The sequence below is a fragment of the Colletes latitarsis genome, chromosome 5 (genome assembly GCF_051014445.1).
Source record: "Colletes latitarsis isolate SP2378_abdomen chromosome 5, iyColLati1, whole genome shotgun sequence".
NCBI lineage: Eukaryota > Metazoa > Arthropoda > Insecta > Hymenoptera > Colletidae > Colletes > Colletes latitarsis.
The window spans coordinates 26055687-27209119 of NC_135138.1; the positions used below are offsets into that span (position 1 = coordinate 26055687).

A 1153433-nucleotide genomic window follows, 5' to 3' on the forward strand; every position below is an offset into this window, starting at 1 on the left:
TCTCCGGGTAATAAAACAAGATAACGGTAGGAACGAATCGCGAATTTCCCGACGAGAACATCGGAAACGCGTTCGCGAGCAAACTTTTATACGGCGTTCGGAAGCGTTTCTCGCGTTCAAGGGCGTCGTTTTATGGACGTTATTTTCCAGCAAGCAACGCATTAGCCGCGAGAAAGACGACTGGAATTAGGTCGCGCGCGATCTTTGCGGCGGATGCCGATTTACCGAGACAGAGTAATGGACTCTGCTTTATGCCCCTTTACAACGGCCGATTCGCTCCGGAAAACGACTACGCGGAATACTTCCATCGCAAACGCAACGTACGACCAGCGGGCGAATTAATACTACGCAGAGCAAACGTTTGCTCGGGTTGCTAGCGCGAGAAAAAAGTCGTTCGGAGAAAAGCTTCTCTCGATTAAAGGGCGCCTGTGCGGGGCTATGTAATAGAAAATCGTGTGTGCGCTGTATAAACCAACGATCCGAGCCCGTTTGCCGAACCCCGATCACCTATCCGAGAATTTTCATTAATTATTATCGTCTCACACCCTCGTACGATGTGTTTAACCATTAACCAACGAGCAGAGATAGAAGTAATTCTGTGTTACTACCAGATAAGATATTATGTTCCGCGATGATACGCGAAAGGTTCCCTTGAAATCAATTGGATCAATCTGAAAAGAAATATTATTACTGATAGAAATCAGTAGGTTCAGTTGTCCTAATATGGAATATTTTTTTTAGAGATATGATTCACTTGCTTGCAGAACTTTTATAAAAACTTACATATTATGAATTTATAGGAAATTTTATACTCTCTTATGAATTTATATGAAAATACTCTTCTTATACTCTTTTGATTTGGAAGTCAAATTTAAAATATAATAACGGTTTAGGAAATGTTTACTTTTTTTACTAAGGTCCTCATTTTCCATATTAGGTTTACAGTGCTCGTAATATGGTATACTTCAGCAGTATGTTCTACAAGTAAAATTAAGATTAAAATATTACATAACAAAAAATCCATAAATGCTTTGTCAAGAAGTTGTAACAAAAATATGAACTGTGAAACTCAATCAATCTTTTGCAAGCATTCGATATCGTAAGTTTCTTTGCAATTTAGTAAACATAAAGACAATAGTTCAAAATTTGATGACAAAGTTATCATTGAAGAAAGAACATTTCAACACCCAAGATAAATGATAAAAACTAAACTCTGATAAAGAAATGTTTGAGTTATCCACATAATTCTACGTAAAAACTATTTTTTCGTGCCTCAACTAACAGTTACTCTGTTTAAACAAAATTTAGTAAATAAAGGAACATCACATTTTATATTTTTGTCATAACTTCTTAACAAATCATTTATGATTTTTTTGTTATATAACACTTCAATCTTATTTTTACTTGTAGAACACACTGCTGAAATGTGTACGGAAAAATGCAGAACACCCTGTATAATTATATTAAATATATTTATATTGGAAAGAATAATCGAGCTAACAAAGAGCTGATGCACTTATAATATTAAGTCAAAGATCACCTTGCAAAAACTCAGACTGCGATATTTTCTTCAATATTCTTTTACGAACATGTGTTGCTTTGGAATTCGGGCATATGCACGCTAATTGCAACAAATGACAATCGTAATCGATTAGATTCATCGCCAGTAGCAATATTGTGATAATTGCTTTAATATTGCGTTGTTTCAAATTAGGAACGTATTCCATATTATGACAACTGGTCTCATATTTGTATTTGTCAATATTTAATAAATGGAGATCCATGTTGGCTGTCCTTCTGCTCCGTCTCTAATTATCAAATTAATTTTATTACGTCGCAGTTTGACACACATTTCAATTTGAAAATCGCGGGGACCAGAAATACGCGAGGGAACGCTGACTAGGCGATAATTCTTTTGTAAGCAGATCCCAGGAAAGTTATGGGAAGCATTCTTTTCAGATCCTGCGCGTCTCAGCTACTTTCACGCGATCCTTTTCGCGAAAGCACGGAGCCTATTTGCTTGCTGAACGGTTTTTACTTCTTCCCGCGCTCGTAAATCGGCCACATTTCAACACCGTCTAAGGGCAACGAGCACGTAACCGTGTCCCGATAACAAAATAGCAGAGTCAAACGAGCCAGACGCTGCGGGACCACCCTGGGTTCGAGTTAAGTACCTGCCTATGGAAATTTAACGCCACACTTTGCCAGCGTGTTACATTTGTAATTCATCGAGCCGCCGCGTGTTACAGACAGGCCCGAACTTCGAGCCGTATAATAGAATGAATTTATATTGGTTACGACGAACACCCCTTTCTTTCCACCGTCGACCAATTCAATCGTAAAAAAGGTTCGACAGACTCGGCAACGATTAGACAAACATTTTTTAATTTGTTAATCTTGTAGCCTAAAAATTGTTTAAAATTCTCTTACAATCTAATGGCTGGCAACACCCTAAACGTTCGTATGTTTTAACCCTTTTAACACTAAACCTACTGGCACTTCATGTATACCCATTCCTACCATGACTGGTCAAATTACCAGTCTTCCTTTTTCTCTTTTACGAAGCAATGTACTTCTAATTTCTGCATTATGTGTGTAGAAAGTTGTGTTTTGATGTTTATTCCGTAAAATATTGTTCTCTTGAAAACGAATTTTGTTTCAAGTCGATGCCGTAGTTAGTTCTAGAGAAAACAACTATTTAAGAAAAAGTGCTGACGAGTAATTACGCAAACATCTTGTATTTAAATTCATTTTGAATTAAATAATCAATTTATAATCCAATTTTATCGCACACCAGTCGTATGATCAATAGGAATTTCTTAAACTTCTTTAAACATCTAACGTCAAAGTAAATGTCAAAATAAACATGGAAGACACCATAAATTATAGTAGGTGATACGGTCATCAGGTAAAGGATAAAATGCCCTTTAAAATGAGCGTTTGTACGAGTCGATAGCTTTATTAGTTCCAGAGATATAGCGATTTTAGTTTCAAGTCGATGCGATGGCTAGTTACGGAGATATAAGGGTTCGAAGTTTGTTTACGTTTCACTGTTGCGCTCGCGAGTTCATTGATCAGTGCGTAGTAAATTCTTGGAAATACTACGCCGAAACTAGGTCACGACAGTCACGTACGCGGGGTAGGTCAGCACCACGCATGTGCGACAAGGAGGTCCGACTCCGTTAGACGAAGACAGAGATAGTCGAATTAAGAAAAATTACCTTTTACATAAATTACGATATCTCGAAAACAGAAAGTCGGATCGTCAAAAACCAAAAACCATTTTAAAAGGGAGGCTTTGCCGCCGCTAACAATGCCTTAATAATTAATAAAACACTAATAGTTTCGGAACTGCACGCGTCTAAACTTTTAGTATTTTTAATACGCATTAATAGCCTTTTCTGAGACGGGAAGCGAGAGACAGCGGAATTTAAAAAATTACCTTTTATATAAATTACGATATCTCGAAAACGGAAAGTCGGATCGTCAAAAACCAAAAACCATTTTAAAGAGAAAGCTTTGCCACTACCAACAGTGGTTCAATTATTAATAAAACTCTAGTAGTTTTGGAGCTGCACGCATCTAAAGTTTAACTATTTTTGATACGCGTTGTTAGTCTGTTCTAAGACAGTTGAAACTAAAAATTCTCTCCTTTCGTCTTTGCTATACATATATTTCCTATTTACATCAGAAGCTAACCAGAATTTGATACCAAATTTTGTCCAGTTTTTTTTACAAACAAATATAAATCATTCAACTGGTCAGATGCCTGGTCGTGGTAGACAAGACAGACTACATATTTCTCTGAAAACAAACAATAAGAATAGAAATGAATATCGTAAAATTCATTGTACGTATAAAAAGAGTCGTGAAGTTAAATGCCGCTAAAATAATATTGTGTGCTAGAAATTCTAAACGAAATTGTAAAAACAGTCATTTGGTCGCGGTAGGTTTAGTGTTAAACTCGTAACCATGTTACGCGTTGTCTTCGCGCCGATATTTCCAACGTCTCCACGTGATTGAATCACACTTTCGCTTTGTTCCACGCTCGACAACCTTCTCCCGTATTTTCCACCCCCGGTTTCTAGCCGCAACCCACATCGAGTTTACACGCAGATCCGTTTCTTTGCCCATCGAGACTCGACACACGCAAACTGTGGTGGACACGTACGCGGGAACGTCCGTGTCACGTGGAAAGGAACGTAATAGGTCTTCCTCTGGGTCCTCTATGTAAATTTGCACATGCTCGCGGTTACCCGACGACGGTCCACACGTCCGCGTACTTACAACAACCCCCCAACCACGGGATTCTATGCGACCACTTTTCCCCCGACGAATTTCAAGAAAAATATATTCCTTCCTGCGGAAACAGCCGTGTCGCGGCTTCAATCGTGCGACATCGAATTTTCGACTTCCCTGCGCAAAGTATTCGAGGGTTCCCTCCCCCCCCCCCCCCCCCCCCCCCCGTTGGCCCTCCCGTGACGAGGTTTCGCGTTCGATCGTCTTTGTCGCATATCGAATCGAGTTGGACGGAGAATCTCGTCGCGTTTCATCGGGTTCGGCGGAGGATTGGTAGCGGTAACGATAAAATTTGCTTTTTCCGCGTCTTCTTAAAGAGAGTCTGGTCTAGAACTCTGAAAAAGATTTTAGTTTTTGCAACTTCTGCGAGTCTGAAGTATATTTTGGTCTCCACAATCGCTACAAATATTTCAGTTCTTTTATCAAACTGTACATAACTCGGGAATGAGCAATCGATAAAAGAATCAAGAAGAAAATTCTCAGAAACCACGAACTCTCAGAAAAGTTCAACAAAGCGTGACTCGCGTTACATGCATAAAGAGGGTGATTTTCACAACGGTATAAGTCGAGAGCTCGAAACATCGAGCCTTCATTTCCATGAAAAACAACTTTGAACGTGGAGTACGTGCCCTATCGGTAAATGAGCCTCGATGGTTCTTCAACTTCCGTTTTGATGAGCACATAATATTATGTTCAAATCTATCTTCTTACATACCGTGTAGCGTTCGAGACGTTGAAGTTTCTCGAGCAACACATTTCTAATTCAACGTACTCGACATTGTACGCGTCAATAAGGGGGACACATTAATTTATCCGTTAAACAAACTAAGTTACCAAACAGAATGCGTATAACTTGGATCTCAACGAAATACAATAACGTCTTCTACGAGGAACTTCTGAAGAGTCATTAAGCGCGCCAGCATAATAAATTGTGAAAATTCATTTATTGGAGGAAGAAGAAGACTTCGTATTAACAATGTTACTGGTAAATATCCTGATGAATAAGTTGCTACAGGTACATTAACTCTTTTTTATTACTTAACGTGGGAATATGTTTATTCCTGTATTAATAAGTATTATTAATCTCTTATGTATTCCTCTTGAAAATTCGACAAATATTCACGAGATTTGTTACATAAATATATATTACGCTATAAAAGTGAATCCTCCAATTTTCCGACACCCTCGATTATGCGCCTAACCCTCCTATTAGGTCGGATAATCGAGGGCTACTGGGAAAATACGAAAGAAAACTGTACTCTGGTATCGAGTTGCTTGTATATCACCGATAATCGAATCTGTTCAGTTACTAATTCAGTTGTAGTTAACTGCAATTGGAATCTATCTTCCCAATTGCAGGCGAATTGCATGCAATCTCAAAATTTGTCGAATATACAGAGTGTTCGGCCACCCCTGGGAAAAATTTTAATGGAAGATTCCAGAAGTCAAAATAAGACGAAAATCAAAAATACCAATTTGTTGATGGAGGCTTCATTAAGAAGTTATTAACGTTTAAAGTTCCGCCCGTAGTGAATTTTTTTCTTGAAAATGCGCAGGATTTTGGGGGTATGTCTATTCACCAAAAATGATTGTAATTGACCACTGCAACTGAAAATAATTTTTTTGGGACGATTTGAAATTTTTTAATTTTGTCGAAAAATTTCACACCTCCTCAAATTTTTTTCTCGAAAGTGGGTAAGATTTCGAGGGTATGTCTATTCACCAAACATTATTGTAATTGACTCCTGTAGCTAAAAACAATTTTTTCAGGATGATTTGAAATTTTTTTTTTCGTCGAAAAATTTAGACACCACCCCCTTGTCCATTTTTCTTAAAAATTCCTATTTCATTTTTAGTAATTTTGTTTGACGCCCTACAGAAAAGTTGTCTAATACTTTTTTGTAGGTACCCATGAGCTCTACTTCAGAAAAAAGTTTTATTGAAATATATGTACAATTGTAGGAGTTACGGCTGTTTGAAAATTTGACCATTTTTATGGGGTTTTTCTCATTTTACGGGTTCAAAGATCAACTTTTCGAATATTTTTACGATTTCTACGTATTCTTCGCCAAAATACGCGTAGTTTGCTTTTTCAAACATTAAAATCGTCCAATCCGTTCAGAAGTTATGGTGTTTTAAAAATTCGCATGAAAATTCGGGCAGACATTTCTGGCCAGAAATTATATTTTCGGTAAGGAATTTTTTTCTCGAAACTGAGTAGGATTTCGGGGGTATGTCTATTGACCAAAAATGATTGCAATTGACCCCCGCAAACGAAAATAATTTTTTTAGAACAATTTGAAAAATTTTTTTTCGCCGAAAAATTTAGGCACCTATCCGAATTTTTTTCTCGAAAGTGAGTAGAATTTCGGGGGTGTGTATATTCACCGAAAATGATTGTAATTGCCCCCCGCAACCAGGGAATAATTTTTCCAGAATGATTTGAAATTTTTTAATAACTTTTTAACGAAGCCTCAGTCAAGAAATTGATATTCTTGATTTTCGTCTTGTTTTGGCTTTTAGAATCGCTCATTAAAATTTTTCCCAAAGGTGGGCGAACACCCTGTATAATTGATCAATGCTCAGCACTGGATCGGTGGGACTTAAAGTTAACTGAAATTGAAATGTGTCCTTCCAATTGCAGGCGGGTTACATGCAATTTCAAAATTTCTCGAATATATAATTGATCAATGCTCAGCACTGGATCGTGCATCGCATAGTTCTGGGCACGGCTTACGTTCAGGGGCGCGAAAGGTATTCTCGAAGTCGGTTTAAACCCTCGATTCCGGATTGAAACGATCGTACTTCGACGACGCTGGCCCGCAAGGAAGAGAGAGACGGGGGTGGCATCGAGATGGCTAGAATATATCGTCGCAACAACGAGCTTCGATCACCTCGAAAGCTTTCCTCAATGGCTCCCCGACCGACGCCACGCTCCGCCGTCAAGCCACGATATAAATCGTTGCGTCTCCTTCTGGCCGCGAGAAACCTTTACTCCGATAGACTCTGCCTGTACAATTTCTCACGCTAATAGAAAGGATACTGTACCTTTGCACACCGGGTTTTCTTCGGAAGCTCGCGTTCGCGTTTAACTCTTTTACTTGTCAGAGTTACGGGCAAAAAGTCGCTTCGAGAGGAATTTACGTTTGCATGTTCCTAAAATTATTTTCGCGTCATTCTACATTAACATTTAAATCCTTCTGTTGCTTTATAAAATCGTCGGCTCTGGTAACCGTCATTATTGGAATTTTATTTTGCACGCTCCAATTAATATTTGTTTCATCGATATCATTACCACTGACAAATTGAATGTATTCCGGAAGATATATATTTTTTATTGAGTCGAGGGTAGTTGACCAAAAGTATTAGTATAATTTCATTAAGAAAACTAAAATATAATTCGTAAAACTTCTGATTATTCTACGAATCTCGAAGAGCCATATTATGCAAAGGGCAAGCCACAACGTTGCAGTTTTGTTGGTCGCGTCAATGAACGTTAATCCTGAAGAATATTGCGTTAAAAAGTAAGGAAAAAACAGAAATAAAAACTAACGTTTCTCCGTAAAAGACCAGGAGAGTTTCAAACACTGCTCGCGTATGGAAATTAACCAAAGTTCACAAAGCCAGGACCACAGAGATGGCCACGTTGGTTCCCCCGGCGACTTGTCCATGAAATTGACCTGGCACATGTTAAATTAGAGTTTAGGTATTACGAAACACCAATGTGCGATGGATCTAACATTTTCTCGTGATCGGATTCGACTACAAATAGAAGACCAGAGGGATCGAGGGGCAGCAGCGAGGAAACGAGATAAGAGAGCGAACGAGCGGAGGAAAGGTTACCGAGAGCAAGCAGTTCTCAAGCTTTAATTAGCCATGGATCAAAGGTTTGCTTAATGGAAGCCAACGATGCCGACCTATGATGAGCGCACTTTAAGAAAAAGAATCAAAAGCGGTGACGTGGATTCAGAGGGAAATCGCGCCGTTTGAAAATATCAGGCCAGCACGCGGTCATGCGACTCCTCCAGCCACTGATTTATTCATTGCTGTGATCGATTACCGACGAACGAGATATTCGTTGCGCGATTGGGCAAATAAGAAGCGGGAAACAGCTGACGTTCCCCGAGCGTTACGCTTTCGGAGGAACATTAGCGTCACCGTTCCGAGTTCCATAAAATTCAAAAAATAAGGGACACACATTTTTTTTAGCGGCAATAACTCAAGTTTAAGGAGTGAAACTCTTCGAACTTTCAGCTCCGTAACGCTACCTTGAAAACTATCGGAGATAAAACAAAGTTCCTTTCGAGAAATTCTTTATGGACGTGAAGACTATCGTTTCTTCGAGCGGTATTTCTATTTTATTATTTTTTAGCAAGCAAATGCTTTTAACGTTAATCGATCTAGAATCGAATGAACTGTTTTTAGCGGGTCGATTAGCTTCGATTTTGGTATTTTATTTTACTTTATTTATTTTCCAGTCCCAGAAATCGGTCGATTATTTTTCTCTGGATCACCGTGCGACAACGTGACCGGCCAGAATGAAAGACCGAGGATGTTTCTATTCCGCGCAACCGTCCGGCCACTTTAGAAATCGCCTGGCGGTTTTATACCAGACGAATTGTTTTTCACCGGCCGTAAAAGAAGCTGGTAAAAGGGAGAGGAACGTAACCGGAGTTCGTAAGAAGCCATTCCGACGAGTCGGCCCTTTTCATGGATCAGACTGGTTGGCTCCCCGTGGCTGGAAAGGGAGGGTTCCTCGTTACTTGTGTACTTCTTTCACGACTGTGGGTTCGAACTTTACCACTGAATCAGCCCTCGGCCGGAAGATGTTCAATGTTCGGGAATAGAATCGTTGATTCCCCGGGCGAAATTTCGCAGTTGCGAATTCCAGTGTCGATAAAAGTACATAAAGCCTAGAAACCCCCCTCCTGATCGGACAGGTGAATGAGAAAGGATCGATTTCAAAAGCAACACAGACCAGGGGAAATATTTACGCTCTCGCTTATATCGCTTTTCGAAGTGACATTGTTCCCTCGGCGATACGTGATGCTGGATTTTCGAAAATAACAGCTCCGATGGATCCAGCGCAACGGAAAACAATGTCTTATTGCGTTTTTGCAAAATATTGTAACGTTTGTAAACTTGTCTGATAGATCAAAGATACACAATTTATAGAACGTTGAATCGGAATAGAAGAATAATAAAGATAGCAACAGGGCTTGGTTACTTGAATTTTATTGGTCCACGCGTGGAAGAACAGCAATGACTGCTGAGATATATTTCTTATTACGTTCTTGGAAAATATTGGAAGTCTGTAAACTTATATCTGATGATATGACTGCTTTGATATTCTACAAACTAATATTGGAGTAGATCTACGTTTATAAAAATTTCATATTGACAATTTTAATCAGAAAAATTTTAAATCTGTATTATGGTTTTAGTTTTAATAACAAATATTGACTAATATATGATGAAATATAAATATTTCTTTTTAACAGAGTTTCAAAGAAATCTGTTTATAAACTTTGAGTGATTCGAATTTTAACCTGATGTTTAACAAGCACTTAAATCTTCGACATTTAGAACGAAAACTTACCGAATGAAATGGAACATTGTCCATGAAAATATTGATTCTTCGTTAAAGTCAGATCAGACGATTGATTATATAGCAATTACACTCTGTTTCGTGATCGTTTTAATATAAAAAATTGGATTTCGCGTTTAAATCGAATTTGATCTAAAAACCCTACGAGTGACAAACGAAAACAGAGATAATCGATTAAGATTGCATATTAGTCTTTCTACGTCTATCAAAATTACGCGTATTACGCAAAAAAAACTCCACCCCAAGACCAGTTCCTCCGTAAGTTCCTAAAGATCTTCGACAAATTGGCAATGTTTTCTCCCTGAGCGTCACATGGCATACGGCTCCGACATAACACAGAGTCAGGCTGGTGCTCCATTTCCCAGCAACTCTTCTTCGACGAGTATTTGCCATTTCGCCAGTCAGTCGTCGGCGAACGCAAGTATTGAAAAAGTTTCACCCCTAATAACTCCCCCTTGACCCGACGACACAAGCTATTTTCTTGGCTAACGGTTCGACGACTAGCCGGTCTCCCACGCAGGGGGACGAATCGTCTGACTCCACCTATGACTGGTAGATCGAAAATAATCGGAATAAAGTGATTCCTCGGAATAATAGCGAGACGGCCCGCCTTCTCTTGCCCGGTTCATCGAATATAAACCGGGGGGCGAGGGAAAAGGAAAGAAACGAGGGGTGCAAAGGAATGGAAAAAGATGGGTCGAAGAACGTCAGTGCGGAATCACATTGTGTAGCATCCGGGTCAACAATATATACCCTTCCGCTATCGGGGAACATAATGGAGCGACGAACAAGTGGGTGCACGCAGCGTGTGGCAAAGACAGGGAAATGCTACTGGGATTTTATTTTGCAACGTCATTCGTCATAGATTATACCCCCTGTTCCCACCCTCCTGCACCGTATCCGGCCAGCTTCCACTTTCCTTGCTCCGTCGTTCGTTTCTGCGGCTTTTGCATTAAGTACCCTGTCCGCGAGAAACTGACTCTCGCGAAGAAACTCGGTCGAATCCAGTGAAACTTGGGAATAATATTTTTTCGCGCGCGAACGACGCGAGAAAATTGTCCAGCGCTCTCGACTATCCGCTGCAAATTAAATTCTATTTACGTTCCTCGAATTGTTATTCGTTTTAAGTTCCATAACAAAATACAGAAGGTAAAAACATCGTTTATCTTTGCTGTGGAACAATGAAAGTCAATCGTACACCACAATGGAACAGCAACGTTGAAAGCACGCGTGACAAACGACTTATTTTACTAATTTAAGCAACGATCCAAATTAGACAAGCTCGTCTCGATCATTGAGTTCACGGCTGGACGATTCACGACGTGCTTCGAACGATTCGCGAGCTCGATACCTCGAGCGAATATCTCCTATCGAAAGTACACTCCACATACGTCGTTTCATTAGACGGAATTGGCGGCGACGAGTATACTCGTCTCACTCCGGTTCCGGATTAAGCGCTATATCCAGCTCTCAATTATTATTAATGCGGTGAATTATTCAGCGAATTCCGCTGCGTGCTCTCAGCGTTTCGGTCTCTTTTGTTTCCACGGTATTCAAGATTTCCAGCGCTCATCTTCCACGCAGGAATTTATACCACGGCGAAAAACGCCTTCAGACGAGGAGGGAGCGCTCGTTTCACATAATATCTCCTGGATGTTCGCGTAAACCGAGGAATGACGGTCTTCGTCGCTCAAAAATGACAAGTGATGCTGACTGATGCTCGTCGTGGCTCCAGAATCGCCTCTTCCTGGCGCCCGATGCTCCTCTTCGCGTGCGAAATAGCTCCTAATGCAGCGGTGGAAAAAGTTGACGAGACTGAATCCGAGGCGTTAACCCTAGGAAGAACGAGCCATAAACCGTCGCGCAGAGACAGCCGTCGACAGATCTCGTCGAGTCCATAATTTCCATATTTTTTGGTAAGAAACGACCTTTACACCCAAGTATCAGTTGATGGTAATTTCGTATGTTGATAAATTAAACACTCTATGTATCAAACTCCTCGTTCTATGCGGTCAATTTACCGTCAGACTTAGCTTTCCATGTTTAAAACACTTCTAGCTACGAAACAAATTTAATGCTTTATCAGATTCAAATCAAATTTAATATCTCAACCTACTGGTTTGGCGAATTTTTTTATGGAACGAAATAAATTTATTTAATAATATATTGTTCAGGTTTAAGAGTGACCTTTTGTCATCTTTCAGGCAACATCACAATTCCACATAAAAAGTCTGGTTTTTATCGTCAAAAAACCGAACCCTGTGTGATTTGATATCATCATCATTATTAAAATTTTTGGCATTCAAGATGTTTTGCAAAGAACGAAACAAATGATAATAAACCAAGCTCCAATACCTTCACGATTTACCAATTCTGATTGCTTTTCTTGAATTGCATTATTCAGTTTGGTTAGTCGTTGAATGTACACATCCGAGTTGATCGTTTGGTTGTGTGGTAAAAGTTCAAAGTGGACGATTCCTTTGTAATCCCACCAAATTGATAACATAATCTTTTTTACACGAATATCAACTTTGATTGTCGTTTGATCGATACATCTTGCTTGCTCCACGATCCTTTTTGATCGACATTGGTGTAAACAACCCATTTTTCATCTCCAGTTATCTATCTTTTTAAAAATGGTTCATTTTCGTTACGTTTCATAAGCAAATTGCAGATACTAATGCGTTGAATTTCTTTGAGCTCACGAGGAACCCATACATCGAGTTTCTTTATGTAGCCCAGTTATTTTGAACGTTTTTCTCTGCAATCTCATGTGTTGTACTACGACGATCCAAATCGATTAATGCTTTGATTTGGTCGTCATCAACTTCAACTGGACTACCTAAAGGTTGTTTATCATTGAGTATTAAATCACCGGAATGAAATTTAGCGAATCAATTTTAACACTAGTGCAAAAAAATATAACGAAAATGCTCGTTTCGAATTCCCATCGTTCAACTCACGCTAAAAAGAAACTACACTATCGATCGATATAATGTTTTTTCTGAATGACAATTAAAGTACTAACTATCAGACAATAATATGGGTTTGACGTTTCGAATACATACAAATACGTAACAATTGAACTGAAACCATCTATCAGTGAAATCCGCAATTATATAGTTACCAAACTAATATTTAATTGTAGATTCAGCTTCAATCTACTCTGTTCTATGTTAAATGTATAAACTATCGCTCAGGAACCAACATTTTGCTAACGGAACTTACCCTAACTTCCGAAACTAATGCATCCTCCGCAACTTGGTTTTGCTCATCTTTTTGTGTGCCTCATATTTAAAGAGGGATCTAATGTACAGCGTCGGACGATTGATTTGCTACGCAACCAGGCCAAACTTCGGTAAAAGTTTCACGAAGAAGTCAGTTAGAATACTCTTTCCCATGAATACGACACGCGCGAAGATTGATAACGATCGAAGCAAATGTTATTCGAAACCATACATTTCCTGCTTTTGTCTAACAATCAAAGTCGTGATCAGAGAATAGTGAAACCGAATTACGTTCCAGCTTCGGTTTTTCGAGTAGTGCATATCGATAAAAAAAAATAGAAAAAAGGATACGTAACGAGTACAAAATAGACAGAGCGTAGTATTTCAAGTGCAATTGAAAAGCAGACTCTGCCGAATTGAAAGTCCCAACCGGAAAGTGCAGGGTTTCCGTTCCATGGGTTCGGAGGTTCGTACTTCACGGGGAATTCGATTTCGACGGAGATTTGAGAATTAACAATAGACATTGGGCGCGCGTATCGCGAAAAATAGCCGCGCTCTCGATCAATAATTCGAACGAGTTCCTTCGACACTGGGCCACTGATTTTCAAAGCGTAAATGCAGCGCACAAAAGCGCCGATCGCGGGTTGCATTTTAAGTATAAATAATCCGGCCGATGAATAACAGTTCGGTCGCTGTTAGAATATTCGATCACGCCAGTGTTCGTACGTGCAGATGATGTAAAGAGTACCAATTGGATCCAGCATATCGCAAGCGGTCGCAAGACTTAATGGAATATATTATCCCATATGGGTACTTTGAAAAATAATATCGCTTCTAAAGAAAATAAATTGTTAATTGCTTTGTAAACGTCGATGAGTTTCTACGTGTAATTCTGTCCACTATACGGTTCTTTTCAAATATTCAAATGAGCCGTTTATTTTGAAAGTGGCGTAAGTCCATTTTCCACAAAAATCGAGTTAGCTACCTTAATAGTTACATGATCTTTTCATTCTGAAGTAACTTGTTACTAATAAATTTAAATTAATTAAGATTTTGTAACACGAAAATTTTCTGGTTAATGAAGTGATGAAAAAGTTTATTTTGAAAGTGGCGTAAGTCCCATTGTAAGAGTTTCAAATGGATATGGGAAATATTATGCAATAAAATTTTATGGGATCCCAGCTTTTTTATTTTGTTGCATAGTTGAATTATCAATGTACAATGAATTTGTTATGAAAAAAAGATTTTTGGAATTAACAAAACAATATTAATTTTATTGTAAAAATTATTTAACAAAGAATAAAAGTAGAATATTGTTTTGATTTTATAACATAAAAGTACATTTATTTTTATTTCAAGGGAAATTTACTTTTCCCATGGACTTGGGCTTTCTTAAGAACTGAAAACGTCATTTCATTGATTTTGAAAGTGGCGTAAATCCAATCATAGCCATCAAAAACATATTATTTCTTAAATAATGTTAATTATGCTAATTGGAATGATAAATTTGGCACCCTTAGAAACCCAAAAACATTGTTCTACTATGTCACCTGTTATTATATTATGTTATTATAATATGTCACTATATTTTTAAATTTAATCCAACGCAAATCCTTCAATATCTCGATTCGAACATAAATGGATTTACACCATTTTCAAAATAAACGGCTCAAATATGATACAGATCAACAAATAAAACTCGTGAGGCACAGAAATGAACTAGTGAAGTTTTAGCTAACAAAAATCATTTGACTTGTACGAATATTGATTGAATTCGTATATTCATAAATACAGATGTAACGAATTCCTTTCTTACCAAAAGGCGCTGTATTTTTCACGCCCCTGGATGAACATATTTCACGAAGAACAATGCGTCGCGCGAATATCACTTTCTCATGGATTAATATCCGAGGGGTATTGTTTCTCTTCGTTTGAAATTAATCCAACCCATTGCGACGAATATTCCTCTGATGATCTCTGCTACTATCCAAGAAACTTTTATGCAGGGTAAACTTGACGAGTGGCGCGGAATAGTATTTACAGAGGCATTGTTTAATTAGAATTATCGCTTCCGGGTTTGCTATGTTTCAGGTAACCTCGAAAGTAGATTGAACAAAACCGCTTAAAAATAATTAACGTTTGTGAGGATTCTGAAATTAATTCATTCACTAATAATGCCAACTCTTTGTTTACAATGGACGACAAAAGTGATGGTAAAACGGAGTATTGTTTATTTTGAACTCAAGATGAAAAGTAACGAATTAAATTCCAGAGATTATTAGTTTCTCTGGCAAGCTGCACGACGATTTTGTCTAAAGTAGTTTTCATTATGCTACAGTTTTTTTCCAAAGTTTCCAAAGTTTTTTGAGCTCCATTAATTTTTATTCCAATAGAATATTCATTCCAGACTGTATAGAGTTAAATTTAATATTCTATCGGTGATCTTCCCCGGTATAATTAATATTTGTCCACGATTAAGAACCATTTCGTGCATATTGCTGGCCCTCAAGAAGCAAGAATGATATCGAACCAACGATATTGCACTTCGCCGTGCGCGGATAACGTTCGATTGACTATCGGTGAACTAAACGTGTGCCTAAAGCTCCACGAAAACGATGTAATCTCGACGCAGTGGGAGGAAAAAATTCTCGAACAACGGGTGTGCTTGTCGTGCCGAAGAAATTCCTATGCGAAGTACATACACCAGAATCGACAACAAGGTGTGACGGGGAAAATATGTTCGGTTCTTGAAGATCTCTCGCGATTTTCTTCCGCTGGCTCGTTCCGCGACGCAATATTGGAATTCAGTTCTGTTTGCCAGCGCTATACACTCGCTGTGCATAATTCGTTTCGCGGGGAATTCGTCCGTGAAACTCCGCGTTTTCCGGCGTCGTACGAATTAAATTTTCGTACTGCAATGCCTCGAGAATGATCGAACTTCCTTCCCTGGTGATCGTGCGTCTCGATTCATAGTTCGTGAAAGATTTTACGCGCCGAGCAAGCGTTAGCTCGTAACGTTCTACTATATTTCGATCAAAATGAATGAAGAATAGTTATTCTTTTTTTAAGTATACAGTAGCGTGGGTCATAAATAACCCAGGATCGACCGAGCGTGTTGTCAGTGGGCTCAGCTTCTCTGTTTACGTTTTTACAGCCTCGTTTCTTTCATGAAAACTAAACCGGAAATGCATCTTCGCAACCGGCAACGGCGTTTTGCTGCCAAGGCCATTACCCGTGCCGAATAATTAATAACATCTGGAAATACGTTTCGCTCGCTCAAAGAAGAGAGATAGAGAGAGAGAGAGAGTAGAGTCAATGGCTGGTCAACCAGTGTCGTGTGGCCTAATAAAACTGAGATCGTTTTATATCGAAACCGTAAGCCCTCGCTGAACCGCGTCGATCGTTAAACGGATTATTTAACGTATATATAGTCGTGAATTTGCTACGCTTATGCGGCTGCGGTTCCCGTTGCATAATAGCCGCAACGAACGCGACCCGCCAATTAACGTAATCGATGTTTAACGTTTACTACCACGGCAAAACCAAACATCATGTTCGGCGTCTGATGGTCGCGTCTAAAATCACGGGTATCGATAAGATTGTAGTCATTTGCACTTTGAACCCAAAAGAGACACCTCGATAGGGCACATGGTCAGAGAAGCGTTCCAGTAAAAGTATTCGTAAATGTTCGAAAGAAAGGTGATAGGAAATTTAATATTTTCGAGCCTGATTGTCGAGGATGAAAGTTTGGAAATATTTCAATTTTCAAATTTGAAACTCTATACGTGAAGCATTTGAGTCGTATGTAATACCCCACCTATGGAAGTCTGGATGATCCGATGTATCTAATCCACGCCTAATACATTTAACCTGCCTCAATCTGTATCCAACTTCTTCACTCACCTAGTCGACTGTAATGCCTTAACTTACATACTCTAAACTTAGTTTTCCAACGTATCTAATCTACTAATAACATCTTCATTAACGAAACTTTCTAATCTGTGCTAACCACATCTAATGCCCTGACTAAATCGAAATAAATTAAATATCTTAACATATTTAATTGAGATCTACTAATTTATAATAAGCTGTATTATTATTTATTGATATTGCAAACTCAGTGACTTATGCATAGATATGGCGTAAAGATCAGCCCTGCTTATGGTCGATATTTTCCCATTTGGGATTTACTGTCGACGCACGACACGATTAACTACTCCGTCGAAAAGCGAATGAAATTCCCCAGAGTAACGTGATCTTGGGAATGGTTCGCTAAACGTAGTTCTCGTAATCAAAATGGTCATCTTCCAATAGTAAACGTAGAATAAGAAATTATTCGTTGGAAGAGATAAATTTATTTGAATCTGTATTAAATATATACTCAATATTTACTAAAACACTTTGTGCTTCGATAAATATAGATTTTATATACAGGACGAATTAAAAATCTGATCAGAAGCTCAGTGGTCAAGTTTGCAGGTATAATATTTGCCAAAATAGTTAGTTAAAACTTTTGTGAAACTCATCCGTTTTAATTCACCAGCAGATGGCCCAACGCGTTATACGTTTTCTACCGTCTAAAATTATCGAGATCTCGGAAAAGGCAATGATTCATTCGCGAAATTCCTGGAGCCTTTAATCTCCATACATTTAGCCACGGTGCATTTTAATTTCCCAGTCTAAATGCAAAATTGTATGCTGTGCGATTTCTGCGGTAGAATCTCGCGTCATCTTGCAGGGACAGAAGACCTTTTCGATTCATGAGAACAAGAAGTTTTGCTTGAGCTATTATTTATATTATTTATGTACGTTCCTGATCCAGTTTAACACGATCTGCATCTCGAGTAAGACTAACTCCAATAATTTACTCGCGAAAGAAACTGTTAGTCTATATAGGGTATTCGGTTATTGGGAAAAATTTCAATGGGAGATTCTAGAGTCTAAAATAAGACGAAAATCAAGAATGTCAATTTGTTGATTGAGGCTTCGTTAAAAAGTTATTAACAAAATAAAATAAAAAATTTCGAATCGTTCTAAAAAAATTATTTTTAGCTAGAAGGGTCAATTACAATCGTTTTTGGTGAATAGACATATCCCCGAAATCCCACGCGTTTTCGAAAAAAAATTCCTTACCGAAAATATAATGTCTGACCATTGATATGTTTCACTGAAACTTCATACGTATGTTTAAAACATCATAACTCCTGAACGGATCGGACGATTTTAATGTTTAAAAAAGCAAACTACGCGTATTTTGGTGTAGAATATATAGAAATTCCAAAAAATTTTGAAAAATTGTTCCTTAACCCCGTAAAGTAAGAAAACCCCCATAAAAATGGTCCTATTTTCAAACAGTTGTAACTCCTACCATAGTGAATATATTTCAATGAAACTTTTTCCTGAAGTAGAGCGCATGGGCAGCTACAAAAAAATATTAGACAACTTTTCTGTAGAACGTCAACGAAATTTATTAAAAATGAAAAACGAATTTTTAAGGAAAATCGACAGGGGTAGATGCCTAAATTTTTCGGCAAAAAAAAAAATTTCAAATCATCCTAAAAAAATTATTTTTAGCTACAGGAATCAATTACAATCATTTTTTATGAATAGACACGCCCCCAAAATCCTATGCATTTTCGAGAAAAAAATTCGAGTAGGTGAACAAATTTTTCGATAAAATTAAAAAATTTCAAACCGCTCCAGAAAAATTATTTTTGATTGCAGGGGAGAAAAAAATTCTTCACCACAAATATACTGTGTACATTCAACGGGTGGAACTTTAAACGTTAATAACTTTTTAACGAAGGCTCAATCAACAAATTGGTGTTCTTGATTTTCGTCTTATTTTGTATATTTTTCCCAGGGTTGGCCGAACACTCTGTATAGTTTATACGTTTCTTCGGTTGAAATTTTTTTCTCGACTACGCTGCGCAGAGTCGGTGCATACGGCGATGGTAAAAGATAATAAAGTGATCGAAAACTTAAAAGCTTCTGCGGGGCTAGGCAAGGCTGACGCAGAACGAAACGATATACCGCAAATGCTGCGGGTGGATGCATCTCAAGAGATCGGATGGCGGATCCGAGAACAGTGCAGAAGGCAGCACGACGGAGAAAAGAGTCAGGAGTCGGTAGAGAGGGAATCGGAAGAGAGCGAAACAGAGAATCGAGACTCGATGCACTGCGGAGACAGCATAGCCATCGGTCTTGCCGCGGTTTTCCAAGATCCTCGAGTTTATCTCGGGGAGTTTATCTTCGCGAACGGCGGGGAAGTGATCTAAGTTTCATCCGGTCGGGGGACCGTCAGACTCGAGGCTATTCGGCTGCTGGTTATCTTTCAGTGGTGTCAAGAGCCTTGCCTAACACAGCCCTCGATAACGTCCTTTTCGCGTAGTTACACACCGATCTATCATGCCACCAGGAACAGTACTTTGTATCGTGCATAATGCACGCGAGGTGTGCCTTGTCGTTCGGTTCAACGATCGAGAAGAGAAACTTCATCGAAGTCGAAGCGCAAGGGCAACATCATTTTTGGGGGAAGAATAAATCTATGTTATAAACTCAGTTTCTTTTACAGTTTTAAAATATCACGAAAATGTGTTCATCTTTCCTTCGTAACACTGTACAGTTGTGTTTATTTTTCAATTCTTCCAAAACATATATGCTCTTTTTTTTTACACAATACTTTTTTCGTACGTGTTTTTTTCACCTACCTAAAAAATTCTGTCACTGATAAATATATTATATTTACCATGTATTGCAAATACTGCGATAGAATACAAACGAATTCGGAAATCTAACTGACGCGTGCATGTAAATCTTCATCTGACATTTGGAAATGAGAGTATTTATTGTTTTAGATAAATTACATATTATTATTATACGATTGAAATAAAAAATAGCAGCATGGAAAAGCACTTCTACTGTGATACGTCAATTACTTAATGTCGTTGAAAACAAAGAACCAAAAATTGTCGATAAAATGTTTGAAAACCCCACAAAAGAGAAATATTCTGCACACATCATTTTTCAAGGCATGTACCGTATTTTTTCACCGAAGCAAAGCTTGATACGTTTCATGTAAAATAGTTGCATATTGGAATTGCTCGTAGATATCATGATAGAAAGAAAAAAAATGAGATAGAGAGGCTTGGATACTCACGCCACTACATTAACACGAAAATAGACTTTTATTTTGTAACGTGGAAGATCTCGAGATACAGTATCGACGTTGAGATGAACCGACAGCGGTTTAGAGATTGAATATTCAACGCAATGTTGATACAAGAAAGAAGTGGCGGCAGTTAGGGGTGGAATGTTGTTTCAGGAAGGGTAGCTTGGGATTTTTAAGGGTTTTAGGGGCGAAGACGACGAGGCAGCCAAGTTTGGAAAATTGTGCTTCAGAGTACGAAGGGAGTGTTCGATGACACGGAACTAAAAGAGCACTAAGTTACGTAGGGTTTGAATGATAGATGGAAGGCTTTAAGTTAAAAATATTTACACAGGAAATCGATGCATTATAATACTATACAAACATTAATATTCAATTTCCAGACCTAGTTTCAAGAATTTTTGCATACGTACTTTATTTAACAAAAATATTAATCGTTCAAGGGTCGAATTGCTCCGTTCGATCTATAATTATTCTATCGAGAGAAACGATTTTGTCAGATGCAATACGAAAGCCAACAAGTCCCCATAAGCTGATCTCGTTCGACGTTTCCCTGAATTCCTCGCTTAAACCGAAGCTTTGCGCTTTAACTCGGTTTCAGCGACAGAATCGTATTTCTCGATATAAAACCAATATCATGTCGCGCGATAACCGCCACGGTGGTAATGTTAAATATAATGCACACCAAATGCAGTCGCCCGGTCGATTTTTACTACCGATTTTTAGCAATCGTGTTCCTTTTAACCCGACGCGTCGATCAGTTTGCAATTAATTTTCGCTTTGCCTTCGCTTTATCCGTAATTCCTCGGCGTATTTTAATTACCGCGCCCCGTGAAATACAATATTTTCCATTTCGAAAATGAAGTTACGCGTCGTATGGACTGGCCCAAGAAAAAATTACGAGCACGCTTCGACGACCGAGTCGAATGAATCTTTTATAACGACGCCCTCAGTACGCAGAATTAAAATTGCGAAGAAAAGAAACGGAGAGACGCGTAAACAATGATTCTTTATCGCGGTCCTGGTGAACCGCGAACAATACGAACGAGCACAATACACATTTAGTTTCAGCGACCGAAAGCAGACGCACGAGTGGAACGGTCATCCGCCTCTGCTTGACCGAGAGAGCGCCAAGGGTTAAATTTGCTTTCTTCGTCGTCGTCCCCAAGCCCCCGTTCATCCCCGGTTCGCCTCCATCGACTCCGTTAGGCCCGAGTTATTAGTTATCAGCCGGTTTCCACGGCGTTGTCAATGTTCTCTCTCCACGGTCCAGGTTATTGATCGACCGTTCAGAAGATTCCTGGCACCGGGGTCACTTCTGCTAGACTGCTCGTCTAGCAGGAAGCAGAGTGGCAGTTATCCACAGGAAAAGAAGATCGGCCAACGAACTTATCGATTGTACTTTTCGAACTCGTTCCATCCGCACGCGGCGTCTGCTGACTGTTGCACCCCCGTCGCGGATCAAAAGTCCTCCAGCCGCGTGATCCTACTCAAATTTCGTCGCGTTTGCTGATTCCCCCGCGCCGGGAGCCCTCGTTTCGTCGCTTATCGTTTTCGATTTGTTTGTACAGGTTATTCCCGCGTGGAAATACTGAATATTCCGCCAATAGATCCTGGGAACCACGGTCGACCAGGGGAGGGTGGGTTCGACTTTGAATCGGGATAAAAATAACTTAACGCGAATTATGTATGCAGGGTGCGTCAAAATTCGTGGTCCAAGACGGAACAAGGGAAGATAACTCGTGTGAAAATAAATCATTGTTGAAAATGAAATTCGTAGGACGAGGGAGGATCTTAATTGAGAATATTAAAATATTCGATGATTTATTCTTTTCTTATATATTTGAATTTTGTTGGTAATATATGAGGAATTACGCGAGTAGAAACGAGGAATAATGGTCAGACAGAATAGAAAAATCGTGTTCGATCTACTTCATGAATTTTTTATATCAATTTTCTTGAGAACCAAGTCCTGTGTATGGAAATTGTGTTTGGAAATTCCAACATTTTATTAGCGGACACATCATTTAGTTTAATATTAGTTTAAATTACTTGATTGGTAATCTGACAAGTACTTTACGTTACAAAGGAAATTGATGTACCATGGGCCCATTTGCCTGCCCCTTGGGACCGCAGACGCTCACCCCCGTGCAGCTCTCGGTGGGTAGGATTTCGAGTGTTGGGAAGAGATTGGCTAAATAGAATCTCCACCTATTTTGAAATAGGTATACATATAATCACGAGGCATAACATTGAACAGTTAGAACAATACTCAGAACAGCACCAAGTTACGGTTAGATTACGCACAGCCACAAGAACATTGCAACGTTACAATTAGAATACGCACAGTCAAACAAGAACACTTCAAGTTACACAAGTTACATAAGAACATTGAACGTTAATTGTTAACACACGTGTGGCGCTGCTGCGCTGCGGGGGTGGTCTACTCGTGAAAATCGTAGGAGGACAGAAAGTGAAAGGAAGGGGCGCATTTCGTCCGGGCCTGCTAGTGAACTCATCAATAAGGCTTCCTAACAGGCCCTGCCTTAGACGACTGGAATATTGGGAAGTCGTTCGAGGAGTGTATAGCAACCGAGGGGTCGGTCAAGCGCTTGTGAGAGCACGACCCCTCTGTTGGCGAGCATGGGAGGCGACGCCACACACGTGTATATAGTTGTAAATAAATTTAAAGTGTTGTAAATAGTATTGGAGCTATTTACTACAAAATATCACGGCTCCACGAATCTTGTGGGAGCCTACAAATTGTGTTTCACTTTTGTAAAATCAAAGATCAACTGTTTTGGTAGATGAAATACTGGTAAGCAGCAGTGTACGCCAGAAATTATATCAGACACGGTTATTACTTTAATACTGCATAAGCTTGGCTTTCCATTTCAGAGATACAGCATGTGAGTTTAGGTTTATACGATAAAAAGAGAGACTCAGCAATGGGATACCCAAGTGGTACGGTAGGAATAGGTTCTCAGTGGCTCTGAGAGGTCGTTTATGTTGCTCTAGCTACACTGCTGTTCAAAGGTTTAGAGCAACCATCGATCTTTATAGAAGTACAGATTTTTTATACTCGTACACTTGTAGTAAAAGAAAAGAATCGCATCTTAAGATACCATGAAGCATCCAATTTGATTATTTTCTAAAATGACATAATGATTTTTGAAAGTATCAGAGTATTGCAAGTATTGTTCAAAACATCATTTCAATTCGTGGTTATTGCGCGTATCGTTTGACATTTATCAAAAGCTAATAATTTTACGATAGTTTTGAAAGAAGAAAGTTTGCGAAGTACTATTTACGAGCACATGTTTTACCGAAACTTTCCCACTGAAAATACCATATTTTATCCTATTGGAAGCTACTGTTCCTTCGATTGAAGAATATTCTATTGGAGACTCGGGATGCATTTCGGTGAAAAGTTCAAAGCAAAATCGTTTCTATTTTGCCTTTTCCGGCGAGGACCCAATGATTTATAGACGGAACAAACGATAACTTCAGGAACATGGAAACATTAACGTTCGCGAAAAGTTCGACTAACTGATCAGTGACAATCGATCGACCTGCATTGCTGTTCCTCGTCCAGCGACGACAAAAAGACTCATGGGTTTTTCGCGTTCGATTCGTTAACGGATGGCTCGAAACGACGTCAAAGGAACGAAAGGGAACGCGAAATTCAATTTACATTCTACATATATACGTGCATAAACTATATTAAACAGCTAAAATAAACGATACGTCGTAAATGATGTTTTCACTAGCATTACGAATTGTATAGGAAGAACAATAGCTAAAAAACGAAGTGTAGCACATCGAACGTATTTTTGCCAGAGGACCAATTTGCACTTTGACGGCATGCCACGAATCGCAGAAATGCAATTATTTTAGAACACTGAAAAATATTGTACAAACCAATTCTCTGCTATATCGATACGAGTCTTTACTCAATCAAATTCAAAAGAAAACAATAATTTTCGCGAAAATAAACGGAATACTAAATTCTTCTATTTGTATCGTAAAAAGACGCGTAATCTTCGAATATTCGAACAATCCCAGCAGTAATCATAACCTCGAGACGTTAAATTCTCGAATATTTCATACAGCCTCGAAATTCAGCTTCCGAAAGGTGAAATCCAAAATGGGATTCCATCTAGCTCTCGGAATGGCTTATTCTGTGTTTCTCGACGAGACGATTTTCCACATTTCTGAGCGTCTCAGCCGCGTACAGGGGATGCGATTATTATCCTTAAATCGCAGACAGATAGTTTCGACGAGTGCTTCTTGGAAATTTACGAGTGCTCCGCGTCGCTCCAAGTACCGACGAGTTTTCGCGGACGCGTTCGTTCCGCGGAGTGGCCATGATTTACGCGGTTATTATAGATACAAGACGTAGTCTAATGTGATATTCATACGCTGTAAAAGTTTTTACATTGCACCTTACCCCCTTTGCTCCCTTTACCCCTTACGCTCGCGTCTACGTCGACGGGTGTTTCCTCTTCCTTTATCTTTTTATACGATGCGCGATACGAGAATGCACACGATTCCAGAGCGTTTCACTGCGCGCTTTAAGCAGGTGTATATTATTATACGAATGAGGTAAATACTATAGCTGCACGAGACAAGGTGCATTTGAATCGCGAAAGTATAATAAAACGATACGTTAACGACGACCGCGTTCTAGTAAATTGTGACAACGAAATCCCACTTTTCGCTGCTCGACTGTCACATACCGGACCAAGATTGAAACGTTTCGAATATTTCGTAAGTATTCAAATCCTACAAATAAATTTTCAGTATTTGAATACCAATATTTAAATATTTGAATATTTTAATATCTGAGTGTCGCTATTCGAATATTATTTGAATTTTATTTTTACTCGAACAATTGACATTAATTGTTGCAGTATTGGAAAGTATACTGTTCAAATACTTTTTTCAATAAATATTAAATTAAGTGAACTTACCGACTCTTCAAAGGGCGCCGCGCCGTCCAAGGGCCAAAAAAATCATTATAGTTCGTAATGCTGCCATCTGTGGTACTGTCACGTACCAGAAATGCCAGACGGAGCCCCGTGTGCACCGGGGACACCTCATTCCACTTTTTCACACTATGCCAGATCACGCGTACGTGAGCTCGTAGAGTTTCGGAAAGTCGACAAAGGCAAACTGACACATGCCCTCTTTCTCGATTCTCCGAAGCTGCCCGAAGTAATTTCGGACCGCCTCGTGGGAGTCGAGAGAGAAAGGCTCACATTTGCCTTCTCACTCTTGAACAACTGAAATCCGAGATCCTGTCAATGGCATACGATTTGGAATCTCGACTGCCCAGGCATTATTACTTTCCGACCTATGTAGGCTCATATAAACAAATACCACAATGAAAAAAAATGTTGTGAAATGTTTTTTACGGAAATACACGTTTTAAGACCTCCTGATCATATTTTAATTATTGAAAAAAAGAAATTTTTTTGTTATTATTCCCAGGTATGAGTGTACATATGTATATTATTAATACGATTGTGTATAAATGGCTGAATGAATTTAAATGAAACTTCACATTTAAGTTTTATGTTCTCATTTCAAAGTCCGGTTAGACTTTGACTATAATCAGCCCATGGATAGTAATGATTATACCTCTTGTTTTACAGTTGTCCCGATACATAGGCGTTATTTATAAAAAATCTTTTGAATGTTTCATATAAATCTTAGGAAGAATTAAATTTTATGTAAAACAAATTAAATAAACTTTTTTTCTATCTTCTCTAGAAAAGAAAAAATTACATGAAATCTTGTATATTACATGCTTACTTAAATCGCATTGAAAACGAATACCACAAATGTTGTAGAATAATGTGCAAAATGGTTTCACTCGCAAAGGGTTAATTGAGAAATAAATGTTTGGTAATTGAAAACAGGTAAGCAGCTTAACCAGCTGCGATTTTCGCTAAGACAAATTGAAAACTCGGTTCTAACAAGGAAAAGTTGGAATGGTACCCGGTTTTGGGTTAGGTTTTATTTTAAGATATTATTAAAGTTATTGCAGATACTTATCTTCAGAAATAGAACTACATTCTTCACTAACCAGCGTGGTATGATTGACGAGGTGGGTGTTTGCCTACAAGTTCAGCAAGATTTCAAGATTATTAAAATACGTAAGGATGTACCTCATTGATAAGTACACCGCAAATCCTCTATTTTTTATTTCAAATTGTAATACATCATTTATTTAAAAAATAACTCGGTATGGCAATCAGATTGGATCATCAAAGTTCATAAAGTGAAAGGTCTATTCGTATACATTGTGTGTGTTTTGTATAGCATCAAAAGAAAAACGGTAGCTGGGAATATTTATTGTATTTTTTTTACAATTGCGATTTCCACCAAGAGTAACCTCGTCAGATGAACAGCATCTATAAGGAGTTTTACGTACGATTGTTATCGTAGCTCGCGTCATGTATCACATCATAATACACGCTGATAGCGATATGCACTTGTCTACGTACCGCGAGGAACTAGAAAAATTGACCCCTGAGTGATGTTCGCGATGCAAGAGAAATCTGTCTTTTTGCCCATAAAACGCGATTTCGCGATTGCAATGCTATTAATCATTGATTCGTGCGATACGAAATTTAGACAAATAATGAAATAATTTTTTACGAGAATACCAATCGCTGCATGTGAACTCCATACAGAGTACCTACTCGACGATGGTGTGAATTAAACATTTATAAATAAAACGTAGCATTGTTTAACATTCCAACGCAATAGTTTAAACAATTCTTAACAATATGTGGTATATGAATAATGAAATGGCCCATCAGTATAAGTAAATAATAATTTTTCGTGAAATAATTTGTCCACCGGACGGGTAAAGATGGCTGACACACGCTGTGCTCTCCCCACTCCTCCGTCACTACATTCAAGGCTCATGTGGAGACTTGTATGTCTCACTCTCTCGGGGGCGTCCGAGGGTGGCGGACCTCCTGGATTGGTGGGTATCCCGGGATCATCCTAAGCTGACCAGTAGCGACCAGGGGGGACCAGTGCTGACCACTACTGACCAGTGCTGACCAGTGCTGACCAGCTGACCAGTGGTGAGCATACAATGACCAATAGTGACCAGTTACTGACCAGTGGTGAGTCTTGCTTAAATATCCCCTCTCTCTCTCTTATTTTTCTGATTTGAAGCTTCCTCGTTCATTTTTGACTATCGTTTGATAAAAAATTGGGTTTGTTGAATTTATCGGTTTTCGTTTCGTTACTGCGAATGTTTCCACCATTTTGACATACAATGAGATATTCTATTAACTGGTACTTCTATTATTTCGGCAATTGTTGCGTTACGTTGACCATACAAGACTCTGAAAGAAAATAATTCTCTATGGGGTATTTCCTTCGATCGTTTACTGTTTCTGTTTCCAATTCTTTCCTGAACTCGTATCTGTCTTTGTCGATTTCACTACTTGTGGTATTAGTTGAATCTGACTTGGTAAGATATTCCTCATTTCGTAGAATATTTTTACTGGTCAGCTAAGTTCACCAGCATCGTCTATCAATTAATCTGAATTTTTATCTCGATTTTGTTTGCGAAATTGCTTTGTCGATTTCACTGCTTGTGGTATTAGTTGAATCTGACTTGGTAAGATATTCCTCATTTCGTAGAATATTTTTACTGGTCAGCTAAGTTCATCAGCATCGTCTATCAATTAATCTGAATTTTTATTTTGACTTTATTGGTGAAATTTTTCTGTCGTTTTGACTGAGCGTATTTAATATATTTTGACTGGCATTGTTTAATTTATTAATATTTTCACTTCCTTATCACGTGTAAATGTTGTACATTTCTTTAGGTAGATCTACCCATCGAGAAACATTTATTCTACGTAGGAATATTTCAGAATTTCTTAGCTTGTTCGATACATCAGCTGAACAAATTATTTCTCCACTTGTCGAATCATAGATCGATTGGTTAGGGTTCATTAGATATTCCTTAATATGATACTAATACAAGTATTAGTTTTTGTTTCAGCTCAGATCTATTACAGATCGATTCCAAGGACATCGAGGGAAGACGCCACAACCGCCGAGGGACATATAATTCCAAGTACATTAGACTTAAGCTTCGTCGCGAACTTTAAAATTAACGTCGAAGATTTCTTTATTATACGTATCACCGCGCTGTACCAAGCAATTATTAAACAAGTAGCTTCTTCTCTCGTTATCTTGTTTCTTGCTTCGGTCACCACTGTTTCATCAATTGAAACATGTGATCGGCCGTGTATCTGGTCCGAAAGATCTAATCGCCTTCCCTTGGTAGCTTGATCGAGGGAAAATGGTACTTCGCTGGAAGGTGTGGAGCTTCCGTATTCTGCGGAAGCGCATACCTTCCAGCGGAAGTCGACCCTGTCTCAGGTACTCTCTCTTTGTCAGACAGCCTAAGTCGGGTCCTTCGGGCTCCCGGCGGGTTGCGTTGGAGAAATGGAGACCTCGATTCGGGGTTGCAGCGATCTGTTTTCCTATAGAGATCAAGTTAGCAAGGGCAGTAGGTTCGATCCTCGGATCCGCTGCACGGTTCAGCATCGCGTCGCGTCGCGTATCCCACGATTTAGCTTCATCCCTCTTTTTAACCACATAATTGCTTGGTACAACTAACATCCAAGGAACTTTGTTTCCTTCAATCGTCCGAATTTTAGTTTCAACTTGACTAGACTTGAGCTTCGACGTTAATTTTAAGTCCCTATTGTATGCGTCTCCCAATATTGCCAAGTAATTATTTAATAAGTAGCTTCTCTCGACTCGTTCTCTCATTTTTTGCTTTGGTCACCACTGTTTCGATGAATGAAATATGTGATCAGCCGTCCAGTTTGTCCAAAAGATCTAGTCGCCTGCCAATGATAGATCGATTTCTAGAAATAGAAATCAATCTACCAAGGGTAGTGTCGATTCGATCCGAAGATCTGCTGCGCGGTTCAGCATCGCGTCGCGTCGCGTCTCCCATAATTTAGCTTCACCCCTTTTTAAATGAAATAATTACTTGGTACAACTAAACTATAAGATCGAAGGAATATTGCTTCCTTCTATCTCTCTAGTTTAGTAATCTAGCTTGTAAGAATGTAAAAGGGAGATCGATGGAACTTTGATTCCATCTATCTCCCTTCGGGTCTCCACTCGCAGCAACCTCCACGTGGTGAGACCTGGTAATCGGTGTTACCCACGATAAAAAAGCTTTTCTATCGTGGGTAACACCGAGCTAATGGCTGCGAATTTAGAATTGTTTCTTGATATAATAAACGAATTTAGATTTATAGTTAGGCAGGTGTTTGGTTAGGCATTATGTTAGGCAGGTTATTTTTATTTGAAGACAAATTCTTTTGAAAACTCTTTCAACTCTCTTCGTTGATTGTGCGTCTTTCATTGGTTGCACTTTCGTTTGTTTCTTCTTCGACCAACGATCGTTGGTCACAGAAGATCTTTATTAATGGAGGGTGGTTGGGAATCGGTTAGGGTGGGTCTCCATTCGCAGCAACCTCCACGTGATAAGTCCTGGGTAATATTATTTACCGTTTAATTAATAATCATATCACTCTTAGCTGGGTAATGCAATTATTAATTAAAAACTAAATAATATTAGCAAATTGGCTGCAATCCGCCTTGCATAGGTCATCATGAATATAGAGCTTCTTCGCTACGTTAGTTCTGATTCTCAATGATTCATCAAAGACTCTAGAGTATTGTCACAGACGAGGTATACGAGTAGATCTTTCACTGAATGTATTTTTTCGACCCATTTTGATGGGATCTCGAAACCCCATTATCATTTTCGTGCTATTTGTAACATTACCAACAGATTTAGAAATTAATTTCAATCCCTGTATAGTAAATTTACATGTATTTATGCACACACTACAGCTGTCAACCCATCAGATTGGGCCACGAAAGTCCATAAGGTGTAAGGTCTATTCATATACCTTGTCTGTGCTTTAACCATACACGAATTACCACCGTTTGCTGACACTCATTCAACTCGGATGACTAGTAGGCTGATCAGCTCAGTCGGCAGGTTCAATAGATCTACACACATGATAATTTAACTATTATATGCACATACACTCTTTTATTTGTAGTTCGAAGTTCCACTACAGCATTTCATCGGCTCGTTGACGGGTTTTAATTTAATATTATCAAAACTTTATTGATAAGTCCATACGCAGTCAATAAATCATTCATACAAGTATAAGCGAAAGCGAATGTAAGAACATTAGGTGACTTAATATAACGATCAAAAAATTATTTTTTTCAACATAAACAAATTAATAGAATCAGTTGTTTCCCCAGAAAAGCGAAAACCAGCTTAATAATATACAGGGTGTTTGGTCAACCCTCAGAAAAACTTTAACGGGAGATTCTAGAAGCATAAATAAAACGAAAATCAAGAATAGCAATTCGTTGATAGAGGCTTCGTTAAAAACGTTATTAACGTTTAAAGTTCCACCAGTAGAATAGCAATCAGTGAACAGCTGCATACACGCGGAAAGTTGCAGCAGACCAGAGCTACTGAATAAGAAATTAACTAGTTTTAATTTATTTATTAATATAACAATGGAGTACTCGGTAATTTAGATCACTTATAAATGCTTGACTATTAACGCCAAGGGCTCACACTTCTCTAGAAACAGTCCCATTCCTGTCAAAAGACCCCGCCAATCTCCCTCTGTGACACAGCAACACATATTCCTAGATGTTACGTTTCTTTGAAGAAATACACGGTTTCACATCGTATCATGCATAGTACATATTAACTTGAGAATATATGTACGTCAATTTAATTAATAAACAGTGTCTAAAACTTATTACTATTATAATAACTACAATAGTGACCACACAAATGACCGCATTTTTGCCCGCTTAAAGATCCGCGCGATCCCCATCAATGCCCGCTATTCCGATTTCGGACATTTAAATGGGTAGTACTCTACCTAATTCAGCGTATATCTATATATATCAAAACGACATCTACCATAGAACGCCCAAGTTTGTCGAGAAATAATTCATTTTTTACACACAAGATGGTGCTGCAATTATTTACGATCGAAAACTAATTTTAATTTATTTATTAATGCAACAATAGAGTACTCAGTAATATAGATCACTTATAAATGCTACACAATTAACGCCAAAGGTCCAAACTTGTCTCGAAACAGTTCTATTCCTGTCGGAAGACCCTGCCAATCACACTCTTTGACACTGTAACACATATTCCTAGTTTTTACGTTTCTTTGAGGAAATACACGGTCCCACATCGTGTCAAGCACAATACACATTAACTTGAGACTATACGTACGTCAGTTTAATTAATAAACAGTGTGTAAAGCTTATTATTATAATATTAACTCTGTAATTCAGTGTATATCTATATATATCAAGACGACATCTACCATAGAACGCCCAAGTTTGTCGAGAAATAATTCACTTTTTACACACAAGATGGTACTGCAATTATTTACGATCGAAAATTAATTTTAATTTATTTGTTAATGCAACAATACAGTACTCAGTAATATGGATCACTTATAAATGCTTCACAATTAACGCCAAAGGTCCAAACTTGTCTCGAAACAGTTCTATTCCTGTCGGAAGACACTGCCAACCACACTCTTTGACACTGTAACACATATTCCTAGTTTTTACGTTTCTTTGAGGAAATACACGGTCCCACATCGTGTCAAGCACAATACACATTAACTTGAGACTATACGTACGTCAGTTTAATTAATAAACAGTGTGTAAAGCTTATTATTATAATATTAACACTGTAATTCAGTGTATATCTATATATATCAAGACGACATCTACCATAAAACACCCAAGTTTGTCGAGAAATAATTCACTTTTTACACATAAGATGGTACTGCAATTATTTACGATCGAAAACTAATTTTAATTTATTTGTTAATGCAACAATACAGTACTCAGTAATTTAGATTACTTATAAATGCTTCACAATTAACGGTAATGATCCTAACTTGTCTAGAAACAGGTCTACTTCTGCCGGTTATTTAAGTTAACCAGTGTCTTAGGTTAACGATATCCTCTGACAGAAGTAGGACTGTTTCTGGACATGATTGGGCCTTTGGCGTTAATTATGAAGCATTTTTAAGTGATCTAAATTACTGAGCACTCTATTGTTGCATTAACAAGCAAATTAAAATTAGTTTTCGATCGTAAATAATTGCAGTACCATCTTATGTGCAAAAAGTGAATTATTTTTCGACAAACTTGGGCGTTTTATGGTAGATGTCGTTTTGATATATATAGATATACACTGAAGTACATACTTATTATGATAATAATAAGCTTTACACACTGTTTATTAATTAAATTAACGTACATATAGTCGCAAGTTAATGTGTATTGTACATGACACGATGTGGGACCGTGTATTTCCTCAGAGAAACGTAAAAACTAGGAATATGTGTGCAGTGTCAAAGAGTGAGGTTGGCAGGGTCTTCTGACAGGAATAGAACTGTTTCGAGACAAGTTTGGACTTTTAGCGTTAATTGTAAATCATTTATAAGTGATATATATTACTGAGTACTCTATTGTTGCATTAATAAATAAATTAAAATTAGTTTTCGATCGTAAATAATTGCAACACCATCTTGTGTGTAAAAAATGAATTATTTCTCGACAAACTTGGGCGTTCTATGGTAGATGTCGTTTTGATATATATAGATATACACTGAATTAGGTATAGTACTACCCATTTATGTTTTATCTTTAAGCGGGCAAAAATGCGGTCATTTATGTGGTCGCTATTGTAGTTATTATAATAGGAATAAGTTTTAGACACTGTTTATTAATTAAATTGACATACATATAATGGTAATTCGTGTATGGTTAAAGTGTTGTCCTAAAATTCAACTTATTGTTACGTATGCCGAACATTTCGTTCAACAATTTTTCCTTACCACTTAAATACATTAGGAAATTGCTCTGCTATTTATCTAACCTTTGAAATGGGGGTCACTTCCGTCGAGATACAGCAACTCGATAATTAACACAATTCGGAGAATACTGAGTGCGGTAATTTCCATTGTACATTGGAATCCGCCCCTACAGATTTTGGGGTATATAAACCCCGCGATCTCCTTGCTGGGGGATCATAATCGTACCGTCACGTTTAGAGTCAACGTCACTTCTCTCGTTACTCGTCTACGGTTTTGATAGTTCATTTCGTGAGATCGGGCTACAGTACCTTTTCGTATCAATTTTAAACCATATAGAACCCATGAACCGGTATAAATTCTACTACGGCCTTTATTTTCAACCGATTTACTTCCGCATCGCCAGTGCGTCAACACCGTGCAAGATCAGTTTAGGTAATTATAATTATTCTTTGAACGCGACATAACATACACTGAACATTTGTATTTTACTTTTTGGTTTAAGAATATATCTAGATTTATTATTAAATCAGAGTTATCCAACTTCTTTAACCCATCATTACATAAAGCAATTATTGTTAGTTAAACGTTCCCACAATAATATAACTTTACCGCTCGAGTTATATTATAATTAATAATTGAAAGTTACGAGGTCAATTAACATATCCGAAATCCAAATACGAATCCTTACAACCTAGTGGCTCCTCGATTTCGCATCGAGTTCGTCCATGCAATCTATTACCATCCTAGCGGCTCCTTGATTACGCATCAAGTTCGTCCGTGCACCTAACTAATATACTGATACCATATTCTATGTACTCTCTCTCACACTCGTAGGCCACGCTGCACGGCCCTGGCTCGTAACATTATTAAATTCAACTTTTGTCTTAGCGAAAATCGCAATTGGTTAAGCTGCTTACCTGTTTTCAATTACCAAACATTTATTCCTAAATTAACCCTTTGCGAGTGAGACCATGTTGCACCTTATTCTAAAACATTATTCGTTCTCAATGAATTTAAGTAAGCATGTAATGTACAAGATTTCATGCAATTTTTTCTTTTCTAGAGAAGATAGAGAAAAAGTTTATTTAATTTTTTTTACATAAAATTTAATTCTTCCTAAGATTTATATGAAACATTTAAAAGGTTATACTTCAGGTAAAAAGGGGTATAACTAGGTAAAACGGTTTTAACATTATCTGCTAACTCAAGTTTCTGTTCTAAAATTATATGCTATGTTTGTACCTGAAAAAATATTCGGGTATATTCTTTTAAAATTTATAATCCAACCCATAATTTGTATTAAAATGGCATACAGTATTTAGTTCGCCATAACAAACTGATACAGTTATCTCAAAACATATCAAGGAATATTATTATTAATGAATTTCTGTAACAATTAATTCTTTTGTTTTGTTCATATTATAAAAATAAAAACAGCGTGCACGATACTAGCAAAGAGTGGACTCTCATTTTAATTTATTAATTTTCAATCTTAAAGTATTTTGATTTTGAAAAGTCGTATTAATAATATACATATGTACGCTCGTACATAGGAATAATAAAAAAAATTTCTTTACTCCAATAGTCAAAATATGATCAAGAGGTCTTAAAATGTGTATTTCTGTAAAAAAAATTTCGCAAAATTTTTTTTCATTATGCTATTTGTTTATATGAGCCTATAGGTCGGAAAGTAAAAATGCCTGGGCAGTTGAGAATCTCGGCTCGAGATTCCAAATCGTATGCCATTAACAGGAGATCGGATTTCAATTGTTCAAGAGCGACAAGGCAAATGTGAGCCTTTCTCTCTCGACTCCCACGAGGCGGTCCGAAATTACTTCGGGCAGCTTTGGAATAATCGAGAAAGAGGGCATGTGTCAGTTTGCCTTTGTCGACTTTCCGAAACTCCACGAGCTCACGTACGCGTGATATTCCATGTGTGAGTAGGGTACCGGGTGCTGAATCTGGCATCTATGCAAAGACCTCGGAGAGTCGATAAAGACAAAATGACATATGCCCTCTTTCTCGATTCACCGAAGCTGCCCAAAGTAAGTTCGGACCGTCTCATGGGAGTCGAGAGAGAAAGGCTCACACTTCCCTTCTCGCTCTTGAACAACTAATATCCGACCTCCCGTCAACAGGTCTCCACTGGCCTCTGCTGACCGCTGCTGACCACTCCTGGAATTTCTGACAACGTATAACGATTACGACTGGCTACTGTTAGTCTCTCCCAGACTCTGCTGACTGCTGCTGACCACTCCTGGAATTTCTGACAACGTATAATGATTACTACTGACGTCTGCCAGCCTCCGCTGGCCTCTGCTGACCGCTGCTGACTACTCCTGTTACTTCTGACAACGTATAACGATTACGATTGGCTACTGTTAGCCTCTCCCAGCCTCTGCTGGCCTCTGCTGACCACCGCTTATATTTCTGACAACGTATAACGATTACTACTGACTTCTGCCTGCCTCCGCTGGACTTTGCTGACCGCTACTGACCACTCCTGATACTTCTGACAACGTATACGATTACAACTTTACTGCCTGCCCCTGCTGGACTCTGCTTGTCACTGCTTGCCACTGCTAGCCTCTGCTGACCACAGCTGACCACCCCTAATGCTTCCAACAACGTATAACGATTACTACTTGTTACTGCTTGCCCCTGCTGGACTCTACTTGCCTCTGCATGCCTCTGCTGACCTCCGTTGGCCTCTGCTGGCCTCCGTTGGCCTCTGCTGACCGCTGCTGACCACTGCTGACCACCGCTTATATTTCTGGCAACGTACAACGATTACTACTGGCTACTGCCACCCTCTGCTGACCTCTGCCAGCATCTCCCGACCTAAGGTGGCCTCTGCCAACATCACCCGACGTCAGCTGGCCATCGCTGACCACTGCTGACCGTTGCTGGCAACTTGTGACATGATGTAATATAATATAATATGTTTATATGTATTTAAGTTTTGTATAATGTAAATCTATGGCAATAAATGATATAATTTCAAAGAATTCCATGTGTCCTCATCATTTTTACCTTTTCTTTCCTCTCGAAATCATTCCCTTAGCTATAAGATACGTGTCACCTGTTCCCCTACCATGTCCTCCTGATAACAATGTCCAAATTGTCCAAAAACCGTCAGCGCCAGACCTATGGTCGATTAGAGATACTTATTCATTCATTCAGTAAACGTCAGCTCCCGTACTAGCTGCCAGAGATAAAAATTTTCTAGTCTAAAATGGACCTGAAACCGTCAGCGCCATAGCTACGGGTCGATAGGTAAACGGCAGCCGCGTACTAGCTGCCAGAGGCAAAAATTTTCAAAGTTCCGCGGAAAGTTTTCAAATCTGGCGCCGCCTAGGCTTTCTCACAAGCGCTCGTTCGGGCCTTCGTTTCTATATATACACTCGTTAACCCAACTCTAAATGGGCCATTTCATGACATGCCTTCCTAGCAGCAACATCTAGCAGCAGAGCGGAGCCGGCAGGAGATGGTCCTCCCCTGGAGGGGGGGAGGTGGGAGTCCGGCCAGGTCTGGCTGGCGGTCTCCCACCCAGTGGGGGGGGGGGGGTCGCTGCAAAATTTTCGGGATGTTCCTTCCCGAAAATGTTCTAAGTTCCACGGCTGGCAGGAGACAACAATGGCGGATGGCGACTACCAGGAGAGAGGAGGGGGCCTGCGCGATCTTCCCGAAAAATTTCTAAGTTCCACAGCTGGCAGGAGACAACAACAATGGCGGATGGCCAGCGACGATCTTCCATAAAAATTTCTAAGTTCCACAGCGAGCACGAGGCACCTGGCGGTTGACGGCTGCCAGGAGAGATGGAAGGCAGGCTGCGATGTTCCTCCAGAAAAATTGCAAAGTCCCGGGAAAGATTTCAGGGGGGGCCGCTTTAAAATTTTTGCCGAAAAATTCAGGCCGGAATTTTTGCCGCTGCCTGAAACTTCCGAGAAATTTCAGGGATTTCCGAGAAGTTTCAGGGATGTCGCTAAGTTTCAGGGAGCTCGATAAGTTTCAGGGATTCCGAGAAATTCCAGGGATTCCGAGAATTTTCAGGAATTCTTAGAAATGACGTCATTTCCAGGAATTCGCAGAAATTCCTGGCGGCGGGAAATTTGAAATCTTTCTGGGGAACTTAGAAAATTTTAAAAGATTCGGAGTGTCTTATAACTAAGGGAATGATTTCGATAGGAAAAGAAGGGTAAAAATGATGAGAACACATAGAATTCTTTGAAATTATATCATTTATTGCCATAGATTTACATTATACAACACTTTAATACATATAAACATATTATATTATATTACATCGTGTCACAATTTGTCAGCAACGGTCAGCAGTGGTCAGCGATGGTCAGCTGACGTCGGGAGATGTTGGCAGAGGTCAGCAAAGGGTCGCAGTAGCCAGTAATAATCGTTGTACGTTGCCAGAAATATAAACGGTGATCAGCAGTGATCAGCAGCGGTCAGCAGAGGCCAGCTTAGGCCAGGGGACGCTGGCAGAGGTTAACAGAGGAAGGCAGGAGTCGTAGTAATCGTTGTACGTTGCCAGAAATATAAGCGGTGGTCAGCAGAGGCCAGCTGTGGCAAGCAGAGATCACCAGGGGCGAATAGTAGCAAGTAGTAAGCGTTATGTGTTGTCAGAAGCATCAGAGGTGGTCAGCAGCGGTCAGCAGAGACGAGCAGAGGCATGCAATGACAAGCAGAGATCAGCAGGGGCGAACAGTAGCATGTAGTAATTGTTATACGATGTCAGAAGCATCAGAGGTGGTCAGCAGTGTTCAGCAGAGGCCAGCAAAGTCATGCACAGGAAAGCAAAAACCTGCAAAGACAAGCAGAGACTTGCAGTAGTAAGTATTAATCGTTATACATTATCAGAAATACCTGCAATGGTCAGTAGTGTTCGGTAGAGGCCAGGAAAGTTCAGCAGAAACAAGCACACGCTGACAGAGATCAGCAAAGACCAACAGAGGTTAGCAGAAGTCAGTAGTAATTGTTATAGGTTGTCAGAAATGTAAGCGATGATTAGCAGAGTCCAGCAGAGGCAAGCAGTAATCAGGAGCAGTCAGTAACAGTCGCTGTATGGTGTCAAAAGTTGACGGGAGTTCTGTACTTTTGTCAGCACTGGTCATCAGTGGTCATCAGAGGCAAATAGAAACCAGAAGTAATTTGCAGAGTTCAGTAATGAACTCTAGGAAAGGCAAGTAAAAATACCTGGGCAGTCAAGATTCCGAATCGTATGCCGTTGTCGTGAGGTCGGATTTCAGTTATTCAAGAGCGAGAAGGCAAATGTGAGCCTGCCTCTCTTAACTTCCATGAGACGTGTCCACGGTGCACTCGGCGCTTCGTCTGGCATCTCTGGTTTAAACCAGAGATAATAGATCACGCGTATGTACGTGAGCTTGTAGTGTTTCGGAAAGTCGACAAAGGTAAACTGACTGCTCTCCTTCAAGAGTCTCTCAGAGCATAGTTGCCAGATTCAGCACCCGGTGCTTTACTCACACATGGCAGATCACGCGTACGTGAGCTCGTGGGGTTTCGGAAAGTCGACAAAGGCAAACTGACACATGCCCTCTTTCTCGATTATTCCGAAGCTGCCCGAAGTAATTTCGGTCCGCCTCGTGGGAGTCGAGAGAGAAAGGCTCACATTTGCCTTCTCACTCTTAACAACTGAAATCCGACCTCCCGTCTACGGCATACGATTTCGAATCTCGAGCCGAGATTCTCGACTGCCCAGGCATTTTTACTTTCCGACCTATGTAGGCGCACATAAGCATAGAGATTAGTGAGTTGTTATTTAATTGTATCCCGTAATAGGAGAAAATCTACATAAAATAATTGGAAATCTGATTTCTAGGTCAAGTTTAATCTTTGATAGTTGTTAATGGTACCCAGGACACGTTATTGGCATAGAGAATATTTTATGTACGTCTCTGTATGTTACTAAAATAGAAATGTGTATATACGTCGAACGACAATGGAGAACTGTCGATCTTATTGGAGTCATAGATATCATCACCATGCTACTGTGGAGAAATCCTACCCGGATCATCAGAAGTAATCTGGAGAATGTGATATTATTTATTGTGTAATTGTTAGAAATGTATAATATCGTATGTAATTATCTTAAACGTAACTATTTGCTTAGATTCATTCTGCGGCCTCTCGTTTGCGTTGTTTGTAAGTCGATGTATTTTCAGTAATAATATTTTTGATAAACATAGACCTCAGTCGTTGCACCTTTTACGCAGGATGTCCAAAAATGATTAATGAACAGTGTCCAAAGCTTCTTACTACATTATAATAACTACAGTAGTGTCGACATAAGTGACTGCATTCTTACCTACTTAAATATCCGTTTCGTTTGCCCGTAATGCTCCCTATGCATAAGTTAAAGAAAGTGTGACCCATCGATGGTACATGATTTGCACAGCTATCCACGGCAAAACGCCCAAGTTTGTCGCGGATAGTTCGTTATTTTCAACGATAGATGGCGCTTATTTTCCGACCTAAAACCCCCTGGTGCTAAAACGCCCAAGTTTGTCGTGGAATAGTTCGTTATCTCCAACGCTAGATGGCGCTTACTTCCCGACCTCGAACCCTCTGGTGCTAAAACGCCCAAGTTTGTCGTGGAATAGTTCATATCGTCCACGCTAGATGGATTTCTCGACAAACTTGGGCTTTTTAGCACCAGAGGGTTCGAGGCTTCGTCTGGCATGTCTGTACAGCCGGGATGTTTTCCTTTAAAGTACGTTTGTTTGGTTAGTTTGTTTACAAATTTTTTAAATTGTATATAACGCAATGCGATTTATTAGCGAAAGGGCAAGAACGCTTTATTGCTGTGTGGGAGTGTTTGTGCATCGATCGCAACGTTAAAGTTTACGTCTTTCTCTCAGTATTAAATGACAAATGTAGTAAACCTAAAACTATAAACAGATCGCTTGCTTTTTTTAAACATGTGGAGGGATGTGTAAATACTGTGTAAATAGTTGTATATTTGTACGAAACGTACGATAATTGGATTTGATTTGCTTTTGGGTGAGAGAAAATTCAAATGGATGATGAGCGATTCTGATGATACCGATGTTTTACTCCTAATTCCGCCTGACCTATTTCTTGTACCATCATCAGACTCTGATGCTAATTCTGATCGTGGAAAAGCAGATTATAGCAGTGGGAAAACAGGAGTAATATCGGAACTTGTGGAGCATATGCAATCGTTAGAAAACAGAATAACTGCTATTGAATTTAAAGATACTAGCTTAGATGGTACTTTGCTAAATAATTCGTTGGAATCACAAATTCACAATAACCCAATTATCAAGTTTAGACAGACATTGCCTAGAACTAATCTCTATGTAAGTCAGAGCTGTAGCTTACAAAATACACCCGTGAAGCCTCGAAAATCCTTGTCTGTTCCAACAACTCCTAATAGTTACTCATTGTCAAACCACACTAATTTTAATCAGAATGACATGAAATTGGGGAATTGTCTTCCTATGGCTACTGGTACTAATACAACTAATGTTAATGATCATGATAAGGATAAGCACGATCATTTAATATCCCATTCTGAATCCTCTGTGGTATTACCTTTTGGTTCTCGCAGTGTGGGTTTCTCGCATGCCACTGCTACTTCTTCCAAAGGGGAACTTTGCTCTTATCCTCTAAAGCATTGTAAAACTACAAGTAATATGTTTGTTAAACCTTCTACCAATCAATTACATTCAATGCCATCTACCTCAACTTTATTTAGTGTAACGGAACAACCACATTCGTGCTCTAAAGTTAGTATACAAAATATGGAGCTCTCTGAAGTGAATGAGCTACTTCAAGAAATGGAGGCTACCGAATTAGAACTATCAAAACGAATAAATAGTGTCTCAAAACATCAGTGTCACAGAGAACAAAGTGATATGTTAATATCAAATCACAGCAACAATGCTTCTACTAGCAAAATTAACAATGATACACGTAAAAATTCTATCAATCGAAAATTGGAGTTTGATTTAGAAGACTCGAATGAATATTGTGATATCAGACCAATTGTATCCAAAAATATGTGTTCAAATGTTTTCCCTGATATATCTCTACCATACAATAGTTCGTTTAATTTTGACGAGAGTGAGAAAATAATCTCAGAATTTAAATCATGGGGACAAAATGGACAGAAACCAACATTAAAAACTGAAAAGGTAGAAAATATAAGTGAATTAAAAAATGCAAATAATATTGATAAATTGATTGTGAATGGAAATAATATAAAAAGAAGAGAATCAGTTATTGAACAAATTCCCTTGTGTGCAGATGATGTAAATAGTGTAAATGCAACTGCTGGTTATAATGTACAACCACATTCTGCACATAAAAATGTAGAATCTTCATTGCTTAGTGATTTAGCACAATATACTAGTTCTCAACAAAATAACAATGTACAGCAAATGAAACAAATGCACAATGGAATGTGTAATAAGAGCATTGCTCATGCTTCAACAAATACAGACTGTTTTCCGAGGTATTTTTGTTATAATTATAAATGAATTATCTTGTATATCAGGTGTGCACGAGATTTCGAAAATGTCCTAAAATGTTCGAGATCTCGCGTACTCCTGATGTATATCTATTGTCCTACATTTATGAGAAGTTTTAATAACTATTTATATTCTTTCCAGAAAATCGCAAAGACTTTTGTCATTATCAGATTTCTGGGATAACAATAGCAATAAATCGCAAGAAGAAATGCGTCGAATTAAATTAGAAGAAGAAAAATTTCGCCGAGAGGTAAGTAAACTCTATATGAATGCGTCTTCATTACTAATCAATTTATGTAATTAGTAATATAAAACTCTACAGCATTGTGAACACTTAATTCAAGAGCTCCAAAAACGATTGTTAGAGCAACAAGAGAAGGTTGCAGTAGCACTTAGAGTAGACAATGAAAAGAATGAATTGATCGTGCAATTTAATAATGCATGGTCAAAACTGAAACAACGCGTTCATATTTTAGAAAATGAATATAGTGCTTTACAGACAAATATGAGGAATACAACAGAGAAGCATCAGTTAGAAATTTCAGAATTACAATCACAGATTAAACGTTGTGAAGGAGAATTATCAAAAGCTTTAGATCTAGCAGCTGGATACAAAGAAAAAAGTGATTCAGTGATAAAGGAAAAGGTAGAGTTATTAAAAAATCATGCTGACGAATTAGAGAATTATAAATCATTTGTACTAGAAGCAGAAACGAAATGTGAACAAATAAAAGTAGACAGCAATAAAATATTAGAGGAAAAGAGACAAATTGAAGAAACACTAAAAAGTCTTCAACAAGAATTAGGCAAAGAGAGATTAAAAGGTGGAGAAGTTAGAAATGAAATGAATGTTATTCATAAAGCATTAGATACTTGTGAGGCAGAACTAACTGTACTAAGGCAAGAGAAAGAAAATTTACAGTTGAAATTGAAGGAAGAGATAAATAGGAATGCAATTTTACAGCAAAAACATGCTACACTACTTTTGTCAGTAGATGATGCTAAAAAAGCAGAGGTAGTTTATTAATCAGCATTTCGTTGCGTTCATAAATATTTATTGATTTGCCAACTATATTTTGCAGAAAGTAGCCAAAGATGAAACAAAATCTCTTGTGGAAGAGAAAGAAAAAATTAGGTCAGAATTACAAGAAGTTTACCAAAAACAAGTTGATGAAGTAGTGAAAGTTAAGTTAAGAGAATTTCAAGCTCAGCTTGATGTTGCTGAGTCTGAATTTCTTGAAGAATTAAAAACTAGGCAACAGGTTATTGCTGAATGTGCAGCCAGAAAAATTAAAGATATTATAGATAAGTATGTTCCCTCTTTATTTAAGTATATTTTTTATACGTGTATTGTATATAAGCACTGTGTACAATACAATTATTAAATTATTCAGACATCGATTAGAAATAAATTTATTAGAAGAGAAACAAAAGGAAGAGAAACGGCTATGCGAACTTCAGTTAGCGCAAGCTTTACAAAAATCGTCGATTTTAGAAACGGAACTTCATTCTCAACGCGCTACTAAATCTCAACTTGCAGAACAGCTTCATTCTGTAATGCAAAAACAATGGCTTCAAGCCTTACAAATAATATCAGGTGAAGTCATCCGATCGCCTTTTATTAATAATACTATAGTTTGGTTAGGGTTAGCTCTACTAATAGCATAACCTCTCAGGTGGAAATATGGAAGATTTGACACCTCTTCAAAAAATTCACGCTGAGAGATTATTCAAAGCCCCTAAAAAATCCGAATCAATGCCAAATTGTTTCGCAAAAGTTTTTCAAGAACCAAGAAAATTAACATTGCAACCCTCAGATATAAAAAATTTTCACGATCAAGGCGAAAGTATGAGTACTATCACTCCGATCGACGATACTCCACTAACAAGTAGAAAAGAGTTAAAAGATGATCTTCGTAAATATGTAAAAATGGTAAAATTTATTTGAAGAGAAATATTATTTCGCAGTTAATATAAAAATTATTATGTTACCCACATATTTTGCAGATCGCCGAGATGCAACAATCGAGGGACGAACATTTAAAAATTAGAGAAAACATTTCAAGCCCGCCATTAATTTGCAGAGAAGTACCACGGAAGCACTATTTGAAAAAGGAACTAAGCATAAAGGATGAAGACAGTGTTATGACATGGCAACCTGCTCCATCAGAGGTAATTTAATCACTAATAATTTACGATATGATTTTAGTAACACAATTGTATTTTTTAGACTACACCGGACACTAGCGAATTTATTCCAGCATCACAAATTTGTACAAAGGGGGATCAACTGAAACATAAACCACCGTGGAAATGATCTACTACTTCTAGTTCGATAAATATCGATTACGGTATCGATGAAGTGGACCATATCGATATATTGCATTTACTTAGCCATACTTAAGATATATCTATGATACATATTTTTTATTCGAATAAAATGAATTTTATACATAAACATAATAAAATTAAAAATGAATATTGTTTTTTTTTGTTATTTAATCTCATTCTCCCATTCTCTTAAACAACTGACTAAACCATTCATTAGTTCGTTCTTGCTACTACCGCGTAGAGGAAAAGGATGTTCGATAAAGAATGATAAGCAGTGTATCTGCTTTTTTAGATTAGACTTAATTTATGTATGCTCGTTTTGGAACGCTTCAGTCGATGGCATTACTTCACACTGTACGCGATAAGCATATTTTTATGAGTAAATACAATTTATGTTACGTGGATGCAATGCAAGTTATTAAGATAATACAGAACAAATGGAATTTGAAACTTTCGAGTTTCTTACATTTCTTTTTAAAGAATATCGATATTTAAGAGACGTTGAGTCACAGTTTAGTCTTATCTGATTTTCACGATTCGTCATCGTATTTAAATCCTGAGAAATGAATCACTATTGCGAGAGTTGCTGAAAACTTAGGATTATCTGAACGCAAACAGCACCCCGAAAATAGTATTCTACATTATGAATTCTTGAATAATTGCATTTGCATAAATATTTCCAGTATTACGTCATATATCGTGAATCACGAAAATGATAGAATTACTTACATATGTCGAACACGTTTCCGTGCGGCGAGATGGAATGCTGAAGTTATTCAGAGAACTGTTACTGAAATGTTTATCGATAACGTTTCCTGAATAGTAAGCGCGTGAAAGAGTAGAGAACATACGGCATTCGACTCTCAAGGCGCATACTAATTGCGTACATATCAGCTTAAACGACAATTATGGCGCGTCAATCTCAATGAAAATCTAAAATGTCACGATTTGTTAAAGTAAATGCTGTAGAATCTCATACATTAAATCATTAAATTCTAAAACTATTGTTTGCGATATATGTCTTGCATTATCGTAGAACAGAATAAATCTCTGCTGTGTACAAAAACTGGACACTGTATTTTCAATTTATTGTACATTTATTATTAATAGGTAAAAAGGATTAAGAACCAAATGGAGGCTTTGAAACATGCCTTGGAGCTCCATCTTTACCTAGCCATTTCTCTTACAATTGTCGTAAAATATAATCGATCCAACTTGTTTCTCTCAGAGATCACATATGCATCCATTATTTTAAGGCATGCATATAGTACTGTAGCATGGTCAACGTTTATCTGCGAGTTCTCTAAAGGTTTTATGTGAATCTGACAAACCTAATACAAATTCATATGTCTATCCAGATAAACTTTCATTCCAATAAAACTTCACCTCGAAATTTTTATCTAAGCTTTTATTCGTGACAAACGAACACGTATGACGGATATCAATCGCCCTATCTAGATGATGGCCTAGACAAAGATTTATTCGAAGTTGTTCGAGCGATGTCGAACTGCTTGCGAATGATCGAGGCCTCGAGAGACAGCGTTTATCGATCACCGTTCATGGAAATAAACCTCGATGGAACTCCGTCGGCCGTGTTCGTTCCCTTTTACCTTGAACGAAACGCGCGCGCTCCGGCGTGCAACGGGGTCTATAATAAAAAAACCCAGCAAAGATACGAAGTCGTATGCACCGAGTGCGAGCGGGAGACGAAGTGGCCTAACAGTCGATGCCCTTCTTTAGCCGTGACAACGATCACGCCTACGATCCCGGGGCCCGTACCGAGCTAAGTCCGGCGCCAGTTATGAGGATTCTACGCGCGACGAGCAGAACAAGTTGCCGATTGAAAACGAAAGAGCACCAAGAATGCAAAGGGAGGAACGTGATAGTGTGGCCGCCACCCCCTCTACGCTCGTTGCGAAGATAGTGGTAGTCATGAGCGCGTCCGCTCTTCATTCTGCCCGGTTCCGTGGCCTTTAGTCACCCGACCGAACCAACCGGGCAAAGAAGCAAGAAGTTCCGCGTGTGCCAAGTGGCTGTAAGCCTGAATGCAGCTAGGAGAATGCAGCCCGGAACGAGATGTTCGAGATTCTGTTCGCCGATAATAGTGCTACTGCTGCTGGCCTGCGTGATAAACGACACTGGCGGCACTTGGAAAAGGCGGGAGGACAAGACCAAGTGCCCTAAAGTCAAGGGCATACGAAATTTTGACATATCCGAGGTATGCGCGCGCGGTATTCAAACGATTGTCTCGCTCGACCAACGTTTACATCAGTGTTTCCCAACGCGAGGCCTACGACCCACTAGAGGGGGCATTTTTAGTACTTTTTTGGGGGAATAATCAATGAATTAGTTTGCATTCGTAATACAGTCAAAAAGTTGTTCTTTTTTTATTCTAACAGGCGTTACTTTTCTTGTGTCGTCAAAATTTTTGAGGTGAAGCTTGATTTTAAAGTCTTAGATAACTTAATATTATTGTTATTGGCCACAATAGATTCGTGACAAACACGTTGACATTCGCGATCGGTTTTTGAATGTTCTCTCGACGATTCGGAGAAAATTTCTATGCAAAATCGAAATATGTATCGCTCGTTAATATTCTGACGTTACAAATAGACGATCACGACGGATATCCGATCAATCTGTGCGCTGAATGTATAATAATAATTGTGGAGAGCGCAATTGGAACGCAATTGTTGAATACTCTTCACGTATTGCCGCGATAACAGAAATTACTATTGCCTCTTCGATATCTGTTCAGCTTCCTTTGCATCTTTGATACAATTTTGGTCATGACTATTAATTTTATTAATTGGTCATGAGTATTAATTTCGTACGTGTAATTATTTTATAAAATTCGTTGAGAATATTTGCCAAAACGTTATGACGTCTTATGTCTAAATATCGATGCAAACTATTATTTCGTTCAATACTGTAATGCCTGTACGACAGACAATGAATTTACATAAAATATCGCGAACTTTATTTCAAAGGAAGGCTCCAGGCAACTTATTTTTGGCTTTTATGCGTGTTTAAGAGAAGGCTATTTCGGACTCTTACCTTCTGTGCATATAAAACTACTTGCTACCATCAAATACCTTTGTGTTTCTTAATTTAAGCTCCGTTCACAGTCTTTATTATTCAATGGAGCTTGAGAACTGATTGATCATTTCTTTAGTGACTCATTTATGTATTCAAATTGTTTCGTCTCTTTTAATTTTTAATCGACAGCACGTTTAAATTCGCAGTAAATAATAGTACCATATTTGTTAACCTTATTTCTGTTTATTTCATCTCTTTTTTCTTTGCATTTCCCATTTATTAATGGCTATACGAATTCTAAATAAAGTAAAACGTAGGTGACATTATTCGAACGAAAGTAATTTCTTGTTAAATGCTGAGTTACGTCTAAAAGCTTCTGCAGTCAAATCTATTAAAAAGTAATTAACAAAACGAAATTATGAAATTACTTATGCATTAGTGGAGGAAATGTATAAGTATATTAAAAACTTATTTTCAGAAAAAAAAGGTTTAGAAAGAAAAGTTTTGATCGCGTTTAGTACCATCTTAGAAAAATGGCTTCTATATTTAAATGGAAATATTTGACTAATATCGTTAAAAAGTTCGTTTCACGTTTATCGGTCGCATATAATTTTTCAAATATTCTTTTAACTTTACTGCTGTCGAATTAATCAGTGGCATTTAATTTGTATCGTATTGGTACGTATTACTTATGTGATTAAATGTGTCAGATTATAATATACCAACTAGTTGCTGCTTAAGTATACCTAAATGAGACAGTATCTACGATGACCATCGACAACACAAAACGATCGTTTATTCTTAATAGAGAGTAATCTTGGTCGACTCCTTTCCGATAGTATATGAACCGAACCGTTTCCATTGATAACCCAAAAGCCACTGACGTGATACGTATTCTTAGTATGTTTTCGGAGCTTTGAGAGATACATATGTTATTTTGGTAAAATCTTATTTGTAATTTTACTTGTAATTCAAATTATTGGCTCTCCATGACTCGTAAAAATTGTAGAAGTAAATCCTTAGAACACGTTGAATTGCATTTATTGAACAATGAGTGCTTGTAAAATGTAATAATATTAGTGACTTTACTTGTGATTTGTGAAATTGTAAAAATCAATTGTGCAATAGAAATTTACAAGCTACAACTTGTTTAATGAAAATTTCTGAATTAATAGTAAGGTTGGTGAAAGATTCTAAGAATAAGTAAAATAAAAAATTAATAAAGAATTTTTGAAGTTATAACTTCTTAGCTAGGAAGTACTATTATTAATGCCCTATTGTTAGGCGGAACTGATAACGGGAACGGGCTCCTAGAATCTCGTCACTTCGAGAAACAGCAAACTATGTATAGTTTACACGTATACGCGTATGTATACACGATGTGTGACATGCTACTCTAGCTAGTCTACCAAAAATAACTTCAGTATATTTCAATATTCAGGTTATTAGAATTTTACATATGTCGAGTTGTCGAATGGTCAGTAACGTAATCATTTCTCTTTATAAATATTATATTAAATCGATTTTGTATTTATGAATACCTGAAGTAATACTAACAAATAATGGAAAGAACAAATTTTATATCTATAAATGTTTAACATTAGTACTAAAAATTCAAAGATTAGCAAAGTCAGGAAAGTACATACGCGAGTTTAATATAAATTGAAGATTAATTTTTTAAAAGCAACCAAACGAATGAAACAGAGCTTTCGTCGATAATGTTGGTTCCCCTACTTCATAAATCAACTTTGTGTATATCGATTTATATTTTCCTTCCGTATCGTACACAAATGCGCGTCATTAATAATTACGAACTACGAAGCATGTAGGGATAACGAGTATATTATATGTACATATGTACAATTTTCATTTAAAGTAACTAATACAATTTTTAATTGAATCTCGTCGGGATTATGGCTTAATGATTGTTTCATATTCTCATTTGCATATCCCCCGATAGATTATTAAAATGTTAATGCCACAATAGGATTTCAAAATTATGTTTTGCGTATCTGCATGGTAAAATTTCAATTTACCACGATCACATTGCTGTGTAGAATAAAATTGCTTTACGCTGATTTTCTGATAACTCACTATGTTTACGCGAGAATTGTATAAATACCCTGAACATTCGTACGAAAAATATTGGAATTAATTTTTCCAGGAGTGTATTTTCGAACGTGACAAAAGGGGATGGTGTAGAATCAAAATCATACGAATTTAGCGTGACATAATTTTCGAACGGTACCTATCTGGAAAAATATATTATCAAGGTTGACCATTTTTAGACCGTTTAGGACGAGTTCTCGATGTCTATATCGTGGTGCAGCAGGTCGAACAAACCGTGGATGTATCGATTAACGTTTCTACGTGAACAACGGGACAATTAGGCGCGAATACCTACGCGGATTTCCCGTGAAGTTACCGTTCCGCGCTACAGCAACAAATAACATCTATTTCTTGCAGTTCCTTGGGTCGTGGTACATAGTGCAGTATTATGCAAGCTCGGAAGAGGCACTCGCGTACAGATGCATGCGAGCCGAACTTTCAATTTCGTCCGAAAGCACGGAAGTCACCATGAATTTCACTTACAGTTTTACGGATGATCCGATCAACGAACAACTTGTTGGTAACATCACTTGGAAAATTCCATCGTCCGAATTACCTGCCCACTGGGTGCACGCCGAGTATCCGTGTAAGTTCTAAGTATATTTCCAAAATTCTTACACGATATTCGCATATACGATCATAAGTGAATTTCAAATTAATATTGAATTGTTACAGCGACAATAAAAAATAAACAACAAATGAGGTATAGTCCTTGCAAGCATGTATTTCTTTAAATTAAAATTATTTTCGTCTATATGAAGTCGAAAATTTTATATATGAAATTTAATTTTAATTTCAATGTATACGTGTATTATTGTAACACCTGTACTTTATTTGTATTAAAAAAGAAAGCAGAATTGCTACTGATTTTAATTTAATATTTAATTAAAAAGGCAACCTGTGCACGGTCATTTAATAGAATTGTTACGAATGAAATTATTCGAATAATTTATTGACCGGTTGTAATATTTTAATAAATTAAAAAAGATTAAAAGTATTAAAGCTTTATACGCGTATAGTTCCGAAGCTAATCATGTTTTTTACATAGTTGAGTCACTGTTAGAAGTTGCAAAGCTTCTCCTTTGAAACGGTTTTTGGTTTATGTTGATCTGACTTTCCGTTTTGGAAATATCTTAATTTAAATGAAGAGGTAATTTTTTTAATTCGACTATTTTTGTCTCTCACATGTAAGTCATGACAGTCGTGACCAGGAAGTCGTAGTATTTCCAAGAATGTACTATATACTGTTTACTATTTACGCATGTGGCCAATGACCTCAACAATGAAAAGTAAACAAATGTTTCGAACCCTTATATCTTTGGAACTAACCACGCGATCGACTTGAAACAAAAATCGTTATATCTACGGAACTAAGTACGCTATCGATTTGTATGGACACTCGTTTTAAGGGGTATTTCATTCTCTAATGAATATAACAACTACTATAATTTATACTGTGCTATGTACCAAAAGAAGTTTTAGCAATTTCTATTGCCTATTGTAGACAAAAAGAACACCCTTAATATTGATACTTTTGCCTACATTTTGAACATGGCTCTAACTTCATTGGATTTTGATCCAATTTTCAATGATGTTTTTAGAATATTATTTCGGTAATAATGTCACGTAGTCTTGGAATCATGCTGATCGATAAATCGGTAACATCTTGATTCAATTGCATTCAATAAGCAGAGAAAGAAGTCTGAATTATTGAATAGAAGCTAATCCTGGCACATACAAGGTATAAAGTAGACTTAGCATCGAGTAGAAGTTTCTGTCACATGGCATGGAGAACTTTACTGTCCCTTACTATTTCCGTGTTTCATTCAACATTATTGATTCGGTTTAGAAAATGATTACACCGCTATTAGTGATAACACTTAAAGTTACGTAGGATTGTTTCGAAAGTAATCAAAATTTGGATCGATATCGTATGGTCTATTCTAACATCAAACTATAGAGATAGATGGAACATAAAATGTTTTCTAAATTGCAGATATAATTTAAAGTTTGTTTTATATGAAGACCCATCTAATTAATATCTTATCCACCCTTCTTTTATAGAAAATTTTATTATCTTTAACCTACGTTTAAGAAAAACTTGCCTGTAAAGGACTAACCATAACGTAATTCTATGTGAACACGATGTACATAAATTAAATTATTCTACTTAAATGCTAATTACGCTTGCCTATACAAGTGCTCGTAATTTGTAATTAGTAGCAGCCTGCATGAAATGGTGCATGCACGCAGCCTGCATGCAATTGGTAATGTACCTAATTAAATACCGCAGAGTTTATTTTCTTTCCTCATAAAAATTAAAAGGCCACCAACCTGTTTAAATAAATATTTAATACTATGTGTGTCTTTCTGTTTTTATAGAAAACAAAGATTGAAACACATCAAGGTGGTCTAACATCTTAAGTTAGTATTTTTTTACGAGCAAATTATTTGCGTCCAGCTCGTATACTCCGAACATTAGCATCGCAACTAGCGTGCGCCAAACAGTAATTAAAGCGGTTTATTCTCATTCAATTAGATACATGTCGTTTATTAATTGACTCTCAAGCGTCTCCTACTTATTAATTATGACTGTGTCTGACGGGACAAGCAAGAAATAATTAATTACGAGCTCCTACGACCCAACTAAACTATCAATGCTCATGATTACTATCAGCTATAAAACCAAGTGAATAAATATCTTATAAAATTACGATAGTAAATCGTTTACAAGAAAAGGGTCCCCTTTTAGAGATATTTTAGTTCACGTGACAGAAACTACCATAAGATGTTAGGTCTGTCCTATACCTCATTTGTGGTTTTAATAGGTACCCTTTGCATTCTTTGACCAAACGTATTGTCTCTTTTTACAGATGAGGGTGTGTACAATACGTACGTATTAGACTCAGATTACAAATCATGGGCACTGCTCATGCACTGTGCAGAACAAAGTAAGAGTCCTCGATACTTATCCAGCTTCATCATGAGTAGACAGCCGAGTCTCGGAGCTAACGTTATTTCTTATCTTCGTGAAAAGTTACCCAGGTGGATAGCAAATATAGTAAAATTCATTTAATTATGGAAAATATATCTAATATTATATTTTTACGCGAAGGTACGATATCGATCTGGAGTATATGTTCCCTATGGATCAGCAGCAGTGCAATAAAACGGAAGCTTCGGAACTAGATTTGATAATTCCATCATCTACGATGTTCAGGAAAAATTACATCTTGCGAAAACACCCGCTAAAGAAGAAACATCGACGTCTTTAAATCGAATTTTTCTATTATTATTGTCGATAGGAGGGAATGTAGTGTGTTCTGTTCATCGCTAGAAAATCTTTTTAAAAATTACAATTCTAAGGAGTCGTTAAATTTTTCTTGATACCGATTGAAAGTAAATTGCGAGCATATTGTTAAATTTCTGGCACACTGATTGAATATATCTCTAACGACGTAACATACGATGTGATAAATTATGCGTTTACGCTATAATATTTACACATTGCGATCAGACTGTTAGGAATGATCATGAACTAGTCTATTAAAATATAAAGTACCCGGGTATCTTAAAGTTCAGATATATATATGATTCGAGCGTGTGTTTATATAAATAAACTTGTGATTGAATTATGTGATTAATTTAGGTACTTAGAAGTTTAAGATGTAGAGTATGACATACTTCGAGTCATAAGAAATGCATTATACGTAGCTATTAACTTGATTTTGACCCCACAAGAGCTTAAGAAGACAGCAAGTATTTAAGTCATAATTAGGATTGCTGATACGATGAGACGTGAACTGCGAACAAAATATAGTAAAAGTTATTCATTCCTTATTTTCTTTCTACAAAGTGTTCATATTCAACCTATACTTGTATTAATAAAATATACAGTCGTATTGTAATATATTATAAATCATATAAGAAAAGTATTATTGAAATATATTATTGAATTAACCTATATTTTCTAACTGGATCTTCCCTTGTATTTATATCCCAAATCACTAGTAACTCAGTAATTACTTACCTTAAAATTAATTGACAAGTTGGATACCTGAAAAAAATGAATTATGCGACTGGAGTCATTACTCCAAAAACCGCATCAGTCGTTGCGAAGAAAATCCTTAAGCAGCATCGATCGTCAACTTTGTCCTCGTTTCCCTCGTGTGGTTAATTCTCGTTCTGTAACTAGAAAATTAATAACGTGGATGACCAAATGAACGTACATTCGACACTTTGGGCTAGTTTTATTAATTCAATTAACAACGTGTTATAATACTCTTCGTCTCTTCCTCTTATTTATAATTACATAATTGTAATGAACTGTTATTGTTTTCTTTAGACCCGTCGTCTTTCAACATCTTAGCGTAATTCATTCAAAGTCCACGAACACACACTTGCAGAAGCACATAGGATCATCACGATCATCACCACCACCATCAGAATCGTTATCGTAACAGTCGTCGTCAGATAATCACTCAGCGCACCTAGTACTTAGTTTTTACTGGATATGGCAGCTACAACTTATAAGAAATATTACAAAATCACTGAAGATTCGTCCTTCTTGCGTTTCGATAGTTTCTCACTCATACAACACGAACATACTAGTACGAGCTCCCCTCGAATTTCTACGCGGACGATCCTTGTCACTTAACGATTTCAGACTTGTCTCCGTGTGAATTGGGCCTGTTCGGAACATTGTCGACGTTTCGTAGGTGTTCCGTACGAGTAATCGATAGTACGTGCGCGATAGATCGTTTCTACCGTATCGTCTCGTACACCCTCATCGAAGTTGTCGCGTTCAATAAACGATAATAACGCTCTCGATGATTAATATCGCGTTTTTGTCGAGTAGGAAGCACAGAGTAAAACGTGTGTGTACACGCGCGCGCGCGCGCGTGCGTATGCGTGTATGTGTGTGCGTATATTTTGAGATCTTTACAAGTAGTTGAGCTGTAATCGAACAAGTTCTGAACAAAGCCGCGCGAGTGCCGATCACAATGTTTAATCGCGACTGCAAGAGATTCACACCATACCCGTGCATACGCGCATTCACTCCTTCGTTCTATGGGCTGCATATGCAAATTTTCTATTAGTCTTCTAGTAATTCAGTATTAATTAGTTACACAATTAATTTATTTAATCGCTTGTAATTAATTACCTAATCGTTAAACCTGTATCTCGTGAATCCGCGTTGTTTTTCCGTGTATGTATTCGTGTTTGTGTGTGTGTGTGTGTGTGTGTGTCGCGTATAGATGTCCGAGTACGTGTACGTGTACGTATTCGCAAGCGGGCGTGTAAGCGTGTAAGCGTGTAAGTGTATACGCGTGTTCTCCGTGTGCATGTGTTCTAGAATTTTTTTTTTTTTCATTTAATGCGAGACGGTGTTTCGTATTATTTCATATATCTGGTATATCTATCTATTTACTTGAGTTTACGTGTTATAAATATCGTATAGTAAACCGCGTTTTGTTACTTCGTCATTCAATTATGCGCTTTGTACAAGGGTGCAATGCGAACCGAGTGATATTACCAGTTGACGTGTGTACGTGTGTCTCGTGTGTCAACGTAATCGCGGGGAAAAGTAGTCTGGTCAAAATCGGCGTCGATTCTAGGACGTCCACCTAACGCGTGTACCTACGTTCGCTCGAACGGAACTGAAACTGGAAAAATAAAGCAATGTCGTTGATCGGTGTATTTCGATGAACAATCGAGTCTAGAGTAGGTACGTTCTGAGAACGAAAGGAACATGAGAGGATTTTCGTAGTTGGACGTCGCAGATCTGGGCGAGAAGTTGAACGCAGCCACGTGGAAAGTTTGCAAACGGCGTAAACGGAAGTTGGACACGTCCGAATCGGAGATAAAAGATACGATTACCGTTCAAAGAAGAGTTAGCGCTCGCGCATATACGCGCACGAGGGTTCGTCGAGGACGAACTCTCGTCAGATGTTAGAAGTACTAGACGAAATCGGCGAAGTTTCCTCTACTGCTTAAAATTACAAGTAAACGACTAGTTGTCGATAGTCCAATTTCCTTCAAACTCGAACAAACAGATTGACTATTACGATGGGATTAGCGTTTTAGACTATCGAACAGCGCTGCCCTAGTATTTTTTTTCATTTCGTGTAAATAGTTACAAGAGAGTACGATAGGAGGCAATAGTAGGTTACGAATAGTCGATTGACACAATTTTGGAATAACGGTACAAGCGTGTCCACTCGGTCAACATTCACGAACAGCACGAACGACCGTTCCCTTTTGTTTCTAATCTTCTTCGGTGTAATTCTTCACAGGTGTATCGCGGACTGTGCATTTTTCTTTTCATTTTATACTCTTTGGTAAATACTCCCATTGTTTCCATCGTATCGCTACGTACGGATCGCACAGGCTGACGAATACTGTGATAAATTCGTGTCCGCGCACTAACGTGGCGCGAGGAATGTCTTCGAGAAATGCTAAAGAAAATAGCGGAATAGACAGAGAAAGAGAGACAGACAGTGAGAAAGTAAAAGCAGAAGGGTGGTGAAGAGAAAAAGAGAGAAAACTATGTAATCGTAATAATCGCGAGGAGACTGATCCGTTGTCGATTACGATTCGTCGATTCGTATACCGATACCGTTCGAATAAGTATGTAGTTTTTTTCTTTCAGCTTCGAGGAACGCTGATTAACCTTACGCATCGAAATCGAAAGTTATGATCTCTGCTTTTTGATTGTCGTGTTCTGCGCCCCCCCGGGGGATCCACATCGTTCAAGCTTTGTCTCTTTCTCCCCACGCGACGGTGATAACAATGATAATAGTAATAATAATAATAGTAGTAATGCAGCAGCAATGATAAAACTTGATGAACACACGGCCAAAGTCACGCGTTCGTGTCGACGTCATGCCAGAAATCGGTCGAAGGATCGACGGCAAGTTGTATCATTCGTTTGTTCGTTCGATTGGTCCGACGTGTATATACGTGCCTGTCTGTCCCGAATCGGCTACGACCACGATCTGCTGCGAGCACCGCGAGTTCGCGCGGCCACGCGCATACGGAGTTACCTTGGTCGCAGCGAAACGATCGCAATTGGACCGGTCGTTCGGTGAATAGCGATCCGACGATCATTGTTTCACATTCGACGAGCCGTTGCAGTCCGCGTTGGTGTTGTAACGAATTGGCGTGGTTCGCTGTCAGTAGACCCAGGAGACGGGTACCCACTGCGGTGTCGTGTGGACCCGCTCAATAGCTGCCTCTAATTGCGCGATCGTCTCCTCGATGTCGTTGTTCACGATCGTCAGATCGAAGAAGTGTCCGTACGCCTGTTTCAGCGAATCCGATTCCTTCGCGAGCTTCTCCAGGCTTCCGTCGCACTGAAAATCAAATTGCAAATCGTTTTCAACCATTAAAATAGTGTTTGAACTTCCAAACAGTGTTACTGTCGAAGAGTATAGGACATTCTTTATTCTTTATTCCTTTCAAATATTAATAGCACAGAATTTACCGGACATACTTAAATTTAAGGAATTTGCAACTCTACTATCTTACTGCCTCACTCGACAATAGGAAAGTGACATACTAAAGCCATTTACGCGATGCACACAATAATTAGTTTCCAAGGGGTATTTTGGGCCAAAAATGGGACTTAAAGTTTCAGAAGGACTGACCCATACGGGATGGGCCAACTTCGATTTGCCAATCAAGACACCTCCCATAATTGAATTTTTGTATTTAAATACTGACCGAACAGGACGAGCTCAGAATGCAAGATTTAAAGGATTAGATTCAGATTTTCAAGAACTTGTACGAATTGAACCGTCTATATATCCGCACTGAACATTTTTTGTTAACACGTTTTATCTTCATATATTCAAATTGTTAATAAATTATTGTGTTGGCAAATAAGTCTTGTTTTCTTCACTATTTGCTGAATAATCGGCTTCACGAACTTTGTGGGAGCTAACAAATAGAATTACAGTAGAACCTCGTTTATTCGAACACGTCGGGGACAAGATAGTTCAGATATCCGAGGTGGTCTGATAATAGAGGTTCAGTGCTTATCCCATCCACCGTTTTAGTCATTCGGATAATCGGGGCTGACGGTCGAATAACTGAGGTTCGAATGTTACGAAATGAATTGTCTCTTGAGCTTAAAAGAACTTGTTCAAAGATTGTGAATACTTAAAAACTAATTATATTTATGGTTGTTAATTATTTTCCTTAGTAGATTTATTATTTTTCTTAATGTAAACGATTTTCATAATTTTTAGTATTATTATTAAGGGTTATTATTATTTTTCTGTTCTTAAAAATTATTGTTTTATGTTATTAAGACCTAATTGTTTTGTTAATTACTTCGTTTTGCAATTTAATTATGTTATATTCTATGTACATATAAACGTTTTCCAATAAATTATGAACAATATGTAAAAATTATCCACAAATTTATTAATTGTATTAACACTAAATCTATCGCGACCGGTCAAATGACAGTTTTTAAAATTTCGTTTAGAATTTCTAACACAATATTATTTTAGCGCCATCTAACTTCACGACTTTTCTTATAGTATACCTACAATGAATTTTAGAATATTCACATCTATTCTTATTGTTTATTTTCTGAGAAAAATATGTAGTCGGTCTTGCCTACCTCGACCGGTGATCTGACCAGTTGAATGATTTATATTCTTTTGTAAAAAAACTGGACAAAATTTGGTATCAAATTCTGGTTAACTTCCAACATAAATATGAAGTATATGTATATAAAGAAGAAAAGAGAGAATCTTCAGTTTCCGCTGTCTTAAAACAGTCTAACAACACGTATTTAAAATACCAAAACTTTAGACGCGTGCAGTTCCGAAGTTATTAGTGTTTTATCAATAACTGACCCATTGTTAGAAGCGGTAAAGCCTCCCCTTTAAAATGGTTTTTGAATTATGTCGATCGGACTTTTCGTTTTCGAAATATCGTAATTTATGTAAAAGGTAATTTTTAAAATTCCGGTGTCTTTCTGTTTCCGACGTACGAAAGCCTATAAACGCGTATTAAAAATACTAAAACTTTAGACGCGTGCAGTTCCGAAACTACTAGTGTTTTATTAATTATTGAGCCACCGTTGGCAGCGGCAAAGCTTCTTCTTTAAAATGGCTTTTGGTTTTTGACGCTTGGACTTTCCGTTTTCGAGATATCGCAATTTATGTAAAAGGTAATTTTTCTTAATTCGACTGTCTCACTGTTCGGCTCGCGTACAATAGCCTATTCACGCGTATTAAAAATAGTAAAACTTTAGACGCGTGCAATTCCGAAAGTACTAATGTTATATTAATTATTAAACCACCAGTGGCAGCGGCAAAGCTTCCCCTTTAAAATGGCTTTTGGTTTTTGACGATCGGATTTTTCGTTTTCGAGATATCGTAATGTATGTAAAGTGGTAATTTTTATAATTCGACTATCTCTGTCTCCGTCTGACGCGTCGCGTCGGACCTCTTCGTCGCGCGTGAGTCGAGACAGTCACGTGATCAGGAAGTAGTAGTATTTCCAAGAATTTACTACGCACTGTTTACTATCTACGCGCGCGATATTAATGAACTCGCGCGAGCGCAACAATAAAACGTAAACAAACTTTGAAGCCTTATATCTCCGTAACTAGCCATCGCATCGATTTGAAACTAAAATCGCTATATCTCCGGAACTAATAGAGCTATCGACTCGTACAAACACTCATTTTAAAGGGCATTTCATTCTCTATCTAATGAGCATATCACCTACTATAATGTATGCTGTCTTCCATGTTTATTTTGAAGTTTACTGTGACGCTACATATCCAAAGAAGTTTCAGCAATTCCTACTGATCGTACGATTAGTGTACGATAAAACTGGATCATAAATTGTTTATTTAATTGAAAATGAATTTAAATTTAAATACAGGATGTTTACGTAATTACTAGTCAGTACTTTTTCTTAAATAATTGTTTTCTCTAGAATTAACTATGGTATCAACTTGGAACAAAATTCGTTTTCAAGGGGGGTTTACCTTCTACCCGATGAAAATTAAAAAATTTTGTTACATATAAGAGAAGGATATCTTACGAATAAATATCAAAACACAACTTTCTATACATATAATGCAAAAATTAGAAATACGTTGCCTCGTAAAAGATAAAAAGAAAGACTGGTCGGTTAATCGGCCATGGTAGGAATCGGTATACATGAAGTGCCGGTAGGTTTAGTGTTAAATTACGTTTCAGCTTGCACCAAATGTTAGCTTCTATTACATATGTATAGATGTATAAGAATACACGTTCGTATAACTGAGAATACGGTCGACCGTCGTTCGGATAATAAGGATTCAGTCATGAGTCTGCATATCTAAGGTTCAGCAGTATTCCGTTCGGATAAATGAAATTCGGATAAACTCTACCTTAAATTAAGTAACTTGTATTATACTTAATAAATAAATTCAATTTATGGAAGGGTTCGAGCACAAACGAAATCCAAAATATTATAAATACCTGTTCAGCGCGGTAATGATTTTTAAAATAAACACGTGATTCGTAAGTTGAATATTTCTATTCTTCTCAATTGAGAAAGAGATTCTCCATGGGGCCAGAGAAAAATATTATTATCTTCATGTATATTAGAAGACTTTTTTGGTAGAATTAAAGCTTGGTCACTATTTTTTAAAGTTGTAGAAAATCGAATATACAAAATTTTTAACTGTAATTCAAACGTTGAAACTACTATTTAGCCGACTCCAGCCACGCGATCTGTTCTACGTATTTCAGTAGCTTGTGAATTTCCAATTAATCGGAAGTGTCGAAGCTTCGTGATCTCGTCAATAGTTGATTAATCGTTTAACTAGTTAACCCCGTGGTAATAGTTAGCCCCATTCCCAGAAGGTTAGCGATCAATGACTGGAACTTACGTCGGTAATATTCTGGAATACCGGAGCAGCGATGAAGACGACGTAAGGCGCAAATTCTGCCGTGCGTAGCACTTTCAATGCTTGCGGTTCGACATCCAATATCGCCACCCTACCCTCTTCATGAATTGTGCGAATCGTTTCGAGCTTTGTTCCGTACATAGCATCTTCGTGTGTACCTGCACGGGGAAAATTAAGTCAGTACAAAATTTCTAATTCGAAATACAATCTACGTGAGATTATATTTACCGTATTCAAGGTACTCGTTAGCGCCTATGTCTGCCATCATTTCGTCGTGCGGTACGAAATAATAATTGCGACCATTCTCTTCATCGTTCCGTGGAGGCCTCGTTGTATCTGAAAAATAGGATTCGAATAGGTCAATAAAAACAAAGATTGAATTTACTTGCTGGTTTATAAGTTTAAAACGAAAAATTGTTTATACTCACGTGGAATAGGATAGGCATATTTGTCGGGATGCTTTGCGATAATTGTATTCTTTATATGCCGGCGACCAACGCCGTGTGCTCCTAATAACACTAGTGTTTTTCGCTGGAATGCAGGATCTGTCGCAGAAAATAATGCAAAAATCGTTAATAAAATTAGTTCTCGTTTTTTACTGTTCCCTCCCATTTTTAAGGGTCAGGTTTAGTAAACAAACTGTTGTCAAAATAACTTACATGGAAGCTTCACGACTTCCTCGTAGGTGACCAGATCCAGCTGGTCGAACACTGCGTTGTGTTTCGCGAGATACTTATCCTTGTTTTGCTTCTTTTTTCGGCCAAATATTGAGCAATTCACTGGAAATGCGAAAAACGTATTAGTCGTACCTGACCGATCGAGAATACAAAGACCAGCTCAAAATCGTCTATCCTGTAAAGGAATAGGTCCTTTTTCATTCAATCGATTCTCTGTAGAGTTTGTCGCTTATGCTATATCGCAATATATAACTGGTAAACGCATTTTAACTCACCGAGATCGTATTTCATTACTAAACGCCGATATAAACATTTGTATTCGTTAATCGAGGGACTGGAAGAGTAAATTAATTTAATTAAATTATTGACTTTGTCTTCGGAACTCGTTTCACGGTCTCGATGGGTTAATTAATTCAACTTACTAAAACGTTCTAAAATTGATGATGAAATCATAACATTTGCATTGTTCATGATATTTATTTACACTAAAATTGTGATTATTCAACTCTAAAGAGAACGGTATATACAGGTTGTTTTGTGATATGGGAATACATCGCAAAGATGCGATTCAGAATCAAGAACCAAAGTAAAATGGCGATCTATATTAGTTTTTCACGTGATAACAATTGTTTAATGGGTCGGAAAGGCTTGGATATTATTCTGATTTTTAAAGACAGTTGTCTTTTTATACTTTGTTGCTTACGTCTCAAACCCATTCTCGCAATGTTCGCCACATATCAAGGCACACCCTGCATAACGATAAAAAATATTGGCCCCGAACGGGTAAACAATATAGTATCGACGATAGAAATTACTTTGAAAACATGTAATAGATGAAAATAAAATAGAAGAAGTAATCAGTATTAACTGCTATGACATTCATAACGCACGTTCCTTCAATTCGATCAAAGTGTAACGTGTGGTAGGCTGTGATTCAAACACTTAGCGGTCTATATGCTAATCAGCATCCTCCTCGAATGTCCGAACAATCAGCATGTTACGCGTAAGAGAAGTAAAGAACTACTTCGTAAATGTAAATCTCCGTGTAAGCGTATTCTTGTCTAATGGTAAAGAGATTTCATTCATTCAGCCAGTTTACATAGAAGCCATAACCATAAGGAGGGAGTGGGGTTCCCACTGTGTGATGGGCGTTCCAGCAGGTCACAAGATGAAAAGAGAAAGACTAACGGGTAGTTTATGCGTAAATCTTGAAAGTCGGTGTCACGATCAGAGCATGATCACAATGAATATGAACGGTTCTACTATAAGAACTCCAAACATTTTATTAAAAATTACCTTTATTTTTAGATAGACAGCCTGGAAAACGAATTTTAACATAAACGAAGATTCTCTATCGTTATCTATTGTTTTCACGATATTAAAAATTATTCTATTCTGTCAAAATATAGCTATTGCACATAAATAATTAAAAACTGAAGCTAATAATCTAGCTTTGTCTTCGATTGTTTTCTCGAAAAATGCATTTACATGCGTGACTTGTATATTTAAACTTGCATTTTATTTAAACATACTGCTAAATTTAGAAGTAAAAATCGGGCCAGTTCTCGCGGAAGTTCACCGTTCAATATTTCATCACAATGATGCTGCGATAGTGTGCCTGCGAGTGGAATCGTGTGAAACAAGCGTAAGTGCATGAAACGTAGCGAGAGCATGCATCGAAGCACGCCGCGTGAAAACATGTTCTGTAAAGTAACTTACTGTTCATAGTATTGTACGATATCAAACAACAAAACTACCTCATCAAAATTCATGGAAGCAAATCTTATACTTTAATTTAGCAGTCTACCTTAAAAACGTGAATTTGTAGTATTGTGCAACTTCTAACTAATAATATTGCACGACGTATCCTGAATCATCTATTTTTATTTCACAAGGAAAGATTTTTAAAGTTCTGAAAGCCTACAATTTTGGAAATATATACAGTACTTTGATAAATAGAGAGCTATTTCATTTCCTAATTTTTAAAAAACAGTAGTATGGTAGAAGAATTTATAAATAAAGTTCTAATTATTAATGTTGAAGAAGTCTTTAATATTTGCATATTTGAGAATTTATTTATCGAGTTACTTGCTATGTATTCCCAAAATTTTGTAATTTTTAGGTTATTTGAATCGGGAATCTTCCCTTGCTGGCAAGGAGAACATTGCAAGAAAAATCAGTAGATTCGTTCGTGGGGAACAAATCTCGTTTATGCAGATCGTTTAATAAAAAAACAATCGAACAACGGTTTATCCAATAGTATATTCTTCTAACGTGTATATCAGTCGACTATTCAAATGGCATTTGAACAGAACTTTTCTAGTACTGCAGTTAACTCTATTAGGATCTGAAGGGACGCTAATATCGTGAAAGTATATTCTCTAACTCTAGCAAAGCTAACTCTAATTTCGTGTGCAATTACTATAAACCTCGGATCGCAATAATACCGATCGCAAAGACCTGAAATGTTCGTATCTAGCTGCGTGTGAATACATATGTGAAAAGGAAAGCCAGTATTCGCGTGAAATGCTCAACGAGAAGTATCTGAAACGTCTTATGCCAAGTCCAGGTGTTTGGTGACGATGATGTGCACCGAATGATTTGATACGCACATAAAGTGTTTTGTTTTTCGTTTCGAGCTATCAAACGTATCGTTTGTGGTCAGTTTTAGCTGAGTCATCGCCACTGCGTGTGCCTGTCGTTTCCAGATGGCTCAGAGTTCCCGCGCTTTTTTGTTTTCTATCAAAATAATGGCACCAAGTCGTTCCTCGTGTGTTAGTTTCTACAATGAAGCGTTCCTCTGATCTCCGGTCAAATTAATGCGTGCATCGAAAGCACGGAACGAGTACTTTGTATTTCATGCGGACTACACGGTTCTACGTGACTCTACGCATTGTGTACCTGAAGGCAGAGTCATACCTGTCGAACCGTCGCAGCCTTCGGTGTGAGAAGAACATCCTCCTTCTCCTTCAGCATCTAGCCCCGCACAACACACAACACAACAGGTGTATCACTGCAGCTAATCATTTATCTTCGAACTAACGTTCCTCTTTTTTTTGCTACCGAATTTCTGTTTCAGAAATTTCTGCTTTCTATCTTATTCTCAGTCGAATGATTAACACTATTCGCTTGTTGCATTTTGTTTCAACTGTCGAAACCTCGTGGTATTTAAAAGCTGAGTAAACGTGGAATACTCTATTCAGTTTCAGTGTTAAATAGATTTTAATCTAGTAACAAATAACAGATAAATTTGTGAGTATTTTAGTGTCATTGTGATGTTTCCTTCTTAAATTTTGTGTAAATAAATAACTTCGTAACGATATAAATTACTTCTAAATTTCTTCTTGTATTTTCTGCTAGCTAGTCTTCGAAATATATATATTTAATTTTTATTTATGGACGAATTGCTGTCTTTTTTTATGGTATATGAAATGAATTTCTCTTTAATATGAATGTATTACAGAAATGTAATTAATGAGTGATCGAGTGACTATATACAGGGTGTTCGGCCACCCTTGGGAAAAATTTTAATAGAGGATTCTAGAGGCCAAAATAAAACGAAAATTAAGAATACCAATTTGTTGATGGAGGCTTCGTTAAAAAATTATTAACAATTACATTCAAAAATTTCAAATCGTTCTGGAAAAATTATTTTCGGTTGCGGGGGTCAGTTACAATCACTTTTGGTGAATAGACATACCCCTGAAATTCTACTCACTTTCGAGAAAAAAATTCGAGTAAGTGCTGAAAGTTTTGGGTGAAAAAAAAGACTTTTGAATCGTTTTGGAAAAATTATTTTTAGTTGCAAGGGTCAATTGTAAGCATTTTTGGTCAACAGACATACCCCCGAAATCCTACTCAGTTTCGAGAAAAAAATCCTTACCGAAAATATAATTTCTGGCCAAAAATGTTTGCCCGAATTTTCATGCGAATCTTTAAAACGTCATAACTTCTAAACGGATTGAACGATTTTAATGTTTAAAAAAGCAAACTACGCGTATTTTGATGGAGAACATGTACAAATCGCAAAAATATTCGAAAAGTTGGTCCTTGACCCCGCAAAATGAGAAAAACCCCATAAAAATGGTCCAATTTTCAAACAACCATAACTCCTACAATAGTGAATATATTTCAATGAAACTTTTTTCTGAAGTAGAGCTCATGGGTACCTACAAAAAAGTATTAGACAACTTTTCTGTAGGGCGTCAAACAAAATTACTAAAAATGAAAAAGGAATTTTTAAGAAAAATCGACAGGGGGTAGGTGCCTAAATTTTTCGGCGAAAAAAAAAATTTTTAATTAATTCTGAAAAAATTATTTTCGGTTGCGGGCGCCAATTACAATCAGTTTTGGTGAATAGACATACCTTCGAAATCTTACCCACTTTCTAGAAAAAAATTCGAGAAGGTGTGAAATTTTTCGACAAAATTAAAAAATTTCAAATCGTTCTGGAAAAATTATTTTCGGTTGTGGGGGTCAATTACAATCATTTTTGATGAATAGACCTACCCCCGAAATCCTGCGCATTTCCGAGAAAAAAATTCAGTACGGTTGGAACTTCAAACGTTAATAACTGTTTAATGAAGCCTTCATCAACAAATTGGTATTCTTGATTTTCGTCTTATTTTGGCCTATAGAATCCCCCATTAAAATTTTTCCCAGGAGTGGCTGAACACCCTGTATATTATATTTTCAATTATAACAAGATTTGCATAATTTTATATCTCTCATTTATACTGACTTTTTTGGTATATGTAAAAGAAATTAATAATAATTTTACTTGAGTTTCTCATAGCACAGATAAGTGTGTATCGACTAATATAAATTATAGCTCCAAGTTAAACATTTTCTAGCGTCTGATCTTATGCAGGGTTAATCTAGAAATTAGACCACCTTGTAATTTCTTAGAAAGAACCTAACATGCAAATAAATTTCCACGAAACAATCCATTTTCGATTTGCTAGGGTGATCCAAAAATTGTGATCTGTAGTGTGAGTGTAGTTTAACAGAAGGAAACCTGGAAAGTTCATTCACAGATTATTCTCTGCGTCGAGAACTAATTTGGCACGTAAAGCATATCCGACGGAAATCGTATGGATCGTGATTTAGTCTGAAAGAATTTCGGTTAATACCGTGTTTCTATGAAATGTAATGACTGATGTCGATAGAAAATGAAGCTGATATCCGTTCGATCGGGGATTGCAATTTCATTATCCGTAATCACGCAATCCACTACTGAAACTTCCAATTTCGTAATTACTCGTTTCTTTAAAAAAAAAAAAAAAAAATAGCACGAACTGTATGTTCCTAGGTAAAAGTGGCTGACATCGAACGATAGTACATGCTCCATTGAAAACCTGCGCACAGCTAACAACACATACACGACATCATATTCACCAGCACATTCGTTTCATGGCAGCAGCGAGACTAGTAGAGATCGATCGAAGAATCAAACGTGATAGGATTGATAATGGATAGGTAAGGATGAAGGTAAAATACGACGGACGTTTCATTGACCGATCTGAGTATAAGACACAATGCGATCTGCTGGAACCTATAATCATCCTGAACTCGTTCGATGTGTTCTTTCCCTGGTCTAATCTCGTGAAAATTAATTAAAACGTCTGCTCCTAATCGTACACTTATTCGTGGAATCAAGTGCACTATTCCTGCCATAAATCTAATCAAGTTCTGACGCTATCACTAACATCCTTTAGAAATAATTTAGAAGCTTCCAATAAGTCGTGTACGTATCTTAAATCTCGTAATGTATCCCCGTCGAAACAATCTTGGTAGATTCACGGAAAGTATTCTAAAAAAAACATTTTCTAATTTTGTTTCGGAGACGCTGACGAGACTTTAACTGATCCCGAGAAGAAAGTCTCTTCAGAAAAAATTTCATCACGATTACGTTCCACTTTTTCACAATCGTCTTTCGTTTACGCTGTTTCTCTAAACGCCAAACTCGATGGACTGCCAGAACAGTTAATGCGAATTGTTTGCGAATGGTTTAGACTCGTGTAACTTTTTACCTTGTTCCTGCTTGTTCTTCTCCACTGCCATGTACGCGATACGTCGTTCCTGAAGTTCAGGCGAAGGTATCAAGCCCGCGGAACCGGCCGCGTTGTCCTTCTGCGCCTGCCACCAATAAGGATCATCCTTGCTAATGATCTGCAAGATGTCGCCGGTTTTAAACGCGATTCCAGCTTGCGCGCAAGGTATCAGCTCGTCCTCCAACGGATCATAGTCAAATTGCGCTCGAACGAAAATCTGTTGGTGCAGAAAAATCAAACTGTAACCTTCGACGAGTATCGCGGAACGCGTCGTACGTTATATTAGTGATTCTGTATGAAATCGGTAAAATGATATTGAAAATTCTCGGTTAACGTCCGAAAGAAGTGTAACAAAAGGATGGAGGGAGGAAACGTAAAAACGTTAACAGTGCAGAAACATTGGTTCAGTGGTATCGTTGCAACGTCTGGAAGGGGGGTGAGCAACATCACAATTTCGCATTCAGATCACCGAAATCATTTAGGTTAATAGAGAATCACGTTATATGTAATTACTCGTCGCCCTAAAATACGGGTTGGAACGTTCGTTCTACGATACCATCGATCGCTGTTGTTATGCTACTTACGTCGAGCTAGGCTAGCTATTGCAAATGAATTCGATCACTGCGTAACAAGCGGAAAATGCAACATACGTAAGCATTGGCTATAGTTCTTGCGAAGAGCAGCGTTAAGTATACTCTCGTAAACAAAAGAAAAAGATACGATTCCGGAGTAAATCATCTTTCAAGAATATAGTCTTCTCGTTCTTCGTTTCCTTCTTGATAGCATGATTTTATCGTTCACAGCAAATAAACAAATGTCCAAAGTTTATGTTCGATGATGTAAGATGATCAGCGATCGATGCGTAGTACGAATTCGCCACGATGTCGAAGCACCGTTAAGAACACTTTACGAAAGAGGACACGCTTGCTTTATTCGTTTGCAATGGACAGAATGTGTAAAGATACATCGAATGTGGCAAAGAATTGGGGCTGCAATTATAGTTCGACGGAAAAGGAGGCGATTTTTTGTATGAAAATAAATTTAAAATGGGGAATAAAATTTTTCGATGATTTCGTGTTTTGAGAAAATCAATTCAGAAGATCTTTGAAGCATTCGTGTATTTTTGCTTGGCAATTTTGCCATTAATATTTGCAAAACGATGACAAAAGTAGACGTAAGTGATACACTTGTGCCCCAAGTATTTTTAAAATCAATTTCTTCCAGAACGCAAGCTTTGTAGGAAAAAGATTCATCATAAATTCTCGATTTATTTTTACACGAGTAACCACCTTTTTTTCGGTCGTACTACAATTCCATATTTTAAATTATTTCAAGAAAAATGTTCTTCGCCGTGAATTACGAAACAGTAAATTCACGACTTTGTGTGCCATTGGCTCGTTAAAAAAGAAAAAAAAAAAAGTAAACCTCTGTGAATCCCATTCGAGTACGTCCAATAATCAAAGAACTCGAGTCTCCATTCGTAAAGCGTTAGTTCGATCAGTTCGCGCTTCGAACAATCCAGGCGAGGACGAAAAAAAGGTACCGAATCGACGGTTTCCAAAGATATTTTAGTCACCACGAATAAACGACCGACAGAGGTGTCATTCTATTTTTTACACATTACAATTTATACACAGATCGAATTGGAAAGTTCGACTACACCAGATCGAAAGTAACACGATCTCGTTGTAATGAAAGTCAGTGCAACGATCGTTCATCTAGCGATGCATGTACATACAAGAGTGGTTCGTCACTTTCCGTACAGTATTCTCGGACAATAAGCTGAAAGCACTGGATGCTGCACAGTACGTACCACAGCAGACTGACACACGCACGCACATACGCACACGTACACGCTTGAAAAAGGCGCGATATGCAGATTATGCATTCGGGCACTACGTAAATGTGCGAATAAGAAACGGCGTATGAAGGAATAGAATAATGATGCACAGTGACGATAAGAAGTGCCATCCGACTTGCGCACGCACCATTCGCAATGGTAACAAGTCGACAATGATTTCGTAATGAATTTAAAGGGACGTGATATATGTGGTGGATGAGGTTCGTGTTCTGTGAGACCCAGCTTTGCACGAATACTGCTCTTGAAATTTTGTTTGTCTCGATGGGTCACGATTTGATTCCACGCGACAAAGATTCACAGCTTCAGTGTGAATCGTCGTGGATCCCGAACATATTGGCAGCGTTTATATTTGTCGGGGTGAAAAGCGTCCATTGAACGGTCGTAGCGCTTATGCGACCAATGTATCGTATACTTCGTGGGTCGATGAGAAAGTCTGTTTGGTTTTCAATCGTTTAAAAGTACTGGAAATTATATGCGATTAGAAAATGAACGATTCCTGTCAAATTAATTTAAGTCCTTTATCAAATGTAACACTATAAAAAATATATCTCGTTAATAAAAAGTTTTGTCGAACGTATTATTTTCACACGGTAGTTTTTGATGGTCCGTATGTAACGATACGAAATGAAAATGACAGCACTAAAAGTAGCAAAGCCTAGTCCGCAGCAAAGGAAGACTACACTGTGATAGTGTTGGTAATGGAAAATGGCGGGTGTGAGGTGTAATAATAAACTGCAAAAACCATAAAGAAACAATAAAACAAACGTACTTCATGCTAAAAGGCCAAGACTCGGTGAAGAAAGAATGCAGTCGGACGTGGCACCATCGAATAGTTATAGTTTCACATAAAATTAATTTCGTTAATAACGATCCGATGGAAGCGTTACGAGAAACAATAACGACGACACATAATCATAAATAAGAATCGGTTAAGTAAACAAATATTGTATAAGATACCTTTCTTGCGTACTTGAAAAACTGAAAAGACTTTCTCACCACCCAAACGGGATCACACACTATAAAAATTAGTTAGAATGATTCCTTTTGTTCAGGGTAAATGATTCACGATGACGATGATGTATAAAGAAGGGTCACGATCAATGGAAGATCAGGAGGCTGATATATTCGCACAGGCCTAGTCTCTATGCTAAATATAACGTGATAATTTTATAGTCCCGCAGTCATCTACGTCTCCCAGCGACTACGAGGCTCGCAAATAACCACGCTTCCTGGCGATTAACGATCAAAGGATTTGCCGCGAGCATCGTAGCCCTATTGTTCCATTGCATCGGCAGTAAAAGAAGGACTCTTGGGTGCGTTAAGCACTTGCAAGCGATGGCGAGATAGAGGCAAATAGAGAACACTGTTCTCATACGTGAATCGCACATCGATCTCGTTTAAACAATATATCCGGTAACCTGGCAAAATATCGGGCGTTACAAAGTGAAGTAAAAACGCAGGATAACGGGATGACAGTCAAAGTGGAGGCCTACTTTTTCTGCGATGGTGTGTTGGTGTGGCGGACGAATGATAGTGCAGCTTGAGCCCGGGTAAATTTCGAACTTTCGGACACAAACGTTTGCATGTACCGACGAGATAGTTTGCCTCGTAGCCAGTTACGACGCGAGTTTTAACGACGTTAGGCCAATGGAATATTTTAGCCGGTCATCGACGATAACTCGTAACCGCCAACGCGGGTAAATAAAAGGTATCGAAGCTGGTTAGCGTATTAACCCCTTACCATACAATAACGTGTCTGGCTCGTTACAAGTTCTTGATGTCAAGTTTCACAATCATGAGGCTACTCCTGGTCATCAAGTCTTATATATTGAAATCGACACATTTTTACATTCACGAGGTATTCGTAAAACAAGTCTATTCTTTTTCGTGGCCATTTCTTGTACACAGAAATTTAAACGAAATTAAATAGTATACGTTTGAAAAATTATTTGGAATTAAATCGTATGTCAAGGGGTTAAATATATCATAATATCAACATCCGTTTACTCGGACTCAGGCTGCACACGGTAGACAATATGCGTGTGTTAAAACGTAATATATGTATGTAGGTATGTATGATAAACGCATAGCCTTCTAACTACAGCAGTCCAATCACACCAGATCAAGTGGCGGTACTTACTAACACTGGCAGAGGCTTAATCCTGAACAACTAGAGCGTTGAAGAAACAGAAAAAAGGAAGATCGATTAATTAACATGTTCATTAACTTGATCTCAAGCGAATGTTCGAATTCTATGTTCTTTTTTCTTTCCCTTTCCGGTAATCTTTTTTTTCTCTCTTTTTTTTTGTTTTCTTTTTTTTTTTTTTTTGATAAAATCAACGATAAAGAACACCTACGTTGGGATGTCGCGCGCGTCAACGCTTCCGAGATTCACGGCGCGCATTGCTGTGACACATGCAGCTTCCTTTCTACCTCTCCTCTCGAACTCGTCGAGCCGGTAACGGTTCGTACCCTCGATTGAAGCCGATTGTACGAAAGTAATCGAGCTCGTGGCTATGCGACAGCTAAAAACATCGCCAAGCTGCGAGTCGGGAGAACCAAAGACACGATACGTTTCGTCGTTTCGCAGGAAACATCGATTGTTGCTTGTCGAATCGTCGACGTTAAGAACGCGTCCGACGCGTCACGGACAAAAAACGGTTAAAAAATTTCTTCGAGACCGTTTATAGACAGTCAGAATCGATTTTCCAAGAAAACGATCGAGCAATATCCGTTTTCACAAGCGTCGAGCAACGTCGCATTTTACTCACGTTCAGAGCTACCGGGCATTAGGCGGTAATTTACGAATCGTTTCGGCTGGTCACGGACTTTTAACGTTACAATGCGGCCTGTTGGATGGGATCGTTTCGCAGACGCACATAGTTTCGGACTATACAAAAAAACTTCTAACAATACAATCTCTACCATCCACATATAGATACTTCTATAGAAGAAAAAGGAAACATTAAACGGCTGGCGTGTGTACGTGGGGGGTGACGGTGAAGCATATAAAGACGGGGGGAAAAAACATCGAAGCCAATTTAGTCAAGAGCCAGGACCAGCTTCACGGCGAAATCCACGATTACGTGCATCATCTATAAACGACACGCGTGAAGCTGATCCGCGTGGAGTCATTGAGGCAGGGATCCTCCAAAGGTGTTCAGGCCGCACTGTTTCCGGAAAAGTCATCGCGTATAGCTTCGGCCAGCCTCTCAACAATGTCTCGAAGGACAGTGCATGGAAATGATGGTCGAATGGCTCCCCGCGTGCATTGGAAGCTACGTTCTACTTTAAAAGAGAGCTAAAGAGTGGAGAGAGTAGGAACGGTTGACGATTGTAATGGAGATCCAGGGACGAGGGAGGACACGATCATTTCTACACAGTGACATAGCAGGTACTGCACTATCGACAACTCGTCTGGTGGACTGACTGCTGCTGACGCTGCTGGGTTCTCTGCTCGATTTCCGTCGGGGACTGCACTCTACCCTCGAATCTTGGACCAGAAGGTTCCCTGTTATGGTCACGTTATTCTGGCCCCCATGTCCCGCAAGTGCACAAGCAAAAAAGGAAGAAAAATAGTACGCGTATCGCAAAGCAGTGGCATGGAAAGGGCAAACTTCGATCTAAAGAAATCTCCATTTTGAGAAAAATAGCTGAAACTTTGTGTTCGCCGTTCCCAAGCCAGGTAAACTGACAACGCGTTTAATCCGCGAAAAATTTCCCATCACTGATCGTGGTTTCGTCCGTTCGAGTCGTCCCCACACAAGGGTCAAAGTTGCTCATGCTGACACGACGACGGAGTACAGTGGGTCAAAGAACATATACAAATACCTAATTGGTCCGCGCATACTGCGATTACGTGTGTAGGGGGGGGGGGGGGGAATTTGGTAATTTATAAGGGATTGTCGTGTGTGCTGGGGGGGACAAAGATCGTTAAAAAGTTTACGGCACGAGACGTGTAACCGATTTCGCGTTTCTGACAAAACGTAAAGATCTTCGGGCGTTTAAAAAAGAAAAAGTTTTGCAAATTCGTCGAGGTATCGCAAACACGGTTGCCGTAAACTAAGAACCACATGGACGTTGATTGGTGCAGAGGGACGACGACACGATTAATCGTGTGTCGGGTACATGTACGTGCGTAAACGAGAAATCGGACTCCGTATAGCGGTTGTCGGCTATGTCTACGACAAACAGAGAGAAGAGAATTCACGTTGGAGGTGATGTGCGACGAATCATGGTGTTCCAGCAGTTCGTGCTTTATTATATCTTCGTACAATGCACCGCCGCAATAATACCGCTGGCTCGTTTTGTTTCCGCCGATGACGTTTCTGCTTTCGCGTGCAACACTACGTAACAGAGAAATATCACTTCCCAGATACAACGTGGTACAATTCGTTTCTTATCGTTATACGGGACGTCCAAACGGTCGAAACACCAGGGGACACTTACGTTTCGCTAGAACGGTCGTGGCGTCCACCGTCGATGCGTTTACTGGGACTTAGAGCGAGACTTAAGCGTTATCTCAAGCGAGTATGCATGGATTTTGGTTTCGTAAAAATAATGGTCGCGGTACGGTGTCTATATACCGTCGGCACAAAACAGGAAACGATCGAGTCGAGCACGAAATCCTCGAAGTCAGATTAAATCTTTTCTTTTATTTTAAATTTAAATCAATTGCATCCGGTAAAACGAGATCGAAAGATATTTTTAGATTTTTTCTTTGTCGTTGATGTGTGCCTGTTTTGTGCAGTTTCGTTCACTATATAGCGTAGTAGAATCGTTAGTAATGTGAGATTAATCGCACATACCAGATAGTCCATTACATTATTCTACTTACATATGTATGTATATATATAATCGATAAACCTTTAAATTTCGTGTAACATTCATATATACTTCTCTTCGACATATTTTACAACGCCTTACAAAATCTAAACACGCCTTACTAAACACTAGTAGACACGTACCGAGAATGTGGATAATTTCGCGGCGTCACTTTGTCGCGATTCCAATTTCTACGTGTCGCGCGATGAAACGGAACGTGAAACCGCCGAATCGAACGTCGAATGGCGCAAAGCTATGTACACGTACAAAATTATGTACAAAACGGGACGTAAACGTCGCACTTGTACCACGAAATCAGAATTCAAATTGAACTGTCTGGCCAGCGAATCTCGGCAAACGAAAAATTCTGATTATTTTTCATGCGTTGCTGATTTTTAAAAGGATTCGATACAGCAGCGTTTGACCTACTCTCAATTCTTAAAACTGAAATTATAGTGTATAATTATCAACACGAAATAAATGTTATTTACGATTTGGGCCGGATTCGAAAACAGCTTTGCTCGCTGAACCTAGCCTATTCACCCTGTTTCAGTATTCTATCTTTATGTACACGATAATTTTCTCTTTCCAGTTGGTAAATAAAAGAAAATAAAAAATAAAATCAATATAGTATAGTAGGCCAATGCAAAAATTTATTTCGAAAAATAATTCGTTTAATAAAATGTCTCAAACTGTCAATGTAAATATAGTTCGTACTTTGCCATAGAAATAAATTATTACACTTAATTACTACTTTTTATTATACGTGGTCGTTTAAAACGTGTGAAAAAAGAATGCAAAAATATTCAAATATTTTTCTTTTTACCTTATTACAAACATCGCCATCTTATGGATGGTATTTCTCGTAAGAACGCCTAAACACAAACACTTCATGCGCTACAGATATCTAACAAATGCTGGATGTGCGAAATTATTCTTTCCAATGAAACTATAACATATGCAAAATTTTAGAAATATCGTGTAGGAAATGACAAATATTTTTGAAACGTGCAACAGACTTGTTATGGATGGTATTAGACGTACCTATGATTAACAATAAGTCGTTTCTATTGCGTGAATTCTATCTAATGATACTATATCGTACAAAACATTTTACCAAAATGAATTGTTTAATTGTTCGTTTAATTTGTTACAGAACATTGAGTCACAATTTTATTTTGTTTACTCGGTGTCCAATTACTGCGTTCCACATTTCTGTTTACACATTAGGAGGAAATAATTTGCTTCTATGTACATAACTGTGTTTATTAATTAGTGACGAACTTTTAAACGTACCTGTACGAAAAAAACGAGCCCAATGAGTTTTCGTAGCACAACAAATACAGTTAAAATAATATTTTTTTCTTCCTTGTTGCTTTCGTACCTGGAAATGTATTTTTCATACACACCGAAAAAGAGAGCGTATTTCCAATGATCCCTTCGCGAAAGGTTGAAGAAAACAAACGTAGCATAATTTTTACGTACAGAAAGGTACACGTAATAAATCACAAAACTCTGTCGATTCATAAAAACGTTAGAAAGACGTAATTTATGTAATAGAGGATTATAGATAGAAATGTTTGAATATTCTTGGTTGTTTCTTAGATGACCGAAACAGACGATTTGCAGAGAAAGGAAATGATATTAAAATATTATCTCGATAAAAATCAAAAGTATATTGAACAGAATAAATAGAGCGAAATTTAAAGAAACTGGTGATTTAAAAGTTGTGCATTTGAGTGTTGGAAATCATGAATTTAATTCATTTTTTATGACTATCGATCTCTATATTATTCGAGTAGGCCTTGAGAAGTTTGCTAAATATTTTACAAAGCATATTTCACCAACAAAATCTTCATTGTTATCTCCTAAACTAGAGAGTGTCTATACAAACAGCTAAGCACGAATCAAATATTGTTCAGTTCTCTAGCGACTTACGAAGTTTCACTAAAATCGATGTATATAAATTACCTTGTAATTTCCTTATTAGTCTACCTTAGGCATAACACTAAAATTCTGTTCTAACTATTGATAAAGTTTCTTAGACTAATTTTCAAACGGTAGAAGTATTTTTCAAGAGGGCGTTTCACCCTTAAGAACTGAAAGTTGGCCAATAATAACATTCTGCTTGTATCGAATTAATTTATAAATTAGTAAAATTCCAAAAAAATCAGAATATAAGATTACTGATATTCGTAATGCACTGTTTATTTTTGCAAATTTAGGTTAAATGGAAAGTGGATCGAATGTTGTTTCGCGTGACGATCGATTGTGAAATTAGCGTCACGATCGAAGATTGCTTGACAGTTTTTGATCACGTATCGCGTGAACGATTAACGTTTGTGTTTCAGGTACGAGGGAAGTAGAACGTTTACATTACAATATTGTTACAGCGATCGTCGTTGTTGCATCCGCATGAAAACGACTGGTCGAACTTCCTGAGAACGTATTAACGTGTAGGCTTGCGAAACATAATCAGTGCGAACAAAGAACGTAGGATTCATCGCACTTTGCTACCCTCAGCTGCATGTTAAGAGATATTTGCAAATTCAGTGACATTCGTCGTTGGATTTGAAGAAATTACGCTCGAGGATGCACGATGACCGTGACTAGATGCGTATGATTTTCGATTAAATAGGGACACTCGTACGATACTCGATCGTTTTGCGAAAGAAAAGACAAATTGTATTGAAAAGATTAGAATATTCGATTGGATTTATGTTTAAGTTTACCGAATGTTTATTTCTATTCAAAGTTGCCAGGTGCGATTAAAATTTTGGTCGTTTGCGAATTAAATTATATTCGAACATTAGAAATTTAATTTTTACGTGGAAGAAGATAGATAAGTAGATTTTATTGATAAATAAAAAGTTTGGGAAGTAAGTGATTCTCGGTGTCTAAAAAATTCTAAAACTGTGATACATAAGTGAGTAGTTAGTTACCTATTCGAATGGTTAAATTTTGAATTATTAATATTTGTGTTTAATTGTATCACTAGAGAAATGAACGTTTCTTTCCCAAAAAGTCGATCGAGTGACCAATCCGAGTACGCATCGTGTCGTGCAGGAGATGAATATGATCCATAAAGTCAAAAATCATCCGCGTGTCCCGACCAATCGGTCGATCGACAGGGAATGCGCGTTATGCATTGACCAAAACCACAATGCAAGAGAACTAGTATATGTGTGTCGGTCAAAAAGGAAAGCTTCAACGTTTGCAAAGATGTCCTTCATGCAGGTGAGGGTATAATGAGGGGTGTAACAAAAGCTTCTTTACGACAAAAAACAACAAACAACATTCCAACACATGTTGTAACGAAAGGTGCATTCCTTACGTAACTCGATCGCAATATTACTGTCTATCAGTACAAGGTGACCAACCCGGCGTGAATAAATAACAAAAAGAAATAGATAAATAGACAGAAAGAGAAAGATAAAGATTACTTAAAGAAAAGAAAACAGAATGAGAAGGAGATACACAAGTTGTCCCACTTAACTTGACTCGTCGACTAGAAAAGCAACTACGCAAGGATCACGAAAGCATTGTATGTTGCATGAATGTTTATTAACACAAGCTTCGTTAACTTTATATTTCATAGAGACAAATTTAAAGTAATGTTGAAACTCCACCTAGTGCTAGAACGTTGAATGAAAATGCAGCGTGTCCGGTAAAATGTAATATTAACGGGCAGAGAGGCTGATTATTCGTGAAAAAGTAAGTCGAAAATGTGGAATAAATGTTTTCTGTGGGAGGCTCCGTTTCGGAGAAAAATGATCCTGAATATTTTTGGGGCTCGCGTACGATTTGGCTAACTTATTTGTCCATTACTGATTGTAACTATCTAAATAATAGCAACGTTGACGATCGCACAATGTTTACAGATACCAATACAAGTAGAATTAATAAGCACCGAGCGTCAAGTCTTACTCAATAGCGCGCCCCAAACGTTTTCAAAATCAAGTTTCTCCCAAACGAAGCCTCGCACGAGAAAACTTCATTCTACATTTTTTATTTATTTTTTCACAAAGAATCGTCCCACGATCGTCGATCCCGCATTCTACGGGACACCCCACCTACAGCTCCATTTAAACTTGAAGATCGATGGTTCCAGATACTCATAATCTGCGTCGCAAGTTCGATATCATCGTTTCGTCGTAGTAACGGAGATGTATCGGGTGTTCAAGTGAAATGGGGCACCCTTTATACGTTCAGATAGAAAGAGATCGAGAGAAATGTAAAAAGAGGGGAAAATAGAGAAACATGCATACGCGCCGTGGACTCGAAAGCGCCGACTAAAGCGTTTTGTTACACCGCTCGACTACTCAACTCCGCCTTCTTTTTGTCTGTTTTGTAAATCTCACGTGTACAGATCACGCGATTGCGCTTAATTATCCTGCCGGCAGTGGATCTGCCCCGCCTTGTCGTTTCGCTGCGTTGCACGCGACATTCGTGGAACGAAACAAGTCGCAAACTTCGAAACTCGTCAGCCGGTGATTCAGAACTCACGTCGATGTCGAAAATGCTAACGGGCTCGTATTGACTGTCTCGACGTGACAGTATCTGCCGCGATTTCCGTGAATCGTGAATTCACGGCTGATTAAAAGACAGGTAACGAGCAAAAACGTGCGGGTCTACCTGTATCCGTGTTCGTGTTCGTGTTATATCGTTTCCGTGTACGTGTATGGTGTTGCATTTTATACGTGTTTATAAAAAACGCAACATGATTATGTCGTCGAAATAAAAATGGGGGAATCGAGGTGATTCTTCATGAGAAAGTAAGTCAATAATGCACTGGAAAAGTTTTCTCGCGAGTCGTTTCCGTTTCGAGTAAATTGATCATGAAAATCCTTGAATCGATAAAGAGTTTACAAGGATCGTTATTATTTAATACAGTTTGGCGTGTCGAGTTAACTACTTCGTTAAACGATAAATTGTTGAAAGTATCGCGATAGGCTTAAAATCTAATTTTGATACGAAAACGACGGAAATACTTTCAATAATTTATTAGTTAATGAAGTAGAATCCAATGAAATATAATAGTTAGCTCGAATCATTGTTGTATCTCATGTTGAATTTTCGAGGTAATTTTCTTGAAAATGAAACTACTTGTGGGAAAACTTTATCCTATAGTTTTTACTTATTTTTGAATGGGGAATCACGTCCAGGTCGATTGTACTACGAGTCATGTCACATCTTGATGGGTATTGCTATGTTACGTGAAATGACAATTCGGTTAACAACGTATTTTTATATTCTTCGAATTTGCATTTATTTATAATATCGAGAACTTAAGTATGGGATTTTAACTTTTTGAATTTCACAAAATTTTGAAGAATATTACAAAGAAAATACATTATCTTGTAAATATTAATATTGAATACATACATAAAAGATGTTTTTCAGTAAAAAATTCTAGCTTCGAATTTAGTAAAGTGAATTTAATTTGTTCTTTATTAATATTTTGGTAATATAGTCAATGTTTCAAAATTATTAAATGGAAGGTAATTGAAATCCTAAATAATATAATAATAATACTCTGAATAATTCTTATCATATCAATATATTATTTACCGTTACGGTGATAAATATTTTAAAATATGCAAAACTAATTCAAAATCTCAAAGATCATTGAAAATAGATGGTTTAAATTTAGTACAAATTCGTTCTCAATATTATTAATGAATGCCAGTATGTTTGAAAAGTAAAAAAAAAAAAAAAAAAAAAAAAAAAAAAAAAAAAAAATAGGAGGCGTTAAGGCGAGCAGTTTGATATGGAACAGCTTGCAAGCTAACGCGCGTGTTATGCGATGCTGGATACTGTTTGAAATAATCGTCTATGTGGAATAATTTTCACAATCGTATCTGTCATGTATTTTCAGTATTTGCAAATGTGAAGGAACTATTTATTCGAAAACGAAGCCAACGAAACTTGATAAACATGATACAAAATAAGTTATTGAAAATGATTCTGTGATATAAATATTAAATGTCAAGTGTTATCAAATGTTCGTTAATTTACAATTTTTTTAACTTCCGCATAATTTTCAATGTATTGGGCAACTAGAAGGCAAAAAGAACATAGCTATGTCAAAAATGTACAGTCCATATAAATCATTGTTTGAAACAATTATTAATATATACCGTCTGATAAAAAAAAATGTGATTTTCATATTTACACTGCTTCAATTGTATCCATTTACCCAGCACCGACATTATGTTGCGACAAAATTCCAAATAAAAGACATAGATCGTTTAATCCGTATATATCTTATCACAAAATCATCTTTTCCCATGCTACTCGAGATAAACACATTAAACAACGAATATATTTTATGTAAATATATATACATATATAAACATACGTATACGTGAAGCGGAAGAGGGGATGGTATACATCGTGTTTGTGTGTTTACGTTTGTGCGTTTAAAGTTTTCAAATATCCATAGAATATACCGGATTATATACATTTATATATTATAGAGAGGAACGAATGGCGTTAAAAAAAAAGAATTGTAAATCGAAATCCGGGTGAACATTCCCATGCGCGAGTATGTATTCCGTTCTCGCGAGATGCTATTTAATTAACAATTTCGCAGAGATGCCGTTTAAAACCAATATAGCAAATTCGTGGTAAAATTGTTCGCTTTGCGTCGACGTCACGAATGTAAATCATGTCGGTAGTTTTGTTTTAACGATAAAAACTAATGTCCCGTGGTAAAAGTTCGCGCGAAGCCGCGTTTCTACGCGTATAACGCGCGGGGTAGAACGTACTTGAACCACTTCAAAATGGTCGCTTTCAATGGGACAGCGCGGACGACTCGAGTGAATGTTCGCGCAAGTTGTTTGGAAAAAAATACCTATTTGTTATTCTGTGTGTCGCGAACATTAATCCATCCATGTTTCAAAACATACGAACGCGTTATGTCAGTTGTATGAACTATTCAGCTTGAAAATGGTACGAGTCCTCTTCTCGTTTCTGTACGTTGCCTACATATTTAATACATTATACGCAGTTGCAGAGTATTATAGGGTACTTTAATTTATTAGGTGCAACACAAGGGCAATAATTTTATGAATAAGAAATATTCCTTTTTTCGCTTCGTTTCATTGATTTGATCAATTGTCACATTAATAGCAACCATTTTTAAACGTCGAAGTGTGTTCTACGTCGCGCGTTACGCGAGTGGGAACGGGATTGGGTCCCAAAAATGGTGCTCGATTAAATTTTGTTCCGCGCGTTGCACGTGTGGGAACGTGGCATAACACAAATATATAGGGTACTGTGAAACAATATCTATATTAAGCTGAAAAATGAATAATTTTGATTTTTATATGTGTAACTGTTCAAGTACAGAGAAAGAAATTCAAATTCACTATGGAAACAGAAAATTTTTCATCTTCTTCGCAAGATTTCTTTCCTCCAAATTCCTATTTCTGTCCTCGGTACGTGAAGCAGTAAATCAGTTTGTGAATTTGGTTTCAGAAGTTGTTTGTACTTATAATCGAAAGTTTCTTATGTGTTTTCGTTATCAGTGTGTTGTGTGTGTGTGTATGTGTGTGTGTGTGTGTACGCGTGTATGCCGGGAAACGCGTGAAAACCTTCTTCTATTGGCTTTGCTTGATTCAACATTCGATTAACTTTTAAATGCAAGCTGATTTTACTGAACGGAAACTTTGTTTACACCTGCTGGACATGCAATTTAACATGGTGACGAACTATTGCATATTGTGTACTCTTTAGAGTTCGTTAGCGAGTAATCGGAAGATTTTTTTGCAGGTAGACGCGGCTCGAATAAATCGTGGCTGGCTTAATTTCGAAAGTCTGCATCTTGCTCCGCGTTCTGGTGGATTAGTCGCTGAATTTATAGCGTTATCCCATACTCAGTATAACATACTTCGTTATGAAATTAATAATACTTCCCGAATTAAGAGAATTCTCGACTTAAACTTTTAATTCCATAATTCACGGCTATTTTCGCGCTATTTTCTGCTGGTTAACGTTTGCGATAGATGTTTGTATAATTTATTATATAATTCAGATGTATTATATGGTACGTAAAACGTTTCAACGATAATTAACTTCGCGTTGAAACAATTTCGAGTAAGTATATATATATATATATATTTATCAACGGAAAAATTGGGTTTAAATAGACACGTATTTAAATAATTAGGTAAAAACACATTTCAATGTTGTCGTGTTGCTTAGACTGCTGTTTTATTAGCAAACGAATTAGTATCGTTATCGTAAGAAACCAATACTGCACACAATAACTTTATAAACGAAAACGCATGATGAGATAACTAACGCTTACAATGTAAATTGGTGTTTAATTCTTCGATCGTCGTCTCGATGAAGCGAATCGTGGGATCCTTCATTTTCCGAGACATCGAAATTAAAGAGACCCTCGCATAAACTATCTGCGCTGACCCAGTATCGTCTTTTTCGGTAATTCAATTCCAAGTACATCGACATTCGATAGAATTCCATCATTTCGTATTACTTATCGAGATTCATGAAATACACTATTTATTCGTATCCTATTTTAGCATGATTACGGGATACCGAAAGCCATGGGGTTCTGATGTCAATGGAACTACAAAGTTCAGTCAAAAGTAACTTCTAATACTCCTTTCACGTCAATTGGTATAAATTAATAAGCGAAGAAAATGTCTAAAAACAAACCTACTCGTACGAATTAATAAAGGCTCCTTTTACTAGAGAGCACAGGATGTCACGATTGCTGTGACCGTAGAAGAACGATGTAACGAACGAATTTAGGAATTGTTGCGGAAATTAATATTTTGTATCCTGGCGCCAAGATATCGCCTGTTTCAGGTCTTCACACAAACATCTGGACGGAGAGGGGTTTCGAAAGGGATTTATATCCTTTAAATCAGTCACAGAGTCTATATCATCCTAGACTATTTACGTTCCACCTACAAAACTTTTATAAAAACAAGTCAGCTTGTCAGAAGATGATAGAAAGAATTAACAATGTTGTAGATAATAATGAGCGTATTTGGGAATACACGTTGATGAGAAAGTCAGAAATTACTGTCAGATACTATGTAAATTTTTCTTAAGAGATGGAAAATACGAGACCAACTCAAGAATATAAAAGGAGAAAAGAAACTATATGATAGATTTATAGTCTTATTTATGTTCCAACAATCCCTTGTAGCAGTAGACCTATAACTACTGGTTCATTTAATAGTATAGTAGCAATTGCTAGACAATTTAATAGAATCTTGACTTCAAGATTAACAACAGCATCCTAATGCAATTTTTTTACAAAATCATTAGCAAGAGCCACTGCATAGAGTTCTAAATACTGCACGATGTATGCACGTGGGCCATAAAGCTTCAACTACATTTATACAATATATCCACGCGTTAATAAACATTCTGTATGAATTGTAAATACATCTTAATCTATTCGTAAATTCCCAAAGCATTTTATACAGAGTGATCGGCCATCCCTGGGAAAAATTTTAATGGGAGATTCTAGAGGCCAAAATAAGACGACAATCAAGAATATTTCTTATTATTAATATATTAATTATTAATTAATCAACAAATTAATAATTTATATTAATTATTAATATCAAAATTATTTTTAGTTGCGAGGGACAATTATTACCACTTTTGGGCAATAGACATACATCTTAAATTGAAACGAAATTTTTCAGAAAAAAAAAAAAAAAAATTCTAATCGTTCTGAAAAAATTATTTTCGACTGCAAGAGTCGATTACAATCATTTTTGGTCATTACACATACCCCCGAAATCCTACACATTTTCGAGAAAAAAATTCCTTACCGAAAATGTAATGTCTGGCCATACCATCGATATGTTTCACTGAAATTTCATGCATATGTTTAAAACGTCATAACTTCTGAACGGATTGAAGGATTTTAATGTTTAAAAAAGCAAATAACGCGTATTTTAGTAAAGAATATGTAGAAATTCTAAAAATAATGAAAAAGTTCTTCCTTTACCCCGTAAAATGAGAAAAACCCCATAAAAATGGTCCAATTTTCAAACAGCCATAACTCCTACAATAGTGAATATATTTCAATGAAACTTTTTTCTGAAGCAGAGCTCTTGGGTACCTACAAAAAAGTACTAGACAAAATTTTTGTAAGGCGCCAAACAAAATTACTAAAAATGAGAAACCAATATTTAAGAAAAATCCACAGGGGGTAGGTGCTTAAATTCTTCGGCGAAAAAAAAATTTCAAATCGTTCTATAAAAATTATTTTCAGTTGCGGGGGTCAATTACAATCATTTTCGGTGGATACATATACCCCCGATATCCTTCGCACTTTCGAGAAAAAAAATTCTTTGTCGAAAATATAATGTCTGACCGTACATTGACATGTTTCACTGAAATTTCATGCGTATCTTTAAAAAATCATAACTTCTGGAGGGATTGAAGGATTTTAATGATTCGAAATTTAAATAATGCGTATTAATGGAGCTCTAGAGCCCGTAAAAAATAGGTCGAAAAAATACATTGGATGTAAGGTCTACTCTTACTTTAACGTTAATAACTTGTTAACGAAGCCTCAATCAACAAATTAGTATTCTTAATTTTCGTCATATTTTGGTCTCTAGAATCTCCCAATAAAATTTATTCCAGGGGTGGCCAAACACCCTGTATATCGGTATCTATTTCGGCAAGTCTTGCATCGTTCGATTACGCTAGTTGAAGTTTCGCTAATAGAAATTTTCACAATTGTAGAGCACCGAACTAAATCTCAAAATTAGATTGCAATTCCTCCAGGTCTAAGCGTTAATTTCCAATAATTATAGAAAAGGCCAATGTGCTAGAAGTTAAATAGAAAATGTTTTAATAGACAGGTACACGACGTTGAACGTTGCTAAAATTGTAGAATTGGAAAACAGTATTAGAAAGTATGTCGACTAAAATTCGACGTAAAGACAATGGCCAGCAAGGATACAATTACCATGGAACTCGTTGGTGAATAGACAATTCGAATGCACAGCTATTCTATCAATAATACTAACGAATCTAATTGTTTAGGTAAATGTTCCCCGATATCTGTACAAAGGAACAGTTTGAAACTGACTAAATTCCAAATGCAAAGCTCGACATCGATGCGGCTGAAGTTCGGAACGATAACTGGGATAGATTTTACAATCGAAACTTGGATCTTAAATTCGGGGGCTCGGAGTTGGGGCTTACAAGTTGAACTATCGACAGTTCGGAGACGCTATCTAATTGTTTAACTACGTTACATCGTGACACCAAATATATTCCGCCATGAATCAAAACATCAAGGCTCCTCGCAAAGTACACAGTAAGCCATCGTACGAATCGTCTCCTTCTGTGTTAAACCTTCCGTGGAACTTTGTGTGAAACTATGTATATTTTACAGAACTATTAAGACGACTTCCTGAGTTCGAATGTAATTCCATTCGAATCGTTCTCGGTCGCCAAATAGAAGAGTAGATGCATGAAACGCTACAGAAACTTCTCGAGAATCGGGTACACACGAGAAATTGAGCGTATCTGAAGTAAGTGATCCACTCATAAAGTGAAATTTCATGCTTGGTCTTTGTTAAAAGACGACTAGATAATTTTTAAGTCTTGTCGAAGGTTGTACGCGAAGTATCACGTAATAAATAAATTAGAAATATCAATTAATGAGGGTAATATTTAGGGAAAATAGTCTTTTCAACAATGACCCTCTAAGGAAGCATTTCCAGGCATATGTGTAATAGAATTTGCTTAAACTTTAGTTTTCTATATAATCTCAGGTTATATAATATCATTGGGAAGTAGTAAAGACTAGAGACCAAAGATCGAGTATACGGAAATTGGAGAAATGGATATTTTAACAGTTTAACAAACGATAAATATATTTATAGGACTTTGAATATTGTTATTCTATACTACTAGAGGATCTTTTATACCACGTTTGATCATTCTACAAGCTGAAGCATCTATAAATCATCCAAATAACGTCCATATTTCGGAGGATAAGAAAAATATTAATACTAAAAGAGATATCTTTCTGTGGCAAGTTTAATTGCAAGTAGAAGTCTGAGGAATATTTCCAAGTTACTCTAATTTTGTTTAAACTGTTGCTATTAACTTACACTGCATGCTCTCAAAATTTTTAAGCAGACTATAAGAGTACATTGTTTATAGATCACAGTGCGCTATGATAGAACCGACAATATTAATATTGTTGTTAATGAATTGTACATTATTATCCTATGTAGTCTTCTAAGAATAAAAATCAAAAGTGAGCCTGTATACAACTCGACTAGAAAAGCATTATGTACACGATTCGTTGGCAAGAATCAAATTTACGTAAAATAACAAATAATAAGAATCCTAAATTTAAAAATATTGTATACACCAGTGAGTGTAAAGTGTCTTGTATTACACTTAAATAAATAATTAAATTTTCTTTTAAACCGGAATTGCAAATGAACGAAAAAGAATACTACATGAAAAAGATATATTATATAGCTCGCTATTCAGCTATTATATTTTTTATTTAGAGTTATATTGACGAAAACATTCGATATATAGCATGTCTCGTTTAACCATATACGTACAATTGTTTATGAAATTATCGAAGATACAAAAATAGTATTAGAAATTATACAATTTTTACATCTTCCATAACTTGAGAAATAATCGTAAGTATTCATTAAATATTTTCAAATAATAGAATATTCATCATAAAACAATTAATACGTCTCTAATACAACTATTTTCGAACTTCGTATTCTAATCGATAACAACAACACGACTATGTACTATCATTTATTTCCGAATGATCGGTACGTTTGCCAAGATTGTCAGAAAGCTTCGTAAGAAAAAAAAGATCGATATATCTCAGTTTGTAACTAAGTATTAATGTCGTTAAAAAAATTGAAATTGCATTAGATACACTAACTGAAACCTCGGAACTGGTGTATGTGTCTAACAAAGCATTCCAGCTAAAAATTATTCATAACCATCCAAGGGCGTAAAGAAGAACGGCAAAGCCTACCCAACAAATCAATGTTAATTTCTACTTAAACTGGCGCCAGGAAAATTATGAAGACCTATCAGCGACCTATCAAAGTATGTCGTCTATGATTTACGCGACCTGAGCGCCGATAACGGGTTTAACCGTCGTCTGGGCGTGCTCTCGGTTGAAGAAGCGGCGCTTTTGTTTTTAGAAGGTTTAGACTTACTCTTCTCCTTGCTCGTCGTAGCCGAAGAGGTTTTCACTGATTTCCCGGACTTACTTGCAGCAGTGTCCGAGCTGGTGCTCGTAGACACTGCCGCGGTAGTGGCTTTATTTACTGTAGTGAGGTTCTGGGATTGGGTTTGGGTATTAGGGCTTACTTGTACCTCACAGGGTGGTGGCGCGCTCCTGTAAGATGGCACGATTTTGAAGGTCACTGATCCTCGTGCTTCACGCTGCAACAAAAAGCGTGATCCTTAATGGCGAAAAGTCACACGAAGAAATTTCACGTAGAAAAAGTCTTGGTCGAAAGTACTTTATTTATAACAAATACGCAAAATGGGGACGAATTTATGGTGCAAAAAAAATAGTTGCGATTCTTCGTGAAAAACTGAACAGAAAATGTGGAATAAACTTTCCTGATACGAGCGTTCGTTTCCGAGAAAATTAATTTTGAAAATTCGTGGGCGAGCCTGTCTGACCAATATCAGATATTACTACTTGTATTGGTGTTTGTAGATACTGACGGTGGTACGTTGATTGATTTAATCGTAATGTTTTAAATCTGATTGTAATTCTGTTTATTTAAACGTAAATATGTGAAAAATATTAAATATGAGAAACACGTGCACTAAAAATTTTGGAATTTGATTTACTTGAAAAAGGAACCTCGTATCAAAAAGTTGTATTGCATATTATTAATGTATTTTTGCATGGGGAATTAGCCTATGACTGATTTTGTAATTTTGAGCTTATTCTATAGTGTTGAATGATTAATTATACTCACGAGTATCTTTTGCAAGGCATTGACAGATTGATTGGCCACTGGTATCCCGTTAATTTCTCTGATCTCGTCACCAACATGGAGAGTCGCTTGTCTATGTATCATGCCACCGTGCATAATTCTTGCCACTACGCATTTTCCATCTTCGTTCATTTTTAGCGTGATTCCCTGTAAACAAACAACCAATTTCACGCTTTCACCACGTTCTATTTTCGTTGTATTCTGTATTCGAGGTACATAAAAGGTGTAAAAGACAAACACAGAAACTGTTAAAAAAGCAAGTGATATTTAACTTTCCCTTTGTATGAGTTTAGATAAAGTTTGTCAGTTCAAGTAGTATAACCAACAATTTCTGAAACAACAAGTTACGCGTTTTACTAAGGAATATCCACGACACGTCGGACACCGATTATTGTGAAACTTTTTACGTTTGCTGAGCTGCCAAAAATAAAGAAAACGTATTTCTCTAACTGCGGGAACTCAAGTTTAGGGGCTGAAACTACCTTCGAAAGTTTTACCCTTCCAATGCTATCCTGAAACATATTGGAGGTACAGGGAAGTTTTTTAATCAAAGTCTTCACGGTCTTTGACGGAGTATAAAATGTTTATACACCGATATAAAATTTCGCTTTTACAACATTCATTTTTAATATTTCAAACTTCTATAATCAATGCTTATTTTATATCTGGTCTCACTTACAAGCAATATTCGTGAATTTGATCATTTTGAAGCATGTGCAGAGTAATACCTCCATATTACAAAACTAGTTTTTTCATAAAGAGGTGAATAACCCTTTGAAAAAATGCAATTTTTCTCGCGGATTATATCTAGAATGTAGAGCGATATCGAAAAAAAATTTTAATAAAAATTCCATTCTTTTTTTTTCATCTATAACGCCGTGTATGAATAATTATTGCAATAAAAACAAGCTGAAAAACATGAATTTTCCGTCAATGATTCGTTTGAAATGTTAAAGAAATTAAAGAACAATATAATTTTTATCGAAACATTTTTTTGACACCTATCATCGTTATTGAAATATTTCGAGAAAAAAATTTCCAGTTTTTTCAGATGATGATCTTACTCTCTCGAATTGTGCTAAAGTCCTAACAAAAACGGGATTTTGTAATACGGATAGAATAGTCTAATAACATACACGAGATTTCGAAATTGTATGAACATTCAGTGAATTTAAGCTGCGATTCCGGTACGAAACGTTAAAAATTATGAAACTTCCCAGAATCATTTTTTTTAAAGAAAATGAATGAACGTATGAATATGGAACTTTCCAAGAATATTTATATATGACTCTTGTAGTCATATGAATTTTCGTATAATCAAATATAAAATGATGCAGTAGTTTCAAGTAACGCTACCGACACATTCAGGTTACGAAGCGTAAATATAATAAATCAAAAGATAGGTTTCTGGCAAAGTATAGATACTAGCAATCCATTTACGTCGATACTTCATACATTGACCCTAACATATCGTGTAATAAATATTATTTTTCTGTGGTACAAAATATTGAGATGTCAAAAAGACAACACGATGCATTTAAGGGTTGAATCGACGTTTCACTATATAGCATATTCGGCTACTCCTGGGAAAAATTTTAATGGGAAATTCTGGAGGCCAAAATAAGACGAAAATCAAGAATATCAATTTGTTGATTGAGGCTTGGCTAAAAAGTTAATAAAAAATTAAATTCAAAAATTTCAAATCATTTACGAAAAAATTATTTTCAGTTGCGGGGCTCCATTACAATCATTTTTGGTGAACAGACATACCCCCGAAATCCTAACCATTTCCTAGAAAAAAAATTCGGGAAGGTGGACTTTTGCGGCAAAATTAAAAAATTTCAAATCGTTCTGGAAAAATTATTATTGGCTGCAGGGATTAATTACAATCATTTTTGGTGAATAGATATACCCTCGAAATCCTAACCATTTTCGAGAAAAAAATTCATTACCGAAAATATAATTTCAGGCCAGAATTTTTAAAACGTCATAACTTCTGAACGGATTGGACGATTTTAATGTTTAAAAAAGCAAACTACGCGTATTTTGGTGGAGAATATGTACAAATCGTAAAAATATTCGAAAAGTTGGTCCTTGTCCCCTTAAAATGAAAAAAACCCCATAAAAATGGTTCAATTTTCAAACGACCATAACTCCTACAATAGTGAATATATTTCAATGAAACTTTTTTCTGAAGCAGAGCTCTTAGGTACCTACAAAAAAGTATTAAACAACTTTTCTGTAGGGCGTCAAACAAAATTATTAAAACTGAAAAAGGAATTTTTAAGAAAAATCGACAGGGGGTAGGTGCCTAAATTTTTCAGCGAAAAAAAATTTGTTCAAATCGTTCTGGAAAAATTATTTTCAGTTGCAGGGGTCAATTACAATCATTTTTGGTGAATAGACTCACCCCCAAAATCCTACGAATTTTCGAGAAAAAAATTCTTTTCCGAAAATATACTGTGTGGCCGGAAATGTTTCTATAACTTTTTAACGAAGCCTCAATCAACAAATTGCTACTCTTGATTTTCGTCTTATTTTGGCCTCTAGAATCTCCCATTAAAATTTTTCCCAGGGTTGACCGAACATCCTGTATGTATATTCGTCGCTGTTAATTTTTCTAGTTATCGTCTTACCATTGGCTCATCGGTGTTCTTCTGGAACTGGACCAGCCTGACGCGCGTGACGTTTTCGAGGTCCAGGTCACCGTTTTGTCCCTCGAGATCGTCGCCACCGTTCAAATAAGGAAGCAGAGGCGGTGGCGTCACCCTGGTGGCTTCTTCGCCGTAAACTTCGTGTCCAGCAACGTCGTGCGCTTGCAAAAGCGCCTGCAACAAAGGATAACAAAGTTCCGGATTACACAATGTTGCTAACGAAACGTGACGTATGCAATATCCAGAATATTTATTAATATTCACAAAGGGAGAATCGCGTTTCGGGAATGCGTCAAATGACTGAAACGAACGTTATTAAACAACGAACATTGTTCGACTGAAATGTGTTTTTGGTAGAATTTCAATGATTGGAACAGAGAGAATTGAATTTGCGAAAAAATAACATATTCGAAAGTAATTAAGAATAAATAAAAGTACCGAGAATTATATTTGTCGATATTACAACTGAACGAAGAAGTGAATTTGCAATTCTGGTACGAGACGCGAACTTGTCGAAATTTCGCACCGCGCAAGAAGCAAACATTGACGATGACACATTCCATCAAACTGGTCCCTTGATTGCGACACATAGGTCGCCCTTCTATCACCTGAAACAAGCTATTTGCACAGGACGTTTGAATTTGTGGTCGGATCCTGACCTTGGTGCTCGAAGTTCCGACTGCTGTCTGGACACGTTTCAAACCGCAAAGTTCTGCAAACTGCCTCAATTATACGACCGAATTCAACTAGTTCTTGAAGCAACTTCATCAAGGTCTCAATTACACGCGTCACCGAAAGTATCGGGCCAGCCGCGACAGCATAATCCCGCTTCCAGAATTAATTCCTGATTTATTTTCCATTGCTCTTCGACGGGCACGATTTATTGCCTCGGCGTTATAAACCACAACGACGAAGAAATAAATCATGAAGGCACGATGAAGATTTGTATCTTTGTTTCGACGAACTTTACGCGTCCGTAAAGTTCGGGCGTTCGAGCCTCGGTCTTGAAAAGATTGGAAACATTCCAGACCATGAACTTCCGAAGTGCTTCGAATAGTATTCGAAACTAGAAGAGTTCTCGAGAGTCCCGAATAATCTCGAAAATCTTGACTTTGCTCGGAAGTCTTGATGAGTTTTGAATCCCTTTGTCGGGAAACTCGATTCCTAAACGTTGCACCTAGGTATTACCAGCAACAGCTGCTGTTTTCCTAAAGCTATTTTCCCTTCCAGCGTCTCGAACGTCTAGATTTTGACGCTACATTGTTTCTGAAGTGACAAATAGGATTCGAATTCGATATCTCAGATTTTGTAAATATCTAGAGTTCCAGTAAGACTGCAGAATTATGCAATGGTGTGTACAGTCTTGGTGTCCGATAAACCGTAAAAGAGAAACAAAACTAACTCTCGAATGCGGTAAGAAGGAGAACTGGTTCTTTGCGCTATCGAGTTTCCAGTCGTCACGTTCGTCGAGTTTCTACCAGCCCTTTTCAATCTCCGTAATGAGAGAAAAGTCACGTCGGTTGATTCGTAAGCGGAAGAAGAAACTGGAGAAAAGTGGCGACAGCCCCGTGCAGCTGCATCGACACACGATACGGCATGTCGTGCGAGCTGGTACGTTGCAAAGTGTCGGGATAATTCGTTGGAACGACGCCAGTGTCTGAAGAGCATGGCTGATGGCGCGGACGATCGTTCGAATTCTTGCAGCGATGGTGGGTCAAGCTGCAGGAGGTCTTTCTCCGTGTGTGGGGGGCACACGTTTAACACGAGAATACGCAGATACGTGCGTGCACGCGACCGAAACCCCTACGCCAGGGGTGCACAACTCCCAACAAATTCGATCTACCAATATCACCTTCGTGAATTTTAATTCCATTTAATACAAGAATTTTAAATCGTTATGCAATGGAGTTCAAAAAATTCTGAATTGCATTACTAGGATTCAACAAAGAGAATTCTATTTGAAACACACCAAGCACAAATTACTATAACATAAGAATCATGTTTGTCTTTCACAACCACTCGTTTCGTACTCCCTGTTGTCTCGCTGTTCCTGGTTACCCATTCCTTCACGAACAAAACACTTTCAACCCTTTTGTACATAAATTCAACAAAACTACAGCGCGGCACAAATATTCAATACAAATCTCCTACACTACGTTTGAAATATTTGTAAACTCACTTATTATTATTATTAATCCACGAGCAGAATCATTTTGTACTTGTAGTTGATTACAATTTTTAAATCTTTTCAGTACTGAATTTTTGCCACCAATTATTTAGAGTTCGATAGACGTAATTTTATACAATTATTTCTAACGTGAAATGTTGCCTGAATGTAAACAAACACGATTCAGATTATAAATTGAAGATTCGTGCGAAGAATAAAATCTAATTTCTTTTAAATAAATCTTGAAGGAAATTATTTCGGTACTTAAGGGGTAAGTTCTGTGGACCATGTGAGGTTCAAGGGCCACAAGTTATGCACCCCTGTCCTAAGTCGTCAGGCGATAGGTTGGAACAGAAGGAAATGTACGAGTGAGAATACGTTCGTCCTGGCGGTCGCTTGAAATCGAGCCAAAATCGTCGCACGGTTCACATTGATAGCCGTGCCACGTTTCTATTTCCCGTGTCCCACGAACGCCTAATCTATATGTAAATCCTACTTGCGCGGGAAAGCATGTGTGAAGTGAAACACGCGAGAGTGGTCCGATATCGGAGCAATTTTAACCCCTGATTCTCGAAGATCTACAACGCCTGGATCACGCGGGCGGACTAGGGCAAATTTTATTCACCAATATCGACTACAAATTTCGAACTCTCATTTAATTCTCTACGTAAATCAGAATTCATTAACTGATTTTTTTAATCGAAATCAAACTAGAATTGTAAAAATGAACACCAATTGCTTTTCTACCAACGAAATAGTACTTTTAGGTAAATCCAAAGCCTGTTTCGTAGGCAGGATATATATTCAGTGCAAAAAGTATTTATATTGGTGGATTCCAATGGAAACTTTCTGTAATTCGCTGCTGATGAAAGTAATTTAGTTACCGTGAAGATATTGAAGAGAAGATTAATGCTTCTAGGATAAGAAACTGCGATATTTTTAGATGGTGATCCCTTAATTAAAGTTTCGATCTTTGTTCGAAATCTTCTTTAGAAATTTCTTTGGAAAGAATAAATGAAGTGAAATTGATACCGCAAACAGAAATAAGTCGAAAACGTGGAATTAAATTCGACAAAAATGTACAATGAATATGTCTAAAATAATTTCTGCAATAATGAGGTGTTCCAAATGTTTATGGAAATATTAATGAAAATTGGGAAATTGGCAGGCAATAGATGTAACGAGTATTCATGGAGCTTCAGTTTCACAGTAAATATTACGAATTTTAATATCAAAGCATGAAAAGAATACGCTATTTACATTCATATTCAAACGGATTGCTTTTTACTCCTTTGAAGAGATATTTTCAATGAAATACGATGGAATTGGATAAATATTTTACGCGTTATACTCGACGAAATTATTATTTGTGAGAAGCATAGTTCAAAATTGAAAAAATAGTCATAGTCAATGAAATTAAAATTACTTTGCCAAAACATTAACAAGATTTAAAAAAGTAATGAAAATTAAAAATGTGTTTAGAATATACTGAGAAAGATTCAAACTGCAATCCACTTTAAAAGAAGTTCATGTAAATACTAATATAAATTCGACGGTTTTTTCTGTAGTATAAATAATTTTTCACATTAAGAATTTTCATTTCATCTGTTAATTTCTATGCTTTGGTTTAGTGTTGTATGTACGCATTTGTTTGTTAAATGCCTTTGGTACAAATTTGCGTTGAATAGGCGTAATCAATTCTGAATTTGATCCCAAATGCGCATTGAATATAAAAGATGTGTGTCAAGATATCCCACAAGATGCACTCATGGTTTGCGTCTGGAAAGAAAATTTCGTGCCAATTTCGATAACATTCGCTAGTAGCGTTAACGTCGTTAATTACGCCAGCTCCGTCGAGTATTCATTAATTAGAGGCTGCTCGTCTGTCACGGGTGCGCCGCCCATTAAGCGTTTTTCCGGGTTGAAAACCGAACTCGAGGAAGAAAACAATCCGCACCAGTCCAATTCGATCGCGCTGGATACGTACTTTCAATTTTTCCTCTACGAATTTGAATTTACTCCACGATCACTATTGGACATTCTAGATCCCCAAAACATTTAATTTACCAAATCAATTTTTTAGCTGGCAAATGTGCGGTAAAAATTGCACTCGGTCGTTAAGAAAGAATAATAATTTATTTCCGATTACTCTTAATTTCAAATCAAATTTTGAATGAAATTTCAATATTATATTTGTCTTACGATTATATAAATTAAAGGATTAAAATATCAGTCACACGGCACACGCGACAACCATTATAACTCCATAATTGGTCAACGGTCTTTGCCGCGGTTGTTCACGCGAATTTATGTGAATCTAAAAGTATAAATTATCGTAATTCTGGCTAACGTTTAGGGGTATTACGACCGGCTGAACCGCAACCGTTCGTAGCCGCGTTTGCATGCCAATGAGCCAGTTAGCGATTTTGAGGGTAGAATAATATTGTTCCATGCAAATGTCCACTGGGTACATCTACCACGTGGGCATTGGGTCGCAACCGGAAACCATTGTATTGGTTCAACGAACTAAGTCATCAATCCACAAGATCTTTCGATCGTCGCGACTGTATACTTTAATACGATGCAAAATGCTCGGTGCATCGTGAAATCTGAATAACTGCGGTTTAAATGCCAATTACCCGTTCATTCTTTACAAGCTTGCATGCGTACAAAATTTACATAATCGCTTTTACAGATCATTGGGTTCAATAATTTATGAAACAGGAACTAAGAAAAGGAATTAATTTCAGGTGGGTGGAATTTATATAAATGACGAGTTCTACTAAGACAAAATAATTTATAACCGTATTCTTTGAGGGACGTTTAGACTCGAATCGCAGAAAAAAATGTTGGAAGCTGGGTTCCTTCGATCGCGCCAGTTCCTCGAAGTATGCAGATTGATTTCGTTTATAAACTTTGAGAGTTCTATTACGCGAATCACGTGCATCGAGGAACGCCACGAGAAACGAACGTGGAACAACGATAGATGTCGAGCAATATTGTTCCTCAGGCCATAAAGGAAACACCAAGCCGGGAGTCGTGCTACGAGGTCGCTTCGATGTACTCGTAAAAATGGCGCTAGCGTGTCACGTGACAAATGGGTACGATTCGCATAGCCAAGGGCCATTGATTTCCCCCGATTTATTTGACTAAAGCCATTTCCGCGGAGTTCGACTGAATTCTACGCGCCAACCTCGTGCGTAACATAGTTCTTTCATACAAATAAATACGAAGAATGGACATAAATACAAGGTGTACGATAAAAGTGCCATTTGCGTGGGCGTAGGACACAAGAGCGATAAAACGAGATTTCCTTGCAGTTGTCAGGTAAATTTAGATTCGAGATACACATGGTTTCCAACGAGACTGACTGGAACGTTGTAACAAATGTTTACGTCCTGTTTTTACCGTCTTCCCGACTCGCCATCCGCGTGTGGTACATTTGAATTTCTTTTTCCGTAAACTTGTCTTCTTGGTTGTTCCTTGAAACTCCCTCAGCGGCACGAATTAGCTTTGCAACGATATCGGTGACTCGATGGATAACTAACTTTGCTTTTTCGAGTTGAGAGATAATTTCAGGCTAATCAAATCTAAGACTTAAGGATAGAGAGATGGATAGGGAAACTTCTGGTAGATGATAAACTCTGGTGAAGACTGGGTAATAAGCAGGTGGAAACTGCTAGGACCTGAGGGGGCAGTTTACCAAACTTCGAACCCCCTTCAGCTTTAAACTGAGGTAAGCTAATGTCACGGAATAGTGGTCCAACCTCATGGAGCAAGGTCTAGCCCTCCACGTCAATCACAGAAAAGGGCAGATGCTCGAGAACTCTATCTTCTTAATTTTAATATGGGTTATGATCCGCTTCCACGTTGAAAGAAAAATTCTTCAAAAGTATTAAGCGACTTCCTACGTGAATTAATATTTCAGAGCCTGTGTATTATATTTTCGTAGAAATTCTTATGTTTCAGAACACCGTAATGCGCGATACTTCACTATCAAGGAGGAAGCAAATATCCTGTACGAGTAAATATTCTAAATATTTTATCACGTTCTAGAAATACGCTTGAGATATATCTGTGATCCTCAAACGGTTCAGCAGCTCGAATGGTGACACAGAAAATATTCGAACAGAATCGGGAAATCGAGGAAAAGATCTAGAAGAACTTTCGCCGCGAGGTGAAATTTCCCTCAAAGAACTCGGGATTGTGAGAAGTGCAAACAGGAATGGGTTCTTTGGATGTGTCGCGCGTGACAGGAAAGTCAGTATGCGTGTAAGGTAACCCGCGGGTGCATGTACGTGGCGCAGTTACACGACTAAGCTATAGACGAAGCATGAATTCGAGATAGAAATAGCAGATTATGGAACTAAAAATTTTTCGTGCCAACACGTTCCAGTATTCAGCGAATAGGAATAGAAAAGAATTTCGATAGAAGCTGAAGAAAAAATAGGAAACCATATTTTACCCAGAAATTTTTAAACAAAGATCAAAAATTAGTCTCGTAAACAAGCATTTACACTTTGGAAAATTTGAAGATAATATATTTTATATTTTATTATCCATATACAATAAGCTATGCGATCGAGTTATGTGATTACTCATTCTCATGATCAATGATAATAGTAATAATCTAATTTGACGTAAAATGTAATCCATTTTTATCATAATTTCAACTATGAGTCGCAGACAACGTGAAAAGCACGTTATTCTTCAAACAGAAAGCATTAATTAACTTGAGCACATAGTGTGTTACTCTCGTATATGTACCGACAAGAAATTCTACTTTTTAATTTTAAACGAAATTGTAAAATCGTTCTTGGCTAAAAATGTATTAGCCACATTATTATCGAAAAATATTTTACGACAATTAAGAATAATATATTCCTATTTAAAGACGCTGTGACGTGCGACTAAATCAATAAGGATCTACAGATTGGGCACAATTGTTCGCTGTATAAGTTACTGCTAATGTGTCGGTAAAGTTGAATGATAATACAACGTTGCCTCGTTTACATAATAGTTTTCCGTCGACAACGACGCTTATATCGACAAACTTTGTCGCGTTGGTCTTGTTCTTGACTTTAACTACTGCGCCAATTTGGAAGCACTTCCTGTACGGGCGAAGTTCGCACAAAGAATGCAAAACCTTTCTGCGCTCAACGTGCCAGGAGTTGAACGCCTTTTCAAGCACTTCCCACTTCCGACACGCGTGAAACAAACGCTCAATGTCCGAAACTGACCGGCGCGGCGGGAAGCTTTATCGCGTCAGCTTTGTAGTCGCGATGCAATTACACTTTTCCGATACTAATTTTTTCCTTTCGCGGACTGCGATAGAATATTTAACGTAATTCCACGTGCACCGAGGCGAAGAGAAGGCAGCGAGTTGGGTAATTGTACTTCGTCGAGTTGAATTCTCTCTCTCGTTCGCAGTGGAGGAAGGATAACATCTCGTAAGAAGTAAGTCAACGTTCACCGTCTTGAATTGAGAGAAGGTGTAACGAGCCACGGCGCTACCGTTATGAAAAATTCTGGCCACTTTGGCGGAACGAATTTCTTCCGTGTTAATTTCGCGAGAAAGCACCCAATGTAGCGTGAAATTAAGACAAAAGTATAAAATACCAAGACTCGTTGTTTATGCTGAACAAGTTCTCGAACAATTTATTGTTTTCATTCTTGGTACGCGTCCAAAAACGGTGGTTGTGAAAAATTTGTTCTTTCAATGAAAGAGGTAGAAAACATTGGACACGGGAACGGGAATTAACGTGGATCGCAGAGATATTTTATAATATTTTTAATTTGCTAAGTAAGTCTTACTTGAATTATAAGAGATTAGTAAAAGAAAAAGAAACGTTTCAGAGTCGAGTTTCATCGAATTAAATGGTATTAAAAAATTTGTAAACAGGAAGTATAGTATGTCTTAATAGAAAAGAAAACGGAAGAGCAGTCATCTGTGAAGAATTCTTCAGAGCGAGATGTGAAGCTTCAGCAGATAAACTCTTGTCGATTCAGTGACTTTAACGCTTCAACAGCCAAGTAGTTCAGTTCACGTCTTGTAAATATTAGGTTAAAGGAAGTACTTATACTGTGAAAACTTAAATATGAGAAACAGTACTCTTCGATTCGGTTCAAATGAAATCGTATTCAAACAAGAGTAAGAGAATTTTTAAATTCTGTAATCGCTAGTTGTTTATGAAGTAAGAATGATTAGATTCTCTATTACGATCTTCCTTCTTCGCATTAATACATTGAAATTAAATTATTTAGAACCTGATGCCTCGTTTTAAATTTGAGAACTGATATTAAACACAATGTATGTAGTTTAATGATAAGACCAATATTTATTAGTACTCAACAAATGTTGAATTCTGTAGATTCGGAGAAAATAATCAAGGTAATCGAAAGATGCTAGTCTGGTAGGTGTCTCAGACACGTGCTTTTCAAATGCTATAAATTTCAAATCAATTGTCCTTATAACCGATTGCCCGCGACATTTAACCCGTCGTCCCCCGAACGAGCGAACTTCGACCCTCCGTTTTGGCAACTTCCGATGTACGCGCTTGTGCGAGTAGACGGGGTCGTGAAATTATGCAGATGATAACCGGGGAAAGGCGGAAGAAGAGACAGAGTGGGGGTGGGTGTACCGAGCGGACGAAGTTACGAGGGCTGATCCTCGTCGCTGCATACCCACTTCCAAACCGGTAACTATGAGCTTACTTAATGGCGGACAATTATAAACGGAGTTGGGGCGAAAGAATAGACGGAGCAGGATGCAGCGCGAAACAAAATCCCCGGGGGAGGAAGATGGAACGCGGTTGAATGCTCATTGTCTTCTTTTCGCGAAAACTGGCTTTGCATCTGAAAAGGTCTACGACGCATTGATTTTACCTTTTCGACGTTTAGTGTCTTAACGAAATATTTTTGAAACACCATTTTTCCAAGAAATATCGCGATTTATTATATTGATAACCCGATCAATTTATCTTCTCATCCTGATGGCAAAAAAACACTTTTTATTCTATCTGATGTATGTGTTTTCAATATTTTATTATTCACTAATTTTCATATCGTTTTATATCAATTTTTTATATTAAATACACAACGTATCCTGATATGTATGGTAGAATCTATGTTTTTCAGGGATTGATTACACGGAGAAAATAAAAAAAAGCTTTTGTAAACATGGGCCTTATTTGATTCTGTTTTGTGCACGGTGTCGAAGTATTTCAACGTCCACAATGAATGTTAAATGTTTTTAAACGAGGTAAAAACTGAATACGTTCTGCAGAATCAATCTACCTGTTGTAAGATTGTCCCTTGGAGACTGTCTGACTACTCGACTGAAATGGAACACCGTTGTATATAAAACGTATGCAACGACGAACAGCATCTAATGGAACTTTCTCCAATAATTCATGCAATTGATTACTGAAGAAATCGACACTAGATTGACCTGTTAATCCTCCATTAAGGAGAACGAGGAATTGTCGTGCATAAACAGATTAGTAGAATCAGCTGTATTAGGTCAGTCTGTGACTAAAAAATGTGAGAGTACAAACATGGCTATAGTATCTGTAGGGAATTCTTAATATAGTTAAAAATAATATTCGTATATATAAAACCTATGGTTAAAACATTGACTCAAAGTTTGGATGAAATTCAAACTAAGCAAATACATTAAAAAATTGTTTAATGATTGAGTGCTGTCATTAAGGAATCTTTCTTTTATTAACGAGCCCGAAAATTTTATCCATTAGTACAGTGCTTAATTAATTCAACTGTTAATAATACCTTTCAGAATTAAGGATTTCAGCGGCTTTCGAAAGCTCATAATAAACCGAAACTCTGTTTCAATTCGCATAGAGTAAAACTTTTCGTCGAAGCAGCTTAAACTTTGCTTTTGTCAATATCGATACTCCTGGCATACATTTTATTTGATACATTATTGTACGGTATCAATTAACTATCTTCGATAATCGATGGGATCAAACACGATCCGGAACCAGGACAAATAAGAAGAAACGAACAAATTCTATTTCAACCGGTTAAGTTCTTTTCCGATAAGTTATGCGGTCGACAAATACTTCAAACGGAGGCTGATCCAGAACTGTGTCCAGTGCTTCTAAAGATCATTTCCAGTGGCAACAGACGAACATGATTATCATCGAGTATTCTTCGAAATTATTGTCGAAAACTAAAAATACATCGTATAAAAATATCTCGGATATTCTTGAAAATAATTTAAGTTGGAAAATGGATATTGTAGAGTTTAAATCTTTGAAATCACCAACAGATGCGAAAAACTAAAAAAACAACACGAGGTGTTCAGATTAGATCATATCTAAAAGAAGAGTGTGAACGGATATAGGTCAACATCAGTATAAATTTTTGTTTATTTCATACGTAATAATTCGTTCTTAAATAGGTTAATCATGATATTCGTATTACGTTTTTATTTTCTGATCCTGGAAGTACCACGCGCGTGTCAACTGTCAGACACACTTCCTACGGCCTAGAATTATAAAATCGTAAATAACTGCTGGTTGGGACTATTGTTAATGTCGGAGGATCAATCGAGAAACAACAGGACCCCGGTAAATTTCAATTAGTTCTACTAAAACGATCCCGTTGCCCGTGTTATGCTCTAGTTTCACGGCTTTTGTGCCCCTACACTTCATCGACATTCTGGTATGCTCGGATTACCGCATATGCTTTTATGTTAATGTTATCCTCGCTGTTTCGAGCTTACCGTTGCAAAGTGAAACCATAAAACGAGTCAGGTTACGGGTTATTTCTGATTCTAAGTCTGCATAAATAATTCAACGCATAAGTAACGCAACGCTTTCGTGTGTTTACAACGGTTGTACGTTTATACGACGGAATAATGCGGATGTTTGACGCGAGCATTATTTAAAACACTGTCGTTTACACCTTTTGATACTAGACTGCATCCTTTTATGTACAATATTCTTCTCGTCGCGAATGAAGAATTTAATTCTTAGAGAAATAAAGAAATCACTTTCGTTTTAAAGATGTATTTTGGTATTGACATTTTGTAGATATTATTTAATTATTTTATATAAAATTAATTACGGAACGATAATATATCACATCTCTTACTCGAATTTCTTTCATCTAAGAAACTGTGAAGGCTTGATTACGGGAAAAAGAAACTTGTTATAAGAAGAAAAATCTTTCGTAATATCGTTGCGTAACAGAGCTTCTGTGCCACGGTAATTTATCCTTCGTTAGACCAGTGCTTACGATCGTTTTGAAATTTTTATATTTATCTTTGTTGTTGACAAGTAAGTGACGTTTATGCGGCGAGTGTCCGTGGCACAATGATATACAGATTGCGACGTAACGAAATTGAAATATGCAGACTGCGATTAAACGAAGAAAAATAAGAATTTTCGTAAAATCTTTAATATTGATTTACACGTACAAATAATCTATAAATTTTGTGCAAAAGTAAATTTAAAAATTATAAAATTCTAGAGTTTGTTGTGTTTGTGAAAGTTTTCTAATTTACAACTTGTACGTTGTTGCTACACAGTAGTTCTTTTCGATGCAAGTGTAAATTGCCTCTACAGAAGAAAAAGAAACAAAATAAAATAAATAACTATTTGAACGTATTGAATTTAAAACAATTTTTATATTCATTTCAAAGTCGTTTTAATTTATTAAAGAATCAGACGTTCAATTTACGATCAAAATTGAATATTTAATTATATCTATTGGTTATTTATACTCAGTGTATTGTGTTTTTCTGTGAGGTGTTTCATTAAGAGCTGTATGATTAAGTCTGTGATTAGTATATTACTTAGTTAAGTCTGATTATACGAGTGAAATTTGTATTAGGCACGTCATAAAACTGAGCAAATATAGTATAGGTTGTATAGGTGTAAATTATGTCATGGATTAAATTATAGGTGGAATTATAGTGTGGGCTATAGGTTTGGTTATGGACTCGGTTATAGGTTATGCATTAGGTTAGGTGTACGTTGCATGTTTAAATTTGAGTTAGATGAGAGACTTTGGATTAGATACAAACTCGTAGGTATATGTAGGTTACGTGTAGGTTATATGCGTTTCGGTTTAGCATGACTTAGATACGATAAGTAAAAGTTAAACACAATTCAGATCCACGCTTCTTTTGCGATCTTCTTTTGGTGATTTTTCCGACATTTTAAACAAATAAATCATCCAATCGGATCATTATCTTGAGCCAACAATTGTATTCCAAACCTTCAATCATATTCTTCTGGAAGGTTCCAAAGTTTGTCGTACGAGCACACAACTTCACATCAGATCCGGCGTTTAACGAAATCCCTAACAGTAGAATACAGACAACTCTCATACATATCGTACAACTAAAACACGAGCAACTTTCCTACAACTGCTGTATGTAACTCAAACTATTTATACAGCGGTTTCAAACATTTCTAACCAAGTCACATACACGATGCATGAAAGTATTCGATTTATTACTTATTAAACGTCTTGTTAGAATTTCAGGCAAAGTTATCTTATTACAATAAAATTAATTTTTACTGAAACTTTTTATCGTCTTAAAATAATATTTCTGATGATCAACACCCGTCTGTTTGTCATTTTTTTATAATTCATGCAGTGCATGCTCAATCAAGATGAAATTTTGTTTAGTTGCTCTTTGTGTCCCAACAGAAAGTGTAGCCCATTTAATTTGCATACTGGATTCTTCCTTAAAGAACCGGTATTTTCGTACAGTCAACGTCATACTGCTTTATCCCGTTCAGGGAACCGGAACAGTATTAGTGTCTCTACTACTCGGGGAAGGTAGCGAAGAAACCTTTTTTAACAGAATTTTAATTTTGAATGTAGTTCGAAAAGAAATTTAAAAAATTTCAAAGTTGGGTCCTTCTTTCTTCTAAGAGGTATCCAAAACAATTGATTGTGCATGAAAAGATTAGCTCCCTAGTGGGCCATTTAATTAAAAACGAATAAAAATACAAAGGTAGGACTAACAAAATATTGTAATGTTCTTAGAGTAGTCCAATAACTGTGCAAAAAATTGAAACACATCAGTTATCAAGCTTCTCTAGTGGGGGGAATTATAAGTTTTTAGTGTTTGGGAAACGAAGCCTACGCAACGTTATGCCAACAGCGTTCAAATTGGGTCTTTTGTAGCGTTTTAATCTATTCCGTTGCGCTTACGTCCCATTACGTACGTCTTCGTGTCGGTGAAAAGGCTTGAGCATTCGAAATTGGCGTTGGTATCCAGAGCAGATCCCTCGATAAGTATGCACTAAACCGGTCGGGTATCTAGCTATACGGCGGTGGCTTATCTTTTAAATTAGATTTTCCCTCTTCCAGAACGACCCCCAGCATCCTGCCAGTTGCAAGTTCAACGATGCACAACGCTGGAATCGAGTTGGAGACTAGAATCGATTTGCCGACCTTGAACCGCAGGAGTTACTAATTTTCAGCATCGCTGATTACTGAAGACGACGTGCGAAAGCGACGACACCGTATTCTACACGGACAACTGACATTAACGAGCAACTATAACGCGTGCACGGAGGAATGTAATGTGTCATAAAAGTAGTCGTAATCGCTTTATATATTCTTTCATAGTTCTTTAAGTCCTCGAATATCTTCAAATCTTGTCCACTTTATAAAAATGTCTCTGACCGTAGTTTGCAATTAGCAGACGTAAATTCTAATGGAAATAAAATTAGAAAAAGACACGTGCACAGAGGAATGTAATGTGTCATAAAAGTAGTTGTAATCGCTCTGTATATTCTTTCATAGTTCTTTAAATCCTCGAATATATTCAAATCTTGTCCATTTTATAAAAATGTCTCTGACCGTAGTTTGCAATTAGCAGACGTAAATTCTAATGGAAATAAAATTAGAAAAAGACACGTGCACAGAGGAATGTAATGTGTCATAAAAGTAGTTGTAATCGCTCTGTATATTCTTTCATAGTTCTTTAAATCCTCGAATATATTCAAATCTTGTCCATTTTATAAAAATGTCTCTGACCGTAGTTTGCAATCAGCAGACGTAAATTCTAATGGAAATAAAATTTAAAAAAGAGATGTTTAATGATTCCTTTTGCTTTTATGCATTTTTTAAATTTGTCTGTATATTTATCTGGACTAAGGAATTGACTAAAAATGTTTCGTTTCGTTTTCTTAATACTTTAATATTAGTGAATGAAACAGAACAAGAGGGTTCGTTTACTTCGTACGAAAATCTCGCGTCAGACCTAGACTTCTCTCCGAGGAAATGCATGAAAAGTGAAGTGTACTCGTTTAAACTTCATAATGTGAGATATTTGCGACAGTGAATAGAAAATTTTTTCGAAAATTTAGGTTAATCATGGTACTTTAAATGTACACTTGAATCTGTCGTCACGTGATCTGACGTCATGTTGTATATATGGCGGTAGACTTTCGATTTAGGATGACTCCTGATGAATACTGATTTAGATTACTCTATTAAATTCTCTCCGACCAATGTTTCATTTATAAAAAAATTCCGGTTCGAAAATTCGTAGAATAACTTTTTCCAAATCATTATTTTCGTTCGTAAAACAATGGAATGCGAATATTAAATATAAAAGCTTCAACAAAACTGTTTTTGATTTATTACTGACTATTGTCAGACAAGTAAGTTCATCGATCTATAAACAGTGCATCAATATTGGGCTTCTCTATTCTATTTTTGATTACACGAATTCTATAAGCATCCTCGATGCCAAAGTTGGTCAAATATTATTTATGAGCGACGAAAATAAATTTTAGATTTATTCGTAAACTACCGTCCCTTCGTGTTTCATTCATAAATTAGAATTCATTAGTGAATTTTTTAAACCGGCATCCAGGCGAGCAAAGTCGAAGGGTAAAAGTTAGTTCATGAATGAATATAAAATTTCTATACGTTATTTGAGTATAAAATTCACTGGATTCTGGATCCAGCATATGGCTGTAGTCTTTGTAGAGGATACGATGGTTGCTATGCTTGGGAAAAAATCACTTCCGTCGCCTGTGAGACGGTCGAAGTTCTACATACTACATTCCTCAGGGTCTGGACCCGTATTCCCAGATGGACCGGTTTTTTTCGCGCATACGCCTCAAAGATCGTTACCCCAATCGAGTGAAAACAGATGTCATACGACCCACGTTTTAAAAAATCGTCCAAGAGTTGTTTAAAAATGAATAAAAGAACCAAAGAAGAGAAAAATATTGTCTCAAACTTTATGCAGTGAACAATTTTGAAAATGAACTATATTCTGGCCAAATGTCATTTATAAAAAAATATTTGAAAATTAGAAACAGCAAACATAGAATAAAAGTAGTGTATAATTATCAGATTATTTTCAAATATGTGAAATCGATAGAGAACTATTAAACTTTACCGTGGCATAATATAGGTAAGATTACTAGTTTATCTTATAAAGATGGGTGAAATACAGTTCCTCTGCTCTCCTGTCAGTGCTTTCCACGCGTTTATATACCTAGCTTTACCATCCTTTCGGTCCATGGTGATACCCACCTCTACGAGTTTACTCCGGTCATTTAAAGATAACATAGATTTGCATCGCCTCGCACAGGCAGGCACACAGAGTTACTCCATTTTGCCAGAAGTTGTTTGATCAGACGGCAAAGTTCGACAAGTTTTATTTACGAACAAAGAATACAGATTTGTGGTTTTTTTCGTAAACTAACTTCTAATTACGTTCCATTCGAAGATTTGTACGTAAATTAGCTTAGCCCCTAACTTTTCTCGCGTAGATTAGTTTTCTCAACCACTTCCTCCCCTGTAGGAATTTTGTGATATTATGTAAGTTATATTTTTAGTTTGATTACTTCATGGGTTCGTTCCAGACTCCATCGCGATCTTTTTAGCCGTTTTTCCATTACGCGGTATGAAAGAAACAGACACGATTACGTATTATTTACGCATTCTACGTGAACAAAGTTTGATGTATAATTTTATTATTAAACGAGTTGTTAAGAGTTTGAATTTTTTTAATGGTTATATCTTCGTTCCTCGTGTCGCTCGTTTGTTAAGGTAGTGATTATCAACATACGTTTATGTGAATATTCAACTGTAGTCTAACCGATCGATAGAAACTGAGAACCGTGTATGACAATAGGACTGGCAGAAAGGAAATTACATCATTGATAATATTTACAAACACTACCAGAAGAAAGAATAATGAGTTATGGAGAGCTACATTGGTTAAGACAGTCGAGTGCACGCGCACACCATAAATTTTCAAATTCCATTATCTCCGGAACAAAGCTTCGCTTGAAAATCATTCTTTCACACCTACTACTTACTTTTTCATAAAGAATCATGTACTTTTCGGATGCACCATGAATTTACGCCCCATTCCATACGAATGCTGTTATTGCTTTTTAACGTCTTTTTCATTTACGAGAAAACTAATAACCGATAGATTGAATTTCTCCTAATTTTCAACGTAAACAAATAAAATTTAAACTGAAATAAACAACCTACAAAAAAATATTCTTTATTTACATCAAGAGTTTAGCAAACAAAAAGCGAAAGCTTTTTCATTTTGCGCGAAATATATTGATTCGAGAATTCGCGTCGATTGATAAAATGTTGAAACACTTACTTCAAAATATTATTGATAGCCAAACAAGCAAAAAAAAACGAAGATATTTCTAGCTAATATCATACGTCGTGTGCATGCCGGAGAAAAAATTTAAATTCAGTGTTCGTTGAGGTGTTTATTTAAATTTACCCGAGGAATACTGAAACCATCGCTGTGAATACGTGTACCGCGCTGAAATCATTTGCGGTCCATTTGTTTAACGATTCGTCAGACAAACAACATTATAGCGGAGTATCGGAAAAACAGGGGACACCGCATATTCTGCAGAATTGGAAAATGCTAGAGAATGAGGACTTCTGATTACTTCCACGTATTCAAAGATTAAACACATTTTACATGCATTAACAGATTCATTAAATTTTACTTAGCACCAATATTATTACAATTGACTTGCTGTAAAATATAAAAGTAATTTTTCTAGAATTCTTTATAAAATAAGAAAATATGCAATCAAATTATAAATTAGCAGTAAGAAATGCATTTTAAAAATTACATATTTATATAGTTTGCATTGTAGGAAGCAAATTTATTAATACGATACCGAAACTTGTGTTGATGCACAACGCATGACTAAAAGGATGTTGCAAAATTCACAAGAGTTTCCTGTACCTTTAAATTAAGGAGATAGTTCCAGTAAACGTGCCACTTGAGTTATAATGAGAATCGGGATTTTACTAAAATCATATAGAAACTGTAAAACATGGATTTAATAACTTCTTTGAACTTACGTTCTGATAACGTAAAGAAGTTCTGATAATATATATATTTTTAGTATGAATTTCGTGTACTACTACTAAATAATTAAAGTTTCTAGAGAACGATACTAATTAATTATATAGTGTAATATACTATTAAGGGAAAAGAATGCTTTGAAAGATAGTACTGGAAATTAAAAATGAATGTATGAAGAAACAAACTTTATTGTTTTTAATATTGAGTAACATGTTTATCGAATACCACATAATTTAGAGCATTTAAAGTACTGAAGATTTCACAAACCGATAAAATTGTATAAGCAAATGATCCTCTAGTTGTTTTGAATGGAATAATTTAGTGTATTAAAGCTTTTGTGACTGAATAATGAATATTTGAATGGTTGCTACGAGATAATGCTTCAAATAATTCCGATTATTTCCATCTACAATCATGCTTCTCATTATTTCTTCTTGCATAAAATTCTTATTTTTCAGACTTAATAGCCTTTCAGTCGACTTAATCAATTTCATTACGAATATTCACTTTTTTGGGTCATTCTTCGTTGTATAAAAATTATCAACAATTATTTAAAAAGAGAATAATTTCAATTTCGTTCTTTTTATTTCAGATTGCATTAACGAGTTCTTGACGTGCATTTGTTAAAGAGAATCCAAACAAATATATAATATTATTTTAATAGGAAATATATTAAATTCATTAAAAATCCTCAATTATTTCCTACTCTGATGATAATATACATCCACAAATTATAAAATCAATTCAAAGTCGAAGCTGTACTCTGCAAAGCAACAGTTGCGTACACACGTACTAAACAACATACGTTACAATTTCCAAGAGGAACAAATAAATTGCGCTCTATATTTAATGCTTCATAAATTCCATAGAATACATAAAATCTACATAAAATTTATTCAATCATTGACGCTACAAATACATGGAATTTATTTCATTTTTTAAGATGGAAGAAATTTAAAAATCAAGTGACACATTCTGGAAGTATACGTATCATTAAAAATTAAATAATATAACGTTGTCATTTATCCTCCCACTAATTTTTTCACAATATCTTCAAGGTTAATTGCACAAAAGGGGGTCAAGAAACGAGGAAGATGATAAGTAGATCAACAAGAGGACTCACGTAGCACAGCATCGTGGCTTCCTGGAGGCTGCGTGAAAAAATCCAGACACCGATTCGCGCGGTCCGGTTTCTACACGTGTCGGGACGACGAACAACCCTTCTGGCGTGCAGACAGCGGGGTCAATCGACGGATACAAACTTTGTTGCCCCGTGAATGCGAAAGAAGCGAAGCGTTTGCGCCGGTAACACCGCGCGTGAAGACGGTTGGCTGAACACTGACTCTGCGCGCTCGGTAGCCGACGCTCCGGAGTTCGACTTCCCGCCAATCCCCTGTTACACGACGCTACTTCGACCTTTTTGCCGCCCCGAATGCATCCCCCCGCGACTTCATGGAAAAGAGGGTCAACCTTGATGGAATGGAATTATGCTGATCGCGATTAGCAAGTTGCATTGAGAACTTCGGGACAAAGGCTGGTTTCAGGACGGAAAACTTCAAGAGATTTTATTGAGAAATGCTGCAGGAAGTCGGAGCAAACCACGTTTCACCATCACGGATAGCTACATCGACGCTTAATTAATATCCTTTCGTAGATGCGAATGTTCCCTGGATTGCTCGTTGTACGTGTCCAAAATTTTGGATATTGAGCACCAGCTCTGGGGAAGGACGTTATTAAAAAATTCATAATTAATATATAGTATCTAAAATCAATTTTCAAACGATTAACATACAATTTTAAATACTAGAGTTTTGTGTATCTTTTCTTATTTTTATTTAAAGACAAATTTGAGGGGCGATAACACCTCATCGTTCTATAAGTTTTTATTTTTTAAAAGAGTTCATTATTTAATTCTTCATTTTTAAAATATAGTACCTAAAATCAATTTTCAAACGATTAACATACAATTTTAAATACTAGAGTTTTGTGTATCTTTTTTTATTTTTATCCAAAGTCAAGTTTGAGGGGCGATAACACCTCATCGTTCTATAAGTTTTTATTTTTTAAAAAAGTTAATTATTTAATTCTTCCAATGATGATATCTTTGTCCTTTGCTCGATTTTTATTACGGAGATAGAACGTTAAAATAAAAATATACCTTTATTCATAGGAACATTAACACTAAAGAATTTTTCAAATGCATAGTCCCCCACTGATTTTATGTATAGTAATGGGATACTAGAGAGAACTTACTAGAAACGAGAAATTATCGAAGACACGGGCATAACTATGGCGGATCCCCACACGTCTGTGGTCGGAACAGTCGTTATGCCAGACTCTGAGAATGAATGTTTAGTGTCAGCTAAATATAGGAGAATATACTGTAACTTAGTCATGATATATTTATGCAGGTGGACATGGTTATAATTTCGTTTATGTTTTTAGTAGACTAAAGACGTTAAATGAAATGAAAAAAAATGGAACAGATGACGCGAGTACCGATCATCGAATTAACATTTCTAACGAACGTACTTTAGTCGTCGATTTCGGGTCGAGTAGGTAAGCATTTTTAATGTGGCTCATGGCCTCGTTAAGAATCAAAATTTTTCACTTCATCTATTCGTCACTAAATAATCGCTGATAAGAGTGTCAGCTTGCTATTAAATATTTTAACTTGCATATTTTAAAGTCGATCTGATTCTAAGTTCTTGTTTTATAAGTATATATATCTCAATAAATAAAGTAAATAGTAGTTTTCAAAAGAAGTGATTTACACATATATTATATAAGACCTGGCTGCATCTAAGGCGAACTTTACTGGGTCAGCATTACGAAACGCTAATTAATTTTGATGGCTTCTTTATTTGGAAGTTTTAAACCCGGAATAAATTACGTAATTTATTGAATCATTTAGTAGTATGATTGGTAATGAAATGATTCCTTTTGATCGTTCGGTTATTCATTAAAATAACAATGGCCTCTTATGTTTGCTCTATTTATTAAAAAAATTATTTTTCCTTCTCAGTAAAGTATTTTTGAACACTGTACGTAGAAAATAAATATAAAAAATCAATCATTTGGTATTTAAAAGGTTAATAAGACACGTTATCGAGCTTCTAATATTCCGTTCGGAGTACGTAGAGTTTATTCAACCCACCCACAATCCCAGTGACTTGACACGGCATTATAAGCCACCGGCAGTCGCCACTCAACAAGCGCATTCAATTCTCTGACACGTGACCCGTGCAATCTTTTGAGAAGTGAACAGTTGCTATTGTCCTCTGATGAAATGTGTTGAAGAGCCCTCATCTCGTCCAGCTATGGCATGATTGTGCGTATTATTCCGGTACAAAGATTTCTTCAGTTTCGAGGACACGAAAATGTGTCGTGCATTTTTGCATTCAATTCGATAATGAAAAGATTGCGCATTTACAGACGATGGAAAGAGCAATGCTTCTGTGAAAATAAATTCTCCAAATACTACTTTACATTCGACGATGATATTTTTGTTATATATAAAAATGTACGATACATTTTTGTTATCTCTTCGATGCTATGCATAAAAGGCTGTTGAAATTCGCAATCGTAACTATATAAAACTGTGGCACAAATCGATGTACAAATATTGAACGAGTATCGCCGTATGTTGTTACTGACGGGAAATTTATTTCGATAACAGAGTCATACGCGTAGTGCAAACAACTGTCCACATAAACAAATATTGAAAATTAAACAAATTGTTCGCCATAATTGACGTAACATTAAACTGAGATATTCCATTCAATCATGCGGAATATAACACATGTTCGAATATTCGCAAATCAACCGTGACAAACTGTGTAACATTTAAGATTAGAAGAGCATATCAAAGGGTAATATAGCAAATAATAAATATTTTGTGTTATTTTCAGTAATAAATTTTAAAAGAATATTTTTAGTACAATTTTACACGTACAATAATCAGTATAAAGTTCACGGGATTAATTTTTTACGTTCAGGCGCGGAAACAATATCGACTAAGTTTTACGAAAATTATTTTCCACTTTTAAGTGCTGACAGAGCTGTGTAAATTGAAAAATTCTCAATTTTCGTTTTATTCTATATTTTTTTCAATCTTGAAATCAATTGATATTTTCACGTTGTCGAAGCAACTGTTTCGCCTAAAAAAATATTTATTCCAAAAGACCATTCCTTCTCAATGAAAACAAAACAAACAGGAAGTCAATATTGTTAATGGTTTCGGAGATAGAAAATCTATCTATCGCTCCATCAAAAACGCTAGAAATTGAAAAGTTCAAATTGCCATTCGGGCTGAGACCGTACGCAAAATTTTAATCTTCTACGTTTTCGAAATATGATCGATTTAAGACAGATATAACTTGAACAAAAGTGTATAATACGAATTGTCAAATAAAGGTAACGAAGAGAGTTGAATATTTAGACCGTAGAATGAGATTATTTCGCCAGTTTATGCAGTATAATGAACTCAAAATTTTTCTTACATTTCTTATGCAACATATGGTTTTTACGGATATTATTCCATCGTACGGGGAGAAACTAAGAGTTGCCCAAGTATGGAGAGCAACTCCGTTCACGGCGCCTGGGAAAACTTCTAATTGGGCGGCGGTACCTGCCGAAAGTGCTGCAAAAAAGCGATTTTTTTGCCAAAAAGTCAGTCGACGACGACTACTCGAGAAAGCTTGCCTTGCATACGGACCAACGAGATCCAGAGATTTTCCATGTTAGTTACTTTAGTTATTTATTACTTTTCAAGCTCACAGAGACCAAGCACAACCAGGCCCAATGGATTCTGGGACACGTACTGTTGGCAGCTGAAGGGAACTGGCCTGGAAGAAACGTAGGATCCAACTGGTCAAAATTCTACACTCCCACGCACGACCACCTCTACGACGCACATGACTAAAGAGGACCTATATATAGGGTGTCATCTATTGACCGGTACTGAATTCAGACATTTGAAAAAGGACTAGATTTGTAAAGACCTTTGAAAAACGGGATAAAAGTGTGAAAACCTTTGGTAGAACTCTTTGGATCGAGTTTCGAGAGGTACGAGTCTTTGCCATAAATCGGTATCCAAAAGAGAAGTTTCGCATTTATAATTTTCGAAATATTAATTCATACGTGGATCGAAGACTTGTACAAATTAGCAAGGTTTCATAAAGAAATCGAGAATTTTTACACTGTTTAATTTGCAAATAATTCAGGATTGATCAAAGAAAAACTGCAAGTTTCCTAACGCGAACGAATTAGAACTTTACCGGGCAGTAAAAAGTATTAGAAGCTTATGGGTGTCAGTCACGTGTGTACGCAGAGTAAATTGGGTGCAATTAGCGAATAAACAATCGAGCCATTTAGTATGAAACCGAGTCACGGCGGTTAATTAAGAGTCGATATGGTGAACAAGTTCCGGACAGCTGCCAGGAGAAGTTCGCTATTTAAGATTTCCTCAGGAATGGACTCACGACATCGTCACAAACGATTCCACGGAATTTACAAGGGCGTAGACTCTTTAAGCGTTTCAGCAGCCAGCTAACTAAGTGAGGAGTAACGAATTTCCATCTAGTTGACGAAGCACTTTTGAAGTCCAATACTCCACTTTTGCCTTGCTCTGCAGCATAAGAATGCCTTCTAACCTGTTCGACCGGGGACATTTCGAGGATTCGAGACGGTACCGGGGATAGTCAAGCTCTGATATTGCCTCCGGTCATTCTTTTGACCGATGAAACTTTCCATCCCCCGAAGGTGGAATTTACTGCTCCGCGAACTTGAACTAATATCGTGTACCATCGGGCAATCACGACACTCGAACGCATCTACTACGAAATATGAGTCGAAAGGAACGGGTCTCGCGTGCATTTCCGATTAAATTGGTTCGGTAGTTATACTACTGGCACAGAAAATTGGGTTATTTGTTCGCCAGTCGAGCACGAAATATTAGGTTTCTTTTTTAACGAAAATTTTACGCAGTTTACGCGTTGCAACGACTAAATTGAAGCCTTGTAATTGGTGCTTTCGAAATTACATATAACGCGTCTGTAACTCTTTGATTTCCATCGAGGCCATATTGCTGCGTATTTAGAATCATCGAATGAAATATTACTGTCGTCTGGATTTCCAAATCCATGAATATGTATTGGTATCAGTTTTGTGTAAATGAGGGTATATTTTGCAATATATTCAAAATATTCACAGTAAAACAGAACGTATCGGTTATTTAGATGCCATCAGAGTATAGTGATAGGTGTTACTATAAATTTAATATATAACTGTGGAGATATTTCAGCTGGATTTACAAACCAAATATTCGATCCAGCAACTAAATATTTATTTGCTCGTTTCTAAAATTTCATGAACCTTGTATCTCTGCAAGTTTAGTATTTTGCCCTAATTTTAGAACTAAATTGCGCGTGAAAGTAATAAGCGACTGGAGAGAAAACAAGAGTAATATTGACTGTTGTTGCCATTCATAGGGTTTAATAAATCATTGCGTTATCAGTTTGTGGAAACGCTAAGCGATTTGTATTGTGGAAGTTATAATAAATTCGATGGAACAGTAATTCACGGGGAAACGAGTTCCAAAGGAAGATCAAGGCTATGGAAGAAAGTACGCTCGGTTGTACGTTTGTAAAAGCACAATCAACTAGGGAAATATCACTGTAATTATAAAGCAGGAAATCGATTCGCTCTATCGCGAACACGCTCCCAGTGCAATTTCTCAAAACCTCGTATGAGCTTTATCTCCGTGCAATCCCACTAGGAAATATGCACGTCGCGTAATTCTTTCCTTTTTACCGCTCGAATCCGTAAATAGACTGACGAGAACTTCGAGAACGTACCGCGAATTGCTAGAAGACGATGTTGCAAAGTTTAATACGATTCTATCAGCCACGACACTACGTTGTCCAACTCGTTAATAGATTCTATATATTCCAATATTATCGCGACCGTGTTGTTCATTCCTCGATGAAAAATTTATTCTACGAAATATTTAATTCGGAATAAATTTTCAACACGGAGGAAAAATGTGATACCTGACGCGTTAATAAATTCGTTAGAAGTTCGTGGCTGCTTTACTTCCATTCCCGACACGTTGCAATGTAACTTGTAAATAAATTTGTTGGATATTCTTTTCTACTGTGTCCTTCTTCCCTTGTTCACTTTACTTTTAATAGAATTTATCGAGAGGAACGCGTACCGTACCCTCAAGTTTCATTAACCCTTTTGGACCCGGAATTTAAACGAGGTTTCCGCTCTGGTGTTGCCAACAAATTTTTCTTAACCACTTTCGGACAAATTCACCGTGTATAATATATTGAAAAGACCATTCTTGTATCGAAACTTGTTAACAGTTGCATTGAGAATTTTTTGAAATTTCATTGTGGGTCTTAATATGTTGTTGTGCAATTTTGTTAGGAAATTCGTTGGACGTTTCATACTCTCCCGTTCTGTGCTTTTGTTTGAATATAATTTATCAAGAGTATCATATGTTCATATTTTACAAAGAAATGTACCCACGCATAATGAGGAACAAAATATACAAAATGTAGAAATTCGAGTACACGAATGTCAACAGTTTTTACGTTTCGTAAATGTTTTATTTCGAATTTAATAGTGTTAAAAAAATTCCTATGCCAAGTATGCTTTTCAATATTTGTTTTAGCAATCGATCGTAGGGCAACTTGGTCGACTTCGCGTTGACAGTTTCCCTTTAACTCTGTGGTGGAATAAAATAATACTGATTATTCGTCCTTCGTGTTACTAGGAAATTTGTTATACTATTCTTCCGTTTGCGTACATAATGCAAGCTCGTATATTTCAGGCTCTTTTCCTTTTTCCATGTCGCGTTCCCTTCGGTCACCGTACGCGCACACGTGTTTCGACGACAAATTATGCACTCTACTCGGATCACATCGTGCGAGCTCATGTGCGTGCGTTCGCCTTCGTTAATCGATCAAAAGATACATATTTTTGCTACGTGCTCCGCACGGAACACACATTTTCATATACTATACATCGACTTCCTGTTTCGACTCGCGGCGCCGTGCGTCGCGTGCCATTAATCATGTCGCCCGACTTCCTGTTGGCACTAACCCGCAACAGCGACTCTTCGCAATACATCGATCGTTCGAGATTTTTAAAAGAATCTCAAGAAACCTGATCGATAAACTAAGAAACTCTAAACCCTAGATGTAAGCAATTAATCCAAATTTCAGAAGTTCTTCTATTAATATGAATTTTCTTTTCAGGTCGTTTCTGGAATCGAAATTAGTAAAAAAGATACAAAACCGAAAAAAAGAAAAATTCAGTACCGTTGGAAGCGGAGAAACGTGTATGGAATACATAAACATTTTAAATGAAATTTACGTAATAAGATACTAGTGCTTTTACGTATTCCATACACGGTCCTCAGAGTCCAACTAAATTCTCCATTTCTCAGATCTTCTATCTTTTTTACCAACTTCAATCCCAAAGAGGTACCGAAAAGGAGCTACTGAAAACGCATGTTACGACTAATTATATTTTCTCCATTACAGATAATTAATTTTACAGTCCGCTGCTCTCTAAATACAAAGTTTCTTTTCTGAGAACCAGGATGGTGCGTCCAAAATATACAAAAAATTCTAAATAAAATTATCTAAATAAAATGAAAAATAAAATCATATATAAATTATTTAGAATTTCTCTAATTTATATAATGATTTCAATAATTTGAAAGATTCTCAGATAATTTTACCAAGAATTTCTCGCATATTTTTGACACACCATTCTAGCTCTCAGAAACGGAAACTTCGTATTTAGAAAGCAGCGGATTCTAAAATTAATTACCTGTAATATGAACAATTTTTGGGGACACCATTTCCCAATATAAATAAAATTTGTCGCCTTTCGTCCGTGTCGACGAGTCCGGCGAGAAAGTCACAAGTGGCTCCTAATATTTCACAGTTACACAGACTGCCTTTTTTTCGTCCAGCGTAACGGAAGCGTTTCGCTCGAAATTTCCAGTTCCTCGTCGTAAATTCGCCGCGCTATTTGCAACCCCGATAGCGTGTGCGCACAGGGGCGCGTCGGTTATAGTTGCTCGCGTGAATTTTATGCCGATGCATCGTGTTCCGCAGCAGCGTAGAGCAAGCGTGTACGCTCATACGCGTTGAAGTTAATCGTCCATGAATCAAATATGTTTTCGTAAAGAGAGCCTCTCCATGAGTTTGCCCCTTTACGCATCGCTACTACTTGACCGTCCGCGACGGCTGACTATGTACGAGTTTTTCCACTTACCCTGCGCCGCCACAGCACGGGTCGAGTTTTAAAATAATCCTGCGCGGCGTAAAAACTTAAAAGACTCGCCGTTTCGAAGCAGAAATAAACGAAACGTTTATGTACAAAGATAACCCGACGCACAAAGTGACTAATTAATTTGTCCGGTGTTTACAGTCTTTAGCATCCGTAACTTTACATCTTGATGATAACGTTTCAGAAGTAAAACATTATTTCAAGCAGTAAATAGTAAACATTTTATTTCGCTACGTGTAATTATGAAAAATATTGAAAATAGCGAGGGCTCGGTTTGAAACATTTTCATTTGATTTTAAGTTTTAAGAAGCTCGGTTTCGTTGTCTGCAAACGATTTATAATAGAGTCTGGTACGTTCAACGTGGAAGTTAGATTCTTAAAACCTTAAACGAAGACAGGCATAAATGCATTAAAGAAACTTTATTAAATGCTTTGAAACAGCAACTCTGGACTCGCGAGCTGAATTAAATCATTCTCGCTCAACAAAATAAAAAACATAGAAGTAAATATTGTCTTTAAACGAAAGTTTAGCAAACAATTTTTCACCAAATGCTACCTAGCTTTCTAGCCTTCGCAATAGGGTATCCTGTGTAATTGAATATTAATTTACTTTAAATTGGTTTAATGGAAACTTTTTAAAACAGTTACACCAAAATACTTTCATTTGTTAATTAACATTCTATCTGAACAAAGTGTCGACAAATATTGAATCGAGACAAACCCCCGGTACTGGGACAATAAAGAATTCTAGAAACTACGTTTCTTTACTGAATATCTTATTCATTTAAACACTTCCGCTTCTTTTCTTTCTTTGTAGAGCAAACTTCCACCTCGCGTACCGTGCCTTGAATGTTTCTGAAACTCGAGTGGTACACAATCCGTCATTTCGAGTCCCCGTTTCAGAAAAACCAGCCTTTTCACTTAATACCGTAAATTATCGAAACGAGCGCAGAAAAATTTAATCATAATTGCGAAGTGACCCCAAAAGGAGAACGTTACACGTACATATATGCATACTCGTTAAATGTAATTAAAAAATAACGAGAAATATATTTTTAAATATTAATTCTCTTTGCCATTTTACCGAGTTTAGTCTATCAACGGAATGTTTGATGGATCGATCTTGGTATCGAATTTCATTACTTTCAATGCATTTTCTATTTGTTCCTTCAGGGCAGACGTTTGAACTCTTTGACTTATATCGCTATGTACCCCATGCAGTCAAGTAAGGGTCGTTAGGATTTTCTTTAAAAAAAACTTACCGTCCTCGACATATAACTGGGCGACGCGACGTTGAAAAATATTTCCCTTGCGAACCGTGAATTCTAATAATGTACGATAACATGTCGCGTAAGTGTAGCAATTAAAGTTTGGAAACGAAATTAATTTTAGTTCTAATTTGTACATGTTTTTTTTTTAACGGAATACAACTCATTCGAGCGATTAATATTTTAAAATTAATTTCCGAAGTTATTGCACCGAATTCTAATTATTTTTCTGATTTAAATTACAGCACAATATAGTATGTCACTCCTATTTTTACTTATTGGGAGACAACTAGAGCAAGCAGTACGAAATTTAAAATTTTTCATTCTTCCTATTTGATTTGTTTTGTTATTCCGTCAGCCATTTTCATTTAAGATTAATGGCTGTTGTTTTCATGCAAAATCCAGCTCCCTTTATAATGCAATTCAATTAAAAAAAAAAGGGGGGCGCGACTAGTTTTATAAGTCAAATTATAATACACGAAGAAAATTAAACAAAAAAAAGTAATTTTATGTGTGAACCAGGAATATACGATATAAATTTATAAATAAAACATTATTCTATATTTCATTTGCTTTTTGCAATTTTCTCGTAATCGATTTGCCAGAGTATATCATCATTTGTAAGGATAAACGATTCGTATAAGATGTTAAATTATGTAAATGGAAAGCTACGTGGCCACAGATAATTCCAAGCTACGAGGGAGCTTGGATCGAGTTTATTCCGACATTTAAAATTTTAAACAAGATCTAGATGATCACCTTTCCAGTTTTTATGTGCATCTATTACCTACCTACGACCATCTCGCTCAATATTTAGCGAAACGTCACTTGCACGCTTTTGCGCCAGACTGCCTCGATAAAGTCGGCCCGAAGTAAATTGCTTCGCAATTCGTCAAATTATTTATCATCCTACTGTTTAAATACATACTTAATTGGGTACCGAATCGATAAATAAACGAGGCAAAACTATTTTCAATATTTTTTGCAACATTTATATTAAGACGTGAAGTTTCTAGTTGCCCTTCACAATATATTAAAAACGCAGTGTAACATAATACACACGTTACAATTTAATTAAAAAATTTAATTAGTATTCGATTGTATAACTACACAAAATTCAAAATAATTTCCGCTGTGCAATATTTTCAAACAATTTTCCATGGGCACATTTACTCTGATATTTTTAATGAACTTTTTAAAAATTCGTATTCCATTGGGAAACATTTCGCACAAAAAATTATTACGCGCGAAGTGGAATCGAAACTAATTTTAATTCCGTTATTTCTCTGAAGAGCGAAAATCGAAAACTGCTCGAACGGAAACTCCATTGTTGGTCATTGATGATCCAGAAATTGTTAAGCATTCGTTGGCCAAATATAAAAGGAATTGCCTGCAGTATGTCGGTGCAAAAGTTTGGTCGGTAAATGTGCAGATCCAACATCAGGCGAGTAGACGGGAGCTCTGTATTTTCTCGGAGGGTGTCCATTTCACTTTTATGCAGAATTTCGAGAGCTTCCAACGTTCGCCGGCTGATGGCGCACGTTCAGACGACCTGTGCAATCACTTTTACCACCGGGGAATCCCGTTAGGTTGTACCTAGTCATTTATTAGTACCAACTACATCGTGCACAACAGCAATGACCTATTTTTTAAGCCGACAAACGCTTTTCTCCGCGTTACACGAACCGACACATTTTTTATGGCACTAGTCACTTTTTAGTATTCCCTATACATCAACTGGTGCATATCCTAGGATCAAAATATTCTCACGGTTTCCATCAAACTTATTTTAACCGTCAGGTTGTCCAAATGTCCCTAAACTTGTAACTATTCTCTGGTTGATACTGGTAACTGATAAATTATAATGTTAATTATAAATCAATTTTTTTATGTACAGTATTATTAAAATATTCCCTAGATATCACTATATCAATATAATAAGAAATTTATACCTTGAAATTTGGTAAAAATTATTAGAATTAAAATTCTAAGCTAATTGCGTTTTATTAGGCAAGGAAAAAGGATAAATTCTACAAACTTCAACGGGCTATTGAATAATGCTTTATGTAAACACATTTAGTCTCACATAAATTTGGAAATACAAAGCAACGTGTGATTGAAAACAAGAGAGCTTTGGACTCAAACGGAGTTCCAGTTTTGAGGGTTAAAGGAAAGGCGAAAAAGGGTGACGCAGTATGATAACAATTGAACGGGGAAAGTAAAACGAACTAAGCATGAAAGTAAGCACGTTAGGAGGCAACACAATTCTTTGCGCGTGTTTTCATTTCGTGACTGGAACGAAACGAGGTTGGCGACGTGGAATTTCTCAGACAACGTTTCCCTTCATCAGCGAAGCATTCAGTTGACTGTATTTCATACACGGAATTAGGGGTACGAATTAAAACGTCACCGGTTGTTAGCCCTTAAATAGATTTAATAATCTGCGAGCGCGGAGTTAAATATATAATGCTCGAACAAAACTGGCATAATTATGGTCAGAAGGCGAAATTATGAAATTAAGGCAACGTTGAACGGAATTTATTTCTGTTAGCAACAGATTTCCGCGATACGATTACGCGTACTTTCGTATGTATCAAACGATAATTCCAACTGCAGCGCAAAGCAGACATCGCTCTGAAATGAAATATTGCTGATACTAAAGTATCCGGATATATGAACAAAATTTTCGGATAAACCTACCACGTTTGTTTAAACTAATTACCAACGAAGATCTGATACGAATATTCTCCCGTTATAATGTTAATTTAGTATGTCTACATGCGCGAATTCAAGTTTCCTTCATTATTCATAACTCCATGTAGAGTTGATCGCAGATATCTAAAATTTGAATTACCAGATACTTTAAAAAAAACCCATAATAGTTGAATAAAAAGCTAACTAACTTGTTTATAAGTTTGTTTCGAATTGTTTCGTTGAAGAATCTTAAGTTTAAAAATATCTACGCGCGCCAGTTTTAAGCGGACCACCCTGTATGCATCTGGAATGTGCATCACCCGAAACAAGGCATACTAATACGTAACCTTAGGCTGTAATTAGAGAAATTAGAAGAGCACGAAGGTCGACGACGTTCTTCCAGGTGCAGGCGCGCGTGCACGTAATTTAGAGCTCTTCATTTCCCTAAAATCTCGTGCCTTCGGCTGTGCATCCCTCCAAATAAAACTGTGCCTGTGAGGTTAAGTGCTGTGTCAGCGAGTCGTGACATTCCTTACCACGGTCGGGACTCATTAATTCACACCGAAGGAACGACGGAAACTAGTTACACCGGGGCTTTATTATAAACTGCTGGATCAGTGAGGCTGTTGATAATGAAACGAAGGAAACTCATCGCGAAAGGAACGAAAAAATGTATACCGGGCGACCTATTTTAATCGTTTCGTGCAAATATCGTCGAAATTACTAACGGTGGAAGCTAATGGCCTCGAACGAAAGTTCGAAACGAGAACAATGGGCATAATTTCAATATTTCTCGACTCGTTTCGTACGGCTCAAGGTCACTGTCAATTTTCCTTTTTAAATTAAGTTCAAGTACTTCGCGTACCGCCGCGGCTTCGGAAAGTAAAACAATGGCTTGCATTAGTCGAGGTCATTTTATTAATTAATACGGTGCTTCTGGAAAAAGTACGTACTTGAACATTCCTTCTGGTACGAAATTTAAGAAGAACCGAAGGAATGCACTGTGTTAATTGGGAAAAATGATATTGAATTATCGCTATCTGCAAAATTATGTTCGTTATATAATATCCATTAATATAATACATTCCTTTTTTATCGATTCAATATCGACTATAATATAGTCTAGTTTGAAATTCTTTAATATCAAACTTAAAATGTTTTATGATGTAATATAAAATGATTAATATTGAATACCTGGAAGATATTTAAATTATTTGTATTTTCATTTAGGAAACAGCTGCAATAATACCCGAGTTTCTAGGATCGTTCTGTATATCAACGTTTCGAGTAATTAATTAACACCATTGCGGAAACATATGACGGTTATTCGTAATTATTAGCGTTAACAACTTCTCGTAAACAATACCATATATCGAAAGTGTTCGGTTCAAATTCACGAGTTTGCATCATAATATGCAAATTTCCGCAATTATCTCGGGAAGGTTATAAACTTTTCACTAGATCGTACAGCTGGGAGCAGTCATTTGCTTACCACTTGGGTGAACGTTATGAATGTGTTCATGCACGGATTAATTAAATTAACCTTTTCACTTGCACGCCCGCATTACTGGGATGCTTGATTCGAAGGACTACTTATAATCTATTCTGAAGGAAACACGTGCGTACAAATTTGCTCAAAATTATTCCTCAAAACGACAGCAATTTGTAAACGAATCTAAAAAATTCTTTAAACTTTAAATTTTTTATTCTCAGTGATGGCCACAATTTTTGAATTATCAAATAAAATATTTTTTAAATTTGACACCGACTAACTGACCTACAATAATTTCGCGTGCGTCAATATGGTAGCTACAGAAATCCAAAATCAGCAACAACTTTAAGCCTCTCATTCCTAGTGATAGCCATAAGGTTACAATTTTTGACTTATCAAATGAAATATTTCTTAAATTTGACACCGACTAACTGACCTACAATAATTTCGTGTGATTCAATACGACAACTACAGAAATCAAAAATCAGTAACAACTTTAAACCTCTCATTCCCAGTGATAGCCATAAGGCTATAATTTTTTAATTATCAAATAAAATATTTTTAAAGACACCGACTAACTGACCTACAATAATTTCGCGTGGTTCAATGTGGTGACTACAGAAATCCAAAATCAGTAACAGCAAATTAGTCGGTCAAGCGATGTGTTTGTAATTAATCATGGAATTTTCGTAACGAATTTTAGGGCCATTGTGACACAATTGCGCAAACGCGATAAATGAACGTATATGGTTGGGCACAGGTGCGTGGAACTGTCCGGTATAGCAAGGAATGTCCATCGTTTCATTAACCATGCTTTGGCTGAAAGTCAGTAGCTCGGTGGTAGTGATTCACGCGATATTGCAGTGAGTTCGCAGCCAGGAATACAGATCACACGTACAGAGCGCTGTTTATCGCATTGGTGCTATCCGTCACGCGCTCTGTCAGCGAATCGCGTTGCCCTGATGCCTGCTAATTGTTTTCACGAAAAACGTTCAGAACACGCGACATAAATAGGATGTCCAAACCGTCCCGCTCAACAAAAATCCGAGCATTACGTTCTGTTATTTCCGCTTTAATTAATGAGAGTGTCCTTTGCTAGTTATGCGAGGAAGTCTAATAAAATGACACTGTCGAGTCTTCCGGTACCCAAATATCCTATTACCCGAACTGAATTCGTATTACTCTGTTTGGACAATGTAAATCTGTTTCTAACAATGTGTCAACGCTTTTTTCAATTTTTTCGTAATGATTTTCAGGCGAATTTCGTCCCTTTTCCAATAAAACGATTATTTGTGAGCACCCGCAGCTGCGAACGTGAATTATTTGGAGAAACGTGGGGGGGCATGTGTACCTGTTAAATTATTGTCACGAAACTGTATTCACGTTTTGAACAAGAACGTTTCTGATTACTTGTCTGAATAATTCAGAGTCGGGAAATGTGTGTTTAAGAATTTCGTTGACAACGTATGAGTATAGGAGTTTGATGGAAGCAATACTATAAAGGTAATGGCAATATTTGTAATATTGAAGAAAATATAATAGTTACCATTTTATGAGTGCATGTTTATTTTTCAATTTGAATTTAAATGATTTGTTAGGAGACAAATATTGAATAATCACCGAAATTTTAATATTTCTTTCCTTGATTCTTTTCTGGATATGCCACAGGTAACAAAGCCCTAATTTGTCTAAGAAAATTCCTTATTGTAAACAAATATGCAAGCAATAAATACCAACTAATTATCAGTCTCAAACATGCTATTTTCATTATGGGAGCATATTACATATTCTTTAATTCTCATTAGTATACGTTACCTACCTTAACCATTTAGTCTTTATAAATTTCGCATGAAATCCTCTCGAGGTTTTGAGGCTTAAGATCGACTATACTGAACGCGATAAGCCAGCTTATCACCGCTAAATTAATATTGCATGACTTTTTCAAGGGCCGTTAGCAAATGCGTTTCTGACCGAGTGTGCAATTTCACTTACGTTATTTCGAATGTTCGACGCTATAACGTGTACGAAACACGTTTCGATTGGCACTATGAAACGCGTCGTCCTATATTCCTGACCACAGATCGAAGCCTTTACAAATTTGTGACGATAATTTGAGGTTCTGTCGAACGCGTAATTGGTCCTTTGAAATTTTTGAGCAAGGAAGACCGACGATTCCTCCAGGACAAAGAGCTAGTGGAATGGTTTCGCTAATTAAAAAGACCGGTTCCTCGAACTAACCGCATCGGTTGTCGTGGTTAACTCGCCAGGGTGATGTTTTATGATTGTATAGTTCCGCGATGCAAAAGGTACATCGAAAATGGCTGTTACACCGACACTGTAATTAATTTTTCACTTACACATTATATAGGGTATTCGGCCACTCTGGGAAAAATTTTAATGGGACATTCTAGAGCCCGAAATAAGACGAAAATCAAGGATTGAGGCTTCGTTAAAAAGTTATAGAAACTTTTCCGGCCACGTAGTATATTTTCGGTAAAGAATTTTTTTCTCGAAAGTACGTAGGATTTCGGGGGTATGTGTATTCGCCAAAAATGATTGTGATTAGCCCCCCTAGCTAAATATAATTTTTTTAGAACGATTTGAAATTTTTCTTTTTCGTCGAAAAATTTAGGCACCTGTCGATTTTTCTTAAAAATTCGTTTTTCATTTTTAGTAATTTTGTTTGACATCCTACAGAAAAGTTGTCTAATACTTTTTTGTAGGTACCCAAGAGCTCTACTTCAAAAAAAAGTTTCATTGAAATATATTCACTATTGTAGGCGTTACAACTGTTTGAAAATTGGACCATTTTTGTGGAGTTTTTCTAACTTTATTGGGTCAGGGAACAACTTTTCGAATATTTTTTGAATTTCCACATATTCTCCATCAAAATACGCGTAGTTTGCTTTTTTAAACGTTAAAATCGTCCAATCCGTTCAGGAGTTACGACGTTTTAAATATATGCATGAAAATTCAGTGAAACATATCAACGCTATGGTCAGACATTATATTTTCGGTAACGAATTTTTTTCTCGAAACTGAGTAGGATTTCGGAGGTATGTTTATTGACCAAAAATGATTGTAATTGACCCCTGCAACCAACAATATTTTTTTTAGAATGATTTGAAATTTGTTATTTCATCGAAAAATTTGTCCACTTACTGAATTTTTTTCTCGAAAGTGCGTAGGATTTCGGTGGTATCTCTATTGACCAAAAATGATTGTAATTCACCCCCGCAACCGAAAATAATTTTTTTGTGAATGATTTGAAATTTTTTAATTTAATTTTTTAATAACTTTTTAACGAAGCCTCAATCAACAAATTGGTATTCTTGGTGTTCGTCTTATTTTTGCCTCTAGAATCTCCCATTAATATTTTTCCCAGAGGTGGTCGAACACCCTGTCTAATTATTTTTATTCCATAGGTAACTCAAAATACGTATATGAATCGAAACATCGATAATAAAAATATGTAGTTTGTTTGAGATTAATATTTAGTCTATTTTATTTTAATTAAAAAATGCTTTAGGTACTTTCTTAGATTTTCGAATAATTGTATATAAAATCTAACGAATCGTTTACCGTAAATTCAAGAAACTGAAAACGGAAAATACAGCTCTATCTGCTGCGAATTTATTACCCCCTTTGAAATCTTAGCACGCTGAAACTAATACCATTGGACAGTACTTTATTCTGCGGAGAAAAAGACCTTCCATACGAGTCGTATTGGGTCTGACGTTATAGTCAGCCTTCGTAAGACAAAATTACTCTACGCTGTCCTCATTCTACCCGTTGTACTAGATTTCCCTTAATCCAGGACTGTTCTTTCTTTCTCCCTGCAATATTAATCCATTACATTACAGATGTCTCTGTTGCGTTTCATCAGTACCATCCAGTCACGTATTGTCAGTTTCAGCTATTTCTGGCTTTTTCAATATCGGCGAAAATCAACTAGAAAATCGATTCTACGTTCATCACAATCGCTTCAGACATTTTTGTAATTATCCTTTCTTTCAAATTCCACATACTATTTCGTCGAAAGAAACAGTTCGAATACTTGCATTTAAATGGCATGTAACGTAAGCAATATTATATTATAAACTGACCTGATTATAGAAAAACTAGTTAATAAAGAAGTTGTAGAAAACCAACAGAATTTTTTTAACATAAAGTAATTACCATAAATACCTGTGATGAGAAATTTCGCTGAAGATGTTAATTCGTCTACGTTAAGTTTTCGTGACTTACCTGAAACAAACAGAAAAGATCACGTTAGCAATAAAGAATAATTTTGCATTTCTATTTTATGATATCCTACTATTAATAATCCAAATATTATATTTTCTTTTCTAAATACGAAATACGAAATTAATCAATTAATGTATTTGAGATTTGATTGTGCTCTCGCAATTTTAAATGAGAATTTCAGAAGCTCAATCATATTTTCCATATATAAGCTTTCACGGCCAATCTTTTAATACGTTATTTAAATTGTTCTTTTTGCAAAAATAAATTATATTCCACCGGCAGACAAACTTCTTTATTATTAATAAGTTCTATGCCTGGAAAATTGGGACCGATGTTATACTTTTGCAGCTAGTTTGACAACTTTCTCTAACAGCTTCGTCACAGACATTTTGCACGACACAGTAAACTTTCATGAAACGTGTAAAAGTACATTATAATACATTCTCCTGAAGGGAGGGGAGCAAAAATACCATGCTTAAAGAAAACTTCGACTTGCGATACATTGCACTCTACTTAGCAGATGCTTTTTCCACGCTCGACTCCCATGGCGGAAAGTATTGCGCAAAAATACGAAAGACAGATGTTCGCAATGCACTCGTCGTCACACAGTGGAGTGTTTGGCTCGAAAAGCCGGACATGCCTATTATGAAATTTGCTGAATTTTCAAACTCCTATAATTTCGTTAATATTCATTGAAATTCGATGAAAAGAAAAGCATTTAAAAATTTGGACTGTTTACTTTTGGATACTTTACACCAATTTTATCGAAACGGGTGACCAAGAGATAAAATCTACCCTTAAAAATGAGTATGTCAAATTGTACAAATTTCTTGATACTTATCAAGCAGAGATACGTGTAAAGAATATATTTTGTAATTTTGATAATACATATACATTATGACCAAAAAAAATTATTTTTAGTTACGGGGGTTAATTGCAATCATTTTTTATGAATAGACATATCCCCGAAATACTACGCAGTTTCGAGAAAAAAATTCAATTGATGTAGAAATTCTTCGGTGAAAAAAAAATTTTAAATCGCTCTAAAAAAATTATTTTCTGTTGCAGAGGCCAATTACAATCTTTTTTTGTGAATTAACATACCCCTGAAATCCTACACGGTTTCGAGAAAAAAAATTCCTTGCCGAAAATGTAATGTCTGATCATACATTGATATGTTTCCCTGAAATTTCATGCGTATCTTTAAAATATCATAACTTTTGGACAAATTGGAGGATTTTAATGTTTTAAAATGCAAACAATGCGTATTAATGTGGCTTTAGAGCCCCAGAAAAATGGGCCGAAAAAATACATTGGATGTAACACCCTGAAGTATAACAGAATCGTTAATGAAATCGTAAAAGCATTACTGAATTAATGACTATTTTCAAATATTAATAACTATGCAAATACATACGATGAAAAAGTAAAAACTACCCAAAAGTGTAATATATACTTATCTGAAAAGCTTCCATAATGGAAAAGTTTATACAATTTCTTTAGGACATATAAAAATTGCTAATAAGCGAACAGTGTTTCAGAGAATGGCTAAGGTAGAAACGTGTGCTATAAAATCTCTTAACTTTCGACGAAGCACAGTAGTTTATGAATGCATAAATGAAAAAAAAGAATGTCGATACAATGTTCCTCGCATGTTCAACTACCTCAGGCAGCAAAAATATTGTGTAGTTTACGTAAAATTTTTAAAATCGCCTTTAGTCCGGTTTTTCAAGGCAAATACCCCACTGTGCATCGTCCAACTTGATTCTCTTTTTACCGTGTTCCATTGCTGCTAATTGAGAATGAAAATCAAACAAAGTTGCTATCGAGCACCGGCGCGAAAACGATCAACGAAAGACGAATAACACCGTGTTTCGTCGAATTATATTTGTCGACGGGAACGCGACTGCGCAAAATCAAGATTAAGCAACGAAAAAACGAAAAGTGGAAATTTTGGCTGGCGAGCAACCGTGGACGGTAATTATAAAATAACGAGAGACGACGCGACGACAATTACATATTTGTCACGGTACGCGCGAGGACACGCTCAAAGGTCCCGGCGACATATTAAAATTATATTCAAGAATTAATTACGACGCCTCTGTCCCGTCGCTTCCGTTTAATTCCCAACACCGGGCGAAGAAAGTGGCTTTCAACTTTCAGACCGCATCATATAGTTTGGAGGGAACCGGAAGACCGGGGATTACAATTTCTTGTAAGTTCCCGTGGCCCAGTTCCGCGGTACAAAGCTGCGAGAATCAAAATATAACTTTACGCACCGATCGCGCCCTCTGTTCGTCGGGAGCCCGTTCGAAGAATTTATGCACTCTTCGGACGACTTAAAGGGGTTTCCTACAGTACACGTCTCGGAAAATCAATTTTCTTTTTCGTTTTCCGATTGCAATGCGCGGAATATATAGCGTGTTCCACATTTTTCCGTAAACACTTCAGCAGTGTGTTCGACAAGCAAACATAAGACTAAAGGGTTATATAACAACAAATTCATAAATACTTTGTTAAGAAGTTATGACAAAAATATGAAATGTGATGTTTTTTCATTTACTAAACAAACAAATTTACTAAAATCTTGTTTAAAGAGAGTAACTGCTAGTCGAGGCATGAAAAAATATTTTTAACGTAGAATAATTTAAACATTTCTTTAGCAGAGTTTAGTTTATATCATTTATCTTGGGTGTTGAAGTATTCTTTCTTCGATAATAACTTTTTGTTGCCAACAAATTTTATTGTTCAAGTTTATGTTTAGCAAATTGCAAAGAATCTCATATCGAATGCTTGAATAGATTAATTTTATTTTATTGTAAATTTTTTTTCTTATTTTAATGACCTGAATCTCAACCGAGTTTCACAGTTTATATTTTTGTTATAACATCTTAATAAAGCATTTATAAATTTTTTTGTTATATAACACTTTAGTCTTATTTTATCTGATAGAACACATTGCTGAAGTGTGTACGGAAAAATGCGGAACACCCTGTATATAACCCTTGTGCCCGGAACCCACGAATCTGCGATAAATTCTGAAATTCCAAATTCTGAGAATGATAAACTGCACGGTAACGCAGATTCATGAATCAAGTTTAGTGTACCAATTTCGTCTATGGTTTTGACAGAAAGTTAAGTAGGAAAAAGATACATTCAAAATCGAAGTACTGAAATTTGACGATTCACTTTTGAATAATCGTACCAAATGCCAAAAAGTCTATGGAGTCAGGTGTTTTTTAAACTAACGATCGTTTCGACGTGTTCGAGTATACTCGAGCGCAATAGTTAAAAGGTTGGATGGATACAGTGCTATGGAAGATTACAGGAATCGATTTTTAACCAATTTTCGCTCCTCAAGTAGAAGTTTTCGAGATATGAATTCTTTCGTAACACAAAACTGTGAATCTGTGCGTATCAAAGTACTAGAAGGTCGAGATAGGTGCACCTAAAAGATGGTGGGGAGTATTTTATCCGTGGAATACTTTAGAATATTATAGAATAGTGCTTCTATTCTTCTCCAAACTGTAAAACGTTTTAAGAAATCCATAAAATCATATTCAATAGATATTGTGAAATTTACGAGAAAGCTGTCGGTGAAGCTGCTATTCTTTGGCACCGTATATCGTAAATAGTCGCACCTACTTTATGCATACTTTCTGCTTTACGATGTGTTTCTAAAAATTTCTTTGCTATTCAATCAAACGAATTTATCAACACTCTCAACATAAAAATATATGATACATATCAGAGAAAGAATTACACTAATATACTTTTGAAGTACATTCCTGGATCCCAAGTTACATTCTTACATGGTCTAAATAGATGCAAAATGTTTAAAAAATAAAATTATATACAAAGTATAAAAATACAATCAAACGAATTTATCAACACTCTCAATATAAAAATATATGATACACTTCAGAGAAAGAATTACACTAATATACTTTTGAAGTACATTTCTGAATCCCAAGTTACATTCTTGCATTGTCTAAATAGATGCAAAATGTTTAAAAAATAAAATTATATGTAAAGTATAAAAATTTGCAATAAACAGCTGCATAGTAATTTCGACACGTAGTGGGATATCAATTTGACGATGCCTCGAGCTTCATCTATGGATTTATCACCTGGCAGCAGAACTTCTAATTGCTCGAAAGATGGAAAGTTACAAGAGCACATACCACCGGCAGAGCATCAGAATACTCGATCTGGCTTGAAACTTTGGATTAGGCGAAATCGTCGTCAACGCTTGATAATCGAAAACTCCAAATAATCCCACATTTACGCAACATGAACATTCATAGCGGTGAAACTTTGCCAAGTTCAATTTGCTCCATAATTATTGTGTCACTGTTAACGACATGCAATCGTCACTAAATACAAAATCATGGATCGTAGATAAATCGAGAAGAGAGCATTTTTTCGTGTAAAAATAAATAAAAAATGTGACACAAAAAGTTAAAAAAATTCGTGAACTACGCGTGCGATTCAATAAACTCGACTACCGCGTCTGACCATTATTCACTATTTCTACTTGTATTGGTGTTTCTACACATTGACACGCGATACGGCACTGCTATCTGTTTCAGTCGGTTCCAACTTTCCAAAAGATAATAAAATAAATGCGAAACAGATAATTCCGATCCGTCAAAAATGTTTGCCAACGCCAACGCAAGTAGAAATAACGAATAATGGTCAGACGCGTCGGATAAATCGTGCTTGATTGCGTATAAAAAATTGTATTTCGACTTCCTGCGTTATCTTTGCGCGAAAAATCGCGCCATTTGTTTAACGAGGGGGGTGATTATTTATGCTACGTATTTATTTTACACGAACCTTTTCTATTGCACTACAATTTCCGGCGCTATCCTGCATTTAATTGGCACTTTCGTCACTGCGGGACCGAAACAGGCCACCGACACAATTCCCAGACTCTTTGATATTGTATTGCAATGAAATAGGTCAGCCGGCGCTGATCTTGGCGGTCAGCTAACAAAGGGAAACTTGTACAGTGGTCAATGTAATTTCTGTCGTTCTGCACCGAGTCCTGTGTAAACGTTCACCGACGCACTCCCGACTAAGCAATTCCTTCCACCACCCACTCGTGGCCTAATTATTTTTTGACCTATCGCGAACACGAAAAATCTAACGTTCGTAGGGTTCCAGCGAATCAACATCAACGATTCAAATTATACTAATTTCCGTTAGAATTCAAACGGCGTTTGCTTCTGCACGGTAACGACCATTAACCGGCGACTGCGGAAACTAAAACCTTAGGAAAAAATAGTCCTGGCACTGAATTATTGAAGCAATTACTTTATTGTCCCAGATGCTTTTTCAAGCACTTGCAGGAGACTGACACACCTGGCCAATTGCCAGGTCGCGTTCTGTGCGACACAACTTGGAAAATGCAATATCTATGCGATACGACATGTCAATCAATGGTCGACGTTCCGAATATAATTCATTACTAAATAGTGTACTCGATATCCGAGGAAATAGGTTAATCAAATCTATAATACCGCACAACAAATATCGTCCTAGCCATAGATTATTCTCTAAGGCAGTCTGTGAATATTAATCGATTGGACAATGTATAGAGTTCGTCATATATCATTCATAATAATTTGCCAGATGATGTACGAGAAACGTTCTAGCGATTTACGAGCCCACGAGGCATAGGCGGACCATTTGTTACGTTATTTGTGGAACAAACAAAAGTATTTTTATTAATTAATAATTATCTAATGTTTTCTTTAAAAATTGGAATCGTATCATTTTGTAAATAAAATTAACGATCTCGTAATTTAATTTCTTATTTCAACACGATTTCCATTAATATTAATCTTGAATATACATAAATCCATGAAATATTTATAAATTCATAACAGCCGATGACAGAATTTAAATATCATAATAACAGGAAATCGTATAAGTGCAAAGTGTGATAATATGTTAAATTGTTCTGGGAATATCGGTACAATTTGTAATTCGAGAATTAATCGAAACGTAATACGATTATACGAATATGACTTGCTTTTTAACAAGTTTTTGATATCATAATAGACGACACGTCCTTTGGGAAATTTGGATATTCCATGCATCGATAAATAAAGCCCATTACAAAATTTATTACTAATTATTCTGCAAAACTTTTATATTAGAAATTTGCAGACAAAGTTCATTGGTATACTTCTATGCAACAAACTCAATATGAAGTTTCATGTAATATAATTATAGAATGATATTTTGTAAATAGTGCTAGAAACACTGTTGCTTACGCGTGTACATGAAACTTTATATCGAATTACATTTTCAAATAGGTTCCAGACTACTGAATATTAATAGAACGAATATCATGAAAGTAATATTACTTTAATTTTCCTCCGAGCATAATTTTAAATTTAAACCATTACTGAAAATTTATGTAAACGAGTTTGAGTAAAAATATGATAAATATTTTGAAGACGCATAAATCTACTTACATGCTACTATAAAGTCAGTGGATTACAAAAGTTTCGCGTACCCAGGAACTTTTACATGTTAAGTTTGAATTTTGAAATGAAATTTAAATTTCTGTTTTTTTCGCAAAGTAATTTATGTTAATACCTGTTTCTTTTAAATTGGAGTGGAAAATATTAGCAGCACAATGTTACTTTAACAAAAAATTACGTCGTTTACGACTGCCAATCTTACAAATTTCCGTCTTTTTTTACGTTATTCTTGTTTCTACTCGTTTCCCCTTTTCGCTCTTTTCAAGCAGCCAAATGGCGAAATGGTGTGACAGAATAGCTCGACGATATAATGGGAATAGAAGCTTAGTGGCCTTGAACGATCAAAGTACTCCGTCTCGACTATATCGATTTGAATAAATCTTTCTTGACAGACAAGATTTCCAATATTTCGCGCGATCCTCTAATGACTTTCTGAACCTTTCTCTGACATGATTAACTATCAGCAGGTGAGTAAAAATCATTATCTACAGTTACGTCGCTAATGGAATTCCATCATCACTAAAACTATTTTCCGCGAGTTCCATACCGAACCGATCAATTTATTAAATCATTTGTTTTCGTACAATTTCTTCAAAATTCTTTAAAATATTAGTACGTATTTAAAATGTGATCAGTATTAAACGTAACATTAACTAAATTAATACGAACAAAGAAAAAAATACAAAAATTTCATGTTCAGAATAAAAGAAATAAGTTTCTACTCTATCATAACTAGTAGACTGTCTGTTTATTTTTATAGTTATGATACCCTGGGTCGAAGAATGACTGTGTATTGCCACGGAGGTAGTTGTTTGTTTTATTCTTTTACTTGCTAGAAGGCAATATTTGTCGACTGGTGTCTGCCAGACTCCATTAGAGTTTCTCTGGGGATGTATGTTAAGAAATTTTTGCTTCTCACGTTTAATCTTCATGGCCCTGAACTCTTTTCTCTCGACAAAGAAAAATATACTTCACGCAAGTCAAGTTACTCAAAAGTCAATGCATGAAATTGAAAAAAAAATGTGTACGCAAATTCTAATAATTATAATATTTATAGTATAAAAGTTATTTCTTATATGGAACATGCTACGAGAAATACCATGGGTTAATATCAGAATTTATGGCATTTTAGTTACAGCAATTCGTTCCTAAAGAGAAGTTAATCTTCGTGGCTTTGAACTCTTTTCTCTCGACAAAGAAAAATATACTTCATGCAAGTCAAGTTATTTGAAAGTCAATGGATAAATTGAAAAAAAATTCTAAAATGTGTGCGCAAATTCTAATAATTATAATATTTATTTTTTATATAGAACATGCTAGGATAAATACCATGGGTCAATATCAGAATTTTAGTGCACTTTACTTAAAGCAATTCGTTCCTAAAGAGGCTAAATAGATCAAAGAATTATATACTCCCAAGGATGTCAAACTCTAATAACTAATTTATATTAACCCTGCGGGGACACCCTTATTTCTCAGTAACGCCAAGGGCATCATGGACGTCTTTTAAGCCCAGTTAAGGTTTTCAAAACATGGAAGCATTTTAAAAATTTTGGTACTCTCTTCAAAGTCTCAAGAGTGTATTATTTTTATAGTGTCTTTGAAAATCAACTGTTTCTCTACAAAAACTGTTTTTTTCCGTGCTCCCTATGGATTGCAAGACATCCTGGTTCGGAGAATATTTCAGTGGCGTAAATTTGTGAGAACAGATGCAGCAGCAACGCATAGAAGCACCACGAATATCGATCATCCATCTCGCGTACGTCGCTCGTAACACAGTTCGGACACTTTACTCGCTGTACCTAGACCTCGCAAGGTTGCACCTCGAGCAACATTTTCCCCAAGGTCGCGTCGCAACTCCATTTGCAATCCATTTACCAAGGGGCGCCGACAGATAGATAATTGATGACACGAATTCCCCGAGAGAAACTAGAGCGCCCAGGCCGAGCGAGATAATTGAAGAACTCGGTTGAACTTTCTTCCAGGAAAGATATAAAATTTGCTCGAAAGATTAATCCGATAAAAGCACCGTGAACGCGACGTGATCTCGTACTTGCAACGAGGGCAAATTCGGCTTTGTGCCAGAAAATGCACAGAGAAGCGTTAGTTGTTCCCCGAAAACTTAAATGCTGGTCCCTCCGCCCTCGCTATCTCGCCTCGCCCTGTTCGCCACCATTTCCTATTTGACCTCTACCCTCGATCCTGGTTCAACGTCAAATCTGCTCACAACTTTCCGCGTATTTCACGATCTAGAAAGCTTGCGGTCTTCCAAACTGGATGCCATTTGTGAAAATCTGCACTAACGTAACGAAATTTTAGCACTTTGCTCCTTGTTCTTCCAAGTATCTCGTACTCTCCATTTGTTATTCCGAGACGAGAAGTCGTGCTGGATGTTTCGTAACGTGTATTGTGTGGAGACGAGAAGTTGACTAACGATGCTGATCATTTACTGTATAATCTCCTTCCTATATACCTTCTTGGGTTTGTAGGAAGCAGGTTATACTATAACCAATTAGACCAGATATCAAATTTCTCATCTCTGCATGGTTTCTACTTCGGACGTTGACGTTGAGTGCTTTGCGCAGCGAGTATTATAGTAATTTTTAAATTTAAAGCAAAAATATTGAAACGCAGAAATTCTTAGGTATTTGAAGAATTCAAAAAGCAACGTGAAAAATAAAATATTCACAGTCTTTCGTTTCATTGTTCGTAGCAGCGAATCGCAGTTGTCAGTTTACAGGTTTATACGTTTCGCTTTACATGGTCTGGATTTTAGATAAAAACATGATATCTGTAGAAGAGTATCGAGTTATCAAGAGGTTCGGAGTGAGTTGGAGTGCATCGAATGATTCGAAGTTTCAAATGTACCATTTACATTTCGTAGGATACTTTGATTAATAGAAACAATACTGACAAATCATTCGTTCTTTCGAAAATCTTTTTTCGATTGGTGCTACAACACGATGTGGATAGGTGAAATATTTCTCGAAAAAATGCCCGTGAAAGATAAAAAACAACTTTAAACAAAAATTCCATCCTATTTTTTTACCTACAAAACAGCGAACGAGAGAAACTATCGGGAAACTCATACTGATAAAATTGTGGTTTTTTCGATATCTCTGATGGTTCAGAAAAACGTTTCTTTTCAACAGCCGATTTTATTTCCTCAAACGCCGTATCAAGGAAAAATGGATTTGTCGATAGTATTTATAAAGTTAATATCGGTTGAAATTTCTTCTTATTTCGTACGTTGAAACAAACACAGTTGAACAGTAACATAAAATTAAACAAACGTCGTTGATATCAAGTTTCGCGATAATCTGACCGCAATTCGGTCCGCCTGTTTCGCAGTTATTAAGCCGGTATAACGCGCTGCTGACTCGGTAAAATTAAACTGATTAAAAAAATTGTTGAAATAGTTCCAGCACGTCGATCGTGAAACACCCCCGATCGCGAATTCGTTATACGGGCGGAGAGAAGATGAGAAGTTATCGCTTCGCGACCTGGAAAATTGATTCTCCGTTTCTCGAGGGTGTCCAAATGTAACTTCTTTGATTTTTCCAAGGGCGAACAATGAGGCAATAAGTGGAAAGCGGAATGAAGAGTAGTCAAACGAAGGGTGAAACGGAGAGAACAATGAACGCGGGGGAGAAGTGGCGTGTTCAGTCTGAAACTTCGAGGACACCATTTATTGACACTGGCGAGCCACGATGGTAATTACTTTTGTTAAGCAAATCGGATGTAATTGCGCGCTAACGAGTACGATGATTCGAGTTCGGAGGTATTGCATAATTATAAGGCTGAACGGAATTCTAATTAAGGGGCTGGACGATCTTCGAACCACTGTGGGACGAAATAAGACGCTACTAGTAAATTAATTTCTATCGTCTGCTTCATATTTTTAATACTTTCATACTCATACTACATTAGAGGATTTTAAATTTCTGATTTCTGCAATAACAGAGGTTTCGCTTCTCTTATAATTGGATATCTAAGTCAGTAAAACAAGTTTCAAAATTTATATACGTAGCTTTGGTCTTGGAAATGAATCTTTAAACCAGCGGTAAACGAGGATACTCGAAGAATACTAATCGTTCACGGTTCGACGTGAGATTATGAACACCAGTGCTTCGACTCACAGCGTGTAGACAATCAAAAACTGAACTTGTCGAAGAACTGTGCAATCAGTTGCGTAACTAGCTTCACTGTGCTAGCAGATAAAACGTGGTTGGTATGAGACAAGTTTCAAGAGTCAAATTACTGCCAAAGAGTTTCAACTCGGCATTACTAACCCACATCGCGAGCAACGATATTTTTCCAGATGTTTGATATTACGCAGAAACGAATCTCTAAAAGTCTCGTGTTGTGCGTGGATTTTTCAAACGATCTGACACGCGGGCATATGAATATCAATTTAATATTTAATATGAAAAGTGTCTCTAAGCAGAGTGTCTTTATTATCATACTTTTTATTGCATATGTAAATTCACACACAATTTCCTAGTACTTATGAAATTCCGGAAATTGTTGACCTATAAACTGAGAACCATTATCTCAACATGATTCATTTGGAATTACTCTTTCATTTTCGGTATTCTTGTCAAAACGAGAATCCCAATTTGTTCCCTTTGGTTTGTTGTTTCAACCGTCACGAGGAGCTAATAAACCAACTCTTTTGTTCTTAAATTTAATTAGAGAACCCCCTATGTGTATCGAGTGTGGTTTATTATCTCCTTTCATGACAAACTTTTGAATTGTGGCATATCAATTTATTAATCAGAAGGTGACTGAACACGAATTTGCTGTGAAAAGTTCAATTAGTAGCAACCAGTGCAAATTATAATTAGTTTCTTCGTCAGGACAATTATAGAAACGAGCAATAAACTATGACGAGCGATACGACGCTAACCTAATTAAAACAAAGCCGCATCGGGCATTGGAAAGAGGAGGGAAGAGAATCATGTACGTTAATTCTAGTCGCCACCTAGTTTCTACTTCTACAGTGTTTCAGGTAGAATTACTGAGTTATAAACAGAAGCAGAAGCAAGATTTAAAACGAAAGCAAAATTTATTACTCGATGGCTGGTTAAAAAGTGATCTATAATTGACTCTTTTTTCAAAGATCAACGTGCGTCAATTCTTTGAATATCATTGACGCTCGTAAGATAGCGAGCTAACCTTTGAACTGAACCAGAAGTCAACTTCCTGGTAAACTGGCATTTGGAATGACTATAAATAAACCACAAGGGACGAACGCTGAAGGAGGCTGGTATTTAGTTATGGGCAACTTTGTGTAGCATTTTCAAGAGTTGGGTCATCGTTAAGGTTTACGTTAAGAATACGATAATATAAAATATAACTCTATAAGGTTCGATGGATTGAAATATATATTTGAAAATATTGAAAATGTGAAAGATCCAGAAATAGGTTAGAGTTTGTATAAATGAAAAGAAACGACCAAGATCAAAGGCCATGTCAAATGAAAATTGAATTTGGAAGTTACTGCAACGAAATCACGAAAGCTAGGAAAAGAGAATTATTTATCAGAACCAATAGCAAACCAATTTTTTACTCGTACGCTTTCAAAGTGTACTTAGGAAATAGAAGAACGCATGTAACGCCGATAGAGTGTATTAAAAAAATATTTTTAAAGTATTTGTAAGAAAACAATGACTCTCTTATCTTCGTATTTGTGAGGTTAAAACCGGTTTGGAAATCAGCTTTTCGTTGTTCGAAGGGTTATTCTTTCGAGTAATCCGATAAACAGCAGTCTTGAACATCTGTTCGACAAAATCTACCTTCAAAAGTCACGTGGGGTGGTCTTTTGTCGCGTTTCAACGAGCTGCCTAACTTCATTTAATTTCCAGTCGATTGAAACAACCGGTTGAAGCGCTTACGATAAGAGAACTACGCGAGAAGGGGATGAAGAACTCTCTCGGTCCGGTTACACGGAACAGAATGAGAATTTCATTGATAACAGAACACCGAGGGCAGAACGTTCTCTCCCTTCCGGAATTGATCGATATGGTTTGCACTATCGGACGCAGCTATTACGGTTCTTGTCTTCCCCTCTTCTTGTTTGTCCAGAACATTCGCCTATTGTTCTATCGCTTGTCAGACACAACGTTACGTCCACGGACGGATAAAGAGCGCGGTAACTCCGATAAACATGCGTTGTCGAACATCGTTTGTCGAGGTTGGCGTGCGGTGGGCTGCCCCGATACATCCCCCAGGAACGTCGAAAAGGCGAAGGAAAACTACGGGGCACTCCGCGTAACTCGTGGGCGCTGCCACCAGGAAAATATTTTTAGTTCCTAACGCTTCATTTACGCGTACGCTGATATATTTTTAATACTCTCGCCGTTGGACAACGCTGAAAGAATTTCATTGACGGATGGCCTCGCCACTACGTCGTCGCTAAACCACGCGACGAGTGGAAATATACAGGAAAGAAGCGAAAAAAAATTCACGCGCCTCTTTTTTTAAATATCTTTACATTTTGAAGCGGTATCAATTTTTGTAAAAGAAACATGTCATATATGCGAGAGAAAATTTGAGACTTTTAAATTAAAAATAATTATAAAACATATTTAAGTACACATTGCACTAAATAAGATCCGAAACTTGTGAATTCTGAATATTATAAAGTAAGACGCTGACTCGACTTCGTATAAATAATAAATTGGATGCAGTCATTGCTGTCGTCTAATTCTACACCGGAAGCCATGTTTTATTCATTGCTATAGCGACGCGAATAAAATTGAATTTACAAGGGAGACATTTCGAAACTTTGTCAAGAAAGGCAGAACGTGCCATTTCGAGAATTTGTCGAGAAAACGTGGAAACACTTACCACTTCTTGCACTACCACCGCGTAAGAACGAAAACTTTAAGATTCAGTTTACCCCCCTGAACAGTTCGAGCCAAATTCTCTAGTTACAAAACGATAGTTTAGGAACCCGCTTGGGAAATATAATGAAACACTTTCGAAAATGAACGCCAAGGAAGTTGAGGAACAGCAATTGCTCCGTTAGAACGAAAATTCTCGTTGCCCGACTTTTCCCCGGTACTTGCGTAGCACCGCCATCAGTCATGAGTTTTTTCTGAAAAACAGAGACTGGAAACAACCTAATTTTGAAAATTATTCAGTTGTAACGGAACGGAGAACTTTCTACGATAAACAGGAGAACAATAATCATGTTTACATCGTAAAGAGTTCCAGAGGACCTCGTTTTATTGTTACGAAGTAGTAAAAAAAATATTTCTCTGCAAAATTTTGCCCAGTTCGGAGATATAATAAAACTCGAAGAGAGTACCCATTTTGGTCTCACTGTATGGTCGCATAAAAAAAGATTCCTTAAAATATTAAAACGTCAACTTTTAATTCTCGTATATTTTTTTCAAATCTCCGATTACTGAGATTCCTATAACCTGGAAATCCTGGAAAATTTTTCCGCGATGCCAACACGTCAGATGCGAGCCCAGACCTAAGTTAATTTCAGCTCGTTCGTGGGGGGGCACGTTTATTTTCGATATACATTTATTCAATATATTTGCCGCAGCCAATCTGAATACGTTTATTCTCCGCGTTCCCTGTCGCAGAAAGGTTCGTACCGACGTGAAATTAAAGCGATAGACGAATCGATAAACGCAGCCGCCATCCGTCCTCGCGTCGCACGCTGGCGATAAACCCGGAATCGGGACGGAAAAGGGTAAAAAAAAAGAAGAAAAAATAGAAATAAAAAAAAAATGAAAAAGGAAGGAACGATGTAGGTCCGCGTTGAATCGTGACCGTTGACTTTTCGTCAGTCGCCCGCAACTCTGTGATTGCTTGGGCAACAGCGGGTGCAGAATCACCCGGTGGGTTAGGTTCAGGGCTGAACCACTGAATTGCATTACCTTTATCGAAAACGGCCGCTGGCTTGCTACGCGCCAGGTCGGATGTTTCTCCACGGTACGGTGCCCGACAATGCCAGTGTCTTGCTACTCATTGACGTCGATGTTTCCGCAACGTTAGGAATCCGTTTCCGGCCTATTGACGCGCCTCAATGTACATTGATCTTTTGAGCAATTGCCCGATCGCGATCCCAATTTCGGCGTAAACCGGTGCAACCGACGCGGCTCCTACCGCGAACAATCGGCGAATTTTTTTCGAAACGACGACGGTGAAACGGGGGGATACGTCGTTGCACGAGGAAAAGTAACTGGCGCGATTAACGCGATTGCCACTCGAGTTCGAGCGACGCATAAAACCCACAGGGGGCTCTGTCACTCCATCGCGAGTATTTACTTGGTTACCAATGCTATTAGTATACAGGGTGTACAGCCACCCTTGGAAAAATTTTAATGGGAGATCCTAGAGGCCAAAATAAGACGAAAATATAGAATAATAATTTGTTGATTGAGGCTTCGTTAAAAAGTTATTAAAAAGATAAATTAAAAAATTTCAAATCGTTCTGGAAAAATTATTCTCGGTTGCGGGAGTGAATTACAATCATTTTTGGTGAATAGACTCACCCCCAAAATCCTACGAATTTTCGAGAAAAAAATTCTTTTCCGAAAATATACTGTGTGGCCGGAAATGTTTCTATAACTTTTTAACGAAGCCTCAATCAACAAATTGCTACTCTCGATTTTTGGTCAATAGACATACCCTCAAAATCCTACGCATTTTCGAGAAAAAAATTCAGTAAATGGACAAATTTTTCGATGAGATAAAAAATTTCAAATCATTCTAAAAAAAATTATTTTTAGTTGCAGGGGCCAATTACAATCATTTTCGGTCATTGCACATACCCCCGAAATCCTACTCAGTTTCGAGAAAAAAATTCTTTACCGAAATTATAATTTTTTGCCAGAAATGCTTCCTCGAAATTTCATGCAAATGTTTAAAATATCATAACTTCTGAACGGATTGAAGGATTTTAATGTTCAAAAAGGCAAACAACACGTATTTTGGTGCAGAATATGTAGAAATTCTAATAATATTAAAAAAGTTGTTCCTTGACCCCGTAAAATGAGGAAAACCACATAAAAATGGTTCAATTTTCAAACAGCCATAACTCCTACAATAGTGAATGTATTTCAATGAAACTTTTTTCTGGAGTAGAGCTCATGGATACCTACAAAAAACTATTAAACAAAAATTCCGTAGGACGTCAAACAAATTTATTAGAAATGAGAAACGAATTTTTAAGAAAAATCGACGGGGGTTGCTGCTGAAATTTTTCGGTGAAAGAAAATTTTTTCAAATCATTCTAAAAAAATTATTTTCAGTTGCGGGGATCAATTACAATCATTTTTGGTAAATACACATACCACCAAAATCCTAGGTACTTTCGAGAAAAAAATTCTTTACCGTAAGTATACTGTGTGGCCGGAAATGTTTCTATAACTTTTTAACGAAGCTTCAACCAACAAATTAATATCCTTGATTTTCATCTTATTTTGGCCTCTAGAATTTCCCATTAAAATTTTTCCCAGGAATGGTCGAACACCCTATATAATTTTGACAGAGTGATAATTATGACTATGACGGACGCGATTTATTGAAAACATTTTAACGCATCGAAAGTTTATTTCAATAACGATCGACATACATGTAATTTATTTGTGCTTTTTTGTTCCACGTTATGAAATACCTGTGCGAGTGAAATTTTCGTTTTTATTATACTATGTTTTTTTCTTCGGTCGGTTATTAGCAGTATAGTTGGTTCAGTCTTGTTGGTTTCTAAAGAATTTGATTGGGGTCGTATTTTTATTGAGAAAAGTCGATTTCTTTGAACGACCCTTTTAAGTGCGACGCGAAATTGTAAAGTCTGATAGAAACAGTATAAAAAAGATGTGATTCTGCGTGTAAAAATAAATCAAACAAAAGAGGGTTTCGATTACGTAACTTCGTTAACGGAAAAATCGATTTTTAAATTTCGTTGTGTACGCGCGCGATTCGGTAGGACTTGGTTATCATGTCTGACCATTATTCATTATTTCTACTTTTATTGGTGCCCGAATGAATTGATGGTGGTGTACGGTTATCTGTTTTCCATTAGCTTTATCGTTCGATGAATTAGTACTGGTTACAACAGATAAAACCGTTCCTACCGCATGTTAATGTTTAAAAACACCAATACGAGTAGAAATAATGAGTAATGGTCAGACGCCACGTCAAACCAGCCGTATTAAATTGCAGACGTTCTCGCGAATTACCGAACTCGATTTAATAAAAAATGAAGCCTAGTATGACAAAATTTCATTGAATTTTACACATCATTTCCTTTTTTAATTTGAAATTTAATTCTCGTCCTAGTTTGCGCGCTTTTTATCGATTATACGCCACCTCACTGACACAAAAAATTTTGAATAATATAAACCAGGTAAAAGTATCACCAGCATTAATATTCATGTTCCGTTTATGGAACACTGCGCCGAGTAGTTTGTGAACAATGATTTTTCATAAAAAAGTAAATGGAAATTATTAAATAAAATTTTCCAACCACTATTGTAATCTGGGACTTTTAAAAATCGATTTTCTTCAGAATGAAGCCTAGTAGGAAACAATGTTAATTTGCAATAATTTCTACAGTTCGTCACTAAACAAAACACAAATATTAAAGATTGTAAGCTTTATACAGGTGTCTATGTTCCTCTTCGATATTCAAACTCGAGTTCCTCGAAAACAAAGGCTCATACATATAAATTTTATTCCATATTTGTTGTTCGTGTTTCATTCTCTCGACAATGGAATGATCTCGTGCAAAAAACTATTATTTCACATTTTCGTCGATTTTTTGTTTGCTCGAAAATGAATGAAGTCCGTGTAACAAAGAGTTATACATTTTTTTTTCATTTTTAAACAAACGCATCATTTTGAACTCTATTATCAATAACAGATCGCTTCGTGTATTGTGTAAATAAAATATGAGCAGTCATGTTTTGGTTTCGATTCAGAAATAAACTCGTGTTAAAAAAGAAGCGAATTCAATAAACTCGTATTATCGCTAAAGTCGGTCATTAAAAATATTGATAACATTTTCGCACCACTGTTCGACGTACTCGAATTTTATTGGCAGTTTGATTCTTGTTCAATATGGAATTTACGTAATGACAAATCGTTCGTTTAACGAATCAATCAGTGAATTATAATTAGCGATTGGTGTGATATATGGATTCGAACATATAAATAATTTCATGCAACTGTCTAATAAATTTCGATCCTATTTGATATCTAGATCATTAAAACGGTATGATATAAAATCTATTACTATTACTTTGTAGACTAACAATCCATCATGCGGAATACAATTCCTCTCCAAGTGTTTACTTTTAATTACTTTTTACTTTCATAAACGAACGATCCCAGGAATGGATTTACGTAAACATACTTACTAAATACGTACGTACTTCTATTTTTAAAATATGCAATAGTACTATGTAAAGGCATTGATGAATTTGAAAACAAAAATCGTATCATAGGATAACAGAAATCGTACCAGCGAGAAAAATTAAGAGAGAATATGTTGGATGTCGAGAGGTGTGAAAATACATTTTTTCATTTGAAGGATATTTCTCACCCAGAATAACGTCAATTAAATAAAGCAATATTGTAGAATCACGTCGAAATCTTCGAATAAACAATCACTTAATAGGTGATATTCGTTATCAAACACTTTTAGCGAATACAAACAAATGCATAATTTTCGAAATGGTTTTCTTTTAGAAAGGACGCATCCGAGGACGAGTGTGTTGATTGAAAGCAATTAACACAGGCTGCTCGATGCGCTACGGCAATGGAAAACAGAGTTATTTCCTCGTACAGAATTGTTCTATTCACGCAACGAACAGGAAAGTTCGATATTTTAAAATTTATATATAATCCCTTAATTGAAAAGCAGAACTCGATATCAATGGTACAGAAATATTGAATTTCAAATAAATTTTTCGTTTTCCATTCCAATTTTTTCAGATATTATGGTTTTAAAAAATGTATTTGCGAACGAAAATCTTTCATCTGAGATTATCCACGCCTCTGATTTTAATAAACTTTTGTTTACACTTTCAAAGGGAGCTGTAAGTCAAAGTAAAAATAGTTCTTTTATTATAAATTCCGATTTCATTTACAAACAGAAAACTATGCAATTTGTTTTTTCGTAAAAAATCACGAAGAATTTGTTTTAAAAACTTCCCTGTATCTTCGACAATTTTCCAGATCGCGACAGAGTATAGAACTTTGGAGATTATTTTTACCGCCGAAACTTAGATTATCAAAGATAAAAAAAAAGTATGCCTTATTTTTTAAAGCTCTATAAATATGCAAAGTTTCATCAAATTCCGAGAAGGGTGAGGTACACTTTAAGGATATTCTTCGCGAGTGTCGTTGTCAAATTTAAAAATAGAACAAATGTGTTAACGACTTTTCAAACCTGGGTTTATGGTACGGTCGTCTGAAACTTTCAAGAATTTTGCAGAACCTTCAGAACTTTAAGAACTCCAAGATCCATTAAGGATTGACGGACTTTCCAACTGCCAAAGCTCTAGAACATTTGAACTACACATATATTGTGAATTATTGAACTGTAGACTATTGCATTCTCATTATTTGTGTTTTATGGGTTCCCAGGAACTCGTTAGCTCGACCGAGTGTATCATTAATTTTAATCTTCTCAACGTTTCGACCTTAGTTTTAAACCCTTTCCAGGAGTAACTTTATATACAACAGACTCTTCTCTTGCGATCAATTTATCTTATTTTTCACCAATATATCTTTTGCATTTACATACTTAATTATGGATTACCATTGCAGTTTTATGACTTTTACTACTGTATGTTTCAATTCGTTTAGTTAAATTTCAATTGTCTTTTAAATTTGTTGTTTCGTTTAATGAGTATCTATAAACTTATATATTTGTTTAACAAAAAGAAAACCATCGTTACTTTTGATCTCGAATCGATTTCTGAAATTCCATGTCCCGTTTGCACAATAGAGACGAGAGGAAGAATAGTTTCAATTACGAACGATCCACTTTATTTTCCAAACAACGCAGCATATTAGTTTAGGTGGCGTGGCTTGACATTATTCCCAGGAAGAGTGATGAACACGTGCTCGATCACCTACGTTGAAAGTTCCAATATGCGAGTCCTACAGGTAATATTTTCTACTGCGGAAACGATATCGGAATTGCTTCCACAAAAGCGTGCACCGTTCATGTATGCCACCGGTCGAAAATGTCACAGTGTCATCAAAGAAACTCGAATATTTCTATTTCATGACGTGTGACATCTAGTCTCCATAACACTGCCTTCCAAACGTTTTTGACAGCTACCTCCACCCACCTCCAAAAAAGAACTTCTGCGCCCAAGATATGCAGAGTGATTCTAGTAACAGGGCCAACCAATAACTCTGCTCTAAGCGAAGATAAAAAAATTTAAATAGAAAATTTTCCTCTACCATTTTGTCTAATCTAGCGTAATTACTAGAACCACTCGTCTGGTTCGATTTTCGGTAAAACCAATATGTATTAACGGAATTATCGAAATGATTTTCGCTCGTGTTTCCGAATCAATATACGCAGTAAACCGCGCGGAAAACTGTTATAACCTGATTTTTCGGAAACTATTGGTGGTAGCGTGCAAATTTTTAACACTCTGCAGATCAATGGATCTTTTTATGTGATATATGGATTACCGGTAGGATGACTCTCAATGGAGTACGCCACCCCCGCAACATTTTTAAATGAAATGTCATCAATTCTTGCAGCTTTCGATAGAGCCTTGAATAACAAATTTTGTTGAATCACCAGTCTGCGATACAGACTTCAAAATGGGGGCTGCAAGTCCCCCCCCCCCTTCCCCCCCGAGGAGTTCACGGATATTATATAATACACCACCGACAGTTACAATATAAATAAAAATGTATCTGCGTCAAAATTAAAAATTTCAAAAATTCAAGAAAAATGATTCGACAATACTCGCGTATCGTATGTTTATATGGATTGAAATGAATTAAAACAGTCGCAAATATTACATCAATACAATGATTTTTCGATTCATCGAGGCTGACAGAAATATTTGCAATCCGCAAATCGAGAGTCACTCGTATTACAATTATTAATAAAATCGCGATGCAATTCCAATTACTGGCAATAACAGAAACATTTATCGAAATTGTTTGCGCCAACCGTGCGTTTGGTACGTTCCAATTCCGACGTAATTCGTTTTAAATAAATAAAAAATTAAGAATAATGAAATAACGAATGATAATAATTATTATCGAATAATGGACTATAACTAACCTATACATCTCGATGATAAATTCATAAATATCGTTTGACTATCGTTTTACAATTTTAAAATTCAGTATAATCGGTTAAAAATTAATTTTACACGCTTTCCTCACGCAGTTCTCTTTACCACGTAAAATCTTCTCAACGATTCGTCGTTTCAAGCTCAAACGATTTCACTGCGTCTTCGATTCTTTGTGATCGAGGCGCGTCAAAGCTCGCGTTCTATCCAGAGACGGTTCGCATTATTCGCGTGTAACGGTGCACACAATCGAGCGCATTGTTTCTGGCGCGAATCAGGTGAACGTTATAACGTGGAATCGCGCACGCTTGATCGTTCATTCGCGTTGAAATGGACCAACTGATGCGTGATTATAACATTCCCATGAATCGCAGAAACGACAGCGCGCAGTAATATTTTCAGTCGGAATGGATCACCGACGATGGATTTAGGTCGACCATTAATCGGATTAAAATCATCGCGACTAGGTTCCTTTTTCAGCTTCCGATTCCGTAAATCAGCTTAATGTGCACTATTGCAAACACGACCGGTTAGTTTCCCTCACCTAATCGAACCTATCGATTACATCCTCGTAGAACAATCGTCGATGGGTCGTTCAGGACCCGAGTGGAAATTATTTATTTATCTTCTTTGCCTCTAATATACTGTTCTCATTAGACTGCGGATGTTTATGCAAATGCATATGATTCTAGGAAATAGATAAAAGAGTGAAACTTAAATAGAAAACATATGTCGAAACATACGGCATATGACATATATTTCTTGCATTTCTTTTCATAAAATTAATGCTTATATGTTCTTTCGAACATTTATTTCAGTCTACTAATTCAACGTTTGTATACAATAGTCATGGCAGAAATGACAACATAGCTATTTATACATTTCGTGTTTACCTATAGTGAATCATTAATGGTAATAGTTCATAGATGCTCCAAATAGTATTAATCAGTCATTCTGAAATATTCTTGACAGATAGGTTCTACGAAAACGAATTTTATGAGGTCTGATTGTTAAAGAACATCTTCTAATGTTGGGCGTTCGTGTTCAGCTTATAAATTGACTTTAAGCGATAAACGTCATCAACTATCTCTTGACAATATTAAAAAAATACTCGTAACATATTGTAATTTAAATTATAATTAATTATTATTACGTATAAGTAATACAATTATTTGAACATATTTTGAATATACAGGGTGTTCGGTCACTCCTGGGAAAAATTTTAATGGCAGATTCTAGAGGCCAAAATAAGACGAAAATCAAGAATATCAATTTGTTGATGAAGGCTTCGTTAAGAAGTTATTAACGTTTAAAGCTTCGAAAGTACTGAATTTTTTTCTCGAAAATGCGCAAGATTTTTTGGGTATGTCTATTTGCCAACAGTGAGTGTAATTGACCCCCGCAACCGAAAATAATTTTTCCAGAAAGATTTGAAATTTTTTTTTCCGCCGAAAAATTTAGACACCTACCCCCTGTCGAGTTTCCTAAAAATTCGTTTTTCATTTTTAGTATTTTTGTTTGACGCCCTACAGAAAAGTTGTCTAATACTTTTTTCTAGATACCCATGAGCTCTACTTCAGAAAAAAGTTTCATTTAAATATATTCACAATTGTAGGAATTATGGCTATTTGAAAATTGGACCATTTTTGTGGGGTTTTTCTCATTTTGCGGGGTCAAGGACCAACTTTTCGAATATTTTTGCAATTTCTACATATTCTCCATCAAAATACGCGTAGTTTGCTTTTTTAAACATTAAAATCGTCCAATCCGTTCAGAAGTTATGACGTTTTAAAGATTCGCATGAAAATTCGGGCAAACATTTCTGGCCTGAAATTATATTTTCGGTAAGGAATTTTTTTCTCGAAACTGAGTAGGATTTCAGAGGTATGTCTTTTGACCAAAAATGCTTGTAATTGACCTTTACAACGAAAAATAATTTTTTCAGAATGATTTGAAATTTTTTAATTTAATTTTTTAATAACTTCTTAACGAAGCCTCAATCTAGAAATTGATATTCTTGATTTTCGTCTTATTTTGCATATTTCTGTATATATTGACATATTATTGATACATATTTGACATATGTCTCTTACATATTTAGTCATATTTTACTGACATAAACATCCGCAGTCTAGTTATCATATATACCTCCAAGAAGAGGAATAAAAATTAATTCATGGACGAATAAATTACCTAATTTGGTTGTCTTCGTTTAATATCAAACGTACAAGAAAGTTTAAGAAAGTGGAATTCATCGAAGTAAAACAGCAATACATAATACATTCGGAGTAAAATTTTTAAAGTTCCGCGAAGCGCGCCGTTTCCAATGAAACTGCTCGGGAAATAGAGACGAAGTCGGTTCTCTCGAGGACTTAATCTTCCTTCTCGGAAGAAGAAATTACGGTGCGTACATAGAATAACTTAAATCTGCATTCGAACGTCGACGGTAAACTTGTGCATTTCAAATCTTAGTGGTCGGTGAAAAGGTACTGCGAGGGAAAATTTGCTTTCTCCGTCTGAGACTGATATTTTCAACTTTAATATTCCATCTGTGCGTAAAAACGCAATTTTGGCGGGAATTGGTACTCGACGGTGTCGCGTTCCAGCGGGGGGGGGGGGGGGGGGGGGGAGGAAACATTGCAAAATAATGAGCAAACTGATATCACGTTATTGGTGATTTATAAAGTGCTGATTATCGGAACGGTTTACGGAACGTACCTACAAATTACGCGTGTGTATAATCGGTGGAATGCGTCGAGAGGTTTATTCACTTTAAACGCGTCGAAATTGCTGAAATTTATCGTACCGGCCTGTGATATATGTACAGGGGGCAACGGTTTTATAGCAGTATTTTTAACTGCGAGTCCTTTATGCGTGCGAGCATTTTATTTATATTTTACTTCTATGTTTCTATCTATACCGTGACTTTTACGTAGTACACGTTTAATATATGAAGTTTAATTTTCCCTGGTGACAGTTCTTTGCATCTCTAACCGCTTTAGGGTTATAACTTTTCCCAGCTGCGCGGGACACCCTGTGCTGTGGTGTGAAATATTTTTATGTAAAGATACTTTGTGAGATTTCGGGAACATAAATATTTCTTCAAAAGGGACAACGTGCTGTTATAATACTAGCGTTGAAACCGAGGTTAAAAGAGATGACTTCAATTTGTGTTGTTTTAACAGAATTTTAAAACGAAGCAAAAAGGAAACTGATGAAAGACGATCAAAGAAGGACGGATTTAATTACGAAGTTAATATGATTGTCAACGACGTTTTGCTTGCTCAGCAAGATATTTGAAGAAAAAAAAACAGATACGGTTTATCTCTGCGTACCGTCGTACATTCTTAAGTGTTTACCAAGCGATAACTAGGAACGAGTTAGGGATGATGCTGAGGTCAGCTTTTCTCAACACTCGGAAATTGCTTTCTACGATTCCCAGCGTCCCCGCTAGATAAACATCGTGGAAAATGCATGAGGTCGTGCGACGATACTTCTTTGGCAAAGGCGGGAATCTGGGCTGTCTAGTTGGGAGACCTTTGGGGGAATGATACCTTCATGCATGCGAATTGGTCCACCTGTGTCGAGATATGTAAGAGTCCTGAAGGGGAGTTGAAAATTTCTGAAAACATCGCAGACAGTTTCAACTAGTGCCACGGACAGAATACGATTAATAATTGCTCCGCGATCCCGAAGGAATTTACGTCTCATGGACTCCTGTGTTGGGTGGAGATAAAGTAACAATTTCTTACACGTCAGTTTTCTCTCGAAACTCTAAAAATAGTATCAAGAAAATTTACTATATGTTTTAATATTTTATATTATCGAAACTAAAAAAATTAACCTCTTGTTTATAGTATTACGGATTCCAAATAAAGTAAATCATGTTTTCAATAATGGAACAAACTGTTGAAATGGTTTTCGAGCGCAAAGGGTTAATCTGGTACATTGTGTGCGTGACTCTATCTTATTTGGAAAATGCACTCGTAGTTTAGTCGTCGTATTACAATACCCTGCAGGATGGAACTATGTTTGATCTCACTCTTCATTACGAACTACTCAATAACATGCACCGAGTACACGACTTCTGGAGCAAATTAACATAAATCTGCCAGCTTCAACCATATTTCCTTTGGTTAAATCTAGACTATACGCGGTGGCATCCTGCAACAAGCGGTACGGCAGAGAATTAAATATTCAATGTATTCTATATGCAAAAATAATTTATTTACATCTCTAAGTAAACATTCTGTCCATAAATAACAAAGAAATTCTTTTTCGAACGATAAAATGAAATTTCTGTAATAGGAAACTTAAAAAAGGATGAAAAATCAATTTCAAACTTTTAAAAGAGATAGTTTTTAAAATGTTTCCTTAGTGACAGTATCAGGAAACGTGAATAAAAAGAGAGTTCCATGTACAACGAGATTTCACAGAGGCTGTTAAGTTTCAAACTTTCGTATATACCATTGTAAAATACGATTTATTGTTTCGCGCAGCGCCGCATTACTTCCAGACATATAATTTACTCGGAATCGACATAAAATACAGTTGGTTATGTAATTTCTATTCGATTTCCCATTGATACATAGCTTATAGCCTAGTCCTGTGTTTTCGAAATGCAACTACCTCGACATAATTTATACAGTCCGATCAAAACCAAATGATATATGTACACGCACAGGATTCCGCGTGAACGATGCAACAATGCGTAAACTAATTATGCACGAGCATTAATTACCGAAGAATTTTATCGACCATGTGAAACGAACTTGAACGAAATCATTGAACTTTGTTACTAGAAATCTAAAGCATTAAAATGAGCAACTATAAATTTTTGTATGCCTTTATAATTTATCAAATTATTTAAAGTATTATTTGTGATTACTTGTACAATTTTAAAACACATTTATAATAGAAAAATTTTCCTAAATAAAACAGTAAAAATTTTCCCGCGACCTATAATAAAATAGCTAATATCTTTCGGGAAATGAGGAAGAAAATAAGGTAGAAAAATCACACACGCTATCCGTGCAAAAATGTTGTCTCGCAACCTTTAAAGAAACAACTCGTTCCCAAGAGACACAAAGGTTGATTAGGTCTGAGTTAGGCTCTTATGCCTTTTGTGTATAATTTATCAAATTATTTAAAGTAATATTTCTGACTACTTGTACAATTTTGAAACACATTTATAATAGAAAAACCTTCGTAAATAAAACAGTTAAAATTTTCTTGCAACCGATAATAAAACCGCTAATATCTTTCGGGAAATGAGGAAGAAAATAAGGTAGAAAAATCACACACGCTATCCGTGCAAAAATGTTGTCTCGCAACCTTTGAAGAAACAACTCTTTCCCAAGAGACACAAAGGTTGGTCGACGAGAGACAATAGACGTGGCATACGCGATAGTCATTTTCGAACCTCGCTATGGAAAAGTGCCGCTATATATCGGCACGTGCGTTTTCCTTTCGTCCCTCTCGTCTCAGAACTGACTGGAGATATTCTCGAAACGACATATTGCCCGAAGCTATTTCATATGTGAAAGAAACGACGGCCCATTGTACGGCACAGGGCCAGAACTGGCTGATGATACAGAGCGTTGGATGATCGTCCACGAAGGGACCCAAGGGAGCCGGCTATACCGCAGAAAGGAAAAAGATCAGAAACCAACGAAAATTGCACGCGTCTACACACAACCAGAATCTATCTACTGTTCGATAAAAGCCACCCAGCATTATTCAATATTTATCAGACAGTAATTCCTATTAACAAGTAATTTCGTAAATTACTAAACGATTTATCTACCTATAGTTTACAGATTATTATTTGTAACTTGAACGAAATGCTACTTATATTTCTAACCTTTTTTGAATTTACAACGGAATAAATAATTTTATCAAATCACACCTGCTTTTTTTCGTAGTTAATCTGTTGATTCGACGAATACTTTAAAATTAAGATTAAGTTATCAGTCTTTACTCATTTGTATTATCACACATTCCGTAAAACTTCCTTTAACCCATTTATCTCACAGCTGATAGACGCCTACAAAAAATTCAAACTTTGAAATAGAATAAAATGACATAAAACATATCTGGTCAGCAAACACGTCCGCGATGGTCGAATGCAAAATTGGATAAGCATCTGGTGGAGGGTAGCGATGAAAATACAGCGCGGTGATAGCAATCGGCGAGCATAGTTCCGAACGTAGTCGCAACGAGTTCCAGGCAAGATGTTCACGGCAATTCATTAGGGCGAGAGATGCACGCGTCCTTTTTTTTTGTTCAAGCAAAGTAACGAGCAAAGTTGGTGGCCTCTGCCTACTCTCATTTCCCATAATGTAGCAGGATATCCTTCTGCTCTCGTACTTTCCTCCACAGCCTTTCGTCCGATTTCTCTTTATCTGCAGGCCTGGCCTATCTCTATCCTTCCTCCGTTGAGACTTCGAGATATGCGTCTGCAGACAGGATAGCGTAGTTGGCTACCGTCCAAGCAACTCCGACCGATTGGCTCTACCAGGCGTTGCAGTATGTTCGAGCGTCTCTGGAATGTTTGGTTCGCGAGCCCACAAGCCCCCAGCATTGAATTTCATCCACCCACAAGCGTCCCCCTTCCCCCCTCGACCCGCGGTGGTTCCTTCGTCGTTCTCCGGATTAATTGCTTTCGTATAAGTCCAGACGATCGATAAATGCAGCAAGGTAACGCGGCCGGAGGCCAGCTATGTCGCCAGTACAAACGATCACGGTGCCAAAGGTGACGACAAGCATGAGGGGTGCTTGGTTGCAGCCCGTTCCACGAAACTGGGTCTCGTTCTTAGCGACCCCTTCTACTCTTTCCTTTGATATTGTGACCCTGTGTCGTATCGAATATCGATAAGGCGCCACAATCGCTGTCCATTTTGAAAGCTCGGTATTTAAGTGCGCAAACGTATTTCGGGATTTTTCTGCTAGGTGTACCCGCGCGACGAAATTGGAACGGACCGTCGAGAAATTAACGACGTGTAAATAAACCGCGAGAACCAGCATCTTCGACGAATTTATTCGAAGGAACGATAGAACGTTTTAACGTGTGGAAGTAAATATTAATTATATTGGAAACATTACACATTGACAAATTTAACTCTGTTAATAGAACTCGATAAAAAGTAATTTTCCGTAGTATAGTCTAGGTTGCCTTAATATGGAATAAATTAATTTTATTTATCTCAAAGGTATTATGATTCGAACAATGTGAAGTAAAAATGTTAACTTGGGGTAAGAGAATTTGAAAATATTATTTTCGGTCCCTATCTACCCTACATTCGAAGGTATTGATAATATAAAAAAAAAAACTGTTGTAATCGTCGGAACAATTCGTCGAAAGTTCTCTAAATGCGAAACTTGAAACGTACCGAATACTGTGTCACAGGTAAAGTCGGGATTACGTTCGCAGGAAAAAAATACGATATAATACGACAGAGGGAAAATATCCCCTCAGAAAGTGGACCATCTATTACAGACACTAAGTCAGCGGTGTAATTTATCGAGAGGAGAAATGAAGGTACGGGAGCGAAACGGACAAAAAAGGCAATATAACGAGGGTTGTGGCCTTACGACCACTTGATCGTCCGCACAAAGCCACGAGATACGTTGTGGTATCGGCAAGCAGAATTGGAAATGATCATGAAAGATCAAACCGATTTTTATGATTGTCAAAAAACTGAAAATAATCAGTTATCGAATTACAAGGGGAAAGACGATTGGTATTTGTAACCCTAATGACCACGAAATCTAGTTAGCGAAACCCAAACATTATTGCAGACATTTATTTGTTCTGGAATCCTGGAATAATCGAACGTACGGTATTCTCCAGGGCTGTGTTGAAATACGCATCCCCGAAGACAAATAAATTACAATCCCGTTGACCCCGTTATTGGGACCTACTCATGCACGTTCATGCGCTTGCTATTTTGCGTCAAATCGGTCGAGATATGACAAGCATTCGAGCTTCAACGATTTGCAGGATACCGGAGGACGTCTAAGTTTTGAAAAGTCTGAAAATGTTTCGACGTACCAACCCTTGGCCCTTGACATTTATTTTTTACTTCGAGACCGTGCTTGTATATATTTTTAAGCTAAAACTTTAAGCTACAGTCGCTTGACTAAAAATAAATTTTGTTAACTATGGAATTATCGCTTTCAATAACCTTTCACCAAGTTTTATAAAATTTAACCCTATTTTTCTGTAATCCAAGCGAAGTTCGCTAAAAGTCTACTCTAAATTTGATTTCAAGAAAGTGAACAAATTACTATTTTTCAGTTCCTCCTAAAATATAATTCGTTGCGTCTATGATCCCTTAATTACGACTTAATTTTTGTACAAATTAGCCCAACCACGAGAAGAGGTCTCTTAGTTTCTGCTGCAAGGAGTTCTAAAGAATGTCCCTGAGCGATGTTCACGATGTGAGAGAAACCTGGTCTTCTCACCCATAAATTGCGTTTCTGTGATAGCAATGTTGGTTTACGAGATACAACATCCTGACCAACGGTAAAATAATTCTACGCGTAAAAAAGCTTTACTCACGTTAGAATCGACTAATTTCGTCAAGTGTCGTTGGGGCTTGTTTAATTAATTTCACATGTCCACAAACGTTGATCTAGCGTGTCGATTATTACGCGGAGGACACGTTGGAATTTCGAGTCGTAATTTAGAAAGCGCGATGAGAAAGGAGTTCCGTGTTCTAGCGAGCGCAAAATGTCGAACGTTCGTTGCAATTAATGCAACGCGATAAATCATGGAGGCAACTGTGATCCAACGATGCTCGAGAGAATTTGACGCGTTCGGAGATAAAACGAGCGAACGACACGACGAACTACGATGGAAGAACAACCCGCATTATTCGGCAAGTATCGAGGACAGAAGCTCGAGAACTAATTACGAACTTTAATGGATCACGAGAAAAAGGAACTCCGGTTGGTAAATGACTCCCTCCAAATTTCCAACAATTACGAGACAACGAGAGCTACGTGGAAGGATTTATTACACGATCGCGCCTGCAGTTCGAGAAAAAGAGAACAATTTCTGATTGCTGGGAAAAGAAAGCAGAAATAGTTGAAGTTTCGACAAATTTTTGGCTCGAAAACTAGATAAAGTTTGAACAAAATTTATATAATATACAGTTGAACGCCGATAATCCGGGTCTCGATTAATCAAATTTCGTTTAATTCGACGACTTCTAACTGTCCCCGATAGAACAGTCCTGGAGGGATGTAATTTATTTCTACCAGAGAAATGTCACTTGCAGATTAACTCCCAAGTGACGTTGAGAGACTGATATCGAAAATTTTAATCTTCCAGTCGATTGGTCTGACGTCTCCCACAAGCATTAATAAATATTCAAACTTTTTCGAATTCAATTGTTTAAAAAATGATATGGTTACTAATTATTTGAGTAATAAATTTATTTGTACAAAGCAATTCAATTATTTAATACAGATATCCAGTCAAAAATAAATTTTCACGACATGAAAAGAGAACCAAGGGAAAGAATCAGGAACTAGTACTTCAACATCCAATATCCATTCAGTTGGGGATGATTGTTTGGGGACTTTAATCCCATGTTCCAAAAAGGAACGCGCTGCAGCCATGATAACACACAATCCCAGGTATCTTACGTATGGATTTACTTACACTGGGAATGAGAAAGAAAACCCACGTAGTCCCCAACGTATCATTTACAACGACAAGCTGTCAAACTATTTCACGAAGTCTACTCTTCTCCTACGACATTTACAAACCCAGTACGGGGACGCAAAAGATAAAAAACTGTCAAGTATGTTAAAAAACAAACGTCGAATAAATCAAATTTAATCGCCTGGATGATATCAACAAAATGATATCCAATACAGGAAATTACGATATTCTTTGTTCGAAATAAAATATATTAAATAAATATTAATAAAACACATGGAGTACATAATTTATCTCCTTTTCCAAACGTGGATAACTTTATAAGTGAAAGCGAAATTCTATTGAGTAGGGCTCTCGCGGAGAATTTAAAGTAGCATTCCACGAACTTTGTCACAGATTTTAAGCTATATTTTCCAGAAGAGCTGTCAGCGGAATTTTGAATTAAGAATCCATTTATTGTCAATGTCATGCTATTACACGAGTCATTGACTTTACAAGAACAAAAAGAGCTGATCAAGCTCCTGTGTGATCGTAGTCTTCTACAAGGACCGAAGAAAATTGCTTTGGCAGACATTTGAATGACAAGACGAATCGACTATCCCATCGTTGTTGAAAAGGCAGTCACATTGTTGTTATCATTTAATACAACACATACGAAGTATGGAAAAAATGTGTTTTTATAATCAGGTCCTTATTTCTAAAAAATCTAACGTTAAAAATTCATCAGGTTCGTCATCTGTCTAAAGCCTCCGGCCATATCTAGTTATTTCTACTTGCATTGGGTATTTATAAGCATTTACGTTGGTATAGTATAATTTGTTTTAACTGACAGTAATTATATAGTTAGAAGATAGTAAAATCCATATAAAACAGATGATACAATATCACAGTGAATGTTACAGAAAATAAAAGTAAAGAAACCTGAGATTTAAGTAGAAATATCACATAATGGCCAGACGCTTGTTCTGCGTCGTTTTTTTCGAAGCCTCGGAGGATTCGAGGATTCTATAAGCGATCAATTTCTCACGGGTGATCCCTAAGATTACAGAAACGACGGTGAGCTTTAAAAAATCGTGTCGCTTCGAAATAAAGATCTCGGTCTTAAGGCGCGATCGAAGAGAAATATGCAGAATGAAAGAAAATTGTTTCTCGATGCAGATAGATCTGCATTACGTCGAGAACCTTACATTTTTACGATCGCTTTATGTGCTTCACGACGATGTCTTACGAGTCTCTTACATTTGTTAGATGGCTCGTATTGCATTATCGATTCTTGCCCTCGTATCCTCGGAAGTGTGCAAATAGAAATAAGAGAAGCACTCAGAGGAAGGCATTCAACGCAAGGTTCTCGCATTGCCTGAGGAGATATTGTGATTGCTTGCGATAAGGAAAAACTCGACGCTGTACCAGAGTACCATAAAAGTAGAGCAAACGTTGAACAGGATACCCAAGGTTCAGAGGTAATTGAACTTGACGCTGGATGCGCTGATAATCGTTCCTAATTTGCACATCACGCTGACGGAAAGATACCGATATCGTTCTGCGTTCCAACTGAGAAATCTTTTCCCCTTGTCTCAGATAACAACGCCGATTTATACACCCATTTTCGTCTTATTGTTTCTCTTTTAATATTAGTTTATCTGAGATTTTGTAAGAGAAAAGAATGTATATATACGTAAGATACAAGTGCAAATAACTATTATACATTAATAATTGGCTTTAAAATGTCATGTACAGATATATGTACAACCATTACGTTCGAAGGGGCTAAAATAAACGAACTTCATGCACGAGTGTTCTACTGAAAATATTATCCTTCGACATCGTCTTCTTTATGCCATATCAATTCTGGAATTATTTAAGTGTGTTGAAAAAATAAAAAATAGATTCGAAGGTATTTTTCCTATCACTACCTACTTGAAACACTGTTCTATATTAAGACTTTATCCTTTTATCATTAAAAAAACAAAAGAAAAATACTTATTTCGAATTCTGCTAGATCTCATTACCACGTTGTTAATCGCAACGAGTACGGTTTAAGCAAAATAAGATGAACAGCATTAGCGTAGGAAGTTTTTAAGTAGATCCACGAGCGACTGTAAGTCGGATTAAAGCAGAAAAGGTTTTAATGAATCCTTGACGAAGCATCAGAGGTGACGAGTGAACGGGTCGTTAAAGCCCCGATTCGGATTGCAAGAGTTATCTATCAACGAGGCAATCGATCGAGCAGCAGAGGCTTTGTGTAAAGTGAAAACGGAATGACTACATCGATTACCCTGATGTCTCTGTTCGAGTAAATTTTCTGTGAGTCGGAGCCCAATAAACAGCCGCTCGTATCGCGATGAAACACGTATCGCGAGTCATCAAACGCGGGTATACGGGTGCAAATATTTATCAACCACGGATAAAAACAGGAAATTTCGATGTCTTTCGGCTTAGGAAAATAGCGAACGGACCCAAATTAAACAGAAAGTGTTCCATTTCATTTTACCGCTCGTAACATATTTCCTCTCTTTCGGAGAAGCATCTAAAACAAGAGCAGACTTAAACGTGTTAAAATTTACACGCGCGTAGTTTCGAAATTACTAGTGTTTTCACCATAATTGACGCACTGTTAGAACTGGCAAGGCCTATCAATTTTTCAATTTTCACTATTTCTCATGGTCCGCTGTACAAAAGCCTAAGGCAACGCGTATTAAAAATACTGAAACTTTAGACGCGTGTAGTTCCGAAACTACTAGCGTTTTATCAATTATTGAGCCATCGTTAGCAGCGGTAATCCTTCCTCTTTAAAATGGCTTTTGGTTTTTGTCGATCGGACTTTTCGTTTTCGAGATATCATAATTTATGTAAAAGGTAATCATTCGAATTCGACTATTTCACTGCCCGGCTTACGTACAATAGCCTATTCACGCGTATTAAAAATACTAAAAGTTTAGACGCGTGTAGTTCCGAAACTACTAGTGTTTTATCAATTATTGAGCCATCGTTAGTAGCGGTAATCCTTCCTCTTTAAAATGGCTTTTGGTTTTTGACGATCGGACTTTTTGTTTTCGAGATATCGTAATTTATGTAAAAGGTATTTTTCTTAATTTGACTATCTCTGTCTCCGTCTGACGCGTCGCGTCGGACCTCCTTGTCGTGCGTGAGTCGAGACAGTCACGTGACCAGGAAGTCGTAGTATTTCCAAGAATTTACTACGCACTGTCTACTATCTACGCGCGCGATATCAATGAACTCGCGCGAGCGTAACGAAATGTAAACAAAGCTTCGAACCCTTATATCTCCGGAACTAGCCACCGCATCGACTTGAAACTAAAATCCTCATATCTCCGGAACTAATAAAGCTATCGACTTGTTCGAACGCTCATTTTAAAGGGCATTTCATCCTCTATCCGATGACTATACCACCTACTCTAATTTATGCTATCTTCTATGTTTATTTTCACATTTCCTTTGAAGCTACATACCCAAAGTAGTTTTAGCACTTCCTATTGATCATACGACTAGTGTGCGATAAAACTGGATCATAAATTGTTTATTTAATTAAAGATGAATTTAAATTTGTATACAGGGTGTTTGCATAATTACTATGCCATTTTTTTCGTAAATAATTGTTTTCTCTGGAATTAACTATGGTATCGACTTGTACGAACACTCGTTTTAAAGGACATTTCATCCTCTATTCAACGAATATATCAACTATTATTCTGACCTACTTCTGGATTATAAATTGTTCATTTAATTGAAAATGAATTTAAATTTGATAATAGTTTTCTATGGAACTAACTAGGATATCGACTTATTTTCTAGGAGACGAGATTTAACCAAAGTTTGCAATGTCATTAAGTATGTTAAACTGATTAGATATTATGGAAAGTTAGCTACGCCGAGTGTCATGTTACGTTATGTGGCATATTTTAGTGGCTGATCAGTTAAGGGCCTCCAGTTACATTCGGTACTGTGTTATGATAGGTATGATGGGTGATGAGGCGTATTGGTGAAATTTGTTGGATATTCCGGGATGCTGGGTATGTTTGGCGGTTATGATGGGTGACACATTACATCGGTTACGTTGGTGTTAGGTTGTCTCGTATGTTGCGTGGTTAGATCTAACAGTTATGTAGGTTAGGTTAGCTAAGTACGACAGGTAGGTCATGTTGCATCTAGGTAATTGTGATAATTAATTTAAGATGTAGGCAAAATTTTAATCTAGATACAAATCCCGAACGAATAAAAGATAAACAATTTTTTACTTGTAGAGTAAAAAAAAACCAAGATGGGAGATGGAAAACAGAAAAAGGGTTTTAAACACTCTCATAAAGCCATAAACTCACGTTGAAGTATGTAGGGTGGAAATGGAAGGTGATAAACTGGAGGGTGATTACAGCTTTTATTAGAGGAATTATAGTAAATGAAGGAAGCCTTGAGGGAGAAAAATAAAAAGAGTTGAATTTTATAGCCACGATTTTTGATAGCACTTTTTTTTAATTATCACTTTTATTTCCTCCCTAACCATTATTTCTTAGTTATTCGATTATTATTTCAATCTGCTTCTACACTTCGAATAAAAGTATTTAACGTCTTCATTACTTAACACACAAATATACTCGTGGTTATGGTGATTCATAACGTGGGATATCTTTTGTAAAAATTATTTTTTATCATAGGTTTCTAATATGGTAAATAGGCGTAGACGGTATTCAGCAAATACTAATTGAAGTAGGGAAGAGTCTCAAAGTCCCATGAAAAGGATCATTTTCGGGGTAAAGGTCAATCGTTTCCGGTTAGTCGGGCTACAAGGGGTGGCTCAGGGCTTTCCCCAGCTACGATCTTCCCCTTGAACAGTCTTGAGCCACAACTTAGATTTATCAACGGAGTGATTTCTGGGTCTAAACGATTACGATACCTTCGTGTGGATCCGATCTCTCGCGATTAAGCACTGCCGGGTCTGCACGAGTACGGAATACTTAATATATTGACTCTAGATAATATTTCAAAATTCATTTTTGGATAAAATTCTATACTTTCGGAAATTTTTAGATAATTTAAACAAAAATAATTACTCTACTAAAGCTATTACATATATTCACGCGAGCAAAAAGAAAATAAAAGACTGTTCAAATTTTTTCCATTATATTAGCTTTTTGTTTTTCCATTTATTTATCCCTATATGCACAATGCTTTCATCATTCCGTCCAACTCTATAGTTTGTGCAAACGTAGTAAGTAAATGAAACAGAATCCACTTCCATTACCTATTCCAAACTGCGGTAGTGCTGGCCAATCCTACGAAGTAACGCTGTATATAGTTCTACGAGAACAGTAACTTAAAAAAAAAATTTATAAAGTTCCCACAATGGTATACAATTTTTTCTATTACCGTGTTCATTCTATTTCAAAACGAAGTGTGCACGATTGAATTTGTAATTCAGAGGTCTAAGTACGCAAGTTAATTCAGACGATGCAAACACAGTTCGGTAGAAAGTTTCAACACGAACAAATATTTCAACAATTTCTCAAATTAATTTGAAACTGCGTACTTTATTAAACATCCAACGAAACCGCACACGCTTCATTATTTCTAACTAAATATTTGAGATAATTCTTCCTAACAACGAGTTTCGTCGAAATTAATAGAATTGAAAACCTTGTACCTCGTTAGTCCTGGTAAAACTAACCAGTATTTCGAAGAATCTAAATGCAGTTCATAATTAAGCGCAGAGGTTGTTAAGATAGAAAATTTCATTCAAGTTTTCACGAAGGTGAAAACTGCGTTTGTAGATGGTTACCTCGCACTGTACAATGCCAAATATATTATCTAAAATTATTTAAAACAAAAATAGGACTTCGTTAATTTATAAGTTTTATAATTTATTCTCGATTTTAAATAATTTTAGATAATTTAAATGTAACTGGAAATAACTAAAAAGCTGTTAAATTAATTAATTCGATCGATTAAAAATCTGTTGCGTCCGTTCTTTGGACAGGCAATATTTAATTTCGATTCTAATTTCTCAGCTTAACTTTACCTGATTTCTCCTTGACTGTAAATAATTGGAGCGCAAAATCGGAACTTCAGACTCACCTGTAACAGAAAAAAAACAGCGTCGTTAGTCGCGCGATAAAGTTAGCGTTCTTATGTTGGATCACGTGTAAGAAATGGGGCGAAAAAATATTCCGGCAGCAGCGTGTTCGTTTAATCTAATTAAGGAGTAGACTGTACGTTTCCACAATCGAAGGACCACCGTGCGAATTTTCGCGGAACTTCTGGTTCTTTCGCGCGTGCACGTTCGAACCAGAAATTCCGCATTGCGGACTATCGGGGGTGAATTTGCAGACCGGCCACATAACGGGTGCTCCTCTGCGCGCTCGAATCTGTCCCACCCTTCGTAGAATTAATATTTCAAATTGCATCAACTTGACGCTTTACATTCTGATTCTTTCCCTCTATCGCTTTAATCCATTTCCTACGCTGCCACGAGATCGCGAATGGTTAGACGCATTAGCATTTATTTTCCTCGCTGGGTCATTCTCAACGCTTTCGTTTTCCCAGGAAAAAAGCCAAGAAATTTTTAATGGCAAAAGTCACTGAAGAGAATAAATATCTCAAGTTAAGTCATTTTCTTCTACTTCTTTACTACACAAGTACATAAGTAAAATGGGAAATTTAGTGTATGGATGTAAGAACTGATAAAGAGAAAATATGTAAAAAACCTGAGAATTAATATCTACGATATTTTAATTTAAATTTACTGTTGTTCATTTCAAATGTAAGAACTGATAAAAAAAGAAATATATAAAAAACCTGAGAATTTATATCAACGATATTTTAATTTAAATTTACTGTTCTTTTCAATACAAATTATTCTAAATTACCCCTATTCTCAAATACGTACGCCACCAGCATGAATATAATTTCTAACAAAGGTAAACAGATGCTGTACCGTAATTTTAGACTAATAAGAAAAAGCTTCGATCAAAGAGTATTCCTGACTAAATTTATATCTGTAAAATAGTTCACTTAAAATTCTTTAAACGCGAAAAAAGAAAGATTTCAAACGAAGCATTTTCCTCCGGAGCAATCGATAACACGTCGAGAATGGAAGACGAGATGCTTACGCGTGATGTTTCATTCTGGAAATCCTGTTTGAATCCATGCAACGTGTATTCGATAATGGATAACATCAATCGTGACATATTGGTCAATACGTTATCGATGCTTTAAAAACGTACACTGCGGCGTCGAATTGAATAAAAATTTACATTTAACGAACGCGTTTAAAAATGTATGAGAGACGGCACATTGATGAAAAGCTGTAACGTCAAAAATGTTTAATAACAATTATTTTGATCGCTTGTATTCGATTGCGTGTTTATTTTACCGACTATAAATATTCTGCAGGCGTGAATTATTTCATATATTCATTAATGCTTCAGCGTGTGCTCGCAAAAATAAAAATTGAAGGTGAGAAAGGAGCCTCTGGTTGCATTTCCACGTGTGCAACGCGGAGCACGGAACACGCTTCAGCGCCTCTTCGGTGCCATCTGTCTTTCAAAAGCATTTTTTTTTAAGTGGTTCGAGTGTTATCCTCAGCATATTCTACACATGGTATGCACAGCCTATTATTTCGAATGAAATTAAGTCAAAATTCGATTAAGCGTAAGCAGACCAAGTTGACGAAAATGTTACAGCAAAGTAAAGTTAAAGCAAAACTCGTTGGATGTTTTTCCAATTAAAATGTTACGGGAACGTCTTAGCTGAAGTATAAGTACGAGACGAACTTTTAAATTCTAAAACAAGATAAAGGAGAAGAAAAAGCATTCGGAGCACGTTGACGATGAAAAATTAAAGGTACGACCTAACCTGGTAACATCGTTGCAAAATTCAATATCATTTCCATGATAAATGTACATATTGAAACTTAAGTGCAACAGAAATTTGAAAGGTAAATATTACTATCCAAACGAACACTCGAATGTAAAAGAAATAATAGTCTCGTACATCAGGATGGAGGGTGAACACGACTGTTCGTCTTGGTTAAACAATCGTTCCTTCCAGTTGAAATCGTACAATTACATAATTCACGCCAAAGTCGGCCATTCCGGCACTGTTCGTGTGTCCAACTCTGGCACTGTTGCGGAAAACAACGGTGTATAAGACAAGGTAAGCCAGACAAGCCTGATCCGAGTATCAATAATTCCGAAGCTGGCCTACCGCGAAAACAGATTATCGTTTCGCTTTATTGAAGCTCGGAGAAAACAACCGGCAAGACAGTACGAGCTAGTGTAAAGAATGGCGCAAAAACTACCGTAAATGATACCTGCTACAGACACTCGAGAGACATAAAAGAATCATGGTGGCCTATGTGCGCGACGCGGAGAGAGCTACTTTTCACCTTCGTCCGGAACTTTATCCAAGACATTTGTTAGGACGTTTCAAAGACTGGATTTATGATACAGACGCCTGCAGCGCGCTGCACCGGAGAAACGTCTGCACGAAAGGTTTGCGAATCGATCGTTTAACTAGAAGTTACTCCGCCGTGTTTTAATACGTCGACGTTTCTTTTGATCACGGAGCTTTCCTATTACTTCCTCGACAACGACTTACGAATCTTAAATCTACGTAGGAATGATTACATACGAATAAACTGAGCTAAAAAAATTAATTCTTAAGATGGTGATAAAAATAAATCTGGATGAGACTGATTAATTTTGATATGGATGGATATTGATGAATTTAGATATGGCACGAAGGAATGATTACATGCGAATAGATTGAGTTAAAAAAATTAATTCTCAAGATTGGTGATAAAAATAAATCTAGATGAGGCTGACGAATTTCGACATGGATAGATCGGGTTTGTCACACTATAATAAATGTGTAACCATTAGGTCTTCCTTGGGAATTTCTACAATAGAGACATAACAAGTTGGACGTGAGTTACAACGCGGAGAAGTATTGCTAGTTCAGTGATGGACATTTCAACCATCGACTGTCTAGAGTGGATGTAAATTCAATTGGCTGTTCGAGGCCATCGAGAGATTTACTTCGACATAAATCTTCGAGCGCAGACACTCGTCTTTTAAATATAAAAATACGTAGCTATATCGAGAAAAGGTAAATTAGGAAATCATTGCAAGTCGATCTTTTTTATTTCTGAAGTATCGATAGAACGTCAGTTGTGTCGAAACTAAACAAAGTAATAATTCAGTTTGCTATTCTTATTCTATTATTTTACGAAGCAATATAATATTTCACTTTCTCTACAATAAATTTGTTAATGTTTTGTGACATTCTCAATTGACGTACATTATAGAAGACATCAAAAGATAAAATTTAGATATAATCTAAGATTCAAGAGGACATATAAAGACACAATTAAATGGAGGAGAAGAACATTGAGACCCGACTCAAATCCGAATGCAACATAAATTATGTACAAATGTTACACGAATGGCGCTCGTTCCCTGTAATTCTCGAGAACCCAGGTAAAACATTCGACGTTAAATTGGCACTTTTTCCTCGAGAACAATCTGTACCAAATTCACATTCCTCGAGCACTATTCATTAAACTCGCCTGCAACATCTGCACGAAATGAAAACGAAACCTCAGTTTTAAATGACAAACCTTAATTTTTAAATCTAATCTATGAGGTACATAACTCGGTCAGCGAAAGAATAAAGAAACTGAAACACAATTTACCTCTACAAACAGTGCATTTACTAGTTAACGAATCTTTTATTCCTATCTTTCTCGTCTGTCCGACGTTTTTAACGGTTGTTACGATTCGTCGTTCTTGGAGCACGCTAGTAGAAAATGTTCGCTACTACAAAGACACGATATGTAGGTTCGTGATACATAATTCATATTTCTAGACGATTAAAGTAGTTTCTCCAAAATATGTTGGTCTAAATAAAATAAAAACAGTATTTGTTAATTTTATATTTGGAAGATGTTGGAAATAACTAAATCCTTCATCAATTTATATAATTAATTGCTCTACGAAACAAGTTAAATTCTACATCAAATACCAAGTTTCTCGATATTAATTTTCAAGTATGTTTCTAATTAAATTTCATTGGAAACATTTCTTTATTTTACACTGAAAATTAACAACGGACGTGGGTCGCGTTTCTCCACGTTCGTTGTATAGTACACCGCCAAGTTCGAGAGCCCAGTTGGTCGACTTTAATTCAATTTATCAGAGGACATGCAACCGTCGAAGTTACGGTGCAAATTCACGAGCTTCCCACCCAATGAAACGCTCGCTCCGTAAAAACAGCCGTAATATGCGGCTGCCTGAAAATCGACGAAGCAAGATATACTCCTGACAGATTTACTCCATTATCCGAGAAGTTAAACAATTTGGTATAATGGTTTGGGCTTGATGTGCCAGATGGGTTAACTAAATTAGGAAGGTTGAGTATAGATTTGGTCTGAGCTGTTCAAGTAAGAACTGGATTAGGTAAATTAGGTGGATTTGTTCTGGATTATGTAGGTTAGGTATGCTACGTCTGTCTTATATAGGTGATGCTTTGGATTAGGTTACATAGGTTATATCGGTTATGTCTCGGTTACATAGGTTATGTTGATTAAGTCTGGGTTATGCAGACTATATTAGCTAGACCTGGGTTATACACGTTATGCTCGCCCTTCTGGTTAAATCACATAATCGAATAAAACCTGAAATTCTGTTCTTTTGTACGACAGTGTAACGTTTCATGTATGATTTTACGTTAGAATTTGTTCGGAGTAATAATTCTAAAAATTGCAACGTACATGTAGCCAATAAAGTATAAATGTATTTTCAGAACGACGTAACCTTCGAATTTTCACGAAATACCCGTTGAGAATATCATTGACACAGAATGTTCCCCTTGGGGAGAGTTTTCGAATACTAAAAATATCGTTCAAATTGCAATAAAGGAAGCAACGATTTATGCTCGTATATCCGTTGTGAAAAGAATATTTGATTTTGCTCGAAATACGCCCCCGAGGGATATTTTAAACGCGAAGGACTGGCGATCCGAACAGTGGACCCCACGTTGGTTACATGAAATCATTATTTCAATATTAAAGTCGTCACTATATCAACTTTATTAATGGATTGATTTTCCATATTCATTTACTTGAATTGAAATTCGAATGGCTTTGAATTAAATTTAAGTATAATATTGACTGGGTAAACATTTTTTCTGAAGAGATAAAAATAAAAATACAAAAAATAGACTAGGATCCAATTAAACTAATGCACTTTTTTTTATTTCACTGCACAGTCGTGATTGTAGACACTGTTTAAAAATTGCCCATTTCGGTACTAAGCTTTAGAGTACACCTACGAACTTCGTGACATCTTCTTTGAGTCAGAAGGTAACGGAAGATAGCACGTTACAAAGATCAAGAGCGTGTACGCGGAACATTAGTCGCGGCAGTAAACAAAATAAAAACCAACAGACCATTCTGGTGAAAATTGGATCTGTCGTTAAAGTTAAAGATCACGCGTACAACTGGCTGGAAACCACACTGGCGCTAAATTGCAGGCGCCAGATTCCACGAGTACTTAGGAGTCCGCGTTTGAACTCAATTCTCGAAGTGGAGGCGAGATAAACATCGCGAGCAAAGGGTTGCGGCCTGGATACGCGCGACCATTGCATTTGCATGAAGGACTAACCTGTACGCAGCAGCAGGAAGAGGAGACGAGGGATAAAGGCACTCACGAAGGGAAAAAAAACGTTCGAGGGAGAGATGTTTGAAAAGGAAGACCGAGACAGGAGCGGGCAGGGGAAAAATATGTATGTAAAGCGAACGAAAGAACTAGAGTGGAGCTGATGAGATGCAGAAAGCCACCTAGAGAAATATAGAACGCGAATGTTTGGTTTTTTACGACTTCGCTGTATCTACCTGGCTCGCAACTTATTTTGTTTGGGACAAGATAGCCCCTCCATTTCTTTGCAAGTTTCATTTTTATTCGTCGAATTATCATTCGCTACGTCCGCTCCTATCTTGTTACTGCTGACGAGCGTGCAAATGCGTCAGCGTGCAACTCTCGTTACGTCTCTGCTCGGATACGCAGGATGCATTCGCGTTGTTGTAACAAAAGAGATTAAATCGGATTCAAGACATTTATTTTATTTGTTATTAGAAACCTCCCTTTGTGGTTTTGTTTCGTCATTTTGCGTTCAAAAATAAGATAAATATCTTTTCTGAGACACACGTATATTTCAAGTTAAATGAAATATCGTAATATGAAAGATTTCTTGTTTCCAATTTATTTGATTCGTTAAAAAATTACTCACAGTATGTCTGAGCATAGAACTGAATTAGGTAAAACGAGTAAGTTGAGACGAAGTTAAAATAACGATGTACGACGCCGACGATTCTGTAATAGTAGGAGAAGTGTCTTGTAACTTTGTAAACACTTTCTTACTTAGTTCGACGAGTGTCGCGCGTATCGAAAGTTTTGTAACAACAATTTAACAGCACCTTGTAGAGCAGCGTTCGAGTTTCACAGAATCGTCGCTCGAACTTGTAGAGAGTATCATTTGGAAGACGCACGAGGCGACCCAGGAGGAAGACCCTCACTTCCTCTTCTCGCTGTTTATCATCCGAACTGTCGCGGCATCTCCCTTAAAACGTAACGGCGCTTCGGAAGAGAGATAAACAGCCACTCGAGCTTTCGCTATGTATTAATTACGGTCGCAGCGGGGAACACTTGGTAATCCAACTGCGACCCTCGCTAGTAAGCCTATTTTCCCAACCGGTCTACATCTCCACGACGAGTTTTAATTACAGAAACACGCTGGAAACGCGGCATAGACATAAAAAGAGCGAGATGCACCACTCCTCGCGGTCGTGGCTCTTACGAACACCGCTCTAAATTCCTTTTTTTAATATCCAATGCGAGAGACAGATTACCTTACGTGAAGTTCAAGCTTGTCGTACAAGATGGCATATTTACTAACGGAAAACAAAAATCGCTAATGTCTAGAGGCATGGGTCAATTAGTAATTTTAACTATACGGAGTTCACAAACTAAAGAATATAAAAAAACAGAGTGAAATAAATAAAGAAATCGCCACTAACGTGAAGGCATATTTACTAACGAAAAATAAAAATCGCTAATTTAGAGGCATGGGTCAATCAGTAACTTTAACTATACGGAGTTTACAAACCAAAGAATACAAAAAAAACATACTGAAATAAATAAAGAAATCGCCAGTAACGTAAACAATACGAATCTACGAACGAGGCAGATAAACGTTTAACAAATGGATGAAACGTTTAAATCTTTTCTGACGCAAATATCGTGGAAGTGAGCGCGAGTATGCAAAGTGTGCCGTAAAAATTGTTTCAAAACCGTGACGTAGAATGTTCAATTGCTTTAGAATTCGTTTTAATTAGCTGCGATTAAAACGTGCAAGATGCGAAACGTTACAAGCGGCTTTTGCCTTGCACGCGAATTCGAACAGATTTGTAAACGAATCAGCAAATCGAATTAAATTTCTCCGTTTTCCCGGGGGTGTAGAGGGACGTAACAGCGAACGAAACTTTTTTATCGCTAAAAAAATCCTCGTTCCCTCGCACAAAGAAAATTAGACGATTGGAAGTTACACACAAGGGCTCGCGAAAGGATTCAATTACGCGTGATTGATATCCGTTGAAAGAAAGAGGAGGGATAACTATTTCCGTCGAGTCTATCGGGGAATGATGCCTGATAAGCGCTAAATTAATTATCGAACAGCTGACATATTATTCCAGGGAAACGAAGCGACGTTGCGAATTCCAACGAAACGATAGTCAGCGCGCGGATCGGTTTGCGCGGCGTCAATGTTTGATATCGCGACGAACGTTACAGCAGCTCGCCGGTGCAATGAATTAAATCATTTTGTGGCTGTGACGTATACATACGCTGCATAGGAGGCGAATGTTTCTGCATAACCGCAACGCGTTTGGCGTTCCAGTCGATGGCCCGACCATCTGCAAACAATGTTACGGCGACCGCAAACCAGATCGAAAGAGTCGCCGCGCGGACGGTCACTTAACCGATACCGGGCTCGGGGTTAATTTCAAGATTCGCCACATAGGGATTCGCGCGTAGGATCGTCGATAGCCATTACAGACATCTGTGAATCTCTCACTCTACTCGTTTCCAGCCAGCACGTGTTAACCTAATACGGCATAGCAAATGTGTTCGGATTAATGCTTGCGTTGCGATATTTTGAATTGAATTCTGGACGCTGAGCGACATCGATTTCTCCCCACCGACCAATAGATATACAGTTAAGGACAAAAGTAAGTGGGACAGATGATGAAAATTAATATGAATGAAATTTAATTACTATAGCGTCATAATTACAGGTTCAAGCTTTATTTAACATTTATCTTTATGGCATATAGATTATTTAAATAACATTTAAAATAAATATGAACTATCGGTGCAAACCGGAATTAAGTTTAAACAAAAAATCAACCAATTTCAGAGAGACAGAAGTAAGTGGACACTCAGTTGATATATTATTGCGAGACAAGAAATGCATGCAAACATTATATGAAGGTCGTGATTACACACAGCGGTATCGAACAAATTTTCCAGTACTTTTTCAGGCTTTCTACAAGTAAAATTAAGTGCTGAACAATATAAAAATGCCAAAAACAGCAGAAATTTCATATCAAATCCGTAAATTAATTCTTTCGAACTGTCGTAATAAGTTAAGTTAGTATAAAGTACCAAAGAGTGTACTACTACACACGAAGACCGTTAAATTGTTCGAGAATTTCGACGATCTCTTCACAGCAGATTTTAAATGCAGTAAGATTAGATGTGTTGACAAAAACAATAAAAGAAAGGTTACACGAAGTGGAACTAAAATCTTATAGGGCAACGCGTAAATCTCGTATTAATAAAAAGAGCACGAAGAAACGTTTAACATTTGCTAAAAAGTATGTTAATATGTGGATATTGTTCTGGAAAGAGATAGTATGGTTTGATGAATCAAAATTTGAAATGCAACAATTCAAGAAAAAGCAAAATGTCTGGGAGAAAGAAAAATGAAACATACAAGAAATCATTTATCACACCAACGATTAAATTTGAAAGTATTTCATTAATGATGTGAGGGATTGGAGCCTTAGTATCAATTGATGGTATTATGAATGCTGATAAGTATATTAATCAACCAAAATTTGGAAGAGGCAATAATAAAAATGAATTTGGAAGAAGAATTTCTTTTTCAACAGGACAATGATCCAAATTACGTTGCCAAAAAGAGTATGGAATTTTTTAGTGATTCAGATATTAAGTTACTCGAATGATCAGCACAACGTCCTGACTTGAATCCGATAGAAAATTTGTGGTGTGTATTGGATACCAAATTTCCTTTGGACAGGCAAATGGATAAAATGGAATTTTGTAATAATTAAAAATAAACATTTGACACTATTGACAAAGATTACATAGAAAATCTTGTAAATTTGTAATTGTATCAAATGGTGGCAATACTAAATATTAATTAGTGGTTGTTGGTAGTGTCCACTTACTTCTGTCTCTCTGTAATTGTTTGATTTTTTGTTTAAACCTAATTTGGACTTACACCGATTGTTAATAATTATTTTAATTGTTATTCAAATAATCTGTATACTATAAGGATAAATATTAAATAAAGCTTAAACATGTAATTATAATCCTATATTTAACACTTACTTTTGTCCCTGACTGTACATATACCAATTGTCTCTATACCAACACCTTGGAAACTCTATAATTTGAATGTTGTTTCTTTGGAATTTGAATATAAAAAATGCGGTTGCGATTTCTTTTCCGAAAATATCGCCGTTTCAATCTTAAAATTGTTGCACGTTAATTTAATACGAGCGTGAATCGTCGTTGAAGCATTTTAAGAAAAGAAAAATTTGTTCGCACTTTGCTGGCGACCGTCTTAACTGCGGAACAAAAGGAACGATGAGCGACCCAGATTTAAAAAAAGATATTGTAGCTGACGACGAAACTCGGTATTTTATGGCCCAGTAACAAAACCACGGTTATCCGAATGACTTGATATTTATGCACAATACGAAAGTATCTGACAGACATAACAGAATATTTGGAACATACTAACAGAAATATGACTCTTATTTTAAAAATTATTTTTAACAAAATGGAAATTCGATGAAGGTATTTTAGTACAAAAATCGAGCACATGTTTATATTAATAATATACATATATTACCTCATCCTTCACGCGAAATACAGGCACCACGCCAATTTAGAGTTAATAGAACAAAATAAATTACGAACAAACACGTGCACACAGGATCATGTCACCACTAACGACGCCATATTGTCCTTCGGAAGCCATCATTGCGCGACGCAGGTGCGCAAACCACTCTTCCTCAACACTAGCGCCGCTATGCTGTCCTCCGAGGGCCATATGTGCCCAGATTACATCGCGAAGAACCGCGTCTTATAGATCACTATTTTTATTGTCCAAGCTGTTGAAACTGTTCGAGAAGGTAATATCGAAGAGATTGCAACCCATCATAAATAACAACCGTATCATGTTTTAGAGTCAGTTTAGGTTCAGGGAATAGCATTCTACACAACAGATGCATAGAATAGTTGAAGCTATCGAGGAAAGCATCGAAGAATACAGAGTGAGCTCTGCAACTTTTATAGACGTTAGTTAAGTCTTCGAACGTGCGTTGAATACACACCTATCGTACAAACTCAAAATTCACCTTTTGCATAATTACTGCGGACTAAACGTTATTTCAAAGTAAACAAATTTGGAGTATGCAATCTATTTTCTATTTCCCATGTCAAAGGTTTGAAAGGACCTCATTTCGACACCCTTAAATAAATTGACAATGTAACATGTCGAACTGAGTAACATTCCAAAAACTGATTTTTACAAAGGAATTCAGAAGCTATATAAACCGTGACACTTTGTGCGCAAACTTAAAAGTATGTTGAAGTCCAAATAGAGAATGAAATCATTTGATTGACACTTCAATATTACACACGGCTAATCCCAAAACATTGTTAATTGTGCATAAATCAGATGTAAAGGAAGGATCTGGATCAAACAATCAATTCTAATTTTCCAAATATTGCTTCCTAGCGAGGCGTGAATTTGGGTTATGATTATACTCCACAATTTAATTAGCTAATATTGCCGTAAAATTCAGCACTGCCAGTTTACATTGCAGGAGCGAGCCTCGCAAATGGTACCTTTACATGGTCGAACGTTTACGATTTGAACAATTCAAATTTCCGAAGGTTGGAATTAGGGAATGCACGGTCTGAATACCTAACTGGTCATTGGGATTAACAGATCGAATTGTTTGTGGTCATCATGGGACACCATACGCGCTGATCGCTCCAAATATGCGCCATGATGGAGTCTAAATTATCTGTTGATACGTTAAGAATATACGGTGATAAATTATTTTTAATTTATTTATAACATTTAGTTCAAATGTTTCACCTTGACAAGCTAGAATTATTTTATTTGTAGTAAAAATGAAAAGTTTTGCCATGTTACGCGATCGTGAAATTTAATTGCAAATATCCAGAACATTTTCGATATAAATAATAAAACAAAAATATAGAAAACAATCATAATAAGATTAATACAAGGAATAGTAGAATTGTTAACTTGACTTACATGTATTCAAATGTACGTCGCCATAGCGAGTTAATCCTGTTGGAGGTTGTAAGGCTCAAGATTGGCTATCCTGGACGCGATTAAATAGTTGGACTATCAGCCACCAAATTAATCTTGGCCTGCTAATTCTATTACCCGTAGCGGATGGGTTGTGATAAATGTGCGATTGATGTGACGCTCCTTCGAACGTTCGACGATGCAATGAATATAAACGTGGCTCGATTTGCTCCTGCGAAACGTCGTCTTGTAATCGTCACTATCGTAGGTCAACTGAATCGAGTCAAAGACTTTTCCGCGTCGATAGTTTCAGTGACGGTGTTATTTGGGGGCAACTCGAACATGATTGGTCTGTCGAATTTCTCGCGAAACGAGACCGTCGTGTTCCTCAAAACAAACCGTATACCTGCTAGAAAAACTATAGCGACTCTCGTAAATGCAACGGGGAGTCTAAACCGTAGAGCCATAAACAATGTTTTCAGTACCATTTGTAAAATTTCGCAATTGTACACAGGCGACTACGTGAATATTATAATATTCTTTATAAAATTAAATATAAATTATTTAATTATTTAAAGAATTTATATTTAATTAAATTCATTCATTCAAATTGAATTTATATTTAAAAATTATATAATTTCATATTAGATGTAAAATTAAATAATTTTTCTAGGACAAATGTTTACGTAAAAATGTGTCAAAGAATGCATGGTATACATGAAATTACAGACTATGGAACTTAAATAAATATAATTTCTAAATAACTGTGTAATTGCTTGGAATACAAAATACTAGAAAATTTACAAATTTATAACGAGGCCGAGAAAGAGAATAAATTTATATATTTCTAACGCAGAAACCAAGTTCCGTGAGTAAAAAAGTAGAAGTGAACCTAACCTAGTTCCATTAAGGACAGCCCTATAGCCAACAGGCAGCTTGACAATAAGGAAAGAACCCATTGTCGGCGTGTACCCAACAAGAGGATCGCATGACAGACCATTTCATAAAGAGGGGGAGAACTCAAGAAAGTCAGTATATCGTATAAGGTGTAAAAAAGCTGTTGCGAGGTCATGATAGACACGGACAAAATTTTTATTTAGATAAAAATTTCCCAATTGATAAAATGACACTTGGGACACCGTATTCCGGCAAAAGAAAAATTCTATGCTTCGCGGCAGATTTTTTGTTTCCCTTTGTAACGCGTAGGTCCCTCTCTTTAGAAATTCTCGCTTTACGTATTTTGTCGCGCAAACCTGCACCTCTGTGCGCGTGCGTTTATGCAAATTCCAATTTACACCACACAATTAATTGCCACGTTGATACTGTTAAGAGCAACTGCACAATAATGTTACGTAATATTTCAAATGTACTGCTAGTTCTCGCTTCACGAATTTCGCTCTGCGAAAAGGGATCGTAATGAATTAATTCCTGGAGACAGAAAATACCTAGTTTTGGCTAATTAAAGCTAAATCGACCACAGATGGTCGATGTTGGCTCGTTAGTAAAGCTGGGCAAATTTCATTCTCGAATAACGAATCAAAAATTTTAGATTTATCCATAATCTAACGTTTACTCGTGGGTTTGCTCTGGACGTCTTTAAAAAAATCCATTAATAGATTTTGATTTAAATTTTTATTCGTTAATCGCAAATAAATTTTGCTCTACTCTGCTAGCTAAGGTGACGCTTTACAATTGCATCGTTCCGCGACTTGAAGGGTAAAACACTGCATCGAAAATGCCGTTGCACTCGAAATGTGCCTCTCGAATGGCGATGGACACTTGGATCTGGGTCTCCTAAAAGATTCGAAGCTTTTAAGACTGAATAAATTATAGAATCCATTTATAGACTCGTATAGACTTTTATTAATTTCTGTTTTTAAAAATCCATTCGTTATATTCGATTCGATCGTTGTAAAATATTTAATCCCGCGACTCAAATCTTTTCATTTGACACGCGACAGACGCGTTTTTATTCGTTCATCGAAACTATTGTCACGATAAAAATCCCGAAGCACTTCGCGGATCCATCGAGATGTCGAGATGACATTGAACGATGGATATTCGCAGGTGCATATTAAACTTGATCCTATCGCTAATCGCGGACGGCAACACTGGGCAATGCCATAGAAGCAGCCGCTTCCGTTCCACCCATTTATTCCCGATATCGACCACCTTTCCTCTTTCTTTCTCGCTAAGTCGAGAGATTATGAAGACATACATATTGGACCGCAGCCAGGACCTAAGCCCTTGCAATACCCGCGCCACATTTATCCCTCTTCACTCTGGACCATTTCTTCCCTTGTCGTTTGCCTTCGATGTCATCCCCTGCAATTCATCCCCATGCAGTCGAGGCTCAGGACAGATTCCTGCGTACGAAACTACCCCTCGAACGACCCGGAACCTCGGAATAATACTCCCGGGCGAAATTCTGGTCACGAGTGTTTCTTAACCGGACGTAATTGCACAGCTCAATTACGGAAGTAATGAAAGCAGTTCCGTGAAATTTTCGAAGATCGTTACTCTGGCCATTGCACGGCAAGTTTCTATTCGCGGAACGAACCTGACTGCGCCGGGAAAGCGCATGGACATCCTTCCGGTTCTACGTAAGAACAGTCCTGGAATATCTTTTACGTGTTCGAGTGCACGTTCGTCTACGTGGGATGACTCAGGCTACGCTGCATGAATAACGCCGGTCCATTTCTGCGTTTGTTACACCGAGAGACCAGTAGTAGAAGCTTTGGCGAACAAACTTACAAGATTCTCCATGGGATCTGCTTCAAATGGACATCGTCTTTTCCTCGAGCAAACTTTCCTCTTTTAAGATCGAACGCGTATAAATCGTACAAACGCGGTCGGATTTCTTTCGAATCTGATTAATATTTCTAAAGACTATCCTTCGTCTTAAATATTTTATGGGATGAGCATATTCATTGGTTTTAGAATTTTTAATATCTTCATGACGATGTGTTCTGTATTTGATCTGATAGTATCGTGGAAAGGAACATGTTTCCATTTTAGAAATTTCTTCAATAAGTTATCAAACCATGGCAGACTCACACGCACACAATTTCTCAATTGTGCAGTAGTGTTGGTAATAATGTGGTGTCACGAAGGAAAGTGCAGATGATATCGATGTCGATTACGTAACAATGTCGGTTGCGTAACCTTAAGTCATTCTTGTTACTTTATAGTGTACAAAAAAGGTTTCGTACTTTCTGATTGTGAACAGATGTTATACAGTAGAGCTCTCCATATTCGGAATCTCTTATATACGAACTTTCCACTTGTGACTATATTCTTCTATTTAATGCGTCAATTTTTAGTTTCTGACGAGGATCGAAACAGAGAATTCAAAATGTTGATTTGATTTATATTATAAAATTTGAATGCTTCAGAGAGTGTAAACTATTATTTTTGACATGCTATCAACAACATAGACCCAACAATGAATATTTTATCTCACGGTATTAGAATTTTGAACTGTAAGATTAATAGAAAAAAATCATAGTATGTTTCAGAAGAGTTTTCTAGGGCCTAGAAAAGTGAAACACGTTATCAAACGCATTTAACGTGAACCGATTACGTGAAATACGTAATCAGTAAATTTATCTTGCACTCGATATAACTTGGTGTTCGAAGAATAACCAATTCGGGCCATACCAGAAATTCCCAAGCCAAGGTGTATTTCCTCGATGAGAATGTTCCGCTTGATAGGTTATTTTCCTGCTGATTACATTGTCATTGCAGCGTCCAAGTACTCCGCTCGAGGGACGAAAATTCGTTTTGCGCCTGCCGTTCTGCGAAATACACCTAACACTCAGAAACGACTGCTAATAGGGCTATATCCGCGTAACGATTCTTAAAGTTGTCTCCTCCTTTCATATCGCGCGACGTATTCGCGAAGTGGCATATCAAAAAACATATAATACCCGTCGTAAAAACGTTAACGTGTATCCTCTGGATGTAAAACGAGATTGTTCGTGTTCCGCATTCGCAACGGAAGTCCATTTATAAGGGATGAGTCAGCAGAAACAGAACGCCTAGAAATGTCTACTGGACTTTAACAGAAAAAGAATGTACAGAACGAAAATCTAGATTCGGGATATAAAAATGATAAATACGATTTTCTTCCTCTATGACCTGGATAGGTTTCGTATTGATACACTGTCCTCTGGCAAATGTCTAACGTTGCTGTTTCTCATAAAGCTTGAAACAATTGCAATAATAAGGATTGCTTCTACACAGAAATTAAATTTGAAAGGTAGCTAAAATATTAAAATCTTGAAAAGTTTGATGAAAATAATTTTAAAATTACACGAAGCTATACGGTCTTAAAAATTATTTGCTCGAAACGTTGATACTGAATATCGTGTACAATTTTTCGAGAATCGATTGCCTTCGTGCCATCGAGAATACCGCAAATATTTAAATTGCGCCGAGCCGATGTTTCATCTGCACAACTCAAATATTTACGCCCTTGCCTGTGTGGAGTGTCGTTGGGTCCAAATAGGTCAGGATTCGATAAATATAAATACGAAATTAACGACCGTCAAGAGACCATAAGGAAGAAAATATCGATCGCGGACGACAGGTGTTTACGTTAATTCAATAAAATGGAAAATTATTATTTGCTGTTCGTCTCATTACTTGTTAAGAGTTTCAAGCAGTGCGTTATTAGCATAGTTCCATCGAGCCCTCGGGTTCATTAACGGCCCTATTAATATGTCAGGCAACCGCGATACGTTACGACGCATGCGATTTTCGTGGAAGCCGACGAGACCTCGTACTTGCAGTATGCAGCCGCCTCGCGTATCTTAACGCGCCCCGTCCATGAATACATTTGCCAGCGAGCAGTATAATGAGAGCTGCTAGTTGCATAAATAACAAAAGTGAGTCTGCAAAACATATCAGATCCGGATCAAGGTACATGCTCAGTCAGGCCCAGGCGTAACGTTAATTGGAAGTAGCTTGGGGTTAAACGTTATCATCTGGTCATGTTCATCTGTTAAATAAACTTAGGTTAATCGGACAATCTGCGTATATAATTCACACGGGCTACGTCGTATCGAGCTATTTAACCATACGTTAAATTAGTGTGAGGTAATTCTTTTGCTCGTATTTAGTTTCTGTTCTGGGCAACAAAATACCTAGACACGGTCTTGGGTTTAGGTCAGGTGGGTCGTGCAAGATAAGGTGTATCAGTTACTCCCATTCGTATTCGTACACTATAATGGTGATTCACTATAAATGAAAAGAATCGATCAATTTGATCATACAAGTCGAGTATAAGATATAGAAAATTAGACGCCAAGAATTCTTTTAATTTCAATTACGACGTCCCTGAAGTATCCAAACAATTCTGAGCAGGTTTATTGTTCGCGTGCTGAAATGTTACACGATGTGCACGGTGCAACATTGTAATCATGTCAAATTATACCGCGCAACGAACTCTGGGGGGCTATGTAACGCCACACCGTGTAATTGTTCCTCGCGTATTCAGATTAATGCGGGCTAACGAGGCCGCTGTCGAACTTTATTAATTCCATGGCACAGCAACTACTCGTCGCAGAGTAGGAACTCTTCGCAAACAGGTTGGCTCCTGTTAACGATTTCCTGTCAATAAAGGTCACGGATTCGGCGGTGTGCCGCTAGAAACAGTGCACAGAGGCACACGCAACCGACAGAGGCAACCTTATGCACATAGAGTCGCTACTTTGAAAAGTAAATATGTAATTGCACTCTAACAAAGACAAGAATCCAGAGGTCTGCTAATTACTAAGCTCCTGTAGCCGTAAGTCTTAAGCAAATGAATCTCGCATCGCGCTCTATGTGCACTTTGCTAGATGTAGGATGTTCATAAATTATTGTCGAGGATATCATCTTTTCGTGGAACTCATTGACAGAAATAAAACAGTTTTCGGATGTAGAAAATACAGGATGTTCCGCATTTTTCCGTAAACACTTCAACTGCGTGTTCTACAAATAAAACTAGGACTAAAATGTTATATAACAAAAAATCTATAAATGCTTTGTTAAGAAGTTAAAACAAAAACATGAACTGTGAAACTCAGTTGAAAAAAAATCTTTTGCAAGGATTCGATATCGTGAGTTTCTTTGCAATTTATTGAACATAAACTTGAACAATAGTTCAAAATTTTATGACAACAAAAAGTAATCATCGAAGAAAGAGTACTTCAGCATCCAAGATAAATGATAAGAACTAAACTCTGATAAAGAAATGATTAAGTTGTCCACATAATTCTGCGATAAAAATATTTTTTCGTGTCTCAAGTAGCAGTTACTCTTATTAAACAAACTTTTAGTAAATTTGTTTATTTAGTAAATAAGAAAACATCACATTTCATATTTTTGTCATAATTTCTTAACATAGCCTGTATGCAGGGTATTCGTCCACCCCTGGGAAAAATTTTAATGGGATATTCTAGAGGCCAAACTAGACGTTAAAAAGTTATCAACGTTTAAAGTTCCGCCTGCAGACATACATCAATATATTTTATCATTGTTTGAATTTTGAATCGTTAAAACCCTTCAATCTGCCCAGAAGTTATAATTTTTTAAACATACCCATTAAATTTTAGGGTAACATTTCTGGCCACAGATTATATTTTCGGTAACGAATTTTTTTTCTCAAAAGTGCGTAGGATTTCGGAGGTATGTCTAATGACCAAAAATGACTGTAATGGACCCCTGTAACTGAAAATAATTTTTTTAGAACGATTCGAAAAAATTTTTTTTGCCGAAAAATTTCGCACCTTCTCGAATTTTTTTCTCGAAAGTGGGCAGGATTTCGGGGGTATGTATATTCACCAAAAATGATTGCAATTGACCTTCGGAACCGAAAATAATTTTTTTAGTATAAATTAAAAATTTTTTTTTCGTCGCAAAATTTAAGCACCTACCCCTGTCGACTTTTCTTAAAAATTGGTTTTTGATTTTTGATAATTTTGTTTGACGCCCTAAAGAAAAGTTGTCTAATACTTTTTTGTAGGTACTCATGAGATCTAGTTCAGAAAAAAGTTTCACTGAAATATATTCACTATTGCAGGAGTTATGGCCGGTTGAAAATTGGACCATTTTTATGGGGTTTTTTTTATTTTACGGGGTCAAGGAACAACTTTTCGAATATTTTTGGAATTTCTACATATTCTTGACCAAAATACGCGTCGTTTGCTTTTTTAAACATTAAAATCGCCCAATCCGTTCAGAAGTTATGATGTTTTAAAGATTCGCATGAAAATTGGGACAGAGATTTCTGGCTTGAAATTATATTTTCGGTAAGGAATTTTTTTCTCGAAACTGCGTAGGAATTCGGGGGTATGTCTATTGACCAAAGATGATTGTAATTGACCCCTGTAATTGAATATAATTTTTTTAGAACGATTTGAAATTTTTTAAGTTCGTCGAAAAATTTCAGCACCTACTCGAATTTTTTTCTTGAAATTGCGTAGGATTTTGGGAATATGTCTCTTCACTAAAAAAGATTGTAATTGACCCGCATAATCGAAAATAATTTTTTCAGTACGATTTGAAATTTCTTAATTTAATTTTTTAGTAACTTTTTAACGAAACCTCAATTAAGAAATTGATATTCTTGATTTTTGTCTTATATTGGTCTCTAGAATTTCCCATTAAAATTTTTCGCAGGAGTGGCCGAACACCCTGTATATTGTAGAAATTGAAATATATAACTTCTTGGGGGATAACATTGATAAATATTGCACATATATTGCTTCGAGCACAATAATTGATTCACGGAAAGGTTAAGTTGAAAATTTTCGCGGGTCTTGTTAGAAAATTTCGCATATACTCGTGAAGGTATGCTGTATCTAGCAATTACCTAGCAAGAATCTTCAATAGCTTACATAAAGTTCGACAAGATTGTGATAGCACCTTCCGCACTTCCATCGAGAGAGGTACTTTATCTGATACTAATCTTGCAAGTTCTCACTCAGCCATCGATTCTAATATATAGAGCCTTCGATCTTCCACCGAATATTCCGCGCGCAAAACGGGATCTGCTAGGTTGCCTTAATGATGAGACCAATATGGTTGAAGCAGATAATTGTGGCCTCTCAAAGTCACTTCTCTGATCCCGAATTGAACCAGTTACTAGCCTCTGCTGAACGTCACGTTGGCTTGCTTCCTTATTCAAGGGGTAGAGAGCATATATCTATGAATTGCAACTACCATATTACCAATGAAAGACAAAACTTTTCACTAAGAAGCTAAAAAATGAATTGCCAAAGTAAATACTATGTCTAGTGTATAACTGTCTACAAACAAAATTTTAAGTGAAAGATATAAAAGAAGTCAAGTACCATCTTAAAGTTCGTTTCGTATAATCAATTGGCATCCTCTTAGCGAAAAGGAACATTTATCCACGAATCTACAAAAACTGAATATTAACGAGAATTTTGCGTTTTAATAAATACAGAATGAAGATGTAAATGCTTTGAAGTATTTCACTCATTTTGCGCGCCCTTGAGAGATGCAATTTAGAGTCTTTGCCAATAAAAAGAAGTAGCATTTACTTCGTTTTCATTTGAGTCCGAATTCCATGCCTTGAAAGCATTTTATTTTTGTCTCTTTCATTTTCTTTTCTGACTCCAACGTCTCATTACTTTTTGTGCATTTTATAAAATGGTTGTCAATGCATATACATAGCATAATATTCTAGAATAATCAAGTAACCTCTTCAGGAATCACATAAATTAAAACTAAATTCTGATAGAGATTATTTCTGTTTGTAAACTTACCAAACAATTCTCATTAGTTGGACAATGTTTTGCAACTGTATCATTAAATTTGTGATATACTTGATTACAATGCAAACTTCTGTGTTTCCTTACTGGTCGATTTAGGAATCAAGGGATCGTATGTACGGACCTGCACTTTGCTTAATCTTTCTAATCCAGCTTTAACCAGCATGTTTTAATTAACCTAAAGTTTTCCTATTTCTACAGCTTAACTTCCGCCTTCTTCGTTCCAGACCGAAGTCCTAAGCTTTGGAAGTACAGGGCCATTCTCCCATTCAACGCGGAAAGATCGATATTTAAACTTGTGCGAAGTTAGAGAGCTGCTAAACAAATATTAAATTTTAAGCAATTTTTAAGAATCCGTGAAAAATAAGTAATCGTTTCCAGCATTCGGAAAAGTTGAATTTTCTAACTTCATATCGCCAACGAATTATTGATCGTTTCAATCAGGTCAATTATGTTTTAAAGCATACTGTATACAAATGTTTACGACCACTTGTCTCGTATTCACAGCGTAAAGGATAACACGAGCATGCTTAAGTGTACACGGATTAAAGCACAAAGGCATCGTACAAATTGTCATGGAAATATTCAGACGTTTATCGTTCGTAACGACTGTATTTCGCAGGAATATTGTATTATTCGCGTGCATAATCCATATTCGATATCGAGTGATGTTAGACGAAGCGTATGATTGGTGTCTCTCGGACACTATCTATGGTATCGATTAGCGATTTGGAAGTGGCTGGAGATTAGAAGATCACGTTTCGATGAGCAAAAACGTTCAATGGAGCCGATATAGCAACCGATCTGCTCATTCAATTGAATGAATCGTGAGCGATGGACGTCATAAACAAGAAGGCCTCGCTGAATCATGTATTGATTGAGCGAAAGGAATCGATTTAAGGTAATGACCTTTGCCTGCCGCATTAATGTAATACTGATAAAAATATTATTTTCGATACAAACATTTTTTACGTCAAAACTTATATTTTTAAAATTCAGACCCATTTTTGTTCTACCTTGTTATAGAGATATTAAATAAATAAGAATATAGATTTTTGTTCAATAATACACTATCAAAATGGCTAAAAATTCTTCTTTCTCAATTTATATTTCTACCATTATGTATAAAATTCTATCTTGAAAATCGAAGGTGATTGACTCTAGCTCGAATGTAGATAAATGAATACTTAATTCCAATGCTACAATTTCAAAACATCGCTTATAACAATTTCGGTTATCGTTCAATAATAGCAGTCAATTGTAACCGTCAATTAAGCTCTCACTAATTTACATAGTATTAGCCCTCATAATCAAATTCGGTGGAAATAGTGCGACAGACTGACAGCTCATGACTCGAGTCAAAATCCATGAGTGGGTCACGTATCTGGGGAAATTATTCGTTCATCGTTGTAATATGAAAATAGCCTAATGCACATTAATCAATTTCTAATATTTAAACATTTACTTCCTACATAGTAGTGTAAATTACACTTTATTTTAATGGATATATAAATACACTCGCTACTTGCTACTCCCTTCAGACAAAAATTAAAATTAATTTCTATCTTAACTTTGTACTTGTATTTCAACAAATATATTTTCAATTTCTACACTGTTGCGTTTACACGCGGCAAATTAAACGACGAACTCTATCTGCAACAAGCACGAAGAAAAGAAATGTTTAAATAGGTTAACGAAGAATTGTCAAGACAATTGCACTTCACGTTCAGGCTCGTCCGCGAGGGAAACTGCTAACATCAGGTTTGTTCGAGAGCACCCGACTGTATCAAGGTGTATTGTAAAGTTCATACCTCGTCCCTTCGTATCCTGCTTTCGATAGTTTTACTCGATCCAGGGTCGTAACCTGAATGAGGATCTGTATATACAATTTCACGAACTCGTATCCGGTTTGATGCAAACTCGCCGTTATTGTTTGATTCGTCCTCTATGCAATATATCGCTTGGCCACGTATCTATTGTCTCTTCGATCGATTCGCAATTACATTGCACGTTAACGGCATCAACATCTGTTAATACGCAGCTACGAAGCAACAACAACATCCAAATTACGAATCCACGGCTGACAACAGCAAATTAATTGCCATACGATTTTCAGATTTTTAGTTGAGTTACTTTCTGTACAATTTGGAAACGTTTTTCAATTAATTAAACGATTGATTTCCGAAAACATGAAAACCGATTTTCTCTGAAACACAATTTATGTAAAATCTTTTGTGTCGTGCCTTTCAAAGCGACGACTCGATAAAACCTGTGTTTCGAAAGATATCGAAAACTCCCTTCGACCGTTTAAAATTTGATAAGCCTGACAATAGCGTGCGAATTAACAATTTTCCATGCTCCGTGAACTCAATACGATTCATCGTTTTTAACACTCCGTTGCTCGATCTACGATAGGGAGGCAGCTTTCGATTAGAAGCATTCAACTAGCCTAGAAAAGCGATCGTCGGAGGTCAAGAAACTGAGAGACGCAATTTCAGCCGGCGGGTGGTCGTTAAATATTGACTAAAAAGTAATGAGCCAGCCACTTATTATGCCCGAGATTGTAGAATAGCCGTGGACCGTGCCGTTGAAAAGGAAGGAAACGCTTCGTGGTCTGGTCACTGGTTCTTGTGTAGTGGACAGCCATTGCGCACACAGACCGTGGATGAAGAAGCGGGCGAGAAACCGAAAAAGGAAACGAGAAAGAGGGACGCGTGGAGATTACACGAACCGTGATACGCGATGAACTACTGCGAAGCAGTTGTGTGGAATTCTCTTTCACTTTGTGCGACGCTGATGTATTCTATTGAGGGTAACCAACGCTAGCGGTACAACAATACCCGCGTTTTAAATAGTAAGACACCGCCACCTTGGTCGTTATGCATTTGGCAGATACCTGGCTGCTTCGCTCGTGCCAAATTACCTGGACCGATCCAACGGAAACGTTGAAGACGGAATGGCCTAGATCCCTCCGTCGATACAACCACTTACGTTATTCTACGTTACGTTTCTCTCTACGCAGAGTATTGTGTTTGCATTATGTTCCTATCGAGCGACGAAGCTGTTCGAGTGCTCGTCAGAAAGCTCCTCTGGATTCGATAAAACGAATTTCAATCGGGACTTCGAGCACTCGAGCATTTCAGGACTCTTAAAAAGAAAAATGATTTAAACGTGTGCAATACTTTTATAGGGAAATCATAGAGGGAACGAAGGTTGTAAAGTGAATAGCATTTTCAACAGAAAAAATCGTGAATAAATGCCATGTGTGATGTGGCAGTGAATGCGTTAACACTAAACCTACCACGAACGGTCAGAAGACCATTTTTAAAATTTCGTTTAGAATTTCTAATATAGAATGTTATTTTAGCGTCATTTAACTTCACGACTTTTCTTATAGTATACGTACAATGAATTTTTCAATACCCACTTCTATTTTTAATATTTATTTTTTGTAAGAAAGCGGATAAAATTTGGTATCAAGTAGGAAATATACAGGGTGTTCGGCCACCTCTGGGAAAAATTTTAATGGGAAATTCTAGAGGCAAAAATAAGACGAAAATCAAGGATACTAATTTGTTGATTGAAGCTTCGTTAAAAAGTTATAGAAATATTTCCGGCCACACAGTATATTTTCGGTAAAGAATTTTGTATAAAGGATTGTAATTGACCCCTGCAACTAAAAATAATTTTTCCAGAACGATTTGAAATTTTTTTTACCGAAAAGTTTAGGTACTTCCTGTCGTTTTTTCTTAAAAATTCGTTTTTTATTTTTAAAAAATTTGTTTGACGTCCTACAGAAATTTTGTCTAACACTTTTTTGTAAGTATTCATGAGCTTTACTTCAGAAAAAAGTTTCACTGAAATATATTCACTATTGCAGGAGTTATGGCCAGTTGAAAATTGGACCATTTTTATCGAGTTTTTCCAACTTTACGAGGTCAATGAACAACTTTTTCAATATTTTTAGAATCTCTACATATTCTGCATTAAAATACGCGTTGTTTGCCTTTTTAAATATTAAAATTCTCCAATCTATTCGGAAGTTATGATGTTTTAAACATACGCATCAAATTTCAGTGAAACACGTCAATGTATGGTCAGACATTATATTTTCGGTATGGAATTTTTTTCTCGAAACTGCGTAGGATTTTGAGGGTATGTGTATTGACCAAAAATGATTGTAATTGAGCCCTGCAACAAAAAATAATTTTTTTAGAACGATTTAAAATTCTTCAATTTCGCGGAAAAATTTCAGCACCTATTCGAATTTTTTTCTTGAAAGTGCGTAGGTTGTTGGGTGTATGTTTATTCACTAGAAGTGATTGTAATTGAACCCCACAACCGAAAATAATTTTTTCCATGAATAATTTGAGATTTTTAAATTTAATTTTTCAATAACTTACTTAAAAAACTAATTTTTTAACGAAGCCTCAATCAAAAAATTGATATTTTTAATTTTCGTCTTATTTTGGCCTCTAGAATCTCCCATTAAAATTTTTCCCAGGGGTGGCCGATCACCCTGTATAATACAAAAATTAGATGTTGCCTCGTAAAAGAGAAAAAGAAAGACTTGTCATTTGACCAGCCTTGGTAGGAATGGGTATACATGAAGTGTCCGGTAGGTTTAGTGTTAATGGAACGAGAAAATGACAAATGGGGCCATCATTTGTTCAAACGATTACGCTACTAAAAATTTCGCCATTATCTAGCAATCAGACGTCCATTCCAGCGTCGCAACTTCTTAAATATCGTTCCATTTCGTAAGCAGGAATCGCCAGCAGTTCTTTGTGTGTTCCCCGACACAAAGAGACTGCTCAGTGTAGAAACGCAAAAGCGTTTTATTGATACACGTATCGATTATGGAAATGCAGGTTTCCGATCCTCGGCAATTCAATTCATGGCCACGGCAGGCGGACGCATTAACTAAAACACGCGCTCCTCGAACACTCGAAAAGTATAATGGTCCTGATGACAATCACCGTAATTGTACAGCCGACGTATTGAGCATTGCTGTCCGATATGTGCACAGTGAAGATGAAATGGTACTTTGCGTCGACTATAAGTTATTTAAGACGGTGCCTGTGCGATTATCGTATTAGAATAAAGGGATTTTGCGTATTAGACGTCTGAAAATCTGCAAAGAAAATTATCATTCGCTGGATAGCAGAGTGTATAAGCGTAGAAAACGTTGCAGCGTTTAATCGACAAAACTATACAATTGCTTTTCTTTAAGGGGAACTACGAATGTAGAAAAAATCTCTGGAAATCCTGTCTGAAAAGTTTAAAACCCACTATTAACTAAAACTTAGTTATGTAATGTTATTCCCGTAAATTTGGACAATCTGTTGATTGTTATAATCTTCACGAATATGATACGTGTTTATGCAATTGCTTGTAGAATCTATCTATCGACACTTCTCCCTGGACTCTCTGTGTATCTTTCATTTCGTAATACGAAAGCTAAGTATAAATCCTCGAGAGTGCAAAAGCTGCCAGGTTAATCTCTTTAACAAATAAATTAAATCAAGCGAGATGAATTCAAACGGAAGCATCGCGCCAGGAGTCACCCGGGAATTAGTATTGCTGGGAAGTCGATACGAGTACGAATTCATCAGAAATGTACGGAATCATCCGCTAGATTAAAGACTATTTTTGAAGCTGCTAATGAAATCTTTCAGGAATTTAAAGAAAAAAATAAATTCCTTTTTCGTAATAACTGATTTTTTGATTTCGGTACGCGCGTGTCAAAAGGTATTTGACAGGATTGGAAGCGTTTAACAATTGGGCGACGCTCGCCATTAGCCAAAGTCATCAAGCTGGTCCGTTGAAACGGAAATCGAATCGCTGCAGTGAATTTCGTTGCTTGAGAATTAGTAGCGATCCCGCTGGAAGAGAACCGTATTTGCCAACTTCCGGCGTACTGACACTCGAAGGATTATTGCGTGGTTCGATGGGTCCTCGAGCGTTGTGTATCGAAACACTTAGTCCGTTTGGACAATAATTAATCCTCCAGGGAAAACAATGGACAACGGGAAGTGTTTAATTGCTGACTTCGGTTCACGGTTTCTGAAATTGGTTGTTCCCGTCTGAGTGTTAACGAGAAAATGGGAATCGGCGCAAGGCGGAACTGTGCAATCGAGCAGTCGGAAAGTCTTTTAAGCGTATTCGCGCGAACCGATGGATTCGACGTCGGTTTTAAATTCCTACGAAGGATAGAAAGAAAGAAAGTGGCGATAAATTATTCTTGGAAAAGTCAATAACGATCGCTGCATGGAATTAGGTAACTTCCAATTTCGTTACGAAACGCTATATTTAGAGGCGAGTTAAGGAGTTCGACCACATTATTAAAGCAACCGAAGAGGTATTCTGTAACAGAACCGAAAGTCGACAGAAATAATCAGAATATCGTAGCTTGTACCAAATATTTTCTTATCGTTATCGTTGCAGTAATATTGTTTGGCAGAACTAAACCAATGTTTATACTTTAAATATTCCAAAACTGAATTCCCAGTTTAAAGAATCCACGCAAATTTGGTAACATAAGATATACCGAAAATAGAAGAGAATTCTTCCTGTACACAGCGACTTTCGATCCAATTATCAAAAGCTATCTTCAGAAATAAGTTGAGGAGTTTTACCGCATTATAGCAAAGAAAAGGAAACGACAAATGTCCGCAGTGTCCTCGATTCGCTGTCTGAGATTGCATTTTCAAAAATAGGATAGGGAATTAATCAGGAAGAAAAGAAACCACCAGAGAATTGTCGGAACGTCGTCTAACCGGGTAACGTGAACCTCGAGAGAGTAGATATTAAACAGCCAGTAAGCCGAAATCACCATTGCAAGGAGACATATTGAAGATCACTCGCGCTAGTATCGGGGTCAATGTGGCAGCAGTAATTTCTGGATTATACGACGACAGTGAGCCTCCTACCAACGTAATGACATCGTTTTATAGACCATTATCCTTCCTGGTGGACTGCAACGCTAATAATTGTGTAACCTCGCGGATTTTGTGCTCTAATAATAACTTCAATTTCTTCGTTGAAACATTCAAAATTAATTGTGCCACGTTTCAACAAAGGATTCTGTATCCTTCAATCAAAAGCTTGTCTGATACATTCTGTTCTCTTTCTTTGATCTGATCTTTCATAATAAGTGTGGAAATTAATTTCAAATTAATGCAAATCAGCATCCCTTTGTCTTGTTCCCTTTTATTTTCCCTCTGCTTAAACTCGTGAAACCACACACACAGGCGTTTAACACAAAACCTACCACGACTATATTTTTTTGTAAAAAATTGGACAAATTTTTAAAAATAGGAAATATATAGCAAAGATGAAAGGAGAAAATCTTCAGTTTTCACTGTGTTAGAATAGTCTAAACATGCGTATTAAAAATAGTTAAATTTTACTCCCCTTTAAAATGGTTTTTGTTTTATATAGATTTGATTTTTCGTTTTGGAAATATCGTAATTTAAGTGAAAGGATAATTTTTCTAATTTGACCATCTCTGTCTCCGTTTAATGCGTTAGACCTCTCTCTCGCACATAAGTTGAGACATTCATGACCAGGAAGTTGTAATATTTCCAAGAATTTATTATTTACATGTGTGGTCAATGTCCTCGCGTCGATGTAAACAATGAAAAGTAAACAAATGCTTCGAACCCTTATATCTCCGAAACTAATTAGGCTATCGACTTGAATGAACACTAGTTTTAAAGGGCATTTCATCCTCCATCCGAAGAATATAACAACTACTATAATTTATACTATCTTCTATGTTTATTTTGAAGTCTGTTGCAACTCTATGCGCCCAAAGAACTGGTGTACGATAAAACTGAATTATAAATTATTTATTTAATTGAAAATGAATTTAAATTTGTATACAAGATGTTGATATACCTGACGGTTTCTTTAATCACCCATAATATAATTGTTACACGAACGCAGCAGATAAAAGGTTAAAGACTGAAAGTGTCTACGATTTCCATCAGCGGCGTGTAACAGAGAGCTTTTGACATTAAATGGGACGCGTCTTCGACCTTTCAAAGGCTTATCGCACGCATTTGTAAATCGTAAAGTTGGCTGGCTTCGCAAACAGAGGATTACTCGTCGTTTACTTGCGATCCACGGTTCTTTTCTAGCCTGTGAAAAAGAATAACTCGACTATAAAGTCATCAGTTCAGAAAGCTCATTCATTCTCGCAGACGCACTTCATGACTCGCGATCCGTTTCTCGTGAAAGAAGTCAGTGACGCGGATGAACGACGTTACTCAATGAATGAAATTTCTCCTATCCGCGCCTTTTCGCTGATTTTTCTTTGATAACACGCTCGACAGTTTTTATCACGTTTCACTGTTTGCTCGTACAAATTCGACGAAACGAACCGCTTTCGTTTTCCGAAAATTAGCTGCAAACAAAGGAACGAACGATACGAACGCGTATAACGAGCACTTTTCCGGTTTATTTTACCGGAGGGACAAATTTTGGCGCAATTTTCGTGGATCGAAGCGCCCGACTAACGACAAAAATTGTTCCACTTACGCGTAAATGGTTCAACGAAGCGCTAGAGCGAGGCACGTTTTCCTTGATTTAAGTATTAAACTCGATGTCTGACCTTTTTCAGTTTGAACTTCCTGTCTTACCTTTTTCACCTTGCTCTTTTTTTTTTTTATAGCACGACATGCAGGATGAATCGCATAAGATCAATCATCCGAGTAACTTCTACATTATTGGGGATGGAAAAAGAGTTTTAACTAAAAGTTGTTTTGCATTGGACAGGAAGAAAGGTGAAGGAGAAGAAAGAGTAGGCGTATGCCCTGGCAATTTCTCTCGTCCGAGTATAGAGTCTAAAGATATATCGAAAACAAAGCAGAGGCTACCGAAATAGATACACTAGTCTAAGTTAATACAAGTTGCATAATTTTATCTGATTATAATTATAGAGAATTTATTATACACTAGAAATCCGCTTTTATTAGAATCATTATTACCACTATCGAACGTATTCGTTATTTACGAATAAATCTTCGATTTTCATTCGTCGTTCCAACCGATGATTTCCTGATTCTGTTCGGGTGAAAAAGGTGCGCGCGAAATAGTCGTATAAATAGGTCAGGTGCTATTGGAAGAAATCGTAGCAACGCGTCCACGAGATAGAGTCTTTGAAGGATAACTCGATACACGTTATCGATACGTTCAAGGAAATGAAAGTCGTTGGTTGAAATCAAAGAGAGTGTCTCCTCGGTCGTCATGGAAGTGAATTCTCCCCTTGGAAGTCAGAGTTTCATGATATATGTTTATTATAGATCGATTCGAGACGTATTCTAGATCGAACGTAAATACCTGCGAGCAATGGACCGCGCCAAAGGGTTCTTCGTAGGGTCTGAAAAGTGTATTCGAAAATGGTAACGTGCAGCAAAGTCGGTCATCGATTTAACGCGCATCTGAAAAAAGACGGTCAAAGGATCGCAAACAAGCAAGATGAAACCGCGCCTGGCACCTGTGTTACGAGTCTCCTGAGCTAGAACAACCACGGCCATCTTGAACTTTTCTCATTTCGGAATAAAAATATTTATTTTCTTGCTCCGGTGCCCGTTACCCGTCTGTTTTCGTTCTTATCCTTCGACGCTGATTCTTAACATCGTTCAACTCCCGACGAGCCGAAAGTGCTCTATAAATAATTGAAACTCGTTCGTTGCCACGCTTATTACTAACTGGAAATTTCAATATTAATAAACGAAATTCTATTTGCTCTGTCGGGAACGACGAGATAATTGCACGAAACGTGTAACGAATGGAGTTAGCACGATCCTCTTATCGCCAAAATTTATTCTCTGGGAAGATTAATAATTGTAAAAGAAAACAGTGTAAGAAATGAAATAAGTATTCAAGAATCAACTAACGGACGATAAACGCAAAAGAATTTCTAATTCAGGTTTATATACTTTGTGCTTACGAGGAAGTTATGTGATAACTCAGCCATTTTCGAAACAAAGCCTTCTTGTCTCCCAGGAATTTCGCAATCAACCTATAAATCAGACAACAGCCTATGGATACCTCTGTGGATTCCAACTTCCTTGCCTTCCATTATCCTCTATCACCGAAATCTCACTTGTATAGCTCCTCATGATTTATCCGACAAAGTAACAGCGTGTGACAGAAATGCGACATTAGCTTGCCAAAGGCCTAATCGAAATCTTGCCAAGGACTTATCGAGGAACCCATCCTCCTCGAATTTCATCCTCCAACGAAAATTAAAATCTTTGGTTTATGGTTACAATTTCAGAGACAGAAAACTGATTGAAAAATGCAATAAATAGAAGTAAACAGATATAGATAAGAAAATAAGTATGACAATTTCACTATATCGTTAGTCTTACTCTAAATATAGTTAAATATAATTTACATGAACGAATGTGTCAATAATTGGAAGTAAACAGATATAGATAAGAAAATAAGTATGACAATTTCACTATATCGTTAGTCTTATTCTAAATATAATTAAATATAATTTACATGAACGAATATGTCAATGTTTCAGAGGCAGAAAATTGATTGAAGAATGCAATAATTAGAAGTAAATAGATATAGGTAAGAAAATAAGTATGACAATTTCACTATATCGTTAGTCTTATTCTAAATATCGTTAAATATAACTTACATGAACGAATACGTCAACGTTTAGCATTATTTATCGCGCGTGAAACTCGCATACCATTCTATGCGTCCCAATTTCTACCCACGCGTTAGTGGTAGGATCAGTGAGAAATCACGCTGAATCGGAACTGTGTTTATATTATAGTTAATTACACAGTGTCAATTAATGAACGCTAATTGGATGCGTTACCAATTGGTCGCCACAACAGCACGCTTATTTCGTCGCATTGTGAACGATACAACAAGTCTCCAAAATATAATAGCTTCTATCGCTTAATTTGAAAATTTCCTGACATTTCAGATAAAACAGTTTCTCGTTTTATCGAGACGCGTATTCATACTTCGTAATCGGCCAAATTCAACACTTCGATTGTGTCATTAGACACAGAACAACGTGGTTAGTATGAACGTAAGTGGACATAGTCTTGGAGTATTTATTACAAATTTTGCTTTTCACCATATCCTATTTGAATCTTTTAACCCATTGGTAAACAAATCGTTCTTTCACATTTGGTTCAGACAATAGACCAGTGTGGGGTAATTAGGTAATAACTTGGGAAAACGGATGACAGAGGAATCGACAAGTAGGGCAAGAAGTAAAATGGGTGTTAGAGAATGAAAGCGCGAAGACGAGCATGATAGAGGTACACGAGTAACAACAAAGGAGTCAGTTGTCGGGTCGACGATGATAGACAAGGAGCAATGGATAGGAAGTATGACAACAATAGCAAGGGAAACATTGGGAATTTTACAGACGTTGTCACGAATTAGACTAGGATCGTACGATTTAATATATCTCGACTTTTAAAATATTATACAGATTTTGCATTAATTATACTGAGTGTATATTAAGTTTATATTCGTGGCACGATCTGTTGGAAACGAGAATTGTATTTATTTCATAATTCATTAGTCTCGATATCATAATTAATTTATTCACCCATTCACATATTTAATATTGAGCATCATTATTAATGCCCCATTATTAACATATCGATTCAATCATAATCAAAAATGTAGCCATTCCGTGATTAATGGGTCAATCGTGTCACATAATTGCATCAATTTTAATTACTTGTATTATTCATTAGCTATGATTACTGCTTACTAGATAATCATAATAACTAACTGGATTCAATTTTAGTGAGACGAGCTTCACTTCCACTCTCAACGTTACGAACCTGATCATTTCAACAATTGACAATAAAAAAATTACCAGTGCTGGGAACTGATACATCTATTTTTCTAATAATAACTATCTTTTATGATTTATAAATGTAAGAAGCAAATTTCTAGTCTGGCAAATTACACAATTGTAAAATGAAATTTCATTTTTAACATTGACATTGAAAAAATGTATTATTAATGTTGAAATTTATTCTATCATCGCATTATTCGACAGAATATCTCATGGAATTATTTTCATGTCTTGAGATTAAATATCGATTTTTATTCAATGCACTTCTTCCCGAATTGCAGTTCGTGAATGCAGCTCTCGGAGCTTTAACTCGGCCATTTTTATAGTTCAGCTAACGTAATACCATCAATTACCGTTTAGAAGAAATAACATTTTGGAAAAATGAGAAAGATTTTTAAATTTTCTTATCACCTTGTATTAAAGAAAATTAATATCTTTGGAATGTTTATGCGTGGACTCTCATGAGAGTCAAGTCGAAATCAACAGAAGTTAGGGTAACAGTAAAAATAGTAATTACATATCCGGCATTATAGATATCACTAACTCTTCGTCGACGATTTTCGCGATAGGTATACCAGCAGATACGTATCCGAGAAATGATGGATCGTGATACATGAAGCGAGCGGTCATGTCACTGAAATTGGAACGTGAAACGCAATCGCGTATCGCTCTGGGGAAAGATATTTCGGGAAAATACCGGCTTAAATTGCCACCAATATACATCGATGGCGGAGTCGTACGCCAGTTTCACGGGGAATGCGAGTTCTTGCGTTGGAGCGGAACGTAACGATGGTGGAACAGCCAATGATATGGTTATTCCCTGAAAATCAGCGAAACTAGCGAAATCAGTGCACTCTTTGTCCGTTCGTATTTCGTGCACGTAAAAGAAGACGACGAGATCATAAACGTGCGACGACAGTGCGGCGACAGCGAACCGTTCAAACGCTCAAGGATCGATCCAAGAAATAGAAAAGACAACGCAAAGAACGTACGAACCAGCGAGTTTGAAACATTTGCAAGCAAAAGACTCGATAAGTAACTCAACATTGTTTAGTATTTAACTAAATCATTACAACTTTAAGGGTAGTTTACATCACAAATATTTGTGTACCAAGTTTTATAAAAATCAGAGATCGTCAATTGGGTCACATCGTTTTGCCTGACTAATCAGTTTTAACAATGTTTTTCTCACTTGACGTGCAAAAGACAAAGAATACGTTGGATGAAGATCCGTTAACTGGGTATATATAAAGTTCTCATTTACCGTTACTGAGGACATTTGCCAACCTGGAATTCGGCTGCATTTATGATTCAATTCCAGATTCTGGTACAACAATAAACAAAAGTAAGGTCAGGAACGGAACAGATTCCTACTAAAGGGCGCTGCAGAAACTGTGACAGACAATACGTCGAAAACAAAGAACCAAGTTCTTTCCCACGCGGCTTTGTTTTCAAGAAAAATGATACTGAAACCCCAAGGGTCGCGCGTACACTTAAGCCACGTTCCCACGCGAGCAACGTGTGGCGCAGAACATAATTAAGACGGCTTCTAAAATCAACCCTTTTTAATTGCTACGCGTGTGTTTTGCACTAATCTCTGCACACGTAGAAACTCGATGCTGTTTACCATGGAAAATGTTTTGAATTCGTACCCCTTATTCTTGCGTCAACATAAGCCTGACTATGATCACAGTTTGATACAAATTTCAAATTCATATTTTGTTATGTTCGTGAGATAAGTTCTGTTTAAAAATATTCAACTTTCGTTTGGATTTAATTTTACACACTTTTGCTTGAAAATAGCAGCCTTCGTCAGAATTATTCTCCAATTGTATGTTCAATTCCTGTACGTTTATATTAAATTTAAAAGTATGAAACTTTAAGAAAATTTTTGTAATTAAAACAGAATAAATTGTTTCCATTGTTTCCGAGTGTTCTCATTAATAGCAGCGGCGAACAAAATTCGTGAAACTGCCCAGACTGAAATAACATCTATTGCAAAACTGCTGTATCAATTTCTTCTGATTGTTTACAGCATCAAGAAACAAATGTTGCGACTACGAAACGGCAACCTTGTGTACACTCTGAGACCGCTAATTGGAGAGCAAGAATAAATTCATTTTCTCCTTTGCTCTTCTCGAAAGCGAGTTTAAACGACTTTGCACCAGAGGAGCTTTTTACCCCAACACTAAAAGACTGAATAATTAACCCTCTCATGTTGCAATTTCGGAGAGATTAAATGTTTTGCGCATAAACACCAACGAAAAAGACGAGAGTAGTTAAAATTCTCTTTAAGTATAAAAATTCTTGCTTTCCTCTATTCTTTACAACGTATTCTCCAGGTTCATCATTTATGATAATAGAAACGGTATTACTGTCGTAACAATATTGTCTTTTCTCTAGATAGCTTTTCCATCCACGGAGCGTACGTCACAGCGTTGCTTAAACTTCAACGATAACTTTCGAAAATCCTACTATACACAAGAATGGATTATTTCTAAAACATACTGCAGCATTAATTACAGTCGCTTTACGATTAAACTTTATTACTAAAAGCTCCCATGAGTACCTGGTAACTGGACTTTAATAATTTAACAAAATACCATACCGGTATAGCAAGAATATTATCCTTTCTACGGTGCAGAACGTCCCGTAAAATTCATTACTATCGGCTGGGGAGTAATTCTTCTCAAAAAAGTACATCGAAAATGTGCAATAAAATTTTGTCGCTCGAGGCATCGTTTCCGAGTAAATTGATTTTTAAAACTCGTGGGACACGCGTGCGAACGAGTGTGATTTAGGGATTGTGTCTGACCATTAGCCGTTTATTCCACTTCAGTTTGCGTTTTGAAGCATCGACAGTGATCTGGTACGACTCGATTTAAATGTTTCCAATTAATAATCTATGTTTGCATATATTCTCAGTCGAGTACTTAATATTCATTTTTTCGAAAATAATCCAACGCACACACAAATGTTATACTACATTTTTACTTTAATTTTTCACGAAGAATTTTATCTTACTAACTGCAAAATTAATTCAGTAACAAAAGATTTTATAATAATGTGTGAAAATGATAAAAACGAACCGTCTACAGAATGACGAATCGTTCTACACGGCAAAGAGCATTAAAACAAAAATTAATCTTGTCATCGAATGACAAAAACGATGGACGTGCTCTTTTTCTAGGACCTTGGCATGACCTAGTTCAAGAAGAGACTCTTACAGAACTGTGTTCATAAATTATCTAATCCGTGCAACGAAAATTTAACAAAGTTCGATCAATGATAACGAGGGCGTTCTATATTGCTCCATGTAATGTTTCTAATTTAGTGAAAGCACAGAACACGAGCCAAAATCCATAATCATGAATGGATCCGTCAATGCGGTCCTCTCATGGTCACGTCACAGGCGCATTCTCCAGACGCGATCACTGCAGTTGCTTGGATAATCTTGTTTAAGAGACCCTCAAAGGAAACGTAATACACGAAGCAATTGAATATATCAAGGTAGCGTAAACGTGACGTTAGACACTGGCCTAAGGAAGGACTCTATCTATCCCCTACCAAATTAACGTATTTCGGTAAGATAATAGAATATATACACTATGTGTAAAACATTAGACGTATATAATCGATTATTTAAAAAATATAATTAGGAAAACAAAAGCGGGGCAATTATACGTGAAAAATTAAATCAAAAACGCAAAATAAATGTTTGTCATAGAAGGTTCTGTTTTCGAGAGAATGGGTACAATAGACTGTGATTTGGATATCAAGTAGAAATAACGAGCTATGATCAGACGCGTCAGTCACGTTTTCAAATTTAATTATCTCGAAAACGAAGCATCGAACAAAAGTAATAGTATTCTTCATTTTTCACGTATTTTTTTAACGAAGAAGCCCCTTTTCGATTCTATAATAATTACTGGTACATTTACATTGAAAATATCCATCGTTTTCATCAAAATCGCTTTCCACGATTTCTGCGAATATTTTATTTTTTTTAAATTGGTTTTCATTTACATCTGCAATAGCAACCAACAGGAGTTTGAAACAAATATTGATCCACATTTTGTTATTAATATCGAACAGATAGACTAAATAGTGGATGACTTAAAGGAAGATGATTTTTTGTAAATAAATAAATTAAAAATAGAATTAACAGTGGCATAATTTACTTTTTACCAGACATACTGGTCCATTTAATTTTCAGTTTGTATCAAGTTGCCGCGATGTCAAGATAAAACTGAATATTACAAAGAACGATTTCTCATTCGGGGCTATTCAGGTTGGTGAGTGACATAACGAGCACTTAGCTGACGGAAGTTGAGTGAGAAAAATGTATGCAAAAGGTATGAAAAGTCTTTTACTATCAAAGCTATTGTATAACCGTACAAAGAATTAAAGACTTACACCAAAATATGATCATTATACTATTTTATAATAATCGACCAATGCTGTAAACGACAATGGGAATAACAAATTACTCGTCTCTGAAATAAATAAATTATAAAAATCTGTTCATCCAATTATTATTTTACTTATTTTCTTTCTAAACAATGCTGTCACAAAAAAATGGCCAAGAATGTTCTTTCAAACTGTATAATGGGTTAGGAAAAAGGTAAGATCTAACTGATACTATCGTGACGTAAAGAGAAAATTCACGATCTTCGAGAGGAATAAATAATGGACAAGAGTTTGCACAACGCAAGAAACTGATCCAGGAAACGAACCAGAATTCCACTTCTCTCGTTAACAAATAATACTCCCCAAGTAAAATTTTGACGCTTGTCAAAAACAATAATCGTAAACAGCGTATTCTCAAAGCGTCAAATGCAAAGGCTTCTTAATTCAAAAGTTCTGCGTTGATCGTTGAAAATATGATAATTCGAATTTATATTTGTAACTGAACGCTACCAGAATCAGCGAAACAAGGTCACTGTATTAAATTTAATACAGCTTCCTGTCTCTATTTCTTATTCAGGATATGCCGCATATTCTCGATTCGCGACTTACGTAACCAGTACGTTCAGGAGTATCATATTCCTTTTCGTAGATCGTTCACTATACAGATCGTTCATGGTTGTTCGACAATGGTAACGCGTTTTGGGGATGATCTAAAACTAAAATAAGACGAAAGTCAAGAACAATCAAATTGCGTCTGAGGCTTTTTTATTTTTCGGCTTGTTAAAATCTCCCGCGCATTTGCTAAAACTGATAAATCGGAAACGAAGTTTATCGAAGAATATCGTAATATTGTCACTTCTAATTTTTGTTTTATTTTGTTTCGTAGAATCATCCCCTAAAAGAAATGCCATTAGTGACCGAGCAACTTGTGTTTCGTACAGGGAGAATCTCCACTGCCTCGTTTACAAAGTGTTTACTCCGACTGCTCAAATTTATTCGTTTAATTTACACCCCAATTTGTCTTCCGACCTTCGTTCCTAACCGAGAATGCTCAAATCACCAGAGACTGGTTGAATCTTTGTGTACCCTTTAACCGCGCTACTAAATGTCGAGTTTTCTTGTGTATCTACCTAATGCATCAACTCTATATACGTTTTTTGAAACCTTATATGTATATATATTATTATATATATATAATGGAACTCTCAGAAAAGTTCTTTTGTCGTATGTCGTTAAAATTGTAGGCAAAGTGAATATATACCGATAAATTGATTATCTAAATTCAAAAAATTGGCAGGGCTATAAAACGATGAACTGAATTCTCTATATATTCGAACACTGCGCGCACAACAAAACTTTAAATCCGTTTATCTCGAAACAACATTTTTCAAACTCCTGGCAGCCTCCTATAGGCTTATTTATCGTGTGAACCAGGATTATCTTTACACGTTAAAAACTTTTATAGTTACTCCATAGCGAAGGCGTAAATTCCTGTTACAAACCGACCTTTTTTTGTTGTAAGGGCTGCACAGTTTCGCAACTTTCAACCGGATTAAAATAACACTACTTACTTAGAATCTATCGCGTACAGGTTTATTATAATAAGAATCATCTTTACCAACGAAATAAATAAATATATATAATATTCGAAATTGAAGACGTTTGAGGGATGAAACTAATTGTTTGCCTTCAAATTCTCTGATAAGAACGTGAGACACAAAGTTGCGATTAACAAGAACCATATTGTTACGTAGCCTAGAAACAAATCTTAGGCTGGAAACAAACGAACGACTTTCGTTCTGTTTTCCTTGTTTTAAAATTAGAACAACGAAGATAGACAAAATCGGCGTTTCTATGTCTGTCTTGGTCGTTTTAATTGTAAAACAGGGAAAAACCTAAAATTTTCCAGCCTAAAATGTACGCGTTTTAATAAGACACGTAGATTGATAATCGTGTAAAGTTTCCAGGGTAGCATAATCTTGGATAGGTTTTTATTTGATAAAATTTCAAATATGCCCCAATTTCGACGTAATTAGACTACAGTAGAGCCTGACTGGGGTATTTTAATCATACCTGATGAGAGTGATAATCGGTTCCAGCGGTGTTCGGGAATCTGTATCGGAAGGGGCTGTGCACGGGGCAATTGACGCGAAACGGGCTCTCGCTTGGTAACCTTGGCGGCGGATGAGAGTGCGGACCGTAAATGACACAATCCATCGGCATGGGTCTTCCGGGAGCGTGATCGAGAGGCCGACAGGAATAACTGACGGGCGGTGGTCGCACGGGAGGATGTTCGATCGGTCGACAGGGTGTTTGCTCTATCGGCGGTCTACCAGGATGTTGTTCGTGGAGTCGATGCTCGAGCATACGCGATACGTGCTCGACCGATCTGCAACCGTGATCGTGCATGCGTCCGAAATGATGATCGTGTATATAACTGGCGTGATCTTTTAGCCGACACGGGTGCTCTATGGCGCGCATGGAGTGATGCTCCATGTCGGTCCTCATCGGCGTGGAGGACATCGAGGAAGACGTAGCCGGATGCTCGACCCCCGATCGCGGTTGTTCGGTGCGTATCTGTTCGATCGATCTGGTCATCGTTTCCATCGATCGGCTAGATTGATGGTGTTCGACGGACGCGCGTATGGGATCCGCCGACGGTTGCCGTATCACCGAGTCCATCGATCTCATGGACTCCATCGACCTCATAGCTTCTGTCGAGCGCATGCTGTGCTCGATCGGTCGCATCGGCGACGGCTCGGTCGATCTGCACGCTCTGCTCCAGCATCGCGGTATCGTGTTCGCGCCGTCGGTCCCGGTATTGCCGGGGGTGGCGATACCGTGACCTTGAGGCGGCCAACCGACCGCGTACGGATCCATCTCCATTGCGTGGGAAACGTCGGTGAACCGCTGGCCCGCCTTATTACGGTCCCTGCCGCCACATGGCCCTGTCCGGTGCCATCATCCGCGCGATCATGGCAGCTGGTGCACCACACCGCCTCGACTCGACTACGCGGCACTGGACACACACGCGAAACCGCACTCGCGGCCGACACGCGGTCAATCACGATACTCGCGCAAGATTCCACGGGTCAACATCTGACAGCGGCGCAAACGTAACGCGGCGAGCAGGGGGGAGGGCAGTTTAAACGAAACGGAACGCGTCGGAAATTGGGTCGAACATGACCGTGTCACTCGAGAATCACGCGGAACGGGAGAAAGCCAGACCGTGGAAAGAAGAAGACGTAAGCGTGCGAGACAGCGCCGAGAAGCTGACACATCGCGATGCTGCGCTCCCCAGCACTGAGCCTCGCGGCCTCGACTGCCGCGCACTTCCTCCACGCAAACCGACCAACCAACCGACCCACTACCCCGACTATCCACCCACCGCCTAACTATCCATCCCCCTCTCTTACGCCAGAGTCGCTCTACCCCTCGCCAGGCGGTAAAGCTCTCTCCTTCATCCCTCTGGACCGCAATGTTCGCCCACCGTATCCAGTAACACTCCCCTCCCGTGCTTCTTCGTTCGTGTTCATCCTCCTCCCTCCTCCTCCTTCTGGTCTACCCACTTTCCTTCCTTGTCCTTTTCCTTCTTCCTGCTACGCGAACAATCTCCGACCTCATCAGCAAGTCACACACTTTTCTCCTACGGTACTTCTTTCCCTATCTAATTCCTGTTTGCCTTTATCGTTCGCTCCTTTGTTCCGCTATCAGTGGCCCCGGTGTTTCTGTTTCCCCTGGGAGCGTCAGGAATCATTCCCGCCTCGATCCGGTAATCCTTTCGAGACGCGTTAACTCCGCGCGCTATGACTCCTGACGGCCGCGGGGGACGATCAAAGCCTCCGGTACGCTTTAATTTTTATCGTTTTTTTTTTCTTTTTTTTTACGCCGGAACGCGGCAAAGGGAAAACAGGGGAGGGGAATGAAAATTGAGCATCGACGTGTGTGCGTGTGTTGCGCGCATTAAAACCGCGCGAATGAAAAACACGATCGATTGTTCCATGCTAGGTGGCTCTCGCGGTGCTGCGTCATCATTGTACATAGTAACCCCGATTTCCAGATACATCGAGGATTGATCTGATATCGCTGCAGCCGGCTGATTATGTTCAAGTGTTTGAATTCGATTATGACCCCCGCTCTGACGCTGTTCCAGGAAGAACCGGAGCTATTGTTTCCGTTCCGTCGATGGAGGACAAATAGGCATCGTCTCGTTGCCTGATAGAAGTTCGTCTACGCAGTTCGCGTTTTCCATCAAAGCGCGAATTATGGCGCACTAGTTACTGAAATCTAACCAATTCTACGGCAGTTATCGAACAATATAACGTAACGTATTTGCCGAGGAATATAGCTGCACTGCACAATTTACGTAACCAAATTGACACGGAAGATTAGGCGATGCTTGTTGTATCGAATAAGTAGCGCAAACCTTAGTACGACTAGGCTAGATTAATGCGACAATTTCGTAAATACACACCGTTAGTAATCTAATTAACACTTTGTGTACTTTCCTCTAACATAAATATTTTGTACAGTTGTTAGACCTCGATGTTTACTTTGAATATTTCTATCTTCGTGACATATGTACAACGAACTCAAATATGAGATGCTAATTTCGTTAAAAAGATGCAGATTCTGTATTGAAACAAACATATTGAACGGTTCCCATGATGAATTAAATTGTTTCTGTTTCCACTGATGAATTAAATTGTGTCGTATATCATTGGTTCGGATAAATGTGCGGACACGTACATATCAATTAATACAAGGCAAAGTCATTTTGAACATTAACAATAACGTTTCAGTCATTCTATTATATTTTGGTACCTTCCAAAAACAATACACACCATTACTGTAAAATATCAATTAAATATAACATAAATAGGAATCTTACAAAAGAAATAAAGGACCAAAATAAACATTTTTATGACACGTATCATACGTTAGATAGTAACGAATATAAGAACTATTGCTAGGTTGCGTTCCTCGTTTAAACGAAGGACAGCCGTGTCACCTGTGCCCGCAGAATGAAGTTCCCTAAGCGCACGGATATATTTTTCGAAAGACGAATTCAGACGGAGTGTCTTATACAAATGCCATAAATCATAGAGGCTCGGGCAGCTAGGTGCAAAGATAACCTTATTCCCACGCGTCATGTAGGTTCCAAGTGCTCCGTCTTTTTCAACCGAGACGTATCCACACGCTCCCTTTCGTCTCCACTTCGCCTCTATTGACGTATCCTTCGAGCAGTGAGATTTCTCAACACTTGTTGCCCTGGACCATCGATCTATCTTTCGCTGCCTTTTATTTCTATCGACAACCGTGACGATAAAGAACGATCAATTTCACCAAACTCACAGGTTTGTGTTAATTCGCTCCACAGAATGGGCCATCGAATTCTATCGACTCAAACGTATCTGTCACCTCTCACCCAAGAAGAAATAGTTCAACCTTTTCAAGGATTCTGGATGCACACCCTGAATGCTCACTCTTAGCACTTGGTTAGAACGTTAGAATGTTAGAAAATTACATGTTAGAACCTTCTGATCCTACGCAGTTTATTTGTCGAGTTTATTTCTTGAAACAATTAATAATAAATCATTACTTCCAGAGTCAGATATTTCAAGGTCATCGATGTTTTTCCGAATAGAACAACATATGTATTATTTATGTACATAAATTCAACAGACACGACAACGAATTCAGTGACCCATAACAACGCAACCTTCAAACGACCTTAAAAGCGAAAATCGATTACATTCCGCCATTACAGAATGGAGTCCAAGACTGTGTCAATGCTACGTCTACAGGGTGAGCCAACTAAAATCTTACTGCAGATATCTACTTCGATTAATTAAATGAAATAGAGAAATATTTTTATTAACAAATTCATGCATATTTTTTAGAAATTCTTCCATTTAAATTTGACATAGGTTCCAGAAGAGAATAGGAAGCAAATAAATCCTCGACGCAAAGGTAAAGATATTAGGCGAGATAAATTTACCTTTATCGATGGGTGGGCGGTACATAAAGAGATAAATCTACTTCCTCGGAAACAATCACGCCGTTCCATTTAAAAAAGAACCAGGTTAGCCTCTATTGTCCCTTTCGAACCAGTCCCAGAAAAATTAGTTGCACGATCAGCTTCTTCCCTGTGACTGCCTTTAATTTGAAAAATTGTTAAAGTTCCGAATGAAACAACTCGTGACGCTTTCTTTTGCTCATCCTGTATAGTTTCTGAGTAGATGCTAGATGTCTCGGTAGAGGTGGTAATTCATTCATTATAACCTGCTCGTTGCATTATGCAGCATGCGTCACTCAACGTCACCGCAGCAGAGAAGCCGCCGCCAGAAAAGATAGAGAATCCGACCATGCTGAATTTGTTAGCCAGAAACATGATCCTACTTGTCTCTTCTAGCGCGTATCTTTCACGCGTTGCGTTGTCGAATAAATGCAAAGACACGTTCCGCGACTGTCGAGACATATTAATCCCAACGCGGTGTTCTTATTTACGTGCAGACGGCGACACTGCTACGCCAAGACCGTGAGCAATCGTGTCTCTGATCTTCCTGGTACGCATTAGACAATCCTCGACGGACTTACCTTGGACCAGTTTTCAGAGCCTGTCTCGTTCCATACGGAAAAGATTGGTGTCGCCTCTACTGGCTGAGTGCTACACCTGAGAGGATGAACAGCCTTGGGAATTTCAGCGCTCTTCAAAGACGATCGAGGAGTATTATGCAAGAAAGATACAAGAACATTGGATGTATTACAACACGAAATGGTCCGCCATTGTTGAAAGTTCTCTTAGAAAGAAATCATTACTGCGTTCTTCGATCGTTTCCAACAGTCGTTAACAAATTAGTGTGATTTACGAAACGACATATTTATGAATTTAGGACGCGTCCTTACTTTTCTAAGATGTTACAAATTCAAGGGAAATATTTGATTAATATTATTATAAATATTTTCAACTTGTGCGCGAGTTCTAAGGATGTGATCCTATTTTTTTTTAATAAGATTGATACTATTCGGAATTTGTTTTGGTTACAAGAAGTGCTCTTAACAATTTTTAAATTCGAAGGAATCGAACTGAGACACTATCTGTAGGACAAACGCGGTTTCATTTCAAAGATATTATCGAAATATAATTGTTTTCCGATGTTTTTGTATCTATTCTACCGTTCTGAGATGCACACGTTGCAGGTCAAGGAATAACATGATATTTTTATTTAACCAGTGAATCGTTGGAAACATGAATGAAGAGAAAGGTCAAAGGTGAAATCCATAAATCCGTCCATCATACTTATTCTTTCAAGAACGTTTTATATGTACGCAAATTTTTCGTTTTTAACCCCATTTTCATACGTGTATATGAAACTAACTGCATGCTTGTATGCGTGCACATAGAATTATAATATGTATAAATATAGTATTGCTTCGACCATGTGCTCCGATTACTATAAGGAATTACTATTTATGACATTGTAAACACACATTCCCCGTTACTAAGGTCATGAGAGAATAACCTTAACCAATTTTAACCGATACTTTACTCTTTAATCATGAACGTAAAAAGGCAAATGCCTTTATGAAAGGTCACTGCACGTTAAGAGAGGTAAACCTTTTTATTCATAATCGCAGAAATTTTTACTCGCGAAACATTAATTTTCATAAAATTCGTATGTGATTAGTCCGCGAAGTAATTACGTTAAAAATAACTTTAGCAATTTCGGTACACGTCACTCTTTTTGGATGACTCGTGTCATTAGTATTTTAATTGTAAATTCACAAGTAATAAAAATGGTAAATTCTCAAGGAAAATACATATTTGTATATTTTTAAAAATTATTAAAAATTGATCGAAAAATACTATGAAGAAATCCCGGAAATTTATAAATTTTATGAGGATAACTATTAAAAATATAAATCACGGAAATGTACAAGAATATTTATCGTACAACTGTCCAAGAGTTTTACATCCGCTTCCTCAGTAGCCCAACATAAATTTCAGAGAATTTATGGAACGAAATCTGCTAAATTCGCAGAATATCGACCAAATAAAAAAAATTAATCAAAGGAGTAAAAGATGGTCCTTTTAATATTTAGTATTTAACGAAAATTAATTTCGATCTGTTGGTCCGTCAAAAACAGGTGTGCAAGCAGATATGGGATCCATTACTCGAGTTCAATACAGAGCCAACGAATTCAGGCTAGCAAATAAATTCAGCTAATTCTTCTTATATAATATTAATTGGGTTTCGTAAAAATTTGTGCGTTGTTCTTTAATTGGCCGAAATTTATAGAGCAGATATAAACTTGATTGTAACATCTACAGTAAGAAGTGTAGGAGATTTGAAGCACAAATTATGCTCGACTGATTCACAGCTAAAAGACCCTAAGTAAAAAAACAATCGAATGGGAACTATTCGAGACCTTCAACAGGTTGAGCTCAGAGATTTCCATATTTGTAATAATATGACTATATCTCTGAAAAGAGTTAATTTCATTTTAGGACTTGGGGCTTTTGATGACGCAGTATTTGTGATTTGTAAAAGACAAACTAATGAAAATTATTTAACATAATTTTAACATATTACATTCTGTTTCTCAAGTTTCCTCAATTTTATGATGAATTTTAGGTTTTTAGAAAAAGTTAGAATAATATAGTTATTCGACGCAACTTTTATAATAACGAAATTACTCGAAGAAATGGTTAAGGTATAAATATTTCTGGCTTTATTTAGAACTTCTAACGTCGTGAAATTAACAAAAGAGGATTTCTGGACATGGCTAGAAAGAATGTACTTTCCGAACATGCCAGGAGATACAGTATTGTTCGTTGATTCATGAAATGCTTCCAATGCGGATACTGCACAAAGAAAAATTCCAAAGGATAAGGGAATTGTTAAAAATATAAAAGAAAAACTACAAGACTCACTCAAACACTGGACGGCAATGAATTTCAAATTTCAAAGAATTTTCCAAGTAAAACTTTCAGATTCAAGAATAAATTTAAATGTATAAAAGTTAATTTACATGCTAGAGATACAGTAACTAAAATGTAGTCTCTGATTCATAATCATTTGTTAGAATGCTTTTTTTATAATTCCATACGAATACAAATTCTAGATAAAATTAACTCTCTTTGGACCTGTCATATTTTTACACACATGTAAATGTCCAAGTTCAACCTGTTGCAGTTCCGAATAGCTCAACTCAATTGTTTTTTTCTGCATAAGGTTTGAATTAGATCGTAAATCAGCCGAGCGTAATTTGCACCTTAAATCTGCCACACCTTTTACGGCGGAGATAAACACCGCAAGATTTTAATACCTGTGATATTAATTTTCGTTATACGAGGAAGAATGAATGTCATGCAGCATTTATAAGAGATGTCATAAAAGTTTATAGGTACTTTGATCATCTAAGAACATATTTTGCGCAGAATACGTGTAAATAATGAATATAATAATTTTTCAAATAACTAAATTAATGAATTTTGTTGAAAATTATTTATGTAACTGAATTCATAATTCCAGAATACACAATCTTCACGCATAAACTTTTATCCTACGCACAATGGTCTCCGAGATATTGGACCAAATATGTTATTCGCCCCAAATATCGAAGGCTGTCTTCACTCCTTCAATATGGACCGTTGTCGATAAAACGAAAACGTGTCTAATATTTTTGCAAGAAATACTTTGTACAAGAGTTTCGTCAATATCGGCGGATTACACTTCAGGATGTTCCCTTGTTATACACGATGGATGGTTAGGACAGTATTCAATGTGGTGAGAATTCCGATAAAACTTAGAGACAAGAAATATTTTATTTTCTTTTTTGTGGGGAGACATAAAACACTGTCTCTCTAAATGTTTCCTTCATAAAACTTTTCCCGAGCGTCGACAGGTTCTTCAATAATTTATACTTTCTAACCCAATACCTATTTTATGCATTACGTACTGGTGAAATAAACATTCCACCCTCGTTGGTATTTCAACGCTGAAAATTTATTTACTAGTAACAACTTCTAAGTTTCTTCCATGGGAGTCCATTTATTCAATATTCGAATTTCAAAACGCTTGTAATAACAAAATATTAATAAGTACGATATAACGACGAATCTCGTCTAGTCGAAAACTTACAGATTACCAATTTAACAGCAATAATGTCGAAGCATGTCTAATATAAATAAATAAAGAGGTAGAGAGCCCTTTACTTGTTTAAAGCCATGTAGCCTGCTTTGAGGTTAATACTTCCGTTAGTGAAGTGGTCTATACTTCCCGTGGCAACGTAAAAAGCTAAACAAAATTTCATCGAAATAGAAGAAAGATAACAGAAAAATAAGAAACACTCAGATTTTGGATTCTACATTAATGATGACGTATTATCTCAAAGCGAAATATCGCGTGGGGCCATTTGGGGAAATCGAGAGGAAAATAATCGAACAATTAACGTCAATTGTATATAGATGACGCAGCAGTCTAGTTGATAATAATATTCTGCAAACGCAGTCCATAAAACATCGAGAAACCGAAAAATAATGGTCCTTATCCAGACCAAGAAACGCATTAACCTCCGGTGCAAACAGGTCGCGTAACGCGAACTGTCAGAATGGTACACGTAAATTGCGGCTGCGGATAAATTTACGCGGCCCCGTGTCAATGGCGGTTAGCAGAGGAAGCTATTCGCCGGAGACGACCGTAAGAGAAGAGTAGAAGCCGCTCACGTACAGAAAATGCGGTTCTATGCAAGCTAAGAGGGGGATCGTGGTTGCGCTACTGAAGATTAACGACTCCGCTCGCCATCGATCCTGCAAACTCGAGATTACCCAATGAAGAATGATAATGAAAGATAGATGCCGGGCTGCTATTTACCCGTAAACATTTGATCTTCCAGCGCAAGGAGATCGGACGGTTGGAATTCTTTTTCCTCGTTATTCCGACGATAATTGAATGGAACAATTAACAGCCCTTAGTTTAGTCATAACTCTCTGTTTTAACCGCCGAATTTTCTTTTGATAAGAAAACAGAAAAAATTTATTCTCCGTAAATTAATAGTTGAAAGTCTATGTGAATGTTACGATGATTCGAAAAATACGACGCACGAAAGGAGCAAGTATATTCGTGGCCCGAGTAAATGGTAGTCAAAGTTTAAACGCAATTTTCTCGAAACTACATTTCCTGGAAAGATGGAAGCGCGTCTGACCAAGCGCTGACTATTTCTACTTGAGCGAGTCTGACCGAGCGCTGACTACTTCTACTTACGTTGAAGTTTTTGGTTTCTAGTCGTATATTTAAAAATTTTTAAGAGCTTCTTTTGGTACAATTGAGAATTTATTTGTGTATGATCTTGAAATTCCAATTCTACTTTCTTTATTTATTAGTTATCTAGCACACGCGCACCAGAGGAATCTTCGAAATCGATTTTCTTGAAAACGAAGGCTTGTATTACACGATTTTATTGAACATTTTCGATGTATTTATTCATGAAAAATCATCCACTGTTTGTTAGTACTGCATTTCATGAGGCATTCCGTATAATTATTTCGTTTAATTAAAAAGGGAACGAGGAAAATGAATATTGAGACGAAAGTTCGGAAAAGCGATCACTCTGAAATATGATAAAAAATAGTCGAAGCACTCGAATCTCTATCAGTTCCTAGCATCAATCTCCATTTCATTCAGCATTTGATATCTAACACAACCACATATTCACATAAATCAATAGCTGCTATAACCGTTTCGTTCCTACCGTGGCCATATGGCTACGTATTTAGAATTATTTAATAAAATATTACTGCCTCCTATATTTCAAACTCTATGAATACGTACAATATTAATTATACCACATATTATATGTTTAAAAACATCGTGATAAAATAGAATGTATTCCTGTCGGAGACTGTCGAATTCAATTAAATTCGTTAAATAAAAGTACTCCTACTCTCGATTTTGTCCTTGAAAGTGGTGTAAACTGGAAGAATCAATACGCGCGAAGCAACTTATCCAGTCTCTCTTAAAAGGAACACGGTACCTCATCGCGAAAGAACTTTACGAAGTGCGTAAAAACAAAACTCACAATAAGTAAGTTAGCCTCGTGAGCGACCAAGGGAGAAAGTTTTTCGGTGAATGGAAATTTCTGCCGCGGAAGTAATGAATGACTTTCTTCAGCGGCGAGATAATTTTCATCATAGTACGCGACGAAAAAGGCGGACATAAACGAAACTTCCGCGAAACTTCCTAATTTAGCGTCCTCGACAATTCGTTACTTTCCCTATTGTCAGTTCGTCAAAGTAGGACGCGAAATTTGCTTAAAATTATTTAAACGTGGACAATTAACAATTGCATGAATTTTTATTCTTTTTTAAATGTCGTTCTTTTTGTCTCGGTAAATTCCATTCTTGTTAATTAACACAACACGGCTGTTACCGTGCAAACTGGAATATTGCTTGGTATCATTTTTGCAAATTCTTACATTTCACTTGTAAAAACATATTGAAATTTAATTTTAAATTAATACGTTTCCTCTGGGATATACAAGGTGTTCAGTCAATACTGGGAAAAATTTTAATGGGAGATTCTAGAGACCAAAATAAGACGAAAATTCAGAATACCTATTTGTTGATTGAGGCTTCGTAAAAAAGTTATTAGCATATGCATGAAATTTAGGGGGGAATTTTTTCCTCGAAAGTACATTGGATTTCGGTGGTCGTGTATTCACCAAAAATGATTGCAATTGATCCCCACAATCACAAATAATTTTTCCAGAATGATTCGAAAAGTTTTAATTTCGCTCAAAAATTTCAGTACCTACTCGAATTTTTTCTCGAAAGAGTGTAAGATTTCGGGGGTGTCTATTCACCAAAAATGCTTGTTATTGACCCCTGCAATCGAAAATAATTTTTTTAGAACGATTTGAAAATTTTTTTTTTCGTCGAAAAATTTAGGCACCTACCCCCTGTCGATTTTTCTTAGAAATTCGTTTTTGATTTTTAATAATTTTGTTTGACCCCCTACAGAAAAGTTGTCTAATACTTTTTTGTAGGTACCCATGAGCTCTACTCCAGAAAAAAGTTTCATTGAAATATATTCACAATTGTAGGAGTTATGACTGTTTGAAAATTCGACCATTTTTATGGGGTTTTTCTCATTTTGCGGGGACAAGAACCAATTTTTCGAATATTTTTGCGATTTGTACATATTTTCCATCAAAATACGCGTAGTTTGCTTTTTTAAACATTAAAATCGTCCAATCCGTTCAGAAGTTATGACGTTTTAAAGATTCGCATGAAAATTCGGGCAGAGATTTCTGGCCAGAAATTATATTTTCGGTAATGAATTTTTTTCTCGAAACTGAGTAGGATTTCGGGGATATGTCTGTTGACCAAAAATGATTGTAATTGACCCCTGCATCTAAAAATAATATTTTTAGAAAGATTTGAAATTTTTTATTTTAATTTTGTTAATACCTTTTTAACGAAGCCTCAATCAAGAAATTGATATTCTTGATTTTCGTCTTATTTTGGCCTCTAGAATCTAACATTAAAATTTTTCCCAGGGATGGCCGAACAGCTTGTGTAGAGACATGCGTTTCAGTTTCATGACTGGGAAATAAAATGATGGAGAATCTCGTTTTTGGAACTTCTAACAATAAGAGCCAAGTCGAATATATCATTGTCTCGATCATAGTCCAAGGCTTTTCTAGGAATGAATGCTTCAGTTTCGTCGAAACGAACGTGCAACCGTTTTACACAAAGTGTTACAACGATAGAAATGCCTTTGTAATAGCCGACAACTGTGAAAACTGGACTCGACAATGCCAGGCTCTTGAATGGGGTAATCGCTATGCGTGATTCGCCTATGAAATTGCCAATGAAACCCGTTTGTCATGCTGATCAGAGTGCCGAAGCTTTAGCGATAGGCGCATTAAAAGATTTATCGTTCATGCATATGTATATTCCTATAAAACACGAATTCAAACACTGTATGTGTTAACTGTATCGCAACGATTACGACAGATTGTTGACATGATAAATGTGTGTATGTTTAAGATAGTACTACATGGAAGAGGTATCTGTAAATAGTAAAGATATATATTGTAAAAGAGAAGAAAAAATAATACAAATATATTGTAAAAGAAAAGAAAAATTAGTCCAGACGTTTTAGTCGATCTACGAACGGCCAGAAATAGGCAAAATATTGCTCGAATTATGGCTAACATTAAACAAACTGTTCGTTCACTGTAACAATAATGTAACGCTGATCCTTTTAACTGTACTGTTCCGTCTCAGTTTCGTTTGTGAATGTTGCATTACATTTTCCAAAGATCTTATGTAACAATGATATACCAAATGGAAATCAAATTAGTCTCAAAGACTAATAAATATTAGTGTTTCAAACGTAAACACGAGATTAATTAACAAAACGATGGATTTCTCCCACGTTGTTAAACATAAGTGACCGTTTTTATATCTCTTTTCAGGAAACGTTTTGATAGAAATGTTTAACGACGATAAAAAGATTATGAACTAACAGAAAAACATCGACAAAGAAGAATTAACATATGGAAAATGAGGACAAAGAACCGGGAATTTAAATTTTATGAAATAAGAACCTGCAGGTACTGATTTGAAATTCTACTGCATTTGATCTTTAACACGATTACTGGGGAGATTATTCTACTTGGTTGATTCAACTCCACCGGGATTCATTCTTCTTATTCAGAATACACGTAGACGGTACAAGAGACGTAAAACGGGGTCGAAAAATTTGTAGGCATACAGAATTCACAAAAATAGATAAGAAAAGGTCCAGTTAACGTAGGTTCGTAATTCAACAGTGAAGATAAAGCGAAACGGGTGCTTATTTACTAGAACGTTTTCTGCGAGTCTAGTTTCAGCTTTAACACAATTTTAGCTCACAGCATAGAATCACTTTTTCATGAAGAATCGCCCATTAGTCGCTGTATTATATTTTACAGGCTATTTTTTGTGTTTGTGCGATTGTATAAAAATTTACGATGATGGAAAAATATATTTACCTATTCAGACGAAAACGTTGGTACCACTGCCTTAGTAATAAATTCAATTCACTTACCTGAAACAGAAAAAATAAGGAAACAATTAAATAACGATTAAATAAGTCTTTGAGTACATTGAATAATATTTTATGACAATTTTTTAAAACGATATCCAGAAAAGCTTTCAATTTATGAGACTTAAATCTGTTAAGGAGTAACATTATCATGGTAGAACGGTTGCAACTACAATGGCGGTTTTAAGCTACACTGTAAGGAAGTCGTAAAACTAGCAACCTGTTTGCAAGGGCACGGTTTAGGATACGGTTACCGAAAAGCTCGTAAATATTCTATACAAATACATATGTACTGTTACAGGAAACATAAAGCTCAGAAGTAAGTGGAGAAAGGACAACAAAATATGAAATTGTATGTACGTACATACAAGGTACCTATATCGACGAAATAAATTTTTATTTTTGTACTTTCTGGTTTGAAAATATAATTACATTATTGTTATCAGTAAATGACACCTTCTGTAACTAAATAAATTAGACATTATTTTTCCCTTGAAATAAAATGTTTAAAATTTTTTAAAGATCTCGAGCCCCGTGGAAAATCGATTCGAAATGACTAATGTATTTACCTTTGCAACAATTCTGCTGAAAGAAGGTCATGAATAACGCAATAACGCGGACAAATTATGTGATCTCCTAAAGCCGTATCATTCTAATAGTCATCGATCCGGTGGGGGCTATCGTAGGCTTCTAAATGGATCGAATATCCGAGGCGAAGCTAATTTCGCGGAGTAGAAAAGTGGATAAGGATAGCAGCTGCCCCGTTTGTTACGCGAAACTTAAGGGCTATTTGATATTCAAAGGCAATCCTGTATCGCGTTTTGATATTCGTTACGCGGAGCAACCTCAGATGTATTATATCATTATATCGTTTCAACGTCTGCACATAAGCCATCTGCAACATATTGCGTATACGCGAGCTGCAACAATCCCGAGTTTGACTACTAATTCACAAAGCAACCAAATAGTGCAATCTGTATACATTCGAAAACAAGTAATCTGTATACAGGACCATTTGAATTGGGTTTCGAAACGAACCTCTATCGATAATTCTTCGTTGTTTATCCGATTAATAATTTCTGCTTAATTGCTTCACCCATAGCCGGAACCACGTTATATTTTAATTATAGCTTATTCTGGAAGCTTATCTAGCTTGCAATAACAATTGACGCGCGATAAACTCGTACGAGGAATAGAATGCAATATGCCAGTAATTTAAAATAGTAGGTGGATAGCAGAAATTTATTGGTGGATTGTTTGGAATAATTAAGCGGCGATCGACAGTGACAGGATCGACTCAACTACATTCAACTTCATTTTCATCTTCGTATTTATAATTATTTATCGCGTAGTAACGATTCTTTAATTTTACAAAACACTGTTCCAATTTCGTATAAATTCTTTGCTACAATTGAATTGTTATTGATCGAAAATGAACTCAACTAGGCGACAAAACAGTGAGAAAATTATGTTTCCCGATAATTACAAATGAAATATGACGTAAATGAAATTCCATCATAGTAATTAATTTTCAAAATATCAAATTATTTCTGTCATTCTCAGATCCGTTGCATGTATGTATTTTGTCCGCTTAAAATTGAAAGATACAGTTTGATCGAGTACAGAAAATTCATCAGATTCTAGCTAGGCAATTCAGTATTATAGGTAGATTGAACAAAACCTATTTTTGATATGTGTGAAGATTAATTAATGATAATAATGAAAGTAAATTTTGACATTGATTGACAGGGTAAAATGCACAAATTTTAATAATGAGTTTGAATGTATTGTAAATGGAATTAAACCTGTTTTGATCAATCTTAAATTGATCAAAGACATTCCTAAAAATACTTTGATATAAAAGTATCGATTTCAGACGTAAAATGTATCAGTGGTATCAAAATACGTCTCACTCTTATCACTAGTAATCGGTTTATGCAAACGAAAGAAGGGTTTAGAATTACAGTCGAGTAACCGACTCTCCTGCTTTAAAGCTTCGATTGAAACACTTTGGAAAGCAAAGGCTCTATAAGATCCGGTATACTAACTTTTAGCACAGTTTAAGGGGGAAAAACGGTTCACTGAGAACATCTGACTTTTCGTCAGAGACTAGGATCTTTACCGAAGGTTAATACATTTCCTTCGAGATTAAGATCAGCTACCATTAAATTGATTCAAGTTTTGATATGACGAAACATTAAACTAATCAGAACTTATTAAACATTCGAATCCTTCAGGACGCGAAACTCTGATCCCATTGGACTCATGAAATGTTGAACTTCGGACACTACGATTTTGGAATTATTGGAGTAGGAATATTCAAACATTAAAAAAGCTTCAACATTACAATTCTCTAATGCATCGACATATTACTTTTTTACTATTTTGATCGAAGAAAATAATTATTTACATAAAATAGTATTTTCTTTAAATGAGTGATCCACGTACACAACATAAAGATTAATGAAATAATCGAAACGTGATTTAAAGAGGTGTACTGTAGTGAGAAAAATTGTTTCGAAATTTAATTCGTCGGATTAGATATTATACATAGAACGTTTTGTTCCTTCGTGGTTCGAAAAGTAAAAATACATGGTTCGTTCGAAAAGTATTTGCATTTCTTTAGTATAGACGATACTAGTGGCACCATTTGTTGAAACAGGATGTTCTTCCCAACGAAGTCTTTCTTATAGCTACACTTACTGTGAAGATAAATCGTGGATAGTAGCCACCTGTGTACTCTTGGAAATAAATGCTAGTAGTAGCGGTTTTTCAGGTGCGAGAAAAGTGATAGTTTTTAGAAACGAGACCGCAAAAACATTTCTGAATTTAACTAGAAAACACAGACGATATTTTACCGTTTATGAATCATCGAAATCATCAAATTAAACATGTTGTTAATGAAGTCAGAAGATCGAGAATTTACAGCAACGAGTTCGAAAAAATTTGATAACAATGGTACAAAATGTAGTTCGATTTGATGTCGATTAATTCCTATATACATAAAGACTAATGATGTGGCTATCACGAGCGTAACTAGTTTTACATTTTCAGGACGCCCGCTAAAGAGCAATAAAAACATTGCGAGCGATAAAATTGCTCGAATAACTTGACTACGTTTAATCGATTCAGGAGAATTGCATGTTAACTGTTTTAACGGTACCCTTGTTATAGGACAGTATAAATGTAATAATGTACTCTAAAGTAAGCGTAATGCAAATGGTGGTACAATATAGGTTACGGTTCTCACTTTTTTTATGTGGTACTGTAAGGCAAATTAACTTAGCAAGCTTTGCGTTGTGAAAAATCAAACTTTACGCATGGAAATTGCTAAATAATAATTTCCAAAGTATTCGTATAGAAAGAAAGATGAAAATTATTATATTACTCTTCGAAATCAACAATATTTCAGTGAAATTGCAAGATTCTTTGACGTAATTTCAAAAAGGAATTTAAATTATGTCGTTATTAAACACTCGACCATTAATAAAAAATGTAATTTTAATTTTATTTAAATGAATGTAAAATTATTCATGTATAATGTCAGCAATTTCGTGTAGGATAAATATTTAATTAGAACAAAAAAATTGGTGCATCATGTACAGAGACGTTAATTGTCGCCATTCTTATTATGCTCCTTTTTAATTGCGCTTTGAGCCATTATGTGCAATTCTTATCGCAATTACGTACTTGGAAAAGCTACGTATGATAAAATAAAATAGTACAATATAGTAATTTCTGTTCTCTCGTGTTCTTTTCACGTGTCGAAGAAATCATTTGCATTTTATGACCATCCTTTGTAGAATACCTACAATAATGAAAAAATTAAATATTTTTCCATCAATAAGTAATATTGAAATATTGATTCCAATCTACATATAGATATTTCACTGTACAATGGTAACGATTTCTTTGAAATTCCTCAAACCCCATGTTGAATTTAATCGATTACAAGTATACTACACAAATACTGAAATAAATCCATTTATAGATTAAAGTTGATTATCTTTTATACACGGTAAATCACACACACGATAAAGTCGAAGACAACAGGAACACGCTGGCAGTGGTTCAACGTCAAGTGCCAACTCGTTTATGCTAAACGTGAATCAGAGATTTCAATAAATTACAATTCCCAACATCCATAGATAAGATTTTAGATCGGAGCAGACAGCTCCTTTACATCATTTGTATGGAAACTTTTTCGGAGCCAAATTTACAAACGAGGCCTGTCAAAATATTAATGCCCACCTTTTATTAAAACACGACTTGAATGTTCGACCGACACTTACAACTTGACTATGCGTGAACAAATTAATTGTAAAATGCAATATGAATTTATTTAGACATTGCAAGTTTTGATAAAAAATTACATGGTTAAATTCACTATTTTATAAAGCCATCGCGTCGTCGCAAATTAATTCAAATTTCTCTTACGAATGCATTAATCAAATTCAACACTCGTTAATATCTATTAAAGTTTTACGGATATATGAAAAAGTTTTTCCACCGAACGACTACTTCGTCGTTATATTATCTGTGTAAACTAGCAAAAGGATGGGATAGTTTTGTTTTCATTAAAGATTTATGCATATCTGCTTGCGCGGTTTATGCTGCGGTCCTTCGGCCCACCAACGTATAAGCCATTGCGAAATACGTTTATTAAATGCAGCCATATATAATGGACACGCGGTTCCACAGTTACTGCATACTCTTAATTGTGAATAATGTGTGCACATAAAAGTTAAGCATTAATTCTGACCTAGTTGAAATATATTAATTTAAATAAACACGTTCTGTGACGAGTCTTTCCCTCCATTCTCGTAACTCTAACAATTCTACGTAACACGTCCCAAGAAACAGAACAACGAATTTTTTTACAGACATCAAATTGAGAAATACTTCCCTTCCGTTACATTCAATAACAACCACAAAAAGCAGGACATTCTAAGAGCGAGCATAAAATAGTTGCAGTCGAAGAAAAGGAAATCCCTGCATCGTGTAACTAGAAAATAATGTGGCTATATATCTGTCAAGAGAAAAAGACATGGATTAGATAGCCTCAGTAGATAAAATGTTTTTCGAACTTATTTATGTCCCTGAGAACCATAAAAGAATTCTGCAATTCCTTGCTACTGAAAATTTCTTAACACTCCAGAATTTTTCAAGCAATCAGCAATACAAATTTTCCTTTTCTTTCTCTTCAAAGAGACTTTTAACTACCGAAAATTATACAAGAATTTACGTTTCTTAACGCCTGTTAATTTTTCCAGCACTTAGCAATACAAATTTTCATTTTCTTTCTTCTCAAAGAGATTTGTAATAATCTTTCATATAGCTCGTTATTCGCAGAAAATTACCTAGAAACTTTGTTACCTAAAATTACACAAGAATTTATGTTTCCTAATACCTGTGAGTTTTCCCAGCAAGCAACAATATAAATTTTCATTTTCTTTCTCTTCAAGGAGACATTCGTTAACTTTCCACGTAGTTCTTTAGTCTCAGAAAATTACCTTGAAGCCTTGCTGTCGAAAAATGTATAAGAATTTATATTCCTTAATACCTCTGAGTTTTCCCAGCAAACAACAATATAAATTATCATTTCCTCTCTCTTCAAAGAAACTTAATAATCTTTAATATAGTTCTTTTTCGCGGAAAAATTACCTAAGAGCCTTGCTACCCAAACTTACACAAGAATTTATGCTTCTTAATACTCATGAGCTTTCCCAACAAACAACAATATAAATTTTCATTTTCTTTTTCTTCAAAGAGACTTTTAATAATTTTTCACGCAATTTTTTATTCGCAAAAAGTTACCTTGAAGTTCTGACGCCGATATTCCTTGGTATGAGCGAGGTAGTACTTATAAACATGCGACGGCAATGATCTCTTGGTCTCCTCCCCGATCCATCTTTCAGGCGTTTCGAGTGCGGGTGGTTTCTGTATTCGGGTACCCGGCGAACGCTGACCTAACGATCCACCAGGCGATCCTAGCCTAGCAGTGCTGATAGACTTGCTAAGATGGTGTCCAGAGGACGAGCTGGGCGGTGGATGCGTGTGATAATAGGGATTCGAGGCTGGCCGCCTATCGATGATGTCGACGTGTTTGCGTGGCGACGGCGTATCCGCCGATCGCTGACGTCGCGAGCATTCTTGTTGCTCCTGTTGCTTCTGTTCCGGGAAAGACGGACGCGCGAATGGCGCCGCGTATCGCAGGGTGCATTGCTGCAACGTCAGAACCGGCCTCTGACACACTCTGCAAGGTGGATACACCTGCGGGTTCCACGAGTGGTAACAGCATCCCGGCGACCTGGAGCCAAGAGGATCCCTGGTCGCAGGGTGGTTCATGACGAACTTCACATCGCATCAAGAATCGTGGCTTTCCTCTCTCAGTAATCACCTGCACGTCATCTAATCATTACACGCACTCCTACATGGTTATCCTCTTCCTTGAATCATTACACTCTCACTTATGTTTGTCACTCTTTATGCAGATTTAATTTACATCCTCCAGCAGAGCACCAATCGTTTAAAAGTGAGATTGATTATCAGTCGACGACACTCTGCGAACTATGGCTTGTTCGTCAGGTGAAACTTTGGCTAGTAAAAGAGCAGGCGTTTGGATTATGGGAGTACTTGATCCTTCGAAGCGTTTAGTTTGGAGACAGAAGTTTCGTAAGGGAATTGTAATTTGGGAATTTTGGCACTTTCCTCTTGCGGAGTTTGTTTTGTCTAGAAATGATTCAGTGACAATGGAATGTCGAATGCATGGAGATTTATGGAAATGTCGTTTTCAAAACATCGTAAATAATATTTTCACGTGTATAATTTGAAACCGTTTCCGATATTTTATGTTCGTCATTTTTGAGAAGATGTTTTCAGAAAATCGCGTTCCCGTTTAAGGTTACACATTTTCCGAGTTTATCGAATATAGAAACCCGACATTTTATGTAAATGGTATATCAAGTGTCGTAACCTGAATAAAGTTACTCTGATAAAAAGTAGAAGCGCGTTTACTTCAAATGAAAAACACAGACGTTTCACATGTCATAACCTTATATCTATCCGCTTGTCATTCGTAATTCAGATGCACTTTGTCATTTTTCTTTTAATTTTCCAATAAATCTGAGTTCAAAATACACAGATTGTGATTATTGAAATGTGAAAGAATTGTAAAATCGGTTCTATGCAAAATTTGAGCTTCTATCAAGGAAGTAGCCGCAAAAATTTTGAATAAATATCTATAATTAAATTAATAAGAAGTGGAAAACGGTGCTTCAACGAAACAACTGTTCTCGCCCTTTCAACTACTCTTCCCGTTTTCCTTTCTTTTCATTCAGTCGCTTGTGAAATTTATAATAGTTGATCGCAATCATTCGAGCGAAACTGATCGTTTATCGAATGACAATTTTCAATATTACAGGGGTTGTTTCGCTCTGTAAAGTTTAAAACTAAAGAGAACGAAACTTGATTCTGGACACTTGGGTGCTAAGTACTTAATTCCTGATATTTAATTAATCCATCAGAATAAAGATTGCGTCAATTAAACAAATGAAAATTATCGGGTTACGCTATCGTGAAGGTACACTAATTTCACTAGAAATTTCACTTCTACTCCCTCAAATGGAGTGACAATGAAACGCTACGTAGCGTCTAATTACGAAGAAATCGTACTGAAAATTAAATTTACTTAAATAACTGTAAAATTAGAGGATATGAGCCGGAGGAAGACGACAAGATTATACGCGACATAAACAGAATTTTCTATGGAGAACGTGCGGGTTCTGAAAATTCTTTTATTTTCCGAGCACGTAAGGCTCGAGATACGTGATTCAATTCATAAATATACCTTTCTTTAATTATACGAATTAACAAAGCAAAAGAGAGTATAGACACGCTAAGATCTCGTTGTAATCTAAAAACAAGAGATACTGCGTTCTTGTTAATTAACATAACACGGCTGTTACCGTGCAAACTGGAATATTGCTTGATATCATTTTTGCAAATTCTTACATTTCACTTCGAAAAATAAATTGAAATTTAATTTTAAATTAAAACGTTTCCTCTGGGATATACAGGGTGTTCGGCCAACACTGGGAAAAATTTTAATGGGAGATTCTAGAGGCCAAAATAAGACGAAAATCCAGAATATCTATTTGTTGATTGAGGCTTTGTTAAAACATTATTAATATACGCATGAAATTTTGGGGAAACATTTCTGGTCACACAGTATATTTCCGGTAAAGAATTTTTTTTTCGAAAGTACACAGCATTTCGGGGGTATGTCGATTTACCAAAAATGATTGTAATTAACCCCTGCAACGAAAAATAATTTTTCCAGAACGATTTCAAATTTTTTTTTCACCGAAAAATTTAGGCACCTACCCCCTGTCGATTTTTCTTAAAAATTCGTTCATGATTTTTAATAAATTTGTTTGATGCTGTACAGAAAAGTTGTTTAGTACCTTTCTGTAGGTATCCATGAGCTCTACTTCCAGACTAAATTTCAATGAAATCCATTGACTATTGTAGAAGTTATAGACGTTTGAAAATTCGACCACTTTCATGGGGTTCTCCTCAGTTTTCGGGGTCAAAGAACAATTTTTCGAATATTCTTGGAATTTCTACATATTCGTCACCAAAATACGCGTTGTTTGCCTTTCGAAACATTAAAATCCTCCATTTCATACAGAAGTTACGATGTTTTAAACATACGCATGAAATTTCAGTGAAACATATCAATGTATGATCAGACATTATATTTTTGGTAAAGAATTTTTTTCTCGAAAAAGCGTAGGAATTCGAGGGTATGACTATAGACCAAAAATGATTATAATTGACACCCGCAACCAAAGATAATTTTTTCAGAATGGTGTGAAATTTTTTGATTTAATTTTATAATAATTTTTTAACGAAACCTCAATCAACAAATTGATATTTTTTATTTTCGTCTTATTTTGGCCTCTAGAATCTCCCATTAAAATTTTTCCTACGGGTGGTCGAGCACCCTGTATATGAGAATACAATTTAAAAAGTTTAAGGAAGATGGAATATTTAGTTAACCTTACAATACCACGCATCATTTTTAAGTAAATACATTGACGTAGTTCCATGACTTATAATGTTAATAGTCATTACTTTTTTTTTCTAATGATGAAATTCGAAAAAGGGATATCTCATTTAAAAAAGTTCTAAGTGACACTTATACCTCTGCAAAAAAGCAAAACATTTCTCACACAATTATTAATTTAGAGTTATTTGCAGTAACAAAATTCAGTGGTTTATCCCGTATAAAGCTACGATGCAACATTTGCCCAAGTACAGTGTCTTTTAAAAATAACGACGCTATATAATTCCGAAGACAGTGCTGCAGCGATCCCAAGAAATGCACATATCAAGCTAAAGTTGAAGCTTGGAGAGCACGTTGGAAAATAAGTTACAAGACCCGACAGTAACTTTTAGTAAAAAAAACCAAAAAAAAAAAGAAAACGTGATGGATCCGCGTCTTGGCATGGACCTTGGCTGCGCAAACGAAAATGTGTTTGGAGATGAAAGGGGAAGCCGTGCGTGGTAGTGCATACAAAATAGCGCGATAAACAACGCTTTCGTCGACGATGCTCGTAGAATGTCCGCGCTCAGTACACCGGTGTCTGCGAGAAAGTTTTAAAATTTCAAAGGAGCATCATTCTCGACGATTTCCTGATCCTTTCGGAAGCAAATCAGGCAGAGACCGTTCGCTCGACGTGCCTACACAGGTCGGACGGCGCCGTCTGTGGAAAGAATCGTGATTCCCAGGGAGCTGCATTTGCTTTCGACGAATTTCTGTTACGAAAAATGGAACGCGAAAGAGACGCAAGGCCAGCTGCGTATCAATTGAACGTATTAAGGTCACTTGTGTCCGATATCGTTTCCTTTCACGGCAAAAAAGCGTGAGTTTATTGGAGACTTTGGCGCGTCACTCTGCGTAAAATTTTCAGCCCTGGGAAGCGATGTGTTTCAAATGGAAACTGAATCCATGAAATATAAAATTCCAGAAATATACGATAACAACGTATAAATTTCATAAATCGTACGAGCACGCGTTCGATAAAAGTAATTACTTTCTCTCTGTAGGGCGCACTTTTCAATTAATTCAAATTGTAATATTAAGTAACAAGTCTGTCGTGCGTGAAATACATTGGATTAAAAATGGTCGTTTTTCATTTCGTTGATCGTTTTTTACGAACAATGAGAAACTTGTTTACGAAAAGCAATATTCTAGAATTAAATAAAGAAATGTTCGTTAAATTTAAAAGTATATCCCTTGCCCTTTCTTCGGATAGAAAATGAAATCTTTCACTAGCATTCTGTTTTAAATTTCATCGATAACTTTCAATTTTTAGAACACGATTACGATCGTATGGCACGTTTCTATCGATTGATACGACTGACGGGTAAAAGCAAATATTTTAAAACGGCATTGTATATTCCAGGGCGCATCGGGATCAGCAATCGAAATATTTGCTCGCATAAGCTTTTCAGTTGGCCGACGTCGAGGGCGAGTTTCGGGCACTACGCCATAAAATGAGTAACGTGCACTAAGCGTTTACGCCTGGAAGCCAACTTTCCTTTCTCTCTCGCCCCTTTAACCCCATCCCTGAGCTTTCCGTCGCCGTACATTTTCCTAACCCTCTTCCTATGCATTCGCATGTTCCTCCGCATTTCCATTTCCTTAAACTCCTATTTCGCTGCTTCTCCCCCGAGAACCCAGCCAGGGGTGAAACTGCGAACAGTAGGACCTTGACAGGATTGGCACTATCTCAAAAGCGTTCGCTCTTTCTCGTCTTTGTACGGAAACGGACGCATGGTTGCGCAAAAATAACCACGAAATAGAGTCGCAAAAATTGCAACGCAAAATACAAAAGTATCTCGACTCGATACGCTTGGCTTAAGACTGTGCCCAGGGTAAGAAACTTCTTCATTCCTGATTTTAAACAAAAACATTTTAAAAATTTCTATTCTATTCGATAGAACACTGAATAGTTGTTGGCAATTAGGATCACTATATTCCTTGATAATTTTGTAGCTAACAAAATGATGTATATTTCGTTCTAGTCTGAACTAATCCGTATCTCTCGTGTTTCTGTGCATTATGAATGAGTTGTATCGTTAGCTCACAAATTAGCAACCCGTACTACATACAAACATCGAGTATCATTAAAAAAGAAGGGAAAAATCTCTCCGAGGGGAATTTGTCACGAGCAGAGACGCGCCACACTATCGCGCTTAATCACTAATGACTAATCAAAATCGTCGAGGAAATTAGCAGTTTTATTTGCAGAGGGTACACGTGGTCTCGCTATCCCCATTAATTTGAATACTTCTCTATGATTATTGGGCAAGATAACGACGTCTAATGGGGAACACAGTCATCCTTCGAACTCGATACGAAACACACGAAAGAAAAAAATCCTCATTCGGCATTGTCGACGGGCGCGAGGACTGACGATGAAGGAAGAATGTGCACGTACACAGTGTATTGCGCGTGTGCTAAATCAAAAACAGTATCACGCTGGGAAAGCTAACGGGGGGAGAGATGAGCACGGAATGAGCGCGTTTTTATGCTCGAACGCAAACAAAGAGACCCGATGACAAAACCTGCATGGCCTGAATGCTTGCCCGTAGGAAACACAAGAACTAGTAATATCGCCAAATTCCCTGGGGGTGCTTCGCGCGATTTGAAGGAATCTTAAATTCCCCACTCGTTCCGCGAGCTACAAAAGAAGCGCGCGCGCTCTGTGTAAACGAATTGACAATATGCGGCCGTACGCGAACGATCGCGTATGCGCTGCACGTGTGCGGGAATGCGCGCGCAAAAAAAAAAGAAAAAGAAAAACTCGGCATATCGAGCTTTACGATTAATTCGGACGAAACAGCAGCCCGGGCAGAGATAAATACTGACCCCATTACGTATTCAGACCCATAATTTACTGGCTAAGCAACCTCATTCATCTCCCTTGCTGCGAGACTCCGGCTGCTAATTGATTTTTGCAGGCCACTGTGGCTCGAGAAATGGCAAGGAAACGCGCGAACGCGTTGACGGACGCATATTTGTGCTGGAACAGGCGGCTGTGTCGTTTTTCTCGCGTCGTTTGATTATCGCGATTCTACCGGATGACAGGACGGATTCGCTTTCCTACAATTCTCGTATCCATTATTTGGATAATGATTATCGTTACTCACGGTTCACCAAAAATGAAATAGTTAATTTTCGTGATTTTGTTACACGAAAGGAGATAAACGTGTTGTTCTTAAATCGAATCACTGACAGAGACCGGCGAATTTTATTTAGGAACAACGAACAGAAATTTTAGATTCATTCGGAGCCAAATTTCGTTTGCGATCCAGTGGTAAATTTATCGGTTAATTAAAATCCATTAAAAAATTCTTGTGCAGGCAAAAGTTAATTTACGAATTAATCTGAAATTTTGTTATTTGGATAATTGGCGAGATCGTGAACGCATCTCTTTTCGTCGATGGGGGTGATTAACAGGTCAATTTTATGCCAATTTCGAGAGTAATCAATTCCGTGAAATATTGGAGAAGGTACCATTAGGTGAACGTCGCGTGTGGTTTATGCACAACGGTGCACTGTTCTATTTCAGTCGAGTGGCCAGACAGTTCTTAAAGAAACGATTTTCTGACGATTTTACTTTTTGGGTCACCTAAAAATATTTCTTTATTCGACGGCAGTTGCGAAATTTTTGGCCAAAATACTTCGAGTATTCGCAAGATTGCGAAGTCTGATAATAGGACGTCTGCAGGTTTTTATTTAGCTCGACGATGAAAAATTAAATTAATCTGTAAATAAAACAGTAAAATCATTCTACCAAATTATCAATTATTCCCGAGATTATTCCTGCGTTGTGTTTCAATTGCTACAAACAAAACTCACAGTACTGGAAGAGAAAATCGAATTTCATTCACTAGGAGTGGGCTGTAAGCGAAAACACATCTTTCTAATGAGTCATGTCTTAAATTGTAAGTCTCCTCGAGCTCCTTAAGAAACTCCCCCCTTTTTACTGGTAACTGCCCTAAAAAAAGATTGCCCAAGCGAGAAGCGATCCACAGACTACTTCTCGAGGCCAACGCTCTATGCGCGCCGTTATCGCACCACTTGAATACTCGTTACATTCAAGTCTCGGCTGTCGCCCAACAAAGAAACACATTTTTTAGTTATAAATAGAAAGCCATCCTAGAGAAATATTATACAAAATATTTCTCTCCCTTCAACCAGAAATATAAACCAAATTCATCTATAGTTAAATAATACGATATCTTCGTAAACTTCATTTCGATAAATCTTCCTTGAAGAAGTTTGCATCGATGGTATGGCAATGTGTGACAAATTTGTAAGAAACGATGGAAGACCTGACAGTAAATATATTCTGAAGAAGCATATTTATTCAAATGTTAATACGTAGAAATGTACAGAATGCAAAATTTAGTCTTCACAGAAATTTAAGAGGATCATTATAGTAGTACGTGAACGAAGTAGAGACGATGCACCGAAAGAGACATCAAGGATGAATGAATAAAGGATTAACAGTCTTAATCCCGAAACATTCAGGATTTCGAGCATCCGTATGTGGTGGAGATACTTACAGGACTCGTCCCATTCTAACCTGACTTTTGGACGACCCAACTCGTATCCGAGATTTAGGAAACCCGCAGGCTCTTAATTAAGAAGAATTGCTTCTCCTTCGGTTGTACCGCTAAATACGCCACAATTTATACAGGGTGTTCGGTAATTGGTGCCATTAGTAACAATTAGTGGTCATTTTACATGAAAAAGTGGATCGAAAATGGAAAATAAAGTTTTCTCATACGTCACTTCGTTTTCGATTAAGAACTAAATTTTGAAAATTCGTAAATTCTCAACCATTGACTATAGATAGTATTATGCATTTTTTATTGATCTTTTACTGTGTTTTAACTAATTAAAGTCAGTTGAAATAGAATTATACCGACCGGAATGCTTACAAACACAGAACAAGTAGAAATAACGAATATTAGTCAGACATGTTAGATAAATTCTGTTGAAATGAATTATACCATACTGGTATGAATATTTACAAACTTACAAGTAATAGTAAGACCCATTAGATAAATTCTAGTAAAATAAATCACAACCACAATAGCATGAATGTTTGCAAACTCACAAAACAAGTAGAAATAATCAATATTGGTCAGACACGTTAGATCAAAAATTTTAAATTGCATATCTTAATTAAATAAGTAAGATTTTCTCATTGTAAAAGATCTAATTAAGATTTCTGGTAGTATCCAAAGTTTATTTTGTCATCCAATTTTTTGCTAGCAAGAAAAGTATATTATACAACCAGTTATTCTCTATCGTATTAAGTTACTCGCAGTTGAAATTTACATAATTTCATCTGTATAAAGCTATCGTAAGTTGGTAGAAAATCATGAGAATGTATAGAACATACACCCCTTATAGATCGAATGCTGGACTTCCTGTAATAGCTTAATGTACCGTTTCAAGCTGCTTTTTCTTTCGAGGATCGTATACATTCGAAAAATAGTCTCCGATCCTGCCAAACCGATTCACAAGTCGCGGCGACCACGATTTGGCTGCCACAAGGAACATTCTTACATAACATTCTTATGCACATCGTAATGTTCTGCGCAATGATAAATCCCTATCCAACGAGACGACGTTTCTTATTCCATTCCATGCTGGCACTAATTCCCAGGCAGACGGTGAACAGTCCAAAACACCACTTCTTACGTCTGCCGTGCCTTTTAGCAGTTAAGTTTTTCTCATTGCCTGTTACTTTACCAGACCTGAAATAAGAATTTTTTCCACCGCTGGCATTTCGGTGTTTCATCAAGGAAGATTGTCTGACTAAGACGAGTTATCCTGGTAACTTCACAAGGAATGTCTGTACCAACTATTTTACGGATTGATGATCCCAAATGGGAGAATATTAATCACGGAAATTGTACATTTCTACATACTTCGAGCTTCGAACAAATTGAAAATGTCGACTATATTAGCTTCTCATATTTAAATACCGCTGCTTATTTCATTTGTGACCATTTACAGTTATTTCTCTACGTAACCACTTTACCCTCTCGCTTTTTATTTATTTTTTCATTCATCTAATCCTTCGACGGAGATCCTAAATACGTATACGACAATAAATACTATTTTTAAAAATTCCACAAAATAAATATCACATTTTTTTAAATTTCTGACCGATCTCGGTTTGGCCTCGCGAAATTTAATATGATAGTTAGTGAATCGGACGACAAAGTTTGTTCCCACGTTTGCGCCGAACTTTTAACGTTGACAATGTTGGGGGGATGGCAGAGATTCAGCACGGTCTAATGAAGAAATGAAACAACAAATGAAACGAAGTAGAAGAGAGGGGGAAAACGCGAACGAATCGAAAAAAAAGTACGGAAGAAAAGTAAAAGATTTCCGCTTAACTTTGACGACGAGCTCGAAGAGAAAAGGTAGCGAAGAGATACGCTAAGACGGGTTGCAATGTTAGCTCCAGCGGGTCCTCCCTCTCCAACGATTTCGTCGACCCGCCAACCCGACGACCCGTCGCTCCAAATCCCCGCTCGATTCACCCCCACCCTCAAAAATCTAGCCACCCTCTGCCACCCCTTCAACCCCCTGTCGTTCCACAATTTCCCCCTCCCTGGTTTGCCTGGCTGTACAAAATTCAATCAATGCGCTAACGCGCAGGTCTCCTACGACTGTGCGGATTTCTCTCCTTTGCATCTCCTTTTTTTCCAGAAAATCAACGTGTCCTAGCCGCGCGAAGATTCGACGACGGTGGCCCGTGACTGTTTGGTATGAAATATTTATACTTCTCCTAAGGAATGGTTTAGTTCTCGCGCACCCTTTTCATTCTGCTTCAGCTTCATTATTTATCACAGCATCGAGGCTGTCGATTCAATCGCGGCAGTCTCCACGGCACGCCGATTCGGTTTATTCACGGTCCAGAGTAGTTATTTTGCGGATGTTATCTTTGGGAAATTAATCGAAGCGTTTCATTGTGCAGCAAGGTATTTCGATGCAATATTGGGTCTTCCCCTAAGTTTTTGTGCATTTCCCAATCAATTCTATCTCCATTTTAATTGCAATTCCAGTGAGGTGTGTTTATGTCTTGAGTGACGGTAGACCGTGTTATTCAGTCGATAATAAATCATTCAAGTGAGTTCTTCTCTTATAAATCTAGTTGCTGCTTTCAACTTTTTAAATTTTGGTTTTCGAGTTCCCCAAAATAAATTCTACTAAAATAAATACAAAACGTAGATTACATTAAAATTTGCTTCGTAAAGCAAAAATCCTAATGAAGAAATAAAAAAAATTGCAGCTTGTTCCATGTTTCGCTATTTAGACTAAAAATACTTGATGAAGAGCTTACATAAATAATTTTCGACCTTTTGTTCTTGCAGATGCATGCACCAACAGTGGAATTAAAATTGGAACAAAACAAATTTTGAATAACGAACATTTTACAAAATCGTGTTATAGATGAATTATAAAAAATTCGTTTCCATTGAGTTATGAGCGAAGCTCGGGCAACCTACGCAAAGCTCGGCGCTTTGCCGTGCCAAATTGCTATCGACCACTCATTAATTTCGCAACAAGTAAAAAATCACCGGCTTACCAGATATATGCTGGAATAATGTAAAATACACCGAGCCAACCGCGAGGATACAGCTCCGTACACGCAGAAACGAGGGCATTTACATAGAAACGTTTTGCCAAAACTGTAATTGAGGATATTCCGATAACTCGCAGTTTGTGGAGCATCGAAGTCCGTGCCAAATTAATAAAACCATCGATTGCGCGCATTATTTTCACGAAGACACGTTAAGTGTTGTTGACCCCACCAAATGAGTTGTAAAACATTGGTACATTTAGTGCAATACCCCATCGAGTGTAAAGTTTAATAATATCGCGTTAGAAATACACGAGATATGCACCCTTATTTGCATGGATGCATCCGAGAGTCTTCACAGGCAAGTTGCATGCGACGTAAAGTGCATTAGAAGCAATTTCGAAACAAAGTATGCACGAAATGTACAAAATATTTAGAATCTACTTTAAGATAAGAATAATGTGGTGACCTATTAAAATAGATAAACGCTGTTTGTAAGCTGGCTGAGGACATTTTAAAATTCTTGTTCTTATGCAATTATGCACCTAAAAAACGAATAGGAAACACTAAAGTTTCAAATTTTATGTAAATTAAAACTAGCTTCGATAACAGGTGCCCTAATATACTTAATAACAGTTTAATACAATTCGTAATTATATTCTAAATTCTTCAGTGTGCCAAATGTTGCGTTAAATTATATATCTTCATTTATAATCAAATTTGTTAAGTTAGTTACGCTTAATAACTGTTACAACAAAAAGATAATTACCCTGCAAACTTATTACGTTAACATTTGAAGTAACTGCAAACAAGTTTTGCTAATTTTAATTTTTGAATAAACTTATTTTCTTCAGGCTTAAATAATTTTTTATTTCTGCTTATAGATAGGAATTAATTTTTTTAAATAAATTGACTTTTAAGATTTTTTGTAACTTCAGAATTAATTTACTAAGACGAAAGTTGAATTTATATAGCAAACTTACGTAGTTAAACAATCGCTTACAATCAATGATGGTATTATACTATATAATACACTGGTTTAACTAGATAACTTGATCACTTTGATAATTTCCTGTGTTAGTGGACTGATTCAATTTCTTTCATGGGCATGTGAACCCTGTGAACCAAATTATCCAAGACAAAACAAATTTTAATCGGTCCATTACCTCCGGAAATAATCGAGGTAATCAAGTTATATAGTTCACTCCATGTGTGATACATTCGTCGGTATATAACACTTGTCAGAGGTAATAGAACAATGAACCTAAAATCAATTTTCATCATTAACTATCCTCATTCAAAATTATTAAGATGTAAAGAATTTTCACATTTAATAAAAAGCAAATACACGGTAAGAATGACGACAACAAACTAGGATCAGTCATTTACGTAGTATTTTCTGCTTATTTTACGTAACGATTAAATTCTGTTTCTCATAATATCGTTAATGTTATGGGAACGAAACGAAGATTTAAAAACCGGTTGCGTAAAATCCTTTTTCGTAACTAAAGCTCCTAAAGTCGACTGGTATAATCAGTTTTACTACTTCTCGAAGAATACTGTATATACAGGTACTTTGTTTTACAGCATCGACGTGATAGTGTTACAAAATAGGAAACTCGTATAACGGTAAGTGTGTACGAACTATACTCGCTCCCGAAACTAGCTGACCATGTACAAATTTTCCAAGACGGAGCTAAAATATTGTTAGAGCGTGCATGTTGAATTTCGGAAGCAGAATTTCAATGAAAATAAATTTTTATATTCTGGCAGCGCGTTCACCATAAAGAGTACACAGTCGATAGCGTTTTTAAATGAATGCAGAATTTTAAGTTGAAATTGAGACGACGATTATCGTACACGACCAAATTATATTGTGTCGTTAGCGTACGTTTATAACAAACTGCGCAGCGCGTTAAATAGGGTGTGGGCATTGAGTCTGTTCGAACAAGCTGCGCAGAAGATACTTGAAGTACTCTAAATGAAAAGCTCCAGTATTCCAACGTGTGTGCACCATGTTTTTCACCGGTCACGGAAAACATTGATCGCACGACGAAAATATCTGCCAATTACATTTACGTGATTACACGTTGCTCATTCTAATTTTAATTCGGGTAGTAAAGTGTTCTCTTCGATGTGTCGAAGACGAAAAGATTCTTAGGAATTGATGAATATTAAACTTACTCGTCTTCAATGATCGAATTTTGTCTTCATAATTGAATACGAAATTTATTTTCTACATAAATGTAAGTGTCCATAAAATTAGGTATTTGCAGTTGCAGAATCCATAAAACCAATATAATGTACACTATACAGGGTGTTAACTTACAGGTGGGTGATCTTCTATGAAGCGATTCTACGTGCCAGTATAAAACGAAATTACATTTGAGACTTTGCGCCTCAGCTATTAATTTCGTTTAAGTTTATCATTTATAGCCTTTATAAATGACGAATATATAGCAAATATACATTCGTCTTATTTTGACATATAGAATCATTCCTTAAAGATTTCGTTCTATGATACAACATTATGTTTATTGCAGGTATTAATGCACAAATAGAAATAGAGAAATTGAAATAAAATTCAATTTAAATAAATCCAAGGTTTAAGAATAATACAAGTACAAATGATAATATCTGGTCTGAAATTTGAAATTTCTAACTTTGACCGATACGATATAGTACTGCTAGTGGATTCGAAGAATATTTTATCGAGGTATACTGCACAGAAGAGTATCGCGGTCGTAAATTCTTTAAAGTAAAGGTTTAAATCGGAACTACTCCAGGGGGACACACAAATTCCGAAAGTATTCTTTTTAACCGCTCAATCCTCAAAGGATTATTGATCGCATCGCTATCAGAGCCGATGAGAGATGTAAGATATCGGCAAGACTTTCTAAGATACAAGACGATTGTGTGAAGTGTGTAATATATATATTGCCTTCCGGCTTCCGTGGCCGGCTTTCACGGGGGCCAAGTCCTTAATAGCTGACTCAGACAAGCTGTCTACGATACGAAGTTTACGTCATTGAAGCCCCGAGTATAGCCCGGGAGTAAAGATCAGATGATAGAAAAGAGGCACTTGTAAGTGGTAAGATGAACTGATTATGACGAGAACAGGGTCTGACGCGAAATACGATGGCAATCGAAGGAAACCCCCACAGTGAAAGGAGAATGCGGTTAGAGTCCTCGAGGAAGCCGCAAAATTATTGGTTTTCGATCTATCAAGACAAAATTTATTAACATTCACAGCGAGCCAACTAGCGAAACATCGATAGGTTTATTTCGCGCCGCGGTGCGAGGGCGTAATTTCATTTTGACCCAGTCTACGCTCTTCCAGCACTGTTGATAGATAAAATATTCCGAGGCGAGGGAGAGTGAGTTTGCGAAACAAAAATACGCTTTCAACACGTACGCAAACAGATACGTACGAAAACTAAATTTAGCATAAGCATTCTGAGTTTCAAAAACTGGACAATCTATCCCACGAGTCTTGGAAAAGTTGCTTTCCTTAATAGAAAAATTCAAACTGATTTAATCGCTGTTTAATGTAAAGCGAAATTAGTATAGCAGAGCAATTTGTTAAGGTCACGGTTGTCTGAAATCTTCCACGATCCTAAAATAGTATCCTATCCGCTATGAGTACCCTGACTAATCAACCGTCCCTGCTTTCATCCAACCAATATTTACGTCACTCTACATTGAAACGAAATTAGAGAATATTGCGAAAACAAGTTTATTCTCTTGTGCGTATTAATTAATGTATCATGCGAGACAAAGGTATTTTACGCCTTTTCATGCATGGTGAACGCCCGAGATCAACGCCCTCAAATACCGCAAGGGATTCCTCATGAGTTCCCAATAATGACCTCAACTTTCAATATTTTCATTTAATACTGTTATAGATATCTATTCCGCATCACAATAGACGCCAGGGATTGTGAGGAATATAATGGCTCAATTTCTAACAGAAAGGATTTAGTTCAAGGAAACGCGCGGAATAAAGTCAAGGTAATCGCTTAAAAAGAGAAATTTATCTATCCACCAGATACACTTTAGCAACACATAAAAGTGTCAAAAATATTAAGATATTGTTAAAATCCTCCCATTCGCGGATGTTGTCACTGAAAAGTATTCCCATAGCTCAACGGAACGATGCGGTTCGAATCACAGTTAAATACTATTAACGGACGAATAAACTTGTTAAAGCGATCTCTTAATCCCCCTCCCCTTTTTAAACCATTTCTAAAATCATTCGTTAAAAACAAAGTGAAATTAATCACAAGAAAGAAACGGAATATGCCCCGACTGCGTACGGACAGTCATCAAGTGGAACGTAACCGTTCATAAAAAATACAAATCCAAGCTAGGGTCAAGGAACTCGTAAATGGAGGGTTAAAGCGCGGATGGGGTAATGGAAACCCAGTTCTCGAACCGGGGTCTGTCAGGACAGGTTTTAAAGACACGGTCTCGACGCTCGCATACCGAATCGCGAACCTCCAACGTCATATCGCACTCGTATCAACGAACACGCCGGTTTCACTCACAAATGGTAACACAGTATTCGGACAGCGCCACGTATAAATGCGTCACGCTTGCGAGAGGTCGTGTCGGAGCTCACTGAACTACCGGCTGTTTACAGTCCGTGCGCGAGCGAGGCTGCCAGAAAATTGTGGTTTTTCCTTCGTGGGCCGTTCGTGTCGCGCTTCATGTGCCGCGAACACGACCGAAGACAGACGAACCGAAAATTGTCACCGAACGGTGATCATATCCACGTGTTCCGGGGTAACGCGATCGACCACGGGGGACACGCAATCGTCAACGAAACCGTGGATTAGGGGTGGCGGAACGCGTCGCTCGCGATCTACATTCTGCGGCATACTAGCTTTCGGTACCCTGAAGCTCGCCACCCCCCGGTCGGTGTTCGCCCCTTCCTCCGCAACCACCCTCATCCCCCACCCTCTTGCTCCTTCATGCCTCCCGTCTCTCTCTTCCCTCTCTGCCTCCCTCATCTATTGCGCGACACAGCTAGCAGCTCCCGCGTCCACGGACCGACGTTTTCGCAGCACCGCCAACGCCAGCAGCTGCCAATTGTTCTGGACCGTCGTCCCGTGCCACTGAAAGATGTAACGCGAAGCAATCGTGACCCAACTTCACGGATCGGTTTCCCTCTTGGACACTGTATCCTGTTTATCAGGGTCGTTTCCGCCGTTGAGAGGAGCCGTTGGGACGTTCAGAGATTATTATCGTTCGGTTGATAACTGGGCTGCACGGAGCACCGGTTCTTTTCCACCCACGAATCTTTCTTAGCGATTGAATAACGTTCTTAAAAAATAATTGATTAGTTTTTCAATTTGTGGTGAAAATCCTGAGTCGCTCGAATATAACGCACCAAACAGGATTACGGCTTACGTGGGACAAGATAAGCTTTTTGCGAGGAATTTCTCCGAGATTTTTTTAATTAAACTCCGATTCGAGGAAATTGGTGGTTCTAAGGTCAACGAGTTAACCTTCGTTAAGTAATTTCGATAGAATTTATATTAGACTGAAAAGAATACAGATGACGTTTTCAACTGGGTCTCAGCTGAGATCATTCGATAAAATGCAACGAACATATTTCACACATTTAAGTGAATTCTCTGAGGAAGATATCTGTGGGTCTAAGCTTAAGAGAAATGTTAAGAACCCTTAAAGGAATTTAAGAGAAAAGCTTGTTAAAATGTTCCAAGCTTAAAAGTTCGTCGAATCTTACTCAAAGTATTTTCAACGACCTGCTAACTTATAAAATACAAAAAACGCAATTGAACTACATTTCCCGAAAGAACCTCGCATCTCTCTACTTCATGGTCACACTCCTCAGTTGTATGTATCCTGGCTTCAAGTATTGTAAATTTAATTGGATGTAAATTGTCCGCATTTTAGACTCACTTTCTACGCCAATTAAGGTCGTCTCGACCGATGCTCGAGGACTCCATCTTAGCCTCCCCTCTCCTGTTTTATTCATTAACGATCTCTCTAATATATTTTTACATAGACACGTATACACACGATCTTGAAATTTAGAAGAACCTAACTAGGTTTGCAGACTGTCGCTATTTGCAATTGGGACGTCTTGGGATTTGAAAATCGCTGCAGAACGAGTTAGCCTCGAAAGGTGCTCGACTACCGTGTATGCGTAGTCTGAATAGCACTAGGAGGTTGATGTTGCGTTAAATGCGCGCGCCCTTTATAATCACAATAGTCAACCGGGCGGTTCCACGTAGAATAGACTATTATAGTTCTCGTCCGATCATCGAAGTTAAACTGCCCTGGACACGGTGAATGCCTGGGTGGATGACCATTTAGGAACTCTCGTGTACCGTGCTGGTAAAATCGATGGCTTGGATCCTATCTAAAGCCACATCTCCATGGCTAATGATCAATATTGGTCAATACCGGATAAGAACAAAAACGGATACAATAGGGAACGTGGAGGGGGAGACAAAGTGCCGCAAGGAGCTCCACCCACGAACAGTACCGATGCATATACAGTAAAAGAAACCGTGGCGAGGGAAATGCTTTGTCCCCAAAAGCAAGTCTGCGCAATCTAACTAGACAAAAGTCTCGGAATCTCTTTTTAAGAAACGATACATTCGTGAAATATGATGTTCTTTTCGGACTCTCTATCTTATCGTTGGATGGAATACGAGGACATAAAACGAACAAAATTTCCGGATCCTCGGTGGCTAAACTCGTTCTATGTAATTTTTTATTTTAATTGTAAAATGGCAAAGAAATTTCTTTCACTTTAAGTTGCAAAATTTTATCTGATTCGCGTTTAAATTTGGCATTATGACAAAATGTATATGTTTATACATCTCTATTTATACGTTGGCGCCGTGAGAAGGTAATTATGAAGCAATTGAGAATACTTAAACACTCCGGTAAACATAAATATAACTGAATTCAGTTGTTTCTATAATACAATGCAAGCTTAAAAAGGTGACTCAGCTCAAATAAGTGGAAATATCTACTAAATGCTTGGTGTACTTTATTTATCTCGACAGTTTGCATCTTGCAACTCACGATCAAATTATCATTACCATTGTTGTTACTATTCGTCTTTATTACGCAGATAAATTAAAATCAAATTTTTGTACACAAATATCTTGAAAAATATTAACTTTAGGAATAATTTCAGTTAATAAGAATCTCACTTTCATATATCCTCTACAAAATTCCCTTTTGAAAACAAGCAAGATTTGTTCCGAATAAACGAATTACTCCAGCGACTTGTCTTAAATGCCACTCTCGGTATAAGATTTCCTACATTTCACCGAGTATGACGTTTCAATAACTATAATTCTGGAAATAGCAAAACCAGTGTAAGTACGTCTAGAAACCAGATTCGACCGCAGTGGGTATAATGTCCCTCGGCGCGGAAACTTATTAATTCTGTGCAGTCTTAATTATGCAATTACCGTGGTTAGACATATTTGCTTAACCATTAAACCGTAGAACGGTAATAAACCGCGTCCCCGTATTGTTTCGAGCGTGGTTACCGATGGCTATCGCGTAACGAGACATATCAGACTAGTGTCGCGATAGTTAATCGCCTGGTTTATTCGTTAAATTCCGAATTAGGGTCGCTGAAGCGAATGCACGTTGAAGTAACTCTGGATGGGAACGTTACTTGTGTATACTCGTTGAAATATTCGCGTCGAGTTCGCGAACCACTCCGATTTCCAATAAACAAGCAACAGAGAATGGGTTAGGTTCTTACAGAACTCCTTTGCTATTCTGTTCTGGAAGGTTTTCGACGCGATTGATCGATTGTAAATACCGTCGAACATTTGGAACATATCTGACGCAACAGTTAGAGAACTGTTGACAAACACATTCCTTTGAAGTATCGTTTCCAGAGCGAGTGCAAGCCAGTAAGCTGTTGCCTCGCTGTTGGAGTACCATTTGACGATAAGACGTTAAGCGAGGTGGCATGCTTATGCTTTGTTCACGATCTGCTATCGCTTTAACGATTGACTGAGGTTGAAACGTAATAAGGTCGCGCAATTAGCTTAATATTTTACGTTCACTTCCAAGATGTTGCAGCGTTTGAAACTCAGAGTGCTCTTTAAGGCGGATTGAACTAATGAGATCAGATATTAAACTCGAAGGTACGAAAAATTTAAAAACGTGCCAAATTACTTCCTTAAATTCGAAATTGAGATTTTGCAAAAATTAGGTGACACTGTTCGAATGCTTCTTACTATTGATAACACACTTTTAACTGTTACATATTATTCGTATTCAACGTTCGCGAAAAGTTTCAGAAGGAATTAACGACGTTAAGTGGAGGGCTCGTTGTTTTATAATCGATAGCTTGGCAGAATTATTGCGAGAGTAATAAAACAATTACGCGCGTGTTACATTTTATTGGAAAACGACTCTTCGCCATCGGTACTTCAAAGTAATATTCGCTATGAGAGTTCAATAAATTTCCAATTTTATTTCGGTGAAAATATTAATTTGCATCGATCTAAAGCGACTGGCGTTTCATGTAATATTGCGATATAAGTAATTTAATTACATCAGTTACGATAATTACGCTCCGTCTAATAAAAGTTATAATTTACAAATTAAAGCTCTCCTAAATTTGTTCGGTACATCGACGATGTATAGTGTGAAAAGTTCTATATAAAGTGTCGGATGGAACTGTTGCTATAATTAAAAATGGCCACAAATGAAAGATGCAAGAGTGGCAATGCTTGGCTGTCGATTCTCCTCCATTTTCGTCCGCAGTTTCGTATTATCCTTATGTAATTAAAGTAGGACGCCACGTTGGAGTCCCCCGAATCTGGGATGGAATGGGAGGTTTGTGGTAAAACGGTGGACTGATTACACGTCTCATCAGCGTTAAAGTGGACGAAAATCGGACAACGTAATTTCGCGAACAACAGGCTTAGGACAATGAACGTCTAGCATCCGGAGTGAAAAGAAAAATTAACAAGTCGGTTCGCGGAGGATCATAGATCCATTCGACTATCAGAACTCGTTCTTTTCACGGTAACATCGCTCTTTTAGTCTACCTTTGCCTGCCTTTTTTCTTTCTCCCTCCACATCGGTCCTCCTGCTCTTTCGTACGGTCTGTTCCCCCCTTTACGTGTTCCTCTCGCTACAGCTACGGAATTTTTAAATGAGAATTTTAACGATCGACCTACATTTCTGCACCCTATTTACAGTGTATCGCGGGCAATGTCAAACACCGCGGTAAATATACTACCACCAACGACCGATGCCACGACGAAAAGAAAGATCAATGCAATTGCGTGCATGCTCCAGACTTATCGGAGTCGTGACCCTCCCGAAAACTAGAGTTAGCAGGAACGAATATCTCGTAACGTAATTACCGATACTTCGATACATCTTCAGCGTCAGACTTCACTAATGAGATACAGTAAACAGAAACATTGCCTAAGATTCGATATTACGATTTCTAGTTTTTCGAGATCTCTATTCTTTATTTATTTAGTCCAGTGTTAGTCGTGCCCCTAATCCTACGTTTCTCTTATGAGACTAGCATTGAATTTTAAACTCGGTAAAATTGGTTAGGTTGAAAATCATGTTCACTAGAGTAATCTAATATTTCTGTCGTATCAATTAATTCTAGTATTAATACACAGTTTCAGCATTCGCACCAAAATCTCAGTAATGGGTTGAGTTATAAATAACTTCTACCGCGTTTGATTTCATTTATAATGCGCCATTTAGAAAAACCATCGACATCAATAAATTTTTCCACTTTTAAAGAAACTTTGCAGGTTTATAAAGCAACCAAGTTTGTTACCTACTGTAACTAAAGTTTAAGTGATAAAAAACTACCCTCCAAAATTTTAACAATCTGATGTCATCTGCAAAATTATTATCTCCTCGAATACTATAATATTTAAGTTCGAGATAAACAACGCCATGTACCCCGCTTTCAAGTGAACTGGAGGTCCAAACTTTGTTCACTTGAAAACAGGGACTATTGTAAATGGGAATAGCTCAATAACAACGGAGTTATTATTTATTACTTAACCCAATACACGATGAATCGATATTGTTCGCAGACTTACCCTCATATGCGGCTGGACCAAAAGTTCGTAGAGCTCCCGAAGATCGGCCCTGTCGATGTTTCGTATTGCTGAATGTTCAATTTCCCGAAGAAGCTCTTCAACTTCCCGCGCACGCTGAACGGCATCTGTCTGCGGCGCCCGACACGGCGTTGAAACCCGAGCCGAAATCTTATCGTACAGCTGGAGAAAAATTATCAACAAATTAATCATAAACTATAATTCAAACGACAAGTATTTAAAAATCAATATCCTTCCTACTTTAATCTATTAGAATTTGAAATGATAACGAATAGCTTCAAAACACATAAAAGACTAGTGTGTGACATTCTATGAAATTTATTCAAAAGGTGTTCAAAAGGACTCGAGCTAAATGTGCACCCCTTTTCTGCAACCTCAATTACTGAACCTACCAGCCTTGCATTTCGATCCTATTCGCAAAACACGTTAGTTCAACGCTAAACCTTTAGATGTCTCATCATGTTACTGTGCCTAGTGTGTGGCTCGAGTAATCTATGTTCAGAATTAATGTAATCGCTGCTGATCAAGCCAGCTGCACGATGCAGAGGTTCACAACCTCAAAGTTTAATACTGTTGATGACAAAATTGCATAGTCACAGACACTTAAAAACTCTGTATCAATGATATATTTGTTTCTTGTCAAATCTCAAAAGCACTGAAAGTAGTTAGTTAAATTCTATATACATATGTTCTGTTTAAGTATCAAATCAAAGTAGCTGTTTATAGAATTTTTATTTATTTTCTGGAGACTGATACTGATGATTGTGGTTCAAAGCATATTATTCTGTACTTGTAATTATATTACCAGAGTTTCTTTAATAAATTAAGAAAAGAAAACCAATTGCGGGGAGCCATGCTCTCGGACGAGACCGATTTACTTACCAGGAGACCTGCAATTTCAAGGAGGTCACCGGCCAGTTCGGCCTCGCCGATGAACATCAATTGACAAAGTCGCATTTCTGTCTACGGCGTGCCTGTCATATGCCTAACGCGTGGGTTACCCCACGTGGCTTTTCATCGAACACAAAGAAGATGCACGTGACACATCTATCCGTTCGAATATGCGATTCGGCGACTCCGCGATCTTGCGTGGCATTTTGTTTACTACAACAGCACGTCAGCCATCTTGATAGGCGAGGGGCGAGCGCTTGCGCCCTTTTCCTGTGCAAAATGAGAGCGCGTACCTCTTCCCACGGGATATAAACATAATGAAAGACGGAAGGAGTGAGACAAGCATGGCGAAAAGCAAAACGACCTCAAGGGGGTAGTGGAAACCAACAGTGGCGCCGCGTTTCACAGAAAACGGTCCATCGACCGTCAGTCGAGGAACGTCGCTGCAAAACGGAAACTCGAAGCGACCGTAATAATCAAAATTCGCATCGTTGACGAATATATTTGAATGCATAATGCATTAACGTATAAATCTTGAATAGATTTGAAATGCTGACGGTTAACGTCAGCAGTTAATATAGAAGAATACCGGAAGTGCGTCGGTACGTTATCGATACGAACCAAACTGGAGTGGTTCCGACTTCCGTGGCGCGAAAGTTTGATTCGAACTAGATGACACTATCGTTTGTGGTTTGGATCACCGCTAGAAGACGACGTTCTTACATATACTTGAATGTTTCCCGTGTATAATATCGGAGAAGTTGAAATGAAGCAATGTATGAACACACTTTTGTCCCGAATTATCCTAGACTCTTCGTTTTATGAGAATGAAAATCAGAATTACAGAAAATGGGTGCACATTTGAAAGCCGCATTTTATATACTGCCTAGGATACCTAATAAATATTTAGCAGAAAATTGTTACAAAGAACTAAAGACCAAGTTATTGATACCTCTCAAAACACTCGTACCTCTAAAATTGCTCGAAGGCGATAATCATCGACCGCATTCAGAATTTCACTACGCGTCAGTCTTCCACTCTCTTGAAGTACCTCGATGTCGTCCAAAGAGTCCAAAATTTCAGCTACAGCACCTAAAAAATAATTTTATTTTCAAGAAATAACATGTATTCTATAATAGTGTTATAGAATACATTAATTAAAATAACATTAAAGCAATAAATAATTAACATTCTGCCACGGAGAGACATTTTCATGGTTTTAGAAAGAAGGAGAAAGAGGAAGAAGTAGAAAATTATTGACTTTTTTATACACAGTTTAATTTTCTTCTTCTTCCTCAATAAGTTTTATTTTTTTAAATTGGGTTGAGATTATATTTCCCTTTTTCATTATTCTCACTCGAATAATACGGTGGTTGTCGTCGGATTTGCTCCGTAAAGATGTACAAAGCGCTTTACAAAGGTAAGAAGCGTGACATGAAATTTCTGTGCAAGCGTTTAAACTCAATTTATTCACATTTTCACAACAATGAACTGTTTACTTGCTGCCGCCCATTATGTTAACTTCTCGTTTCGCAAACTTTTTTCGTCTAGCTACGATGGAGCAATTATTTCGCGAGCATTCTTTTAAGATGCATTCGTACCTGTGGTCATGACTTCCTCGTCTCCGGAGTCGAAAAAACTGTCGCCATTTACTTCCGAGTACGCGGTGTGCCACTTTTGCGACGAAACCGCTGCTTTCACAGCTTCCTTCAATTTTCGTCTCGCGTTAAATTTCTTAAGCTCTTCTATAGTTTCGCTTAAATGTATTCGGGCCACGCCCTTGTCACGATCCTGCAAGTACAACAGAACATGATAAGTGAACATGCAACTTCATCAAAGCTTGTACTAACTATGTTATGGAATTCTTCAAACTAAGGCGTACTAAATCATTAGTTATTTTTTAAATCTATAAAATTCTTATTTTAAGCCCAGTGATCATAAAAACGTAAACATCTTTTTAATTCGGTGTTATACATTTTTCGTTCGATAAACGTACGATATTCGCTGATCAGAATTTGTGAAATACCTACTGCAGGCAAATGGAGATCGCGAGATTTTATTACGTGAATAGAGCACGTTCCTCGTCAGAAACGATCATTAAAAACGGATCTATTATGGAAAGCAGAGCCAGACAATTCCTTCTCAATGGAAAAGAAACGACCGTTATATGCGTTTCTATGAAGTTCTTGGAGGCACAGGGAATGTGCAGTTGCGTTCAAAAAACTGTAACTAGCACAGAGGAAAAATATACACCGCTACAGTTATTTTCATTAACCGATGGAACTTTGCCCCTGCTATAGCGATCGATAGCCCAGTTGCACGTGTATTGCATCGATACATGGGGTGATTCCAAGCTTCACTACCTTAGGTCACTGGCTAACCGTCGTATCACATAGGTATATTCTCACTTTATTGCACCATATGCCCTGCACATGCGCACGCACATTCGCCGGATATAATAACAGAAAATGAGGCCGTTTATCGAAAGCCTGATACGATATAAAAAGAAGCAGATACGCTTGTCGCATCTGCTAAATAGAAGTTGTTAGCACTAACGGCTTGAATCTACCGTGATGCTGAGCGTACTAGCTGCTGGTCGAATTAACGACGTCTAAAAAGTCTTATCTCATTCAGCGTTCTCTCGACTCTGCGACACGTGTAGCGTGATAGAATGAAACGGGATTTTGTTCGCGTAAAAGTTTCATTTCTTTTCAGGACTGTCTGTGATTATTTTTCTACGAGTATCTTTCAACGCTTAAATATTGAAAATTGTATCTACTTCTAAACATTGCAAAGATCGAATCGTATGGTTTTTTGACAATTTTTTCCTGTTGCAAAAATATAGTATACAGAAGCAATGTATAGTTTTGAGTAAATAAAAAAAATTCCAACGGAAAACGTTGTAGAATCACGGGGAAAATAAAAGCAGGATACAGCCCTGGGCGGTATTTAACGACACGTGACTCACTCTAAGCCATTTGTGGTTGAGGACTTCCTGTATGGTGATCCTGTGATTTACGTCTGTCGTGAGCATCCTCTGTATGAGATCCTTTGCTGGTTCGCTAATGCAATCCCACAGCGGCGTTTCCATCTGTAAATTCCAGGAATTTCTCGTTATCTATCGCAAACAAAAGGGTAAACAGTAGAGCTGTTCGAGAACTTGGTGAAAACAAATCGTACATTGTTTTACGGATCGTCGAACAGAGTTGAAACGTTCTAACAACTGTTAATCGAAATTTTTTTCAAATATCTAAAAGAAATTAAAATACTTAATCGATAAAAATGGAGGTTGTTTGTGAAGTGTATTGTAGTGCCTGAAGAGTGAAACGTATTATATAGAGTTTATTGTAGGTGAAAGTTCAAACCCTATGCTTGCTAAAATAAATATATATTTTATAAAAACAAATCTCTATATCAACGATAATGTCACAAGACACAGTTGACAAGCAGATGTGTATGCGCTTTTCTGAATTCACGGTCTACATACGGCGAGTTGAAATCATATTTTAAAGATATGCAGTTTTGCAAGCTTGTATTTTATCACTGAACTCTAACGATATTTAAACGACTGATAGTAATTATTCCATTGAGAAAATGTTAACCGTACGTAAAAACTTATGCCAGTATCATTTTCATAAAATGAAAAGAAAAAATATACGTTTACAGATATGAAAATATAAATGACTACAATATTTTGTTTCGTAATTTCAAATATATAGCTATAAAGCTACAGTGATAATGAAGAGGTAAATTGGTGGGAATAACTATGCGTAACTAATGAGCCAGAAAACGCTACAGTTAGCGAAACAACACTATACGCGAACAATTCTAATAGAGATACACATCGTTAAAGTGCGTTGAACTATCGTTAATCTTTTTGCAGTCGAGTGAAATTGTGAGAAATTCTGTAACCTTGTCCTCGTTCTATAATCAACACCTAAGCAAGTGTCTATTACATGTTTGAAACTAATTAACTTAGCACTTTCGTTTCCTATTACTTTATACTTTTACTCTATGAAGAAGATAGTAAATCTATAAACTGCACGCATAGTTCCATTTATAATATCAATTGTAACAATAAAATTTCTCCCTTTTAAAATGTATCACGCGATCATTCTCTATTATCCACGGAAGATATTGCTTTACGTAAAATAGACAAACTGGTGAAGAATAAAAGAAATCTACCTCGAATGAACTGTTTATAAATCACGATGTCATACTTGTTTCGGAGGCAGACTAGCCTTATGCATCGATGTAACGATTTGTCCTATAGTAAGTTAACCGTAGTTGATAGTCGCGTGTCTTCAACGAGTCTCAAATCGTTAGTAGCCATAACTTATACGAATCACAGACGTCACTTTTCGCCGCACGATAATTTATACAACTTTGTTCCATATAACTGTAATGTAAAATTTCTTCACATTTTATCGCTCTCGATGATTTGATACTAATTTCTCATGACTATAATTCTACAAAATTTCCATCGATGCTCTTTTTGGATTACAAATCACTCTGGAGTCCGAATCGAAAAATTTACACCTATCCAAAGTTGGATAAATTCTTTCCGCGAATGACGAATTAAAATTCATTGGTGAATTATCTTCCGTTTACGTTTCATTATAAATTGAAATTGCCATCCAGACGGGCAAAGCCGCGGGTAAAAGCTAGTTTACGAATCAATCTAAAACTTTTATTCGTTATTCGCGAATAAACTTTCCCCGACTCGTATCTACGAATTGGACCGTGAAAGGGTTAATTTTCATAAAGGATACGAGAATCTCGTAAACTCCTACCTGCACTCGTCCTCTGCAAATCGCTTCCCGTAGTTTGTCTCGAGAACCCACGAACGGTAGTGTGCCAGTTAGCAATATATGAAGCAACACCCCCGCTGACCAGACGTCACCAGGCTTCCCGTATTGTCTGCGCTGGATCACTTCCGGTGCCATGAAATGTGGACATCCCACGCGACCTGGACGACCAACAACATCATCAGGTGCGCGCAAAATAATCGTCGCGTCGAGCAAAGTTGAAGCGAGGCGTCAGTGATTGCTCCGAGAGTTCGCAGTCGATCGTCGCGTTAAACGAAACTTTCAACGCGCTCGAAAGTTTTTGTCGGCTCGCGGGTTGCATACGAGAAGTTCGAAACTGCTCGCGTTATTAGCGTGCTCGAAAAATAAAGAAAAGAAATAAAAAAAAGTCGCTGGTTAGCGTGTTTTAATTCCTTATTGATTAAATTCGAGCTGTTTCGTTCGACACGCACGAGAGAGATCGTCGAACGAAACGAAACGATCGAGCTGCTGGTCTTCTCGTGAAACAGTGGATCGACTGGACCGAACTGAATATGTGTATGATGCCAACAATCGAGTGTGTGGTATGTAAATGCGATACGGATGAAACATTCAGTGAAAAGAGAACGCATTGGCGCATCTAGCAACACTGTACGAGCACAGAATATAAAGATATTACCTAGAATATTTCGTGTCTCATTGCGCACTAACATAATCGAATATAATAAACGTGTAAGGGGCTGGTCAGAGTTGCAAGAAACGGGACATGAAGCTGCACAAAGAGGTGAAAGAAATGAACGCACGTGGACGAACATGTACGGAAGGAGATGCGTTTCTCAAGGCCAAAAGCAAAAACGGCACAAATCCGCAAAACCATTTCGGTGGTAAACGTAAATATTAATAATATCATCGTTACATTATGTATTAAACACATAGTATATAATAGGGTACATATAAATTATAATATTATACAGAGTGACCTACTGAAACGGAAACATTTCAATGATTTCAGATAAAAGTTGGTTTCACAGATTCAATTGCGTGTGAAGTTAATCGTTTTTAAAAGTCACTTTTTTCCGAGCAATCAAGGTCATCAATTTTTATTTTCGAATGAAACTTAGGCTAGACTACTCGTATCTTATTATTAGCGTTAAATTAGATTTTCAAGAAATTTTCAAACGATTTATGTTGAAGCAAGTCTAAGTGGAATTATTATCGTAAGGCGTGTCACTGATTTATGAATTTGATTTAAGAAGCTCCTTGATATTTACAAGTCACAGAAAGACATATGATTCTGATTAAGAATGACTCGATGATCTTAAGTGCACCGAACAATACGACGTTTGAAAGAAATTGTCCTTCAAACTTACTTACCTTACGAAATCAATCAACTTTCATCTTGGACATTTTTTCCCGTCTGTCACTCAAAAGAGATAAGTAGAACTTCTGTCTCTAACGAAATCACCCTGTATACAATATGCACAATGCATGTAGAGAATATTATGAAAAATGTAAAACATCAAAACATAGAATTGGTAATTTACATTTATAATGGAAATAAAATATTTCGTGTCGATCGTTTCTTTGATATTGGACAACGTAATTAAAAAAGCAAATGCAAACATAGCAGGAAATATATTTCATTTGTAGTAAGAATAGAAAATAGAATTTAAATAAGGAAGACCCAGTCCAGGTGTCTGTCAGAATTATGTAAAAATGCATAAAAGTAGGTCAAAATTATCATACGCATACAATACGAAATATAGAGCACAGCAAATGAGAATCATGGAAGAAAAATACGTCGAGCCATATATGAATTAACATTAGCAAGTGAAGAAAATTTAGATTTCTCTGAAACGGATGCGAAAAAAAGATCGTTTGGGTATACATATAATTTTAAACAGCAGGGAAGTAAAAACATTGTGCAAGGTGTGACATACATGCATAGTGCAGATTGCAAAATAGTGTTGCTTAATAAATTCTGTGATTATCTACGATCAATCTTTTTATTCATTGTATACTTTGTGGCTTAACCACGATCGCTCGTTAATTGTAATATATTTCTACAGCATTTGCTTCATCTAATGCCCATTGCAAAATTGATGAAGCACTCATGACGTAGCATAAATAATTTTCATATAGTCGATAGAACCGCATTAAATGTTAGCGAATAATATATAAGTAAAGATGAGTAGAATGTTTAAAATATTATACGTTTATGAAGTTGTGTAATAGCTAGAAATGTATTAAATTAAAATTGTTTATGTTATTCGAAAAAATAGGAAAATTTCGGCGTGTCATTTTTAGTGTTACATTTTTATGGATCAAGTTAATTGGTCTATCTACCTTCTCGTTTAGTGTAACGATATCGTTTATGACAAACCTATTATTTTTAGATGGAATAATTTTATTGCTCTATAAATTTGATCTTCACGAGCGCGTTAAAATTTTTTATTCCTTGCGAAGGTGTTCACTTGTCGATTAGCTTTACGCGAAGTTATTTGATTGACCTAATTTTTAACGGCAAAAGTCTAGAAACGTTTCTAAAGTCAATAACATATAATTTGATCTTTTTATATTACCTGGACTAAATTAAATATTTTTAAAGGCGCTTCCTGCAGAACTGAAAACTTTTTATGGCTACATTTAATGATTATATTATATTCGTAGTACATATAACTTTTACCAATATAATGCTTCTTTAATAATAGTTTCTTTACAACTTTATTAAAAAAATTTACTCTATAGAAATTACTTTATGCATTAATATATGCACTCGAATGTGTCTGCGTATGTCTGTACACGTTCCATTTACATATTGTGTGTGCGAAGTATTCTCGAAAATTTATGGATCGATGGTGTAATGTACGACAATCCGTCACAGACAATAAACGATAGACAAACACAAATACATACAGAAGAGGCGGAACACACAGAGACAGGCTAGTCTACCGCTACGAACAATGACGACACAAATAAGCCCGACAGTCGGGCAATTTTTGAACGCAAAACAGATAAGAAAAAAAAAAGAAGAAAAAAGATGTAAAACTTTGAAGGGTTTCTTACGCACAGAAAGTGTCAACTAGAATGAAAAACTTTTCCAAAAAGAATTCTATCAACCATGTGTTTTTTATTTCTATTTAAAGAGAATTAAAACAAGTGCATCTTGACTTACGTATACTTCTGCGTACACGTACATTTCTAAGTGGAATAAATAACATAATGCAAACAGTATTAAATATAATAAACATTCATATTTATTAAATTTTATTTAAATATATAACTTTATAATCCATTCGCATATGGGGCGTATAAAAACGTGTGGGAATAACGTCAGGATCGAATTGGACATACGAACGTAATAAAAAAAGTTCATCTAAACATTTGTCCTATTGACCTTTTAAATAAAAAGTTCATACGAATAATTATTCTATTGATCTTAGACCGAAAAAGTTCATACGAACGTTTGCCCTGTTGACCCTATTGATCCTAATTGACCTTGTTCCCAAGTTATTGGAATTTTTTCGTTTCAATAATTCTCGTTTAAAATGGGATAGCTCCACAGATTGCTACTCAATTATTTACCATGAATGGTTTCTACCTTACGTATGACCTTCTGAATTGTTTGTAAACATGTTCATAACATTATACGAATAACCTCAGTATTTTCTAGTACTCTGGTATTTATTAGAATTATCTACATTGGATATTATTTACCGAATACCTCAATTTTTTAAGAGACAATATATTGAAATTGATCATTCAGACGCAGAAAATGTACACGTTATTATATAATCAAAAAGTCAACATCAGTTTAGAGCCAAGGTATGGGCAGGAATAATTGTTAACTAATTAACCCCGTAATTGGTACACCTGGGTCCTGGGGACTCAACAAACATTATTTCTTCATACTGCAGAGAAATGGGTCATTATATCGAGGTGACCTACTTGCTATTTTCCTACCTCTTCCTTGACTTTTAACCTGTCGTATTACTTTTCACGCGAGTGTTTAAGACCATGGATTTTGGTGCATCGTTATTTTATTCTTTCAGAATTGTTTTTAACGACGGTGAGTAACGCAAGTGTAAAGAATGAAATTACCCTCTAAAGTTCTAGCCTTCTGATGCTATCTTCAAAATTATAGGCTATGCGCGGGAAGTCTTTTAAACAAACTCTGTATCAGGGAAAAAATTACGAAGCAAATAAAGGAAACAACTAACAAACACTGCCGTCCATGTCACACATTTTATGTTTTAATTTTTACATATACATAATATCAGTACAAGATAAATATATTTGCAATAGATCGTGAATTCAAAATGAAAATAGTATAAATTTTCAATAAAAAATCATAAAGAATTTGTTTAAAAAGCTTTCTTGCAACTCCTGTAGTTTTTAAGATAGCATTAGGGGGTAAAACTTTGAAGTGTAACTTTGCCCTTCGAACTTAAGTTAACGTCGCTAAAAAAAATACGTATCCCCTACCTTTGTCGCTTTATAAAACTGTAGAGTTTCATCAAAATCGAGGGGAGACACTTCGAGTATGTTCCCCGTAAGTCCTTGCGGTTTATTTCTGTAGCCATTTGTTCTTGAAGTGGCAATTTGGGTGCGAATCAAATTTGAATATGTTCCAGCATTTACCTACATTTAAACGTACTTCGAAGGATACTTCAAACTTTTGAAACTCGTTGACTTTACAACCGTTTGAAGTATAATCTATAATAATAAAAGTGATCGATAAATTATAACTGGAGTGGTGATCGGACGAGAGCGAGCTTTTACGTAGTCGGAATAAAGCCAGTGAAATACCAAATAAAAATTATCTCTCTCTTTACTCATTACTTTTAAACTGTACAAATATCCATATGAACTTTTCCCGTTACTTCAACGTGTCAAATTCACCTTCAAGTTATGCCCACATATTTCGATAGAACCGATACAAAATATTTCCCTGAAACACTATCGACGAGACGCAGATTCGAAGCATTCCAGAAATCAGAGGCAGGCAAAATTTTCATCAACGTAAAAATATCAAACTAATGAGAGACTGTTTTGCCACTCGTTAATTAAAAATAAAAGTTCCACAACGAACGAATAAAAATATGACGATTTTCTCGATTAGCCGTAATTCGACTAAAATTTTACCTGTCTCTGCCAGGAATACTGTGTTCCAAATTCAAATTTACAAAACAAAATCGTAATGAACCCTTCAATCGTCGAATCCCTACAATGACGAAGCAATACTCGAGTCATTCGCACGCTACAAAACGAAACACGTCGACGTAGGGGGGATACAAAACAAAAAGAAAACAGAATAAAAAAAAAGAATGAAAAGAAGAAACGGGCCTCTCTGTCTCATTCTTCGGATATTAGCTCGACGACAGAACGTGTACGTGTCACTACGCGAGCCTGCACAACGATTTTACAGGAACAAACTACCGCACGTAGGTCTAGTGGAGTGTCTACACAGACACTACGTGTTCGTCTGAAGCTGACATGACCGAACGACACGGGGGTAGAACGACTTGTGCGTATCATTGCATCGAAAACAACACGTTCGATCGATATATCAATGGTCACGAAAGCCACCGGATATATGTGTCGATAGGATGTCGACTGACCGAGTTTCGGTGAACGTCGTAAAGACTTTTTCGACTTAGACGTATCGAGCATTCCCGTTACTTTTTTTCGCGTATCGACGGACCGTAATAATCCGCGAGGGACAATCGCGTTTCGAAGGATAATCGAAGCTGTCTTTCTCGTGTCTACCCCCGGGTTCTCGTTGTTATGCGAGTGTGGCAGGCATACGAGTACCGATATTGTCTTCCGTGTCGCTCACTAGCGAATCCTCGGCGTCGGTCAGGTCCTCGAAAGGGAAATTGCAGCCCGTGGACGTCGGTCCTATCGAAAGAACACAGACAAATAGGAGTACGATCGTTATCGACGGAGTAATATCGGGCCGTACAGCATCTGCCCATCGTCAACGATAAGAACCTTATCGTCGTCGCCGTTATTCGTAGAGAAAGACAGACCTGTGTTTGTGTCGTTATATCAGAGAATCGAATTAGCACGGGTCAGAGCGCTCGGTGAACATGGCAACCGATTTCCTACGCGATTCTTTGGCACGGAGCGCCTCCGACGATCGAATGTTCAGCTCGTCTACGCGATTATTGAAGTTTCGATGCACCGTCGTCGAAGATAAAGCAGCTGTAATCGCTATTATTGACACCGAGTTTATTATTCCCCGGCTCGCTTTGCTACGATTCTCTTTGGACACTGTAATTTCTTCTTCATTGTGTCACCGAGTGATCACTATTAAACGTTTGCTATGAGAATGCAGTTCCCTCCTACGTATATTGTTCCCTTCCTAACCTGATAAGGGGGGTGAACGGATTAACACTGAAATATGCAGCTACTCCATTTAATGGATACAAAAATAGTACACCAACACGAATGGAATTTAACAGTACATTAATGCCACTAATAAAGATAGACATAAGAAAGTAGAAGATATGAACATTAAATACGGATGGTCCATAACGAATAGAACAACCAGGGAAGGGTTGATTCGTCGTGGAAAAAAATTAATCGAAGGTACATATTTAGAATAACACATCAAATTCGTGGGTACGAAGTTTCGTTTTTAAGAAAATCAATATCGAAGTTAATAAGTACTGTAAATTAATAGTTTCGTATTAAAGCATGTTTTTATTACAAATTGCTATTAATTTAGGTACTCGTACTGCAATTGCAACAACAGCATCATTGATCAGTTGTGACAATTTGTACACGTTTCTAGCCAACCGTGAACGAGCAAACACATTGATAAACATAAACAAAGCTCTATAGGTCAATCCAATTGTTCCTGCATTATAAGATGAAAATAGAATTTGAATTCGATATTTAACATAAGTAATTGCTTGTTTGCTGAATAAAATTAATCTCTTCATTAGTCTGAACAAACGTGTATTCATTAAAGTTTGCGGTCACATCATGCATTCGTTTTACGCGTCCATCCTCACGAATTCATCGACATTCATAATTATTTACTAGTATTTCAAACGCAAGTTCTCTTATTACTTTATTTTATTTCCTGATAAAATCGGCAAAAGGTACTGCTTGGTCTTCAAAGAATAGAAACGGTATATTTTTTCCCCCAACGATCGATTCATTCAGATTTTCTCAAAATCGAAGCCACGTACACCATTGTTCCAATATTATCCATCTATTTGTCTACCGAGAATCGTGAAACACCCTGTACAACTGTCAATATCGATGAAAACACGCGAAAGAATGAAAAAAGGTGTACACGATATAAAGGAAGTTCCAGCGAGGGTCGTTCTCGTCAAGGAGCATTCTTTCGACTTGAATTCGCATCGACTGAAAGTTCGATGAAACATTGAAGTGATTCTATGAAGAATCTCCAGCTTGCATATCGAGCGGCTTGTTAGCGACTCGTGGTTGGAAATCTGAACGCGAAAAAGCAAGCAAGCAAGCAGTGGCAGCTTCTAGAGTACAGTAACGTGAGAGGGACACACGGATCGGGTTAAGATGTAGCATAATACAATCGGTGTAAATGTGACAAGTGTATGTATATGAGTGTACGTGTATATGTGTGTGGGTGTGATACATATGGCATGATGATACAAGGCTCCTGCGGAAGCGATGATTAAAGGTTAGGTCAGGCTTACCCTCGCTGTCGACCTTCAAGTAGAGCTGCCCCTTTGGGCTCAGACACTGCCCATACTCGGTCGTGTAACACTCTGTATTCATTCAAACCAAATTTCAAGTTATCAGAATCTGTATTTAAGCGACACACTTTCCACGCGTTGCCGTTAAATATAATTATATAGAACGCTCTAAACGGACTCGGCGTTTTGCACCGATACAATTGAATGAATCTCAGAATATTTAACTTTAACCCATTCCCCTCTATTTCTATATTTTTACGACAGTGGATATGTAAACCGTGAATTCTCTCAAAAATATAATCAACAAAATTTCCTATTGTTTCGAGTTTACATATTGCACAATTTCATTATTACAACACGAAGTATTATTAATTTCGGTTCAAGACAAAGTGCAATTATAAAAATTTCGTCTAAAATTCCGTCGTGTTTTAGTCTCTTTGTTATTAGGTTATTGCAGAAATTAATCACGTCTACAGCCAACGAATAATTTGTCTTCCCCCCCTCCCCTCCCCTAATACTGAAAGACAGGAAGGAAAGAATGTATTAATAAATAAATTTTTTCCCCAGCTTGAAGCGTTAAAATTGTTTCCGGGACAAAAATCAAATCAAAGAAAGCGTCCTTGTTATGCGACAAAATACCAAACGTTAATTTTTGTTCGTCAAAAAGGGAAAACGACAAAACAATTGCTGCAAGCAACATACTTTCCTCGGTTATCTGGTCGACACAATAACGCTTTAATAGCAAAGCTGGATTGACAGGTTGTCGATCGGATAATAAATATGAATTTTATTAATTTTAGTATCCCGGGAATATTGCCGAATTCTTCTGTCGAAAATCACATTGCTTTGCGCTCAATAAAACCCGGTAAACTGTTCGTTGAACAATTCACGAATCCGAGACGATGCAGCTTTCAAAGGTACGAAGAATGGTATTGCACTCCTTGAGATACATTGCCGAAGAAGACGAAGATATTTGCGCTGTTCTTCTTGTTAGATATGCCGAATTAGTTCGAAACTTGGATGTCTGAATGGCGGCCAGACATTTCGGCGAAATTAACGTTTCACTGTTTCGAAAGAACTTTTAAGCGAACTTTCGACCGAAACTTTGGGCCACGAAGTATCAAAAAATGATTCCTTCCTTTCGCAGAGTTGGGCACTATTTCCATCATTTGAAACTAAAGTTCCCCACAAATTATCCAGACAATTATGTAATCATTTCCTAATATAAATGAAAAAAATAATTCCATATTTCTTGTTCAGTTTATATACTTTAAATATTTGTGTACTAATTTAAGTCAAAGTCAAACGATTCATCTGGGCCATATTTGTTTTTCGTAAGAAATTATTTTATCCACGTTATGCGAATAATTCTTAATAATTCTTAAATTAAGTTCCTTAATTTTCGTGAAAAATTGTGCCCAACTCTGGATTGTAACGAGGTACAGAGCGCTCTTTCAGATTCCGTGTAACATTCTTTCGCAAACAACCGGATCAATACTGCACATCTTGCAGGAAGAATATATCGTGATATCCATATCTGTGTTTCCATCAGTTTTTCTCGTGGATTACCGGTTGCATGGAAATAGTTTTACCCGTGACTACTCGAACTGAATGATTTATTGATTTCATGCGAATCACGGAGCATGAATGGAGAACTAGCCATTTACGCTCGAGTACTGAGTGAAATAGATCGATTGATACAACAAAGTGCATTTTATCAACGGCTCTTAACGGCGATATGACCGAACGTCGTGCAAAGCTTGTTTTTCATGGTCATAATCAGAAATATGATAAACGAATAATTACGAATAAGCGTTTTGGGACACAAAATATACCAATACTTTGAACATAATTTACAGTAATGACTGTGATGTTGATAACTGCTAACTGTAGTTACAATTGCAACGCAAAAGATGAAATTAACCCCTTGGGATCGATGATCACTGTACGGAGAGGGGGGAACATAAAGAGTTTTTTTTCTGTAAATCGTTAGTGGAAATGCTGTATTATAGCATAAGTGTACTTCTATTCTATTAAATCAGATAGTTCAATCATTGTACGAATTAGTGTTTACAGCCAATTATCGAGGTTCTGCTGTACTCGGAAACAATTCGAAAGTAAAGTTAGAGATTCGAAGCAATTCGATCACACTTAAACCCATTGCTACTTGTCCCCATATAGTATTCGTCCACTTAGGGAGGCAGCTCCTTATGTCCCCATACGGTGCACGTCAACTCCGAAGGGTTAATACTACAGCTGAGCCCCGACTTATCGAACACACGAATATTTGAACATTCGATTATCCAAACGGTGTCAGTGGTTCAGTTCAAAATATACTATAACAGGTGTATTTCATAGCTAATGTATAGTGACGTAAAATATACTACTAAAGACACATGCAATAAATTCTTATAGTAGGCACAGAAAAAGAAAGGAGAAAATAATAAAAAAAGCATAAAGTGGATAATAATTCTAGAGACAATAATATACGGTCTTAAAATTCATATGTTTTGCTGAACAACATCGTATAAAAGTTTACTCCAGCAAACAATTCTCACAGTTATTTATTTCCAATAACTGAGTTTTGGAGCAAGGGATGAAAGAATGGGAGGGAAGAGGGCGGTAAGCAGCGCACACGCTCGCTATTACGTTTCTTTAAAATTGCGAATCTACAAATGTTTTAATTTCTCATTTACTTTAGAAACATTCGTTGCACTTCACCTGTTGGTAACCTAACAACTTTCTTATGCAATGAATACATAATCCGATGAATAAAAGTTTTTTTAAGTTGTGTCACTTTTCTCGAGGGTGTGTGAAATGTGCCTAGAGTAGAGAGCTTCAAGGCAGCGGAATATACGACTTCTGCTAGAGGGGTATTTTAAACTGCAAAAAATGGCCACCGTCAACGGCTGTTTTCCATTAGCGACGCAAGGAAGTTACGTTTCGTCCTAGTTTTACCGGGGAACTTCAAATCAGAGTGGGGCGCGCTGAGGGACCTCAAAAGTTTCTGTCAAAAAATAATGCACAAGCGGCATACAAAAATAGAACAGAATAGAAACATATTGAAAGAATAATGTACCACCGCAAACGCAGTCCCTGGTCTGGAATCTTTTACAAGTTTCCATAATAAAAGAAATCTTAATCATATAAACACGTTGATTGCCACGAATAAGTTTGTTATAGCATATATTTCTATAAAATACAACTATCTCATCTAGATTTATTTTCAGCAATAACTAACCTTTGGAATGAGCTTTATTAGATGCTTAGTGAAAAATAACGCGACAGCCAATATGTTAAGAGAAAACCTAGGCTATTTGGACGCGCAATCTAAAGTAATAAGCACCTGAAATATGGCTCCCTGGCTCAGGGCGGCAGAATAGGTTCGAAATTTTTTCTAAACACAACAACGAGCTTTCCCTGTGCTCTACTTACCTTTTCTTTTTTTCCCCATCCGTCTTTCTTGCGCCATGGCATCTGAATTTTCTGGAAACGCAATAACGAGTGTGCTCACGCGCGCCTGTGTACACTCGGCGGTAGAAATAGAGTGAGGTCGTAAAAACAGTACACGGTGAAGATGGTGGCGTACTTAAATGTCTGGAGTCAAGATCCCAGGGCCGAATTCTGTATACTTTTTGGACATCATGTGGCAGATTATCCTCACGAGCCAGACGTCCATAGAATGCAGCAAACCACGAACCGAAGTGTCTAAACGTCGACATCCTGCAGGATATTTCTGTGCTTATGAATGGAACCTTGTTGTCCAAAAGCAATATAATTTTTTGATAACCGTCAGTTTCAAGCGTCACAGAAGATTCAAGGTTCCACATTGGTACACAAACTCTCGCTAGACATCGACGTCGCGCAATATATTTAAACGACGTTAAGATACAATCAAATAAATTGGATGTCAAGGGTTGCAGTATTTTTTTGGACGAAGGACTCACAGGAATAGAATCAATGTCTACTTTGGACAAAAGGCCGCAACGGGTGAGACATTCGGTCAGATTAAGGATGCAGGCGTGGCAGACTTATGCGATCCTATATAACGAAAAGCACATTTGGCAATTTGCACCCCTAAGGGTGTCGCTTTCCATACCACTCGAGTGTGCTTCGAGTACCTCACTATATTCTTTACACCAAGTGTACCTACCCCTTTGTTCTTCGGCTTCCAGGCCACAGATTGGGTTAGAATCCCTATAGTTATGCGGCTGCAGATGATAAATAATCAACACCTGCGTTTTATCGACGCAAGATGTTTGGACAATTTCTCGTTAAGTTATACAGGATATCCCAAAGATTTCCAGCCAAACTATGACATACATTCGATTCGTAAAATAAGAGAAAATGTTGAATAAATTAACTAAACACCTTTAACTACAATATTTTGTTCTTTCCACTGCTCAGAGTGGTTCGTTTCGTTGGATAATTTTGGGACATCTAGTACAGAAGAAAGAGTAAAACTGTCACTGTGAATATGATATTTGTATACATTTTGAAACATTCACAAAATTTAGAAGCACTTCTGAAGTAGACGAATGAAGAAAGAAATTAAATTAAATATTTAGAAAGATTGTGCGTATTGACAGATTAAAAGGATTGAAAACTGAAGCGGGGGATGAATAAAATTTAAAAATTTCTACGTGTGTTAATCAGATTTGTGTATCGATGTAATAAAATACGATGAAGTGTCTGTGATTGGCGATTAGTTTGGATAATTGAGGTTCTACTGTAGTTTGAAATTAAAGGAAGGAGAATAACGACTTCTCAAATTGACAGTGAAGCGTCAAAATGAATACTGTGTTTCGCATGTCGCTGTCAATTTGAGCAGCCATTATTCCTGTCCCTTAAATTCAAATCGGTGTGACTGAAATAAGTCATCGACGTATCCAGAAATTAATAAGAAATTCAGATCCGAAAGACGAAATACTTGAATCAGCAGTAAACTCTACTTACCGTGAAATCATGCGTTATCGAAGCAACAGAAGATCACAAGTAACAGACACCAACGTAGATAATCATTAGGAAAGTAACGAGGGAGGAATTTTTTTAGAAGAAAAAGAACCGTAAAAGCCGTTGCATTCTGCACACTGAACACCGAGAAATTTTGAATACGACTGCCAATCATCGACCAAGCCAGCCAATAGTGAAGAATAGGGCATTCAGCAGAGAGACGATACAAAAACACCGAGTGTCTTTGAAAGTGCTCTTGACGAATGTTCATTCAAAAACACGTCCGTTCCGGTGTAAGAAGAAAAAAAAAAAGAAATAATGTACTGTCGTTGGACGCTCTAAAGAGGCAGCATTCAATTTTCAATTCATAGAAACTCATCCCCTACCGGTTGAACGCTTCGCGATGCTCGCTGAACCGCGGAGTGCTTTTCTTTCCAAGGGATTCGTTACCGAAGCATCGTCCCTTCAAGGGATTAAGCGGCGCTTTTCATTTCCAGAGACGTTAATCAGCTTTGTCTACAAATATGTCACTCTGCCGGCGGCGAGAATGCCCTAACCCACCAGGTAAGCTCATCTCCTTGCCGCTGAATCTTTTATAGCCGCTTCTACAATGCTGTTTACGAAAATGAGGTCGCCTAGCTCAACGACATTCGTTAAGGTCGTTCTCGTAAATAATGGATTCCGCTACACGCTGAAACGCCATCCCTTTTACTGTACGTAAAAAATTAGCCAGCAGTCTAGTTACACTACGTGCATATGCATATCATTTCAAATCCCCGACAATGTCAGGACATGTTCCTGACTCGCGAAAATATCAGAAATAAAAAATAACTCCATAGTCCAGAACTGTGCTTCAAAGTTTAACTCTTTACTCACAGTACTATCAGTCAAAAACGAGCAACGATAGGATCAATCACTGTTTTCGGATAGTTTATGCAAGTTACCATTACTTTACAAAATTCGTGTTCATTTTGTCCACAAGAAATTCATATTACAATACTGCCTCTTTTCTTGCAATAAAATCAGAGCTACCAAATTTCATGCGGAGAGATTTTGAGATTTTATTGTATTTTCAGAATTGATCGAATTCAAACGGCCAGCTCAAATGGGTTTTTAATGATGCTATGTCGACTACTGGAGTAGACGGTCGCTCGAGGCGAAGAAACATAAGCGACGGTGTGGGTGATTCCGTAGCAAGTATTCTTAACACAGATTGATGCAAAAGCGAGACAGTACTGTAATAGTTACAGTAAAGTGCACTTTCTCGCGATTTTAAAGAAAATTTATCTCAATTGCACCTCGTTCTGGTGCCCTTTCGGTTGATACAAGTTAAATGTTGTGGAAAAGTTTCGTTCGTAAATTATAGCGTTTAAATTCAAACCGTGCGTCAAGCTTGCATTAAAGAAGTTGGCATAAATGGAAATCGAGAAATAAGAATAATAATAAAAAATAAATTTGTCGGGGACACGATTGTGCTTCCAGAGTGAAAACTCTGGAATTATAGTCGTGTCACCAGCAGCTGGCGCTTTTGTAGAACCATTCTTCTTAATTCTTTGATTTATTCACCTCTGGTGCAATGGTCTTTAATGTTTGCACTATTCTTTCTGAATAATGAAACATCAGATTGATCTAATTAATTTAAAAGTAGAAATAACGTTACGATAAGTTTTAATACCATTTGCACAGTAAACAGAAAGTAGTACGAATCACGCATTCAAATGATCTGGAAATAAAAATACCTTTAGATTTCCGGTATAATAATCCTCTTTATATGAAGTTAACTTAAAAATTTTGCAAGTGTGTAATTATCTATGTATTATTTCAACACTATCAATAGTATCACGTAATGGATTTAGTTTTACTTTCTGCAATGTTCATTGCAATAAAAATATAATATGTTTTTGAAAACTGTGTCTATTACATCCGCAGACATGAGGGGATCCACTGATAGTTGCACCTGAGGCAATGTCCGACAGGTAGCTTTACTGATGAGTCCTCTAGCAAAACTAAAATGAAACGCAAATCTCTCTTTTCGTAGTTCCGACTACTCTTCTTTCTCTCCTCCATATCAATGGCTCAGCGCACATATGATATGTTCACTTTTTGTTAGGCTCATATTTCAAAAGTATAACACTATTGTAAAAACTACTTATTTACTCGTATTACTAATTAAAAATTTTTAATAGTGGTCAAATGGAAAATATATTCAGTTAAGATTATATAAAATATATAAGATATAACGTCAAAATTACTGCAATATCGTTAAACTTGTTTTAGTAAAAAACGCTAAATGTGAACTTACAGTGTACGCGCTGTTAATATACTATAAAAATCGACTTCAGAGGCCACGGTAAGTAGGAACAGGAGCAAAAACCAAACAACAACAAAGGATCAGGAAGGCTAATGTATTTCCTGAGTCGAAACAGCAACATATACTATCCATAATATAAAAAGTCAGGGACGTATCTTTCCAGGGTAATGCAAAATTCATGTCTCCAATGAAGCAAGTGATCGACAATGTTTAATTATACCAGTGACAGTTAATAACTCCCTTTAGATGTCTTTTCTTCTTTAACTATTTTTTGCATGCCACGCGAGATTTTCAATTATTTCAATGAAACGATTTACCGAATATGAAAGATATAAAGATATTTATAATAAATCAACTGGCAAAATCGTACATTACAACAATAAATAAATCGCTGGTATTTTATTATTCAATGAATGATGTACGATGAGAAATCGTTATTTGCTCGTTCATGATATAAATCAAAAATTAAGAGATTAATGGCTGTGGAAGCATTTATATTCCGCACCTCCAAAACAGTCGAGTCATTTTACGCGAAATCGGATACTTTTTCGAATAACATTTCGGATTTCACAGTTCACCGTTTTCAACGATATTTAAATGCAACTCAACGGATTGTTCAAAATTTTTAAATGGTTAATTTCACCGGGTTCTGAAATTTGAAATTGTTCCAAACAAGTGCGATATTACAATAGCTGAGACCAATTGGAAAAAAGTAACGATGTAAACCTATATGAAAAATTTAATTAAATAAGTAATCGATTATGCAATTGGTTAATTTCGTGTTCCACGTATTGAATCAGCAAGTTTTCGCTATTCTAGTTTTAATGGGAGATTCTAGAGGCCATAATAAGAAGAAAATTAAGGATACTAATTTGTTGATTGAGGCTTCATTAAAAAGTTATAGAATCATTTCCGGCCACGCAGTATATTTTCAGTACAGAATTTTTTTCTCGAAAGTGCGTAAGATTTTGGAGGTGTGTCTATTCACCAAAAATTATTGCAATTGACTCCTTTAACCGAAAATAATTTTCCCAGAACGATTTGAAATTTTTTAATTTCGTCGAAAAATCTGTCCACATTCCAGAATTTTTTTCTCGAAAGTGTGTAGAATTTCGGAGATATGTGTATTCACCAAAAATGATTGTAATTAACCCCCGCAATCGAAAATAATTTTTCCAGAACGATTTGAAATTTTTTATTTTCGCCAAAAAATTTGGACACCTACCCCCCCCCCCCCCCCCCCCCTTGTCAATTTTTCTTAAAAATTCCTTTTTCATTTTTAGTATTTTTGTTTGACGCCCTACAGAAAAGTTGTCTAATACTTTTTTGTAAATACCCATGAGCTCTGCTTCAGAAAAAAGTTTCATTGAAATATATTCACTATTGCAAGAGTTATGGCAGTTTGAAAATTGGACCATTTTTATGGGGTTTTTGTAACTTTACGTGGTCAGGGAGCAATTTTTTCAATATTTTTGCTATTTGTACATATTCTCCACCAAAATACGCGTAGTTTGCTTTTTTAAATATCAAAATCGTCCAACCCGTTCAGAAGTTATGACATTTTAAAGATTTGCATGAAATTTCAGGGAAGCATTTTTGGCCTCATATTAGATTTTCGGTAAGGAATTTTTTTCTCAAAAATGCGTAGGAATTCGGGGATATGTCGAATGACCAAAAATGATTGTAATTGACCTCTGCAACTGAAAATAATTTTTACGTGAATGGTTTCAAACTTTTTAATTTAATTTTTTAATAACTTTTTAACGAAGCCTTAATCAACAAATTGATATTTATTTAGTCTCATTTTGTCCTCTAGACACTCCAATTAAAATTTCCAGGGGTGGCTGAACACCCTGTATAATTGAAATAGTCGTATAATCTAAGAAAAAGCTTGATTAACTTCTAATGTATAATCTAATTGCTTGGAGTGCAAAGATCTAAACTTTTACGGCAGAAAGGAATACGTGTATAAGCTTCGAATGTAATTACAATATTGAAAAACGGAAACTAAGAGGCCAAGAAACTCCACTCCTTGGCGAGGCTGAATACGTCTACGGGGCAATGAAAGAAGTCCGAAGCGACTTGGGACGCAGGTAACGACAGAGAAATGTTTTCAACAATTAATGCCATTTGCAGAGAGTAAGTTCTCAATATCTTTTGACCGTATTATAAAAATTTTTTATTGTGAAAAGTTACCATTGTGCCTGAGGCCTTGTTGCCGTTGCATACCCTAAGTAACAATGACAGCTATAGCACGAACGGGTCGGTTAGTTTCGATATAGATTTGACTTAATCGATTGGATTTGTAAAATTAATTGCATAAAAGGACCACTGCAGATAAAGCCTGAAGATATCTATGTTTCCAGATCATTTAAATGCATGCTTTACACTATTTTCTGCTCTTAATTTCATTTGGAAATGTATTAAACAAAGTGAATACAATTGAAATTATTGTTCGTTAAAATTGCAAGAGAGTAAAGAAAAAAAAATGGATATAAATCGTGTAATATAATGGTAAATCGTAGAAATGTTATACTTTCCAAAGGCAGTGAGTTTATTGCTATTTTATCGTGGAAGTGTTATTAAAATGTCTTTCATCGTTCAAAGTTAATATATTTTGATTTTTATAGGATGGTACTTTCACACCTCTCCTGGTTTCGTTTCCTATATCCGCAGGGAAGAATTGACAACGGAAATTGATGACGATCAGATAGAAATATGAATGTGAAATATTTGATGTAAATTCAGAAGGGTGAAAATCGTCGATCTTGAATAAGACTCTTTGAAAATGACGAAGAACAATACCTTAACCAAACATATGTTCCAAAATGTTGTCGTTAAATAATACTCCAAAAAATTGGAACGCTCTGTAAATTAGTATCGAATGCTGCCTCTTCGATTTCACAATGAATGTAAGCGTACATGTGTCCCATTGTCAGTATTAATAGGTTTTGTCGTAGAGTTAAGAGTACTGTTAATTAATAGCGACCATTTCGCCGTACTAAATCCAAACGATGTTAGCTCTCTTCTAAAATCAATAGAAAACGTACGTAAGAAGTGGTAAAGGGTCGATAACTTTCCAACTCTGCTACATTTCCTCGCAGAAATGAATCAACTCGTTCCTGGCGCAATAATTGCCGTTTACGCTTCACGAATGTCTGACGAGAAACATTTCAATTATTGTAGCATGCTGTAGCACATGCGTAACTCGTTTGATTACCGATTCCCTTGTCGCGTTCTTTGACAAAGGAAACAACACCCTTCGTTTCGCATTGATCTAAAGCTAACGAAGCAACAACCAATTTCGAAACAGTTTAATCAAACGAGCCGTACCATTCCTTTCAATTATTTGATATCGTGAACTTGGATGTTGCGTCATCGACTCGTAATACTCAATTATTCCAATCGATCGCTGAAACCGCCATACGGAAGACACGCTAATTGCAAAAATCTATGACTGACGCATTCATAAAGAACAAAAAAAAAAGTACAGTTGCATAACATTGAATTATTTTACAAATACTAATTTGTAAGACCTACAATAATTCCTATATCCATTTTGCACGTAAATTGTCCAAATCATTTTAGTCGATACTATAATAACGGCTGTGTTCATCCAAGCTCGAACTCTGATAAGTTGTTCTTACACCGAGTATAATGTTTCGTAACAACTAAAGACGAGTTGTTTTAAAGAACTTTATTATTCTAGTCTTATACGTCGCCGGACTGTGAATTATTAACGTGGCTTATCATTTGACTTTATCGCTACTTTTTACTTCGACTCTGAAGATATAGAAGACTTCTTCTATTTTCTACTACTTCAATCCTACAAAAACTTTATGCTACGAAATGTGTCACACAGTAATCAGATCTTGAATTTCTAGTGCAAAATCTATAAAATTGAAATAAATAATAATCAATAGATTGAAAGTTAATTAAGACATCTAGTTGAGATATCTAGAATCAACAAAGGATGAAAGGCTTAGTTAGTAACGTTATTATGATTACTTTGTACTCTTATTTCAGTACTATCGTATTGCTTTTGTAATTACGAAACAGAAATTCTGTTGTTAACATAACTTTTCGTGCATTTTAATTCAATAAATGTCAACCTACATTTTGGAAACCAGCCACGAGAATTTCGCTTACATTTAAGAATATCTGTTTACTAAAAATTGCCTTGTACATGATATTGCCAAGCGATAGCACGAACGATAAACAGAGTTATTGCTTCGGTAAAAATAGGTCGAACCTATAAAAACGAATTATCTCCGTACAAGGTGTGTTTCTAAGATCTACGATATGAATATTTTTCTTCCTCAAAATCAAACCTATTGCAAACAATTCATACTGTACTTTCTACTCATTTTCGTAATTCTTGCCACATTCCGTAATTGTATAATAGAATATTATAAATAATATTCAAAGCATTGAAACATTTTCTGTCTACCACATACGATTCTAACGATTTCAAAAAAATGTGCTGTAACTGATTCAGTCGTATTTTTCGTTGTAATTGTCCTGCAAATATATACGACCCACTCCACGTCAAATCGTAGAAGATTTAATACCACATTCACCGATTGCTCTAAAGCACGTGCCACGTATCGGTACTCCCAGAAAATTAATTCGTGTAAAATTTCAACCACCTCGCTCGAACGGTTTACAAGATATTAATGGCCCGACGAACCACAACTTCGCTCTCAATATGCACGCTCTATTTCAGGCTATAGTCGAGACAAAATCAACACTGCTCAAGGCATTTCCGTGACTATGAATCATAGCAGACATGACTCTTTCATTTACTCCATGCTACCTAGCCTCTTTGTTCGAGAGACCGAGAGCGTGTGCCTGCAGGTTATGCGCGAAAAGAAGGAAACGTGGTGGGGGGTAAGCAGCGTGGTGGGGGATGCCTCGTGAGTGGCCTTGATCGACCAGTTGATTTTACTTGGACTACGATACAGAAACTACTCGATAAAAGTCGCACAATCAAGCTCAGAAACTTTTAACGAGCTTGCTAGACGATTTAATTTCAGGAAACGATCGGTTTTATTCGTATAGTCGTGCGAGTTGACAGGTTGTTCGCAATGAATAAAGCAGCAGTTTTCTGAAACTTGCTTTCTCTATTACTGTATACGTTATGCTTTCATGTACTTCAAAAAAATTGTCGGCTAACGAGGACGGTATTAGTATCCGTAAATTGTTCTCGTCATAAAGTCATTAAATAAGATAAAATAGACACGGAGAGTGACGGGAGTGGTTCTAAGGCTGTTATCGAAGTAAAGATTGGAACATTTAACGAGAAGTTTCCGTATCTTTCGTTTACAGTCGCTCGAGAACTGAACGAGCGCTCTTTTGAACCACCAAACAATCGGTGATTATGGCGTCCAGTTGTATGCGACTTGACGTAAAGTGGCGTCATACAGGCGTCCAGAAGTGGAAAGAACGGGTGAAACTAGACACGAAAAAAGCATTGAAGAGAGCTAACGCCGTATCGTGTCCCCTCGAGAATGCATAGTAAAGAGTACGTTCTGTGGAACGGCTGTACACGCAGAGAAAACATGAACGAATGAGAAAAAGGTTGGTGAGAACATACCGACGCCGTTTGCCTGCGACGACTGAAGTTGCACGGCGACGCTGAACCCGCGTAGCTTCACCGGTGCGGAATTTTCCTTGCCCGCCAGGAGGGCGCATTGCGGCTTTAGATCACGATGAATTATGTCGTTCTCGTGGCAGTAGCGCAACGCCTCCAGGATCTGTCGCATGTAATGGCTGGAAAACGAAAGGGAGCGTTACACTCGGATATCAAGCGGGATGGAAAAGTTGAGAAACAGATGGGTGTCGTGTTCTGCGCTCGATGGAAGACGGTCCCGAGTCTTGTTGCACCGTAACACGCGGTAAAAGTAGCACAGAGGGAAATTATTGATTTTCTCGCAACGATGTTTTGCATTTCAACAGATCAAATCGTCAGGGTACTTACGTAAGTCAGGTTTGTCCACTCGGTGAGGACTTTTTTGGACAAACGTTCAGGACTAACAAGTGTTTAGAATCGATATTGTTCTCCTCGAGATATCACAATTCAAAAGAAAAGTAATCGATACAAATTACCGCGAATACTGCAAATACTATGTTTACACTCGGTAGCATAACAAATCACGTAATTTAATATAGATAATCATTTTTGTGACAGGTACGATTATTAAAGTACCTTTATACCTAAATAAAGACGAGTACGTATACGCAAAATCAATGAGAGCGAAACACTGCCTTATCGAAATGAATGTCTCCACCCGGTTTCGCTGTTCTCGGTTTCCTACGCCCTTCCCTTCAACCCTGCTGTTATTTGTGGAATTAATTGGTTTGTTCTATAGCTATTTCTCCTAAAATATACTTCACTCGCGTGGCATTTGACGTTTATCAGAGCGGAACTCATCATAAATAAAAAAGATGATTTTCAATCTTCGACGGGCAGTTGTACCACATGAATTTAAGAATGGGGAAAAATATAAACGTGCAGATCTCTAGATTTGTAGCGTTCAATAATGTATTTCGAAGAGAAGAAAGTCGATTCTGGACACTTGGGTGACGTCCAATTGTAAGCTATTATTGTATCCACTTATTCGAATCATCTAAGAATTTTCGTGGGAAATATTTGATCGAGTATAATGGTACACACTTGTATCGACGTTATAAATTAAAGCTAAGTGCGTTATAACCTTTCATACAAACTAACTAAGCGAGCTACAAATTATATTTATTTTAAGTAATCTCTTCTAGGATATACCAGAAGAGTAATTTTCTAATAATTAGAATTAAAATATTCTTGGCAACACATACATAAACATACATTTCTGTTTACAGTACTAAAGAAGACTCGAACTGAGAGTCGAAACATGTAAATTTATTATATAAATTTGCTCGTGGCATACAAGACTTAGGATTTTAAAATGTTTTTTTATTCTACTGCAAGCCATTGCATTTGTTCATGCTTTTACAGTATCTAAAGCAGATAAATCAATTGCCAAATATGCTGGTCTTTTAGCGCAAGAGTAAAAGGTTCATGCGTTTCCAACCTGTTCGCTACAAATGTTCCAGACAATAGCTGCGAGCAACGATCTAAACTTGAACCGATCATGAAGAGAGCAACGCGCTTCACGGACAGTTTTGGATCTGACGTGTGCCCAGATTCTCCGTCATGTGACTGACTAATTTACTGCTATTCAACACGGACGGATTTGTAAACAGGAGGCGGGAATCTCCACGAGGAAATGTCACTTCCATTCAGAAACATAATAAGTGAACCGAGCGTGCACGAAGTTTATTGTGTTTATTGCGTACAGCAAGACGTTATTAAATGGACAATTTTGCGAAAAGTGGAAAACAAAGTACCTATTAACTATACAATTTTACACGCTATGTTGTAACAATTTTTTTAAATTAATCAAAATTAAAAAGTAAGGAAAAATAAATAATTATTTTGTCAGAATGCCTCTATGCTACTAAATTTTAGTAAAGACTCTGGAGTTAAAAAAAAATAATTAATGGGAAGTTTTAATTCTGGAATCGTCAAGAGTTAAAGTTTAAATAGAAATGAACAGATAAGTGTGTCTTCGTACAGAGAATGTTTACATAATATGTGACGATAAGTTGTCAACCATGACCTGAAAATATCGTGGAAATTGTTAATTCTACGTTCCGAGGCAACAATGACCATATTCGAGATGAAGACTACTGGACCTTAGAATTTAGGTTAACGTTTCTTTCGAAACTTTTAAGAGCAGTGTCGTTTTAACGTACACGCAGAGTGAAAGAAAGGACTTCTGGAGCATAGAATAACTTTATATCTACAGTGCATACATTTCCTTACCTGGCAACTGCTTCGCTGTACACGAATCCAGCAGTCGCTCTTCGAACAACCTCGAAGCATAAATCAGAACCATCCATACTGAAACAGAAACGAGACATTAACATACAATTTACAAGGTGTGAGGATTTACATCTACATTGAAGCAAAAGATTCGCATAATGAAATACGTCCACAGACGTATCCAATGTTTTCTGCTTTCAAAAATACGACTACATCGCGATGAAAAAATTATTTAACATAGAAATATGAAAATGAATAAGTTATTCATTTTTAGTGTAAAAATAAGGACAAATAAGTTTTTTAATTAATTTTTTTGACCAAATTTCTGAACTCCTGAGACTATGTCCTGCTTGCCTATACAGGATGTTCGGCCACCCCTGGGAAAAATTTTAATGGGAGATTCTAGAGGCCAAAATAAGACGAAAATCAAGAATACCAATTTGTTGATGGTGGCTTCGTTAAGAAGTTATTAACGTTTAAAGTTCCGCCAATACTGAATTTTTTTCTCAAAAGTGGGTAAGATTTCGGGAATATCTCTATTCACCGAAAATGATTGTAATTGACTTCCGCAACCGAAATTAATTTTTCCAGAACGATTTGAAACTTTTCAATTTTGCCGAAAAATTTATACACCTACCCCCTGTCAATTTTCCTTAAAAATTCGTTTTTGATTTTTAATAATTTCGCTTGACGTCCTACAGAAAAGTAGTTTAATACTTTTTTGTAGGTACCTATGGGTTCTACTTCAGAAAAAAATTTCATTGAAATATATTCACTATTATAGGAGTTATGACTGTTTGAAAATTGGACCATTTTTATGGGGTTTTTCTAACATTACGGGGCCAAGGAACAACCTTTCCAATATTTTTATAATTGTTATATATTCTACACTAAAATACGCGGCGTTTGGTTTTTTGAACATTAAAATCGTCCAATCCGTTCAGAAGTTATGGTATTTTAAAGATTCGCATGAAATTTACGGGAAGCATTTTTGGCTTGACATTATATTTCCGGTAAGGAATTTTTTTCTCGAAAATGGTTAGGATTTCAAGGGTATATCTATTGACCAAAAATTATTATAATTGGTCCCTGCAATCAAAAATAATTTTTTTAGAACGATTTAAAATTTTTTAATTTTATTGAAAAATTTCACACCTTCTCGAATTTTTTTCTCCAAACTGGGTAGGATTTCCGGGGTATATCTATTCATCAAAAGTGATTATAATCGACCCTTGCAATCGAAAATAATTTTTTTAGAACGATTTGAAATTTTTTAATTTAATTCTTAATAACTTTTTAACGAAGCCTCCATCAACAAATTGGTATTCTTGATTTTCGTCTTATTTTGGCCTCTAGAATCTCCCATTAAAATTTTTCCCAGGGGTGGCCGAACACCCTGTATAACACTCTGTACCATAGCCTAATACTCTTGGGGAATTCTGTCCTAGAGCATGTAATAAATGATCCACCTATATATCCTATATATCTATATTTCAGAGAGAGAGGGAGAGAGAGAGAGAGAGAGAGAGAGAGGCTGCAGGTTGGCACGAAGAGGTGAGATAGGATGACAGAGCAACCAACAGATATGACGAGGATAATGCCAATGGCCTTGAGTAACTAGTTGATCTTGACCCAACTATAGAATGCACCACGTGCGATTTTTGCAAAGACAACAAATAAATTGAATGCAACTACTCCCTAACAATTTTATATTTATTTCAGTTAACGCTCAAAAACTTTTAACAATGCTATAGATAATATAAATATAAATATTGATTCCATTGTTTTAAAATTTGACATGCAGATTTAGCGAGTATCGAAGAATATCAGAATGTTTCTTTACGTCAATATAATTTTTTAGAAAACACTTGTTAAATACATGCACGTAAAAACAAACTAGTTTCATTGCGGAAGTCATAACTATTCAGTACTATTGTTTGATTTGAAAGAAACACAGAAAAGTTTGTTATGTATGAGCCTGGTTATTCGCCGAACTAGGTTAATCGTATAGAATTTGAAGTTTTCTAAGCGACGTAATTTTAAAGTCAAAGCAGCGAAAATCATTCGAAATTTCAAGTTAAAAGCATTATTGGTTTTTGAGATATCACTGGCGCAAACTGGGAAAATGTGTTTTCCAAATAAACGGTTTCAAACCCATCGTTGTACTTTAGCACGGAATTTTATTGGAGTATTCTTAAAGCTATAAATTGCAGAAAGAGATATCAATTCGTTTGTCTCTCCTCTTGAAGAGGACAATAAGTGGCGTGCAATCCTACTGTCATATAAAGTCGAGCAAAAGTCACTTTTGGAACAATAGAACCAACAAACCATTTAATTTTCTCAAAACAATAATCCGTCCCGAGTAACTAGAAACGTCCTTTCAAACCGTAAGACAGTATAACGGGATATTACACGCTCCAAGTGATTATCATCTTTTTGTTATACTCCTATCTTTTGGAAGATTGGCTTTACGTGACGACGCAGTAATTTAAAGTGTCCAAGAGTGGATCCTCGTCTCGCTGAAAAATAAAATTCGCTCCTCCACTAAGTTTCTAAAATAAAATATTCGATAAAAAGCAGTCTCATTTACATTCGGCAGGCCTGACAGTTTTGCAAGTATAATAACACGAGAAACTTGATTTATATAATCATCGATCGCATAATATGATCGATCGAATACCCAATTAAAATAATTCCAATGAAGTTTACTGAAGACATTTTACAGGTATTGTATACGATGTCTTCTTATGAAATTTAGATTGTACTTTAATTCATGTTCAGAAAATTATTTCATTTCTACTTTTTACGGATATTATTGTACATTTCTATTTACTCCACCATTGTTGAAAGATTTCAAGCGTTAATTAAAATAAATTTAAAACTTTTGATAGGTAGTTTCGTATAAATGTGTGATTGTGTAGAATGTAGATTCTAAAAATACGTAATACGGTAATACATCGCAGGTTGCAACTCGGTCGGGGTCGAAACCAATAAAAACATTTCAACTACTTGCTCCAGATTCATTATCAAGTATTTTTTGCAATTGCGAAACGGGGTGCGGAAGATCCATGAGCAGTTGTAGAAAATTAAGGCTATACTGTTCACCAGTTTGCAATAAATCTTGCCTAAATCGTCCACCAAATGACGACAGTATAAATTTATCCAATTCAAGTGAAAAGAATATAAGTGAACAAACCGGGAAAAGTCTGAAAGTAGGCTCGTTTGATATTTTATCGCTTGACTGTAAAGTACTCTGACAAATGAAAGATTTTCGAAACTTTTATCTATGGATTTAATCCTACATACAAAGAAAATCGCGTGAAAAAATCGCATCTAATATTGAACCTCGATAATGGCGTGGAAAAGAGTCCATTAGTGTTATACTTAATAGTAATCCAGAAAGTCGCTAGGATTGTGAATTTTACTTTTCAAACGAAGCGAAAATCCATTACTTTAGATTACTGCGACATCACGTAGAGCTGATTTTTAAAAAAATAGATCACTCTGGCAAACAAAAATTAAACGATTTCAGCTCATTGTAAACTATAAATTATTGATTATATGGCGAAAGTATATCATACCGTCTTTGTAGGAACCTAATAATTTTAAAGATTTTTACAGAAACTGATTTTAAATGTACTTTCTTTCTATCTTCTTTAATAAAAAAATTAATTATACTAACGTAATATTATTAAATCACTTTAAAAGTGTTATCATTAGTAGTCGAGCACTCTGTATAGATACTATTTTTCATTCACGTAATTTATGTATCAAATTGAGAACAATACGTGTACGTGTCATCATTAAAGAAATAAATATTTTCCAACTCAACGACCCGAACGGATGATCAAGTAACAAGCGACGATTGTAACGTGAATCATTGCTCCTGTGCGCTCAATGGACTATTTATAATTCATTCAATGCTAATTAAAGTCGATTCATAACGACGTGAAATTCGTATTCATAAAGTGGTTATATACTCAAGGTGAACAATTCGTTATAATTATATTCGCATAATTATATCTGATAGAGAAATCCATTTCGAATATATCATTCGACTCGTATTTAATATTGAATGAAATTCTTGCGATATAAACTTTCACACGTGGCATTTCGAAAAGCAGAAATTGTCCGCGATAAATCTCCACCGGATGTTATTATTCAAGAATACTCTGTGCCTCCGGATTTAGATTTTGTATCCGTCAAAATGTACGATCGATTCACGCTGTACCGCAGATTACTTCACAGACTCCAGACATCGATCTAGATACACAAAAGCGAAAATGTTTTTCTAAAAATAGACAATACGTGTATAAAATTATACATAATAGATCAAATGTCCCGATACGCTACATTTTGGAATAAAATATGTATAAACGTAAGTGCAAATACTTCCACTCGAAATTAGATTCTCTAATTTAGAATAATTTATTTCTTAAGTCCTGACAGCAAGAATTTTTTTTTAAATGTGAAAAACACTTATTCGGTAGAAAATAATACTGACCATTTTAGAATACTGTTATTACGGAGTAAAAAGGAAATAAAATATATTTCTAATAATATAATAATCATCGAAACAACGATTACAAAATTACATCCTGTTTTTATCCGTATTTTGAGTTATGGTTTGTGTCACATATGTTACAACATGAATTTAGTGCATAAATAAAATGTATAAAAATTCTTAACATCTTAAGAAACGTTTGCCTGAAACGTTATCTGAATATTGGCATCCCTGTCTTATTTCTGAATAGATATATCGAAAGATAATTTAGTATGTCTGCTCTGACGTCTTTTAAGGAAAGAGCAGCTGTCGAATTGTGTTTCCTTCTAGACTTTATTCCTTTTTCTGTGTCAGGTATAGCTACACCACTGCTATTTCACTACTTCGTAAGTTCTAAATGTCTTAAATTTCTTTAAAATACAAACTTGCTCGTGCTGATGTTAAGAATTTTAATACGCGAAGCTTGCGCATATTTTTCAACCCTTTTAGATCCTATGATACTACACATATACTCGATATTTTAAAGTTAGTAATTGGGCATGTACTTACGATATCATGCGATAATTTTTCTCAATATAGTTTATACCATTTTCGAATTCACCAAAGTGCTTGAAAAAAATTATCAGGCAACGAAATTAGATCAAATACCGTCCGAAAGAGTTGATATTATATTTTGATTGTTAGTTTCAGACAAGTTTCAATTCACTGCAAAGTTAAATAAAACAATTTGATGTCGTTATACTTACTATTCGAATACCATGTACAGCATACCCTCCGAACTGTAGGTCTCGAGCAACTCTACAATGTGGGGATGTTTCAACATGTGGCATATTGTGGCCTCGCGCTTCAAATCTGCAGCAATCGTATAGTTACGAAACTTTATTTCTGTTGTAACTGTGAGTTGTACATTTTTAAATAGAAGTTATGTGAAAGTATGACACAAACGATAAAGTACTACGCAAACAATACAAATTAAAAATACTGAAAAGTAGATCAATTTTCAAGAAATAAATTAGCAATTTCTAACTAACAATTTTTTAATTTTGTCATAGTCAATGAGATCTATTGTGATTTAACAATAAGTTATTATATTTCCAATTACTGAGTTAATATATGTCAAGTAGAATGGAATGAAATAATTTTACGTTAAGATGTTATCAAAACGATATTTAATAAAATACTTTTAATTTTACAACGGGTAAAAAAATTAAATGGATAATATTTCAAAAGTAGCGTATTTAATATTGAATGAAAGTTTTAGGACAATAATTGAAAAATTATCGCAAGGACGATAGAATGTCTGGAATGAAATCAGCAAATATGGAATAAACATTAATCGAAAAATATTTCATTCAAATTTCGTCAAAGCAAGTCGTCTGAGGAATTAAATTTCATCAATTTTATGACGTACGAGTATCTCTTGAAATTACGTTCCGACTATGACGCATTTTCATAATATTATTAACCCTTAACGCGACGCATCTCCTTTTGACTTATTATTAGAAATATGCATCTCTTAGACACCTAGGTATGTAAAATACAATATTTATTATTAGACATGCAGAAATATACACTACACATAGTATATGCCTATGAAGTTTTCTGACAATAAATGTTTTCAGTACAAGCAAATAGCATATTACTTTTCAAAAAATTAGATATATCATAGCTCACATTAAAACTCATACATCATCATTCCCTTTGTATACTTGTTTCTGAAATACATACGATTCGTACACCGTTACCAATTCAAATTTAAAATATAACAAAGTTTATAAAATAACAACGGAAAATTAATACATGCCATAATAATGCTATTGTACGTAGCAAAGTACTTGACACTAAAAATTATTCACCCATAAAGTTTGGGTTACCGTGTAATTTATTTATCCACGTTTATCGTTTATAAAACATCGACTAAATTCATTTATATTGCGTTGCACATTTTAAATGCTTTAAATTGTAAAAGTTGAATTTCAATAATTAAAATGCAAATTTAAATTATACTCACATTTTTTATTTTTATTAACGAAATATTCACTCTTTTCATACGCTCCCAACTTTCAAGCATCTCTTGTTATAAATGAAATACGTGCAACAATTAAACTCAATATTCTCAGGTAACAGTAGTAGTGATCTCTGTTACTTGAACAGAAGAGGTGCACTAATCGATTATTCCAACCTCGAAGAAACTCCTGTAGGTATGTACACTAAACCTATCCACGTGTCCCAATTTCTACTATTAGTACGTTGACTATCCATACTTGGAATCGCGAATACGATTCAAACGTACGGAAAGACGATGAGATTTGCATAGCAATAAATGTTGCACTCCATTTTCTTAGAAGGGAAGTTCTTCTAACGTGTCTAAATATTTTAGTTTTTAAAAATCTTTTAGACAACTGGTGTCGGTGATATTTATTCTGTATTGAGCGGACTCCTGAATCAAGACTGTCCTGACCCACAAGTGGGTCAGTGGATAATCAAAGTGTTAACATTTGCTCCCATCGTTAATTAATACAAACAAAATTTCATACTTCACTCATCCCGAAGTTCCTGTAATAACAACTCAGGACTTATCAATTTCTGGAACCTCCCTTGCTCCAGATTAAAATGATCGACATACATTCGCGACAACAAAATACTATTTCTGTAATATTATTTTAACTTACATTGCAAATCTAACATTTTTATTCTGAAGAGGAGTATATAGACAATTAAAGTATCAAAATTATTCTGATATTATTTAATTACGATTACCTTAAATCTTTATATTTTTACGCTTTTCTACTTTATGTTTTTTGTTTTCAAACATCTCTCATCATAAATAAAATACGTGCAAGAATTAAACCCGATGTTCTCAGTTAATTATAGTAATAACGTGTTATTTGAACGGAAGAGGTGCAATCGATTATTTCAACCCCGAAGAAACTTCTGTGAAACACTAAACCCACCTACGTGCTCCAATTTCTACTAACACGGTGGCTGTTCGTACCTGGAATCAGGAATACTCAAAGGAACAAAAAGACTACGAGGTTTTCACAGTAATAAATAATCTACTATCTTTTCCAAGTACTATACTTAATTATTCTTGCAACGTGTACATTTTAGTTTAGTCAACGCGTTTACATTTGTTCCTATCGCTAATTAATGCAAATAAAGTCTCGTAAATGGCTCTAATAACGACTCTAGGACTCCTCCATATCTGGAACCTGTCGCGCGCCAGATTAAGATCATCGACATAGGTTCGCGACAACGAAACCAATTCCTATTGAAGCGCACAATGAGCGGTTCGAAGTCACGTAAGTACGCGTACGTCGTAAAAGAGAATATGGAAACGCGGGACCAGGCACAGGGAATACGTTATGTTTCGAGCAGGCAGCGGAAATTAATGGCGAAACACACCGAGTTGTACATTGGCGCATTCAGTATCCTCGGGGACTCACCGTTTGTACTTAGACCAGGACTGGAGGTGAACTTTGCAACGTCGACTATTTTTACGGCGAATGTCTGCCCCGTCTGCCGATGAATGCATTTCCGAACAACACTGAATGGTCCTCTGAAACAAACGGAAAAAAAGGTCTCAGTGACAATAATCACGACGGTCGGTTCTGTTCGTGTCACTCATCCCCAATTATGCCAGCCATAAACGCGATAGCTAGCTTAGCTGGAAAGCCAGAAACTGAGCTCTATTAAACCCGATAACGGGCTGGGTAATTCGTCGAACGTTGATCACGCGCGCATTCATCGAATTCGTGACAACCAGCAATGCAACAAATGATCTCTGCGGCGATCGAACGGCCACACGTATCTCCTATTTGATCAGTCTAATTCGCATGACAGATGAAATATGAAAAATCGTGTCAAAGATTGTTTCATGGATATAGATACGAAGGATCTTGACCCTGGGGAGGCTTATCGATATATTCTGTCACTAGGAGACGTTCAAGAGAAAACACCTTTACGATTGGTATGAGGGTCGTTCAATAAATCTTTAAAAAATCCAAGACCTGGTGCTCGTAGCATCGAAAATGGTTTGCTTTTAATAAGCATCATGACTCACTAGGCAACTGTCAAAATTTCAGCTATATTCACCAAATGGTTTCATTTTTATTGTCGATTGAAGCAAGAAACTTCTTCTTGTATCAAGCCAATGCACGGGTGCACATCTGTGCAGTTTCGATGGCCAAAGTCATGGAATTAAAGTTCAAATTATTACAACATTCACCGTATTTACCGGATTTGGCCCCTGGTGACATTTTTTATTTCCAAACTTAAAAAAATAGCTCGGCGGACAACAGTTCACGTCGAACAAGGAGGTCACCGCCCAAACAGATGCCTATTTTGAAGACCTTTCGAAATCATACTTTTCAGATGGCTTAAAAAAGTTGGAGAAACGCTTGGAAAGACTTATAGAGCTAAAAAGAGATTATGTTGAAAAATAACAAAAAATCTGCCTAAAATAATTTGTTTTTCTATCTTTTTCTAAGGACTTATTAAACGACCCTCGTAATATAAGGAATAAGGGCGTAATATAGAATAAGGGCTACGTTAAGTCCAAGTTTAGTTTGTGGTCAGTGGGCAAAAATGGCTACTAAACTACCTAACAGTTAGATATAGATTCGAACTTTGTCACGAGAAACTTCACTTTGCAAACCCAGTTCTCTTCTATCAACTCATGAACTTGCTAAGCTGACAACATTGATCTATCAGTTATTATTCAAAAGTGTTATTCATCGTCGTGCTTGTGTTCTATTTTAATCAGTCGATTCATAGAAATCCGTTATGCTGATTTAATAATTAACGGCCAAGATCATCCTCTGTCCACTGAATACTTTGATACAGAGAGTAAATCGCATAACTTATATAATCTCTTGTTAATAAAACAATTTCTTGTTAGTGAACAATTTGTCTCAATTTTTATCTGAACTGCTGATAATTAGTTTTAATTAGCAACATTCTGAAATAGCGCACGGGTAAGTACAGCAAAAGGGTTGTCAGTGATACAATCAAGTCAAGAAGACGAACTCAAGGAAGGTCCTTCTAGGGAACTAATTGAATATACTCCCTCGCTTTGTAACACTTCCATTGTTGCACGGAAAATCTTACACGCCCAATGAAAAGTGAGAAATTTCCAGCAATAAGAGTCATATTTTGGGATCTTACCTTTTAAATAAGTTTTAAATAATCTTAAACTTATTCTAATTGATCTGGACAGTGCCTTAACGAATTGAGTTTTCAGATTGGATACGACTGAAAAATAAGTACGTCTTCTTAGATTTTAGCACCGAAGAACATCTTTCAAAGAGAACGCTATCGATTCAGCACACTTGAGCAATGCCTCTTGTCAGCAAAGAAATCTAGAAACCATCCCTTTTCACTCAAAGAAACACCTGTTTGAGATTTACAACAGATCCACCTCCTTTGTCCAACAAACAGCCAATAGGAGAAAGACAATGCTAACGTTAAGAGCGCAGTCACCGATGAGAGTTAGAACGCTTGCCAAACACAGATTTAACGCGTTGGATATTCGATCGTAGTTGTGTAAGTGTACAAGGTTTTAATATATAAAAGTCGTTAGTCACTGTATAACATCCAAGTTACACTTTCTTTCCAAGTCTAAGATGACCAAAAAAACAATAATTAAGTTTCTCCTGTTTATTTAGATATTATATTCGATCCTCTAAGGAACCCTCTTCAAGAAACAACATCAATACTAATTTAACTTGGATGTACAGATCCGATGCAGTATATATCTTTGAAAGACATTGTTATATCATATCCCAATTCACCTAGGTCTTAGAATATTAATTCATTACAAGAACAACGGTACATCTCGTGATTAAGAACGACCACAATCCATCTGGGACTCTGTACTATGCCATACGCTATCTCTGCCTCTTGATCCCTAAGGATACCGGACATTTATAAGCATCTACTCGACCAGTGCATGCGGTGAACGCCTAAGGGCGTCCAAAGAAATATCCTTAACAAAAGTGATTATAGTGATTACAAAAACCACTTTCTAGACCCTATATCATTCTTGGAAAGAATAGAATACACTGTCAAAGTGGAACCACCTATTTCGATGTCACCCTATATAGAAAGCGTTCAGGTAGTACGTCCTCTAATGCCTTTCAGCAACAGTGTTTGTTATACCACTTCAATCTGTTAAAAACTTTACATGTTTACAATATGTGGACATGTGCCTATAGGTACAATTATATTTACGGACGATAATCTAATCTTGATAATAGAGTAGAGTAAAGTCTAACATTTTTGTCTATGAAGGATGTCAAAACTGAAGATCAAAATCAATCAAATAAAAGGCGTAGCTCTATGAACAATAGACACTTCAAGATAACGTCCTAATCTAAAAAAATTCGTACCTAGATATGTACAGGTGATCGAAAAATTCTATCAACAGCTGACGAGAGAAGCCCATAAGCAAGCGGATCTAAAATATATGTTACGATAACATCAAGATTTTCGTTATTCATCTTCCGACGTCTTCTAAAGAGCAGAGATGGACAAAATTTTGATTTTAAAAAAAAGTTATAATTTGTCATTTAATCCGTCATCTAATAGTTGAATAAAATGTTACCCATCTCTGACACAGTACGAGATTATTTATTTTCAAAAACAAATCATGATTTTACAAGTAGTTAAACACGCTACAAAAAGATCCTAAAGATTGTCTTGAGAGTTCATGCATACATAAAGCCCTTGTACAGCTCGAAGCTCTCACTCGTTTACCTTCTTCTCTCATCGTTGCTGAACGAATTATGGAAAACGACGTCTTCTGTCTTTTTCGATGTTAAAAGCTCTTCTGTGAGACAATCTATAACCTCGAGAGGAGTCAGTAAGGCGGCTTTCTCGCCAACACGGCCTACTTCGTACGACAAATTATCGACATCTCGTTGTTTTATACCCTTAACAGCAGTAAATTGACGAAGAACACCCTGGCATCCGAAATCGAAGATAGTAATATTGTAACTTTTCTAGAATATAATCAATTTTTATTGCACATCGTCCTCGATGTCGTACAACTTTTGTTTGAAACATTCTTTCATAGAACAAACAGTTCACGAGTTATTTAGAGACAACAAGTTAGGTGAATCACCCTGTACGTCACCCTCGATATCACGTAACTTTTGTTTAATTAATTTTTTTTACATTACAAGCTTACGAGTAATTAAATATCGTCTACATAAACGAATCGCTCTATAGATATAATACTGCTATATATCAGATTAGTGGTAGCACCAGAAACTGCTATATTTGACCTTATTCTAACCTATAAATGAAACCTGAGACTGTAGTAATTGAACTCCGCACATTTATTGATACAAGATATATGTTCATCGTGAACAGATTGAAAGTTATTAAAACGTCTTTCTATTTTCAACGTACCATTTGATGTAGCATTCTATCTTTGATCAAGTTATAATTGAAATTTCATGAAAAATAAGAATAAATCTATGTTATCTTTACAGAGGTCTGAATTTAGTTTAAGTCATACCTCAATTTCAAAAAATAAATTTTATTTATTCGCTTTATCATTTTTGATTTCTGGCTTATATATCCGTACTCACGAAGTGATGTATATTCACAAAGGCTATTTCTTCATGCGCAGATGAGGACTGGCTTCGCAGTCGAAATGTACACCTAAATCAATTAGGATGTTAAAATGGAACCAAACTAAGAGCCAACCGGAGTTTCCATTACCATCGTAAGTTAAGTGGTTAATGTAAAAGTCCGAGCACACGACCTAAATAATTTTTTAAAACTCTATCGGATATTTCGAGGAAAATTCATTGACACCTTTTTACCATCCCAGCTTTCACGCTGTTACATATAACTCGAAGGATTAGATTTCCGTAGTTTGATGCTTGAAGGTTTCGAGGGTATAGATAGGATCGGGTTCAATTGGTTTGATCTCGAAACTTCGAATCCTGTAGTACCCACATAAGTGTATATTCCTAAGTACTCTAATGCCAGACAGAATCAAATGTCTTAAAGACTGGAATCCTAAAATATTATCGTACGTATAGGTATCTTATTTTAACAAAAGTTGATCGCGACTACTGCTAAGAATGTTATTAATAAAGAATGAAACATTTTTTGTGAACATTGCCTGATCAGGAAACCAAAACCGCCCTAAAATTATTGGTTTTTATTGTCTGTGACCTACATGCAAAGTACTCAAAGATCGTCCTGGACGGGAAACTAAAAGTTTCAAGTAGTACTAAGTCTTTTAAAAGCAGAAAGATTTTATCGCTTGGACCGTACGGTCTTCTACTGTAGCAACTAAAGCTCTTTCGACGTTTCTTGTACTCGTATACCGATGGACGCTTATTGTGATTTCAACATCCATACGGATATTGGAACTTTTTATCTACTCAATCCTTTCAACTATCGTAACCATGTGTCTCTGGTAACTGTTTCCTTCTTGTTATATTTTCATTGTTAAATAATAACTAAATAATAACTTTGCAAGAGCCGACAGAAGTACCTCTTTTGTAAGAGTTCGCTGGCCCGAGAAATGTCGCGTATTCCACTGTTCAGTTTCCTACGATGTGAAGAAAATTGAAGTCACGAAGGTGTAAGAAGAACTTTCGTACGAGTGTTGCTAAGGCGAATGCGAACTTTCGTGAAAAACTTCGACGCGGTCGTCGAACGAAACGGATCGGTTCCGTTTCTAATTTTAATGTTTAGCCCACGATAGTACCTTCTACACGTTTTTACGATTCAAGCTTATTCCAGTTCGCTTCAGTTGTAAGTATAGATGCAACCTAAAAAAGAACTTTCCCTGTGATAATATTGAAAATTTCGGAAACTAGTTCAACTTGGAAAATGAAGACAATCGGAATTTACGTAATTTTCTTCGAACTAGAGCATTGATTTCTATTTACAAATCAAATATACATTATTAGGTATGGAAAATATTTCGGAAAATTCTAAACTAGTGACTCTAGAGTATAGCATAACGTTCACACAGAATAAGAAAGGCAATAGCTGTAATAAGAACGATGGACCTGATGTAATTAGATAGCATGCATTTACTTGTGAAGGCGGAAACAGCACTCGGTGTCAAAGTGCATCGTTAAAGTCGCTCTCGATCGACATTAATGTTCTACCTCTATAGTTTAGTTGTTTCCACATTATTGGACGCATATAGACGTGACGGGCTCGCTGTTCGCGAACAGGAAACGGGAGGGATAGGAAATTGAACATGATAAATGGAATTATTAGAGAAACTCATTAATAAACAACACTTTCAATACACATCACAGGATTTCGGGGTTCCTTTAAACCAGTAATAAGCTATTATTGTACCTCATAAACACTTCTATAACCTACTGATTTACTGTTGCTGATGTGCGTGAAATGAGTTCTCAACCAACTAACAAACGTGATTGTTGAAACTGATGGTTTCCGTGTTTGATGAAACGTTGAGATAAATTCAAATACATGTATTACGTTTGCATTACGAGAGAAAAATTAGGGCGGAGGAATATTTCTCTTCTTATAAATTAACATCGTGCCTCGTCTCTCCGTTTGACTATCCAGCGTCTTGAATATCATGTACAAACAGAAGAAGTTAGATCACTGTGCAAGTTTTTCCAAAAATTACGAGAAACCGTTCGGTCACATCGGTTCGGCGAGCATCGGTTGGAAAGTTTCCTGAGTTCTTACTTTCTCTAGTCACGCTTAAGCGAAAACTTTTCCGTAGAAATACGGGAGAAAAACAAAGATTCATGACAAAAAATAAAAGCGGACCCAACTCGGGTCCATTAAGTAAATTACGAAAACCGTATTTGGCGGTTTGTGTACTAGTATTGCTCAACAGAACTCTCAAGCGTTTCTCAAGTACCTTGCTATATTTATTTCACCTATTATACATCGGGGATATTTTTCTGAGAAAGTTACTTGACATTTTCCAACCGTACCGAAGTCTTTAGAAACACATTCATAAACCGTGGGTAAATATGTTCAATTTGATCCTTTTAGTTCTACTGGCAACGATTTAAAAAGTTCACTTGAGAAATAAATTTTAATAAATCACGAATGTTTAGAGAAGGATAATGTCCCAGTCCCAGACCTCAAAAATTTTAATCCTACCTTAGTTCATGATATTATCACTGATACAATTCACTAAAAATTGTCATGTTTAGTATACACGGACGGATAGAATTTATTCTTATCCTAAACGCATAGATTGGCACGCTTCAGTGTCAGATCGAAGTAGACATACTGACACGTATAATCAAGAATATTGTAGTGAGAAAGTTTGATCCGCTCAAACTCAAACGTGACACTAAAATCGACTCCATGAAATCAAGTTACCCTTCCTGGCATCAAAGACGATCTTCCCAGACGTGAACCGACGCCCTATTGTTTCCGAGATGAAGTTACATTGAACAAACTTTAAACGTTGAACTTCGTGCATCTGGAGTTCGTATTCTCTTTGTACACGAATAAGGAAAATACCGGTCCATTTTCTGAATAAATTTCGAACGAACGTACGCGTAAACATAAACACAATGTATGTTTATGATAAAGACGTTCCAATAATGCGGTAGACTTCCGGTTATCACGCTTTAATCGATCACATTTTTATTGAGGTGAAACCAAAATAGGTAGACCAATTATTGGCATACTCTACGATCGTCCATTTTTAACCGACTTAATGGAAATACGTGTCGCAAGAGATTGGTGTACCCTTAGGGTCAAAGATGACACACGGTATAACGATTGAGCTAGACACTGTCGACTAACGACATTATAGATTATTTTATCACAATGTTTTCACTAGAAGTAAAAATCATTATTGGCTATGATGAAAATGATCATTGGCTGTTTTTCACTTTTGTCTTGATTGCTGTTATCGCTAAGTATCTCCATAAGATAAAATATATTGATATCATATTAAGGCGAAGAATATAAAACGCAAGAAATAATTCAGACAATTATAATGGTTCGCGTGTCAAGCTGGACAATAAATCATGTTTCCATCTTTATTCTTGCTCACTTGTCTTTTCCTACCGACAGCGTACTCTGGTAAATTTATTTTTAAAAACACACAGTGATCATAATAAATACTAATTGTGTTTCAATTCTTCAGCGTTTTATGCAGTGTCCATACAATACCATGAAAATGGCGATTTAAAAGAACCGCAACCGCTGGTCTTGACAGAAAATGGGACATCCTTTTTTTATCCTAGCAAGAAAGTCGTGAGCTCTTTGGAATCCCCCAATGGATTTGTTCGTTTGGCATGCCCTGGCAATGATAATTATATCCAAGTTGTACCCAATCCTAAAGAAGCTACTGTTACTTGTATCAGGGACACAATCTTCAGCGTCGATAGGATTCCTCGTACTTTGTCATCATTGGCCTGTCGAACTAGTCTGCAAATCACCGTCAGGAGTCTTCAGAAGCTTTGTCTGAACCGATATCACTCTATGGAAATCGGTTTTCAATTGGATGACAGGTTCTTGCAGACAATAGAATTGTGTCGCAATGACAATACGTACGAGACTTATTACACAAAATTTAATATGTCTAACAAACATGGCAGTGTGCAGACTGGATATCCCAGGTAAGCTACGTGGCATTAATTTGTTGAATATTTATGTACAGAATTTTCAACGCCGTTCGCAAATAATTCTTAGGAGAGCATACGCGCGGAAGAATTTATGATTGCAAATTCTTTAGTAATTGGCTTCAAGCAATCCACGTTATTTATATTATACATTCCATATAAACTGGACGAGTTTCTTTGCAAAATAATACATCACATGGTGCAATCTAGTATGTTATTTCTATATAGATAGATGAATTGCTTCTGCGAAACATTGCCAATATTCTCCATATGTGGAAAATACATCAGTATTAACATCGCGTATATCGACATATATATCGATAAACGGATAGACTATTTTAGAGAGCTCACGAAAAGATCTAAATAGTGTACTGATAAACGTGCGTCGGTGTATTCTATTAGAGATGAAAGTTAGAAACACGAGGGAACTAACTTCGCGTAATAAAGTTTCCAATGTTTCGTTTAAAATGTATAAGTTTCAGAAAATTTTTTTAGGTCATGTGGTACACGGTAGAACTCTACACGACGGTTACGGTATGCAAGAGATAAAAGTATAATACGGTAATGTAGTTTCGTTTAGAAAAAAAAACTAATAATTCCGAGAGGTGGTTTTTCGTCTCAGTTATATGGTAAAAAGTTATGAGGATTTATACGGTGTTCAAAATTAAAAAAGAAATGTTTAAAGTAGATGTAAACATGGAAAAAGATTCCACTGGGTGAAAAAAGATTTTCCAAGATAAAGAATCAAAAATATTTTGTAAATAAGTATATGAATCGTTATTGCGATCGATATTAGATTTAGCGCTGTGAAATACTTATGGATAATTGACGTTCATCGTGTACCGTTCTTTGAAATCGGTTAAATTGTGAAACCTCGCCCTATATACATACGAACACGCCCAATTAAGGTGGATTCGATCTATCCGTCAGGCAACCGTCCGTCAAACATCCATCGAAATATTCTCCAATGGCTTTTGCACCGAGGCATTCACACTGTATTCCATCTAGCAATTCACTCTGAACAATTTTCCGATGGACGCGTGCTCGGCAAAATGTATAAATTCGTCATTATATAATACTTTACAGAATTGGTATCTGAAAGTCTTGAAGGGAGTCACCCAACATGGTGGTCGAAACGTTGGCATTGATTAAATAAATCATATCGAATCTCCTTTGCTGGTTGCTTGTCATTCCCAAGCGATATCACACGAATTACTAAAAAGATCATATAAAGATTGTTATTGCTTTCTACCCTGTATCAATTCTAAGTAACTTTATTTAGAAGAGTCACAGCATACTGAAAGGGCGAAGTTCAAATAAATAACCAATGCATCGATCGAAACAGAAGTTAAAATTATTCACATTTTCCAAAAGAAAAATTTTCTTTGGTGCCTCTCTTCGGTTTTAAGGCGCTCTACTTAGGAGTCACGCCCATTTCTTCGGAGCACAGTGTTATACGCGAAACATGTGTATACTACCTTGCTCGAATATCCCAAAGAAAACCGATAACGACACAGTGTAAATCCTGCCATACTACATTAATTCTCATTTTAGGCTTAGGAATTGGAGAGATGCGAAATACTTCGCCGGACTGAATATGGAAAGGCTCTACAATTGGAGAATTCAGGTCAAAATAATCGGACAAATTCTACAGTCTGAGGAAATCGCGAAGCAGTACATCAACCAGGGTCAATTTCTTTCGCGCGGGCACATGTCGGCCAAAAGTGACTTCATTTACGGTAGCCAACAGAACACCACCTTTTCATACCTAAACGCTGCGCCCCAATGGGTCAGCTTCAACGGTGGCAACTGGATGTCTCTGGAAGTGAGTGTTCAGAACTTCACCAGACGCAGTTCTCGGGACATTGAAGTTTACACGGGAGTTCACGGACAAATGACAATGGCAGACAAAAATGGACAACAACAGAAGATACAGTTGACTGAGCCTGGCACGAAAAAGACTCTGATAGTGCCTAAATTCTTCTGGAAAATCATTTATGATCCAGTGAGCAAAAAGGGTACTGCGTTCGTGGGACTGAATGATCCTTTCATACCATCGATCAGTGGGAGTATTTACCTGTGCAAAGACAGAATAGAATCCAAAATAGACTGGATAAATTGGATGCCAACTAATATAAAAAAAGGTGTATCGTACGTGTGCCCTATTAACAGTCTTCGGAAGGAAATCCCGACGATACCGCCGCTGAATGTGATAGGAGATTTAATATCACCTCCTGTATAGACAATTAGAACACAAGCACTTGCCAAATCTAACTCTTGACACGGTTCTGGGATATTGCAATTCGATAGATATGATTTATGGGAAACAGAAACTATGTACATTGATGTACGCTGCCAATCGAATGTCATTGGGCAGTTAACACAAGTCCAAGAAAAATACTACCGTTGATGTTCCTATATTTCTATATTGTTTTATTTATATATATCTTACATCGACATACGCAACACGTCTTTTAAATACAGCTTGTTCTAATTTTACCATCCCTGTGGTTAATTTCCTTATAGTTTCAATTTTATTTTGTGAGTTTTTTTTGACAACATTAGTGAATCGACAGAAATTAACGTTAAAATTTATCAGCAACAATGATAAATTTTATTATTTTTAGATGCGAGTTATCATAATTTTTATTTGCACTGACAAAGCACTTTAATTCACGTGTGTAAATACGAGCAAGTGCGTTTATTTGCTTACTATTTTGTCTCTTTACGAAATACTTATCAGTTCATTATCTCAATTTGTTGATAAAGGCTACATACTAGGTTATTTTAAAGAAGAGATAACTAATAAGATGTTTGTTTTTAGCAAAAATTAGAAATACTTAAAAAAATCAGTACAAGCGTAAAAAAAAAGATTGACATACAGGCGAGTTTAATTAAAAACTTTTGGAAAACTGGTACTGTTTATAAAAAAAAAACTGTGCAAACTATAATGTGCAAAGGTACTATAACTAACGTTCTGACAGCAGTACTCGCAATCCTGACGTTACCATAAGACAACTTAAACGAAAAAGTAAAACCAGCAACTTAAGGGTAATAAGAATTCCTCGTCCGCATAAATCTCATTTTTTTCGTATTTCATTTCACCAGGAGCTTTGTAGCTGAAATTTCAAACAATTTTGTAATTCTAACACACAGTATTCACCGACGTATACCGCAACCACTGTTACACATTAAGAAGAAATTAAATTAAAGAATGTGTATTCGTTGAGTGTAGTTAATGAATGAATTCTATGTTAATGTGTTTAATGAATCATAAATAATCATCTAACTGTTCCTGGTTTTATTATAAAAGAATGATTTTTATCATGAGGTCAGAAATAAATCAAGAACCGAGTTCATCGTGAATAACCAACAACTGCAGAGGATACGAAACAGACGATTAGATACCATGCTGAGATTACACCGGAAGTGACTCATTACGCATCTCGGAGAATGTGTTATTCTTAAAGAAAATCATTTTACCTACTTATTGAGCTAAACTAAGTAATTTAATAATTTTCCAATAAGTAATGTCTTTAAACCCAAGGTCATTTTATGGACATATCATAAATAAATAAACTTGTTCGAACGTAGCATATAATGGTGCAATACTAAAAGCATGTCTTTTCATTGGATAAAGTTGAAACGTTATTTTTTTTATAGGGAACATTTTAGTATACTGTTCAAAATAGCTGCTTCAGAATACTGTTCGAGCGACCAAAAGAGTGGTGAATCATAGGAGATAAATGTAGGAAGTACAGTAAATGTGACAGTATCAAACATGAGATATGGACACATACATTATCATGAACAAGAATAGGGTCCTTTGTATCGGTTAAGGCAATTTTCAGTCAACTTCTGAAGAAAAATCCAAACCAATATCGGTATAATTTATCATTCGTCTCACTAAAGAAAACATCGGATAACATCAATTATAGGCAACTAGCTTATTTGGGGTACAAAATTAATTTTGAATTAGTTTTTGAAAGTTCACTACAATTAAACTATCGAAACACTAACAATCTAGGATATCCACTTAAGGAAATAAAAAATATAAGTAATAGAGGAAAGGAGAAACAACATAAAAACATGCGTTTATTTGGTTTTGTAAGTCTTTGTTCGTTTGCCACCTTTACAAATGTGCCCCTCAGTACATTATTCAAACATTACAATAGTGAAACATCAAAACATAACAACAGAGCGACTATCTACAAGCAGATTCTTTTCGACGTACTAAATAAATATTAAATGCGACTACTGTTGCAATAGTACTGCGTCCATTTGAACGTCTCTCCGAAATAAAACATGATCTCTAATGAGTTGTAAATAGATACAATGACATTTTCCCACCGTATCGTTGTATAGGCAACGACTAATTAGGATCAATGACACTTAACTCTACTTCTACGAATCATGTCTAACTTTATGTTATCTCCGTTAATAATTGGCTGAATGCCAAAGGGATGACACACGAAACAAACAGCACGTCTACTGCAACAGTAAATGAGACTGGAAAGTCGCAGAAAATGATACCAAAATAAAATATGTGATATTAATTGTATTAGTTTCTTGGTAATGAATATTAACTCTAGTTTTATTAGGATGTAACTATAAAGTCTGTGAGAATATTTATATACTAACATTTTCTGTAATATTATGTTATAAAATATAATTATTATTAAATGATAAATACTATGAAAATTTATTTACAGACCCTACAGATTTTCCAATTTGGTATATAATTCAAATTTACATTTAGAGGATTAGAATTCATTTTCCGGCAGTTATAAAGTACATCCCATTAAAAAAAATAAACGAATTACCAAGAATTTATTTCAATTTTTTGTTCCGGAATTAAGAAGAACATATATGTTCATACTGTGTCGCACTCGAGTATAAAAACTTTGGTAGTATTAATACGATAAAACATTATCTCCATTATCTCCAACGGGTCTGCTACGTACGATTGTCCAGAATCAAGGTCAAGGATAAATTGCATCTGCAAGAATTTACTCTGACTTTTCAGAAAACATAGTCGTAGCATACACGACCTTCCACGAGTGATTTACGAGGAGGATGAAAAGTAAGACAAGCATCCTAAAAGAGGTGTAGACCAACTTTTCCATCCCAGCTCCTACATACGTGCCAGCATTAAGAGCTGTGCAATGGTATTTGGCAAGTTTTGTAGAGATCTCCCGCGTTCGTTACATGAAAGTACAGAAAACCGTATGCAAAGCTGCAACACTTTTTCGATTTTCAAAATGAATGTACTTCCCCACTTTTTTTTTCTAACGACGCATTACTTAGTGAATCAGACTCTTACTTAATAGTCCTTTTCAATTCGTATGCATTCTTTTGATGAAAGAGGGATTAATGTGTATGCGTGACTCGATGTCTTTATGTACAATTTAATCCTATTTAACTCTAATCCCACAGAGACGTGGGATTTGGAGCACATACCAAGTTTGAGTAACTGTGGGAGTCTGTAAGTAATTTATATACTAATGATATTCTATGTACATACTTTATAATACATAAAATGTCAATCGTATACTTACAGACTCTATAGTTAATCTTGGTATTTAATATAGTTTTTAAACAGGAATCAGTCAATAGATAAGCTTTAATAGATAAGCTGAAATCCGTAAAAATATCTGGCACGACAATTTACTCCATTTGATACGGTTAGCATTAAGTATAATTTATTTTATACCTGTCTGATAACTAACCTTCCCAACTGTTTGTAATGTAGAATCAGAACTCCAGACTCTCAATACTATGTAAACAAATGCTTTACATGTTCGAATCAATATTTTACTGTCAATGGAGTGAGAGGAAATGTCAATGAAATGTGACAGTTTATTTGTTGTCCATCGGACATATTCAAGAACTGGAAAAATGTTTGCCTTTTAATAAAAGTATCGGGTCATGTTAGTAGATAGAATTTATCAAACCCAAAAACTGGAAAAAATTTGTTCGAACGGCACGCAGAGATCAGCTTTCTTATAGTATAGACTTGCACCTTTTCCCCTACTTTTGTATTGTTACCCATTCGCCCCTTTTGAGTCAACATGTATACGTCATCGTTCGTACACGCGGTGCATGCATCGCGCGCGCGCGCGCACGAACCACGTCTATACGCCTAAGCTGAGCACGCACGATGTACGTGCAATGTATACACACACTCGAAACAGAGGATGGGCCATGCATAAAATGCATCTGTCAAAGCACGTTCTTTCGCTACATCGAACAGTTTCTTATAAACCTGTCGTCTTTTCGTCTTTTCTAGTATTTTGACACTATCCCTCTCTGTCTCACCCCTGACTCACACCAATACAACGCAGCTGTCTCGTTCTTTCTCATGGTTTTATTACTCACTTGCCGATAATCTCGCAGAGCTCGTAAACCTCGTCGAAGAGAACCTCGTCGTCCGCCATAGTGGCGACGAGGAGGTCGAGGAAGTCGACCGAACGAGGAGGCTGTACGCGCCAAAAGGCGCGTCAAAGCTATAGGAATTCGTAATAATTCGGAAGGCGTGCTGATACGCGCCTCTCTCCTCTCGTAGTCTGGGCTGACGTCGTCGTGTTTCGTGTCGTGCCGTGTGGAATATGCGGCGGCGTGAACGCAGCCACGTATCGCGGATTCACGGCCGCCTCGGTTCTCCCACTCTTCTCTCCTCTGTCTCTCTCTTGCCCCAGCAGCGACGAATTTGTTTTCCTCTACGCACACGTTACGCACATACACACATTCTATAGGCACACAGTCGTGGATAATACACCCGTGTAGCACGCCCGACTGACGTCGCACTGGCACTCGATCGGTAGACACGAGTTTGCAACCGTACAACTGAGCCTACGTTGGCAGACCGAATGTAAAACTTTATGCGAGGCAATGGTGCCTAATACACACAATCGACACCGCCTTCAAACCCTGGCTTGCTCTCGCCGGCAAAGTCAGCGCACGCAACTGACGAGAATACGCTGTACGTAGTACGGTCGTTTACACAATCGTACTATGTCTCGAGCACGAAGAAAACCGGATCGGGCCGAATCGGTTGCCTCGTCGGAACAGTCAGCCGTACGATTGACAAGGACCGACCAGCAAGAGCGGCCAGACGGACACCAATGCCACTGCACACGCTTTCCCCGTCTGTCAAAGGCTGGAGAAGTAGATTCACTCGCTCCGAAGCAAGACTGGTTGCATAAAACGCGGCGAGCGACTGCGCCGACTGACTAACAGCTTCTCCTCTGACCCCTCTGACTAACCGTTCAGCATGGTGGGGCGGGCGTGGCGCCGCTTCGCGTGCAACCTTTGGCGGTTTAGTGCACTATGTCCTTTGCCTTGTCTCTTCGATCACAATATTTGTCAAGCGCATGTAGCCCTACCATCAAACGCACTGTTAGGGCTCGTCTGCCATTATAACACCGATATCCACGATTACTCCGATGGTAACTAACATACATTGAAAAAGTTTAGAAGATTTTTTTTGGAAACATATAATCAATGCGCGACAGAAGTCATATAAGTGCAACACTGTGTAACAATTTAAATCAGATTTCGAGAATGTCCTAAAGGACATTATTGTAAATATATCAGCCGTTGGTACAGAAACATACAATTTTATTTCTATATGAAAAATATGAAACTCTGATTGTTAAACAAATCAAATGAAATACTTTTAACTTTATACGATGTATTCAGCGAGGAATTTTGTTTATTTGTATCGCAAACTAAGTATTATTTATGCATGCATTTATTCGTATTACCGTAAATGTGATAATTGTCCAAGAGTTTCGTCTAAATCTTCCCTTAAGCCAAAAACTGCTAACATTAGAATTGCTCTATTACGACCCCAAGCTTCACGAACTGCAAAAGTGTCAACTGCTACAAACTCCAGTTCTTCTTTAAGATACTTCAAATGTTTATGATCATATCCCTCCAAAATTATTATTTTTTTTCTGTTTATGAAATATTAGACAAAGGATGAACATTATAATCCAATTGCGAGTACACGAGAAAGTAGATATGACAAAAGTACTAATCTATGCATTACCCATGTGTTATCCAATTGTCAATGTATTGCCATTTTATTTGATCAGAGTCCAATTTACTGTACAGTGATATTAAACCATCTGCTATCTAAAATTAACTATTATTATTTTTTATATATAATTGTCGATAATTGTTTATTATTCCGATAAATTCTAAATTCAACTTCATATTGCTCTTACTGTTGCTACTGCTGTTCCCAAATCCATTCGTAGATCAGTATTAAGTATTGCATAAAACAAATATTGCAATGGGTTAGCGTCGCGAACAATATTCGTATGAAATTTTCTATTTTTCGGATGAAATTGAGTTTTTTGTTTTTTATTTATTTTACCACCTTTTCTACAACTAAATTACATGGAATTTAAGTTTCTAATAGCGTAATTCCACATTCTAGCTTAGAATATGTACCAAGACTATTTAGATAACCTTTTTTAATCAAATTAAAATCTACTAAAATTATACGAAATTAAACACGAACTTATTAGTTACTTCCATTGTACTAATAGTAGATTTGCTCGTTTTTTTTCCATAATATCTTTGTGTGTTTTTGTTTTGATGTTTCATTGTAATAAGATTTCCTTGAAATTGAGTGATCGAAACCAAAATACATTTTCTTTCTACATTTCAATGTTAGTTATCATCATTAGCTAAATAGGAGTAAAGTTTTAACATGAAATATTAAATATTTAGGATTTTGGTAATTGTCTTTCAAATACACGTTACCATAGGAGTAAAATAAAAATTTCATACGTATTGTAATATATTTGAACATCATAAAAAACATAACTTTCTTATTTAAATTAATATGATTAGAATATTATTTTTCAGGGATATAATTCTATCAGTGAAAGTTGACAAAAATATTTATCGAACCTGGATAATGCGCAGAGGTTATGTCTGAAAGATGGAAGATTACTGTCTCATCATCTGTCACACATTTTGTTGATTTTGTCAAAAACATTTTATTTGTAATACGGTTAGAATAAATTTTCTTTCGTATTAAATTATGTGCAATACATTCATCTATTGTGATACCAAAAGTTTAATAACGAAAAATATTTCATCTTCTGTTGTAGACTAACTGAAGTTATCTGCTAAAGAAAGATACTTTGAAACTCGCAAATAGAATATATCGATGTTTCGAATAAACGGCAATTTCAGGGTAACAGTGTAGTGTTTGGTATGTTTAGGTTAGACAAGCTATTTTCATAATTAAAAATATTTGCTGTAAATCTAAATGTCATGTGATTAATACGAGATTTTTCGATGTTGATAGCGATTAATATTCGAATGCGACTTTGCTGAACAGAACTAAATTTTGTGTGGGAAAAGAGTGTATGTTGAGAAGTGAAGATTGGCAAAATATCCACCAACTGTGTTGTCAAATGGTTTTTATACGATTTTGATAAGAAAAGACGAAAAACAATTTACGTTACGAGAAGACCAACGAGTCATTTTATATAGTGAAAATGGCGGCAAATGAACCAGGTGTTTCATTATTTTCTAGAGAAGATAATAACTGGAGAAAAGATTTAATTTTGCAACTTCAAGAGAGAAACAGGAGACAAACATATTGTTTTGCAGATCTCATAAGTTTACGTAAGATATTGTACTTTATATTTCTCAATTTAATTGATTTTATGTATTTATGTAACCTGATTCCAGTCTAATACTAATATTGAAAATATATTTAACATTTCATTCTAATTATTAAATGAAGTAAAGCACAGTCAACAAAATATAATACATAGCTAAAATATATATTTTGTTGTTCTTAATTTATAGATAATGGATTATTCGATAGGGCAAACACATTACGAGGGGAAAATATTCAATTAACTATAGCAATTGAAACCCTTCGTCGAACAACATCTGGTGGTACATCTGCACCAGGTGCAACTAGTGATCTCGAAGCTCGTCTTTTAAAACAAGCAGAGGAATTGGCAACATTACATAAAAGGAAGGGAGAACATACACAGCAGATAGTAGATCTTAATAATAAAGTACAAGAAATGACAAAGGAAATTCAAATCAAGGATGCCGGGTATTTATCATCTTCATTTAAAAAAATATTTTTAACATGTTTATACAAAATGTAAGTAACTAATAGTATTGTAATAATGAAATTTTTAGTCTTGCTGAGTGTATGGAGATCAATACCAATTTACGTTTAGAAGTAACTAATTGTCTTGCTAGAGAAAAGGAGCTGGAAGGCATTAATCAAATGCTGAAAGATGAACATCAAGCCTTGCAACTTGCTTTCACATCTTTAGAAGAAAAGCTTAGAAAAGTACAGGTATTTATTGAACCACAGTATACATATGGAGATATTTTTTATTATTATAATCACGCAAAATATTACTACTTAGATTACCTTTATAAAAATTAATAAATCACGTTTACTTTCAGGACGAAAACCGTCAATTAGTAGAACGCTTCATTAAATATAAAACTCGAGATGCTGAGAAAATTAACGAAGAAAATGATAACTTTTTGAAGTGAGTATATGTATTTAGTTTTGCTATTAGCTTTTTACTAATATTAATTTTCTTCCTTTTTTCTATTAACTGTTTGTCGATATAAAACTAGTTATGTTTTATATCATAGTTGTAAGTAATATTTTGATCTTTTTTTATATAGTTGGAGTACAAATTTTTATATTTTTATACGTAGCATATTGTAATTGTAACATGTTTCTTAAATAGATCATTTTTACCTGTTTCTTTTGCTATGTGCATACATTAGAAGGGTGTCTTTGCAGTGGGCTTCTGTATTTTTCTGATTTATTGTTTCTTCTGTCTGTGCCTTCCAAACTAGTTTCTGCACCTTTAGGTGTTTCTTTTAAATCTTAAATCATCATTTTCGTTGACACGTATTAAAATGTTTCATGAATTATATAACGAACAATGAATTTTTAATACACATAACACATATATATTATACATTTTAAGTTATTTGAAAGGTCATTAGATTCAAATGTAGCGTTTTTTAAATAGGATTTTCAATTTTTATGTAGGAAATGTTTCGACTGTTTATAATCTACAGTTGTGGTAAACCTTTTTACAAGGTTAGATTTTATAGAAAAGCATTGAAGTTATTGAAATTTAAACAAAAATGAGATATATCTGTGTTATTGATAAAATTCATTTTCAAAATTCATATTACATTGTAAAAAATCACTTTAAAGAATTATTTTTAACACACTAACTACCACGACAATTGCTAGCGACCGGCACTTTTTCACGACCGTTTGCGCTGTGTCGGTCCCCACGAACCGGTAGTTGAATTTTGATTTATCAATTAAAGGTAATAAAGGTATTAAATAGAAAATATAATATTTTATTTATAACTAATGCAATTTATTAAAGTATTTTAAACAAAGATGTGGTTTACAAAAGGTTACTACTATATATTTTATTAAAACCTGCTCAGTGTCGAGTGGCAGGAACGGAAGTCAAAGGAGTCAAACAAAAATGGCGTGGTAGTTAACGTGTTAAAGAACGAAAGACAGGTATGAATTGTTATTTATCATATTATTGGTTTTTTAAAAGAAATAATTAAGTATTTATTTGTATCAATGAAAATAATGTAAATGTCTATGTTATTAAGGTATAGAAAACATTCTAAAATGAATGAATGTAGTATTTACTTGAAATTCATTGAATTTGTGCTCAACAGAATTAGTCATTTTATATTTATTTTGTGGTTTTTGAGATGCATTTCGAATTTGACTCATCGATTTTTTTTAACGAAACCATTTCGCGATTTAAATAACTGTGATAGTAGCACTTATTTACATTATTCAGTATATTATTATAAAACAAGTACAAACATTACGAATAAAATTACTCCTATTATAATGTAGCAGATCGCAATGTGATCAAAATCAAATATTTTAATAGTATTTGATAACGATAAGTTATTTATAGCATATAGTAACTACCAATGTAATTTCAGTGTTACCTTAAATTATAAATTAATAATTAAGTACAGTTAATAATACACTGAAATTAAATTATGAGCATTGTACAAAATACTATCCTTTAAAACTAAAATTAAGTATAGCCTTACACATATTATTACTTCTTATTACAATTTACCACGTGAAGAATAAACTATCAATAAGGGAAATATTTTGATAATTTAGGAAACTTAGTTTACACAATAATTGTTTCTTTTTTAAATTTTGCTAGTTTGTAAAGTAATACGATACAAGTGTTAGACAATTTAATTTTGGTACATTTTTAGTTCTTTACTTCGTAAAAATTAATGAACCATTTGAAGAACAATCGTTTTGTATATATAATTGCATGAGACGTTTACTTGTTTAGTCATAGATTAAAAGTGCCTTCTAAAATGCCTTCTGTCGGTATTCTCTTGAAATACGATAATTGTCAGTTTTGCGAGTCTTTACGGTTTCGTCAATAAATCCGAAGACCGATTTTCATTTGTTTATACTTCACATTCCCTTTATCATCAACTTGGCTATTCCATTCTAGTACATGGTAGATTAATATAAATATATTATAGGGGCAAGTTTGAAGCTGAGTCACTTTACATTTCATGTTGTAAACAATTTATTCTTTAAACGAATTAATTTTGTGTGGTCATACAAAGTTTAATACTCGATAGAAATCATTAGGGTCAACGTACGTCTGCAATTTAAACATTTGTAAACAGTCGTTAATTCCATTTGTGAAACGTTAAGCTTTCCGCAGAGGGACATGAGATTCTGTCACTGTAGAGTTTTTTACGCTAGCACATCACACTGCTTGACATTTTCGTTTCAGCGAGACTTTTTCCAGTCCGACAGCCTTTTTGATGCATACCATTTCAAAATTCGGGTAAGTCCAAGCAAGTGATGTGACAGAAATTATGCTTAACGCGCTATTTTGCAGCTTTGAGCCATTTAGGAACTTGATCGCATCAAACGATCGCATACGTATTCACATATTTCGTTTGACCATGTTCGATGCACATAAACGTTATCACATGTATCGTTGCCTAACGGATTAATTCATGGCATGTTTAAATATATTCTCTGAACCAGTAAACCTAAAAAAGCTTAGAGGGCAATTGTGCTTAGTTATTAAACAAATCAGTTATTGAAAATAATTACCGATTAAATGTACAACAATATTGAATAGTTGAATAAATACGACTAATGGAACCTAATGTTAACATTAACGAGTAACAACAACGAAAAGTTAGTTTCACTAATTCTTTTATTTTGCATGAGGTTTAACGATTGGATGATTCGTTCAATGATGAAAGGTATTTTTCGACGTTTGTTTGGAGTATCTGTAGGCAACGTTATTTCTTTCTTTCAACGATTCCTCCACACTTACCAACTCCGGGGATGTTTGTTCTTTTCTTTTCCAGGATGAGGCATGCAAGGATGCAAAAGGAGTTGGAGGATGCGGCTCGTGACACACGGCCTGTTAGTCCGGATCGATCGAGTTTAAAAGAAGGAATCACTGGTCTTCCTACCGCAGTTCCGACAAAAGTGTCCGTCACGTTTGTACGTTGACAAAAATTTAATTTATGAAATACTTCACATCATGTTATCGTTGTGGGAATTTTATTACAAATGTTTATTAATTCGTTGTAACATGAAACTGCATGTTTTGTATAATGGATTAAGAAACTGTTAAACGAAAACTTGATGCGTGATTACTGAGAATTTGTATCGCGAATAATTATTGGGTGACTTTACACGAATATTTCTTTAGTTTTACACTAGTGTTGTTAGTTTTCTAGAGTAATTTTGGGTGCCAGCTCCAAAGTTTGTTAGAGGTTCGGGAGAAAATTTAAATTATGAGGAACAGTATAATTACGTAATAAATTTAATTTATACGAGAGGTTTTGAGTAGGATGACTACAGAATTCTCAATATGAGTTTCCTTTTATACATGCAAAGATCTGTACGAAGAAACCCGTTGTTTCTATAAGTTACAGTCAACTAATCTTTTTCCACAGGATAATTTATTCAACAAAATTATTTATTTTCATTAGTGAACACTAAATATAGTATTTATTTTATATCATTTCTCGTAATTTGAAATGTATTTCTGTTGAAATTATTTGAATTATTCGAGGAATTTTATTATCATACTGACAATACGATATCGTGCAATTATCGAGATAAATATGTTAATCGTGTTATATGGATATTAATTTCTCTATAGAGACTGTTCTTCCAGAAACGAGTCACGTAACTGTTTCCTGTATTTTTTAACAATACAAAGAATTCTTTCAGATTAATTTTAAAAATTAATTCCTTTCTAAATGAGTAACAAAAGTGGCTCGATATATGCCTGAGTTAAAAGACTAGGACGGCTGATGTAATATTTATTTTATTAAAGTACAGGTTACTAAAAGTATATATAAAGTTTGTATATAATAATATATATATAATATAACTGAAATATATATGTCTTTATCGAGCAGGTTTTTCGTCGACATTTGACAGTTTCCTACAATTAGCAGCGTAGTTTGTTAGCCAAGATTGTATTTGGTATATTAAAATATTTACATCAGGATAATGTCTTCTGGTTTAAGTTAGTATTTTATATTTATAATAATAGGCTATTTGATGGGAATACACATAATTATCGAGTGCTTCTTATTATTTTTTACGAATTTAATATTTTTTACCTGTGCATGTTATTGGAATACTAGTATACGTGTTCATGTACTGGTCTATGGTTCAGTAGCATCTGCAATGGTATAAAATCTACTTTCTGTTATGTTCTACTTGAGTATATGTAAGGACAGCATATTACTTGTAATATGCGGAATTTAATCTAGTATTAAAATGTTACACTGTTTAACTTAAGTATGTTTGTTCTGTGTTTATAAATATATCAATGTATTAATATATAAAAAGTTTAGAAACATGATTGGAATTTTCATATTTGTATATTTATATATTTATATATTTTATAGGGACGTAGTGAATTTTTACATGCTCGTTCTTTTAGCACTATTAGTAGTATTATTTATCAAGATTTACATATGCACTATGGTTTATTAACAAACTGAGTTTTGATACTTATACGTTTTAAAAAACGAGAAAAGTTTTTAAAGTCAATTTATTTCACGTATAACATCAGAAGTTAATGTCTCGTAAACAGAACATTATTCGCATCATTAAAGTATTCTACTTAATATACATTACCATAATCACGCTCAATATGTCTCATGCATGAAAACTGCAAACAGTATAAATTTATCGTTACATTTGAAAGAATACTTTATCACGTACTACAATTACAACTGTGTACCAATCTTTTAAGTTCACGTTATCTGACCTATATGGCTGTTGTGATTAATTCGTAAAATCGCGGATTTATATTCTCAAACCATAAATTAGAAACATGCTATTTGCAATAACATATTAATAATTCAAGAAGTAGATAACATAATGATGTAACGCTTGCAGACGCCTAATACCGCAAGCAACGTTATTTATGTTACGAATATTTGGGGGCCGTATTTAAATTTTATTCGTTAGAATTCGTTATTTTTATTATTTATCTCGGTGTTAAAGTCACAAATGATACGAAACGTATTAATTACAAAGTTTCTCGTTGAATTATCTATTATTTAAAAATTTTAATGCAAATGAAACGAAACGCATAATCGTCATTCAACACGCTTGATATATTAATTATTGCTTCCTGCATGCACGGATTTTTCAAAATTCATACGTCAAGCGTTTCGTAACCCTTGCAGAACGCACACGACGGGGAGGTTTATGCCGTAAAATGGTCTCCCGTCGACAGGATTCTCGCCACCGGTGGAGCCGACAGGAAAGTGAAGCTTTGGAACATTACAAAAGGTGATTAATTTAAAGCAAAACCCGTATGATTAAAACGTTGGTATATGATTAAAATATTCGCCGCAATACGCGCACAATTAATCAACGATATCTCGAACGTTTCCTATTATACAACTATTGCATGCTAGTACCGAGATATCTTGACTCTGTAATCTGTTTACTGACATTATTGTTCGTATTCGTAACGATCTTTACTAGGATGCGTGCAATGTTACTCGATTCCCATTGTTTACGTTAAATTGTCCGTTTCTTACAGTTATTTCGAGTAATACACACAACCCCAACACAAAAGGAAAAAGACTCGTTGCATTAAACAAATGTAAAAGTTGTAAATGGGGGAATTGCTACAAACAGTTGAACTTTAAATAATTGGAAACGTATACACTGGCATATTTTAATCATTGGCTCTGATCATCCACCAATTTTTCTACTCTGATATTTATCGAAAATAATTAAATTGAAAATAATTTTCTCACGTTTAGTGCGACCGGGCCGGCTAATAAAGTGATACGAAAGTCACTTTGGAACTTCATTAAAACTTACCATAATGAAGTAATTAAAACTTTGTTGCCATCCTCCGTTCATGAATACAAATACGTGCTTCAACTAGTTCCATTTTGGGGAGAAAGAAAGAATGACACGATAAGGGTGGTTTGAGTAAATCAATTGCAGGCTATCGTAACAACTGGCCGATTCGGTGGCGGGTTATAAAATACGTTAAGAGGGTGATTACGAGAGCATTAACATTAAAGCTAGCTTTTATTATCGTTACATGCCTCGTTAATTTGAACGTTACTTAAAGCGGACAAATAATTTTCGTTCTTTTACTTTGTTCTTCGCTGATTGATATATGATTCTAGCAAACAAATTCCTTTATTATTGGTACTTAATGCCTTCTTATATGTACGCGTTATCTTTACGCACTTCCATTTGAATATTATCATAAATATGGTTCAAAGAGCCATATTTTATTTTAAATAGATTGCCGTTTCAATAGGTTGCATATTTTATTTTAAATAGATTGCCGTTTCAATAGGTTGCATATTTTATTTTAAATAAATTATGCCGTTTTGAATATACCAGGCAATGTGTATACTTACACGTTTCTGTTTGCTATGGAGAAATATTTTTTCATTTATAAATTTAAAAAATATAAATCTTAAATGATGCATCGTGAACCAATAGAACTGTCTTTCGAACTTGCAAATATGAATAAATTTAATTTACCACTTTCATCTTTGTTGACCATCCCTTTGCGCGAGTGGTCTCAAAGCTACACAAATTCTGGTGGTGCAAAGAGTTGACGAATCAACAGGTTACTTGGTGCAATCCGTACGTGGGTGTATAGACGAGCATAGAGGCGCCTATTAAAACCCTGCCTGCCGGTAGAAACATTTTCCCTACTATGGCGGCGCGATCGCACGTCCTATAACGTGCTCGAGTGTAATCCCCTTGCCACGTTGCAAATTGGATGAAACATCCGTCCTTATTGTACTGGTTATATCCGCTTAACCTGCCCTTCCACGGTTCTTCACACGTTCTACGGTCTCCCACTTTCTCAATACTCCTCTGTACATTGTTTCTTTCCTTCCCTAAATTCTATTTGCAATTGAACCACTTTATCTGTTCCTCGATATCGAATGACGTTCCTTACCGAGTTAAACGGAATATCCATTCATTTTTCAAATAAAATTCTAAGCATCTACATTTGATTCGTTTTATCAAAATACCAAGGAAAAAACAGCGATGATAACTTTCAGAGTTTATAGTAACTAAGATTCTAGACACAAAAATATATAAATGTTTTAGGATTGATGGAATTTTCTATTGTGAAGTTAATTTTGTTGTATCTGTTGCGTTTCCAGGTATTTCGGAAAGCAAAGGTATCCTCGTTGGAAGTAATGCCGGAGTGATGTCCATCGATTTCGATTCAACGGGAATGCTGATCCTTGGAGCGTCTAATGACTATGCCAGCCGGGTGTGGACCGTCAACGATCTTCGTCTAAAGGTAAGTGACGACGGCCTTTGTATTGCTTGTTTTGAGAAACAAGAATTACCTAATGTATTTTGTTTATTCACTAGTGTATGTAATTGATTGTACAGAATACAAAAATTAAAAATAGAATATTATTTTTATAGCAATATCTGCTACAAAAACTTTATATTACTTTTTGTTGTAAAAATACATTTATAATAATACAACATTTGTTTTGATTTTAACATTTTATGGACAAAAATCGGATGAACATTAAAGTACACGATTTGGAGTGGCCGTTTACCGTATACAAAATTTTTTAAGGCGTAGAATATTTTCTTACATATTTATGACACAGCAAGTGTATTTGCATTTGTACAATCGATTACGTGTTCAAATGAATAAATAATATATGTTAAACGATTCATGTATATTTTCTTTGTTTATTATCTATCATCGATAAGTATATGTGAATAAGGAAATTATCGATACGCTCGGTTGTTATTTGCGTAAAACTTTTTCGTTTCTCATTTGAACAGAAACATCGTCTGTTGGAAAGCATTTTATTAATGCAAAAGAAACGAAAATTAAATTTCGTTAACGGATAGTTTTCCCGTAGGAAGATTGGCGGTTAATAATATTTAAGGTGTTCAAGTTAAATGTGGCACTTTGTATATCCCGTAAAACGTACAGGATGCCGTGCTCTCCGAATATTAATGTTCATCGTTGGATGTAAATTCATTAAAAATCGGCATGTTATACGTAAGCGGTGTTCCTTGTTAGTGTACACCGCGAGCTATATCGTGTAGAAGGTGGAAAAATGCTTCAACCGAAGCAAGCTAGCGACCCAGGAAGTGCGGTAATGACGTAGCCCCATCTTCCCGTCATGAAAATATGATTGGCTCCGCGGATATGTCCTAGGAAGTGTATAAACAGATGCCTCGCAAAGCGCGCGTTAAATTACCGGGGCTGTTCCAGGACGAGACGATCTGTAAATCTAACAGCACTAGAATACGAAATTTATCGTCACCTTCTTCTACGACCTATTACGTCGCGGTTCATGTAAATCTGCCAGATCGTAAAGCTAATGATGATTCGCAAAAAGCTTTCCGGCCGGATCGTTCCATGAAATCACTCTTGGGGATCTTTACGTCACCTCTGGTCGCTAACGTCGCTCGATGCTTCCTAGTTTCGTAATCTTCGACGGAAGAATAATACTGTCTCCCTTCGCCGATGATATCGATATTCTCTCATCTAAAGTTTGCCCTAGTTTTGTTCTTCGCCGACTCTTGATATCGGGGAACGAGCGAAAAGTTTCGTGGTTGTCTTCCTCCCGGGCTTTGGTTTCCCTTTTCCCCTTTGTGTTTCTTTCGATAGACCCCGATTGAAAGCGGAAAAGTCATCGAAAGAATGATTCTTTTTTTCTCTTGTGGACGAGGGTACAGGTTCCTTGCGCGTACGAATGAAGTTAAAGGCGCGCCCATGAAGGTGTAATCACGGGATGATCGATTGCGTCTAGCCACGAACGTTACTCTTAGTCGTTACATTTACACCTCGTTATTCGGAAGAGATCAAACACGGGATCGAAACAGCGTGGCCGTGTAACGCGATAAAACAACCCTCGATGATTGTTCCGAAGACTTCAAAGGGGCTGGGAATTGAAGAACAGAAAGAGCTACAGTGCGAAGCCCCCGACGATATCGCTTGCGATTTATACCGGACTTTGAAGTGCTTTTATCTTCCCTGCTCGTTAAAACGTTACATCGGGAATATTACAGTCCAACTTTTATCGTGGGCGCACCCTCTATTTGCATTATACGCAACATCCTCCATAACCTGTGCAATTCAATTCGTAAAAATTCTTTTTACGCTCTGCTTCGCATTTTAAGTAGCGGAAGGCTGCTTCACTTCGATATGAGACGATTTATTTTCATTTCCAGTCTAGTAAATATTTTTTATGTTGATACAAATTTTGTTTAAATTGTAAAAGCTATTTATAGGAAGGCGAATAGCAAAAGGACTTCAGTATTCTTGAAAATTTTTATACCAGTCGAGGCTGTAGAGTTTGAAATCCCCTTAAAGTCAGAAGCGCTTTAAAATGCAGAATATTTTAGAAGTGTAGAATCGTTTAAACGTTTAAAAAGTCTTGAAAACATGTAAACTACGGAGGAACTTAACGCTATTTGTGGGTATTGTTATGGCACTGAGGAGTTCACTATTTATCCCATACAAGATAATATTGCAAATGTTGCTTATTTTTGTTTAGCATTATAATAGGATGCAAAACATTGTAAAGATATTTCATACGTTCTAAGTCTGTTTTTCAAGGCATTCAAAATATTCAAAAATTTTCAAATACCCAAGAATTTGTGAGACTTCCCGTTACAATAACAGTTTAGCGAAACGTTTTAAGTACTTTTGAGGCTTCTTGAGTTCTGGCCCCTGTCCCGACGCGTCTAGAAATGGTTTGAATCCCATCAGAAGGGGTACGCAGATTAGAGGATAGCGTTGTTTCACGATTCCACGACACACTTGATACTTCGCTTCTAAGTTGCATTGTAAGTTGCTCGCCATACTGTAATATCACCATTTACAGCATCGCCGTTCGCCGATGGAATACAATGTGTAATATATCTGTACGAAAGCAGGCAGGAGTATTGTTCGCGTATCGTTGAACGTGTTAAACGCGATTATTCGTCGCCTACGGATCGCGGCGTGTTATGTACGAGCATTCCATCCGACCCAAGATCTTCCTATCGTCTCTCTTCCTGCCAACACTTTCTTCTTCTTCTTTTGCTTTTCTTTTTTCATTTTTTGCACGTCGTTCTCCCCCTCACATTTTTTTCGCTGTCTTGTTCTCGAAGCAACGCACTTTGAGTATCCATTCGGCAGCGACAGTTTCATTCTGAAGATTGGCGGCCAATGGCGCGTAAACTTAGGAGAAAACACGCGAACAGCGAGGGACTCGCGGCGCAACCAGGCTGTTCGCGTTGAAAGGTGCGAGAACTGACCGCCTGATGTTTATTCCTTGGTACTTCGTCTCAACGCCGTAACAACGTTTCCCAGACGTTATTCTTGGAACAGGAAACCTTCATCAATTTCTTCGTGTTCTGGGCCAGTTTCTCCGTGTAACTCTTCGAGAACCTGGGTACCCGGTATGTCAATGCAATTCTCCCTCTATAAACAGCCCCCCTTTTATTTAGTTTTCCGTTGAATTAAAGGAAACATATTTCTCGATGTATTATTACGAGATGATATGCAGAAAATGAACTTTCGAAGTGCTTATTAGAAACATTGAAAGTAAAAAATACACAAAGACTTTATACTTTGAGCAATATCTTTGTTTATAGTTCCGGGATAGGAAATTGTGATCTTCCAGTAAAAAATTTGTTTATATTTTCTGTCTGACAGCTCCTTTCTATCGCTACAAGAACGTTCTTGAAAGAGCCTTTCAACGTCGAAGTTTGAACTCTCTGAACATGGGAATAATACTTTCTTGAGTTTCCTATTTGTAATTTTTTTCATTCAGCTTTTTTCAATATTTTCCCTTTCTTCGCTTTCACAACTTTCTTCTTTTCTTCTCTCTTGCTTTGAATTTCCGCTTTTTCTTTTTTCCACCTTTCCATTTCATCCTTCCTGTTTAACTTATCCTGAAAATATTTGCGATAAAATTTACCCGAGGCGATAATCGGTTTCTTTTCTTCCTCCACTTTACTTTTCTAGGAGATAGGAATAAAGAGAAGAAATCAGATGAAAAAGATTGCAAGTATTGATGTATATCGTGTTTCAAATGCGAAGAGATTAATATCAAACTGGGACTTTTATCTTATTTTAAAACTCTTAAATGTTTTAAAAATCTGCCTGACGTTTATTCTTCCTCGGTACTTCGTCTGAACGGCGTAACAACGTTTCCCAGACGTTATTCTTGGAACAGGAAGCCTTCATCAATTTCTGCACGTTCGGGGCCAGCTTCTCCGCGTAACTCCTCGAGAAGCTGTGTACCAGTTGTGTCAACGCGTCTTTCGTTCCATAAATCGTGTCTTCTTTTATTCAGTTTCCCGTTTCTCCGAATACAGAGAAATAAAGCGTTCCACGCCCTCGTCGATTATTCCGGATCCATTGTTCACTAAAGCAGCTGACCGTAATTACAGAATTTCAGTATTTTTGTTAGGACGGAATTATCCTTTAGGAAGCAGAATCGTTCGCGAATAGACTTTTATTCAAGCAGGTATAATAAAAGCGGTAGAATTCACGAATAAAGTTTTTACTTTAATCATAGGAGTACCTTTATTTCTCCCTCTGTCTGCGGAAGTTTTTTCCCCCCTCCTTTCCCTTCGATGAAAGGAAGGAAAAGGAGAAAGGATCTTCCTAGAGACTCGGTAGAATTGAAAGCCATGGGTTATCATCTGTTTCTCTTTCCTCTCTCAATTCTTTCCTTCGTGGCTGTTCGGATGGCTTTCTTCGATTTTTTTTTCTTTATCTTTTTCCTTCTTTCTCGCTACTGATCTGGGTTCCTAAATTTTATATTTCTTGCCAGACCCTTGTTTGTCACCCTCTTGGCGGGGAAACGATGCGTTAAACGAATATCGATGGTATTGGTGGGTACCTGGCCAGGGCGATAATGGACTCAATTTCGCGGCAGTAGGGCGCCAGTCGTTTGGATTTCTCACATCTCGACACTCCATCGATTCTCCGGCGAAGCCCTTAGTGATTTCCTGGTCGTCTAGCGTTGTGAAATCGTCATATCTTTTGCTACCGGTTCAATCTTTCAATAGTGGTTACGAGCACTCGCGTTTCTTAGCATGTTCCGCGTCTGGTTCGTATTGTATGTTATTGTGAAGCAACATTTATATTTTCTTTAACTCTGATTTGATCGATCGAACGAAAACTTCTATCTTCATTTTTTACGAAATATTTGAAAATAATAACGTCTTTACTATTTCTTGATACAGTGCCAGATATTTATTTTCCTTTCACTACTTCCTGTTAAATAATTCGTGGCATCGAATTGCTCGAGTGTCATCACTATCTAATCGTATTAATTTCATCACTAGTGGGTATTCTTGGCAACCCCTTTCGTTCCTAGGAATTAAGTTTGAAGCTGAATAGTCATTCATCAAAAGTGCTGCATTGACATCACCAACAGAAATAGACACGAAATTAAATAAGAATTGTAAATACGTAGTTAGAACGGACTCGGGCAAAGAAGAAGCAGGGAATTAATCTGAACAGCCCCTTAAACTATCCTTCCGTCATTCCGAAGAGAATCGAGCGTCTCGTGTGGTTTCTCCTCGTGTTTTTATTTCTGGTGTTCTTCGACGAAGCCAGAGAGAAACGGACGACTATCAGTTTTATCGAATTAGGACCGAATCGCACGTAACTCCTATTAAATCCCAGCTCTGCGGCGCGGAGATTTCGCTACGTCTTTTACCGATTTATTTCTCAACGATTACGAAATCGTGATCGAAATCCTCGCTTTCGGCTTTATTCGTTTAGCAATTTCATTTGCAGTACAGGACACCCATCGAATCAGAGAAATGGTCGGATGAACTCCCACAACAATTATCCAGATGATGAAAATTTACTTTACCAACCGGAATTAAATATCGTAAAACATAAAATGTTTGTAATTTTCGACGAGTGATCGAAAAATTATGATCGTACGTGCATGTTCGGTAATTCCGGTAACCTGCAGGAGGTTTCGTATTCGAGGGTGGTTTATATTCGTAGTAGAATGTTTGCTGCAGCTTTCAATTTGTGTAGGAGTGTTTAGCCGAGTATGAGGTGTGTGAGCCTTGCGCGTTGATTATTCATCGATATTCGTTAAGACTCGTGAAAGGCGGGCTCTTCTATTCCCAGTTCCATTAGGGGGCGTGTAAACCACTACGTCATATATTATACGTCATGTACATCATATGTATCGCGTCAAGTGGGTGATTACAGTGAAGGGAGAATTAGCGTCCTTACACGTTTCCGTTTCTTTCCGTTTCACATTCTATCCGGTTTTTGCTTTTCATCTTTCTAGAGGATGACGGCGCATTTAATTTCCGTGACGCATGGCAGGGGATTTGAATGGACCACGCGTCAAAGACAGCGAGAATTTTAGTGACCCAATTTGATCGTTGTCACGCCGACTACTGTTCGACTTGACTTAAGGGAGGATTCTGTTCTAATAAATCTAAAAATGAAGTAATGAACTTTTTTCTAGGATATAAAATAGCATTTTTAAAATAGAAAAGAAATTCTTGTACTATTTAATAACGAGAGATGTGTTCGAATTCGAAAATTTTGTAAAGCATAGTCAAGTATTCAAGAAACAATTTTCGTTTGCTGTGGAAATCCGCTCTGAATTAATGATTAATCTAGCTTATCGCATGGGTTATGCGACGCGAATTTAGGTTACCAAGTTATTTATGTAACAGTTTAATTCGATGTTTTGTCATCTTACAATACAGAAAATCTGTTCTAAATTATTAGAGGAATAGTTAAATAGAATTGTTTTTCACAGAGTTACTACTTTTAAAGAAGGTATGATTTAGAGAATAGGTTATATTGTGAAATAAAAAGATTTATAATGAATTGATTTGTTCGCGATAAGCAGTTTAATGTGCAATACCTTTTTAATTTGGATACAAATCAGCACCAAATAGGAAATATAAGATAAAATATCGTAAGTGGTACGATTTTGGCAACTCTCCCCAATTTAATTTCTGAAGCAACCACAACAGATGTAATTGGATTTTGCTCAACTACAGCTTGTGGAATCTCTTCATCAATCTCCATATATCTTCCAGCTCCAAATTCACGTAGAAAGCTCCAGCATTCAGACAACACTTTTTAACGCTTATCCTTGTATAATACTAACGGTATTTCCCAGCGTTAACTTCATTTTCAAATCTGTTCCTTCGATCTTCAACTCTGAAGTAAACAAAGCACTCAATCTCTCGTTCAATATTGAACAAAAGTCTCCATTTACGGCTGTCTTTGTATTAAACAGATATGTGTACTGTGATTCCAGTTTTACGATACCAATGAGTCGATAAATTATAACTTCATAACATCATGTATGTAACTTTCGAACAACCTGTAGAAATGAGCGTCTTTCGTGAGAATTTTGAATTTGTGTTTGTAGACTATTCATGTTTTTGAGAGACTCCTGGTACGACAGGGTCGGAAACTTTTGCCATTTGTGTGTTCACGAGTGGTGTAAATGTTCTGGCTGTTGGCCAGGGACACGTTTAACGAAATCAGCACGTTTGTATTGAATAACACACACGGGACAATGAACAACCTGTAGATATTTGGCCAGCTAACTACGTCTTGGATGGAGGGCAGAGAGTCACGGTTGGATTTACGGGGTGGTGTTAGGTTTCTATAAGAACCTTGCGGGAACTTGTGGCGAGATATACGCCGTTTTAACAGCTCACCTTTTCATCCGGGAAAAATATACTCTCACATTGTGCACGTGTATACACGAAGTGATTCTAGGAATTAGGATGGCCCATAGATCTTCTTACTCTTTGACCTAAGAGGGGAAAAAGTATTCCAATTCAGAAGAATTTGAGTTTCGGGAAAATACGTGCAAAAGAGTCGAGCATAATTTATTTTAGAAACATATCGACTTTTTAAACGTAAAGATATGTACGTAATTAAGCAGTACAACGAAAACATAACGAAAGGCAATTAATATGAAAATGAGGTTACAACCGATATCGGATTAATATTGATGGGAAATGATGGAGTGTAAAACATGGATAAAATAAAAAATGACGCGACACGAAGTAATAATTAGCACAGGTATACGTGGAAATAGTATTTGTTATGTATTTACAACCGATACTTAGTAGAAAATAGCTGCAGATTAAAAGTTGCATGCAACGAAATAACGAATAGCCTGGTGTCGGATTAATTTTGTTTGTAACATTCCTCTGAGGTAACTATAAAATACAGTGACATTTCAACATAACTTAACTATTTTCAGGCATTCGTTCGCTCCCTTCTGTTCGCCAATAAGAACTTGTATCTCGGAAGATTTACATAAAATTTATGCATGTTACGCTTCAATGACTTTTGTATTCTCTGGTACATGTATACTTCTCCACGCGTACTTTAACAACTTCCAATGTAATACCGCTTTTTCTAAGTATTAATTTATTACACTCTAATGATCTCACATCTCATAATATGATTTTATACACCGAACTAATCATTAATTTCTTTTTTGTTAAGTAAAAACTAGTTCTGTACTTGGATACACATTCACTAGAGCAATTAACTAACTTTACTTTTGTTGGGAATTCTTTTTATCGTATATGAATAAGACGTTTATTCGTATAAACTATGGTTCGTTCAATAAGAAATATAACTAGTTACTTAGTTAGTTATTATTTGACTATCTATCTCCTCGGTTGGAATATCTTACCCTATATTACATTTTCTGTCTTATACAAAATCTCGTAATCACCTTATCCTAGTTTAGGCGCTTCGTGACAGTTCAAAAGGCCGATTCTCCATCATACTTTCGAAACGCGTGACATTTTTCGGGACACCCAAATATCTCATTAAGCTAGACGCCATTTTTCTCCCTTTAATTTTTCCTTAATCTTTGCTCGGTAAAAGACCGCAGTCCGACCCAGTTTCTTGAATCACCATGTATATTATCACGTGCAAAGACGGGAGCCAGCTCTTTTCACGTCTCGTTCTCCTTTTTAGCTCGCCTCCTCTTCTTTATGTCCTCGGTGCGAAAACGCTCGACCCCGGTTGCATAACCACGGCTGCGAAAGTAATTAGTATTTACGCCGCTTTCAGAAGCGGCGCCGGTATCTTCTTTTCTTTCGTCGCGCAGAAGTTGTATGTTTTAACGCGGCGTAATGCAGAGAACCATGAACTTTCCTAGAGGATTCATAAAAGCGTGAGCCGAAATAACGTTCGCCTGTGTGCGTGTATGTGCGAAGAGGAAGGGACAAGGCAATACAACCTCGGAAATAAAACCCGCACTAATACCACGCGGGTTGCGCACAGACGATATCGGATGTCCTGCGTCAGTTAAACGTTAATTGGAAATTAATGCGCGGCCCTAGGAACGTTTAGAATCGCGTTCGTGATTATTAGTTACACGTTTCGCGTTCGATCTCGGAATGCTCGCTAGAATTTTCGGTATTAGCCACTTTTGGATTCAAGGATTTCGAATTATTGTCGCGGTCATTTTATATCCAGACCTAACCAAGACTTCGTTTAAAGTAGACATTCAAGAGTAGACGTATTATCAATCTACATATGAGTACGGGCGACCCAGCAGTAATTTAAAAACGAAAGAAATAGAAATAAGTTTGGATTTATATGGGTATGCTTCCTTTATACTAGTTACTTAATTTTAAGCCAAGAGAAATTGCAATTATACTCGGAGTACAATATTAAGAAAGAAAATTGTTATTGGAGATACTTCTTGATTGAAGTTACAAAATCAGCTTTGCTCGGAGACTTTTAACGAGTACGTCGAGTATTTCGTTCCAGGCATCTCACACGGGTAATTTGATCGATATAAGAAATTAAATCGATAAGTATTACGTTGCAATTGAATTACGTGGATTGTCTTTTACAAATTATATAAATTATCAATTCTATTGCCTATTAAGTCTAACCAGAAAACGTAATTGAAGACTCGTGGATGAATTAATTGTCTTCCACGTTCTATGCCTTATTATTAATCGTAATGGACGATCAATATAGTCGTTTCGTTGGGACAATCGAATGAAAATCATTTTATCCGTTTCATGGAAATCTCATAACCATTAATTATCGACCCGTACCTTGTTAGGCGATCATTCAAGGACGTACCAGCGGGGGCGTGTTCTTTTTCGCCATTTAATCTCATTCATTTCTCTCGGAGCGTAAGCATACAGGAAAGGAACGAAAGAATAGCAGACAGGAAGGAAGAAAGGAAACAAGGAAGAAAAGACACGCTCCAATTACGATGTTGAGAGCCTTCGACGAGATTATAGATCTGGCACAATGACTGTCTCTGATCTAAATCGGATTTAGCTTCAATTCAAGTCTTCGTTCCGCGAATGCACGGTGTTCTCGTGTGCTCTGACCACGTACGCGCGTAAGTTAAAACGCGCCCTGAACCGTGCATGTAGGTCTTCGTTGCAGTTAAAAGCGAAAGGGTGAAATCGGGTGGAAAGTGCAAGCTTTTACACTTTTGACTTTAACCACGGCCTCATCCCTTTCGAGCGGCACTGTGCATTTATTGTATCCATTATTCTCGAGCCGACTCTGTGCGTGTTATTACGCATCGCCTGACACTGTGGAAAACCCTTTTTCTGTGAAACTACGACACGGAAAGAAACCAGAAGTGAACGGTCTTTCAAAGTTTTCGTCGCGTCGGTATTGTTCGATAAAACGATATAGGCAGTCGTAAACAACCATTGTTTACGAAACATGTATTTACGAGCGTTACGTTCGTACAGTTGTGGACCCTCTCCGATATAAAGCACTAGGCAATTGTCATAATTTATTTCGTAGACCGTTAAGAAAGAAAAAGAAATTTACCACCATTATGACACTCAACCCACGTGTTCGTCAAATTACGAAAATATATCGATCGAGAAATTTTATTCCTGGATTTATTTTATTTTATCTTTTTTCATGGAGTTTAGCATCTGCCACAAAATAATCTCTACATCCGCTTTGTCCACGAAGGATAATGGTTTCCTAAGATCCTTTAAAGGGGGAATTCTTAAGCAATTTCTACCTCATAATGAGGTTTCTCCTGAAAGGTTTCCCTTTACCCACACATTATGTTAATATTTTACGTTACACGCATTGTGTTGACGATTTAATCGATTTAGTCATTTTTTTTAAATGAAAAGTCGAGAGGCGCGTAACTTCTGTTTCTTTTTTATTCATTGTTTTTACTTTTTCCAAGTTCCCGCCATATCTTTCCACGTTTCTCCGTCCGATGTTCCAGAACTGACACAAAACCGACATTCCATGACGCGCTATAACGCAAATTGAGCACGAAACTATTTTCGATATCGCATCCATTCGAATCTAATGAACGAGCCACGCTCCTCGGCGGTATCTATCCTGACAGGGTTGCAAAACTCCTTCGTAGGAATTTAATTAATGGGACACGGTTTGTATGATGTTATTCACGGTGCCATCCGACGCTATTTTCCTCTCTGCTCCAGATATGAACCGGATTTAAATTAAAAGTGTTGAGAACTTTAACGAGGGATTCCAGCCCGACCAACCTGCTGAATTCTGAGCTAATTAAATCCGGAGCTTGGCTTATTGCGGACCTTAGTATTGTAACTCCGACAGTCTCATTACTGCGATAATTGTGGTGTGTCAGGGTCCTAATAATCAATAATTATCGGTGATTGCAAGGCGAAATTTTTTCCGCGCGCGTTCTGGACTTTCAGTTAACGTTTTCAAGGAATCTATTACGATAGGAAACGTATCTTATTAGTGAAACAAATAGGAACATATATTTGGTGTTTCTGTGATCGTGGTAGAAAAAGTAAATCAAAAGTGCAGTATGAAATTGTTTCGTACGGGAGTTTGTTTTTTAGAAAATTGAGTCGAAAAATTGCACGGATTAGTTTCGCAATCAATGCGTTAAGGGGGATCCAAAGTACTTTTTTATTCTAATTTTAATATTTGTGGATCGGGTAATACTAAAAAATAAGAGATCAATACATAAAATAGTTTACAATCTGAAGAAGAAGATATTACATCAAGAGCAAAAAACTAACTGTTTGGATGGTCGTTAAAAAATCAATAAGAAAATAGCTTTATTGATATTTTAAGATTAGTCAACAAATCCTCCTTATTGAAGGAACGATAATTTACTTTGATAGCCATTTGATAGTGTAACATGATGCTCGGGAATTGATACGTATCGGTATTAATGGATATGCTTCTTTGAGGAACTGCTTCTTTGAGCGGTCAAGTATACGGCGCAGGGTCGAGTCGAAGGGTCTAATTAGAAGAAAACCATCCCGCTAATCGTAGAATCCGTTACGGTCGTTCTTGTACACGTTAGCCCCTCGATCTTCAAGATGAGACTACGATACGCGAATTGCTATCGTGCAGGAAAGAGCAAATACTATAAACTCTTAATTAAACTTTGGTCTCCATCAAACCATAAATTAATTTTTTGTTGGACCACGGGAATCTGGATATTTAAAAAAATTTAAACTCTTCATTAGTCCGACCAGGTATATCTTTATTAAAGCTTTCATGAACATATACCTATATAATACTGTTCTCTATATAGATATCAACGATAATAAATATTTTTATTTATCACTGAAGAGGATTAAAGTTTTGGATAATAATGAAACAAATCTTTGTGTTTTATTTGTTCGATAAAAATTACAATAGAAATATGTTAATAGTAAAGTTAGTAATTTTTTAAATTGTTTCGGATGTCAGCGCAAATGGAATACGTTCTATCGTATCTAGTAAGTGAGTATTGTGCTGTAGCAGGAAACCATTTCATGCGCAGACAATCTTGACAGACAATGAATGAAGGTTTCAAATGCAGTACTAGTAAGACATCAACGCATCAAGACAGCTACATTTGTCTTAGTACGTCTAGTTTTGATAGGATAGGAAACAATAACGGAACTTTTCGGATATTATTGTCTTTTGTAATATTATTTCGACGTTTCAGTCTCTTTTAGACTGTTCTTCGTCGACCAAAGTGAACGGCAGATGTCTAATTAAAAACCCATTTGAGCAGCCTGTTTGGAGGATGAAGTCTCGCAAAAACCTCTCCATATGGAATCTGGCAGTCTAGATTAAATTACAAAAAGAAGGACAGTACTATGTATTTGAATTAATTTCAAGAAACCTCAGATTTGGTATCATTAGAAAAAATTTCTAAAGCTTTCCATTACACTACATATCTATTATCTTGTTCGATACACCAATCTCTTCAAGGATAAATAATTTCGTTGGATATGGGCACAAATTTTAACTGATCATTTACCAATACAATGATAATGTGTTATATCGTTGGAAAATATTATTACGAGTATTCATTCACAATTATTTTAGTGATTTTCATTTTCAAGGTTAACTCGACGAAACGTACTAAAGTTTTTAGTCAGTCACATGAATGAAAGCTTATACAGGGCGTTCGGCCAATTTTTTAATAACTTTTTAACGAAGCCTCAATCAACAAATTGATATTTTTGATTTTCGTCGTCTTTTGGCCTCTAGAATCTCCCATTAAAATTTTGTCCAGGGGTGACCGAACACCCTGTATACGGTCGCAAAAATGAATCGTCCTTCGTAAAAAGAGAATATGAACGTTCCCGAAACACTGTTGCGTCCATTCATGTGGTGAAATCACTCTCTCAGGGTGGGGGGATATCTAATTAATGTTCTTACACAGCTAGCCGCCCTATACGTGGCTGCACGTCATTCGTTAATCCAAAGTCTTAACTTAATGGAATTAGTTTATGGATCTGTGCTGCAGATAAACGTAAACCCTCCGTTTTCCTTCCTTCCGCCACCTACCTCTCTGCCACCCCTTTCATACAGATACTCCCGCCGACCTCTGAACTTCTGCGTCTCGTTCGTGTCCGCCCCATTCTACTGATTGTCCCTTTGTCTCTCTCTTATTCTTCGCTCTAAATTCTCCTTGTCGAGTCGCGAGATCGAGGGATAACTGCCGACCATAATAGCACTGTGTCACATAATTTCGCACGCAGTACTGTACATCCGTCGCATCCCCAAACAGAGTGTGTGCAGACCTTATCTAGAAACTGGTGACGGTTCAATTAGACCAGCCTTTAGTCAACGAGGTCCCTGGCCACGGACACGGAACAAATGATACACGGGAATAGCTATGAATCCTGCTTGAACGGAGACAGAACTCATACGAGTGCTTGTTTCGCGCGTTTGACCCGATTGTCAGTTTAATACACAGTGACGACGTTATTAGTACTCTATCTAAACCAAAACCGATTCTTAATCAATCCTAAATACACAAGCGAGGGTGAATATATTTTTAAGAGTTCCTGGTGAGTGGATTCGAGATCCCCCCTGGCCCCTGTAGGATTAATTATAACGCGGCTAATTTATCTGAGGCGGTGGACAGAGTCGTTCTGTACCGTATAAATTCTCAAAGTTTGATGTTTAAGTTCCTCAATCTCCGACCGTTTAAACATAGCAACGTTCTCGGCTACTAAAAGCCTAACGAGCCGTTAAAATACTAACGTTCCAAATTAGGATTTCCTCTTACGAAAGAAGAAACCTGCGCCCGGTAAAGGAGGATGTCTGATTGCGAGTCACAAAGGAATCGTTACGTCGTCAAAAGTGAACGCGGCTGTGCAGCGGTAACCGAAAGGCGGAGGATCTCTGCTAGGTCAAAGATTATAATTAAAGACAAATCTTTATTCGGAACAGACGAGTTCGGAAGGTCTCTTCGTGATCCGCCGTTGCTATAGTTACGATGAAAGCGGACAGGAATATCGACCGAGGTACTGCGCTAGGCGGACGCACTCAACTCGCTCGGTTAAGTTGAAGAGAGGAGAATAAAGAAAAGGAGAGACCGAGAGCGCTGGACGGAGGCGCTGATATTGCGACGGAGAGGAGAAAAAGATAATTAGTTAATTCCCTGAAGGATAAGTAAGTGGAAATTCCGCGTCGGTGTTCTCGCCGTTCGCGTCTTCGTTCTTTGCGGCTATCACGTTCTTTGGATCAGCTGAAACACGAGCCCTATTGGGGTTTAAGTTGGTGCCAGTTACGTGAGTCTTTTACGACTGTCGTCAACTTTCAATTCTTTGGCCTGAAACTCAAGCATACACGGAAGTGAAAGTGATCTTGATGCATGTTACGGAATAAATCAAACGGCCAAGGACCTCGAGAACCATATTACTTCAAGGTTTACGTTTATTGCAAACCATTATAACTTGGGACTCTTAGGTAGCTGCATACACCTTACTCTTAGACGCCCATGATTATCCAGTTATTTCATGACTGACTTCCGGAATTCAACTTCCACGTCGACGTCGCAGTTGGACAAATTGCATTTACGAATAACGAATATAAATTTTTAATTCAACCTTGGCGACGATAATCATTTTTAATATAAATAAAAAAGACAAATCCGCGAGTTGTAGATTAGAGTATATTCGATTATATTCAACTTTCACGTCGACGTCACAGTTGGACAAATTGCATTTACGAATAACGAATATAAATTTTTAATTCAACCTTGGCGACGATAATCATTTTTAATATAAATAAGAAAGAAAAATCCGCGAGTTTTAGGTTAGATTATATTCGACCGCTTTGTAACGTCCGGCAACGTTAGCGTGAAATAATAATTAACGTTGGTTTGACTTAGGATTTAATCCCGGCCAAACAAGCATATCGAAATCGGAGTTCCGGAAATTTCGCGAACTAAAGCTATGTATACATGGTGCAGCGCGTTATGGGATCTACGTAGCAGGTAGAAAGACAGAGAAAGAAACAGTATTTCAACTATTACGTCCATTAATCTAAGCATAACGTGAACTTAATCCAAACCTGTCCCGAATAGTGCCAAATATTGATTGCGTATCTCGGAAACAAATAGGAGAACGTTGTTCAAAATATTGACTTTTATAACATATATCGTCTCGTAACAATTGGTGAGGTGTGCCCTATTATAAATAATTATCGTACATATAGTTAACGTCTTAAAAGTATATCAAAATCGTTTAGTACACTTTCAAGTGTTATTATTCTTGAATTATTGTGTTAATAAATTGATTAAAATCTGTTCTGAAGCACTAATTTGACAATGTAGCATATAATTCTGTTGTATAATGCTTGGTTTTCGAGATAACTTAAAATCGTTTGTCTGAATGCAACTTGTCTGGCGCGTCTGTCCATTACTCACTATTTCTACTTGTGCGGATATTCAAGCTATTATTTCGATAAACTTTCAAAGTCGATTTTCTCGAGAACAAAGGGCCGCGTAAAAAAATTTATTCTACATTTCCAATTTATTTTTTCATCTAGAGTCATCTATTTGATCACGTTCTGTATTTCTCCTGTTGTTGAATTTGTACTGGATAGTTCGTGTTAAAATCACGTTTAGTCATTAACTAATTACGCTTAGCCTTCTGCCGCGTACCTGCAAGTAAACAGATTATGTAAATGTCGGCGATTTATGAATGGACTTGGCACGCGTTCGATAGCCTTCGCGGAACAGAAACCATTTCCGTTGACACATCCATCGCGACTCGCAGGTAAAATGCGCAGTGAATCAGGCTTGATCTGTCGATATTTCGATTATAAAATCACGAACTCGGCGCGTCGGTGTCCCACGGCTCGTAGAAAATACATTGTTATTACCTGTGAAATGGCACGCTCGAGACAGGTTTCACTGTACAGCAGATTATTTTTTTAGACGAAAAGCAATCAACGCGGTTGTTCGTAAGTGAGCAACACCTCTTTTGGCTCGGCCATTTACCAACAGGAAAACCAACGGGGTTATAAAAGTGAACATTTTATGAATACGTTGTTTTACTAACGCCTCTGCAATAAAATCTCGTGAGTCGTTTACTTTTTGGGAGGATCGCGCCGTGTTCATCCATACTCTTTAAGGTATTCTATTTTTTTTTATTCTATGGTATAATATGCTTTTTCCGGAGAGACCATGAACTTTCCACCAACATATTCATGAACTCCTTTTCTAGAAACGTTGTGTTAAGGAATATTGGTCTACTTCTGTGTCCCCTTTCGCACTCGAACAAAGAAAAGTTTCTCTTAAGCGCCTTAACTTGTATCCACTTTTATTGAATTAACAAGTCGTCCTAAGTTGAGTCCTTCAAACTGCATTCCGGAGTTAGTTGAACCGTTTCCACTTATCTTTGCTCCCGTATTTCGTGGGACTTGTTCTTTTAAGAATCACGGCCATCTTATTATCTCCTCGAGCCAACCGTAAGTTTCAGTGTCTCTTAAAGGTCTTCAGCTAGATTTTAACCGCAGCTGCTACGTTACTGTTCCTTTTGTCCTAGCTAGCATGCGTGACTTTACACGTGCGTATAAACGTGTACATATTAAACGAAGTCTCCAGCCACGTAGTCGAGTCGTCATCCGTGTATAAACGCACGTTTGTATCTGTACGAGGAGAGGAACGACGTAGTTTGTTATAAGCGTTCTTAGGGGAATTCGCCCCAAGATGCAATGAAGTGGTCTCCGTATCAGTTTTACTACACGTGATTCGCAAGCGTTAGTTGCACACGAGGCCACACTGCCCCGCAAATTTCCTCCGGTTTCCTTCGCCCCTTAAAACTCTGGAAGTACTTCTCGCGATCGTGAGTTGATTTTTAACGAAACGTTTAAAGTAATCCTCCTAGTATTTTCAAAAATAGTTTCATTAGGAAGTCGTGCAGCACCAAAGGGTAAACCGTCGAGGTAAGGATTAAGCATTGTCGCGTCTCGCTGCTGTCAGCGTTGAACAGCTACAAAGAGCTTTGCTCAAAGGAACGTATTCCAAGTGGCTGTTCAACGCACCTACGAAGGTGTTTATGTAATTTCAGTCAGGTATACTCGAGGTATCCCTGAAGTAGACGACTGATGAATATATTCTGTCACAATGCGCAGTGTAGACTGTATATTAAGGTACTGTACGTTTTGTCGCTTTATAAGTTCCAAGCGTGTCTAATAATTTTTGATAATACCGTGTAAAACAGGAAATTCCAAAGAATTTTAATTTGAAATAAATTTTTTTAATGAACGTATGCTTATATACATTGTAATATCAGCTACAGTATTACTCGATACGCGTCGACCTTCAACGGCCAGGTAATGAAGAAACAGTCGCTCAGGCGTATGAAAAGATCCTTACCGATCATCGTTTAATCATTACTGATGAGGTAAACATCTCCTTCGGTTCGCGCTAGGCAATTCCAACGAGAGATCTTGGCATGACGTCCATTCGGGTCTGGATTTTTTACTGACAAAACAGATTCTTATTACACTCTATCCTCACTATTCGTCAGATTTAGCTTCCAGTGATATTTTCCTTCTCCGCAGAATCAAAACGAGGACGGTGGTTTAATAATGTTCTCAGAGTTGAAGTAAAAATTGGGACATAGGAATATTATTATTTTACATCGTTATTAACCTCTTTCCCACGGATCCAATTTACCTCTTTCACAGAATAATGTTCTTTAATATTAAATTTGAGATTAGGACATTGAATTGAAATGTATTTTGTAATAATTTGAGGCTACAAGGATTATCGATCAAGAATGAAAGGAACAAGAATAACATTACAAGTATGATACTGTGCAGCTGTGGAGGGTTGTACGATTTGACATAAAATGGTTCACACGCGTGCATCAATTATGCATGCACGGGGCGCGGCGTGTACGCGCTCGTGGAGGACCGAAACCTTCAGGATTTCAAACAGACGCCTTCCTTTGACGACGTGCATCTTAACAGGCCTCCTCTGTGGGAGTGGAAATTCACAGAGCCGTAAACACTTCGGCATAACGTTTGCGATATAAAATCGTCCCTGGATTTCGCTGAGAAGTTGCGGTGGAAAAGGAAACGCGGGTTACCTCTATCAGAAGCAAGGACGAAGATTGATTCGCGGCAGTTCACGGTGCCAGCGTCTGAGATTTTCTATCTAGACAGCATATACCTCAGCCGCGGGGATGAAAGGTCTCGAGAAAAAGAAGGAAACGTTCCGTACCTTGCCCTGCGCAGTACCGTGTTTATTAACTCCTGTCTGCAAGGGACAGCAGAAAAGTATTCTTCGTTAGAGCGGCGTCTGTTAGCGGATAGAGATTGAACCGCAGATTCATAGATAATCTTCGAAGGAGTAATCTTTAATTTTCATAGTGAGATCAATTTTCGTCCCGTACAATGCGATCGAGTGGAATGTCGAGTCGTTGCACTCCAGCACGTTCATCATCGGGGAATCTGTTTTGTACAGTTCCAGAATGTCATTAATATAATACCCGGCGTGAGTAATCGTAGAATCCGTGAAAAACTTCCACCCCGCGAGGCTTTAATGACATTAATTCACCATCGAAACCCTCATCCCCCTTCCTTCCCCTCCTTGTCTCGTGTCATAAATAATGCGTGCGTATTGCATGTAATTTAATGCTCGTTAATTTCGCCGGACGGTTGGCGTTAATTTATGCGCCTTTCGGTGTGTCTTACCATTCTGAACTTCATTGCGTTTGTTCACGCGCGTTTGTAATGGGGAATACTTTTCTATGTCGCGAACGGCTGAATAATATCTTTCCGAGCGACGCAAAGTGCGATTGTGCCGAAATTATTTATCGTTATTTCGCGTGTTGTACGAGAATTTTATGCGCGAATTGCTTGGTTACTCAACGCGGACTCGACTTCATATTCTTTTCTTCGTTTTCATCACTTTCGCTCAAGTGTGACGTAACAGTTGTTGAGTCCTCTCCTCTATCGTAGCATTCTCGAACGACGAGAGAAACTATTCCCGCGACGAGGTATGCGGAGGCCTTAACTCAAAGTCACTCACGGCTAGTCACTTATGAGTGATGACCAAGCGAACGAAAACGAAAGTTCATTGATCGGTGCGATCGATAAACGACTACATGCCTCCCGATGGTATCGGACGATCAAACCGTAAAACAAGAGGTAAATTGAGCTGCCACTCGATGTATCGTGGTTCTCTTATAATTCTCAGAAGCAGAGTTGCATTGCTTTTTTCACGCGACACGGTTCGCGCTCCAATCAGCTTTCCCCCGTGATCTTTGTCTCTTTCTTTCCGTCGATGATTTTTCTTACGTTCTGCTGCTGTTCTTTTTTTGCTACGTTCCATCCACCATCTTGGTTGTAAGTTGAAAACTTCTTTAACTTTGGGAACGCCGACAGGCGCAACATGATCGAAGTTTCTTGACTGCCCGAGGCACCGGCAACGCGCACGGACTGCACGATTTGTTCAAATCAGAAGTTTCGATATTCCTGCTAGAATTTTGGATAGGAATCGAGCGATGCCCCTTAACCTTTCGGCACTTTGGCCAGAGATTGCAACGTGGTCGGTCCAGCGTAGTCCGCCACACCATAAACATAATATACGTAAATACAAGCGATGTGCATTCTTGTTTTTGTTTACCAAACAAGTTCAATTTTAAGGGTAGGTATTCAGGTAGAAGTCAGCTACTAATAGTTTTCAAAATAGAAGCTTAATACACATATTTTCATGTGTTTGTTGCAAAGTTGAAAAAGCAATTTGAGGAAAAATATCAGATCGTAAAATTCATATCCCTATTTCTATGGTTTACAAAAAGTGAAAATAAAATTTGTCGAAGTTATTAAAATTTCTTTTTATTTTATTGTTCGAATTAAAATGCCCCTGCTGTAATTCCTATATTATGTACAGCTTTACAACATAATTGAATTCTGTATATCATGAATTTATTTTTTTAAATATCAAAATGTTCAAACGCTGCTTTTTTAATTCCATTCTTGATTAAAGATTTTTCCCTGCTTTAGTTGTTAATTGCCTTTCAATCACTCAAAATGGCAAAAAAGTAGAAAATTTTATATTCGTATTCGTCAGAATATATTTTATTTCACAACTAAAATGCCATTAAATTTGTTGCAATTGCAGTACTCAAATTTATATGCATAATTTTTATTGATTTTATTCAGATCGCGCGACAAACCTAGGTAGCACGAAACACAAAATTTGGGTAACTTTGTTCTGATCGATTTTAGCTTACATTTCAGTCAACGAATATACTTGTTTATAGCTCATCAATTTCCGTCGTCACAATACCAGACGATACTCGTTGCGGTTAATATGAAAAATTTAGTTGCAGACGTAAAATTCGTACCGATGGCATAGACGTTAGATTGATGCCTCCTTTCGTGTCGACAGTAATGTGATTTAACGAGTTACCCGTGCGTCATGAACGCACCTTCTATTTGAATTTTATATTCCGTGTGCATTGTTCCAAGAGGACAAACTTGCAACGCTCGATCATTCGGCGTCATGGAAACTGCATAACGTGCTTGCATTTCGCGGACTCGAATTGCGCGAATCGCTAGAATTACTGGAATGGCACAAATTTAATGCGTGAGACCGCGAGAGAATCGCTCGAACCTATCGAGCACAGCCAAATTTCTATCGATCCATGGATGTCACAGGTGTGAGGGTTCAATCGGTGATTTGTGACGCAGTTTCGAACATAGGAAAAGTTGCATTCCTTCGAAAAGGTTTTATTAGCGTTGCTAGCATTCGATGAAGCTTTACAAGAATTCGTCGATTGGAAACTGCAATTGAGAATTTTTCAAATACGTGTACAAGTATGATTTTAGTAATATTTATTAGTATTCGTTATGATTATACAGAATTTTTTGGGTTTGCATTTTATTGAATTAATTTTCTCCACTTTTTTTTATGAAATTGATCAGTTTTGGAAGCCATTGTCATTTGTTAATCTTTGTTTCATATTTAAAACCATATTTTAACTATTGATAATGTAGACGTGCAGTCTGCTTCTTATTTCGAAGAAGTTTAATACGTATTTCAAACAAAATTGTCTATATTAACCGTGGGTAGCTCCTAACCTAAACGAATTATATCGTACTCGAAGTAAGCATGGTTCATATTAATCCGAAACTCAAACTTTGAGAATTTACTTCAGACTCTTGCGTGTACCCACTTACGAGTTCGTGTACGAAATTCAGGAATTATCGCGATCAAACGCTATAAAGCACGCTGTTTAATTGAAAATTTCATTGTATGCGATGAAAATTGCATACATTTTTGTCGTTGCTATTAAAATGTCAAAAATTCAAAGCACAAACATTTACCCCCACAGATGTATTTGTACATATAAATTTAAATTTATGCACATCGAATTCAGTTAAACCTCTCCGACGCGTAATCAATTCCACTTTTCTCTAAATTTCGTGGAACAATGTTTAAAACATCAATCTTCCTTGCTGTTTATTTCGCGGAGTTGACAAGTGTGACTCCCGAGAAGCTCGATTATTTTTCGTTTATCTACTTTTAAGGTAACACTGATCTCCACGATTTAATCTGATTTATTCACGGTCCGAAATTATTCATCGTAACAGATGCTTGCACTTAATCTTAATCCGATGTTTCGCGACAGATAAGACCGTGATCGCGAAGAACGTGGAGCAGTAAGTAATTTAGCGATTTCCGGGGATCATCGTCTCCCATCATCGAGCAGGAAAATGCAAATCGCCTTTCAACGACAGATCGCTGAATCCTCTTGAGATCTGCCGAGGCACGGTTGGTCCTGCGACCAATACACCTGCCCCGATCCCGACGTATTCTCCAGCCAGACACCCTCAATCTTTATCGTAACACTTAGGAGGTCGGAGTAAATGAATTCCCCCGCGTCGTTGAACGCATACGGAAAAGTGGCGGCTAGCTAAGTCACGTCTTCGTCGGGATACCTTTTCCTATCGATGGTCGACGTCGCTGCTTTTAAATGCCGCCCTCGTTCGCGCGTAGGTCTATTGGGTTAATAGAATGTGGCACGATGCAACGAATAGAAATACTTTTTCCGCAGTTTCACCCTCGTCGTGAATAAAAGCCCGACGCGGGATCCTTGAAATATTTAAGGGACACGATAAAATTTCTGTAAACGTTTCTTTTAATGTCTCAGCGCGCCAAAGGAGTACCGATCCGGGTATTGCGGGCGACAAATCTCAGAGGCGCTCTAGAATTATTCCAAACATTTCCTTAAATTAGGAGGGTACTGGGTAATACAGGGAATATTATACGAATGCTTCGAATATTGCAACGATGGATTGTCTGCAATAAAACAGCGAATAGCTGCCATGGTGTTTCCCTGTTTTAATGTCTTGTCCCTTTTGAACCTAATAAAACATATACATCCTTAGTTCGAAGTCGATTATTTTATCTTCGTAAATGTCTGGGTTATGAATATTACAATTTATTTCTGATATATGTTTTAACCTTACACTGTGTAATTTAAAACATTTTGATTTAATCAAGTTTCCCTGACATTTCTGGAAAATAATACCAGAAATACTGGAAAATTGTTAAGAAAAATTTTAAAATATTTTTCATTCAATTTTATTTAAAGCAAATATTCATATGCATATGTATTGTTGAGCTTCTGTAAAATATGTCACATGTGAAATATAATGGACAATTTTGTCAAAATTGTTAAAAGTTATAAAACAATAGTTGTAGAGGAATGTATTTCATTTAAACCTTCAAATATTATGTTTTATATGGTTGGGATATCCAGATCATATTTTGATTTCCCGTCTATCTTTCAAAAGTTTTAAGTCGACTGCAGAACTTATGACTTTCTGAATCTTTATTTTCTTTGCCCAGAGATGTCACTATTTCCCATTTAGTTACTAAACTCATACGTCGTTTCGCAAAGTCAAGTACAACTTCCTTATGGCGTATCTTCAAACACGGCTTTTGCTTAAAGGATTTGCTTTTAAATTGGAGTTCTCTTCAAGAAACGTTGAACAGTTCCTTCAGAAGCTGAAACGTTAGCTTGTTGGGTAATTTCTTTTGCGCTACAGCTGGATTTTATACTTGCAAGCTTAATCTCTGATCTCTTAACGACAATTATTCGTTCCACTTTTATAGGGTATTTCATAATGTATAATATTTTAAAAATATGATCTACGTTTGCATTCAGTCTCTTCGCGATTTCTCGGATGGAATATTTTTGCAAACAGCTAATGTGAAAGCAAAATATATTTTATACAAAAGCATGTGATTTTATCTATCGAATAAAAACATATTTATAATATATTGTAAGAATCATTACAGGTTTCTACGTTATATGAGTTTTACAGTAATACAAAGGCTATTTCGTATAAAGTATATTCATCGTAGCAGGAGCAAATGTAATATTGGTGTAAAATTAAAATATCTCTTCCTCTGCAAGAGAACTCCTTTTACCCAAAGAAGACTGGATTTCCTTTAGATTTTTCATTCATTTTCCTGGGAATAACATGCGACGGGCACGCATACCAAAGCTTCAAAGGAAATTCCAAACGTTTATCAGTTAATTTCATACTCTTCCATCTTTACAAATTAATATAAGCATAAATAAAATCTTTATAAAGGGCATCTCTTACGAACATCGTTTCCTTATATCTTAAACGCGTTATAATTTTTCCATTCACGTCCATTTCGCTTTTGAATATAGCATCGTCAAAGATCATTTAATTCCTGAAATTTTTCGTATTGGTCTTCCTTAATCGTTCGCTTTTCACCGACGTTTTGCGAGGGAAAGGGAAGCAGTCTGTCGGAAATGAAACAAGTGGAAGTATCCTGCAACTCTTGGGTCGCGTTGAATAGTTTGGGAAACACTTCGCTCCGGGAACATTTTGTTAAACACTGCATACATAAATTCACAGTTCTCCCAATAATAATGCACGAAAGTTTCGGCTGACGTCGAGAAGAAAACTTCCAATACCGTAGGACGTCGGTTAACCGCCGCTTGCACGGCGGGCAACTTCTCGCGGAGCCATTTTTCGATCTCTGCCAACTTTGATATTATTCGCGCCTACGTTCGTACATAAATTCAAACACTCTGCATGCATACGTATTGGTCATACATATATGTATATATACGTACGCTCCCGGCGAGTGGGCATTATTAATTCGCCTCGTACATTACACGGTTTCTCGGATTGGTTCGGCCAGCGAGTTACGGATAGCTTAGCGAGGGTTAAGTGTAATGGCACATCCTGATGCGAACGAAGGATACATCACACTTACAAAGACCATTACCCTACTGTCTGGGAACCATTTTGTTCTTCGTGAAAAATTTTGTTAACATTAGGAAACGGTAGTGATCCTAAAAATTTAATCAAAAGAGATTATACTGAAAATTAATAGAGACAATATTTTTCGAAGCTTTCTAGTAGTAAAATTTAGATTATCAAACATCTAAACGAATAATTTAATGCTCGTAGAAATTGGAAATGTAAAATATAATTTCGTTTAAATAAATAAGAGAGAAAACGCTTATTTTGGGTGATTTTTCATTATAATCAGTGCTTCTTAGAGAATGAAAGAAATTCGAGCCATGTATCTTTTATTGCGAAGAGGAAGAAAGATAAGTCCTGGAAGAATTGGAAGTCTTATTGAGTCAGACCTTTTTACTCGGCCTTCGTAAAGCCTGCGATTGAGCTAAAATTACTTGGCACTGTTCACATTCTACTTACTGATTATACCACGTTTCCCGTAACCTGGGATTGGTCTTTTTCTCTTTCAACAGTAGAATCCTGTAAATTTGAGGCATCTGCAGATGTTAAAGACGAGCCAGATGGCCTGGCTAGCTATAAGTTTTCTTATGAATGATATCACACACACTTTCTTGTCTCTTCTTTGATTGCGCTTGACAAGAAACCTGTGGGAAACATGAGTTCTCCAGATCATTCTTCCATGATCATTACAAACGAGATTAAAAGACTTTTGCGCAACCTAATGTGTTTATATATTTTGGCCCTGAGTATATTTCATTTTGCAATTGCATACAATGTTTTCTACCATCGAAGGAACTCCTACCTCGGAAGAAAATGTAGCAGGAATATTTAGAAACGTAACAGCTGGAACATGGAATATTTTGGCAAATTGCTATAGTACATGGAACTAAGAACATTTTCGAAACTACAGCTACCCTAGTAATTGGCTACAGTTGTTCAAGTCCCATCTATTCTTAGACAGTACTCCAATACCATATAATTTATCGCATTAAATTGTAATACCATTTTCCTTGCAACACGATCTAGAATTATGTAAGGAAAGGAATTAAAGAGAAATTTTTGATTTTCGTTTTATTTTGGGCTTTAGAATCTCCCATTAAAATTTTTCCCAGGGATGGACAAACACCCTGTGTAAATGGAAGTTTCGTATATTTTAAAATCTTGACTATTAGTGCAGAGCCTGCGTCGATATTGGTCGCCTTTATTGGTCTGTTTATGGTGGACGCTAAGCAAGGGCCATAAAATACAAAGAAATGCGCCTAAATGAAACACGGAGAAATTTATGTATTCACTTAACAAGGACTGCGGGTTTACATGGATATTTGGAATGGCGGGAAGCCTGGGTGCGAGATACGACGACAGAACCTCGCGAATGGCGTTGCATCCAAATGAAAAGTAATTTCAGACCGTAAGGCAGTTGATCGGAGGGTGGGTAGTTGATCACCGTTGTCTGTGCCGATTTATAGCGCTGGCGCCATTAACTCGCGCATCAAACAATTACTTCTACTCGATAAGACTTCGCAATGCTAAAAAAATGCATTGTCTCTTGCAATCGTCAAACGTTTGGAACATTTTCGTTCGACAATTCGTATCGAATCACATAAAAATCGATCGACGTGCTTCGAGGAGTAACCTAAATCCCGCGGCGTCGCGTGATGGAGGGCTGTTCGAGTTATGCGACTAGTAGCACCATAAGTTCTGTTACTAGTACATTGAGTTATTGTAGCAAAAAAGAATAAGAATCGTACATATTGAAGCTGCTTGTCATAGTCAAATTTGGTGAGACAAAGACTGTTGTCGAGTAACAATTGACAGGGGTTTCTTTTTTTTAAAATTGGAATGAATATTTTATATTTATTCGTGAACCAGCTATTCGTTTGCGAAGAAGTTCGTCAGTTTAAAAAATCCGTTACTGGGTCACAAGTAACCCACGCTGAAATTATCGTTCGACGTTTCCGTTATAAAAAGAACCGAAATAATGAAATACTTCCTGATGCCATCCGTCGACATACGAATGAAATGCAACCGGAAATTGGTTTAGCGACAGGTCCAACGTTTTTATTCGTTATTCGCGAATGAAGTTCGTCCAAGTCCGGGTTGCAACAGAATCTACGGCATGACTGGGTACTACACGTACTCTGCGCATCCTTCGAGATGCTTAGGTCTGTGTTAATTGAACAGCGTACAAGCAGCGGGGGAAATCGATACTGCGTTGTGCATCGGTTCGAAGGTTGTCAATGATAATCACGCGGTAGCTCCCTTTGTTGTAACGTTATTGCTCGCTGACGTTCATTGTTCGAGTCGTCGCAGAGAACGTAGCGCAAACAAATTAAGGGGAGAAACGTCGTTACGCCATTAACGATCGTGCTCGGTCCTTTCACGCGATGTTTTACGGCGTTATGCTGTTGTTACGTAACTGGCCCAAGGGGTTAGGAGTCTTGGCAGGTCGAAACACCGTAAAGGAGGAAATACGAAAAGATCCGCTTCCAGCTGCTCAACCGAACATGAACGAGCGCGTGTACGCCCGTTGTTACGTGTGTGTTCGTAACGAGAGGATGTACAGGAATAGGAACTCGGGCCTTCCAGGCTAACCCACCGCGCGTGTAACTAATTGCGTTTGGATTCCGGCCACGGACGGCCGCAGTTTCCGGGGTCCGACTGCTAGGCTCCGGTTCTGCGAATCCGGGGTATCAATTAATTATCCGGTCTGGACGTAACTGCGAAATCTATAAGCGGTATTTACCCGCAGTTTTTCATCCTCGCGCGACTCGCGCGGCCAGTGGGAATTACGGGGAGTAACGGTGCCGGTTATTGCACATTTTGTTTCGGAAATAGAGAATCTTGGTCTTCCTTGCCGTTGGGTAACGGTTAATGGCGTTTACATGAAAAGAAAAATGAGAGGAGAGCAGCGCGCAACACGTAGTTCAGCTCGGATGAGCAAAGAGAGTGACGGTGTTCGAGTACGCACGTCTACATCGTTCGAACAACGAAGTGGGGTAGCAGATTCGATTATTATAGACATGCAAACTAGAGGCAGTCGTGTGTTTCTTGGAATCTTTCAAGGCCCCGTTTGTTCGATTATCGAAGAACCTTGTAGGACATGGGTGTTGTTTTAACCCCTCGGGTCCACCTAAGTGCAGCGTATACTATTTTTTGTATAGGGTGTTCGACCACTACTGGGAACAATTTTAATGGGAGATTCTAAAGGCCAAAATAAGACGAAAATCAAGAATATCAATTTGTTGATTGAGGCTTCGTTAAAAAGTTATTAAAAAATTAAATTTAAAAATTTCAAATCATTCACGGAAAAATTATTTTCAGTTTTGAGGGTTAATTACAATCATTTTTGGTGAATAAACATACCTTCGAAATCCTACGCACTTTCGAGAAAAAAATTCGAGTAGGTGCTGACATTTTTTGGCGAATTTAAAAAATTTCAAATCGTTCTAAAAAAATTAGTTTTAGTTGCAGGGGTCAATTACAATCTTTTTTGGTGAATAGATATACCCTCAAAATCCTACGCACTTTCAAGAAAAAAATTCTTTACCGAAAATATACTGTGTGGCCGGAAATGTTTCTATAACTTTTTAACGAAGCCTCATTCAACAAATTCGTATCCTTGATTTTCGTCTTATTTTGGCCTTTAGAATCTCTCATTAAAATTTTTCTCAGGAGTGGCCGAATACTCCTTCTGTAGACCTCTCCTTTGTCCTTTGTTATACTGTTTGGAATGAAATTTATTAATTGGACTTCACAAAGCACACAAATTGCCAAGCGAATGAAATTAAATCGAAATTTCGATATTTTGTACCGTGTTTGTGTACATACCGTGTAAATGTGAAATTAATTAAATTTTTTACCAAAGTACTTCAATTATTGCATGGAACACCTGTGCACAGTGTACGAACGAAATATAACGCAATACAATATTTTGTTATTGTATTAAAAAGTTGCAATGAACGTGAAGTTGCACTGAACGTAGACCACATAGTTGATATTGTAGTAAAAATATACATTACTTGGTATGCTAGAAAGAGACTAAAAGAATAGTTTGCAGGGGATTTGATACTTTTCAGTCATATTTTACACAGTGTCTACATTTATAAAAATAATGCTTGGGTAAATAGTATACAGGTTGCAATTATTCGTTTTGCGATAAATAAATATTTCCTGAGGTGCAGAGAAAAGTTGTAACAAGCATGACATATCCAACAAAAATAAATATCACAGAATTAAAATGTTTGCTATGACTATGTTCTCTGTTTAAATGTTTGGTATATTTTTGTGTCAGATTAAATGTGTACCACTGATTGTCCGTATTTGTTCTGACTGTATTCTGCGAACGCAAGAAATTCTTATTTAAATTTCCCGAAAACACGACGCATCAACGTCGTCGCAATAATTGTTGAAGTATATTCTTCTTGCGTCATTTAAAATTTTCTTTTTTTTCAGACCGTTTCCAAAAAGTTTAAAATTCGCTACTCTAGGGTATTATCTACATACACGTACAGTTGGGGACATTAATTTATTCTCGCTTCAAGGGAAAGTCACTAGCCGTCGACTTCTCCTTGGAGGATCGCAACTTCCTCTTTTCCATCGCGCCATTCTTGTTGTGATTTCTTCCTCTTGCAGCGGGGAACTAATTAATGTCCCCCGAGTGTACACTTCTCTGTTTTTTAGGTTATGTTTAGTCTTTTTCAACAAAGTTGCAGGCCATTTAAAAAAAAGTATATTTTTAAACTTTTACAGTTTAGCCACTATAATTTCAGAACACACAATAAACAATTCTCTCATTCAACACCGTAAACTGTCGGAGCTGGCGAAATCGTGGAAAAATGTAGCCAAGTTTTACTTGCACAGACAAATGATACATAAACCACGTTAACCTGATTCCGTCGAAGCTCGCAGAAATTCAACTCTAAACTTTAATTTCTAACGATTCGCGTTCCCAAATTATTCATCTTCTCGTTCGAAATGAGAACTCGTTTCCCGTTTCAACAAAATGATTTTCTCTCTAAGCCCTAGAGTATACGGGACGCATTTAACCAGCTTTTTCTCAGAATTCTTTCGTCCCCGCGCCCAGTGCTGCCAATTGTGCTTACGGGTCTAACTACCGCCGGCACATTCTGAAATTTCTCGGGACAAGGGTCCGCCGGTGGAAAATACGTAAAGCAGGGTCTGCGAAAAGAGATTCCAGAGATGCATTTAAGCACCGTGCCCGCTTTAAGACGACTGCCGCGAAGACGAGGGTGCTCCTCTCTCTTCTTGCGCGTAAACTTCTCCTACGCGCAGATTTACTGTCACTAACCGACCGACGTTTTGCGCGAGATGCAAGTTTGCGCTGTTTGGAAGGCCTCTGGCAGCCGCCCTGGGTGACATTTATGGTACAACCTGGTGACAAATGAAACGTCACTGATAAGGGACGCTCGGCAAATTAATGCGTCGCTCCTAGTGGAGTAATAACGGGCGTTCAACTCAGTGTCGACGATGAAGCAAATGTTCGAGTCCTTCACCTCGTAAGCTATACTATTAATCTATTAATGAATATTAATCGATTACCATTGGTTACGTCTTTACGAAAATTTGTCATCGGTCGGGGCTCAATGAATTTCCATTTTCACATTGTCTCGCAATAAAGAAGGAAACACAAGCCTATTCTGGCACAGGGAAACATTTTAGAAGATTTGATTAACACGTATTTTATTATCACAAAAGATTGCAACTGAAAAATATAAATACAAGAAGACTTTCTTAAGAGATCTAGGCTAGGGCTCTGATGGAACTGAAAATAAATGTTCGAGCTAAACTTGCCAACTACTTTAAAATAAAGTACATTTATATCGTGTAATTTATTATGTTCATGAATACTGTGGATTTCTAATGCATACGAAATTGTGGATATGGTATTTAATGTAAAATAAGTTTCGGTTAACCGACTACTGGATAATTTAGTTGTAATGTGTACTACATATTTTCGTCGTAATTGGTTCATAATTAAGACGCCTATTAATATGCATTTTCATTCATATATTAATTCTCATATTCATACTGTTTGCATACAAAATTTGTCGTTAACGTATAATAGTGTAATCCTTGCAATTGTTTAAAAACACGATAAGCATATGCGATTATTAACGTCAGCGATAGAGATTCAATTAAAAATTTTTAAATATGGGATAACTGATTTATATCCTGATATATATCCTGACGAAATAAAAATGAAGGGGAGAAGTATTCGCACCGGGAACATCCTCTCGACGTTCCTTATTACGAAATTAGCGGAGTAGTAATTATTATTAGGGAAACAACTTGTACGTCTTCGCCTTTGTGCTCTCGAAGTACAATTCCTTACGTTATACAATTAGCCAGCTTTAGGTACAGAAGGTTTAGGGTTAATGGGGGAGGTAAGTGGAGGGTTAACTAGCCAGCTACAAACAGAAATTGCTTCATAATTACCACAATCTAAACCCTAATCCCGAAACGAATCTCGCTATTATCTTCGGTCGAAACACTATGGAAACAATCTTCCGTGTGTGTACTTCGGTTTCGCGAAGTACACGCAATTTGTTCGCTAAACGTCTAAATCATGCGATAAGCATCTCACGTATAAAACTACGCGGCGTTTGCTATATTGATTGCGGAATAGTTCCAGCCAAGTTATCGAATTCATTCGCACGCGAAATAGAATTATCTTCTCCGAATTCCGATTCGATTAGCAAGTTTATAGACCAAGGGAACTACACAATGCACGTTAAAATAATTACGCGCAACGCTTATTGAATAACGAATTTTCGACGTCGAGAGAAATTTGAATCGAAACTCAAATTGACCTATCGACGCAAAACTAGCACACGTTTGTTAAATCTTTTCCGACTGACAATATGATCTGCATGGGTATCGCGATCCTTCATAACGTATCCTTCTTCGAACATAGAAATTTCCTTCTCTTTTTGCGATCAATCCTCGCCTCTCCCACTCGGAGAGGGGTTCTTTTTCCTCCGTTTTTTTAGTTTCTTATTTTCATTCGATCATAGGATCCAGCGAGAGAAATTGAACCAGTGGTTGCAACTGAAAATAGTGATAAATAACGATCACGTCCCATTAAGATAAATCGATAGGTAATGGAACCACTGGATTGTAACTGACAGTATGGTGATTGGATAAGCTATCATCAGCCGAAGTATTTTGCATTATGCAGTGCACACACGCTGCATACAATGTTCTGTTTCGCTAGCAACGATCGAAGGATTCGAGACGTATGCTTTATCGTTCCGTTAGTTTCACGTTATGAAACATTTTATGGTTGCAACCAAGATACTTTCGTAAATTGTTTACTAGGACGGTTTACGAGGTCTCCCGTTTTTCTAATTAAAATTTAAATCGTAAATATAAGCTATTGTTCGATGTAAAGATCATTATATTAAAAGATGAAAATATGAAACTATTATATTTTTCTACATTTCTAATTATGTATATAATTTGTAAGGTTCATGTGCTGCTCTTGTTCCTCTATAATATTTAATTTTGGAACAGCGTTCACTGAACCTCGTCCTTTGATCCTAGTAGGTATGCTTTCTCTATGTAAACTGTTTGCTTTTTTTATTCTGTGAATAAAGTCGTCTAAAAAAGGCTGCGGCTCACGCCAAAATACGACTACTACGTTTACGCTGTGCTCACTTGTCTGTCTACTCGAAAAACAAAGAGCCTGTGCTCGTAGGTTTGAGCTATGAGACGACAATTAGGGTGGCGGTAGCCAAACGTCGAGGCCCTTAAGTTAAAGAGTTAATTTGCAGAATATACTTAAGCTTCGAGTACGAGCTAACTCAACCACACTTTCTTTTAATCGAATGAACTAGCTAATTTAATTTATTTACAATTAAAAGTGAACATAAATTTCTTATTCAAATTGAAAATTTCAATTTCTCTATCGATTGAAGATGTGGGTATGTTTTTATTTTGGAAAAAAGAAATTGCATAAAATTGCACTGTTGGCGAAACGTTAGAATACTTTTTTTAAAGGATGCCTTGAACGATATAGACCATTTAAATTATAGTATAAATCATTTCACGTTTCAGAAGTTCTATTGCGTACGATGAGCCTTTAGCAACGCGAGCACGAAATGCAACGATAATCGCGTAATCCTTTAATTATATTTTCTGTATAAGCAACAGAAAATTTGATATTTCAATGGGAGTTCGTTTGAGCTACTTTTCCGAATGCATTCTACATGAAATATTTACCAAAGTACTTTCAGCCGGTATTAAATTATTAGCCTCTCGCTTTTTAATGTATAGACGGATCGTTTAAAACCGGCATCGTTTGAATGCGTAATAACTTTATAATTTGCCATAGCAACGTCGAGCGAGCATTAACGCGAAATGCGTGCATCATAAAAATTAAATTCCATCGGCAAACCTACGTGGATATCAACGTTGCGCATTATACATTCAAGCACACTTTTGCAATAAGTGCGTTCTCTTCAGCGCTATATTCCAATACTTATCTTCTTTACGAGCTGATGGTATTTACATAAAACTTGCTATTCAAATTCCCTGTCGCAGAGCGGAAGCGTTCGCTTTAGTATGAAACAACATGATCGAGAATAAGATCCCTGCTAGACGCGGATGTAGATGGCTGGATTTTACTACAACGGTGCCATATAATTTGTAATCCCGAACAAATGGCACCAAATCGTACTGCAAGCTTTGTTTGCCAAGCCCATACACGACGAGTCCAAGAAGAAAAATGAATTCCTTCACATTTTTCGGCGAAACTTTTCGTTCGTAACCTGTTGATTTCTATGCTGTGTGCCAGTCGATTTCTAAGATAAATTTTTTCCAGGAAATATTATAGCTCTATCTTATAAATATAAAATCTAGAGATATAAAATGTGCAACAAATGTGATACACGTTATTTCGTAATATGAAGCTGTACAGTTTACGTATAAAAATATTTGTCCTCGACAATGTTATGACCGACGTAGATTTATGTAAACAGCTCACGACGATGCAATCTACACAGTATTCAGTATTCAGCGACCTCACGTCATAATACAAAAATCACTTTAGCCGACGTAAAGGAAGGCAAAATGCCGACGATGAAATCTCGGTGTTAAGAGGAAAGCAGCCTTATTTGTAGATATACCTTTGAGCCTGGCTTGTCATTCTAAAGCTTTTCGAGCTGCCTGCGCTTTATTTAATTCTGTAAAATTGCTACTTTTCTCGGAAAATATCTGCTTAATTTATTTACGTGAAATCGTGCGATGTGGTTTACAATTTACAAACTGCTATCGATTAATACAGTATTGTTCGAGTAGAAACACGGGACAGAAACACTTTGTCCTGATGAAATTGTTATATACGTTTATTATTTATGACGCTGCAGGCGAGAAGCGATTACTTGTTTGCCACAAACGTTTGGTTATACGACGAGAAAAAAGGAAAGTGTTGCGGGGCTTGGCAGAAAATTAAGTTAAACTCCCATTCGTCTACTTCCTTCGCTCTTTTCACTGGATTTCTTCGAACGTTATTCTCGCTCGTAACACAGTGACACGCTTTTATCATCGAAGTGGCTATTCAGCAGCTACGATCTTTTCTCAGGCATTTGGAATTAGCTTCTACCCACGTTTCCTTGCACAATTTTATCAAATCATTCCTGTTTATTATTTAATTGGTTTGTAAACTAATTTTTGGTGATTGACAAGAAGCAAAACAAAACTCTCAGCGTGTAACGTTTTGTGTTGATATTTATTCCGATCTCCGCGATAAACGAACGATATAGTTCTTTTCAAAAACGTGTTTAAGACCTTCGTAAAATTCCACGAGGCCTGGAAAAATATTAAATACTTCAGGACATTCAAACGCTGTCGAAACAACACGGCGCGCAGCTGAAATTATAAACGAAGTGTGGGTATCGGGAATTAGAGGTGTATTTTCAAAGTTACGCGCTCCTCGTTCGTTGCTCGCTTGCATATGAAACGTACGGAACGAATTTCACGTTCGCATAAACCGTGGCAGAGCGGAGTGCAATTTTTTTTCCTTTTTTTTTTTCAAAAATTCTACGGAATGAGCGAGCGCGCGATGCAAAGTTTCGCGATCAATAAAATCGCGAAACTTTGCATCGCGCGCTAACTTTCTGCAGAGGTGGAGTGGGAGAAAGAGAGAAGCCCACTCTTCCGCTTCGTTTCTCATCCGAACGAAAGATTTGACAGCGTTGCCTCGCGATGCGAAACAGCAGAAGGCGAGGGAACCACCGGCAGAGGAACTGCTGGCTGAAGGAAACTCGCGAGCTTTCAAACTTCATCATTTGCCTCGGTTTCTTTTGGCATCGCCAGATACATACGTCTTCGTACCTTATCGCGGGCTATACTTCGCCCAGTAGAAGTATATTTGCGTACATGCATCTGTTGCGTTAACCAAACCCAGGTCTGTTGGTTCCCACACGGTTCGCGAAGCCGATTATTTAGCACTTGAGCAATTTTAGATGCAAAAAGTAACAAGAAATAGATGCAACGAAAATGATCACGAATGAAAAGAGAGCACAATTATTGAAAAATTACCAGCAAGGAATGTTTTGTTCGAAAGTTTATAACTTATTAAAAGAAACTATTTATACTCGCGAAGGGTCCCTGAAATTGTACAAGAAAAATTTGTATGTGAAGATGAAAGTATAAATTTGTAACGTATGTATTAAGCAATTTGAGATGTAAACAATGACAAGAAATAGATACAATAAAAATGATCATGAATGAAAAGAGAGCACAATAATTGAGAAAATCACCAGCTAGGAGTGTCTTGTTCGAAAGTTTATAACTTATTAAAAGAATCTATTTATATTCGTAAAAATTCCCATAAATTGTGCAAGAAAAATTTGTATGTAAAGATGAAAGTATAAATTTACAACGTATTTATGTATTTGTCTGTATAAATGACGTAAAATTTACATTTCAAAACAATCCTGAACGGGGCGCACGAGGGGGAAAAGTGATCATTTCGCTGTAGCTTTGGGATTCAATTATTGGCGTTATCAACGTCCTAAATAAAAAATATTGAATATGTATGTACGTATAATGGACATTTTGATAACAATCAAATTTTGAAATCGTGTTACAGTGAAAAAATCGTGCAAAGAATGATATTGGTACTCCCATTCGGGACAGCGTTGAATCGAAACAGTGTAAAAACGGAATTGAATGCAGTTTGATGAGTAATTATGCAAACAAATGTTTTATTCTAAATAAATAAGAACAGATCAGGGAAAAATATTTTACATTACCAGGGAGAAAATGTTTCGTGTAACCGCGGACTATTACATTTAAAAATCGATGCTTTCACCATTTTGCTGTTGGTATACAGAACAAGTGGACGTCGAAATCACAAGTCTCGTGATTACAAAAGCTTCTCCGTTCCCACACAGTTTTGTTATAACCAACTCAAAATTCTACAAGCGCGTATTGTCTCGGCTCGTAATTAACTATTATCCGAAGTGCCTCTTACAAACGCGATTCTTGTACGAGCGTAGCTATAGCAAGAAAAATGGATGTGCAAATAGTTGTTTTACACGTTTCCTTCGAACCGTGCAACGACTCATTCTTGCAATAACATTCCTGTTAGTAAGCCACGTTCACGTTGCGTTCTGCATTTCTAAAAGCCTTCTTCGTGCAATGGTCTCTCTTTTGTCGAGCCGACACTGTTAACGCAGCCCACGTTTGCCTTCGACATTTGTTTACGTTCATTGTCTCCTGGCAGAATGTCTCGCTTGTACCGCGACGCGTTGGCAAAATAAAATGTTTCCGCTATTAAATTCTGTTCTGAACGGCGGTGTATTGCTTTTGCGTCTATAATACCATGATTGGAAGATCACTAGCATCTAATTTACCCCCTAGCTGATCCACATTAGGGTTGATGACCCACAATTAACCCTCTCAACGTTCTCCGTATCATCGAGGAAGGATACTTGAACGACCCAATCTTGGCTCAGACTTGATACTATTGCAAGCAACGACGTTTTCTCTTGGGTCTCTTCTATGTGATCGAGTTCTATAATTCATCAGCAACTCGACCAGGATCAAGACCTGGAGTTCCAAGTGGTCAGGGTGCACATTTAGAGGGTAGAACATATTTTGGTCACGGAATTTCGCTCTGCTCGATCCGTTTTGAAAATTGTACGAACTTTTCGTGCATTTTCAATTCAGTAGAAATCGACACCCTTCGATTAACGTATACACGTAGAACAATTTCTGGGATTTTCTTTAATTTTCTCGAAGAAGCCGGCTTACACCCGGAAATCCGATAGATTCGTTTCGAATCGCGTTCTTACTATGCAATCATTACCAAATCCGAATCCAATGCTTCGGTCTCTGGTGTTAGTAGCTTGAGAAACGTCTGTTCTTCTCCGACGACGTTTCGTGAAAGCTCCGCAGACCAGTAACGAAGCGAAGCGTAATCTGACGTCGGATTAGGTGTAATATTGAGAAACCCGCGGATCGAATTGCCGCTGTCCTCGGGTAATATAGTTAGGAAAAGCCGCTCGAATGAACGGAAGAACCAGTGTCCGGCAGGTATGACAAATTGTACTTTAAAGCGCTCGCTGAAAGCTGTTCCGACGCACAGCCGGAACACACCGGATCCGAAAGCTCTGTTATGGATGACAAATCGTCGTAGCAGGTGTTTGGACGAGGTGCGGATCTTCCTCAGAACTTATCTACGTGCCCCGGTTGTTTGAAACGAGCTTGAGGTCTTGACGTTTGAAAGAAATGCTCCTCGTATATCTCTTCGCTAATAGAAAACGTGGCAATCCGAGGTGTATTTGTAATCGCCATTGGTTTAGAATTTTAAAATCCTTGCTACTATTCGGGGGGAAAATCGATAGAAGGAAGCGTCGATTTTATTAAAGAAGAAGTAGAAACACGGTAAAATATTTTATCAGTTATAAATAATGGACAGAACGTTAATGAAGGAAAAAGAAATTTACTCCGGTAGAATTTGAATTTTAGTAAAACATTCACGCTTCGCGGATCATTCTTATCGATGGAATACGGTTACTAGCACATGGTCAAGCAAACGGAGTTTCTCAAATTCTGATCTCCCCTTTCCCAAGAGTTTATGGACGTATTCTGCCAATATTGTACTTACGGATTTCGTAGTTTCAGACTTACCATCCCCATATCAATTTTATTGAAATTGGTGTCTCGTACAACCGACTTTCCCCTTGTTAGTACGAAACTATAGCTCATGTTTGGAATTAGTTCAGATTCGAGTTCCATTATTTCAGGTCAGCGTAGAGTTTGGTTTATCGTTTTGAAACGAAATACAGGCGAATTCAAAGAACAGGTCTTCCGAAGAATATATTGTATTCTTACTTTAAAATTATTTCCATCATATTCGTTCCAGAAGAATATCGGTTATTTCGTATTCTTACTCAACCTTTTTCGCCTAGTTTTTTGTACCCTTCGGTACGAAGCATCGATCACGTACAAAGGAACGAAATTTCATAGATTCGATTGAAAGGACGCGAAACATCGTGAACCTTTGATATTCCGATGTATTAATAACGGTATCCCTCGTTTTAAGGAGGGGGACAAAATGAATGTCAGCTGAAATTGTCGGTCATTATGATGGATCCCGTGTCCACAAAAGTTTAATAAAGGCACGTCGAGCCTGTAATATCGACACGAATAAAAACTTGTAACCGCTGTAATCCCTACTCCTCTTCGGTATTCGATCAAGAGATGAGGCCAAACTAGTATACATCGAGCCTTTGCAAGACAATTTTTTGTCTCCTCGGATGTATCATCATGTCCTTGACATGTACGCTCCATCCATCGATAAAAGTTGAAAATAAAAGGCGGATACAGGCACAGTGGAGCGAATTTCGTCCCGACTTATCATCGATCATGCCCCGGGAACGAGCCGTAAACCTCTGACTGCTACGTTCTACGTAGAAAAGTTTATCGACGGACCGACTAGCCCGCGGCCTTTGAGCCGACCACGAGAATAGACGAGGACGAAAGATGGCCGCATCAACCGCCGCGAGTACAGATCCTCCCGCGTCCATATTTTCGGTACGAAGGTAACGGTTCAACTCTAACCTGGCTAGCAAAAGCAATGGGTATAGGAAGCGGTTCTCGAGGATATATAACGCGGTCAGTAACGATAAGGGATTGAGCATAATAGCAGCCCGCTTCCCACGGACATAGTTAGCCGACTCCATGAAAAATACTAATGGGACGAGGTCATCCGGCTCGTGAAAGTAAATTTCGCAGGCGGATGGTGAGAGCACGGGGAAGATAAGAGCGAGACCTGGGCTTTTGGGCGTTTAATACGTGAATCATGGTCCAAACTCGTGCTCGTCACGGAGGATTACAGTCTACTTTGTGTCCCTTTCGGTTGATCGATGAGGGGAAAAAATACTCTCCCGTCGAACGAAATTACCACCTACTTTGTTTCCCTTACGTCTCCGTGAACTGACACTTCTTTCTACGCTAAGCACCAAAATTAATCGCTAATTTTAGGTCGAAAAATTGTCGATACTTTAAAGAGCGACTAAAATTCCTTTATTCCAGTTCGATCGAACGAATCGTTTTATTGTTCGTCAGAGTACAAATGTTTTCCCTGTTCCTAGTTAGGGTACCGTTAAACGATATACTTGGTAATTGTTCCATGGCAGATTGAAGTAATATATACCAGATACGTCGTACAGTCTTGAGTGGTCCAGCATTCATTCGTCGCGAGTTAATGTAAAATCTACCTAACACCCGATCTCACGAACCGGGACTTTCAATCGATTTAGTGTAGAAGGGGAAGGGGTAATAACTCCGTTCGTTTGTACCTGACCTATCAGAAGTGCATTTCCACCTGACCGTTAGACCCTTCCTACAGCAATTTGAACGCGTTCGTCGGTTCGACGGTCATCAAGTTGCTAAGTAATTCCGACGTAAAATGTGCTCATCCACCATTTATCATACAAAGTGGTTTAATGAAACACTAGAAACGCTCCTTCGAGCGTGCAACTGTTCCCTTGGATGTAGAATATTCACATGACAGAGACGAATCAACTTTTACCGAAAATCAAAGATCGATAAAGGTGTTTTTTAACACTAAACCTACAGCGACCGGTCAAATAACCGTTTTTAAAATTTCGTTCAGAATTTCTATCACACAATATTATTTTAGCGCCATTTAACTTCACGACTTGTTTTATAGTATACGTACAATATTCACTTCTATTCTTATTGTTTGTTTTCGGGGAAAAATATATAGTCTGTCTTACCTATCACGATCGGTCATCTGACTGGTTTGGTACAAAATTCTAGTTAGCTTCCGATGTCAATAGGAAATATATGTATAGCAAAGACGAAAGGAGAGAATCTTTAGTTTCCACTGTCTTAGAACAGTCTAACAACGCGTATTAAAAATAGTTAAACTTTACACGCGTGCAGTTCCGAAACTACTAGTGTTTTATTCATAATTCAACCACTGTTAGAAGCGGTAAAGCTTCCTCTTTGAAATGGTTTTTGGTTTTTGGCGATCCGACTTTCCGTTTCGGAGATATTGTAATTTATGTGAAAGGATAATTTTTTAAATTCCGCTCTCCGCCTTAGAAAAGGCCATTAACGCGCATTAAAAATACTAAAACTTTAGACGCGTGCAGTTCCGAAACCACTAGTGTTTTATTAATTGTTGAGCCATTGTTAGAAGCGGTAAAGCTTCCTCTTTAAAATGGCTTTTGGTTTTTGTCGATCGGACTTACCGTTTTCGAGATATCGTAATTTATGTAAAAGGGTATTTTTCTTAATTTGACTATCTCTGTCTCCGTCTGACGCGTCGCGTCGGACCTCTTCGTCGCGCGTGAGTCGAGACAGTCACGTGACCAGGAAGTCGTAGTATTTCCAAGAATTTACTACGTATTATTTACTATTTACGCGCGCGAGACGAATGAACGCGCGTGACCGCAACAAAATGTAAACAAACGCTTCGGACCCTTATATCTCCGGAACTAGCCACCGCATCGACTTGAAACTAAAATCGCTATATCTCCGGAACTAATAAAGCTATCGACTCGTTCGAAAGCTCATTTTAAAGGGTATTTCATCCTCTATCCAATAACTATATCAACTACTATAATTTATGCTGTCTTCTATGTTTATTTTCACATTTACTTTGACGCTACATACCCAAAAAAGTTTCAGCACTTCCTATTGATCATACGACTGGTGTGCAATAAAACTGGATCATAAATTGTTTATTTAATTGAAAATTAATTTAAATTTGTTTACAGGGTGTTTTCATAATTACTATGCCTTTTTTTCGTAAATAATTGTTTTCTCTGGAATTAACTACGGCATCGACTTGAAAGAAAATTTGTTTTCAAGAGCGTTTTATCTTTTATCCGATGAAAATTACTAATTTACTGATACTATTAAAGTACTAATACAGAGTTCAGAGTAAAGGTATTGAATATTTGTATACAGGTTCTTGGAATTCAATGCTGTAAAAAAAAATATGCAACATACAATAGAAGAATACCTTACGAATAAACTTCAAAACACAACTTTTTATACATATAATGTAAAAATTAAAAATACTACGTTTACGTTGCCTCGTAAAAGAGAAAAAGGAAGACTGGTCATTTGACCGGTCATGGTAGGAATGGGTATACATGAAGTGCCGGTAGGTTTAGTGTTAAATTGTATTTAATTGTATAATATTAATCTGTTTGGCCCCGTTTGTAATTTCTTTCTACCTAAAATCTTTTCGTGAATAAAGCGCCCGGGTTTCAAACCAGCGCTCGTTGTAAAACTTGCAAGCAAAGAACCGTTACTCCGGTTAACATTCGTTTACCAGCGGTGTCCGATGAAGACATCAGAGTCCAGCGATGGTCGGCGAACAGGAAACGGAAAACTGAAACGTCGCTGCGAGGGACAGGCTGGGGCTCTGTCAAGATGGACGAGCAAAATCTCCGGGATCTGGGCGAATTAATGAAATGCAAATTGCATTTAAGTGTGAACGCCTCTTCGAGCTTTCGACACGTTCGCTTTGGTAGCGAGTACAAGTAAAGGTCGACGCTAGGAATTAATTAGTTTTATCCACAGGTAGAGATTCGTGGAACGTTCTACGCTTCCCTCGTTCGGGCCTCATCCCCGACGACAAAGTTTTCATCACTTTTCGGAACTTGTTAATTAAGAAGTCGACGAAACAATCATTCCTGAAGCACTTTTGGGGATGCACCCTTGCATTTCAAATAACGATATACCGTCTGCCGGTGGAATATAAGCTCCTTATTTTGGCGCAGACTCGCATTCATATTCATTCTAGGTGAGACTCGCAATCCTCGCCATCCGGAATACTTTATTGTCGTAACAAGTTTATTAGTAATAGGGAACGATCGTTACGTCATTCATTATATATTACGTACTGATAAGTCCATCGTTTGTTTTGAAAAACAAATTAAATAACCCCTTTTCGATCATTTTCGAAGAATTATTTTTCGATACGTAATAAAACAATATTACATTACTTTTATATAGAAAATAAAATATGGAACATATTGAAGCTATATTTATCGTGTAGGCATATATCGTCCTGCATATTGCATAGAATGCTATACGGTTTACTCCTGTATTCATATTTTCGGACCCCAGCGAATATGGCGGCTCAGGAATACTAACAGGATGAGGCACTTGATGATACCCCAAGTAACTTGTAAATTATGCAGGGTACTCTAAACAGACGGTATCCCGAAGATAGAGATTACACTTTGTATAAAACTACCCAAAAACCTGGAATACCATTCTCTCTTTTATGAAACTCCCTATCCAAGAAATGCACATTTAAAAATTCATAAAGGTCAGGTAAATTGATGATCAAGGCGTAGAGGGTTCTCATTGTAGACTCCTGTTTCTATACAAATAACTAGTTATCATAAAAAAAGTAATTAGGGAACGTTCCCCTTGCTTACGATGTATCGCTTTAGATCTCAGTAGTACGGTTGAATAAAAAATCAGACGGTGATACTCGAACAGTATTATGCGGATGACATTTTCGAAAATTAGCTGCAATAACTTGCCAGTTTCAAAGCCACGTGACCCGGCAATAATTTGACGTTAATTAATCGATAATTTGATCAGTTTGGTAAATAACTAACTCTGCGGATTATTATGTAAAACGAAATAACCTAAAGCAATTTTCACTAAACAAACGATGACGCGTGACTAGTTACTAATAGGGAAACGAACATACTTTGCTCGTGCATATTCCACCAAACGGGCAGTATTTCAGAATGCGGTCTAATTAGGTTAATAGATAATGGGGAAACTTGGTTGCCGTTGACGGTTTATTGTTGGGTACCGATTCAGGGAAACTCCGGATGACGCATAGCTTATTCGAAGTTCGGCTGCGGGTGAAGATATCGTGGTCGTCTTCGTCTTCGTTTGCTGGATTTCTCAAGCAACGACTTCCAGGGATCGTCTGAGTTGCGGTACGAGCACCCTAGGCGTTCGTGTATCGTCCGTGATGATTATTTCCGATATTTCGGCAAACGAGCTCGATTGCGTGCATCTCTGATGTAAACGAGCTCCAATGGTACCTACCGATAATTGGTTTCATGCTTGAATTTGCAACGTGGCTCCTCCGCGATACGTTACAACTTGATGTTCCCTTCTCTGCTTGGAAATATCGACAGTAGACGATAAGTAAATCGTGTGTCACGAGTCGGGACAAAGTTATTCCCAAACTTCTCGATCTTTGGCGTCGACTGTGACAATGGAACGAAATAGGGATTTTCGATTCTTGCAAAAAAGAGAATTTCGGGAATTAATTTTGAATCGAAGTAGATAGAATGTTCGATAGTTTTTGTTTACTATTCGTTGGCGATCTAAAGGTATTTAAAATAATATCCGAGCCAGTTTAGAATTTGCAATCTGATATTTGTAGTCACCCCAAGGCTGGTATTGGTTGAATAAGACATTGATAAATATAATTAGATTTTCTCGTAGTAAGCATGCGATCATATTCAATTATTCGATAAATACTGTTTCCCTTGCATCTGATAATCTCGTACGTGATATCGGAATACTCATCGATTCTACTCTGAACTTTACCGACCATTTTAACCATATCTCTCGCACCGCCGCGAAAGCCTTAGGTTTCTTGCGGAGATCAACGCCTGAATTAACTCCCTTATCTCGAGTGTGCATCACTAGTCTCCCCATATTAGGTTAACCACGAAATGTTGCTTGGAAAAGTGCAACACATATTTCTAAAATATATTTCTTACGAAATCATTTGCTCTGCGTCTTGCTCATAATTATCAACCAATAATGAACGATGACACTAGGAAGAAATAACAATTCATTTTAATATCACATGTCCCTGAAAGCTTTGAAAATGTATTTTTCTTTGTTTGTTTATTGTCGAGGCGTTCATCGAATATCAAATGCAAAAATACATAAATGCGATTGGAAGGGGGATACTCTGTTTTCACCCGAGTAACTTTTGGTCGTCAGTAATTCTGAAATAGTGGTACTTGCACCGGGAGGAGCATATATTAATAAAGACGAAGTTATACGTACCCGTTCGTCCGTAGTAAAAGAGAGATGGAGCTGAAGGGGCCAGAAGGGCGCGGGTATGATTTTCTCGCCAGCTGCTCGCATCCCGATATGCACTGTATTAACGGTATAATGTGCCACACCACACTCGTACCACCCACATCCAACATATCCATCCGAGCTCTTACCATCCTATTCCCTTTCCTCCCACGCCCTTTCCCCTTCTCTTCTCTCTTCTGCGTCAAACCCTCGATCAGCGTTTCACCGCTACCGGATACCGCCATCTTCTATTATGTAACTTGCACTTTTCGACCATTATGAAATATTTAAAAGTTCATTCGACTTTCTCTGCGTACCTGTGTACACGATTCGGGAAAAACTATCACTAACAAGAACAAAGAGATTCGTTGGGGAAACGAAAGTCGAGACTTTGGACGAATTTTGTTCGAAACTTTTTATCGTTTTAGTATGGTGTATCGTTTTATATAGGACACTCCATCCGTTATATATCCCTGCTCTTTTTTGACGATAAGAGATAGTGTCACAGGAAGAAATTAATGTTTCGAAGGGAACAGTTTGTCGATAGATGTTAGTTTTAAAATTACTGTTTTTAAGAATGAAAAATAGCTCTTGAAATTTCTAATATTTCTTCTTGTCGTGGTTCTTCGTATTATCAAAAACAGTAGAGGTATCTGAAGCGATTATGGTATGTCAAACAACCCTCGTTACGTTTGGGATTTTATTGTTCTTACAATTCAAGGAACATTTATAGCTTATTCATAAAATCAGCGAACCTCTCATTTTATGCCGATAACCTTCTGCTGATATCTTTTATCACTGAACATTTCCTAATTATTTGTTTTGCGTGTTTAATAAACTTTGCATTCGAGAAATATACAACTCGTGTATAAATATTTACGAGACACGATTGGAAAGTTTAAAACATCTTTATTACCAGGAACTTTACAGTTACGTAAAGTAATTAAAAAATACACTTTTAGTTAAAATCTTACGATGGAAATTAGACTGATTACTGCAGCTTAACACTATTTTATATTAATATCAGAAGATTTTAGACATTTCGTCGTGTAATTAGTTTTAAGATCCTCCCGCTACTACTTTCAAGACGTTTCAAATTCCAACTCTTCGTTCCGGTCTCATGACACATTAATGCCAGAAGATATTTCATCTTCTAATTAATTTCAAGATCCTTTAACTAGTACTTCCCAAGACGTTTAAAATTTCAACACTTCGTTCTCGTGGCACATTAAAATACTTCGAGTACTATTTTCAAGACATTTCAAATTTCAATATCTAATTTTGATATCTTGTTTTGGTTTTGATGATACATTTTTTTTCATTAATGGACGTGGAGTGGTCTAATAAATGTGCACGAAGGATTTTTGGACGGTCTGTAATCCACGTTCCGCCAGAAGCTGCTTCTTTGAGCAGTCAGGTATGCATGGCAGGATCGCATTAAAGGATCCTAATTGAAGGGAACTATCTTGCTAATTCTGGAACCGTTACAGTCGCTCTTGCACGTCCGTTCGTGGAACTTGAGGATGAGGTTATGATGCATCGATCGATGTTCAGTAGGAGCCGATCGTTAGCGAATCCTTATTAAGTTTGCTGGCAACTCTTCAACCACCAGTGTTCCCAACAATAACTTAAAATTTGAAATAGTGTTGAAAAATGTTTTTTTTTACGCGTGCATTTGATCAGTCAAACTCCTCTCATAATTGTTATTTAAAATTGAATGATATCATAGTAAAATTCATACTATTATTTCATACAGTCTGCAAAGCACTTGTTTTCGATCGTACGTCCGACATATTTTTTTTTTACTCGGCCAACTGAAAGCTTGGCTTTTTAGGTATTGTAAATAATTAAAAGACGCATTCGTCCCTGCACAGACTGGTCAGTAATTTTATCCGACATTCGTTCGATTGAAATTTTGTGAGGATTAATGGTGTGAAGAATTTACTACAATGTACGGCAATGTTCGGCCGTCCAAGGGCCGAAGCAAGCTATTTGAAACGCGTGGAATGATATCGGGCATGACATGTTCAAGAATTTCATCAATTCGGCGCAGAAACGAGCAAAAATGTTAGAAAATAACGAAATCGTTATTAATTATGTGCCTTTTCTGCCAAACCTTCGTAGAGAACTTTGTACTTCGATTCTTTGTCGCAGAATTATTTAATAACGACACTCGTAGCGAAGAAACGAATTTAAGGATGCGAATTCTAACAAATGCGGAGGTATTTCCAGGGGAATTACGTTACCCAGGTGGTACAATGCGAAAAAACGAGCGTTTACATCATGCTTTCGCTAGGATTCTCTTCCTTTCTTATTCTTCCGTCGCATTTTCTTCCGGGATTAGTGAGGGCAGATGCACTGGCCAATCTCCTTGATCCTCGGGGAAAAAGGAAAAGTCTCGTTCACAGTACTTTGTAGGGGGGAGGGCGGTTTGCTTCTTGAATATGCTCGGCGTCGAAATGCCCGCCGGTTACACGTATATTGATTTACCAGCGATGTGCGATGTAAATATTCATGATACTATTGGGAGAGTAGGGATCAGGCATCGAGGCTTAGCCATTGCGTGTGCACGTCCTGAACTTACGGCTGAAGAAAGTGTAATTGCACACGAGGCGCTAATTGCAATTTAACATGCATTGATAAGTAAATTCTATTTCTTCTAGCCAGACCGTACACGAGCGTCTTTCAGCCGCTCGAACGATTAATCGTTCTAAGTGAAATATTTCTTGTCCATTAGCGCCAAAGCGACGAAAAAAGGTGAAATAAACCAATGTTATACAATCTATTAAACCAATAGTTTAATAGATATACTTTGATAGCAGTGATTTTCTAGAATTGAGAAGTAATTCTTCCCTCGTGCAAAGTAGCATGTTAACGGAGAAGACATAACCGTGAATCGATCTCAGTTCGTAAACCAGAAGATAATATGGCGTATTTTGTTGATCACACAGAGTTGTTCGGGGGAACACGATTCTGGATTGGGTTTCTCGTAGTTTCTACACTCTACCTGTAATTAATGAAACACGGCCTATGGTTTGGTTAAGGAACGGCATGTTCAAAGGATATAGGAAGTACTGAATTATATGAATTTCCGTTACTTTGAACCGACTGCTGGCAGAGTTAATGTTTGCTTGCTTTCGCAGAAGTTAAGCGTTCTCCTACGTTATTTTATTACGTCATACAGTAGAGTTCCGATTATACAGCAACTGGTTATCCGGAATGTTCGAATAACCGATATATTTACTGATATTTGTTATCGATAATATTTTACACAAACAAAGAAGTTACAGCCCTATGCATCCAACAGTGACGTCGATACCAAACAGTTGACGAATAAAGCGTAGGAATTTTATATATTTGATGTTTTCTTAATAAATTGTATTATTAGGTTACCCATGATTGCGTTTATTAAAAATTAAAAACGAATTTTTAAGAAAAATCGCCTTTAGTAGACTTTTTGAACGAAATTAAAAAATTTCAAATCGTTCTAAAAAAAATTATTTTCAGTTGCAGGGAACAATTATAATTATTTTTGGTCATTAGATATACCTCAGAATTCCTACGCGTTTTCGAAAAAAAAATTCATGACCGAAAATATAATTTCTGGCCAGAAATGCTTCCTTGAAATGTCATACAAATCTTTAAAACATCATAACTCCTGAACGGATTGGACGATTTTAATGTTTAAAAAGGCAAACAACGCGTATTTTAATGAAGAATATGTAGAAATTCCAAAAATATTCGAAAAGATATTCCATAACCTCGTAAAATGAGGAAAACCCCATAAAAAGGGTCCAATTTTCAAACAGCCATAACTCCTACAATTGTGAATATATTTCAATGAAACTTTTTTCTGAAGCAGAGCTTATGGGTACCTACAAAAAAGTATTAGACAACTTTTCTATAGGACATCAAACAAAATTACTAAAAATCAAAAACGAATTTTTAAGAAAAATCGACAGGGGGTAGGTGCCTAAATTTTACGGTGAAAAAAAAATTTGTCAAATCGTTCTAAAAAAATTATTTCTAGGTTCTGGGGTCAATTACAATCATTTTTGGTCATTAGACATACCCTCGAAATCCTACCCACTTTCGAGAAAAAAATTCCTTACCGAAAATCTAATTTGTGGCCAGAAATGTCTGCCCGAATTTTCATGCCAATCTTTAAAACGTCATAACTTCTGAACGGATTGGACGATTTTAATGTTTAAAAAAGCAAACTACGCGTATTTTGATGGAGAATATGTACAAATCGCAAAAATATTGGAAAAGTTGATCCTTGACCCCGCAAAATGAGAAAAACTCCATAAAAATGGTCCAATGTTCAAATAGCCATAACTCCTATAATAGTGAATATAATTCAATGAAACTTTTTCTTGAAGTAGAGCTTATGGGTACCTACAAAAAAGTATTACACAACTTTTCTGTAGGGCGTCAAATAAATTTATTAAAAATGTAAAACGAATTTTTAAGAAAAATCGACAGGGGTAGGTGCCTAAATTTTTTGGCAAAAAAAAATTTTTTCAAATCGTTCTAAAAAAATTATTTTTGTTTGTGAGGGTCAATAAGAATCATTTTTAGTCATTACATATATCCCCGGAATCCTACGCACTTTCAAGAAAAAAATTCTTTACCGAAAATATAATGTGTGGCTGGAAATGTTTCTGTAATTTAATTTTTTGTCTCACATCCTCTTGTGTTCATTTCTGTAATCTGTTGGTAATGTAACAAGTGTCAGGAAAATTGTAATGGGACTCTAGAATCCCATAAAAATGGGCCGAAAAAATACATTGGATGTATCGGTCTACTCGTATGTCTCATCTGTAATTATATTCCTCGTTTTTATCACTTCATATGTAGGCATAGTCCAATTATCCGGTATATTTGATTTCCCTGCATTGCCCCAGTCCCGAGTATGTCGGATAATTAGTATTTGACTGCATATACATCATATTGCGGTATACGACACTAATGCTCTGAATAGTAGAAAAGTAGAACGTCCCTTTTCTAGATTCGATAATCGTTCTAGCAAAGAGTCACCCTTCTGAATGAATTCTATAGCCGGTAGAAATTCGAAAGTAACTCAGAGGCTGACATTCGTCAGTGTTCTGACCTTCTTTGACCAAGGGTAGCAGACTTTGGAACGTGTCGTTAAGGCGCCTCGTCGCAGCCTTTTGACTCGAACTGAACGAAAATTTCGCGCGGTTAGGGGGAAATGACGGGCATCGATTTGTGCGCGACTCTTTGTGCAGTTGCGTTCAAAGCCATTATCGTTGAAAACTACTTCGGCAGCGGTCCGAGCACTAACGACGACTCAGCACAATATACCCGCGGTGCTTTTTCATTCCTCTTTCAGCTTCTTTCCTGCGTCCCTTTGACGATCGCCGGAATCGGCCACTTTTCTGCTTGCGCGATCACATGTGTCCGTAGACAGCGCCCTTCGTGTAAAGCACACTTTATATGGCAAGATCCGTCAGGATCTCTCGCTGCCCGCGAAAGAAAGGACGATCTGTTGCTCGCGCTGCTGATTTATCGCGGCAGAAGACACCGCAACGATTTTCTTTAATGCTGCCCAACGTTGCCCTCAGTTTTCTTGTTGCCTGGTATCCGGTTGATTGCCGATCGATCGTTTCGAATTGAGAATATATACCGCCGGGTGGATGAAACACGCCACCGGATGAAATGCAGGCCATAAAATTGTCAGCCTTGGGATTGATACGCGAGGTGACGGGGGCGCCTGTTTACATTAAGGTGTCTTGTCCGTTGTAACGTATGAAATGACTTCGTTGTCAAGGGATAGCAATTCTCTGCGGATAAGTAGACGCCGTTTCATGCTACCCATCGTCACAGCCGGCGGAATTCGTCGTCGTAAATACGTCTGCTCCGCGAGCTTTCGATGCCGCGTCTGTGTCAACTGTAATTATGACGATTACCCCGGGTAACTGTTCTGTAACAAATTGTAATTTCTATTCGATGCGATTTAACCGACCGGTTCATTCACAGTTTATGTTGTTTATTATTCTGTTCTTGTATAATTCATCCTGTTTCGAGTGGTTTTGCTGCTGTTGGATGGTCTCGGTCAGTGTTTCCCAACACAAGGCGTTCGCCAATTTCTAACATTTTAGGATCAATTAAAAAATTAACATCCGTCATCTTCTTTTTATAAAATTTCTAAGACATTGTTGTATGATACGATCCAAAGAAAGATAACTAGAAAATTGAGATTATATTTCTAGCAGATTGAAATTAATGTAAATTAATATTGTCCTAATTTTCTGTGTTCTTTGAAAATGAACGCTTTGGGTCGAATCGTCAAGAAAAGTTTGTGTATTTTGATTTCCTTCGGAACGTTAGCAAAGAGTACTGATATTTACAAACTACCGTCTATTTAGAAACCTTTCGCCACAACGCGAGTACACGTTACTTTTTTTCTTCACATTTCCCAAGTTACCTTTTCCTTCCTCGTCTACGTAGTTTACAAGAGCACTCTCCACTGAAATTCGCCCTGATTTTGTAACAGTTCGCGTATCTCGAAGAACAAACCAATTGTCTGCGAGCCAAACAGCAGTATTTGAACATTTTTGTTTAGCATGTTTCTGCTGAATGCATCAAGTCGTCGTAAGGTGGACTGAAATGTTTCTTCAGTTCACCACTGAATGCATAATCACGAGCATTCCGCGTTGTTACGAAGTCGACCGGTCCAGGGTTAATCTTTTCATGTCGAAATAGTTATATCTGTCCAACCGAGCGTGCATTTTTAACCGCTCTAGAAACACAACTGCCATCCACGCGAGAAGCAGCTACTGTTATCTTCTTTCCCGCTGGTAAATTCTTCTATCACAATGGAAGACATCGTTGCAGTTTTGGGACATTGGACAATGTCTTCGAACAATTGCTTTTGATACTTTGCTGAGTTTTACCGTGGAAATATTTTGTCGGGATCCGTTGCTTAAAAGGTTCTATCCAAGATCTAGTTACTCAATATTTTCAAGAAAATTCTATTTTGCAGCTCAAAAATTGGTCGTAGTCTACCTAGAAACTTAACAGTACTCTGTCTCTTTGATCTATGTGACTGCAGATGTATCTAAGAACAAAATATCAAAAGGATTATCAAGAGTATGAGCAGTGTTTGCTAGCTCAGAAAGTCGTCTACCGTTGACTCTGTTTCTTTGTTCTTTGTGAAGTAGGACTTATGAATATGAAGCAAAGAGGCAAAGCACCATCTACTTGCCCAGGAATTGCTCACAGTTTACCTTATAACCTGTCATTGACGCTCTTGACAATCCTTCGTGTCTTCTTTGTTCCTTGTGGCTCTGTATAAGTAGAAACTACTTCTGGAGATGGAATAAGGAGAAAAAGGATTGTCAAGAGTCTGAAATCCCAGCTGCGTGTCTCTGTCGTGCCAACAGCGTCTTCTAGCTTCGACGTGACTCTGCAGGAAATAGAAATTACTTATGAACACGGAACAAAAAGATATAGGGTTATCAACGACATTAGTTCTCGGATGTACTGTGAATTTCCGAGCCAGCAGACGTTGTTCATAGGACAAGGACGAGCAAGTGGGATTCCAGGGTTAGGTTTAACAAACCACCACATCGTACTAGAACCCATTACGACAATCTGAGCAGATGAAGCCTATTCGTTCCGATCCATTCTCATGAACCGAATTTCCAATCAGCCAACTAACTATCCCGGTGGTTACCCAAGTATCCAATCAAGCAATCAAGGAAGCAAATTAAAGAACGACGCCAACGAGAACAGTATTTCATACGTAGCCGTGATTAATAACTCGTTACGACGACATCCTATATGGAATTCCTATATATTAGAGTGCCCCGGGAACTATTGCACATTTTAGCCACTTTGCTTCCTGGTCATTTTCAAACCGTCGTATTGAAGTATACTTATTTAATACATTTTTGAAAATTGTTCGTTTCCTTTTATTACTAGAAAGGAAACAGCAATTAAAATAACGTTGCAATTAAGATCAGTACAAGCTATTCGCCTTCTTTATTGACAATGAGTAAATATTTATTATACTTTTTAGGAGTTCTTTGGACGTGAAAACCGTTCTAGAAAACATCTAATACAAAATACAAAAATAAATAAAAGATTTGATTGCAACAGCTGGCTAGCTTCATTCTTGCTATTCGCGTAACTAGTTCTTGTCTTTATCTCCTTGGCCGTTCTCCGATGTCAGCGTACAGTGGATAACGATAACTATTAATACTAATCCCCGTGTTGGCGAAACCGGATACCTAATCGACACGCTTGTAATCCCGTCTTTCTTTTCCCGAATTTCCAACGTCGTCATTGTTAATAAGTAAAAGATAGTGCTCGTGGCCGTAGAGAAATCAAGTCGTTTAGTCATCCCATTTCCATAACCTGAACCAACGTTGCCCAGAGCGGAGAAAAATTAAATGGTGGATGTTATTGCGCACAGGGCCGTATAAGTCGCGTGAAAAACGATCGGTCGGTTGGCACATCCACTCACTATGAACTCATTCGAGGCACCGTGACACGTCCGCCTGGTTCGACCACGCTTTGGCGTGTAAGCTAATATTACACGATAGTCCTGCTACCGTAAACTGTTGTTTATAGTTCTCGGTAACTGCATTCTGTAACGTCTTCCTCCTTCTTGCGCCGAATGGTATGGCAGTTAATCATGTTTTTCCGACCGCGGTGGAATTCATTTGAATTTGCGCGACGTTTATACTATATTTTACGGGTAAAGTAAAGGCACGTCTATGTGCATAATTTGTCGTCGTTTGCAATTAAATTGAGCGGTCTTCTCGATTCGAGTGTTCAAATAGCAGTTAATGACACGTATATCCACTGTGTAATTACAAGCCTTGTCTTGGAAACCTATCTCAGTTTACACCGAGAACTGTGACGCTTCCGCGTACATTGAAATGTTTATTTTTAGTTGATTATTACATAGTTATTATTTTCCAACGATCGTTCGCATCTGTTTCAAACAGTTGACACAGCTTCTTCGAACTCGAAAATTTTCATTTATACAGATCTTCTTGGCTAATAATTTACTTGCGTTTCGAGCCTTCGTGCGTTTATTAAAGTGATTAATCGTAACAAACATTGATAACAATTAACGTTACAATAGTTACTTCATTATTATGATCTTTTCAAGGATGAAACATGCCTCTGAATTCTACAGCCTTGCATACTCGCGATATTGTTTGATAAATCTTGCCTTGCTTGGAAATACAGGGCGAACAATTTGAAAATTAACGCGTCTGCGATCCCCTGCGCATCGGTTATCGGTCGAAAATTCGTGATTTAATAAGGTGACCGTTGAAAATGACATGCAGGCGATGGTACAAGATACGCAAAATTATTAACGTACGTCAAAGTGCCCGGTGCACAGAACGAAAGCTTTGATAACGCTTTAATTGGAGTCCTAATTGCGAAGACGAGTAAATGAAAGCAGAAGCGCACGAACCGAACGTTCCATTCCTGATGACGACACCCAAGTCTATTTCACGTGGCGCCGTGAGGCAAGAAATCACGAGGGAGAAACGGATGCTCGGTATATTTCTACGAGATACGCGTTATCTAGATCATAGGCCGTGCGCTCGCGTTAATTCCGATAGGTGAAATATAACGCGGGGATCGCTGTTGGCTACTTGTAACCAGTAACAACGTCTTTAACGATGGCGGTAGGCTTCCTAAAATTTTCCTTATTGGTTATTTACCGAACAACCGGGAACACGGCTGCTCCTTCGGGGAATTTCTAGCCAAGACGCTGTTGATAATTATCGAAGATTGACCGACCCGTCTTGCTCGGTGAGAATGTTTCTTTAAGAAACCAGAGGAAGCCTTACAATTAGCAAGCTATCAATTCCACTTTCTGAGTCCCCTTCCTTATATCTGCTTCGTAACACTTTGATCAGCGTCACGTCCGCGTACAACGGGGTGGAGCACGTAGGATTGGCCGTGCAAAAAGTTGCTTCGGAGAGTACGAAATAAATGTCTTTCGGAGAAATTACTTCCTTTGGTGATTAATTATTTCAAGGTTATATTTTTCGAAATTTATGTGTCATTAGTGTTTTTTCGAGAGGCTGCTCGCATCTGCGAGGCATTACAGTGGATATCAAGACAAATGTGACGGCCTGTAACAAATTCAGCCTTAAAAAGACTTTGATTATAAATATTTATATATTGTAAGTATTGCTTGCTAAGATATATATGTCTGAAATATTATGGGAAAAACTCAACATCTCTATACAGGGTGTTCGACCACCTTTGGGAAAAATTTTAATGGGAAATTGTAGAGGCCAAAATAAGACGAAAATCAAGAATACTAATTTGTTGATGGAGGCTTCGTTAAAAAGTTATTAACGTTTAAAGTTTCGACCGTACTGAATTTTTTTCTAGAAACTGAGTAGGATTTCGGGGGTAGGTCTATTCACCAAAAATTATTGTAATTGACCCCCGCAACCGAAAATAATTTTTCCAGAACGATTTGAAATTTTTTAATTTTGTCTAAAAATTTCAGTACCTACTCGAATTTTTTTCTCAAACGTGGGTAGGATTTCGGGGGTAGGTCTATTCACCAAAAATTATTGTAATTGATCCCCGCAACCGAAAATAATTTGTTCAGAACGATTTGAAATTTTTTAATTTAATTTTTTAATAACTTACTAACTTACTAACGAAGCCTCAGTCAAAAAATTGATATTCTTGATTTTCGTCTTATTTTGGTCTCTAGAATCTCCCGTTACAATTTTTCCCAGGGGTGGCCGAACACCCTGTATACAGGCTGGGCTTTTTTTCTTGAGAATCTTGAGAATATATAATATCTGTGGTATTTCTGACGATACAAAAAACTGAGGAAAGGTATAATATAATCCAATTCTAGATCTATCTCAAATACATAAAAGTAGAGATTTTAAAATACGTATTTAATACGTGGAAGAAACATCTTTCCCATACCTTGATATTCTTTACAGGATTCTTTGATTAAATTTTAGTGTCGTAGTATATTCTGTGGTCTCAATGTTTAATTATTTGATACAGTCCTATAATTGGGTTACATGTAAATCCCTGTGGAACCGCGAATAATAGCACACGCTGCGTATACCCTACATATTTATGTACGTACGATTTATACAAGGTGAGCCACGAGAAATAGAACCCTTTAAATATTTCCATTAATCAGCGTTGCATCAAAATAGTTTTTAACACAAAGTTTTACTATTTGAAGAGACGTATACAACGATAGCAAAATTCTTTCAAGATGTGTTTTTATACGTGACGGACATTTCTCGAGCGATGATCTGACATTCTTCGCGCAGTAAGTCCGTCTGATTTCGGACAATATTAATGAGTATTATAGTAGGACTGTGGTTTTATCAAACTCAACTGATCGCTGGAAGCGATTTCTTCAATTGTGAATCACACCAGATACGCCTTCTGCTTTTACGCTATGTCAGTTTGTATCTCTATTTGAGAGACAGAAAGCGTGCGCCTGCAGGTCTGCAGGAAGAGATGAGAGAGATAAGATTGTGTAGTAAGGGTAGCACTTCTATGGCCTTGAGCGACCACCTAATTTACCTCCAACTTAATCAAACTGGGTAAAATATGATGACAGTAAGGAATAAGATTTGGTATAATTAAAGTGATCGAGTAGTTTCATCAATCCAAAACATGAACCTAGTTTTTTTAATGAATAAATAAAAAATTGTAAACACTGGTTAACAGGACGTCTCCAGAATTTTCACTCAGGAGACAAATAAATTTTAACAATTTATAACAGTTACAATACTATTTATAATACAATCTAATTTGCTATAATTAATGTTGACGCAATATTTTGGTTACCCTGATTTTATTAAATTTTATTCTTATCCTTATAATATTTTACTCGGTTTGCTAATGTTGGAATTAAATCAGGTGGTCGCTGAAGGCCACAGAGTTGCCATCCTCGCTGCACCGTTGTATCGCTCATATCTTCCTGCAGGCCTTCTGTCTTTCAAATAGAGATATAAACTGACATAGTGTAAAAGCAGGAGGCGTGACTGATGTGATTCACAATCGAAGGAATCGCTCGGAGCAGTCGGTTGAATTTGATCTAACTACAGTCCTACGATAAGACTCATTAATATCGCTCACATTTGAAGACACGAGTCCGTTACATTTCTTTCGCGATCTTCGAAACACTTGGTCATCCGCATCCAGGATATTTCTTTCGAGAACCATGTATTATGCGTGGCCAGTTGTTTGTGAGCCGCTGGTTCGAGGAAGCATCCTCTGGTTTCTCGAATGTGGCTGAGCTACCCTGATACAGTCTAGACGAAATTAACGCAGGTAGGTGCTCTCCGTTGATCAGCCTCGTGGAAGTGCACTGCTAGCATGATTTATGGAGTACTAATTAACGCGTGAGCCGTATCGAGATACGGCGGATTCGATGCTTTTGTGTGTGAATGCGTGTGTGTAGGCATGTCTCGACGATGAACGGTTCGTTGCAGCCAAGGGAGTTTTCGAGTAGTTATGCGTGATGGGACGCGACCGTACGCGTAGTTATTTTATACTTGGTCCACGTTTCCTTGCAATTTGTTTATCCCTTTACGCGTGAAATGCATTTGAATAACTGCACGCTATATCAGGTTTGGCAATAGATTATCATTTTTTAGAAAATTGTCAACTTGCATTATTCTTGTACGATGCAGTACCTGTTGTGTCAGTAGTACGAAAAGAGTATAGCGCAACCACACTGGCTCTGTTACGAATTTGTGCGAATCGACGAGAGACAATGTATGTTATATTCTTTGACACGTTTAATTTCTGATTTTATAATTTAGATTTTACAATTCTCAATTCATCGTTTCGATTTCTCGTAGTATTTAATTGCTGGTCGTCCGTTCGCGCAATTCCAGTAGCTATCACCAGTCCGCGCGAATCCGCTTGCAATGTACATTCCGTGACAAAACTCTAAAGGAATCCCCCAGCACCGAATGCTCAAAGGTTTTAGCCAAAGCAATTAAGCGTTTACATAACCAGAAAGTCTTCTTCGTTACTACCAGTTGAAAAATAACAATCGTAGATATCAAAATAAAATAGAGAAAGTATCAAGATTCACTTTTTAATTGCATTTATCTGTCATTAAGATAGAGTAACAGAAATTAGACTGCGTAATACGCGCGATGATTTGCTTATTAGAAATTTTGACGGAAATGTGAGATCTTGTTTTCTCTAATACTTATCAATGAAATGGAAGGTAATTAATGAAGGAGTAATTTAAACGCCACGAGAAATACTGTAGTTCGTCAGTGTGATAATTATGGACTGGCACGGTTATATAATTTATATCTGTAGCATATAAATACCTGTAAAGTTCTGTATAATTATTTCCTGTCTTCGTGCATATAAGATAAAAAGTAAAGGAATATAATATGCACTAAAAAGTTTGCAATGATTTATCACTTCCTTACGCGTCAGTTTATGAATAAACAAAGCGTTTCGTTAGTCCTTTTGCCTCTTTAGTACACTGGGCATCTTAGACCAAGCTAACTTTACCAGCGCGCATTAATCTTCATAATCTTACCTCTCTGGGTAGACTGAAAAGAGCTTTTACGCACTGTGCAACGAAAAATACTGGACACGTGAGAAACTGGTATCCGAATGAAAAATTGATTCGTTCGAGATGCGATAAAACAGTTTCTCCTATACCAATTGGTAATTACCAATAGCAAATAAACCGACTACGGTATTACGATGACGCGTCAAATAATCTCGCCTTTGCAAGGATTACGTTATCGAAGTATTTTTTGCAGCGTCATTTTCAAAATTCGGTCAAACTGTAAGCCGTTTTTAAGCGAAGGCAAAATTGGTAAAGAAAAAGTCGAGCAGGTTAAATATCTATCATGTAGGAAGCCATTCTAGAGGAAGCTATCTTCTTATGCAAATGCAATATGCAGTTTCTCAGTTTTCGGGATCACCCTGTACATATTTATTGTCGAAAAGTGACACAGTTCCCAAGATTGCATACAGGCTCTGGCAAAACGGGCGATAGCGGAATGAACACGGAGTTTGATGAACGACCTACACTCGGGGAGCAAACTTTTCCAATTAATTCGCGCTATTTTAATTTATCGTATCAATCTTCTACTCAGAAAATTGCTGCGGAGAGGAAAAAAATTCAATTTGAATCCGCAACGACAGAAAATTCCATTGGCTTTGTACGGCGAATTAAATGAATATGCTTTAAGTTATGATCGAAGACTCGTCAGCGATTTCATCGAACATTCCGATGCTTTCATTAGAATCGAAAAAATTTGCGACACGTACTCGAACTTTTTCGAGGTTTGTTCGAAGCGTTATAAACTTTTAACGATCTTTCGGTGCTATCGTATTGTTTCTTCTTCTCGTCGTTACGAGTGGCCTTTGCTATAACGCCTCGTATTATTCTGATTATGAGATCCATGATATAAGACCTTGCTTTCCAGTCGCTCGACAGATGTAATGAACGTTATTGCACCCGTCAATAATCACTTTCGCTGTTGTCATTGTTAATGCGTAAGTCAGGCAGTGAAACGACTCCTGAGCACCGTTCCCTTAATCCACTTAGACATTTATTAACACACATTTGTATTTAAAACTATACAAATTACATTTCATACAAGAAGGAATGTAACGGCCCAGTCAGGTATTCTTGGGTCGTTAACTCTAATAGTCGTTAACCTCAAATTACTCGGTCTACAAATCACTTACGTCAAGACATTCATACTGAATGTGTTATCGTTAAACACGTCTTGTTGTGTCTTTTTTGTGAGAACTAGTACTTACTTCTAACCTAATAATCTGTAATAATTAATACGTCCGTTTAGACTGATCGTTCTACGTACATTTCACAGAATGTTAGGTAATTGCCTAAACATCGAAAAATTATAAAAACATTTTCAATAATTGAAACTATTCAAAAATTTATTTTCTCCCAACTTTGCAGAAACAACGAAAAAAATTCAACTTGTATGTATGTGGCGCTGCTTCACTGCAGGTAGGGACTTGTGAGAATCGTAGGAGGGTAGAAAAGGAAAGGAGGGGGCGCGTTTCGTCCGGGCCTGCTAGCGGACTCATCAGTAAGACTTTCTAGCAGGCCCTGCCTCAGACGACTGAGATATTGGGAAGTCGATCGAGGAATGTATATATAGCAATCAAGGAGTCGATCGAGCGCTTGTGAGAGCGTGAACCCCTCTGGTGACGAGCATGGGAGGCGACGCCACATGTACATTTTGTATCGATAACTTTTATCATTTATTATTAAACATTTTCTGAATGTTGACTCTCGAAAGGTGGATAGGTGGTGCATTGCAAGACATTTAGTTCTTTATGTCACGCTAAAAGACTCGATGTAACTCAATGTAATCAAAGGGTTAAGATAACGTAGTGGTTTTGTAAATTTTATGCAGTTCTCGATGTGAGAACTTGTGATGTTGGTTGCATAACGCTTGTTTGCAGGAAACTCTATGCGCTCGTAAATCGAGCGGATGCTTTTGTGTATCGAGTAACACGGGCTTGGCCGAATTCGCTGGATTCACATCCGGCAAATCTACGAGTCGAATACACGCGACAGGCTTGTTATCACGCGTGTGGTCACGAGCCACGACAAGGGAGGAGGGCCAGGAAGAGATGTGCACTCGGCACAACAATTCTCCAGTGACTTCTACACACTGGTTCGCACATCGCATTATCAACGACAGATATCAAAGCATTCGTATAACGCGTGTCATAATGCGGAATTGTACATGGACGACCACCAAGGTTTAGTCCTAGGGTCGAGCTAGGGAATCCTTGGACGATGCCATACACGGAGCAAATTTGTCGGACATTCCCACTTATACTAGCATAATTTGGATGTCGCTGTGAAAGCACAGACACCATCGCCGCACCTTTCGTTGCTTCCATTCATTTACATAGCCTGAGCTATCGTGGAGCTTTCCTAATTATACGTGGCTTCTGTTTCTCTTGCCTCTAATATACCAGGCAGCAACGTTCACTTGAAGTTACAAAGTATGGACGGTCTAGAAAATGATAAGATGTTAGTGAGGAGCATTTAAATGTCTGCGATGTAAAAACATTGCTGATTAATCTCGAAAAAATAGAAGCGACTTGGATATTTTTTTTTGTTCGATAAATGTTGCACATTCTTTTGTCACAATGTGACAAATGGTTCAAACTTGTTTATTACGGCGTTGCAGCCAATATATTTTTCCACGAGCCGGTCGTAGTTGACAAGTTGAGCAATTTATCTTCCTTGAATATTTCCTCTGTTTAGTTTATAGGAAATTTGTTAGGAAAATGTTAGCAGTGCAAAATAGTTGTAAATTTGAGCAAAATTATCTTTTTATTGCCGTAAATATTAACGATGATCGATGGAGTGAAGTGCTTTCGTTATAGAATCTGTCTCTGATTTCGAAAAATTAATATTAATAATATCATAAGAAACGTATCAACAGGTGCATCCTAATAAACCTATATCTTGCTCCACTTTCGGCAATACCCTGAATGTTTTTGAATACTTGTAACACTGAAACGCAATAAAAGATATTTCACGATCGAGATCGAGAACTGAAACTGAAGAATCTGCTCGAACACTGACGCGCATATTTTTATGTTTGTTTGTCTCCCTCCCTTAGATTTCTTTTCGGTATCAGTTTTCCGCGATGTCCCATTTTCTCCCTGCTGGAGCCGGAATCGCGTACTTCTGGGGTCTTTGTGTTTACTGTTCGAATCAGCGGATTACCGAAGCTGGCTGACTTCTCCAGCATCACCGGGAATCGCGGTTACCTGTAGAGTGAAATTGATAGATTCGAGCTTTGCATTTGCGCCGGGCCATCCCATTTCCATATCCAAGTACCTACTTCCGTCCCTAGCCTTCCCCCCCGTCGGTTCCCTCGTAAACCGCTCGACTGGTAGTTCCGCGCTCTCTTGGTTAGCACGACAAGCCGAACATCACTCGAATCCTCGATGGAATCCTCGGGAAACTCCCTCTCGACCGCTTATCGCCTTCTCAAGCTTCGACGTCGTAAGGCTTCAAATATGAGATGCATTGAGAGCAGATGCGGCTGATCCAGAAAGGCTATATGGAAGGAAGGCGCGCTGCCGTTGCCTCGAACTTCCTGCCTCTGTTCGATTCACTGAAATCGCGATGTCGGGGTGATTGAATTTCGTCGATGATCTTGAACGCATCGAGCGTGATCATGTTTGGCCCCGGGAAAGCTTATCGAGCTCAAGTGTTTGCAATCTTGCTCGTGCACGCCTGGAATTAACGGGCAGAATTGGTGAGTTGTTGGAGCGTGTCTAAGTAATGAATTTTTTCCAGCTCCTACTTTGCGATATTACCGTGCGTTATCGCTCATGGCATAGTATTTTAAATCCCTGCTAATATTTTCATTTTTCATGAACGTTCGCGATAAAAAAAATATATTGCCTTAGAGCCTCGTCAATCTACAATATTCAGAGACCATCGTCACAGCTCGTACCGGATAGATACGTGGTCCGCGCAGCTTTGTCTGTATTCGTCTTAACGCGTACGGTAATGTGTTATCCACATCACATAGTCGCTAAAATCAACAACCTGTGGATATTTGGCAATCTGCTTTGCACGAGAGAGGGAGGACGGGGGCGAAAGGCGGAGGGTGGGCGAGATAAATAGAGAACGAGACGGAGAAGTAAGATAGCACGGAGGTCGAGAGCGCGAGAGAAAAGGGTGAAGCTTGGGAAATGGATTGGGAAGGTGTCGAGAGGCAACGTGTGAAAGTAGGAAAGAGAGAGGGCAGCGGGGAGAAGGTACTCTGTTGCTATCACGAAAGCAGGTGCACGGTGGGTGCACGAGATATCGTTGAAAGCGATATAGCTGTATCCAACTATGAAACTTCCACCGGTACCAAAAGGCGACGTCTGCACGTCGAAACACCTGCATTTTACAGAACACGCCACGTAACGTAAGGTGCTGAATCCTCTCCGGCATGCATTGCTTTACTTTCCGCGAGAAACAATTGTGACAGACGTTTATGCTGTTTGAACAGATGCCCCGTGCATGCTCGAGCATTCGACTTCAATTGCACATGCCGACGTTCGTGCTGACGCGCGTCTGCGTCGGATCTCTCGCACGAAGGATGAGCTGAACGATCGCGCAGCTGAAAATTGATTACACAGTTCTTATAATTCTTTGCCACGTTCCAATTTATGTTTACTTGTTCGCCAAGGTGCAAATTTCATTTACGCTTCGTTCAAATCTAGACTCAATTATTCGAGTCGATAGGGGCGGGGGTTGGTTATATAATCGAGAGGATACGAAAAATCAGGAAATATTTTCCTCGCTTAAGGGCAACAGGTTAACTATAAACGTAGGAGTGTTTGCCTGCTGAGCGGTACATATTTTTAAAAACGATTCCAGAGGCAAACATAAGGCTGACGTCGAAAGAGACGAAATTATGTTTCGGGCTTTATTTAAAATTTATGTTACTATTTCTTTATTCGAGAAGGTATGCAAACATCCTGCGTACAAATTTAAATTCATTTTCGATTAAATAAATAATTTTTAATCCAGTTTTATCGCACACCAGTTCTTTTGGCGCATAGAATCAAAGTAAATTTCAAAATAAATATAGAAAACAACATAAATGATAATAGCTGATAATATTCGTCGGATAAAGGATGAAATGCCCTTTAAAACGAGTATTCTATTCAAATCAACAGCATCATTAGTTCCAGAGATATAATGATTTTTGTTTCAAGTCGTTTGTTTACTTTCCTTTGTTCATTGGTTTTATAAAAAAAAATATAAATCGTTCAACCGGACATTTGACCGGTCGTGGTAGGTTTAGTGTTAAGTGGGTCTCCATTATTTCGAAATCGCTTTCCAGTGTCAACGCTTCACTTGGTATTCCGAATTAGTGGGGTGAGATTGTAGGGGTTGAAATAGTCGTCAGGGGATCTGCGGTTCGTACCAAGTACGTCTTACACCAGCTCCTTCGCCATCCACAGAACTCCCTTAAGGGTTGTTGAGGTGAAATGAATAATCCTCGTGCGATGTATCGCGCTTTTGACGTTCCATTTTCTGTTAAGTCCAACTCTTTATGTACATGAACCAAATCTTGTAAAAGAAACTCTCCTGCCGGTCAAAAGTGTGTCATTTTGGAACTCTGGCAAATAGAGGTTCATTTTATATTTATATTTAGTTGTTTAGGGTATCAAGCGTTCTTTTTTCAAGTTCGCGTTTCGTGGTATTGTTTGGCTAAATCTGGACACTATCTCTTGTAGACAACGGTACACACAGCGAAACATTTGGCTATCCTGGTTTCTGGATTTAAATCCCTGTGGGGCACTGGTTCTAAACTGTTTGTCTCACTGTTACTCTCGAAGATGAACTGCTTGGCGAGAGGAAGCTTGAGGAAAGTAACTTACAGAGTTATCCAATGAAATAAGAATAGAAGAACGTATCAACTTCGCTTCACAATTTGCAGAAACATACCAAATTTTCGAGCAACAAATCACATATTCTTATTTAATATCCAGCTTATCATGGCCAATCCACGTTATTCGTAATGCCAACAATTTCTTAGTGATTCTTATTATTATATATTACTTATTTGACGGTCTTGGTAATTCTTCAATCCAATACTTAACGTGTGAAGAAGTCTTGCGTCGCACCTATTCGCTGTCAAAGGGTTAAATATAGTGGATCGACAGAAAAATATTACATTTTCGTTTTTTGTTCACGCTGATACACTTCATCGTCATTATTGTGTCAGCGAGGGTGCAACAAGTACACGCAAGGGTACCAATTACGCACCTGCGTTGCACCATCGATTAAGACTGCGTACACTTCGAAAGACGAAAGGTTCAAGAAGTATAATAGCACATAAGGGCACGTTAAATGATGAAGAAAGCTTACCGTTGCAGGAAGTGGCCATTTAGCAGATTCCACGATTCTCTGAACCGTTTTAAAGAATTCCGAATGTTTTTGGTATTTTCTCTGCATCTGGTTTTATTTTGCTTTCAAAACAATTGAACTGCACCCTTCGTGCAGGTAAACCAGGATCGATGAATTGTAGTCTAAAAGTTCGTGTTGACCTATCTCCAGGTTTGCATGCCGCACTGAGCTCGTCTTCGTTATAGTAGTCGTTAGACGATTTGTTCTTCCGTCAAGTGCATTTCTCGAATTCCTTTTACATCGTCGATCTATTGTTTCGATGGTCTAGCGAACGTTGCATATCTAGATGACTGGTTTCAAGCGAAACTATCTGTAAACTTCGTCGAGTAGTCGGAGACTAATCAGTATTATCACAGAGCTTTCGTCCAATTATAAGTTTCTTGTAGTAATTCGACTTATCCAAGTACCGGAAACTATATTCTGTTCTGGCAAATGCAGTAAGTAAATCCGTAACTGTCCAGGTGGCGGCCCTAGAATTCAGTCGTGTTAATTTATGGGCGTTCTTAGGTTGATTTCGTCCCTGTTTCTTTAGAATAATATCCTTTAAAAACAATTTTCACCAGAACATATTCGAGAGAAAAATTCTTGGATAATTTCTTTTTGCATTTCATGAATCATTGGATCGAGACTTTCGTGGTTGTCGTGAAAAAAGAGGTAAATACGCTACAGTCCGTTTTCCCCGCTTAGTGGGTAAACTTCAAAGAGGGCATACTTCTCTGTACAATTTTCCACTCCAGACAAGAATTCCTGAACCGCTTTTGGCGAACGTGTTTCGTTTCTATTGTTCCATTTCTCCCCAAAGATTCAGCGAGTGTCTATGTTTAAAAGAGCCTCCCTTGAAAGACTTCTTAGGGGAAGATCCTTTTACCGCGTGCAGCGATAACGATAAGCTCGTGATAATGATACCAATTTCACGTGACGTCCTCGCGGGAGAAACTCGGCGAGTCGAGGGACTGGTGCAGTTTGAAAACTAACCGCAATTCCTACAGATGTTCGCGGGTAATTACGTTCGTACGGACGGACGTGGACCGACGTAGAAAGCAGTATCATCGAACACTTATCGTTATTACCATCATAAATCAGCTTAATCCGTCGATTCGACCAGAGGTGCGTACGACATCGATGCGGCGAGTGTTTTCTGTCGTTTCCTCGATAAATTAACGTCGTTGCTGTCGAGTTGAATTTAATTCTAGTTATAATGGAATAATAAACTGTTTCACGCAGCAATATACGTTTAGTAACTAAATATCTAGGTGTAGCCAGAAAACGTGGCGTGAAATTTGTTTGCATGGTGGTTCGTTTTACCAGAAAATCGTGTTTGAAAATTCGTCGGAGTCGCGTGCGATGAGGTATGACTTGAGCGTCGGCGTAAGTAGAAATAGCGAGTTATGGACAGACGCGCTAGGCAAGAGCGCGTACCGACTTCTCAAATTCAATTACCTCAGGAACGAATCATTGGACGAAATAATTTATTTTACATTTTGGAAAATTAATTCTTTAAATTGTATTTCGCGTTAGTTATTAGATGGATCGTGTGCATTTAACTGGAGGCCAGGGTAGGCGCGAACTTTTGCCAGTGTGTGTACGAGCAACCAAGAATCCCAGGTTTCAATGTTTCTTAGGTAATAAAACAAAAGGCAAGGCGTGAAGGTCTTCGAGAACCCTCTGCTGCTTAATTTGCGCTGCAACAGCGATAATTTAAGTTCCCAGCCACCTTTTTTTCCACGAATGCCGATGATGCCTTTTTGCTCGGCGTCCCCAAGAACGTAAAAGGACTGGCATGGCGCGAGCATTAACGGTGGAATATCCCGGCTAAGAAAATCCATCTCGCGCGACCAAAGCGCGTCTCGTTCTTTTGTCCGATTAGAAGTGAAAGCGCAGCTTCGTGGAATGCGCGGCACGTTCGCCCCGCTTCAAAAGAAAGCACCCCGTTCCATGAATGTAGAGCGTGTGTTGTAATCTCAAGTATTTAACGCATGTGGTGTACGAGACATTCCACGTCGAATGCACGAGCTTTGTCACCATAGTCGACGCTGATTTTTCAAAATGATCAAGGCCAGAACGGTTCTCATCCGTTGCTCCTCTTTAATTGTTCCAAACCTGCTGCAAATACGTACAAAAATTTTAGAAATTTATCGAAAGCAGTGGAAACTTACGATTCTAAAGTGACTCAAGTAATTAACCACCAAAAGTTTGTTCCAGATTTTGAAGTCACCCTGTGGACGAATAAACAAAACGTAAATGTCCACGAAATATAATGTACTTTCCCGAAATGGAGCATTAACATTGTTATACGTTTCACGAAATATATTCTGCATTCGTTTTACGTGTATTTTCCATATCAACATAAGCCATAAACGCATAAAATTGTCAGTCTACTGATAAAGGACGGTATCGATTGCTCTATTCCCCTGGAACCCACAACTGGGTCGAAACGTTGCAAAATAAATGAATATTGTACGCGTTTCGACGCCGTGCTCGTTTCGCCCGGCGATTTTACAAACGCGTCTACGTCTAAATTCAATTTTTGTCATCGATAATGGAGGCTCGGCTCGTCGAATTTATTCGGAAAGAATTATCGCCCTGTAACGAGCGGTTACAATTAAATCCTGTCGTTCGACGAGCAGGAAACGCGACGTGGAATTCGTTTCGTCGCGGCGCGCATTACGCGACGGAGGAAGTCGCGCGAATTCGTGCTGCCCGTGGAACCTTTTCAGAATTTCCTTTTTTTCTGTCTCTCTCCTTCTCTCTCTCGCAGCGTTACCTTAACTCTCGACGATCTGGGCATGTCTGAAATTTCCGCCATGCGCGCAGCTGTGTTTGCTACGGCCGACGTAAAAGCGAAAGGGATGGCTGACTCGGGCTAAAGGAACGGCGGAAAAGCGGAGAAAAATCACGGACATCACGCGAAATTCACGTTGTCGCGACTATCCGTCGCTACGCCCTCAGATGCACGCGCACCAACACGCCCTTCCAGCCCTTTAAACGTGCACAGTGCATGTACCCGACTGTCTCGACAACTGGTAAAAGCGTATGCACCGGCGGGGCCATCTACTGGGTGTCCCATTTTGATCTTGTTGCGACTACCAGCGACAGAACGTATGACGTTAATCCTTACCTGGTATCGTGAAACGGATCTTGTCCTTGCGCGAGGTGCTCAATGAAAAATAATCTCGATTCGAGACGAAAGAGAGAAAACGTCCTTGTAATCCTATTTAGTTGGAGTCAAGATAAGTAATTCTGTGTCATGACCCCCCTTGGTTTTATCGTGGTATCTTAGGGTATTTTGACGTTCCAGCGATTACGGCCTCGAGAAGAAATATTCGTGTATGTTCGTATCTAAATATGACGACTGAAATAGAAAAATTTACGGTAAAGACAAGGTGTAATCGTATCACGCAGTATGCGTCATATACCAGATCGTCCATGACCATATAAGATGACACGTACTCGTATCGGGTTATAGACGATAATATATTATTTTCAAAGATCAGGTGTGTATAATAATTTGGTGCTTATGGGATGTCGTGTATGATTAAATATGGTAATCGAAGGTGATAGTGCAAGTTCATATACATATAATATTGTTCGCCAATATTGCGAATCTATGTGTGATTATTTATAGCACCGCCTATGATTAGACATGGTCTCATGTGGTGAACGACCATATATGTTTAAATATGTATTATATCGTGGCATATATGACATCAGATGTGGCCCCTTGTGACTTATATCATATATACTTAAGTCTAACGTGAATGTGATTCATATCTATTCATATATAATTACGTACATTTCATATCTACTCATATATCATAATTTTTTCTGTCTTTACAGAAAAGTGTATTAATTTGTTTCTATAAATACAAATGTTCATTTTGTAAATAGTGGGGCCAGGATTTTTATTATGAGAGCAACTCGATCATGTACGAATGGCAAAATTAATATCTCTAAGCGTGATAGAAAATACATACACCGTACAATTATTGTTTTTAGTTTCCATATATTTATCAGCTATGAAATATAATCTAATAGCTACTTAAGGGTAATTAAAATGTATTGTATATGTTAGCACAAATTCAGTATGCATATTTTCTTGCTAATGAGTCGAATTGATATTAACTATTTGCAATCAATGATAGTTATAAAATGTATTTGCAATGCAATACTCGTTAGCTGAAGAAATTAAAAATTCTTCCAGCCTTAAATACTAAAGTTTCTTATATGAGATCAAATTAATTTTCAAAAATATTATTTTCAAAACTGAAGTATAGAGTCATGGAATATAATTTCTGTTTTAGAAAAAATAATTTTATGGATTAAATTCCGTATGATAATCGACAATTTTTTGGGATAACGAATATTGTATTCCGATTGCAGTCTGTGCCGTGCAACGACTAACAATGAATATTTCAATTTATTGCTGGGAGCAAAAAGTAGAGTAAGAGTTTATTTTAAGCTGTCGTTGATAAGTTATGTCGGCTCGTGATACATTATAGGAGCTATGCATAGTAATTATATGGAATATACGTATTCATTAAGCTACTGAGTGATGTTAATCTTGTCATTCAATCATCGTTCAGTCGTCTTTATGACGATAATCCTGGTCACACATCATTACATAGTAGGTTAAATGACATGTCCCGTAGATTGATCGGCTTTGCCGCCGTGCTTAATGTTACCGGTCTTGTTTTTATAAGGCTACTTAACGCATTAAGTACTTCACACTTCAGAGTCAATGACACTGTAAAAGATAGAGCCACATCCGTTAGTTGCAGCGCGAATAATATTACAAGGAATGGAATGAGTATTCATTGAACGACAAGGATCGATAAAATATTTATATATTCTTGATGCAAACAATGATAAATTTCACAAAAATGTGTTCACCAATTGTAAAAAAGTCAAGAAAAATCTTGCATCGAAGGGTTAATGCAGCAATAAATGCAGAACTGGTTTCGTTTTCAAGTCTCTTTACGTACGTTGCCACGACTATAAATAAACATTATTAATTTTGCTGTGGAACTTTTCTGATTATCGCACACGTTAATACGCGACACCCTGTACGTAGCCATTTTATTACACGGAATCCCCGGTCTTCTAGTTTTCGTTTAACGTACCTACACTGTCGTGCACCGACTCGGTCGACGTAGAAAAAAGAGAAATGAGCTGATGCTTTCATTGAATCGGACTGCTTTTTATTTCGAGAAAACGCTTCTCTGTGTCGATGCTCGGAATAAATAGAAGAATCCGCAGTATTTTGAATCGCTAAACGTGCTCTTATGGTATTGAAATTTCTTTAAAACAGCGTTTCATTGAACACGGCAGCGCGGATTCTTTTCAAAACTGCTCGCCGTGCGGAAACAGCGAACACTTCGTAATGGAAATCGGTGTACATCGAGCGAGGATGTCTGAATAACATTCGGATCAAGAAACTTTCTAGCAGATCTTATGTCTTTAAAACAGAATCCAGTTTTCACGAGGTTGTAAATATTGTGTTGGAGAGTTGCCAAAATTGAACTACTTCGGAAATTTTATTTTATATTTCCTCTTTAGAATTAATTTTTACGTGAACTTCTATTAAAAATTATCTTTAAAATACCTGTTTTTATTTATTTTATCATTCGTGAATATACCATGATAAATGTATGCAAGGCAAAATGTGTTTGTCAACTTTTAAAAATTTAAAAAGAATTTTGCATTAAGTATGAGTACGTAAATTAAAAATTAAAAAATTGTGAACTCATCGAAAATTATAAAGACGGAAAATTCTTTATACTATAGTGTCGCACGCGCTGTAGGCATAAAAGTGGGGATGACGAAGGGATGGTAGAGGGGATGAAGTTCAACGCCAGGCTGAATCGATTCGCGCCCATCTACAACTTTCAGTCTGTCGATTGGGGAATGAAACGGGTCGTTCTTCACATATCAACGTTTGCGTCCAGAAATTGTCGTTTTATCTTTCGCTATACAGGGTGGTTTCGGTAACTGTTCCAGGGTAGAAGAAAAAAATTGTGGAGATACATTGACCCACATCAAATAATTATCTCTATTTTCCCCCCAAAGATTCTCCATTAACATTGTACATATTTTTTTATATGCTTCCTGATGTTTCTCATCATAGTGTTTAATCGCTGAGCACCCAAATTTGAACGATAAATCTTAAGTTTTTCTTTGAAGTCATCTACCGAAACAAAAAGGGCGGAATACGATTTATTTTTTAGAGAACCTCGCAGGAAAAAGTCGAGTGGATTTAAATCAGGGGAACGAGGTGGCCAAGGCATGGAACTGTGGGTGCCAAACCATTTTTCTCCATACGTTCCTGATAAATATCTCGTTACGATCCAGGCGTTATAAACCGGCGCTCTATCTTCTTGATAATACTTTAAATTGCATCTTATTTGTAGCGGAATATCATCTAGCAAAAAGGACGATCTATATTTCATAATATGCCAATATCACGAGCTCTTCAACTTGTTAAAGGAAAAACAACATAAGTCAATAAAACACGTATCGAAAATACTACGCAATCGATGCTGCATCTTAAATTATTCTTTAATGGAGATCGTTAAATCATATTAAATCTTCCTGCGCGATTTTTTTCTATTTTCGCTTAAAACAATGCTACGTATAGCTTGATCCAGATATTAGAATCTCCCTGTACAGGATATAGTCGTTATATTCGTATCGCGTCGCGTTCGAAATAAATCGTTTCACCACCTCACGTGCCACTTCGACGGGTCGTTTGATTATCAAAACGATACTGGAAAAAGATCTTTTTAATTTTCAACGAGAAATCAATTTTGAGGGTTGTTCTCTAATTGCTAAGAAAATGTTTGTATTGTTATCAACCGATCGGTTTAGTTTGTATTGAGACAAATTGATACTTACTACTGTTTTATATTATGTACATATTATTTAAATATAATCTAAATTAATAGTATTCCAAGTCATTGTTTCTCAAAGTTGAAGACGAAATAATAACGATAACATTGAACGAAAACACAATTTAATAAATTTTGTATTCAAGTATGTCATTGGGTTTAAAGAAAAATTTCAGTCGTACGTTTTTACATAATAGAAATATACGTTTATAGATGATAGAAATATTCTGTTAAGAAATTGAATTAAAATGTTTTTATTAATTAACAGTAGAGAATATGTTTTAATTATCGGTGGTCTGTGTCGCTGAATTTTTCTACCCTAGTTTGAAAATTTTCGCAGTCCTAATAAAACATCGAATAAAAATGTGAGCTTGTTTACAAATTTACGCAATGGTACCGTGAACACTGTACAGTTAGTCGTGAAACGAATATAATTAATTATTATCAGGTAAAATATATCCTGGGTATTCCGAAGAAGATTCAAATTTTAAATGAAAATTTACGTTTTGTATATTATTTTATTTATTCGTTTGCATCCAACATTCCAGTGAGAGAACATAATTGAATAGTATTAATAATTTTTTTATAATATATGTAATAATTACAATTTAAACGAGGCCATGTTTACAATATCATGTACCACGTACTATGATGAATCAGGCTCAATATCTTCGCTGTTTTTGGTAACACAAACAAATATTTGAAAAAGTAAAATTAAGTGGAAATAGAAGATTGATAAATTGATAAAGTTTTCTATTACAATAGCATGTATCATGTACTGTGATGAATCAGGCTTAATATCTTCGCTGTTTTTGGTAACACGAACAAATATCTGAGAAAGTAAAATAGAAAATTGATAAATTGATAAATTTCTCTATTATAATGAACGATTCGAGCCTCATTGATGCATTACACGCGTTACCCGACAAATGGTGAAAATTTTTTGCCTCGTGCGCGCAGAATTGACGATAACTCAATTAGCAACGAACACTACAAAGAACGTTTAAAGGCGAGTGAATTATCGCGACGCGTTGGAAGAGGCACTAAATATCGATATTGGAATTATAAGTCGGCAGATATTCACCGTCTCGTGTTTCGAGTGTGTAGTTTCCATTCGACCGACTCGTGACGGTCGAATCCACTCGCGAGCCACACGCATTCACACGTTCGTACGCGTGTACACATCTTCGCGGGGATTATGGATCCAGTGTGTGGAAGCTGTGCAGTCGTATTCGATGGAGTGTTAAAGTTTAAGGGACGATATTCATCCTGGTAGCAATTTGCGCGCTTTCTCCCGGCGCTGGCCAGCCATCCTGGGGGCCACGACAGCTGAAATTAATTTCAGCCGATTCAATTAAAGCTCGGACGGCGAGCCTTCCACAAAATTCGAAGCTGGGAGAGAAGCGATACGTTGGACACTTAACCGAGCCGGAGGAAAAGCAAAGCTCCAGAAAGCTTCCTCGATCGATCTCCCCCCGGTTTCTCGCGCGGATGTACAAACACGTTTGCTCGCTTTGGAATGGCGAACGCGGGCGGGGCTCAATATTCTTTTCAATTAAATCACGCCGCTGCAGAATGCCGTTCGGTTCATTTTACATTCACTTCTTGCGTGTAATTAAATCTTCTTTCCATTAGTGACGAAATTACACGGATCCTTGGATTCTGAATTTAATTGTTCACGCGGTTATGTTTATGTGTTCCGTTTGCTTCCACGGTCCGCCGCTTGTTTCGTGTAATGTTGGCCCATTCCAGACAATGTTGTGCGGCTTCGGTCGCTTTGCTTCCGGTTATTCTTCAACCGGCTGCTGGAACGAAGTACAGTCGCGGCAAAATGAATACGATCGTTGCTGAGATTGCAGAACCTCGCGGGTCGATATTTTATCGAGTCACGCTAATTTGACAGCTTTATTCCAACGTTTATTAGTGTCTCGATCCATCAAATCAGGGATCGAGGAACGCAAAGTAAATCTAAAGACGGACAATTATCCTTGAATCATAGACAAGAATTTGAATCAAATTTTTTTTTATACTTATAACCACCAAGATGCTTGGTTTTTTGTGTCCTTTGATTAATAATCAACGTATAAAAAAAATGACCGAACCTACACAACTAATAAATATTCCAGTTTTTGTGTTTCTGCTCGATCGCGTTATGCAACGGTCAATTAAATTATGTTCGTTTAAAATGCACAGTCGTTTGTCTACGTTACTTTTCAAGCTCTGTGAAATTTAAATGGAAAAGAAACGGTAGACAGATATAACAATTTCATTTTGCCAATTATTGGGACAAACGCTGCACCGCTTTACCGAGAAGTTAATTGTGCAATGTTGACGGTGTTTTAATTAAAATTTTAACAGAAACATCTTTGCTAAAGGAGTTACGCGTGTAAAACACTCCTGTGTAATGCAGCCGGAGGAAAAAGTAAATTTCAAAGAATAATTAAAGCATGCCAGACTTTCCTCTCGGTTCATTACGTATGCGGCGCATTTCCTCTCTCCATATGGACTTAACAACGTTTTACTGCTGTCTCGAGAGTGGCGGTCACAGTGGAGTCATTTCATACCAAAACGATCACCTTTTTGGCTAATATGCCTCTTTCAAAAACACACACAGCGGTCGTTTATTAATTATCAAATAATTTTTTCTGTGCAAGAAATATGCACGTCGTGTCAAACTGAAATTGTAAATTTTCTGGAGGTTTTTATGGATTCAATTTTATGGATTCAAAGGTGGATTAAATGCAGTGAACCAGTTGCATGGTCACTTTGATTTTAATCCTCTGGGCTTTCTTTATGGGGACGTTTATATAGTGTATTCTTCGCCGGCAATTTTCGGAAGAGTTTGCCACTTTGTACGAAGAAAATATGAAACATGCTTGGAAATGGAAAAAGGACAAAGAATAAAACAAAACTTTTTTTTGGTCAACTTTTACTCGGTTAATTATTCGAATAAAGCTGTATTCCTTTCTTTTGCCCCTGGCGTTTCCAACGACTCAACACTTAAATGAAAAATACTGCTTTATTGCATAATCTTTTCTCTCGGAAACGGAAATCTCTGAAAAGTGAACCAACGTCGAGGACATTTGGAAAAAAATAAAACTTACAAGCTACATTCTGTGCTGTGGGAATACTACGGGTTTGTGTAGTTAAATGTTGATGCTGGTTTAAATACTGTTATCTACGATCTGTCGTTTAAACAAAAATGTGTATTTATTTGTTGGAGCTTTTTCCGTGCAAAACTTGAATTCCAGAAAAATGAAATAGTAGTATCTATCGTAGTATTTTAACTATTTTTGTTTATCCATTACTTTGACAGATGAAAAGAAGATTGTGCATGAATTATTAATAGTGAAATATATATTTATATATATTATATTATCTTATTAAATTATTACTACATTGAATATAATTTAATCTTTATAAATTCTGATATAATACACTGTCCGACGTTTCTGGTTGCGCAGCGTGCTTATTTCTTTCACCATACTCTCGACGCCGCTTCACTGCTTTTAAAATACGCGTTCTGCAAGGAAAGGTTCGAGGAATAAATAGATATTTTTATTTAAGCGGTACATCATCGGTGACAGTGTTTAAAAGAGCGTCAAAGTTTAACTACAGGAATTCGTGACGCTCGTCCTCCACTTCACAGGGCGCTGCTCGTGAGTTTTATTTTTTCCCCTATTCTCGACATCGCAGCACCTTTTTAAAATATACGTTTTGTAGGGAAAAGTTAAAGAAATAATGTGGTATTTTTATTTAAGCCGTATATCGTTGGAAACGTCGTCGCAGAAAATGATAAATCTGAAATTCTTCGTGCTTCCCTCGGATCTATTTCTTTTCTCGAAAAGTCAACGTATTTTGCTTTATTTTGTCTTATCATTGCCTAGTTTTTGAACGATTATATACGGAGAAAAATAGTGTCGATGGCTCTAAAAATATGTTCATACAGGTTTGTGATATTAAACGAAAAATACGACAATTATTTTCTTTTCCATTTCCAGGTACTTGTAGCTGCATGCAATTTCTGCATCCATTTATTTCTTCGATACATTTTACCCTCAAATTACAAATTCTGTCATTACTTTCCAAACAGTATTCAACGGTCCGCTGATTTGATGCGTTTCCCAATTTTAATTGCATGCAGCAAATGAATCTGGGGACTACAGAGACGAATGTAAATGCGCCCAGTGTGAACTTCAATCGAACTCTGCGATAATTGCGTTAAACCTATACAATTTCTCGATTGATTTAAACTCAAAAGATTCGCAAAAACTTCACGCGTCTGTGATCAATTATTTTGGTAATACCGGTGCGATGACTGACCGTTAAATAAAGTTTTCGTTCGTTTTGTAGTCGCGTGAATAGTGACCAATTATTTTCAAACAAAAGGCGTAGTATTATTTATCGATACATCCAGCGTAATTAACACTTTGGCCATCGCCACACCAGCATGCGGGTGACAGTTCTATTCATCTGATTACAAACGATATTAATAAACATTTCTCGTAGGACCTACTAAAAATCAATAAAATATTCAGAAACTAATATTCGTTACAAATAAAATAGTTTCGCATATAATCTACTAAAATCAATAAAATATTTTTAAAAAAGTACGAATAAACATTTAACGTTTCTCGTTAATGGAGGATCGTACAAAAAGCTTCTATTTATTTTTGCACGGCGTATCGCATCATTTCCAGTCGTATATACTCGTCAAACTTTTAAAAAAGTGTTTACAGAAATTTCGACGAAAATTAAATAAAAGTTTTTCTGTGTTTAATAAAGAAACAAACGTAATTTTATTTTTTCCAGGAATTAGCACGCAAAGTCTGCGTAGCAACGTCGTCTTGCTCGTAGAATAATCTCCTGAAAGGATTACCATTAGTACCGGAACACCCTGTATATTCAGTTAGTCGTTTCAGCGTTGTTGGCAGGACGGTCGGACGTAGTTTTCTAAACGCGAGGGGTAGCGACAAAACGCGCCCGTGACACGGGTGGGTACGTGTATTCCTTAAAAAAGCAGGAATATAAATTCCATGCGCGCCGGTTTGCAAAGTCCGGCATTGCAATGCGCATGCTATCCGCACCCATATTGATTTGCTTTCTCTCCGCGAATACGGGTAGAAGTTTAAAGAGTATTCTAACCTGGCCCGCGTGTACACACACGTAAGTGTGTCTATCCGCCTCTTTCCCTCCTTTTTGGTCCCGTTTTTTTTATGCACCGGGACTTGCGCGGATGTGCGTCGAGCAATTTACGCCTACTCGGAGCGCTGCAGCTAATTCGGTCTACTTCCACTGCCTCTTTTTATTTCGCGCCCTATTGAAGACCGCGGAAGCGCTCCCTGAAAATTAGAGGAGCGTTATATCGCGCGTTTCTAGAGCCGGGAACGCCTCGCCAACAAAAATCTCGGCTCGAATCAAGAATATTGTCCGACAAGGAAGCTTATCGAAACCGGAAATCCCCATAAATCCCGAAACTTGGCCTCGGAGCTATTCAACACCGATACAAAACCATTTTGTTTTCCTTGGGAGACATTTTGAGCTGGTGTAACTACTTCTCTTCTTCAGGAAATTACTTTGGAAACAGTTGCACAGTTTGTCTAAGTTTATAAATTTATTAGGACATAATTATTGAATTAAACATTCGAAATATTTGTATTTCTCTAAATGTTTTTAATGGTCCAAATGTTTGGATACCACTAATTTTAAACTTATTTTGCTTCCTCTAATTATCCACGTTTACTTATTTTCATTGTAAATATTTCGGAAGCTTGTAAAGTCTGCTTCAAAAATATTCAAATAACGAATTAATATTTGCTAATTATCTACTGCAGGGAATACTATCACGGAGTCATACGATACAAACATGATTTCAATAGGAATTTGACGTGCTAGTTTTCGAATCGGTGAATGGGTCACTGTATGCATACTGATTTATGGTATTATGTGACGTATATCCGTAACTATGAGGAATCAGGCATACCTTTGTCTGGCGTTCCGCCTTTAATAATGCCTATAGAATCCGCCGGCAGAGTATTTATATTTCTTCTCTCTATTTTCATCTAAGAAAACGCGTGCTTGGAGTTCGCGTTGAAAGATCTATTTTCATTCCATCTCGCCACAGGATTAGAGCCAGATTTTTCTTCAGTAATGTTGTCTTTTAATTTGCGAAAAACGTAAAATGTCATCAGTTCGAATTATGTAAGGTCACTCGCGAGCTTCGAGTCGTCTTCGAAAGAGGCTCGTCGTTGCATTGCATACATATTGTTATTCTTTCAACGTTATTACATTTAAATATCTCAAGACGCGAGTTTACCATTTACAGTAGAGGTACGGTTTCGTCGAGTCCCCCCTCCAATTCGACGGTACACCGAAATTTCAATGCGTCCCATTTCCATTTTCCTCGAAACCCGCAGTGCACCCACGACGACCGACTGGCTCGTTTATTTATCAGTTTCTCGCCCAGTCTCTCGGTGGCAGTTTCGAAACTGTCTAGAAAATGATCGTCCGCGATTGAGGATAGAATAAAAATAAAAACGTCGAGGGAGATAGAGTGCTCGATACGGGGCACGAAAGTTATCGGTCGACCGACGCAGGTAGGGACCGAAGTTTCGAAATGTTTTCCATATCGGAGGACGTTTTATAAGAAAAGTTTTCGCGGCGGAACCCTGCGGGGAAAGTTTATCATTTAGGACAAAGGTTTGCTTCGAGTGGCGACTTCTCCAGCCACCGAGAAGGGACGAAAAAGCAAGGCGGGGAACGACGACGAAATGCGCGGAAGCGCGGAGAAAGGAATGAAGAGGGAAAACGAACGACGTTGAAAAAGAAAAATGGAGGTCCACGTGTGCCTCTGTGAGTCGACGACCGCGCGGGTAAGGTGGAAAGCCATCTTCCTTGTGTCTCTTTAAGGTTAGACAGCGTCTTGGCCTTCCGAAAGAGTCTTTTAGGGTGGACTGGTTGGATGGGGGTGGAGGAGGCGGATCGTTACCGCAGCACCGCCATTCTTGCCGGCTGTATTTAAAGGAAAATTGTCCGTACGAACGTCCTCCGCCCAACCTACCTCGCTGCCGGAGTTCCTGAGCGAGCGAAATGCGGTGACTCGAGGAATCTTCCGGAACAGACCTGCCCGCAGAAGCGTTTCCTCCGCCGCGAGTGCACGGTAATACAGGTCACACACAGCTCGTACGTAGTCACACGGACTCGACGGGCGTACTTGGAATCGGCTTCCAAACGGAGCTTTCTTTCTTCGGCTGTATTTCTCTCTTCTATGCGGTACTTCTGAAACTCTCCGACGACCTTTAAACCGCTCTTCTGGCAGACTCCCGGGTGCCCAGGCATCGCGATCGTGGGAGTCCATCGTGCGAAAATAATCTCCGTTCAAGTTCCTCCAAACCTGCCCCCGCAACGTGCCTCTATTGTAATTCAAACGGGCCTGAAGCTTAGGCGCTCCTTTCTATGTACGACTTTATCGCCAGGAGCTTTTTTCAGCCGGCTGAGTAGTGGACTCCGTCCAGTTCCATCGGCAGACCGTTCGATCTGCGGGTCCAATGATACCGGGAAAACTTTATTTTCCGTCGCCTTCAAGGCTCGAATTAATTTTGAAGGTTCAGATAGGGAGACTGCAAACTCTATACTTCCACAAACCGAGCCACATACTCCAATTCCTATCGAAGACCTTATAAACCACATAAAGCACTCGATAAAGGAGGAATGGAAAACAACAAAAATAACCAACATACACAACATCATACGAGACTTCTTCATGGCAGTAGACACCAGTCTCATTATCAATAAAGAAAGAACTACAATGTCCAGATTAAGAAGTGGCCATACGAAAATAACACACGACTACATCCTTAGCAAGAGACCCACCAAACTGCAGCTCCTGTAGAAACAAACTACATTTTGTACTAATGTAGGGAATTCGACCAGCAAAAACAGTTTCATGGCATCAGGCCCTAATATCTAAGGATCATATAAGGGACACTTTGAAATTCGTGAGCGACTCAAATCTATGGTACAAAACTTAACGATACAAATGTGAGAAGCAGTATCGTTAATCGTCGTTAATGACCCAGATGTCAGTGCTACGTAAAAGAAAACCAGAAGAAAAAGAAGAATATTGAAGGTTCGCTTGGCTCGCCAAAGGCAGCAATTTAAAATTTAATATTACTAGCTAGTGAAGCTGTTGTTAAAATCGGTTGAGGACGCCCTTGTTTACGTGTGACGTCAAAATAACCTCGGGCCTCGCGTGATCTGGCCTCGCAGTTAGGCCAGGTCTTTCTCACCTACCTGGAACGCGCTGTTATTCTTTGAAAACGGAATTTTCTAATTGGCTGGCCGACGACTTGTACACAAACGGCAGACATAATCTTGTTCCAAACACCGAGCAACAAACTAGTATTCTTCGATGTCGAGTCGAGTTTTGATGTACATTTGAAACAACTCTATACGAAATCTTTTAAGAGTTTTATGACTACCAACCTCCATTGTGATCCAAGTTCGCGATTCGAACTGACGTGACGCGACAGAACAGTGCGTTTACGAAAAGTGACAAAGTGACACGATTCATTCTTCTTAATACGCTAAGCGCCGTATTACTCACATTGGGACGACACGAAAGTCTCCAACAAAGTTCTGTTCGTATATTAAATATAATTTCACAAATAATTTGGACGAGTACTTTATTGTATAATGAGTAGTTGATAGAAGCAATAAATTATGTCGAAGGACTGCCAAGTTATACAGGATGTTTGGCCACCTCTGGGGGAAATTTGAATGGAAGATTCTAGAGGCCAAAATAACACGAAAATCAAGAGTACCAATTTGTTGATTGAGGCTTCGTTAAAAAGTTATTAACGTTTAAAGTTCCATATCGGCCGGAAAATTTTTCGGTGAAATTAAAAAATTTCATATCATTCTGAAAAAATTATTTTTGGTTGCAGAGGTTAATTACAATCATTTTTGGTCATTAGACATATCCCCGAAATCTTACGCAGTTTCGAGAAAAAAATTCCTGACCGAAAATATAATTTCAAGCCAGAAATCTCTGCCCCAATTTTCATGCGAATCTTTAAAACATCATAACTTCTGAACGGATGGGACGATTTTAATGTTTAAAAAAGCAAACTACGCGTATTTTGATGGAGAATATGTACAAATCGCAAAAATATTCGAAAAATTGATCCTTCACTCCGCAAAATGAGAAAAACTAGATAAAAATGGTCCAATTTTCAAACAGCCATAACTCCTACAATGGTGAATATATTTCAATAAAACTTTTTTCTGAAGTAGAGCCCATAGGTACCTACAAAAATGTATTAGATAAAATTTCCGTAGCGCGTCAAACAAATTTATTAAAAATGAAAAACGAATTTTGAAGAAAAATCGACAGGGGGTAGGTGCCTAAATTTCTCGGCGAAATTAAAAAGTTTTAAATTGTTCTAAACTAATTATTTTTGGTTTCGGAGATCAATTACAATCATTTTTGGTGAATAGACATAGCCTCGAAATCCTACGCGCTTTCGAGAAAAAAATTCGCGTAGATGGACAAATTTTATTAATAATTTTTAACAATAATTTTGTGAATACCTTTTTAACGAAGCATCAATCAACGAATTAGTATTCTTGATTTTCGTCTTATTTTAACCTTTTGAATTTCTCATTAAAATTTTTCCCTGGTGTGGCCGAAACCCCTGTATATTAATAACTTATATAACGTTATGGTAATCTTTCGTGTTATTTTTGGAAATAATCTAGGGCATCAATAGTGATCGTTTACTTAGTGAATAATACACGAAGTAGTAAAAGAATTTAATAATTTATAGTTGTGCATTTACACTGAAACAGGTACAACTGTGTTGTCAAGATAAGCAAATTGTTATTGGCAGCTTATGCACTGACGCTGTGATTCGCGACGAATCAAGGATTTAGGCCCCGTAGGATACATATTCGATTGAACCGCACAATAGAATCATGTATTTGAAATTATAAATGCTCATAATGGACGGTGTATATTAAAAACCAATGAACCATATTTGTTCTACTAATTTGTTTACCCTTATATCATTATCGTGTCATACTATCAACGCATAATCTGGCACTAATTTTGATCTATTTTAAATATAAATTTTCTATTTTGTTGTAATACAGTTTGATTACTAATTCAGTTTCTTTTTACAACGTTTTTAAAAGCGTAGGAGCAGTCTCGTTTCCATCATAAAGTCATTGAGAATTAGGTGATTCGAGACCCGGTCTTTAATGGCGCTCATTTCTATATACATTGCGAAATACTCTCAGAAGTCGTGCTTTCATTGCTCTGAGTCAATTTCGTCGTCTAGCTCGGTCTATTTTCGTTCTTCTCACGGTAAGCAATCCGCAAGGCGAGAGCTGGTAGAGATTCCGCTTGAAATATCGATCTCCCGAGTCTAGACGTGAATTTACGCCCACGCACGACGCACTAAATTGCCTAAAGGTAAAAGATGTTTTGTTTTCCTTTCGTTTCGAACGTGCTAGTCCCCTTCTGTCTTCGAAAGTGAATAAATAGTCCTGCCAAGTATCACGCGTGTGTGTGACGCACACGAAAAATTGAACGAAGAAACAAATTTCGACTTTTATCGTGAAGTATACTCCCTATAGCGAAACCACACCAAACAGGAACAAGTACGCGTTATAAAATAACGTATTGTATTAGAGAAAAAAAAGATACTTTGTTATTTCAGCTTTCGAAAAAATGTTACGAAAATATTTCTACGTATAATTGATGTTATGTTGAACCTCTGTTAGTTAATCATTCACCAATCCTTAGATAGTTAATGAATTAAACTCTCGTATACAGCAAAAAAAATATTCATTATTTCATTTTAGCTGACTCTTTGCTGAAGCCATGGGAAATGCTTTGAAGAATTTGTTTTCACAAAAAATGCCAGCTGGGTAATGGGTTTTTTTAGACACGCGAATCGATTTTATTTCATATTTCCGTTGGAAAGTGGTTCATACGATTCGAATATTCGTTTGGAAGGATATATGTTGCCGCGCAATGCAATAAAACGAAGTCGCAATGAATTAGAACTGAATGAAATTGTTTACTTGATCTACTATTTTAGCCTTAATATTTAATCTACGTTCTACGAAATAAATAAAATAAATTTGTACGTGTATAATTTGTGCAAAATTGAGTACAAAATATTGTTAAATAATAATTTGTTCGTTCCCCAATGAAAATAGATCTAATTTCACAGGATAAATGTGATTTTAGTCACTTTGCTTGTCTTAAGTTGTATTTATTGTATTGTGATAGTGCGATTTAGAGAGGGAAATAAAAAAAGTTATTCGATTTTTCGTTTTCTCGAAGTAGCCAATACCAAGATAGCAAGTTCACTGATACGTTCAGAAAGCAAGGAACTGTTTCAAATATTATACTCCGTACATGTTGTCCTAGGAATCCGATTGTTCTCAGAGACGCGTCCGACGAACGTTGTTATTGGCCAGTATTAAATAAACGTCGCGAAGGAACAATCTCGCCCCCCCCCCCCCCCCCCCCGGAGTAAAACCAGCAAAATACAGCAAAATATCCCAATCTGCGAAGGGATTTGTGCCTTATGGTCTATCGATTTCGTTGTCCAAACATAGCGTCTGGGTTCGCGTACCAGCAAACGCGATAGAACACTTTAAGAACGAAGGTCCCATTTTATTTCAGGCACGTACATAACCGGCCCTGGTTATTGTGCTGCCACGGGAAAGTGCCTTGTTCAAGTGAAACAGATGGATACCTCGCCCCCCCCCCCCCATAGCTGGCCACCGCACTCCCTTTTCTATTCACCGGTTGGCTGATGAAAGGGATGGTAACCTGGAAAAAACGGAAGATGGGCTCGCGCAGTAAAAAAGTAAACTATTTTTCCCCGTTCGTGCTTTCTTTCCTTGGCTTTCTTTTTCCACGCGTTTGCCTCTTTTCCACGCGATGGGCGTATGCTAACTGTTGAGATTTCTCATATAGGCTTGCGACGGCGAACGGTTCCGAGGATTAATCGAGGCATCAGAAATTGCTCCGGGCTTTGTCGAGAATTTTCATTAAGACTCGTTGAAGAAATGCTTCATACGATGTCTTTTTGGTCAAAGGAACGTCTTGTGTATCTTGTACTAAATCATGAACCAACGTCGAATAGTTTTAATAGGTTTAAGAATGAATCGTTCGACACTGAACGTGTATGAATAGTTCGACTTACAATTATATGCCAGGCATTAATTAGTAGATATTATTTCTGTTATGATTCATCTTGAACCATTTGTTGTTGCTGATTCACAAATGAAATTCAAAGACGGATTAAGGGGGAAACTACTGTGACTGCTGAAAACAAAGGCAATTTTCAAGAATTTTTTGGGCGTAACTATGAAACTTTTTCTGATAAATGTTTAATGTTTTCAAAAGTACCTTTCTTGAACTACTTCTTGTAAAAATTTCATATACAAATATTAATTATTATAGCCATAATAGGAACTTATTAAAATATTACACTTATCGCTTTAGACTGAATACTTATCTCGATCAAAACACCTCCCATTCATATGAAATAAAAAGCAGTTAATTTCAAGCGTTACGCATATTACATTTTCTACATTTACTAAATCTTCTGTAACTTTGTCATTTTTGCGAATTTTACTTTAATATTTTAGAGAGGCATTCTTAAAACCCCAAGCATTGACAAAAAATTCGATTGTTTCAATCCGTCGCAGTAGTATGCCCCCCTTAAATGTCTTTTTAAAATTTTTGTCAAAATTGTCTTTGTTGTTAACATGATTTTTTCTTTTTGTTTCAGGTGAGTCATGCAAACTTTATATAGATGATCTACGCCTAATTTCCAAAGAAATTTTCCAGGTATTTATCATAATTATATCTCGTAAGTAAGAAATGCTTAATCAACATAAATAGTGCATAAAAGTTTGTTTCCATATTCGTAAGAAATGTTCCATATACTTTCCTTGCTCTTTTAATTCTCTTACATCTTCGAATCGTTGTCGAGACACGTATAAAAGTAAATATCTTCCACATCTAAAGAATTATTTTTAAGTCCTACGTTGATTAACCATTTTTTACACCTCTCGGCGAATATTGTAAGCTCTTAAAGTGTTAGACACTTTTTTAAGCACCCAATATGTGCTGAAGGGAGGTTTACCCTGCGCAAATGCCCACTTCGCCGAGCTACTCGAATTTCGCTCAACTCGGAGTACGTGCTTCCATAAAAATGCCTATAACCCGATTTCTTTTCATTTTTGAATTAAAATTTTTCCAACGTGGTTCAGTTGAAGTTCTTGATGAAGCTCCAAACAAAAACAGGCATTGATTTAATGATTCAATTACAATCTATAATCTCGTATATTCCTAATAGTTCAATAAATTTTTAAAAACTGAGTATTTAAATAAAAATTTACTCCGTGGGAAGGAAATAATGGATTTCATGTATACGTTAATTGACTAATTTGCAAAATTTATTAAATTTTATGGTTCTATAACTTTCTATAAACTGCTGATGTTCGTAGTGGAAAGGGTTAAGAATGACTGGTTGCAGTGTATCTTGAGTGGCGTGCCACTCGGGTGTCGTGTCACCGAGTGTCTCGTTTGAAAGAGCCCTCGCACTCTATCATCGCTTTGAAAATGGCCGCGGGTACGGCACATCGGTTCGCTTGTTACCCCTCCCGGTTAATACCGCCACGTCGCGTGTGTAATTGAACTCGCACGCGCACGACAAAGGTCCGGCCACCGGACTCGAATGATAGTTTAACATGTCGTCACCAGCCGTCGTCGTGTTGTATCTGGTAAACGTGCGGCGGGTAATCATTACGATCGGACACGTAGGCGCTGGCGCGCGTATCCCGGTGACGAGGAGCGAAATAGTCGTCAGCTTTTTGTTACTCCCTCTTCGCGTCGTCCCACCCTGGCTGTCGCGCTTGCGTTTCGATTACCCTCTCTCTTTCTCTCTATCCTACAATTTAAATCGAGTTAATTAAAGTTATTCTGTAAATTGTGAATGACCTTTGCAAGGGAAAGGGGCAGCGTTTGTTAAACACCTCCAAACGTGCGACCCATAGGCAGAATCGATTAGAAAAATGTTTTCCCTCTGTGCATTCTACACCCTAATGCAAAACTATTCCAGCAATTAACGTTCCAATTGTTAAATCGTGTGAAATTTAATAATAATATTTCATACGTGGAACACAGAAAATAATGTGATTTTTTTTATTATTATTAATAAGAATAATTTTGACTGATGTTTATTATTGCATAAATTATTAACCTTCATGTCATATACCTCTACTAATCGTCACTTTATTTTTTTTTAATCTTCATTCATCGTTCTTAAACACACGTACCACGTACATTAGACATCGTGCACTTTTCCCATATTGTTAAATTCGTCCATTTTGTTTGTGTCAGAAGTCTAATTTTTCAAGTTCAATTATTTTTACGAAAGGTACATGTATCTACCGATAATGCCCAATAATAGTTTCACTCATTTCTGTCAGACAGAACCTTTTATCTCCTGTTAGTATCTTTCTATGCATGTAATTTGGCATTGAAATCATCAGAAAAAATCATCTTAATCCACGATTTCTTTGCTGTCTTCCCAAGTTCTACTCCATACTTTCTATTACCAATTTGTGTGAATACTAACAACTGTATACAAGTAGTCTATTAGCCTTTATTTCCGCATAATTGTTATTTTACGTCATCGCATTTGTTAATGTAGTTCTTTTAGCATTCACACAAACGATAACTCTGTTCGTGCTATTTGCGTTCCAAATTTCGTGATAGGTTTAGGGTTATGAATTCAACACGAATTAACAATTATTAATTAACAATTGCTCTTGACGGTTGTATACATTTTAACGATGAAATATCTCGCGTTCGTTGACGTATAGAAAAAAAAACATTCGGAATAAATCGTTCACCTCTTTTTTTTCTCTTTTCCACCTTTTTCCAGGATAACGTTCGTGTATAGAAGAATGTCCCTTTGACGTTATGAGTTTAATCGGTACAGTAGAATTTTTCCCTCGGAATTATATCATGGTTGTAGGTGAGCTACGGTTCAAGCAAAACGGATTTCAAGCAATTTCCGCCGCATCAAAGTGCTTCAGTTCAAGTAAAATGCATTCCCCGCAATTTTTCCGGTATAAACGTGATTGCGGATGATGAGCCGTGGATCGCCATTCCCTTTGTGATATTTTTGGCTCGTTCTAATGATTGACGTTCTCGTCGATTATGGAAACTTCCTCTCCGTGAAAATTTCGTTCTCGCAAATCGACCGCGTAGCGTTCGATCATTTTTCTTTCGGTTGCGTTCTGTTTATTTCTGAAAATTGCAGTGTTAAATTTCGTTCAGTCCTCTAATGGAATTTTAATTATTGAGATGGCTCGAAACGAATTCCTTCGGACGGTTCGTCGTTTCATTTTTATGCAACGAGACAAATTATTTAGTTTTTCCGTGAATGTAATTTATTCAGATATTATTATGCGACGTCTTTACTGCTAATTAACCAAGGAGTGGCTGTAGTTGCTATATGGCACGCAGTCCGAGAAATTAAGAATAATGAAGAATGGCAAAACACTCGAAAGGCCATTTTTTTGTTTAAATACTCGGTCATTTCATAGGTTTTCAAGTACATTGCTCATCACGCGTCGTTCCTTGCCCGATCGTTTTCTTCTGTACCACCATCGCGATCCAAAGTAATAACACCGATGGTAGCTTACAATCGTAGACATTATTTAAGAACATTTTGCTGTTCCAAGATGATTCGACTCCTTCCAATCTAAATTGGACCGAAGGAAACAGGGAACTCGTCGGCAGGACCTCTCTAAGCCAGATTAGGGAGTCGCAAGAAAAGCATTGCTCGGAAGCTTTGTTCAGACTGGAACTGGTACATCGTGATGAGCAATGGAGTGGCCGATAGTGTCTCTCTAAGCATCCCAGAGGAGTCTGAGAACGGCTCTCTTGTTCTATCATTCGTCGATCCCTTTCCATTTCCTGTTCCTTTCGGTGTTCTCTATCTACGCCCGTTTGCGTTGCTACGTTCTAGTCCAAACAGCCGCGTTATTCCTTTGGCTGATTCCCCGTTCCTTCCTCGCCACGTTTCGTCACGATATCGTCTCGCCAGATTGCTTCAACGTAATAAGTTTCGTGGCTTGGGCTTGATCAGACTGACCGCGTGGATGCGGATATCTCGGAAAAGGAGTTGCGATTGTAAATTAACTTATAAAATAAGGTTACCAGATGTGGTTAAAAAAAAAATATTTAAATTTGGCAATGTAAAAATTGGGTATAGAATGCGAGGTAGAATTATTTTAAAGAAATTGCAAATTGAACAAGCGATAAGATAAATGGTAACGTGAGTTCATGTGAAATATTATTGTTTCGTGTTATATTGCACATGATAATTTAGTCGTTGATTTTACGTTTGAAATATGTAACTATTTCCACCCTATCGAGTCTTAAACTAGGTATCAAGACATTAATTTCCTGTAATATCAGTGGTACATTGCGGAGAAGATAACAATAATTTTTGCTCGTCTGGTAGAATTCATTAACTCGGAGGAAATGTATTAGATGGAAAGTCAAAGTGCAAGGGACGTATTGGAAGTCTGCTGCTAAAGTATATCGATTAAGCAAGTAAATGTGCTAGTAGACTCTTTTCAAGGTATATTGCATATCTGGCGGTGTAAGAGATCAAATTCCATATCTGTCAGAGTATGATGGGTCTATATTATGATCCAGGACATTATATGTGAAGAGAAATCGTACGCAACAATATTATTAAAATATCTCTTACTACCAGAATAATATCAAAGTTGACGCAGTTCGGATTACAGCTTGAAACGAAACAGTCTCTCTGTAGTTATTATTTTCGCGAACTTTATTTTTTCTTACATCGCTGGGGGATATGCGCGAAAAGGCATTATGCCAAACGATGACGGTCGTATTTTAAATTAGACTAAATTACACGACTTCGATTAAAACGTATGTCGTTGCAGGAAAACGTCTGCCTCGTGGATTTCGTGCATTCAAATTTGCTGCAGGGATTTGTTTCCCTCGCGGCGCTGTCTGCGATACAATTCTTGAGTTTATTCACGAAAAGCCACATCGTTCACTTCTCTTCCCGCGCTTTACTTGTCCGAAGGGATACGTGGATCTACAGTGAATAAGAATATTTTTTCGTCTTTTTTACTCTAACCTCAGTCGCGTCGTTTCGCCAGCATTTCCTCTGCCTTGCTATCTGCTCCGGTGTATCTGTATACCAAGAAAAAGATCCAGCGAACACGGTGTTTCGCGTGTTGGGATTTATTCGGGCCTCTGAAAGTATCCAATTTCTTTCGATCACTATATCAAATAAATCCATGCACAGCTGTGGGATCTGTCACTGCTGGTTTCGCTGTTATTCGTCGTTAAATCGCTTTGTAGCTTTTACGCCGAAAGGACACATAGGAATGCCCTTTTCCATTTAATTCCTATAGGGATGCACCGGGTGTCTCTAAGTTATATGTCACGAATACCATGAATGGAAATTGATGTGAGGATAACAGAATTAACTATCAATATTATTATCAAAATTCAATTTTACATATCTTTTAATGGAGCAAACGTAATTTTTAATTCGAATATAGGAGTGATTTTGATTTGGGGTTGCATGAAATTGGACAGGGGACAAAATGTATCGATAATAGAAGAATATATAAATATTTATACGTAGATACACATTTGGAAGAAAATGCAGAACGATTGTTGATGTCCTTTTCCATTTAATTCCTATAGGGATGTACCGGGTGTCTCTAAGTTATATGTCACGAATACCGTGAATGGAAATTGATGTGAGGATAACAGAATTAACTGTCAATATTATTATCAAAATTCAACTTTTACATATCTTTTAATGGAGCAAACGTAATTTTTATTTCGAATATAGGGGTGGTTTTGATTTGGGGTTGCATGACATTGGACAGGGGACAAAATGTATCGATAATAGAAGAATGTATAAATATTTATACGCAGATACACATTTACAAGAAAGCGCAGAACGATTGTTATCGTTACATGATTTATATTTCCAATATGGCATTGATCCAAAACATATCGCGGGAATTGTCAGGAAATAGATTTTGTACAATACATTCCATACACGGGAAATTATTATATTGCGGCTACCGTATCGATAATTTAATCGAGCACGTGTTGACTGATACGCATTATTAAATTATTTCGAGGATTAAATAAATTTCGTACGAAACCAGAGTAGTTGTTTCTATTACAATCGAACCACGTTAGATAATTAATTGGATTTACATATATTTTATTGTAATTCGACTGCAAAACTTTCAGGTCTTTAATAGTAACGTATTTATAATGTGATTTAAATTTAATTCAAATGAGATTGCAAAAATGTCTTTCCCATTGATATGCATATAATTTATTTTTATTTTATCGATATATGTATTTCAGAGACATAATACAACGCGTATTCGTTGAAACCCAATAACATTCTATACAAAGTAGAATGGTTCTTGCACCAATTGGAAGTTTACGCAACAATTTTCAAACTCCTTTTCCGCGAAAACGAAGAGACGACGAAGAAGTTTAGTCGTGACTCGGTTTACGTCAAAGTATCGTTCGTATTCCCGTTAGAAATTTCGCATTATTTCGCGTTATGGATTTTCATTGAACAAATATTGCTATTCGTCGGTGTTGAAATACCCGATGGCGGGTCACACGATCGAACCACAATTTTGGCAAGTGTACGGTACATCCATCGTGTCGAGATGACGGCTGCGTAAGGGCATTGTTTTTAGACTGAAACCAATAAACGACCGGGATGTGGCGACGGGTGGAGTAGTTCGACCCCTTGCGAGGATTGAAGGCAAACGAAACAGTACATACCTATCGATCTGTGAAAATCGATAGGCGCAGCCGTTTATTCATCCCAGTCGTTCGTTCGAATATATTGTTTCCGCAATATTGTTCGACATTGGGTACAGTTTTTCACTGACCAGAAACGCGCCGGAGCTTATATCAAAATGCTCATAAATTTTAGGGGAGCGTTTCTTCTAGCACCGAATGAATAAATGTGACGTTGACCGGTGGGCCTCAAGAACACGTTGTTCCGTTCAAAATTATTCGATTATTTGCGACAATACATCAGAGACCCTCGGGTCGCTGTTTCTCCGGAATCGAAACTTTTATTAGAATTTCCAAACAACCGTAGACCGTGTCTCTACGAACGCGTTTCATTTTCACTGGAAAAGGTTTCGTTCGTAACGTAAATTTTCAAATTTGTAAGACTAACTTGTCCAACAAACGTTCGTATTTCTTCCTTTGAAAGTTATCCGAACATTGCAAACGAAAAGTCTGGAACCGTGTAACGGTACAATGTTTTGTAACAGAATTCGTTTAACTTTTGACGGGCTTCCAATGGCGGTGTAAGGTCTCCAAAGAAAAAGACTTGGTTAAGCAACCTCTGGTTTCCTTCGATTTGCTTTACGTATACTTTTTTCCAGTTATAACGCAAATACAAATACCGCTGTTTCTGGTACAAATTTAAGTTCGTAGAGATATCTCGATGCGTCTATCAAAATTTTATCGCGTGGACGTGTTCCCTATTATCATAAAGTATCCATTTCTAGAAACGATTCATTTTTATTGGACGAATATGGACCGCATTGGCCCGTCTTTCGATTCCCCTGGAGTCTGTTTGTCGAGCTTCTTGACCGTTTCAATGGCTTCTCATGGTCGTAAATTGTTCCTGCTATACATAAAATCCATTTTCAATATCTTGTACTGGCACGCAGCGATCTGCTTCGGTTAATAGTTTCAAGTGGTCATTGATAACCACATTGCCGGCTCCATCGTATTCATATTCGATCAGAATAACTCGAATAGGGTTTGCTATAGCCAGCATAGAGTAGAGAATCTCTACTCCTGATCCAGTTACGTGGTTGATGTTAAATGCTATCCTATTTTATTCCTTTATATTTATTTCTTTTGTGATATTGGTTTTTCGGAATTTATCACAATTCTTCCATTTTCCAATCAACAAGATACTCTACGCAAAACAACCTGCACGGCAACTGAAATGGGTAACAGTATTTATCTTTTCCACGTAAATAAAGAACAAAGCACGGGTGTGAACATAACTGTTAACTTTGCTGCTACAAACAACGGAAATAAAATCATTCTCGAAACTTTATCGCTAGTCCGTAATTTTTTTTTCGCTGTGAGCTAGAATTCTCGATACGTAAAGATAAATTGACGTTAATCGTAGAATTTTGGTAATTGTCATTCGTTTCGCTCAGAAGTGGAATTCTGTATTCGATAACGGATCGGCTCTTATCGGAACCGAAACGATATTAATAAATCGCGCGTTTCGCGAACGCGAACGTAAACGACACGAATAAACTGCGGTTTATCCGGTGTATGAGGATAATGTAGTCCGGAGTAGCGCACATTCGGTTAGACATTAAAGCGAAGAAACCGTGGTCGGCTCGCAAAACACGCAACCCGCGGAGGCAAAGTTTCGCTCGTTCCTAAAGTATTTTCATATTTGATAGGATTGCTATCTACCCGGCCGGGTTTATGGCGAATATCGAATCGAAGGAAACGCCGGTAAACATGCTGAAACTTTATTAGATGGCAAGAACACATATGCTTAATAGCGACGAATTAACGAACGCCGTGCACGAGCGAATCCACCGTGAGAAAGAGAGAAAAACGAGAGAGAACATGTGAAGCGTTTAATGCTCCCCGGAAAACTACGTAACGCGTGACAGTTATAAGTTGCATCGTGCTTTGCACTTTTCGAGAGTTGGACGAACTTTTAAATATACTGCACTTTTAAAGCCCCTGGAAACTTGAATTCTATAAATAACGAAACTATCTCGACGTGCCATCCTTCGGATAACGTCCTGCTAACTTCCGTACAATTTTCAGGGGAACCCAGCGTCGTGATAAACAAAATTGCCTGCTTAATAATTAATCGGCATTACCGATCGATTTATGGACACGTAAATGGCGCCATTTATTAATGTTCCGTGGATGCTTCAGCGTAAAGTACCAAGGTAGTTCTTTAAAGAAACTCTGAGCTGCGATGATAAATATTATCAGTGAAATTCTTTGATGTCTTACATCAAGGAAAGGAATATTAAAATTGAATTAAGTATTTAACGAATCAAACGTTGATGCCAAAATATTTAAGCTGCTGCAAACGTTCTGGTGAAAAATGTAAAGAAATTAAATACTTTACAGCATATATAGAGATCGTGTTTTGGTAATAGATATTTTAGGGGATGATTCTACAATATTCTTTAGATAACATTCGAAGCTGGTTAATTTTATTAGGCGTACAAATCAAATATCGAGGATTGAGTTAGTTATCCTTGAAATATTCTGCCGGGTATTTTAATCAGAAGATTGAATTAAGTGCTTAATGAATCAGACGCTGATGTCAAAATATTTAAGCTGCTTCAAACGTTCTCTTAAAAAATGTGAAGAAATTTAATTAATTTTAATTTTAACATTCGAAGCTGGTTAATTTTATTAGTTGTACAAATCAAATATCAAGAATTGAGTTAGTTATCCTTGAAATATTCTGTCGATATTTTAATCTAAAGATTGAATTAAGTGTTTAATGAATCAAACGTTGATGTCAAAATATTTCAACTGCCACGAATGTTCTAGTGAAAAATGTAAAGAAATTCAATAGTTAGTATACAGGGTGTTCGCCCACCCCTGGGAAAAATTTTAATAGGGGATTCTAGAGGCTAAAATAAGACGAAAATCAAGAATACCAATTTGTTAATGGAGGCTTCGTTAAAAAGTTATTAACGTTTAAAGTTCCACCCATAATGAATTTTTTTCTCGAAAATGCGCAAGATTTCGGGGGTATGTCTATTCACCAAAAATTATTGTAATTGACCCCCGCAACCGAAAATAATTTTTTCAGAATTAATTAAAAATTTTTTTTTTCATCGAAAAATTTAGGCACCCCTGTCGATTTTTCTTAAAAATTCCTTTTTCATTTTTAGTAATTTTGTTTGACGCCCTACAGAAAAGTTGTCTAATACTTTTTTGTAGGTACCTATGAACTCTACTACAGAAAAAAGTTTCATTGAAATATATTCGCAATTGTAGGAGTTATGGCTGTTTGAAAATTGGATCATTTTTATGAGGTTTTTTTCATTTTGCGGGGTCAAGGACCAACTTTTCGAATATTTTTGCAATTTGTGCATATTCTCCATCAAAATACGCGTAGTTTGCTTTTTTAAACATTAAAATCGCCCAATCCGTTCAGAAGTTATGACGTTTTAAAGATTCGCATGAAAATTCGGGCAGACATTTCAGGCCTCAGATTATATTTTCGGTAAGGAATTTTTTTCTCGAAACTGAGTAGGATTTCGGGGTTATGTCTGTTGACCAAAAATGCTTGCAATTGACCCCTGCAACTAAAAATAATTTTTCCAAGACGATTCGAAAGTATTTTTTTTCACCCCAAACTTTCAGCACTTACTCGAATTTTTTTCTCGAAAATAGATAGGATTTCGGAGGTATGTATATTCACCAAAAATGATTGTAATTGACCCCCGCAACCGAAAATAATTTTGCCAGAACGATTTGAAATTTTTAAATTTAATTGTTAATAACTTTTTAACGAAGCGTCCACCAACAAATTGGTATTCTTGATTTTCGTCTTATTTTGGCCTCTAGAACCCCCCATTAAAATTTTTCCCAGGGGTGGCCGAACAGCCTGTATACCGGATTCGTCTGAAGCTATAAATATTTTAGGGGATAATACTACAATATTCTTTAGTCAACATTCGAAGTTGGTTAATTTTATTAGGTGTACAAATCAAATGCCAGGGATTGACTTTATTATCCTTCAAATATTCTATCGAGTATTTTAATCGGAACTGTATTTTGTAAGAGGGGGAAATATAATTCTGATGCATTTTAAGGAAACAATACATTATGTCGAAAGCTTGGAGGATAAGAGTTTTACTTTATATCCAGCAAAAAATCAAAGACGAGAATTTATATAATACTCTTACATTATTAATATTCCTTGTGGTTTTCTATTCTTGGAAAGTTCAATTATAAAGTTTCACAGACCAAAGAGAATATGGTCCTGAAATTAACGCGAGATGCGCCAAAAGGAAGATATTCAATCGAGTAAAGCGTACGGAAACTAACTTTGTTGGCACGAACACCTCTGTTTCGTTGATTACTGGACTTTCGGCTATTAAGGAACTCGGAGACACGTCGGTTAATAGCCAGGCCTTCGAAACTAAGAACGAACGAACGGTTGCTTTTTTTATTACCGAGAGACTTAGTAGCACCTGGAGGACTTTTTCATTCGTTTCAGTATCCTTCTTGGAAATTGTACCGGGGTCCTAGACGTCGCGAGTTGTAGTTATTCGTCCTCGTTTCGCCTTTACTTTCCAGAATGCGTGTTCATTTTGTCTCTGAATAACTATAAAAATAGCAGAACGAAATGCACGTTTTTTGATACACAAAGAAAGTGGAGATAAAGAAAGAAAAGAGTATGAGAGATCGAACCTGCCTTAGACGTGGAAAAATGTGTCGTACCCGAATGTCATCGCATTGTAATGAACAACGCGCATTGTCGCCGCAACGTTTAATGCATCGTGGATGGATAATAACGTATTTCGATAGTTAACCGACGAATTACAGGTACGATTCGTATCGAACCGCAGATGACTTAATGAAGATCCATTTGCAGAACAGAAAACCGCAATGTGTATGATCATTACGCACTTCGATAGAGTAATATTAGCGTATGGTTGAATCGAACAATACGCATCAGCACGTTCCCAGGATTTGCAAAATACTCTGCTGTCAATAAACAATAAATTCTACAGAACGTTTAGTCGAGTAAGTTCTATAATCGTTGAATTAAACAAGTGATATTTTGTACTTGGGAATTAAAGATTGGTATTTACTTCCAACCGATGCGTTGAAAATATCTCGAGGAAGATTGGAAATACGACGTCGGTTTAAAATTTTATTTATCGTATTTTACTCGACGAAACAACGCAAAGTTTGAAACGAACCGTGTGTCGCGAACGAACTGTTTTCTCACAAAAGATTTTCAAAGTTTCGTTCAATCAAATTGTACGGAGTACCTCTTCGAAGCGAAGCTCTTCATCCATTTCGTCTTCTGTTATTGTGTGCACCAATGGTGGCCAAACCGTCGTTCGCAAACCGCCATATGTCTCTTACGGACCATCGCTTCCATATATTTTCACGGTTTATTAAATCTTAGTTAATACGAATTACAAAAACACAAACTTTCTCTCATTAACTAGTGAAAAAAATTCAATCTCAAACGCAAGCATATATTTCGACCTCAAGTTTGTTCAATTCTTAACATTATCAGAGTTTCCAGAAGGACACAAGGAAGGTAAACAACTGCACAAATATGTATAAGTCGTTTAAAACTTTTGCAAGTCCTTCATTTGTATCAAAGCTTTCGGTGTTTTACGAAGAGACTTATGTCTAGCAATTAATTATTTCCCGATTTCCCTCGAACCGTTGATGGAAGTTCCTCGTTTTCGTTTCGCTTCGTATTCCCAAGGTTACGCGTTATTGTAAAAACAAATTCGACCGTTTCGTTCCCCCATTTATCTCGTCGGTTTACCGAGGATTGGGTCGCATCATTCAAGGAAAATCCACGGCGATTTCTTTGCTTTGGTATCGATTTACTTTGCACTTGTATCGCGCGCGCGGGAGAATGAAACAAATTTGGCGCACGGATTCCAATTTTCAGAGGGACGTCGTAACGACGAGTCTCGAGGCGCGAGCCGATACGCCGAGCGAAGGGAGGCCACCAGAGTGAATAACGAAGTGGAAACTCCTCCGCATCACTCATCTGGAGGAAAATATATATTCCGTCCGATCGTACCGGTTCACCCTTCTGTAACCTTATCGTCGCTTGGTCCATCAACTTGACTCCTGGTCCGTCGTTCCTAGGATCGGCCATCAATTTCGATAGCAAACCCCTTCCGCCTTCTCCCCTCGTCTCGAGACTAAATCCACTGGAATCGGGGCAACTTGCTGGATGGAACGTCGAACATTGCCAGACGCGATCTCGATTTTCGTGTAACCGTGTCGCTGCTGTTTCATTTTAGAGTCACGAGTCTCGATCGTTCTGTTCGCATCGCGTGGCTCCTCTATTTCCCTGTTTGTACCGGTTTGACAATACCATCCAAAAGTAAATAACAATTTAGCTAGCAATATAATGATGAGGCTGTTTCCCAAATCTTCGTTACTGCATCTATAGGAAGGTTAACCTTAAGTACATGCTATTAGGACACCTTGGTTGCATCATTAATTACTCTTGAGTCTCGCGATGAACTACTGAGGGGATCATGAGTTTCTATTTGAATCGACGAGGGCTTATTGGAAGTCTAGGAGGAACTCAAGGGATTATGGGTGTCAAGTTGGATCACAAGCATGGTAGAGTCCCTTGTAGGGTCACTTGAGGTACACGAGGTTCTAGTTAGTCTTATGGTCTTCTTCTTGGATCAGTAAAGGATCATTGGTGTTTTTGTTTAGTTTCGGACTGTTATGAGATTCTGAGTATCTATTTAGATATCTAAAAATATCTTCTTAGGCTACTAGTGGATCAAAAGTCTCAACTCTCATTACTAGATCTTGACCACTACTAATGGTTGTGACTAATTTTGGTTTCTTGAAGCACCGAAGTACCATAGGTTCCTGGTTAAACCATTAGGAGTTTATGAGTATATAGTTAGATAACTGTGAGATCGCGAGGGCCTTGGTCAACTACATCTCTATCTAGAGCCACTTGTTAGACCACTAGGTCACGAATCTCTAGTTATATTACTACCTAGTGCTTTATCGTTACTAGTCGTTACAGTTCTCTTGTTGGACCATTATCATGAGCTTCTAGTTAGGCTACCTCGGGAGGACTTAACGCGGCTGGAGGATGTCAGCTAATTGTCCTTGGGAAGCGTTCTAGCCATACTGTAACGTAATTCGACATAGAAAGACCGCCACTTAGGATATACTGTCGAATTTCTTGGACTAATGGACACTTCATGCGACCCCTTACAGAACATACGTGTATAATTTATCCCTTGGACGAATTAATAGGGCTTCAGCCATAATTATTTATATATGCTGTAAATCAAACTAATCGTGACATTTTTTAGTCATAAATGTAAACTTAATGTAATCTATCACGTAATTTGTTAATTTTATATTAGGGTTTTATTTTAGATGACTAACAGATTATTACAAATTACATTGTACACACTTTTTTTCTAGAACATTCCTCACAGCATATTTATATACATAGATACATACAAACATACATAGTAGGTACATTTGTCTCAAGACAATAGATGTCACGCGTCTGTTTACTTGCGTACATATTAACGTAGATCGCGTACTACCTTATCGGTATGATTTTCAGTTATTCTTAACATAAGGTAAACACACAGTATATAGTCTAGAGTGTATAACCTAAAACATGTTAAATATATTACTTTATTATAATAAAAAAATACAATATACGTATCAGATGTATAAAAGACTGTTTCTTGTCCACAAAGGATATAACGTTTTCTGTAAATTTGACAAAAGCTCTGAAATTATCCAAAACTTTGTACTAGGAATTGCAGGGCGCAATGCAGTAGGCTTTGTAGGCGATGCAGGATTTAGGAATCCGGTCGAATAATCTTCACCGGTTCATCTGACTCTCCCCTTCTACGGTCTATAGTCTTCCAAGAATGTCTTAGTAGGAGAATTAGAACTTCCGTGTGCTAGTGACTAACGTTTAAGTATTAAAGTCATCCGAATCGTGGTACCACGGGCCAAAATCTGCCGTCTTCGCGGAAGTTAACCAGCTAGGGACTCACTCAGTATATCCTGGCTGGAGGTGCTAGTCTTCAAACTCTTTGAACTATTTTTACGTTGCAAATGAAGCGTTAAATGTTTTTATCGCGGACTGTACCTCCTCTTCTGTCCGTAACGAGCAAAAAGAAAGAAAAATCCCGATCGAACGACACGAAAACACGATACTCGTAGTCCGTAAAAAACGCGAAGAAGGAAATTAACCGATCGTCGTTTCGCAACCTGAATCGAAATATTTTATATTCGTTTCTTGCACGGCATCTTCGTACGTATTAAATACGGTCGTTAATGGTTATACCTAGTTAGCGACATCGGGGAACGCATGAACGTCCAAGGGTAAAACATGCACCGGTCGGCGCTTCTAATAACGTCCGCGCATTAATTCGCGTTCCGGTGTACCTTCCATCCGGTAGATTGATAGCGCATACTCGTTCGCGTTGATTTGCCGATAAAACATCTTATTAGCGGCGACTGTGTTCGACCATAAAGGCCACAGTGGGCTGAACAAGGTGCGAACAAGCGGACGCAATGTAGTACACGGCGCCAGCAACAAATCTTACGATAACGAGCGAGCATCGATCGCCATCAGCGGCAGTCGCAGAGCCATCAATTCTTCCCAGCTGGCCTCTCGAAAAAGACGGCCGTTTAGTGCCCTTAACACGCACTCAGAGTCGTTTTACGGCCTTTCGGGCTCTCTCCTCGTGTCTGCGTAGACGAGCACCGCGGCAGTTGGTATTGTCGAGAGTTTAACGTGTCACTGCTCGACAGCAGTACGCTCTTTCGCAGTCTGTTTGTGACGCGCGCACACGTTCGAGCCATAAACGAATCCGGTAATCGAGAGAGAAAGAGCCCTGCGGTTTGAAAAACCGAGGATGAACGTTCCCGGGGGTAAGTAGTCTCGAGGACGCTGTACCAGGCGCTCGACTTTTATCCTTCCGTCCGAAGGGGATCGTCGAGATATTGCGACGCGTCGCCGACTGTAAATTATCCAATTGCACTGTCTCTTGCCTCGGTTTAATGAGATGCGGCCGCGGCGTCGAGAATTGCCTGGGAACCGAAATTGGACCACACGGGGACGCAGAAAATCGTGCCTCGAAGTGGACGACGAAAGATAGAACGATAAAACGAGTATATAACGAGACTGTACAGGGACGACGACGGAATACTTAGATAATTACTTTAGCATTTTTAAACCCTGTTCGATCTACCAGGTGCAGACTAGTTTCTTTTTGTTAATTTTATGTTAGGGTTTTTATTTTAGATGACTGACAGATTATTACAAACTACTTTATCACTTTGACAACAGTTCACACTTTTTTTCTTGGACATTCCTCACAGCGCGGTCCATATTTATATACATACATACAAACATACATACTAGATATATTTGTCTCAAAACAATAGATATCACGCGTCTGTTTGCCTGCGTACATATTATCGTACTACCTTATCGATTTTCAGTTATTCTTAACACTTTTCATAAAGAGAATTTTTTTTTTTATTACTTAGCTTCGTGAAACTTTTGTGAGAGTTATAGCTATACATGAATATAACAGTTTACAAAAGTGATTACAAATGGTGTGAATAACTTAAATATGGAAGTTACATGATATACATGAGTATACACTACAATATTAGGTTTTGCAAGAAGGGATTTCATGTCCAGAGGGAGATACAGATTATCTTTATTAAGCCTTTCTATGAGTTCGACTCTGAGTTTCATACAAGGGGCATTGAAAAACAGTATGCATAGTACATCTTGCATAGCTAGTTATGCCGACGCGAGATAAGGAAGCAGGAAGATTGTAGTGGTTAGGTTTGTGGTAAACTTACATATGAGTTTTTTGCCCCAGAACCACGGTTTGTTGAGATTTCTATAGAAGAATTTAAAATATTTTTTTCCTTTTTCCTTCCCTTGTTCTTTAATGAGCCTTGTGGAATTTAAAAGACAATCTCGTTTTATTATTTCTCTTTTCTCGTACTGTCGAACGCGATGAAATCAGTCGTTTTAGACTTTCCAAGGTATGTGTATATTTTTTGTTGAAACATCACGTACAATTTGTATGTTTCATCCCATTGTATGAATCTTTTTTGAGAGTTGTGTCGTGGGTTAGGGTTCCACGTATTCGAGAATGAAAAGAAATGATTTGAGAATGTGAATGTTCAAGAAAGTTGTATGTTAGCCTAATGAGAAAGACAAGAAACACTTTCAAAATTCTGGTTTTGTTTATAAGATGTGAAGAAAGTCAAGATTATTAAGATTTCTATAAAAGGAATCAAAATATTCTTTTCCTTTCTCCTTCCCTTGTTCTTCAAAGAGCCTTGTGGAATTTAAAAGACAGTCTCGTTTTAATATTTCTCTAAAGTCCGTCATTGGGATATTAATATTGTTGTTGAAATGCTCCATAGTAGCAGATTTGGCCAATGTATCTGCCCTTTCGTTATCCAAAATATCCGAGTGTGATGGAATTCAAATAAATTCTATATGGCTATTATTTACAATTCTTAGCCTGAATTCATTACATTTTTTTTTAGCTTTAACGATATAAGGGTTAGTTTTTATATCTACTTTCGGTTTTATGTCTATTTTATTAGAGGCAAAAGAGAGCACTGAGAGAATCAGATGGAATTGTATAGTTGTATTCCGTGTTATGGAGAACTAAATCTAGAGCTTCATTCATCCCAATGCACTTCGCGGTAAAAACCGATGTAGTAGGAGGACAGCTTCTCACAGTTGAAACGTTAAATTCACTGCAAAAGCAAATTGACCCTAGAGAAGTGGCTCCTGAAATTTTACTACTGTTGGATTTACCATAGAGAATTGTATTTGGAACAACTGTACAAATGATATAATTATATAAACGAATTTGAAACACACGAAACACACAATCTTTGTACATAAATTAATAATTAGCAACACAAATTAGTATCATACAGGAATCACGTCTGCCTTTCATAACCACTCGTTTCGTTCTCCCTGTTGTTTCGCTGTCCGTGGTTACCTATTCCTTTACGAACAAAACACTTTGAACCCTTTTGCACATAAATTAACATTCAACAAAACTACACCGCGGCACAAATATTCAATACAAATCTCCTACACTACCGTCAGTATTGGGATAGTCGCAGTTTTTAAGTAGATAACCAATTTCAGTATTAACTAAGATTGAGGTAGTGACAGTACTATATTCATAACTATAGATACTGTATCGGTTTTCTATGGATAAATTACATAAAGAGAGTGTCAGCGAAACGTTTTCTTGACAGACGCTCGTCTAATGAGAAAACTAGCACGTTGCTGGCTGTGAAAATGTACTTTTATCGCGAATAGGTCCGCGGATTTGTGGAAGAGCGTTTGCTGGAGAAAAGACATTCCCATGATGGTAATCTTGTTGAAGCGCGCGGAGCTCGAAAGTTGATCTCTGCAAGGAATTGCGAATCGTGTTGGATCAAACGCTATGGTTATACTTCGACTAAGCAAAAATTGCCCACAGGCGTTCCCCTCGAGTAGCCCTCAATTATATTTTACAGTATAGAATTTCTCAAAAATATGGATGCAAGACAGTTTGGATTATTTAGAATATCAAGAATGGTCTCGAATTTTAAACGTTATCCGAGTTTAATTATGAAAGAGCGTTTCTAACCCTCAATTATAGTTCACAGTATAGAATTTCTCAAAAATATGGATGTAAGACAGTTTGGATTATTTAGAATATCAAGAATGGTCTCGAATTTTAAACGTTATTCGAGTTTAGTTACGGAAGGGCGCTTCTAACGACTCCTAGCTGTATATCCGGAGCCAGGACAATGTCTAATGCGTTTGTTCTTACGTACTGTCTCGGCGAACAATAAAAGGAACAGGCAACACAGAAACCTGAAGAGGAAAAGACGACGTCAGCGTGGAGATTTTGTTGAGAAGAGAAACAGAAAAGGGGGTTGCCGGTGGTTGCACAAGTGCGCAGGAGACGCAATACAAACGGAAGAACACTTGGCGTTACATACCTCGGTACATTTATAGAAGCTACCCACCGTGTACCGTATTATCATAAGTTTTAACTCGTGCTCGCTTCTTGCTGTCACTATAATTACGCGTAATGTCGCGTAGCTTAGCGAGTTCCGACTCTTACCTTCTTGTTACGCTCATTCTTGCGCGGCTTCCTTCATCCTTCTCTCGTTCAAGACATTTTTCTTCGCCAAAACCCTCGTTTCTCGTTCTCCTTTTTCGCTTTCCGGCTGCGTCCCGGGGCTTCGCGGGACTCTGTTCCTTGTTTCGCGCAGGCACAGACTGCCGTGCATCTGTGGTCCATAATATACGCCTTCGTTAATTTAAAAGGGATACATAATAATATGCGGGCCGCAGTTTCGCTCCAACCCCGGCGATTTTCTCGGCCCTTTCTTTAATTGTCCGTCCTTCGCTTGCTCGCCACCTGTGTCCATACGTAAATTTTTTACGAACAGACGTTATTATACTCGCATTAAAAAATCTCTATCTACGCGACGCAGGGGCACTTTTTCTCCTTTTCTTTTCCGTTAAATCCCCACAGTTGTTGAAAAATTGCACCCGCGAACGGTAACGACTTATTAATTGGTAATGTTTAAAACACCGGAGTAATGATTATTCGTATTCGAAGAACCATTACTTCGATGTAAAGTCTAAATTCAAGGGTTTATTATGATTCCTTAAAAGTTAGAAGTTTGGTACGACTACTCGATGTTTAAAATTATGAATGTTACGAAACATTTTATTCGTGCTCGAAAAACCATTACTTCGATTTAAAGTCTAAATTCACATGTACATTACGATTCCTTAAAAGTTTGGTATGAGTACTCGATGATTAAAATAACGAACGTTACGAAACATTTTACAATACAAATAAAAATAATTAAATATAACAAACGTTTAATGCGAAACATATTAAGCTCGAGACCTCGAGTGATGTAAGTACTGATCGTAGAGAGTAATTTCTCACCGTAAATAGAGGTTTCTCGTCCACCTTTGTTGTTTCTGTCTCTTGTTTACTCGTACTTGTTTTTATTCTGGCGCACAAATGTGTGCTCCTACTTGGTCATAGCTGTAATACGCGCGTTTTGCAAAATGTGGGTACGACCAACCCTTGGGAAATCATATGGCATAGCCACAGTCAGCCTTGCCAGCGAAGAAATTTACTCTGCCCGACAAAAGGGATGTGATTGTACTATGGGAAACTAGGATTGAAAGAATCTGTGGTATTGTGAAACCAAACTCGAGTGCAGTTTCGTCTTACGCGGGGGTGTTTGAAAAATTGTTCCATCTTTGATCGAATTAGCTTATCTTTCTAAGTTTCTTTTTAGATTTTCGCGTATATAGTTGTTGATTCGAAATGCTACGTCGTGTCGAATCATATTTCTCAGAGTTTTACCGCGTTTATATTTTATTGCTCCGGTTGGTGGATGGTGCATAACTGAAAAATATATCACACTGATAGAAATAGAGACTGTACAGTGCGAGACGGTTTCTGAAAAGGATTTTCCACAGGACGAAGTACCACTCTGCTGGCATATCCCTCTCGTCTCTGATAGTAATTCTCGAGGACGAGGGGGAAAAACATACGTCAGCTATGTGAAATCGAGTGGACAGCTGTTGGCAGCGAATAGCAGGTTGCTGCTATTCGTCGTATTTACGAATCTACCGTACTGCATACGCGGAATTGTGTACAGAGTTAGTTTTGTAAAATAGCGATACTAAATTCAGAAGATTTAGATATTAACTCGAAGTCAATCTATTATATGAAAAAAGCTGTGCACTTTTTTTAAATTTGTTCAGAAATTATGATTCACGATTTTTCATTTCTTCGTTCTGGTAAATTTCATTTCGTTAACGAATCGAGTTTATTTTATCCCCGGTATATTTTACGATAGGAGCGACATTCAAAGCCTGCTGTATTTAAGCATGGTCCGTTTTTAAAGCTGACCGACTAATGCATTACGCAGCAGTTAAATGTGACAATTTCAGCGGATAACGAATGATTTTTTGTTATTTTATAACGTTTCATATGTGTACCTACAAGAAGTATTAATTGATAGAGATTACACAAGCTAGGTATCTTGCAATTAATATATTAAATATAAAATCTCATATTTTTTATTCAAAGTAATAATTTGAAAACATTTTACGTTTATCTCTTACCCGCTTCCCAAACACGATATTAGAAAATTATCTGTGACAACGCGACTACCAGCTATAATTAATTAGCTGTTAAATGCAAATAAACATAGCGTATCCTGGTTATCTGTTCCATTCTGTTAAATTATATCGTTGAAGCAATATCAATGTGACATACGTACAATTGAGTGCTTCCACGATAATGTATCGAGCATCCGATAAGCACAATGAAGCACAAATATGTTTTTGTACGCGACCGCGGTATTGGAATTTCTCGTCCTGGTATTATTTAGTGTATTCAAATTTCAAGTCCCATTCTATGATAATCTAATCAATACCCGTTGCAATAAATCACTGTCGAAACTGCGGAGGAATCGACGGGAAGCAACGAAGCTTAATTTTTTAGCGAGCAGTTGACCTTTCGGCTATTTCAAATCCATTTTTCAGAATTGGCATCCTATCGGAAATACCGATTACCGTTCAATTTTCCACCTCATGAATTTCATTAAATTTAATTGCACGAAAGCTTAAAATCTCTCGAAACGTCACTCGAGCTTAAAAATGTTTCAGAATGTTACAAGTTCTAATTTTATATAAATCTTTCATTTTTCTTCGAACGTCATTTGACGTTTCACATCTTTGTATGTAGTATTTCTTTTTGCAAGAACTTTGTCAAACAATATGTAAGTACACCTAACTCTGTATACCCGTGGTTTTTTAAGAAAATTTTTGTTTAAAGAGTTTGTATCGTAATAGAAAATAATAGCTGTCAAAATGCAGATCTTTTAAAAGAAAGGACAAATAACTGAGCAGAGAGCAGTTAATAATATCGTCTGGGCTAGGAACTGGGATAAGTTAAAGACCTGAGAAGCTAATTACACGATCAAAAACAGTAGAAGTATCTCAATATTATACAATATATTCCTCACGAGAACGAACGACATTTGATTAATGTTTTCTTTAATTTTTGCTGTCTCGATGGGAGCAGTGCTGCAAGAGTGGCAGTAGTTGAATGGGAAAAGGTAGTCGAATCAAATTCTGAAACGTCAATATCACGTATTCCGTCTAGTGAAAAGGTTGACGATTCTCTCGAAACCTCACCAGTCTGCTGAATTCTCGTATCGTACGAGGACGGGTGATAACGCGGGCGTACGGCTGATAAAGGGGATGACGCGATTCTCATTTGCATTAAACGCGTTTAAACGTACCGGGATTTCACTCACGATTTTACCACCTACGATAAGCAGAGCCCGATAATCGCAATAGAGACGGCAATTCGTCGTAACGGTTGAAAGAATAATTCCCAACGTGGAATTCGACGGATATCGTAGACCCTGTTCTCTCCCTGTGTGCACGGTTCGCATAATAATTCCATCAGTGTCGCTCTTAGTACGCACAAAATCACATATATGCAGGCGCTCGCGAATCATTTTGAAAATTGCGCAAGCTACACCAGAATTCCCGGTTACGTGTAATGGTTCGTAATCCGCTCGAAGGGGAAGTCTCTGACATCCGTGAATTCCTCCCTCTTCAAAAGTCGCTCCTCCTCTCTAAACATGCCTTCTATCCCGGTGACGGTTTCCCTTTACGACGTTCTCGCGGGATTCGTTAGAAACCGATATAAGCAGCGTAATTTACCGGTTCATGACGTTATTCATGGCAAATTAACCCCTTGACTTACGATTTAGTTCCAAATAATTTTTCTAACATATACTATTTAACTTCGTTTACATTTATTCGTACAAGAATAGATTTGTTTTACGAATACCTCGCGAATGTAAAAATGTGTTGATTTTAATTTATAAAATTTGATGACGAGTGAGTGGCCTCATAATTGTGAATCTTGTGACGAGTCAAACGCGTCATTGTATGGCAAGGGGTTAAATAGCTAACAAACGTGCTGTTTCAACGTGTGACTCTTCTTAATGAGGGTTGTTAGCAACAGATCTTGATTTGGAATCCTGTCTTTATTTTGGTAAAGAGAATCGAATGGAAATTGAAAGAGTTTTATTCGAAAGAAATGCTTTCACGCTGGTGGAAAAAGAAACAAGTATTGAAAACCGAATATCCGTTGCAGAGATAGAATGTATCTGTGTGTTGTTGAACGCGTGACTAGGTGTGCAGGAATTTTCCGAGCATGGCGAATCAGGCAGCTGGCCAATTGCGACTGAAAACGACGATTGTTTTGGACAATGCTGAATCGATCGCGTGGATGTTTATCTTGGAGGATTGGTCGCGATTCAAGTGCGTGTTTGGAGGGATTCTTGGGATTTGTTTAGAGAACATAGGGTGTATATCGTAGGGAAACATGTGGGAAGGGTGTGCAATGTATATCTGAGAATCTTAATCTGAGAGACGTGTCGAGAACAAGAGATATCGACGAAGCTTCTAAAATATTTAACTGAGAAAGTAGGGAGAACCACTTGGTCTTCGAGCCATTGATAGACTTGCCCTTTAATGTGTTCGTCGATAAAAGAGTCTAAAGACGTAGTGTAGAAATACTTTATGCGGACTGTGAGAAGAGTTACAGTTGAAAAGTAATTGAAAGGTATTTATGGAATAAAATCGTTCAATAAGTTAATTACGCGTGATTCTCTTCAGAAGTTTGCATATATAGAAAATATATATTTTTTAAAGAAGACATATCAAAGTTAACATTTAAAATATTCTAATTTTTAAAACCATCCAAACGTTTTAATGTAATTTTCACAACCTTCTTACTTCTCACTTCTGAACTCTTTCACACTGAATATAAAGTTTAAACGTAACTCTGGCTATTCATTCTAATAGTCTTCCTTTCATAGCCGGACTCTTTCTTTTTCACATTTTCCACTTTTTGATTCTGTCTGTTCATTATAACATTAATTGGAAGGCATATCGTGCGCTCGTAGAATGTACCACTTAATCTTCGAATTTCTTCCTCGGCCCATTTCCAACAGTTGACTCGCTTCACAATTTTCTATAAATATGTATTTCTGGTACTCTTTCTTATAAAACTTAGCAGTTTTTACACTAGACCATATAAGTTATAGAAAACAAGTTATTTCTTCTGAAATAATTAATATTACAAATTTCTTTAGACAATCTTTTATTGGGTCCGCAATTAAATGAACTACTATATCCGAAGTTATTAAGAACCTCGAAAATGTAATTACTAATTATGAAATAAAACTCGAGTATCAGATCCGCTGTATGAAAGACATTTTCTCATGAAACTGCAGATATGAAAGTAGCAGAAACAGTCTGTGATTAATTTTGAAATATTGACATTTAATTTCATTAAGTTTCCAATACTCCAGAGACTATCCAATCTTGTTGAAATATATGTATGTGATCTGTATTGAAACGAGTGTACTTGTATCTAAAAAGCTTCAGTTTAATTCAATTGAGACGTACGTGAACTGTATTACTAGCACTAAAATATATTTAGATACAAAACTTTCAAAATTACCAAGGCTTCTGAAGTTTTTGAATCGAATAAACGTAATAGATTAAGAAAAATCTTTTTTAATAATTTATTACGTTTGTTTAAACGTTTATTTAATAAGTTAATTACATATAGAGGTGTAATCAATCTATAAAATAGTCACGTCTTGTATTAAAAGTAATTCAGAAGTGATCGACGAACGATTGCTTCTGTGGTCGACCAAAGCGTTGACTTGTACTACTGAATTTTCATTGGGATGCACATATCTTGAGCTGTTCGTCCATTGCAATTAAGCTACTGATTTCATCTTTTCTCCATCGATGTTTCCTCTCATAATACGCAAATATAATTCTTCTTGAATTTCCCCAAGACAAAGAAAGAAATATAATCGTAAGTTTAATACTTCCAAGTTGATATAAAGACTTTCAGGTAGTAAAATAAAACCAAGGGGAATGGCAATTTTTGTTTTCAAATTGTCAGAAGCATCAGATTTCTTTTTAAAATTTTTGAGGTGACCTTTAAACTTTCTCTAGTCAAATTGAATTAAATTAATACCAAGTTTTACTTAGAAACCTTAAGATGACCTCTAAACTTTCAGAGCTCGAATCAGATCAAAAGAATGAAATTTGAGCAGACTCCAGATGTTTCGTTAGATAAAAAACACAGAATTATACTAATTTCCAGTACACCCGGTCCGTGTACGCGATGCATACACGTATTTCTCGTGTAGTATTCTCTTTCCCTTGGCTTGTCCCTATCGTCTCCCGCAATGGTGGCCGACCGCCGACCATCCCTCACGCCCAATTCGGATTCATATGCAAATGCGAGAGAGAACGGAGGAAGGGAGGAAGGGTGAAATCCGGGTGTGGGTGTGCTCGTGAGATTTCGTAGAACTCGGTTGGTTTTTAGCGGGAACTGGTAATGCGGAAGGGCAGTTTTCGGCGAATCTGATCGATATGGAGCCCCGGGACTGACACACATCGGCAGAACGAACGAGTCAATAATCGATACCGGGTACCAGGCACGCTTGATTCTGTTCTTGATCGCGGAACCTTCGATATATCCATGCTTTCCTTTCGTATTCGTCGCTGGTTGCCATCCCAGGCTGCACCCTAGCCGCGGAACGAACGAGCTCGTTTTCTCCCTCTATCTTTTTTTCCAAGACATCGTGCAACTGCAACGGGATTTGCATAATTGCGAGCGATTGTTTGTCCCCGTATCATGGCCGCTACGTACACGGCTCCGGGACCTCGGCGCGCTCCTCTGATCCTGATTCATATGCAAATGACGGGCCACGCTGGTGCGCCGCAGCGCAGAATTGAAGAGTGCCGCTTACTGGACCACACATTCACCCCTAATTCCCGTCGTTCCTCTTTCTCTCCAACCGTTTCCCAATCCTTCCACCTTTCCTCCATCTCTCTCACTCTTCGCCTCCGTCGTGTATCCTCTCTCGTTTTCCACTCCTACCTTCGCGGTGGCTCCCTCCTTGCCCTAGAACTTCAATCAACATCGCGAAATCCCTCTTCCTCGAGAGTTCCTTACTCAACCATCGATCCATTTAAATAGAATGCTTTAGCGTCGAGTGCCCCTATGCCTGAAAACCAGGTTCGACAGGCATTATTGGATAAGTCTGCTAGCTGATCTTAAATGAAACGTACACTTCCTGGCTCTACTATTAGCCTGCACGTATTCTAAGAGAAAGGAGAAAGAGGAGGTCTGAGTCGAGAGGACGTGATAGCAGAAGTAAGAGAAACGTAGACACTGTATAGGAAATTCGAAAATTCAGCAAACTTTGAGGTACTTCTTTACTAGTTATTTCTACTTTTGTTGGTGATTTTAACGTTGATTGTGGTATGGTATTATCTTATTTCTAAATAGTTAAAAACCGTTGAAACAATAATACTGTACCAGCATCGATACTTGTTAATGCCTCACGTAAGTAGAAATATCGAGTAATGATCAGACGTATTAGACACAACGTTATTAATCATGCTCGTGACACTTATCTATGAATTTTCAATGTCATTTATTACGAAAACAATAACTTGCACTAAGAAAATTTGTTCTATATTTTTAATTTATTAGCTAACAAGATTACAATTAAATTGGAAGAAACTTTTTTTTTAATGAATTGATATTTTATATGAATTAGATCTTCCAGGCATTCTGCATATAATAATTCTAGAACAAGATGTTTGAAAAACGGATAGTTTACGACGTATTTCATATTTCATTCTGACGTATTTTGACATAAAGTATGAAATATCTCGTGAAGGATTCACCTTTCGAAGATCTTACTTTAATACTTCTATGCCTGGAGTGACGAGTAAAATCGATATTTTCAAGTATTATGTCCGGAAGAATCAATTTGAAGAAGAAAATATCGTTTCGTGTAAAAAATATCAGAAACCCCACGTGTTCGGTACAGCGTTAGAAGATTTTGTTGTTGAACGAGATTTTTAGAAAAATTGCTGTCGCTTTACTGCTACAATGTTATATTCGAAGAAAATTACAAACAGCTTATTGTGCATTACACTTATTAACCATGTAATTTAATATTTTCGTACGTACATTTATAGATTAAAATGGGTCACCATGGTTCATAGGTCGCGAATGTTGAATCCAGATGTTATCGAGCATCGTTAAAGTAAGTTAGAGAAGTTAAATGCGGAGGAAACGAAAATAAGTTCCACTTTAAATCTGAAGGTAGGATAGTAGTCGCATTTAAAATATATTTTAATTCATCGTATTTCAGTCTCACCTGACGCTCTTCAGGCCATGCGAAAATGAAACCTGAAGTGGTAGATTAAAATTTTCGAGGTCGGTTATAGTCGTGATGAATCATTTACGATAATATTTCTGCGTAACATTCTTTAACAATTTCTGGTCATCTTCAAAATCACTAAAAAAACTGCGTATACTAGAAGTTAAAGTTTTTACCATTACAGCGTAATGTAATATTTAATTTACACAATTTTTAAAGACTACTTAATATAATTTACTAGTAAAAATCCTCATTGTGTAATTGGATTCGTAATATCTTTCTTTTAAAATTGTCCTCGTATTATATCCTTGTTCTATTAACCCAAATGATACATTCGTTACTGTATTCTCAATGTTATATGGTTGTAGGCCAACTGTACAGAAGAGGATCTAAAAAGGAGGTCGAAACGTTTAAGTTTAATATGCGTCTGAAGTATGCTCGTGAGGCTACACATTCGTCCCTAATTTATCATCAGAACAAGCAACTCGTTTCGAGTTTACATATTTTTTACCCACTTTCGAGAAAAAAACTCGGGTACCTGCTGAAATTTGTCGACGAAAAAAAATTTTTTCAAATCGTTCTAAAAAAAATTATTTCTGACTGCAAGGGTCAATTACAATCATTTTTGGTCATTACAGATACCCCCGAAATCCTACTCAGTTTCGAGAAAAAAATTCCTTATCGAAAATATTTCTGGCGAGAAATGTTTGCCCGAAATTTCATTAAAATCTTTAAAACGTCACAACTCCTGAACGGATTGGACGATTTTAATGTTTAAAAAAGCAAACTACGCGTATTTTGGTGGAGAATATGTACAAATCGCAAAAATATTCGAAAAGTTGGTCCTTGACCCCGCAAAATGAGAAAAACCCTATAAAAAGGGTCCAATTTTCAAACAGCCATAACTCTTACAATAGTGAATATATTTCAATGAAACTTTTTTCTGAAGTAGAGCTTATGGGTACCTACAAAAAAGTATTGAACAACTTTTCTATAGGGCATCAAACAAAACTACTAAAACTCAAAAACAAATTTTTAAGAAAAATCGACAGGGGGTAGGTGCCTAAATTTTTCGACGAAAAAAAAAATTTTTAATTAATTCTGAAAAAATTATTTTTGGTTCCGGGGGTCAATTACAAGCATTTTTGGTGAATAGACATACCTCCGAAATCCTACTCACTTTCGAGAAAAAAATTCAATAAGTGGGTAAATTTTTCAACAAAATTAAAAAATTTCAAATCATTCTAAGAAAATTATTTTCGTTTGCGGGGATCAATTACAATCGTTTTTGGTGAATAGACATACCCTCGAAATCCTACCCACTTTCTAGAAAAAAATTCAAGGTGTGAAATTTTGGACAAAATTAAGAAATTTCAAATCGTTCTAAAAACATTATTTTCGTTTGCGGGAGTCAATTACAATCGTTTTTGGTGAATAGACATACTCTCGAAGTCCTGCGCATTTTCGAGAAAAAAATTCAATACGGGCGGAACTTTAAACGTTAATAACTTTTTAACGAAGTCTCCATTGACAAATTGGTATTCTTGATTTTCGTCTTATTTTGGCCTCCAGAATCTTTCATTAAAGTTTTTTCCCAGGGATGGCCGAACACCCTGTATACATTTTTAATATTATTAAAACAGTAATATTATTTTTTTTCTTATAAATCGGTCAATTAACTAATGAACATGCAGACGTTATGGTTCATGAGAAAAATAATCCAGGGTCCGTTATAGATTTTCTGCTATAATTTACGTAGAAAAGAATCGCCTGAATGTTTTATCGTATTACTCTTCGCGTGACCTCGTTGTAAATCTAGTTTCCGACCCATGCTGCAACCCTAAATGTTCTCCAATTCGGGCTTCAAGTTGCACCGTTCCAGGGTCACCCTCGGCCCCCGTACGTATTGCGGTTGTAATTTCCGTAACACTGGCGCCGATTTCGCGTGTATACGTGCCGTCCACGCACTTCCGAACGTATTTGCACGGTGAAGTTCGAAACCGGAACGAAACCCTCGATAATTAATAGTCCTACTGGAATCAGGAAATTTCCGACCAGACTATTGGAAAATTATTGCCTTCGAACAGACAAGCGTATCGGCGGGCGAGTGTGCGCGGCCTGCAATTTGGAAAAGCATCGAGAACATTTGAACGGGCCGAGTGTATTGAACAAATGGTTTTCTCGTTCTGCTCTCTATTGTTTCGAGTTTGTCGCAATTATACCAAATACACGCGTTCGTGTATCGAAACGATCGCCATAAAATGTTCGTTGCAAATACCATGGAGCATTTTTACCTTTATTTAAAAGTTGATTTAAGTTTCGAAAAATTATAGAATCGATACGAAGTCGAGTTTAAATAAACTAGAAATAATTCAAAATTTCAAAATGGTTAATACGAGGCGTTCCAGAGGTTTGTGGAGGGGCTCGAAGAATACCATTTGAGTAGCTTTTGTTCGAAACACACGCGTCGGCGTTTTCCTCGAATCACACGATTGTAGATATCGTTTATCGAATTAATGAACTCTCAACCTGCTGTCGCGGCAATTCACATTTCTCCGCTACGTGTCTAGCATTTCTGCAGCACGCACGTGTCTTGATTAGCAAAAGCCGCGTGAATATGAACGCTTCGCTCATGATCCCGCGATATGATCCGTGATCTCTCAGTGATGAGCAAGAGATCGTAGTGAAATTTTCCTGACAAAGAAGGCTTCCGAGGTACACGAGTACGCCTCAACAACGTAACTGTCCGGTTGCAAAATTGGAATAAATAATAGATGAGAAATTAACTCTGGGAAAACACTTGAAATGCTCTCATATTCTTCATTAAGTAATATAAAAAGTAAAGGACTTATCTAGATCGTTAAACTATTGCGTAGATAATTTTTTGTGCAGTTAGAAAAACTTTAAAAGAGTAGAACTAACACAGAGAGAACGATCGACGACGTAAAGTTATCGAGAGGACGCGTAAAAATACAGAACGAAGGATCCAAGTGACTCCATTAAAGAGGAAGAGTCTTTGTATAAAAATATAGTAGCGCAGAAAATATTACAAAGAGTTTAATTCGCGTATTTGCATTTTTTAATCGTCTCGTTGCACTTCTAAAAAGAAGAAACCATTACATTTTTTCTAGAGTTTTTTTTTAATCCGTTATAACCTGTTTCAGTTGCGTGACTCGTTCTGTGCAGCTCACAATATATTGCTGCTCGAGTAAAGACAACCGTCTAATTGTTTCCATAAATCACTCGAAACGCAAAAATTGTATCAGTTATCCGACTGTTATTACTATATACATCCTTCGGAATTTTCACGTTCAATTTAATGGACATTACATTTTGACGATCAAGTGAAACCCAATGTCTTCTACTATTCCAACTACGTATTTGATCGTTATTGAAGACCAGTAATAACGAGAACGAGTCAGGAGCCACGTTGTTACAGAATATTGTCGGAATCTCGCAATATGGCGTCGCATCGTTTGGCCTCGTCGTTAAAGTCTCGAGGCACGCAAGTCGCTGGTGATTACCGCCAACGGTCACGGGGTTGACTTGTATAGCTACAGAGCAATCGGTAAAACCCTGCAGGAGGCCATCGTGTGCGTATTTCTGGACGACGAATTTTGTACGCATCGGTGGCAACACGGTATTCGTACGCATCGCTAAACCGTACTACTTGCGAATTCTACGGAAACGAGAAAGGGCCGATGTTTAAGTCAGCGTGACAAGGGATCGCTCGAACCGAGGGAACGTATTTTAAATCGAATAGAATTGTTGAATATTCTTCTTCTTAACTTCTTGATCGCGGCACCCGCCTTTGTTGAGACACTTTTGGCATCGACGTACTATTGAATTTATTATTGATTTCATATTCCATACGAAATGAATATCTGTATACTCGCGATTTGGGAATACTTTTGGCATTTTGAACATTTTCATTCGTTCATAAGAGACAATGAAACTAACATCATATTCGTAGTACAGTGTATGACTTGCTGTGGTAGAGACTCAACATTACAAAAACAGTAAATATATCCTAATTTACATGTTTATGTTATTTAATATGTTACTTAATCTTGTCCTGTATTAAACTGAAAGAAATATCCTTTTACATGTTCTTGGATAAACAAATATTTTAGGCAAAATGATTATTGTAACTATTATTTCCGATATTTTTTTTATTGTAGTAATTTTGATTGCTTTCGAAATAATTAATAGTGGCGTGTCAAATTCTTGAGTGAATCTCGATTGTATCTCAATATTGTACAGCTAGAGAGGATTCAGGAAATTCGAAAATTCCACGGAGGCCTGAAATAAAGTAAACATAAACGTTTGGCTCGAATGGAGTATCCGAAGTTAGTGCAGTAGGAAAATCTGTTCGTGCAATCCCAGCAAGGCAGAAAGTTGCTGGAATTTTCAAAGTTCCTCTGTGGAATCAGACTCCCGGAATTCGTTTCAGTGAAACGAGAAGATACCTAGCCAGCCAGTGGAACGCTTTTCCCATCACCTTTAGAACTGGCTGTATGGGTCGCGGTAACGAGGATAATTTTTATTTCGTAAAGTTTCATTTCTTCCTGGCGGTCAGCCCGAAAGTTAGGGATACCGCACCTTCAATAGAATGATTACAGGAAATCGAGTTCGCCGAAGTTCCTAACGAGTCAACCGATTCCGCGATTCTATCGCTTTCTGGGTTAAGAAGAAGAGTCTGATAAAATCAAGATCAATCGAAGGATTCTCCGAAAATAGACGCGCCTTTTCAAAGCTACATTTATTCCACATTCGTTTAAAATTAAAAATTGTCTATTCCTTATTACAAATTTAATTATGTTAGACGTAATATCTAACACACGTATTCATGATTCGAATTAACAAACGTTTTTACTCCGTAATATTTTTTTGCGTTTCAAATTACAAATTATTTACCTTTTACAAATAAGAAAATTTTAAGGTAGTTTTTTTCCAATAGTAAAAAAGAGTAAAATTAATAATTGTCTATTCCTTATTACAAATTGAATTATGACGAATCACATATTATCTAACGCGCATATTCATGATTCGAATTAACAAACGTGTTTACTTCGTAATATTTTTTTGTATTTCAAATAACAAATTATTTACGTTTTACAAATAAGAAAATTTTAAAGTAGTTTGTTTTCCAAAATAAAATTGGTATTGATATATTCCACTTTATGAAATCAAAAATTCGGATGAACGGTTTACCTAATATTTGTTTCTTATTACAATGCCTTTACGATCCATTCATCATACTTTTAACAAGTCGGAGTACAAAAAGTCTTGGAAAACTCTTAATCGTGTAGTACCTAGTCGTTGATGAAACGATCCCGCATTGAGGGAGCGAAGCTCGAACGAAAATATCGATAGTTCAGCCTCTGTCACTCAATTAATGCGCATAATCAAGCGTCCATAATTTATCAAGCCGCACGGGGTCGAAACATATCGAAGAGAGCAACCGGAAGGCTTCAATACTTTTAGGGTTACGAGGCTGGCAAGCTATAAGTGATATAGTGCCGATAATATACAACGCCTGGAGATCGAAACGACAAATCGGCCTTAGTATTAACAAGGTGTTCCGGCTGCAGATCGAAATTCGATAAGGATGTAAACATTTTAACTTCCGCGCTGTTCGCTATTATTCATCCAATTCAGGGCTCTCGATATCTGACCGATACCTGGTAAAACTACACACTTCCTAAGCAGCTTTAGGCTGGCCGAGTAAGTAGTAACATGATTCATTCGTCTATTTGTACAGGCCCATAAAGCTAGGACTAAAGTGGCCGTGCTATCAAAGACGATCTCGAACGTCTGTTTATACGGTAACCACGCTATCAGATACAGACTGGATTACGAGGTTGGTATCGTGTACTTAATCTTACATCGGTATCCGCAGGCCCATTTGTATCGTATGTACCTGCGTAGAGAAACCTAGCTCGCATTCTCAATTCTTGTCTCCGTTTTTCCTGCAATAATACCCGTGTTCGATTTCTGCTCGCCGGTTCTGCGAGACGATCGAATGTTAGCCTACGATTCTGACGAAACTTCACGAAGACTCGCGAGATTCGACGAGAAAACACTCGAAACTGTACTTCCTTTGCAATACGTAACTGCAAGGAAATTTAAAAAGTTTACTTGTAAAATGAATTCCATATTCGTGATAGCGTGTATGAAATTCTGTCTCATGTTAAAGTAAACTTTTTCAAAAATTCTGTTTACAAAATATCTTTGCATTGTGAGCAAATAAGCAAATAATTGTCATAAACTCGAGTCAATAATTCGTCGTAACTTGAGAACTAGATCAGATTTGATATACGTTTATATAAATTCTATTGGTTTTAATTCTACCCTTAAAACGCGTTCCGTATAATGCAAAGAATATTTATAGTATCTTGAAGGATCAGTGTTTCCAATTGACTTTCACAGTTCAAAGATTTTGATAGCATAAAAAACAATTGACTCTCTCTATGAATCATCACAAGCTTCACGTTGGGAAACACTGACCATCAATTTGTAGTCACATAGAGAACCAATAGATGCAGCACAGTTTGAGAAACCCTGCTTTAAGAGCATATTTTTATCGCTGCACAGATGGTAAGACCCGCTGTTATGCTCAGAAAATCACATCCAAGATACTTCAGACAGCTATAACGAATGTCGCTGAGTGACGTTCACGATCTGAGAAAAATCAGACTTTTCGTTCGTGAATTGCATTTTCATGATAGCGATTCCATTACTCGCGATACGAAATCCCGATTAATAGCGAGGTAACATCCTCTATGGCTCTTCGGTATAGTTGTTATCGGCGATAGGGGATGGTGGACGGTTAGGCCCGTCATCGTTCAGAGTGACATCTCCTGCATACTATTCAGATACCCATGTTCCGGAAGTGTATCTAGTTCAACGATAAGAACTCGTTTCACTCCGTTACAATCCTCCTGCGTTGGAACGCCATGGTAAACATAGTGATCAGAAAGCTGTTGCGTTGCACGAATGTTTTTTTGCGAATGCAGCAGACGTTCCTCGTTTCGTCACAAAATCGCTTCCATGGTCTTCGACTCCTCCTCGCGGTTCTGCCACCGTACAGAACAGTAGTTTTCCCTCGAGTCACTGTCACTGATAAGCACACTCAATATTTTTAACATTTTTTCGAACTGTCACGTGTATAGCCAAATTTAAAAACTAGCCAAGCATAAAAATTGAGTCTTTAATGACATCAATATTTTGTTAAAAGAATTATCGATGACGTTAAATTCTCATTAACATTAGGTTTGCAGACATTCGTTTCGCATATTTTTATTGTACCACGATATGTTGATAGTTACGTTAAAATACAGTTTTTCTTTTAATTAGGGTGTACAGGGTTTTTGGCCAACCCTGGGGAAAATTTTAATGAGAGATTTCAGAGGCCAAAATAAGAAGAAAATCAAGAATACCAATTTGTTGATCGATGCTTCGTTAAAAAGTTATTATTGTAAGCCTGAAACTGTAAGCCTGTCGATACGTCAGTAAATAGAGTTTCGTTAAAATTAAAAAATTTCAAATCGTTTTGGAAAAATTATTTTCAGTTGCAGGAGTCAATTACAATCATTTTTGGTAAATACACATATTCCCGAATTCCTACTCAGTTTCGAGAAAAAAATTCCTTATCGAAAATATTTCTGGCCAGAAATGTTTGCCCGAAATTTCATTAAAATCTTTAAAACGTCACAACTCCTGAACGGATTGGACGATTTTAATGTTTAAAAAAGCAAACTACGCGTATTTTGGTGGAGAATATGTACAAATCGCAAAAATATTCGAAAAGTTGGTCCTTGACCCCGCAAAATGAGAAAAACCCTATAAAAATGGTCCAATTTTCAAACAGCCATAACTCCTACAATTGTGAATATATTTCAATGAAACTTTTTTCTGAAGTAGAGCTCATGGGTACCTACAAAAAAGTATTAGACAACTTTTCTGTAGGGCGTCAAACAAAATTACTAAAAATGAAAAACGAATTTTTAAGAAAAATTGACAGGTAGGTGCCTAAATTTTTCGACGAAAAAAAAAATTTCAAATCGTTTTAAAAAAATTATTTTTGGTTCCGGGGATCAATTACAAGCATTTTTGGTGAATAGGCATACCCCCTAAATCCTACTCACTTTCGAGGAAAAAATTCAATAAGTGGATAAATTTTTCGACAAAATTAAAAAATTTCAAATCATTCTAAGAAAATTATTTTCGTTTGCGGGAGTCAATTACAATCGTTTTTGGTGAATAGACATATACCCGAAATCCTACGCATCAATTAAATTCAACATAAATTGCTAACAAATAATATCTATAAGTTCTGTAACGTTAGGTTTAGAATCTGAATGCGTCAAATTGATGCGTTTCGTAAACCTCGTGTTAAAAGTGTTACCTTGGAAATAAATGGTGTAACCATGAGCATCGTTGACGAGTTCTCCAAGACGTTTCTCTTTGGAACGAGCATTTCGGCGAGAAAATGTCGTTTCACAATTTTCACTTATCCCGCCATGGAAATCATCCTTTTCCTGGACTATATTGCGAATTATGCCGCGCCTTATATAATGTAACGCCCTCCTTTCGTACGCTTCTGGCTGGGACACTGTAGCCATAGTACCTCCGGAACGGGGCCCGGGTTCACCAGCGGCAATTCAGGCGAACAAACGTCTTTTAACCGTTATTAATTGCCGGGTATTAATATAAACGCCGAGCTTAAGGAGAATTAATGTACCCATCCACGACTTAGCAGGCACGCGGAAAATCTGACCCGTTGGATTTACGTAGTTATTCGGATCCTACCGGCCGAGGAAATTAGCGTTAGGTCATACATGACTGCTGTATTATTCCTCGACCTCATCCTGCTGCTTTCAGCACAATAGATGTATTTCCACGAGCCTTGCTCGTTTAGAGCTAACGTTTGTCTGGTCTGGTATTCGTGAACGGTATCGTTTAGCCTCACGCTTATTCGACTGTCCCTTAATTGTAATTTAGTTTTCTCTTTTTAAATCGTCGCTGTGAGCTGAGAAACTTAATACACTGTTCTTAACAATATTACAGTTGCACAGAAAGGTGCTTTATTTATCATCCCTGTAGCGGCCATTGTATAACCACTACGCCCTTGCCAGGGTATGAATGGGAATGGAATGTAAGAATAGTTTTAAGCGTTCTATTTTTCCATTTTCCCAGGGTCTCGTGCGAGCCTGGTCGTCCTGTTAAACACTTGGCGACCAGAGTCGTACGAGGCGCCTGTTTTCCTTCAAGGTTTCAAGGTGACTTTTATTACTCTCTTTCACTGTAGCTAAACTTTCCCTACGCTAAGTATTTTCCAGTTTCGTTTTTCCGTCTTCCTGTCCTATCTCTTTTCCTCTCCCTTTACTATTAGGTTAAGGAAATGTATATATGGAAGGGAGGTTTTAAGAAAGGCGCTCAGTCTGGTAAAGACGCGTTCAAGCTCAATCTGATGTAGACGTGTTCACGCTCAGGCCCAGTCTGTTATAGAGACGCGTTACGTTCAGTCAAAAAAAGACGTAGTCGACTTCATAAAGTTCAGATCGTTGTAACCTTAACCAACGTGTGGCTACGTGTGGCCCACACTCGCAAATAAAGACATTAATAATTGTGGGGTAGATTGTCGAGTTTGTTATTTGACCTCCCAGCCCCCTCAATCTCTAAGCAAAAGATAGTATTGTATTCTCGTTTATAGAAAAGAAAAAATATTAATAGCGAAGAAGAAAGTATTATTTGAAAGAAATAGGAGTATAATTTAAATGTGAACGATTCGTTAATTGCTTACATACTAATTTTGTATGTAGATAATTGAATATCACGAAATAAATCGAGGGTTCAAAGTAGGCGACGAAATTTGATTCTGACGCGGTTCCTCCGAGGTTATTAGCTGTTCTCACCTGAGTAATGGCTTGTGATGTGCAATCGATATTGATACCAGGCTACTGGGCGCTCTTCTTGCTGATGAATTGTCCGAAATGGAATTGAAACCTCGTGGAATTGACATTTGGCTAATCAGAGGATGATACTACAGTACCGACATCTGCTGTATCCGTGCAAGAGGCTCTCTGGGTCCAACTGATTTGGCTGCTTGCAGATAATACCACTGTCTGTCGGCTGCTTGCTCCAAATATGGCTGCATCATTGTCCTGCTGGCTGCTAATGTCCTCAGATTGGATCCTCTCGGTCTACTCATCTGCTACGTGTCCACATATATCCCGCTTCATAGATCAAACGACGCGCACGCTTAACGTTAGGGTTGATTTTACTTTCGTCATACATAGATTGCACACCAATTTAACTTCCTATAGATCGTTGAAAAAATAAGATAAAATATTCGTTACAAGAGCGCTGTTCGAGTAGAGTTCATTTTTCCATTGAGTAACTCATATCCATGATCGAGACTCGAATTGATTTAAATAAATTCTAAATGATTCTACGGTCACGATTCGTATTAATAAAAATGAATACTGCTCATACTGGGTTTGAGCTTGACTCTGTCGTCGCTCGGCGATCTTTCAAAGATTCCGTGGAAATTAATTTATCCAGGGGGTCCAAAATCCATTCCTACGTTCGACTTGTCGAGACAAGAAACAGGAATACGAGAGATCCAAATAGAACCAGCAAGATGATGCATGTATCCGAGCGAGTACACGCGGCGAATCCGTTTCTCATTTATCTTTTCACTTTCATAGATTGCACACCAATTGAACTTTCTCTAGATCGTTGAAAAAATAAGATAAAATATTCGTTACAAGATTGCTGTTCCAGTAGAGTTTCCCATTCTGTTTACAGTCCATTTTTCCATCAAGTAACTCATATCCAGGATCGAGACTCAAATTGATCTAAATAAATTCTAAATGATTCTATGGTCACGATTCGTATTAATAAAAATGAATACTGTTCATACTGGGTTTGAGCTTGACTCTGTCGTCGCTCGGCGATCTTTCAAAGATTCCGTGGAAATTAATATATCCAGGGGGTCCAAAATCCATTCCTACGTTCGACGTATCGAGACAAGAAACAGGAATACGAGAGGTCAAATCAGTAGGATGATGCATCTATCCGAGCGAGTAGATGCGGCGAATCCGTTTCTCATTCATCTTTTCACTTTCACCGCTGCGTCGCATTAACGCACGCAATAATTACGGCCATTATCGCGGCCTGTTTCGCGATAAATTCACAAAGACGTCTAGGTAATCCCGAGGAGAAAACGTGGAACGCTCATTCTCGGTTTTTGCGCTATATTAACGCATTCGCGTGCCAAGAGCCGAGGGGAGTCTGGTTTGTGCTCTATGGATGCCGTGTGTATGCCTCGACTCGACTTGACTCCAACAAGCTCGCTGCCTACGGAACTTTTGACATGCGTGTATTTACCAACCGCACGGACTCGGTGGTTGGTAAATTGCATATCCCAATGTACGCGCAAGGGTCATACATGCCCGCCGGTGTGTATCGAGTTATCCCAGTTCCGAGCCATAGACCAGCCGTGGTTTGCCTGCTACCGCATAGTTCGCAATGCTTCTAATTCTGCCTGCCTCTCCTCACTTGTCTCTCCTCTTCCGTTTACCTAACTCATTTCTCCTTTCTTCGGCCTTTGACGCATCTCTTTTCGTACCCCCCAACTCCGCCCTGCAACAAAATGCTACTGCAAATTAGCCTTTGGGACTTGCGAGTCGTGGTCTGGGTTCAGACAACGGAAACGAGGACACTGGTAGTTTCGAAATATCGTCCTTGGTCATCACAGTACGTTGAAATTATTAATTTTCATCCATGCATTTTATTCATAAAATAATACCAGAATATCCACCTCTGGATTTCTCACACAAAGGATTAATTTATTGTGCATATTTGGAGAAGTGTTCTTTGTCAGGTCAAAGCAGATTCCAAAATAAATATAGAAAACAACATAAATTATAATAGTTGTTACGTTCATAGGATAGAGAATGAAATACCCTTTAAAACGAGTGTTCATGTGAGTCGCCAGCATAATTAGTTCTGGATAATATAAGGGTTCGAAACGTTTGTTTACTTTTCGCAAGATCAATGAACTTTCACTACGGCCTTAACAAGGTCGTTAACCGCACGTGCTTGTAGTAAATAGTAAATATTACGTCACTCGGTCACGATTGTCACGAGAGAGAGATAGTCAAATTAAAAAATTACCCCTATACATAAATTATAATATTTCCAAAACGGAAAGTCGGATCGACATAATCCGAAAACCATTTCAAAGAGGAAGATTTGCTGCTTCTAACGATGGCTCAGAAAACATGAGTAGCTTCGAAATTGCACGCATTTAAAGTCTTAATATTTTTAATACACGTTGTTAGACTGTTTTAAGACAGTGAAAACTGAAGATTCTCTGGATTCATCTTTCCTATTTATATCACAAGCTAACCAGAATACGATATCGAATATTGTCAGGTATTTTACAAAAGACTATAAGTGGTAGGTTCAATGTTATATCACAATACGTTAAAATTGTTAATTTTCTCTTTTCCAGGGTTTGTGTGAAAATATATAAAAAGTAATGCCAGAATAATTTATTGTGCACTTTTGGAGGAGTGCTGTTTGTCAGTTGAATTATTCTTATTAAAGGAGAAAATACGCGGATCGTTGCAACGCGTTGCAAAGTAACTTAAGTGTAAACATACGCGAATATTGCGGGTGCTTTGACAGTTTCATGCGATTCGTATATTTCCACGTGGTTAGTACAAGAATGGAAGGAACGTTCGGACGAGAAAATTCAGCGTTTCATACGGTTTTCCGTCCTGCAGATCTACGACGTTGAATTGTTCGTGGCCGGTACCTGCAGCAGATTTGGGTAGACAGTTCTATATGAGACATTTTACGTTGGTAAACGTAGGTCAGGAAATTTTGTTACGCGTTGTTGAGCATGGAAATTTTATAGCGAAATTGGAAAACGCGTCTTATTTAGAAATACGTATTTGTGACCAGAGGTAGCATTCGATGATTGTAAAAAACATGACTTAGAAATATCAATATCTCATAATAGTTTGCAACTAGAAAAAGCAGTTATTATAAATAATTGAAATAAATTTCCTTTGTCGACAACAGTTACTTATAATTAACACTAAATCTACCGATACTTCATGTATACCCATTCCTACAATGATCGGCCAAATGACCAGTCTTTCTTTTTTCACGAGGCAACGTACTTCTAATTTTTGCATTATATGTATGGAAAGTTGTGTTTTGATGTTTATTCGTAAGATATCCTTCTCCTTTATGTTAAAAAATTTCTCAATTTTCATCGGATAAAAGATAAAACGCCCTTGAAAACGAATTTTGTTTCAAGTCAATACCGTAGTTAGTTTTAGAGAAAACAACTATTTAAGAAAAAGTGCTGGCTAGTAATTACGCAAACATCCTGTATTTAAATTTATTTTCAATTAAATAAATAATTTATAATCCAGTTGTATCGCAAATCAGTCGTATAATCAATAGGAGTTGCCGAAACGTATTTGGGTATGTAGAGTCAAAGTAAATGTCAAAATAAACATAGAAGACAGCATAAAAAATAATAGTTGATATGCTCGTCAGATAGGGTATGAAAAGCCCTTTAAAATGAGCGTTTGTACGAGTCGATAGCTTTATTAGTTCCGGAGATATAGCGATTTTAGTTTCAAGTCGATGCGGTGGCTAGTTTCGGAGATAGGGTTTGTTTACATTTCGTTGTTGCGCTCGCGAATTCATTGATCTCGCGCGCGCGTAGATAGTAAACAGTGCGTAGTAAATTCTTGGAAATACTACGCCGGAACTAGGTCACGACAGTCACGTACGCGAGGTAGGTCAGCACCACGCACGTAAGACAAAGAGGTTCGACGCGTCAGACGAAGACAGAGATAAAAAAATTACCATTTATATAAATTACGATATCTCCGAAACGGAAAGTCGGATCGACAAAAACGAAAAGCCATTTCAAAGAGGAAGGTTTACCGCTGCTAACGATTCCTCAATCATGGAGAAAATACTAATAATTTCGAAACTATACGTAATTAAAGTTTTATTAATTTCAATGCGCGTTAGTAGTCTGCCGTAACACGGAAAGTCCCATAAGAGAATTTTTTTAAAATTACCTATTTACATAAATTACGATATCTCCGAAACGGAAAGTCGGATCGACAAAAACCAAAAACCATTTTAAAGGGGAAGCTTTGCCGCTTCTAACAATGCCTCAATAATTAATAAAACACTAATAGTTTCGGAACTGCAAGCGTCTAAACTTTTAGTATTTTTAATAGGAGCCTTTTCTGAGACTGGAAGCGAGAGACAGCGGAATTTTAAAAATTACCTTTGACATAAATTACGATATCTCGAAAACGAAAAGTCGGATCGACAAAAACCAAAAACCATTTTAAAGGGGAAGGTTTACCGCTTCCAACGATGGCTCAGTTATGCAGAAAACATGAGTAGTTTTGAAACTACACGTGTCTAAAGTTTACCTATTTTTAATACGCTTTGCTAGACTGTTCTAACACAGTGGAAACTGTAGATTCTCTCTTCTCATCTTTGCTATATATTTCCTATTCACATCGGAAGCTAACCAGAATTTGATACTAATTTTGTTCAGTTCAAATATGAATCATTCAACCGGTCAGATGATCGATCGTGGGAGGCAAAACAGATTACATATTTTTCTCAGAAAATAAACAATAAGAGTAGAAGTGAATATTGTAAAATTGATTGTATGTATACTATAAAAAAAGTCGCGGAGTTAAATGGCGCTAAAATAATATTGTGTGTTAGAAATACTAAACGAAATCTTAAAAACGATCTTTATTTTGGTTGCAACAGTCCGTGATGGAAAGCAACCGAGACACGAATGCCCCGAAAACTCCGAACTCGTGCATATCGTTGATTTAATTCCATCTTTGATTTCCCATCAGACATTCGTTCGCCCGGAAACCCGGCGGAATGTATTATCGCAGGAAGACGGCGCGCTATGTTATCATGCAGCGTGGCTGGCCGCGTGGTACATAATAACAACGCGCCGCTCCGTGCGCGATGAAATGCACAGTGCGTTCGGGACGGCGTATGAATATCACAATTTCGCCTGGTAATTTATCTTAATTTATCAAATTACACGTCTGGCCGAAATCATCCGTTAGGCTGTAAAAAGGGCTCCTAATGACCGATACGGGTCATTCGTAATTCAATCCCTGCTTAATATGAGCCACCCGCGTTCACTGCGTGCGCGTACATAATAACCGAATTGTAAATAAAAGGTCTTCCGCTACGGTCGGCTGTACACACCGAAAGTTAGCGGGATGGCTACCCTTTCTCGAGGGACTCGGTTCTCTGCGGTTCGTTCGAAGATGGTAGAAATTACTTGGTAGCGCCAGCGTGGCGTTTACGTAACGTCGGAATATTCAAATGATGAGGAAACTGGTCACGGATTAGATGTTACGGTTAATTACGGGCTCGATGTAGGCGAAATCATCGCTGGCCTCTCGGTTATCCGGTAGATCCTTCGTCGATTCCTAGTAACCGCAAATTTCGCCTCTTTCCCCGGCCACGTGTTTCGGAAATCGACGGAGGAATGCACCGATAACATCCCGATCGGCCAATTCGGTGCAGGGTATGTGTTCGCTGTAATTCGCCGGCGGTTCCGTCGACGCAAAAACGATAATATCGCGGGCTAAACGCTGGAAGGGGAACAAGGATGTTCCCCCTACCCGTTCGCGATAGCTCGGGCGTTATACTTAATTACGTCTGCCTCGCGTGGCACGTCTTAGCTATCGTACCGCGGCGTCTAAGTAGTAAACGCTTCGCTACGTAGCGAGGATATTAACACGATGACGGTGGTCTGCCCACCCTTCTTCCTGCTGCGCCCCTTTTCACCTCCTCGACGCGACGCCGTGCTTCTGGGAAACTAGCTTCAGGACAGATTTCTATCAACCCGGAAGGAGCGGCCACCTAGATCGACATTGAAGGATTTTACACGCTTCTGCGACTATTGTCACACGCTCGCTCCCACGAAGTTCATGGAATCGATCGTACGGGGGTGTTTCGTAATACGACCATGTCGCTTCGGGGGTGAATCGAACGCAAACCGATGGATGTCGCATCCCCGTACCCGGTACTCTTCAATTTTTTCTGATCGTCTCTTTGGTCGTTTTACAATTTTTATTTCCAACTCTTATTTATAATCGAAATAGTCCCCATCGACTTCGACATACTGTTTACATTATAATATACATGGACCTTTATCAAAAATATTGGAATTATAATAGTGGAATAATTCTTCTTGAACCGCCCTTCCTATAAAAAGCTATCTGAATGTTTGAAAAGATAATAGTCTTTAATCATTTTTTAACTATTTCTACTTCTTTTTCACGACACATTAGAAAGAATAGTTGCATTTTCAGAATTGATCGTTGTAAAATAGCTAAATAGGATCGAAATTATCGATAAAATTGTTCTTCGTTCCGAATAAAATTTCGTTAACTTGCTTATGTTTTTATTTATAGTTATACAGGGTGTTCCGCATTTTTCCGTACACGCTTCAACAGTGTGTTCTACAAGCAAAAATAAGACTAAAGGTGCTATATAACAAAAATTTCATAAATGCTTTGTTAAGAAGTTATGACAAAAATATGAAATGTAATGTTTTTTTATTTACTAAAATTTTGTTTAAAGAGAGCAACTACTAGTCGAGGCACGAAAAAATATTTTTAACATAGAATTATGTGAACAACTTAAACATTTCTTTATCAGAGTTTAGTTTCTATCATTTGTCTTCGATGATAACGTTTTGTTGTCATAAAATTTTGAACTATTGTTCAAGTATGTGTTCAGTAAATTGCAAAGAAACTCACGATATCGAATGCTTGCAAAAGATTCATTTTATTTTATCATAAACTTGTTTTCTTATTTTAATGTCCTGAATCTCAACCGAGTTTCACATTTCATATTTTTGTTATAACTTCTTAACAAAGCATTTATGAATTTTTTGCGTTCGAGTACAGGTAGAGGAAGAACATTGCAGATGTTACAAGTTTAATCGGTGCTGATCGTCTTAAAGGATTGACGCACGCACTGCCGACAGGCAAGATTAAATGGCACATCATCGTCTGAAAGCTTGACGTAGCTCGGATTCTAACGCGATCATTACACGATCAAAACGGTGAATTCTAAGTGGCAATTACCTTTATTTTCTTGCACAACGTGCTCGCGTAGGTAATCATCAAACCTTTACACGTCTATTCGTGACACCATTTATACGATTACGAGTTCTGTACGTTTGTAGATTTCATTCAACAATGTACTATCGAGCATCAATTATTCTAGAAATTCCAGAAGAACCAAATGTAGTATTATTTATTTCTACGGGGAAATTAGGTTCGTGCTAAAGAATTCGCGCATACAACGGTGTATAAGATAATGTAGTTGTTGGGTTAGCCCCGATGTCGTTATAACTGTAGATATGAACTAATTTGCATACAAGATTTATGTATGAACTATTAGCGACCATTCCAAGCCTTGTCAGCGGTTAGTTAATAGGTTAATGTTCCTAAGGAATCCACTGATCTTCCCATTGCCCATCAGTGTGGTTAGTACTTCCTTCATGTTCGGGTTCGGTCAGAGAATCGACCTCTATTCCTCATACTTCCTGCATTCAATCAGTATGTGTTCAACCGCGAGTTGGATTCCGCATATTTCACAATTAGATGAATCCGTGCTCTCCGTGAAGCGGTTATATATTACCTCGGTGTGGATTATCCTAAGTCTCGCTAGCATTATTTGTTTTGTTTTATTAAAATTTTTTTGCTGCATCCCTAACAACCCTACCTATTAGCTTATATATTGCAACATTCCGTGTCTACGGCTAAAAAGAAGCGTCTGCAAATGTACGTACAGCAAGAAGGATAACTAGACGAATTATCTCTTGCATATTTTATTGTCGTTATAGATCGTTCCATAACGAAGTGGGTAAAAAATTCAGCTGGAATCGTTTTACCTCGTAACTAGTACAGACTACACATTTGTCTAAAAGATTTTTATTGACAAGCTGTATTACATTATTATTCGTGGTAAATTAATTATGTGGACACTTTAAAAGATGGAAATCAATATACAGGGTGGGGCAGTAACTATTAGCACCTCAGATATCTTGGAAACTATAAGTTTCACAGAAATATTTGCTAAAGTAAATTGCACAGTACGAAGGGCGCTATTGGGTGGCGATAATAGTTTTTTTGCAAGTGGAGGTACTTCGGACATTTGAAGGTCACATCCATTTTTTTAAATGGATCGGTATGTTTTTGCTTCCATATCACGATAGAGGATCTTAAAACGAGTTCAACGACCTATTACACAAGGTCATTGAAGGTCATAGAAAGTAGAGAAAGGCGATAATACTTACGGTTTTGGTAGTAAATGAAACATACGTATTGTCAACAGTAGAGGAATGCGTAATGCTTACCGTTTACTTCACTGAGAACAAACACTGCTTGAAGGACACTTTAATAGTTTGCAGAGTAAGATAAACATCATAAGATTAGTATCGATAAATCGGTCAATCCGGCACGATGTATCCGTTTGAAGAGCAGGTTGATATGCTTCTTATTTATGGCGAATGCCAACAAAATTCTGTAAGGGCGAAAAACTTGTTTGCTGAACGATATCCACATCGGTCTCAGCCTTCGCGTCAAACATTTAAAAATGTGTATGATAAACTTAGGCAAACCGGTAGTTTAAGTGTTCGTAAAAGTGAACGCCAGAAACGAGTAATTAACGAAGAAATGGAAATCGGTGTGCTCGCTAGTGTGTCTAGAAATTCTCATATTAGTTCGCGACAAATTGAACGCGAATCTGGCATTAGTAGGAGGAGCGTACTTCGCATTTTGCACCGTCACAAATTTCATCCGTATCACGTTAGTCTTCACCAAGAATTGCATGGGAACGACTTCATGAATCGCGTTGAGTTTTGTCGATGGGCTATACGTCAGATTCAAAACAATGAGCTTTTTTTTAATACCGTCTTATTTACTGATGAAGCAACATTCACAAATCACGGGAATGTTAATTTGCATAACATGCATTTATGGGCAGCGGAAAATCCACATTGGCTGCGACAGGTTGAACATCAAAAACAATGGTCTGTGAATGTATGGTGCGGTATCATAGATGATAAAATTATTGGACCTTATTTTATCAATGGAAATTTGAATGGCAACGTCTATGCTAATTTTATTAAGGATACATTGGGTCTTTTGCTAGAAGAGTTACCTTTATTTACATGACAAACCATGTGGTATCAACATGATGGATGCCCAGCACATTATTCATCGATTGCGCGAAGGGAACTCGATGAAAAATTTCGAAATCGTTGGATTGGACGCGGCGGTCCAATATCGTGGCCAGCTCGTTCACCAGACATAACACCTTTAGATTTCTTTCTGTGGGGAACACTGAAAGAAAAAGTGTACAAAGAAGTACCAACTACATCTCACGATATGCAACAGCGAATTATTGCAGCCTGTGCATCAATAAGTTCTGACACTGTAAGACTTGCAAGTCAATCAATCGTAAAAAGAATCCAACGGTGCATTGACAGTGATGGTCATCATTTCGAACACCTACTATAAACATGTTTCATTTACTACCAAAACCGTAAGTATTATCGCCTTTCTCTACTTTCTATGACCTTCAATGACCTTGTGTAATAGGTCGTTGAACTCGTTTTAAGATCCTCTATCGTGATACGGAAGCAAAAACATACCGATCCATTTAAAAAAATGGATGTGACCTTCAAATGTCCGAAGTACCTCCACCTGCAAAAAAACTATTATCGCCACCCAATAGCGCCCTTCGTACTGTGCAATTTACTTTAGCAAATATTTCTGTGAAACTTATAGTTTCCAAGATATCTGAGGTGCTAATAGTTACTGCCCCACCCTGTATAATTTCTTACTTAAAGATATGCTTAACTGTGCTTTCTGAAAAGGATCTACGGGGGTTTACTGTTGTTTTTTAATTATTTACAAAGCTTATGATCTTGACTATGGTAATTGTTACAATATTCTAATAGAACGTAACCAACGATGTTTCGAAATATTTCCAATACCCTTGAAACTACTAGAAATTGTCCAAATTCCACAGCTTCTATTCCGAACTATCTTGTACAAACGTTGGATGTAGAAGCATTCATACGAGTGGTATCTGGATGGTTGTACATACATACACAGATGTATATGCACTGCAGAAAATTGATTCGATTCAAAATCACCAGGCGCAAAGAGATAACGGCAGTAATTCCCAAACGCTGTTTCGTTGCTCTCTTTTTTATTGAAAACATTACTCGATCCGTTCCATCATCCTTTCTGCCCCTCTGTTTTACGTATTGTTCCAGTTTGCGCCTTTCCATTCGCCGATCCGTTCGAAAACGATCGGACAAATTGCACTACTCGTTTCTTGCGTCGATCAACGCTAGGGATACTCGCGACAGAATCTTCCCCACCACATTTTAAATTTCTTCGGTCTTTTTAAGAATTGAATCGACAGACGTGGTCACAATTTTATATCTTTTCTTTTCATTCGCGATATTTTTCAAAATCGATAGATTTTCGTCTTTTTTAAATAAATCAGAAAAGAAAAGAAAAATAATAACGCCAAGAATTGAATCGACAGATGTGGTCACAATTTTATATCATTTCTTTTCATTCGCGGGATTTTTCAAAGTCGATAGGTTTTCGTCTTTTATAAATAAATCGAAAAAGAAAATAAAAATAATAACGCTAAGAATTGCATCGACAGACGTGGTCACAATTTTATACCATTTCTTTTCATTCACGATATTTGTCAAAGTCGGTTTACGTTTCTTTTAAATAAATCAAAAAAGAAAATAAAAATAACGCCTCTGTTCACGGGTCTATTTCAGTGGGACCCGTTTCGAGACCAAAGTCTCGTTCGAGCCTCTCCGAATCGAGGGGCCCCGATTTGATTGCAAGAAGAGAGCAATGCGTTTCGAGACGTAACGTTTTGTAAAGATGAGAGTGCCGTGGCCCTCGCTGGCATGCGCCTCGTGCGCCAACATATGTGTATGAGATAGATAACATCTTCTTGGGGGGCTGAGTGCACCTGCATCCCTGCGTCGCGGCACCGTGATGTCCCATGGCCCCAATGACCCCATCTTCTCTGCGGTTCTGCCCTTTCTCACTCCCTTTCTCTCTCTAGTCCTCTCCTCAGGCCCTTTCGATCGGTTGTTTTTTTTCCTCTTCCGCGTTCATCTTCTGCTACCGCGTCGAGCTTCTCCCGAGGTACTTTCAGCTCCATGCTTGGCTGCCTCCCCGTATCGTGAGGCGTTTTTCCCCCCGGTGGTTTCCGTCGCGTCTCACGTGCACGGACGCGACCGTGCGCATTGCAAAACAGACAGTCGGGCGTAAGTCTTTCGGGGACGGGTCCCGTAGGCGCGATCATCCGATCCAGGGAGTGAGGAAAGCGCGCGGAACTGATCGGGCGCAGGAAGTTTGCGCCGGCCTCGAGTCAAAGCTGCTCTTACTCCGGTTCCGTGCCGCAGAGAGAACGTTTCGAAGCCGCGAGACCCTTGGAGATCCACCGAGCGTGATCAAAATCGATATTCGAGTTCCTCGAGTTCGGTTAAAATCTTTGGATCCTCGCTGCGCAGGCAAGACAAGAAACTTCTCGGACCCACCGCCGGGGATGATAATCGAAAGTCTGCGGCGTAATTGTCTTTGTCAGGGTTTCGTTGGAGCGGGACATCCGGAACTATCGCATACCGCTTCTGCTCAGTTAAGGAAGAATTAAGAATTAAATTAGAGGCTTAAATTTTAAGTTCAACTCTTATTGGAATTTCCTCCACAAATTATTTCGAACCTGTCCGATCTGTACACAGTTGAATCTAAAATGGTCAGTGGGTGATTTGTTGTACAAACCAGTAAGGGAATTTGTTTGGCACCGTAGCCATCGATGCTTCAAGCATATTAACACGAATGGAGGAGTAATAATTTCGTACGAACAGTTTTTCATCCCAGTAATAAAGGAACCTCGGTTAAAAAGATTCTGTTATTTTTGTTAAGACTGACGTTCGACGATAAGGTGGCACCGTTGAAGTTCAAAGTTTTTAGGCAGCGTTCCTTTATTTCTGAAACGTCGCTGTAAGGAAGAGACGGAATATGATTTTGTGTTACAGTGAAGTGCAGTAAGAGCATGTGCATTGTACGCAAGAAGATATACTCGGGGAAATTGCCTTCTCAACGTACGTCTGATGAAATGGTTCAAGCATTCCCCCAAATAGGCAATTTCTCGTCTCGAGAAGTGTATTGAAACTTGCAGCCTTCATTTTGAGCACCTTTTATAAATTAGGCCTTTGTTCGAAATAAACATATTACCTTGCTTTCGAGTTTGTCGTTTGAAAGCCCAAATAACTCTAACTCTAGTGCATGAAGCACTCAATTATCACTTCGATCTCAATAGAGCATATTTTTGGAACCACATCTCAGACAAATGAAATCCAAATTTAAAAATTGAAATTAACATCGTATATTTCTAATTAAAACTGATGTGACTGCGGCAGGTTTTCAAACTACCTCAAACTCCGCACTTTTGTTAATCTATTGGACATTTTTTAAAGAGGATGCATGGAAATTGCTGAGAACTGTTGATTTTTGGGGGGTGCGTAGCGCCAGATTGGAAACGTCAGAGCTCGCGAAAGACCGTCGTCGCGTCTCTTCAAACATTCAGCTAAAGTTTGACGCGAGACACGACGAACAGCGCGATGCACTTGTATCGATTCGCATAACAAGGCCGCCTTATGGTTGGAATTCAAGCCAATACGAGGAACAGGTGTCTCCCGCGGGTCGTGTACAAGAACCGTTTCGAGAGTTAGGGACGGGTAACAGAAATTACGGCGGGAATTTCCGTCGGTATCTCCGTATGACCGTCCCCTTTGCCCTTTCGTTGCTCCTTTTACCGCTGCCTGTCCAATTCGGGATTCGTGATTCGTGCTGGAAGGGGACGAGAGATAAAGGACACACTAACACATGCTCGAACGTCCGTGGATCGAAAACAGTGTTCGTAACCATGTGCTAGGGTTGATATATGTGGTAAAAGGAGGGAAGGAGCGACGGAGGCTGAGGGATCTAGGCTCGGATATTCTCGACGGTTGGGAAAAGAAATTGGGAATTTCACGCTTCCGTTGGCCATTCTGGGGCTGGATGGGGAATAAATATGTGTGGTATATATATGTTCGTGCGACCTCTAATGGTTGGGAGAAGCCCTGCTCTTCTCGATCTTACTCGAAATCGCGCGCACACACACTCCTCTTCGTTCGTTCTTTTCCATTTCCATATCTTTCGTATTTCAGCTTTCGGTAATATCATTTGATTATACCGTTTTACTCACCGTTATGACCGTGGATGAACGAGACCATGACAGATGTTAATACGGTGCTCCCTCGGAGCATTTATTATTTCAGAACGTACGTTCATCGGCTCGATTCCTCTAGTAGGATTTAATTTTAGGGATGGAAATGCGAGGAAAGAGTCTTCAAATGTTAATTTTTCATTCAATTTGATAATTCGATAAACGAAAATTGTTTAATTTCCAAATTTAAATTTGAACGAGACATTAATGTAATTAGATTGCTGTGCAAATTAAATGGGAACAGAACTGTGGTGATCGGTGTGTTAAAATAGATATAATCCCATGTTATTTACAACGCAACCACATCTTCGACAGAAACCGGGTGGTAAGTTAGCAAAGTCTATGCAACTTCGTAGTTCGTTCAACTGCGTAATTGATCCACAAAGTGCTTCCCAGCTTGGAAGTTTCTTAAGTCAACTTTTCGCTTCTCGTGGTCTGAAAAGATGCACTCCCGCCTAATCAAATTTCAATGATTTGTGGAGCACCTATCCGACCTTCCGCGCGATATTCCTCCATCTTCGAAATTCCCACAAAGGGCCAGTAAATTTAAATGTCTCGGTTTGCATACGAATTTTTCATGTCGATTTCTATTTTTCTTTCTCTGACGTCTACGGTGTATAAAATGATCATGAATTTATTATATTACATAATGGTTGAGTTGCCCTAATGGAGAACAGACACGATATACAAAAATTAAGCTGTGGGAAAAATAATTAAAGAACCTGGCGCTAAATTGTAATTATTTTAATTGGAAATTTAGATAAATGGTGATTGACAGCTACTGTCAGATCTTGACTGCTAAATTCATGTTATTTAACTCCTTTTATTACACGTTATTCCGAACAAAGGAGCATTGCAATTACATTACGTTTGCTTTTCCTTTTATACAATATTTTTATTCGATGTCGTGCCATGCCACTAGCGATCGTCAGTACGCGCGAAATCTCCTCCACTGTAATCACAGTCTAAGGAGACAGATTGGCCTCTGGGCTCTTAGGGCCCCTTTTCCGCTAGGCATTTCTTTGCTTTCAATGTAAAGAATTTTAATATGCATCTTTTCAAGACAAGATTCATACCGCGGTATTACAAGGTGGTGAATAGACGCTAGATTGCAGAAGCTATTTGATGGTACAACGAACAAAAAATCGATGTGGATGTAGCCCTTTTTCACCAAGTTCCTCGATTGATAACCCTATAACAAATTTTTTATCAACGTGTCTTTGTTGACAGATAGCGTCTCGTAAGTGCAGAAAGTGTTAAAGCTTATTATAAATAGAAAATCGTGAACTTCTTGTTATTTTCTTATAACTTCCATTCCTTTTGTCAAATCGAGGTGAGATTTTCTTAAATAATTTTCATTATTCCAATAAATACGTCTATCCCTGAATGACGTTACATGGAAAATGTGAAATATCTTAAGTAAAATTAAAATAAAATATTGGGGGCCACCAGCTAGGAATTCCTGAATACTGAGATTGCGATACGTCGAAACGTTATTGAAGATGGATGAAGTGAGCTGGTAAATCGCATGCGATCGACAGAACTATGACAGTTCCGTGACAATAAAGCTGTTCCTAGAGCCTCGTCGCGTTGTTACATTAGTCAATCGATTCGATAAACAGCTTGTCTAAATGTTTCGCAAAAACATTGATATTCCAAGCAACCACATCCAGCTGTCGAGAAATCCTAAGGAAATATATGTATCTGCGAACGTGTAATGTCGCTCAAAGTCGATATCGGTGAAATAATGTCGATGGAACATTTCGCTGTTGGTGAAATGTTTGTCGATGATTTCAACGTAACTAGTATTAATTTAACTTCCGAGCAGGTAGACTAGAAGCTGCACGGTTAAATTCTATTGGAATCTCCGGAAGCATTTTAATGGAGATCAAAAGTTTCTCTGTTTCTGCAAGAGCTAACGAAGACGATCGAAACACCAACATCAACCACTTTCGTCGACTTTTGTTTATTGATGCTTCTCTTAATTAATGCGGCTAGGTAAAATTACTGGTACCAAAGGAGTGTTGAAGCTAACGACGTGGCTATTGAATACTGTGTTCGAACTTTCTTAACACTTTGCATCTAATTTGTCGATATTTAAAAATTTCCAAAGCGCCTAAGAAAAGAATCAGGGAAAAAGGTTGATTTGAATTGAAGTAAATTGCTAACCGTAATTGTCAATACCGGACATTAAAATTTATTTGAAACCCAATTCCGCACGCATGTTTTAAATGTGCATCAAATACACGTTTCGTTCCTTTCGAAATGTTGAAAATTCGTATGTTCGTGCTTTTCAGAAATGTTTGCGCGAAGTACGCGTACAGACTACACTCCAAAGGAATTGAATAACGCGGCAAAAAAAGCAGGTTCCAAATAAATAGAAGGTGCCTGTTCGTTAAAAAACATTCGATGTAACTCTGGAATGGGTTTTGAATTTTGTCCTGCGACCCAAACGTTCGATAAACAGGACGAACACTGAATAAACTTTAACGCTTTGCTTCGAAAAATTCTCGAAGGAAAATACGACCTCGTTGATTTTGATAAAGAACTACGGTTTTCGAAAATTCCCTTTCTTTTAGGAAATAAAGTATTTGATCGCGATATATCGAGTACGTTTCAAAGTTTTAAAATTATTTGAAATTTTTATACTTGGTTGAATAAGTTAGCGAGCAATTTAACATTTCTGTCAGCAATACGTGTATGCCTTGAATGCAACCATTATTCACTACATTAGTTGTAAGTCAAATGAGCAATTTATTTACCACGTACCATGTCAATAAAGATTCAGGGTCTGCAAAGAAATAATCTTCGTAAAGCATCGTTGAAACAGTTTTGAAAGAACTTCGAGAAATAATAAAACTCGTGCCAATGAAAACTAAAAGTACTGTTTTTCAATAATCGAAGTCATATCAACAATTTTATTTCGCAGTATATCGATTAGACTCTCTCGTTACCATCATTACTCACTTCATGAAGAATGAATCAATCAAGTATTTTATCTATAATCAACCATTTATAATCTTTGTCAAACACTATTAAGACTATGATGAAAGATCTTGAAGAAAGGAATCAATCAAGGAGAAATTAGTTTATCGAAACTTACAGATGGCAGTCGTACCTCGTTACATTAATTATAAATTGATTGTATTCTTTGACTGCAAAATAAAGTAGAGAGGATTACAAGAAGATAGGTTTGAGCCTATCTGTCTATCTTTCGTAACGTATCGTGAAATAAAATTTGAAAAAGCTTCAAAAGAATAAGCCCTCGACAGTGTAAATCAACAAGGCACCAGTTGGTCAGCAAATCCAACAGTTTTGCCAGAGCAGTATGTTGTTCCCCAGTGTAGCTACAAATCTTCGTCGTTACAACCATTACTCACTACATGATTTATGATTTCACTCTGTACTTCATCTGTAACGTACCATTAAAATAAATCTGAAAGAACTTCGAAGAAATAATTAGGACTTCTGTACCTTCGTAGAGTACCATTAAATCAAAGCTGAAGAAACTTCAAAGAAATAATCACGCTCTGGCCAACGTAAATCAAGGAAATACCAGTTTGTCAGCAATCCAACAGTTATATCAATAGTATGTTGCCCCCACTGGTACCGACAAAATTTCTTCTCTACAACCATTACTCACCACGCCATTTGTAAGCCCCATGTATATTTTATCTGCAACGTATCATTATAACGAATCTCAGTGAACCCCATGGAAATAATTAGACCTTCGGTATCCTCGTAGATACCATTAATACAAAGAAGACCTTCGAAAAAACAAAAATCCTCGTGCAGATGTAAATCAAAATGGCACCAGACTTTCCAGCAATATAACAATTATGTCAGATGCATGATGTTTGGTGGCGTACCTACAAATCTTCTTCGTTATAATCAATGTTCGATACACCATTTACGAGTTCTGTATCTACTTCATCAACCACCTATCATTAAAATGGAGCTGTAAGAACTGGAAACATGTAAGCCTTGGATCTTCGTATCTTTCGTAAGGTACTATTAAATGGTAGCTGGGAAAAAATATTAAAGACAGAATCGGATCATACATCAAAGAGGCGCCAGTTGGTCAGCTATCCAGCGATATATTGTTGCCTAGTACACCTGAAAATTTTCTTTTTACATTCATACTTTAGAACGTATCATTCGATCAGAGTTGCAAAGGATGAAAAAATAATTACACCTTGACAACTGGAAACATGTAAGCCTTGGATCTTCGTACCTTTTGTAAGGTACTATTAAATGGTAGCTGGGGAAAAATATTAAAGACAGAATCGGATCGTACATCAAAGAGGCGCCAGTTGGTCAGTTATCAAACAATATATTGTTGCCTAGTACACCTGAAAATTTTCTTTTTACATTCATACTTTAAAACGTATCATTCGATCAGAGTTCCAAAGGATGAAAAAATAATTACACCTCGACAACTGGAAACATGTAAGCCTTGGATCTTCGTACCTTTTGTAAGGTACTATTAAATAGTAGCTGGGAAAAAATATTAAAGACAGAATCGGATCGTACATCAAAGAGGCGCCAGTTGGTCAGCTATCCAGCGATATATTGCTGCCTAGTACACCTGTAATTTTCTTTTTACATTCATATTTTACAACGTATCATTCGATCAGAGTTGCAGAGAGTGCAAAAATATTTATACCTCGACAGTCTTCGTAAACTATCATTGAGTCACTGAAAGAACTTAGAAAAAACGTCAGTATAAACTGGAAAGATACCAATTTCTCAGCTTAGGGGAAAAAATGAAATTGTAGGAATTTCGAGAGAATAATCAAGACTTTGGAGTGTTCGTAAAGTGTCATTGAATGAAAGAAGAAATAGGCTCTGGTCAGTGTGCGTGAAGAAGTTTGTCAAGAATTCACCAGTTATGCCAGCAGCGTGTTATTCTGCTCATCGAGTCTTATTAGACCGACCCATAGAAGTGGGACTTGCCACTAATTCCGCTTCTCATTTACCACGAATCGTTCGCCACCGCATCAAGGCATCCCTCTGTAACCTTCCAGGGTTGCCGTCAAATGCACATAGTTTCTGGCAAGTATGTTACCGCGACTTAACGTCGGTCTGGCGTATCTGTTCCAGGGGAAATGCGGTTCATGAATACGCGACATGGTTCGCCAGCAAGATTTCCGTAAACGCGGGTTTCTTCGAGTGACGTCGATTGTACCGAAAGAGTGGGGAGCAGAAAAGGTGGCTGGTATTGAATTAGGAATAGCTCTGAATACGTTCACATTGGCCGGGCGGAAATAAAGGGGAAGCACTTACTCAGAACGACGAGCGATAAAAAGGACTGAAAAATATGTTTGGACCTTAACGGAGCCACCGGTACCGAGCGATCGGAAGAACGGGGGTAATGTCGGGGCTAGAAAGGAGACGAAGGACTCCCAGTTGAATGTTTTTATGGAAATCCTAGAAAGTAATATCTTCGGACTGGGGAAAACTCGACCGAGAGACTCGCGTAATGAGAAGTTCGGGCGAAACGTTGGAATAATGGAACTTTTGTTGCTTCGAATTGTCTCACGTGAATTTGTCGATCTCAAATCGTGCTTGACGCTAATATTTTCAACAGGTTTATTACGTGTATCGAGCATACTAATTTTCTTCGAGCTAGAAATGTCTCGGAACTCGGAACGTTTCATAAATATGAAGACAGATGGAGCTTGGAATATTTTAGCAAGATGAATAAGGTGCTAAAGATATTTTTAAAGTTTCAGGTATCCACCTTACCGAGTTTTCCAAGTCCCATATATATTGTTTTCTGTTGAATTTTTTTATAGAAATGCTCGAAAGTAATATCTTTCCGCGTAATGAGAAGTTTTGATTGTCTCGCGTTAACGCGAGAGCGCGAAGTTTTGACAGTAATTTCATGAAGCTGAGAATATTTTCAAGGTTGCAGCTATTCTAGAATTATCCAAATCTCATTTATTGTTTCCGGTTGAATGTTTTCATGGAAATTCTGGAAAGTAATATCTCCTGGCTGGCGAAGCTCGAGCGCGAGTCTTGCGTAATGAGAAGCTCAGACGAAGAGCAATGGAATAATGAAACTTTTGTTGCTTTGAACTATATTAAGCAAACATGGAATCAAAATTGTCGGTTTTGAGACTGTTCAAAGCTTTGACTCAATCGGCGAACGTCTTTATTGCCTTTGCACAACTTTGAAGATATTCCGATAGTTTAACGCACAGCTTACAAATATTCTGTTGGCATAACAATTATTATTATTACCGTGAAGCGTGGTAGCAGCTTATAAAATTTGTAACAGCATCGTGACTACACTGGAAGTCTCGGAAGCTTATAATTCTGAAGCAGTTGTAAAAGTTCGTACACGTAACAGAACTTAACAACTGCAACTTTTTACCCATGCACGGGGCTAACTTTGATATAAGTTTATATTTTCTGACACTGTTACGCGTCCTCGTCGGATTCGAAGCTCTTAAAACATTTCTAAATTTCGTAATTTATTACTGTCTGAAATCTGACGATTTCGCTGTGCGTCTTCTGAGACCCCGTGACGTCCAAGGTTTACGAGATTTTTGAACATCTTAAGATTCAAGTAACATTCCAGATCGTTTAAAGGGCCAAATTGCTTGAAAACTCACAAGGGAGCGAACCGAATACTCGTCACTGCTTGCGCGAAAGCTGGGAAATCGTCCCCGCCCTAAGGGAATGACACAACTTCAAAAGTTTCTCAAATATCGCAGTTCGGTGTAGGAAGCGTGCCAACGATCTTGTGACGCCCATTTACCCTCCAAATCGTCTTCATCTTTTTCTGCTGTTTCCGATTGCGGAGAATTTTAGGATATCGAGACATTTGCCTTGAAAACCCGTTTTCGAGTCGACTCCAAGAAGAGTTACACATACTTAGTATTCAAATAAGACTCTTCAAAACTGAGAAATAGCTAAGAAAGAAAATTATAATAGATTTGCACGCTGTTAAAGTAGTTTAAAATAATTTAGTAAAGACCTGTTACCTGTTAGGTAACTAAAAATCTAACATAATTGTGATATAGTTTATCAATACGCGTTTCTTGCGCCATTAATCTACCAAAATTGATCAAGATTGCCTGTCTCCGATGAATCATGCTCGTGAATTGCATACACTCGTAAATATAGTTTCTTAATAATTTATCGCTGAGACTGTAGGTGATTTATTCAGACACCTTAAATATACAGTTACACCAAAAGGAAAATGTACTTAATTTATAAGCTACTATTTATACTATTTTTACTTGCAGCAACGGTAAATTTTCTACTCGTCCATCGCTTCTTATCCTTTATGAAATCTACTCACGAATTTTCCTGTAAATTTATCAAACTGTCAAGATGTAAGATCGTTGCAAAAAATCTAATCGAATCAAAATGATTCGAAAACAATAACTAACTCTTTCGTTCTGAGGAGGAAGTTTTATGAAATCTTTTCCCCCGGGAGGGAGGTTTGTGAACACTGTACTAGGACTTTTGCTTCATTTTTTGTCTGATTCAAGTCAAGTCTCCAAGATACAATTCCTTCTTCTTCTTCTTCTGGTTTTCTTTTATGACATTTAACGGTGCTGCTTTTCACATTTGTATCGTTAAATTTTGTGCCATAGATTTGAGTCGCTCACGAATTTCAAGGTGTCCCTTATATGGTCCTTGGATGTTAGGGTTGTATCTGACCTGATGTCATAAACCTGTCTTTGCTGGTCGAATTCTCTGTATTCGTACAGAATGTGGTTTGTTGTTGGTGGTTTCCACAGAAGCTGCAGTTTAGTGGGTCTCTTTTGTCAAGGGTATAGTCATGTGTAATTTTTGTATGGCCACTTCTTAATCTGGACAGTACAGTTTTTTCTTTATTGATAATGAGACTGGTGTCTACTGCCATGAAGATGTCTTGTATGATGTTGTGTATGTTGGTTATTTTTGTTGTTTTCCATTCCTCCTTTATCGAGTGCTTTATGTGGTTTATAAGGTCTTGGATAGGAATTGGAGTATGTGGTTTCGTTTATGGAGGTATAGAGTTTACAGTCTCCCTAGCTGCCGCGTCTGCTAGATCCAAGCGATGGTGATTTTTGCATCTTTGTTACAGTTTCTGCTTTCAATGTAGATTTCCTGAATTTTCTCGACGATTTTGTGTTTGTTCCTTTTGTCTGTATCTGTGAGAGCTTCGATCACACTCATGGAGTCAGAGAAGATGATACTGGGTGTTAAGCGTGTGGAATATTTTCAAAGTATCCAGAACTGATAGATCAAAATCCGAAATCAGCAGATTAGAACACGTAAGTTCCAAAAATAGAATGACAAACTCACAATATATACAAAAATCTGTACCGATGCATCAAAAGCAGACAAAGAAACATTGCCATTACTACAGAAAAACAAACAATAAAAAAAACATCTCTCGAAACCAGCGTCAATTTTCCAACGCACGGTGTTTAAAGTCGAATTTGTATCAGGCCAAGAAGCTTTGTCATCGTATCGCGAAGCGTTTTGACCCAAGGCGAGGATCGATGGCGAGACACTTCTGGAGAGCCCGTGGGTTAACCGCGCCAGAGATGCATTCAGCGAGTCATTTATGGGATCGGGCGTATCTATACGAGCGTGACACGCTTCTGATACAAAGTTTCATACTTCGTGCCGTCGGAAGGCGCAAAAGGACTTAAGGAGTTTTCCCGCGGTTCCTTCTTCTTCTCGCGTTTCCTCTGTTCTTGGGGACGGGTGAACCCCTCGCTGAAGCATAATAAAATTTCCGCAAAGAAAACGGAGAACGCCGCGACAGACGCCGAGTGGAATTTCCTTGTCTTCTCGAGACTTAGCTTCCCGGAGATGCCACGGTATTACCATGGTCTCCTGTCTCCCGTTCCTTTCTCTCTTTCGTCGTCTAGCTTCGCCGGCGTTTTCCCGGGGAAAAAGTTTTGTTGATTCCCGTGAATTCATCTCGTTTAATAGGATTTTAATAAAACAGCAACCGAGGAACTTCGTCGAATCGAGGACAATTGGATGCAATTAACTGTGCCACCGCACTGAATTAGAACTTCCCCGTGCTTCCTCTCTTGTATTTTCCCTGTTCCCGAGAACATCCTCCGTATTCTATTTAGTTACTCCCCCGTAATGATATTCTTTTACTGTCCGATAGGACATCGACGCGATCGTCGCTACTTTCGTGGACGAAGAATCGTAATTTTGCATCGTTTAGACTTTTCGTATTATGAAACTTTAATATTCGTCGATATTTTGACGAATAGTAATAGTTCGCGCGATACGGTGGTCGATCCAAGAGAAATTTGAACTGGAAATAACGATGCAGTGACTGGAAGAGATACAGCGGTTGAACGATATTAAAGTGTTCTGTTACTCTGTTCGGAGGAAATATATATACGAGCATAATGGGTTTTAAGGGTTTTGGAAGCAGGAAAGGGGTTGATAGAGAGGGCAGGAGTTAGGAACTTTCATAGAGGGCACGGGGGTTGGGTTGTCTGCAGGGTTCATAGGATACGTACGACACAGTGGTTTCTAAACATTTTACAAAGGATAAAATTTCTAATTTGAATTAACTGAAATTTTAGAAATTATTTAAAGCCGGTGGTTAAAGTAAAGAAATGAGTAAGCGTTGCATTCTTGCAGTCAAAGGGTTCTCATCGAGTAAATAAAATATTCTTGTATAAAATCTACACGCATAATACTGTTGTTATACCTGCTATGGATACATCATTCTCTGCTATCCTTACCGTCAAATTTGCTCGCGTGCGAAGCCACCAATCGCGCAACCATTAGACCACCATTTACCTTGATTGAGTTCCGCCACCTCTAGGATTTCACAAAGTCGTTTGAATTGATGGATCGCTGAAAATCAATCACCCAACGAACATCGAGCAGCCGTACGTTTTTACAACCGTCGGATGGATCGATCCTTCGATGCTACATCAAAGAACGCAAGCATGTGATTCCGCAGGAGATAGTCGGCCTTAACGGAACCTAACTTCTGTTCCACGAGATTCCGAATCGACGTAATTAACTTTTTTCCCAGCTACGATGCAGACGAAAGTCTTTAAAGCTTCCCAAGGGCTGGGCAAAAACGTCGGTTCACGGTGTCTAAGAAAGCGATGTAATTAATGGAGTTCCACAAAAGTCCCGTTGAAAGCAATATAAAATTCAGATCAGAATTATTAGAACATCCGTAGTCCGCATTTAAAGGAAAATCCAGTAACAGAATTTTTTGATAATAGAATGAACCTTCTTTTAAAATTAAAGTCATAATTCGTATCTTTAACACTAAACCTACCGGCACTTCATGTATGACCAGTCTTCTTTTTTCTCTTTTACGAGGCAACGTACTTTTAATTTGTGCATTATATCTATAGAAAGTTGTGTCCTGATATTTATTCGAAAGATATCCTTCTCTTTTATGTTATGTTGTCATAAAACGCCCCTGAAAACGAATTTTGTTTCAAGTTGTTACCGTAGCTAGTTCTAGAGAAAACAACTATTTAAGAAAAAGTACTGGTTAATAATTACGCAAACATCCTATATTTAAATTTATTTTCAATTAAATAAATAATTTATGATCCAGTTGTATCGCACATCAGTGGTATAATCAATAGGAGTTGCCGAAACGTATTTGGATATGTAGAGTCAAAGTAAATGTCAAAATAAACATAGAAGACAGCATAAAAAATAATAGTTGATATGCTCATTGGATAGGGGATGAAGAGCCCTTCAAAATGAGCGTTTGTACGAGTCAATAGCTTTATTAGTTCCGGAGATATAGCGATTTTAGTTTCAAGTCGATGCGGTGGCTAGTTTCGGAGATAGGGTTTGTTTACATTTCGTTGTTGCGCTCGCGAATTCATTGATCTCGCGCGCGCGTAGATAGTAAACAGTGCGTAGTAAATTCTTGGAAATACTACGCCGGAACTAGGTCACGACAGTCACGTACGCGAGGTAGGTCAGCACCACGCACGTAAGACAAAGAGGTTCGACGCGTCAGACGAAGACAGAGATAAAAAAATTACCATTTATATAAATTACGATATCTCCGAAACGGAAAGTCGGATCGACAAAAACGAAAAGCCATTTCAAAGAGGAAGGTTTACCGCTGCTAACGATTCCTCAATCATGGAGAAAATACTAATAATTTCGAAACTATACGTAATTAAAGTTTTATTAATTTCAATGCGCGTTAGTAGTCTGCCGTAACACGGAAAGTCCCATAAGAGAATTTTTTTAAAATTACCTATTTACATAAATTACGATATCTCCGAAACGGAAAGTCGGATCGACAAAAACCAAAAACCATTTTAAAGGGGAAGCTTTGCCGCTTCTAACAATGCCTCAATAATTAATAAAACACTAATAGTTTCGGAACTGCAAGCGTCTAAACTTTTAGTATTTTTAATAGGAGCCTTTTCTGAGACTGGAAGCGAGAGACAGCGGAATTTTAAAAATTACCTTTGACATAAATTACGATATCTCGAAAACGAAAAGTCGGATCGACAAAAACCAAAAACCATTTTAAAGGGGAAGGTTTACCGCTTCCAACGATGGCTCAGTTATGCAGAAAACATGAGTAGTTTTGAAACTACACGTGTCTAAAGTTTACCTATTTTTAATACGCGTTGTTAGTCTGTTCTAAGACAGTGGAAACAAGATTCTCTCCTTTTGTCTTTTCTATACATATAGGGTGTTCGGCCACCCCTGAGAAAGATTTTAATAGGAGATTCTAGTGGTCAAAATAAGACGAAAATCAAGAATAGAGGCTTCGTTAAAAAGTTATTAACGTTTAAAGTTCCGCCCGTACTGAATTTTTTTTCTAGAAAGTGGGTAGGATTTCGGGGGTAGGTATATTCACCAAAAATGATTGTAATTGAACCCCATAACCAAAAATAATTTTTTCAGAATGATTTGAAATTTTCCAATTTAATTTTTTAATAACTTTTTAATGAAGCCTCAGTCAAGAAATTGATATTCTTGATTTTCGTCTTATTTTGACCTCTAGAATCTGTCATTAAAATTTTTCCCAGGAGTGGCCGAAGACCTGTGTATTTCCTATTTACATTGGAAGCTAACCAGAATTTGATACCGAATTTTGTCCAGTTTTTTTTACAAAAATCATTGAATCGGTCAGATGACCGGTCGTGGTAGGTTTAGTGTTAAAAAGCATTTATGACTATTACTTGAACTATTCTACTAGTCATCGGTGGAACTCCATTAATTATGTTACTTTTTTAGTTACCGTGAACTTCTTTGCACAGTCATCGGAATGCTTTAAAGACTGCATTGTAGGAGAAAAAATTAATTCCGTGGATTTGGTATCATCTCTGACAAAAATTACGTTCCATTAAGGCCGACTATTTCACATGCCTGCGTTCTTTGATGTAGCATCGAGAAATCCATCTGGTGGTTGTAAAAACGCACGACTTTAATGAATATTGTTATGGCATTACCAAGAGGATTTCATGCGAAGAGGAACGAAACTATAACAAAGTACGAAAACAATCACAATGATGGAAATCTTTCCATTAGAGAAATGTGAGCTTTGTGTACACTGAAAGAGATTCTAGTTTCAGTAATTCTTAACTAAAGTAATTAATTACTTTTCAAAACCATCCATTAATTTTTCTTTGATTTCAATATTCCTGAATTTATAAAGAAATCCTTACCATTTGAATTTCGAAACATAAATTTCTTTCAGTTGCAAACAAGCGGTTACGCGCACAGTGTCATGAAGCAATTTTGTTAATTTTCATTCTCGTTTTAATGTCAGAACTCTGTGGCAACCAACTGCATATTTTTGTGAATTGCGTACGGTTTCCATTTTCGGTGGCGTGCTGGAATGTCTAGTTGCTAAAGTGTTTAAGCACACGCGTGCTCGACAAGTATTCAAAATTTATGCGCTCGAAAACAAAGCCTCTCGTAAAAAACATTTACCCTAAATTTACCATTTATTTTATGGAATGGAGAATTCGTTCGTACGTTGGAAAATTACCATAATGCGTAACGAATATATAAAATACCACGATATAGCGGTGGATTGTAAACCTGCTAGTTGCGTGGTCTTGATATTACATCAAACTCCTTAAAATTAGATTTTACTTCGTATCAACTGTTGTACTTGCGAACACGAAAGTCACTCAAATTCCGTAACACTGTACCAAAGTTGAAAACACGTGGGATAATTGAGTTATTGTACTAATTTCAACTATTCGTTAATGCGATCCAATTTAGGCGACGGTTCAATAAGGAAACACTGTTAGCCAATGCATACGATATTAATTTCATACTGAACTGTGATACTGTTCCATGAGAACAAGCTACGGTTGGTCAACAAAAAGTTCAAATTAATTAACTCTCGTACAAATCTCTCTCTCTCTCTCTCGTTTAAATATTTGCCATTTTAGGGCTGTTTCGTTCGTCTTTTTATATCACGTATGTAAGAAAACCACATATGGCATTCTTGCGCGTAGAAAATCATGCTCGAAGAACTGATTCATGAACAGTGTTCGTCACAGGACGAATCCTGTTACAAATGCTGTTACCATCCTGGCAGCAATAGATTGTTGCTCCACATTTGAGTCATCGGCAACTAACACGCGATGGTGGAATCAGTAACACTTCAATTTCACGGATATTAAAGAAGAATAAATATCATTCATATCACATGTGTCTTCATTAAGATCTATTTTCCAATAATTGTTAAAATCGAATTAATATTTGCACGTGTTTTCGTGTCTGACATCGATCAAGACAAATCGTTTTTATCGTTGCTTCGTTTTTCTGTGGAACCTAATTTGCTAATACTACGCAAGCAGACACGATTTACATTATGAAATGAAAGTCTTCGTTGGACGCAAACAGTTACACCTTGTTAATCATTAAATGTTTGCTATGGAGTCATTGACAACCACGTGATTGGAATTCATTTCTCTTGATTTATTCTTTACAACTTTATTTTTATCGCATACAAGAATTAATCAATATAAGTGAACTTTAACTCTCCATAACTTTGGTAAAAAATAAGAAATAAAAGGAGTAGGAACTATAATATTAACAGTTTCTTAGAAGAAACTTTCACGAGTAAAAAGTATAATTTTAAGGTGAATAATGGCCCAATACACTTTGCACATTAAATATGTGCTGTGGAATTATTAACAACCACGTGATTGGAACTCATTTCTCTTGATTTATTGTTTACATCTTTATTTTTAACGCACACAAGAATTGATTAATATAACTGAACTTGAACTCTCCATAACTTTGGTAAAACATAAAAAATAGAAACTATAATATTAACAATTTCTTAAAAGAAACTTTTTAGGAGTGAAAAATATAATTTTAGGATAAATGATAGCTTAGTACACTATGCTAATAACACTCTTAATATATTAAAAACAAAATTTCCATTCAAATTGTTTCTTTTGATAGAACATTGAAATAATTCGATAGCTACGGCGGTTTCGAACGAAGAGGAGTATTTCAATGTCGCAACGAAAATCGCACCTCCGGACCATAATGAACATAAACATTATCATTAAAGTGGGATTAAATGATTTACGGTTCATTTATGATGCAATGATACCGCGTCATAAAGCGTAATGGAGATAAGTGAACTGAGACTCTCGAACGATAACACATACACATTTTAATTATTATTATCCTCTGTCGGAGCATGTTCTTATCCTCATTTTCTAACTGATCGCCAGTGGGGCAGTTCAGAAGGATACAGAATGTGTTCGCGGTCATGCAACCATACGTTCGCTTGCCTAACGATACCTATCATTTAAACGTAAATCGTCTCGCATTTATGCCGCCGTTGGACGCACACAGCGACGATTTGCCTCTGGAAATCAGATCTCCCCGGGAATGACGCAGCTGTTGGTACCGCACTGATCAGCAGGAAGCGTTTACCCACTGTTTGATACAAGAAATCACCACGCCTCGCTCTCCTTCGCGGCTTTAAGCGTTCGACGTCAATCTCTCCCGATAGAAAAATACGAAGAAACACCGCGAGAGATATCCAAGAGTCATTGATCCCTCGTAAATCTATAGACGTGTAATTCGGGTTTAATGGCCCGTTAAATATTCCTTGTGATACGACATTTACAGCACCGATAACCGTCGACGCGCGCCTCCATTATATCACATCGCGTGGCTGTTATCATTTTACCGTTCCGCTGCTTCTGACGCCAGCGACTCAATAAAACTTCGATCCAAATTGACCGTCGTGTTTTCGAACCGACGCGTCCCACTGACGTTTAATATAATTGGTTTAGTACGTGTTTCGTTTAGTGGAAAAATCTTGTTTCGCGACACTTCTCGAACCCAGCGTTGATTAAGTTTTCTTTAGCCTTCGATCTGCTCGATCGTGATGAGCATTTTATTTCGAACAGTGTTCGTTAAGAAGCTGATACGGTAAAACGTCGATTATCGAGAGTAATAGGGGGATAAAACGTAAACGGATTTTCCGATAAACGATGAACGTAAACGAGAAGAGGAAACTCTTGTACAGTAATGATTCTTAAACCTCACACGTGATTCGCAAATTGAACGTTTTTATTCCGACCGGGAATATTTCAAACGCCTATTATTTCCTATAATACGGTTCACGAAATGAAACCGACACTTTCGTTAATCGACGTTCTATTGTAATTCGGATACAAATGAAGGCAAGCTTTGTGCGAACGCGTGCGAATAGAATGGATGAACGAAGAGAAAAAAACTGACAGTAAAAAGCACACATGCACGCGAGGTAATGCGGCGTCCTGGAATCTCTAGCACCGAGACGAAATAGTAATACCGCCTAGGGCACGCTAATTTAATTTTCTTATCTGTAAAATTTTATTCCAACGTGTACAAGGGGCTCTTGAAACGTTCGCTTGAATTTTACCAGAATTATAATGTACCAAACCCTTCGCGTTCAACATTTTTCTTTGGCCTCTTCTTTCGTGCATAAATATCTCTTAAATTAAATATCTAAATTTTTTACTATTTAAGTTAAAAAAGAAATGGCCACTAGATCTTAATTGTTTTAAACCACATATCTAATGGCGATAAGAAAAACTTCTCTCTCTCGAGAGAAGATTAACATCTATTTTTTATAGAACATTATGCAAAATGAATAATAAATGTATTTTTTTTTTTTAATTTTATAGCGTTTGGGGTGGACTATCGCCCCATCAGCCCTCCCCTGGATCTGCCCTGTAATTATGGGAAATATTTATGGAATAGATGGGAGGAGAGTTCCGCCCTTTTCTCTGTTATCCCTACTCCGAAGAAATTTTAATCTAACTTCATCTGACCTATCTTAAAATTAAATTCAGAATAGGATCGTTTGGTTTAACCCAAGAATAGGTTAGGTTAGACTGTATTATTTCAGGTGCAATTTTGGGGGAGGGTCTTCGACGAATCTCTGGAACCAATTCGAAGCTTAACTTATAATTTTTTTATGATTTATGTTTCATTGTATTTTCTCGTTTGAATATATCAACTCATATTTCTGATTATGTGTTTCCATCTAATATTTGCAAAATGCTAGACTGGGATATCTGAATATTAAGCACAATATATCGAAGTGATTGGTAGGATTATTTACGTATCACAGATACAGATTTCAAAGCGTAAACAGTGTTAACATTAGGCTTTTGATGTTGTTGACATGTGTCTCGTTTTGTGTACCGACAAACAGTCGTTTGGACGATGGAAATTCGAGAAATCGACAGTTTCTTGTATGTTTTAATTTCATGATTTTTCTTCCATTAAATAATAATTTCTCTTTTACTCTTTATTTTTCTGTTGTGCTTCAATTTTTGAGTTCACTTCACATTCGTTTACGAAATTTTCCTACTTCTCTTTGGAACAGCGGTTCTTCTTTCCGATTGCTTCCAATAGTCTCGAATAAAGAAAATTTTGTTTGCAATTTTTTCGCCCATATCAGCGAAAGAAAGAAGTTATCACATGTTACATTTATACCACTGTTATAACCGTAGTTCCAATAAACATAAAATAGAGTTTTCTACTGACAAAGACACAATAGAAAATAGAATAAAGAAACATGATTCGGGTTCAACGCGATTTTATTTCAACAAGAACATTCAAAATTTCTTAACTAAATATGGAAACGGATGCCCGGTTATCGGTATAAGGATTAAAACAGTCCACGATGCTTTAACCATTGCGGTATAGCCTCCGCAGCAGCAGTAACAGTATTTTGAACAGCAGACGCGCATATATGGTCGAGCTCATGAGAATATTAAAGAACTTTAGCCTCTCTATCGGTAAACCTTTCTATGCCGCCATTGTCCAGCCAAAGCCGCATTAGCACCAATTCATAGAAGTCTTGCGTAGAGGAGATACTTTTGGTTGTTTGCTTCCATAGGGATCGAGATGTGCCCAAACATACAAAGTAGAAGAACAAACGTATAATATGATACCTAGGAATACAGAAACATCTACTGTACGCATTAGACTCCTTTGTATGGGGATATACGAAACCGACTGTTTATCAGAGGCTAATTTACATACAACGTCTTCGAAACTGTCAGGGTGTTGTCACTCGATTCGTAATCCACCAGGAATACTCGAACGCGTTCGATAATCAATGAGACGGCATTCTCGAACGTATCTCCTAGTTCAAAGATCTTCGAGTACTCTTCTGATGCAACATTAAATAGCTGTAATTTGAAAATAGCGTGGAAATTACGTGGAAAATCAATGAGCGATAATACATTCTACTTTGCCTTAAAGTTTATAAATATATGTCGAAGTATATGCTGCCCACATTTATAGAAAAATAGAAGAAACACATATTCATAGATTTGAAAATATAAATGAGAATGATAGTTTGTTTAATACTTACTTAATATATACTCATATGGCTACGGAGGTAATGAAAGGGTTTAGGACAGGCGTGGTAAATATAGTCCATTATACTACGCTGTTTTGGAGACAGGTGTGGCTTATTGACTCATCATTTTAAGGAGGAGGGGACAGGTGCGATAAATATGCCACAGTAACGCATTAAACACCTCTTCCGAATACGAATATAATTTAAATGTTAAGATATATACGGTATGTGGCTGATTTATTACTGCTGAAAATTTAATTAGTTTAGCATATGAAAATGCCTGTTCTGGAGGGTTGGAAAATAATACTCTTAGCAATGATACGTGCCAAAAGAATCGAAAAAGTTTTATGTTTTTGCTCGAGAATCAATAGTTTGTTCAAAACATCGAAACTTTCGTTGAGAATCGTCTCTTTAACTGGACTCTATATGTTTCGTTGCCATAGCTGCGATAGCCGCGGGTCAACATGTCGATTATAATCCAGGAGGTCCCTGGGTTCAAATCCTAGGATTATTCGTTTTATTCGTTTCCTTTTTTTTTAGATATCATATCTCTTCGTATTTCATATCGAATTGGATTTTCTATTTCCCATTAAAATATTAATTTCTGTACGGTTTCTTGCCATATATTCGTTTGTCTCGTTCCTTTCTCAGCGATACTTTTTATTACATCGTTGCCCTTGATACCTAATATAAAATCACCATCAATTTGGTGTTTTTTTATTACATTTCTCGAATGTTCTCAAGATCAATTTAAATTTCGGTTTATTACCGCGGAATAAAGGAACGAGTAATTCTAACAATTTATACGGAAAATTAAACTTTATTCGTTGCAACTGCCTAGTTTCCCCCCTGCAGCTAGACCCACCATTCCGTAGTAGACCAAGCTTAGTACCTTGATAAAGTTTGGTCAAACATTTTAAAAGCACCATTAATAACGTTCTCCACTTACCCGGCCATTAATTGGAAAGGTTGATTTACAGAGATCGCAGGGGAAGTGAAACTTAATCCCCCCTCCCCTCTCCTCCGTCAGACCCGTGGAAGTTTACGATTGAAAATTTTTCCAGGGCTGTAAACCGCCGTGGAACGTTTCTCGTTATCGTGACCGGTCACGAAACGAGACGCGTGCCTGAAATTTCAAACTGACCCGGAACAATTCACGGGACGAGCGTACGTACACGAGCGATGCTCTTCCGTCGTGGTTTCTGTTGGTCGATCCGAATCACGGAAGAACGCGAAATCGCTATAGAATTCCGACTGACAGCGGCCATTGACAGGGGCAACGAATAGCCGGCAGGACGTGTAACAGCAGCGCGGGAAGATAAGATCGATTTTTCCGTTAACCGTGTGGCGTAACCCGAGCCGGGCCCTTATGATAATCAACCCGCGTGATTGCGAGGATTTGTTTCTGCTATAAGCATCGCCGGTTAGATATGAATTAGGGTGGCAAATCTACGATCTGAAATTCAATAGTCGATAAATAACACGGTCCGTGAATTCTGTAATCGGTACTTTGTGCGCGGTGCACCGCCTGAAGTCGGCGCTGTTACGGGAGATAAATACGATCCTGCTCGCCTCCGTCGTCATCTCTGCCGCGTGGCCTGTGCGCTTGGAACGCAACGGAATCACTTTGCGCTCGCAGTAGTCCGGTCGGTGAGCTGACGCAGCTCGTATCGATGGCTACCCGGAAGGAAAACGTTTCCGCTTGCTAAGTGGACCGAGATTTCCGACGGATTAGTGGACCGATCATCGTCACGATGACTTCCTCCTCTGTTCCCGATCGGCGAAGCAGCTTCAAGGAAATTCGATAGACCCTCCACGAATTCCCACGTTCTTCCTAGTAGGAATCCTGGCAGAAAGTTTCTGATCATACACATTGATACAAATTTTACGAAAAACTGACGTGTTTTATGATTATAATACGTTTGTTGGCTCCCACAAGGTTCGTGGAGCTCCTTTATGTAGTAAATAGATAATTACAGTAACTATTTGCAAACACCTTAAATTTATTAACAAAAATATATACAGGGTGTTCGGCCACTCCTGGGAAAAATTTTAATGGGGGATTCTAGAGGCCAAAATAAGACGAAAATCAAGAATACCAATTTATTGATTGAGGCTTCATTAAAAAATTAAATTAAAAAATTTCAAATCATTCTAGAAAAATTATGTTCTGTTGCGGGGGTCAATTAGAATCAGTTTTGGCCATTAGACATACCCTCGAAATCCTACCCACTTTCGAGAAAAAAATTCGAGAAAGTGTGAAATTTTTACCTCACACTCCTTACTCACCGGACCTAACCCCCACAGATTACCATTTATTTCGATTCCTACAAAATTCTTTAAAAGTTCAATAGCGACAACCATGTACAGGAATTCATTCAGAGATTTTTCTTATCAAAACAGCTGATTTTTTTGCATCAGGAATTGATAAGCTGCCAAATAAATGGGAAAAGGTTGTATTTAATAATGGAGAATACGTTTTAGACTGCGGTGTTTTTTGTTTAGTTATTATTAAATTAGTGCGAAAAAACGGCAGTTACTGAATGACTCAACCCAATATATTTCGTGTTATTTATTCGCACGTATCTTAACGGGAGGTTAGAAAGAAACACGGAGAAATCGGAAATAGAGTACTCTCGCGCCATTACTGGCAACAGTTCTTCGCAGTAACGGAAATGGCGAGGAAGATATGAGAATTGGAGGATGAAGATTTCTGTAACTGCAGCAAGATCTCTTTTTACGCTGTATCTATCTGTGCATCAACTGTTACGTTTTGTTCATTTTTACACGAGTTTTTCACCCACTTTGCTTGCTTCAACAGAGTTTCAAAATTACACGAGTCATGAAAATCATAGGTATTCTGTACGTGAATTTCAAATCCATTTTTCCTTCCACTATGAAACGCGGCTGTGTTTTTGTAATTTGCTTTAATTTAAGATGCTTTTTTTACACGGTTCCACCATTTTACACGGTCCTATTTTTTTTGTAGATTTTTTTTGCGCGACACACATCTACCGTGTAAAGAGAGACCAGGTCTATGTAGTATTTTTGTTTGTGTCTCTTCTCCTTGTTCTTTTATTTTTTACGCCATACAGCGAGTGTAATAGTGAAATAATGATGCACGTGGAAGAGTGGAATTGGTATTTTAAAAAAGGAATTAATTGTTCATTTTTATTGTCACCAATTGCACAGGCTAAGCTTCTCTAGTATATCTATAGTCAGTGAACTTGAGATTCTGAAAAGGATCCCCATCAGGGTCGAAACGTTCAGATCGCAACATTTATACCTCAGTTGTCTCGCGTATAAAGTTCTCCGCCCCAACGCAGCTTCGTATTTATGCAATATAATGCTTCTTAAGTCTGAATGTCATGCCATCAGCTCTTGCAGCACGCAAGCCGAATACCTTCTGTCCATTTCTGTCTTTCGCTCCACCGAATTCTCAGGTTCCTTCTGATTTGCTGCACCTAGCCATTACAATTTCTTACCTGCTCATGTTCCCTCACTCTCCGCCATCTTTCGTTAAATGAATTAAATCGTTAGGTAACATTCGTGCTTTTCTTATTTCTTGCATGCAAATTCAATGCAAAAAACCAAGTTTTACTAGCCTAAGATCTCTTATATTTCGAAAGGAGAATCTGTTATGACGCAGGATGACGATCTGTCAGTTGATCAACGGATCGTTTGCGTTTGCTAATTCTCTGTAGAGTTGCTGTGTTTTAGGATGTCTAATTGTCTGCGAAGAGCTGCTGTGTTTTAGGATGTGATTTGGAGGTTGATGGTTTTTGATACAGTTTCACAGTTCTTTAACACTATTTAAACTTTAATGAAAATAATAAACTGATTGTACAAAGGTTGGATTCACTGATGGTTTTTACTCTGTGCTGTTAAGTGATTTTCATTTGCTGGTTGAGTGAGTTCTCTTTGATGGATGTGTGTTTGCACGCTTGTCGATTCGATAAAAGTTGTGATTGGTTAAGGTTATTTTGTGGAACGGTGGAATGTATGAATTCTGGTTGGTCGGTTGTGTTACGAGGGTGAAATGATCATGAGGTAGGGCTTGGTTGTTTAAACATTTCGGGAAATGTTGGTCGGTCAAAATAGCAGGTAATGGTTTTTTTTTTAATTGAAAGCTTGACGTCGCATCGACAACGAGGTCATTAGCGACATAGATTATTATTTGTCTATGATTAAATAGATTTGTAGAGTGATGTGTTGCTATGGATGAATTTGAGGATATTCATTGCATTCTCGGTACTATTAGAAGCTTCTTTTAGTGAATTTGGAGGTTTTACCAAGAGTTATGAGTTTTCGTATTCTATACAAGAGAGCAATATGTGTTCGAGGGTTAGAGGATGTTGGCACTTGTCACAATAAGGTGGAGGCGTCTTCTTCAGATGGTGCTCTTGTGTAATTCTCGTGTGGTCAATCAGGATACGACATTATTAATTCTATTCAGTGGATCAGTATTTCCAAGTATTTTTAACGTCGATAAATATCTCATTTACGATATGACTTTTAACGATATCTGCTCTTTAACTTTAATTGCTTATTTTTGGAAGAGATACAGTAACCGCAGTTGCCTCCAGGTTTGTGTCAAGTAGGATTTCGGTGCTATTAAAGTCTTTGGACACCGCGATGAGTACACTCCCACTTGCGTGGTCTACGTAATTCTTGGTCCTATTGAATGTAGTGAATCCTTTAACACGTTCACTGCCAGATCAAAACCTTATAATATTCTGCAAAAGTAAAATTTTAATTTTAGACCATTATAAGCTACATAACCTAAAATTTGTTTCAGTACTTCGTAACCTTGTTAAAATTCACAAATTCTATTCAAATTTATTTCCCTCAACGTCTTAACTTCAAAATTAAAATTAAAAAGTGTTTTGTAAAATTTGTTTCCTGTAGGCAGAGGATATTTGAGTTGTGCTATTTTAGTAAAAGCTGTAATTCTTCGTAGTGGGTGTAAAATCCGTTTATGTTCCACTGTATTATATATTTCATTTATATTAAGAGGAATCACTTTCTATTTCTGATTACCAGTTTGTGTTTTGTATTCTTTATGGGTGTCAGGTTAACTTATTTTGCAGTTTCATCCTGAACCTACATAAGTTTTACTAGCCTAAGATCTCTTATTCTTCGAAAGAAGAATCGAATCTTTGCCTGAAGGATTAGTCGGACGACAAGGAATATTTTGCCATTCTCGTGGCGCGTTTCGCGAAACCGAAGACATTTTAAATTATCCGGCAAATGGGGGCGGGCTTCTTTGGCGAATCCTTCTTCCGTCGCGGGTCCCTCTCTCGCGAAGAAGTTTCAACGTATTCAAGAAACGTTAACCGCTCATTTCTTTGCCGCGTTAGTCCTCGAATACTAAGTTTCCCGGGACTGACACGGGACATTATTCTCCACTTGCGAACGCAATTCCGTCCTCCTTCGGAATGGCTTCGGTTTCTCGGGCGTTTATCAACGGTAGCGGGGAACGCACACAGGAAAGTCATAGGCGATATCCGTCGTGGATTCAACGCGACAATATTCCATTACCCGTGGCTCCGTGGCCCGGCACACGACGCCGCTGGCTGTCAGGCCGAGAGTGTGCACGTAGCAGCGTGTTGTGTCACGTAATATTGACTATCGAATAGATAGCAAGCTGCACGCGGAGGAAACGGCGGTCGCTACACGGTCGCTGGCTTCGTACAAGCGCATCGGGTGCGCGCCGGATGTGCAGTTCTTATGCACACTGGCGTCAGTCCAAGTCCCGGTATTACGAGGTGTCAGTTGTGTCACCCCTTACGGCAGCCCTTGTCGACTCGATTCGAGTAGACTCGATCCTCGACGTGCTTCGTTTCGTATCCAGACTAGGCTCCCACTCGTGTCCCTCTTTTTCTACTTCGTTTTACTTGGGGGGCCCCCATCTCCCCTTGCTCTTTCCCTCGTTCTTTCTCCCTTCCACCGGACGCTCTCGAGCTGGCTCTTTCATCCTTTGGACCAGCCAATCAGAGTTACCTTACCTTATCCAGCGACCCTTTTTCGCCCCGGCTCTCCAAGTACAAGCACCTAGAGAATATAGCACCGGCACGAGCACGTGTGCGTAGAGGTACACGAAAGGTAGCGATACAGGGAATGTGCATGAGCGTACACGGTGCTCCCTCTTCCTTTTTCTTCGGAGTCGATCCCACGAGTGGTGAATTAAGGGCGACGCGACCACGATACACCAGCTTCACTGTCCTGTTAACCCATTAACCCTAGCAGCCTGGTCTCGTTATCCCGCTCCTCCGCTGGTTGTACGACGACTACTTTCGAGTTATGATCGCCCAGTCACGTTTCCTTCGACCAGCGTGGGATACTCGGCCGGGGCTCACAGGCTGCGGGGATCGTCTTCAGCGAGTTACTGCCAAGGCATACCACGCGTGTGCCGTTTAATTTGCGAGGACCGATGCACGCACGACGTCGCGCGACCAACGAACGCGGACGCGCGCGCGTCGACGCGTCTTCGAACGCTACGACCGGGATTGCGTTACCTATGGGTATAGCAAACACGACTGAAACCAGACCGTGCATCATTTTACACGCGACTCGGATACGACCAGCAAACGTAGGGTTCAACTAAGTTCTGTCGTAATTAACCCTGTTGGTATTGCTGTGGGATCTGTTTCGTCCCAAAGGTAACTTTAGTAACTTCTAGTTTGTTTTTTAATGTTGGAGTTCAGAAGATACGCTTGCTATCTATGCACAAATTTTAGGGGAACCAGGCAGTTAGAAAATCAATTTATTTTATATTTTTTTTCGAAAGTAATACTATTCAAGAATTAAATGCCAAAGTTTCATGACGTTGTGGTGAAAAATAAGGATTTAGGAGATGAAAATGTCGAGCGCGGAAGTCGGAGGTGTCGGAACAGTTAGTCGGCGGTCGAAACTAATTTGGACAGTTATAAACATAAACTAGCACTCCCCGATGATGTTTTTAAAATAATTTTACCCATTTATGAAGACTTGAGCAATGAAAAGTTACTTGAGCGATGTATTGGTGGTTATACACAAAATGCAAACGACAGCTTTAATAATTTAGTCTGGAAAGTTGCTCCAGGAACATTATTCAGCGGGGCAGAAATCGTTGAATTTGCATCCTATTTGTCGATATGTATATTCAAGATATGTATATTCAAATTGACATGAAATTTTGTTTACATACGTAAAAACTGTTCCTTTATACACTGAACCTCAGAATTAACCTGTACAAACTTCTAATTTCCATAAACAAATTTATAAAACAAGTTTTTTGCCTGGAAAATCTCCATTTTCCGTATTTAATGCGCTATGTGCATAATTTTGATTTTTGTTAATATTTAAATAGGTTCAGTCTAAAGCAAAGATTATTTCGAGTATTTTGCCGTTTGGTACATTCGATTCGCTTCGTGTGGAGAAGAGAAATCACTATGAAATAAAAATAATTTGTATTTGTTTAAGTGCTTGCTACATGGTTGTTTGACCAAGATTTTGCGATAAAAAATTCGTATTCATTTTAAGCTACCAAAACATTGTGTAAAAGAGAAATTATTTACAACTAACCGTTTTATTTTAATAAGCCCTTAGAAAAAGGCTCAATCTGACTGCTTGCTCCCCTTAATGTTAGTAATGGCGGATCTAGAGGAACTCGAAAGGGGAGGGTTTGGAAAATATTGCGAAAAGAATTTGAAAATTTGTTGTCGAGGACCACAGTTCAGGCAACGAAGATTGTATTTGTATAATATTTTAAAAAATGAATTCTGCTGTTTCATAATTATTTACACCCCCTGATTCAGATTTCACGTGGAAGAATGAATTTTCGGAAAAGTTTTCTCTATTTTTGTTTGTAACTTTTTAATAATTGTTTGAGTCTTATACCATTTGACAGTTCTAATCAAAAGGTGTAACTTTTGTCTGAAAATTATTATTCTATCTTTTACAAGGATAAATATTTAAATCTAATGTTTTATTAAGAATTTTATTCTGACATTTCAATCGTTGACAAACAAGTTTCTTCTATTTCCCAGAACTATAAATGAACGATTCGTTGCTCTTTTTAATATAGTCCTGACTAATATTGGAGCATGGAGATCTAATACGCTCTTTCATATCGTCCAATACTGTAGGAAATACCGTCATAAGTAGCCGCTTTAGCATTTGACCAGAAAAAATCCTGTGGCTATTTCATATTGACGTTTCGAGGAACATGTTTATTAAGATCAGTAATTTATATAAAGAAGTTATGAAAGAAGTAATCTTCATTTCAGTAATAACATCTTGCTATAATTTTGCGATTTAGATTAGTTTTGTAATATATAATTCAGAGACAAGATAAGAAATAATTCATAGACAATTTATCTATTTATTTAGAGATTGGTATAGGGTGCGTACGCAACAGAATGTGTTATTTTGTAAGAGTTCTAAGAATATTTATTAAAATTTATTATCAGTCTTTGATTCAGAGTGTCTGAGATCTATTAGTTATTGTTTTGTAATTACTGTAGTTGCGTTTTATTGAAGTCGATTGTAGATCGAGAGCGCCACGTAGTCGATCGATGAGGGCGCCACCATAGGGTAAGCGGATGCGCCACCTTTATTCGTTAGTTCGTCTTGCGATACGTGTGAGAGATTTATCGAAATATAGTTTTGTTATAAAAGGTTAACCACGGGTAAACTATTTCTTTCTTACCATATTCACTTCTTGCCACGTACCTCATTAACAGGTTATGGGCCTAGGCAATCGTGATTAACGGTGAACAGAAAATGGGTAAAGGAATTAATGAATTGCTGTGTCGTGAATGTGTCAAATAAAAAGACAAAAACATGATGAACGTGTGCAAAATAGAAACCCTTAATAAAGATAATTATGATACTTGGAAGATGCAAGTGAAAGCATTATTAATCAAGAATAATTCGTGAGATTATGTGAACGGTACGTGTGTGAAGTCTGAATTAGTTGCCGGAAACCTAACCTCTGAAGTTCCTGAAGATTGACTGTGTGTCGAGGGGAAGATTGAAGTCGATTGTAGATCAAGAGCGCGACGTAGTCGATCGATGAGGGCGCCACCATAGTGTAAGCGGATGCGCAGCCATAGTGTAAGCGGATGCGCCACCATTATTCGTTAGTTCATCTTGTGACACGTGCGTGAGATGTATCGATGAGATGTATTTCTTACGATGTTTACCTCTTGCCACGCACTTCATCAACACGTTTGTATAGAATCGCTGCTGTAATGAAGACTGAAAACGCAACAGGTTATGGGCCCAGAGTGCCACGTGCCAAAAGTGAAGTTAGATTTCTAAAACATTCCAAGGCAACACGTGTTTGACGATTAACTTTGTAGAAAAAAGAAGAACCCTCGACTATGGAAGAAATGAAGTTCATCTTTCAGCTGGAAATTTACTTAAAAGGTAATGATCTCAGTACTATAATCCAATGCAAAGACGCCTATAGGTTAGATGTTCAATTAATGGTTAGAAATTATCAGTAAAATTTAAAAAAAACTAAAAGAAGTATACAATTCTCCTCTGTCTAATACAGAAACTGAGTTTCCCAACCTCCCATTATTGCTTCTTTTTATCGTTATTGCTAGGTGACACTTTTCACTCACATAATTTACATATTTTTATGGCGTACTCATCGCAGATGGCTATTTTACATTATATGGCAACGTAGTTTTGTTTTGCGATCTTTTCACGGCTGCATACTTGACAATGCTTTCGTTTAGCATCCTTTCTCGTCGTATCTGACAGTTCCATGTTTATATTCAAATCGTGTTCCTTTACGATTTGAATATTTACAGAATATCGTAACATTTTCAATCAAATGTGACTCGATCATATCTAAATAAATTTCGTAAAAATTCATGTATTTTACGAAGGGTTACAAATTCTATATTCTCGTAAGAAATTATTTGTGCATTGACGATTACTCTATTCAAAGTGGTATGAAAAATCACAGAGCAATTGCTACATAACCAATCGACAGTGCCATCGTTGACATAAAATAAAAGAAAATCGTCTGTATAATCGTTCGAACCGTTCTTTCGGAAAGTTCGCTCACCCATTTATTGGAAATTTTCTCGATACTGCAATCTCAATAATCTATAAAGACAAATAGTATTTCGATGCCAAGGTTGTATACAGGGTGGTTCACGCAACTTGTGCAGCTCTGTAATTTCTAAAATATGCGTTACACGAAAAAATTTGATGTACAATAGTTGCATGGTTTAAAGGGATACATTACATAGTGTATTTATTTTTTTTGTGGGTGGAGATGTTTCTGAGATTTGAAGATCAACTTTGTCATTTTAAATAGAATACTATATTTTTTATAGCAAAATATGGAAGAATATCGAATTTTGAGTAAAAAAGTATCGACATTTATTAGCCCTAAACCTAACGCTAACGCTAACGCTAATAGCTAACGAGTAATTTCACTTTATTTCTTGATAATTTTCATTATTCTCAAATTTAATATTACGTGAAGAAAATTGTCAAGAAATGAAGTGAAATTATTCGTTAGCTATTAGATTTAGGGTTAATAAAGGTCAATACTTTTTTACTCAGAATTCGATATTCTTCCATACTTTCATACAAAAAAAATAGTATTCTATTTAAAAAAACAAAGTTGACCTTCAAATCTCAGAAACGCCTGCACTTATAAAAAAAGTAAATACACTACGTAATGTACCCCTTTAAACCATGCAACTTTTGTATACGAAATTGTTTCGTGCATCGCATATTTTGTAAGTTACAGAGCTGCACATGTTGCGTGGACCACCCTGTATAAGTACAGAAATTTTATTGACTGTATTTACTTTAATCGAAATAAGTCGCGTCAATGCCCCGCTGGGATTTCTCGAACTCTGTCGTCTCTTTACTTTACAATATGTACAATACATTCGCTCGAGAGGCACTGTCATCGCATTGGCACATACACAGCGAAGCACTTCAAGGGTAAACAAAAGCTTGTGCATCAGTTGTTATGCACTTACTAGTTATGAATCAATATTTGTCGACCGAGATCTGGCAAATCCCGCCGGAGTACTGTAGGGTTAATAGAAACGCGAGGGCTATTTAATTGACAACGATATTTATCTCTGTGTTTAGATCAATGGAAATCTCTTTGAAAGTAATTTGCACACGTATAAAATAATATTTGTTCGATACGGTGATTAGAACTAATAAGTGCTTACATTCCCACTTGTAAGCTTAATAATTTTGAAGCTAATTCAAGTAACCATTTTATAAAAATTACGAAAGTAAAACTTTCGATCAAACGAAACTTCCATCAGGTTTTTGTTCTCGTCGTTAAACACGATAAATTAAAAATTTTTTGTCATTGTTTTAAACGACTGTGGTTTAATAATAACCGAGACAAATAGACTTTGAGGAAGATAGAAATATAGTCCTGTTTGTCCTTTTCACGGACGAATTTTCAAAAATATGGCCAGTAATAAATAAGTCGTACGGTGCTAATGGCCAGACGATTATATCTGCCATTGTTATACTGGGTATGCGACCGCAGGAAAGTTTCAGACAAGAATTAACGATATCCTCCTGCAATAAAATTTTTTATAATACGGTACATACTGGCAACTCACTCTTTGTCAATGGAATTAATCGTTGGAAACATTTTTCTCTGCCCGCGTTACGAGTCACCGACAGATACCTTTTCGTTAAAATAACTTTACGACGTGTTTCATTTTCGTGTAAATAAAATTTCACCGTGGTGTGTACTTGTTTCAGAAAAAAATTCAGGGATTTTGCCCTTCCTCGGTCTCCGTAGTAACTTTTTAAGGGGTAGGACCACTAAATCTGAAATAAAGCGCTTTTTTTCCAACTTTTTTTTATGGATGGATGGAAAAATAAGAGGATAATAATATTCAAGAATGTTCTTTACCATGTCGTTAAGTGTTAAAATAAAAAATATTTATTCAAAAATAGTGCAAAATGACGACGCTGAAGTCATTCTCGCGAGGCGCGTTTTGAATTTGAGGCGCTCTGCGGCACGCAGCGTAACTGACGCAAATTTGTACCTGGAAAGAAACAAAACATGTTAATTTACATGAGTACAGCTAGAGAAATACGTAGAGGATTTTTGAAACATTAATTTTTGTGCGATTGGCGAGCATTTGAAGTAGAAAGTTCAATTTTGTACAAAAAATGGAGCAATCATTTGTCAATAAATAATGTTAAAATTAACTTATCAAAGATCCCCTACGTATTTCTCTAGCTGTACTCATGTAGATTAAGAGAAAATTTTTGGTTTTTTTCCAAATACGCGTCAGTTACATTGTCTGCCGCAGAGCGCCTCAAATTCAAAACACGCCTCGTGAGAATGGCTTCAGCGTCGTCATTTTGCACTATTGTTGAATAAATATTTTTTTTTGTAACACTTAACGACATGGTTAATAACATTCTTGTTTATTAAAAAACACTTTATTTCAGGTTTTTACAGTGGTCTTACCCCTTAAGAAAATGCATTTTATCTGTGGATTCAACGTGGAAATGTTCTTAGCGCGAACACCTTTAGGTATAATAGGTTATAACGATCAAGAGCCTAAAGGAGTTAATACCCTCTGAACGACACCCCTACCGTAGGATCCCTTTTCTCGATTAGGTATCCACAGGGGAGTCGAACCGATTGGAAACTCTCGCTTGCGGAGTCGACGCCCTACGCGTTGGGCAAAGTGCATTATGTAAATCGGTGGGATAACTAGGTAATTAAAGTACGGGAATAAACTACGAATGCTTGAATTCCAACGTAAGTTCGTTCCATTTCACAGTTTCTGCCCTCTTTCCTTCTTCGGTCCGAGTCGTTTCTTCGTTCCACGACGGCCATCCTTTCTGGCTCTCGGCCGTTCCACGGGATCCGAACTCGCTAACGAGGAAACGGGGTCCCTTATTTTTGAATCTCTAATTCCTTTCCTTCGTCCTTAAAAGCGTACGGGGGTGAATAAATGGCCGGCGGACAGAGGGAAACGTTCCGGTTGGAAATCGTCGTCCCGGGCCTCGAACGCCAGAATAATTCGAATTCGGACGCGTCTGCGACGACGACGGATGTACCGAAGAAGTTGGCTTCGAAAAATCCGAAATTCCGCCCGTTGCGCCGATTAAAGTGATCGGGATACGTTCCGTGAATGAGAATTAGATTCGACTCGTGCATTCGTTCCACCCCCGACCTGGTCCTTCCATCGAGAATATCCGATACTTTAAATAATTCATGACCTATATTAAAACTAACTGATATTGCGCCCTCGATCTTCGTCTCTTGCAATATTTTTTTTCTTGGCTGAATTGTTGCGCGAAGAAACAGTTTGTTTGGTATTTTTAAAATATTTATTAACTGATCAAGACAAATTTTATTGACGAATAAGGAATACAGATTTTAGAGTCGTTCGAAAAATTAACCTTCGTGCTTTCAATCTTCGAGTGTTTCATTAATTTGGAGTAGACGGAAGTTATCGATATAGCAGAATCGATTCAGTTGGAACGTATTAATCCAAATAATATTAATCGTCGAATCATCGTCAGACTTTTATTTATGACCTTTTCGAGATTCGTGGAAAATCATTCGTAAATGAGGATAATATCAAGTATCGTGTGTTTGAGCTTTTCAACGGCGGGGCTGAAAGCTTTTACGCTGATGGAACATATCAGCGACTAGAAAGATAGTGAAAAGTAATAAAACATGGTTATAGAACGTTATTGAACAGGATTGATTACGCTTGTATAGGTTAAATATGAAATTACTACTCAATCATATACTTCTTATGAAAGTGTTTACTCGCTGTCTGGGAAAACGAAGATGTGGTGATCACACTGTCGTTCGTGAATCACGAACACTGTGATTGATTATGAGGAATAACTTTTAACAGCGGTCAAACATTAGCAGAAAAAGCGATAAACTTGTAATAGTAATAGCTTTCTTTCGATCTGTAATTCGCACGTTTTGTAACACTTATTTTCCCAAAGTAGTTAAATTTAGCAAATCTCAGAGAGAACAAATATTTTTTCTACTTTTTTTCATTATGTAATTAAATAATTATTACCTTCGATTAAAATAATGTTAAAAACGATGCATCGGAAAGTATTGTGACGTATTCCTCCGTGTTAATTTTTACTCGGGATCAGTTTTGAACTGCCAGCAACTGCAAAACCCGCTAGTCCGCCATTTTACTCCTGACGGTAAAATATGGGCTTACTTCGGACAGTAAAATATAAGACCATTGAATTATGTGCTTTGTCCATATTGGTTGTGGTCGATAAAGTTTGAAAAACACCGCTCTAAACAACCGATGGCGAATCTACTTACAAAGATTAATTTTACGTAATATGTGCTTTCAAATTTCTTATTTATTTTAATTGACTCTTCGTACTTAAAATGCACATAAAAACGCAGAAGTCGTTTCAAGTACGTTGGATTAAAAAAACAGGAAAAGCATTGTAATTCATTTATGCCTGGGTAAGAAACAAGGTCGTCGAAAGTTTTTTAATTGGTAATGATTCAGGATTCCCGTGCACTTTATGCCGAAGAAACAATTAAGCTCTCAGCGTGTTTTCGAATGTAAAAATTTGCAACGCTCGCGACAAGTTTCGTTTATTTTCCAGCTACCGGAGTTAAATGGTTTTCGCATTGAGTTTTCACTTAACGTTGCACCGTTAAAAAAGTTTTCTTTTGTTGCATTTATTAATCTTCTGTACCTCTTCTGTTGGAAACTTCGTTTAATCTGTCAGTGTCGCGTTCATTCGTGAATTTCCCTTTCTTTTAAGCAATTATCTATACCCCATTTTGAAATATTATAAACGTATATTCGTTCAAATCATAAAAAAATTAATTTATTGGCGTAAATTTATAGTCAAAAAATTTATTCAACTTGCATGCATCTTACCATTCTAAAGTTATTTCGTTAAAACGGGAAAGCTTAACTTTCAGAGATACAGTCTCGTCCCTCATAAAATGATTTTCAGTATCAAAAAGTTAGTCGAGCAAGTTCAGGCCAAGTTTCAAAACTGTTAGAACTTCCGGGGTTCGATAACCTCCTTTGTCAGTCGCACCCGCATCCGGCCAATTTTCAAAATCGATTTTCTCGGAAACGGAACCAGGACCGTAAAAACCTCGTGTCAATATTTTAGTGATTCGTCCCACTTGCTGGTTATACGACAGTATCCATCCCCGCTGGGATTCCTTGGTTCGTCGAAGGGCCGTGCATGAAGGTTCACGAACCTCCCCCAGGTTCCAAATCCGTGAATCCGTTCCTTGGAATCGATGTTACAGTTTGAACGTGCATCTCAAATTTCCCTGTGGGAAAATCGCCACACCGAGCGTTCGGGAACAGCCTGTAATCGGACTGGACAATGGCGGCCGACGAATATCGGACCCCTTCAAGCATTGCTGCGAACATTAGCACCCAGCGAAATGTTGGTACTATAATCGATCGAACCTCATGGAGGTTTCATCATTGTTTGTATTTCGGCCACTCAGGAAGGGGTCAATTCCATGGAACGTTGAACGCGTTGGCTTCATGCTGATTATTCCCTGACCTCTATAACTACCTGTTTGAAATCTCTCTCTCTCTCCCTTTATTTGTTTCCTTCGTTTGTCTCTCTCGCGTTACACTCCCACGCAAATTTGTCTGTCTTCGTTCGCAGTGGCTCGTATTTGTTTAACTTTGCTCTTCTTTCTTTTTCCAACTTGTCGAATACGTGGAATTTTCGATGTCGACGCAAATGGCGCACGGAATGCGCTGAATGTGTTCTACGTTTGCTAAATAGTTGATGAGTTATAATTTGATATGTACGGCACGCGTGTTTTGTGTGGCCAGATTTTGCCCACCGACGTTTGCATAGAAGTTGAAGATTAAATATAGATTATTAAAGAAAATAAATTAGGTAGGATACGTGAGTTTCTGATTTTGTATGAATTTAAATCGGGTCATAATGGGGCCATTAATTTGACCTTCGAAGAGGGTTCGACAAATTTCATTCTGGGGATCTGAATCTGGAAAAGGAGCCTCGTGGGATACCCAAATCTGTTTCGAAGATCAACTAGAAGGCGAAGGGTATCTCGCAAGTAACAAGGTCTTGCAGCTGTCTAAATATTTTACTAATAAGAAACAGAGAAAACCTAATATAATATATATAATTTTTTTAGAACGATTTGAAATGTTTTAATTTTGTCGAAAAATTTATCCACTTATTGAATTTTTTCTCGAAACTGGTTAGGAATTCGAGGGAATGTCTATTCACAAAAAATGATTGTAATTGATCCTCGAAACCAAAAATAATTTTTATAGAACGATTTGAAACTTTTTAATTTCGCCTAAAAATTTCAGCAGCTACCCCCTGTCTATTTTTCTTAAAAATTCGTTTTTCATTTTTAATAAATTTGTTTGACGCGCTACGGAAATTTTGTCTAATACTTTTTTGTAGGTACCCATGGTCTCTACTTCAGAAAAAAGTTTCATTGAAATATATTCACTATAATAGGAGTTATAGCTGTTTGAAAATTAGACCACTTTTATGGGGTTTTTCTAACTTTACGGTGTTAAGGAACAACTTTTCAAATATTTTTAGAATTTCTACATACTCTCCACTAAAATACGCGTTGTTTGCCTTTTTAAAAATTAAAATTCATCAATCCGTTCAGGAGTTATGACATTTTAAAGATATGAATGAAATTTCGGAGAACCATTTCTGGCCACACATTATATGTTCGGTAAGGAATTTTTTTCTTGGAAACATGTAGGATTTCGGGGGTATGTCTATTCACCAAAAATGATTGTGATTGCTCCCCGCAAACGAAAATATTTTTTTTAGAACAATTTGAAATTTTTTTTCCGGTGAAAAATTTCAGTAGAATATTCCTGGTCAGACATTATATTTTTAGTAATGAATTTTTTTCTCAAAAGTGAGTAGTATTTCGAGAGTGTGTCTATTGACCAAAATGATTGTAATTGGCTCCTGCAACTAAAAGTAATTTTTTCAGAATGATGTGAAATTTTGTAATTTAATTTTGTTAATAACTTTTTAACGAAGCCTCAATCAAGAAATTGATATTCGTCTTATTTTGGTCTCTAGAATTTGGCATTAAAATTTTTCCCCAAGGTGGCCGAACACCCTGCATACTAAAAATTATTAAATTACATAGTCAAATGGTTTTTGAAAATAACGAGGTGTTACGGTGGCCTTTTATTTCAAGGAATTCAGAAGATACGATTTTGGTAACCGACGTGGACGTCACGCTCCGACTGCTAAATTACCATTGCATAGGAAATTAACATCGTGTTACGAAAGTAGAGCATACGTGCATAAGTCCACTTGAACAGGAGTCTTAGAAAGTTTAAGGTCTTACGGGCAAAGTGTTACTCGTTCTGATCTTAATATTAATTTCAACGCCTAAGGGAAATTAATTTTCTCCCTCCGTGGTGTTCGCGAATGGCGACATCTGTACTTAGAGAGCATGGTAAAGTTAATTGAGATGATTTAGGTAGTATGTACAGCAAGTAAATTTCGTATGTGGCCTTTAAATCTCTACGGTGTAGAGTACACATGTACGTACACCATGCGTGGCCGTTAAAAGCATATCCATTTATTTCAATTTCTAGGGAAACGTTACATACTTTCTTCGAAATATATTTCTTTGCCACACCCAAAACGAGCAAGTTTTTTGACTGAATTATATAGTACTCAATATCTACAATACTATCCACTAAAAATATTTCTGTTATTTTTAGATATAGATAAACATGCCTCTTTTTATATTTAAAAATATCAGAAATATTCCAAACAGACGAACCATCTGCTCGACCCTCATCTGCGTGTAGATATTAATATTCAAGAGATTCCAACGACACTCGCATTTTTAATATAGCTCAAGAAGTTTACCAGGTCGTGTTACTTTTTTAAATCTTGTAATGAAATTAATTGCATTCATTAAAGATGATGATTTCTCTTGACCTCTTTAGGCTTGAATTATTTTATTTTAAATACGCAAACATCGATAACGTATATCTTGTGGTAATATGCAGTGCATCGAGTTCAATTTCATTTCATTTCTACGATAAAATTAATCATTTACTTTATTAATTACTTTTCTACGAACTGGTCTGGTGAACTTTGAAAACGAAGCTATAAATGCTCAGTTCGCACAGTTAACTGCTGTTAGAGCATTTTCTTGTGTAGGGATCAAAGGAGTAGCTAGTTACTAATTGTACACGTTGAACACGTCGGATGAAGAATAAAATTGGTATTTCCAAAGGAAAGAAATTACACGCGAAACACATTATACACTAATTGCAACCCCTTTGTCTCGTGCAGATATATATGCGTGGAACGAACACTTTCATCGCGAAAACAAGTTTATTATTTATATATAGAGTAGTAATATAAGGACTTTTTGCGAATATGGACCTCATAAAGTTTTAATGAAAACTCACTGAATGCTCTGCACATGTGTCGGTTATAGCGCAGTCCGCGTACAATGAAATACTTGCTACGTAAGTGGACAAATACGAGTAGAAATACGAGAAGTCTTCCGTGACAAAATTGCTAGCATTTTTCCGACTTTTTTCTTCACGAAATACCCGATGACAAAAGTAATTAAAGAGCAATTTTTGTTATTCAGAAAATTACTTCAGTACTTTTCATTAGAAGTAATGAGGAATTTAATAAATTCAGAAATTAAAGTTAAGTAGAATAGCAGTGATGAAAATATTTATAAAATTTACCATTGAACCCTACTATGCTATTTAAATTAAAACAGTAGACATAAATTTTTATATTCAAGTTGTATTATTATAATACTATATTCGAGTATAAAAAGAACTATTGTTTTTTTTACAAACGACGCTGTTTAATTAACGTCAGTAATTTAACCCTTTGCACTCGAGGGCTCCGGAGCGGAGCCATTTAAAATTTGTCTTCAAACTCGAGGGCTCCGCTACGGAGACAATGCAAATAATTTTCAGTTTTTAACATAAGAACAAAAACAAATCGTAAAAACTAGTTGTAGGATGTTTCGCTGTTGGTGACAAATGACATTTCTCTTCACAATGTCAGGAATAAAAAAAGAAAAAACAAATTATTGGCTTAAGTTCCCGTTCAGCGAGGTAGCCTTTCGTTGGCTACTTGGAGAACTGATAAATATGCAATACTACACAATAAGGTGAAAAAGTTGGAGATCGATAAAAGACTCTTAGAAGGAGCTACTTCTTTCCTAGAAGTTTTAAAAGGATCTTTCATTTGCTTTATTTTATTAAAGCACCGTTAACTATAGTAATAACGAACAAAATTTCGATAATGCGTCAAATTGATCTTACGATCGCGATGTTTGAAAACTATCAGCATTTTTTCATAATTCGTAATATTTTTCGAAAAGCAATTTTCTTACCTCTTTAATGTTTTTCCAATCAATTTCGTAGTTGAAACGAGAAATAGATTTTCTTAGTTTCTATCCGCCTGTCGGAACCAGGTAAATCCTTTCTTGTGCCTTGAAAAATAAAATAACATGCTAACAACCTTGTAAATGAAAAGTCTTCTCAAGCTTTGTTGCATTATTTATTAAAACGTTATCCTTTCTCCTGCACCCCCTTCATTAACGAAGGTTAATAACTAGGAAGTTGAAAGAATCGTGATAAAATACTAATACAGGTAACACGTTAGATAGGTTCCTAGAAAATGCCGTGTTGTGTGAAATCGTGTTATATGAGACCCAGAGCCAGTACAAAAAGAGGAGTTACGGTCCGAAAATTGATTAAAAACAAATATTTTTTTTTAATTCTACATAAGCAACTTAATTTTTATGAAAAATATAAATATATATATGACACAAAACAAAAAAAAACAAAAAATATTAGTTTAATTTAACGCTACCTTAATTTAATAAATTATAATTTGTTTATATTTTTTCATGTAAAGCCACTATAGTTCATTATTCCTTTCTTCTAGTCATTATTTTAAAGTAATTTAGTTTCTAAATATATTAAGCAAAAATCATGTTATTCAGTGCTGTAGAAATACAGTGTTGTACAAAGGTTTTCACAGTTTTCTTATCGTGTTAAGGCGAAACCGTGTTATAGGATGTCGTGTTGTAGGAGGGCCACCTGTATTCGAAACTGATATCAAATAACATAATAGTTGCACGCGGTGTAACAATAGACTTAGTTATAATATTCTTCGCGAATCGTTTAATTAACAAAACGTTTCGTTGAAGAGGTTACCTGGAGTCAAAATCAACGTGTAGTTCAAATATAGCTGGTAGAGACTGCGTTTATTTGTTAGATTTTTTAACGAACTTACACGATGAAAGAGTCGTACGTAAATTGCGTTAAAAACAATACGACGCCAACAAGTAACAATTGGCGCTAACAATAATCGCGCCACTGGAAATCAATCTCGTTGATGTTTTATTAGCCGACCGACGAGTCGCGTCGACCAGACATCGACGAGATTGTTCCCCGAACTTCCATTGCTGCTATCGGAAAAAATATGCGACCGCGTACAAACGACCACCAATACATTTCACCAACACCGCAGCTCGCAATGCATCAACGCCAGCAATTTTTAGGTAGCACGAGCCGCCAGGAGTAGAGGGAGGAGGGGGAGGGGGGTTTGGCTTTTGATGCATCGCCGTAATATCGGCGATACATTAATTCAAGGTGAATGGGAAATATATCAGCCAACCACATAATTTTCGCCCGTACTCGCGTATGCCTTCTCTATTTATTTCCTCGAATCGTCCGGCTCGCTGGTTCGTTAAATAAGTCTCCAAACGTCCACGCACCGACCCTCCGCGATCGTGATCTATCGTCGCGACGATCCTTAAAATTTAGAGTCGCGAGGCTACAAATGAATTCATTCGCCCTAAAATCGACGGAAATTGCACCGTACGTAAATAGTTACGCGCGTTTGATATCTTCCTTTCCCGTTCCAGAGCCCTTCCGTTTCCCTTTTTTATTTCTCTGTTGTTTTTTCCTATTTTCTCTTTTTTTTTTTTTTGAAATATTCACTCCGTTTTATGGTATTTGTTTCGGCTATTATTCACGGCTGCACGGTTTATTTCTAGGTTTATGGCTGTCGCGAAAGTTATGGGTGATTTCCTTCATGCATCGATAGCGACAAAACGTGTAATCGATTTGGGAAAGCGTTTGGAAAAATGTATCGCGAGATACATTGCGGAAAGGAAACCGACGTATTCGATCGACCGGATAAACTAATCGATACTGAAGCGCATAAGATTTTGTTTGGAATCCTTTATAATAAAAATGGAAAGAGCATGAATTTTTATTTCCTTCGAACACTATAATTCGTTCCAGAAGAGGCTAACGAAGATGCAATCCGGGTCCTCGAGTTACATTGAAATTCATTTCCGCGGCGGCGTATCTGCATTACTTCGTAAAACTACACTCGGCTTTACTTCGTCGTTAGAAAGTAGTTTTCCTTCTTTATTCAGGACTATATCTACAATGACATCGTATAAAAATTGTTCTTTTACGAGATGTTCAACTTTTTACAACCACGTCCTCGCCAGTCGCGAGCTGTAACTTCAGCAGTTGCCCGAATAAACGCAGAATTTATCGTCCCCCGTGCGAAAGTTGCTCGAAGCGAAAATATTAAATCATACCCGTAGCCCCGCCGCTACGGTAACAGTTGTAAAACGTGCGATTATTCGCGACACTAGAAATTGTCTAAAGAGTTAATCCCCGAAGCGAGAAAGTTGCTTCGTAGTTGTAAGACGGTACGCGCGTTAAGAGCTTGCCGCTTAACCGCGGATGTAACCGAACTTTAGCGCGTAGAGGGGAGGGAATCCTTCGGTAACATAAATTGCTTCGCGACGGTTATGCAGGCTTCTGCAAAGATCGAAACGCGGGACAAACTTCGTTACGAGCGTCTTCTGCGAAAGCCATAATTGCCAGGATTGTGAACCCAAGAGCAAACGTTTTCACCTCATGACACACTTGGGAGCTATGAGCCGTAATCGTTGTTATACTCGCGTCTTCGACGACTACAACCAACGGTCGGTACAACTCCACGAACACGCTTCTAGACACGATATTCCGCCAAAAGCTACCTCGAATATTTCTACATCTAAAACGTTATAATTTTATATATATTTTAAAAATTTGATTTGTGTGGTTTGAATGAGACGTTGTTTTTTCGTACTTTTTTTTTTTAATTAGCTTCGTGAAACTCTCGTGAGAGTTATATAGCTATACATGAATATAACAGTTTACAAAAGTGATTACAAATGGTGTGAATAACTTAAATTTGGAAGTTACAGTTTTGGCTCCCACAAAGTTTGTGAAGCCGATTATTTGGCAGATAGAAAGTATAACAACACTTATTTATTAACAGTTTTTTGAATATATAAAGATAAAACGTGTTAACAAAAAAATGTTCAGTGCGAATATATAAACAATTTAAGTTGTACATGTTCTTGAGATTCTAATCCTTTAAATCTTGCATTCTCTTGCATTCTGACTTCGTCCTGTTCGGTTCTTGTTTAAATACAAAATTCAATTATGGGAGTTGTCATGAAATTATTCGTTTTAAACTTTCCAAGGTATGTGTATAATTTTTTTTGAAACATCGCTTAAAATTTATGTTTCGATCCATTGCATGGATACTTTTCAAGAATTATGTCGTAAATGTTCAAATTGTATGTTAACCTAATGAGAAAAATAAGAAATACTTTCAAAATTTTGTTTTTATTCATAAGATGTGAAGAAAGTAAAAACGTTAAAACAGTGATAAATGCAACTTGGATCTTTGAGTCGCGAAAATGTACTGTTCTGCAAGTCCAAGAAATATACTTTCTTCAAACAAAGAAAAGAAAAACACAACTATTTTTATTAGAAAGATCACGCTAGACCAGTTTGATCTTCATCTTTGAAACAATTGAATCCCATTTTACTCTGCGTGCAACCGCTATCAGTCATTCCTCCCACTTCTTCTAAACATCATTTTGCAACATTCTCTTTTATTCTAGCCACCCCTGGTCTTTCCAGACCATTTGCTCTCAGCATCTCCGCGAGTGCCATTAAACTATCCACTCCCGAGTTCGGTTCCGCAGTTCTGCAGGACGATCACGTTTTTCAACCACTGTCAAACACGCATTGTCGGGTGTCCGGTAACGTCAGATCCCCTGGGCGAGTCGTGGAAACCGCAATTTCAATCGTCCCGGTGCACTCCTGCAAGGAGTATCCCGTCTGGTTCAGGGTTAACTCCGCGGCAAATGCCAGGGAGTCGGTTAACGCTGTGTTTGTTAAAGCGATCGTACAGTGGAACGTGTTTACCGTGCCTACTGTGTTTTACGATCTGCGTCCGAACAGCTCGCCAGAAGCACCGGCAACGAAATATCTTGGAAGCGTAAACCACTTGAGGAGTTGGATGCTGGTAGCGTGGTTTCCTGATGCCAGCCGCGGTGAAATGTTCGGCTGTTTCGACCGCGCGACAAATGCATCGAAGGTTGCTCGGATGTACCGGTACTCGAACGCGCGATACTCGCGGAATAGTGGATGGTTAACAGCGTAATCGCGATGTCTACGCATTTGTCCCGATGCAGCGTCGTCGATCTCGAGGCGTCGTCTCTTTCTCCGGGCTTTATTCCTCGGAACGAAGAGGCCGGGAGAAAATACCGAAGCGACGAGCCACCGTGGTATTTCAAGAACGGAGGATGCTTACCCTCGCAACCGTAACGCTAACCTTTTACGACTACACCGATGCAGCCCTTTGAAAACGGTTCTTTTCCACGGGCACTCTCGCGTTTGGCCTCTAAACTCGCGGAAAACGCGCTCGAGCGAGTTTCGCGCGAAATCCAGACACCGCCTGCTATTCGGGGCCGTCGTTGGAATCAGGTTACATCCAGCTGCTGGGCTCATGCAATCGATAAAACGTTAATGAGTGTGCTCGTTAATTTACAAGCGAAACGATTCGATGAATAAATTGTTCTGTTTATCGCGAGACGGTGATCTTTCGGCAGTACGTAGCACTTTCGGATGTAATGTTCAATTTAGCTGGTCGTTAGAGCCATTGTCGCTGGAACTGCTACGACGAGGAATCGTTGTACGGCTACTTTATAGTTACTGCCTAGGGGGACATTTTAAACAGAATGTTTACGGAATTTACTCCTTACTGTACTTTTCTTTCCTTAATCCCATCATCGCGTAGTAATTTGACCGGAAACGAAGTGCTACGGAACACCTGGAACGAAAACAACGAGACCATAAATCGGAGTGTACAACTCCCTACTACAAATAAAACAATAATTTATTATATTAAAATTGTATTCGCTCTCTTCTGTGACACGAAACACATTCTTCCATGAAACAGATAACTCTCGAGTAATTTTAGAGTCCACAAGCTAGAAAACTACCCCCACCTCTATAATTCCTACTTGACTCAGTTTCAATTTGTTATATTAAGATTGTATACGCTTCCTTCTGTGACACGAAACACATTCTTCCATGAAACAAACAACTCTCAAGTAATTTTAGAGTCCACAAACTAGAGAACTACGCCTCTATAATTCCTACTTGACTCAGTTTCCTTAAACCTGTTTAATGTTTAAACGCGCCTGTTAAATCTTTGATCACTTTTGCACTGCAAGAATTATTCAGGAGAAGTTTTCCACGGTTGAAAAAAGCGTTGGAACCTTAAACAAATACACTAAGCAATGTTGGAAAGCGATTAGAGTGACAGTAAATATTACGCGAGTGGAACGTGTTTCTTGGAATTGTACGAACTTGAGCGATACAGGAGTTGGTAAACTTGTCGTGCAGACTGTTGCTAAATATTTTACCTCGTGCAATTTTTAGTTATCGATTTGTCGTATAAACCAGGGTTTTTCAGTCTGTCAAAGTTTTATTATCTCTGTTTCTTCAAACGAAATAGGATTTCCGTTGAGAGTCACTGGTGTAAACGATAGTTGTATATACATAACAGATGTATTCTCGATGCATGTTCTTAATTACATAGTTGCACGAACATGATTTGCCAATAACCTATCAAAATTAACTAATAATTCAGCGGGGATATCGAGTTAACTGCTGCTTTGAATTATACATCAATGCTGGATCTTGATTAATGCAACAGCCCTACTTCGTCGTGTTACTCGCAAGGAGGAGGATACGAATTCCTTCTTCCATAGATCTAAGGTCTTCGTTTCTACTGCTTGTCAAACGTGGGTGTATTTGAGTAATGGATAGGGAATAATATTTATTATGCAAATTGTGCCTATTGCGTGATATGACAGTATTGCTACATTTTGAAGCATATCAGTCACATTTGTAAGCATCTCCATTATTCAGTATAACAGCATGTGTACAGATGGATACCTGAGGAATAATGTATTTCAAGATTAATTAGTAAAATTAAAAGTTAGAATCAAATTCTACGCTACAATATTGAGGAATACATGAACTATAATAATCCTCTTCCTAGTATTTATTTGAAAACATCATGATACGGATAGGTATAATATTAATTTCTAGATTATTTCCATCGCTAGATTAATTCATTTGTATATTTGTCGTTTCGTTTGATCTTATTTCGCGTCGTTTATAAGTACACGCGCGTGCTCAAAGCATGATATCAGTTCACTTTAGATGTAAATCGATATCTATGTTATTCATACCCGATGATAATCATCGATTCAGGGACTCAACACACATTGAATACGTAATATTAACACGTTCGATTCCATGTTGTATGTGGTTGACAAACGATGCTAAATTCAATTAAAACATTCGTATTATATGACCATTTACATATATATGACCGCCACAATAATTGATAATTGACAAATAGTTCAAAGAATCGAATGCTATAGCAAACATAAATAAAGGTTTACGTATGAATAATATTCAAACTAAGATTGCAATAATAATAATAATTACTAATCTTATTTTCTAATATCGATGTGTCGCGAGTATGGATATTCTTCTATTCTTTTTTCTGGCTGTATGTCCCACTGTTTCCACTTAAAAGTCATGTTGACTCGTCCTGAATAAACCAGCAGATTGGATACGACTTCTTGATGAGATGCTCTGTTAACTGATCTTGACTCTTGATTTGATTGGTCTTGAATTGCCTTCGATTCTTACTTGGAACTCTTGACTGATCATAAATTTCAATCGAACTCGTGTTGAGGGAGTCCGCCTTTTACAGTGACTTCATGGTCTTCGTGAATTTCTATCGTGTCCCCATCGATTTCTTCTTGAATTCCTAATCTTAATTTATCTCTGGTCTACGTGACTCCTCTGATTTCCAACGGATCCGATGCTGGTCGATTTTACGTCTTCAATTTTAACTCGTCTCAAATTATTTGGAATAACGTCACCGACTTGGCAGCGTTTCATTTCCTACAAAGCATCGAATAGACATTAGTCGATAATATTCAATTCATCATAACATTTTACGAATTTTACTCTATTTATTAAATAGTAATTCTTATCCAAATTCTTGATATCAACAGTCACTTTTATCATTACAAAATTCGTTTGTTTTTTGTTTCAGGTACGTGATGCAGCGTTTATTATATCGGATGAAATAAAAGTGCGATACTGTCGTAGACCAGGAGCGTTTCCGGGCTGGAAGCTGGTTGGCCAGGTAATCGTAATACTACCTGGTGTTACGTGCGTCCCGAAACGATGTCTTCCAACCGAAGACACTCTTTTTCGTGGTCTCGGTAGCCGTGAACGATTTCCATGCTCGTTCGAGACGTTGTGACAGATGTCGTCGCAACGTCCCACGAGCGGTGCGGGTTTAGGGGATAGGGAAGATCTTATACGAGCTACAGAACCGTGAGTAGATGTGGCACCGTCAACGTGTCCCATCAACGCGAACCTATAAACCCTGCTTGGTCGGAAATAATATTGGGAATCCTCTTCGTTCGTTCTCCTTTTTCGGGATTTTCCTCTCGCCTCCTTACGTACAAGCAAAATCCTCGAGGGCGCGACGGATTTTCGCCGGGGGTCAGGGGTTGAATAAGGGTCACGACTACGAAACGATCTCCCTCCCCCCTGTTCCCGTCGATTGATCCAACGAGAAAAATTCGCGTGAATTCGCGATCTGCGCGCGAAAGAAACGGCTGGACAAAGTTTTCGCGGCGGACTCGTCGCGTAAAAATGTTAGATTGTCTTTTTGAAAGGGTCGCCGCGAGGAGAGGATATCATGTTTATGCTGGTCGCTGTGAAAAATGCAGTAAAACTCCGGAAACGTCTGATACCCGGTGAAAAAATAAATTGACACCGCGGTTGTAAAGTTTCTTCGCGTCGAGTTTCGTTTTCCGGGGAGTTGGTGGTCCCGACAAATGTCCGCGCGTTTAGATAATTCCGACTTTTCTGGAGCGCTACTACCGACTTGAGGAGATTTATAACCTACCAGCTGAATTACGTACCTCGTACGGAACTGTAATTCCTAACCAGTTGCGGAAAAATGTTGGTACATATTGGGTAGACTTATACGAACTTTATTGCCATTACAAAAATTCACAAATTAATTTAACTGTTATTATATATCGCTTCTTCCTATTTAGATGGAAAATTAACAGTTTCTGCTGCGAAATAAGTGGCTATTTTATAGTTTAAATATTTTAAAAGGACTTCGTTATCGTTGGTGAATAATTCGCATTAATCTGCGTTATGAATACTAGCTATGAAAATACCCCCACCACTGTTTACTTTGTCGATTGAACTTTATTGTTTTGTATGTTCGTTAAAAATTAACGGAACAAACTGGTTGGATATTTACATTTAAAATCATCACGAAAGAAGCTTGAACCAACGCGATAGAAATAAAATGAAATTCCAAATTGTTGCACCAAAGTGCAACGAACTAATAGAATAAAAAGACATTCCTCTGGATTATTGTCCATCGACGTTCACGACCAAACGAATTGACCAATTATCTTACAATTTTCCAGCATTCGTTTTATTACGACAATTAATGAACATACCACGGTCTAAGCACAGTTGTTTGCGAGCAATTCATTTAGCGATAAAAGTAGATTTTCAACGCTTACACCCGACTTACCTTTTGCCTTTTTTTTGTTTCTTAAAATAAGTGTCTTGAAAAAGCGAAGCACCCGTTAAATGCAACAGTAAAACTTCGTTGTCGAGCGAACGCCCCCTCCCTCTTCTCGTCGTTATTAACTTCTCTGTTGGAAAGCTTTTCTCGAATGCTATAGACAGAGACAGTTTCTTGAGTCATTTGTGCTGTGACTGATTAAAGAGAATGGGAATCGAAAACTGTTTACGTTGCCTTGGAACGGTTTCGACAATTTCCGACTTAACGCGAGGTCAGATCTTTCTACTCCGACGAGCGAAACTGGTTGAATTTTCCTTTTTTAGAATTTCCATAATCCTATAGGGTTCGTCTGCTCGTTCGTATACTTTTCTCTCAACCTTTAACCCCTTTTACTAATGCTTTTGCACACGATATCTCGTACTTGCGCGAAAATAAAAATAGAAACGTAGTCGTATCTTAAACAAATAATTTGTCGATTCAATATTCGCCTTATTTCGACACATATTTTTCAATAAATGCATGAAATGAAATATTCCAAAATTTAATTGTTAGATTTCACACGTCGACCATCAATCATCAAATATCAAAGCGATCGATTGTTCCGTGAAATACGCTTTTAAAAATACCAGGATTTATTTTTTTTTAACTGCTTCGGCAACACGATTGCAAAGGTATAAATTCAATTATTATATCACAGATAACTCGATCTCCATTATATAACTCAAATTTTCCTGTAACTCGATTACACTTCTATATCGCGTTTGAGAAAAGGATGCTCGAGTCGTAAAATACTCGAATAGAGTTACGATTCGAGGAATCTACCAGTGTACTATTTTTTCCATTAAAATGTTCTCCGTGAAAAAGTTTCTTCCGCGTTGCTTTCAAAAAGTGTATCCGATTTCGGTCTACGGGTTTGTACGTTCTCTGTTTTAAGCGATTACATAAATTGCGTTCTGAATAGTTTACCCTCCGCGAAAATTTCTAAAAATAAAGCCCCGTACACGAGTAACGGTTGGCAAGATTCGCGCTGGCGAATTTCGGGCAAAAGTTTGTGCGTACGACCACGATTGGACCGCAGGCTTCCGCTTTTCAGATTTCTCTCCATTCATTGCAGTCGGCGCTGGTTGGAGGTTTTTTTTTCTTTCTGTTGCTACGTGGCCCACGCGTTACAAATTGGTCTATGCTTCATACGAGGTCACCTCGACACTGCGAGGCGTCTGCGTTGGAGCCGCGTGAAATACCGTCGCCCATTACTTGCGGCTTGCAACTGCGGATTAATTAACGCACATTAATACCAAGATGCGTCGTGAAACTACCTGGAAAATCGCCACGATAACGTTTCGTTGTTCGCGAATTTCTCTACGCCTATATTTATTTTATTTATTTCTCTCTTCTTGCCCCCATCGATAGATATTCTTAGTTTGTTCGCGTTTGTATAATTTAAATAATACGATGCAAGTGTCTTGCACAGGATGCTCGAACATTTTCGACCAAGTTTGTAGACCTTTTTAATAATTCTAATGCCTCAAAATATATGTAATACTTTTATAAGCTTCATCGAACCGAGTAATGATTGCACAAAAGTAATTTTAAATAAGAAGGTAACACGGTTTTCTCGCTTAATACACTGAAGTAACATAATATTAAACGAGTCGATCATGCAGATCCACGACCAGGAAGAAATCAATTTGAACAGAACATTCACGTATCGTTCGAATAAGTGTTCGATCTCAATGACTCTATGAATGCTTTTGTAATTCCCATTCCGCATTTACAGCGTAAAATTCGTAGCATCAAAGGTCTGGATTCCGTGCATTCAGGTCAAAGCCAATCGCTTCGATCGTTTATGCGTGTGCCGCAATCATCTCCGTGCTCTTCGTTTTGAGGGCGTTTAAGGAGGTCTTCTACTCTAAACGTTAAAAAAAAATCGATTAATTTTTTATTCGGTTCCCTTGAAGTTTCAGTCGCTCTAAATACGGTCCCAAATTATTAAATTGATGTAATTGGACGCGTGTAAAAATCGATGGGCGGGGCACAAAAAGTATTTTTAATTGAAATAGATAGAAGCGAATGTTCACAAAGTTCGAAAAAGCTATTATCTACAGTGTTTGAGAGTAAATTTATTCCCTTTCGAAATTCGCAAGGCCTGTTTTCGAATTTAGTTTGAAGGTGTACGACACAAACGAGTGTATAAAACAAGGCAATTTTATGAGGTATGGTAAATCGTATTGATTGTTCTGTCCCAGTTTAATGCACGGAGAGGAAGACATTACTTTCTTGCTGCCTGTCAGATGTCCGCTTATAAATTTTTTAAGTCATTTGACAGTTTCTCTTTTTTCAGCTTCTTGAGTTTAGCTTGATTCTGCCACTCATATAGGCAGGATTGCAGTTTTTGATAATCGGATACTTCCTTTTTTATATTCGGCGCAAGGAAAAATTAGTCATAGTCATGTGCGTTTACGAACAACAGTTAGAAGTCAAAGCAATTGCACGTGGATCGGTCGATGGATTTTATTGATTCGTTCGTACAATTTATAACAATTTTATACAATTATATTCCATGAATAGAATTTCTTCAGTGAGCAAGTATAATAGCTTACGACGTGGATGTAACGATTAGAAACGAACTCTTAATTTAGTATTGTTTTAACGATTTGCAGGTGAGAAGTCGGATATTAGAAGTTGTACCAGTGGCCACTGAACTAAGTATTCGGTATAATAAGCGCGAGGGGTCGGTACGAGACGGTGAGAAGTCCTCGTGAACAGAATAGAAAGCGACGATCATGCTTGTATTGTTGAGATATGCTCTTATACCGTGTCACTGAAGTGAATTTGCATGAAATGACACAATTGGAGTCATAGAGCTTGATGCTGATGTAGATGGTGTGGATGCAAGCACTATTGTGCATGGTGCAGAGCAGATATTACAGCAGTCGGAGTCTATGAGATTATCTGGGTTGGCGTATCAAATTATTTTTGCATTTGCGTCTTGCCTCATGAAGAAACCTCACACCTCAGCCAGTCACATATACATGGTTTTTCTGTTCCTACGGAGTCGTATCTAGCCTCGGCAAAGCGCTGACTTCATCACGCGTAGATCGGTCATTTATGTAGATTAGCGAGAAAGACCAGGAAGGCAAGATATCACAGTCACGGAGATCCTTTTTTACCCGTTTACGAGATAGCCATATATTACGCATGATCGTAGATGTAGATCAATACATTTAAATATTGATTTATTGCTTTCTATTCTTGTTGCGTACGGGGCGTCTTAATTGCAGATGTACTCACCGTGACAGATCGTTTTCACCGAATACAAACAAATAGTTGGAAAACACGTATCTAATAGTTTCGTGTATTCTATGTTATTTGTGGTAGTTTTACTTTTCCATGCGAGCAAATGAGATGTTGCATACAAATTACAACAAATGGGGACAATTTGTTCTGGTGATCGTAAACAATTATGTATTGGGATGGGAAATCACGTTACAAAATAAGAATGGAACACATTATGGATCTCGTTCAAAAAAACAAAAACGCACGAAATAACATAAGATATTCATCAACCATTACCCACCAATAATGCGAAGAGGAAAGACCGAATAATCATGACAACGAATGGGACACTGTAAACTCACACACGAGTACCTAATGAAAAAAAACAAACCATCAACCTGTAACCTATATGAATGTACAACGTCCAAAGACAAAAAATACAAGATAACATCACCTATAGCCTTGATGTCGCAAAAAGATATAGAAAATACCCTGAAATATCTAAAAGAAAATATTAGGTTGGGGAAAGAGAAATCCATTATTATCATATTTATTTCAAGACTTTATTTAACATGGTTCGAATTGTCCGATTTGGGTCAAATATGTACCGTTTTGTTTTATAATTTGTTGCCATTCGATCCCTCAATTCGTGTGGCACCCAAACATCGTGCTTTTTTTTAAATCCAGCTTTATGCAAATGGTTTAAAACTGTTTTGTGGTCGATCTTTAGCTCCTGGACGGTACTGCAGTTACTAACACGTTGGTCTACTTAGATCATTTCTATGTTTTTATCGATATTTTCGACATTGGCTGTGACAGTATTGGAACCATAAACACCATTCACAATTTCAACCTTCTGGCTTGTATTTTCGCCTTCGTCAAAGCAAAATTGTAAAATATACCGAATTTTCTCTTTGTTAATTTCCATCTTCTACACCATGTAACTCGCAATTGAATCGGTCAACCAAAAAACTGTAGAAGAATTTTTTTTAGTAGGGAATGCCACTTTTCCAACGACCACAAGTCTCAATTTGTTTGGTGAGTACTTTACGATATATATATCACTACAGCTATTTAAGTGGAAAATAATGGATTTCTTTTTTCCCAACCTAATATAACCACACCAAAAGAAGAGAATCCAGCACCAAGTCATCGCTAATGACCCGAAGGTCGATGCGACGTAAAGCATGAATTAAAAAAAAAAAAATGATGTATTGGAATTGCGTGCATTTAGTCTGATTTGTGGCGACTTCTTGTCGTATAGAAGAAGAGGGTTTCGTCCCGAGTCTGCTTAGACGCCATGACACAAGATGTTCGATCGAACACCTGCGAGAGAGCGTAGCCCTCTGCTGGCGAGCGCGGGAAGCGTACAACTTTTTTTACCGTAGACAGTAGGATCGATCGGGCAATCCTAGTATGGTGAACCGGGACTTCCGCGAAGAAGCGTTCGAATTGTTGAGGAAATTGGCCCCTGGCGCCTGGAAGAGATCACCGTGGCGCCTAATGTGGACGGTGCTGCGTGAAATACCGCGGTCGTGGTGCCGTTAAAAAGCCACTTGTGGCCCATTACTCGAGGTTTACGAATGGGCGCGTGCGATTCGCGCATTAGAACGAACGCGAGAGCCATTGCCGGGTCTGATAATAGTTGGCGCCTGGGTCACAGAAGAACGCGTGCTCGATCTAATCGCGTGTGTCATGCGTGCGCTCGGGGGTCAGGGCTCAGCTTGCCGCGCGCGTTCTCGTTAAGATCGCTGAGAGATATCTCGTTCCGGCGGCGAGACAACGTGAAAAATGTCCATTAAATTTGATATGCGTGACCGGGGCCATTTCGACGCGTGCTTTACGATCGTGGATCTACCGTCGAATCGTACGCGTTCGGGGTGGACAGGGGAAAACTGCAATGGCATCCTGTAATACTTTCCGCTCCCGAGGCGAACCAATTTTCGGTCCGGTTAATAGAATTCTCGCGCTGCTGTGCTTCCCGCGTTTATATCCGGATACGCGGTACGCGCATCAGTTTCTGTATCGCGGGTTCGCGTACCCGTGTCGAGTTATTTCGACATTTATCATTCGCGTACGATTACATGGCGTCGGGGATTTAAAGGTCAGCCTTCGAACGTTTCAGCGATAATGTAACTTGGTTGTAATTGAATTTCATTTACGAAACGGTATCTCCATCGTACGAGATTATCGTTCGTATAAGAGAATTCTCGTATAATACGCTCGGAGCTGCCGATATTTTATTTCATTCCTCCACGTTGCGTGTTAATTTGTACAGGATTTGGTATATACGCGATCGTACCTTCAGTTTGTAGTTTTCTCGATACGGAGCCGTAACCGATACTCCAAATCTTGACACTCAAACGTCCATAAAATCTATAGCCATCGTATCTACTATTGTATCTTGATAGGTACTGCTCCCGGCCACCTACTAAATCGATCAATCATACAGAGACAGAATTTTTTTTCTTTTACCGTAGGTAAAAAGGCCAATACTGTTCAAACGGACTCGATAAAATCTTTGATCAGTGGTAGCAATTTTCTCTGGAGTAAGTCTGAGGTGTCGTTCAATTTTACTACGCTGACAGTGCAAACAAGATCAAGCCCAGTGATTAATGTCCTTATTCATTCTAGGCCTTACAAAATTTTGCTGAATTTCGTATCTGATGGGTCTGCCAGTCGTACCAGATAAGCTACGATATCGAAATGTTTTTCTTCTTAATGTCTCTCGAATATAAATATTAAATTTTTCTTAACGAGAGTCGCAAAATGAGGAGGAAATCTTTTCATTCGTGGTTTCGTTTTCGAGAAAATCGATTTTGAATATTCGTCGAATAGGCGTGCAATAGAATACGCTTCGACATCGGCACAAGTGGAAACAGTGATTAATGATCAGACGCGCCGGGTAAATCCTATTCAATCGCAAGATTACCCAACATATTTTAAATTCAATTATCTCGAAAACCAAGCATTATATAAACAAATTTTATTCTGTATTTTTTATTTATTTTTTTTACGTAAAATCACCCCATTTTAGATTGTACCATCGATATACTGGGACACCTTGTTACAAGCTGTTTTCTCAGTAATTAATGAAGATACTTCCTTTTTATCTGTATGGTTCAGAGTGCTGATCTTTCGGTGTGCTGTAAATTTGAAGGAGGGTGGGAGCTAGATTTTTTTAAGTAGATAAAAATTTGTTGGTATTTAGACAGATCTGATAAAACTAAGTAAATTTACTTGGGCCATTATATGGAAGTAGGTTAAATAGCGAAGCAGTAAAGGTTTAATCATAAACTTCGCCCACATCGCTGGCTTTGACATGCAAAATACATGGAACTCTCGGTAGTTGGTGCAAGCCTCTCTTGAATTTAATTAATGACACCGCCGCGAGATTTTAAAGAAAAACTGCATCGGTTAACGCGAGGAGATTTCGAATTTCGTGAAAAGAGTGCACTTTAGCACGTCGTCTGGATCAAAGTGGTCGCTCCTAACATTTACTTTCCATCGGGAAGTTCGACAATTGGCGACAAAGAGGTCGCTCCGCGTTATTTATTTCACTAAGTGCTCTCGATCGTTCGTTACTTGGCTCCGGCTCCCTCGTTCGCTCGTGAAAATTTATGGTCGCGAGCTACGTGTAACTCACGGATCCCGCGCACCATCCGGAAAAGCAATGGACCACGATCGCAACGTGAAAATTCTCTGGCAGGATAGAAAAAGCAGGTAGAAACAGAACAACCGTTAGGTATGCTCGTTGGGCTGCGATAAAATGCGTCAATATTTTAGAGAATAACTCGTTTAAAATCTATTTCGGTTAAAATGTTTTTATTTACATTTTTAATTGATTTAAATGCAGTTTTTATAAGAAAAGATAGTAAATGATATTAATTCTTGGAGTCATCGTATTTAAAAACAAGGAAATAATTTCTACCTCTATACAGGGTATTTGAATAAAGTTCAATGGATGATTTTAATACTTCTACCGGGATAATGTTACATAAAGTGACATTGTTGAACTCAGAGTACTCCACAGAACTATTCGCGTTTAGTTTTACATCTCGTACATTTTAACAATATACTATAGTTAATTGCTTCCGAGTGCTCAGTGGTAATTATACAGAGGATTGTCTAGCGTGAAAGTTGCTCGACCAGAATTACATTTTCATTTCGGTTTCGACGTCTCGAAGAAAGAAAAGCGCGTAATTTGCATTGGAGCGTTCGCGAAAATATCGTCGTTCGTTAATCTCACAATTTTCATAAAACCACGGCGTCATCAACGTTTTTCCACGAATATATTTCGCACGATTCACCGCGATGACGCGACAACCAAGCTGACGACATCCACTGTTTTACCTTCGTAACGCAAATCTACTTTAATGGCTGTTCCTAATGATCGACGATGGGGACAGTCGTCAAGACTCTTTTTTGTCGCGGTGAGATCGAGATTTTCACTTACATGTAGGCAAACGAGGTTCTGGCAATCACGAAGCATTCAGGTGGCACGTAAGGCAATGCCGCGGACGCGTAAGAATCGGTTTCGGTACACCTGTATCAGAGATGAGCAAATTTATTATCTAGATAAAAATTTCGAAAGACAGGTAAATGGTAAACAACATTTTATTCGTCATTTCTTCGATAATAACCGCAATCTGAACTTCTTTACGAAATCACATTTCACGTTGAATATGTAAAGGCTTATTCCAATAACTGTTCGATGGAATAATTGTAGGCGATAAATCACTATAATACGGGCTCAGGTTTAATAACGTACAGATTATTATGAATAAAATTTTGATCATTTCTGCTTCCAGCTTCTCGCGTCGACTCGTGTGGACAATTATAGTAACACGATAGAATTAAAAATAACATTGCAAAATTAGATATCCCTTTCGATCCGTTGGAAATGCAGTTTATTTAAACGATTTGAGACATTCCAGAAACACAAAGCAGTTTATACATTTCGCGCATTAAGGGGGTCTTCTACTGTAACACGCCTTTTTTTACGTCGTTTTGATATTTTTTTTATAAAGAAACTATGCAAGTTTTTGCATTGACGTTTCGCATATACATTTATTTATCTTTTGGTAATATTCACAAATTTTTAGAAGTACAAAGAAAGTGTTCTAATGGCTTCCATGATTCCAGTCGTTCTGTTTGTCTAAAATAAAAAAATGAAAAAAGATTCTTAATTAGGATACATTGCACTATAGTTGGTACTAAAAGGACAGAAAAAAATTGGTAATTAAAAAAATGGAAGCATTTTGAAGTTGAACTCTCGATTTTTTCCTTGTTTTTAAATTTAGCAGGCTGAAAAAGAAATGGAACGAATAATAATTTTGACTTCGTTTTAATACGGGCTATAGCAACATATGTACTGAAGGTACACGCAAAATTTGAATGAAATCGGTCGAGTAGATCTTGAGATATCATGGAAGCCAATTCAAAAAGTATAGTTTTGAGAAAAAAAACTTGGGAGGTATAAAATATGAGAGGTATAGCTCAACTGAGCAATACGTATACCTTCGTTAATTTTAGGAGTTAAGTGATATGCTTTTGCACATACATTTCTAAAACTATATCCTTTAAGAACGATAACAGAGAAAGGGAAACAGAAAACGATGTATGCAAAATACGCCATTCCATATCTATGGTAAACCGAGCAGTTCAGACGCATCGCAAACACGTGTCTCTGACAGACTAAACAGTGCTCGACGCCTTGCGTACGGAATAGACGCTGAAAGGGTTATTTTTACGTGGGTTGTCTTTGAGCTCACCTAATACATCAGGATACAAAGCAATATCTCGTCGTCCTCTTTTCATGTAATTACGGTAGACAATTGCTCGGCAACTTGGGAACTTTTAAACATAATGTAGCGACCGTCATACTAGCTCTCGGTATGCCTCGGCAAGGGAAACTTCTCTGCGAATGCATGGCACGGACTCTACCGGACACTCCAGAATGCAGAGTTCCAGAGGTACCGTGACATTATGCCGCGTGCACTTATACGGCACTGCGCGCGGAATCCTGTAATGACTTTACCCATCGCGACTCTATTCTTGAACACCGCATAGTGCTTGAATTGCCTCCGTGGACGGCGGAAGAATATAAACACAGACGATACAAAAGACCGTCGCGACGAGACGAAGACGACGACGACGACGCGCACCACCGGCGGTCGTACGAAATTTCAACGAGAAACAGAGGAACGGCTCCGGAGACGGAACGAAACGTTTGATTAAACACGTCGTCCAATCACGTAATATTCTAATCCATCTCCGCGGGGAATGGCTCCGCGACCCCTTTAAAGGACCGCATTCATTACGCCCCCATGATGTATGCGGCGCGTACAATGCCGCATACGTCAGTGGAACGATATTGATAGTAACATCGTTGCGTTTCTGTCGAGGGATGATCACTTACGGATGGACAGTTTTTTTTCGCTCGTGACATGTGAAATTCGCCTGGGAAATTGTAGAACTCCGGGGCACTCGTCTACAGGGTGATCCCTTTTAACGTACAGGTGGATTTGCGCGACAAAAAGTGTAGAACGTGCATATAAACCTGACGGCCTCTACTACTGGTACTTCTAGCGCGTTTGAACCGTTTAGTATTTTTTGTTGTGCAAAGTTTTACTATCGATAGCGTAGGATCAATATATTCCTTCAATTTTTAAAATAGGATGTGTTACCATTTGGTCTAATTATATGTAAATAATCGTAAATAATTTTGAAATTAATCGAGGTATAACAGGAGTCTTGTAGATATAAACGTTCGTTTTGAAACAACTTGTTTCCGTGCAGCTGAAAAATTGAAGGGATCGGTGGATTTTAATTTCTTTATTTGACCGTCTTGAGCAAACAGAGCACGGTCGGCAAGAAACGTGAAATATGGTCGTTTATTGAATAAAACGAAACACCCTGTGTTACTGTTATAACATACAAAGTCTGGAAGGCGCGTTGATTCGCACAGTGTTACGGCCCATAATAACCGTGCTCATCACATGTCCGTTCGCGAACACCCCATGGCGTTGGATTGCATGCGTACCGGACACGCACCACCTTCATGCGCTATTGAAGCACCTCAAGAGCGACTATCAGCCACGACTAAATTGTTTTCGAATGTTTACGACTGCGTGCGGTCACCGCGGGCAATCCGCTGTCATTCGGACACGCAGTACGCATTCACGGCGTCGTAAATACCGACTATATTACGCGGCATTTCCTTCCATTCCACGCAACCTATTCTCCATGCTGAGATTAGTGTCAGTTTTACTTTGTCATCTTGATTCGCTTCTTTCCTGCCGTTCGTCTGTCGAGAAACCACTCGACGTTCAACCCTCGTGTCGTTGTCGACCAGTCGACCGACCATGGGTCGCCTACGACCCACTATATACTTCAGAAATACGAAAATATATCAGATATTGTAACAGAATAAAGTTACTCTTAAAATTAAATCAAATTGGAAATTATTTAGTAACTAGATTTCAAAATAAACATAGAAGATAGCAAATATTATAGTAGGTGATATGATCATTAGGTAGAGGATGAAATGCCCTTTAAAACGAGCGTTCGAACAAGTCGATAACTTTATTAGTTTCGGAGATATAGCGATTTTAAATTTTGTTTCAAGTCAATGCCGTAGTTAATTCCGGAGAAAGCAATTATTTACGAAAAAATGGCATAGTATACAGATTTAAATTCATTTTAAATTGAATAAACAATTTATGATCCAGTTTTATCGTACACTAGTCATATGATCAATAGGAATTGCTGAAACTTCATTGGGTATATAGCGTCATAGTAAATGTCAAAATAAACATAGAAGACAGCATAGAAAATAATAGTCGATATGCTCATTGGATAGGGGGTGAAATGCCCTTTAAAATGAGCGTTCGTGCGAGTCGATAGCTTTATTAGTTCCGGAGATATAGCGATTTTAGTTTCAAGTCGATGCGGTGGCTAGTTCCGGAGATGTAAGGTTTGTTTACGTTTCACTGTGATCAATAAACTCGCGCGCGTGAAAATAGTAAACAGTGCGTAGTAAATTCTTGGAAATACTACGACTTCCTGGTCACGTGACTGTCTCGACTCGCGCGCGACGAAGAGGTCCGACGTGACGCGTCAGACGGAGACAGAGATAGTCAAATTAAGAAAAATATCCTTTTACATAAATTACGATATCTCGAAAACGGAAAGTCCGATCGTCAAAAACCAAAAGCCATTTTAAAGAGTAAGGTTTACCGTTGCTAACGATGGCACAATAATTGATAAAACACTAGTAGTTTCAGAACTGTACGCGTCTAAAGTTTTAGTATTTTTAATACACGTGAATAGGCTATTATACGCGAGCCGGACAGTGAGACAGTCGAATTAAAACAAATTACTTTTTACATAAATTACGATATCTCGAAAACGGAAAGTCGGATCGACATAAACCACAAACCATTTTGAAGGGGAGGCCTTGCCGCTTCTAACAATGACTAAATCATTAATAAAACGTTAGTGGTTTCGGAACTGCACGCGTCTAAAGTTTTAGTATTTTTAATACGCGTTACTACACTTTTGTAAGACGCAGGGAGGAATTTAAAAAATTATCCCTTCACATAAATTACGATATTTCCAAACCGAAAAGTTGGATTGACATAAAACTACAACACATTTCAAAGGGGAAGCTTTGGCGCTTCTAACAGTGACTCAATAATGGAAACAAACACTAGTAACTTCGGAACTGCGCTCGTTTAAAGTTTATGCACTTTTAATACTGTGGCAACACTTCTTTTAAAGGAATATGCTGTCTCACAAATATTCAACAGACTTCTAACAATAAAACAGAGCCTGTTAGGGTTGTTTTATCGATGAGCCCCACTAGCTAGCTCACGACGAAATGCTTTCCCTCTTCTTTCCTATAACAGTAGCCACAGTTCTAATCTTTGGTGTATAATGTTATCCCGCTAAACAATCGCTCAAAGTTTCATCGAAATCGGCGCGTGTCACTCACCGAGAAGTTTCCTCATTAGTCACGCTACCGCGTACCTCCCCGTCAAAGACTGGGATCTTTCTCTCCTCCTGGTAGACGAGTTCCGTCATCTACAAATAAAAATCGCTACCTATCTTTCGAGCAAACCGTCGGGTCTCGAGTTTGCAACTTGAAAGCGGGAATTACCGTACCCGACAAGCCTGACGTGCACAGCAGTGATTTTCCGAGTGTAATCCTTGTGTTTGATGCCACTTAATTGAATCGTAAGTAGCGCACACTCGGGGAAAAAGTCAACGGAGACACGGCAGAGTACTCCACATGGTAGCTGGTATGCCAGGGCAAGCGTTCATTATTTTCTCATAAATGCTGATGTTACGTTCGGCTGCCTAGCGATGGAGGAAGGGGGCGGTCTCCAAGAGCGCGTTTTTCTCCGTTGTTCACCTCACCATCATATCACGCCGTAAGAATACTTGGATGAATGCTCCTGTAAGAAGAAGAAAAGGATCGGTTGCGTTCGTCGTGGCAGTCCGCGGCTAGCCATCTCTCGATCCCTTATCCTTAATCGTCGAATTACGAAGAGAGGTTTAGCGAGTCTTCCCAACCACAGGGCACATGTGAACATCGAACTTCGACATACTCCTATCCGAGCGAAGATTCCTGCGTTTGTCCCGAGACGAGTGGAAGCCTCGTTTGAGTTGCGAGATTCGATCGAAACGAAGATCGATATCGTTGGCCGCGCACTTTACGTAACGCATTCCCCTTACGCTCGATTCTCATGCATTATGTGCGTGCCACGGCTACGGTCTATCCGTGGATGCGGTTCATCCGTACTTGGGAGATCATGTCCCGCGGTTTAGTATTTAGCGTTCGTAGCGGAGGATTAAGCCATAACTTATAAGCACACCGTACCGTCACCCCGATCAGATATGATAGCTCGTCGAGACGCGAGGATGAAACGTTGTCCGTATCGTGGGATCCATTAGGTTTTTGGATTTGCCCTTCGATCTCGTTATCCGCGAGACTCGACGCTATTGAATCTTATCGATCGGAAATCTCCTAGCCTCCGGTCGCTGGTTACGTTCCCTCGAACTTTTGAGCCTAGTAATTCTTGGATCATTTTTGTAATGGAAAACGATCGCCTGGTAATCGGTTATCCCGAGCATTCATGAATAAACGGGTACCAATGTTCTTAAGCTGTAGACAAGGAAGAAAGAAATTACATACGAGGCTCGAACGCCAGGCATCGATATTCCGCGAAACGTGCCACGATCGATGGCGCTTTTAATGGTACGACTTTGAACGAGCATAACTCTTTCTATATTATATTATAAAATTCACAAGTTTTCTAGTGTCGATAAATTGATACCTGCTCCATTCGCGAATGTGTTTTATCGAGGAAATGGTCAAGACGTTCGCAGAGGAGGTAATCTGTTCGCGACAGGCTCGGTGAACACTGCGGATGAGATAAAGTTTTATTCTTCAGATTATTCACCTTTTACACCGTCGCTCGCGAGACATGTGGTCGAGCGTTGCAGTTTTTGTCGTTGGTTGAGTTCACGAGGCACCCACTTATTCACCTTTTTCACCTTGCCAATCAATCGCAGATGACGTTAAATTGTCATGGCACTTACGTCTAATTTGCCTCGATAAAAATCCCTCGATTGATCATCGTTAATGATCGAATCTGATTTTCCGCGTGCTTCGTTACAAAAACTGTCATCACCGGTTTCAAATTTTTAATACTGTCACCGTAATGCGCATTTATTAGCATCTTCGCCTAATGCTGCTTTCACATTTCAATTCACTCTTGAGGAAGTCGATTCTTTACTGATTCGTATTAAAAATTACGCATTATACAGGGTGTTCGGCCACCCCTGGGAAAAATTTTAATGAGAGATTCTAGAGGCCAAAATAAAACGAAAATCAAGAATGCCAATTTGTTGATTGAGGTTTCGTTACAAAGTTATTGACAAAATTATTGTTAAAAATTATTAATAAAATTTGTCCACCTACATGAATTTTTTTCTCGAAAGTGTGTAGGATTTCGGGGCTATGTCTATTTACCAAAAATGATTGTATTTGATACCCACAGCCGAAAATAATTTTTTCAAAACGATATAAGTTTTTTTTTTCGTCGAAAAATTTAGGCACCTACCCCCTGTCGATTTTTCTTAAAAATTCGTTTTTCATTTTTAATAAATTTGTTTGACGTCCTACAGAAAAGTTGTCTAATACCTTTTTTGTAGGTACCCATGAGCTTTACTCCAGAAAAAAGTTTCATTGAAATCTATTCACAATTGTAGGAGTTACGGCTGTTTGAAAATTGGACCATTTTTATGGGGTTTTTCTCATTTTGCGGGGTCAAGGACCAACTTTTCGAATATTTTTGCGATTTGTACATATTCTCCACCAAAATACGCGTAGTTTGCTTTTTTAAACATTAAAATCGTCCAATCCGTTCAGAAGTTATGACGTTTTAAAGATTCGCATGAAAAGTGGGGCAGAGATTTCTGGCTTAAAATTATATTTTCGGTAAGGAATTTTTTTCTCGAAACTGTGTAGGAATTTGGGGGTATGTCTACTGACCAAAAATGATTGTAATTGACTACCGCAACTGAAAATAATTTTTTAAGAATGATTTGAAATATTTTAATTTCACCGAAAAATTTTCCGGTCAGTATGGAACGTTAAATGTTAATAACTTTTTAATGAAACTTCAATCAACAAATTTATATTCTTAATTTTCGTCTTATTTTGGTCTCTAAATTCTCCCATTCAAATTTTTCCCAGAGGTAGTCGAACACCCTGTATAGAAATATCAGTACTTGTGATAGGTATTATAAAAATCGAAGGTGAGGATAGTTTTTGATTCGTCGACAGGAATTCGATCGATTCAATGGTAAACAGCGCAAAATCGAGCGGAAGACCGCAAACGACAGCGCAGATAAAGTTTGTACGATTCGACAAATTAAATTTAATCCCGCTTGCCTTCTTCCCTGGCGTAATAACTTTTCTTACGCCGTTAATCTCGCGATATTATTTCCTCGAGCGGGATACGATGTTCTTCCTTCGATCGTGACTGATCTACCATGCCTCTTCTTCCACGTCTCGCCGTCGACACGTGCTCTTAGGAGCCAGCGTTTCGTTTCCCTTGGTCTTGGATCGTTGCTTCTTTCACATTGCAACGGGGCTGCAAAGTGTCTGGCGGAATGCGCAAAAACACGACTGGAACGCTCTGCACGTGCGGATAAGCACGCTTGGAAAATATTTTGGACCATCCTTCGTCGGGTTTCGATCTTGATACCCGGTCTTGTGTACCTCGTTTCTTAACTTCAGTTTTCTCGTTTCGGAGATTTAAAAAATATTATCTTTTAACAGTATAGAGAAACAATATCATAGAATATATCTCTGGAAAATTTTTTAAATTATAATTCAAATTCTAATTAGGTCTTGAGGGTTGGAAGTTTCGTCCTTAGCCATCTTAAGATCTTTGTGTAAAAAGTTTACCAAAATACTGTAATTACTCCGTGTACTAAATGGCGTCGCGAGGTGATTCAAAAAACTTCAACAAATGTGTTTATGATTTGACAGAAACGTCGAAGATTATCGACCCCGTAGTCAAACCTAAAGTCATGGTTTTCAACAGTTTACAGTTCTTCGACTATTGTCAGGGTACTTAACCAAGTTGGTCAATAGCATTTTGCTAGTGTATCGTTGCACTTGTGAAAAAGGTAAGGACATAAGAAGATAGATCTTGTTATGCCATTCGACTCTTCTCTGTCTGTTTTTCATCCCTGCGCCAAGAGAAACTAGCTTCGACGAAAATTCTGAAATCACTGTCTATAGTAAATAATGTTACAAGGGTATAATGATTGGAGAAACTTCCGTAAATGCGTTTATGATTTGACATAAAGTCAGAAGATTATTCCGCCTGAAGTCGTAAGTCCAGAGTCACGTGTTTTAACAATGCCGCGGTTGCTTGTGTATTCAGGGTACTTCACACAGTCGAGGCTGGTCAATTGCACTTCGCAGGTGCATCGTTGCACCTATAAAAAGAAGTGTGGTCGCAAGAAGATAGACCTTGTTGTGCCATTCAACTTTTTATTCCGTCGGATTTTTCTGTCTTCGCGCGAAAAGGAGCTACGGTGTGTCACGAATTCTAGAATCACCGTCGATAATAAATATTGTTTCGAGCATACAGGGTGTTCCACATAGCCTGACCGCGTTAAATATCTCTAGCTCAGAGTAGAATGAACCATATAAATGGTGAAATTAATTTTTGTACGAAGTACCTGTTAATCACAAAATTAAATTATTATTTAAAAAATTATCTTTTGCATCCCCCTTGTATAGACATTTCTTCTAAGGATCGCGCACCCCCTTCACATTGGAAAACACCGTCAAAGACCCTATTATTCCATTCAGGTATTCTTCTACCAGTTTCTTCAGCCCCCCATAAGAATATATGACTTGTCTCAATTATGCACCTTGTACGTTATAAAGCTTAAAAGGCTAGCGCAGATAATAGACAACCTTCCGCGAGCGTATAAATTGTCCGCTGTGTCGCAACAATGAACTCGTGCGAATCTTTCGAGCAGAATTTAAGATCCGCCGGTCGCGATAGTATTTTTATTACTCATTGTACCGATAGTCGGCCGAACGGTACAAGCAAAGTGCCATTTGCATTCTGGCCATGAGTGGCCGCAGGGTGTTTAAAACGGGCACGATAAAGGCTAACGTTTATTACCTGTTACTGAGAAATGTAGTAACCGGAAATAAAACCATTTGTATGTTTAACGTTCTGTGCACCGCTACGCGATATGGTAATACTTGCTGTATACTTGACTGTTAAGGAAGATCGTTGTTAATCCATCCTGATAGCCCGCGGGATGTAAAGACGCGAGCAAATGGTTCGTGAAAAATGTAAGACGCCGCGGAATTTGTGATTCCATCGATTTGTACGCGGCCGTGTTCTGCTCGACTTTATAGACAAAGGTACACAGCGAAACGGAACAAGTTAACCTGCCGTTGAAAATTGTCAGGCATTGTCCTCGCTCGGATGGACGCTCGAGATCGGTGTTTGTATAAAATAATTTGATTTACTTCGAATTAAAACATTCTTCGTTTGTTCGTCGCGGAATGGACGTTTTTATTCGACGCACAGACCCGCGCTACGTTACAATGTTTTTTGCTTGTTTGCCATTTTACGGTTTTAATTTTGCGGAGACCTCTTCCAGGTACAATTGCAGTTTAAATGACGAATACATTAAACGTAATACTGTATGCGGTGCTATAAATATGCAAATCGTAGAATAGGACGACGTTAAGGCAAGGCATTAGTATAATATGTTTCTGACTGTCGTATTTCGAACTTATTTATTATTGCAGGAAGATTTTATTTCTGCACGGATAGTGTATCATTATGTGTTGTCACGAGTCGTATCAATATTCATGCGATTTTGTAAATACAGTTGAAGTATCCATTCCTTCTAAAATTTTTTTTTTTTAGAGCCATATCAATGGCTCTGTAAATACTGATATTTGTGAAAACTCGTTGCAAAATATGTTGCACGATTGCAGAGCAATTCATAAATTCATCATTCGTATTTGTATTTGCTCTTATTGTTTGTATGATTGCAAGACCAATTTTATTTTTTCACGCGTCCATTGTTTTACATTTAAAAAAAAATATTATACGACTCTGAAATCCACCTGACGATGTTAAACGACAGCACTTTAAAATTACTACGGTCAATTTGTATAAAAAATTTTATGTCAGTATATTTTATACTGTTCGCCTAGCTTTATTTATTCCAATTTATGAAAGTTTTTTACACGTTTGTTTGTATCATTCTGTACTCGAATATGGCTAAGTACAAACTTCCGATTGCAGTCGAATTTTCGAGAATAAAGTTATACGTAGTTCATATTCGCAGATATTGACGAACGTGTCGAAAGCATGAACGAACATTAATCACGGGAAGCATTAATTGAATTTGGGTTGGAATTAATTTACTATTCAGGTCTTTTGTGCATTGAGGCAAGGATTACTATGACATATTACATTTTGGGGTCGCAATTATTATGGTTCTGAATAGATGCACGCCCGGACGTTTTCACGGGTAGTTGTGCACATCGAATTCGCTTTGAGAATCGAATATAGAGTCCTCTGCACTCGACAAATGTACAGAAAGTGACTTTAATATTCAGACCAATTGCAATTCTTATTTTCTCGATTTATAATTTTAGTCAGATTTATTCCATAGACGTTTCCAATTGTTTTTAATAACAAGGAGCTCCAGAGAATTTCTGATTTCAATGAAAATTAATTACATTTCTAAGAAAGAATTTCATACTGTTCAGTAATTTTTTCAAAAACAAATTTATATACAATTAAATTCTATGTCCTGTTAACACGTTTGCTGCCACAATTTCGTTGGAAAACCGTCCGCTGCAGACCTCGCTATATTTCTAGCAATTTTATTTAACATAATGCTTGCTTTTAACCTCGTACAAATAAAATCTACTGCAGAAATTAGTTGCATGTGCTAAATAATACACAGAATGTATCAACGTGACGTACGTGATCTTTCACTATTTTTTTCCAAAATAAAATTGTGTACAATTTAAAGGACCCTAAAGATTACTCCTATTACTTTTTAATGGTTGATAAAATATCTCTATGGAAAACATTCGAATAAAGTTCCACTGGGGGGTAAATTGTTTGTCCACGACTCAGTTATTTTGTCCTTTGTCGTGAATAAAGTTGAAAGTATCTGGATAGTAATTTATAGACTGCGGATGTTTATGCAAATGCATATGATTCTAGGAAATAGATAAAAGAGTGAAACTTAGAAGTTTGTTTCATCGCTAGAGGTCCCTAAAAATACATTTTTTATTTTGCATATTTTTTACAAAAACATATATCGAAACACACTGCATATGTCATATATGTTTATTGCATTTCTTTTCATAAAATTAATGTTTATATGGGCTTTCAAACATCTATTCCAGTCTACTAATTCAAAGTTTGTATACAATAGTCATGTCAAACATGACAACGTAGTTTTTTATACATCTCGTGTTTACCTATAGTGAATCATTAATGGTGATAGTTCATAGATGCTATGAATAGTATTAATCAGTAATTCTTAAGTATTCTTGACAGGTTCTACGGAAACGAATTTTATGAGGTCAAATTGTTAAAGAACATCTTCTAATATTGAGCATTCGCTCTCAGCTTATAAATTGACTTTAAGCGACGAACGTCATCAACTATCTTTTGACAATGTTAAAAAAATAATCCTAACATTTAAATTATAATTGATTATTATTATGTTTAAGTAATAAAATTATTTGAACATATTTCGAATATATTTTGCATGTCACTTACATATTTTGACATATTTTACTGACATAAACATCCGCAGTCCAGTAATTTATATACAGTTATATACAGTTAACGTCAACTTGGTCCAAGTTTTCTGAAACGTCCAGCTCGTTGTGTGGCGCTTATTAACGGGAGAACGTATCGCTCGGAGTATTTAGTTTTGACCACGAATGTGAACAGATCAAAACGTCGTAATGCGTTCGATCGTACGATTATTGTTTGCTCGGGACATTACGTTTGATTTCTGTCGTCGTACTCGCATTGGAACAAATCACGTTCGTCCGCCCGCGATTTGAGCGGCACTCGAGCACACTCGCGTTAATCGAACTCCCGGAGCCAGTCCGTGAAAATAATATCGTCGTTCCCGTTACAAGCATAATTAAAAGTTGTACAACTTCGACGGGAAAGATCGTTGGGTCCAATCAAACCGCTGCATCCCCGGAGAACTATTAAAGTGTGGTTTCGAGGCCGATGGAAGTAATTATTGTCACAGAAATATCGATCTTGTGCGAAATAATTATCGGTGCGTAACTGTTACACTTTTGTAACTGTACCGTCTCCTCATTCCACGGGATGCTTCGTTACGTATTGCAATAACGTATGCATTTTTTTTTTTTTTTTTTGTAACAAATGCTCCACTTAAGCCACGAAGTAAAATTTAATATCGACGAGTCGATACGCTTCCTCGTTGTCAGAAACAAGCAATAATCTATAATTGATATACTTCCTGATAAGTATATTGAATGTTCACGGTCTCTTTTATGGCCCCTTTGCTCGCCGGATGTAACATCTTCGGATTCCTCTTTTTTTTTACAAAGCTTGGTTAAACGCAAGGTAATAGATGTAGATTTTGCAACAAGATAAGCAAGAATATCTGATGGTTGTATCTCTGTCGCTGAACAATTTTTAACAAATTCGAGGTATGTGGACAGGAATAAATGTTTAGGAATTAATGGGGATTAAATAAAATATTCGCTTTGGAAGGCATTTTAATCAATGGCACTGTAACCGTGAATATTTCCGTAATTTTTTATCAATTACCATTGATTGTGTATCTAATGTGTACTCGATGCATAACTGACCCACTTTATTTTGAATTTACTTTGTTCTGTGAATATCGCTTCTCGTTTTGCATTTGATTATCAGTTAAATTAATAATACAGACTGTCCATAACGTTCCTATTTATTTTGGTAATTGACAGGGAAATTATATCGAATTCATTCATAATCTGATAAAGTGGTAACATTTATTGGATAATTAAGAGTGGAGCATGGCATGATTTCTATCAGTATCTCTGCACAGTCCCCAGCGTTCCCTAACATTTATAAATACAACCTGGAGGATTTACAGGGTTATCAAACCATGCAAAAATTGCTCGTTTAAATTTGTTTATTTTCAAAGATAGCGTAATTTGAAACGTTTGCATGCGCTAATTGCCGAAACAATTCGTTTCCTAAGAGATGCACTATAGTGCGCGCATTTCCCCCGTCGAAATGCTCTAATTTCAAGGAAATGTTGTCATGTGTCGCACATTTGGCCCACTGAGACCCGATCACCTAGGCAACGCGGTATGAACGCAGTAGCAAGATGAGCATGGCGAAACAGAATAGTTCGGACCATCGAATCGATAATACACTCCAAACACTACGCAGATATCTCCTAAATTAAATCTTGCACTATCTCAGACACTCGTCCTTCAATATATTCACACAATAATAACATTAACTAAACCTAAGACTGCATTTTAAATCGATCAAAGATCTTCGAATCATACAGAGCTTTCACGTTTTATAAATTCCCAAGCCTAAGATTTTGAATTCGTTTAATTTCTTCGTTTAAACTATATTACATATTTCTTCTCTTGGTGTACATAAGAATTTTAAAGCGAGTAATCGCATTCAAGCCATACAGAGGTTTCACGTTTTATAAATTTCCAAGCCTAAAATTATATTCATTTAATTTCTTCGCTTAAACTATATTACATACTTCTTCTCTTGCAGTACATAAAAATTTTAAATCGATCAATCGCGTTCATACAGACGTTTCATGTTTTATAAATTCCCAAGCCTCCGACTTTTAAATCACTTAATCTCTTCACGTAACCTATATTACATATTTCTTTCCTTGCAGTACGTAAGAATTGAAAATGGAAAGTCGTATAGATTTGCTCTCTCCATAGCGTTTCTCGGTTATTCGTTGGTGCATTACTCCGAAACGAGGACGTTACTCGACATTAGAGAACCAAGTTGAAGGACTGACGATCGCTGGCAAACCGAGTCACGTATACGAAAATACCGGGGTAACGTCTGGGGATCGACGATCGATCGATTATGTTTGATAAATTATTGCAGGTGGGTGATTCTCGAAAGCATGTAGATGGCGATGTGTACGTGCTCGTTAAGCGGCGAGCAACGTATCGCTTCCTCCGGACGTAGAGAGGGAATCAATCGGCACGGTAAGTCCGAAAGATTGGTTTCCTGCCTTCTGTTCGGGATCACATCGAGACTTCGTGACTCGAGCCAGCGCGCAAGATGATGCTGAACGTTCGAAAATTATCCTTCGCTCGGATAGCGGGTATTATTTTCGTCGATGACGTGAATTGGCTGCTGGCGCATGAGAATGATGAAGAAATATCAAAGTTCGACGTCCGCCTACACTCTCGTTAATCATTATACGTAGAGATTAGATTTATACATTCTGAGTTTTGGTGTAAAAGCAGTCTTTATTCAATCACTCTGTCATGACACAGACACTTTCTCTTATTCCCCATATTTTCGAATGCTCCAAACTGCATACTTTAGTCCACTTAAAGTCTCGTAGCATTATTATAGATACTCCAAACAGTTTAATGTAAGTCACACATCTAAGTGACCATATGTAGTATATCTAATACATGTTAATATATCTAATAATTTAATTAACTGAACGACAAGCTTGTTTATCATACTTCAGTGGTCAGATCTGGAAAGGGGCACTTTTATGCGAGAAAATACGTCGAAAATGTAGAATAAAATTTTTTGATACGATGATTCGTTTCCGAGATAATTAAATTTGAAACGCGATTGAATGCCATATGCCAGGCGCGTCTGTCCATAACTCACTATTTCTACTTGCATTGAAGTCCACCTCGCGAACGCGATGAAATTTCAAAGTCGATTTTCTCCAACGAATATGCGTCACGATCGTTCATTTTGAATCATTACTGCTGACCCATTAAAATTTTATTTCGCGAAAATTCCCCTAGTTAAAAATTAAAGTTTGTTTCTATGTTTACATTGATTTCCGGATATTGAAAACGCGAGATCGGGATTGAGAAGTTAGAAGGTGTTGATAGGAATTGAAACGGGTAGGCATTTTACGAGCTTCTGAGGCTCAAGAAACGGCCATTTTAAATGCGATTATAAATCTCTCCTTCGTTCATTTACAATCGCTTAAGACTGGCGAGTGCTGGCCAGATTTACGCTTTCGCGAGAAAGTTTTAATTAAAATTAGCGCTCGCTGCTGCTTCGATCGATGCTTTTAGGTTTGGAACGCAGCGATACGAATACGTCGCTTCGATTGTTGAGTACTCTTTGATTAACTACTAATTGCCTGATACATTTTTCGACTGCAAAATATAAATCATTCATCGCGAGTGAAACACGACTTGGTGCGAATCGCAAAGATTTATACTGTTTCGCGAGATAAGATTATATTAAATAAGTCAGCTATGGCAACCGAATGGTACGTGACAAGATTTTATTGGTACGCAAAATATTGCATGGCTTGAAATTATTCATTTTTTATTTTAAAAGCCGGAGTTCGCGTTGAGATAAGTGGATTAAGTCATACAGGAGTTCAGTTTATCAATGGCTAAAGTTTCGTTACAGTAAATGAAGTTCAAATAAATGGAGCTCCGGTGTATGTACACTACTGTGTTTGAGGAGTTACACACAGCTGTAATTATTATAATTGAAGAGTTAAACTAAAACAGTTAATCCAGAACTATTTACCGTGTAACTAATGTCGAATTAATTGAAAGCAAGATTGTGCTATTGAGAATCGTGTGGGAGTCAATGAGCCTAGTTCCCGCTGTTGTCTAGACACAATCTAATTAAACTCTCTGCACTACATTACGTAACAGATTAAAACAAACTATTCCGAGACTACACAAGACTGTTCCGTTTCAAGACCAGCTATATGTAAGCCTTTTGTCTCCGCGTAAGCACTTACGGAATTCTCTCCCCTAAGGTTTTCCCTAACGGAGGTGTCGAGGTGACAATTTTCCTTGGCGTCCAAGGCGATGGAAAGCCTGTAGAAAGTTTTATTTAAAATTTGAAACGGTTAAAATTTATTTCAGTAGCCTTGTATTCACAACCAATTGTATACACGATCGATGGTGTTAATAAAATTATTTTAATTATTCTGGGATGAAAATTATTAGCAGTTGGAATTAACAGAAACTATCATACATCGCCGATATCTAAGGTGTTGAAGTCTGGTCTGAGAATAGATGATACTTGGCAAATTTTGGTAAGGAGCTAAGTTTGTTGTAACTGAAAATATTCTTAGTTCCATGTAATGTAACAGCATGCTAGAATTACCAAGTTTCATCTATTTCCATATCCCTGTAATGTACCAAGTTCTAACCGTTCTCGCATTAAGCTGTGAGAATAGATAGAACTTATTGCTGCAATATTATCTGATATTGATAGTTTTGATATAACCGGAAACGAGGTACAGGGTGAGTTTTCTACGTTTGCCGCCATTACAGCTTCGATTGTTCGAACACGCTTCTTAGTGTTCAATCCTAACTCTGGACTCTTATAGTGGGGTTCTATTCGCTTTTGTTTTACTTCTGAGAGATGCACTTTGTTATTTATACTTTAAAACTAATAACTATGAAATAAATTCCAATTTCACAAATCGAAAACAGCCTTAGCATACGTTTATATATTATCAAGATTTAGATTTAAAAAAATAATAACCCCTAATAAACAGATGCAACAGCCTCTTTCAAATAGTGTACACATACGCGAACAAAATCATAACACAGTCAAGTGGAATGTCTAAATTAGCAAATCTTAAATGCCAACGATCGGTAGTTATCAATAATAGTCACGATAACAAATTCCAGCGCTTTACGTGCATCGTTCCGCGCGTACGTTCTTCCGTGCAAGACTGGTTCGCTGAGAGGGTCTAACATCGTTGTTACTGGTCGTACAGAAACAAATAAAACTCGTAACCCATCGATCAAGCATCGATCGAACCGTGAAGGTTTCGTTTGCGTTTAATCTTCGCACCTAACTTAACGATCTCTGTCCCGAGTTAATGACATTCGGTGGCTGAATCACGACTGCGTGGCAAAAGGTGGTGCGTGTACGTGCAATCCTAAAGGAAATTAGCGGAAGATGCTCCAGCCCGTATAACTCCCGCGGGTGTAGATGGACTACAGGCGAAGTCCGTTACTTTTACGTGTCGTTACGGTTTCTAAGCATAGGACGTGTTCGACGTTGCACCACGGCGGGAGCAGGGTTCAACGTACCCGGTTAGAGCGAGCCAACCACCTCAACATCCATCCTCCGTCAACAGATATCTCTGCAATAGACGCCGCGATGGGGGGGAACAAAACGAGCCGCCCGGATATCGACTTACAATTTGACATGGACTAGGTACCTGTCACCGTTAAGTCCGAGTAAAGAAAAGTTTCGATCGTTCACCGCAGATCGTCCACGGCCCTCTTCCGTATCCCCCCCCCCCCCCCCCTGTCTGTCACTGGAATTCGATCGACTCGTTCCTAAACGAAACATTCGTCTCGATTATCTTCGGCCGTCGCCTCGGACGTGCAGGTCGAAGCGGATGCGCAAGAAATCCTATCCTTGGTCCTCCGTTTTAATCTCGAATCTCACTGTTTCCTGATTGCCCGGAAAAATTGTTTACAACAATTCGTCACGTGCTATCGATACGATCGTTACATAGATCCACTACAACGCTCAGTGTTATTTATTTTAACCGGATATTATCGGTGGTTTTATTTGGGAGACGGGGGTGTAGAGGAAAACATCTTTCCAAAATTTGGAAACCTTCGAAGCTTTACTATTTCCGCTCTAATTTCAAACTTAATACAACGTTGGAGTCAGTCGAAGCTCTGCAAATTCAACTGCGATGCCAATTGTTGAGTTTGATAAACTTTGTTACCGAACTTGTAGTCGTGTTTGGTTTCTTCCGACCATTAGATACTAACGCGAGCATTTACATTAATAAAAATATTGTTCTTGTCCCTTTAGCGGACACGATGGACGGATCTGTCGCGCATTCGCGGCGAGCGTAATCAATTAACCGCGTCGGTGTGTTGTTGGCTCTTTTAATTGATCGAGTGGAAAGGGAATCGCGACGATAAGGCAGCACCGTGGTTCACCGATTGCTCACCGAACTCCACGTACAAGAAAACGATTCCCCCCTGTCTGCGATCGCTTTAACGCTCGATCGGGCCAATTTGCGAAATTTATGGTCCCAGAGGCTGCGGTTTGAGCGTTAACGAAGCTTGATGGGACCGACCGACGTATTAGGCTGTACCGTATGAAATTGCCGTTTTCGTTGGCCGTAACGAAAACGCTGTATTTACGAAACATTAAATTTCATTCGATAAAAATATGTAGCACCAACGCGACGTCGATAGTTTCCTCCTAACGGATGGTAGATGGTATCTACGTGGATTCCATTGGGAACCTCATATTTCAATTTCTTTAATAGCTCGTTAACTTAATGGAAGTAATATTTAAGGAACGAGGGTCCTTCGTTTGCGTTTGATTCGTAAAGTGTATCGAACGTTTTCGATTAGACGATGTGATTTTAATAACAAAAGTTACGAAGGAAAATGTAAGAATGTTACATTTTGTGCAACATTATATTAACGATATAAGGACTGCTTGAAAAATCGTGTAAAGAACGTGAATTAATTTGCAGAAGTACCATACCATAACGAAAGCTCGTGTACCGTAATAGCGAGAGGAAACAAATGGATGAAAGAAGTTTGAGCATGATGGTAGCATAATTTCACAACCTAATGCAGTTGGTCAAACATGCAACTTTGCTATTATAACGTGTGATGTGTGTGGTCGACCAGTGGAATGCGATAGTACAGGTCCGTGCCTGTTAATCAATGCTGGTTGGGTTTAGATCACTTCTTGATGGGTACTTTCTACTTGTTAATAATATAACACTGCAGTTATCGTTTCATTTAAAAAAGAAAAGAACAATTTTCTATTAACAAATCGGAAGGAACACAACTAGTGCTCGATTTCAATTTTGATGACACTATAAAGGAAATAATATAACACTGCAGTTATCGTTTCATTTAAAAAAGAAAAGAACAATTTTCTATTAACAAATCGGAAGGAACACAACTAGTGCTCGATTTCAATTTTGATGACACTATAAAGGAAATACTTGGAACGATAAATATAATAATTTCATGTACAAGTAAATAGTTGTAATGTATAACAGTATTATTAATAGTATAATAGTACTATCATTCCATTCTTCGGGAGACGGCCGACTGGTCAAAGGAGATAGCTTTATGGATAAAAACCTCCTTAAATTGGCGTAAAATTGGGAAAGAGGTGAGTCGGAAGAAGATCAAAGCCATCAAAGGTCGCAACTTGGAATTTCTACCTTTACCGCCATGCCGTCCCGTTATGGCGTCCCACCTCGACGGTTGTCCAATAACATGCGACAGCACACTTTATAGAGAATTATTGACAGTAAAGTAAATTATCTATATCGAAAATGACGCATGTGTACCGCAAACAGAACCTTCCGAATTAATATAGAGAGATAAGTTCGGATGTTAGGATAATCGTTCCCAATAAAATTGGAATTTTGTTTAAATACATAAACTTTCAAATCCTTTTTGTATCTGAATTACATCTTCATCGTCGCTTTCGTTTTGCTGTTTTTCGCCAGTGTGATCATATTTATCGCAGTAATGCCATTCCGCTACATCAGGTTTAGCATAATTGTTACACCCTGATAGTCTGAGCTGTGTAATGACAGCTTCTTCGATGTCTTGTGTTTGTTTTCTTCTTTCCTAGTTAATTTTCTTTTTAGAAGATCCTGAGATAGGTGGAGGGTGTCTGCACCCCAATATTTTGGCGAGTGTATTAGCTATGCATTGGATGTTACTTCTTTCAATTTGAAATTTTGCTAGATTCGAATCTAATTTCTGAAAAAAGTGAGTCCTATGATTTTTACATTCCATGGTACAATAAAACCTCGTTTATTCGTACGAAATACTGCTGAACCTCAGATATACAGACCCATGACTGAACCTTTATTATCCGAACGCGTATTCTTAGTTATACAAACGCGTATTCTCATACATATGTACATATGTAATAGGAGCTAACATTTGGTGCAAGCTGAAATGCATTTTAATACAGTTAATAAATTTGTAGAGTTTTACATATTGTTCATAATTTATTTGAAAACATTTACAAGTATGTACATAGAATATAACATAATTAAATTGCAAAACGAATTAATTAACAAAACAATTAGGTTTCAGTAGCATAAAACAATAATTTTTAAGAACAGAAAATTAATAATAACCCTTAGAATAATTAACTCTTAATAATAATACTAACAATTATGAAAATTGTTTACATTAAGAAGAGTAGTAAATCTATTAAAGAAAATAATTAACAACAATAAATATAATTAGTTTTTACGTATTCGCAGTCTTTAAACATGTAACTTCTCTTAAGCTCAAGAGGCAATTCAATTTGTAATATTCGAACGTCAGTTATTCGCCCCCCCCCCCCCCCCCCATGACTAAATATACGGTGTTAATGGTCTCAAATACGACTCAAATACGGAGGGATAAGCACTGAATCTCTATTATCATACCACTTCGGTTATCTGAACTGCCTTGGCCCCTGACGTGTTCGGATAAACGAGGTTCTACTGTACGTCGATACTTCTTCATATGTCTTGCTAGATTCATACGGTACTATCAAATTTCGAAATATAAAAGAAATGGTTCCGATTTTGGTGTATCGATCTTTACCACCGACTTTTCTGAATTCTGCCCCAGTGTGCGCCGATATTTCTTTTTCCGATCGTTCGCTATAGCCCCGAGGGGAAACGCGAGTACAATAAATGAGAGTGCGCGATGACGAAGCGGTTTACGCGTGCTTTCCTTCCAACGACGTACGCATCGTCCCGACGTTACAAAGAGGAAAGAGACGGATGGAGGAAGGTATACGTGCATTATACAGATATACGTGTATATATATGTATCAAATATATATATAGAAAAAGGAAGGTAGATCTGGATGGTAGCGGAGAACACGGAGAAAGAGGGACGGGGGAAGACCAGCGACCGGTTATTATAGAAATAGAGTGGGGAACAGAAGGCAGTAATAGAAAGAGCGGCCGAGCGGGAAGAAGGAAGAGCGGACTGAAAAGACAGGGAGGGATGGCACGGATGTAGCCGGATAGCCGTGTATAATGCATAAGAGAAGCGAGGAAGAGTAACGAACTGGCAAGGTCGAGCGTGGTAGGTCAATGTCTCGTCCTCGTAGTACGAGGTGAACCAGCGCTGCCTGCAACCGACTTGCTTGCTGGTTGCGAGATGGTGTGCGAGCTGCCCGCCACCGCCGCCGCGTCGCTGTGTTGCAGATGCAACGGTGCAGAGGGGCCCAACCGGGGTGGAGTGGTGGGGGGTTCGGGGCCTTTCTGCAGCATTGCAAGGCCGCAACCGCGAGAAACCGGCCAGAAGAAGAGGAAGTGCACGGGAGTGGGAGTGACGGCGAGATGGAACGCGAGAGGGAAAAACGGGAGAAACACAGTCTGCTCGGAAAGAGGGGGCGGAGGAGAGTGGGAGGAGGGGGAAATCAGAAAACGTGCGGTTGAACCGTCGCGCGACTATTGTTGCGGACGCGTAAATCACTCGCTTCTTTCGCGTCCGCGTTACGTAACTAATTCGACATCGAGCATTTCGGTCACGTGGCGCGATCTCGCTTCCGCAGACCTTCGGTTGGTTATGCGACAATGGGGGTGGGACAACTGTACTTTCTCGGATATTTCTGGAACTCGAATCGCGCGAGATTAAACGCTGCCTACGCATTGCCGCGATAATTTCAGCGCAACGAACCCTCGATTTCAGAGATATCAACTGTTGTGTTTCTATTCACGATTTAAGAGAAAGTTCGACAGATTATCACGATATTTTTTAATTAAATGCATGTTTGGAGTGTTCTAGAGGCCGAAATAAGACGAAAATGAAGGATACTAATTTGTTGATTGAGGCTTCGTTAAAAAATTATTAACGTTTAAAGTTCCGCCCGTACTGAATTTTTTTCTAGAAAGTGGCTAGGATTTCAGGGATAGGTCTATTCACCAAAAATAATTGTAATTGACCTCTGTAACTGAAAATAATTTCTTTAGAACGATTTGAAATGTTTTAATTTTGTCGAAAAATTTAGGCACCTACTTGATTTTTTTTCTCAATACTGCGTAGGATTTCGAGGGTAGGTGTATCGACCAAAAATGATTGTAATTGATACCCACAGTCGAAAATAATTTTTTTAAAACGATTTGAAATTTTTTTTTTCGCCGAAAAATTTAAGCATCTACCCCCTGTCGATTTTTCTTAAAAATTCGTTTTTGATTTTTAGTAATTTTGTTTGACGTCTTATAAAAAAGTTGTTTAATACTTTTTTGTAGGTACCCATAAGCTCTACTTCAGGAAAAAGTTTCATTGAAATATATTCACTATTGTAGGATTTATGACTGTTTGAAAATTGGACCATATTTATGGGGTTTTTCTCAGTTTACGGTGTTAAGGACCAACTTTTCGCATATTTTTACAATTTCTACATATTCTTGACCAAAATACGCGTCGTTTGCTTTTTTAAACATCAAAATCGTCCAATCCGTTCAAAAGTTATGACGTTTTAAAGATTCGCATGAAAATTTGGGCAAACATTTCTGGCCTCACATTAGATTTTCGATAAGGAATTTTTTTCTCGAAACTGAGTAGGATTTCGGGGGTACGTGTAATGACCAAAAATGATTGTAATCGACCTCTGCAACTGAAAATAATTTTTTCAGAATGATTCGTAACTTTTCAATTTTGCCGAAAAATTTCACACCTTCTCGAATTTTTTTCTCGGAAGTGAGTAAGATTTGGGGGGTATGTCTATTGACCAAAAATAATTGTAATTGACCCCCGCAACCGAAAATAATTTTTCCGTGAATGATTTGAAATTTTTTAATTTAATTTTTTAATAACTTTTTAATGAAACCTCAATCAACAAATTTATATTCTTGATTTTCGTCTTATTTTGGCCTCTAGAATCTCTCGTTAAAATTTTTCCCACGTGTGGCCGAACACCCTGTATAATATAATATTACAAAAGTATTATTACGATAGTTACAATAGTTCCGCTTTACAGAATATCTAAATGTAAATTCGATGAGAATGCCGCAAACGTATTTTAATTAAACTATAGCTTTCTAAAGAAATAAGTAAAAAATTAGGTGGAATGTGTTACAGGGAGCATTCTTTACCGGTGACACAACCGCATCTCGAAGATTTCAAGTCTGAGAGCACAGTCATGTCTCCGATAAATTACACAATTCGTTCCGCGTTTGGAACTTCAAGATAAAAGAGTTACAAGAATTAATTGGCGTTTCGTCCAGGTTTTGCCGGTAGACTTGTGAGTAATGCTGACCCAGCAAACCTTGCCTTATGTGCAACTAAGTTCGATAGACTCACGCATTAGAGCAGCCACCAGTCCAAGCACAACAACACCCGGGCAAGCAGTAACTATTGAATTCTGCGATTCGTTTGTTCTACCAAATAAAATCAGAAAACTTTTATCGATTGTGGAAGAGAGTTTGATCAAGATGGCTGATATTATTTACTTAAAAATAATCTCCAACTTATTGAATGTCCAACTCAGCGACTTAAACATACGCAATTGGCACTGACAAAGTTTTTTTTTAAAATGCACTGATTGATTTCTACGAAAGAGATATCGATAAATTAATTTAGCAACGGAAATCGTGTAAGGGGATAACCACTCGTAGATGATTAATATTTTTTAAAAATACGTTCAGATACTTCTTACGAATACAAATCCGTAGGGAGAAACGTTTCGCGAGAAACATTTTGCATTTCTAATGCAATCTGTCTCGTGCTGAGTTCTGGATTTTCTTCGACGCGTTTAAGTACATGCTCTTGAACTCCAGGGGTTCAAACATGTTTGTTTCGTCCTCGGTTAATTGTACTAGATGAGAAATATCTAACTTCCCTAAGCTAATGATTCACTGAAGGAAATTTACGTTTATCCTATGTAAAGGCTTGTAGTGAAAACCCGGGTAACTAGATGTGCAATCTTACGCAAGCAACGATAATTCAAAACGTTTCGTCTGATAATTAGTCATCCTTGGTACAAAAATGTCAATGATAAATTATGCGAGTTACCGAAATTTAAACCAAGTAAAACGATGTGGAGAACTAAACACAATTTATTACATACTTGACGTTGCAATGTGAGCTATAAATAGGTACCGAAAAAATTCGTGTGTCCGTTCTTATTATCGACTGGTAGAGACCATCGTACACATCGGCAATCCTTTTCGAGTCACTCAAACGAAAACTGTGTGCCATTGTCCTTGTTCCGCGAGACACTGTCGGAACGATGGTTGCGTCGATGAAGACTGTTCTATAATTGGATCGCTTTATGACTGAATCTCGACCTCGCTGTAGCATCTCTGTTATAAAATAACCGCAAAAATTATTCTGAAGATTGCTTTACTCCTAAACCTCATTACGTTGATTCTGTGGAATATTAAGGTGTCGATTTCACAAGTTTGGTAGGAAAAACAACTTCAACTCGGTTCGCTAAGATCACAGAGGAATTAATGTGAATTAGTCAAGAAATTAGTAAAGGAGGAATTGGTATGTTTGCAATAGACGATTATTGGTTGTAAAACTAAGTTTACGTAAATCAGCATAATTACACAATGCAAGGACAATCCTGTGATACTGGCAACGTCAAGCATTCCTTGCTGTCCAAGTATTTTCGATGAGCACTGTACGTCAGTGTCGAGATCTAATGCGCGTAATATCTGTAATAAGACGACTGTTCGGAGTTCTAAGCTGGAATTCGGTGAATCCTCGCAGCATTTCCGTTTTGCATCTGCAATGTATATATTATGCTATTAATTTGGAGTGTCCTTTATCAAACGTGGTTGCAGTCCACACAGATTACAAGACGAAGGGATTGTTCAAATCGAGATAGGAATCTTTCGAGTTCTTTAAAGAAATAGCACATGTCTTTAAAGACATAGACTTCAGAGACGACCTAATTACTCACCCAAGTATGAGGAAACTCAGTCTACAAATAGAAGACAACTTTCTTGTAATCTTCAGCCCTCCAATAGCACACACTCCTAATCTTTCATAATTGCTGACTATTTTCTTCATCCCCCTTTAATGAATCATATTTTCTTAGGTTCTCTTCCAGCGATCACATGGTAAGCTCAGAAACGTTCTCACGATTTGCCATGCAGCGTATCCACCCATCATTAATTCTCCAAACATCGGAACGATGCCTGAAAATAATTTGAAACCTCGTTACTGACGAGTGGATCTTCCACGGCACAGGTACCGATATATTTCTTTCTGCGGTTGAACATGGACCTTGAATTGATCGCCAGGAATATTCAGAGTGTCGGTTGGTATAATTCGTTACTTGGAATCAGGGGTTGATCACGAACGGATTCATTAAGGCTGTTGGCGCGCGTCGGATTTAATCTGTTGGACGTGGATTACGAATTGATACAAGAAAGATGCTCTGTCGAACAGCGTGACGTCGAATAAATACATGATCGGCATAAAGCAGTAGATCTGTTGCAATGATTTAACGCGCTCGTCCCTTAACGAGCCACTTTGCCTTGATCGTACGGTTTTGCACCGCGCTAGAATCATTTGTGCTTTTGCCAATCAGTCTGATGAACTTCGAGATTTAGAACCGTTTCTGCCATGGATATGGACGACTATAACGACTACGAATGAACGACTATACACCGTGTAACGAGGTTCTTATTTATAGCTACGAAAGAGCATTACGTTCCTGATAAGTATAGTTCTTAGAATAAGCTCATTTAAAATTCTATTCGGGATATAAGCGACTTAACTGGGTTTTCTCGGTAAGTTATCGTTGTCGTATCTATTTATATAGGATGGTAATATTCTTTTGATGCGGCTACGTAGATCAAGTCATTTGATCCACACGTTCGCTGTCCACTATGTATTATACATACGTCTAGTTTTTATTAAACTGAATGGATAATTAATATAGTAACTTTTGATCGTACGTCTATGTATGATTTTTGTTTTGGATATGCTTTTTAGTACAATTATTTAGCCTTTTTAAATGTTATGGTACAATTTCTTTTTCGACGTAGAAGATAAAACAGCTCAGACTCGGTACAGGATTACCATGTTTCATGTAACTACAATACTTTCATAATTTAATTTCTAATTTGCGTCGTTGTTTATACCGTAGAATAAATACGCTCGTTTCTTGCGTTGACATATATTAGCTGCTCGGAAAGTACTTACGTGGCTATATGGAATATGATATTCTTCTATGCGAGCTATTTTATGATCAACGATAAACAAGTGTATAATGTAATATAAGGTTGGAAAGAAAGTCTTTACGGAAATCTAATTTTCATTCATTCGACTGTAATTTATTTAATTTTCTGACAAAGTAATTGTAGAAAAATATTGATAGAAAATCACACGACACTTCTAAAATCATTTAAAAATTCAGTTGAACTCTATGTTTTATAAACAAATGTTTCAGTGTAAATATCGAGCAGCCCACCCTGTATATCTCAGGTTTATAATGGAATGCTTCTGCACTAATGCAGTCGTCTATTTAGTGCGTTTCATTAGGGTTAAAGATTCGAGGTAAAAAGTTTTTAAAGACTAGTTTAACCGTGGATCCATAACTCACCACGAATAAGACGCGGGAATGTAAGAAGATAATTTCCGTAATAAAGCCATTGACGAGATTTTATACTTTTTACGAGGTATGCGGTTATCGCGCGTAACAAAGATATTTCATTTCTTCCGCTTTGCACTTGAAACGTATGCGTGTGCAATTAGGGTTGAGATAATGGACTTATCACATTTCTTAGATTTTAATCGTTAATTGCATGAAAATTTACACATCTTCTTATAAACGTAAACACTATACTGATTGCATTTCATTGTATTCTTTTATACGATGTTCACAGTTTGGAAAACTTTAGAATACACGTTGTTATCTATAACAAATTTTTTAATTGTGTAAGTTTCACGTTCTTCTAAGTCGTCATAATAAGTGACGATTCCTTACACAAAATTAAAATACGATTTATCGTGTTTTAAATTAAAATTTATTGAATTTATTCACGCATCGAATCGTAATCTGGGCTGAAACTCAACCGAAACGTCAATAGTACTAAATGACATTAACATTATATTTGCACGCCAAAATTGATCGCATAAAACGAGGCAATTAAGTTCAGTTTGACGCTGATATCGAAATTAATTACCGAAATACTAAAACCGATCGTGTCACTTCTCAAACTGCGTGCCGACCGCGTAAAACTTCAGCGCACGTCGCTCGCACGACACACGCGTACGTGCCTTAGTTTCCCTCCATTGAAAACGATCAAACCACTCATTATTAACCGTCCATTGAAATTTATTTCGATCTCGTATATCACTTTACAAACGTCACCGCTCATCGAATAATGTAGTAGCTGTTGTAACGTACCCCCAGATTATTTCCTCTGTGACCAGCAGCCAGCAAAACGAACAATAAACATTAAATTACGCCCTGGCTATACATTAACCGCGAAACATTGCCGCGACACGGCACGGGAAATTTGGTTTTTGCACGGGAAAATTCTATTAGCCCATGCGTTTCTCTGTCAAAATGTCGCGACGCCTCGATTACGAATTAAATGTTCGCCAAATAAGCGCATACCGCGCGAACCACTCTTTGTTCGAACGGTGTAGCCACTAAGTTCCCTATAACGCTGTCCACCATTGTCGCAATGTCCCAGGTTCGTCGACAAAAGCAACCCACCCCTTTGTTCTTTCTTCATCTATTTTCCGATTATCCTGCGTTTCCCTCCGACCCGTACGCTCTCTGCGTCTCTCTCTCGTTCACCCTCTTCGTCCCCTCGTTTCCTTTCGGGAATATTTACGCTATCGTACAGCCTCGTTTGTTACCTTCTGCGGCACGGGCCGATAATTACGTTGCAGCCGTTTGTTTTAACGCTAATAACAACCCGCGACCCTCGAACGGCCACCGCACCTCCCTTGTTGGTGGTTCCGGTGCCAGCAGGCTCGTGCCCCCCCCCCCCCTACGGCCCAACCCCGCCGTTTTTCGTGTCGCTATGCATATTAGTTACACAGGTATTTAATCAAGCGCACGATAATTTTCCGCCGATAAGGCGGCTACACGAGCCTTCCGATAATAATTAATTCGCTCGCGTCTTCAACGGGCGCAACTATGCCTTTCCGTCCTTTGCGAGACGATCAACCAAAAAGGTAGATATTCGTGTCAGGGAAAAGCCAGTGCAGTCGTTCGAGAGATACAGTATTGCCTCGGTTATTGCATCATTTTGCGTTACGGATACTTGCAACGGAATCATCCCCACTACTGTTCCTTAGAAGATCTCGAGAGGCCTCGAGTTTCGAACTTCGGGTCGCGTCGGAAAATATCGGTTGGGATCGACTGGAGCTCCGAAAGTTTCGCACCTTCGGATCCCGAGAGAAATATTCGAGTCTCGTTAGTATTCCAAGTCTTCTCGAGAGTGTCCCCGAATCTTCGAGTCTCGAAAATATTCTGCTACGTTTACATCTGTGGGAACTCGAGAGCATCCACACGACGCACGAATATACTTATAACCAAAAGCAAAGGAAGTGTAAGTTAATTGATAATTGCTAATTACAACTGTACACCTATAAACTTATAAAATTTGGAAATATAATTTAATTCAGGTGGAACACTGTGTAATTTGTAGTCAGCATATTGATAGTCTAAATTAGTAGTATCTATTTTATTTGTTAATTTATTCTGAACCCTTTCTTCTGTTATTTAATCCTCGGATTGGTAACCTATTTTAAACTTTACATGTCGTGGAGCTATTGACAGAGCATAGCCACGTCATAACGATTAATCCAACGCGCCTCATATAGGTTAATTGCGTCTAGGTTAGACATTCGGGAGGCTAAAGTCGTTTCGACATGCAATCGTTGGTATAATGCTCCTACGTAAGCTATATCGTGCAGCCATCAAGCGTCCTGGTGTGCGAAACCCAAAAGATTGTTGAGACGGAGAAGGGGTGGCGTAAACTGAGCCCACTTGCCCCTACGATTGGACAAATCCGCGTGGGTGGAATGACATCGTTTTTACCCTGGTAACCAAGTAGGATCCCATGAATGTTAACCTGAATTTTATAATTTCGGTTCCTAGATAGCGAGGCGAGTTCACTCGAGTGTCAGGAGTCAAGAGTTTGAGGTCGAATCTCCATAGTTTCTGAACACGAGTACATTAACCCATTATTCGTCAGTGTCCTATTTAGGGAACTTTAAAATAGAAATTTGTTACTGGTATTAAAATTCGTTTGGATATTACAAAATTTTTCATTGCATTCTATCGATAACGAGTTCACTCGAGTGCCAGGAGTCAAGAGTTCGAGGTCGAATCTCCATAGTTTCTGAACACGAGTACATTAACCCATTATGCACCAGTGTCCTATTTAGGGAACTTCAGAAATTTGTTACTGGTACTAAAATTCGTTTGGATATCACATAATTTTTCATTGCGTTCTATAGACAACGAATATCAATTGTGGGAAAAAATAATTTGGTACTTAATAGGTCAAGGACTGAGCTCGTTGAAGAGGACAGGCATTGTGGGTCTGTGTGCCACTGTAATTAGTGGCAAGGAACATACTTGGCGGTTTGTATCCTCAACGATATTAATTTACATACTTGAGTGTGCATCAAGTATTCAGTCCATGCACGAGATGTCCACATGCCCGTTTCTAAAGACGTCGACGTTACTTTAAGCTTTTAAAAGATTTTAAAAGATCAACCTAATTATCGGACTGGAAGTAATGTTTAATTCATCTTGAGCACAGATTTTCAAACGTATAGTAAAATCGACGTAGCTTAACATCGTTGTTCCTCTGCAAATCCTCAAAAATGTCTCTAAGAACATTGCTATTTCTAAGCGTACTTAAAATTTAAAAAAAAATATAGCATTTCTGCCCATATCGTAAAATCACACTCGTTTAATGTCCTCAAACACGGAACAATTTCTGCGGTGTATACTTATTACGTATACTCGGAATGTCAAACTACATAATCGTTCGTAAGTTTAATCGCATCTATGCACGGAAGTGCAATGTTAACAGTGAGCAATTTAAAAAAAAATAGAAGTGGTTGAAATAAGCACTATTACTAGAAGCTGAGAACGTGATACTTGAACGACTTGCGTGTCAATTAGGATTCAGTAAATGGTTTCAGAGAATCAGGAAGCTAAAGTGGCGTTCCTCTGTTTATTATTATCCCTCTTCGTCCACCTATATCTCTCGAGTGTTTATAATTTCAATTTTTTATCTTATGTTTATGTAAATATTCTCATAATTATTTCTAGGTCAGATAATTACATAATCATCATTGTACTTTTGACAAATAACGTCATTCAGCTTCTTGCCGTGCTTCAATTAATTTAATAGGCGCTACATATATCAGGTGGTCGTTACTGTAGTAACTATTATCATTTTCTTGCAGGATATCCCATTCGCGATGCATTACCTTGGCGTCTAGAATATATCCTTCGCTATGCAACTCGGTAGACTGGACTCTGTCGTGTGAGAATGCTTCGTCTAAGACATCACGTTTCTTGGCAGCTACGCGACACCTTGGCTGCCTCTAACAGCCTCACTTTCGCGAACGGAAGGCAAAATTCTATAATTTAGAGCCATGACCACACGTATAGGATGGGAATAAGAGGAAAACGGGGATATAACCGTGAAGCTATGGTCGTAGACGACGATCGTTCGACATACCTGTCTTTATTGGATAGCGTAGTTTCATAGACGCCACACCGGTGAGAGCAGTTCAGGTTGGAGCAGCAGGTCGAGCATCCGGTGTTTAGCATAATTAAAACGTCAATCGTGTAATATGCGACGATGCTGATACGCAAAGCAGAATGACGTTTAAGGTTTATGGTTTCTAATGCATCTTGTTTCTGAAGGGATACTATTTATAGGTATTTGTATGTATGCGTACCGTAACCAGGAACTCGTTCGCGCGAGTATGCTAATTTTTCGAAGCGACGAAGTGACAATATTTTTAACATATCCATCCTGTTAGAGGTTAAAAAAAAAAATGTACCAATGCCATCTTCGACAACTTCCTGAAAGTTCAACTTATGGAGAGGAAACAAAATATCTTCGAGAATGTTATGTAGAAATGATTCATTAAAAAATTATGCAAATCTGGATGCAGTTAGAATAATGATTTAAATTTTATTCATTGATATTTGACAGTTAATATATTCGAATTAACTCGATGTATGATAAATTAAGAGAAGATTTAATGAAATCTTTTTCTGGAATAACGTTTGTAATTTATAATAAATCAAAATGAATGCCAATAAATTATTTTCGCGTAATCGCGTATTAATCCGTGGAGGATGAAAGATTTAGCGCTTTAATGAATATTCCTGAAAAATTTGATCTTTTAATGGAACTGAAATAGAAATCGAAATTATTGTATAATATTTTCTTCGATAATGGCTGATTATAAAGCATGTCGAAGTTTTATCCATTACCCCTAATAACGTCGTTGCACGTTCATTTTCCAATATAAACTCGGATCATTTAGGAAAGGTTCATTCAGAAAAATATTCCAGGCTATTTGATTTTACAACGACGCTATCTTCGAGCTCCATAGTTTTATTTTAAACTTTCAAGCAAATACCATCTCTGTTTGCTTCAAATATTTTATAAAGCACTCGAGTTATTCGTAAAATTAATTATTCCTCAAAGGTTTACTTCCAAGTAAAACATTTACGTTTTCACATCTATGTCTGTTCTCGTCTAAAACTTTTTAATATTGAAGTTCACGTTTCGCTCATTTAAGTAAACGGCTCTTTGCTTATCATTTCTCGCTGCACTTACTGATTATTCAGTTTTATGAAATATCGTTGGTTTGTAGATGTTGCAAGATTGTAACATTCCATTTTAAAATTACAATCGTAGGAATTTTAAATAAAATGGTAGTTTTTTGTGTTCTTCCTTTAACATTTTTTAATGCAAGTTTCACTTTTCTCACCAAGAATTTTCTGCGAGGATACGATCCATGGTGAAAGTATTCCAAGAGGACCAAGTCGCTTTACAAAGTGACACATGTATTTAGAACGACGTATCGAATATGAAAACGTCTTACTCATTTTGTAGCATGAGCAGTTCAGATACGCCATACGGGAAGTATGCATGATTCACAACACTTCGGAGAATTTGACCCAAGGGTTCGCGGATCCGCTAGGGTCTTGCTAGACACACTCCACCGCAGATTTACGATACATCAATCGCTATTAAGAAACAGGAAGAAACCCCAAGGCCTGCAGATCCTAATTACAATTTGGAATTTTCGTGTCTACAAGTAGATAGAATGCGGATACTGCAGTTTCTGTAGACCTCAACAATGATGATGAAATCCGACGATAAGACTATCGCATAGATATATAGCCTAACTATAGGATATTATCTGCTGCTGTTTAATTCATTAGGTACCAAATTTTTGCTTCCTCAACATTGATATTTATTTCCTATATGCTGTACCGTACGACACTTTTGCTGCTGTTTAATTCATTAAATAATAAACTTTTCCTTTTTCAAAATCGATGTTTATGTAAGGTAGAACGTGTCTTCTACATTCGAATAAATTTTAATACCAATAACGAAATGTTTTTCTCAATTTTTTCTAAATATTGATACTTATTAGTTGAAGTATACAGTAGCTATTACAGTTATGTTTGCCTGAAACAGTAATTGTTTTCAAATGACTATTTTTATACCAGACTTGAGTAACAAATTACATCCCTCCTAGTCCATTTACGTTGCACTTCCTGATACTGCGTCAAGTTAATCTCGATTTTATCTCTAGAAAGTGGAAAATTACTGTCTTGGGAACAACAGGACAGTTAGTTGGAGGTAGTTCATAGTGGAAAGCTAGAAAACATCTATTCTCCGCGTATAACAGCTAATTGAACCTTAGAAACACTCCACCGATAATAGACTTTACAACAGAAACCAGGAAAAATTAATGCTTCGAAGCATCTCGGGATTCATTAGCCAGGCAAAGGCGATACTATTCTTTGTTGCTGTATCTCGCACACTCTCGATGTATACCATTAATTTTTCTTATCAGATAGTTCACACGTGGCTGGGCTTGAATTTGTGACAAAACGGGCTACCTGTTCCGCTTTTAAATAAATTAGCATTCCCGATTCTATCACTTGAAAGCAGGAAGTACCGCCTGAAGAACACGGTAGATACTCAAAGTAGGTAATGGCTCGAAGTAGGCAGTTTTACTCTTACAACCTGCACACCTATCAACCGATCGAGTCTCAGAAACACTCCTGAGTTAAATCTTATAATAAAGTGTTAGAAGAATCGATACTCTGAAGCGTCTCAAGATTCATTAAGATAGCAAAAGAGATTCTGCTCTATCTCGTTGTATCTTTGTTGCTCTATGTCGCTCACTCTCGACAAGCTCATCCATTTTCCTCGTCTAACGGTTCACTCGTGACTTGATCTCGTTTTAGAACAATTTATTCCAAATTCTAGACAATCGTCAATCCAGAATCCAATTTTTAAGCAAGAAATACTAGATTGAGAATAGTTTTGTCCCTCGAACGTGCGTAGTAAAAGGGGTCCTCCGTATCGATGACCTCGTTTGTTTAGGATATGTAAATAGGAATCACTCTGCATCGAACTTTAGTCGAGAGTAGTCACTTATGGTTTCTACGCTCACGTTTTTATGTTCTTTTATGTTAAATAGTTATAGTAACATTAAATAATATTATATTCAAGTTAAAAGTGTTAGAATCATTGAATCTGACCACACGCCTGTGACTATCCCTAACATCTTTACAAAATCTCGTAACAAACTTTGGGAAATATCGATGCTTCGGGAGTTTTTTTAAACATTCATTAGCTCGTACGATCCAGTCACTTTACTTGTCAGATTTTTACACCTCGATTTAAGATGAAACTTGCTACCTCTTCCATGTTTGAGCCAACTGGCGAAACATTATGAATCTCAGAGAGACGTCTAGAATCGGAGAAAGAATCAATGGCTCTGGAGATTCGCGAAAGGGGTGGCAAAGGGTCGTAAATCGTAACGTGTCCGAAGAAATTTAGACCCGTTCCAGGGTATGACGATCGTAATGCGAAGGAGGGCTCGTGGTAATTGGCAGTTTGGCGCGGCGAAATACTTTAACGTCCCGCGCTAATTACCCAAAGTTAAGCGTTCGCTCTGTGCCAAGTTGCATTTTGCAATTCGTGGAGTGTAATCGACGACGGTGCTCGTCGCTGGGTGCACACGTACCCGCTCCAGCGGCCGATGTGTACCTATGTGTACCCTCGGCTAGCTCCGCTGTACTAGCCGCCGCTTGCTCTCGGCTTTAGGACATCGTATTCAAATGTAACTACGTGCTGCCGGTGACGGCGTAATATATAAACTTGTTATATGGAAATAGATGCGTGTTTTTACTGGCTTTCCACCAGGACCACGGGTGGAGACAGCCAGTCTCTATCCCCCCGTCCCTTTCGAACCTCTCTCGTTCCGTCTCCCTCTGTCTTTCTCTGGCAATGCGGTTATGCAAGTCAATTTAAATGGCCATCAGGCAACCCCCGGTAGCTCGTTACCAGTTTGACGTTAGGCGGTCGCATTCGACCCGATAACTGGCCCGCTAATTAAGTACATTGTAATTTTTGGCCTTGGCGACGCGATTGGTTCGCCAGATACGATTCCCTCGGACGATCGTTACAGTTATCATAATTCGGGATCACCAGCTCCCGTTCATTGTCTCGATTCTCCCTTCGCGGGACGATCCATCCTACGCGAGGCAACACACCTTTACTTTTACTCTTAATTATCCGTTAGCAGACTCGCCGCGAAGCACGCCAGACGACGAGTACCATTCGTCCGTCACCAACATTTAATAATGCATCACGGTAATTAATCTGACCTCGTTAAGAGCACGAATGTCGCCCCGGTTGCTCGCGTTCCGCGTTACCTTGGTGAAAACCTCGGCGTAACATTGACGATGATACCTCGGTTAAACGTCGGGTACGTGTATACAGTGTCCTCTCTACGCGAGAGAGAGTTTTATGTGTCACCGCGTTCCTTTTCACTAGACGTCTGCATTCTCTTTTTGCCCCGTCTCGTTACTCTCGCGACGATGGTGCATGGAAAATATCAACCGCGTACAAAAATTTCAAGCATTCGTGAAAATCGCGTCTTACTCACGGTTCTCCTGTTTACCTTTATTTAGGGTCGATCGAGTCCTTAAAGAGTTTTTAGTTTGCATATATCGCGAGCTAGTTAACATTTTTTAAAATATAGAATATTGTCTAAATAAATGTAGAAAATTTTAAGCATTTGTGAAAATCGCGTCTTATTCACGGTTCTCCTGCTTACCTCTATTTAGGGTCGATCGAGTCTTTAAAGAGTTTTTAGTTTGCATATATCGTGAGCTAGTTAACATTTTTTAAAATATAGAATATTGTTTGAATAGATGTAGTAGAAAATTTTAAGCATTCGTGAAAATCGCGTTTTACTTACGGTTCCCCTGTTTACCTCTATTTATTCGCTGAACAATATTTACGGTGCAGACTCGATAGAGTCTTTAAGGAGTTTTTATTTTGTATATATCGTAATCTGGTTAACGTTTTTTTAAAATATAAAATATCATCTGAATAGACGTAGTAGTAACGAAAGGATAAATTCAACAACCTTAATAATGTACCATTCCGTTAATATAATCCTCGAGATATTTACATTATATTAACATATCGCGAAGGAACAGCAGATGCTCAAAACGATGGCCATCAATGCAGAACTGAAGTATCCTAATCAATGACCTGTACAGGTTTCCTACTTCCTGCAGCCTAATTGATGCACATGGCGCAGTAATTCCTTGCTTCAGTTCTTCGGTAGCTTCCGCGTTCCCGCTTAAAAAATTTCATGCATATATAGGCCCGCGAAGGTTCGTTTCCGAGTTATAACCGCGGCGGAGAATTAAAGTTTCGCGTCGTGGGAAACGTGCTAACGCGATAGCGCGATCTTCTTCATCCGGTCGATCGTCGAACATAATCGAAAATTCCTGTCGCGTTCTGGATCGTGTGGCAACTTCCTAGGACATCGTCGGAGAGTCCTTGTAAATTAATAATTAGTCTCCGGTACACCAGCTGTTTGAGCTATCTCGAGAATGAGAAACCTAAAGGTCGAAATCCGAGGAACACGCGGGCCAAGAAATTGGTCCTCCTCTACCAATTCAGGCTACCGAGACAATTTGCGCCAGGGTAGTTTCGAGCAGTGCGGTTGAAAGGAGCCGGTGCTCCATCTTGAATGTAGAGCATTTAGCCACGCGTTTATAATGGAATGTCTTCTAATAACACTGGCAACTGCTCCGTCGAAGAAAGGACTCGTTTGCAAATCGATGGAATCCAACACACTTCTGTATTTACCATAAATTCTGTATTCTCTGCTGAAAAGAGTCTTAATTAATGTACGTGTGAAATTTGCCAGACAAGTTTGTAACTTCGTGTCAACTTTTAAATTTATCTCGAGAAACGAGTGACCTAGCACGTTCAAAATGGGTGTTTTTCTTAAACAGGTCATGGAGACCAAGAGTTTGAAGTACAACTCGTTAAATAAGAATGTTTCCAGTTCTGGTAATCTCTTCCCCGGCTTCTGTGCTTTATTAATGCTTGTAGTATACGTTTTAAATGCAAATTTCCTTTCACCGGCGAGTTTAGTTCCATACCTTTATTTATCTGCTGTATTTTGCTGACAACTTTATTGCGGGGCATCCATTTGTCACCATCAGTCATAGCGTGGGCAAGGAAAGTCTCTTCCGCATGACGGGTTAACAGAGAAATGAGAATGTTTAGTCGACGTTAACGATTGGCTTCCTATATTTCATGGGGCACAATAGTGCCAATTTGTATACATTTCCTGGCTCCTTTAATATTTTATTGTTGTCGGTCTACGTTTTTCCAATACTATTCAAAAATAAATAATTCGCAATATAAATTTAGACAAGTACCAAACGTAGTAATATAAATATTGTGTTACTGTAAACTCACACATGAGTACCTAATGAACATACTGAACTACTAACCTGTAATCTATGCAACAAAATCATAACGATCAATCATCTACTATATGAATGTAGAAGATACATCGTCCAAAGACAAAAATATAAGATAACATCCTTGATGTTATAGAAACATATAAAAAATATCCTGAAATATTTAAAAGAAACCAACATCTACCACAAAATATAATCACCAGACTGCGGATGTTTATGTCAGTAAAATATGTCAAAATATGTAAGTGACATATGTCGAATATGTATCAATGATATGCCAAAATATACAGGAATATGCAGAATATATTCGAAATATGTTCAAATAATTTTATCACTTAAACATAATAATAATCAATTATAATTTAAATGTTACGATTATTTTTTCAATATTCTCAAGAGATAGTTGATGACGTTTGTCCTTTGAAGTCAATTTATAAGCTGAGAATGAACGCTCAACATTACAAGATGTTGTATAATTGATGTCACAGAAACATACAGAAAATACCCTGAAATATCTGAAAGAAACCAACATCTATCACAAAATATAATCACACCAAAAGAAGAGAACCCAGCACCAAGTCGTCGCTAATGACCTGAAGGTCGATACGACGTAAAACATGAATTAAAAATAAAAAAAAGATATTGTGTTACTTTTTTAATTTTCTATTTAGAGATTCTTATTTTCAAAGAACCAAGGAAGAAACTGCTGTACTGGATCCCGAATTATACGATACATATATGATTGGGGAAACGATTGATATTCGTGAATATTCGCGATAGGATATCGCCGCTAACCCAGATAGGGCCATCGAGGAACCTATAAATGTGATTTAATATTTCGGTAGTGAATACCAGGGGTCGGATAATTTTCTTAAAAGTATTACTTATATCCGTTGTGTCGAATTCAATATCCATGTGTGCCGCGTGTATATACCTAGCGGCTCGATATTCAATCTTTCGTCCGTTAATAACGTCGAGCGACAAGTGAACGAAGAGGCCAAGGGGGCTTTGTTATCTTCGAGGAGCCGGCTATATCCGGCTAGTATCGACTTAAGCGGTACGTGCTTCATTGTTGCGGAATAAAATTTCATCGAACAGACATTCCGTGCGCCGGTTCCAGGATCAGTCTCTTGAAGAATTCCATTTCGGTGCCCGGGAAACGAAGCTCTGCCCTGCGTTCGTTAATAAAGAGTACTTTTGTAACGATGTTTCATTACGCAGGCCCCTTCCCTTGGTTCAAACTCTCCCCCCCACCCTCCCCTCTCCCCCCTCCCCACTCGTTTCTTTTCACCGGTAAGCAATTTCCCCTCTATTATATCCTTTTTGGCGCGATGGCGTTAAAATTGCTGCGAGACTCTTCGCTTTAAATTACCTTCTGCAGGAACGACAAGCAGGACCATCAGGAGCGAAAGGACGGTCTCGAGTGTCATATCGAGTCGAGAGAATCGAGGATTCTTGGAGGCAAAGTACCACTTTATATCTCCACCCTCGCGCTCGTTGCAGTCTACTTGGTCGAACGCAATTCCACAAAGTGCAATTTCTATGGAAAAACCGACCGATTGAGATGAACCGGATACAAAGCTGTCGTTTCGAAACGAGACTTCGGCGCGATCCGTCTTCCGTTATTAATTTCGTCGTTAACGCGTCGATCGCGTCGATGTTATTCCAGGAAGAAAGAAAAAGCTCTCCTGGATTAAGCGGAATGTCCCACCGTAACGAGAAAACCGTCGGAATTGTCCGACTTCGATTTTAATCTACGAGGGAAAGTCGAAGAGTAAAGGGACATTTAATGTATCGACACTTTTATTTATTTTACAGCTTTGTTTTCTGTTTCCAACGAAGCAGTCAGATTTCTTACTGAAAACCCGAAGAGGTTTTTAATTTCACAGCTGTCAGATTTAGCGGGTCCCACGATTTGAATAATCATAAACAGTGAGGATAAATCGGTTCCTTCAACCCCGTGCTAAAATTATGGTTTTAATCGAGGATTAATTTATTACGCGGATATATTATTTCGAGATTGATAAAAATCTTGCATTCATACTCCACGCGAAGACCGGATTAATTATACGTGTAATTGGAACCCCGTGAAAAATGAATTTCAATGTTAAACGCCGCGTGCATATTAATATCCGCGCTTCCTCCATGTCGTATCTGCTGGTGGATACCGACTGAATAATTCAGAATCCTCTAAATATTTCTAGACGTACTTTCCCGAGTTTAAAATATTCTCCGTGAATTCTCTTCTTTCCACCAGTCGCCGTTTAAAATTCGAAGAGAATGGTGTATTTAAAGAAACTTCGTATCCTTTAATCCGAAACGGATAACAAGAATTCACGTGGAGTATAATTTTAATAACGCCGTAAAATAATAATACCGCGCGGTTCGCGGTCCTAAACTTTTTCGAATCCTGGACCGCGGTATTTTCTTTAATTTTCATTTTAAAATCCGGCAACTTTTTTAATAGCTTAATACACGTTCATTTGCTGCAGTATATTTTAATTAAAATTATAATTTCGTATCTGATTTTTTTGTATTGTTTAGTAATTTACTGTACTATAGTATTAATGAAGCCAGAATGACAGTTTCTTCCCTTAAAAAATCAACATCACCGCCAAGAGTGGAACTGAAAATCGACATCGTTAAAAACGGACACACTTTACACGCGGCGTCCGAGCAACAGATATTCTGTAACGCATTTTAAAGAGAAACTCAGCCTTGTGAATTCTGTTAAACCATACTCGAGCGTAAATGTAAAAAGTTATAAAAATATAGTAGTCCTCCGCGCCATACAAGAACCATTTACGTCGACTTTAATTACTGCGAAGGAAACACGGGTACGTTCGCAAGACCAAACACTGCACCCGTTTCTGGAACGTCACTCAACAAAGACACACGAAGTAACATCTCTGCGCGAAGTATTTCCCCTCCTCATTCCCTTAACATAGTACGAACTGAAGTGGACAGATTATACAAAATGAAGAACGCCAAGCAATTTCGCTGTGAATCGTGACACGAGCACTTCGGGAGATCCAATCTAGGCGAGCTTAACACGTTGACTGCCAAGTAGAAGAAACCTCGGATAATGTCGTGATGCTAAGATGGTTTTTGTTCCTCCTTTTGAAACGTTAGAAGAAATATGTACGGACAAACTTGATTACCCGCGAGCAAGATTAGATTCACCTGCTTAGCCATTATTTAGATTATGTAAGCGAATGTCCCCCTCGTCATAGTAGCTCGTACAGACCAGTCATGGTGCGTGTGCGTGATTCCGTGATAATATTTGTAGTTATATATTTTTTCAACGTTGGGAAATCGAATATTGGAAAATTTAAGATAAAAACTCCTGTTACTGCTATCAAATAGCATTTGAACGTTCCGGGCGGGAAATATTGTTTTTTTTTTTATTTATTTACGGTGCACGTGTATTGCCCCCCCCCCCCCCGTATTTTCAATATTTTTAGTTTGAGAGCAAAAATACACTGGTACTTAAAATGTAGGAATTTGATTAGATTATGCTTAACGATCTATGGTATTGTGAATTTTATATTAGGGTTTTATTTTAGATGACTAACAGATTATTACAAATTACTTTATCACTTCGACAACGGCTCACACTTTTCTTCCAGAACATTCCTCACAGCGCGATCCATATTTATATACATACATATATAATAAGTATATTTGTCTCAAGACAATAGATGCCACGTGTCTGTTCACCTGTGTAGATATTAACGTAGATCGCGTACTACCTTATCGATTTTCAGTTATTCTTAACATTCTTCTGCTTTTTATGCGACAGTAAATAATTTCGAAAAATTCAGAATTCCAAAAGATTTAAAAAAAAATTGAAAATGGAGTTTTCGTTAAATGTGTTTAGTTTTGATGTTTGGCAAATAGCTGTTGAAGGATAAAAGTTTGCTCCGTTTGTATCGATCATGGTTGAATTGGTAAAATGTAACACAGGGTGTAACGCACACAACATTTGAAAACATGGGACCATAATGGAGGGTTAACAGCACAGTAGACGCGTAAGTGGTAAGTATTAGCGGGCAAATTGCGGATAATAGGTGTAGAATCGAAAGGTAGAGAATTCTTCGCGGTTGTTGATTGTGAAAGTAGGATCGTTGCGGCGTCTATGAGTAGCACGACTATCTGGCGGGGTGGTGGATTGCGTGCGAAATACCGGGGTCTGTCGAGGAATTGCTGGTGAAACGATAACAGGACGATGGGGAGAGAAGGAGAGGCAGAAGAGGGTGGAGGAAGCGGAGCGATAAAGAAAAGGGCCAATATGCGCGGACTCGATGTGCCCTCGTCTACGCGGCAGCCAGAAGAAGAGGACGGCGAAGGAAAAAGGAGCAGTGTAAAGAAGAAAGGGAGGATCGAGAGGAAGAAAAAGAGCCGCGACCGTGCTTTTCTTGTCGCCTCCATTCACGTGTCATCAGTCACGCGAGTAATGAGTGTCGGAAATACAAGGTTTCTTGAGTCAAACGTGGCTCTATTTTCTTTCATTCTCCCGGCTGCCCCTCTTTTTACGTATTTATCTCTCCCGTTCTCTACTTCTGCCAAGCGAACTTCTCCACGCTATTTATCATGGTCTGTACGTGCATACGTGCACGGAAAATAAAGCACGCGTCTTCGGGACGACATCAACGTACCACGGTACGTACCTACGTACCGGGAGATGTTCGTCATATCTCGCGTAAGGATCTACCCGGGATGACTTCACCCGCTGCGTACTCGTCCGTACTTGACATCGCGACGCCTACCGAAAGACAAATGGCTAGTTGAACGAACGGATACGAATAGTCACACTGTACACTATTTTCCGTGACAGCCGTGGCGTTCGTGATAAATGACTGGACATTTTCGCGAACCTGGGAGACTGCGGGTTCGATTTCGAAGTCGAACGTGCACGGCTCTGGTCTTCCATTGGAACGGAATCGTAATCTTGATAACGGGGTTGGCCGGAGCAACGATGTTGTTGCGCGGATCGCGCTCACCCACACGTCCACGTGGGAATATTGGGCGAATAGTTGGCAATGGTGTCTTCGACGGTGGAAGATGTAAACGCAGATAACTTAATTGTTATCCGACGGGTTCGCTAGAAGTCTCCCTTTGAATCGAAGACGAAGGAGAGCTCGTACAGTGTGCAGCTGTTACGACGTTATTGCGGACAGATTGAGGACAGAAACTGAAGACAAACTGACAACCTTGCATTTTCGCGCTAGGGAAGTAAATCTTACGACTACGGTCGAGGGATATGCTCTGAACCCCTGGCAGGTGTAAGGAAGCGATATCGATTGTTCGATTGATCGATCGAAACGCTGTACGAGCATTTTTACTTGTGAATGTTTGGTGTAGATAAAATACGATGAATTACCATTATATTTTTGGATTTTAAAACTCGTGTATAGTAATTTTAATTACTTGTATCTTCTATATTTTTGTATGCAAAAAAGGTAGAAATTCTGTAATAATCGTTTCGAGGCTTTTGCTTCTAGAATCAACGAATCTTTTTTCTTGGCGTAGACAAAATACGAAGAATTACCATTTTAGTTTTGGATTTTAAAACTCGTGTATAGTAATTTTAGTTACTTGTATCTTCTATATTTTTGTATGCAGAAAGGATAAAAATTCTGTAATAATCGTTTCGAAGCTTTTGCGCCTAGAATCAACGAATCTTTTTCCCGATGGGCAATTATATTGTATTTTCCTTCCCTTGCAAATATTTAATTAAACTCGAATGGATTCAAAATTGAAAATTTTGCATTTTTGATTTTACGTATTCTCATAAATGCTCGGTTTAATTTGTTTCGAGAGAATGAGAGCTTTTAAATATTTTTTCATATTATTTAATATATGTGTTATTAACCTGGAGTTGTCTTATTTAAATACGAAAATATATTCAACGCCAAGTTTAAGCGTACTAAATTTTCTTTCAAATATTCAAATATGCTTGTGGAGTCATTATCCCGACTATAATAATGTGCAAATTACCAACTCTTTTGTTCTCGTACAGCCCTACACTGTGGAGAAACCTGCACCATACTTCAGCGTTCTAAATTCGCCCTCTGTAAAGCTGTTCCTTGTCTTTTCTACGCGTAATAATAACCGTCTACTCTAGAAATATCAAATTTCCTTTCGTTATTAAATATTGCTCGATTCTGATAGCTATTATTTATAAATGATTTTCCACCCTTGCCATCCATCTATTGTTTTGAGTTTATCAGGAAGTTTTAACTGTTTATCTTATAATTAGTTACCGTGCCGTTCAAATTATCGTTAAACTTTCACACGATAACATCGACGTTAAAATATGCTATCAGTAGTATAGACTAGAATTTGACAAACTATGACTCCACTGACCAAATCCGACACGCTGTCTATTATTGCTCAGCCAGCGAGGGAATAATGATTTTTAAATGAATATTATGACAGAATCCCGAAATTGTTTCGGCATCCATAGTGTGGTATCAACGTGACGCAGTCGTGTCCATTCGTTTGCGTATTGTCAGGGACTTATTTACTTGGATTAATTTCAATATTTGCCATCACCTACCTGATTGTGAGCGAAAAGATATTTTTGACACGTTCGCTGTTCACTCACCCACGTACGGAGCAGAACAGTTTTGATTCGACAAATGTATGTATATACACTCTAGATTTATCCTAGTATTTTTCATAAAAGAAAGAATATTTATTCTACGAACTTGAGTGGTATTTACAAACGATGTTTTAGCCTCGGAATTTGGGTTTGAAGTCGAAGCAAGTAGAACAATATACTTCGTTATACTGTAAACATCCGGTGCTACCTCCTTTGACGTTTCTTCTAACTTCATTATATTATGAGCAATTGACATATTTGCATAACAAGCTGCGTACCTTTCACGTTAATTTCTATACATCTGTTTCTATTTGTCTAACGTAAGGTTCTCGAGGGCGTTCCATGTCGTTCAACCCCATTTATTCAATAGCTAAAGTAAAACAAATCAGTGCTCTACTAGACGTTTCATGTATCCAGGATGAAATACTCTTTCTATTCTTATGAAAGAAATAAATCTATCTCAGTGATGATTTCTCACTAAAAGAGGTTCCTTTAAAGGGGCAGTCCAGTAAGGAATTTTTTTCTCGAAAATGCGCAGGATTTCGGGAGTATGTGTAATGACCAAAAATGATTGTAATCGACCCCTGCAAACGAAAATAATTTTTTTTAGAATGCTTTGAAAAAGTTTTCTTTCACCGAAAAATTTCAGCACCTATACGAATTTTTTTCTCTAAAGTGGGTAGGGTTTCGGGGGTATATGTATTCACCAAAAATGATTGTAATTGACACCCACAACCAACAATAATTTTTTCAGAATGATTTTAAATTTTTTAATTTAATGTTTTAATAACTTTTTAACGAGCCCTCAGTCAAGAAATTGATATTCTTGATTTTCATTTTATTTTGGCCTCTAGAAGTCTCACATGAGACAGCCCCCTTAAAAATTTCAAAGCAAACCGCGAGGAATCCCTCGTCAAGCATCTGGATTAGAAGTCTACTGTTCGCCAGTGGAAGGATATCGAAATTCGACGTGATAAAGCTATACGCGCCCACGAAACGAATACGCGAATCTGTAAGGATCGTCGATGTAGCTCGCACCAGTAGAGCTACTTGACGACGAAGGAGAGATCAGACCATATTATAATGCAATCAAGTATAGGTAGATGCGCTCACGCGAGACTCCATAATGAGCTTCCATGTTAAAGCACCGTGGCAGTTACTGGACGCGGAAGGCTACCCATCATTGTTTACTGCATTCTCCTCCCATATCCCCTGACCACCGCCCGCAATCCACCCCTCCTTCCTCTTCCTCCTTCGTCTTCTCGTGGCAGTCTTTCGCTAATCTATTATTCCTGGCCGAGCTGCTTCATAAACTGCTTATCGCGCCGAATCAACCCACCGGGACGCGGGTAGGTGGATGGGACAAGACATCGCGTTAATCAGCTTTATCTTTCACGGTCCTCTCCTTTTTTCCCCTCCCCTTTCAGGCATTATCCCGCTACTTTCTTCCCATTCAACGCCGCGTGCACACAGGCTGTCGCGCAAGCTTGCTCCGTTTCATCATCGCCGGGCGTCTTATTAGGACGGGATCGATAAAGTGCTTCTGGCCCTGGCAAGCGTTTGTCAAAATCCCGCAGGTGTCTGTAGAACGCCGCGAATTCATCCCGTCCCCGTCAACGGCGAACCGCGCGAGCGGAAATTGAAAGTAGGGGCGAAGATGGGAGCGAAACTGCTCCTGGGGGAGGCCTCACGAGCGCAAAGTAGAAGGATTTTTGCGATCTTATGCACCATGGAACAGCGAACGTTCGGGTATCTAAATACAGATACCGTGAAGAGCCTCTAATATTCGAACTGACAGAGTTTGAACGTCGAGTAATCGTATGAAAACAAAACGATGATGATCTGGAGACGCGACTGGTTGGGTTTTAACACTAGATTTACGGACATTCGTTTCGCATATTTTTATTGTAATCCATTATGTTGACAGTTACATTAAAATGCAATTTTTCTTTTCAGTAGGGTATACAGGGTGTTCGGCCACCCTTGAGAAAATTTTAATGGGAGATTCTAGAGGCCAAAATAAGACGAAAATCAAGAATATCAATTTGTTGATTGAAGCTTCGCTAAAAAGTTATTAAAAAATTAAATTAAAAAATTACAAATTGTACTAAAAAAATTATTTTCGATTGCAGGGGCTAATTATAATCATTTTTAGTCAATAGACATACTCCCGAAATCCTACGCATTTTCGAGAAAAAAATTCATTACTGAAAATATAATGTCTGACCATAACTGTCTCTTACCCTGAAAATTGAATAGTTTCAAATCATTCTGAAAAAATTATTTTCGGTTGCGGGGGTCAATTTAAATCATTTTTGGCGAATACACATACCCCCAAAATCCTACGTACTTTCGAGAAAAAAATTCTTTACCGAAAATATACTGTGTGGAAATGTTTGTATAACTTTTTGACGAAGCCTCAATCAACAAATTAGTATCCTTGATTTTCGTCTTATTTTGGCCTCTAGAATCCCCCATTAAAATTTTTCCCAGGGATGGCCGAACACCCTGTATATTCATATCATTACATTAATTAAATTCAACACTTAACTTTGTAGCCAGAAGGGTTTTACTTCGAAATAGCAGTTTATCTTCTTTGAAGTGCATCAAACAGTGCAGTCTAACTTTCATCTTGCATTGCTGTCAAACATCTTCAAACTTATTGTCTTTGCATGATCGTAATCGCGCCAGAATCGAACCTTTTTCTGTGTAATCTACCTATTCTGAAGAGATGATTATGTGACTAGTAAATCAGTGAAATGTTCGATCGAAGTTTTGCAACTTGGAGTCCTTCCAACGCCAGGATCGTAGTGGCACGCTTGGCTACTGTTTGCAAATGTCGAGCCTACAGGTACTTGTCGTCCACGTAAACGCAAAACTCCTTTGCTAGGGAATCCACGTCTACGATTTTGTCTCTTTATTCTGCTATAAATCAAGCTTCAAAGGTCCTAACATCTGTCCGCGTCTAGATTGTCCCTTACCAGACCAAATACGAGGGTACAAAATGATAAATTGAATCGCGTGTTACCGGCCCCATTAACCGAGCGAGTATTTCATCAACGACAATGTAGTCAGCCTTGTTACAAACATATTGTGCAAAAGTCGATACTGTCGACTCGTTACAACGATGACGTTGCTGAAAGTCGAAAAAGGACGTTACCGTAACTGTATCGAGACCGCTTTCGTTTCCCTTTGACATTTTTCTGTCGCGTAAACGCCGCGTCATCCTCGATCGCTCGATCGCTCGTTATTATTACGATCGGTCTTGCTAAGCCCGCCGCGCCGTCCTTCGTGAAGTTTTTGCATGGATGGCTCCGATATTGAAAGTGACTACAACCGGGCCCATCGTAACACCTGCTATTCTTAGAGATCGGCCAGTGTGCTGGATATAAGGTCAATCACAAAGACGGTTCTTCATTAAGGAATGAGGATGTACCGCGGATTAGGACTTCTGAATACTTCAAAACGGATAAAGAAGCCACTGTCAGTCGTCGTGACAGCTCGAAACGCAACCTATTCCTCCGCCAGAGCTACGAGGATTATCTGTCTTTTGTGGCAGGGTATGATTGCATTTTTTCTGCCGACGATTGTTAATGAAAACTCGAATAGTATGTGTTGAAGAGGACGAACTTGTTTTCGATTAAATTCGTTTGCTTGTCTGCACGAACTGGAGCGAATAACGAGGCATATGTAGGTCTAAAATCACGATGTGACTCTGAGTCACATTTGAACTTTGGACTTAATTCTTAAATCCTTTTATATAATTCGAAATCAAAAAATATATGCCCTGTGTATAATATTTTATGTTTACATACAGGGTGTTCGGCCATCCCTGGGAAAAATTTTAATGGAGGATTCTAGAGGCCAAAATAAGACGAAAATCAAGAATACCAATTTGTTCGTTAAACAGTTATTAACGTTTAAAGTTCCGATCGTACTGAATTTTTTTCTCGAAAATCCGCAAGATTTCGGGGGTATGTCTATTGACCAAAAATGATTGTAATTGACTCCCGTAACTGAAAATAATTTTTCCAAAACGATTTGAAATTTTTTTTTTTCGTCGAAAAATTTAGGCACCTACCCCCTGTCGATTTTTCTTAAAAATTCCTTTTTGATTTTTAGTAATTTTGTTTGACGCCCTACAGAAAAGTTGTCTAATACTTTTTTATAGGTACCCATGAGCTCCACTTCAGGAAAAAGTTTCATTGAAATATATTCACTATTATAGGAGTTATGGCTGTTTGAAAATTGGACCATTTTTATGGGGTTTTTCTCATTTTGCAGAGTCAAGGACCAACTTTTCGAATATTTTTGCGATTTGTTCATATTCTTCACCAAAATACGCGTAGTTTGCTTTTTTAAACATCAAAATCGTCCAATCCGTTCAAAAGTTATGACGTTTTAAAGATTCGCATGAAAATTCGGGCAGACATTTCTGGCCAGAAATTATATTTTCGGTAAGGAATTTTTTTCTCGAAACTGAGTAGGATTTCGGGGGTATGTCTGTTGACCGAAAATGCTTGCAATTGACCCCTGCAACTAAAAATAATTTTTCCAAGACGATTCGAAAGTCTTTTTTTTTCACCCAAAACTTTCAGCACTTATTCGAATTTTTTTCTTGAAAGTGGGTAGGATTTCGGAAGTATGTGTATTCACCTAAAATGATTGTAATTGACCCCCGTAACCGAAAATAATTTTTCCAGAACGATTTGAAATTTTTGAATTTATTTGTTAATAACTTTTTAACGAAGCCTCCATCAACAAATTGGTATTCTTGATTTTCGTTTTATTTTGGCCTCTAAAATTCTCTGTTAAAATTTTTCCCCCTATGATTCTCATAGGTGACTCAGAGTTACATTTGAACTTTAGACTTAATCCTTAAATCCTTTTATATAATTCGAAATCAAAAAATATATGGCGTGTGTATAATATTTTATGTTTACATGTAGCTTGTTTGGATAAATAAGTGAATTTAAACTGTAAACAAAGACAATAACATTTTAATTATTCCCATGATTTTCATAGATGACTCAGAGACACATCGTGGTATGATTCATTAGAAAAACAGGTGGTAGGATTAGGGTTAATATAGCTTTTTTAGCGAAATAAATGTTTAAAGTCTTGTGTTTAAGTCAAGATTGTCCTTTGTTGCTAACCCAGTTCTTCCTTTTTTGTTTCAGGTAAGCCAAGAAAATTCAACATGGTCGAATTCACAGCTAATTGCCAAAATAATTTCTCATCTCCAGGTATTTATCACAAATACTCATTTTTGAAGTCATCTGAAACTCATTAAATATACAGCAAATTCTGTTAATGATCAATCAAACAGTCGTCAACTTACAACCCCATTTTTTATTATTTTACATTTTCATTGTCTTTTTATCATGTATTTATGTATCGTATAACCATTTCCTCAGTTAATAGATATTATTCCTTTAGATATAGATGAAACACAAAAAAACAATAAATAGACCACCTTTGACTTGTCGATTTTCCGTACGTAAATGAAAATGAACGAAGTCGAAACCGTGGCTAGTAATAAACTGAATACACGTTCTAACACCACGTTGTAATGCCACTACGCACGATCAATAATATTGTTAATATTTTTCGGTCGTAAAATCGAACTCATAAGTCGTAAGTCAACGAGTGTCTGAAGTCGTAAAGACAAACTGTCGTATGTCTCATAAGTTGTAACTCGACGACTGTTCCTATAATTTCCCTTGATTTCTTACAACTTTTCTTCTTTCAACTAGTTTTTTCAACGATTACTTCCCTCCATAAGTTTGTGCTATCATGTTACCATTTGCATTATAAATTCATTTTGCTTACGTTACGAGTCGTTATGCTGTCGCTATATATCTTCTTCGTTTATGAATGATGCATTCTCGAATGTCTTGTGCTTGGATTAATTAAAATTGGAAAACCATTGATTTAAAGCACCGTGTTAAACTGTCTTATCGATTTATCTATCGCTGTTATTGCTTGTTTGGTGCGTGAACAGCAGGCTAAAAAATCTTTCCTTTATGACTTCCTGAAACAGCAATTTTCCACCTCTGGTTTTAACAAAGTAGAACTTTTTCTTCCTAACATTGTCCTATAAATGTAATTAATTAACCCTCAGCGCAATTATCTTCGATCTTCCAAGCCATCTGAGCTCTCCAAAAATAAAAATCTCGCGTTTGCATGGAATATTTGTGAATGCTCTGTATTTATGAAGAAATGTTAAAAGCGTGCCAGTTCGGCGGATGATTCCATTTGCCGAGAGAACGATCTCGTTTAATTTCGTACACGATTATACGCTCCCAAGGAGTTTCCCCGATCCGGCGAAACAGGGACCGTCTACGAAATGCATGACGCGGCTCTAGTCTCAACGATTTAATTAAACTACACGGCCGGATGGTCTTGCACGGGCCGAAAGTAGTGAAAGCAGTCGGTAAGAACTCAAAGCCGGCTTCCGTTTCAGCCCTTTCCCAATTCGGGCTTATCCTTTGAGTCTGCTAACTGCCCGCCGTCTTGCCCGGCCAAAGTCCGCGCACGATTCCTTCTTTCCCTGCCGGCAACGTGGAAGGAGTACTTAAAAGTTTTTACGGGCGCCCTCATTGAAAACGGAACCGCAAACGGGAGGCCAGCAGTGTTCATTGAAGGGACTAGCTGCGGTCGCGGAGCATCCTCACCCTTGACTCCCTGGAATTTCGCGCCGCCTCTTACGATTAACGCACAGGGACTTTCAGCGACCAGATACTGCAACGAGTTACAAAGAACACCCCCTGAACACGGGGTGAAATCCGACTTTTCGTCTAGAAATTGCGTTTCCACGATGGCGACTCCATTAACGCGTCGACTGAACTCCTCCAATTGTCCAAACGAAATTTTATATCTTGATGATCGGAAATTAGCATATTCACAATTTGTCGACGAATTCAAGAGTCTTATCTAGATTTATTTTCTTTAACACTAAACCTACCGGCACTTCATGCATACCTATTCCTACCATGACCGATCAAATGACCAGTCTTTCTTTTTCTCATTTGCGAGGCAACGTACTTCTAATTTTTGCATTATATGTATGGAAAGTTGTGTTTTGATATTTATTCGAAAGATATCCTCTTTTATGTTGAAAAGTTTTTCAATTTCAATCGAATAGAAGATAAAACGTCCTTGATAACGAATTTTGCTCCAAGTCGATACCGTAGTTAGTTCTAGAGAAAACAACTATTTAGGAAAAAGTACTTACTAATAATGACGCAAACATCCTGTATTTAAATTCATTTTCAATTAAATAAACAATTTATGGTCCAGTTTTATCGTACACTAGAGGTACGATCAGTAGGAAATGCTGAAACTTCTTTGGGTATATAGCGTCAAAGTAAATTTCCAAATAAACATAGAAGATAGCAAATATTATAAAAGGTGATATGATCATTAGGTAGAGGATGAAATGCCCTTTAAAACGAGCGTTCGAACAAGTCGATAGCTTTATTAGTTCTAGAGATATAGCGATTTTAATTTCAAGTCGATGCGGTGGATAGTTTCGGAGATATAAGGGTCCGAAGCTTTGTTTACATTTCGTTGCGCTCGCGCGAGTTCATTCATCCCCCGCGCGCGTAGATAGTAGACAGTGCGTAGTAAATTCTTGGAAATACTACGCCGAAACTGGGTCACGACAGTCACGTACGCGGGGTAGGTCAGCACCACGCACGTGCGACGAAAAGATCCGACGCGTCAAACGAAGACAGAGATAAAAAAATTACCATTTACATAAATTACGATATCTCCGAAACGGAAAGTCGGATTGACAAAAACCAAAAGGCATTTCAAAGAGGAAGGTTTACCGCTGCTAACGATTCCTCAATCATGGAGAAAATACTAATAATTTCGAAACTACACGTAATTAAAGTTTTACTAATTTCAGTGCGCGTTAGTAGTCTGCCGTAACACGGAAAGTCCCATAAGAGAATTTTTTTTAAATTACCTATTTACATAAATTACGATATCTCCGAAACGAAAAGTCGGATCGACAAAAACCGAAAGCCACTTTAAAGGGGAAGGTTTGCCGCTGCCAACGGTGGCTCAATAATTAATAAATCTCTAGTAGTTTCGGAACTGCACGTGTCTAAAGTTTTAGTATTTTTAATACGCGTTAATTGCCTTTTCTGAGACGGGATGCGAGAGACAGCGGCATTTTCAAAATTACTTTTTACATAAATTACGATATCTCGAAAACGGAAAGTCAAATCGACAAAAACCGAAAGCCATTTTTAAGAGGAAGGTTTACTGCTTCCAACGATGCCTCAGTTATGTAGAAAACATGAATAGTTTCGAAACTGCACGCGTCTAAAATTTAACTATCTTTAATACGCATTGTTACACTCTTCTAAGACAATAGAAACTGTAGATTCTCTCCTTTCGTCTTTGCCATAGATATATTTTCTATTTACGTCGGAAGTTAACCAGAATTTGTTACCAAATTTTGTCTAGTTCAAATATAAATCAACCGGTCAGATGACCAATGGTAGGCAAGACAGATTACTTATTTTTCTCAGAAAACAAACAATAAGAATAGAAGTGAATATTGTAAAATTCATTGTTCGTATACTATAAGAAAAGTCGTGAAGTTAAATGGCGCTAAAATAATATTGTGTATTAGAAATTCTAAACGCCGTCGCGGTAGGTTTAGTGTTAACATCCAATCTTGAAAATGAATATTTTTAACTTCACAGAAAGTGTTCGAAATAGTCAGCTTCAGTCCTGTCATAGAGTTTCTAAATCTTTTAAATATTTTATGTGGGAAATATTTGAACGTTAAAAATGGGTGTCGAATAAATAAACGCGACTGTTAATGTTACAATCGAGCTGACCAGGCAATAGGTCCTGCACGACTGATCCATCCGTTAGGAAACCGCTCGTTCAAGAACTGTCTGACTACTCGTTTGAAATGTGGCGATGCACAGTCATGCATAAACCACATACGACGCGGAACATCGTATGGAACTCATTGCAATAACTCGAGCAATTGATTACTTAAGAAATTGACGGAACATGGGCCTGGTAATCCTGCATTAAGGAAAACAGATCTCATTACATCATCGCTAATTATTCTTGCTCATGCATTTACACTAAATTGTCGTTTGATCGACGAGTAGTGTGAGCAAAATGAATGATAACTAGGCAAGTTCTCGGTTACCGAGCAGTGTATAGTCGGAGTGTTAGATAGAGTCGATTCCTGTATTCTTCGATAGCTCAAAAGCGACTCATCATATGTGATTGTTGTTTTTTGGTTGGTAACAACATCTGCCCATCTATTTTATACCTGCAACTAGGGACACATACATTACAGTAACATAAAATTTTACTATTCATAACATCGTTTCCCCTCTTCGTGGTCGTCCCAACGCATTCTTGAGGAAATTGATTCTGCTTCCTGAAACAAGTATCTTACAAAGTAATCAGAAACCATAAACATTTACTTTTACGACGTCCTTTGTGAGTATCAATTATCTCGTCACAGTCTTCAATTTAAAAAAGATCCTCTTCATAATACATATACAATAAAAGTCCATAATGCTTTGGAAACTTCGGTGAAATTATTTATTTTATCGCGTTTCGTTATTCGTAACATGGCTCCCGTCTTATGAATCGAAGAGGCCGATGCTTTCGTTGCTTCAAACAAGGAAACTAAATGACTTATCCGAAGTCATCGAGGTATTCTCTTTGATTAGAGCCAGTTCTCTAAGAATCTCCCGCTGGTAACTCGGTATTTCTTTGACTAGAGGTCGTTCCTCTGCCTCGCCTGATGAAGACCAACTATCTCGTCAGACTCTGATTCGCTGGATTCATTACTAAGCATTTCCTCAAGATTGACCAACTGTCTTTATCAAACCTTTAATTTAAGTTCGTTTTTCGCTACCTCCTGTTACGTGTAAACATTGCTCAAAACGAGAGGATTTTGAAATCGATGAAAATCGACAGAATAAGAAGACTCCCGTCCATTTTCCACTTATCTCGAAATTAGATTTAGTTTCATGTTTTTCTGACAATTCCTAGGGGAATTTTGTTGTTCCATTCATAGTCAATATTCTGAGCGTACGTCCACGCCAATGTCGCCAACTATGGCTCTATCATATTCTGCCTCGTTGGTCGTTCGTCACGCGATAGAATTATAGCTGTGATTCGACTCAGCCAATAATGACAATGCGTGTGGGTAGAGGCGTCGTTATTGTGCTACAGCCAATCAGTCTGCCTAGCCAACAAGTCATTTCTGCGCAGTAGTTTGTCCGTTTCTTCAGAATACAGAAGAAATAAATTACCTATACGTCTTATAAATCTTAATATTTTCATCCTCGAGTTGCATTGTCAAGTTTTTCATACGATTCGTCTTCATTCTAATAATAATTTTCATCAGATTCTAAGACAGTCGATAGTAACTTTACATCATTCTCAAAGTTTTGCACTTTGTTTAAGATCTTAACCTTTTATTATTATTGATCGCGTTATAACTAACAGCAACTGCAGGGAACGTTACCAATTCTGAATAGACCTGGATTTCGACGACACGATCTAGCGAAACAGATTAAAAGATCCGGCTGACGAAAGTGGCGAAGGAGGATAGGCATAAAGAAAGGGAGAATGGAAGGGTTGCCAGTCTCTAGAGTCATGAGTATCGCCTTCGTTTCCCTTATAACCATAATAAACTCAAGCTCGGCGTCTCGCTACCGCGGGGAAGATCTTTGAACCAGGAAAGACGTGCCCGCGGATCAGAAGAAACGAACGCGGCTGAAGTGGCACAGGATTGATGCTGTGGTCACTTCTTGCCGTGGCCGTTGTCGTTGGAACATGGGTTTGCGGATTCCCTCGTTTACACCCTTCATGGTCGCGTACCAACCTTAATCGCGCCTTTCGTTGCAAATTGAACGCGTACGAGCGAGTTCAGTAGGACAGATTTCTCGAAACGTGGCCAAAATTCAACAAGACTTTCGAAGGAAAGCTATTAATAATTAGCTATTATATAACAACAGTTAAATTCGTATTTATTCACAGCAAAACATTCAATTCTATAATAAAAATTTTTATCTTTATTAACAAGTAACGGATAAATGGTTTATCATTTTTTCTGTTTGAAATCTTTTTCCAAATAAAAATTTTACTCACCTTTACTGAGAACTGCCTCCACAGTGTATCGAAAAATACAGTATAGTAAACGAGGTGAATCTCTAGTTTTGTAATTAGACATTTACAATTAGACATTTTGGTTGCATTTGGAGGATTTCGTCTCACTGCGTGGCCTCGTAATTTGCTATAGTTGACGCGAAACACGCAGAACATCCGTCACCGATTACACGCGCGTCCGTGGTCGATCGCTGTTTTACTGGCAGCTAGAGGGGCAGTTAAAAGAAAAAAAAATACCGTTACGTGGCTGGTAAACATTGTAGATGCGGAATTGTTTTTCGAGCAACGTTGCGTCCCGCGGACGAATCAAATTTGTTCCGCGAGCGGATCAAACGTTGCGTATCGCAATTTTCAGACAAGCGGAGTCTGCGGTTTTCTGTTCTATTGGCGCTTTCGAATTCATCTTGCTTGAGTAACTTTGTTTCAAACGTGGGAAAATATGCTGTTTTTGGGAGGGGATGGTATTAGAACGTTAGACTCGAGGTGTATAAAGGGGAAGCTTCGGTGGAAAATTGTGTGTTCGTTCTAAATATTCAACGAAGTGCTTTGAAATTAAATTCAAACGTTTGGTCGAAGAAATTATTGCAAATTGAAATTCGAGACGCATTTTACTGGAATATGGTTTCTCCGAAGAAAAATTAGAAACATGTTTTTAATGAAAACAAATTATATGCGGTCGAAGAGGCGTTTCGTTCTAGCATGCAGGTGGAGTCATCAGTACGACTGATCCATCAACCTACCACTTTAGACGCCATTACGTGTGTTGAAAATGACTCCTATATAGGAATCAGCTGCTTAATGAACTTGTAGGAACAGGTTTTTAACGAACTAGCCTTCTGTGGTATTTTTCTAGGGTCTTCAGTTTTCCCGTCTACGGTTTTCCAATAAGAGCGATAGGACTTTGAATCGAAATAAAATGAAGACTACAAAGATAGTCTGATGCTCGTTATTTTATTTTGATGACATTAAAATAAAATGGTGAAAATGCAAATATTAAATGGTCAATGTCCTCCAAAGAGAAATCGTTACAGAGGGCATAGACACAACGATTTTTCATACAATAATTTGTACAATTATCATCGATACAACTGGTTGTGCTATAATTGTAAAATGTGTGGAGATATTATCCATCCTGACGAATGATCTGGCTGTGTTAAATGACAGTACCCCGCTGCCATACGACTATTACTATAACTCGAGGTACGATTCATCATAGAATAAATCGTTACGTCTAAGACCCCTATTACAGGATCTTCCTCTGTACTAGAATTTTTACTCGAAACAAGAGTATTATTTCGATGGTTAGCTTGATCGACCGAAGTACATTACCGTCTATAAATTTTTACAAAATAGATAATCGTTCGGTAACCTTTGGATTGATCGTACCGTGTGATCCAAAGCTGACCCAGGAAGGCCAATTTAAACGTTACATATAACATGCATATCCATTAAACCAACGACCAAAACAAACGCTGTAAAGTTTCGAAAATTATTGCTCGCCGAGCAAGAAAGAAATTTAGACGTTTCTCGATTATTCGTCGATGATCTCGTTGCGTATCGCCTAATGGCGGTTTTCTAGCTCGGCGCAGGGACCATAGCATCATTTTGAAATGTCAGTCGAAAATGGACGCGCAATGATCGAGCGCGCGTGTACGACGGTTGAAAATAAGTCCAAGATGAAGCGATTCAATTTCACCAGGAACGCATCCGATGCATTAACAAGTTAGATGTAAAACGAAAACGTTTATAGGTTGCCGGGTTTATTAATCGGGTACGGTAGCTGGGTTATTTCGCGGAATCGCGGCAAGATCCGTGCGAAATAATTGCGACCGTGACCGTCACTTTTGCGCGTAACTGATTTGCACCATTACAGGTGTGCAGTCGCTATTGAATAATTTATGCGATCGAAAGCCGCCGGTGGGTGGTACCATAAATCAAGGGGCCACTATCGATAGAACGCAGAAACGACCACGGACTGGTATTCGCACATGTGGGCGTATATAAATAAGACAGCGTGTCGATCTAATCGATCTGCCGGGGAACGTCCATGCACGTAGCTGACGCGGCCTGATGATCCCTCCGCGCTATACGAGTACGTTACGTGCAAGTTGCGCAATCATGCACGCGCGTAACTAGTACTCTTATGCATTAGGTCGAATCCTGAGTTTCACGATTTTTTTTATTACTTCCACGCGTACACCATGTGAGTAAATGATTCTTAAAATGAAGATTTACCCTTTGACTACGGTCGATTTTGAGGCACGCGCGTAACTCGTACTCTTATGCATTAGGTCGAATCCTGGATTTCACGATTTTTTTTATTATTTCCACGCGTACTCTGTTCGAAACTGTGCAAAGATTTTGCAGCACAGCTTGCCATTTGGGTAAATGATTCTTAAAATGAAGATTAACCCTTTGACTACGGTCGATTTGAAGGCAAACATAATTTGTGTGCGGAAAACTTTTTCACGCCTTGAGCAACGCACACGTTGAGCGCTCATAGACGCTTTTAGTAATCAAAGGGTTATGAATCGTAAGTTGGAACATTTCTATCGCTGTTAATTCTGGTAAATGATAGTTTTTTTCTACTTTGTGGTAGTATTTTTAACTTAAAAATAGTAGGAGACGTTGAAAAATAACTTATCGGTTAAAGTTGTATCGCATTCCGTATAGAGTTACTCATCTTCTATCGTTCCTACTATAATTTCAGTGGCACGCGCATTATAGAAATGACTCTCTGTGCGTTCTTGAGAGAATTCGTAACATGCCAATTGCGTGGAACACGGAAGAGCACGAGGCTCGGTATCATTTTATTGCAACTATGTATCGACCAAAGTCTACCCGTTTATGGCATCGGCAAACTGGACGTCACTTCTCAATGCCACAACGAGTCATTTGCTAGATAGTTTGCGTTTAGAGGGGTCATTTCTCGTCGACCTCAGGAACAATGTACTTAGCGTAATCGGTTGCACGGTAAAAGTGAGAGGGACGTAGCGACGGGAGGAAGAGATGGCGAATGAGATAGGAAAAGGAAACATTCGATTCCTCTCCGGGAGAAAATTATAAACTGCTCAGACCGAGGTAATCCAAGGACAGAAGCGATTGCGGTTACAAATCTCCGGGTACGTGAACTTTGCCATGGAAACGGAATGGAACGACAAGTTCGACAGAGTGTTGCAGCGATACCCGACTGTTTACGGTAACGCGACGCTTGGGGAATGAAAATTGGAAGTTGGGAAACAAAACTTCTCGCCGCCCCCTCTGCGCGTTCAGATCGGCTAGAGACACGATTCAGAAATGTTCCGATTAAAAGACTGAAAGTGCATTTTAAACAACTCGACTATCTCTGAAAGTACTGCCATCTTCAAGCTTGAACATTCTAACGTAAGTAAAATTTGCCATTCAGGCATAAAGGCATCTCATAGGAATAAATGAGTGAGAGAAATTAGTAAAACAGGTTATCAAAGTCGTCGAAACCAATATTTAAAATAATATTTCGAGTCTTCTTGCGTTCGAATCCGATACGACCAATCGAACAATGTCGTTTGTATTATTGTAACTCTCTCGCGAGGATTTGGGAAACGTTTTGCACGTAATGAAATGTCAATTTCAGGATTTCCGAAGTTGTACGAGATTTAATTATTGCCAATTGCCGCCAGCGTCTCGATTTGAACTAAATTTCAAGTAGAAACTATTAAATCGATTAACAGTTTGTCTCCATGACTATGGCGATAGCTCGGACATAGCAATGGGAGACAGTCACGCGTTTGTAGGATCACGTTCTCGGAGCCAAAATCTTTCAAATGCACTTTTTATTCGTATAAAAGTTCACACAATAATAGTAAAATTCTTTGAAATTGTTTGAAAATAACTATTACAAAATATGATTTTAATTGAATTGAATTAGAATATTTTATTCTATTTAGAATAGAATTAAGAGAAATTGAGTATTCATTAAGAACAGAATTTAACGAATGGGTGCATAAAGTGTAGTCGCGTAATGGCTGCTGGTTTTTTTGTCTATACTTAAGCAAATACCTTAAAATTGTTGAAAATTTACACCGCAACATCAAATGGTTTTACATAAAATTAGTTCTGCTGTTTCATCATCTCTTGCGCCAGGAGAAGTTATTTTAAACGGGATTAATTAAAGTGCCATACAAAGCTTCCAACAAAGGACCTTCCTCTAGCGCATTCATTATAATCTTAGTGGCAGTTTCAGAATGATGCGGTAGCTTTTTCTTTTGATGACGGTTCTTGTTCTCATGATAATTTCAACTCTCTTTCATAAAAGAGCGTTCCCTTGTCTTTTTGAAGCTCCACTTGGTAAATGAATTCAATTAAATGACATTTTAACGTATTCCTTTTTTACAATTCCATTTGCAAAAGGGACAAGTAAATAATTATTTTACCAAAATATTAGGTTACGAGGTTTCGTTTTATTAATTCCTTGGGGTCAATGGAATTTTTGTATATTTTGTATATTTTTTACAATTCCCTTTGCAAAAGGGACGAGTAAATAATTATTTTACCAAAATACGAGGTACGAGGCTTCGTTTTGTTAATTGTTTGGAGTCAATAAAATGTTTATATATTGGGATGATTTAATTAGTTGCATTCTATGGGGTTTGGCCTTGTTGGTATCGTTTCAACGAAAAGCAAAAGTTCGCCTCTCGAACACGAAGAATCCAATTCCGTTTTCACAGTTCCGTGGAACGACAAACGTGGCGAGGTCAAATAGAAGACAGTGTCTCGAAACTTCGTCTCTCCCTTAGAGAAACTTTGTCTTTGTACGCGGATCAATTAGACAGAATTCGTCGAACTTTGTTCATGCGGCAGTCACCCCCTACGCGACAGTCGCTCAAGGCACCCGTGACTTTTCATTGTGACGGAACCGTGAAAACTACGTTCCTTTGCGATACGATTGGATGATTGCTCTCTACGTTGTCGCAAGACAAACTTTAAAATAACCTCGGTACGTCGGATATAGTAGAATAATATCCACCCTCATTAACCAATCTAATTAGAAGCATGGGTACGATACTGTGTGTGGTACGGCGCTCTCTCTGTGTGGGCGTTTGTGATTATATCTGTGTCTAATAAGCACGTAGAGTTTGCTATCAGATTTCCTATTTACCCGTCAGAGTCACGACGGCGAAAGATTGATCACCGGAATTACTCAGATACTATTCCCGATACTAATTGGCTGCTACAAAAAGCCCCTCGATCCTCCGAAAATTTTGGTAAACTGTTGCGTTGGGAAAGTGTGTTTTGCTGAACAGATTCGTTTCTTTTTCGAGTACAATAAAATCTTAAGCGTTTCGAATTAATTTAATGTTAATTTCAGTTTAAAAAATTATCCAGTTAGTTTTATAGCAGAGTTCTTAAAACTGTTGTGCCGTAAAGCAAATAGTTTCAGAGATATTCAATTAGCAAGATATCGTAATCTTTCTTCGAGGTATGTTGTTTGCTCGTTTCGTCGCCTGGAATGTTAAGGAACAGTAGATAATGTTTTAACGTTGATGTAAAAGTTGTGTATCTCGGTGCATGTTGCATCGAACGAGGACGCGTTCAACGACCTATGATTCAAGGTCATTCAAGGTTAATCGGGATCCCAATTTAAGCCAGCATGATAAGGAGAAAAAAGGTAAACTTCGTACGGTCGTAAGAGCAATCCAGATGGAGGATTTATTCCTCAACGTTTTAGCTTACGGTTAGAGCCATCCTCCGAACAAAATACATCATGGACTTTAAACAAATAACACTATCTAACAGAAACAATGAATACTGATGCAATCTGTGGTAGAAAATTATCGTGATTGTCGAACTGTATTTAACGTTAAATAAATATTTCTCGTCCGGTACATTAATAAATACAAAAAAAAAGTAATTAAGAGGTCAAGTGGGGCTCAAAATTTAATGAATCCAGTCTGTGCATTTGGCGTGACTAACACGAGTACTCAGAAATGGGAATGATTTTTTTTATAATTTCCTGTGTCTACCTATCCTAAATTCTTCTCTGAAACTTCTTTTCCCCTCGAAAGTAATGGAATTGTCCCGATGCTTTTCTACAAATCTTCTGTGGAAACGCAGCCTCATTACAACGTCAGCTTTCCTCCAAACGTAAACGTACGATTATTACTTTTCCACGGTGCAAGCTCCCCTGCCCCGCGGTCTGGCAACTTTCCTCTTTCCCCGATATTTCATCGGGGCGTGTGGGAGTCGCAGGCTCCGTTGAAAATTCGTCTCTCCATCGTTCTGTCGCTGTCTCGACCATTCGTTCTGGCGGCCAAAAAGAAACCTGGGATGTCTGCAAAGCGGTAAATAAATCGATGGATAAACGGGTCGTCGCTTGTACGCGCGTGCTGGAGTGCTAGTGCATAAGAAATTTATCGACGCGTTCTCGGCCATCAGAGAACGTAGACGAACATCTACCGGGTGTTCCCGAAAGTATCGAAATTTATAAACTATTCGACACACTGCATTTCCTCGCATTTATAAATTCGTCTTCCTCGATGGCTGAAACCCATCTGCGATTCCAGTTGATCACCGTCTGACGATAAGATTAATTCAGCAAATGTTTTCTCTGATTATGGAACGTCAGAGGTCTGGTTCGTGCATCGACGATCTTAATAGGAATAATCGGCTCGGAGCGTTTATCGGAACAGTGATTTATACTAAGGTTATCCAACGAAGAAGACATTAGTCTTTGTCTCGTAGAGCAGGATCGTTTCGATCCACTTTTGCTCACCTATATCAATTATATGAGTCCTTGGACGGCTCGAGAACACTTGAGAAATTAGATTTGGCAATTAGTTCAAGTTTGTTTCCTTTTGTAATATTTGACATACATCGTACACGACGATTTGCTTCACTTCTGACCACTAACAACGCAATTTTACTGTAGGAAAATTTTTAGCAACGAAGGATAAGACGATTCACAGTCATTTTGGTGTTTCATATTTTATTTACGTAGCAACGAATAAAAACTAAGTATTCGATGGAGATGGGCGTGGGTATTCGCAAGAGCGAGCAATTCCGTGGCAAATTCTCGAAACGTTAATATTTGTTCGTCGCTGGAGTGAGAAGAACGCGGCTTGGACACCTGATTTCTAGAGCACCTTGTATACATGCATATATTCGCCTTTAAATATGCCCGTATAAGAGCGTACGTGTGATGTACACGTACACATACATTTGGAAAATCACTATTCGCAAAGTGGATTCGTCCGACCTTAATACGGTCGACGTGGGGTAGGTGAATCTTTAACGAGGCCTCTTGTCGGAATTTCTCGGGCACGGTGACGGGCGAGTGCAGCAGGGCACAAGTAGCCGGCTACGACTTCCTGTATGTTGGAAATGTCGTCGCCTTTACCCCGGTCCTCGTCGAATGGAATTCATTCCAATCGAGCAAGCAAAGCTCGTTGTGACGAGGAAATACGAATCGTGTTACGTGTACGACTAGACGTTCTGATTTCGGTGCATGGGACCGTTCCACTTTGTACGCGCCAACTTTCTTCCCCGAGATCAAGGGAGGAGAGCCTCCAACCTTCGAGTACACGTTTTTTCGGCTCACTGAATTTTATGGTAATTGTCGAGTTACTTTTCCTTTTTTTTTTTAACATGCTATTAATGAAACCGACACGCGCTGGGAGCGGTGAGCTTCTGGGCGAACAGCATTATAATTCAAAAATTAAAATCAGCGGCTTCTAAGAGCGTTATAATTCATCTAAAACACGACTCTCCGAAATTTTCATGCCGGAAGCGCGAGCGTGTCGCCGATAAATTTTAGTAGTAATGAGGATCCGGTTTGGAAGTTCGAGGCGAATTGATTCAGTAAAATTACTAAATTTTACTGGACTGTCTTCCCGGACGAATCGATAAAACTTGGACGAAGCGCCATTTCGTTTTTGGATCGTCTCGAAGTTCCGGACTCAGAATTTCGTTGATATTAAAAATTTATGGGGGGCATGCGTTTCCAGAAAGAAAATTCTCAAAGCTGTAACTCCAAAGACATTTAAAAAAAATTAATACTGTTGTCTTTAGCTTGTTTATAGTTTATACTGTACTTGCTATCATTATTGAGCGAGGATATCAACACACCTTCTTTTCGTGTAAGCACGATACATTTGAAAATAAAGTCAGAAATAGTGATGGTGGGGATGTGACAACTCGAAGAACAGCACCAGTAGTAATTGTCACGCAGCACAGGAAAGGAACTGATTGGAAATTTGAGGATTTCTGTTGGAGTGAAATGCTTGAGACACGCGAAAAGAAAGAAAATGATATTGGAAGATGGAAATCCATCCCGGGAACGGGACAAATCCCGCAAAGAAGCGTAAACGTTCATCCGTTGAATTCATTCTCTATCGGGAGTTTGCGCGGAACCCACTTTTCTAGTCTCGACACTTTTCCAATTTCTTCTAAGCGCCGATGCAGAGTGCTGCCGGTAGAATTCAGCCTCTCCGCTATTTCTCGCGTAGTCAGGTTTGGTTCAGCGTCAAGTGAGCCCTTTGGAGCTTCGTTATCGAACTCTCTTGGACGACTTTGTTTCGTCAGAACAGTCAAAAACAGTGTTTCGGAGCTCGAGGGCCAGCGGAGAAACATTCTTTCGTTTAAAACGCGTCTCTATACTTTGGAAATTGGAATTCCAAAGAGCTTCACTGACATTTATTCTATAATTCCCCCCCCCCCCCCCCCCCCCCCCCCCCCGTCAAGGGAACATTGGAACGCTTTGATTTTTTTTATGGGGATATCAAAAATAAATTCAAATTTTTGGTTATTAGAATGTGTCCTTCGCAGACAAATAGACGCTCCCTAAAAATAAAACTAAGAATTGTTAGATAGAATACTATAAACCTTAAAATAAATTTACAGTTCTGTGGTGGAAAAATATATCAAGATTTTTACAATTTATACCAGCGTTGAGACGACAAATTATTTAGTGATAATTATTTCTCCACGTGTTTAATAATTCAAGTTTGACTGTTGCCTTTGATGTAAACTTTGGGAAACGCAGTTTGTACACTATTGTCTGCGAAACAGGGTATCTGAGTCTCGTAAACAGACGCCTGAAGCACATAGCTTCCTTGCATGATATTCCGAAATTGTTTCATATAAGAACAAGGCAGCAAAGTCTATCATATATGTAAATACATTGTGTTAACTATGAATCTATTTGTATATACGCAATTAGTCTAAAACTATTTCGAAACGATGGGCTGTTTTGATTCCTTAAAATTTATCTTTCTCCGGATGGACCTAAAAATCATTTTCATTTCTGGTAAAAACGATTTTTAGATAGTCGTAAGAAACAGTGTCACTGTTGTTCGAGCAGATGTTCGCGCCATTTTCATAAATTAAGCTTTACTAACGCGTTGGTATAATTCTAACCTACACCGATGATATTCAAGCCGACCGCAATGGCGTCGTTAAATGGTCCATCTATTTCATACGGTTCAGAATCGGTGGACCATGTACTCGATAGTGACGACCGCCAGCCCTATCTCATTTATAGTGTCTTAGTATAGTAGATATGGCTATCATTTTCATTGCATGTAATTCTACCAAATGTATTTAATCTTTGCAAAGAGATTTGCGAAAAAATAAAAAATAAATAAGTGCTCGATGTAATATTGGAGATCGTAAATCGAGAAATATTGAAAGTTAATATAGGAAAGTGCATGCGAACTCGTTCGTTTGTACACGTAAACACGGAGGGGGAGACGGTATCACTTGAATTCGAGGACGAGCACACTTATCTATTCCCTTTATGTAGAAAGGGTACTAACGAAGGACTTTCATAATTAGAAGTTTCGGCTTAATTATTCGTGTGAAGGGCGCCCTAGTAATAAGTCGGGTCCTCTGTGCGACTAAAGCTGAGAAAGTTCTTTTAAATCCACTTCGGAGTCGACTGCGTGTCGGCTCGAATTCGTTCCTTCTGCCAGTTGAATCTCGTTACAATCGCCACCCGATTACCTCCCTTAGTCGGCTTCTTCTAGTATGGTAATGGGATGTAACAGCGGGACAATATGATTTCGATTCTCTCCAGTCCTTCGATAATGCGGCGTGGATAATTAAGCTGCTGCAATGATGCACTGATATAGATGCTTCTGACTGTTATTGAGAAAACTGGTGATAGATTTGACGTCGACGAGACAAAACAAAACTAACGTGCTTGATTGTTCTCATCCATTAGGCTGCTGTACGAGTTCCATCCACTGGAATACGCAGGATTCGCTTTAAACAAATACCTTAGTTTCTTTAAAAAAAATCCTTTGTGTTTAGAATTAACTAAGGGCGAAGGCTGTCGTGACCACCAGGCAGAAATTTTCAAAAATACGTAACTTATAAAATATGAAATATTTTCAATTTACTGTTTACGTTTTATATTATACACACCGAAGGGTAGACGTCAGCCTAATGAAATGAAATTTACTTGACCGTAATAATATTTTCTGCGTTCTGTCCGAAATTTAAGCGTAATATTTAGGAATTATGGTTATCAAAATCGGGGTCGGAACAGATACCGCAATTCGCGATATACGCAATCTATTGAGATTAATGTCACAGGTGATATCGTTTAACAACAGCTGCTGCTAGATACCAATGGAAGGTTTAAAAATATTGTGAAAGCGTTGAGTGACATGACATGATTTATACTGACCCCATAATATCAATCCATTGTGCCATCCACCCTATACTATGGACATAAAAACTTCTTTCATTTTGCGTGTAACTTTGCCACTTTCACGCTTGTTAGCCGTTGTATCGGCATCCTATCATTATTCGTTCGTTTATCATTATTTGCAATATAAATCTTCCATTAGAATTAATTAGTTCTTCATTAAAATACAAATTGATCTCAAAATTATTCCCTGTTGAAACTATAATTTCTTCCGGTAATTTTATATAGGGTTCAGATTTATCATGGGCGCTTTAAATACATCCGCTGCTATCAAAGGCACGAAAAATATGACTAGAGAAATGGCTAAGAAATTACAGGGTTGAAAAAGGGAAGGTGATGGTAATGAAAAGAATTACCTTCAGGGTCATTTGAGCAATCATTTCATGATCACCGACGATTTTTCATTTAACGCCATATATTTTCAATCTCGTAACGTTATAACCAGTATCGTGATGAGTTTTAGAACTTATGATGGTAAATCTGCGCAAAGTAAACCAGTTTTCATGCCTATGCACTTCCATATATTACGTGGGTTTTCAGTAACAACAACAAAATTTTTAATTTAATAATCACGCTGGATACCGTGTATTCGGAATAAAAGAAGAAAGCTCTGATTCCAAATTAATATCAGCTTCATTTTGTTCGATCGAAATAACAAAAAGATACTGTGACAACGAAAATCTTGTGATTTTCAACGAGCATGTACACCCACGAGTTTGTTTTGCTTCATGCACTGTATTGAGAAGTTTTTACTGTGCATGGGAGAGTAGAATATTGAAAATATCAAGGACTGAAGTATTTACTGTACGACGGTTCATTATGTTCCGAGCACGTATTCGCCCATGGGAACGAGCGAACGTACTCGAGCTGCATACATTAGCGGGGGAGTTCTCGTTCTTGCAATCAAAAGCGATGTTAAAATCGTTCCATTCCATCGAACGCTTTGTAATCCGCTCGAATTTAGCGTTAAAAGCAATAATTCCTCCCGTGAAGATGAATATTCGCGGTGAAATTTTTTTTTTTTTTGTTGCCATTGTACGTGTCATCTAATAAAACAGCGTGCATTCACTGCGAACGAAATAAATTTATTCGAACGATACGCGCTGTTCCAGCATCTTTGTTTCAACACGTATTTTCAGACGACTAATTTATACGATGTTTTTAATGAATTGCTAGCACAAACACCGATCGATCCGAGAAACTTCTAATAAATCGTCACGGCAATGCGTTGGTCGTCCGATTCGATAGGAATTATTGACAGACATGATGTTCTAGCGCACATATTTTTCTGGTGTCATATTTTGCATTTCAGGATTGATATTTCTAACTTTAATGAAGAATTTAATACCTACAGCGTTGTTGAAACTCACATAATTCGTACAATATTGTGATTTATGGGCTATATACGTCGACTTTCGCGACTAATTGCACATATTAAATTCGTTTCGATATTTCGAAGTAGTCACGCACTTAAAGCTGCTATTTTGTAACGTGACGATGTCATCCATGTTAATTGAAAGCAATTTACGATGTGAAATATCCCAGGAACGTTGAATGTTTCGCAAAAATTGTCGAGTCGAATACAGACTTTTAATTTCGAAGGCAGTGATAAGAATAATTAATGTCAAAAATATTAAATATTGGTTTGGTAACTATGTAATTGAGGATTTCACTGATATGTGGCTTTAGTTGAATTGTTATGTATTTGTTGCTAAAATAAGACGAAAATCAAGAATATCAATTTTTCGTTTGAGGTTTCGTTAAAAAGATATTAACAATTAAATTAAAAAATTTCAAATCATTCTGAAAAAATTATTTTTGGTTGCGGGGCTCAATTATAATCATTTTTTGTGAATACACATATTCCCGAAATCCTACCCAGTGTCGAGAAAAAAATTCGTTACCGAAAATATAATGTCTGATCATGAATGAATGACTCCCCTGAAATTTCATGTGTTTCAAATCGTTCTGAAAAAATTATTTTCTATTGCAGGGGTCAATTACAATCATTTTTGGTCATTACACATACCCCCGAAATCCTACTCAGTTTCGAGAAAAAAATTCTTTACCGAAAATATAATTTCTGGCCAGAAATGTCTGCCCGAATTTTCATACGAATCTTTAAAACGTCATAACTTATGAACGGATTGGACGATTTTAATGTTTAAAAAAGCAAACTACGCGTATTTTGATGGAGAATATGTACAAATCGCAAAAATATTCGAAAAGTTGGTCCTTGACTCCGCAAAATGAGAAAAACCCCATAAAAATGGTCCAATTTTCAAACAGCCGTAACTCCTACAGTTGTGAATAGATTTCAATGAAACATTTTTCTGGAGTAAAGCTCATGGGTACCTACAAAAAAGTATTAGACAACTTTTCTGTAGGACGTCAAACAAATTTATTAAAAATGAAAAACGAATTTTTAAGAAAAATCGACAGGGGGGTGGGGTAGGTGCCTAAATTTTTCGACGAAAAAAAAAACTTTTAAATCGTTCTGAAAAAATTATTTTCGGTTGCGTGGATCAATTACAATCATTTTTGGTGAATAGACATATCTTCGAAATCCTACCCACTTTCGAGAAAAAAAATCGGATAGGTGGTGAAATTTTTCGGCGAAAAAAAAATTTTTCAAATCGTTCTAAAAAAATTATTTTCAGTTACAGGGGTCAGTTACAATCATTTTTGGTGAATAGACATACCCTCGAAATCCTACCCACTTTCTAGAAAAAAATTCGGTACGGGCGGAACTTTAGACGTTAATAACTTTTTGACGAAGTCTCCACCAACAAATTAGTATTCTTGATTTTCGTCTTATTTTAGCTTCCAGAATCTCCCATTAAAATTTTTCCCAGAGGTGACCGAACACCCTGTATATGTAGATACAATACGTAGACAATACGTTACTAAATAAATAAAGTCATTCCGTTCCATGAAAAATTTGTCTTCAATTTTATTAAAAAAATCCGCAGTTATTTAATTGCCAAACCGATAGTATTGAAAATAGTATTTCTCGATGTCTTTTCGTATCGCTCGCGGTGATAGTCGGACGAGAGAAGCGGTTCGCGTTGAAGCTCGGAGGCATTAATGTAAATCATTTCTGAGATTAGTCTCTTGTAGCAGTTTCTTTCTGTATCAAACGGAACGATGTCTACCGAAACAGTTTCGTGCTCGTTGCTGCTGTGTTCATCGATAACAACGATATTAACGGTCGCAGTAAATGAAGCCTCAGTGCCAGGTTAATACCCAGTACGTAAGAAACTTTTTCCTCGTCGAGCGAAACAGCGTCCATAACTTCGTTTAACAATCGAAACGAGCCCATCGCGGTCTGGTCGGCGTGTCGGAAGCTCGGATCTCTCCTGGCCGATTTGTAATAAGCATCTGATATCTGAATCGTACGTAACGCAACATTCGAAGAAAATACTCGAGCATCCGGACGGTTAAATGATAGCCTTCCAGCGGCGTGTAACGCAGCACGAAACTACTTTATCAGTGCGCTGCTTTCCTTCATGAATTCTGTATCGTATTATTCTAATCCCGGTGTACACCTGTACCACGCCTCCGTGCCATGTAAACTATTCGCGGAGCGATCAGGAACTATTCGTAGGGTTGCAGCAGCGTTCGCCAGTGGCAAGATCGTGTGCCCGTGTATTACACTGCGTCGGACCACTCTCGGTTTCCGTACGAACACGCGAAAGAGTGCACACATGTTTGCGAACGGTAATTTGCGTACGAGTGGGCGTTTCGAGCGCTGCCCCCACGAGCACCGATTCACCGGAGGTTCCAGCTTGATCGAGGAACGAGCTATGGTAATGTGAAACACGATTGCTCACGAAGAGATAATACGTGTAATAACAATCGCATTAGCCGGCCAACATCGAGCTACAGGGCTGCAGGGGATCTGGTCTTACCTTAGGAACTTGCGTTTGTCTACCGATTGCTCGTTGACCGCCTCGGTGCCATTCGATGCTCCGAGAAAATCTTCCGATTCTACCGACCTCCAATCATTCGATCCTCTGGGACTTTGATATCTGTCTAATCTCTATCTTCTCGTGGAGTTTCTTAGCATTCGTTGCAACGTGATTCAGATAAGCATTCGAAAAATTGAATTTTTAAAGAACAGGAGAGTAAGGAAAATTCTATGGTCGAAGGAAATTTTCTGATTCGGTCGACTTCGTATCATTGGATCCTCTCGATTTGGAAATCTGTGCAAGTGTTGCCTTTTCATGGAATTTCTTGACGCTCATGGTGACTTGAAAAATTGAATTTCATGAAATGAACGATCCATGATTTGCATTTTTAAAGAACAGAAGAGTGCAGGTGTTGGAAAATTCACTAAGAACACATACATGCTTCTCCACACCAGCATCTGGTACGAAAGAACTTAGTTATCGGTTCCTTAATCGAAAGAGTCATCAATATTTGCGTAGAAGTACATCTTGATGAAGGACTGGAACGCATCAAGAACGCCATGGTTCAAAATGGCTGTTGCAAAAGGGCAATAAACTGAACACTAAAAAAGGTAAAACGACCGAAACGGAAGGTCGTGAATACGGATGAAGGTAGAAAGACTCTTGTTTTTATCCCCTATATGGAAGGTACCACCGACCGCATTAGCAGAACCCTCATGAAACAGAACATTAAATCAGTCTTCGCCCATACAAACCAAAATTGGACAACTCCTCATTTCCCCCTCTCAGGGATTCATAACAGCTCTCCTCATTAGCAGACTGTGGATATTTATGCACGTAAGGCATGCAAACATACCTCTTTTATGGTATGTAAAATATGAAATCGTCTCATATACTTTTGGGATCTCTCCAGAAATATTTAATGGCCTAAAGAACCACTTAAAATAATAGAAAAAATATGCATACATTCTTCGAGTTATACAGAGTGTTCGGCCACCCCTGGAAACGGGAGATTCTAAAGGCCAAAATAAGACGAAAATCGAGAATATAAATTTCTTGATTGAGACTTCGTTAAGAAGTTAATAAAAAATTAAATTAAAACATTTCAAATCATTATGGAAAAGTTATTTTCGGTTGCTGGGGTCAATTACAATCATTTTTGGTGAATACATCCGAAATCCTACGCACTTTCGAAAAAAAAGTTCGAGTAGGTGCTGACATTTTTTGGTGAAAATAAATTTTTTCAAATCGTTCCCGAAAAATTATTTTCGATTGCGGGGGTCAATTACAATCATTTTTGGTCATTACACATACCCCCGAAATCCTACTCAGTTTCGAGAGAAAATTCCTTACCGAAAATATAATTTCAGGCCAGAAATCTCTGCCCGAATTTTCATGCGAATCTTTAAAACATCATAACTTTTGAACGGATTGGACGATTTTGATGTTTAAAAAAGCAAACTACGCGTATTTTGATGGAGAATATGTACAAATCACAAAAATATTCGAAAAGTTGGTCCTTGACTCCGCAAAATGAGAAAAACCCCATAAAAATGGTCCAATTTTCAAACAGCCATAGCTCCTATAATAGTGAATATATTTCAATGAAACTTTTTTCTGAAGTAGAGCTTATGGGTACCTACAAAAAAGTATTAGACAACTTTTCTGTAGGGCATCAAACAAAATTACTAAAAATCAAAAACGAATTTTTAAGAAAAATCGACAGGTGCCTAAATTTTTCGACGAAAATGAAAAGTTTCAAATCACTCTGAAAAAATTATTTTCGATTGCAAGGGTTAATTACAATCATTTTTAGTGAAGAGACATACTCCCGAATTCCTACATTCTTTCGAAAAAAAAATTCTTTATCGAATATATACTATGTGGCTGGAAATGTTTCTATAACTTTTTAACGAAGCCTCAATCAACAAATTAGTATTCTTGATTTTTGTCTTATTTTGACCTGTAGAATCACCCATTAAAATTTTTCTCAGGAGTGGCCAAAGACCCTGTATATCCGACAAAAAAATATGAACAAAAAGGAAAGTGCCTAAGTAAAAACAAAAAATAAAAAAATATCAGAACACCCAGATTTTCTTTCGATCGTAGGAGCATAATTTCTATCCTCAAATATGATTGTGTGATGTAAGGTTTTCGATTCGACCAAGTTTGGATCCTGGAAAATGTTTCGACAACTTCGAAATATTACGTCCTTTGGATTCAGTGTCCCCTCCGTATACTATCTCCTCCTAAGTACTAAGAGGAATATCTGCTACTCGAAATTGACTAGAGCTTGCAAACTTTACTAGTTACGCAAAGCTTACTTTATGACAAAGATTACATCGAAGAAGCAGATTTCCTCCCGCGAATAATGAGACGAGTCGTTGATTGTACGACCAAGATAAAACGTTCATTTATTTGCAAGAACATTCGGCATTTCGAATAATATAACGTGTAGTTCTTTTTGAAGAAACTGAAAATCAAATTATACAGTAAAAAATGTACTTTTCGAATGATATATTCAGTTAACAAAAGAACTATAGTGAAAATTATTTGTTTAAGAACCAAAAAAGAACACAGAATCACAATATACAGATTTCCTTTTATTCATGATCGTACAGTTTCTATCGTCAAATATAATAAAAATGAAAATAAATAAAGGGCCAAAAAAGAACACAGAATCACAATATACAGATTTCCTTTTATTCATGATCGTACAGTTTCTATCGTCAAATATACTAAGAGTGAGAAAATTATATATTAAGATTATTCTTCGACTATATAATTGAACAAGATACATATAATGAATAAAATATGAAAATAAATAAAGGGCCAAAAAAGAACACAGAATCACAATATACAGATTTCCTTTTATTCATGATCGTACAGTTTCTATCATCAAATATAATAAGAGAGAGAAAATTATATATTGAGAATATTCTTCGACTATACATATAATTGAGCAATGTACATACATATAATGAATTAAAAATAAACATAAATTTTAAAGTTAAAGCAATAAGATATATTAATGGCAGAATAGTTTATGAGTGACCAAATTACATGGAATGCAAACCGTGTTAACTAGGAAGAATACAATAAAATCTGACAATCTCCTATCATCGTTACAGGAGACAAGAAAACATTGCGATTACTAACGAAATGACTTCACTCGATACAATTATGCGGTACGGATTATAAATTCGTTTTCTAACAATAAATAAGGAGCCAAAAACGAATGCAGAATCACTATACAGATTTCCTATTACTCATGCCCATACAGTTTCTATTGTGAAATATAATAAGAGGAAGAAAATTATATATTGAGAATATTCTTCGACTATATAATTGAGCAATGTACATATGATGAATAAAAAATACCATTAATTTTTCTCTAAGAAGTTCGTCTTTGTATAACGCAACATTTATGCGGTCGATCTTACCATTGAATAAACGTCTCGTGCAGCAACAATCGGTGGTCGAAAATGCAACACGTGATAATATTTGCGTAAACCGAAGTGTTGCGCCGCTCGGTTCCCTCGGGATTGGTCCACTCATAATTGATTGACGTCAACAAAATGAATTCGATGAACATTAGCGGGAAGCCGAGCACAGTCCATAAACTGCGATTTCGCGAATCGCAGCGCTCGAAGTAAATGCAGCGGACGGCCTGCATGCTTCGTTGCACCCTCGCAAATAACTTTAACCCCGTCCCGTGGAAAATGATTACGCACCAAATAATCTGATTTTCATTCGGTTTGCTCGCCGCACCCCACGTACCCACTCATGGCTGCCGAATGTATCGAGTGGCCGGTCGAAAAGCCTGAACGAAATCAGATAATTGGGACGAAGTTTCGTCGACGTGACGAGTGATGAACTTATCAAAGCGATGCTTGATTCAATTCCACGTTCCTTTGTTGGCGACCGCCGTATCGGTTTTACGATCATTTTGTTTCCTATCTTACGTGCTTCTCGACACCGGTTATCGCCAATTCGGTTAACAAGATTTTTCAAACAACGAAACTTTCGAGGAGACAAACACTGTTCCAAGCTTAATCTCAAGGGTTTCAAGATATCCATCGATGTTATGGAAAAACGTCATTGTTAATAACTTGTTTCGATCGGATAGTAGCTGTTCAGTTTCATTTCAATGTTAGAGGACCGCGAATATTCCAGGGTTGTTTTTCTCGAAACAGCAAGAGGGAACGAAGCTTATGGATTTTCAGTTGAAACAGCTTTAACCCATAAATTTCCATAATTGTAAAGTAAGATTTGGGCTCGGGAAACAAGAATAACGACTTAAGAATAGTCTCTGTACACCAGTACCGGAATATTCCGAGTGAATAATAGGAGAAAATGTATACCGATTGAAGATGGAGAATTATAATATTCCGATATCTGATATTCGACTTTGGCGGATATCATTTCGAAGCGGAAATCGGAGAGAAAAAACGAAATTATTGACATTACTAGACTCTTAGAAAGTAGACACTTGATAGCTCAAAATTTAATCTAAATATATAAATTTTAAATTAAAGATAATAACTCCATTTAAAATTTAAAAGAAAATATTTCTAGACGAACCGTCAATTTTTCTCGCAAGAATTCTGCCTTTGAAAAATCAACGAGCATACTTATTTGTGATACAAATCCTTAGGATTTTTAAGAACAAGTAAATTTAAATATAAATTTAAATTGCAACCACAACGTTTACATAGGATACTTTTTAAATATTTAGTAAAAATGTAAAAATTTGTGAAATTGATGGAGTTACGAGAATAAAACGCCGTTAGAGAACTTTATCTTCTGTTAACCCTTGAAGCGTATCAGCTTTCAACTCGGATCAAAAAAGGGATGGCTTTGAGTCCTTTCAATATACCTTATTGTTATAGTAGGTAAATGGTTTATGCTTCATTAGGTAGGGGAGATTTTAGTCATCGGGGAGCTCAGTCGCTTCATGGTATAATATCTAAGCTCGCCCAGAGTAGCGTTGTACTACAATCTTATATTCATAGCGATCGAACATTTACGTACATAATACAGCTTCTACAAAATGTGTGAAACGAACTTCCATATTTAACGACAGATTGTTACCTATACTAAATGTTTAGGCTTCGGTGAGTCGACCAGGCTTATAACATAGAACACGTTTTTGTCAAGGCCAGCATGGGCCAAGTTAGAATTTCGTTAATAGAACAAAGTGTCATTAACTTGGTCAGCGAGTGGTTGCAACCCCAGCGAACTGTCGGATGGCCCACACGTGCTCTGATTCGTATACCTGGGCCTCCCTTGTTCGTAGTTAATTTTGTACGTGGGCCCAGGGACCGACGCACGCGGTGAAAAATCCCCGGAGTTGCCAAACGTAGCACCCTCCACCTTGGACGCTAAGCTACATTGGCATCATAGCACCCCCGTCACGGAAACTCTTGGTGAAAGGGGGTGCAAAAGGCCAACGCCTTGGAAAAACGGCGGAACGCCGTCACTTCGCTTTTGACTTTGAAATACTTCGCCTTAGCATTTCAATCACCAGATAGTTCGCTAGCCTTCCATAGTCTGTGTATAGTCTCGGTCACGTGTATAGTCTTTGTTGAGTTTTAAATATAATACAAAACCACAATTCGTCTAGTTAATCCTCTAAAAAAGGCGTGGTCCTTCGAGCTTAGTTTTAATCGGCACACCACATGCAATTTACAAGATTTGAATCGATACCATTTCGAGTTCGGATTAAACACTAAAACTTATTAATAGGTATTAAAATTGACAGTAACTATAAGATTTTTGGTGGAAGGTATAATATTTTCTGCTTGGGAGTATGGACGAAGCAAAAATGGGACTCTAACCCAGACCAGGTCTAGCAACAAAATTTTTCGAGTTCATAGTTTCAAAAAACATTCCACGCCATCCATGCAACAGCAAAACGCCGCGAACCAAGGAATTACCATCGGAAACTCGTTAGGTCATTGATGCGTTGCACAAAGAAGTGCCCTCGGGAAACGTCATTCCCCGCTCGCCGATAGTAACAATCGTAAATCGGTTAATTAAACCGCGTCGACGGGCTCGCGAGCGATTCAACTTGTTTCGCGGCAACGACGTACGAAGTCGTCGAGGACGGGGGAAAAAATTTTCACGCTTTATCTGAGCAAACAAAAACTCGAAAACAACGCCCCGGTGGCCGTTCTATCCTCGTAACAGGCGCGTAAACCGGCCCGCGAGCACCCCTGCGATCGCGACGCCGGGCGTCGTTTAATAAACGACGATGATACCGTTGAACGATACAATCGCGGAGGACGCCGAAGAAATATGCGCCGAACGTTCGTTAAGAATAATGCAATTTCCAGGCTCGTCGAACGCCGGTAATGATATATCGTCGAACGATAACATTCTGTTTCAGCCTTTTGCGGAGGGGTCGAACGGTATACGCGCTGGTCAGGGGTGTATCGTAGGGAAGGGGTTGCTCGAGGGCGTGTGTGCGTGTGCGTGTAGCCGGGGGACGGGCGGGGAAGGGCAGTTGAAAACGGGAGCTCCGTAAACGTGGCAAGCGCCAATGCAGCATAACGACACAGCCAAATGGTTCGACCATTACCGCGCCAATATTACCTGCTCAACTGAATTATTGTGTCGAGCGGCCGCGCGAAATATCTGGCATCGATATTGAATCGGTGGCGGTCGGCACGAGAGCCGCTCATAGAAACGGAAAACGGGGTGATGAGGGTGAGGACAGAGAACACGGGACGGCCTGGGGAAAAAAGAGGGATTTTTAACGAGAATGGATCTCCCGGGCACAAAAGCTCGATTTCACGGAATAACTTTCAATAAATTCGGCCGTGTTGCCTGTTCCTCGAATTAATCAAAATTAGCTACGTTCGCGCCCACGTCGCGGAAGGTTTCGTTGGAAACGTTAGGGGTTGCACCGCCTTTACGCCCGGAAAAGGTGGACATTTTTTTGGTATATTATTATAAATCTAAGTCAAAATTCGAGGTAGTAACACTTCAATCTTAGAGATAGGGCAGAGAAGAAGAAGCGAAGAGATGGAAACGCACCTTTTTGATGAGTCGTATAGTCTGAGTCACGATATAGCGAGTTCGTAAATTAAACTCTTGGGAGTTGACACCGATTGCTGTTGGGGCACTTAGGGCTGTACATGACATGAGGGTGCCAATAATAAATTAATGGTTGCGTACATATGATTTTGTATTTCAATTAATAAATGGTATTTTATTTACAAATGGAAAACATGTAAATACTAGTCACTACCTGAAATATTTCGACTGTATTTCTGTGTCTGTAACTGCACTATCTTTTTTCATTTTCTACCTGCGTATATCATGAGCAGATAAATGAAGATATTAAAGACTTGAGTAAAACCTTTACCTGTAACAATACCTCTAAAAATGGCGACACTGGTTAAGGCCCTTATCTGCTCGTATTTCTGTCAATTCGCTTGATAATAAAATACTCGATTTTACGAGCTTGGTATATCGTGGCTCGAACTACAATTATAAATCTAAGTCACGAGTTGTATCCACAAAAGTAATCGTGGAACAGAATTCGAGGCAGTTCAATCTTAGAGATAGGGCAGGGAAGAAGAAGCTAAGAGATGGAAACGCACCTTTTTGATGAGTCGTTCCTTAAATTAGAGAACGCGATGACCTGCTTAAGAAAAATCCCTCTTTAAACCATAATTGGATCATTCTCAACGAAACGAGGTCGAATGTCAAAACTTTGATGTTCTCAAACCGGTAAGACGTTGAGCTGCCTTCATAGTTCTCGATGAAATGAAGGAAAGTTTTATATAATTTCTTTCTGGGAAACGCGTTTCTTATTGGGCGTCGGACGATGCTTGACTTTCGGAAATGGCGGACATTAAAACGATGAGCAGAGAACGCCAATTTCGCAAAAAACGAGTCGGTGGATCTTCAGAGAATGGTTTTTAACCCAACATGTATACTGGGTGTGGCGTACAACCACAATCCTTTCAATAACTCTGGGAATATTAATTTTAACGAAAATTGGTTGGAACAAAAATTGTATAGTTTCGATGTGAATTGTTTAACGCATTAGTCACATTTTTGTATTGCATATATTCTTTATATTACTCTGATACTAAAATTTCGCTCACGTTTTTAATAAAAGAACAAAATTATCGACACGAGTATCCCCAATAATAGGGATGAAACTGTCAATGAGGCATCGATATAGTTATTAATTATTCTAAGACAATATTTTATGTGCCATTAAGTTATGAAATGTGCAATTACTTGTAAACCTTATAACTGTAACAGAAACTAGGTGTGTGGTCGAACGTGTCGTATGCACTGGTTTACTTCATGTCACATGATAGTTTTATCACTCTACAACGGTGTCGTAATTAATTACATATTTCATTGAGTTACGTTGTAAATTAATCCAGCGTATCTTAGTCTTCATCTCGAACGCATTTGTAAAAGAAAATCAGGATTGCTAACTACTTGACGCGCATTTTGAAGAACTTGTTCCGCCTATCGTGACTCGAAAGCCTTTCTCTGTTTCGAGGACATCGCGAACGAGTTTAGAAACTTCCGGCTGGAAGCAATCCGGTTGAAAAAATAAAGAAAAGAAAGGTGAAATGTCTGTCGCGTCAGGCAACGACTCCTCTCGAATTTGCATAATTCGTTGAAGGCGGGATGAGAGTTCGCAAAGAAGTGTGAACTTGAGACGATCATAACTTGCAACTCTCAGTTAATGCGATACGCTCGTGAGCTTGCGTCTACGAGAATCACGTTTACATTTCGGAGTTGAGCCCCGGAAGCTGTTTGACAGACTGGTCCCGGTGACCTATGAACATTGCCCTATTATCATTTAATTCCACTACAAGGCCTCGAAACTGTACAAAATACGGTACACTACTTATTTAAGCTATCAGAGGATAAAATCTTCTGAGAAGAAGAATGGAAACTCGAAGCAACATTTTAACGAGCGAAGTTACGGTTCAATAGTATTATCAGATCTATAAATTAATTCTCTGCATTAAAAATTTGGCATCGAATTCTAGTTAGCTTCAGATGTAAATAGGAAATATATAACAAAGATGAAAGGGGAGAATGTTCAGTTTCCACTACCTTAGAACAGTCTAACAACGCATATTAAAAATAGTTAAACTTTACACGTGTGCAGTTTCGAAATTACTAGCGTTTTCTCCATGATTGTTACGACTGTTAGAAGCGGCAAGGCCTTCCTTTTAAAATGGTTTTCGGTTTATGTCGATCCGACTTTCCGTTTTCGAGATATCGTAATTTATGTAAAAGAGTAATTTTTTAATTTTGACTATCTCTGACGCGTCAAGTCGGACTTCTCCGTCGCACATAACTCGAGAGCGTAGTGACCATTTTTTATTATTCCTATGTATGAATATGTACATATGTATATTATTAATACGATTTTTCAAACCAAAATACTTTAAGATAGAAAATTAATAAATTAAAATGAGAGTCCGCTCTTTGCCAGTATCGTGTACGCTGTAGCATTTTCAGTAGCAGAAATTAATTAATAATGATTTTCCTCGATATATTTTAAGATAACCGTATCAATTTGTTATGACGAACTAAATATTATATGCCATTTTAATACAAAGTATGGCTCGCATTTTAAATTTTAAAAGGATATAGCCGAATATTTTTACAGGTACAAAACATAGAATTTATGCAGTGATCTAAAAACGATCACTTCTGGACACTGCTGACAACTGCTGACGCATGAAAGCCACTGCGACCAGAATTGACCACTGCTGATACCTACTGACAACTAGTGACAATTACTGAACCCTGCTAACTACTCCTGGTTTCTACTAGCCTCTGCTGGCCTTTGCTGGCCTCTGATGACCAGTGCTGACAAAACTAGAGAACTTCTGACGCCATATAGCAACTGTTACTGGCTACTGCTGATTACTGCAGGCCCCTGTTTGCTTCTGCATACCTCTGCATACCTCTGCTGGCCTCTGCTGACCGCTGCTGACCACTCCTGATACTTCTGACAACGTACAACGATTACTACTAGCTTTTGTCAGCCTCTGGTGACCTCTGCTAGCATCTCCTGGTCTCAGCTGGCCTCTGCCAGTATCTCCTGACGTCAGTTGCCCTCTGCTGACCACTGCTGACCGTTGCTGCCAACTTCTTACATGATATATATATGTATTAACGTTTGTATAATATAAATCTACGGCAATAAATGATGCAATTTTAAAGAATTTAAAGTTTTGTCATCATTTTTATCTTTCTTTTCCTTTCCAAATCATTCCCTTAGTTATAAGCGCTCGATCGACACTCCGCATCTTTTAAAATTTTCTAAGTTCCCCAGAAAGATTTCAAATCTCCCGCCGCCAGGAATTTCTGCGAATTCTTGGAAATGACGTCATTTCTAAGAATTCCAGAAAATTCTCGGAATCAGCAAAAATTTTAAAGAGCTATTACGTAATATTACGTAACATTACATAATTTTTGCCGAAAAATTCCGGCCGGAGAAATTTTAAAGAGCTATTACGTAATATTACGTAACATTATGTAATATTACATAATGTTACGTAATATTACGTAATTTTTGCCGAAAAATTCAAGCCGGAATTTTAGCTGCTGCCTGAAACTTCTTGGAAATATCAGGGATTCCGAGAAGTTTCAGGGCTGCCGGTAAGTTTCAGGGATCCGAGAATTTTCAAGAATTCTTAGAAATGACGACATTTCCAGGAATTCGCAGAAATTCCTGGCGGCGGGAAATTTGGAGAGGGAAAGAGGGGTAAAAAATGATGAGAATACATAGAATTCTTTGAAATTATATCATTTATTGCCATAGATTTACATTATACAATATTTTAATACATATAAACATATTATATTATATTACATCATGTTACAAGTTGTCAGCAACGGTCAGCAGTGGTCAGCGATGATCAGCTGACGTCGGGAGATGTTGGCAGAGGCCAGCAGAGGCTGGTAGTAGCCAGTAGTAATCGTTGTACGTTGTCAGAAATATAAGCGGTGGTCTGCAGTGGTCAGCAGAAGCCGGCAGAGGCTGAGAGAGGCTAGCAGTAGCCAGTAGCAATCGTTAGACGTTATCAGAAGTATTAGGAGTGGTCAGCAGTGGTCAGCAGAGGCCAGCGGAAGTTGACAGAAGTCAGTAGTAATCGTTATACATTGTCAGAAGTATCAGGAGTGATCAGTAGTGGTCATCAGAGGCCAGTGGTGGCTGGCAGAAGTCAGTAGTATTCGTTATACGTTGTCAGAAATGTAAGCGGTGGTCAGCAAAGGTCAGCAGAAGCCAGCAGAGGCTGGGAGAGGCTGGCAGTAGCCAATCGTAATCGTTATAAGTTGTCAGAAGTATCAGGAGTGATCAGCAGCGGTCAGCAGTAGTGTGCGATAAAACTGAATTATAAATTCTTTATTTAATTGAAATAGAATTTAAATTTGTATACAGGATGTTTGCATAATTAGTGACCAGCATTTTTTTATAAATAATAATTTCCTCTGGAACTAACCATCGATGCTACTCTTTTCGTATAGACTTGTGTTTTTTGTTTTCCAGCGGCAAAGTTACGCAGATAACGTGCGTCGTAATAACAAATATCGTTTCATTATGCCGAGGAGGACCGCGATCTCCGCGGATATTTTTCAATACCGTGAACCGGTTAGAAGTATATTAGGTTAGTCGAGAGTATCTTGGACAAAAAAAAAAGTTATTCGTCCACAATAGGATTAGTATCCCGTTGGGAAATCAACCGCCGCGAGAGAGCGGCTCTCGGAGAAATTCTTCGTGGCCCCCTCCTTCTCCTGAACGGGAAGTTTAAAGTATTAATTGTCTTTATTTGAAATACGCTCGCCGGCGCAACCAAACAGTCGCCGGGCGCACGTGCCGCGTAAATAATTGGAAGCGCAACTTTAAATTGTGGCGCTAAGCGAGAAACAAAGTTTCGAGGGGGGCTCGTTAGCGTTCGCCGCGCGTTTTATCAGTTTCGGTGGCGAGCGGCGTAAAAGCGTCTAGAAACACAGGCGCTAATATTCTACAGATAACGCCGCAGGAGATACGACAGGAAAGGGGTGGCGAAACAGGGAAGGGGGAGGGACGCAATGGGAAAAATGTTTTTAAGCGTTGGTAATACGCCGGCAATCACCATTTTAATCGAAGAGCGTATCGTAACTACGCGGAGAATTTTACGAGCTCGTCCCGCGAGGAACGATATAATCATAATTGGCGCGTGTAACTGCCGTCGTTATCGATAGCAGAAACGTGAAATCGGCGGGGGAATATTCTTGAAAGTCGACCGATCGAAAGTCGACTATCTACGGGGCCAATTTAATTTCATAAATTTCTGTCGACCATTAAGATAATTGGAGTTTCGCCCGCGCATGCGAACCCGTATAGGAAGCTGGTCTTTTAATGACGTTGTTATTTCCGCTTCATAGACAACACCACTTTATGGCCAGCCTTTTTTCCACTTCTTCGTGCTCGGCTGTACGTCATTTCCCGGCTCGAACCCATTCGTGAACATGATTCACGAGGTATAACGATATTTGGATATTTGGCTAACGCAGAGGAAGCTTCAAGGAGTACACAAAATTACTCCCATTACTGATAATAGTGATTTTTGTGTGAAACTTTATACAACAAAGACGTTAACAACTTAACGAGTACATACAGAATAAGTTATTAAAAGTGACGAACAATCGTGAATCGCTTGATACTTTAATCGAAAAGTTTTCCATGTAAAAATCCACGATTCCGACCCCTTTCACCCTTGCAACATTCTAGTTAGTCTATCGACCAAATGAATAATTCTAGATTCGAAGACTGAAAAGTCTCAAGAACCACTTGTTCTACCTTCCCGAAACGTTCCATTGGCGAAACTCGTTGTTTTTCCAATTCGTCGATCGGATTAATCGCCTTCCTACGGTACTGGCGATCAAACAAGGATCCAGATGAAGTGGAACGTCGACGATCGCGTAGTTAGAAAAGTGCTTTCCGACATTATTCCATCGCACTAATCCAAGAGGGCGTACGAAACCCGACGTGGAACTGTTCCCAGTTGGTGAGCATGCAGAAACCTTTTTGAATAACGATCGCATGGTTGCAACTCGGAGAATACTTGAAGTTCGGCAGCGCAGCGGAGAAGTCGGACGGATTGACTGTTGGAACGACGCCTGGGAGATGGAAGCAGACGTTTGGTCGTAGAGCGAAGGAAGAGACGAGGGAGGGCTGTAAGTAGAGGAAGAAGAGGTCTGCTGCTACGGGGGATTCACAAACCTTGAAACGAGAAAGCGTTCGGGTCTAAGCTTTCTGTTTTCGCTTCGCGTTTCGCGGGGCTTTAATTAAGAGAAAAATCTGGCGAGTCGCCGGGCAACAACGTGAAATGTTTATGCGTGGGTGTATCATTCTCCATCGAAACCATCGGCGGCGAATACTTTGAAAAAAGTGGTTATAATAAGTTAAATCACAGTAAAATATTCCTAAACAGTAACATGGAATCGTTAGTTTGATCCTCTCGTGTTTACACCCAGATACGCCATTATTTTTTAATAATGAAATGTAGAAAAGAAGTATTAAGAATACTTAACTGATAAGAGAATTATTTTCTAATCCCTATGGAGAACGGTATCGAGTGCAGAGGGTCACTACGTGAAACTTTTATGCGTGGACTTAGCATTCTCCATCGACGGCGAATGCTTTGAGAAAAGTGGTTACAATTTTTATAAGTAAAATCACAGTAAAATATTCCTAAACAGTAACATGGAATTGTTAGTTTGGTCCTCTTGTTACTACACTCAGATACGCCATTATTTCTTAATAATGAAATGTAAAAAGGAATTATTTTCTAATCGTTATCGAGACTGGTATCGAGTGCAGAGGGTCAGATTCTTCGCGAGGAACTCGTCAAAATAAGGAACACTGGTTCGGCGTATGGTAGGAGATTCGAGATTCCTCGTCCGATATTTCTCATGCATCGAGCGAAATTGAAGGGGACCAAGAATTTCGTTCGTCCGACCGATTCGTTGCACGATTCACGGGCTTTTATTTCCACGCACGCCGCTCACGAAAATATAGCAGCGGCGAGAACGATGCCAGCTATTGGCCGCGAAGAATGCGAGTGGAAAATGCTCGCTGGGTAGCCAGTGTAACTGCGGAGCGGTAGCTCGATAGCTAGAAAAGAAGAAGGACGAGGAGGTATTTTCTTTGGGTTTACGTGACACCACGCGTGGCTCCGATATAACCGATCAGATCGAAGCGGAAAGTTGCTTCCATCCTGCGGTATGCTCGGCCGCCCCCCGGGAATGCCGGAGCCTCCATCTTCGCAACAGACTGTTTCCCACTCCTCTCGGCTGTGCTTGCTTTATTTCTGTCTCTCAGCCGTCTTTCATGTACCAGAACTCTTCCCTTTTCCTATATCGACTATGCGTCTCCGTCTCTTTCCATTCTCGCCTCGCACCGCTTCGTTGGACGTTGGGTGACACTTAACCTAACCCCAGCCAAGTAAACCCGAACCAGCTAACCCCCTCGTTCCAACCAGTCACCCACTCGACCCCCTTACCCATTCCAACAGCCGAGAACCCAGCCGCCACTTACACCAAGGCTACTTCCTCGACCTCGTGGCTGGCGCACACTTTGTTCGAGCTTTCCGCCTTTTGCTACTCGCGTACTTCGCAACACTCGAAGCGATACGAAGAACCGGTGTTGTCTCGGGGAACGAGATTGAGTACGCTGGCTATATCGAGGAAAAATCACAACTCAACACTTGTAACATCTCCTCTGGGTCTATTTTGACCCAGCATTGAACTCACGATGCGCTAGATATAGCGAGGAAAATTCAACACTTGCACCACCTTCTATGGGTCGCTTTTGACCCAGCATGGAGCTCACGATGTGCTAGGCATAGCGAGGGAAAATCACAATTCAACGCTTGTACTATCTTCTATGGGCCTCCAGCCTTTGACCCAGCACGGAGTTCACGGTACGTTAGATATAGTGAGAAAAAATCAACACTAGAACCACCTTCGAGCCAGCATGGGGCTCACGATGCGCTAGATATAGCGAGAAAAAATCACAATTCAACGCTTGTACTGCCTTCTCTGGGTTTCTTTTGACCCAGCATGGAGCTCACGATTTGCTGGATATAGCAAGGGAAAATCACAATTCAATCCTTGTACTACTTTCTCTGGGTGTCCTTTGACCCAACATTGAGCTGACAATGTGCCAGTTATAGTGAGAAAATAATCAACACTTGCATCATCTCTCTGGGTCTCTTTTGACCCAGAATGGAGTTCACGAGAATAATTTTGCTCCAGCGATTCGAGGGATTTTTCTTTTATGGATTAGTCTTTTTTAGGAAAATAGTTTTAAAGTTGTTTTGCAATGTATCGAGGAAAAAATTATTTTGCAATTTTGTTACTGTTGCTACAATGCAGATTCATATGTATTAAAACGAAAGAAATAAAGAATAGACACAAAGGAAACTCAGGGATGAGTTAAATTTTGTTCGAATGATAGATGAGAAATAAAAGTCAACATTATAGTGACAACTTTGGAGGAACCGAAGGAGAAGCTTCGATTGTTGCGATAACTGTTGCAGTTTTGAACACACAAAAACATTGCAAGATAGTGGAGCATGTACTCTATATACACGCAAACTTTTTAGCGAATCGGTTTTCTACATCTTGAGATATCGTGCCCACCAGTTTGAGAAATGTTGTTTCGTGCGAACGGTTTCAAAGTTTCGACGTATACAGCGTATAAAGAGCTCGGTTCAAAGTCCTGTAACTTTACTGTAATCTGTTTTGGCAATATACATTTTCTATACTTAAAGCTTCGTGCAAATGCAAGAAAGAAAATAGTTGTTTGAAAGCTATAGACCAAATTATTCCTTTAATTTTTAAATTTCGTAGAGATTTTGGAAGACAATAAATTAATTTGGAAAATTAAGTAGTATGTGTCAATCGTGTCTGTCCATTATTCGTGATTTCTACTTGTATTGTTCTTAATAACCCGTTGGCGAAGATGGGTCGATTCTGACCCGTATTCTGTCTGCTTCAAACGATTTATAGATTGTAAATTCTCCATAATATGTATATATTTATAGTGTAAATAAAGTGATAAATGTTAAATAATAATTAATATGATTTTGCTCTGCATTTTGATTAGAACTGTATTCATATTAACGACTGTCCAAACGTAAATTTAATATCGATTACATGCAAGATATTTGTATGAATTCGATTCCCATGTAATGTTTAATGACTGACGTATTACCTAATTAACATTTAAATTAACAAAGAATATAAATTAAAAAATCGAGCCTATTTGACCAGAATATGATCTTTTGATCTACAACTATAAATCACTCGTTCAGTATTATTTGCTGTGCATATACCAAATATGAAATTCTATTATTATTGATTAATGTTTTTAAAGAAAATCATTAAAGCGAGGCTAGGTGTCTTACGTCTTTACTGACAGGATTCTGATAGCTGGTACTACCTGAGTCCTTTTAATGAGCTGACAATTAAATATTATGATCGGTGATCAATGATCCGTGACATGACGTGACCTTGAGTTGATAGTGAAGGCTTAAACCATTGCTCAAATCCTGTTCAAAGCGTGCTTTAATGCTAGTGAGACGTCACAAGACTCCTCTGAAAGGACATGATTGACATCCGGAAACGTCAGACAGTATCAACTGTAATTAAAATCAAGATAACACTGCGAAGAATGCTTAATATTGTAATTACCACTTAAAAGTGAGATATATGTATATCCCGAATGCCTTAAATGTATACCTTCCTGGAGACTCATTCCCAAACTAACATTTCGTAATTCCCAGAACACAATCAGCAATAATTCAGTGGGCTCAATTAATGCCATATCAAACGCCCAACACTTAAAAGTAGTTAGATTAAATGCGCGTAAATGTTGGGAAATTCATGGGACTCGGATTCAAATAAAAATAAACGGAATAAAATACCTAGCGAGATAAAGTCTTGATATAAAACAGTAAAAATATGATTTAACATAATAACGGCATAATGTTACACTTTTATTACGGAAAACCTAGACGTCTACTGAATTAATGCTACGATAAAATATTTGAAACTAGTATAGCTAAATTAAATACACACGAATATTGAGAATTTATAACTATTGAAAAATTTCTACTTTCATTTTATCTACCAGAACAATCAACCTGTTTACGTTCGATTACTTCGTATATAAAGAACAGAAGATTGAAAATAAGTTAAGGAGAACTGGAATAGCGTAAGATCGTCTAAAGTAATTGCTACCTTTCTTTGAAGTGTCGTTAAGTTACATGTCTCGCGTACTTATATCTCTTGCCCATAAAACGTTACTACGCTTTCATCCAGAGAAGCGATCGTACCTTCTTGAAAATAATCCGAAGTTCGAATGGACCGTCACGAAATAATGAAGACTATGACTTAAATCGAGAGATCAATAGCCCGAGGATAATGTTAGATAATTCGAGCGGGACAGATTGTTCGGAATTCCCAGGGTCTGGCGCCAGAGATAGATAATTCTAGAGAGACACTTCGAGAGGACCGTTTCGACTTTTGACAAATGGCTCGCAGTTGATATCTTATAGTTGGCTTCCTTATAGAAGATGATGTACGGTGACTGATGATCCATCGCGGTTCCTGCCGTTCCCTTGGGATATTATTTTATCCTAATAGAAATTGCATCTCAATTTCTTCGGCAATTCATATTTCTCCTGTTGTTATTTAATTTCTTAGAGTTCGATCCCTCGGGCGAGACATGAATAATTAACCAGGGGATGCTAATTGCACTCACCTGTGTTCGTACAATTATAGAGGATGATTTTTTGAATAAACTTAAATTGAAATCTCCGTAAACGACTTCAACTTATACGTACAATTTACAGGCTAACTAAATCAAATTGCATAGCTCGAGAATTTTTGCCCGTTTATTCGTATCGAGTTAACTTCGAATTTACTGAATCGATTTTGGTTAAACCACCATTGTTTCGTTTTGTACATACCAGGGAACAGGATACGCTATTTATCATCGCACCTCTGCTCAACTGAATACTACAGAATTATAAATAAAATTTAGTCGTATCTGTTTGTTGCTGCGTCACGGGAAAATGAAACGGATGAATCGTGGAATCGTGAAAATAATATTTTCACGATCCTTCGATTCGAGAACAGTTAAAAATCAAAACGAGCGTAAGATCGTATTATAATTTAATACGCATACGTTTGATTTCGTTGTGTATATTGGACAGGTATCTTGATTCGAATTCACGGAACACCCTCGCTGAAACAGATATACGTGAAACAGCCTGAATTCGTCGAAAGTGGATTGAAGCCGTGTTCGGAACACACGCGACGGGAAACGTCATCGTGCCGGAACGAAATGTTCGGAAATACCGGGAAGCTATCAAGACTTTTATGTCATCCAAGTAGAGCTCGTTCCATTTCTTGCGTCGATGGTAGCAGAACCGTATAGAGAGATCTTCCCCCTGGGTCGACAGCACGGAACCATGTCCTGTCACCCGGTAGCCACGGCTGGATACTTCCTGCTGCATTACTGCGGCCGTAAACTACGAGCATTGCACGCCATTATCTCGATCCAGTTCATTAACATAGCCGACCCGTCGAATGGACTCGCCGAATCGTTCCCGGCCGACTTGCACTCTTGTTTAATGCACGATAAGTTGCGCCCGCCAGCTCTTCGATCCAGTCTGGAAGCGATAATCCCGCAATTTATTCAGCCCCGGTCTAAGATAGGAGTGACGCTATTTTCAGAGAAGAAAATAATCTTCCCCGGAGTTCGGCCGGATAGCAGGACTGTCACCGCGGGGAACGTAATGCCAGATTAGGAGCAGTACAGATTAGCGGGCACGGTGTTCCCAGTGTTTCTGCTGCGGAGGTGCAGCTAAATTGAGCCACGCATTCCTCATTACACGCAGGATTAAACAGTTCTAACGGGGAACATGCAAAGTTTCTTTGGTCGGTCCGTTTCCGCCCGATAACAAAGAATTCCCTTTTTAGAGAATCGATCGTCCTAGGTAAACGAGAACCATGTTTCTCCTGTAGGTAACTATCGAACTGTTGGATAGGTCTATTAGCATTTTACGATTTTTCGCGACGGTTAGAAGCAGCCACACGGTATCGAGCTCATAAATTTCGTTCTCAGGGTCACCGAGCACGGTTCCCACGCTGATTGAAGACCCAGCTAACGGAGGCTGAACACCGGTGGATGTTTATCCTGAATCCTGGATATTCATGCGGTCCACTTTTCATGCTCGTGCTGCACGATGCACCTGATGTTCGTCTAGTTGTCCAGTCATCGATCTCGGAGCCCACCTACTCTCCCATCCTGACAACATAACCGCCGTTCTTCTTTGTAACCCGAAGCTTTTTGTTCTCACGAACAGATCTAATTTTCATTGGTCCCGCGTTCGACCGTTCGCCCACTCGCATTGTGTGTTCCGACCGAACTGGGGGGAGGGATCGTTGCTAACTGAATGTATAATGTAAATGCGCCGACATTGTGTACACGGTTCGTTGTTGAACGCTAACCGCGATCAGTTTCGGTTGGGTGGGCGCAACGTGTGCGAATTCCAATTTCAAGGCACATAATTCTCGGCCAGCTAGTTGGCCTGATCCACAAGTCGAGTCGAAGGATCGTTTAATCCATTGTTACCAACCATCAGTACCAATAAACAAAACTAGGAGACAGTATCTCAGCTTTCAGAAATTTTTTTACTTTTAATCTTTGAACTTGTCTGTTTACAATTCTGAATTTCTGTTACAAAGTTTTAGTTTTTAGATAATTGAATGTCAAAACGTGTCTGTTCGTTACCGATTGTTTCTACTCGAGTCGTACTCTGTCGCACGATGAATTTTAAAGCTAGATTTCAAGAACATTATCGATAAATACGGGTAAATGCATGCTGTTTAATTATGCTTCTGATCCACAAGTCGAGTCGAAGGATCCTGTAATCCATTTTTGTCCACCATTAGTACGAATAAACAAAGCTAGGAAACAGTATCTCAGCTTTCAGAAGTTTACTTTTAATCTTCGAGAAAGGATATATTTGAAATTGTCTGTTTACAATTCTGAATTTCTGTTCCAAAGTTTTAGTTTTTAGATAATTGAATTTCAAAACGTGTCTGTTCGTTATCGACTGTTTCTACTCGAGTCGTACTCTGTCGCACGATGAATTTTAAAGCTAGATTTCAAGAACGTTATTGATAAATATGGGTAAACGCATGCTGTTTAATTACGCTTTGATCCGTGGAAGCGTTATCAGTTACGTTTTAAAACAGAACTCGCAGAACCGCGCACAACATTCTAATCTAAATTATTCGATTATCCAATTCTCGTTCCACCTTGTTTTGAACAAGTTATAGCATTCGAGTAATTGGAATTTCAGACTTGGGATCGTAGATTCCATTAAAGTTTTGCATGAAAATTGCAAAACGATCAACGAAAATAATCGTCACATTCGATTTCCCTGAAAACGTTACGTCGTGTGAAAAACCTTCGTGTCGGTATTCCGACTAGTAGACTCGCGAAGAATCATATTCTTTCCAGTCATCCCACGAATTACCCTCCCACCTAGTCTAGCATTACACGTTCGAATCGACGAACCTTGTATCCCATCTTGCTCGACAGTTCGGTACATTTGTAGGCGAGACACGATCACATTTAGCATAATAATTCGTTGATTGATACATACGTGGGTCAAACTGGCGCCGTTAGGGATGCACGATTCGTTTCATCGTTCCAGTCTGAGTGGCCGCTTGTCCTCCACCTAGCGTTTCTCTCGTGACTTCGATTGGTGTGCAACTGTGCCACAGCAGCGTCTTACCCAGGAAACCTATTTCACCAGTGGGACTTCGGAATAACCTGTTCACTGTTGACGTATTAACTCACGACCACTTTCCATCAGTTTCCCCCCGATATAAATGTCAAAGTAATATGCAAATTTCAACGAAAGTGATCGCTAGGCTGCGGCTGTTCGTACAAACGCGTGCTTTTATAAAGTACAATCAGAGAACTGGAATTCAGACTACAAAAGTATTCTTTGTTTTGCAAATATCTCATATAATTGCAAGAATATATTTTAGTCTCCTGGACGACTCAACCTGTTCGATAAATTACAATTTGCTGACGTATTTAAAAATGTCCACCGTGTCCATGCTGCTTCCTGGTGTTACTCCGTACTCTAGATAATTGTTAAACACACCGAGCAAATTAAACAAGAACTGTTAACCGCGTCGGGCTCATGGATGGTTGTAAATATTTCACAACGTAGTTCATTATAAAATGAGTTTATTTTCTCTGTACCATATATGCTATGTACAACATGTGTATTACGGTACTGACATATACGACGCTTAGCCGAAAGGTGACGTCTCGATACTGGTAAAAAAAAAAAAAAATCGTGAAAAAAAAAGAAGTGAAAGTAGTTAATGAGGAATTAATTAAACATACGCACACATGAAATTCTCCCGCCAGTCCAATTAATTCGTTTAATCATCTACTCGTCGCGGCGCGATATCCTGTTTTCATCGCATGCGCACACGCGTGTATGCGCGCGCGCGCGCACGCTGCGCTGCGTCCAAATTAAGGGGACGTCATTAAAACGGTCGGCGGTATGCCAGACATGGACGTACAAGGTGAAAGAACAGAGAAAAAAAAATAGGGGGAAATGATAAACGTGACAAGGTACGAGTATTCTTGAAGAGCGGTACACATTAAACGTAAAAAATAAATAAGCCATTATGGTTGGTGCGCGTGTTATGTAAAAACGCTCGATCGTCGGGTAAGCTCTGTACGTGACTCGCGTAATCGTGAATCGGAATCGTTTGACTGGTCAAGATAAAAGGGAAGAACAAACCGGGGGTGAGATAAACGCTCGTGAATGCGAGAGAAAAAAAAGGAGAAAATTAAAGCATAGAAGCGAAAGGTGGGCGGGAAAGGTGGGGAAGAAACAGCTGCAGAAATATGCACGCTTGTCAGGGTACAGAACAGACTCGAGCTTCTCAAGCTTACAACGGAGTAGGCGCGCACCTCAGGCTCGAGGACAAGCACCGACGTCTTAGCACACTCGTGAACATTCGCGATAAAGAAGGCGAGGGTACGAGCATAAGACTCATTAAGAAGGACGACGAAGGAAGCGTATAGGAAAGGGAGGAAAGCAAACTTCTTGCGCGCGAAAGCGTCGAGAACAGCGTCAAAGTAACATAAAGAGATGGTTTCTCGGCGTATCATCGTGAGAGCGATCGTCCTCGAGCCTAATATTATCGTTTCGCAAGCGGCTCCCGCATCCTCCTTCGCTCGCAGGCCGCCGTTTAACTTAACCTTAATTACGTAATCAAATGACGATATATGCTTGTTCGGTTTTATTTCCGTCGTATACGCGTTAATAGTGGACAATTACTTCATAAGTGACCTTATCGTCGTTGAAACAACGCAGTTTCCATTGACTTGGATCGAACGCTGCCCGCTACACCGACTACGTCCGTTCAGATCAAGTCGATGAAAAGTGCTCGTGTGTGATTCTAAGAACTACATGAAATGCGTCTCTACAAGATGGCGCGAGAGAATCTCGGACGCTCTCGCCATCCACGACGGTTCTCGATAACAACCACGAACGTAACGATTTTTCCTACGATTCGTTCAACTATTTCTGTTGTACGATCCGTCGTAGAATAATTCGTTGCTTCCGTGATTACTATGATGTTCCCGAAGGATCGTTTTCACTCGGGCAACAGGGAACGAAATTCTTCATGCACCATCTCGTACGTGTTCGGTATACGCGCTAGGATCGTATCTCTATAAATGATCGCGAGCGGCGAACAGCGCGTGCGCGATCGCGGCCCGCGATTCCGTCGTTCGTACATTAAAGCGTTCAAACGTGTATAAAAATTGACTCTACCCTCTCACCACAAGCAAATTGGATATACTACGTCAGCGTTAGCGAAAAATCCTTAGCAGTATTTCGTAAGTGTAAAATAAAATCTTAAAGTAGCGTCGCTTATTGATAACGCATAGGCACCTTCGTTCGCATCTTATCATCGATGTATACATGTGCGTTATTATTTATATATATAGAATTGTAGCAGCGAAACGGGAGGAGCGTCGTTGGTCTCGCGACACGTGAATTCGCTAGGAGAATGAAACGTGCTCCGATGGCTGGAGGCGGAACCAGGTGTGTACGATGCTCGCCCAGCACACAAGGGTGGCTGATCAACAGGATTGGCGTTCCGATCGATCGAAAGTCAACGTTTTCTACCAAATTCATACGTTTGAAATGTTCCTCGAGGCTCTAAATACTTAATTTTATCAACTTGCGCAATATACTCTGAGCGAATGTCAAAAACACTATATTCATAAATCTATCAACTACTGAATTAATTTTAAATCTCGTATCAGCATAGATCCATAATTAAAAAATTTTACAATTACTTTCCTATCTAGCTATCTTTGTTTCTCTTCGTGTAACAAATTTAACGAACTCAATGAAATTACCGAAATTCTTACTTGCATTGCGAACTTTTTGCAGGTCTCACGGAAGTTTTTGCACCTATGTTTCCAATCAGTGCCGTTCGAATCGAAAACAAAATTCGGTTTAGTCGGACAGACTGGCGGAAAACCCAGCAATTTCTACGGCAATTAGAACCGATAATTAAAGCGCGCGTCGACGTTTCAGCTCGATCACAATAAACGAGTGCGTGCGGTGACATTTTTCCACGCTCGACTTTTCGACCGTGCTCGTCGAGAGTATTGTCGCGCCCCGGAGAAGTTTGTTGCGGAAACAACCTCTCTGTTTTTACCCCGTCATTCCATCTGGCGTCTGTGTTCCAGCGGGAATCGCGCTCGCCGGGATGCAACGCGCGCGATGATGAATTTATGAACGACTACACCGTAGGTTGCCTGATAAATAACCGAATTGAGTTTCTTTAACCCACACTTCGTAAGCGCCAGCTATTGATCAATATTTTTCTTCGACAGTGTTACGTTAAATCTATCCATTGAGCAAATTTCAACTAAAATGAACTACGCGTTTCAAAGTTATTGGCATTTTAGTAGCAATACTTTAGCAGCCCTTTGCATTTGGTAGGAAATTGTTCGTACAACTTTTCCTTATAATTTTAAAGAGTATGATTACTGTACACTATTTTACTTTTGGCTATTCCTATTCCATTATATGACACATATATGCATTACTTTATATATACTTCGTGATCTCTTCATCAATCATGTTACTTTGTAATTTAAACTTGGTAAAGATAGAATTAAATTACGTACAAATTTCCTACCAAAAATAATTCTTCGATTCGATAGCGACTGGTTTAAAAATCGTTATGATCGTTACTCGTTCGCTTCCAACGTTGTATCGACGCAGAAGTAACATATTTCGAATAAAAAATAGGTTTATACCAACGCGACCATTGTTTCATTTTTAACAGCGGCAGTCGGGTCATTTATCAGATTATCTACCATGTTCGATAAGGCGAGAAGTCGATCATTCGAATCGAGAGAGATACTCTGGATTTGTGCAAATACTTTGGGACAAATTTATCAAAGAAGTACATAGTTCTTGCAATGGTCGGGCTATTTTGCGATTCTCTGCATTTTTTCTTTCATAGAAATTGGAGTCTTCGTTCATTTACAGAATACTTAAAGAAAAAGTAAAATTGTGACATTAATTGAATAGCCATCTTCTAGTATAATTTCTTTTTTTTACCGAATGAATTGCACCTCATATAAAAATCTGTTACCAAAAACAATCGAGCGTTTGCTCGACAGTTTCCTATTTCCGTTAGTTGGAGCAGTAGCTTCTAGACAGATTTATCAAAGATTTTCCAAAAAATTTATTAGGTTTCGCGCAAAAAGAAAGATACCGTGCCCGCACCGACCATTATTTCATTCTTTCCAGCGTCAGTTCGGTTATTTACCGGCCAGAGTGTGTACGATAAAGCAAGAATCGATCATTCGAATCGAGGGAGGAAACCCTGGGCGGTTCGCGGCGTGTTTGCCAATGGTAGACAAATGTCGAACGGAGGAACGATCCGAACTTCGGTTAACTGAAATGCAAACGTTTCACGATAATCGGAGACTCGCACTTTGCCCGTCTTCGTCTTTCTCTTTCGCTTGTCCTTCCCCCTCCGGTTCTGTCTGTTTATCTTGGCGGGGCATATTCAGATCTTCAAGTTTCTCAATTAACCCGATCCCTTCCGGAGTCTTTGTATCGGAGTGATCGATAAAGTCCCAAGGCAACCCGGCTAACCGATTTAAATTTATCCAACGTATCGCGTACCCAGCCATCCCTATAGATTCTACCCTGTCATAGATCCTGTCTCCCCAACTGCTCGCTCGCAGTTTCATCCACGGGAACCCTCTTCCCAGCGCGTAAAATTTCAGCCCCCACGGAAGTTCCCAAGCACCCAGTTCCTAGTAAGTTCGACCGTAAGGCTTGTTATGTTAAATAGCAATCCTCCGCGGAATGTAATCCGTTCGAACGTACTGTCTCTGCGCTCCGTGCATTGTGCGGCGACGTTTGCACGTTGGATCTATGTTCCGAAGTTAAGATCGACTCTCCGTTATAACTTCCCTGGGCAACGGGTATATTTGAACTCGGATTCGCGCGGGACCGTGGCTCCCGAAAACCTCGAAATAACTTCCCCCAAACGTAAACCTTCGTTTCTAGCCGTAATGGCAACTTCCGCAACTTTTGAATTTTCCTAGTCCCGGGACGTTGCACGGATAATGCCTATACATTCCTACCCCCGTGCAAATACTCCCGAAATTTATCCAAGTATATTGTTCCGTACGATCGTTCTGAAAATGTAAAACATCAACTAGGTCAGCCATTTAACTGGAAGGACTGTAAACACAGCCACATGACTTTGACAAGACCCAAACAGAGTATCCTGATATTTAAAAAGTGGTTGACTGAGGAGGCAATTGGTACACCGGGGCTGTTAATTTTAGGAACCTGTGCACCGATAGAAGGATAGTTGTTGAGTTTCGAGTTTTGCCGCGACGAAGCGTAAGTGTCATTCCTGTTCTCCAGCCGGGGGTCAGAGCACGTCAGAGCAGATTGATAAGCTCACGTATCGCGATGTAAATTAACCGTACCAACACGGATGGTCGGGACGTGGCTAAGGTTAAGTCGGAAGGGGGATCGAGGTTACGTGGTCCCAGTACGCTCCAGATAGCTATCCTTGATGCGATCCGACGCCATCTCGCTGTCTCGTTTCCGGACCCTTCTCGCTCCCGAATTCTCGTCCAACCCCACGAAGCTTAGCTTAACCCCGAGACGCCACAAGAGGCAATTAACCTTCCGCCAACCCCTTTACGCGCATTGCCCTTACCCCCTCGCCCTCCGGATTCTACTGCTCTCTCCTACTGTTTCCAGTCGTTCCGTTCCCGACCGTTCCGTCTCCCTTGACCCTTCCTGCCCGCCCAGTCCGCCATCCCTCCTGTTGATATCCTACTTGGAGCATCTGCATAATCATGCTCGATTCCCAATGCTAATTAGAGTCCGTACCAGTGCCCTATCCTACGTAGCAAATACACGTCGACCTCTATCGCCTTTGGAGCCACGCCACGCCTCGTCCCGCTTCGGCTTGTTTCGCTTTGTCCTGTCTCGTTTCGCGTATGAACGGACAGGAAAAACGGGAATGGGATGGACGGGGGGGAAGAGAGCAAGAAGAGGAAGAAAACGTCGCAAGAAACGCGGAAGATTATGCGCTATTATGAATGAAAGATGACGGAGCTGGAGGATAATCGATCGGACCTGCTCTTTGATCGCCTAATTGCTTCTAGCTGCTACGGCGTCGTTAGCTTCTCCTCCGGTTGTTCGTTCGGCTCTTTGAAAATTCGATTTTAAAGTACGCTCGGCTCCCGAAGTCTACAGCGAAATCCAACGAAATCCAAAACGAACATTTTTATGGCCGCCAGCTCTGAACGGAGATCGTTTAGAAGGAATTGGCGATCGCGGGAGCCCGGTCGCTCGACGTTTGAAGTTACTGTTGCTTCTTTTACTCTTGGATGATGCAGTGCGTGACTTTTAAGACTATTGAATCGAAGCAACGAAGGCCTGTTGATCATAGAAAAGGGATCGCGCGCGGGATAATTCCTATAAGGTAAAGAAAGCGCGAAGTGTCACGGACGAGAGAGACAATTTCCATCCAGAAATACTTTCTCAGTTCGATATCTTTAAAATTACTCTATCTGTCCTATGTATCGAACCGATTTGCACGATTCCCGATCGAAAGGCAACGAATGGCTGTGCCTGAAAGCCAAGGTTATCGAGTGATCCCCTCCAACGTATTTTTTGTCCCTCATCGGTGTTCTTGAGATTTTAGATTCCGTGTTCCTCCAGATCGTTTGACGAGAATGGGATCGCGAGCGACTCGGCCGAGAAAGTTCCAATGAAGCAAAGATTATCGACGCCATAGTCGCTCGCGGAGATCTCTACGAAGTTAGCCGGAGGTTCGTAACGTTGGCAGCGTAGGAAGACATGATTGAGGGACGGGGACAGGAAACGAAGGCTATTCAAAAACGGCGCGCTGAATATCCGGCGTCGTACAACTTACAGAGGCTGTCGGTGCGACCCGGAACGGAATGCATTCCAGGAACGGAAACCGAAACCGATAGAGCTTCTTGATGCTTGAGCATCTGTCGGCGTCTCTGCCAGGTGATGGTCCACGCCGCGATGATGGCGATCTGAGCGACGAGGAAGACTGTACCGGCGACGATCGCCTCGCCCAGGTTGATGCAAACGCCCATCGTGGACGATATGTCTTCGCTTTCGACGAAAACGGTGTCCCTGGTAGCCGAGCTAGCGTTCGACGCCTTGCTATCGTGCTCGAATCCGAACTTGTCCGTGATCTGGATCGACTGTACCAGAAGCAGGTCCTCGCGAGTCTGGGATGAGGGTCCGGACGAACGACGACGACGACGTTTACCGAAGGAAATCACGGATCGTAGCTCGCCGGTGGCCTCCTCCTCGTCACACTGCACCGGCTCGCAGGTCGGCATGCAAGGCGTCACCAGCGCGCGGAACTGCACAACCTCGGAGCTTGGGAATTTGAAGGCGTCGAAGTGAGAAAGCAGAATCTGGAACACCAAGAAACGATGCTTGTCAATTATTAGTGTAACGTTCAAAATATGTGGGTTTGTGATTTCATTACGAATCTTATCTCTGTTTGATTCGAATAAACTTTGACAGAGGAGTGCAGTTTATATGCCAGATAACTGGACTATATCTACATATGAAGTGATGAAAACGAGGAATATGATCACAGATCTCTGACCATACATTATATTTTCGGTAAAGAATTTTTTTCTCAAAAGTACGTAGGATTTCGGGGATATGTGTAATGACCAAAACTGATTGTAATTGACCCCCGCAGCCAAAAATAATTTTTTCGAAATGATTTGAAACTTTTCATTTTCGCCGAAAAATTTAGGCACCTACCTCCTGTCGATTTTTCTTAAAAATTCGTTTTTCATTTTTAATAAATTTGGTTGGCGCTGTACAGAAAAGTTGTTTAATACTTTTTTGTAGATACCCGTGAGCTCTATCTCAGAAAAAAGTTTCATTGAAATATAGTCACTATTGTAGGAGTTATGGTCTTTTGAAAATTGAACCATTTTTATGGGGTTTTTCTCATTTTGCAGGGTCAAGGATCAACATTTCGAATATTTTTGCGATTTCTACATATTCTCTGTCAAAATACGCGACGTTTGCCTTTTTAAACGTTAAAATCCTTCAATCCGTTCAGAAGTTATGACCTTTTAAAGATTCCCATAAAAATTCCAGCAGAGATTTCTGGCCATACATTACATTTTCGATTAGGAATTTTTTTCTCGAAAGTGCGTAGGAATTTGAGGGTATGTCGATTCATCAAAAATGATTGTAATTGACACCCGCAACCGAAAATAATTTTTTCAGAACGATTTGAAATTTTTCAATTTCGCCGAAAAATTTGCGCACCTACCTCCTGTCGATTTTTTCAGATATTAGTAATTCTATTGCAGGAATATATTCATAATTAACACCTATTAATAAAAATAAATTTGTGTGACTTAGTTCTTCTGGAAAAGAATTCCTATTGAGAACTGTAGTATCTGAATCATTCCAGTGATGGAACTGAGACGAGCTTTGGTACCATTTACGTTTGAAATTGATACCCCTACATCAAATCTTTCGACGAAACGTCCTCAAACGATTTCAGACATGTTGAGATTTGTGGCATACCTATCAGTCGCACAGAGTGTAACTGGAAGGCAAGGCTAAACTTTGGGGAAACATTCCTCAGATCCAGAGGATGCCAACTCTGGGTTAGATTGCAAAACAGAACCTCACCTTTTCACCCTGCTTTGTGTGCTTTCTTTATGTTCATTTTTTATTTTGGTTGTACCTTGCACTCTAGATAAAATTGTATACCTGTTTAATTATATCCACCAGATCATTGAAAAAGAAGAAGCTACTAGTCGACTGTCTGGAATTTTTTAAATTTAAAGTTTATGATTATGAACATTGATATTATCTACATAGTTGTTAATTATTCCCTGGAGTTGGAGGCGCTATATTTCACTGATAAAGTGGAGAAAGGAACATACACTCGAAAGTAACTGGTACAAATTCGCCTGGGTAGAAGTAATTTATACCTGCAGACATAGGCCATATATTAAGCATATATATCTTTTTAATGTACAATTCCTTCTTGTAGTATGTTCGATAAATTTTGGAGAATGTCACTACCAGAGTCGAAACGTAAATCGTACTATTCCTATCTACACATACGGTTGCTTCGCGCCTAAGGCCGTGAAATCTTTTGTATTGAAAAATAGTTTCTATTATATTTCATCTTTAATTTTCTAGTAATTATTCAAAGAAGGAATTTGAAACAAAGAAACGTGACCCTGAATTATTTTAGAATTTTCCCAGTACGTTCATTTACCTAGTTGTGTCTCCTTCTCCTTATCGAGTTCTTAGTTGTGAAATAAATTGCAAATGCAATGAAGCATGAAGGAGTACACTAGATATTCATAACGGTTCGACAAGTTTCGCATGTGTTCTTAATTTTGGAAAAACTAGGCCGCAAAGTCGTACTTTCTAAATGCACGCGTCTGTACTCTATTACGTGTCGATGATTATTAAAGGATAGAAAAAGGTCTTTGTAATTCCAATTAAAAAAGAGTCTCGAACGACGAAACTTCTGAGGCACAGGGTACGTTCGTCCTCGAAGCAACAAATCGAAAACTACGTAGCCGGCGAACTGAAAAACGTAATCTGTTTAAATTGGAAGGTAATACAATGCTTTTTGTGTTCTATCTCGCGTTCGTCGAGACTCTGGGTAAAATATGAATAATTATTAAAAATTTCACGAGCCGTGAGAATATTCAATGTAACCAACGATTCTATTCTTCCGTCCAATCTTCGAGTCACGCGAAGAATCATTTTGCGCCATTATTCATCATTAAGATAATACTTCGACGTCAACAGCTCTGCCGAATACCATCCATGGAATATAGCAGCTTATGGCTTTTTGTGTATTTCTGGTGATGAATTCACCGTTGCCGGAGTTGACTCCTGTGATCGCCGCCATAAGCCGTCGTCTATGTCCGACTTGTTTCCCTTTTTTCTCTTTTTCATTAGCGTGTACATGAATGATGCCGCCACTGAATACAACGCAACGTCACACAATTTCCATGGTTTTCATCTAGCGCAGGAGGCAAATTAAAGTACCATCAAGCCGCCGATGTTAAGAGGGTGAAATTTGCATCTCATGGGGCTCTGAGATATCGCATTTTTTCCCCCCGAACCTTTTCATCGAGTTAGGCGCTTGGAAAATAACAAGAAATATAATCAGCAACTCCGAGCGATTATCTGACGTAAAAGACCGGAGACTGAAGACTTTTTATCTCCTCCTGATCCTACTTTACGACGGAAGCTACGCGAGTTGTTGCTTCGCGTTAATTTTCAACCTCGACAAAGACGGAAATCGCTTTTTACTTCGATCCTCTGCGAGTTTCGTTTTATCTTAAATAGATTATAGAATGAAATTGTTTCTCATATGCCGTCCGTCGGTTAATTAATAATTTCGAACCCGTAGAATCGTTATCTTGCAAAATCACCCCGACGAACAGCGAACTCTTTTTCGTCGTCCGACCGAATATCCTTAATCGGAAAACCCTTACAGTCGCGCTCGTCCTTTTCACGGTTGGCAGTCTCAAACGAAACGTAGTCAAGCGTAAAACCACTCGCATGTATCTACGTCCACGCGAGGCCGGGACACGTTGGGCTCAACATTTTTGCCAGCCGTGGTACTTGAAATTCATCTTGTTGAATTCCTACGCCTTAGATCGCCTGGCGAGTAATCCCTGCCAGTCGTTGCTCGCGCATAAATTGCCCGGTGCACGTTCTGAAATTGTGTTCGCTTTTGCCAGCATTCGGGTAAGAAAACCACGAACCAGGGATCGTCGTAGAATGCAGATTCGCATAACACGCCGGGCGTTGGTTATCTCACGCAATACGCGTAAAAGAGGATCGCTGGCGAAACTGGTTCTCCGCTCCTCGCAGCGACAGCGTCCTAATTTTTTGCCCTTCATTAGGCAAAGCCGTATAACAGCAATTACACGGAATTATAGGATTAGCAACAGCCCTAACCTGCTCCTCTCCCGATACTATTAAATCGCGTTCGTCCTTCGTAGCGGTACAGACTCGCGTATCCGCTCACAAATTGATTCCCCTTCTTTTTTGCCACGTTGTGTGGCGTTTCAGGGGGTAACCGACGCGCGCTGCACGAGAACGATCGCTTGTCAACGGCGAGTATCGACTGTTTACGTCCTCTTCTGCCAGGTCCTTTAATCAAAGAAGCCTGACATACTCGGACACAGTTCTTGCCCACGTAACTGCATTTTGTCCGCCATTACTCCGTCTCCAGGTTTCGATGGCGGGAAAAAAATCATCTGGGATCGTTCCTGTCCTGACGGTTCTTTCGCCACTTCTTCGTCGAACCGGGGAAACGCGTCTTGATTCACGATCAGCTGCTGACCGCTGAGCGCGCGCGTTCATCCTCGAAACTGGTTTCCACGGCGCATTACCAAGTTCATCATATTTACACACCGGGCACGTACATTATCGGGGCGTGGAGTGGGGTGTGGAGAGGGGCGGGTGGGGAGTAAGACATTAAAATATGCTTCATTCCACGTACAGCTTCATTTAGCTGTTTCTTTAGCGGACGCGTCTCGTAGAACGAGCGGAACTTTATTAACTCCACGTCAGCCTGAGACGCCGGCGGAAAGGTATAGAGAAGCGGGATCGGCAAAACGCGGGAAAAGAAACGCACCGCGTATCCGCGGCATCTGGTACCGGCTCTTTCTGCGTTCCCTTTCGACGACCGCGCTGGAACATCGACGAACGTGACATAGACGACGACGAGGGACGAAAAGACCATGCTAGAACCAAAGAGGAGGATCGAGCATTGGTGCAGGGCGTTATGGACATTCGAATCAGATGATCACTTCCTTCTTCCGAGCATAAAAATAATTTTTATTAGGTATCCCTAATATTCTTCATAAAATATTCTATTACCTGTGAAAGCTATTTTATTACTCGAATTCTTGCTGATTTATTTTTAATAATTGTCATTGATCTCGGAAGGACTCAAGTGTGCATATACAGTAATTACTCTCCAATTATTGAGGATCTACGTATCCCTAGCATTCTTTATAAAATATTCTATTACCTGTGAAAGGTATTTTATTACTCGAATTCCTGTTGATTTATTTTTAATAATTGTCATTGATCTCGGAAGGACTCAAGTGTGCATATACAGTAATTACTCTCCAATTATTGAGGATCTACGTATCCCTAGCATTCTTTATAAAACATTCTTATTACCTGTGAAAGCTATTTTATTACTCGAATTCCTGCTGATTTATTTTTTATAATTGTCATTGATCTCGGAAGGATTCAAGTGTGCATATACAGTAATCCCTCTCTAATTATTGAGGATCTATTTATCGAGGAGTCCTATCAACTATCCTAACTTCTAGCAACCTATGTCTTCTGTACTACTGGTTCTAATACCATGCAGACTTCAAAGTACAATATACAGTCCTTTTTATTAAATTGTATGCTTTTCATAGCAGCTCAAGTTTGAAACAGTTACACGAGAAGAAAAAAGGTGTCAATGGATTAAAACGAGAAATATGCATACAGGATCTCGACTATTTTCCTAAACCTGATAATTGAACGCAATACGTGTGAATATTATAACCGTGGGAACCTTCGAGGTTTTTCTCGCGAGTTTCTTACGAAGTTGCTCGAATAATTTCTGGATCACGGGATCGAAGTATCCAATAGTTATGCTTCTCGAATCTCTCCTCCGAGTCACGTTATAAAACATCCCCTGTGTGTACACTGACGCCATGTATACACAAACGCGAGTATGGTAGCTGAGAAATGTTTCCAATTTCATTCAAACCGATTGTGAAATGGAGGAGCCCCGTACCGCGGCTTGGCTACGTGACAGACATACCGGAAGACCTGACTTTTGGCAAATTCTTGGTTAGGCGAGACGGATCCTTTGCCAGCCCTTTCAGGCCCGACCGAATGTTTCGGCGCTGGTCGTTTTTCTTGCCATTCGCTAGCCGGGGACTAATAAAATTTCTGTCAATGACAAACGAGACGAACGGTTGTTGGGACAAATGATCGTTGCTGGTTTATCCGTACTAAGCTGTGCTCGTTCGTTGTTTCGTGTCAAACGTCTGGAAAATAAGAGTTCCATAGGGAAAAGATACACCCCTTTTATGTTCCTCCTAGCGTGTCCGTAATGAAATAATGACCAAACGTAATTGGCCAGATTGCCGTGACTTTTACTGCTCTTCGCCAGAGAAGTCGAGCAAGGCACGAGGGTTCTCATTAGAGATTGTCTCCGATTTTTACGAGACTTGGCATATATTCGATACACGATAACTATCCTCAACGTTGTGGATATCTATTAAGTATCTCAGACAATGTTCTGACAAATTTAGCAGCGACCTCCGCAAAGATTTATTAACATTTCCTCTATTTGCACCCCCGTTTTGTTCAACCTCATATTTCAACGTGTACTCAATTTTCTAACTATTCCTCGAGTGCTAATTCCATCCTTCTATAACCGTCTACACCGTCCATTAATTACCACAATTTTCCCATTTGCCATTACGAAAAAGAAACGGAAATTGTTAACGAGTAACGTATCATAGTAGCGCAAAAGGAAAAGGAGCAAAGGCGTTCGTGACCCGGGAGAATCTCATTAATGCCTAACACGTTAAGTACGCACGCTACAATAATAACAGGCATTTAACGCAACCGCGACGAACGGTTTCCAGGAAAAAATTTACACCTGCCATGTTCTTGCAACGATTGTCCGGATGAATCAGGGTTGCGCGACGACGCATGTTACCGCGTGAGAATGGAAGCAATGTCGCTAATGTCTATTACCGTATCATCAGCGACGCGTTACTATCGCGGATAAACGTTCATCGATGCGTTTTTATCGCCGTCTGTGAATACAGCGAACCCGTGGACTGTTGTCTCGTCGCGACGGTTCTTCTAGTTAGACTCTTGTTCCGCGAATTGTAATTTCCTGTGCTCGAAGGAGCACGTAGAGCCAGCTATTCGTAGATCCAGGCCTCGTTACTTGGACAAGTCTGGAGAGGAAATGAGGTTAGCTCGCGTGATCTGCAGAATCGGTGGTATAAGATCGTGGTACGAATGGGGGATCGTTGGTCTCCCCCCCCCCCCCCCCCCCGCGACGCGAGAGGGTGTCGAGATGCACACGACTCGGTGATATATCTCGATGCGCCGCGTCTTTTCTAGATTAACGGGTATAAATTTGTTCCTTATTCCAGCCCAGGGACTGTTATTACTTTCTAATAAAGCGATATTGCCCCGCGCTCGCACGAGCAAATGATCTGGAACGACGAGTTAACGAGGCGGTATGCCTCTTGTTGTCTATCCCCCTCTCGTCCCACCGGGGAATTCGCTTTTCTGCCTGCCACTATCGTAACGATCCGTTTCCTTTGCTCGTCGACGGATGCGGCATCTGCGAGCGTTGAACTACGAAAATGGTGAACGCGTTCCTGCAGACTCCCAACGAAGGGGATCCCGATGAGGATGTTATCGTTTTCGCGTTGCACGAACCGACGACTAACAGCGTTACCATTACGTACGAATCAATTGAGGACGAGAGCATTTATGTTACATTTATTACCGCGTATTTGTAATAAACGCCAGTTGATCTAGATAAAATCTGCATGGAATCCTGATTTAGCGGTTATCGATTAGGATTTTATACTACATAAATTACCAGCGTTAGTATCGTGCTTAGTCATTTTATGGATGAAAGGAATTACTTTTCCTCTTCACGTGGTGCGCCTCGAGGAGTGTGTTCATTCTTGGTCTTTCGTTCGTCATTTGTGCGAACCATTTACTAGGCTCATTTTTATTTTTAGAGAAACTGTCGAGCGTATGTATAGACTGATGACACTCTTCGATGTAATTTATCATTCTTACTATTTTCTTACAATGCACTTTCCTCGAGGATCTTGGTGTAATTTCTGATCTTAGTGTTTTAATTTCAAGTTGCTCCCTATTTTGACTTAAAATGTGCGGCTCGTTGTTTTATCCCTACCCATTATCATTTCCTCCGACACACGATTTTTGTCGTTTTCTTGTATAGCTTAATGGGTTTAATAGGATGTCTGAGATAGTAGGTTGAGCGTGAAGAAGCAAACGACGGGGATGAGGCCAGGCGATTAAACTGTCGGCTAGGCCTATAACCTGGCTGGCGAGTGTCATCCGATACTGTTTAAAAGAAATAAGACTATAGGGGGATGACAAGGATTAACGTCCAGCCTCGTCCAAGGATCATATGTATATTCTTGAGCTACGTGTAGCAACATTCTTTCGTCTAAATTTAAATCTAGAGAAATGTACTCAAATTTATCTATGTCTCCTAATTATGGCAAATAAAATTCATTACAGCTTCTTATAGTAAATCGAGAGCTCGCGAAGCGCGTAGAATACGTTTCTAATTTTATCACCTATTTCTGGAGCACTTTGCATAATTGATCGAAGACATTCAAAGGACGGTCTGGGTTATGTAAAATTAATCATAGCGAGAGCTTTGTCGATTGGAAACAATTTCTGCTACGAGGAACGGACAGCAAGGAATTCTGAACCACCCAAGTAAATGACGATCAACGATATTCATGTTCAAGAACGTAATTAAATCGCGATCAGAACGCACGAAATCATTTGTATCCGTGATAGCTGACCCTTGTATCACGCGATGCGTGACTTTCGCTATCACATTGGATGTCCATTAAATGTACAAGAATTAATGATCCCTGTCTAATTCGCTTCGACTATTCTGACAAGGAAATTGTATCTTCGAGCACTGACACGATATCGAAGTTAATTGTTTGCTTCCTTATGCGGTACACATGGGTGAAACGTTCGTTATTGGACCAGTGATCATTCATGTCCGTGATACAGTCGTTTATCATTGTACGTCGATACGTCTTGGCGATTGAAATAAACCCAGCTTCTACTTAAAAAATGCTTCCGATTAATTGCTAATCAATTCACGATGCTTTCATAGGAATATTTTGATTCGATTGGAATATAATTTATTCTTTGTAATTTTAATTATACTTCTTTGATCGCTCGGAGCGATGTTTCAATACAGGAATAATTAACGAGTTATCTTCCTCATTTAGGGTAATTTAATTTTGTCTACTTTATATCTGTACTAAGTCTGTATTAAATGTAAACATCTCGAGACTAAATTTGAGTAAGAAAAATCGGGATGCACGGTGCTAATATAGTAGCGTCTAAGAAAAAGAGCGTGATCTATTTAAGACACTCTGTGGTACTCTGATTTTTGTACTCATCGTCTCTTGTCTCCTTGTTCTTTAGAAGCAAAGATCAAAATGGAAGCGTCCCTGCGGTACCACGTAAGTGATATTGCATCAACCCGTAACTGAAACACATGGGTAGAGGTAACCCGAGGGAATTTTATTTACGCTGCCACTACTTTCAAGTTGGTTTCGCACCTTCTTGTCCGACGTAATGAAATTCTATTTTAAATCGACTCTTAATTTCTGATGTCACCGCCCTGCGAAGTAAAAGTTAAATGCCAGGAGCATTTCGGATTGATATTTCTGAAGAGGACCCAAGCAAAAGGAAACATCGAAGCGAAATAAAAAATTGACTTTGAATATAGTTTCTTGAATTTTAACTTACGTATCAATGTTGGAAGCTCTTCTCGATTACACTGAGCTATTTGTGCGACAAAAATAAACACTAAAAGCGTTTGCTGCCAGTAAATTGCTAACACGGTGTACGCGGTTAATAATTACGCGAAGCAAATAGCACATAGAAAATTGACTTTGAGTATAGTTTCTTAAATTTTGACTTACGTATCAATGTTGGAAGCTCTTCTCGATTACACTGAGCTATTTATGCCACAAAAATAAACACTAAAAGCGTTTGCTGCCAGTAAATTGCTAACACGGTGTACGCGGTTAATAATTACGCGTCCGATTCAGGTTGATCGGCCAACTATTAGGGTCGGTTGTTTGATATGCGTCGAGTCGCAAACACTGACAAAACTGGTACCAAACCCGATGTAATCGATATGCATCGGGACAACAGTCTCGCGTTCCAATAAGCCTCAAATTCGCCCGTAAAGACACCTCGCTATCATACAGGAGTATCAATTTCAAACGTAAATGTCTCGGTAGTATTAAAACGCGTCTCGGTCCCATCACCACCTGGCACTTCACTTAATTGTGTAAACAGATCCTTCCCGCGTCAACCGTAACAAGGAATCGTTTACTTCCCGAATTTCCAACTGACAGCGAACATTACGCCGCGCGTAGAAAGTAATGACCAACTCACGGAGGAAACGCGACCTCCGTCTACACATCATGGCGCGTCATCACCAAGACGGCGGCGCATCAGCGATGCGACCTATTACGGCGCGAGCAAATTGCTTCCCGTCGTAAAATCCGTCCGAGTGATTGATTAGCATGAAGTTAGACTAACTGGTTGACTCGCGGCTCCTTCCATCCAGCTCCTATCCCCCCTCTCCTCTCCTTCTCTCCACCACTCTGTATATACGCGCGTAAAACAGCAACGCGCGCTTTCCCATAACGGTCGCCAACCACATATCAGCATTATCGGTGCCAATCATCTGTATTAGCCGCGTCGCCTATGGCTGCATTAAGTCTGCCAAATTAGAATCGGTCTTTACCCTTCCATCTATCATTAACCTCGCGAGATGGGCGTAGGAGGAATCACGCGCGATTCGTGCAACAATATTCCTTCTCTATTCGAATTTAGCTTTCATGAATCGTCTATAGTTCACGATCTTGCTAGATAGATAACAGATTATTGCTTCCCACAACGCCTTCCCGTGGCATTTAGCTAGATAATTGAAGAAGAAATCCGGGCCCAAATGGTGGGCGTCAACGCGCGGCAAACAGACCAGACTGATGCTAAACTGCTTTGTAGCAGAGATTATAAGAATCGTGACCAACTCTTGTGGCATACCGATAGGAACTAAAACTCATTCTCGATCGTCATTTGCTGTCTGCAAGCCTGGCTCGTGATGTTTACGTTGGGGCCAACTTTCCGTTCGCGAGTCTGGTATTCGTTCGTGATATTTATGTTTGAGCCAAAATCTTCATCACGAGTCAGACTCGTTAAAGTACGGGATGGGGTTAATGAGCTGTAGTCGAAATCTCCCAAGTTGGAGGGTGTAGAAACGTTCAATTAAGGAATGACGGTCCGAGGGTCATTTTAGGAATCGTTAGCGTGTACCGTGAAACATAAGGAATCGATGAGTGATAACTGTTTAACTCACCTTGCCAGTGGTAGCCGACTTGTAGAGCGGTCCCATGATGACGTGATCGGTGGGGCAACCGTCCGAGTCAATTAAGACTATCTCGCTGGAGTCTACGCCATCCATAGCCACCAACTCTCGCACGAAGATCTCGTAGGGACTGTTCGGGTCGAGAATCTCGAACTTGAGCGCCAGAGGATCCCCGACCTCGGCCGAGGGGATAGCATCGTTTCCACTGCGGTCGGTGATCTTCATGGCTACGTTGGGCGAGTCGACGATCACTTCCTCCGACAAGGCCGGAGTTATGTCACCGTGTACGCCGAGATCGACTTCGTTCGACACTGTTTTGTTTGTCAGATCGTATTGGCAGGCGACAGCCAGCCCGAGATCGGAACTGGTGACGATGGTGTCGTGGTGTTGGATCACGACGTCGTTGAGGTAACGACCCAGACCCTGTTGTCTGATGTTGCACTCCAAATCGTCGTAGGCCATTCGTAGCTCAAATTCCAGGGCACCTTTCACGTCTTGTACACACGAGTTCGGCGATCCCTTCACGTAAACTTTACCGTAAAACAGCTTGCTGGTTTGGATTCTCGTCACCATGTCACCGGCGCGGCAATCGATGGTGACGTTGTAGCAAGAGCTCAGCTCGTACGTTGATCCCTCTGGTACGTCGAGATACGGTTCCTGAAATCGGGGAAACATTCTCTTTTTTATTGTCTACAAAAGGAATTACGAAAAAGTACAGTGCAATTTGTTCAGATTTCAGATAAAATATTAGTATTTTACTGGCATCGTAATTTTAGAATAAAAAGGATGCAAACATCAGGAGAGGAAATGTTGATCTTCATATTTTAAAAGCAATCCCAGATTTTTAATGCAATTTCTGATTAGGTTATGTAAATTTACTCGCAGATCAAGAGGGTAGAAGTTTGATCTATAAAGAATGCAAACCTGTCAGTTTTCATTGAAAGTAATATCAGTTTTAAAAGGCACTAATAAAAATTTGATGCACAGCGGGGTTAGAGAGAATTACTTTCCGTGGTGCTATTACTCTTCATAATAATATAGAGCACTTTAGAAAATATACACGTACAAGTAAATATATAAAGGAGAAACTATCGTCAATAGTATTTTAACAAGAAATTTGGATTAAAAACCATTTCCAAGAAAGAAAATTATGATTTGCATTGCAATTCTTCCGTCTTGGGAGGAGGGGTTTCAAAGATGGCGACGTTGGTGAACAGAAACGCAACGAGTACAGACTGTTAAAAGTACAAGTGATTCAGTTCGATGTAAAACGCTAGCAGAAATACAGTGAACTGATTCCTCAACAGGTTGGCGAGAAGAAAAGTCTTTGTCTTGACTTTTTCGTGGTATGAGGTACCGTCCTCTCGTATGCACGAGCTGAAAAGCCACCCACAGGCTCGATAGGGTAAGCATCTGCGATGGAAACTCGATTTTCCACGAATGCGCTCTCGGCGAATTGTTCGACCTGGTTTGCACGTGTGCGATGTAATCAGGTTTACAGAAAATCCCCATCGACCCTTTCAAGAGTACGTGGCAGAGTGGAACGTGTGAAATGTGTGGTCTACGATTTCTAAGCGAATTCTACGGTCAGGATTGACGTTAAATTGTTTTACTTTCGTGTGCCGAATGGATTAAAGCATGCCTGCGCTCTGAAATTCAACGCCGCAAACGTTCCCCATCGTTCTCGTGAAATAATTTCGATAAACGTTTTATTAAACCTCTCTTATCGAATAAATGGCTATTTGTTTCGCGCAAATGCGATACAACGCGATAAATTCTGATTTTCATGTGCGTCTAACACTCGATATTATATTATGAAGTTAACTTGTTTCAGAATTTTCTTCTTCAGCTCGATCGACGGGTAATTTAACGATCGCGACCACGTGAATTTCACGATAAATTATTTAAAACGCAAAATGTTCTTTCTTCCTTTCGAAATTAATATAAATATATTGTTACGTTTTTGGAAATGATTTAATGGCAACTTTGTGCTCTCAGAATTTTACTCGATATTCTATGTCCTACGTAAGAAAACCTCACACGGAGTATATTAAATATCGATACGGAAATATCGCGCGAAAAACGTTTATTGCTCTATTACCTCAGCAGATTGCTAAGAATTTATATCTTTTTAATGGCGCCGTTTGTACGATTTATCTTTATAGTGTCTGCGCTCGTAATAAAACTGGATGGGTGATGTTTGCTCAAAACGGTATCGATTAAAAATTGCCAACCATGAAGTTATGAAATTGTACAGGTATTTTCCAATAAGCATCGATCGAGTTCTAGCAGGGATCTGATTTTGAAATTCCAATCGGTTTCTGAATAGTTGCTTAAAATTATGAAACTTCCGTGTGATCTGAACGCTTGGATCGAGTGATTGATTGCATTCTTACCTGAATGTCGGAGAGGGTGGCTCTGGAATGGTGACTGAGACGGCATACCATGTCACCAGTGTCGCCATAATCGTAAGAATGGCAACGGAACGGAGAATTAAGACAGAGTTCTCGACACTCCTCGGCGGTTCCAACGTCTTGGTAAACCGAATCCACGGTCTTCAGAATACGTCCTGCGAGCTTTTTGAATTCGCAGAGCTTGACTGGCTCGTCCACACAATGATTTTCCAGATAATCGAAACCTTTAGCCGATTGGAAAGCGTTGGATCCAGCGACAGTGAGGCGATCCATGTCCGAAAGCTCGCACTGCTTTGTCGCGTTCGCGTAGTTGGCAGATCTGAAACATAAAGGAAACGTTCGTTGACAAATTTGTCTAGCAACAGAGTCGTACGCTTAACAATAATATTAATTTGTATGCACTTAAAAGAGATAATTCTCTTACCAACTGTCAAACTGTTGAAAGCCTGCGTTTAAACGAAACCATGTTTCACAGCTTGTCAGTTAACAAAATACGTTATCGCTATATGAAAGTGCATTAAATTACTTTGATAAATGCAACGGTGTAAGCATTCTAGCTAGACATAGCAGTGGTCTGCGCAAAAGACCTCAAAGGCGCCTTTGTCGACGATGTATCTAACAAATGTTTGTTTCGCTCGCGCGAAAGAGCTTTTTTCTCTGTTTGAGCCTGTCAAATAGTTCTGAAAAGTATTGCTTGGCTTCGTCCGCGCGGCTCTGTATCGTTCATAGTATGTTAATATTTGTTTCGAATCAAAATTGCGACACATCGAAAAATCGAACGTCCTCGATATTTGTCCCGAGCGAACGTGAAAATATTTTTCCATAGCGTTTTAAAAATACTACGAGCAAACCTGCCTGATGGCTGGACATCGCAATAAGTTAATGGCTGCGAAAGAGTTATTTTTAAATTGACGTTCGAATTGGTACGTTACGCTGCGCCGTCGAACAAATTGACCAGTTGCCTCGCGTCCAACGAAATGATCGGTATCCTCCCACGATTATTAAGCCATTACAGCAAAAACTATTCGTACGACTGATACCAAAGCCAATTCCCGGAGTTTCGATGAAACAATGCGCGAATGTATTAAGTTCCGGTGCTCCATAAAGGAAGACGAAATGGGCTTGTATCCGAATCCGGGCCAGAATTTGTAACGAAAGCTGGTTAATGGATTTCCACGAGGCCTGTACGTTTTACTTTGCCAAATATCAGTGCTGCACGCTGTTCGCGTACTTTTATTCGGTGGGAGGGATGAACTAATATACTTTTATAATCATTAAAAGAAAAAGATAAATTTTTATTTTTGTTGGAACAGAATTTCTATAAAATTTCGACGAACAATATTTGTGTTCTGTTTGCAGTCACTCATATTTTTATTTATTATTAAAAAATCTATATTTTTGATAAATCTACTGAATTTATTTATCGTTCTTATAGTGTTGCATACATTGTCGTTAATTCTCTAAATCAGTCGTGTTCCGGGATGAACAAGTGTTGCCTTCAGCAATCGTAAATCTTTTTGCTCTGGAGTTTAGCGACGCACTTTAAAATAATTACTATTTATAAGCAATAAACGGGAAAGAACTAATTTAGAGACGTTTACGAGCAAGTCGACCAAACCGTTTCCCAGACTTCTACCGCCCTTTTTCTCGCCTTCGTTAACGTCTGTATGCAAGGAAGGTAATACCAGGTAGCTTGTGCGGAAATGGGAACGCTTCGTCGTTGTTTGCTTATTCCCGTTTTGCTTTTTGTCCCCAGCGGGCGCAAACACGTCAAGCATCGCGATATTCCACGTGTTTGCTTGGATTCGCGAGATAATAGGAATATGGATAGGGCATTTTGCGTGGAATCCATGAATGTGAATCGCGCTGGGAACGAGTAGTAATAGTTTTTGTCCCGTGTGCAAGACATAATCCTTCTCATAAGAACGGTGACGCGTTTCTTTGGCTTTCGAATTTGTATAAACGTATTTTTCCGACCTGGTTACTTGCTTCCAGCGAGCTAACTAAAAGTACGTGTCCTAATTAGGGAATGTTCAAGATAGCATCTTTTACTGGCATTAAAATTTCCACGATTGGTCATCTGGTTTTTAATGATTACTAAATCAAAATATTTAATAATAAGGCACCCAATTTTTCTAGTCTGGGGAAAAGTTATTACAGCTCCAAAAATATTTTGCAAATACAATGCAATTAGAAAAAAAATTACCGATCCCATCGAATGGTCGAAACGAATTGATTTATCTAATTGGCCACGAATTTTATTTGAGAAAACATAGCAATTCGTTGGAGTGTGTCGTATCGAGTAAATCTAGATGAGCAAACCAACCAACAGCAACTACGGTAAAATGTTTCTATCGCCGTTGGAAGAGAATTGTGTGGTTATGTAAATATTTATCACGAACACACCTTGAGTATATCGTACGGCAAATGTTTGCGTTTTGGTTCATCTATATCGCATATTCGGCGTAGTTTCATCTGCTGGAAGCTTAAACTAACATGGCGTTGTGTAATTTTGTTTTTCGTTTCACACTACGCTGGACTGGTATAGCGACGCAACGGAATATTGGAATCAAAAGTAATCGGTAGATTATCAAATGTAAAACGAATTAATTTTGTAATGATTTGTCAAGAATTTTACGCTGGGGAAAAGATTTTATTATTCGTCTCAAAAGACAGACGTAAATTAAAAATAGAGTTTAAGATATTAGAATCAAAAGTAATCGGTAAATTATCAAATATGAAACGAATTAATTTTATAATAATTTTTCAAGAATTTTACGCTGGGAAAAAGATTTTATTGTTCGTCTCAAAAGACAGACGTAAATTAGAAATAGAGTTTAAGATATTAGAATCAAAAGTAATCGGTAGATTATCAAATATAAAGCGAATTACTTTTATAATGATTTTTCAAGAATTTTACGCTGGGGAAAAGATTTTATTGTTCGTCTCGAAAGACAAACATAAATTAGAAATATAAAATTGCCTATATCGGTTGATTCTTAAATTGGTGCTGCGATCAAAAATTTAAGTGTTCTTTTTTATATTTGAAAATTGACTAATGTTTTTGATTGTTCAGTTAAGATTCCCTAATTCCAACAGTGTCTGTGTAATGGAGGGACACAAGTTACGTCGATGGAAGGAAAGATGTGAAAACTTTCATCGCGAGGTCCCAGGTGCTGGACCGCCACCATTATCTGACCGAAGTTCCACCCCTAACGTTAGAGTAGCAACCCCCATTTCCTCTCGGACACGGAGGCTTAGGGCTTACCGTGAGCGGCAGGGTGCCAAATTTATTCCACGTTGCTCCATCGATTTTAAATTATATCGCCTTAGACCCGAATAATATTCATGGCTGGCGCGTTATGATTTCAATATTCTCGGGATTTTCGTCGTGCGGAACCCCAGAGTCGAAAAATCATTGCGTCCTTACGCGGTCGGCCGCGATAAACGCCCCCATTGAGTCGAACGTATAATCGAATCGCCTGCGGTTGCCGCGATTATCGCGGACCCACTTTTTTATCGTATTTTTCACCGACACATTCCCTATTAAATTCGCGATCGTCGCTTCGGAACGAGTGACTCCAGTCTGATAATCCATGTTAAAGCGCGCGTAAATTTTATAGGGCCGGTTATTTAGCAAATATAGCAGCATTTATCTACTTTATAAAATTTAACAGCTACAAACAATTTTAATGGGCAACCGACCCCCTCCCTCGTTCCACCGCGATGCAACATGTGTACGAGTTATTTTAATGGCACGAGTTCTAAGTCCAGGAACACGAGCATCGAGTCATTAACGAACTGTAACGAGTTCGACAATCTATTTCAAGCGTGTATTTTTCTCGATTTTCATACAAATCGAACGTTCGACGGGTTCTGAGGTCGAGGTGGCGCGACAAGAAAGGAAGTCTCGCTTTTTTCGTCCCGATCGTGTAATTAATTTTATCTTACGATAGGAGTCTTGCATTTTACGATAGGTAGGTCCGGGGATTGGATTACTAACGTCGCGGAGTTACGACGAGAATGAAATTTTCGCTATTTTAGTCCCGATCTTGAAACTAATTTTAACTTACGATACGACTTTCCGTTTCAAGATGGGCTCGGTTTACCAATATCGAGATACTACGGCGAGAATACAAGTTTCGCTGTTTCAATGCTGACCTTGAGATTAATTTCAACTCACTATACGACTTTTCGTTTCAAGGTGGGTTAGGTTTATTAACGCCGCGGAGTTAAGACAAGAGTACAGGTTTCACTATTTTTATCGCAATCTTGAAATTAAATCCAACTTATGATATGACTTTTCGATTTAAAATTGGTTAGGTTTAGTATTATTGAGGAGTTGCGATAAGAATACGAGTTTCTCTATTTTAGTCTTAATATTGAAATTAAATTTATTTTTAGATAGTTTCAAAGTGGAATATTATCTTTGGTTATGGCTACCGAAGTCGAAGACCTATAATAAGCATAAAAGTTTCGCTATTTTAGTCCTAATCTTGAATTTGCTTTACGTTTCAAGATTAGATATCTTGGGTTGCCTTTACAGAAGTCGTAGAATTACGACGAGAATAAAACTTGCGCTATTTTTGTCTCGATCTTGAAGTTAATTTTAATTTCATTGCACTTTTTCATTATCACGTCCAATCGTCTCTGTACGTTGTTTGAGTAAACACGTTTCGACCGAATTGTTCGCGATTCGAATAATTGGTACACGACACGCATATTCATTTCGCGTCCGCGATTCGAGAAATTGCTTTTATGGCGTATTATTTTTATCCGATTTGCTGATCCAGCCCGTGATTACAGCGCCACAAGATTTACGCTCGACTACGAGTCGGTCCATCATCATCGATCTTTAATAGAAACGTCAAACGATATTTCCCGCGCAAATTACTCTTGCATCGATATTACGACTAAATCAATTTTCCTATTGAAACTTTCTTTTACACAGAGTGTTGCTCTTGCAAGATTAAAAAAGTTTCCACTTATTTAACTTATTGTACTATGAATTCCAGTATGGCCGGAGCGCCGGAAATACTTTGAACCACCTGTTTCATTGTGGACAGAAGAAAATTTCTGGCTAGGTATATTTATTTTTTGCGCTAATTTTCTTTTTTCCGTGGTGCAAGAATTTTTCGAAATAATACGTATTCTAAATGCTTCTTTGATTTATGCCAAAAAGAATGTACGATTCTGCGATGGAAAAATGTGCAATTGCATTTGGCAAGTGTATCATTGAACTAGCTACAAAAATGAGGTCACAGGAAGATCTCGTTATATTCAACTTTTTCTCTGCCATTTTTCTCCATCTTCAACGTAGAAGAGATCCATACCAATTGCGAGACAGGCTCTGTATGTACAGGATGGACAAAAATTTGTAGCACGACCGGAGACAAAACGAATCGAAAATGGGGAATAACATTTTTGCAAACTACGTTTCGTTCAAGAGAAAATCGATTTTCTAAATCCGTCTGATTCATACGTCTATCCGTTCTACTTTTGTCTGCGAACATTCAACCGGTTGGAAACTTTTGAATCAAACAAAATCTCTTCTCTCGAAAATTGACGTTGACGTGTGCTTTTAAAAAAGCTTGCATTTTACCTCAGAAGAGTGACAAGATGTACGAATAACTCGTAAAAATATACAAATGAAATTGAAATAAAATATTTCAAGCGTTACGTTTCGTGCCAAAAACACAAAAATAAGTAGAAATAACGATCAGTGGCCAGACACGCCAGGTTATATTCTACTTCTCGCACCTACGATTTTCAGAGTCGCCTCTCTTGAAAACGCAACCCCGCATGGAAAAATGTTGCTGCACATTTTCGACTCGCTTTTACGCGAGGAGTCGCGCCAGAAATTTCGATCCACGCTGTTCGCGCGCGAAGTAAAAATTTGCTTTGGAAAAATTGTCTTTCCTCGAAGCGCTCGCCAACGAACGGTGAGGGGTTCCATGACTCACGGATAAAGTACCCCATGATTTTCTTTCATCGAATCGGGACAAAAGATATCCCGCCGGCGTACCACTCAGAGTAAACCTCGAGGGAAATTTTAACCTCCTAGGCAGATGTTAAATGCGAAGTTAACTTCGACGAAACGTTGTCCGTGCCAGGACCCCTTTGCAACCCTTTCTCCCTTCGTCCACCGTGTCGAGACGATCTCGCCGTCTTTGTTCGTCTTCGTAATTCTCCTTACCGGCCCTTTCCACGCCGCGCTATTTCGAACAAATGGCGAGACAAAAAAAAGAAAAAAGAAAAAGGATGGCGCGGATCAGGGCGGCCGGGGCGGAGTAAGACGAATCAGAGGGGTTGGAATGGGGCGCCGGAGGCAACGACGGAAAAGAATTACAAGTGACTCGGCCCGCTGCATCCCGATGAATCTCATATTATTCGTCGCGACCGTGTTTCAATACGGACGGAATCGGCTGCGTTCGGGGGTGCATCTAACTTGCATTAAATTTCCATCGACCGTGAGGGAAACGGAGCGAAAAGGGGGCCCGAGCAAACTAAGTCGAATAAATAAATGCGATCTAGCGAGCGTTTCAGAAACACCATTCTTTTTTTCTCTTATTTATTTCTTCTTTTCTTCTTCTTTTTTTTTCTTCTTACGATTTCGTGCATTAGAGCAAGTATTCCCGACGTAATTTCAGCCGGAGTGCGACGAGCACCATTTACGAGGAACACAGTCCTTGCGGCTTTTCAGCCGTAATTGAATTTCTGCCGGTATTTAAACCGCTTTGCCGGTACAACTTTTTCGAAGAAATTTCGTGCGAGCGCGACGCGCCCTTGCCACGTAATCCCGTTAAAGAACGCGAATTGCTAAAGCAATGCGGGATGTACTGCATTTCGCGATATAAAAGACGAATGATTTCTTTTGCCCGAAAATAGATTGAAACTGTGGAACGAACAGTTCCCCCGCGCGAGGATTTGCGGTTGGGGGAATTGACTCTGAAAAAGGTTCGCGGAGGGCTTGGTGGATTCGCAAAATTATTCGTACAGCCAACAATTTGATCGAAGTACGCGAAATAAAGCAATAGTTTTTCATTCACATATAGAACACTTTAAAAATACAAGTTTTATAAGTTACGAAAAATCGAACTCTACTATTTCAATTTAACTTTCAACTTGACTCCCCCATTATGTACATTTAAAAAAAAAACATAGTTGACACAAGGATTTTAAAAGCAGTAGAGAGTACGTACACGTATGACACAATATACAGGGTGTTTCTCATTCACGCTTCAGCAGTATGTTCTACAAGTAGAAATAAGACTAAAGTGTTATATAACAAAAAATTCATAAATGCTTTGTTAAGAAGTTATGACAAAAATAAAATGTGGTGGTTTTTTTATTTACTAAAACTTTGTTTAAAGAAAGCAACTGGTAATTGAGGCACGAACAAATATTTTTAACGTAGAATTATGTGGATAACTTAAACGTTTCTTTATTAGAGTTTAGTTTCTATCATTTATCTTTTTATTGTCATAAAATTTTGAACTATTATTCAAGTTTATGTTGAGTAAATTGTAAAGAAACTCATGATATCGAATGTTTGCAAACGATTCATTTTATTCTATTATAAATTTCTTTTCTTATTTTAATGCCCTAAATTTCAATCGAGTTTCACAATTCGTATTTTTGTTATAATTTCTTGACAAAACATTTATGGATTATTTGTTATACAGGATGTTCGGCCACCCCTGGGAAAAATTGTAATGGGAGATTCTAGAGGCCAAAATAGGACGAAAATCAAGAATACCAATTTGTTGATGGAGGCTTCGTTAAAAAGTTATTAACGTTCCGCCCGTACTTTTTAGTTTTTTAATTAATAATTTTTTTCTCGAAAGTGGGTAGGATTTCAGGAGTATGTCTATTGACCAAAAATGATTATAATTGACCCCTGTAACAAAAAATAATTTTTTTCAAATTTTTCAATTTTGTCGAAAAATTTCATATCTTCTCGAATTTTTTTCTTATAAATGGGTAGGATTTCAGGGGCATGTCTATTAACCAAAAATGATTGTAGTTGACCCCCGCAATCAAAAATAATTTTTTCACAACGATTTGAAACACATGAAATTTCAGGGGAATCATTCATTCATGATCAGACATTATATTTTCGGTAACGAATTTTTTTCTCGACACTGGGTAGGATTTCGGGGATATGTGTATTCACAAAAAATGATTGTAATTGAGCCCCGCAACCAAAAATAATTTTTTCAGAATGATTTGAAAGTTTTTAATTTAATTCTTTAATAACTTTTTAACAAAGCCTTTTTCAAGAAATTGATATTCTTGATTTTCGGCTTATATTGGTCTCTAGAATCTCCCATTAAAATTTTTCCCAGGGTTGGCCGAACACCCTGTATAACATTTTAGTCTTAACTTTACTTGTAGAACACACTGCTGAAGTGTAACACCTTGTATAAAAAAGAATAAATAATACATTGTCTCCGATCGAGAAGTCGATCACGGAGCGTTCAGTTATGCGGGTCCCCGGCGGAGTAAAATTTCGCCGTGAACCTGCGGGAACGATAAAACACGCGGCGCGCGGTTACATTGTCGATGTCGTGGGAGAGTCGGTTGGAAAATAATCGAGCAAGGCAAAGTCACGAAACTTAAATTGATTCGGCGACCGTCGTTCACGATAATGGACGAACGAGAAAACATTATAAAAGCAAACGCTACTATGAATCCGATAACTGGACGCGTGCAATCCGATATCGAGTGTTTCCCGTCACGTACAGGCCATACTTTGTGCACGCGGCCATCCACGAAGAGAAACACTAATTTGCATTACTCTTTCGCAGACCGCGTGGCCCGTTTTTGCCCGTGTGGCCCGACATCGGGGAATAATCCCCGGATAAGCGGCGATATTAACGATCCTCTTGTAAAAACACGAGTCCTGCGTGGGCTCTTTGTACCGCGACTGAAACAGGTTCCTATCTGCGACAATTTTTTCTAAATCCCGGAATGAACTAATCAGCCCTGGATTGTTCGCGGAGCACCATCCACCAGATACCCCGGCGCGTTATTCATAAGCGAACATTAAGAGACGCGTTACCCGGAATGGCCAGTGTTTCCAGGACGCTCGCTGGGATGTATTAAACTTCACCTTTTTGCCAAACGAATGGGGTAGTTCTGGAATAGTAGTCGATTGTCGTCGCTGAGACAAGAGAGAAACGATACGCAAACACCTCGCTTTTTGCATCGATCGGGGCGTTAGGGATACTTGCAAATTCACCATCGCGTTAAATGGGAGGCGCAGTACAGAACTCTCGGTTAGGTTATCGCTAGACTGCGGATCTTTATGAAAATTCATATTTTTATTAATAGAATTAATGAAAGGGGAACTTTATAGAGGCTTATTTCAAACTCTAAATATAATAATTCGTATTTTACTTGAAGTATTTCTTAAATTTTTGCATATTAAGTGCATTCTGTAGTTTTTCGAGAATTAAAATTTCCTATAATTGCATATACATTCGCAGTCTAGGTATTACAGACTCTGGACCGAACTTTGACGACCTGGCAGAGGGATAAGAACTACTGTTCTAGTATTTATCAGATCAATTGTCTCGATCTTCATACGAAGGAATAAATAACGTCGGGTAGGTCAAGAAGCGAAAGGGACCTAATAGTGGCAAAAAGGTTCGTGACAGGGGAGATTTAAAGACCAAAAGGGTAATAGCAGAGAAAGAGGAATTTTAGCATTTCAATAGCTAGAAACAATCAGGGTCACAATGTCCGGGATCCCATCCCATATTCGAGTGGTACTACTTGAAGATATACGCCGTCTACGCAATTCCGTGATGCATTGCATGTTTAGCCGTGACTACGGGACGAGACACCCTATCCAAACTTGGAATTTCTCTCGCTCTCCCTTCCACCCCCGTGCATCGACTTTTCCCGGCTGCACCGGGTCTCACCACCCCCCAACCCCCGTCGAGTTCGCTAGTCTTTTGCTTTCCCCGACAAATGGCTACAATTACGTACATGTGCCAATACATAACCCACACTCTTAGCCTCGTCTTCCGCAACCCCCTCCTCTCGAGCGAACAAAGTACACTAATACGAGACCGTCCGTTTGTCAGCGACGTTCGAGTCCTGGTAACACATCCCAAGACTTTCGTTCTCGCTCCCTTTCCCCCTTATTTTCTTCTTCGTTCTTTTCTCCCCGTCTTGGTTTAGCGGTCCTCGGTGTCAAGGTAACGACACGACGCAGAGAAAGTTCTTGGAATGGCTTTTCCAGCGTTCGAAGTTACGGATCGCTTGCCTTTTGACAGAGGTCAACGAGGAAATTTAACAAAGTCTCTCTTTGATTCTATTGATTATCAAAGAGTGAGATTCCGATCTCCAAGAAGGGTTAGGTCTCCGACTTTATTTTCCTCCAATTTTTACCTTCCTCCCATTTTCGTTCTCGCGAAGTGTAGACCCAGAGGTCTCACCGAGTGATTCCCTAGTTAGGAAGATTCTCGAAACGAGACGTTGAATCAGTTCGGAGGAAGGTGGGGAAATCACGGGGGAGCAGTTCGCGTTCCCGCGCAGTTACAAATGATATTTCTCGGCAGCGATTCCGAGGGTAGATCATGACGTCGGGATTACTCTGCCAGTAGGGGTGGAAATAGGGCACCGGGAACCGAGGAGTCGCCCTCGCGGAACTTGGGAACGTTAAGTACCTCGAGGTGTAAGGAATTAGACGTTGCAGCGACGATGCACACGCCGGGACACGTGTACGAACGCAACTCGGTTGCAGCTAGGCTCGTCGGTGTTGGCGTTTATATATACGGTCGCTCGATGTAATTACGATAAAGTTAATGTAAAGGTGTCGGGTGGCCCAGCTGGCTCTACGGTCGATCGACAACGGCGTAACAGGTGCTACCTCGTGAGTTTCTGAACATCGGTTTAGAGCTTTTCTCGAGAAGCAAACAAGCAGTTAAGATATGAGCCCAGCTGCGTCTCAGAAATTGGCGACGGGCGGACGAAAAGTTTAGCAGACTCAACGGCGAGTTTTAGCATCGTTGACGACGCTATAGCGACGCGTTGGGAGTAAGTAGATCCAACGGAGGTCCCGTTTTCGAACTATCCGCTTTATTCCGATTCGAAATTTGCTGGACTAACGTACAGAAGATGTAGAAGAAGCGGCAGGAAAAGGAGCAACGGGTAATTAATTAATGATGTCGATCGAGCCCTGTAATCGTAGGCATGTATCCACGTGCGCGTTTGTGATTAATAAATATCACCGCGGCTAATGAATTGTGGTATATATACGTTGCGTATATAACAAAATGGTAACACCAGTCTGATTGCGAATTAATTACTTGTATCGCCCTATTTACATATGCAAATCGTGCGACTGGGACAGAGATATGGAAGAGCCAAGGAAAGAGGATGAAAGAAAACTGAGAGAGAAAGGGTCGAGGGTTGGCGGCAGGGAGCTGCTATCATCGCTAGTGTAACCAGTCTACTTATCGTGGAATTCGTTTCTATCAGACGTTCTTGTAACAGCTCATGTTAATGACGCCTGATAGTCTCGTGATAGGCACAATATATATGGCTACTCTATACCACGAATGCAAATACGACGCACCTTTGGAGGCGAGTAAATTCTGATTCATCGGAACCTTAATTATCTTCGATCATTCATCTGTTCGAAGTGTGGGGCATGTCGCGATTAACACTAAACATACTGCGACCGGTCAAATGACCATTTTTAAAGTTTCGTTTAGAATTTCTAACACACTATATTATTTTAGCGCCATTTAACTTCACGACTTGTCTTCTAGTATACGTGCAATGAATTTTACAATATTCACTTCTATTCTTATTGTTTGTTTTCTAAGAAAAATAGTCTGTCATGCCTACCACGACCGGTTGAATGATTCATATTTTCTTGTGAAAAAAATTAGACAAAATTTGGTATCAAATTCTGGTTAGCTTCCGATGTCAATAGGAAATATACGTATAGCAAAGACGAAAGAAGGGAATCTTCAGTTTCCATTGCCAAAGAACAGTCTAACAACGCGTATTAAAAATAGTTAAACTTTAGACACGTGTAGTTCCGAAATTACTAGCGTTTTATTTATAATTCAGCCACCGTTACAAGCGGCAAGGCCTCCCCTTTAAAATGGCTTTTGGTTTTTGTCGATCCGGCTTTCCGTTTCGGAGATATCGTAATTTATGTGAAGGAATAATTTTTTAAATTCCACTCTGTGTCTTACAAAAGTGTAGAAACGCGTATTAAAAATACTAAAACTTTAGATGCGTGCAGTTCCGAAACTACTAGTGTTTTATTAATTATTTAACCATTGTTAGAAGCGGCAAGGCCTCCCCTTTAAAATGGCTTTTAGTTTTTGTCGATCCGACTTTCCGTTTTCGAGATATCGTAATTTATATAAAAGGTAATTTTTTTTGATTCGACTGTCTCACTGTCCGGCTCGCGTATAATAGCCTATTTACGCGTATTAAAAATACTAAAAGTTTAGACGCGTGCAGTTCCGAAACTACTAGTGTTTTATTAATTATTAAGGCATTGTTAGCGGCGGCAAAGCTTCCTCTTTAAAATGGTTTTTTGTTTTTGTCGATCGGACTTTCCGTTTTCGAGATATCGTAATTTATGTAAAAGGGTATTTTTCTTAATTTGACTATCTCTGTCTCCGTCTGACGCGCGCGTCGTACCTCCTTGTCGCGCGTGAGTCGAGACAGTCACGTGACCAGGAAGTCGTAGTATTTCCAAGAATTTACTACGCACTGTCTACTATCTACGCGCGTGATATCAATGAACTCGCGCGAGCGCAACGAAATGTAAACAAAGCTTCGGACGCTTATATCTCCGAAACTAGCCACCGCATCGACTTGAAATTAAAATCGCTATATCTTCGGAACTAATAACGCTATCGGCTTGTACAAACGCTCATTTTAAAGGGCATTTCATCCTCTATCCTGTGACTATACCACATATTATAATTTATGCTATCTTCTATGTTTATTTTGACATTTACTTTGACGCTATATATCCAAAGAAGTTTCAGCCATTCCTATTGATCGTACGACTAGTGTACGATGAAACTACATCATAAATTGTTTATTTAAGTGAAAATGAATTTAAATACAGAATGTTTGCGTAATTACTAGCTAGCACTTTTTCTTAAATAGTTCTTTTCTCTAAAACTAGCTACGGTATCGACTTGGAACAAAATTCGTTTTCAAGGACATTATATCTTCTATTCGATGAAAATTAAAACCTTTTTTAACATATAAGAGAAGGATATCTTACGAATAAACATCAAAACATAACTTTCTATACATATAATGTAAAAATTAGAAATACTACATTTACGTTGCCTCGTAAAAGAGAAAGACTGGTCATTTGACCGGTCATGGTTGGAATGGGTATACATGAAGTGCCGGTAGGTTTAGTATTAAATCGAAACGACGTTTACATCTTGTCCGAGCATCGATCAAAATTACCCAGACAAATCTTTCGCGTTCGATTGTTTGCTCGAGACAGAAATCCTGGAATTCTATTATCAAATTAATACGACGTGGTAGACAAAATTAACGATTCTTCGAATGAAAATCTAGAATGATGTTTCTTAAAGTTTCTTTAGGTTTCGATGGTCTAAAAATAAAAATTTGAACTCTTACATTTCTTATAATGGAACACAATATACCACAAATTACACCACGCATCCCACGTCCCTCCTAATCCGTAACTAACGTTTCCATATCCCTATTAACCTAACAGCGAATTGAAACTTCTGTCACCGCCACTGCCACACGTTAATATTTTCGATTAAACGTCTGGAATTCCCTAGACCCACAACTGTCGCGTTGTTGCGTTCATCAGCGAGCCGTTTGCGCTTCAACGATGCGTCGGTAGCATTCCTGGGGGATTCCTGAGAATCGAAATGAACTCGAACGACACCTCGTAGCATATCTAATTCGCATTGGTCGGTGTTAAAACGCGCGGCAAGCTATACGGGTGCGTAATGGTAGCTACGATCGGTACTATGATCTGATAACGTCCGAAGATATAAAAGGAAAATGGAACAAGGGTCCACGGGCAGAAAAGAGGGTCGATCGCCCGGACCTGTGTACAGTTCGTGCAGAACAGCAGCCAGCGGTATACGTAGATAGGAACGGAGTCGCGATAAAGTCGTATCTCTCTTATTGCTATCTTCGCCGTAATTCTCCCCAAGTCGCTAGCAACGAACACGCAAGAATAGTACGGTCCGTAGCAGTAGCAGGAACAGCGATGCCGCACGCTTGTTTGTACGCACACACCGTCGGGATCCGTACACACCACTGAATACTGACAGGATGTATTTTAATGGTCGGATTTCTGCGCGCATGCACGTTCCTATTTCTCACGGTAACGACGCAACCAACCCTCTACGAACGTCGTGCAAATGCTGAAGGAAAATGGGGTTAAACAGGGCAGGAAGAGCAAGCAGAATAACGAAGAAGCGAGCCAGAGACGAGAAAGATACACAGTAAAAGCGAACGTTCTTTTACATCGCAGCGTGCCATCTCCGCTCGCGACCGTAAAATCATAAAATCTTTGCGTAAAAGCGACTGATGTTTCCTCGTCTCGCGTTGATTTTTCCACCCGTCGTTCTTGCCCCCGGCGAGGAATTTATTCAGCTCCTTCCGCTGGACACGGCCCTCCTGGACGACGATTCTTTTCAATCGCATCGTCGACGGTTCCGCCGTGTAACGAACGAATTATGCAAATCGGATCGACGAGTATCGCCGCGACTTTCGCGTGCCTTTATAAACGATGACGCCAGAGGTACGCGAGACCTTTTGTACCCGACCGTACGATCGGGAAAAAGGAACGGAGAGAAATATTCCGTGGCTCGGTTAGGTTTAACTTTTTGCGAATTTCCCTTCGTATCGCAGCCATCGACGTCTATCAAAATTCGAACTTCTCCCCCGAGGGGACGTTTGCACCGTTGCAAGTGCGGTGCAACGCGCATGGCGGGCTTTTGGCATTCACTCTGCCTCGACGAGCGGCGCAGAAGATACTCGAAGCACTTAAAATGAAAAGGAACCCTGCTCGCCCATGCGCAATTGATGTTTCCCCGGCTATAGAAAACATCGAACCCACGTGGCAAATATCAGCCTATACGTCCGTGGAAAAAGTTTATTGCGATCCAAGAATAATTATTGTGTGTTTATAAGTGACGCAAGGAACAGGTCCTGCACTTGTACTCTCTTGAAACCGAGCCCCCCGTCACAGAAGCGCGTTTGTTTGCTTTCAAACATGAGCAAACCTCTCAAACCACATTCTGTGCACGATGGGCCCATTAGGGACACGAGTGTGGACGCTGATGTTGCTTACTGACATAGGTAAAGCAACGGTGGACGAAGATCTGAATGGTTTTGTTTAGGAGCGAGTGAGAAGTGGTCAGAAACTGGGCCCCTTAAGGGCCTTGTTAGAGGAGCATCGACGTCAACATTGTTATCGATATCGATAACGTAGCGATGGACGAGGGTCTCTTTGGCATGACAACTGAGGCCCATAAAGCCCCTCCACTATCGACGTTAACTTCGCATTTGACATTGATAACGCTACTATGATCGAAGATTATGGAGGGCTTCGTTCGTGAGCGAGTGAGAGATATACAGAAACTGGGCCCCTCCGAGGCCCTGTCTCAATAACGTCAACGTCGACACTGTAACTGACATTGATAATATGACGATTGACGAGGATCTTGATAACTCTGTACGAGAGCGAGACAGAAACTGGACCCCTTGGAGTCCAGCCAGACGAGAGACGTTGATAATATCGACAGGTGATGATAGACTTAGGATCTCGATGGCATATATAGTGCATATTACGGCGTCGAAACCACGTGAAATACTAACTAATTCGCGTATACAACAAAAGCAGACTCGAAAGAACGATAGTATGCGGCAGCTGTACCGCGCTAAGTCCTCACGATTTCTCCGCTACCATCTTCCATTACCCTCGCTTAGAAAAGAGCTATAGCCTGTCTCGATTGAAGAAAATAAATCTACGGAGCCGGGGTAAAAAACGCGAAGCCAGTAGGTACACCGGTAAGCGTAGGTAGATAAACAATCGGGAATGGAGACGAAACAGTCGGGTAAACCATACGTATTAGAAACCTGGCTGGCAACGCGGGCCCTTAACATTCCCCCTCATCTGCCTTGAATGATTTACTCCGATTCGCCACTGTTTAGTTTAAACAAACGCTGTACTGGCGGACACCGGTTGGTCTTCGCGTGCCACTATGATCGCGGTTGGTAGGTTGCTATTGCTGTAGCGGCTGCCTGGGCCCCTGTCACTGCCATCAAGTCGTTGTACAAGGTGCGGGGCCCGGCGATGGGGGCGGTACGACGGGACCCAGCGGGGTTTCTACCCGTCGAGATGAGTACCGACGATTGCGGGACTACTGGTTGACCAGCCAGTACACCTACTGCACTGGCTGTATCCAATGCGTACCAACTGTACGGGCAGATATATCGCCATACAAACTGATCCTTATACGGTGACTAATTGATTGCGGCCTACGCACATTACATTTGCGTTTTAAACGTCGCGAATTATGCCCGGTCGACCGGCGCAATAATTTCAACCATCCGCTGAGTAGTCAATGGCCCCTTTTTTCGTGGATATTCGACCGATTGATTAATATACAGGCGATGCAATTTGAATTTTATAGGATGTACCACAACCAGTGGCCCTAACTTCGAGAATGCTGTAGGCATACTACTTCGATTGTGAGTAGTAGAAAATTGGACACGGGAATTCAAATGTAACGGAATGAGACTCACAACGAAGTACGAGCATTCTACAAGCTTTTAGTTTTCACTGTTAACCCTTTGCCATACAATGACGAGTCTGACTTGTTACAAGTTCTCAATGTCAAGTTATACAATCACAAGGCTGCTCACTCGTCGTCAAATTTTATATATTAACCCTAAAAATAAAAGTATATTCTTCTTTCCACAAACATGTATATAAATACGCATAATTTAAATTTTATTCATATATTTTCTAAATTCAAGTTGTGTCATCATAAATGAAACTTCAATCAAGCTATGGTATTATGTTTGTCGCCATAGCAGCGCCAGTGGAGTGCAAAGGGTTGACATTAACACGTATTTACATTCACGAGTTATTAAACAAAATTAAAATAGTAATTTGAAAAATTACATTAAATCGTACGTCAGGGGATTAAATAGTAGTAGCTATCAGTTTGTAACTGCGTTTCACTCTCTATCTCCTTTTCTGCGTTCGCGTACTCTAGATCCGCGTCGTTAGGTCGCAAATATGCGATATCGATTCTATTAAACTTCTTCTATTACCGAATCCTCAAGCTAATGCGCTGTTAAATATCCTAGAAGATACGTTTCTCCTTTCTGCTCCTGGTTTCCGGTTCATGGCCGCGGGAAGACAGTTTTGTTGCGCGTCTACGTCGCCGCGGAAACTTTAGCGGTAACTGATAAAGTTTTATGGAAGAAGTCTCGTATGACCGTGCGCGCTTTAGGATACGTACGGATAATTGCCATTTCCACAGTCGTCGTTGCGACTGGCTCTTAGCAAATTCGATATCGTATCCGCCGAGAAGTTCTAACGGATTCCAAGATAATAACAAATAGCTTCGTTAGCCGTTGGTTATTGGAAATCAGAGCACCGGGCGGACAACTAATTAACGGCGGCATAAATGTTCCTGATACGATTATCGGGCTTGCACGGAATAATGCGCGCCGGAGTTATAAATCGTCGCATCCCCGATTACACGATTCACGATGCTAATTGAAAATCTCGAATAAAGAAACTGTAGAAATCGTTGGCTAATTAACGTACGCTGGCTGTGTCTTGGAACAATCACCGCGACTGATACGCTTAAATAAGCAGGAAACCCTCCGAATCGGGACTCACCGGACTGAGGGCGTAATCTCGAGTAGTCGCGCGATCTTTATGCATAACTTTGCCCTTTTAAGGAATTTCAGAGGGCAGACGTACCTTGTTTTCAATGGGGCATCCTCGACCCCCGGGGTTGCCTTTCGAATCTCTCGATCGCGGTCGTTCACGCGGAATGTAATTAACGCTCGTCGGGGACGTTTATCACAAAAAGCAACCAATTCCCTTGGCTTCCTCGAATAAGTCCCATTCCTCCTCTTTTCTCGTCATCGTTACCCTTAAACTTTTCTTATTATCCAAATCCAAGGACCATCGGTTTTCATTACCGCGGTGGACGTAATTTGTTCTCAAGTATTCCTCCCATTGCCGATAAGACTTTCCGCGATGAGAAATGTTCCCCGTTTTGCTCGAGATAAACGTTTAGCCTCTCGAAATAATTCAGACGCACGCGGACCAACGATAGAGAGTGATTTATTGGAGTCCCATAGTGGCCGTGTAGGACCAGTCTTTCGTAGAGACGATTAAGAAGGCGCGTTTAAATGAATCTTAAACAGAGATCCTGTCTTGGCGTAATGCCCACGTCTGAGCTCGAAGCTAACAACTAACGATTTTCTGGCGCGGACGTTTATCGCATGATAAATGACGCGCGAATGTAACGACGGCTTAATCCTTTTGACATACAACCATCAGCGCGATAACCATCGCGCGTTCGAACCCGCCATTCGAACGAAACAGAAATCAGGTTCAACGTATGAGCTGACAATAGACGCGGAAACGACAATCTACAAGATGAATGTTACACGAACACCCACTACGAGACCGCGATTGTCCGAGTCGTGTAACCATTGGGCGAAGCCTGACGGAAAAACATTACTCTCTGTGAATTGTCGTAATTCTTAGGCTCTCCTCGTTCGTTCCAGAGAACACAGCTACTGCCATTTCTCAAGATGCGCGAACGCGTTATTGTCGTAGCTATTTTTCTTCCGGAACGACTACAGTTGTTACCCAAAGAATAACTGAATATTGTTTTCACAGCCCCTTCTTTTCTCCCTAATACGTTCGGAAACGACGCCTTTCCGGACCCGTCAGAAATTATTCCTCCGAACCAGTTTAATCCGTTGCACGGCTATTGAGAAAGGGAATCGTCAACCAAGCTGCACCGATCCGATAGAATGGTCATTGGCCCGACGTCCCCGGTGACTGTTTAGTCAAACGAACTCTGGTCAATTTACATTTTAATAGCTTGTGTGGTTCGGACAGTGTTACAGCGCGCTAATCTCTTGATAGCCGGTACCACTGTTATCTACTCTTTGTCAATTTCCCTCGTTTTGCCATTCCGGCGGACGAATTTTTCTCTGACCGCGAGTTTCGTTCCTAAGAAGACTTGGAAAATCCAATACGTTTGCTACGTAATCGCTAACTTGGATAATACTGTTTGTAGATACGCTATAAATGATGATTCTTAAGATGAACGTCGTTCTAGTTGGTATCGTCTTTCGTACAGCGTAGGCGAAATTCGATAGCTCGTATCGTGTTTCAAGTGTCTTTCACGCTTCGCTGGCTCCGAAAGGGGTCATTTTAAGAATCATTACTGTATAAAAATAATGTGTCGTATACTATTTGGTATAGAAGAAGTTGTTTTAAACATTGATTATTGTTTCAAAGAAAATGTAGTGGACGAAATTTGTATAGGTATACTAATATTTTTTAATAAACGAAATTAAGTACTGTGTTAATAAAATTCAAAGTCGATGAGATATACGAAGGAATGATAAGAAATAGAATAACATCTTAACAAATGAAAAAAGTCCTTTGTCTTTTTTATAAACGGGATAGTCAACTAAAATGTTATGAAGAACAAAAATATTGTAATTCTATTCCATTCTTCATACTGCAAACCAATTTTTGCAATGTTGCAGTATCAAGTATGCTCCATTCTTGTCTTATAGCAGTTTCTTGACAAGATTTCACACCATGTGAGTTTATTATTACCGCCTGCATGGTTTTTACCATAATTTTTATTTAATCTCAAGGAATGACGTATAACAGATCTATTGAGTTTAGCAGGGATTTGTCGAAAAGAAAGCTTTGCACCACGATATGCCTCTATCTTTATCTGTTCCTCTTTACTGAGAACGTTTCTAATAAAAGTGAAATTATTTTAAATTATTTATAAAATAGGATGTTATAGATACGCTTAATACATACTTTCTGTGAGCTGTAGATGATGTTACTAGTCTGAACACTCAGATAAGACTAAGCAAACGTTGTCCCTATACAAATTTCGTACCTACCTTGAACAGAATTCTTGTGTTTATGTTTACAATGTTAGGAACTCGCGAATATGTGTATATAATTCGCAGTAACAGCACTATGGTGCTGATGAGGTTTATAGCTAACAAAAATTTGTAATTGAAATCAATGTATGTTAGTAAATCGTGGTGTCCCTGTGCAAATTTCGTCCACTGTAGTTGGTTTTAAACAGAAGACCTCGTCTCGTTAATAACGAAGTACAGCGGTTTTCTAGAATCCACGACAACTTAGCCAAGTATTCCAAAGTTAAGTGTATCGAAAAGGGTGATAGCGGTTTCATTAACGAAGTTGCGGATGACAGGATCGACAATTTCTTTGTCGATTGCTCGATTTTTACGCACCCTGGGTGCCTTTGGTTTCTTCCCTTTTGACTCTCAGTCGCGACTTCTGTGCGGTTTCGAAGCGTCGCCTAACGATCGTGCCCGTTCCCTTTGTAACCGCCGTTCCGGAATCCTCCTTTGTGACGGTTCACACATGGGAAAGATGAGATTCCGCCTGAACACACGCAAAGTCGACGTCTGTTGCGGAATTCGGGCTGGACACGGGCGCCGTCCTTTGCTACGTTCGTTGCGGTTGACCGATTTGAAACTAACGAGAAGCCTCTTTATCACCGGTACAGGCTAACGTCCGGGACACTGGCAGAAAAGCCTGATCGATCGGACCGCGATTCCCCCGTCGCAGAAAGGTATACCCCAGAGCGTGGAACGTGACTAAACTACTCAGTCGTTACTTGCCCACGACGATATTATTATCGTAAACGCCGACCAACTAAAACAAATCGCGCGCTGGCTTTTAGCATTAATTAGCGGCAAAGTATGGCGTGCCGCGGCTAATACAAACGACGCTGATGCGTCGACCCCGTCCAGATAAATTTCTCGTTTCGAATTACATATGAAGACGTCCACCGTGCTTAATTTCCCATCGAAAGTTATTACACCGACACCAGTTTACGCGACGCGGCTGAAAGATTTACGGATGACGCGCGCGAGATACGATCAAAAAGCTCTTCGCGACGGATGGGACGTAAAATTTTTCCATTTTCACGCGACCAGCCTCAGTGGTTCTCCGTTTCCCCAACATTCAAAATATTTCGTTCCAGCTTCTGAACAAGAACTGGCTTTCTGTTGTTTGCAGTGAAAATTTTCCCACAAGCCGTCGAGTCAGCGAAGGAACAGTCGGATAACAATAACGTCTTGACACGCTAATGGTCACTGAGTATACAATACAATCAGCCGCGAATACTTTTTGTCGTCGGGTTGCATTGCCTGAAATAAGCGGGTACGCGGATCGTTCGTATGCCCGTTTCCGTTCGTCGTTCAGCCTTCGAAATACTCGACGGTCGGATGTAACGAGAAAATGCCTTTTTATTTTGCTCTCGTTTAGCGGGCATAATCGACTTTCGACGATCTTTATACGTCGACGCTCCGCCTTTAGGATAAGAAGAGGAAAAATCCGACGTTTCTGCGAATCAAGGCAGAGAGGAGACCCTCGACATTCTGGTCTAGCAAACGTCAAAATTACTTGGCGCTGTTCTGCTCGTCTCTCCCTTTCTCTCTCTCTCTCTCTCTGCCCCCGCCGTTTTTCTTCTACTCGCGGTGCGCAGCTCTCTGTTCCTTCGTTCCAATGATTACACATTCACCTTGGCAGCTGCAGCGAGGAAGATAGACGGTCGCTGCTCCGCGAAATTGTCGAAGGTGGTCGAACCGTTCTTGAAATCACCTGGAAACTAACGGCGCGGTGGAAACAAAGGAAATTACGCACGGTATCGTGCCACCGAGTCTCGGTATGCGCTCTCTTCTCTACCCAGCCTCTTTATTCAACTGTAGCAGCAGCCAGGGGGCGTGCAATAATGCGGGAGCGCGAGAGAAATCCGTACGAGCGTTTCTGTTCTTCGTTAGTGATGGGACGAGAACGATGCCGGCTGCGAAGGGGAAACGACGGGCGAGGGGGGTCGAAGGGAGCTGGGCTCGGAGTCGATCTCAGCATCTACCTCGCCGGAAAAGGAAACGTCCTGCATCGCGAGGACTGTTCTTTACACGAGATCTAGCGTGGGTACTTTGGCTTGAATGCCTTCCTCGCCATTCCCGCGCGATTTTAAATAACACTTTTGTAACGTCTACCGCGTCGACTAAAATTACAACCGCCATTCGTTCCCTCTTATTGGCGCTACGTATATCGAGCATTTTAATGAACGCGAAAGGGCACCGGTTTAATTCCTTTCCTTCCTAGATTTAATTCCAGATCGCGGTAATTACTGGAAAATTGACTCTCGGGCATTGCGATAATAGCGATCCGAATATACGCGTTTCTTCCATCCCCTTTGGGGCACTGGAGCAACGCATTACGCCTTTGTACCAATGCATGTAATAATACTAGACCCATTGGTTTTTAAAGAACAAGTTCAATCATTTATATTGCAAATTTTATACGCGTCAGAAGGTTAACGTTGGTCGTTTTAAAGTTGCGTTTCGATTAATTTTTATTTACGGCTATTAGTCTTGCTGATATTTACATTTTAAATTATTTTAAAAGGGGAAATTGTGTCAGAAATACGTATCATTGACGCGTCTGACTTTTGAGAACGAACGAGGACTTTTTATTAAATTTTGTCATAATCTTTATAAGACTAATGGTAGGTAATGAACTAAAAAAAATCTCTTTTATTTTCAGTAAAAAAATCCGTCTCGAAAGGGTTAGGGTAGGCTCTCTTCTAATAAGATTCACGATTAAATTAAATTCAAAGAACAGACTAGAATTAAAAAATAATAGAATATTGATACCAGTGTTTACTTTCGACATCAGCTTGCTCGAGAGTGGAAATTCGTTAGCGAGAAATTTCCGTTGCACGTGACACTGGAGCAACGCATTACACATTTGTACTAATGCATGTAATGATGAGACCCATTGGTTTTTAAAAAACAAGTTCAATCATTTATATTGCAAATTTTATACGCGTCAGAAGGTTAACGTTGGTCGTTTTAAAGTTGCGTTTCGATTAATTTTTATTTACGGCTATTAGTCTTGCTGATATTTACATTTTAAATTATTTTAAAAGGGGAAATTGTGTCAGAAATACGTATCATTGACGCGTCTGACTTTTGAGAACGAACGAGGACTTTTTATTAAATTTTGTCATAATCTTTATAAGACTAATGGTAGGTAATGAACTAAAAAAAATCTCTTTTATTTTCAGTAAAAAAATCCGTCTCGAAAGGGTTAGGGTAGGCTCTCTTCTAATAAGATTCACGATTAAATTAAATTCAAAGAACAGACTAGAATTAAAAAATAATAGAATATTGATACCAGTGTTTACTTTCGACATCAGCTTGCTCGAGAGTGGAAATTCGTTAGCGAGAAATTTCCGTTGCACGTGGCACTGGAGCAACGCATTACACATTTGTACTAATGCATGTAATGATGAGACCCATTGGTTTTTAAAAAACAAGTTCAATCATTTATATTGCAAATTTTATACGCGTCAGAAGGTTAACGTTGGTCGTTTTAAAGTTGCGTTTCGATTAATTTTTATCTACGGCTATTAGTCTTGCTGACATTCACATTTTAAATTATTTAAAAAGAGGAAATTGTGTCAGAAATACGTATATTTGACGCGCCTGACTTTTGAGAACGAACGAGGATTTCTTATTAAATTTCGTCATAATCTTTATAAGACTAATGGGACGTAATGAACTAAAAAAAAGCGATTTTTTTAAACGTATTTCTTGTATTTTCAGTAAAAAAATCCGTCTCGAAAGGATTAAGGCTCTCTTCTAGTAAAATTTACGATAAAATTAAACGTTATTTACATTTTAAATTATTTAAAAAGAGGAAAGTGTGTTTTGTTTGATTAAGGAAATACGTATATTTGACTGACTTTTGAGAACGAACGAGAACCTTAACCCTTTCGAGACTGTTGAGGTAATCTACTGAAGTTCCTTTTTCTTATTAAATTTCGTCATAATCTTTATAAGACTAATGGAAGGTAATGAACTAAAAAAAATCTCTTTTATTTTCAGTAAAAAAATCCGTCTCGAAAGGGTTAAAGTAGGTTCTCTTTTAGTAATATTCACGATATAATTAAATTCAAAGACCAGATTAAAATTAAAGAATAATAGAATATTGATAGCAGTGGTTACTTTCGACGTGCTTAGGAGTGGAAGTTCGGTAGCAAGCAATTTCCGTTGCACGGTTTCAATTCGCTCTCTGAGAACGGACAGAGTCCACTTCCTGATTGCACGGAGATTTAAACAACACTTTGTACGCTTCTCAGCGCCGAAGTAGCTATCAATTCCTTAGGAATCATCATTAGCGTAACCAGTATGGGTAAATACTGAGCGGCACATTATGAACCGTTGCGGAGCCGACAGACTAGAATGGATGATTCCAAACTACCTCGATTGCAACGATAAAGTTCGAGGGGCCTGACCAAGTGGACTCCGCGGACGCGAAAGAGAGTAGGATGATCCAGGGGCAGGTTCGTCGGGAGAGAGACACAGAGAGAGTCAGGAGCGCAGTGAACACACACGGATGGTCGGTTACGGTGCGGCTGCCTATGGATCTACGCCGGGCTAGCGCGACTCCGTACGTAGCCGAGCACCCACCTAACGTGACCGTTGTGTGGTTAATGCTCGTTATCTCGACGTGTCGACTATCTAATGGTCCCTTGTAATGGCCGGTCCAGCGATATATTGTCCATTTCTCGGAATGCTCGCGCTAACTCGTCCTCCCAATCTATGGCATTATTTCCGACGGTTATTTTAGCTGGTTCGCCGCCACTCACCCTCTCCCCCGTAGACCAACGGCGGACCCGTTGCACCCTTTGCCCCCACCAGGTGTCCTTGATTCGCCTGGTAGCCCGGCAGAGAGCCGGACGATTTGCATAGGGAAATCGCGGGGCTCCTTTGACATTGTTGCGCATCGCATCGCATCGCGCGGCATGCAATGCATGTAGCGCGCTCACGACTTCCGCCTGGTACGACGTCGAAGAAAAGAAGCCGGGGGGGAACGATAGCGGGCAGAGACAATGCGAAATAAATATTGGGCTATCAAGCCGGCTTGAAAAGCTAGCAGCCAGTCGCATGGGCGTGACGCGCGGTGCCCGAGACATTCCAGATTTTCCGGGACGATAGTTCAGATTCCTCGCGGCTGATTCGATCGGCCCGTGTCGGTCGTTAGTCTAAATGGAGCGACAACCGGGGAAAAAGAGGAACGACGTCGGGAGAAAAATGCGACCTGGAATTTCTGATACCGGTTCGCCCGGTCGAATGCTGCCCGCTTCGCGAAAAAGAATTCTTAATATCCGGGGTTACGCCTTTCGGTCCCTGAGGATGTTGCCTTCCTTTTTCTTATTTTCACAGAGCATGCACAGGACTACCGTTGATATAAGATAAAACTTTAAATATAATACACGTCAGTATTCTAATTAATCGTGTCGTTCGAAACCCTCGATCAAGCATAGATTTCGATTTCCTTTCGTTTTGTTCAAAGTACGTGCAGATTCCATTCCCCTTTTTGCGGCAAAAGTATTTCTACGTTACTAAAAAATTATAGGAAAGTAATTTATTCCTCGTTACGCATCGTTGCCAGACGCCTATCCAATTGTAGGATAACGCCCGTTCCAGTGGAACGCTTATTATCGAAAGCAGGCGATATTATAGTCGATAATTTTCAAGATTTACTACTCTCAAAGTCATTACCATCGACCAAATGGCTAACAAACTCGCTCTTTCTTTTATCTTAAATACGAATATGCAGATCTGACTCGAAATATGAATAAAAATATCTTACACGAGACTAACAATTAGCGATCGTTTATTAATCGCGTGATGACAAGAGGCAAACGGGTTTCGAAAGAAGATGGGGAACTATCGGAAAATGAAAAGTATTCGCGTTGAAAGCGGAGTCCCATATAAAATTCGCATAGTTCTCGCTCGCCTTGAAATCCATCCGCATGGGAGCAGTTTACAAAACTTTCAACGTTGCCTTCTCACTTCTAAAAAGTCGTGAAATTTTCGGGATATCTTCGGTAATGAGCGCGCTGCGAATACGTAATTCTCGTATTCCCTTTGCTTCATAAAAGGAATACGGTTCGTCGCTGGCCCGAACGTCCCTCGAGGGAATAATTCCTGTTAACTGTCTCTACCTCCGACAACTTTCGCACCTATCGCGCTCCGACCAATCGAGACCCCAGATTGTGATTTCTCTTTTGACTACTGGCCGCTCGAATCGTCGTCTAAGCAGAAAAATTTAACGTCACAATTTTTATAAATGTACGAGGGCCCTTCAAGAAGTCCTTAGAAAATCCAAGAGCTGGCACTCGTAGCATCGAAAATGATTTGTTTTTAATAAGCATCATGACAGCTGTCAAAGTCTCAGTTATATCCACCACATGGTTTCATTTTTATTGTCGATTGAAGCAAGAAACTTCCTCTTGCATCAAAAATCATGGAATTAAAGTTCGAATTACTACAACATCCACCCGATTTTGGCCCCCAGCGACTTTTTTTATTTCCAAACACGTCGAACGAGAATGTCACCGCCCAAATAGATGCCTATTTTGAGGACCTTCGTACTTTTCAGATGGCTTAAAAAAGTTGGAGAAACGCTTGGAAAAGTATATAGAGTTAAAAGGAAATTATGTTGAAAGATAAAAAATAATCTACCTAAAATAATTTGTTTTCCTACCTTTTTCTAAGGACTTATTGAATGACCCTCGTATCAATGCTGTTCAATTTCATTTTTCTGCATTCGACAAAGCACGTTTGGTGCCACTTTCACGCTAAAAATGAACAGAGAAGCGTCGAAAGAGAAATCGATGAAATTTGTGCATTCATCGCGATCATAAATTTTTCCACCGCGGTAAAGTCAGAATCAGGATTCCATTTTCTCGGCGCGGTTGGCGCTATCGAAAGGCAACAATAATACGAGTAGCTTGTCAAACCCCGTTCCTTTCGTGAAACGAATAAATTATTGTTGATTCGCCGGCAATTAAAAACGAGGAAGGCGAACAAACGTCTAACGAAGTCAATTGTGCGGCCGGGAACGGAAAAGGAAACGACTGCTGGATCTTCTTAAACTGACAAGGATGAAATATAAACGAACGACTGCGAACGAACTGGATGCATACAAATGCGTCCACTTTGTCGAAAGAATCGCTGACTATGAACATTCGCGTGAGAAATAAAATTGATTACGAGCCGTCAGTAACTTGTACTCGCGTATTGTATAAAGAAATTATACCGGAAGCGATGGAATAAATCAGTTCTGTTGATTCGTTGCGGACTGACAGAAGCCCTATTGATTTTTATGCAATTTACTCCGGTAAATTTAAAAATCAAATAATGACACTCCGTACAATATTTCATTTCGATTTCCCTTTCTCATCATTTAGGATTCGAAACACGATACAGGCTTTTAATTTTATATTTTTTTAAATTCTTTTACTATCTGATATCACCTTTCTGAAATTTTTTCCAGTGAAGCTATTTGTGGAGAAACCCATGGAGAAACCCAACACCTAAAATGGCCGTCCGTCGCTGCCCCACGGTCCGATATCCGATTTAGAAGCACCCGTGAATTAAATTTAATTTTAGGGTCCAGACTAACTAGTTTTAAAAGAGAATCAGGTTTTTCGAGTAATTAAGTTGGGGGCCGGTCCTTCCATCGCGAGCAACGAGAACGGTTAATCGATTCTTGCTTGATAGCATCGATTCCGGCGCGAAGTACACGCCTAGGGGAAAAAATAATTACGCGGTCAAGAAACCAATAAACCCGGGGAACCGCGAAATTTCGCTAGTTTTTGTAGCTTATGTTGCCCGTCCGTGTAATAATTTTTCTTTGTTGCAGGTGAGTCCGCTCGGATGATGGAGGTCGATGGTTTTGGCTTGTCCGGGGGTAAGTCATGTTCCTTCTAAATGGTACGCGTGTCTACTCACGTTCGCCGGTGACGTATATCCGGATATATTCGTTTCCATCTCGCGATATAAGTTCGAAACGTCGAGCCATCTGTCAGCTTTACAAGGCAAAGCTCCGCTATGACACTTGCTACGCAAAGACGACACTATTATTTTTCCGGTCGCTGAGGTGCCTGTTAAGAACGACTACTCTATGTTCCGCGTCCGCGTAGACGTGAACACGAAGGAAATATCTCCGGGTTTTGCATACCGTTGCTATCCTATCACCGCGAGATTGGTTATGAAAGACGTCGGGGTGTACCTTATTAAATACCAGCCACGAACTGACAGCGGAAATTTATTCATCCACCACGGTTACTGGCTATTTCGTTAACTGTTCTCGAAACTTTTACGTCCGCGTGAAATTGTTTTCCAATTTAAAAAGGAATTCGAGAATGCCGATGGCTTGCGGGACGCGCATTGTTCGCTTTTTGTTAAATTTAACAAACTTACTGTGCTTCGTAAACATCGTGCCTTCGATAAAAATGTTATAGCAAATACTTTTTACTTTTCTTTTGTTTACTATATGAGCCGTTCACTGCACAAATCGATTAACTCCACTTTTTGAAAAATCTTGAATTTAAATGTAAAAGCACTTGGTATAATAATAACTTTTTATATTTATAGAATTTTTCCAAACATAAAAGGTTAACGCCATTAAACGACAATATTTTTTTTGGCCACTGAATAATAAATAATTTATTTCAGAGGCCATTTTGATTAACTCCATACTCTAATGGAAATCGTTGCAATAATGCAACTCAAATGCATTAGCAAGCGCTGAATGATAACGGTGAATTTTTTAGTGCCGTCTTATCAGGATAAAAGTAAAATAAATTAGTCACTCACAGTCTAATTGCTGCAGAATAAGTACATGTGAAGTCAAATTATTTAAAGTCAAATAAAAAGAAATTTAAAAACCAATGCACATTATTTCATCGCATTTCTTCACTTTTTGTTTTATAGAGTTAATCGATTTGTGCATTGAAGGGCTCATATATGTCTAAATTCAATATTCAACCTGCACAAACGTTGTATGCCCATGCCAAAGGGCATACAATATTCATGTAGGAACTGACTGCATAAATGTAGTATGGATATCCGCGTAGAATATTCGTTCTATTATTCCTTTTTTGGTCTCGAACAAATTTTATAGTAAACGAGAAACGTTGCAAAGAACATGCTATATCCATACATTTTAAGTAATTTATTTTTTTGACGTTCTTACAATTTGTAAATTAAATTAATATTTTGGAGAATTCTCACGAGCAAAGTACTATAATTCATTTATTTCATTTGTAACGCGATACGACTAAAGTTTCTAGTTACATTTTACGTACCGTAGCAAGCGTCACGCGAATTATCTCACCTTGATTAATTTTATTTAATTAATGAGTTAAATGGTCCCATGTTTGTCGTGCCAAAGTTATCTACTTTACGACTACCGTCGGTTTAAGCCTAGCATTGCGTGTTGTTTCCACTAAAGTTTCCTCGCGTGCTACGAAAACACGAAGAAATCTTTTCTAGAGCACGCAGAGCAGCGAAGTTAGATCGCGGAAACGATTTGGTGACAAGTTGAAAACATTTAATTAAAACTTGATAAATTGCTAAAACAGTGACTATTTGTAGTACCCATTTATTTGGATCTAACTGAAAGCTGCTGTTTCAAACATTCCTTAAAAATATAGAACAGGTTGTCGTTGTAACTATTGATTTTTACGCTCTTTCTATTTAACAAATTGAAGACTTTAAGAAAAGCGAAATCTTCGCAATGTTCGTTAAATTCTTCTATACGATCTACAATTCCACATCGAAAGCCTTCTCATTTGGTAAAGTCAGTATGTTGTCTTAAAGAAATAAAGTTCTACGCCACGCGATCAGAACTCGCCATTTTTCTTCTAATACCGATTCCAAATGATTCAGTTGCTCGCAATACATAATGGTTAATTCCTCCTGTATGTAGCTAAACAGATAGTGAAGCTTTCAGAGCACTGTTAGTTTCAATTGTATTGCAATGGTTTCACTATAACGTGGGGATAGGACAGTAGGGTACTACATATTCATTTTTATAATTTTTGTCACCCATTCATTGGACACCCGAGTGACTATTCAATTTCCTAAGATATTAAAAAATGTCCATGAATTAAAATACTGGTCTTGCACCCAACGTCGTCGATGGAGCCTCATACAAAATCTCTGGTCGTTCCAGAAATCTCGCCACATAATGGAGCTTTAAACGTGATCCAAAACCACGAAGACACAAAGACCGTGTTCGTACTTTCTTCATTATGCGCGAGTAGCCCCTCGTGTTTCGATATTACGTTCGTCCGTAGCTTCGCACGCGTCGAAACAAGCAGGTAACGAGAGGGCGCCACGGGGGTGTGGGGGCGGGGGAGCGCGAATTAATTAGAGCCGCGACGACTGCGGAAAAGGGAAAGAAAGAGGAAAGAGGCAACCGGGGGCAAAAATGGGTGAAAATCACTGCTTTACGCGGATCATAAAAGTTACAAGAGGGCAGGAAACGCGTTGCGCCCGACCTTTTTCTCCCTCTCTCCCCCCTCGTGGCCCGCCCCCATCTGCGTTCAAGTGGTAATACCACGGAAGTCCGAGGAACGAGCAGCGTTGGGAACAGTTTGCCAACTCGCGGAACGAGACTCGAACTCGATAGTGGCTACCTCGGTTGGTTCTAACCTGGTCGACTGCTGGTTTCGCCAGCACGTTTCGGTTCTTTGCCCCGTTCCGCAGACTCGCGTTCCGCCGCTTGTTTTTGCGCCCTCGCATCAATGTTCATCCCGGCCAGATACACATTTTCCATTCGTTACCGCCGGACCATCGCGATCCGTATCTTTCTGGCGGATGCGAAGCGAAAGACGTCCGGGGCAATAATCGAAAATCGAACAGACAGGGGAAACGGGATATAGGATCGTTCACGGTGAACAACGAACAGCGATACAGCAATCACGGAATCGTTACCAACCGTTGCATCGAAGTTTCTTTTTGTCGTCTTGACCACTGGATATGTCCGGACTTCCATCGTTACTAACTCGATCACCGTATACGTAGCTCGTTGCGCGACCTGCGAAACGCCGCTACGAATACTGAGCACGAACTTTTCGCGTCCGAACCAGCACGATTCCGTCTCCTAAATGTTCACCCAACGAGGGTGGAACTGGTCGAGTGGGGAGGAACGGGAGCCACTCTATTACGTCCTTTCAAACTGACCTTAAGGAAGAGTCGTTTGAAGACGACAACGACCACGCCAACCAAGATGGCCCCGCACTTTTCCGGAAGTATGTGCGATTAGGAAGCGTCGCGCGAGAACGTCCCCACATTTTCTGCTGACCGCATGGAAGACGTTTCAGCCATGCTTAGCAGCCCCGTTTCCCTCAGAGTCTGATGTTTACCCAAGGTTATTTCGAAGGAGCAATACAATCACGTGTTCGCGTTAGAGGGAGCGAATTATGACTGTAAATCATAAGTAACACGCTTTATTACTCCGCCTGGATTAATAATCGTTCCCTTCTGTAATGTAGATTAATATTACTTTGATACTCCGAAGAGCATTCACGCCTACAAGTTTAACATGTTAGTTCTGATTATGTAATGCTTTGTCCTGAAGTTCCTCAACAGGCATGCACCATTCAAATTATTATTCATAATTCTCGTATAGAGAAGTGCACGATTATTGCTAGCTAATTGTTACTAATTATTCAAATGTACTGTAAAAAGAAAGAACGACAGAAATTGCTAATCGTATCGCGCCTTGGAAAATCCAGCGATTAAGAAAAATTGCTCAACTATGACTGAAAGACAAACAACCGTTGATCCGTTACTTGTTCAATAATAATTACACTCAAAATTATGAACTGAAAGTATGTTTCACGTTTAATGAACAAAAACTTATCTCAATAATCATATTCAATGGAACAAATGATGAAAATGAATCGCTATACGATGTTTTCATTCATCTATTATTCGGGTAAAATGTTGCCCATCTCTGACTGATGGCGTGGCATTATTCTTAACCCTGGAATGAACTTCCTTTCTCTATGCGATACATCGTATTTATACAATTAGACTTGCCGCGGAAAGCTCCAGAACAAATTAATCGTGCGCGCGGAGGACTCACTGTATTTCGAATCTCTTAACACGTTGCCTCTATGTAGCTGCAATCGCGAATACTATTCAAACGTCCAGAAAGACGATGGAACTTTCATAGCAATAAATAGTCCACTACATATCTTTTCCAACTATTATGAATCGTTGCCCTCGCGTGCACTTATCACTTTTCGAAAATCTTTCTGAGCCACGGACATTTATATTCACTGGCCTCCTCGGTCAAAACCACTCTTATGTGGTCACTAAACGTGTTAATATTCTCAATAGTCAGAACGGATGATTCGTGGTCATAAATTTCAGGGGACTCGATTTTTCAAAACTCACTTTCCACTCCTTGTACTCATGTACACTGATCTCCTCGATCAAAATTACCCTCATGCATGTATGGATCAGTAAATGTGTTAATATTCTCAACTGTGAGAATGGATAATTCTTGGTAATAAATTTTAAAGAACTCGATTTTTCAAAACTCACTTTCCACCCCTTGAACTCTTACGTCTCCTCGGCCAAAACCACCCTAATTCTCCTGGGTCAGTAAACATCCAAGATGTTAATATCCTCAACAACAAGAACAATAGTTTCTGGCAATAAATTTCAAAAGACAGCGATCTTCAAACCGACTTGCTCGAAGACTCGATTTCTCGAAGCTCGCTTTCCATTCTTTGCGCGTCGTCTCGCGCGGTTACCGGGCAAATTCGGGGCGGTTTCTGGTCGCGAGGGGTAAGTTACCGTCAACGTCTCGTTGTCGTCTCGGTGGCCGTTGCACCTTTTTATCCCGTTGTACGGAAAAGGCGATGCCTCGGATGCGGCCGCGTCGCTTTATTAGGTATGCATCGAGGTAGACACGGCGGAGAAAGGAGGAGGTGGCGGTGGATAGAACTCGTGATTCGCAGTCAGCGTTATTAACGTCCAAGCGCTAGAGGCGAGCCCCAATCACATCGCGTTCGTGATAAATCGCTCCAGTGGCATCTACCGGCCTCCTTCGCCATTATGTCTTGTATGTTTCATTACAAATTTCCTTTAGTGTCGTTAGGCTCGCACACGCACGCGGACGATCGCACGACTACGCACGCGCATCCACCGCGGAGACGGCCGGGAAAGAAGCAGGGAAGAATTTATTGTGGGACGATGCTGAACGGACAAGGCAAAAGTGAACGCTCTCTTACGGTCCGCTGGATATTAATTCTTGTTACTCATACGTATCGCTGGCCGGAATTGTGTTTGCGAGAACGAACCGGAGGAAGCAGCTATCGCGGATGATCGTAGCGAGAACCCGGCTAACCTGGAAACACCACTCGCGGGGAGAGACCAGGGTTTCCTTGGGAAGACTAGTTGTCATGTATACTCGCGGTCACCTTCTGGAACGTTCCATGCGCGTGGGTCCATTAATTCTTGCCGTTTTCAGGGGATACAACACGCCACAGGACTCCCCTACTCTATTAGCTCCTAGTTGGTGACGCTGGGTCAATGGTTTGGCAAATATCTTTGATCCTGGGTCAGATTGTGTGGACAATATTTGCTTGTACACGCGTACATTGGATGTTTGATGTCTCTATGTGCACGCTTCAGCGCACGAAGTATGCAGTATTTTAGTTTCGACTATGACAGGGAGATTTTTCTATTCGGTGTAATATTAGTTTCTTTTGTAAATTTTGGATTGGTCAGTTATGGCATCGCGGATTACTGCTTGACCCGCTGACCATGAGTTACCGGATCACTTCGCTAGATGGTGCTATTTAATCTTCGTGATAGATTGTTTATTCTATTAACGAATTAATATTTATTAAACACGGATCGATGCTTGATATACCAGTAATAATTGCTAGATATTGAATTATGTTTTTCGAAATATACAAAAATTTATTCCTGCGTTCCGTGTTTTTTAAATATTTATTTACTGTCGTTCTCAGTCATTCCTCCTAGGAGAAGTTATCGTAAAACGGCATCGCGGAAAGTATCGTTCTGTGTCTGATTCGCGGTACTGAGATCTTCAAAGAAAAAGAACTAGATTCTCCGGAATCGAAATGACAAGGAAAATATGAACCGTCTCTCAGGGGGCCTGTAGAATTTTAATTCTTGTTACTCGTATCGACGTATAAACGCGAGACGTTCCCTGTGGAAACAGCAAACGAACCGAAAAGGTTAGTTACTTTTCGCTTATTTCCCCGAATGGCACTGTGGAAACATCCACAGACTTCGAAGATTACACAGAATGGCGCACAATGTTAATTAACAGAATTTCATAAAGAAGAGTAAAGTATCACGATAAGGTTTTTCTTTTGCAGTCCACTTTGTTCCAGCGTACGCATTAAACAGTCGAACTTTTTTGCAAGCATTTCATTTAGGATTTCAATATATTTTCTATATATTTTGCTAACTAATTTGAAGAGAAACTCAGTGCACTTGCAGTGTCTTTATCAATTTCAAATAGATTTTTTCGATAGTCATTTAATATCAATCAATTAAATTCTATATTTATGAGAAACTTTCAAAAGACTCTTAACCCCTTACCGTACAATGACAAGTCTGGTCGTGAGAAATTCTTGATATCAAATTTTATAACCATGAACTACTCATCGTCAAGTCTTATGTGTATATTAAAATCAACACATTTTTACATTCACGAAATATTCGTAAAACAAATCTATTCTTATTTGCAGCTATTCCTCGTATGAACAAATTTAAACAAAATTAAATATTATACGTTTGAAAAATTATTTAATAATAAAATTAATAATTTAATTCAATAAATTTAATTTTTATTTAATTTAATAATTTAATTTAATAAATTTAATTTAATTATTAAATAAAATTATTTGGAATTAAATCGTACGTTAAAAATTGATATAATTTTTGCAAATTTCTAATAGTAAGAGTTATTTTGAGTACCAATTCGTATTCGCCCTCAACGATTCAAACGCGATAGACAGTGACTACTGCCATTTCCAATCGTACGTCGAACGAACGCTTCCTCCACCTTTGTCTCTCTTTTTCCTACCCACATACCATTTTTTTCCCTTCCACTCGCATATTTTTAATTCCGATTCTCGGTCCATCCTTCCCTGCTCCCTCGATTCATGCCTCGTCGGCTGATTGCCCCGCCAGATTCTGCGGCGTGTTTTCAAATAGCGATCTTGGGGTAAACGACGATGAGAAAGAGAAAGTAAGACCCTTCGAGACGAAAAGGACGAGCAATCCCGTGTACGGTATATTGGACCCGTAGACAGGAACGACGGATTCGTGGCTTATTTACGACGCAGCATTCTTGCGATTGTACGTTCCTCTCCTTCTTCGTGATCAAACCCCGGTCCTGGTTTGCAGTGCATCGCTAATCAGCTAATGTAGCTCGTTGAAACAGGCCCCCCCTGCCTCGCGATGCACAGACCCCCGTCACAACCATGATGGCATTCGTGCTCGGTGTTTTCGAACGCGCGTCTTTCGAAACCTCAGAACCTCTGGTCCCAGGAGTCTGACCAACAACGTTGTCATTCTGTCCATACCAGGACATTGCTTACACAATTATCGAAATGGTAGCAGGTAACAGAGGCAAACCTGGAATGTAGGCTATCGACCAAATCCAGTCAAGAGACCGACCTACGTGGGGCCAGAGGGAGAGGGACGGTCAGGGAGACACACTGGACAAGGGTCTCCTCGCATCGCGCGGAGTGGAGAGGTTGCTAGGTAGATTCACCCGTTCACGTACACCCCTCGGGCTTGTCATGCGGCAGCTATCGGCCGACCGCGATCGAGAGACCGGCTCCTATCCCCCAATGCCACCTTGTTCTCAGCGGCTATGTCGGATCCGACAGACGTGTGCTCATCGCTTACCACGATGGCTTCTCTCTGTCTCTCTTTCTGCTCTACCTATTCATCCATTTATCTAGCCATCCTCTCTCTCGCTCACGGTCTTCCTACCTCTAGCCGCGCCTGCTTCGCCACCATCAGCACAGTCGCCGCCACCGAGGCTGGGATGGGTTATTTCGGACCACGTGGGTGGGTGTCTAACGAGATATACGAGGAACACGCTCTGAATGTGGGACAGATAACTGGAGGACTGGCCAACCGTACTTGGATCACTGTACAATCTCGTAAATAATGCGGAATGGTCCTGGACGGCGGTACTGTTATAATCGTTCCGCAAATTACCTCTTACAGGACCGGCGATCATCGATACCGATATGGACAATGCCATAGTTCGACCGTCGTTTGCAACCATTACGGACGGAAGAATCGCGAAGTCGTACGGGGACTAGACTTTAATCTGTGTTAAGCTTAACCGTGGAACACCCACGCAAACGAAATTAAATGTGACAGTTTTTGAGGGTTAGTTTCTTTTTTTCTTTGTTTGCATCGCGATAATTAGAAAATTAAATCTAGTTGCCAGAGGGCTGTATACAATACTTATATTTCTATTGATTTCTGTCCAACTCACATGACCATTTATAGTTTCTGACGCGTGTTTACTTTCCAAAGGTACTAGTGTTTAGCCAGTTAGAATTAAAGAGATGTTTTTTAAAGTCTTGGAGTCGATGAGGAAACGTTTCTCGAGGAATACAGTCGAGTCGTGTCGAAAGGACACATTTATTGGTAGATTTCCTAACACAAAATACTGTAAAAGATCCCACCCCCGGGTTTCGAAGCAGGCCGTGGAGGCGCCACAGAATTTAGGAAACCGCCCTAAATGTCCATTGGTATTTGTCCGCTGTATACTTGATCCTCCAAGACTGTCTCGGAAGGAGAATTTATCTACGAAATACTTTACCTTTAGAATTAAAAGCGGCATCTTCTCATCCATTGAACGGAATTACCGGGGGCCTCCGAACGGCCAAGAACTCTGAATGGCTAAGAACTGTATCAACCTTCGAAAGGTTACCAGTCTCTGGACGGCTTCAATTACTGTCCTTTGAACGGCAGTTCTATTACAGACATTTCTATTGTCTCGTTCCTTAATATCGTTAATTAAATTTCTTATTAAACAAATATAAAGAGCGTTTGTCCCATAACCGCCGCTATAATCTTTACACAAGCATTCAAAACACTTTCGATTTACCTACATTCAACAATTCCAAAGCTACTTAACTCAAGCTATAATTATTTCAGACCCGTAGAAAAGTGTTTCTTTTTGTCATCGAGAGGGAAAATTATATTATGAATATATATTTGATTATAACCGGAATATTTACCCCGACTATTCTTCGGTAAATGTTATCGATTATATTTTACACAAACAAAGAAGTCACAACCGCATGCATCTAGCAGTGTCGTTAATACTGAACAGTTAACGAATAAAGCAAAAGAATTTTATTTTTTATTAATAAATTACTTCATTACCCATGGTTGTGTTTATTCAAAATGAAAAACAAATTTTAAAGAAAAATTGATAGGGCGTAGATGTCTAAAATTTTGGTGGAAAAAAAATTTCAAATCGTTGTGAAAAAATTAATTTTGGTTGCGGGGGTCAATTACAATCATTTTTGGTGAATATACATACCCCCGAAATTTCACGTACTTTTGCGAAAAAAATTCTTTACCGAAAATATAATTTTTAGCCAGAAATATTTGCCCGAAATTTCATGCAAATCTTTAAAACATCATAACTCCTGAACGGATTGGCCGATTTTAATGTTTAAAAACGCAAACGACGCGTATTTCAATAAACAATATGTAGAAATTCCAAAAATAACCGAAAAGTTGATCCTTGACCCCGCAAAATGAGAAAAACCTCATTAAAATGGTCCAATTTTCAAACAGCCATAACTCCTACAATTGTGGATATATTTCAATGAAACTTTTTTCTGGAGTAAAGCTCATGGGTACCTACAAAAAAGTATTAGACAACTTTTCTGTAGGACGTCAAACAAAATTACTAAAAATGAAAAACGAATGTTTAAGAAAAATCGACAGGGGGTAGGTGCCTAAATTTTTCGGCGAAATTGAAAAGTTTCAAACCACTCTGGAAAAATTATTTTCGATTGCAGGGGTCAATTACGATCATTTTTGGTGAATACACATACCCCCGAAATCCTACAGAGTATCGAGAAAAAAATTCGAGTAGGTGGAGAAAGTTTTCGGCGAAAAAAAATTTTTTCAAATCGTTTTGGAAAAATTATTTTTAGTTGCAAGGGTCGATTACAATCATTTTTGGTGAATAGACATACCCCCAAAATCCCACGCATTTTCGAGAAAAAAATTCTCTACCGAAAATCTAATGTGAGGCCAAAAATGTTTGCCCCAATTTTCATGCGAATCTTTAAAACATCATAACTTCTGAACGGATTGAAGGATTTTAATGTTTCAAAAAGCAAACGACGCGTATTTTAATGGAGAATATGTAGAAATTCTAACAATATTCAAAAAGTTATTCTTTGATCCCGTAAAATGAGAAAAATCCCATAAAACTGGTCCAATTTTCAAACTGCCATAACTCCAACAATAGTGAATATATCTCAATTAAATTTAGCATAGAAGTAGAGATCATGGATACCTACAAAAAAGTATTAGACAAGATTTCCGTACAGCGTCAAACAAATTTATTAAACATCAAAAACGAATTTGTAAGAGAAATCGACAGGGGGTAGGTGCCTAAACTTTTGGGCAAAAACGAAAAGTTTGAAATCATTCTGGAAAAATTATTTTCAGTTGCGGAGATTATATTACAATCATTTTTGGTGAATACACATACCCCCAAAATCCTACGCATTTTCGAGAAAAAAATTCTCTACCGAAAATATAACGTGTGGCCAAAAATGTTTCTATAATTTCATTTTCTGTCTCACTTCTTCTTGTGTTTATTTCTGTAAGCTGTTGGTAATGTTGCAAGTAACAGGAAAATAGTAATGGGTCTGTAGAGCCCCAAAAAAATTGGCCGAAAAAATACATTGAATGTAAGGTCTACTCGTATACCTCGTCTGTGATTATATTCCTCGTTTTTATCACTTCGTATGTAGGTGTAGTCCAATTATCCGACATATTTGATTTTCCGGAATTGCCTCAGTCCCGTGCGTACCGGATAATCGTAATTTTACTGCAGATTTCTTTTCGACGAAAGTTTGTTTCTTTCACGATGTTTCGTTATGTCCCTTTTGGGGCGGTATCGATCCCACAGCTCAATTGGCTTTGGGTTTTCCGTGTATTTATAGAAGTCCATGCAAAACGGAGGATCGACGAAGCCTGATTGCACGTGTACGATTCGGTACGACATGTCGTACAGTAGGTGGCCTACAATGGCGTCGAGTAACGGTATCGTTGTCAAGGGTGTAAGCTGTTCGCGTCTCTCTTTCGCGCTGGGTCGCTCTCGCTTCGAATATTCGTTTGCCCGTGTGTTTCCTGCGAGCTAATTGCAACGCGAGCGCCGTTACTCGCCTGTTGGATTATGCGAACGGTCGGTGCCGTTAATTTCGTGCGCGGCCTTAAGAGCCCATCCACAGCCGCGTTAAGGATGAAATCGCCCCGCGACTAGAATATGACCATACTGTAATTGCCCCGGGTATATCCTTTAATGACACATTCGGTTTTATGTGAAACTGAAATAATTGTTTCCTGATTTCACACCAGAAACCGTGAATCTTGAGGGTACTTCCTAGTTAGATGTTCCACGATGTTTCCTAGAACCGAGAACACGGTCGTTGGAATCCATAGGAGTAGGAATTTGTTTTCTGACCTCAACCTGTGATCATCTCGTGTCCGGAGTGATTTATTAATCTGGATAAACGACGATGGCTAGAGCGTATAATTTTCGTTCGAGTTTGTAGGCAATTCCTCTTAGAGCGTTGTTTAGCGAATAGATTGCTGGTTATGCTATCTGCTGATGATAATTGAAAAGCTTGTTACTACTTTCGCCTCATTATGCGTTGTCTTTGCTATATTGAAAATCTTGTATCGTGGGCACGCGATACATTCTATTTTCGAAATGACGGAGAAGTGAAATTTTACGTGCACAGCCCTTGGGAATAATTTTACCATAATACAAGGTATAATTCCAGTGAGTTTCGGAAACCAAAGTTTCGTGCGTGTTTTCCATTTACGTTCTGCTTCGGCTGTCACGATTCTCTTTGATTTTAAACTTTCTGCTGATTGAATATTCACAATTAATGTCGGTTCAAGGGCCAAAATATAATATTCATGCACATTTTGTACTCAAAAATGGATAATGTAATATTGCATTTACAAATCCTCATCACGAATTCGACCGATTCTGCAATATCCTACTAAGTACTTCGATTGAAAAATCGATGAGATTTCGTAGAAAGTTTGCCAATAGCTGTTTATACGTAGTAAAGTTTAAAAGTTGTCGTCTTAACCGTGAAAGACCTCTACTCGAAGTAAATATTCCTAGATTTAATATTCATCGTTTACCATAGTTCTCCTTAAAATCAAAAGTATACGCTATCGAACAGTATCAAATGAAAAACTTCGATGGAGGAATTAATTTTGATAAAATGAGTTTTATGGAATTCTCACTACGAGCTGTATGACGAAGTTTCAGAAAAATTTCATAAATTTTGATGTGTATTTCCCCATTCATGTTTGTTTTTCTCGTCACGTTTCTCTTTGCTTTTGGACTTTCTGCCAACTGAATATTCAAAATTAATATTTAGCCGAGCACCAACATATAAAATTAATATTCATATGCATTTTGGACTCAGATATTAATAATGGAACATATTTATAAACTCTCATCACTAATTCAACCAACTGTTACATTCCATAACAGTGTTGCAAAACAGGTTTTCCACCGAGCCCTATAGTCTCTTCAATAAATGGTCCGACACACAAATTGAGTTGTCTTCGTACACAGAATTCATTACAGACGGACGTGCAACTGTTATTTATATGGTAACGACAGCGTACAAATGAAGAACTTCGTCACAAACGTACAGACGTCAATTAACTATAAACTCATGTCTTTAGATATCACTTTACTTTTCATTAATCTTCGCTTAATGTCTGTACGAAGCACCAGCGTACAAAACGCAATATCCACACGCAGTTTGCACCCAATAATTAACAATGAAACGTTGTACTTATAAATTCTCATCGTTAATTGAGACAATTGCTCTGTAATATCGTATCGAGAATTAATATCTGTTCAAATGTCAGTGTATATTGACGAAGTAATCACATTCTTCTCTTTTTCAAATCACAAACTTCTTTTTTTTTTGCTTAAATCAATGATTAATAGGACTATCGTGAAAGCACAAATCACAAATGAAAAGACAGATTATTTGTCTATATTGTTCCTTGCGGTACAAAGTATTGTAAAAATTGAATAATAAAATATTGCATTTTCGAATCCTCATCAAACATTCAAACGATTGATACGTTCTATAATATCATACTAAACTAACCACTTAAGTGGAGAGATCGATGGATTTCCGTGACAAGATTACGTAGAGTTGTCCGTCACATATCGTAACCATGACAGATCTTTTGCAGAATGAAAAATCCTGCATCATTATTCATCATAGCCTTCCCGTATGTCGACGATAATATATGTATTTCCAGTAAAGAATACAGTTTAACCGTGTATAAAATAGTGATACGGCTGATTTCATTTATTTGTCATCTTAAAATATTTCTGTCTGCAGAAATCGTCATGGTAACCATTTTTTAAATTGTTAGGTTCCGTAACATTGTACGAAATTGAGCGCTTGAATGCAAAAATCGATGCGGTGTTTCGTGGAAGCCCCACCAGGAGCTGCTCGACAAAGTTCTGGAAAACTTTTTAAATTTTAAACGTTTCGATGTGTATTTTCCTGCCACAGTTTTCCCCTACCTTTAGACCGTTTTTACTGATCGAATATTCAAAATTAATCCCAGTATTTACAAAAAATTTTCCATTTTATCTTTATGAGTGGTTGTTTCTTCTCAAAATATTAAAGTTGTTTACACGTTCTGCGTGTTATAAATTGCGTGAAGTGGGAAAACCACCGGACTGTTCTATTACTTTGTCGCAGAGTCTAACATCGAATTAAGCACTCGAATAGAATGGTCGATGGGGTTCCGTGAAGGGGCTTACACCGGTAGCTATTCGTCAAATCCAACTTGGTACCAACGCTATAAAACTGCCTTTCGTCGGTTGGCCAGTAAAGTTAATCCGCGGTTCAATTACGTGCCGGAGCCGTCTGAACTGGGCCGGGTTGTCGGTCGTTCGAAGATTCCTAACCGAAAGTGTGGCCAGGATCGTTCGGAATGAAAATCAGAGTGGCCATCGTGGTCCTTTCTAATGGCGGAATAAACGCGTCGGGTACTCGACGACGAATGGAATCGATAATACCCGGAGGCGGTTCGTACTGGTCCATGTGTATGCGCGAATAAATCGTAGAAATCAGTCACGTACTTCCATCGGCCTTCGGAATCACCGTTAAGCTCTTGATCGCAATTTCACCCCGGAGGCCGAGTAATACCGGATCGCAACGTCCGGACGATTATCCAACCTCGCGAGAACTGTCTGCTTCTCCTCTGTTTGGGCTCGCTCTTTTAGCTCGATCAACGTTCGAGCTTCATTTACGCGCGCAGAGAGAGTTCGATCAAGTGCGCGCGAAACAAAGGGAGTGTACTGATAACATCGAACCCCTAAAATGAATCTCCCCGACGTCGAACGATACCCTCTGTTGCCTTCCGGACACCGGGGGCGCGCGAATTAGGCGACTCCTGGGATGGTATTGTAGGCAGAAAGATCGGTTCCAGATTAAGGGGAATATAGTACTGGAAGTAGAACATGGATGTTGTCGAACTATGGTCTGTATGGAATTCGATATTTATTTAGACACTTATGTAGGTACATTATATGGAAAAGTGCACAAACTTTACAGTGTACAGTTCCGAAACTATTTATGTTTTCTGCATAATTAAACCATCGTCAGAAACAACGAAGCTTCCCCATTAGAATGGTCTTTGGTTTATGTCGATTCGACTTTCTGTTTTGGAGATATCGTAAATTAAGTGAAGGGATAATTTTTTAAATTCCACTCTGCATCTTACGGAAGTGTAGTAACGCGTATTAAAAATAGTTAATCTTTAGATGCGTGCAGTTCCGAAGTTACTAATGTTTTCTCCATAATTGAAGCACTGATAGAAGCGGTAAGGCCTCCCCTTTAAAATGGTTTTTGGTTTTTATCGATCCGACTTTTCGTTTTGGAGATATCGTAATTTATGTAAAGGGATAATTATTCATTTTCCGCTATCTCTCGGTCCGTCGTATGTACAATAGCCTATTAACGCGTATTAAAAATACTAAAACTTTAGACGCGTGCAGTTCCGAAACTACTAGTGCTTTATCCATAAATGAGACATCGTTGGAAGCGGTAAACCTTCCCCTTTAAAATGGCTTTTGGTTTTTGTCGATACGACTTTTCGTTTTCGAGATATCGTAATTTATGTAAAAGGCAATTTTTTTAATCCGACTGTCTCACTGTCCGGCTCGCGTATAATAGCCTATTCACGCGTATTAAAAATACTAAAAGTTTAGACGCGTGCAGTTCCGAAACTACTAGTGTTTTATTAATTATTAAGGCATTGTTAGCGGCGGTAAACCTTCCTCTTTAAAATGGTTTTTGGTTTTTGTCGATCCGACTTTCCGTTTTCGAGATATCGTAATTTATGTAAAAGGTAATTTTTTTAATTCGACTATCTCTGTCTTCATCTAGCGGAGTCGGACCTCTTTGTCTTACGTGCGTGGTGCTGACCTACCCCGCGTACGTGACTGTCGTGACCTAGTTTCGGCGTAGTATTTCCAAGAAATTACTACGCACTGTTTACTATTGACGCGCGCGCGAGATTAATGGGCTCGCGCCGATGTCAACAAACGTTCGAACCCTTATATCTCCGGAACTAGCCACCGCATCGACTTGAAACTAAAATCGCTATATCTCCGGAACTAATTGAGCTATCGACTTGTTCGACCGCTCGTTTTAAAGGGCATTTCATCCCCTATCCAACGAATATACCAACTACTATAATTTATGATCCCTTCTATGTTTATTTTGACATTTACTTTGACTCTACATGCCCAAATATGTCTAGGCAATTCCTATTGATCGTACGACTAATGTGCGATAAAACTGGACTATAAATTCTTTATTTAAGTGAAAATAAATTTAAATTTGTATACAGGATGTTTACGTAATTACTAGCCAGCATTTTTTCGTAAATAATTGTTTTCTCTGGAACTACGGCATCGACTTGAAACGAATTTCATTTTAAAGGGCGCCTCATTTTCTATTCGATTAATATACCGTCTGTTATAATTTATACTGTTTCCTATTTGCATTTTGAAATCATTTATAAAAGATTTATCTAGATAAAAAATTCGTAGTGACCATGTGTAACCAAATAAAATCGATATATGACATATATAATTGGAAGAAGATCCATACGGTGAAACGATTAAATAGAGTATTGTTATTTAAATTATGCTTGTGTTGAGCATTGCTATTTTCCTATTGATATTCGATCGGTTCGAGTTTATACTTCCTGAACAAAATATCAGAGTGCAGTGAACGATATGATTGATTCTTGGGGCATCGTCCCGTAGTGCTGGTCAAGATTGTTCATATCGATTATCAAGTAAATCGAAGTTGTGGTTCTTTCGCATCTCAATATTATTTTTTTGTTAATATTCTTCAAGATCATTGTTTTCGTTCAGCTTTCTATAGCGAGATCTATGTTTCGATTCCTATAGTCTTCTTGTAGAAAGCAATTTTCATTTTAAATGGATATAGTATTTACGTTGAATTTGCACATCGCTCGCCAGTATAAATCAGATAAAAGTATTTTATCAAAGCCCGTAGCAAGGTATTAGTTATCAAAATGCTTTCTCCTCTGCAACTTAAAATTCTCAAACGTTGTTGGTACTTGCTTCGAAAACTGCTGTGAAACATTCCGGTCGGCGGATGCAATGGTGACAAGGAGACTCCTTCAGGAAAACGAAAGCAGAAAACATTGCTTTCAGCCTCGTGTCGCGTGTACTCGTAGCTTTGACAGTGGCACAAGCTTTGTGGCGCGTCAGTGAGAAAAATACGACCGCGATTTCTCGGTAATAGCTGTTGAACGAAGCAGGGAATTGTGTGTCCGTCAGCAGCGGATCGAAAAGAAGCCTTGGTATAGATCGCAGAGCGATGGGGAAGCCGTGCGATCATTGATGACTACAGACGCGAGGAAGATGGAGCAAAAAGGAAATGGAAACCTAAAATTACTTTCCCAGTCTGTTTGAAACCCTATTCGAAAGATAACGTTACCATTTCACAAAATATTTTAAATATCGTTTACAGAAATATAGATGAAAAATTAATTCTCTTATACTTGACGTTCGTAAAGAATTTAATATCACTCAACAATGATTTTAAACATTTATGAAGTGTACAATAACTCGTCTCATTTATGGAGAATAACTATTTCTTTGAAACTATATGAATTTTGATTTCTTATTAGAACGTAACGAAGCCCAATAGCGAACCCCAAATTTAGAAACCGTCATAAGTGCATGGCAAGTGCATTTTTAGCATCACATTCGAACGATTTGAGCAATATCTCCAGAGTTCCAATAACTGAGTTCCTCGAAACGTAACGGAAGCTCAGAGGGCTGAAGAAAGATAATAATGATCCCTTACCGAAGGAGTTCTTGTCCTTTCCTCTACCGGGTTGCTTTCCAATTACCCATTGTCGACCAGAAATCTGGCGTACGAAGTTTCCCGATAGAAAAACGATCGTATTGCGTGTTTCGGTTTGCTGGGGAGCCGAGTGTAATTGAAATCGAATCGCGCGCGCTCGACTGTTAGGGATTCGAAACAATTTCGCGCTAATGGTTAATTAAATCGAGAACAACGTGCGTTTCTTGATGCTATCGAGGGGGGAAAATATTGAAATTTCCGCGACGATAGTAAGAGTATTTCAATACAGGTGTCTCCCAAGTACTATAAAACATTTTATGACTGAAAAATCTTAATCTCTGGTTGCACCAGCTAACAGTTCAATTCCAAATAAGCGAGTGTTTTATTATCGTCCCGCGTGCAAGTGGTCCAATTTTTCACGTCGAACGTAAATCGAGCGATTTCGGTACGAGTCGCCGCTTATTCCACGAACGGGACACGGTGCGTGCTGGCTGTTGCTAAAGGGATTAAACAACTTTACCGTATGATTGATTGCTTCGTGCTCGTCGACGTTAAAACTTCCTCGCAGCGAGTACGCCACCCACGCAGTAGGCGGTCGCTTTATCTGTTTCATACTTTGTACCATCTCGATTCTTCCCCGGCGCGAGTAACAGATTCTCACACCTTACTATTCGTTTCGTAAATCTTATCGTTAATAGCTCAGCCTTAATTCACGATCTAATAACCAGCCACTAAGGCCACTACCGATGCCCTTAACAAATTGCAGTTTTAATTACTTCGTGGTTCAATTACGCCTTGTTTTGCGTTTCTTCGTTGCTTGCTCCTTGTCCGTCTATCTCTAGCACACCGTCCCGGTTTGTTATTATATCCGTTCGAATAATTACTGTGTCTCCGCATCATCGACTCCCTCTTTCAATGTACGCTTTTATTTCTTCTCCCTCTAGTTTTATTGCGAGCCCGGGGCTTGCAATTAAAGCATCGGTTTCGCCAATCAAATTGACGTGCGTGCACGCGTTTCCACGTATAATCCTTAACTCGTTAAATCGTTAGACAGATTAACTACTTTGTGATCATCTGTCCTTTTTCCCCCGCGGATTATGTCGCACCGCGTGGCAATTACGGTGTCAGCTTCCCGCAACTTTTACCGCTTCGTGTAACCGCGAATATCGCCCGGTAATAAGACGATGCCGCCTCTTTTCTGCGTCTGTTTCTTCCTACGATTTTCCCTTGTACGCAATTCCGTACAGTACCGTGCAAAAGTTCTCAACGAGAAATCGTTACGACGTATCGAAATGAATCTCCGCTCGAACCAATATCATTTTCCACCACTGATTTTGTATTAAACTCATCGAGAATCGTTCTAAAAAGAATTATAACTCTGTTCGGTGATGTTTAGACTAGAAGCTAATTCGTTTATACACAAAAACTAGTAATAATAACGCGTCTTGTGCGAAGATTGCGCACGAAGGAAGGAAACATTGAAGCAAGAAATTAATATTCCGGAACAAAGACGTGGTACAGCTATATACCGGTAATAACATAGACTAAAAAACGATGCATGACTTTTGCAGAGTACTGTATGCACGCGTAGCTGCGAGCAACTGCAGAAAACGGGAGACTATGAACATCTAACCGAGCTGCCTTACGATAATTGCTCATTGCACGCCACGCAGAAATGCCGTTTCTTTCTCTTTCTTTATCACAGCCGGCTCCACCCCTTTCTTTCTTGCAGCTCGGTACGCGGATATATTATACGTAACATAGACGCAAGCCACCCACTGTTTTCACGTTCGTTTTCCCTGTACATCGAATTCAGATCAACCTTTACCCTCGCGTCTCGAGCAACCTTGGATAGAGCTCGATTCGAATCGATGATACAACGAGACCGGATGTGCTTGTTTTAAGAAAGGAATTGCCTTTCGGATCGGTCGATGGAGTTCACGGCCTTGTTTTCAATCGACAGTTATCTGCGGTGTCCGGTCACGCAGGTACTCGGCTGGTGACGAAGAAAGAAAAAGTGGCTAAACGAGAAGCGAGTCTGTAAAACGACTTGTTCGCTCGATGTTTATTTATTTTATTCTACACAAATGGAAACGGCACTTGAAATACTTGTAAAAGTAATAAGTATTAGTTTAAAACGATCGCAGAAGCAGATAGTTAAACTCCTGCAATCGTATAAAGAGGAACGATTCACTATGGAAGAGCGAAATGATTTATTTTATTAAAAAGGGTGGCTTGTTGATCTGTTTCTTTTACTTTGGTTGCAATTCATTCGCTGAGTTACACGTACTAGTTAGAAAATGATAAATTCAAATTTAAACAGTGAATGATACTTCATTGTTTATGCTATGTCGAATATTTAATTTAATTGAATCAAATGAAATTTTTTATCATCATCGTCGTTAATTCAACTACGTGGTTACTTAGCTAATCAGACATGCTTTTATATGTAGACAACTCTAAGAAGGTTGTATTACACTTTCCATTAAAGTTTTATGTTGAACGTAATACAGTGGCCAGACTGTTGATAATTAGTTCGTTAGTGTAAAAATGCCGAGCAAATCTATAAATTGAAATAACTGCAGCAATGGAAACTAGTTCGTTACGATATAGACGCAACGATGAACTGCCATATTCTTTGGAAACTGTAATTACAACCGATAATCGTCGAAAGTAGTTTACATAGTGTGCCTTGCGAGTTTATACGAACAAACGAAATTATATACTCGAACGAAGAAACTTCGTGCAGGTATAACATTATCGACTCTTTGTGTCTGCTAATTAATTCGAGAGTTTTGCCTTTCAAACGTACATAATTATGGTTATTGATCGAAATTAGTGGGCTTTCATTACACAGTAATCTCGCCTATCGCTGCACTTTACGTTCTAAATTTTTTATTCTAAATCAATTGACTCTTGGCTCACGTTCCTCTTACTTCAAACCTTTTCAATTTGAATTGAAAAAAGATTGTTATTAGAGTCGTTGACTGAAACTAGTCTAGAAACGATATAACCAGTTTCACGGAATTAAGATGTTTAACATTTTTCTGACCATAAATGACGGGGGAAACGCGTATAACATATCTACTAAAATAATTCAAATTTCATTAACTTCGCTCTTCAAAGCACGTGATTATCTATTCCATCTGAAAGTTAAAATACTAGTTTTATAATCTTTACTACCTTTGTAGAACGCTTAATAAAATGAAAATATTTCAGAACAAGACTCTCATTAGGGTGGAATCGTAAAATCCTAATTAGATATCCTAATAGTCTCGAATGTTATTATCCAGTAGCTCGAATCCGCCGACTCGCGAGCGAATGAATGCAATTGACTCTGGAACATGTTTCAAAGCAAGTTCCACCTTGCCCCAGTTGTTAAGGTAAACGGCAGTCGCAGGATTCACTTTTGCATAATCTCTTTCTAACGACACTTTGCGCAAAACTTAAGAGCGATAAAGCTTTTCAAATGTTTTTGATTGATCAGGGCCATGTAACAGAAGTTCAGAAAACGGAAGACTGGGAGTACTTCTTCAACTGTCGCAAGAGAAGTTTTTGCACTACTTCTTTGAATTTTCAAGTACCGCGATTTGGATTACATAGTCTCTAAACGTTGATGTCATCTGTATTCTTTGTGCTTAGAAGTAATGGCAATTTTCTTGTTCACGCGTCATGAACATCTTTGGTTCATCGATGGACTTTGTGTATGTCCAAAGGACTCCTTTATTAGGCATTTTTAAATAGTTTTGATTAAGTATAGTGTAGGATGTCATCAATGTTCAGAAAACAGAAATCGTTTGACTTTCAGAAAACAGAATACTTGAAAAACTACCTAAATATTCATGTGGGTACTATTGTGCAACATTCTAGAGTGTCCAAGCATCTTTGGTTCATCAATGGACATACACAAAGTCCTCAATGTTCAGAAAAAAAAAATCTTTGACTTTCTGAAGATCCAAAGGAACTCTTTCGTTTGCAATCCACTTTCAGAAAACAAAAGACTGGAAAAACTATCTAAATATTCGCGTGGATACTCTAGAATGTCTAAGTATCGTTGCTAGGCTGAACTATCATGTCATGTCTATGTTCGAAAGTAATGAAAATGTTTCGAGCGAAGATCTTGAGACTTTATGAAGATTGTTAGCGAGCATGTAGGTCTGCGTATGATACGCGGATAAATGAATTCTAGTTCGTCGATGGACCTTGTGTATGTCCAAGGGACTCTGCTTTGTTCACGGTGCACTTCCCTTTGATACTTTTCAATCCTCTTCGTTCTCTTCGCAGGCTCTGTTCTTCTCCCCTTTTCACCACATATCTACAGAAGATTTCTCCAGGGAGCTCCTTGACTGCGGGATTGTTGGCGCCTCTGAGTAGTTCAGCGGTACACTCTAACCAAAGAGAGGAGGTATCGCGCCCAAGTTGGCAGTCGTTCAAGCACAGGCGCGCAAGATCGGCTACTGAATCGCTGCCCATTTCCTCGAACAATGAATTTCGCACTTATAATTGGATGTGTCGCTGTTACGGGCGCTGCTCCTAATGGTAAGTGCACGGGAAGAGTAACCTATTTTCTGTGGGAGCACAGGAAATTGTAGACCAACCAAAGTGCAATATCCATCGCCGGAGATACCCGACCGCTGCTTGCTGTGACGAACTCGTACAACATCGCCTCGAAATAAACAACCGGAAGGCTGTTTGCATCGACTAGCAATTATCCATTCGAGGACGGTTAGGAACATTGGTAATTACAGACTCTACATGACATGAAAAACGCTGGCACAGATTTAGAATCGCTTTAATCCTTCTGTTTTATTACAATTTCTGCTCAGGATGTTTAACCTGAACCTGTCATACTTTGTTTCCAATTTTTAAAACAAGGTGGAGCAACCGTATACAGTGTATTTGGTCACCCCTGGGAAAAATTTTAATAGAAGACTCTAGAGGCCAAAATAAGACGAAAATCATGAATACCAATTTGTTAATCGAGCTGCTCGCAGATTGCCGTTCTACAGGCGGAATTTTAAACGTTAATAACTTTTTAATGAACCCTCAATCAACAAATTGGTATTCTTGATTTTCGTCTTATTTTGGCCTCTAGAATTCCCCATTAAAATTTTTCTCAGGGATGGCCGAACACCTTGTATAATTTTGGCAAGTATTATAATAGATCTGATAGAAGCGGTTTCGTTCAACAACCAAAGTTCGAAGCGATCGTCGAACACTCCGATAACTAGAGCTCGACAATTCAGTGAATCGAGCATCGTGCAAATGGAGTTCGGATAAATAGAGTTCCACTGTACTCGTGTTTGAGTTCACCTTAAGCATTCAGGCCAGACAGCCTGTCTTCCATAGTGAATTATTTAACTGGAAGCTACCAGCGAGGCGTCCTACATTACGCGACATCGGTTGGAATTGGTTTTTAAAAATAAAAATTCTGACGACGCCCCTACCCGCGAATGATTGACGTCTCCCCGTTGGTCTACCGAACCGAAGTTTTCCTCCATTCGCTTCCTCTTCTGCGCGTTTCGCCGGAAGCGCGTACAGCCGCGGCCATCTCCATCCCGAGCAATGTAGCATGAATTTTCAAGCATTCGCGAGCCCCGCGCCGGAAGCGTCGTTCCGAGTGCCTCGCATAATTCGTCGGCGTCGTTCTTCCTGAATATATCATGGTCGACAAAAAAAGGGGGAAGGTGTCGTTGTTTTTGCAACGGGGGCGAAAAAATTTCGCTCGGACCTCTTTCCGCGAGGTCAACTCAGCGCCGTTTTCCTTCTGAAGTCCCCCGGTCGCAGCGGCAACTCACCGGCACAAAAGCGCTACTCCAGTCCATTCATCGTCTAGTGCACTCGACGTCGTTTCGTTTCAAAACGCGAATTTTTTCCGCACTCGTTGCTTGCCACTTTCACGCAGTCATGGCACGTAAGTGCTTCCCTCGCGAAGGATCTGAAAATCGCGAACTGTCCGCCCGAGAACCTCGATTGGATTCGGTTGTCGAACTGCTACGAGTCGACGGACATAATGGCGAGATTCGAATGGACCTTCGAGCTTCGAACTTTGGCAATTTGGACCATTCGTGCGAGCAAGACGTACGTAAAATGCCGTGATGCTTAGATAGATGATAGAAATAATATTTTTGAATGCACCTCGACTCTTGAGCAATTGAAAGATCCTTGCATTAGTCACCCAAAAGGTTGTTTTTACAACTTCGTGTTACGAACTTCGTTTTATTTTTTAATTGGATTCTTTTACGTGAATCGATTTTTCTTATCGGTCTACAGAAAAATGCATAAAGGTTTCACTACTGCAAATTTAATTGTTTACGAGATATTCCATACTGTATGTTGGGAAATTACTTTATTGTGGCAGGTGTCTTTAAACGTTCCACCGTAAACGTTTAAACATTTTACTACATTTCCCTTCGCGTTTGTCATTAAATTTTTAAGCTGTATAGTAGTTATACTCGTGAAACGAATTTCAAGTGTAACATTTGTTACATCCACTGATAGAGAAGGTAGTTACACTTTGTTTTTAAAAAGAATTAAAAGATTGAAATCCTCTCTATCTTTTGCTTTGATAAAAACTGCACAAGCATGACAGTTACATAACTCGTGAATGTAATAAGAAAACGTCAAAAAGTGAGTAATTGAACTGTTGAACCCGTTTTACCATCTTATTAGGCAACGGGAGGATTAAACCTTCTCGCCTCTATTTTCCTTGGAACGAATCCGTATGCCCCAGGAATTGGTTAAGTAGAATTTTCGTAGTTTACTGAATTCTCTCCTAAAACCTTCTCGCGATTCGAGTTAATGGTTTTTTGCGCGCCTTTCCCGTATCTTCACCCGAAATTTCAGATGTGCTTGTAACTTTTTATCTCGTCGCGAGGTGGCTGAAACTGAATTCAACTTTCCTCCGCGCAGACTAGATGCACCAACGTTGATACACGAAAGCTCCCACGTTTCTTTCCGCTGGAACGTAACCCAAGTCGCTACGGTAGCGAGCTTGCAGCTTAACGCGTTAAGTACTATGGTAAATTTAAACATTTGTTCCTTGGAGCCACAGTTTTCTGATTGATTCTTCCAGTAGGTTTAAGATTGACAGAAATATCGTACGAAGACGTAGAACTATAAACTTTATAAAATAGTTCAATGTAGAATGAGTGATTCTACACTAGAAAAAGAATCAAAAATAAGGAATACATTTTTTTTATTTGAGACCCTGGCGTGTCTGTCCACTACCCACTGATTCTACTTCAGCTGAAGCGTTACAGTTACTCCTACAATTTTCGAAATCGACTTTATCGGAACTATAAACTTTACTCTACAGAATAGTTCAATATAGAATGGATGATACTACACTGGGGAAAAAATCGAAAATAAGGAATACCTCTTTTTTATTTGAGCCCTTGATTTCGAGATTCGAAATCCTGGCGTGTCTGCCCACTATCCACTGATTCTACTTCAGCTGAAGCGTTACAGTTACTCCTACAATTTTCGAAATCGACTTTCTCGAACGACAATATTTTATTCTGTATTTTCAATCTGTTTTTCCATCAAAAATTAACCCCCTTTATGGATGTACTATCGATACTGGAATACTTCGAATATCATACTTGAAAAGGACTGTCTACGTAGCCAAAACATAGCATTTTTATACTGTACACATGTAGTTACATTTCTTCTAAATGACCAGAAAAAAGAAGAAAACATACTTGTGTATTTTATCAAGAATTGGAAGAAAAGAAAAAATCGTTCCAATTTTCATTAACTGGTCCATTAATCGGTGATTACGATTTAGTCAATACTGAAGCAAAGCTTTAATTTGAAATGTCGGAACTGTAGATGGATGGACACATTTGGTTACATTTCTTCTAAATGTCCAGAACAAGAAAAGAAATCGTTGCAATTTGCACAAACTGGCCCATCAATCAATAATTACGATCCCGTCAATACTAAAAGCTTCAATTTGAAATGCTATTAATCTATATCCGACTACCATACAAAATTTGTTGAAACTCGTGGGTGGATCAAGAGGCTGATCGTACGCGAATATGCGCCCTCGACGAGAGTAAACCCGGGTCCGGCAGCGAACCTCTCATTAAAGAAGGGACCCTCATTATACGGCTACGCGCTGCGGGACCTTGCTACGATTATATTACATTATTGTAATTGATTGCAGCACATGTAGTAACTGCGGCGTGATTCTTAAACAATAAACTCATTACGCGGTAACAAGGAACGCCGATACAGCGCGCCGCCGGTAATAACCTATCTCTCATAAGGCTAGGTCCTGCGGCGAGACCTGTGCGCGCACAACGATCCTCCAACGACCGATTCGCGTTTTGATCGATCGGTCGACCGGTCTCGACGGTCGTAAAACGTGCACCGCAACGGCGGCATATGCCCTCTTTTCACGCTCCCCCTTTCTCTTTCTCTTGCTTTCTCCCGCTACCTGGTCTCTTTTTCTCTCTGTCCGCCTTCCGTTGCGGCTCAAACACTCCAGAACCGAGTGCACGGCCGCTCGGAATTCATCCGAACTTTACCATTCGCTCATAACAAATCGTCAACGTTTCGAGAGCGGAAAACCGTGTTGAGTTCCCCGCTTCGTTGCGTTATTTGCACGCTTCGTACGTATTCGGGTACCCGCCAAGGATCTTGTCGCCATATTGGACGATTAAAATGATCTCTTCCCGTCTCAACGAGATTCGATCGCGACGCGCCAATCGACGCTCCCTTTATTTTTTCCCCCCGGCGATAACACTTGCTATAATAACCGATCGACGCGTCGAATCCTACTCAAATTCTCGAGATTGTTTTATTTCTATAGAAGTTCTATCATCTTCGTTAATATATTTTGATGAGTCCAGTACTTGAGAGTCGTTCTTAATAATTCTGTCAGTATTTATAGATCGTGCACGTTAGATTTCGTAACATCTAAGCCTGATATTTATGCCCCCGCATCGATTGCTCGCCCATTTAGCACTGCTTTTATCCGTTTAGTATGACGTCGTAAAATCTACGTAGCAACATCTAAGTTAAACCCTTAATCCTACATCACGCCCGTATTTTATACGCAACGTTGTAAACGAAACGTCAGGAGGGTGCCAATAACATCGCGGTAGATTCCATTCCGGCGATTTGTTACTGGAAATTGTCGAGACGGGGCGAGAGTTCCATTCTAATTTAAATAGATCGATACCGCGTATCCCCTTCGTTCCTCGAAGAAAGAATAAAGTGTCTCTCAAACTCGAATGAAACATATCCTCTGGTGCAGTGAATATCATTGAACCTCGAATCAAACCCCATTTGGAGCCAATCCTACGATTAACGTTTCACGACAGTTCCAAAACCCATTGAATAATGTTGCTTTTAAAACGTACTATCTAAACTTAATAAATAGACCCCTCTCTGAAGTATTAAATTATTGTTATCTCTAGAGACAAAATGTCTTCGATTAAAATGTTCAAAATCTCCAAATTTTTGAAGACCAGTGAAAAACAAACTTAAGTGGTTCTAAATAATATTCAATCCCTATTATCATACCGATGACAAAATGAATGTAATCGATAAATCGCCGAAAAGTCTTCCTGGATCAAACGGATAATTATTCTTTTCTCTACAATTAGTTCTTACTAAATTTAGGCATTAAATGGAAAATGGGAATGTTATAAAAAAGACACATATCATCATCGAATCATGACTAAAATTAGAGCTAAACGCAAGAGAAGCACTGTTCTTCAACTGTATTTTCTCTGAAATATTGAAGCGTCATTGTTAATAATTGAGACAGCGTAACAGAACCTTTCGATAGTGGCGGTTTCGCCATCAAAATGTTGCACGTCCGCGGATTTGCTTGAAAATCGAAGTAATCTAGGCAGAGAAGCTGGAACGCGGGGCTAGTCGGAACCGCGGACGCCTAATCAGCCGATTGTGCCGAGGAAATACCGTTCCCATGGAATGTTAATGCGATCTTCACCAACGATCCTTAGAAACCGCGGGTTCCACTTAGAACTGAGGCTAAGCAGAGCGCTAAGACAACCCATTTCGCCGCCGCACGCACATATTGTTGCGCAATAACGCCGCTAGTGGCTTTTCTCGATTATCCTCGAGAAGCAACCATACAACAACCCTGGACGACGAAACCTCTTCCTTCTTCGAGGGCCCTTCTAGTTTTAATGGAGACGTCAGCTTCCTTCTTGCGATCCCTTCCGCGTTTCTGGCGGGAACCGCAAAGCCCACTCGGTTTCATAACTTTCTCGAGTAATAAAGTAAAATTTTCCAGGCTGGATATACAAGATTAACTACGGGCTATAATTTAGGCAAATTTTCTCTATCCCAAAATAACCGAATTACGTTTGAGACTTTTTTAATTTCATTTTAAGGCGAAACACGTTTCAAGATCTATTTTTAATCACGATTTGAAAACTGGATATTTTTTTAATATGTTTGTATTATTCTCTGTCCCAAAATAACCAAATTACGTTTCAGACTTTTTTAATTTTATTTTAAGGCAAAACACGTTTCAAGATCTAGTTTTAATCACGATTTGAAAACAATATATTTTTTTATCATGTTTCTATTATTATTGTATAGTGATCAAGGAGTCTAAGAATACCAGTGAATCCATAAATAGTAGGAACTCAGAACTGTTGACTACACTGAATTATGTACAGAAGCATGCAAATCATTAGACTCAACAAACTATTCTGGAATTTCTGTAGGTGTCCTGCATAAATATAAGGAAGTTGCGTCGAATGTTACCGTTCTCGTTTATTACCAAATGTATTTTATCGCAAAATTGTTCCAATCAATTATCGTCAATTGTCATCTTGGACACGTCAGGCGTTAATTCTCAGATTTTACTGTTACTGTCCCTTCTGTTGACTCTACGTCAGGTGATACTTCCTCTGTTTGAATGTATGTTTAACTAATGAACCGTTAACCTATTTAAATTTTAATGTACCAATTGTCGATATTAAAAGTCTGAAACGAAGAAACGATAGAAAGTATTATCGCAAAACCGCTACGTTTCGAGACATTTTTATAATCATTTCGAAAAACACCGTTTCCAGATGAACGTGTCCAATCCTACCAGATGGTGCGCTCGAGCCATCTAAAATGCACTCAAAAATATTCTGTAACTTCGTTATTTTTTCCAATTTCAGAATACATTCCGGAACGATTAATCTTTCAGACTATGTTGGAAGAACCTTTTTACTTTTAATCCAGGACCATGGGTTATTCTCTTGACCCTGTCCAGAGCCACCTAATATATTCTCGAAAATATTGCTTCATTATTTCTCTAAATTTTAGAATAAAATTGCAAGAACACTTTTATAAACGTAAGAAATATCTAGTCTAATTTAGTAAATTTCTAGTTTGATGTACATAGTTTCAGATAATGGTTAGCTATTTTAAGAAATTTCCAAACTCGTTGGGCCACGAAACATCTTACAATTTTTCTATTGTATAATGAAGTTAGGAATGCTAAAAATATGGTTTCGTATCGCAGGATCTGGGCGGTCAAACGAGAAGAAAGAATTACCGAATGACAATTTTATATGGAAAGTTAAACAGAACGAAATCTCCAGGAAATACAGACGGACCGCGAGGCCACGTAGGAGTTTTCAATCTGGAAGTTGATTCGTTTCTACGTAGATATCAAATCCTTGCTCCCCTTTCCACGATTTCCCGGGCATGAACGCATAGCTACGCCACTTTTGATACGGTTCCGCCTGGGCAAGGACCTCTCGACCCTGCCTCGGGTCGAAGCAGGGCTTGAGGGTCGTCGTGAGCGACCAGCTGGCAGAGACCTTTCGCTTTAGGTTCTTTTCAAGGTGTGCATGTGCACGTTCACCGTGCTCTCACGAATGCGGGGCTTGACGCGTCGGCGTGATATCGCATAAACGTGCGTTCCACAGCGCCGGTTTCTATCGAAATCGGAAGAAGCGCCACGGATCCCCAGCGGCGCCCTTCCGCATACTTCCTGGACGTCGATATTTCACGCGGCTAATGGATTCGAATACCTTAAACACCGTTGTCCTTCTATCGCCACGTAATTACCCGACGAATGTAAAATAAGCCTTTTCCCGCGCGTTCGAGCGTATCGGCCACCGAGATACGTCTAATGGTCTCTTGTCGCGGCTCGTTTGCCGGGCATATTGTTGCTTGTCACGATTATGACGCGGTTGTTTATTAATTAACCTTTGTGGCCGAGTACCTGCTCCACGCTCGCCCGCAGACAGCTTGTAACGGTTCGCGCGAATGTTACAACGTTGGATACTTCGTGTCTGCGCAATTTGTTATCGACGTTAGTGATTTCGTGTTACATAAAATGTATAAACTGATCCGTGAGGGAAATTGAGACATTTGCAAATCAATAGTACTCGCTAAACAAGACGTGAAATTTAGAATCAATTTTAACAAATATAAAACGAAATAAAAACAACGTGATGTTTCAAGTTTTATTAGTATCACGTATCCTAAATTCTTCAACTACGCGATTATTTTCTATATACAGGGCGTTCGACCACCTCTGGAAAAAATTTTAATGGAAGATTTTAGAGGCCAAAATAAGACGAAAATCAAGAATATCAATTTGTTGATTGAAACTTCGTTAAAAAGTTATTAAAAAATCTCAAATCATTCACGGAAAAATTATTTTCAGTTGCGGAGGTCAATTACGATCATTCTTGTTCAATAAATACATCCTCGAAATCCTACTCAGTTTCGAGAAAAAAATTCATTACTGAAAACATAATGTCTGACCAAGAATATTCTACTGAAATTTTTTGTCGAAAAAAGAATTTCAAATCGTTCTGAAAAAAATATTTTCGGTTGAGGAGGTCAACTACAATTATTTTTGGTCATCACACATATCCCCGAAATCCTACGCACTTTCGAGAAAAAAATTCGAGTAGTTATGTAAATTTTTCGACAAAATTAAAAAATTCCAAATCGTTCTGGAAAAATTGTTTTTGTTTGCGGGGATCAATTGCAATCATTTTTGGTGAATACACATACCCCCGAATTCCTACGTACTTTCGAAAAAAAAATTCTTTACCGGAGGTATATTGTATGGTTGAAAATGTTTCTATAACTTTTTAACAAAGCCTCAATCGATATATTAGTATCTTTGATTTTCGTCTTATTTTGGCCTCTAGAATCTCTTATTAAAATTTTTCCCAGGGGTTGCCGAACACCATGTATAAAGAATTGGATTGTTCCCATTTTTAAACTCGTGAGTAGTATTGTTACGTCAATAGTTCAGTTCTGAGAGTTTCTAGAACCACGAACGTTTTTGTTTGGTTGGATAAGTCGCGGATTTCAAGATGAGTTTTAAACATCTTGTCTTATAGAAATTAGTCTATTAATGAATTACTAAAACCAATAATAAGTTTCAGGTTGAATTCAATGTATCTTGTAGATTGAATAAATCTTTTGTTTTATATATTCTTGAAATCGAGGTTAAAGAAATGATCAAAATAATCAAATAAAATGGCATAGGGATTATATAAATAGCCAAAATACTTTTTCATTTGATTCAACATTGCGTGATTCTTTTTTTAGCGATGCATTGTACTAATCTACTCGGGACTTCTCAGTCGAGCAAATATTTGTCACAATTCCAACTTTCTGCGCTCTCACAAACACTGTACAATCCGTACCCTACGAACGCTAGTCATACGTCATCCTAGCCACTGTGTTCTTAACCGAAACTTTCTAAACTCTGCCAGATCCTACTTCCACCCCCTCTCGCTTGGAAGATCATTCAATCACATTGCATTTCGTCAACTCGACTACTTCCAATTTTAAACTCTAGTCGACCACTGTACTTTAAAATTGAAAAAATCAAAATTTTTTAACTCGTGTACAAACAACTAACAGAAATAGTTTAGAGTCGACTATAAAAATAATTCTTAAAATGCTGTATGAAATTTCTCATTACTGTCAAATAGCTTCTACAACTAGTTGAAGAAGAATCGTAAAAGCTTCTCACGAAATATTATTGTTTGAAGCGTATCAAGAATTTATTTTTTAACTGGCAAATTGTTGGAAATACATTGTCCGTTGGCAAGAAAAACGTAATGCGCGTCGAACGACTGAGTGGTCAACAGGTCTTCAAATTTAACTTCCTCGGAGGAGATAGCTTCGAACGAAAGGAATTTATTTCACACTTTTCGCTTGTTTATGGACGAGGAGTCATCTTTTCTGCAGTCGAACTGTAAATTATACCCTTTCGTACGCGAAGCGGTAACAGCACTCCCGTTTGACGCAATCATCCAAATGACTATACAACTTCAAAAGTTTCCCGTGTTCCGTTTATTTAGTTTCAAATATTTACAGACCGGAGAGAAATGAACCGTTCGACAAAGGGAATCGAAGATGCGATCGTTTTGCGTCAGAGAAAATTCCTGCGCTTCCACGGGCAGGAAAAATCCAGTTAGTAAAATGGCCCGACAGCGTATAATTGAAACGCACGAGTATCCTCTTTGTCTCTTCTCTTTGCTCCCTTTTGCCTAACATTCTTCATGGTATAGTGTTCCTAATTGACTTCAAAACCACTTCATCGATCTGTGTTCGAAGTGTTTGCGAAAAGCTACGCGTCACTTTGTGCCCTCTGCGTGGGAGTACGTATCAAGATGAATGAATTAGCACCGAGCGAGTGAAGCGTATAAATATAGAAAATAGATCGAAAATAAATAGCGACTTTTCTATACAGAAATAAATTTAAAAATATTTATTCCAAGAATCTTCAAAAGACGAGAACCACGTTCAGATAGTGTGCATATTTTTAAAAAATATTTACAATTGCATTATTCTTTAATACACTGGTATTAATAAAAAAGTCGTTTTTGTCGAAAACGAAGCTTCGAAGATAATTTGGAAATACAAAGCAATCTGATACTTTTCACGGCTAGAGAGCACTTCAATTTGAACGCGAAACTATATTTTTTTATTTGTATTAACAGAAAGTAGAAAATTTCCAAGTATTTTAATAGGATTAAATGCATTATATTTTTTTAAACGTTATAAGAGCAATGTTTATCAAAACTTGTCCATTTTTAAATTACTTTCAACCTGTTTTAAGTCATTTGCTCTCTCCTCGCTATTTATAAGCGAGTGATAACGTTGTAATGCTCTTTAAAAGCGTCTGATTATACGCGGTTACATTCCACTGGGAATATAATGAGTGGAATTTGAGACTGACTCGTTTTCAAATATATACTTAAAACGACGTCCAGCTGCTCTCTCATTTGCATAGTTACGAAGTAAAAAATCTAACTAGGTAATGATCTCAATTATAAATTCGGATGAACGTTTATGAATTGACATCCTGGAATCAAACGACTTCCTGTCCGGACGCGTCGTCTTCGTTGCACTCTCGATTTCAGCCTGCTTGCTCGACTACCAAAGAAAAGTCTTACTATGTAATGACCTAAATTATATATTCGGATAAGCGTTCGTAAATTGACATCCTGTGGAATGGGATCATCTTCGGTGCACTCTCAGTTTCAGCCTACGTACATGAATAGTCAAGGAAAGTCTATGTAATAAGCTTAATTATATATTCGGATAATCGTTCATAAATTGTCATCGTGGCATTCGAACAACTTCCTGTCTCATCACACTTACGAGGAAAATCTCGACACTACACCCCTAATTTTGTAATCAAACTTTTTTTCAGTCGCTCCTAGTTATCTTTAGATCTTAATTGGCGTCGCTATTTTTACGCTCGTTTAGATTTTTGTGAAAATGGTGCGTTTGTAATTGATATCGTACTCGATTATTTTACGCATGTATTTACTTCAAGCTATCTTCATCTGGTGCAGTGAGTGGTTTTAACGGAAGTTATGCTACTCACTATTTACAAATACTAGATAGATCTGTGATCTAGAATTAAAATTTTATATTGGATTAGTTTATACCTTCCGGTCGGAGACAAATAAATTTTAAATTCTATATTAGCATAGACTTCCTGCCAATAACGATATAATAAATACTTCGATAGGCGTGAAAACTGTCATACTCCAGCAATACCATTAAAAGATATTCGAAAGTCGTAAAGGGAAAGGAAAAATCAAATTTCCACGGCGAATGCGCTTTCGTATCGGCGCATCATCGTTTACGATTCAGAAAAAAAGCAACTCCGTAACTTTATTAAAGATCACCTTGCCCTTATTAAGCGTACTCGTAGGGACCAGACGCGGCAGCAATCGGTTTTATTATTTTCCTCCTCGATCCAGAAACGCGCAACGACGCGGACATAATTATCTCCGCCGCGATCCAAACATTCCCGCGGTTCCCTCGAGCAGACGTCGAGGGAAAATATTGCTCAACGGGCGCGAAGAGCGCGGGGGTAAAACGCGCGAAAAATATTTAAATAGAATCGACGGTTTCGCGAGAGCAGAAATCGCGAATACCCGTCTCGTTTCACGGCGAACACACGAGGAATCAAGGTGGCCCCAGAGCTATTTCTCTGCAACTTTTCCACAAGGATAGCTCGTTCCCTTTGGTGTTCCAGCGCGCATGAAACGTCGGGGACGGCCGCTTCATGACCGAGAAACACTCGAGAGTCTATAGGAGCGTGATGTAACGTCGTCCCTCGACCGAAGAATCCAATAACTGGAAAACGCACCGGAGCGTGCAGAGGTGCCTTCAATTCTCGAAGACCTACTCGAGGGAGACGAGGAGAAGACCGTGCTGTATGTCTATTCGCGACGAATCTCGGGACGAGTGCGTCCGCCTTTTCCACCGGGCGGATATCGTGTCCGCGACGACGACCAAAAAGAAACCAAGTTGCCGGAAAACGACCGTTCCCTCGAATACGATTCTCTATGCATCCGACGAGAAATAGCCACGACGGTACTCACCGGCACAGGAAGTCCCTCTCGCCTAAACAGAGCTCCAGGCAGTGCTGTCGCGAGGAGGCGGTCATAGATCTGCGCGTGTGGCTCTGAAGCCTATGCCCCTGGACCCTGTCGATGCACCAGGCTCGTTCGCAAGGCTTCACTGCCAGACAGCTCTTCTGGGCGTAAATGGTGAACACAGGAAACTGCGATTGCGATAGAGCGCCTGGAACAACAAATGTTTATGTCCAATTAACTCTCGTGACATTTTCGTTACGATACTTGTTGCATCTGTTTACTCGAAAGTAACGCGAAACGTTACATTGTTTCGATGTTTTCTCACGTGGCTTTACCTATAATTCCCGTTACTCGTACTCGGACAAAGTGTTCCTCAGTTGAGTACTGACGAATGAGAAAGACCGAATAACGAAGTTGTAAATCTCTCAATATTTTTAGAAAGTATGTTTCTGATGAATATCTACCGTTGAATGGTATGCAGTAACGTGGATGTACTAGACGCTTGAAAGGATAAATAGAAAATTGATTTATGAAACTCTTTACGTGGAAACTTGTGGTTTGATTGTTTTGGTGCTTAGCATATCGAGATGTTAAAACTTCCTCTCGTACAGTTTATATCGTTAGTTTTACTCTGTTATAAGTTTAACGTTATCGTAAAGTTTGTTCCTAAGTTTTATTCTAAAAAAATTGTTAATGTAATTACAAGTCAATCTCAACTTAACGTGAAGTCGAAATTTAATCCATTTTCCTTTTAATCTTTCATCTTTGACAAAGGATCCTCAACCTTCTGTTTCTCGTTTAACTATTTCATCGTTAATATTGTTACAGTTCTTTTTACTCTTCTTTTTTACAGTGAAAGTAATTCTGACGTCTGAGTTTTTGTTATTCTATTGGATATATCAACTTCGTAACGTTTCTTTTTCGTTGCGAAGAAAACCTTTAATTTCGAAGATACTTCGTCAAAGAGATTTAACGCTCTGTCGTGGGTTTCTGGTGGATTAGTAAGGCCGATTCATTAGACAGGCTGATTCAGCAGACTCTGTCTTAAAGGTGAATTGATTCTTGTACGAAGAAATAGCTTTTTAGAACAGCGAGAAATTTTAAACGCAGTTTGTCATTTAGTGCTACTTATAACCATGTCACTAGTCTAGAAACATATTTTCCAGGCTAAGGTGACAATAACATTTTCTTTATTATTAACTCAAATACTACTGAGATATCCCAGTAATGACTTTATAATAAATGCATTACTTAATAATATACAAAATGTCTTTAACGGTTTACTCAAAACTTAATGTATACTCTAAAGTCATAGATCCTGGTAGGATTTAGGTTAATGAGGTGTGAACCTATGAACCGGAAAGTTTCATACGTCTATCTCCTGGAACGTTTTCCTTTGCTTTTTTTCAATCTAAACGTGCAGAAGATCAGTAGACAATTAATAGAACCGAGGTACAGTTATATTGAAACCACCATTTTAAACCGACTGCATTAGAATAAGATTAATAAGATGATTTACTTAAATCGTTCCTCGCGGTTTTCACAAACTCCCGGCCTTATCGAACGAAGTAACGAAGAAGAGTTAAGAAAAAGTCTTCCTGCAAAATTTACGTTCTATCAACATTCTTTAATATAATTCTAAATCCCGGTTAAACTCGAAACAGAGTTGGATAAAATTTGTTCAACCTCACAGTTAAATTTCTCTCTATTCGAAATACTTCATTCTACAATTAAAAGAAATATACGTCTATTTCTGTGTTGAATCCTGAACCTCTCAAGCATAATTCCATTTTCATCTGGACCTTCGCGACCCAAAATCTAATTCGTTAACATTCTAATTCAATGACACGGCGTCAAACTGATGTTGATCAATGCTTATCGTTCTTCCAGCGAAGCGTATCGAACGTCTCGTTATTCGTGGCCCGAGGGGAACCGCTAAGTGGCGTAATAATTTCTCCGCCCTGGTGTCATCCCTCTTTACGAAATCATAATTAATCTCGATAGAGTAACGGTTTTCGATCGTGATTCGTGGAAAAGTTTCACCCCGGCGGGAGACACGCAGGGGCGGTAGGGTTCGTCGAACGACGAAATATCGCTTTCTACCAGGCGTCAAAGAGATTCAATTACCCGCCTCACGGAGGGTTTCGCGAACTAATGCCTATAACTAATTTTAATGAGTGTAGGCTGCGACCACAATCGCGACCGCAACACAAATGGACGTTTCTTCCTTTTGCGGTATCGACACGATCCGTGATGTGGAATCTTTCGTGGAACGCCAGACAGTAGGAAGATGTTCCTCGTTACGGGTTGAGGGGTAAGCGCATTACAGTAATCAGCGGCCACTTCCGGGGGCCTACATGTAGGAGACAGGTACCACTTACTCGTTATAATGCTACCGCATTACGAGATAATGGAGCATCGTCGGATCGTAAGCACTTTGCAGGTACGGATAGAATTTTATCGGAAGACTAAGCAGCTTCCTCTCCTTCTCATATTGTTTCCACGTTGTCTCTCGTTGCTCGTACCTCGCTATCTGCCCGAAAGTATGATCTCGGTTTCGAACCCTAACCGTCGCACCGGATCTCTCTACTCGACCCCGGAGCGCCATAGTTCTTTTTTAGTTACATCGCTGAGCATTTCGCAGCCAAGGATGAAATTTTATCGGAAGACTGAGCAGCTTCCTTTCCTTTTTATATTGTTTTCGCTGTGTCCCACGTTGGCCGTCTCTGGATCTCGAATCTTACACGGGAAACGCACAGGTGTGGAAATTGCTTTCGAAACGACGCTGAGTGGAAGTCACGGTACACGCCCGTTTCGTTCATTTTCACGTTTTCGAGGTATAGAAATTTAAATAAAATTAAATAGTACGTGTTCGTTAAGGTACACGTAATTAAATCGAAGTCGTTGGACCTCGAAGATGCTTCGGAGTTGATACGACGACACACTTCCGTCGTTCGGTAAGATTCGAGCACAAAACGAGGATTTTTCGTTCTCATTCCGCCGCCGTTAGGTTTAAATTACAGCAAAAAGTCTCGGATGCGATGAAGAAGTTCGTTTGAGAGAAACGGGGACACGGCAGTCTTCTCGATTATACGTTCAAACGTGATCCCCCTCTCGTCAAAGTCTTATTTGTGATCTGTGACAGGGGGCCAATTAGAAACTCATAGATTTGTTATTTCCACTGGCACGAACTACGATTTACCGCGGCGATCGACTAACATGGAAACGATCTTGACGAGTAATTACCGGTACCATCGATTCTCCAGTTTCACATAAGAGAACATATCGGTTGCATCCGGACCGCGGAAGGAAACGTCATACATAGGCCGTTGTATTGATCGCTGTTATCATTCTGCGCTTTTTACCGTTCGTTTAACGAGCTCTCTTCCGCATCGCTCGCTTCGCTATGAAAAATATCAGCACACAACATCGCAAGCTGTTCGAATTTCTGACCATCCAAATACCTGGTGCATTACAATCGCTCTTAATTTCTAAACTGGCACCAGAGCCGACGAAATGGATTAAATCTACGAAAAATTATCTAGTCCTTTAATTTATTTATCTTTGCTTGAGAATTAATTGTTTTGCTCGGTAAAAAATCGAGGTTTCTATGGTCGAAGATTTTCTCTTCTTAAAAGTGTATTAGTAAGCCTTTGAATCATCCGGATCGGTCGTGTGAACGGAGCAATGAAATCTCTAGAAATCCTAATGTCCAATTTCTCTCATAATAAAATACTGATCTCCTTGGAATCTCTTTTCTATAACGTTTAAGGAAATCTAGATTAATAACCGAACGGGGCAAAAATAGATTTTACGAACTCTTTTTTCTTGAAATTAGCCATTTGCACGCTTGCTGCCGCGTTCTATATTTCTAGAAATTCTAATATCCGACTCTTCTAGCAATACCGACTTCGAGTATGTTTCTGTGATACTTAATCTCACAAACGAGCAAAATTCTATTACGATTTCTTCAAATCCCCATCAAGGGTTGAACACCTAGCCTCTAGAAATCCTAATGTCTGATTCCTCTTCCGCCAAAGTAATTCCAATCCTAGTTTACTGGATTTCATCGCAGACGCGATACAGAATCCCATTGCTTATCAAAGGTCCTGTATGCACCGATAAGGCGGATAAACGAATCGAAACTGTCGATCCTCGAATGCACGTCACTTTGGCGCAGCTCCAATTCATCCCCCCTTCTGTTTTCGTTTCTTAAGCGTGGTATGTAGATCCCGTCGCGAGATTGTGCGCAGCCATAAATCTTTTAATTTCTGCTGGTAGCAGAGAACGTATGACGTTAACGTGCTCGCTTTGGAAGCTACTGTTCCTGTTAACCGGACGTTTCTACTTTTCGTCGCGATACCGTGGTTCAATTTCTATCGTCGGACTATCCGTCCTCGGCGCCTTATCGTCCGATTTCCGGCTCTGCAAAAATCTTCCGGCTGGAGAGGACGCGCCTTTGTACTTAAGGGAACGAAATAGCTTTATATCGTCATAAATCTGGCGAGATTTATCAGCCAGTGCATCGTTTCGCCGGCATCCTACATCATTTCATACTAAAACAGTGGATTCCCCCTGAGCCAACTCGAGGAAGTACGGAAAGGAAACTTCCACGTGTAGGTTGTCACGACGTCGAGGGAAATGTGGAACGACCTGGGCGCATCTGCAGCGGCGGTATTACGGAACGGCGACCGCACAAAATGATGCAAGTAAACCGCCTGTGTACCAGTACCGCGGAACAGTTCGATTTCTGATATACGAGGCACATTTAGATACGATTCAGCCTCAAGTGGCATCGGCAACGTACCGCGCTCGCTGTCCTAGCGACTCCTTCGTCGCGGTGAACTTGATGTATAATCTCGGTTTTCTTTATCTTCCCCGGTTCCCCTTTTCCTTCGCTTTTTCATCCCATCCGCGCGCTTATTTCTCTCTGTCTTCTACGCTGCCCTGACTTCCCTCATCGAACAAAGGCAATGAAATTCCTTCTCTGCGCGGACTTTCCGCGCTCGCTATTCTACCCTCCATCCTTGTACCGGGCGCTCTGGCAAAAATTCTACCTTTGAATATTCCTCGAGCAGAAGGAATCAGAGAAAAAGATTTGTCCTGTGGTTCTTACCGAGTGTAATATTGACGTTAGATTTAATAAATACATTTTAATATCGAGGGTTCTTGTTTAGGGTGGTCTAGTCAAAATTGAACCCCTCAATATTCCTCGAATCCAAGGATTCAGAGAAAAAGATTTATTCCATGGTTCTTACAGAGTGTAATATTGACGTTAGATTTCAGTAAATACATTTTAATATCGAGGGTTCTTGTTTAGAGTAGCCTAGTCAAAATTTAACCCTTTAATATTCCTCAAGTCCAAGGAGTCAGAGAAGAAGATTTGTGCTATGAATCTCACAAAGTGCAACATTGACGTTAAATTTTAGTAAATACAATTTAATATCGAAGGTTCTCGTTTAGGGTGGTCTAGTAAAAATTCAACCCTCGAATATTCCTCGAGTCAAAAATGTCGAAGAAAATGATTTGTCCCCTCAATCTTACAAAGAGCAACATAGACGTTAAGTTTCAATAAATACATTTCAGTAATATTCCTCAAACTGGAGGACTCGAAGGAAAGAACATCCAATGAAGGTTACACGCTACAAAATTGAGAATACGTTTTTATAAAAGCATCGCAGCTGTATCTTGAGCTCTCAGCCGCTTACTATACACTTCTTGTTTCAGTTATTTTCATATCATATATTTTTGCCCTCGCTCACCGCGATGGATGATTTCTTTTTTCTTGTGCTTTCTTCGTCTTCTGGTCATTTGAAGACTTAGTCTGAAAACCGTTTTCAAAAACGCCACTATCAATAATTACCTGTTTACAGTAATCATCCATCAAATTGCTATGAACCTTTCACAACCTTGAATAATCTTAAATTATAGGATGTCGCATTCATCATGACGAGAACTGTAATTATACATGTTTAATTCACGAGGAACGTAATACGATGTACAGTAACTTCGTTAGCGTCAGGACAAAGGCTAACTCTTCGAATTTCAGTTAACCTATATGTGACGTGTAAAACTGTTGAAATGTCTTATTGGCATTCCACTTCATATTAGTGTCACCTTTTTACACACAGTTTTCAATTCTAATCAAGTTCTTAATTTTAAGTACAGATGCAAAATGCAAAATAATATACGTTCCATTACTTTTTCTAGATAAATATTTCTTTACCCTTTATTATTCTACTATAATTCAGAGCCAGTTTAGCTGGGAATCGTTGCTCGACCACCCTGTGCAGTATCTTGCACATATATATTTATACGTTCGTTTCCCAGAGCATAATTGCAAGCGGTAGTTATGCTTAACGTGCCGTGTAAAGTCACAGTTTTTCAAGTAGCCGTGACCGGACGTTGCGTAATTGTGCTCGCGTCTACTTTCGTCCTTCCTATGGCATAAAAGCGACAAATATGACGTTTTGGTTGCTTACTCGCTCCATCCGCCGAGCGTACCGAACGCTCAATAAACAATTGGCCTCGTGGTTCGCGGATCGATAACACCCGACATTTTTTACCTTTTTCTTTCCCGCGATGCAGGATTATTGGACAGAAACGAACCGGGTACGGCGTGATTTTAGTTTTGTTTCGATTACGTCGATACCTGGCCATCGATTATTTTTATTTCGATGCCACGGAGGCGTTTCTCGGGTCGCAGCGAAATTCAACCCGGCATCCGTCTGTAATTAAACTTTTAATCGGCAAAATGAAATCGATTTTTCATTCTTCCGCCGTACCGTCGTCTTTGTTCTTTCCCCTGCTTACCGGCCACTCGAACTCGATATTGTGCTACCGCACGATTGTATCTATAGAACTAATATTATAGGTGGTAGGGAAGTTTAGCATGTATACGAGGCCTGAATAAGAAAAGTTTCTCCGTTGAAACGGCGCCAACATTTTCAATCGTCTTTTGCACTCGACGGGATCTCTACCTCTCTTTTTATCTGCCTTCTTGTCTGCTCGGCAGACAGTGATGCAATTCGAGAAATTGAACGCATTCGTACTTTTAACATCCCTCGACTGTCGCGCCTGTGTCGCCCTTTCGTCACGGCCACTTTTCCATCCCCCTTTTTTTCCGCTGTGCAACACAACGTGGGCGGATTCGCAACGCGTGTCTTACAAATCTTACTTTCAAAAATGTCTTGACACTCGACTGTCGCGTTTCGTATACCGTGGAATTATTTGGATATTTTTGGCGAACCCCGTGGCAGGGACACTTTTAGAAATGTTTCTGTTTCGAACGAACCCTTTGTATTGCAATTTTAAATACTAATATCCAAAGAGCTTGTTTCATTTTACAGACATAATAATTATTTCTTTTTGAGGACAATTTTTAAACTCACAAGCTAAGACGTTAAATATTTATTCTTTTTTATAAAAGGTATTCTTTAAATTCTATAAAGGTATTCTCATGAAACTAATAGAAGGTAAAGAGATGGCATAGATAGAATCTAACTTGTGCAATCTCTTCACACTGGTCCGCTTCTATCACTCTTTCCACAAGAGCTGTTCGAATGCTCACAGAAATGAATTTCAATGGCACGAAAAAAATTGAAACAACCGAAACTGAATCGATAGGTTCGAACAACTCGAACTGTCACATAGAATTCCAGCCTTTTCAGCTGCTGGAAAAATACGAATATATTCTGAAATTTGTTATTATATCCGAGCCGTTTAATTCATTGGCTAGTTTCGAAAGTCTTTGAGCATTTTACTGCGCGAACTTTTGGTCGAGTGCAAGCATAAACAAACGCGATTCTACTTGGTCGAATCATATTACGTTCGTCACAGCTTTATGTTCAGTCTTCTACGAGTTACCATAGCGAGCCTGAGCGGGGTGGGTAATATTTTTCTGTTAAAAGCGAACACTGGGAAAATTCATATTAGGTACACTCTGCTTTCCGAGTTTGATAAAGGAGAACACATTACGCAGGCGGTTGCGAGTATCAACAAAATTTACGGTGGCATTTATTGCGAAGTTGAGACAACTTTTCCAAAATGTAAATCTAAAACGATTTAAGGGCTACTGAAATTGACATTGCACGTGCTTCGGTAAATAAACTAACATTTATTTCAGAAGCATCAATTTAGCGATAGGAAAAAATCGTGGAAAATGGTCACTCTGTGGGTGATATTATCTATTTATTTGTGGATCTTTTCTAAACGCAATTTTAGCTGGAATATTTTTTGAAATACTTGGTTTTGACCAGACGTTCGTTGTTCCAAACATTTCTCCTTCAAACTGACACTATACGAGGCTGTATTCAGTTATTATTTAAGATTTCTGGGAATGTATCGTTGCTCACAAAGCACCAGAAAAGGAAAAGGAAAACCTTGAAGAATCATTTAATATTTACTGTGGCTGATAAACATCAAAACGATTCTTTCAAATTGACTAACATTTATTTCAGAAGCATCGATTTAGCGATAGGAAAAAATCGTGGAAAATGGTCACTCTGTGGGTGATATTCTCTATTTATTTATATCTTTTTTTGAACACAATTTTTGCTGGAATATTTCAAAACCAAACGTATGTTGTTCCAAACATTTCTCCTTCAAACTGACACTATACGAGGCTGTACTAATTTATTATTTAAGATTTCTGGAAATGTATGCTCACAGAGCAGCAGAAATGGAGAGAGAAAACCTACCCTCGAAGAATTATTTAGTATTTACTGTTGCTGATAAACATCAAAACGATTCTTCCCTAAAAGCTAAAAATAAACTCTAAAACTTACATGGTATGAAGCAAATAGGGAGCTTAGATTATGCTGCAACTTGTTAACGTAGACGTTCGACTGGCTGTTCCGTGGACTCGGGTATTAAATAAACATCCTTTGAGCCGTCATCAACCCACGATAATCGTAACGATGTTAGGAGAGCGTGGGAGCTGTCGGGGCAACGAGGACGCAATAACAGCGCGTTTCCTGGGTCCACCTTGCACCGACGCGAAAATATGCATTTCGGGTGTCGTATAATTGTCGTAAATGTGTAACCGCGAAGCGAGTTGAAGGCGGGGAACGTGCGCGAGGATGGCTGTCACTTTTTCAAGCTTGTGTAATGTTGTCAGAGCGAACACATTTCACGTTGACGTGTATCTCTGATGGTATGTTTCTAATTTGCGTGCATGCACCGTGCAGCCCATCAGGCGCAGCAAGAATTTAATACACGAAACCACGCCTAGGTAAGTCTGGGGGTGCAGACCTATGCAAACAGTGGTGTTTAAGCACGCCAACGGCGAGCTCAGTCACAGGCATGCGACCTGGTCTCCGCACGACCGAACAAAGGAGCAGTCCAATAACGTAATTACTTTCAATGGTTCTCTGGAAACTGTTCACACTTTCGACACGCACCCAGTGCGAATCGAAACTGGAGATAACCGTACGATCCTCCTCTCTGCTCTTTTCACTGAATTTTTTCGTCGTTCAGAGAACCAATTCCAATATAAAACTGACGGACCTGGTTTCCATGGATTGGTATGAAATTGCTTGAAACTCTGGACGATGGTGTTGAATTAATTTAAATACGACTCGAACGTGGCAACTCCTCGCTCCTTGTATTGCATCTATTTCAGAGCTTACAATTTCCGTTCAAATCTCATCACGATTGTGTGAAAATATTTGTTTGATCGCGTGTGTATGCTAATCCGTTTGGCAATCAACCTTTGAACCGAGATAATAAATCATGAATTCGACTTATGTAATTTTGTAAACTATTGTGTATTGTGTCTTCGAGGATTTAATTGTACGTCAGCAGAATCCTTTAAAGAGGCCTTATTTAATTTACGCTTGTGCAACGATTTCAACGTCAAACATTTTAACACGCTTTATCGAGCACGATTGGTTGCTTCTGCGGCGATGAGATGAGATACATAATCGAGTACCCAAGTGTGACGAAGCCAATGGCTACTGATTATTTCTTCACGACTGCCAGTAACCTCTGAACCTAGAATGATTATGCACCTTCAGCATTTGCTGATTCGGAAGCTCTCGGAGCGTTGCTCTGCAGACGATGACTTGGCAATTTTGCGACTGTCGCCTACAGGTACGGACTAATAAGAGAAGTCTATATTACTGCTTGACACTTCTACTTGCTGTTCTTGACGAAACAATGGAAATTCTTCATTCTATGCAAGCTCAAAATTATTCCGATTTTGGAGCTTCAAAATACAAGAGTTCTTCAAATTGATCAAGCCAACTATTCAAATGGTCGCTAATAATAAACATATCTCAAAAGATTTAACTCGAACACTGAATCCACAATCTGTCAAACCCACAATTGAGCGAAATCTATACGAAACGTAAATTAATTTTTCCAACTTCCAAAATCTGAAACAAATTATACAGAATGTTCGAAGACCCCTGAGAAAAGTTTTAATGGGAGATTCTAGAGGCCAAAATAAGACGAATATCAAGAATATCAGTTTGTTGATTGAGGCTTCGCTACAAAATTAGTAAAAAATTAAATTAAAAAACTTCAAATCGTTCTAAAAAAATTATTTTTGCTGCAGGGGTTAATTACAATCATTTTTAGTTAACATACCCTCGAAATCCTACTCAGTTTCGAGAAAAAAATTCATTATTGAAAATGTAATTTCAGGCCAGAAATGACACTCCAAAATTTCGTACGTATCTTTAAAACGTCATAACTTCTAAACGGATTGAAGGATTTTAATATTCAAAAAGGCAAATTACGCGTATTTTAATGGAGAATATGTAGAAATTCTAAAAATATACGAAAAGTTGTTTCTGGATCCCCTAAAATGAGAAAAACCCCATAAAAATGGTCCAATTTTCAAACAGCTATAACTTCTACAATTGTGAATATATTTCAATGAAACTTTTTTCTGAAGCAGAGCTCATAGGTTCCTACAAAAAAGTATTAGGCAACTTTTTTGTAGGGCGTCAAACAAAATTACCAAAAATGAAAAAGTAATTTTTAAGAATAATCGACAGGGGGGTAGGGTAGGTGCCTAAATTTTTCGGCGAAACAAAATTTTTTCAAGTCGTTCTACAAAAATTATTTTTGGTTGCGAAGGTCAATTACAATCATTTTTGGTGAATACACATACCCCCGAAATCCTACGTACTTTCGAGAAAAAAATTCTTTACCAAAAAGTATACTGTGTGGCCGGAAATCTTTTTATAACTTTTTAACGAAGCTTCAATCAACAAATTAGTATCCTTGAATTTCGTCTTATTTTGGCCTCTAAAATCTCCCATTCAAATTTTTCCCAGGGGTGAATAAGAGAAATAAAAATATACAAAACGTGAATTAATTTTTCCAACATTTTCAAACTTCCAAAATCTGAAACAAATTATATAGTATACCAACGACGTAACGATACTCTAAATTCTCCTCAAGAACGGCTACAAAATTACGAATTACTACAGAAACTAATATTTTTCAAAGTACAATTTCTTAGATCGTGTACCAGTAAGAAAAATAAAAATACAAAGCGTTAAGTCGGATCGTCCCGGCGTCCTCGAAAGAGATCGAGCCCACGGGTGTCGGCCCATTAAAACGATCTCGGATACGACAGAAAATCGGAAACTCGTTCGGTTTCCTTCGTGCGGCTCGTTCGGTAGATTCTCGCGTGGCAAAAAACACGAAGTTCGCGTGGCACGAAGGCGTCGTCCCCGGCGATTCCTGTCTCGGTTATCTCCGACTATTAGCACTCGGCTCTATGCAAATTCAGCAGCAAGCTGTAGCGGTGCTGTTCGAGCGGACCCCATAAATTCCGGCGGACACGAATGATCTCGCCTCTCCTCGTTGTGGTATTTGTGGCTCCGGTCGTTTGACGACACACGTTCGCGCGCGCCGCCGCGATTGCCAACGTATACGGAAGGTATTCGCTTACGTACGCCTTACTTACCTCGATCCGCGGCCACATACGACCGACAGACCCACGCACACGCGAACGCACACGCGTGTTTCATAGGCTGGTGGCGCGGGCGCCCGTATCACGGCTACGAGCGTTTTAGCGCTCTTCGGTTCCGAGCGACCGAGCAGACCACCTGCCACCTCTTGTACGTGTGCCACGGCGTAGTCGGCCACAGGGTATTTAGTATTCGAGTGGCATCGGGCCCGCAATTCTTCCCACGGCTATTTGGAATCCACTGTGTATACTCTTTCGGTATTCAGCGACGCCGCGACGACTCGACACGCAATGCCTCGTCGCCACGGTCGCGCCGGACACGCGAAAAGGGCCACGGATCGTCACGTAACTCGCTATTCAACGCGTGGGTCCGTCCACGTTTGCGTTTGTTTGAACGATTCGAATCTTGGCCAAGACTCGCCGATTACCGTTAAAACGATCGCGCGGAGTCCTTTTCTTATGCATACGAGCGCGATTGTCTCGCGGTTTGATATTGTACGAGGCTGCAGGTTTTCGATAGCGCGGCCTGTTCAATGCCACGTGCTCGTTAATATGCGCGCGGCGTTTCGATGGCAGAAGACTCCGCCGGGACGGAATAAAGGGACCAATTCAATGACATATTCATTAATATGTTCCCGGTGTATGAACGATTGAAGTCTCCGATCATGCTGGGGAGTGGACAATCGAGTGAATTACTGATTCCCTGGCGTGGGATCTTTCTTATGCACATGAGTATTTCTGTACCGCGGTTTTGAATTGTATACGACGGTATTCTCGCTGCGGGTGTAGCTTCTCGATAATAGACACTGGTGATTTTATTATGTTTGGTGTTGTTTGAATTGTTAAAATCTAGACCAAGAGTTGCTTGGTCGATTCTAATACCCATCCTCTGCATATAGGTAAAATTATTCTGAGGTTTGACATTGTATGAAATAGTTGTTCCATAGATACTGATGATATTATTATGTTTGGTGTTGTTGCAATGGTTAAAATCTAGACCAAGATTTGCTTGGTCGATTCGAATACCTTTCCTGTGTGTATGAGTAAAATTATTCTGAAATAGTTGTTTGATGTTTTATCGTGTCTATGATCACCGTTTTTTTAGGAGTATCTGTATCCGTCTAGTGTTTCCCCCCAGTTAATCGCGTGGGATCTTTCTCATGCACACGAGTATTTATGTCGGTTGGAACTGTATACGACGGTATTATCGCTATGGGTGTAGCTTTTCGATAATCGACACTGATGATATTATGTTTGAATGGTTAAAATCTAGACCAAGAGTTGCTCGATCAATTCGAATACCTTTCCTGTGTGTATGAGTAAAATTATTCTGAGGTTTGACGTTGTATGAAATAGTTATTTGATATTTTATCGTTATGATCACTGTTTTTTAGGTATATCTGTACCCGTCTAGTGTTAATCAAGAATCAGTCAATCCTTCAGGATTTTTATGAACCGTCCGCACCAGCGTGTTTATTTCCTTTCACGGTTCGAATCGTTCGTTCTTCGAATTATCCTGGCATGCACGTATTCAACAGCGCTGTCTTCCCTAGCGGGACAACCGTGTGTGAAATTGGCTCGTGAATTATGTGTAATTTGTCACACTAGCCTGCCGGCGGCGCCGGACCGCGACTTCGCGGTTATAGCAATAGCTGCGCCCAACGTAAACGATCCTGCGTACATGTCGCTCGACGTGAAACTGACTCTTCGACTGTGGCTGGTGTTGTGCAATTATCCTAAGGGTGCGTTCCCACGCGTGTAACGCGCGACGGACGCGCGCGTTTCGAGCGGGATCGAGCGAACTTTATTCGCGATCAACGTATACAAATCGTAGACTCGTTCGTAAACTACCTCTCGCCGGCGGTTTAAAGAATCCATTAACGGATTCTAATTTACAGAATACATTTACAAACGTAATGTAAATGGAAGTTACTTCATCAACGGGTCGAAAATTTCTTTTTGTTCCTCGCGAATAACGTTCGTCTAACTCTGGTTTCGAGTCAGTGGTTTCCGTTGTCACGGCAAAAGGAACACCGTGAAAACAAAGAAATGTCAGTGGATGAATTATTTGTCTGGTTGGATCGTGGTTTCTTACAGCGGAACAAGAAGAGAAAATGCAGACTTGGTTTGCATTTTCGTTTATTGCGCCCTAATTGTGGTAGAGTAATGCGATATAGCTTATGCTCTAACGAGAACGAGCTGTATGCCTATTTAAGTCGGTCCAGTGGCTCTAAAGTTTATGGTGTACATATGTCTAAATTAATTTGTATAATTCACAATATATTCTCGAATAATTACTCGGCTCTGTCCGCATTCTACCCACTGATGGTGGAACGTTTCTCTCACGCTGGGACTGATTTTTCTCCCTCCGTACAATATTCTTAAGACGTTGAAAAATTACAGCTTTTAATGGAGCAACGGATCTCACGTGAAAACAGAGGTTCGTCGTGACCGGAACGATAGCTCGCGGAGCACATGCGAAATGCTCGTCACGCGTTGCTGGCAGCATTGGAACGAATTTGTACTTGTCGCGGGAATTAATCCACCCATGTTGGGAAACAAATCAACGCTTGTATCTCCGCGAACCGTATAAATTGTTCGTTTTCGAAATGTCGCAGACTCGTTTTTTGACCGAATTTAGCATTGGAATGCGAACAAGAAACAACGTAGCATGTAGATCCTTATTAAAATTAATAGGGAGACCCTATTTCTTCTAATGCTGAATATTCTATGCTCTTTCAGCTGCCAGGTCACATTTATATTCTTCACGCGTCTTAATACATCTAAGCTCACTGTTTCTAATTCCATGAATGTTTGGAGATATTTGTAACCTCTCCGATCATCTACATGTACGTTTTCAATGTGACTCAGGACCCAGGAAACGTCAAAAAATTCTTAACAATTATTTTACAAACAATAGATAAAAAAGTTTATTTAATTTTCCTCATTTTATGTGAAAAATAAAGAATGAAATTTATTCGTTTTCCAGAAATATCCACTTTAAAAATTCACTGTGTACGCGTGCAACAGAGTACGGACTTGGATTTCATCGAAAGTAGAGACAGACAGCGGAAACAGTCAATGGACAGACATATGCACCAGACTCGTATTCAAATTTTTAAATTCAACTATCTCAAAAACGTTGCCCCGAACGAACAAATTTTATCCTTCATTTGCGACCCGTGACACCGTGTGCATACGAATGTTAGTTTAGCCAGAAACTCGAAATCAAGTATCGTATTCTAGATTTTACGGTGTGTCGATCGTCCCCAGTCGCTGTTACCAGCGACGTCGGTGCCCGATAGTTGTTCCAGCCAACAGTACTTCGCCAATTCAAGTTACTTTTGCGCAAAGAATGGCTTCCTTGCGTGTCGTATCACGAACAACGTCCCACACCGTGGCGAGTTCCAATGTTTTTACGGCACGGCCCTAACGGTACACGCATTCGTCCTAAAGACACTCTCCAACGCCACGGCGGTTACGTACATACGTATTCGTAGGACTCGAACGGTTTGAAAGCAATCTCTTCGACACTAATGTCACTTCGCTGGTTCGCAACGTCAAGTAATAATGGTGCCCGCTAGTTTCGAATAGGTTGCACTTAGTGGAGGACGAATCTTCCTCGTCAAAGGATGAAAGGGTGGTACACGGACTATTTCACGCAACAACTACGGTCGAACGACGCGTACAGGAATGTTGATATCGCTCATTAAGGGCCACAGGGCGCCCTCTCGCGGGCTGCCCTTTCGTTTTATATGGAAATCGTTGTTATGCATCCTGGGCGTTCTGCACGTGCGGCATTATGGTGTTGCAGCGATGCGGCCGGCTGGTATGCGGCTAGGCCCCGTTATCCGTTCGATGGTGAATAACCCGACGTAACGTGGCGAGTGACAGTAAATAACCGGACAATCAGATCGTGAAATCATTTCCTCGATCTTTCGTTAACGCTTCTGTGATTTCGCCCGTGAACTTTCGTTCTGTACAATTTCAGCCACGGAATGCATTTTTCCCGAAACGATATCTCGCGCGGTACGTACCGAATCCCCCGAGCAATTTGTTATTTCGCGCGAGTCGTTGTTGCAAAGTGAATTAACATTCCGCGGTGAAATCGCGGTATACATCTCGAACGATTGAACGCCACCATAAACGCATGACTCGAATATGCCGGCCAAAAGAATCCTTCGTTGTGTAACTTGGACGCCAACTGCACGTCGAGCGATGTAACTTTTTAAAAGTTTAATTAATATACAAAGAATTAACAGGAATCGAGTTTTTGGGGTATATTTTCACGGTGACGCGATTTGGAAATTTGTAATTTAGAGAACACATAGTTCGTGCGCGAATTTAATAATGAGTTCCAGGGGTTTGGAATTTGGAAAAGGGTTATGGAATTTGGAAAATTTTAATTACGTTTTTTGTAGCAGTGCTGGTTCACTCGTCTGCATGGAACAATTGTCCTAGTCCTCGAAATATTCAAAATTGGCTTGTTAGTTGTGAAACAATGTTTTAGATTCTAGCTAACAGCTAATAATTCAACTTTAATACTCTGAAGCAAGGGTCGATATCCCTTGGGTCATTTGTAGCCCGCGAGGTATTGTCAAAAGTCCGCCAATCATATTTTACAATAGCTATGTGTACCAGAAAATTGGAAATGTTTTCGAAGAATTAGCTACTATTCGTAGTTTAAATACGATCGTAAGTAAAAATATTCTTGAATGTTTGAGCAACAGTCTTGTTCGTTTTTATTTATTCTTCTCTTGAAGCATCTAGAATCGAAAGTTTACAATTTCTGTGTAATGCATTCTTATTTACTATTAATACTACATTTCTTGTATGGTAGTCCTTCAACAATGGCCACCTATTAGCATTCCTTTTTCGATAAAATGGTACAGCATAAGTATACATTAAGAATCTCACTTTCTGGTGGCAAATGTTTCAGGGAATGGATTGTATTTCCTTAATCTGTGGTTATGATTTCTCATATTCACGATGCTTTTTACTGCAAGCGAGTTCCTGTGGTTCTTCAGGCGTGTATAATATTGCTCGCTGTAGTAGGTAATTCCTTCCTTCATTGTTAGCATTCTTAGATTGTGGTGAACGATATCGTTTGGAACGTATCGAAAAGCATTACGGACTGAGTGTTTTTGATCGAAGCATCTGTACAATTTAAATATCCGAGCTGCTGGCTAAATCCCTGAATCGAAGTAACTTTATAAATAAACACTCTACGTTCTACTGGAATTTCAGCTGGGAATGTTTATGAAATTTTATTCACTTTCGTTTAATCTGGATGATTGAAGTTATCTTTTTTACATCCACTACCGAAAAATATTAAATTAGAATACAACCGGAATATAAACACTAAATATAAATTTAAATGCATTTCGTTCTAAAATGATTCGTTTTAAAATCTCTAAATCGAAGTAACTTTATAAATAAACACTCTACTTTCTACTGGAATTTCAGCTGGGAATATTTATGAAATTTTATTCACTTTCGTTTAATCTGGATAAATGAAGTTACCTTTCTTACATCCACTATCAAAAAATATTAAATTAGAATACAACCGGAATACAAACACCGAGTATGGATTTAAATGTATTTCGTTTTAAAATGATAAAATACTTAAATTTCGTTCGAAGCTTTTCGACGTCGAAAAATTGTATCGAAACTCCTAGAAAGCGTGCATTTAAACAGTTTACGCTCACACAGGATTTGCGGGAATGTTCCATAGAAAATTGAACGTACGAAAAACATTCGTTCGAAGCTGTCTCCGCTGTTGTTCTACACGCTATTTCTCTCTCGCGGTATCCGTTTCTATCTCCGCGATTTCCTATAAATTTCACCGGTTCCCGAATCCGAGTATCGCCGGAATCGTCAGTGGCAGCACGGCTTAAGCTCGTAATCCTCTTTGATCAGCAGTTAGAAATTAGCGGCTAAAAGCTGAAACCGCGCCAAGGTGAATCGCGGAATATTTTATGAACGTGAACCGCGGCCAGAGATTAAGATCATCGGTTTCAGTTGTCCGAATAACGATTATAAACTACGCTAACGTGGATTTCCACCGATTTGACGCGATTCCATTAAATCGGGATATTAATTTCGCGTACGAGGAACGTCGCGTTTCAACGGGATCATCGGTTGTTCGAAACGTTTAATAAACAATTTCTCACTCTGGCGGGCGCCTCGATATCTTTCTCCACCCTCAACTCGTCGAAATCCCGTAATACCCCAAGTATGCGCGACAAACTTTAAATCTCTCGGACCCAGGGCCGGCAACTTCGTATCGGACAGGTCCGTCGCTCGACTTCCATCGAGACGAAAGTTCCACCGGAAGAGGGGGGGGGGCCAACGTCGCTTCCTGGGGGCGACTACTTATCCACCTATATCGTTATAAAGTTCTCCGCGATACCGTCACGATTTTCTTTATTGGCGACGAAGATGCTTCGGCACGGGCCCTCCACGCGCGCCCCTTTATACGGGAGCTACTCGATTCCGCGTTTAAATAAAGGGCAAACGATAAGAGTGAAAAATGACTCGCTGGCAACCTCGAGCGCTTCGAGTGGATATACATATCTGAGCAACTGTGCCTCGAAACACTGCACAGAGCCTTTCCTTTGTCTCTTTTGTCGGGGGCTGCACGCGTTAGTGAAAAGAATCAGTCACGGCGAAGGCGGGATGGATTAACTTAGTTATATTACTGTTTGAGTGACTTGCTACTCGTATAGGTGTTCAAATGCTACGGAAAAACTCGAATATTCGAGTATTTTAACACGTTACCGACGGGAAACGAGTATTCTCGTTTTACAGATAACATAAGAAAAAAAATTCTAATATTATCCATATATAACTCTTGAAAATTTTAATGAAACATATTAATTACAAAAATATTTATCATATTTTTATGTTCCGCATTTTTCCGTACACACTTCAGCAGTGTGTTTTACAAGTAAAACTAAGACTAAAATGTCATATAACAAAAAATCCATAAATGCTTTGTTAAGAAGTTATAACAAAAATATGAACTGTGAGACTCGATTGAGATTCAGGACATTAAAATAAGAAAAAAAATTGTGAGAATAATTGTCGCAATAAACTTGAACGATAGTTCAAAATTTGATGACAACAAAAAGTTATCATCGAAGAAAGAATACTTCAGCACCCAAGATAAATAATAGAAACTCTGATAAAGAAATGTTTAAGTTATCCACATAATCCTACGTTAAAAATATTTTTTCGTGCCTCAACTAGCAGTTGCTCTCTTTAAACAAAATTTTAGTAAATAAAAAAACCATTACATTTCATATTTTTGTCATAATTTCTTAACAAGGCATTTATGAATTTTTTGTTATATAACACTTTAGTTTTATTTTTATTTGTAGAACACACTGCTGAAATGTATACGGAAAAATGTGCAAGACCTTGTATGTCATAAAAATCACCCGTCGTATAGGAAAGTTTTAATAAAAATGCCTCGTCGCCTAACGTGTTAATAGTGCGATATAATAAAATTTGGAATTTTTGTACTGACGATGTCTACATATTTTTTTTTTTAACATGCAACCACCTATATAAACCATTTTATTTTTGATACAACGATGTCCATTCTGACAATTTGGCGAATTTCTATAAATTGAAAAATTCAGTATTTCGATTTTGTTGGAGTGAATAAAATTGGCTACTGGTGTGTCATCGACGATAGTGGGCGATATGGATCTATGCAGCTTTCGCTGTCCCTGTGCTTATGCGAGCGCCGATATCGTAATACAGATTGTTTAGGTTATTCGCTGGAAGATGTGCCTGTGTACAGTGTACGTAACGATATGTATCAGATCATGTTTTATTCAGAGCAACAGAGGAATACTTCGAAAGCATTTCCGTCTAAAGTTTTCGTCAGTCTTAACCATAACTTCGTAAAGTAACTGGGAAATTGATAAATCTGTTGCAATGTAAGATCAGTTTAAAGAATTCAAGAGACTCAACATATAATAAAACGAAATATAAAACCTGACGAATTGATTGAATTTAAGTTCACAATACTTTCGTCAATTCTTTTTCATAGAAAATTTTGTTCTCAATTTTTAGCAATTGTATTTTAAACAGGCATGATTAAAATGGTCCTTTTCGTAATTATTCGTCTCTTCTGACTAATATTGTCAGCGTCACAGTCGTCGTATATTCCTAAACGAAAGGTAAATCGTTCAAACAAAATGTACCTTCGAGAGAATAGGTGTTCCATTACCAGGGATCAAAGATTAATGCAAACCACTCAGCGCCAAAAATCCACTTTAGCGAGCGCGGAAATGAAACTAACGAAGTTACAATACAGGAAACAAAAGTAACCGTGCGACGATAAAGGAAACGAAAGCAACAAAGAGAACGAAAAATCATACCGTTTCCACGTCACGTGATACCTAAAATATGCAGGATCTGTCTGAAATCGTGACGCAACCGCAAAAGAGTTGATCCTTCGTATTGAAATAAAATCGAACATGTAGAATAACATTTTCTGCGCAAAAAAAATAATCAATTTTATATTAGATATTATATCGTCTCGTTACAAAGCAAATTGGTGAAATTCAGTATTTTTTAAATATTATTCTACACATTTTCGACTTATCTCTGCACCAGGGATCGGTCCTTTTAAGGTTGCATCACGATTTCGACCGAACACTGTATTATTCGCGGACTAATTACCGCGATGTCCACCACTGACAAGCGCTAATTGTAAGTGGTCCTTGGAAGACAACGAACAGAGACGGTTTGTAAACGAATAAGGAACGGTAAGCAGACGGTTAGGTCGCTCGTAAGACGATCCTATCATTCAGTAACGGGGTTCGGGTACGGAAATTTCATGATCGTGACGCTCGCGCTGTGTCGTCATTGTCTCATTGTCGATCATGATTCATGGTACATAGAAAACACTGTTGCTGGACTCGTCTTATGAGAAACAAGTATTCGACGCACAGTACTTTCATGAAGGTAGCTGTATTGCTAATGAAACGGTGCAACGAACTTTTATTCCCGTGTCACGAGAGTTTCGTCTCGAATTTTGATACTTTCCTTGTTAGCTCGATTTATTTGATTTTGAAAAAGTTTGAAACTAATCGCACATTTCTTTGATATATTCTGAGGTTGACACTATACATATTGGATTTTGGACAAGATCATGTCTACTGAGGAAATGTTCTGTATAAATACGAGAAAATAGAATGTGGACTATTAAGAGTCAGTGTAGAATTTTAGGACCAACTGTCTGGGCGGCCATGTTGGTCAGAAATGTTAACATCTATTTGATTTATCACTTTGTTCATAAAAAGTTGTTCATCGACTCTGTGCCTCTCCTCCACTACTAAGTAAGTGTGCCAAGTAAAGAAAGGCTCTGTATGAATACGAGAAAACAGAATGTGGACCTTTAAGTCCTAATGTAGCATTCTAGGATCAACGACCTGGGTGGTCATGTTGGTCCAAAACGTTAACAGCATCTGATTTGTTGCGTTACATCGATAATAGATACACAACATCGGTCGAAACAGCGTCGTCGCGATGGCGGACCACTGACACAGGAAGCTCGCGTCAGGAAGTCATTAGAGCGTAGCGATGTCAGTGTCATCCGCGACCGAGATCACGATTGGCCGATCTTCGACGGCTCCGTCCACTTTTCCACTCGTTTCTTGCTCTCTTTCTTTCTTATGTTTTTTCCCCTTCCCTCTCTGTCTCACGCTTGAAAATACCACGGAGGCAAGCACGCTTGACACGACCGATTTTACGGTGCACGCTCAATGTGACGCAATTAGCTTTAAGATCATGCGCGTCTGATTCTCATCGGTTGCCAGCCTATCGAGACAGAAATCAAAGAGAGGGTAAGAGAGGTGTTGCTGAAAGAAGGAGAAAAAAAAAGTACTTTGTAAACGTCAAGCTGTCACGGGCAGGTATACCTGCACGTCAGCTCGATAACTCGAGAAGTTTGCGGTAAATGATCGCCAAGGTACCTCGAATATTTTGCATGTTTGTTCCCCGACTTCCACTCTTCGCTCCTCTAACCACGGTCGCCGCGATATTTCTTCGCTCACTTTTTGTCGGCGGTCATCATCCTCGCGTGCGTGCTTCAAAACTTCATTTTCGCGATGATTCTTGCATGGGCGACGACCACGAGACGGCGTGTTTTTGTTAATTAGAAAGCGTGACCGTGTCGTCGTATGTTTTCGAGTTCTTCATTTACGTTGCAATTATACCACTCGACGGGGAAATCCGCGATTTTCAGGCGTTAAATATTTAAATGCGTCTCGACAAGTTTTTCAGACACAAAGGGCGGGATTCAAAGAAAATCGAGTTTTAAACGATTCGAAATAATTTATTTCGTGGTTGCAAATCATTTGTTATTATACGATTTTGTTTTTACGCGCGGATGACGGTGCAATTTATCTTATTCCTCGTCGATTTGGATAACAACGCGAGTTATTTTTCGACGGTCAAAGAATACGAACGAGGGTAAATTGACGCAAAACAATGCCGACGAGTTCGAATTCTTTTCAGTTTGCACGCGTTGGCTTTGAAACGCGCAAATACCGGCCGGGGAAACGAACAAAACGGGCGGCTTGATCGTTTGTTGATCCGTTTTCCGCGATGTTTTCGTAACCGTGACCCGTGCGTTTCTCCAACTTGGAAAATTTATGTACTTCGAGAAAGTGAACGCAACTTTTTGAATAATTCCATCCCTCATAAAATGCGGAATCCTCGGCCACGTTTCAAGGGAGGGAACCCACGGGGGCGGGAACCGCGGAAATTGGTTTTCATTGTTGCAAAAGTGTACCGTTCCCTTTTCAGCGATTGTTTAAATTCAATTCCGAACTCACTCGCGTCGAAGGCGGCAGCTTTCAACGGACAGAGGTATTACGTATTTCAAGACACGGAAAAACTTTGTTAACCCGTCCTGGCGAGGAACCACAAATATCGTAATAAATACAACGTCGATTCTGATGATATATTTTATTTCCCTTTCTATAACTTTTGTCTCTAGCCTTTATATATCATAGAATGTTTATTTTATTTTTCTATTTTTTTTTCTTTTTTAATAACATCGAAATCTGAGAACATTTAAGTAACAGCATGAAAATAGAATGGAGTACAGAATGAAATACTGACAAGACATGAAAAATGCCACGCGTTAACAGATTACTTCTAGCAACGACCACCTATGGGAATCTCAGCCTAATGTATTAAGTCAGACTGTTTCGAATCGAAATAGGCCACATAAAATTCACACGCGAACACCTACTCAAGAGTACCACTGCATTCAATTGTCTCACGAGCAATCAAAAGTTAATCATTGGACGCATAATCCTCGCCTATGGAAACGTGGAAACGCTTCGTCTGCATCAAATACCCAACAGTTTAAAAGTTGTATTTACTGGAGAAGAAAACTATTTAACGACAATCGTTTAATTAACCCCTTAACGTACGATTTAATTCCAAATAATTTTTCAAACGTATACTATTTAATTTTGTTTAAATTTATTCGTACAAGGAATGGTCGCAAAAAAGAATAGATTTGTTTTAGGAATACCTCGTGAATGTAAAAATGTGTTAATTTTAATATATAAGTCTTGATAACGAGTAGCTTCATGATTGTGAAACGTGATATCAAGAACTTGTCACGAGTCAGACTTGTATGGCAAAGGATTAATAATAACCAGCTAGTGACTCAGATTCTAAGTGTGACTTTAAATTCCAAAAAAAAGAATGACGTTTTTATATTTGTCGCTAGAAATGCAGTATCGATACTTTTTATTAGTATTTTACTACCTGCAAGTAACGGTGACTAAAACGCTTATCCTACTTATTAATAGACACTGATACCATATTAGCTAGACAACGTAAGTCTTAGACCTGACCAAACTTAATGAGCTGAGTGGTTGATGACATAGTGACCGATAGAATATCACGTACGTATGACGTATGAAAGAATGCCACGTATGTGTGGCAACGCCCAATAACTGCATACGTGACAGTGGTCGTCCAAGTGTTAATAATTAACACCTTCTCGACTAACGGTAGCTCTCTTCCTTCCATTACCTATTCAAGGTTAGGTTAATAATAGCATATAGCTGTACTTCGCCTGTATCTAATATAGTATAGCTATGTTTATAATCTGCTCTATTCGCTCGATTTTAATTGCTTAATACTCATCAGTTTGGTGCAACAAGTACGTGTTATTATTATTACTATAACAATCTATAACAAATTCATCCAAATCCTTGCCCACTATTTCTAAGTCCTGCACATTCCTCGTATCTTGCATTTCAATACTTATTCCTTGCTTTATCCGTGCACTTTATTTTCTTGTGCATTGTTTCTTGCACCAAGCGACTGTTTATTTTACCACGTGCAACGCTAGAAGCATTCCGCGATAAAAGCGTTACGTAAAAAGAAAATTTCAATTTCATGATATTACGTGGCCCCGGGATTCGTTCCTTCCGATAACAGACGCTCTTATAATCGACATTTTGATTAATCGACGTTTTACTGCATTGTCGTACCGTAGCGAACAGGTGAACGCACCGGAACAGTAACGGATAATCGAAAGAGACCTAACAGAATAAAGCCGTTTTTCTATAGATGCGGCAACTCATTTACCATGTAATTAATGCTCACGAGTCGGCCAGCCACGAACGCATAGTTTATATTAATTACACCCCGGAAGATTCAATTAGTGCATTTCTCATTACACTTACTTATACCAGTATCCATTATTCATGAGGAACCAGCGCGCCGGAGTTGCCTGACAATGCACGTGATCGTTACAGCATATTGTTTCAGCTAGATTTTCGTACATGGAATTTGATAAAAATGTATCTGGAGCACACTCGACGTAAGACTTGGTTCGTTAATGAAAATCCTTTTCGTGCTACGTTGTTAATGCTGCCGGAAATTTTTGAGCTCGTTATTTCGAGTAATCATTGCAATCGTTGTAATTCTTGCAATCGTTGCAATCATTAAATTATTCAACAATGAACGCGTTTCATCCTTCTTGTCGGAACGCAATTAAATTCCCTTCCAAATAACAATGATATTATATTAAATCGTTATATTATGGTGATTTCGTATCATTTTATCGTAGTCAGGAAACTAGGTTCAGTAATTTTCCACGACTCTTCGGATTTGGTATACGATGCAATCGTCTTTAAATAAAAAAAAAAATAAGAGAATCCACATGTACATTATTATCCAGATTTTTGAAGGTTACTTTCAACGTTATATTTATTGAAACAACTAGAAAACCAAACGTACGCGTACGTGTCAGCGTGTCTGACGAATTTAACGATACGTGTGAGCTTTACTTTACACGTACATACGTTCTATAATTAATTGTTCACACTGTAGCTCCTGGACATTCTCCATACAGCTTGAATAACGTAGTTAATGTTGAAATTTTCACTCTAGCTTTCTGCATATTTTTCACTTTCTCGTTCAAATAGATATTATCGCCTCAACAATACGTAGGCATTAAACGTTTCGCGAACACTACTAATTACGTTTTACGATTACATTGATTGAGATTAACAACATTGTTTGTATATAATGCTGGAATATATTCGGTCGAAACGTCTAATTAAATTTTTGTTAAAGCACAGCGTTCTTTTTTGAAGTTGAAGTGAAATCAGAGATATTATTCTTTCTCTGATATTCGAGACGAAAGGTTCTCATGTTAAATTTCTGTTAATAAAGGTATCTTTTAAAGTAGATGTTCGTTCTATGTTAATTATTAAAACATCGTCCGTGGAAAAAAAATATAGAGGTATAAGCACTCGGTAACAGAATAAAGAAGGATTCTAAAAATAATGTGAGGTCGTAATTCCATATCTCTTTATGGAAAGTTATCTTTTAATGTAGATTCAGTTTTGCCTCTTTAATCCCGCTCGTTTCACGTTTTGTTCTGTTAATCTCCGTTCCCCAGGGATTTATAAACCACCGAAGATAACCGTGTAAACGACAGAAGATCCAGATTGATTCTGTGTAATGGACATTCTTGTAAATATCGTTAATTTATTTTACGGTTACCAACAAACCGATTGATTCGATTAGTCGTACCTACGCGAATTGAAAGAAAAAGATGAAGTTTTGTTCTTAAATGGAGACGATATATTTCCCCAGTCGCGATCTATAATTTCAAAGACGTTTATGTACTACGATTACTCAAGGTAGATCATTAAAGTTCATCCAGTGTACCAGGTAGAATGGAATTATTGTAATGTATCCTTATTTTACGGTCATTATCTTGATTCTTAACTATGCTGCGTGTGAACCGTCACTCTAACGTGTTATTTACGGCGCATTTAATTTTCCCAGATCACAATTCTAACGTTCATGCAACTTTATAGATAGAACCTCTGGTTCTGTTAACGGAAACCACCGTAACTTTTCAGCAAATTGTATTTTTAATCGATGGTAGTAACTAAACCAGTAAAACTTTCCGTTACAGTTTTACAGTTAGTCTACGGTTTAATCGAATTCGATTAAATTTACCTCGTATTTACTCTGTCAGGGAAAAGGGTACTACAGATTTTTACAATCTTCTATCTTCCACTGGCGTACATTATTGTTTCGTAATTCTAGCAAATATAATTATAATTGTTAAAGGTATTTGTTACACGCGTGTAAATGTTGAAAAATGTAACGATTTCAAATTCACAAATGCAAAGGTTTTAAAAAATATACTTTTAAATGAATATGGCAAAATAATAACATACATATAATATAAAAAAATTAATTGAGTAGGAAATGTACGTATGAGTTTATTTGATTTCGTTTCCTGTAGAACTGTTTTTATTTTTTATTAATATTTGTTACCGATTTGTGTACACGAATTTCATTAAATATTGCTCCGTTTTGATTCTCGGCAGTGTTCCGATCGATGTAAATTTTCAAATTGCCTGCCATTCGTGTACACTGCAAAAGCTCTCCCCTACAGGTTTTTATTAGCAAGGGATGAGTCTCTTGATATATAAAATAATTCAATTAAAATGCAAATCTGTATAAGCATAATACAAATAAAAAAATCGTTTCGACTGTAGGACTCGAGATTTCCTAAGTTCAAAATAATTATATTTATCCCGAATAGAAAGTTTATTTGAAATTATTTCGTCTAGCAAATTGTCCCTATTTTTTCGTTCGCGTTCGAAAAATAATATTCTTCGCGTTTTTCCTATCCGCTTCGAAACGTTTTCTTTTTATTTCTCTTTTTTGAGGGAATCATTGCTATCGTTGGACGAATCAGCAGCGACGTTTTAATATTGAGTGGCGGATACGCGGCGCGGCACAAGAATTCCCGTTGTCGTTTTTTCCCCGTTAAAAACTTCGTTCAAACGGGACGAGAGAGCGTAAAAATGGGCGACTGGCACGGTAAAACTTTAACACGTAATCCGAGCGACGCTCGTGGCCGAAATAGCTTAAAATTGTCTTCAATCCGACGCCTCGAAATGCGATGAAAGAGTAGGTCGAGGAGCGCTTGACAAATCCCTTGGCTGGCTCTCGATATTTTGCACCGACGTTTTGTAGAAAAATCAACCTCGCCGCGGGACGCGAACGCTGCTTCGTACTTTGCAAAAATTTAAATAAGATCGAAGGGAATCGAAGACAGATAGCGCGTAAAGCGATCGTGAATTTAAACGGTACAATTGAAAGCCTCGAACCGAAAGAATTATTGAACGAAAATACGTAGGGTTATCCCATAAGTAATGTTGTACTATCGCATAAAATTTTTAAACGTACGAAACGTTCTCTGGACGAGACGAAAGCGATTACGCGTGCAGTAAAGGCAACATAAATCGAAATTGGATAACAGTTCAAGTTCGAAACATGAATCTTTTATCTTCGATAGAAATTCGAAGGAAAAGAAGAGAAACTGAATACAAATAACCATAATTATTTGCAATACTTGTATTACAATTAATTCCGTATGTTGTAGTAACGATACATTTATTATTTCTGTTTAACGGTTTCAATAAACCGTAATTCAAAAATGTAAACAAATCGTCAAAAACTACCGAATGAAGAAGTGTGTTTAAATATAATTACGAAACTTTCTAAATGAAGAATGTTAATCATAGTGACATTTCCATTGGTTTTTTGAAGCGATAAATAATTAAAATGTGGAAGAATAACCGTTATGAATGACAGCATGTTCATAAACTTTTGTTCGAGCCGTTTTGTCGGGTTTAAATGGAGCATAGTTAAAGAATGAACTAAGCGATATTTTCATCCAAGCATCCATGGCAAAATACTTGTTATTACTATGTCACTATAATCTAGACATTGGCAGGTTTTCAAAAAAGAAGAGACAGCCTCCTGTATAGACAACAGATTGGTGTATTCCGTTGAATATTGTCGTTCAAAAACCAGTTTATACCAATATGGCTTAAATACAGTATCATCAGCTATTTTCACCGAAACCAATAAAGACATTCTCTTCAGTCTTTTTTAATTAATTACTCCAGGGGAACTAGCAGATTTATTTAAGTTGTAACATTACACGCATTTTCAAACTGAAACATGTTCGTACGCAGATATTTGTGTCAGTTAGCTGTCGACAAAGTTCAAAATTTATGCACCCTCGCCCTTTAGAAGCACCCTTGAGGATTCATACTTTCAGTGCATTACAAGTGAAAATTTATCGAATGTATTCAGCATTTTCTTTAAAGGGTCTGTGTATAAAAATCGAACAGGATCTCTATTCTCGATATTGATAATAATTGATATTAAATTTTTCGAATGAATGAACGTCTAATGAAAGCAACATTTTGTTGAAAGGAATTAAAATAAAGATCGAAACGTTACTGTTCAATAGTGTGTGATCGTCTTCGAAACTATCTAAACAGAATAATATATTTAACCAAAGACAAACATGAAAAATGTTCATTCTAGCGAAACTGACAAGCGAATTTTGAATTCGATGCGCGCTAGTATTTGAAGAAAAAAGCAGCTTTTCGACAATAACCGGTGCTCGAAAAGTCGAGCATTTTTTTCACAACGTACACAATCGATACACGGTATATTGCGATACAATCGACAAACACGGATTACGCTACGCCTCGCTATATAATCCACGAAATGGACGATTAATAACGATCGAATACGTGTATACGTTCGACAGGCAACATACGAACTAGTGAATTTTATCAAACGCGTTGCACGGTCGAATCGAGGATACACTAAGCATTCAGGAAAAATGTTCCTTCGGCTAGAAATCCATTTTATTTTTGTTTTCCTTTTTTTCGGATCAGTCGAAACAAATATAGCAATTTTTAATTACTCGAAAGCGCGGTTTATACTGCGTTAGCAAAATTGTGGAGGACTTTTCGATCAAAAATTACTTACATGATTCAAAGTACGAAATAAAAGTTGCTTATAAAGTAAAATATGACAAAGTGTTGCGGTATAATATATTAAAACAAAGTTCCTATGCGCTAATACGTAGTATATCGGGTAGAAACTAGTTCATAAAATTTTAATTAGTCATCGATGAAGGAAAAATGTTGACAAAATGCTGAGGCTATAAAATATTTAACGATGTTGTTTTATAATAAAAGCAATCAAGAACTTGTTACGACTACGTCAACGTTGGGGAGATAAATATTATGTTCGTTCATTTCACAGTCATAATTGAATAACCGTTATCCTTCTTCCTTATATTTATTTGGACAGTCACGGTGGCTAAAAATGTATTTTTCATAAATGAAATTCGGCAGCTGAAACAGTGGGATTACAATTCAAGTTTGATTGATATTACACGCTCAGTATTGCTCTTTTTCCTTTTCGAAAACTTGAAATTAAATATTATGCCGTATTTTATTATTTCGAATATTTATAATTTCATTTGTAGTTTAAAAATAAGTCGAAAAAAGGGAGTAATATTTTATCCGAGGTAATTTAATTTGAAGATTCGTGGGATACGCGTGCGATCGAATATGATGTGCCTGACGTGTCTGTCCATTAATCACTATTTCTACTTACGCTGATGTCCAACTCGTACTCTATCGCACGCATACAGTACGAGTATTCAAATTCGGTTTTTTCGAAAACAAGGTCTCGAACGGAAAATGTTATTCGTCCATTTCGATTTAATCTTGCACGTATCATCTGAATATACCCTGTATTGCTTTTTATCACAGAATTTCTAATTATACCTAAAACTTCGCACCAGAGATCAGATTCCTATGAACCTATTTAGCACATACTTTGTCTCAATCACTGGAGTTTCCAATGTCCCCAATACGTCACATTTCAGACTTCCAAATACGATCTAGTAAAAGCTATTATGATAGATTCATTTCTAGGCCTTCGAATCCAATTACACAGTCATTCAACTAAGTGCACATAAATATTCATTGAGTATCTATAAATATTAATAAAAAAACAATTCTAAACACAATTAACGCGTACTTTGTTGCGATCACTGGAATTTCCAACGACCCCAATATGTCACATTTCAGACTTCCAAATACTATTTGGTAAAAGCTATTATGATAGATTCATTTATAGGCCTTCGAATCCAATTAGACAGTTATTCAACTAAGTGCACGTGAGTATTCATATCTATAAGTATTAATAAAAAAAAAATGCATGAGATTTACTAAAATACAATTAACGTACTCTGTTGCGATCCATGAAATTTCCAACGACCCCAAAACGTCACGTTTCAGACTTCCTAATACTATCTGGTAAAAGCTATTATGATTCATTTATAGGCCTCTGAATCCAATTACACAGTCATTCAACTAAGTGCACATAAATATTCATTGAGTATCTATAAATATTAATAAAAAAAACAATTCTAAACACAATTAACGCGTACTTTGTTGCGATTACTGGAATTTCCAACGACCCCAATATGTCACATTTCAGACTTCCAAATACTATTTGGTAAAAGCTATTATGATAGATTCATTTATAGGCCTTCGAATCCAATTATACAGTCATTCAACTAAGTGCACATAAATATTCATTGAGTATCTATAAATATAAATAAAAAAACAATTCTAAACACAATTAACGCGTACTTTGTTGCGATCACTGGAATTTCCAACATCCCCAATACGTCGTGTTTGGGAGTTCCAAATATTATGTCGTTCGGGCCGTTGCTTTTCAGAATGGTTTATTGGCAACAGCCGTTGTCCCGAGCATAAACGCATAAAGGCTCAATCTTCCTCGTATGTATGCACAGATGAGCCGGACAATACGCAATTCTTCGTACGCGATTTCAATCCGTTCTACATTCTCTTCGACCTCGAAATTCCAACGACGGATACTTTCTTCACAATCGAACAAGCAAATAGCCGTCCACCGTCCGAATATCGTATCGAACCCGTTACGCTTCTCAGCCAGGCGACTCACGTGCTGCATAAAGCGGCGATGGCTGCCCCGTACAAACGACACACGTCTATTTTATCCATCGTCCTAGGCATTTAATCATTCCGCGGAACGCTTTTACACGCTTCACGGAATTCCCTTATTCGGCGGTGAACATACATATATGTACGATCCCCGGATACGTGGCACCGTTCAACGTCGACGTATCGGGAGAAAGACTGATCGCCGGTGGACTACAGTCTTCTGGGCCCCCGGTTGACGTTTCAGCTAGAATATCGCGTCGATCGGCTCCGCCAGCGTTCACGCGCGAATACGATAACGATTCAATCTTACCTGGGTTGCTGTCGGCGTTCGAACTGAACAGCACGCACAGGCCCGTCTCGTAGTTCACCGCCTGGCAGGAGTCGTTCGCCTGACAGATCTCCAGGCAGTCGGTGAGCATCAGAGTTCCTGGTATGGACTCCAGCATGTTCGTTGGCGCGGTGAACACGTAACCGGTCACCAGCTCGAAGCCCACCATTTCTGGGTCGCACTCGTCGGAACCGGCGGATGGCCCCGTGTAATCCGGCCCAGAAAGTCCCGACGGGACCGCGGACGAGGCTGGCTGGTCAGCCGCGTGCGTGGAATCCGCGGCTGCCACGCGACCGAGCCTCGCGATACCCTGCAGCAGCAGGAACGTCGCGATGAGCTTTCTCGTCATCATGCCGCTCCACCTGTCTCTGGACGTTTATCTGCAACGGGAAAATCGCTGGTGTCAATCGCCTGTTCACCCGGTCGTTCGTTAAATATTTATCTGTGCCCTGAGACGCGATCGTGATCGGGTGTCTTAAGAGGGATCCGGAGGATTTAAATTTCCAACTACTTTAATAGTGGTAATAAAGCTTGCTAAATCAGGTCCGGGGTTAGAGGAACGCAATTTTCTCTGGTATGTTAGAACCGAGTCTGGATTAGGATTACTGTATCAATTTACTGATCGAATTCGTTCGGTAGGTATATTCTAGAGACGCATAAGTGATCGAGTATCTTCCCAAGAGGGATTTAGTGAATGTAAATTTTGTAACCTTTGATGCCAGTGATTCGCTTAAATTATTTCTCCATTGAATCGTGTCTGGGTTAGCTAAACATTCTGTTAGCATAATATAATTTCCGATGTAGGTTAAGTTTAATGTATCAAGTGGCTAATCAAATCGATACATTATATATATGGTCTACCAATTTATTTCTTACATATTTTCACGGGGAAGAATTAGGTGATTTGAAGACTTTGATAGTAAAAATGTTCGGTTAGAATTTATAATAGAATACCATTTTTGTATTTGTATTGACTTTGAGAGTAAAAATATCCAGTTAGAATTTATAATAGACCTTATTTTTGTATTAAATCAAGTCTAAGTTAAATCGAATCTAAGTATAATACCTCAGGACTAAGTACACTTATTAATACTGTGTATCAGGTTTGGGTATACCGTGATAATTGGCCGACCGGATTCATTTATTAAGTATTTGTCTATTCAGAGACGAATAATCGTTGAAGTGCATTCACTGAATGCATTCTTAAGAGGGAATCATTCAGCTAGAGATTTCAATAGAATGCCATTCATGTATTAAATCAGGTCTGGGTTAGGTATGCTACAAGTGTTAGGGAGAATTAGATGTACTGTGCCAATTAATTGCCAGGATTAATTCGTTGGACGTTGTTCTGTTCACTATTCGACACCTTAAGTGTTAAACAAAGATAGGAAATTTGAGACTAGGATTTCGATGGTTGCAACCATTTATCTAAATATTCTCATAGAAAATCTATTAAAACAGATCAAGAATACAATTTCTAATAAATTAAATCAAATTTAGGACAGATATACTGTATTAATTGTCTGATGAAATTTATTAGAGACTGCTATATCTATTAATTTTTTTCGTACGAACCTGAATTTACTAAAATTCAGCTCAATGAATCTGAAACAAAATTATACTTTACGTTTTTGATTTGCTTTTATATATGATTTTCTTTACGATTGTATTATTTATTATAAAATATTTTATGCATTACACTAGACGATTTCCGTACGAAATAAATTTTCTGAATCATTATGGATATTGAACTGTGTATTTATCAACCATTTCCATAAATATTGTACCTCTTAAATTGTTGCACCATGTTTCACAATCACTTCGTATTTAAAGTTCGATGTAATAATAATTTGTATTTAATTTCGTTGGTAGCATATGCCGACGAATTTAATGTAATAAATTGTATATTATAATTATTATTTAAATTTAGAATCAACGTCCGAATTTTCGGATATTCGTGTATATCTGCGGACTTAGAATTATGGCAGGATTTAATTAGCTATCGTTCGATAAATTGGTAATCACTTTTAATGGGTATTAATCGATACTGTTCGTCGAGGACTTTGGTACCCTATTGATTTTGTGTTTCATTATAAATTAATGTATACTATTATTTCTTTATTATTGCCAAACAATGTTACGCTTAATAAGTGAAGAATCTATTGTTTTTATTTGTTTTTGACTAGAATTAAATGATTTTATAAACATACGTTGAGAAAACGTTTACACTGATTTTCATAATTGATATTTATATGAATTCATTATTCAGAGTGTTGGTTAGTTATTTTAAATGTCACAATACAACTATTGAACAATAATTTAGTACGACCATTAGGATAGAGTTTCATAATAAGATAGATTACATTATGGTTCAGTTTCATCTAAAATGTCAATTAATCCTAATAACATTTTCCTTGAAATAAAACAATAATTGAATATAATCGTTACAATAGATTTTTATTAACACGTCGAGTGACGATCGAAGTTTTCGTTCCGAGGTATTAAATTATTACGTCGAAGTTTCATATTCCAAATGACGTACATAGTATTTAAATGTTTACGAGCGTTAGGATTTATTTATAGTAAGAATTGTGAGAAAGTGGTGCATGTCGAATTGTCGGTCACCGGTGACCGACACGGCTTAAACGGAAAGACTAGCTCTGGACACCGGTGTCCGTCACTCAATCATAGATTCATTTATAGCTCTCCAAATCGAGTTATAAAGTCATTTTACTAAGTGTACATAAATATTCATTCAATATCTACAAAAACCATTTATACATATTTTCAAAATTTCAGTTCCTTCAAATATAACAATAATCAAATATTTAATCCACCCGTTAATATAAAATTGTCTATTGTCTAACGTATTCCATTATATAAAGGTTCAATGTCCCAAAAATATTAATAAAAAAAATATGTATCAGATTTATTAAAACAATTCAATCCTACATTCTAGCTTCGGAGCCAGCATAACCGAGCTAGCATAAATACGTGTCTTCCGGTGTGTGCACTGATCGTAAAATGAGAAACTCGAAGAATGCGTTTCACGCATCAAAGTTCACGAGAAAAAAGAAATTACAAAACAACCAAACGTAGAATAACTCGACTGAATAGAACCGGAGTTTCGAAACGCGTAGCCCCGAACATTTTTCCCGGCGACAGTTTCCGCTAGATCGCGCGAGACCTTAATCGATTCGAGTATTTCCTTCCTTCGATGCGCCTCGACCAAAGGTGGTAAAACAAAAAAAAAAAAAAAAACGCCAGCGTGCAAATATCGTCGCGTTTCGACGGCCTCTGTATTCCCGTCACGTTGTTTTCTAGCGCGCGTAACTAAATAACAACCTGCGTCGACACCGTGGGGCCGACTGTGTACGCGCGGCTCGATGAAGCGAACCGAAAGCTCAAGTACCGGAATTGTACAAATATCTGGGCGTCCCCGGCGGCGGGGCGTTGCGGTAAAATACAACGAACGGTCTCTGATTCCCGCAGCCCGTTCTGTTTTACCTAGACGCGCTAAAATAATTACACGATCCTCCGGAACACACTGGTGGCCGAACGTACCTGTCGATATCGAAATTGCAACGATGAAACCCAACAGGCGTTTCCCTTGGTTCGCGTTCTTTCCGTAGCAGACGTTCGCCACCACAAGAACGATTATCGATTTTTCCGAAAAATTCAGCGAGATCTCTCCGACAGCGTCGATCACCGCACAAGAACGGACCCGGTGTGCACCAACCACCGTGTGTACCCGCAGAGGTCGAGTTGATTTCGTTAATCGCACACGCGCAAACACTTCGGAAAATCGGCGACGATTTGCAATGATAATACGCCACCTCGCGAGCACCGCGCTACAGAGTATAACGACGTCGACCGGCTGACTCTTAGGCACTGGATACACCTGGCCGAGTCGCGGCGCACGTTTCTTCCTCGACCGATCGGCAGTAGGGGGAGGGGGCAGTGGGACCGCTGCCGACTAAAGAGGACAGAACGGTACGCATAATTCGATCGCAGGTACGACACCATTGAAAGCAACCTCTTTCTCCTTCCCACTCTCGCCCCCGTGGTCCGTTGGCTGTACCCCGAATTCTTCCCCCGTTTCGTACCCTTCCGTCGTTGTACACCTATCGAAATCACGACTCCCCCGCCGTTCAACGATACCCGATAGACCTGAATTTCGTTCACGTATAACCCAGCCGATTGGGTGAAACGCTCTCTATTCTTAGCCAGGAGCAACGGTTTCTCAGGCCCCTCCAACGCCTGACGTAACCTTGCCGCGGAACACCCACGAAATTTATTCCGCCACCGGGACACTGGCCCCGACCGCGGAGGCGCGAACACCGTGCGCTTAAACGGTCCGATTTATAGGGTCAAAGTACCTGTACGGCCGCCTACGTGCCTCGACACTTTGCTCTGGCACCGTTTCCCCAATATCAATCGACTGTTTTTAGGGTTTATATAACATAATTTCCATTTTTTATTCTTAGATTTTTAACTTTAAAATAGACAATTCGAAACCAGCCACAATTTGTCATAGAACTCATTTTTACAAGGTTAAAATTAAAAAATCTTATCAAGATATTTTCTTCGACGTTTGGTCTTGAGAATTAATTTTTTTAGCTTCCACAACAAATACCTTGAATTACCCACGAATACGATACTTTGTTTTCAGACAATTGGAAACCAGCCACAATTTGTCATAAAACTTATTTTTACAAGATTAAAATTAAAAGATTAAAATTAAAAAATCCTATCAAGATTTATTTTCTTTAACGTTTGGTCTTCAGAATTTATTTTTTTTAGCTTCCACACCAAATTCCCCTAATTGTCTACGAAAAAGATACTTTCTTTTCAGACAACTGGAAACTAGACACAATTTATTGTAAAACTTACATATTTTTATAAGGTTAAAATTAAAAAATCCTATCAAGTTTTATTTTCTTTGTGTTTCTATAGAGACAATCAGAAACTAGCATACCCACAACTTCTTATATAATTTATTATTTACAGTTTAAAATTCCGAAATCCTATCTAGATTTATTTTCTTTAACATCTAAAATCATTGAATATTGTAGTGAGTATTCGTACAAAGTTTGACCGAACAAAAATGTCAGACGTCACCTAATCTGTTGGGCCCCTAGCAACCACTTCTAATACATTATGCTTGCTATATTTAAAAATTGAACAAAAAATGTAGTATTTACCAGCATACTTTAGTTTATTGAACATAAACGTTACAACCTTACGTTTATGTCCACTTCGATGTGATTTATACGTAACAAGTTGTTTTGTTAAGTCAAAAAAATTAAGAAAAAATCTGGTGCCCGAGCAAGAAGAGCTATAAAGAATAATTTTATAGTTCCTCTAGTCAACATACTAATCAGGAGACATTAACACTTTTTGCATTAATAAGGAAGGATTAACCACTTCCCATATACGTGTCATATATAATATATACATCCTTATGCTATGCTTTTTTTTTTATTTAATATAACTTTTTTTTGTTACGAGTCAGATTATGCATCCAATAACATTCTCATTTTCTCATTCATTCCCACTTTCTTAGGTAAAGAATAATTTATAACGTAGAATATAAAAATTATATTCAAAATTCAAGAAAAATCACATGTTTTGCAGCATAAGGTGATGTGTGTAAAACGCTGATTATGTTAATATGCATCGTTAGGTACCTGAGGGGTTAAGATTCTTCGTGAGTGAACTACTTAATTCAGAAAACTTTCGTTCGTACCATTTTATTTACTGTCCTCGTTACGTACGTCAACAGTGCAACACGCATAGGCATAAAACAAACGAAATAAGAAATACGATTGCAAATTGCAGTTAAAATTGCTGTTAATAAAATCTAACCATGAAATGGTATCCATATTTAAAGATTAGAAAAAAATCAAGCAGCTCGATGATGCGAATATGCATCACTGTACAGTGTGGAATTAAATAAAAATAATAAGCCTATTATTAAATCCGTTTTCAAGAGGATGTAACATTAAATAAATGAAGTGGCTAATTTACCACATGTTTTCTACTCTCTCTTCCTTATGAATCAAAATGACTACTGTTTTTATTAAAAGTATATCGACGCAGTGCTATTTATTTCCGTTTCTTATTAAATTCTTTCTTCTAAGGCCATCAACATAGTTGTTATCTCAAAGGTCATCAACAGGTTACTATCATCATCTATCGCGTTGTTCTAATCCGAACCAAAGCTCGATTCACATAGAATTTTTCTATCTAGTTTCGGTTGTACACCTGTTCTAGGTGACCCTGTAACGCTGACACGACACGAGGGAACCCGCATTAAATAAACCGCAACGGTCAAGCGCGCCGCAAGAAAGAATAATTGACCAATACGGTGGCGGAACATGCGCCAAATTACTCACTCGCGGATGCAAAAGCGACGCAGTAAAGTGGAATAACTCTAAAAATAAAGATGGAAGATAGTACGACGACCGATCACGGTCTGTCATTAGCCAACGCTGGTGGATTCAGAATTTTGATTAAATGACGCGTGTCGAGTAAATAATAGCTACCAGTCGGTTCTGCACATAGTGGAGCGGATGACGGGTACGCGAGGATGTCGGGAGGAAGGTGGAACAGGAACAGCAGGAGTACCTAAAAAGAGAAAAATTTTTCGTGCACGTGTGAACAGTGCGACCTAACCGGGCGTTGGTGTTTCTCTGTACGTACACTAGGCCGATTCACGCGGTGCTTAGAGGCTGTTCGACGTAGAAGGAGCGAAACGAGCTTGAAGGAGCGAGAAAGAAAGGGAAGAGAAAGAGAAAGAATGAAAGAAAGAAAGAGAGAGAGAGAAATGTAGGCTCGTACCAGGTGCCCATACCATCGCGTCACCATGCTGGAATAACGGTGCCTGGATGTCTCATCGGGTTCAATCGCAATCGGCAATCTTCTGCCGCGGAATTTCGCAAGGAAACGACCGTTTTGTCGTCGTAGTAGTCTTCGTCGATTTACGAGCGGCCGCTATTCGTCCGCCCTTGAGTACCGATCGACCCAATGGCCCCCTAGCCGTGTCGTTTGGTCTGCTGATGCGTGTCTTACGGACTCGTTTCTAATAAAGCCACGCCACGCGTGTCGCGATCGCTTTGATTGCTCCGTTCTAAGCCAAGGTACTCATATTACGAGATCCCCATTGGCGGATTCGGTTTCACCCAGCTTCCAACTGGGAAACTGGGGAATCGTGGTCGTCGGAAATGTGTGCCTTTTAAGGAAAGCGAGACTCCTTTGGATCTGGCATTTTTTAGCTTTTAATTATTCTCGTTTTCAGAGTTGCAACGTATATTAGTATCGAATACTTATTTCACTCGTTTGAAATGTAATCAGTCACTACGTGTACAGGGAATGTTAGAAATATTGATATCGGGTTCACTCAGCTTCCAACTGGGAAACTGGGGAATCGTGGTCGTTGGAAGTGTGTGCCTTTTAAGGATGCGAGACTCCTTTGGATCTGGGATCGAAAATATAGTTTTCAGAAGAGTTTCTGTGTTCAGAGTTCTAACCTATATTAGTATCGAATACTTATTTCACTCGTCAGTCGCTACGTGTACAAGGAATATTAGAAATATTGATATCGTGGAAAATAGAGGAAAAGAATGGGTGAAGACATTGACTGCCAAGGTGTAAAGAGACAGGGAAAATCTAATCTAAAGTAGTCGAGGCTACTTAATTCCGTGTATTAAGATTCCTGGAGAAAGTGTACCAATCTGCTACACCTGACGACAATATAAAACAACGAAAAGTATATGGGTTATCTTATCCTCGAACAACATAATGAGAAGTTGAACTAATTCTGAGTATTTATATAAAGTATTTTAATAATCCCACGTCAAAACATCACAGAGTAGAATTAACCACAAAAATGAGACACGAAATAAATCCTGAATTGAAAAGTACTTAACATTATGGGGTTTATGACATTGAAAACATGCTTGTAAAAAATCATTAAAATATTTATGCTATTTGAAAAAGGATGGTGTAAGTAAATCGTAGTAATTGGAAGAAAAAGTTCGTGCCATTTAAAAGAATTAAAAAATCCCTTATAATATATTCCCACTTCTATTACCGATCTTTATGATATCTGTAATATAAAAAGATTAATCTAAAGAAAGTGAATGTTCTATTATTTGAGGATTCCACTACCCGGAATGGTTTTGTCCCCCTCCTAATACGGATAAATAATTCATATATAATATAAATAATCGTGGTCATTTAAATGATATAGCACATGTATAATACAAATTTTATAAATCATAAATTACCTTTATCACCTACTATAATTGCACGCATATATTCAGTGTTACTCACATTGTATGAGAACGATCGGTTCAATAATTCTTTCGTTTTGATTATACAAAAATGTATTCGAAATGAACATATTCTCACGCTTTGTTCTTTCAATTCTTTAAGACTGTGAAAACCTTGATCCATTGTATTCTAACAAGAATAACATTGTAACAGGATCCGTACAGAAATTAACTGTAAGAATACCAAATCAGCACCAAATCATACCAAATATTTTGCTTTCCCACGCATTAATGTAATGTTATTCAACGATTTCTTTCTTTTAAACTTGTCTTTGCTTTCCTGCCAAAGTACGTATATTTTCTCGTCTAAAATTCTGTTATAAAATAATAACACCAACGGTTGTATCATTCTTTATCGGCGCCAGATAATCATTAGGCTGTCAATTGAGTTTTTTTATCGCGTTTATCGATGCAAAGTAACAAAATAGTCTAATTGGCATGCGTTTAACGCAGCCACGCCGTGGAAAAATTAATTCTCCAACGGTGGCGGTATAATTCAACGAGTTCTTTTAATTTACCAGTCCGTCCAGTTCAATCCAACGACTTAGACATAGCGTAACCGTGATTCCCTACAAGTGAATATTCAACTAGCGAAACGTACGATTCACTGGTGCGAACGTTTATTAACGGGCACGCGACTTATCGCATAACGGCGTAAGGCCGTTCTCGATACTGGTTCTCGGTCAAACGGATTCTCAAAGTTATGCAGAAGATTATAAGAGTGTGCTCGAATGCCTTGCCGTGACTTACACTCACCGTTTTGATCTATTGAAATTTATGAATGTTATTTCCACCGTAGAGAAAATCATCCACGCCGGTTTCATTTGTACCGATTTATCACGCGAAAGGTAGATAGAGAGCCTGTGTCGGCGTTCATTTGCCGAACGTTATCATCGGAGTTTACGATATTAAGAATAAGAAGCTACCGGTGGTGTATACATATACGATCGTCCATACTGAAATTGATAATCTCGTTTTACTGTTTTTGCGGTCATTTGTCCTCGTGAATTGCCCTGCTTTCGTTGTGGTCTCCGAGCGTGCATACTTTGGAATGCGCGTATCAGTACTTTGGATGAAAGTTCCATGCTCTTTCGCGAGGATTAAACTCGTAGCTTCAAAATATATCTAATTTCTTAATTTTACCATCAAATTTTGTTTCGACGAAAACTCCAAAGAGAGACGCTATGCTTGAACTGATAATTTCACTTTTATGAAGCTATGAATTCGGTACTGTGCGTTCGCGAAAAGTTGGCTAGCGAAAGGAATGCAGGTTTGATTGGTTCCCCACTCTAGTTTCGAAACAACGAAAGTGTGTCGTCCCTAAGTTTCGTTTTATCGAAGTAGCACTCGTTAAAACAAAGATTCATGGGCTACGCTCGATCCCATCGCTACATTCTTTAAATGTTTCCGAAGTCTGAGCACCAGAGCTATCGACCATGACAAGAAAACAGGTAGGAGGGGTCAGGTTGAATAAAAAAAATTGACTACAATACTTTCTTGCTTGCGAGATTCAAACTTACGAAAACTGAAATTATTTATCGTGATAGATAAATTGAGATACCTCGATCCCATCGCTACATTCTTCAAATCTTTCCGAAGCCTGAGCACCAGAGCCATCGACCATGACAAGAAAACAGGTAGAATTAAAAAATTTGACTACAATACTTTCTTGTTTGCGAGATTCAGACTTACGAAAACTGAAATTATTTATGGTGATAGATGAATTGAGATTCCTAGGACCCTCGTCAGGATCGAATGGTCGTTATTGCAGGCTACTTTCGCGTTTGTTTACACGTACGGTTGGAGGCATTAAGCTCATTACATAAAATAAGCATTGTTAGGAGTCTGGGATCGATAGGGTCCGCATACCAATCGATCAGTTAACGTCTTGTTCGTCCGGAGGAGCGCGAGGACGATTGTACCCGTAGGAGTAAGGAGCCAGAATAAAGCACACGGCTCGTTACGTAATTATTCGACGGTTGTTGTCATGACGTAGACGGTCTGGAATTCGTCGCTTTAAAACGATACCAGAGGCCTTTAAGCAGCGGCATCGGCACCACCGGTTTTCTAGTCTGCTGCTGGTGATCACCGATAGCAGCGGAATCGAGCGGAGCCTCCGTTAATGGTACGTTCCGTACGGGTTCGACGCGCGGTGCGTCGACCAGGAAAATGCGAGGAGTCGGATAACCAGGAAACTGGTTTATGCGTGGTTACGCTCCGCGCCTCTAAGTGGCTACCCACTACCATCTATAGATGTTACGTGTTCACGGATACTGTTAGAGAGAAACACTTAGGAGGGGATTGGCTGGAACGAAATAAAGCTGGACTGGCCATTAGATGGAACGGTGGCAAACGATAGGGACAGAGAAAAGAAGCGGTTACCTTGGCGTGCACGTAGCCCCGCGATCACGAACGCGTCAAGGTGGTGGGGTGATTGAGCAGGGAGGATGAAGTTCAAGGAAAATAGTGTATAGAATTTCGAGAAGAGGCTATTTGCTTCTACGCGATCCCCTCTGTTTCGCAATCAAGTATCTTGACTGCTGATGGATTCAGGCGGAAGAAGGATGAGCGAGCCGGGACGAGATGGATAAAGCGTACCAAAGTAATGTGGTAATTAAACTTTGGTCGTATTACGCCAGGGGTCTCTTGCTCCGTTTCTCTTGCCCCGTGCCTTGATCCTTCGCGCGTCCTCCGAGAGAATGTCGTGGAGAGATTGATAGTAACCCTTTGCGTTGTAGGCTCTCTACGGTCTCCCATCCGGGGATCCACCTTGCTCGTAGACCGCTTTTGTTGTCCTACTCCGGATTCCACGGCGTGTCGTGGCGTTTCTGCTTTTGCGTCTTATCGTCCGGACGTAGAAGCGTTCGATAGCGATAAAAAATCTTGCCACGGGGGCCAGAATGCTTTATTTGCAATGTTAACATCCATCGAGGTTCGTCATCCTTACCTTCCTTATTTTTCGTTTCTCTCTTCTTTTCAACGACTGATGTCGCTCTATCTGATATATAGATCATACGCCCACCGGCGGTCGGATAAGTCTTCGACGCCGCGTATCTTTCCAGCTGATGTCTGCTTATGTGCTCGTTGCCACGGGTAGTATTGAATTGATGGAAGAGTGGTAGCGCGCACACGTGCCTGTGTAAACGTGCAACCTGGTGGTATCTAACGCGCGGATTGCTACCCTCGGCACCCGTGCGTTATCGAATCTTCCATGTAAATGACGGGAATTCGCCGTAACGATGCCACGTGTACTCGCTTCTTCGCCAGAGAAATGATCGGCGACGATAATTTTTAGCGGGGGATAAATAACGACCGTTCTGTATGCATCGAAAGCAATGCAACGAGAAATGCCTGATAGGGATTCTTAAGCAGTAGTGTCGCCCGCTAATGAATCGTTAAAGTTGTCGATATTCCGTGATCTGGCAATTTGTAATTCTCACCCGTGTGAATTCTATTTTATTTACCGAGATTGCAGAACGATAAGGAAAGTGATTAGAGGGAGATACTCAAATGAAGTTCGAAGGAGTGTGTAGTTTCATTTATCAAATACAGGGAATGTAAAAGTTCTGATTTTATCGAGGAGGTTTGTATATTTGCAAAATGCTCAAAGCTCCATCGTGTCTACGAATTTTTCTCTTTCAGGAGCATATTTCCAAGGCTCAAATTTTTTCGTTGATCAGTGCTAGGTTTAAAAATTGACGAAATTAAGATTGACCCCCGATTTAGAAAACATTAACCCGCAAGAACTCCACTAAAATTTTGTAAAGTCGTGATTCCAAGATTCTAAACTCTATTTTCTCACAGTGCTAGTCAAGAGAACCTTTTTAATAACTCTAAGAAGCCCGATCCACGGTCCGTCACGTTAAAGACTGTGGGATGAGGCGGTCGAGAATCCCACCTACGTCAACCGCGAGATAAAACGACAGAAGAAATAATATACGAGTAAGATTCCAGCGTGGTGGTTTTGTCTGCTAATGAATCATTAAAGTGGTCGATGGCTGTGATCTAGCAACCTGTAATTCGTACCGATGCGACTTGTGTTCGACTTGTCGCAACCGCAGGACGACGAGAAAAGTAGAATGAAAAACGATTAAAGGAAGGTGTTCGTACAAGGTCGTGAGACAGTTGTGTGTCTGGGAGGTTAGCCGCGTATAATGGTACTGCCGCTCTTTGATTGTCATTACCGTTGCTTTCCACGTTCATCAGCTTCTTGCGGAGCGCCGCGTGGGTTCACCGCGCCAACCAGTCGACGGTCTAGGAAAACGTTGATCGCGGATAAAGCCTCTGCTTGAAACAATATAGCTCAAGTCCTTTTATGCGATTGCACTCGTTTCTTTGGCTAGGGTCCCTTCCTGTTCACCCACGACGTTTCAAACGGTTATTCCGCGCGTACCGTTTCGTGAAATCGCAGCAAGAACGCAATTAAAGGTTATACCGTAGAACAAAACCACGCCGTATGAAGGAAGGAACGCCGGCAATTAACTCACCTTTCGTATAATCGATAACCCCAATGGAGCTCATCGGATCGTCGAACGTAAATTTCATCGGGCAAGACGACGACAACTACCGCCGCCAATCCACCTACAACTACTAACGCAATCTCGATCGTGCGGAACGTACGTACCCCACGCTTGATTTACCAAACCGCTCAGTCTCTCCGCTTCCACAAGTTGGTTAAGGAATCTGCCTAGTTTCGAAACCAACGAAAATCGATTCCCATTTTTTTATATTTTATTCAACATTTGAATCTCCGAAGAATTATGCCCTGAAAAATTATTGGATAAATTTAAAAAGTCGATAATGTTATAAGATTTCGAATCGAACCACCCCAATTTCACCGCGTCTGCAATTTAGTTAAGGAATCTACCTAGCTTTGAAACGAACAAAAATTGATTTCCCTTTTTTTATATTTTATCGAAGTTTCGAGTCTTCTAAGAATTATCCCCCCGAAAAATTATTGAATAAAGTAATGTCGACGATGTCATAAAATTTTTAATCGAACCACCTCAGGTTCACCGCGTCTATAATTTGGTTAAGAAATCTGCCTAGTTTCGAAACCAACGAAAATCGATTCACCTTTTTTTATATTTTATTCAACATTCGAATCTCCGATGAATTATCCCCCGAAAAATTATCGAATAAACTTGCAAAGTCGACGGTATTATAAAATTTTGAATCGAACCATCCCAGTTTTACCGCGTCTACAATTTAGTTAAGGAATCTGCCTAGTTTCGAAACCAAAAATAGAAAAATTATTGAATAAATTTAAAAAGTCGATAATGTTATAAGATTTCGAATCGAACGGCCCCAGTTTCACCGCGTCCACAATTCGGTTAACGAATCTACCTAGCTTTGAAACGAACAAAAATTGATTTCCCTTTTTTTATATTTTATTGGAGTTTCGAATCTTCAAAGAATTATCCCTCCGATAAAGTTATTGAATAAATTTGCAAAATCGGCGATGTTATAAAATTTTGAATCGAACCGCCCTAATTTCTCCGCTTCTACAATTTGGTGAATGAATCTGCCTAGCTTTGAAGCGAACAAAAATCGATTTCCCCTTTTTTATATTTTATTGGAGTTTTGAATCCCCGAAGAATCATCTCCTGAAAAAATTATTGGATAAATTCGAAAATTCGATCTTGCTTTTTAAATTTAGATATTCCTTTCATTTCCTGTGGCTTTACTATTCGCGTGTGTGAAATAGGTTGGAATATATTTTCGAAATCCGTTCGGGGATGTAAAATTATTCTACGGGGGCCACAGTCGTATGGTTAAGGAGTCTGTCTAACTTGGAGGCGAACAGAAATCGATTTTCTCCTTTCTACATTTTCTTAAAGACTCGAGTCTGAAAAGTATTATCTTAGTCAAATTACGATGAAATTTGAAAACTTGGCAACGTTATAAAACTTTGAACTGACTCTCTTTCTTTTAAATTGTCTTAAATGTTGGAATTTCAATGAATGGATTATGGTAAAATTCCAAAACTTGGTAACACCATGCGCGTTTGAATAGTGAATTACCTAAATCAAATATTATTTTTTAATATAGGAAAGAGTTTACAAATATATTAAGTTCGACAAATAAAATTTTGCCCATTTTTTGAAACGCCAGCACACGTTACTTTTTAGTAATTTAACAATGATCAATACAGATTGCCCGGCTTTAATAAACGCAACTTACTATTTACGATAAAAACAAAATGTTTTAATCTTTACTAATTGAAAGAAGAAAATATTACGAAGAAAAATAGAGGCGAACAAGTTTGACAAAGGAGATTACGAAACTAATTACATACCAGATGAAGTATTTAGTGGAAATTCTGGTTTTTTGCCATAATAATTATTAGATAAAGCAGTGTAGTATTTTTTAGCCGTTCTTTTATATTCGGCAACTAAGAAATTTAATCAATCAAAATAACTTAATCCCGAATAAATTAAATCCAACGTAATTATAATTCTTCTCCTGTTTAGAGTGTGCCCCAAAAAGTTTAGAAATAACTAGTACAGAGCGTGGGTTGAATTCTCGACGACCACAAACGATTCGTGAATTGGTCGTTGTACGAACAAATACTTTCAATTAAAAGTTACCCGGCAGTAAAGAGGTCATTTGGTACGGTAATGTGCGATTCTGTACTGCATTTCCATTGTAACGGAACGTCTATAATTCATTCTGGAGGAGCAAAAACTGTTATAATGGTATATGAAACCTGAAGTCGCTAATTAGTATTTTATTAGCGTATCACGCCTAAGGAATATATATCGTATTTTTCGATAGTATTATTACGAGAGGAAGACGATTTCGAGTATAAAATTATTTATATCACAACTCGTATAATAAGAATCAAATCTTTTTTTTATTTTTACGTAAATAAGCTTAGCAACAAAACAAAGTAATTCGTGTATCATATGGATCTCAGTCCTTTAGTTACGATCAGTAGTAAATGAATTATTTTATCACTCTATCAAGTATTCATCAGAAAATCTTCCAGTACTGTACAAGTTGTGACTGTTATAAATATTTTTCTTCGCACATAATTACACGCTAGATTGAGAATATTAATATCGTAACATCCGTTGCTCGAATAATTTTCGATAACCATGCTATTATATTGTAATGTAGCGCGCATTTTGCAATTTTAATGCACATCCGTTCCAACAGTTAAAGAACAGAAGTGTTTATTCAAGCGTCTCGTATGGTTTAAAGTGGGCCTGTTACCTGTACTCGCAACCAAATTCCAATCTCAGTTTATGGCGTCTGGACGAAACAGGTTTCTTCTTTGACCCTATTCTTCTTAAAAATTCCGTTAAATTCAACGTACACAAATCTCGATCCGGCTTGATGTATTATCTCAATTTTTTTCCCGCGTTGCATCTTTCTGAATCACTCATCCTAGATACAAAATGTTCCGACACGTACTGCTCAGAAATAAATTCCTTTTATTTAAATTTTGACCCACAATTTAGTCCCACGACGACCAAGAAATTGTTTCGATTATATGTAAATTTTCCTTAGCACGTTCTTGGATTACAGATCCAAGTGAATCTTCGATATTATTTTTTTTCAATGTTTATAGATTTGTGACCATAGACACGAACTTACGCAAATAATAAACAAGGGAGAATATGTACTCAACAAATCGTTGAATCTCAATAATGGTAAATTCCAAAGTTATTATTGCATAGATAAAATTTCTATCGAACGGAAATGCGTACCGTGTAACGATGTAAATCACGCTTAAAATTATTGCTCCTCGAAATCAGGGAAATCGGCTAAAGCTTTGGTGTTATAAATGACAGTAATCCGCCTGGTGTTTTATAATATCAATGAATGGCTATAATTGAACTTCGTTTTAATAACGCGCATCAATCAAATTACAGTCCGCAAAAATGATCCCGTGGCACGTGTACAGTAGCGTAATTCCATCCGGATGATATCGTGGGTGAACGAATGAGACATGACACGAGCTGCGTAGCTGTACGTCAAATTGGCGCACTGGTAATGACTGCATAATGCATTCATACTGTGAAGGGCTCCTGTATTAGCATTGTTAATGTATTGTGGTACACGCTATAGAATCTATTTGATTGTACAACATTCATGCATTCGACCTAATGGAAAATTGTTGGCTTTAATACTCTGACTTGCTTATTGCAGTCATGCTTATGCTGACTACGGGAGACACGGACTGCGATTAATTGGAAATTGTTAGTTCCTCGAGCGATGAATTCTATATAAGTTCACAATTTATAAAGTGATTTGGAGTTACTGAAACATACATGACGGGCACTATTGACTTACTTGGACCACTATTCTCATGAATTAATTGGAAACTGTTGTCGAAATTGTACGACAATTTTGATCCCAAAGTTTGGAGATTTCACTCAATGATCGCGATCGATTTTCTGGCTACGAACGTGCCCACTTTGTGCAACTTTTATTTCAACGGGACATGTAGTTCCATTCTTTTCTTCGCGAGAAACAATGAGAAACATTGGCGGGATATCTATTCGTTACATAAACATTTCCAGCTAATTTTGTGCAGCGATAGTCATTACTATGGCGTCGCACGAAAATAAATCTCACCATTACTCGCTTGCATAAGTCGTAAACAGTAATTTTTCTCTTCCACAAACAAGTCTCTTGGGTCTTTGCAACTTGCTGATTTCTTTTCCTTATCTTTACGCTCCAGTTCCGTTTTCACTCAAACTGTTTCCTTTTTACTCTCGAATTCTTCATCTCTGCGTCTTCCTAACGAATGCACTGTACAGAGACATTTCAGTCAATCTCTAATTAACAAAACTATTCGAACGATTACTAAACAAAAGTATAACTTAAAAATGCTATCGACAACTAGTTTAAGAGCTAGAATTATTTTTTTGGAAGGCACCCTTATTTTAAAATTAATAGAAGAAGCTTTATGTACAATCTGATTTAAAATTTTGTATTTTTTTAACTCGCTTGTGGTCAACCCAATTTCAAATAGTATTTTTGTGGAATCTGTTCAAAATCTGTGGAATTTTATCTTAAATTGAATAGTCATGTTAACGGGCAAGAATTATTCAATACTGTCCACATTCCCTTTACTCGTGGTACCACATTCCTCTAAAAACTGGAACTGATTCCCTTTCGCCCTGCGACGGTTTTTTTCTAATGGAATGTGAAACCCTATAATGAGTGCACTGAGAGATACGATCGGGCACTATTTTACGACTGCATACGAGATACAACGAAGCCTTATTATGCATAGAAAAAAAAAATATATCCCTCGTTATTTTGAAAAATATAAGTGTTCTTGAAACCTGCACCCAACCACATTCCTCCATTTATACTCAGACGTTCCCCTCCAAGTATTTTAATCTTAGAAAATTAACTTCACCAATTAAACGTAAAACGTTGTTCGACACGTTCTAGTACTGCAAAATTTACGAAAATATCTGCAAACGTCGTTCTTTAATATACAACGTCTGCACGTTTCATTAAGCGGACGTTATAGCGAAAAGTTAATTAAATATTAAATACTTAATTGTGACGATGCCGAAGGTCAGGCGGTAAACGCGGAAATTCGTTAGTTTTCGAGAAAGCACTTAACCGAAATATTCGTAGAGCAGCCCAGAGAAACGTTAAACGCCCAAGGAAATGGAATTACTTAGCGCGGGTATAACTTCGGTTTGCAGTCTGTGAATTTCGAGTTTACTGTCGTTTATCCCGACATTGTTACATTCTGCACGCTTTAGCGAAGATACCTTAAAAGTGGTGTTCTTGAACCAAACTGGTTAGATTTTCGCGAGGTCGTGCGTCTTCGTTTGCGTCGAAATTCCCATGGGCGTGCTACGAATGCTTCCTATTATCGTTTACGATAATTGAAGGCTCGGGGAGGTTTCGCAAATTGATCGTTAATTCGTTGTTGTACGCGATAAAAAATTCAACGCTGATTCACTCTGCTTCGAGAATTATAATGGAAACGAATTGTTATTACTCGATATTTGTGGAACGAATGCAATGCATTTATGAAATGAATTCTATAAAGCTGAAGAACATTAGAAGTAAAAAAAAATTTTCATTAAAATTCTGCCATTACAAAAATTGGAATTTTTTACATTGATAATATACAGGGTATTCGGCCACCCCTGGGAAAAATTTTAATGGGAGATTCTGGAGGCCAAAATAAGACGAAAATCAAGGATACTAATTTGTTGATTGAAGCTTCGCTAAAAAGTTATAGAAACATTTGTGGCCATATAGTATATTTCCGATAAACAATTTTTTTCTCGAAAGTGCGTAGGATTTTGGGGTGGGTCTATTTACCAAAAATGATTGTAATTAACCGCCACAATCAAAACTAATTTTTTTAGAACGATTTGAAACTTTTCATTTTCGTCAAAAAATTTAGGTACCAATTCGAATTTTTTTCTCAAAAGTAGGTAGGATTTCAGGGTTATGTATAATGGCAAAAAATGATTGTAATTGATTCCCACAGCTAAAAATAATTTTTTCAGAGTGGTTTGAAACTTGTCAATTTCGTCGAAAAATTTAGGCACCTACCCCCTGTCGATTTTTCTTAAAAATTCGTTTTTGATTTTTAGTAATTTTGTTTGACGCCCTACAGAAAAGTTGTCTAATACTTTTTTGTAGGTACCTATGAGCTCTGCTTCAGAAAAAAGTTTCATTGAAATATATTCACTATTGTAGGAGTTATGGCTGTTTGAAAATTGGACCATTTTTATGGAGTTTTTCTCATTTTGCGGGGTCAAGGAACAACTTTTCGAATATTTTTGCGATTTGTACATATTCTCCACCAAAATACGCGTAGTTTGCTTTTTTAAACATTAAAATCGTCCAATCCGTTCAGGAGTTATGATATTTTAAAGTTTTAAATGAAAATTCAGGGCAACATTTCTCGCCTCAGATTATATTTTCTGTAATGAATTTTTTTCTCAAAAATGCGTAGAATTTCGAAGGTATGTCTATTCACCAAAAACGATTATAATTGACCCCTGCAACCGAAAATAATTTTTTTAGAACAATTAAAAATTTTTTAATTTTGTCGAAAAATTTCACATCTCCTCGAATTTTTTTCTGGAAAGTGAGTAGGATTTCAACGGTATGTCTATTCACCAAAAATGATTGTAACTGATCCCCATAACCAAAAACAATTTTTCCAGAATAATTTGAAATTTTTTAATTTAATTTTTTAATAACTTTTTAGCGAAGCCTCAATCAACAAATTGATATTCTTGATTTTCGTCTTATTTTGGTCTCCAGAATCTCCCATTAAAATTTTTCCTAGGGGTGGCCGAACACCCTGTACATGACGTCCCATTTACGTAGTCTATTATAAATATTCAAGAACCAGATATTATCCGAAAAAGACCGCCATGTTGATCGAAACGTTGCACAGATTTAATCATTATGAATAATATATGCACTTGTTAAACGTTCGAAACCATGGCCCAAATATACTATTTCTCTCTTGCAAACAGAAAATACCTTCGCCAGCAGTTTCCCAAAAGTTATTATTTAATATTGTGCAAATATACGTTATTTATTTTTCTCAAGATGGATTTCCATCCTGATTTATCATCGAATAATTATTTAATACGTCAGCAGTGGAGTATTAATACACCATCTGGATCAACATTTTTTACAAATTCCATTCTTTGTTTTCGTAATAATTCGGCAGCTTAAAATAATTTCTGCCGCTGATGTATATCGTCGCGTGACGTTGCTTTGCCTTATAGTTCCTTTCAAATGTCACCTATCCCGTGTCAGCGTTCGCTGCAAAATTAATTACGTTCCGGGAAACATTCTATAACGTCAACAAAGTTGCTTCGCCAGAAGAAGCGAAAAGTAAAAGGCGAGACTGCTGCGATGCATACTATTCACTTTACCTCTTTGCATCTCGTCCGTATCTATGATGACTGCTATCACCCGTCATCGTGCACATTGCTGAAAGCGATCAAAAAATAAAATTAGTTGAATGCGGTTCGAAGCCACTTGTACCATCTGCGCCACGACTACTTCAACGACAGAGATTGATACTCCTAGCATACTGGGTGTCTCGGCTAACTAGACCCTTAAACTATCTCACTCGACGAAAAAATTATTACATAAAACTTGTTAACACTTACACTGTCATCCATATATAGATGACAAGATTTTCTATTATGAAATTAAAATCTCAAGTTGAGATGTCGAGGGATAAATTTGAACAGGATATTAGCAAGGTTACAAAAACAAGTACTGGAACAAATTTTACGTAATTTATAATTGTCGACCATCTGTCAGCGAACGTTTTTTCACCAAAAACAAAAGATCGATCGATCCAGAAACATCCTGTAGATCGCTAGGTATGCGATTTTCATAGCTCGTATCTCTAAACCTATCGCCTAATCGCGCCAAATATCTAACACGCAGGAGCTATTTAGTATCCCGCACAAATGGATTAGAAACGGACGTTCGCGGGTCGCTTTTAGCGTCTAACAACGTATCGTGCCGCAATCCATGCATAATACGCGTACCGGGTGGACGAATAATCGAAGAATTCGCGATAATCCAATTTACGGGGAGGCCGTGATTAAACGAACAAGATAAAACACGAAAGGATTGAGGTAGAAATCGGATGGAGGAAGGGATTACCGTGGCACTCGAGGCAACGCTACGGTATTCGAAGCACGTGTACTCTGCACATTAGCATCGCGGCGGTGACATTTTTGTCCTGTTCGCTACCGCGGCCGCGTCTCCTTTCCCCCAGTAATCTCTTATCATAATTCAAATTTCATCAACGAGAATAGGAACGTACCGGTCGAGGCCGCGGATAGAGTAGAGAGACAGATAAGTGAAACGCTGGCGGTCGTTGATCTTTCATCGCGTGCGTAGATGCATCTCGTGTCTAAGTCGGTGCATCGCGGTCGAGAAAGCGCCCTTCGACGAACGAGATTCGTTGACAGTGATTAAAGCTCGTCGATCGATCGTCGATCATCGTCGCTGGGCCCGTCAATTCGACCAGTATGCGAACGCGATCGGTTTGCTCTATCGTCGAGTTGGGTCTTAAACGTTTCCCAGGGGCGACCAACGGACGCGTTCCGTTCGGTTCTTCGTCTTCCTACCCAGCCTATTTCTCGTTCGTTAAGGAAGAAGAAGAGGAGGGAACGGTCTCTGTCGTTACCCGGGCCATAACGATCGGTCAACGATGCACAAGCGGAGATTAGTCATCGTTGGGTACTCGGTAGCCTCGGCTAGATGCGTGCGAGTGCCCTTCATTAGCTACAGTGTAGCCGTAAGATCGACTAATTACGCGGTCACATAAGGCAACAACGTTACGCACAATATATTTGCCGCGGTTAATCGGCGCCGCGAGTGATGTTTAGCGGCAAAAACTATCGTCATTAGAATGTCAAAGTCGTAACCGCACGAGGTACGCTACTCCGCGCTACTCGTAATAAGCGGACGATGCTCAACCTGTGTTCGCGCCAGCTATTAACGGCATCAATATTTTGACGGGATGCTTGATGTTAATTGGGGAAGAACTGTATTGCGAAAATAAGAAATGACCGTTCGAAATTACATATTATTTTTGGGGAACTTGACGTTCGAAATGAATCAATTCTTTTTCGTGTAATTTTTTCCAATGTTTTTAAGTGATTATGCAGTGGTATTTAAATCTCAAAGTTTGAGTCGAAATTGTATTTAAAAAGTGACAAAGTGACACGTTAACACTAAGTTCTTACATCTTATTCATTTTGAGGAACTTGACATTCGAAATGAATCAATTCTTTTTCGTGTAATTTTTTCCAATGTTTTTAAGCGACTATGCAGTGGTATTTAAATCTCAAATTTTTTGTCGAAATTGTATTTAAAAAGTGAGACAAATTGACACGTTAACACTAAGTTCTTACATCTTATTCATTTTGAGGAACTTGACATTCGAAATGAATCAATTCTTTTTCGTGTAATTTTTTCCAATGTTTTTAAGTGACTGTGCAATGGTATTTAAATCTCAAATTTTTAGACGAAATTGTATTTAAAAAGTGAGACAAAGTGGCACTTCAAAACTAAGTTCTCAATACATGCAGACATTCAAATATTCAATGAAGTTTTCTTTTTTTATAAAGTATATATGAACTTACTCAACTTTAATCTACTTTCGAAACTAAGATTGTGCACCACGTCGTATTTATACAATTCGACGAAAGTTCTGAAATACATTAGCCGAGACCCTACTGTATTTAAACGAGTATTTCAAATAACGTTGCTTCGGAGGAGATTTAGTTTTGGCTAATCGAAAGGAAACTTCTTGCGTGTAGAGTGCATATATTCTGTCGAGGAAAACACTACTTAGGAGTAAAGTTTTATAGACTCGTGATATATTATACAAATTAAGTAGTGGCAGAGTAACCACGAATATTTGAAATAGAATATATTGAAAAATGAAATTTCTGAAGGCAATTAAATGGCCTATTTAATTTTAAATTACTTCTCTAGACAAAATTCGAAAAAAATTCAACGAAACGTTACTACGAAGATTCATGAATATCACGTAGCATCTATTTGGAAAGTGAGACAACATTTCGAACGTCAAAAACCCTAACGAGCTCGACGTACCGAAACCTATACAAAACAGGTTTTTGGACACTAACTAACCAATTCCTGTGAAAGGAGCATCGATAAATTAGTCTAGACGAAGAATTCTCAGCGGGGGTCACATGGTTCCCCAGTGGGCCATGACTGAAATATGTAAGAAGATGGTAATCTACCACTTCTAAACTGAGCACAAAAAATATTACCAGAATACTCAAATAATAGTGCACATAAATAAAAATAGAATAAAGACAGGTAATGTCGATTGCATGTTTGATCGAATCGTTCAGAAAGAGGCTGAATACTTCTTGATTATGTTGTGAGATTGTTTCTACTTCTTGTTTGGTTGAATTTGGCAAGAAGATGGTAATCTGCAACTTCTAAACTGATCACAAAAATATTACCAGAATATTAGAGTAATAGTGTACATAAATAAAAATAGAATAAAGACAGGTAATGTCGATTGCATGTTTGATCGAATCGTTCAGAAAGAGACTGAATACTTCTTGATTATGTTGTGAGATTGTTTCTACTTCTTGTTTGGTTGAATCTGGCTTTAACGGAGTTCTTAATTTATTATAAGATGTAACCGTTGTAATACCGGTATGCTGTTACACTGTCCCAAGGCTTGTCAAAACGAAACAAAGGAATGTACGTACGTTGCGGACGTTTATGAAGGACCTGCCATAGAAATTCATACGCGACGCATGGTGGTGGCTGACAGGAAGAAGTTACTAGATCGTATTTATGATAATAGTAAACAAGGCGGCCATCCTCTTAGCCCGTTACTTTCCACTCCGGGAGCCTGTGGACGCGAAACCGCCGTTGAAGTTTATATTAAAGGACTTCCAATGAAATCATATGCTGGAAGCGACCGCTTTACGTGCACATAAATATGTAAATTCCTAATAATACAGGATATTGGTAGAACTAGTTAGGCGGCCGGTAATCGTTAAAATTGAGCGAGAATGCGAGATGCGCCTACCGATACAGATATTATACACACACGTGCACTCGTCAAGAGGGTTTCAAGAATTTGGAAACATAAAATCTTACGCTTTAAGGCAGAGTAAAGGATATTGCACGGTTTGAACTAAATCCGATTCCGTAAAATAGAATTCGTACGTCGTGGCATTCCGGGAGGAACTTCGATACTCAACCAGTACACGTGCAATTAGCAGCGAATTATCGTATCAACGTGATTCTACAAATTCTTCTACAGTAAACGCTTCCCCTTTTTTAACGCTTTGGTGGTCCCGCATTTTACGACGAAGTTTTTCTGTCATCGTCGACTTTTACGAGGAACGAACATGCAAAGTTACCGTCCAAACTGTCTTTTGATTCGAGAGTCAGCATTTCGTAAGCAACATATTACCACTGCGTAATTATATCGTTAATTATATCGTTAAATGGAATTAAATTAATATGGATTCGTTCGTGTCTTCCAGGGAAAATTAACCTTTTGCGCAACAACTATTATTGGAGGTTATCTGATGAAATCTAGCAGTATACTAAATTGATTTACATATCTAGTTTATGCATAATCTTCAAGGTTTTGCTTCGTGTATTCTATTTGTTTAGTTAATTTCCGGACTGATATTCAAAGTTAGTTTTCTATCTCGGTTGAGAGGAATTCACCACCTTCGTTTAGGAATTTCCTATTGTAAATTGCATCGAGCTATTTGTTTAAGGTGTGCCGAATGATTGAATCTATCAATATACCGCGTTAACCTTGCCCCTTCCGCGGTGGTAGCGTTCTTCGATAATTGCTAGCAGATGCAACGAACGTGATAAGTGTGCACCACAATTACCCACAAACAGAATTTTACTCCAGATCATTTGGCGATCGGCAGTATATTGTCTACGAAAATCTGGTAACCTGATCGTAGTTGGCTTAGAATACGGCAGCTTAGCACGCTCAGGAATTTCGATACTACCTGTAATAAGGAAGCGTAGCAGATTCACCGTCGTTAAATCGATAATATCCTGTGGGACGAGTACGGGCTCTCTAACGGAGCGAACGTGACTCAGAAAAAATTACGACGGCCACGCAAAGCGTGAGATCGGTTCGTTGGCTCGCTTCGAATGTGATTTCGATAAAATTCGAGGGTATTAACGAAACAGGAAATCATCGTCAGCGAAGGCCCAATAAGGAATCCAATCCGAGCGAGATTGAAGCCCTCCCCCCCACCCGTCTTGGAAGGCCTTGACGCAGCAGAAAACCGTGCTTCGAGAATCCTAATTATCGAGCCAGCGAATTATGTCGGCTCCCTTTCTTCAATTAGTTCTGGTAAAAATGCTGGGAGATTCCAATAGGAACGTAGCAAGACGATGGATGCAACGATGAACCGGATTATTTCCAAGTGGCACGCTCGTGTTTGCTCTTATTCGATTAATAGTCCGTACCGATACGATAAAGGTCGACGAGGGGCAACGACATAGTAATTCAACCCTTTGCCTCGCGGCGCGCCCCAATTGAAAAGCGATCGGTGTACATTCGATCGCGAATTCTTAGCATACCCTGTATACGAGCTTGACGAATACTGTTCAACATTCGAAACCGTGCATGCGCGTCGTCTGCAAATAAAGGGGCTCCTCTTTTTTCCGTACGCTATATACGCAGTGTGTTTGCAGTTAAAGGGTTAAATGGCTACGCGAGCGATTCATTCGCACAGAAACGCACACACAAACGCGAACGATGGGATAGAGTCTGATACCCGTTCTATTTACCCAGCGTCGAGTAATAGAGACAGATCCCGGCGGGTTTCTGAGAGCGGAAATTATATTTTCACGTCGACCAGCATCGGCCAACAACGGTCTGCCTCCGTACGTGTGTTCCTCGTTGGCACGTTCGCACGCGAGCGCGTGAATAATTCTCATTGTCACTGGAACAGTACACGATCCTCTAAAGTTTCGGTGTGTCTGTTCTAGAGACACGTCAGCGATCGTGTACGATCTCTTTACTTTTAATTCTTGGGTAGCAACCGTGATTAGAAGATCCACGGACTTAACGATGCTGTTTGAGTATCCAGGGTACCAGTTGTATCAAAAAAAGAAACATCTGTTAATGTGCTGGTGAAAATATTTTGGAAACCCCAAATTAGAAATTTAAAAACTCACATAAAAAAGAATTTAATATTAACTTATATTATAGAATTTATGTTGCTACCCTATCTATAGGACACGTTCTTATTTAGTTTTTAAACACAACTCTATATCAGTTTTTAAAAAATAGTAATTGGTAGCTATAGGTCTATTAAGCTTTTATGCAAACGCTACCACGATGATTACTGGTTCGACCCTCGCGAAGCATTCGGGCGAAAATAAAGAATAACAAGTAGGATAAGTGTTCATTGGATGCACGTAGATGTAATAAAATTATACCTTGAATTTTCAACTGAGAATGACCTGGCAGTCTAAGCAAACACTACGCTAAATTGGCTGGCAGTAAAAGGGTTGTAATAGGATAGACGCGAAGTAAGTAGACGAGGAGTCGCGAAGACTATTGCACTTGAGAAATTATTTTATTGCAGGCAACACCATAAAGCGAGATTCTTGAACAGTCGTACGGTTCGTGTCTAAGTCTCGACATGCAAGCAATTAGTTCTCGAAAGCCGATTTCCAAGAATCTCGGGACAATATACGGTGGAAGAGTTGTAATTGCGGAAAAGTGGGGTTAGGAATTCCTGAGACTATTTAGATTTGGGCGGTGATCAACCAATCTTGTTACATCGAGTCACGCAGAAGAGGCGGAAATTATTTCGATTTTAGTTAGAGACAGGAAAGTTGCTCGAAACATTTGTAGAAATGTGTTAGCTCAATTGCTTAGTTTATTCAAAATTCATCTTTAGAGTATAACCAAAGGATCATTGCTTCTGAGATGCTACCTGATCAGCATGATCGCTTCGATAGATGCTGAGTAACTGAGTTCTGAATGAAACGAGAGTTACCGAGACTGTAGCATTTATTAATCGAACGACTGCTGAATAAACTCTGACTTTGCACTTTAAATCTGATCTCTTATACATTTGTTCCCCCCAGTCGGTGGTAAACGGGATTTAACACTCACACTTATGGTGTATTTATTCATTCTCTTATAAAAAAGTACAGTAAATTTTCAAAAATCCAGTCGAGTAAATTGTTAACAATTTTTATTAGAAATTACAAATATGTAATTTTGATTGCTTTGGTAGTTCCAATGTTAACAAGGAACAGAATTTCCTTCGTTCCCGAGTAACTCAACTCGGTGCATCAGGATTCAGAGAAATTACATACATAATTTGCTTTATAAGTCTTCCGAAACATCAACGGCTCGGTTTACTATTAAAAGCGGAGGAAGTAGATTTCATTTTAATTTTAGAACGTAGCGAAGCGCGCGAGATTTCGATCCGCGCGAACCTATTTTATTAAAAGAAATTGAAATACGTTCGAAGCTTGAAAAATTACGCTACCCGATGCGTACCACTCTCCCCCGTTCGTATTCCGATTCTTCGGCGAGTTTTATCGACACAAATTCAATTCTGTCACGGTTCATTTTGTTCGCGTCAACCAAATCTCCGACACACTGTAGAGCCGTGGAAATCTCGGCGGCGTTCTACATTGCACGGCATTAGAGGTAAAAAGAAAACCGACGTTTTAATGCGATATGTCACGCTAATGGGCACCGCACGCAAGAGATCCACGGGGCAAAAAGCTCCATGTGTACACGCGGATAACGATTTACCTTCGAAGAGCTACTTTTAGTACGCGGACGGCTCGTCGTTCACGAGGTTTACTTTATATATTCATTGTATTCCGTTCTCTATTCTATTCCGTTCTTTCCTATTCTATTCCATTTAGGTCCAGACTCGGTTCTTTGTACGTCTCCACTGACCATTTTAGGAAATTACGTAACTTACCAGGCGCCATCAGCGTACGCGGATGCAAACGATCGGCCGTAACTTCGTTACGCGGCGAAGATGGCGATTTGGATTCGTAAGAATCGATGTATTTCTTTTTCCTTTTCGTTTTCGTTCCTGCGAACTTTTCCGCGATTTTCTCTCCCCCTTTGTTCAGGTTTAATTAAGTCGAGAAATCTTCGACCCCTAAGAAGTTGAACCGTTTCAGCAGTCTTTCCAAAGAAAAAGCACAGGGTTTCTATTTAGTTTGCCGTCGTACCTGGTCGCGATTTAAGGCAGGTAATCAGGACCGGAAGGAAATCAGTGTCTTAGCATGACAATGCGCCAGCTTTGCCCCTAATGGGTTACACGACTGCGGCGGCGAGGAATAAAAAGTGCCCTGGGCCGCCAGGAAATTTCCATAAAACAATACCTCGAGTATTAATCAGCCTTTCTTGTTCGCCCGTTCGGGGTCTGCGGGCGCTGTTATTCCACTTTGGTCATCCGACACACACGAACGACGGAATGGAAATATTAATTGTTGGACTTACATCGGCGGTTGGGACTTCTTTTCTCGTCTCCTTCGGACGACCCGGGTCCGCTAAATGGCGGCCAATTTAAATGTTAAAATTACTGGTATGGACGTAAGTGGATTACGCTCTGCGCGGACAATGGCGACAGTTTCGGTGGAACGAGATTTGCTTTAGACGTCGACACACAAAAGTCCTGTTTCGCTCGTCGCTAACGAAATTTCGTTTCACCTTTGGCTATAAGAAATTTATACCTAATTTCATTCCACATATTATATAACTATAGTTATATAGGGTGTTCGGCCACCCCTATTTCTGGACCACTAGAGCCCCATTAATACGCACTGTTTGCATTTTGAAACATTAAAATCCTCCAATCTGCCTAGAAGTTATGATTTTTTAAACATACGCCTGAAATTTCGGGGAAACATTTCTGGTCCACACAATATATTTTCGGTAAGGAATTTTTTTTCTCGAAAATGCGTAGGAACTCGAGTGTATGTATATTGATAAAAAATGATTGTAATTACCCCTGCAACTGAACATAATTTTACCACAACGATTTGACAAAATTTTTCTTCGTCGAAATATTTAGGCACCTACTCGAATTTTTTTCTCGAAAGTCCGTAGGATTTCGGGGTATGTCTATCGATCAAGAATGATTGTAACTGACCTTTCCAACCAAAAATAATGTTTCCAGAACGATTTGAAATTTTTTAATCTTGTTGACTTTGTCCACCTTCCTGAATTTTTTTCTCAAAACTGCGTAGGATTTCGAGGGTAAGGGTATTGACCAAAAATGATTGTAATTGATCTCCACAGTCGAAAATAATTTTTTCAAAACGATTTAAAAGTTTTTTTTTTCGCCGAAAAATTTAGGCACCTACCCCCTGTCGATTTTTCTTAAAAATTCCTTTTTCATTTTTAGTAATTTTATTTGACACCGTACAGAAAAGTTGTCTAATACTTTTTTGTAGGTACCCATGAGCTCTACTTCAGAAAAAAATTTCAATGAGATCTATTGACTATTGTAGGAATTATGGCCGTTTGAAAAGTGGACCATTTTTATGGGGTTTTTCTCATTTTGCGGGGACAAGGACCAACTTTTCGAATATTTTTGCGATTTGTACATATTCTCCATCAAAATACGCGTAGTTTGCTTTTTTAAATATTAAAATCGTCCAATCCGTTCAGAAGTTATGACGTTTTAAAGATTCACATGAAAATTCGGGCAGAGATTTCTGGCCTGAAACTATGCTTTCGGTGAGGAATTTTTTCTCGAAACTGGATAGGATTTCGGGGATATGTCTATTGACCAAAAATAATTGTAATTGACTCCCACAACCGAAAATAATTTTTCCAAAATGATTTGAAATTTTTTAATTTAATTTTGTAATAACTTTTTAACGAAGCTTCAATTAAGAAATTAATATCCTTGATTTTCGTCTTATTTTGGCCTCTAGAATCTCCCATTAAAATTTTTCCCAGGAGTGGCCGAACACCCTGTATATATTTTATTGCATCGATTGTATTGGCATTTGTAAATATAAGATCGATAATAGGATCCAATTTTACGTATAATTGTAGAAGGTAAGAAACAGAAGTTTGTACGCGGAAAATGGTAAAAAAAAGATATATATTACAGCGAGAAAGAAAGAACAGTTCCGGATTAAAGAGAATATGGTACCACTCGCAAGTAGAATGTGAATAGAGTCGAGTAATTTTGCCTTAGAACGGTTGACTGTATGTATAACGTCTGACCCAATACGACACACACGGAAGCTCTTTGTCAATAAAATACAAAGAAACGCGCACGCCTGTGTAAAATGTAGTAGCATTCTCTTTCTCGCTTTATTTTCGTCACGTTCTAATAATTCTCATATTTTTTTCATTCGTTTTTCTCAGTATATTGCGTTCGTATTATACTCAGTTTTTTTAATACGACTACGTTGATTACAATTCCCTTAAAATTAAGTTTTCATAAATTGCACACGAAGTCAAAGAAATTTTGGTAAACGTAAAACAAAAATATCGAAGAATCAGAAATAAATGAAATATACATATTCATTTACAAATTAAGACTCCCCGTTATCTGTATTCGATACGTTCAGAAAGAAGCGTGAAAATGATTTCTGTTCGAGTGAAATAAAATCGTCAAGGTTTTCTAATTTCAAAAAATTCGTACGATGGGAGTTATAGCTTTGGAATAAACGTTTGGAAGAGGCGTAACCCAGATACCGAAAGCAACTCCTTCGCCTGGCGAACATAATTACGGCAGAGTTCCGTACGCCGAACGAGGATGCAGGGACCAGCCATACGTCGCGTTACGTGCCTGATATTCGGCTATAGGTATTTGCCGCGGCGCCAGCGGACTCTACGCGCAAATTAATATTCCCTTAGGTGCCTGAAAATCCTGGCTCTGTATGCGGGCCGACCTTCGCGAGTGCTCGCAGAAGTGCGAGGCAATATCGCGGCCGTGTATTTTGCAATTACGCGTAAATAGGGTTACACAAGATTAGAGAGTGAATTAGCGCATTCAATTAACGTTTACTGCCGCGCTGCACCGCGTCGCATCGCGCCATGCGCACCATGTACACCGTCGTGCACCTATTTCATGGGATTTCTCCTGCACAACGTTTCGCCGTATCGCTGGCGCCGCAATTCGGCACGATATGATATGACCCTGTTTGAGCTCAGGCGTCGAGGTTACAGGGAACGACGGCGATTTAAGAATGAGGTTACGCGGTGCAAACGACTCACAGGCCCACTGTGACTACGCGACGCCACTGTAGGCCAAACGACGCAACCAACCAAAATTCATATTTATCGCGAGCGGCTTCCCGCGTCTCATATTATACCTGTAACGTTGGAAAAATACGAGGTGTGTTGAAAAAGTAAACGATCTTTATTTTTCTACTTTTTTTGGGATAACATATGAACTATTGGACCTTATCACTTTCGAAGTATTCTCCTCCCCCACTGTTACACTTACCCCAGCGGTATTTCCATTTCCGGAAACAAGCCTCGTAAGCAGTTTGTGAAATATTTTTCAGAGTGTGTGCTGAATTCTTTTTAATTTCCTCAATTATGCCAAAACGTCTCCCTTTGAACACTGATTTTAATTTGGGGAACGTTAAGAAGGGTGGGGAAAAACAGTCATGTGATTTTTCGCACGAAATTCCCGGATTAACAAGGCAGAATAAGGTACATTGTCATGGTGGAGCAGCCATGAGTTTTCACGCCAAAGTTCGGGCCTTTTCTTTCGCACCCTCTCTCTCAAACGCCTCAAAACTTCAACGTAATAATGAAGATTAACTGTTTGACCTTGAGGTAAAAATTCCTAATGCACAACTTCTTGAAAAGCAAAGAAAACGTTTTGACATATTTGAGGAAATTAAAACAAATTCGGCACAGACTCTGAAAGGCATCCCACAAACTGCTTACGAGAATTGCTTCCGGAAATGGAAACACCGCTGGGATAAGTGTATCAGTCGAGAAAGAATATACTTCGAAAGTGATAAGGACCAATAATCCATATGTAAGCCCAAATAAATTAAAAAAATAAAGTTGCGCTACTTTTTGAACTGACCTCGTAGTTTCCCTCCGGATCTGCAAAGGATAAATATTTCTTCTTTAATCGTCGGCTTCTTGGGTAGACCATTCTTTCACGCGTTTTCTCACTGTCTTCGTTAAAGGCATTTTCTTTGTAACATTATTCAGGAAGATGAAAAGAAGTTTAGCTTCTGATTTAATTTGTGTGTGTCTCCGTTCAAGACAGAACGATCAAATCGTAGGATGGTACGTTGTTGGTCGAATCGAAAGAAATAAAAATGGTTTTACTCTCTTTAAGAAGAAGATGGCGGGCAGTGGCCCTGATTTGGAGCTGTCTGTGCCGGAAAATCCTTTTCCGGGTGTATCGAAGCCTTTTGACGAGTCCTTTCCTTTCCTTAGACGCTGATGTTTACACTATGATGGATCCGTAGCGAAAGAGAGCCGTTCAACGCGAGGTTTCGCGAGGCTGATCGCGCCCCACCACCAAACCACGCGTATTGGCCAAAGGCGCATTTACACGCGCGACATGTTACATCTTTATCGAATAAACTATCTGCTTTGGAAATCTTGGATCCTTGATTCGATAAGTCACAGTTCAGTGGTATTAAAAAAAAAGAAATAATAATGGGTAACAGAAAACGCTTCAAACAGTGGGAAAATAATAAATCGGAATCCTAAAATATCTAAAAAAATCTTGAAATTTTAAAGACATGTTCGACAAATTTTGTAGCAATACAAACCCATTAATTTCGTGATATAGATAGAATTTCATGGCAATGATGTAACTTCAATTCGATACACGAAATGTTTCAATATGTACATATGGAAACCCGATTATCATGGACACAGTATTTTATCGAATACTCATTTTGGTTAACAAGATTTTGTGAACAGTTGTATAGACAATACTCATTTTGGTTAATAAGATGTTGTAAACAGTTGTCTATACGTTACAACATCTTGTTAACCAAAATGAGTATTCGATAAAATACTGTGTCCGCGATAATCGTGTTTCCATATGTACATATTGAAACATTTCGTGTATCGAATTGAAGTTACATCATTGCCATGAAATTCTGTGGTAGTGACGATCACGTGCACTTCCAGCGTCTTACTGCCCTGTCCTCGATAGTGATTGACGTATAGTAAACCCACAGTGTGACACTCATAATTAATGGCCTTGCTAAATGTATAACTCCGGGCCTAAGTTCCTGTGGTACTCCACGTCGCGATACAACCCCTCACGACACGCCACAACATGAATGAAAGTTTGACATTTTGGGAAAACGGTTCAACGAAAGAATCCCAACACCAATTTATCAGTCGTGTCACCCACCCACGTTAACATCTCAATGCCTGTATACGAGATATTTCGCGATCCTACACCGATCTTTAATGTTTTCGACGATACATCTAGTCTTCATGCTCGAACTGTTCGTACGACTTTCGACGATCAAAATAATTTCCTAAATATTAATCTAAACAAGAATAGAATAAAAGAAGAACTTAGAAACGTTTAATTCTGACAGTAGAACCCATAATAACTAAACATGACTTAAAATATACGAATAGTCAAGGTTTATACGGTCAAATATTTTCGCCAAAAATGCCTGTTAAATATCCGTTAAATTCGGAAAATTGTTATCCAGGATATATTTCACGGTATTTCTTCGTTTCTCGGACGCATTAAATGCACATCACGGGAATTGAATTATATAAATTCGGTAAATATTTAAACCGGGGGTCCTAACGAATCGTTCGACGTCACAGTCAAAAATTCGGCTCGCCGCGACCGGCTATGAATTTATCATGCAGCGGGAAATTGCGCGAAATTATCGTTCATTACGCTAGTTTTTTTTTTTTTTTTTTTTATTCCCGGCGCGAGATTGCTCGTTGATAATTACGCGGGGATAATTATTCCGTGTAATGGATTTGCCAGTGTTACGGGGTTTCGTAAAAATTCACGTAATACCCACACGAAATCATGGCTTTCTCTGGAACGTGTCGACAACACGAACCTTGGGGAGGCAACGTCCGAGATTATCCTGGACCAGCCTCGAATGACGCCAGTTTAATCGAGTCGGAGGTAATCTAATTCGTCCTTTAGAGGCGGTGGCAACGGCAAGGAACGAAACCACCGAGAACGGGGCCGAGTACCCTTGTTTCCTACTCTTTCTGTCCTTTTTTCACATCCCCGGCAACGCTTTCCTCCCTCGACGGAATAAAAATAAACCTGACGCAAGGAGCGACCACTACACCGACACCCAAAAGGTTTACACGAGGACTAATGTGTCTGTGCACATATGAGAGCTTTAACCTTCTTCCACTTTTTGCCGCTTCGCCGTCCTTTTTCCGTCGCGGATTTAAATTATGAAGCTGAAAACAGCTCGACGCAATTGAATCTTTCGAAAAGGTCGTACGAGTTGGCGAATTTTCAAAAATTTCTCCTGGAAAACGCACGCTCGCGAAAGTCAGTTTTATTGCTTACGATTTATTCCTTTACGCTATCATACTTCTTTTCCGTGCTACCATTAACAGTATTTATTAAACAGTGCGCCATCAGTATTTCGTATCGATTTTACTAGCCTCGTCCGTGGCAAAAATTTGATGAAAGTACAAATATATTCCCGCTTTAAGTGACAATTTGTATCCCGCATTCAAGCAACCGTAACCATCCCCACCACCGTTTATGTTTCTTCAGCGCGAGCGACAACTGTTTTTCGAAGACTTTAAATAGTGCAATATAGTAGTGATAAAATTGTAAATAAATACCCATAATTAAATTTTCCAAGATTAATATGTACCAATGGTCAATATTAGTGTATTTAAATTTTATATATTTATACAACTCGTCCCTTAATTTCCAAATTATTTCAAATATTGTACCACGCCAGCAACCATTAAAATTTTAAGTAAATATTCATGTAAAAATTTTCCAACGATGAAACACTGCAACATCATCACAAAGTTAATAGATGCCACGGATCAATATTAGTTTCCATATTTTGATTATGTTATTTTAAATACTATAATCTGGCAATAATTAAAATTATAAATATTCTTAATTGAATCTCTCTCTTTTAAATGTAAAATGGATACAAGACATAATAGGCAACATTTAAATGGACATCTTTATTCAGAAATTGTAGTGTTAAATTCAGGTAAAATAAAAATAAAAAATATTAGCGATGATTTGATAAATCCAAACACGGCTTTATTTTGTTTATTTTTAATTATATGCGTAATAAATAATTTCTGAATTCATTATTACTATTCATACTAGGATTTTATAAAAAATAATGCGAGACCCGTTCGCTGTTGCTCTGTCTCGCGCACGGTCAGTCCTAAGTAAAATGTAATCTAATTACATTCGCCACGAGTATTACCACAAAATAATAGCACCGTAATTACATCGCAGTTACACGGTAATTATCTTGTAATTGTCGGGGAATCATAATCGTAAATCATTATACTACAAAATTGTTCGCGTAATCACCGTGTAATTACGATGTAATTACTTTACGGACATCATTGTGGCAAATATAATCAAATTATATTTCCTCCAAGCACTGTTCTCGGTGTATCCCCTTCACTTTCTTCGTCGAATGATTAACACGTATCTGGAATTTGCATTGAAGTTAAAAATCGCCACTTAATACCTTTAAGAGTTTCAATTTTCCCTCTTAAAACGTAAAAATAACAATAGCTATCTTCCGACTCCCTTCTGATATTTTCTCACTGCAACTAATATTCTCAGAAAGTATTTCTGACATTTCGAAGATCGTAAACTGCTACTAAAAATAACTGAAAGTAAATCATTATTGCAGTGTAAAACTTCCAATCGTCAAGAACTGTTTCCAAACAGTAAACGTAACTTGTATCAACAGGTAACATAAACACACAATTTTTTTGTTCTTTCTCCGTTCTCGATACACTTTTTTAAAAATAAAACTGTTATCGTTCCCTTCGTGCGTTACGGTTTTGCTGGAACATTTTAATAAAGCATTTGCGGTCTTATGTTTATACAATATTTTTGTTCTTTTTTTTTAGCTAGAAAACACGCCGGGAAAGTTTATACAGAAGCCCTGTATAATTCACCGAAACAGATTCACAGATAATAGAATTTAACGTTGCGCTTTATTTCAGGAAATGCAACGAATTTTTGACGCAATAAAACGTCGCGGGATTGTTGATTGTGTGTGCACAGCGAAATAATAAAGGAAACGCGATTTAAACGAGGAATTGAATGTTTCATCAACGAGTGCGTCCGTAGTACATGCTGCAAATGACGTTGGAAGTTTAGCGAGCTAAAATATCAACGTTTAGTTGGCGAGTTTAGTTAATTCATTGAGTTTGGTCGGAGTTTTTTCGCGGCAACGAATCCCAGGCCAGCGGAATAAATGATTACGGTGATTAAATATTCATGCATATACCCGTAGCAATTTATTCAGTGAACGCACACGAATCTTTGCCGCGGGAGGTGATTTACGAAGCGCATCGTACGCATAAAACCGCGTATTTTCATAAGCTGTAACGCTTCCGTAGTCACTACAACGTGAGCTTTATATTACATGATTTCTGAACGAAGGTTTTATAACATTTTTTAAATACTACCCAACGACTGATTTTGCCTACAAAACTGACGATAATTCAGACTTACCGCGTTGGTTAACGTGTTGCTTTTATATCGGCTACAAGTCCAACTCCTCTATAAATTAACAATAAAATGGAAATGGAATTTCCTAAGGGTCTACAAACAAGCATCATATAATTGGACAATCTTTAATTTTAATGATACTTGCAGAGTTAGAATATTTCAAAGTAATTATCGAGCAATTTTTAAATAAGAAATTTTAATTTTGAGCACACTTTCATAGCATAAAATTCGTGGAAATATCTTGGTGGATTGTTTGAGGAAGACTGAGTGAAATGTAATGAAATTCCTTTGAAGTGTATCTGATGTGTGTTTAGTCTCGTTGCTCGCCATTCGACCCGAATGTTGTAAGCAATTGGATCAAGTCTAACTCCCCTACAAATTAACAATAAAAAAGTCTAGAAACTAGCATTTTTTAGAGTTAGGATATTTCAAAGTAATTATCGAGCAATTTTTAAATAAGAAATTTTAATGTTTGAGCAAACTTTGAGGATTCGTGAAAATATCTTGGTAGTTCATTTAAAGGAGATGAAATGTAATGAAATTCCTTTGAAGTGTATCTGGTGTGTGTTTAGTCTCGTTGCTGGCCATTCGACCCGAATGTTGTAAGCAATTGGATCAAGTCTAACCGCTGAAGTCTGATTGGATCCGTAACGATCAGCAAAGAAGCCAGTATGTTTGCGCACACGCGTCGCGCAGCGCGAAAACAAATCGAGGCTTTCCACGTACGACGTTTTGCGCAGTGGATATAATCCATTCGTGAATGGCATACCACAAAGCCGTCCATTTCTCCGGCGGGTTAAATTTCTGCGACTCAGCCGCGCGACGTTGACGAATGCGTCGACCAAAGAAATCATGGCTCGTATGGCAGCTGGATGTACGCGAGCTGTCGTTTGCATGAAAAACCGCGGCGATTTGCTCCTAAATCCTGGTGTGACCGTTCACAGTGTCGATCTGTTGGGTCTTGAACACGCAGGGTGGTCAAACTTTGAATACAAATCGCTTCTGGAATTGTACCGTAAGTGTCAACTAATTAAATCTGTGTCGAATAATGTATGAGACCCGAAGGGAGTCAACTATTTCTTAACAAACGTTCCTGATAAATTTATTTAACTCAGACTTCGCTATAGAATAGTTTGAGTTGGTTGTAGATTGTATCGTAAAGTGTAGACTAATTTAGATGTTTGACGAACAATGTTCAAGACCTGAAAGGAGTCAACCATTTCTGAATAAACGTTCGTGATAAATTTCTTCTTCAGGATGCTCCTGTTTAACCCAGATTTCACTGGAGGAAACTTTGAATATAAACTGGTTGCAGATTGTATCGTAAAGTGTAGACTAATTAGATCTCTGAAGAACAGTGTTTGAAACACAAGAGGAGCCAGCTATTTATGGACTAAAGTTCGTGATAAATTTTCCTGATACAAAGTGTCTGTTTAACTAGACTCCAGCAGTGAAAAGATTTTATATAAATTGATAATGGGACCGTATCCTAATTGTAGACTAACACCTTGGGGAATAGCGTTTGAAACGCGAGAGGAGCCAACCATTCATGAATAAACGTTCGAGATAAATTTTCCTAACAGAGTATTTCTGTTTGTTCAGTTTCTGCTAGAGAAAAAAGTTAATATAAATTCGCAGTGGGGTTCTATTGTAAACATAGACTAATTAACGCTTTGATGGACAATGTTTGAAACAGATTATTAAAGAGACAAACAAATATCATATTCGTTCCATTTTAACAAGGATGTTCTTCTATGAATCGTGTTAATAATTATCCTGTTTGCCTTTGTTCATCGTGATAGAATTTCTTTGATTTAGTCTGATGATCATCATAATGAAGACACGTTCTACAAACGATAGATCAGCAAGCACTGCCTTTACTAGTTACGTACCTTGAAAGTTGTACATCAGCTAAACGATGTCATCAAAATAAATTGTCTACCGTGTAAACTTTACTGAACAAACCACGGTCACAACGGCGAGATATAAATCATAGTTAGGAACCGAATAACGATCAGAACGATTTTAGTTTTCACATTGTGTCGTTAGCAAGTTTTCGTTAGGTCTTCGTATTACGTAGCACCGTTATTCAAACAGTGAAACGGCAGATATGTATTTCATGTATGGGTGAGTGAATCGCGTTCTATAATCAAGAAAATGACGCTATAAAGTGTGCCACGTTGCTAAAGTAGCCAATTTCGAACTCTAACGCGCAACATTGAAAGGCTGTAACTTCAAATGTATGTATTTACCATCGTATGATTGTACGACATTTCCCATCGGTACGATCGATAAAATACCGTGGTAAAGTTTGAATAAATAATTTAGAAATACTCTGCATAAATAGATTTTTTTATCGAAGTTGTTAATATCCTAAAAAATCGTTAATCGAGTCAGACGAATCAACTTGTTGTTCGTACTGTTTTGTATCCATTAACACTTTTACGATCCCCAGCTTATTTGCCTAAAGATCCATGTCTTTGATTACATTGCGATATTTGTATTAATTAAATTGTTTTTATTCAGTTTTAATTCCGCGCGCGCAAGCATTCCTGATTAAAAAACTACTTAGACTTCAAGTTGAAAATTTATTCCTTCCCGAGGAAGAACATCAACCTCGCCGATATTAATCTCTATTTCATGACATTAAATGTCCAGCTCGTCGTATAACGTGATAACAACATAATTGCTTTATTACTGAATTAGTTCCAGACACGACATCGGCACGATGGCTTCAATGACGCGGCAATAAAACTAAAAGTACGTCTGTAATTGGTCAGGAAGCAAGTAGGGTGATGAACCATTCTTGGAGTTGCCTAAGTCTCGGTAATAAGTACTTCTTCGATACTCTACAGAACTTCTTGTAACCTACTTCGTGCACTTTCATTACATCCTTCACACCTATCAGCGTCGAGAATCCTCCTTTTTTAAGCAACCGAGCAGTTTACGTGATAGCCTATTTAACGAGTGAAAACTTTCTCTGAATTCGTAAGTCACGCCACTCGATCGGATAGAGCACCGGTAAATATTAGATCAAAATCGTGGATGCTTATTTAGTTAAATATCTTGAAAACTGTCACAGGTAAGAATAAACTCGAGTAAATGCAAGATCTGAATAGCAAGTTCAACGAATTATAAGTTGCACCGCTATAGCAATTATAAACATAGCTGCGTCCCCATAATTTACTCGCTATCAGACGGGAATATTTTATAGCGGTTAGAGTTGGTAGTAAATTATATTACTGCCGTATTAAAATTATACCGCGAAATGTAATTTTCACGTAGGAAATAGCCGACACCAACGCGCCACGCTATTCATTGTCATTTTCAGGATCCACCGATCGCGTTGCCTTAGTTCAACGCCGCGATGATTTACATCGTGGCGGGTTACGTGTAATCTATTTGATGCGTTCTTCTTGCGTTAATGATTGTGTTTGCATGGACAACATCGTTACCGGACATGCACATGCAAAACGGGTTCCGTACGCTCGCCAAAGGAAGATTTACGGGCCGCTCGCATTAAACAGCGCTGGGTAAAAATTGTTCTCGATCCCTCGAATTTCCGCCAACCGTTGCCAATCCGGGCGTCGTAAAGTCCGCTGGCGAAAACAAATATCGATCCGCGATCGTTAACCCTGCGTCGATGTACGGTGAGTTGCTGGAACATCCCCCCTCGAGGAAAATCCCATCCTGGTTGCTATTGCAGCAACATTTTTTTCTCGCGCGATCTTGTCGACAGATTTAATCCGTTAAGTACCAAATTATTGTCAAAATACTTTATAAACGCGAATAGTAATTATTTTGTCGGAAAGAAATTTCTTTTTCAACTGAAAGAGGTGTAATAATTTTGACAGTTTTTACAAGCAGACCCTATGAGCTTCTACAATTTTTATTTTTAAATTCCTTTATAAACGTGAATAGTAATTATTTTGTCGGAAAGAAATTTTCTTTTTTCAACTGAAAGAGATGTAATAATTTTGAGAGTCTTTATAAGCATGCAGCGTGAACTTCTACAAATTTTGTTTTTAAATTTCTGAGCAAAGAGTCTGAAACGTTTCGTTTGATTTATATTTAAATATTTTCGGTTCTAGCTGGTCCTAATTTTTTAAATATCGTAATATCGTTTCTCGTGATATTGTGTCATGAGTATTCGTAATAGAATGCGACTGAGACAAGATTATGTTTATATTACACTGCACGTGGACGACCATCTTCATTTGATCACCAACACCGTTTAGATGAAAGATTGTATATCATTATTTCGCATCCACGAGAAAAACATAAAGATTGCGGTAGCAGTGTGCTCCGAGCGAAAAGCGCAAGAAGGAAGAAAAGAAATTTTATACACGCGAAACATGCGAGAGAATACCTAGGCTGCGCGTTGGGAAAAGTTTCAAAAGACACGATACAATGACTAATTATAAATTTAATTTGAAGCGTTTTCACTGTCTTGAAGAAATCAGGTCAAACTATTTATGGACGAAATATTTGCCTGATTCCTGTACCTTTGGAGATAGAGATCGAATTCTGTATCCACAAATTAGATATTCCTATTTGAAATCTCCAGGAAGGTTTACTCGAACTAAGCACATAAGATCGTATAGACTTACACGAGTACACGAGACTTTGCATTAATTTACTTTTGCATGCATAATTACCATTACAAGTAAGTACATGTTTTTAGATGCATAAATTACATTCTTTCAAAAAAAAAAAAAATATACACTCCATATGTTTGACTTAGACGATTAGCATTTCTATGGTAAACGTTAGTCCAAGTTTCATTTTTCGTATGTTATTCGTTAATGTAAATATTTGGGTTACTTAAAATTTACATTACTAACCTACGTGATTCGTATTTTCACTTTTAAAGTTACATTTTCTAACTTGATTTGTCGCGACAATAAATTATGTAGGAAATATTTTATGATATTTTACGATAATATTGACCATATAAGGCATTTTCTCGTTCCATGAATGTTCTATAATTAACCACATCATTGTACCAATATTCTTCGTTAATTTCCAATATATATTCGATATTGGCGGTCCGTCGAAAGATAGAAGTCGCGCAAAACGTTGAAATATTTAAATAACCGGCTCGACAGCGATCCACCGATCTATATTTGCCCCGAATCGACCGTGCTTCTAAAAATGTAAAATTAAAATGCACGAAGGCGTGTTCGTCCACTCGTTAATGGAGAAATCGATACTTTTTACATCGTACGTTTATTTGCAAAGACTGTGCCAGTAACTGTAACGCGTGAGTATAAATAAATTTGTGGTCTTCATGAATCCCACTAGACTAATTCAAGGATAAGGTCATACCGTGAACGGTTGAAAAAGGAAAGAACGAAACAACAGAAAGTCGAATCGACCGGTTTTCCAGAGTCCGAACCGGTACTCTGCGGTATGTAGATCGTCGTCTTGAAATACCGGAAACGCGATATTAATTATAGTCAGGACAAAATCAACTGGTCGCTGAAGGCCACTTCCCAGACCGTGAATTATGCCAAACACGACTTCTACATTTGCGTCACGCCAGCCACGCGGGTCAGCAGATTGTGTACTCTGCGGGTTTGCCAGGCAAAAAAGAATCAGCCTCTCGTCGATCTCGAACGACTGGTTCATTTTGCTGCTGTTATAATATCAAACAAAACGAAGCACGAGAGGAAAAGGCACTTGACCCGTAAACCATGCCACGCCTACGTATTTACGTGTTTGTATCGACACGTTTCAGCATTAGTTCCGCGATCTTCATCGTATTCACCGATGCTCGATTACCATCGAATGCTTATAGATAGCGCGGCACGACCATTTCTCCGGTTACGCCAGGCTTTGTGTTTGAGAGACTGACTCGGGACGCAAATTAAGGGACCTATGAGAGGGTTAAGGTCGTAAATTCGCGCTGGAGTTTATGTGTCCACTTGTGTGCGCGATATCTCACCCGACCTGTGTCCTCACACCCTGCCACTGAGCACTATAGTTGAATCAAAATCAACTGCCCGCTAGAGGACGCTTCTACGACCATTAGGCACGCTAGAGTTCTGTCATTAGTTTTATTGATCACTAATTTCAGTGACTCTCGAGCGCGCCAAATGGGAAAGGTCAATGTCTTCGAATAAAAAAATCATTCCAAATATTTTCTTTAACGTTTCGACTGTTTCATTTAGGTCCTCTTCAGAAACAATATTAAGGTGTCTCAATAACTCTGCCAGCTCTGGAAGGTGATATCTCAAAAAAATTATTGAGAATAATGTTATAATAATTTTTTGAATATCAATGTTCCAAAAGTCCTAGGTCTATGTTGACTCTAATTTCAAAATAAATTATTCTTCAAATAAAAATATCATTCCAAACATTTTCTTTAACGTTTCGACTGTTTCATTTTGGTCCTCTTCAGAAACAATATGAGGGTGTCTCAATAACTCTGCCAGCTCTGGAAGGTGATATCTCAAAAAAATTATTGAGAATAATGTTATAATAATTTTTTGAATATCAATGTTCCAAAAGTCCTAGGTCTATGTTGACTCTAATTTCAAAATAAATTATTCTTCAAATAAAAATATCATTCCAAACATTTTCTTTAACGTTTCGACTGTTTCATTTTAGTCCTCTTCAGGAACAATATGAGGGTGTCTCAATAACTTTGTCAGCTCTGGAAGATGATATCTCAAAAAAATTGTTGAGAATGATGTTTTAATAATTTTTTGAATATCAATGTTCCAAAAGTCCTAGGTCTGTGTTAACACTAATTTCAAACTAAATTATATAATAAAGGCAGAGAACTCGAGAGAAATGTTGTAGTACTCAGAGGGGCCAGTTGATTTTGATTGAGCTGTAACTTTCTGGGGAACGCAACGGCATAAATATCCACGGTGAAGGTATAATGGTGGCGACCTTAGGAATCCTTGGAAATCGAACTACGCACTGAGCACCCCAGGTGATATACTTCGATGGCCCCCATAACGTGTCCGGTTCCTTTCGCGAATGTAACACAACGCGAGTTAGATCCTTGTTTCGGAAAATAAGCATTCGTACGTTTACGGTAGCTTAATGGGATATATACGGGATTACAACGCGCGGAATGCGCGGTTTTCGAGCTGAAAAATAACCGCCTGCATACTTCATATTTCGTTAGACGCTTGGTTGAATTTACGAGAAATTCGTCCGATGTTATTTCCTTTTACGAATTTCCCTCGAGTATCCCGAAACTGTTGCACCGTTTACGCGAATTCATCGTTGATTCGACCGTGAGCATCCTTCGATCAAGTTTATCGAATCGTTGTTAACCGTTTTCTGGAGAATCGTCTACATTTTCCACTGTCTAAACTGACAAGGTTAGCAGCTCTCCTTACCGAAAATTTAATGCCACAAGTTGAGCTCTGTTACTAAACAAGATGATGGAAACATACTGGTACACGTTTGCCTTGAAGCTGTTACAAAGTGAAACATTATGGGCGACCAGTATCTTTGCTCATGCTCTCAGACATTGCTAGATTATCTTCCAGTGGATATTTTATATGTTGTAGCCCAATAACCTTCCTCGTATAATGCTTTTTAATGGGCGTTAAGTGGCGAACAGATATCTGGATGTTGACAAGACAACGAGGAGATTAAGATACCGCAGACCTATAATTCTTTTCACCAGAGCGGGCAGGGCGATATATCTGATAGCGTGAGTGTTTATCTAAAGTGATTCATCTAAATTACGTTGTTACGTTGCCAGACAGTTGAATTATCTATCATTTTCCGCCCCGTTATATACTCGCGATTATGATACGAACGGAAACTTCGATCGTATTAATTGAAATCGGTCTCTTCCGTTTCTACGAGATTACTGTGGTTAACGGAACATTGAGTGTCAAAACATTTATTAACCCATTGTACTCGAAAGTAATTTCAAGAGTTTCAAAAATTAAATTCCAACGCTTCCATTTCTTCTTGAACTTGAGCTTACAGAATCTTTCACCAAAGACATTTGCACGCGTGTCTTCTCAATTAATACGATCGAAAGAAATTAAAAAATGTAAATTAGTATTTTACTGCGCGTGAGCAAAATTCAGAAGGCAAGTTTTTTTTGGAAAAAAACAAAAGCTTTCGAAGAGACAATATATCGGCGATGGCGGGCGAGATTCAACGTCATAGCTTTCGAGGCACAAAACTGGATACCGGGAGCGACTGCTATTAAACGGACATTGCCTCGTGATTCGCGCGTTAATATCCAGGAACGCGTATTATCGAACAAATGCCCTCGTTGTGTGCAAATCAAAAAGTTCATACGTAATCCGTTAACAAAGAAAAAGTCAATAACCTGCGCCGGATGATAATAACAAAGCTGTTAATCCAGCCAGGCTCGAATGCTGCGGGATCTCGTTTAATCGAGCAACTTTTTTCGCGGTTCACGGCTACATCGCTGCTCGTGACGCAACGAGGAAGCAACCTGGACGAAAATTAATGGATAAAATGTACGTATACGTGCTCTCCCGCGTACTTATACAGTATCGTATAACCGCGGGCCTGTATCCGCGTAAATTACGTCAGCCGTTTCCACAATTGTGCAAACTTTACGCGAACCCACTGTATGTGTACATAGGCTGGCCCGGCTATAGTTTTGCTCGCAAAGTTACGAACGACGGGGCGACCACACGTTTGTCACGAATTTTCGACAGTCATTTATATTCGCTCTGTTCGTGACAAAAAGGGAAGCTACCCGGGGGTTGGGTCGTCCCCTGTCTAAGTGATAATTTCATAGTTTTTCTCGTCGCGATATACATAATATTCTCAAACTCGAAATAATTTGTTTGGCAATTCTAGTAAAATAATAATAGGGTCAGTTGCCCTAATGTGGAATACGTTCCTAATTTGGAACACTGCAATATTAAAGAATCGTGATTTTGCCATTGGTTAAATAAATTCATTATTAAAAATAGTCAAAATTTAAAATTATTTAAATTGAAGTTTAAGAATGAACTAAAGAAGAAATAGATCTATTGGCGATGAATGTGCAAAATGAGGACCTCAGAAAAAAAAAGTAGACATTTCCTAAACCATTATTATATTTCAAATTTGACTATTATTAGTCAAAAGAGCATAAAATTTCCTATAAATTCATAATATTTAAGTTTTTATAAAAGTTCTGCAAGCAAGTGAAACATTGGGGCAACTGACCCTACACTTTTATGAACATAAGTATATGTTTTTGATCTACACCAAGGACTTGGTCTGAAATTAAAGAAGAAATAATAGAATTGTACTCTTTTTTAACATTTCCAATTATTCCACTATTTCTTGTAGATAATCTTGACCGACGTATTCAACAGATCGTTCTTAGCAAAAAATATTGTACATTGCAGGTCTATATCGTACGAAAATGAAGACTAAAACGTGAACCGAATGCTACAAGGTTTGCCTTCTCATTGGGAACCATTTATTCCTGCTTTTGAAACCAGCATAAACACTGTTTATCTCTATAACGAAGCGAAATATACCTATATTGTGTATATGGCTTTAATACAACGCATTATAAACCGAGATAAACATTGTTTATGTTAGTTTGCAAGAGCAGAGATAAGTGGTTCCCGATGATGAAGGCATTAGTACCTAGCATACAGTCCACGTTTGGTACGAAACAGATCTATAATCTGTATTTTATTTTTTATTGGAAATCTACTGAATAGATGGACGAAGTATGTCAAATATATTTGGCCTAGGTTGTAAAAAATTATTCGCCACATTACTTTTTTTTATTTATTGAAAAAGATCGTTAAATCAAAAATAAAAAATATATAAATAAGGTACATATTCTATAATTACTGCGGGAGGATTGTGAATGTAATTTTTATTTTTATTTTTGAACAAATGGATGAAGTTTGTCGAATATATCTGGGCCAAGTTGTAAAATATTCCCCACGTGCATTACTTTGTTTTATAATATTGAATAATGTCGTTAAATAAAAAATAAATGATATGTAAAGAAGAACGTGCATGTTTTATAATCACCGCAGGAGGATTATGAATACAATTTTTATTTTTATTTGCTGAACAAATGGACGAAGTGTATCGAATATATTTTGGCCAGGTTGTTAAATATTCCCCACGTGCATTACTTTATTTTGTAATACTGAATAAGATCGTTAAATAAAAAATAATAAATATATACAGAAGAACGTACACATTTTATAGTTACTGCAGGAGGATTATGAATATAATTTTTATTTTTATTTGCTGAACAAATGGACGAAGTTTGTCGAATATATTTGGACCAGGTTGTAAAATATTCCCCACGTGCATTACTTTGTTTTGTAATACTGAATAAGATCGTTAAATAAAAAATAAAAAGTATATGAAGAAGAAGGTACATATTCTACAATCAGTGTAGGAGGAACGATCGAATTTATGCTTTCACTCGATAAATGATTAGAATTTTACGAGCGTGGCGTACACGTTAGACCAGGTGAATTGTTTCTCTAGCTATACAGACCGTCAATTCCAGGGAATAGCAGTTGTTGTCAGAACGCTGATAACGAAACGCTGTAAGCACCTGCAACGGTGCGCGCAACTTGGCTGGAATCGGGAAATTACCCCTATCTCAAATGAGCTGCGACTCCGAACGAGTCACTCACACCAATTTCGCTGTAACGTTAGCGATACCAATTGGGACACGGTTCCGGAACGCATGCGGGCTTTCTGTATCGCGTCTGTTATCGCTTTGCCCGGCGCCCTCTCGATTTGTACACTTTTAATAGAGCAGAGAAAGAAGCTATTTAAATATTGAACAGCTAACGAACGCGGACATCATTTAATTTCCAACGTTACAACTTACTTGTTAGCAGATAAAAGCACCGCGGAGAAATTACTCGAGACATTTAACGCAATTTCTGGGCAACTTTCAGGAGCGACCATCGCCCGGGAACGGGGCAAGAATATTTTATCCGCCTCATTTGGAAGGTGGTCAGCAAAGTTCGTGATATCTTGCTCGCGATGAAATACTTTACCAACGCTGCCGCATAATAACGCCCTTATTTATTCTACTTTCCCATTCGAAATTCTAATTCCGTTTAAAACGATAACCTTCCACCTTTCTCAGCTTTCGCTAAGAAGCTCGGGAAGTTAAGTAGCCTTAACGGGCATTTTCTTTTCCACGCCGAAAAACACCTCCCTTCGATTTTGTTTCCCTTTGTTCCCCTTTAACCTTGAATACACTGTACACTTTCGACTTATAAATCTTCGAACGGCGCTTTCTTCGATCTCGTGTTCCCGGAACAAAAGGAGATATAGGTTCCCCTTTGCGAACAGTCGAGTGTCCGAATCAATGGGACATAATAGAATTTGGTACTTGACATCGTGAGAGAAGTGCGCTCAATTTTAGGTCACTAGGTACAGAATTTAGTTATTCTGATCGATATACAGTAACTCCCGCTTTCCTCTGACAAAATCGGGTCCGCAAGTCTCCTCTAAAGCCGGTATAATCTTTTATCCTGAACATCTATTCGGTAAAGATAAGAAAAATTACTCTATAAAAATTGTTTACGCGACCATTCGCCAAACTGCGACACTTCTGTTTCGACTTCGAAATCGAGCTATTTCGTACCGTGCCATTGGTGGTCGCCATCAGCGTTTCGAGGCGTTTTCCTACGATCTTTTCATTCATCTTGGGCAGTAAATACAGCTTCTCGCGACTTTTTAGGAGCGTAATATCCGGTTATATATCGGTCCTGACTCCAGTGACACCTCGGGAAACTTTTATCAGGGAAATAATTTCGTGGAAAGTTCGGTATAAAGTTCCCGCGAATGTCGCTAACCCGGGTAACTGTCGTCGCTGCGTCGGGAGGGTGGAGGGTTCGTTTTCTCCGCACGTCTCGGCTAGATAAAAGTTTCGCTGAACCGCGTGTAAACGGGCGCGCGGAATTCCGTATGCGTTATCGCGCGATCCCATCGACGTGCATTCTGTTGCTGCGTCGATGGCAATCGCGTTGCACCGACCCGAGCTGCACTTCGCACCCCCAAAGTAACGTGTTTTTCACCGCGGAGGAATGTTAATGGACAGCAACGAACGCTTTCCGGGGGAAGAATGGCGACGAATCAATCTTTCGTTCGATGGGGGAGATCTTGGTCGGGGCGATTTACTAAATCGTTCTAATCGACCTCGAGATATTTATACCAACAGATGTCTGCTTTCACCATTCTATCCCAACTACTTTGTGCACGTTTTGTCAAAATTATAAAAAGATATTTACTCATGCACGAAGTCAGACTGTATACAGGGTGTTCGGCCACCTCTAGGAAAAATTTTAATGAGAATCTAAAGGCCAAAATAAGATGAAAATCGAGAATATCAATTTGTTGCTTGAGGCTTCGTTAAAAAGTCATTAAAAATTTTCAAATCATTCTGGAAAAATTATATTCGGCTACGGGGGTCAATTACAATCATTTTTGGTCAACAGATATACCCCAAAAATCCTACGCACTTTCGAGAAAAAAATTAATTACTGAAAATGTAATGTCTGACCATAACTGTCTGTCACCCTGAAAATTGAAAAGTTTCAAACTATTCTGGAAAAATAATTTTTGTTTGCAAGGGTCAATTACAATCATTTTTGGTCATTAGACATACCCCCGAATTCTTACGCACTTTCGAGAAAAAAATTCCTCACCGAGAACATAATTTCTGGCCAGAAATGTCTGCCCGAATTTTCATGAGAATCTTTAAAACGTCATAACTTCTGAATGGATTGGACGATTTTAATGTTTAAAAAAGCAAACTACGCGTATTTTGATGGAGAATATGTACAAATCGCAAAAATATTCGAAAAGTTGGTCCTTGACCCCGCAAAATGAGAAAAACCCCATAAAAATGGTCCAATTTTCAAACAGCTATAACTCCTACAATTGTGAATATATTTAAATGAAACTTTTTTCTGAAGTAGAGCTCATAGGTTCCTACAAGAAAGTATTAGACAACTTTTCTGTAGAGCGTCAAACAAAATTACTAAAAATAAAAAACTAATTTTTAAGAAAAATCGACAGGGGGTAGGTGCCTAAATTTTCTGGCGAAAAAAAATTTTTTCAAATCGTCCTGAAGAAATTATTTTCGTTTGCGGGGTTCAATTACAATCATTTTTGATGAATAGACACACTCCCGAAATCCAACGCAATTTCGAGAAAAAAATTCTTTACCAAAAATATACTATGTGGCCGGAAATGTTTCTATAACTTTTTAACGAAGCCTCAATCAACAAATTAGTATTCTTGATTTTCGTGTTATTTTGGCCTCTAGAGTCTCTCATTAAAATTTTTCCACGGGTGACCGAACACCCTGTATGTTTCAACGAAACATTTAAACTGTGCAAATCTTCCACCAGTGAATAATAGAAGAAAAATACTGTAATTAATTTTATAAAAATTAATTTATAAAAATAGCTGTTGTTTGTCTAATGTATGTGTTCATTTGAAATGACAGCATGTATCAGTAAGATAAAATCAGTAAGATAAAAAAAAAGAAAAATAGGGGGTGATTTTACATGAGAAGACAAATCGAAAATGAATGTATCGTAGTGTTTATATACAAGGGAATTAATTTATAAAAATACCTATTGTTAGTCGAATGTATGTGATCATTTGAAATGTCAGTAATATCCTCTTGAGCATTTTTGCAGCACGTATCAGTGAAATAAAAATTTAAAAAAAATGGGGGATGATTCTACATGAGAAAACAAATTGAAAATGGAGAGTAAAATATTTTCACTTGAAACTTCGTTTTCGAGAAAAGCGGCTTTGAAGATTCATCGTGTATACGTGCAATGGAGTACGATTTGGAATTCAGTAGAAGTAGAACGAGTGGGTCATGGACAGACATGCTGGTGCAACTTTTACTCAATTATTTACTATCTCGAAAACGAAGCCTCGAACAACAAAATTTTATTCTTTATTTTTTAATCGTATATTTACGATATATGAGAATATATTTATTGCGAACACGCATCGTTGGTAGGTCACGAAATTAATTGGGAAATTCAAAGTTTCGGTACGATGTCAATCTATCTTTTGCTACTATCACGACGCTAAGCCGATTTTCCATTGAATGAACTAACTTTGATGTAATAGCAGCCTATGGACAGCCATATTTCAGTAATATTCCGGTGAGGGCACAGATGGTACAGGTAACATTGTGATTAATTTTATTTTAGAAACGATAAAGAATTCATTTAGGAAGCTTCTTGACTCTTCAATATTTTTCAAGAAAGCATTGGATGAGGAAAGTTTGAAGAGTAATCTCACTTCTTAAATTTGATTTCTATACATTTTCAAAATACCTATTCAATTTTACTTTTTATTAATTTTACGAGTCCTTACACGTACTACTGTTTAAGTAGTTCGTTTCTAGAATAATATCGACTCATTTCACAATATATTTGTTAACTAGAATGCATTGATTTTCACAGTACATTCAGTAACGCTGAATATTTATTCGCGGTTGTATTTAAAACAACTGCATGCTAATATTGCGAATAAACATAATTCACAAGAGAATTTTCCTCGATGTAATAACAGAATATTCGGTGAAAGGAGATTCGAAACAAAAATCGATATAATCTTTACATGTTAAACCAGAGGCAGAGGCTCGTTGTATCATAAACATACAGAATATTTCTCCAGCTATTCACATATCCTGGTAATAGATAGCAAACACAGTAAACACGTGTACGCGAACGAATGTCTGCGTGAGAATAAAATTCATAATTACCCGTATATTAAGAACACGAATCTTTAATTCCATGGTACACGTGTCCCCTTAACGCACGATGAAAAACTGCTACTCATCGTTTGTAGTTGAGGATAATCTGCATATTGAGCTTAAGAAACGGTTCCGTTTAGAATTCACTGCGTAGCAGTACACGATAAATACACGAATAACGAGAACAGACTTTGTCTGATCGAAGTTACACACGGATCGAGCCGTTCTCGAAATTAAGCCTCTTAAAAAAGGCTGGCCTGTTATTTTCTCGCAAGTGGAGGCTCGAGCTGATTCCGGTACAGACTTTTCAAGAATAAAAACGTTTTCTACGGCTCCGTATCTTCGTTTGCTCACGTTTCGCCTCTCAGCCCGGCTCCTTTTTTTTCGGAAGCGCTATGCACACACGGGAAACAAAGAAACTTCTGGGGCGCGTAATGAGAATGTGATTTGAGAACAATACGCAACAACGCTCGACGTTTAGTTTCGAAACGAGTAGGTAACTTGAATTAAATTTTTCCGCCGGTAAATTAAACTTACGTGTGTACGGTATTATCAGTGCCGTTGTATTTCAAGCTGAATGACAATTATACAGCAACCTTTACGATAGTAAAGTAAAAAAGTAACGAAATTTGCTGAAAACTAAAACCACGGGCAACTGGTGATTTTAATTCATGGTATATTAAGATTTTCATTTACATATCGTTTACCTGGTTCTGTTTTTAAAGACATAATAATGAATATTTTTAGAAAGATAAGTATTTCAATTTTAGTGAATCGTACACGAGAGAATTAAATGAAAAATTTTTATGTTTCTGTTATCTTGAACGCCCTTTAAACGCAAATGTAATTTTTGGCAGAATGCGTATGGAATCCCGTGGACGTACAAAGTTGTACACTTTGCAAACGACTACCGTAATTTATTTTCATCGTCGAGCATTTTTAATGCCACTAAGCATTACAATTATTTTCATTTTACGCTCGTGTTGCATTTTCATTTTCGAGCTATAAGTTTCTGTAGCATGAAAGGGCTGAAAATAAAACTTTTATATATCATCGTTTCATATGTACCGCATTGTCGGTTAACATGAATATAATAATATTAATTGAAAATTCTACATTTTCATCTATTCTTTCTACAGACAATGAGAAGCATATTAATTTTACAATACTCTATCTTTTCTCTGGAAACAAAGGGTACTTAAACAAAGCGTTAATTGTGTCTGGGTAAATATTGGAAAAAATTTATAATGTATATAATAATATATAATCAATAATACCAATTTATTTGTGACGTTTGTTCGATCGAATAGTTAAATTTCTATCTGTTCGCTGTGGAATTTATTTTACAAATAATTTTCAATTTTGTTTGATTTTGGCCATCTCTGTACCGGGTAGCCGAAATGGAACATCTCTGTTAACTCCGTTGGTTAGTAAATACGTGGCCAATGACGCGTGACGTAACTCAATCAAATGCTTAGCTTCATTCGAATATTTACTGTATCGCACTACCGCTAGCGATAGCGCACGCTATTCGAATTACGATCGGTTAGGTGTAAGATGATGGATGAATAGACGTAAACGAGATTATAGCCCGACGTGGTCTCGATTAAACGAATTACCGTGTAAGAGGCGAAACGCGGAAAACACGTAAATCTCGTCGTATCGTAATTCGACTCGAACATATTGATTCCTTTAATGAAAATCTCTTCTTAGATTGTATCGATAAAGCATCAACTGTAGTGGATAATTAACAGGTTAAACATGACGCCGTAACACGATGCAATTTTCTTTTTCATAGATAGTAATTGTGGATATAGGCAAAAAATCTGGTGAAATTGAATCGCTCGTTTACTTTGTGATACGTAAATGGATATGAATTATAGAAATTTATTAGTGTAACAATTTTTACACGATGTCGAGACGCAAATGAAATATATGGAAACATAAATTTCATTAGACTTGTATAATCATGGACACGGCTACTGTTTTGGAATTATAAAACGCTTATAAATTTAACAATTTAGGAACCTCAAATATTTAGTAATTTTTGTAGCGAACTAAAAATTGGCGCATTCTTGTAGAATGTGACAGAACGGTATTTGAAAAGCTACTGACGAAGCAATTCCCAGTGTTTGCAGCAGAAAAATGGTGCACGTGAACTGTTGCCAATAGGTGTCTACATAGTGGCGATTGTTTTTATGCTTTCAATGCATATATAACTATCATTCGGCATTTTATCTCTCACTATTGCAGTTGTAAGTGAAACCAATAAAAAAAATTGATGAATGGTATTCAATCCCTCGACTTCTAGTATATCAACTGAGTGCCTATGCCATTTACGCTGTGGCAACTTCAGTGAAACAAATCGATGTTCATGCTATACAGGGTGCACCATATAATAGAGGCCATAAAAACAAGAGCAAACTAACTCACAAGTTTTCAGTGTTATTATTCGTGAATAAAAATTAATATAGAATTAAAATAAAAATTGAAATTTCGGTTATAGAATGAAATATTTCGGACGGAACAAAAATTAGACTGTTCGATCGAATAAACGTCAGAAATAAATATTTGTTTGGTTTTCAGTAATTAATATCCAGAACTTATCGATTGTCTGCGTCTAACATTTTACACGAAGTAACGGGAACCTTTGTTTCGCCTTTCTGTAAAAGCACGTTAAAATAAAAAGACAAGTTGGCTTGTTTTTTAGGATCAAAGCAAACGCTGCGCTACTTCAAAGAGCAACTTTTCTGAAAATAAGTAACGCTGACAGTTTGTTTCTTGATATTTCAACGCGAAAGAGCGTTTTGAAACAATTACCGCGGGAAAATCAAAATTGAATTGAAATCGGAGGAAACGATATTCGTGAGTATTCGGCGTAGATAAGGTAACAATGCTTTTACATTTTCACCTAGTTCGCGGACCGGAACGTTTGACAACCCATGGTATCTGGTTTTTACTCTGTCGTTCGTGTATTTAGGGCAGAACAACACTGGGGGGTGGCCATCGCGCGACAAAATTCGCATGCCGCTGGACGACTAGATGGACCGATATCGGTTTTTGATGAAATCGGGATTTGTTTGACATTCAGCGCGAAAGGTGCAGGCCTATGTGCGTCGCTGTTGAAAATTTAATATGCACGAAGCTCCGACTGAAATTTTCTCTGGCTCTTTGTCGCGATCAGCTGTTTCCACTAACAAACAAATGAAACGGAAAAGATCGTGTTTCCCCCGGAACATGTTGATTAACCGCTTCATTTGTTGCACACAACTACGATGGATGATTAAAACATCGAAAGATCTTTTGGGTTTGAAACACCGGGGGATTTAAAGTAAATTAATTAATTGCTTTATCGTTTGAAATTCAAATGACAGATTTTTGTTGGTCCCTTCCCTCTCCTTTGTATCCACCACTCCTGAACATACGTGAGATAACACTATAATGGGACGCAAGAAACTGGTTAGATGAGGTTTAATAACAGCCAACTAGAAGCCAAACTCGTTCCAAGCCATTGTTGATTCTCTGCTCGCGTCGTCATTAATTTTATTTTGTCGCGCTACAAATTTTGCGTTTTAATGAGACGCGGCAGCTTCAGTAATTAATGACTTAATTTGTGTAACTGATTGTTGTAATAATTCGTTGAAATATGGGCGCTCAATGTTTGGAGTTAATAATAACGTGTTTTAAAATGTGTTCTATTTACTCAGGTATAACCGGTAGTTATATGCTTCCGTCAGAAGATTATTTTCAGTTTAATTTAATAATCTTTGCAACGTGTAATTTAGATTTCTCATTTTTAATTTCTACGATTCTGCTACCCTCGCAAAACGATTCAAAATGTTATGCGTAGTTTTATTATATAAAGAATATTTTTCCCGTGAGAAGGGGTCTGAAAAAATATTTTGAATAACAAAGAACAGAATAGACATTTTTAATTAAACGTCCATTGTAATGTCTTTGAATCCCCTCGTGTATCTGGGATTCAGAGTCTGCAACAAATTTACCCCCTCCCTGTCCATAATTACGGGTTTCGAAATATTCGTAATAGGATTTAATTGGATCAGTACACGAAAGTTTGCGCCATACGTTACAGGCAATAACGGATACACACAAATTTATTCCATATCCGGGCCAATGTACACACACGTACCTTCAACTACATCTGGAATTCCTGTTCCGCGGAACGAACGTTTGTCTCGTTAGATTTGCGGACAGTTTAACGACGATTACGTTTCCATCTAGTACGTATGCACCTACAGTGGCGGGCAAAAGTGTTGAAACACTCGCAATCAGAACTGTTAATGAACAAGATACATAAGTTGAACGTGTTTGAATAGCAGTGCATAAAATTTTCACTGACGAACCGAATGAAAGAAATTAATATTTTACGCGGGGCAAAGTCTATCTAAAAACGATAGTAAAATATTTTAATTCGATTTTGTTCTAAATGCGCGTACAATTAAATATTTAATACCTCGCTGTAAAAATAAAATGGGATAAACACCGACGATAAAATGTAAATTGAAAAATATTCTTCAGTTTATTTCTTTCGTTGTCGCTTTTACTTGCAAATGTTAAATTATTTTTTAAAGACACCGAACGTGCACACGTCACGTTCACGAACTGTGAACCGTTCAAACCACTTATACGGAATAATACTTAAGTATAATTCTGCCATTGAGCTTGCAATTAGCCGCGTCAGCCGGTCGTAGTACCTTTTTATGGGTAGCCTTAAAAGAGCATGGATAATAATTTCCAGGTACCGCGTGGTTGATCATCGTTTTTTGTCGCTTCGATCATCTCTTGTATCACGTGCTGCATCACACGCCTTCTTTCGGCCGTAGTTCTAACGTTTTTACGATCATATTATGTTTGACATAATCGTATGGAAGTTACATATGGATAGGGTTATCAGAACAAAAAATTGGCATTAAGAATATCATTATTCTACTACTAGAATATTCATCCACAAAAATAAAAACAAGGATGCTTTCGATCAAAAAACGAAACACGCATCAGTTCTGACGTTTCAGCAATGACAACAGGGTAGCTTTCTTTTCAGTGAATTTCTTTTAATACGTAGTTACTATTCAAATGTTATTGGACTCGAATTAGCCGAAGAATGCAATATTTATATACTCGAGTATACTCGAGTTAGAGCATTTAGCGGTTAATAGCAACCGAAGCAATTAACGCTCGAAAATCTAATGAATTGCTCTCGTAAACATAATACAATATTCATTGCGCCAAACCGTAACACTGATTTATACGGAGAACTATATGAGACCTTTAAAAGCTACGTACAATTAAAGATCTCTGCCGAATTTTTAAAGCAACTTTCTCTAAAACCGAAAAATTCTATTTAAAAACAAATCTTGTTAATGGGAATCGTCTAGAGTCAGTCGTAGAAATCGCGAGTAATAAGGAAGGCGACTTTTGTTTTGCTAAGCTGAAATTAAGGAAAGTCATCAGGTGCAATTAAAGATCTTCACCGAATTTTTAAAGCAACTTTCTCCAAAACCGAAAAATTCTATTTAAAAATTCTTGTTAATGGGAATCGTCTAGAGTCAGTCGTAGAAATCGCGAGTAATAAGGAAGGCGACTCTTGTTTCGTTAAGCTGAAATTAAGGAAAGTCATCAGGGATCGGGGTTGATCCAATCTCCGGTTAAGAAAACAAAAGGGCGGTTCAAGAGATTCCCAGCGCGAAATTACACCCTTATTGTATTCGAGGCGATCATCGGTTAATCGGGTTCAAGGCTATTGTCGGTTTATCCGATCAGAGGGTGGCGATAACGAACTTAGGAGACCCAGAAGTCGAACGTGGATGTCGCGTCGGGGTTCGATGAACGAAGTCGCGAGTAGAAAGCACGAGATGTTATTACGAGCGGAATGTGCGTACGAGAAACGCAAAGGTTGTACGACGTAACAAACGTCTTGTTAAACGGTGAGGCAAAAAACGCGGCATCCCCGACAATTTAGAACCGGATTTATTATTACTTCCATAACTCATTAACGAAAATAATCAGCGGTTAGTTACGACTGTGAACTTACGATCGTAATAAAGATAAAGGCTGCCGCGGCGCGTACGAGGCACCGACAACCGGCCATTTCAAAAACTTAATCTAAGACCGATACTTCTTGCACGACCGAACGAGAAGTCTCCATCCTTCCTCCTTTCGACAGATCGCGCTGTTCGAGGCAATTAACCCATCATTTTTATGGACGCTCAGGAACTACCACCTCGTAATAGTTTTTATCTCTCAAAGGAAAACTAACTAGTCACGTGTGGAGACTACAGTGATGCACAATTGATTCCTCTGCGTTCGATATTTTATTACTTTTGCTACGATGAAAATTGCGTAGATATGTTATTCGTAGAAGAAAAGATTATATAGGATGTTCCGCATTTTTCCGTACACACTTCAGCAGTGTGTTCTATAAGTAAAAATAAGACCAAAATGTAATATAACAAAAAATCCATCAATGTTTTGTTAAGAAGTTATAACAATAATATAAACTGTGAAACACGGTTGAGACTCAGGACATTAAAATAAGAAAAAAATTTATAATAAAATAAACTCTGATAAAGAAATGTTTAAGTTATCCATATAATTACACGTTAAAAATATTTTTTCATATCTTGACTAGCAGTTGCTCTCTTTAAACAAAATTTTAGTAAATAAAAACACATCGCATTTCATATTTTTGTCATAATTTCTTAACAAAGCATTTATGAATTTTTTGTTATATAACACGTTAGTCTTATTTTTACTTGTAGAACACATATATATTATTTTCAACATTTCATATAATAATTTAGTATATTACGTGAAGGAAGTATGGAGTCTAAACGAGTGTCTCTTTCTTTACAAGTGTATTGATTTATTTTCAATTTTTATCGTTAGAAAGAAATCGAGGAAAGTCAGTAATTACCCTTCGTGTCTTCTTTAAATTAAATATTGCGTCGTTTTAGTGAATTACGAATATTTGGAAGCCAGTAGCACTTCGGAGATTATGCTGCAATCGACTTTGTCGACTGCGTCTGAATTCCGTAGAACGACAAACCCGATTTCGGAGCAGAGATATCACGGATACATACATTTACTTCAGTTGTCTTACAAATGTCTGACCTCCATCTAGCGGACAGGTGGCCCACAAAAGTGTAATAGGAAGAGATGCTCGTACGAGGTCAGATTTTTATCTGTGACGTGTAAATATAAGGTCTCCGGCTGCCAAGTGAAACTTGCATAGCCCCATCTGCGCGTTTCTCGGTGGCTTTAAGAATTTTCGGAGCAAAGATTACCCGATACAGTTTAAATTATACATGTAGATAGAATTGGTAGATCCCGTACGCCGAGGGAAAAGAGAAATGTGTTCGTCAGTGTGTTTTAAAATTACGTTCGTATTGTAAAAAGTTCTCTTTCCGCGGGGAAGTAAACTTGTTCTTGAAATTGAACCAGTATTCTTCGTTCGTCCGACCGATCCATTACGATGCAATACAGGTATGACTTCAACATGTGGGTCAAATAGTAAACAGTTAATTTCGTAGAATCATTTGTATTCAGGGAACGAACGTCGCTTAAATTGCGCCGGGGTATTTTCGAAATACAGACTCATCAAATTATGTGGATAATGGTGCATCTAATTGTTTCAATGAGTGCTATAATTAATCAATTTCTACGTTTTGTGAGGCATGGTAAATACGAATGACAAGTATTTGTGACGCGAGGTACGTTAAGCGACTATTTAGAAACAGTAAATGAGCAGAATAATTATACACGGAATTCTAGCGTAACTTATTATTTATTCTATACTGGGCGTGCGAATTTATATCAATTTGTCAACGATTTACTATTTATTCCCTCCTTTAGCATCGGGGAAAAACCTGCTTATTTGATATAAATACCTGTGATGGGAAATTTATTTGGAAATTAGGTGTGGATTCGTCCGTGTTGAATTTTTGGGACTCACCTGTAACAAAAAAAAATTAAATTAAATAAAATTTCAAGAAATCCTTTAGACTTGATGAAAAATCGGGGTTTATTATCTCCAAGATTAATTAGTTAATAAATAGCGACGGTAGCTATCGTTAAGGGGTGTTCGAAACGCGTCGCGTGATATATCTCGGACATCCAAATGGTATCTCCTTCGAAATAACTCGTCGTAACTTGCGCGCTGGTAAGTTATGCGTGAGCTCGTATGCGAGAATTATGTTAACAATGCCATTAAGTCCTCGCTGTACGGCCGTGGAGGCGTGATATTTTTTATTTTTTCCGCCACGCCGCTACTCGGAGCCGTTGGAGGATGAAAGAAGAGGATCCCCGGGCTGGTGGGTAAAGGAAAGAGGGTTGGTCGGCCGGGGGTACTCGAAAATTGCAGTCACAATTCTTCGCAAGACAGATATTATTACCGTTTCTCCGCGCGAAACGTTTCTATACGAGTGTATACCTTCAATTATGTAAAACGCATTTAAACTCGATACAATCGGCGAGTTTAAACCGCCATTGTATCGCGTACGTTGCGTACGAACTGGCTTTCTTCTCGAACCGGCACTGATAGCCCGGGATGATCTCCTTCCCGGGATCGTGAAAATTTTCCGCGTACGCCGCAGTAAACCACGCCGTCATTGTTTCCTCTGGCAACGTTATACATCTTCGTTGGTAAGACAGCCTCTGCGGCTTACATCGTGCATTATTTCGCACGAGGGGATTTCGACTGCAATTTTGTTAAATTACTGCGCAAAGAAAATGAAGGAACCGCGTAACGACGTTCGCGAATATTCAATTTGGCCGGCGGAATTTTCTGAAATTATCGGACGGGTATCTCGCCGGAGATACCATCGAACGTAAAAACAAGGGGTTGAATTTCAAACAGTGAACTCGTGAACCAAGTGTAACATTCTATTTTATTTTTTATTTTTTGTTACGCAAATACGTTTATTGTTTTGTAAACCGATTTTCCAAACAGAGGAAATTCCTCAGCGCGTATGGACCGTGTATTACAACATGGAAATCTGGGTTTCATCTCGCGAGTCTTATGAGAAATGGCCCTGAAGTATCATTTTCCTCCCTGTCTGGATTGTTGTACAGCGACTCAGGACGTTGACGAAACGCAACAATCCGATTAGCTGGACCAAGAAATATCAGCGCGTCTATTCTGTCTCGTGTATTTTGCAAATTCTGTTATTTTTAAGAGATAAGAACTTCGTGTGCTCGAAGGTACAATAGATAGCGACAATTTTGTTATTAAACTCCAAAGTCCGGAGGATGAAGAGACTACAGGCGGTCCATGTGGCCCAATTAGTTACAAAAATGAGAAAGTAATAAAGATAACAAACCGGAAGGATACGAATGCTTTCACCTTCGAGACAATTTCGCTAGGGTTTGTGTTAAGATCAAGCTCTAACAAATCGGCTATTCTGTAAAGCAGTTCCTCCATTTTTCCCCGGTCTTCTAATCTCGTTATCACTCTACTTTGTCTTTCCCATCAAGGATGATACTACGCTCGCGGTTCTTTTGTAGCTAAGTGAAAGAAGGGGGAACTTCTGTCTGCTTCAAAGACACGAAATCCATTAGTTGCAAACCTTTTATCGTCCCGTAGTTAATTGAATCCAACTTCCCCGCGTATTTCTGCGTTCCTCTCGTGCGTGAAAGAAATTATAATTCACTCTAAGTTGTCGCCAACGCACTGCAAATATTTATTTACAAAAACTGCTTCGACCTCGACCTCCTCGAAGTCACGAATTGGAGATTTGGTTTTAGCTAAGCTACTATCCATTTGATTTGATATTATTTGTCTGTACTCAATGAAAACAAAGAGATCTTCGATGCTATTTCATGTAAAATAATTTTATGTATAATTAAATTAAACGTTCAAAGAGTAACATTTAATTTAGCTCGGCTTAACGAAATGTTCGAGGTTAAAATCGTAGTGGATCGGGGTCCGTGTAGGCAATTTCTTCTGGCCGTCTAGCAGGATACCATTTGAACAAAAACTGGTGCAGGGGTTCGGCGAAGCAAACATGGAAAAGTATACGAGGAGGAGTCAACGAAACGATTTGCTCATTGTCAGCGGTTCGTGCGTCGATAGCATTAAGAGACATAAAACAGCGGCAGCATCAAGAACAGTCGGCCCTTTTGCTTGCAATGAATCAAGCAGCGAGGAGCAGCGCGGCGCGCTAAGCGGTGATTCCCGAGACCATAGGGGTTTTACTTATATGGTGATGTTTTCCGTGAGCGCGCAGGTCTAGATGCATCGGGTTATCTAGGTCCCGCCAACACTATGCTTCAGCTCAGCCACGAAACGTTCCTTCCCTTCTTCATCTTTATCTTCGTTTCCATACCCCCTCTGTTTCGCGTCCCTTCGTCGCTGGCCCCCTCCCCTCCTTTAACCGTGATATAGTTATACATTATTCGATATTGCGGCATCACGAGTTCCCCAGTACGATATTCTCATTGTATGCTGCGCCGGCACTCAGCAATACACATAGCTGGCCTGGGTGGACGATGTTCGTAGACGCCCGGGCAAAACCGAAGTCAGAGTTAAGGGGGAGGAGAAGGAAACCGCTGAATGAAGGGGAAGAAGGACAGAGGGGGCAGGAGGCCACGGGGACGCAAGTACAATTCAATGTACAATGTTTGAACATTACTTGAATGCTTAATGAAGTCGTGTCTTATATCGAACAATGCCTCGAACAGTTCGTTCGTTCGTTCGTTCGCATCTAAATCCCCTCTATAAACCTGCCCGCGCCCACCGTTGTCCTGCTTCTTTCCCTCCTCGTCACCCTCTCGATACCGTCCCATTCTCTTCTTCGACTTCTCTCCCTTCTCCTCTCTTGTCTGCACTGTCCTCCTACGTGCCCTCTTCCCCTCCTCCTCCCCCTCTCCTCTTCTCCTACCGTCGAGGACCAGCTCGCCATTATGGATCTTCTGTACTCTCTCACCCCCTCGCTATTCCTCACAACACTGTCTTCTCTCCCACATAGGTTCCGCTACATCGAAAGCAACATCGTGGCTTGGCTACGATCTTCTTCGAGTATGATAATACGTTGCCCGAGCCAATAATCTTTATCGCCGGCATCTTTCGTGTGATCTTCCCTTCAACGATGCGCGCGGTACATTAATAACCCCGGCTTATTATTATTTGTCGTACAGATGCTTTCGGATAAGGTTCCTGAAACGATCGGCGCACCGGTAGTTTATCCCGACAACTAGCCCCGGACATCCTTGACGCCAGAGATCGACTTACTGCAGTGTTTATGACATACTTGATCCCCCGCGGCAAGTTGGATATCGTTTTCCAATGTTCTCACATATCCTCGGGCCCCTCTATCGCTACGCTTGATTAACGCATCGATAATACAGTGGGGGCAGGATAGGGGGGAACTGTGTACTGTCGCGTCGTTGCACCGGGGTTCGAGAAAACTGCGCTCACTGTTCGACTGCAACGCTTAAATCCCCGCCGGATGCGTCCGAAGTTCGCGCAAAACCCCTTAACAGGAGTTGGCATCTTCACGGCAGACTGAACTGTACACTCTAGTCGCGTTTTCACGATGAAAGGGAGCGGCGTATCGTATTCCTCCTCCTGTACCGAGCAATCCTTAACTCCGCCTCAGATTCGAGGCCGCTGAAAATTTACTCCGATCCTCGGAACAATCCCTCTTGTTAGATCGTGACTGTGTGCGAGCCCGATCGACGTCCCTTATGGACATCGCGCTTTCATGTCCCATCCTCGTTTCGCTCTTCTCTTTTGTCTTTGTCCCCGTCCTTGGTTTTACCTTCACCTTCATCTTCCTCACAGTCATCGTTCACCTTCACCTTCGTCTTCCTCTTCGCGGTCTCTTCCTGCACCTTCGTCTTCGTCCTTCTTCGCTTCCTCGTTTCCCTCGCTATTCCTGTCGCCGACACGACGAAATTAACCACGAGTTCAAACACGGGCTTTTAGGAATCTGAGATAGTTTCTTTCGTCACAGGATATCCGTCTGGCTAATGGAGTTTTTGATAAGCTTATTCGAATATTCAAAAGAGTATATGTGGAATCTTAATACATTTTTTTCTTATTGGAAAAAGGAAGCACCAACCCCATCCTTCGTACATAATTAGTGGCAGATAAAAGGTCAGTCAAATCCTTACCTTTGTACAGACAACATCTAAATACAGAGTATAATTCATTATACTTTGTATTCATAACCAACCATTCGCACCTCCAAAAATAGAGTAATAACCAACACTTCTAAACTACGTATCAAGTAAATTTGAATATGTACAGAGCTTCAACCGATGCAGAGACTGCGTTTGATTTTAGGCAATATTGCGTATGGTTTCAAGGATTTCGAGGCGGAAGTGGATGTAACAGGACAGGGTAAAGTTTAGTAAGGCTTCACCGGAGGGCGTGTAGAATAAGATGCCGCAGGGTTCGTAGGGCGGGGATGACACGATGTTCACAAGTATGGATGACACATCGCAAATGGGAAATTGCGTGTAAATTAGGGTAGTTACATTGGAATTTGATTGGTAACTAAACTAAATATTTCCAAAAATACAGTTTCTAAAATAACGAAGCGATCAAGTTATTAACAATATACCGACATAGAGATTTCGATGAAGCTTAGCAGATTTGTAGAGTGGCCGAAAAATATTCGACAGATATTTTTTATCGGCTATTACCCGCGTGAAAGGGGCGAAAGCCGCCCTCAAAGTAAAAGTGGATCGAATATTTGGCTTAATATCTCCGAAACTATTGAGTGCAGGTAAAACGTGTAAATTGAGCGATAACGTATTTTTCATCGACGAATCCAATCGTGCTAACAGTTCCGGAACCAGTGATTCTCAACCTCTTCGAAAGCGAAATTGCGACGCGCTAGAAAACGCGCCGAGTAAGTTGTTTCGAAGACGTCGCGATTTCGATCGTTCGATGGAAAGGATCCCCATCGCCTCGGGGGTGAGCAACGCAAACAGAAGGTTGGCCATCCAATAATGGCCCGACCAGCGAACAGAACCGAATGGTCTCACGATTCGTTGCAGTTTCAACGTCGCATTTCACCCTGGCCAAGTACCCACGTTCAAAGACACTGTTCGAAAAGGTGAACGCCTGTTAAAGGAGGAAACGCGGCGTGACAAGAGTAAACGAGGAAGCAATAGAGGAAGGAGAAATAAGAGGATTGCACGCATGTATAAACCGTGGACCAGCTTCTTAGTAACGACTGAATTGGCCATACGCGTTTATCACTGGACGCACGATACCAGCGCGATAATGCGCGTACAAGGTGCAGGCAAAATTGTCGGTCCTTAACCTCTCGCCGCGCGAAACACCTCGATGATTCTTTGCATGACGGCGTTACATTTGCCGGGGACGCATAATTCTATGATCCCCCGATGATAATTCCATAAATTCATCGTTAAAAAACGCGATGAGCGCCCGGGACCAGTACGTCTCGTTGTTGATTTTTTCAATCGGTTGGGCAAAAATGGTTTCTGTTCCGCGCGAGGAATTCTCTCGTGCAATGTATATGGAACAGTATGTACATCGCTATGTAAATTCGGAACGTTTTTTGTGCGTTATAGTATCTGCTATGCTAAATTTTTCTCGTTGCTCTCGATCTCTTCTGTTGTCGCACTACAATGCTTCATCTGGGCTTCGATATATTTTTTACACTATTATCGTCGTTTTCTCACGCACGTTCCTTTATTCTCTGTTTTGATACTCGTCGATTGACGATAGCTATGCATATTCTGTTTTTTATACTTTTTTAGCCACGTTACAGGAATCTTTGTCGTTACTTTTTGATTTAAGCGCATCCAAAAGTTAAGCATTACGTATTTTTCCATTCATTTTGATTTTAGTTTGCATACAAAGTTTAAGTGTACGTTTTGGGGAAAAATTAAAGGGACGGGTACGCAATAAATGATCGTTATACGAGCACATTCCTTCGCGGCACTTGGAGCGAAGTTACGAGAGAAGATGGAGAAGAAATTCGCGCAAAGATCATAACCATTCCGTCCGTGAAAGGAGACCAGCGTCACGTTACTACGAGGGTTACGTGTTGCCACGGGATGAAAAGATACTTTCTTCGCTCATCCGCGTCGCACGTATTTTATTTATCAATCGAACCCGATACCACGAGAATTCCTCTGAGGTTGGCGCGGTTGGTGGTCTCAGCTTTCAAATTAGTATTCGTCGTCCCTCCTTGCAGCGCGTCAGGAGGGTTGGACCGTCGGAGACGAGCTCGAAACCTGGAGGGACGCAGGGGTAATGCGGTTATCTTGTAGCCGAATATTATTTCCTCTTTCAATATTGGAACGAAGAACCGTCCCTCCCTCGCTCCGTCTTGACATCTTTCCCACCTTCTGTTCCGGAAGACCATCTGGAGAGCAGCTTTTGTTCCTTTCTCGGTTTCTTCTCCGCTGCTACGAAATGCTGTTTACATTTGTATCCGGCTACTGTGATATTCATCAGCAGGTGTGCCACGGTTCGCGATTAAATTTCACTCGAAAATGGGAAGTGCATAAAAAATATATTTGAAAGAATACTTGTTCCTCGAAAAGTATTAACAAAAGCATGGCGAAATTTTGAAAAAAATTCGCCGGCTGGATGCTTGAAATAATATTATTTTAACGACGAGACGTAGCATTACGGAGAAGTAAAATTCGTGTACGACGCGCAGGGAAATATAATTTTCATAAAATGAACTTGTTTCGTATCGCGCAAACAAAAATTAGACAAAGCGTGATGTTACTATAGAACTGACTTTTCTGGAAAACAAAGCTTTGAGTCAAAGCAAGTCAATGATAGCAAATAAATTGTATTAGCCTCTCGTTCAAAGAAAAACAACGTATATGATAATTAACGTGTCCAATAAGAACATATTAAAATAAAGAATTTGAGAAAAACGAGTGAAAATGATGTAACATCGAAGGTGTTCGTTTGACGCCAGATTTGAATAATTATCGTCGTATAATATCGTATAATATAGTAGAAATAGATAGAATATCGAAGTTATTATTAATTTTATTAATATTCAGATTTTCCTTCTGTATGTTAATGTTAATAATAAAAATCAAATTCTTGTATGCAAGGCAATTCGTATTTCTCATAGACGAATTATCGATACCGTGATATTATTATTACGGGGCAAAGAAATTCGCTGGAGCATCGTAAAAGAAGATAGTGCACTCTCAGCGTTAGTCCACATTCCGTTCACCTCGACACCAAAGCTAACCGTGCAAGATTTCGCGAATCCAATGCTGATACCCGAAGATGGCTCGGGACTGTTCAAGAGGAAAATGAGACAGATAACGTAAGGGCGAATCGGGCGAACAAGGCAACGATTTCTTGTCGCGTAGCAACAGTAAAACAGGCTAGAGATAGACCGTGCGAGATCAGATCGGTACCGAAGTAGGAACGAAAGGATTCCAGACTCTCTTTGGACTTAAGGAAGTTACCTTCCGGCTACCTTCGATAGTCTTGAAGATGTACTGTATCCTCGGAGAATATAACCGGAGCGATAATCATCGATTGACCATGCTTATGGTCCAGGTTAGGGTGGCGAACACTAGCCTCACGAGCCGCCAGCCACTCTTTCAACGAGCTCGGTTACTGGATACCAGAAGAAGTTCTGTCAATAGCGTTATTATCTAGATCGCTACCATCAGATTGTGCCTCGAATCAGTTCGACCTCTGTGTATTTCGTTTAGTCGTACCTATAAACAATGACACGGTAGTCCACGTGTACGAGTGGCAATATTCAATTTCTAATTCATCGTTCTCGTACAGCTATACCGTGATCAGCGAAATATACAGGGTCACAACTAAAACTAAGACTAAAATGTAATGTAACAAAAAATCCATAAATGCTTTGTTAAGAAGTTATAACACAAATATGAACTGTGAAACTCGGTTGAGATTCAAAACATTAAAACAAGAAAATTTCTTTGCAATTTACTTAACATTGACTTGAACAATAGTTCAAAATTTTTTGACAACAAAAAGTTATCATCGAAGAAAGAATACTTCAGCATTAAAGATAAATGATAGAAACTAAACTCTGACATTAAAAATATTTTTTTGTACCTCGACTAGCAGTTGCTCTCTTTAAGCAAAATTTTAGTAAATAAAAATACATCACATTTCATATTTTTGTCATAACTTCTTAACAAAGCATTTATGAATTTTTTATTATATAACATTTTAGTTGTATTTTTGCTTGTAACGAAAAATCCCATGGGGATATTTCTCAATCTTTTACGGGTTTAAAATACTGTGATTCTAATTTCTTTAACTTTAAATAGAATTCGTATAAAACCTTTGGTATCTTCTCTCATACAATTATAAATGAATTCCAGAATTCAGTAAGGAAGTGTGCAGGAAGAGATAAATAATGGATGTCGTAGTAAATCAGGGTGTATCTAAACGATTCATAGTTAAGACAGTGTTATCAGGATGGCTTATTCTAATACCGAGTGGGCAGATATTCGCTTCCACGAGGATGGTAGATCCTCTTTCTCGGAAGATGTCCGATTGCACGGTCTGCACATTCTCTGACTTACTACTTTGCATTTTTGCTTCTCGGGACATCCCAAAACCTTAGCTACGATAATGGTGATCCGAGGTTATTACAAAAATTAAATTATTACTACGCGTGACAAAATTTGGAGCGCTGTGAATTTTTAAACGTCTTTGAGTTAATTGTGAGTTTCCGTAAAATACTCTAGTAATGAGATCATTAACATTTCGAAAGGTGAAACAATTATTTTTTTTTCTCTCAATACTATGTTTTTCTTTCTTTCTATTCAAATCATTAACATTTTGATATCAGTGGATCAACTGTATTCTTTTTTTAAATTGCACATTTCAATGGAAAGATTAAAAGAATCTTGTGCATCGTTGTAGTACAGTAGCCAAAAGGTTAAGTTTTTTGTTGTGACTACACATGTTATGAAATCACCCACATTTTAATACAGTTATGATTACATACTGTGATAAAAATTCATTTTATTAGCAAAACCGTTAATCCTACAGCAACAACGAATAAGCCTTTTTTGTTTCTTTTATCAAAGTCTACTATTTAACGTATTGATAAAAAAAGATGAGTTTACTCGTAATTTGAACATACATTTGCAATAGGCACGAATTAGCACATTAACGGCTACATTATTTTTATTTACCTTATTATTAATTCCTTAGAGATGTTCTCGATATTTATTAAAATTATAACGTAAATGATAGAAATATTAATAATTCAACGTTATGCCTGCTATTATGAACATATTTTTACTTCTCTGCAAAGCTCCCATTTCATTAATTTAATCAACAAAAATAAGAATTAATTTGCATAAATATCCGCAGTCTAATTATTAGTTCCGTCTATGTTTTAGAGTTTTATTCGCGGACTGCAACATTGAAAGAAAAATCTCTTTTCCTATTTGATAAAATAATGTTTGGTGGGCGTGGGGAGCGCGCGTATGAGATTCCACCGGCGGCTGGGGCGCGTTAAAAAGTAGGTGTTCCGGCCGGGAATGTTATCGTGAAGGGGAAACGCGATAATAATCCAAGCAGACGCACTCTGCGTGCGTTATGGGCACGCAACTTTCGCATCTCGGCCTCTTCCTGCATTCACCTGCGAGCACGCGGCTAGCTGGCCACGTATGTACACACGAGGCGTACCGGGGCTCGGGGCAGACACACGCTCGCCAGAAAATACCACGGTGGTCGAGACAACGCGCGGCCTCGCTCGTAGATCAATGGGACACGCTTCCAGCGTATTCGTGCGACTGTGCCTCGATTGTTGTTCATCATACGACTATAGAGAGATAAAGGAGGAAAGATAGGGCGGCGGAGAGGGCGGCCCGAGGAAGAAAGGAAAGAAAGCGGCGTGTGTACGAGGCATCAGCGAGAGCACACACAGCGAGTGCCGTGTCGCCACCGAGGATAAAGGAGTTGTGGAACGCGGCGAGTAAGAAACACGCGGAAACGGGTGACAGTTCGTGCTGCAGCCATAACAGCCACGCTATTTTGCCGTGGATTTTTCCTCCTCCTACCTTCTCTCCCCTCTCCACCCTCTCCTCCTCCTCCTCCTCTTCTTCCCTGGGCTCGCGTTGCTCTTTTCTCTTTCTCCTCGTCCCTTTATCTATCGACCCCCCTTCGCCTTTCCATCTTCCTCGTTTGCGGCACCAGCCTCCCAACAACATCGAGTTGCCGATCACGGCCTCAGATAGACCATGGCTACGAAGCTCGGGATAAAAAGGAATCCGAGAGAAGCGGACTCCTGAAAAACCGCGAATGTCAGACGACGCTGCTGCGGTGTATTAGATAGATCGCTGGACCAGATCGGCGATGCCTCCCGTGGCGTGCTCAATCAGCGACGGAAATTGTTTCGATTTTTGATCGCCGAGTGGATTACAAGTATTTTTAGAGCACCTAACGGCCCCGTACCGCCAACTCCTGGAACTCCTCTGGAATTCAGGATTTTTCGCTTGCACCGCGAGCGTGCCGTTAACGCGATCGACGATCGAAAATTGAAAACGGATCTATGAAAATTGCTGCTAAGGTATGCTCTACATTTCTAGAGAAATCAGCTTTTTTCTGGACGCGGAATGCCTTTCCACGCGATCGCGCCGCTATTAATCATCGGTTCGCCTTTTTACTCCGACACCTCCGATCGTTGAATCCGTATTCCATCCGGAAGGATTCTTCCATGGTGTACACGGTATCCCGCAATGAGAGGCTCGAACGACCGATTCTACGCGTAAAAGTAAATCGAAAACGCGGAATACAATTTTCTCGCGCGAGGCTTTGCTTTCGAGCGAATGGATTTTCAAACTGTTTTGGGGCGCGCACTTTGGAGCGAAGGTAGATTCAGCGGATGTGGATGGAAATATCGAGTTTCTACGTAACATGTGCGCTAACTTGTGATAGGAAATACATATTTCTAAGTTTTATGCATGTAGAGGAATTTTTGAAAGTTATGTACGTTCAAATAATTCCCGTTTTTGAGTATCAAAATATATGGCCAAAAACGAAACTCAGTTTGATTATTTTGTAGAATCTACGTTTCATTTATTTAAAACTATAATAGTGATCATTAGACTGCGGATGTTTATATCAATAAAATATGCCAAAATATGTAAGTGACATATGTCAAATATGTATCAATAATATGCCAAAATATATTTAAAATATGTTAAAATAATTTTATTACTTAAGCATAATAATAATCAATTATAATCTAAATTACAATATGTTAGGAGTATTTTTTCAACATTGTCAGTTGTTGATGACGTTTATCGCTTAGTCAATTTATAAGCTGAGAACGAACGCTCGCATTACAAGATGTCATTGGAGCATATTTGAATTTACTGAAGTAGCATGCTTTAATTGTTTCAGGCCCTTTAACAATCTAATCTCATAAAATTCATTTTCGTAGAACCTATCTGGCAAGAATACTTTTGAATTACTGATTAATACTATTCGTAGCATCTATGAACTGTTACCATTATTCATTTATTAGAGGTAAATATCAGATATACAGGGTGTCCGGTTACCCCTGGGAAAAATTTTAATGGGAGATTCTAGAGATCAAAATAAGACGAAAATCAAGGATACTAATTGGTTGATTGAGGTTTCGTTAAAAAGTTATAAAAACATTTCCAGTCACACAGTATACTTTCAATAATTTTTCCAGAATGATTTGAAATTTTTTAATTTAATTTTTTAACAACTTTTTAACGAAGCCTCAATCAACAAATTGATATTCTTGATTTTCGTCTTATTTTGGTCTCCAGAATCTCCCATTAAAATTTTTCCTAGGGGTGGTCGAACACCCTGTATAAATAGCTATGTTGTCATTTCTGCCATGACTATCGTATAAAAACGTTGAATTAGTAGACTAAAATAGATATTCGAAAGCTCGTATAAGCATTAATTTTATGAAAAGAAATGCAATAAACATATATAACATATGCAATGTGTTTTGACATATGCCATATGCAAAATATGCAAAATTAAAACTGTTTTTAAGGACCTTTTGTGACGAAACCAACCTCTATTTACGTTTCACTCTTTTATCTACTTCCAATATTCAAACGAGTAACCTACAATCGCAATTTCTGCCTTTCAATGACGAATCAAAATTGAAGCATAATTGCAGAAATATATTATATTGAGCACACGACTTCGCCTCTGCTTCGAACGTACGAGTTTCGGAGTAATCACGTCCCCGATATAAAATGCTTCGCGAACGTGAATGTTCTCGCGTGGAAAATATTTAAAAGAAACGCAGTATAGGAAGAATCAGGCGAGTGTAACCGGCTCGATGACCAGCGAGGATCGACTTTCGACCCCGGCAGTGATTGCATCCCTCCAGTGTCGTCTAACTCGCCACTTTCCAGCAGGGGTAAACCCATTGTCGCAAAATGAACAGAAAAGTCTCCTTCCGTGCGGGAAAAGAAGAAGAGTGACTAGCAGATTACATTCTGGCGATCGTCGATAGTTCTACGGCGTTAAACTCGTTCCGCCTACTTCTATCCATCTAGGTAACCCAGACCTCCCCGTATCAAGGAGTTGCTTGATAAATCTAGTTTTGCCTTGAGTGTGCTCGACTCTGTTTTACCTGGTAGATGGAGAATTCTGGCCGTTCGAAGGGGGGAGGGAGCACGGGGCGGGAAAAGTTTGCGGCAAAAAGCATCGTACGGGATTCTCGGACCGAAGACGTGAGATAGTTTTTGCAACGATGCTGCACCTCTGCTGACCGCGAACGAGATTATCGTGGTATCGAATTCGGCACGGAAATTGCCAAGAGAAATTTATCGTTGGCGCGCCCAAGAAAAATGATCCTCTCCGTCGAACGTTAACGTGTAAAACCGCAACGGAGTCGACCTTAGTCATTGCCAGACGTCGAAGGAAGGAGCGGACTTTTTTCCAGCCTACTGTTCGCCGGCATCCCTCGTGTTCACCGTCTTACGAATAACGTAATCTATCGGCTACCACAAACGTAATGAATCTCCGTTTTCGAAATTGCCGCGTGTTAAAATATTAGGTGCAATCGCTTGTTCTTCGAGTGTGGAGGATACCTGGAATTAGTGGTCTATGGCTTCGTATCGGGGATCGTGGAAATTGTTGCGTTTTTGAAATTACTACTTTGCAGGTAACGTCGTAAATTGGGATTCCTGGAACGGTGTGCTGACCGTGTGCTCGGGATCGATCATCGATCTAATTTTCAAGAATCCCAGTGTTCCTTCAAAAGATGTTTTCATCTTCATGCATCGTTCGAGTGTATCATATGGACGAACGTAAACATGTCTACTATGTTGAGCTGGGATACGAAAGTATAATCCCTGGTTTAAGAGGATTATGATAGTATGAGTGTGGTGGGTAATGTGAGGAGTGTTGGTTGCAGGCCTTCGAAGGCTGACTTAATATTGGTTTAACTAGATACGACTTCTTCCAGAGAGTAAAAATTTTTAAACGAGCTCAGTGTAAACATTAACGACGTCCTGATATAAACATATTAAATGTTTTTAAATACGGAACACGCGTAAAATAGAAACGAAGTAATATCGGAATCTAGCTGGAGGACAGTATTAAAACGTACGCTTGTAAACGATGAATAATCTATAGGCTAATTGTAAGCACATCCGCAATAAAACATTCGTTTAAACGCCACTGAAAGCTGCGAAAATAACCGTTCAAAAAAACCAATAGCAATTCCATTATTCCCTAGTCGAAAACGGTCCTACTGAATCATAAACAAAGCCCATCCATATTCATGCATGGAAATAGATTTAGTTATGTCGAGCAACGTATGCTCGGCTACGTGAGAAAATTACGAATATTTCCATAAAGCTTTCTTCACTAGCGGATAGTCGGGCACGTATACTGGAAAGCACATTCCAAACGAAAAACATCGCTACATCATCGCGTGCGTCACTCCTGCGCTTAAGTTAATCTCGTGACGTACACGCGACTGCCTCTATTCCATAGAAATCTCCAAATCAAATTTGCTTCTATTAATCGCACCGACAAAGTGTTTTCGTTTCTCGAAGCAAAGGAGATAATTTTTTAAGATTGAAAATATGAAAGTGAAGAACTATTTTAGGGACTTTTATTTTTCTTGATGCATTTCATGCTGCAAAATATTGGAGTGTGTATTTCTTTTCAAATTATAAGTTTTCTGCATGTATTATTTTACATTTCCATAATGGTATTATTTTTTGTTACCCGTAATATACTCTTCTCTATGCACGGTACCCAATGCTTACCATTTTTCGTTCCTAATGATACTGGAGCCCACACCAAGCCCATAGGCACTGAATGATTAATACGTCGAGATTTTCCTCTGTTATTAGCAATCCCTAACTGGTAATACATCTGCCTTAAAGCAAACAAAAAGCTCTCGAAGCCTCCAGTGTTTACAATCATCATTTTTATGAAGACTTCATCGCGTGACAGCGAATTCCAGAAACATCTTACTCATTAAGCGAAACATCTAGCAGAACATTGGTAAAAATCGATTTACCCAGGAGCGAAACAATTGCTTTACTTAAAGAAGAACTGCTATCGAAGTTCCTGGACGCGCCATTGAACTCTGTACAAGAAAAAGACGAAGGCATCGAACCGTTCGAGCTACCTCTAAACATCTTTCGATCCTTAACCGTAAAAGTGACATGCCTCGTTCGAATTTCATGATCCCCCGTGCATTGTACCTGTATTTCATATAGCGTTGTTCGCCAACGGCTCTTTAAAGCATCGCATCAACCACGAGAACGACCACCCAACGGGTACCCGGTGGACATTGTGCCGGTCGTCCCAATAAAAAGAGGGCAGCGATCGTCCATGCGAACTGGGAAAATTACTCAAACTAGGAAGCATACGGCTGTTGAATTTCCAGTAACTGTAACATGTAACAGGAAACCAAGAGAGACTGGAGCGAACACGGAACGAGCAAGATAGGTGGAGGTCTAGGCTACCTCTAATGCCGATCCCTATCTATGTGCAGGCGGTTGCCTGGTGGCGCAACTACGGCGCAACTAATATCTTGTCCGGCGCAAAACCGGAATGCTGCCGGGGATTACAACTTGTATTAATTACGGACGACATTACGCCGGTCAGATTAGAAATCGAAGGAGAGGATACCGAAGTCGTGGCAGCTTTACACGCTGGGAAATTCCTCCATCAATATGCCGCCACTCGGAGCCTCCTCGTTGCCCCTTTTAATTACCAGCCACGCGGCCGTAGCGTTACGCGACTCGCAAAAATCATTTGATGAAAACACGAAGGACATTAAACAATACTGGCCGCTTCCGCCTCGTTACTCAGACGCCATTTGTATTTGCCACGCGAGCTCACTTCTATCTGATAAGTCCCTGTAGCCAGAATTAACGACGATCAATTTTCCACGAGATTACCGGGCGAAAGTCATAATCGCGGCGAACTTGCGTCGGGATTAGGTGATTGGGCGAAGAAATCGATCGAGGTGAGTTAGGCTAAGGACTTAGGGATACCCCCAAGTATCAGCTTTGTTAGGGGCTACGAGGGTGGCTGATGGAATTTGAGTAATCTTCCCTTGGAAATACTTCACCGGTGTTTAATGAACTCCGAACGCTGGGTTTGAATGAAGGAACACGAAATTTGAGGCTCCTTTCTCGTGTCGGACAACACACTTTAATTAAATGTAAAATATGAGCACCTTCGAGCGCTGGGAAATAAACTGGAAACTCGCGTTTATTAATTAATTCCGCTGTAATCATTACGAGTAGCATGGTAGGCTCGATGCTAAAAGGCCGGAGATCTATTATTCTTTCGATAAACGTAACATAGGAATAATGTAATTGTTAAGAAGTTATTTTCAGAAATGAACAAATAGTTTGCTATCGCGCTTATTATAATTCCCGGGAGGCGTGAGATCACTAAACTTTGCATCTTCGACGCAGCTTCGTCGACAGTGCCACAATTTCCTGTATATCGGTTCTCAATGTTGGCGCATGAATAATGCAGAGTCACGAAACGCGTCAAAGAACAAATTCTAATTGAAGCTGCTTGCAACGAACGCGATATACACCTTACACGTATTAGCGACGTAAATTAAACGTAATCTGGCTAGGATCCTCTCGAAGAGAGCGGGGGATTATTGATTTAGGGAAAGGGGAGAAACTTGCTTCGTCATCCTGTAGCAATTCCTGAAACCCACGGTTTCCCCTTGAGCTCTCTGTTTCCTCTCCGTTGAGCAGAGTCAATTAGAATCTCGATTTGAGATTTTCAATCTTCAGTCAACGTTACGCTGTTCCAGACGAGTAACGAACGGTGAAAGAAACGAACGCTTTCGATGACGTAATGAAACTAGACGATTATAAATGAAACCTCGCTCTTGGCGTGACCCCGTCGACCCCAACCACCAGCTTTCAACATATTTTTGTTGTTTTTCGGAACCCCCTTTGAGAACCGAGCGTTCGAAGAATGTGTAATCATAGTAAAATGTAAAAAATAATTCTTAAAAATAGCAAAAAAGACTCGAGATATATTCTACTCTTTCTAATCGTAAGAAAACGTGTCTTAGACTTATTTCTTTAATTTTCCATTCCGTTAATATAATTTAAATTTCTGAGTTATATGAGTAATCCTGTATTTTTACGGTTGCATCGCACCTTTTTCAGAGTGAAATCGTAATTCTGGTGGAATTTTTCTCAGCTTCGGTCGTATTTCGAAATAATTCGCCTCTCATCGAATGTCCAATCCGGAAAGCGCGACAGACGGTGGAAAATCTGGTAGCTCAAGACGGGCAAAGTCGATTTTCTCCAGTCAACACAGGTCGGTCGGTGATTTCAATTTGTGTTGATTTTTGACATCGCAAACAGACTCCAGTCTTTTTCACGTTTGCCTGCTTTATTTGTCTTTCTTTACGCCTCCCTGGCGTCGGTTCATTTAACTCTGACATCCAAAGCTATTTCTAGCGTTACTTGCAAAATATTTCGTTTGCGTTCGCGCAGTTTTCAGACGTGGGCCGTGTTTTATGACGGAAGATGCGATTACCTGGCTCGATGTATAATGTTTTTAAAAACTTTAAGGATTTCGTAGGAAAGTTAGAAATCCTCTTAAACTTTAGTAATATATTTATCGAGTTACGAGTTCGTTAGTACTTTCGTATAATTGAGGCGTGAAATAATGGCTAGCAAAAGAATCTGATTATCTTATATTATGCGTGGTTTTTAAAATTGTTGTGAAATACTACTTTTTAAAGGGTGATTATTAAACGCTGCATTTTCATGCACCGAAATTGGTTCTCGTTTGCATAATGTCCTAAGCACGTCAACTTCAGCCGTTCAGCTCATCTAAGAACAATAGATGCTCCGTTCTTACAGACAATAAAATTACATTGTTACATTAAGTAATAAATCCTTTTTCCAGTTAGTCAAAATGAAAATATAATATCTGAAATAATATGTAAACTGTTTCGTATAATCGCAAATTTCATATTTATTAATTTATTCTCGAAATTCATTGTATTTCTACCGATTTATGATCTGCAGAAATTTACAAGCACTTCCCAAGCCGGGCTAAAGTTATTACTATCGATTAAAAGTACCTTGCACCGAATACGTGTGAATATTAATTTTCGAAATGTCAACGAACTAAAGAGTCGAACAAAAATATAATTTTCGCCCGAACGGAATGTGTACGTATACAGATATATTAAATTTTCGTTCATATTTTTGTTTCAGGTGAGTGACTGACGTTTGATGGAGTTTTGCAAACAATTCACAGCATTTAAAACACGTAAGCTTCTTGAGACTTTACTAACAGGACGTAAACCGCAAGGTAGTTTCGCGTGTACTAAAACTACACGTATGTACACGGTTTTTCGAATCTCGGGGTTTCCGTAAGAAATATGGATAAATCCTGCAGAAAATTTGTCGTCGTTTCACTTCTCGCCTTCATCCCTCTTTTCCGCCGTAGACGCGAAGAAAAAACATCACGACAGATGGGAAACATTTATGGGAACCCTTTTTTTTATACTCAAGTTCACTAGATACACCGTGTCAGACAACTGAAATCTATTGAAGACGCGTTTATGCTCCGCGAACAATGTACGTGGTTGCCACTTGTTTACGGTTTCTCGTAAAAGAAAGCAACTTTTGTACGTTTATCAACGAGCTTATGTACGAAGTGCTTCTCACTAAATGATACTATGTAATACCATGAAAGGAAAATCGACTTTTATTTTTATTCATTTAAGAGATGAAACTACCGTTTAAAGCTTTAACGTAAATCTTGAAAAATATTTAAGATGCTAGAAAAACTTTTAAAATAAATTCTTTATATTTTTTAGCACAAAAAATTATGAGCTGATTTTATAATAAAATTAATTAAATTTATCATTGTACGTACCATGGTATTTTCCAATAAAAATAGTGAGATTTATTTGAGGAACGTTTCTCTGCCTCCGATAGTTTTCAAGATAACGACTATCCATAAAGATCCAGTCTAGACCTAACACCCTTCAAGCTTAAGCGACGCGAACACGAAGCTTTGGAGGGTAGTTTCACCTCTTAAGCTTGAGTTTTCGTGGGTGTAAAAAATTGTGAACCTCACTTTTGACTGGCCCATAATTCTGCAATGTTTCGTTAAAACTGGTGCCAAACGTGCCTTTAACTTAAAGGATTTCGCCTCGATCGTAAAATTAAAATAATAAAATTCAGTTTGAATAATATTCTAGTCGCATTCTCATTGAATTTGTCACGTTCTCGCATGGTTTGAAAGCACTGTTTCCTGTGCAACTCATCATAGATACCCTGTCCTCCGAGAAGAAACATCTCTGCCATTAATTCACGAACCGTTGGGAATTTTTTACACTCGTTAGTGTTCCGCAGTTTCTGAGAAGCACGATATTTCTTCCCGGTGATGAATCGTACGATATTACGATCCAAAAAAAATGATCACGGAAATATAGAGAGACGGTAAATCATCTACTATCAAATGACACACCTGTACTGATGACGTCGTTCGATAAAGCCTGCGTACAGGACGAAACGTTTGGCTCGGAACGACGGAGATGCGATCTGCAAACGAGAATGAAAAAGGACGGAACGAGACCAAGAAGAATCGTAATAAAGTCCCATATTTACATAATCATTGGAAGCCGTACGTTCTATGAGGCTCTGTTGCGAAGAAGACAAATAAAAGAGCCGTAGAAAGGTGAAACCTGAAAATTTCATCTCAAGTTGGAAGTCTTCTTGCCTGCTTGAATTTCTTACGGTAGAGGGAAAAAGTCCTTTCGTATCAGAGGTGGAAATAGAAGTAGACTAGTGGGAGCGTTCACAACTTCTTCTACCATTATTTTCCTTCTACCACTTCTTGCACTATTCCCAGTTTTAACTAGTGTAGTTGATAAACACTAACCGGAGGAGACGATACGAAGTTAGCACCATCGAAAAGTAACCGTCCTTAACTGGTCACGTATTTATTTCTACAGCCTGTAACGCTCGAAATTCTGTGTCATTCGATCTTAAAATAGATAGATTTTAAAGCTAGAAACTAGTTGACTCATTTTAGTTCTCAGTTTGCTCTTTTCTGACTGTGTCTCACAAGATTTTACGAGCTAGAAATGCATCAATCTAGTACGTTGCAAACCTATCTCATTTGAACTAAAAATATAACGAACGACGACAGATTTTAAAATTAGAAACCAGTTGGCCTCATTCTAGTTCCCAGTTTGCTCGTTTTTGACTGTGATTCGCAAGACTGTACCAGCTAAAAATGCATCAATCTGGTACACTGCAAAGCTATCTCGAAATACAGAAACAAAGTTGCTACTCTCGAGAAGTAATTGTCTTTAATTGGCCACGTATTTTCTTCTACAGCCAGTAACGCTCTAAATTTCCGTGTTATTTGACCTAAAAATATAACCAACGACGATAGATTTTAAAATCAGAAACCAGTTGGCTAATCCTAGTTCTCAGTTTGCTCTTTTCTGACTGTGACTCGCGAGGCTGTACGAGCTACAAATGCATCAATCTGGTACGTTGCAACCTATCTAGTCAGAAAAGAGCAAACTGAGAACTAGAATGAATCAACTGGTTTCTGACTTTAAAATCTATCGTCGTTCGTTATATTTTTAGTTCAAATGAGTGTCTAGTTCATTGAGTATTTAGTTCATTTGAATTAAAAATATAACGAACGACGGTAGATTTTAAAATCAGAAACCAGTTGGCTAATTCTAGTTCTCAGTTTGCTCTTTTCTGACTGTGACTTACGAGGCCGTACGAGCTACAAATGTATCAATCTGGTACGTAGCAAAGCTATCTCGAAGTACACAAATATGCAATACGACTAACAGTAGGTGATGAACCTGGTACTGGCCGATTGCTTTTCATACCTGCATACACCTGAATTGAACACGACCCCGAGAGGATACGGTCCAGTCGTGAGCGCACGAGAGAAGTATGGAGATAACAACCCGTACGAGAGATGTGTAGGCGCAAAGAAGGTTCCAAGTAAGTCAGCAAGCCAGGAGCAAGGACTGCATGTCACGACCTGTGGTACCCTGTAACACTTGCTTGTCAAACAATCTAATCGTTCGGTATTATCATACAAGCCTTGTCGACAAGTTACCGAGAATATTAGATACGCTGGGAAGATCCCACATATAAATCGCGTCGGAGGATGCTAACGCAGCACGAGTAACGGGCCTTTTGTTATTTAGGACGCGGATAGGTCACCCAACGACAGTCCCTTTTCAGCTTGTTCCGCTGCCGCATTGTATCCCGCGAACAGGATGGGAAAGTAGAAAATAGGACTGCAAACACCTGCATTCATTATCCGTCCAATCAGCGAAAAGAACCGAGTGCCGACTAAACACGTGCTTAGATCCAATAGAACAGATAACCGCGAATCGCTAAGAAGAAGCACCTACAATACCTTCTGCCTGTGTCTCTTATCTGGGCCCTGAACCATCTATTCTCTATTCCGCGTACGTGTGTCGATGGTGATAAAAGAAGCAGCTGCGCCTGGTTAGTAAGAGCATGCTCGAAAATCAAGAACGTTCAGAATCTCTACTCGTAGGAAATCATTATTACGCGAGTGCGTTACCGGTCCAATGAACGTAACCGTTTTTTCGTGTCTGTTGCGTGTAACCCTCAGGCAAGGATTCAGCCAGATTGCATGCGCGACTCGCGTACTGTAATCAGGGACTACGGTCAAAGAAGGTTAGGAGGTTAGCAATTGGGTACACCTATGGTACGGTGGAACACGCGTATCATTGGTTGGAATAATCGTTAGTTAGAGTGAAAAGAGGAGAGACAAAAGCCAAGGGAAGACACGTTGAGATGCAGGGGAGATCTCGGGCAAGTATGGAAGGATGGGAGAGTTAGCAGGCCACGACCTGGACTGCCCGGTCATACAGCGGATGCAAGCCACCGACCGACTCTCCCACATACATTAGGAAGTTTCTCCTAACTTTTAGCCATGGTAGCTGAACCGTGGCAGCTAACACGCCGGTATGGAATCGGGTAATCAACTAACCTTCTTCTCTGCTCTTCCTCGTTCGTCTTTCCGTCCCTTTTTCGCGTTAAAACGTCTACTCTATTCGCTTAATCTCCGTTTCGATCTGCCCTCTATTATCTTAAGTTGTCTTTGTTCGAGAGGGCTATTCTATGATACTCTGGGTTATTCCACGGATACTTCCACCGATCGGTAACGAAAGCATCGAGTTATTCACGACCGACTCCAGGAGAAGCGGAAGAAGATGGTGGGAGACGGATACTGATAGATAAGTTAGAAAGGGAGAACCAGAAGAAAAAAGGTCCGGCAATCTCCTAAGGTACCAGTACGACGGACCTAGAATGCTCCGCAGAGTCAAGAACCTCGACAGGAGTGCCCCGCGGCCGTTGCCACAATATTTTGCTTGATTACTATCGCTGGAAAAGCTGCTCGACCGACCTGACCGAGACTAGATAGGTGGGGGTGTACACGGCTGTCTCTCTCTGGCTCTCTCCCTTTCTCACTTCTGGCGCCCCTCGTTAGTATGCTAATTTATCGTAGCATTAAATTTTCGCACCCGGCCTTTGATACAGCCTGGAATTTATGTCCTATATTTCAGACTCAAAGTAGATTACCGATTAGTGCGAATGTACTAATACCGGTCTCCGGTCTCTTTCGCCCTCTGTATCCGCCGGCTTCCCGTCCTCTTTCTACTCGTTTCCCTGTATCCCACCCTATTACTCTTTAACCGAACTCACGGGTCTATGAAGCGTGACTAAACTCCCATAAACTACTCGCCGATAATGCGTCGATTTTTTCTCGAAATTATCTTCCATTCCCGGAGAACGCCGTCTGCCAGAGCTAACTAGACAGCTCAATATTCCATTGCGTCTTGTTGCCCGGTTATTTATTGACGAAAAAATACCAGAGATACGATACTCGGTATATAGGGTAAGTCTTACCTAATCACCTTATGGAGGCTGTCTGCTTCAGAACTTTCAAAGAATCGAATTTTTTGTTTCTTCTTCGAACTTGAATGTATTCAGTATTTACATGGCGTCTCACGATATGTTGATGTTATTATTAAGCAGTGAGAGATACGAGAAAACGTGACCAGACTTTTCTTCCACATTTTTTACGCGGAATACGATAGGGTGAATTTTGTTTCAACGTCAACTGTACCACGCTTAAAATATCTTTAAAGCTCGTCGTTTTTAAAAATATTAGTGATCTTGAAATCTCGTGAAAAATATTATTTTCTTTTACATTGTTTCATAAGACTGCAAATAAGGAAAATATTTAGACGATCGAATTTACACTATACTGACGAACGAATTAACAAAATTGGAAAAGTTGACTCTGAATGGAACTATCTATACTCTCTAATATTACACGCCGAAACTTTAAAGCGATTTTCATGGAACAACATATTTCAAACTGGTCTCCGATGCGTGACTAAACTCCGATAAACTACTCATCGATAATACCGTAATTTTTCAGGATATTATTAGCATTCTCACGGGACGTCAGTTAACTTAACAGCTCAATATTCATCTGCATTTTGTTTTGAAGTTGTTTATTGCACGAAGATTGATACGAGCGATATCTAGTAAGTCGTACTAAGCTGACCACTTTAACACGATCGTAGTCACCGTTCGATCGGAAATCATCCACCACACATCATGCTATATTTATAGTAATCTTCAGTGTGACGCATGTTTTCAATTATATACAAATCAAATAATTTAACAAACTAGATATTCTGAATGTGTTATCCCACGTATGGTCGACAGTTTATACTTCATTTATTTATACTGATAACACGTGATGCTCGATAATAAACGTATTAAAAAATAGATTTATTAAGAAACTTATTATTGCAACGTATGTGCCTTTTGATTTCACGTAACTATCGATTAGAATATTTTGCCTCGCAGTAAACAGTTCACGAATAATTCAAGATGGTTAGGTTATCTGATTTCTACCCTACACAATCAACACATCGTAAACCATCCAACATTAGGGACATTTCTCGGGGAAACAACTGCCACCCCAGGGATCACACACGAAATCAGGGATTCCCGGGAAAACTAAAATTTACGTCCAGATCAGACGTTGGATAAAAGGGACGAGCCTTAGCGTCGTTTCTTCCTACACGAATACCGGAAATTAACGTAATGATCAATAAAAGTCTCGCTACGAGGCGTCCCCCTATCCCTCGTGTCGGGGGAGAACAACCGGGAGTACAAGATATACTGAATTTTCGCCCGAAACTGTATAAAAGAGGGTGGAAATTGAAGCAAGCAAAATTCTTCTACATCTTATCCCCCATTTTACGCTCTGGCGATTTTCCGGAATTTCTCTACGTCACGTTAGGGTATGGCACGCACGTTAATCACTCCAATATTAACGTAACTCCTAAAGCGTATAAAACGTTGGGGGGCGTAATTTAATATTATTATATTACCAGCACACCAACGGCCCCGCGTTAAAGCAGCAAGCTGCATCAGCCAGGTATCTTTAAAATTAGATTTCCCTCTGGTCGTTCCATTACTATCCTCCCTCCGTCGCCACTTTCCCCGCCGAATGTATTTTCCATCGAAAATAAACCGTTGTTCGATTAACGATTCATATCCGCGGCAGTTGTCGCCATGAAATTTCATTCGTCGATCCGAAGCGACGAAAGTCCCCGCGCCGGAAGTCTCTCGACCGATGGCGGTGTTCGTCGTTGCACCAGCGCGTGTATAATAGCAGATCTGGCGCACGGTACTGGGGCGGGGGTGGGATCGTAGATTCGACGAGTAACTAGCGCGCAGCTGGCGAGCCTTGCAAATTCACGATATTCGCGAATCGACGGAAGTTACCACGTACGTTCGGGAGGCAGGGTGGTTTAGGGGCACTTTGAACCAACGTGAGGCGAGGCTCTTGCCAAGCCCCGGCCAGCTTCCACTCCCATTCGCCTCACGGTGGGGTTATTTCGGAATGGGAAAATTATTTCCTTCGGTATTCAGGCACCCCTGACGGGAGAGGCACCGCCGCTGATCTCGATGCCACGTATTTCCTGTATGTTTTAAATGTACCACGTGATCGACCCCGGCGATATGTACTCCGGAGCGCCGCTGCCAAGTAGACAAGCTGCTCCACGCAACCGCAACTGCTCGAACGACCCGTTAGAACATGGATTTCACCAAAAGTTTGGCGAGGTTTGAACCGAGCCGGATAATGCGCTGCTGGACTCGCTTCGTCCCTCGTCCTTTCTCTTCCTACTTTCTTATACTCTTATTTGGAATGATATTTTTATATTCAAGTAAAATTAAATATTTAGTAAAATCAATTTTTTTTTGTTATTTTATTATTAAACGTCGCATCGAACACTTTGTGGGTTATTAGCGACTTAGGTAGATCATAGGCTGTTGTATAGTTTTGTCAGTTTTAAATATTTTGTAGGAGGTTTTTGTTTGTGCTCTTATTTGTCATATTTATGCTGCTTTGTATGCAAATTGCGGTGTATTTTCTACAGTCCAAGATAATGTGGTTCACGGTTAGCGACACTTTGCATAGTTCACAGGTTGGTGGTTCTTCTTTATGCAGGAGATTTATATTGTGTCCTATTACGATTCTTGAGATTACAACTTGGTCGTGTTTCGATAGGGTGCAGTTACTGCTTGTTCTTGTAGAAGTCGTTCTTGATTATTTTATGTCGTGGTTTGGATGAGGATTTCCAGGTTTTGTTCGAGTTTTCGTTTATTTTCTTTTCGAGTAGATAGAGTGTGATCCTTTCTGGTAGACTATTGTTGTAGTGGTTGAGGTTAGGCGAGTTTGCCACTTTCTTTAGCCACTTTGTTCGCTCTTTCGTTCCCAACAATGCCAATGTGGGAGGGGACTCGGGTTACTGTAACTGTATTGCTTCTATTTGTTGATTTCATGTAGAATTCTTGGCATTCTTGGATGACTGGGTCATTTGTCCACGGATTCTGGATTAATGAGATGGCGTTTATCGAGTCACAAAAGATAACGAAGTTCTTCTTTTGGTCTCTGGACGTAAGCTTGATAGCATGTTTAATCGCGTTTAGTTTGCAGTGGAGAATGTGTGTCTTTGGGTAGAGTTTAGATGAATTGTTTAGTCTATTGTCGATGACTGCATATCCGGATCCGTTTGGGGTTAAGTATTTTTGTTACGTTTCCTTTTATACTAATCGTTCGTGATTTACTGGCTTCGAAGGAGATCCCCCCAATTTGGGAGAGATAAAAATGTTCATTAAGGATCACATAATATTTTTTCTTTTATTCCAATTGATTCAGATTAAGTTGCGTATCTCATACGCTTCTTTCGTTTTCGTATTATTTAATACCTTTCAATTTCTGTTTTTCGTATCCAAAGATTATTCGAGCCCGTTATCATCGTCAATAAATAAGGCTAATCGAACCGTGTAAAGTTTGGTACTCTAGAACACAGCAGATATGGTAGCTGCAGGAAGCAATGGGAATCTAAATTCTGCATCGATACGCGGGATCGTGTGCACTCTTCGAACCACTTTTTGGTGAAATCAATGTTTAACGAGTCGTCCGTTGCACGGGTCCAGCGTACAGAGGTATCTGCGCCATGCAGCCACTTCAAACCTCCGAACTGAATATTCCTGGCACCAAAACCCTCAGCGCCGGTTAGATTCGGCCAGCGTACTCGACCACAGAGACACACACGCGCGTCCGTGCACGTACGTAAACCGTCGCTCGCCTTCTTGAAATTCAATCATCGCCATTATTAATCTTGACGTGATGCACGGCCGCGTTTCAGATTTTGCAACGCGGGGGTAACGATCAATTTCACACGCTCGTGGCCGCGACGTCCGCGGCCTGCTTTACGAGTTTCGCGTGCACGGGACGCGACCGACTATTTATCGAGCACATCGAATATCCGAATCTATCGAGGCTAATACGTTCGTGACGTTGCCACGGCGTCTCAGTTTTCCCCGTGCGTGTCCCACAACGGCGACGCCGTTTATAGAATTCCATAAATCCGTTCGCCGGAAGGAACGCGTGGCCGATGACAGTTTGAGGGAGATCAACGAACGAGAATCACGAGCTGTTGGATCGTTCGTTAGCTTACCCGCGATTGGATAAGGTAAATTGTCAGATTAGAAACTGGTTAGCCGGTTGTCGTGTTACATAGAGCCGCTCGGGGGACTGAACGAAGACGATGGCGAAGGAGTCAGAGGGGAAAAGGCGCGCGCGATGCGGCTCGTTTCATCAAAAGTTTTCCTGGCTCGCGCGATTACCGTGTAGTCGTAAAAAAATCACACCAGTTTCGTAACTCATTTCATTAGCTCGAACGTGCAGGGATTCCTTACGAGGGGAAGCTCGTGTCCGCGACAGCCATCGGTTAGACCGGCTTCCACGGCTCCGTCGCGAGCCTGATCAGTGGATCACGAAGCGGTTAGGTCGGTATCGAGCCCTCCGCCCCGAAAATATACGATGTGTGGATGCTCGGAACAACGGTGGAAAGAAAGGTAAATAAGAACCTTGGCGAAATAACGGGACCCGGAGGAAAGCTTCGTCTCATCTCCTGTTCGCCGCCTCTCTCTCTCTTTTTCTGTTTCTCTCTTCCCTTCTTTCTCTGTTCAGCGTTCCTCCGCGATCCTTCGTTTCCCTTCTCTGCTTGGTTCCGTATTATATTCCACCCACCGCGAGGAGTCCTATTATCGAGAGCAGTCACGACGTATCGTCCGCGGAAGAGAGGCTTAAGACAGATCGTAACGTATTTCACTTTCTTCCCGAAGGGCTCCAACGGTCTCTTTCCACCGGGGTCCCTCTTCCGCAACTTCGTCCTCTTTTCGCCTCATCGTCGCGTCCTTTCTGGACGGATGATGCATGCAGAGGTGTACGGGGAAGCTCTTGTTCACCTTTCCAAGCTCCGAAGCACGAGAAGCCCGGCTAATCGAACACGGAAAATCGCGATCGCGTTAGCCACGTTGTTCCACGGGTTACGTGCGCTCCTCCGCCGACTTCCTTTTATCTTTTTCGTTAAACCATGACCAGACGTTCTTTTCTTGCATTACAAACCAAATCACTGAAGGTTTTTTCCATAGTGAAGTTCGGAAAATATAGAATAATTTTGAAAAACATCCTGAGTCGTTTTTACCCGTCTCTTATGTAATGTTTATGCACAGTCGAATTGCCGCTTGCATACAAGAGTATTTCAAAATGGTGGGATAAGTCGGAATATATAAATTCCTCGTGCTAAAAGAAATCAAAATGTCCTGTACTATTTTAGAATCTGGGGCTTATTGTCAGTTTGATTATTTATAAGTATACAATCAAATGTGAAATCTGTAATAGACATTTTTGTAAAATTCATTCCATAACAGATCATAGTATTTTGTTTGTCAACCATGCAAATAACGAAAAACAATAATTATTTATCTTTATAAATGAAATTTTCATTTTGATAGAGAAACTATTTCCGAAATATACAGGGTGTTCGACCACCCCTGGGAAAAATTTTAATGGGAGATTCTAGAGGCCACATTAAAACGAAAACCAAGTATCAATTTCTTGACTGAGGCTTCGTTAAAAAGTTATTAAAAAATATAAAATCATTCTGAAAAAATTATTTTCGGTTGCGGGGATCAATTACAATAATTTTTAGTTAATAGACATACCCCAAAAATCTTAACTATTTTCGAGAAAAAAATTCAGTACGGGCGGAACTTCAAATGTTAATAACTTTTTAACGAAGCTTCCATCAACAAATTGATATTCTCGATTTTCGTCCTATTTTGGCCAGTAGAATCTCCAAGTATAATTTTTCCCAGGAGTGGCTGAACACTCTGTATATTACTATGGGTCATAAATGACCAATGATATTTTTACGTAGGAACGTATAGACAAGTTTATGTGTTTGATATATTAATACGTGGGATAGCTTTAAATTGATCACAATATGCATTTAGCAGGTGTAACTAACAATTTGGCCACCCACTGAACGCGGAACGAATATAGTGACTTTCTTGGGACCCCCTGGAGAGTTCTGACACGCGATCCTCTGTTAGATACACGCCGACAATAATTTTTTCCATTCAAACCTTACAAGGAAGAAACATTGATAATATTCAACCGGTTACAGTTTCACTTCATTGCACGTACTCGTTTTCGCCAACGCACAATGTTCGTATATTCATGTGTTATTTGAGGAGAATTAATCTATAATTTCGAATATACAACGAAAGTTACCTTATACATCGGAGCAGATCTCAATTTTGTGTGTAAATATTCATTCTTAGATAATTTTATTCGATATACTATAATTGTACTTAGTTTATTATGTGCATTATATTCACATATCTTGTTCTTATCGTCTTTGTTTCCGTTTATTAGGGTATAATCTAATTGGTTTTTACAAAATACAATAGAATTTTACATGTTTCTGAAAAAAAGCCTTCCCTGAAAAATGATTTAGTTTTGCAAGGAATATTGTAACATTTCTGTCTTTTTAAAGCGAGACTTTCTTTACTGGCGCCTATGTAAAATTCCCACAGGCGTGAAGGGGCTCTATGTGCATTGTTCTAAACTGATAATTTACGGCTGTACCGCTTTAGTTCCCCGCTGCGTTTACGAGAGTCATTATACTTGCTCCAGCAAGCATAGTCAACTTTGACAAAATTATAAGGAGGTATCTACCTAAATACACATTACTGTCTCTTTAGGATCCCATAAACGAGCAAACGATTTTTAAATCCACGTTTCCTCATGTTTTATTTATTAACCAAAAAAGAAAAAGGACGATGTCAACCATAGAACACGTTTTCTTTTTAACATATTATAATACGTGAGATTTTAACGATGCTCACATATTTCTCTTCGCCAACGTCTACCATTTTCTCACAACGGCGTAAAAAAAATATTATGTCGTCTAACAGAGTTGACTGCAATTTTATATTATACACGCGTTACGTAGGTAGAGGAAAATTGAAGAATTTATATTTCCCCGCTCGATTGGGTGATACATATTATCTACATGTTTATTATAATACGTGAGATTTTAATGATGTTCGCATATTTCTCTGAAAGTTTCGCCAAAGTCTTCCATTTTCTCATAATGGCGTAAAAAAAAAAAAATATTTTGTCGTCTAACAGAGTTGACTCCGTTTGAAACTGCAATTTTACACTTTACACATGTTACGTGGGCGGAGTAAAATCGAAGAATTTATATTTTCCCGCCCGATTGGGTGCTAAATATTATTTAAATGTTCTTGATTGTGACAAGCACGATAGTCAATTTGAACGCTAAAGTCGATAAGAGAAATTACACAATGGAGAGTCGGGTTGAAAGGGTTAAAGGGGGCGCGAGCTGGAATTTATCGCGTAAACTTTGGCCTACGGTATACCTAAATAGACGAATCCTCCTGGCTGGCCGATCATAACCATCCACCACAGGATATTTCCAGGACGGCGATTGCAAACGACGTACGTGCAAGATTCTCGAGCCAGAGCCGAATGGGTCTCAATACAGCTGGGACGTGGAAAAATACTGAAACCTATATCGTTAATCAGGCAAAAATTTCCGCGGTTACGCTGGCATGAACGAAGAGAGAAGAGCTTTGGGCAAGTGCCAATCTAGCATCAAGGCGTATAGCAGCAGCCAAGAACTGCCACGAACACAGTACCGTCGGTGCATGCTGCTTTCACGGGCCGGGTCGCCGAAATCGTACATTTTTATTTCTTCCACTCGCTCTCCAAATTCGCGTGCGCATCGCGTTCTCGTGTTCCGCTCGACAAAAAAAAAAAAGGAGAAAAAGCGACAGAGAAAAAAAAGAAATTCTTTGAACGCGGCGCCGAGAGCTTTCGAACGAAACAGAAATCTCGTGGCGCGCAGACTCTCGTTTTTTCTTTTTTTCACTCCTATTTCTAGCTGCTTCTTGACGGAACGCCTTCGATTAGGTGATTTTTACTCTAAAACTTACATTTGAACCTTCAAATTTTTAAATTAACGAAATTATTAGGTCGTCCCATATGTTCGTGTTTTGTACTACAACTTAAACAATATCTTAAATATATAATGGAATTTTATGGAAAACAGTAAACCTCTTCTCGTTGGACAACTCCCTCCCCTTCCTTTGGCAAAGCCATTGTATCGTTGCTATAAAATTTGTTTGATTTTTTATTAAAATGTAGTTCAACGCTTTTCTTTAAAACATTGACATTTTCAAACTATTTACATACTAATGTTCGATTTTCTCATATGCTAACAAAAATATTCATGCAATCAGGTTCAAGTACGATCAAGAAAAGTGGAATCCAAACTTCGAGCTTTGATATCTATTTGTTTCAAATTTGTACGAATCGTTAATGTTAATATGTTTAAAATTCTAGAAACCCCCTGAACTGAGAAATTTTGTTTGTTTTCTATTAAATTATACATTTTATCCTCATCAAGTTCAGAATATCGAACGGCATGAACCTATGGGACGACCTAATACAATATTTTAAACAAAACTCACACAATTCAAGAGTGTGTATAATATAATGAAAACATAATTCTTCCAGTAGAGAATACATTAAAACTCACACAATTCAAGAGTGTGTATAATGTAACGAGAGCATAATTCTTCCAGTAGAGAATACATTAAAAAATAATAATGTTTCTCGAGTTTGCTGTGTTTTATTCACGTTGAAAATTCACTTTAGTATCGTTTTAAATAATTCGTAGAGATTCCTTTTGTTTTGTTGGCGTCGAGATAGCGTAAGCCCTTAAGACTGCTAATGTATTCTGATGTAACGCATGCGTTTTCTCAAACAGAAGAAACCTGCTACCTCATCCACCTACAACCTGATCAAGATCCCGTCTATTGAACCGTTGCGTAATTACAAGGCAACGTAATTGGTTCTCTATGAACGTATTTTGTCTAATAACACACTTCTAATTTTCTTCGAATCGCGAAGTTCTTTACTGATTGCTTGACCCTACCGGTCGAAGAACTTCATCTATTTAACATAGCGGCACTTAGGATCAGCATCGACTTTGCAACATGCAAGGTACAAGGCAATTTATCGTACTATCGGAAGGATGATTCTTCGTGACAAATCACGTTTGAAGCGTGCAATAAACTTCGAAGTTTCTAAGCAGGAAATAATTATGTATTCGAGACGCGATTGTGCTTCTAGAGCTGTATACTACAATTCTAGTCTCTGGTAAAAATGTTTTCCAAAACTATTTATTTTAATTATTAAAAGCAACTCGAATGAAACTAATTCTCTGATATTTCAAATTTTAAGTAATATATTGATTACCATCATAAAGGACTCGCACAATATTTTGTGCATAGTATAATGAGTATAATTTTTTTGTGAACTATCGTTTACTATCGTCCATTAATAATCGATTAAATTCTTTATTTACTGTTACCAAAATTCATTTATACGAGTATCTCCATTACGAAAGATCCCTACCTGACGTGCATGTTCCACGAAAAGCCCATGACATATCTCTTTGTAAAGTTGTCAGTACTGATAATTATATGTTAATAGTGTACGTTGTATTACAACAGTGAATGCATGATAACAAGGCCGATGAAGGGTCGTAGAAGGGACAATGCTATGCCTTGCTGCTCAGGACTTGCTCGCGCAGTAAACGTGACATTCTTTGTAAAAGAGTAGAACACAACTCACTCGAAGTGATCGTTCAAAAAGATTTTTCTTCTACGAACGTGGTACAAAAATTCGATAATGTAAATACTATATATTTTCACGTTTGAAAATTAACCAGTCTCTACTTTCCTTTTCCCACTTTTTCATTAAGTAAACGTCTCCCAAGTTTCGCTTTTTAGACCGAAGTTAACCACATGGTTGAGCTAAAAATTAATATTCTCGCGGTTTAATCGCGCGAAGATGCAGTGAAGACAAGAAAATTACTTGGAACGTTTGCGGTATTCACCTTCCGCCAGAATTTCGCAGCACGCTCTCACAATGGTCGTCCCTATTCTACTTCGTTCTCCGCCACCAGCCACGAACAGGGTGGTGATGTTCTCAGAATTTCTAGTCAACGTAACTTCACGAAAGTATTAAAGTGTTAAAGTTTCGTTATCGCTCGCTGTTTCGTTCGCGTTAGCCGAGTGATAACCAGCGATGCACGCCTCTAACGTCGGAGTACGTGAACTTGAAGCAGCCGTGTTCTTTGCGATTATGCATCGTGTCAACAATATGAGCAAGCGGCCACACATTGTTTTATCAAAGTCTAAATTTACCGTAATACGTAAAACGTAAGTAACACTTTCTGCATCAAAGGTTAAATAAGAAATAGAATTTTAATAATAGAATGAAGTTACTTTTGAAATTGAATAAAATCTAATTGGAAATTATCCTAATTATTATATATAATATGAAACGATATTTGTTATTACAACGCACGTTACCACGGTAGCATCTATACTGTAGTTAGTTCCAGAGAAAACTATTATTTATGAAAAAAGGTTGGTCAGTAATTTTGCAAACATCCTGCATACAAATTTAAATTCATTTTCAATTAAATAAACAATTTATAATTCATTCTTATTGCACATCACTCGTATAATCAATAGGAAGTGCTGAAACTTCATTGGATATATAGCGTCAAAGTAAATGTCAAAATAAACATAAAAGACAGCATAAAAAATAATAGTTGATATGCTCATTGGATAGGGGATGAAATGCCCTTTAAAATGAGCGTTTGTGCGAGTCGATAGCTTTATTAGTTCCGGAGATATAGCGATTTTAGTTTCAAATCGATGCGGTGGCTAGTTACGGAGATATAAGCGTCCGAAGCTTTGTTTACATTTCGTTGCGGTCGCGCGAGTTCATTGATATCGCGCGGCGTAGATAGTAAACAGTGCGTAGTAAATTCTTCGAAATACTACAACTTCCTGGTCACGTGACTGTCTCGACTCACGCGCGACGAAGAGGTCCGACGCGACGCGTCAGACGGAGACAGAGATAATCAAATTAAGAAAAATACCCTTTTACATAAATTACGATATCTCGAAAACGGAAAGTCCGATCGTCAAAACCAAAAAACCATTTTAAAGAGGAAGCTTTGCCGCCGCTAACAATGCCTTAATAATTGATAAAACACTAGTAGTTTCGGAACTGCACGCGTTTAAACTTTTAGTATTTTTAATACGCGTGAATAGGCTATTGTACGTAAGCCGGGCAATGAGACAGTCAAATTAAAAAAAATTACCTTTTACATAAATTACGATATCTCGAAAACGGAAAGTCCGATCGACAAAAACAAAAAACCATTTTAAAGAGGAAGGTCTACCGCTTCTAACAGTGTCTCGATAATAGATAAAACACTAGTAGTTTCGGAACTGCATGCGTCTAAAGTTTTAGTATTTTTAATACGCGTTAATGGCCTTTGTAAGACGAAGAGTGGAATTTCAAAAATTACCCCTTCACAAAAATTACGATATCTTCAAAACCGAAAGTCGTATCGACAAAAACCAAAAACCATTATCAAGGGGAAGCTTCGTCGCTTTTAATGGTGGCTCAAATATGCATAAAACATGAGTAGTTTCGAAACTGTGCGCGTGTAAAGTTTGTGTAGTTTTAATACTGTGACCATCAAATGTCCCAGCATCTAAGCCAGGATCTGCCAGAATTACCTTCTGCTATCTCTCTTACTTCATTCTACAATTGCCTCAATAAGTAGATTAATAATTATTCAAATTGAAATGGGACGATTTAAAAATATTTCGAGGCTCGATTTATATTCCACATAATTTACTCGTACATTTTCACGTGTCTGGAATTGAGTTGTTCGAATGTACCCAGAGTGAACGGTCTTCCTCTGTCAAATTATTCGAACGGTCTCAGCCCTAGTTGCGAGGTTCGCAGCTCCCGTGAAATCGCGATGAAACGCACGTGCGATAACGGGAGCATATTAATCGCGTAATTCACGGATTATTATACTCGACGAGTTCATGGGTGTCATCATTGTGGTCCCCCCCAGTCTCGTCATCGTCGCAACCCGTGCTCGTCGTCACTATTGACCTTCGTCGTCAGCATTAACCGCAGATTGTCGCTATCGATTGGTCCACGAGGCAAAGAGTAAACTCGGTAGGCAGTTTTGCCAGTAATATTCCGGCGGCTGACCACGGTACAATGGACGTTTACCCCACCCCCGCCTCGCCGTCAGTCAGCGTACTCTCGAAAGCCATGGCCGCAGGGTGAACGGTGATCAATAACAAGAACGAATGCTTCTAACCTGCTGGCTACACAAACATGTACATACGCGCTGGATATCTAGGATCAGATGTATACAACTGATTATACATGCACGTATGCGCGGCATTTCATTGTGTCTTTGATGGGTTACCATTTCTGAACGTTTCTCTCTTAACAACCATCGACCGTGATACTTGTTTTTGTAACGATGCACAAGGTTCGATCAACAAATTCGAAGACACGATCACGAACGATATATACGAGTCTGAGATTTAACAGACAAAGCGTTAGGGGGCACACCTTCTGCTGAGAATAAACTCTTAACCCTTGAACCACGAACGACGTTTATTTGCGTAATACATTACGAAGATAACAGAGATATTAGTTATTTCCCTTATCGTATACAAGCGTGCCCATTCTGCTTCCCATTAACTTTCCCCGATTTGAATACCCCCCTAAATTAACTCATAATCTTCCTCTTTTGTTCAGGTGAGACCTGAACAAAATCAATCTTTTTTATTTCATTTTTTGAATGTATATATATTTAAGAATGTACTGTTAAATTTTGAGAGATAAATGTCAAGTATTGTGGATTGTAGGACATTTTCTGTATAACCCTCGCCAGTGTTTAAACACATGTTTATTGTGGGCGTAATAACAACATAAAAAGTCAATAAAAATTATTGACAAATTCATTTTGTATTCTCAAAAGATAGATAAGTAAATTGCGAAAATAAATTACAGCGTTAGATGTAACATTTAGTTAAAAAAATATGAATAAAGATGGTTAAGTTTTGCAACGTACACATAATACTGCCCCCTTAATTCTAGTCTGTTCTTTAAATTTAATTTTATCGTGAATCTTACTAAAAGAGAGTCTACCTTAATCCTAAATTATTGAAAAATTTACTTTGCATTCCTAAAGGATAGTTAATTAAATTGCGAAAATAAATTACAGCGTTAGATGTAACATTTAGTTAAAAAAAATTAATAAAGGTGGTTAAATTTTACAACATATGAGACTGTTTTCTTATGCGCATGCAACACTTCGTGCCTTCAAGGTATAATTGTCTTCAGTTTATCTCCGCGTTGGTTCGTCTGATTAAAAAATTTTTGCCAGATGTTGTGGATGACCAACATTGTGACGCGGATATTGTCGAAGTAAACGCGCGCACCGGTTGATACCGCGTCCCTACGCAAGTCTTTTATTAAAGTCCGGAAGCTTGTTAACAAAAGTCTCCGACGACAACCGTGTTGTCTAAAGTGTACCCGTTCGAACAATGGTCGTAATGATATCAGATCGGACGAGTTCTCGCATCGCTTGAGATTTTCGCCAGTTATCGCCAGCAGCCACCGAGCTGAGCAAACCCACCGCGTTTGATACCTGTTACGTAACGCGAACCTATGCGCTGTGTTTGCAAACAGATATAAGTAGGCCGATGGGGATAGCGCGTTTATAAGTGCAAACGTGGAGTTTCAACCCCGGTATTGCGTAACTCCGGTTGAACGCCATGAGCACAGCGAGAAAGAGAGAGAGAGACGAAAACATTGAGAGCAGGATAAGACGGCAGATGGGGTATAGAACGGGCGCACCGTTTCATTTGTTTGGTGTTCCTCCGGGGTATTAGAGAACGTGCCGACGGTACGTGGTATCCATGTAGACACCACGTAATAGAAGCAAAGCAATCTGATGAAACCAATAAGCGTGAAGGAATGCGAGTGGCTTCTCTTCTTACCTTCCTTTCCGTACTCGCTGCAGCGGATCCTACCGCCTCCACGAAGCTGTTTCGACCGTCTTTTTCTTACCCTCCAGCACGATGGATCCCCTCGATTAGGTCTTAGAGAATCCAGCATTCAAGTAAACTCGACGTAGCTTAACCGGGAGACGAAATTTTTGCGGATATCGGTCAGGATTTTTTCGTCGGTTTTCTCGCTGAGATTGGACGACGCGTTCGAGCACTTTCGGCGAAAGTGATACGATCGCGGATATCCTATTTTTAATAAGGACTCTTCTCATTTCGTGATTTCGATGGAATTAAAATTTAACGGAATTTTTTAATAGGCCACTTGAAACGTTTTTTTCTCGACTCGTCGAAAGTGCCTGGAAAATCGCGATCACTGTTACACACGACATTCCGTATAAAAGAAGATTAATTTGTTATAAATTTTTGACGATAAAGCTGAATATTTGGGAGATTTCACTGATAATGCTCTGGCAAATACTATGTACAAAGAGTTATTGTCTTTTGATTCATAAAGCTTTGTCGAAAATAGCCTTGCGTTTCGTAATATATCGGCGCAGAATTTCCTGGTCCGTTTGATGATTCACGCGCATCGAAGCAATAAAAGATAAACGGTTACGCCCACCTTTTAGATTAATTTCACGTTTCCTTGCAATAAAGGATCCTCCTGCTGTTTGATCGCATCAAGGGGGAAAAAGCAGGCCAGCCGAAAGAGGAAATAAGAGACGGGGCTCGCTCTATGCGTCTTAAAAAGTACCTCCTTGCTCCGTCTCGATACAATAATCCGCGATAATAGAATTCTTTTGCGTTCTACGACTGCTGTCTTCGCCATTCTCTTTCGATACGTTCCATTTCCTGTCTTACGCGGGGATCTGTATGTAAAGCGTAAACATTCGTACGAGAACCAGTCGCATTTACAGGCAATACGTCTCCGTTCGTGCGCGTGTAAGCGGCGCACCGATAAATATCGCGATATTTTTATTTTATTACGCAACCTTCGCGGAAATCCTGAGCATTTTCTTCCCCCGGTCGTCGAAAAAGTCCGCGCGAATGCTATCAGATTCCGTGGTCGGGGCGTTTATTTTCTATTCGCCGGGGGAAAATGGATTCCATGACGCGCGGTAAAACTTCCGCGCATACTAATGAACTGTGAAAATATTTAAAAAGAAAACAATTCTCACCGCGAGTGCAGAATTGATAGATGAACACGATTAACCTTTCACCGGCGGTACTTCAAACAGGTTTTTAGGAATCCTAGGTCTTCGAGATCGTGTCTTCGAATATATCTTTCTGCCGCGTGATATCAACGAATAGCAAGTTACAATCGATTAAACACCGGAGCATCGTTGATTAATGTGTCTTTCTTGTTATCGAATATAAGAACAATATCAAGCTACAATTTTCAATATTAATTTTCCCTGGCATATTTTGCGTTTATCTTCGACAAATGTTGCGATCGATGGATAATTCGCTGTTCCGTAGGCGGGAAACGTGATTAAAACGGAACAGAATTATTCGACGCGGAGATCATACAGATCTGCTCATTAAGTTCGTTGAAAGTTTCTGGCAATCTAACTTCGATGAGCCGTCCTCGACGAACTCTAATTGGCTGACGTGCAGCGACCACAGATTAGAACTTCTTCACTTTCGTTTGCGCCGATCAAAAACACGCCGGGGATCATCCGATCGACACCGACGTTTATCCCGATCGCATCTAGCGATGCAAGTCACTCCGGTGTTCGAAACTCCGGCGCGCGTGTGGACTCTGATCGCATTAAAATCAGATTTGTCGCGCTTCCTTTTCAGCGTGCAAGCAACGGGACCTCTCTGTAATTTTGCAGTACCGGTACGATTCGCCGTTTGTGCTTTCAACGCGTTATACAGTGTGGTCCAAACATTGCAAACATTTTTCCCTGACGAGGGAACCCCTAAGCTGTCGCAACAGAGCTTTCGACCATATTTGGGGGAGAAATAGGTAGAATAATAATGTATTTACAATATTTTGTTATGCGATATTGTTTGACGCTTTTAATACCGAGAATAGACTACTGAAAAAATAATTGAAAAATAATTAGTATCATTTTGCTATCCTTACAAATTCGAAATTCCATAACTCCAGATATTTGTTCAACTTTTATTCTGAATAATTACATTTCATCTGATCTTATTTGACAAGTATTTCCGTATTTAAAACTACGTTAATGTTATCCCAATGTTTCAAAGAATTGTTGAAGACATTAATTAACCGCTGTCAGAGTTTAGGAATGTTTTTCTTCCGCGAAGAGAATGATTACATTTTCGCAAAGAAGAGTAATAAAACTAACTTCCAGAAAATCCAGGCTATAAAAGGTGTCTCTTCAATTTAAAGAATTACTTTATGTTAACCGTAATACCCCACCCCATACCCCTTGTATTTTTGAGGACGAACTGATCCATTTAACGATGATTGATTAAAGCGGCACTTCTGGCTTAGGTTTATTTATATAAAGAGGAGGAAATATTTTTGGGTAATCTTGTAATTTCTATGTAAACCGTGGAATGTCGGTATTTCTCTTCGAACGACGATGACAAAACGACAAAAGATTCTTTCGGCTGTTTTGTTTAACTTTTTTCACTTTGCAGCAAGTTATAAAAATTGAAACCTCACTATTCCTTGGAATCAGACTCTTGCGGTTGATTCCAGGAAGAACAGAGACGAAAAAGCACTGTTGCAAAGAAACTGCGGTAAGATAATTCTGATGTATTTTAAACTTTGTTACTTTGTGAGGGTTTCTATGCATTTATCGGATAGCTTTTCCGTCTACGGTTCTTGAAGCTGAGGCCTCTCCAAGAGCGACGCGAACTTTGTTATTTCCTTTGAAAATAACGGAAAATTTATTGTTTGGATGCGTTTACAATTTTAATTATTTGGAGCTGAATGGTTTGAAACACAAATAAATTTGTGGAAAGGGAAATACATATTTTGAATAATGTTTATAATTCTAAATTCATCGTTACACTGTATGTTAAATATGTGAACGAAACGTAAACGTTACATCTTAACGGTGCAGTCAAAGCGTGAAATATTAAATCGGTTGGAAATGGGTGCAATCGTAACTAAAGTAGCTTCCATTTACAGTACTGGAAAATCAACGGTTCGCGATATAAAGGGGAAATATTAAATTATTAACTAAAACGAGGACTCTTCGTTTTGCCCGCGAAAAAGTGTAGAATCTGTCAGCAATACACCGATATTATTTATAGGAAATAGTTTAATCCTTTCGGACCTGGATTTTAGATTAAATTTACTTCGATCTTTTCTTTTTCTATGCAGATCTTCACAAATTATAAATCTATAGTGTGAAATATATTGACAAATATTACTGTCCAGTTTCGTAAATATACATTTATACATGACATGCGCAAAAATATGATGTTGTAAAATTGCTAATTTTAATATATCACGTACACGTGTGTTACTGTCAGGTATGAAAGGGTTATCATCTGCATAAAGTACCGGATTAGCCTTGCTAAACGTAGTAGTAATGCCATTGACAAAAGTAATGAATAATAAAGGTTCCAGGTGTGACCCTTGCACTACACCAGAAGGTACTATGATTTTACGAGACGATTCATTCCTGACTCTCAATGTTGCGTCCACACTTCCGGGAAAAAAGATATCACGCGTTGTTTTCAACACTGGAGATGTGGATACAATTCTACCATTTTGTCCCTGCCCATTCTTACGTTTATATTCATTACTGACTTACGTTAACACGTTGACGAAAACGAAACTTTGTTTTTAGACAATTAGAAACTAGCGTACCCACTATTTGTCACAGAACTCATTTTTACAGTTTCATTCATATTCAAGAGTCCTATCTAAATTTATTTTTTTAGCTTCCTCAGCCACAAAAACCAGAATCACGTCGTTTCTTCGTTTGAGCAAATCAAATTATCCCAGTCGTTCTGTCAAATAATCGAAGTTCCAGCGAGATCAGAGAGCGATAAGAGGGCCATAAGCTAGCGCCGGAGCGACAAGATGAAAGAGAAAGAGACGGTCGGAGGCGCGTCTAGCATCGCCGCAAGAACGAGCCGGAGAAAAACGTCCTCGACGTCAATTTCCCGTTGAACGTGGGAGACTGTCGCGGAGGACGTCCCGTCAGTTGTGGACAGAACCTCTGGCCGTCTTTTACAACTTTTTAAGAAGTCACAACAAAGTTCGACAGCGAGTTTCGCACAATGGCTTCTCGGATCTCGCCGGCTTCCCCATTCCCCCTCCCGTCTCTCCGGGTAGGTCCCATGCATTGTCTTCTCGCGTCGTCGAACGTCCAACCAGCGCGAATACGAGCCCCCGACACCGAGCCCTTTATGTCGATTATCCTAGATAAAGTTTCCAAGGCGCATTCGTTAAATTGTTTTAGGATTGCTGCGGCGCGTAATTAAGTTTTCAAACTCGATGCCCGTTAAAAAGAGCGCATAACGAAGGCTGGCTGATCGAACCGATAGACCCAACTTCCACTAAACAAACTGTGATAATTTCCCTCTCCTCTTCTTTAATCGACAACTCCCCAGATAGCGCCAAAGATTTGGCGTACCGTTTCATCCGCGAGAAACTCTATCGCAGTGGCGACGAAGATCCAGAGTCTCGAAGTTTAAAAATCAGATGAAACTTTTATTCGGTAGAAGAACATTATTTTTCGACCATTTTTATAAATGGAGTCTCCGTTTTTAATTTTAAAATAAAGGAATGGCTGCACTTCACGTTTCGAATTTCTATATTTTAACCATTCTTTTGTCCTTAACGTATTAAAAAAAAATTGTAAAACTCAATATTTTTTCAAGTCTCTAGTTCCAGCGATAAAAACGTGTCTGCTGAATATTCTCTCCAAATTTGAAGTCAATCGGTCTACTAGATCTTGAAATACAATGGAAGCCAGTGGAGCACCTTTTTCATAAGACATTAAACGAAAAGTTCTAACTCCCAAAATTTTTAATATTTTTTGATGAAATAAATACTGCACATACTTATAAGTTAAATGTAAGATCTCAGTACAAAACAGCCTACCTACTACTAAAAAAAATCGCAAAAAAGGCCGAAACAATGGCAGTCTAGACAGCAATACCCCATCAAGGGGGGAGATTCATGTAAAATGGTAAAACGAGAAGTGATATTTGACAATTTTTTTACAGCATAAGGGTTTGATGAAACTTTTTGCCACTTTCCATATATATTCTTTAACATTTCAAGATACAAATACTTTTTTTTCGTTACGTTTTATCGACTTTGGATGAAATAATAATTATTATTCCATATGTCGATGGGGTTGATCAGCGTGCAGTCTAGCATTTTTTTCTTTTGATCTAGAATAAAAAATCGAACGACACATTGTTCGTAATAGTACTATGCGTCGTTTGAATTCAAATCCTCCTTAAAAAATGCAAAATTTTCGAAGATACACGGTTCTGAACACAAACAAATGATTCGTGCGATAAACTTCTAATTTAATTATGGAATAAACATAGTTTAAATAATAATTATTATTATGATAAATAATAATTGTAATGAAAAAAAAATAATTGTATCTCGAAATATTAAAGAATATATATGGAAAGTAGTGAAAAGTTTCATCAAACCCTTATGCTGTAAAAACATTATCAAATATCGCTTCTCGTTTTATCATTTTACATGAATCTCCCCCCTTAATTCTAATCTGTTCTTTAAATTTAATTTTATTGTAAATCTTACTACAAGAGAGCCTACCTTAACCCTTTCGAGATGGATTCTTTTTACTGAAAATAAAAAAGGTACGCTCAAAAAAATCGATTTTTTGTTTACTTCATTACGTCCAATTAGTCTAATAAAGATTCTGACGAAATTTAATAAGAAATCCTCGTTCGTTTCCAAAAGTCAGGCGCGTCAAATATACGTATTTCCATAATGAAATAAGACACATTTTCCTCTTTTTAAATAATTTAAAATGTAAATATCAGCAAAAATTAATAAGATGGTTAAATTTTGCGACGTACACGTGAAACTGCCCTCTAAGTTTCACCGAACTGTCGTGTTTCGCGTATAAACGCGTTGCGAGAGTTACATTATTTAGAAAATAATAATAGTATCCGGCGTTTCTCTGCGGAGTCGGCATGCTAGTGAGTCCCGTTAAGATTCTTCATCCCCTATCCGCCTCCTCGGGCTCTATCTTCCAGGATGTGGTATTTCGTTCGTGCTGGATGATCAAGCGCTTGGACAGCGAAAGTTTCAAGATAAATCGGCTTGTCTCTCGCGGTTAGCTTCTGAGGAACGATTTGCTGTTGCGTGGTAGGCCGCAACGCACGGCTGCATCGCTGGATCATCGGCTATCATCGAATAGTTTACTCGAACCGGGCAATCGAGGCGTCGTCTCGTTGCCAACACGGTTCCACTGCCGCCAGTTTAACCCCGACGACTCGATGCTGACCGATAATAATATTCCATTATCGTACGGCAGCGAGGCCGTACATCACTGGTCGTCACGCGGATCGTCTACAACACGATACCATCTACATGAGGCGTTAATTACGTGCCGTCCTACCGCGTTACACTGCCATTCGAGATATCTCGACGTAGCGACCGAAGAGGAAACGAGACGGCCACGGAGTCCTTTCTCGATGTCCATCTTTTCCTTGCCATTCTGAGCATCCGTCCTCTCTGTTTTCCCTCGACAAGTTTCTCGTTTCTTACCTATCTGTCTCGCCGATCCTCTTGCCCTCTTTTCGCTGTTACCTTACCTGTCTGCCCCCGGTCGCGGACATAAGATTAAATTCTTGCGTTATGGTCTTCTCCGATTCTCCTTCGAACCGACGCGACGAAAGGCGTAACAAATCGTGCCGCGGCGATCGTAAATAACGACTGGAAATCGATATTAGGGGATTAAATAACGAGTTCAACGGAACGATGATCGTACAAAAATGCTAACCGTCGATTTAATCGCCATAGTGTTTTTACGGTTTGTTCTGGTTTACTGTTTTCACCGTGTATATCGATCGGTCGATTAATTTGTGTCGAAATAGTATTCGTTGAAAAACAAGGGACACGAGACGTTTTATTGGTCGTGATTAGAGATATTATTTCAGATAAGCAACGGTGATTTTGTGTAATTATATATTTGTAATTTTATTTTCGTTTGATTGATTTAATTGTAAACTATTGGTAGAAACGAAATATTTTATCACGAAAGTATAGCAACGAGGAGAACGTCTACATATTAAGTAAGAAGAATAGAGCGAGCTTTACTACAAACTATGATTTGGTTATCACATCCATCCTACCTTCTCCGAGATGAATTAGATAGGGAAGTACGCAAACACGATTCCCAGTGAAATATTATCTTTGGCAGTTGTTCCTAGATTGTTGGAATAATATGTCTCCTGAATAATGACACGAGTCTTAGCTAGAATGCTAGAACTTAGTTTAAGAAAGGAATAAGAAGAATATATTAAAGTCAGGTTGTAAAATAGCATTTCGTTGAACCCTCGTCCATTCATCATTCTTCCTCTACAATCGGTTATGCCTTTATGATCTTGAACTTGTATTCTCTTCCATGGTAGCAAGTCGTTGAATAAAATAAGAAAATTATTGTTATTACACTGAAATCTTACAGGATTCGACAGATACGGTATTAAATTGCTATATATCATCTGGTATATTTTAGAAACCTTTCCACTATAATTTAACCTGTCCAACATTAATTTTTTCATAGAATTTTAATTCTCCTTCTCGATTACATTTAACGATACTCGAAAAGCAGACTTGATATTTATGTAAAAATTATTGAATCCTCGTTTTATATATCTAGAACCTTAAATTTCATATTTTTTCTAAATCTTAGTGATGCCACTGCACATAGGCAACAGAAGCATATTTAAGGATATTCGAAAAGCAGACTTGATATTTATATACAAATTATTAAATCTTCATTTTATATATAGTGTTTGGCTATCCCTGGGAAAAAGTTTAACGGGAAAATTCTAGAAGTAAAAATGAGACGAAAATCAAGAATATCAATTTGCTGATTGAGGCTTCGTTAAAAAGTTATTAAAAAATTGAATTAAAAAATTTTAAATCATTCTGGAAAAATTATTTTCAGTTGCAGGGGTCAATTACAATCATTTTTTGTGAATAGACATACCCCCGAAATCCTACGCACTTTCGAGAAAAAAATTCGAGTAGGTGCTGAAATTTTTCGGCGAAATTAAAAAATTTTAAATCATTCTAAAAAAATTATTTTTGATTGCAAGAATCAATTACAATCATTTTTGGTCAATAGACATAGCCTTGAAATCCTACCCAGTTTTGAGAAAAAAATTCGGGTAGGTGTGAAATTTTTCGACAAAATTAAAAAATTTCAAATTGTTTTAAAAAAATTATTTTTAGTTGCAGAGGTCAATTACAAGCATTTTTGGTGAATACACGTACACATTTTGGCCTTTAGAATCTTCCATTAAAATTTTTCCAAGGGGTGGTCGAACACTTTGTGTATCTACAACCTTAAATTTCATATTTTTTCTAAATCTTAGTGATGCCACTGCACATAGGCTACAGAAGCATGACAGCTGAAGGAATCTGAATGTTTCATAATACGTGGTATTTATACATACAATAGCAAGTTCTCGATCGTCGTGATTGACTCAATATGTATTTACATATTCCGACGCCCAGGCTAGACAGACCGTCGTGCGTGAAAATACATTTTACTTTTATTATTGGCATATGCTGCGTTCGAATCACTGTTTAGCATATGTGTACGTACAACAGCTGTTAAACGTAAGGTAATTGCGACACAGGACAAGTTGAATTACCGGTACTTGGTTCAACCGTAAACGGTGTAAATTGAAAGTAAATATAATTTAATTGCTTGCATTATTGCGCAAGCACTCGAGCATATGTTAATGTTTCTGTCGTAAACGAAACGCAGTGGACGAGCAGATGCCATGAATTTGCAACGGTAATTCAGTCGGAGATTTAAGTTCGATCTTTAACTTCCAGTCGACTTCTACGAGATAACACTTTGAACTTCTATAGCATCAAACAATCAAAGATGATCGTAAACCACGGGTTTCTAATTCCTATAGCTGGAAACGATCGGCACGTAACGCTTCGATTAAAGTTTATAAAGCTAGAGAATGTTTCTGTACAATCGTAAACTGAAAACTTCAAGATACCTTCACGCAAAGGTACGAGCATGACTGGTTATCAAAAATATACCATTCGAAACAACTACTCTGATTTTTTGCAATTAAATTACGAATTTTAAATTATGGTATTCGACTGTTCTATTCATCAAGAAATTCTCTTGTTCGATTCTCCGTGGATTCCAAATTGAATCTGGCAGTATTTATCTTTTGACAACGCGAAACTGATATGATTTAATAGCTTTTAAATTTACGTTCACAAAGCATATTCGATAACTCTTTGTACTGAGCACAACTTTCGACCGTAATTGCAACACTGGTAAACAGAAATTACAGACTAAGGAACCCCCACCCTTGGTCAGACTGAACAAGTCTACGGACCAATAAGAGAAGCAGATGGTGACTTGGAACTCTGACAGTAACAGAGGAATGTTTCAAACAAGTAATTTCATCGACAAAGAGCCAATTACCATGTTAATTACCAGTTAATTAACTACCAGTACTATACGACTTATTAATCAAACCATCCATATCTTTAAAAACCTATTTTTTTTAATTTTAGAAAATGCTTAAACGTTGCTAAAGATTACAAGTTTCAGCAAAATCTGAAATGTCGCTTAAAAAATTCTTCGATTTAATTACAATATTAAACAAATTTATTGTCTCGAAAATAACTAGCATTAAACATGCACTTGTAACTATTAGTGTTAATTTAATTTCACTCGTTAAACCGGGGCCTATCATTTATCCGTATAGGATACAATATTTCTTGCACTTAAAGTATTTCCTTTCTCTAATACGGCTAACAGAGTCGTTAAATAAAAATAACTATAACTATAAAAATAACTATAATTTTATTAAGGCTAGCAAGTACCCTAAATTTCTTTACCTGCAAAGCGTGTGTCTAGAAGTCGTTATCCGACGATCGATCTTGAAAAAAATTACAGCAATCGAGCGCATTGCGACTGCTATAAGCAGGAATACTTTCGCGTAATTGCGTCTTGCAATAAAATAAACTGCACATCCGTACGCGACCATGGCGCCACAAACTACCGGAATCTGCAATTACTCGACCGCCGCGGGAATTAATGTAGCTATGTAAAATGGACACGCAAGCACGCGTGTTACGTGCGTTCGTCGAACTGTTTCGAGAGTGAAGCGTACCTTGTGTTTGACTGTCACAATGGCTGGACGAACCACGTGCACCGGAAGATTCTACGCGAAATAGGAGACCTTGGAGCGTTTTAATGATAAGATACTCGAGAAATTATTTATTGATTTCGTTGTTCGAAAAATAAACCCCAAGTATATAGGATACGAATTGCGTACAACTGGTACATAACGGACACCTTGATTGACTGAAGTCGACGCACGAGAAATTGTCAATTTGCTCCTTTCAACGGAGACTCGATTCAATTATGTAGGGTGGGGCAGCTCCGCGGACAGGATCGATTTACTTGACTGGTGACCGAATTTCCAGAACAATTTCAATACCGTTAATTTTATATCTGTCGTGCATTATCTTTGATCCTTCTTTTTCGATTGCATTCTCTGTTTCTATGCATTAATTTTAATATTCTTTTATACGCGCCTCCGGTGAAAACTATTGTAGTGTGCGCGATTTCGTTCATAAATCACCGAACGTTTCGTGAACGTAAAATAAAAACTAATTGTCGTTATCTAAATTGCGAATTTTTTCGTTATTAAACGCGAATTAAATTTCTGACAGGTTTCAATATAACATATTTTCTTCTCTAAAACTGCATGCAAAGGAGTCCAAGTATTTTCGCGATTTATTAATTATTTTTACCGTCAGTTTTCAGACAGAATTCGATCTTTCATGTTTCGTAGCAACCGCGGAACGCTGAATAGACTCGATAAAGAAAACGAATAACGAAATTCTGTTGAGAGATGTCCACGATTGTAGAGAGACGTCGCGATCAGGAGAAAAATCAAAATTGCAGTTTTGTGCTAGTGAACTTTAGGGAATCGTGTGTCAGAACGTTGAACTGAGTGACGGAAATTCCCTTCAGTTACTGTCCTGATAAAGTATTTCTTTATTTTGAGAAAAGACGACTCCTGTTGACAGTTCATAACGGACCGAGAAAATACGTTGGCCATAAAAACGATCGATTATTTGTGTTACTGCTTTAGCTATTATTGGATAAACGATCGAAAACTTTAATCGAGTCGAGTTGGGTATACAATCTCTCTTCTATAGACACACAAAATAAAATGTAATTATTAATTTATAATTGACTTTTATCTTACAATATTAAATCTATTTTCATCATTAATATATTTATTTTCTCAACCTTTCATCAATTAAAAATATTATCTTATCGAAATAATCTACTCACCAATAATGAAGCAGCTGTTGACTATCTTCGAGCAGTCCCAGGTCTGCAACAGAAAATTAATATTTAGATAAATAACAGTACACAAGTGAAGCATAGTACAACTCATGTAAAAAACAGTATGAAAAAGTCCATGATTCAATGACGTGAGAAGTTAATGTTCGTTTAAAAAATAGATGAATGTATTTTGGAACAGTAAAATTTGATTTTATTCAAGATTGAATTTTCCATTGCATTTGAACGTACATTCGGGGTATGCGAATTTTCGAAAATCCTACATAAATTATCGATCATAATCGTTAGGCGGACACCTGGACAAGCCTAACCGGCGGTAATACCATGAAAATTTTGCCGTCGTATTATCATCGGACTAAGAAATAAATGTCAGCGCAAGATCCTCGCTGAACTTTTTAATATGACACATAGCCCTCGTACCAGCCGTTATAAGAACTCAGGCTACGGAATTTAAATTCTTTTCACAGTTTCCTGGAGGATCCGCCTTAGAAAACGAGCGAGGGGGATGGAGAACGGGTTTGGGGAAGGGTAGGGGCGCAGAAAGAAGTATTAATTCCAGGTTTTTCTCTTGCACAGCCTGTAAGGAGGTGTGACTATACGTGGTTCTCATATTCCAAGTACGTAGCGGAGGTTGGCCGGAGGAGAACCAAGAAGGTAGAAAAGACGAATAAATTTCCGCCTCTGAGAGCTGGTAATGGATGAACGCAAACCAGGGGGTGGTTAATAATATCTTCGAAAACGAATTTCTAAATTGAAAGATCGCGAACCGACGCTAAACGAACGGAAACCTGCACGCACGTCCATCGATACAGCGAATGATTTGATGGAAGCCAACATTTATTTAGCTAATCTACTCTTGTACGAAAGGGTTCAGAATTCTTGTTACACAAAATGTTTCCCCAACTTCGAAAGTTGCTGAATCTTTGTTTGCTAATTTTTATCGTATGGTGCAGCAACGTTTGTTTCATAAATCCATCGCTCCGCCAGTTTGTGTCATGAATGACACGTGAAAATACCAGGTCCGTACGAAATGTTTCGTAACTTTTGTTGGAGAAAGTTGTTGGGGTCGTTTACGAGTTAGTCCGACTTCCGTCCATCAGGGTATTTCTCTTCGTCGCTAATACAGCTTTCGTCAGAGTGTTTTCCCAGTTCGGCAAGTACTTTAAGTTGATTTATTTCAAACCGTGGCCCTGTTTGGGAATTTTGAATAATTTAGCCGATTAGCAAATCCGCGAACTTTGATATTAGACGGCCGAGGAACACAGCCGATAGTGTTTGGCCAAGAACGTCGCGCAACAGGTTCCATAAAGCAATTTAAAACTAACCAAAGCCGTGCTCGACCGCTAATAAATATTTCTCGCGAAATCGTACACGCGATGTTTAATAACTGATATAGGTAATCACGGCGTCCCTGATATATCCCACTTTGCTATTCTCGTATGCTAACCAACCTCCTCGCAAACGGAATTCCTGTAACACCTTCGGCATTTTACCATTTCCCGGACAGTTTAATTACAAAGTTACGATCTAGAACGACTACAAGGCGAACGAAAATCTCTTAAAACTGTTAATGCAAAATCGCGGATCGTTAATCACTGGATCTGACGTTGCCCGGGAGAACTGGTTCGCATAACTCTCTTATTAAGCATCGTCGAAGGAATCTAAAAGTGGCGAGAGGTGCAAGTATTTTAACAAAGCAGGTTCAATGGATCGATAAAGCGTTACTTTATGGCTCGTAACCTCGGCGACTGTAACGGTAATAACCATAACATTAATAATTAGCCATGCGGTATATGTAATGCGCTGCCATGCGACTAATGCGCCCTGAGAGGGTTGTAAAAGGAACACGTCGCGAAATCAAGAAACGCGGCACTTCGATACGGACCGTTCCGCCTCTATCTCCTCGATGTTTGCTGTTTGTCCGGTATTCGCTTGCATTACCGGTCCAGGACAATCTCTCGCAGAAGGACACGACGGTTTTTCATCGGTCATGGACGATAGTAGGAAACCGAAACGACCGTTAAGCACAACAGTCGACATAAATCGACGAACCGGGCCACCAGCGCCATCGAGATCTGAAATCGTACCGTTTAATCTGTCGATAATGGGCATTTCCAGAAGAGATAGATACACATATTTGTCTAGCTTGCTCCCTGGAACTGTTCTGCCCCCGCTGATTCGTCGTCGATTGCGCAAACGCAGTACGTCCGTTTGTGCTTCGCCGTTTCATAGCTTGTTGCTGGGTCAAGAACTAATACCAACGTTATTATCAGCTTTCATTCTATAATTAGCCTGTTGAGCCATCGGTCGCTTCGTCAGGCTCTTTTGTCACGTTAATCGAAATGATATCCCGATTATTTTTAATTTTCTGTTTCTCTTTCTGGAAACGTTACAAGAAACGCCATTATCTTTTTCCATTAATTACCTGCATGGCAATTTAATTCCCACAAAATCTTGCCTTTCTTCCATAATTCACATTTTATCCCCGACGGTTTCCTTTCTGCATCACATTCGCGAACGCCGTGTGTAATTATATACAATAAGAACTGTAAAAAGTGCCAGTCGCGGTGCGTTTTCTTTCGCTTAAACGAATAATACAGGCATCGTTTCCGCGAGTCGTCGAACCCAGTTAAACCTCGATCACTCAATTAGCGAAGAAACAGCTACGCGCAGCGACGCAATTAAAATCAGGAATAATTTTAATCGATCGTAAAGGCACGCGTATCGGCTCGATCGTGGCTTCCGTTTCTCGTTCTTACGGTCGGCAGCGTAGCCGCAAAAGTGTTGAAGGCGAAGAACGAAGAAATGCCGCCGATCGTACCGTGCATCCGTTGCACCGTCATCGGATACGTGACTATATTCGACGCGCTGATCGACGTACCCAGAAATTCAGTGGTTTAACAGCCGACTTACAAGCAAATACACGAAGATGGCGCGTGGAAGAAACGATGGAACGACATGGCTTACAGCGTAAAGTGTACCGTCGTTCGTTGTGTGACATATGTTCTGCTGGTTGAACGTCCGAATGAGTGACGAAGGGTATAAAATCCATCACCATGATAGTCTCTACAGCAACGCCTCGGCGTTAATGCTTTCTCTGTATCTCGATTCCCCTTCGATACGTCCGACTGGCAAGACCATCCTCTTCATCTATCGTCCGTGCTCATCTCGCCTTGATCAGAGCAGAAACCATCAACAGCTAGTGGGCAGCTTTATTGTTACGATTCCACGGCGTCTGTCAAAGTGGATAATTATTGTGGCTCGTTTCAGCGGTAATGGGTTCATTGATTTAATTTTATCGGTTCTAATCTTCTTCGCAATTTCCCTTTGATCTCTGAACTGCGCAACTCCTTCCGTATGTTTCTATCGAATCCCTCTATGCTGATACGTCCTTTCTCTGGTTCGCGATAGCGGTTATGTGTGTGTAGTTTGACGGAAGAATATAGTAACTATACTCCTCGGGGCACGGTAAAACAGTGTATTTATTCGATTCTCTCGTGCATCGACTCGATTGGTTATTTCCCATTGTTCTGAACTGTTTCACTATTCCTTATCAAACATCGTCAAACAACATTATGTATCTGGATTCGTACAATTTTCTTGCGTTAAGATAAACACTTGAGTACCCACGTATATACGAAAATATTATTAATTTCGATCACATTTTTCGGGTTATCTCTGTACCAAGATCGTTACGTGCCCAGGAACTGTTTCACTGTTCTTTATCAAATATCGTCAAATAATAATATTATTATTATTATTCATTTATTAACGGGAATAAACCCATAAGTACAAAGATGTAATATGTAAGGAACTACAGATGTGATGAACTACAGATAATTTTAGACTTTCTAATGATTGTTCAATTATATCAGTTTTAGTGTGTAAAAAATCATTCTATTTACACAATTCTGAAATCCAAACGTGGTGCGGTAACTTTCAGAATAAAATAGAAAGTGATTTCTTAAATATCTTGATTGTATATACAAAGGAAACAATTGAGTAATCGTTGAACACGAAATACGATTTTTGCATGTTATGTATCTGGGTTCTTACAATTTTCTTGCGTTAAGATAAACAATTGAGTAACCACGTATATACGGAAATATTATTAATTTCGATCACATTTTGCGGGTTATCTCTGTATGAAGATCGTTACGTATCCAGGAACTGTTTCTGAACTGTTTCACTGTTCTTTATCTTTATATATTTATATATTTATCTACGGATTTGTACCCTCTTTGATAGAATACAGTTGCATAATATGTGTAAAGGTCTCATTAATGGCGTATGTTATAAGATGCAAGTGCATACAACACTAGTAACACGCTTTTTAAAGGAATATAGACAATTGCTAAAGAAGTCCAGACGCTGGCTAAACTGGTTAGCTTGGACAAGGATACGGTTAATAAAATTATTGTATGTATAATGTCGATTAAATGTTATCATTAAATGGATTAAATGGAGCAATAAATTTAGCTAATTGTAAAATTTCGGGACGATTTATATAGTTATTGACGATTTTATAAAAAAACAACATATCGTACATAGTTCTACGTTGTCCAAGCGTAAGAAACCCTAATTCCGACAAAATTCTTTCATAGTGATAACAAGAGATCGGAATGGGACTGCCCAGCTTAAGGAAGGCGATACGTAGAAATTTGTGGTGAATTCTTTCAATGCAGTCTATTGGATATGATAATAGGGGAGCAATATTCAAGGTTTGGAAGAACTAGAGCGTTAAAGGGGATATTTAATGTGTTAGGGTTTTTGAAATGTGTTGACATTCTTGTAATGAAGCCAACAGATCTAGAAGCTAATAAATAATGTGTTTGATATGATTATGTATCTGAGTTCTTACAATTTTCTTGATAGAAACTTGAGTAATCACGTACATACGGAAATAGTATTAATTTCGATCACATTTGCCGGGTTATCTCTGTATGAAGATCGTTACGTACCCAGGAACTGTTTCGATCGCTCGAACGATTCAATAACTTCTCCCCGGAAGCAGCGGTTAGGATTCAGTGTTTAGGATCTTTGCGACGAAGAACTGCATTCTCTATGCTTCTGGTATAACGTGTTTTCGTAGTAGAACACCCTGTACGTGCGTCTGTATGGCGCGTTAGACGCGGAGTATGGCCGGGTATGGCACGGCTGTTCGCGACGATGAGCGTGGCACGGTCCCGTGGTAACTCTATACCTCGGTTATTATAAATTCCCTACCAGTAACCGCGGAGTAGGTAGCTACGTACCTACGTACCTGGATAATAGTCTGAAACAAGTACCGCCACGAAAAGGGCGAGGTCAACTTGTCTGTCGCATATTAAAGACAGCGTACACGTATCCCTATTGCGCTACGGTCAGGAATGCGCATACGCGGTTCGTTGATAAGTGGCTCGTATATTGGGACGTACGTCTGACCGGTAGTATCTAACAGGAAGAAATTTTCTTGCGTTACGACACGGTCTATCGCTACCTTCGAATTCATTGCCAATGTCGGCAGAAACGCACTACCGTAGAATCGAACATAGCGTTCGCGATACGAGTTTATATGTTTCATTACGGTTCGATCGCGGTACGTGGTACGGGCATGGAGAGTTCATAGATACGATGATTTTTCTCTCGAATCGTTTCGATTTCACACTACACGGGTTGCCTGTGCACCGACGAGAAATAATTCACCGTTCCCCGGCCCGTCTAGACGTCCTTTGCGCTTTATGCGGCCAAGTATGCACACGGTATACCCTATTGCGTTACAACAGTTTGCAACTACTTCGAAGATAATTAACGTCACGTGATCCCCGGGAAGCGTCTTAGTATCGTTATCGGTCAAAGTACACTGCCGGGGTGCTTTGTACCTGCCACGGACTCAAAACTGTCGGCCAAAGTGTACATTGGTGGTTGACCGTAAAATTAGTGGTACGTCTTGGCAATTTGTTTCGACTAAAACTGAATCTCTACGGCGAACGGACTCCCCGGTTACGACACGGGCTTTCGATTACATGGCTAGTCAGGGAACGAGAAAATATATTTTTATACGATAGATGGAATGTCCTCGTTAGAGACTGATTTCACAGGATGCCGAAACCAATCTCCTCTTCCTCATGTAGCCCTTCATTAACCGCCATGAAACGATTAAACTGTCGATTGTTCGCGAGATATCATTAGCAGTTATTTTTTTTTTCTTTTCGCACGTTCGACACGCGAGAAATAAAGAAGTCGAGAGAAATTGTTCACGGGATGCGGGTCAGCAATATTTTAAGTCTTTCTTCTTGAAATTTTACTTCTACTCGCCTCCTTCTCTCGCCCGCGTTCACCCCGAACTCTTCCAACTCGGTTTCCTCTGGACCCGCTCGTAAGGCGAGCACCAGCCCGGGAAATTTCCATAAAGAGCGCCGACCCCTGCAGAAGTAGCCGTACAAAGGACTGCTTTATGAATTTGTGCGAGATCTATCCGGCCAAGACGTGAATAATATGCACCTGCTGCAACCGTAGAATGAGCTACGTGCACCAGTTCCTATTAACCTTACTCGCGGAGTCACGTCTCTAACGAATATTCGCCCAAATTTCCTCACGTTTTATCGTCCGAGCTCTGATTTTCTCGCGACCAAACTAACGACCTCGACGACCGGCCATAACTATGCCCCGTTCCCTGCGATTTCGCGAACGGTGTGGCCCCCACGGCGGTCACGAATCTGTGCAACGACGCGTACGGAATCCAAAAATGTCTACTTCTCGACCCGTCCTTGAAACACACATACCTCGACGACGTTTCTGGCTCGTAAAGAGCCAGTTATTCGTGAGTTTCGGTAACCGGACTTCGCCTCCGGGAGCGCTTTTACGAGGCAGCAAAATAGAAACTCGTGCCTCGTGCATTCGCTCGATATCGTTCCGACGATTCAGGGACGAATTCCCCTCGTACGGTAAGAATTCGTTAATTGCGCGCGTAACGAATACGTCGCGAGTTTCCGTTCGGGGAATTATTGGAGCTTGGCTCGCGCTACTAAAGTCCCGACGAGAGTGACAGTAAACGAAAGTTTACGTCCTGATTACCTGCACGCGTGCCTAACGGACCCCGTGCATCAAAAATAAAATTTATAAACAAAATATTAACAGGTACAGATTAACGGGAAAAGCCTGGGGCTAAATTTTGTGTAAACAATGGTTGCTTTTAATCGTGCCAACAAAAGAAACGTTTCTTTTCGAACGATAGATCGATCAATACTAATTGAAAATAAAAATGTCTGTTAAAAATAATTAAAAATCACGCTGATTAAATAGTACGCGATCTACATACGCAGGTAAACAGACGCGTGACATCTATTGTCTTGAGACAAATGTACTTACTATGTATGTATATATGTGTGTATACAGGGTGTTCGGCCACCCCAGGGAAAAATTTTAATGGGAGATTCCAGAGGCCAAAATAAGACGAAAATCGAGAATACCAATTTGTTGATTGAGGCTTTGTTAAGAAGTTGTTCAAAAATTAAATTAAAAAATTTTAAATTATTCTGAAAAAATTATTTTTAGTTGCAAGGGTCAATTACAATCATTTTTGGTCAATATACATATCCTCGAAATCCTACGCACTTTCGAGAAAAAAATTCGAGTAGGTGGACCAATTTTTCAGCGAAATTGAAAAATTTCAAATCATTCTAAAAAAATTATTTTTAGTTGCAGGGGTCAATTACAATCATTTTTGGTCAATACACATATCCTCGAAATCCTACGCACTTTCGAGAAAAAAATTCTTTACCGAAAATATAATTTCTGCCCAGAAATGCTTCCTCGAAATTTTATGCAAATCTTTAAAACATCATAACTTCTGAACGGATTGGACGATTTTAATGTTTAAAAAAGCAAACTACGCGTATTTTGATGGAAAATATGTACAAATCGCAAAAATATTCGAAAAGTTGTTCCTTGACCCCGCAAAATGAGAAAAACTCCCTAAAAATGGTCCAATTTTCAAACAGCCATAACTCCTACAATTGTGAATATATTTCAATGAAACTTTTTTCTGAAGTAGAGCTCATAGGTTCCTACAAGAAAATATTAGACAACTTTTCTGTAGGGCGTCAAACAAAATTACTAAAAATGAAAAACGAATTTTTAGGAAAAATCGACAAGGGGGTAGGTGCCTAAATTTTTCGGCGAAAAAAAAAATTTCAAATCGTTCTAAAAAAATTATTTTCAGTTACGGGGGTCAATTACAATAATTTTTGGTAAATATACATATCCCCAGAATCCTACGTACTTTCGAGAAAAAAATTTTTTACCGAAAATATACTGTGTGGCCAGAAATGTTTCTATAACTTTTTAATGAAATCTCAATCAACAAATTAGTCTTAATTTGGCCTCTAGAAGAAAAGTGTGGGCTATTGTTCAAGCGATGAAGTAATTTATAATAATCTGTTAATCATCTAAAATAAAACCCTAATATAAAATTAACAACGTCTATGTTTTGAGAAATCATTTGCAATCGTCGAGTACAGTACTGTCTTTCTCAAAATGGTCTAACCATGCCTCTTTATCCACTGGATTTTACTAATCAGTGAGATAAATCTTCTCGTAGGGTAAAAATAAAAATGAATCAAATTTCATTTCGCAAACGTTGGAACGATAACTGCGATGACTCTATTGTTCGTCGGCATACAGTGTCAAGTGTGGATAGCTGGAGGGTCTCTGGCTCGAGTCACTACCCGAGAGGTGGTGGGGATAACTCGTGCGCAACTAACGAGCCAGTTCGGCGCGCAGTTAACGAGTTCTTACTGTGCCACTCGGCTGTCAGAGTAAACAGTACACTTTCATCGATAACGGCGTTTCGTTTTCCCTATGCCACATTAACACGTGAAATGGAAGAGTAATCACCGAATCATTCTATGCATTATTAGAATGACTTCTTCCAAACTACAGTACTTATCTCTTGAACTAGAATCTCCGTTTAGGACAATGTATTGATTAATACAAGTTACTCTTCGGGAAGTCAGTTATAAAAACAATAAATACCTCCAGAACACCGTATATAATAGCATTGATGCAAATTTGTAATTCAAACACAATTTTAATATAACTGAGAAATTATAAAGTAATTTATTTGAAATTGCTCCGGTACTATTAGGATTAGATATCGAATAACGTTAGTTTTCACAAATTCTAATATTGATAGGATAGCAGAGCAATCTTAGTAAGTGCACAGTTAGGTGGCTGAAGTTCAATCCTTCAGATAGCTCGATGCGAGAACATCTCGGAAAAAAGTCAGAGACCAATTGCTAATCTACGACACAGTAAATGAAACAATGTAGTTATGTTTGCTTCCTCAATCAAGGAGGCCATTTCTAACGCTACCTGTCATGTGCAATTCGAAATGCCTATAAAGGCGAATTCACAGTATCAATCAAGCAACCGTCCGTCAACGGCATTCTTCAAAGGTACCGCCAGACTGCACGGTGACAGACTGTGAATACATTCATGCAAAATCTGTCAATGAATGTTTCAACAGTCGTTTACCTGACTCTTAACGTAAATCCGCCTTAACACATTTATGGCGATAGGACGTGACCCGTGCCATTGTGTGATGTTCGAATCAACCGACGCGACCTATCGCTGGGTCATTTCCGCATACTCCTCTCTAACGAAGCTACTCGAGTGTCAAGAAGATTCTTTTAGGAATATATTTGTTGAATGCACTTGTGCTCTACCCGCTTCATAATATCATCAAATATTTTTGCAACTTTCATTTTCAAAACAAGAAGCACAGAAATGGCGTTCTTCCATACTTTGAATTGGAATATTTTAATGTGAAACGTAAAATCTAATTTGTTGCGATATACAAGAGATCCAATATTGAAAAAAGAGAAAGATTAAAATGAATAATCCCGAGGATTTAGAACCCGACGTTTCCAGGATTACAGTATGATATTTTGCCTCGCGACTATCGCGAGTATTGGAAGAATTCAATATTTTAGGTAAACTAACGGTAAAAAATATATTTTCTACAAAAATGGCTCATGATAAATATTTAAAATTCTAGTCAGTTTGTAATTTCATCCAAATTTCGTGAAAAAATCGCTTTTAAAGGAATACTAAATAAATTCAGTATTTATACTGACAAATGTTTTATAATTTAAAACTTTACTAGATTTCAGTAGCACTTTAACTTTGAACAGTCATAACATAAAATTAATTCCACGATTATTTTATTATAATTTTTTTGGATTATGCCCCATTATGTGACCGCTACTGATTGTTGCATAAAAATGACGGTTGCTCCGAATGCCTTGATTCATTTAGAAGCTTCTATTGACGAATAATAAAAACACTTGAGAGACACTGAGCTCTTATGAAGGAGTACACACTTAAAATCTTCAAATAATACGTGTAATTCTTTTTCAAATTAAAATATGAATGATCAAGTGACTTGGTTCAAAATGGACCCCTTTGGGAACTTCTATCACCGGATAATAAAAACATGAATTCAAATTAAAACATTAATGCCCAAATGCCTCGATTCAAAATGGATCCATTTGAGAACTTCTATCAGTGGATAATAAAAACATATCAATTAATCTTCAAATAACATGTACAATTATTTTCAAAATAAAATATTAATGACCAAGTGACTTGGTTCAAAATGGACCCCTTTGGGAACTTTTATCAGTGGATAATAAAAACATATCGATTAATCTTCAAATAATATGTGCAATCATTTTCAAATTAAAGCATTAATACCCAAATGCCTCTATCCAAAATGTACTCGGTTTAGGAGCTTCTATGAGCGGCTAATAAAAACATATCGGAGACAGTGAGCGCAGGTTGCAGTCCGGAGTTGGTATGCTAGTGCCGCATGCAAGCAATGCCCGTATTCGTTGACCTAGCCGGTAACCAGCTCGGGCCGTTGCATAAGTAGCCTATATAAATTGCCAGTCAAGCAGCGTGTACCTGAACAATAAAGAGGCCGATGGAAAGGGACAGGGCGCGACAAAGACAGAAGGATGATGTTCGTACGAGCACGCACGCATGTGCATACGGAAGTGAGGAAGGGAGAAGCGCGGGCGGAGGTTGGTCGACGCCGTTGAAATCACTTCGTTACACCTATGCGAAACGCGGAATGGAAATACGACCGTGACGGCCCACGTGGCTTGTTGCCGGACCCGAGATCCTCAGGTTTACGTTTGTGTGGGTTCCCTACGGCGCGAGCGTGCGCCCTTCTCCGTAACGGTGTTTACGAGAAGCAGTTTCATCGGGTGATCTGCCGGAGTCCTGCAACCAGGACAATCCGAAGTTGGACACTTTTGCAGGTGGATATTATCAAGCAGTTTAGCTTGGTCGTTGTACTTGTGGCTCGACCGCGTACACGTACGCGGGAACGGTCCCGTGCGTTATAGTGATGAATTGGCGGAAGAACCGACGAAGATCACCGGTGGTAACCGTAATGAAGATAAAGGACAAACACGAAGACGAGAAGAATCGCTGGAAAGGCTAGCACTTTGGCCGCGCCAGGTGTCGAGAGATACTCGGGACTTCTATCGTCCACGATCTTCTACCTCTTGCTCGTGAAAACAAAGTGTTGATTTAGAGTTGTCACGTCGATGATTCCTGCGCTCGCGAACGCTTAGTTCTGATCGCTGGGGTGGTTCTCGAAGAGGTTATACCACTTATCTAAATTGATAATTGAGACCATATCGCGGATTTAATCGGGAATGAAAAGTTGTTACAAACGCAGCGTGTATCGGTGCACTGGGACATGCGGTTCGCGAAATCGACCTCTTCGATTTACTCTGATAAAGTCCGGTTTATTACGCGTGCGTTCAGGTCTAGTTAAATGGAACCCGGGTCGTCGAGCGTGTGAACGCTAAGAAACGAGTCCAGCGGACTCGTCGAACAAGCGACGTCAGGGAAATGCAAATCGTTATCGCCCGTGGCTGAATTAATAATTTTCCACTCGGTACTCGGGTGATCTTAATCTGTCTCGTGCGGATCAGCGAAACGAAACTGGGAAATAACGATATCTATCGTTGTAGTTCCTATCGTTCGCACTTGATCTTGAATTCTCACTGAACTGGTACAGCACACGCTTCCTGGGTCTCCATCGTCCCGGTGTATTCGTCGGGATGCATATGTCGTGAATAAACTGGGACCAATATACGATGCGATGCCATTTATTCTGTTACGTGCACGCAGTTCCGTAACTTTTTACGAACTAGCTCTGACTCTAGCTTGCCCATCTACCGGTACGAACGCAAGCTTTGAGGCATTAGGTATACGTTATTTTGGCGCCTGCCTTAACCAGATGCATATTTCACGCGTCCCACTTTCTTGTCACGAATCCGAAGCTGCCAAGCAGCCGGTTTACCTGCGAAAGGAGCTCTCCTGTCGGTTTTTGCACATGCCACGGTATGCACCGGGCTGACTTGTCTCGGTAAACGTCGCCGCGTTTAACGGTACACGCCAGATTGGAACCGTCCACGGTTCCCCGGTCGTTACGTTTTGTCCCCGCGAGAACTTCGCTGCTTGACTTACGAACCTATGATACCAATAAACGAGTTCGAGCCAGAGATTAGTTTATCTTCAGCACACACAAATCGTGATTGGATCTGAACAACGGTTCCTAATTTTGGCGTGATCCAGGTGTTGAGGTGTCAAACGTATGCAGAATCTTTTTAAAAATATATTTGATTATATACACTTACAAAGAATTAAACTTTAATTAAGAATTATTATACCTAACCCAGACCTAACCCAGATCTATGAAACCAATGAACGAGGTCGAGCTAGAGATTAGCTTATCTCTAGCGCAAACAAATCGTGATTGGGTCAGAACGACGGTTCCTAATCTTAGCGTGGTTCAGTTATTGAGGTGTCAAACGTATGCAGAATCTTTTTATGAATATTTTTGAATATACACACTTACAAAGAATTAAATTTTAGAGACTTGTAATTCTCACCGAGAGAAATGAAAAATGTTTAATCTATCCTGAGACCAATCCTGCAGATGTAAAACAGAAATAGAAAGCTTGTTTTCACGTTTATAAAATATCTTCTGTGTGGAACGTGGAATAATGTCTAAAAATTGTGTCTCATACTAAAAGAAATCGAAAAGCTTATCCTCCCAAGTTCATGAAGTTTAAGGTATCGTTATCTTTCGAAGTTAGACATTCGTCATTAATAGACGAGGAGATTCCGATTTTAAAACTGAGTCACTCTCATGTTGACGTCCCGATCCGTTCTGTAGGATATTCTTGGAAAGCTAGATGCGTAGGTAGAGTTGACGATACACACCTTATCGCGATTTCCTAAATGTGTAACGCCTACAGGCATGAGCCATCAGGCTTCGTCCTGTATGCAGGCTCTGCAGGGACGATGCACAAGAGTCCTTTCTAGAAGTAACTCGACCATATTTCATCGTCTCTTTCCGCTACATGCTGGTTTACGATGCGTCAATTGCCATTGAGTACGGCCAGTCTCTTTTCCCGAGAACATTCCTGATATTTTTCAGCCATACCCAAGTCCTTAAGAACCTGCCAACGTTCCAAACTATAACAATCTTCTCAGTCACGTATCTTTAGAGCAAGCTTCAAAGTTAATATAATTTTTATTAATTGACAGATAATATTCCTCCTATAATCTCCAGAAAACACCCCAAAATTAATTTCCTGATAAAATAAAAAACTTGTTACTAATATTTCATTCATCAACCTGCTCGATAGGTTTGCGCTTGCAATGCAATGAATATTATTCACAGAAATATTTTTATTTCATTTGGGAATTAGTTTTCATTCAAAATAGTGGACTTAATTCTAGCGGTACGTTCGTGATTCCTAGTCCACGACGCGTCGAGGCAAAAGTTGGCCTGGGCACCGTAGCGAAAATAGTTGGTAGACCCTCTATCGGTAGAATGCAAATCGATACTTCTTAACCTATGGCGGATAGGTGTAATATCCAACTGAGTTGTTAGGGGCGCGGCTAAAAAGGGATCTCCATGCGAAAACCAGACTAACTGGACAAACAGGAAAACGCGTATCGTTCGAAAAATACCATCGATGGGATTCTTTCATATGCCACTGGCGCTATTGAATTAATTAGAATCGACCAATATCACGTGAGAGATCAGAGTCTCGGTAGTGTCACGTGGCACTGACCCGGCGATCAATGTCCAGCCTCTAATTTCCTCCCGTTACCTCGTATCTATACCGTTGTGTCGTATCTATACGTTGTCACACTCCTACGCCAGACCTCCTCCACCCCTTTCTCCTCTTGCTCCTTGTGTTGTCGTCGCCTATGACCCGGCCTGAATGTACACAACTGGGCCAATAGCAATTACGAGTAGCTATATGGCTCTCGTCGTGAACCAACGCGCTTGGCAGTTTTGTTCGAGTTACGGCACGAGAGTCGATTTACTTTTTTTTTCCCGCGCAGAAACAGGATATATTGTTATTTATAATGATACCGGCACTTTTATTGTTTCTCATTTCACCCTACGACACCCACGCGCGATCTCGTTAACGCTGTACTGGAGGAAACTGTACCGCACAGTCATAAAAATAAGTAGCAGAGTTCAAATGGTCGGAAAATGTATTTTACAAATTGTAAATAAGTCTAGTAAGGTTGATAAGATTCTTTTTTTATTATTGATGACTTTTTATGTTACTGGTTCTTTGAAATATTCTCATTTCGAATTATTTATATTTCTATGTGTGCATGAACTAGCTACGTACGTAACACGATTATTCATTTATGAACTGACCTTACATTATGTAATATTTTAACCTCGTTGCTGTTAAATCGTGTTTCTGAGGTCAAGATCCAGCAACATACGAATTTATAATCTTCGACCACAATTTAACTACCATTAAATCAACTTTCACGTTAATGGCACGATGCACTGGAGAATCGGATGAGTCTGACCGTTCCTATTACAAAGATTAATTCGCTTTACTGTTATTCCTATGACGCTCTGCCATTTTAGTCATTTCAGTAATTACTACAACTTCCCTTACGAAAGTATACGTTTCTGAAGGGACGACCACATCCTGTCAAGCAGCTATTTAATTGTCACTGTGACAGCTCGGGCAGTGTGGTCTAATAAATAAAAATCTCATTTGAGTCTAAGTCGAGTCACTATTTAAATATCTCAATGAGAAATCTCTAATTCTATTCTAAAAATAAATAAAAACTGAGAACTACATTTTTTCCAAAAAATTTCCATGCTCACAGCCACTAGTTCAAATCATATTTAAATGCACGTACCCTTATATAAAACTTTGAACAATGTTCTAACAAAAAATGGATCATCAAAAATTATGTTCAGTAATTTTTGCCTGAACAATTAGATGAGAATAATGCATAAATAGTAATCAGCGACGTACTTTCGAGCGTGCTACTTCTTTCAAGAAAAGTTTAAAGGAAGTTTTTAATGTACACGGATGGGTCCCAGTAGATGTAATGTACGGTATGCAGGGAAAATTCGTAATATAACAAGAAAGTTGTGCAGAAATGAATCGAAAATGTGGAATGATATTGTTACGTATCACACTTTGTTTTTGAGTAAATTGATTTTGAAAATTCGTAGAATATTATGACTATCCACTGCTCATTCCTAGTTGCGTTTAATCATAACTAATTAGAAGGTATTAAGATTGAAAAAAAATAGAGTACGCGATCAGTATATACAACAGCAGCATAAGTAGAAATAGTGAGCAATGGACAGACAGATTACTCAAGTAGTATTTAATCACTCTCGAATTTTTAAAATGAGAAAATGTTTCGAATCATTATTATCCAATAATGTTTCTCTGAATTGTACTTGAATTGCAATATCTAAAGTACTAAATGTAATTTTCATGAACTCTGAACGAATAACCTAAAGTCACTAGATAACATCACTAGGGGGCTATTCTTTTGAAACCTGTTCCCACGGGTTCATTAAGCAGATGACTCCTATGTCAGAAGTCATTTTCAAACACACATAATCCCGTCTAAGGCAATTGGTTGCTAGATCAGTCTTACTGATGAGTCCATTAGCAACCTGGACGAAACGTCTTTCTACTGGGAGCCATCTGTTTCCATTAAAAACCTCGTTCTCAAAAGAATTCATTGTGCTAAGAAATTATCTTGAAAGAAGTAACGCATCTGCAAGTACGTCACTAATTACTAGTCATATATTACTAGTATTTAAGCCTGTCTTCGCCAGCCATTTCACAAACTATATTCAGCTGGAGCTATTTTGAACTTTCAGTAATCATATCTTCTTTTAATCTCGAACGAGCATGAGATAATGCTATTTTATTCCTGCCAGACGAATTATAAAAATTCTTCGAGGCTACGTATTTTATAAAAATGTTGTCGGATCCCTCCACGAGTTTTCCACGCTGTGCATTATTTATAACCATAAACCTAACGTCCGTTGCACGGGGTGAGACTCTGAGTCAGCAACGGCCATCGCATAATTCTTGATAGGCACACCCTTGATACGTCTAAAATCCTTGATGTAAAATTGCAGTCGAACAAACATTTTGGTTCTATTTAAAATTGTCTAAGTATACAATTTTTCCCATTACTTTCAGATAGCTAAAAGACTAAAGGATTTTATTATATGGACTTTTTTACCACAAAAATTATTCTACGATTTTTATACATTTGTATACTAGGATTTATATCTTATATTTGGATGAGATACGATTTTTGTCGCGTTGTTTGTAAGCAAATTTTAAGTAACGGGTATCAGGAGAATAGGGATGGTTATCGTGAACCTCACGATCGCCAGCGAACGGCACATGATTAGATACACCGCAAGTTCACGGAGAAAATTGAATTAAAGTCACTTAAGCGATCGCCCACGTTTCCAAATTATACACGATGAACCCTTGCCACCGAAATAATTATCTTTTGTAGTCCGTTAGCCGGGACCACACGCGCACAGTAAATCGTGCACTATATCCTTGTTATTGTTCTAACACACCGTTTTATAGAGCAAACCAGAAAGGATCAGAGCCTTCTAATGCCTTGAAAACTGTAACTCTAAAAGAGACTCACTACTAACCTAGATACTCTTTAGTATTATTTAAGTAATTCTCTATGGATCAAAATGACAAATTTTAAATCCTCGGTCTATAATTCTATAATAATCTTTATTTTTAAAAATCAGTTAATAATGACGCGTCTTTAATTCTTTAAAGACTCCTTAAAAAATACGCCCCGGGGCGAGAATTTCACACATTCATCGAAAGTATCGTAGCGCAAGCAGATCAAAGAATTTTCCATTGACACGAAGCGCGGTTAGCTGTAACGCAATAATTATCATGATCTCTTATGGCCCGGAGTTCCATTACTTTAGGTCACGAATCCTCGACGGGACTGCGGGATCGGGTATTAGAAGCAGGAATAGTGAACGAACGAATCTACGAGCAAGATTTAATGCGGGTCTTATCAAAGAATGTCGAGGTCTAGATGAAACCGATATAACCTTATTCTGACATGCAAGGTAGAACCCCGGCTGGCTTCAAATAACAGTAAATCGGTTCGATTCCGTTTGGACGACATTTCGATTAGTATCTCCCGCTGTCCTCCGTTGCTTTGTTATCCGTCGTTTGATACATAGAATTATTATTTCGATATAATGGACGAGTTAGAGGTCAAAGGTAAGGAACACTGTCTTACCAGCTTGATATGTGCCGCGCCGCAACAGTAAATTCGCCAAGGCAACCGATGCAGCCGTTCAGGTTTCAGAAATTTCAATTTTTATCCTTACCCCCTGCGTGATGAGAGCATTTTATTGGACAGCAATTTTCTAACTTGACATATTTTACGAGTTGTTAGATTATTTGCAAGGAGCACGCGGAATTTCCAGGCACGACATCCGTGGGTTCAGTCCACCTACCTGACAGTGCCCCGTTAGATGGGGGCGGTCATCTTGCTCTAACTAAACTCAATATTTTTAACGATTTCAGGTTCGCTGACCCCTGTCCTTAGCAAACTGGAAACCTTTAGCGGTGTTGCATCGCTCACCCCAACCGGTACACGCCGTTTTCAAATATATTATATTTTAAAGAGAAAACAAGTTACAGTTTAAGCAGTCGAATATTACAAGATGCCAAAAACAACACTTTGTAATAATATTTATATTAAGAATATGAGACTAATTCAATAGTAATTTACTTGATTCTTTTTGATGAACTACAATTTGTTCTCACAGTGTTTGAGAATGGCTCTGAAACCTTTGGTCGAAACATCAAAAAGAATGCAAGCTTATACAAAATGGAATTAGTTGCTTCTTCATTTTTATCAACGATAACATTCGAGTAGAGGATACATATTTTTAAACGAGCACCACTGAAGCTTACGGTAGCTCGTCGAGCCTTAATGTCTGTGGATTGACGCTGATTTGCGTCGAAAAAGCTTATATAACCACAGCCGCAGAGGAATCCGCTTGCGTTCTCTAAAGAGGTCAGCTCTGACAATCTGCATGAGCGAAATCAGAGAATATCATGACCACCGAAAAGGTCCGAGAACAAATATTGACTGTCGTGCCGAGCCAGCTGTGAGGCGGCCGCGGTAAAATGATAGGTAACAGGGACGAGAGAAGCGGAAATGGAAGAAAGGGAAATTACGAAAGAATAGACGAACAAATGAGAGGAAGAAAGAGGACGATAGGGCAGTTTGAATAACGCGTGCACGCCATACCGCGTCGAATGTGTGTCGAAAATATAGGAAAATCGCGGGGAAATTTTTTTGTACAGCTAGAAAAAACGAGTGAAAATACCTAGAGCCAGGAACGTCCCTTCGACACGCTCCATTCGGCCATTTACCTTTTCTCTATGTACGAAACGTCAGTCAATACGACCACGGCGATGTCTTCAGACTTTCCTAATTATTTCCAATTGTCCTTCCCCGTTTCTTTGGCTGCCCTCCCTTTAGTCTCTGACCTCGTTAGTTCACTAATTCAGCTCTCCTATCAAAGGGAAGACGCGACCCTATAGTTCTTTATAGCTGAACGAGGGTCTTCGTCTAATTGAAGAACGAGAGGGACACTGTTTGAGATTAGACCTTCATCGTCCACAGCTAATCGAGTTCAATTTTCTGCGAGATTTTCTTCCACCGGAGGAAAATAGATTGACTCCGAGCCGGCGTTACGTAAACTGTGCTCAATTATTTTTACTGCCGCGCGAATGTTAAATATTTGTGAAGGACTTACGTTTCGATTTTAATATTACAATGCCTCGTGAGAAAGGATAATGAAATATTAACCTTGATATAAGGCACGTTCAAGACTAACTCGAAGTATTTGAATTTTAATATTTTAAATTTAATATTATACCAAATCTTTAGGCGATGGAATGTCTTATAATTTGTGAAATTGAATTAGATGGTTTACACGCTCATCGAGCTTCAATTCCATAGATTCCTTCGCTTCAGAATGTCTCGGGCAACTCAGAGAACAGTTGCTAACCTGGTTTCCGCAACTACATTGTAGATGGTTGTTACATGATTCGAAGCATATTATTTAGGGCATTTCGAACGTGTTCGACAATAAAGGAAACGATGTTGGGTAGATAATCTTGTCGAGGAATCCGATTCGAACATTTCCTTAAGTGTAAAGTTTAAAGGAACTTCAACATGAACACTAATTGGAGCTCCATGCTTACATAACATTTCCAGGAATCTTCTAGTTTTTTGTAAACAAGATTTATTTCGTAGTAAAATAGGAAATCGAACGAGGGTGTTCGGAAAGCCGATCTAGTTTTATTAATAAAGAAGTACACAAATTTTGAAAAATTGGAGATAAGATCCTTGGCTTATTGTACGCCCATAAAATAGTTCTTTAAAAGCAAATTAGAGATCGTTGCATTAGAGATTGCATTAAAGAGAACAAAATGGTTATTAAATTGTGGTACATAGAGATCATTGGCAATATTCGTCGAATCTGCGGTAAAGGTCTTTCTCCCAGGAACGAAGTTTCTTGAATTATAGTATACCGTTAAAGGAGATCGCTATCTGAATCGGTAGACCACCCATGATGGAGTATCACGAAGGGTCGAATAATTTTTTCCACGGCTTCGATACTATGTAGGAAGAAGTTAGGTACCTACGAATCGCTAGAAACCAGCTACGAACTGTTCCATACGATGATTTTTACTCGATTAAAAGATCGCCATTATTTCGCGAGATTTGCGTTATTTATTAGAAATTTCGATTACTAAACCACGAGAGATTTAATGCGGATGGAAGAAAAGTCATCCAAGTGGTGTAATTGATGAATGGAGATTCAAACTCGGATCTCTCTCTAAGTTAAATAGGATTCGAAACTAGCTTTAATCTGCAATAACAGAACCATGAAGTTTGAACAAGTAACCGCTGTGTGTCCATTGTAATTCCTTCCCATGAAATGGCTAGATGTTTGTTATACAAATTAAAAATTAAAACAATATTTTAACGTGAAAAATTACTCGTATGTATCTAATAGTTTTAGTCTTGCAAATAAAAAAATGCATAGTCTGTTTGCAATATAGACGTAAGATTGTGGATGCAAACGTTCCTGGGTAGAATGCATTCATAGTTTATAAACACTGATTACATTCACCATAAGTCAGACAAATCTGAGGCCTAGGGCAGAACAATAACTCATAAGTTTGCAGTGTCATTTCGTTCTGCGGACGGTTTCGATGTGTGTACAATGCAGGAATAATATTTCATACTAACAAGAGTTCTACTAAATTTTGCTCCTTTGTGTAGAAATTGCGGAGAAGACATATTTCTCAATAATATTATGGGTGACAATGATATAACTATGCAATGACGACTACTTTATATCGATATTTCCTCTATTTCGATCGCAGTTACTCGGACATAACGGGAAAATATTGATATAGTATCGATATTTCGTATTTGGGTCTCAAACAAATCATGTTTGCACGTAAACCTATGTTATGTAGAACAAATAATAAAAGATATCATCATATTGTGCTGCAATTGTTTCATTTAAAATACTTTGGAAAATCCAATTTGAAATTTTTGGAACAATGACCGAGTAACTTTTAAACAAATTTCACAAAAATTGGAATATTCTTTTAATATATGATCTGTCATTTTGAAATTTGAAAATCTGATTTAAAATTCGTCGCCAGCAGCCAACAAAACCTCCGGCTGCGAAGTTTCAGATTATCCGACTGACATCAAAATCCATACTTCAAATCGCGTGGGCCGATGCATCGATGAACTCTGATTACTTTGACCCTGCGTATACAAACAGTTTTAAAATGGGGTTTACCTCAACTTTCGCGTAGTTGCATATGTGGGTATAGGTAAACAACTGTTTATTAATGGACGCGTATCATAGGCAATTTCTAACTTCTGTAATTACATGTCTTTAGAAAGAAGAAGATATGAAGGCACGCTGTGAAGTTCCGTTTTGCAATTAACGCTTCCACATTCAGTGGTAGTTGCAACTTTATTTTCCGCAAGCTCCCGACTTATTTTGTCCTTTGAGGGTTAGAATTCATAATTACATTTATATTTGGAAATAAAAGGAAAACATTCTCAAGTTCAGAAAGCTGTGAAAATCTAGAAATTATTTTTTCCAGTCTCTCTGTTCGATTATGGAAATATTTATCTCCATTGTGGTCTCTCATACGATCAAATGAAACCCTTTTTTCAAAGAGCTGATCGTCTTCCTAGCTACTGGAGCTGTTGCCCGAACTTCCTATATTTCTTCCTAATTTATGTTCTTAAGTATCGAAGGCTCTTTATAAGGTTTAGGTACTCTAGCCTAATGATATTGTCTAGTTTCTATTCTGCATTTTTTTACTTATTTTTGTATATAGAGTCACCATATCCACTTTAATAAATATTATTAAAGGCGCAAACTATATGTGTATTATTGTAATTATTTATACAGGGTGTTCGGCCATCCCTGGGAAAAATGTTAATGGGAGATTCTAAAGAGCAAAATAAAATGAAAATCAAGAATATCCATTTGTTAATTGAAGCTTCGTTAAGAAGTTATTTAAAACTTAAATTAAAAAATTTCAAATTATTCTGAAAAAATTATTTTTGGTTGCGGGGGTCAATTACAATCATTTTTGGTCAATACACATACCTCTGAAATCCTACGCATTTTCGAGAAAAAAATTCGAGTAGGTGCTGACATTTTTTGGCGAAATTAAAAAATTTCAAATCGTTCTAAAAAAATTATTTTTAGTTGCAGGGATCAATTACAATTATTTTTGGTCATTACATATACCCACGAAATCCTACGCGCTTTCGAGAAAAAAATTCTTTACCGAAAATATAATTTCTGCCCAGAAATGCTTCCTTGAAATTTCATGTAAATCTTTAAAACATCATAACTTCTGAACGGATTGGCCGATTTTAATGTTTAAAAAAGCAAACTACGCGTCTTTTGGTGGAGAATATGTACCAATCGCAAAAATATTCAAAAAGTTGGTCCTTGACCCCGCAAAATGAGAAAAACCCCCTAAAACTGGTCCAATTTTCAAACAGCCGTAACTCCTACAATTGTGAATAGATTTCAATGAAACTTTTTTCTGGAGTAAAGCTCATGGGTACCTACAAAAAAGTATTAGACAACTTTTCTGTAGGACGTCAAACAAATTTATTAAAAATGAAAAACGAATTTTTAAGAAAAATCGACAGGGTGTAGGTGCCTAAATTTTTCAGCGAAAAAAAAAAATTTCTAATCGTTCTGGGAAAATTATTTTTGGTTGTGGGTGTCAATTACAAGTATTTTTGGTGAATAGACATACCCACGAAATCCTACACACTTTCGAGAAAAAAATTCGAATATGTGGACCAATTTTTCGACAAAATTAAAAAATCTCAAACCGTTCTGGAAACATTATTTTTAACTGCGGGGGTCAATTACAATCGTTTTTGGTCAATACACATATCCCCGAAATTTTACGCATTTACGGAGAAAAAAAATTCGAGTATATGCATAATGGAGCACGTATGACAAAGTATTATGTTTTGTTTAACACTAGATTTCATAATTAAAATTACAAAATATCGTTTCTTAGCAATTTAGGTTGAATTTGATCCATGTCAAGACATGTAAATGTATGTTCTAATTAAAAGAAAAAAAAAGTTTGATGTAACTGTCAACGTACTGGGTTTCAATAAAAATATGCGCAATCGATGTTCGTAAATCTAGTATAAATTAAATTTAATACAAATTATCTCCACTTTGAATTTCATTTTCAATCCGATAAGTACGATGGAACATTGTGGCTTCTGATCAGATTGAATGAAACCCTCTTTCAAAGGGGTAATCGTCTTCCTAGCTACTAGAGCCGTTGCTCGAACTTCTTAAATTTCTTCCTAATTCATGTTTTTAGGTATCGAAGGCTCTATATAAGGTTTAGGTATCCTAACCTAATGATATCGTCGGTTCACCGGTGGCCTTGAGCGTCCAGTTGACTCCGCGTCCGCGGTACGGTCGGTCTGATCTGTTCTCCAAGAGGAATTCCACGGAGCAAGTGTGCCAGCGTTCGTGAGGACAATGGAAACGCGAGATAAACAAGCCGACCATCATCATTTCGCAACGATTTAGTAGCGGCGTCGCCGGTTTCTTTCGCGATGTACGGAACGGTTAAGTAACGCTGAATTATCCATCGTGTAGGGCGAAGATAGACACGAGAGTTAACCTCTACTCTTGAGCTTGAGACCGCATCAGCACGTTAATGCCAGCGAGAAGGAAGAGGAAGAAAGAAATCGGGGAAGAAACAGAGAGATAGTGAGAGCTCCTCGCGTTCGCGTTATCTCCGAGAGTGCGCATACATTTGCTCGGTGAAGCAGTTCCGTTTTCTTTGCTTCTCTCTTGCGCGCCATTCTCGACCGGTAGACGAACCTAACTGTTCCGAATCGTCGCGATAATTTCGAATCTCGCATTCAAGGCGGCGCTCTTGTGCATAGCAGTTCTAAACTACGCTGCCCTCCCACCCACCCACCCCGTCCCACCCCCCTCGAGTCCACCCACCCCAAGGCAACTAAATCAATAGATAATTCTCCACATTATTGTACCCAGATATAACGTAAGCGGGCACGTAGCGGATGCTTAGGAAGTTCGAGTAGCCCCGAAAAGCACGAAATAACTACGGTGAACTAACGCTCGTGCTTGTACACCCCCCCCCCCCCCCTGGAAACTAAATTTCCTACGGAGAAATTTAAGGAGAGATTAAGGAGCATATTCAGAACGCGTTGCTACGAACGTGAGCACTCTTTCCGCGTGAATTTTCTGGCCCGGGCGAAGGACATTACTTAACTTGCTTATATTATACTTTCGCGGGCTCTCAGATTCCCAGCAAATGGAACTTCATGGGAACTGGCTCTCAGGGAACCGTTGGAAATGTTGCTAAGATTTTATCGGTTCAAGCAAAAACCGGGTCGTCTGCTGATTTATTTCCATTTCTTTTCGAGGGTACGTTTCTTTTCCGTATCATGCGTGATGCGTGTGTGATAGAATCTACAACGGTGTGCGTCAAATTTCTTTTGGAGAGGGCTTTCAAAAATTTTGTTCGTTAATGTCGACTGGAGTGGTATCGTTTTTTAAGTATTTTACGAGTAAATACCGGCTCGTGATGATTTGTTTTTGGCACTTTCGAAGTGTATATTTCTTTCGCGATCCGTTAACATACCATGCATGAAAGATGTACAGAAAGATTCCGAAACTAACAGTTTTCTTTCGGAGAAATTTAATTTAAGTATTTAAGTTCTTAAATATCCATAATCGAGTCGCATATTATTTTTTACTCTGTGTATTTTATGCGTAGAAGTTACGATCTAGATAATTTCACGATTTATTATGAAAATATATAGAACAGGGTTGTCGCTAGCGAATCCACTTTCTAAAGTAGACGCTAAACGTGTACGTTTCGATCAGGCTTTCCCCGTTCCTTCGAGTAAATAGTACTATCCAGTCCGTTTGCATGAGTCAATAAATAATTCTAGCGCGTATATTGTAATGCAATTTTACGATATAACACACTTCGCTTTCCGCGGCGGTGCACTCGCGGCGCGTCCTTTTCTCACCGCAGCTACTTCCATCTTCTACCTGTGCAAAGTTAATGACGCAATCGCCGAGAATTATACTCGACGGGATCGCGTATCGTACCCTTACATGCCTGAATCTTTCCGGTATTATTCATTACTCCTTAATAATGATCTCCGCGGCTTTCTTTCTTACTCTTTCCTCTCCTCCCTTTTGCCATTCTCCTCCGCGTGCTGGTGTCTGCCCTCGCCACGGACACGTATACTCTTCCTAGATAGACCGTGTAAACGGCGAGAACTATTTTATTCGAGCCGACGCCAAGTACTTTTCAAGCACCGAGGATTACCTACGTTAAACTACCGTTTCACGCTACACCCGATATATCGTTCGATTCTGACCATTTGGATTAACACTTTCGCTACTATTCAAACAATTCGTCCCATTTTTCACCACAAAACATCATAAAACTTTACTAAAAAAACTTTATCTCTGTCAACTACCTAACTGACAATAGTAGAAGTTTATTTTCATAGTGATATTCAGGTCACTCTAAATAGGATCATACGTATTTTTCTTATAACGTAAAGGATCTCGAGACGAATTCAATAGACGTTATATAAACGGATCGAAATCTCGAAAGAAAAACGCTCGTGGACTAAAAATGTTTTAGGAACAGGTCCAATTAGTAGACGATGATCTTTAAGGATTTCTGGATATTTTCCTGCACCGATCGTCGTTATTAAAAATAGCATTTCTTTCGCGAAGGGATTGCACATTTCTCAATAGGTATCGATACGTCGTTATTATAATAAAATACTTGTGGACGTTACAACGCTCGGGCACGAGCGTAAGAAATAAGGAGATCAACGATTGCGAGTTTTTTCCGGTTCCCCTCATTAACTAGTTCTTGTGTGTAGAGTATAAAAACGAAACAAATCTTCCTTCAATGTTCTTGTCGTTTTTCCGGGGGTATCGATTCCTTGAGCATCTGTTTGCTCTTTCATCGTGGAAAAGAAATTACTAGATTCGAAGTTTATACACCCCGTGGATTATGCTCTTCAAGATAGACTGCATGAAAGCGCCGCTTCGTTGGCCGTAGACAGGTGATTAACGCGTTCTTCTTCCCGATACTGTAATTTTGCAGGAAATGTTTAACGTGTAACAGACAAGTGCGGTGTAAACAGATCGCTGTGACGGATATTGAGTCAGTTTTTCGTATCCCTGGATTCTAATTTTTCTCCTGTCTACTTGGCTTCATAAATGAGCGTCCGCGTTATCGGTGAAAATTAATATACCAAGTTGCGGTTTGAAAAGCATCTAGAAAAACGTGTATTCTCTTGTGTCGTCAAAGTAATATTACAGTTAAGAATTGTTGATACATAAATTAAGATATTACAGAGAATGTATATATAAACTAACAGCAATGGACTCAAAATTAGTTAGAATTAGTCGTCGTAAATTTTCAAAGGTTTATTTACTGGCAAAGTACTTTCACATTCGCGTAGACTAGATTTACTTCCACCGTCGTCCTACTCTTTCGTCCCTCCATAGCAGTTGAATGAAGTATCATAAACTCGCGGCTTATAGAATTGTAATCCCCGAGTCCGCGTTTCCTACAACAGTCTCGTGTTGCAAATTTTCAGATTACACGCGGCAAGTAGAATAGCCACTTTCCGTTTTAGGCACTCTTTGTTCAACGCGGTTCCCGTTTAAACGAGTTTCGTATATACTAAACACAACATTAGACGCAATCGTTTCGTCGTCAGAGTCGTTTAAACTTCCTCGCTGCATAGTCTCGCTTTGCTGCCGTAGAATTGGAGCCAAACTTTTATTATTGTGTTTTGTACAGTTTAATTCGGTGCATTTGAGAAACAGAGCAACTAGATTTTTCCCTTGACGGTACACGAAACGAATACTCTCCGACTATTTAGCTGCTTCCTCGCGTTTCGAGTTATCCAACGTGCAAAAATAAGTCGCAAACGTTGAGTGACATTTTTTTGTGCAGTGCTTTGTTTCGATGATAATGGAATTTGAACGTAAGACGATGAGACTGACGCGTCTGTCCAACACTCGCTGTTTCTACTTGTTCCGATGTCCAAGCCGTACTCTGCTCCACGCGTTTCCCATGAATTTTCGAAGTCTAGTTTCTATTCTATATTTTTTACTTATTTTTGCACGTAGAATCACCACATCCACTTTAATAAATTTTATTAAAGGCGCAAACTATATGCGTACTATTCTAATTATTTATATACGGGTAATGGGGTACGTATGAGAAAATATTGGGTCGTCCCATATGTTCGTAACGAGTTTTGTACTACAACTTAAAGCAGCATTTTAAATATATAACGGAATTTTATGAAAAACAGTAAATCTTTTCTCGTTGAACCTCTTCTCGTTCTTTTATAGTTCAACGCTTTTTATTAAACCATTGACATTTTCAAATTGTTTGCCCTGTAATAAACCTGAAGACTGTTGTATTTTATTTCTTATAAGGTTCGGTTTTCTTATGTGCTATCAAAAATATTCATGCAATCAGGCTCAAGTACAATCAAGAAAATTTCGTTGCATAAGCCAGTGTGGAATCCAAACTTCGAGCTTTGTTACAATATCTATTTGTTTCAAATTCTACGAATCGTTGATGTTAATATGTTTAAAATTTTAGAAACCCCCTGAACTGAGAAATTTTGTTTGTTTTCTATTAAATTATACATTTTATCCGCGTCAAATTCAGAATATCGAACAGCACAAACTTATGGGACGACCTAATATTATGTCTTGTTTAACACTAGATTTTATAATTAAAGTTACAAAATATTATTTGTTAGCAATTTAGGTTCAATTTGATTCAAGACATACGAATGTATGTTCTAATTAAAAGAAGTAAAAAGTTTGATGTAACTGTCAACATACTGGGTTTCAATAAAAAATATGTGCAATCGATGTTCGTAAATCTGATGTTAAATTTCTTGAATTATATCGTATCGTAACAGCAAGAGATTTTATTTCTATATCAATATAAATTATCTCCACTTTGAATTTCATTGTCAATCCGATAAGTATGATGGAACATTGTGGCTTCTGATAAGATCAAACGAAACCCTTTTTTCCAAGGGCTGATCGTCTTCCTAGCTACTAGAGCTGTTGTCAAGACATATGAATGTATGTTCTAATTAAACAAAATAAAAAGTTTGATGTAACTGTCAACATACTGGGTTTCAATAAAAATATGTGCAATAGATGTTCGTAAATCTAGTGTTTTTCTTTAAAAGATTTTATGTCTACATCAACATAAATTATTTCTGCTTTGAATTTCATTTTCAATCCGATAAGTAAGATGGAACCAGCGGAGGAACTGAACCGAGAGGAAATAAGGTAGTCTTACGACACAGACAGTCGTCAATCTGGGATTCGGTAGCCTGACGAACAGTGGCGCAGAGAATGGTTTATCCGTGCAGTTTTATTTCGACGCGACACGACGTATCGACAAGGGGCTTCTAAACGATCCACTCGTTTCGCGTTTGGCCAAAGCCATGAAAAAGGATGTGCTCCCTATCCATCCACCGGTTGTGATCCATTTGCCGCAACCGAAACATCGGGTTCTTGCCGGTGGAAAAAAAGAAGAAAAAAAAAATAAAAAACATTACTATCGTCAAACACGGAGCACGTCTATCTGGTAGCTCATCGTCCCCCGTCTAGCAAGGACGTGACGAGTACTAAATGACTGGGAACAAGATCAGGACCACCATCCCCAACAGCCAATTTCTTTAATAAATGATCCCATTACGCGTCCCGGCAAAAACTCCGCGTTAAAGTGTCTTATATATCACTGCAATGTGAAATTGGATATTTATTGGTGACAGATGGGACATGGCTGTTCCGCGGATCACGCGGCGTGATCAATCATACCGCAATACTATACACTTTAGCGCACCGCCGCGTAATGAATTACATCCGCAGTAATAGCGGGTCAGTGGTGGCAGTACGGTTTGAAAAATAACCGTAATATCATTGTTCCTATGTGCCGGCGCGTAAAGGATTCAGAACGCAACCGTCCGTGCCCGCGTGTATACGCATGTCCCCTTGCTGTCTGTCTCCTCTGTGCCTTCTATTCTCGCGTTATCTGCTGTCTCGTTTCGCCGAGTTTACATACGACTGGTAAACTAAATGCGCACGGAGCCTCCGAGCGACAGACGCAACATCACCTGGGAATAGAAACACATGCAGCCTCGATTTGATATGCCGACTGACACACAGGATCACTGTTTGAATCTCCACGGCATATGGCTTGATACACGCGATGCGATGCGGGCCTTCGCCGCTGGCATCTATTTCCCCGCCATACAGTATACCCGAACCGGTACAGGGAAGCAACGAGAGCCAGAGAGATCGGAGCAAGAGTTATCGGTTAAGCTCGTTAAATTTAACTTCGACTTTTCGAATCTCAAGAGCCCGTGGGACGTAACGGTGCCGGCAATGACGAACGGCGTCCGCTTTCAACACAAATCACGTACGCCCTGGCTAGGCCCCTGCCCAGGAATTAAATGATTCTTCCCGCCCTTTTATCCTCTACCAACCCGTCGACCGGTCAACCGCGTTTCATTTTTCCTAATCCGTCCTTGGTGGAACCTTTCCAACCTTGGACACGATCCTCTCGATAGCAATATTGTTGGCTCTGCTGCTTTACGAACGATGCAACTCGAGAGATAGATCTTCCGGGACAATGCAGCAGTGGGACTGCAAGGCATCTTTTAGAACAATACAGCTTTGTGGCGTGGGAGGGGCTCCGAGACACGTTTGATTAAATCGAGTTACACGCGAACCACAACTAAGTAGAGAATACCTTCTACGAGCTGTTATAGATTGTTACGAGATAAGCTCGGGATCTACAGTTTTCTCTCGGGGGACATCTAATAACCTCACAGATTCAGCCACTTATCGTGTACTTAAAATATTAATCGTTTAGCGTTCTTGTCGATGATACAATATTATGGTAAATACCTGTAATTAGTAGTTTCTTTGGGGGTTTCCACTATGGTAAATTCACGCGACTCACCTGAAACAGAAAGGAAAAATCAAGTTAGCGACAGGGAATAATAATTTTAGTTTCTGTTGGATCAGGAATATTTTTGGGACTCTTTGGTATTGGAAAACTACTTTCGAACACCTATATACAAATGACTGACTTTTGTTTTAGGGGAGTTGATTACATTTTGATTACATTTTTGAAGCTTATGTCTGTTGAAGTAACGGGAAAAACTTTAAATTCTGTGTGTTCTGTATGACTGCCACAAGAGCGCGGAAAGTGAGACAAAAGTATGGCTGTATATTCTATGGTTGTACGGGCACACAATTCATTTTTACTAATAAATCACGTTGTGTTGATATAACTTTAACATTCACCATATCTACAACGGTATTCGTATCCAACGTCTGATTCCAATACAATTAAGGACGATGACAAGCGTAAAACAAAAATTCTTAACGCGATTCCCTATCCAGCAGAATCTTCTTACGCAGCAGAGACAGAATTTCCTACCCGTTTAACATAAATCGCATCGACGATTACTAGAGCTAGAATACTATTTGCGGAGTAACGATACGATTCGCCGACTCGGAATTCGAACAAGATAAATTGTTTCTTGATGAGCCTAATACGCGTTATTGGCTTTTCTATAAAATTGCTGACGTTCAATTTACGGCCACGGGAGTCTGTACAATTATTTCAAGGCGAACAGGGTGCTTGATGAATGTCAGCCAAATTTTGTATGACATCCTATTCGATGTGTTTACGGGAGCGCGAGCGCTTTCTAAAATGAATTCATTGCGGCGGAAAATGACTTTGTACGGAGACTGTTAAGGTGATAATGATAGCAACATGCCTCGTACCGGGCTGATGATAATCACTTCATGGTCAATCTTGGGGAAGCGAGGCCGCAAGACAGCGGTACTGCGTGCACATGAGCTAACAGAGACCGAAAGGATGTCATGACCTAACCCCGGCTGTCGGTGCGCGGGAGCGTCATTAATACGGTAGCAATTTATTACGGCGCTGTCTGACTGGCTGTCTGGCCCGACAGTGTCTTCGGGGCGTAGTCGGTGTCTACGGAGCTGAATCTTCCGACGACACATGCGCACGTACACACTTTAATGAAAGATAACGGACAGAAAGACGGAGAACGATGCGCGTAAGATAGCAGAAATGACAGGGTGGCTGAAAAGGCTTCCGAAAAAATGAGAGACGGAGACGAAAACGTCGAAATCCAGCAACCAAGACGCTTGGATACCGAAAAGAACGCTCCCGGGATGGAATTCGAATTGAGCGATCAGAATTTCTGAAACAGGTTATTTCGCTGCAGGTCGAGGAGGGAATTTTCTATCGCGCCAACTAACGACTAATATCATTACCGGTATGAAAACGTAATTTGTACGCGAAAAGATGGATTCCTCTCGCGAACATCGCTCGGAGCCATTACTTATCCGTGGAGTACACGTACTTGAGACGCGAGAGTGATTATTATGAAATAATAAGGAGCCAGAATGCACGATTAAAAAAATTCTAAGCATTATTTCATCCGAGGCCGCGGCGAAAGAAAAGGGAAGCGAAAATGCTGGGCAACGAGAGCCTCGTCGCTAATTTAACGGAAGACTGCACAGGAATAATGTTTTTTCTTTTTACTGCGTAAAACGTTCCATGTGTCAAACAGTGTATATTAACACTAAATCTACCGGCACTTCATGTATACCCATTCCTACCATGACCGGTTAAATGACCAGTCTTTCTTTTCCTCTTTTACGAGGCAACGTACTTATAATTTTTGCATTATATGTATAGAAACTTGTGTTTTGTTATGTCGCATATTTGTTCTTCAAGCATGCATTTTAAGAAAATGTACATAAATATTCAATACTTTTTAATTTTCATCGGGTAGGAGATAAAACGCCCTTGAAAATGAATTTTTTTTCAAGTCAATGCCGTAGTTAATTCCAGAGAAAGCAATTATTTACAAAAAAATGGCATAGTATACAGATTTAAATTCATTTTCAATTAAATAAACAATTTATGATCCAGTTTTATTGTACACTAGTCGTATAATCAATAGGAAGTGCTGAAACTTCATTGGGTATATAGCGTCATAGTAAATGTCAAAATAAACATAGAAGACAGCATAAAAAATAATAGTCGATATGCTCATTGGATAGGGGATGAAATGCCCTTTAAAATGAGCGTTCGTGCAAGTCGATAGCTTTATTAGTTCTGGAGATATAGCGATTTTAGTTTCAAGTCGATGCGGTGGCTAGTTCCGGAGATGTAAGGTTTGTTTACGTTTCATTGTGATCAATAAACTCGCGCGCGTGAAAATAGTAAACAGTGCGTAGTAAATTCTTCGAAATACTACGACTTCCTGGTCATGTGACTGTCTTGACTCACGCGCGACGAAGAGGTCCGACGCGACGCGTCAGACGGAGACAGAGATAGTCAAATTAAGAAAAATATCCTTTTACATAAATTACGATATCTCGAAAACGGAAAGTCTGATCGACAAAAACAAAAAACCATTTTAAAGAGGAAGCTTTGCCGCCGCTAACAATGCCTTAATAATTAATAAAACACTAATAGTTTCGGAACTGCACGCGTCTAAAGTTTTCGTATTTTTAATACGCGTTGTTAGAGTGTCCTAAGACAGTGGAAACTAAAGATTCTCTCCTTTCGTCTTCACTACACATATATTTCCTATTTACATCGGAAACTAATCAGAATTTGATACCAAATTTTGTCCAGTTCTTTACAAAAAAATATAAAGCATTCAACTGATCTTATGATCGGTCGTGGTAGGTAAGACAGACTACATATTTTTCTCAAAAAACAAACAATAAGAATAGAAGTGAATATCGTAAAATTCATTGTACGTATAAGAAAAGTCGTAAAGTTAAATAGCGCTAAAATAATATTGTGTGTTAGAAATTTTAAACGAACTTTTAAAAACGGTCATTTAATTTAGTGGTAAGTTTAATGTTATGTATACAAATTATTATCCTAAAAGTGGTAACTCTGATAATTCTCTGCCATCGTGCTGGGAATTCCGTACGCGAGTACCATCGATCGAACCATCCGTAGCAAAGTGCACTTTCGTTCCGTCCTTGGCAAGGTAGTAATATAATCCCCTTTGCAAATGCTTATCCACGAATAATTGATGACAAACACGAAACTTTCATCCCGTTCCCGACAACGGGCCATTTTCAACGGAAGTAAAAGTGGCGGAGAACTCGGACTACTGTTACGGGCGCAGTGCATTCCCGCTGTATCCAATTAGACGTTATTCAACGCGAAGACCTTTGACTCTTGCGCTCAGGGTAAACTTGGAGAGCGGCTTCACGCGTCTCGTCAGGAAAACTTTGATCTTCGTTAGTAATTATCGGATGAGGGTTTGTTGCGCTATGATTTACACTCGCCGTGACGGGTGTTCCTCCTTGCGTACTCGCACGATCCCTCTCGGATGTGCGTGTGCATCAATCGACTCGCTATAATGTCAACAACACCGGTATAATGTATCGCGCAGCGTACCAACGCGAAACTAACACGTGCCCCCTGCGGCGGTACACCGTAATAGGTGCAATCTAATTCCTGTGTGTGTCATTCGCTTGTCACACGGCTACCCAAAGTCTTGCTTCTAACGATGTAACCAGTCAAGCATCCACGTACGCATCCAACTACTGTTTTCAATGGAATCTCATCAAGCTATTTATAGACTGATGAGTTTTCATCGCCTCGTTCATTTTCATTTTCCATCTGATATCATTCTGGGTTGTTTCTTAAACTTTTTACTATTTAGAAATATTTTTAGCAATCTAGAGTAGCTAAATAAAAATATTATCAAAGATTCATGAAGATTCAAATTAATCCTTAACTTGGAGTTATTTTAATGTATCTCAATGGATTCTCACCAAGCTATTTATAGACTGATGAGTTTTCATCTGGGTTGTTTCTAAAATTTTTTATTATTTAGAAATATTTTTAATAATCTGAAGCAGCTAAATAAAAGTGTTATTTTAGTGTATTTGTAATTAATTTTGTGCTCTATTATTTTATGTATTCCCATGGCTTCAGATTATTTTTATAATAACAAAGTTGAATTTGAGAAAATGAATTCTTAAAAAAAAAATCAGAAATTGTACAAGAAAATGCATTTCTAATAATACGTCCGATTCTAAATTCACTGATGAGTTTGAATTGTTAACCAGTAAAATGAACAAATATTTACCTAAAAATCTAAATAAAGTCATAATTATTATTTCGAACTATACCGAAGCAACGACAACGTAGTGTGTGAGAATAATATTTGTATGCTTAAATTAAACGAAAAGGAGTAATTTGTTTCAAAGATCTAAGACGCTCGAAAGCTTTGCGACAGTGTATATCTGGAATACTTGGAAGAGCTAAGCAAGTCAACTTTTATATTAGTATTAAATTAATCTCAAGTTACAAAGTGCTGTGTCCGAGGCAATTATAAATTAATTAATTTCACTCTTTATACCGTGTTTATATTATGCGCATTAATGACTACGACGAAAGTTTTCACCAAGTAATAAAGAGCGAAGATGAAGTAACTTCTACGTAACACTTTCGCAGCCGAAGAATTTACACAACTTTCTTTTCTAATTTCCTGTGACACGCGACCAGCGTAATGACTTACTCGTTGCCGGGAGGCTTTTTACGTCGCGCGGCGCTGCCTTATTCGCCTGCTTAGATATGGCTAGATAAATCAGCGCGAACAAATTCAACGCTACCAGTTTTTGAGGTCAGAGCGACCGACCGTACAGTCGTTGACGTTATCGGTTACCATCGATGACGTCGAACATAATCTGTTAAACCATTTCACACTCCTCACAAAGTACGAAACAAGCGTGCAACTTTGCAACGACTGCTTCTCGGAATAATTTATGTGATCGAATTGACATTTATCTTATGGTTATTTCTACCGGGAGAACTCATGAAACGCTTCTCACGTGAGTAACGTTCTACAAGACAAATTATCGTGCGTACACACATCGCTGGATACGTAATATATTATTCGACGTACACGGCTTAGGCTCATTGTGATCTACATTTGATTTATTGCAATTTATAATTAATCTACGTTTATTTAGTATTCGTCCTTCCATCAATAATATACGGAAGATAAATGCATACAAAAGATTTACACTTTTATCGGAATTCAGGTTTATACTATTTTAAATTATATTATTTTAAATTGGCGATTCGAGGAACGGCTTCGATCATATTTATACGATAAATGATGTTTAAACTCATGGCTATCGCCGATAACAGCTACGCGATAATATTAGCAACAATTACTTCTGTCGAATGTTATTAACAATCGTACGAGTGTTATCGACACAATCAATTAATTGGACATTTCAATCTGGGCGTAACTAGTTTCCAATAGTATGTAGATTCCATTACTGTAGCGAGGAACTACCTAACGGTATACGAATCATTTCACGATTAAATGATAACTTTATTTTAAAAGAGTAATACTATTTAAACAAAAATAAACATAATACAGAATCCGAATAAAACTTAAAATCGAGAAATTAGTGGTTCAATGCCTCGATTAAAGAAAATAAATCTCTATAATACTCAAGAATTTTGATACGGTTACAAAAAACAAGTATCATGACTAAAGTTACGAATTTTTCAATTGTCCTATAAAATGTTAAATCAAAAAAATTCGCAGTTTTTTTCTGACGATCGTCCCATCGAAAACTCGTCACGTTCCCCACGGTTCTCACTCATTAAAAAATCACGTTTCTACTTCTGCAACTCGGTTCGTGATCGCCATAGCGAGAGAGCACGGTCAAAACGCAGCATAGTGGATCGAGTATAGTGAGCGGGGGCGAGGGATGAAACTCGATACCGAATCCTGGTGTGATTAACGATGTTTCACGCTCGCTGGACGTCGGTTCGCGGACGCTCAGAAGGATTTGCGACTCACGAGATTTTCCTGGGGCATCGACCTCTCCTCTCCTGGCACCAGGATACCGAGCCTACAACCTAAGGAAGCTCGTGCACGACTTTCTCGTAAGACGCGGTCGTTGGAATTCTTGCCAGTAGTAAACACTTTTTACGAGATACTTTGAAAATCTTCATAAATCGGGGAATGTCATGGCGAATTTGCTTTATGAGTCTTTACCCCTGTCAGTAGCTGTGTTCTTAGGGTGTTCCGATGAAATACTGCGTTCGACGCGCATTCCCGTGATTTCGAATTTATTCTAGCTGTTCGTCAACACGCCTGTTTTATTAATTCGTCGCTGAACGATTTCGTTGAGAACGGTAAATCATTCAAACGTCATAATCGACGGAAGAACATTGAATCGGAACGAACCAAGTTTTTCATACCCAACAGACAGGATCTTGGTTCTAAAATCTATAGGGATTCATGGTTGCGGAAGCTGATCACGATTGTACCGCGGAGGAACGTTTGAAACTTACTCAAACTTTCTTCCTTTAAGAACAACAACTTGGATTGGATTTACGATACAATTTCTACACGATTCTCCTTTAACACATTCGCCTATGGTCAAGGAAGTTTCAAGTTCCAATTAGAATTTGAACACGCAAACGTAAGGTGTATCAGATTTGCGGAGTTTCTGTAAAATTGACAAAGTAGCCTCAGACTCTATTGAATATTCTCTGAACGTGATTCGAATGATTTGCTGGAAGAATATTAATTTCCCTTAACGGATAAGGTCAGTTTCAGCGTTGAAACTTTACGCGTCTGAATGATTTAGAATTCATTGAACTTCGTTCAACTTCCGAAGCTTCTTAGAAACTTTTTAAGTCCGAATTCATTATCAGAATGAAGAATTTTTTACTTTATCGTAACTATTTTCACTTAGTTAAGGCCTTGGGTTAGCGATTAAACCACGAAGCATTGCGTGGGAGATTATTTTGTGACGTACAAAATTTATAGTCGCCGTTATGAACCATAATTGTCTACATATCTGAATATAATTTGAGATTCGTTCGAATACTTTATGGATGGATAGAATATCCGGATATTTTAGATATTGACTGTTAGAATACTCAATTAATCGAACGTTCTACTCTGAGATCATGCAAAAGGATAGGCATCCAAGTGCAACGTACTTCTACAACGGTAATAAGTGATTCCGATCATTATTGCTTAGCATGAAACTAGTAATGTGTTAACGAAACAATTCATAAATTCAAGATGAAGATTAAATAACCAAGAATGCGTATCATAATATTCAGGAAACTACGGTTAAATGTATTAGAAATATCCTAATTAACAATCTTTGAAGCATTCAAAGAATTGCTACAAATTTTTAATTTTGAAGCTTTAATAGTAAGACCAGAGTAATGCTTATTCAATCGTCCGCAAACTTGACAAATTTTCTCACATGAAAAAAATTTATTCATTGGTCAAATAGGATTGAGTTTACCGGAATTTAAAAATATAAGAACAGTGTCAATAATAATGAAGATTATAGAGAAATAAAAAATGAATAGATTAATTATATAAGACGGACAGTTTTTGATGAGTGGGCTTAAAAATAAATTAAAATCGATATTTGCAAGACCTTAAAAGCATGGTACGCGTATGTACAGACGGAAATGTGATTCGAGCTCAGGCAGAAACAAGGTGGGCCACCTGTTGGTGATTTTTTTTATGTGATTTAAAATACGTACGAAATTGTGGGAAAATTTATGAAAAGCGTCTCTCATTGCCTGGCGTATTTTAATTGTTACGATCCTTAACTTTCAAAATATCTTTTTATCGCAAGAGAAATGTATGAATGAAGCTATTTTGGAGGGTGATTAAAATTTATACGAGTCTCGTTTAGATTTAAGAGGGCAGTCTCATGTGAGACCTCAAAAAAATCAATTTTTTTTTTATTTCACACAGGGTCAAGAGACATTCTATATGGAGCTGGGATTGATTAGTATGATTTTGCAGACTTTAAATGCGTTTCTCTCGAATTGTTACTTTCTTATTGGCGTAGATAAAAACTCAAAAACTATACGTTCGACACACTAATAGCTCTTGCCCGTACCAAAATAATATTTTTATAATGAGTATATCATATACTTTTATTAAAAAGTTTGCGGAAAAAATGACAAAAATTTGCAATTTTTAATTTAAGCTTTCGCCATTTTGCCAATTTTTAACATAAATTATTTTGCTACGGGCGATAAGAGGAAACCTACCGAATAAAAATCTTTTCGATTTTTTTGATTTAATCAACCTTCAGACCTGCAATCACCTACGCCAGTGTTTAAACATACGTTTACTGTGGGTGTAATAAAAACTTGAAAAGTCAATAAAGATGATTGAAAAATTTACTTTGTATTCCCAAAGGATAGTTAAGTAAATTACCAAAATAAATTATAGCGTTAGATGTAACATTTAGTTAAAAAAAATTAATAAAGATGTTTAAATTTTGCAACGTGCACATAAAACTATTCCCTTAAGTGATTATGCAAGGATATTTAAATTTCAAATTTTTAGTCGAAATTATATTTAAAAATTGAGATAAAGTGACACGTCAATACTAAGTTCTCAACACATGCAGATATTTAAATATTGAATGAAGTTTTCTTCTTTTTATAAAGTATATATAAACTTCCTCAACTTTAATCTACTTTCGAAACTAAGATTGTGCGCCACATCGTATTTATACAATTCGAGGAAAGTTTTGAAATGGGACACATGAGACTGCCCCCTTAATAAATAAAATTTAAGTTCGATAGGGGTCTCGAACGGTCCCAGAAGTCGAACGCGGAGGTGATCGGTAGGGTCATCCGCGGGTCTCGGTATCGAACGAAGAAAACATATTTCAGTGCGACTTCCGGTAACGCATATGCTGACACGGCGACACAAGAGAATAAATTCCGTGGAACGCCATACTTAATTGAACCCGACGACAGGACACAAGGGGATAATTGTACACGTCCGCGAATGTTCGCAATACGGTATAGAAACGATTGTTCCCGGAACCTGATCGTGCGTCACCGGGATACTATATTCCCGCGCAGCTAACGATAAACTCTTTCACCCCCTTCCTATTCCATGGCTCCTCTCTCCCAGCCGACTTCGGTTCTCACGTAGGAGAGGAATTCTCCAAGACGAATGCTCGACTACCGGACTGCAAGGGTTCTCGCGGCATAGCTAAGCCTCGAGCTCGGTAATTAATGGCCGGCTATTATAGTCTTTAATATCGCGCGCATGAAGTTCGCGCGTACGGTTTTCTGTTACAGTGAAACGTGCTGTGGGTTTTCGTGCCCTGCCACGCGATGAAACCGGTATCCACGTAACGAAACCGTTTGTTAAGGACGTATGGCCAGATTTTCGCTGATACGGAACCAGCCGCCATTTTCGGAATATCATTCTTCCGCCTCCGGGTGACGGGTTCCCAAGGACTCGAGTCATGGTGAAACCTAACTGCAGACGCGATCGAATTAATACTATCGCTGGTGATATCTTTACTCCTTGGGATCAATATTTTTATAATTATTTAATACTTATTCCGCCTATTATTTCCTAACATTATTTTTCACGTTTTGTTAGTGACATTTGTCGAAATGGTGGATGCAAAAGAATTTTCATACATATACGTATTACAATTTATACGAGCTCTCTGCATGTATTTATATTTAACTTTTACGAGTACTTTTGTTTGCGCATTAATTCGGAATGTTAATAGACCATAAAGCAATTTCTTTCCCAGTGTTTGATTACTCCATAGAGTAATAAATATCCGCATGCGTAAATCGGTTGGCAGTAAGAACTATAAAAGCCGCAATAAGAATAAATTATTTTGATGATACATTTGACGCTTCTGCTTTGATGCCTCTTCAGGAAATTGCACGGATGTTCCACGAATATAAAAGTGGTATTACCAATAGCAATATGCTTATTAAATCATTCAAAAATGAAATAAATATATTGAATATCGTCTTTGATCTATAAATTGAAGAAACATGTTACTACAATACATTACATGATCTGTGAGAACTGCAAATGGATATTTATTACTTTTAAATGATAAAGGAAAATTTATTTTAAACTGAGAATGCCTCGAGCGAATTGCATTATAAAATTCTTGAATAATTCCTAAAATGTTTTTAAAATGAAATAATCTTAAAATTGTGCAGGCCTTCTCGGAAGCGTTCAGGTGGGAGTTTTAGAAAGTGAGCCAAAGTATCGATTGATTATATTTAGCTCTAAAAATGCACGAGTGTCCGTGCGCCCATAGAAACCTTATCTTAGGATATATTGCCGCGCAATGTAAGTGTCTAAGTGTCATGAAAGCCTCCGCACCTCAGAACTTAATTTATTATTAGACAACACCATAAATTGAGAATCTTGGATAGGCGTACGTCACTTACAGTTGAACCTAACCGATGGCTCTTGAATTTCTTAACCTTCTGAACCGAATTTTTCAAAATAATCCTACAATAAACTTTAATAAATTTTTTCACCTGCGCTAGGATAAAAAAAAACATTTTTACGAAAAATCTCTGTTAACGACAAGAGTGCATTCGAGCGGATAACAAATGTAAAGCGCATCCACTCTCTCGCATCGTGATATTTATTCGTTGTTCCATACGTGCACAAAAAAACAAAGTTCCCCAATTTTTGGAATATGCACCTCGTGGTAAATAATTCATCATTGTAAAATCAATCCCCGAACATCGAGCTGTTACAAAATAATTCACTTAAAAAATAGCTATTTGCAAATAGACTTACACTTACGTCCCTAAACACTTTCTTCGAATCATCGCTGATATCCGTGAAAATATCTTGCACGAATGTGGATCTAACGGCAGTTCGTTCTAAAGACACATCAACCGGTAAAAAACAAACGTAATACCTCATAATTATTTTCATTTACTCGGCCGATTCAGCATTCTCCGTGTGAATTTATCGACGACGTCCCGTTCGGTTACGCTATGCACTAGTGCCAATTCGAGACAACCGTCGTCCGTTTAACTCTATTAAAACGCGCCAACCAGTTAGACGTCTCGCCTCACGCGCGAGCTTATAAATTATGTAAACATAGAACGTGTGAAACGTTTGAACTCGCGCTTAAAGACGTCGGGACATGTTACTCGTAAAAAAATTCGTCGTCATCCGGACCTCGAATTCGCCGAGCCTGTCAAATATCGTCGTGCTACGAATACTCATTTACTAAATAACTGGCTACACGAGCATTATGGGAACACGCTAACCGTTCGAACACATACTTTTCGGGAACGCGAGCGGAATTGTTACGCGTATCACGGCCGAAAAAAAAAAGAAACTGATTCTGCAGCTGGCAACAGTACCCGATCGCGCGTGTCTTGAAACGTTGACGGTTTTATGGTGCAACGACGTCGAAGGAACGCGATCGTTAGACGAGTGTTCGAGAAGGAGGCCAATAAACTTCAACAGAAAGACGATTATCGAGCAACGGCGTTACCGCGCGAAGCAAAGGTCAGGTTTCTCGCGTAAAAATACAATTTCACCCGGTTTGCATATCGATCGTTACAATCTATCGTAGGTCGAACGCTGTTACAATATCTATGACGTGTTGCATTTGCAACAAAGTGATCGAATCGCTTGAAAAACATCTATTGTTGTTCCTAGATCCTCGAATATTTCAATTATCGAGACGCTATAACGTTCGACGCGAATTCGACCCATTTCTTACCGCGAGTAGACGAGTTTCTCCGTGTTCGGTTCGTTTCAACACGAAAATCTTTGATCTCGAAACAACGGTACTGTTATTTCGTTTCGTATGTGGGACGAGTGCATGGCACGTGGGCATCGCGAAACGGGATGCGCGTTGCAACCTCATTTGCCCGCGCGATGATTCAGAGGTCTAGCGATGCTTTGCCAACTGGATTGTTCACACCTTTCCGGCTAGTTCGCACGTGTTTCGCGCTCCTAAAGCGATAGATCGTTTGATGAATTGGATGGTCTCGTGGCGGAAGAAAACTAGCTTGTCACTCACGTTCACTGCTCCACAATCGCGTACGCCTTTACTAATTATCCGGGAGATGAAAGCCTTTTCAATCTGACAAATGTTTCAGAAAATTGGAATAATATTGTCGCTCGAGTAATTAGAATGTGAAATACCATTATTCCCTATTTTTCATTCAATTTTTTCCGTTTTATAATGTTTATTAAATATTAATAAATAATACGGTTAGGAGCATTATTATATGCTTGCATATTTAGGACCACACGTACGCGGTCAAAACATTGATCGCGTTTAAATCCTAAACGATCTTACGGTTACTTTCACGGCCAAAGATACGTTTCGCCTCGCCCACGTAAGTGCATGTACGTATATCATGCACGGACGTTTCGGGATCTCCCAGTAGCAGGTGTAAACAAGTTTCTCCGTTTAAACGTAATTTACGACTCTATCGGGTAATGAACAATTTCTAACAGTAATATGCGTATATTTCTGTGCTCTCTGTATACACGTGTATATAGGTATCTGTAACAGTAAACGGGTTAAGGAATCGCACTAGGGCATTCGTGAAATCGGATATTAACTGATACTCAGTTTTATGAATCCAGTCTCGAACCTGAACGCAACTTGAGATCCATTTCCGTAAAAAGTTGCCCCATCGTAAACTTTACGACTGTTTCGTCTTTCCTGCTTTCGATGGTGAGAATCGGTACACGCGAAAATCGCGTGCGAATTACGGACCCCTATAACGCTATCGGAGTAAATTCTAGGACGAGCATTGGCTAGTCGTCCATTAGTACGTACGCTTAACGGGTTATCATCGGGAGCCTTCATAATTCCACGGCCGGTGTGACAGCTCAATGTACCACAAATAGAGCCCGCCGGAGGAGGAGGATCATCATCCATATTCAGCGTGTTGAGGATTCCGTAACGCGGAACGCGGCTATCGTGTCAGCACGATGCCACGCCGATTCAGATTTCAACGTAACGACGTTGCCACGGCAGCGTGAAAATCGTCACGAGCTGCGACACCTGTTCCCCTCCGATTAGTCGATTCCCGTAAATTTCACCGTGGCATTTTTAATCACGCCCCGTATCCTAACGCGACGATTATTTCTCGGTCACTGTCGTTTGGAGAGTGAAACGATTCTGCAAGCTTAATTCGAATCCCTTTAACTTCGAAATATAGGTAAAATACTTCCGAATTAAGTAGCCAAACTTGTTAAAAACTATCTTTTGAACCGTGTCTGTTACAAATAAATTGCTCAATGGTTGTTTTAACCCCAATAGAGTCTGACTCGTTCCAAGTTCTTGATGTCAAATTTTACAATCATGAGGTTACTCATTCGTCATTAACTCTTATACATTAAAATCGACACATTTTAACATTCACGAGATATTCATAAAACAAATCTATTCATTTTCGTGGCCATTCCTTGTGCGAACAAATTTAAACAAAATTAAATAGTATACGTTTGAAAAATGATTTGGAATTAAATTGTACGTTAAGGGGTTAAAAGTCATAATGAGACTGATAAAAAATAATGAAAATTTACATACGAGTCATTCTGAAGATACATGAGGTTATAGATTAACTTGTTGAAGTATAGTTGGAGAAACAGTTGTAGGTTATTTAGTTCGAGCAACAATTTGTATCGCATACCATATGTTTTGCTAACGAAAGAGTAACTCGAATTTACAGTGACATGAAAATCACCGCGCGTCAGACTGTGACACTTGTTCCCCTCCGATTTGTGTAAATTACGCGTGTGATACTTTCAATTACGCGTGTGTCGTATGTTAATGCGACAATAATTTCACGAAGACTATTAGTGGATAAGTAACGAGCTAGGTAGATAAAATTGTAAAACTCGTGTAGTTTGCATTGTTTCAACAACGATGCTTGGAAAAGTAGGTAGGAACTAAAACGGTTCCCCCGGGAACGATTCCATTGAATAGAATTTTTCCAAAATGTGTCCCATGCTGGAAGTATTCCCCAGCAATGGAATTTAGATAACTACAATTTTTTTAAAGGGTTGTTTAATTATCTGGCAGTAAAAAAATATTACATTATATAAATACAATTCTCCTTCTTGGTATTTTCTATATCTAATATACTTCTAGCAGAAGGCAGAGAAGTACCTATAAATACAGTTTATGTTGGTAGAGAAATAGTTTTATTGTACTTTCTACGTTTTGTAAGGTTTAATTATAAAAGAGGACAGTCTAGAGCCCTTAATATCGTTTAAGTGATTTACCATGAACTTATATCGTTTGTAAAGAAAAATTCCGATTCAATTTATTTGACTAATTAATTTCACTGTAAGTGGGAGGTTCGCGAAACTTCACTGTATTACGATCCAAGACCGTACATTCTAAATGAGTCCTAAGATAAAGTTCCGCTGCTCCTGTTCGCAAAGATCGACCAACGAGCAGCTTTCCCATGTTATATCGTCAAGTGCAATTAATTTCATCGGTGTTTGATTTATAAAGAGACCAGTTACCTTCGAGAATGCAAATGGAGATGGCGAACTTAAAATTCTAGTTAACGTAATGAGACCCGTGAACCTTGACCAAGAAACTGGATCTAAGCACCGGTCAGAAGGCATGCATGCATTATTCGTCGCGCAAAACTGTTATACCTAAACAACAAAAAAAAAAAAAGAAAAATAAAAAGAACCCGTATTGCAGCTTGCGTTGAGCCGGTTCTACCAACGGTACATGTCGTGTTACAACGTGAATTGGCTTCCTGTTTTGTGCATCGAATTTTCCGCGTTTTCTTTCCTCGGGACACTCGTACCGTTGCGAAACATGACAGGCTGAGTAGCCAGTTTGCGTTTGAAAATCGACTTTTTCTCATTATGCAGGCGTTTTGCCTGCAGACTAAAGTTGAACCCGTTTCGCGTAACTGCTATTCAGGCATCCCGACGATGCACGTCGAGCCTACTAATTGAAAATTGTCCACTTCGCGTCTCTAAGACTTCATAAATTATTCTACGCATCAGCGGATGGAATGTTGCTTGAGAAATGATTCTACCGTGCTTTTATCGCGATGCCCTCCGAGACAGATTCTCCGCCCTGGTTCCATCGCGATACCTGTCCTTGGAATTTTCACGACTAATTGCAACCTTCTGACGCGTTTTCGGAATTCACTCGTATCAACAAAATTTTCAAATACGATGATCTAACGATATTCGACACGATAGGAGTGTGAAAGAATATAGTTCCAGTGTTTATAATAATATTACAACGTAGAGAATTCGACCAGCAAAGACAGGTTTATGGCATCAGGTTAGACACGGCCATCCAAGGACCATATAAGGGGTTCCTTGAAATCTATGGCACAAAATTTAATGATACAAATGTGAGAAGCAGCACCATTAACCCTTTGACGTACTATATAATTCCAAATAATTTTTCAAACGTATACTATTTAATTTTATTTAAATTTGTGCGTATAAGGAACGGTCACGAAAAAAAATAGATTTGTTATATGAATATCTCGTGAATGTAAAAATGTGTGATTTCAATTTATAAAACTCGATGATGATTGAGTAGCTCAAACATATACTATTTAATTTTGTTTAAATTTGTGCGTACAAGGAACGGTCACGAAAAAGAATAGATTTGTTTTACGAATACCTCGTGAATGTAAAAATGTGTTGTTTTTAGTATATGAGGCTTGATGACGAATGAGTAGCCTCATGATTGTGAAACTTGACATCAAGACATTGTAACGAGTCAGACTCGCCATTGTACTGTAAGGGGTTAATTGTCGTTAATGACCCAGATGTCGATGCGATGTAAAAGAAAACCAGAAGAAGAAGAATAATATTACAACGTGTACTGTCAGACAAATTTTGGGAAATTCTTCGAGCAATTATAATCTGAGAAATTAATTTGGAAATTCTTATTTCGAGAGCGTAAATCCAAAGCGTGTGTTTTGTTCGTTAACGACGCGTACCGCGATCTTTCGAACGTTCTCGCGAGCAACAGTATTTTTTCTTTTTTGTTCGTTGGCCACGAAACGCTCGGCTTTCAGCACTTTGCCTAGCCCCATCGCGCTCGGGGGTTTTCACATCGCGTGCAATTTCCAAGCACACTTGTCTACGGCGGTGTCGAGGACGGCGCCGCGGATGGAACCGGGCTAAGCGAAGGAAGGCTACGGACACGCGGCGCACAAAGAGACATCTGAAATTTCTGCACTCACACGGGCGACGGTTTTTGGGCGAGGGGAGGGGAATTAATGGCGTGTGCACCGTGGATAAAGTGCCCCTGCACGAGGCCGATGAAAAGGCTCGCGCTTACTCCGTGGCTCGGTAGGTGGTAAAAGACAACCAGAGAAAGAGGAGGAAACAGAAATGGAGGTTGGAGGAAAAAGGGGACGGGAGGGCTGGGACCCGTAACTGCGTTTAGTAAACACGGGGGTAAGTTACATCGTCGTGTGGCAGACGACAAAACAAAGTTTGATACGCGCAGAGAGTCACGCTGGCTCCTGGACTCCCTCTGTCTCTGCTTCCTCCATTTCTAGCACCCCCGCTGAGAGTTTACGGCTTGTCCAGCGAAACTCCGGGCGAGGCTGTTTATCCGCAAAAGTAATTACCCGTTGTCGTCGCTCGATTTCATCGTGACCGCGCCGTTGGTGGCAAGGAGGACCCCCTATTTCTGTCTTCTTTTCAGTTAGAAGCTTTCGTATGTTCCTGGCTGTACGTGAAAACCGCTGCAACGCTCGTCGACTGGTGTTTATCGAACGATCGATCGATCGGATCTTAGCACGAAAACGGCGATGCAATTATAGAGCAATTCTTTACAGAGGATATCCTACGTTACTCGACCACCGTAAATATCCGACTCGTTCTTTTGGTGAAACAATATCGATTTCGTTACTGGGAAACGTCCTAAGCGAAACTTAGATTGCGATTGTTATGATGGTAAAAGAAGTAATATGGAGGGAGAAACAAAGTAAAAATTATACAAGAGAAAATATTATTTTTGATTGTGACTGAATATCGCTTTAAAAGATTAACCCTTTGCACTCCACTGGCGCCGCCATGGCGACAAACATAATATGTACCATAGCTCGATTGAAGTTTCATTTATGATGACACAAATTGAATTTAGAAAATATATAACTTAAATTAGGCATTCATGTACGTATTTGTGGAAAGAAGAATATTTTTTTACTTTTAGAAATCAAATCATAAAATTTAATTTGGTATTGCCAATCGTTCATATTAATAAATATTCTCGGAGTGCAAAGGCTGTTTGATCTATACTATTCCAGTATAAATATTGTTTTGAAAGATTACCTATTTGACCTATACTATTTCCAGTATACTATTTCACTCTATGAATATAATTATTGGTTTTTATCTAATTACTGGTTTTGAAATTTGAGCTGTCCTCGTAGATTGACAACGATTCGACTTTTCTGTCAAACACTGAACACAAACGATCAGTGTCGTAGCTATTGTTCTCGATAAGATTGACACATTGACGTCTATCGGCTATACTATCGATAATTGTTGTCTATTACAGCAAATCTCTACCGAAAGCAATCTGATACTTCGGTAATAGCAATTACGGTATAACTGGTTGTCTGTCGTTTCATTATTTGTCGAGACAGTCGTCTAGGATAAGAATCGAGGAATATGTGCGAGATACATTGTCGATCGACAGATTATATTATAATTGTGGCGTTTTTTTCGCTAATGTTTGCATAATTGACTGAACCTGCTCGAGAACGAAAGAAATCAAGCAGTTCTTTCTTGAATGACTGAATTGAGTATGTAGCTCGTACAAGATAGAGTGTAGATAAATGAATAATCTGAAATACTTAGGTTTCTCTCGAATATTTGGCATCTCTAATAACCAATTACTCCGATTATTGAACAATCTGCTTCTCGACACGAGGATTAAAGTACAGAAGAGGTTCGAAATTCATGGCGGAAGCGTGTGTTAATAATTTCAAATATACTAGGAAGGAAGCGTCGGTAATCGTCAGTCATTTCGTCAATGCGCGTATTATCCGATGCGTCTGTAGCGTTAAATCGCGTGGGCCAACGCATTCCTGATAATCACGGCACTGTATAATAGCGGTGCGTCGAACGATGTAATCGGTTTCCCTAATTCTCTTGTAATTTAGACCCAGCAAAGTGCTGTTCGACGCGTAATTTCGTTCGTTCGAAGAGGGCCCTTCTGTGAGCCACAAAATTGTAGCCCGTGACATAGTCTCTTTGTTCGTGTCCGAGGAACGATTAATTATATGTTTGTCGGGGAATTCGAAGCGCTCATACGATCCGAATTCTCATTACAACAGACGTGACTTGGTTTATCAGAGCTGCACGAATTAACCCAAATAGTAACCAGCTTTTCACCGTTTCGCATTTGATAATTGACGATAACACGGAAAGTTATGCAATCGATTTCCACTGAATCGTTAACAGGAATCGAGAAGGAACTTTTAATTTCATTAGGTTTGATTTAATTACGACCCATCATCCAATCTCGTTCTTTACACTAAATATACGTTGTCATTGTATTCACTGTAAAATTATTTTGCCTCATTATTGTGCTTCATTTCTTTGTTTTTATTATTATTTTCAAAAACTTCTATACTTTGATTAGTCTCTCGCCTGGCCTTTGCATTCAATTTTCATTGCAAATACACTAAGAAGAACTACAGAAATGGACGAGTCAAGAATTAAGACAAATACTTACAAATATGACGTTTTTCTTCCTTGTCGGATTTTAGGACTAATGTCGAAATATGTTCTACGAAAAGAAAGTTTGGGCAATAAGAAATACACATAAAATGGACTCTGAATTAAAATAGAGCAATATGTACGCTTACATACCTTTTACGAATCACTAAATTGGAATGTTGGGGATCACAACGCGACGCGTACAGTAAGACAGGCAAATAGATACTGAGGTGAGAAAAATATGGCATCGACGCTTTCCGACTGTTTACGACAATTTACGACGGTTAGAGGACATTTCTGAGCCCAAAGGTATTATTCGTGGCATCTTGGAATCTTCGTGGGACCCAAGTTCGCCTCGGGGGAATCTTTTTTTGCTAGAATCGTGGTTTAGCCAACTGTGCCACGTACAAATGATTTGCCCGGCATGGTCGTTCATTATTTACTATTTCTATTTATGCTGATGCTCGTGTCACGCTCTATTCCCACGCGTATCCAACAAATTTTCAAATTAAATTATCTCGAATACGAAGTCTCGATCGAACAAATTTTATTCTTCATTCTCGATTTGTTTTTTCATATGGAATCACCCTTTCTCTGTTTCTATAGGAATGAATAAAATAAAAATAGCCTTTTCGTACCACTCATCCCTACTTCTCTAAATTAATTATCGCCTGATAAATTTGAATAATAATACTAATAACGTTGTTTCGAAGTGGGAACGCAAGAGTGAAAGTTGCCATACGAGCATCGCAGAATGCAAACTGTCGGGGTTATTCGTCACGTGTGATTCAGTAGGAACGTCGAGTATTTCAACGTTTGTTATCGAATTATTATGCCTGAACTGGTACCAATAAAGCACTCGTAACTGTTGTTATGAGAGAAAGATCGGTCCGAGACAGCCGAATGAAATACGAACTTGGCTACGAACGTGTTAATAAAGACCTCGCGTGTGCGATACAAGCAAAACGGCGGCACATACACTCGATTTTCCTTTTTTCGTGGCTCGTGCCACGCCGTGGGCGTTTACCAGAGACTTTAAGAAGCAGGTAGCAGTATCGCGGACGTGGACGCGCGAAAAGGAGAGAAGGAAACGCCGCTATCGCGGAAGCGTGCGTGAGCGGAGCGCATTTATTGCCGGCGTAAAGTAAAATTACCGCTGCAACTGCTGTTACCGCAGAAGCAGCTCGCTCCTTCTCCTTTCATCTGCCCGTTGACCGCGTGTAACGCAAAATTCCCATCGTTTTAGCGGCAACTGAAGCAGAACCATTTTCGGTGTGTATCCGCGAAACTGCGTAACGGGACCTAACCCAGGCGTTTCCTTCGTCTTCCTTTTCATGGTGTGCTTGAATCTTGAACTCGCCCTGAATTTTCTACGTTTCTCCTGAAAACGCTGGGAAACGTTCGCCGAGCAATTTTCGAACCCAGCCAGTCCGTGGAAGAAATAGTCTCGTTCTCGATTAATTGCGGCTCGCCCGACGATTCCTTTGTTTCTTCCGTTGCGTGTGACTTTCCTTCGCTTGGAAAATGGAACTTCATTTTAATTATCCTCCTGTTTGATTAACTGTTCTCCAACGCGCTCTGTTCGCGTTATTGCAATTTTTATTTAAGCGCCTGTAACCCTGCGCGCATCCGATGTCACGTACAACGTCGTTTACAGTAATGATTCTTAAAATGAACGTTCATCTTTCGTGCAGTAGAGGCATAATTCGATAGCCCATGTCGTTTTTCAAATCTCGTCTTTCACGCTTCGTTGGCTTCAAGGGGGATCCTCCCAGTTGGGAGAGGTAAAAATGTTCTACTTACGAATCACGTATTCATTTTAAGAATCATTATTGTATCTATCTTAATCAATTAGAATTTTATTTTAACCGGTCGAGTTCAATCGTAAATGTAGAACGTCACAGCAATGTTTAAAGATTTTATTTTAATATTTCCTTCGACAAACATAGTCTATAGCTCGTTACATTCTCGAGTAGTGAAAATAAAAATCCACGCGACGAAGAGCTCCGTTGAGATCCGCTTTCGTCGATGATTGTCAGAGCCCGATAACGATTTATCAATGAGTTAAAAGATTTAAAGGAAGTCGAGGATCCTTCAAACGCGTTCCACGACCAGGTCGGCTTTCAACGGGCCGTAATGTAGAAACAGTTGCACAGGCTCGTGAAAAAGTCCTTCCTGATCGTCATTTAATTATTCGGGGGGTTGCTGACGAGGCAAACATCACCTGCGATTCGTGCTAAAGAATTCTATCCGAAGTTCCTGGCTTTACGTTTCTTCAATTCAATTCTTTCAGAATTTCTTACTGACTCAATGTACTCTCCTAATCTGTCTGTGACTTCTCTGTAAACACTGTGTCAGCGTTTACAGCATCACCTTATCCTTCGTGTCTAAGAAACACTCTAAATCCAACCGGGAGCAATACGTGAAAGAATAGTTGTAAACCTCATACGATTCAAAATTTGTTTCCAATTTATTTATTAATATTTTCATTCCCCTTTTTAAATATCACAACTCTTGATTCTGAATCAAAATCTCTAAAATGCATTGCATATCTTTTTTCAGAACAGAGTACAAATAGAACGAAGTATCGTTGTAGATAAAAATTCCGATTATTCAAACGAACAGTGTGTGGCACAATTTTTTCAGATAATCAAGGTTCTATTGTATTTCTATGTCGTTTAGTGTATCTCTTCCAGTCACCACATCCTCGTGGCCTTCCATTTCGAATTTTCGTTTGATCGATCACCGTATCCCCACGCGACCCACTATTATTCTTCAAAATGTAAGTTTGTTAAAAATCTATCTCAAGCCCTTCATCTTGTGTGGTATCATCCGTTATACCCGGGAGAAAATTCCAATGGTCCCCCATCCTCCACATTCCCCGGACCTGGTCTTGTGTAACCCTTTCTTATTGCCAGGAATCAAAATGAAGCTAAAAGGGGGAAGATTTGATGACGTCGGCAGATCTAAAGCATGCGTGACAAAGTAGCTCAACAGCCTCACACATTCTAGCCATGTTTTCACAAGTGGCAGGAACTTTGCAACGAAGTTTGTAGTATCTGTAAGAGGACTACTTTGAAGTAGAACCGAGACTATTCGAATGGTTTACCGTTCAGACGTTTCATAAATATTCGAACGCTGGAAGCAATATTAATATTCCAATTTTCTTATTGATGCGTTGAAATCATCGATGAAATAAATTGAAGCTATATTTTAGACGAATTTAAATTTAGTCAACACTTTTTATAGTCTGTAAATTAAATAATGAATGTATACTAGCATAGTTTTAACGAGTACATAAATTCTTTATACATTTTTTCCGACCTTTAAAAATACCTTTCGAATATTCAAATGTGATAAATTCGCGAGCAACTAGCCGCGTCGTGGGTGATCTCCCATTTTACATTTCCTTAACGTGGCTCAACAGTTACTCTTATCGCTCGATACCAAGGATTTCTGTATTGATAGGTTCCCGCGCAAAGCTGGCGGCTATAAAACTCTTGCGAAGAGTTCGACGACTTCGTTAAATGGCCCAGGGCAAGTTTGACTGCTCCTCCCTGATACTCTCGCTGATATTCGTCAACGGCAGCTGCGGTGCGTGAACTTTCGCAAAATTTCACTTTCCTTGTCCGTAAAAGTGTTTCTATATCCACGGGGGAGGGGGAGGGGGGCTGTCAGGATATTTTAGAGGTCGATAAAACCAATCACGAGCGTTCCTTGTACCTTATTAATTAAGGTTTGGAAACTATTAGTAACTATTGGAGTGTTTGATCCAAAATTCGCTGGTCAGCGGTTAATTAAATTTCTAACCCATGCTTTGTTCTACGTAATTGTTAGTCGAGCATACAAGTGTTAAAACTTTGCAGCAAGTTTCATATATTTTTTCGAGAAATAAAGAACACGCCAGGTCCGTGGACAACGGTGACTCAGTGATTCCCCAGTACACGTCACTGTTTCTTTCCAAATGGAATGCACGTTGAATCTAAGCCAGAAGAATACCATGCGTTTTCACTTGTAAATAACGTGCTTCTCTAACCGATAAATTCATAAAATTAAGGAATTAACGAACTTCTCCCTTTCAACGCGACTTTAAGCATAATGAAATATAAAGCTTTTAATAATCCCTTCTTCCCGGATTGCCCCCTAACAATCGCATTGTTCGAACCGAGCACATCCGGGCGACGCAATTAAAACTAGATCTCAGGCGCATTGGCCGCGATAATCGAAACGATTGGCCAGAGAAGATCGCCGGAGCGAAATGAAGGAACAATGGTTCGCGCGAAATCGAGATCGAACGCGCTTCATTCACTGGACGCATCTCAGGGCAACATTGCGCTTTAAGGTATGCAAAAAACGATCGTGAACCGATCTCATGGCGATCTGACCAAGACGAAGTCAATGACCAGCACGGAAGAATGGAGGAAACCAAGAAACAGCGAGAAAGGGGCCAAGGGGGACGGAACGGGTGGAGACTTTCCGTTAGCCCGTAATTTTTGGATCCCAGGCGCTGCATTGGGTGGGTCAAGAGAAGATGGATATACCTTTTGGTGCCGCGTTGTGCCACTTTGATGCAACACCGGAGCACACGGTTGGAAGGAGGGTCCATTAGCGGAGCCATTTGAATATTTGCAAAGCGCACAAACCGAGCACCGAGGTTAAAAAGATGTGTAATATACGGACCGGCGTCGCTGCCAGCCTCTGAAATTGTCGCGTCGACCAAGAGTAACGGGACCACCCGTTGGATACAACCACCTGAAAGTTTCATCTTCAAACTTTAGGCTGCAACTTCTGTTTCTAGTAAATAGCACTGATCTACTTGCAGCGATGTCTCTGAGTTTGAGATCTAAGATTTATGAATTGGTATGGGGTTGGATGTGACGGACGAACGTTTCGTAATTTCAATGTTTGCGATCTGATACGATTTACACTGTTAGTTGAAGCAAAGATTATCCCCATAAATATATTAAGTATATTAACCCTTATGTGATTACTGCCACCCTCCACAAGTTTAAACTAGTAATTGTTTAATATATGTCAATGTAATTATTTGAAAATTTATGTAATCTTCCATTAGCTCATTATTTTTATATGCTTTAAAGGAAAATTGATTTCCATTTACCAATTTGGTAAAAATCAACATCAAGTAAAATAATTCAGTTGGACTTTCGAGGTCTGTTTATCGTCACAGAGTTCTAATGTAAGCAGATTTGGATAAAATAAGATCTGAATGAAATAATATAAACTCTAGACGTAATAAGAAAAAGTTGTCCAAAATATCCTTATAATATATTTCAGGCCCATCGAAATCCTTGAGGGAGGAGTCTTTGAACGGGTTGACCAAAAGAAAGATTAGTTATAAAAAATTTATTTAGTAATTTTATTCAATCTCAAATATATGAAAATATACGTAGTGAAATAGTAAAGCGTACCATAAGGTGCTGTTGAAGAAAGTACTATTTCTGGTCCATCAACAGAACCATATGAAAAGCGGATAAAACGTTCAAGTTGTCATTTGTGTTTAATAAAGAGATGTGTCTTTCAAATTTGTCAAAAGTGTAATAAAAATGTATGCAAAGAACATTCGAAAATAATGTGCAGTGACTGTTTAAAATAAAGAAGTATTGTATACTGTGTGCTTGTGTGGATTCTCGATCTCAACTGAATTAGTTTACTTAATGTTGATTTTTACCAAGTTGGTAAATGGAAATCAACTTTCTTTTAAATCATTTAAAAAATAATGAACTAATAGAAGATTACATAAATAAATAATATATATTCAAATAATTATTATCAACTATTAATTGTAATTTAAATTATAATTGATTATTATTATGTTTAAGTAATAAAATTACTTGAACATATTGTGAATATAATTTACATATTCCTATATATTTTGACATACTATTGATACATATTTAACATATGTCACTTACATATTTTGACATATTTTATTGACATAAACATTCGCAGTCTACTTATTACACTATAAAACAATTGGCATTTTAAAGAATCTGTTGCATGGTAAGTAGAACACAGATGGCTTTATGAATTCATCAACAATTAAACTAAGCTTGAGAGCCCACTTAATTGTTAAGTTGCACGTTGTAGAATGTGTTATTTTAAATTACAAACAGTAGTGAAGTACATTTGTTATGTTGCTGTTTAAATATATTGAACTGTCATTACTGCAATAAGGAAAGATTAATCGTGGGTCGTAAGTGGAACGAAACGTGTCAAGGACCGGCGAGGATTAAACTCCACGAGGAGTAATTGTTATATATCGATAGCGAAATTTATTTATGCACGTTGTGTCGTATCGAAAGAATATACTGCAAAGTATGTTTTTGTGCCACGATCATTTCTATCAGACTTTTCTTAGTTTATAATTGGAAAAGAAAGAAAAAGTAGTAACATAACCTGATCCAGACATCGACAAATTTTAGATTGCACAATGTAATTCGAATAACTCACTTAGCGCAGGAAGGGTAAATCGACGAAATAACAACGTTGTTTAATAGATGCACACACTGGTTATTAACAAACGCACTAGAAATTACACGTGCACAGTGACGAACAATTGAATAAAGATTCCAAGCGGGAGTAAAGAGTTGGACAGAGGGAGACAACTGCGCCGCGAGAAACAAAGATGGCTGCCATGCGCGCGCAGCTAGCGGTCAATTTAAGAAGCACATCGCGAAGACAAAATCCGACTTGTATTTTTAATTTATTTATTACGACTCCATTCGATAGAATTAAAAAGTTGAAAGTGTTTGGAACTCGTGGATCTTCCTTCTAAGAAATACTAATTAATGCAAGTACTAATAGTAATACGTGATAATTTAAATAATAGTTTACCCTCGAGGAGTAAGATTTACCTCCGTTTCGTTTGTGCCGCGAATCGCATTCCGTCGTGTACATCACGCGTAGCGAGGCTTTATGATGTGACATTCAGCAAGAGGCATAAAGTAACGCACGCGAATCTAACCGTAGTCTGAAAACGAATGCCTCGCAGTCTATGAAGTTGTTAGTCACGCTTCTTAGAGCTGTCCGGCTCGTTGACCGCCTCCTTTGGCTCTTCCACTTCGTTATCGTCGAGTGGCGATTCGAGTGTCTTTAATTACGTGCCGGAAACCTGGCGACCGGCCTGATTGGAAGAAAATTTCACGTTTAAAATTCGTTGTCGCGGATGATTTACGCGGAGCCGTCCGCCGCGAAAGAATTCCTTTCAGCCGGAATGCCGAACGTCGGAACTTCTGCTCACCGCATGCTCCGTAAATTAAATCGAACGTTCGATTCGATATTCCCTGACTATCGCCTCGGACGGGAAATACCTTATGGATTACCCGTGGTACAGTCCGTTCCTAAACTCGAACGTCGTTTGTAATCCTCTTCGATCGCCTTCTGCTACCCCCCCCCCCCCCACTCCCTCTTCCGGAAGTGCCCACGGTGTACCTTGGAGGCATTTGAATCCCATTCGTCCTTCCGCACCGTTGATTTGCAATTCATGACACTTATATTAACAGATCGGAAGAAGACACCGTCGGGATCCGCGCGCAATATCATCAGAATTTTCGGGGAAATCTCTGCACGGATCGCTCGTCGTTTGGGACCCCGTCGTCCTCTACACGTGGCATGCATTTATCACTGGGTTACGGTGCCTCTGACTGCCGTAATTGGATGTTAATAATATTTATGTTGCGCGTCGCGGAATAACTCGCCGGGTGAAGAATCGCTCTACGAACGGGGACCGCGATGCACGCTGATTCTAGATAGACTTCCCCTCGACCCCATAACGCGCAACCATCGTTTTAGTGCTCTCGTGTCAACGGTTTCGATGCGCCGACACACCTACTTTGCCAGTAATGTGACGTACTGTTGAGTTATTTACAAGCTAACAATGTCGTTTTAAAGACATAGTGTCTCTAAATACGAGGGTTGGTAAGTTGGCGCCGTGAAATGATCCCACAATTCAATTTATAGTCGAGAAAACCACGAACTAACTATGCTGGTTTATGTTACACTTAGGTATATCGACTAAGAATAATTTAAAATGTTATTTAAAACAATGTTACGAAAGTTAAAGAGTATCTGCTTATTGATGTATCCTTATAATATGAAGCAGCAAACATTGAATTTCTATAGAAAGAATAGCTCTACGAATTGCTACAACGTCTAATATAGCATCATTTGGAAAATACTTTAGCATTTTTGCTATACACTTAGATCAACGATTACATAAAACCTGATGGGCAATATTATATGATTTAATATGAAGATTATCGAATCTGATACCCGTCTACGCTTTTCGAAATCACGACTAGATGTTATCGACAGACTATTTACACTCATACGATAATATATGACATTCTGATACACAGATCAATAATAATGCGTTTCATTCCGGATATACCAGTTGGATGATTAATCGCGTCAAGCCTAAGGCAACTTCTGTTTGACAAGCCATACCAACGAGCCCAATTAGCAGATCTGGGACGAAACATATTAATGTTGTTTTTTGTATCGAAGTATTATTGATTAATATTTGCATAGGAAATTTACATCCTTCTGTGCGTTATAAAAAAATATTAAACACGTCTATTAGTGTTCTTCTCCGCGATAAAGTCCTTTTGCTGTCACTTACGAGTTTATATTATACTAATGGTCCAAGTTTATCGCTTCATTAAAGTTGATACATATATGCTCGCAAGAGAACGTAAGTAATATCTGTGTATTCGTGAGACGAACGTTGTAAATTTATGGAAAAGAAAAACGTCTTTCTAGAAAGCAATTCATCGAACAATTTTGAATCTGCCTCGAGTGTTCGAATTGCACTTCTTGCAGCTGGCTCGCGGAAGAATCTATTCTGACATTTACGACGTTATCCAGGAACCCAGGTTTAAGCATACGGAATGTCCAGTTACGTAAAAGGCCCCTGAATGACCACTTTGAGAGGTATTCGTATATTACGATAGTTCGTGCAAAATTTTATACGAGTCACGATTCGATTTTAAACGAAACACCGGCAATACAAATTTATAAAACGTAATTTAAATTTAATTGCTCTCGTTGTTTCGCGACGTAGAAATAAAAAAAAATGATTAAAGAACGAATACAAAAATTTGTAAACGCTTTCTTAATACAAATAGAAGTTTCGTTGTATGTTTTTAGTTACTGTTACGTATAAAATCGATATTCACTTTGTTCACCCGCATTTGCACGTTCTCTTCTCAATGGTGGAAACCCCAAGAAACGGGTCGCGTTTACAATAAATATCGCTCGCATTATCTGTAAGCGTGCCATGAAATTCAATTCGGTTTAATGACCATTTTTTTTTCTATTCTTTCTCTAAAACAAATTAAAAGCCGAAATACGTTCTCGCATTTTAATATGCGCAAGGTACGTGGAAGTAGTCATCAGAAAAAATTCCACGGAGGAGAGTTAAGCGATTAATAAAAAGTGCTTGAATGCCAACGCTCTGTTTATTCCTGTTTATTTTCATCGTGCAATAGAAGCCAGAATAACCGCCCGCAATAAAATGAATTAGTTAGTGAAGTCTTTATTGCATTATATTAATTTAGTTATTAAAACAGCATAACACGAACAGGAGGAAACGTGAACCGGTTGAATAGAACAGTTGAAGTCGCAATGATTTAATAAGAAAGCAGCTCGTTTATGGAAAGAAAACAGTAGACAAATTTTAAACTGTCACTCTCTGGTAGAGCAATAATTATAATAGAATAATGGTAATATGGTGGTAGATAAGTAGAGCTGGGAGTCTCTATTGCAATTTTGGGAGTAAATTCTCATAACTATTCTGGTGAGAATTCGTACTGCATAATTCTGTGTGCAGAAACGTAAGTGCATATAGAATGCAGTACTGTCTGAAAAGGCTCAAGACCTAACTATAGTAACTTCTCGCAAGGGACATCACCCAAACTCATCAATTTTAATGAAATTCGTTACACAGAGCACACGAAAATAGTACAAAAATATTTTTCTAGCCGTGAAAATTCAAGTTCAGGGGATGAAATTACCCCCCAAAGCGCGGGATCAGAAATCCACTTACGCGTATAAAAAATTATAAACAAAGAAGTTAAGTTGACCGCGTGGCTTCCGCTTCCTAATTAAATTTTTTTTTAATTATTATTTTTCGCTAGATCCTTCAGTTTTAGCGATAATTACAGCCACTTTATAGTAATCACTCTCTATATCGAGGACGAGAGTGAGGAGCAGCAAGAACGGGCGAGAAACTGCAAGATCGTTAGGAAATGGTGGGAACAACTTTCTGACAACTTCTCAGGCAATTCTGTGCTTCACGCGAGCTTATATTTTCTGGGAGTATCGAACCATTGACGTAATAAACCATACAATTTAAATAGCACTCTATCAAGGGAGGAGTTTCCTTCTTCCTTATCGATCCATTCGAGCAATAATAAACAAAATTGATGCATGTAATCTTTGCATTGTATTCCGATCTTTTTCCCCGCGTGAGAGCCTCTCGAGGCAATAACAAACAAAATTTGACTAATTTGATAGTGATAAGATACGATAGACAAATATAATACGGTATGCACGATGCAGAGGGGTGATAATTAAACACGAGCGCAGAAGAGAAGGAGTAAAAATAATAAAGTGGAGTTACTCGTCTGAAGACGTTCCCTCAAAATTCGCCGTGTAAATCGACGCAACGTTGAAAATGGGCGAAGAGAAACGAGGGTGATATGACGAATAGGGCGTAACACTGGTGGAAACAGCGATTCCGTAGCTGCGGAGCAAAGTCCGGCGTTACATTACGGGACTCTCGTCTCTCAATTACACGATGTGAACAACCTTCGTCTATTGGAGCTGATGTAAGTATTACAAGCTCGTTAGCGGTTGAACGCAAACGCGCAGCTGTTGCAACGCATTGTGCATCGCGCGCGCGCGCGCACTCACGAACCTTCAAGGAGGTTTCGAAGGAAGTGTCGATCCCATTCTTCCTGCTCATACTACCGGAAAGATTAGGAAAAACGAGATTGCATCGGAGGCGCGATATTGTTTCGATAATAACAGATCGTTACACGTTTGCCGGGAATCAATATTAGAAGCAATTATTCCTCCATTTTATCAAAAAAACGGGTAAAGTGTAAGCGTACACCTGTATTCGTTGGAATTAAAATTATATTCCTCCATGTAGGTCATCTTCAGGCGCGAGAAAACATTTCTTGCATATATTTCTACTGATTTGCATCGTTATGATTTCCTTCTTCGTTCCAATGAACCCTTTCACTGCTATCGATGCGTATAAACGACCAGTCGATCAGTGCACATAGCATGATCTAATCGTTCAAACATTAGTATCGACAGGAATAACCGTACCTCCTTTATATCAGAGTTGAATCTCCTTATTGAACTTCTCTTTTACGAAACAGTCTGGACAGATTGAAATTTAGCGTTATTCGTGAGATTTCAAAGGTTATAAATTGCCAGAGGGAATAAAAAAATTGTGATTTGAGTTTTATTTGAAGTATCTAAAGTTTATCTACACGTTAGTTGCGAGTTAAACTGATCGGAAACTAGTACTTCCGTTATGAGAGAGATGATAGTGTAATCGCAGCAGCTTTTTTTTAGAACAAAACAGTCTGGACAGATTGAAATTTAACGTTATTCGTGAGATTTCAAAGGTTGTAAATTGTCAGAGGGAACAAAAAAATTGTAACTTAAATTTAATTTGAAGTATCGAAGGATTATCTACGCGTTAGCTGTGAGTTAAACTGATCGAAAACGAGTACTTCCGTTATGAGAGAGATGATAGTGTAATCGCAGCAGCCCTTCTTAGAACAAAATCACGCCGATCGTATGATGTCCCTCTCGACTCGGGGCATATCTGATCAGAAACGATTCCTTGAAGAATCAACAGTATCAAAGATGATCGCGAGTAAGGTAGAGTCGGAGGTACTGCTTCGAAGGCTGAAACCACTTTCTGACCATGGTACACGTATCAACGATCATCGACGGACGTCTCGAGGGTTGGCCAATTATTTTTAAACGAATGTATGCTTCATTTTACGTTCCGCGAGAGTATGCGTACTCTGGACCGGCAATTAGAGAACATCATTTCCTCGTCTGATCCTTCGTTTTTTCGTTTCGATACAGACGCGCAACCGTTAATCCTTTTGAAGGAGACTCGAGTCCCGTGTACATGCTCGATAGAATTATGTAATCCCGATACACGGACACGCAGCAACGTTCGTTTGCACCGTTAACCTCGATGAGATGGATGTATCGACGAGATTCACCGCACCACACACGCATATTTTCAACTTGTAGAAAAAAAAGATCATTATACTCTGGCTCACCATTCCGTGTTATTAATTTTTATCGTATCGCGGAGAAGCGTGCTACCGTCGAGTCTGTGATGTCTGAAGACATTATAAAGTAATAATGATAGGCAGGTGTATGAAGCTATTATCATCGTTCCAACGAGTGTCACTTAAAAATTTATTACTTCTCAGAAAGATACTCCTTATAGCGTTACGGTTTATTCAATTACAGCTATCTGTGATCATACGTATCGTTTTATGTATGCAGGATGTTTATCTAGCCCATAAATCCAGAAAAATAAAATTGCATTTGAGATTCCTAGCCTTAAAAATTTGTTTATAGAAATACATATTTCACGATCTCGTGATAAACGTAATATTGGTTTCTTTTATTCACATTTATCATAACTTTGGATTGTCATTTTTCTACACGTGTACCTTCTTAAGCAACTCGTCGCCATATATTTGACAGATACGTACGTAACAAGTTTAGCTATGTATTATAGCTCAAGACTTTATTCAGCTCTTGATAAAGTCGCCAATTCTACGAAGGCTGTAAGGCTGGGTTCTTCACACGTGCAACCCGTGTTGCAGGAGATGATTAAGAGAGGTTTTCAACGCGCGATGCCTTTTCAAACTAGCTCTTTTTAAGGGTTTCAACTGATTTTACACCGTGCAGAGCACGCGAAAAAACTCAGCCTCAACGTCTGGCTTTCAAGCTATTTTTAAAGTCGTCAGATTTAAGGCCATTGGATTTCTTCTATCGCGAAAGTCTCAATAACAAAGATTATCGCGACAAATTAACATCTCTGGAGGATATAATAATACATAATTAGAGGTTTCGCTACGATGACAACAGAAATCTAGCGACACAGGCTGTCATTATATGTTTGAAATAGTGTCGTTGCTGGAAGAATATCGTTTCTAACGTCTATCGAGCCGAAGGAAGTCTTTTAATAGCCTTTAACTGGACAATGCCATGTTGAATTTTCAATGACAGCTAAGTAAAATTTATACATTATGCACACGCTTAATATCTATCGTTTAATTTCAATAATTGAACGGCGATGTCAATTTCTGTTGTACCCCGATAAAAAGGTCAAAGCTTAGGCTATAATTCTTCCCTTCTGTTTTTCATTAATTATTTATAAGCTAATGGATGCGTGCATTCTCCGCGTACACTCTATTACAGGGAATTTTTATTTTCCCCGGGGGATTACGTTGTAACTCGTTTCAAGCGAGCGAGGATGTCATTTAGAAATCGTTGACATTAATCCTATTTTTCCGACTTGATCGAGACATTATGACCTTGAAAGGCTAACCAATGATCCGTCCAGCAATAATATTTTTTTCCTCGAAGGTTACGATCCACGATACGCGTATAGAGAGGTATTTACGGTACCGATTATACAGTTATTTCGAACGCATCGGAAATAAAATCTTTATCCATCTTACTATTCCTTTAATTTATTATAATTATTTTTATTTTAATAAGATATTTAGAACAGAAAAGTATTTAAAATATTCTAACAAAACACCCACTTTGCAATTGAAGCGAAGGATGAGCTTAAAATAATCATAATTGTTAATGTAATTAAAAATCAAATAATATGAAAAATATGAGAGAAATTATAAATACAAATAATCTCTTTTAGTACATAATTAGTAAACAAGCTGTTAGAGTCGAGAGTGCTGCTAATTGCCACACAAGAATTCGATAATAAATTTACCTATAAAACTTCGTTTAACCTGTACTGTTAATTTTAATTAATATCGAGGATTTTTAATATTTTAGAGTCGCTGGCCGTTTCGAAGCATTAAATACCGTTCCTTTAATTATTTATAATCGTCGAATAACGGTACCGGCTACATTTTGCGCATAGCGACCGTGGACGTACGATGTACCATTCCGCGGAAGTAGATTAAAATCGAAGGCGGACAATTTTGATCTACCCCTCGTCGTAGATCTCTCGTGACGCTAAATTTCTCAGGTTAGGTATATCAGTCGAGACGTTCAGGAACTTCTGATTCCACGATAATCACGATAAATCATACCACAATGTACTGTTAAGCGCGATTCAAAGAGTTCCGTGCCTAACGCCAGTCACTGAACCGCGAACATATCTTTCTATTCCCTTTCCGAGAAGCGCGGCTGGTACACAGTCCCTGACGAACCACCTACGATCTATGGGGCTAACGGTGCCAACGGCAATTAATTTTGCTCGTCCACGTGGCACTCCCATTCTAGCCCGAAGTCTTCAATTACGCTCGCTGGCGAACGGTGTGCCGGCGCGTGAGCGCACACGTTCCAAGGGAAAAACAGCGTACACGCACGGGTCCACGCGTACAATACACGGTGGAGGGGGGTTGGCGCGCACGCGGGTCTCCTGTAAAACGGATGTTCACCTCCCAGAGTGCATAATTTTTCGAGGGAACCGACGGGGAACGGCTGAGGGAGGCGAGGAGGAAGGAAGTCAACCAGAAAGAAACGCGCCTGGCGGAAGCGAGAGAGGCGAGACGATCGCTGGTACCGGGGACGAGGAAGGCGAGGCTAGGAAAAAGGAGCTAAAGACGAAAGAGAGAAGGAAAGAGAAGAGACCATTGTATCCCGGACGAAGACGTAGGAACCACGGAGTTGGAAGAGAGACGCAAGGCGGTTCGCGCTTCCATGAGAGCGGCCAGACTTCGGGCGGTCGGATAGGTGTACCCACGGGTCTATTAACCGTCCGCAAACAATGATCTAGAAGCGGAAGTGCTCTCCCCGCCGCGGCGTCTTATCAGAATTCCAGTCTGGTTAGGCGACGAGGACAGCCGAACGGAGGAGCAGAGTTCCAACCTGAAGATAAGGGATTCAAGGGGAGTGTGTTCTCTTTTGAGTGTCCTTCTAATTGAGCGGCTTGTACGATCACTAGGTGCATCCGCACTCAACGGCGACGCAATTGTGAGACGAATGACGCTGATGCTGCGATTACCTTGTAATACGAATGAGAATTGCCACCCACCGGGGCTAATTGACGTTCCGGGTGTCTCTTCGCTTTTATCGCTGCGAAGGCTGAACAAAACAGATTCCTATCGTATTTTTAACAGTCGAGCGTGAGTTCACTGGGTCCCTCCACGGTCGTTGGAACACATTTCCACTGTACGTGGAAAATTTTATTAGCGTAGCTCGAATACTACTTGGGATATTCAGAAACTTCTAATTTTCTCTGAAGTTGTATCTCAATTACTCGTATGCTCTTGAGGGGAGAACCACCCCTTTTTTCAGTGTCACTTTGGGAAGAAGTTTTGAATAACAGATGAAAATTGTCTCGAATACTACTTGGGATATTCAGAAACTTCTAATTTTCTCTGAAGTTGTATCTCGATTACTCGCATGCTCTTCTTGAGAGGGAAACCACCCCTTTTTTCAGTGTCACTTTGGAAAGAAGCTTTGAATAACACATGAAAATTGAGGGAGGCAAACGTGAATTTTTGAAAAGAACTTGTGAATCCTCAAGAACATAACCTTCATCTGAAATATTTCTCAGTATCATTTATAATTTAAAAATTATGCAAGCACAAATAAAACAGGTAGCTTCTCCCTTGAAACCCAAAAGTAACAGCAAACAAATATGGCGTAGTTCTCGAATCGAACTTGGTCTAACATTCTGTTTCTTACGTAATCAAGAAACTACCTTGGAGGATTATCCAGAAAAGTTCGACAAGAGTCTAAAAGTTGAAAATTAATTAAACTTCTCGGCCTTTTTACAAACGCGCAATGGTGGCGCGGACTTGTTACAAATTTCCCGAAAAACAATTATCGACACTGTTATAGAGACGCGAAATTATCAAGTTTAACGGCGCTGCATCAAAACCCGCAGCTGACGAGGAACTGTTGCGGTAAAAAGTAGCTTCGGAAGAGTGGCGAAACTCCGCGAAAATTGAAGCAACAGCTGCGCGTGTTTGCGGGATCGTTGGCTTCTCCTTGCCGCAAGGTCACGTTAAAACGCGTTCCCATCATCTGTCTCGAATGTCAGAAGGAATGAAGAAATACCTGCTTGTCATCAACGGATACAAGAACACGAAATCGTTGACGCGTAAAGAGTCACACGTTCGATTCAATTAACTTTAATTTATTCCACGGGACACCGCCGTATCCTAGAGCAACAATACAACAATACAAACGCATTACAAATGAATTATATACGACGTGCTCGACTTACACGCGATCCAGCAGAATAAATAAAATCAATATAGGCTACAGGAATTGCAGACAAACAGGTTTCATACGACTTTCGTTCCGAACTAATAGATTAAATGTACACAAATATTTACTATTTTGTAACAGAATTAACAGATCATTCTACTTTGTAGGCAAGAGAAAAAGATGTTTCTTTGTGATTTTTTTTTTGCGGGCTATTAAAGAGCGATTAATTTCGGGTTTTGTGGATATGTTTATTATATATTTAACTATATTTACGAATTTTTTCAACGCATAATATCTATTGATTACGCAGTTTTTGTTGATCAACGAACAACAATTCTTACGTAGAGCACCCGACTGTGTAGGTGATATTTTGCCAACAAGTTATTCGAAATCCAAAAACCAACGCAAACCCTTCAATATTTCGATTCGAATATAAATGGGCTTACGCCACTTTCAAAATAAACGGCTCGACTAAGATCTTTTCAAAAAAAAAAACGAAAAATGGCACAATGACAGTTATTTTACGAAAAGGTACTGAATATTTTCATATATTCGGGTGTTTTTTGTTAATAAAAGAAAAAGTGGTGCATATATCGCAGTTTTTAGTTCATGCTATAGAGAGACCAGTTCTAAAGATACTGCATAAATTTGATGTTGTCATCTTGAATAGTTTTCATGTTATTATCTACGTAGTGTCGAAAAATGAAGTTTCGAGAAAAACAGCTTTAAAGTTTTACGTCCGTTTACGCACATTTCAGCAGACTATATCTTCGTTAGTTTTCCGAATTTCAATTTACTATTTGGTAGATATATTTTCGAGACTACATCCTGAAAGAAAAAGGGGAAAAAATTCGATTTTTTTAATCTCACAAAGTGCAGAGGCTCCTTAAGACGAGTAAGTACAGAAGGAATTGTTACAGTTGCTTTTATAGCATCCTTTAAGACCGAATCTTCGGGTTTAACGAACGAAGAATTTCTTTAATTTTGAGATTCTCCAATTTTAACGAGCCTCTTCCTGTTCTCCGTCGAGCCCCGAAGGTCCATGAATTTGCGGAAAAGAGCCAACCGCAACGATGCTGGTTTGCCGCGACGTTGATCGGTTAACTTCTCACGTTTTAATGACGAGTTCTTTGCCCGGAAGTTTTACGATTTCTCGGAAGTGCGCGACCGAACCCCGAACGTCGTCACTTCCTCCAGTGGAAACAAACACGCCAGAAGAAGAAGAGCGGCAACTTCGCGGGTAGAAGCGAGAATATTATTCCGATTTCGCTCGGAGCTGAAACCATGTACGTACGTACGCATATGGTTGTACCGTTATAACAGCGAGGCGGTTATAATCCTCCCAGCTGGCTCGTGACGTTCGATTCCGAGCTTACAGGAGTATCTTTACATTTTATCGGGCATCTTTTCTGGGAAACCGTGTTTGCGAAAGGCCGAAGAAGCGTTCGAAGATCGAATTAAGCGCTAACGATTTTTTACCCGCGACCACTCTGCCCGGTTAAACTCGAATCTCGCATTAAAATTGACTTAAACGCCACCGGCGTGGCTGTCAAGTGGCTGTCATCTTTCTTACTTCGTTTAACTTCGTTGCCGTTATTGGCGAAGTGACGACTTGAGCAGGATCAAGAATATGCAACTTCGTGTTTAGCGACCTGGATCCTTTTCTTTACTATTTTCACTTTATTCGCGTCGTAAACAACGCGATGACATTAACACGATCACATTCGCGATCAGGATTTTTTTTTATTTTGCTTCCGTTATATGCAAAATGACGACTCGAGCAGGATCAAGAGCATGTAATATAATGTCACGTTTATTGACGACACGATCAGGATTCTTACTTCTTTCGATCTTATTCTATTGGTGTCATAAACGAAGCGACACGAACAGGATCAAGAACAGGACGTCGCGTTCAGTGACCTTGACACGACCGGGATTACTACTTCCTTCCCCTCTGTGCTCGTTTTATTGTCACTGCAAGCAAAGCGACCACTCAAGCAGGATCAAGAGCGTGCTGCAGGACGTCACATTTAGTGACCTTGACACGACTAGGGGACTATACAGGTGTTATGCCGCGTTTGGCGATCCTGACGAAGAGAGGAACATGTTGCAGCCAATATGCCGAGGGATATTGGACCAACAATTCGAAACGAAGCTGACGGAAACGTTGCAAATACAGAGTGGCAGCGCAGCGTGCATGTGCATATTAAAGGACCAGCAAAAGGAGTGGTACCACTCTCCCTAGTGATAATACTCTTCCTAGCGATAGTGGATGAGTGAAAGGGAATATGCGCAACGAAAGCAACTATGAAAGGGACATGACTGGGATAGAATGTTGAATCGTTGAAGCTGAATAAGAGGAAACAGCGAAATCTTGGATAGTCGTGGCATTTAAAATTTTTATACATCGTTTACTATAAGCCCTGAGTTATTAATATGTCGAATAAATCTTTTCAAAAATATCACGTGAATTTAGGGAGTATAATTTTACTTAAAATCCAATTGTATTTACGCTACTAAATAAAATATTTTGTTTACACTCAATGGTTATTTTCATAAAGAAGTATTAAATGCATTAATCTTTATTTTACGTTTGAACAATAAACTTAGTTTTCCAAATATGTGAAAGGTAATCTACTAGCTTTCTTTTTGTCGCTTTTCATGTTTTTTAATTAATATGTTTTGGCAGTGTTCTTCTGAACAATACGAACATCGATATTTGTTATCAAAATAGCAACGGAATTTTTGTGTTCCGTGCATCCATAAATTGGAAAGCCAGGCTTGTCGAGCAAATGAATTGTACTGAACGTTTTTCACGCACCGTTTTTGAAGTTATGATCATTCGAAGTCATCGATTACCAATGTTTCTTTTTTAACGTTCCCGTTACGGTGTCTGTAAATGGTTGTACTCTCATAATTTTTTGGGATCTATGAAACGATGGTCTATTCGAATTTATGACGATTTTCTAGTACACTTATTTACAGTTTTCTGAACTGATGAGATCAGTCGTTTCTCGTAATTTCTCCATCAATACTAAATTGCCATATATAACAGGATACTTCCATGCTCAAATGTTTGTGAATTCCTATAAGATTATATGTCTTACTAATGAGTCCACCTTGTAGACCGTAGTAAACCTTCCAACGAGGCCAACAAGCCTGAGTTCAGCGAAATGGAACAATCTTTTCTGTTTGCTCCTTGTACCGTAGAATCCAACAAAAGGATTGAAAATTGGAATCGATGGAATTGAAAATATTGAAAAAATTGATATATTTATATATATATTATTGCGAAATGGGCATTATAATAAAAATGAAATACCGAACTAATTATCCTGTATGGTTTCTAAACATTATCTGGCAATGAAGTTTTAGTTTATTTTAAGAAAAATATCCTTTTGCTTCGTAGACTAGTTTTCAACCAATTCTTTTTTAATTTCTTCTATCATATAGGAAATAATTGCTTTCGTAATTTACACGCATTTTATACGAAATAGTGTCCTGTTATGTGGTAATTCCACAGAACTGTATATTTTTATGATCACAATTAATTGACTCAAACATCGTTATTCTTTGTTTCAGAGATATTTGTACGTCGAAACGTGGTAAAACTGTTTGCTCGAATTCCTAGACGCGCATTCCAGTCAATTATCTCGCGAAACGTTTAAATTTCATGTTAGCTGGTTATCAAAACAATAGATTATTTGTAACAAGTCGTTACTTTAAGCAAAACGTGCCTTGATACATGAAGGTACAATTAAATATCATTTCTAATGCATTAGTTGTTATCATTAAATCGAACAAATAGAAGCTACCGCGATACCCCTCGTCGTACTTCCTGTTGCTGTAACAAACCCCACTCGTCCGTAAGACGTATTATTACTTAAAATAACATAAAATTTGCTGCATTAAGGCATTTAATTGGCAACGACCTGTGACTCGTTAACAGAAAATAATTGGATTCAGTGATACGCTGCACTGTTCAGATCGCGCGTTGCGATTCGCGGAACCAAAACGCACGCGTTCACGCGCCTTTCCGCATGCTAATGCCTTCTGTCAAATACGAACGCATTCCTTTGTGTGTAAATTCGCGCAACCGCGCGCCACTGTCCTACGTATGTATAAAATAAAAAAATATACTCCAACATCTCCTTTTCCAACTGTTTGCATCTTTGGGAGCATCAACCCGCGTTGTGTGAGAACGTATTCCGGACTCGCGGCTAAACGAATGGAACAAGTTTTGTATATATTTTTAATTTAACTATTGTATATTATGGGATATTTAATGAAACACACCGTACTCTAAGAATGATCTTTATTCTCTGAGATCTGCAAAGCGACATTCGCATAACGACTGCGTTCACTAGCGATCACGCCTCGCTGTGGCGGTTGTTAGGACGCCGTCTTTTGTTTTAAACATATACGTATCTGGATATAAGGGAAAATTCCAGAATCTTCGGGTGAATTCTTTATACTTTCACAGGCACAATAACATTTATTTTACATTAGTCGTTTCAGTTTTTGTATTGTTTTTTTATACGATTTCCAACATTAACAAGCAAAATTTCAACGTTTCTTACAAATGGATCGTTGAACATTATTTTCGTGAATAATTCGGTAAACGCGTTTACATCGATATTCTGTATTGAAAATATTCCAACGCAGTATAGAGTGGACGATAATAAAAAGAGTATTCGCGACTTCCAGTATTGGTTTCCAATTTTCGATCGAAAGCGAGCCTTTTAGTCCTGGTTTACCCAACTAACCAGTAAATTTTGATCTATCAAGCGTAAAACACGGTGAAGCGATCGCGTGTCTTCGACCACGTGCAGCGCAGTAATTTACTACACCGTATATCTCATGAAGGTCGAAGCATCGCAGCCAGGTTGACAAGCATATATCGTTCGAGCTTTAATTGACACGTTAATTTCCTAGCCGTAGATCGTAACCTTAATTGCGATATATAATAAAAATCCGCACAGCAAACCAGCAAAAGAAACTCTGTAGTGTACAGCAGCGTCTAATTAGTTCCGCTGACACAGACTAGCCTAAGGGATGTAACCGAAGGATCGCATAAACGTCGATATACAGGGTGTTTCTTAAAATATGGCAACCAGTTTAGCACCGTCTCCGTTTCAAGGCGCGACAAGAACGCCTCGAACGGGACGTTTAATATCGTCAAAGATAACATTCGCGAACGCCTAATAAATTACACCTGACGAAGGTCTTTGATGAATGCAATTATGGGGTTCTTAATATATTCAGACACTATTACCCGTGATAATATGTCGTCGGTCCTGTACCATGGATCAATATTATTTTACGCCAAGATATTAAAACGAAGAATACAACTATCTCTGAAAATACTGATCAATTTAAAAGAGATAATATTTACGAGGATTTTATCAACGTATCTTCGTGTGATTTTCAACTGTGATTTATTTCCAAATATGACATTTAATAATACGTTATTCTTTGAAGATTCTTTTTATGGAGCAATAGAAATACTGAGTTAAGAATTTCAACATAAATGTTTTTAGCCACGATATCGTTCGATTAAGTATACGTTGCACGTAGCCAAATTTCCTGAAAAACGTCGGTAGCCTTTCATTGTCCTCGTTTGCCAACAACTCGTCACGCTCGCAGGCAAATGTCTTATCTCCGGAAACTAGTTCAATTATTCAAAACTGCCGAAAGAGGATCTCTGCGAACTGGTTGCAGATAATTTCGCTGGCTAAGTTTCCCCCGGTATACTCAAACAGTGACAAAACTTTACCGGTAGACCACCAAGGACACTGATAGGAAGCGTCTGTCGTTCGTTCCTCGCCACCTCGACCCGGACTGTTTTACGCCCGGAGAAAATCCAACGAAATGCTCTCGGAAACTCATACGTTTGATTCCGAAGCATTCGCAAGTCGCGCTGTAATTTGCATAGTGCTCCGCGGCGCAGAGATTACTATAATTCCATGCGCGTTAATGGAGTGCACGTTCGAAAAGTTGGATGCTTTTTGCTCCTAGTGATTTTCTGCGTGTCGAGAATGGTTGGAATACTATTTATTCGTCAAGCTTTTACTCGCAATCATCAATGAAACTTCCTCTTTAATAAGAAATAAGTTGTATTTTTGGATTATTAAATCGATACTCGCGAGTGTCGTTAAATTATTCCATCTTAAACGTTTCGATAATATAATTTAAAAAAAAGCTTTTATTTCCTATTTACCTAATTTTTAGCATAATATAACAACCGGTATATAATTATAATTAAACTAACAAGGGAAGATCTCCACCATGGAAATTCAGAAAATTACGAAACTTTTGGAATATGTAAGGCATATGTTGGTGTGTAGTATGCAAATTTTTTTTCCTGGCTAAATTCACTGTAAGGGAACAAAATTCACCCCTGAAAATTCAACCACCTTTTATTTTATTTTAGAGCTAGCAAACTGCAGGATACAGAACAAACATTTTCAAACAAAAGTTACTTCTTTTAATTAGATTTGTCAAAACGGTGAACAATTTATCAAGCACAACCTTTTAAAGAATCTTTAGTTTTCATTATAATATACGTATTTTACGAACAATATTCTGCTAACATTTATTAAGAAATAATCACATAGTAAGAACGTAAAATAATTCATACACTTTTGGCTATAATCACACAGTTATATTTGTATTTAACCATGTTAATTCCAACCCCCTATGATGAATTTGAACAACAAACAAAAATTGGTGACACAAACGAATGCACCACCGGAAACCACATTTCCTCCTCAATGATATTAAAAATACGTTTACACCTTTAAAGCCTGAAAAATTCTGTGAGAAGAATAATGTCCACGTATATTCAACGATCTCCATATCTCAGAACGTCGGAGGAAAGGTTGGAAAATCAAAAATTAACGTTTCCTGTATCTAACGCGTGTACATGCATCGTTTTAAAAATGGTTGCGATCCGGCGTGACTTGTAGAGTCCTCCCAGGGTTAACGACATCAAATAAATAAAGGACGAGCTTCTTATCATTTCCAATTACGTTACACTTCCATTACGGTTGCGCGACTCTCGGGTCACAGCAGGTTTACATACGGTCAAGAACGATAAAGTTGATTTCACCAGTCTTTAAGAGCTCTGCGAGCCCATTGAAGGAAACTGGACTTGTTCGCAATTTACGCGGCCTTGTTAGCCGTAGGCGCTAATGTTACGTGACGTCGAGTTTCATTCTGGATGCACTACTTTTTCAGTCTCTCGAGAAACTAATATCGAAGCAATCGTTAATACTTTATCGATGTCTCCCTCGGACAGCATATTATTCGGAATTTTCACGACGAAGATTTATCTGTCCGTTTACGGGTTCTGCAATCTGCCTATCTTCGAGCTCTCCCCGCGACTCGTGGAAGTAAAGAATATATCATCCCGTCGAGCACGGAACGTCGCTTGAACAACTTGCATCGATTGTTTCTTGTTTCAACGAACATTCGTCCGACGACAAACTTTATCGATAGTCCGTTATCTCGATGTGATACGACTCGGCTATTCTGTCCGCGATTCCGTCGATTATCCGTGGAATCGAGACGACCTTTAATTAAAACGATTTATCTCCTCGTTGTAGTCGAATTCCATCAAATTTCCTAACGTATCTCGCGATCCTCGAACAACGCGTAACGGCGCTTTATCGATAACTCGCGTGCCTTCGTCCCGATAAGAGCACAATGCTCGAGTTTACGTTCTCCTTTTCGCTCGATCGGCCACGGAAAGCTCTACGCGAGACTGTTAATTTGTTCGACCTTGAGTGTCCTTGATGGAGAAGTCGAAGCACGAGAATGCTCGTTTTATGGAGACACGCTTGGATACGTATCGCTCGCGGAGCTGACGCATTATCGCGAAACGGTGTACTGAAATACCACTCTGTACGCGCTGCACGCCTAACGGCGGAATCAGAGCATGGGCAAACACCAAGATTTTCCTCTAATCCGTTCAATCGTGATAAGATTGGCCCGTCGTCCAATCGTTTCTAAAATTCCGCGAGCAAAATCAACTGAATTTCTTCCTTATGGTATACGATCGTTTCGTTAACGATTTACACGGACTGTTAATCGCTAAGGAGGTACGGCATCGTTTGGTAACGACGAGCTTCATCGATAACCTGTTATCTCGAGATGCTGCTCGGACCGCGTTCGCTTAATTTACGTTTCCGCCCTCCTTCGATCAGCCATGGAATTCGAACACGAGTATCTCTCCGGAATGAACCGTAATTTTTTCTCACCCTCCCCGAGTATCGATTGGATTTTTTCACCTATTAAGGGGATATTCTAACACTTCTGATAACTCGATCTTTTGTCGTTCTTGATTACTTCGAGCCGCTCCTCACAGATTTCATCAGAATTTTTTCAAGTATTAAACCTGAGAGCGTTTTACCGCATGGGTGTCAAATATAGCATATACTTGACAAAATATTAAAAATTTTGCATCGTGAAACGCGAGAAATAAGTATATATCGACACTCGTTAAAAAAAAGGAAATTTGCCATTGTAGCGTTAGTTTAGAATGTTCCTGATGGGGGAAAGACTCTTCGAGTCGCTCTTTCCTCACAGATTTCATCAGAATTTTTGCAAGTACGGAAGCTGAGAACGTCTTACAGCGTGGGTGTCAAATATAGTATCTACTTGACAAAATATTAAAAATTTTGCATCGTGAAACGCGAGAAATGTGTCCACCGTCATTCGTTTAAAAAAAATGAAATTTGCTATTGTAGCGTTAGTTTAGAATGTTCCTGATGGGAGAAAGACTCTTCGAGTCGCTCTTTCCTCACAGATTTCATCAGAATTTTTGCAAGTACGGAAGCTGAGAACGTCTTACAGCGTGGGTGTCAAATATAGTATCTACTTGACAAAATATTAAAAATTTTGCGTCGTGAAACGCGAGAAATAAGTATCCACCGTCACTTCTTAAATGAAAAAAGGGAATTTGTTATTGTAGAGTTAGTTTAGAATGTTCCTGATGGGAGATAGACTCTTCTACTAGTCGTGGTTAGATTGTATCCCCCGGAAATCATCTAGTTGATCTTTGCTTATTCTTCCATTACAGAAATCTGACGTTGATTGATCTTCCACGAACTTAGAATTCATTGGCCCTTCATTTATTATACCACAGGTTGGTATCTTTCACTAAGCTGTAACACATGATGCTGAAATCTCAATTTCGATTTGGACTATGATTATTCATCCCCCGTACTCTCCAATTTTGTTCTGCATTTTTGCACGACCAAATGTATGCAGCTTAACAGGATATATGTAAATGTAAAATTCTAAAAATGTCTTACAATTGGTTTTCCCGTAGTTTGTAACAGTAAATTTGTAAATTCCAAAATAAATTGGAGAAGCAACGTTATTTACGAAATGTAAAGCGCAAAATTATAATAAGAACCGGAATACTTCTTGCTCCATCATACGCGATCTCGTTATTTAAACATCGAATCACTTTAATTAGCAATCCCGAGGGCGATGTTGCACTAGGATTAGCATGAAATAATGTATTCAACATGGTTTATGATGCGTGTACTTTTCTAAAACACAAAGTTTATGTTATAACTACCAAAGCTGGTGTGCACCCGGATGGAATTCAGATTCAGTAATCAGAATTCTAAGAAGAAGTTTATTTTACTATAGATTGCAATTTCACGTCACATAAAGTACTCACTGATATCATTACCATAATGAAAACACAATTTATGGACGAGGAGACTGATTTTCTTTAAATTGTAAACATCATTCGAGTATATTTATATAAATCATTATTTAGATTTTTTGTGTTTATTAAAATTTACTTTTTAATTTATTTTTATCAATAATTTAGAATAGAGAAGTCAATTATCGAAACAACGCGGAATCGCAGACAGGTATTTACTGAATTCCCGCGAACTCGCGACAAAGGAACAATCTGTATCGCGTTTAAAACGTAATTTCTGAGATGAAAGTACGTAAAAGCGACGCTCAGCGACCAGTTTTTTCCTCGTATTCAATTAACGATCAAATTAGCAGAGACGCGACGCGTACGGAGGTGCGAAACGATGCGTCCAGTCAAGGATGATAAGATTGATTCGCCTATCTCTTAAGCCTCTTGTAAAACTATTGAAGGGCTTTAAGTAATCAATATCGTACGAAAACGACGGGACAGAGGAGGGTGAATCTCATTACCCTCCGCAGCTAAGGCCATTGTGCAGCTGAACTTCATTATCCAGACTAATTATTTCAAAGTTAGTCGAACAGTTCGCCACAATGTAATGGCGAAGGAAACGGTCTTAGTGCCGAGAGGTCTGAAGATGGACCAAAAACGAACAAGGAGAAAGAGCGACTACGCTGGGAAGAACATTGCACAGAGAACATAATATCGCTTGGTATAAGGCTCTTGCCTTTGTTGCGATTCATTAAGGTAATTACAGGAACCGATTTACTCGCAAATATCTTGGCGTAAGTAGGAATTGAATACTTATGTATTGGGGACACGGGACTGCAGCAGGTTTTGAACAAACACTTTGTAATATATCAAGTTCGTTTCGTGTATCTGATTATTTTATGAGAATAAATTCTATTCGAGATAAATGTACACCGATGCGAGGCAGATATTAATCATCCACGCGGTTGCCTCCTTCTTCTCGAATGATTTGTTCCTGTCATTAAATTAATTTATCGATTAAGCGTAGCTATTTTATCTATTTTCGATCTTGTACGCGTAGAAAACAATTTCGTACATTATTTGGTTATATCGAGTATAATAATTCTTCCTAAAAGCAGTTTAAAATGTAGGTCTAACTATAAACTAACTAGGTTTTACTCGAGGTTTTCGTGACAAATATTCTTAAGATGAATCAACAACTTCTTGCCAGTTTCTCTTAAATTTTATTTCACTATTTACATCTGACTCCTAAGCAACACAAATTTTTCTTTCATTTTAACAGATTGTACGAGCAAAGATAAATGTTTCTTAGACGATCCATAACAGAAAAGGCCGAGCTGTCACATCGACCACATCGACTGAGGAATATTGCCTTGTTCTTCGCGAATGCAGTTTAAAATATTGTTCTTTTAACTATGTACTATCTAGGTCTCTGTCAGTAGTCGCAGTACAAATTTTCTCGGGATGAATCAACAACTTCTAGTCACCTTTTCGTAGATCTTGTTTCACTACCGACGCTTAAGATGACTGATTTCTACGCAACGGGGACTTTCGGAGACAATCGTCCAAACAGGCCATCTGCACAAACATACGCGACTCTACGTTTAATCATAACAGAAGAGACGAAGCAATCCCTCGCGCGTTGCCTCTTGTTTCTCAAAAGTAATTTAAAAATTCTTCTCACCGAGACGAATCAACAAATTCTTGCGAGTCTCTCTTAAACTTTTGTTTCGTTATTAACGCGTAAAAGAAACGATTTCAAAGCAACGCGCACTTTCCGTCCACTCGAAGAATTATAGAGGAAACAAATGGATGGTAGTTTAAAACACAAACGAAAATAAAACGTAATAAATATCTCGAATTTTCTCCCGACGAATCAACTCTGTGGGACTTTGTCTTGAAGTCTATTTCGTTATTGATGCCTGAGACGTCTGATTCCTAAGCAACGGAGACTGTTCTGTCATCGTAACGGAATATACCAAGAAACGTGATTCTACATTCGACCATAACAGAGGACGGAAAGCTGTCTCATGGGTATCGTTCTTCTTAAAAGCAGTTTAAAATTTAGTTCCTCCGTCTAGATTCTACTTGAGAGTTGGATGACAAATCTTCCGTGAGATGAATCAACAAATTCTCGCCATTTTCCCTCAAATTTTGTTTCACTATTTACGCCTGGAGCGACCGATTTCTAGGCAACGAAGACTGGGGCATTCTAACAGAATGTATCCGAAGACGTTACGGTAGAAACAGAGCTGTCACTTGGGTATCGTTTTTCCCAAGACAAGTTCTAAATGCGAGTATTTTTACTATGTTCGTTCTTAAAGAATTTAGTTAAAAGACTCATATTTAAAATTTGTGAAATTTATCACGTGACAGCTCCGAGTCAGTACTGTCGTTTGAAACAATTGCACAACTTCCCGCCATTTTTTCACAAATATCATTTCAGCACTGACGTGTGAATCGACTGATATTCTGAAGAGGACTTTTGAACGGTTCAAAATATATTCCCAACCAATCTTTCTCAATTGTTGAATTGCGAATTTTCTTGAGACGAATCGACAATTCCTTGCCACTGTCTGTTAAATGTCAATATTAATATCCAAACCGACTGACTTCTAAGCACTGGAAACATTTAACTCCTCCAGAATCGAATTTACAAATTTTATTGAACAACTTCCCGCCATTTTTTCACAAATATTATTTCAGCACTGACGACTGAATCGACTGATATCCTCAAGAAGATTTTTAAACGGTTCAAATATATTTCCAACCAATCTAGGTCTTTCTCAGGTGTTGTATTACTTATTTTCTTGAGACGAACGGACAATTCCTAGCCACTGTCTATTGAATTATGTCAATATTAGTATCCAAACCGACTGACATCTAACTCCCCCAGAATCGAATTTACCAATTTTCAATCGACTTGCCAGTTTCTCCGAAAGTTCGTCTTAATTTCGCGGCCTCGAATGTCCGGAACCCCGAGCAACGAGGACACCTCTGTCGTCCTAACAGAATATCGTTGGAGCGTGTCAGAGGAAACAAAGTCGTCGTCGGGTGGACACGAAGGTGCGTGTTTCTCCGTTCAAGCATAACTAAATGGACAAAGTTGTCTCGGGGTATCGCCTTGCAGCGAACGAGCGCTTTGATTCTCCATAGCAATCATTTATTCCTGACCGGCGCGAAGGTCCGAAAGATCGAAATTTCTCTCGAGTGGGCGAAATCGCCGAGATGGAAAATTGTTTTGCCGCTATCCGCGATACGTAGAGTGGCTGGCTATTACCGTCGCGGATGGGACTTTATCGATTTCATGGAGAATACAACGCGCATCGTCGGAATACGATCGGGGGATACACACCTCGTCCAGCAGCCGACGAGACGTGAAAACGCGAAATGGAAAAAATTTCAGGCCCCCGGTGCCCGTGAGCGCGGCAGAATTTTCGCGTTTAATTGGAAAAATAGGACGCCAGGAACGAGGCTCTCGAGGGAATCTGATTTGGAATTTTTCCTCGCGTTCGATATCTCCTGGGCGTTCCCCATTCACGGTAACCGGGGGTCTTCGGGGATCGTTGGCGAAGGCGTTCTCGCGACGCGACGGTCCATGAGGAGGTCCTCAGCACGCGACAGACCGCCGCCACTCTAGCGGGGAGGAATTTCCAATCCACGCGCCTTTGAGCCTCGAGGACGCGATAAATCACCATTTTTATTCGCACTGTATTCGAAACTAGATCCGCCTCGCCAGACCTGTTCTTCCTGCCAGGCCGTATCAAACGAAATTAAAAGGTCGACCGGCGTGGCTCTGTGGCCTTGTCAGCGAACGGGGTATCCTGGTATCGCCGGTCGCGTGTACGTTAAAACATATAGCCGCGGTTTACTCGAACGCGACGATCGAGTTACGGAGGTGATAAGATAAGACGTGGGTAGGTAAACTTGCCAGTACGATCCCCGATGGACGGTTTCTGTCATTCATGAGAAATCACGTACCTGGACGGAGTGTGACGTTGGCTGGTTTCGCCGATGAGACCAGGGTTGATCGACGACAGGACGTGGTTGATATCTCGCACGCAGGATGGACTGTCGTAGCACTCGAAGCTTTCTTTCTCTCTCTCTCTAATGCTCTCTCTGTCTTTCTCTCTTTCGTTCTTTCTCTCTCTCTCTCGTTCTCTCTCGCTCTCTCTCTCTTTCTCTCTCTCCCTCTCTCGCGTAACCTTGGACTTGAGCCCCGTTCACGGCCACAACCAACACAGAAATGCTGGGATTGCAAGGCGTGCGGCCACTTTTCCTGCCGGTACCACCAGGTGGGGGGATGTGCCCGGTTGCTGTTGGCAGGTGGAATGCTCAACATCACCGCAACGTACTCACGAATTATTAGTGCGACGGGACGTTCTGGGAAGGGAGAAGGAGAAGAGGAGATGGTGGTGTGTTTGCTGTCGGTAGAGGGGGGAGAAGATGCCGGTACCAGTGGTGGGGATACCAAGGGAGGAAGGTCCCCGCGATTCGGACGACTCAACGTGTGATTTCAAGTACGTTCACCGGCTCTGCGCTTCCGCGGTTTCGCGGAATGAACCTTCCGGATTTTTGACCTTGCTCCCGCTATTAAGGTCTTTGGACGGCCAACGATCGCACGGTACCGTTTTAACCCTGCGACACCGCGATTCAGTTTTAGCGCTACACGTTCGTTCCGCATATTCTTATCGCAGTCTGTTGTTTTTCTTTTAATTATTAGATCGTCCCATACGTTCGTACCAAGTTTTATACTACAACTTAAAACAATATTTTATGGAAGACAGTAAACTTCTTCTCGCTCGACCAACTCCCTCCCCTTCCTTTGGCAAAGCCATTGTATCGTAACTTCTTTGATTTTTTATTAAAATGTAGCTCAACGCTTTTCATTAAAACGTTGACATTTTCAAATTTTCTACCTACTAATAAGCCTGGTTATTGTTGCATTATACTTTTTATAAGGTTCGATTTTATTACATGTTAACAAAAATATTCATATACTCAAGCACGATTAAGAAAGTTTCGTTATGTAAACTAGTCTGGATTCCAAACTTCGACCTATGACACAATATCTATTTGTTTTAAATTTATATGAATTGTTGATGTTAATATGTTTAAAATTTCAAAAATCCTCTGAACTGACAAATTTTGTTCGTTTTCCATGAAATTATAAATTTTATCCTCGTCAATTATAGAATATCGAACAGCACGAACTTATGGGACGACCTAATAGAATATATTTTCCTATCGTTGTTTGTACCACGCATTATTTAAACAAAGCATTTAAAATATCAACGCGTTGACTGCCACGCCTGTTTTCGATGTCCAAACATATTCGACATTTATTAAAATTATAACGTGGAACATGGAAATATTCGATAATTCAATGATTTACCTTTTATTTTACAACTTTCTTAATTAAAGTAGCATTATTTATCATTTTACAAGTAGTAAGGTTCAATATTGCATCCCGCTGGTCACTAGAGACCACCATAGCAGTCAACGTGTTTAAATTTCACCTTATTTAGTTGCATATTATTTGAAATAATCTTGCATCAGTTTAATTGACCAGCCAAACGATTTGTCTCTATATTCTTCCCTTGTTTGGCTCCCAAATAAAATAACGATTAATTTCTTATTAAAATACATTTGTATTCAACTAATTTCTCAAACGACTCAAAAAGTTCTCGTATTCTAAGTTTAGTAATTTATTGTAGCTAAAAATGAAATAAAATGACTCAATTTGTCATGTCAAATTGCTCGTTGTTCGTTCGCGTTCGATACTCGGTAGATTTTAAATGACCACAAAAAATGAAAACCTGATGAATTTAGATCAGGAGAATGTGGTGGTCATGGCGCTGGGTCCGGCGTGCTTCACTTTCATTACCATTGCCACCTTCATACATCAAATGCATGTCGGCCATTTCAGCATAAGTGTGCATAACCATTGTGCCGCTTTTACGAGTAGAAACGCGACTGTCCGAGATGCTGCTCGATTTATATCCATTAATATTGTTTGTAAGCTTTGGATATGATCAAGTCGCGCTTCAACTGTGTATAAATGTTATTATAATTAGGCGCACGGTAGCGCGTGTTAAGGTACGAGGCGGACATTTCCTACGTTTTCTTTAATCAATCATAACTGAGAAATTAAGGTATGTAGGACGTATGTTCGCGTGACATTTTTTACTTATTTCAGTTTGTAGATTTGCTCCTTGAAGTGTGGTCGTTGTAAGTTACACGTACATTGTATACGACTGACCATTCGAAGGTTAAAAATTCTTAAATAATGGTAAGAACAAAAAGTATAGAAATTTGATTGCTTTCAAGTTAATCACTTGAAATATATATAATCATGTATTAACGTGACACGTAGGGAAGTATTGTGACGTATTCGTGGACCTTTTTTTTTTGTAAGGAAACATTTACAAGAAAGTTTGGAAACCACCGATCTAAATATTCTTGTAACAGTCCTTAATGGAAGTTTCATGTTTTATTCGACTAAACGATCGATTTTCAGGCATTCCCTTACAGTTCATAGTCTACGAATGTTCCAGTGAAATTTTGGACCGAAAATCGAAGAATTGACAAAGTTATGAGAGTTCGTGGAAGCAGTAAAAAGTAGAGATCCGAAACTTTAAAGTCGTTTTTCTCAAAACTACAGTTTCCATACTTACGATATGAAGTTTCCGATATGAAATTTTAATATCTTGTAAAAAATATATCCACCCGTTTCTAGTACTACAAGCATTAGAATATTTGTTCTAGATTTTCTTGTTATACTTCAGAAATTTTTTAGGCATGAACTCAGTGATTAGACGTTTCGTGTCTAAAAATTTGTCCAATAAAAATAAGAAAAATAACGTTTCAAACGGATCGTTCGTGTCTTTTATCAAGAATTTGCTGTAGACAGTAGCGTGGTAGATATCTAGAGTACACGTCGAAAGGTTTATTATTGTCCAATCAAACAGAAATTCTGTTTCTGCAATGTATTGTTTGTGACATGCGGTTTTGGCTCACCTAGAGGAAGTAAACCTTTGCCATTCTTGAACGAAGTTTGTCCAGTTTCTCTCCATCGATGACCTCAAGTGGTCCCAGTTGCTTCTACCGACGATATTCGCAAACGGTTCGATCGTGGTATAACAATTTGCTATCAATAATTTCGCAAAATACTTAAATGTTTTCTAACGCTAATTTTCATTCCAATTTAAAACAGTTCGTTTTCCATTTTAAAACAATGACTACCGCGCGAGCTTACTACTTCCTGAAAATGCACTTCACGCGTATCGCACTGAGCATTTCTTGCGTCATAAAATCTCTGCAAATGCTTCATGCGAGGATGGACTGCGTAATAAGGTTGATGTTGCTGTAACAATTCTTTAATTATGGTAACAGTATTCTGTTTATTTGTGTCAGGAAGAATGCTTTTGTTTTGAGTAATTAGAGCAATAACGTGTATTAAGTGCCCGTTTAATTCAGTTCAACGTTTCGATCGTGTGAATGTGGCTCTCAAGAAAAAACCAAGCTGATAGAGCTGTATCGTATATTCTACACATTTCTATACCATTTATAATAGAAAAAGTTGAGTAAATTAAATTACTAATCACTTGTCATCAGTTACTTCGTTTTTGTGTTTTCATTTTGAAGAATTTTTTTGTTTTTTTTATTTTTAAAGAGGCAGACAATTTTGTAAACAAACTTTTAGAAATTTTCCATCTTCTGTTGCTATCATTGTACGATCACATACTCGAAAAAAGTTGTAACATAAACGAAAGTTTATTTACGAGTACAAAATTGCCTTCCTTTTTACTATACAAATATTTTTACTGTTATTTACTTTCAAGAATTTTTGTATTCCCGAAGAGGATCGCATTCACGCGATCAGAGCATTGAACTGAAGATACGTGGACGAACGCTGGTTCTTCAGCAATATATCATCCACCCTTGTCAACCTTTTATATATAGGGTGTCCCAGTATTTATGGTACAACCGAGGTTGTTATTCTACATGAAAAAACAAATCAGGAATATAGAATAAATTTTTATCGTTTAAGGCTTTGCTTTTGAGATAAACGACTTTGAATATTCTTCGAGCACTTAATTATGTCACTGAATCGTTATAGAGACCATCAATTCTGGAACACCTTCTATAATAATACTCGCTTTAAATAATGCTAAATGACACTGGAAAGCCACGCGACTCTATATTCATCGCGTGGTCCCATCTCCTCCATGCTCAGACCAGTCCCTTAAGAATTTTAATTTGCCCAGTTATAATTTATTGCAGTAATTGGCTAAAAATAGAGAAATCCTCTTCACACTTATTTACCGATTTTTAAAAGGAAACAATATTGAAATACTGTTCTCTAACACGAATCAAATCTAGTGACTCATTTGCTCTTTCAAAATTATTATTACTTCAGATGCCTTTTTTTCTAAAAAACGATACACAATTTGGTTTCGATTAAAAGTAAAATCGCGTCCAAAAAAACTAAATTCATCGCAATAAACGTAACGTATAACAGGGAAAACTATTATTATTCCCTTCGTTCGATTTGTTTCTCATTCGCGACTATTTTGTCAAATTTCACCGATCCATTAACTCGAAGTTAATTTCGAACGTTCCCGTTCCAGGATCCTAATAATTGCTCCCATTTCTGATTGACCCAGCCCACGCAGCACACCTCGTACCGGTGTCCGACATTATCATCGGTCGAAATAATATCGTAAATGATTGCCAGGGAACGTGATCCCGTTCTTTAAACCGGGCGAATGTGCCGCATTAAAATGTAGTAAAGCGGATGTCATAAATCTTCGGGCTACTTCGCGCTACGGTGCCGCGTTACGCGTTCAGGAAAACGTTCGAGTGGACTTTGTCCGAGCGGTTCGAAAGATTTTCATGCGGCTGAAATTGCTACCGCGAACGTGACTCACGACCGTCATGGAATTGTCATGAAAACCGGGCGGCGTTTCTCGCGAATCGTGATGCTTTTAGCGTCCGCGGCTCGCTCGGCGACTTAATAGCCCTGGGAAACTGTCATCGCAGGACAAGCTCGACGAATAAGTGGAGCAATGAGATTCGCGTCATCGTTTTGAGATACAGCCGTGCGTTAAGTAGCTGGGGACCATCAAGACACGCCGTCCGAGTAATAGTTTGCTCTCGCGAGTCGGTTTGCCCGATTCCGTTCCAGCGTTGCTCGCTGGTTACGCTTCACGTCGTAGCCAACATTCTAACGGGCATTTCTATTAGTGGCGTGCCTCTGCTCCGGAGATGACGATTAATTCCTTCGGGGTTACCGTCGGTGAATGAGCAGACGGAAAATTTAAATATTGCCTGAATTAGTTAGCGCGCCATGAATTTTACACAATGAAGTCCGCGAGAATTGGGTACAGAGGTCATCGGCTGTGCATAATACCGAGATCGTTCGATTCCTTCCCCATACGTTCATTGTTAACATAATTTTTCCTGTCTACAAATGTTTTTCAAACTGTACGAATAATCGATTATGCAATTTTCAGAATTTCTAAAGGAATTATTTTTTGCTTTCTCGATACGTCGATTGTCACAATTGTTCACGTCTATGAATCTTCTCTGTGTTTCTCAAATTACAGTACAATTCTGGATAATTGGATAATACCTACGTATGAAGTGATAAAAACGAGGAATGTAATCACAAACGAGGTATTTGTATTTTTTCGGTCCATTTTTCCTGTCACTCGCAGCATTAGCAACAGGTTACAGAAATGAACATAAGAGTAAATGAGACAGAAAATAAAATTACAGAAACATTTCTGGCCACACATTATATTTTTGCTAAAGAATTTTTTTCTCGAAAGTGCGTAAGATTTCGAGGGTATGTCTATTCACCAAAAATGGTTGTAATTGACCCTCGTAGTCAAAAATAATTTTTCCATAATGATTTGAAGTTTTTTTTTCTCGCCGAAAACTTTTAACATCTATTCGAATTTTTTTCTCGAAAATGCGTAGGATTTCGGGGTTGTATCTATTGACCAAAAATAATTGTAATTGAACCCCGCAGCCAAAAATAATTTTTCCAGAACGATTTGAAAAAATTTTTTTTGCCGAAAAATTTTTCCACCTACTCGAATTTTTTTCTCGAAACTGTGTAGGATTTCGGGGGTATGTCTGTTGACCAAAAATAATTATAATTGAACCCCGCAGCCAAAAATAATTTTTCCAGAACGATTTGAAAAAATTTTTTTTGCCGAAAAATTTTTCCACCTACTCGAATTTTTTTCTCGAAACTGTGTAGGATTTCGGGGGTATGTGTATTAACCAAAAATGCTTGTAATTGATCCCTGGAATCGAAAATAATTTTTTTAGAATGATTTACAATTTTTTATTTTCATCGAAAAATTTAGGCACCAATTTGTACGTAATAAAAAGTGTTTAAATTTATTTTCCAACAAATCACATCGTGTTTTTGCCACCAAACTAAACATAAGATATTACAGATTTTAGGCCCCCTCTCCAGCCCGCAGGAATTTTGCGATTTTATGTAGCTGATATTTTTAATCGAAGTACTTTGGGGGTGCGTTGTAAATTTCACCGTGATCCGTCCAGTAGTTTTCCCCGTGTTACGGTAACAAATGAATGGACGAAACTAAGTTCTATTTATGCAGCAACGCTTCGATAAAACGTAAAATTCCACTTCGATAAAACGTAGATCGTGATTCCCCGCGTTACCTTAATTGGAGCTCATGAAATTAAAACTTGGCTGGCCGAGCTTCAAAGCGGTGTCGCGCGTGTCACAAAATTTACAGTCTAATTTCGCACCCCGAAATCTATAATAAGAAAAAAGATTCGGTAATTCATTACAATACCAACGAACTTTGCTGGTTTGAACAACTTTGAAGTAGATTAAAGGAAAAAGATCGACGAGCATTTCAGAACGAAAAATAGTAATCCACGTTAGGACTACATTTAGTGATAGTGTAACGAAAACTTCTGGTTTCAAAATTAGTTGTAATCATTTATTATTTTTCATGGTTATCGAAGATATAGACAAATTTAATTTTACCATGTTCACACTAAAAATTATTGAGTTGTGACAGACCAATGGTTTGATAACGTTATTTAATACGTCTCGATTTTCTTTATGGGGGTCATTTGAAATAATATATTCCAGTGGGAAATGTTAAAATATCACGAATACACGTGCTATATGATTACAAACACGCCAAATATTTTCGAACATGCAAGACGTCCAGTATCGCGATGTATAATTACCTGTGTGATTATGGTGGTGATTTTAAACGTCTCTCGCAATTACTTGCACAATTACGCCACTTTCATTTTGCAACCGAATTCATTAAAATATTTTCAAAGATTCTAGGTGTACATTTCATAACGCTATTCTAGAAATGTTCTGTATACTAATTTAATTATATTGATAATTTTCTGATAGAACAGAATGTATATGTATTGGTATAATATACGGCTATTTAAGAAGCGTTAATTGAATATCGACTGACCGAGGGTAATCAATAGATACTCGGATAGTTAACTAAAACATATCAATCGAATGACAGTAATTACCATTCGATTCTAGATTATCTTAGCAAGGCACTTATCTAGGATCTATCGATTTCAAATATTAATACGTACCTCCCTTCGAAACTTCTAATATAAGAAACGAAGTTATAAAACCGATCCCATTCCGTGGAGGCTGATGTACCAGTTGCAGAGAATTATCTATTACGATAACCTAATGAGGATGTTATCGTAATAGATGTCTGCTATAAAGTCAGCTAACGAACAAGGGAATTGCTACGTCCGTCAATTTTACGAGTTTACTGCAACCGCGTGACAAATAAGCGCAGTCCATTAGTTCGAAAAAGGAACGAAAGGGCTTAACTATTTCGCTAAAATAGAATAAAAGTCAACGTTTGATCAAAGCTTGGTTCGTAGAAACCGATCTTAATTATGGAACACTAGGAGCAGCGTTTGTTTCTATTGTTTATGATTGTCGTTGAGAAATACTCGTAATTTCTTATGAATTTATTATGAAAGTTAAATTGTTTAAAAAGGGCTCTCCGTCGTAAATAATGTCTTTATACAGCCTCGTTGCTTTTAAGAGACATTGGGTACCAAACAAGCTTATTTCTCGATGAGATTAATATATTCGTCGGGAGAATCCCCGAGGTTGTGGACCGTAGATTGCTTATTCCTGCAATGTTGCAACCGTATAATGCAAGTAGTAATTGTATCGCGGTGCACCGACTTCTTCGTATGCGTAGACAATCTAAATAAATATTATAATATGACATGTCCATCAACGTTTCTGTGATTTTATTTCAAGCCCCGGGAACGAAGACTATATTCAGTAGCAAAGGCTATTTCGTTCACGAAACGTTTATTATTCTTACCGTATTAATCATTTTCTCCGCGTCACAAGCTGAAACTCCGCATTATTGTGCCGTCGTGAAACACATAGTATTGTTCGCTGCGTTTATTGGTTTCCTTTCAACTACATTACGTCTACCGATAATTGGATGCATTGTACCATAATCGACGGTAAGCATCTGTTGGACGTACCATTGTCAGTAATCTTTTACTTTTTCGTGTTGTAATTATTTAATTATCCTTTGATCTCGTAATCTTTGCGTTCTCATCGTTATCGTTTGGCAGTAACGAATTTATCGCAACTTATGCTCTAAAGAATCAGTTTATTTAAAAAAAATTCAGGCAATAATTTTTTAACCGTTCTTTGTGTGTAACGTCGCGTGTGCTTTTTTTCCTTCCTGTTTCATTCCACAAATGGGGCGGTGGCTTGTAATTACTTTGGTACATTACCCAGCAACCATTATTTATCACATTTAACAACGTATTGTTATACTCGGACCAAATTTACCTTGTCCGCACTGCTTCGATTAATATGTTCGAATAAAAATGTTGATTCCTTTCAGAATCAATAAACTTAAAAAAAATACCTATAAATAATGACAGTATATGTCAACCATTTTAACGTTCGCTTTACTGACTCGTACGGCAACCAATCATCCAAAAAATGTTAATGAATAGAACATCGTAATAAATTCACGAGGAAAATATTTTTGTTCCCGTACACGTACATCGGATAAACACATTAAGCGAAAAACCGTTTCGATCGGATTGCTTGTCATATTCACAGTACGGTACTAAATAGCTATGGATATGCAATCGTGCAATAACACTTGATAGCATATATCGCGCGTAAACTCAACCCGAGCCATTCGCCAATCGACGCCCCGCGCAACGAACATCGGCGACCATGGTCCCATAAACCAAACCTGGACTACAACGTACAATGCATGCGCGTGTTGTTAAGGGCACACATAACAAATGTACGCTCGGTTTAACGACCATGGGACTCACTCTGAATCCGACCGGTAAGGATGTTGCGCAATTTGTAACACAATCTTTCACAGATAAATGCCGCGGGTTGTTACGTGGCCGGTGCGTTTCACGCAAAAAGTTAACGCGCTATGATATTACCAACGGGAGAGTCTCTGTAATCAGTCCTTCAAGAGTCAGTGACAACTGGGTACGTCTCATTCAGAATGGAAAGGAATAGGCTGAGGGTAGACGAAAAGGAAAAGGGCACAGAAGTCATTCACTCGACTGTTCAAGCTATTCAAGCTTCGATCGCAAGAAACCGCTTCTGCTAGAAAGCAATCAAGCTTCATACGATTCAGAGTTCAGACGGTCTTAGACAACAGCGATTCCGTGCATGGTCGAAGCATTCATGCAGTACGTACTAATCAGTATGTACATACTTAGTTTACTAGCCAGTCAGCGTACGAAGCGTCGTGTAACGAGCAATCGTTTCCCGGGGAGTCTTATTAATTTCCTATCGGAGAAAAAATTTGCAAATTAGGCGTTGTATCGCGAGAGATGAATGGAGGAGAAAAATGTGTACGAATGCTTAATGAGCTGCACGGAAGTAACGATTTAGTGGTAATATCGTTTTTATGGCGCGGGTACTTCATTATTCGTTTCTGTTTTATTTTGCGTTCGTTTCGTGTTTAAAATTGGTCGAACGATTTCGTGACTCTTTCGTTCCGAGAGGTTAGTTGCGATTTTAATATTATCTGGTAATGTCCCGTTACCGAAAACATCAATGCGTTAAAAAAATACGAAATTACACGGAGGAATGCTTTTATTAAAACGGTGTGTTGTAATATGAAGCAGCGATGCAGTGCATTATTGCGCTTTAACAGGATGTATGTGTCCCGTAAACGTACGTCTTTCGTGGTAATAAATGTAATACCAGGTGGACTACTGAACAACACTAGCCAGCAAACGTTAATACCTACTATTCCATTCATGAGTCTCGGTCTACAAAACTCTATTTTAGTATTAATACATTGTAGTTAAAGATTCGAACATTTTCATCGTGGAAAGAAAAATTACAACTGTACGGGGTCTACGTTGGAACGTTGATGGTGGCACAGTGATGGGAACTGCTTCTTTATTTATTGGCCATTTTACTCCTGCAGCATCAACTTTACCAGCATTGTTAATAAATCTTTGAATTTACGAAACTTAAAATTCTTCATCCCCAATTTTTGTTATATAGGATTTGTAAAGTTTTAAAATTTATTATTAAAGTTCTCGATCGATTTGAACAACAAGAAATTCAGTCTTTTGTAATTAAATTTATAAATACGCAACGATTTAGGGAATAGTATTCCTCTAATTGTCACAGAGTCTAAACCGCGACAGTTAAAAGTGGTGGTAGCAACTGCTCATCAGTTAGATGGACAGAACTGTGACAGTTACGGTGGATGGCTGACAAGTTGATCCCTGGAAATAATTGCCTGTCGTATTAGATAAACGTTTTAGTCGGACCTACCATGAAGTAAATATAAGCTAACATTAAGCTGAAATTAATTTGTTTTTCTTCGCGAATCTAATAGCACCAGTTACTATATAAAAGTCATTTACCAGCATTCTTCCCCGTGTGAAAATCCGCGATCCTAATAATTTTTAGAATTATGTGCATCGCCATGGAACGAAGCATGAACAAACGACTATAAATTAAATAGCTGATCGAGCCACATATCTCCTTAAATACCAGTGCAAAAGGTTCACAATCTATTCTGTTTCGTCCGAGAAAAAAGGAAATAATTGTATTGCTTCCCTTTGAAAGCCTCAACGCCACATGGTCTATCTGAAAATAAACATATCAGTCCAGAGAGAGGCAAACAGCTTCAGTTTTCGTGTTTGTGCCGAACCATGTTTGTAAATACACCAAGACTGCTTACTCTATTTCCAAATCCTCTTTAAACTGGATTCACGGTATCCGTTGAAACATTCTTCGATGGTTTTACACGTAGGTATTCACACTGTTCGTCGCCGTTTTGTGTGGCGATCCCTTTGAAGAATGTTTCGCCAGGATAGTGTGAATCCAGCTTTATTTTTCGATGCTCGAGTGTGACCATTCGACGGGACACAATAGTTTTCGCATACGCCCTTCCGTTTGGCAAACAAGTGGAAAGACGATAGAATTTCCTTGGTCCGGCTTACACATGGGATTGCACATCAAACTCCTTTCTCCAACGACGGCTGCGAAAACATTTACGCACGCGTACACACGCGCACACACGCATGCACACCGACAAATTTGTTCGATCGAACGTGCAAGAAATAAAAGAGTAACAATAGCTAACGAGGACTAACAGCGCGCCGGTGTTTATAAAATCATTAACTTTTGTACAATAGCCGGTCTCCCTGTTTTCATTAGTCTGTTAGCACACGGTACGTACTCGGTATGTACCTGTCCATTCTATTGTGCTGTTCGAGTGTAGTATTGATTTGTTGGACACTACGAACGGTGTTCGTTTTCGCACGGACATGTGCGTTTTTGATGCTGTCAAACTCAGCTATATGTACATATACATAGTGCCTGTCCGATACAATCCACCACTATAACACAACAAACAGTGCCCGGAGTCCGATGTAATAGTTTATCCAGCGTTGATGTCTGCTAATATTCATTGATTGCGCATCAGGTAAATTTCCACGTCCGTGATGTCGCCAATTTAACAATCGGTCCCATTCAATCTATCGGCTAAGAATGACTATTAAATATACGCGTCGAACCAAATTGATCAAAAACTAAACTTTAAAATACTTCATTCATTTGTTATCAAATTAGTTGATGATTTTGATGTCAATTCAACAACAGAACTTACTCTTTAAATTTTTATATCGAATATCAGGTGTTTATCAGGTTATAAAAAATAATATATTTCAATCAATAAGAAAGCATCTATCTAAAGAACCTATATAAGATCGAAAACTAAACTTGAAAATACTTCATTCATTTGTTATCAAATTAGTTGATGATTTTTATACTAGTTCAACAGAGCCTACCCTTTAAATTTTTATATCGAATATCAGGTGTTTATCAGGTTATAAAGTAATATATTTAAATCAATAAAAAAGCTTCCATTTAAAGAACTTGCTATAAGATTTTATTTTCCGCTTTTTCTAAAAAATAAGCGTGCAAAAAACATAATTTTCCGAAACTATGATTCCTTAATTGCGACCTAATTTTTGTACAAGTTAACCCGACCGCGGGAAGAGGTTTCTCGGTTTTTACTGCAAGGAGCTATGAAGAATGTTCCTGAGTGACGTTCGCGATATGAGAGATATTCTTTTCTCTCATAAAATCCATTTTTTTTATAGTATTGCTATTAATCATTGCTTCGTACGATACGTAATCTTGGTCAATAGTGGGATAACCTTTTTTAGAAATTCCTAAAATCACACAATTCCAGGAACATTCTCTTGTACCCTTTTGATTATTAGAAAATTATTATTATTAGATGAGTATTTATTGGCCCATACAGAGCAGCTTAATAATCTGTTTAATAGGCTGCTTTATATGGTCCAATAAATACTCATCTAGTGACAGATTATTGGCGATAACCAAAGGAGCAATAAATATTAAAATTATCTTTTGGTATTTATTAATAATTATTTGTAACAGCCGCCAAGTGAAAGTTTAATGTCTGAATATACACAGATCTTATTGAACTTATTGAATGTGTGTTTTGAAAATTATTATGATTATTTGTAATATCAATAAGAATATGGTTTAATTAATATTTGTAGGCATATGATAATTTGTAGCAGATCTAAATAAATCAACAAGAGATACAAAAGCCTCAATGTGCTTTTTAGCCTCGTTATTCGATTCCTCTGGATCGTTACATCCACAATTGTTTTTTCCAACAATTATATTGTTTTATATCCTTTGGTAATAAATCCATTCAATTATGTCGGTAATCAATGAAGTAAACGCAAACTTCTATGTGATTGATTAGAGTCGTATTCCACACTGATTGGGAATTGTATACTGTGTGTACATTTCATCGTAATTGGAAAACAAATGCCTTACATAGCTTGGTAATATTTACACTGCTCGAAGTGTTAAATTTCATTAATTCGTTAATTCCTTATTGATCTGTAAATTGCTCTACATATATACATACGATTTTTTAAACAGAATTATGTGTTTGATCGCGTAGTATTTCAGCTGATTTTGAGGAATGATTAATGGCTACGGTAAGATGACCTTCGAATGATTTTATAAGGAATATACTCTCTTCGATTTTAATGAAAATTCGTAGGTTTGTAGAATGGCCAAAAATAACGGATATTTATTTTTCCTAACATCGGTAGCTCAAGTTTGTGAAAACTATCGTGAAAACTATTGAAGTTAGACGGAAGTTTTTTACATAAATTATTTTTATTTTTTCCACGGTAAATAAAACCAAACAATATATAATTTCTCGATCTTTATCTCGCATACTTAGGAAAGAAAATAGAAAACAACTTTCAAGTTATTCATGAATACTATATGCAAGAATTGTTTTTATTAATAATGGAAACGTTTTTATCAAATTAAATGGATAACCTTCTGTCGATTACGTTTAAACTCGAATACTGAAATATTTATTTCTCGTTCGATATTTGTGGCAGAATAGGATCTCAATGATTAACGAAATAACGGTAAGTGGACTGATAATTTCTGTTAAGTATCAAGGTCTACATACTGATCGGGATAACCAATCCAATAAGGAGGACCCACTTCAACAGTATATCTCTATTTCTACCTCCAATTTCATTTCTTACTAAGTGACCATCCCTTCCAATTGTTTGTACAGTGCAACGAACGAGGTTCTCGTGCAGTCGTCAATTTGCATTTGTCGAGGTTCTGCTGTACTCTGTTTCAATATAGATTACTTTCCATCAATTATTTTTTCACAGTGTCGTTGACCGGAATTCATATTCATACGACACTATTTAATGTTACAGCCTCACATTTTAAGGCACGACATTCGAACGACGACTCTACGTAAAAATCGAACGAATGTTTAAAAGCGTGTCTTCTACAGATACTTTTAATCAAACTAGAAGTATCGAATTAACTCTCCATAACCCCGTATACCTCTAAAATTACATACCCATTATCTACAGTTGCAAAGCCTAATTTAATACTATTATTACTATGTATCGATCGAAGCAACAGTATACCCAGCAAATTATCTATTTATAGTAGCTGTAAATTACAGTTTATCACACCAGAAATGATGTAGTTGGTACGTTCTATTTATTAAAATTTCACTTTATATCTCATTATGACTGTTTATCAACGATCCTATCGCGAATTTCGATCCCAGATGCCAAATATAATTTATGTTGTGGAAGATATAAAGCATAATTTACGAAGAAACTTACATCGTTGCACAAGGAATCTTTTGTAAAATTAGCTTGGCAGTCAACGTGTCAAAGATATATGATTTATGTAGCAAACGTAAGAGACATTGCCATTCCTGAAATCATCCGTCTTGCATCTCTGATTAGCATACCACTCTCCAAGAGCTTGGGTATGGTTGGAAAACGTCAACTTAGTTTCTCCGCGAAGTATATCAATCATAACGTTCCCTGTGGCAATTGACGTATCGTAAACGTACTCGGAATTTATCGATCGCTTTCCCTGAATTAAGAACGCGCGCTACGTTTCCACACACGCATGCAAAAGGGTTTACAAACTTATACAAAATTTAACAAAACGTTCACAACTATCTTTTTTACGCAACGTTCGTGTCGATTTTTCAAATTGTGGAAGTCTAAATTTTGAATTCCACAATTCTGCAAATTTTTAATTATTGTTGTCGTACGAATTCAACGAGTAACAGAACGATAGTTTGATTTCCCCGTATTTGTCATTTTCCAAGGGATCGGGTTCGTACATTTCGAATTTTCGTCTCCCAAATTCAACTGACTGTCATGTACGAAAAAGAGAGCACAGATGCTGGCGATATAAATGCCTTTTTTACGCAACGTTTATCTAAATTTTGAATTCCACAATTCCGCAAATTTATATTTTTAATTATCATTCCACTATCGTACAAATTCAACGAGTAACAGAACGATAATTTGATTTCCCCGTATTTGTCAGTTTCCAAGGGATCGGGTTCGTACGTTTCGAATTTTCGTTTCCCAAATTCCACTGACTGTCGCGTACGAAAAAGAGAGCACAGGTGCTGGCGATATAAATGCCGATAGTTAACCAACGCGAATTAGCTATAGTATATGTCCACCTGCATTTACGTAGTTGCTTGCTGGTTAGTATCGATCCGGTTATTCGCACAAACGCTTCCGCGTTTTCGAGTTTTCGGCGAACGAAGGAACCAAAGAGCAAATCTCGACGAAACACGTCGGCAGAGCTACTGTTTATGAGCGATTGCGCGTTCACTCTCGTTCTCGATAAATTGCCTCGCCGGGTAGTCTAACTTTACGACAGGTGAAAAGCGATTAATGACTGTATTACGTCGTAGCTTATAAATCCAGCCAGCAATCCTCTATTTTCGACGGACTTTCCTTCCCTCGTTTCGTTCCACCCAGCTATCGGGGGCGGTCGACGGGTCGATTCCCTCGCTAAGGAGTATACAACAACTGACAGGGACGTTCTGGCAAAGCCGATTCGCGTCTCGACCGAAATAAAGAACTCGACGCCTAAGAAAAGAGGGTACGTAAACGAATCCATAAAGAAGATAATCGCCGGCGGGTGCTTTCTCGCGCCTTCGTTGTGTCTCGCGGACCGTTGCGGCCTAATTGAGTCTGTTTGTAATCCTGCTTATGGATCTTTATGAAAGGGAATGTTTACAGGCGCAGTGTAAACCCCTCTATCCATCAGATGAGAGCGGCAGCTAAAGACCTCATCAGTTCTGGTGCCAGCAAACACGGTGTCTTTCTGATAAGCCCACCGAGATAGAAGCAAAGGAAAGCGGACATTCAAGCTCTATCTAGGAAAAATCCACATAACTCCCTTCCCTGTCCGTCTATTCCCTCGAGATCTTATCTGTGTGTCGCCAGATTTATCTGAACATCAAGAACGCACAGCGAGTACGTTACACCTCGAAACCTGTACACCCGTGGAAGTTAAAAAATCAGTATCTGCCTATTAACGCGCACGCAAAGGATATACGCGTAGCCGCGAATTTTTCGCGATGAGTTTCGCGCGCTTGTCGGCGGTGACTGTTCGTTACGAAGCTATGCAGAATATTTTTAAACGACCTTATCGTCATCTTAAAGTGCGCCGCCACTTTGAAGAATTTGTAGCCTCGTTCGAGTATGCGTGGGCTCGGGCAGTGAATTCGCGATGACTAACGTTGTTCCGTTACGAAGCCGCCGGAGAAGCTCGTTTCCTTATTCACGCGACGACCGAACCTCTATCGAGTTTGCCAGAGGATACCTTCACCGTTCAATTACCGAATCGTCGATCCGGTTTCGCAGTTCTGCCTTCAAAAACACTCGAGCCGCCTGATTCAACTTCTCTGGATCCAGCTACCTCAAACAATTTATTTCTATACTTTCAGTAGTTTTCTAGAGCATTTGAATCGCGGGCCTCTCTGATAAGCTTCTGACCCGTTCAGATTTCTCTTATTTTTTATATGAAATTATACACGAGGAAGAATAACACTGGAGCCGCCTGATTCAACCACCCTGGATTGAGCTACCTCAAACAATTTATTTCTATGCTTTCAGTAATTTTTTAGAGCATTTCGAACGCGGGTCTCTCTGATAAGCTTCTGATCCGTTTGGTTTTTCCCTTATTTTTTATATGAAATTATACACGAGAATAAAAGATACCATTTTTCAATTTAAGAAGATAACTGGTTCAGGATTTTCTAAGTTTGATATTTTGGTACCTGTGAAACTGTAACTAATATCAAAGATAGAATTAAATAATTTTATTCGAGAGAAATATTTTTATATTTCCACCGGAAAATATTATTTCTGATGATTCAGAGAATAGAGATTCTTCGATAATTTTCACAAAAATTCGTCAACCATGCAATAACGAGTGTGTTATCTGTCTTTTGAAATTGTATGTGAACTAGGACAGCGTGTACACAAAAGAACCAACAAACCTGATGGATAGGTGCGGAAAACAATATTAAATTAAAGCAAATATTAACAGTGGAGAAACTAAAATATTTTACGTTCTCTTTAATACGATATTATGTCGATAAATTGTATATTACGTTGATAAAACTGAATTATTGGGTAAACCTAGATTCACGACTTTTAGGTTTCAACATAGAATTTCAATTTTATCGAATATGCTATATAAAAATATTGTATATTTATTGCCAATATATGGAGTACATATTTAGTTTTTCTTATCGACAGATAATTTTCCAACGATAGCATCTTTCGAAGACTCAGGTGAATCTAATCGGTTCCAGTCATTCGCAAAAGATCGGGACCTGGGTTAAGGGGAATGTGGCAGGACGAGTAAAGAGAACGTAGATAACGTCGAATAAATTCTACTTAATCGCAGGTCTTACGAAGTTTGACCAAAACGCCTGAACCTACTTGCGATTCCATCGAGGACTTATCTCCTTTTTTCCTTTTAACACACGCGTCGTTCGATCGAACCTCATTGACGTATATTTCCTGGCGTTTTATTACAAATTAATCACGCTATTTTTTAAATTTTATTTATTTTATCTTGTTGACAAGAGAGAAAAGTTATTTTGATCGATATTTGTAACATACGTTCGAATTGTGAGGCTTCCAGGTGTAAATCTTATCCTTTGAGGAATGTATTCCGACGTTTCGCCATTGAATCTTCTACGGGGTTCGAATGGGGCACTGATATTTGTGTGTACCGTGTGATTTAAGTCTGTTTAAGGTGGTACTTATACCATAAATCATTGCTTACCGGGTTTATGTCGTGGGTCACTGGTCATCAATCAGAGCTATTTCAATTGTTTAAGCGAGGGAGATGCGTGTTCCGTAAGAGGTTTAAATGGTAGCCTACATCCATTGGTGTCTCTAGCCTGTTTCATCCCCTCCCCTTTTATAAAGTATGAAAATATTTGTTGAGAGCAATGAAACGCTTCTCCCAGTCCTTCAAACAGATTCAAACCACACAATACCAGTGTGTTATTCGACCCTCGCAGAACTTTCTTTTTTAAGTGACACCTTCTTAACTTCAAATATTTTTAAGATTTAAAAGAGACATATCGCTTGAGATTTTACTGCACAATGTATTTTTTTAATTATACAGGGTGAGTTATTTAACTCTTTCATCTTAATTTTTCTTGCAAACTACATGTTCTATAAAAACATGTTTCGAATGAAAGTTGTTTGGTATAAAAAGGGGCATACACGACAACAATTAATTTTTTGCTCTTTCTATCAAATTTGTCTGCATACAAACGTTTTGCTCTGACAGAGTTTCCCTCATAGGCACCATAAGCAAGAATGATACCCCGCTTTTCGGTATTATTAAATTTCATTATGACAGCGATATTTGTCACGTTTGCGTCTGCTGATGAATTATCATAGCGTGTTTTTAAAAGATTCTACATGTTTGTAAACATGATACTGAGACAAGCGTTGTGTGAAATTATCATACACAAAAGTTTCACCATTCTTCACTGGAGAATATCTCTGTAAGCATTTATTTTTAATTTTCCCGTGAATTTTAATAATTTTTTATTCTATCTTCAATAGACTTTCGAATGCCATGATTAAAAAACCTAAAGTGTCCTTTATATTTCGACAAAAAAGAAAAACAGTAAAAAATTAATTATCGTCGTGTATGCTCCTCTTTATACCAAACAACTTTCGTTCGAAACATTTTTTTATACATGTTATTTACAAAAAATATTAAGATGAAAGAATTAAATGACTCATCCTGTTTAGATGTTTCATTTTTAACAAGTAATGTGAAAACTAATTAACTGTACGAAGCGTGTTACATTACATTACTGATCTATAATCAATGGGTGACCCAGCAGGCGGCAATCGATTACCTATAGTGAGATTTACGGTTATGTTTTGTCTTGTTACTCCCGACGATATGGGTCAGAAATTTCTATCGTAAAAAAGGAATCTCTTGTATTTAGCTGGATCTTTGGAGCAACCGTATCACAGTTTCCGGAACTGGAGTGCCGAAGGATTAAGTTGGCATCGCGCACGCATCGTGATCTCGGTTGTGCGACACTTTCTCGAATTAAAAACTCGTCGTCTCCTTCGGCCTCCCCCGCGTATCGTCAAAGTCTGCCCCAAGAAGCGGTGACAATAAATTCTTACAGGTCGGCGCGTTCAGTCGGGTGACATGCACGCGATGAATGCGAGGCCTAGAATAAAGTTTCGCGGCTGAGGCTTCGTATAGTTACGCGCGAGCAAAGTAGTAAGCGTGTCTGAGTATAATGAACCTGGCGCGCGATAATCCTGGTAAAACTTCGCTTCCCGAACTGCGTTTCCCGGGGAAGCGAATAAGAGGAGCGCTACCTACTCGTGAAAGGAATCTCGCGGATAATCTGAACCTCGTGGTACATTCTTATTACGTTCCCGCATCAAGCTTCAATGGCTTCGATTTATCACGTGCTTCGTAAACGAACTATTACTTGGCCCTCGCGTAGCTAGACGGGGAAAGACACAGAGAGGAACGGAGACAGGACCACGATCAACGCATATAGAGGGGGACGATACAAACGTGGTCGATACACGGGTCGGTGAGGACGCGATTCTCAAAAATCCCCGAGCATTTTAGCCGTGTATATCGATGGAAGCCGTGAATGCAACCCGTGACATCAGCAATACGCGATAGCACCGCTTTACGAGCTGAGTAATGACGAATCAATTTCTCCGCGAGCATTTCCTGGCTGGCCAGGAGCAAGGGGTCTCGCAACCTTCGACGCGACAGTGCTCGCGGGAACAGCAGCCTCCCAGGGGCAGTCGATGCTCGCCTCTGTACGCTCCGCGACGCTTCGAGGCCCCGTTTCGAGATCGCCCACGCAATTTTCTGCCTTCTCCCGTCCGCCTCTTTTTCTCAGGCCCACACCTGTCAAAACAAATTACTCTCCCACGCGCACGGCCTGCGCCTAGTCCAAGTTCAGGTACCTTCTTTTTGCAGCCTGGCGGAAGTCCGCAGCCTCGGACGTTAGGTATTCAAAGTCGCGGCACAGCTGGCTAACCAGAGGATCGTTTCAGTTAGTCCGGTTGGATTTATTCGTTGCGACTTCATCAGGATCCCGCGGCTCGTTACACGCGGTATCGTAGGTGGGCTGTTTCGTTTTTCATCGATAGGGGCACTACATCAATGCCAGCTGGACAAAATGGCCTTCACTGAGTATTCGATAAAGCCAGTCGAACGTGTTGTTACGTTACTTAAGCCCCTGGTATCGTCCACTCTTTTCGAAACTCGACCAGGAACGATGCTACTATCGAAATTATTTATGTATGTCGTAATCCATTAGAAAGTTTTTATTATCGAAATCCAGTACACAGGGACATTTTCCAGTGAATAACCTAAACAATCTATATTACGATATCGGTGTTCGTATAAGCACAGGGACAGCGAAAGCTGCATAGATCCATATCGCCCACTATCGTCGATGACACACCAGAGGCCAATTTCATTTACTCCAACAAAATCGAAATACTGAATTTTTTAATTTACAGAAATTCGTCGAATTGTCAGAATGGACATCGTAGTGTCAAAAATAAAATGATTTATATAGGTGGTTACAAGTTAAAAAAATATATATATATATAAACGGCGTGAGTACAAAAATTTCAAATTTTAAAGCGTTGACGTTTGGATGTGGCCTTTGAAGGTACTCAAGTTGGTTGTCTGGATACCGGAACGTTTAAAAAAAAGAAATATACGAAAAAAAAGTGGAAAACAAAAAAGGTTTCCAGATGGAAAAGACGTGCGTGAGAAAAGCTAAAAAGAATTCCTGCAAAGGACTCATCAGTTTTTGTTTAATATTCTTTATTATTAATAAAGTGTGCGTTCCAGTTATCAGTTAATTGTTGAACTAGTTAAAAGTTTTAATCAATATGAAAAGAATAACGAGAATAAGGCTTGGCCATCCGAGAGAAGTAGCCCAAGAGTAATGGCTGATGAAGTTATAAGTATTATTAATAGGAGAATTGCCAAAAACTTGAGTTCAATGATTCGAAACATTCGCATATTTTATTAATTAAATATGACGATATCCAAAAAATATTTGTTCTAATAAAGTTCGAACAAAATGGAAGAACCGCAACTTCGCTTCTGCAAGACTTGTACAAGTGTCTATATTTCTGTTTGCGTGGTCAACGTCTGATGTTGCGAACTTGCGAAAGCAGTATGCAAAGTGTGCAGGGAGTTTCAGAAGTTTAGTTCGAGTATCCACTTGTAGCTGCACTACAGCTCTACATCTTTCGAGAAAACCTTCTCGTGTTTACGCTTTTTTGTTGCTGCTTCTTATAATAGCAAACTAGCATCGTACAAATAACAGAAGAAAAACGTACGTTTCTTATTAATTTATTGGCAAATAATATTCTTTAAAAAAGGAATACGACTTTTGACAGAATTTTACTTCTATTGTGCAAAGTTTCGAGCGAATCTGTTCTTACATTTTGAGATGTCCTGAATATTTGAAAAATATCAAAACGACTTTGAAATTTGACCTGCAGTTTAAATACAGTTAAGATAGAATTCAATTTTTTTTAATTTCGATGATCCATGCTTAAACTAAAAAATAAATGCAAAGAAAGAAAATCGATTTTTTGAGAGTTCTGTATCAAATTACGTCTTTGTTAAAACCAGGACGAGAGGATAGTCGCGCCACAGTGATTTTTCTGCTCATGTTGCAGGTCGTTGAATATGATTACCTCATACCAACATTGAATGCAAATTTGATATTTTCGCCCTGTTCCCGTCCCACGAACTTCGGCTTCTGTTTCGCTTCGTGAGACTTCGCCGAACGCGGTGTCAAGTGCCAGCGATTCACAGCGAGTAAATGTTCTGCCGAGATTTTAGGAGATATAATTAAGGGCTACGCACGACATCCTGAATGGCCGATTACCGAGATAAATGCGTGCACGATCGAGAAAGGAAGCGTTTCGTTCCGAGAACAGAGCTTTCATAAATTGTTTTGGATTTAACGAGAATGACAAAATTCGGAAGTTGGTGGGAAGAAAAAGGTCAACGGGGATCATCCTTTTGTTTAAACTCATTTCTCTACCATTGTGTTTATGGAAACGTATTTTATTAAATTTACAATGCTCAGTAAGGTATTTCGTTTATCAGATCTTCCTTTGTGAAACGCAACGCACGAAACTTTATTTTTAAATTTCTTTCTCAAGTGACCATTGTAAATATTCCAGAAAGATATTACTCCAATGTTACGATAGCGTAATATAATATAAATTAATGTTTCGTAGATAAATCACTTTATCATAAACAAAAATTGCAAGGATCTTTAACATCAACGACCGCGCGCTGGAAAGTTTAAAAAACTGCTTGAAAAGTATGAGGTCAGGTTCCGGAAATAGCCTAGAGCACACTTTTCTTTTATGCATTGTTCAACAAGCTTTTGTTATAATACGTACGCTTTCTTTTACTACCGTAATAAACATGTTATAATAGTAAAAACTCCACCGATTTTACTTTTTTATCCAGTTGCGTTGGCAAACTTATAAATGTATATTAAAGATTCTGTTATTCGTTAATTACACTCGAAACACAGTATCTTGCTACCGAATCAGAGACTTAAACTGTGTAATCCCTGAACCATAACAGAGGTCGTCCAGCAACCAGAGTCGTTTCTTGACTATCGTATATAGCAGTTAGTTTGAAGTATCCACACAGAATCGATGGAAAAAATCGAATATCTTGGAATGTGTCTTGCGTTGCCATTAATCACAGATGCCAGGACCGAGTGTCTTTTAAAGATGGCAAATGGTTTCGGTGGACGATGGCGGTAGCCAGTGACGTAAGAAGCCAGCCTAACGGCACGTGTCGAGTCATGGCTACGCCATTGACCCCTATTCGATGGGCTCCCGAATTGTTATACGAGCAGTTTCTTGCACGATCGAGGGGAGACTCACATACCATAGCGAACAGCCCTCGGTCATAAAAGTAGCAAGCATTCTAAAATGCAGAACAGTTATTCGTAGCCGTTTCCAAACGGGCAAACTATTTGACAACAGTTATTGGTACATTTTTGCTATTGCGTCGCGGAATCTAAACGCCGCTGAATAAAACCGTACAATAAATAAAACGATTGTTATACATACACAGAAACTATTTCGAACGTATGTTGGTATAATCTCTAAAGGTTTGCTCGATAGTATACAGTCTGTCCAGCAGTGAATAGTACAATAGAGGTGAAAGTGAAATTTAAAGCATTGGGAAGTCAACATTCGCTCTTCCCATTGTTATTGTATTACCTGCTTAGGCACAAGGAGCAGTAATCTATTACGAATGAAGAAACGAATGTTATTCTGTCTTCATCTCGTTAGTAGTAATATTTCACTTGGAATCTGACGAGACATTAAACAGATGTACCTATGCATCTTACTTATTTTCTAATTTTCAAGAGTTCAAGCAGGTTCAGCCAGTGAATTCGCTATTACTGTATTAATCGTATGTTACCAAGTGATTGATTGAATATCGTTGATCAGTAAATACTCGTCGTTAAATCCGCTAACGTGGAAATATCGCGGCCCCGTTAATAGGAAATTGTTTTTATAATCTAGTTGAATTGTCTGGCATCAGGCTGCGTGAAAACACTTTCTTTTTTTTTTTTTTTATGAAAATCCCAAAGTTTCCGAAACGAGCAATTCCCGAACTCCCACTCTATGAATACAAAATTACCAACAGAACACGGCCTGCTCTCATCATTAAAACTGGTTCGAGTCAATTTCTATTCGGACAGCCCTGCCTGAACAAGTATTTGTTCGTTCGCTGCACGATTTGTTGAATAATTTGCATACACGCACGAAGGTGTGCTCGCCGATTCGATGCATAATTAATTACGAGTATTATTTATTCGCCATCCTCCAATTAATTGCAATAACTTAATCAATCGGTCGAAACGAATAATAAAAAAAATCTAATCTACGTAACCTGTGAACTGTGCGTGCGTTATCGAACGTTTTGAAAATTGATTTGCCATGCGGTAGAACAATAAAACGTAATTCGTTCTATCATTCATCATCGTTCTGGAAATATTCTATATACCTTTCATTGAAAAGTCTTTTAAATTGATTATTGATGACTGTGGCTATAAAATGACTATTTTATGAAGAGGGTATAATTAAATATGTGCAAGCAAAATAATATATTCGTTAGCTCTCTGTTAAGAAAATGTAGTTTTCTTTCCCGTGAAATATTTCTAAAAGTATGAACAGTAGCAAATAAAAATTCTATGTTTTTCAATTTATCTTCGTCAATCTATAACCACTCTTCATATATGTAATTAATATAAGCGTTCTATGTTTCTTTTTAGATGAAGAAAATCTCTATTATTCAATTCGAAGATCTAGCAATTTTAATTAGAGGTAGAAAGATGAAACTCGTTACAACTAATCAATGCCGTTAATCATAACACGGCAGCATACATGTATTACTTGAACCGTTACTTTATTTCATTAATTTGCAAACCGCACGATGAATAAAATAATGCATAAAGCCATAATTTAATATCAAACGATGTAAAACCATATTAATGTCGATAACCATGTCGAACTTCCTGACATACATAATGCAAATATGTTTAACTCCTGACTATTATCATTATACACGTATTTATTTATTAAACGCTTCAGAGTAAAATGTAGCCCCATATACAGAATGGGTCGTAAATCGATCGTCAAGATAATTGAGTTGATTCCAATAGCCTGGCATAAAAAAATGTTTGAAACAAATGATTGACATTCACGAAACACAAAATGGATTCATTACTTCTGATAGAATTTTTAAGATTTTCTTTTAGATTAACTAGGGGCTTCTACGCTTCGATCTTTGCCAATCTTACAAAGACTCTTTATCGACGTCTTCATTTTACAACGACTTCTACGACCTGTTACCTGTGAGTTACGTGTATCGTGACCGAATATAGGTCAGTTAATTTAAATTTTGATATGTTCAAACGTTTGCACCTGAAGTTGCTTCTGATCGTGACCGAATATAGGTCTGTCAATTTGACTTTTGATATGTTCAAACCATTGACGTATATATGGATAGATTGCACGTTCTTCCGGGTGCCATAAAGCACATACTGAAGGACAGAAATCGACGGAGGTAGTGCTCTTTCTGTCACGCATGGCATAACAACAATTACAGATTAAATTTGTAATTTTAAAAAATCTGTATTGGTATAAAGAAACTGAAAACTAATAGCGTGAACATTCTATATACCGGGGCTTTGGTCACCCCTGGGAAAAATTTTAATGGCAGATTCTGGAGGCCAAAATAAGACGAAAATCAAGAATATCAATTTGTGGATTGAGGCTACGTTAAAAAGTTATTAAAAAATTAAATTAAAAAATTTCAAATCATTCACGGAAAAATTATTTTCAGTTGCGGGTGTTAATTACAATCATTTTTTATCAATATACATACCCTCAAAATCCTACCCACTTTTGAGAAAAAAATTCAAGTAGGTGCCTAAATTTTTCGACGAAAAAAAAAATTTCATATCGTTCTGAAAAAATTATTTTCAGTTACAGGAGTAGATTACAATCATTTTTGGTCATTCCACATATCCTCGAAATCCTACCCACTTTCGAGAAAAAAATTCCTCACCGAAAATATAATTTCAGGCCAGAAATGATTGCTCGAAATTTCATGCAAATCTTTAAAACGTCATAACTTTTGAACGGATTGGACGATTTTGATGTTTAAAAAAGCAAACTACGCGTATTTTCGTGAGGAATATGTAGAAATTCTAAAAATATTCGAAAAGTTGGTCCTTGACCCCGCAAAATGAGAAAACCCCCATAAAAAGGGTCCAGTTTTCAAACAGCCATAACTCTTACAATAGTGAATATATTTCAATGAAACTTTTTTCTGAAGTAGAGCTCATGGGTGCCTACAAAAAAGTATTAGACAACTTTTCTGTAGGGTGTCAAACAAAATTACTAAAAATGAAAAAGAAATTTTGAAGAAAAATCGACAAAGGGGGTAGGTGCCTAAATTTTTCGGCGAAAAAAAAAAATTTCAAATCGTTCCAAAAAATTTATTTTCTGTTGCGGGGGTCAATTACAATCATTTTTGGTGAATACACATACCTCCGAAATTCTTCGCACTTTCGAGAAAGAAATTCAGGAAGGTGGAGAAAGTCGACAAAATTAAAAAATTTCAAATCATCCTGCGAAAATTATTTTCGATTCCAGGGGTCAATTACAATCATTTTTGGTAAATACATATACTCCTGAAATCCTACGCAGTTTTGAGAAAAAAAATTCCTTACCGAAAATATACAGTGGCCGGAAATGTTTCTGTAACTTTTTAACGAAGCTTCAATCAACAAATTAGTATCCTTGATTTTTGTCTTATTTTGGTCTCGAGAATCTCCCATTAAAATTTTTCCCAGGGGTGTCCAAACACTCTGTATACATGCATGCTTAAAAGAAAAAATAATTATGATCGTCACTGTCGACTCCTATTTTTGATATTAAGAAACTCAAACAAGTAAAGGAATATTATTTTCATGCTTCACACGACTACGGTTTTATCATCCTATTACTTTTTTCGTGGACCGACCCTGTTCAAATATGGCGTCGACCGATTCACGATTCAGCGTATACCTGTGTATATCTCCAGCGCGATGAGATACTCGAGTTTCTTTTCTCAAATTTTTGTATCATACTCGTCCAGATATTTTCTGCTACCGCCGACAGTTTCCAAAGTGCCCTTGGTCCTAATATTGGTCGACCTGTATTCGAAATCCCTGCTCCGTCCAGGGGCTAAGGCAGGAATTCCACGGACGCACGCGGATGTTCGCAAGGAGCATGCAAGCCGGAAGGAGGAAGGGACGAAAGGAGTCGAAAGAAGCTCCGTGACTCCGGACGTTCAATTGCGTTCTCATCCTCGCGTAGACTCGTTCCTGCTGCGCGATCAGTTTCGTCGTGCTGTTGGTTAACTAGAGGATGCGAGGCAAAAAGAAGGAGAACGAAGGAGACAGAAAGACCGCCGCCAGTGAATTTGCATTAAGGTCGGTGCACACGAGTTCCTTGCCTTGTACGATGCTTTTCCGCGTTGCCACGTTTTCCCCGCGGGCGATCACGGTTGTGGTGTGCGGTTTCCGCAGGACCGCCGACGCCCGCCACGTCGATTACGCGAAAACCGAAGAAACGGGTCTAAAAATATCCCGATTGTCCCTCTCGAGAATTGTCGATATCCACGAAAATTAAACTCGTTAAATGGAAATAGCCGGACGCGCGGCCCGGGGAATTTATCGTTCTCGTTCCGAATATTTTTCCAAGGAGCGTGTACCATTATTTTGCACCGCGACGGACCTCTGGAGATTCTTCGAATCGGACCTTCGATCAATACCGTACCGTCCATACTGTTTCGCGAAGGGTCCTCCGCCGGAATAACTTCATATTTTTGTATATACTCAATTTAGACTCGATTTAGTATTTGAATCACAGTCTGTCTTTGAAGTTGCAGGAAAAAATGCCCTTACGTTGAACGTGATTCTTGGTTGTTTTATTCAAGCTCGCAACAGGATAACCGTACGAATTTCTGATGAACCTGTAACTGTTTAATTGTTGGTCGACCACAAGCACGGCAAAGTGCCTTGTATCTTGCAATCTTAAAGATTCTACATTGTCCTGGTCATGAATTATGAATGATGCTTATGAGTACTCACGGAGTTCGTTGCTGCTCGTCTTCGTCTATTGTTAATACATCATTTCTTGCATGGTAAATAATGCGGAAAGACGTGGGACTCGTTGCCTCGCTGCTAAGAATAGCTGGCGCCAATCGCTTGCAGGATGAGTGTTTCTGGACATCCTCGTGGAAAACTGAAATTTTAAGACAGTACACGAACGATTGATAATCATCAGTACGAACGAAACGAATTTAGATGGTTCGGCGAGTCGTGTGAAAATGACATAAAAAACGATAGAAGTTGCAGCAGAGTACTAAATTTTTGATATCGTGAATCCACATGCATCGCACGACTTTGGGTTCAGCGGATCCGAGTTTTCAAGTCTTAAAAGTTTGAAATATCCCAGGGTTGTACCCGCCGGCGAAGCAGCTACTCTGTCTCCGTTATCACAGTACACGAACGCTATAGTTGATGCCGCATTATATGCGCGTGTCCGATATAAACACAATACAAACATAACACGGCGTGTAAAGTGAAGCGAAACCGCATAAGGGCCCCCAACAGTGGACAGGACACTTTAGAGCAGTGCTGCTCTCGGTAAGCTTCGAAGCTTACGGAGCTTCCTCCACTTTGTCTCCCGTTAGTCTATAGGGTGACTCGTAAATGTATGCCAATACCATGAAAAATATAATACAGTTCGATACACGTTACGTCGTGGACCCGATTCGATGCTCGCAATCTTTTTATTTCCAAATATTACGTTTCCGTTCTACCAATATTTCTTTTTATTGGCATTGTAGGGCTGTTGGGAATTCTAACATCTATTAACGGACCTCATTTAGCGAATATTAATTAAATTACTTAATCAGCAATTTGGCAACCTTTTGTAGCTTATGGTACAATGCAAATTGCCGTACCATAACGCCGTAAAAGAACCATACTTCGGGACCATACCTGCCCCTTGGGACCGCGGACACCTACCCCTGCACCACGAGGGATGGGCAGGGGTTTGATTGACGATACCGAATCTCCACCTATTTTGGAATATGTATAAAATCGCGGGGCATGAGATTTTAAAGTTAGAACATTGAACACCGTAAGAACATCGTTAAAATCGAACCACGAACATTAACATTTAAACTGTTAACACATGTACATATTGTAAATAAATTTAGTTATTGTAAATAGTATTGGATTTCTATTTACTAAATAAAACGGCTCCACGAACATAGTGGGAGCCTACAAGGGCTATGGGTTCTATGATTGAATTAAAGAATATTTAGTCTTTATTCTTAACGCGAAGATATATCTTAAAGATCCGTTCGGTTTGAAATCGGTTTCTAAGGCGAGAATGAAGAGCAGTTTATCCTAGCAACGAATTCTTAAATTAGATTTGTACAATACTCTTATACAAAGATTTGTATAATAAATATCATGAGTTTGTGGAACCCACGATCAAAAGAGGAAAGAAATTTTAGACATATACAGTCGTCACTGGAGATGATTTTTGTAACATCATGAGACGGTTAGAAAATTCAACACTTTTCGTAAATGTTTACGCTAGGATTTAATTGTAGTTCGCTTTAAAATTTATATCGAACACGTACAACTCAAATTAAACAGGAAGCTGTGCAAAACGAATTAATTGCATAAGTCGAGTATTAAGAAACTGAGTATTCGGTACGTTTGACTGGCTGAGAAAGAAGACACGATTCTTAATAAATCTACCAGAAATTCTGTTCAACAAGGAGAATATTTTGTGACGTATCTCGCATAAACAGCTCTTTCGTCCTTATCATCTGGACCGAGTACAAGTGCTCGAGCCAACTGATTCCTCGAGAAACAATGCTTTGAATTCTGCATTCTCAGTTTTTATTTCGTTCGCAGATCGAGCAGGATTTATCAGAGAGGGAATAATGAATCTATACGATCAATATGTATGGGCAGAAATCAATCCACGCGGAACGGAAGGCGGCGATTCTATGTGAAAAAGTAAATCGAAAATTGTAGCTTCATTTCCAAGGTAATTGAATTTGAAAATTCGCTGGATCCGCCTGCGATCGAATACGATTTGTTTGGCTCGTCTGTTCGTCGCTTGTTATTTCTACTTGTGCTGGTGTCCAAATTCAAGGCGCGAAAGACTCGCTGCAACGTGAAAATTAGCTGTGACAATTTTCTGTTGACGCTCGGGTACGATTTAAAAATGTCCCTCGTCTCTAATCGGATTGAATCTGTTTATCGCGATATTTTATCCAAGGGTCGAAACAGTTGTGAAACTTTTTGTAAAGGTTCCGGTGAAACGGTTGAAATGGAACTTTTATAATAAATATTCCCACGTTATACATTCCAACGAGAACGAATAAATAAAAGTTCTTGAAAGCGAAAGTTTCAGTTTGAATGAAATCCGTAACAAATAGAAATAAAAGTTTTTGCGTTTGGGCGATACCTGTCGGCTCAGATTTCGCAGATAAGCACCTGTAGCAGAGCGTGCAGATCGCTTAATTAATCGCAGATTTCATCGATCGGTGCACATTGTTGTAAACCATATTATTCTTTATTAAATGTATATATTTTAAACGACTAAAAACTGTAACGCTGTTCAGTAAAATAAAACCAAAAAGAGTCTACCATTAATAGTTTTCAATTGACACATACAAATTCGTGGTATTTTAGTACCAACGAACTGTGCGAATACATGCAATAGGTATTAATTTTACTTTATTTAATTACAGAAATTTCAATATTCATATAACGTTAAATACAAAAAAAAAATGTCGGATCGATAAACAGTTTGAAAGTTTTCGTTATACTGTCACTCTTGTGAAAATCGCCAGCTGCAGGCAGTCTTTCCGCGAAACGTGCGCCCGACTAAGTGTTAATCTTTTATCAGAAACTACGGTACGTACGACCTATGTTCATTAAGGCTAGTTTGCAAACTGGCAATTTGTTGAACCTCGTCCTTTCACTTTACTTCCTGCACTACTACATCTCACGTTTTCATGCGCTTCCATTTTTATTTTCGCGCCTCATTATGGTATATACAGACGTTAAATAAACAAACAAATAAAATGTAACAATTTTTTGTCGTTTCATGTGCAAAAATTCATTTTGCGAATTAGTGACAGAGATTTATAATTAGTAGGCACCGACATCACGTTGTTCACATGCACTCTATGCAAACTTAAAACGTTTTAATTCACATAACATACTGTGTTTTGAAGATTTTTATAACTTTCCTCTTTAATCTCTCAATATACTGCTACAAAAACATTCGTTCCTTTTACTTCTATTTTATTCTCAACCTAGATAGAAAAACTGTACACATTTTACAGAATTTTATAAATTTTAAGTGGTTTTATTTGAGTTATATCTACATTCTACCAAGACTTACATACAAGTTTATGCTTCTCTGATTCAAAACTTTTAAATCATCTTTGCTACTGTTTACATTTATATTATATTAAAATATAATATTATCTTAATAAATGGAATGTACAGTTAAATGTACATATTGCTTTTATGGCCAATAAATTCTAATTGATTCGTACACCTTTTCATCGTAAACAATTTGTGAGAGAACAACTGTTCCGAGTTTAATTTAAAATTTATTAACTGGTAGAATGTTTTATCGGCGCTCATGAAAGTTTTATATGACATTAAAAGAAAGTTTTAATTTGTACTAACACTCGGATTAATCGGTGAGATATACAGTATTTCCAGCTTGATTGTTTTATTGCACAATCCTTGGAAAATCGCATTATGCATCGGGCAAGTTAATGCATGGCATCCAAAAGCAAACCAATAAAATAAATCACAGAAGAAACGGACCTTAATGATAAGTATAGTACGAAGACGATTTACAGTTATACACATTACTGTAAAGTTGGTCTAACACATACGATACAATAGAACGCTGATTATTTATCCAAGCAGGAACCGATTATCTTTCAATTATAAACATATTTTGCTTCTAACGAATAACATTAAAAATACTATACTTTTGTAATTAGTGGAATAATTGGACCTAGGAAACGATTTATAATTTTTCGAGAACAATAATCTAAAGGATAAAAAAATATTGACTATGAAAAATCTGTATGCAAATATCAGCCAACTTATGCAAAATTAATTTTAAAAATATAAATGCTATAATTTTATACGTATTAAAATCAACACATTTTCACATATTCATAAATCTGTTTTTTTTTTCGTGAGTGTGTTTGAAGAAATTTAAACTTAACAGTGTACATTTGCAAAATTATAATTAATTCGCGTGTAATATAAAATCGAGGAATCGGATACTTTGAACGTTTGATTAAGAAAAATTAGTAACGGTCACGTTCGACGGGCACCGTGTACTGTTACTTGAAGTATAAAGTAATTATTCGATAATCCAGTTACACGTGGGTTTCGGTAGTGCACCGAAGTCTGACCACAACGTATTACTCGTGGCCAGAAATTGATTGCAAAACGATTTCGAGGATTCGCGATAACTGTATCGTGGCCACGATGTTCCTTCGCGACTAAAAACACGTTTTACTCGTGAATGGCAACAACTGTCACTCGCGTTTTCGAGCGATTTTGACGGAAGTAAACGCGGTATCGCGCGATTTATCGCGGCTTACTTGCATCGGGGAAGAACGATCATCTATGGAAGTAAAAAAATCGTAGGGAAAACTCACATCCGCGTAACGCAATCCATTCATATTATGTAAATGGCACGAATCGAATAGAACTGAATAAAATCGACGTAAGATACCTTATTCCAACCTACTTTAGTCACGTAATATATCCGAACGTATTCGTCGATGGAAGATATTTCGTGGCTATTTCCAACCAGACCGACGTTGAACACAAACACAGAATAATTCATCATGCGGGGTAAACAAAACTGACGATCTGAATTCACCTCTTTGCGCAAGAAACTCGAAGGCAATGTAATATGAATTGGTTCTTACACTCTTAAATATGTAATGATCATCCGAGGATAAAGAAATTCTAAGAATAAAAGAAAATAATGGTGAATCTTATATTTGCGCGATTATAGAATTTATAAAACAATTTCTACTCGAAGTGTTTTATATTAAAGATCTCATATTTTCAGTATGCATTTTACGTTTCCACTCTGTTGCTCTATAGATTGCCATATCCTGTAGATTACGTTTCTCCATTGTTACAGTCTTTAAACTCCGGGTCGAAAAGTACTTGGAAATTCAGAAGCGTTCCATTCTTCCGCAGCACTCGTTTTCTCACTCGAGCAGCTAAAACGTCCAAGTTTTCCTATTCCAACAAATCAAGGACCCCTTGTTTCGTTCCTGGCAAAAATCCTCAGTTCGAACTCGCCGCCGGTTCGAGTTCTTAATCGCGGTGGCTGACAATATGTGGGAAAGTATCGCGAAACTCGTTCAAATTGGAAAAACCTAAACCAATCGAATGCCTAATAACGTAATACCCAGCAACGAAATTAATGCACACGACACGCTCGGTTACAAACCAAACCTGATTCCGCGCATAATACATTTATTCCGCTAATAACAGATTATGCGCGACTGAATTATTACGCTTACTACAAATTGTCACTTTAGCTCTATTAAAAACCACTGAAAAATTACCATGTAATCGATCAATATTTAAAAGACCAAATACTACGAAATTACTAATTATTTTGTAGATGAAACCGGATCGCACACGTATAAGACAAATTTATATTCTACTTCTAATGAGTAATAATAAACTAAAGTACATTTTACATAAAATATTACATGGTTTTAGACCATTTGATACTCCCTCAGGGATCTTATTAAACTTGTGGAGCTATACTTTTGATTTGATTGGATCGGAACTTACATTCGAATCAGCGCACATCGTAAAATTTACACGAGACGTTATAATAAATTTTCATAACATAATCTCGGTACCAGTGGATCCGTGTAATATATAGACTAGTGTTATTGGAGATTTCCTTATTGGGCCAGTTTTTCTACCACCTCTACTTAATGGCAATAATTAAGAAAGCTTCATATGTTATTAGAAGACATTTCACTGGAGACATGCAATCAAATATAGTCTGTACCTGATTAAGCTCTAGCACATTTTAGTCGCACGACTCCATGGTTTTTTTTATTGTAGAGGGTGTTTCATAACACGTGTTATTAGCATTCTGGTTATCTACTTCAGTGATAGCCAAAAGACACAAAAACAATTGTGGAAATTTATATAAATATGAACTCTATTTGATGTTGTTTTCCAGATACAGCTATTTTTGTGCTGTAGTGATGTACCGTTTACTGTTAGAGAAAGTGACTAAAATGAATTTAATCTTTCAAATTTTCCAAGTATTTTTATTAACGACTTCGAACCTGTGGGTATTGAATAAAACGACTGTGTCAAAGCATGTTTTCCAAACAAACTTTGCAAATGATTCTGGAATAAAATCTTCTGTATCTCCACCGAATACGAAACGTTCAAGTTCTGTTATCAACAGATTATCAATCACGGGCTATCTTTGGTCAGTAAAACTTCCAACAGCGCACTGTAAATCTAAATTTTCCAATATCGATATTTCCCAGAGACAAGGGAAAATTTATGCGGGATGAGATAGTAAATTTTCATACCAAGCAACAATGGACGTACGAAAATCCGCGTGCTGTTACTCAATCTCACCATCAGCATTAATTTTCGTGTAACGTGTGGGCTGGCATTATTGAAGATTTCCTTCTTGGGCCGATCTTCTACCCACGTTAAACGATAACAATTGCGGATAATTTTTGGAAACGAAACTAGTTGACTTATTAATCGTTAAAGGTGAAATACAATTTTATGCTATTCTCGTATTATCAGGTATGTAAATTTTGGAATTAACTTTTAATTATTCTCTAGGAGTGTTAAAAAAAGTACTACGTTTGAAGATATCAGATAGTAAACATAACATGCATAATCATGAGATCGATACTGTTCTCGTATGTTTGTCATAACTGTTTAATAAAGCTTTCAAGGACCTATATCTGTGTAATATTTTTTGTCAGTTAGAGTATACTGACAATGTTTAACCATTAAAACCAGGGACACCATGTATATGCTCAGCTACGTATGAATGCAATCGATAAGAGGATCATTCCGGGTAGGAATATACTGAGTGAGTTGAAAGTCACAGTAGTAACAAATTTTTAATTTTAAATTGAAGATAAATTCAAAATCTAAGGTAAATTGGATGCTATCGGAATCAGGTAAAATTTCTAAAAAGGCCACTGTAACAAAAGACTAACGCAAAGTAAATTAAGGGAACAAAAACTATACGATTAAAATAAAACACTCGTTTTTGGCTTAACGAAAAGATAAATCCAAAATTCTAACAATAAAGACAAAAAAGATTGTGTAAATAAGGATACACTAAATAAAGGGGCTAAGTGAAACTAAATATTACAAATTCTTATTGAAAAAGCGACCAACATGGAGGATCTTTCACACATTGAATGGTACGCATCGTCTGCATTAAATTTCAAAATCGTTGATTCGACCTTCGATCATTAAAGCCGTACCGCGCGGAAATGGAGGCGGCTGGCGAAACATTAACCCCTCGGTTTCGATTTATTGTTCCCCAAAGAATTATGGTGCTGGAGCTCCTAACACAATTGTCGACCCACTCTGTATAACTGTCAAGGGCAGGGTACGCTCATGCTCGCGCATCACTCGCCAGTTCGCGCGCGCTTCTTCGCCGAGCGAGTTATCAGGAAGAACAGAGTAGAGGAGGGGAAAGGAGAAAGCGAAAGAGGGTAGTCGAAGACCCTGAAGAAGAGAGGAGGCGAAGGAAGAGGCCGCTACCAACGACCAGTTACACGTATGAAATAATCTATTATCTGGAAAGGGGATTTATCTGGTGCGGGCATTGAATCGCCAAGGTCGTAGTAGACTCTCGACGGAGAAAGGAAGACGGAAGGAAGGCGGATAGACAGCGACAGAGTGAGACGGAGTGACAGATAGAGCGATAAAGGGAGAGAGAGAAACGGAAGGAGGGACGGAGGAAGAGAGAAGTCTCACCGCGGTCAACGAACCTTCTTCGGTGCTGAACACAGGCCGCGCGTATGTACCTACGTTAGCTATGTTACCAACGTAGAGACGTATCTACGTACGTACGTACGTACGTAAGTACATATAGGAGGCAGCGAACTACCATTCAGTCGACGTTGCTCTCGCTGCCTAGGCGCCCGTAATGTACTGGGTGTTTTTCAACATGTGGGAAGCACATAGGGAACGTCGCGATGGTGTTTCAACTCTTACGTTATGTGCCAGCCAGTTGTGTAACACCGAAATAAAACTGTAAAGAATTCCTTTCATTTACCCGTTCGTTCTGCGAAAACTTGGTAGGCGTAGCTACGCATGGGAGCCTCGCGAACCGATCAGTGTCAGATACGCGATCCAAGATAATCGAAAACATCAGACTTTCAGATTTAAAACAAGTATCTTCTCTTAAAAACGTTTGACAATTTTCGATAGATTAATCTATGTACTCTTCCGAATCATTATTCCGTTAATTGAGGCGTGTATCAGATATTCTATTAACAATGCCATTTTTAACCAAATAAATTCCTTTTATTGTTTCGGCGTCGTTTGAGAGGTAGTTATTTCCAGACGCAAGAAACGGTCATTATAATCAGTGCTAAGTTTCATAATTTGCATTCTGATCCACCGTCAGAGAAATAATAATAAACCGACGAACGTTCACTTTCTACTCGTGTTCTCCAAGTACTCTTCGTTTCTCGATTTGAATATTCTTCTGAACCAAAGGTCAAGGTTAAAAAATAAAAAATACGAGACTTAATTATTTATCTCCAATCGTGGGCCTAACAACGCCTCGAAGAGCTTGTAGCTCGAAAAGCAAAAGTACGAAACCCGATCAGCTGACTTCTTTGTACGTCCAGAACCGGATAGTCGTTACAGCGCCTTGTGTGGACAGGTAGTGGAACATTTTTGCGGGTATTTGCGTGACTCCGTGCATCATTGTAACCATGGTAGAGCATAAAGTACGTTCTACCAGCACGTATACTGCCCATGCATATAAACATAATTATTTTTGGATCGGAAATCCAACGTTTGGAGTCGTTCCCACATATTAAGGAACACCCTGTATACGTGCGCCTAGTAAAGTGCCTCGCAGTGCTTCCTCCTAGTGTTCTTCCTTCTCGCCCTCTTTCCGCGATTCCCTTTTCTTCCTCTTCTACCTCTTATCCGCCACCTTCACCACCTTCTTCGTCGAGTTGGACTCTTCTTTCTCTCCAGCGTGCTTCTGGAGTACCAGCGCTATGAAACAGGAGGCTCCTACTAAATAACAAGTGGCTAGATTTACCTAGCAACCTCCACCTTCTCATTTTCTTTGTCATGTTCACGGTCGCCTGCTAGCTTTTCCGATAACAGCTCGGTACTGGGGTCCGTGTCTTCGATAGGCACCGGACCCGGTAATTAGGAGGAATATCGACGGCAGAACTACGTGATACTGCAATAAGCGACCACCTCTAACGCAACACCTACGGCAAGATGCCAGTGCCGATGTACTCTGAGGCTGAACACACACACACACACACACACAAACAGAATGGGCGTCGAAGATCGTTCGCAGCACGTTGGGAACGTCATGATTATACGGTGAATCTGATTTGGGTTTCGGGCTTGTCTACCGTGGTCGTATCATGCAAACAACAAATACTCCTTGCCTTATGATGTTATCAGGGCCGAGCTTAAAACAGTTTGCTTCACTAGCTACGCCAGGGCTCGAGTATCAAATCTTGCTCATCGCGATGTCCTTTACTTTCTGGAAAACTTGACGAGCATACCAGAGACTGGAATAGCATCAACGATGCTACACGAAGCGTGTAAAGTTTATTTACTAAGGAGTATCAGTAGCAATTTGAAAGATTGTAGAGAGTCATCTTTTTAATTCTTATCGCGAGTCGCGCGATATCTTCGTTCTAACATCGAAATAATTGCTCGTCACTGTTCGTACTTTCTCCTTCGAAGTCGTTCTTCCTTCACTGAACACTCTAGCATACAGGGTGTCCCAGTAACCGCGCAACTTCAATGTTCGTTTACTCAGACTTCCAAATACCAGAAAAACAATGACAAGGACGACATCTTCTTAGAGATGTTATTCATTTTATTAAGTGATGTTTGTAGAGATCCAGGGGTGCGTTTAGGGCCGAACCAAGCTAACTAAAGCCATGTTTCCGCTTGCTACGGTCACTTTTTTAACTGAGAAGAGCGGGGAAGCGAGTCAGAAAGGCTCTGATGCAGGGTTTCCGCCTTTTATCTAGCTAACAGAGTTGTCTTTCAGCAACTAGTCTTTTCTCCTTTCAACCGATATGTCCGTGCACGTGTCAATCCGCAGCAGTACCCTTTCGAACACGATAGGCGACTAGGTTTTGTCGCATAGAGCATTTAACAACCACACGTACAGTTACCTGTTTTAACAATATGTGTAGGCTGTTACTATAAACCTTTTCCGCAATTGTCACATTTGCTGAATACCTGTGGACGGTTCCCGTGCTGGACGGACGAGTCCCATTATGTCCCATAATTTCTGTCAGGCGTGTTGTTCCTTTTAGACAGTGAGTCAGTTCCACACTTGGTCATGTCTATCCTGCAGCTATTGTAATTGCTTTGGGCGAAGAAAGAGCTGTAATGACTGCCAGGGAGAACAAAAGAGAGTGAGAGTAAAAGCGATAGAGTAAAATTCGAGGGAACAGATTGAAATATGGGATAATCTTCGTTTCATCCGATGCAATTTAGTTACAGTCTGAAATTAATCTCCAAATGATATGCTCTAAGTATAATAAATGTCCATCCAAGGTTTCGCCCTCGCGTAATGGAAATTTCCATCGTGTTAGTTTTATTGCAATATTGATTCATTTTCAAAACTAAGACGCGAATTTTTCTATCGGCCTTATAAGTTTGTTATCCTGAATTTTTGATAAAGAGATTTTTAAAGTAGGTTCTAGACTATTATTTCAACTCAATTTCTGTCACGAGAATGATATAGTTGGAACAAAGTTCGAAATATGGCACCCATTACAGGGATGACAAAAGTACGACGAGATTTCTCGGTTCATTAGTTCAGATAGCCTCTAGTTATGCGTACAGGAATACGCACTCGGACACTTGATACGCAATTCAATTAATAAAGGAAGAAAATACCAGCAGTAACATCTATTTACAATCTTGTTAGCGTCTGGCGCCTTGGGCAGCGGTTCATAACCATTTGTGTCATTACGAAGATCAGGGAGCCATTTTATCTCGGTACATTGGGTACGACCGCACAGAATTACTTGGATATAATTACAGTCGTTGCGTAACTGAAGATTTAATCGTACAAAGTAAGTTCAGAATGTACCATTCGCGCATCCCGCGGGATAAATTACTCTCGCTTGGCATGGAATAATGCAATGTTGATTTAGGTTTACAGTCGACCTGGAACATCAGGCTTCAGCTCGACAGACGCGTATGAATATTCAGCTGTTATCTTTGACTGCTGATACGATGAACCGATAAACAGGTTCGCGTTACCTTAAAAAAACATCCCCTTTTACGCCACCTGTTCTTTGTTTAGCCAGTTATAATCGATATCGGGGCGGAAGAATTACCGTTCCAACGAAGTAATTATAACAGTAATGTCTTTATTAAAGTTCCGTTATGGTAATCCAATTGGGATGAACGGGATGTCTCAATTTCGGTAAATGGGGCGGCCCACTAATGGGATTAATTAAACGGTAATGTTTACCCGTCAGCTGTAATTTATTGCCGTTTGGTCATCCTGCTCGTATTTTTCGTACACCTGTTTATAACTACGCTCGAAAATGCGTGAGTATCCAGTCGACAAAAATATAAATGGAAACGGTTAGGAAAGAGGAAGAAAGGGAAATAGCTTTTTCCGCCTTTCTAGTATTGCTGTCTCGAAAGTATAGGTTGACTAGGCTCTGACTAGAGGGGTTGAAGCAGTCGAGCTGTTGAGTACTTGGGTCACGCCCAAGTATTCTTCGATAAAAGCTTCGGAGTACCCGTGTACTATGACTCATGCTCCCTACGAGCCACACTATTCTTTTTTATACAGCTATTTCATATGCATCGACACGGCCAGCCAGATATCATAGCACGGCAATTTCGAATGCAAACTATTCACTTTGCGGCGGAATCGTTGTAGATAAAAATGGCGATTCTATTATATTATACAATTCTTGAATTTTTCTCATGAATTTATTGTTTTCTTTAAAATGATAGACACGTTTGGTAGCTAAAATCGCGCGTTAATTATCAGTCGCGTCGTAGCAAATCTCAAATTAGCCAGATATCATAGCACGGCAATTTCGAATGCAAACTATTCACTTTGCGGCGGAATCGTTGTAGATAAAAATGGCGATTCTATAATACTATAGAATTCTTGAATTTTTCTCATGAATTTATTGTTTTCTTAGAAATGGTAAACACGTTTGCTCACTAAAATCGCGCGTTAATTATCAGTCGCGTCGTAGCAAATCTCAAATTAGCCAGATATCATAGCACGGCAATTTCGAATGCAAACTATTCACTTTGCGGCGGAATCGTTGTAGATAAAAATGGCGATTCTATAATACTATAGAATTCTTGAATTTTTCTCATGAATTTATTGTTTTCTTAGAAATGGTAAACACGTTTGCTCGCTAAAATCGCGCGTTGATTGCCGGTTGTAAATTGGCCCGCGAGTTGGAACAAGTTTGACGCGGCTGTTCTACACGGTCCACGCATGTTGGATGGAAAATGTTAAATGTAATATAATACGGTTGCGCTATAAATTGCGCAACGAAGCGAGAAAAATGGTTGTAACGACTACCGAGGTTGTGTTTACTTTGCATAGTACAAGGATAGAATCGAGTTGAATTTTAATTTCACCGCGTGGTATGTATATCATTCGGTTGTCGCGTTACGTCGTGTCACTCTGTAATCATATTCTCGCCGTGCGAAACCCTATAATAGATAACATGCCGTAACCTTCGAGGAAAACCAATAAAACGGCAATATCGTCGGAAGGCCTGCAGGCTCGCACGATGTCGCTGAGTCACGTGTAACTCATCCTTTTTGCGCTCGCTAGCGGTACGATTCACCGGGTCTTCTCATCAAGTATCGAGCTACGACAACCTTCGCCAATCAAAACGAAAACATCGCCAGGGTGGATGTAATTATGGCAGGACGTTAGACGGCGGAATTCTGCTTCGCGGAAACACGCCGTACCGGTGCTGTACTAACGAAGTGGCAGTGAAAAACGATGAGAAACCCTATAGAACCGTCGCTGGCTCGCGTGCAAGTATTCTACTATGTGTAAACTTTGCTTAACGCTGGGCACACACACTCGCCGTGTTCTAACATGAGAGATGTTTTCCGCGAAAGTAGCTGATGTTTGCTTTTCAGGTAACGATTCCAGATTTGCGTATATTCAGACACGGTGTCGCGTACCTTTTACCTCCGACGGATTCTTCTACCTCGTGGGGAACTGGCATGCCTTACCAGTCGCAGTTACTTCTTTGGGTTACTGGCTCAAGTTCATTTCCTCGTTCCGTCTGTGTCACGCGAAATAAGTTACGGTGCGCCTCTTCTTTGATGCTGCGCCTTCAAACGATCGCGATTCGAGTTCATCTTTCGAGCTGTTGGCTCCAACAGAATTCGCGTCGTACGCCCGGGAACCGAGAAATCTCTGTTACGGAACAGGATGATGTACGAGTAACGAGAAATAGATTTAATAAAAACGCGAGCGAAGAGGGCATTATAGGCCAACGACCAATAATTAATAATTATGAGATTCGATAATTTGGACTCTTCGTAATTCTAAAGTCTACGCGTATGAGTTTAATATGCGAAATATATTAATGTAATACAACAGTAATTATTAAATTCTATGTGATTTTTCGATCCCTCGTAATTATTGGTACGTAATCGTGCTGGCAAATGGCACTTGTTATAAATTAGTTTAAAACGTGCTCTCTGTCGAGCGCTATTCGATTGTTTATAAGGTTATTTACACGTGGTTTATTTGTCGATTAAAGCGAACAACGAGTACACGCGAAATTCGTGTAATTTTCCTATATGAGTTTAAACTTCGACACGCTGCAGCCGGGGGGAGGGAAACTCAAAACTTGAATGCAGCATTTGGCGGAAGCACGGTTAATGAATGAACAACACGCCGATGGTTTGCCAGGATTTCGTTCTGCCAATATAAATTTCGATAATGAGGTAGGTGGTCGACCAAAAGCCGTCATCGATGACGATCGGTTAAAGAGTTTGATCGAGTCCACGTGAAACTGCACACGATCTTACGGAAAAAGTATCGCGTTTTCAGTTGGTACGAAGTCTCGGAAAAATTTCCCGAAACATCTCGTCGAAACGTAAAAAATGATCGGTCGTGCGATGGTCGACGTGTTTCGATACGCGTGCTTAGGTTTGACGCATGCGTGGCGATCAGAATGTAACGGTTAAGCGATGATTCTAAAACATTTGACGTCTCTCCTCTGTCTTCCCAAGATTGTTGTATGATACTTTTACCGACATTCCAAAGTCGAACGAGTGCGGTCGTGATTGTTGCGACGTCAAATCCTGCGTTATTTATCGACTCGTCTCGTACCGATCTTTATAGGAAGCTCGGAAAACTAACGGGACAAACTTAACGCCGATCCAACGGCTTATTACGGTATAACCATCGGGAGAAACTTGGAATCTAGAAAAGAAACAAGGAAAGCAATTTAGAGTACGCTCTTCTAGAAAATTTCCACCGACGAGGATCACCCAGCATCGGTAACGCTCCCCAGGACTTTCGAGTTCCGTGTTCACAGCGTCGCGCCGAAGCGGAAGATCGGCTTGAAAATTTTAATCACCAGCCCTCCCTCTATAAAGCTGCGCAAGAAGGTCTTAAAGTCGATTTACGATGACTTATCGAAACATGATTTATTGAAAAGTCTGTGGTAAGGCGCACAGAAAGCAATAACGAAAGATTCGACGCCACATTTCGATACACGTACATTGTTTGCAAGACCCACGATTGGAGAATATTTAGACATAGAAGATTTTTGGAAATAATTTGTATAAAACTGTCACTTAGCCGTTAAAGAGCAATAACACAGACATTCGTATCCATTATTGAGATAAAAGTACGTAGAAATACGCCATTAATAACGTTTACATGCTTGTAAACAAACAAAAAGACAGTTGTTTTACAGAGAAACATAATAAAACTCAGCTGAATATCAAATGCTGTCATTTCCATCGAATTAGTATCATCTGAATTTCAAAAGTCTGCCTAGGTAATTACTTAGTTGACCTTATTATTGCAAACACTTATTAGCTTAGAAACGATGGAACTCGCTATATTTATTCTCTAAAAGTTCTTGAAGTATTGGAAGTTGTTATTGGGCCAGAGGCAATAAATTTTACACGGTATAAAGATCAGAGACGCTTTAGCGTTACCCGAACGTTCCAAAGGAGGCAACTGTTCGTCGTGAGGCCAGGAAGGAAATGAATTTTTTGAAGTAACTAAAAGCTCGTTATGTGGTCATTGAATAGTCGAATAGTTTAGACCTTTAATAAGAATAGATATCTATAAAATAATCACATTCAAAATTTTAAGTGAGATTTTTACCTTACACTCTTACATTAGACTTCTATACTTAGTAAATATAATTTACCAAGTCTTACAACTTTAAGGTGTTAAACATTTTCTACGATTTTCCGCTCGCCTCGTGAATCACCTTCTTACTGTAAGCCCAATTAATTTTGCATGCAATCCGTTCAATGAAAACGATCAAAATGAATGAAGATGTTTCTCGAAGTTCATGAAAAGTGAATGAAACCGATTCCATTCATACGTAATGCTCGCACTTCTCACGTAATCAAAATCACGTATTCGTGGGAATAGTGTTGCGGTACAGTGGCAAATACCGTACATCGAATTTACGTTCATTCATTTTCTAAAATAGAATTTTTGTGTTATCTTTTTTTTTAAATCTTTAAAGCAACTAAATAACTTCGTTGCAGTAAATCGTTTAAAAGTACTGGAAATTTTTAAATTATCAAACACATCTTTCTTAAAAACCACACATTTCCTAGAACGTTTATTCTTATAATATCACAAATTAATTTTCATTCTCCTCTTTCTCTCACTACGTGGTACTCCAGATTATGTTAATAACAGCGTGTAACTGTACCTAATCTCTGCGACGCGAATGTGTATTTATCTCTGCTTCCACGGATTATAATTTATTTAATCTCTCGATCCGTGTTTTATGTAACTCTGGGTGCAATAAGAATGTATTATTATTACTACCAGAGAGCACAATTTCACACATTAAGTCGAATAGGATCACCACTCGAGCAGAAGATTCGTTCAGTTATCGTAACGCGATCGTAAATTTCTTCCTTGCGCAACGTGTTGGGTTTTAAGTATACACGGGCAGTATTCTTAATTTATTAGACACGAAAAGCTGTTATTTGCAAGGGAATCAATTTGATTCGGGCAGGGAGATATAGCGTTTCGTTTGAATATTTTCTGAGATTATATCACGAAATCAGAGCGCTCGGCTCTGTAACTAACGCCGGTTATAGGTGTGTTTCCAGTAGCGAAACGCGAGCACAGTTCGCTCTTATGCGCTTTAAAAACGAAACGAACGCACTGGTTGTAAAACTGGGGTCGGTAGTTGTTTCCAGGAAAGTTACCAGCTTCTTCTTCGGTACTTCTATCGAGTTTAATTGAACGTTCGTACGGCTCCGAGGATCCACCTATTCATCTTTCGCCCTGTTCCTCTTTCTGCTTCGAATTCCGCTGGCAGTTCAGCCACGATTGATCTCTACGAAAGAGTTTATGTCTTTATTCCGAGTACGCATCTGGTGCACGCTTTGCGTTCCCGCTCGTCGTAAAAAAAGACTATATCAGTTGTATTTTGTGAATCTTGGCCTCCGCCTTCCGAGAACGATGCATAAGGGTGCGTTTACGCTTCGAGCCTGGCGCAGGGAATGCTCGAGGAACTCGAAACGAAATCCAGAACGTCCGATCGTACGCCCACGATGTTTTTAACCTTCTCTACCGCTTGATTTTGAAAAAGATTCTGAATCAAACTGATTCATAATCGTAAATATTATCAACCACTAAAGCTTCTCTTAAATTATTTGCAACAATATGGACACAGTTGAGAGTTGATTTTCCATCGAACATCCCCCTATTTTCTAACCACCCCTGTTGCAGTGGATAACCGAGGGATTCTTGTTCTTCGTTAAGAACGTAACGTGAAATACTCATTACTATTATTGTTTCCGGATGTAACAATCTATTAGTCGAAAGCAATTGCTGGAGGAAACCAAAAGTGAAGGTAGCAAGAAGATTGTTCAGTGATAAAGATTGTCAGTGGCCAGTTCTCACCGTTCCGGTCATCATTGAACTTTCCATCACAGTCGGGGCACCGACAATCTTTATCACTCGGTAATCTTCTTGCTACCTTCCTCTTTGGTTTCTTTCAGAAATTGCTCGTTTGGTTAGTCAAGTGAACTTTTTGCTTCTTCAATTGATTCTGCTGATGCGAGTTCCCTTGCTACTTCTATCTTCTTTACTTCGTTGCTAGTTGACCGACAGGCTGTTGAAGAAGGAGGTTTTCCTCAGGGTTCTCTGTCGAATCCGGCCAGAAGATCAAGAGATGCTAACTTTGACAGATTCTCTGGAAGTGCACGGTATAGGAAGGCAAGGGTGCCTATGATGAGTTTTGGAAGACTTCAACAGTTGGTGAACGTTTCCTTAGCAATTGGTCGTTTGATGAGAAAATCAACGGTACTACGATTGAAAGCAGAAGACCAAGATGTGCTCATATATTCTCGATGTATAATGTTGGTATATTACCCCGAAGGACCTCATATTTGATTAAATAGGCTGCACTTTTAAGAAACTAGATTTTCACAGAGTTCTTCGAGCATAGAGTAATGGCAAAGTTGTCAGTGATTAACTGTCATTGCTAGTATTAACTAGCTTGGTGGTTTCATTAGTTTGATGAGATTATAATTGACGTAACATTGTCGTTTATCGAGGTTCTGTGCATTTCATGTAACATTCTCATTGGTCTTCGTGTATCTCTTTTATCTTTTTGCGCATCATATCCTTTACATATCTTTTATGTAATTTAATGAACGCAAAAAACTCTATAGTTACAGAAATTATTTGGATGCTAATAGTTACCGGACTATTCTTTACAAGATGCATTTCATTAAAAGATAAAAGTGATACATGGGGGGACGACTAAAGTTTATTACGCATAGATCACGTCGTTTCTTTTTATCTTTTCCGTTACGGTTTATTTACTCTTAAGTAGAAGTCTAATCTACTTTCGAAATCAGAATGACGTTGAATCCAGATCAATGACACGAAATAAATTTCATCGTTAAACGGTGGAAATTAAGAGCTCTTTTTCGCCACTCAGATAAATTTTTAAAGTATCGAATATTGTAATTATCGAAAATGTATACGTAAATTCGAGTCCTCTTGGGCGAAAGGCGATCGAGAAAGAGTATCCGCTGGATCGTTTAATGTTCCTCGTAAGAAACGAGGACTCGCCCCTGCACTTTCGACCAACTTCTTGAGATGTTAGATTATCGTATAGTTCGGTTCCCTCTCTTTCTCTTTTACTCTCCTTTATGGAAGCGGAAAAAGTTCCTCCCCGGCTCGTATAACGCTGGTGGATGCTGTATGCTCTTACCTGTGTTTCTTTCGCGTTAGAGCCCTTCTGGCTAAACTTCCGCACCATTAATTTACATTAGGACATTTTTCAAGAGCTTCCGACGACCGTGTACGTTAAAATTGGCGAGGTCTTCTTTTTCATGGCGCCCCTTTTACGGAAAAGAGCCCTCGAGTTGTTCGTGCCTCCCTTGTCGACGTTACGCTTGAATTCTTTACTATTAAATGGATTCACTGTCATCGTACGGAAGTGTCGATGGATGTTTTCACGTTACACTACTTTCAGCTGCTGACATTTTTATTACAGAGACGACAGCCAGACGAATTACTCGTGTTTTTCTAAATAATTTTATGAAACCTGCCTCTCTTCTTGCACATTGGAAATGCAGAAAGTGTACTAATATAATAACGATTTAAAATTATTCTCTACGAGCAAATCAATATTTTCAGCAGTGTTACTCGTTCTTGTGGTTCCATATTCGCAACAATATGCTTGCAAATAGAATCCAGCCACCAAATATTATTATCCTTTTTAGTACGTCATGTATGTTACGGAATATCCTATTATTACGCAAAACGTGTTGGTAAATGTTCTAAAACGACATTCTCATTTCTGCTTCAGCACACCTTAACGGGCCACTGCGGGAAGGTGATGGCGGCGAAGTTTCTTGGCGAGCCGTCAAAAGTAGTTACTGGCAGTCACGATCGTACCCTAAAAATTTGGGATCTGCGTAGCAAAGCGTGTAAGTAAGCAGCATCAAGCAAACAGATACGTTTAGCCTATCAGCGCGCGTTTATTCGTGCCCGTGACGCGAACGCTATTGCAATATAGACAGAAAGTAATGCATAGCATTAGCAGTAATCACGTTCTTCATTATCCCTATTAATCATGGACAATGCTAATATATACTTGAAGGCGTCTGGGAACAATAAAACGAACGACGAATGTGCGTTGCTGACCCTGCGTACGCGTATTGCAGACCATAAGTTTGAGGCCACCCCCTTGGTAATAAGGAGAAGTCATGTTTTATAGAAATTTAATAGCTTGCATATAATTTGTTAAGGATATCGAATCGAGCCTCAGTTTGTGGTAGAATTGTAACTGCTGTGATTCATGTGTTTTTAAAGAAACATTAAACTCTTAAGAAAGGAGGAAAAGTATAGAAACGAGTAGAGTATAATGATTTTGTGGGAACGAAAAGATAAGTCGGGAAATAAAATTATGAAAATGAAAGAGAACTTGAAAATGTGAAGTATGTAAAGGCGTACATAAACTCATTTATTATTCAAGGAAATTAAATTAAGGAAATATGTAAATATCAAATGTGGAAATATCCTAGAAATTAGCTAATTGTGCATACATTAGTACCATTAGTACGTTTTGACTCATTATTTCTTGAAAGTGTCTGAGCTTAAGTGATGCATTACTGCAAGGTTTCCGCAAAATAATTTTCTGTTCCCACATATCAACAAGGAAGGAAAAGCTATCTTTCCTGAATCACCATATTATGATAATATTATATAATCTACAGAATAAAATGTATAATAGTGCCATAAAACGATTACTAAAACATACTTTCGCACATAGATATAAGATACTATTGTCTCTTGCTGTATAAGAAAATATTACAAGAGGTGGTCTCAAATTTATGGTGAATAATGCTATACAAGTCAATAATTTTGAGAAATTTGTTTTAGAAATAATGGTATTTGATAATAATAATTATTCTGATTATTATGTGTGCATCCTCTGAAAGCTTTCATACTTCGTGCCTCAAGAAATGGATAAGGTTATACAATCTGTTACTATTGACACACGTAAGACACTTTTGACTTATAAACTACGAAAATTAAAAAGAAATGTTCCAAGCATTGTTTCAGATATATCGTTTAACATATCTTTCATTTCTTTTCCGAGCTCTATCGACAGCATTCTGAGATACACTGATATAAGTGTTTCTGTAAACATGGCGTCGATTTGACGCTAATTCATGCGTCTCAGAAAGGTTAGCGGCACCTTAAGGAGGAAGATCGAATAAAACTGATTCTCCGTCGCGTCGTCACTTTGTAGGATTAATTAAGCCGATAAGGCTTCTATCACGAGTTAGTGGAATCTTTCCTAACTTGCTTCAATCTGCAGTTTTTTTCCTCGCGAAAAGACCTTTGGTTTGTAGCCATTGAGCTCCCTGACGAACGATGGTCTTCGGTAAAAATAATCGGTGAATTCGAATGTGTCTGTTCCGACAGTAAATATATAGAAGTTACTTTATTACTTTATACAGTGTTAATACTGTGTGAACAAAATTTTTAACAAGCTCCTAGATTTCGATCTTTCAATAGAACATTTCAAATGCTTCGTTAATGTAACAGCTAGCTTCATTGGGGATCTAAGGATCAAGTAATAATAGCATCTGTTATACCATTACCGTCTTGAACAACCACTTCGTACACGAAAGTAAAGAACATCTAATGCTTAAACCCCTCGTAATGATCTAGATTCAAGTACAATACTTTCGCGATATGGAACCAAAAGACATTGCTTTTTTAAATTGAGAGAGTGGCTCGCGAATAAATTAAGTGAAAAGGAAATTTCGGTCTGCCACAGATTTTTATTACTGTTTCGATTCTACGTTCGAGTCGTTTTCAGAACTACGAGTTTCAAATACTTAATCTTGTGCAACCGAGAATAGAATGTATATTTATATATATGATACAAATTTTGTAAAAATTCGAAGTTTTTATCTAAATGGGAATTTTGCTCATTTTTGATCGAAACCTACTTACTACGTTGATTATTGTTGGCTCGAAGTTATTGACTCGCTTCGTCTTTGAGTTGTTGGATTCCAGGGTGAGAAAGTCAAACGTATCCATGGCAGTTTTATTTGTAAACTTTGGTATAGTCACTGAGAAGTGTCACCTTTCGCTGGCGTGATTTGACTGAACTGCGTGAGAAACAAATATTCTTGTCGAGGGTTCGCTACCAGAAAGCGAAAGGCCTTATTCAAAATCGATAAAATCCCCTCCCCCCAGGTTTGCTTCGCCACTTGTACATTCGTCGACCTATGCGCTAGTAATTAATTCGCGTTGGTAATTGTTCTCCAAATTTATAGGGGGTGGGGCACAGGGAGGAGTGAAAGTGCCGTCGGACGAAAAATTAAATAAATTAATGACTCGCGAACGATTGAATATATTTTAATGATACATGCACGAAAAAGTAGCAAAAAGTAAACGCTTTCAAATAATATATAGTTTCGACGGGTTACCATTATTTTACACGATTTATATTCATTTTTCCATTTTATCGGACCGGAAGAAATTCATGTTAATTGCGTACATATGGCTATATTTTTTAAAGTTATCGAATTAAGTATTATTGACATTTAGATTTTCAAATCTGCGAATTTATATTGGATCGAATCGGTACTATAATTAAAAACTTCAGGTTAGCATATGATATATGAGCATCAATTGTTTAGACATAGTTAGAGAACGATGACAATTATTACTATAAATACTTTATAAAGAATAGTATAACATTTTTAACCTATATAACATAACTAAACCTATCGACACTTCATGTATATTTATTTCTACCAAGACCGGTCAAATGAATAATCATTTTCAATTAAATAAACAATTTATAATTCAGTTTCATCGCATACCACTCGTATAATCAATAGGAATTGCTGAAATTACTTTGAGTATGTAGCGTCAAAGTAAATGTGAAAATAAACATAGAAGACAGCAAAACTTATAGTAGCTGGTATAGTCGTTGGATAGAGGATAAAATGCCCTTTAAAATGGGCGTTCGTACAAGCCGATAGCGTAATTAGTTCCGGAAATATGAGGATTTTAGTTTCAAGTCGATGCGGTGGCTAGTTACGGAGATATAAGGGTCCGAAGCGTTTGTTTACGTTTCATTAAGATCAATGAACTCGCGCGCGTGAAAATAGTAGACAATGCGTAGTAAATTCTTGGAAATACTACGACTTCCTGGTCACGTGACTGTCTCGACTCACGTGCGAGAAAGAGGTCCGACGCGACGCGTCAGACGGAGACAGAGATGGCGGAAATTTAAAAAATGCACTTTTCTTTACACGACGATATCTCGAAAAAGGGAAGCCGGATCGACAAAAACCAAAAGCCATTTTAAAGGGGAAGGTTTACCGCTTCCAACGATGTCTCATTTATCGATAAAACACTAGTAGTTTCGAAACTGCACGCGTTTAAAGTTTTAGTATTTTTAATACGCGTTAATAGGCTATTGTACATACGACGGACAGAGAGACAGTGGAAACTGAATAATTACCCCTTTACATAAATTATGATATTTCGAAAACGGAAAGTCGGATCGACAAAAGTCAGAAGCCATTTCAAAGGGGAAAGTTTGTCGCTTCCAACGATGTGTCATTTATGAATAAAGCACTGGTAGTTTCGGTACTGCACGCGTCTAAAGTTTTAGTATTTTTAATACGCGTTAATAAGCTATTGTACATGCGACAGACCGAGAGATAATGAAAACTGAATAATTATCCCTTTACATAAATTACGATATCTCGAAAACGGAATGTCGGATCGACAAAAGCCAAAAGCCATTTCAAAGGAGAAGCTTTGCCGCTTCCAACGATGTCTCATTTATGTGTATAAATTTTAACTATTTTTAATACGCGTTGTTAGACTGTTCCAAGATAGTGAAACCGAGAAATTCTCTTCTCTCATCTTTGCAATATATTTCCTATTTATATCGAAGGTTAACCAGAATTTGATACCAAATTTTGTTCGAGTTTTTACAAAAAAATATAAATCGTTCAACCGGTTAGATTGGTTAGATCGGTTGTGGTAGGTTTAGTGTTAAAAAATTCTGTTATTCTGAAAATGTATTCTCTTCTAATTTTTACCACAAATGTCATCAGTTATATAGTTCAATGTTCTCTCATATGGCATGAGTTGAGTGTTGGGGAAATGTTTGGTTTGCGAGTTATAGCGTTTAATTCGAACCACATTTCACGCTCTCGGTAATGAAGCAGAGGCGAATGCATGTTATGAAATAAGAATAATGTTACAATCAGTCTTAACATGTTTGGCATAGTATCTGCGATGTATATTCAACAGAAAATAGCACAAACCATGCATGTAAACAGTCTGGGCACATAAATATCTACAGGTCTTTGCTATAATAAATCTGCGCTAGACTTTCTGCGTGTAAAATGGTGACTTCAAATTTCTATATGTATGCAATTATTTAAGTAACGTTTAAATCCTAAACAGCTGAACCAACTACCTTCTTACACGTTCTCTAATTTTTATGATAGTAAAAATAAATATGTGTTTTAAAGAAAAAATACCGTTATTCAAAAAATCTCAAGTTATGTTCTTAGATTTTTTAAATGCATGATTTATACTACTTTCTACTTAATAAACCTCGCGGCCACAAAACGTATTAAGACTGATTGTAACATTATTCTTTCTTCTCAGCATACATTTGCATCAGCTTTATTACCGCGAGCGTGAAACATGGTTCGAATTAAACGCCTTGACTCGTAAATCAAACAGTTTCCTTAAATGCATTGAGTGCATCCGACTAACGTCCTCTGAAAAAGCATTATACAAGCTACGATCGAAATTGTTTCTATCAAAAGTCAGAAAAGAGAATATTTTGCTCCAGCGATTAACACTAATTTCGTACGGTTGGATAAATTGAAAAAATAGAGATAAATTGTGTAAAATAACTGTAAATTTTGCTTTTTTATTCTGAATTTTATCAAAATAGCTTCAATCGTTCTACATTAATTTATTTTGATCTTTTGGTGGAGTTTAAATTTCAGAGGACATTTCGGTGATATTCAAAGATCAGAACACGAGTTTTTGCCCTCTAGAATTTGGTACTCACCCCTACTCTCTTAGATGAAAGGATCTGGTGACCCTTGGTACAATGTAAGGTATTAAATGAATGGGGTAGACCGTTCTCAAATTTGCACAATCCTGTTAAGGACGTCGATTGCATGTCGGACTTTAAGTTTATGATATGTTTGTCTGGTGCCTTCCACTCTCGTCACTAGAGGGCCATTCAACCGATGCTGCTTCCGCTTGTTCTCGCTTTGGCACCAATTCCTAGGTACACAACCTTCGACCAACCATCTAATGCTTCCGTGTCTGAGGTAAGGTCTACTACGTGCCCTTATTTACACACCTACTGTTAGCTGACTAGGACAAAACACACATCTCCCATTCATCGTTCTCCCTCCCAACTTGCAATCGTTAAACATCGATCGTTCATTTACGGAAATTGGAGAAATTGGAAAACTATTTATTTTTTATTATTTAACTTGTAATCACCTTTTCGATCAAGCAATCCCTTGAGTAACTGTAGCTCGAACAAAATTAAGTGCGATAGCTTATATAATATCGAATTGAAACTTGAAAGAGAAGGATAAGCTGATAATTTATAATCTTTCAGAAGCTTACACTCTTAAAGTGAAATATAGGTCGGTGAAGTGGGGTAGTTTTTGCTCATTCTCGAGTCACGAGATAAGCAGTGCTTTAAAAAAGTGATAACTTATAGACGTAAGTACCTATTCTCCGGTCGAGGCGAAGACAACGTGCGCCTTTTTCGTCGAGAAGGTTAGTTTTATGGGGCTCGAAAAGTAAATTGAACGCACAGGGCAACGTCCAGCTGCTATAGACCGCGTCGACGAAAGGTCTCTATAGTTTGCAAATTTATGCAGGATTTACATTCGATTCCTATGGACCGCCGACTAATCTCGTGAAACCATATCCTTCGAAGGACCGTTCTAGATATCGATTTACACTCTGGTCAACAGCGCTATACAGTACCGAAGTATGTCCCACCGTGGGTGGAATTCTATTGACAGAGGAGGATTCACGACTGTAGCTTGCCTTGCTTGATGACACACAGCTAGCATTAATTTTAAAACACTGGTGAAGTTTAACAACAGATTAAAAGAGATAAATGATCGCACCAGAGGCAATAACAATGATTTATCTCTTTTATCATTTCCATACTGAATGAGTCGAACCCCAGTTTTGCGCCAAACTCAAATTTACATTTTTACACGTTACATACCTGTACGTTTGGATGTTTCTTTCTACACTGTACAAATTTGTTGTTATGAATATTTTCTTTATTGCCTGTCCCTGTGTTCAATATTCTGCCTGCATGCCCGTATATTGCTCTTGGAAAAATTTCATATCGAAATATTTTAAAGAACATTCAATATAACGCTGGCAAACGGAATTTTGTTTAGTGATTTGACAATTGCACCTCGTTAAACGTAAAGGTTAGAGACCCTTCGCTAATTTGTCCCGAATAGGAGCGACTAGGAGCACTTACGAAACTAGACGTGGAAAGGCAAAATATCGTGTTTTCTTTTTGCAGCTAGCGGGAAACAAACGGTTCTTTGCCGTCGTCGGTTTTTCCACTTTTCACGCGTACGGATATAAACCCGGGTTGCCGAATCCGACACACACTTGAACGAATCCCTGAAATTTGTACGCTTTTTACGAGTCAAGTCCGAGTTAATTTCACGCACATCGAGTTACCAGGACCAGCCAAGGTTGATACACAAAGACCCAACCCGGACATCCATTTCGGTTAGAGGCTTTTACGCTTTTGTTGTGAACGCGGTCCCGCAGCAAAATAGTGAAAACCAAGCTCGCTGCTATCAGAGAAAGGCGGACGTCGGTATACAAAAGTTTTGCGCAAATAAATCTCGCTACGCAAGGAACGGACAATGGGGACCGCCACCGCTGAAAACGCGTTTAAGCGTGAATTATTGTTTATCTAGGACGTTTTAAGACAAAAAGGAAGCTTAAAGTGGATCACCTGTTTTCTATCGCGCCACCAAAGTATCCCTCTTATCGAGGCGTCTATTCTATCATCCTGTTGGCGCGTCAGCTGGTCAGGTTTATCAAAACGTCGTTAGTTATTTGCAATGTTTCGTGGGTACAGGATCTTGGTATCCATAATTTATTCCTTAATATTTTAAGAATCTTCGGTGATAGTGTAACCGCGCGTGACAAAATTCGAGAGTTTTTTAAATCTTTAAAAAACACTGGAAAGCAATTAAGAAACGTCAACATTTTTCGTCCGAAAGTTTGCAAATTTAATTCCCTTCTCCCGGAAGAAGTAACCAGATTCTTTAATTAAAACATAGTTGTTAACGTGCAAATATCTTAGAAAAAAACAAACAGTATCCGTAAGAAACACGTGGAAGTGAACTCGTCTGTATAAACATGGAGACTCGATTATTAGTGACTGGAGGTTTTACGAACGTCGTAAAATCTCTGCGTGAGAACTGATGGTAGAATCTTGATTATCCGACCAAATCGGGACGCATACCGTTTAGGTGATCGAATTTTTCAGATAGAATAACTTTGTTTTCTCGCTAGCTTTAAATTTAGAACTTCCTTTCGATCTTTCGTTTTTTTTTATTATCTGTACGTTTCGTAGTCTTTGGGAATTTTTTACTCGATGAACTTCCAACAAAATCTTTAATTTCACTCGTTTTATCAATTTCTTGTTCAACTCTTAATTTATTTATTTATTATTTCCTATTTCGTTTGTTCGACATGCGATATTAAATGCTCAGAATTTAATTATGGAATCCGGAGACATCGTGCGTGGCACAGAATATTACTTCATAGATGAAACATTAGCGAAATAGAAGCACTGTATTTCTCTTCCGTCCTTGTAATCAACAAAAAAAGTGTTATAATATATGTCTATAATGTTAATTTCATTACAAATGTTTCACATTCCTCCCTCTAATTAATTAAAATAAAATTGATGCAATTTATGTTTAATATTTTTAATCGAATGTATGTTATTCGACAATTTTGTATTTCGATTTACATTTTCATTGTTGTTATTTGCATTACAATATCAGATTGTTTCCAACTTTGCTTAATACTTAAAAGATACGTGTAAATTAATGTTAATGTTAGTCGTTTTAAGACCATTCCCTTTTTTCCTATGTACTTTTTTCCATTCTACAATTATAAACCGGACATGCCCTGCCCCAGTTTTTAGAATCATCCTGCATACTCTCTTTCATTTTAAATTCCTGAAATATGCAAAGTGCGCGGAATTAAATAACATGCTCTCATCAAACTCGAATAGAATATTGGCATTAACGATAGTCTATATTTAAACTAATACTCGTTTCGACTGTAAAGTGCATGGAATTATATTGCATTATTATATCATCTGGAAAAGGCTGGTATTATTTCACAATAGCTAATAAAATATATTAAACGCTTTAACAATTTTTATTTATTAAATTGTTTTAATTAAACGCGTTATTTCATGTTAGTTGTCATTTGCATAACTGCATATAAAGTGAATGTCGAACGTGCACTTTAAAAACGACTTTCATGAAAATCAGTATTCCAATAAATTTTGCAATTAATTCTTTTCCATATATGTCAAACCTATTTTTAGAAAACTTAAACATTAAACATCAAATTATGTTAATATTATCGTTCCGTAGTATCCATAAATTATCGATTCATGAATAATTAAATCTTTGATATTATAAGGTCCTGTATTAATTAAAATCTTAGTCAGATGAGACATTTTATTATTACTATAGCCTTTAACGTTTTAATATCTTTTTACGTATTCCGGATCTATATTAAAAATTATAATATGAATAATTCCCTTATGTTACCTTCAACTGAGGCTTTTAAAATTATGAGCAATAACACTAATAATATGAATTTAATAAATGGATTAATTTTGAGTTTTTATAATTAACTACAAATAAAGTTAATAATATAGTACGTAATATATGTTTGCTTATTTTTCAAGAAAGAAGGTTTACGAAGTACCTCGTACAATAATGAGATTATTTACATATTGTTGAAGTAGTCTATCGAACAGCAGGCAGAGAAAATAATAAATGTGTACGAAGTAGTCCGTACAATAATGTAATATTATTAGACTAATCTATCGAAAAAACGGACGAAGAAAATAATAAACGACACCTGCCGTGAGAACAAGAGAACTCTGATTATGTTACGAATAAAGAAAATCTGTTTAAGATTGATAGCCCTGAAACTAGTCTTAAGTAATTCCTCTGTTGTGTCAAAGGGTTAAATACCAGGAACTACAACTAACAATAAGTGTTGGTGGCTGAATTCATTTGGCTTTTCTCTGGTACGTTAGCTCTTCCCAAGCGGTTGCTTGTTGTGGTAATGTTCGTACTCTACCAGCATTATCATTAGGATTCAACCGCGTAATCATCGTTAACGTTCGCAAATAAGCTCGGTGAATTAGGAATATTTATTCATTACCTCGTTGCGAGGAAATTTCGTATACAGTTTGTCGTTAAAAGGATTCACCGTGCATGGTACTTAGTAGTTATTCTATTTTTAGCGTGCAAGCAAGTCATCTAACGTGCGATTATAAATCAAGTTTCGTGTCCGTATGGTGCCACGGAGGTAGAAAATGGATTGACAAGTTCCCTGCTACGCGCTGGCATACTTCGAAGGAAATTTCGTTGCACACTCGCTTATCTTGCATCTATTTGCAAAACAGTTTTCAGGAAATTTGCACACGGAAATGGTAAATCTCGATGCGCACGCAGCATTACGCAATTATATCGTCCCGTGGAAACAAGATTTTCCTTTTATCGTTATGTTTACAATTTTTGATCGTATATTTCAGCAAAATAGTACGAATATTAAAAATCAATTTAAAAAATTCGTTGAGAAAATTAAATATGTAAAGAACAACGCAACGATAATTTTTTTTATTTATGCACATACACAACGGCGTGTTTGCTGAAAAGTTAAGAGTTTTTCTAGTACATTTTTCTCTCTTTATTATGTGAAGTTTTTCATTACGCAAACTTTTCAGGAAGGTATTTACATACACTTTCTAATAGTTTTTACTTAACTTATCTCTTTTCTTATAATTATTAATATTTGAAAATGAAGAATAATTCAAGGTTTTCTAGGATTGTAATATTATTACGTTATATAAAATTCCCCCCTTGAGAGATATTTCATATACGACTAACGACTGAGTGTTTTGAAACATTGTTTTCGGGAGTCCCTTTGATAGCAGCAATAGACAGTCAATTTTTTTGCATATAAAACAACCCGCCACTGATTGGAAAACCTGTATATTGAGAGAAAAAAAATTCTACAGGCTGCGGTCTCGCATTCAGTGGTAAATACAGGGTGATTTTAGAAACTGCGACAATCCGTAGTTCTTTCCAAGCGATGATATAAAAAAATTCGTATCGAGAATCGATCAATGAAATTTTATTTCGTTTGGTGATACGCGACACAAAGGTGCAACTGTGATACGCCTTTATTTTTTAAATTGAAAATGCAACTTTCGATCATTTCGCACTATGAACGTTTAAACATTTTATCACACGACTTACATTTTGTATTTATTTTTCAAAAATAAATTGTCCACAAATCCGTCGTATCTTCGCTTAGAAAAGAAATCCCCAGTTTCAAGAATTACCCTGTACGTACCACTGTAGAATCTTTTTTCCCCCTCCATTCAATATACAGGTTTTTGTACTCGCATGATTGCACCAAAACAAAAAATTGATATCTTAAGAACATGTCTCCGCACGGAGAATTCAACTTCCTCGCGTATTAATTTGTTGCATCTTCGTTCGGAGAAGGTCTGTCCCAGTTTCTAAAATCCATCCTGTAAATTGAATAAACAGGAAAAGGGTGTCCTTTTAAATGTGAAAACAAAAAAGAACCTGTGGCGTGCGATCATAGACCACCGTCACGCTATCGAAGAAAAGTAAGCCATCCTGTTACGTATTTATTCTTTGTATAACAACGCCCTCGCAACGGTGGCGCTTCAAAAACGTCGATATAACCGTGTCGAAGGAAAGTAACAAAGAAACCGGATCGTGCAATTTCATCGAGCTTTGAAATACGAGTAAAGCGTACGGTAGGCAGTGTTGTGCCACGCCAGTTAACGCTGTTATTAAAAGTACGTTACAAGTCGAGGTTGGTTTCCCCTTTTGCCATTGTAGTACCCGGACCAGTTGTTTCCATAGATTTCCACGGCGCAATAAGCTGGATTTCAAACTTAATTTACGCCGGGAAATAACGTTCGCGTCAACTGGTTTCCGCAGCGCCGTTGAGGAACGCTGATGCAACGCGAATATGCTCTGACATCGAAACCACGGACCGCATAAACTGCAGATCTCCCCCTAACGCTCCAGCACCCATATCTTCGCCTTCGTCTTCCTCAAAAAGCCCGAATATCGCCCTAAATATCGTTACATGAAATTAGAGAAACTAGAGGAATGACAATCATGCTTAGAAATTTAACTAGCAAGCTACAACTAAAAACACTTTACGAAACTTTATTACAGAAAAGAAAAAGTTCTTTTTAATATTAATACCGACTATACTTTGTATGAGTTTGTTTTTCATTATTCAGTAGCTAAATTTGGTATCAAAAAATTATTATACAGCATGTCACAAATACAAAATATTGTAAAAGTTTAGCGAAAAATTTCAAAAGACTATGAAATATAAGGGTAATAAATATTTGGGCGCGACTGGAGCCGAATGGTTTTGTCAAAAGAGACGTAACAAAGAACTTTTGAGAAAGGGCTATACACGTTCAATGATAAATTGAAAAGAAATTCAAATTTCAAAGCTATATTTGTTTTCGAATTTCCATATTAAAAAATAAATGATTGTTCGATCGTTCGAAAGACTTGCCCCAACAGTGTGTGTTACGATTTATTCGAATAAACAAGATTCTGTGTTATTTATAAAATATTATATCCGCGTAGTATCAACGCGTTGCAAATATTAAGCTTATTACATGAAAATCCCCACTAAAAATTTCGTCGATGGAGCGACGAGTCCTTTCGGTGATTTTCCATTTCATCCCTTTCGCGTAGGCTTTTCCCCCAACCGATTCCAAGTCGATCTATTTTGCATCGACAGACTTCCTCTATACCGTGTAACAAACCGAACACATCGTTTTGGAAATCGTGTGCAACATCTTGTATCCGTTCATGAGCAGCGGTTTCTTGATCTTTACTCTGCCTTTCATACCTACTTCCTTGCAGCATATGACATACTTTTGTATACTTTCAGCACTGAACCTGACAGTGACAAAACTGATATCGACATTCCTGAATACACTGAATTTCTTCTCCATTTGAACAGCATTATTCGGTTCAATCGAAAGCATAACACGACCGTACTCCATGTTTCGAAGTTTCCAAACCTTTGATGTTCCATTTAGGTCCCGATTATGCGCGTCTAGGTGCTTCTGATTCTACTTATCGATTTTTTAAATCATGAATTTTTACTGCTCGTAGCCAAATTTGCACAAATACAAAATATTTAGTCTACTCACGATTTAAAAAAACTTATTTGAAAAAAATTTGAACCGATACTAAGCCACATTCGTCAGTCTCGTGGTTATATAGAAGTTATTTAGAATTCTGCTAGTTGCGTAACACGACCGTACTCCATGTTTCGAAGTTTCCAAACCTTTGATGTCCCATTTGAGTCTCGATTACACGCGTCCAGGTGATTCTGATTCTACTTATCAATTTTTTAAATCATGAATTTCTACTGCTCATAACCAAATTTGCACAAATAAAAAATATTTAGTCTACTCACGATTTAAAAAACTTATGTACAAAAATTTGAACCGATAGTAACCCACAACATTCGTCAATATTGTGGTCATGTCATGTTTTATTACCGGGGCATTTATTTAACATTTTCCTAGTTGCTCTCTCGATACTGTAACTAACGTTGAAATTCCATTTGACGGTCATGACTAAACAACGCTGATAAAATTTTTATCGAATTGCTGCCTCGTCCACTATCGTAAAGCTCCCTCTAGCTTGTTTTCCTATGACGAGGGGGCTTTGTCGTCAATTGTTTGGCGATACAGTGGATGACTACCGCAACGAAGCAACTATAAATAACGATAGTTGACTCTTTCTGACTGATCTCTCCCTTTGTACATTTACGAATTTTGTTTGCGACCGCCCGTGTTAGTTTGTTGCTACTGGTCTACGTTAAATCAAACGTGATTTACCGGCCAATCAATTAGCCTGTCGAATTTACCGCAACGATACGTCGGTTATTGATATCGCTTGAGGCTCTGTGCTTCCTATGAGGATGGAATTACTGTGTCCTATTACTTCGTGGCGATGCATCATACCCGTCGACTTAGGTGTACCGACGTAAGCAGATTTTATGTGAATGTGGAGAGACGCATTTCGATTGAATTTTCAGACCGAGGAACGAGACTGTTTCTTCGATTCTTTTTGCAACGAACGTGGTCCGAAGCGATTTGCCTCATACGAACGTAACAATTCTGAGAACAGTTAACAATGGTGTTCTTTAATACCTCGAGAAATGGGAACTCTATTTTCATTTCTCGAAAGTTCTTAAAATTAATTTTGTTTTAATTTATGGCGATATAATGTATGCTCTGTAAACAATTAGGATTAAGCTTGAACGTAAACCTGGATACTTTAAAGACCCCAGAAATACTATTAGTGTACCACAAATTCTCTCTTGATATCTGAAGCACCGTTCGAGAGAAATGCGATTCCAAATCGTTTGCGTAAGCTCGCTTTCAAAATGCTCGGTAAACAGTAAGTTCGAGATTATTCAATGAGAATTTCCAAACTGTTGAAGGAAAACAACGAATCCAGATAAACTTATCCATCTCGAGTCCATTAATCTTAAAGAAGCTTTTCGAAGAAAACTTACAAATTAATATTTATGATTTGAAACAGAAATAGGCAGACCGTATGACAATGAAGTCACAAACCACGCCAAGTAACAACCGTGAATAAAACATTATTCATAAATATTAAAAGTTCCCGATAAACATTTTCGTACGTTATTTGATTCCAGCCGAATGTTTTGTTGCAGGTATAGAAACTAAATTCGCCGGTTCTAGTTGCAACGATCTCGTCACTTCCGATGGAGAGGGATCTACGATAATTAGCGGTCATTTCGATCAAAGAATCAGATTCTGGGACACCAGAGCCGAATTCAGCTCGAATGACATTCTACTAGAGGGGAAAGTGACATCGTTAGATCTGTCTCGTGGTAAGTTTTGCACGTTCAATTATAATAAATATTTAACAAAAAATAATTCGACGATATACTATATCGTTTCTCTTCTGTCAGAACCACGAATGCGTTAGCTTTCACCTTTTGCAGCAAAGATATATCGCGAACTGTTAACTATCATTTTTGTTCTTAACTTTAAAAAACAATAGTGATTATACTCTAAGATTGATTTATGAATGTGAATTATTATTCGATTCAACAATGCTTCGAATTTCAAAGTTTATTGAATTGTACATGATTCTGGCATGGCCAGTCGCTAAAGTATTCGAACAATGCATTTAATATTAATCAAAAACGCTACCAATTCAAAAATTGAAAGTCTCCCTATAAACACGATTCACTTTTTACAGCTCAGAGACGATTTTCCATCGAACGCATTAACTTTAATGTAATATTTACGTCCGTAAATGTGCCTGTATCAAACACGTTTGATTTGAACACGCACTACATAATTCATCGATAGACCGAAGAAAATTTGACGTTTAAAAGTACTTTCCATGGAAGATTTAATATTTTGTAGGACATCCGTACTCTGACAGAATATTATAACGATAGTCGATATTCCGTCAGTATCTCAAAGCGTTTATTTCACTTGCAAATTCGCCGCACTGATTGAAGGGTACTTTCAAAAGACACACATTGATCCGGCGCATTTCATTAATCTGGATAATGCGAGGATAGAACTCGAATGAGACGATATTGCAACGACTGAAAAATTCTGCTCGATTACATCGTGCCCGCTCTAATGCTTTTCCTTTATCATTGGCCGTAATACATTATGTATACTTCCATTAAAGTATAATATACCATTCCTCGGGTAACGTGTTCGCTAGATTCGGAATACCTTTCTCGAACGCCTCCCCATAAGATTTATTCGCCCCGAAAAGGAATTACTTACTTAGTGGATTCGTCTCGTTGCATTTCAAGGTGCGCCAAGCCTTTTTTCCCCCACTGTCGTTGCTCAAATAACGGAAACTCGCGGAAAACTTGCTCGCAACGTGATCGGAATGCAATCAGAACCTGATCAACGATTGCTTATCATCCTTATACCGGCACGTACGAGACATTCTACGTCAAACCGATCAAGATTCGACACCGCAGTCACGGACGCGTTTCCAATTCGCAGCGTTTGTTGATAGTCTTCAAATACCACTGCACTTTTAGCTCCTTCCATGGGTCAGTTTCTCAAAACGTTCAATATTACATAAACCAAATGAGCGATATAATCGAGTACAGGACGATTCTACGAGAAAACACAAGTAAAAAATATGGAACAAAACTTTTTCGCACGAGAATCTGTTCTCAAGAAAATCGATTTTAAAATTTTACTCAGTACTGTGTTTCATATTTTTTTATCCCTAATTATACTACTCTATATATAAAGAATTAATCCTGAAATATTTGTGCATGTTTTTGAACAATGACAAAGTATTTTGGATATTTAATTTCTAATAATTTATGAATGGCTTTTATTATCGAAGATGAAATCATACTTCAAACACAAAGGTACGCAAACACTCCACTTAAGACATGCTTGTATATTTTATCAACTGAGACTCAGTTGTCTATTAGATTCATACATTTTATTGGGGATAAAATTTTTAATAATTATATTCTAACGAGAGATCCACATAAAAACAATGAGAAAATTTCATTTAATCGCGTGCCCTATTTGACCCTGTTCCCGAGTTGCAGCCATTTTTGTACTTCTGGAATGCGCAGCTGGTTAGCTTCGCAGGAAGTGCTCAAAATGGCTATCTTCGGTACAAATGTAAACCTAAAGACGTCCTGCATTAAGTTCTTTAATGTTTCAAATATTGCAAGTGTTTTCTCGGATTCGTTGGTAACTTTTTCATAAATATCCAGCACACCACGAAATAGATCCTGCATCTATCCATCTGTGAAAAATTCATTTGTACAAAAACTGTTTGGCTACTCGGCTGAAATGGAACAATGCACTCATGTATAAATCACACACAACGTTCGACATATAATGGAACTTCTATTGCGTACTAAAGGTTTAGTAGAATCAATTATACTGGTTCAGTTAGTAATTAATAATATAACTATGGGTAGAAAACGTTTGTGCTTGAGTTATTTAAATTACAAACACACGTGCACAAATTTTTTTACCGTCTTTTAATGTGGTACTATGAACGTGGGAGGTGTTAAACGTAACGTTCAAATTACCAATACTTCACAAATCGAACTGCAAGTGTCATGTGCGATGCGTCCGAGTATATTTGAGTGTGTTTGTTCAGGCGTACATGATGTGAAATATAATGTTTGACTAACTGAATCCAACAGATAACTGAGCATCAGTAGTTAAAATATACAAGCATGTCTTAAGTGGAGTGTTGCGTACCTTTGTGTTTGAAGTATGATTTCATCTTCGATAATAAAGACCATTTATAAGTTACTAGAAATTAAATATCCAAAATATTTTGTCGCTGTTCAAAAACATGCACAAACATGGCAAGTATGAAATGATGGACTATCGACTCAAATCGGCGGATATTTTTAAAGCTTTGTCGCTTAATACTTTGAAAACCGATTCCACCGAGAAAACTAAAACTTTACGCGCTCGAAACTACCCGCAAACGTTGTTAGTTTGAAAAAAATCCATAACTATAGTGTCAAATTTCCAACGATTTAACGCGGATTGACTCGTACACGAGTTGCATGGCTAACCGTATTAGCACATCCAATTTAACTTCAACATCGACGACACATGTAAATTCAAGGAGCAACACCTGCTTGTTTTCAGATGCAAATTACCTTTTGAGCTGCGTTAGAGACGACACGCTGAAACTTATTGACCTACGGATGAAGAAAATCATTGGATCGTTTAGGTAAGTACAATGTCTTAGAGAACTTTATCATTCGAAGGAAGTTATTCTTATTCTAATTTGAACGAAGTGTTTTTGATTGTGGAATTATTTTCTTGAGACTTTTTTATGGAAAACTAAATCTACTTTCCTTACAACTTGTGGAGTAAATAATGACTGCTATTTGCACATTGTATGCCCAATATTTTATTACTCAGTTATGTGTACTCGATGCACACTGCACAACAGACACAAGTAGAAATAACCAGTTTTGGACAGACAGACTCCAAATCTTTTTCTTCCTTTGATCTTATATATGTAATTGTTTCTGTAGTAAAATAGGATTTCGTATACAATTAATGTATTTGATCGTAATGTTTATTATTAACCGGTTAGGAGCTTTAATTTTATTAATAAACGATTACGAATGCATTTGAATGTTTTATGCGCAATTACGTGTACCATTTGTTAATTAATAAAACAAATCTGTTAAATGTAGTAATGTAAATTTGATCGCTATCAGCGCTCGGGCCAGAAATTCGGTAAATTTCAATTTGATTAATGGTTTGTGTTAAAATAATTTTAGAAATTATATCGAAATTAATTGCAAACGTGATTTTCATTGGTTTTCAGTGCTGACGGTTTTAAAGTCGGCTTCGATTGGACGCGAGCAACTTTCAGTCCAGATGGCCAATACATAGCAGTCGGTTCTTCGAACGGATCCGTTTTCATTTGGTCTGTCGTCACCAATATGATAGAATCGGTGTTGAAAAACCACTCGTAAGTAATTTTTTCGTATCATCTATCAACAATAGTAACTTTATTTGTTTCTAGTATTTTTCCAATACATTCCATCAATTAGCTAGACTTCGTGTAACATTCTTTTCTATTTTATAAACGAATATTCTCGAAGATATATTAATTTATTCTCGAATAAATTTTTCTCTAGTCGTTCTATCGAAAAGAATTTCTTCTCAAATTCGAAGCATTCAATATTATTATATTTTAATTTTATTTTTTTGAACGGTAGAACTTGCTGCAGTCGCGTGAGATATTCCGTACAAGTGTACGCGTATATGTTGATTTGATTATGTGGTGAACCAACGAGACGTTGAAGATAACAATTAGAGTTAAAATGTCGGAAACTAACTGTCATGGTTAGGATCAGAGAGCAAAGTGTAAGAATTAGCGAGTGAACGAGAATAAAAAGCAGAAGACTTAAGAGGAGGAAGTTCAGACAATGTAAAGAATACATGAGCGAAAGTACTGTGTCTGTATAGACTAACGGTATTACGGTGTTGAATTGAGAGCTTTTGCAACATAAATAATTCCCTTCAAGTTTACATTCAATTGTACATCAATACCTGAGAATATTTCGTTCCTTTCTTGTACCGCCTTCTCTAGAAAATGTTTCACAATGTCTCGAAGAATTTACTTATATTTACAAGGTTGTTTAGGATTGCTATAAACTAGTTCTAATCTTGCATAATTTGATCTTCTCATTTAAGATATTTCTGTGGTTAGAGTGTAATCTAATTAAATTTGTTATCATTCTTTCTATAATCATATTGTATTTATAGGGTATTTATTTTCCGTGTAATTGTAATCGTAATAACAGTGTACTTAAAATGTAAGTGCTCCGTAGAAGTAATCTTGGCAAACGTAATCGGATTACGTTTTGTTCAACAGTATTTAGGGACAGAAAGAAACTGCAAGCCTCCCAAGTTTAACTTAAAACGTTAAAGATTTTCTAGCCACGAACGACTGAATTAAAAAACAAAAATGTATAAAAGATGCCCAGAAAATTCTAAACCACGAAAACAGCAAAAGAGTTGCGTTTGCAAAGTAAATTCAATACAGACGCTAGACTTTAGCGTTATTTCCGAGATCAAATGTCAGTTTTTGGTGCCTCGGGCGGAAAAATCGCAGTCTCTGTTTTGATATTAAATCGATATCGATTGGAATGTGCAATAACGATATTAAACCTTGGACGGGTATGAATTCAATATATAGAAAAAAAAACTATGTTAAAGTCAGTATGACATTTTATGGTTTCCCCTCCCAATAACGGTAAAACTTATTAAAGTATCAAATTCTTATCTCAGTTATCCGCATGCAAAGTCCTTCATAACCAGTAGTTTTTATAACCGCAATCGAAGCTGTACAATTTATTTAATTTGCTTTTTATACTTTAATCTTCCTTTGGCTTTAGATATCCCCGCTGATGTTTGATAATTCAATAATAACGAATTCAGTCGTACAAAACGAATTATTTATTATTTGTGTTCAACGCATTCGGTCGACCGTTTACGATCGCATCGAAGCTATCAATGTAGAATAATTTACATTAAAGAGAAGATATATGAATTATATGACGACGGAATATATTGACGAGTGAACAGACGAGCGTAGATTTTGTTAAAAAAAGGTACATTTAATAACGATTTTTGTGGAGTTCCTATATAATCAAATACAATAAGACCTCGGTTGTTGCAAAAAACCGGGTCTCAGAATTCCTGCAATAACCGAGGCAACTCCACGGTCTATCCCCTCCACAACCCTAAACTTATTTGCTACTTAGCGACCGTACCATTCATTTCTCAACACCAACGAACGATGCTTTCACGCAGTAATCGAGGTTCTACCGTATCGCGCACGTTTCTTCATCTTTTTGCCGCAAACTCGCCATAGACATACACTCGTATGAAAATATTGCATTCTGAATCCAGGAACGTGGAATCGTGCCTGTTATTTAACGCGCTAAAAACGATTTAATTCAATGGCATGTTGTCGATAATCCATCCAGTTACAATATGTGCTGTAAAGTAACCATCGATCGATCTCGCTAGACCAGTTTATAAATCGCCTAGGTTTTTGCCCGTCTCTGCTTGAATTTCCTATAACGCATATCCGCGCTTGGGAACCGCGGCACGGTGGCTAAATAAGAGGACATTAAAAGCGCGTTAACGTCAAATTAAAAGTCATTTTAAGTCGACCACTCTATCGCGGCGCTATTAAAGCGTGCAGCTTCCTTTCAACCGTCTCTAATTTTCCCTTTCGTTTTTCTCATGGTGTAGCCCGATCTTCTTGACTCGGATGCTCGCTGAACCCCGTACGCAGAAGCACCAAAGCGTTCGTAATTCTAGTAGGCATCTTCGAGTGCTTTGCATACCCGGCTAACACGAAAACTTCACCGAGGCGTCCTTTGGTCCGCCGCGACGCCAAACGCATGCGCTCGCTGGTTATCCTTCCAGGGTGCAAGCCGGAAGGGTCCAGAAAAATATTTCGGCGTGACCCGATTTCCTCGTCCGACTCGCGGAGCCGTATATCTACCACCATCCACCACGGAACGTATACACATAATATTTTCATGTGTACACATTATGTATACACGTACGATACATCGCGATATCGCAAGTTTATACGATAACCTGGATGCCTCCTCCAGGCTGCCGCGTCGGTTCCCGCAACTCAAACTGTCACCTCGGGTGAACGAGTGCCTTTCGTTTAGAAGCTACGCGCGTGACAGAGAGCCCCGATTTTATTCCTTCTTTTTACTGCCTTGTGTATTGCAAAAACAGGTTAAGCATTGTCACGCGTACCGCCTCCTTGATTTTTGCAAAACGATGACGTTGGAGGACGCCACCGAAGTCCAGTACAAGAGACACCGAGTTTGGTCGACTCACAAAACGGAGTTAAGAACGAGCTGAGTTAACGGAATAAGTCGCGATACTTTTTCGTTGGGGTTTTAAGTTACGAAAAATCTGAACAATTTATTTTAATTTTAATTTTCATCGATGGGAATTTTTAACTTATGTAAATGATACATACTGTTTCCTTCGTATTAACCAAAGTTAATATTTGTTTGCTATATAGCTGGCTGTGAGTAAAGACGCGTCTGTAAATGTCAAATTCGATATATAGAAACCACTGTAGATTTGTCGACATGGCAAATACTAATCAAACTAGAAACTGTATAAATTGAACTAAACCGAAGTTGCTTTTACATGTTAATAGAAGTGGTAGTAGAAGGTAGAAGTAGAAAATTAAATAGTCAATCAACGCGTGTATAGTGAAGCGCTAAAAGCGATGGAATTTACAATAGATTTAGCAATGAAAATTGATGGTTATTTCACTATTGACCAGGATTTCGCGTCGCATAAACTAATGACTGATCGCATTACTATCATAAAAACGCAATTTATGAGGCAAAAGACGGTTTTCTCTTGCGTCGTGAACTCAGGGGCATTCTTCATAGCTCCTTGTAGTAAAAACCGAGAGACCTCTTCTCGCGGTTGGGTTAATTTGTACAAAAATTAGGTCGCAATTAAGGGATCATAATTTTGAGAAATCGTGTTCCTTGCTCGTACTTAGGAAGAACTGATAAATAAAAAGTTGCCCATATTTTTGAAATGGAATTATCGATCTTTAATTATTTATATTTATATTTACAGTTGTATACAGGGTGTCGGTCCACCCTTGGGAAAAATTTTAATGGGAACAAATTTTTCGGTGAAAAAAATAATTTCAAATCGTTCTGAAAAAATTATTTTCTGTTGCGAGAGTCAATTACAATCATTTTTGGTCAATAGGCATACCCTCAAAATCCTAACCATTTTCGAGAAAAAAATTCCTTACCGAAAATATAATTTCTGGCCAGAAATGTCTGCCCGATTTTCATGCGAATCTTTAAAACGTCATAACTTCTGAACGGATTGAAGGATTTTCATGTTTAAAAAGGCAAACGACGCGTATTTTGGTGAAGAATATGTACAAATTGCAAAAATATTCAAAAAGTTGGTCCTTGACCTCGCAAAATGAGAAAAACCCCATAAAAATGGTCTACTTTTCAAACAGCCATAACTCCTACAATTGTGAATATATTTCAATGAAACTTTTTTCTGAAGTAGAGCTTATGGGTACCTACAAAAAAGTATTAGACAACTTTTCTGTAGGGTGGCAAACAAAATTACTAAAAATGGAAAACGAATTTTTAAGAAAAATCGACAAGGGGTAGGTGGAGAAATTTTTCGGCGAAAAAAAAAATTTCAAATCATTCTGGAAAAATTATTTTCAGTTGCGGGGGTCAATTACAATCATTTTTAGTGAATATACATGTACCCGAAATCCTACGCAGTTTCGGGAAAAAAATTCGAGTAAGTGCCTAATTATTACATTTTGTACTTCGATACTATGCTAGTAAAATTTATTTTACTAAAATTGTATACTCTTCGATGACTTTGTTAATTTGTCTTTCCTTTAACAGTAGATCGACAAATTAATGTAAAGTAGATTAACAAGTTAATCTTATATCAATTTCTCAAGTAGTTAATTATGCGAATTACTGGAAGTACCATTAAACATTACACGTCACAAGTGATTCATGCATGACGGTGCTCCATCCTCTTTCAATACTTTCATCCTCTTTCAACGAACAAGTTTCTAACAAATGGATAGATCGTAGAGGATTCATTCCTAGTTTGCTGATCACCCACATCCGAATCTTCTAGATTTTTATTCTTAGATTCACTTAAAACGTTTGGTTGTTACACAACCGTATGTCTATTGATTAATTCTAAAGAAGTAAACATTCAGACTGTCAAACACAATTAATCAAAATTGAAGGGAACAAGAATAATTTAAAATTACTTGGATTATCAAATGACTAGTACGTTGACCTAAACGATAATTTTTTAACGCTCGAAGAATAAACGATTTGTTTCATTAAAAAGACAACTTGGACCAGTAGGTGTTGCAAAAGTACAAGCACTTTGCAACGGAGGGTTAAGTGAGCCATCGAGCAATTCAATGATTTATACGCCGCTTCATTAAGAAAAGTGAGGAGTAACATCATCCAGGCCCCCGATGCGTTCAGTTATGGTGCCACATACGTCACGTAAAATGCCTCCGAGAGCCCTACACGGCAGAAATAACAATTTTTTCGCTACTCTTGATAATTTTAACAGCTCGTAACCCTTTATACGACCCACCAAACACAACTTTTATATTCCAAGAGAGGGGCAACAACCTCGTGTCTGGTGTCCACTCGAGAGTTTAGAGTAAGAGTCTCTATTAGACACAGCATCGAGAGTAAGGGTACTTTCACACAGACGTCGACCTTACGAATGACGAGGCAACTTCCATCGCGAAGGTTCTTCCGGTTTCCTCGTAAGAAAGAGCTCCTATCCTCGGGAATAATATTCTCGAACAGGCACCGGGCATTAGCGACGGTGTAACTTACGCGCCTTCAACTCTGGCGCGAGCGCGAATTATCTAAACTAGATGTTTCAATTTCTAAGAGAGGGTAAAAAGGGCGATCAGGAAGAGGAAATCGAGGGAGTAGAAAAACCCGAATCTACAGTTGATCTTATTTTCCAGTCGTCGCACCTAGCCCTGATCGTTCTCATTCGCGTCTCACGGTGTGCACATGGCGGGATCCGTTCCACAATTATCCATCCCCGTACCTCCCCTTTCCTAGACGCTTGATACACCGCGTCCTCGGCCTCCTCGAGTTTCCCAAGGACGCAGGATCTTCGGTGGTGGTTTCTATGGGAGAGCCCAGCGGGCGGTTGTAGTCCGGCGTACACCTAAGTACCGGTCGTATCGAAAAATAGCTTAAGCACCAGTCACGTAAAAGCTGGTCCGGTGAGTTGGGCTGCGTGTGTGATTTCTCTCGTGTATGCGCACGTTTCACTGTTATTACTTTCACCGTGGCTGGAGCGGTGCCCGTGGTCAGCGTCATCTTTCGTCGTCATCTCTTCCCCTAGTCGTCCTCATCGCCTTCGTTCTCTGTCGTTCCCTTCGACTTCCACCATGATCGTTCCAGCACGAGTGGGATCGTGTAATTCGTACGTTGCGGCGTGTACGCGCGCACTCAGGAATCCCCGGGACTAACTTTAACAAGCGCCTCGCCCTTTCGCCCTCTTTTTCCACCGCATCGCGGCCTCCCGCCCAGAGGAAGCAGGACGGAACGAGCCGCCGCGATTTCGTATTTAATGCGCGCTCTCGAAAGCCTGATACACGTAGCTACATCTATCACGGATAAAGCGTGAGATTCGGTCGTTTCGCGAAATCCTATAATGCAAACTGATGGAATGAATGCGTAACGCCGGGTTTGAACCGGCGTTAACGGATTACCGTGCATGATCTTCTTCTTATTTGGCAGTCGCTTCTGCTTCTGATTCAAAGTTGCATTTTAAGGGGGTCTTCTACTGTAAAACGCGTTTTTCTTATGTTCTCTTTGGTATTTTTTTATAAAGAAACTATGCAAATTCTTGCATCGACATTTCGCATATATATTTATTACTTTTTCAGTAATATTCACAAATTTTTACAACGAGAAATAATCGAAATTAGTGGCAGTACAGAGTGTCCTAATGGCTTCCATGATTCCAGCCATTCTGTTTGTGTAAATGAAAAAACTGAAAAAAATTCTGCATTGAGATACATTTTTCTATATCCGGTACTAACAGGACAGAATAAAATTGTTAATTAAAAAAATGACAGTATTTTGAACTTGAAATATCGATTTTTTTCTTGTTTTTAACTTTAGCAGGCTAAAAAAAAAAATAGAAAGAATAATGATTTTGACTTAATTCTAGATACATGTATGGTACATGTACGGAAGGTGCACGCTAAATTTGAAAGAAATCGGTCGAGTAGATCTTGAGATATCATGGAATCCAATTCAGAAAAGATAGTCTTGAGAAAAACGTATCTAAACAGAAGGATCAGACCGTTAAAACAGTTATAGTTCCATCGAGCAATACGTATATCTCCGTTAATTTTAAGAGTTCAGTGATAAGCTTTTATACACATATTTCTAAGACTATATCCTTTAAGAAAATGCAAAACAAAAAAAATCGAATTTTTTGGCGGTTTACAGTAGAAGACCTCCTTAAGATGTCAGGAATCATTTTCTTTTTGGTAGAATATTAGTACTCATTGATGAAGGGTGGATTTTTAATCATTCTTGCTAGGGTGACAGTTACGAATTATCTAATTATGGTTATTATTCGATTGCAGAACCCTATTATATTTGATGCAAACAAGTGTCTCCGTTGTTCTTCAACCTTTCTATAATAAACGCAATGTAACGTTCCGTATAAAAAATAAATCGACTCCATTTGGTTATTAAGCCACGCAGAGTGCTTAGGAATTGTAGTTTTCAACGTCCCACGTAACATATCATTCTCGTTTCTTTGCATATAAAACGTACGTGTTCAAATTCGAATCTTTTTGCTCGTGTGTCCAATGGAACTAATTGAAAGCCAAATAAACATTTCCTCGTTCCAATGGGGACTAGTTTAATCGAAATTATACTGAATTTTAATTGATTCCAATATCGAATGTAGAATACTGAACATCGGTACTTAATCCTTGACAGCAACTAAACATTTGAATCTTCGCTTAGATAACAATCAGTTGACTGCGTTGTACGTTGCCATAAACGTCTGTTAAACCTGGAACTGTAGAACCAATGTAGCTAATTGCTACTACCGTGTGTGAAACCGTAAATTCACGCAGTTTGTGCAACTGGAACTATAAACGGATATTTTAGTCTTCCCCCTTTTTCTTCGATAAAATTCTTGAATCAGTAATGCCATTAACTGTCGAACGTGCTTCGAATCGAAAGTGTAACTGGATTGGCCACCTATTTGCCAGATAAAAATACAAGCGAATTATTATTCCTTTACTATTTGTTAATCCTTAATATCTTTATACTGAAAATAGAAAATATATTTGAAAAAATAAAACTAATCTCAACACAGCTTGCATTCACAATACTACTTAGTTGCTTCATAATTTTAATAAATACATTTTCTATAGGTTGGAAATGAAAATTACTAGTGTGACAACATATAAATGACAGTAAATGAATGGAAAAACTCGTTTTCGATTGAAAAAAACAGCCCCAGATATTTATGGACATAATTAAATACTTAAGTAAAACTGCATTTGCATGGAACATTAATTAATGGCATAAAATTCACGGTCGCGTTTCTCGCGCCTTAAACTAGCCCGTTTCGTCGTTGTTAATTCGTTTCCGGTGTAGACGATGGTTAACTCGATAAAAATAAAAGTCCGATCAATCGTGAATAGCAAGCAAGGACGTTCGCTGCGTTAACAGATGAGGAAAACGACTCGTGGCGTCGTTATGTCGGGCAACCAGAATGCGGAAAAGAGGAAGAAGTGTTCGTGGTACAAAGGTTTTCCCACGTGAACGTAGGAGAGCAAAATAAAAGGTATCATTCCGCCGCGGAGCCGCGATACCTTGATTTGTGTAACTTGTTATTAATAAATAAGTGCGTACTGAGGCGTGGTAATAGCGTAGGTTATTATTCTTTTCAGCGGTAACTGACAAGTAACAGCATCTCATAAATATTACTGCGCCATATTTCAGTCACGCACGCATTTATGGCAGTTTTGTCTTGTACTTTACGAGAGGAAGACTCAACGATGGTTAGGGGGTATAACTGGAGCCCTAAGGAAGTAGTTCGATTAGTATATTTCATGGCTTTTCGCTAATATTTCGCGCTTTCTTCGCTGCTCTAGCGCGATCGTCAGCCACGTACGTTCGCATCGAAGCACTCGAGAGGCGGTTAGGCCTTTTCAGGTGTGAACGGAATGCTTGTTTATGGAGCCAATGCATTCTGTAATCGACGATAGACGACTCTTGATAACCTAATGATACGTCACATGCATCTCAAGATCAAGCTTAATGTGTCAATATAGCGGGTGAGCTCAAAGATTTCGAAATAATATTTCTAGTAATTTGTGAGATACCTCGTGCAAAGTTTGATATAGAAACACAATGATAGAAAATACATCTTTCGTCTAATATTTTGTTAAATACACAAAAAAGAAATATCTACCCATTTAAAATGATATAAGAAAAATACAAGGTGTTCGGCCATCCCTGGGAAAAATTTTACTGGGAGATTCTAGAGGCCAAAATAAGACGAAAATCAAGAATATTAATTTCTTGACTGAGGTTTCAATAAAAAGTTATTAAAAAATTAAATTAAAAATTTCAAATCATTCACGAAAAAATTATTTTCGGTTGAGGGGGTCAATTACAATTATTTCTGGTGGATAGACATACCCCCGAAATCCTATGCAATTTCGAGAAAAAAATTCGAGTAGGTTCTGAAATTTTTCGGCAAAATTAAAAAATTTCAAATTGTTTTAAAAAAATTTTTTTTGTTGCAAGAGTCAATTACAATCATTTTTGGTCAATAGACCTACCCTCGAATTCCTAATCATTTTCAAGAAAAAAATTCTTTACCGAAAATATAATTTCTGGCCAGAAATGTCTGCCCGAATTTTCATGCGAATCTTTAAAACGTCGTAACTTCTGAACGGATTGAAGGATTTTCATGTTTAAAAAGGCAAACGACGCGTATTTTAGTGCAGAATATGTAGTAATTCTAAAAATGTTGGAAAAGTTGGTCCTTGACCCCGTAAAATAAGAAAAATCCCATAAAGGTGGTCCAATTTTCAAACGGCCATAACTCCTACAATAGTGAGTGTATTTGATTGAAATTTTTTTCTGAACTAGAGCTCATAGGTACCTATAAAAAAGTATTAGACAACTTTTCTCTAGGGTGTCAAACAAAATTACTAAAAATCAAAAACGAATTTTTAAGAAAAATCGACGGGGGGTAGGTGGAGAAATTTTTCGACGAAAAAAAAAAATTTCAAATCGTTCTGGAAAAATTATTTTCGATTCCAGAGGCCAATTACAAGCATTTTTGGTTAATACACATACCTCCGAAATCCTTCGCACCTTCGAGAAAAAAATTCAGAAAGGTGAACAAAGTCGACAAAATTAAAAAATTTCAAATCTTTCTGGAAAAATTATTTTCGATTCCAGGGGTCAATTACAATCATTTTTGGTAAATACATATACTCCCGAAATCCTACTCAGTTTTGAGAAAAAAAATTCCTTACCGAAAATATACTGTGTGACCGGAAATGTTTTTATAACTGTTTAACGAAATCTCAATCAACAAATTAGTATCCCTGATTTTCGTCTTAATTTGACCTCTAGAATCTCCCATTAAAATTGTTCCCAGAGGTGGCTGGACACCCTGAATAAATTGACAGTTGTTAAATTATGATCAGTGTATCAATAGAAATAAAGTTATCCGCGTCTTTCTCAATTACAAATTTCTTTTCACACCTCACTGTACCTATGAATTTGACAAAGCGCTGATGATCTGAACTTTCCGTCGTTACAGTTTAATTTTGTTTGGGAAATTCGATGTTTAAGGCGAACATCCGTTTCGCGTTTCACGAAACAAACCGTAATATCTTTATCGGATGAAAGCCAGATCTTGAATAGAGCAACGGCGCCTCTCCGCAAGTAAACCATTGTCTTTTCTTCTGAATTGTTTATGCAGCCTGGTTTTCATTCCCAGCTACATTATGATTTACAAATGGTAGATTAATTCGATTTTCTGTTAGCGCGGCACAAATTTGCATTCGCGGAATGCAGCTTGCTTGCGACGGATTCGTACGTATGCAACGCGTTTGCCAAGTTTGGGCGTTTCCCCAAATTTCTTGTAAGCGACGACGACCGACAACAGCGCGTAAAATTTCTTCTTCGCCTTCAACAATGTGGCTTGTTGTAAAAGTCTATTGGTCGCCAAGATCTCGGTACGTCCGTCGGATTGAAATTACCGTTACAAGGATTTCAGAAGCCAGCTTCGAGACTTTCTCACGTTCCAAACATTTCCGTATACTTTACAATTCTTCTTAACAGCAATCGCATCGTTATTCCGCGCTTTAAACTTACACAGGAGCGTAAAGTCGCAAATGAGTTTCCTGGACACTTATCTCAATATATAAGTGGTATTAGGTGAAACGATAAACGAAGAAACCTATTATTCCAGAGGGAAGAATAAATAACCAGAGTCGCGATCTTATGGACCGTTTAATTTATTGTAGCAGATTTTGTTGCGTCGAAGTCGGACGTGTACTGTTGGAAGTGTTTTAATACAAACAAGATAGGTTCGTGCAAATAGGATAAAAACGAACGTCAAATATGTATTTACTATCGCGGAGAACTGCTGAAGACGGCACGAGCAGCCAGGAAGTTCCTCGCTGGAAATTGAGATGAGATCGCTTTCATTAACTCACAAGTTATCCGTAAGGAACCACATATATTGTAATAAAACCAAGTAGTAAACGTCATATCCGAAGTAATCCCCGACTATAACCTCGTTACTTATAACAAACGAGGAAGTTAATTATAACAAAACTCATGCCTTGTAATAAGCGGATCGAGTGACTCGTAATATCGCGAATACCGACAGTCGAATTTATAGACGTTGCGATTCCCAGGAACCACAAGAACAATAATTATTATTGTCTTTATACGGGATAGATGTGCGTTTATAACAGTCGTAAAACGCACATTTTTATGATACATTTAAGATTTTGCCACGAAATTGCATTTCTTTATAATATACTATTCCCATAACGCGTGTTTAAAGCACGCAAAATAAGGTTATAAATATGCAGAATTGTCGAAGACATTTTGAGAAGACCATCGTTGAAACGATGCATATAGAAAACAGTTAGGAACACAAATCTTCTCAAAACTTAAGGATGTGAACAGGTACGTTGAAATAGATGTCAAGTGGTTGAAGCGAGGCACAAAATAGCTCTGTACGAACGCTTTGAAACCGAGAGGCGGACTTCACGACAAGCATTCGTGGAAAAACTTGACTAGAAATGACTACGTAGACGAGAAAATGCTCGACTAAAACCGACTATAATTCAACAAAAATACACTTGAATAAAAGATAATACGTATAAAATGAAACTATTACCATTTTATCAGTTTACGGTTAAAAATTACTCGAATGGACTGAATGTTCTTTGAAGTCTCGCGAATCGGGAAGCATGTACATACGTACATAATTACCCAGAGTTCGTTTGAAGGAGGCGTGAAAGTATTTATGAGAAGCAATTTCATGCTAAAAATCAATGTAAAAAAATCACGAGCAAATAACGACAAAACTAACAGATTATAGAATTACGTAAACAAAACAAAGTCGAAATTCCGGTTGGTCGATTCTACGTTCGTCCACCTTCTGGTAAACCTCCTAATTGGCAAGTAGGGCTCGTGACCAACAGTTAATATTGGGGTACGTATTAATCGTGTGTACCGACTCGTGCCGGAATTACTGGGTGTCCCTAATTGTACGAACATGACGTACTACTGTAAGCTAAATATGGAAATCGTCTTAGCATTCGTTGCTCTCTTGTTAAATCTGCTGGGCCTCTAATAAGGGAGCTGCCGATGATGCTAAAATGGTCAGTAGCGGGATGGGGCAACGATTTACGGCGATACTTTATGACCACGCCAAGTAAATATTTACAGACCTCGTAAACACAACAACACCAATTAGGTGATGCATTCATAAACATTTTGGATCATTATAACGGCAGTTGATGAAATACAACCGTGCCCTAATCATCGTCACCCAAGTACGTCGACGGTATTTAGCGACTCAGATGCTCGTGTGTTCCGTAAATTTGGCTAACTCGTGTCTTCGAATTACATATTTAGCCATATCCAATGTGTTGAGTTGGTCGATAAACGTGAATTTATCGTTTAAAACTTAATTATATTGTGTACGTTGTGCTTCCATCAAATAAAAAACTTATGAATTAAATTTTTCTCGGTGTAAATTTTGTAGTATTTTCGATTGGACAAATGCTACAGCATGAGCTGGTTCCTAGAATCACCCTGTATAACGATATTTAACGAAAATGACACTGGGCTTAGCAAGGCGAAGCTCCGTTAACCACCCTAAAAGCGAGCTTACGTTCGAGGAAGGTCGTGTTATGTATATAGTAGGATTGGAAAGGTATTATTTATTATCAGCCTCTGTCACACAATTAGACCATTAATTTAGAGGAATATTGTTCCCAATTGGACCGAGCGAAGACTATAAGCCAAGGAAAACACCTAGAATTAAACAACAGAAAATATGTATTTGTCACCACAATATGAAGTCATACGAATTTTTTATGGCTTAGAAAAAACTGTTGTAGTTGAATATCCAAATAAATAATATAAAAAAATATAAAGAAATGTAGGAAAATTCAATTATGAATTTGTCTAGTAGGTTGCGAAAGATTATTTGATAAAATGCGAGAATATCATCGAAGAATTTTGTTTTCGTTTTTCGTTAAAAAATCCGTGGACTTCCATATTTATATATTATGGACTTATCGACCGACTGAATATATTCGAAAGAACCCAATGGAAATCAATAACATCGCCTTGACGGTTTTAGCTGTAGTTGTTAATTTCCCCGATTCGACGGTTAGAGGTTTAATGGAAATTCAGTGTGCTTCCTGGGCGAAGAATGAAAAGAAGGACGTAAACACGTCAGGTGTAGAAGATTATATCGACAGGCATGAGTCGGTACGTGTACAATGCCGTTCAAAAGTTATCGAATAATTTTTAAAATTCAAGCAAATGCAAACGAAATTATCAGCAGCTGAAACATTTAAATTAATTTTATTCTGTTCCACGTTTCGTGTGGCGATAGAGATATACGGTTACGGAAATATTGCAGTGTCTCCAATGAAAATGTTGAATGAATTATTATATTATCATATTAATACATTACGCGTGCATTTGAATTGTACGATTAATACGTTAATCGCTGAAATGTAACACCCGTTTCAATATACGTATTTTTCTCGTGTGATTTTAATTGCACCACTTCTCTCGTTTGGAACTACCGTTTCAATTTGTTGGAATATTTACCAAGAAACTTTTTCATCAATTTATCCCTCTATAACCTCTACTAAATTTGACATTCGATTAATTCTTTTCTATAATCTGTTTATTTCTTTCTTTGAATTATCGCTAGATAACGAAATTAGTCGGAAATTGGTGATGCACACTGAATACTAGAGCTTCGTAAAAATTTGCAAGCGTTTCAAGACTTTTGAGCGGAAATGTACGTGCAAGTATACAGATTCTGGCCCCATTCGAACCAAGAAACCAATCTTCTTGGCATCCCCTGATGAGTATCAGACCGATTTCATTGTCTCCAAGCGTAACGAAGCATCGTCGGAGATCAATTGCCCCGTGGCACTCCTTTCGCCTAACTCGATTTCGTTTCTACGGCAATGATCGGCCGGTCCGGCACGATATTATGTCATTTATCTTCGTCGTGTCTTCGGTAGCCGAGCGATGCGGAGCTCTTTATCTGTTTTTCCCATTCCTGTTCCTCCCGTGCCAGGACTGCCAGTAGCTGGTGGTTGGTACGGATATACATGTCAGCTCGACCTCGAGTCTTTTTCTCCGCCCTTCTTCCTCCCTGGTTCTCCCCCCACTGCATCTCGATAACCCTCTTCAGCTGTTGGTCGGCGCGTCTCGCTATTGCCGAACACTTTTCGATAAAACCTTTCCATCGAACCGAACGTGTGAATTTCCCCCCAGTGACTACTATTAGGCTGTCCCAGAAAATATTGTGCATCTCGAAACCTTAATCGATCGAGTTATAACTACGACATAATTTCGTGCACGATGATTTATGACGGGGTTTCCCGTTTGATGGCACTTGAAACTTTTTCCAACATTTTTCAATCGTCGAATCTAAACATTCTGTGGCGCTAAACTTTCTTAATGGTGCATAAATTGTTCCATTACTGACTGTCGTCGAAAAAACGAATTTAATATTGTCTGACAGGTAGCTGATGGTGACCCAAGAATATATCTTCGGTCCTAAGGGACATAGATATTGAGTATTGTTTAACAGACTTGAGACTATGGAAAGATTTTAAGAATCCATTTGAATTGATAAGAAGTATCGTCCAATTGACAATCTTCGATTTCTATGAAAAATATTGAATTTCTTTTTTAAATCACCGTTTGCATTGAAATAAATTCAATTTGAGCATGTGACAGAATTTTATGGTTTACATTAGACGTCGATAAACCTCTCTAAATATCTCATATAGTATACCTATGGTTTCCGCATTATTGTAACGACTTATTATGAAATATTTGATACTGAGTGCTAAACATGATATTCGGTGGTGGACTTCAGGGTCATATGGTAAGCGTACTGTTCAAACTTGCGGAACAAACAAAATTATGTTTATCAATACTGTCCTGTTTACTGTATATGTTTCAAGCCAATGGTTTCCGCTCGCAGAAATTACACTTTTGGTTAATTGAGGTTTAATTTACATCAAAACAACAATATATAAGCAGAATTTTAGTTTGCCTTGCTAATTTATTGGAAGAAAAGCGTTTAGATATCGTTTACTTTACAGAATATGTCAGGCTTTGTAATGGTAATAACTGGAGCAATAGAAATAATAATGGAAGCGACAGATTTAATTAGAGAATGAATATTTAATTCATTGTCGAAATATGTTTAAATATAGTAGAATCGTTTAATATTAACAAAGTTAATTTAGCCTGAGCTCTGAAATTATTCCGCAATTCAAAGAAACATTCTTGTAATATAGTGTTGTAATGTTATTCGTGTATGGTATTATTAGAATACTTTATTAATATTTTTTGTATCTCACTCGGAAGTTGTGGCTTTCCATTTTTTTACACCTTTCACTCGTGGCCTCCAAGAAATATAGCGTGACCCTCGGGAGGTGCCATATATTGCCGTTCTAAGCCAAAAAGGCGTGTCTCACTCTTTTGCAGAGTTTCTTATTTATGTATCCTAAGACAATTGGTATTATCTTTTAACCACATATTATTCTTACACGACGTCAACATTTAAAGGAAAACTTCTTAACTTAATTTTTGAAAGTTGTCTACAATTTATTTAATAATCTATTGATCCAACAGTAGTCGAAATAATCTAATTCTGATCATTCTATAGAATATAATATAAAGTGAATAATAAATATATTTTTTTAAGATTTAACTGCTGGAAGAGGGTTGATGGATAGCTCTCATTGTTCCCTTCCAGGATCTGCTAGCTTGCGAATATTATAAAGTTCTGATTATGTTGGGAGAATGTGTTGAACAAAGGAGACAGCTTTCGCGAAAGAATGGTCAGATTCTCCATCAGGACAATGAGTCACGGCGATCAATCCGTTAAGCAGATTTTAACCGATAAAAGCATCACGGTGCTTAAGCATCCGTTTTACTTGCCAGATTTAGCTTCGTGCGATTTCTTTCCGTTCCCGAAAGTGAAACCTTTGCCGAGAAAAATCCATTTTGCGTCAGTAAAATGGGCACGAATGAAAATGGCGGCCATATTTAACGTGTTCCCGGAATTACCATTAGAAAAAACCTTTTTGAAATTTTTATATCAAATTTAATAACAGTATCAAAATAGAATAACATAATTCCTCCATAGATTAATACATTGAAGCTATTTGAAATTGATGGATTGTGCACAGATAAAGTGAGACTAGAATGAATTGTATAGTGTAGTGTCTAACTGTATTGTTTCATGGTTTGATTCCCACTGTCTGTTTTGCTCTGATCGATAGAATTGATAATTCGTTTTTTAAGAGTGGTGGTGACTATAATTGTATAGAATTGATCCCTGATTTAATAGATGCAACGGTTCGGATAGCGTGTGTCGGTGTTATGGGTAAGTGACAGTTTCCTTTCTACTAAGGAAGTCTTGTTCTGGGATTCCTGAAAATTAACCTGGAAAACAATAGATGAACCGTTCTATTGTTAGAATCCCAGCACATGCTTTGTACAGTTGTCCAAGAATCCCAGATTACATAAGCAATAAACTTGAACCTTGAAGCGTGAATCTTTTCGAAGCCTTCGACTGCTTAATTTTTACTTGGTCCCGTTATAAAATAATTATACCTCTTATGCTTCCTCGTAAGAACTCATCATTCTTCAGCATTGAGTTACAAATGAATTTTTTAATTCTTTAAAGCGTTCAAAGAATAAATAGATTTAATTTAAAGTAGTGTCAAATTATTTAAAATATTTCAATTATTCTCGTCTCGTGTCTCTAAACATAAAAAAAAGAAGGAAAAATTGTTTTTCTGGAATATTAGCTTGCATATTTGAATTTTAAAGTGTTATAGGAATTGGAAATAAATTGATGTCAACAATTCCTGTATAATACATTACGGTATTTTTAGAATATATCGTTTGACATTTCAATAATCAAACAAGGTAAATTGCTCAAGCAGATGAAATATTGAATTAGACCTTCCTGACGGTAGTTAATCTGATATTAGCACAAAGGTGCTTTGTATTCGTATGGCAAATAATTGTTATAATCCTGATGAAATCCGGACAATCTTGGCGCAAGTATAAGCGTCGGTGTTAGAACTTTCCAGCGTAGACAACTTGGTGTTTTGTTTGGCACGTTCCATATAACCCGGAGGAAACTTACCTATATTAATACTTAATAGACACCGTACATTCATCAACATGTACGTGGCGTGTACGTGTATTCTCTTATCCTTTACCTTGAAGAGGCTCTAGACCGCTATAAATCGATAAGAGTTACGTAGCTTCTGCACCTGAAGTGACGCCAACGGGCTCCTTTTCGCTTTGTAATTTGCCTTAATTTCGGTCCGCTCGAAAGAAAAAGATAGTGCTCTGTTGCATCCTTATCTTTATTATGGAGCCGCGGCTAATTTCTATGATATTCAATACAATATCCTCGTATTACGTTCCTATCAGATTAGCATAAATCTCTCCTTTTGATGCGCATCGTTGCGCATAATAATTATCCTGCAAATTTTATTAACTGATAGATTTATCTGCGATTCCTATCGTCTTTGGTAGTATTTAGCGACGAAAGACGCTTATTAAAAATCATTCGGCTTTTCAACCAACGTTCAACGACTTGAAGCACTTTTAAAACTTCGTATATTTTACAGTTCCTATGGAATATAATATACTTTTCTGTTAAAAACTGTACTGTACGTGTCTGTTGGAAACTGAAAGTTCTCCGGGCTAAAAACTCCTCGAGCGCTGGATCTTATTTATTCCTTTAGTTCGAAACAGTTCATTTTCTAAAAGAATGCACCACATAATTAGCGGAGTAAAAATTTATTTTTGCTTCGAACAATGATTTAGTTAAAAGATTATTTTTAGCCACAGTGACAATTTACGAATCACTTTGTGTTTTGTTTCCATAATTAGCTGTACAGAATTCTGCTCCGGTGCCACTGTTAGGTACGAAGATATGCTTTGTCAGTTACACGCCAAATTATGACAACCAGAATTAGCTTTAACCGTTATAATAGAGTATTTCGATACACGAAGGAATATTCTAAAAGGACATGCTATGTTTAGGTAATGCAACATTGAATTAGTAGTGTGTTTCGGGGATAGAGCATTCCAGTGAAATTCGAATCAAGGACATTCTACTGTAGTTAAATGTATTCTACAGGGTATAATTACATTCTTAATTTACATTTCATTCGCATTACAATCGAAGAATTAGACTCGAATATTAAACGAATTTCCACGCTAGTTGGAAAATTATCATGAGGGAGATATAACGATAAAATAATTAATGACGATTCATGAAGGAACACGCAATCTTACGCAAGATATTGTCATTGAACACGCGAAATGAAAATAATCCTGACAGACATCGTAGATTACATACTTCAACACCAACGTAAAACACAGAACGTTTTGCAACTTTACAACTCTGATTTTTGATTCAATAAATTCTTTAATAAACTACGTTGAATACTTAAAAACTACTTTTGAGGGATTAAAAGTCCTGGAAGATGGCTGATATAAGAATGACCTGATCGCTGTCAAGAATTTTTTAAGTCACTTAACATTTTTTTAGATAAAGTATATGTTTCTTAGCTGATTGATAGATCGTAACGATACAAGCTCAACCGTATCATATGTTGTACAGTTTTGTTGAACAATTTGCAAATACAGCAGAACTTCGTTGAAGACTAGTATGAATACCTCTTGATGGCCTATTGTTAACGTCTCGCTGATTACTTACTATTCATGCGAATGTTGAAATACACTGCTTTGAATATCAATATATTTTTCTATGTGTTCTTTGAAGTTACCTTTAACGGCCATAAGAAACTCGAAGGCGGTGCTTTTAAACCGTAAACCTTTTTTTCACGCCTTCCTAGACTTCCTGGCTGGAAATTAAAAGAGATCTGAAAATCTGAGTAGCTGAGTCACAAAGTTCCCACGATCGATTCAACGACAAAAAAAATGTGTTAAAAATAACTTCGTATTCCACAATTATTACGAGTCGGTGGACTATAGTGATAGTTACTGTTATATAACAATATTTTGAAGTAACTTGACAAATTTTCGAGGAAATTCTGGTACCCATTTTTAGTTATTGTTTCTTGGAAGGAATATTACCCAAACAGCTAATGATTATGGACGTTACTAATCCTTACTAAGAAGGATTTTCAGCGGATCGATAATGGAAATTGCATCGATTTAATGCTCCTTTGTCTCTAAAAGTGGTTTTGTCAAAACATAGAATATGAGAGATGGAGCGTAATTCTCTGAGCCAACTGACAAAACCACAATCTCTGATTGAAAAAGCTATTTCTCTTTCAACATTCATATATTTTACTCGAGGTCATAAAAGAGATAAAAATTCAACATAGCTTATAAAACACATACATTTAAAGTGCAGCTGGTGCTAAATAAACAAATCTTCTCGAGCTAGCCCAAAAATAAAAATCTTGCGAACGAGCAGGCAATAGGTCCTGCAGGACCTATCCATCCGGTACAAAATCGTCTGTTGATAAACTGTCTGACTACTCGGCTGAAATGGGACAGTGCACCGTCGTGCATGAATCACACGCGACGTGTAACATCTACCGGAAGTTCTTCCAATAATTCGTGCAATTGATTTCTCAAGAAATTGACGTACGATCGATGTAGCGGGCAGAGAGTCGACAAATTAAGTCGTTTGAGAAAACAAGAAGTCGTCGAACTTCCTATATAAATAATTTAATAGATCCAACTACGTTTGCGATTAAGAAACGTTGCGATAAGCGTGGCTGTAACTCAGTCGCAGAGTTCGAACGCGAGTACAAACAGACCATGCGAACGTTAGATAGATGCGCTAGCCAAATTGATGTCTATATAATAGTGTCTATTGATTTTACGCCAACGATCGATCATCGAAACGAGTGCTGGAACGTATTCTGCGCGTCTCTATTAACGATCGTTCCTATATTATGAACGATTTGCGATACAAGCAAGGAGGAGGCTTCTAAATGGCGGCGACGAGCGTAATGATGTGTCGCGAGCATCGCTTCTTTACGGTGACAGCGATTGCGACGACGTTTCGCGTCATTTGCCACGAGAACGACGCCAATCTAATCATTGTACGTATTGTCATTCTCCTCCCTGAAACTCGTGGAGTCACCGCGACTGTACGTCAATGAGCGCGCCATTAGGCGCCACTGTTCGTGGTCGACCAAGCATTCAAATACGTGTCGCTGGCGGCCACGTGGATTGATGACAGGGACCTACGATTGTCTCGATAACCGGCGCAATTCCTTACGGAATTGTTACAACTCCTACGCGCCTATGAATAACTCCCCGCGATCGTTCACTTCCGTGACTCGTCGCTAAATACACGAGAGAAAGTAATCGCCGTAGCGCCATTGCGAGTTATGCGACGGTGTTCACGAAGGTGTTCATTTATTTAGTTCAATACGACGGGCGGCCTTTCTCGCTGGCTTCCCTGCGCGGTTCGCTTGATTGGGTACACAATCGCGTATAAGACCCGGCTTACGTCTTATCTCGTGGCGTACACGTTTTTCATTTCCGATAATTTAGTGCCATGGGAGTGGTTCGAGAATAGATTGAGTTTTGACTAAGACGCTTTCCATGTACGTTTACACGTGAAAAACGTTACAAGCTTGGGGATACGTTCGCCGTTGGTATGTGCTCTCTGCCGCGCGTGTTTGGTGATGTCTAACTGTACACACAATTTACGGTATTGTTTGTCATGAATAAACCGAAGTCAAGAATAAGCAATGTAAACGTTCGAGGGCTATTTCGTGGCGTAATATTTTGGAAACATACTGGTATATAGTTTAATTCCTCCCTAGTTAAGACTATCTTTCAACGATGATAATTTCTTTACTTTTATCTAAAATGATATTTATATTTTAAAAAAGAAGAGATTCTTTTTACTGTGACTGGGAATGAATTTTGTGCGACTGCAATATAAGTATAAAATATGATGAAGACGTAGCGAAAGTACCTATTAAAAGCTCTAAAAATGTATTATAATACATACATCGTGTATTACAATGTATGTAAATGTCCATATACATGCCTTCCCATTGTGTGACCGTATATACGCTGACACGTGCTCGGCCGCTTGGGATTTCAATAGCGCACCACGAAAGTTGGTCTGAGGAATTTGCATGGTACGGCTTGTTCCGTAATTATGAGCTTACCTGTTGCTGCAAATACGGCAAACAATTATGTATTTGATACTATGCTCATTTTCGCGTTGACTAACAAATCAATGCAAGTGGAAACAGGTCGAGAATCGATCAGCACAGGCATTCTTATTCTTTATTGTAACATAAATTTTGGAAATCTGGTTAAACAACGCCTTTAAAAATCTGAATTTAAACGTGCAAAATGAAATGCACATATATGAATTTTATTTAAAAAAGATTCACGCGATTAATTGTGTTTTGGATCGTTATTTGTATTATTCGCAAAAGACTTTGTATGATATTTCTTCCGACTTGAACGTCTAAAATAATGTTACTAGCCGTGCTCGAGTATATTCTAGCGCAGCAAGTGAAACGTTAAACACGAAGTTGAAAATTCGTAAACGAAAAATTCGTTATAGATTATCTGTTCAGAAATTGTACAGGAAGACAAAGTGGGCTAGATGACGACAGTAGAGAGCCGTGGCAGATTACCTGCCCTATATGCAGGGTCTGGGACTCAGTAAATAGATAAGGAAGATACACGGAAGTCCATGCTTGCCTCACTCTACAACCATATGATTTGCTCTATCCTGAACGCGAAGTACCGGACACTATAAACGGGTCGAAATCAACTGGTTACTCAAGACCACTCAGAGATTATCTTCACCATTTTGTGTGAATACCTCGTTCCCCTATCTCTTATCTCTTCGCGTAAGCTTACAGGCATATTCTGTCTGTCCCTCAAACAGCGAAGAAAACTGCTATGGCGCAAAAATAGTAACGACTGGCGTGATTCGCATTTAGGGAAATGGTCTTCAACATACAATTGAGTTTCGTCCAACTCTAGACCTAGCTTGCCAAATGCAGTTAGGGTTGCGCTTACCAGGAGATCCTGATACTCTAATAAAACCCTGGATTAACGGTTTCAAATCGTTCGTCAGCTGTCGTTACTAGTTTTAACCACTACTATTTAAAAATACTGAAATTGAAAAAGAATATAGGACAACTATTTCCATAAATCTAAATTATAAATCCATCGAGAATTTTTTAACACTTTTTAAAGAACTTTTGGCAAAGTATTCATCAAACAACGAACAGTTTAATTTTTAAATAATTATAACTGTTGGTATCCTAAGAATGCAAGGCTAAGGAATGGTGGAAATACTTAATTTTGAAACTTGATCCCTGCGCAGTAAAATGCAATTTAAGGCAACATCAAGAGTATAACATTTACGCCTATTATATTGTATAGCTTTTCCCATAAATCCGCAGAGCGCGTCTCTATAAACGTGTCAGCCTGTTCTCACACAATGAATGATTACATCTTGCGGTTAGTTACGTTAAAATCCTCGTTTTAGCGCTCTTGCAAATTTATCGCGTTAAGGTATCGCTAACGTCGTTTGTGTCAACAGGTGGTGCTCATCATTTTACACTGACACATTACGATGCAGCTGCTAAGTACGATACAAAAAAATATACATTGCCAAAGAGCAAATTGATCAGTCGCTGTCCGTTAAACCAGGCTACAAAATGCCTATTAAACACTGTTCCGATAATACCGCGACGCGGTAAGTCTCGTATTTTTCAATCTTCAGATTTAATATGCGTCTTGACTATTGCGCGTAAATCATCAGAGTTAATAATTAGCGTCCGCGTGTATGTATCGCGTTGATCGGCGGGTAATAACTCACATTTTCCATAATATGAAAATCGAAAATATTTATGAGTCCGGGAACGCGCAGGAAGATGCTCGATGTTATCAACAGCAAGTTATTACAGCTTGTTACATCGTTTACGCAAATTGAGGTCCATGATACGAAGCCTATCAAATATTACAGAAATATATTCACCATGTAATTGTCCATTTATCGTGCAAATTTTAGTGAATAAGTGCCTATAAATTAGTAACTATTCGATGGGCATTAAAAACGATGAATGACAGGGGAAAAAATCGTTCGAGATTTACAAGATTACGCCACGGAGCAGTTTTATTTCTTCATTCTCGAGTAATTAAAGTATTTGAACAATTGTGTGACCAAAAAGGGTAATATTCCATTCGAAATAATAAGAATAGGAATCCCAGAGGAATGTTCTTTGTTCTTCATATTTTTATATATATGTATACGATCGCGTAAACTTTTTTAAACCCAAAGTTTCGCACGATAGCTCAAGTAACCCCCTGCAGACATCATTATCGCGAGCTTTGTTCCGCATTATCAGTTTCATCCGACACAGTGCCGTCGCGATGAAGAAGAATTGTTTTAATTACCTCCCGCACAGGCAGATAAACAAGATGCACTTACACGACATAATAGCCGACGCTGCTTTCGCCAGCGTTCTCCTTTCCTTGAGTGATCTTCCTCCGACAATATCCTTTTTGTTAGAATCCTTATGCTTCGCATAATCCATCGCCCCGAGGTGAAATTCCAAATCCACTTGCAGCCCTCCTCGTTGGGTTTCCCTTGGTACCTTCTTCGCTTCCCTCTAACCGTTTGCTACTGATCTTGACAAAGTATGGCTTTAGATTGGCGTTTATGCATTGGCCTTGCAACTTATAAAAACGATAGACAATTTCAGTCTTTCAAGCAACCTTAAACATTTAACGTTTCACCCCACAGTTTGGACTTCTTCCCAAAAACATTGTGAACAATAGACAATCATCACCTAACAGTAATTAAAGTCAGCTGAATTTTGTAAAACTTTTAAATTCTTTGTTTATGAATTTTATTCTTAAATGGCAAATTTAGCTTCCCAATGTAAACCTTTTTTATCGTATAATATCGTGAGATTTATTCCGCATTTTAAGTAAATGGGCCATTTGCTTTATATACCTATAAAACCGTACAATAATCTTTGAAACGATGAATGGTCGAAAAAGAGAATTTAAAATCGTGGTCTGAAAAGGTTAAAATTATATGACGAAGCAGTGGTTAATCCCCAGAAGGGTCTGGTGTTCTCCCCGGGGGAATTTCTTTGTCTTTTCACTTGGCATCTTTTTCTCGTGAAATCCCGATGCATTCACACCGCAGAATAAAAACAGGAACGACCCGACGAAATGCAATGCAACGAAAGGGAAAGAGAAACAAGGAGGGGGCAGGAAAAGTAACGGCTGGGAATACCGTTCGAAAAAGCTTATTTCCACGCTCCTTCGGCAAAAACGGATAGGTCTCTTTTATCACGCTCGCAATATACACCACGTAGGTGGTTGTTCGCAAAGGTATCTCGGATACGGAGCGGGACACTATGAAAAATATGGTCGTTGTCATGGTTGGTAGCGATGTCTGCGGCTGCGATAGCGGTCGCCGGTCTCGACGGGTGGTCGTCGCGACGCACGTTTCTGGCGAACACTTTTTCTCTCCCCTGTTGTTGTTCCGTCCTATATAAACCCGGCTTTTTGTCAGAAACAAAGTTTGCGTATTCGTAGGCATGTCGGTCAATCGTCTATGCACAAACGCGGCCTTTGCCGTTCCCGTTTTTTCACCCCTCATTTATCGCTTGAATCGTTTGCTTTGTGCTTTCGATTGGAGAGTGGTAAACATTTATCCTTATTTCTGGCAACTCTGCTCTTCCAATTATCCGCAGTTTACCAGCGTGTGTGCGTACGCGTTTCTCTTGGGGACCTTTTTTGCAGAGTTGCGTTTATTAGCCCCTTCCGATTTCTCGTTCAATCAGTTAGGTTTTATTTGTCCCTCTAGTTACGGCAAATATGTGTGAGATCGATTGGATACTGGGCGTATATCGGGCGCATTATTCTACAGGGAACCTTATGCTTTAATATTTAATAGAATCGTGAACGTTCTACGACAGTGAGATTTCAAAAGCAAGTTGAATTTAATAAGGAGGAGCATATTGCTGTGGGCAAAAATTCCCTCGCGTTAACTAAAATAATAGAAAACTGGCTAAAAAATTCTATATGTGTGTGTGTATTCCTCTTTCTTTTGATTTATAACGTAGAAATGATTTGTGAGACAATTCATTGCATAAAGTTAATGAAAAAGAGGGAATTTAAATTGTATTGGTAACTTTTACAACATTTTTCAGAATTTCACGTTCATCGTAATTGTTGCCAATTACATAAATTGAAGCAATTACAAAAAATAATCGTAAACTGAATATACAATCGACGGGAAATTTGTTTCATTTTATTTTATTTTTTCCGGAAGAGTATATGAAATTATTATTTTATATTTTTCACACAACACTTGAACTTTATTCAATTTACACGAGTAAATATCTATTACTAAAATTAACTAGGGAACATACTGGTATAATTAATCTGAATATTACATTAAAGAGCTACTTTCCTTCATTTCCCACGTTAGACTTTCACCTTTTGAGAGTTAAAGCGAGTTAAATTTTACCGGAACGTTATTCGCGCATTTGGAATTCTAAAATATTATATCAATTTAAGAAACGGATTTTAGAGAACACTGAATAGCTGATCCCTCGCGAGGGATGTAGAAGAATTGTCGCATAAACTTTTTAATCATATTTTTACGAGTCTAATTTTTTTTTTTAGCACATCGTTCACGCCGGTTGTGCTTGACCCTTATAGTATTCCAAAATATACAGCTGTTTTACGCCCGTTTCCCAGCGCGCGATCCCCGCGCAGTTTTACTCGAGACGCAAAAGGTATGTCATTTCAGCACGTTTGTCCTCGCATAGAAACACCCTTTTACGATTCCAAGGAACCCTGTGAATCACCCTTGGGAATTCAGGTTTTATAGACCTTTTGCTACACAAGCGAAGCCTCTTGGACCAGAAAATTACGTGCCACTGTCTAGTGTTTCCACATTCAAATGGAATCTTTAGCGAAAGCGATTTGAGCCGTCACAGATGTTCATATACCGGGTGGTCCAACAACTATTGCCACTTTTACATCTTTAATCTTAGAACAGTAAAAAGAAATGCGTTTCTCAAAATGTTCGCGACACGATAGAAATAGAATTACTTTTGACAATATAATAATGAATTCTTTTCCTAACCTGATTGTTGGAATCGTAATTAGTAATACTATCTGCGTTGGTTTCTTGGTGTCCTGTTGTATACAATATACTTTAACGGTCCCCAAAGGAAAAAATCGACCAACGAACTGACCACGGAAATTGGTCCCCAACGTCCTATCCGCCGTTTGGGAAAAATGTCATCAAGAGCAGTTTTCAGATTCGATGCATAATTTACAGAATATTTATTATGTTACAGAGAGTGTAATATTGGTCTGACTGTTGCATATTATTTCCACCCAGTTATTGTTCCTCTTCATTAAGCTTCCAATAAACGTCAGATTAAAATAGCTTCTAAGACTTAGTATTGTTTTTCATGCAGCTCAAAAAGAGTTTAATATGATTCCCTGAAGGAGATGCGGCTGAACGATAAGGCTATAACATCGCTCAAATCTATTGCCTATTTATCGGGTGTTGCCTGATACTACTGAAAAGAAGTCAGACTATGAAAGAAGAAGAAACTGGGTCAGCGTTTCCGGTTAATTAACTTTTTGTGGGCATACCTGGCTGTTTTCTTACTCCCCCGCATTGGAATATACATCAATCAAACCTGGCCGTAGAAGTCGAGCCATTAAACTAACCTTTTTCCATATTCTCCCGTTTGTCGAGACACGAACGGAATATTAAGCGGTGTTAATTAAGAGCACGTCCCTTGTTGCATTACGTCGATTCGCGCAGTCGGAGTAACAGTGCTACGACAACTCTAACGCGTGTTAGCTGCTCATCACAACGGAGATGCGACAGAAACGAGAAAACGGTATGACCGACCGCAAAGGATGCCGTGGCCAATTCAAATCAACCACATCGGACACACTTGCGTGTCGTCTCAAACGCGAATCCACGACGAGCAAGCGTGTATAATCGGCGCAGGAGGTATAGCGAAGTCGTAAATTAAGCGAGGCGCAAGGAGGGGCACGCGTAAGTGGACAGAACCGGCAAAAAGAGGAAGAACAATGAAACAGTCTGGGGTACCTTTCCTTCTCTTTCTTTGTGTTAAGTGGCATCAGCTACTGTGTTCACCAGCCGAGACAACGGTTTCAAAATTCGTACCACTCGAGTACGTCTCGAGGAGTTCACTGTGTCGTTTCCACCGGCTGCGACGCGGTTTCCCTACCGATATACACTATGTAATCATACGGAGCCCGTGGTCTTCCGCGACAGTTAGGCAGTGGTCACTGCAATTTGATCAGCGAATTACAATTTCAAAATACAATCTCCGTTCACGATTTACCCCGACTCGAAGCCAAAGGCGAGATACCTTTCTCTTCATTCTTGACCCTGTTGCTAGTTCTTGGTATACCTAACAATTTTAGATCCAGTTTTATCGCACACCAGTCGTATAATCAATAGGAGTTGCCGAAACGTATTTGGGTATGTAGAGTCAAAGTAAATGTAAAAATAAACATAGAAGACAGCATACAAAATAATAGTTGGTGTGGTCAGCGGATAGGGGATAAAAAGCCCTTTAAAATGAGCGTTTGTACCAGTCGATAGCTTAATTAGTTCCGAAGATATAGCGATTTTAGTTTCGCGTTGATGCGGTGGCTAGTTTCAGAGATAGAGTTTGTTTACATTTCGTTGTTGCGCTCGCGAATTCATTGATCTCGCGCGCGCGTCAATAGTAAACAGTGCGTAGTAAATTCTTGGAAATACTACGCCGGAACTAGGTCACGACCGTCACGTACGCGGGGTAGGTCAGCACCACGCACGTAAGACAAAGAGGTCCGACGCGTCAAACGAAGACAGAGATAAAAAAATTACCATTTACATAAATTACGATATCTCCGAAACGGAAAGTCGGATCGACAAAAACCAAAAACCATTTTAAAGGGGAAACTTTGCCGCTTCTAACAATGCCTCAATAATTAATAAAACACTAATAATTTCGGAACTGCAAGCGTCTAAACTTTTAGTATTTTTCATGCGCGTTAATAGGCTTTTGTAAGGCGGAGAACGAGACATAGTGGAATTTTAAAAATTACGCTTTTCTTTACACAATGATATTTCGAAAACAGAAAGTCCGATTGACATAAATTAAAAACCATTTTAAAGGGGAGGCCTTACCGCTTCTAACAGTGGCTCAATTTTTGAGAAAACGTTAGTAACTTCGGAACTACACATGTTTAGAGTTTTATTATTTTTAATGCGCGTTGCTAGACCGTTTTAAGACAATGGAAACTGTAGATTTTTTCTTTTCGTCTTTGCTATATATTTCCCATTTGCATCGAAAGCTAACCAGAGTTTGACACCAAATTTTGTCCGGTTTTTAGTTACTTTAATTATAGAATTTATACATTGTAATATTCCGCTATTCCGTGTCTTCTTTTTATCGAGTAAACGATGAAATGTAACTGCAAGCAAACGTAATTTGCTTTATAAGTATTGCGTGCTGCATCTCTTCGTGTGCTCTTCTTATCAAAGAAATTACGAAATGTAACTGCTAAAGGTAAACATAATTTGTTTCATAAATATTACGTGCCATATCTCTTCAACGACTGAACCTCTTTCGTAGTGTTATTAAACCCGGTTGACTCGATAAACGTATTTCTACCGTTTCTTGTTGATTACTTTAAAGATTGTCTTGAACTATATGACGTTAACAAGAAAATTTGTTTGTAATCAATTGTTATAAGCGTGATTTTCGAAATTAAGGATTCCTAGATCCTATTACCGCAATATTCGCATTCGAGTTCACTTCTAAATAGAAGATGTGTAAATTCTAACGAGTATTTGCAATTTCTAGAGCCTCTTCCTGGCTCTCAGTAGCGATTGACGTATCGTAAACTCACGTTCGAGTATGGAAGGAAACCCTAGTAGACCTGTGGAAACTTGGGTCGGATTCCCTGAATTACAGTGACCATGCATCGCTCCTGCAAAGGCTACCTGGACGCCCCATGCAATAAGGTGGACAGGGAGATTTCAATATTCGATAAACCGCTCCAACCATGTCATTTTACAACTTGATAGGTTTCTCAAATCCTCCCACCTTGGCTCGTGTGTCTACAGGTAAATCTTGCCAGGAGGTGCAAGACGCGCGATAAAAGATTTTCAGAAAACATAAGTAACTTGCAGTAATTCTTATACATAGAAATACAGTTTGATGCCCTTTTTTTTACTAAATTGTCCAAAATTGAGTGATACGAATTTACTGTATTAGATACAACGTAAGTATAATACTCGATCTTCGAATAAATTAATTTACGTTTGGCACGAAATAATTATTGACTCCGCCTATCAATAATTGTTTGTAATTACTGATTAGTTAAAGTGAACGATAATCTTTGAATGAAATCAGCGCATCAAATATTTCATAAGCGGGTACGCTTATCCTTCGTAATCGTATATTTTGCAGCATTAAAATTACGATAATGTTATTTGTGTTATTATCTTATTAAATGAATGAGTTACATCAGGATATACAAACAATCAGTGGCAGTTCATTAAAATTTGATGAACAGCAACGTTATATTAAAAATTAACGTAATTACCACAATATTGTTACAATATATTTCAATATTTTTATGTGTATGTATGAATTTATGAATTTATTAAATGCTGAATATTTTTTAAATATTATTAACCATCGAAAATAAATAACAGATAAATTAAATTCCGCAACAAGTGCAATATTTTGCAATTTAAACGTCTCATTTAATGGCTGAATGCATACTTCTGAATATGTAAAAAAGCGTTACAACAATATAATACGAGGATGAGAAGCTCTTTTATTCGTGTCTTTAAATGTTCGTCAGTTCTCGGTTCTTCGTATTTGCATCATTCTTGTCGTAAAGTGGCATCCGATAATGAGGTACTTATTTTTAAACAATATATTCGCGTCTCTCCTTGAATTATATCTTATACAATATTCATATTGTGCCAAACTGAAATGTACTCTAAAATTTATTTGTAAGAATGACGTTACAAAAGTATGATATAATCTGTTTTTCGTTGACCTTACTATCTTCCAACTAGTGGGAATTTAGATAAGATAAATAATATCGTTAATACTTGTAGACACAGGTACAAGTAGAAACAGTCAGTAATAGACAGACATGTCGATCAAGCCATAGTGAATCTCACTCGTTTTCAACGAATTCATAACTCCTTCTCGACAACAAAACCTTGAATGAAGAATCTTATTTTGTTATATTCACTTATCTGAAGTTATTGTTTTATTGCAAAAGTTATAATTCACGTATATAATTTTCTTTATAATCTTACTCTTAATCTTATTAAGTTCTTGAGTTTGTTACATGGTCAATGGACTATAACTACATCAAAATTATTCAGACAGTCATTTTACTAGAAAAAAGTTGACTGTCATTAGTGGACGCGGAAGTGTGAAGTGCATTTATGGTACTATTATTCTTGATGATATAGAATTTGATTCTCATGCTGATGTATTTATCTATGAAAGTTGTGGGATAATTTTCACGCTATCTGTGCTGTTTGCAAACATTCTATATGAGTTTATTTTTTCCTTTTCTTAGCGACCATTTAATTCGTACACATTTGAGGAGGGTCCTATGAAAAAACATCATGTTTCGGATGAGTAGATTTGGAACAAATTCTAAATAAAAACTAAATGTAATATAAATTTTCCTCGTGTTAAGTTTCGACACAAAAATGTCGAACATCTGTTTAAGCATTGCGTCAAAGACAGGTGAAACGTTGAACGTGCAAAGAAACGATGATCTGCACTGACATTGTATCAAAAATTCGCGCAGCGAAGCAGGCAATAATTTATGAAACGACCTCGTATTTTCTTCTATCATTAACTATAGTTCTGAGCGTTCAAATGTTCGACGATTCACTTTGTTCCGTGCTCGGTACTGACGTCGATCGACATCAATAACGCTGATTCGGGTAATCCAATTAATTTGTCACACTGTTTCTTGCAGAGCCGTGGTGACAGCGGTTTCTTGGCACACACAGGGCACCTACCTCGCGTCAGTAGACCGAGCAAAAACGGTAACAGTCTGGGGCGACCATGTTTGAGAGGACGAATGATCCCGAAACAGACGATTGTTTCACGCACGAAGGTCAACACGTTCTTTTGTGCCGAGGTGGATGTTTACGGGACTGAAAAATGCAGATGGAAGTTTACGCGCCACTGTGGTATCACAAAGGACTATGCAGGATAATGAAAATCAGTGGACGGTCGGGACGCGGAGGATGTACAAGATACCATTTCGAGGCTGCACCAAGCAGAACTACCGCGACGACGAAATTCGATCACGGTGGAAGACTGTTGTATATAAAAACTCCACTGATTGTTGCTCCAAGGTTGTAAAGATTTCCTTCTTTTTCTAGGATACGAACACGCTTGCGCGCCACGACCGCGTCTTTCCACGAGAAATTGAACAAATTACCGTAGTTACTCTTTTTGAGATTCACTAGATACGCTCCCTCTAATTGTAAGAGACCTAACTGTACCGATAGACTCGATCGCCCGCGTTACAAGCAACATAATAAACGTACGCGCTATTTTCTATTTGCTTCTTTTATCTTTTCGGGCCGTTATCCGAAAACATTTGTCGATAGAATTCACCCTCGCTCGTTGAACGAAATTTTTACTCGTCTGTGGCTTATCTTATTGCGCGTTCTCGAGAAGTTGGCAAGTGGAATCTCCGCCTACCCCCCATTTTCGTCGTACGACCCATCGTCGTTTCGACCAATAGCGACAATACGTGTGACTGGGACCGTGGGCTTGCCAAACTCTAAATTAGAGTGGGGAACCAATCGGATCCGCATTCCTTTCGCTAGCCAACTTCTCGCGAACGCACAGTACATTGGTGATCAATCTCAGGTCGCACCCAGCGTTTCTCGTACGCTAAGTACTTGTGACTTTAAAAATATGGATACAAGAGAAGCCAAAGTACAAGTTAATTGTTGAAGCAGCCGTGAAATCGAGTCTACTTGTTCGTCGTAAGTCTGATATAGAATGGAAAGAGAATGTACTTCTTAAACGAAAAATTTTAATATCGATACCGAGTAAACTGCATTGTACAAGATTTAATTAATCAACGATACCGAGTAACGTGTTACATTGTGCCGAACATCGTTTTTGTTGCGGTGGAATTAAATATTTGGCCGTCGTGTACGAGCCATTTCACATTGGACAATTTCTAGCATTTGTCAGACTAGCAGCATTTATTAATAACGTTCGATAAATAATTCGTACAGAATTACAGCCTGGCTGGACGAAGTAAGCTGTCGCAATGTTATATTTCGTGACCAGTGCTAATACAATCGTAATAATTGCAGGCTAAATGGTAATAATATTGATGATTAAACTTTCTGACTTTTGGGTCGTTTCGAAAAAAATAGTAATCTTCCTTTTTCATCCTTTATCGAGCAAATAGGCGTTTCCAGAGAGCGGAAAATAAGATTTGCAAGCTGAGTTACTGCCACGTATGTCTGTCTAGCCCTAAAAATTTATCACCCCTAGATTAAAATTGATCTCCCTCCTCCTTTTTCGGTCGAAGTTTCTATGTTTCTTCTGCAATAGGAGTTCTTGCAAAAGTTATCAAGATAATAGACAACGAAATTGGGTAAACGCAATAGAAACATTTGTAGTGTTCAGTCAGCCATGGGCAATTCTTTCAGCTTTTCCTCATGGTTTGTTTACCTTCGCTTCCAATTGGCCCAAAAGCCTATTTCAATGCATCACTGAATCTATTTCGATACACATAGAGAGGGTGACTGTGAACCGAATATTTTTAAATTCAGAAATTTTTTTAAAACTCTGACGATTTCTTCAAAAAATTGATATTTTGTTCAATAAACCATCGTAGGTAGAAGAAACTACAATATTATGACTTTTATGTGAAATTTTGTACGCATTATTTACTCGAGATTATCAATAAATCCTGCGAATTTGAAAGTTGTTGCGTTGCGTTTCGTGGTTACTGTTCAACGATGAATACTCTTTTAAACGTACCTTTTACATTACTCGTGCTTTATTAATTTGCACACTCAACTGGAAACAGTTTCTCGTCGTATAGCACAATAATTACAAGTGAATACTTTTTATAAGTATAGAGCTGAGATCGAAGGGCTCTAAGCGTAAGTACAGAAATTCGTGGCAACGACTGCCATTAAAACGCGGAATGCCAATTTGTATAGCTTCTCATATTTTTGATACGTATTTTTGTTAATTCGGGTACACTACAAGCACACACAACACTGGTATACACATCATGATCCTGGTAACAATTTTCTTTACTTGTTAAATTTAACGTCATCGACTCGTATTCTAACAGATTTCAAAGTTTTAGTTTCTAGAGTCCTTTGCCCTTCATTTATTTGTAAGCTACGTCAACGCCGAGAAGAAAACATGTGCAGATGATAAGTTATAAGCTACTTATGGTAACGGTGTAAGTAAATTGAATCATTACAATTAATATTTCTTTGTTGTACAAGAAGAAACGCATCATAATCGATAACATCATTTCTAGCATATAAGTTTCTGTAAGCAATAAGTTATAACTATGCTCGATTTAAAATCAGGTTCGACATAATTTTTTGTAGTTTTTATCAATTTATTTAAATAAACGAAGGTGTTGTGTATAATTCAACATTTTCCTTTTTCTTCGTTAAACTGTCTACACGATCTTAAAAATTTAAACTAACGTACAATTAAGATTGCCATTTGTTCCGTTTATTCTTTTTATTCAACGTTTAATCCATAGATAATTAACTACTGTTTATATCTTACATGTAATTTAATACCGAATCAGCTTTCGAAAGCAAATTGTTTGCGTCCAATTTAATAGATAATTCTATTTCTATCGTGTTCACGATGCGATCAGAAATGTTTTTATCCATAACTTATGTTAATTTCAACAGGAACATTGTATACACTGTTCGCACATGTAAATATATATTAAATGTTTCCTTCTTATATTTTTTCAAATGTAGTACGTTTTTTAATTGATTTCGGATGCCTGAGCCATTTCCATACCAGTCTCTGTATAGACACGAATGCTTATTTACTAAATAATACATACTATATTTTCACCGTATTTCAAAGAAGGTAAGTACTTCACTGTTCCAAGTACAGTAATTCTTGTTTTGAAGTAAGAATTTGTAGACAAGATTCGAATAACAAAATCATCCTCATTCTCAGTACATCCAACTCACTTTCCTCGTTAGTTGATCTTGAGCTTAAGTCCAAAATCATCACTCTACTGTTAAATGAACCGGTTGTCCGATTTTGTTATTAGAGCACAAGTATTACCGTAGTAGCTCAATTTCATAATGATGATACGGTGGCATAGATTGCAATACCACTAAATTTTTTACCTCCTTAAAAACGAGAAAGAATTTTTACGTTCGAAACTTTTGAAGAAAAAATGTTCATTATGTTTAATTTAATTATTTAACATGACCGGGTACGTAATAATTTTTACGATTACTATTATTTTGTGTTTTAGTATATACAGGGTATTCGGCCACCACTGGGAGAAATTTTAATGGTAAATTCTAAAGACTAAAATAAGACGAAAATCAAGGATACTAATTTGTTGATTGAGGCTTCGTTAAAAAGTTACAAAAACATTTCCGGCCACACAGTATACTTTCGGTAAAGAATTTTTTTCTCGAAAGTGCGTAGGATTTCGGAGGTATGCGTATTAACCAAAAATGCTTGTAATTGATCCCTGGAATCGAAAATAATTTTTTTAGAACGATTTGAAATTTTTTAATTTCGCCGAAAAATTTAGGCACCTACTCTTGTCGATTTTTCCTAAAAATTCGTTTTTCATTTTTAATAAATTTGTTTGACGCCCTACAGAAAAGTTGTCTAATTCTTTTTTGTAGGTACCCATGAGCTCTACTTCAGAAAAAAGTTTCATTGAAATATATTCACAATTGTAGGAGTTATGGCTGTTTGAAAATTGGACCATTTCTATGGGGTTTTTCTCATTTTGCGGAATCAAGGACCAACTTTTCGAATATTTTTGTGATTTGTACATATTCTCCACCAAAATACGCGTAGTTTGCTTTTTTAAACATTAAAATCGTTCAATCCGTTCAGAAGTTATGACGTTTTAAAGATTTGCATGAAATTTCGGGCAAACATTTCTGGCCTAAAATTATATTATCGGTAAGGAATTTTTTTCTCGAAAATGGTTAGAATTTCGGGGGTATGTCTATTCACCAAAAATGCTTACAATTGACCCCCGGAACCGAAAATAATTTTTTTTAAACGATTTGAAATTTTTTTGTTTCGTCGAAAAATGTCTGCACCTACTCGAATTTTTTTCTCCAAAGTGCATAAAATTTCGGAGGTATGTCTATTCACCAAAAATCATTGTAATTGACCCCCACAACCGAATATAATTTTTCCGTGAATGATGTGAAATGTTTGAATTTAATTTTTTATTAACTTTTTAACGAAGCCTCAATCAACAAATTAGTATCCTTGATTTTCGTCTTATTTTGGCCTCTAGAATCTCTCGGTAAAATTTTTCCCAGGGGTGCCCGAACACCCTGTATAACTGCACAATTTTATTGAAACGAAAATAAAAATAACGATCCATCCACTTTTTCTTTACAAAGCAGAAATCTTGGTAAGATTCCTCTCTTGCTATTCTTGAGAATTTCAATTGAGGTTAATTTCTGCTGCATCCAATTATTCTGCACAATAGATACTGGTACAATATTTAAGAGTCTTTCTGAATTTTAAATCGAGGAAACTAATCTCCTTACGTTATTTATTCGAACATTAACTTACGAACTGCTTAATTTGCTGTAGTAAAAATAAAATATAAGCCTTTTAGGACAAAAAATTGTAAATAACCGCCCGATGGAATTATTTTCTGCTCTAACGTACGTTCTCAAAAATTTTTCATTTAGTTTTCCTTTAGTTTGATATCGTTATCGAGCGAAAAAGATTTTCTTGTCGCGGTCTACCGAAAAACTATCGCGAAACAAGCTATTATTTGAAGACTTTTCTGAACAAGTAGCAAAGATCTAAGAACGCTGCACCGTTTCTCTTAAAAGTTCCAAATACAGCGCCTCTATTCCGAGGAAGCCTTTATTTACCATGAAACGAAAGGCTTTTGCACACCAAAGAGACAAACCGCGCTATACATTATCCTTTGTTCCTCTTTTCTTTGCTTTTCAAAATAAACAACCGACATTCTGAATAAGCCATCTGCAATCGGCGTTCTCTCCTCGTATTTTCTAACCAGCGGTCGTCCTTTACAAATTATGAAACTGTAGGAATGCATAGAGCCCGTTCGCGTAAGTAACGTGACATTTTTTTCCAAGCTAAATTACTTTTCGCGGTTTTCCTCTTATTTTAATTTCGTCATAGCAATATCCAACACTTCTTTATTTGCAAATTCAATATAAAGTATTTAGGCACCTAATGAAAATATACAAAATTTTCAAATATTTGTAACACACTATTGTCGCCATGAACTGCCATTAACATTTCAAACGTTTGAGTGACCATGTTCCCGAGTTTAAGATAGAAATTTAATATTTCCTCTTTGAACCGCCGTGTTTTCGTGACAAGGTCCAACAAAGTACTGCCATCAAAATGTCAATAACTTTCTAACGTGTTCGCCATTGTTGTTGAAATTTTAAGAGTTGATCCTTCAAACGTAAAACGTAATAATTTCAATTTTTCTATGGAACAAAATGTTAGACGAATCATAGACAACGTATAACAATTTATTCCATCGTACAGTTAAATTTTTTATTTCCTTATTGTGAAGTATTTTATTCTATACCTGAATTTTTTATTTTGTACTTTACGAGTAACAGATAAACCGTTGCTTATCTTTTATTCGTTATTCCAAGTTTTTATCAAGCCAAGAATTTTGCCCATCTCTGTTCCATAGGATTGAGGTTGGGAGATTGAGCCAACCATGTCATTACCTTAACGAGATGCTCGTTTAAAAACTGATTTGCGTTATGCGAAGTGTATTTCGTATCATTATCTACTTGAAAAATCCAATCTTCCGGCAAATTATTGGTAGCGAACGAAAGCTAATGTGTGTTCGCGATATCGACATAAACATTCTGATCCGTGATTCACTTTGCTTGGAAAATCGAACCAGTACCTTTTACAGCAAGCATGTCAAACTCACTTTTGCTCGAGGACTAATTTGCACTTTGCTGCCGTACTACAGATCGCGAATACAATTATTTTACAGCACATACAAATATTCTATAGGCTATTTTTCAATTATACCAACATTAGTCATTATAATGTCATATTACAACTGAATACAATTGACAATCACACGATAATTTCCACGAAAAGACTTTCCGTAAACCAAAATTTCCTTTTCTCTGTTTTTCTTTTTAATTATGAGCACATACACCAGTTTGTTTCGTCGCAATTTTTCTCGCGTTCGTTATCAATTATTTGGTGAGTATTGTGTTGCTTTACCAGTGACGATTCATTAAAAAGAGATTGACACTTCAACAGCGTGTGTTAGCAATCAAAACATTTTATGAAAATTTGAAATTTTAATCATGAACGGTGAAACTCATTTTGACGTAGGAGGATATACGAACAAACAGAATCGACTGCGATTGTTTGGTGTGCAATTTTTGACGGAGGCATGCTAATGATTTTAAATTTTTATTTATTTCAAATTTTCTTAAACTGCAGAGAATATTGTGTCAAATCAATATACCAAAATTCAATCATTTAGGTACAGCGACGAGTAGGCAGACGTATCGTGTCTTACAGTGTTCTTGGCAGTGAGCAAAGTCGAACAATGATTTGAAGAACTATGTCCACAAAAAACCTCTCTCTCAAGCTGTCGAAGATACGATTCGTCCGATTTATAAGGACCACAGCTCAAACGAGCTTTTAGAAAAATGTGAAGGTGGATTTACACAAAATTCTAACAAAAGCTTCGATTCCTTTATTACAACAACTGCAGAAACGACGTTCTGTGGGAGGAATACAATCGATTTACGATATCTTGTTAATGATGCAAATGGTGCATTCAAATGTTGAAACAAATAGATACAAATTTCTGAAAACTTCAAGCAGCAGGATTACTGCATGGATCCGGAATAACTGACTGAAGGTAAACTTTACAAAATCCTATTTCATCAGAGGAAAATGTTATCTAAAAAATTAAAATGTTCTTCAACCTGCTCGTAACGAAATCTCTGTACTTATTCATCCGGTTTTCTTTCAATTTTATGAAAATCTTCTGAATAAAGTTTCCTTCGATGTAGCTTAAGAGTTCTTTGATTTCGCAGTTATTTGACTTTCTCATAAACGTTTTAAGTCCATTTCCGTTCTTGAAAAGTATGCTAAGAAGCTATAAACTGCTCGATTGTTAATACTGTATAAACAATAACCTGTATTCAGTCAATAACAAATATTGTTACATCCGTGCATATGTTGTTAGGAATGATTGATTAAATGGTTCAATGGCCGTTGTCCAATAATATTTGATTTGTACAATATATGGAATGTTTGTAATACGATTTACATGACCGTGTATGACTTCGATATGGGGTTACACAAATCTATAATACGTTGTTTGTTTGGAATTGTAATTGAGTGCAGCAATACCGCTGTAGACATCGTTCGAAATAAGTGAACAGTTGATTGTAAACGTGATTGCATCTCTGTTGTAAATTTACTGCATTTGATTTCAAAATTACAGACTTCCAAGCTAAATGCGACAATTCGATCGATTTATAGTCCCCCTCGGGGGTAAACACTATTTTAAAAACACATACACGATAAAAAAACATACAAAATAAACAAGTGGGCAATGCAGCGTTATTTCATTTAATTAGATTACGTACGTCATTGTAGGAATTCAAAATGCAAGACCAACTTCTCGTTTTTTGCCCCGATTCCTTGCTTTTGATTGATCCGAAAGGTTCGCGATTCTCGATGTCGGTGGTCGTTTTCTTGATATGCACGCGTATCCGTACACAAAGATAATAAGTCGTCACATAGGGAGTCGCCTATTCGTCGGCGTGCACGTGCATGTATCAGGATCCCCTAGCAGGGGCTACATATAGCGGAGCGTGTATCTGACAGTACCTAATGTGCTTTCAAAAGCGCTCATTAGTCACTGAAATGCGGTCGCGAAGTGACAACTCGCACGTGGAATATTATACGGTCGAAGAACTTCCGTTGTGTCGTATCGCGCGAGCGATGCACATCCTCCTGCGCATGCACAGTCCGCGTCTCTCTGTTTCTAACTTTCGCATTATACGCCCTTTGTCCGCGATTCGACAGTTTCGACAGTTCGCAATGGAACGTGAGAATGCGGCGAAGCGGCCAGGGAAGCCGCTTGCAAACGACGTTAAAGTTCGATCTGACGGTCGCATCTGGGGCCACCGAAATTTTTCCCTCGCCCGATGTGTACGTACAGTTTGTCATGTAAGAGCCGCGCCGACTATGTTTACAAAGTACGAAACGCGAAATGCGGAAAAGAATGATGATCCGAACACGTACACGTAGGGGGTCGTTGACGAGGGAGACTCGGAAAGAGCACTTGGCTCTGGCCGCCATCTTACCAAAGCGTCGACGACCTTAAAAGTAAAATTAACAAACGCGACGTAATACTCCCAACGATAATTGCAACATATTACTTCGAATCTTTTGCGCGAGAGAAAAGAGATAAAACGTATATTTATCTTTCCTAACATTTTTTCAAATTGTTGCAAATAACGAATATGTATATATCAGTTGATGCACTAACGAGCTATAAAATACACAATAAAAGTGCGTGTTTAAGGCCGTTTCAGCATGCGTTAGCTCTGCATTTTATGCGCGTTCGCTAACAATTTGACTATAAGAAAGATAATAAAATTGCACCACAGGTGACATCCGAGATCTATTGATCATTAGTCCGACCAAAGTAGGAACGCATGGAATACTTCGAGAAGATAAAGATACTCGTATGATGCCTGTACCGAACGAGATACGAAAAATGACATAATTGCGAGGGGTTGGCCGTTTTAGTCGCATAATACTATTAAAAATCTGTGGTCGATCGTAAAGCATCAGCTTCGAGGGAAACGCATTTTATCATTAACGCGACGTGTCCGTAAGGTATGCAGGCCGTTAAATCTTTCTTGTCGTTCTTTGACAACCCACACTATGCACGTACGCTCTCAAACCCTAGTGATTTTCTTGTTTGATCATCGCAACGTGGGTAATAATCCTTGTCTTCCTTCTCGATTTTACTTATTCATACGAAATTCGTCTCTTCGTTGCACATCAAGTTCAACGTGGCTTCTTCGTCTCTTCTTCGTAATTCACTACCCTCCAATCTATCCTTGCATGTCGATAATATTCCAATCACCACGTTCTGTTCAAACCTTTCCTTTTTTGTGTATCTATCTACTATTAAAATTCTCCCCCAGTCAGTATACGATTCAGATTCCTACATCCCTTCAACACATTAACTGACACGTCACCCACGTATGAGTGACAATATTTTAGAGGAGCTAACAAAATTCTCAATTCGAATTTGAACGAGCTTGGCTAGTTTCCAATTATCTAAAAACAAAGCCTCGTTTTCCTGGACAATTTGAGGGGTTTGTCTGGCAGTTAACGTGTTAAAACTCGTTTTATTCTTCTCTATATCTCATAATGCTACATTTTCTTTTTCGTGTACGTAGCAGCGTCTTTTCGTTCATCTTGTGTTTAAATTAGATTACACGTTACGCGTTAAGCTGGGTTACGTTGTAAAACAACTTTGTTTGCTGAACCTCGCCTTTTCACCCTTTGATGCGGTGCACAGCTTGTATGCACATTTTACTTTTTTCTTTTTTATTCGGGGAATAAAGTCGTTGACTAAATTTTGAAAAATTCTGTAAAACTTCATCGTTAAGTAATAGTTTTCTAAATATACTACTGTGTGTCTGACTATACGTACACATCTGCGTTGTGTCTAGCTTGTTGCCTGCAGTTTAGTGACTAGACATTGCAATCATTCCCAATATTCTAAAAAAAAATACGGTCCATGGCTGAAGTTCACAATAAAATCGCTTTAATAAAAGTATTTAATATCATTGTGGTGGATTTTAAAAATAATATTGAATAATTACACATGCAAATTGTATGAAACTGTTAATAATGTTTGATGTACGATCACGTAATATTAAACAGTAAACCGAAACTTGCAGATAAAGTAATGGCGAAGGGAAATAATTACCTAATGGTTTGTAATATTATTTTATGCGGTGGAATTTGAACTGTATTGCACGCAGAGTCTAGTTTGAAGATTTAATGAACTAGAATTAAAAATTTTAGAAACAATTAAGGAAATGAAGTCCTATATTGTTCAATAGTTTACGTACGTGCCAAGTTGCACCAAAATCGAAGATCGTGCTTGTAATTCAGCTTTTAGCTGCGTTCAGATTAAGTTTAGTTAGATTTGATTGGGGTAAATCTCTGATAAGTCTTTCTCTAGTTCCGATCCAAGGGGTTATTTTACGTTAAATCTAGACCTGGATAGTTGAACTGACTCTCCTGAAATCTTCTCCTTCTGTTACTGCTAAGTGGATTAGCTTTACGAGGATAACAGCTGGGACACGGCGATAGCGGTCATTCGCTGTCCCGGATGGCGAATTTGGACTGGCCAAACGCAGAAGTTAGGATGTTTGGAAGATTGAGAGTCGGTAGGCTCGCGGTCTGCTGTAGAGTTCGATTGAAGAATTCGAAGAAATACAGGCTGAACCTACCGACTTGAACGGAATGATTAATCCAATACCCTGACTCTCCCCACTTTTAACTTTTAAGTTATGTATGCATTGTCTGTTGGCGATGTATGGAACCTCTCCTGAAAGGCAGAGTTATATCTTCTCATATCGCACTGGACGAAAAAGGGAGGGAATCCCGGAAACAGGGAAGGAAATCAGTGGATAATGACCGCCGTTGTGGGAATCTGCAGAAATCCCTGTCAGCTGTTTCGATAAGGGCACTGACTCTAGCACTATATCTCCTTTGCTACGGTCGACGCAAACTTAATTGGCCGCCCAAGACCATTCAGTAATAAATCCCACCATACTCTTTACTAAAGAGTCTTTAGGTACTATGCCATTCTATCTCCCGGTTATTCGTTCCATGTTTGCGCTGTGTTCGCTCCGCGTCATTGTTTGTTTTAAACCTCGTAAGAAAGAAGACGCGGTTAGGTTAACGACGCTCAAAAAGACTTAAACGCTGCAAGAAAACGACGGAGACATTTAATGACGAGCATTCGGGAACGAAACGAATCGAACTCCTATTTGGAGCGGGGAGTCAAATAGCGTGAACAGGATTTACCAGAATTATCGCGAAGCGTTAACTGACCAATAGAATTCACAAATAAACAAACAGAATTTTAATAATTGATATTTGAAACGTTCAATATTATAGGCAACATTAATATGTGTTATTGTTTCAACATTTATTTTAAACACATTCATTAACGATGTCTGTAACTGTAATGAAAGCTAACAGATTTGTAAAACAAATTTATATCGAAGGGCTGAAAGCAGCCTTCTTGTTGGAAGCGGAAAAAATTTTAAGAGCTCCATTAACCAGTTGAGACCTTGCTTATAATTCCGGTCCACCTTCTATAAGTGTGAAAGAGGAGTACAAATAGATTTGATTGGCAGTATGAGGACAAGTCAAGGTTGCGCGACATTGATACACTCGTACGGGTTCAAACGAGTTCGTTTATGCATCTAAACGATTCTGAAGCTCGAAGCGATATCGTAAACGATATAACAGCTTATGACGTCACCCACAATTGGAGAAGTGGCTTTAAGCGACTAATGGAGTTGATTCGATTATAGTTATAGCAATATGCCCAAATCGAATTCAAACGACCGCCCAGGCCAGTTGCCCTTCCAACTCTGGCAGTTCCTGCCTCGTTAGTTGCTGCAAACTGTGAATCATGAAAATGTCATTCACGTTACTTTTAAAATAAATATTATAGAATACACTGTATTAATTAAGATTTTAATTGATATATACATTCTGTAAAAAGAGTTTAATACAACGAAAATGTGGTGTTCTATAGAAGTAAAATGCTTAAAACAATTAGGTGGCAAAACTAGAAATATTGACATTTAGAATACTAATTACGTTGCCTATCTGAATTTTCTAAAAACTATTCTAAATGTTACTCATTATTACAAATCGTGAACGTCGTCTCTAATTCCCGATCTTTTTGCACGCTGATGCAACGATTGAGATATTAGACAGTCGAAAAAGAGGAGAGCGTTTTTGTTGCATAAAAGCAGAATGACAAATTAACTTGCACTTTAACGCGCTTCCGTGAGATACAGGTAGGCTTCTTCACCTGCAGCAAAAGACTGCGAATATTACCGGGAAACATGGCGGAAACGTCAGTCATCAAGCAAGTGCTAGACTCACTTTAAGCGTGATATTTGTCCGCTGATGCAGAATCGGCTTCTGCGAGATCGCGAATGCTTTCGTGTTCTGTCGTATGGAAATACAAACTGCTCTGGCCGATATTTTGACTGAACGTGCCTCTGGGTATTCTAGGAAAAGACTTCCTGCGAGAATTTAGGGGGAAAAAGTTCTCGAAGTAAATTGTCAACGCTGTAGCTACGCAGTGATTCTCCGAAATACTTCATTCTTTGTACCGTGTGTTTGTAAAATCATGATATATCCTTTGTCAAAGAACGTTTTTACGCGAAGCAAATTTTTTACGTTTATTTATCCGCGTGGAAATGGAAACAAAAACAACTTCGGTGTGGGTGAAATGCGCGTCATTTGATTTGGTATTGTTTTTTTAAAACGCACGACAGGAGTACGAGGGTTAGAAGACCATGTTTTTGAGGCTTTTAAATTTAACTAATTCTGGTAAAAATGAAAGGGAAATATGAACACGATCATTTATTCTATTTAAAATTTTGTAGTGCAGTAAATATTAATATTCTGTGTGACTACACTATTTATTTTGATTTCTCTACTATAAATATTTTGGCAATGCTTACGACGAATATTTAGCCGGAATAAATTTCGTCTCATTTTTATTCTTAACAGGTTTTGCCACAAATTTTTCAAATTGCCGAAAAATATTATGGTTTCAAAAGCGTTCTATACGTAAAATGATTAAAAGATATGAAATACTCGAATGCAACAATACGTCACAGTTTCGTTAAAATCCAAAGCCAGACGCAACCTACCTTCGTTTAATACGCAATAAATAAACGTATAATTATCGATCGTTTAACCAAAAACATATTGTCAGGCAATCACAATGAAAATCTTTTCAAATCGGTAATTCGTGAACGTGCACGACCATGTTAAGCGATAATTAATAATGAACTGTATGTACATATATCGTTGATCTCATTTAAATAAAGGCTTAACCGATTTGAGATCCATTTGTTTGTTAAATAATATCAACATCGAAATCTGTAGAATTTAATGCAAGAATGACACTAGTTTGGAATTCATATTATTCGTGCTACTCTTTCAAATAATTCCAATTTTAAGTTATAATTTTTTTACACACAAATACTGATCACTAATTGACATTAAAAAAGCAGTATTTATGCTGTAATTAAAACGCTTTAAGAAAAATGCAGACAGTTGTACGACTATATCACTCCTGTGTTTTGCTTCAATCATTTCTAGCCACGTAGTATTGTATCCTAAGTAAAGTCCACTCACACGTACACGACTCATCCATCCGGTCTTAATTAATGTAACTGTTCGTGATATCCTGTTGTTTCCGTATAGATGATCGTGATCGCTAGATGCCTTCTGATATGGTACTAGTAAGTCATTTATATCACGTCTGAACGAAGAAGAAGAACGATTAACGTCAAAATTAAAATGCATTTTTGTGTATTAAATAGTGGGATGAGAGCTTCTTTCTAAGATACAAATTCATACAGAAAAAAATATGAAGTATTTTCTCTTAGAAATGAACTGTAGCTTATTTAAATAATTTGCTTAGCAGTCAATGTCTCTATTCCCCCAATGATACTAAAGATGCTCCATCACCTATACAAATATAAATAGAATAAGAATATAAAAAGAAACGTGTTCAATGTTAGAGGCATCATATTGCAATGCTTTACTAGATCACTATACATATAGTTACAGGTTAAATTATCATTGTTACTAAATGTCGTAACTGATTACTGCACAATGATACTCTAACACACTTCAGGAAATGGATAGGATGTGTAGGGCCAATTGCTTAGTCTCCAAGCGAGCAATTTGGATCCTAAGATCTAAGACTACTCCATTATCGCCTGTCGATTACTCCAAAACTTGTCATTTATGAAACACTCTCTCGAAGTACCGAGAGCTAGTAATAAGACGCGTGTAAACGTTGCCATGTTAAACATTCTTTCTTAAATAATTATTTCATTAAATCTTATAATAAAATACCAACAGAAAAATATTTTCAATATCTCCATGTTCGATGTTTCACTTATCAATTCTCAAAATATGGGGCAAAATTAAAAATAGAAAACACAGATGCTCCATCATCTGTACAAACGAACACAACATGGTCACGTTGCAAGAAAATTAAATTACACGAGTAGGATAAATATGAAAAGAAACGTGTTCAATTTTATGAAGGACATGTGTTAAAATGATTAAAACCACCAGAATGCTGGGAAAAGGTGCTTTGAACCGACAAATCGATGATTCGCATGAAGCACAGCCATGGTAGAATATATGTCTGGAGAAAAAGAGCGAATCTCTGTCGAACAAGTGTGCCAAACCGACATTAAAATCAGCGGAGCAAGGTGTTATGGTTCAGGGATGCATTTCATCGCATCGAATAGAAAAAATCACCACCCTATCGAGAAAAAAAGTCTGCAGTTCACTTCAATTTTGCAAAGACAATTATTATTCTAAAAAGTAGGCGTTTGACAGAACAAGAATATAAGAAGATTTATATCTAACCTTCATCGTTAGAGTTACGCAAAATTAAAAACTTTTTTGATGGAACGACATTTATAAAGCGCATTGTTCGGTTGTAACATTTCACAAAACTAGTTTCTGAATCAAGGTCTCTGAAAAACGTTTAATTATTGTACATTCCAAGTCCCGAGCCCAAAGTTTACTCTGAGACTCTCAATGACAATTCCGGTACCATAAACTCGGAGCTAGACAAACGTTTAATAGAGGTCTTAACGGATCCTCGCAAAGTTGGGGTCGTTTCTTCAGAATTGCCTTTTCTAAGTGCATGTCCTCGAATCGTTAACCTGACCACCAAACGTACCACAGCGAATGAAACATGTACTGATCTTTGATTGGCCTTTCTATTATCGTACCCAAATCTCAATCACCTCAAGAGATCGCGAAGAAAGCGTGATGTAGCATTTCCTTTTACGATTAGTAGAAAATAACCAGAGTGCAAAATCAAGAAAAACTAAAATCCGATTCTGCATTATTAAAAAGCTTAGAATAAATTTGTAAAGCTTTATTTTGAAATTTAGAAAAATACCAGAATCCCAAGTTTTTTGAATTGGTTGTCAAAATTTTTTGAAATATTGAAAGTACTTTTTTATTTTTCAGTTGCTTTTATTTTGTCTAAAAAAAAAACAAAAGAATTCTGTGTCATATTTGGAACCTGTAAATTTGAGTGACAGCTATTGTGCCATAAATTATTATTTTATAACAGAACCACGATAGAAAGACAGCGTTTATATAGAATTTTTAATATTTTTTTATTTCGGTTATTTTGTTCGATCTTAAAAAAAGCGAATATTCCATTATTCGAAAATTCTTTAATAACCATTTTTTAATCAAATTGGTTAATGGAAATTTCACCGTATTCTCCTTCGTCTGACTAGAACAGGCAATTCCACTTCTCTCATTCGTAAATTCTAATTTATCAAAGTTCCGTCAGCTTTTTATAATGTAGCAATATTCGCTTATTATACGGAACGTGTCACTAATCGATCTCCACGACTGAAGGGGTTGCACGTCATTAATTTACTCTAAGGCTGCGTTCCCATATGTACAACGGATGGCGCAAAACCACTTGAAACGCTTAAAGAGGGTCGCTTTTAAAAGGCACCACGAGCTCAAGAGGTGTCTTCTTTTAATCGTCCCTTGCACCACACGTTACACATATGGGAACTTGGCCTAATAGATCCACTCTTATGTCGTCCCGGTGACTCGCAACCTAGCTACCCAAATTCTTTGAAACGCAGTACAAAGAGTGTTGAGTATAGGGTTGAGTGCAGCGCATAGAGTACATAGTCTCGTTTTTCAATGTTGATGGGTTCAATTTTAAACTATTTGTGCTACGTTTTATGTTTGGCTAACCGATCGATAGTACCACTATAGCTCTAAATTACCTACAAGTATAGTTTGCTTCCACAATAAATAGCCAATAGAAATTCCCTCCAAAATGACATAAATAATGTAGGTGTATTATCGATAGAAGTTACTAATTAGCAACAAAATTAATTCGAAACATCGATTTCGAGTGAAATCGCCATGCATGACAAGATGGTTGTAAACGTATCCGCCCCTAAGTTAAAGAATACAGAAAAAAGGGAGAAAATCAGAACGATCGCGTATCGTCTTGGTCGTTGAACCCGGCCGTGATTCCGGCGGCCGATCGGTAAAGGGAGGACCACGAAATTTACCCTTCGAATCGAGGCCCCATCTTCGCAGAACTTAATATCCCTGTACACGCGAATCCCAGCCACTCTGTTTCAGCGTGGCATACATCCCACTCGAGGATACCGATATTGAAACGTAAAAAAGATTCAATCAGTCGCGAAGTTTCAGCGCCAATCAATCACCCCTTCCCCGAGCTATCCAGCTTTAGGACGCAAAAGCTCTCTCGCGCGCGCAGCCCGCACTGGGGCGGCTGATCGCGACGACGACGCTAAAATGGCCGGGGGGGCGAAACGAAGGGGGGCGCAGAAGAGGGGTGAAGAAGAGAACGAGGCGACAGGGGGGTGTATAAGGGGTGTGAGGGAGGGCGGAGGAGAGAGAAACGAGCTTTCGGGTTGCACGACCGAGTCGACGCACTGGAAGCTCTCCGTGCTTGCGGCGGGAGCCTCAGTAGCCGCTTGTACGTCGACCGGAAGAGCTCTTTGTCGTCACGTCATCCTGAGACGCGCGGCGCGCCATCGCCGACGAGAGATCGTCGAATCGTTTACGCCACGCTAAACGTCTCGTTTCGCGGTGATTTCCACAGCCACGCGTTCCACGCGGCGGACAGTTTCTATCGGGCCAGGATTTTATTTCTATAGGGCCCAGTTTGCCAGAGGATTTTCCACCTAACGGACGACGAATTTAAAAAAAAAAAATTCAGTGAAGTGTTTTTGGTGAATGGATCGACGGGTAGGTGTGACGATCGAAGGAACCGGATGTCCTGAGATGAACACGGAGCTGTGATCCGTGAACGGGCGCGTATGAGTGTGTAATCGCTGAAACAGAACACGGAGACATCATGAGAAGTGTCGCAAGACATCGAGAAGCGCGTCCTACCATCGCCGTGTCGCTTTTCATCGTGTTCGCCGTTTTCGTGACCGGTAAGGAACAGCCGCAGGGACGCGCACTGGATCTACGCGATCTCTTCTTCCTCAAATGTCTACGCGATACATTTCTTTTTTTTTTTATTCTAAGAACTTTTGAAAAAATTAAAAGAAAGTATATCGAGGATTTTAAATCCCCACAGAAATAGAATCTACCAGTGATTTTAATTTTATATTATCACTGATCAAGGAAAGGATGTACTTCCTCGGGCTTTACTTAATCCCAAACGTATCTTCGAAGCGAGTTCGATTTTAGGGCTGGAGATCGTTGAACGCGTCGAGCGAAATTCAAAATTTCTCTGTGAAAAGTATAAAATTTTTAAATTTAGTGAAAACATTAATTCTTGTTAAGAATTCTTATATTTCTAACGGAGACTATGATGTGGTTCGTGGTGCGTTCGATAAAAAATTAAAGCGTTTCGAAGTGTGAAAACTCTGGATCAGTGGCGAACAATCGCAGTAATCTGGCTCGAAAAATTAAGAGAAAAGTCTAATTAAGAGCCAGAATTGGAAACCCTGGGTCTCGAAATCTCTATTCCCGTTCCCTTTTCAAAGTTCTTTGGAAACCGACGGACCTTTCCTCAGCGACACGTCGTTCGTCTTCGCGAATGCGCTCGACACTCGATCCCCGAGAGTTGAGAAATCGCAGTTGGAAATCGAACGGCGCTGAGCCGTGTTTTGACTCGAACGTAACTTTCGCGGACAAAGTGTCGTGGAAAGGAAAGAGACGAACAGAGTAGAAATACCGCCTCGCATCATTCGATTTCGCAAGAGCCGCTGCACTTTGGGAACTTTTCAACGATCCCCGTTAAATGTACCTTCTGTGGATCTCCACCGGGGCGACGATTGCGGGCGGATGAAAAACTTTTTATACGGCGGGTTCACCAAGACGACACGATTTCACCCTGTTTGTGCTGGACAAAACCCGCCGTGGAACAGATTTTTCCGCCCGACGATCGCGAGACGAAAATAGTGATCGCGGGGGCGCAGTCGAAACGAATCACGTACGCGCCACACACGCTCGGTTCCTTAATGCATAAATGGTTTGATATCATCGGGGTAATGTCCGAAGAGCGGTCGTTTGTAACTTCAAAACGTTTTGCGCGTTGAATAATTGCTTTATCGAGTATACAATCGCGCGTAATCTGTGGCGCGGATTTGTCGTACAAAACAGAGAGCTTATTACAAAGCAAAGTTTCGACCGTGAGCTTTTAAAGTCCTCTTCATGCTACACAACCATTAACAGGAATAATTCGAGGTGCTATATATTTGATTATTACCAAAAAAAATTACATAATTAATTGTAATTTACCTGAATCGTTTGACACATTTGCTGAACGATACACCGGAGTATCGAATGAACTCGTGGTTGAGCGTTCGTGTTAATAATTCCTTTGTTCGCTAATAGCAAATGATATACGATTGCCTCGTCAAATTTATCTCGTATAATCGCGCGAACGAAAAGAAAAGAACATAGTTTTTTCAACTTTTTGTAAAGCTTCCGAATGAACGGTCGATTGATCATACAAACGTCCAGTCGGATAAATTACTTTATGAGACGTTTTATTAATTTCGAGAAAGATTAGATTCCATATTACGGTTCGCTATAATCGTTAAGCGTGTTCTATATTTGTTTAAACGGTTGTATAGGACTAATTAAAATTTAATATTAGTCGTGATTATGCGGAATACCAATGCTTCTGAAATATTAATGAGAAAAACATCTTATTAATTCGTTAATACCGCTTGTAATAAGAATTTATCTCGATGAGGACATTTCGTTTATTAACATTCTCTTCGTGGAAGTGGCTAAACGAGTGTAAGTAGCCAAGTATATCAAGAAATTAAATTGGTAGCCGAGGAAAAATTAATAGACGACATCTGCGAAACGTGAAAAAACTCGAAACTTAAATTGCAAACGAGGAACCGTTTAAAAGCCGCGTAATCCTTTCATGTAGAAAACATTAGTCAAACTAAAGGAACATTTCTCTCGAGTGTGACAGTCGGTTAGAAACTGTTAAATGACAAAAAAGAAACGATCCTCTGGAAACTTACACAATTTCTTACTCGCAATCTTTACGATCTCGTCGGCTACTCCGCGAGCGGAAGTCTTACGGCTAGTTTTAATTTATTTCCGCAGACTTTTACGTCCTATTAAGACAATTAAGCGAGGAACCGGAATAGGTCGCGCGGATGAAATTACTTTCCTCGGCCAAAGTGTACAAGCAAATCTGTCTATTACCCTAGAACCAATTCACAATCGAGACGAAATCTGATTAAGAATCTTATTAAATTAGTTAGCAGATTCATTTCCTTTACGGATTGGACAATTTTCTTAATCCGTGTGTTAATTTAAATTTCTTCTACTTACTCTCACCTACAAGTCGGTCACAGAAACTAAGAACATTTACTTCGTCTACAAACATTTTTAATTCTTTTTAAAATACGAAATATAATTTTTTTAAATTCGTTAGCTTGTAACTTTGAATTCGAATGGCTTCTTACCGAAGTATTGTTCCTCGACTACAAATTAATGGTATGGATAGAGAAACACATGAAATAGGCGGAAATTACTTTGATTTACCGGCTTAAGTAGACTAGGGTATCCATTATTGGAAATCGAGTTAAAAGATCTGCTCGTTCGAATCGTGTTTCGTTCAACGAACACTATACCGTAAGTCTAATCTTAATCCTCCGAGGAAAGACTATTTAAATGGGTAACTTCTCGGGGAGGAGATTTTACGTCTCTGCTGCTCAACCGATCCCCTATTTTACAACCTGCTCAGACCTTATTACGACTTTTATAAAGCTTGATGGATTGATTTTTGAGAAAATGAACTATAACACGTTTTGAGCGAAGATTTCGATAAAATTTCTGACGCCAAGTTTGCTTTACTGGTTTCTCTGTTTATTTGTTTCCCCGTTGTAACTTCGATTATAATATAGTGATTTTTATATAAGCAACGTTATCGTTTCTCTATAAATACTAAAACTGCGTTTAATCTAAACCCAATGTAAATTCTAGAGGAGTCTCGAATGACCCGGGAAGTCAAACTCGGAAGTCATCCTAAGGTTAATGGCACAAGTTATGAGCTATTGTTCTGCACAAAACTTTTAGCTGACGGGAATGATCTACCTCTGATATTAGCTTGCAAAGCATTCTTCACGAGAAAGCCGTTCATTATCCTATACACACTCAAACTAGATTTAATATGAAGCTTTATAGCAACATAATCAAAGCTCCACACACTATACAACGTCGATAACAACGTTACAATAAGTACATCGAACAAACTAATACACCTCCACAGGATTGCTATAGCGAGAGGACTGCGTGGTATCAAAGCGAATACTATACATATATCGCGGGTTACATCAATTACCTCATATACTTTAATACATGCAGATGCATATCAGGCTAACAGCTGTCTGGTCTGACTAAATGCATTATATATTGAAACAATTACGTGTTTCCTCGTACGGAAATTCAGACGCTCGTTAACCGTTACGACGACGAAGAGAACGTCAGACACAAAGCATCTTGAAATATTTGCTGTCAACGCCGATGCCCCAGTATCGTAACTTAATTAATAAAGACCACTTGTCGTAAAACTTCTATTGTTCGAACGAGCATTACCGTATTTTTATACGAAAACTAACGAACAGACATCTATTATTTTTATATCTACCCATTTATCATATTACTTTCCTTTCACCAACAAAGTTTTTAAGATACGCGGCTGTATAATTTTCTGTTCGACTTTCCAATTATTCACACATATACAGGAAACTAAGAATCCTATTAGCAAGATTAACCAAACGTAGAATTATGCAAACAGCGCAATCAAAATAACAAGAAAAACCAACACCGTACGCACATGTCAAGTTTACGTTTCCCACCGAATTCAGCGTATTCTACCAAAACGTTAATGGAATGCAAGTGCACTGCTTGAATAATGAAAGCAAAGCGAGAAATGATAGATAAACGGGGAAATGATGAAACTGTTACCGAAATAATAACCGATTACAGAATTCGAAAGTTAAAGTTTAAAATATGTAAGCAAAATTGGAAAGGATCTACGTCCATTTTAATATTATATTCGAGTTTAAGTGTAATGTATGGGGTTGCAAGAAATCGAATACTTGGGGTAGATTTTTACGAAACTGTCAAACAGAATCGAATATATTTTATTTACGAGTATCAGCTGTAGCAATAACAAATTGCTGCTTACGAACTTTCCCTCGAGTATAAATATGAGCTCATTAAAAAATACTGGTGTAATATTTGTCGATCCGTGTGTCAAGCTTCGTTAAAATCGGAAATTGTTAATTGGATGATGTTATTTGTTGGTTGCAAACCTTCCAAAGAGTAACTAGAATGTCCGACCCTATATAATTCTCTATCCCTTCCAGAACTTGTCTTTCTTCCATCTATTCCAGACGACATAGAAATTGAAAATTTCACTCTAAATTATAATTACTCTCAATATCAGGAACTTCAAATTGGAATATAATGTAGTCCACGTAAAATTCGAATATTTTTCGAAACAGTGCTATCATAAAGTTTGAGTCGATATAGACAAATGAATTGCTAATCCCTTAGAATTAGGATGTCGATATAGAGGTATTGTCTGAAAGTTTCAACGTAGATATAGAAATGAAATGTCACTGACCTAGAGTTCAAATGTCGACATAGAAATGAAATGACACTCTGCTAGAGTTCGAATGTCAACGTAGAAGTAGGAACTGGCACTTTGCTAGAGTTTGAACATCCATATAGAAATGGGTTGTACACCGCTGAAGTTTGAATGTCTAAATTGAAATACGCTAGAGCCTGAATTACGATACAGAAACAAGCTCGTAAGCTTTTGGAGCATGTATATCGAATTAAAAATTTAGATACTCGGCTAGAGTTTAATACGGAAGTTAATCGGTGCTCTGCTAGAGTTTGAACGACGATTTAGAAACATGTTGATACAATGCTAGAGTTTAGATGTTTGAATATGAAATAGCATTGTGTTAAGGTTTGAACGATGATATGGAAATGAACTGACTGGTTGTCTACTATAATTTAAAGGGATTGAGTCATCGTCGATATAGAAATGAATTGATTTGTTAGAGTTTATTACGTTATAACTGTTCAATATTGGATTTCAATATAATATAATTAAATAACGTCTAAGCTTAGAAATTGCAATACACCATGGACATCTCAGAAGAGAATGGATAACTAAAGGTTTGGGATATTCCTTGGAAAACATGACGATGAAGCAGTGTTTGTGATAACGAATAGCACAGTGTTTGAAAGTGAGAATGCGTAAATTAAAGAAAGCACGCTACAAACGAATGCAGATGAATTATTTTGTACGTTCCCAGAATTTGAAATGGAACTAACGGTACAATATTCTCGACGTGCTATACCGCGCAACGTGAGATGGGAATTAATGCAGCGAGCATGGAAAGGACGCAATTATTTAAAATTAGTGTTGAAATTGTGTTATAATATTTCGTTTAAAAAGCTAAAACTTCGAAGATCAATCTTCTACAAAATGAAAACCGAATGCAGAACGAATGAAAACGTTTCAATATCGTTATGAAAACCCAGTGATGACGCTTGGAGAACAGATTCTGAAACTACTTGTTTCAATTTGAAGAAGAATACCGGAGAGTTTGGAAAATATGATCAGCGAGTAACGTAATTGGCAGGAGTAAACCGTCAGCAAAGGAGGAGTTTGCGTCCAGATCTTGTTTCCACGCTAAACAATGGATCACCTTTTAGTCGCGTAGACTAGATGTTACATAGTAATGTTAAATGTCAAAGGAAATAGGTTAGCCGTAGCTAAATCCTAGTACTACTATAGAGATCAGGACCACACCCAGAGAAGTCTTTATTGTCTGTACGGCGTGATATGGCGGAAGTTGTCCATTATGAACTGTTCCCTCGAAAACAAACAATAACCAAGGAGTTTTGTTGTGAGCAATTGGAACGTTTGATGTTGTCGTTAGAAGAACAACAGCGAATTTCGTTTACGCAGTTTGGAGCTATGGTCTATTAAGACAACGAAAGATTGCACGCACGAATAGAAATTCTACAAAAATTACGAGACTTTGATTGAAAGACTATGGATATATTTGTAACATTTACCGGACACTGTCTTCACCAATTTTCTAACTTTTTCGATGTCTTCAACCATACAACGGCTGTACCTGAGTTAATTCCAGGAACACGATCGTCGAAGAAACAAGTGAAACCATGCTTAGTGATTAAAATAACAAAGAATAAAATAAAAGGAGGGATATACCGGTTAAAATAGGAATTTTTAAACACATTTTCGTAGCGGTGATTAAATATTTTAAAAGTAAAATATGAAAACTCGGCTGGGAAGTGGTTAAAGTGAATGAAGAAGATGTTTCGTGAAAATTTAAAATCAAAGAGTAATTCTTGATGTATGGGAGTAATAGAATTTTAATTTCTTTTTTGAAATTTTATAGAAAAATTTAACAGAATGGAGGAAATTGGTGAACATTTAATAAAGTTTGCAAACTGAATATATATTGTAAAAGTTCACACTGGAATGAAATAATGCAATGAAGGGGAATAAAAAGTGTGAAAATATGGACAGAATTAGTGCAGTGCGAAACGAGAAAGGTTTATAATTTAGATATATTATTCGATCGATTCTTGATTGAAGTGAGTTTCTACCGTATTCATGTGGACTGGCGATGTGAATTAAGGTATAATACTTGCGATTGACGGTCATAGAAAAAGAGAATTAAAAAAATTTCATCGACAAATAAAGAATATTGTGCGCAAAGGAGCTACAAAAAAAAGGAAGTGATATTTTTCAATAATTTGTTTAAAAAATTTTGACCCGTTTTAAAAAAAAAAGTGATTTACTATTCAGTGAAGTGACATATAGAGAAAAACAGTGAACATCGTACGTCATTTTTTGCACCAAATTGTGTGATTAATTTTTAACAGAATTGTCTAAAAAAGGAATATAATTCAATCAATATTAATCAAACCGTGAATAAAACTTGCAAAATAATATATTTATATGACATCTTTTTCTAACATAAATGTGTGTCAAATATACTTGTAAAGTTTAACAAATTATTTTAGAAACACTTCGTAGTACGTTTCGATGGCAAAGCATTAAATGCTGCGGTCGAAGCCATACCACTTGAATAGCCGGAAGAACAGTGAAAAGACTTAATTCCACTAGCAGTACCGTCGTGCATGAACACTCAGCAAAGATTGGAAAAGTATCTAGACTTGGAAAGTGGGTTTCTCATAAACTGACTGTGGCAAACTGTATTAGAAACATGAGCGTTTGTGCTTCATTGAAATATCAACTGTACAGTTATCCTTCCGCAGACTACAGTGCATCCGATGAAAAATGTATTTTTTTGTAACAATGCTGAACTTCAAATGATAATGAGAAACACGAGATACGGAATCTACACGGTACTCGATGCTGAAGTTCAACGCAAGAAAAATATTACACCACACACGATGGTACACGAGCACGATAACAGATTTTTAAATCTAAGAACAGCGAAACTACGCTAATAACAGATACGTATAACCGACAATTTGATCCGCTAAGCATTAGTTTAACGGAAAGAGTCATCGCACTGAATCAAAAATCAAACCTATACCTCCATATCTGCATTACGATGCGCTCAATTATATACGATTAAAACAACGCTATAACATTTTAAATAATGCCAATTATTGACTGGTACCACGCCTGCATCTACCGATTGCCATTCATTCTAATCGTTGTTCTTTTATAATTTATGGAGTTTAATGATACTGTTCGTTTGGAATTAGCATCGAATGGGCCTTTTGGCTCGATATAACTGAAATTTGTTGGCGAGCGGGATCTACGTGCTGGCCAAGATCTAGATGGCCATAAAAAATAATGGTCAATATGTCAACGAAAAACGATAATCATGAGACATAAATCTTCGCGCATGCCAAAACAATCCTTCAGAACCTGATATTTTGCATTCGGATGTGCACGGGAATTAATGACTACATTTTCCCAAGGTATTTTCATTTTTCAAATTCGAGAATCTTTGAAAATAAAGTAAAAGTTCGAACAATGAAAGCAGTGAAACACTCGCGTCTTCTTAAACGTGTCATCCATGTATTTAATAAATTATTACTAATTTCAAAATTATATTTTTAAAGAGTCTTGAATAATAATTCCAATACATATTCTGTCATTAATAAATTTACATCTAGTCTGGTTAGTGCTCCTATTGTTATTCCACACTCGTTTAGGCAATTTAAATATAACGAGCGCTACTTTCATCTTCTGCTAACCATTGAATATTCAAATCCAGATCACTTAATGATGATACTATAGATTGTTCCAACGCTTATAAGCGAGAGAACTAGATACATAGGCTTAGAAATTAATTCATATCGGCATCATTATAATGTATAATGCTTTATAAAGTTCTAAAAATTCAGACAAATTTCTTTTAGAAGTCTCTAAACGTTTAAAAATAATTTCTTGAAAAATACAACTGGAAATAATTTTGTAATTTACTTCAAACCTATTTACATAACACAGAAACTTATGGATTTTAACCTCAGCTTTTTTTTCATTAATTTCATATGGACTACAGCATATTTTGATATCAACAAAATCTTTATCCCCAAAGTACTAACGATCGATTCAATGTAGAATGGCCTACTTTTATTCGTTTCATTTTACGAGGACACTCGTACATTGCCAAGAGCATCATGAATCGTCGCCATGGGGGCAACAATCCTGTGTAACGTTTACTGTAAAAAAATTGCTTGAAATAGTGTTATCAAAGTAACATTTCTCATATTTTGCTACGAACTAACTGTTTTGACAAGTAGCAAAATCACGATATAATTAACAGTGGATTTTAGGTGGAATTACAGATGATTAAATACATCAAATCACCATTTTTAAAAAAATAAAATATCGCAAATATAAATAACGCATGACAAAATATTACAATCAACATTGTTACGCGACAAATTATAATCCATCTCAATTTCCTTAAGTATCTGCACAACATTGCAAATTTCCGTAATTACTAATTTAACTGGTGAATGTGTACTGTAATGTTTCCAGTTCACATTCCCTGGTGATTTCACTTTCACTATCCGCCGTTAGCGAATGTTGTTTATTATAGCAATACGTACTTATATGTGTGTACGTAATTCAAAGTGAAAGGTTGGGAGGGGGTGGGCTTCATAATATATTTACGCTTGACTCATTAACCCCTCCACATTTCAGTGATGAGTAATATTGTTACCTGTGATAATTTGTCGTGATTTATTTGCCTGTAATATTTTGTTACGTGAAATTTTTAACGGAAAAAATATTTCTTCTAATCTTTCATAGTGGAATATGCGCTATCGTCTTTTGTTTTCCGAACGAAATGTCTATCAAAAGGAAGAACGCGTGTCTTTGTTGATTTCTCTGTTTCTGGAGAGCAGCATATAAAAGAGAAATGAGCCGTGCAAAGTGCTCCACCCGTTGACGTGTTTGCCTTAAGGGGATGTTCTCATTGGCGAACAGAAAAAGAAGGTGTTATTAGGGATTTTTAACAAGAAAAATATAACCACGAATAATTTCAGATTTTAATATAAGATTGTGCAGCATGTGTCCTATGCTCTGACATTTTCTAATGTTTAAGATACGAATTCCGTCTGCTTGCAAGATCTGCTGAAATGTAGCCTGTGAAAAAGACATCGTTTGTCTTCGGAATAAATGTTTCGCCCCCATTCCACCAGAAACAAAAATTTCAAACAAATCCTTATTCAATAAAAGTACGGTGTGTGCTGGAACCGAAATAAAAAATTGTAAATCAAAAATTTGATTGACGATGGATGTTTGTCAATTGAAAAAAACTCTGCTGAAATACAAAAAGTTCATATATACCTGTTTTTTCAAATCTATAAGTCAGTTTTGCTTATTTTGGCACAGTGGGAGTCCTGTTAAATTTCCGTATCTTCATTTTATAAATCGACAAATATTATTGGTTGCCGGCCAATATTGATTCGCTTCAAATACAGTATTCGTAAAACTGAAAAGCTTCCAAAATTGCGCGTGCAAACTGCTGCGGAAAATATTGTTTAATTGTTCCATTCTTCTAACAAAAGTGTTTTATTTCATCAATGCGTGTCTTTTAATAATGTATTATGAACGTGTATAATTTCAGTAAATGAAAGAAATAATATTCAAGGTCCAAAATATATACAAGGTGTTTGGTCACCTCTGGGAAAAATTTTAATGGGAGATTTTAGAGGCCAAAATAGACGAAAATCAAGGATACTAATTTGTTGATTGAGGCTTCGTTAAACAGTTATAGAAATATTTCTGGCCACACAGTACATTTTCAGTAAAGAATTTTTTTCTCGAAAGTACGTAGGATTTCGGGGGTATGTGTATTAATCAAAAATGCTTGTAATTGACCCCTGGAATCGAAAATAATTTTCCCAGAACGATTTGAAATTTTCTAATTTTGTCGACTTTGTTCACCTTCCTGAATTTTTTTCTCGAAGTTGCGAAGGATTTCGGAGGTATGTGTATTAACCAAAAATGCTTGTAATTGATCCCTGGAATCGAAAATAATTTTTTTAGAACGACTTGAAAAAATTTTTTTTCGCCGAAAAATTTAGGCACCTACCCCCTGTCGATTTTTCTTAAAAATTCCATTTCCATTTTTAGTCATTTTGTTTGACACCCTACAGAAAAGTTGTCTAATACTTTTTTGTAGATAACCATGAGCTCTACTTCAGAAAAAAGTTTCATTAAAATATATTCACAATTGTAGTAGTTATGGCTGTTTGAGAATTGGACCATTTTTATGGGGTTTTTCTCATTTTGCGGGGTCAAGGACCAACTTTTCGAATATTTTTGTGATTTGTACATATTCTCCACCAAAATAAGCGTAGTTTGCTTTTTTAAACATTAAAATCGTTCAATCCGTTCAGAAGTTATGACGTTTTAAAGATTTGCATGAAATTTCGGGCAGACATTTCTGGCCTAAAATTATATTATCGGTAAGGAAGTTTTTTCTCGAAAATGATTAGGATTTCGAAGGTAGGTCTGCTGACCAAAAATGATTGTAATTGACTCCTGCAACGAAAAAAAATTTTTTTAAAACGATTTGAAATTTTTTAATTTTGCTGAAAAATTTCAGAACCTACTCAAATTTTTTTCTCGAAATTGCGTAGGATTTCGGGGGTATGTCTATCCACCAAAAATGATTGTAATTGGCTCCTATAATTAAAAATAGTTTTTCCGTGAATGATTTGAAATTTTTTAATTTAATTTTTTAATAACTTTTTAACGAAGCCTCAATCAACAAATTAATATTCTTGATTTTCGTCTTATTTCGGCCTCTAGAATCTCCCATTAAAATTTTTCCGGGGGATGATCGAACACCTTGTACATATTCATCATCGTTATAATGTTTACCGTAACATCGTAAACTACGCCTTTTGTTCTTGACAGATACAACTTAATATCAATAGATTAACACGTTCGCTGCCACTAGTTGGAAAGCCGCAGGCCATGTTTCTAGCAATTATATTGAACGTATCAATACTGTGTAAATCGTGTACAAATACAATATATTTAATAGGCGATATTATTCCATATAATGTGACAGTGATCGATAGTTAATATCTTTTTTATTCCTTTATGGGGATATAAAATTGACATAGTCATGCATACGCGACGTTGATGTATTATAAAAATTGATCACACAATGACTCGTGACACCGAACATGTTAATCCCGTCATTATTACACAAATCTGAAAACTGTTTGTCGATAAAACGAAAGAGGTTTTCGTGTTTGACAAGAGGCACGAAAGTTAATCTACCACAAATTACTCGGACCAAAGAAACGAAAACGAACAATCAACAAAGGTCAACTGACGGCCGTACGAATGCGTTTGACGACTGTCGAGTAAAGTCGACGACCGTACCGAAGAGGTTAATCGCCAATCAGATCGAGTTTTCAGCGTCGGTGTTAGCTTTTGTTGGATCCACGCGGCGCGGCATAATTAAAGTGTCACGCGGCGAGTAACGTTGATACCGCGTAAAAGTAAGAAGGCCAAAGTAACGGGCGCGCGCCTTTGTTCTTCGACGCCGAGCGAGGGCTTAGTTGTGAGAAATTAAGCAATTAAGCCGCGTATTTTACTACCGGAGATCCGAGTTCCACGCGCAAGCTGAGTCTTCCGACCTAAAGTCGCCGCGCCGAGCGAGCGTGAGTAAGAGCACAGGCGTTATTAAGACATCGCAAAAGTACAAGGCGACCTGGACGCGAGAGTCCACGGAAGAACGAAACGAGATAGGCAGAAAAAGATTAGAAAAGAACCGCCAAGTTCGCACGCGTTGAATCTAATTAGATTCCATCGCCGCGCGTATCGGGCCTTCTGTCTGATTATTAATAAATATCGCGACTTAACCTTGTCGAATAAAAGTGGATTGTCATGAGGGGGTGGTGATGCCTGGGATCCATTATAATCTTTATTTGTTACCTCTCTAATAATGTACATAAAAAATAAAACTTGGTGCGAGTCTTCGAAGAAAGTTAAAGAACATTATTTCGCGTGCAAAGTGTTACGCCATAATTCAGTCTATTTTCCAAACGCTGTAACAGTGTTTAATGACCAGTTGGCGAGGCCTCGGAGTTTCGATAGGGGCGCAACATTTTAATGTAGTCGCTGGATGAACTCCCACGCTTGCAACTGATTCACCTGCATTTGGAGAAAGTTGGACTTTTGTTCGACGGAACTGGCAGCTCGCTGAAGCGCGAAAATAGCGTTCAAAAACTACTTGCCTGTATAATGTCTACCTTTGCAGGTAATTCGAGGAAATTCCATTAACCTAATTATGTAATTCGCTTAACGATGTGTCTTTATACTTCGATGTCGTTATTCAGACCGATTTTAAGTCACAATTTATTCTCTTCCCTCAAATTTAACGACAACATTTTATCTTGAATTAAGAGTACCTAACTCTCTTGAATATTAAATTCGTTTCTTAAACCTATTGTAGTCTTCCCCAAAAAATGAAATAAAAATTGAGTAGTCTTTCCCTGAAGTTACCAAGATCGCTTTCAGTTTGTGTAATTTCATTATAATATGAAATGTCATTACAGTATAAATTTACTTATACACCCTATAGTTACTCAAACTCGATGCGTGATCCAAGTCACGTTCCAGTACGATTAGGATTAAATAAAACTGCAGAACTTTCGTTCGTTTATCTTCCTAAGCAGGCGCTAAAGAAATTCAGCAAATCAGAACTAAAGATAAAGTAGAAGAGGATATTAAAGGGAAAGACTACAATCATGAACACTTGCTCGCCATGTTAAACGATTAATATTAATCACCGTTGATATCTGACGCGTGATCTTTCGCATGAAAATGTCGTCCGTCAGCTTCAATGCACTTCTGTGGACGACAAACGAACGAACGCCTGGTAATTAACATCAAAGCTTTTTATTGCGGAAGCATCCACAATTCGTTACCATACATATCCCGACGTCGCTGGAACATTTCTACACGTTTTATCTTTCCAGGTATCACATAAAAAGAAAAGAGTTCAAGAGATTAAGAGCTGAAAAATGAGCTAGGCAATTTATGGCATTGGCGTAACCGATCTAACATTCGGGAAAATATTCAAAGACCTTACGCAATGTGATATGACATGCCAAGTCCCTCTTCTGAAAGTTATTTACAAACAATGATGATTGTTTTGTTGTACAAAAGAGATACTTGGAAACATTATACGAAAGATCGAACGTTAGATATTAATAATGATTAATATACTGGTGCTTCGAACTAGTGCAGTTTCTGCTTTTCTGTCGCGTAGGTTTCCCTGTTCGTATAATTGTGCCTCACCCTCTTTCATTGTTTCTCATTCACTTTCACTGTTTCTCATTTTCGCCCCTGATGTGCTCAGGGACGATCTAAAGATGGGCAACAGCGATGAATTCTTGGAATGTGTACCTGTCCTTCAAGTTCTCATCAAGGGGTATATAAACAGTGAGATTTTTGCATCGAGGAATAAACTATATCTGTGCAGGAATCAGAACGAAATCCTGGAATTTTGTAAATAGTTAAATTGTGCTGTAGCTATAAATGGAATTTTTGAAATTTTTTAAGTAAGAATACAGAAAATTATTTGGATAAGGAAACCTTCGGATAATGGAGCATCTTATTTTTTGATATATAAAAAACAGTAGTGGTTCTTGATAGTTTTGTCTCCTAAATATAAAATGAAAAATGGTGCATGACACGCATGTATATTTTACCCTGCATTTACGTCTCTCCTAGCTTATACAAAATCACTTCCTCGCTTTATCCTATCTTGCTACCTACGGAATATCTTATGATACTCTTAAATATTCGTCTTTGGTTTCACTTTACTTTCCAGATTTCTTTTTCTATCAAAAATAAACTCAAATAAAATGAAAAAATAATACGAATTCATATTTATATAATATAATCGTAAAAACTAGGATAAGTTATAGCCTTGTTCTAAGTGAAGATAAATCAAAATTGTAGAGGAATATTTTGTATGATTAATCTCTATTATCTTATGGTACGACTTCTTGGTAATTGTTTAAAAGTTTGACCCACCTGTCAATTTCGATGATGTTTGGATATGTTATGGTGGACAAGATTTGGAAAAAGTAGTAGTAGCACATAATAGACAATTTTGCAAATATCTTGGAAGTCTGATCGTTATATGTGTATACATGCATGCAGAGGAAAGAATTGTTCCTAACCTTGTTCTCTATAATAAGGATGGCCCCCAACTACCAGCCAACCGATTCTCCCACCATCAGACAGCCCGTCAAGTTCAACACTAGTTAGATGCCTAGCGAGCCTTAGGCATGGAAGGGGAAGATTTTCTGCGCACGAGCAGAACAGAAAAGTAGGGGAAGGAGCCATAACTGGATCGCAAGCCGCCAGTGCGCCACACCTGCTCCAAAAATCTGAAAATCATCGAAATCGTTGTATAAGTCAAACTTCTAAATAATTAATTTTTTAACAACGTAGTTCCAATTCTTTTTAAACAGTGATGAACGCAGTGACAACTCTATTAATCGCTCAGAAATATGTATGTTGCTATACTTCTTAAATTGATCTCTGAGAGGATTTAAGAGGCGAATGAAAAAATTATATAATTGCAAAACGACTTTCGAAGAATGCATTAAAATGTACTCTAGCTTTTTCTTCGAGACAAAAATCCAAATAAGTTCACCAACACCGGTAGCAATCAAAGTGATCGAGTTATGTGGTGCGCCCAGATAACGCGACGCGATGTTTGCATTTGCCTCGAGTCCGAGCGATAAGAGCGTGCCGCCGTAAAATTATACTCCCCCGGTCCTCATTATACGAGAATAATGTTGACGGAAGGAAGAGAATAACGAAGAAAGTTACCGTTTGTATTAAACTTTTGATAAAATGCCTCGCGGTGCTACTCCCGGAACTGAGACAAGTGATTCGTCGCGTCAAAGTGAATCCTCCAGGGGCGCAAACGAATCGTTAAGAAGTACGACGATGTTGTTTTTACATCATAAATTCTATCGTCTGGCCGTGGGAAACTTTTCGACGTGTGCCGCGGAACGTGGATACTCGAGGAAAAATGAAAATAATTGGAACAATAGAAATTGAAACTAACGCGTCCCGAGGAATCAGAAACCACGAGTTGCAAGATGACGAGTTTCATTTATTTGTTAATCGAATGCAGGTTACGATTAGGAGGATATTCCAACTTTATGCTAGAAAGAATCACAAATTTTGTTTACCTATATCGTCATTTAAAAATTGATTGGACTCTTAAAAACAATATTTTGTACATGTGTTCTTAATAAAATTGTAGCTCATGTAGAAATGTAGCCATTTGACAATGAAAGTACTTTTGATACTATTAGCATAGAACTCTATCAATGTTATTTCTACCCGGGACATGAGCTCCGCGATAGTATCGAAGATCATGAAAAGGCTGAGTTTATAAATAAATATAAAAGCGATGCTTTAGAACCGACAAGTGGTTGAGACGGTAATAGCAGCAAGTGAAATAACCCAGCATAGTTGCTGTAAAGAAATGCAGAGGTGGGTAGAGAACCAATTCACAATTCACATAATAAAGAAAATGTGTATGTATGAGAGAGAGGGGGGGGGGGAATAACAGGAACACTGCCTGTAATAACATCGATAATCCCTTGCTGATTCTCACAGAACTTGGCTTGCATTTGAAAGGTAAACTTTCAGATTATCGTTATATTCGACTGAAATCCTTCTTCCAAATAGCGATACCACTTCTTACTGTGTAAGCAGACTGGCAAACAAAGGTCTTCTGGTTGATTTTCAGCAGAACCAACATTTGTAGACTACTGTAAAAAAGTAGTACAGCGGCCACTATCAAGATCTCTACCTTACGTTGCCTGTAGCAACATTTTATTAGAATTCTTAACACTATTTTCGTTCGGTTATTCAAGTACTGGTATAAGCTAAAAGTTAAATACACCGAGATTGTATTTAAGCAGGCTTGTGTATTGAAAACTGTATAAAATTTGCAGTTTGCATTAGTTGACATATCCATACGGAAACATTTCTTTAACATTTCAACCACCGCGTACGTGTAACGCGAGGCACGCTCACCATGTTGTATCTCGTTTGCACTTGGTGTTTCCCACTCACTTTCCTCGCTGGACTGTACACGCGAAGTAAGACATCAACTCGCGATAAAAATCACCATCTATTCCACTTCCAAATGAGCCGGCGGTTTCGATTTTATCACGCGAAAGCTGGAATTACTACACTTTCTTCAAGAATATTGCTCGATCTGAAGTACAGTATTTTACAGTAAAACGGAACGAGACTTTATCACCCTAAGGTTCAAAAAGAATGGTTTTAATAATTCTCGATAAATCATCGAGCGTTGCATATTGCAATAAAAGTCGTTCAAGTTCTCAGTATTCAACGAGTCAATTCAATATTCTAACGTTTTCAATTTCTCTTTTCTGGATTCAAAAATCCAAGATTATAAAGAGGCGAAGTATTCCCCATGTAACTGAAACAATTCCACCCCGGATGATTGAAATGAAGATTATCGAACGATCCTGGGCACGTATTAACGTTAGCCTTCGTAGCTAGGGCAGACTTAGTAACTCAGTTATAATTCATTTTCAATCTCATCGGTCTAACATTGTGTTAATTATACTTTTGACTTGTGACCTTATTTCTATATAATAGACTGCACGTGTATTGAGTTTCAGTTACGTTGTTCCCACGTTAGAAGATAATATCGATGCTATTAATCTTGAAAATTGGTAATTGTCTAGCAGGCATCTTAATGGATACATATGAATATACGGTTATAATTGCTAGCAATATCAGAGCCTCGATATCTGTTTCGAGTGAAGTTAGTACGTAGTTCTTAACTTTCCTGGAGGTACGTCGAAGAGCTCAAAAGTGTTCGTTGCAAGCTTGATAAACTAATCCATCGATCGCGAGACAGGCTCCTCCTACAATCTTCTTGGCGATGATTAATTGCACGAACTGTTCTTTTAGTAGATCGACTAACATATACCCGTGGCTCGTAATTTCTCGGATAAATGTCTTTGCGGCGATGTTACTTTCATTAAAATCGATTATAGGACATAAATTGTCGTGCAAATTCTTTGTAAGCTTGGCTGGACCCTTCCTGTGGAACGATAATTGACTATAGCAATTGGGGTCTTCATTGCTGGTGAGATTTCCAATCGAATAGTTCAATCTGTTAGCTCGTATACCTTCCTTTATCATGAATAACCTGTTAATTATCCATGATAATTCTTTCTCATACGAGTTTTTCATTAATTCGCGTAAAACTATTTTATCGTAAATTCTAGAATATCCACCAAGACGAAACGAAGTACTGTTAATAATTAGTATTGAAGAAAATATATAAGTAAAATTTTTACAAAGTATATAAATCAAATATTTTTTTTAAATTTATTAATCCATTATTAATTCATCACGTTCTAAATAGAGTAATCTATGATCCAGTATAAGAGAAGCATCATTACCACGGTAGCTAATTAAAATACCGCAATTAAAATATCAGGAATAAATTAAACAAGGATGGGAACGAAATACTTACGATCGTAATCGTATTGAACAAAATTTGTGAATTAGCGGTCGAGAGTAATAGAAAAACTGGTGTAGAAGGCCAAGGAACTTATTAAATTTTAATTGCTTTAGGGGAATAATATCGTATTCTAAAACGTGTTCTATAATTAATTCGAATAACAGAGAATTCGCCTTATCTTGAAGTTATTATAATAGTTACTATTAATAGTTACATGACCGTTACTGTGAAAAAGTGTAAGTATCAAATAATCAGAATATCTTCGCGCTAGCATAAATTCTCGTATAAATTGCAATCTAAATTAATTTCCTTCTTGGAGAGTAAATAACGCGACGTACATTATGCGCGGTTTATAAATTATTGCATTCGCTGCCGTGGAAACAACTGATACGTACAGTTTAAAGTTTTATTTTGAATTCCACGGAAATATGAATGAATGCGCCAAGAATTATGCCCCTATGTTGGAAAGTAAACAAACAATGGAATTAATATATCGGAATTACAGGGGAGCGCGGCGAATTAAATTCATAAATACACAGATAATATTCGAAATGCGACAATTATATTAGAAACTGCATGGCGTATATCCGATACTCTGTTTAATCACGTAGAAGAATGCGTTGCGTTAATCCATGATCACACAAGAAAAATATACAGGGTGTTCGGACACCCCTGAGAAAAGGTTTAATGGGAGATTCTAGAGGCCAAAATAACACGAAAATCAAGGATACTATTTTGTTGATTGAGGCTTCGTTAAAAAGTTATAGAAACATTTCTGGCCACACAGTATACTTTCGGTAAAGAATTTTTTTCTCGAAAATGCGTAGGATTTCGGGGGCGTATCTGTTTACCAAAAATGATTGTAATTGATCCCCGCAGCCAAAAATAATTTTTTTAGAACGACTTGAAAAAATTTCTTTTCGCCGAAAAATTTAGGCACCTACCCCCTGTCGATTTTTCTTAAAAATTCCTTTTTCATTTTTAGTATTTTTGTTTGACGCCCTACAGAAAAGTTGTCTAATACTTTTTTGTAGGTACCCATGAGCTCTACTTCAGAAAAAAGTTTCATTGAAATATATTCACAATTGTAGTAGTTATGGCTGTTTGAAAATTGGACCATTTTTATGGGGTTTTTCTTATTTTGCGGGGTCAAGGACCAACTTTTCGAATATTTTTGTGATTTGTACATATTCTCCACCAAAATACGCGTAGTTTGCTTTTTTAAACATTAAAATCGTTCAAACCGTTCAGAAGTTATGACGTTTTAAAGATTTGCATGAAATTTCGGGCAGACATTCTGGCCAGAAATTATATTTTCGGTAAGGAATTTTTTTCTCGAAACTGAGTAGGATTTCGGGGGTATGTCTGTTGACCAAAAATGCTTGCAATTGACCCCTGTAACTGAAAATAATTTTTTCAGAACGATTTGAAATTTTTTTTTCGCCGAAGAATTTCACATCTACTCAAATTTTTTTCTCGAAAATGGGTAGGAATTCGGGGATATGTCTATTGATCCGAAATGGTTGTAATTGACCCCCACAACCGAAAATAATTTCTCCGTGAATGATTTGAAATTTTTTAATTTAACTTTTTAATAACTTTTTAATAACTTTTTAACGAAGCCTCAATCAACAAATTGATATTGATTTTCGTCTTATTTTGGCCTCTACAATCTCCCAGTAAAATTTTTCCCAGGGATGTCTGAATACCCTGTATACATTGGTCGTGGCCCATGAACTAAATAGAGGTACACGACAAAGAAAAAGAGTCCATTCTTTTTTAACACGCGAGGAAGTAATTTATTCGAGATTAATAAAGCATAGAAATTGTAAATATATTTGTAGAATTTGTGTTTGAGATGTCGTACAGATTTTAGTGTACTTTATAGGTTTTAAACTTAAGCGTGTATATGTGAAAGTGACAGAGAACAATGAAACTGATAATTATTTATAATAGTAACGAAACGCAATGTTATACTTGTGGGCAAAATGATCGATACTGGGGTTACAATGAAATTCGAATCCCCTATTCATTTCAACCAGACGAAGTGCCACATTTTCTCTGCAGCCGGAACACGTGCCATTGTATCGACCCAATAGACTATCCATCTGCCACAGCTATCGATTTACCAAATTACAAATCGATACGTCGAATTCCATACTTGGTAATATACTTGACCACTGTCGCTATAGCCGTCGGATACAAAATGATCTTTAAGGTATATTCAATATTGACCTGGCGTCGCGACGTCTCGACACTAGCTAAGATTACGGCTCCAACTGCGCCTGATACCCCCGCGACTCCTATCTTTACAACCCTTACAAAATATATTTTTCAGTGAACGCGACGCGGTAGAAAACTGGAGAGTGCATACAGTATCTTTGTAAAATAGGATTTCCCATTTTATATTAGAATGTAAATTAAGTGACTTCGCTCTCATACAGTCCGATTCACGACCGCATATACTTATTTCTTTGGCAAGGAATCACGGAGAACTGAAAACGCGAAGAAATAACGGCGTCGAACGTTTAAATCTATTTCCGTGAAAAACCAAATCGAAAAGCAGAGTGAAAGAAAAATTAAAGTGTTTGTTTAATTCTCTGTTATTTAATAATCAATAAAGAGTAACAATACTATTAACTATTCATGAAAATTAAAAATCCGAGTCCACTGTTTAGCAAGCAGGTCAAGAAAATTAGACGTAATTAGAATTTGTATTATGTACTATTATAAATGTTAGGTCGTAGTTACTAATGAAGGTATCAAAATGTATGGCGCTACGCGAAATATTCCCTCGGAGGCTATCCTGAGAATAAACTTCCACTATCGGTAATCTATAAATTATTAACTGCTCATTAATAACCATAAACTAATTGAAAATGTCGCTAAGATATCAAGCCATTAATTTAACGGTTTAATTGAATTTGCGCATATGGCACGTATTCTCCCAATAAATTTTACAAACTACGCAACTTCTGGACTTCAATGTACATATTACTAATACGAAAGCACTTTTAATGATTTATTACATAAAGAGAACTGCTATTAACTTCTATGAAAACTAAATATTATTTTTTTGCTTCTGTGCTTTATAGGAATAATTGGAAGTGACAAATATGGCTGCAACGTTTCAACTATAGAAGTTAGCTTCGAGTCAAAACGGTCAAGTCCGTTTCAAGTAATTAACCGTAAAAATGAACGCAGACAAGTAGGTAACACAATGAAAATTAATATTCATTAACCGTCAGGCAGACTCAGAACCAACACTATTGTGCGATGCGATGTTTGCGTGACAGTTGCTGAAATTCGCTGGTGCACATCGTTATATTCACTGTCAGAAACGCTAACGTCGTTTGTATCAGCACTCAAGGTGCTCACGTATCAATGACACATGAAGATAGTAAAATGTAATTCAATCGAATCGATACTGAATTGCATTTTGAGAATATAAAGCTAGATATTTTGTTTAATCGTTGCAATTAATTCGCTCGAGTAAATTGTGACATCGTCGGCTACATTTGTCTTTCGATTCTTCGAGTTATCTGCGATCTTCTCTAACCGCTTAGAATTAATTAATTGTAACACTTAATCTTGATAGCCATCCGGAATTTCTTACCTCGTAAAAGTCAATTGAGCGAGATGATAAATTTGGGACCTACAATATTTATTGCGGACGTGCATTCCTTTTTTACCTTTTTCGTACACCACCAGTGAATGAAGTCAATGGAGCGAACACTGATCGATTTACCTGGTCGGGAAAAAGTATGACGATAATCCGACGAAGACCGACATCGGTGTCCTGTAGACTTCATAGAGAAACTTTCGAAATCCAGTACAATCGCAGATACCAAGATACCGTATAAATTCACGGTTCACGACAATCAGCTATGATCAGAGCTAATATCTTTCTCCCAGATGTCGATGAAATATCCACCTGTCACTGAGACCAGTGTGCCAAATTACAAATCGATATTCAGAGTTTCGTCTCGATGATTCTGCCCTTCGGCGGTAATATTCGTGAAAGATTCACGGGGATCCTCGTTCAGGTGAAAGATATCATCGTTAGGCTTTCGAGAACTTTACTCCGCAGTCAGAAATATACTATTCCAAGCAATTAGAGGGATTCAAATATTAGAAACGAAAGGAATTCATAATTCGTATTTAATATAATACTTTTGCTTCTATAACGAATAGGAAATTTTATTGAAATTTATTTCTTTGAGTTGGCGATCGTCAAAATCATCTTGCATTTATTGCATTATTTTGAATTTGTTACCTAACAAACGATGGATTAATAAATCAGTTTCTTTAAATTATTCAACGTGTTTCTTTGCTTCTAAAGAAATCGTGTATGATATTCAAAAATCATTTGACCTCGCCTGTAACATGAAATATAACGTGTAGAACCCAACCTTTCCAACTCTATTAGTTGGGTTATTAATGAAGTTTCGTTCAGTTAAACGTATTTTTCCGTTTCTATTATCCGTAACAACGCTGCGCCGAATAAAGGATTCAGCGAACGAAACAGAAGATGAAAACAAAAAAAAGAAATTAAATTTGAGCGCAGAATGGACGAAAAAGAAAACAATATGTAGAATCAAGAGTTTCTAAAGCGAAATTTGATTCAACAGTTTTGTGAAAAGAACATGGAATCTGCTGGCATTATGAAAAGATACAAAAAATTTCAAAGAATTGAAAAGCACACTAAAATTCTGATTCACTTGTGCGAAATAATTCTGTTATTCTACGGGGATTCTGTTTTTCTACCTGCATTTACGTTCGCAGAAGAATAGAGAAAAGTTGCTGGGAACATCTCGGCAGAAAGATAAGCTGGCTTTGTTTTCCATGTAATGGTACCAAAGACCATGTTTATTACAATTTAATACACTTTTTAAACTTGCCATTCCATTTTAATTTATGTTAAATTGGACTAGGCTTTCGATCGTTCCATTGTTAAAACAATTCAATTTATGGAATTTATTACTTCAATAAAAGACGTATAATATTCTTATAAATTCGTTTCTCGTAAAAGAAAACTAAAAATACTATATTTTTCTATTTATTACGCTTACATTGTTGCCGAGCAGCTCTGAAAGAAGCTATTCAGATAGGTCTGACAATCCACCGCATTAAAAATCTATCAAAGCAAAATTTCCTTTAATAACCTGTTTTTGAATGGCCACGAACACAGTCCCAGAGAATCAACTGGTTGGTCAAAGTGACACGAGCATGGATGCTTAAAATAGATGATAACCACAAGGCAAGCGCCAGTGTCAGTTCGCTATCTGATCTCTCATAAAGCTAGGTGCAATGCTGGCAAAACGTCAGAATACACTTTCAAAAGGACATCGTTTGCACTAGAAAGCTTCAAACGATATCAAAATTATTTGGTACAAAGCTTGTCGCGTAAACCGATTAATCTTTGGTACAGTCGCAACAAGCCATGTATGATTTACTACTTTCAACTCTCTGTGAGTATCTTTACAATAAACAAGTCAGATAATAACGATAGAACGAAACGCGTAGCGCGGTATACTTCGTAAATAAAAGCTTGCAAATATTTTTTTAGCATTATAATGCTGTACTTTTACTGCACAGAGATGAAATGGACGCTAAACTGCAAGAGTTACCGAACCATACCACGAATAAAAATTGACGTAGATGTGGAAAGTGCCCCTCGATTACTATTCGAGGCATTCTGCTTTTAATTTGAACGTGATCTGTGATTGTCGATCATACGGTTCTACCGCTGAGTCGTGTATTCCAAGTTCGTAGCTACTGTATTACGGAGAAATTGTGTAAAATTACCGATCGCGTGTACCAATTGCAGTGGCTCGTCAGTGCACAGAAAACGTGACTAGATCCATTGTATTTATCTTATGGACATCGTCTTAGGAAAGATTTCCACGTCGTATACAACAGGAGCGCCAGCACCGTTGAAAAGTTACCGTCGTTAAGCGCCAACGAGCTTCCTGGTTCTTGTTGTTCTCTGCCTTGAAATACAATACCGGACATTCTCCCTTTTCAGATAACAGCGGGGGTGGCGACTCAATTATAGGATCAAACAGCGCGCGCCCCCGTCGCGGTAAATCACAATCAGTTTTAGCTAGCGTAGTGTAATGGTCTTGGAGAAAGCGTTATGGGCCAAGCTGCTCAAAGTTAAGCTATTTTTCGTTAAACCGGTTTACAGTGTCAAACTTCGCTTCGAGACGGAGGGATCGATACCGCCTGCCTCGCTAAAAGTCGCACAGCCTGATCCCAGGGATAACTGAGGGAGGAAGCAAGTAGCGAGATGGTGGGCTAAGTTTCAAGAAACTGATACCTGTTAAATAACGTTTCCTCACAGAACCGTAGACGAAGACGCTGGACAAATTCGATCGAATACGCTCACGTAAATCCTCGTTTCCGTTTCAAGCGATTCCGGGCTCAGCTGAAAGCATGGCTCCGGCAATTCCGTCAGGATAATCCGCAGAAACTGGATTCGGGGCTCCAAACGTTACACTAATCTCGTTCGTTGTAATGCATGACGCACAATTACGAATTTTTACATTCGACGTGACCGGAGCGTGATAATCATCGCGCCTACAGGGTGTTAGCTCCTATAATATTCGTTGAGCCGTGCATTCATACCAAAATATCAGCACAATATTCCAATCTCGTGTGTTTTTTAATCGTATAAAATTTTCAGACTGTAATTACAATTCACAGTTAACGAATTGGGAAGCATCGTCATCTTTCAGATTCAATGGACAAGAATATTATTTATAAGGGGAGGTACTACTTCGATTTTAACGATCTTTTGTAGATAAAAATCTTTTGACTAAAGAGAAAAATTATGCACGAAACAGCCTACATTAGATATGTCAATAGACGTTCTATAACGCCGTAACAACGTTTGACGACATATCGTACTCGGAAAACGGCCCAAAAACTACGCTATTTAGAATACCAGATTCTTTCTCATCTAGCGTAATCACCGGACTTGGCAACCAACTGGATTCCACTTTTTCGGGCACCTAGACCTCTTTTTTGCAAAGAAAACATTTGGTAATGAGGCAGCAGTTAAAAATCCCTCCAAAAAAAGACTCATTACACCCAGAAATTCAGATCTTTATAATAATAATATAAAAACACTTGTATTTTGGTGTCGAAAATATCCTGAATCTGTTGCAACCAAAATCATTGAAATAATTCATATAGTTAAAAGTTTCATTGAGATAGTTTTGTTTACATCATCGACTAGAATTAAGTGTAAATTAATCTAATGTAACTCACGATAAGTGGTTCGCAAGTTTCGAGTGGCCCACGATAAATTTCGAGTGCCCCAAGATAAACTCCGACCAATACATGATAAGTTTCGAGTGACCCACGACAAGTTTCGAGTGCGACAAAATAAGTTTCAAGTAATCCAATATGAATTTCAAGTGACTTCCGATAAATTTTACGCGACTCATGATAAATTGATTAAGATAATTATTATAATAGTTATTATTAGCATAAAATTCAAAATCTGAAAATTTGTTATTTTCCTCTTCAATTTCTATCCAATGCAGATGAAATTTTGTTTAGTTGCTCTTTATAGTCCCAACAGAAGGTATATGCTACGTTATTTGTCGATATATTAGCTATAATTATTATTATATTACAAGCTATGCTACTCTATGTGCGAAAATTATAGTTATAAAGCAGGCTACAGGGCTTTAATCGAATGAGGGAGTTCTCTATGAAATACACCTGTGTTGTACATTCTATATACTATAAAGCTATAATATAATACAAATTTTTAAATTTAAGTAACGCACACATAATTTAGGTTTATTACAAAGTAAATACCTTCGTAAAATTGAAAAAAAACTGTATTTTAATAATGAAAGGAATCCATGAAAATAGCTTTTTTACTAAATGCAAGAAAGAGAATTTTTTGGATACTAAAGTATCTTGAACAAGAAATTGCGAAAGTCTTTGAACAAAAAATAGATTTCTTTTCCACCCAATGAAAATAATCTCATGGAAAATTTCTTTAAAATAAGAATAAATATACAACGTCAGATATCCGAATATATTCGCTGGAGGCGTTATCTTTTATTTCCTCGCGATTTATACGTTTTTGCAAAGTATCACTTTCTATCGTGGCGTGCAACGCATTCAATTTAAAGTAAACATCGCAGCGTTATCGAGCGCATTATCCGTTATATTCAGCAATCGAGTGGAAAGCGTTCCATGCAGATGTTCTACGTCTCTATTTTCAACGGAAAGTTGTCGTTTCGCAGGGAAACTTTGCAAAACCTTTCGTGCCTCTTCTTTTTAATATCCTCGGAAAATCGAGAAAGCAAACAACCCTCTTTATAATGAACCATCGCCGATTCTGTACATTCCAACTTGCAACGCCTTCCTCGAAAGTTTCCCGGGCTATTTGAAGTGAAACGAATTCCAGTGACTTCACCGTGCACCATCTGAATGCATTTCCAATCTGGCTGGAAATCGCATTCCCCAGACGTTCCAATTTTCCAAGGGCGGGAACTCAGTGGAAAGTAAAAACGTTTAGAATGTTGTTACCTTAAATTAGCACGGGTCATCGACGACGTTCGCTAGTTTACATTTGATACGCTTTCGAAAATGTATCACGAGCCAAACTTTCACGAAGAATTAATCACGGATGAAATATTTTTATGCATAGTACTTCAATTACAACTCACGATTCCCGGATGAAGCCAAAGCGTTCCGCGAAAATTCAGCTCAACTTTTGTCGTTACTACCCAAGATTCTCCAACTTCGAATGGCTCCATTGAGATATTTAAAATTCGATTCTTTTGAAAAATGGCAGCATTTGCGGCCACCGAAGTTCATTCTTTATCGTTGTTGGAACGTGCCTTACAAATGTTCCGCTTGGAAGCCAGCTATAAACCTTGCATTGTATATCTGCGATGCTTCAACAGACTTTTGAACTTACTGTTATAAAATCATTCGAGCAAAAGGCTGATTGGCATTTTTATATTTCCGAAAAATAGAATAATAACTGTGATATTTTAGAATAGAATAGATCATTGTAAATCTATTATAAATACCAGTTCAAAATTTTAAGAAATAATATGATTCCAATTAACTGTGTTCGTAACGTTTAGACAGTACATAGTTCTGATTTCTGTAAAAATATAATATTTAAAATTACCCATCTCTCATATTTAATCTCTATAACAGGGTAATATGAAAAGATACAGAAGTCGAACGTTAAAATAACATATAGAATTGTATCACGCGATTTCCCCGCTATATTTTCACACGAAATTATCTTTCGACCAGCGTCACAGAAGTCACGTTTAATTGAAAATCACGGTGGCCAGACGGAGAGGATAAAATAAAGAGGAATGAGAAACGAAAGCAATCGCGTTACGAGACGTAGTTGACAACCAACGTTGTCCCAATTTCGCGCGTGGCAATTAAACGTTATTCGTCGACCGCGAGTAGAGAAAATTGCTCAGTCAGACAGCACGATGTATTGTTGTTCTTTCCTTTTTCCCTACTCGCTACAATCGCTTGTGGATTCGAACATACAGCGTGAAATGAAATCAAATATCGAACGTTTCAATTAACCCTTCAAGAATGGAAATATAATTTTCTTTACAGTGTATATTTAAAAAATTTGATAAAACTGGTAACATTCTTTTTCCTAAAATAATCTCTACTTCTATCTGGTGAATATAAGCAAAATATATTTATCGAATATTCGAGGTGAATGATTTAACATCGTTAATTAGAATAGTACTTTCTGTTATTTAAAATAAAGTTAATGTAATCATTGAATAATGCAATGTGGTTGAACTTTTGAATCACAGTAATACAGAATTTTCTTGTAGTAGTATGTAAATATCGTGGAACCGTTGACAAAGGATTGTTTTTATGACACAATACAGGAAAGTTAAACCATATTGAAAATTCATTTTTCCAGGTACCGTGCACAACGTTTATATCAAGGAAACGAACAACCAGTGAAATTATTATTGCTGAAACTGTGTTTTCATTTTTTACCTTACATTGACAATCGAACTGGAAATTGGTTCACAGCCTCGCGTTTGAACACAGCCGCGAGCACAATAATCGAAATTGAAACCCATTGATATGGAATTTAATTAAATCTGCTAGTGGAAATCTGATCACAAGAAGATAGGTGGTCTTTTTAGAACTGACACTTTTCGAGATTTTTTTCAATTATTACCTTCCTTAAAATTACTTTTGAACATATCGAATACGATTTAAGAATAATTTTGCAAGAAAACTCGACGAAATTATCGCATGGATTGTTATCGTCCGATTCTGACAATTTCATTTCCAAAATAAATCTCGTAAATTGAGGAGCGAAGTAATTCTAGAATCATTCGATAAGGTATAGAAATTCTCTAACTCGTAAATTCAGGGAAATGTGGTTAAAAGCAGAGTGATTGAAATTATACGACGGTTTCTAACGTTCTAAAGAGAAATATTCCACAATTCTCCAAAAATATGTAATAATCTGCTCGAATTATTAGCATCGTAATTAAGTTCTCTGGTTTAATATTGTATGCGCTAGTAATGAATTCTATCATGCAAACCGAATGTGAATTGCTAGAAGACAATTTGAAGCTACCTTGTAATTCAGACTGTTCAAAAGCAATTTAAATTCTCTCTCGGCAAATTCAAATTGCTTTTGCAGAATTCGCGTCGTATCGTGTTTGCATTGCATTGCCTAGTTTATACCGTATGCTGGCTCTCATAGGACAATCAATTTCTTACGCACAAAGCATTTTACTTAATGTCAACGAAAATGCTAATTCCGTACAACTATTGCGACCGATTTTTAACACATCCCCTCGTCTCGATTTTGATTTATACAGTTATCAACCACGGATTATATTTGAAATTATTTAACACATCTTTATTATATTTATCGTATTGAAATTATATTTTATTACAACCTTCCACACATTCTATTAATGCAGAATTTCTTCGTCCTAAATTCGTGTAATAATTAGCCAAATATTGATCCACGAACTGAACATTTCACAAGTAATTGTATTAATTCGACCACGCCTATAATCAATGTATGAGAAATAATAGAGAACGAAAACGAAAAGTAACGAAAGTTACTATATTTTCTGTGAAAAATTTCTGTTTAATTCAATTCTACGAAATTATTCGAACATTGTGCCCCATATTAATTCGGGGTAATTTATTACAAATCGATTTTCAGTCGAAAATTCTGAAAAAATTTACAAGCCCTTATTCAGTAGGGTAGAGTGTCCTTAATTTTTTGTTATAAATTTTGCTCGATAAAATGGAAGATATTAAGCTTAACTCTGAAAATAACTACCCTCTTAGCCGGAAGTATCGGGTTGAGACTCTGTAGAAACGGTTTTCTTGGAGTCTGTCGAGTCAAGATTTCGGATTTGTTTACAAAAGTTATCAGTTGATGATCTATATTTATGTGCATAGAAATTTTAAAGTGTATCTGTGCATCGTTCCTAGATATTCAGTGTTTTAATCGGTTCGCCGACGCGACGCTTACGTGGGAGAACGACCTTACTGAAAAATGGATGCGGTTTCGATGGCGACGTGACCGCGCGAAGAACCGTGGGCACCGGAATCCGAAAGAACACGGCGACGATCGTGATTTGCCGACTCATTACAGCAACCCCGGAAAATTCTCAAGCAAAACCGTAAGTGCTTAAGCTACGTGAAGCGATAAATAAGAGGTGCAAAGAGACGTAACAACAGGAAGAGGCGTACTCGAACGCGACGCTGGGCTGCGCATCGGTACACAGAATAGCACTGCACAAACGTGGACAACTACCGATGGAACGTGGAACAAAATCATTAAGACTCGGCTGCGATCAAAAGAAGTTCCATTCATCGTCGCGCCAGCGAGTACAACTGCCGTAATTTTTCTGCTAATGCTTGTTGTTAGACTTGAGAAAAACATAGACCGAACCTTTGTTCGAGAACTATACATATATTGGTGTGTGCTTCGACTCTCCGTTGGATAAGAAAAAAAAAATTATATATTTATTTTATTCTATCACACTGACATTGGATTAAAAATTGTTAAAGTTACGTTCGTAACTTCAATCAAAATGGGAATACAAAGAGCAGTAAATTAGGAAACGCCACTGAGGAACTAACTACGCTACAAATTATTTTCATCAAAGTGTAACGTAACGCAAATGAAACTTGTAGGAATACTTAATTAATTTTGCAAGGCTTTCGAAAATATTATGGTAATTGTCCCGAGGAACAGAGTCTTTTACAAGCAGTAAATTGATTTCCCGAGTGTTTATAGCTGCCGAGCTAATTGCAAGAACAACATTGTCGAAATCATGTTTGTAACGTGAAAGAAGTTAAATTTAATTATTTAAAATTTTTCCAAGAGTCTCTAGCTAACTAAAAATCCATGTGAAGTCCATCCACGGAAAATCTGGCGATCCCAATTTTATTGCAAGAAGAGAATCAGCACTGTGGCATGTAAATGTTACTGCAGTTCGATAAACGTCACATCTCGTTGCGCGTATTTACATTGCGACACCACTGTAACACGTACATTGTACGTATTCTAGATTACGAAGGAAACATCAAATTCTGCCAGCTTATCTTACGACCGACGTGTGTTATTGTGTGGCATCCAATGTCGAACACGAAGAACATTTACACACGCCGTTTTCGCGGAAGGAAACATTCGTTTCAACGCGAAGTGCGAGCGACGTGTGATACTGGCGGCGCTTCTATTTCCGCATCCGCTATTGGTAATCAGCTTTACAGCGATCGAACGATCCGTTCGCTCGTAAAATCACCTATATCGTGACAATGTTCGAGAGAAAGACTAGACGACGAAACTATTTCAGCCTGCTGCATTACTTATGCTTTTTCTGATAACGTAGGAAACGAAATCTATCGTGTGTCTGTACGTACAATAAAGTGAACCAGTTTGTCGAGTAACAGGTACGAAGGAATTCTTTATTAAATAATCCAGATTAAAGTTTCACAAACTTGTATGAAACATTTCATACACCGTGGATTTTGTCTTTTGATAGAAGTAAGTGTACAGAAATAAGCCTAAATAAAGTAAAGTTCTCAACAAAATTCAAACTGCATGACATAAATTTGTAAATACTTATCAGCGTAAACAGAAACGCGGTGCAATGCGATACACCCTGTTTATCCTGTAACGATAAAATTTATGTATTTCGTTAATTGCGGAATTGTTGCAAATGTACCGCTTGTTGTATGCAAAGCTCTGTGAATTGTGTGTACATGTACGCTGATCAAGGACCCCGATGTTTTTAACTCCTGAATGAACCGGATTCATTGCTTAATTAGCAACATGTTTATTGCGCCGTACTGAATTACACCGACACAAAGGGAAACGTAAAGGCGGGGCGCAGTGTAACCATCATTATGCTAAAATTAAAAATAATTGACGATAAAAAGAACAGAAACAACAATCGGAGGGAAAAGTTAAAAATAGAAATCGATTGCGACTGAAATTCAATGTAAATATAGACATAAAATGAAGGAACGGAATAAATGAAATTAAAGTAAGAGTAAAAAGGAGAATGAAATCTCCAATTAACGAAAGAATTCGCAAACAAAATCCTTTAACAAACGTCTGGATAATCTTGAGAACAATAGGTACCGTGCGAAAATCTTGATAGCTCGTTTCGAAGAAAGAGGAAGCGAAAAGCGACCGAATTTTATCGGACAAAAGGTTCGAGATTGTATTTCCGGAATAAAATTAAAAATAATTAAAAATTCTTCTACGCTTCTGTGGGTATATTTAATTGTTAATAATTCTTACGCTGCACATATAAAGGAGGATTGAAAATTTCTAATAGAATTCCTAAACGTGTCACAGCTTTCCTATTTCGCGTGGTTTTACTAATATATTAACACATCTCGAGTTCACTGCTTTTGTCAAATGAAATGCAATTGAATGTCATTCAAAATACCTATGGGGCATTAAAGGTCCGACGCGCCGTTTTTGCGAAAGAGCACATATTAGGAATGCAACAAAAAGAAGTATGCGCAACCTCGGTGATGCACGTACACACGACGTTATGAGGAAGTCAGTGCAGCAACAATAGCTGTACATTATACTGACAGAGTGGTAGGGATAAGGTGCAATCCCCTTACACGTCTACCGTCTCCGTAGTCAACAATGAACTCATATTCTCATGTTTTCTACGATTCTTCCCACCTTCGTGGTTGTTGAACCAGACTTGTGTCTCTGAGAAATGAAAAGGAAGAAGGTACGATGTATTGAAATAATCTACCTCTTTAAGTCTTTAGTATATAGAAAAAATTGCAGGTCGTTCGCGACTCGGTTTTTCATTTACCACTTTTTCCTTCCCTCGTTGAAATAATCCCAGGCTCGAGCAAAAAGAATTTCATTCTATATATATTTAAAAGAAATAGTTTGCCGTGATACGAAAGTAAATTGGTGACTGATTTTCTTTTAAAATTGCCATAACGGACACGATGTGAGACGCAAAAAAAGATATTCCAAGTTTTCTAGGTCCGAATAAGAAATTGTACTATGTATTTTCGTATTTCATTTATTACAGGGATTTAAAATGGAGAAAGAATTAACACAGAAGCGAACGATCGTTGATTTCGTTAAATCACAAAGCGTCAGAGACCACGATTTTCGAAATCTCTCTAGTTTGGAATCCGAACCGTATCAGCTCTATGTGACCAGCATGAACTTCCCCGAGGATTACGATGCCGCAAGGCAAACGTGTTACGGAAAGCTTCGAGAGCGATTCACGATACTACCACCGATATATCGACGAATTCATCCCCCACACTAGCGACTGAAAACCGACAAATTTCACCTGCCGCCTTCTTCTTGGCATTTCCACTCCTCCACGTTTTCGCAGAAGGCAGTCATGAAAAGTATATACTCGCAGAAGCGAGTAAATCATAACCGTACACAGACATGCCGCACATACTTTCGAAGTTAAGCCAGCTCGGAATCAGGTTTCAGCTGAATCTCGGCAAAGAATGATAGGTACGTGGTAGTTTGATACGCCAGAAGACAAAGAATTGGAGACTCTATTGTATCACGTTTTCCTTCTACGGTACGTTCAGTTTGCTCTTAGCGGTTTCTTAGCATATCGAAGGTACACAGAAGTTGTTTGATTTGGAAAACAAGGAATTCGTGACTTTCCTCCGGATCGAATCAGTGACTTGGAATACGCGAACACGTTGAAAACTGCGAGCAAGACTTCAGTGAAACCAATCGTTAATTAAATAATATCCAAACTTGCACGACATGAATTGGCAAAGTTTTCCTGCGAAGGGATGGTTCTGCCATGAAATTAGTTTCAAATTAATTTTACCTCGTGGGCCATCATTTTACAACCCTTTCTATATAGAATGTTCTGGAATAAATAAAAAAATAAATCGTTGACGTGAAACGTTTTCGTCGTTCGAACTTTGTTTTCAAGAAATTTAATTTGGACGTGCAATTCGATTACAAGTCTCGACAACGCCACACAACTTGCTCGAAGAGCATTGTTTGACATACCGAGAGTACAGAAAGTATTTCAGGTAATAAAGTTAGAGTTGTCTCGTACAGTTTCGTTTCAGAAGACGAAGACAATTTCGAAATGAAAATAATTCCGTGACTATTGTCGATGGCCTAAAGCATACAAACCGTGCATATATCAGTGCCGTTTGACCTATCACATTTTCCCCGGGCAGATAACGATATTACGCAAGAAAATAATAGAGAGAACGGATAAAGGACAGAAAAAGCAACGTCTCACGAGGTTATCAAAGAAGTTTTCTCGTTGATTTTCTCGAAACGAGTTCCTGTTTCCCTTGCAACGAAGCAATCCGGACTATGCAATGTAATACATGTCCGTTTTTCCACGTAGTTGATTTATTCCCGACTCTGTAGCAAAGCCACCTCTATCCACCTTTGAAATAGATCTCATTGGTCGTGTTTGGATCGAGGGTGTTGACCTGCACTGGCTTCGTGGATTTTTGCGAGTCGAATGCTTCGATGGAGCAACCAGACATACCGTTGAATTCCTTATTTGCATTTACATGCTTGTACGAGACAATTTTTCCTGAAGTATTTCGCTATTCAGTGCTTCTGTGCCATTAAGGAAATATCAAAAACTAAGAGAAACGTAATTGAATATTGACAACTACATACGTGGATTACATTTACGTACATTTGTAAACTTTAAAAATAATTAAAATGGTATTTAAAAAATTAGACTAACGAGAACAGAAAGAGAGATAAATTTGTAAAATTTACGAGGTAATATAAAAGCAAAAAAATTTTTGTATATTGCCCTTTAAATTATTTTAACCGTTACGTTATGATCAACGGTGAATCTTTTGGTGATGTAATTAATCGTAGTGAGATAGTATTTCGTATGTAAAACTGAGTTAGCGTTATATATAGAAAGCTAGTATTTGAAACAATTAATGTAACTTGTACTTTGAACCAGCAAAATACCTGCAGAGATAGAAGAACAATGGCGTGATACAGATGAAATTACTGCTTGCAGGCGTGTATCCACAACGTGAAAATAAATCTGTACAATTAGCGCATACAACGTCTGGGTAAGAATAGCTGTGTTACTCGCTCGAGAATACCATTTCCGGAGCAAAATTTATGTTTAGTTATCATAATTAAAACACGTTAGTTAACGAGAATTCTGCACGAAGAAAGTACGAAATACATTCAGAATAACTAACGAATCATTTCTATGAATAGTTCTGAAGAATTATTCCCATATTAGGAACAAAAGAAATATAATAAAATATCTAGTAAAATAACATGTCATTCGTTAGAAGAAAATTCTATTGAAAAGGAAAATATTGCCACACGACAAACGTACGCTGCTGTTAAGTTGTACTATTCCAAGAATAATAGGTTTATTATAAAGTCTGTTGGTTTTAATCGCTAGCTCACCTAGATCCGAAAATTTAAGAGACAAAAACTATTCTCTATAAAAATCATCCCTTCTTCTAAGCAAGTGTCAACCCTTTACTGTATGAATTTTATTTTATCACTTAAAAATTAAATTACTTTTCAAACTAACTTTGACTAAGTCTAGAACATTAACTAGCGTTGATAATCTTCTGATTGTCTGCAGCGTTTATATCCAACAGGAATAGAAGAACGTAAGGAATCTATTAGTTAAAAAGGGAAAATACTGTCGGTGAACGAAAGCGAAAATGTTATTGTTAAATTCCAAGACAATCGAGAAAACAGACAAGCTGTGAGCTACTGGAAGTTCACTTCGTTTCATTATGTTAAAATAGCACCACTGACTCTCCTGATGGTTGAAAATGTTCTATCACTAATTAAGAAGAAGTTCTTAATCTTCAAATACTGTTTTAATCTATATTTTTCAAATCTATCCAAACAAGGTCAATGAATATTTGATAATCATAAGGAGCAAGTCTAGATAAAAGAATTTTTGGGTCTGAACCGAAGATTGGCATCGATCAAAGTGTAAATATTATATCGAACCACGAAACGATCGAGGAAATAGGCACGAACCGAGGAACCTCATGGATGGCTAGACATCAGGCACTTACGTAGAATACCTCGTACCGATGTACATTTTATTATAAAACTTTTTACGAGTATCGTATAAAAGTTCAAGACCATTTGGTGGGTTCCTATCGCTTTAGGTTCCGTGGTTCTTTTTTCTGCCTCCGATTACTGGTCGTCGTCTGCCACGGACTCAAAACTTTAAAAATTCAACAAGCGCTGCTGAATCTTGCAATATTAACCGATCCAGTTCGCTTCGGCTCGTGGATTCTCCATTTCCATTGGAGATTAAATATGGCTAGGAATCGTACCGGGTACGTAGCGATACCAGTCGATCGTAACACTTCCATCTGATGGATTAAGGGATCGCGTTCCACCTTATAGCTACTTACTAACTTTGCCAAGCAAATCGATTTCGATCGTTAGATTTAATATTTAGTTTTCCATGGATTATATATTATTGGACGCTCTTTGCGTTACTGAGTTTCCGAGTTACTTTAGGCGAGTTCCCGAACATTATGGTGAGCATATCATTGAAATGCGTTACTCGCTACAAGATCTGGTTATATTTCTAACGTTTAATGATAAATCTAAAACGATTAGTTTGACGTCACAAAATATATTTTATTCTTTGTCTGTCATGAGTACTTCTATTAACTTTGCAATAATTAGAAACTCAGTACACGGTACATATATTAAAATAATCATAAAACCCTGTGAATTTAACATGTTTGAATCGAATACTAAAACCTGAGAATTTTCCTAATTAAAAGAAAAACTACTCTGAAGATGTGATCTAATTAGCACCGAAAAGAAAAGTACACGTGCTACGTATATTAGTAACGACTGAAGGTCGAGATCTTCATAAGATTGTCACTATGCTAGGCTAATTAAAAACGGGTTTCAGATTGGAAAGCATAGAAGCACAAGACATCGTTTCAAAGAGTACGCTTAATAAAATGTAATAGTTGGTGACTCTATCGTTCTTCTGATCCTCAAACAAACCGCAGACTGCACAGTGTTTTCCCTTTTCTTCGCAACAAATATTTTCAAAGACTACTTCCACTCGCTCTTTTTCTCTCATCTTTCACGAAACAATAAAAGGCTCCACAACCGACGGTGCATCAGGGATGAGGTTTCATTTAGTTGAGTTCTGAAGAAAGAAAGGGATCTCATTTCAAAGTACAAGCTCTTTACGCCTTTGGCTTTTCCGTTTTTGCGGCCGTAGGGGATCTTGCCAAGGATATGCATAATACTCGGAAGACTTTTTAGAAGGGCCCCACTATAGAACTCTGGAAATATATAAGTAATTAACGCTTGATTAAGATTCTGCAGATACGGTGCACTTAAAGTCACGCGAAATTGTTTTCCGAACGAGTGGACATTTTTAAAGCAATTTATTTTACGCGTAATGAAAGCATATAACAGCTGCGTTTAATAGCGAATGGAAATAACATCGGAATAATTACCATCGGTAAATGTACATTCATTCCAGATATGGTGTGAATTTAATTTAGTTCTGGAAACGAAATAAATTTAGTGAAGAGGACTAACCACTAGAGAATATGTACCGATAATTATCTTATTAATGTATATTGACGAGACAAGTGAAGTTATAGAATTAACGTAACCGTATACTATTATTGGACCTACTATATTCAGAATGACATGTAAACGGAGTATGAGAGTACGATCTAATGAGAGGTGGTGGGGATAACTTTGTAACCACCTGAGATGGAACACTGTGCCATTCAATAAGACAAATGGAATACACCGGGAATGAACAAGATAAACCAACCGTGACGGAGATCACCGTGGTTCAAGTTCCAAGGATGAAATTCAATCAATTATTCGGGTATTTGTATACTAGGAAAGGATGAGGGTGAAATGTATGGGAAATTGAATTAAACGTATTTGTAATCTAATCCCTCGGATCAATATTACAAACTGCAATATGTTCTGGATAATCATGAAAATTAAAAATTTCAATATTACTAAATTGAATTTACTCGACATTAAAATTTCCTATACATATAAATATATTAATGGTACTTTGATATCGAATATGTAAAATTGCTCGACTGTTTATTTTTCCGTAAAGGGATCGCATTGGGAAAATTAAACCATGGAATTTACTCGTAATTATGGAAACTTCTCGTAATTATAGAGCCTTTAAAGGACTCTCGAGACTCTAACAACAAAATACGATATACCTAATCCCAATGATCTGTATTTAGCGTTTAGTTGTGAAATTTGACGAAGAACACGGCAAAGTGGTAGCGAAGAAAAATGATTTCGAGATTCAGCTATGCTTGCCCTATTATTCCAACGATAATTTAAGGGCAAGAAGTTGATATATAGCTAGCGAGTTTGTGCAACGCCATTGTCTCTGGCTACTGTTATTTATGGGAAGGTTTCGCCTTCCAAAAACGGAAGATGCGTGTAGCGCCAACCACTCTGCGAATAACAATCGCGCCAGGGCAGTAATTAAGGATTAGCGAGGTGATTAGCAAGCGCCCGGTATTTAAATCTCACTAGAACGATCTGGCGAACGAACGTATGCGTACCACTGATTCCTCAGCGAAACAATTAATTGCGCTCGCTGAAAATCTATGTTTGACTTCACGACGTATGCACTGGTTGCTTGTTCTAATTAAAGAATTTATGCAGAAACAATTTTAATACACCATGGAGTTCAAGAAGGAAATACTCAAGAGAAAATAAATTTTTTTTAAAGAATATATGAATTGGTGATTCAAAAAAATTTTTAAACTAAAGTCAAGCACAGCAGAAATTATTAAGCATTTTGTGCAAGTTTGAATAATTAATGTGGTGTAGCTGCAGTCGGTCGATTATATAAACAATTCAAGAACACAAACAAACTGCAGGATATTAGCGTGTTTGGTTAACCAATCTGGTAAAATGTAATTTCATACAATAAAATTTGAATATCAGACTCTCGTTAATTTTGTTAGAAATTATAACTTACGATAAAAAGGACAAACAGAAATATCTATCTCTCAAAAATCAATTTAATACTTGATGTTATATTATTTTATATGTTATATTATTTTTGTTAGATTATACTTGATTGTAACAATATTTATTGATTCATAACGTTATTGCCCTTTTGTCTCTATGAAATTATCGGTATTCTATTAATTCATCGTATGAATGGTATCAATACTCCAGCATGGAAATGCAAACTAAACTGGATTATTCATGGCATTTAAACCTTCTTGTGCTAATATGCAGACATATTGGATCTTCGATCGAATAACTGATTATACGTATCTGAATATTAAAATTCTACGGAGTAGATATCCCAACTATCTTGCTCCAAAGTTTAGTTTCTTGCATGAATATACTACTGATACGTTTACTGATGGATTCGGACGTGGACGATACGCGGAGAAACAGAATAAATGATGGTAATTGACGATAGAATTAATACTGTTCCATTATACATCTTGCAGATACATCGTACCTTTATAACACCGATGGCACAGTTCTCGATTGTAGAAATAAATTGAATGTAATTAATTTCGACGCATAGAGGATTTTTAATTAAACGAACACTTGCACTTACTCGTAATCAGAACATAATTAGAAAATAATCGCTTATAAGGTCGGATCGATACGGGAGGCAGCTAACGAAAGCAGCTGTCTCGACAGAAATTAGTTTCAACTCAACTCAATGATAATTGCAGTTATTAATCGAATTTGCGTTTATCTGCTGTTATATTATGAATCGATTTAAATTATTTATTCTTCCCTTTTCTTCATATTTTCATTGCCAGCAAAGTACTATGAATATTTAAACCGTTTACTGTTCAGCTAGAATACGCTGCAAGTACAGTAATTCGACGTAAGATCGAGGCATAAAGAAACGAAAAATATGTATCTTGCTTTCGAACGTAGCATATAATTACGTCTTAATTAATTAACAATTAATTGCGTTATAGATAAAAGAATCTGCCCGTGCGTTGTCTCATAAATAATTATAAAAGGGTGCGCGTTTCCGTGAAAAACGGCTAATTAAAGATGAAGCTGGAGCGTTAGTACGGCATAGCGAACGCCATTCACATACGTTGCACGGTGACCTCGCAAATCCGCGACTTGGACGTTCAAGTTGCGACAGATAAGCCGAAACGTCGACGGGACGGACAAACTTGTCGGCCTGTTGGCGATAACTGAACTCTAGGTATTCGCCGCGTTCTCCTATCGCAAGTACACAAACATCGCCATGGGCGTTGACGTTCCATTCTGCTGCGAGTCCAACAAATATGTACAGGGTGCAACATCAGAATGTTATGCCTTTAGCCATACCAGTGTCGGTATTTAGATTAAAATGAATTATGAATGAATCGAGAAAAAAAGAAACCAAAAAGCAGTCAGTGTCTGCATCACGTGTTATTTTTTTAATGCTGTTGGCATTCAATGGAACATTATCTAAAAATAGACGATATCTATTTCTGTGAAAACATGGTTGAGACAACGTGGAGATACCCCCAACTAGGTAAATTTGAAAAAAAGAGTGGCTAGATTTGGTTTTGGCGAATGTTGCTATGTAACCTGTTTAAAATCACGTCTTCTTTTGCATTTATTACCACATCTAATTTTGTTTTAAACCAAATTTATTTGACGTATTACTTTGCTCGGTTAATTTCAAATAATTGGTACGGCTAAAAATAATTGAACTCCTTCTTGATCTTCAAAGTAAGACTGAACAAAAATTAAAACATGCATTTGGACGTTTCGAGCGAAGTTGAGTGCCTTGAACACGCCGAACTAAACGTTTTTAATTATACCAATTATTTGAAATTAACCAAGCAAAGTAATACGTCAAATAAATTTGGTCTAAGATAAAGCAACATGGTCATAAACTTGGTGGAAGGCGTGATTTGAAACGAATTAGATAACAATATATTCAGTGATTACCCCCACTCAATATATTAGAACCTATTGCCTAAGCAAAAATGTAGCAATTACCGAAATGTAAGAAAGGAGAATAAGTGCATGAAACTAATCTTGGAAGTATTATAAATAAAAAAGGAATGACGAGGACAACAAAAAGATATGTTACGCAAGTAACAAATTGTTGTGTTAATTAAATGAAATTAAGTTCTAGGGGAACAGCTCTACCTTTTGATATTCTTACATACACATATGCTTCCTGTTTTGTTCGTTTCTATATCATGTATTTGTGTCATCACATTTGCATAATAAAAACGTTAAATAAATTACTAGATAAAATAAATGTATTGTTCGTGCAGTGCGAACGTGCTCCGTACTCTTGAAATCTAATTGTTCTTTTCCGTGTTCCGTATGATACTATAATGTATTTTAATTGGTGAGTTCATTTTTCCTGATTAGTAATTTCACACAGAATATAGATAGATAATTTAAAGTTTATTGGAATATGTGCAATTTGCCTGATTGATGAGTCCCCTAGGAAATCTAGGACGCAACGCCATAGTTTCACATTTATTTATTTAATATATAAATTTCATACAAGTCTTTCTAATAACTGTGATTTAAGGTATCTTTGCATGTACTTTATAATTTTAATTTAACGTTCTGTAAACTATATTCGTACGTAGCTATTCAGGAATTCCAATTTATAACATCCCTGTTTAGCAAAGTATATAAAAACAGTTTATTGAAGCGAAGCAAAACTAACACCTTAGGCACCTAACACTTATGAATATTATATCGCGATCATTAATTATTAATGTGTGCCTTCGAGGAGAATATGAATACTGGTACATTCTTCCGATCTGCAATTTACTTGTACAATGTTGCACGTGCATATTGAAGAAAGGTTCAATTTTCTTCCCATCACACGCCAACTTAATAGGTACTATGTGACGGAATGGTGAATATAAAACCAGTTCACCCGGTAGTTAAATACACGCAAGAACGACGTCCTCAATTTACAATAACTTGGTTTAAATGCAAATGAGTGTTCTATTGATGATGAAAAATTTGCAATCAATCTGCTGGTCCAAATGCAGATGATTTATGTACACAATATGGACTCTCGGCTCGAGATGACGAACTTAGGTGAGTAAGGAAATTAAACGAGCTGTTCCTCGAAGTGGTGGTAATAATTATCCGACAACTTGAAGGACAGTTCTACATCCGAGAACAAGGGTTCTGCTCTAATGGAATATGCGATCCAATTAATTTGAAAATGTTTTCGGTTCGAAAATGGTAACTGTCACTATTCTGAATTTAATTGACCAAAGCAAATTCATTTGGTTGGATCAAACGGACCATCTAATGGACACCATCGCGCACGAACATTTCGCATGTCCGTCACAGAGGGTCTCACGAGTTGTAAACACGTCAAGTACATGGATCTCTAAAGCATTCAGCTAGCAAACGTACGTCTAATTAGGTGCCTTCGTGGCATGGAATTCAAAACGAAATTAAAATTTCCAAAAGCACATAACATATTATTTCAATTTGCGAGGCTTTTGGATTTATAAAAGCTTGTTGTATCTTTACTTTAATTAATACGTGGTATTATCGGAAATAAAGCTTCGTATTCTCTTTAATATCGTTCAAGGAAGATTCATTAAGCATTCTCGATTTACTTTTAAAGAATGGATTCTTTCTGGGTTGCGCTGTAATTAGTGGTACGCATACCGACATCCTGTTTACGGAAAAAAGTAAAGTGTGCAATTCCCTGACGAGATATTTAAAAGATGACGCCAATGCCGGAACTTTTCCTGTCACTCTTCGCGATTCTCTTCCTGCCAACGTAATCCCCAAGACGGCTAACGTTAACGCTGACGTTGCCAAGCTTACGCAGAAAGTTTCTTAAGCACTTGTCCGTTTAAGTTATCGCAGGATAAGTGGTTGCCTTTTAACTCTTTCGTAAGAAGCGAAGTATACGATTCCCGTTCAAAGAAATTTTATTTTTCGACGATCTGAAACGTTTGTCAAGCACGAGTATCGTACTTCTGCGTAGGCTTATTTCTTATATTACGAATAAATTACAAATGGACAGTATGAACTATGAATAAAGATTTTTCGTTTTTTCTTATCACTATATAGGGTGTTAGGCCACCCCTGGGAAAAATTTTAATGAGAGATTCAAGAGGCCAAAATAAGACGAAAATCAAGAATACTAATTTGTTGATTGAGGCTTCGTTAAAAAGTCATTAACGTTTAAAATTCTGCCCGTACTGAATTTTTTTCTAGAAAGTGGGTAGGATTTCAGGGGTAGGTCTATTCACCAAAAATGATTGTAATTGAACCCCGTGGCCAAAAACAATTTGATTTAATTTAATCTAATTAATGATTTGAAATTTTTTAATTTAATTTTTTAATAACTTTTTAATGAAGCCTCAGTCAAGAAATTGATATTCTTGATTTTCGTTTTATTTTGGCCTCTAGAATTTCCCATTAAAATTTTTCCTAAGGGTGGCCGAACACCCTGTATGTGGTCGAGAAAGTGCAACCGTAACTGCGAATAATGTAGACTGACACTGATTATGACTGAACGATATTGACGTTCATGCAGAGATTGATAGATGCTGCAGAATATTAGCAAATTTACTCTTAGTTTATAGAAAAACAAACTAGCAATTCGACTAAAATAAGAATGTATTTAATATGACAAATTATAAAAGAATTAGTTTTCAATGATATAATTTTAATAAAATGACATAACGTCGTGGTGTGGTTTTTATGATGGAACTTTCACCTAATAACATAAACGAAATAAATGTAATACATGTGCTGATGCAAGAATTGCCAGAAAAATCACGCCGTTTTATTTTCAGGCGTTCGTGGACTTAGCAATGTATCCATCGATATTCCATTGGCTGTAGCAGCTGGCACGACCGTCAATATGAGCTGCAGATACGATCTACAATCAGACACTTTGTACACAGTGAAATGGTACAAGGGCTCTGAATTTTTTCGATACATTCCCAAAGAAATGCCATCGATTACTGTTTTCGGAGATTTGGGTGCCAAAGTTGTTGTAAGTACACTTTTCCGATAGTTTTATATTGAAATTACAATCGAACTTATCGTACGAAAGAATAATTTTAGATCAACGTTAAATTAATTTGTCTCCCTTCTCGATTTATCGTTACTTTCTTATTTTTAATTCGTAGCTCTTACAGTTCTCGTTTTACAAGTTTTACTGAACGCCTTTCAAGGAATCGTCACTAGTTTATTTCGAGTCAGAAACCCCTTCAGAAATCTCTACTTAATAAAAGTTTGAGAGGCGATCCTTTACGAATCACGTTTTACATTCGCACCTGACGCGAAACTGTTGAGAACCGGGAGAACAGAAGCAAGTCTCCAGAATTATATTTCTCCAAGTTTCACCGGGCACAGAAGTTTGCTAGTACCATTCATGCTCTACTTTATTATATAACTGTAACTGACAAACTATATGCAGGCGTATGCATCGTGTCTTTTAAGTAATTAATGATACCCTCCATAATTTTAACCTTCATTGTGAATATGTTCATTTTTCATTTCAAAACTATATGCAATTTATTTCGAAATTATTAAAAATTATTCATATAAACCCGATCATATTTTAAATGAACTTTCTTTGCACCAAAATTGATCTTCAAATAATATAAGTCAAGTGACTAGAATAAAAGTATCGATAACACGATTCATGTTTAATGTTGACTCGGATTAAGAAGAAGTGACCAATGCAAGATCAATATTTTCAAGCACACTGAAAAAACTGATCTCATGCTGACATATGAATTCAATCGATATGCAGTGGAACGTTAAGTTTCTGTTCAGCGTATGCATTCTAATTTGCTAAAAGCGTGCACAAACATCCCTGACCAAGCAAAATGTACGCTGCTTCGCTTGTATGTTCTGGAAGAAGTCCTGATTAATCTGGATGGAACCTTGCCGGTGATAATCATCTGTATGCCCCTATTGATGCTACAAATTATTATGTACTTGAAAACAATAAACAAAATAGACAAATAAATGTGAATTACTTCGATAAAATTATTTCAAAGATTCAGAATACTTTAGGGTAGATTAAATAACGTATAAACCGAATCACGCCTGTCTTCATTTATAGAATACCTTTTGTATATAATTCAGTATGGCGTTGCAAAGATGTTACTCATCTAATACTAACGAAAAACTATTATTTTTGACTATCTAAAATCGTTCGATATTTACATATTTTTGCACACACCGAGGGTCCGTATTTAATAGAAAGTATAGCACTCTGATCACACAGGAATTCGTTTTTGTAAAAAGAGTTTGAAAGAAGTGGTATGTTAGAGCGAGTATATCAATGTTTCTTTCGTATAGAGAAAGGCTGACACTACTTGATCCTATAAAAGTTCGTGAGATGTGCACACGAACAGATACGAAGCAGTGCACATGCTGTTTGCGTGCAGTCTGGAATGCGCATTAGAAAAAAGAGAAGAGCAGGTGCCACAAAATCAACGTTTCGACGCAAGTTAAAAATCTCTTAAAACCTTCACGCGGCTGCACGAAATCCAGGTACACGAACGAGTACAGCCGATCGAACAGCCAACCACCGAGGCGCTCCCATGCACGCAATACTTTTCCAATTAGATTTTACCGGCGGAAAGTACGAACAGCCCTCGAACCGATAAATCGCGCTTGACGCCTACCACTGGCGTAGAAGAAATACAAGACGCAACAAAAATTATACTACGACCGGAAACGAGGTAATACGTCATTCAGAAACCAGTGAAAAATGTGGAATCATTACTTTTTCTACCCAGATTTGTTTACGAGCAAATAGCATCTGGAGTTTAACGTATACGCCGTAAACTTGGTTTAATGGCTTTTGTATCGTGTCCATTGTGTTTCGTACAGAATGAAAGGGCAACAATTTACGAACAAAGATAATACTACTTTAAAAAAATATATTTCAAGAACGTCCGTAATTAAAAGAATCGAGTGTTTAGTGCTCGAAGAATTAGCAATGGAAATTATTTCGACAAGGATTTATACGTTCCCGGTGAGAAGTCGGGAATTAACAAAATCAGAACGTTGGAAGGTGCAACAGGAAACGAAGCAGCACTTTACTCCTAGAATCCAATCCGAACTATGAATACAAGGTGAACCACGTAACTTATCCGACTCTGTTATTTTCGTTGTTAGTAGACCCAAATTTTTCCCATCGCGGATTGTATGGTTCGAGGCTAATCATCGCGCGCGCGAAAATTCTCTAGACTTTTCAACAAATTTCTATCCCCATTTCTCGAGAAAACAGTTTTCTAATTTATTGGGACTCGTGGCTCTTGAAGAAGATTCTTCACTGAAAATAGAAACATTCCTCTTACCATTTATACATGGAAATATTATATCTAAATTGTGCTGAAGAAGACCTGAAATATAACTGTCTTATGTGCACAACAAAATTTAATTAAATGGTCAGAAAGAAAATTAAATCACAAATTAAAGTACGTAACCATGCATGTTACAAGTGCTTTCAGTAAATGTCTACTTTACTGAATATGTTTTGGAGGAATTCCTAAACATTCTGGCGAAAGTAATTATAATAACTACAAAAATGGTTCTAAGTTAAGTTTGAGCTAATCGAATAAATCCAGACTCGGCTGTTCGAACAAGAGAATTTATGAAACGTGTGTTTAAACACGATAAGAAACAAGGCGATTTGTAAAATAACACGAAGAGTCGAAGGAACGGAGTGAAAAGTATCATACATTGCTATTTCGTATTCCGTAAACGATAATTATTACAGTAATCAGTAGGTCGAGGTAACCGGATAGCCACGGGGTGAAACGGTGTGCTTGGCTGTATCGATACGTAACTGCTTGTCGATCGCATATATTCGACTCACTCTACTTGTTTCCCAGATGAACATTCTATCCGTAATTTTACACAGTTCGTTTTCCTCCCTCTACGTGTAATCCGTCGAACACACATACATTGTTTTGCACTGGTATACTTTCCACCGTCGAGCTATAAAATTACACATCTGTTTGGTGCCCATGCTAAAACATTCGAACGAGGCGAAACTTGCTATTCTACAGAAAATTGCTTTCTTCCGTTCCTTGATATTTTTAAAAATTAGAATAATACACCGTTCTGTTGCGAAAGATTAATATCGCTTTCCGTTCGAATGATAAGATAGGTATAACAACCTTCGAAGTAATTAAATTCTTACTTCTCTCTATTTTCAGTTCATGTATTCAAAAATATTTTTAAAACGGTCTTCTATTCTAAAACACTGAAGTAAAGTGATTTCAAATTTTGCAACTATTGAGTTTGTCTAGTTACCAATTTTAATATTTGTAAAATATATTTACTTATATTCTGATGAGATTTCGAAATTCGTTAAATATACTTGTAACAAAAATACCGATCAAAGCAGTGGTATATTTTTAGATTTAAAGCGGGGCAACACATTTATTTTAAGCTTCTCTTGTTTCACGCCAGAAAAACACGTAAACAAATTGATTCGATTTTCGAATCGAAATTATTTAAAATTCGTTCAAACGCCCGCTGCGATGAACTTAAAATCAATTTATTGTTAGCTAACTGCTATGGATACGAATTATAAAATCATCTGTCTCCCTATAGATATAAAATAACGTAAAATTACATCAGCGACTGCAAATGTGTTATCATGCAGCGCACTAGTTTCAAATTGAAAACAAAATGTCGCGGTACGGTAATCTCGTGTGTTCGAAATGCTGGTCGCGTCGTTTCATTTGAAATTGAAAAATGTTGAAAACTTGATTGAATAAGCAATTTAGATTATTAGAGTGTCAGTACCAGGGACTCTGGGCGAGCTGTACGAATATTAATTGTGTGATTTATACGCCACCATCGGCAACATGTAATTAATTGTTGTTATGAAGTATTGTTTGTCGCGAACGGGTGAATGCGCAAGAATGTCAAAGCGGCCGCATAAGTGCGATCGATTTGCAATAAATGGCACGCACGTCGTTCGTATCGTTCCCATCCTGTAATCATCGATGCTAAATTGACTCGAACAGCGTCCAGTTAGAACAGAAAACAGGTGCTTTGTATTACACCCTTTTTTCCAATTTTTATCCAATCATGTCAAACCTTCCAGCACAGTTACCGTAGTATTACGAGGAAAATATGAATTTGGTCTGCCTTGTCGTATTTAATATTAAAACCCGAACTGTGTCAACAAATTTCACCGACTGTACTACAATTACATAATACAAATCTGTCAATTAATATAAGTATATTCTGATTAACGATTTCTAAGAATTAATTTTTTAATTTTAATTATCCGAATCCTTTTTAAATTTAGCATCGTGCAACCGAGTATTTTTGCTAATTTTAATTTATTGCCTTCAGTTACATATCAATTACAGTTATTATTATTGAATTTGTTTCATCTTTCCATAAAATACAAATTGTAAATTTCTTATTATTACTCTTGTGTCGTGTGCATAAACTGTTTTCTAATCTTCTTTACTAATACTATGTTTAATCACGTTGCAGAAAAATCAAAGCGATGCCCACCACGTAGTTATAAAGGATGTACAGCCAAATTATAGCGGCAAATATCGTTGCGAGGTCTCCGGTGATTTGCCTTCGTTTAATACTGTAATAGTTTCTGGTTACATGCACGTTGCCAGTAAGTATTCCAACTTTACTTTTCATTAATATTGGGAATAGATATTAGAACGTAATATTAATTAATATTTTAAAATAACTTAGTAAAGCATAGTAGTAAAGAAACAATCTAATTATTTTATGCATTGTCACTCTTCATTACCACGCAAACTTGCAAATATTAGGTCATTTAGCATATAAAAATATATTTATATTCAGCTCGTAAGAAGATTAATCGTTCTCAATCTACACGTGTTTAATTTTCAACTGGTGTAAATAATGCAAGCGACAGAAACAATTTGTTCGCAAGAATATTAAAAATTTGTGTAACAGTGTAATATTAACACTCTATTAATATCCAAGAAAAATATATGAAACGAGGTTCTCCTTGAAATATGAATTATGCACATAACCCAGCGCTTGCAAAGATTTAAAATCAGTGTAGTTAGATTATTAATTACATCCTGTTCATTTAACATATATATCTTTTTATATGCTATATTTTTTATGACAGTAACGTATGACTACGTAAGTCTTGCTTAAAATAATATACCTGTTCGATCGATTCTCGGTTAAACCGTGAAGCATACGATCTAAAGCGACACTTTTTATATTTTATAAAGATATTGCCTCTTCCTCTATTTTTCTTTGAACAAATAACTTCGAACAAAGAACGCGTCTTTGGAAATAACCCCATGTTCAATGAAATCGGCGCTCTTGGTGGAAACAAAACATTGGAGCAAGCGAAAAATTTTCATCGCTTAATCTCATTAAACAACCGAATACACGTCTTTCATTTTTCATGTCTCTCTTAACCGAGATACTGTTAATTACCGGCTTCGTTTCAGCGATACGTAACCCTAGTCCCTTTCAAAATCACTTCACCTGGTTCTTGCCGCGCTGATCCTCTAGTATGCACTGTTAATTTTCAATATAGACGTTGAATGAGTCGGATACGAGGCACGAATATCCCCGATGAATCGTGCACCCCTATTCGTGACCCGTTACAGTTTCGTGAACTTACATTGGCATCTTCAGCGCTTGCCAACATCGTTCATTATCGTTCCTGATTATTCTACACGGTAACAGGCATTGTCGCCGTAATCGTGGTTAATTGAAACGGCAGGACAGGGTAACGAAACGAACGGCAGGGATAGAGAAAAGGGAGGAGAAATTGGAGGCAAAGGATAGAGCGCCAGGTTTTGTTCCCACCGTCTCGTGCTCCTAGTCGAGCGTCAACTTAACGACGCTACACAACCGCGGTAGCGATTCTTCTTTGAGGGAACGAGGCGATTGCCTCTCCTTTCCGATCACGGATCGCTCGTAAAAGCTCGATAGTGAATCGAGCCTTCGAATCATGCTTTGTATCCCTCAGACTCTCTATCCCTCCCCACGTTTTCTTCCTGTTCTCCATTCTCACCAGACAGGATGATCGCCCGCATCCACAACATTACGAGACACGTTTAAAATGATAATCTCCAGTGGCCGTGTCCTTGAGGGCTGCATCAGGACGAACCACTGCCTACTAGGCGGAAGTCATTCAGCCGAAGTCGGACAACTCTTTGACAGTTCAACTGCCGCTAAAGGGAAATTGACTGCCTTGTGTGGATGGTATAATGATCCCTCAAGATATACATGACGTGTTATGTATACAGAATACTTCGCCGCCGGGGCAGCCCCAGCGAAAAGCTCCAGCCCCTTATACAACAATGGCGCGCCGCGAGTTTCCAAGATTCTGCAATTCATAAGAACAATAATAGACGGAACCGGGAACGAACGCGACACCAACGACTGGTCCGAGTGGCATTCGTTGTCCGATTAACAATAAATGTCTTTAGAAAAATCCTCGAGTATAGCTTAAAGCCATTGCACCAGCTGCGGGGAACCTTTTTATATTCGACAAACGCGATTTATGGAGAATTTAATATTTCCAAGCAATCCGAGAAAGGAATAATTCCTACGAAAATTAACCAAAAATACAGAATACAAAACAAATCTGAAGAATATACGTGAACGTAACCAGCGAGGAAAGAATACGAATGGAACAAACGGTTTTTAAGTGAAACAATACTGACCATCTATGATCAGCCATTTTTGTAAAGAATAGTGTCGAACATTTCAATTTGCAAGATGTCTAACTATCAGCTCGCGTAATAAACGTCAACAAATAATCCCCATTCCATTTTAATTAAGGATCGTCGTTATCGATTTCGGTTTAGTTGTATGAAATTGAATTTACGAAAAAGGCGAAGGACTTGTCGCCTAGAAAAATATCTTTAATGGAATGTCCCCTTAAAGAGAAAACTTGTTCAGAAAAGTTTAAGTAAAACGTCGTTAACAGAAAAATTCTTGTTGCTCATTTTTTTTTTTTTATAGCTCGAGTCTAATACTTCGCACGTCCGTGTAACATAAGAACTTTGTAACGTAAAACTCATTTATTAAACTTGGAACTTCTTTGTTATTATCGTGTTTCATGAGAGTTGAAATTGATGTATTGCCTGAAGCCATCCTAACTGCGATTCGATACGCGTTGAAAAACATGAGAATAATACCCTATCTTTGGAAATATCTTAGTACGTTCCTGGTCCTTGTTTATCGATACCGCTAATTAACGCAAGAAACTGAAACAATGTTTTTCAGCGTTATTGACCAATGTTGAACGTGCAATAATAGCTCGTCGGTGTCAAAACGTTTTTACTGGCGCTATCGACGTGGCGAAAGAAAGACGAAAAAGGCCTACGAAAAACCGTAACAGCTATTTAACGTCGAAACAAAAACAGAAGTTGCCTTTTCCAATGTTTTGCTTCTTTTTTCTATTAAAAGATTCAATGAATTTCAGGTCTTCCAAAGGAAGTTCCCAAAGTAAGAGTCGAGAAGACACGTTACGCGGTCGGTGACACTGTGCGTGCAAACTGCACTGTTCCTTCGGGGAATCCGCCAGCAAATGTGACGTGGACTGTCAATGGAGTACCGGTAGGTTGATAGATGCAGAAACTTTCGGGGAATTTCAGCCTGGCAGTCTCGATAAGCTGTCATTACAGTAACGATCAATATGTTAGCTCCCTTGCCTGTAATGGCTTGTCGCGTCATCTGCATTATAATGCTTATCGAGACGCTATTTATTTTTTTAAAGAAATAGTAGATCCAATGTATTTGTACAAAAGAATTTTAAATATAAAATCGATAGGAAATAGCAGCAAAAATTTTTCGGGGAAATTGAAAAATTTCAAGTTATACTAAAAAAATTATTTTTAGTTGCAGGGGTCAATTACAATCATTTTTAGTCAATAGACATACCCCCGACATCCTACTCAGTTTTGAGAAAAAAATTCATTACTGAAAATTTAATGTGAAACCAGAAATCGTTCCTCGAAATTTCATTCATATCTTTAAAGTATTATAACTTTTGAACGGATTGAAGGATTTTAATGTTTCAAAAGGCAAACGACGCGTATTTTGGTGGAGAATATGTGGGCATTCCAAAAATATTCGAAAAGTTACTCCTTAACCCTGTAAAATGCGAAAAACCTCATGAAAATGATCGAATTTTTAAACGTCCATAACACCTACAATAGTGAATACATTTCATTGAAATTTTTTTCTAAGGTAGAGTCTACAAAAAACCTACAAAAAAGTGTTAGACAACTTTTCTGTAGAGCATCAAATAAAATAATTAAAAATCAAAAACGAATTTTTAAGAAAAATCGACAGGGGGTAGCTGCTGAAATTTTTCGGCGAAAAAAAAAATTTCAAATCGTTCTGGAAAAATTATTTTCGGTTACAGGAGCCAATTACAATCATTTTTGGTCGATAGACATACCCCCGAAATCCTACTCAGTTTCGAGAAAAAAATTCTTTACCGAAAATCTAATGTGTGGCTAGAAATGTTTCTGTAATTTAATTTTCTGTCTCACTTCCCCTTGTGTTTATTTTTCTAACCTGCTGGTAATGTTGCGAGAAACACGAAAATTGTAATGGGGCTCTAGAGCCCCAAAAAAATGGGCTGAAAAAATGAATTGGATGTCAAGTCTACTCGTATGCCTCGTCTGTGATTATATTCCTCGTTTTTATCACTTCATATGTAGGTATAGTCCAATTATCCGACATATTTGATTTTCAAATATTGCCCCAGTAATCCCGAGTATGCCGGATAATCGGAATTTTACTGTGATAATGATATTAATAGTACTGATTGTTTAAACGACTACAATTTCTTAAAAAATGATTCTATCTTACTTTAGTTAAATATTAAATTATTCTGAATTTGTTTATTATCGACTAACGTACATAATTTTTACGGTTTTTTATACTAGCATTCGTTAAATTCTTCATCTTGATCAAAATACTCAAACAATAATAGCATCATTCCGAGTTGTAAAAATGTTCGTTAAATATTCTGCAAGGACAAAACTAATATTAGTATCGCCCAGAATAATCAAAAAGAATCGATTTGAATAACAAAAAATAATTTATCACGGACCATTTTTACTCATCAAATGACCGCTCGCTTTTCTGCAGTAATGATTGTTTTTGTCAATTAAAAAATACAAAATAGATTTATCTATAGATATACAAGATCACTACACAACAAAATATTGCAATATCGAGAAAACTTCCAATGGTGTGCAAAGGTAAATGAACTTTTCAAGCAAATGGAACGGGTAATTGTAGATACAAATTTCAATCGTTTACGATTACGCAGAGGAGGAGTAATTGGATGCTTAAATCCCGGTATTGATTTTGAAATAAAAAATATTCTAATAATGTACGTGATATTTCCGCGTATAGTGCGTGGTATGAATGTGTGATATGTGTATGAGAAGCTTAAGAATTCATAATTGGGGAATCGTGCAGTGAATTCGCTATTTCGTGATATTATAGTTAAGCCGCTGCCTCTCCTGAACTTCACGAATGCAACACAATTGTGAAAATTATCGTTTGATAATTGTCGACATGTTAAATCTTTTACTTGTTCTTTTATATAAATGACGCGATTATAGTGCAATTTAGAAAATTATCAAATGACAATCGCCTGCACTTTGAACTTTAAAGCTCTGATGATGTTTACTGTATAAAATTTGTCAGTTCTCTAAACTCTGAATGCGTAAAACTTTTTCATTAAAAAGTTAGAAATGAAACTCAATGATAATGAAAAGGTCGACGCGTTTACATTGAAATTTTCTGTAATTTTCACTGCTGTATATATTAAATACAATTTCAATTTTCATAATAACATCTCATAGTAATATTTAATTCTCATTACGCACACGATGTTTACTAGCCGCAAACAAGTTAATTTACGAAACATTACCGAGCACCGCATAGGTTTCGAGAAATGAAGTACTAATGGCAATAGAGGGTCCACGTATGACTCAGTAGTCGAATAATTAGACTGTATTTTTTGTATGGTCATTTAACAAGCCGGAAGTACTCAATTTTCTTAAGAGAGACATTGCCAGTTTTACTACAGAATGTACCACTAAGTACTCGTGTAGTGATGTGGTACCAACATGATGGTCGTCGTGCACATTATGCACGGCAATCAAGGGAAGCATTACGAGAAGCATTAAGACACTTCTGTAATCGTTGGATTGGTCGTGGCAGAGAATTTCTGTGGCAACCACGTTTCCTAGAATTGACGCTACTGTATTCTGTAAGGCGCGTTAAAAGATATACTTTATTATAAACTGTCAACAATGGTGATTTGCATGGAATAAAAATACGTCGCAACGCGTGCTGCATTTCATTCAAAAATAACGAATCGTATTGACTTTTCGTTAATTAACCGTCTATTTTTGTGGATATTCCGTTAATTATTAGGTTCAGGATAGGTAAATTCTAGCTGGTTTTTATTCAATATTCGTTATTTGAAATTCAAGCACAGAATGTTGAATACTCCGATAAAAAGGGGGATTGTTTCATAGTTTCACGTATGTTATTGTTCGACAATTAGGTGTTTGCGTGGGTAAAATTGTGTAGTATATTTTAGATTCCATGGAATAATAATGTTTTGAGGTTATCGATCAAAAGGGCAGAGCAATCAAATATTAACTCTGTCATGAATATGTATATAATATAATAACTACTGCCAGTGTCGCTGATGTAAATATGATATGTTAATATTAAGTTACGTTACTTATACATAAACAATTATTAACAAATATTATTGTATTATTAGAGTAAATATTGACAAAGCTACAACGATAAATCTAAATCAGTAAATTAACGTGGCGTAATTTTATATCATTTTATATCATCAAAATGTTTGAGGCCTCAAGATGTGGCGTAATTCAAACAAAGTTGAGAAACTCTGATCTAAACGAAGCATCAGTGTATGTATGTGAAACTCATGTAATATTATTATGTCAAAATATGTTTTAAGTTCAATTATACATATGAGAAATTAATTTCGGAGAACGTGGTAGCCACAGTATTGTACTACGTGTTCCAAACAATCTGTTAGAATAAGTTCGTCGAAGGTAATTGGTTACGATACGTGCATTGTGTGTCAGTACGTCATATTGTTGATAATACCTCAAAATTAATCGCATTTAAGAGAAAAGAGTGTGAATAAAATCAGGTAGTATATGAATTAATAACAGTATTTAAAATACAGTATCTAAAATGAATATTATAACGTATTTATAAAACAAAAAAAAAGATGCGGTTCCTTTAAAAAAGAAAGTGCATTTGCATTCTGCGCGTGCATCGTTACAATTACTACTACTATAGTATTCAACTCTTTCCTCTATCTCTTATCAAATTCGAGATACAATCCGTTTGAATAGCGTGACGCGCCCTGTATAATGCATCAATGTGGTTCCGTTATGGTTGTAGAGTTACTCAGAAAATTATAAATAGCGTACGGGCTCCCTTCACTTTTCTAACTCCAACCGATTTCGTTTAATCCGGAACTCCAAGTACAACGTAAGCTAGTAATCTGAAACGGTTTATGGCTACCCTAACAATCCGATAAACGTAATAGTTATGGCTGAATATACCGCAAATCATTTGCGGTTTAAAAACGAAGCGTTACTCCATAAACGAGATGTAGGAAACGCTAAGAGTCTACTTTGCACCGTTCATTTTCTTCTTTTATCCGTCAGTAACTATAACAATCAAAAGTATGAAAGGATAACCGTAATCTATAGACTTTCGATGAATTAACGACCAGTGACCTATCTGATTTGATCATTACGTAAATTATATATTTCCTTTCTGCCGTTATTCCATTTTGTTTCGAGCTAGTATATTATAACTACATCACCTAAATCTTGTTATACCTTCAAGTGTCCTACTTCTATGCAGAAAAGAGGAACATCACAAATTATCCTCGATTGTATCCTGTACAGTACGTGTACATGTACTTAATTTTATAATTCTTACTTTCAATTCTAATTTATCAAAATGTCATGTTACAGGTGAACGCTAGTTACATGATAAATGTGACGGACAAGCTTGGTGACAATCAACAGCTAATGACTATCGCAGGACTGGATTTCGAAATTATACCAGATAGTTTCAGTTACGGCAAATTGCATGTGATTTGTCATGCTAACGTCTTTCATTTGTATAAAGAACAGGCCGATGTTGTTTTGAACGAGGAACGTCCACGTTTGGCATCTGTCCTAGGAACTCGGGAATCTTCTTATATCGGTACGTTTTACTATAATAATTCCCGCTTTTGAATGACAAAATCCGTCAAATAGCTTAAATAAATGTTTCGTAACGTATTCGATTCTTAAGACGATCAGTCAAGTAACTTTTAAAATATCATGCACGCCATTTCAAAAAGTGTTGCGTCGAGAAAAATACTTTTAAAAATTTAGAAAGAGAAAGGACCCTTTTATTGGATTTAATTTTATCTTATGATTGATCGACGATGCTAGGCCTATACACTACCCTTTCTGCCGTTTTCAACAATTCATTCTCAGTCTGTTTCTCCAGAGTCATAGCCATTTATGCCTTTTTTTTAAATGATTATATAGCTACGTCTTACGGCGTATAGTCGGCGTTCGTCACCATGTTAAGCATAATTATATCCTTCCTTGCCAATCATTATCCCTATGGCCATAATTATTTGTAAAATTGATTCAAAACCCTTATAAAAGATGCAGGAAATCAAAAAAGTTACAATTTAAATTATTCTGGAGTTATAACGCGTACGTTTCGAAGGGAATTGCCGGATCATTGCGTTTAAACTCTCATTGTTATTTTGAGAGAACCCTTCGAAACATTTTTTTAAGAAACCATCCATAGTGGGATTTTTATAATTATAACTTAAAAGTTGGAATTACTTTCTACTATTTCTTGAGTGGCGTAAAAATGACAAGTATTTTAATGATCGAGTTAATCCATAAATTCATACGTATTCTTATATAATATTTTTAGTCATCTCTGAACACTATTCAATCACACGAAAAGAAATGGTAAAATATCTGGATATGTTTATAAACAACAAGTTTAAAACTGATTTAATTTTGTAAAATCTACTATAGTTACGTTCAAAATAATTCAATTTTACTCGAAACACAATCTTCCCGCTTCGATACGAGTATCACGATCAATCAACGACTGGACGGACTTGCGAAGATCTTGCTTTATCGAAAATGAAATTTTACTGAAAATCTTCTCTCGAATTTCCTGTCATATCGTCGATCGAAAAATGTACAGTAAATGATAAAAGTATGAAATATGGCGCAGTACATGGTAGAAAAGGTCGTTTATAAAGTGGACGGCCCTGAGAAACGATGGAAAGAATCGATTGCGTCATTAAGCGGAAATCGATTACAGACCCAAAAAAAAACAGCTACGGATATTGCAAGTGAACTAAGAGAAGAACATCTTGCCAGTGTTAGTAGCTATACAGTGACACGTCCATTACATGATGTTGAATTTTATGGTTGAATACGTTATAAAAAACCATTTAATGGCAAAATGAAAAAGATGACACGATAAAAGTTTACTGAAGAATATTGATGTCGGATGAAGATTGCAAAAATGACATTTACTTCTAAAGAATAAAAATTTAATCTATTTGACGTACGTATGAATTTATGGACTCGCCCAAGATTGTAATCTTTAATTTATTAAAAAATGGATTATGTTCTTTGAATTATAAGGATCCATTCAGACTATCGATCCATTCTCATTTGGATTTAATTTCACTTTCGGTTCGCGAAAATTGCTCCGGTAAAACTTGTTTCACACATTTACACAATCGGGATCGAATCGAACCGATACTTGAAACGATCCACAGTCACATGTATGTGATATTTATGCATATATAATGTAAATACGTACAGTTTAAATCAGGGGTGACGATCTTCTTCTCCGTCGAGAACCGCAAGAGTCCCACTACCAACCAACCGATTCTTCCGTCATCAAACAACTCACCAAGTTCTACACTACTGTAATTAGGTGCCCAGCGAGCCTTCATCCTAACTCTGCAGAGTAGGCATAGTAAGGGTAGTTCTTCTACGCTTGTGCGCATTGGAAAAGTAGGGGAAAAGGTCCCAACAGTCACCTCTGGTTTAAATGATCGGGAACGAACCGGAAATGTGACTCGATTCAAAGTCGCCACTCTTAGTGATTACACTTCTTACTTGGGCAACACACGGCTATATTCAGGAACAGAAATGTATATTGTTCAGAATCACTGTCAATTCTATATTTATTGTTTTGAAAGAATATAGTTGGATTATTATATTACTCAGAGATGGATAAAATTTAATCGGAATTAAGCAGTTGAAATGTTTTGAGCAGTTTTCGTTTGCTCATTGATAAATATTTTATTCCGTAACGTGAATGTTAATTATTATTTAATGGGTAACGAAGAAATGAAACTTGTATCTAAATAAGAATTTCTTCCATCTCTGATACTACTATGTCTCATTGGGTGACGTTAACATTTACGTAGTACTTTTCCTTAATTGTAGGAAGCGCAACAAAACACATGGAAGGATGGTTCTACTTTAATGTTGCAGTCACGCTGTTGCTGTGCAATCTGAGATAACATCAATGACCTCGCCATTGACATTTTACGGATATGATTGTATCAGAATGGAGAGGGCAAATTGTTTGTAAAATTTTGAAATTATTAAGTGCAACGAAGGAAGGGAGATAATCTTTCGTTAACATAAATATCGACCGTATGTTATTCGTGTAAATAGGATAAAAATTTAGCGAATTATCTACGTGTAATTGCGATCTACGCTGCCTCGTTGCAGCAAGATGAATTTATAATCTGAATAACACGTCACCAATATTATGTATTAGATTGAAGGTATGTCGCGTCAAATATTCGGGAACTTATTTAAATGATATTAACAGTGTTTTCTATCCTCTGACAATGATTTTGATACCTCTTCTGTAATATTATAGCTAACGAAATGTATCTCACGACGTTTCGACGTAAAAGCTGTTATTATTTATGAATGAAATTTTATTTGAGTGAGAAACAAATAAATAATTCACCTTCGTTACTTTGGTGTTTCTTATTATACAAACCTTACGCCCGACTCCTTTGTTCCTAAATAAATAGCTTTAAGTTGTAACTATTCAGGGCTGTCCTTTCGAATGGCATTCGCGTTCGATCGACATGAAATTTAGCGCAGTTTGAGGGGAGAGGGAATGGATACCAAATATAATATTTTAACTTCGAAATTTTAATAGTTTCCGAGACACTAGGTTAGGCATGGCTATATTTTATTTCGCGACACAATACGTATTTGGATTGGATTAAAACAGTATGTTGCAAACTAACATTTTCAAATTAAAATTTGAGCCTCTATCTAGAATCTAATTGACGACGGTGCAAAAGCACTTACACAACGAAGATATTTATATACGTATATACATTTAGGCGGCGGCATATACAGGGTGGTCCACGTAACTTGTGCAGCTCGATAACTTCCAAAATATGCGTTGCACGAAAAAATTTTGTATACAAAAGTTGCATGATTTAAAGGGGTACATTATGTAGTGCATTTATTTTTTTTAAAGGTGAAGGCGTTTCGAAGATTTGAAGATCAACTTTGTTTTTTTAAATAGAATACTATACTTTTTATATCAAAATATAGCATTCTATTTAAAAAAACGAAATTGACCTTCAAATCTCCGAAACGCCTCCACCTATAGAAAAATAAATGTACTACAAAATGCACCCCTTTAAACCATGCAACTTTTCTATGCAAAATTTTTTCGTGCAACGCATATTTTGGAAGTTATCGAGCTGCACAAGTTACGTGGACCACTCTATGTAATTTCCAACGTTTCTTTATCAATATCTTCGAAACTATTTATATCCCAAAGTTAAAATGTTATATTTGGCATTCATTCCCCCTCCCCTTCCGACGCTTTAAATTTCCTGCCGATCGACCGCGGGTACCATTCGAAAGAATATCCTTATTTAGTATTCCTTTACTGCATGTGATTAAACATGTACCTAATATTCTTTGTTGCAATAATCATACGAGGAGATAAACTTCTTTTATAATTTATTGAAATTTACATTTCTGTACAAAACAAACTATTGTATCAATATGTAAATATGTGATACTCTCTCACGCGATGTAAACCAGACAATATCACACAGTACATGTTGTCGCTATTATTCAATTTTAATAATTTTGCCATAACTTGCAAAGTAATTATTATTAAAGTTTACAACAAAATATGAAGTGATGCAATTCAATAATGATGTAAATACGAATTTATGGAAACAAAGAATGAGTGAGAATAAAATCAGTTAATTTAATGAGATTTACATTTCTGGCATGCCTGGACATTCCTTCTGCATTTGACTTTGAAGTTTCATTTCTATAACGTCCACCATTGCCTCTCTGACTTTGCTTTTGTCAAGACCCAGTTGCTGAATTTTTTCCATTTGCTCGGTAACATAAGCCACTTTTCTATCAAAGTAATCCTTTGCATCTGCAATATTCTTCTCTGCATAATAACCAGTTCCAATGTCAACTAGCACATGACTCGTGTCTGCAAGCTTTCCAGCAACATACATTGATCCAGTTAATGGTACCAGGATTTCATTACCTGCAACAAAGTCATTTTTACTCAATTACAATGCATAAATCGTACTACACACCCTAACCTCAAAAAGCGTATCAACTATGTACTACACGAATTATAGTACTAGAATCATAGTACTAGACACCTACCCGTCGCAGCCGGCGAAATCTTCTCGAGACACGATCCTGATTCTTGAAATTTACTTTGAGCAATTTTCAAAGTTTGCAACGAGTCTTGAAATACACCTAGCTCTTGATCCAATTGCTGCTTCAGTACCGTAAGTTGTTGCAGATTTAAAGTTGTCAGATTAATTTGTTGCAAGTGTGGCGCTTCTGACATGGAAATTTCCGACATTTTGAGTTACTTATCGTAAAAACAGTGATAGTTCCAGTAATTCGTGGTCTTGACAGACACGTTTCGGGATTATAACCAAAAGCGGTTAACAGTAGAATCATGTACTGATTCTCAATAAACAGAGATAGAAGGTCTACTAATTTTAGAAAACTCCAGTAGATAGCGTACTTGTCCACTTAGTCCTGGTAGAGACCTCTGTTCACGAAGAATAGCACTAAGTATGGGGCACTAGGAGTGACTTCCATAGCCCCCGTAGACCGCGTCGAGGTTAATCATTGTGTAGTTTTAGTCGGTAAGAATTCGACACTATCCTGTTTGATATGCCAGTGTAATACCACACACGAGGTATAGAATGAGCGTTACATGCAATACTTGATTATTCCTAGATCTTCACTAAACTCCCGAACCGTTGTCGATCACTTACTGACTACCGGTGATCAAGGTGACCATGTGTCAATCAATAGTGACCAATGGTAAGAGATATTTGAAACTCCCAGTTTTATTAGAGACTGTCTCTTTATTTATGTATAAGTCCGATAAAAATTAAATATTGAATGAACTTCCTGCCAATTGTACAGTTGAGAACATTTCGCGACTGCTTTTCCAGATTTTGAGGATTAGACCTCGATACGTTACATCGTTCATAGCAAATTTGAGTAACGTAAAAGTATCTTGACTTTAGAACTATACGATCGTACAATGCGTAAATAATTTTTGAACAAAACTTTTGTCGATATCGCATTAGAAACTAAATTCATGAAATTGGTGGCGTTACCGACATCAATGATGGGGTTAAGTATGATTCTCAGAGTCATTGCCATAAACACAGAGTGCGTTGTAAAACTGCTGATTTTTCACGTGGTCAGTATTTCTGTTCGTTGAAACACAACCTCTTGTTGCATCCATCGTGTAAACAATACCTAATTCGTGATAAAACAATTGTTTATAAAAGATATATTCCAAAACGTGTAATCTAGATACGGTGAGTGCTACGAAATGTGAAGTGTCAACAGATCCGTGGTAGTCTAACTTTGCAAACGATTGTTATTATCAATAAAATTTGTTCGTTTTATTAGGACAGAGATTGATCGATAATCGAAGAGAATCGTTCGTCGTATCACGTACGCACTCTGTACGTAAAAAAAGGAACTTTGTGAGCAATAATCACGTGTGATTTTTAATGTGAATAATGTGACCAATTTCAAGAATCTATTCACCCATCAATATGGTTCTACAGTCAAGGTATTTACGTTGATCTAGTACGTAGACTTAGTATCTTCGTTGTTTTGTTTTGTATCCGCGGTTTCTACCTGAAGCGTCTCTATTCCTTACCGTAAACAAGCTTCGCGAGACATCGGAGCTTCTCTCACCCCGCTCCCTAATTCGCGAGCGTTGCTGCGTACCGCGAGGTGTCGTCATTCGTACTCTGACAATTAAAATAGTAAGACGTGTCAAGACGTGTCGGCGTTTCGCGATCAACGGGGTGCGTATTCCTAACCTGTTGATATTTCATCATTATTACTAAACGCGTTTGCTCTCGAACGGTGCTTTCGAGTAATATTAATACGTTTCTACTATAAATTGAGTCGAAATTCTAACGAAAATTGAATCGTATTTCGCACGGTTTCTTCGATATCCAACTGACATCAATACTTTATACCTCTCTGAACGAAATTACATATTATTCAAAGTTCAATTATTCTTTAATTATGTTTACTGTAATGCATTTGTTTTTAATATGTATTTTATTTCTGTTATAGTTTCTAAAATTCAAAGTCTAGGAATTTCTTTTCGAAATGGAACCTTCGGGAAACATCGGAAGGTACCACCACCCACCACCTAATTCGCGAGCGCTGCTGGGTACAACGAGGGGTCGCCATTACTATTGTAAAAGTTGGCGTGATAAGACGTGTCGAGACCTGTCGGTGTTTCGCTACTAACAAGGTACGTATTTCTAATCTGTTGATATTTCATCATTATTACTACACGCGTTTGCTCTTGAACGGTGCTTTCGTGTAATATTAATACGTTCCTGCTACAAATTAAATCGAAATTGTCGCAAAAGCTGAATCGGGTTTCGCGCGTTTTCTTCAATAACTAACCGGCGTCAATTCATTATACCTCCCTAATCGAAATTACGTATCTTGTACATCAATTATTGTTTACTTATGATTAGATATGTTTACTTCAATGCATTTGACTTTAATTTGTATTTTATTTCTATGGCAGTCTTGGATTGGAATACGACGCCATGGAATATTGGCGCGTAAACGACACCATGGTAAATGGCAGACAAGTCCACTTTCGAAGGAAATATTGGTAATGCTTAACCTATTAGGTATAATATTGGCGCGTAAACGACACCATGGTAGATAGCAGACAACTCAATTTTCGAAAGGAGTTTGGTAACGTTTAACCTATTATAACAAAAATTAACATACATATTCATATTTATATATTTTTATATATTTATTAAGTTATTTATTGATACATAATTTTATTATCGGTCCGTGTTAAGATAAATCACGAAAATGGTTAATGGACTTCTTACCAAGAAAGAAGGGTAAATTGGAATGGAGTTCATATTTAACGGAGCTTATATTTAACTGTATTCTGTCCGCGAGTATAATTTATTAAATTGATTGTTTATAAATCAATATAAACGTAAAAACTACGTAATTGAAATATGCTATTAAAGCATAAATAATTAACGAACTTTGATTTTTGCAAATTTTGGAATATTTATAAAAATTACGATATATTCAAACATTCGATAAAATAAATATAATCATTCCTACAACTCTAACTGTGAAAGTTGGTAATATTATTTTTATAAATTGAATAATTACTTTGAAGTAATTGAATAATATTTTATCATTAAAATTCACATCGTTTTAGAATATTTCGCCTTCGAGGCATTGACCTTTTACGGTCAGTCGTAACGAACTATATAACAGTTCTAACTAAAACAGTATTTCTGTTGACGAACATTGAGTAAGGAGAGAAAAAAAGAAAACCGATAGGAAAAGCACACGTGTGCTTGTATTTCTTGTCACCTGTCTCTTTTTTTTCAGCTTCTTCTTCCAGGAAATTTGTTGGCCGCGCGCAATGCGGCCGGTAGATTCAGTGATTGTGCGTAGCAACAGTTTGTTTTCCAGGGTAAAGTGACCCTGAGTAAGTTGTCGTACAACGTAGTTAGGCAAACGCGATAGTAGAAGCAGTGTTTCTTACGCAATTTTAAAGTATTTCCAGAGCATCGTGGCTCTCCTTGTTTTCTGAATCGCGAGAGTAGAGTCATTTGTTTGCCGTTTTCAATCTTCGGCCGCGGTAATTTAATTTAACAACTTGTAATAAGCATAACAAATTTTTTCGCGGTAATTTAATTTAATAACTTGTAATAAACATGGCAATTTTTTTCATTTGAAATTAAAACACGTTTGCGGAATTAGAGTCAGTGCATCACCGAAGAGGATTATTGAACAATGCTCCACGAGCGAACAATGTAAGTATAAATTCATACTTCTAAAAATATTTATAAAAATTTCTATAATTTTAGCAATAGATTATAATTGTTTTCTTGCAGTTTTCTTACAGTCTCTGGTCCTGATCTTGAAAACCAGCATCACTGCAGAGGGCTATCGGGCGATGCTCCACAACGAACAACGTAAGTATAAATTTATATTTTCAATTTTTAATTCAAAATCTCTATAATTTTAACAATAGATTATAATTGTTTTCTTGCTGACTTGTTACAGTTCCTGGGCCTGATCCTGAAGGCCAGCTGGACCAGGCTGACACTGATGACTGATGACTTCCTCGATGACTTCCACTAGGCAGCAGCATTCCAAAGGTACATCCCATGAAGTTCATCATTGGTGAGTCGCATGTTGTTTGTGTTCCTCTGGTCCCCAACCATGTTGTAGGATGAAAGATCCGAATCAACACGGGTGACCAGTTGTATACTTAGTATTTTTGGCAAGTTTAGTGACCGCAGGTATTTTTCATACCCGTGCCTAGTAACATCTATTGTTATATTTCTTTAGCGCAGGCTAGGGTTTTCTTGCACTCGCGTTTTTTAATTTAGCAAAAAAATGTTTTACAATATAATAAATATTTTTTAAAGAATATATGAAATATTTCTATTAACTTTATATTAATTGTATGACTGAATAGAATATGAATTGATATAATGTAAAAACATTATATTAATCATATGATTGAGTAAAATGTAAATATCAATTACTATGACATTAACATTATATTACACGTTAATATAATAATTAAATATCGATCGTTTCCTCAATTAATACATCATACGATGTATTTTACGTGCAAGAAGGCATTTCGTGACTGGTCTATTTTTGAGTAAAAGTAACTTGCATTGTATATTAATTTCATCTTTTGAAACATTTACTTTGACGACAGAGTCGACCAAGAATAACTAAATATTTTAAATACCAGTTTAATAAATTCATTTCAATAATATATTTCCAATTTTTAAAGTAAATTATTTTATTACAAAATCTTAATTAAAGTCTTTCGCTTCAAATAATTAAATTAAATTCATAATAATTTTCGTGAATAATAATATTTTTCAATATTAATGTATTTTATTCTTGATATATTAAATATATGAAATCGAGTCGTTTTAACTAAAAATTAAACAAGAAATACCGTTTAGTTATATTTAATTAACTTTTCTAGTCAGGATTTTCAGGATACTTTTCCGTGTTCGTTGCCCAAGTTCATGCACATGCCCAGGTGCTATTTGCATGAGCGAATGCAACGGGCACGATGACTTTGTTTATAACAATTTATAATAATAATCTATATGTGTGCGTCTGACATTGCGCTAGTGCATCGTGCACGACGTACTGTCCACATGTGTGTGTGTGGTTAGGTTGTGGAAGTGCGTCGTTTAAAGAATTCACTATAATTCTCTAGATTTCTATTAACTGCAACATTCAATTTTTACTTACCAATTTATCAAATTAATTATTGATTTTGCTGTTTATGTATTCGTTTCCATACACGATAATTCTAGTAATTCATACTAGAATAAAGTAATAAATACAATATACTTGATGAATGTTTTTTTATTATATTAAATTATATAAAGATCTTATATTATATTAAAATATTATCTATAATATAAATACGCAATGGTCACTAGCCTTTGTCAGACGATTTCAGGAACTGGTACGTACATTTAGAGTATGAATGGAGTCAATTGTGTCCGGGTGTCGGAGGAACCCCGGGGAGTCCTCTCTAGTTTAGGTCGCGCCTGGACATTGAGAATGAGAACCGTGGAGTGTTTGTTTGCGAGAATGAGTTCTGCTATTTTTTAAATATAGGGTTAGGTAGGCAGGTAACTTTTTCTCTGGTGTGTGTGTGCTTAATTTAAGTAGGTAGGGTCAGAACAGGACTGTCACATTAGTCTTTCGGGTAGGCGCGTTTCGCGTGGCAGTTCTGTACCTGTAGTTACGATTTGGAGAGTAGAAATCTTGCTGATTCAAACAGTCTACGCTGTTTGTTTCGGCTTCATTTTCGATTCTTCGAATCGTGCGACTTTTCAAGTCGCTCTCTCGCGCTCGCGGTCGTGATTAGGTCCCTTACGAAACGCTCGTCTCCCTCGAGATTCACCACGTACGCTCTTCCAACAATTCGTGCATTGTTGGAAGACTACGTATTGCACAAAATCTCGAGCCCGGTCTTAAGTAAGTTTTAGGCTTCGGCAGGACCGCCGAAGAAAGAAAAGGCTCTATATGAGCTGAAGAGGCCCTGACAAACTGTCACAAGAAAGGGCTGCAACAAATGGCTCTTGATCTTCATCTTCGGATGAGGATGGAGAGTCATTCCAGTTATTACCATGTCACTTTACTTGCCTATAGTTTTGTAGTTAGATTATATTTTTGGCTGGCTCACGTATGCATGTACTTTGTACATGATTGCACCATACATGCCAGCCATCAGGGCAACTCGCGGTTTTAATGTACATAGAGTTGCGAATGTGTAATAATCGCGTTTGTTCTTAGAGTTGCGAACTGTTATTTTTCGCGTTGACTTTTCAGGGTAGCGTTGCGACTAGACACGATTCGCGGTTGTCTTTATGCAAACTTAGGTACGGAATGTTTGCTTTAAAAATAGCATTGCGATGATTACTAAACGCGATTGCTTGTAGAGTTGCGAATATCTATTTTTCGCGTTTACCTTTCAGGGTAGTGTTGCGAACAATCACAATTCGCGTTGCTTTTTTACTCTTTTATACATATAATGAATATCAACCGCGTTTGCAATTTTCATATTATAAATTAGCGTTGCGATATTTTCAATGCCTAAATTCTACCCAAATTGTAGTACTAGAAGTAGTTAGTTTATTGTGTGGCCAGTACATATGTATGTACATGTACAATTAGCCCCTGATTAAAGTTAGAGTTGCGAATAATACAATGTTCGCGTTTGCTCGTAGAGTTGCGAATAAATATTTATCGCGTTGATATGTCAGTGTTGCGACTAAATACGATTCGCGATTGTTTTTATGCAAACCTAGGAATCGGGAGTTTGCTTTAATAATAGCGTTGCGAATTATTGATGAACGCGATTGCGAATCAGAGTTGCGAATTACTATTTTTCGCGTTTGCTTTTCAGGGTAGTTTTGCGAATAATTACCATTCGCGATTGCTTTTATTGTTACAAGTCGCGTTTGGAATTTTTCTATTATAAATTAGTGTTGCGATTGTTGATTTCTCGCGTTGTTTGTCCCGTAGTGTTGCGATATTTAAAACGTCTAACTTCATCCCTATATGTGCCACTCTATTGTAGTTTGAAGTAGCTTGAGGTAGTTAGTTTATTTCATGCATGTATGTTTGTAGCTACAACTGAAGACGTCAGCACCTGACTCAGCATTTTTGGGCAACGCGAATTGCATTAGCGTTGCGAAACATAAATATAATATTTTCATTAAAGATAGGGTTGCGAAAAATGTACAGTAATCACGTTTTTTCTAGAGTTGCGAATTACTATTTTTCGCGTTTCTTTTCCAGGGTAGTGTTGCGAATTTCATACGCGATTGCTTTTATTGTTATTTAAGAATAGCGTTGCGAATGCACTGATCGGCTTGCTCTTAGCGTTGCGAATTACTATTTTTCGCGTTTGCTTTTCAGGGTAGTGTTGCGAATAAATACTATTCGCGGTTGCTTTCATTGTTATAAATCGCGTTTGAAATTTTTCTGTTATAAATTAGCGTTGCGATCTTCATTTATCGCGCTTTTTATTAAGTAGTGTTGCGATCCAATGCCCAAAATTTGACGCTGGCACCTGCTCCAAGATCATCACGATGAAGCTGGGGATTCTACAAAGCCTCAAATGGCTCAACTTTATTATTAAAATTAGTGTTGCGTATTATTTAATATGGGTGCACGCGATTTAATTAATAAAACAGTCATGTGTGATTTATTTCACGAATAATAACCACCCCTCGCGATTTTTGTATTTTATAAATTAGCGTTGCGGAAGAAACAATGGTCCACTTACGGGTTGTTGTTTGAATTTATGAGTGGACGTTTTTTCTAACCATCTTTTCTTTTATATATTTGTCAATTGAAATACTGTTTGAGGGAACTGTTGTATATAAACCAAATGTTTCATTTTTCATAACGTGTACAAATTTATAATTTTTATGAATACATTTTTATCACAGATTTGTGATGTATTTCAGAATGCTATATTATGGTTAAATTGATTGTAGATTGAATTCAGGATTCCAATATGTAAATATATATATCATTAATTATTCATTGTTAAAGTTGTTAATTTTTACGGGATATAGTGACGTTTCCAATCACAATATTCATTTATAAATAGCGGATATTTTTTATAAATATTCGGAATTGTATGCATAGATAAAAGTTTTTTCGCGATGATTGTTTCAATCCATAGAAAATAAAATGTTTGCATCAAAAGGATATGCAAATTGCATTTTGATATTTCATAGTGAGAGGTAATTTCCACGTAGAATCGACATCTGTGTTCGTTATTGCTTTTTTGAATGATCCTAATATAGTTTGCAATGCAGTAAAATATAATTATCTGAATATATACATTCCAATTCACGTATTTAGTATAAAGAAAATTCTTTAATTCTTCAATTTGGCAATTATCAAATTTATTTAAAACACAGAACGAAAAATAAAATTTACGGTAACGAATGGGTCAAATTTTAAATCTGTTCGGTATTTATCTTAACACTGTCTAATCTTGACGGTACATAATTATTTTCTTTTTTGTCCACTAATACATTTTCATTTCAGCTACTAATCCTTTGAACAAGTTCTTTTTACAGAATGTATAAACATAGCAGAATGGAATTGGAAATAGTCAATGGATTCAAACTTGATCATTCTTTGGAAAATATCTATTTCATACAATTCTATTTAATGTCTGAGTTTATGTTTCAGGAAAACATCGTGGGATTAACAAAGACAAGAAACCGAAAATATCTTTTCATATTTCTTTGTTTTATGTCAGTTATATTTTTTGTATATGAGTGTTTGTTTCAGGAAAATATCAATGAAGATACCAAGAAGAAAATATCTTCTCATATTTTTTTGTTTTATATTTATTCCATATGAGTGCATATTTCAGGGAAAAAACATCGTGGGATTAAGGAAGACATGAAGAAAAAAATATCTTCTCATATTTTTTCATATGTCCACAGATTGCGTTAGAATATAAGTATAAATGTATAGTTAAATTGTTATATTATTAGTGGCCACTATAAGTACCTAAACTATAAAATAAAGAAGCGAAAATTACGGCACCTTAGTATATACTGCCGAAATAAACGTACGTTTAAGTAGGACCAATTAATATTAAGTTCATACGTGCAATCGCACGTTTCTACTTCGTTTTTCAGTGTCTTATTAGACACTATCATACATACAATACACAAATACATATTGATATTTATATATCATTTATGTACTCATTTTGTTCATAAAAAACATGTGGCGGTCCATCTCACATGTTGTTAGGTTTTTTGCCTCTTTATTAGGCAATCGTTTTAGTTTGTTGTTAGTTTCTATCACATACCTATTTCGTTCCTAGGAAACACATGGTAGATAATCTCACATGCATAAACATTTTGTTAAATTTTTTGCCTCATTATTAGGCACTTCGTTTAAAAACTATTAGGTTGTTGTTAGTTTCTATCAACGATCGACTTTCGATCGCTTCTCTCTTAGCAGGAAATATCCACAGATGTTAGGTTTCCTCACCAAAGGAGGGTGGTTGGGGTGAGGCTGGGGCGGGTCTCCATTCGCAGCAACCTCCACGCGGTGAGACCTGGGGATTATTATTTAGTATGTAATTAATTTCATCGCTTGTTACTGTATAACATAATTATTTAATAATTAATTACATAGTAAATAATATGAGCTAATGGCTGCGATCTTCCTCGTGTAGTTTGGTATAAACATGTGTAATTTTTATCGGGGATGGTTAATAATGTTACGCGCATCAATAATTCATATAACACATTCCTTTGTTTTCCCCGCTCGTCACACACACACACACACACAAACACACACACACACACACACACACACACACACACACACAAAACAGCCAGACAGACAGACAGCAGACAGATAGACAGACAGACAGACAGGCAGGCAGACAGACAGACAGAGAGAGAGAGAGAGAGAGAGAGAGAGAGAGAGAGAGAGAGACCCTTGAATCGAATTTGACATACATTTATATGGATCCATCGATAGAACATCAGAGGATGCATAGATACATGCAGCAGATACCATGTTAAATGGTACTTTTCGTCTGTTCCAGTCCAGTGTTTTGTCACAATTTCTATTGCCAATGTATTTTCTGTTTGGTGACTTAACATTCTGTTTACTATTTCATCACGGAGTTCAACGGTTGAATTTAAGCGTTTTCCAAATGAATTGTGTAAAAAATATGCTGTTCTACAATATAATCCGACTATTTTTATAACGCGCTATTTTTGAATAGTTGCTGTCGTAATTATATATTAATGTTACGTGGCTACAGAAACGATGGAATAGAAACTGCTCCATAATTGTTTTTCTGAATATTTTTTAAATATTTTAAATAGATTTTCATTGTCATATAGTTGGAAATTGAAAAAATATAGAATTAATGTAATAAAAAAAAGATGTGTTTTAAACGGGGCACGAACCCGTGACAGTGTTTATATGTATAGTGTATCCATAGTCAAGCGTCTTACTCACTGTACCATCGCAACTTCTTGAAATAATATTGATACCTATAGTTATAACACGCATAGCACTTTTTATTTCGTGACTTATTTTTGCTTTTCTTTTGTATACACTGTTCTGCTCAACATAGAAATGTTTAAAACCATAGAATATAGTTAGCTATTAAAGGGAATACAAAAATTGAAAGTATAAGTTGCTTTCTCACGCGGAAATCATCGAAAAAATCGGTTTTTGATTTTTGCTACTACGGCGCACCCTACCAAAAAAATTCAGACATAATCAACGATAGTACACATTTACAGTAATTATATAAATCTAGTGTCTCGTAAGCTTCAATACGAAATCCGTATTTTTCTGTATTTCTTTGCCTTTTTTAATTTTTTACACCTAGGATTTGGAATCGAAAAATCGAAAAAAATTCTCAAATACGCATCTCAATAAGTACAATGCACCAGATTTTTTTCATAATTTTCATACTCAAATAAATAGAGGAAATAGGCACAAATCCACTAATCCGGATTTTCCCTATAACTATCCTTCCGAACAAGATAGAGGGTAAAAACTTGACACAGAATATTTTTTTCTGATGCTCTATCGATGGATCCATCGTATGTCAAAGGTTCAAGGGCACATTTGACCCCCTTATTCGGCTATACCCTCTCATGTGTATCTTTAAAACATCATAACTTTTAAACGGATTGGACGATTTTAATGTATCGAACGGCAACCAACGCGTATTTTGGTCAAGAATATGTAGACATTCTAAAAATATTCAAAAAGTTGCTCCTTAATCCCATAAAGTGAGAAAACCTCCTTAAAAATGGTTCAATTTTTAAACAGCTATAATTCCTACAATAATAAATATATATTTCAATGGAACTTTTTTCTGAATTAAAGCTCGTGAGTACCCACAAAAAAGTTATCTAATACAAGCAATATCTGCGAGAAGGAAGTTACTGAATACATCACCTAGCAGAACCAAATTACTACTCTTCCATATATGGGGGTTACATCTTGAAAGATATCGATTATAATACATACGTTGAATTGATATTATTTTGTATTATAATAATTAGAAACGAATTTTTAAGAAAAATCGGCATGGGGTAGGTGTCTAAATTTTTCGGCGAAATAAAATTTTTTCAAATCGTTCTGGAAAAATTATGTTCAGTTGCAGGGGTCAATTATGATCATTTTTGGTCAATAGATATACCATCGAAATCCCTACCACTTTTGAGAAAAAAATTCATTATCGAAAATGTCATTTCGGTCAGAAATGACATTTTCGATAATGAATTTTTTTCTCAAAAGTGGTAGGGATTTCGATGGTATATCTATTGACCAAAAATGATCATAATTGACCCCTGCAACTGAACATAATTTTTCCAGAACGATTTGAAAAAATTTTATTTCGCCGAAAAATTTAGACACCTACCCCATGCCGATTTTTCTTAAAAATTCGTTTCTAATTATTATAATACAAAATAATATCAATTCAACGTATGTATTATAATCGATATCTTTCAAGATGTAACCCCCATATGTGGACGAGTAGTAATTTGGTTCTGCTGCGCACCGCTAGGTGATGTCTTCGGTAACTTTTTTCTCGCAGCTATTATTGCTTGTGTACAGTATAAGAGGACTGTTGAAGCTTGAAATAGCATCGCTTCTCGGCCTTATGGCTAAGATCAAAGTGTAGTATCTGTTCTTATCAGCTTAATATCTGATACACTCCCCATTGGGGAGTCAGAATATTAATCTGATTTTTGGAAATTGACGGAGCAGTTGGAGCTTGCTCCACCTCTGTCGCGAGTCAGCCTGGCATTGCAGTGCCGCCAGGATTGGCTCAATTATTTAATAAAAGCATAAAAACTTTACAGGGAATAGAAATAAAATAAAAAAAAAGTTAGAAAAAAATTTTTTTTTCGCGTAACGCTATCCATTGGATAACCTGCGCTGCAAGTCTTAACCTATTGCAACTACAAGGGCCTGCAGGTTACGTTTTCAAGAATTACTAATGTAATTAAAGTAATATAAATATATTATGATATGTTCGACCAGAGGTGGACTTCCGTGGGATTTTCTTAATCATGCGCACTGGAACGAGCGGCTACAGTCCTCACTGCCGTATACACTTATTAGAATTTAGGGTACCGTTGGATCCTCAGTAAGGAACAAAATTTAAGGAAGTTATAGGGAAAGAGAAAAGTTTTTTATGAAAGAAAACAGCTTGTTACTAGGATAAGGAAAATTGCAGAAAACCTTACCAGTATTCGAACAAAAATATTGCACGTAAAAATGAATGTGAAACATACAAATACATAAAATGACAATTACATACTGGAAACATATACTTTATCTATATTAACTGAATACATTTGTAAGAAATAGTTTGTGTGTGTGATGTGTGTGAGGTGTGAGGTGTGAGGTGTGAGGTGTGTGGTGTGTGGTGTGCGGTGTGCGGTGTGCGGTGTGTGTGTTGTGTGTGATGTGTGAGGTGTGAGGTGTGTGGTGTGCGGTGTGCGGTGTGCGGTGTGTGTGATGTGTGTGAGGTGTGTGGTGTGCGGTGTGCGGTGTGCGGTGTGCGGTGTGTGTGTTGTGTGTGGTGTATGTGTGGTGTGTGGTGTGTGGTGTATGGTGTGCGGTGTGCGGTGTGCGGTGTGTGGTGTGTGTGCGGTGTGTGGTGTGTGTGTGGTGTGTGTGTGGTGTGTGTGTGTGTGTGTGGAGCGGAAACGTCCGAAGACGGGCGAAAATAGCCAAGGAGAAAAAAGTGATCAGTGGGAAAAACAAAGGAATGAACGGGGGAACGCGAAAAGATAGAAAGGGAAGCGTGCACACGTGGAGAGAAGGATATAGTCAATAAGCAATTAATAAAGATATTATGAAAGTGTTTGTATTTTTATTGGCGCGCGTAACTTTATTAACCATCCTCGACGAAAATTACACATTTAACACTAGATTTATGGGCATTGATAGCACGTATATTTATTGATACCTCTCATGTTGACGATCACCTTAAAATACGATTTTTCTTTTAATTAGAATATGTATTCATGACATTGCATCAATCAAATTCAACATAAGTTGTTAAAAAATAATATTTGCATGTTCTGCAATTTTAAATATGGTATCTGACATCCGTCAAATTGACGGCTTCCGTAAATCTAGTGTTAAATCAAACTAATTTCATACGTTTTAATCGACTTAAAATTAAATCACCGTAGTTCGATCACAGAAATAAATGCAAGCATTTGCAGAAAGTTGTAACAAAAAAAATTACTGATTTATAACATATATTCTTTTATTTAACATTATTCTTTTATTTCCTAATTTTGAGACATACTCCTTTAAAGTGGAAAAATGTTAAAAAGATCGCGCATCAAATTGTAAGAGGATCCTTGTAAGAAGGTTTTAATCTTCGACTTCGTGATGGTTTTAATGAGTCATTAGTTATTCGATGGTCAACAATGGTGGAATTATGATCATAGATGGTCAATAATGAGGTTGATATCAGGATCAACAATCCAGTGAAGACCAAGAAAATGCCAAGAGGTAGAACCAATGAAATACAGTCACTATTGTAGGAGTTATGGTCGTTTGAAACTGCGTTTTTTAATCCCTTCCATAGTAAATTCACGTACATTTACGCACATACTATAGTTTTCTATCCATGAATACCAATTGAGTGAATAGTTTTTCAACTGACCGCCATCCATGAGAAGAGAACGCTAAAATCACCTCGGAATGTGAGGTCGGTATGACAGTCAGATTGGGCCACAAAAATCCATAAGATATAAGCACAGACAAGGTATACGAGTAGACCTTTCACCACAGACAAGGTATACGAGTAGACCTTTCACGTAATGTATTTTTTCGGTCCGTTTCTCTGGGGCTCCAGAACCCCATTACCATTTCCATGTCACTCGCAACGTTACCAACAGATTTAGAAATGAACACAAGAAGAAGTGACACAGAAAATTAAATTACAGAAATTTTATTATTTTATAACAGAATGAAAGCTGTACGGTTCATAATTGGACATTAATCGATTAATTTCATTGAAGTAATCAATCGATTAAGATTATTTAAAAATTTCAAAATTATTAAAATACCTAAGGATGTATCTCATTGATACGTACACCGCAACTCACATGTATTTACGCATGAACAGCTTCGGGAATTCAAGAAAGAAGACAAATGTGAGTCTTTCTTTCTTGCTTTCGAAACAGGTGAAATCCGATTTGTGCCAACCTGCATACGATTTTGAGTCTCAACTGTCCAGGCATTTTTATTTTCCAATCCATGTATACCTATTACACATTAACCGGGTAAAGAATAGACCTATCGTTAGTGGGATGAACGCTATCGCTGTACCACGAGTGTCTTATAACATAAGATACACTCTTTCAAAGTGGAACAAAATGTTAAAAAGATCATGCATCAACTTGTAAGGGGATCCTCGTAAAAAGGCTTTAATCTTCGTAATGGTTTTAATGAGTTGATGATCAACAATGACTAGCTTATAGTCACTGGTGGTCAACAGTGAGGTTGACATCAGGGTCAGCGGTCCAGTGAAGATCCAGAAATGGTCAAGAGGTGGGACCAATCGAAATAATGTTGTTCTCTAGACCAAGCGGTTCTTAACTCTTCACGTTGACACTGTCTCCCCACTCTTCGACTTCCCCACTCGAAGACTACCGCTGGACAAATTCTTCAGTACCCCTGGAGCATCCAGGGGAACCGGGTCTCGCGGGCCTAAGCCAGGCCATTCGTGGATCGCTGACCACTGGGGACCAGGAGTGACCAGAACTGACCAGAACTGACCAGAACTGACCAGAACTGACCACTACTGACCAGTGCTGACCAGTGCAGATCCGACTACTGACCACTACTGACCACTACTGACCACTACTGACCAGTGCCGGACCGTGATGACCACTGGTAAGAACTATTTAAAATTGCTTTTCCCACTTCTATTTTGTCGTTTGATACCAATTGAACGTTATGGAACAGTCCATCACTTTTGCTAAATTACGAATCGTTTCTTATGTTACAGCTGGACCTTTGGTGCTTCTTTGGTAACTAATGCTCAACAAGGAGTAAGCCCACTTTACTTATTTATATTAGTATCACAAAATTGACCAGTTTATTTTATTTGTTTGGTCATAATTCAATGTTGTTTGACTGTCCGGTTTTATCTGATTATTATGTTTTCCTCCTCTATTTCTTCTGTTGCCTTATTTTTTGAATTGGCATGATTGTGTTGAATCATATACCATTTTTGTTTGCATATTATTGTATGAATTTTGTTAACCCATGTAAAATTTTTGTTTCCATACTATTTTGTGAATTTTGATGTCAATACTTAGAATAAAATTTTTATTCTTGTGCTATTTTGCTAAGGTATTTTGTTTAATTCTTGGATATTTTCACTCTTTGATTTCATCATTGGATTTTCACTCTTTGATTTCGTCGTTGGATTTTCACTCTTTAATTTCATCGTTGGATTTTTACTTTTTGATTTCATCGTTGGGGTTTGAATTCTGCTCAATCTTTGTTTCTGTTCGTCTTTGAAATTTGTATGGTTCTTCAGATAATTTTTGTAATCGTTTGTTATTTTACATCGACATTATTCCATGAATTTTTATCTCTCGTTACGCAAGTATAGGTAGAATACTTTGTATCATGTGTAAATTTTGTACATTTCCTTAGGTAGGTCTAACATCGAGAATCTTATAGATTCTCACTCTTCGGTATATCAGCACGACAAATTATTCCATCGCTTTGTCTAGTTTGCATGGTGTTTATTAAATTTCCTTTCGTATGTCACTAATATGGGTATCAATTTTAGTTTCAGATTATTAGCAGGGACATCGAAAGAAAACACCATAACCGCCGAGGGACATTTAATTTTAAGTCGATTAGATATAAGCTTCGTCGCGAATCTTAAAATTAACGTCGAAGATTTCTTTATTTTACATATTTCCGCGTCCTACCAAGCAATTATTAAACAAGTAGCTTCTCTCTCGCTCGTTCCCTCGTTCGTAGCTTCGGTCACCACTGTTTCATCGATTGAAACATGTGATCGGCCGTGTATCTGCTCCGAAAGATCTAATCGCCTTCCCTTGGTAAGCTTGATTGAGGGAAAACGGCACTTCGCTGGAAGGTGTGGAGTTTCCGTATTTTGCGGAAACGCATACCTTCCAGCGGAAGTCGACTCTGTCTCAGGTACTCTCTCTTTGTCAGACAGCCTAAGTCGGGTCCTTCGGGCTCCCGGCGGGTTGCGTTGGAGAAATGGAGACCTTGATTCGGGTTTGCAGTTCTCTGTTTTCTTGTTGAGATCGAGTTAGCAAGGGCAGTAGGTTTGATCCTCGGATCCGCTGCACGGTTCAGCGTCGCGTCGCGTCGCGTCGCGTATCCCACGATTTAGCTTCATCCCTCTTTTTAACCACATAATTGCTTGGTACAACTAACATCCAAGGAACTTTGTTTCCTTCTATCGTCCGAATTTTAGATTCAACTTGACTAGATTTGAGCTTCGACGTTAATTTTAAGTCCCTATTGTATGCGTCTCCTAATATTGCCAAGTAATTATTTAACAAGTAGCTTCTCTCGACTCGCTCTCTCGTTTCTTGCTTCGGTCACCAATGTTTCGTCGAACGAAACATGTGATCGGCCGTCCAGTTTGTCCGAAAGATCTAGTCGCCTGCCCATGATGGATCGATTTCTAGAAATAGAAATCAATCTACCAAGGGCAGTGTAGATTTGATCCGAAGATCTGCTGCACGGTTCAGCATCGCGCGCGTCGCGTCTCCCATAATTTAGCTTCATCCCTTTTCAAACGAAATAATTACTTGGTACAACTAAACTAGAAGATCGAAGGAACATTGCTTCCTTCTATCTCTCTAGTTTAGTAATCTAGCTTGTAAGAATGTAAAAGGGAGATCGATGGAACTTTGATTCCATCTATCTCCCTTCGGGTCTCCACTCGCAGCAACCTCCTCGTGGTGAGACCTGGTAATCGGTGTCATCCACGATAGAAAAGTTATTCTTCGTGGGTGACACCGAGCTAATGGCTGTGAATTTAGAATTATTTCTTGATATAATAAACGAATTTAGATTTATAGTTAGGCAGGTGTTTGGTTAGCCATTATATTAGGCAGGTTATTTTTATTTGAAGACAAATTCTTTTGAAAATTCTTTCAACTCTCTTCGTTAGTTGTGCATCTTTCATTGGTTACACTTTCGTTTGTTTCTTCTTCGACCAACGATCGTTGGTCACAGAAGATCTTTATTAATGGAGGGTGGTTGGGAATTGGTTAGTGCGGGTCTCTATTCGCAGCAACCTCCTCGTGGTGAGACCTGGGTAATATTATTTAGCATTTAACTAATAATCGTATCACTCTTAGCTGGGTAATGCAATTATTAACTAAAAACTAAATAATATTAGCAAATTGGCTGCGATCCGCTTTGCATAGGTCATCATAAATATGGATCTTCTTCTCTAGGTTAGTTTTGATTCTCATTGATTCATAAAAAATTCTAGAGTATTGTCAGAGACGGAATATACTAGATCTTTCACCCAATGTATTTTTTCTGTCCATTTTGATGGAATCTCGAAACTCCATTACTATTTTCGTGTCATTCGCAACGATACCAACAGATTCAGAAATGAATTTTAATCTCTTCCATAGTCAACTCACATGTATTTACGCAACACTACAGCTGTTTGCCTATCAATATTAATTCAGTGAATAGTTTCTCAACTGACCGCCATCCATGAGAAAAGGACGCTAAAATCACCTCCAAATTTTCAGGTCGGTATGGCAGTCAGATTGGGCCGCGAGAGTCCATAAGGTGAAAGATCTACTCTTATATCTCGTATGTGATATAAGGTCGACTTGTATAGCTAGTCTGTGCTAGAGCCTTTGAGAAATGTACCGAAAAAATACATTGGATGTAACTTCTATACCTCGTGTGTGCTGTATCATAAGCTAACTTCCTGCCGATCTCTTGAGAGAACGGGTTATGTTTGTTCTGAGTGATGCTGCTAGAGAGCGCAACAAGTACAATACCGTACTTAATTGTGGCCGTAACATGATCTTCTGTTGAAATTATGGATAACAATTATGTAGGGCGTTAGGAAAACTTGTTTGCATGACTGCCACAATTGAAGTTCATCTATTCATTCTAGACACATAAATACGCTCTATTTAAACTTCGTTGTGCCCTTAAATTCCGATATAATATTTAAGCAATACATTCTCAAAAAGTTAAACTTTAAGAAAATGTCTTTAATAAAATGGACTATTCTCATTTGTCGAATGTGAATATTCCCTTAAAAATGATTAAAAATATGGCCATTGCGTTTTCAATAAAAACTGCTGCGGTTTATTCAACTATAGCCTGAGGCGAACTGACCTATTATTTGAAAGTCGGATCTCTGCTATTCGAAATCAGCTTCCTCTATTCAAAGGAAGAATTTATTTTACAAATAAATAAATACTGTTTAATAGTTAGAAACTTTTAATTATCTCAAATTCTTATTATTATTTTGCTTTATTGAAATGAAAGTAATTTCACGTTAACTATATTTTGTGTCTCAGTGATTTCAAAATCGATCCATCTTTTGGTACATTTTTTGCAAGTAAAGAGCAGAGTATAAACTAATATTTTCTCAGCCCAATTTAGTGACAGGAACAGTATCAAATCGATGATCGCGTGTTTTCCTTCGGATATTGTTTGTGTTGCAAAAATTAGAAATTGTTATACGTATTTGAAAGTAGCATTTTCTCAGTTTCTAAAAGACTACAGACACAGGGCATCATTTTGAAGTAGAGCGTAAATATCGATGGCGAAATTGTGGCGTGTCGACCCATTTCACTTGACTTGTCAAAACTTTAACATTTAATATCTTGAAAACTGTTTAGGCTAGTTAACTGAGACTTAATATGTATCAGTTTATCGATATTATCAAATGCTGTGAATCTAAACAATATCTGTCACCGTGTAAAATACCAAACAAAATTGTACTCGATCAGAAATTAATATAGAAGGATAGACCAATTTTTAATTGTTAAACAGTGAAAAAATAATTAATTATTCTTTGTCGGAAAATTGTCCGTTTTATAATATACGAGTATAAAAATATAAAATTCAAACATAAATGTAAAGTAATTACTAGACATTTAAAATGATTAACAGTGTCGAGGCTCATAAATACAATTGTGTTTTACAATTATATCACATTAATTCTCTTTATTGTAGCCATTTTTGCATGTTTTTAAATATGCATTTATAACTAAATACAGTATCGTTTATGCGTATTTGCAACGCATCGTAACAGCTACCTGTAAAATGCATTTAAAAAAAAAACTGAATGCTAATTATGATAGTATCTATATTGTTGTGTCTAATTCTACTGCATTTGCATTACTACAATTCGAGCTGTAGGTATCGAGTTAAATGTTTTCCATTATGTCAGAAAACAACTGCATAAGTTGAAAATGATACACAAAAAAGGTAGAAAAAATTAATATAACATAACTTCCCCTAGTGTACAAGAAAGTTGAAAATATAGAATTATTTTTGTACAAAGCTAGGTTTAAAAAAAATGATGTTGAATCACCTGAGAGTATGTGTATCTTATTATTATATATTTAACGCGCACATACAAGATTTTGTGGTTGTTTAATTAAGGTTAGGTTTAAAACCAGCACTTTAGCTGCATCTCGCCATCTATACAGACTATGCTACTCATATTTTCGGTTTTCATATATTTATTTCATATACGTATTATTTGGAAGGATGTGCAGTTTAGGTATTAATAAATGAACGAATAAATAAATAAATGTACAGAATTTTTGACGTCGATTCGTTTGAAGACGAAGTAATTCCTTTTATTTTGACTTACACTATCACTTTTGTAACATTGTTATAGAAATGTAACATTTCGACATTAAAAATCATCTGTTGCAAGATACAGCTGTGCGATGGCAACAATTTTTCAACACTATTATAATTTATTATAGATGCGTCAATGTTTTATTTTATTACAGAACATATATGCACACATTTTGTTACATTGTTGGCTTGAACAAGTAGAACATTTCTTTATGATGAAATTATACAATGTTTCTTTTTTCCATAAAATTTTCTCACACACTTGGCGCTTAAACATTTCTATTATATGCATATAATCACGATCATATATTTATTGAATTTTTTAGAGCGATACAGTAGCGAAATCTTGAACGTAGTGTGTTCAACATTTTACAGATACATTTACATTTTACATAAAATTTGCAATATACGTAACATGTTCCAAAATTATTTCGCGTATTACTTAACTACAAAATAATATCCTTGCATATTTTTATTAAAATTGAAATCTTCATTATCATACCGATACATGAATTTCACTTTCCATCTTATTTTGTGTAAGAGCGTGTTGTACTTGTCGAGTTCTCATGTAATTATTTGAAATTTTACGATACGAAGTATACATGCCGATAAATTATTGTTTCTAACCGAGATTCGGAGTAGTAATAAAGAAAATTAGGCCTTTGAAATTTGAATGAAACATATTAGAATCAATCTTGCGCCTTGTATTATTCGTCGTATCCTGAGGCAAACAAATTCATTTTAGTGTTTTTGTTTCGCGTGTAATTTACACTTCTAGTTTATAATTTTATAAACAGTAGTACTAGGATAGAACTCGGATCACCAGTTACCTCTACTGTGATATGAGAAGACTTAGACACTTTACTTCATCATTTAAGAGAATGAAACTGTCAATATTTTTGTTTGCATACTTCTGCAAAATTCATTTCTTATTTATCGTTCCAAATCTCTTCGTGTGATATTGTTTCTCGTTATCTTGTGTCGAATGCAAATATATACCGATTCACACTGTTTATACAGTGATTCGCGGAATACAGGTATTGTTTAATATTCTCAGCTCTAATTTTATATATGTATATTCTAGTAACGTAATCTATATGTAATTTTATTGCATCCGTGATAAAATTATATTATTTGGTTATTTTATATGTTATTGGAGGGTTGTCGGAGATTAGATTGTCGAGTGAGAGCACGCAGAGTATTGACTAGAATTTAATTACAACGAAATGTTTTTTTCATTGATCCCATGGTAATGAAGTACATATGTTCACGAAAGTACAGTGTATCCCTCTTTGCCTCGTAGTACATTAACTTTAATGAAAAATACTTTTGTAATTTAAATACATCGTTAACGGTGCACATTTTCAATTGGCAGAGAAAAGAAATACTTGTCTCATTTTTATAAATTGGCCTGCAACGAAGAACGTTCAATTTGATCGAGAAACGAACAAAGTGTCGGGCATTATTTTAAATATCAAAATAGTAAAATCGAATGTTGACGTTAGACAGAATTGTCATACGTAGAACAGTATGAATTGTACGTGGATACAATGTGTATATTTCACAAACGAGCAATATCTTTTATAGCGAATCAAAAACGGATTCGCTGCATAACTCTCGTATTTCCTTTTGCGTACAGGGTGAGTCACGCAACTGGGGCAGGTTATATCTCTTTTTTGGTTAGAAATAGGAGAACTGGTAGAGAAAAAAGTTGAATGCCATCGGGTTGAAACTTTCTGTGACCTTGTTTCGTTTAAATATGCCACGATGCATCGGCAAAATGCATCAACACTTTCTACTTAAACGGGACTAGAAATTGTTATGTATAGTGCATTCAGTATTTTAGACTTATCATAAACACCCACCTTCGATTAGCATGTGGGATAATAGTTGTAGGCGAATTTGTAAAAAAAAAAACATTCACCTTCTCTATTTGACAATCCCATAGGATGAGTTTTAATAAACTCGTGAATTTCAATAAGCTGAAAGGTTTAATGTCATATAACGAGTAGATCTTTAATTTTCTTTCATTTCGATTATCCAAATCTTCCGTCTACCATTTTTGTCCTGCCTTCGATCACAAAGAAACACAAACCTGTCCCAGTTTACGTAATTTACCTCGTATGTCGGTTTGAGGTAGAAAGAGTGATTGGAATCCAATGGGAAGCATTAAGCCATCCTAACAATTAGACAAGCGGTGAGAATTGCAATATTTTTGCACCGAGAAGCGTAGATTTTAATTGCTCCTCGATCCTTGCTGATTGAGGCGAAATCTCAACCTAACAGCTCATTACGGTTCCGCTTTTTTCCCGTCTTTAATGACTTTGCTTCATTGGTAGACGTTAATGATGAACGCTACAACGAAAGCTTCAACACGTGGAAAGAAATACGGCGCACAAATACTTACCTTCATCGCGATCAATCGTCTATTTGTCATCTAGGTTTCATACTTATTTGTTTGTTTTTTCTTTTTTTATTCGTTCGACTTTAATACTACATTCCTCTAACATTGTCGTGGTTAACCTCTATGTACTTCGCTGTCTAACACATGTATATTCGCTACGTACTACAACCCACAAACAATTGCATGTAACGTTACAGAACCAGAAGAGTGGACCATCGAATCGTCTTTTACATCGCACTTTTAGATAATTTTATCGTGAAAAGTCATAGACCATTTACAGAAGAACGACCTTATTATTTTCATATATTTTTTGTTTTGTAGTTTCGAAAACTTTGTTCCTGGAATTATAACTTAGGGCGTGCTTAAGTTGAGTTCTGCAATTATCTAGGTTTGTGAAGATAGACTAGAATAGATAATAATTAAAGAAAAGGTGGTTACATTTATGGAAGACCTGGTTTAAAATCATAAATCAAAATACTAAACAAATTACATTTATATTATGAGTATTGGTAATCAATGCAGCAAATATCATATTTATTCTGATGTGATAGATAACAAAAGTTCAGTGTACACTGAACTTTTGTTAGTTTAGAAATTGAACTAAATTCTGACGTAAGGCAAAAAATTGCTTTATTATTTAGTCGTAATGATTTTTATGGATATCTGTTTCTCGAAAATAAATTTTATTTAGGGTAAGTTGATTCCTCCGAAATGATCTAAGACTTTGAAATGATATTCACTTATCCTGGAGAGTCTGAACTTGAAAAAGAAGATAATATTACAGCTATAGTAGTATATAGAAGACAATATTGTATAAATATTTTAATTTGAATATTTTGTCACGATGTTCCACGCCTTCTGTCGTTCTGCTTACTTTGTTTTGTACATAGTACCCTTAAACTGAGTAACACGTATCTTAATCGCATATAGATGATGCTTGCATAGTAAAGATTCGCGCATAGAATAGGAAGAATAATTGGGAATTCATTAAGATTCACGGCGGCCTTATTGCAGATAAATAAATATTTATCCACGCGAAACGAATTGGGTTCATGATTACCGTTGGCAGTGAATTTCGAAAAATACACGAAACTTGAAAATAATTTAAAACTGAATTGGAATTTAATTTTAGTAAATTCTAGGTTTTATATAAGTGTATGATATATTTAATCGAGAACCGCGTTCTCATTGATTATACGATGTCGATCGAGTATCAAGTATCTTAACAATTAATAAGTACAGTAGCCGCTGTGAAACGTTTGAATTGGTACACGTTTAATTGCAGTTTATGATTGTATTTTAAGTAATTAACATTTGCAATATGAAAATTATACTTTTCGCGAGGAAATTGATTGCCAGTAATTTACATAAATAGTTCACAGTGCAAGGTAATTGCTTACTTATTTTTCTGTAAAAAACGTATAAACGTTTGGAAATTATAGAATGGGAAATAGAAATATGATCATCTTCTTTCAATTAATACAATGTTACGAAAAAGCGGTCATTAAAGTAAGCTTAAAGCATATCTTTGCGAATGAGCGACAAAGAGCTTCTGAAATATCCATTCTTAGATTTATCCTGTTATATTTTGCATTTTCTTCCTACTTTATTCTTTTTAACGATGTAATTCCGTTTTGTGACTGTAAATTTGTGTACAATTCTTTTTGTAGAGCGCTTTATTGAAAAATACATTCCTCGCGGATATCGTCCTCGAAAAAATTTTGGATTCGTTTTGTTTATCGATTAATGATTGTATCAGAAAGCTCGATTAAAAGTATCAAAGCTATACGCTGTCATTACAACTAGTTTTACGACACCAATTCCCGTCTCTCGATGGTGTCTTTAAAAATGTGTTGTTAAAAAGCATGATCAGTCGAAAAGGTAACAGTTTACCTTATAAAATTCTTTAAAACGTACAAAAATGTAGCGTTTCAATACTTTCTCACAAAAGAAATATCAATAAAACGATTAATATGCACACGCAAGGAAGATTAATAATAATGCGAGAAACATGTATTATAAGTAAAATATGTCCGTGATATTCTTTTATACGCTATGATAATTGACTTATACAGGATGCCACGCTAATTCTATCATGAGAAAGTTTTTGCAAACGTAGTAACGATATCAATACAACTTGGTTTTAAAGTTTACTGTGATAAGGGGCCTTATACTATATGCAGAAGATTTTATAAACTTTCTAAAAGAAATAACGGAGAATTTTTAATCATCTTCGATCTTCTTCTTTTTTTTTATTTTCCTTGGCACAAGAAATTTGCATATTTCCACTTCTTCCATCGTTTTGGGGTAATGAATCGTGTTTCATAGTTACAGGTTATAATCTTCTATATTACCACATTGTTCATTGTAGAATTTACGATACACTGTGTAAACTCAGTTCAAGCTACATATCTTCCTTCTCATAAATATTGTATATTTGATACATATAATACAATATAATTATTATACTGTTAAATAACAAGGCTCTGTCAATGTTTGTAATGAATTATTAATCTCAGCAGTAAACTGTTATCTATCAAATATATTCCATCGTGTTTACAGAATTAATTTCGATGTATGTAACCTACATTAAATATGACGAGCTCCACGAATCCCTATAAAATAATAGTAATCTCTTGACAACTCCATGATACGTAAAATTTGAAATAGGTTATTAATCCAAGGACATTATTATTTATTACATACGTATCATTGTATTTTGAGAATCAATTTCAATACGCGCAACCTAGATACGAGTGTAGCGTCAATAGATTCGCGTCGTTTATAATTTCACATAAGTTGCGAATTAAAAAATTGTTTGAACTCACTTTAATAATAAATGTTTTTACCTAGTTGGCACTAAAATTTCTTCTTAGAAAAAAAGTACATATTCTCATAAGTATTACTTGTAAGACTGCAGTATATTTAAGATCGTATGTATTATGCATATTCCGATAACATTTCGCAGAGTTGATGCAACCTGGCGTACCTAGGTTATATATATAGACGTTTCAGTAAGTTAGAGCTGTTTTATTATGTGACATGCTCGCGTACATCGTGCAATCGTCAAGCGCCTTGGGAAGAAGAGGCGTAGCTTGAACTGAGACACGTGTCTCTCAAACGGAATAAATTAATGCTGCCTGGATTATTTAGAAGGCTGTTGCGGGCAAAAGTTACTCGGATTATTCGCAAATTTACGTATAAATTCGTCAGAAATACAATTTAGGATTCACGAGTTTATTTTCCTAGCTGGAAACTTGTTTTTTTACGCACGTTACCAAAGAATTCTCGTTAAAATGAAGTTAAATCATATTAAAGCTATTTGCGTAGGGGTTGATACAGCATCCTGTATAATATTTGGAAAATAACATTGCCGATTGGCAATCCGTGGTAGTTTGTTGGCCAGGGCTGTGCCAAATGTAACAGAATTCGGAGAAAGAAGGCCTGCATATAAGTAGGCCACCCCAAGGCAGTGCGTGTACAGATAATGGAATCCTTGAATATTTAGTACTTCTTCGAGGCAAGCCATCTCTATCTGGTTCGTTGCTCGTAAAAAATATGTTCCTGTTGTTGAACATAAAGACAATTCGTACTGAAGCCTCGCGCGGAAGTATGCCTATGCTGTTCGAACTAATTATAAGAGCTTTTATCCTTCGAATCGGCGATGAAATGATTTTTATCGATGTCTCGAAACGCATCGTGTTCTTTTGTCTTTGAAGCCGAACGATTCGATCGTTCGTTAAACTAGAAAATTTACGCGTGCACGTTTTAAGATGTACTTAAAGTTTAATACGTTTTTTCGTCACGTGAAATGTCATATCTTGTAAGCGCTTACCGCAGTAGTTGTTACTACAGTACGCACAGTCACCTAATGCTAGTCATACGTACGTGTTTCTATGTGTTGCGTGCATCCCTGCACAGAAATTAATATATATATATTCATACATATACATTATATACATCCGAGAATGCAGTCTAAAACTATATCAATGCATTCTACTCCTATATACATAAAGCGCACAATACTCAGCTTCTCTGCGTTTGTATCGCAACTGTTTACTACGTTATTGTCCAATTTCACCATTAACATGGCGTTATGAGTATAATTCGGTATCAACTATGGAAGGCCTTCTTCTTCATACCATTCATCTCCGAGCGTCTACTTCGTCAAACTCTTCTCTTTCTTGTTCACGTCATATGCAAGTCGCCCTTCAATATTCTCGTGAAGGTTTTCTTGAACTGTTGGTTAGCCAGAGCGTAACAGAACGGGTTCATGGGACTGTTAGCGTAGCACAAAAAATACGAAAACATAAAAAGATGCTCGTTCGTGCACGGTGGCTTCGAACAGAATCCCTCCACCAGCGCCAGAATGTGGTAAGGTGTCCAACAAGCGACGAACGCTCCCAAGATGAAGGATATCGTTCTGAACGCCTTCCTCGCTCTGTTTTCCGTCCGTGATTTCTGTCGACCCATCATAGGGTTTCTTCTCTGCGTTTTGCTCTTCAAACGTTTCCCGATCGATTTCACGAAATCCTTTCTGGAACCGCCTTCCTTGTTGTCTCGAGTGTCCTTCTTCTTCGTGTCGTGCTCGTTCGCAGTTGTCCCGGAAGCGGTTGGCACCACGCTGCCGCTGGAGGACGAATTCTGTGGCGGATTAGTGACTTTCGTGACCTGGTCCGCGAACGATTCCGCCCCCACGTTGACCGATTCCACGGCTGGCTTGGTGACCACTGTCGTCACCGGCTGTTGTTTCGAATCTTGAGCTTTCACGGTGACCTCAGTGTGCACTTTGCTGACGGTGGGCGACGTCTGAGATGCGGCGTTTGTCTTTTGAGTGATGAATACGCGAGGAGGATGCGTTTGGCTCGAAGCATTAGACATCGCTGGTAATGGTTGGCTCTGTTTGTTTATACTTATTTGCTGGTTGCTCGCTTGTTGCGCCGTGGCTCTGATCAGTGCAGCTTGCAGCAGGTTGATGTTGGAAGAGGAAGCGGTGTTACCTAAAATCGGCGACGAAGGCGTGGTCGAGAGGGGATTGGCTAGGCTACACGAGAAGGAAGACGGTGGACTTTCGCACGAGGGACTGGGTAATATCACCGAGCTCTCGTCCATGTATCTCAGATCGCCGCTGTCCAAGCCGGTTAAAATGTCGAAGGTGCCTGGACCTTGGGGAGGCACCACCAACGACTTTGGCCTGTCCGTGGACGACGAAGTTAGCGGGCTATCAGACACGGGAGGGCTACTTTGGAATTGCGTGGGCGGCGGTATGATATTTTGTTGGCTGCTGTTGATCGAATGGTTGGGATGAGTGGGCGGCGAAGTCTCCGCAGAGGTTACAGGCTGTTGACTACTGCCGTTTCCGTTCGACTTTAGAGACTGTTCGGGCGTTAACGTCCGACTGGACTTGTCGGGTTCCGCCAGATTGTCGGTATCCAGAAGGCTGAGCTCTTGTATCTTCGGCAGTGTTTGGGCCTTCTGCGTCGTCGTGCCTATGTCGCACGTCAGGCTCGCCGACAGAATTTTTCTCGATGCAGGCAAGCTCGAAGGATCACCCTTCGTGGGAACGATCCCGTTCAAGCGACCGTTAGTGACGAAAACCTGGAGAGCACCGGATTGAGCAACCATGTCGGCCAAAGAAGGTCGTTTCCTAACGTTAGAGACATGTTGACCCTGTCCGAATGTGCTTTCATCGTCCGAATCGAACACCGGGCTACTCGAACGTTCAGACTTTTCAGTTTCCGGGGGCAAAGTGCTCGCACATGTTTGCTTTCCCGCGGAATCGGTCATCCCGGTCGCGGACGTCTTCGAGGAGGTCTTCTGGCCCGAACCCTCGGCTTCCACTGCATCCTCCTCCGACGTGCCTACTTTTTGTTTATCTTGGCTCAAAAGGGTGCTTTGCGTCTTCGACATTCCTATTCCGGCCGCCATACCAGACATCGCGCCAGCACTGAGGGCGACCATCGATTGCATTTTACGCTGTTTAGCCTCGCTTTTCTTCTGCATATCGTACGCTGTTTTATATATACAACCGTAGAGGATAAATAAAACCACGAGCGTTGTCCAATAATAGCCAATTATCAGAGCGGTATTGAATACCGGATCCTTGAGGAATTGCACGGCGCATTGGCCAGGACTCAAGTCTCTGTAACCAATGAAGTATTGCCAGCCAAATATACTGGGAAAGAACAGTAGGGCAGGAATGATCCAAGTGATCGTGACCATCCAGATCACGCGATTCTTAGTCCGCCAGCTACGGTATTGCGCCGCTATCTTTACGGAACAAAATCGATCGATAGTGATCAATAACACGGTGTATTGAGACACCAGACATACCGTATAGTCTACCGACAACCATAAATCGCAGAGCAATGGTCCGAGGTTCCAGTATCCCATCAGTACGTATACTGTGTAGAATGGCATGGACACGGTACCTGTTCAACAATTGTATCACGCTTAATTCCATTCAACCTGAAAACTGTTAATATACTTTGTGTGAATTATTAGGGAATATACGCGTATCCAGACGTTAACGTGAACTAAAATAAGATCAGAACAGAATCAGGATTAGAACAAACTGCTGCTTGAATGCGTTACTTTTGATAACTATGGATTCGAGACGATTACAAAATATAGTAAGATACATTAGTTACTTGCTTTTGTGAATTATGACTTTGTGAACTTTGTTCTGATTTAAATTAAATTTGATTAATGTACTTGCTTTGAAATTTCAACAAATAAATATTTTTTTTTATTAAAATTAACGATTCTAAACGATTTAAAAAAAAGATTCATTTGAATCTTCGTTGCTGCCAATTGGGGTTACTTGGTCGTAAGGCGTCATTATGATCAAAATATACAGGATGTTCGACCATCCCTGAGGAAATTTTAATGAGAAATTCTAGAGGCTAAAATAAGACGAAAATCAAGGATACTAATTTATTGATTGAGGCATCGTTAAAAAGTTATAGAAACATTTCCGGCCTCACAGTATATTTTCGATAAGGAATTTTTTTCTGGAAAAGGGTTAGGATTTCGGGGGTGTGTCTATTCAGCAAAAATGATTGTAATTGACCCTCGCAACCGAAAATTTTTCCGTGAATGATTTGAAATTTTTTAATTTAATATTTTAATAACTTTTTAACAAAGTCTCAATCAATACATTGATATTCTTGATTTTCGTCTTATTTTGGCCGCTAGATTCTACCATTAAAATTTTTTCCCAGGGATAGCCGAACACCCTGTATAAGAAAGTACACGTTAACGAACACCCAATTTTAATATTTTCTTCCAAATATTATTCTGTTCGTGATGCTTTCATATATGAGTAATTATTTCAATATATGCTTTTGTGAAAAATAATATATTGGAGTAACTGTTCAATATTTCTGATTGAAATCGAATTTAGAAGCATCACATACGTATTATGGCAATTTAATTTTATATTTATTTTATATGACGTTTTAATTAAAAAAGAATCCCTATGAGTGAATCAAGGAGAAAAAGAAAAAACGTATTAGAGAAGATTCATCTGACATACGAGCTATAAGTAATGAAAAAACCTTGGAAGAGCTTCAAACATAAAAAGAATAGTAAAGAAAGATGACGACGAACTTAAGAATGGACCAAAGAGAAAGGCTATGTTTTGGTTGAGCTTTTATAAAAGAAAAATGAAAGGCATTAAATTCGAAAAGTATTATCGTATTTTTAAAACTAAGTTAATATATTTTGACATAGTAACCTCACTTGGTGGCAATAGCTTTTGATTTATGAGAATTTTATTTCCAAGTAGTTTCAGTGGATAGGATTTGTGATTATATCGATGAAATAACGCGATTCCAGTACTTTTACAAATAAAAATTGGAAAAGTTTATTTTGTACGCTTGTTTTCGTATAATTTTACTCTTATTCAGACAGCAAGCACAAAAGATTGGACAAACTTACCAATAAGCATATCAGTGGCTGCTAATGAAGCAATGAAATAGTTGCTCGGTTGCCTGATAGCTCTATCTACGATAAATGCCAGAAGAACGAGAATGTTACCTCCGACAGTTAACAGTATGCATAATGCGATGGAGAGAGCAATCAGTATCGACTGCCAGAGTTCGAAGGGTGGTAGAACGGGTGTGAAAGTTTCCTCTGTTGAACATATAGATATCGCATCAGTAAATGTTACATGCTATTTTATTTTCGTATTTCATTGAAAATTTTATATTTCGTCGATATTAATATCGTAATGAGTGAACAATCTTTCCACATCAGTGTTTGTACTTTCTATCCGACATTATATCGTTATTATTTTCTTCTACTATTCGTAATTAAAATTATTGATACTCTACTCGTGGTATTTTATTAATAATGTATTGAAATCGATTTTATGCCGTGGAACATGAAAAATGATAAACTAGATAGCAATCCATAGTAATCAGAATTAATTCATGATAATTGAAATTTCTTGAAAAATTAATTAGTTCCGGCATTTTGTTAAAGAACATGCTTTTTTTTAGTTATCTTCGGTATAAACAATTTTGCTAGTCACGATGTATCGTACAATTTATAAATTATTTATTGAAATGTTTTAGGACAATTCCTCGACGATAAAAAGTGTGTAATTCTTTAATCGCTAATCATGCTGTCGCGAAAAATTCAATAGTATTACCAGTTGATAAAGCCGTTGTATTTCCCGTTATCGAGCAACAGTTGGTGTTATTTGTCGGAAACAGGTCTGGCAGAAGTTCTACATATTCTCCGCTATTCCAGCGTGGATCATCCGGGTCAGGCCATGTTCCATTAAACTGGGTGCACTCCGTTAAAATCTGGTTGTACATGCGACAAAATCGCTCCCGATGCCTCTCCCGTCTCCTATAAACGAAATTTTATTTCATTTTTCATTCATAGTTTCTTACTCTACCAAGTATCATTAACTTATCGATTTCTTTTCATTGTCGTACAATATTTTTATTTGTCGTCCCCGATCCGTATCAAAGAAACATAAAAATTGTCCACGGAATATAAGCAGAGAGAAATCTGTCGATTATAAAGAGACACTGCTAGAATGTTTAATGTGGGTCACCGATAAAACACGCAATACAGGTAGAAAATCTTACAATTTCTTCGTATTATTGCTACAATAATTTTGTTTCGAAGACTCACGATAATTCGTCTCATAAAAACAATTTATACCAGGTACAGAAAATAAATCAGAGATTTCTTTTACGTTTCGACCTTAGGATCCAATTCTGAAACATTAAACCAGAGTAGAGACGCAAGAGAATCGCCATTTCGGATTTCTTTTCTGTATCTGAAACTACTTAACAAGTGTTTCATTTTTATACAGTTAAGTTCACATGGTACGTGGTGCAATAAAAACGTCCTAACGTACCATGGTGTATGACAGTGGACGATAGGAAAAATAACGAATGATAAGGACGCTGCTTCGTCAGTAATGTTCGTTAGTATCAAAGAAAATGTGACACTAGTATTTCCTGATTTTAGCTAGTGACATGCACGTCTCTTGCTCTCCATGAAACATTGCTGCAGTGGCAACACGAGAAGCAAGTCAAAGGCTGAATGCACCCGACGCACAATGAGCTTGAAATAAGCATGAATGGAACCACATCCATTTCCCGCTTGCACGTCCCCGTCGCCGGCAGGGAAGAAACGACGGCCCGTACCTTAAAGAGGGTGAGTCGTTTTTAAATAATTTAGTCAGTCGATCGCGACTGCCTGGGTTAAACGTGCCTTCCAGTTTCACATTTTCGTTTCACTATGCTCGTCGAGCATGTGATCAGCATTATTCATTTACGAATTAAACAAAGGCGACTTCCACCGTTCCTTTTCGCGGAATTTCATGAATTTAAGTTAAACAAGAAATTTCTTCTCGCCAGAGATACGATCTGTAGAAAAAATACAATGGCATTCGTAAAAAAATATCTTCTAAATAAACGAAGATCGACAATATAATATTTTTCACTTTGCTTCCTAATTCGGTGCACATAAAACGCTTTTTTTTTTAAATCCAGCTTAAAAGGCACATTTTGTAAAGCTTCATGCGTTTGACTGAATTACTGAAATAGTTTGTACGTGACTTTTTATACTTTTCTCGTATATTAATTAGCCTCGTTATTCCAGTTTCATCCAAGTCGAAAAGTTAATTAATTATGGAAAGTACGCGTGCGAAATGCATGTTAAACACAAGTTTAGTAAACATATTTAACAATCCAAGTTAGAAATTCTTAATACCAAGATTGATAAACTTTGCTCTGACACGGTGGAAACTGAATTCTGCGAGATAGTTCCGAAAGTTGTGTAGCTTAGAATGCGTGTGAACGTTCACAGATATTTTTGTTGATGTCTTAATCTGTACAACAAACTCTTCTAAGAGTACAAACGTTCTGCGTTTGGCTAGGCGAGAGAGCTATTTTGAAGACTGCATATCGGTGACTAAACTTTGCAACAATACTGAACTCCTTGGAAACTTCAGACAGCTTAGTCGACTCATTCTACTTGGAAAATACATACTATCATTACGACAGTTTGATTCCCAATAAAGCTGGTCTCTACTTTTACGATCAATCTTTTTGTTTAAATTCAGTTCTTATTTTTATATTTCATTGTATTGATTTCTATTTTCTGAACAAGGCTCTGTAACGTCATAAAAATATTGCAGAAGTAATAGTCGCGTTTTATCAATACAGTTGGCTATTGATGCTCGACAGATTCTCATCAATGAAGTTAGCGATGTCACGACTTCGATGTCAATGATTTGTAAGTCAATGAGAATCGCTCTAAGATTATTAGAACGGCTCGCAACAAGCGCAGACATTGAAGCCATGCGAATAAAAGATAGAGAGATGAGATCCATTGTTTCAATGTTCTCGAGGGTAAATACTTGTCCTCGTTATAGCGAGCGTTCTCTTCAAGCTGTGTCGCCGTGAAATGATTCGTAAATACTTGACCTCGTTATGGCGGCATTTCGTTTTTACGGCTCTACATTACAAGTGAAATGATACGTACTGGAGAGCTAACTAGTCGTAATTAGCTGAAACTTAACGATGAGCTAAACTCTGCCTATAATACCAATAGAAAAGATTCACGAAAATGAAAATGAGGACGAAAATTGATTGAAAATTATTTCAACTTCGAATTTATTCGAAGAGTAGTCGAAAGGAATTAGAAGTAGTACGACTTAATATACTGAACGTTCGGAATTTAGGACTCAGTACTTCTTCAAGGGGTTAGTCGTTTTTTTTTCCAATCAAAGAACTGAAAAATTTTGTTCCATAAATCGATTTGTGGAGTCTATATAATACGGCAATATTTGATTTTTGGCGGACTCGATAAATTGTGGAAGTTATGAAGGTTTGAAGTGCACGGTGCATAAAGCGAGCAGATATAGGTTCGAGCAGATAACAGTTGAACTATAAACGCGTTTTTCTTGGAAATACATTTTTCAGGATGGCGAAAGAGATATCTCGGTTATTAATAGTCCAAATGATGTTCTTTTTAAAGAAAATTTTTATGGTGTGTTTGTTAAGAGTCCATAATGATAAAATGCCCGAATCAAAATTATAATTCACTGCTCTATGTCAGGTTTAGAATCGATGACTTCCATTTTCTCATTTTGTGCGTCTCCGTTGATCCATTTTTCCAAAATTCATTTCTCTAAAAATTGGCACACATATAATATTGTCGCCAACTAGATTACAAACCAGTTCACGACCCTACGTGACGAAAATTGTCGACAGTATTCAAGATAAATGACCGTAGACACTCGTCTGAATGCTTAAACGGGTTCAAGGGGTGCGCGACTATTACTTAGAACCGAATGTCGAAGAAGAGGAAGACGAATGAGGAGGTTTTAGATTCTAGAGCGTTTTGGACGTGGAGAGAGTGCTCGATGGGTCGCCACAACTCGTGCATCGAAACGAGGGTAAAGTATCCGTTTTGTCTAATGAGTTGTGATGGCTTCTCGTCAAGGCCATTCAACCGTGACTCGAACTGCCAGAGACACCCTTGCGAGGGAGGACTCGCAACTTTCCATTCCTGTGCGTCCCAATATCCTTCCAGCCCTGAAAAACTGTTCGAAAACTTTATAATGTCCCGAAGAAAAAATTGAAATACTGAAGACCGACTGTAACAAAGCCTGAACCTTCTGAATCATGTCACATATATTGACAGTGTCAATGCATAGCGTTCTATAAAATTTTTACTCAAACAAAAATAATTTTTCTTTTTAAGAAAAATTTGGCGAGGTATTAGAATATAAAATATATTAAAATCGTAGTGCATATGTACGTTATTAACTAATAATATATATAAACTCAAGTTCAAGAATATTCGTTGAACGAATGAAAATATGAGCTAGGAAGTAGACAGATTGTAAAAAATTAGTTTAACGCGAGTTCTGAGATAGAGAACCGTGGAAAACTGATATGAACGCATCATATAAGTGAAAAGAAATTTGATATAGAGCGGGGTAGAATGGCTAAAAAATATGACGGGGCTCGTCCCTCAATGGCTTTAAGCGGTCGGTTGAATTTGCGTTCGTAACATTGCTGTTCACTTTTTCATGCACGAAGTGGACGTCGACCATTTTTTCACGTGTAAATATGAACCATTATTTGCAGACGCGAAGAAAAGTTTAGAACCAAATCTACCTGTACACGGTTTATATAATATTAGAGGGATGAAATTCGTTCCTCTATGACAATTGAATGATCCATCAATTTAAATTAAAAATTTTCTTCATCACCATCGTTTTTTAGATATAACTTTCAATTTATTCGATAGTTTCTCGCTGCATCCATTAGACTTATTAAATGTCAATAAATTGACTTTCATCTCACACTGGCTGTTCTCATATTTTTTTAACGTTATTTGAAGAGACTAGCACGTGTGTGTACATTTAATTACTAACTTATTTTTAATGTTATAACACAAACGTGACGACTAAAATTCTAAATAAATAACGATATATCTAGTCAATATTTATTTTAGATAAAATAATTCGTTTCTGAATAGTTTAATCTTCTCGATTATCTTTTCTCTTTGAAATCTCACTCCTACAGTTTATAAAAATTTTGAGCGTTGTTTGACACGTAGTGGCATCTCACTCGAAGACATATCCAGTAGTTCAATTCAACAGTACAAAGTGTACATTTCTGCACTGAGGATTTACGCAAGAGTCTCTCTTTCGAATGAATGGCACTCACGTGGTTGATATTCAGTTCCTCTTGAATACCTCGCGATGAAAAGAGAATTCAACGAGAAAAGGTTTGAGAGAAACGAAATAGAGGGAAGGATGTAAGAAGTGACTGTTGAGAATATGAAAAATATTGCTTGATTATAGAGGAATACGTAGCCTCTGTTGTACACGAGTGTGTTACAATGAGTTTAAAATAAAAACGAAGTTGTGCTTCCATTTCTAAAGATGTCCTAATTAATGTTAGACAGATGTGTTTTGTTCGTTCAGTAATGGAATTCATTTACTACACTGAATATTTCTTTGAATCGAATTTTTTAAAGAATTATATTTTTATACATCATTTAATGAAGTACATACTTTCGTTATTAGTCTGAATACGTTCGTCGAGGCTTCGTGTTTGCTACTTTGCAAATAATGAGCCCTCGAGCTAGGCGGTCTTGCTTATGTTTCTACGTAGACACGAATTTGCGTGTACATACTGCCTTTATTTTTGTCCTTGTGCATATTTTATACACACGTATTCGTACATGAAATGAAGTTTTCTCTTCAATTTTTGTTCTATAAAATATTTTATTACTTGCAAGTTTTATAATCGTTCGTTTAGTTTGAAAAATTACAAAAAAATCGTGTTCGTTAGTATTCTTTGATGCTATAAAATATTTTCGTACGGGTTTACATTAAATTAAAAAAGGATCTGCTTGTGAATTAACTTCGTGGAAAGCCTTGTTCGTATAAAGACGAGATACGAGTACAGCGCCGGTGGCCAACGGTTCTTTGTCCGGATGTAACATCCGTCCTTCGATACATGCATGCATGACACCCTCATCTATGTGTGCCAAGAGGATGGCGAAGGGTGACTGCTGCATAAGCCCCGTTGAGCCGAGGATCATCGCCGTGGAATGGCATGATCATACGGCCAGATGGAGGGGGAAGGATGAACGTACGAGGTGAACCGATACGAAGACAGGGGTGAGAGGAAAGAGTTGAAACGGACGACGAGAGAAAAATTGCGAGGAATGGAAGCCAAGGGTGGAATTCGAGATGTGGAGAACAGTGGCAACAAGTACTCGGCATCGTTCCAACGTTCCGTGAATACCGGTCCGTAGTTCCAGTGCTCGTTCAGAGGATGAACCAAAACAGCGGTTCCCTCTGTCATTGTATCGAGTCACAGTGAATGACGTCACGAACGTTCAGGCGAAATCGTCATTTTACCTTAAGGCAACCATTTTGCACCGAATTAGATTTAGTCGAGTACTCGTATAGCAACTTGAGAATTATTCACGTTTTTCAAAAGTATTCTACATTTCGAAGTTACGAATGTCAATTAATTCTTGAATTTTTACTTTTTTAAGCTTTCACAATTCTTATTATAAGTATTCGTTATCAAGAACTGTGGAAAATTTTTGAAGAAATTCTGAAAGGTTTCTATCTTAGTTTAATAATATTAAGAATCTTCTAAAGAATATCGTGAGCTTAAAAAAAATCCACTACTGATTCGTGTCTCCGATTTCTTTCATGCTAAAAGCTCTGCATATCCACGTTTAATGTCGCCATCACTGCACCATTTTCAACTTAAAAAGCGCATTATTGCTCGGAAGAGTTCAGAGTCGGATCGAACAAGATTTAGACTACACGCTGAGTGAATCGTCGTTTTAATTGTACAATTATAATTTCGTTTAGAACAATAACGCAGAAATACATAAATTTCGATTTTTTCGCTTGAAATATTTTTAATAGATTCGCGTAGTTAGAAGTAAATTTATTGCATAAATGCATCGTTATTTTTAAAAATATTCACTTGTCTCGTAGTACGTGTTTCACCCTGTTTAAGTATGCATTATGATCCCACTCGTATCACCCACTCATTTATTTGAGTTCACTTCTTGCATTCCGCCATCGTTATCCTGTGTATACATATTTACAAACGTTGTTTCCACATTTATGTGAACCTGGTAGAAATATTATCAAAATACTAAATCTCCGTTGAGAGGAGGCTGAAGTAGGTGGTAATGATGTAGAATGAAACTGAGGACAATGTCGGTCAGATTAGAATGAAGGAGCTCCCTCGGGCTTGGTATTCTTTTTTTCGTAGGCACCAACTTTCCTTCCGTCTGTATTGCCCATTTAGGCTCTACTTGCTGTCTATGAATTAGAAACCTGACTTCTTAACGCCACGTAATGTTATTTGTGTTCCTGAGTAAGGAGACAAAAAACTTTTGTGAAAACGATGACAATTCATCTAATTTTTCTTTCTGTTTTCTACTCGCTGTGTTAGTTTAATTTTCAAATGAATAATAATGAAACTTATAACTACAAAAGTCACAATAAATATAATATTATTTTCTTTTTGATTACTTCTCCTTATTTCGAAACGTTAAATCTGTTAATATTGCAAGTAATCATAATAATTTCTAAAACCCATATTCAATAAATTAATTACCCTTCTAGTTATTACTAATAATTTGTTATTAGATTATGTATTTATTGGACCATACAGAACAATTTGATAAGCTGCTTATTATTATATTCTGTATGGTCCAATGAATACTCATCTAATCATAATAATATTTAAACGCCAATTTTGGACATGCACAAAGAATTAGAAATGTATGTTCATTAGAAAATACCTAAGTCATAACCTTTCAAACTGCTTGTATAACGATGAAACTCCCATTTAAGACGGGAAAATGCATGCATAATTGCTGGAAATTGATACGCATACTTCTGTTAGTGACGTATGGAGAGGAAACGTATACGCATACATATGTTTATGGATGAAACGTTTCATCTAAGCGATGACAACGTAATGTTCCCTGTCAGAAGCGTTTCTGCGCATCACTTAATTATCGGCCTCTGCCTCGGCATGAAGCAGAGAGACAAATAGCAATACACAGAAACGGAACAACAGAATAGAGACGTGGCGTTGTATTACGCATGCTTGATTGCTGTGTGTCAACAGATGGCAGAAATCACTGATTGGTACGTATACATAGTGAAATCACGCGAACACACAGATGGGGGGAATGTACAGTGTGTGTTGGAAATCGCGATCATATCGTAAAAGTAAGACGTACCTCGTATAAAAGTAAGTCGAAAATGTAGAATAAAATTTTTACGTACCAGGCTTTGTTTTCGAGAAAATCAGTTTTGAAAATTCTTCTCGAGTGTCTGACCATATCTCAACATTTCTACTTGACTACCGCGTCTGACCATTTCTCGATATTTCTACTTATTCCTATTCATCACTGGTGCTTGTAAATAAAATGTGTCTCTATTAATTTGAACAGCTTTGGTATTTCACATAATACGTAAAATATTATTTACAAAGGCTGTAAAGTTTAAATAAATATATAATCTAGCGTGAATAATTTTTTATTACAGTAACTCGTAGCTAGTTAAAATCAGTTGATGTCAGAAATCTAAAAAAAAACAAATAAGTTTTATTTTTTATAATTTGGTTATTTATTTAGTTATTAATAAGTTTATATTGTTTGTTTACAATAATCTGCGAGGATCGAAATTCATGGTACAGTCGGAAAGTGGACGATTCTTATGGAAAAAAAGAAAAAAAATTTTAAACGACATTTTTCCGTGGAAGTCTTCGAAAAATTCTTTTTGTGTAAATTCATTGTAATTAAAATAGCCAGGCCACGTCACTGTTGCAATCGCTGGCTATTCATAAACCTAAGTCAGTATCAGGAGTTACACGTTTCATCGTCGGCTATATAAATAAAGGATGCTGTTACCGGAGTAATAGGCCACTGATAAGAACTTTAATACCCTGATATTACAAGTCTTGGAGGCTTTTAAAAGCTGAATAATGGAGGAAACGAGTGTCTTGAAAATGTATGTAAAGTATTTGGATGGCAAGAAGTGCCACGTGCTTAAACGTACGTTCCATCTTGGACCAGTTTTTAATGCCTAACTATATTTTTACCAGTATGGAAGGTAACTTAAGACACGTCAAAATATTATAGCGTGCAAAGCTTTTTAAAAAACTAGCACAAAATTGCTATTAATTCTTTTGAATTATTTATTTAACAACGCTCAAAATATTTCAAGAAACATTTTAAAAGAAATAAAGTCTATAGTATTTATAAAACTTTACTTTTTAAATGTTTTCTGAAATATACAATGCTTTTAACAGTTCATTTGGTTTAAAAATACAAAACAAATTTTCTCAGCAAACGATAAATGAGAATTATAGACAAATAATAATCTTTTCTCGTGAAAATGTCAAGGAAGAGCCACGAATTCAGGAAAGGATGGCAATTGAAATTTCTCTCGGGTAGAGAAAATGCGCTTCGGGCACTTATACTCAGCTACCAGTTGCACGTAAGGGGCACAGGATTGGCGTATCCTGAAATATCGTTGAACAGTGATTGCGCGGTTTGAATAATGCACCGTAGGTTGGCTACCGATTACAACATTGGCGGGAATTTCCCCTCGACTTTCCAAGAGGATCTCGACTCGCCTGTTGGATGGTTTCAGTGTCACGCCGTGGGCGATCGTATGCCAGCAGAGTTATTAAACGCGTTCGTTCAATTCCCTCGAGCGATTGAGCTTCCCTTCCGTGGAGTCTGCTGCATCACCACCATCAGCGTACCACCGTAACGCTGATATTTATGGAACACGCCCGTCCTCCGTCCAAGTGTAAACCTAAATTGATCTCTACCTATATTAAGCTTCCAACAACCCTTGAATCGCGATACAGCGATGCCAGGCTACGAAATCTGACTGAAGACCTCGTTTGGATTTCTGCCTCTGACAGTTTCACAGAGACCACCAAATCATTTCCTTATCATTAGCTAAATCTAGTTTTCCCGGTGTTGAAAACTGCGGATTTAGTACTAGGCTGGAGGAATTATTATTACAAAAGAGACAAGTCTTTACGATCTGCGTTTTTAAATAATGAAAATGACACTAATGAACGCGACAAAATATCCACGCGTTTCGTACCGTACAGTAAAAGTAAAAAAGTTGGAAGCATCGTTTCTGAAAATCCTCAAGAGTATCGTGTGAAATTTGTAATATATCGCAAAACCGTGACTGGTAAAAGCTGGAAGTTTCCTACTAAACTCGAAGAATCTTTAAAGAAGAATTCTCGTCCGTTTTTAAAGTTACCAAATTCTCAGCAACTGGTGACCACGTCGTAATACCGATCCCTCTAACCACGGCGCCGCACAATCTCAGGAAAATTTTTGCCAACTTCTACTTTCATCTCCGGACTTCTGCGCCGAATTTCATCCTCTGAGAGAATAGATGAAAGATCAACAAGAAACAAGGGCAACACGAAGAAGAAACGAATGGAAGAATACAACTTCATAAACTGCTAAAGGCTTGATCCATTATACGTTTCAAATGAGCAAAGTTTCTTTTATCAAGCGTTGAAAGCGAAGCTCTCTGTACTCGTTCTCCATATTCGATAAAATGGCTGCGACGTAATGTGTAATTCACCGACGAGTACGTGGTAACGATAAATATGTGGTAATTCAAACCAAAATATATAAAAAATTATGGCGGAGATCAGAAATTATTTTTGACATCATTTTAATTAAAATAAAATGGACATGATTAGAAAGTTTCAAAAAGTAGGAAAAACAGATCCATTGCGATGATTTTGTTTTAAAATAAATTTAGTTAAATTTATTTGGGAACAATTTAGAAAAAATTGCAAGCTTTTAATAAACTATTTGAAACTCTAAAAAATGTTCCCCAGAGAAAAAGCATTAAAATCTGTGTGGATAGCAAAAGAAATTAACGTTACAAGTTAAAATAAACGCAATATAAGTTGTGAAGCGTGAGTTGTAAATTAACAAACCACATTGTTACATCATTTTTGTACCGTAGTACATATTTATTGGCGCGAGATCCCTTGACACAGCCAACTGTCCAGTGAACAAAGTGAGCAGGCGTCTTCATTCACGCACGGCCGAACTTTCTACGCCTATGGGTTCGAACTTCCTGAAGAAGCTCTTTTTGCGCCGTCGGTCTATTTTTCTCGAGAGGTGAGAATTTAAGGAAATGATGTCAGGGGAAGCTGTGGCGACGAAGAAGAAAGCAGCTGATATCAGCCCAAAGCTATGGGTTACGTATTTCGTGCATAGCGGGGCAAAACCTTTTCAAAAGCTCTATCCAGTGGCGAAGGAAGAATATAAGAATAAGATTTCCCTTGAGGGGATTGCGAGAAAACATGCAAGTATGTATCGCCTGATATAAGAATTTGTCGGAAACTTTCCAACACTTCTAATAAATTATTTGCATTTTACGTGGAAATTACACTGACGTCTATAAAATGAAAATAAATTCTTAATTATTTTCGTTTCTACGAATATATCGTTTATTTATGGCTTGTTGGATTGTAATAAATAACTGATAGTCAATAGATTGAATATGTTCTATCAAAAACTAGAGTTCATACCGACGAAGCGCAATACCTGTCGCAAGCAACTACGTCGCGAGGCTGCAGTGATTCAAAATTGCATTATCCTATACGTACCTTACATTATAAATTGCTCAATCTGCACATCGATTAATCATAGACACTGTAGCAAGTTCGTGAGGCGCGAATTTACGGGAAACTATCGGAAACCTGAATTAAGAAGGTGCGCAGGGCAGGAATAATTGAGTTTGTGAAAAATGAGATCTGCTTGCTGCGTTTTCCGAGTACACGTTTTATCAAGGAATGTAATTAACGGGGAAAACAAGGTGCTTTACTGTATTGAAATTGTTTTTTCTCGAAAAGTATTCTATACGTTTATTGCAGACTTAATTTAACTTTTAAGCATTCTGTGGCAGTGATTTTTAATAACTCGGATAAAATAGAATGTTTTTCATCGTTTTTTAGTACTCAGATGCGTGCAAGATCTGGTTTCAGAGTATCCGGCAGGTAACTAATCGGTCGACCGGCCATATAAACATTCTTCAAAGGGAGCGCCAGACAGAACGGTGACGGAGAATATGAATACCTTCGTGAAAAACTCATTGAACAATGTTTCGATGGACGATCGGCCGACGGTTGACAAACGGATATTATTAATCAACCTTACTGTCACACTAAATTGGTTCTGATTCATAAAAAACTAATATACAACAATGTAACATACGGAATCATTGTTAACATAAATTTTAGAAAAACATGTTAGTAAAATGACGACGTACACCCGAAGTAGGCTTGTCGAGTGTTACATAACCGAAGCATAACGTTTGTATGCGAAAGAATTTTCCAATAGACGTCTCTTAAATAAGAGCACGTTTCAGAGTATACATGAACGCCTTCGAGATGTTGTTTCCTTCCGAAAACAAGTTTCGAATGCTGGAAAATCCACCAGCAGACCTGTTGATTTAGAAGAGTGGATTCGGTAGCATATCGAAGCGAATGATGGCGACAGTTCGAGAAGTATAGCAACAGCAGAAAATGTGTCACACATACAACCGTAGAGAATTTTGTGAGAGAAACTATCGACACTATATTCATCGAGTACAGAGATTTCATGAAGCTTACTTTCACCCTAGATTATTCTGTTGTACATAGTTTCTGTAATCAACAATTTTTATCGGTGGTATTAGGGCAAAAGCACGAATTTCGTCCCCTTGTCGAATTCCCCGATGACAGTCGTGAATTTTTAGAAGTCATGGTTTGATCGATCAAAGTATAATAAACAGTTAGTATGCAGTAATTGAACCTGGCCCACTTTTTCCAATAGCAGATTAACACTGACCAGCTCGAGTAATTCAAATCATAGAAGCATAAAGAAAATTTTAACTAATAGATGGAACCGTTTTCAATTTTAATAATTATGTAATTTTCTGCCACTATACATGGGATTATTTTTCACTTCATTTAACGACTTAATTTTCCCCAACGGAAACTCTGGAAAAAATAAATGCATAGAAGGTGCAAACAAAAAGAGTAATGCACAAATACATAGAGCGGTGTTAAAAGGTCAGAGTTGAGTAAATTGGTTTTTTTAACCTAACCTTACCTAACCCAACCCTGATTCAGCGAATCAGATTTCAGATTTCGTGTGCATCTATAAAAATTGCTTAGCTTTTCCACATGCTGCGGCCAAACTAAATATTTCGTAAAATTCGATGCATATCCTGAATGTATAGCGCAGTATATATTTCTGACAAGGATATTTGAAAGCAATGCAGCTCAACGTAGAGAATGCACTTTTATCTCGGTACTCTCTACGGAGCAATGAAAATTCGAAAATCAATATGTTTCCTATCGTCACAATTTACCTACAGCGGTTTCCAGTGCTCTGCTTATTTTTCTTTACTCTGGCTACGTTACATCTGTATATCCTCTGTAAATTCGTATCACATACATCTAGAAATAAAACAAATGTTGATGTTGAACTTTAGAGACAAAATAAAAGTAGATTTTTTCAACAATTTTTCACTGATTTAGATTTTTGAATTCTTTTAATAACCCGATGTGCGACATAAATAACGTCTCTATGCACCTGGTATACAATTTTGCTCGTCTATCAGAGGATATAAACAATATGGCTATGAAAAGAACATTCGCGTCCTTGTTTTATTCTTTTCGTTGTCCTTTTTCAAATCGATCGACATCTATTAGCGTCAGTTCAAAAGCAAAACGAACAATGCGATTCAAACGTGTGGCAATAATTAAACTATAATAGTCCCCGATCGATGATACGACAGGATTACATCTGATTAACACCCCGTAATAGTGCAGAGTGGTTTGCTATCGTGTAAACCATTCCTCAATGCTAGTCTTGGGATTATACATTGTTGATGAATGCAAAGCACGATTCATACCAACAAATGCGACTCAAACAATGATGGATGTTTCTCGATAGACAGTTGTACACAATTCATTTAGGCACTGTAGGTGTTTCTGTCATCAAAAATTCAAAAATTATATCATTTTCATAATGCATTCTATAGTAGCTATTTCTGAATTTATTAAACTTAATTTGGAGACACGTATTTGTCTATCGTACAAAATACAAAAATTTAGTTGTACTTTGCTGCATAATGTTGAACGCAATTTAATTACATACGAATTAAAACAAGTTTCTCGAGAAACGCACACTCAATCATTGGAAAGGAACACTGTACTTTTCATGTCGCAAGTGATATGCAGATGGTATGCATACCATTGGAATTGCAAAGACTTTTTCAGATTCGTGCCAACTTGTGTGTCGATTTTATGAGAGATAAATTAAGTACAATGAGTTTTACTATGTCTCAACCTTGTATTTCTTCGATATATTGTAAAACTGTACGGCAATGGTGCTTTTTCAATTTTCAGAGTTTTATATTCACGTGCGACGAAGGTCTCTTTTTTTATACAAAGGAAGATCAACAGAAATTTGACCTACAATTGAAACTGGAACTAGTGACGATACAGTGACAGAAAAATATGCAGTGGTTGAATGTTAGGTTAGAAATAAGCTGATACTAATACGGTGGTTCATTATCGATATAGAAATGAGCTAGCATTGCCGAGTTGTGCTGAATATCGATGTAGAAATGAATAGATACTAACTGAACTGAGGAAACGCAATGGATTTTAAGGATGGCAGGTTAGGTCAAGGTTCAGGAAGTTTTGATTAAAGACACGGATGACAGCTAGGATGACGTAGGATTCGTAGGGTAATGCTGACACTGTGTTTACGGATGACATATTGTTTGCGGGTGAGAAGTCAAGCGTACATTAAAGAGGGTAGATCACAAATTAGTAGAAAATAGATAACTAACAAGAAACATCGCTCGATTAACAATTTAAAATTTGTATACAACTTGACATACAGAATATTAATAAATATGAAGTCTGTATTTTCTTCGTTGGCTGATTACTTATATTCAAAATATTTATATGCAATTATTCTAAAAAGAAACTATGAAATACGCATCTATCCTCTTTATGCCAGAAGTTTAATGCAACAGTATTCGCGTTCGTGTTTGCAAATTCTGTTCACTCTAACGAAGTGACGAGGATCAACATTTAGAAATAGTCGTACGTATTTGTATCAAGATAGAAAATTATTCGCATCAAAGGTTACCGCCCGTTTCATTCTATCGAATTTCAATAAGCCATGAAAGAAATGACACAGCGATACCAGACGATGCTATGTATAAAATGGTAATGTTCAAATACCCGTATACAATTGCGTCACTTGTATATGATAAGAACTAAAGGACTTCGTCCATCCTATCAGTTGACCTGAATTTTATCGAGAAAAGATTTCAGTAGCAAAGGAGGTAATCTTTATATTCAGTAGGGGTTTATTATTCCCTGCTCGACTTGAATTTGACAGAAGTGAATGTAAAATAATTTAATGGTAGTACAGATTGCATTAGAAATGTATACAAAATGAAATTATTTGTTTTCCCGCTGAAAGTTTAGGGACGTTTTCCCAAAGGAATACGACTAGTCGTCGAGAATTTCACGCAGTATGAACTGTAATAGAATCTCGATAATTGCAGAGAAATGGGACTGAAAATTCAGACAACTATGGCGATCATGCAACGATCGCGGTAACTAATTTAATAGGATGGAGTTCCATTTATCTGGTTCATCTCCAGTACGAATGGTCACTACTATCTCCAACTTTGCTTGTTGCTATATAATTTTCCCTTCCACTTGACAACACAACACAGCGGATTAGGCTTTCAGGCAATTATCAAAGTTGCATTTATCGAGTACCTATTGTATTTTTAATTGTACTTGCTGAACGAACGGTTCTCTTAATAGGTTTCTTTGATTATCAATAATTTCAGCTTTAATCGAGACTAAGAGTTCAAATAAAATTAGAGAACTGGTTTTCAAAAGTGACAAATAGTTTAAATGTACTACGCGAAAAATAATTGAAAACATTCGAACGATTATCTAGATTAAGATTTATTCAAAGTTATTCGAACAATTCACAACCTAGATCGTGAAGAAGCTACATCGTTATCTTGTTGTGGTTTCAATGATACTTGAATTTGAATTTTATCGATAGCATAAGAAATGTCAACAAGTACATTTTATCAATACCAATGGTAACTATTTCTATACTTGTTTGAGTCATTTATACAGGGTGAGGTACTTAAGACAGGCCACTTGAATAACTCAATTAATTTCGATGATAGAGAATAGTGCTTGAAACGAATTTTTTATTTCAAAATAATTTACTTGCATTTCACACGAAATAAAGTTTTTTTATGTTATTTGTAGAATAAAAATTGAAGTGAATGTATTATTTCAAATTGTTGCTTATCATTTTATTCCAAATAACATGTACCCAAGCTTGATACAATTTCGCGTTAAAAAAAGGATTGTATAGAGTTGTGCGTTATATTAGTACTGCAATTTATGGTCCGTGAAATGATAACAAACTGCGTAAGCAGTATCGAAAATACAGAAAAACGAGGTTAGCGGTCTCACATGCAATTGTGCAACGTCCATACTGCACGAGCGTCGTGATCGAGGAAGGAGATCGATTAATACGCCAATTGAAACGGAAATGTTTACGCGTCACGAGCACTGTATATCGTGTGCAATCAGAAACCGAATGTATCGCCCATTCTAAAAGATTTTTATCCATTCGCTATAAGGATTTTATGTGAATGTTATTATTTTTAGTATTGTTCATTGATAAATACTAATTTATATTTTTATAGTACATTTGAAATAATAATTGTATTAGGAAATATTTTAAAATACGGTTTTTCAATTTTTAGTCTGGATACGTTTTCTTACTAATTTATATCAAGTCGTAAGAAATTTAGTATTTAATAAGAATTCACTCTCACGTGTATTAAAAATTACAAAATTCAAATTAGTGGTTATTTGCTTACATACTATTAAGTTCCCTCAGAAACCCGGAGAAATCATTCGAACGCAAAATCGTCTGTTGAAAATTGCAAACGTATGCGGGCTGCTAAAGCCCCGTTTTAATTAACAAATTTACAGAGTGAAATCGAATGCCTCAAACGTTTTGTTTACACTCCGTTCCCAATACGATCACTGTGTTTTACGTGTAGTAAATGATCGTTTTAATTAATCGAATTCTATGATGATATATCGCAATTCTGTAACCCAGTTTAACAGATAAATTGTTTGAAAAGTGTCTACAAAGAATATTCTTCTGTTAAAAATTGTACGATGATTCAATTAATTAAAGTGAATCGATACAAGAAATAATCAAATAATCTAGTAACGCGTCATAGTTCTCGTTGAAGGAAATTATTTTTCATTTCAAACACGATTATTTAATTGTATAATTACTAAATGAATATGTGTGAGATCAAATCGTTTTCGTGTCGCTAAAGATAACCATATGTCATGATCGAAAACATTTATATTTATTTTTATTTCGTTAAAGTAGGAAATGCAATGTCCGAACAATAAAACGTTCTGATAATGGAGGTTCTGCTGTATTTTATCGATAGTCACACGCAAAATTTCACAATTTTTCGCCAGCATTGCGTGCCCAAGCAGTCGATCAACAGCATAACGTAGCTTGCATGTTGCAATCCTGTTGCACGACATCGGTTCTCCTTTTTATGAAATAATGAAACCAGCACGAGCATGTATTCGCGCATTCGAGCAACTTGCCCCATCAACTGAAACTCACCTACTCGTCTATATGCCTCGACTCAACGGGATACGCGAATTAACATGGCTAGGTCAAGGGTGCAATTTTCCCCAGATTGGTTTTGCTGGATGCCAGCTCACCGTTCCGCGTATTTCCTCTATTCTCCCAGGACAGCCCTGGGAGTTGAAAAGACGAGTCTCGATTCATCAACAATCAAGTAGCACGCGTAAAGAAAATGTGGACAGCATGAATTAAATTCTGCTTACAAGAAAAGGTCTCCAAGTGTCTCCAAGGTCTCCAATTCACTTTTCGATGAGCTTTTGTGCAGTGATAGAACTCGAAGAACAGAAAGTTTTTCGCATTAGATGACCACAATTTATTTCATCGAGGTCTTATTAAATTGCACGTTGAGAATTTATGAAAATCGTATCTCTTGATTAAAGTACCGCAAGTTTAATTAAAAATAGTTTTGGGTCTCTTCCGTGAAAGGGTAGTCGTAAATCTGGAATTTTTCCTGCTAAAATTACAGTCTGAGGGTATTTTAACGAAAAGTGAAACATGGGGTCATTACTAAAGTAGCACATATAAATTTTTCTTTATGGATATCGATTATTTATTAGAAAAAGGAGACAATATTCTGGTTAGGTAGCTCGGTTAAAAGGAATTGTTCTCGATATTAATTGCCTTTCACAGGTACACCGCCTGCATTATCGGAAAACACAGAGGCCGCCCTCTGAAGCCAACATTGGTTGTAATTCAGCTGTGCATGTATCTTGTCAACAATGAATTAATACAGCGAATTTTTCGTACATAAATTTCCACTTGCTTATTCTGTTAACATGAGAAATTCAAAATTACAGTATTAATAACACGGGAAAAAATTCGATTTGATTTATTCAGATATGCGAGCGTTATGTTATTGTATTCGATTCCAAACAAATATTTTTATTGGATGATGTCAGAGTAATGTCACATAAACAAAAATAAGAAAGACAAAGTGAGGAAAAATGAGAAAAGGAAAGTTTCTTTATAGGGTGAAAAGTAAGAATTACTTTATTTTTAACAAAGTTTACTGCTTTCTGTTTGTTCTTCTTTTGAACAAAATTGTGCACTGTGCAGCGTCGAAAATTTCTCTACGTGTAACTAAATCTTCCATATTTCTGTTTGTTTTATCAACAATTCGTTTGTTTTGTTACGTAACATATTACTATATGCTTCGTACACATAGTATTTCCAGAGGGACATTATTTTAGGATGAGAAAGTATGCTAACATCATCTTGGAGATCTTTTAACAGCTATGAAATGCAACGAACATCTATTTACCCCGTGTATAGCGGTACTCATTAAGCGCGACTAGAAGGACAATGCTGTCTCCAGGAGAAACCAGACGACTCCCAAGCAATTTTTGTCTTCGTTTTGGTCCTCGTGAAAGTTCATTTCCTTCAGCCTTGGTGTTTCCGGAGCGTACCCGCAGACAATTAACATAGGTCGCGTAAGAGAAGCCTACGTGATGTTATTACTCTTCCAATAATGAGCATTTATGGAACCGACAATCACTTCAAGAAGCCACTTTTTAGGAAGTATCACTCAAATGAACAACAAATCACTTATCTTAACACACAATCTTATAAAGGTCACTTACATTCTACCTCTTCAATTTTAAAAGTGAAATTTAAAACGTTCAACATATTAGGAATATCACTTTACTTTACACACTTTAAAGTATTTTTAAAAACAAAAAAATTTTATCGAAGAATGATTTTTAATTTTATATGAAAGTTAAAACCAAGATAAATATGAAAAAGCTGCTTAAAGTATACTGTCTTAATTTCAGAGTATTCGAAATAAATTTCATAGCTTATTGTAAATTTAATTAAAAATCTTGTTCAAATTAAGCCGGCAATAATTAATATTTATTCGCAGCAAGATTCATTTAATTAGAAAATTTATTTCATTTAATAACCTTTAATGCCGTATTTACAGTGCAACGACTTAATCCCAAGAAAAATGTAGGTCAACGTTTCTTTGAGAACTATTGCGAAACGTAATTTCGATTTATAAACGCCTCGTACAATTTGCTAAATTGCTTCGTAACGTCATATCCTTACACGAAACAGTTCGAAAATTTCGCGTGTACCAAGTACTACCTGCGTACTTGCTAGTAAGCCAAGTAGTTCACCGAAGCTGATTATTCCATAAATACACACACCACTTCTACTTGATGTGAGAAGTTTCATTCTGCATTTAATTATAATTACTACAAATTCCATTCCTTCGAAACTGTAGTCAAAAATAATGTGGGATTCTGAATTTCGGCATCTCTTTGAGTCTATCAATCATTTTACTGTTTAATTGATTATTTAATTAACTATTATTACATCTAACCTTCGATTTACACGGTGTATTGGTTCCGTAAAAGTTTCGTATATACCGTGAGTGACATTTATACGGAAAATGGGGAGACAGGTTGTTTGTTTCCCAATATAAAATGAACGATTTATTTTTATATTTGTTTCATATAACTTTCATACACGAAATATTCTTTTAACATTTAAAAATAAGTTTGATCTTTTCTTTTCATCAGTTCTATGTAAGTTATTTACCAAAGTGTCTTATTATCAAAGTTTGTCCTTTATTTCTATTTTGTCACTTAAATAGTGTGTCGATAAACATACGTATTAATATGCTTGGTTGAATTGAAACTCAATTCCTTAACACGAAGTCGTTCTGTGTTATTTCCACTCTAACGCGTCGTTAAGTAGCGTGTAAATCGAGGGCTAGATGTGTTTGAATATATTAAGGGTTAATTAGAATACTAAAGGTGTTATATATTATATACTATGTACAGTGTAAATCTACACACTCACCATTCAGTCATGTAATGTCTACTGATGATGAAGACTGGCGAAGCAGTACGATTGCTTTCGGTGCCGTTCAGGCTATTGTCTGTCCCGTTCAAATCCATCCCACCAGGTAAAAATCACGGTGGCAGTAACCTTCAAAGTCACTGACACCTTCACCTCAATACCCAGTCATCTTTCGAGCATTCTGAAATTAGTACAACGAATCATAATTGTAACAGAATTAATACGTGGAGTTTGTTTTGCTGGACCTCATAAAATTTAGCCGCGAGACTTTAACGTTGTTAAAGTAGAAACGAAATGTTGTTAAATACAAAACGCAACTCTGATATTTCTAGTACGTTTCTCATGCAAAAAGTACTATTATATAATTCGAATTCATTTAAATAGCGTGTGCTGTACAGAGCTGGTAAGTTAGCGAAGCACAGGAATGCGGGGTTCGATTGTTTAACATCGTGACTTTAAAGTCCCCGTCCGTTTACTATAACTATTTTCTGCATATCATTGAGACTCTAAACGTAGAAACGTGATCAACGGTGAGGATAGAGCAAATGAAAAACCTTTTCTCCCTCTCGTTCGTTCCGTTTGCAAACTTACCAGCTCCCTACAATAGGGAAACGTAAACATTTTTTTGCGTTCATGGCACGGTACGGTGGTTTTTGTGAAAACCAGCGAGAGTCTAAATTAGGATTATTGCAAAATAAAATCGCTTCAAGCATTTCGTTTTGTACCCAAATCGGAATAAACTTGTCACATAAACAATTTTTGGAAATGGGTGGTATAATATTTAAACGTTTAACTAGAATTTATTGTGAAGTTGTTACAATTTTCGTACATTGTAATCAGTTATCTAAAATTCTTCAAAAATTGAAATATATTTTACAATAAACGTTCTATTGTGTAATAAAGACTCTTTGTAATATGTCCTTCCGCATGAAAGGTCGATTTAGTTATGACAGAAAATCGATATACCGATGTTCATCGTTCAAAACCGATCGTCTTTTTACGTATTACAACAATATATTCATACAGAACCATCAAAAATTAGTTTTGAGAATACTGTATACATTCTTAAATAGTTGTTAAAATTACTTTCTTTTGAATTTCTTTAATATTAATACATAAATTGTAATATGTGAAGTTAAAACACCCATGTACTATTATTTTTATTAGGTATCTACGATTTGTATTTTAAAAGTTACATTGTTAGCATTAGATAATTTTGTTGGAAGAAAACATTAAGATATCGAGAAAATTTTTGCGAATACGAGAAATGAATGGGTACTCTAACGAGCTTTGAATACCAATTAAGTAAGTTTCATAAACTGATCGTGAAGTTACACCGAATACAAGTAACCATATTTAATCAAAATATCACATAAGACAGACTGCATGATATTGAATAGCAGAAAAGCATACATGATTGCTTTTCATTTTAAACATTAAATTTAATTAAAATTGCACAATTTCGAGATTGTAAATCAAAAACAAACAATTTCAATATATAGATTATCGGTTTGTTGTCCAGGTATAATAAAGTTAATGTAATTAATTTAAAATTGGGACGATTTTAGGAAGGGCTAATAATTTTCAGAAATTATTTCGTTATGATCTCGTGCTTACGTTCAGCATAATTCAATGTATAGTATTCGTGCTTGACGGTAAATTCATTTTTGCAGCAATAAAATTATGAAGGTCAAAAGAATGAATTGCAAAACGTGTCACACTCCATCAACAAATTGGTATTCTTGATTTTCGTCTTATTTTGGCCTCTAAAATCCCCCATTAAAATTTTTCCCAGGGGTGGCCGAACACCCTGTATTTCTCTTTTAGTAACATGATATATACTAGATTTATTTTTTTCGTTATTACTACTTCATAGTACTTGAATACTAGGTTTCCTTAGGAGACTGTCTTCTAAAAAGTTTAGAAACCACTGGTCTAAACAGAACAACACATTTAAAAGTTTCTTCCTTGATAATGATTCCACGCTTTCGAAAGTCTTATAGTAGAATTAGACCAACCAACGAGGAGTTTCGTGACAGTAAATTTCTTAGTTCGACTGTTTAAAGAAGCAGTAATAAGAAAAGAGTAAAATCAAAAAATCATCTCAAAATCTTCGACGAAATTGTACAATTTTATAAAAGATATTAAATATTATGATTAGTAAATGTCATTTAATAAAACAGCTTAAGCATTACAAAATTTCGTTATAATTGTGTTTGTTGCATAACATAGCTGCATTGTTTGTACAAGTTAACTCAGGCAAGTAACAAGAAACCCTAATTTTGTTTATTGTATCTGTGTATTCTGTGTATAAAGAGGATTCAGCGTCAATACTCGTGATAACCGTAAAAGCTGTAGGAGAGTGATGTTCCATTTCGACGACAAAACAATAGTATGATTTTCGTGAGCATCGTTATAATAGGTCATGCTAATTGGGGCCTCCTACGGTACTAGAGAGAAATCCCTTTCTTTGTTGCATTATACATAGTTTCAACATTGGTTCCTCTTTAGAGACTAGCGCATACATCAAGTAAAGATTCTAAAACGTAATGAATTTATTCGTAAACGTTGCTGGGATTGATGCTTTTGTTAGACAGAGACACCTGAAGATGGAAGGTCTAATATAATGACGAAAAAGACGGTACCAAGTAAAAGAATGAAAACGGTTTATAAATACAAAGACAAAGCTGACTGGTTATAGTTCTCCTAATTACAGTGGGATCTCTGTTATTCGAGTTATTCGAATGAGATGAAAATACATTATTTATTATGAAATAAAAATTATAAAAATAATTTGAAAATCTTCTTCGTCGTTCACTCTATTTTCCCCAGTTCGTTCGACTTGCTATTTCGCATATTTTTAATAACGGAGGTATTTCAATAGAGCTACATCCGTGCTTCGTATAATCCGAGGCCTCATTTCTAAATCTCAGAACGACAGAGTATGTTATTTTCGGAAGTATATTCCTCTTACTTAATTTCCCGTTAATGTAGATGATTAAATTCACAAGTGTTGCTCGTAGTAAATCCAAGTTTGAAAGTGCTTAACAAATATCGAACGAGCAAATGTGAAGTAGATCCAGGAGATATTTCGTGAACTTTGAATAAGGTCCTTTGTATTATTTTCTACGGAAGATAGACGCTATCGCGCACGTAGTTTCCGACTCGAAAATAATATCTTAAAATCTTTTCTCCTCGAACGAAGAACGTAGCTCGAGATACTTGCTTATCCTTTCCTCGGTACTTTACACCTTTCAATATTCTTTACCTCATTTCGCGCTATCCGAATGCGAAGAAATATCGTGGAAGTCGATCTGCTCGTGTGTCTTATCGTCGTCGTACGTCATGTTCGTCAGGATGCGAGCGGGCGATACATTTTTCCCATCCTTACAGATCATAGCGGTCGCGTTTGGTGGTAGGGTTAAACGAGCTATCGTGGCACATGTCGTGCCTCTGTGTGCAGACGATATGAAACGACCAAGAGATAATGAAAATGGAACGTGGATAGGACCGAGGCTACACAATTCTGCGACGGCGTAAAGTAAGAAGAGTCTGACGCGTCGGAAATTTCAGGAAACGAGTGCTTTAATGATCGTAAGACTGCAGAAGATTAGAACGCTCGCGCAATCAACGAACCGATTTGCAACAAGCCGAATATGAAACGCGATATAAACAAAATTTATTCGACCTAATTTTTGCACGGATGTTTTTGAATAATTGGAGATTACTCAGAGAGGAACAGTTGTTTGGTTTGAGGAAGAACGAGGGAAAAAGTATTATTTGTAGAATTGCGTTACGAAAAACATGTTTTTCCTTCCACGTGTTTTAATTGCGACGGAGAATGCAAACTGCGTCAGCGAAACACAAGAGGAGATAGAATGAAACTAATTATCGTAATTATCTGAGAACCAGGCTGTGTGGGTAATTGGGTAGATTATGTGTGAATGTGATAAATCATTGATTATTTAATATTTTATAGTATCGTTTAGAGATACAAGTTTATTTCACTTTGGTTATAAGATCGTTATTTGTGACAGAAAAAGAAGGAAACTTGATGTATAGTTTATTTCTTAACGCGTCAACTTTTATTGTAAGCCCGTTTCAGAATGTAGAAACTTATTAAATTGAGAAGGCAACAAAGAATATATTTTGTTTACTCGATCCATGTTCAAGTATATTAGCTTGCAGGTTTCTAAAATTTCAAACAAGTCAAATATTTCCAGTACTGGCAAAGAGTGTAGTTTATATAACTGTTTTTAAGTGACTCGAAAAATAAAAATCTAACGAATTTAAATCTGGGCGGTGCGAAGTCATCGGAGGTTAGACAATTGGTCCTGCAGGACCTATCCATCAGTTAGAAACTCGTTCGTTCAAAAATTGCTTGGCTACTCGGCTGAAACAGGACGATGCACCACCATGCATCAATCTCATGCCACGTGCAATCTAATGGTACTTCTTCCAATAATTCATGCAATTAATTACTGCAGAAATTGACACAAGATTTACTTATCAATCTTTCATTAATCAAAGCAGAATTGTCGAATTATTATTAATTAAAAATTGTTATAAATATGTGAAATATGAAATATTCAACATATAGATAAAATGCATACTATATGAACGAAGTCAAGTTTCCTCGAAACTATTTTGAAATTTGCTCCAAGATATATGAATATTCTCGTATGAATAAATGTATACGTTTCGTAATTCGTTCCATCGAATATTTGGATTAAATCAGAATCGTGGTCACGTAAAATGCAAATGAATTGGATTTTGAAAGCTGCGCACGGGCGACAAATCCCCCTAAATGGATGTATCAATTGTAAACAAAACGACGAAGCAGTCAACGATTACGTTTTTGGAGCTTTTTTCGAACGGCATCGACTACAGAGTATTCTCCGAATAAGGTTGGAAATCGCTGTACAATCGCTATTTCCCGTCCATTCTTTTTTTGCGCGTTGTTTACGAAATTCAAGCGATCTGCAACTGAAATGTTTGTTTCCGCGCAGCCGTTGTGATCCTGGCTGCTTTGCATCTATTTGTGGATACGTGTATACTGCCTGGTGGAACACATCGATTACCGATGTGCAGTTTTTCAATGTAATGTAACGATACGGGCCTACGTGAAAAAGCAGTTTTCCACTTTCTAAACAAAGGGACTCGCTAGAAGTTTGACAGTGGAGAAGAACACGTTCGAATCGATACGGTTGGGTTTGAATTGTATTAACTGTGTTTGTATCACTTAAATGATAATAAAATACGCGAGTTCGTCAATTCAGAAAATATATTTCTTTATAGAGAACAGCTCTACGTACCAGTAGCAATTATACAACTCGATAAAGCAATTATCTTGCGGCATGTAATCTGCTAATGGTATAATCGATGTTGAGTCTTGAGTTGAATAGGTAGATCATGTTTAAACGATGGATATTTAAGTACGAATTGTTGTCTATAATAAGAAACGATATATAGGAAGTTCGAAATTTAAAAAATAGGAAAAGAGAAATCCATAAACTAAAAGAAGACATCAAATTCAAGAGCTTTATTGCATTATTTGAAAACTAATAAGGTTTGTTAAATTTTTTTAAAGATAGCCAAATTCATAGGACATCGGTAAATTCGTTTTCAATAATTACGGAAACTGGATTATCGTGGTTCGAGTGGTTTATGTTAATACGTGAATTAGCCAATGTGGACCATCGCTTTCTTATCGTTTCTCGTGAAGAGCTTTCAAACGCCACTCGAGTACCACGTAATTTTGTTTACACGACCAAGAAAAAGTGCTCATCACTTAGTTTGAGCGAAGGAAGTTGCCTCCCAGTCAACTGATTCAATATCCTCCAATAGCGGAGGTGGAAGTCGCCGCAGTTTGGAATTAGATCGATATATAACTACACAATTATATTTTCTCGAGGAGAAAAAAAACCGTCGTCAAACCTAGTTTAACGTCTTTTCCCTTCCTGTCGACTTTAATGAGATTCCCCGCGATTAACCACAATCGGACGTTTTGTTCCTTTTTCCTTTTTTCGATGACATATTTATTCGATGACAAAGCAAATATCATCGAAAAATGCGCAGCATCTCGTTCCACTATTTTCATCAATCAAGGGAGTGTCCGTTCCAGTAATTAATGTATCCCATTAATTGCCCATCTAAACGTGCAAATTTATGATCAACGATTGTGTTTGCTTTCCAGAAAATATGTAATCGTTTATCAATTTTGGGAACATTACGTTACGAATATTCGTTTGAAACCTTCTTCTGCAATTAAATTTAAAAAATTTTCTTTTAGAGATAAATGAATAAAATTTTAATTTCTATAACCCATTTAATTGTTGATATTGAATTTCCCCAGAAAGTATCAGAGAATGTTATTGCAAATACACAGTTGAAATTTTCATCAAAACTGAACTACACTGTCCGACACTTTCACGTCTCTAAACCACTTACCCTATAGTGAGTGTTAGAGATATAATGAACTCTTCAGGCGTACTCAAGTAGCGTGTTAAGTGACACCTTTGCAGAAGAAAGCCGCCAACTCTATTCGTTGACACTTGTTACAGGGCCGCACAAGCCTGCTAGATAGGTACAGGCCCTTAATGGGCCATTGTATAGCTCGGTACTTAAAAAAGATCCCCGAGGAAGGAGAACACTAGTCCAGTCCCTGGTAGACTCAATTCCTCGACTGTGTCATTTCTATGCCATTCCAGTTTAAATTCCATAAATTTTTTCTCTTCAGTTTCCTGACAATGGCATTTTCACGCCATTACAATTTCAGACCTACAAGCTCATATTCTCTTTTCTCAGTTTATGGCTATTGCGTGCGAGATCCAAGAACAAAGAATTAAACCTAATTTTAAATCTACCGCTCGCCTCATGCACAGAATTTCTTTTTTATTTTTAGAGGGTTTTAAACTTCCTACAAATTTGGATACCAAAAGTGTATAATTTAGTAATGGATGCTAGGTAGCTTGACTAACGAGTCACTAAAAGTTCCTTTGACATCTCTCTTTCAATTTCTTATTTTTCAACCTCATAATCTTAACGAGTGCAAGAAGAATTGTGTTCCATTACTATTAAATTCGAGTTTGCACTGTGTAAAAGAGATTCTTGCCAAATGTAAGCTGGGGTCGAGTGAGACCCTTACTGACAACGTTTGGGAAACGTGCGTGACGTTTATGGCTCGGTAAAAACGCTGGAACGTATTCTCTGGAGACATTCATGGCATTTATAGCGCTAAGGAGTTGACGTCTGAGAGATGTTTATGGCTGAAGAAAAACTGGACGTCTGAGACATGTAATCCCAACATAAAAGGTGTAACAGTTGGGACAGGGTCGTTTGTGACCCGTACGAAAATTTTAGTTTCACGTTTTGAGCTATGAATTTTCTTCTACAAATATTTGGTGTTCGACGTTTTATACTTCACATAGTTCCTAAAATATTGAAACCCGTTAAAATGTACAATATTTTATAACAAAGTGCAGTGTCAATTATTACATCAGACAAATTGTTCTGCAGTTTTCTCGTGGATGCTTTTTCTATTTCAAAGCAATTAGGCTGTTGGTTTCGCTTGTTACCACTGCCCATCCTTCCTGTGATGTATTTCGTGCCTTTTCAGTCTGCACCTAATTGTTTTGTATTGAAATATCAACGCTACTTCACTGTAACTCGCATGAACGCCACAGTCAGAAGAACCAAATTTTCTGGGAAATATTTTTGTCAGAGACATCGACATTTCTTTAAACAAAAAGATATATTTTCATTCAGACACCAATGTAAAATTTTATTATTTCTCTGTTTTATATTATTTTTAAAGACCTGAACTACCATTTTCTAAGAAACGGTTTTACGTTCTTCTTCCTTCTGGCCATAGAGGCGACGTAATCTTTTAAAAAGGATATATTTTGCAACGACGTAACCATAACCAGAGCAAGCAAATTTCTTATTTCTCAGGGCATCGGAAAGTTATTTACCATTTTAGACCCGGAGGCTTCGATATCGAAATATAACGACTTTAATTTCATGAATTTGACTTTCGAGGCGAGTTGTTTAAGCCCGAAGCAGCGCAGAGAGCAGTGATATACGTACGTACTCACACGCTCGAAAAACATGTGTAGATCCTATGAAATAATATTGCTTTGAATGCACCTCTGTGTGCTTTAATGCATTTTTGTAATGGATGAAATTATTCTCCATGCACCGAAATTGTATATCACACGTGCCTTCTGCTTTGTGATATTCAACACGTTTATCACGCAGCCGTATAAAAACTATAAATTTCATCCACAGTGGAAATTAATTGGAAGTAAAAAAGTCTTTTCTGTTCTGTAGTTTTGTATTAAAACATAAACTGTCGCAAGTATACCAGTTAATTGGAATATTTGCACGTAATACATATGGATGTTTATCTTCGTCTTTAAAGAATTAAATCTAGGCAGTGAGATAATGTATGCAGCTGGTTTCTCGAATTCCGTTCATATAAAAAAATATTTTCATGTACAACAAAATTTTATTCCACTAATCCTTTACACGAAGAATCAGGATGTGATATTTGATATTATAACGACAAAATTAAATCTTCTGTTTAATACAAGTTAGCTTATAAATGTTTTATCACAAAGTTGCAGAACACAAAATAATAACCAATCAATTTTTCATTTAATACAATATAGGAATCGATTGGTATTTATCTAACGTGTTTACACGAACCTCGTTTACTACTTGAAGCTGCTGTAGGTAGATGCTGTGGCTTGTGTTAATAGCAAGTTAGTAAGTTGTACGATTTAGTATCAATATACTGCTTGTATTTTCGGATCGAGAACATGCCAATAGATATTCCAGTCAGTTTCGCTAATGGAAATTTCGTAGCTGCTGTAAGGGAATATGAACGAGGATTCTCTTAGAAGGGTATCATACATTAGATCATTTAGTATGTAGACACAAGATAATAATTAGATTTCTAAAAAGTTCCGTAAATTTTATATTTACTATCTCAGGAAATTTAAAAGTGTTATTAACTGTTTGAAAAAGTATTCCACTTTCGGTCCGTGTATAAATGATTACTAGAGCAGAGCACTATTCGTTACAATCGTTTCGTGAGTCTCGATTTATGATATTTGTGATGTGTGACAAGTGTCACGAAAGAAATTTTGCACCTTTCGGTTCGACTAAGAACGAAACGAACATTCATAAACGTCGCATATTTTAATCGTGGGGAAGTGGGGCGGTCTAATTAAAAGTAAAAGCAATTAAACTTACCGCGATTACGGAAAGAATAGCAATTTCATAGAATTACGCTATAATAACAAGGTAGAACAAAGCAGCATCGCCAGGCAGCTTCGACAAACAAGGTTCTCTGCCCTATGAAATAGAATTGAGTCTGTTACTTTATGCAATATTGAGCGCTCAAGGAAACTGGCTTTTTTAGCATCACTTCGTTATCGTGCAATGATGAGTTAAAATTTTTTTTTCCGTGATTCAATTGCTCCCTATTGAATTATTGGATGGTTCGTAAAACGTTTCTTTAAAATTTAACTAAGACTATTACGGCTAGTGATGTATACACTACACTTCAGCAAATGTAGGTACATTGCAATTTGATGTAATTTTTAATTTTACATCATCTTTATCAAAATAATGATATAAATTAAAGTGGTATAACGTTGCAGAAAAGTTATAAAACTTTCCGAGTTATTTAATCTGGAAATAATTCTGTGAAGAATCTAGTACTTTTGATACAGGGATAAACGAATTCAGCATTTCATTTATCGATTAGATACTTGACCGTGCACTTCAGTATTCAATTGGTATAAAACTCAGAGTAAGACAACTTGACATATCGTGTTCTTTGGAATTTATTTTCGGTTGTAAAGTACTCACCTTTGAGGGGCCAGATAATTCATTTGAAAGATGAACATGAGTGATGCGAATTAAATCTAAATTTATTTTACAATAGCAAGTTACAATATTGCACAATAAATGTAATTAGCTTTTAAATCAAACATTACAACATAAATTTTCTCGTTCAATGATTAAATTACTACTGCACAAATTTATTTATCCTGCACTGATCTTTGTAATAGGTTTGAAACTCTGTTATGCAACTTTTAACCACTTGTATATGCAAATAATGCCAGTGGTTGGAGAGTAATTGAAGGTATCAAATGGTATAACTGTTAGCGCCAGACGCTGCCAGATTTCACGATACCGGCTATAGACTTTGTGGAACTTTTAAGTTGAAGAGATTTTCTGTTCATTTAACATTTTGTTAGCAGAAGTAAAGAATATCCTGATGGAATCAGCCAAGATTAATTTCTTAAATAGAACACGATACTGCAGTCAGCGTATATTTAAAAATATAAACAAACCAAAGTAATTGTCCAGTCGGTGGTAATTTTAATTAGTGCAAGACTCGGTAGTGCTCAGTGTCTGTGTGCAAAGAAAAATGCCACTACCGAGTCTTATATTAATTAAAAACAACGCTGGCTGAGCTATTTTACTTTCCTTTATGTTTCGAAACGTAGGGTGGCTAAAAAATTATTTTTCTATTTGTCACTGCGTGGGTTTTAAACGCTCATATAGGTCAAATAAAAGATGGATTATTTTATTTTATTCTTGTATCATAAATAACATAAAAAATTGTACAGTCTATTAATAAACACATTTTAACTGGAGAAAATTAATGAATTTTCTTTATCGCGTTAAGTTAAAGTGAAATTCAAGAGTGTGGTCGTTAAAAGGGTTGAGAGTCCCTGGTTTAAAGCGTAGCGATTCTGTTTCTTTCACTCTTAATAATAAGTGAACGTGCCACGAATTTAGAAGTGTGAAAAAAATTTTTAAAAAGTTACTTCTTAACAGATCGTTGTTAATAGGCTTTTAAAACAGACGATTCAGTGTCTAGGGGTAATTTCGCATCGTTGCCAAATTTTCATGTACCACTTTACACAGAAGTCCGTTATCATTCAGTCGTCAATCAGAACACTCAGAAGCAATTAAGTCCCGAGTCAGCTATCAGTCTACAGTTAGCGTAGAAGTAATAAAGCTTCTATTATTGTAGGCGCAAATTCAACTGGCCGTTCAAGGCCATTTCGTCGACTGTGAATGACGTCACAAACTAACTTCTGTCTTACGATAAGCTACGTGTCTTCATATTTGAGAGACGATCCGTGGATATTTGATGGGAAAAAGTATAGCGACGAACTCGAGACACATTCCAAATCGTTCAGATACCATAATACGTGCTTGCAATACATAAAACTCGAAGATTAGACAAGAAGATATTATTTAAAAATGATCAATTCATTATATTCAGCTTTATAAATATTCAAGATAACATCATCTAGCTCGATACATTATCTTTTTACTTTTTCATCCAATATTTTTTTTCTTTTTATACGTAAAATATTCTGTTTCGATAATTTCTGACATAATCGTAACGCAAGCTCTGACTATTTGTTATTCCGTGCATTCTGTAATACTCAGATTTTCACAATAAAACGCGCTCTTTTGAAATAATGCTCCGGCTTACGGTGAAAGCTTTAGGCAACATCGATAATCGCTCGTTTAGTTCTCTTTTTCTTATTCCAATTTCCAATTCAGCAATAATCGCGCGAGAATGGCAAAAAATTCAATTCAACGTTTGGAGAAATTCGTTTTAACGTGGAAAATGTTAAGTATTGATTTTTCAATTAACGAATAGTCATTAGTCGTAAGATTATTAATTATTTCTTAGTATTTTTCTAATCTTTCCTAAAAATTTGTAAAGCAATTGGAGGGAGGATAATTCTTCATGCAAAAGAAAATAAAAATTATTTCTTTGTTCTTGATTGATTGGCTTCCCGTTCAATCGAATACAACTTGGCTAATGTGTCTGGCCATTATTTGCTATTTCTACTTGTATTGGTGCTGGTAAACCTTGAAGGTGGCATGGTATTAACTGTTTTCCGTCGATCTTGCTATCTTGTAACTAGTTAGGGACAGATAAAACAGACAACACCGCGGCACCGTGTCAATGTTTACAAACACTAGTAGAAATAATGAGTAATGGCCAGACACATTAGCCAAGTCGCACTCGATCGCACGCGTACGCGACGAATGTTCGATATTGATTTCCTCAAAAGCAAAACTTTTTATGTAAAAATATTACAGACTTTTACATACATTTATTTCCACATAAGGAATTACCCCATTATCGGTTTTACCACGACTTTTATTCCACACTCTCTAAATCTAGTCTCTAAACAAACTGTTTTAGCAACACAAACGAAACTTTAGATAAATGCGTGGAAACATTATTCGAAGGATTGGAAGAAATAGAATTGTTCGAAGGAGGTTGAAAACATTTCAAGAGCGAAACATGCGCTTGATACTTATTACTCAAGATGTTCGTGACGGTTTTCCCATATTAGGTTAAACGCAATTCACGAAGGGTGGCGTGTGCTTGCAGGGTCTCGTGCTCTTTATCAACTCTTTTGCGAAATGTGCTTCGTCGTGCTTCGTGATATATTATAGTAGTCATAACTATTTATCTAGAGTTTTTTTTAATGATTGCCATGTGCGTTAAGTAGATTCGACTGGAAATCTTGATAAACAACAAATCGCAGTGGTACGTTCTATACAAGTACGTCCTTATAGAATCTTTGCTGGTATCGAACGTATTTTGTCAAACATTCTTGTAAAAGGTTTAAGATATCCAAATTCTTCGGTTCAGTGCGTTAATTTATTTCATTTAAATAAAACTGCTTTTAATATCAAAGTCTCTAAAAATGAGTACAAAATTTGAAATACACTTTTGTTAATAGCAACCCCTCTTGATCGAGCACTGTATGCAATTCATTAAAGTAATACATTGATTGCAATAAAGCGGAAATATACAAAAACAGTTATTCGAGTATCGTGACATAACAGCATTTTGTTCTGCCATATTTCTATCTGGTTATTAATGATTTTATAAGGAACACCAGTTCAAATATATAAACATGCAATTAAATTGCAATCGACTGTGTGCTCAGATAATTGATTAAATGCGTCTCAATGCGACGTATCAAATGTTATTATCAAATTTCTCCATTTTTCAAATTTCATTTATTTTTCACAGAATACAAAAACTTTGCGTTGCTTGCATTAATTATTGATCTTTAAAAGAATCTATTACATAATTTGAATCGTTAGTCAGGACTAAAATTAATTTTGTTTTCATTTTTATATATTAAAAATTATTACGCAACTTGGAAAATGTAGGGCAATATCTGTCATTATTAAATGTTTAAATGAACACTATAGCATGTCTAATTGCAGGAATATAATATTGTCATGAAGAATTTCTGATTACACTTATATGAATGCAATATTAGAATTTAATATCTACACACATTTTATCGATTGCAACATGACATCGTGAATCTACTTGTTACTTCACAAATTGTATAGTTGAATAATTCATAATATTTTCTGTAAATTACACAACTGGAATATTTAATATTCGCTAATAATAAATGAATTTATTAAAATGTCTTCCCTAGAATTCTGCTGCTTGAAATAATGAACGTTTCGAACTATATCACCCATCGAGTGAAGTGCCATGACAGGATAATACAACTACAGGTTTCTTCATACACGAAGAACAGACTAATCGATATTTATCGATTGTCCTTTGGAAACCTAGCACAGAACGCACGAACCAGAATCCTTCTGCGTTCCGTGTCAACTAATCCTGGAATTCTCACGCAATAATTAAATTTTTCCAACGAAACAAGCTTTCGTTTTCGTTTTTCGGTTGACAAAATCTACAAACATACGAATGCGTGTGCACAAACGTTTCACAAATTGTAAGAAAAAAAATTGAAAACTTTACTGGTCTTTCATGTTATAAAAATGAAATCATATTTTGACTTTCGAAATTATGATTATATTTTAGACTTCAAAAAATATTTACTAATTAAACTATATAATATATAACAAGTTTCCTATTAAATAGAGCAAATCATTTTTCCATATAAAAGAAATATCAAAATTAACCAATATGTATATAAGTTAATTTGTATATTTAGATTTTAATCAAACTTTAGACAGTCTCAAATAATTGTTCAAAATGTTTTATCTTAAAACAAGTGATCTTAATATTATATATAATTTTCTATGCAACGTTTATCATGCTCTCTAAAGAAATCTGTAGTTCAAGGTGGCCACAGTCATTCTTTCGACTATAATTTAGTATAGTTTTCGACGTTCGGAATCAACCAAATCCATGCATATATGTATAACAGTCAAATGCTGCAACAGTGTTCTTTTTCCCGGCAACGTTCTTCCTACCTAACCCAGACCTGTCAGTCATGGCCTCAGTATAGCCTGGTTGAGCGGAATAAATGGCTCTGGAGTCCGTTTACGTCGGGGTTGGCACCACTGGTATTCGGAATTTTCACCTAGTCCCATAGCGTGCAGTCAACGATTTTTGAATCTGAATAATCCTTCATATTTTCGTCCAGAAAAAGACCTGCTGTGCACGCGTTTCTCTTTCCACGGGAATTGCGGTCAGCTTTACATTTTGTTTAACAAGGCGTGATCGTTGGAATGTATGTGTAATTTTTTCGATAATCGATCGACGATATCACGCACGCATAGCATTAAAGCGAAGCTGAAAGTCCCACTTGCATTTGGTGTTTGAGAAAAAGGTGATTGCTTTAAAAATTCTGTTGACAGCAGTAGTATAAGGTTTAAAAAAAAATCTTTATGACCATTGGTTCGCTATATTTGACGTCATTTCTGACGTAATTCGTTTAACATCCACTACAAATATTCACTAATGAGAAAACGAAATAAATTCCAATTACATTTGAAATCCTATCAGACTAGTTTCAGAAGTTGCAGAAATATTGTAAACTATATATAAATATCTATATTTTGAAAACATTTAAATTATATATGCCTTAAGGATTGTAAGTGTGTGCCCTGTTTCTATTTCTCCAAAAATCATTTCGCGAAAACTTTTACGTGCGATGAAAGAGGTTTTCCAAAACGCTCAAAGCTGAAATGAAACGGAGTTTGCGCGGGAAATAATTAACGTCAAGATTTCGAGAAAATAAAACTGTAAAAATGGAATGAGTGATCGGCAACTGACCTTGCGTGCCCTTCTAGAGGACTACGATGAATTAGGCACGAAAATTCGCGGAACTTCAATTCTCGCTATTGCACTTCGTCTTGCCTCTCTGAGTTCTTGGTTTCATCTTCCGGTTCTTCGATATTCTGCAATCGGTATACAACTTTCACGAAATTCAACGATCCACGAGTAACATTACAAGAAACTCGTTCGAAAGACAGTTTTTCATTTTTTTCTAACAAATTGAGAATGTCACTTAGATCGAGTACTATTCAACCGATCGAATGTACTCCATTTCTAATAAGTCCATCCTCTTTTCTCCTGTACTTCGTACTCTGACACTATTCTTCGACGAACAAAGAATTTTGGATTGACAAAGTTGTTAATCGATGGTAACTTTCGCGAATATCGTCTGGATCTTCTTCTTGTTCGTAGCAGCCATATTTTCCCGATAACTCTCGTTGTTCTACCTTGTAATTTCCGGTTGACGTTCGTAGAATCCCCGGATTGGGGAGCTCAGTAGGGACATTGGCCAAATAACTGATCGTGAAGCGAGTGTAGCGTCCTTGGTAGCTTCGTGCGAGGCATCCACTTGATCGAGAAGTGTTTCCACTGTCTTTTCTTTTCACTCGCGCACCACATAACTCGAGCAAGTGTCAGACTGAGGGGGGAATACCAGAACAAGAGCCAACAGCGGGAGGAAAACAGAAAGGTAGTCGAGGGTGGATGGAGATTCTTATCCTCCGGTATCTAAAAAGACATATCGATCTTGTTCGTGGGAAGGACACGGGCAGAAGCGCGCGACTTCCGGCTCCGTCGCGTTCAAAAATCTGTCCCGGATGCGGTTCGACGGCGAGTCGGCCGACGGACACGCGGCGAGAATTCAAGTGAGCGCCGTGAGCGTCGCGACGCTGTACAGCGTCGCCAACCTCGTTTCAGGAGACGCTTGCGCACCGACGTTCGGCGCCTTTCGACGTCCGCGTAGGGGGATGAATCGTTTCACCGTGGCGTTGTTATCAATTCACCTAGTTTTCTCCATAATCGGCCGGGAACCTGCGGCGTCGGTTAGGTGTGTGAATTAACAATGAGTCACTCGATTGTGACAACGATACGTGAACGTTGCAGAGTGATTCTGACGACGGTAATCTCACTGTTTAAGGGATGATGTTGTTGCTGAAGCATTCTCGTACGTCTTATTCTTTGGCGATTCTTCTCATAATATAAAAGCTCGACAGAAAGTTTTCAATTGAACGAATTTATACCGTTGAAACGAAAATTGTTTATGTGACTGGTAAAAGAAATTACTGTACGTTATATTTACACGTAATATTGTTGGGTATATTTGTTAATTACTGTTGATACTGTATTGGATAATTTTGGTAAACATTGAGTAGCACATAGATGCTTTAAAGATGTCCAAGCTTTTCGCATAGTTCTTTAATTACATGTCTTCTGCGTTTATAATTTTTTTAAGTGTTTACTTTAACTAATTAAAATTAAAATATCGTTAAATTGAAAGCGCGAAGTTAGAAAGTTAAACCGATGATATCGAGTAATATATTGTTCTATGGTTGGTCCATAGTTTCCAGTGGGATTAACGACAACATTTATATATCTAGACAGGAGATCTGTCCGTAATCACTTTTATGAAATAAAGTAGAGCAACTTGTGAAATTGTACCTCTTATAATCCTCAATATATAGTATAACGGTAAATCATGTGATTTAACATTATTTTGCGTACACAGAATGTACAACTCGTAATTCAAGGAATGAAATTGAACAAGTAAACAGTAACATAATAATGAAAGGTTAAGTTGAGATCAGTAACAATAAAAGGAAGAAACTTAAGACTAAAATAATAAAATAAGTACAGGAAAAATACTCAGAGACCAAATAGCATTACATAATAAAATATCACACGAAACAATAAAAATTATTAACTTCAATCAAGTTACGACTGCAACAAAATAATAAAAGAACGCTCGAAGGAATAGTATCGAAACCACAATCAATTGACTGACTGGGTACACGGACATCAACGAAAACTCGGATACCGTAACAAAAACAAATGGTAAATGAAAAAAATACTCTGTGGTTGGCGTATCGAACTTTTTCTTGTTTGACCAGCAGGCGATACGCGAAAAAAACCGTGGAATAAAAAATTGTTAGCTCGTTTATACGTTGTAAAGAGAATATTAATTTATATTTGGATACATATTTTTTTACTCATCAGTTACATGTTACAATTAACCTGTGTTTATAAAAAATTGTTTGTTTACGATACTGACAAAGTTTTGATCGATATAGACGTACACAAGCTTACCACTTTAATTGGTGAATTGACTAGTGAGCAGTGAAAGGCGATTAAGTCAGGGAAAAATAAATACTTAAATCTGTTACTTTCATCTTCGACCTCCCCTATAATATTTTCTGTTTCAGAGCGTGGGTTGGTAGCACGGCGGTGTATGAACTAAATATAATATTGGCCCAAGAAAACTACCTTTTGATACTCCAGATTCGATTGACTAGGTTGATGTGACCGTGTCCTGAAATCTTGCTCGAAATTTTCTGTTTGAAAGATACGAGTGCAGAATATTATAGTGTACTCGCGATAGGATTTTCTCCAATTTGTGAAGTTCGGTGTGTCAAATTTCATTAAATGTTTGTTTTCCTTTCAGAAAAGCGTCAAACCAATACTTCTTTTTATCTATATTTTTGTAAATAATATTTACTATTGTGTCTGCTCGTTCCATCGTCGAATATTATTTTCTAAATTCGAACAGGTGGTTCGATATTACATTAAAATTACCTACTACGGATTCTAAGCAACTGTAAAGTAGTCCTCGAATATTTTAGATAATATGAGGAAGAGGTCTCTGAGAGATAAAAAATTCATTTTGTTATTTTTTATTTTTAGTTTCAAATTTTATTTTCCCTATTTAATAAAGTATTCGCAAAATACAATGCATAGAAAGTAAACGTCAAGTTTGAAATGCAAAATTTTCTATTAGTAATCTCAACAATTATCCCAAATTAAAAACGAATGTTTGATTGATGTATACAAAGGCTCCTGCATAATTAAATCTTCGCTATCTACTCATCGATGTTTTGAAAGTGTTCAGAATAGTTGAACTACAGTTTGCACGAATTCGCGTTTCGACTTATAATGGAGTCCAACTAATTGTACGAGTTTACATCATCGTGCGGCGTGATCGTGTCGATCGGCGAACAGCTTTCGGAGATACACGACATGCTGCAAACTGTGCAACAGCAGTAGGTCAGCGCATGCAAAGCTCTATCGGTGATCCCAATCTTCTGCTTTGACGAGGATGTGTGATCAAGTACAGTCCAAAATTAACACCGTACCACAGGATCTACCAGTGAGCCAACGTAACGTCACAAACAACACAGAAACCAGTTGATTTGCCCCTTTGCTACGTGTGTTTTCGTCGATTTGTCTTTTAAACGATAGTACAATAAAATTATATTTACAATAGATATATCAATACCTTCTAACGAGTCAATCTAACATTCAAACGTCTTGAACTCTTCCACTTTAAGTCCTCTTGAAAAAAATCTGAAATATTGGAATAAAAAAAGAATTTAATATAACCAAAACTAAACATAGTCTTAGAGTCTTTTATATACACATACCTTGAAGAAGGACGATAAATATATATTTCTTTTTTTAACTAATATGCAAGGAAAGCCTATGTGTATACCTTCTTTAGATCTACCCTTTGAGGAAGTTGCAGGCATCGAATTTTAATCAGATAGTAATCGCTTAATTGAAGGTTTGCAACCGCGTAGTAATTACCATGCTTTACCACTAATCAGTTTGCAACCACAAAATCGCAACACTGCTTGACTCGATCTGGAACCAGCGCAGAACGCCTCGAGCGATTCGGTTAAAGAACGATCCACTTCCCAAGCACGGTGAAAACTTCTAGCCCTCCAGTGAGGAGGAACATAGTCGCGTTTGAATAAAGGTAATATCAGCGAGCAGTCTTCGGTAATGTTTGAAAGTGGCAGGAGTGCAGGTAAAAAGCAGGTTTTCAGAGTGACGTCGCGACGGCAACTGGGATGTATAGGCAGGCTGGCGTGTAGAGGACGGTCAATGGCAGAACAGTGACGTGAAAAAAAGAGAAAAAGAATGAAAGAGGAAATGTTGGAAGCCCTCATCATCCTCCGCTAATATTTACACGCGCGTGTACAAAGACAACCCTGGTCACCAAAAGAACGATCTCGTTTGTACTCCCTGATAAAGATGTAGGAAACTACGAAAGTCGCTTCAATGACCGCGGTTCACCCTGCTTAATGCGACACTGGACTCCCATTTGCTATCGCGATACATCTTCGTGCGCAGGAAAGAGGATCAATTAATAATTGCAGATAACTCTGCAGTCGGATGCGATATATCGCGGGGAATAATATCGTTATCACGGGTAGATTATCATCAAACAAAGTACGAAAACTACCTTCAACACCTTTTGATAATTTACTGCAGGAAATGTTTTTTAATATACATAATTTAGTATATTATCCACGCGTGTACTTATTTTTCGAATTTTATGAGGAAACTTGGGTAAGAGGAACATTTAACATCATCTAAACTTCACTGGTTACTTTCTCACATGTAAGGAAGAATTATAATCCAGAAAAAGTTTGAAAATCCTTTTTGTACAAGAAACACGTTTTAAAAACTGTTTATCACGTTTTGGCTGTAAAAGACATTTTAATAAAACTTTAGTTCCAGTCTGAACGGATAACGTTGGTAGTGATACGGAAATGATAAGAGGGCTCATAACAGGTAAAATCATTTGCTTGTAACGTATATAATCTGTTCCATACTTCGGCTGTGATGATATATCTAAAGTAAAATACCAATATTGATATAAACAAATTTGTTTCGCCATCTAGTCGCAAAGATGGGAACTATTTCTCTACGAACTTGAACGGTTTATGTGCTTCTACAGAATTAGTTCTGTTCATTCAACCTTAGATAACTGTACAATTCCATTATCCATTTTCTTTGCAAATAGATTATCTATCTGAGGAAGAAACGATTCGTTATTAAATATATGTCTTTGGATATTGAGAATAAACCTTTATCTTTATATACCAGATTTGCCAAAACTGTAGCTATTGATGGTAACTTTAATATAGGCACAGATATCGTGTTTGTGATGTAGGCGCCAATTTCAAGATTAACATCTGCAGCTAATTTCAATAGATAAATAGTATCCGTTTCCGATAACCTGGTCACACCTTCCGAATTTTCCGAAAATGTAACATCTTTCGAGTACAGAGGAAATAAAGGCAAAATTAATACGCGGGCCATTTAATTATGGGGAAACCACAGAAGAAAAGGCCAAAGAAACGCAAGGCAAGGACTAAAGATCCCGAGGCAGAGGAACAAACCAGAAAAAGGGTACAAGCAATCGAGGAGAAAAGACAGAAGGTTATTGAGCAAGTTCACCTTTCGTTGCACCAGAGAAGAATGGAAAAGCGAGCTCTGCAAAATGCAACTTTTGAAAAAGAAGAAAGAGCTCGCCAGAAGCACCTCAGAGATATTAAGAAGAAAGGGAGCGAAAAGATGATGTTAGAGGTTTTCGAAAACGACCACACATACTGTCAATTATACTTCACTACGTAGCATTTTTCCATTTTAATACGTCTTAAATTGCTGAGCTGTAATATTTAATTGTTTGCGCCAAATTTTGAAACAACACTAATCTCAAAGCAACGAATTTAAATAGAAGGCAACAGACTATCAAAGCAAACGAAATTTCATGAAACTGTCATTGTCAGTAACTTCAAAAATATTTAATAGAATTGCCTGGATTGAAATTATTCGAATAAATTACATATTGCTTATAATATTTTAATATACAGTCCAGTAATGCGTATTGAAATTACTCAAACTTTATAAGCGTGCAATTCCGAAGCCACGCATGTTTTCAACATAACTAGTCATCATTAGAAGCGGCAAAGCTTCCTCTTTGAAATGATTTTTGGTTTTTGTCGATCCGAATTTCCGTTTCGGAAATATCGTAGTTTTAATTAAGGGGGTAATTTTTTAATTTCCACTATCTCTATTTCCATCTAACGCGTTGGACGTGACTCTCTTGCACGTGAGTGACGTAATATTTACTATTTACTACGAGCACGTGCGGTCAACGACCTTGGCAAGGCCGTAGTAAGAAAGTTCATTGACCTTGCGACGTAAACCATGAAATGTAAACAAACGCTTCAAACCCTTATATCTCCGGAACTAATTATCCTATCGACTTGAATGAACATTCGTTTTAAAGGGCATTTCATCTTCTATGTTTATTTTGAAATAAACTTTGACATATAATTATTCCATAATATTTTTCGATCTGCATCGTAGATTCGCAACGAGTTGAGCAACGTCGTTGAAACGGGTATAAAGTGCGTGTACACTTCCGTGATCATACCGGAGAAAATCAAGTACGATGGTCGCTCGATACTGTCGATTAAAGGTGTCAGATACAGATTGAAGAATAATTTGCACATGGTGGGATGGGGAAAAGAAGCGGTTACGATGAGTGCCGCGTTCGAACGAATTGTCGGCAAACAATTGAAAAAGGGATGGATGGTGGTGCCCAGAAAATCGATTTTCATGATGTGGAGTTTCCCGGAAGCGTTTCCCAAGTTGGACAGTCATATCTCTTACGTCGAGGGAGGAGTCGATGGGCAACCGGATGAGAAATCCGTGGAGGCGACCAGGAGAATTGTGAACTACTGTAAAAAATTGAAGAGGAAAGATCTGTTGATAGTCATGCTCTCGCAAGGAATCGACGACCTTCTGTGCTGCCCGCGTGAAGAAATTACACTGAGAGACAAGCTCAGAGTACTGAATAGATTGAAAACAGCTGGAGCAACTCCGGAGGAAATAAATACCGTAAGAAACAAGTTGTCAGCAGTTAGAGGTAGAGAACCAAAACTTCTAATTTATTTTGTGTTTACGATTAATTAATTTTGCGCGATCGATGATAGTAATCGATCCAATTTGAACGGTGTATGACACACCTAATGCATCCTTCAGTCGTTGCGTGGGTGAAACGCTGGATGGCGTTACTGCAATAGTGCAAAGTATCGTAGTGGCCTGAGATACTTACCCTTGGATGCGACACCACAGACTAGCTATACGAGTAAACCTTATACCTTATGGACTTTCGTGGCTCAATCTGACTGCCATACCGACCTGAAAATTCAACGGTGGTTTTAGCGTCCTCTTCTCATGGATGGCGGTCAGTTGGGAAGCTATTCACTGAATTGGTATTTATGGGCAGAAAGCTGTAGTGTGTGCGTAAATACATGTGAGTTGACTATGGAAGGGATTAAAAAACGCAATTTTCAAACTACCATAACTCCTACAATAATGAATGTATTTCATTGAACTTTAATTCTGAAGTAGAGCCCATGGATACTTACAAAAAAGTATTAGATGACATTTCCATACAGCGTGAAACAAATTTATTAAAAATGAAAAACGAATTTTTAAGAAAAATCGACAGGGGGTAGGTGTCTAATTTTTTGGCAAAAATAAAAAATTTCAAATCGTTATGAAAAATTTTTTCTGGTTGCAGGGGCCAATTAGAATCATTTTTGATCTATACACATACCCTCGAAATCCTACTCAGTTTCGAGAAAAAAATTCAAGTAGGTATGAAATTTTTCAACAAAATTAAAAAATTTCAAATCGTTTTAAAAAAATTATTTTTAGTTACGGGGGTCGATTACAATCATTTTTGGTCAATACACATACCCCCGAAATCCTACTCAGTTTCGAGAAAAAAATTCTTTACCGAAAATATAATGTGTAGCCAGGAATGTTTCTGTAATTTCATTTTGTGTCTCACTTCTTCCTGTGTTCATTTATGTAACCTGTTGGTAATGCTGCGAGTGACACGAAAATGGGGCTCTAAAGCCCCAGAAAAAGGGGCCGAAAAAATACATTGGATGTAAGTTCTAGTTATATACCTCGTCTGCGGTGACAAAATTTTTCCCCTAAAAATTCGAGATCGACGTTCTTTCTACAAAGGGCATCGTATTCCATTGCTGCGCATCTATTGATTTCACTTTGAAAAAGCAACGATACGCTATTATTCGTACTCATAGTATATTTAAAAATTAAAATGTAAATGTACACAGAACTGATGCTTCACAGCTATTCGTGCAACTTCTTAGTCATGTTTAGGAATGATGTTTCGAAATGCTTCTACGATAATACCATCTAGCGTTTCACACGTGTAATATTATTCAATATTTAATAGGAATACTATTTTATATGTAATGCCTTATAAGGACTTTCGTTTTTTTTCTGGCGAAAAAGATTTAATCTCTTTAGTTTTTGTAAGTTTATGTGATTGGAATAAATGCAAAGCATGTTGAATTGCATTATACAGAAGCAGAGATAGGTATCACTTTATAAAAATAACAGATGACGAATAAAATCAAACTTACAACAATTCGTTCACGACGTTTATTTTAATTAATCATTGTTCACATGAGTTTTCGTTCGTTTAACACGAATAATAATATCATTCTACACTTCAACCATTATCGAAAATTTATTTTTCTTTTATTTTTTATTCTAGTTTTTCATTTAGATACAAATTTTACCCATCTCTGCTCGGGGATTACACGGTGTGGCGTTACTATACGTTACTATGTTCGATGCGCGCCGAGCCTAAAACTTATTTTAACGCAGGAGGCGATTTAGCACGGTTTGCTTATCCAGCGAGAGTCGTCACTCTGATCACATCGGACGTTTCCGACGAGCCAATGACCCAACTATCAGGTGGACCGTGCATATACGATCCGAAAGATGACTCAGCCTTGCAAATTTTAGCGAAGTACAGGGTTATCGATAGATTGCCACAGAGCGTAAGGGAACTGGTGGAAGAGACCATTCCGTGGGCCATGGCCGCGGACAAACAAGTGACCGAGAATAATAAGTTCAGATTTGTCCACGAGTACGTGATAGCTTGTAACGCGGACGCCATGGAATGCATGTCCGTGGAGGTTTTTAGATTGGGCTTGTTTCCTTTGAAATTGAATTCCACCTGCTTTGGGGAAGTCCAAGAATTCGCCCGGGAGTACGTTAAGCTGACTTCTCTGATGATATTGGCGGTAGAAGGGAAAATCACGAGACTGGACTTCTACCAGGAGATGAAAGAGAGTCCAATTTGTCCTCTGACCGACAAGAAGGTGCAAGAAATATTCCCGGCGAAAGACAAATGGGGTTTGGGTCTGTGCCTCTTGTTAGGGGGTCGACAAACTGTCAATCTCTGCCCCGAGCCAGGAAAGGGCGGACCCAATCAGGAACTCGCTTTGTACTTTTCATTATATTGGTATATGCGTACACGACAGTTTCCAATTTTGAAAGAGTACACCGTCTGGTTCCTGGGTGGCAGTTCCTACGGTAAAGACGGCAATACCAGTGCAGCTGGCGCTTTCAGCTATAAAAGTTTGGGCACAGACGTTTATCCGGAATTCCAAAAAGCTCTGAGTGCGTATCACACTGCTAATGCGAAGTGGTGGAAGCTTATCGAAGATAACCGCAGGGAGTATGAAATACAGGTAAAGTTTCATGTCGATGCATTATATGCTTCAGAAATTGATGATCTTAGGTTTACAAGCTCACTTTACGGAAAGCTGTAAAGACAAACAATTTTCCTTTCGCATTTTCGTACACTTTGCAACAACAACTCTTAACGCTGCAAACTCTTATTTGTACTTTATATTAGTTACACGATATACGTGCTAATCATAATGATTTTTCCTATAGCGAGCACGCGAAGAAATGGTGGAGCTTGAAATTATGAAAAACAGATACGCCTCGATTATTCCCAGCACAGTATTAGAAAAAAATAATACAAACTTGATGTTTCGAAGCATTAACGACGAAGATGAATTGTTAGAATTGAAGACTGGAAATTATTATACATTTACGAACGTTGGAGATCTTCATGTCATAAGGATTGTTCGTTTTCAATGCATTTGCGATAGCATCTGTCACGGGCATAAAGACACTATATGCTATGATAAAGAATGTCCTGTCAATTTAACGTCAGATGTCGAAAAAAGGTCGAAATTACAATATTGTTGCCATATGGGTGCATTGAAAGAAGGGATTGAGAACTAATACACGTCTGGTTCCGAATCTCGAAACAATTTCGAAGAATCGAAATTAATAAGCTCTTCAATTCTAGTTTTAGTTGTAATACTCCACATCGATTCCATACTGAATAAAACTACGAAGTATATCTATGTTACACATCTATATACAAAAATCTATTGAATCAGTTAACAAAAATATGTTTTACAAACAAAACAATTCTCGTATTTCTCAGCTTCTAACGGTGTACACAGTATAACAGTTTTTAACAAAAACTATTGTAACGATTTCTGTTTCAAACGATTTTATAGTGTAAATATTGATATATTCTTCTATGCCACTGTACTGCTTTCTGATTTAAACTTCGTTTAAAATTACGTATAAATAAAATACAAAGGAAAATTAATGTGAATAATTTACGTACCTATTTTTAAAGTGGTATTCATTTACAAATGTTGTCATCTACAATTTCTTACTAGCGTGTGGAAATATTCATGTAAATCTTAACTTCTGCAAATTCGTACTTGAGGATGATGAGATCACGAGAATCATACAAAACTTTTGATGCGTGAAACTTCAATCAAGGCGATCCGTAGAATAGAAGCTTTCCACTTCATCGTTTAAACTCCTTGGTACGCCTGAGGCGAAATGATGTCTATTGAACGATCGGTTTTTCGAGCAGGAATGAATGGTACGAAAATCCCAAGAAGCTCATTTTGCCCTTTCTTGACATAATAGAGATCCTCTGGGCCGGCATGTCCCATGGGTTCGGTACCAATATTGTCCAACAAAGCCACGGGAATGGACTCTACTAGCTCAATGACGCCTTCCTAGTATAGCGCACTTGTCAGTACGTTCTTTTTAGCACTTCTTTCTGTTCAAATTGAAAATATCCCGCGAGAATATCCACTTGTATATGTCTATCATGGTGAAATTCAATTTGATCCAAACGTATCTCGCTTTGTATCCCATTAATATACCAGAATTTCAGTCTTTTTACGTCGCAATAAATATATAAATTCGTCGTTGCATGAATGGGTTTTCGAACGGGAAATATCGTTCATGGATATATTAATTATTTTATTTCGACAAAGAAATTTAATTATGCAGTTCCATCAAAGGCTTAAAACATTCCAATATCTAAATCCTTCAAGGTATGATATAAATAAATAATTCCGTAAACTAATAATAAATTGTAAGGGGATCCTTGTAAGAAGGCTTTAATCTTCGACTTCGTGATGGTTTTAATGGGTCGTTGGTCATTTTTTGACCAACAATAATTAGTTTATGGTCATCGATGGTCAACACGGAGGTTGACATCAAGGTCTGCGATCCAGTGAAGATCCACAAGTGGTCAAGAGTTCTTCTGAGGGTCAAACAGTCTTAGCGGTTAACTTTGACTTTCTGTGACCTCACTCATTATCCCTACTCCTATTATCTTGCACAGAGGTAAAGTAAGGCCACTGAAGATCATCTCTTTAGTTAGGTGATATATAATTTTAAAGGTGTGGAATTTCCGTGTCCCGCGGAAACGCACACTTTCCACCGGAAGTCGTCCTTGTCTCAGGCACTTTCTCTTTGTCAGACAACCTAAGTCGCGTCCTTTGGGCTCCCGGCGGGTTGCATAAGAGAAATGGAGACCAGATTCAGGGGCGCAGGATCCGTTTTCCTATAGAAATCGAGTTATCAAGGGCAGTTGATTCGATCCTGAGATCCGCTGCACGTTTCAGCATCGCGTCGCGCCGCGTCTCTCTTAATTTAACTTCATCTCCTTTAAACGAAATAATTGCTTGGCATAACTAAACTATAAGAACGAAGGAACTTTGCTTCCTTCTATCTTCTTAGTTTAGTAATCTAAAAATGTGAAGGAGAGATCTATCTATCATCTATCTCTCTTTGGGTCTCCAGTCGCAGCAACCTCCTCGTGGTGGGACCTGGTAATCGGTGTTACCCGCGACGAAAGTATTCTAAATACTTTCCTCCCGGGTAGGGCCGAGCTAATGGCTGCGAATTTAGAATAGTTTCTTCAAATATCAGATAAAATTCTTGATAGTAGTAGTCCTGTACTTTACCGATTTCATTAATTCCATTGGCTATAGTTCCCTATATCATCGTTCTATAGACGAAGAGGTCGCTCAAAAACCACTGGTCTTTTACCAGGTCGGTATTTCAGCTCGTGTGACACCACTTTCATAAGATGCATAGTCTATCCTATATCTCGTCTGTATAGTGACACATCCAACGATATTGATCCAGAATGGAACAAGATTACAGCGCTGTTACTGGTGGGAATTCAAGCTAGAAGCTTTAGAAAATATTCTACGTTGTCACTGTAATACCAGTCTCAGAAAATATTTAAAGAATTGGTTCTATCTATTTTCATAGCCGGATGTTATAATTGATCGGACTTAAAAAACAATTCAGAAATGTTAGAAGAGATGGAACTTGGAATATTTTTTAAGCTTTATTAATTCTGAGATTGTATTGTCTTGTATTATAGCAGACGAATAGTAGAATACCTCTATGAAATTCTATCTCCCTCATTTCGTTATATAGGATCGAGTAAAAATAAAGAACCGAAAGGGGTGTATAGTTACAGTAATAAATTTTTGAATGTGTCACCTAACTTTGTCACATTAAATACCATTAGAAGCAAATAATCGGTCATTTATCGTCTACCAAAGTGTATCAAAGTTGATAAATTTTCTTCTTAAATGGTCGTTTTCTTCCCTAATCTCTCTATTGTAGTTACTTTATTAATTACATCTATTGTAGTGTTTTTCTCTTTACTGATTCACAAAAATTGGTTTCTTTTCTATCACATGTAGATGCAATTTGACTGACACAGAAAACTTCAGAATATAGTAATATTTTCGTTTTTATGTGAAGCAATACTAATATTTGTTATCTGTTACTCATTTCCACTGGATACTCAACTCACTATCCAAAAACTAATTACTTTAGTGTTTAAAATTATAGTGAAAACTCAGCTACTCGTTTGAATGAACCACATTTCATTGCTTAAACATTCAAAGATCCTTTTAGAACAAATTACTTTGATTTGAAACGAAAACTAATAAAATTCTAGATATTAAAATTTTCCAACGATAAAATCACAGTATGCATAGCAAGAAAAAGACATTAGTATAATTTAGAACAATTTTCATCAGATATTACACATACAAATTTTGCAATGTAACAATAACCCACAATTAAGCAGACATTCATAACTATCTTTAGCCTTATAATTATATAAAAAATATTAGAATTTTAATGAGAAACCTTGTTAAGGAATCGCAATTTATCTTTGACTTCTACTTCGTCTCTCAAGGCCACTAATCGGCACATAAATTGTACTACATACATCGATTTCAGTTGAAGCACTTTCCACCTCGTCAATCATACAATTACATCGATAGTTGAGGCGATTTGTAGCTCCGAGCGGAGATACGTTTCCAAAGGTAAGAGTGTACGAAGTACAAGGTATATAATGATCCACGAAATCTTGATTAAGCATAAAGCAGGGTATATTTCATGTGGTGTGAGGGTAAAGCAACCGAGAGGAGGTATCATCGTACATTTGCATGTCTCTGCAGAGAAGCCACGACTAAATATGCACTGCTCGTTACTCAACCAACCGCCAAGCAGCGTTGGTGAACCTCCGCCAGTTCTACCGTGCTTACACGCACTACGTCCTGCATCCGTTTACACGATTCCGTGTTGAAGCGCCTTAATTCAAAGCAGTTTTATTACTTATAGCTTGACGTTTATCGCACAAAATTACATGAGATCGTTTTTGCCCCCTTTTTACTCTCCGCTGTCGCGTGATACTTTTGTTTGCACGCATCCAACGAGCAGAGACAATCTATGTCCGAAAAATCAGCACGAGATGTCGTTCAGTTCTTATAATTTCCATATGCTGAAAGCACGTGTCATTTTTACGCGTACAGTCGTTTATATTTTTCCACCTGTGTCCTCTTTCAGGAGGAAATGTGCTCGGGGTTCTTCGTTACGTTAATTTCGTAAAATTTTCTTTCCTTTTGTTTCAAAAATTGTTAATTTCTGAGATATTTCTCCGGGGAGTTTGAAAAATGTGGCTTCGAGTAAAACGACTGATAAGTTAAAGTAATAATAGGAGATACTAGGAACTGTTAGTAATTAATCAGCTACTTCGAGTTCCATAAAGTGGCTCTTCCTCTTTCTCAAAATACTCATTTAGAGTTGCTTGTTCTTCTCTTCGTGCTGTTCTCGTTTCTTTAGACCTTCCGGACCGTTCGTAAATTGCTCTATCTTGGTAGTTTTCTATCTTGTTTATTTACACCACGTATGTCCACTCGCATAAAATTTTAAAAACGTGCTAAACATTTTATCTAAAAGTATTCTCAGTGCTTTCAATATTTCGAATTTCAATTCCTCGAAGATCAGTATTTTTTAAAAATGGTGATAATTTATTCAAAGAACTTTTTCTTCGTGTATACATTCTCTATAAACTGTTAATTTATTATAAGGATAAAACGAAATTAGTGAAGGAATGACCGCGAGCACGAGTTACGTGGATGCATACAAGTTAAATAAAACCTGTCTCGAGAGAGTGTGGCGAATAAAGGGAAAGAAACTCGGGATAGTCTCCGAATGGTGTGTTAGTTGGATCTAATTGCAAGTTGCACTCCATCCCCGGTTATAAGAATCTCCTGAGACTGGCGACAAACATGCACAACGCTTGCGAACCTAACAGAGAATGTCTCTGCTCGTACGGTTCATTTAATGATATAAAATAATCCGGTACATCCGATTAGCGTCCGCGAAACGATCGGTAGAGCACGCGAGGCGGGAACACACGTTGAAAGATGTTTCGGCGTTCGTGAATAATTTATGAAGCGAATCCATTCGTTTGAAGCTGCGAAATGTGAATAAATTCTGAAGATCTTTCGTCTAAGTCGACGAAACGTGAATAACTTACACCGATACAGAATCACTGTCTCGCATGCATAAGCATTTACGCCGCTTGAAAATGAAAATTTGAATCGAACTTTAATATTCATGCTGAATGAATAATGTCTATTTCGGTTTTGTCCAACAAGAATTCACGTGTCAGTCTGAATATATCGTCTGAATCGAGACTGACGTGGATACTATATTGTAATCGCTTTATTGTTATATTTCTAACCTTCAATTTTCCTGTTTAAAATAACTTCCTGTGATTAAGTTTAATGTTCCTTTGCAATCTTTCCTTAAATAATATGAGAAACGAAAAGAAATTTCACATAGGTTTCATTTACTAAATTTTTTTACGCCGGTCCAGTTATCAATTTATACTTTCGAACTTTCGTCGATATTAGTTTGACCAGCAGATCCCGAGTTAAGCGAATTGCAATTGTTCGAACCTAGGTCAGCGGTTTCGGATGTCCTGGATTGCTTAAACTCTTAAGAAAACAAACGGAACCTTCGTTTCTACGAGATAGGTTTCAAAGAATTCGATTTTGCGTAATCCTGGTCGATATCACGAAATTTACGAGGTGTTATCAGCGCTTGCGTTGTTTGTTACAAAATTATAGTGTTTTTTCTTGAGAAAACAGAGAAATTGTAAAATATATTAGGAAGGGAAGAGTTAAAATAATGATACTAGAATGATTGTCGAACGAGAAGGGAAGAGGTATTAATTTATTTTATTAATTATTGCTGATTACAAGTAGAGTGTCCAAACATTAAGAGAATATTAACCGAAAATTTTAATTAAAAGCGTTCTATCTTGACATTCAAAAATTCAATGTTAATGAAATGTACTTAGAATTCAATCTGCTTCTATTCTCGGTAGCATGGTAAAAGTAATTCAAAATATAAAAGTTACAAAATTTTTAATCAAAAATTAATTAAATTTATAGACAAGCAAGCTGCGCTTTACCACAATAGGTTATAATTAGCATTTCAGATTATAACGGCAGTAATTTCTAAACCTGATTTGGCGCGCGTTGTTTCATATTCGGTAAAATTTATATTCGTTATATAAATAAAGTCGTTCGTTGCACGTGTTCCTACTTTCTGAACAATTTGCCCCTTTGTAGAAGTGAATTATTCGCTAAACGAAACAAATTGGGTAATCAACGTCGAACCTAATAGAAAGAATAAAATATAAATATTTTGTTTAAAGGTAATTACGTACAAGGAAACAATAGTAATTATTTTTAACAAGTTTACTCGAAGCACTTTTGTTATATAAAAGTTCAATATAATCTCTCCATTCTAAAGTTTTAAATTACCGTTTGGCAAGAGAATTGAGAATTTGAGAAGCATTTTTATTTTATGTTTCGTGTGTTTTCGATGTCATGATTATTTAGCACTATCTGATAGTGGCTAGTTTCAAAATTTCGTTCGTAATAAAACGCTTTACAAACTCGAAGTTTTATGAAAACGAGATTACATCAGCAGTATTAAATAATTTCATTCGTTATTAATTTTACTCGTGCACTCGTTTCATATATCCGAATATCATTGATTTTAATTTTATTATTAGGTTAGAAATCAATTTGAAGCATGGAACAAGCATTTTTATTATATATTTCATGTGTTGTCGATGATTATTACGACTTTCAACACTATGTGACAGTGGCAAGTTTCAAAATTTCGTTCGTAATAAAACGCTTTACAAACTCAAAGTTTTACGAAAACGAGATTACATCAGAAATATTGGGCAGTTCCGAAAGAGCTCAGTCAATGATTATGATTTGGCCATCAGACTCTGTCCATACGAATTCAATATAAACCGATGAAAAAAGCTCGAGGCTCGAGCGTTTCGTACGGTACAGAGGCCTGCGTTTTGAGGTACACGCACGGATTACGTAGCAAACATCTGAGTAGTCCATTCCGGCACTATTCAATATTGACATACCGAGATAAAACAATGGAAATATGTTGCGCGGGCAACGACGTCGAGGAGGAACGTAAATATTGAGTAAATTAGCATTAATCTGTTAGCGTTCGCATCGGCGTTGCTCAGCGGGGTATCCGTTATAACGATTCGAAAATCACGGCGGCTTTTCGACAGAGTGCGTCATCATTTCGTATTTGTCGTTCGCTCGAAAGTACTGAAACGCGATACCTATCCCAATTGCCTATCACTTTTACCGATTGTGCAGGGAACAGTGGGGGCGGAACAAGAGATCGTCGGTTTGCTGTACGCCAGACTGGCTATACCAATATTTCATCGTAACTGGTTCTGAATTTTACGAGTAAAACTGAAAAGCCTGGATTTTGTTAGAAAAGTACTGTTTCGCCGGTATCGAGTTGTCCTTTGTTTTTTACGCGTCGTCGCGTTGCTAAAGATCGATCAAACCTCGTAAACTTCGTTAACACCTTCGCTAACGCTGCAAACCGTGCCGCGGATTCGGACTAATTTTATTCCCAAATACGAATTTTTAATTCGCTTACGAACTTCCCTTTGCGTTTCGTTCGCAAATTAGAATTCATTAACGGAGTTTTTAAACCAATGTTCGAGGCAGAAGCTAATTAATGACTGAATCTAACATTTTCGTTCGTTAGGCAGGAACGAAATTTGCCTAATTCTGGCTTGTTGTAACATCATTTTATACGGTGCATGTTTGCATCCACGCGTAAATAAAATTTATTCAATTCCGAATGCAGCCGAAAAATAAAATATTTTTACCCGAAATATAGGAAAAATAATATTTTTAAAATATAAATTTGAACGTAAAGGTGAAAAAGCTCGCATACAAACAGTACAGTTATAGATTAACAGATTGTTTATCGAGAAAGGCTCGTGTTAAGCAAAGCAAACAAGTTTTTACTAAATTCTAATCCCAGGAATGAGAAAGAAATTAAGCTGATCTAAAAACGTAATTTGAAATTAGCTCCATTTTATCGAATGGCAAGTCTGCGTTCGCTCGAGCGATTTTGAATCAAGAAATGAACCTCTGGAGAGCGACCATGATTGACACGTTGCCGAAGTTAGGGGCGAAGAACATGTGTAGACACATGACGCGGCTGACATAAACCGTCAAACGTGACGGCAAGAGAACGAGCAGATTGTCCTGGCCACTGTACGTGACCAGCGTGGACAGCCCTCTAATTTCCCGTGCACCGCTGGTGGGAAAGAGACCTCGTGGTTTGCTATGCACGTATAATGCTCGAGAAAAGGAAAGAGATTTAGAGGCAAAAGGAAAGATTGCGAGAACGTTCAGACGTGACGTCGTTTGCGTTTCTTCAAACTTATGGGTCGAGTTTTCCTCAAGCCCTAATTACGTAAGAATTATAATGAAGGTGTGGACGAAGACCAAACGTTACTTTAACACGAAACAAGAGGGAATTAATTAATTAATTAACAGTGGAATACTGGTAGAACAGCAGCTTCTTTATAACACTTGAACCTTTTGACCTGACAATTGTCATTCGCAATAATATCTCGTCGTACACCATGATTTGCGTCACGAGGAATTCTGCGAATGTTCTATCGAATGAATTCTAGTAATGGAACAGAGTCTGATTCGCCACGTAATAACTTAAAGAAATTCGTACGACGCGACGGTGCGGCTGACGTTCGGCAGTAAAGCAGAATTAATAGTCCAATTATTCGCGGTAGATTCGACCGAATTCTAAAGGACTATGTGGATGGGAAAATTAGGTGAGAAAAGAAGTGTTACTACATCGCTAGGTACAAATATAGACCAGTCGAGAGATTTGATGCACGAGGAATCGTGATAGAGTTGATGGAAAGAGAAAATGAATTTTTATGCGGGTATCGATCTTCGCGACATACGATTGCAAATGTCCTATCAAGGTTAGCGAGGTTTGGTAAATTTTAGACGATTTCACTTCCAGTTATTGATACCTAGATTGATGAAACTAATCGGAATATTTCTTACAAAATTTTTTTTATTCATTTCTGATCTCTACTGATTTGGTTCAAATAATACTTCAGGACGAAATAAATTTGGAGCCTTTGTTCTTAATTTAAAGGCACTATTTTAACATTCTTGATAGGTTGCCGTGTTTTCCACAAGTCATTTTGTAATGGAATCTCGTGAGTAGCTCTGGAAAAGTCCAGGGATCCGGAGAATCCTTTGGGATCTCGTTTACGGGCTGATATTGAAGCGGGTAAACGGTGTTCCCATAACAAAGGAAAGTGCACGCACGAGCGGTTCACAGGGATTACTGTCGTTTTGTTTATTCGCAAACACATTGCAAAAATGTTCTTCGTGGATAGAAAGCGACGTCGGAGAGAGAAAGACGCCAGACGCAGGAAAGAGAATCCGCGTTTCCTGGATGTCTTTCAGTTTATGTACACTGTGAAACAAAATGGTAGCACACCTTATATTCTCCATGTTGTGCAAAATTGGCAGGAGAAAGTGTATTGTATGCCTTCTCGGTACCATGCATTTTATTCGGAACGTTTCAGTGATAGAAGGAAACGAATCGCGAATAAACGAAAACAATTCGGAATAAAAAGATAGCGCGATTGTTGCCAATAATAAAATTAAATACGAAAAGAATCGTGAACGAAAAAAATGTCGATGACATGTCAAAGTAACATCGATTATATTTTATTTTTGCAGACAAAAATTGCGAAATTAATTAACGAAGTCATATACTAGTAAAAACGGAACGTAAGGACACACAGTCGTTAATTCAGTAACGAGACAATTACCAAAAACTGTGGATGAGCTATCGTTAGGAATGTAAATTTTACAGGACTGTGTATGGTGTGCCTAGTCATGTGGTGCACGATAGAGATTCACGTTTCGCTTTTGTGCGTGAGACGAAGCGTACGTGTGGGCAACATTTGTGTTTCATACGGGAGGATATTGTATGAATTGTATCCACCGGTGCACGATTGTACGGTAATAAGTTTCCTTGGGAATACCGCGAGACCACAGGATACTTTATTCCGTTTCGCATCGATCCGCGTGTTACGTTGCCACAGCATTTTATCGCTGGAAAGAGAGAGATAATTCCCTAGAAGGTCGTACAGCACGTACGTAAAGGAACTGCGAGCGGATTGTTCTGTGAATACTTGGCAACTGAATGTCACACGAATCAACATTTTACCATGTACACCGTTCGTTTATAAATATGGTTATTAACACTGGATTCGTGAGAAAAGACACAAAACACTCGTCAAAAGGAAATTTGAATGTTTACTTATTCTAAATCTCACTATGTTATCACTTCAAAGACATTTGTCTTTGATAAGTAAAAAGTAGAAACACTATACTTTGTTACTTTAAAGAAAATATACCGGGTGTTCGACCACTCCTGGGAAAAATTTAAAAATGAGATTCTAGAGGCCAAAATAAGACGAAAATCAAGAATATCAATTTCTTGATTGAGGCTTCGTTAAAAAGTTATTAAAAAAATTAATTGAAAAATTTCAAATCATTCACGGAAAAATTATTTTCGATTGCGGGGGTTAATTACAATCATTTTTGGTGAATAGACATACCCCCAAATTCCTACGCATTTTCCAGAAAAAAATTCGAGTAGGTGCCTAAATTTTTCGGCGAAATTAAAAAGTTTCAAATCATTCTAAAAAAATTATTTTCAATTTCAGGAGTCAATTACAATCATTTTTAGTTATTAGACATATCCCCAAATTCCTACGCACTTTCGAGAAAAAAATTCCTCACCGAAAGTATAATTTCTGGCCAGAAATGTCTGCCCGAATTTTCATACGAATCTTTAAAACGTCATAACTTTTGAACGGATTGGACGATTTTAATGTTTAAAAAAGCAAACTACGCGTATTTTGATGGAGAATATGTACAAATCGCAAAAATATTCGAAAACTTGGTTCTTGACCCCACAAAATGAGAAAAACCCCATAAAAATGGTCCAATTTTCAAACAGCCATAACTCCTACAATTGTGAATATATTTCAATGAAACTTTTTTCTGAAGTAGAGCTTATGGGTACCTACAAAAAAGTATTAGACAACTTTTCTGTAGGGCGTCAAACAAAATTATTAAAAATGAAAAAGGAATTTTTAAGAAAAATCGACAGGGGGGTAGGTGCCTAAATTTTTCGGTGAAAAAAAAAATTTCACAACGTTCTGGAAAAATTATTTTTGGTTGCGGGGGTCAATTACAATCATTTTTGGTGAATAGATATACCCTCGAAATCCTACGGACTTTCGAGAAAAAAATTCCTTACCGAAAATGTAATGTCTGACCATACATTGATATGTTTCCCTGAAATTTTTCGGCGAAAAAAAATTTTTTCAAATCGTACTAAAAAAATTATTTTCAGTTGTGGGGATCAATTACAATCATTTTTGGTCATTACACATACCTCCGAAATCCTACGCATTTTCGAGAAAAAAATTCGAGAAGGTGCCTAAATTTTTTGGCGAAAAGAAAAAATTTCAAATCGTTCTAGAAAAATTATTTTCGTTTGTGGGGGTCAAATATAATAATTTTTGGTAAATACACATACCCTCGAAATCCTACTAAGTTTCGAGAAAAAAATTCACGTAGCTATGAAATTTGTCGACAAAATTAAAAAATTTCAAATCGTTTGAAAAAAATTATTTTTAGTTCCGGGGGTCGATTACAATCATTTTTGGTCAATTCACATACCTCCGAAATTTAACGTACTTCCAAGGAAAAAAATTCTTTACTGAAAATATACTGTGTGGCCGGAAATGTTTCTATAACTTTTTAACGAAGCTTCAGTCAATAAATTAGTATCCTTGATTTTCGTCTTATTTTGGCCTCTAGAATCTCCCATTAAAATTTTTCCCAGAGATGGCCGAACACCCTGCATAGTTTTATATACAATTTGTGGATAAATTTTATTTAAAGCACTGAGCAGTTTGAGCAACAACAGTGCCCATTATAATGAAACAATCGTTAGAACGTGATTTGAAAGTGGAAGAAGATAGAGAGAAATGTGGAAGGAAATTAGAAAAATTAGGGTAAAAGCACAGAGAAGACAAGGGAAGAAGATAAAGTGTCAGAAGGGGCAAAGGGGAAGTACGTGAGGAAATTGATAAGAGTTTGAGAGAGTTTAGTGGAGAAGTAAGAAAGAAAGGTTACAGGAGGTTAAAAGATAAATAGAGGGTGCGAGCGACAGGGTGACATCTGGTTGAAAGGAGCCTAAAAAAAAATACCTGGGTGAAATGTTACTCGAATAACAGATAATAATTCATGGCGTTTATTCGGTTAAACGTTTATCTAATTCGATGGTAAATTTTACTGATATATTTTGTAATATTTCCTGAAGAAATTGCATAGAAACGTTGATAAAAAATAGTATTAGTTAACAGAATGGAAAACTCTTAAATGCGTTAAGAAGTTTTTAGTGAAACGATCTGGACAAGAAATTCTAGTCGATGGGAATTCACGAGTATAAGGAAAACACGATCAAAACTTTCACCAAAATGCTTCAATAATATCGTTGGGAGTTTTCCCGGTCATTGCCAAGTTTATAGAAGAACAGCTTCCAAGTGGAGAAATATCGAGACGCAGCTATTTTCGATTTGAACGTTGTCCCCGGGTATGAATTGGAAACTTCTACCGTATGAAATTCTACGAAAACGTTTCTACCGGCGTATACGTACTTGTCTTCGTTCCCTGTCGACGGAAGTAACAACAATACCAAATAAATAGAATTAACTTGCACGGCGAAGTTTTTTATGTTATGCATCGAATTCGTCGAAGATGAACAAATTCGTCCACGCGAATGGAACCGATTCGATAATACGTCGCGTATTGATTTTATGCAAATTGATACGTAGAAAATTGAAAAATATATTACGGGGCTCAAGCACGATACGCAATGAATTATTCAAATTTTTGATTGCATGTAATTTTCGAAATTCCACGTCAGCGTTAATTCCTTTTTAACGACGTTGCATTTTTTTCTTACGACGGAACGATGCAAACATTATTATCGAATAAACCGAACCGTGTTTCAGAATATAACTGTTTTTGAATAATATAATTTCTATCTCTTCTTGTTATATTATTTGTTTGTACATCGGTGCACGAAGAGCATCCATTTAAGCATCTCAGGACTCTCGTAGTTTCACCTTGCAGTCACTACGACGATAAATATCAAATTACTTAAATACCACTTTGGATGTAATAAACGATTCTGGTAACCGCGTGTGCCTAGCACGTACGAACTTCCGCAGTGGTTTAACGTTTGTGTGTAAATTTGACTCATTAACAGTTACCTCGAATATGTTACTACATACACCATCGCGCCCGCTAAACTTTGGAACGACAAACTTACTACGCTAGTTTCTTAGTCTGTGAGCTTGCGTTCGAAGCAATTTCTATTCGATGAAATGGAGAAAAAGTCAGTACGTCAATCTGGATTTGAAACGTAAATTTAGGGACGTCGCAAAAAATAATTGAATATGTTAGAAATTTCTTCTTCGTAAGATTTGTTTACTTTAAGAGAAGCAGATTGGTCTGAGCAGTGCTCTGTATCGATTCATCCGTATCTTTTTTATTTAAATTATTATGGCACAGCTGTGTCACCCTTTGGGATTTCTTCATTTTAAGCAATTGCATTTTTCATATTTCCAGTCACCAAATATGAAGAACGAAAGGTAATCGTTTAATAAGAAATAGTTTCTTGTGATATATGAATTAAATATCATTTTATTTTTATAATTCTGCTCTTTATTCTTCAAGAAACGTCGAAGAACGTATCCGTGCATTAAAAATGCTAACGAAACATTTAAATTATGAGAAATCCGTGTAGTTCTGTGACTTGTTTACCTGTTTCCTAGTTTGAAATCGAGATTAAATTAATAATCGTGCTTTGATACGCTGGAGCTTTGTAGCCGCGAGAAATCAATATCCAATATTTCCATGAATTACATTTCGTTGAATAGCTTTAGCAAATAACGAGACATTTCCAAAGGCACGGTATATAGATATAACATAATTATTTTTCAAAATCATTTATTTGTTGAGATTTATAACATTTGTAGATCTGACTATTTAAAACAAAACTCAAACAACGAATGTAGGCGATTATTCAGACCGTGAAAATTATTTTCAATATGTCTTCAAGATACTCAACATTTAATGCCCAGAAGTTATTATTATGATGCTGTAATACTAGTTCGTTTTTTTACAATTTCAGAGTTTTCTTACATAATTTCAAATTTAAATTTTATCCATATAACTTTAAATTTAATCGTAACTTTTGGTGTAAACTTAAGCTCTCTCAGCTTCTATCTAAGGCCTTTTATGGTTTATGTATGCGTGTGGCGAGCATGAAGTAGGTACTAAAGGTGTCTTGAGCAACTTTCTAAATTGTTCATACCCTCGAACAACCAATTCTCCTATCCTTAGGTGTGCCCTGACCTGATATTCATGTATATTTACGCGAGTTAATTGCTGAAGAACAGATGGGAAGAAATCGTACAAATCCTAATAATTAAACTAAAATAAAATTGAAATGCAAATATTTGGGGAAATGTTAGCAAATTATCACTTGTGTAAAGGAAATAAACGATACTGTTTGCGGGCTATAAGGTTCTCCCATCTTGTGATGTATGGATAAGAAATAATTGCCACAGTTTTCTGTCATCGCCCAAAGTGACAGTTTGTCGAAGGATACGTGGATAAATGGCACGTTCACCTTACCTGCATAGAAACTGAAATCTCGCAGCACACAATAGCAATACGTTATGGAAGTAGTTGTCGTAAAAGAAGTGGGCTGAAATCTGAGGCATAAATCGAAGGATAAACTGGACCCGACGAAGCGATCGGTTCAGCGTTTTCTTATTCCTTCTGACGTCAGCGATCGTTAAAGCGTCACGCTAGGAAAGACTCGAGAAAGTAGCGTCTCGTGAAGGAACAAGCATCGTACTGCTAGTCTACATCTTTCCACCGATGCTCCAGCGTCATCCTGAATAAGATCACGAAATTTACGGCCTACTTCCTCTGATCTAGCAACCCATCGCTACGTCCGTGGACGTCGCTTCGATTGCTTACTCATCCGAATCGGTCGACCCTCTGAACCTTTATTCGAGAATCAGTCGAGCCGTTAACGCGACACCAACTATGCGATGTTGACGTTCATATTCGTTATTTGTAACTCTTGAAATCAGGAATCACAGATGATTCGACTTCAATCGCGGTTACCTTTTTTCGAAGACCGAACTCTTCCAGGACTTCTAGGTCTCTTCCTGAACACGAGTAGCAGAAAATATATTTGTAAAATGTAAGAAGAATTTATATAAATTGAGATAAATTATTCTATCGTATCGTTAAAATTATTGTCTTACATAGGATGTTCAGGAAGAGGGTGAAAATCAAGCTTCGTTTGAAAGAATGTCATTTCATGTGCTCGATTTAATGCGCTCGTTTTTACTTCAGCTTGTTGATTATTTTACAAAAATGGTACTTGTTTGCCCTAATATTTGAATATCTCGTTAATAAGATATTGTCTTACCCATCGTTAAGTGAGTTAATAGCTTTACATACAGTAATGTCGATAGTATTTTTCCGGGAAACGTCGTTTTTGGAGCTATTAACCAAATAATGGAATTTAAGTTCTCGTTAGAATTTTATGTGAATCCACCTTCACGTCTTTTAAAAGCTCGTTCGAGCTGAAGACCTCATAAATCGGACGAATCACATCTCCAATAGTTCAGGGAAGAGGATTTTTGTGGACATAGTCCTTCAAAGCATTGTTCGATTTTCCTCGTTGCCAAGAGTGAGATCTTTCTATTCTACGTGACGCGTCTCCGTATCCATTGATCCAACATCGACAAATGTTTGAATTTCGATATACCACTTTCACGTCTCGGTAACAAAATTAAAGAATCGATAGATTTCTACCAAAAATTGTCGATTTTTGAAATACTGTACGCAACAGGAAATTCCATAACGTTCCATCTAGACAATATTGTTAAGGGTACCTGATCATCTGAAATTGTTTTAGCTAGGGAAATGGTTGAATCAGCAAAATTTTGTGTGGAATAATACAGACCGATTCTAATCCACTTTCACTGAAAGAAGATACTTAGGATTATCCAGATCTTCTTGTATTTCAAGAGTGGATTCTCAAAGTAGTTACTGTCAAATTTCTGAGACAGGATAAGCTTGTAAGAAAACTGCTTCGCTGGTAAAGATAGGATTCTAACTTTCTTTGAACGTTTGATGAACGCTTGAATACATTCTTCGCGAAGTAAATTGTAAAATTCATTGTATTTACACCCTATTATATTTAAAACAAATACTCAAGAAGAGAGCAGTCTTAAAAAGGTATTTACATTTCTTGTGATACACGATTCTTCAAATTACTTTTTAAAGAACATTTAAGAATTTAATTTCTCAAAAATAAAACGAGACATAGTCATTCATCGTTTATATATCGTATAAATCTTAATTCACAATGCTTTCTGTCAGAGTTACATGTTTGTTTGGTCAATGAAAAATGTGATAAGTTTACTATTTATCGCCTCGTAATAATTTCTGCATAAAGGGACAAAACGGATAAACGTCAATAAGCGTTCTCGTGTTGCAGTAGATATGTCTGCAGAGCACAATTTAATCGCGTAAGTGTTTTAATCGGTGCAGTCGGCAAGCAGACAAATAGTAGCCATGGGCTATTGGCAAGCGGGCTTGCGGCAAAGCTCCAATATAACTCAGACCATGTGATAGTTTCATTACTCTAGTAAATTCACCGATCGCGGTGAGCTTCTTACGGATTCCCCTTCGCCTACACATATATGAAATCTTTTCGTACGAAATTCTGCGTATGTATATTATCCGCCTGAAAGAAAGGGAGAGGAAATTGCCAGAATAATGTATATATCGAAGCCTTCTGGTAATTTTAGGTGTACTGGAAATGGCTGAGATCGATGGATGATTCGAAAAGAAATACGAAAAGGCTATTGTTGTTATTTAATCGAAATTATTATAGACATTACATTGGTTTCATTTTATTTACTTTAACGTGTTGACTGTCACGTTAAAAACCTTTGATTACATCGAGCGGAATATAAATATTAATTTTACGAAATTCGTACATATTTGATGCAAAAGTTTATCGTAAACAGTTTACGGGCGAGAGCAGTATCGTCCCAACAATTATTTCAGAAGCAGAGGCGGTAGTTTTCCAAGTTTTCCGAAATCTCTAAGCACTCCTTGGATACCTTTACCGTGTAGTATAAAAGGTCCTCGAGGGTGATATTAGGGAGTGAATCTGTTTTGATGACGCTTCGTAGAAACCATTTTCCTACTCGTTTTCCCATTGTTGGGGCTGAAAAATCTCTGAAAACTTGGAGGGTAAGCGTATTTGGAGTACATATTGCATTTAACAGTGGCCATGTATATAAACATGAGCTTTTAACTTATGCTGCATGTCCACAACGTGGCGTAAATATCCCAGCTGGTGGCAGGCGTTCTGTAGGAAACTTTATGGAAATATGAATGGTCAGGGTTTATTTTTATTAGAAGTCCTTCTTTCATGTGGTGCACCTTGCAAGCCCTCGCGAGCAGAAAGGCGCGCTTTTCCATCAGAAAATATTCCACCTTTTGATGTTCGAAGGCACTTCGCCCAGGGAACAACATTACGGGAATAGGGGTTATACACCAGCCAGGAGTAGGTCGTTTACCACCTTCGATCCTATATATCGAAGTGGTTTGTTTGTATATGAGCTACTTTTTCGTGCGCCGCCGATCTGTCATGAAACAGCGAATACTACCAATAGAAACGTATCCGTTATAGGTCCGCTGACTTTTCAATTCTAGAAATTCTCTTTTTACGTTTGCTTCCGTGGAGAACTTTGGCAAAACTTCGTTCCATAACTACCTTATCGCGAAACGTTACGATTAACTCTCATTGTGCAGAAATGGGAAATTCATAGTCGAGTCGAGCAAATAAAGTTTAGTTCGAGTTCACTGTATCTCGGGCTGTCATCGTCTTAGGAACCAGAAACGAACAAAATGTGTTCCAGAAACGTTACTAATTTTCTTGCAATTGAATTCTTTTATTAGAATATTTTTATTGGAAAAATTGTTAGCATTTCACGACGACACAGTGACTGAAGTTTCCATCGGTTATTATATTGTTGTGTTTGGACAACTCCTCTTTGTTTTTTTCAAACAGATATAGATGTTAACGGATTCCTAGCGGTTTACAGTTTTGCGAGTACCACTGCAAGGATACTCTATAGGT

At 37.8% G+C, this 1153433-nt stretch overlaps 11 protein-coding genes and 1 non-coding gene across 22 annotated transcripts; 8 read left to right on the top strand and 4 right to left on the bottom strand.

Annotated features, from left to right (window-relative positions):
- Positions 1 to 39964: 39964 nt before the first annotated feature.
- Positions 39965 to 44233, top strand: Cnb (centriole duplication and spindle assembly protein centrobin). 2 transcript variants are annotated; one of them, XM_076764643.1, is made up of 8 exons: positions 39965 to 41770; positions 41928 to 42036; positions 42109 to 42801; positions 42869 to 43095; positions 43181 to 43383; positions 43463 to 43719; positions 43794 to 43958; positions 44017 to 44233. In XM_076764643.1, exons 1-8 carry the CDS (start codon positions 40314 to 40316, stop codon positions 44101 to 44103), a joined length of 3198 nt encoding a protein of 1065 aa, XP_076620758.1. In that variant the 5' UTR covers positions 39965 to 40313; the 3' UTR covers positions 44104 to 44233. The 2 variants fall into 2 exon arrangements, 1 of the variants encoding a protein (XP_076620758.1); XR_013079662.1 differs by lacking the exons at positions 43794 to 43958; positions 44017 to 44233 and having other exon boundaries at positions 43192 to 43383; positions 43463 to 43588.
- A 1709-nt stretch (positions 44234 to 45942) lies between these two features.
- Karl (lipocalin/cytosolic fatty acid-binding protein Karl) lies at positions 45943 to 53105 on the top strand. The gene is made up of 4 exons (XM_076764705.1): positions 45943 to 46335; positions 49623 to 49851; positions 52139 to 52310; positions 52381 to 53105. Exons 1-4 carry the CDS (start codon positions 46177 to 46179, stop codon positions 52538 to 52540), a joined length of 720 nt encoding a protein of 239 aa, XP_076620820.1. The 5' UTR covers positions 45943 to 46176; the 3' UTR covers positions 52541 to 53105.
- Positions 53106 to 53495: 390 nt separating this feature from the next.
- Cask (peripheral plasma membrane protein CASK) lies at positions 53496 to 293729 on the bottom strand. 8 transcript variants are annotated; one of them, XM_076765678.1, is made up of 22 exons: positions 292886 to 293729; positions 278348 to 278460; positions 275648 to 275753; positions 270398 to 270475; positions 268127 to 268302; positions 253390 to 253476; positions 247582 to 247757; positions 245757 to 245879; positions 244390 to 244579; positions 243759 to 243880; positions 241880 to 242059; positions 90262 to 90453; positions 87608 to 87772; positions 86988 to 87056; positions 70921 to 70950; positions 66899 to 67136; positions 63786 to 63842; positions 60849 to 60968; positions 60618 to 60734; positions 60418 to 60525; positions 60172 to 60347; positions 53496 to 56620 (listed from the first exon to the last, which is right to left on the bottom strand). In XM_076765678.1, the coding sequence occupies exons 1-22, from the start codon at positions 292942 to 292944 to the stop codon at positions 56441 to 56443; spliced, it is 2862 nt and encodes a 953-aa protein (XP_076621793.1). In that variant the 5' UTR covers positions 292945 to 293729; the 3' UTR covers positions 53496 to 56440. The 8 variants fall into 8 exon arrangements, with proteins under 8 accessions (XP_076621793.1, XP_076621794.1, XP_076621798.1 ...); XM_076765679.1 differs by lacking the exon at positions 253390 to 253476 and adding an exon at positions 255267 to 255338 and having other exon boundaries at positions 292886 to 293728; XM_076765683.1 differs by lacking the exon at positions 253390 to 253476 and having other exon boundaries at positions 292886 to 293728.
- Positions 285873 to 289002, top strand: LOC143341637 (salivary endonuclease-like). The gene is made up of 3 exons (XM_076764606.1): positions 285873 to 285965; positions 286030 to 286504; positions 288062 to 289002. Exons 1-3 carry the CDS (start codon positions 285911 to 285913, stop codon positions 288747 to 288749), a joined length of 1218 nt encoding a protein of 405 aa, XP_076620721.1. The 5' UTR covers positions 285873 to 285910; the 3' UTR covers positions 288750 to 289002.
- A 1979-nt stretch (positions 293730 to 295708) lies between the features above and the next one.
- Atg16 (Autophagy-related 16) lies at positions 295709 to 774505 on the top strand. The gene is made up of 8 exons (XM_076765735.1): positions 295709 to 296158; positions 296345 to 296603; positions 296693 to 296855; positions 296969 to 297057; positions 299942 to 300080; positions 302297 to 302402; positions 304268 to 304410; positions 774339 to 774505. The coding sequence occupies exons 1-8, from the start codon at positions 296029 to 296031 to the stop codon at positions 774348 to 774350; spliced, it is 1041 nt and encodes a 346-aa protein (XP_076621850.1). The 5' UTR covers positions 295709 to 296028; the 3' UTR covers positions 774351 to 774505.
- Neo (ZP and PAN domain-containing protein neyo) lies at positions 588218 to 701389 on the bottom strand. The gene is made up of 6 exons (XM_076765698.1): positions 700924 to 701389; positions 697342 to 697739; positions 665721 to 665922; positions 602948 to 603284; positions 600543 to 601208; positions 588218 to 589728 (listed from the first exon to the last, which is right to left on the bottom strand). The coding sequence occupies exons 2-6, from the start codon at positions 697709 to 697711 to the stop codon at positions 589165 to 589167; spliced, it is 2139 nt and encodes a 712-aa protein (XP_076621813.1). The 5' UTR covers positions 697712 to 697739; positions 700924 to 701389; the 3' UTR covers positions 588218 to 589164.
- Positions 774506 to 919507: 145002 nt separating the features above from the next.
- LOC143341942 (autophagy-related protein 16-1-like) lies at positions 919508 to 983521 on the top strand. 2 transcript variants are annotated; one of them, XM_076765364.1, is made up of 6 exons: positions 919508 to 919651; positions 930913 to 931033; positions 945216 to 945395; positions 948187 to 948271; positions 948881 to 949027; positions 980556 to 983521. In XM_076765364.1, the coding sequence occupies exons 2-6, from the start codon at positions 930943 to 930945 to the stop codon at positions 980650 to 980652; spliced, it is 600 nt and encodes a 199-aa protein (XP_076621479.1). In that variant the 5' UTR covers positions 919508 to 919651; positions 930913 to 930942; the 3' UTR covers positions 980653 to 983521. The 2 variants fall into 2 exon arrangements, with proteins under 2 accessions (XP_076621479.1, XP_076621477.1); XM_076765362.1 differs by lacking the exon at positions 919508 to 919651 and having other exon boundaries at positions 930908 to 931033.
- Positions 983522 to 997662: 14141 nt separating this feature from the next.
- On the top strand, positions 997663 to 1056930 carry LOC143341912 (uncharacterized). The gene is made up of 6 exons (XM_076765313.1): positions 997663 to 998145; positions 1041649 to 1041851; positions 1046342 to 1046477; positions 1049295 to 1049428; positions 1053877 to 1054111; positions 1056394 to 1056930. Exons 1-6 carry the CDS (start codon positions 998064 to 998066, stop codon positions 1056468 to 1056470), a joined length of 867 nt encoding a protein of 288 aa, XP_076621428.1. The 5' UTR covers positions 997663 to 998063; the 3' UTR covers positions 1056471 to 1056930.
- A 1006-nt stretch (positions 1056931 to 1057936) lies between these two features.
- On the bottom strand, positions 1057937 to 1058944 carry Pfdn5 (prefoldin 5). The gene is made up of 2 exons (XM_076764898.1): positions 1058632 to 1058944; positions 1057937 to 1058506 (listed from the first exon to the last, which is right to left on the bottom strand). The coding sequence occupies exons 1-2, from the start codon at positions 1058834 to 1058836 to the stop codon at positions 1058220 to 1058222; spliced, it is 492 nt and encodes a 163-aa protein (XP_076621013.1). The 5' UTR covers positions 1058837 to 1058944; the 3' UTR covers positions 1057937 to 1058219.
- Positions 1058945 to 1070748: 11804 nt separating this feature from the next.
- Positions 1070749 to 1070941, top strand: LOC143342273 (U2 spliceosomal RNA). Its single transcript, XR_013079770.1, has one exon. It is a non-coding gene; the product is annotated as a U2 spliceosomal RNA (small nuclear RNA).
- Positions 1070942 to 1078483: 7542 nt separating this feature from the next.
- Machr-b (muscarinic acetylcholine receptor) lies at positions 1078484 to 1125932 on the bottom strand. 2 transcript variants are annotated; one of them, XM_076765690.1, is made up of 5 exons: positions 1125144 to 1125932; positions 1110029 to 1110209; positions 1090050 to 1090252; positions 1089335 to 1089529; positions 1078484 to 1087824 (listed from the first exon to the last, which is right to left on the bottom strand). In XM_076765690.1, exons 2-5 carry the CDS (start codon positions 1110124 to 1110126, stop codon positions 1085582 to 1085584), a joined length of 2739 nt encoding a protein of 912 aa, XP_076621805.1. In that variant the 5' UTR covers positions 1110127 to 1110209; positions 1125144 to 1125932; the 3' UTR covers positions 1078484 to 1085581. The 2 variants fall into 2 exon arrangements, with proteins under 2 accessions (XP_076621805.1, XP_076621806.1); XM_076765691.1 differs by lacking the exon at positions 1125144 to 1125932 and having other exon boundaries at positions 1090050 to 1090249; positions 1110029 to 1110101.
- A 4539-nt stretch (positions 1125933 to 1130471) lies between these two features.
- On the top strand, positions 1130472 to 1135301 carry LOC143342026 (glycerate kinase). Its single transcript, XM_076765507.1, has 4 exons — positions 1130472 to 1130732; positions 1131519 to 1132080; positions 1133865 to 1134736; positions 1134945 to 1135301. Exons 1-4 carry the CDS (start codon positions 1130472 to 1130474, stop codon positions 1135299 to 1135301), a joined length of 2052 nt encoding a protein of 683 aa, XP_076621622.1.
- Positions 1135302 to 1153433: the final 18132 nt, after the last annotated feature.

Excerpts from the sequence above, each read along its gene's own strand:
- LOC143341637 (XM_076764606.1), top strand. The coding sequence starts at position 285,911 with ATGTTTCCATCTTTATTCTTGCTCACTTGTCTTTTCCTACCGACAGCG. Across the intron at positions 285,966-286,029 it reads CCTACCGACAGCGTACTCTG|CGTTTTATGCAGTGTCCATA; the intron begins GTAAATTTATTT and ends TCAATTCTTCAG. Across the intron at positions 286,505-288,061 it reads GTGCAGACTGGATATCCCAG|GCTTAGGAATTGGAGAGATG; the intron begins GTAAGCTACGTG and ends TTCTCATTTTAG.
- Atg16 (XM_076765735.1), top strand. The coding sequence starts at position 296,029 with ATGGCGGCAAATGAACCAGGTGTTTCATTATTTTCTAGAGAAGATAAT. Across the intron at positions 296,856-296,968 it reads AAAAGCTTAGAAAAGTACAG|GACGAAAACCGTCAATTAGT; the intron begins GTATTTATTGAA and ends GTTTACTTTCAG. Across the intron at positions 297,058-299,941 it reads GAAAATGATAACTTTTTGAA|GATGAGGCATGCAAGGATGC; the intron begins GTGAGTATATGT and ends TTTCTTTTCCAG.
- Pfdn5 (XM_076764898.1), bottom strand. The coding sequence starts at position 1,058,836 with ATGTCGGAAATTTCCATGTCAGAAGCGCCACACTTGCAACAAATTAAT. Across the intron at positions 1,058,507-1,058,631 it reads GATTTCGCCGGCTGCGACGG|GTAATGAAATCCTGGTACCA; the intron begins GTAGGTGTCTAG and ends ACTTTGTTGCAG.
- Karl (XM_076764705.1), top strand. The coding sequence starts at position 46,177 with ATGCAGCCCGGAACGAGATGTTCGAGATTCTGTTCGCCGATAATAGTG. Across the intron at positions 46,336-49,622 it reads GAAATTTTGACATATCCGAG|TTCCTTGGGTCGTGGTACAT; the intron begins GTATGCGCGCGC and ends TATTTCTTGCAG. Across the intron at positions 49,852-52,138 it reads GGTGCACGCCGAGTATCCGT|ATGAGGGTGTGTACAATACG; the intron begins GTAAGTTCTAAG and ends CTCTTTTTACAG.
- LOC143341942 (XM_076765364.1), top strand. The coding sequence starts at position 930,943 with ATGGCGGCGAAGTTTCTTGGCGAGCCGTCAAAAGTAGTTACTGGCAGT. Across the intron at positions 931,034-945,215 it reads GGATCTGCGTAGCAAAGCGT|GTATAGAAACTAAATTCGCC; the intron begins GTAAGTAAGCAG and ends GTTTTGTTGCAG. Across the intron at positions 945,396-948,186 it reads ATCGTTAGATCTGTCTCGTG|ATGCAAATTACCTTTTGAGC; the intron begins GTAAGTTTTGCA and ends GCTTGTTTTCAG.
- Cask (XM_076765678.1), bottom strand. The coding sequence starts at position 292,944 with ATGGCGGACGACGAGGTTCTCTTCGACGAGGTTTACGAGCTCTGCGAG. Across the intron at positions 60,969-63,785 it reads AGGCTGCGACGGTTCGACAG|TGAATTGCTCAATATTTGGC; the intron begins GTATGACTCTGC and ends TCGCATTTCCAG. Across the intron at positions 60,348-60,417 it reads TAACGAGTACCTTGAATACG|GTACACACGAAGATGCTATG; the intron begins GTAAATATAATC and ends TTCCCCGTGCAG.
- Cnb (XM_076764643.1), top strand. The coding sequence starts at position 40,314 with ATGATGAGCGATTCTGATGATACCGATGTTTTACTCCTAATTCCGCCT. Across the intron at positions 42,802-42,868 it reads ATGATGCTAAAAAAGCAGAG|AAAGTAGCCAAAGATGAAAC; the intron begins GTAGTTTATTAA and ends TATATTTTGCAG. Across the intron at positions 43,720-43,793 it reads TTCGTAAATATGTAAAAATG|ATCGCCGAGATGCAACAATC; the intron begins GTAAAATTTATT and ends CATATTTTGCAG.
- LOC143341912 (XM_076765313.1), top strand. The coding sequence starts at position 998,064 with ATGAGAAGTGTCGCAAGACATCGAGAAGCGCGTCCTACCATCGCCGTG. Across the intron at positions 1,046,478-1,049,294 it reads TGGTTACATGCACGTTGCCA|GTCTTCCAAAGGAAGTTCCC; the intron begins GTAAGTATTCCA and ends AATGAATTTCAG. Across the intron at positions 1,054,112-1,056,393 it reads TCGGGAATCTTCTTATATCG|GAAGCGCAACAAAACACATG; the intron begins GTACGTTTTACT and ends CCTTAATTGTAG.
- LOC143342026 (XM_076765507.1), top strand. The coding sequence starts at position 1,130,472 with ATGGGGAAACCACAGAAGAAAAGGCCAAAGAAACGCAAGGCAAGGACT. Across the intron at positions 1,130,733-1,131,518 it reads GCGAAAAGATGATGTTAGAG|ATTCGCAACGAGTTGAGCAA; the intron begins GTTTTCGAAAAC and ends TCTGCATCGTAG. Across the intron at positions 1,132,081-1,133,864 it reads CAAGTTGTCAGCAGTTAGAG|GAGGCGATTTAGCACGGTTT; the intron begins GTAGAGAACCAA and ends ATTTTAACGCAG.
- Neo (XM_076765698.1), bottom strand. The coding sequence starts at position 697,711 with ATGATGACGAGAAAGCTCATCGCGACGTTCCTGCTGCTGCAGGGTATC. Across the intron at positions 603,285-665,720 it reads GAGAGGGACTTCCTGTGCCG|ATCTGCCAACTACGCGAACG; the intron begins GTGAGTACCGTC and ends TTTATGTTTCAG. Across the intron at positions 589,729-600,542 it reads AGTCGGCTACCACTGGCAAG|ATTCTGCTTTCTCACTTCGA; the intron begins GTGAGTTAAACA and ends TTGGTGTTCCAG.
- Machr-b (XM_076765690.1), bottom strand. The coding sequence starts at position 1,110,126 with ATGGATTTGAACGGGACAGACAATAGCCTGAACGGCACCGAAAGCAAT. Across the intron at positions 1,089,530-1,090,049 it reads TACAACGGCTTTATCAACTG|AGGAAACTTTCACACCCGTT; the intron begins GTAATACTATTG and ends TATGTTCAACAG. Across the intron at positions 1,087,825-1,089,334 it reads AGCCACTGATATGCTTATTG|GTACCGTGTCCATGCCATTC; the intron begins GTAAGTTTGTCC and ends ATTGTTGAACAG.